Source organism: Heteronotia binoei, chromosome 2, assembly GCF_032191835.1.
Source record: "Heteronotia binoei isolate CCM8104 ecotype False Entrance Well chromosome 2, APGP_CSIRO_Hbin_v1, whole genome shotgun sequence".
Lineage (NCBI taxonomy): Eukaryota > Metazoa > Chordata > Lepidosauria > Squamata > Gekkonidae > Heteronotia > Heteronotia binoei.
In genome coordinates, this window is record NC_083224.1 from 94,014,141 (window position 1) to 95,122,795 (window position 1,108,655).

Consider the following 1,108,655-nt stretch of genomic DNA (forward strand, 5'->3'; position numbering starts at 1 on the left):
ATCTCTACCTGGGGTTTTATTGATTTTGGAGGCCTTAATGGCGTCAACGACTTCAAGAGAAGAAATCGGAGAATCTGTTCGTGGGAGAGTTGGGTAAGGATCTTCTGGTTTTGAAAAAAGTGGTCTATTAGGTGAGAAGGAGGATTGGACGAGGTATATAGCTGTTGGAAAAACTGATGGAAGGTGTCCAAGATTTTTTTGTTTGATGAGTGTATTTTGCCAGAGTTGTCTCTAAGACATTTAATCTGTCTCTCACCTACTTCTTTCCTGAGTTTCCATGAAAGTAGTTTCAACGAACGGGGGTGGTTATACCAGTATTTTTGTTTCACGAATAGTAGATTTTTTTTAATATTAGATGTTTCCAATAAGTCTAGTTTCTGTCTTTCGAGAACAAGTTTTTGGTAAACTTTATTAGAGCAGGTTTGCTTGTGTTTTTGTTCCAAGTGTTTAATATTGTCTAAAATGAGTTGTTTCAGTTCTAATTTTCTTTTTTTGTAGGCCGAATGCAGGGAGATACACTTGCCTCGCAGAACAGCTTTCATTGCGTCCCACACAATTTCTTTGGAAACCCCACAATCCAGATTGTTTTTGAAATAAAGATTGATCTCTTGCTCTAATTGTGTACAAAATTCTTGGTTCAGAAGGAGTGATTTATTTAATGTCCAATTAAATGAAGGCCTGTCCTGAGAACCAACATGCAGTGTGCACTCCAACCAAGCGTGGTCGGAAAGTGTTCTAAGGCCAATATTGGTGTGAGAAACTTGGTTCAATAAGGAGGGAGAAATAAGAAAATAATCAATCCTTGTAAAGGTATTGTGTAATGCCGAAAAGTAGGTGTAGTCCTTAACCCCCGGGTTATGCAATCTCCAAACGTCACATAGGTTAAAATTATGAAGGACAGATTGCATAGATGCTGGGGGAGAAGTCGGGGGAGAGTGTGGCTTAAATGATCTGTCCCACTTGGGGTCTATGATTTGGTTGAAGTCCCCCCCTATAATGACTGCCCCTTCTTGGAAAAGGGCAAGTTTAGAAAGCGTGTCTTTTATAAAGGTAATTTGTGAGGAATTGGGAGCATATAGAGAAACCAGAGTGAAAGGAGAGTCATTAAGTGTACCTTTTATAAAGATATAATGTCCTTGGGGATCGACTTCTTGAGCCGACAAAACAAACCGGGTATTTTTTGAAAGTAGGATGGCGACTCCGCGTGATTTAGAAGAACCAGGAGCTACATACTGTGTATGGAACCACTTAGATCAAAGTATGGTGGAGCTTGCCAACTTAATGTGGGTTTCTTGTAGGAAAAGAAGATCAGGTTGTAATTTGGTCAAAGCAGAAGAAAGCCGCTTGGCTTTAATAATGTTGTTAAGGCCTCTGCAGTTGAGAGAAATTAACTTTAAGTCAGACATAATTTAGATACATTAAAGTAGAAAAAAACATTGTTAAGATCCATATAACGCCTGTAGAACCCGGACTGGGGCTCTGTATAACAATGATGAGAAGAAGTAGAAGAAACAGGTAACAATAACCAGATTTCCCTTGTTCTCACAACACAGAATAAACAAAGAGAGAACATTGGGGTGGGAGTACCAGGATTGGTGACCTGACTGCAAAAGTCTAGGTTCACAACAACAACCATATTTGTCTGAACCAAATTGAACAAACACAAACCACTTTTCAGTATAAATGTAAAAATTTCCAAAAACCCAAACACCGCTAAAGGGATCCACTGAGTTCGAGGGTCATGGCCAGAGTATACCAGAACGTACCAGTGCTGGTCAAAAAGCACTGTCTGAAAAGGGCCATAAATAAACACCAGTAAAAGGTACCTTTTCCCCTTGAAAAAACAAATCAACAATATTAACAACATAAATCTTACTAAACTGTTCATTGTTTCCAACCAGGAAACAATGCAACTTTACTCAGTATATAAGAAATATACAATCTAATATGGAGGGAGCAAAAAGAAGGAACATCCCGGCTGTTCCCTTAACAATGTGACATAATAAGAGGAAAGAAAAACCCCTCTCCCTTAAACCAGAACAAGATGGCATGGGTAGTGCAAATACAACTGTTCAGTAGCAGGAGATGGAAGTAACAGGAGGTGAACTGAACGTCCATGAAGAAGTCAGCGTCGTCTTCTTGGCTTGAAAGAAAACGGTGGGTTGGTTGAACGAGATGAAGTAGCCCCACTTGAGTCAGGAGATGAAGGAGAGTCAATGTTTAGTTGTTTAAGAAGATCACAGCCGGAGGTGAAATCAGAAGCTGTTAGCCGAAGGCCCTGGTGAACAACCAGTATCTGGATAGGAGAAGCCCAGCGGAAGCGTATTTTGTGTTCAAATAGTGAATTTAGAATCGGCTTCATTTCTTTCCTATGCTGCAGGGTTTCTGATGAAAGATCAGCTAGAACCAGGATCTTTTTGCCCTTGTAGAGTAGACCCTCTTCAGATCGGGCTCTCTGTAAAATCAGGGTTCTGGTCCTGGAGTCTGGAACCGTGGCAAGTATGTCTCTTGAAAAGTCTTTTGACTTGGGCTCTAATGCCCCCAGACGGTAGGCAGAATCAATGAGAGGGGCGACTCCATCTTGGAGGTGGAGGGCTGAAGCAAGCCATGAGGCAATGAAGATTTTTACCTCCTGGTTCTCTTCCGCCTGTTCTGGCAGGCCTCTAAATTTCAGGTTAGCAGCCCTTAATCTGTTATCCAGGTAAAGCACCTTCTCATGGAGCCATAGGTCTGAGCTTTGCAGGGCTTGTACAGCCTCGTGGGCCACCGTAGCCATTTCCAGCGCTGAGTCTGCAGTTTGAGTGACTGCTGAAAGCGTTTCATTAATTTTTTTTAGTTCTAATTGCAAGGGGGTAATAGCTTTGCTGATCTTCTCCCCTATTGTGACCCCTATTGAGTCCTCCAAGCGTGAAATCGCCGCTTAAAATGTTTGGGTCGTTAATAAAGAGCCCTCTTCCTGAGCGGGGCCGGGGGAAGGGCTGGAGGCCATTTCAGAGAGAGGTAAGGGCCCGGGGCTCGTTGGAAGAAAGTTTAGTACCTGCTGCGTCGGTGCGGCTTTCGCGGGAGTTTTCTTGGCTGCCTTGGTGTTCCCTGCAGTTCGTTTGCCCATGCCAGGTGAAAGAAATGGTTGGGAACGGGAGCGGGAGAAGCGGGAAGGGACTGTGAGCCAGGAGCCGCCGCTTCAAGCGTCCGCCATCTTCCACGTCACCGCGCGCCCCCACACATGGAATTTTTAGGGATGTCAATAAATTGAATAAAATATTGTGATTGCCATTGGCTATGAACAAATAATATTCTTTCATTTTGGCATACCAGTCATCCATTTGATATAGCATACGGTACTTTGATTTCCAAAGAGCTTTTAAAAACAGCTGGTTCTTAAGTGACTTTACATAATAGCCAGTGTCCTAGGGGGAGGGAAGCCCGATCTCAGGTCTCAAAAGCTAAGCAGGGCCAATAATTGGAAAGGAGACCTCCAAGGAAGCCTCTGCAGAGGAAGGCAATGGCAAATCACCTCTGCTTCTCATATGAATGGGAAGTATACAATACTGTTTTGCTATTAATTACTCAGGAACATGTAAGGGAAGTACAACTGACCACACCTCTCTGGAAAGTCTCCTGTGTGTTTGTGGATACATATCTCTTGATACACCTCACCATTTGTTACAGAAGGAATGGGCCTTTCCTAGCTGGAAAACTCCCTTAGACCAAAGGTTCTCTGGAAAACTCCAGGTAATCAGCTGTAACCACTCAAAGACTTCCTAAGAGCATCTAGACTGACACACTGAGAAGGCATCCTTTCTAGCATGGTATTAGAACAAAATGAAATAACAGGTTGGAAACCCTGGAAAATACTTTGAAGCAAAGTAAGTACCACTTTTGTGATTCAGCACATAGGGAAGAGATTAAGAGATATATAGCGGAGAAACTGATTGTACTAAACAAAACCAAAACAATGCCACTATAAAAAGAAAGTTTATTATAGAGGGGGGAAAATATTAGGTTAAAAATGGGATAGGAAGGGACAAAACACAACACAAAGGAAGGAGACCATGCAATACCTCGACTTTCAGATAGAAACAATAAAGTTGATCTAACTGAGCCAAGTACATGTTGCCTAAGCTGTAATATGTCCTTAGAGCATATACAGAGTTCCTTACAGTATCAAGATGATGGAGGAGTCTTTAACCCCTACCCACCATTCTTGGGGTCACCGGATTTCATGTTGTTCCAAATGGAGACAAAGACAGGTCCAGAACTTCCAGATACTCTTGAACAATTTAATTTGATCCAAGCCACCACCCTCTATAAGATTAGTCAATCCAGTGTGGATGTCAGAAGGTGTTACCAATCAGAAAATTATTTAAATGATAGTTCTTCCCCCCAGGTCAATGATGGGAATCAAACAGTGGGTCTGATTCCAATCAGTTCTCTTATTGTCTAAAAAGAATGAAGTCTGACAGGATGATCTAACATGATGGAAATGAATGGGTTATTCTCAGGGGTCTTGAGCCCTAATAAGGTTTTAGAGTTTCTGTCGCTCCACTGAACCACTGGTAGAACATTATTTTAACCTGGAAGCTATGTGAAATTTAAAACACCTCAAATTTTAGTGAGGGTTGATAAGATTATGCTTTCAGCTGTCTTCCAGAAGAACTTTTGATAAGGCTTTTGATAAAGTTCCACATACTATCCTTGTTGACAAGTTGGTAAAATGTGGTTTGAATCCTGTTACCGTTAGGTGGATCTGTAACTGGGTGACAGATCGCACCCAAAGAGTGCTTGTGAATGCTTCCTCATCCTCTTGGAGAGGAGTGACAAGTAGAGTGCCTCAAGGATCTGTCCTGAGACCTGTTTTGTTCAACATCTTTATCAATGATTTAGATAAAGGAATAGAGGAAACGCTTATTAAATTTGCAGATGATTCTAAATGGGAGGGGTTGCAAACACAGAAGAAGACAGAAACAGGATATAGGATGACCTTGACAGGCTGGAAAACTGGGCTAAAATGAATAAAATGAATTTTAACGGGGATAAATGTAAAGTTCTGCATTTAGGTAGGAAAAATCCAATGCATGGTTATAGGTCAGGGGAGACTTGTCTTAGCAGTTGTATGAGCGAAAAGGATCTAGGGGTCTTAGTGGAAAATACGCTTAACATGAGTCAACAGTGTGATGCGGTGGCTACAAAGGCAAATGCAATTTTGGGCTGTATCAATAGAAGTATAGTGTCCAGATCACGTGATGTGATGGTATCGCTTTACTCTGCTCTGGTAAGACCTCACCTGGAGTACTGTGTTCAGTTTTGGGCACCACATTTTAAGAAGGATATAGACAAGCTGGAACGGATCCAGAGGAGGGCAACAAAGATGGTGAGGGGACTGGAGACCAAGTCCTATGAGGAAAGGTTGAAGGAGCTGGGGATGTTTAGCCTGGAGAGGAGGCGGCTGAGAGGTGATATGATCACCATCTTCAAGTACTTGAAGGGCTGTCATATAGAGGATGGTGTGGAATTGTTTTCTGTGGCCCCGGAAGGTAGGACCAGAATCGGTGAGTTGAAATTAAATCAAAAGAGTTTCCGGCTCAACATTAGGAAGAACTTCCTTACTGTTAGAGTGATTCCTCAGTGGAATAGGCTTCCTCAGGAGGTGGTGGGCTCTCCTTCCTTGGAGGTTTTTAAACAGAGGCTAGATGGCCATCTGACAGCAATGAAGGTCCTGTGAATTTAGGGGGAAGTGTTTGTGAGTTTCCTGCACTGAGCAGGGGTTTGGACTAGATGACCCTAGAGGTTCCTTCCAAGTCTATGATTCTATGATTCTAACTTTAAAGGCAGTAATGGCAAAACTCCAGATTTCTCAAAACTTCCAAAAGGTGGTATGGGCTGTGTGATTTACACTGCTTTCTGCTTTTTGGGTCATTGCACGGAGAAAACAACTGCATGGGTAGATATTCCAATGTTCTAGATTGCTATGTACCTATGGCTCCTCAGAATACCATGGAGAAGCGAGATTTAAGTTAACAGGCCTGAACTATATCACGTGCTGCTACTGGAACATAATAAAAAGCATCACTGTTGTAATCATCTCCTTGAGAGGCATTGTGTAGCTGGAGAAGTGAGGTACTACAATAGGTTGCCCCACCTCCATGTTAAATATCAAAGGTTGGGATTAGTATTAAAGTATTACTACCATAGCTAGATCTCAAACACAACATGGACACTTGGCAGATTCCTATTGCTTCACCATTTAGCCATTGTGTGGGGAGGTAATATTTTGTATTTATGACCATGTATATCTCTTATATTCAGTGGGTCAGCCTTTTTTCTCTGCTCCAACACACAACTCAGACTGTGTTTGAGTAATAGCAAGAGGGTAAGAATTTGCTTTTAAAAAATCCAGTCTTTTTATCAGATTTGTGGGTGAACAAAAATTGGAACACCCCCCCCCCCCAGTACCATGATGCCACTGATATTGGCAGAAGAGTTATTATAACTCCTTCTGTGTATATAGCATCGTAAAAGGCTACTGTCCAACCTAGTAGAATCTTTCTGCAGAGTATAAAAATCAATGGTTTACCCAAACCTTAAATACTCCATGCAGTTCAGTAGAACTAGAAAATACACATTACAAAGGCAATAAATGTTTCGGATATGGAACAAGTTCCATAGAAGTATCAAAACTCCAGCTTCTGAGAAAAGACAAAAGACCATGAGACTGAAAAGAAAAAGTAATCTATTGTTGTCCAAAATATTTGTTGTTGTTCAGTCGCACAGTCGAGTCCGACTCTTTGCGACCCCATGGACAAAGTCACACCAGGCCCTCCTGTCTTCCACCATAAGAACATAAGAGAAGCCATGTTAGATCAGGCCAATGGCCCATCCAGTCCAACACTCTGTGTCACACAGTGGCCAAATACACACACACACACACTGTGGCTAATAGCCACTGATGGACCTCTGCTCCATATTTTTATCTAAACCCCTCTTGAAGGTGGCTATGCTTGTGGCTGCCGCCACCTCCTGTGGCAGTGAATTCCACATGTTAATCACCTTTTGGGTGAAGAAGTACTTCCTTTTATCCGTTTTAACCTGTCTGCTCAGCAATTTCATCGAATGCCCACGAGTTCTTGTATTGTGAGAAAGGAAGAAAAGTACTTCTTTCTCTACTTTCTCCATCCCATCCATTATCTTGTAAACCTCTATCATGTCACCCCGCAGTTGACATTTCTCCAAGCTAAAGAGCCCCAAACGTTTCAACCTTTCTTCATAGGGAAAGTGTTCCAGCCCTTTAATCATTCTAGTTGCCCTTTTCTGGACTTTCTCCAATGCTATAATATCCTTTTTGAGGTGCAGCAACCAGAACTGCACACAGTACCCCAAATGAGACCGCACAATCGATTTATACAGGGGCATTATGATACTGGCTGATTTGTTTTCAATTCCCTTCCTAATAATTCCCAGTATGGCGTTGGCCTTTTTTATTGCAAACGCACACTGTCTTGACATTTTCAATGAGTTATCTACCACGACCCCAAGATCTCTCTCTTGGTCAGTCTCTACCAGTTCACACCCCATCAACTTGTATTTGTAGCTGGGATTCTTGGCCCCAATGTGCATTACTTTGCACTTGGCCACATTGAACCGCATCTGCCACGTTGATGCCCACTCACCCAGCCTCAACAGATCCCTTTGGAGTTCCTCACAATCCTCTCTGGTTCTCACCACCCTGAACATCCTCTGAAGTCTGCTCAAACTCGTGTTTGTTACATCAGTAACACTGTCCAGCCATCTCATTTTTTGCAGTCCCCTTCTTCTTTTGCCTTCTAGCATCAGGATCTTCTCCAGGGAGTGCTCCCTTCTCATTTGGTGGCCAAAATATCTGAGCTTCAGCTTCGGCATCTGACCTTCCAGGGAACAGTCTGGGTTGATTTCCCTTAGGACTGACTGATTTGATCTTCTTGCAGTCCAAGGGACTCTCAAGAGTCTTCTCCAGCACCAAAGCTCAAAAGCATCTATTCTTCTGTGCTCGGTCTTCCTTATGGTCCAGCTCTCACAGCCATACATTACTACTGAGAATACCATCGCTTTGATTATACGGACTTTTGTTGGCAGGGTGATCTCTCTACTTTTTATTATACTGCCCAGGTTCACCATAGCTGTCCTCCCAAGGAGCAAACGTCTTTTAATTTCATGGCTACAGTCACCATCTGCAATGATCTTGGATCCCAGAAATGTGAAGTCTGTCACTACTTCCATGTCTTCCCCTTCTATTTGCCAAGGTGTGATGGGGCCAGGTGACATGATCTTAGTTTTTCTGATGTTGAGTTTCTTTTTTTTTTAATAAATATTTTTATGTTTTATTGACTCTTGTACAATTGGCCATTACAGCATATGAATGTTGGAATTACAAATAACCCTCCCCCCCCCAACCCTCCCCATCTTCTCTTAGTCTTTTCCCCTCAGCCAAGGGCACAAAGTCCTGATCTTCCACTGAATGTCCTTCCTTGTTTCTCCTGAGATCCACTCTAAATAAGGGTTCCATCTGGTCTCGATTTCCTTGACTTTATCTTCCCACGTGGAATCCTTGTTGATTGTTGCCACGATGTCAGACTGTATGTAATCAAACAAATAGCTGTGCCAGATTTCTATTGACCATTTACTTTTATCTTTCCACCCCAAAGCGATAACCGCCTTCCCCGCTAGTATCATTGCCTTGACAAGGTTTTGAGTGGGTCTACTTAGTGCCAGACTTCCTATTGTGCTTAACAACATCATATTAAAGCCAATGGTTAATGGTACATTGCAGACTTTTCTAATAAATTGAATAATTTCCCCCCAAAAGGGTTTAACCTCTTCACACTCCCACCACATATGTGCAAACCAACCCTTAAATTGTTTGCAATGCCAGCACTTGGAACTCATTCCTGGGAATATATTGGCTATTTGTGCGGGAGTTTTGTACCATTTTGTGAAAAATTTATATTCCAGTTCTTTAAATTTGATTACTTTAATCCTTTCTAGACCTTCCAAGATTTTCCCAGCCAACCCCTCTGTTAACTGACCTTCATGACTCCAAATCTTTTGTAAATGTACTATTATTTTATCTTTATTTGAAATCATTTTCCTGTATAGTAACCCCACTAGACCCTTCCTTTGTTTGGCCATTACTTTATATATCTCTTCCATTAGAACATAAGAACATAAGAGAAGCCATGTTGGATCAGGCCAACGGCCCATCAAGTCCAACACTCTGTGTCACACAGTGGCAAAAAATGTTATATACACACATACACTGTGGCTAATAGCCACTGGTGGACCTGTGCTCCATACACTGTGGCTAATAGCCACTGATGGACCTGTGCTCCATATTTTTATCTAAACCCCTCTTGAAGGTGGCTATACTTGTGGCCGCCACCACCTCCTGTGGCAGTGAATTCCACATGTTAATCACCCTTTGGGTGAAGAAGTACTTCCTTTTATCCGTCTTAACCTGTCTGCTCAGCAATTTCATCGAATGCCCACGAGTTCTTGTATTGTGAGAAAGGGAGAAAAGTACTTCTTTCTCTACTTTCTCCATTCCATGCATTATCTTGTAAACCTCTATCATGTCACCCCGCAGTCGACGTTTCTCCAAGCTAAAGAGTCCCAAGCGTTTCAACCTTTCTTCATAGGGAAAGTGCTCCAGCCCTTTAATCATTCTAGTTGCCCTTCTCTGCACCTTCTCTAAAGCTATAATATCCTTTTTGAGGTGCGGCGACCAGAACTGCACACAGTACTCCAAATGAGACCGCACCATCGATTTATACAGGGGCATTATGATACTGGCTGATTTGTTTTCAATTCCCTTCCTAATAATTCCCAGCATGGCATTGGCCTTTTTTATTGCAAACGCACACTGTCTTGACACTTTCAGTGAGTTATCTATCATGACCCCAAGATCTCTCTCTTGATCAGTCTCTGCCAGTTCACACCCCATCAACTTGTATTTGTAGCTGGGATTCTTAGCCCCAATGTGCATTACTTTGCACTTGGCCACATTGAACCGCATCTGCCACGTTGACGCCCACTCACCCAGCCTCAACAGATCCCTTTGGAGTTCCTCACAATCCTCTCTGGTTCTCACCACCCTGAACAATTTAGTGTCATCCGCAAACTTGGCCACTTCACTGCTCACTCCGAACTCTAAATCATTTATGAACAAGTTAAAAAGCATGGGACCCAGTACCGAGCCCTGCGGCACCCCACTGCTTACCGTCCTCCACTGCGAAGACTGCCCATTTATACTCACTCTCTGCTTCCTATTACTCAGCCAGTTTTTGATCCACAAGAGGACCTGTCCTTTTACTCCATGATTCTCAAGCTTTCTAAGGAGCCTTTGATGAGGAACTTTATCAAAAGCTTTCTGGAAGTCAAGGTAAACAACATCTATCGGGTCTCCTTTGTCCACATGTTTGTTCACCCCCTCAAAGAAATGCAACAGGTTAGTGAGGCAAGATCTTCCCTTGCAGAACCCATGCTGAGTCTTCCTCAATAACCCGTGTTCATCAATGTGCCTACTCATTCTGTCCTTGATAATGGTTTCTACCAACTTTCCCGGTATTGAAGTCAGACTGACTGGCCTGTAGTGTCTAACATTGGAGTGTCTAACCAAAGCTCTCCCTTTTCACTGATCTTCTTAACTCTCTTATGCAAGCCTGCTATGTTTAACCAGTATTGATTACCTAAATCTTCTATAATTTCCTGTAAGGGTTTTAGTTTACCACCCCTAAACATATCGTCCACTCTAAAATAGCCTTTGTTTTTAAGCCTTTCCCACCATTTTATAGCATGCGCCTCCTTAACAATAGCTTCTAGGGGGCTCCACCTTGAAACCTTTCCTAGCCACTGTGGGTACCATTTCATCCAGGTTTCTAATGCTGCTCTTCTGGGCCCTATAGCTAATTTTAGATCTTTTGTCGACACTGTGGAAAAAATTCCATATCTTCCAGTACCACTGTTGACTGCATTCTCGAAATTAATCCACTTCTGTACCTTATCCTCACTCAAATCTAGTAACGCTCTTAGTTGGAAGGCCTCATAATATTTACTTAAATCTGGGATTCCCCAACCTAATTCTGATTTAAGGTTGTATAGAATTCACTTATCAAACCTACAGTTTTTATTATTAAAAATCCACATTTTGATTGCTTTATTCCATTGTTCAAATTGATTTTTCCTCAAACCTAAGGGCAACGTTTGGAATAAATACATTAACTTTGGTATCATGAACATTTTAAGAGATCTTATTCTAGATGATATTCCTAGTATTTTATGATTCCATTTATTCATATCTCTCTCTATTTTCTTCCATATTTTACCATAGTTCTCCTTTATCATTTTGTCCATATTTTTTTGCAGGACTATCCCTAGATATTTAAGTCTCTTGGCTCCCATTCCTATATTCGTAATCCTATTTATTTCCTGTTTTTCCTCTCTATTAACATTAAGGTATAGAATTTCTGATTTTGCCATATTCACTCCGAGCCCTGAACACTTTTCAAAATCATCTAAAATTATCTTAATCTCTTTAACTCCGTCTTTTGGGTTAGACATAATTACTATGATATCATCCGCAAATAAATTAATTTTCATTTCTTCATTACCTGACTTATACCCCTCTATTCTCCCCGCATTCCTAATTCGCTCTGCTAGTTGCTCTATAGCTATTATAAATATGAACAGGGATAGTGGACAGCCTTGTCTTACCCCCCCATGAATTGGGAACGCTTGTGAGTGGTCAGTGTTGACTCTCACTTTAGCCTTACCTCCGTTGTATATTTCCTGTATAGCGTGTAAGAACTGTTCCTCTAAACCTATCTTCTTTAATATTTGCCACAAGAATTCATGTTTTATGTGTTTTTATGTACTTTATATGTATTTTATATATTTTATTGTATAATTATAATTATTAATCTATCATGAATGTATTTAAATGGATTCTGTTGGTTTTTATGTTGTAAGCCGCCCTGAGCCCACCTCGGTGGGGTAGGGCGGGATATAAATCAAATAAAATAAAATAAATCGATAAAATAAATTCGATATAAATCGAATAAAATAAAATAAAATAAAAATAAATAAATGTGAGAGAATATCAAAGGCTTTATAAACATCCAACTTTAACAGAGCTATTTTTTTCTTTTGGCCACGGTGCAATACATTTAAGATATTTCTAATAGGATGGGCAATAGATCTACCCTTAATAAAACCGTATTGGTCCCTTTTTATGATTGACGGGATAACTCTCTTAAGCCTATTTGCTGAAACCTTAGCAAAAATCTTATAATCTTGATTTAGTAAACTAATGGGCCTATACGAACCTACTTCTTCCGGATCTTTCTGGGGCTTTAATATCAAAATTATTTCTGTTTCCTTCCATGAGTCCGGGGCTTTCTTTCCTTCCAAGACTTCGTTAAAAACTACCTGCAATTCAGGTGCTATAATTTCTACCATTTCTTTATAAAAGTCAGAAGTAAAGCCATCCAGCCCTGGTGATTTACCCTTTTTGAGCGCTTTTATTACTTCCTTTATCTCTTGGAGTGTAATCTCAGCACCCAGTGAAGCTTTTGCTTCCTCCTCTATGATTAGCTTAGGTGCATCCCACACCTCCGTTATATTCTTTTTCATATATAATTTTTTATAGAAGTCTTCAAATGCCTTAGTGATTTCCTTAGAGTTATGAGTTGTATTATTATTAATTTTAATAGTTCTAATTGATTGTTTTGCCTTTTTAGCTTTCAAATAATTAGCTAACCTTTTTGCTGTATTAATGCTATTCCTCTGGAAGTCGTTCCTAACCATTAATTCCTTTTTCCACATTGTTGCCATATCTAGGGCCTCCAACTGTTTTTGAATCTCTTTAATTCTAATCTGTAAACTAGGATTACACTTCCCATTATTTCTTTTTGTAACTCCTCCAATTCATTAAGTTTTGTTTGCCTTTTTTTATACCATTCACTTTTTATGTCTTTTTCCTTCCTAACCAAATGGCCCCTTATTACCGCTTTAGCAGTGTCCCATAATATATTAGTTGACACAGTTCCTCTATTTTCCTTAAAATATAATTTTAACTGTGTCATTAAGTATTCCCTATCCTCTTCTTTTGCCATTACCAGGTTGTTATACCTCCAAGGTCTATTTTTCGAGGGAAGATTTAATTCTAATTCAATACTTAGAGGGGCATGGTCAGAAATCAAAATTGGATGGGTCTTGATCTCTTTAACCACCATATTATTATTTTTTTCCAAAATTATATAATCTAAGCGGGATGCTGTTTTATGTCTACGAGAAATATGTGTCGGGCTGGGTCTCGTATTGATAAACTCATGAGCGTCCTTCAAGCCCCAATCTCTTAGCTTAATACTATTGTTCTTGGTTATGTCCGTATTTAAATCGCCCACTACAATTAGTTCACCCTCTGAAAACTGTTGTATCTTCTTAAAAACCAAGTTTAAGAATTTCCTTTGTCTTTTATTTGGTGCATAAACATTTACTATAGTGATTTTTATGGCTTCCAGCTTAAACTTAACTAAGAGGTATCTACCTTCCTTATCTACTAATTTTTCCATGTTTTCCACCTTAATATCCTTACGAATCAATGTAGCCACGCCTCTAGCTTTGGAAGACCCTCTTGCTTCTGCTAAAACCTGCCACCTCAGATCTTTTATCAATGGTTTTCTATCATTTATTTTTTTGTGAGTTTCCTGTAGGCACAACAGATCTATTCTTTGTTCTTTAGCCATTTTAATTACTCTGAATCTCTTAAGATTTGATGTTAGACCATTCGTATTCAGTGAAAGGACTCTTAAAGATCTATCCATTCTCTTTATATGTAACAAACTTGGGCCCTAATGGCTGAGGGTATTTTTCTATACTTCTTACTGAAAACCCCACCCCTATTCCCTTCCCCTGTGGCACAGACAACTTTCTGGATGAGACCATCATCCTGTCTTCCACCTTCCAGGGGGCACGCATTCCGCCCTCCCCTTCTAGCTTATAGCTAAATTTAGCTCAAAATATTTTATACTTCCCTTTAGTAGTCCGTTCTTGGCCTTTTCTCTTGTCTACTTGAGCTTCCTTCTCCCGGGTCCACACCGAGCTCCACTGTTTCTTCTTCTTCTTCTTCTTCCTCTCTCGGTCTCTCAGGTCGTCTGTGGCGATGCCCAGGCGAGTGAGGAGATCTCTTGCTTCCTTAGGGTTGCGGGCCACCAGCCTTTTTTGGTCTTTAAAAATAATTATTGAGGAGGGGTACCCCCAAGAAAATTTAATCTTATTGTCATATAATTTTTGCCCAAAGGGTCTCATTAGCCTTCGCTTTCTGATGGTTTCCTGGCAGAAGTCTTCTCTCACCCAAACTTTCCTTCCTCTAAAAGAAAGGTCTTTCCTTTTTTTCAAAGTCTTAAAAACTATCTGCTGAGTCTTTTCCCTTGAAAATTTAATTATGACTTCCCTTGGGGCACCCCCATCTTGTCTCCTTTGCAGTCTATGAGCTCTCTCAATATCCTGAGATTGCAGAGTAACTCCTTGCTCACCCATCCAGTCTATAAGAGTTCCTTCCAGGAGTTTATTATTTATTTTCTCTGAAATTCCACCCAGGATCAAATTCGCTCTTCTGTTACGATCAGAGAGCTCTGTAAGCTGCGAATTCAGCTGGAGTATTTTCTGTTTGTTAGATAAGGCAAGCTCATTAGCAGAAATTGCAATGTTCCGTGTGTCCTTGAGCTCTGCAGTCAACTCTGTAACAGCATCTCTGACTGATTTAATTTCAGATCTTATCTGGTCCTGGGACGACATTATTCGGGACATCAGATGAGGTGGTTTCCCCCCCAGAGGATTGTCAGGAACTGCCAGAGTGGCCTCCGGTTGAGCCTTCAGAAATAAAATCTTTAATTGGAGCCCTGAAGCCTAATAAAGCACCAGGACTTGACTTAATCCCGGCCGAATTAATTAAAGAAAATACTGACTGGTGGGCTCCAGTACTTGCCAAATTATTCACTGAAATAGACAGGACAGCGAGGGTACCTTCGGGCTGGGATACTGGAATTATTGTACCTATTCATAAGAAAGGAGACAGAAATGACCCAAATAACTATAGACCCATCAGTCTTTTAAGTATCCTAAGCAAGTTATACGCCAGCCATCTTAAAGAGAAACTGTGGGAGTGGATTGAGTGTAATAACATCCTGAGAGAAGAACAGGCTGGGTTTAGACCGGGTTGTTCCACTCTGGATCATTGTGTAGTATTGGACCATCTTATTTCCAAATATTCCTCTAACAGCACCTCTGCCCTATACGCTGCCTTTATAGACTTTAAATCTGCCTTTGATATGGTTCAGAGGGACATACTGTGGGAAAAACTGAGAGGGATGGGAATTGATCAGAGGCTACTGGCATTGATAAAAGCATTATATAGGAACACCAAGATCAGGACAAGGATAAATCCGAAGGGACATCTCACGAAAGCCATCAAAGTAGGGAAGGGAGTTAAGCAAGGTTGCATCTTGGCGCCACTTTTGTTCAACCTCTTTATAAACGATCTGGGGGAACATTTAAGTGGTCCAGAGGTGCATGCTCCAAAGATTGCAGATAGGCATATCCCGCTCCTGCTATATGCAGATGATGCAGTGCTGGTCTCTAGGACCCCAATTGGGCTAAAGAGAGCAATGAAAATTCTTGCGCTTTACTGCCAAGCTAATCAGGTTGAAATAAATTATTCAAAATCTAAAATTTTAGCCTTTGCAAATAGACCCAAGGTACATCATTGGAAGATAAACGATAGGGCTATTGAACAGACACGCTGCTTTAAGTACCTAGGGGTAGTCTTTCAGGCCTCAGGGGCCAGGAAGGCACATGTGGAATATGTTACAACAAATGCAGCAAAAAGTTCAGGAGCCATAGAGAAATTCTATTGGACCTCCGGGGGGCAGAATGTGGCGGCTGCAGTTAAGGTCTTTAAGGCCAAGGCCCTCGCTCAAATTCTATATGGGGCACCCTTGAGTATAACACCATATCAGCATCTCTGGTATTTAGCGGAGAAAGTGCAATCAAAGTTCCTTAGGCACATACTACAAGTCCCTCCATGTGCTCCCAACTCATTTATCAGAGTAGAAACAGGTATGGTCACTGTGAAAGCAAGACTGTGGATTGCTGCTATTCTTTACTGGTACAAACTAATGACTCAGCCCACCAGTTTGGCGGGGCTGATAGCAAGAGACTCGTTTGTGCCACCGTGGATTAGAGAAACGGAGTCCAAGTTGGGTTATTATGGACTATCTAAACAATATTTGCTCAACATGGAGTACAATCTGGTTAAACCTTTTCTTAAACAGAGAATCTTGGATGTCGAAAGACAGCATGATTTGAATCAGCTTAAAGGTTATTTACCAGGAATAGAGGAACTACATAAAATAACACTAATGCCATACTTGCTTAATCTTGACAAAGTTGAGTATAGGAGAGCATTTACCCTTCTCAGACTTGATATGTTACCGTCAGCCATTATGGAAGGCAGATACACAGGACAACCATATGAGGAGAGATTGTGTATTTGTGGGGACAAGAAACCGGAAGACAGGGAACATGTATTATTCCATTGTAAATTATATCAGTGTATTAGGGCCAACTATATACTCCCGATCTGTTCCAGTGTCCCTGGGAGAAATGTTAGACATCAGCTAGACAAATTATTGGCGGATAGGAATAAAAGAACCACTTTATGTGTGGCAAAATTTGCTTCGCGAGCTATGAGTCTCCGGAAGCAATTCCTAAGGGAAATATCCAACTGAATCCCTTGGCTATGGAACCTAACTACTGTTCTGGAGGGAAATTATATCATACTGTGTATGTTTTATTCTGATTATTGTTTTACCTGATTGTATTTTATTAAGTTATTTGTATCTAATTTGACTGGTCTATGACTGTTTTAAACTTGATTTGACTGTTAACCTTTCATCCAAATTTTAAATGCATTTTATGGATGTTTTTATCCGATTTCTTTGTAATAGTCATAGGCACCCAATTTTATGAATGCTACTGTTGGTTTTATTCCGTTTTTGATGCAAAAAGTTTTATGTGATTCGATTGTACAAGCTGGTCACTGACTGTAACAATAAACTTGACGACATTATTAAAGCCTGGAAAGCTGTAATCTGCTCAGATAACTCTTTAATTGTCTTAGCCATGATGTCTTAGCCATGATGATTTATTTCAGGAGTTACGCGCGACCACTGAGTAATTAACCTGGGCGTTGCCTCGTTAATTTGATAGTAAAAGTTGTTTTCTTACCCTCTGGGACCCCAGAAAGGAATTTATTTATTTTTATTTATTTATTTGGTGACTTCTATCCCGCCCTTCCCACAAGTGGCTCAGGGCGGCTTACAACAACAATAAAACAGTGAAATCAGAGCAAGTTATTACCTCTAAAATCAGACAATTAAAACCTAAAAACCTTAAAATTAAACATTAAACTATACAGTATAAACACAACAATCTGGTAGCTACATTATCTAATCAGGCATAGGCTAACCGGAAGAGGGTTGTCTTACAGGCCCTGCGGAACTGAGCAAGGTCCCGCAGGGCCCTCACCTCTTCCGGTAGCTGGTTCCACCACATAGGGGCCATTGTGGAAAAGGCCCTGTCTCTAGTTGCCTTGAGACGCACTTCCTTGGGCCCGGGGATGGTGAGCAGATTTTGAGTGCCAGACCTCAGTACTCTCTGGGGAACGTGTGGGGAGAGACGGTCCCTCAGGTAGGCAGGTCCCAGGCCATATAGGGCTTTAAAGGTAATGACCAGCACCTTGTACCGGACTCGCTATATTATTGGAAGCCAGTGCAGAGCCCGAAGGCCCGGCCGGATGTGTCCCCACCTTGGGAGGCCCAGTAACAGCCGGGCCGCGGCATTCTGCACTAGCTGCAATTTCCGGGTCCGGCACAGGGGCAGCCCCATGTAGAGGGCATTGCAGTAATCCAACCTCGAGGTGACCGTGGCATGGATCACTGTTGCTAGGTCGTTGGGGGCCAGGAAGGGGGCCAGCTGCCTTGCCCGTCTAAGATGAAAAAACGCGGACTTGGCAGTGGCCGCTATCTGAGCCTCCATCTTTAGGGACGGCTCCAATAGCACCCCCAGGCTCCTGACCCTGTCCGCTGGCCTCAGCGGTACACCGTCAAAAGCTGGCAGAGGGATTTCCCCTCCCGGTCCCTGACGGCCCAAACAAAGGACCTCTGTCTTCGCAGGATTCAGTGTCAGTCCACTCAGTCTGAGCCACTCAGCCACGGCCTGTAGTGCCCGATCCAGGTTTTCTGGGGCGCAGACCGGTCGGCCGTCCATAAGTAGATAGAGCTGGGTGTCATCAGCATACTGGTGACACCCCAGCCCATACCTTCGGGCAATCTGGGCAAGAGGTCGCATATAGATGTTAAACAACATCGGGGAGAGAACCGCTCCCTGGGGCACCCCACAGTTAAGTGAGCGCCTCTGGGACAGTTCCCCCCCAATCGCGACCCTTTGTCCCCGACCTTCAAGGAAGGAGGAAAGCCACTGTAAGGCCAACCCCTGAATCCCCGCGTCGGCAAGGCGGCAAGTCAGCAGCCGATGGTCAACCGTATCGAACGCCGCCGATAGGTCCAACAACATCAGTACTGCCGAGCCACCCCGATCCAGATGCCGTTGAAGGTCATCCACCAGGGCAACCAACACCGTCTCCGTCCCGTGACCTGGGCGGAAGCCGGACTGAAGTGGGTCGAGGATGGAAGCGTCCTCCAGGAAAGTCTGTAGCTGCCTCGCCACTGCCCTCTCAATAAGTTTGCCCAGAAAGGGCAGGTTTGAGACCGGCCTATAGTGTGCCAATTGGGCCGGTCTTATGTTCTTCAGACCTTCGTAAGTAAGCTCTTTCTTCAAATAATCTTGCCAAAGGGTTATTTACATTCTTTTGAGCTATTTAAAATTCCAATCCGAAGGGGAGGACGAGCAAACAGCCGGCTTGGTTAATGCATGCGTACAAAACCCCCTCTGATGTTGAGTTTCAAGCCTACTTTTGTGGTCTCCTCTCTCACCCTCAACAAGAGGTTCTTTAGGACCTCCTCACTTTCTGCCATTAGTGTCATCTGCATATCTGAGGTTGTTGATGTTTTTCTGGCAATCTTAATTCCGGCTTGTGCTTCATTCAGGCCAGCATTCCGCATGATGTACTCTGCATATAAATTAAATAAGCAGGATGATAATATACATCCTTGACAAACACTTTTTCCTATTCTAAACCAATCAGTTGTTCCATATCCCATTGTGACAGTTGCTTCTTGACTCTTATGCAGGTTTCTCAGGAGGCATGTGAGGTGGTCTGGTACTCCCATATCTTTAAGGACTTGCCACAGTTTGTTGTGATCCACACAATCAAAGGCTTAAGTGTAGTCAATGAAACAGAAATAGATGTTTTTCTGATACCCTCGTGCTTTTTCCATAATCCAGCGAATGTTGGCAATTTGATCTCTAGTTCCTCTACCTCTCTAAAACCCAGCTTGAACTTCTGGTAGTTCCTGATCTACATACTGCTGAAGCCTGGCTTGTAGGATCTTTAACATGACCTTGCTGGCATGTGAATTGAGTGTAATGGTGCGATAGTTTGGACATTCCTTGGCATTACCCTTCTTTGGGATTGGAATATAAACTGATCTTTTCCAATCCTATGGCCACTGTTGTGTCTTCCAAATTTGTTGTCATAATGTGTGCATCACTTTAACAGCGTCATCTTTTAGGACTTTGAAAAGCTCAACTGGGATACTATCATCTCCGCTCGCTTTGTTGTTAGTAATGCTTTCTAAAACCCATTTGACTTCACACTCCAGGATGTCTGGCTCGAGGTCATCGATTTCACTGTCATGGTTGTCCGGGACATTGAGATCCTTCTTGTATAATTCTTCTGTGTATTCTTGTCACCTCTTCCTGATCTCTTCTGCTTCTGTTAGATCCCTACCATTTCTGTCCTTTATCATGGCCATCTTTGTACGAAACGTTCCCTTGATTTCTCCAATTTTCTTGAATAGATCTCTTGTCCTTTCCATTCTATTATTTTCCTCTATTGCTTTGTATTGTTCCTTCAGGAAGGCCTCCTTATCTCTCCTTGCTGTTCTCTGGAAATCTGCATTCAGTTGGGTGAATCTTTCCTTTTCACCTTTTCCTTTCGCTTTCCTTTTTTCCTCAGCTATTTGTAAAGCCTCATCAGACAGCCACTTCGCTTTCTTGCATTTCTTTTTCTTTGGGATGGTGCTGATTGCTGCCTTCTGTACAATGTCACGAACCTCCGTCCATAGTTCTTCAGGCATTCTGTCTATCAACTCTAGTTCCTTAAACTTATTCTTCACCTCCACTGTATATTCATAAGAGATGTGATCAAGGTTAAACCTGAATGGCCTAATGGCTTCCCCAATTTTCTTCAGTTTAAGTCTGAATTGTGCTATAAGTAGCTCATGATCTGAGCCACAGTCAGCTCCAAGTCTTGTTTTTGCTGACTGTAAGGAGCTTCTCCATCTTTGACTGCAGAGTATATAATCAATCTGATTTCTGTGTTGCCCATCAGGTGATGTCCACGTGTAGAGTTGCCTTTTAGGTTGTTGGAAGAGGGTGTTCGCTATGACCAGCTTGTTCTCTTGACAAAACTATATTAGCCTTTGCTCGGCTTCATTTTGTTCTCCAAGGCCAAACTTGTCAGTTGTTCCGGTTACCTTTTGACTTCCTACTTTGGCATTCTAGTCCCTTTGATGAGGAAGACATCTTTTGTTGGTGTTAATTCTAGAAAGTGTTGTAGATCTTCATAGAACTGGTCCACTTCAGTCTCTTCTGCATCAGTGGTTGGGGCATAGACTTGGATTACTGTGATATTGAATGGTTTGCCTTGGATACGGACTGAGATCATTCTGTCATTTTTGAGATTGTATCCCATTACTGCCTTCCTCACTCTCTGGTTAACTGTAAAGGCCACACCATGTCTTCTACACCATGTCTTCTCTTGGCCACAATAATAGATGTAGTGATCTTCTAAGTTAAATTCACCCATTCCCGTCCATTTTAGTTCACTGATTCCCAATATGTCGATGTTCAGTCTTGCCATCTCTTGTTTGACCACATCTAGCTTACCTTAATGCATAGATCTTACATTCCACATTCTGATGCAGTATTGTTCTTTGCAGCATCGGACTGTTCTTTCACCATCAGACACATCCACAGCTGAGCGTCTTTTCGGCTTTGGCCCAGCCGCTTCACTCTTTCTGTGGTTACTTGAACGCTCTTCCCCAGTAGCATATTGGGCACCTTCTGACCTGAGGGGCTCAACTTCCAGCGCCATATCTTTTAGCCTTTTGTTTCTGTTCATGGGATTTTCTTGGCAAGGATACTGGAGCGGTTTGCCATTTCCTTCTCCAGTGGATCACATTTTGTCTGGGTTCTCAGCTGTGGCCTGTCCATCTTGGGTGGCCCTACATGGCATAGCCCACAGTCTCATTGAACCGTGCAAGCCCTCTCGCCACGACATGGCAGCAATCCATGATATGGGACCAAAATATAGCACCACACAAATGTCAGATGTATAATTTGCCCAATGTGATTTGTTAAAAATTAATAGCCATCAAATTCTACTGACATAAAATAAACCCCAACCCCCATTGCATAACATGCCAGATAAAGGAATTAATTGACTTTGTAATAGGACAGATACAATAAATAGGGGGGGCTTGGTTTAGAAAAAGGGAAATGGAAAATAGTTCCCAAATAAAATTCTGATGAATATTAGGCGATAAAACAACAGAGGGAGCTTAAACCGGGAACATGGACTAAAAATGGAAGAAACTGAATTCCAGGACTAAAAATTAGACAAAGTTAATGTCTTACTTAGTTTTTACCTTCTTCTTGTCTGTCTCCATCTGTCTGTTTCTTGTTGTCTTCAGCTCTTTCATTTCAGAAGCAGTTAAGATGTGGATCTCCATGTGTGTGCCTGCCAATATCTTTTGGCCCCAAGGCTAGGCATGCTGTAGCAAGCAGAGATGTATATAATACACTTAAGAAAAACTTGGAGTTTAAAGACATGGTTTAAAATGCGCAACAAAACAATTCTGATTTATCATAAATATTTTTATTTATATGCCTAGCACAAGAGGATGAAGGTGCACTCAGCAGCAAGCAAACACCATGTGATAACATTTTCCAGGGAACAACTCCTCCTCCCCAGGAATCTCAACAAAGAGAGTTGTTGTCTTACCTACTTTGTTACCTGTCTTTGTAGGCGGGCCATAGAGTTCAGGCAAGAACCACTGAGAAAGCAGCCCCACCTCCAGCCATTCTTGCGAAGGAGGAGTTGCTCAGGAGAAGGTGGTGCTGGGTGTGTCTCTGTCCTTGCTTTTACAGATTAGCTAACCTTTACCCCTGGGGCTTCAAAGCAGTTCACACCTATTTCTGACTAAAATTCCACAGCTAAGCAAGTGGGTGGGAGATTACAACTCACGAAGAAAAAAGGCTGCACGTTTCTGGTTATCGTTACCCGCTTCTATCAGTTCCTCTGGCAATTGTGTAAGATATATAGCTCCAGCGTGTAAATAATCCTTCCCCTCCTACTTTCTACCCCTGGAGCTGTCGGGGGAGAGGGAGACGGGGGTGGGGGGGGGGGTGGGGCTGTGATGTGCTAGAAGTAAAATAATAAAACTGCAAGGTTGAAATTTAGTGGGCGGGGGAGGGAAGAATTGCGTTAGAAGCGAGTGGGAGATACCGAGACTTAACTGAGACGGTATGGGGGGGGGGGGGCGGGGAGGACACTTCTGTGGGAGGCGATGGGAAAGGTTTCCGCGAAGGAACCCGAAGAAGGGGGGCGGGGAACGTGAAAGTGACTGTGCAAAGTGCATACTGAAGAGTGTGTGCCTTTCTACAATCCGAACATAGCAGCTCTTCCGTGATTTTAAAAAGGTTTACTCGGAAGTAAGTACCTTTCTTTTCAATGGACCTTGCTCTCAAGTAAAGCGTGCACAGCACTGCAGGCTAAGGTGGAAATTCTACGAGTACGCTCGTGCGATGCCAGTGTTGGGGGAGGGGAGAGCCACAAAACCGCGCCACAGCGTGGCCCAGAAGAGTACAGGAGGGCTCCTCAGCTCGGTAGTAGCCACCCAAGTCAAGGTCCAGTATGCGAGCGGCTGAATGGGGCAGGCTTATTGGGGTGCACGAGCCAGGCGGGGAGGGCGCGTGAAGGCAAAGCGGCACCGCAACCCAAACCTTTGAGACCAAGGATGAGGAGAGTGAAGGGGGGAGGGGGCAGCGGAGAGTGAATGGCGCGAGATAGTAGGAGGGGTTGATAGGCAGGCGGGCGGGCGCGAGGCACTCCTGGACTCTGCGGGCGGGTTGGTTGGCGCTGGGCACGCGCGGCGCGGCCCTGCTGAGGCGGCTTGGCTGCGCTGGCGGCTCTTCGAACGGGGGCGCGCTGATTGCGTGATCCCGCGCGCAGAGCGAGCAAAGGAAGGGAGCGGAGGGGATTGGGGTGCTGCCGGTGTGTGCGTGAGCGCGGAGAGACCGCGGCGGAGCCCGACGCCTGGTTGGCGGCTCGGAGGAAGGCAGCATGCGGGTGGCGGCGCCCCGGGCGCTTGTGGTGAGTACCTTCTTGGCGTTTGGGATCTCGCAGGTTCCCCGCCGCCTGTTGAGTGGGGTCGGAGGTGAAGAGAGAGGGGAGTTGCCTTCTCCCACGTAATAGAAAAATGCACCCCAAGTTCTAGACCAGGTTTCGGACTTCCTTCGGTGGGAGGTACTGTGAACGTGCCGCCGCTTTCCGCGGCACCAGCCCGTGTCTGTCTCCCGGGGCAGGAACGCCGCCTCTCCCCTTGTTCTCCTGGGAGCCTTTCTCTTTTCCAACAGCGGGAACTCGTCCTCCTCAGAGAGGGAACCGTTTGGGCCCGATTCAATCGTGCATGGAGGTTTAGGGCTGGTTCTTACCTGCGGCTGCAGCCGCCATCCTTTCTTGTTTTCTTTCTTTCTTTTCATTCCGGATTCCAAACGAGGGTCTTCCCCCTCCGGAAATTTATTGCTCGGGCACTTGAGATGTACCTGTTTCGAACTGTTGCATGGTAGGGCATGTATATTCTCCTCCTCCCACCCCCGGCGATTTCTACTCGTATTTATGACATACACTAAAGAAGTCTTATTTTTAAATCAGTTGGCTGCGTTGGTTGCAACCGCTCATTTTAAAAAAAATGCATGGACAGGTTATGGAAACCCCTTTTCCAGTTGTGGGATGAAGGTTTTAATTTTGTAAAAATTTAAAAGACGCTATCTGGTGACGAAGAGAATAAAAAGGAGAGGCATCAAGTATCCAAATATCGTTGTACCTTAAAAAGGCGAAATACATTTCCATATTAATGAAAGTTGCCCGGTGACCTTTCCCGCTGGAAGACGTAATGCGCCGGAGTAATTTGTATCGCCTGTAAGAAAATCACTCAGTGTATAACCCCCCCCCCCCCCAATGTTTTTAAAAGGTGAAGAATAGACATGATCCGTCTGCCTGACTTCACCTGCGGTGCCTACAACCCAAGACTTTCTCAGTAAGGAATGTTGCCTTGCCTGCTTCTCCACCCAGAGACAAATGTTTAGAAACAAAATCTTTGGATTTCTCCCAGGTCTACCGTACAATCTGGAAAAGAGAGTCAGTGATACCACTCCAGTAACAGTCCTGAAACCAGATGCTTTTAGAAATCCTGCTTTGCCTTTTTAAATGGGAACCAAGAGTGTTCGGCGTTTTTAATCTTTGCAGCTTTGTTCTTTTTAGCTGCGGATTGATGGAAAGAAATGAGAGAAACAATGAGTTTCCTGGCTTTGGTTAGACTGGTTTGTGGTTTTGCAGTCACAGACAGCTTTAGAAAGGTGCCTTCTTGCTTCAAAGTCTGTGCTTAATGCTGTAAGCTAAATGTGGGGTAATTAAAAAACTACCTGAAACACATTTTTGCTCTGACAGTTGGTTATTAGCATTTATAATTTTTTCTTCAAAGAAAGGAGGTGCATAAAAGCCATCTAATGCTTTGGGTATTTCTCATAATTTGCATATGTTGTTTCTGTGGCACAGGTTTCTGTCACTAGAACACCATTTCTGGACAACAATGAGGCAATGTGGTTTGTTTTTTTATTTAAATAAAATGTTAAACAGTAATTGATAGTGTCTGTTAAATACTGAAAAAAGTTCTGTTAAATGTCAGTGTGTTGTGTGTTGATGACAAATTAACTTGAGCATTTTCCAGCAAGCAGTGGAAGATTTCCCTGCCACTATAAATTTCCTTTTTATTTCCTTTTTGCCATTCATTCTTAGAGGTGCTCTAATATACTTGTGTGCAGGATTTAAACTTTTGCCCCCTGTTGGACTGGCAGGAGTACTTTAGATGAGAAGAAAAGGACCCTTTTAAAATGCAAATAGTGTAGGCACTTTGTCAGCCAGCTCCCACTCAACCTGTTGGTTTCTTTTCAGCTGAAGCAATGACTGGCAGATTGTATGAAATCCCAAGACTACTTCTGAATATCAGGAATGAGAGTAGCATTTTCAGTGTTGCATTTGCCAGTATTTTTAATCTTTTCATGCTGGTCTTACATTTCTGATCAAAAATCTAAACTATGGAGTCACAGTAAAGAGTTTTGAGTTCATTTTTGTGCAAGGCAATGTAGCTGGTAGAAATATTAATAGGATGGGGGAAAATGAGTGCATGCAAATGTTGGTTATTTTCTTTATATTTATTTCTGTAAATTACATTTTCATTTGAATGTAAACCCTCAGAGAATTTCTGTGCTAGGAAACATGCATTCATGTAAATGGATTGTGACCATTTCTTCCAACAGTGTTGAAGATTAATGCTAATTCTAGTGATCTTTGATGTAATCAGTTATAGTTACATTTGCTATTGGAATGGCTACTTGCCAAGTAGAGAGTTTAACTTTACAGAATGATTTGTAAAAGACATAGCTGTGTGACCAGGAAGAGAAATTAGCTGCCTTAATGTTGGTTGTGTTTGAAGTCTCTGAATCTAGTTAACACAAACCCATAATAATAATAATAAAAAGTTAAAGGAATGGTTGCTCACTCCATGGCCTACTCATCTGATCCCATGCTGTTTTTCCTACTCTTCCTCCACCCTTATCCTGCTCTGCTTTCTGAAGGCATCAAGAAGACCTGGGACTGGCAGCTGATTTTAGCTGTCTGTGTTTCCGAGGCATGCTTATACTGGCTGCTCTCTCAGTATAGAAGGATAGACACCTCCCCACTCCAGTATGCTGCCTTCATAACACAGTGCTGTATTAACCATGGCTGTATTATTATGGTTTTGCATTAGGGTGGTCTTCATTTCCTGTTTAAATTCTACATTTGTTTAGTTTCCTAGAGGCAATTTTTGCTTACTGTATAGGAAAATTCTAGCTGCAGTCTCAAGTAAATGGGGAATAAGCACATAGGGCATAAGGCCCCAGGAATATCTTGTGCTGAAGTCTAATCAGGAGTAAGAATGTATGAACTCAATTATGTCTGGAACTATAGTTAATTTCTGTGAGTCTTGGGGAGGAGTAGGGAGAGGTTGCTTCTGTAAATCTTCATATGTGCTCATCTTTTAAAGGGAAATGTATGTGACAGTTTTAGATTACCAAGATTGTAGGCAGTATCTTTTTGTCACTAGTGGTCCTGAAGTGACAGTGACTTAATTTTAAAAACTGTGTTTAAAAATCATGTACACATCACTCATTTTCTTGATGCTTGATTCACAGTGGCCAGATTTATGTTGCTTTTAATGTACTTTAATCTTTGGTTTATTACTTTGCTATTGTTTTATCTATGGTTGTGGGATATTATGTAGTTTTAGTAGTGTGTGGTCAGCAAACTCAGCTTTGTAAATAAGAAATGTAGTCTGTTACAACAGCAGCTACCCTTGTGATCTTAATAGATAGTGAAGCAGTCTCAAAATATTTGTTTCCAATGAAAGTCTGTTAACTTTCTAGCTTGGAGGTTGACATTTGGCAATGATCCCATTTCTTGGATAGGCAATCATCTCTCTCTCTTTCTCTCTCGGCTTGTTAAAACCGCTTTTGACCAATGAGTTAATGCATCCCTTTTGCTTAAAAAGGGTTTTTCTAATTCAGCTTCATTTACAAATATTGCCATTTGCCCTTCTTGCTTCATATATGCTGCCTTGCCTGCCTTTGACAGTGTTTTGGTTGTTGGCAGAAATAATAAAGGACGACAGTTTTCCTTCCTCAGTTCTTCTGCTGAAAAAGTCAAAATGTCTGCAAAACAAAACAAGGAATATTTGTGTATTGATACCTGCAGTTAACACTGGCTGGAAGAGTATTTGGGTTATTTGCCCCCTTGTTTGTGGTGATACTCATGAGAACATCTGACAAACATTTGTTTCTCTGCCATTGACAACTATCTGAACTTGTGTGGTCTGAGGAAGTAGATCTAAGCTTGCCTAAGAAAGAAAAACTTTATTCTTTGTGTCTTCATAATACTGGGCTGTGGGAAGAAATGTTTAAGGAAAGAAATGTTTAAGGAAATCTACTTGTAATAGTGGTTTATTCCGACATCCTTAGAAACTGCAAATTGCAAGGATGTTTGCTTATAGCTTACTGTCGAGGAAACACATATTCCTATTTCACTTATCCCTCTTTAAGTAGTATTTTTGACAGCAAATGTTTTAAAAGGGACTGAGCAACTTTTGAAAGGAGCAGAAAGTATTGGTGACTACATTTTATGGGGCTCTGGACTGTATATTTCCACTGAGGCTAACCTAGTCAGGTGTTGCTCCTGTAGAAATTGATACATGAGAAGCTACTAAAAGATATTCTACAGAGTTTAGTAAACTGTTTCAGCAAAGTGTGATTAACATGTTTGTAGCTGCATTGTCAATAATTGACACTTTCACCTACCTGGCTTGTGTGATTATGAAAAGGTTGAGATTTGTATTTTGTATGGTAATAGAATTGTAAACTTAAAAACTCACCAAGTATTTGTTGGATCAGCTAAATACTGCTAGGCAGCAGTTTTCTGGTCTTGTTAGTACATTATGAAGGCCAGACATTTTTGCATTCCAATTTTGTAATGGTTTCTTAAAGCGCTTTTCAGAGGAGGCTGAGAGTTAAAGCACTTAGTTCTCATTATGCAGATAAAAATAATAAAAAAGACCTATTCAAGGTGTCAGGCCAAAATGCGGATGTATAATTCTAAAGCTAATGTTAACTATCTCTTCTATAACTTAGGGTAAGAGAATGGCATTGTTTTAGATAAACTAGTTTGTCAGTTGTGTTTGAAATTGTATACCTCTAAAATTACAGTATATATGTTTGTGCAAAAATTTGCATGAGATAGGGATCAGCAGGACAGAGTCCCCGAAGTAATTTTGACAGCATGTAGATTTCTGCTGTAATCTTGAGATAATCAGTTTTCTTTTAAAAATACTTCTCTGCAGGGCTTTTTTTGAGCAGGAACGCAGGTCAGGATGGCTTGGTGTCAGGGGTATGTGGCCTAATATGCAAATGAGTTCCTGCTGGGCTTTCTCTACAAAAAGCCCTGCACGAAACAATGGTGACATCAGGGTATGTGGCCTAATATGCAAATAAGTTCCTGCTGGGCTTTTCTACAACCCCCCTGTGTCTCTGCATGTGGAACTATAGGCGTCATGAATGATATTTTAAGACTGTATCAGAAAAAATGAATAGAGACCCTGTATCTGTCTTAAAATAGCATGATATCTAAGCACAACGCAGGCTCAAGGGACTGAATTTTGATCATGTACCATTAGGTTTAGACTGGTTTGATGACTTGGGCTGAGAGAAATACTTATTTGTCATGTTTATATGTATCATGCAAAGTCCACTTTTGTGTTGATACAGTAGTATTCTGTGCACACCCTGTAGATCATAGGTTTCTTATGTGACAATCAGTGCTACTAGATTTAACAGGCTTGCTCTGGAGTGTAATTTCATGAACTTCAATCAACTATGCAAGTATTATTACTTACGGTTGTAATTCTCCACAAAATCAGATGTATTCATTCATATGTGCAGTTACAAATTCTGATACTGGTCTTAAGCCAATTCTGACATTTATTATTATTTAATAAAAAGATTTAACCACTTTTAACCTGCTTTTCTTTGCTCAGCGTGGACTCAGAGTGGCTCACAGTATTGTAAAAGAAAAATCAACAGAGAACCATCAACAACCATTAAAATCATCATGCATATAAAAGTTACTAAACAAAGTACCTACAGTCAACAAATTAACCGTTGATAGAAACAGGCAGGCATTTTAAATGTTATTTCTATGATCAAGCATGTATCTTACAAATGGGATGTTCTAAAATTTAGTTTGATCTTTCAGAATCCATGATGGTAAAATAGCTTTGTGTACATGGAACTTTTTCATAGAACTCTCACCCAGTTGGCTGTTAGCAAACAGAGAAAAATACGCAAGATAAATCTGGAACTCTGTGTAGTTATGTGTATTGGGCTCTGTTGAACCAGCACACACAGACACCGATGGGATACTGGTAGAGAGAGAACCTATGAATAAGAAGGAACAAGATATTACTTTGCAATGAAAACTTTGTTGATGTCTTTCAGTAGAATAGCTAATGCAGTTGAGTAGGATATAGAAAAAATGGTAGCCCATGATTGAACAGTGTCTGTCAGTAAGTACACTGTAAAATGGTGGCTAGGTACAGAACAATACGCTAGGCAAAGTGGAATGGATTTTTGATGTATGAGACAGAAAAGGAAAAACATCCACGGAATGGAATCCAGAAATAAAATTTCCATTCTGGTAGAAATGTTCCTATTTGAGAGGTTGTTCCTCATAATTTTTCTTTGTTCATTCTTTACCTCGAGGACGTTTTTACCCACGTTATTATCAATGGGACACAGAGATGCATTTCAATATATGCTTATTCTGACTCTTCTCCAAGGAATTCAGGTCTTTTAGATATATTTTTGCTTTGGCTGGGAATTGAACCCAAGCCTCTTGTGTGGCAAATATAATTTCTGTCATGGGTGTGGTAGACATGCCTGTAAAAATTGCATGTGCTGTTCTGGCAAAGTTTTCTTTTATGTTGTCATGCATTTTCTCATTGCTGATAAATCACTTCAGGGATTTTGAGAGCTACAGCTTGCCTCTGCTGTGAACATAGTAGGTGGCTTTAGGCATCACTGTATTATGACTTTCATGAGGGCTTCAAGGCTGTAAGAGGTTTGATGTGGGAGAAGGAACTAGTACAGAAAAATACTCTTGTAAGGTTATAATGGTTGTTAAAGAAAAATAGTATTCAGTGGATTCAGTGAAAGGTTGTAGGAGATTGTGGTGAATTTTTTTTCCAGTTACTAGTATGGCATGTCCTGTTAACTGATTTCTGAATGTTCTCCTTTAGTGTAGGCATTTTTAGGGTTCATATGTGTGATCAAATAACTCCTGTGGTGTTCAATTACCCAGATGTCATTTGGCAATAATTACAACTGAACAGCAGAAATTTGCTGTCCTAACATCAATGCAATTAAACCTTTCTTCCAGAGTTCACAAGTGACTTACTAGTCAGACATTATTTGAGGCTGCACCAGCCTCTTTCCTTAAAATTAAACAAGGTCCAGCCTCTCGTTCTGTGAAAGGTAACTTGTTTCATGTCATGTCAGGCTTCAGGGAGCACAGAAAAGATAAGATCCTATTTCTTCAAGACTGGAATTAATTATATTGCTCTTGAGTGGAGTGGCAATGGCCTCTGATCTTTCACTGGAAACAAATTGGTGGTGGTGTCTTGGAAAACCCCAAATGATACAACCTCAACCATGTATTACCTTTGTAATTTAGGACCAACCCAGTAACACATAGCTCTTCATCAGGCCAGATGTCCCAAGCAAGAGGGGAAAAACAGTTTTTAAGCAGATTTTTCAGGTCATAATGGTTATGGTGGACTTTCTGATGTGTACTGTCCTGTATAAGCAGCCAGTGGCTCATAAAAGTTCTTTCCATGGTTTTTTTTTTGTTTCATCCCAAATGTTGGACTCTTTTACCAATTTGTTCATTCTCTCAAAAAGGCCATTGGCTTTTGGGTGATATAAAGAACTTGTTTTGTATCTAATACAATTTGTGTGGAGGTACAGATTCATTTAGGCAAAGGTTAGTTGTATATCAAAAGATTCAAAGTCCAGGTTGCTGTGGCCAGAGACCATAAAGGCTATAGGTAATAAAACAAGCTCTATAGCAACAATCCCACCCCCAGATTCTGATTTCTCTTTTAACTAGTGAGTTTAGGATAGCCACTCAGCTAAAGCCCAGGTTCACAGTGTAGTAGCCATGTGCTGCTGCCCCATGGGGTTCACTTCTGCTCACCATGGCCTTTGCCTACTTCTACCCAAACAAGCCCCCCCTCAGTCTATCACTAGCTTTGTCAAACAATATAAGATATAATCCTTGATTGTACTTTGTAAAATGCTTGTGTGTGCGTAAGGCTGGAATTGGCAAATGCCTGTAAATGATAATATTCACTTGTTGCTGTGAATGGAGAGAGCAGGTGATAAACATAGGGAATATTTTGCTGTTGACAGCAAATCCAGACATGTAGTGTATTAAGATGTTCCATTTTCTTCCATATTTGAATATGGCAATTTCTCTCTCTTTCCCCCTCCCCACTTATTTGGTATAGCAGTTTCTCATGAGTTATCTCTCTAATTTAAAACCTGTGTAGTCTAGCTCCCTTTAAATGATCAACATATTGTTCATGTTTATCTTACTTACCTTTAACATGCTCATAAAGTGATATATCAGTTGATTTACAGGTAAAGCAGAGTTCTGTGCAGGTGGTTATTAAGGTCAACCCCGTGTCTTGTTAACAGTTCAATGGATGATACATGTCATAGAGTCTGGAGCTGTCCTGTATAAGTAGCCAGTGGCTCATAAAAGTTCTTTCCATGATTCTTCTTGTTTCGTCCCAAATTTTGGACTCTTTTACCAATTTGTTCATTCTCTCAAAAAAGCCATGGGCACTTGGGTGATATAAAGAACATGTTTTGTATCTAATACAATTTGTGTGGAGGTACAGATTAATTTAGGCAAAGGTTAGTTGTATACCATTTAATATCAAAAACTCTTTAGGGAATCCTTTCCTGGCAAAAATTGAATACATTAATTTTCATCACTGTGACTGTGGAAGCATTAGCAGCAAATATAACTTTAGGACATTAGTGTACTATTACTATGGCAAGACTTCTGTGTGATGGCTGATGTTCAAGTAGCTCCATAAAGTCAAGGGCTAACATCGCCCATATTTGGGAGGGTTAGTCAACTAGTGATACAGGGATACAAAAATTTCTAAGACTTTTATCTATTTGCAAAAGCTACGCTGTTCTTGATCCACTCCTCAGTTTGTTGACCATCAACTTATTTGCCACCAGAAGTCTTGTGGCAGTTGCTTTTTGTTAGCCAAGAGAGAGAAACAGTCTGGGCTCCTGGAAGAGACACTGCTTCAAAGTCAGCCCATAGATTTTGAAGACTTTTCTTCTCTCCCATAGCTAAAGCCTATCGTGCATGCTGTCTGTTTTAGCCACTATGAAAATGGTCTTTCTTAGAATTTGAAGTAAGCGGAGAACTGTCAATCATGCAGTTCTCTTGGTAGATAGACAGTGTGTGAACTGAACCTTAGTATTCCTCTTGAGTGAGAGCAGTGTACAAATATTTGGGTTCAGGGAAAGCTATTTTTCTTATGACAGCTGTGGGCTATCAGACTACTTTGCTGATGGCTTTAATCTTTTTGGACCAAATGGCCTGAGTCAGTAAGGAGGCTATCAAAATTTAATTGGAATAAAAACAAAAGTATCCCTCTTACCAGATAATTCCTCAGAATGCCTCTCTGTGTACTACTAAATAGTTCTGATAGCCCTAATGTAGTACTTGGATGATAAACTTAGTTGGGCACTCCTTATTTGCTGGTTTGGTCATGAATTCAGGTACTTCACACTTCTGGCTATTCTGCATTCACCTTGGTTATTTCATTGGCAAATAATCGATTGGATACCATTTAAAAGCTTGGTGCAGAGAAGCACAACTTCTCTACTTTCTCTCTCCTACTTCGCCTCCCCAAATCCTTTGAAATGCTGCTCCTGGGGACGATGAAGGACACTCCAGATGGAGGACTCTCCCCCCCCCCCCAGCATGAGGGGAGAGATCTCCTTCAAAAGTGTTGGAATTTGGCAAAAATCACCTCCACCCATTTGCTGATCTTTTCAACAGGATCTAACAGAGTCCACTTGCGGAGTGGGTGGCATGTATATCTAAAGTAAATAAATAACCAATTTAGTCTGTGATTCTGTGCACAATTATCCAGGAGTAAGCCCCACTGAATTCAGTAAACTCAGTGAGAGTTAAGAACATAAGAGAAGCTATGTTGGATCAGGCCAATGGCCCATCCAGTCCATCACTCTGTGTCACATAGTGGCCAAAAAACCCAAGTGCCATCAGGAGATCCACCAGTGGGGCTAGAAGCCCTGCCACTGTGCCCCCCCCCCCAAGCACCAAGAATACAGAGCATCACTGCCCCAGACAGAGTTCCACCAATACACCGTTTCTGAGAAAACATGCATAGAAAGCATTTTTCATGGTATGCAAACATACTAAAACAGAAGTAGCATTTTATCATCTTAAATAAAATATCTTTGGGATCTGTTTTGCTTTGCAAAATTGTATGGAACTGCAGGCAAAAAAAATTCTTGACCTTTTTATTACCAAACGGATTGAAATAGTAGTTAACTAACTACTACTAGTAGTTAGTAGTTAACTAAGTAGTATGATTAATGAAATGTTTGTAGAACTGAAAGCATGCATACCTACAAATATGCTCATGTGTGTACTCCTCAGGTGTAAAATCCTTTGTGCCTAAATATTTACAGTGATGTCATTTAAAGTATTGTGTTATTAGCATATGTTAACCACTTCCCTAAATTTGATCCAATAGAAAAAAATATTTTTGTTGATATCTGTTCTTGTTGAATAAATGTGCCACTCAGTTTTAATTTTATAGGCTTGTATATGGTTTTTCCCACTGTGGAAAAGTTCAGGCTTTTTTTGCTCTGATCTTGTTCCTTGGCAACTTTCAATTATTGTAGTGCTAGATAAAGAGGAGAATTAAACCCATGGAAACAAGCATTTTAACAGGTTGAAAGACTCAATTTAAGTTTACCATAGCTCTTGCCATTAAAATGAAAATTAGAAAGATTTGAAGCAAGTCTTAACTGCTTCTTGCAGGCCTATGAAACCAACAGTCTTGCTTAATATAGCCACTTTTCTTTCTGCTTTTACTAGTTTTCTATATTTCCTACTACTAGTTCTACAGAAAATAAATAGCTATATTTATGGCTTGATAGTCCCCCCCACCTCGAGATGTTATGAAATATGGCCAACTAACTTCACCTTAGTAAAGTTATAATGCTGTTTTCTTCTTTATGATACTTTGCATTTTCTACTTCTTCCATTTCTCTCCTTCCTTAAATGATTCAGTAATAAGATCAACAATTGATTTGTAAAGTGAAGGCTAACAGATATACCACAGTATTCTCTCCAACACCACATGAAGAGAGGGAGCCCAACACTTCAGTATAGTTTGCATTTTGCCCTTGTATTTGAGTCAGGCAGTATGCTTTTGAAGTGTATCTAGAGGAGTCCTCTGGAAGGCCTTAAAAGAAGTACGGTAAATGAGTGTAGTTAAAACACTATTACTCAAAACATTTTTAACTTGGGTCCTTTTCTAAGTGTATGTTACATTCTGAGTCCCTTAATTCACTGGCATCCATCTCTTTTGCAGATGAGCCGAAGTAATCCTTGCACAGAACTGTATGTATATAATTCACTGTGAAATGTGAAGGATCTGTGAATATTGGCATTATTAGAAGACAGTAACAGGACATCTCAGACTTGTTCCTAAAGCCAGCCACCCTAAGAATGAAGAATTGAGGGGAAAGAAGCTGCTGTAGTTTGGTGGCTGATACAGTGAACTTTTGCTGGAAGATAATGACCTGTCTGCTGCAGGACATTATCCTCCCTAGCATTGACAGCACCCTGAAGATCCTACCCTGTGAGTTAAATATGAGCAATACGACTGAGGTCAGCAAAAACACTGATGCTAGATTTACTGAAGGAATGCAGATACTTTTTTTAAACTATAAAGAGGGCTAGATGACCCAGTATTATTTAGAAGTGACTTGGGAGAATTAGTAGACAAGATGAACAAGAACCCCAAACTGTGCATCTAGTTCCAGGAGCTCAAGTGTGCTTTACACTTACTACCTCTTCCTCCAGTCGCCATGCCTGCTTTTGAAAATGAGAGGAGTTTCAAAAACAGTGTGGAATGGCATGAAGGCTAACTGGTTAAAGAAAAAGTAAAAATTCTGCTGGGCTAACACAAGCTCCTAGAGTGACCTGAGTAACTCTGGATTCCAGCCATGGTGTGAAGTGCCAAGGCAAATCTAGTTGCTTTGTGTGAACAGAGATTTGAAAGAGAGTCAAGCCCCGCCCCACCTCCAGCTACTGTGGATTGCATCATCTCTGTGTAATATGTTACATTTTACAAACTCAATGCCATGTTCTAGTTGCATTGAAACTGGTGGGGATTACAGTTGTTTCCAGAGGGAAGAGAATATAATTTTTTGAATGAACAATGCTAGTTAAGATAAATCATGGAAGCTTCCATTGTTAGAATGGAGACTAAAGCATCTGAATGTGTGTGAGAATTTTATGGTGCGTCCTTGGGAGATATTTTTGCTATGATCTTGTGTAAACACTAGGCAATTTCAGGGTAATTGTATCATGTGAGAAGTGACTAGGTAGGTAGGGTGATATTTCTTGCTGCACTAACAACATTTGACATTGTGGATCATATTGGCAGGTAACCATTTCCAAGCAGAATTAATTTTTTCCCTCTTGATGGTTTTCTTCAGATTAGCAGTACTGTAGGAAAAGAAGCTAACCAAAGAGGCAGCATATATTGAACTTTTACTGACTGCAGTAGACTGTTGAGCTTTGTGCTTACCTTGCCATAACATTGTGAGGAGTTATAGCTGTGCTGCTTCATCTTGAATGGCAGGATAATGTTTGGCCTCCCTAACTGCAGTATTCCATCTTCTATTGGGCCTACTGAGAATCAACAGTTCCAGCTTTGTTTGTATTATGATCCAATTAACTGTCTTCTGCCTGAAATGGAGTAATCTTAATTGTTGTTTTAATTGTTTAACTGTTTAAATTCATTGCTAGTTTTTAATTGTTCATTGTTACTTGTTTAAATTTGTTGTAATCTGCCCTGAGCCTGTCTTTGGGATAGGGCAGAACAGAAATTAACATAGATAGATAAATAAATAAATAGTACACAAGCCATCCCAAGCTCTGGCTCTCTTTCCAGTGTAAAAATTTAAACACAACTTTCCGAGGGTTGATCCTGGCTTGTGTGAAAACAGCAGCACTGGCTTTTCTTGTATGTTCTAGAGTTTTTTTCTGGTGGTATAAGAAGTAGTAGTGCTGTTGTGGCTTCTGTGTAAGAACCCCGTTTTGTTGACCTTGAAATGCATTGGAATTCCGTCTGCATTTACAGTAATTTCTCATTTAGAGACTTTTTAAAGCATTAGTTGGGGTTTTTTGTTTTGGTGTCTTGAAGCAGAATTTGAACTAGCCTCCGACAAGCCTTTTCTTTGTATTACTGTGTACCACCAAAAAACATGTGCTAGTGTTTTTTGCTGTTAGTTTAGTGTGCTAATTTATTTTTGCTAATGGTTTTAGTATGTGGTTGGCTGGTTGGCTCAAAGTTGCTGACATAGTCATGATTATAGTAAATGAAGGACAAGTTTTCTAAGTGAAACTCAATGTTTTGAAATTATTGGTTTTCTTAGTATCCTAAGTGATTTGACAGTCTGTTGGATTCTAATTGCACAGTGTAATTAAAATAAACACCATAATGCTAATCATTTATATATTTTTGCCTGTGGCTGAAGTTTTAAATTGGGAACTGTGATAGTTCAGTGAAAGTGTTTTTATTACTGTTACTATTCTGCATGTTTTTAGTCCAGTAATATTTTTGGAAGTGGATAAAATACTGCTGCACAGTGTCATTCTGGTTTTTCATTACTTAATTGTATATTCTAGTAATAATGTAATTATTGCTTTTAACAAAATCTGCCTGACTTGAGTGTTTAATTCTATCAGACTTGAGCAGTTGCTGATGAGGAGAATAAGCGACAGGTTATACATGATATGAATGCACAATTATTAGCTACTTTGGGGAAAATATGTTTTGTTGCTGTCCAATGACTAGTGTTGCAAATCAAAGCAATATACCAGATGTTTTGCTTAATGACTGGATTCAAGGTCTTTTTAGAAAGAAGAGATCTATAAGAAGACCTGAAAGGAAAGCATCTCCTGGTATTTTAAATTTTGTTGCTTGTTAGTGTGATAGTTATTTGGTTCTATTCCCCCACCCCACCTTTGGACCCAAATCATCTTTTTGAGAGACACCTTTGGGCTGTTTTTGAAAAAGCTTTAGCCCATGAACTGTTTGGAAGGACCTGATGGGCTACTGACAGTATGATCTAGTGTATGACAACCGCTTTTCAGTTGTTGAACAGTTTGGAGAGCCAGTTTGGTGTGGTGGTTAAGTGTACGGACTCTAATCTGGGAGAACTGTGTTTGGTTTCCCACTCCTCCACATGCGCCTGCTGAGTGACCTTGGGAACAGTTCTTGAAAGAGCTACTCTCTCAAGAGCAGTTTACTCTCAGTCCCACTTACCTCACAGGTTGTCTTTTGTGAGGAGAGGAAAGGAAAGGAGATTGTAAGCCACTCTGAGTGAAGGGCAAGGTATAAATCCAATCTCTCTTCTTCCTCTTTATGTAGTTTCTGAAGTGTTTACTACTGGGTTATATTTGTTTTATAACCAACGCTATTATAGTATATGGATTTTAACTGACAAAAGAGAATGGTGAGGTTGCTAAAGCTGATAACTATTCTTTTCAGTTTGTAATACTGTAGAGAAGTCCACTTTGTTACACTGGCTAGCCACTGAAATGTTGAATTTGGGAAATGTGGGAAATCAGTAATCAGCCTAATCCATCTGAGAACTCTTCAAAGCCAGCCCTACATGGAGTGGACTGCAACACTCCTAATACTGAAAATACCATGGCAAATATTACACAGTGGCTGGATCCTCCTACAGGAAATGGAATGACTGGCACAACTGGTATAGCTTGAGAAACACATCATGGACCACAGCGACCACCTGTTCATTAAATATTAAAGTTGGACCTGGACCACCTCCAAGTAGCAAAACTGTGACTTCAAGGTAACATGTTACTGTCTAAGACAGACTGTCCACCTACCCCAAGATCAAGCTGGCAGGCTAACATCTATTAAGTTACTTGGAATATTTACAGACCTCTTTTCTGTATAGATCAACTGTATATTACTTGGCTGGCTGTCTACACAATACACAGTTTTCTTTAGTGAGCAAGGCAGGCACCCAACTACAAAGCTTGCTGGGAAGCAGCTACATTCACCTCCTTCAGGTGCATGTGACATATTTCACCTCAGCATGTTAAAAGTGTGCATGTGAGTATAGTACGGTGGTTGTGGCAGAACACCTTGAAATATTCCTGGATTATGTATCTCTTTTTTAATCTTTTTGGTCTGGTTACAGGCTGAAGTTTAGAACCAGGGCAGTATTGGTTGCTCTGGTTGACCATCTATGTTTGCAGATGGTGAGGTCAAACACTTTTCATGTAGGTCCTGTTAAACTTGCCAGTGGCATTTGAGACTAATAATTCCATGTTGTGTCACTTGGATCATTAAGTAGCTATAAAAGGAGTACTAGCTCACTGGTTCCAGTCCTTTTTGTGTGATTGGATATAGAATAGTGATGGAACATGCTGAGTCATCAGCTTGGGAGTTGACATGATGGTGACCGAGGGTACTTTTTGTCTGATGTGCTGTTTAATATTTATGTGAGACTGCTTAGTGAAATTATTTCTGACTTTGGAGTTACATGTCATCAGTATGTTGGTGACACCCAGCTATATGTGTCTTTAATAAAGCCTCCCAAATCAGCGATATTGATTGTGGGCTTATGCTTGGATTGTAAAGTGCTTGGCAGTCACTTTGAACTGTATGGGAAAGACAACATATATATGCTTTTAAGACTGCTAAGGCGTTTGGGGACATTGCATTAGAGGACCATGTGGGCCCCAGGAAAAATACTGGTGGCTGCTGTGGCACCTGTGGGGAACAACATCGGAAAATGCCAGCATGCTGTATGAAACAATCACCAGTATTTTTGTTTGTTTGTTTTGGCATTCTTTGAGGGCTTTGACTGAGTGAGAATATAATAACTGTTTTTTTTACAAACTGAAATTCAAGTTGAAAATAAGCCCTCAAATGCCCATAATTTAAAATGTGCAGTGGAGGTTTTTTATTGCTAAACTCCTGACTTAGGTAGCTAGTGAGTCTCTTTGTAGAGTTAGCCCACCAATGAAATTCCTTAGAATTTTCTCCCCTAACCCAGTTGGCCAGAAGCCCTTGAGTTTGTTTGATGTGCAGAAAAGTTCTGAGCAATTAAAGCAATTACTTCCCTTTAACTATAATTTCTGGATGTAAACAGGACCTGTGAAAAGGGCAAGGACATATGGTTTCTGGGTGTGAGAAACATACAAGACTTAAATGTACCAGTAACTGTATACTCTGTAAAAAACATTGACTGAAAATTTTCAAGGTCTCTAAGAAATATAAAACACAAGTCCTGTTAGGAATCTATTAAAATATTACCTGGTTCACTGAACATTCTATGCAAGCTTGTTTTTGGAATCCATTACATTCCTTTTAGAAAGATGTTTTAAAAGCCTTAGCAACCTTTTCTGGACAGGTGAATATCAGGGGATTTTTGTAGCTTTATTTTTATAAAGAAATTGTGCAGAATTAATATTGACTTAATATAGCAGCTTGCCAGCACCACTGAATTGAAGGAAGGGTCAGTCTCCAGTTCTGCTGCCTTTCATGTGCCCCTTCCCCTGATGGCTTCTTCAGTTGAGGAGGCAAGGGTAAGGAATTAGGTATCTCCTTTGTTCTGCTTTGAAGAGCCCCGTGGAGCAGAGTGGTAAAGCTGCAGTACTGCAGTCAGAGCCCTCTGCTCACGACCTGAGTTTGATCCCAGCAGAAGCTGGTTCTGGTAGCTGGCTCAAGGTTGACTCAGCCTTCCATCCTTCCAAGGTTGGTAAAATGAGTACCCAGCTTGCTGGGGGAAAGTGTAGATGACTGGGGAAGGCAATGGCAAACCGCCATAAAAAATCTGCGGTAAAAACGTTGTGAAAGCAACGTCACCCCAGAGTCGAAAACGACTGGTGCTTGCACAGGGGACTACCTACCTTTTTTTGTTCTGCTTACAAATCCATTTTTGAAAGTTTTTCCCCCTTAAACTATTATGAGTCTGAAATTCAGTGCATAAATACTTAGAGACTAGAGTTGCATGCTATTGCAAATCAGCTGCTATGTGTTCATTGATTTGCTTACCTTTCTCTTTCAGATACATTTTATTCAGTTTGTGCTATATAATTGTGTGACTGTTTTCAGCCTCTTGTTTCAGTTCTGCTGTGAAAGGCTGCTACGAATAATGAAAACTTCTGTTACCATGCAGTACTGTGTGTTGTACAGACCTTGAAGAATCCTTTTTACATCTCTGGGAACCCGACTGGAATCAGTATACTGCTATTGTTCCACACCAAAGAATGAGAGAGATTTTAATATCAACAGTAATGAGGTTAATACTGAGCTCACATTTGCCTTAGGTGTTAAAAAATAGAGTTGGTCCAGTATCATTCAGGGGTGAAAACAGTCTTAATGAATGTGACACATTACTTAATCTATTAGGGTTAGATCAGATGCATTTCTTTAGCACAGGGATGCTTTCACTGCTGTAAGAGGCTGTGTTTGTAAGGGAGTCTGACCCTTGCATCAGAAGAAGAGTTTTTGAATTGGGGGAATGTATATATGAACATATGAAGCTGCCTTCTACTGAATCAGACCCTCGGTCCATCAAAGTCAGTATTGTCTACTCAGACTGGCAGCAGCTCTCCAGGGTCTCAAGCTGAGGTTTTTCATACCTATTTGCCTAGACCCTTTTTAGTTGGAGATGCCGGGGATTGAACCTGGGACCTTCTGCTTACCAAGCAGATGCTCTACCACTGAGCCACCGTCCCTCCCCTAATATGTTGATTGATAAAAATTGTAGGATGCAGCCCAGGATTTTTAGTTCTTAGGACAGGGTAAATGTGATAGTTTAAGATAATTGAAGTTATGTTGTATTTTGGCAAAACAGCTGAGTTCTGAACTTTTGCCAGCTTCTGTTCTTGTGAGGTCTTGTTATGAGAACACCCTGAAAAGTTGTATGTTATACTCTGCTTTATCTACTTGAACAAAAATAAAAACAGATGCAACATTAAGGGAAAAAAGTTTATGAATATAAGATGGAGTAGTAGACTGTGAACTGTTGCAAAGATCTTTATCTGTTAAAACAACCTTGTTAAATTTTATTCATGCTCTCAGCAGGGAGAGAAATTCTGCTAGCCTGTAAGAGGTCAAGCAAATGTAGGTTTATGTATCACAATGACTGTTGCAGAAATGGGGCAAGTTGCTTTTGTGCGAGATATTTGTTGAGAAATTTTGCTAGAGACTGCTTAAACATGTAGAAGGGTTCTGTATGAACTTGCTGCAAACCTGCTTGCTTAATATAGCTGCAGGCTCCAAAACAACTGTTGTGATGAATTAAACACAAGTGTCACATATTCACGTTCTCCAAAGTGAGAAATTATTCAAAGACTTCAATAGTCTGTATTGTGAAGATGCTTTTTCCTTGTTAATATAGATATTGTTATGGAGTAAAGAAAGAAGGAACATTGTAAAAAAATCTTTTCATACTTGCATCAAAACTTTTGGAATAATCAAAACTGCAAATGAAGTCATAATTGTCTTTTTCCTGCAAAAGGAGTCCGTAAGGGATTACCAATCTGTAGTAAACAAATTGTCTTTCCCCTAACTAACACAATAAGTCTGGCCATTGCTACAAGGTCCAGCATCTTCTCCAACCATTCTTCAAGGTCCAACATCTTCTCCAGCTGCATCCAAGGGCACTAAAAGAACTTGTGGATTTATTGAGCCTCTGGCCATTATTTTTGAGAATTCTTGGAGAACAGGAGAGGTGTCAGAAGTTTGGAGGTGGACAAATGTTGTCCCCATCTTCAAGAAGGGGAAAAAGGAGGATCTGGGTAACTGCAGACCTGTCAACTTGACGTCTATATTAGGGATGTGCATTCGGTTCGGCCGAACCGTATTTACAGCCGAATCACCACTGATTCAGCTGTATACGGAATAGGCTGAAGCCGATCCCCATAGGCGCCCATTGCACAGCAGCCGAATACGGCTCACCGTATGCTTCCGAATAGCTATTCGGAAGTATACGGCTGTCAATTCAAAAGGCGGGAAAGTAGCTTCTGCAGCCTCAAAGGAGCTGCTTGCCTACTTTACCGCCTTTAGTTGCCGTTTCCCGCCTCTCCCATAGCCTCCCTGGGATCAGGGGGGGGGAGGGGGAAGAGGAGCCCCAGCAGCCAATCCAAAGCATGCATTTGCAAAATGCATTGCAAATGCATGCTTTGCAGGGCTTTTTAAGGAGTCTTCCTGGCTGGACTCCTCCATTGCTGCTGTGTTGGTTGGTGTGAGAGATTGTGCTGCTGCTGGCTGGCCCTTGGCTTCAGCTGCTGCCTGCTGCTCTCTCACTCAGCCTTACCAGACTTCCCTGGACTAGAGAAGACAAGGTAAGACAGTCTTGGGGTTCTTGTTTTTATTTATTGTTGGTAAAAGGACTTTTTAAGACTCAGAGTCCCTTTACATATCCAGATTTGGGTGGTGGTGGTGGTGGGGTAGCTTATTTGGGGTTAGGGGGTTAGGGGTTTCTGCTTGGGGAGGGGGCCTGGAGAGGTTACCAATTTGCCCATATCTTAATTTAATGAGAGGACTTTTAAAAGTGCAGTGTCCTTTTACTTCTCCTGATTTGGGTGGCTTGGATTTCTTGGGGTTAGGGTGAAGGTTTTTTTTTGGGGGGGGGGTTTCCTGTATTGTTAAAAGTTGAGGGTTTTTTACTGTTTTAAAAGTATTCAGTGTTTGATTTGTTGCTGCTGTGTTGTGCTGCTGCTGTTACTTTTATCTTCAGGTTATTGGGGGGGGGGGTGCTGTTTGGCCTAATTTTCATTGTTTAAAAGGCCACTCTTGTCCCCCTTTTCCTGGTTCTGGTTTTAGGGGTGGGGGTGTTGTTGTTGACTGATTTGGCCTGAGCTTTCCTTGTTGGTGAAAAGGCCACTTTTTAACACTTGGCCTTTTGTGATTCTGCTGGTTTTGTTTTGGTTTTTTTAAATTACCTCTGGTTGGTGTGAGGGTTGGCGAGGGTGTGTGTGGGCTGTGTGGGCTGGGTCACTTTCTTGTTTTTATAGAGTAGATTGTGTGTTCTGTGGCAGGGAAGCTGGCACCTGGGTGAGAGACCCAGAGCCAGCAGGCTTGTTGTGGTTGGCCAGCTCTCCCCGTGTTGTTTGGGGCAGGGCTGGAGAGCTGGCATCTGTAGATTGTGTGTTCTGTGGCAGGGAAGCTGGCACCTGGGTGAGAGACCCAGAGCCAGCAGGTTTGTTGTGGTTGGCCAGCTCTCCCTGTGTTTGGGGCAGGGCTGGAGAGCTGGCATCTGGGTTTGCTGCAGCCAGGTCTGCCTCAAACCCCCTGCCCCCCCCCCAGTAGCCTCTAATTATGCCCTATGTTGCCATTGATGTCAATGGCCCATAGGGTATAATGATGGAATAGGGGCACCCTCTTTGGGTGCCCCTGGAATGGGATCCCCTGGCGCAATCTTTTTGGGACTTGGGGGGGTTGGAGGGGAGAGTCCCCTGCAGGTCCCCTGCAAATTTTGGGGCTCTCCCTCAAACCCCCTCCCCTCCAGGCATTTTCAAATATATCCTATTTGCCATTGATTTCAATGGCCCATAGGGTATAATAGGGCCGTATATTCGGAAATAGCCGCGCATCTACCGTATATGTGGCTATTCTGAATGCGGTATTCAGCAGTATACGGGGATTCCGAATTCCCCCCCCCCCCGTATACTTCCGAATCTGTGTAATGCCGAATTATTATTTTTTTGCACACCCGTAGTCTATATGTGGAAAAGTTTTAGAACAAATAATCAGTCAGTCAGTCCTGGAGCATTTAGAAAAGATGGCTGTGTTTACTTGGAGCCAGCATGGGTTTCTCAAAAACAAGTTATGTCAGTCTAACCTGATCTCTTTTTTTGAGAAAGTCACTACCTTGCTGGATCAGGGGATTGAACCATAGAATCATAGAGTAGGAAGGGACCTCCAGGGTCATCTAGTCCAACCCCCTGCACAATGCAGGAAACTCACAAACTCCCCTAAATTCACAGGAGCTTCATTGCTGTCAGATGGCCATCTAGCCTCTGTTTAAAAACCTCCAAGGAAGGAGAGCCCACCACCTCCTGAGGAAGCCTGTTCCACTGAGGAATTGCTCTAACGGTCAGGAAGTTCTCAACCAGTTCTCACCACTCACCCAGCCTCAACAGATCCCTGTGAGGCACTCCAAAGGGATCTGTTGAGGCTGGGTGAGTGAGCATCAACATGGCAGATGAGGTTCATTGTGGCCAAGTGCAAAGTAATGCACATTGGGGTCAAGAATCCCAGCTACAAATAAAAGTTGATGGGGTGGGAACTGGCAGAGACTGACCAAGCGAGAGAGATCTTGTGGTCGTGGTAGATAATTCACCTAAAATGTCAAGATAGTGTGCGATTGCAATAAAAAAGGCCAACGCCATGCTGGGAATTATTAGGAAGGGAATTGAAAACAAATCAGCCAGAATGATTAAAGGTTTGGAACACTTTCCCTATGAAGAAAGGTTAAAACACTTGGGACTCTTTAGCTTGGAGAAACGTCGACTGCGGGGTGCATTATAGAGGTTTACAAGATTATGTATGGGATGGAGAAGGTAGAGAAAGAAGTACTTTTCTCCCTTTCTCACAATACAAGAACTTGTGGGCATTCGATGAAATTGCTGAGCAGTCGGGTTAGAACGGATAAAAGGAGGTACCTCTTCACCCAAAGGGTGATTAATATGTGGAACTCACTGCCACAGGAGGTGGTAGCAGCTACAAGCATAGCAAGCTTCAAGAGGGGGTTAGATAAAAATATGGAGAAGAGGTCCATCAGTGGCTATTAGCCACAGTGTGTGTGTGTGTGTGTATGTGTATAATTTTTTTGGCCACTGTGTGACACAGAGTGTTGGACTGGATGGGCCATTGGTCTGATCCAACATGGCTTCTCTTATGGTCTTATCATAATGCCCCTGTATAAATCGATGGTGCAGTCTCATTTGGAATACTGTGTGCCATTCTGGTCACCGCACTAAAAAAAGGATATTATAGCATTGGATAAAGTCTAGAAAAGGGCAACTAGAATTATTAAAGGTTTGGAACACTTTGCCTATGAAGAAAGGTTAAAACGCTTGGGGCTCTTTAACTTGGAGAAAAGTCGACTGCGGGGTGACGTGATAGAGGTTTACAAGATGATGCATGGGATGGAGAAAGTAGAGAAAGAAGTACTTTTCTCCCTTTCTCTCAATACAAGAACTTGTGGGCATTCGATGAAATTGCTGAGCAGTCAGGTTAAAACGGATAAAAAGAAGTACTTCTTTACCCAAAGGGTGATTAACATGTGGAATTCACTGCCACAGGAGGTGGTGGCAGCTACAAGCATAGCCAGTTTCAAGAGGGGGTTAGATAAAAATATGGAGCAGAGGTCCATCAGTGGCTATTAGCTGCAGTGTATGAGTGTGTGTGTGTGTGTATATATATATATACACACACACACACACACACACATATATATAAATAAATAAATTTTTGGCCACTGTGTGACACAGAGTGTTGGACTGGATGGGCCATTGGCCTGATCCAACATGGCTTCTCTTATGTTCTTATGATGTTGAGCTGGAAACTCTTTTGATTTAAGTTCAACCCATTGGTTCTGGTCCTACCTTCTGGGGCCACAGAAAACAATTCTATACCATCTTATATATGACAGCCCTTCATATCACCACTCAGCCGCCTCCTCTCCAGGCTAAACATCCCCAGCTCCTTCAACCTTTCCTCATAGGACTTGGTCTCCAGACCCCTCACCATCTTCGTCGCCCTCCTCTGGACCCGTTCCAGCTTGTCTAAATCCTTCTTAAAATGTGGTGCCCCAAACTGAACACAATCCTCCAGGTGAGGTCTTACCAGAGCAGAGTAAAGCCATACCATCACATCATGTGATCTGGATACTATACTTCTGTTGAAACAGCCCAAAATTGCATTTGCCTTTTTAGCCACCGCATCACACTGTTGACTCATGTTCAGCATATGATCCACTAAGACCCCTAGTTCCTTTCCGCACATGCTACTGCTAAGACACGTCTCCCCCATCCTATAACCATGCATTGGATTTTTCCTACCTAAATGCAGAACTTTACGTTTATCCCTGTTAACATTCATTTTATTGATTTTAGCCCTGTTTTCCAGCCCGTCAGGGTCATCCTGTATCCTGTTTCTGTCTTCTTCTGTGTTTGCAACCCCTCCCAATTTCGTATCATCGGCAAATTTAATAAGCATTCCCTCTATTCCTTCATCTAAATCATTTATAAAGATGTTGAACAATACAGGTCCCAGGACAGATCCTTGAGGCACTCCACTTTTCACTCCTCTCCAAGAGGATGAGGAAGCATTCACAAGCACTCTTTGGGTGCGATCTGTCAACCAGTTACAGATCCACCTAACGGTAGCAGAATCCAAACCACATTTTACCAACTTGTCAACAAGGATAGTATGTGGAACCCTATCAAAAGCCTTACTGAAATCAAGATAAACAATGTCTAGAGCATTCCCCTGATCCAGCAAGGTAGTCACTTTCTCAAAAAATATCAGGTTAGTTTGACGTGTCTTGTTCTTAAGAAACCCATGCTGGCTCTTAGTAATCACATCCATTCTTTCTAAATGTTCCAGGACCGACTGTTTGATTTGTTCTAAAACTTCTCCAGGTATAGATGTCAAGGTGACAGGTCAGTAGTTACCCAGATCCTCTATTTTCCCCTTCTTGAAGATGGGGACAACATTTGCCCGCCTCCAATCTTCTGGCATTTCTCCTGTTCTCCAAGACTTTTCAAAAATAACAGCCAGAGGCGCAGAAATTATATCCGCAAGCTCTTTTAGAACCCTTGGATGCAATTCATCTGGCCCTGAGGACTTAATTTCATTTAAAGAAACTAGGTTTTATATACTACCCCTATGCTGATCCTAGGTTGGAACTTCATACCCTCCTTATATGTTCTGTTCTTGCCATGTTGAGCACCGTTTCCCTCAGAAGAGAAGACTGAGGAAAAGTAGGAATTGAGCAGTTCCTCCCTCTCTTCATTACCTGTTACAATTTCACTTTGCTGTCCTTGCAATGGGCCTACCATGTCCTTGCTCTTTTTCTTATTTTGAACATAAGAAAAGAACCCTTTTTTTGTTTTTAGTGTCTTTGGCCAGCCTGAGCTTTATACTGAGCTTTAGTTTTCCTAACTTTTTTCTCTACAAGCGCTGGTGATTTGTTTATATTCATCCTTGGTTATAAGACCCTCCTTCCAATTCCTAAAGGAATCTTTATTTCTCAAGTCTTTAGAGAGCTGTTTATGGAGCCACTTTGGCTTCTTTAGGCTTTTTCCATTTTTTATTCTTATAGGAATAGTCTGTGATTGCGCTTTCAGTATTTTGCTTTTAAGAAACTCCCACCCCTCCTGAACCCACTTCTTCCTAAGTATTTCTGACCATAGGATTTTACCCAGCATAGTTCTAAGTTTATCAAAGTTTGCCTATAAGTCTGACTACGTATAGCTTTCCCCTTCCCTAAGACTGTAAATTCCAAAATCACATGGTCACTGCTGCCCAGGGTGTCCACTGTTTCCACTTCAATCAATTCTTCCTTGTTAGTGAGAATCAAATCCAAGATAGCAGATCCCCTTGTTTCCTTCCTCACTTCCTGGAAAAGTAAGTTGTCAGCAAGACAAGTCAGGAATCTATTTGACTTTTAATTTTTAGCAGAGCTGGACTTCCAAAAGATGTCTGGGTAATTGAAATCTCCCATGATCACTGTGTCCCTTCTCTTGGAGAACTTTGCAATCTGTTGTAAGAGTATCTCATCCAAGTCCTCTGCCTGACTTGGTGTTCTATAGCAGACCCCCACCATAATATCACTGTTTTTTCTTACTCCTTTTATTTTTACCCAGAGACTCTCAACTGAGCTGCCATGTTCAGATTCACATATTTCCTCACAAGTATATACCTCCTTCACATATACTGCTATGCCTCCACCCTTTCTCATTTATCTGTCCCTTTTAAATAAGTTGTACCCCTGAATCCTAATATTCCAGTTGTGTCATCCCACCAAGTTTCAGTAAGGCCTATTATGTCATAGTTTTCTTCCCGTATTAGGACTTTCAATTCCTCCTGTTTGTTTCCCATACTCTGTGCATTAGTGTAGACATCGGAATCCATGTTTTATGCATCCCGAGGGTTTAGTTTCCGTACAAGCCTGCAAGTTAACATTATCTAGCGTATGCTGTATGCTCTTTACAAATCTTTAATGTTCTTATCCCCAGTTTCTGGCATCATACGAGGTTTTGAATTATCTCGCTCCCCCATGCAATTTAGTGTAAAGCCCTCTTTATTAGGTTAGCTAGGCTATTACCAAACACCCTTTTCCCTAACGCCGTAATGTGCAAACCATCTCCCGATAGAAGACCAGCATCTTGACAGTGAAAGCCATGGTCCAGAAATCCAAATCTTTCCTGATGACACCATCGAAGTAGCCAGTTATTTGTTTGAAGTATTCTTCTTTCTCATCCTAAGCCATGGCCTTCAACTGGAAGAACTGACGAGAACACAACCTGTGCGCCCAGCTTCTTCACTTTGTGATTTGGAAGAAGGAACAGAGGGAATGCTTATTAAATTTGCTGATGATACTAAATTGGGAGGTGTTGTAAATACAGTAGAAGATAGAGTCAGGATACAGGATGATCTTGATGGGATGGAAAACTGAGCTAAAACCAATAAAAAGAAATTTAACTGGAATAAATGTTAAGTTCTATATTTAGGTAGGGAAAAAGCAAATGCATCATTATAGGGTAGGAGAGACTTGCCTTGGCAGTAGTATGTGTGAAAAGGATCTGGTCTTAGTGGGTCGTACACCACTGAATATGAGTCAGCAGTGTGATGTGGTAGTTAAAAAGGCAAATGCAATCAATTTTGGACTGTATCAACAGAAGTATAGTGTCCATATCATCTGAAATTATATCACTTTACTCTTCTCCGGTTAGACCTCACCTATTGTGTTTAGTTTTGGGCACCAGACTTTAAAAAGAACAAAGACAAGCTGGAACATGTCCAGAGGAGGTCAGCAAAAATGGTGAGAGGTCTGGAGACCAAGTCCTATGAGGAAAGTTGAAGGAGCTGGGTATGTTTAGCCTGGAGAGGAGACTATTGAGAGGTGATATGATCACCATCTTCAAGTACTTGAAGGGTTGTCATATAGAGCAGGGGTGGGGAACCTTTTTTCTGCCAAGGGCCATGTGGATATTTATAAAATTATTTGCGGGCTATTAAAAATTATCAACTTAAAAAGCAGTGCTCCGCCTAGGGAGAATGATTCAGGCCAGCAAAATTAATGCAAATAATTGTTTTTCTTTTTGAAGTCATGTGGGGAGAGCCTAATCTGGCACACACACACGGCCTGCCACCCTAGGCAAATGCATAGGTCCAGGGCTTTTTTGTAGAAAAAGCCCAGCAGGAACTCAGTAGCATATCAGGCCATATCCCCTAATATTAGCATATTCGGTCACACACTCATTAGCATATTAGGCCACATCATCTGGGATAATCAGTTGCAAACTGAACTGTGACAGTAACTTTTTGAGGCCCTGCAGCAATTCTGGCCGGCCAGCCAGGCCCCAGGGAGGCTGCCGCACAGTACATCTGGGCCGTGTGATCCCTGCCTGGCCCTGGGGAGGCTGCTGCATAGCGTGACTGGGCCCCACGATCCTCGCTAGCCAGCCAGACCCCATGGAGGCTGCCACATGGCTCGGTTCGGTCCAGCAATCCCGAGGGCCACACCAAGTGACCTCGAGCGCCGTAGATGGCCCTCGGGATGGAGGTTCCCCACCCCTGATATAGAGGATGGTGCAGAATTGTTTTCTGTTGCCCCAGAATTGTTTTCTGTTGACCAGAACCAACCAGTTGAAATTAAATCAAAAGAGTTTCCAGCTCAACATTAGGAAGAATTTCCTGACAGAGTGGTTCCTCAGTGGAACAGGCTTCCTCGTTAGGTGGTGGGCTCTCCTTCCTTAGAGGTTTTAAAGCAGAGGCTAGATGACCAACTGACAGCAATGCTGATTCTGTGAATAAGGTAGATTATGAGGAAGAGGGCAGGAAGGGTTGTGTCAGTGTTTAGTTCTTGTGGCCCCTTCTTACACACCCGGGGAAATGCTGAGTGACTCTGTGTGGCAGGGTGGATTTGATTTAAATCACGACTTAAATCACTAGTCAGTAAGACTTGATTTAAATCATAGTTTTCTATAAAGACTCATCTTCGCTGGTATAACCTTAATATTCACAATTATATGAAGATTTCATTTTTAGAATAACAACTGTTCATATTAGTTTTACAGTTATATAAAAATATTTATTTTTAATACTATTAGAAACATTATAGATAGGTAATTATGAAATTATTGTGAGGTGAATTATCTCCAGTTTAATAGATTAATCATTCATATTTGGGCAACTTTTTTGTTGTACTTTATTGGAAGGAGAAAAATAATCATTACCTTAATAATTCAAATAGTTTTATTCAACTAAAACAATAACATTATAGCATATGTTTGCTTAAACATCCATGTTTGTTAGCTCTGAAGTTTATTAAAGTTGGCATTACAGATGGATGATTGTTGGATACCCATGTCATAGCTAACTCCTCTTCCTGAGCACTTAAGCACTTAAGTTTTGACCCTGGTATTGACAATACTTGCCAGAAAATGAGCTGGAGACAGTGCTTGTCCCATTCATTTTTGAATGCTTGTAATTTAATTCTCAGTGTGTAGTTCTGTTTTTAAGTACTTCAGTGGGGTAAAGTGAGCTTCCTCTATGGGCGTCCACGGCGGCGGGGGATGTTGGTACAATATTTTGGTCATCTGGGATAAAATAGTAGCTTTATAATACTTTGCAATGTCGGGAACTGCTAGGCCACCTTTTTGTCTTGATCGACATAAAGTTGAAACTTTGATTCTAGGCTTTTTATATTTCCAGATAAAGGAGGTCAGTATTTGTTGCCAGGATTTTAAAGTAGGCTGAGAGATCTCAATAGGAAGAGCCCGAAAAAGATATAAAAACTTGGGAAAAATAAAGGATTTAATTACATGGATTCTTTCCATCCAGGATAGTTGCAACTTATCCCATTGCTTGAGCGTGGTAGTAATCTCAGAAGCCGTGGCCGTGTAGTTAGTTTTTAATAGGCCAGCTATATTTAAGGGGATTTTCAGCCCCAAATAGGACCAGGAATCAGAGACCCAATGAAAGGGGTAGTTTGCAACGATGTCTTTTTTAGAAGTATAGGAAATTTTAATCGGGTAGAGAATTGATTTCGAGTGGTTAACTGAAAGACCTGAAAGTTTACTATAATCAGACAGGAGAGAGGAAACGGCTTTAATAGACTGTAGTGGATTTGTAATATATAAGACTATATCGTCGGCAAATAAACTTATTTTAAAAGTAGAATTTTGGACAGAGATACCAGAGATCTCTGAAGAAAGCCGTATCAAATTTGCAAAGGGCTCTATGACAGTAGCAAATAGCAGTGGTGATAGGGGGCACCCTTGACGAGTCCCTCTTTCTAGGATAAGTGAAGGGAACTGTTGACCATTGATTTGTATAAACGCAGATGGACAGGAATACAAAGAATCTATAACCGTTCTGAACCTAGGTCCGAAACCCATGTGATGTAAGACTTTTTTAAGGAAGAGAGGTTCTACACTATCGAAGGCCTTCTCTATATCTAAGGCAAGAATGCAGGCGTCGTATGGCTGAAAAGTGCAATATTGAATTAAGTTAATTGTTTGTCTAGTATTGTCCGTGATATCGCGATTCGGAATAAATCCTGATTGGTTGGTGTGAATATAGAGCCCTATGATTGTGTTCAATCTAGCAGTCAAAATGGAAGTAAATATTTTATAATCGTTATTTAGTAAAGAAATGGGGCGGTAAGATTTAACATTTAATGGGTCTTTGTCTTTTTTGGGAATCATAACTATTTTCGCCTGGGACCAGGAGGGAGGCATACAGCCGGAGTCCAGAACAAGATTGCAAACAGTGGTAAGGTGAGGTACCAGGGAAAGATTGAATTTTTTATAAAATTCTGAAGGTAGTCCATCTCTACCTGGGGTTTTATTGATTTTGGAGGCCTTAATGGCGTCAACGACTTCAAGGGAAGAAATCGGAGAATCTAAAAAGGCTTGGTGTTCATGGGAGAGTTGGGTAAGGATCTTCTGGTTTTGAAAAAAGTGGTCTATTAGGTGAGAAGGAGGATTGGACGAGGTATATAGCTGTTGGAAAAACTGATGGAAGGTGTCCAAGATTTGTTTATTTGATGAGTGTATTTTGCCAGAGTTGCCTCTAAGACATTTAATCTGTCTCTCACCTAGCTCTTTCCTGAGTTTCCACGAGAGTAGCTTCAACGAACGGGGGTGGTTATACCAGTATTTTTGTTTCAAGAATAGTAGATTTTTTCGAATATTAGATGTTTCCAATAAGTCTAGTTTCTGTCTTTCGAGAACAAGTTTTTGGTAAATTTTATTAGAGCAGGTTTGCTTGTGTTTTTGTTCCAAGTGTTTAATATTGTCTAAAATGAGTTGTTTCAGTTCTAATTTTCTTTTTTTGTAGGCCGAATGCAGGGAGATACACTTGCCTCGCAGAACAGCTTTCATTGCGTCCCACACAATTTCTTTGGAAACCCCACAATCCAAATTGTTTTTGAAATAAAGATTAATCTCTTGCTCTAATTGTGTACAAAATTCTTGGTTCAGAAGGAGTGATTTATTTAATGCCCAATTAAATGAAGGCCTGTCCTGAGAACCAACATGCAGTGTGCACTCCAACCAGGCGTGGTCGGAAAGTGTCCTGAGGCCAATATTGGTGTAAGAAACCTGGTTCAATAAGGAGGGAGAAATAAGAAAATAATCAATCCTTGTAAAGGTATTGTGTAATGCCGAGAAGTAGGTGTAGTCCTTAACCCCCGGGTTATGCAGTCTCCAAACGTCACATAGGTTAAAATTATGAAGGACAGATTGCATAGGTGCTGGGGAAGAAGTCGGGGGAGAGTGTGGCTTAAAGGATCTGTCCCACCTGGGGTCTATGATTTGGTTAAAGTCCCCCCCTATAATGACTGCCCCGTCTTGGAAAAGGGCAAGTTTAGAAAGCGTGTCTTTTATAAAGGTAATTTGTGAGGAGTTGGGAGCATATAGAGAAACCAGAGTGAAAGGAGAGTCATTAAGTGTACCTTTTATAAAGATATAACGTCCTTGGGGATCGACTTCTTGAGCCGACAAAACAAACCGGGTATTTTTTGAAAGTAGAATGGCGACTCCGCGTGATTTAGAAGAACCAGGAGCTAAGTACTGTGTATGGAACCATTTAGATCGAAGTATGGTGGAGCTTGCCGACTTAATGTGGGTTTCTTGTAGGAAAAGAAGATCAGGTTGTAATTTGGTCAAAGCGGAAGAAAGCCGCTTGGCTTTAATAATGTTGTTAAGGCCTCTGCAGTTGAGAGAAATTAACTTTAAGTCAGACATAATTTAGATACATTAAAGTAAAAAAAAAACATTGTTAAGATCCATATAACGCCTGTAGAACCCGGACTGGGGCTCTGTATAACAATGATGAGAAGAAGTAGAAAAAACAAGTAGCAATGACCAGATTTCCCTTGTTCTCACAACACAGAATAAACAAAGAGAGAACATTGGGGTGGGAGTACCAGGATTGGTGACCTGACTGCAAAAATCTAGGTTCCCAACGACAACCATATTTGTCCGAACCAAATTGAACAAACACAAACCACTTTTCAGTATAAATGTAAAAATTTCCAAAAACCCTAACACCACTAAAGGGATCCACTGAGTTCGTGGGTCATGGCCAGAGTATACCAGAACATACCAGTGCTGGTCAAAAAGCACCGTCTGAAAAGGGCCATAAATAAACACTAGTAAAAGGTACCTTTTCCCCTTAAAAAACAAATCAACAATATTAACAACATAAATCTTACTAAACTGTTCATTGTTTCCAACCAGGAAACAATGCAACTTTACTCAGTATATAAGAAATATACAATCTAATATGGAGGGAGCAAAAAGAAGGAACATCCCGGCTGTTCCCTTAACAATGTGACATAATAAGAGGAAAGAAAGACCCCGCTCCCTTAAACCAGAACAAGATGGCATGGGTAGTGCAAATACAACTGTTCAGAAGCAGGAGATGGAAGTAGCAGGAGGTGAACTGAACGTCCATGGAGAAGTCAGCGTCGTCGTCTTGGCTTGAAAGAAAACGTTGGGTTGGTTGAACGAGATGAAGTAGCCCTACTTGAGTCAGGAGATGAAGGAGAGTCAATGTTTAGTTGTTTAAGAAGATCACAGCCGGAGGTGAAATCAGAAGCTGTTAGCCGAAGGCCCTGGTGAACAACCAGTATCTGGATAGGAGAAGCCCAGCGGAAGCGTATTTTGTGTTCAAATAGTGAGTTTAGAATCGGCTTCATTTCTTTTCTATGCTGCAGGGTTTCCGGTGAAAGATCAGCTAGAACCAGGATCTTTTTTCCCTTGTAGAGTAGACCCTCTTCAGATCGGGCTCTCTGTGAAATCAGGGTTCTGGTCCTGGAGTCTGGAACCGTGGCGAGTATGTCTCTTGAAAAGTCTTTTGACTTGGGCTGTAATGCCCCCAGACGGTAGGCAGAATCAATAAGAGGGGCGACTCCATCTTGGAGGTGGAGGGCTGAAGCAAGCCATGAGGCAATGAAGATTTTTACCTCCTGGTTCTCTTCCGCCTGTTCTGGCAGGCCTCTAAATTTCAGGTTAGCAGCCCTTAATCTGTTATCCAGGTAAAGCACCTTCTCATGGAGCCATAGGTCTGAGCATTGCAGGGCTTGTACAGCCTCGTGGGCCACCGTAGCCATTTCCAGCGCTGAGTCTGCAGTTTGAGTGACTGCTGAAAGCGTTTCATTAATTTTTTTTAGTTCTAATTGTAAGGGGGTAATAGCTTTGCTGATCTTCTCCCCCATTGTGACCCCTATTGAGTCCTCCAAGCGTGAAATCGCCGCTTGAAATGTTTGAGTTGTTAATAAAGAGCCCTCTTCCTGAGCAGGGCCGGGGGAAGGGCTGGAGGCCATTTCAGAGAGAGGTAAGGGCCCGGGGCTCGTTGGAAGAAAGTTTAGTACCTGCTGCGTCGGTGTGGCTTTCGCAGGAGTTTTCTTGGCTGCCTTGGTGTTCCCTGCAGTTCGTTTGCCCATGCCAGGTGAAAGAAATAGTTGGGAACGGGAGCAGGAGAAGCGGGAAGGGACTGTGAGCCGGGAGCTGCCGCTTCAAGCGTCCGCCATCTTCCGCGTCGCCCTCTGCCCTCCCGTCGCCCTCTGCCCTCCTAGGTTTTCTTCTCCAGGGAAAGAATAATGTGATAAACCTCGAGTTATACACACAAAATATCCAAAGTCTTGTGGAGTATTCTGCTCAAAGTTTCACTTTATAACATTTTTGCTGTGTAGGAGAGGCATGTGATCTCTGCAGACACAAATTACAGTGTTGAGAACTGCAAAACCAAGCATCTGTGTGTTCTGTGATAATATTTTGTAGACAGAGGAACTGCTCAGTAATTTTACAGAAACCTCTGGAAGAGCGGACATTGTGAATGGATTAATAGAATTTATTACAAAAAATGTAAACGTTGTATGAATATGCAGTCTTATGCTTCAGAATTAAAAACTAATCCTTATTTCATGATGGAATAACCTTTGGATGATGATATATTTTCCTCAAAAAGCATTTTATTTTTAAAAATCCAATTTAAATTTAAAGAATCCGGTTTAAATTTTAAAAATCTGATTTTTAATTTTTTTTTTAAATCATTGATTTTTATCCACCCTGCTGTGGGGTCAGTCAGGAATTTTTATTCCAGACCAGATTGGCAAGGGATCCTGGAGATTTTTCCCATCTTCTTGGCATGGAGCAGGGGTCACTGGGGGAATGTGTGTGGGGGGGGCGGGGGGGGAGGTATTTGTGAAGTTCCTGCATTGTGCAAGGGGTTGAACTAGATGACCCTGGAGGTCCCTTCCAACTCTGTGATTCTATTGAAGGTATTGTTGAACACTTCCATTTTTGTGCATTTAATAGTCTTGTCGTCATCATATATATAGAAATAAAGTTTCATGGTTTCTGTCCAACTGATTATATCCTTAGATAAAGTACTCTGGTTTCAAGTGTATATTAGTCTTTAAAATCTTCTGTATTAATACTTGTATTTGTGTCCAGATTTTTTTGGTTTTCTTACAAGTCCACTGCTTGTGACAAAAAGTCCCTTCATGATAATTACATTTTCAACATAAACTAGAAGTACCTTTGTACATTTTAGACAATTTCTGTGAAGATATATACAATCAGTACATCATCTTATAAAAGTTCTTCAGATTAGAGCTTACAGTACATTTCAAACCCGTTGTCCACATACGTTCCCATTGTTCAATATGTATATCATATCCAAAGTTTTTAGCCCATTTTACCATACATTCTTTAAGTTGTTCTTCCTTAAGTTTCAAATTTCAATATAAGTTTATACATTTTAGCAATAACATAGTTATCATTTGTTCATTATTCTATTTCGAAATCAGACTTTGCTCACAGTTATACCTTTTACCAACTTTGAGCCTTTCCAAGATTTGTAGGTACGTAAAGCACTGGCAAATATGTCCTTCTCCAGTGGTCCCAGGAGTGGGCCAGTCCTCACCCTTGGGATCATAGCTCCTCCTCTTCGTTAGCAGGGCTTAACAAACTTGACCCGAAAGGGAGTTGCTTGGTCCTCGGAACTCAGTTTGTTTAGCCCTGCCATAGAAGCAGGACGTGCTGTTAGAGCCCTTTGAGGCTCTTGGCCTGAAAAAAAAAAAAAGATAAGCAGCAGTGCTTTATAGCCCAAGATGGCCGCCACCTCCAGATTTCCCAAGGGAGCAGTTATGGAGGAGGGCACCTGTGATCTGGATTTGGCTGACTCACCAGCACAGGAAGAAAGGGTTGAAGACCACCAGGCTGATATAGCTGCAGATGAAGCAAAGGCTAATCTCCTTTCCTGGATACAAAAGATAGTGAGGAGGTTCAGGCAGCTTCAGTGGTTGCCAACCCGGTCCCCACAGGCAAGAGAGTATCCAAGCTGCAACACACAGACGAATAGGGACGGGGAAAGTTTTTCTCCTAGACCTGCCAAACGTAGCAGGACAGATTTAAGTTCCTTTTCTTCAGATCAAGAGGAAGAGGCTTCTGATGTGTCGGATGCTTCCTCGTCACCAGATACTGGGGAGCTTTCAGAGGAGGAGGACGTCACCTCCACTCATTCCAAACTTTTTCCTGCAGACGTGTACTCACGCTTACTTCCAAAAATGATTTGTACACTGCAGATTCAATACACTCCCAAATCCAAGGATGAGGAGGATGCAGAATTTCCAATGGGAATGGAAGACATCATTCCAAAATCGGGGTCCAGACCTCTACAGGTTCCATTGCCTTCAGGTTTCTTCTCTATCATTAGGTCTGAGTGGGAACACCCGGCTAAACCAAAAACCGTTTCATCAAATTTTTCGAAGTTTTATTCATTTATTTCAGAGGCAGCCAAGCGGTTGAAGTTACTGGTGGTGGATGATAGTCTGGCCTCTAATTCCATTCTCCCGATGGATGCAGGGAGGATGCCAAGAGACCCCATGGATAAACGCATTGAACAAGCTTTACGTCGGGATTTTGAGGCCTCGGCCAATTCATTGAAAGTATCGGCCACAACAACCCTATTCTGCAGAGCCTCATATATGTGGCTATCTGAACTGGCAAAAAGGGATGACCTTCCTAAGGATGTTAAGGACTCCTTGAAGAAGATTACTCTAGCTAATGCATTTGCATCAGACTCCACTCTAGAGGCAGTTCAGCTATCTGCCAGGGCCATGGCTTCTAGCGTCACGGCCAGGAGAAACACCTGGTTACGAAACTGGGATGCGGACCCGTCGGTTAGGTCTAAGGTGGCAGCAGTTCCATTTAAAGGGTCTTCGCTTTTTGGTGAAGGTCTCGAGAGATACCTCATTGAAGATAGAAATAAGAAGAAAGTTTTACCATCTAAGACGGGATAACAGGACGAAACAGCGGTTTCAGTCCTTTCGAGGTGACCGAAGAGACTCCAAGCAACCCTCATTTAAGCCTTACAGAGCAAGATGGCAACCAAAGTCCAGGGATGGTAGAACCCCGTTCACAGGAAAACAGAATCAGTCAGTTAAAGGTTCTAAGAAGTCTGCCTCAGCATGACTGGGATGGGCCGCTGGACATGAGTCGGATAGGAGGAAGACTCCAGAGATTCTCTCATATATGGCATCAAACAATAACGGACAGATGGGTGCTGGACACATTAACCAATGGCTACTCTCTAGAATTTTATTCGCCTCCCCGTTATTGTTTTTTGGAAGTACAGAGGTCTCTCTCTCCCGAAAAACATCGAACCCTAATTTTGGCAATCAATCACCTAGTATCAATAGAAGTCATAGAACCGGTTCCCATGACAGAAATTTCAAGGTACATACTCGGTCTTCTTTGTGGTGCCCAAGAAGAACGGAGATGTCCGGGCGATTCTGGATCTCAAGTGGGTTATCACAAAGAAGTTCTGAATGGAGACATTGCGGTCAATCCTACTGTCCATTCAGAGGGAAGACTTCATGGCCTCCATAGATCTTTTGGAAGCCTACCTTCATGTTCCGATCGCCAGCGAATATCGCAAGTTTCTTCATTTTTGTTACGATGGGAGTCATTACCGGTACAGGGCCTTGCCCTTCGGTCTCAAGTCGTCCCTCAGAGTGTTTACGAAAGTTCTAGTCACTCTTGTAGTGGTTCTCAGGGTACAGGGGGTGTCTGTTTCCATACCTGGACGACAATCTGATCAAGGCCCCGTCGGCGGAACAGACGAAGAAGGACCTTGACATGAGAATTCTCAGCTCACATGGATTCGTAATAAACATACAGAAGAGTTGGTTGCAACCCTCTCAGTCCCTCATACGTCTAGGAGTTCAGATCGACTCCAGCAAGGACAAGGTTTTTCTGACCCAAGAAAGACGATCAAAGGTGTTACAGCTGATCTCAGAGGTCAAACAAGGAAGGCGAATCAAACTGATGATTCTGGCAAAATTGCTGGGGATGATGGTGTCATGTCAGGATGTGGTCCAGTGGGCTCGGTTCCACACAAGACCACTGCAAAAATTTCTTCGGCCATTCCAAAACCCAAAAAGTTCCAAGAGCCTGACGCTAGTAACAGTCCCGAACTATCTGATGATCGCCCTCGAATGGTGGCAGACTCCCAAATGTTTCTCCTTGGGGCAGGCGATGCGAGAACTCAAAAGAGTGGTTTTGACCACAGATGCCAGCCTTTTCGGTTGGGGAGCTCACATGTCAGGAGCGGTAGCGCAGGGACAGTGGAGTACTCAGGAAGCCAGGGAAAACAAACCTTTTGGAATTAAGGGCCATACAACTTGCCATGCTTCACATGGAGAAGCGCGTGAGCGGGGCTCACATTCTGATTCAGACAGACAACATGACAGCAAAGGCCTACGTAAATTGACAAGGCGGCACCAGGCACCGAAAATTGCAAAGAGAAGCGGAGACTCTGTTCAGCTGGGCGGAAGTTCACCTTCTGTCCCTCAAGGCCATTTGTGTAGCAGGAAAAGGCAACGTGGTGGCAGACTGGCTCAGCCGACAATCACTGAGCGGACTGGCTCAGCCGACAATCACTGAGCGGACTGGCTCAGCCGACAATCACTGAAGTTGGAATGGTCCCTACATCATGAGACGTTTCAAGAGATTTGTCAGAGATTCAGGACGCCAGGAGTGGATCTGTTCACGTTGGATGACAATCATTAGGTGCCACACTACTTTTCAAGGACGAGAAGCAGGGGAGCCATGGCTATCAATACCCTAAATTTGGACTGGCCGCGAACTCTATTGTATGCCTTTCCTCCTTGTCAGGTCCTCCAAAGGTTCCTGCAGAGAGTCCAGGAGCAGAAGGCGGAAGTGATTGTTGTGGCCCCCTTTTGGCCCCAGAGAGTTTGGTCCCAGGACCTTCAAAGACTGGCATTAGAGGTTCCATGGTGGATACCACTGAGATCAGATATGCTCTCTCAGGGCAGGTTGAGGCATCCGAGACCAGAAATGTTTCAGCTCACTGCTTGGAGGTTGAGCGGCAGCAATTGATTAACCTAGGTTATTTCATCCCTGTAGTTGACACTATGTTGTCTTCTAGGAAGACTTCCACCAATAGAACCTATAATGGCACCTGGCAAGTTTTTCATGCCTTGTGTATGGGAAAAAGGGAAGATCCTCTTACGGGCTGCAGTGTCAGTGATACTAGCTTTTCTACAGGAAGGGTTAGAGAAGGGTCTCAGTACTAGCACACTACGGAGACAAGTGGCAGCGAAAGCAGCAGTTAGAGGGTCCAAAAAGGACAATTCTTTGTCAACGCACCCGCATATCAGGCGCTTTCTGAAGGGGGTGGCTCTGATCAATCCACCGCAGGTGCATAGGTTCCCATGGAAGGTCCATTAACAACCTGGCTGCTGTGTTCTGCACCAGTTGAAGCTTCCGGGTGTCAAGCATGCGGGTTCAATGACGAGTCAAAGTTGATACAAAGAATTACGTTTATTGATAGACCGATACTTTGGTAACAGGTTCTTGAGAGTAATGCCAAATACACGTCGATACAGTACTTTTAAGGCCTACTTCAAAGGGATTCCAAGGGATGGGGTTGTGGGGTAGCATTCACACATAAACTATCATAAATGTCTACATTCTCATAGTGTTATCAGGACTGTGTCTTTGCTTTCTCCAGATGTCTCTCACTCCTTTACCGGAATGTATGGGAAGGTGCTGATTACTTGGTTTCAGTTCTCACTACTTCTAATTAATAGCCATAAAGCAAGACGGGGGGAGGGAAAGAATAACAAGCTAAGAAAGTTGGATCCTCCATGATGCTTCACAGACCAGGTTAGGCAGGACCCTTACGCAATCAATTATCAATGGAATTTCACCATGCTTGATACCGGGTTCAAGCCAAGGGCAGCCGCATGTAGAGGGCATTGCAGTAATCCAATCTTGAGGTGACTGTGGTGTGGATCACTGTCGCCAAGTTGCTGTGTTCGAAGTAGGGGACCAACTGTTTTTTCAGCCGTAGGTGATAGATGGCTGATCTGGCAGTTGCTGCTACCTGGGCCTCCATATTTAAAGAGGAATCCAGGAGCACCCCTAAGCTTTTGACCTTGGCCCCCGGTGTATGTGGTGCCCCGTCCAAGGTCGTTAGTATGACCTTGGGTCCCAGACCGCCTCTGTCTTCGTTGGATTCGGCTTCAGTCGACTCAGCCTGAGCCACCCTGCCACTGCTTGAAGTGAGAGATCTTCCATGGAGGAGTTGGACTGGCCACCCATCAGTAAATAAAGCTGGGTGTTATCCGCATATTGATGACATCCCAGCCCAAACCTCTGGGCGATCTGGACAAGAGGGTGCATGTAGATGTTGAGCAACATCGGGGATAGAACTGCCCCTTGTGGCACTCCACACACAAGTGGGTGCTGATGGAACAGTTCCTCCGCTATCGCCACCCTTTGTTCCCAACCCTGAAGGAAAGAGGAGAGCCACTGTAAGGCCATCCCCCATATCCCAGGGTCGGCAAGGCAGCAGGTCAGCAACCGATGATAGATCTAGAAGCATCAGTACTGCCGAGCCACCTCTATCCAGATGCCTCTGGAGGTCATCCATGAGAGCGACCAGAACCATCTCTGTTCCATGGCCCGGGCGGAACCCAGAATGGAAAGGGTTCAGTATGGAAGCGTCATTCAGAAAGCTCCGTAACTGCACTGCAACCGTTCTCTTGAAAATCTTGCCCCAAAAGGGAAGTTTGACACTGGCTGGTAATTTGCCAATACGGCCGGGTCCAGAGATGGTTTCTTTAAGAGGGGGTGGACGATTGCCTCTTTAAGAGGCTGAGGGAAGGTCCCTTCAGATAGGGACTGATTCACAATTTCCCTCAGGGGGACCCGAAGTTCATTCCGGCTAGCCTTTATAAGCCAGGACGGACATGGGTCCAGACTACAAGTAGTTGGGCGTACAGTAGAGAGCGTATGTTCGACTTCTTCCAGGCTGAGTGGAGTGACATAATCCAAAACCTGACTAGAAGACGTACACAGAGCCTCAAGTTCCTTTACTGTCTCAAGCGTGGCCGGGAGGTCACGGCAGAGTGACAAGACTGTATCTGCGAAGAAACTCGCAAAAGCCTCGCAGCCTATGTCCAATTCCCTAATATTTTCATTACCCTGTGGAAGGGTAGTTAGTGACCGAATTGTTCTAAACAATTGTGCTGGGCGTGACCGTAAGGTGGACTCTCTTAGCAGCCTTGACTGCCATCTCATAGGTTCTCATAAACGACCCATAGGATGTTCTTGTCACTTCTTCACGGGCATGCCGCCATTGCCTCTCTAGCCGTCTCAGCCCGTTTCATCAGCTGTAGCTCCGGGGTATACCATGGAGCCAGCTTTGAACGGGGGCAAAGAGGGCGCCTGGGAGCAATCTCATTGATGGCCGTGGAAAGCCGGTTTTGCCAGGTCTCCACCAGCTCATTGAGAGAATTGCCAGGGGGCCAAGAGTCTTGTAAAGCCATCTGAAGCCGCGTGGGGTCCATTTGGCTTCACGAGCAAGCTAAAATACGCTGGCCACCCAAACGGGGTTGGAGTGGAACATTCACACGGGCCTTCAGGGCATAGTGGTCTGACCATGGCCATATGGTCCACTGTCACTCCTGCCGTAAAGACCGAATCCAGCATGTGCCCAGCCTGGTGCATGGGAGTTGTTACATATTGAGAGAGTCCCAGTGCCACCATGGATGACACTAGGTCTGTCGCCTGAGTGGATTGTGCGTCATCGGCATGGACGTTGAAATCACCCAAGACCAACAGCCTTGGGTGTTCTAACGCCCAGCCTGCCACTGCCTCCACCTTCACCCTTACATGTGTGAAAAGCACCCAGTCCCACCACTTACAACTGCTGCTTCCTTGTGCTAGCTGCTTCCACTGCTTCCTCACACTTGCAGCTGCTGGAGGAGGGGGTGGGGGTGGAGATGCAGTGGCCTTCCCCATCTCCCTGCTTTAGGGCCACTTCCTTCCCGTCAGGGTGGGTGGGGTGGAGCATTCCTGTGCCTCGCTTGAAAGGGGCACTGGTTTGGAAGCTTGAAGGCCTGAAGGCTTGAAAGTGGTGTTGGTTTGTTTTCTCCTCTGGGAGAGGGTAGTTGGTTTCCCCCTGGCTTCCCCCAAATAAAATTTGTGTCTCTGTGCTCTACCAAATTTTAAATCCTACCTATGGCCCCATCTACGGCTCCGAATCGTGGGTTTTATACCATCATCACCTGCGACTCCTTGAGCGCTTTCATCAGCGCTGCCTTCGCACCATCCTCAACATCCACTGGAGTGACTTTGTGACCAACACTGAAGTCCTCAAGAGGGCGGAGGTTACAAGCATCGAAGCAGTGCTGTTGAAGACGCAGCTGCGCTGGGCAGGGCATATTTCTAGGATGGAAAACCACCGCCTTCCCAAGATTGCTCTGTATGGCGAACTTTCCACCGGCCATCGAAATAGAGGGGCACCGAAGAAGAGGTACAAGGACTCCTTGAAGAAATCCCTTGGCACCTGTCGCATCAACCATCACCAGTGGTCTGACCTAGCCTCAGATCGCAAAGCATGGAGGCACACCATCCACCAGGCTGTCTCTTCCTTTGAGAACGCACGCATAGCTGGTCTTGAGGACAAAAGGAGATTGAGGAAGAATCGCACTGCTACAGCACCAACCCCAAATCAGACTTTTCCCTGCAGCCACTGTGGCCGGATCTGCCTGTCCCGCATTGGTCTTGTCAGCCACCAGCGAGCCTGCAGCAGACGTGGACTACTGCACCCTTCTTAAATCTTCGTTCGCGAAGTCAAGCCGAGAGAGAGAGAGAGACCTATGGCCCTGAAGCCTAGTATGATATGAACATATGAAGCTGCCTTATACTGAATCAGACCCTTGGTCCATCAAAGTCAGTATTGTCTACTCAGACTGGCAGCGGCTCTCCAGGGTCTCAGGCTGAGGTTTTTCACACCTTTTTGCCTGGACCCTTTTTTGGAGATGCCAGGGATTGAACCTGGGACCTCCTGCTTATCAAGCAGATGCTCTACCACTGAGCCACCGTCCCTCCCCTGAAATGATGCTGAAAACTGGAGATAAGAACACTAAAGCTTTGTGGGTAGTGTCACATAGGCTAGGTAACATTAATGTGCATGTAAGTACAGAAGCAAAAACCTCAAGGAGCATTAAAAATGGATTCTGATTTCTCTACACTAATGCCCAGAGTATGGGAAACAAGCAGGGGGAACTGGAAGTCCTGATAGAGGGAGGGGATTATGACCTAATAGGCACTACTGAAACTTGGTGGGGTGACACTCGGAATATTAGGATTGAAGGATACAACTCCTTTAAAAGGGACAGACAAACAACAAAGGGCATTATATGTAAAAGAGGTATTTACTTGTGAGGAAATACGTGAATCTGAGTGTGGAAGTTCAGTTGACAGTCTCTGGGTAAAAATAAAAGGAGTAAGAAATAAGTGATATTATGGTGGGTGTCTGCTATAGACCACTAAGCCAGGCAGAGGACTTTGTTGAGATTCTCCTAGAACAGGTTATGAAGTTCTCAGAGAGACAGGACATGGTGGTCATGGGAGATTTCAATTACCCAGATATGTGTTGGAAGTCTAATTCTACTAAAAATGAAAGGTCAAATAAATTATTGATTTTCTGATCACATGGATAGCACACAGGGCTCTCTTTTTTTCTAGCAGGAGCTCATCTGCATATTAGGCCACGCCCGCTGATGTAGCCAATCCTCCAAGAGCTTAGAGGGCTCTTAGTACAGGGCCTACTGTAAGCTCTAGGAGGATTGACTACATCAGGGGGCATGGCCTAATATGCAGATGAGCTCCTGCTAGAAAAAGAGCCTTGATAGCACAAATAAATTCAACTAAATAGTGATATGAAGAACTATGGATGTGTTTCATGCATGTATTTCATGTTTAGTGCATTAGTGGTGTTGGAAGAAGGCTGGATTGGATATTGTGTCAGTTCATGAGCTGTGGTTCAGTCAGACATCTTGGACTAAGAATCAGGATTATCTCTGCATAATGTAAATAATATAGAATATATGTCCTAAGTTCTCTTTACACATGTTAAATATTTCTCTAAAGCTAACTAAGTATGGACTAAGGATTAGTGCTATTCTGAGTTTTAAGGGATAGTTATTAGATGATGATTCCACAGGAGTAGCTATACATCTGTCACAAGGAGAGCAAGCCTTGTGGCACCATCAAAATAGATTTATTATGGCATAACCTTTCATGGTCCAGACTCTAGGGTCTACTTTGTCAGATGCATGAAATTTTACCCTTTGTTGGCAGTGTGTAAATGTATTGCCTTGTATCAGTACACATTGGTGAAGTAAACAGTTGGGTGATCAGGCCATGAAAAGCAAGAGCTAGTGGGAGTCCTCTATCAGAACCTAAATATATTCATGATAAAAGCAATGGGTAATTCACAACAGCAGTCTCTAGTGATTGCTATTTTATTCTCAGTCAGCAGATATGTCCTTGCTTTATTTTAAAGCTCAGGTTTAGGGGTCCCCCGCCCTCTTGAGCTCACAGGCACCTTTGGAATTCTGATTCAGGGCAGCAGGGCTGTAGAACAGGGGTGTCAAATTTCAATCCCCCAGACCAAAACCATCCCACCCATAGCTTTAACCCAGCCTGTGGCTCTTTAATCCCCCACCTGTCCTAACCATTTGAAGCTGGAGACTGCTGAAGTTCCCAGCTCCCTCAGCCTTGTGTTTGAATCCTGCTTTGACAGGAAGTTCTTCTGGGCTTGCAAACTTGCAAGGAAAATGCAAAATGGATTTTCCATTAAGGTCTCTGTGCCCAGAGAGACTACTCTGGGACTGTTTCTAGAAATAGAAACAGTGCTCTGGGATTGGAATGACAGCTGCCAGAGTAGAATGATGGACCTTAGCAACAGAATCTGTGTTCTGGGACTGAAATGACCAAGAGCACAGTGGAATGACAGCTCCTGGGAGTAGCAGCTGAATTCTGGGAGTGGAATTCCACTTTGGGGGCCCTAGTGCCTATCCCAGAATGCTTCTGCTGCTCCCAGGGATGGTCATTTCACTCAAGGGGTGTCATCCTAGTCCCAGAGTAGTATATCTGAGTCCAGAGACCTTAATGGAAAATCTGTACCACATGTGTTTCCTTGCAACCTTGTATATGCTGCATTGTATTTCAATGGAGTGAAGCTCAAGTAGTTTCACTTCTCATTATTTGTATGCTTGCAGAAGTTGTCTCCTTGCATATAAAGGACTGATGTTTTCAGCCAGTTTATCTCTGCTGAAAGAACCTAAGAACAATATTCATCTAAAGCAGGTGCTTCTGACACCTCAGATACCAGATCAGCCCCTGAGCTTGGCCTCAAAGTCAGAATGGATGAGAGGGATTTTGTCAGCAAAGAACCTTACAAAAATATCACAGTTGGGGGGCAGATTTTCATTACCTGCAGGGTGGAACTTAAGTGTTACCAAGTCATGCACCACTTTGAACAATTGAGCTGGATGAAAGTCTGCTGACAAAATGGTGGTAGAGAAGAAAATCTTTGCTGCTGTCATTGCCACCTCATAGGCCTGTAAATGGGCTTGATGATGTGTTCTTTCTGATTCTTACTGAGTAATTAATTATCATATGACTGTGTGTGTAGTATAGACAGGAGATCCTAAGATTGTCTGCCAATTAGAAATTCTAGCTCTTTTAGCGTTATTCACCACAAGGTGGTAAGCTAGATTTGTTTTAAGACAAGAGATGTTTCAGAGGTGGTTTGCCATTACCTGCTTCTGCATCATGCCCCTGGTATTTCTTGGAGGCCGCCCATCCAAATACTAGCCAGGGCTGACACTGCTTAGGCTTCCAAAATCTGACGAGATCTGGCTAGTCTGGGCTATCCAGGTCAGGTCCATAGTGAGTCTTTCACCAATGTTGCTCTAGTTGTCTTCCAGTCTACTACATGTTGCCCAGCTCCCTGGTATACCAAGAAGCTGGGGACCTCACAGAGCATGGAAGAGGATGCCAAAGGGCACCTTTGTTTGTAACCCCACTCAGTCATTCCAGGCAGCTACAAGGGCATCCACAGAGTCCCTGGGTAGGCTCTCAACATTCTTCAGAGCCGGATGGATCTCCTACACCGCCTACATGGTTGGAGTCGAGATTGGTGTTAATTCCGAAACCTGGGAAAGATCAGACTCTAAGGGATTCATATAGGCCAATTTCTATCACCAATATGGATTATCGAATATTTGCCAAGGTTATGGCAATGAGACTTAAAAAATGTATAACACAATTGATTGGGAAAGATCAATTTGGGTTTATGCCTCAAAAGTATTTAGTAGAGGCAGTTAGGAAGGTGATGAGTATGGTTTATTTAGCTAAAAATCAGGATTTGCCGCTTACGCTTTTGGCGTTGGATATTTATAAGGCCTTTGATTCTGTGGATTGGACGTACATGAAGATTATATTTCAAAAGTATAGGTTTGGGGAGAAATTTCAAAATGTGATTGAGGCAATATATTCTAAATCCAAGGCGTTGATAGGAGTTGGTGGATCAGTAGAAGGATATGTTCAGGTAATGAGTGGTACGAAGCAGGGATGCCCTTTATCCCCTATGTTATTTATTTTAGCATTGGAACCGTTAGTGAATAAATTAAAAAAGGACAAAAGAATTATAGGCTTTGAAGTTCCAGGTAAAGGGAAAATAGATGGGAATCTCTTAACAATGTATGCAGATGACATGATGGTGACAATTAAGGATGTGGAGCCTGCAGTGGCACCCTTAAAAAAGATATTACAGGAATTTGAGGAAGTGTCAGGGTTAAAAGTGAATTTTTCAAAATCTTCGATGATGTGTGTTAATGTAAAACCAGGGTTACAATTAGCAGTTTCAAAAATCTTGGGTATTCCCATAGCAAATAAAATGGTGAAATATCTAGGGGTAAATATTCCTAGGAATATTAAAAAAAATATTTGAGTATAATTATAAAAGAATCTGGAGTGGAATTCAAGTTAAAATGAGAGACTGGAGGAAGAGGAAAGAATCAATTAGTACTAGGAATGCTATGGATAAAATGTTTCTAGTTCCCAGGTTGACTTATTTATTTTATGTATTGCCTTGGCATATACCAGAACATGTACTGAAGAGGTGGCAAGGAGATATAGATAGATTTGTTTTTGCTTCAAAGAAACCAAGGACAGCTAGTAGGTATAGATATTATGGTATTAAAGATGGGGGATGGGGGATTCCCAATATAATTTACTATTATGACGCATATCAATTAAGGCACTTAATGACTTGGTTGGAGGGAGAGTTAGGAGAAGAGCTGAATGGGATAGAAAAGGAAAATTTAGAGGTAGTAGGAGGAAAGGAAAGTTTATTTGATAGAACGAAAAGGAAGAAGAAGATAGGTGATAAATTATCAACCTTTATGGGGCCCAGTAGGGTATGGGAGAAGTGGAAAAAAGAACTTGCTCCGGAGATATCATCTATTACTAAAATGTGGTATTATGATAAATTTGCTCCATTAAGAGGATCGCTGTCAAAGGAAGTAGGAGATAAACTGAAGAGGATTACGATTCGAGAATTGAAAGAGGTTTGGGGTACTGATGGGGTGAAGAAAGAGGAGTATAATATTTTGAATAATATTAATTGGTTGTTAAAAAGTCAAATCTCCTCATTGTTGAAGGAGGAAGAAATTAAAAATATTGGTAAAAGAATTAATACTCCCTTTGAAAAATTGGTGAAAGAGTATGGAGAAGATAAATCAAAAATAGTTTCAAAATTGTATAAGATTTTATTAGGTACAGGGAAATCCCCGAGAGAATTTTTGAAGGAATATTGGGAAACAGATATTGAAGATAAAATTTTAGATGAAGATTGGGAGAGGATTTTTAGATTACCTCCCTTTGTTACAACATCTAGGTTAATGCAGGAGCAGGGATTGAAGATGATACAGAAATGGTATTATACACCCATTAAGATGTATTATATTTCTAAATCAGGGAGTAAAAATTGTTGGAGGAGATGTGGAGAAATTGGAACTTTCAGTCACATGTGGTGGGATTGTCCCTTAGTGAAAAAATTCTGGGCTCAGGTTGGCATAGAGATGACAAAGATTATGGGAAGGAAAATAAGTATATCTAAAGCAATGGCAATTATTAATTTGGATGGTGTGGGATTAGGATCAAAAGAGGATAGTAAATGGATTAATTTGATGTTAGTAGCAGCAAGACAAGTGATAGCAAGGAATTGGAAAGAAGCTGAGGAACTGACAATTAATCACTGGAGGGATAAAATGAATAATATAATAATATTGGAGTATTTAACGATGAAGATACGAAGAATGAATGGATTAAAGGTTAGGGAACAAGAGGAGGGCTGGTTTAGAAAGATGGTGAGGTATCTGGAAAAGTTTAAACAATTTAAGACGATTGGTTGGTTAATAAGGAAATGAATGGATAAGAAGTTTAAATAGAGGGAAGGAGTTGTATTTGGATGAAATGTTTATAATTATAAATATATGGAATATTATAATGTATCTATGGCCTGGGACTCTCACAGAGGTGTAGTGGTGTTGGAATATATAACAATAAAATTTTAAAAATTAAAAAAAAAATTCTTCAGAGCCATCTGGAAACCAGCAGAATCCATTAATCTCCGAGGGTGGACCATCTGAATTGGTCCACTGCCCCTGTAGGGTGGATGCAGCAAGGTCAGCCATACATTCAGAAGATTGTGATTGGACTATGACAAGAGCTGAACCTCACCTAAATAGATTAACAGCAAGCCACTTGGTGCAGAAAAGAAGGTCCAGGATATGTGTTGGACACATTACAATCTGAAACATACTCAAAAGATATTTTAAACAGTTCTTTAAAAGTTAGAAGCTGAATTTTGGTGTGACATTTCTTGAGATAATAAAGACTGAAACATCATAACGCTAATCAAGTACTTTGAATTAAGTCCAGAACTGACAGCTAATACAGATATTTAAAAAGTGGTGTAATAAGGATGTGTTACCTTAAAAGCTGTCAGCAGTTGGGCAATGACATTCTGCACTACTTGATGCTTCAGGGGAATCCCAGAGCAGAATTGTCTTGAGTAGGTAAGCCAGCCATTGAATATTCAGTTACCAGAGAAATCCTGATGAGAGTTGTAAAAAAGCCATTTGTTTAGTTCAGTTGTTGGAAGTGTTATTAGAAGAGCCAGGGTTGGATATAGCTTCCTACACTCAGGAGATTTGGAGGAAGGAGATGGAAGTTGTAACTGATCGTAGCTAGATGCATTAGTGTACTTTTTGTAACTTTTACCACCTTGAATTGTGTTAAGTAACTAAGTCCCTATTCCTTTGGGGATTTATGTACGTTAATTTGGCCTACCTACTAGTCTTCATCCTTGGAAAAATTCCTGCTTTCTTCCCCCTTATTTGTAAAAAGTAGTCTTAGAAGGTGGGACCCCCAGATGTGTGGGTTTGTCTCAACAATGAGCAAAATCTTCTATGTGGCAAAATCTAGAGAGAGAGCCTGAGACATTTGTGTGAAGGGAGAAAACCCAAAGTGTCCCCATCCTGTAAATTAAAGTCTTGGTGATAGCAGCTGTGATAATTATCCCTAGAGCTTAAAGGGGTGGCAAGAAGAGGGAAGGGGGGGGCGTCTGTGATTGCTCTTCCCCCTCACTTGTAGCAGCCTCTCCAAGAGGTGGTGATAGGCACCCAGCTTTGTCCTCAGAGTGGGTTGTTACAAGAATTTATTTCAGTTTTGTGCCTTGATGATCTCTAGATGATGAATTGCAAAAGCCAAGTTGTCATCTTACAGTATCTGATGTAACAGGTGTTATTAGCTGCAGCTTGCAGAAATTGCTTCATTTATTTATGTCCCACCTCTACTCCCCCCATGGGGATCAACAGCAGCTTACATAGAATGCTGAGGAACTTTTCCATTTCTCACTGGAAGGAACAGTCATTTCTATACACTGTCTGAAACCTACCTACCAGAAATTAGTGAAATACTAAATTTTGAGAGTTGGTCCAGAAGGGCTCAGTGATATCATTGGTTAATGTTGAGGTCTTGTATCATGGCATGACCAATTATGCTGTGCCCGTAAACCCAGCCAGAAACAAGATTAACTGATTTCCTTGGTAGGGAGCTGCACTTTCTCACAACCAGAATGGTTCCATAAGGCGACATATCATAGAGCAGTGGTTCCCAACCTTTTTGGCACCAAGAATCAGTTTCATGGAAGATGATTTTTTCACAGACCGGTTGGGGGGTGGTGCTGGGGTTTTGGCTGCCCCAGATTGCAGGGATTAACCCTGTCCCTGCCCTCCAGTGGAGGCTTTTAAATGAGAGGTAGGCAAACATCACTGCTGTGCTGTCCCTTCCACCCATCTGGGATCTGGGCAGATGAAAGAGGCAGCCTTAGAGCAAAGCTGTGCTGCCTCTTTTGTCCACCTGGGTCCCTGGCAGGTGAAAGGGGTGGTCCGGTTCCTCTGCCTCACTCTGCGGCCCAGTTGCTAACAGGCCATGGACCGGTACTGGTTTGCGGGCCGGGGGGTGGGGACCCCTGCTATGGAGCATTGGTGGAGAGATAGAATAGACCCCAAATGACCTCATGCTCTTTCTCTGTGGATTCCTTTGCCCTGTATTCAGTTAACTTTGTTTTAGTTGTCATTACAGTGACTTCATCTCCAACAGCTGCCATGAAAATTAGGAGGCAAGTATTCTCTCTGAAGGTGTCTAGAAACAATTGGATCACCTGAGTCAGTTCTATATTTCAAAAACTGGCTGTGGCATTGACAAAGCATTTTGCCAGCTCACCAGAGAAGTCCCTAAGGAAATCCATTGGATCAAGCTGCCTTCATGAGCCGATCATTTTAAGTGGTGCTTTCCCTGTGGAAGGTGAGTTCTGTGAATCTCACCTTGCTCATGACAAGGAAATTAGTGAAGGCTTCCTTGTCCAAGGTTTGCTTGTATAATCAGCTTCCTTGTCCAAGGTTTGTTTGGGTGTATAATCAGCTAAATGTTTTGGACTGGAAATGCATTGGAATAGTTGCATAACTGTTATAGTAGCCATGGATTCTGAACTGCGCCAGCAGCCTGATAAGGAAGAAAGATCACTTTCACCACTTTCAAGTATCCTTGATGAAAATCAAATAATTCTGTGACTAGACAAAGATACTTGTAGACTGAGCTTTCGTTTACATTGAAATTGTAATTATAGGGATGGGCAAGATTTTGCTCTCTTTACTAGAATTGAATGCTGGCTGGTTCTGCTCTGTTTGTTTGATTGCTTTGGTAGTTTTATTGTGTAATACTTTGTTTACTTTTCTGTGTATATTTAAAATTAGTGCTTGCCTTGGTTTTGCAAAGAGGGGTGAGGTATAAACTCTTTATCTTGTCAATAGATTAGATAATTATAGTCAGTGACACCTTATCTGTGGAACAGAGAATGGCATTGGCACTGTAAAAGGGCTATATTTTCCTGATGTCAAATGGAGGCTACAGCAGTCTTTCTTTTCTTTTCCTGTCACAAGTGAGAGTGGTAATGTGTAATGGCTGTTGAAGTTTATTTTAAATATCTATATCCTATCTTTCAATTAATTCATCTCTGAGATGTCTGACAATATATCAAAACAATATGGGGAACTTGGCTTCCAACAGAATTTGGCTCCTGGTGATTGAGTGGCTGAGAAAACTGAATGGGTGCCTGATGTTAAAGCTTCTCCCCAGCTCCTTGGTATCACTGTTGTCTTTTTAGGGTCTTCACTGAACCCAGCAGAAATAGCTGTCCCAAGGTAAGTGAGCAGCCAAGCAGCATTGGTGGTGCTTTTCTCCAGCATCTTATAGAATGTGGCTCTGACTTTTGCATTATTTTTTTAATGTTGCTGTGACAGACCCACATCATTCCCCAACTGCAAGGCAGATTTTCCCACCAAAAGTTCTGTTGCTTGCTGTGACTGAGCAGTCCCAAGCAGCGTGTTAATATTTGGAGTTTTGATAGTCTGTCCCACCCTGTCCCACAGAATATAATTTGGCTTTTAGCCCAGCCCAGGAACTTGATGGCAAAAATAGAAGCCCTCTTGTTTTGCTGTTTGAAGTGGCACTTGAGACAGTATAACATTCAAACAAAAATCTTAAGTTTATCTAGCAGGCTAGGGATGACTAGGTGTAGTCAGTGGTTGGGAAAGCTGAAGTAAACTTGTTGGTATTAAAAAGTACACTTATTTTAACAGGCAAAATAGTGATATTGAAGCTTGTTTGCATATATTCTAGGCTCTTAGGAGTGAGAGATGTTTTACTTAGTCTTTTAGTTACAGCAGCAATGTTTCTTCTATGGCAGTGCAGTTCACCTGGAGTGGGTTTCTTTCTTTGAGCACCGGATTTTCTCTTTTCTTTAAACTACAGTATATTTCTGTCTCCTGAATAGTCTAAAACTGTTTTCCCTTCACATCAGACCTGGGGTCCTTCTCAGGGCTAAACCCCCAGAGAAACTGGGTAGGAATTAAGCTTCTTCTCCACAGAAGATGTAACCCTGTTCCCTTGGGCTTAAGAGGAAGCTTCAGCACACTACCCAATCACTCTCCCCAAATCACCATCCCAGTGTAAAGTGTACTTCTGGTGTATGGAAAGTGTTTTGTAAAGCTTAGGCTGACACTTAGGCTCTGAATTCTGTCAGTGAATGCTTTCTCAGGATAGGAATATTACAATTAAGGCAAAGGAGTCTTTCCCTTTCACTATATGGTGAACTTGTTTGACTTTTCCTGTCAGACTCGCTGACTCCAAACTCTATCAGAAATTGCCTTCAAGAATGGTTCCTGCTGACAGAACCTCCAGAATGGAATGAACTGAACTGCCCTCTCTTCAGCACTTGGCAAATCATAGTTTTTCTCAGTTGGTGTTGGCCAGTTTTTCTCAGTTGGTGTTGAGATAAGGAGCAGCCACTCTCTTAGGCTCTCATTTCCAGTGGTTTACCCTTCCCCTCCCATATATCTGATTTTAAATGAAGTCTGTCACAGTTGCATGCAGCACAGCCCTGGCAGTATCACTAGAATTTAATTCTATGGACTTCATGGCTATCCAGCTGCAGAGAAGCAGCTGGTAGAATTGTGAGGGTGGTGTTTGGTCATGTGGTGGGATCTCTGAATCCTAACCAATTTTGAAATAAAGCAGTCTTAAATGCTCTATTGAGTTAGATGGGCTGTAAGTATGTTGAGGAAGGTGAGATGAAAACAGCTGTTACAGAGCAAAGATGTTCAAGGGCATATAACAGCATTTTAGAAGTATCAAAATTATATTTTCCCCTGGAAATTAATAGAACAAAGTACATGCATAATTACATGGTTAACTTGCAAGCTGTGAAAGAATGAAAACTTTTCTCTTCCTCCCCTCTCCAAGTAAAATGAACTTTAAATGATGAGAAACAGCTAGAGGCCAAATCCAGAGGTTTTAGTCAAACCTGATTTTGCAGCCCTTAGGCGCATGAGGGAATATTACCTTCATGTTCATTGTGACTACTCATCAACGTAAGAATTTCATCCAGACTGTTTGGCTACCACTGATTTTGAAAAGAGTTTTGAATAAAGCTTGCTTGTGATCCCCAAAGCACTCAGCCATCAGTAGTCCAATTGATATTAAAGCATTTGATTGAAGTATCATGTTTAAGGCAGATCAAGCAAGCGGTACATAGAGCATTACTGAGGTTTTTGTTAATGTTAGATTAAGATTTCACATAAAGCTGTAATACTTGAGTCTGTGGGTCCTTGTAATGTTTGTAGATGAGAACAACCTGAATGCTTTTCAGGGTGGTAAAGAATCTAGTAATCTCTGCCTTTATTCTGGGCACAGAAAAGAAGATGCACAATGAACATAAAAATGCATGCTTCATTCATGTAGGCACAGGGAACTGGCATGTAGCTGTTAGGTTCAAGGATGGATAGTTAAAAAACTCACAGCATGGAAGATATCAAGATTATGCTAGCAACAAAGTCAATAAAATCAGTAACTAAAAGTGATATTTTAAGAAATTAGATTGATTTAAGTTTTTAAAAATAAGTTTGAACTGTGTGTGTATGTATATGCATTATATAGAATGTATAAACACATATTAACCCAGTTTAAAATTAAATAAGTGTTTAATAGTAACATATCTTTTATCTAATTCCCATGGGTGGCCCCACTATGCATATCCAAAAAGAACTCTTCAAGAGATTGTTCAGATGGGGTTAAGGTGGAATTCTCTTGGTTTTTACCCCCCAACTAGTGTAAAAGTAAAGACAAGGTAGGAATTGTCCAGGCTGGGTGGGAGAAGGATATGAGTAATTCGAAGGGAGGGGGGAGGAAATTGGACAAATGGCAAAAGTGGGGAGTCCCCAGTTCCACAGTATTTATAAGCAAAGTAGTACCACAGATCCCAATATGAGTCATTGTGGACCTGACTGCTTGCTTACCTCCATAACAAGAATTCCCCACTTATCCCTGTCTTTTGCTTCCTGGAGAGCCAGTTTGGTGTAGTGGTTAAGTGTGCAGACTCTTATCTGGGAGAACCGGATTTGATTCCCCACTCCTCCACTTGCACCTGCCTTGGGTCAGCCATAGCTCTGGCAGAGGTTGTCCTTGAAAGGGCAGCTGCTGTGAGAGCCCTCTCCAGCCCCACCCACCTCACAGGGTGTCTGTTGTGGGGGAGGAAGGTAAAGGAGATTGTGAGCCGCTCTGAGACTCCTCAGAGTGGAGGGCGGGATATAAATCCAATATCTTCTTCTTCCTGTTGTTCTAACCAATTTAAATTACTTTTCTGAGGATTTTTGGGGATAAGGTGTATCTGTATGGCGACTACTGGGAATAGGATACAATCACAAGAGAATATTTCACATGATCCAGCTGAGCAGTTATGTTCTTTATTAATGGGCACTGTCCATTTACACATGCATTAAATTCCTGAACTACTTTTGTTTAGCCAAGGCAAAAGTTCACTTCTGATCTCAGGCTAATGAAAGTAGAAAAGCAGGTAAAAAACTGTGTCCTACGTTCTTTCTAACCAGACATCTGGAAACTGGATGTCCAGAGACTTGTCTCACAGGAAGGCCTGAGTTAAGAAAAGATATCATGATGCTACTGTATTTGCCTAATCTATCTGCTGCAGGATGCCTGATCTTCTTGGCCATGTCATGGATCTGGCCAGTCTCCTCTTTGTGATCATAGCTATAGACCTCCATATTTTAAAATTACCTGCAAGGGTATTATTTCATTCATGTGATAGAGATAATATTGCCTCTACACAAAGTCAAGTGGACCTTCTGAAAGCTGGGGACTTTGGTTAGCTCTGTTCCCATCCAGTCTTCCAGTAGTACCACAGTAAAGATGCTATTGGGCCTGTTTTAAGAACCTGTGGTGAAAGAGAGAAGTCCTGCTATCAGTGATTATTGATATTCATTGCTGAGGGTTACAGGGCAATCTGGGGTGGATGTGGACCACTGTAGGCTCTAAAAGACTAGAAATGTGAAAGCCTGGGAAACAAGAAACAAACACTGCGAAAAATGGAAACACTATAGAATTTTTTCCCAAGTGAATGCCATATAATCCCTGATAACTCTAGAAAATTCTTTTCTTCAGGTATACCCCACATGTGTCCCCAGTGGAGACCCATACTGGCTTACATTGTTCACATCTTCATTTTATCCTCACAACAAGCCTTTGAGATAGTTTCCTCTGAAATTATGACTGGCCCAACAGGCTTCTGTGGCAGAGTAGGTATCTGAATCTCTCAAATCCTAGTCTGACACTCCAACCACTGTACCACACTGACTCACAGTGAAATAGTGCCAGAAGGAATGGACTGCAGCTATTTGCTTTCGGGGTAGTTGTGCAGTGTTCCCAGTTGGAATGGGAGATTATGCCTGAAGTCCCCATGATTGATATAGGAGTCTGAGGTTGTTACCCATTCTCATCTGAGAGTACTGGAAATCTGATCTCAGAGATCTTGAGTTGTCTTAGCTGCTTCCAGCTTTTTAGCCCCCTAAGAACAATATAAAATAATAAAGACACATGATGCATATTAAAAACAAGATGTGGAATTAATCAGATGCAAAAAATCACAGGTATCTAATTCTGAGGAGCAGGTCAAATAGCCCTCTCATTCACTAGCATGAGAGAATTGCATTTCTGTCTGGCACACTTCTGATTGCATTGGGAAATGGGAAGTTGGCCCAGAGCCCCCTACATAATTTTCTGCAGAAAAAGCAGTTTTTCAAGTCCCTTTTGGAGGAAGTAGAGCAGGGGTGTCCAACCTTTTGGCTTCCCTGGGCCACATTGGAAGAAGAATTGTCTTGGGCCGCACGTAAAATACACAAACACTAACGATAGCTGATGATGAGCTTAAAAAGGTCCACGCATAATTTCCATGATATCCACCACCACATATAAGCAGAAGGGGGGGGGGGATCACTAAACCAGACTGCAACAAGCCCCACAGTGAAGAGATGGAGGGAAAATGCAACAGAATCCACCCGAGGCAGTGGAGCATCTCCATTTTGAGATGTCAGAGGTGGGGGCTAAAGCTTTTAACTTCCAAGGCTCCTTCTCACCAGAGCCATGAGTCTTTGGCAGGAGCTGAAGGTCAAGAGCTAAAGGGCTCTTTGCCTGAGGGTCTAGCCTGGGGGTCTTGTAGGAAGGTGTGTAGTTCCTCACAAGTAGTCTCAAGAGGCAGTTTGGTAGTGAAATTTACAGGGAAGTAAAGATAAAGAGAACACATTTTGAAATGGATTGCAGCAGCATGGCTGGTGAGAGAGCTGAGACAGTGATGTGTAAAGTGTGGGATATTTGTATTTCTACCTGAGGATAGTTGCAATTACACTTGCAGCAAGTGTAAGTTGGTAGCCCTGCTGGAGGAGAAGATACAGGGACTTGAGGTATGCTTGTCCATGCTACAGTGTATAAAGGAAAGTGAGGATTTTCTTGACAGAATCCATGAAGTGCTCTTGAAAAGACAACAGGAAGAAGAGGAAAAGGTATCTCAGCAAATGGAAGAGAACCCAACATAGGAGGAGGGTTTATGGGAAAATGTAACCTGCAGGAGCAGGAAAGTTAGGAGACATTTTAAGCCTGTGCTACTCAGCAATTGGTTCCAGGATCTCCCTGCAGCTACTGATTCTGAACCATTGAAACAAGGGCTGCTCCCCCAGCCTCCATGAAGCTTGAAGGAAGTTTCTCAGTACCCTGTGGATGAGAAACCTGGAGCTTCTGCTCCCCAATATAGGAAGAGGAGGGTGCTGAAAATTGGAGATTATTTGCTCGGAGGGATAGAGCCCATAGTGTGCCAACTGGACTTGTCATCTCAAAAGGTATGCTGTCTACTGGGTGCATACATCCAGGATGTGACAGAAAGGATAGGAAAAGTCATCTGCTCCATGGATTATTACCCTTTCTTGCTGATCCACGTGGGAACAACTGATACTGCTCTGAACATATTAAAAAAGACTCTGTGGCTCTGGGTCAGAAGGTGAAGTAGGTGGGAGCGTAGATTGTGTTTTTGTCATTTCTTCCTGTCAAAGGCCATGGCTTAGGATGAGAAAGAACAATAATCCAAATAAATGACTGGCTACATTGATGGTGTCATCAGGAAACGTTTGGATTTCTGGACCTTGGCGTATGCTTTCAAGATTGTGGTCTTCTATAAGGAGATGGTTTGCACCTTATGAAGGTAGGAAAAAGGGTGTTTGGTAAGAGCCTTGCTAACCTAATAAGGAGGGGTGATGGGTTCAGAGGAGGGCAACGAAGATGGTGAGGGGTCTGGAGACCAAGTCCTATGGAGAAAGGTTGAAGGAGCTGGGTAAGTTTAGTCTTTAGAGGAGATGGCTGGGAGGTGATATGATCATCATCTTTAAGTACTTGAAGGGCTGTCATATAGAGGATGGTGTGGAATTGTTTTCTGCTGCCCCAGAAGGTAGGACCAGAACCAATGGGTTGAAATTAAATCAAAAGAGTTTCTGGCTCAACATTAGGAAGAACTTCCTGACAGAGCAGTTCCGCATTGGGACAGGCTTCCTCAGTAGGTGGTGGGCTCTCCTTTCTTGGAGGTTTTTAACAGAGGCTAGATGGCCATCTGACAGCAATGCTGATTGTGAACTTAAGGGGAGTTATTTGTAAATTTCCTGCATTGTGCAGGGGGGTTGGACTAGATGACCCTGATGTCCCTTCCAGCTCCATGATTCTAAGAAATAATTACTGTGTCCAGAAACAACTTTGCTTGGAACTTTGGGAGCTGTAGTGTGAAAGTATATATCGTTAGACCCTAACCCGTCACATTATCAGACCTTGCCCCATGAATTGTAGTGTGAGGGGATGGGGATTTGGCAAAACTTAAGGTACAGACACATGCAACAGGCATCATGTATCTCATTCTGTCTGTAAAAATGCAAGCTACAAGTTTGTATGGCCTCAGTTTCCCTTGGGGTGGTGTCTGGAAGGGAACAATGAAATTTTTTAATCCTCTAATCTTCATTCTATTTTGTTGTTTTTAAAACTGGGTTCCCTGCTTTATTAGCCTTTTAAATGAAGAAAATGTATGATGTTAAAGAACAAGTCTCTTTATCTCAGTAATTCGCCTAAGTGTTGCCACCTGTTTGTTGTGGTATGGTTGCATTAATAACTCATTGCCCTAATGCTGCTGAGCTGTTACCTCTTTAGAAGAGCATGTAGTTGGGACTGCTGAGTCACTGAATTGATAATGGGGGCGGCAGACCATGCTGTTTTGTAGTATTGGTGAGCCAAATGCAGTGTCTAGGTCAGCCCCTGGCAGACTCGTAGCCAGGATTTTTCAAGTTGGGGGAAACTGGGGGGGCCTGACAATTTAACCCCCCCCCCCGCTCCTTCCCACCACCCCTTGGTTTCATTGCCCTTTCTCCCCCCTCCCCAAAGACTTTTTCTCCCCTCTTATCAATTGCTTGAGCTCTTATAGGACAGAGAACTCCTGCCACCTTCCTCTTCCATCTCCCTTCTTCAGAGCCATTGAGGGGGTCATTTTGTGGCAGGGAGGATTGCTGTGCTTTGTTTTCTCTTCTTGGGGGGATGCAGGAATGGGGCTAATGATGAAGGCAAATGAATGCGGAGCAGGGGAGAAGAACATCGGGAGTTTTTGCTTCCTCCTTGAAGAGGACTTGAGGGGGAGCTAAGAAAAAGACAGGAAGGAAGATTTCCAAGTTCTGCCAAGTTTTCTCATTCCCAATTTCTGGCAATCCTGTGTGCTGGAGTCCTCCTTTCTCCCTCTTGCAGCGAGAAGGGAGCTCAAGCCTCAGCAGCCTTTCTGATCATCTTGCAGCAGAACCCCCTGGCTCAATCCGCTGCTGGAATCAACCTCATTTTTCTATTGCACCCAGCTACAAAAGGAGCATCAAGTAAACTCTAAAGGGAGATTGCAAATGTCATAGGAGACTTGACACCAAACAAGAACATGACAGGGAAGCCTCTTAGCTGGGAAAGTGCTAAAAGAAGAAGAGACAGCCGAGGCAGGCAGGAGTGTGATGAGCCCACCCTCTCTCACGAAGCAGTGGCTTTTGCCAGGACTCCAGACCCCAAAGGGAGCAATCCTCTGCCAAGGGGATCTGCAGCCCATGGTGTCCTCTGCACCTCTTGGAAAGGCACCCTGGCTGGCAGAAAGGCATGGCATTTGAGCCAGCATCCTGGTGTAGCATTTGAGCTGGGGGTGTGTGTCACCTTATGGTTCCCTGATCCTGCTGGCTGCATGCCAGAAGCCAGCCTTGGATGCTTTGCTTATAGTCGCTGAGATAGAAGGTGAGCAGCAGTGTCCCCGGAAGGAGTTGAAGGAGGCCAATGCCCAGTGCTAGCAAGGCCAGTGGGGTTCAGGGAGGTAAGGCAGGCCACTGCAGAGGGCACCATTGCTGAACGGGCTGGGCTGGAAACTCTAAAGCCGACTGCGAGCAGGAGAGAAGAAGAGGTGGCCTCTACGGGATGGGTTTTCCTGCTGTTGCAGCTGGCTTTAAAGCAGGAAGACCCACTGCCTTTCACCCTCCCTTCCTGTTTGGCCAAATGGGAGGGGGGAGAGGGCCAGGCCCAGGTCTCCGTGGTTTTGCGGTTGGCTTTAAAACTGGCTGTGAGAAGGAGGAAGACACACATTGGCTATGTCTTGCCCTTCCATCCTGCTCAGACAGGTTGGGGGGCCCAAGTTGATGGGCCTTGGGTGGAAGTCAGAGGGCGGAGCCTCCAGAGCCCTCCAGAGCTACAGGCCTGGTCCTTGGACTATAACCTTTTCCTGTGATGCGTTAGCATCTTGCTGCAGGGAGGTTTCACATAGTGGAGTACTTAGAACTGGCATATTCTGCCAGTACTCCCACCATACTCAGAAGTGATACAGAGCAATCCACTACATTTGGAGTTTACTATCTCATTGTCTTTCACCAAGCCAGTGGGGCTGTGGCTCAGTACTAGGGCACCTGCTAGGCATACAGAAGGCCCTAGGTCCAGCTTCTCAAATTAAAAACATAATGTTAGTAGGTGACATGAAACCCTGTGAGACCCTGGAGAGCAGTATGAGTAGACAGTGCTGATCTTGATGGACCAGTGGTATGATTCAGTATGAGACAGCCTTGCCTAGGTTATGGTGTAGGCTCTGTTTGAAGGCATGTAATCTATAATTTGTTCTCTTTTACCACAGAGTTAAGCATACAGATCACCCAGCTGCAGATGTAGCTTCTCCCTCTGAGGCAGTCAGATTTTGCATCCTACTTGTAGGGAGGCAGGAACAAACTTTCAACTTCCTGTTCCTGCTGGGAGTCACCCATTTTTTTTCAGTTTGTTTCCTGCCTCAGTAGGGAGAGCACCTCAATAGGCTTTTTTTAGCCTCTTTCCTTTATTCTTACATCATCTTCATTCTTCTACTCTGACTTAAAAAAAAACAACAACCTCCTTGTCCTTTCCTATCCCCTCTACTCTATCTTGTCTGTCTTCCCCCTGTGCTCCTCAAACAAGCCCAACAAGCTCCCCCCGCCATTTTTTGGGCCCCTCCAAGAGACTTAGTTCCTGGAGCTGAGGCATCCAACTAGTTCAGGAATTTAATGCATGTGTAAATGGACAGTGCCCATTAATAAAGAACATAACTGCTCAGCTGGATCATGTGAAATATTCTCTTGTGATTGTATCCTATTCCCAGTAGTCGCCATACAGATACACCTTATCCCCCAAAATCCTCAGAAAAGTAATTTAAATTGGTTAGAACAACAGGAAGAAGAAGAAGATATTGGATTTATATCCCGCCCTCCACTCTGAGGAGTCTCAGAGCGGCTCACAATCTCCTTTACCTTCCTCCCCCACAACAGACACCCTGTGAGGTGGGTGGGGCTGGAGAGGGCTCTCACAGCAGCTGCCCTTTCAAGGACAACCTCTGCCAGAGCTATGGCTGACCCAAGGCCATGCTAGCAGGTGCAAGTGGAGGAGTGGGGAATCAAACCCGGTTCTCCCAGATAAGAGTCTGCACACTTAACCACTACACCAAACTGGCTCTCCCTACACCAAACTGGCTCATAAGCAGCCCTACTTATGCCCAGCTCAGAAGGGGACTTCTTGTCCGAGGGTGAGAAAGGGCTCCTGGGCAGCACAACCGACGCAGGGACCAGTAAGACCCACTCGCGGCTTGCCGAGGCCTCCCGATCACAGCAGGGACCAGCTAGCTGTGTCATCGCTAAAAAGTGTGCCAAAAACACGGCCGCTAAAAACAGAGTGAAAATTAGTGGCAGCGGGAAGAAGCAATGTCCAAACTCCAAGGCCTCTTCAGGAAGTGGTGAGGGTAGCGTTGTGGCAGGTCAGGGCTCACAGAAGGGGGCTGCTGGTGTGGATCCATTCCCAAAGGAGTTTAGTGTGCCATTTACACACAACTCATGAGTAGATGCAGGAGGGAACCAAACGGACTCAAATGAAGGGGAATTAATTCCTGTGCTTCTGCCACATAATTTCTTTGTTACTTTTAAAGAACAGTTAAAAGGGGAAATCTTGGAATTATGTAAGCCTAGGGGAAGAAAGTGTCACTGCTCTCCCCTTCTTCTTCCTCTACCTCTCCTTCAGCGTCACCACACAGAGGGCGAACTGGGCACTTGAAGCATACATGGCCCACCAAGGCAGCCCAAAAGCAAGGCAGTACTAATAGACCAAAATCCCCACTTAGAGGTGATGAATCTGATGACAGGAGAAGTGATAGGAAAGAAGGAGAGTTCTCTACAGATGAGGAGGAGGGAGACCAGACCTTGCCCACAGGTTTTTCAATGCAGATGATTTCCAATATCTACTATCTAAGACATTAGCAGCATTAGACCTAAAAGATGACCTAGATATGGCAGACAATGAGGAAGAAGCCACAAAAAATAAGCGTAAAGAGGTGGACAGCGAATTTCCCCCCAAATCTACATAATCAGAAAGGGCATTCCCATTCCCGGTGTACTTCGAGAGACAGATAAGGGCCGAATGGAAAAGGCCCTGTGCTAACAAACAATACCCAGGCTTCCTAAGGAAATCATACAGTCTTTACTCATTCACTAATGATTTTCTGCAGATCCCTCTGGTAGATGCCCCCATTATAGCCCTTCAGAGTGCTGGGTTGGTTTCAGAGGATGGGCAAGGCATGCTCAGACAATTTAGATAAAAAAATCTGAGTTTGCATTAAAAAGAGTTCACGAAGCATGCTCATTGTCCCTAAAAGCATCAGCAGTCAGCTCTGTGGTGGTTAGGGCATCTATAGTATGGATGTGAAAATTAATATCGAAAATTCCCAGGAAGACTCATGCACTCTGGACGAGGCACAAAGGGTTCTTGAAAGCAATATCATTTTTAACTGATTCTACCCTTGACTCAGTGGTCTTTGCTTCTAGGGCCATTGCATTATCTGCTGCAGCAAGGAGATCATTATGGCTAAGGGCATGGTCAGCAGACCACAGATCCAAGAATATAGTTATGGCCTATCCCTTCAAAGGTGGCCTATTATTTGGGGATGCCCTAGAGAAAATCTTAGTCAAGACAAAAGATAAGAAAACTGTCCCCAAGTTCATGCATCATGGGGACAGAAGGACATCTAATCCCTCTTCCTTTCGATCCCAGCACAGGCTAACACACTCTCGCCAAGATACAAGGAAGGGATCCTGGAATGCGTCCAACCAACGCTTCAGAAGACCTGGATTTAACAACCGATTCAACAAGTTGTCCAAGCAACAGGACAAACCCGACAGAGACTCTAAATCCAAAGCATGACTATCCAGAGATTCCCGTCGGAGCAAGACTTCTGCACTTTCAGCGTCATTGGCAAATGACGTCAGTGGACAACTGGTGCAAAGAAATAGCTTCAGACAAAATAGAATTCCAGTCATTCCCTCCTTACAGATTCATATGCTCACCGGACCAGAGGAATCCCGTCAAGAGGACAAGAACACTCCAGGCAATCCAACACCTGCTGTCTATCAGAGTAATAGAACACGTTCCATCAGAAGAGAAGACTGCTGGAGTGTACTTGATCTTCTTTACGGTTCCAAAAAAGTCAGGAGACTGGAGGTCGGTACTGAACCAAAAATACCTGAACAAATTTGTGCAGACAAAGCACTTCAGGATGGAAACGATGAAGACCATAGCGGAGTCCCTGCAACACCAGGAGCTGATGACATCAATCGACCTGTTGGAAGCATACCTTCATGTCCCAGTCTTCATGGGTCACAGAAAGTTTCTAAGAGTCTATTATGTGGACAAACATTACCAATTCAGAGCATTACCGCTCGGTCTGTTATCAGCACCCCGAGTGTTCACCAAGCTCCTAGCAAGCCCAGTCACATGCCTCAGGGAGAGAGGTATTCACATTCACCCATACCTCGACGACAACCTGATAAGGGCACCCAACACTGCAAGAGCACATCAGGACACGGCTACGACAATCAGATGCCTTCAGAACTTCGAGTTCATAGTGAACCGCCAAAAGAGCTCCCTTCAACCATCTCATCAAATGGAGCATCTGGGAGTGCTTATAGATACCAAGAAGAACAAACTATGTCTACCACGTCAGAAAGCTTCAAAGATACAGGAAACGGCCAAGTTGATAATAAAGGCCAGACAATTAGCTCTCATGTTGCTAGCAGCACTGCAAGGCATGATGGTAGCCGCCATGGACACAATGCAATGGGGAAGATTCCACATCAGACCTCTCCAGAGCAAAATTTTCAGAAAAATGAACATATCTCTGAAGCTGCCATTACAGGTAAAGATGAGTCTCCGTTGGTGGACAAGACCTCAAAACCTGACGCAAAAATTCTGGTTCAAGGAAACAATCCAACCGTTTATGGACACCAGCCTGATGGGATGGGGAGCAACACTTCAAGAAGCCCCAGTGCAGAGCCAATGGTCAAAGGAAGGGGAAACTTCCTATAAACGTACTGGAGCTAAGAGCGATCAGGCTAGCTCTTATACACTTTGCACCTTGACTTCACAAAGCCCATGTCCTTATTCGTATGGACAACATCTCAGCAAAGGCGTATGTAAACAAGCAAGGGGGGTTCGGGTCCAGGGCACTGCACAAGGAAGCATGCAAACTGTTTTTATGGGCCCAGGAACACCTATCATCTATCAAAGCGGAACACATCAAAGGGACAGCTAGCATACAAGCAGATTGGCTAAGCAGCCAGACAATCGATCAGGGAGAATGAGCACTCAGCTGGAAATCCTTCCGGGAGGTCCTAGCACACTTCAGGAAACCGACCATCAACCTGTTCACATCACCACTGAACAACAAGCTCAAACGCTTTTACTCCCATTATCACCAGCGAAGAGCAGATGCATTGACGACACAGTGGCCAGAGGAGCTACTATATGCATTTCCACCACCCCCACTGCTTCCCAGACTGATCAGAAGGATTCGGGAGCAGGAGGCAGACGTAATCCTGGTAGCACCATATTGGCCGAGGAGACTGTGGTTTGCAGATTTCCAGGAACTCTCCACCTCTCCTCCATTAACACTGACGGCCTGTTTGGACATGCTTCATCAAGGCCCCATCTTCCACCCACGACCAGAATGGTTCCATTTGACTGCGTGACAGTTGAAAAGGAAAAACTGTTCCACTCAGGCTATTCTGAACAGGTAGTCACTACCATGCTGGCTTCAAGGAAGGCCTCCACAGTTAGGATCTACAACACAACATGGAAGGCATTCGTTAGGTGGTGCCTCAGAAAACAATGAGACGCGCTGCATCCCAAAATCAAGGACATTTTATCCTTCTTACAAGATGGCTTATCCTCAGGATTAAAGCTGGTCACTCTACGTAGACAAGTGGAACATGGAAGGCGTTCGTTAGGTGGTGCCTCAGAAAACAATGAGACGCGCTGCATCCCAAAATCAAGGACATTTTATCCTTCTTACAAGATGGCTTATCCTCAGGATTAAAGGTGGCCACTCTACGCAGACAAGTGGCAGCACTATCTTCGGTCCTACCCAAGCGTCTGGGAGTTTCAATTGCACGGCATCACCACATCCAATGCTTCCTAAGAGGGGCAACCCTGTCCCAACCTCCACAGTCCCTTAGGTTTCCTACATGGAAGCTTAACACAGTCTTAGCTACATTGACCAAAGCCCCATTTGAGCCAATCAAAGACATTCCGTTGCCAGTACTCAGGATGAAAGCTCTATTCCTAACGGCGGTCACATAGGCCCATAGGGTATCGGAGCTTGGAGCGCTCTCAATTAAATCCAACCTTTGTATTTTCCATAAAGACAAGGTCGTCCTGTACACAGTTCCTACATTTCAACCAAAAATAGTATCCAAGTTTCATTCTTCACAGGAAATTTCCTCACCATTGTTCTGCCCCAACCCAAAACACCTGATGGAGAAAATGTGGCACAACCTGGACATTCGCAGAGCACTGAAGGGATACATTCTTAGGACTGAATCCATAAGGAAGATGGATGCCCTCTTCATAAATCTTTATCCCCCACACACAGGGAAAAGAATGTCCAGAGTGGCAATCAGTAAGGCGATCCGCCTATGCATAGCGGAAGTGTATAAGGTACAAAAATTGCCAGTTCCAGCAGGCATAACAGCACACTCTTTAAGGAGCGCAGCTACCAGTACAGCTGTAGCAAATAGAGCATCAGTCGAAGAAATCTGCAAGGCAGCAACATGGTCATCAGTATCTGCATTCATTAGACACTACAAAATTAATACATACGTGTCTGCAGAGGCGGCTTTTGGCCGCAAAGCACTGCAGAGCATTCTGGGGGTCACCGACTAGGTTACGCTCCCTGACTATGGGACACTTCTTCGGGATGTCCGACTGCCTCAGAGGTAGAACGACCATTGGATACTCACTGTGAAGGGTCCTTCTCCTCTGTGGACAGGAGGACATCTTGGCCCCACCCAAACTCAGGTCGGTGACCCAGGGATTCTCTGTAGTATGTATCAGTTTATATCAGTATACAGTATATCACAGAAGTGAGTACACCCCCTCACATTTTGTAAATATTTAAGTATATCTTTTCATGTGATAACACTGAAGAAATGACATTTGGCTACAATGTAAAGTAGTGAGTCTACAGCTTGTATAACAGTGCAAATGTGCTGTCTGCTCAAAATTACGCAATACACAGCCATTAATGTCTAAACTGCTGACAACAAAAGTGAGTACATCCCTAAGTGATAATGTCCAAATGGGGCCCAAAGTGTCAATATTTTGTGTGGCCACCATTATTTTCCAGCACTGCCTTAACCCTCTTGGGGCATAGAGTTCACCAGAGCTTCACAGGTTGCCACTGGAGTTCTCTTCCACTCCTTCGTGATGATGTCACATAGCTGGTGGATGTTAGAGACCTTGCACATCTCCACCTGCTATTTCAGGATGGCCCACAGATGCTCAATAGGGTTTAGATCTGGAGACATGCTTGGCCAGTCCATCACCTTTACCCTCAGCTTCTTTAGCAAGGCAGTGGTTGTTTTGGAGGTGTGTTTGGGGTTGTTATCATGTTGGAATACTGCTCTGTGCCCCAGTCTTCAAAGGGAGGGGATCATGCTCTGCTTCAGTATGTCACAGTACATGTTGGTATTCGTGGTTCCCTCAATGAACTGTAGCTCCCCAGTGCCGGCAGCACTCATGCAGCCCCAGACCATGACATTCCCACCACCATGCTTGACTGTAGGCAAGACACAGTTGTCTTTGTACTCCTCACCTGGTTGCCACCACACACGCTTGACACCATCTGAACCAAATTGGTCTGCAGGGCTGTCATTCCAGAAGGAAGCCTCTTCTAAAGATGATGCGCAAGAAAGCTCGCAAACGGTTTTCTGCAGACAGGCAGATTAAGGACATGGATTTCTGGAACCATGTCCTGTGGTGCGATGAGACCAAGATAAACTTATTTGGTTCAGATGGTTAATGGTAAGACTCCTTTTTGATTTCTGGGAGTGTGTCACTTTCTTAGTATGTTACTCGCCAGTTTGTTCTAATGTAGCTAATACTCCAGGGCTCCAGTGTGGTTTTTAGGATATTAGTGAACTCACTGAAGGAATATTATACAGCAAAGTGTCTTCATAAAAGTAAAGACAGGCAGCCAGCCCAGCTTGGTAGTGGCGGGTTCATGTTTCAAAGCAACTGCCATGACCTTGACTGTGCAGAGACAAGCTATGTGTGGTGCCAGTGAGTTGTATGGTCCTCTGGATGCTTTTCTGCCTTGCTGTGGTTAATAGAAGGTTTTATTATTGGTCTAACGGTTCCTAGCAGTCACATTCCCCCCCCCCCCATCTGTTTTAGAAAGTGTTTTAAGAGATATGAGAGACAGAGACACAAAGAAACCTTTTGAAGTTGAAAGTGGGTTTGCATGAAAATGAACTGCTCATCTGTGAAAGGAGTCAAGTGTGAAAGAATAGGATAGTTTCACTAAATGAATCTGATAGTCTGAATAAGCAAGGCAGAGACGAAAAATTTGTAAAGGTCAGATTTGATCACATGATCCGAAACAAGGCAGAGGAAAATACATGAAAGGAAGTGAGTGGAAATGCTCCAGTTTTTTTTTAGTCTATTTTGTCAAAAGGAACTCCAGAAAATAATAAAAGAAGCTAGAAATTTGATTCCTTTGGGATTTTGTTCCCTTTTCATTCAACTCTTCTCTAGTTTCAGACCTTTGGAGATCAAAGAGAGAGAGTTGTTCATTATGTGCAATATCTCCTTAGAAAGACAATTCTTATACTGCTTTGGCCAGAGCGACTGTGCACATTTTTCTCCAAATTATTGTTTTAAAAAATATTCTAAGTAGAGTTCTTGTTGGTGTATTTCTTTTTCTAACACTTTAGTGATCAACATAATTTGCTGATGCCTGTACTATAAGTCTGAATTCCTTAGAACGGTTGAGTTGTAAAGATCTTGTAATGAAAGTCAATGTCTAGGTTTGAAGTATTTGTATTATACTGCTCTGTCCCATTTTTTATTAGTCTGAGATATTGTCAATTAGGTTGCAGTTGGTGTTCTTCAGCATTAAAGCCTGTTCTGGTCATCATATTTTGTTACTTCAGCTAACTCAACTACTGGAGTAGATGAAAGGAGTTGATTTACAGGTACCAAATTTCAGTGTTTTGGGTAACATGCCTGTTGTTTAAGTACTCTATAAAGCAGGGGCAGGATGGTTTTCAGCTTTGCATGATCTATGTTGTCTCCGTGGTCCACCAAAATCGGTGTAATCATAAAGCAAGAATGCATACTCGGAATCCCAGCAAACAGTGAGTGCTTAGTGGTTCACTGTTAATTGGCCAAAGGATCACATCTTCTTCTCACAGCTAATGTAATGATTGAAGTGATTTCTCTTGCATGGTTTTCATGGCTATAATTATTTAGCCACCAACTGGACTTGCAGAAGCACTGTTCCTAAAGAGATCAATGGAGCATTTGAGCAATCCAGTAAGAACTGTATTCGTCTTCATGAAGTGATGCACAAATGGGAGCCTTAAGGTGGCTATTCCAGAAGCCTGTAGAAAGGAAGAGATTCTGCTTCTTATTGTAGTATTTGATGTCCTGCTTTTAAAAAAGTTACACAATTTTTGCAATACAGTTTTTGAATTACAAGTAAGAAGAAGAAGATGATGATATTGGATTTATATCCCGCCCTCCGCTCCGAAGAGTCTCAGAGCGGCTCACAATCTCCTTTACCTTCCTCCCCCACAACAGACACCCTGTGAGGTGGGTGGGGCTGGAGAGGGCTCTCACAGCAGCTGCCCTTTCAAGGACAACCTCTGCCAGAGCTATGGCTGACCCAAGGCCATTCCAGCAGGTGCAAGTGGAGGAGTGGGGAATCAGACCCGGTTCTCCCAGATAAGAGTCCGCACACTTAACCACTACACCAAACTGGCTCTCCAGGACATTATTTTTTGCTGTTGATATTGATTGTCAGGAGTTTTTAAGCAGCCTGGCTGCCAGACAGCGTGATAACCAGATACAAAAAACTTCAGAATCACAGCTAGCTCTGATCACTAACTCTCTCTGTTTCATGATCAGCTCAGCTCTGTGTGCCCAAACCCATGACACCTTTAGGTGGGAAAGAACAATGAGAACCAAATCATGAGGAATCAAGTCCCCTTCTAGCAGGAAAGCAATCAGTTCCAGTATTTGAAATGAGCACTGTTCAGCGTTGCTCAGTACTATTCACTGTTATTCATAAAAATGCTGGCTGCTGTACCACACAGCAACTTCAGAACTAATCAAGATCTGTTTCATTGCCCAGCTCTTCTTGCTCTCCCCTGGGAACTTTTTTTGCTTCATGTCCATAGGACCTTTTATTACTTTTCTGTGATCAGGAGTTCTAAGAAATGGCATGGACACTATTGTGAAATATTCTGTGCGGTTGCCATGCACAATCCACTTGCTTCTCTAGGTTTCATGTTCAAAAGAGCATGTTTCAAGCCCTCATAGTAAAGGAGGATCTGAAGTTACAATATGTTGCTGTGGGAAAAGAGTATTATATATATGTGTGTGTGTGTGTCTCTGTGGAATTTAATATATTTTCTTTTGTGTTTAAACAATTTTAGTAATAACATATGGTTACAATGTTTAATTATATCCTTACTATCTCTAACCCATATGATATTTTCAATCCCCCCTCCCTCTGTTACTAGACTCCCGCGAGGTTATATGCTTAAGTTCAATTATAAAGGTACCCTTAACCAATCAAAATTCAATGTCTTTATTCGCAAGATGGTATGCGACTCCCCATAGACTTTTTAAGGGCAAGGCAAAGGCTGATCCATTATGTTGGAAAGGTTGCGGTCAACTGGGTACATTCGTCCACTGTTGGTGGGAATGTCCGATGGTAAATAAATTCTGGAAATCTATCCTGGAAATAATATCGAAAATAATAGGGGTTAGTATTCCATTTACGCCCGCAGTGGTTCTATTAAATCTATGGCCTGACCAGGAGCTTTCTACCTTAAAGCAGGAACTAGTCGCATTACTTTTACTTGCTGGTAAGATAACTATAGCCACTTATTGGAAACAACCTAATTGCCCCCCACTCCAGAATTGGTGTAACAAGGTGTGGGATGTACTAATCCATGACAAGATGACAACAACTATAATATTGCTAGACAATGTAAGGGCGGGTGACTGGTTCTTACAAAAATGGTTTGACTTCCTTGAGTACATGAATAGTGCTGATACCATATTTGGGAAACTACTGGCTAAATATTTGAACTTTATGATTTATTAACCTTTGACTGTCTGTAACCCTCGGCCTAATGACTTACTGGCATTTATACAGCATTTGTTGTATTTGTATCCAAATGCTAACTAGAAATATCTGATGTGACGGTTCATACAAAGTTTTTGTTGTGATTCCCTATGATAGGGAATGTTATTTGTAAAAAATTCCTTTTTTCCCCAATAAAATTTAAATTATAAAAAAAAATTTCAGTGTCTTTCTTTTCTCACATTCATATTAAAAAATTGTCCAATATCTTTTTACGTTCCACTCTTGCTCTATATATCCTCTAAATTTCTTCCACTCCTTTTTAAACACGTCCAAGTCATAGTCTCTTAAAGTTCTTGTTAATTTGTCCATCTCGCTCCATGATAAGACTTTCACAATCCAGTCCCATTTCTCTGGTATTTTTTCTTGCTTCCACAACTGCGCATACAATGTCCTAGCAGCTCAGAGCAAATACCAAATTAAAGTCCTACCTTCTTTTGGAAATTTTTCCATTTGTAATCCCAGCAGAAAAGTCTCTGCAACTTTCTTAAAGTCGTATCCCAAAATTTTAGAAATTTCTTGTATCATCTGCCAAAACTTTTTCGCTCTTTCACAAGTCCACCACATATGAAAAAAAGAACCCTTGTGTTTTTTACATTTCCAACATCTATCCGACATCTTTTTACTCATCTTTGCCAGTTTTTTCGGAGTCATATACCACCTATACATCATCTTAAAACAGTTCTCTTTAATATTCTGGAATTTAATATATTTTCTTAAAGGTCTTGAGTTCTAATATGCTGATTGATTTGTCAAACTATGCTGCTGCAGGATATTTTATGAAACTGAATATTTTGGCCAAATATTTAGATATTCACTTGCACCTCATATCTCAGAGACCATATCTTTTTTTTCTAACTCTCAGTGGTAGCAGTGATTTTCCAGGCAGAAACATGTCAATTACTTTAATGAAATTTGTATGTAAGCTGATATTCTTTGGCCTAAATGTACAGCTGTGTTACTATGGAATATGACGGCATGAAGTCTTAGTACAAGTTTTAGCCTCTTATCTGCACTCAAATGCTTACTGTTCAGAGAAGGCAATGAGTGAACTGAACTATACTTGTTCTGTTTGAATGTGAGATTTCACTGATCTTTCAGCCTGTCCCTGGATAACTTTAATACTGATGGAAGCTTTCTGCCATATTAGGATAGACATATTGTTGGCCTGATTTGGTCTGGCTGTGGCAGAGATGGGAATGAATCACATTTTTTGTGACTTGGTTTGTGATTTGTGGCTGAACCATGAACTCAGCCATGAACCTACATGAACTGAGAGGTTGGCTCACAAACTGAAATGATTTGTATGGGTTTGTAACTCCTGTTGTCTGCTCCCCTTACACTTTTGGTGGGGAGCAGAAAGAAGGGGTCTAAATAACTCAGAGCAATTTAAACCACTGCAGTCTGCTCTCCATGGCTTTCCATAGGGAGTAGAAAGCAGTGGTTTAAATGGTTTGGAGCTGAATCCTTTGGAAGTGATCTTGGAACAGAGGGAGTTAGTGATCAGGGCTAGCTGCACATCCAAGTTTTTTACATATGGTTGTCCTGCTGTCTGGCAGCTTAAAAACACCTAACAATCAATATCAACAGGAAAAATAATTTTTTGTGACTGACTCAAGGTCACATTAGCAGGTGCATGTGTAGGAGTGGGGAATCAAACCCGGTTCTCTCAAATAAGAGTCTGCACACTTAAGTACTACACCAGAGTGGTCCCATGACCCATCTGTTTAAAGAGGCTTTCTTGGGCAGCCAGCCATTTGAACCAAACAATTGTTTTTTTGTGAAGAGCAGAACTCCTGCTTTCTGTTCTTCATGAACCATCCTGAAAGGCATCAAAATTTGTGAAAGTTTGTGGTAGATTATTTAATTTGTGAACATTGCTTCCTGAAACATGAAATGGCCAAAATTCATGGCAAACTTTAGTTTGTCAGCTGATTCATGCCCATCTCCAGTTGCTTTTAAGTTCACTAAGAAAAATTTATATAAATAGTATTACAGTGACAGTCTTGTGGGACCTTAAAGACTAAGAAGTTTTATTTTGGCACAAGCTTTCTTGAGTCAGAGCACACATTGTCATACAGCTGACAAAATGGGCTCTGGCTTGTGATGGCTTATAACAACATACATTTGTTAGCCTTTAAGGTACTACAAAACTGTTAGTTTGGTTGTAGCAGCTTAGTATGGCTACTGCTTTGCAATATTACAGTGTAACAGCAGACATTTAATTTGGTTTTATTATTTTTTTATTTCCCGTGTTGTGTAATTTGTTAGTGCAGTAATAGTGTGAATGGTTTGCAGAGTGGTTTAAATACATTTTTGTTAATCAGTCTTCTAATTGTCTGCAATGAAATCAAGTCTACAAGGAAGGACCTTTGTTAGGGAAAGTAGTTGAAGTTAGTGGATTAAAATTCGTAGTTTTTATAAATTATTGTTGGTGTTGCTCACTGCTATTGCTTATGAGGATGTCTGGTCTACAAGCAGTTATTGTTCAGTGTACGAAATTTTATAGTTAATTTCTGACAGTTGTGCAGGTTATCTGAAAGATATAGCTAAATTGGTGCACTTAACTTGTATGAAAATGGGTGCTTACACTTTTAAAGGTAATTTAACTGAAAGGTAGTGTTATAAAATATGTACAGGATGTGTGAGAAATGAATTCTGTTTCCAGTTGTCCAGACCTCTTGAATGGTTTTGTGTTTTTATCATTGACTTAAGGTATATGTTCATTATAGACACACCCATGTAACTACAGCATCCATTTAAAGTTAAAAGTACAGTCCAGATTACTTCTGCTTTCAGATATGCCTGGTTACAGCTCATAGTGATGATTAAAGCTGTTTTATAGTACGGAAGATGGGGAAAGAACAAGCTGGAAATGACTGCCCTCCTGGTGGTTATGTTAAAATCCCCTTTCAGTTATGAAATTTACTGGGTGATCTTAGGTGAGCCACTATCTCTGTCAAATCTACTCACAGGGTTGTTGTGAGCATACAATAGCAGGAATGGGACAGCAGCTATGAGGGGACACTGCCCTAAGCTGTAACAAAGTAAGACTATAAATGTAATAAAACAAAAGGCATAGTAAAGAAGCTAATAATATTTGTTTTTGCTGGAGTTCAGTTGTTTTTAGAAGCGTGTTTTATGGTTCTTTGTATTCAGCTATTGAAATCCATTTACTTCTTAAACTACAGGGTAGTTCAGTAGGTTCTTAGGAACAGTTTTCTACTCTCTCCTGCCTTCCTGCTCAGTTCTGTGCAAGCCTTAATTTTGATTGTTCACAGAAACTTAAGAAAAGGAATCCAATTCTTTATTGCTTCATTTACTTACAAAATGGTATTTTACCAAGCAGGCAGTCACAGCATGGTGCAAAGTGTGCATTGGTTCTTCAAATACCTGCAAACTGTATGCTGCAGCCAAGTGCATAAGCAGAATTTTTCTCTTCTATGATTATTCATTTAAGCTGTTCTGAGACTGTATTTATTTACACTTGGTATTTGAGCAGTGTTAGCATGCTGCTTATATAGGTGAATTGGCAAATAGCTATGTATTTGGTCCATAATTTATGGAAACAGGAAAAAAAAACCTTTTAAGTTAATTCTTACTATGATATTCTATTATTTTAATCTATTTTGTTTGCATATGCAAAGCTTTCATTTATCCATTTGTTAAACTAAGAGATGCTTCTCTAAAACTGCATTTATGTGTACAGTTGGAAAGATACCTTCACAAATATGAATATGGTCCTACTGCTTGAACAAAGTCTACATTCACAGACCCATGGAAACTATTGTCAAGAATCTCCTCTGCAGCTCCTTACTGTATTTTTAACTGTTGAACTGCTGTCTTGGATTTAACATTGACTGAAGAATGTTAGAATGGAGCAGTACTCTTACATGCTTTTTCAGATGCAGTAATCCATAAAACATCAATTTAAGGCAATTATTTACATGTCAGCAACAAGTATCATTTGACTGGAGGACACTATCACAAATGTGGAAGGAACTTACAGACAGCTCAGAGAAAATAAAAATTGGGATAACTTCTATTTAAAGGAAAGCAATCCAGGTATCGAAAAGTGGTGGTAAATAGGATGGTGGTAAACAAGAGAGTGATTCTAAGCATCAAGAATATGAACAAGAAGAGAAGAAGAGGAAGGAGTGTGTGTGAAAGAAGGTGTGTGTGTGTGAGAGAGAGAGCTATCAGGGCGGGGAGACTTAAGCAGGCCTGGGGAACTCATTGTAATGGTCCCTCTCAAATTGAGGGTGGGTGTGTATTGTCTCTTGTTGTACTGAGCAGGGACCCTCTTATCTGGGAAGTTGGGCTTTTGTCCAGTCAAAGCCTGTTGTAGCCTCTATCAGAGGCATAGGTCACGCAAACATGGTGTTTATTTCTGTGCACATTTGTGTACATGAATTTTCATTGTATGGGGGAAAATTAAGAACCTGCTGCATCTAGGGAGACAGCTGCCCATCATTTCTGTATTCAAGAATAAAAATTTGTATTTTATTTTATTAGATTTATATCCCACCCTCCCTGTAATGGGTTCAGGATGGCTAACCTTGTCCTGGAAATGGCTGCAGCCGGTTCACACCCAAGATGAATTAATCAGTCATTCACATATGTATGATCATGTAATGAAAATAGGTGTGAATCAGCCCCAAGGAGAAATTTTGTGTTCCCAAGTAGCATACAAAGGGTTCTATCTTCTTTTGTTTTACAAATAAACCTTGTTAAAGAAAAAGGTTAATTGACTTGTAAGGAAGAAATCTGTGTACTATTTAATCTTGAAGGAATTACCCAATTAACATGCTCCCCAAAGTCTGTCCTAATGTATTGCTCTGCTAGCAATATATTTAGCAAACTCGGTCTCTAAGGTATTGCATTCAAACCTTTCTTTTTAGTAATTTTTTTCAGTGAAACTTTTCAGTACAAGTAGGATCTGATGCTCAGCACCGTTATAGGCTCTTGGCAACAGGCTCCTGATTTACTCAGGAGGAATTAGCGTAGAGTTTGTATATATGTAGCACCGAGCACCATAGGTAGTGGGTCTCTAACACACCCATGTTAGATAGTGCTAGTAGTGAGAACTGTAGAAGAGGTATAAACCCCAGCCAGATACTCGTAATGCAGCCTTTGTCCCTTCTACCCATCCCAACTTGTAATTAAATTAACAGCAAATTGAATAAAATCAAATAAAAATAAACTTGTTTACAGTCCGTAAGTGAATGGTGTGTGCAGATCATGGAGTATAATTTCTGAGAGATGTTGAATACTGAACTTTTGAATTGTTTTCATTATTCTATAGTTTGTTTGTAGTGAGGAGTGATATCGTAGAACAGGGGTGGCCAGCGGTAGCTCTCCAGATGTTTTTTGCCTACAACTCCCATCAGCCGCAACCAGCATGGCCAACGGCTGGGGCTGATGGGAGTTGTAGACAAAAAACATCTGGAGAGCTACCGTTGGCCACCCATCTTAGTAGATTTCCTGTCTCTTAGTCTCTGCCCTTTATATTTGAAGTGGTTACGTTTTGTGTTTTAGTCAGCTCTGCAAACATAAAAAAATCTGCATGAAGAAGTAAAATGTTGTGAAACACAAATATTGTACATTTTTGCTTAATTGTGCGTGATTTATTCTGCTACTGCTAACTAAGGAGAAGGAGGAGATAATCAGGACACAGTCCTATCTTCTGACAACTGAGTTTCTACTTAGAATTGCCCACAAATTTAAAACATAGCACCATATTCATAATCACTAGAAATCTATTTTTTTAAAATATGAAATCTGAGTACCAACCCCCCCCCCCAACAACCCTGAATTCTTCAACCAGTACTAATTCTGTGCTTGCATGGTATTATGCGGAATATATCCAGTGCTGATAGGAATTGTGAGTTTTTTGTAAGAAAAAGAACATTATAAAAAATGTAGTTATGTTGTAAATTGGATGAAATACTTTCATATGGCCATAACCATGCTTATATAATGTGAGGCAGAATTGTTTATTTTTTTTAGTTCTAGAAACTAGTATTTAATTTGTATCATGGCATTAAAGTTTAGAAGAAACTGCTGTACCAGAACCTCAAATTAGTCAATCAAAACACAATCAGAGAAGTAGAAGTTATAACATAATGAGGAACAAGCCAAGGACGATAGCTGTGGATTAATCCCCTTCATTCTTCTGTGACTGTTTCTTACCATCCAGCTGCTGTTCTCAGCATGCTCGTTTGAGGAAGAAGAGACATGGCACCTTTGCTATCTATGTGTTTGTGCCAGGTCCTTCCAAAAAGCAAAAACAATGGCAGCTCAGGTTTAGGTCTCACTGCTCAGTAGGTGGGTCTTCATTAAGACCATTCATTTAGATGAGAGCCAGTTTGGTGTAGTGGTTAAATGTGCGGACTCTTATGTGGGAGAACTGGGTTTGATTCCCCACTCCTCCACTTGCAGCTGCCGGAGTGGCCTTGGGTCAGCCATAAACTCGTGCAAGAGTTGTCCTTGAAAGGGCAGCTTCTGTGAGAGCTCTCTCAGCCCCACCCACCTTACAGGGTGTCTGCTGTGGGGGAAGAAGATAAAGGAGATTGTGAGCCACTCTGAAACTCGGATTGGAGGGCGGGATATAAGTCCAAAATTAAAAAAAAAAAGATGGATGAAGCTTGGGACAAATGCATACGGCAGTAAATAAATACATCTACAATTATTCTTAGGGCTTTTTTTGGTAGCAGGAACTCCTTTGCATATTAGGCCACACACTCCTGATGTAGCCAATCCTCCAAGAGCTTACAGGGCTCTTAGTACAGGGCCTACAGTAAGCTCCAGGACGATTGTCTATATTGGGTGTTTGTGGCCTAATATGTAAAAGAGTTCCTGCTACAAAAAAAGCCCTTTTTTCTTTTAGTGGCAGGGTGGTGTGTGTGCGTGTGTTTGGTTTTCTATATAGTCAGACTTATTCATGGGTCTTGTATGTTTCTGAGCCTTCTGATTTCACCATTCAATAATATGTAGAAACTTCAGAACAAGTTTTAAATAAGAAGCTACAACATCTATTTAACTGTTTCTCCCTGGAAAAACTTGCAGCCATATTTATTTGTTTTGCACATGTATATAATTTTGCAAGCCCTTTGAACAGAATCATTGTTTTAAACCATATTGATTTTGGTATGTAAATCATACAGTGTGTAAATTATAGTGATTTGGAAGGTATTTAGGGATGGAGTTATAAGAATGGGCAGATATTTTAAGTGAGAGTGCATAGTGAATCTGGTCTGAATTTGGACACTCAAATACATGGAGTGTTCTATAAAATAAAATTTCGCTTATACATTTTTCCATGTTTAGGAAGGATGCACTGTTTATGTCTTACATGTATTACAGCAAATTCTGCTCTGAATATATTTATCCCCATAGGTTGTATCCTGATGCTGAGACTGGACAGATTGTGCCATCATTTTATACCACAGTAATGTGTGTAGAGTAGCAGGCCTATATTCACAGTTTACAATGTAACAGAAGGGGACACAATATAAGCTGTGAGGAAAGAGGTAGGAGTAACAAAGGAAGAATAAAGAATTTTTAGTTATTGCTTCCTCTGACAATAAGGAAGGAATGCTTAAATAAGCTGTTCCAGATTGCCTGAACAGTTTTAATCATTGTGCTGTAAGTAGCAACAAATTGTATCCACTGTCTTTTCCATTGTTGATGTGAGCTGTGTTTTAAAATACGTCCATCCATCTAGACTTTTAATAGCATAACATACACATTTAGACATATACGGAGTGGAAAAATAAGGTTTAATTGGTTGAAAAAAATGAGAATATATATATAAATTACGTATGCAATCATACATGGTCAGATTTAAATTTAAGAATATCCACCAAAAAGTTTGCTACAGCCTTAGTAATCTCCAATTTAGTATCATTCAATAAATGTTGACAGAGGGGCAGATTAGTCCAGTAATCAGGAGACAAAGAGAGCTTCCCAAATAATTCCTTACGGAAGTTGTTATACAAGTAGCAGTCAAAAAGGCAGTTGCAAATGACTGTAGAGCTGGGAACGTCTGTGTCTACAACCAGTTATAGTTTTAAAGGCAATAGGAGCTTTTGCACGGCAGGCTCCTTAAATGAAGTTAACTTAAGCCTCCCCACCCCTCCCGAGCCACATCTGATGGACTCTTCAGATGATCCTCTGTCTTCTCAACACCTGCTGACCAATCTAAATGATTTGATTTTTTTAAAAAAGTATGTATTTTGGGCACTTTCTTAATTGACTGCAATCCAAAGTGCTGTGGGTGGTGATCTTGCATATGCATGGAGATTTTCTCTCCCCAGAGGTCAGGAGCTCCCTGGGGATAAGGGGCTGTCTAGAGCCGGTATGCCATCAAGTGTGAGGAGTGGTATCACATACCTATTTTGTGAGTACCAAGGTACTTTATGCTCAGATCTCACCAAGCCTTTGCTGTTCTCCCTAAGAGGCGGAGGACATCTTGGGTGTTTCCCACCGTCCAATCAGGGAGGCAGGAATCTTAAAAAACTTCCCCTTCCTGTGGATGTGGGAACCACCCTCCTTCCAGTTTATTTCCTGCCTCGACAGGGAGTAGCAGCGTTTAGGCTAGGTTCCTACCCTTTCTCATTACTTGCCTATCTCTTAAAAAAAAAAAAAGATACTTTTTCTTTCCCCTCAGTTCCTACCTTGTTGTTCATCTCCTGATATTCTACCTCAGATCTTTTTTTCTGCCTTTCAATCCGTCCTTCAGTCCCTCTCAGCTTCTCTGCCTCCTTTCCCCCCCCCCCCCACTTTCTTCAGCGCTTTAGAAACGGCACGGCTGTTTAAACTCAAGCCGCGGCCGAGCGCACAGCATTCAAGCCGCAGAGGAGAGGGAAAATGACGCGTCGGTCAAGAGACGCGTTCATGGACGACGACCTGGTTCCTGACGCCTGCCGTGGAACCGAGAGGCCCGCCTCCGGAGCCGGCATGACTTCTAAGCTTGCCTCGGCTACCGGCAACGTGCCCTGTAGGGGCGAGAAACCCAAAGGCGAACGCAGGGGGCACTGGTCTTCCCCAGCTGCGGAGGAGGCTTCCTCGTCTGGGCTCTTCCCCACGGGCGGCGGCCATCTTGGGGAGCGCAAAAAGGCGCAAAACGGGGACAGACCTCAGCCATGCAGCTTCCAGACGCAGGAACGTCCCGATGCCAACCTCCTGGCGGGAGACTCAGTCGCAGATGTGATCCAACCTGCGCTGGAAGCCACGCAGACCTGCCAGCCCCAGTCGGGCTTGGGTAACATACCCTTTATGGGACCCTCCTTTTTTTTACTGAGTTTCTTGAATCAATAAAGCAGATGGTGGGGGCAGCAGTCAGGGCATCTGGCCATAGGAGACCCAGGTCCCCCAGGTCCAGTTCCTCCTCCAGATCACCTTCTCCAAAGAGGTCCAGAGGTAGCTCCAGCCACCATAGGGCTTCAAAGAAACCTCTGCTCTGTGACCAGATGGAGAGCGAAAGATCCATTTCTGAGACCCACTCTCATGATTCCTATGGGGGAGATCGGGAGGAGGGCGAATTCTTATCTGATGAGGAGATAGAGGATGTTGCAGTTCCGGAACCCTCATCACGGTTTTTCAAGGCAGAAGAGTTCCAACCTCTTTTAGCCAAGGTGACTTCTGCTCTAGACTTACAAACATCACTCGAGGAGCAGGAGTCTCCCCACCCACTAGCCAACCCCAAAAACAAACCCAAGGGAATACGGAGTTTTTCCCCAGATTCAGATCCTCTGAAAAGTTTTTTCCCTTCCCTGAGTTCTTTGAGCGTCAGTTGAAATCTGAGTGGGCCAAACCTAGTACCAACAGACAGGTACCCAATTCTATCAAGAAGCTCTATGAATTACCTGCCTTTGCTAACGATATGCTGCAAGTACCATTGGTGGATGCACCAATCGCAGCCTTACAGTCACACGGTCTGTTAGCTGAGGATGGCCATGGCTCGGTGCGAGACAACTGGGACAAAAAGATAGACTTGGCCTTGAAGAGGAGCCACGAAGCTATGGCTCTGGCCATCAAGGCAGCTGCGGCCACCTCTATAGTTTCCAGAGCAGCGATCGTCTGGATAAGACGGCTTACCCAGCTACTGCCAGACCTGGATAAACGGGTCCTGGAAGGTACCAGCAGATTCCTTAGGGCCTCCGAATTTCCAGCGGATGCTTCATTGGATGCCTTCACCTTCTCCGCTAGAGCAATGGCATCAAGCACCGTAGCAAGGCGGGGGTTATGGCTCCGGGCTTGGCCGGCAGACATGCACTCGAAGTCCATCGTGTCAGCATACCCATTCCAGGGAGAAAAGCTATTTGGAGACGCCCTGGATAAGATCCTGGTGGAAACACGGGATAAGAAAAAGGCCATGCCCAAGTATCTGCGCCGCTCCGATATGAGAAGCTTCGGGTCTGGTTCCTTTCGTGCCTCCTCCAGCTTCTCCAAACCAAAACAGGACTTCAGAAGAACAACCTGGGGACAGTCCAAACAGAGTTTCCGAAAGGGCTTCTCCAATTCCCGGTTCCAGAGGAATCAGCCCGATAGGTCCGACAAATTCGAGAAGGGCCCCAAGCCCAACAAAGCATGACTGGAATTCTATTCCAGTGGGGGGCCGTCTACTACACTTCCAGCAGGCGTGGGCGGCCTCGAGGGTCGATGCTTGGACGTTGGAAATCGTTACCCCATAGAATTCAAAAGGGCACCTTGGGATCATTACTTGGTGTCTCCTCTTCGCTGAAACCCAGAACGAAAAAGCATCACCCTCAAAACAATTCAACATTTGCTGGAAATTGCAGCGATAGAGCCTGTTCCTCCATTGCAGAGATGTCAAGGCGTCTATTCCGTCTTCTTCACGGTGCCCAAGAAAAACGGGGACTGGAGAGCGATTCTAGACCTGAAATTTTTAAACAGATATATCAACCTCCGTCACTTCAGGATGGAGTCCATCAAATCTATAACGGAGTCCCTGCACCATCAGGACTACATGTCTTCTCTGGACCTAACAGAGGCATATCTGCACATTCCAATCCTCCCAGTACATCACAAGTTTCTTCGTTTTTTGCGTAAATGGGACTCACTACCAATTCAGAGCCTTACCTTTCGGCCTGGCGACGGCACCGCGGGTGTTCACCAAGGTGTTGGTGAACCTGATAGCAATCCTCAGACAGAGAGGGTTGCATGTGCACCCTTACCTCGATGTCCTGCTGATAAGATCCTCGTCGAGGGAGAGTGCGGAGCAGGACGTTATACACACCATATCCTGTCTTCAACAACACGGGTTCATAATCAACATTCCCAAGAGTCATTTACAGCCGTCCCAGAGGCTACAACATCTGGGTATGGTCATCGACACAAGGACTCTGTTTTCCTCCCAGAAGAAAAGATACTGAGGACCAAGGCTTTGGTGCTCCAGATAGTGCGGGAACCATTGTCATCTCTCCAGACCCTGGCACGACTTATGGGTCTTCTAGTCTCAAATCTAGAGGCGCTTCAATGGGGCCGCTTTCACACCAGACAACTTCAGATGTTTTTTGCGCCCTTATCAGATCCAGATCATGGAGAAGCGCCCTATGTCGTTGACTGTTCCCAAGAAGGTCAAGGAGAGTCTCCTGTGGTGGACGAAGGACCACAACCTGCGTCAGGGGAGAAAGTTCCTCGTAGAGAAGGAAATACAGCTCTTTTCAGATGCCAGCCTTTCAGGTTGGGGGGCGATCCTCAATGAGATACCTACCCAGGGCCAGTGGACAACCGAGGAGGCGAGTCTTCCCATCAACCTTCTGGGACTCCGTGCCATTCGACTGGCTCTCCTGTACTTTCAGAACCAGGTGACCGGGAGGCATGTCCTGGTTCGAACGGACAATATCGCTGCCAAGGCTTATTTAAACAATCAAGGGGGGTCCAGGTCGACTTCCCTTCACAAGGAGGCCGTGAAACTGTTCGAATGGGCGGAGAGTCATCTAAAGTCCATAAGGGCGGAGCATATCAAGGGGACTTGCAATATCAAGGCGGACTGGCTCAGCCGGGAGAGCATTGAATCGGGAGAGTGGTCTCTCCACAAGAAGCTTTTCTTAACGATAGTGACACGCTTCGGCCCGCCGGTGTTGGACCTCTTTGCGTCTTCTCAGAACCACCAGCTTCCTCGATTCCACACGAGGTACTACCACTACCAAGTGGAGGCCACGGACGCATTAACTTCTCCCTGGCCGCAAGGCCTTCTTTACACCTTTCCCCCAATCCCGATCATTCCGAGGTTGCTCAGAAGGATCAGGCTGCTAAGGGCCGACGTCATTCTGGTTGCTCCCTGGTGGCCGCGACGTCACTGGTTCTCATCAATCCAACAGATGTCAGTAGCGGAACCGCTTCACTTACCAATCTGGCCAGACATGCTGTTACAGGGCCCGGTGTGGCATCCTCATCCAGACTGGCTGAGGTTGACCGCTTGGAGGTTGAACGGCGCTCTCTCCTAGATCTTGGTTATGCAAGTGACGTGACGAACACCATCCTAGCATCCAGAAAAAGCTCCACAACGCGGATCTACGACATGTCCTGGAAAACCTTCCACAGATGATGTCGGAGAAAAGCCGTGGACCCATTGCATCCTTCTGTCCCCAAGATCCTGCAGTTCCTTCAGGACGGTCTCCATTCTGGATTGAAGCCAGCTACCCTCAAACGTCAGGTGGCAGCCTTATCCTCAGTTCTCCAGCAGGTGGACGGCGTGAACCTCTCATCTCACCCCCATATTCGACGCTTCCTTAGAGGAGCCTCCATGAGTTCTCCACCACAAGTACATCGGTTTCCTACCTGGAGATTGAACCTGGTACTCTCGGCCCTAACAGGTCCTCCTTTCGAGCCCTTAAGTTCTGTATCCCTAAAGTTCAGGCGTATGAAGACCATCTTTCTGGTGGCAATAACATCGGCCAGAAGAGTCTCAGAGATCGGGGCCTTATCGGTTAAGAGGGAACTGTGTGTGTTCCACAAGGACAAAGTGATCCTCTATCCGGACCCTGCCTTCCAACAGAAGGTCTCTTCTAGATTCCATCAGAGTCAAGAGATCAACTTACCATCCTTCTGTCCGGATCCCAAGCATCCCAAGGAGCGCGCATGGCATACCTTAGACGTGCGAAGAGCAATTAAGGTCTATCTTACAAGAACTGAATCTATTCGAAAATCAGACTTCATGTTCATTAATATAGCGGCTCCTAGACTGGGACAGAAGATGTCCAAATCAGCAATTAGCTACGCCATCAAGCAGTGTATATTGGAGGCGTATAAGGCGTTAAACCTTCACGTACCACCAGGGATCACTGCACACTCAACCAGGAGTGCGGCCACCAATGCTGCCTTCAACAGGAATGCCTCCATAGAGGAGGTGTGCAAGGCAGCTATGTGGTCATCTATCTCCACTTTCATCCAACACTATAAGTTGAATGCATATGCGTCGGCGGACGCAGCCTTTGGCAGACGAATCCTGCAACACGTGCTGCCTGAGTAGGACGATCCCACCCTGTATGACATACTGCTATGGGAGCACCCAAGATGTCCTCCGCCTCTTAGGGAGAACGACCCTTGGCACTTACCGTGAGGGGTCCTTCTCCTAAGAGGACAGGAGGACATCTTGCCCTCCCCTTCTTCTATCGTCCTACCTCGGGCAGCATCTATCTTTTATGTGTCTGGATCTAACTTCTTCTCCTGTAGTCTCATCTACAGCTGTTGATTACTCTTTAACACAGGCTACCTGTAGTTTACCTGTTTTTTCTCAGTTTCTATATGAGTTTATTTCAGTCGGTTTGGGAGGCTCATGCCAAGTTTTTGTACCGACCACCAGTTAGCTCACCTTTTTTTTCCATAGCAGCGATGGTTGCAAGAGTTTTTTACTGCTTCTCGGAGTCACCCGAACTGGAAGGAGGGTGGTTCCCACATCCACAGGAAGGGGAAGTTTTTTAAGATTCCTGCCTCCCTGATTGGATGGTGGGAAACACCCAAGATGTCCTCCTGTCCTCTTAGGAGAAGGACCCCTCACGGTAAGTGCCAAGGGTCGTTCTCCAAAGTTCAGAAACATATTTTGTTTTTGCTTGGAGTGTGCATGGTGTCAAGCAACTGGGGTTTGATCCCAAACCCTTTGATTATTTATCAGTCTTCTTCATAACAAACAGTCTGTGTATGATAGTATAATGCATTTTATTTTAAAATGTACATGTACTTATGTTTGTATTCCATCCAGATTTAATTTTAAAGCAGTCTGTTTTTGAAGAGAACTTACCAGGCTTGGAATAACCAGTGCAGAGTAGGAGGGTTGGTCAAATTTGTTCTATATCTGCCATGATCAGGGCTGGCCCTAGACTATTTGTTGCCCTAGGTGAGGCTACTTTCTGCCTCCCCCCATACAGGTAACCAGTTTTCAAAAAAAGAGATTATCACCTTGACTTCCAGGTGTGCACACACAACACACCAAAAAATACCAAAGAAACCAACTTGAATTAGGTAAAAAAAATGAAATTCATTAATAGGGACAAGGAACATTTTATTTATATAAAACAAGTCTGACCTTTCCCATAGCTTTCCAGGCAGCTTACAAAAGAGATAAAAATAGTGTGTATTTAAAATCTATTTTAAAAGTCAGTGTTTGAACTGCATGACTTTGGACCAGAATCTGTCTGTCTGTCTGTCACTCTCTCTCTCTCACTCTCTCTCTCTCTCTCTCTGTCTCTGTCTCTCTCTCACACACCCCCATTCCACCCCACCAAATAAAGAGTTTGCAAGCCCACTCATTTGGGATCTCACTGGGGCAGTTTAGTCACAGGAACTGGTGAATGTAAGCATCTGCTGGATTTCCACCAACCTCTCCAGATTAACAGGAAAACAGAGAGCAGCCTAGGGGGTGGAGTTTTACTCCAAACAAATGCTTTTGTTCCTTTCTCACACATGCTTCACAGAGCAACATTGTTCTGCCTGCTTGCCTGGCCCATACAGCTCTAGTCAGTGAGATTTAAAGGCATACACATCCCTTCCAAAACAAGAAGTTTCAAGTGTCTTCTATGTGGAAAGGCACATGGTTGTTGTTGTGATGGAGCTTCTCCCTACCCCAAAGACAGAGATGAGCAGAGTCAAGGTGGAAGAGTTTTTTCAACCCCCGGGACTTTTGCAAGACATCACTGTCGAATCTCCTTGGGCTTTTTGCAAGGCAACAGACACCCCAATCTCCCTGGGCTTTTGCAAGGCAAGAGAGAGTCTTTTCTTCTGCTCATCTCAAAAACAGAGATGAGCAGAGTCAAGGTCCAAGTGAGTTTCTTTCAACCCCCTGGGCTTTTGCAAGGCAACATACTGTCTGATCTCCCTGGGTTTTCACAAAGCAACAGGCACTCGGGGCCAGGCTGGGTGGGCTCTGCTCAGCTGCTCTCCCTGCTTACCTTTGAGCTGCCGCAGCTCAACATGATGTCAGGAGTCTCAAGATGGCGTTGGGATTCCTCCGAGGTTGGAATCACAGTGCAGACACAGCCAGGCAGCCAACTAAGAGAGAAGCCCAAATCTGCGTCTGTGAGACAGTAAGTCATGTGTGGGGATGTGTGTCTGATTTGGTGCCCCCAAAGGCCCAGGCCCTAGGCAAATGCCTAATTTGCCTAATGGCAGGGCCGGCCCTAGCTATAATGTTACTTGGGGTGGCCCATTCACTAGGCAGATCACCTTGGATACCAGAGGTGGAGGCATGACTTGGCCCTGCTATCACACCACCTGCCAGTGATAGCTATCTTCTTCTTTCCCTCTTCCACATAGTAGAGGGCAAAAGATGACCAGCTCTCTCTTCCTACCTCTGCACAGTGTGCGGGCTGAGGGCAGATGCTGTCATCCCGATTCCCAGCAGGCCAGCAGGAGACGAGGAGGGCAGTTTTCCCACCTCCCTGGGGTGAGTTGGGGAAGAATGAGGAGGGTGGGATCTGTTGTTCAACCTCCTCTCAGTGAGGTGAGGGAGGAGTGTGGGTACTGGTCCTATGTGATGCCTCCAAATTAACTTTACATTGCAGTGTCTGTCTGGTAGATAGAAGGATCGCTCCTGAGAGTAAGGGATTAGAAGGGACAGGATAGGTTAAATGTTGGAAAAATAAAGAGCTGCCAATTTGTGGGCAATTCTTCCTTTGGACTCTTTAGTGTATTACCCAAAATTAATTGCCATTATTGTTAATAGGGACTAGCACATTTTTCTTTATGTTGACTCTCTGCCTTATGAGGAATATCCTTAAGGGAAATGCCTTGAAATGGCTGACATATGGAAGAGTGGAGGGCACCATCAGTTGGCATTTTTCATAATGAATGTTGGACTGTTTTACTTCTGAAAGACTTCTTGGGAGTCAAATGAAAGGTTGACTTTATTGACAGAGTGTAGATAACATTAGATAATGAAGTATTTTGTAATTATTGAATAATATGTTTTAATTTTTTTAATTGTAACCTGGTGTTCCTTTGTAAACTGTCTTAAATTCTTAGAGGTGCCACTGGACTCATAATTTGTTCGGTTGAATCCTTACAGGAAAGTGAAACACGAACCTTTTAATCTTCTAGTAATAAAACCCATGGCGTGGCAAATCCCAGCTCCCTCATTGGATGCGGCTAATGAACTTTTTGCTACCATCTCTGGCCTCCCATTGACTGACTCCCATTGACTGACTCCTACTGCAGGCCCAAGAATGTTGAACGAACCGCCAAAACAGTCTTATCTCAGAGAGAGACACATCTCTGATGCGTCTCTGTTTTCTCTGTCAGCCAACCTCAGAAAGGCTGCTCTACTGCGGCCTCACAAAAGGTATGATGGCTGCTGCTAGCAACAGACCTCTGCTGCTCCATCAATAGCCCACACAGACAGTCTCCCAGCACATGCAGCCTCTGAAGGCCACTGAAATAGCCAGGGAGACTGGCACCTGCTGGGAGCGTTTCCTCAGAGACCATGGCTGCCTCACCTTTACTGTTTTTCTTGACTCTTTCCTGTCACTCCCTCTCTCCCTCCTCCCCTCAGCTTCGCCCCAGGATGGTTGCCTGAGAAGGAGATAGGGAAGCCTCACAGGGTTGTTGTTCAGATCAAAGCGGGGGAGAGGAATGAGAATGATGTAAGCTGCTTTGGTCCCACCCCACCTCCCATTGTGAAGAAAGACTGTCCTTTTCCTAGAGATTTAAGAGGTGGGGCCTGGAGAGAGTGGGGTTTGAGGAGGGAAGGGACCTCAGACAGGTACAATGCCATTTCCTCCTGGGAACCATTCTTCCGGTGAGGGCTGGAGATCACTCAGAATTACAACTGCTGTCCAGATGGCAGAGATCAACTTCCCTTGAGGTGCGGGGCGGGGGGGGGCACTCACCCAGAGCCTCCTTCTAAAGCCTGTTGTATTTTTCTTCACAGCGGATCTTACTCTGGTAGTTAAATAAGCCTTGATTCTAGTGGCCCCTTTAAGACCGACCACCACACACATTCTAAGCAACCAACAAGAAAGTTTATACTCAGAATCAAATTTTGTTGGTCTTAAAGGTATGCCTGGGCTCAAACTTCATTGTGTTGCTTCATACCAACACTTCTGCCCACTTAAGTAAGCCTATTGGTTCTAATTAGTGCTGGAGTGAGATTTGAATTAGATACTCATTTTCTTGCTTCTCTGTTCTAGTAGCTTTTGGTACAATCTGTTTTGCAGTCTCCATTTTCTAATCTAATTAGTCTGTGACACTATCTGTTCTCTATTTTAGTCACTGCAGACTTCATCAGATTTTCCCACAATAACCTGAAACATTTTTGTCCCTCTCCCTTCCTCCTGAAGGTGTTTCATTGTTTGTATTGAACATCCAGCCTAATGAAGAATTCTGAGGAACTTGAAAGCTTAATTGCTGATGTTTTGCTTGCCAAAAGTCCTACACTGTTGCTTGTTTGGGGTTTTTTTTTAAATGGTTGAGAACAGCTGCTTGTAACAGCTTAGTTTAGCTAGTAACTCCTCACCTCTTTGAAAACAACTAGGGAGATAAATTGCAGGAATCTAGCTGGCACAACTGACATCTACAGCTCAGACAACTAGGGCAGTAGTCCCCAGCCTTTTTGATCCTGCAGGCACCTGTGAAGGAGTTAAGGAGAGGGTGGCATGTCTAACTTGGTTGCCAGAAGAGATAGAGCCAACCTCAGAATCTCAGGGCATGAGGTTATTTTATTTATTTATTTATTTATTACATTCAGTTTCTATCCCGGCCTCTCTGCAAGCGGACTCAGGGCGGCTAATACATAATTCTGATAGTAACTCTTCAACATTTCAGACAGAACCCTTGTTTAGCAGGATGCTTATCTTCAGCCATATAATGAAGATCCTTGTGGTGTGGTGGCAGCTGCTGCCAAAGCAACTTGTAAAAAATCTGCACAGCCAATCAGTTCTCCAGTGGCCAGTCAGAAGCTGTGCTGGGCAAAAGCCCCATCTGGCTCCATCTACTTTCTGGTACAATTGGCAGGCACCATGGCACCCACAGGCACCATGCTGCGGAACCCTGCACTAAAGTTTAAAATGCTGCTATTTCAGTCTGCAGTGGGGCATGAAGAACATTGTGGCTCTCCCAGGTGCCAGACCTAATTGCCACTGGCAAATAGGCTGCTATGACTGTGCACCTAGGAAGATACTGTGGGATAATGGAGAATTTGGGCAAATTATATTCTGTAAGAGTTGGAGACAAGGAGGGAGAACATCAAGGTTTACAAGTGCAGAGGCAACCAGATAACTATAAATCTCAGCCTTGAGTAGATGGCACTTCCAGTTTTTGAAGATCGCTGTGTCAGTCTGCAGTAGATTCAACTCCAGTTGCACCTTAGAGACAAACAAGATTTTAGGATATATGTTTTTTTGAAAGTCAAAGCTCCCTTTGTCAGATACCTGAAAAAGGTAGTTTTGATTCTTGAAGGCTTATACACTGAAAATCTTGTTGGTCTCTAAGGTGTTACTGGACTCGAATCTAGTTTTCAGTTTTTGAAATGTTTTTCTGCTACTGTGAATGTTTAGATTATTCACATTTGTAATGAAAGCTTGAGATTGTGAGAATTCCACAGAATGCTGCAAAATCTATACTTGAAGACACTTGAAATACTTTTTCAGCAAATCTTCTGTGCTTTATCCACTTCAATTTACAAGCTCAAAGCTTCAGTCTAATAGGAGCATCTCTTTCTCCTTTGACCTCTCTAATACAGCAATCTTACACACAAAGCAGGGACATTAGAAAACATTTTCCTAAAACAACATGTAGAAATAATAATAAATGTGCAGTTTGAGTGCTTAAAAATGTGGTACTCTCCTTTATTTTTGTTCATTGTCTTCTAGACAATATTCAGTTCATACCTGAGAGCTGTTAAATATTAATTAATTAATAAAAATGCTATCTGTGGTAGTGAAATCAGGTGCACTAGTTTTCTTCATACACTTTCTCCTATATTTGCAGGGGGTATGTGTGTGCGTATATATATATATATATATATATATATATATATATATATATATATATATATATATATATATATATATATATATATATATATATATATATATAATATGTGTGTGTGTGTGTGTGTGTGAAACCTTTTTGTTAGGAAAGTTCTAATAAAGGTCGAGCCTTTCTTATTACTTTGGGTGCCATTCAGTGGCACAGTGGACTAGCCATTGTTGAAATGTAGGACTTCGTAAAATTGGGAACCCTCTTTTTGCAGAAAAATCTTATTTGTTTTTTTAAAAAACTGGGGGAGTAACATCCCATCTGGTTAAAATGGTGAAACAGTTACTGAGATTTGGTGGCTGTCTGGAAACTAGCTGATGACCATCTGGAGCAGGTAAGGGGAAATTGGGGCTAGCCTGACTTGCCTCCTTTGCCCGTCTACGTCTTCTCCCTTTTTTGTCACTTCATTGGGAGTGGTGAGGTGAGAGAGTAGGCAGGAACTGAGGGGGAGGATGGTCTGAGGAGTGGAAAGCTGAGCCAGACAGCAGAGGGGAGGAAAAACTGAGTGTGTGGTGGTGGGGCAAGCAATATAGAGGAAGGGAAGGAAAATTGTGTGAGAGTGGGAATGTCTTCTCCTGAAGTCTTCTGGATCTCTCGTCAGTTTGTAAAGTATTTTTCTTTTGATGTTCTCCAGAGGTATAGATTGGTAACGATTGGATTGCAATTTTTTTGTCAGCCTTCATACATTTCCCCACACTATGCAGTGATAACTTTTTCAATTACCAAATTTCCTTGAGTATGAAGGGTTGTTTCTCCCTACCACTGCAGAATCTTAGCCAGCCCTTATGTATCTGGAGTGAGGAGAAGCATTTCTTTCTTTGCCTCCCCAGTCTCTCCTCTGCATGACATCAGCTTAGGTTAGAGCCTTAAGTTGCCAAGGCTTCTAGGGATGAGAAACCTAGTCATGGAGAAAGGGGAGTAAAACCAACACCACCCCACTGTGGTCACTTTGCTTTTTTTTCTGGGCAGCTATCATGGAGGAGGTAGTGGTAGTTGCGCTTCTCTGCTCTGTGGTCAGCTTGCTCTGCTTCTTACAGCTATCCGGGTGCTGGGATGAGAGTGCAGAGGCTGCAGCAAAGGGTAGAGGGTTGTTGCAGTGTGGAGGGGGAGGCTTCACTTCCATTCCTGGCATGAGGCCTGCAGCTCAGGGAATCTTGTGGCTTACCTGTCCTCTAATCCCTTTAATATTGTCTTAATTGAATCCTCGAGCACTGTGGTGCAGAGTGGTAAGCTGCAGTACTGCAGTCCAAGCTCTGCTCACAACGGAGTTTGATCCCAGCAGAAGCTGGGTTCAGGTAGGCTCAAGGTTGAGTTGACTCAGCCTTCCATCCTTCCGAGGTTGGTAAAACGAGTAACCAGCTTGCTGGGGGTAAAGTGTAGATGACTGGGGAAAGTAATGGCAAACCACCCTGTAAAAAGGCTCCCAAGAAAATGTCTCCCAAGACTGGGTGCTTACACAGGGGACTGACCAGCACAACCACATTTAACTTTAAAAGGGGTAAATTCTCTGAGATGAGGAGGCATGTGAAGAGGAAACTGAAAGGAAAGGTAAATACAGTCAGAACCCTTGGGGAAGCTTGGAAGCTATTTAAAACTACAATCCTAGAAGCTCAGATAAAATATATACTACAAGTTATGAAAGGTACAAACAGGTATAAGAAAAGGCCTGCATGGTTAACAAACAAAGTAATGGAAGCTGTAAAAGGTAAGAAGGACTCCTTTAAGCGGTGGAAAGCTAATCCAAGTGAGATTAATAAAAGGGAACACAGGCTGTGGCAAATCAAATGCAAGACTGTGATCAGGCAGGCAAAAAGGTGCTATGAGGAGCATATTGCAAAAAGCATAAAACCAATAATAAAAATTTCTTGAAATATATTAGAAGCAGGAAACCAGCCAGGGAGGCAGTGGGGCCCTTGGATGACCAAGGGGTAAAAGGATTACTGAAGGAAGATAGGGAAATGGCTGACAAGCTGAATGCATTTTTTTCCCTCCGTCTTCACTGTGGAAGATGAGAAGTGTTTGCCTGCTCCAGAACCACTAATTTTGAAGGGGTGTTTCCTTCCAATCTGAGTCAAATTGAGGTGACGAGAGGAGGTCCTACAACTGATTGACAGATTAAAAACTAATAAGTCACCAGGTCCGGATGGCATACATCCAAGAGTTCTGAAAGATCTAAGGTGAACCTGTGGATCTCCTGACAAAAATATGTAATCTCATTGAAATCTGCCATCGTTCCTGAGGTTTGAAAGGTAGCAAATGTCACCTCCATCTTTAAAAAGGGTTCCAGAGGAGATCCGGGAAACTACAGGCCAGTCAGTCTGACTTCAATGCCGAGAAAGTTGGTAGAAACCATTATCAAGGACAGAATAAGTAGGCACATTGATGAACACAAGTTATTGAGGAAGACTCAGCATGGGTTCTGTAAGGGAAAATCTTGCCTCACTAACCTATTACAGTTTTTTGAGGGGATGAACAAACATGTGAACAAAGGGGACTCAATAGATGTTGTTTACCTTAACTTCCAGAAAGCTTTTGATAAAGTTCCTCATCAAAGGCTCCTTAGTAAGCTCGAGAGTCATGGAGTAAAAGGACAGGTCCTCTTGTGGATCAAAAACTGGCTAATTAATAGGAAGTAGAGAGTGAGTATAAATGGGCAGTCTTCACAGTGGATGACGGTAAGCAGTGGGGTGCCACAGGGCTCAGTACTGGGTCCCATGCTCTTTAACTTGTTCATTAATAATTTGGAGTTGGGAGTAAGTAGTGAAGTGGCCAAGTTTGCAGATGACACTAAATTGTTCAGGGTGGTGAGAACCAGAGAGGATTGTGAGGCACTCCAAAGGGATCTGTTGAGGCTGGGTGAGTGGACGTCAACGTGGCAGATGAGGTTCAATGTGGCCAAGTGCAAAGTAATGCACATTGGGGCCAAAAATCCCAGCTACAAATACAAGTTGTTGGGTTGTGAACTGGCAAAGACTGACCAAAAGAGAGATCTTGAGGTCATGGTAGATAACTCACTGAAAATGTCAAGACAGTGTGCAATTGCAATAAAAAAATGCCAACGCCATGCTGGGAATTATTAGGAAGGGAATTGAAAACAAATCAGCCAGTATCATAATGCCCCTGTATAAATCTATGGTGCGGTCTCATTTGGAAGACTGTGTACAATTTTGATCACCACACCTCAAAAAGAATATTATAGCACTGGAAAAAGTCCAGAAAAGGGCAACTAGAATGATTAAGGTTTGGAACACTTTCCCTATGAAGAAAGGTTAAAACGCTTGGGGTTCTTTAGCTAGGAGAAACGTTGACTGCGGGGTGACATGATAGAAGTTTATAAGATTATGCATGGGATGGAGAAAGTAGAGAAAGAAGTCATTTTCTCTCTTTCTCACAATACAAGAACTCGTGGGCATTCAATGAAATTGCTGAGCAGTCGGGTTAGAATGGATAAAAGGAAGTACTTCTTAACCCAAAGGGTGATTAACATGTGGAATTCACTGCCACAGGAGGTGGCATAGACAGCTTCAAGAGGGGATTGGATAAAAATATGGAGCAGAGGTCCATCAGTGGCTATTAGCCACAGTATATTATTGGAACTGTCTGAGGCAGTGATGGTCTGTATTCTTGGTGCTTTGGGGGGGGGGCAAAGTGGAAGGGCTTGTAGACCCACTTGTGAACCTCCTGATGACACTTGGGTTTTGTTTTTTTTTGCCACTGTGTGACACACAGTGGTGGACTGGATGGGCCATTGGCCTGATCCAACATGGCTTCTCTTACGTTCTTATGTTCTTACCTTTTTTTACCTTTTTCATCCCATTGTTCAATCAATTCTTTTTTCCCCCTTGTTAGATGTTAAAAAGGTATCTTAGCTTGCTTATTTTTAATTGCTCTTTTCCCACCATTTTCAGGGATATACGTCTATTTTCTGCAGGCTGTAGTTGACTTGTCTCAACTTCTTATTCAGCTGTCTCTCACTCAGTGGAGATTGCCTATATTGGAGAGCACCACTGTCAAGTCGGCTGAATTCAATAACGAGTCTCTTGGTGAAACAGAGTAACAAGTTTATTGTAAACAGAACTAGAGACCATGGCAGAGATTGAAGGACTGAAATACATAGGCACTAAACCAGCATTTAAGGTATGGATCAAAGGAATTCCTACGGTGGGGGTAATCTATGCCACACATTTTCGCTCTAGGATGCTACTCCCTTCATTCCCAGGCTGAAGCCTTGACGCCCCATCCTCCCACAGAGAACAAGGCTGGGAAGGCGCCATTATCTTATTCACATGTTAGCATTTCAAAGCAGACTACACAACAAAGGCCTCTCTAGTGAGGGGGCAGGAAAGTGAGCTAGCAGCAATCGGTGTACACTGTAAAGTACCCAGACTCCTTCACTTCAGAACCAAACTTAATACAGGTATTGAGTAATTCATAGCAGACTTGACATACTGCCCCCCCTAGGCCCCCCACCTGCCGGGCGGGCTTGCAAGGAGGGCGATTCACATTTATGGCTCAGCAACTCGGGCCCCGAGAGGCTCCGGCACTCCCCCTTCGAGGGGAGGGTTGGTGAATCTTGTGAGTGCCACTTGGACGGCTCCGGAGATCGGCGCAGTAGGCTGCAATGAAAAACAGGGTGGACTTTACCAAGAGCAGGGGGGAGGTCTAGCTCTACTGTCACTGGGTTGATTACCCGCTTGATCTTAAATGGCCCTAGGAACTTAAAAGCCAACTTCCTAGACGGTTGTGCCAGAGGCAGGTTTTTTGTTGACAGAAATACAGAATCCCCCACCTTCAAGTCCCAGACTGGCACATGGCTTTTATCGTACTGTCTTTTATACGCCTCTTTGGCCAGCTTCAGGTTTTCTTGTATGGCTGGCCAACATTGGCTGGGACCTTGCCACCATTGCTCGAAACTTGAGCCCGTCAATCCCTCCCCCCCCTGGCAACATGGGGATCGGCTTCCCCTCATACCCAAACACTGTTGCAAAGGGAGATGCTTTGGTGGAACTGTGAGCGCTGTTGTTGTAAGCGTATTCTGCGAAGGGGAGGAGGTCCACCCAGTCTGATTGGCGTAGGCTTACAAAGCACCGTAGGTACTGCTCTAGCACCCCGTTCACTCTCTCCGTCTGTCCGTCCGTCTGGGGGTGATAGGCAGAGCTTAGCCCCTGTTCCATCCCTAATAATTTACAAAACTCCCGCCAGAAGGTGGCAACGAACTGAGGCCCCCTGTCACTTATGACCTTGTCAGGGATGGAGTGATGTTTGGCCACGTGGTCGAAAAATAAAGCTGCTAGTTTCTTGGCTGTGGGTAACTGGCTGCAGGGGATGAAGTGGGCTTGTTTTGAAAACGTGTCCACTACCACCAGTATGACTGTTTTCCCCCGGGAGGATGGCAGCTCGACTATGAAGTCCATGGACACTACGGCCCATGGCCGTTTCGCTGTTTCTAACGGCTGTAGGAGCCCCGGGGTTTCCCCCCCCTCTTTTTTGCCATCACACACACCGGGCAACCAGCCACAAAGTCCGACACATCCTTCTTTAGAGACGGCCACTAGAACTGCCGGTGCACTAAGTGCAAGGTTTTGACATAGCCGAAGTGCCCAGCTAGCTTGGAGCAGTGACACAGTTGGAGAATTTCTTTCCTTAAGGTTTCCGGGATGTACAGTTTCTCTCCCTTGTACCAAAGACCGTCTTTTCTTTTCTGCAACCCCTCTGGCCGCCCACCTCCCTCCCGTTCGGCCTCTAGGGCGATTCGTTCTTTGCTTAGCCCACTCAATTCCTTTTTTCTCTGCGAGCGGGTAGTGACCATAGCCGCCACTTGCGTGGGGGGGATCAGGGAGTCTACCACCTCCTCCCTCTGGCTCTCATGCTGTGGGAGCCTGGACAGGGCGTCCGCTAGAAAATTGCGGGTCCCTGGGATGTGCTTCAGGGTGAAGTCGTATTTGGAGAAGAAGCCCGCCCACCTGATTTGTTTTTCACTCAATTTTCTTTTCCCTGTTAGGGCCTCTAAATTTTTGTGGTCCGTCCATATCTCAAAGGGCACCCTGGCTCCCTCCAACCAGGACCTCCAAGTTTTCAGTGCAAACATGACAGCGAAAGCCTCTTTGTCCCACACCGACCAGTTCCTCTGCTCCTCCGAGAACTTTCGCGAAATGTAAGCGCAGGGTCTCAGCTTCCCCTCCTCATCCCTCTGCATGAGAATGGCTCCTACGGCGACATCGGAGGCGTCGCATTGTACCAGGAACCCCTTCCGCTCATCTGGGTGGCTTAAGACCGGCTCGCTTGTGAACAGTTGTTTAAGCCGGTCGAAAGCCGCCTGACAAGTCGGTGTCCAATTCAGCCTGGCCCCTGGTCGCTTTGCCTCTTCCCCCCTCCCCTTCGTCTTCAGGAGGTCTGTTAGGGGCAGAGCGATTTGGGCGAACCCCTCAATGAATCCCCTATAGAAATTGGAGAATCCGAGGAAACTTTGGAGCTGTCTACGTGTCCTCGGGGGGGCCCACTCTAAAACTGCCTGAACTTTGGCTGGATCCATGGCCAGCCCGTCCCCAGACACCCGGAAGCCCAAATAGTCTAGTTCCGTGCGGTGGAACTCACATTTGGACAACTTGGCGTAGAGCTGGTGCTTCAGCAGGGTGGCCAACACTTCCCTCACTAGTTTCACATGGGACTGTTCATCTTGAGAATAAATAATAATGTCATCAAGGTACACCACCACCCCCTTGTACAGAAATTTCCGCAATACATCATTTATGAAATTCATGAACACCCCATGTGCCCCTTGCAATCCAAACGGCATGACCAAGTATTCAAATTGTCCCATCGGTGTGTTGAACGCCGTCTTCCACTCATCCCCCTCTTTGATGCGCACTCGGAAGTACGCGTCCCGCAGGTCAAGCTTTGTGAAAATTTCCCCCCCCCGCCACCGTGCTTAGCAAGTCTTTGATGAGGGGGATGGGGTAGGCGTTTGACATGGAAATCGCGTTAATCCCACGAAAGTCAGTGCAAAGCCTAAGACTGTTGTCCTTTTTCTTTCTAAACAACACGGGGGCCGCGTGGGGGGCCGTCGCGGGTCTGATGAACCCCCTTTTCAAGTTCAAGTCTAGAAATTTACGCAACTCCTTCTTCTCAGCCCACCCCATTTGGTAGAGTTTGGCCCTGGGAAGGCTTTCCCCGGGGATCAGTTCTATCGCACAGTCTGTGCTCCTGTGGGGGGGTAGCTGGTTGGCCTCCCGCTCACTAAACACTTCCATTAGGTTGCGGTAGGCGTCCGGGACATGGTGCACCTCTTCCACCAGGATGCACGCCCTCTCCCGAGCGGCTGGCGCTCGTGGCCCCCATGCCGCTTGCCAAAGGTGCTGGCTGCAACTTGGGTCGGGAAATCTGATGGTCTGGGCTCTCCAGCGGATGAGGGGCTCGTGCTTCTCCAACCACCCCACTCCCAGGACCACGGGGTAGCCGCAGGCGGGCGCGATCACAAACGTCTCTGAGTCCCAGTGGTCCTCAATCCCCAGGGGGCACGGCTCAGTCTCTTGCGTGCAGGGTTCCCCCCCCATTACTGACTCATCCATCTGTTCAAAGTGCATGGGATAGGACAGTTGAAAGCGTTCCAACCCCAGAGCCTCCACCACCTTGGGGGAAATCAGCTCTCTATTACAGCCCGAGTCTATGAGGGCCCGGATCTGTAGGAACCTTTTTAGCTTTGGGTTCAACAATTTGACCACTATAAAGTACAACCTTCCCGTGGGTCTCACCGTTAGCGGTGCCTCCTCCCGGTCGACCTGCTGGTTGGCACCATTCAAAGCAGGTCGGCGTCGTTTCCCGCCGGCTCCTCTTCCCACGCCAGCTCGGCCAGCTCCTCGGACAGACGCACCTCCTCCTCTTGCAGGTCCTCTTGCACCAGGAGCGCGCTGCCCTTCACCGCATCCTTAGGGCGGCTGGTGGTCTTCTTGGGGCCGGGGGTGCCTGGGCGGGTGGCTCCCTGTGGTGGGGCAGCCCCGGTGGCTGGTTGGGGGCAGCCGGAGGCCAGATGGTTGGGGTCCCCACACCGGAAACAACGTCGGGGCCCCCCCGGAGCAGCCACCGCCGGCTTCTTGACTTTAGGTGGCTCAGCCTTCCCGGGGGCTGCTTTCGGCGTTCCCCTGCCGGCGGCTAGTGCTTGGCGCAGCATTGCCACTCGTTTCAGGTTGGTCTCCACCTCCCCCGCCAGCTGAACCCACCCCACCAGGGTATCGGGGCTGGCTTGCGTGAGCGCCCTATCCAGGATGCTCGGGTTCAGCCCATTGGTGAAGTGCTCGATCTTCATCACCTCGTTCCAATTCCGAGCCCGGGCAGCGTTGGCCTGGAAGTTGGCCGCGTACTCTCGGATGGATCGGGCCCCTTGCTTCATGTTCCGCAGCGCCGCCAGCGCTCGGGTTTCTTGCAGGGGGTCCTCGTACTGGGTCAGTAGAGCTTGCACAAAGGTGTTTACGAAGTGGAGGACCGGGCTGTTAGTTTCGCATAGGCTCACATACCACTTCTTTGCTGCGCCCCGCAGCTTCGACCCAAGGTAGTCCACGCGGCTCATCTCATCGAGGAATAGGTCCCCCCAGTAGTACATGTAGCTGTTCGCCTGGATCGCGAAGTAGTTCACTTCCTCCGGGTCTCCGTCAAACGTGGCGTCCAGCTCCCGGCCTCCCCCCAGGTCTCTTTGTCTGACCGGGGCAGGAGGGTGCGCCGCTGGGGCTTGCGGGGCCGCTCCGGGTGGAGGGGCGGCAGGACCCGGTTGAACCGGGGGTCCCCGCGGACCCGCCGGGGCTGGCTGCTGCTGGCGAGCCCCGGTCACCCCCAGCGCTCTGCCCAGCTGCGCGGTCAGGGTCTGCATCTGGTCCTTGAGGTCTCTCACCGCCCCGTCGATCTCCCTGCCGACCATCGCCCGAAACGTTTCGTAATCCTCATCGGCCTGGTCCTTGGGTCTCGCCCCTCCGTCATCCGCTCCGCACTCGGCCCCTTGGCCTCCACTCCCGGGGTCTTGAGTCCCCGCAGCTCCGGCGCCTTCGCTCGTCTCGCCCGGGTTGGCGGCGGCGGCCTCGGCCAGTTGGACCCGCTTGGTGTGGCGGGTCATGATCGCCTCCCGTCGGACCGGGGCTTGATCCATCAGCGTGGTGGAGGTCCTTGGCTGGTATTGCCGTGGGGTCACCACCAGCTGAAACTGGGGAGGGGAGGCCGCGGTCCTTCTGGCAGTATGGATGTGCCAGGGTGTCTCGGCCCCCTCCACTCTGGTTGGGAGTTCTCCGTTCTCCGGAGACTGTTCGGACATCGCCTTTTCAGTTGCCGGAAAGGTTGAACTCCAAGATAGGGGAGTCCTTCAAAATGTCAAGTCGGCTGAATTCAATAACGAGTCTCTTGGTGAAACAGAGTAACAAGGTTATTGTAAACAGAACTAGAGACCATGGCAGAGATTGAAGGACTGAAATACATAGGCACTAAACCAGCATTTAAGGTATGGATCAAAGGAATTCCTACGGTGGAGGTAATCTATGCCACACATTTTCGCACTAGGATGCTACTCCCTTCATTCCCAGGCCGAAGCCTTGACGCCCCATCCTCCCACAGAGAACAAGGCTGGGAAGGCGCCATTATCTTATTCACATGTTAGCATTTCAAAGCAGACTACACAACAAAGGCCTCTCTAGTGAGGGGGCAGGAAAGTGAGCTAGCAGCAATCGGTGTACACTGTAAAGTACCCAGACTCCTTCACTTCAGAACCAAACTTAATACAGGTATTGAGTAATTCATAGCAGACTTGACAACCACTATCTTTGATGTATGGTGGGCTTAACTGAGAGTTGTGGTTTAATTAGAAACTTGTCATGGTTGCTACAGGCTTTTAAAATATATGTAGATTTTTATAATTCCGTTAGATTCCTGAAAGAAATTTCATTTGAGTATTTGGATGTTGAGAAAGTACCAACATTTCTTTTCCCCTAGAGCAGGGGTGTCAAACATGCAGCCTGGGAGCCGAATCAGGCCCCTGGAGGGCTTCTATCAGGCCCTCAAGCAACTGGCTGTCACCTGCCTCCTTCTCCCTCTCTCTTGCCTCCTTCTGCATCACAGCTTGTTTTGCAAGGCTTGCTCAATCGCACAGGAACTATAGAGCAAAATTTCTATTTACTCCATTGGCTGAGGCTCCTCCCTTGGGGAGGAAAGGCGGGGAGGCAAAGCTTGCTCAATCGCACAGCAGAGCAACTGAGCCAAGCCCATGGGAGAAATACAAAGAAAGCACCTTTAAGACCAATGAGTGCTAATGTTTTAAACTTGTTTTATTTTTTAAACAAATCTCTAATTGTGTTTGTGTCCTTATTTGCTTTGGTCTTTCCTTTCCAATATATGTTGTATATTTCAGCTTTCTGTTATTACCCGTCTTTGCTGCTACTAGTTTATCTTAATACTTTCTCCCACAGACAGAAGTTGTGTACTACCTTCTATAAAGACCAGCTGAATTATTATAAAAACATGCTGCAAGCTTTAAAGTTTTCTAGAGCTTTTCATCAGGTTGGCTATTTAAATATATCAGTTTGTCTCCAATTTGCATTTCTTTTCTAGATTAAATCGCATCTTAATGCCTTGCTTCAGCAATCTCATCTTAAGTTTTAGGATATTTCTTTTCCCACCCTTCTTGTTGCATTTCTTAGTTTAGTGTCTGAATATTTAATTGAGGTGTTCATCCTTATGCTGTTAATGAAGTAAGTAAAGCTGAGTGGATTTCTGTGTCATCTTTATTGATGCATTCCACAGTGATAAATGTTATACTCAATTTTATCTATCAACTGCTCTTTTGTATAGCTTGACTGAAAGCCTAACGTATTTCAAATATATTTTTCAGATTTATTAAAGATATTCACATAAGGGTGCTCCTGTCTAGGACAAATTGAGCAATGTTTTTATAAGCAAACACACTTTTTCCTGGCTCTCTCATTCTCCTTTGCCCTTGGAATCATACTCCTGGGTATCAGTGGATCCTGGGGACAACGTGGGGAGCGAAATCGAGGTCTGCAGGAGGAATATCTCCCCCTCCTCCATCTTCTGCTGATAGAATCACTTTCTGCTAGTGAAAAACATAGTTATGATTGATCATGCTATTTTCCCCAATTTATATGCCATCTTCTTCCATATCAATGAAATTCGACCCTTCCCCATACTCTGCATGCACGAGAGCAAATAGCCTTGATTTTTGAGAGCTGCCTTGTGGACTAATAGTAGAAGCTGTGCTGGTGCAATAAGTATTAGTTTTGAAATGAGTGTTGCATTAGCACAATTTCCTCTTTATCTCAGGGGCAGGCTATAAAAATACCACTGCTCAGTCATTGGCTTGGTTTGAATCTAATGACAGGCTTTCCAGAAGCAGAAGGGTTTTTGCAGGGATTCCCCTCCTTCTGCAGATCTCCAACTCACCAGTGTGGTGAAGTTGAGACTGCAAACTGAAGAACTGGGTTTGATCCCCCACTCCTCCACATGAAGCCTGCTGTGTGACCTTGGGCGAGCCACAGTTCTTGCAGAACACTCTCTCAGCCCCACTTACCTCACAGGGTGTCTGTTGTGGGGATAGGAAGGGAATGTGATTGTAAGTCACTTCGAGACTCCTTAGGTTAGAGAAAGGTAGGGCACAAAAACCTACTCCTCTTCTTCTTTCATCCCATTCCTGGGGATCCTCTTCCCCAGGAGCAGTATATTGGGGGCATTTTGAGATGCACCTGGAAGGTGGGAGGCAAGGAAGTTGTGCTCTATGAATGGAAATATGTTTTGTTTGTGGAAATCTCCAGTGGATCTGAGCAATTATGTTTTGTTTGTTCTTGCTGCTTTTCATTTATCACAACAAAACATAGAAAGACAGTGGAGCAGTCTGTCTGTTTTAACTAGAATATTTAAATAGCTGTTTACTTACTGCCATTTAGATAAAGTGATGGGATGAAGTTTTTAGGATGAGTGCCATTGTGTTGAAATTTCTGGGGACTTAAAACTTTGCAGAGTTTTGTGTGTTCAGAAGTTTACAATAGAAATGCTGATGAAAGCATACCAGTAGTTTTGCATGGGCTATAATTGATGCATAAAACGATTAACACTTTGTTGAGTCTAAGTTTTTTTTGCTTAGTTTTTTTTAATACTATACTGAGCATGTACACTGTTTAGTCAGTGTACGCAGACTTTATACTTGGGTGAACTTTTACTCAGTTACATTTTCTCTTTGCAGATGAGAGCTATCTGTTCCTTTGAAGAAGAATTCTTGTCACTTCAAATTTGCTGCATTACCTTTATGGATTTGTCTGTGAAGGAAAATTAATGAAATAAACTATTGTCACAGCTGTTGTAGTATTTCACATGGTTGGGATCCAAAGCCCTTTTCTTACAGATAAAATCAAAATTTAACCCTCAGTACAGAAAGTAGTATGGAAGATAATAAAGTGCCCTGGAATGCTGCAACAGAAGAGCTGGAAATTAAAGCTGTGTAGTAGCATCTCTCTTAAGTAATTTGGGTTTGTACTATGAAGACATATATGTATTTGCATACCCTCATGCTATCTATATCATAAAATATTGATCAGTCTTATGCCATTTCTTTAAATATTTCTGTCGTGAATGCCCCTCCCTGCACGTCCCATCTCTTTGTTGATCTGCTTATCTGTTTCCGTTTGAATGAAAACAAAGAAAATCCTGAGTATCTGTTTAAGCAGCACACCATCATTCTCTTTATTCCCATTGTGTTGCCATAGCCACCCTTTCATTGAGCGTCAAAACCTTGATGCATTTTAAGTATAACTGCAGATAACAATATAGCAGCAAATCTGTGTCTTATTAGAAATCTCTCTCCTCTGCAGAACTCTGCTCCATATTTAATTTGTTCTTTGCAGAACAGCAAACAAACTTGCATTACTTTAATGTTTAAACAAATTATTGTAATACAGGAGCAAAAATGCATGATTAAAGCTAAAATGCAGTACTCTGTTGGTAATCATTTGCACTAAAGATTGTTTAGAGGTGACAATAGCAAGGTGTGTGCAGATTTAGTTATTGTTAATATACTAAATAAATACTTGTGATAATTCTGTTGACTAGAAAGAAGAGAATTGTTTTCTGTGAATTCATAACTTTTGCTAGAAAGCTGTATGTATCATCTGTGTTTAGAGAAAAGATATTAAATTTTATTTGTCCTAATTCTGAGACCCAGTTTGGTGTAGTGTCTAAGAGTGGCATGACTCTAATCTGGAGAACTGGGTTAGATTTCCCCACTCCTCCACATGAAGCCAGTTGGGTGACCAATGACCTTGAGGCCTTTGAGAGCTCTCTTGGCCCACCAAGTCTAAAGAGTTAGAACTTTAACTGCCGGACAGTTTGTGGATGTTCTAGCTATACAACATAGTAACCAGAAAAAAGTCCACAGGAAAAAATGTCACAGAAAAAAAATCTGTCATAAATGCTCACAGGAAAAAAGCCCACACAGAAAAAAGCCCACACAGGTAGGCAGTGGCCTGGGGCACTAATTCACGGAGTGCCACTAGGTTCCTCCCCCCTCCCCCTGCTGTTCTTGGCTGGATGGCACATTGGCAGGGCTCTCTTCTGAGCCTGGCTTCCCTTGCAAGAGAAGCTGGGCTTGGAGGAGAACACACCCTGCCCGGCTGCTCTCACCTTGAAAGTGAGAGCAGCCAAGCAGGGGCACATTCTTCTTCAAGCTCAACTTCCCTTGCAAGGGAAGGCAAGCTTGGAGAAGAAGAATGCACCAGACCCCGCCCTCTCTCACTTTCAAGGCAAGAGCAGCTGGGTGGGGCGTGTTCTCCTCCAATCCCAGCTTCCCTTGCAAGGGAAGCTGAGCTCGGAGGAGAATGCCTGCTAGTGTGCTCTTGGAGGCACTCCAAAACTGCCCTAAGAAGGGCAGTCTTGGATTGATTTCAAAAGCACAGGTAAGGCTCAGCTTCCTTCTTAGCATTCTGGACCTGTTTCAGGGCTTTGAGCCACCACAGACATGGGGATACACGCACACACACATGCGGGGGGGGGGGGGGCGGGAATGGAAAGCCATAGTCTCTTTCAGTTGCAGGGTGGATGGGATGACAGCAAGGGTGAGGATCAGTGTTCCCTCTAAGCTAAGTTAGCATGAGCTAGTTTACAGATTTTTAACCTCCAGCTCACACCTTTTTGTCTTAGCTCAGGAAAAATGACCCCAGAGCACAATAATTTATGCAGTAGTTCACAACTTTAATGCCAGTACCTCACAAAGTAGAATTTTTGCTCACAAGACTCTGCAGTTTAGAGGGAACATTGGTGAGGAGGTGAGTGAAAGCCAAAGTTTGGGGCAGGGGTGTTCAGAGTGGGGTCCGCCAGGCCCAGGTTTTTCCTGTGGAAGCTGATTGGGTGATTTTGGGCCAGTCACAGACTTTCAGCCTAACCTAACTTACAAAGTTGTGCAGATCAAAGTGGGAGAGAGGAGAGTGATGTAAGCTGCTTTGATCTCCCCCTCTCCACCAGTGTGAAGAAAGATTGTCCTTTTCCTATGTAGAAGCTGCAGGGAGGGGGAAGGCAATGGAAAGCTGAAAGAGGGACAGATAAAGAGAAGAAGATACGACTGTCAACTCCAAGTTAGGAAATTCCTTGGAATGGGGTGGGGTTTGAGGAGGGATGAGACCTTAGACAGATACAATCCCATTTCCTCCTAAGAAATCACTGTTGCCAATCTCCATAATTCAGAATTACAACTGCTCTCCAGATGACAGACATCAGCTCCCCTTCAGGTGTGTGTGTGTGTGTGGGAGAAATTGCATGCCTTCACTTGAGTGGATGGAAGACAGCAGGGCAGGGGCACTCACCCAGAGTCTCTTTCTAGAGCCTGTTGTATTTTCTTCACAACAATAATAAGCTTTTATTATATCTACGATTTGAACGCCCATTGTATAGTATTATTTACAAGAAGAGGTGAACTAATCATCCCTGGCTGAATTTATCTACCCTTTTCAAGCAAAATAAATATCTTTAGGATACTGTTTGTGATAAGGTCATCATTAAATAACATTTGAACTAGCCATGGTTATTCCAATAATCCATTATATTTTACAAGTCTTCTATTATACATTTTTAATTCAGGGTCTTGAAGCATCTTTGTGATTAGTTTCAGACTTTGTGGCTTGTGTTTTGACAATTTTGCATCAGAATTTTCAGAGAACAATTACGGAGTTCTGGCTTAAAAGGGCACATACCATACTACACACTTAAATTATTTTAATTATACCCTCTTCACTGGAAACTATATTACTTGTTCTTGGGAAGAATGATAGTTGAATGGAACTAGGAATCTCTAACAGAATTCTTGTCAGCTATACCATCATACAGTGACCATAATTTTTTGGGGGGAAAATGTGACACTTAAATTTGAATGGATGTATAGTTGTAGGAGAGATATTTAAGGTCCCCCTCCCTAGCTCAGGGACTCCAGGGGAAGCTTGTAGTATGGAACCTGTACTTCAGCACCCTCCTTGGGGTGCAATGGCATCTGCTTTAAAGAATGAATACCACAATGCTGGTTAGTTGTAAGACAGGACAATTTAATGAAGACTTTAGCTGAATAGAACTCCATTTCAGTTGCTGGTGCAAGTCACGTAAGCGCCAAGGATTTGACATCTAGATTTCTGTTGTGTAGTCTGTCAAGTGCACTTGTGGAGGAGAACACTGATGTAAACCACAGCTACACTTGATTATTCATCTTCAGGAGTACACCCCCATCTGACTTTTGGTACATTCTGCCTGGAAGACTGCACTGTGCCTGCACTCTGCTTGTGACCCAAGAGGAGATGAGTACCCACTCTGTGAAACAATTCAGTACTCTTGACCTGGATTAGTCAAAGACAGCTGCTCCCCAATGAACCCCTTAAATAAGGTCTAGCAAGTAGGGGGCCTTTGTTGTCTACTTTCAGTTATGAATCTTTGGATGCTTGGTCCATTTTACAGGGAAAGCGTGAAATATAGATGTAATCTTGTGGTACAAGTTTGTTTTTGGCTTTCTGTATTTCTTTCTTGGTATGTATCTAATCTGAATGTCAGTGAGAAAGATGAATTTATAGATTTAGGAAACAATAGTGAACACATGATGCTACTTTATACCAAGAGACCATTTATCTGTCAATATTAAAATGATCTACCTTCATTGGCAAGTATATGTCTTTAATGTCACTTACTACCTGATTTTTCTAAGTGGAGATGCAGGGAGCTGAACTTGGGACCTGCTTGCAAAGCAGATACTGTGCCACTAAGGCATGCCTTTATGGAGTTCATGATGATGGGTGCTGAAAACAAACTTTTTAAAATTGGACCTTAGCCTTGACAAACTACTTCTAGGCTAAAAGTGCCTCATAGTTTGCTGCTCAGCTCATGCCACTTAACGGAAGGGAAAGATAGAGGGGGAAGGGAGACATTTGCTTTTTGTAGACACACTTTGACCGCTGAGACTTAAGATGGTTCTGAAGCAGTGTGAACTGCTAAAGAGTCAGACTCCCAAACGCTGATTTTTCTTCCCAAGAGCAAGGAATCTGAAGAGGCTGACATTGTGCACGACCATGCAAATCTTATTAATCCCATGTGCCCCACTGCAGACCGATGCTCCTTTAATTCCCAAATGCATTTCCTGATCTCTGTTTGCTTCTTGAGTCTTAGGGGGAAATCCAAAAGGTCTTGAACAGAAAAAACAGAGCTTTGAATAGCTCCTTACAAGCTTATTGACTATAGCAAATTCCTGAGCTCACCGCAGGCAGGTGTGTTACAGCTGTGTGATCTGAACTTGGCTCTATAGCTGTGCAAAAGTCCAGTGACCGTTTCTTTATAATGGCTGTGTCTGAATGGCAATTATTTTGTGTTTGGCCATGCTTCCATAGCCAGCCATTTTGTGGTGGTGGCATCTATTACCTGTTCTCAATTCCAGGTGTTCCTGCAGGTTGAGGAAGATTGGGGCTCTGCTCTAGAGTTTATTGAAAGCTGCCGAAGCAGGGAGAAGCAATGTTTAATAGTCAGGGAACATCACAGGTAGAAGCAATGTTCAACAATCTCATGCCCCAGCAAGGTTGTGTCTTCAGAAGCTGCCTTCCCTGTTTTACTTAAAAATATTCTGGGATATATTAATGGTGAACTTAACCACCATTAGTTTCCTTCTTTGTTGTAAAACTGGAATGTTGAGTATTGAAACATCCTGTTTCTTGGTGTTATCCCTTGGTGCATGCATTCTGTAAGCAAATAGAACTGAAGGTTATAGAAGCAAAATGGAAGTTTTGAGGGAAACCTGAATAATTTTTTTCTAAATAATGAACTGGTAAATCCCTTAGCTTATGTTGCAAAATTAAATCAGGTGTAATGATGAGACTTCACTATGTTTGGTTTCTAATAACATCATTTCTGAACAGTGGGGATGATATGCTACTACTTTAATTACTTTTAAAATGCCGATTATAAGGTCTGTGTATTAATGATGATCTGCTGCTGTTGCAGGTCAGTAAATGCCCTGTTTCAATTTATTCTAAATTGATTCTTTACAGACTTCAGGAAAATTGTAATAAGGCCTCAGTCTACAATAATGATGTCCACCCCAGGGTGGTTCATATATAATTAACTATTGATAGTCACTTCAGTTAGAGCAGTGCTAAAGCTGTGTGAAGGCCATCTCTGCAAGCACTGTCATGCTGCTGGGGATGAGAATACCTTTATTAACCACCCTCTGGGTAATATAAGATTTAAAGATCATTGGAAATCCAGTAACATCTTCAAAAATTTCATTTCCTTAATTTACTTCTGCTAAGAAATCCGTGCAATGGTTACCTGTATTACCCTTTTAAGCTATTCTTAGAACTATGAGTTTTTAGTCAGCCCAGGTTTCTTATATAAAAATCAGGCTGAAAGTGCAAGCATTGCACATTTGTATTTATTTAGCTACTTTTGCGTATGAAAATGTTTATTGAAACCTCAGTTTTCGGCTGACAAAACTCTGTCATAGAAGTACTTATAGGTATTCTTTTGCATTTAATTATACAGCTAGATTGCCCTAGCAAATAGCTAGCAACATTTGCTATTGTTAGTACTTTGAAACTCTGAAAAATATAGCTAGTGTCACAGAAAAAATAGCAAAGGTGGTGTTCTTGGTGTTGGAGGACATTATAAAAGGATTAACCTAAATTAATATGTTATGTCCACAGGACCACAGTTCATGATGAATCTCTTAGTTTTCACAAAAGTAGCCATAAGAGGGCTACTAGTTTGATCAGAGAAGAGCAGAAAGAGTGGTTGCCCTTTCTTTCCAGGATTTTCTTGATCTAGGTTGCACCCCACTTTCAGCTGCTATTTGCTCTCTGAGAAAAATGAGGATGTTTTCCTTAGTAGGGTTCATAACAAACGAGGGTAGAGATTTAGATCCACAAACAAGGATGGGGAAAGAGGGTTAACCCTTCCTTCTTTCAACGCTGGTTCCTTGATATAATTAGCAGTTCTCCTGCAGCTGCTGCTAATTGAAAATGAAACATCAGGAGACCAGTTCATAGATCTACAGTGTTTTGTGTAGTTTGACCCTCATTTTCTTGAACTTAATTGATGCTTAGTGGCAGCTCACTTGAGCAGAAATAAGTAGAGAACTATAAAATAAAAAACAAGGCAGCTGATTGGATTTTTGAAGTGTGTTTTATCTCCTTGGTAGAAATTCAAATACGAAGGTTTAGCTGTTCTGGATAAAAGGCTTCAGAATCAATAGAGGGGAACTATAAACTGCAATATCTTTGGTCAAATGTTGGAAACCAGCTCATCACAATGGAGCATTGGATTGCTGTATGGCTTCTCTGTGGATACTTGCATATTGAACGTGTTGTGTGGTGGGATTTTTAATGGTTTTAGGGGCAGTTTTTTTCTGGAGCAGGGTGTATGGTGGATGCACTGTTTCAGGGCAGTTAGGAGCTGGTAGATGGGAGGTGGGATTTTTGAAAAGTAGGTTAATATCCAGCAAGGATTCTTGCTACATATCTAATCCCTGTTGCATTCAGAAAGTTGACAATGCAAGGGCCCCTGTTTCCCTTCACTCTTCTCTGATACTGTGCAATACCAGATCAGTGAAGCGTAAAACTGCATGCCTCTCCATGATATTAGGTATGAACTGAAAGAGAAACTTGACCTGGCTTACATAAGATTTGCGAGTTGGAGGTTGAGCTTGAACCATGGTCTGACCATTGTTTACTGAAGGTAATAAATACGGCACTGACACCTTGCAAAAGGTTCATGGGTCCTTCTGGATTCTGAAATGCTTTGAGAGATTGTTGGATTCCAAACTCATGCTTTCTTGAGACTGTGGTGGGAACTTGGAATGTTAAGTTCCTTGAAGCTATTGATAAAATTGCTCCTTGTCGATCTCTTCTACCATTGGTTTACTGTGGAACTGGATAACTGAAAGATGTCTAGAAAGATGCTGGCAGAAAACTCACACTGAATCCAACTGAGCATGCTGTGGAGCCCATTGGAAGCTATATGAAGTGATAGAATCAAAAAAGTGATTTCTCAGCAGCTATTCCATCAGCCAGTATGTGCCCATCTCAGATATTTAAGGTATCTCAACATCAGTTGACTCCTAAATCTGAACCCTTACTTTCTCAGGAACAGATCCAAGTGGGCAGCCGTATTGGTCTGAAGCAGTTGAACAAAGCAGGACCTCAACTCGCACCTTTAAGACCAAGTTTTATTTAAAACGTAAGCTTTCGTGTGCTCTCTAAGCTTACGTTCTGAATAAAACTTAATTGGTCTTAAAGGTGCAACTTGACTCCTGCTTTGTTTCTCAGGAACAGACACCTTCGCAAAGTTTTTGCAATAAAATAGCAGAAATACACTCTGATCTGGATGCTGGCTATGATATAGTCCAGGTGTCTAGTCTGCTTTAAATCCATTTTAACCCAGTTACAGTTATTGATACTGGCAGGACCCTGGGACCTGTGAAGGCTACCAGTTCACACTGAACCATCCTGGCTGCTATAATCATGTAAGAGCCACATTAATGAGCCCTTGATGTCTGCCATAAACCAGTCACTAACTTAGGGCACTTTTACTTGGCCAGTCAAAGAGATGATTATCCTTCTGCTACTTAAAATAAAATCCCTATGCAAAAATGATGTGGCCAATGATCACACAGACTCTAATCTGTTCTTTCTAATTGAGAGAGCAGAGCAGGAGTGGACTAACTCCAGACCTTTTTCAGTCTGGCTTCCGGCTAGGCTGTGGGATAGAGATGGCTTTGGCGACTTTAGATGTTGATCTCCATCTCAATGTAAGTGAAGGCCATGATTCTTTGTTGTCTACAGCCTACTGGTTCTGTCTACAGCCTTTGATGCAGTAGTTCAGGGGTGGCCAACAGTAGCTCTCCAGATGTTTTTTGCATACAATTCCCATCATCCCCAGCCATTGGCCATGCTGGCTGGGGCTGATGGGAGTTGTAGGCAAAAACATCTGGAGAGCTATCGTTGGCCACCCCTGCAGTAGTTCATGCCATCCTGTTGAGGCATTTGGAGACAGAAGTAGGTATTGGGATGTACCTTGGACTGCTTTAAATAGTTCCTCATGGATAGAATTTAAAGGGTTGCTGTGACCAGCTGTCTTCAGTGTGGTAGCTGTCATGTGGGATTCCTAATTTATTCAGCCTCTATTAAAAAACTTTTAAGATAAATCATTGGCCGCTTGTCAGTTACTGGACTCTATTTAAGGTAGTAACTGTCACAAAGCCCTTTATGGCCTTTGCTCCTCATATCTGCAGGACTGACTCCCCCTATGCACCACCCTGTCAGCTTTACTCATCGGAATAGGGCCATTAGCAGATGTCACTCAGCAAATGAACAAAATGAACAACGGCTTATACACCTGCATTCTTCGTTGTGGTCTCCACCCTGTAGGCTGGCCTATCTTGTGAGCTTAGAAGGCTCCCACTGCCCTGGCTTTCTGCAAACTATGCGTAACTGATTAAATTAAGGACTGCTTTTTTTTTTTACACAGAAGAATAGGGGTATACTGTAATGAAATGGTTGAGAAATATACTCAGGGACTATGTGCTAATACTGCTCTGTAGAGTATGTACTGTCTGTTGCTCTATGTTCCCTCGGTGTAATGTATGTATTGTTTAATATGTAATGTTTAAATGCATATACTTTGTTTCAGATCTGTTTCAGATTTTTGTTTGTTTACCGATTTCTGCAACCCACACCCTATTGCACTGTTTATTGGATGTGCCATCTTGTTGATCATTGATTTGCACTGTGTTATCCGTCTTGAGTCTGGGTGAGAAAGAAGTTTATAAATGATGCAAATAAAAAGCATCCTCAAGTTGTTTGAAATGCCTTAGAGCCTTTTAATGGAGGATGAAGCCTACTTCTGTTTTAAGTATTGTGCCCAGTTTCTTCTTCCACATTGGTTCTGCTGTGTGTCTTAATGATAGTTCCTGTGGTAAAATTAAACTCACGGGTGTCTATGAAGGAAAGTACAATTTTGCAAGGAGATTTTTCATTTGTATTAATGTTCCAGAGTTAGTCTAAAACTGTCTTTACAGCTAGGCAAAGATTGGATATATTTTTTTTTTCTATCTAGTGAGGCTGGGAGTATGCCAGTTCATAGCTAACTGATCAGCAGCCGGATTTGCCAATAATCAGTGAAGCGTCAGGAAACCTTTAGGGATTTTCATCGGGTAGGCTGGTTAAGGTTTAGTGGGGTTGGCTGTATAGGTTTCTTGGAGAGGAAGTAAGAGTAGAGAACTTGGAGCTGATACAGAAAGAAGAGTTAACTTTGTAATAGAAATTTTGGGGGGATATAAGAACCTTGAATATAAAATCTAGGAATGGCTGGGAAAGACAGAGACTTAAACATGGTCTGAAACAAATTTGGAAACTTTATTACATATGCCTTTTAATTTACCACCAAGGAGGGCTAACTTTGGGAGGAAGGATGGTTCATTGTTCTCTTTAATTTCCTTCTGCTCTGTGGCATTTAGAGAACTTTTGTTCAGCTATATGTCTTTACTGTTTATAATCAGAGACAACAAATGCAAGTTCCATAGAGACTTCTTTTTATGAGGTTGATATTAAGATTTGTTTGAGCCCACATAAAAGACTAATTTGACCCTCGTTTACAAAGAGAAGGTGGGGAAGATGCCTGCTTGGATCTGAATTACTCAACAATTGTTTCTTTTTAAAGACTTCCTCTGCATCCATGGTGATCAGGAGTAGGTGGGCAGTTCTTAATTTGAAGAACAGTTTTTTAAAATACAAAAGAAGAATGTCTAGGTCCAGAGACTAGACACACGCATCTCCATTTCATAGTCTGGTGGTGGTGTTAAAAATGTATCATATTTGTTTTGGTGAGATAGAGGAATAATAATAGAGATCTAAACTCATCATTAGACTCTAGAAGCTTGAGACCTAGGCCAACATTAAATTCCACATCCCCTGTGGTAGAATGGGATGCCCAGAGGGGGAGCTGTTTTACCGCACCTTCTTCATGAGGATTGGCTTTCTTTGAAGTGTTTGGGTCTTTCTAGCCACCAGATTTGCCAGTACCCATTAAATCTGTGCTGCACGTCTGCTTTTTGAGTGTCAGGGAAATGTGAAAGCCCAGTTGTAATGGCTTAGCATTTAATAACTGCTGGATCAGGAATGGGCAGCACTAAATTACATTCTAGGCATGGAATATAGGACTGTAGTCTCTATCAATAAATAGGAGAACATTTGACGAATTTATTTGTTTATTTAGTTTTTTAGCATGCCCTTCCTGTAGAACAGGCTCAGGGCGGGTTACATTATAAAAACAATCAACAGTAAAAAACAATAAAAGACCAATTTAAAATATATAAAATCTAAATCTTCAGTGACAATAGAGACTAAAATGGCAGGTTCTGCCTCACAGACATGGCCTATTGTCCAGGTTCAGTAGATCTTATATAGATCTCATATATGTGTGTGTGTTTAAAAAAGACATCTTCTGCTGCTATGTGTACATGTGCATATATGCCTTGTATGAGTAAGGAAAGTATTGATTAGTGCTGGTCAGGCCACAGCAGCTTCACTCTGCTGCTTACAGAGAATTTCACTCTACTGTGAAGGCCTGCACTGTGCTAATCCTCTGTACACTGTAGCACTTGTCACCTACCTGATAGGTGTTAAATACTGCATTCGGAAGGGATTATCACCAGCTCCTCTGCTTTGGCAATGAAAGAGAAAAGAGAAATGTACTCTTGCTGTTCTCTCAGGAAAGAGCAAGGGGGAATCCCAAAGGCATGATTGTAACATTTGTGTAACGCAGTTTGGGATCCTCGGGGATGAAATAAATTGCTATACAAACATGGGGATTAATAATGCATTTTTAAAACATGGCTTTTAGTTTAAAAGCTGTTACTGATGGTTTGAGGGTTATTTTTTAAAGCATCAGGTACATTATTGAAGATCCTCTCTGAAAGCTGTGTATTGATGTGTGCAAATTATACAATTTATGATTTGGTTGTTTGCTAAAACATTTGTTATATATGTATGGAATGTATCAGTGGCACAGCCAACATTCTGCTTTGAAGATACTTTGATTGTGTCAATATCAAGCTGCACAATAAACTGTTAGAACAACCTTACCATTTGCTGTATCTTCTGCTGTTTAAGTTTAATGATCACATATATTAGTATCTGCACTGTTACCTTAGTAGAGGATTAAGGTGGTTATGAGTGAAAAACAAGACTCTAGTTTGTAGATTTACACTAGTCTTATGTGGTTCAAAGGTAAGGAAAAACTGAGCAAGTAGCAGTCCTTATGTCTTATGATCTTGGCTTTAAAATATTTAATATTTCCATTTGAGAATACTCTCCAGTAAATTCTGCTTGCTTATAACCTATTAGCAAAGAGTACTACAAAGACTTAATTACATTTATAGTAGACATTAAATCTGTTGTTGCTGGGTAACCTGGGTTACTGCGCTGTTTGTCTGAATTGTTAACTCTCATGAAGAGGATATTTAGACATACCATAGTATCTTGTACCCAATATGTCCCATGTTTATCCCTGAGGGAGCAGTACTGACTTCTGAAATACTTTGTTAAACATGTGTTGCCTACTCAGTGATGAAGAAAACAAGGGTAATGTAGGCTGCAGGGTGTGTGTTATGCATCTGCCCAGTTTTATTTTTATGATGAATGTTTACACAAATGTGAACTCTTGGTTAATTGTGAGTTGTTCTGGGAGTACAAAACAAATAAAATGATACTAAGTAGAGAGCATTGTCATAAACTTGTCACATGTGCACATTCACAAACAAGAACCTTCAAACTCCTATTTTCAGTGAATGAATTAGTGCCCTCTGTTAAAATTGTTCCTTTCATATAAAGAATAATCTGTCTTGGAGGTGATAGCAAAATACAAGAAGATTTGAGCTAACTTGATTATAGGCTTTAATCGTTCTGAATGATTCATCCTGCTTTCTTGTTGTCTAAAACCAGTTGTTAAAAATTACCACATTATTTTGAGTAAATCAAAGGTTTGCCATGGAAGAATGACAATAAATGTGAGAAACAAAAGTTCAGAATGTTTTTATTCTTTTTCAAAAGACTTATTGGGATCAAGGAACAATTACTAGTGGCTTGCAGTATTGGCAAGGAGTTTTCATATTTTTTTCTTTGGAACTGACACTCGAGATAGCAGCTGTTTCAATAACAAGAGTGGTGTCTTATAAGTCATTTCTTAGAACTGGCAAAGTATAGCATGAAAAGGGATCCATTAGATGTGAAGTGAAACATGAAAGCTAACATAAATATATTGTTGGGATTTTTAGGATGCTAGTATTTTAGTACTATTTGCCCCCCTCCCCCACAGAAGGAAGAGACGGACACAAGGATTTGGGTAACTAAAGGGCCACTTTCTTTCTTTATTACATTAACACAAGGGCTATAACATAACAGGCAGCATGGCAGGGCCAGGGGATGAAATACCCCTCCCCTGCTGCATGATGGGCAAGCCACCCTGCCCCAGGTATCGCCAAAATACATGGCTCATACCTGGGCAGCCTAGCAGAGGGTATGCCCTGGAGTTCCAACCCCCAGCCGCACGGCTAACGGGCGAATCAATCCATGCAAACCCAAGGCAGTCCGCTTCATCACTCAACCGTCCTGCACAGTCCAGGAATGATTTAGCAAGACTCCGTGCCCCAAAACTGGGGTGCTACAGGTGCTCACTGAGCTGCATAACGAAAGCTTAGGCCAAAACCCAGCCAACCTAAAAGGTGATCGACCTATTTAACCAGCCACACCCCAGCCAATTCCACAATCCCTTCTACAAGCAGTGTGAGGTAGGCGAAAAGCACCACTTCCTACAGCCAAAACAGAAGTGGCGAAAAAATTCCTACCTGGTCCCCCAAAACAGAGAGCAACCAGCAGTCGCCCACACTGCATCAAGGGCGGGAGGGAGGACCGAGCACGAGGCGAGGAATGAGAGGAGGGAGTGGAGCCCATCTCTAGGGCGTGTCTGCTCCACCCCCACCTCTGATGATGCCCTGCCCGCTCCTCCTCCTTGTGAGGAAGCAAAACGGCCCCCAGATGCAAGGCTGTGCAGCCTGCCTCTAGATGGGAGCCGCATTGCCCCCCCCCCCCAGGCAGAAGGAAGAGACGGACACAGGGGTTTGGGTAATTAAAGGGCCACTTTCTTTATTTATTACATTAACACAAGGGCTATAACACAACAGGCAGCCCGGCAGGGCCAGGGGACTAGATACCTTTCCCCTGCCACATGACGGGCGAGCCACCCTGCCCCTAGGTATCGCCAAGATATATGGCTCGTACCTGGGCGACCTAGCAAAGGTAAGTTCCAACCCCAGCCGCATGGTTAACGGGTGACTCAATCCATGCAAACCCAAAGCAGTTCGCTTCATCACTCAACCATCTTGCACGGTCCAGGAATGATTTAGCGAGACCCCGTGCCCCAAAACTGGGGTACTACAAGTGCTCACCGAGCTGCATAATGAAAGTTTAGGTCAAAACCCAGCCACTGTGAGGCCAAGCCTCTGTTTAGGCAGCTGCGCCCACTAAACGCCCAACACTTCCTTAAGCCCAAGTTTCAAGTCCTCTAAAAAGGCGTCATTACCCTTGTCTGAAACATGTATGTTATCGCTCCTGTATAAATCTGTGCAATCAGCCCAGATCCCAGAGTGAGGAAGAAAGTGGGCCAAACCCCTTCGAGGACTCTTTTAAGTTCTAAATTGGCTTTGCGGCAAGCTTTCTCAATCACCTTGATGACTCTAAAGTCATCTTTGGCCTGCAACACAAGGGCTTTTCCCTTGAGCAGGCCTAAATCATTACCACCCAGATGTATCACCACAACATGTGGCGGCAACACGTGCACATCTTCGAACAAAAGGGGTAACAGGCCCGAGCAATGGAGACCCACCATCCACGCCATTCAGTGGTGGCCCACTTGCTGAGCCCCAGCTGTGACCCGGCCGAAGTCCTCCTGGCCTGATGGGCAGCCCAAAACACAAAGCTGTGTCTGCATATGAGGATGCGTCGTCTCTCTCCATGGACCACAGCACCTGAGAAAGAAGAAACGATGAATAGCCCCCTAATAATGTGATGCCAATTACTGCAGTGCAAGAGGGCGAACATAGCCCTTATAGGCTAAGGAACGCCACATGACGCCACATGAACGCCACCTACCAAGTTTCTGAATGGAAGGCAGGGAGTACCCCAGGGCAGCAGCCATAGATGCTGCTCCAATACGGAAGGAATGGGTACTGAACTTAACTCCCAACAGGCCCAGCATAGCAAGGGCCTTGCACGTCATTGTCCAAAACTGATGCTTCATCAGGACTGCAGTCCCGGTGATGGAACAACAGGCCGGCACCCAAACCACGAGCAACTATGTATCACGTTAAAGCTGCTACAAGACAGATCTCGACATCAGAACAGAAACCCAAACTAATAGTATCCCCCCGTTGCAGTTGATTGGACTTGGAACGACGAACTGTAACATATACAGATCCGCCAGCCAGACAAATGTCTTGGGCCATCAAGGCCCTCCCTGAAATGTTCCGTTTGGACTGAGCCACCAGCTCACTCACCCGGAGAGCCCCGAAGAATGCCATGCGAGGGGCGGCGTGAAAGAGCAGCGTTTCGTACTCTGACATACACACCTGGCCCTAGACCGATCGTAAACCCCTAAGAACTGCAGGGGAAATGGGTTGCCTAGGATCCCGCCTTGGCCCAACTTCTCTAGACCAATCTTCCAACATTATCTTAATGCGGAAGTCACCAGTATTCTCCTGGAAACCCAAAGCCTTACTAGCAAAGGCTAACGCAGATAGTCAGCCCCGAATAGATTAAACTGCTAACCCCCTGCATCTTAAAAATATACTATAGTGGAGTAATTGCTCCACCGAAAGGGGCCATCCCCTTTGGCAACCCACTTTGCTCCTAAAACTTTCGAACTGGCATTCTACCCTGTTGTACGATTTTCTGGTACTAGGAGCAGTGGCGAGACTTATTGCTCTGCTGGCCTCGACCCACCAATCATCCATATCCTGGGGGGCATCATTGTTGGAAGAAGATTTGCATCTGAGGCCAGCTGGCGAAACCTCTGCATCTGTTTGTGGGAGAGAGTGTCAGCCACCCCATTAGCCACCCCAGGCACATGCCTGGTGAAAAATAAAATATTAAGCCTCAGGCAATGGAGAGTGAAGGCCTGCACCAGCCTCATCACCCATGGGGATTTGGAAGTGAGGGAATTGATAACATGCACCACGGCTAAGTTGTCGCACCAAAAGTGGACTGTATGGTCTGCCAACTCATTCCCGCACAACCAAACGGCTACCAAGATCAGGAAGAACTCCAAGAAAGTCAAATCTCTGTTCCACCCCGCATCTACCCATTCCTGGGGCCATTCCTCTGCGCACCAGTATCTGTGAAAGTAGATGCCAAACCCAAGGGACCCCACTGCGTCTGATCTAATTTGCAGCTCAGCTTCCAGCTGTAACTCAGCCCTTCAAAAGGAGACACCATTAAAGGAGGTTAAAAACTCCTTTCATAGTAAAAGGTCCTCCCTCATGCGTGAAATCCTGATTCGGTGATGCTGCTGGCGTAATCCAGCCATTGCATCATACAGTCTCCTCAAAAAGGGGCGACCAGGAGCTACCACCTTACACGCAAAATTTAAGTGACCCACCAACTGCTGCAGCTCCCTCAAGGTCGCCTTTCGCCACAGCAAAAACTGAACAACCATTTCCTGCAGACCTAGAATTTTGTCCCTTGGGAGGCGTAAAGTTTGTTGAAATGAATCAAGTTCAACCCCCAGGAATGTCAATCACTGGGTAGGGCCCTCCATCTTCTCATGGGCTAGAGGAACGCTTACTGCTTCAAAGACCGCCAGCAACTTCAAAGACCCCCAGCAAATGGGTGCACTGGCTGGAGCCTAAGGGGCCTGCAAACAGAAAGTCATCCAGATAATGCACCACATTGCTCAAACGAGCCCGGCGGCTCACCGCCCATTCTAAAAAGGAGCTAAAGCACTCGAAGGCCGCACAAGAAACAGAGCACCTCATGGGCAGGGCCTTGTCCATATAAAATCGCCCTTCAAAATGAAAACCCAGCAATTAAAAATCCAAAGGGTGAACCGGTAGGAGGCGAAAGGCGGACTTTATGTTGTACTTTGCCAACTCAGCCCCTACCCCACAACGCCTTACCATCTGCACCGCTTGGTCAAAAGATGTGTACTGCACAGTACACAAATTTTCTGGTATAGCGTCATTCACTGATTCCCCATGGAGGTAAGATAAATGAACTCATCTGGGGCCTTTTTAGGCACCAGGCCCAACGGGGAGACCCTCAAGGTACTCACGGGGTGTGGAAAATGGGCCAATCACCCTACCCTCGGCTAATTCCTTCCCAATCTTCTGACGAACTATGTGCTCCATCCCTACAACGAACTTCAAATTATTGGCTGTAAACGGCTTTCTGGGGCCCTGAAAAGGAATTCTAAACCCAAACTTAAAACCATTTAACAAATAAAGCTGATTTTCATCCCTTGGATAATCACGGAGCCATGCTTCAAGCACTGTCACCCTTATTGGGCTGGGACCCTTTACCAAATGGCTTATCTGTGCTGCCTGGGCCCTGCTTGCGCTGTCCCCACCTGAATCTACCCCTGGAACAATTTGTGAAAGAATGAGATTCCCCGCAAAGAGGGCACTCATGTTTGTATGGTCAGTTCTTTTTACCACACACCCCCTGGAACCCAAACTCCCAACAAAGCAGGCGGGGTTGAACCACCTGCCCCGCACTGCTGCGGGTACCAGAAGCAGTGGCTGTGTGCTGAAAAACATGTCCACTGTCTGACCTATCACCCAGGTTAGGTCGTGCTGGAGACATAACCTGCAGCCACAGCTGTGGCTGAATCTGATCCCATTGAAGGGCAGGGTTCAAAGCTGCCCTCATTCTGAACTCCTTATCATATTGAAGCCAGGCCGGGTCGGTAAAGCTAGTATAGCTTTTGTAAATGATGTCGAAATACTGAAAAAGGGACATGGCCCTCCATGGCTGTGACCTGGCAATAATTCTGCTGTAATTAATGAACCCAGGCACCCAGTTCACTCATGTCCTGTCAACTTTCCGCTTCTTGATTTTCTCTTTTTCCCTATCATCCAAATCCTCTTTATCCTTTTTCTCCAGCTCCCTATAGAGCAGAGAGAATAGGGCCATGAATTCCCCTTTCAGTATCTTATCCTTGGTGGCTGGCAACAAGTGATCCCCAAGAGGTAAGGCCAGATCACCAAAAGGCAAAGCAGAGTATGATGGACCCCAAGGATAAGAAACACCTCACCCACCATAGGGTGCCCCGGACGCTCCCGGGAACTGGCTGGGCAGGCCTCCCCAAGGACCCCAAAGGTTAGCCAGATTAAAACCCCAAGCCCGAGGCTGGGAATTGTTAAAAGCTGCAGGCTGGCTATTGGCAACCGGCCTGAAGATGGCCGACTGCCCCCACAGCCCCCATGGCCAAGCTGTGGTAGTGTGTTGTGCAAACTCACTCCTACCCAACTGCAAATTCTGTGAAGCATCCGCATTGGGCACCTCCACTGGAAGAGGCGACACACCCTCTGTTTTGTCTGTAGAAGACCTGCTTTCAAGGGAAGACAAACGATTAAGGATTTCTTCCTGGAAGCGCTTCTTAGCAGCCCACTTGAGGCCCGTTACACCCAATACGACCGGCTGCCTACTACTCGACCCCTCCAAAGCAGGTATTCTGGCTAATACAGACTGCTCGAAAGTGCCATCCTCCTCATCATATGATGAAGGCAAAGGTGCTGACTGCTTAGGAACAGGCTGTTGTGGTCTCGGTGCAGGGCACTTGTCCTTGGATTTGTCCTGATAATGTGCCCAATAACAATAACAATGACAAGCCAGTCTACTGCCCTCACTGATGTGGCCCCCGCCCTCCTGGAGGCAGGTGATGAACGTTAAAGCTATCCTCAAAATGGCCTCCCCAAGCTATCCACAAAATGGCTGCTCTTTTCCCGGCAACAGGGAGGAAGAATCACAATAAAAAGGCTGTCCTCGAAATGGCCGCCCCAAACAGTCCCCAAAATGGCCGCTCTTCTCCCCAGCAAGAAGGAAGAAGAATAAAAAAGGCTGTCCTGAAATGGCCGCCCCAAGGTATCCACAAAATGGCCACTCTTCTGCCCAGCAACAGGGAGGAGGAATCGAACAGCTCCAATAAAATGGCTACCCAACTAAACCCATGATTCGCTAAGGCCTCCTTCCAAACTGCATTATCTGGAAGAACAGTCCCACACACTGTGAAGTAACCATGCAGTTCCCTAGAAGATTATATAAATGGGGGGGGGAGTTGGTTCCTCAGCCGCTTAACAGAGGGGAAAAAGGGGGGGGGCTGAATAGCACCCTCAAAAAGGGAGAGGCACCGCAAGATACTCTAAAACAAAAAGGGGAAGCACAAAAACGCCAGCTGCACGAAAATGCCACAGCCAGCGACAAACCGCCGCGTCAGAGACTCTCCCAAAGATGCTCCTGACAAGATGAGACGCCTCCTGAAGACCACCGCGGCTCGCTCCAAGCAGCCGCTGCAAAGTCTGACACGCCAACCACCGTGGCCCAAAAAGTCGTGGTGACTGGCAACAGTCCTCGTGCAGGGAAAGAGCATACAAGCTGTGCTCTGCCTTCCCCAAGCACAAGGCGAAGAATGAGAGGAGGGAGCGGAGCCCGCCTCTAGGGCGTGTGTGCTCCACCCCCATCTCTGATGATGCCCTGCCCACTCCTCCTCCTTGCGAGGAGGCAAAACGTCTCCCAGACGCAAGGCTGTGCAGCCTGCCTCTGGATGGGAGCCGCATTCTCTGTAGTTTTCTAAACAAGTCCAGGAGGCCAGTATTGGTTTTTCCCAGTCTGTAACAGAGGGTTTATAAAGATGACCTTGGGATAGGATTAATATGAAAAAATCATTAGACAGCTTGCACCGCCTCATAGTTTATGAATAGGTTAGGATGTTTAGGGGAAGCTCTATGCACTTTTCTTTGGTTTGGCTACAGTGTACAAATTGCTTCATGCTATATCTGTATTTAGGGTAATAACCTGTTCTTGAAGCTGGGGCAGTTAGTGTCCAATTCATTATGAATCTGCTTGCACCTACTATTGTCTGATTCAGGGGTGCATAAATCAAATATACATGGGCTATAATTGACTTTGGCTGGAACTAAGTGGGCCACAAAGCAGAAGTATTACATCTGGTCTTACCCCAGGTATTTGGGATTCTGGTCATTTGGCAACACTTAAGCATGATTGACCCAAAGAGCCACATTGATTTGTTGGAAATTCAGATAGATAGCCATGTTAGCATGCAGCAACAACACAAAATAAAAATTCAGTGGCACCTAACAGGCTAACAGGATTTATTTCAGCATAAGTTTTTTTGTGAGCAAAGCTCATTTCATCCAATGCTTGAAGAGAGCTCTGGCTTATGAAAGCATTTGATAGAATAAGTCTCAAAGGTGCCACTGGACTCTTGTTTTGTTTTATTGTTTCAGTGCATGACCATTTCTTTGAGTCCCAGACAACTCCTGGTGTTCATAGGTCTTCTCATTCAGCGTTGTAAAAAGCACCACCATAAATTTTATGCTCTATATTAGAATTATTCTTTTAAGAAATTGAAATCACAATTGCTGCTGATTCTTTACTTAGAATAAAAGCTTTCCTCAACCCTGTGGCTAGAGATAGTCAGTGATAATGAATTATCGTTTTATTTTTTTGTTTTTTAGGAGAGAAAGGAATTCTCCTACTTTGAAATACTATCATTTTCTTTCTGTAGAAACTTTAATTAATTAATTATTAGCTAGTCCTTCTTCCTGGGAACTCAGGGAAATATACATTATTCTCTTCTCCCCTGATTAAGCCTCTTGACAATCTGCCGAGAGTACCTCTAACTATATGTAATGATAAATCCAAAACTCTTACTGTTTACAAAAAGTGTAAAAAACATATTTTTATTATTTCTGTTAGTGTAATTTCTGGTTTGTCTAGGAATTCTGATTGCTACAGGCAATATTGTGGTAAGATTGGACATTCCAGTTGGGTTGTAGAAGATGTTTTGGCTTCCCAAACCCAGGTACAAATTGTGGACTCTCACTAAAATATGTACAAGATAAGAACAGTGGCAATTAATCACTGTAGTAATGAGGGTTAATAAAGGTATGATGATTGTTTTGCTAATTTAGTGCCTGTAATAGGAGAGAAATCCCTGATATTAACTCTTAATATGTAACTTTTTGTGTAGTTGTAGTAGGTTTGAGTGATATATTTACTGTTCATACAACCATTTTTATTAATCTATAATACTGATGCTTTGGATCAGCTTTCCTTTGACTCAGGTGGGTATGGCAAGGGATATCAGCTACTGTGCAGCAACCTATGAAAGACTACAATAAAAGACTAAATTTGAGTGGGTTATCAAGCTAATCCCACAATCAGTGGCCTCATTCTCTTTCCTCAACATTCTTGTTCACGTTTCTGTAGCTAAATATATTTATATCCAGGACTTCTCAGTTCACCCATACTTTAATCACATTGAAAACTCTTCTTTATATTTTCTTGTAACTTTATTAAAAGTGTTGTTGTGTATAAATAAATACAAAGGTAACCATTATTGTCATCACTACAACAGAAGCTACCTAACCCATTTTTGAAAAATACAGTTTAAAAAAAACCCCCAAACCCCAAAGTCCTATAAATATGCCGAAATAAACTGCTAGGATCTCAGTGAAGCCATTTTCAAAATATAGAAGAAGAGGGTATTGGATTTATACCCCACCCTTTGCAAGCTAAAGGAGTCTCAAAGTGGCTTACAAATCTCCTTTCCATTCCCCTCCCCACAGCAGACACCCTCTAAGGGTACATAGGGTTGAGAGAGCTCTTCCAGAACTGCTCTTGAGCACAACAGTCTTGAGAGGACTTGTTGCTGACCCTAGGCCACATCAGCAGTGTATGTGAAGGAGTGGGGAATTTAACTGGTTCTCCCAGATAAGAGTCCGCGTACTTAACCACTACACGAAAATGACTCTTTAGGGCTCTTGTTTCCTTTACCTAAGGTGCATTAATGCAGCATGAATGTTACATTATGCCTTTGGTGCCGTGAATATCCACCATGCCCCTAGCAGTGAGGTTGTGATGGAGCCAGTGGTGGACTGGGAGGAAAAAATGGCTGAGGAAAAGGGCCCTATCTGCCCCAAAGGAGGAAGGGAGAAAAACAGTCTGCCAGCCAGCTTCTCTGATTATAGCCATGGAAGAAGAAGAAAAGTTGGTTTTATACCCTGCCCTTCACTATGCGAAGGAGTCATGGTGCGACTTAAAACCACCTTCCCTTTCTCTCCCCACAAACAGACATCCTAGGTCGGTGCTGAGAGAGCTGTGACTGACCCAAGGTCATCCAGCTGGATTTATTTGGAGGAGTGGTGAATCAAATCCATTTCTCCAGATTAAAATTCACCACGCTTTAACCACTATAGCAGACTGGCTCTCAGAGGAAGAGGAAAGGGGAGTGCTGACAGCCTAGCTGAGAGATAACATTTAGTTTAAAAATTCTATGAAATTTCTAGGTGCCATGCTAACCTGGTACTCAAAATTTGTGGAGCCTTATACTGTAGTTGGGTGAAGGCAAAAAATGGACATAGTCTTCTTAAAGTACCTCTCTAGCCCTCACAAATAGCAATGCCCTTCCAAGGCCTGTTTTGCATTTTAAATTTTCTGGGTTTATCAGATAATAGTTGCAGCTGAAACTGTACTGTATGAATTCAACAAATGTGTTTCCCCAGGTATTCTCAGCAAAGTGCCACAATTGATTGTAACTCTCTATCAGGTACATGTACTCAGTGGCAAAACTGGGTTTGCTGTCATATAATGTGTGAATTGACCCTAAACATGGTAGAAGACAGAAAGGTAATGAGAACTGGAAACTCCGTTTTTCCATTTCAGTTACCAGTATTTCTGCCTCCTCAAAAGAAATAAGAGTATGGCTATCCATTTCTCTTTGTTATTTGGTGCAAAATGGCACTGTCTGTGTCTTGGAATCATAGAAGGAAATAACTTCAGTCTTGTTTCTTCCTCCACTTATGAGGGTGAATTGCCCAGCCATTTTCCATTCCATTTATTCTAAAGAGCATGTCAAATAGTCTCTTTGTCCAACTAGGGGATACAAAGGGCCTCTGTGATGAACATCAGCAATATGCATGCTATAAAGACCATTGAGTGACAGCTGATAGAACTCACTCACATTGGTGGACTGCTTCGAACTGTCAAAGGAGAGTGGCAGTTAAGCAGTTGAAAAAGTCAGTTATGGAGCTGATGAGAGTTGAAGACTGACTGGAGAAGAGAGCAGAGGTCTTTTGGAGATGCTCGCGAGAGTGTGACAAAAGTTACAAGTCAGAATCTAATGCAGAGCCCATGTAGTGGGGTTTTAAATCTTAAGAGACTCTGTTGAGAGACTGCTCTCAGAAGTGAAGACCAGTCTCTGTATTTGTCAGTCAAATAAGCACTTCTTGAAGGAGAAAACAGTCCGTTTATGAAACTCAGCATCTGGGGGAGGGGGCGGGCGGGAGACTGAAAGGCCAGCAGATCAGGCTTTAAAAACGGATTTTGAGGCGACAGTATAAGGTCCTCAAAAGGAGCCAAATGCCCAAGTTACTAGTCTTGATGGGGCAGATAGTAATTATTGAGCCACCAGAAGAAGGTCTAGTGCAGAGGCCTTGGTCTCATCCCCCTAGGGACAAAGCTTAGGGCACTCAAGTGTGTGTGAAACACTGAACTGAAAATGTGAACCAGAAATACTGTCCAGTGAAATGAAAACGTGAACCAGAAATAAAAAGTGCAAGCGCTAGTCATTTCTGACTCTGGGGTGACATCGCATCACAATGTTTTCATGGCAGACTTTTTTGTATGGGTGGTTTGCCATTGCCTTCCCCAGTCATCTAACACTTTATCCCCAGCAAGCTGGGTACTAATTTTACAGACCTCGGAAGGATGGAAGGCTGAGTCAACCTTGAGCCAGCTACCTAAACCCAGTTTCCTCTGGGATCGAACTCAGGTCATGAGCAGAGCTTGGACTTCAATACTGCAGTTAACTATTCCGTGCCATGGGGCATGTGGACCAGAAATACAGTCCAGTAAAAAAAAAAGTTTAACCAGAAAGATGCTTGAACCCTTTAGGGAAAATGAAGCAACTTCCACTGTATCGTGTATAGCTAATCACCTCAGAAGTGTTCCGTGTGCAGTTTTAAATTTCTGTTTTCATCTGTTAAAGCCCAAACACCTATGTGCATATTAATTCCTTTCTCTGCCAGTTTGTTTTAATAAAGCAACTTTTGTTTAATCCTTCCCTTTGCCTACTGTGCCATTTTTTGAGGGATAAATTTTAAAAACAGAAATAGTGAAAAGGTGATAATTTTTTTAATGGAATGTTGGTTAAATTGTTCATGTCCATCTCATAATTGGTGGCAGTGATTGGGATTCATAATCCCTCCTTGTCATAATTAGTGGCAGTGGTCGGGATTCAGAATCCCCCCTTGACAGTTTCACTCTCTGCATTGTATATTGCTGAGAACTGGTTACTGATTAGAATGTAACATTCAAGACTTCGCAGATACCTGTGGTGTCTAAACTCGTGTTTTCAATACAGTGGTCACATAGAGTGGACTAGAGACGTTTTTGTTTTTGAAGTAGGAAAGAAGAGCAAAGGTTGCATTATTTTATTCTTATGAGTATTTGTAAAGGAAAAAGCCTGACCTGGATGATCATTCCCCTGTCCTTTATTGTTTTGATATCTCTGGCAAGCATCCTCCTCTTCACCTCCTTCTGTAGGTTGAAGAGCCCTGATCTGTTAAATCTTTCCCCAAGTGTAAGCCTCTCCAGGATCCTAATCACTTTTGTCACCTGCCTCTGAACCCCATTCTATTTCTGCTCTGTCTTTTTTTTTAAGATAAGGAGAACTCGATGAAAATTTTAAAAATAGAGCCTTGCTATTTGTAAACAGTCTTGCTGTTCTTTATGCAGTATCCTGTATGAACAGACGTTTGGATTGCAATTCTGCCCTTGCTTCTGGGTGGGTCAACAGTAGGGAATAAAAAGAAATGATTTTTATTTCTGCAACTGACAAGTGCTAAAAAAAAATGTAATAGAAAAATGTGGCAGGCAGCTGGAAAATCCTACAAGGTGACAAGGATTATGATAAACATTCTAAAGTTTCTTAATATTTGATAAATTATGCACGTTTTGATGGTCTTTTTAATTGAAAAAAAAATGCTATTTTCATGTAGTGAACATTCTGTTGATTTGTCTTGAGACGAACACTTTGTTGTGGTGTTATGAGCCCACATGAGAATTACAATGTTGTCCTTTCCCTACAGTTGGCAGGTTTGGCAAATAAGTGATAACAATGTTTAGACTGTGGTTTGGAATTACAAGAATGAGCCCTGTCCTTATGCGTCCCTTTATCTCCCTTTGCTGAGGTTATATGTTTACTGATGAAACCTTGTAGCTTCTGCCAGGTGTCAACTACATTTCAGTATAAATTAAGAACCAAAGGAACAACCAAAGTAACCATATTATTTATTTATTTAGGAAGTACTTAGGCTTATATTCCGCCCTTTCCCATAACGGGCTCAGGCGGATCACAACATAAATTGGACAATTGTTGTTGTTGTTCAGTTGCACAGTCGAGTCTGACTCTTTGCGACCCCATGGACAAAGTCACACCAGGCCCTCCTGTCTTCCACCATCCTTCGAAGTCTGCTCAAATTCATGTTCGTCACATCAGTAATGCTGTCCAGCCATCTCATCTTTTGCCATCCCCTTCTTCTTTTGCCTTCTGTCTTTCCCAGCATCAGGATCATCTCCAGGGAGTGCTCCCTTCTCATTTGGTGGCCAAAGTATTTGAGCTTCAGCTTCAGCATCTGACCTTCCAGGGAACAGTCTGGGTTGATTTCCCTTAGGAATGACTGACCGGATCTTCTTGCAGTCCAAGGGACTCTCAAGAGTCTTCTCCAACACCATATCTCAAAAGCATCTATTCTTCTGCGCTCAGCCTTCCTTATGGTCCAGCTCTCACAGCCATACATTACTACTGGGAATACCATCGCTTTGACTATACGGACTTTTGTTGGCAGGGGGATGTCTCTACTTTTTATTATACTGCCCAGGTTCGCATTAGCTGTCCACCCAAGGAGCAAACGTCTTTTAATTTCATGGCTGCATTCACCATCTGCAGTGATCTTGGATCCCAGAAATGTGAAGTCTGTCACTGTTTCCATGTCTTCCCCTTCTATTTGCCATGGTGTGATGGGGCCAGATGCTATGATCTTAGTTTTTTAAATGTTGAGTTTCAAGCCTACTTTTGTGCTCTTCTCTTTCACCCTCAACAAGAGGTTCTTTAGGTCCTCTTCACTTTCTGCCGTTAGAGTGGTATCATCTGTATATCTGAGGTTGTTGATGTTTCCCCCGGCAATCTTAATTCTGGCTTCTGCTTCATCCAGGCCAGCATTCTGCATGATGTACTCTGCATATAAATTAAATAAGCAGGGTGACAATATACATCCTTGTTGAACTCCTTTTCCTATTCTAAACCAATCAGTTGTTCCATATCTTGTTCTGACCGTTGCTTCTTGACCCTTATACAGGTTTCTCAGGAGACATGTGAGGTGGTCTGGTACTTCCGTCTCTTTAAGGACTTGCCACAGTTGTTGTGATCCAAATAAAAGGCTTTAGCATAGTCAGTGAAACAGAAATAGACGTTTTTCTGATACTCCCGCGCTTTCTCCATAATCCATCGAATGATCTCTAGTTCCTCTACCTCTCCGAAACCCATCTTGAACTTCTGGTAGTTCCCGATCTACGTACTGCTGAAGCCTAGCTTGTAGGATCTTTAACATGACCTTGCTGGCATGTGAAATGAGTGCAATGGTGCGATACCCTTCTTTGGGATTGGGATATAAACTGACCTTTTCCAATCCTGTGGCCACTGTAGCATTTTCCAAATTTGTTGACATAATGTGTGTATCACTTTAACAGCATCATCTTTTAGGACTTTGAATAGCTCAACTGGGATACCGTCATCTCTGCTCGTTTTGTTGTTAGTAATGCTTTCTAAGGCCCATTTGACTTCACACTCCAAGATGTCTGGCTCGAGGTCAGCGATTTCAATGTCATGGTTGTCAAGGACATTGAGGTCCTTCGTGTACAATTCTTCTGTGTATTCGTGCCACCTCTTTCTGATCTCTTCTGCTTCTGTTAGGTCCCTACCATTTTTGTCCTTTATCGTGGTCATCTTTGCACGAAATGTTCCCTTGATTTCTCCAATTTTCTTGAAGAGATCTCTTGTCCTTCCCATTCTATTATTTTTCTCTATTGCTTTGCATTGTTCCTTCAGGAAGGCCTCCTTATCTCTCCTTGCAGTCCTCTGGAAATCTGCATTCTGTTGGGTGAATTTTTCCTTTTCACCTTTGCCTTCTGTTTACCTTCTTTCCTCAGCTATTTGTAAAGCCTTATCAGATAGCCACTTTGCATTCTTGCATTTCTTTTTCTTTGGGATAGTACTGATTGCTGCCTGCTATACAATGTCACGAACCTCCATCCATAGTTCTTCTGGCACTCTATCAACTCTAGTTCCTTAAACCTATTCTTCACCTCCACTGTATATTCATAAGAGATGTGATCAAGGTCAAACCTGAATGGCCTGATGGCTTCCCCGGTTTTCTTCAGTTTAAGCCTGAATTTTACAATGAGTAGCTCTTGATTTGAGCTCCAGGTCTTGTTTTTGATGACTGTAAGGAGCTTCTCCATCTTTGACTGCAGAGTATATAATCAATCTGATTTCTGTGTTGCCCATCAGGTGATGTCCACGTGTAGAGTCACCCTTTAGGTTGTTGGAAGAGGGTGTTCGCTATGACCAACTTGTTCTCCAAGGTTAAACTTGTCAGTTGTTCCGGTTACATTTTGACTTCCTACTTTGGCATTCCAGTCCCCTATGTTGAGGAGGACATCTTTTTTTGGTGTTAATTCTAGAAGGTGTTGTAGATCTTCATAGAACTGGTCCACTTCAGCCTCCTCTGCATCAGTGTTTGGAGTATAAACTTGGATTACTGTGATATTGAATGGTTTGCCTTGGATACGGACCGAAATCATTCTGTCATTTTTGAGATTATGTCCCATTACTACCTTCCTCACTCTCTTATTAACTATAAAGGCCACACCATTTCTTCTACGAGACTCCCACAATAATAGATGTAGTGATCCTCTAAGTTAAATTCACCCATTTCTGTCCATTTTAGTTCACTGATTCCCAAGACGTCAGTGTTCAGTCTTGCCATCTCTTGTTTGACTACATCCAGCTTTCCTTGATTCATAGTTCTTACATTCCACATTCCGATGCACTATTGTTCTTTGCAGCATCGGACTGTTTTTTCACCATCAGACACATCCACAGCTGAGCGTCCTTTCGGCTTTGGCCCAGCCGCTTCACTCTTTCTGTGGTTACTTGGACTTGCCCTCCGCTCTTCCCCAGTAGTATATTGGGCACCTTCTGACATGAGGGGCTCATCCTCCAGCGCCATATCTTTTAGGCTTTTGTTACTGTCAATGGGGTTTTCTTGGCAAGGATGGAGTGATTTGCCATTTCCTTCTCCAGTGGATCACATTTTGTCTGAGTTCTCAGCTGTGGCCTGTCCGTCTTGGGTGGCCCTGCGTAGCATAGCCCACAACCTCATTGAACTGCGCAAGCCCTCTCGCAACATCAAGGCAGTAATCCATGAAAGAGAAATTGGACAATAACAACCAACAATTCAAATTTAAAACAATACAATAAAACCTAAACAGTAGGTGCATGTTATGTGTCCATGTTATGTATTTTAGAAAATTAAAAAAAATAATTAATGCCTGGAAGTCATGGTGACCTCTGGTGAATGACCCCTACTTGGGGGCATGGGGGTTATTTAGAGAGCTGGCTAAATAAAGTCTGCCTCTGCCTTCAGGCTCTGATATTCCAAGGTGTCTCATCCAGGGCTTTTTTTACAGCAGGAACTCCTTTGCATATTAGGCCACACACCCTTGATGTAGCCAATCCTCCAGGCGCTTAGAGGGCTCTTAGTACAGGGCGTACTGTAAGCTCCAGGAGGATTGACTACATTGGGGTGGTGTGTGGCCTAATATGCAAAGTAAAGTTAGGAAAGGCACAAACAGGTATAAGAAAAGACCTGCATGGTTAACAAAGTAATGGAAGCTATAAACTTTAACAAAGTAAAGTAATGGAAGCTGTGAAAGGTAAGAAGGACTCCTTTAAGCGGTGGAAAGCTAGTCCGAGTGAGATTAATAAAAGGGAACACAGGCTGTGGCAAATCAAATGCAAGACTGTGTTCAGGCAGGCAAAAAGGGACTATGAAGAGCATATTGCAAAAAACATAAAGACCAACAATAAAAATGTCTTCAAATATATTAGAAGTAGGTAACCAGTCAGGGAGGCAGTGGGGCCCTTGGTTGACCAAGGGGTAAAAGGCTTACTGAAGGAGGATGGGGAATTGGCTGAGAAACTGAATGCATTTTTTCCTTCCATCTTCACTGTGGAAGACGAGAAGTGTTTGCCCTCTCCAGAACCACTAATTTTGGAAGGGGTGTTGAAAGACCTGAGTCAGATTGAGGTGACAAGAGAGGAGGTCTTACGACTGATAGATGAATTAAAAACTAATAAGTCACCAGGTCTGGATGGCATACATCCGAGAGTTCTGAAAGAACTCAAAGTTGAACTTGTGGATCTTCTGACAAAAATATGTAATCTTTCATTGAAATCTGCCTCCGTTCCTGAGGACTGGAAGGTAGCAAATGTCACCCCCATCTTTAAAAAGGGTTCCAGAGGAGATCCGGGGAATTACAGGCCAGTCAGTCTGACTTCAATACCGGGAAAGTTGGTAGAAAGCATTATCAAGGACAGAATGAGTAGGCACATTGATGAACATTGGTTATTGAGAAAGACTCAGCAGGGGTACTGTAAGGGAAGATCTTGCTTCACTAACCTGTTACATTTCTTTGAGGGGGTGAACAAACATGTGGACAAAGGAGACCCAATAGATATTGTTTACCTTGACTTCCAGCAAGCTTTTGATAAAGTTCCTCATCAAAAGCTCCTTAGAAAGCTCGAGAGTCATGGAGTAAAAGGACAGGTCCTCTTATGTATCAAAAACCGGCTAATTAGTAGGAAGCAGAAAGTGAGTATAAATGGGCAGTCTTTGCAGTGGAGGACAATAAGCAGTGGGGTGCCGCAGGGCTCAGTACTGGGTCCCATGCTCTTTAACGTGTTCATAAATGATTTGGAGTGAGCAGTGAAGTGGCCAAGTTTGCAGATGACACTAAATTGTTCAGGGTGGTGAGAACCAGAGAGGATTGTAAGGCACTCCAAAGGGATCTGTTGAGGCTGGGTGAGTGGGCGTCAACGTGGCAGATGAGGTTCAGTGTGGCCAAGTGCAAAGTAATGCATATTGGGGCCAAGAATCCCAGCTACAAATACAAGTTGATGGTGTGTGAACTGGCAGAGATTGACCAAGAGAGAGATCTTGGGGTCGTGGTAGATAACTTACTGAAAATGTCAAGACAGTGTGCGTTTGCAGTAAAAAATACCAACGCCATGCTGGGAATTATTAGGAAGGGAATTGAAAACAAATCAGCCAGTATCATAATGCCCCTGTATAAATTGATGGTGCGGTCTCATTTGGAATACTATGTGCAATTCTGGTCGCCGCACCTCAAAAAGGATATTATAGCATTGGAAAAAGTCCAGAAAAGGGCAACTAGAATGATTAAAGGAGAGCCAGTTTGGTGTAGTGGTTAAGTGAGCGGACTCTTATCTGGGAGGACTGGGTTTGATTCCCCACTCCTCCACTTGCACCTGCTAGCATGGCCTTGGGTCAGCCATTGCTCTGGCAGAGGTTGTCCTTGAAAGGGCAGCTGCTGTGAGAGCCCTCTCTAGCTTCACCCACCTCATAGGGTGTCTGTTGTGGGGGTGGAAGGTAAAGGAGATTGTGACCCGCTCTGAGGCTCTTCGGAGTGTAGAGCGGGATATAAATCCAATATCATCATCATCATCTTCTTAAAGGGTTGGAACACTTTCCCTATGAAGAAAGGTTAAAACGCGTGGGGCTCTTTAACTTGGAGAAACGTCGACTGCGGGGTGACATGATAGAGGTTTACAAGATGGAGAAAGTAGAGAAAGAAGTTCTGTTCTCCCTTTCTCACAGTACAGGAACTCGTGGGCATTCGATGAAATTGCTGAGCAGTCAGGTTAAAACGGATAAAAGGAAGTACTTCTTCACCCAAAGGGTGATTAACATGTGGAATTCACTGCCACAGGAGGTGGTGGCGGCTACAAGCATAAACAGCTTCAAGAGGGGGTTAGATAAAAATATGGAGCAGAGGTCCATCAGTGGCTATTAGCCACAGTGTGTATATGTGTGTGTGTGTGTGTATAATTTTTTTGGCCACTGTGTGACACAGAGTGTTGGACTGGATGGGCCATTGGCCTGACCCAACATGGCTTCTCTTATGTTCTTAAGGCGTTCCTGCTACAAAAAATGCCCTGCTCTCATCCAAGTACTTGTCAGAGTCAACTCTGCTTAGCTTCTGAGATATGATGAGCTTGGGCTTGCCTAGGCTATCCAGGTTAGGGCTGCCTTGATAGCATGTAATTGTGAGCACAATTAGCACCATAGATTCTGGCTGCCCTTTTTATATAGCACACCTCCAAAGTCATAGGTAACACAGATCCTAGATAGTACTTCACAAGACTTGCTTAGATGAATGTTGACAGCTATCAGAGTAACATTTGTAATGAAATGGAAGGCCAGAAGACTGTCTCACAATAGACATCTGGAAAGGAAAACTAGCTGAATATGAAACAATGTGAAAACTAATAATATAAATAGAAGTCCACTGAAAGAATTTCAGCAGAAATTGGGATAGTTAAATATCTTGATTGCTAAAATTTCTATATTATATCAGAGGCAATGAAGATATTGATTATAGTGTTTTTTTATTATTCATACACCAGCATTGAAATATTTTGTAAGAATAAGATTTAGAAATTGTTAAATGATTAATAGTCCTCCCAAGGAATTGGGGATATTTTTGACCCCAGAGTCATGGGGGGGAAATTGATTTACCCATTTAAAGCTTTCTACAGGCACCAAACTCCTGTTGAATTTTCTTCTCAATGAACTGCAGTGCACTGAAGTCCCTCTCTCCCCTCCCCACCGCTTTTGTTTTTTAATTTTGAGTTTCATCAAAAGGGGAAATGGGGTCAATCTGGCTTCAATAGACTTGCCTTGAAAATGAAAGCACTATGCATAATTGTAATTTAGGGTACTTATTGACACTGTTCCTGTGTTTAAATAGATGGGCCAACACCTGTTATATCCATTTTATAGAAAGGTGGAGCAAAAAGTGAAAATAAAGTAATTTCTCAAAATTTATGTCTATAAACTTTTTTTGGCTTTGAGGATTTAGAACACTTTTGGAATTGGGGGTTGCAGTGACCCCAAGGGAAAGCAGTCTTTGCAACCTGAATTGTTGATTATATAGTAGGAGGAGGTAAAAGCCCTGTGTTTGTCAAAGCTTCCCTCATGCCCACAGCCTCATGGAAAAGCTCAAATTGAACCACACAGCACTTTTGGAAATGGTGTCATTCCATACCCCACTGCAAGACAAGCCAGGACATGTTTGTTTTTTATTTAAAACAAATTTTATTAATACACAACATATTGTTACTATACTCTAAAATAAAAACAAAAACATTACGTTATGAAAACAATACATCGCACTTTTCACCCCTCCTCCTCTCCCCCCCTTTTCTTGACCCCTGCCAGTGTTACTTAAAATTATAAACAAAAAAATACAAGGGAATTTTATCAAATCAAGAATCTTCATTTAAAAGTTCTATAACTATAAGAAAAAATAAAAAAACAAAGAAATATTATTTAAAAAAAAGGATAAAGGTAAAGTCTATAAGTCCATCTTTACTTTTTCTCCTTACACCTTTAATTCTGGAAAGTTCTTCCTTTTTTTAATAAAAATTTTTAGTCCCTTATTCCATCAGCTATTATCAAAAATCACTATGTATCCCTTTACTTTCCAATGTTTTTCAACATATTTTTGAAATTTCTCTCATTCTTTTTTGAATTTCTACATATCATAGTATTTTAAAATTCTTGTAAGTTTATCCATTTCACTCCAAGAAATAGTTTTTAAAATCCAATCCCATTTTTCTGATATTTTATCTTGTTTCCATAACTGCGCATATAATGTCCTTGTTGCTGAAAGCAGATACCACACCAATGTTCTATCTTGTTTTGGAAAACTTTCCATTTGTAATCCCAACAAAAAAGAGTTTAGAGACCTCTTAATGTTATAGCCTAAAATTTTTGACATTTCTTTCTGGATCATTTGCCAAAATTGCTTTGCCTTTTCACAAGTCCACCACATATTGTAGAAAGATCCTTCATGTTTTTTACATTTCCAACACCTATCTGACACCTGATTGTTCATTTTTGCCAGTTTTTTAGGTGTCATATACCATTATATAGCATTTTGAAACAATTTTCTTTAATATTGTAACATGTCAATATTTTCATAGAGTTCTTCCACAAGTACTCCCAGGATTCCATTTGTATTTCTTTGTTAAAATTAATTGCCCATTTAATCATTTGAGATTTAACTACTTCATCTTCTGTAGACCACTTCAATAATAATTTATAAATTGAAATCCATTTTTCATTATCTCCCAACAGCATTTTTTCCAGTTCTGTTTGCTCTTGTCTAATACCTTCACTTTTAATGTCCTGTTCCACCAAACTCTTAATTTGTTGCAGTTGAAACCAATTATATTTATACTGTAATTCTTCAATTGATTTGAGTTCCACCTTTCTTCCCTGTGTCTTTAATAGTTGATTGTACATTAACCACATCCCTGCATCAGTTTCTGAAGATAATTTTATTACTTCCGTTGGCACAATCCATAACGGCTTTCTCTCATCACCATACTTTTTATATTTTACCCAAGTACTTAGCAAGTTTCTTCTTATATAATGATGCGAGAAAAGCCATCCATCTTGTTTTTCCCATAAAACATATATTCATGCCAACCAAAAATATTTCCATGACCTTCTAAAACCAGCAGTTTCTTATTTAATAACGTCATCCAATCTTTAATCCATACCAAACATACTGCATCATGATACAATTTTAAATCCCGCAATTGGAAACCTCCTCTTTCTTTTGCATCGGTTAAAATTTTCATTTTAATTCTTGGTTTCTTGCCCGCCCATACAAATTCTAAGATTTTTCTTTGCCATTTACTGAATTGTTTATTGTCCTTCACAATTGGAATTGTTTGAAATAGAAACATAATTCTTGGTAGAACATTCATTTTAATTGCAGCAATTCTGCCCAGCATAGATAAGTTCAATTTATTCCATTTTATCAAATCTTCATCAATTTTCTGCCAAAGCTTTTCATAATTATTTTTATACAAATCTATATTTTTCATAGTAATTTCCACACCTAAATATCTTACTTTTGAAGCAACTTCACACTCTGTTACCCTCTGCAATTCTTCCTGTTGACTGTCATATTTTACACAAAATGTTTGATTTTTCTTTATATAAAAGCCTGCCAATTCTCCATACCTTTGAATTTTACGAAGCAGCAATGGTGTCACAAATAAGGGATTTTCATTGATAAATATTACATCATCGGCAAACGCTCTGTATTTGTAAAAAAAAGCCTTTCAGTTTCAGCCCCTCTATTTCTTTATCTTCTTGTATTTGCATAAGCAAAATATCTAGTGTCATTATGAATATCAATGGAGATAAAGGGCAACCTTGCCTTGTACCTTTGCTGATTATCATTTTCTCCGTCAAATCTGCATTTATACAGAGTTTTGCTTGTTGCTCAGGACATGTTTGAAGGCATCCTCTGAACCTCACATTTTCTAGACTGGAAGGAGCAATGAAGCCTGGAACTGTAAATGACCCTTGGCCACCTGTTTTCCGAGCTAATTATTTCCCTTTTGTCCTTCAAATTTTGCAAACTTCAGAGTGATGTTTTCAACTTTAAATATCTTCGGTGGCGGGAGGGTAAGTACTATAGATGACCCCAGCCAACTTTCCACTGAGTTGCTTGGTTCCCTTTGTACTTCATATTTTTCAGGACACACAGGGGGAAAGTTAGTCTGGATGACCTATAGCTGCCTGTTCACTTAACTGTTTACCTTCAAATTTCCCAAACTCCTGAGTCACCTTCTGAACTTTACATATTTGGGGTGGAATTTTGCTTTTTTAAAAATAAACAGTTTATTTATAGATTCCCAATGGTGTCTTCTGCTTTAAAAATGGTGGGGGTCAATTTGACCCCATTTATAGTTTTTTTTGATGTTTTCAATGAGGTGTATTTTTGACCCTGATTCCAAATTTGTCTCTCCTTTGTCTTGCATTTCTGAAGAAAGTTATTCTTGAGGCCTGATTTTTTCTTGGTAGTTAATGCAGTAACTGAGACAGCTATCAGGTTTGCTTTTTGCTGTAATATGGGGTCCCTTGAACCCTATGCCAAAGTAGCATAGCTGGGTTTTTTTCCCCCTTGGAAGGGATATTTAGGTTTTTAGGATGGTTGAAACTTAGCATAAAAATGTGTCTAACTGTAAAAGATGTAATTATTAACAGTATATCGCAATTCAGGAAGTTCCTGTTTATTCTTCTAAGGAGAAAATTCACCTCCAACTGCTGTAATAATTTTACTATCTGCGTTCACATTTGAAATTATTAAATGATTAAAACATTATCTAGGGTTTTCAAGATGGTTCAAACTTAGTGCAGGAATGTGTTTCACTGTAAAAGATGTAATTTTTATTGTTAGTAGAATATCAAAACTAAGAAGGTTTGTGTTTTTTCTCTTAAACAGAGAATTCACCTCAAAATATTGTTGTAATGATGTTTTATTGTCTGGTTTCACATTTAATATATGTATTTTTACCAAAGTAGCTAATTTTACTTGTTGTATGTAACTAGTAGTAATATTTGCAAATTACTGATGAATATATATTTCTTCTTCCCCCTTTCGTACCCCACCTTTTCTTTTTTTCTTTTTTTTTAAAGTTTAATCACAGTATACATGATATTTTAAACAAATGATGTCATCAAGTAGTACAATTTGGTGCTCTCTATTAATGAGTTTTAGTTTAAAAGGCTTGAATCACACTTGTGAGAATATGCATATATAATATGCCCCACCATAGCTGCTTGGCACTGTGTGGGTTTGCTGTATGACAGGTTATGTCCTGTGCTGTTTGGTCTAACCCAGGAAGCATCTGATAACCTGCTTAGATTCACAGCCATAGTCTGTGTTATTACTGTGCCTCAATGACTGAACGTGTGCTCCCCTTTTCTGTTTGACTGCACTCTGCCATCTTTTGGGTTTCTTGGTATTTGGGTTTTTAAAGACTTAAGTAGATGGATAAAACTGCTAACAGCTAGTTAGTTGTTTATCTTCCTCAGATAAAACTTAAGAATCTGCAGGCAGTATTCAAAACAGGCCATATGTAGGGCTTCTAATAAACTGTGAAACAGCTCTGACAGTTACAATCTCTCATGTCTCTGGAATGCTTCTATACTACTTCCTTGATTGCTTCCATTTTGCAATCCCTGACTCACTCTGAATTCAGCAAAACACATATTTGGCTGTTCATACACAACGTAGATCAAACATTTTTTGTAGGTGAACATGTTTGGCATAATTCAGTACATATGGGTGGCTTTTGTGTCTAGAATTTAGGTCTTTTCCTAAATATGACATTCATAGTTTATCTTTTTCAAGAGTTCTGTCAGGTATCACAAAATCAAGTCTGTGTTCCACAAACCAGGATTGAAAACTAAAGCAGCATGCAGTAAAATGCGCAATCATTATCCTAAATGGTATAAACTGTATTTATACATACCTACCAATGAAAATGATAAGCTTATTTAAAAACTCAGTATATAAAATATGCTAAAATTATCAAAAATATTGTACTGGAAAAACTGTAATGCTCACATGAGTGCTCACACTGTAGTGCTCACATGGGAGGGGTTTCAAATACAGTAGAAGACAGAAACATGATACAGGATGATCCTGACAGGCTGGAAAACTGGGCTAAAACCAATAAAATGAATTGTGTGATGCGGTGGTTAAAAAGGCAAATGCAGTTTTGGATTGTATCAACAGAAGTATAGTTTCCAGATCACATGAAGTGGTGGTATCGCTTTCTTCTGCTCTGGTAAGACCTCACCTGGATTATTGTGTTCAGTTTTGAGCACCATATTTTAAGAAGGATATAGACAAGCTGGAATTTGTCTAGAGGAGGGCAATGAAGATGGTGAGGGTTCTGGAGACCAAGTCCTATGAAGAAAGGTTGAAGGAGCTGGGCATGTTTAGCCTGGAGAGGAGGTGGCTGAGAGGTGATATCACCATCTTCAAGTATTTGAAGGGTTGTCATATAGAGGATGGTGCAGAATCATTTTCTGTGGCCCCAGAAGGTAGGACAACAGGTTGAAATTAAATCAAATGAGTTTCTGGCTCAACATTAGGAAGAACTTCCTTGACTGTTAGAGCAGTTCATCAGTGGAACAGGCTTCCCCAGGAGTTGGTGGGCTCTCCTTTCTTGGAGGTTTTTAACAGAGGCTAGATGGCCATCTCACATCAATGAAGATCCTGTGAATTTAGGGGCAGGTGTTTGTGAATTTCCTGCATTGTGGAAGTCCCTTCCAACTCTGTGATTCTATCATACAAGCCCTTGAATCAAATAAAGTATTTGTTAACACTTCCCAAACCCTTCATAATAGGCAGGTCTGATTCAGATTTCCCTTACACCCTGGAAGACTCATCAGTAGGATTAATAAAATCCCATATAATCAATTTACAGTAAATAGAGGTGGACAGTGTCCTCAATATACAAGTCGCCTAAGAATTGTTGTACACACCATCAGTGCCAAAAGTTGAGTCCCCAGCCCAACTTAAGAGACTCAACAGCCAGAGATCCAAGTGAGTTGATCCAGAGATTCTTTCATTGCCACCAGTGACAGGAGGAAAAGCAACACACTCTCTCTGTACCAACATCCTTCCTGCAATTTTCCTCAGAGCCATTTTCACAAAGCCATAACATTTATACATTTCCGATAACAAAGCAAGTCTAGTTGATTAGTCACAAAGTTCTCGCTTCTGGCCCTTTCAGGTATCTGATGGTCAAATGAATCCTATCTCCCATTTTAGAAATGAAAGATGAAGTGATACCTCATGGGGTCTTTTTAATCAAGACCCCCCCAACCCTTTACTTCCTGGTATCTTGCATTTGTTGTTTTCTGGGAATGTGCGGATGGCCAAGGGGTGTTTGTTCATCTTTGTGTGGGCATTTGGCCTAATTCCAGAAAATGTGTAAGAGGCAAAACTTCTACCTCTGTGATATGTCTCCAGAAATAGGGAGAATACTATTTCTCTTAGAAGATGTTTACAGAATATGATAATAACATATTCTTGCTAGAGAAAAGGGCTTTTGTGATATGCAGTGTGCTTTCTTTCTTTGTTCTCAAAGACCACTATGGCCTGTGACATGTATATTAAGGCAGGTTCTGCAGATATAGTAGTTAAGGCAAGCTAGTGCAAATATGTTCTAGGATCAGAATTAGTGCAAATCTATCTGGCACACTCTGTGTGTTCTAGTGCAAATCTGAATCTACATTCTACAAATCAAATATAACAAATAATTTGTCAGTAAGTAGCAGGTACTGGCAAAATAACATTATGAACTGATCTATATTCACTGAAACAATCTATTTGAAATAAATGACATTTATTTTTGTAGCAGGGACTCCTTTGCATATTAGACCACACCCCCTGATGTATCCAAGTCTCCTGGAGCTTACTGACCCTGTACTCTCTGTAAACTCATGGAAGATTGGCTCCATCAGGGGTGTGTGGCCTAATATGCAAACAAGTTCCTTCTACAACAAAAGTTCTGAATGAAATACGCTTGCCACACTTTAAGGATAGAAGTTTATATTTGTACATCTGAATGAAGAGATTTTTTTTTGGGGGGGGGGGAACTTGATTTTCAGCACAAAAGGGAGAACTACTTCTACATGAACCTCTTATTTGTTGCTGTTTTGTGGTAGATATAATAGCAAAACTACTTTTGAAACATTATAGCAAGCTGAATATTTTGAAGCCTACTAGATGTTTTACATAAGTGTTGTTGTGTGTGACAAACTGGTTATTTCTGGATAGTTACTTCTCTCTCTGTGATTGATTATATGTGTTGGATTTCAGTTGTTGAGCTAGGTTTGCCCTGGACCTCATGTCATATTCATTTTCAGTTAGGTTATACTTTCTGTTCTATTTCTAATCCTTTTGTAGCCCTTTTGAATATACTGAAAGCTAGTGTGTTGATATGAGTAAAATGTTGGGACTAGGTACATCTACATTTAGAATATAAATGAAGCTCACCTTGTGAAACTGGAGTAATCACTTGCCTAATCTATTTATTTAAAATATTTATCCCACCTTTCTAAAGATATATTCAAGGGGACTAGCAATGGATTAGATAAAACAACTTAAATATGTCAGTAAGACAGTGAAAAAAGGCAGAATAAGAACATAGAAGTCTATAACAAGAAATGCAAAGGATACCAGTTGAAATGCAAGCATAAAAATGGCCAAAATAGCTAGCAGGCAACAAGAATGTCACACCAAAACCATCTTCATAATCAAGGACTACCGCTACAAATTAAAAGATAAATTCACCAGTATGGCAAAAAACAATTTACAATGACTTTCTCCAGGTCATAGAGTTCTAGAATTTAAAAGAGGCATTTGTACCCTCTTACTCAGTGCCAGGTTTAATGTAGACTGTTCAAAGCAAAAGTGTTACCAATTGATCCAGCCTCTGTTTGAAGGCCTCCATTGTAAGAGGCTGTCCCCCAGGTAATTGGTTCCAAAGTCAAACTGTTTTTCCTGTTAGGCACTTTCTCAGGATGCTCAGCCAAAAAATACCTTCCTGTAACATTATTAGATTTATTAGATCTACTTGTCCTTTGGAACAACTGAGAGCAAGTCTTTGCCCTTTTCGATGTAGTAGCCATTAAGGCAATTTGAAAGTAAGTCATGTCTCCCATTAGTTTTCTTTCAGGCAAACATATCCAGCTCTATCAGCCTTTTCTCATGGGATTTGTTCACTGGGCTTTGGATCATTTTCAGTATGTTCCAGTTTGTCTGCATTTTAAAGTGCAGCTCTGAAAACTGCACAGTAATCAAGCTTGAGGTCTGATTAGTGCAGAGTCAAGTATAACTGTTATTTTTTAATCATGTGGATACTAGGTTTCTGTTAATGCAGCCTAAAATTGTATTAGTCTTCTTCATATCCACATTGCACTGACAATAGTCAGTTTATATTCAGCTGCAATCCAAACATTCTTTTCATATGCACTACTGCCAAGCCAAGTAGATTCCCATGCTATACTAGTGCATTTAGTTCTTTCCCTCAAATGCTGAAATTTGTCTTATGCAGTTAATTTCATTTTTGGTTTTCAGCCCAAGTTTCAAGTCTGTCAAGGTCACGTTGAATTTATTTATGTTTTCTAAGGTTTTAGCTGTTTCTCACAGTTTTGTCTCATTCCAAATTTGATTCCCTTCACCCAAGGCATTAATAAAAATGTTGATGAATATTGGGCCTAGGACAGAGCACCTCATTCAAGAATTCCGTCCAGATGGTTGAAGTGCCATGATAGATCACTCTTTAAATATTGTTCTCCAACCAGCTGTGACTCCACCAACATGTAATGAGTTTGCTAAACAAAATATTATGGGAGACTTTGTCAGATGCCTTGTTGAAGTCAAGGTATAGTATGTCCACAGCATTCCCTTGATCCACTGTGCTTGATTTTTTTAAAAAAGCAATAAGATCATTAAATATCTCACAGAACATGATGTACTCCCATGTAATCCACTATATAGACAAGTTATATATTTTAAAATAATTTTTATTGAGATGTGATAACTTGTTATTTTCATTGTTTATTCTCTCTTTGTGTATATATTGACATTTATATGTCTTTACTAGTTAAATATATAATAGAACATTGTAATTTATTTAAAAATAAAAAAGGAATAAGGCAAGAGTTAACAAGTCCATGGTGGCCTTTATTAATCATTGCATTGTTTTCAAGAGGCTTACAATCTTATCAGTTTATACCCTGTTCTTGTTTCAGAATAAGATTGACTGATGTATAATTTCCTGCATTCTTTCCTCATTTTTTGAAGATTAGGACAACATTTGCCTGTTTTACCCTACTAGCACTTCATTGGTCCTCCAGGATTTCTCAGAGGCAATAGAGGTTCCTAGAGTATACTGGCATGTAGCTTTAGAAAAATAGGATGCAACCAAGGTTGCCACATTTCCCCTCGCCACTGGCAGGGATGGTGGGGTAGGGTTGCCTGATTCAGGTTGGGATGGAGCCTGGGGACAACAAGGATATCAGTGGGGTACAATGCCATAGATTCCACCCTCCAAAGCATCTATTTTCTCTAGGTCTGGAGATGAACTGTAATTTCAGGAGCAAAGAGCAAGCCATATTAGGACCTGAGCAATCCAACTTTCTTTTTGTCACCACTTAAGGAGTGAGCCTACTGTTTTTCTTCCTTCTGATATATCTGAAAGAGTCCCTTTTTGTTGTCTTCTTAGCATCTTTTGGCATCCTTTTGAAAATGAGTCCGAAAGCTGATGAATTTGGTGCCAGGTAAACCAAGCAAAGAAAAGGCTCCATGATCTTGCTGCAGCTGGTGAGAGGGGTCTTGAATGATGAGCTGACTCACATGGGATGAGATAGTCCTTAAGGTAGTCCTTGCACAAGGTTACATAGGGGTTTAAGGGGAATGACACCAGCACTTTGAAGTGTTCCTCAAAGCAAACTGGCAGTCAATGCAGATCTTCAAACTTAACATGAGCTCTACAACTTATCCTGGGAAGCAGTCTTGATGCCCACTATATACCAGTTGCAGCTTCTAAATGGTCTCCAGATGCAGCCTCATGTAGAGGCCACTGTAGTTGCTCAACCATAATGTATTCAAAGCTTAGATAACTGCCAAATCATGCATATCAAAGAAGGGCTGCTGATGAATGCGTGTTATGTGCAAATGTGGAAATCTGCACCTGGATCTAAAAGCTCTCCCAAAACTGTATATCTCTGTTATTACATTCAGAACAGGCAAGATTTTTCAGACTTTAATTGGCTTTATCATCAGTTAAGAGCACCACACTCACAAGTGGATTGAATTTCAGTTTATTGGCCCCTGCTCAAGCATTTTGCCCAAAAAAGGGATATTTGCTCACAGGCAAAATAAATAATAGTGTCTTAAGGAGGGTTCTCATCAGTGCCACTTTCAAGGCAGTTGTTGAAGTTATCCTCTTTGAGTCATTCACTACTCCCTGGATCCAGCCTACAATCTAGTTTGGCTAGACCCTAAAAGCTATAGTGGGCAAGTGAGATGGTAGGCTGCATTCCTCTGCTTCCTAACAGAAGATATGGTGATGGCCATAAAGCACATTGGTATTCTTCAAATTGTTTTCAGCTTATGGAGAGTGGATAGTGTAAAATACATGATGTTGAATTAAGCTTTACAAGAATTGGATGTTATAACTGTCAAGCCATGGACCAGCCATGGGAGATATCAAGGGGAGTGGCACCATAGTCAGGGTACATGCAGAGCAGAGTATTGACGTACTCTCTGATAGAAAAAATGAAATCTGGAGAAGTTGGTCAGTATGCAAGTTGCTGAACTGCTCAAAGAACCTGCTGTGACTTTGCATGTTGTATGCTGCACTTGTGTGAATTCTAGAACAGGAACATAATAGTTTGCCATTCATGGAAGTGTATGTGCACTCTTAGAATAGTTCTGAAATGTGAATATTAGAGGAACATAATTGATATTTAATTTTGATGTTTTGATTCCCTGATGATGCATGATTTTCACTTTCTTTTTCTGGGACCCATTACACGCATGTTCTTTCCTCTTCATTGCACAAGAGAACTGAATTTGTCATCTATTAAAATTTGCTATTATAAGAAAAATTGAAGACCACATTTGGTTTGCCGGTATTTTAATGTAAAGCATTCAGCATCTGTCAGCATAATATCCTGCCTTTATCACCTCATTGAATTTTCTAGAGGAATGCTGATAGTAATTTGCACAGCATCATTTAATCTCCTTTGTCAAATTATGAAGTTGTTATTGATTTCAGGCTGCTGGTTAACTTTACAGAGTTCTGTGCATCTTAATGCTTTTTTCCTATGGTTTTTCATGTTATGTTGCTAGTGCTGGAGTTTGTCAGTTAAGACTGTGTCTTCCTATTAGAGTTCAGAGTCTTCTCTGTATTTCAAACAGAAAGTTATTTAAGATAGAGTGTAATAATTGCTAAATAACTGGTAACATTGCAGAACAGTCTCAGATTGGTAGTCTTCAGTGAAAAAGGTGCTCATTTCAATAACAGAATGTTTGCAGAATTTGGGCTTGCAGTAACATCTAATTTATGATTGTATAGTGTTTCTTCATAATTTTAGACACAGTCATAATAATTTTACTCTATCTGTAGATGTAACAGAGTGAAAATATTGTCATGCCTAAGACAATCTCTGTATTTAGCTAAACTGTCTTTCTGGCTGACTGTTTTCTCTCCTGGAATTGTATCCTGAGAAGTTTGCCTTTACAGGCTTTATACCATTATGGTGTTGTTGTTCAGTCACATAGTCGAGTCTGACTCTTTGTGACCCCATGGACCAAGTCACACCAGGCCCTCCTGTCCTCCACCACCCTTTGAAGTCTGCTCAAATTCATGTTGGTTATATCAGTAATGCTGTCCAGCCATCACATCTTTTGCCATCCCCTTCTTAAGAACATAAGAGAAGCCATGTTGGATCAGCCCTTCTTTGATATGCATGATTTGGCAGTTATCTAAGCTTTGAATACATTATGGTTGAACAACTACAGTGGCCTCTACATGAGGCTGCTTCTGTTAGGTCCCTACTGTGTTTGTCCTTTATCGTGGCCATCTTTGCATGAAACGTTCCCTTACTTTCTCCAATTTTCTTGAAGAGATCTCTTGTCCTTCCCATTCTATTTTCCTCTATTGCTTTGCATTGTTCCTCCTCATCTCTCCTTGCTGGGAATCTGCATTCTCATCTTTCCTTGCTGGAAATCTGCATTCTCATCTCTCCTTGCTGGAAATCTGCATTCAGTTGGGTGACTCTTTTCCCTTTCACCTTTGCCTTTCGCTTTCCTTCTTTCCTCAGCTATTTGTAAAGCTTCATCGGACAGCCACTTTGCTTTCTTGCATTTCTTTTTTTTAGGAGGGGGATGGGGCTGATTGCTGCCTTCTGTACAATGTCATGAACCTCCATCCATAGTTCTTCAGGCACTCTATCAAGTCTAGTTCCTTAAACCTATTCTTCACCTCCACTGTATATTCATAAGGGCTGTGATCAAGGTCAAACCTGAAAGGCCTAATGGCTTCCCCAGTTTTCTTCAGGTTAAGCCTGAATTTTGCAATGAGTATCTCCTGATGTGAGGCACTGTCAGCTCTGGGTCTTGTTTTTGCTGACTGTAAGGAGCTTCTCCATCTTTGACTGTAGAGTATATAATCAATCTGATTTCTGTGTTGCCCATCAGGTGATGTCCATGTGTAGAGTCACCTTTTAGGTTGTTGGAAGAGGGTGTTGGCTATGACCAGCTTGTTCTCTTGACAAAACTCTTATTAGCCTTTGCCTGGCTTCATTTTGTTCTCAAAGGCCAAACTTGTCAGTTGTTCTGGTTACCTTTTGACTTCCTACTTTGGCATTCCAGTCCTCTATGATGAGGAGGACATCTTTTTTGTGTGTTAATTCTAGAAGGTGTTGTAGATCTTCATAGAACTGGTCCACTTCAGCCTCCTCTGCATCAGTAGTTGGGGCATAAACTTGGATAACTGTGATATTGAATGGTTTGCCTTGAATACGGACCAAAATCATTCTGTCATTTTTGAGATTGTATCCCATTACTACCTTCCTCACTCTCTTGTTAACTATAAAGGCCACACCATTCTTCTACGAGACTCTTTCCCACAATAATAGTTGTAGTGATCCTCTGAGTTAAATTCATCCATTCCTGTCCATTTTAGTTCATTGATTTCCAAGATGTCGATGTTAAATCTTACCATCTCTTGTTTGACTACATCCAGCTTACCTTGATTCATAGATCTTACATTCCATGTTCCAATGCAGTATTGTTCTTTGCAGCATTGAACTTTCCTTTCACCATCAGACACATCCACAGCTGAGTGTCCTTTCGGCTTTGGCCCAGCCGCTTCACTCTTTCTGTGGTTACTTGTACTTGCCCCCTGCTCTTCCTCAGTAGCATATTGGGCACCATCCGACCTGAGGAGCTCAACTTCCAGCGCCATATCTTTTAGCCGTTTGTTACTGTCCATGGGGTTTTCCTTCTCCAGTGGATCGCATTTTGTCTGGGTTCTCAGCTGCAGCATGTACATCTTGGTTGGCTCTGCATGGCATAGCCCTCAGCCTCACTGAACTGCAGAAGCCCTCTCGCCACATCAAGGCAGCAATCCATGAGAGAGACCCTTATGGTATATGTGACTTAATGTAAAAGTAAACCTGCATGCACTTTAACAGCTTCCAAGATGTACTGTGATGTACCCATTTGCAAAACTTTGAAAGGATTAAGGTTTGCCTTATAATTACACTCTTTTGCCTAAGGGGAACATTTCAAACAAACACACCAAGCCATAGTTGAACTATTTTTGCATGGTTTGGCATGATGTATAAATTTTCCTGTGTTAAAAACTCCCTGCAATATAGCATAAATGGATAAAGTTTCTGCCTAGCCCTTTTATGCTATTCTTCTACTTGTAGAATTTTTTTTAAATGTTGTAAGGGAGCACTAAAAATATGCTCCCCACATTTGTTCCCCAGTATTCTACCATCTAACCCCTACCTCGTTCTGTTAATTATTTTCATTATTATTTCTAATAATGAAATTGTGCTTTGTAAATTAAATTACCAACTTTTTAAAGACAAGGTGTGAAACATTTTTAAATGCTTTATAACTATGTGGTAAGTTTCTAGTTAATTTGACCATGATGGTATATGTGACTTAATGTAAAAGCAAACCTGTAGCTTCCAAGATGGTATTGTGATGTACCCATTTGCAAAACTTTGAAAGGATTAAGGTTTGCCTTATAATCACACTTTTTTGCCTAAGGGGAGCATTGCCCTCTGATAAATAACACTGTCTTCAGCTCATAAACCAGCATTTTACCATCAGGTAAATCTGAAATGTCAAGTAAAGGATGCATGAGTACTTAACAGATTTCTGTTGGAGGCTGTGCCCAGCATTGTGTGGGATTAGGCAAAAATTTGTAGGAAGAAAATGTTGACCTTTCTTAAATCTTTCCTCTGCACCATCAAAAATATGTCTTTTAATTAGCTGTCCCGGCAAGTAGAAGGCCTTTAGATTTACAGTGTGCAGCAGATACAAGTGAGAGCAAACGGGTGGGAAAAAAATTGGGAATTCTTGATGCTGATTCTGGCTTTGATCTTCTCAGATGATGATAAATATAAGGAATGATTTGAATCCCTGTGACATCCAAGACTGCCAATCTAGTTAATGATTTTTTTAATGGCACCAGTTATTAAATTATGAATTAAATGGTGGAAGGGCTTTTCAAGGAAGTTCTTTAGAAATTGAGACTATAAAGTTATAAATGAGCATTGGCAATAAATTTGGGGGACTACAGAACTAGTTCAGCTGTCATCTCTTTTACAAATCAGATGCATGTACTTAAACCTGAGGGTGTGTTTTCAGTGTTCTGCAAATTATGTCTAATTTGGATATACCTAGAAGACAGGGTATTACTAGTGAGGTGCAATATGAATAATCATGCTTCAGCCTGTCCTTTCAGGAGTAGTTTATCTGACCCTCTCATATGTAATTATGATTTTGTTGTGGGATTTCATGGAGAATTTTCAGTTGCCTCTCCATTCAGCTATTAGTATCACTGACGTATGTAATCTGCTGGATGGTGCATTTTGTTGTTTATGAATGGGGCGCTAACTAATTCTCCTCTAATTTAAATATAATTATATTAAACAGGTGAGTAGTATTGAAGCTGATAATGCTAAAAATATGTAATGAGGGGGAAATGTTTACACTCATTTACCAATTGAATTAAGTGTCAGCAATGTAAATAAGAGCACTGTTGAGATTTGTGTCAGTATTTCTTAAAAAGAGCAATGGGTAACTGTTAAACGCAAACTGAGAGTACAGTAAAGTATACCAGGGCAGGTAAGTAAGAGGTCGTCTTTATTGTAGAATATAAATTATCATTCATTAAGCTAGACAAAATTGTGGATCTCAGAAGTTTAAAAATTTCTTTCTTTCAAAAACCAACCCCTCTCCCCCGCAACAATAGCAGAAAAAAGAAGAGAAAAGTCTTTAAATCCAGATACTAAAAGTTTTAGAATAATTTTTTAAAACATAGAGATAAAAATATAGCAACAGTGATGGCAGATCTACATGTAGGTTTCTATACATGGTTTCCAGATATCTAAAACTTAGTTCATATGCAATTGTTGTCTATACGTTATACATCGAAATATTGATAGGGTTCTAAGATCCTCAAACTATGGATTTACTGCAGGTGGGCTTTTCTATTTCCAGTGTTGTAATCAGGGGTGTAGACCAGGAGCGTCAAAGTCATTTGTTATGAGGGCCGAATCTGAAATAAATGAAACCTTGTCAGGTTGGGCCATGTTGGACTGGGCCACGTGTGCACCTATTTAAGATTAGGAAGCAGAGATATAAACTTTATAAAGGACACAGACAAACACAATTAATTTTTTTTAATAAAACCCCCCAAAAGATACTTAAAACATTAGCACTTGTTGGTCTTAAAGGTGCTTTCTTTGTATTTCTCCCATGGGATCCAGGGAACTGGGCAAAGGAAGCTCTGGTTCTTTCCTTCCTTCCCAGGGGACCAGGAGGGGGAGGAGCCTCAGCCAAGAGAAGGAAGAGAGGCGTGGCTCAGTAGCTCTGCTGTGCAATTGAGAGAGCCTGGCAAAACAAGCTATTCCTCCTCCCTTCTTTCCCCAAGGGAGGAGCCTCAGCCAATATAAGGAATAATGGAGAGTGCCCAGGAGACATTTCCCTCCCCGCCCCCGTTTTCTGATGACCCTGAAGCGGGGTGGGGGGGTTCCAAATGTTGGCAATTTGTTGTCTAGTTCCTCTACCTCTCCAAAACCCAGCTTGTACTTCTGGTAGTTCCTGATCCACATACTGCTGAAGCCTAACTTGTAGGTTCTTTAACATGACATGACCTTGCTGGCGTGTGATAGTTTGAACATTCTTGGCATTACCGTTCTTTGGGATTGGAATATAAACTGACCTTTTCCAATCCTGTGGCCACTGTTGCATTTTCCAAATTATAATGTGTGCATCACTTTAACAGCATCGCCTTTTAGGACTTTGAAGCGCTCAACTGGGATAACTCATCTCTGCTCACTTTGTTGTTAGTGATGCTTTCTAAGGCCCATTTGATTTTTTTTTTTATCTATCTTGCTTTTATCAATTTATGGTTTTAATTTTACTTGTAAGTGTTTTAAATTGTAGTATTTGAATTATCATGTTGTAAGCCGCCCTGAGACACTTCGGTGCGAAGGGCGGGGTATAAATCCCAATATAAATAAATAAATAAAATAAATTGTACTTCAGGATGTCTGGCTCAAGGTCAGTGATTTCACCATTGTGGTTGTCAAGGACATTGAGATCCTTCTTGTATAATTCTTCTGTGTATTTGTGCCACCTCTTCCTAATATCTTCTGCTTCTGTTAGGTCCCTATTGTTTTTGTCCTTTATCATGGCCATCTTTGCACGTTCCCTTGATTTCTCCAATTTTCTTGAAGAAATCTCTTGTCCTTCCCACACAATTTTAAAGTAACAGCAAACTGAAGAGTATGACCATGTATAGAGTGTACATTCCTTGCCAGTGTTCTCCCTGGGCTGTATACAGGGCAAAAGAAAATTTTAAAAGGCCTTTGATTTTCAAGTCCCCCATCCCCTATCTCACTTTCCTCCCAAATGTAAATTGGAGCCAAGCAAGTATGTTTGGCTCAACAAAGGCCTCACAGTCTGACTGTTGATGTATTAAAAGTGGGTGGTGTAAACCAAGGTTAAGGATTATACTTTCTTTTCAAACAGGCACCAAACACATTTAAGGATTTTTTCCTTGATGGTTCATTTGGTTCATTTTTGTGGTTCGTTTTTCCAGAAAGCCTGGCACCAATTCCTAGACAATGCTGGGGGTGGACTTCTGGGAGCTGTAAAAAAACCCATAGCAGTTGTCCATAGCTTGATTGTGAGCTTCATGATTGGCTCCCAGAGCTGCCATTCTGCTTGATGGGAGCAGATACTTTTGCTCAGCTGCTTTCACTTTGCAGCACAAAGAGAGAAGAGTTAGTTGAAAACCTGAGCTTTCCTGTGGGGGGTGGGGAACTGGTTTGTGGGGCTATAACTTGGACATTCCAAATCCAATATTTGCCAAACTTGAAGGGCAGGTAGAGAAGAGCCTGCTGACGACTCCTGGTGAGTTTGGCATCTCTAACTCATGAAGGGGCTGTTCTACACCTTCCAAACCAAACAAACCACAAACTGATTTTGGAAATCTAATGAATCACAAACCAACATGAACCATTATTTTCCAGGTTCGTGCCTATCCCTAATACATAGTTTTCTTGCAGGATCTCTTAACAATTTACTGAAATTGGTCCTCTTTGTATTTCATAGGGTACCACCTGATGGGTCTTATCAGTGTGAGAAGGACCTACAGCTTCTGTTTGCAAAGGAGTTTCAAGAAGGTTTGCTGCTATCAGGTGGGTATATGGTGTGTGTGAAATGGCTACCACTATGGCTTTTTGTTAATTTAAAATTACCACTTGGTAATGAAACATTCTTAGCTGTTGTTTCAAAGATTGTAAAGGATGGGTTTGACAGTGTTTAAAAACATAAGAGGAAGCACTAATTGTTGCAGTAGGGTATCCTTTTTTGATAGCTTTGGAGCATAAGAAAAGGCTTGGAAGAGGAGCTTCTAGGCAATTTGTCTGTAGCTGAATTTCAGTGTTCCTGAATCTCTATTGTGATGAATACCTGTGTTTAAAATTCCCCTAGAAGCTGTAGTTGCTTCCTCTATCGAAATAATGCGTGTAAATTATGCACATTCACAGTTGAAGTGTCCAGGTTGTTCAGCAGTTAAACAGTTTACTACTTTAAAATGAAAGCCCCTAATAAAATCAACTCTATATTGCCTTCCCTCCAGTAATATATTATCATTACCATCATCATTATCTAGTGATAGCTTTTGTGCAAACGCTTGGTTTTAGTTGCTATGTTTTCCTGTACCTAAATTGTACATTGCGATTCCATAGAGAATCTCTGTGTTTATGGGTGTTTCCCATCTCTTTATGGGAGCCTCTCTGGCCTGCACAGAGCCACCAGTGGTGGAATTCCTGCTTCACTGCAATGTCCTTGTTCCTTTCTTCTAGAGTTCCATGGTGTAGTTGTCACCAGTGGGATACAAAGAAACCACTGAGTTAAACAGTTAACAAATTGACTTTGCTATTAATACAGTGTGTTAACAAAATGGTAAAACTTCTGCCTCCAAACACAGTGGTTTGGAGGAGGGGTTAAAAAATTATCTGCATCAGGAACTTTCCATGCTGTATCATGCTATAAGAGTACATTAGACTTATTTCCAAAATGTAAACTGTTACAGCAGGCCATGATTGGGAAGGCCATGATATGTTGAAGTAGCAGTACAGGAATACTGGCTTCAGTAATCTTCTTGTTATTGCATCACCAGTATGCCTTGTACTTCTAAGGTATAAGGAGACCAATTTCCTGTCTCGTCAAGCCAAAAAACTCTTTCCCCCAAACTATATTTTGGGTCACTTCAGAATGTGGCATCTTCTTTTCTTTTACATCTTTAAGAAAACATATAGCAGAAAATTAAATAACCGTTTAAAACTGATAATTCAGCAAATATGAGGAGGATTAACATCCCAGTAGTCTTAAATAGTGTTTTATATTTATGGTTTTTAAAAACTTGCAAAATGTGGATGTTTAATAACAGATTTAAACCATTGTATCTACCCTGAGCTGTTGGGATGGAACTGTATTGTGATTCATCCCCCAATCTCTTCCATTGTCCTTTGGCCTTGTTTAATGCTTGCTGTATGAATTATGTTGTGTCATCACCGTGGAAATTTATCTCTAGGCATGATTTCCTTAGGTAGCTTTTAATTTGCACAATAGTTAGGAAAAGTTATTCATTTTAATCTTGAATCCCTTTATATTTCTTTAGCTAACTTCTTTCCAATTTGTAATCCCTTCTCACCTTGAAGTTTGTAATTATGTCTGTGGATAACTTAAAAATGAAATTTTGACATAGTCTGTGTTTACAGTTATCACCACTGATTTAAACATAATTCTCAAGTTGCTTTCGCATTAATAATTTTTTTGCTTAACCAGTTAATCAAAAGCCATATATATGAAATATCGAAACTTCTTATTCCATGGATCTGACAATTAAAAGAGAATTAGTTACTGTGGATAGCTAAATTCTTATGTACTGTGTTGGGAAAGAAATGCATAAACCAGCAATTCAAGAAGAAGTTTCTGTTGTGTGTAGCCTGAACATTGATCACTTCTTTTCCCAATAATTAAAGGATCAAAAAGGTTGATGAAAAATTGGGAGGTGTAGTTGTTGTGCCCAGGCCTGCCCCCCCCGTCAGCCGTTGCCCCATCCCCAGCACCTGGCAGCTAGGCCGGGGTCTCAGAATTGGGCAGAAGACCAGGTTAACGTCACCCGGATGTCTCCTTGCCCTCTCTAGGACTGGCTCCCTCTCTCTTGGCTATCTAGTCACTCAGCACTTCTCCTCCCTGATCCCATCTGGCCTCCACTCTTTATATTTTTCCCCAGCCCTCCTCCTCCTCCCATGCCCCTGGGCCCACCCCTTTGTCAACTGAGACTCCCTTCTTTCCTTCCTTTCCTCTGTTTCCTCTTCATTTCTCTGTTGGGGCTGGCTCCCAGCCCAAGTGTGACCTCTGGCTGGCTTTCTCCTGCGGTGTGGCCCGGGTGGGCTTGCTTGGCGTTCAGTTGGCCTCGCCCCTTGCTTTAGATGTCCACCAGGAGTGGGGGCTGCTCCTCAGTCTGTAGGGATCCACTGCCATCCCCACTGCGCCTGGTACCCTCTGTGATGTCCAGTGCACCCAGGGTTAAATTGGCTGGGGCTTGAGCTGTGCGGTGGTTCTGGTGTGCAGGGGGGCCTGCAGGGGCTCCATGGTGAGGTGGCTATGGTGGGGGGGGCATTGGAGTCCCTGCTGGGTCCCGGGACAGTAGTAACTACAGAATTTACTACAGTGTTAGGCGATGGAATCTCAAGGCAGTATTCATTTGAAACAATGTAATACTTTATTGGAAACTCATAGCTGGATACAAAGATTGAGACTAATGCCTGGAATCAGGCGGTTACTACTCTTAAAGATTCTACATCAAAGATTTTCTAGACAAAGCTCTCATTCCCATAACATCAAGGGACTGAAGGTGCAAACTTTCACACAAGGGCTTCAGCTTATCTTGCCCTGAGAAGATGCCTTGCGGCTGTGTTATCTACCAACGGCTGCATTCTTTTGTTCTTTGGTAACATCAACAACGTTTACACATCACTCGTCGTCCCTTTTGATATGCACATTAACTACATCATAACAAAGAGCTTTGGGTTAGTATAAAGAGTCCATATTGTTAGTATTCTACATTTATTAGATATGAGAGTTACAGAGCCTGACATACAAGAACACTGATATGTATTGGAGAAGTTTAAGAGGACAAAGATTCTTAATTTCAGCAATCTGTACTAGTTTTCCTCCTCAGCCAAGGCCTATCCATAGTACTAGGCAAATTGATAGAGAACAGGGAGAACAGATTAAGATTGTGTTATGAGAATCAGTTATGAGAACAATCAGCAGTTTGTGTCAAGGGATGTCAAGGCTCACAAACATAATGGAAGCAAGTGAAGCAGAATTATTCATGTAGTTCACAGGACATGCTCTTTATTGGCTAGCAGTTTGGGGTTCTGTGACAGAATCAAGCAAAAAAAAAATGGAAATCCACAAAGAGCCACCAAGAGTTTTTACTCTATGTTTCAATGCAATGTGTTTGGAGAACAAGGGCCCTTCAGCAGAGGAATAAAGAAATGGCAAGTATAGACTTTTATTACCCTGGTTATGTTGGATCTAATCTTTAAGCTTCTGAGTATGTTTGGCATATTAACATTGATCTTTGACCCCTTTCACCTAAACACACCAAGTCTGCATCACCTATGACACATGTTTATGTTGTATGTTAAACTAAAGCACCTAATTCATTTTGTAGAGCATCTAAAATGCATTCCAGTATTCTGAGCTACCTGCATAATTCAAGCACAGTAATTTCACCCCAGTGAGGTCACAATAGTGTGAAACTTCAAATAATTTGGATGACTTCTGAATACATGTAGTTCATACTTTGCATAATGCTGAGTTTTCAGGTCACTTACTTTGTGACCCAGCATTCTCTTTCTCTGGCAAATTTGTAATGGTGGGTAATACAGACTTGCTATTCTGCACGTTATAATATGCTTCCAGCATTTCCATGCAAAAGATCTTGACTGCAGAACAACAGAGACAACAGGACAATTTCATTTACACTTGTATAGTTTGACAAATACCTTCTTGGTAAGAGTTTCTAAAATGTTTGAGAAGCCAACCTAAAATAACCCAAATGGAAAAGGTAACTTTTAACATTTTTCTTTAAAAATTTTCTGTTGATTTCCAACACTACTGTCTCTATAGAATGGCATAAAACATAGTAAAGCAGACAATTAAAATACCATATGGTTTCAAACGGATTTAACATTTTAGTTTAATGCAAACTGGCCAATGCTTCCATCAGATGCAAAAGCAGCCCCTCCCGCCAAATAAATCCAGCCTAAGTTAACCCAAAACATTGTTTAAAGCAGGGATCCCCAATCTTTTGGTACGCGGGGGACACGTTAGAGTGCCCAATGACTAAAGACACCACATTTTAATTAAAAATGCAACAAAATTATTAACCTACCTATTTACATCAGAAGTAAAAATTCAGAGCCCTGTGGCACAGAGTGATAAAGCTGCAGTATGGCAGTCCAAACTTGCTGCTCACGATCCCGGCAGAAGCTGGGTTCAGGTAGCTGGCTCAAAGTTGACTCAGCCTTCCATCCTTCTGAGGTCGGTAAAATGAGTACCCAGGGTGGAGGTGGGAATGGTAGATGTCTGGGGAAGGCAATGACAAACCACCCCATGAAAAGTCTGCAAAGAAAACGTTGTGATGCGATGTCACCCAGAGTCAGAAACGACTGGTGCTTGACAGTGTTTAAAAACATAAGAGGAAACATAAGACAGGGGGCTACCTTTGCCTTTAAACATTCAGAGGTATTTATTTATTTGATTTATATGAAGAAAGGTACATGAAGAAATGTTAAATTTAACACAATCCAGGGTTTTTTTTTAAAGCAGGAATTCAGAGGAACACAGTTCTGGCTGGTTTGGCATCAGGGGATGTGGCCTAATATGCAAATGAATTCCTGCTGGCCTTTTTCTACAAAAAAGCCCTGTGTGAAATGGTGGTGATATCAGGGGGTGTGGTCTAATATGCAAATGAGTCAGTGCTGGGCTTTTTCTACAAAAAAGCTCTGATGCAATCAATTTTGGAACAATATTTTACTGTGGAATCCTTTTATTTAGCTGCACATGCTTATCTAGTCTGTGTGGTTTTCTATGAAGTATTTTTAAAAAATGGATTATGAATATGACCTACCAGATGGCAGAGTTGCAATCCTCAGTACATTAAATACAATTATATTTATTTCTTAATATACTGCCTTGAGGTTTAAATCTACACATGCTAATACTTTAAAAATTGGGAGCCTTCCAAAAAAGGGCAGGTAGAGAGAGCAAATGAAAGAGCAGCCTCCTACCTGGAGCAGAGGATATGCTTCTTCCCACCCCCTGTCAGTGCAAGGTAGGGACCTGGCAGCCCTATGCAGGATGCACCTGCCAGCCAGGCCTCAATCATGCTTTTGCAAAAGCAGGTCAGACATCTCCTGTACCCATTCACACAGCAACTTTATCTTCCTTATACACACATATAGCCTTCAACATGTTAGTGCATGGAGAGGGAGAATGAAAAAGCTGAACGGTGCAGGTACCTGAGCTTTCCTGGTTAGCAAAGCACCCAAAATGGCCAAAATGTTAGTATGGAGGATAAGACTAAGAAAGGGCTGACAGAAGGAACCATGGAGTCCAGAAGAAAAAATGTTGTTATAGTATTTTTTGCAAAGAAGGGACAGGAAGAGATGGTGCCTCTTGAGAGCAGTGTGAGTCTGAGGGAAAAAACTTTGAAGAAGACTGCAGATTTATACCCCGCCCTTCTCTCTGAATCAGAGACTCAGAGCAGCTTACAATCTCCTACACCTTCTCCCCCCACAACAGACACCCTGTGAGGTGGGTGGGGCTGAGAGAGCTCTCACAGCAGCTGCCCTTTCAAGAACAAAGTCCTACGAGGGCTATGGCTGACCCAAGGCCATTCCAGCAGCTGCAAGTGGAGGAGTGGGGAATCAAACCTGTTCTCCCAGATAAGAGTCCGCACACTTAACCACTACACCAAACTGGCTCTTTGAGCATGATAGCAACAAACAAGCAGGTTGGAGGGCTGCACAGAAATACCTCAGAGGCTGCAGGCTGGGAGCCCTGATCTAAAAAGATGCTTGCACCATGAGGTAAGATGCTACCAGTGTTTCATGGAAGGTTGGCTGTCTAGAGTCTTGGCTATCCCAAAGTCTTCAACATATGGAAAGCTGCACACTGCCAAAAATTTGCACACCCCCCCTACTTTACCTGGCTGGGGGGAGCTCAGCAGGGACATGGATGTTCAGCTTTTGGAACCTGGCCAGATCAGCTACTAAGAGAGCTGACTAATTTAAGACACTAAATTAGGAGCAGCAAACACTATCATAATGTAGGCAGTGACAAGTCTTCCTTTGAAGCTAGGGTACACATAATAGATTTGTAAGTGACTACAAAATCTTGAAGTGTTTAGAAGGCAGAATAGAGCATAAGATAAGGGAATATTTGGGTAGTAGTATTTTGGCAGACTGCTCATAGAAGTCCAGAAAAGCTTTTAAATAAGTGATACCCAGGCAAAGTGATAGCTGGATCATTGCTTTGAAATCCACATTTTCTACGGCCATCTTGCTCTTATATCATTCAAGGATACAGACTGGATTTGTACAAAACATTTGTATCATGATGAATCAAGAAAAGACCATTCTATTACAATAGAGCCTTCCAATGTCCAGGGCATGTGTTTTCACTATACCATAGGAAGCATTGTTAATTACTCTGTAAAAAGCAGAAGCAAACCTTGGTAATCCAGACATTAATATAGTCGTCTTGTGGGATGGTGAGGTTAACTCCTGTTCTGAAAACACATGTGAAAAGTATAACAATAAGCATATTCCAGAATATCTGCATGAACTTATGCTTGCTTATATTTATATGAACACAGCTTTAGCTCATGAAGCTCCCATCAAATCTCCCAGTGTGCCATAAACCAGGAAATACTGTCTCTGCATTAGCAACTGTTTCAAAAGAAAACAATTTACAACTCAGGGTTCTTCCATTTTGGTATAATAATTTATGGAAACAGAGGTAGTGTGCATTGACTCAACAGGGAGGGAATTGTCCCTGAAACCTCTAGCAGTGAAATGTTTTAAGTGAGTGGCTTTGCATTATCAAAATCAATTTTCAGAATCGTTCTTAATTTTATTTCCAAAGTTAATAAAAGTTATTGTTACCAGTTATAATGGCAGGCTTGCTTTTCTGTAGCACATGTTAGCTACAATATTGATTTTGTCTTGAAAGTGTCCAAAAAGAAAATTTAGGGCAAATAAAACTGTGGTAAAGGTACATGTTTTGCTTGTATTCATACAGATGATACTTTAGGGATTTATGTGAAATAGAAAACTTTCTGCAGTTTGTATGATATGTAGTAATTTGTGCCTAAAAACATCCCCAGTTTGACTATAAAGGTCTTATTTCACTTCTGTAAAATATTATGTGTTATTGCATATTTTACACCTTGCCTTTTATAATCTTTGGGTTGCTTTATACATTTCCTAAATGGAAGTTGTGTTGCCTTTTGAAGACAAGAAAACGTGCATTGAATTTAGTGTTGTGTCTTTAACCACTCTCTTCGTTTATTTTGAGTACAAAGCAGAATTGGAAATGCTGAAAAGAACAGAGTATGGATATGATAAAAGCAAAAGTTGGGAGCAAGAATTATTCTTTAGTCCTTTAACTTGCAATTATCTTGAACATTTTACTATTCACACTGATTTCCAGTTTCTGAGTTTAATTTCACTGACAGCCTTGCTTTCTCTTTAAACAGTAATAATCCCTTGTTTAATGTTAAATATATGACAATAAATCTAACTGCCTGGTAACCTGCAGGGCCTATTGACATGAAGAAAGCAGGAGGTCTGTCTGTCATATTGCTGTATAGCCACCCCTGTAGAGGTATAAAATATGCATTAACACATAATATTTTACAGAAGTGAAATAAGACCATTTTTGTCCAGCTCTTCCCCCCATGTGCTCATGGCAGCATATTTGGCCATTTTCTTCTTTACTCTGACTTTTTTTATTATTGCAGGATCTTGATTTACTTTAATGTTCACTTTGACAGTAAGTTGCTGAAGTATTTACTTGACCTGGTTTAACATACAGAGGGGCAATTTGATCCCAAACTGGTAGCACTGGTATCCAAGTGTAATAAATATAAAGTGTGTTTGATTTTACATTGCAGGAGCCAGATCTAATTGCTAGAAAGAATCTGTGAATGAGGAAAGTTTCTATTATTTATGTTTCTGTGGTGCTTTAAAGTGTTCTGCGGGCTTCCTGCACACCTTTGCAGTGATCCTCACAACATCCCTAGTGAGGTCAATAGTTAGTTTAGTTCAGTTAGAATATTAAACTAGTGTCAGGGAAAAATCTCAAAACCCAGAACACCATCCGTAATAATGCCTTCTGTTAGGACCAATCAAACAACGCATAACAGTGTGCAAGCTTTCAAGTTTTTCATGATGGATGTTATTTAAAAACAACAACAACCAAACAAATGGAAACGAAAGTGCTTTAGGACATGATGTTAAGTCCTAGTTAGGTCAGCATTAGTTGCTAAATAAAAAGATGCCGTAATTGTTACTAAGAAATTGTTGAACCAGTATCAGGGCAACCCTATCTAGTCACAGAACTCATTGTCCTTGACCAACTGCACAATCTCAACCTACCTTACAGGGTTATTGTGAGGATAAAATAGAGGAGGAGGGAGAAATGAACACTGTTCAGAGCTCCATACAGGAAAGGTGGGATAAAGAAAGCTGAGATGAAGTTTCAGTTGGACTTTCTAGTTCAGTCACGATTCTGCAGTCATTCCATTTCTTGATGTCTTTATAGCAAGATGAATTGCATTTTTGATGGAATGAATAATCAGGGTTTGATACAGAACGTGTATGTAAAGCACTCTGAACACTTGAAATGCACTCTGTAGATGATGATTAGAAATTTTTGGATATTCCTGCTCTCCAGTATTGTGTTCGGGTAGATTACTGAAGTGCTTACTTTTATACTTCAAAATGTGTCAGCTTTTCCATCTGGAGTATGTAGTGCAGGATCTGGAAATAATGCCCTTCCTATAATTGTGGTGGCATAAACTACTTGTGCATAAACTACTTGCGCAAAACTGGAAACCAGTTTTGTAAATAACCGGAGGAAGTGAGTTCCATCAAGGAGCTTACCACTGTATTTATTAAGCGTTGATGAGGATCAGAAGTTTTATAGGCTAGCGCCTAGTTTTCGTTTCCACGAGGGGACAAGTCCCCATTTTATTTTCATGCATACAGTAGCATTTGCTGTGTCATAGGAGTATTCCCTGTGGCATCCTCTCATGCTCACCATTCCCTCTTTCAACTTCTAGAGTGCTTTTTGCCCACCTTTCAAAAATAACAATATATAGAATAGCAATGCTATAGTGGTATAGCTACTACAGATTTTTCTTTAAAAGCAGGCGAAAAAAACACACCCTGCCAGCAGTGAGCGGTAAATCCTTTGTGGGTAGACCTTTGTGGGGATACACGGCAAAAAATTGAAAGCAGTTAGTGTAGAATACAATGCTCTAGCCTAGGGGTGGCCAAACTGTGGCTTAGGAGACACATGTAGCTCTTTCACACATATTGTGTGGCTCTCGAAGTCCCCACCACCCCATTGGCTGGCTCGGAGAAGGCATTTGTCTCTTCAAATCCTTTATCCAAGCCAAGCCAACTGGTGGCTTGAAGAATGCATTTAAAGTTAAAGCTTTCTTCCACCTCCATCCCTCCCTCCCCTGAGCCATGGTGGAGTATCTGGCTCCCAGCCCTGGATCATGCGCCACTTGTGTCGGCTCACAAAGTGAAGAGCCTGGGAGTGATTTAGGATGCCTCACTCTGTAAGAAGGCCCAGGTCAATGCAATTGCCAGGTCTGCCTTTTACCATCTTCAACAGATCAGACAGCTAGCACCCTACCTCTCCCCTCAGGACTTAGCTAGAGTGACCCATGGTATAGTCATTTCCAGGTTGGATTACTGTAACTCGCTGTATGTGGACTTGCCTTTGGGGCTAGTCCAGAAACCCTAGCTGGTGTAAAATGCAGCAGTGGGCCTGCTAACTGCATTGCCTATATGGGGATGCATATGGCCAGTGCTTTGCCAATTGCACAGGTTACCTGTTGAGTACCAGATTTGCTTCAGGGTTCTAGTATTAAAGCCCTGTACAGCCTGGGACCGACATATCTGAGGGACTGCTTCTCCCCATGTTTGCCACAAAGGGCCTTATGCTTGGATAGTCAACATCTGTTGTATGTCCTCGGCCAGAGGGACATCCGCCTTGCCTCAGCTAGGGCCAGGGCTTTCTCTGCCCTGGCCCTGACCTGGTGGAACATGCTCCTGTTAGAGATCGGGACCCTGCCAGATTTATTACCTTTTTGTAGGGCCTATAAAATGGAGCTGTACCACCAGGCCTTTGAGTGAGGCAGCGGGTGTCCAAAGTAAATTGAATCTGGTCTCCCTTGCCGCCTTATTCCTCCTCAGTCGGGCCCACTGAAGCATAATTGATCTCAGCTTATAACTGTATGAAATTTGATTAATTTGTCTTCCACCTGAATTTTAATTTAATTTGTCCTCCGCTGGTTTTCTGATGTTACCATTTTTAATATCTTTGTATATATATTGTCCTGTTTGGCTTTTATAAATAGCAAAAATTGTTGGCAGGCACCAGAGCCATAGCCAGTGGGGAGGGGAGGGGTACATGGGCAGTGTCCCCTATAGCAGGGGTGGCCAATGGTAGTCTCCAGATGTTTTTTTGCCTACAACTCCCATCAGCCCCAGCCATTGGCCACGCTGGCTGGGGCTGATGGGAGTTGTAGGCAAAAAACATCTGGAGAGTTACCGTTGGCCACCCCTGCCCTTTAGAACCTGCAGCACCTCCATCCAGTCTTCCCTGATTTTCGCTTTCAGTGAAAGGGAAGACTTGCAAAGATTGTGTTGGGGTGCTGCAGATTTTATAGGGGCATCGCCCCTGTGCCCACCCCCCGCTGGCTCTGGCAGGCATTGGCATATGCTATGTTGGAGGAACTGCCATGTTGGAAGAACTGCTTTTGATAGCGTGGTAGTTGATAGTTTCATAATATAGTTAGGTACAGTTTTAAGTATATGGATAGTGAGCACTAGGGTTTGCTCATGGCTTGGCTCTGGGCTTCACATGAATCTTTAGCGGTCAGGAAGTAGCCATTTCAGGTTAAGATGTTATCTGTAAGCAGGTAAGGCCTACCATTTGATATCTGAATGGTTTTAGAAGGCAGCTGAGAGTAAAAATGATAGATCCAAGTGGGCAGCCATGCTGGTCTGAAGCAATAGAACAAAGCAGTAGATAAGTAGCACCTTTAAGGCCAACAAAGTTTTATTCAGAATGTAAGCTTTTGTATGCTCTAAGCAGACTTCATCAGACAAAACTGGAATGGCAAGCAGCAGTTCTTAATATAAGTGAGCAGTGAATTGGTATGTAGAATCATGGGAATGTTTTTAGCAGATAAAAAGAATCACAAATTGGAGTCTGTGTTTATTAGTTAATGTTGTTAACTGGGCTGAAAAAACATTGGAGGGTGATAAAAAGCAGATTGGTGTCATAGGTGTGAAGTGCCATAAATCTGGGTTACATTCTGGCTTTGTTAGTTTTGGATTTAAATAGAGGGCATAGTTACTCAAGAGGTTATAACATCATTCTAGTTTGCCAGTAGAAAAAAAAAGGAATACATTAAAATACAGTGGAGGATGGGTTAGTATATGTAATAAGATAACCAATATCCCTTATTTGAGTATGTCAGTATAAACCCAGTATTCTGATACACTGTTCTAAAAGAGAAATACATATTAGTTAGCCATTAGAAAAAACAGGGTACATTAAAATATAGTGGAAGGTGGGTTAGTATATGTAATGAGATAAACAGCCCATATCCCTTATTTGAGTATGTCAATACAAAAAAAATTATTCTGATACACTGTTCTAAAAGAGAAATACATTGAAATACTGGATGGTGGGTGTTCTGCCAGCAGTTGGGTTGTATACAATTTGCACTTGGTTTATTCAGATGAAGTGACACTGGGCAGTTTCCCCCACTTTCATTCTATATCAGTAACATCGGAATAATAGAGACACAGCTATTGGGAAGGTTACAACTAAAACTATTTTCATTTTTAGACAGATTCTTAGTAGGTTAAAAAGTCTGAAGTTATAATTGCCTTTTGGGATTAAGAATATGTACATATGAGACAGACTAGAAAGATATTAATCTTCAAAAACATGAGAAAATAATGAGAAGCTATAAATTGTTGAGCTGATAGGAATTTAATATATGAGTATCATCTTTTCACTAAATGATTCTTTCTTTAATAGTATACTCCCTTGTTGCAGTGAGAGTCCCTTTTCCTGTTGAATGAATTGCCTAGCTGTTGTGTTTTCTTGTGGCAACACCTTCTACTGGTTTTCCTTCTACCAGTCTTAATATTACTTGCAGCTGATGGCCAGAGCTATCTTTCCTATGAATCCTATTTGGGTGTTCTGCTGTTGCTAATGGTGTAGAGTTGAAGGATCCTGAGATAGTAGATAAATGTATGTGGAAGCAATTCCCAAACATGTGCCAGATGTACTAAACAGTTCTTAAGAAGAAAATGAATAAGCAGATGTTAATGAAACCTCATGTCACGGTGAATCAATATTTTTAAGAAAATTATCTTAGCATTCTGCTTTTATTATTTTTTATTATTGCATCACTGTTTCTCTGCCCGAAGCAGGACCGGATCTACATGTTTTTTAGGGGGGGGGGCAAAATTTAAAAAATGGTGCACCTTTATGGGCCCATTCTACCTTATGGGGCCATAGAATAGAATGGACTCCATACCCAATTTGGCGCCCCCCCTCTAGTGGCGCCTGGGACAAGCACCCCCCCTCTGCCCCCCCCCCAGATCTGGCCCTGGCCCAAAGCACCAGAATTTACATATAGAAAGAAATCACTGATATTAGTTCTGAACTTAAGAAAACACTCTCAGGGCTTTTTAAAAGAAAAAGCCAAGCAGGAGTTCATTTCCATATTAGGCCACACCACCCGACAGCACCATTGTTCCACACAGGGATTTTTTGGTAGAAAAAGCCCAGTAGGAACTCATTTGCATATTGGGCTGCATCCCCTGATGGAACTGTGTTCCTGCTCAAAAAAAGCCCTGCTTCCTCTGCTGTGAGAGAACATTTTTCTATACTTTAGGTTTCCTAAACAGTAAAAGCTTTTCACTATAAATTTATTTACTTAGGTTTCACAAAGACTCTTAGGAGATGGGTTCTAAGTAAAAAATATTGAATTTCTTCCTATTAGTGTTAGACTCTGAAAATAATATGTATAATGGCAAATTGGGTGAGGCAGTATATGCCATGAAAAATGTGGGTAGTAATGAGTAATTCCTATTTGGCTGAAATATACAAGTCAGTATTATAGGAAGCAAAATATCTGGTTATTGTAAACCTTAATTGAATTTCCAATCAATGGGAAAGTATAATTACTCATACTAAACTCTATATATTGGCATGCTGTGTTCTTAGTTCAGAAGTTTGACTGCGAAACAGTAAGAAAGATTTATCATTAACTTGCATTAGAATAACCACTAAAGCTTGGCAAAACCTTTTGCCTCTCTTTTCAGTGACAAAAAAATGCCTGTTTTCTTAAACAATAACATTGGATTGTAAACATTGAAAGTGAAAGGAAACTTGTCTTACTGTTTGAACAAGAATGTGACCTCTTGACATGTTTTGGTTTAATGAAATTAAGATAAGTATATATTTGTCTTTTAAGTGTCTTCCTGTGAGCATTTATCAAATCATCAGAATTATTCTGGAAGCTCAGAGTAAAATAAATGTAATTTAAGTTATATAACATTTTGGTGCTCCTGGTGCTTGTTTCAATGAAGCACTAAAACAGGAAAGTGATACATGAGAGTCAGGACTATTTGTGATACATACAGAAGTTCTTGGATATAGCTTTTCAACTGTTGCATCTCCTGTGGTGAAGCAGTATAATAACTGCTTAGATACTGCACATCTTTAAATCAATCTGTATCTAGAGTAGTTACTGGAAAAGATAAAAGCCTATTCAGATAGCTACAGCCACAGAGTTAATGCTAATGTTTTCACAGGGCACATAGAAGTCATTACATATATTTCATCAGAAGACATAAATCATTAGGGTTTGAGAGCACAGCAGGAGATGGATTGTCAGAAACTCCAATTAAATGTCTGCTCTGAAAGTGGCTAATGATGTAATGCATAACCCACAAGTATGAGAATATTTGTTGCCAAGAAGCAAGACATAGCTAATTTTCTGCAATTAGGAAATGACTTTCTGCTTAAGACCAAAATGCAGTGTCATAAATAACTGCAAGGGGTTTCTTCAGCTTTAGAGGATTAATTCTACACCGTGCAAAGTCGATTGCAAGTATTAGAGACAGGTTAATGAGAATGCTCTGGTGAAAATTCTCCTCTTGATCTGGGCATTAGGTTTAGAGGTTTTAATTAGTTCAGATTACAGTTTGATTTGCAAGCAGGTAAGAGATAATTTGTGGTGTTCTGGGGGTTTGAACAATATGCTGCTGTTTAATTTTTAAAAACTCTTTAGTAATATACAGCCCCCAACTGGTCTAAAAGGCAATGCGATGATGTCACCTGGAAGTGATGTCATCATGTTGCCGATGTCATGTAGGGACACTTTAGTTTTTGGGCAAAACTCTATGGTAAAATCAGCTACAAACCAGAGTTTCCCCCCAAAACTAGAGCATAATCCCTGACATTGGCAACATGATGACATTACTTCCAGTTGATGTCATGGTATCACTCAAAGCAGATGCAGTAGAACATCCTGGAGAGGACCAACGATCCTTTGCCGGCTGCCGGGTACGACTTGGCAACCCTAATTTTGGACCATACCCACTTTTGCTAGTTTGCAACTTAAAATTACGCCTGGTTTTATCCTTAGAGGGATAAAACTGTGTTTGGGCTGTATTACTTTGGGTGGGAAGATCATATGCTCAGTACAAAATGTTCCCTTCACATAGGTGACAAAAAGTTCTGTATAGGGAAAGCTAATGCGGCTGTTCAATATGGAAATCGTTTTGTATGGAAAGGTATCCAATCATATACCAGTAAAGGTGGGCATGAACTGCATTTTTGTGGTTTGGTTTGTGGTTTGTAGCTGGATCATGAATGTATATGAATTGGGAGGTTGGTTTGTGAACCAAAACAGTTTGTATGGGTTCATGACCCCTGATTTCTGCTGCTTTTTGCGGGAAGCAGAAAGCAGGGGTTTAAATAGTCCCAAGCCATTTAAACCACTGCTTTCTGGTCTCTGCAGAAAGATGCAGTGGTTTAAATGGTTTGGAGTAGAACCAAAGAAAGTCCCTTTAAACAGCTGAGGCACATGGAAAAATAAGAATAATATATTGGATTTATATCCCGCCCTATACTCAATCTCAAAGTCTCAGAGTGGTCACAATCTCCTTTACCTCCCCCCTCCCACAACAGACACTCTTATGAGGTAGTTGGGTTTGAGAGAGCTCTTACAGCAACTGCTCTTTCAAGGACAACTCCTACGTGAGCTATGGCTGACCCAAGGCCATTCCAGCAGCTGCAAGTGTAGGAGTGGGGAATCAAACCCGGTTCTGCCAGATAAGCATCCGCACACTTAACCACCACACCAAACTGGAGCAATCTCGTCTGCATGGCTCAGCTGTTTAAAGGGACTTTCTTAGTCAGCCAGTCCCTGGGGCTCTCTGCCCAAGAAAGCTCCTTTAAACAGCTGAGCACAGAGCAGGCTGAGCAGACTCAGCTGTGGAGGGAGGAGGAAGGGGAGAGGCAATGGGGCCTTTCATTAAAAAATGAAATAGTGGGGGAGGGGAAAATGAAATGCATTTGACAATTTGACATGGTCTCCACTTGTATGTATGTATGAGGGTTGTGGGAAAGTCATTATACCTAAATCTCAGACATAAGACATTCCACATTTAAAGTGCTGCAGAATAATAAAAGACATCCTATATATTAAAAAGCTGTTTCCTGTTGGCAAATCTGAGCTCCTTCATCGGTTGGGACTGGGTGGGACTGTGGTGCATCAACCTTTGGCCTGTCAAACCATCAATCAACTGCTCTTGCATTGTGTTGGCTGAATGCTCTCCTCCATCCACGGCTGGCCCCAGGACAGACAAGGATTGGCCCTCTGCAGAAACCGCTAGGCAATGGCTGTTGCTAGGCAGCTAACCTTTCTTCTCTCAGTAAAAAGCAACCAAGCTTGGTTCTCTCAGTAAAAGGCAGTGGGAGAGGCTCTTTCAAGTCCTGTTTTGGACTTTGAGAGGAAAACTCATTGGTTGTCTTTGCTGTTCTTTCCCGCCCGAGTGGCTGTTGCTAGCCAGCCAAGCTGCTTCTGTCAGTCAAAGATAACCAACCTTGGTTCTTGCAGTTTATGGCTATCCCTTTGGCTAAGCTGCCTGCTACTTTGCTTTGCAGAGGAGAGAAAGAAAGCCTTCCCTTGACTGGCTGAGGGACAGAGAAGGATGGAAACAGACATAGAGAAAGCCTTCTCACGATCGTCTGAGGGAGGGAGGAGGAGAGAAGGCTTCCTCTCAATTGGCTGAGGACTCCCTTGACTGGCTGAGGATTCCTCCCTATCCTCCTCTGGAAGGGAAACAGACAGATACAGGGCGGGTGGTGGTGGTGGGGAAATGGTGTCCTGTACCAGCAGGCCAGATATATAGAGAGAGATGGTGGGAGGAGATTGAAGTCCTGTGCTTAAGACCAACAACATTATCACGGAGAGAGAGAGAGAGAGAGAGAGAGAGAGAGTGTTCGTCTGAAAAGTATCAGTAAAGGCCTCTGAGGGAGAACTCATTAGGGCCAGTCCTAACTAGGGCTGCCAGTTCCAGTTTGGTGTGCAATTCCTGTGGTTGAGTTTGAGGAGGGCATAGAAATTAGGGCTTTAGAGCAGGGTCTTCAGACCCAAGTTCTTGCTGTGGAAGCTGACTAGGTGATTTAGGACCAGTCACAGACTTTCAGCCTAACCTACCTCACAGGGCTGTTGTTCAGATCAAAGGAGGGAGAGGAGAATGATGTAAACTGTTTTGGTTCCCTCCACTGTGGAGACAGACTGTCCATTTCCTAGGAGGAGGCTTCAGGGAGGGGGGAGACGATGGAAGACTGAAGTCAGAGGGGCAGATGAAGGTAGGTTGATGGTTGGCTAGGAAGGAGATAGGGTTGTTAAAACATAACAGGCCCTAGAATCTTTCAGCATGTCTTTGATTTGAAATCTACTGTCTTCATTCAGATGTTTTTTAGATAAGAAGCTTTCTTTGAAAATGTTCTGTTTTATATTCCATCTATAACTGTGATACTACTTTCAGAGAATAACTTTAACATTATTGATTTATATTAATATCAAAGAAATGTAAATCTAAATTTCAACAGGTAATTTGCCACAATAGGAACAGCTTTGAGAAATGTTGTTGAAAAACAATGTAAATAAAATAGTTCATGCAAGAAATAAAGTAAATGCTTGTGACTTTGGTTTATATCACTTGTTTGTATTAAGAATCAGTGGGAATTGCAACAAATCATTTTTTGTTAGAAATAAAGAATCTGGAAAGTAGATCTTCGTGGTCTCTGTGCTTCACACTCATGGGATAGAGTGCCTGCGCCGATCCCCGAATCGGTATCTAAAAAGCCCGGGATTTTTCCGCACTCGGCGCCAATGGGCATGTGCAGGCATCCCAGTACGCATGCTCACCAGCGCCAGCGTGGGGATCCCGCCAGTTTCTTTCTAACCGCTGCGTGGAGAGGATCTACCTTTCATGTTCCCGGTCTGTGAGATAGTTGGTTTTTTGCCTTTATCGTTGTATATAGCCCATTTGTTGTTTTCCTTAGTATAGATAGATAGTTATTAGATAGTTTAAAAAAATTTTTTGTGATTGTTGGGCTCGCCCTTCAGGGCCTTTCCTCCAGTTTGTTTCCCCCCTCAAATTTCTCCCCTCAGAGGACTCTGAGTGGGGTTTTTTGCAATTGGCGTCTATGGAAAGACGTTGGGGGTTTTTCAAACGCTGCTGCTCTTGTGGGAAGAAGATTGCCCCCCCATACGGCCATTCTCTGTGTCTTCTCTGCTTGGGTGAAGTGCACCGCGTGGAGTCCCACACCGTCTCCGCTTCTCCAAGCAAACGAGGAAGAACCGGGCAGCGCGGCTTTCGGCTGCTTTAACTGAGTCGGCACTCCACCCTCAGAAATCGGCATCGGGCCTCTCGGCATTGACCATGGCAGACACTCCGGCCTCGACGGTCACATCGGCCGATGTGGCACCGGTCTTGACCGAAATGCCGATTGAGCGAGGCCTTTCCACGAAACGATCCCATAAAGGATCAGTTGATATGCCCGCTAAGAAGCGTCGGGATGACTCGGGGACCCGAGCATCCATTCCAAAGAAGGCGAAGTCGAAAGAGAAGTGGAAGAGGTCCCGCACTCCATCGCCTACCTGCGACGTTTTGGCACCGATGACTTCTGCTCCGCCGAGGAAGATCCTGGCGTCCCCGTGCCGCAGCCCGTCGGCATCGAGAGGCAGTGTTCATCAATCTCGTCTCTCGATATCCGAACAGGAGATCGACCTAACTCAGCGATCCTCTTCTTCCAGATCGAGGCGTCGTAGTGGGAGTGGTTTGATCTCCAAAGTGGAGGCATCGGTGCCGATGGACTCATAGACCCCGATGGAACCTAGAGGCAGGCGAGAGCTGGAGCCTTCCATGGCACCACGCCGTTTCCCACTGCTACCACCGTGGGAGCAGCGACAGTGGCCGCCCACCTATCCGTACTCCTATCCACCATATCGGTGGTTTCCACCAAAGGAGTTTGCGGAGTGGGATCAGCATTCGGAGGCATCCTATATGTCTAGGCTTTCACACCACTCTAGAAGGCCTGCGGCATCGGCATCAATCCCTCCAGAGAGGCATACCGTGCTAGCAGCTGAGACTCATCGACATACATCGGCATCGACCCGTTCACCCATCCGGGAATCGACGCCGATCCTCTCCGAGCACTCCATCCAAAGGGAGTCTTCCTCCTCGTCAGACTCTGAGAGTGGTACCGACAACCAGGAAAGAGCCTTGGAGCCTTCGCCAGTGTCCCATACGGTCGAGGATCTTCCTATATCGCCTTCGGAAGATCTGAAGTCCTATGGCGAACTGGTGAAGAGGATGGCAACCTCCCTCTCCCTGCCTGTGACGCAACCACAACCTGTCGTGGATGATAATGTCTTCGACATTATGCAAAGGGACACATCCACAGCAATCACTTTGCCGGTCACCAAAGTGATTCTGCAGGCAGTCAAGCAGCCCTGGAAGAAACCATCTTTGATGCCGGTGTCATCCAGAAGGCTGGACCACATGTATAGGGTTCAGGAGGCGGGTGCCGAGTTGCTTTTCGCCCACCTGAAACCGAACTCAGTGGTCTTCTCTTCCTCCTCCAAGGCGCGTAAGGTCCACTCATCCCCACCTGACAAGGAAGGGAAGAAGCTGGACAATATGGGAAGAAAGGTCTACTCTGCAGGGGCCCTAGGGGTAAAGGTATCTAACTATGCTGCTTGCATGGCTAGATACCAATACTCTGTATGGGAACAACTCACCCCTCTCCTCTCTTCCCTGAGCGAAGACAAAAAGGCTGTTGCCAGGAAGCTGCAGAAAGAAGGCTTTGCTGTGGCCAAGCAACAATTGGTTGCAGCAAAGCACATGGTGGATGTGTCCGCAAAGATCATCACGTCTGCTGTGTGCATTCGCCGTCACTCATGGCTAAGGTCAACAGCCCTGCAGCAAGACATGAGGGCCTTTGTTGAGGACTTGCCCTTTGAAGGGGACAGCCTTTTCAGCACCACCACAGATAGTGCACTGCAGGAGATAGACAAGAGCCTGAAGACCTCCAGGAACTTGGGCGTGCAGGCAACTTCCAGAGCCCCCAAGGCAAAGCAGTGGCACAAACCCTGGTCCAAGAAGACATATCAAAAGTTCTCACCTGAACAACAATGGCGACCTCGTTCGACCCAGCCTGACAACCGACAATCATACTCAGGCAACAACAGGAGCCGTTATGGCTCCCAGACCTCTGGCAAGTCCAAGGGCACTCGCCCCCAGAAGCAGGGCCTTTGACTTTCTTGTGGCACGCATCATCGACCCCACTGATTCCGCATTTATCCGCCTCCGCCCTTTTTTACCTGCCTGGGAGTTGATCTCTACAGACAGGTGGGTGCTGTCCATCATAGAAGAGGGCTAAAAAATAGTGTTTAATCAGATTCCAAACCAATCCATGGTAATCACCACTCCCCCTTCCCCACCTCTGCTGGCAGAGGTGAACAACCTCCTACAGAAATAAGCCATAGAGAGAGTTCCACTGGAGGCCAGGACGGGGTGGTGGTGTTTACTCTTGTTACTTCCTGGTCCCCAAGCGGGACGGGGGGCTTAAGACCAATCATGGATTGTCAGAATCTGAACAAATTTATTCTGTACCAGAAGTTCAGAATGTCCACGCTGCAAACAATCCGGCCCCTCATCTGTCAAGGGGACTGGATGGCGACCCTGGGCCTCAAGGATGCCTACTTCCACGTCAGCATCCATCTGGCGTTCAGGCGTTTCCTTCGGTTTGCAGTGGGTTCCCAACACTTCCAGTTCAAAGCTCTTCTGTTTGGCCTGTCCACTGCACCTCAGGTGTTTACGAAGATGATGAGCGTTGTGGCTGCCCATCTCCGTCTCCAGGGAGTTATCGTCTTTCCATACATCGACGACTGGCTCCTTGTGGCGAAGTCGAGGGAAAGTTTGTCAACTCACATTGCCGTTACTCTACGTCTTCTCGACACCTTGGGGTTGCAAGTCAATTTGGAGAAATTTCACCTTACTCCGTCAAGGACAGTGCAGTTCATAGGAGCTTTGCTGGATACGAACCTGTATCGCGCATATCTGCCTCCGCAGAGAGCGAGGGACATTATCTGTCTGGTACAACTTCTACAGAGGCGAAAGTGGGGCACCGCACAGCAGCTGCAGCGGATGCTGGGGCTGATGGCGGCGACAACAAGCGTGCTACTTTTCACGAAATTGAGGATGAGAGGCCTACAGTTGTGGTTTCTGCGCCAGTTTCGTTCACTCAGAGACTCACCTCGAAAGAGGTTTGTCATCCCATCCGTGACTCTGCAGACGCTACAGTGGTGGGAGTCAGAGAACAACATCTGTCAGGGAGCTCCCTTTCATCTCCCGGCTCCCACTGTGACTATCACAACAGATGCTTCCTTGTGGGGTTGGGGGGCTCACATGGGAGGTCTGTGTGTGGCGGTCCCCGCCAGAACTGACCCAGTGCCACATAAATTACCTGGAACTGCTGGCGGTTCATTTTGCCCTATGCTCTTTCTGTCCCTTGGTGGCAGGGAAGATTGTAGCGTTACCCACGGACAATACCACTGCCCTGTGCTACATCAACAGGCAGGGAGGGACAGTTTCTTGCCGGATCTGTGCATTGGCGATGGATCTCTGGTTGGAGTGTCTACAATTCGACATCTTTGTGAAGGCTGCACATCTTCCAGGGGTCCTCAACATACAGGCAGACTCCCTTAACAGGGGTGGGACTTCCCCACATGAGTGGGAACTGCAGTGGCGTTTTCTGAAGCCTGTATTCTAGCTTTGGGGGTACCTGCAGCTGGATGTCTTTTCCACGGCCGAGAACAAGAAATGCCCCATGTTCTGTTCCAGAGGGGGAGCGGATCCAGCGTCACTGGGGAATGGTCTCCTGCTTCCTTGGGAGGGTCGATTCCTTTAAATGTTTCCGCCTCTGCCGTTGTTGACGAAGGTGGTCAACAAGATAGCAAGAGAGAGACCATGCTGCATCCTGATGACTTCCTGGTGGCCTCGCCAGAACTGGTTCTCGATCCTGCTCCAACTGTCAAGGGGGGTCTTCTACCAGTTTCCGGCAGAACCGGACCTTCTGTCAGCTCAGGGCGGCCACGTACTCCATCGCAATGTACCCCACCTGAAGCTGACAGCGTGGCTCATCGATCCTTGGGGTTCTCTGACAGGGTCCAGCAAGTCCTTATGAACTGTAGGAAACCTTCCACCCACGCTTCCTATGACAGGAAGTGGTGGAAATTTACCCAGTTGGTAGTTGACCCTTCAGTCTCACCTAGTAGGGTGGGGCGGTTGGTAATTTTTGATTTTTTGTTATCCTTAGTGGATGCTGGTCTTGTTTTTTCCTCCATTAAGGTGTATTTGGCAGCAATATCTGCTTTTCATGACCCAGTGGAGGGATATTCTGTTTTTGCTCACCCTCATTCCAAAAAGTTTTGGAGGGGTTTGTTTAGGCTGCATCCACCATCAAGATCACCCCTGCAGTTGTGGGACTTAACCTTAGCGCTGGACAAACTAACTTTCAGCCAATGGCCACGTGCTCTTTGCAGCTCCTGTCATGGAAAACTGCATTTTTAGTTGCTATCACATCAGCACGTCGTGTAGGGGAGCTCACAGCGATGTGTTGTGATTATCCCTACCTTGTGTTTCAGGAGGCTGGAGTTTCTTTAGCTCTGGACATTACTTTTTTTCCTAAGGTGGTCTCCCAGTTCCACCTCAACTTAGAGGTTTGGTTGCCCACTTTTTCCCCTACACCTTCCTCAGGTGAGGAACGTAGATTGCATGCTTTGGACGTAAAGCATGCTCTGCTGTTTTATTTGAACCGTTCAAAGATTTTTCGTAAAGACAAGCAGCTTTTTGTTTTGTATGCTGCTCCCAAGTTAGTTCCAGGATTTCGTCTCAGAATGGTTCACTGAGACTATTAAACTCTGTTATTTGTTGGCAAAGAAGCCATTACTTGGGCCTATTCGTGGACACTCCACAAGAGCGATGGCTACGTCAGTGGCGTTCCTGAAAGGCGTGTCCCTGACAGATGTCTGCAAGACTGCCACCTGGTCTTCTCCGCATGCCTTCATGAAGCACTACGCACGGGACGTGCATGCTCAGCAGAGGACTCGGTTGGGAACTGCGGTGCTGCAAGTTGTTTCTTCCGGTTGACCGTCTTTCCGCCTCCAGGTATGTCTTGCTTGCTAATCTCCCATGAGTGTGAAGCACAGAGACCACGAAGAAGATAGATAGGTTGCTTACCTGTAACTGTAGATCTTCGAGTGGTCATCTGTGCATTCACACTACCCGCCCTCCTTCCCTACTGCTGACGGTCTCCCTCCAGTAGGGGCTTCCAGCGGACAGGAAGGAACTGGCGGAATCCCCGCGCTGGCGCCGGTGAGCATGCATACTGGGATGCCTGCGCATGCCCATTGGCGCCGAGTGCGGAAAAATCCCGGGCTTTTCAGATACCGATTCGGGTATCGGTGCAGGCACTCTATCCCATGAGTGTGAATGCACAGATGACCACTCGAAGATCTACAGTTACAGGTAAGCAATCTGTCTTTTTGTTTGAGCTTAATTATAAGTGATTTATTGAACATGAATTTAAGGAGGGATATGGTGAGGCTAGCTTCTTGTTTGGGGTATAGAGTTAAAGGGATCAGGTAGCTCCTGGAAAGAGAAGTCATCTTCCCTCCTCCAAGGCCTTCCCTCCTCCAAGGAGTTATTCCAAATATGAGAGAAAATGCCTTGTTGACTGGCTCTCTGTGACCGTTAATATATTTGTCGCTCCCATTAAAAATCCAAACTAGATTTCTGTGTGGGATATCTCCCTAGAGAACAAAAGACGATGTACTTCAGAAGTGAAAAATGGCATGTAAACTAGGCATAGCTACTTTACATTAGCTAATGCAGGGGTCCCCAACCCCCAGACCGGGGACCGGTACTGGGCTGCAACCTGTTTTCAGTAGGCCGTGCAGCCTCGTTGCCCCCCCCTGTGACACCTCCCCCATTTCCTCTTCCCTCCTTCGCCCTGCTCAGCCTCCCCGCCTCTTCTCCCCTCCCACTGATCAGCTGATAGCCTGGGAAAACTGCTGCAGCAGCATCCAGCGACGCTGCCCTTGTCTCCTTCTCAAGTGGGAAGGAGGCAAGGGCAGTGTCGCTCAAGGCCGCTACTGCTGCCCGTCCTTCTTTTCCCTTCCTGCCCCTTCACCTCCCGCCCCCCTGCGCCTGGGCTCTGCAGCCACCTCCTCCTCCGTCACCTCCTTCAGTTCCCTTCCCGTTGTCTCCCCCCCCCCCCGGGTCCTGCTGGCCGTGTCATGTCTGCTTCCTCCTCCAAGCCCACCACCGCCACCTGCCCCCTCCTTCACTTCGCTTTCTGTCCTGTTGCCTCCCTCCCCTTGGCCCTGCCAGCAGCAGTGCGCTGTGATTGCGGGCGAGGGGAGAGGCAACAGAACAGGACAGAAAGGGAAGGGAAGGAGGGGGTGAGTACTGCGGGCCCGGGGAGGGGGTTTGAAGTGCTCCGGGGAGCGCCTGCCTGGGACACCACATGCCCTTGGCTGCTGCTGGCTGCGGCGGTTTCCCCCCCGCAGCTGTTTGGCAGAGGGCAGCCTGGGAGGACTTCACCACCCCTTCCCTTGCCATCCAGGTGTTCCATAGAAGCACAAGATCCAGGTCTGTGCTTCAGGGTAGTCAGTACACTGTATTCAATGTAGCAGTGCTGTAAATTGTGTTAAGTAAATGTTCATACTGCACATTTTCAGCAAAACTTTGTGTTTTACTTTATTCATTAAAAGAGGAAAATAGAAATCAGGTTTTTTCAATGTTCCCCCAAATTTCTCAATTTTTTCCATTGAAAAATTTAAGAAGTCCTTACGTTTTCTTGCTGTACATTTTGAGGGAGAAGAACCGTCCCTTAAGAAGTATTCTGCTCATTTTAAAAGAGAAAATACGTTGTAGGAGGAGTGTTTTTTTAAGTGATCTTCAAAATTTCCCAAGTTTTCCATCAGAAAAATGGGTGGGGAGGATTCTCAAAGGAAAAATGAGAAAAAAGAGATGTTTCCCCACAAAGTCTTCCATTTCCCCCCAGGCCCTCACATTTGTTTCTAAGTGTTAGGTAGTTGTTCTCTCAAGTTTTATTAAAACTGTTGGTTGCTACCTTCACGTCAAGTATAGAGCTTCCATGATGACCACTTATTGTGGGAATATCTTTGCAGTGCATTTCTTTGTTTCTTGTGGGAATTGCTTAGTAGTGCATTTCCTTGTTTTTTGGCATATAAACTAATGCTTCACTTTGCATTTAGAAGTTTTGCCTTTGAGCTCTATGCTTACATTTTTCCAGGAGGTGTATGCTATTAAATTGAAAACTCTTATCTTGTATTGGAAGATCATGTCATTTGGGGCATTCCTCTTCATTCTCTCCCACCAAAAATCTCTTTAGGATTATTCTTTATAGGGAGCTGTCCTCAGGGTGTTCTGTATTACTTGTGTTTATACATATCTAAAAGTAAGAGCACTTACAGCCTCTTTTATCATAAGTTGCTTGGTTGCTGCAGTGGTGCAGGGAAGGACTCTTGGCAATGATAGCAGCACAGAAAGAGTTTTCTTCAGACATTTTTTCTTTTAAAGCAAATATTAACTGAGAAGTTACTGAGAACTAAGGGAAGGAGTGTAATATAAAACAAATAAATAGGACAATTTCTTTGCACACTTCGTTATCTAAATAAATTATTTACTCAAGAAAGGTAACCATTTGACAAGAAGATGAGCAGGAAAATCTTGTTTCATTGGTGAAGTCTCTTTAGGCAGCATATACTATACGAAATCAAAATTTTGTATTCCAAGTATTATCATTCTCTGTTCAGAGTACAAGTTGATTTAAAATAATTAAAACACAGAAGTATGAGAAAGGTATACTCTCAACGTTTAGAAGATAGTTCCACTATCTCTGACCAGCTAACTTTAGGATTGTGTTCATGGTGCAGTGCTCACAGTCTGCTACTGTACTGGAGACTGCTTTGGCAATTTGGAAAAGTTTTTATTTCAGTTGGTGGCATGTTGGAGGAAGCCCCACCATCAAAAGTCCAATTGCATTTATACAAATCCTTGACTGCACCTGCTGTTGCTCTCTATAATGGTTCCACTAAATGATGTTCTAGGGGCAATAACTGATCTCACTTGTTAGTATATTGAAGAAGAGCCCTTAAGTATAATCTATTCAGTACCAAAGCTGGGTAGGTGGCTGTATTTTTAAAAACAGTTACCATTCTGTATGAAACTGCTCTCTGTGTGCATGATTCCCCAAACTTCTTGTTCGGTTTGCTGTGGCCCCACATGTAGTAATCTCTGGGATTTCGTTGGGTGTCTTGATCAACTGATACAAACCAGAGATAACTGATCAAGAGGTGGGGGTTTGTACACATGCGTTAACTAAGCCGGCTGTGTGCTCGTCCTCCCCTTCGAACCGGAATTTTAAATAGCTCAAAAGAATGTAAATAGCTCTTTGGCAAGTCTATTTGAAGAACGAGCTTACTTACGAAGGTCTGAAGATCGTAAGAATTCCTTTCTGGGGTCCCAGAGGGTAAGACAACAACTTTTACTATCAAATTAACGAGGCAACGCCCTGGTTAATTACTCAGCGGTCGCGGGTAACTCCGGAAAATAATCATCATGGCTAAGACAATTAAAGAATTATCTGAGCAGGTATCAGCTTTCCAGACTTTAATAATGTCGTCCCAGGACCAGATGAGATCTGAAATTAAATCACTGAGGGACGCTTTTACAGAGTTGAGTGCAGAGCTCAAGGACACACGGAACATTGCAATCTCTGCTAATGAGCTGGCCTTATCTAATAAACAAAAAATACTCCAGCTGAATTCGCAACTTACAGAGCTCTCTGATCGTAACAGAAGAGCGAATCTGATCCTGGGTGGAATTTCAGAGGAAATAAATAATAAGCTCCTGGAAGGAACCCTTATAGACTGGATGGGTGAGCAAGGAGTCACTCTGCAATCTCAGGATATTGAGAGAGCTCATAGACTGCAAAGGAGACAAGATGGGGGTGCCCCAAGGGAAGTCATAATTAAATTTTCAAGGGAAAAGACTCAGCAGACAGTTTTCCTTTGAAAAAAAGGAAAGACCTTTCTTTTAGAGGAAGGAAAGTTTGGGTGAGAGAAGACTTCTGCCAGGAAACCATCAGAAAGAGAAGGCTAATGAGACCCTTTGGGCAAAAATTATATGACAACAAGATTAAATTCTCTTGGGGGTACCCCTCCTCAATAATTATTTTTAAAGACGAAAAAAGGCTGGTGGCCCGCAACCCTAAAGATGCAAGAGATCTCCTCACTCGCCTGGGCATCGCCACAGACGACCTAAGAGACCCGAGAGAGGAAGAAGAAGAAGAAGAAGAAACAGTGGAGCTCGGTGTGGACCCGGGAGAAGGAAGCTCAAGTAGACAAGAGAAAAGGCCAAGAACGGACTACTAAAGGGAAGTATAAAATATTTTGAGCTAAATTTAGCTATAAGCTTGAAGGGGAGGGCGGGATGCGTGCCCCCTGGAAGGTGAAAGACAGGATGATGGTTTCATCCAGGAAGTTGTCTGTGCCACAGGGGAAGGGAATGGGGGGGGGGGGGTTCAGTAAGAAGTATAGAAAAATACCCTCAGCCATTAGGGCCCAAGTCTGTTACATATAAAGAGAATGGATAGATCTTTAAGAGTCCTTTCACTGAATGCGAATGGTCTATCATCAAATCTTAAGAGATTCAGAGTAATTAAAATGGCTAAAGAACAAAGAATAGATTTGTTGTGCCTACAGGAAACTCACAAAAAAATAAATGATAGAAAACCATTGATAAAAGATCTGAGGTGGCAGGTTTTAGCAGAAGCAAGAGGGTCTTCCAAAGCTAGAGGCGTGGCTACATTGATTCGTAAGGATATTAAGGTGGAGAACATGGAAAAATTAGTAGATAAGGAAGGTAGATACCTCCTAGTTAAGTTTAAGCTGGAAGCCATAAAAATCACTATAGTAAATGTTTATGCACCAAATAAAAGACAAAGGAAATTTTTAAACTTGGTTTTTAAGAAGATACAACAGTTTTCAGAGGGCGAACTAATTGTAGTGGGCGATCTAAATATGGACATAACTAAGAACAATAGTATTAACCTAAGAGATTGGGGCTTGAAGGACGCTCATGAGTTCACCAATACGAGACCCAGCCCGACACATATTTCTCGTAGACATAAAACAGCATCCCGCTTAGATTATATAATTTTGGGAAAAAATAATAATATGGTGGTTAAAGAGATCAAGACCCATCCAATTTTGATTTCTGACCATGCCCCTCTAAGTATTGAATTAGAATTAAATCTTCCCTCGAAAAATAGACCTTGGAGGTATAACAACTTGGTAATGACAAAAGAAGAGGATAGGGAATACTTAATGACACAGTTAAAATTATATTTTAAGGAAAATAGAGGAACTGTGTCAACTAATATATTGTGGGACGCTGCTAAAGCGGTAATAAGGGGCCTTTTGGTTAGGAAGGAAAAAGACATAAAAAGTGAATGGTATAAAAAAAGGCAAACAAAACTTAAGGAATTGGAGGAGTTACAAAAAGAAATAGTGGGAAAGTGTAATCCTAGTTTACAGATTAGAATTAAAGAGATTCAAAAACAGTTGGAGGCCCTAGATATGGCAACAATGTGGAAAAAGGAAATAATGGTTAAGAACGACTTCCAGAGGAATAGCATTAATACAGCAAAAAGATTAGCTAATTATTTGAAAGTTAAAAAGGCAAAACAATCAATTAGAACTATTAAAATTAATAATAGTACAACTCAAAACTCTAAGGAAATCACTAAGGCATTCGAAGACTTCTATAAAAATTTATATATGAAAAAGAATATAACGGAGGTGTGGGACGCACCTAAGCTAATTATAGAGGAGGAAGCAAAAGCCTCACTGGGTGCTGAGATTACACTCCAAGAGATAAAGGAAGTAATAAAAGCGCTCAAAAAGGGTAAATCACCAGGGCTGGATGGCTTTACTTCTGACTTTTATAAAGAAATGGTAGAAATTATAGCACCTGAATTGCAGGTAGTTTTTAACGAAGTCTTGGAAGGAAAGAAAGCCCCGGACTCATGGAAGGAAACAGAAATAATTTTGATATTAAAGCCCCAGAAAGATCCGGAAGAAGTAGGTTCATATAGGCCCATTAGTTTACTAAATCAAGATTATAAGATTTTTGCTAAGGTTTTAGCAAATAGACTTAAGAGAGTTATCCCGTCAATCATAAAAGGGGACCAATACGGTTTTATTGAGGGTAGATCTATTGCCCATCCTATTAGAAATATCTTAAATGTATTGCACCATGGCCAAAAGAAAAAAATAGCTCTGTTAAAGTTGGATGTTTATAAAGCCTTTGATACTCTCTCACATGAATTCTTGTGGCAAATATTAAAGAAGATAGGTTTAGAGGAACGGTTCTTACACGCTATACAGGAAATATACAATGGAGGTAAGGCCAAAGTTTTTTCTCAGCCGATCACCAAGGGGGTGGAGATTTGGCTATTCAAAGATGGCATTCTGGGGGAGGGGGAGACGCCCTACGACCTGTAGGTTAGATCCGTGCCCGTCTTGGCTTATAAAGGCTAGCCAAACATGGCTACATGAACCACTACAGGACATCATCAATAGGTCCCTGATTGAAGGGATCTTTCCCACACCTCTTAAAGAGGCAGTGGTCAGTCCCCTCTTAAAAAAACCATCAGCAGACCCGGCCACATTGGCGAACTATCGGCCGGTGTCAAACCTTCCCTTCCTGGGTAAGGTCATAGAGCGGGCGGTGGCGACTCAGCTGCAGGGATTCCTGTAGGACACTTCCGCACTGGATCCATTCCTGTCCGGCTTCCGGCCAGGTCACGGGGCGGAGACAGTTCTGGTCGCCCTCATGGATGATCTTATGCGACATCTGGATCAGGGCGGCTCTGCAGTGCTGCTGTTATTAGATCTGTCAGCCGCTTTTGACACGGTTGACAACCAGCTACTGACTGACCGCCTCACCGATGTGGGGATACAGGGATCTGCCTTGCAGTGGCTGACTTCCTTTCTCCAAGATCGGGGACAAAGGGTGGTGATAGGGGAGGAAGCATCCCAGAGGCACTCCCTTAGTTGCGGGGTGCCGCAGGGAGAGGTCCTATCCCCGATGCTATTTAATATCTATATGCGCCCCCTTGCCCAGATTGTCAGGAGGTATGGACTGGGTTGCCATCAATATGCGGATGACACCCAGCTCTACCTAATGATGGGTGGCCAGTCTAACTGTACCCTGGAAAACCTAGACCTGGCATTACAAGCCGTGGCCTCCTGGCTCAGACTGAGTCGGCTGAAATTGAATCCGACGAAGACGGAGGTTCTCTACCTGGGTCGGGGCGGTCCGGGGAGAGAGATCCAGCTGCCGGCCCTTGACGGGGTGCCACTGATACCGGTCCCCAAGGTCAAGAGCTTAGGCGTGCTCCTTGAGTCCTCCCTTACAATGGAGGCTCAGGTGGCAGCCACTGTTAGATCTGCCTTTTTCCATCTTCGGCAAGCACGGCAGCTGGCCCCTTACCTGGAGCGCAGCGACCTAGCGACGGTAATCCATGCTACGGTCACCTCAAGAATAGATCACTGTAATGCTCTCTACATGGGGCTACCCCTGACGCTAACCCAGAGACTACAACTAGTGCAGAACGCTGCGGCATGGCTGTTAATGGGGCTACCACGACGGGGGCACATTCAGCCAGTGCTGAGAGAGCTGCACTGGTTGCCTGTTGTGTTCCGAGTTCGCTTCAAGGTATTGGTACTAACCTTTAAAGCCCTTTATGGTCAGGGACCTGCCTATCTACGGGACCGCCTTTCCCCATATATCCCCCAGAGAGCACTGCGATCAGGGACAAAAAATCTGCTGTCTGCCCCTGGCCCAAAAGAAGCCAGGCTATGCGCAACAAGATCTAGGGCTTTTTCAGTGGCAGCACCAAAACTTTGGAACACCCTCTCAGAAGTTATAAGGGCCCTGTGAGATTTGTCGGCGTTCCGCAGGGCCTGTAAGACCGAACTGTTTAGACAGGCTTTTCTGGTTGATTGAAAATGGGCTGCCACCGGACATCCTACAGAAGCTGGCGATCATAGTCAGAACCCAATACCGCCAGACTGGATTGAGACAGCGCAAATAGTTTTAAACTGATAAGTGTATTATGGTTTTATATGTTTTATGGAATTGATTGTTTTTATGATATTGTAAGCCGCCCTGAGTCCGCTTGCGGAGAGGGCGGGATATAAATGTAAAGTAATAAATAAATAAATAAAACCCTAAAAAATATTCTAGATTTTTCAAGGCTGCTGGGCTCTTGGTCTATTTAAATGCCTTCAAAATGAACTCTCAGGCATTTCAATGGACTGCAGTCCCTTTAGTACTGTGGCTTGGAGAAGGCATATAGAGGGACTGCATTCCTTTAAATGCCTCCCCCCCTCCCATGGAAATAATGGAGCCAGGATATATTGGAGGTGGAGTCAGAAATAAGGGTGTGAAAAGCATAATTGAACTCCAAAGGGAATTCTGGCCATCGCATTTAACGGGACCACACACCTTTTAAATGCTTTTCCTCCGTTGGAAATAATGAGGGATAGGGGCATCTTCTTTTGGGGCTCATAGAATTGGATATCCTGGTCCAATCTTTTTGAAACTTGGAGGGTGTTTTGAGGAGAGTCATTGAATGCTATGCTGAAAACCTGGTCCCTCTACCTCAAACAACAAGAACCTCAATACCTGTGGATCAATTCTCCATTATACCCTATGGGAATCAGTCTCTATAAGGAGTAATGGAGTGCCAGCAGTCATTCCCCCCCCCCCCAACTTTCTGATGACCTTGAAGCAGGGGGAGGACCTCCAAACTGGAGGATCCCCTGCCGCCACCTAGGGATTGGAAACCCTATATAGGAGAAATATCTGTCAAATTACATTACTTAATGTTTTAATCTTTATTCTTTGATCCCATAATTAATCTCCTCTTGGGACTATTGGTTTTAGAGGTACCCAGGTAAATTGATGTTTATTTCCAGTGTTTTCAGGTAGAATTACTCTGATTTTAGAGTCCTTGAAGTTACTGAATATTGTTCTGTATTTGGAAACAATACGTGTTTGTGTGTGTTTATAAAATGACTGTTTTCCCATTTTTTTACCTAGGGTGACTATTTCAGAAATATTGGAGTGACAACTTTTTCATGGCAGGAAAACCAACCAACTGATCCAAAGTTTTTATTTAAGATTTTTAAAACCTGTTTTCATCCCCAATGGGGACCCAAGATAGTATATTGTTTACATTTCCTCCTCACATCAAGAATCCTATGAGGTACAATTAGATTAGAATCCAGTAGCATCTTAGAGGTCAACAAGTTTTTTGGGGTGCAAGTTTCAAGAGTGAAAGTTTCCTTGTACCTGACAGAAGTCCTACTGCTGACTCTTGAGTGCTTGAGCATGACTCTGAAGAGGCAGCATAGAAATATTCTAAATAAATAAATGGAAGGATAAGGGTCAGCTTGCCTCCATCTTGCCATCTTGCTCTCTTGTCTCTTCACCTGTGTCAGTGGCTTAGCTTTCCTCCCTCTCTGTTTTCTTCCATATCTGGACTCCTTTGACCTTAGCCATGCAACACAGTAACTCATTTTGTATGAGAGTCAATCATTACAATATTCATCAGGTTCTTCTACAATGCCATTTAATTAGATAACTATGCATACTACAGGTTAGATGTATAAATCAAACTGATTTTATTAAGCAGAACAGTATCAGTACCTTAGCAATAACAATCCAAGTAAAGAGGACAACTTGGTATGAGATACCATAATCTACTTTGTATGTTCTTCACTTGGTTATTTGCTTACACATGAGCTTAGATATACCAGCTGTCCCATTCACATAATTCATTTTTCTCACTGGAACAGTGGGAATTGACCCTGAGAAAGTGACCATTCAAGACTTACTCAGTATTTTCATGTGTCTTGCAGGGCCATCTTATGAGAGTACAAAAGTTTGTTCATATGATCCAGGAAAGTGGTTCCTAAAGTTGATTTAAAAGTATAGCTCTGAATTGTTATCATTCTTCTGTGTGAACGCAGGGTATCCCAGAGTTTTTAAAAATCCATTTTGCTTTCTACGCACAGCACTTTGTGTGTTGACTGAACAGGTGGAGAGGAAGAGTGGGCATGAACAAGCTAGCTCTGCCTCCATGGGATTGCCAGTTTATGAGCACAGAAACTATGCATGGAGGCAGTAGCCACACAAATGCTTCCTTCATGTGATCGGCGATTATACTTTCCAAACTTTGCCAATTGCAGGCAAGAGTTTGTGTGGACACTGCCTCCATATGTAGGTGCCCTGTGTGTGAGGTGGGGGAGGGGCAATACAGCTGTGCCCATTCTCCCTCTCTGTGTGTTCAGTCAATGTGTTAAGAACATTAGAGAAGCCATGTTGGATCAGGACAATAGCCCATCCAGTCCAACACTCTGTGTCACACAGTGGCCAGAAATCCAGGTGCTATCAGGAGGTCCACCAGTGGGGCCAGGACACTAGAAGCCCTCCCGCTTTTGCCCCCCCCCCCCCAGCACCAAGAATACAGAGCATCACTGCCCCAGACAGAGTTCCATCAATATGCTGTGGCTAATAGCTGCTGATGGACCTCTGCTCTATATGTCGATCTAATCTCCCCTTGAAGCTGTCTAAGTTTGTAGCTGCCACCACCTCCTGTGGTAGTGAATTCCATACGTTAATCACCCTTTGGGTGAAAAAGTACTTTCTTTTATCCGTTCTAACTCAACTGTTCAGCAATTTCATTTGAGTGTCCACGAGTTGTTGTATTGTGAGAAAGGGAGAAAAGTCCTTTCTCTACCTTCTCTATCCCATGCATAATCTTGTAAACCGCTATCTATCATGCCATTGTATGTTGTATCATGTTCTACCGTGTATTGCACGTATAGAGCTGTTATTTTATAATTATGGCGTCTCCTTGAATTTTGAACTCTAAATCAGCTCCCAGTGAATGAATGACCATGTTACAATGTACTTTTTAGGTTATAAGAGACAGCTGACTGCCTTCTTTCTGTCAGCACATGTAAAGGTAGTCCCCTGTGCAAGCAGAGTCATTACTGACCCATGGGGTGATGTCACATCACGACATTTTCTTGGCATACTTTTTGTTATAGGGAAGTTTGCTATTGCCTTCCTATTATCTAAACTTTACCCCCAGCAAGCTGGGTACTCATTTTACCAACCTTGGAAGGATGGAAGGCATGTGGAAATTGATTAATTATTGTACATATTATTAATGGGAGCAGATTAGGATTTTTAAGTATAGACTGTAAAATGCTAGCTAGTGCATTGAGTTTGTTGGAAGAGTGAGGAGGAGACTTTGACTGTCTGGGGTCAGTGGGGAGTGGGTATAGGAGGGAAGTGGGCCGAGATATAGAAGGTCCACATTTTGGTTCATCAGTAAATGCTAGCAGGGTCATTGCCTGGCCCAATAGCACTACGTTGGGGAGGCCATATTAGGGTTGCAGATATCGGTCATTGAAGGGCAAGGAAGGTATGGCGGTAGGTATAGAGTGCGAAGACAAGGAAAAGGCCAGAGATATGGAAATGCTAGGACACTTTCCCACCTATGTCCCATCCTGTGGCATGTTGGTTGTGGGGCTCGGAAGATCCCATCTCCAACACTGGTGTTGATTAATGCCAGGTCCATCAATAATAAGATTGTTACTCTGCCTTGAATCAGCTTACCCCACCCGGGTTCTTTGTCCTCCACCACTCTCAGACAAATGGACTGGGCGGGGGGGAGTTGCTGTGTTTGTCCGGGATTCTTTTTCTTTAAGGGTGCTTCCTGTCCCAAACATTGCCAGCATTGAGTGTGTCGGCCTGGTGTGGGAAGCTGAGGAGAGTTTGGCAATCTGCGTGGTGTACTGACCGCCTACTGCACCACGAGAAAGCCTGCCTGCCCTGCTGGATTCTGTGTCCACCTGGGCATTGGACTTCCCCAGGCTATTAGTTCTGGGGGATTTCAATGTCCATGTTGATGACTCAGCATCTCAGCAGGCACAAGACCTGGTGTCGTCCATGGAGACACTAGGACTCAGCCAATTTGTATTGGCTCCCACACATCAGGCCGGTCACACGCTGGACTTGATCTTTGGTGCAGGTATATTACCAGATCTGGTGACAGTGGAGCCAGTTCCATGTTCAAATCATTATGCCCTGAAAGCCTGGTTAGACCTGAAACTTCCCTCCTGTTTAGGCGGTGAGTGGATTTATGCTCGCCCGTGGAGCCAAATGGACCCCCAGAGTGGCTTCAGGAGGCTCTGCGGGATCCGATGCCCCCTAGCAGGTCATTGAATGAGTTAGTGGAGGACTGGTATTCCTGGTTCTCCACTGCCATCGATGACATCGCTCCCTGGCACCCTCCTCATTGTCATACCAAAGCAGCCCCTTGGTATACCGTGGGGCTGCTGAGGATGAAACGGCAACTTAAGACAGTTAGAGCGAGTGTGGCGACGTGCTCATGTCGAAGAGTCAAGAATCTCTTATAGATCATTTATGAAGGGGCTATGAAGTCCGCTAAGAAAGAGTTCTGTGTGGCCTCCATAGAGTCTGCGAAATCACGCCCAGCCCAACTATTTAGAGTAATTAGGTCATTAACAGTTTTGCCATCGGGTAGTCAAAATGGTAAGGAATTTGATATTGGCTCTGAGGCCTTTGCGACATATTTCGCAGAAAAAATCTTGACTCTCTGCCAGGACCTACCTGCCACGATTGATACAGTACACAAATTGGAAGCTCCTTGGCCATCTTCTGGTCCTATATTGGACTGCTTCAACAGGCTCTTGCCGGAGGATGTAGACAGAATCCTGGCTGCAGTGAAGCCTACCACATGCCCCCTGGATCGCTGTCCTTCCTGGTTGGTGAAAGCCAGCAGGGATGGTATCAGGGACTCCCTGGGTGATATTGTCAACTTGTCCCTTTCAGCAGGGACCTTCCCAGAGAAATTGATGAAGGCAGTGGTTTGTCCGCTTTTGAAAAAACAGTCATTAGTCATTGGCCAATTACCTCCCAGTTTTGAATTTACACAGAGTGTGACACAGAGTGTTGGACTGGATGGGCCATTGGCCTGATCTAACATGGCTTCTCTTATGTTATGCTCTTACAGTTTCTGGGTATGGTAGTTGAGAAAGTGGTGGCGGAGCAGTTACAGGTTTTCCTGGATGAGACATCTGCCTTGGACCCATTTCAATCTGGCTTTCGCCCGAGCCATAGAACAGAGACTGTCCTAGTTGCTCTCACAGATAACCTAAGATGGCACCTGGACCAAGGGGGGTCAACGCTACTGATACTTCTCGATCTGTCAGCAGCATTTGACACGGTCGATTACGATCTTAAGACCCACCGCCTCACCGGAGTTTGGGGGGTGGCCTTACAATGGTTTTCCCCGTTTCTCTGGCGACAAAGGGTGGTGCTTGGCGAGCACACTTCCTTGCGGCATCCACTTATATGTGGAGTGCCCCAGGGAGCCATTCTCTCTCCAATATTATTTAACATCTATATGCGCTCCCTTGCCCAGATTGCCTGAGGTTTTGGGCTGGGTTGCCACCAGTACGCTGATGACACCCAGCTCTATCTGTTGATGAGTGGCCAGCCAGTCATCGCCCCTGACCAGCTGTCCAAGGCATTGGGGGCTGTGGCTGGGTGGTTACAACAGAGCCGGCTGAAGCTGAATCCAGCTAAGACGGAGGTTCTGTACCTGATTCAGGGTGGGGTGGGTATGTGCATCCAGCTCTCAGCTTTGGATGGTGCCACATTGGTGCCAGTCCAACAGGTGAAGAGCTTGGGAGTGACCTTGGATGCCTCCTTTTCCATGGAGACCCAGATCACGATAGTTGCCAGGTCTGTCTTTTGTTATCTTCAGCAGATCAGGCAGCTAGTACCATATCTATCGCCTCAGGATCTGGTTACAGTGATCCATGTAACGGCCACTTCCAGGTTAGACTACTGTAACTTTACGCTGGCTTACCCTTGAGACTGATCTGGAAACTGCAGCGGGTGCAGAATGCAGTGGCTCGCCTACTGACTGCACCACCTTTATGGATGGGCATTTGGCTGGCGTTCCGTAGTCTGCACTGGCTGCCCATTGAGTACTGGATCTGCTTGAAGTTTTAGTTTTAATGTTTAAAGCCTTATGCTGCCTGGGACCAACATACCTGCGAGACCGTCTCCTCCCATATATGCCTGAGAGGTCGTTACGTTCAGCCTCCCATCATCTGTTGGCTGTCCCCGGCCCAAGAGACTCCCACCTTGCCTCAACTAGGGCCAGGGCTTATTCAGTCCTGGCCCCAACCAGGTGGAATCAGCTCCCTTCAGAGATCCGTGCCCTACCTGGCTTATTAGCCTTCTATAGGGCCTGTAAAACGGAGCTGTTCTGCCAGACTTTTAGTTGAGGCTGCGGGCGTCCTTTCTTGATCTAGTTGGCCTCCCCTGCCAACAGTGTCACCTGTGCTATAAAACGGAATAATATCTGCCATCTCTATGGAATATCATGATGTGAGGTGACCAGGCTGGGCAATATGTAATTATGATAAATTTTCTGAGTGCTGTTGACTTGTCTGTTTATAAAATGTTTTTATTGTATTTTATTGTTTTATCATATGTTGTACTCTGCCCTGAGCCCTACAGGGAATGTGTGGAGTAGAAATATACTAAAATAAAATAATAATAATAATAATGTACAGCTGTTGAGTAATCAAAAATTGTTACTGTATTTCAGATATATAATGAATTTACAATTTGGATTACTAATCATGCTTGTCATGCAAGTTGTTTTATTAAATTTGATTGCTCATTCTGCAAATTCTTTTACCACTTCCTGATGGCAAGTCCTTAAAGAGATCGGAGTACCAGCCCACCTCACATGTCTCCTGAGAAACCTATATAAGGGTCAAGAAGCAACTGTCAGAATGGGATATGGAGCAACTGATTGGTTTGGAATAGGAAAGGGTGTTCGACAAGGATGTATATTGTCACCCTGCTTATTTAATTTACATGCAGAGTACATCATGCAGAATGCTGGCCTGGATGAAGCAGAAGCCAGAATTAAGATCGCCAGAAAAAACATCAACAACCTCAGATGTGCAGATGACACCACGTTAATGGCAGAAAGCGAGGAGGACCTAAAGAACCTCTTGTTGAGAGTGAAAGAGGGGAGCACAAAAGTAGGTTTGAAACTCAATATCAAAAAAACTAAGATCACAGCATCTGGTCCCATCACACCTTGGCAAATAGAAGGGGAAGACATGAAAATAGTGACAGACTTCACATTCCTGGGATCCAAGATCACTGCAGATGGTGACTGTAGTCATGAAATTAAAAGATGTTTACTCCTTGGGAGGTCAACCTGGGCAGTATAATAAAAAATAGAGACATCACCCTGCCAACAAAAGTCCGTATGGTCAAAGTGATGGTATTCCCAGTAATAATGTATGGCTGTGAGAGTTGGACCATAAGGAAGGCAGAACGCAGAAGAATAGATGCTTTCGAGCTGTGGTGCTGGAGAAGACTCTTGAGTCCCTTGGACTGCAAGAAGATCAAATTAGTCAGTCCTAAGGGAAATCAACCCTGATTGTTCCCTGGAAGGTCAGATGCTGAAGCTCAAATACTTTGGCCACCAAGTGAGAAGGGAGCACTCCCTGGAGAAGATCCGGCTGCTGGGAAAGACAGAAGGCAAAAGAAGAAGGGGATGGCAAAAGATGAGATGACTGGACAGTGTTACTGATGTAACTAACATGAATTTGAGCAGACTTCAGAGGATGGTAGAAGACAGGAGAGCCTGGTGTGTACTTTGTCCATGGGGTTGCAAAGAGTCAAACTCGACTGTGCGACTGAACAACAACAACAAAAATGGCTAGAGTGGTTAGGTCCAAGTGGAGCATGGCAAATGGAACTTGTCAAGGGCCAAGAGCAGGAACATTATTAAAGATCTCTAATACAGCCCTGTCGTGGATATCTCAGGCTAGCCCAATCTTGCAAGCTAAGCAGGATCAGCGGTGGCTAGTATTTCGATGGGAGACTACCAAGGAATACCAAGGTTGCTAACTTACTACATAGAGGCAGGCAGTGGCAAACCACTTTTGAACATCTTTTGCCTTGAAAACCCCATGGCGTCGCCATAAGCAGCTGCAACTTGATGGCAAAAAACCAAAACTAATACAGGCTATGATTGGGTGATTGAAAATGACTATTCACTAAAGGCTTTAGTTTGTTCTGTTGATACTGCTGTGCCCTTTCATTGGTTTCCTGGAATTGTAGTTCATGTTCTTAAGATAAGATAAGATAAGTTTATTTTTATATCCCGCCCTCCCCCGCCGATGGCGGGCTCAGGGCGGCTCACAGACACGGAACAACGTGATATAAATAAAATACAATATAAAAAAAACAATTTTAAAATACAATTCAGTTACAATTCAGTTACATAGTTAATTAGATGGATAAAACGGTGCTATAAAGTGCTGTAGATCACAATCATGCACAAGATGGCTGGATGGCTACAAATCCGTTTAACCAGGTTCTGTCCCAAAGGCAAGCTGAAACAGAGAGGTTTTGCAAGCCCTGCGGAACTGGTTCAGGTCCCGCAGGGCTCGCACCATCTCTGGAAGTTGATTCCACCATCGAGGGGCCATTGCTGAAAAGGCTTGCTCCCTGGTTGTCTTCAGTCTAGCCTCTCTTGGCCCAGGGATTTTTAAGAGGTTTTGGGAGCTAGATCTCAGTGCTCTCTGGGGAACATATGGGGAGAGGCGGTCCCTAAGGTAGGCAGGTCCTCGGCCATATAGGGCTTTAAAGGTAATAACCAGCACCTTATAGCGAACACGGTACACAACCGGCAGCCAGTGCAGGTCCCGCAGCCCAGGCTGCACGTGTTCCCACCGAGGTAGTCCCAGCAGCAGCCTGGCCGCCGCGTTCTGCACTACCTGAAGTTTCCGTGTTCGGCATAAGGGCAGCCCCATGTAGAGGGCATTGCAGTAGTCTAGTCTCGAGGTGACCGTTGCGTGGATCACAGTTGCTAGGTCGCTGTGTTCCAAGAAGGGAGCCAACTGCCTCGCCCTCTTGAGGTGGAAGAAGGCGGATCTAGCCGTGGCAGCTATCTGGGCCTCCATTGATAAAGAGGATTCCAGTAGCACTCCCAGGCTCTTGACCCTGCGCACTGGTATCAGTGGCGCACCGTCAAAAGCCGGTAGGGTGATCTCCCCTCCTGGTCCGCCCCGGCCCACGCAAAGGACCTCAGTCTTCGCCGGATTCAACTTCAGCCCACTCAGCCTGAGCCAGTCAGCCACGTCTTGTAACGCCCGGTCCAGATTTATAGGGACATTGCCAGTCCGGCCGTCCATCAATAGATAGAGCTGGGTATCATCAGCGTACTGATGACAACCAAGCCCGTACCTCCGTGCAATGTGGGCAAGGGGGCGCATGTAGATGTTAAACAACATCGGGGAGAGAACTGCCCCCTGAGGCACCCCACAGTAAAGTGGGTGTCTCTGAGACAGCTCCCCCCCAATTGCCACCCTTTGTCCCCGACCTTCAAGGAAGGAGGAGAGCCACTGTAAGGCTAGCCCCCGAATTCCTGCGTCGACGAGGCGGCGGGTCAGCAGCCGATGATCGACCATATCGAACGCAGCCGACAGGTCTAGCAGCAGCAATACTGCCGAGCCGCCTCGGTCCAGTTGCCGCCGGAGGTCATCTTGTGTACCATTAGTATACATAATAATTTGTTCATGCTTTTATTTTTAAGATGGAAATACTGATGGCATATTTTGAAAGCAAAGTGTTGTGCCTAAATTTGCATTTGCTTTGCATGGTCTTCTTTGTCACTGGGTGTATTACTGTGCAATATGTACTAAATATTAAGGTAATGTAATTCAGGCAAGCAAAAAGAGTATTGTAGTCATACATCTGATGCCTTCATATATAAGAAGCATAATTAAATCCATCTTTCTGTTTAGTTGGTTTTCAGCTTTACATTTCATTCTATACTTTTGCCTTAGCTAATCTAATGAGTATGGCTTCACTGATGTGCTTCATTTCCTGGTCCCTTTGTTCATCCTTCTTTTGATAAATTGCCAGGATACCTTCTGCTGAAGATATGACACAAGCTGGAATAGCTAGTACAGGGCTCTTTTTTTGGTAGAAAAAGCCCAGCAGGAAGTCATTTGAATATTAGGCCACACCCCCAATGCCATGCCAGCCAGAACTGCATTCCTGCTTTAACCCCCTCCCCCCCCAATAAAATAAAATAAAACAAAGCCCTGAGCTAGTATATAGTTGTTGGTGTCTGTTCATCTGCTAGTTTTTGCAGATGAGAACCTTGTTTTGTGCTAAGAGTTTGGCTTACTAACAGACAATAAAAATTGCCAATGTAACTGGTAAATGTCATTGTCATAACAAACACCAGGGGTAAAATTCTAGCAGGAGCTTCTTTGCATATTAGGCCACATACCCCCGATGTAGCCAATCCTCCAAGAGCTTACAAAAAAATATAGCCTTGTAAGCTCTTGGAGGATTGGCTACATCAGGGGTGTGTGGCCTAATATGCAAAGGGGCTCCTGCTAGAATTTCACTCCTGACAAACACACACAACCTCCCAACACCCTTCAACTATTGTAATTATAGAATTTAATCATGGTATTAAAGTTAAGATGAAGTTTATAATATAGGATTTAATGAGAATAATAACTTAGGTTTACTATTCTTTGACCTTCAAAATTATGTTATTTTAAAAATGTCTTTGATTTGAAAGAATAATAACTGATACGCTGAATGTTAATGTCTGTTCCTACAGAAATACAATGGTATCTCTTTTGCTGAAAGTTGTGCCTCTTCTTGTCAGTTTTTTACATCCTCAAGCCAGTAATATGCTTGCACTTTCAGGAAACATATAACCATGCAAAAGTACTATTAGGTGCATGTGGGTAACTTCTAAAGCAATGCAAAATATTATATTTTCCAAGGGATTAACAAGGTTTACAGTCAGGGAATAAAAATGCTGAACCAATAAAAATTACATGCCCTTTTGAGGTTGCTTTGAAAAATATAAACAATGCCCTGGAGAAGCAGCTATTGTAGTACTAGGAAAGAAGAACTGACATGCTTATCAGTAAGCACAGAGCTGTTGCATACAATTTGGAGAACGGGGGAAATTAAATGCATTTAAGTTTTATTTGATCCTATGTGTTTTTTTCTAAGAAGCCCATGAATTTGTGTTAAATTTATCTTGGTTTATGAAAAGAGATGTAATGACTTCTGCTAACAAGATAAAGGAAAAGGCAGCACTTAATTTCCTAGGTGATACACAAAATAAAATGATTTGCATTCTTTCAAAAGCTTATGTGCAACCTTGTTAAATGTAGCACAATACAAATGAGTTATCCAGATAGGATGCATTTTTGTATCTCAGGGCCGCTATATGTAGAATTCTAATAGAGAGTGAATTGAGAGGCACTTGTTCTCTCCAGTGGCTCTCAAGTTTTTGATAATCATTGGCAAGAGGATGTATTTGCTTGCATTTGTAATCTCTCTCTCTCCCTCTCTGTTTTAAAGTAGTGATGCAGCAGTTTAAAGCTTCATGGTCAAATTAGTTGTCTCTTTGTGGATGCACTTTGTTTTCCTTTCTTTCATCCTTGCCTTAGAATATGTTATGTGTTCAAGTCAGTTTAAACCAAGAAGCTCCCAATTTTTGAAGAATTCCTACTTTTATAAGTGTCCTACATGCAAATAAACTGTAGTGGTTACAGAAGGTGATTTTGCAATTAGACTAATCTTGTAATGAATGATTAGGTGAATGACGGCAGGCTGCTTGCAAACAGTGTATATTGACTGGTGAAGCACAGTAATGAAGCGTGGAACGCTTCATGCCCAGTACTCTGTGGTAGAATTGTCAGTCACTGGCACATCATGACTGAAACAGTTTATTGAGTATGACTGCCAAATTTTACACAGGTGCCAGATTAATTTTGATGTATTGCACTTAGAGCAATAGCTTTGGACAGTTACTTTGCAGTGTGTTTGCTTGAAAGCCTTCAGAAGGGATTTTTAAATACTTGGACTAAAATAGCTATGTTACTGTAAATCTCCAGTAATGCTTTAAAATCAGTATAATGAGAAATTAATGCTTGTGAATTGTAACATATTCCTGATATAAAACAAATTCCCATTGCCTGCTTAGAAGATAATTTCTTAGGCATATATTATACAGGAGGCTACATTTTACTTTTCTTCCCTCACAACATCAGAGAGAGAACTTGGGTTACCCGTGTCATGAACAAGAACATTCAAGTGCAACATGCCAGACGCAAGACAGGCACAAACTAATCAATTTTCACACATGTGTCTCAGCTGTCCTTACTATGCCATAGTTCATAGAATCATAGAGTTGGAAGGGACCTCTAGGGTCATCTAGTCCAACCCCCCTGCACAGGAGACCAGTTGTTTTGTTAGGTGGAGACACCTGGTCAACATAAATAGGAGTAGAACTGACAAGATCTGTGTAACCATTATTTTACATTATTCAGTCTCTTTAGGGATGTGCAGATAGTAAAATAGCAAATGGTAGTTTTTCTAACTATTACAGCCTTAAGTAAAATAAGGACAAATTAAGGAACTATTTAAAACAAAAAGCAAGACATAAATACAAGCATGTAAGAAAATCAACACAAAGATAAAGATCTGCTTTGGCAACATCATACCTTTTATGGGAAAAGCAGGACTGTAAAATGAGAGATTGTAACATCATAGCCAATATGATTTTGAGCTACTTTGGGAACATTGTGGTACCAGAGTATATTTAACAAATGTCTTCGAGCTGAACCATTGTGCAAAGGATAACAGTTGGTTAGAGGCATTGATCATCATCATCTGACATCAGCAGGGGAAAATACAATGTAGTGTAAGTGTGCAGGAAACAAAAAAAAGCCACTTGGATATAGTTTGAGTTGCTTTACGATGACACTGATAAAAATTAACATACAGGATAATATGATACAAAAGTTACTTCCCTCTTAATGCTTGTGTGGCTGTAGAATTTATTTAGTATCATCAGTAGCTTAATGTTCACATGAACATGAGACAGGAGCAGGTAGTTTCTGGTTGTTGTTAATAATAGTAATTGTTAAAAATAACAGACCTGGCCAGCTGGCTTTCAGTATTAAAAAGTAAACCTAAAATTTAAGGAAGGGTAAAAGGAGAGATAGTGATTACACAGTGGAGAATTTTCAAGCATTGTTTGTTTATGCAGTTACAAGGACAGAGGTGCAAATGTGTGTGGATTTCTTATTCAACAAAACCACACACGTAAGAGGGATACATATATGAAATAGAATTTGTAACCTGAGGGGTGCATAAGAAGAGACAATCAGCACAGCAGAGATAAGAAGGAAGTGTACAGAAAGAGAACATAAGATTAAAGAGGCAACACATGCAGCTACTTAAATACAAAAAATAATAACTAAAACTGGTTCTGCTAAAGGGACCGGCCAGTGAGAAGAGTATAACAAAGGAGAAACATGGGCAACATGAGATACAGGGGGAAAAAAATAAAAGGACATCAAAATTCAAGATAAAAGAACAAAGCTAGGAGAGCCAAACTGGAAAGATTACGTGAAGCCATCTCCGAATAAGAAAATAAATGAGTGTCTTTACAACAGAATGGGGATGTACAACTCTAATTACACCGTTGGCCTCTTATTTTTATTACCTTGCTGGAAGGAATGAGTAGTCTCCTTCAGTGACATGCTTTTTGTTTAAAACATTTATAGATTGCATCTCCAGAGTCTGGCTCGAAGATATTAGCAAAATGAAAACAATTAATAAAACAATGCAAAACATAGATTCTAGCTATATTCAGCACTTAAGCTGCATACCTGTCTTTCAAAATGAAAGTATAAAAAGATCAAATAAAAGAAAAGCCTGAAATAAAGATAAATGTTTTGGCCTGGTGCCTGAATGACAATAACATAGGCGCCAAGTGAGATTCTAGTGGAAGGGCATTCCAAAGATGAGGTGCCCCCACCAAAGAATGACCTGTCTCTAGTTATCATCCACCCCATCTTTGTGGGTAAGGTTACAGAAAGCAAGGATTGTCATAGGGATCTTAATGGGTGGGCTAGACAGACAAAATCAGGTGCTGCTGAAGGATAGAAAGTTGAAAGTCTATCTGTTGGTAGCACCTGATTGACATCACCCAAGTGAGGGGAGAACCTTGGATTTCTTTGAAACATACAGCTGCAGAGGCCGCCACCTCTATCCAACAGCCTCAGTGGTCCAGGAAGCTATTTTGTGTTCCACAAGGCTGCTGATTTAATCCCTCTGGTCCTTGTTGCCATTTAGAAAAAAAAAGATTGCTTAGGAGGATAAGTCAAAATAAGAATGCATGTGCCCAAAAGCCATCATATAATTTAATCAAGAATAGAAATGATCTGTAGTATCAGAAGGTGAAGACAAGTCATGTAAGAGGAGACCAGAATATTGGACATGATTTAGTAACAGATCATAATTGAACAACAAAAATGAAAAAACATATTGATCTGCTTCCCAATACTAGGTAGCAATAATTTCTTTTGGTCCTCTCAAGTCTTTTGAGTGCACACTATTAAATAGATATATATATAATAGAACATACAGATATATGTTCTTGAACTTTCATGGTATTGCTGTAGAGGTAGCTGAACATTGTGTTGTTTCTCTCATGACTTTTAAACGTGCTTCAGGGGTTTCATGTAGCTATGCACTTATTCCATACCATTCCTTCCAGGATGTTAAAGCAAAGCAACTATCTAGAAGTTGAAGTCATTTGGGTTGCAGTAAGTGTTTTATCTGTTACAGCTCCAATAGGTGCCTGAAACAACCATACTCACTGCCATTGCAGAAGCTTTGGTAGTGCTGACTAGTAGTAAATTTGAGATATCAGTTGAAATGTTGCAATACTGATTTGCCCAAAGACCACGCCGGGGTAGGACAAAAAAAAAAGACAATAAATAAATAAAAAGAATGTGTATACAGTGGACAACAATGGCTTTCACAGTATCACCACAATGCCTTTGGAAAGCCTTTTCTGTATACAGTTATAGTGTCTGGGCAGGGAATATGAACTCCCATTCTGCTTTTGTTGCCACAACGTCCTTTTTTAGAGGGCTGGGGTAGCACATGGTGGGTGCTTCTGGGATCTCTTGCTTATTATTTCTAGGGGCATGAGTTTGCTTTTGTTACAATAGATAAACTCTAGAAAAGCAATAAAATGTTTACAAAATGAAAAGCTTTTATCCTGTAGCCTGCAGATCATAGAGGCTTTGGGGAAATGAATGCATGCAAGTATGAAGCAAGCTCACTGTGAACAGTCTGATTCAAGCTTTCTCATTCCCACTTCCTGCCTCCTGTCTGCTTTCTTGCTGTTCCGTGAAAATAGAGCAGTTCTATTTCCCAAATGACTGCTGGAATAAAAAAACCCCCCAAAGGCAGCAACACAACTGTTCTTCTTTTTTGAACAAACTGTATTGTCATATTTTTCTTCTTTTAATGGGTATCAGTAACACAAAAAGTGACACAGCTAATTAATGCAGGATATCTTTTCTGTGATGTATAATGTGCAGAGCTTTTCTATCTTGTATATTAGATGTATTTCACTTACAAGAATGGGATAATTAGAACATAAAATTTCTTTTTGTCCTGGACAGTGGTAGATCAAAAAGAATACTTTAATATTCATTACCTTCTATAACATAGAAATAAATGCCGAAATCTTAATTCAGGCTCCAAAGTGCCAGACTTCTTAGCCTGGGAGGAAAAAGAAAAGCTTAACCCCCCCCCCCAAAACCCCGCTGTATACATGTGCAGATATTGATTCTGTTCAATTTTATGCTAAAATGTCATCAATATGATTTGAAAGGACTGTGAATGTTATTGGGAGACAGTAAGGCTATGTTCGTTTTATGTACATGTAGTGCCCTCATTTAGCTTGCTTTGTCCAAGGCTGAAAAAACCCAAGGGAAAATGGTGCAACAGGAGTATAGCAACAAGTATGTGATCTCTGTTTTAGTGGGAAGAAAATGGGACACATTTATTATATATTTACATCTATTTAATATGGTAAAATTTAACATTTCCCATAGGGGAAGAAACAACCTCACTGCCTTACAACATTAGGTTAAACATTCCTATATAGTGGAGTCTTGAACTTGTGACTTGAGAGATATTAGATGGCAGGATGAACATTTTGAACTGGTCAAAGCAATCATGTGATAAAGTGTGATCCATGTAAAAGAATTCTGGTTAGGCTTACTTTCTGGTTTGGAGTGTATGAAATTTGTCCCTGCTGACTATGGAGACTGTCTTCACCTGATCCCCAACTGGAGCAAGATGCCTCTCAGTGCAGAGAAGAGATCTGAATTTGACACATCCCCCAGGATTGACAGTGCTCTCAAATGTGCTCGTCTGGCACCGTGGACCCTTAAAGGCACATTGGCCCAGCTGGCATAACAGCAAGGATTTCTTTGGAAGATGCATATGTAACAATTCGCAGATGTTACAGGTGCTCTTTTTGTCATAAAGAGTAACAGTAGCCATTACTGTAGTGGGACACAGAGACACTGTAATGGCAGAGGATATTTCTGGGCAACACATGGCACAAATACCAAGTTATTACTCCCTGTGCAGTTTAAGCTACATTTTGGGCATCACTTGAAAAAAATTGGCCTTTTAATGGTTGCACTAAAATCCTTTCAGGACCAATAAAATAGCTGTCTTAATTGTTGTAATTTGATGATAAGTTCACAACTCACACCAAAGTAGAAAGTAGTTAAATTGTTAGGCTTACCAACTCGAAAGTTGCATTGTCTCAGATGCCAAGATTAATTCCCTTCTGGTTTTTACGCAGTGAGAAAAATATTCAGCCGTGTCATTAATTAGGAATCATTAGCAATCAGAGCAAGCAGATGTGATTTTAGCTATTAGTTCTCAAATCACCTCCTTTTAATCAGCTTGAACACTGATGTTCAGGTTAGGCTAAGAGGTCTCTTATGCAGACCTCAAATTGTGTTATTGCCTAAAACATTAATGAAGTCTTGATGCAAAATCAGATGAGATCCTCCTGTCTGCATCAGCTTCAGTATTAGGAAATTCTTCATTGAAGTTCATCCAATGTAGAAACTTACCTCTTATAGCGATCTCCATGAATACTAGAGGGAATGTGGGAAAGGGCTCTAGTGCTTGGGACAGAAGTTCAGGTGAGGAAAGATATTCACTTGAATTGGGGATTTTGGATTTTTGTGTCAAACAGTTATAAAGGGCAAGGTTGGGGTAGTGGTTAAGTGTGTGGACTCTTACCTGGGAGAACCGAGTTTGATTCTCCACTTCTCCACTTGCAGCTGCTGGAATGGCCTTGGGTTAGCCATAGCCTCTTGCAAGAGCTGTCCTTGAAAGGGCAGCTTCTGTGAGAGCTCTCTCAGCCCCACCCACCTCACAGGGTGTCTTTTGTGGGGGAGTAAGATAAAGGAAATTGTGAGCCACTCCAAGACTGATATTTGGAGTGGAGGGCGGGGGAGGGATGGTGGCTCAGTGGTAGAGCATCTGCTTGGTAAGCAGAAGGTCCCAGGTTCAATCCCTGGCATCTCTAAAAAAGGTCCAGGCAAATAGGTGTGAAAAACCTCAGCTTGAGACCCTGGAGAGCCGCTGCCAGTCTGAGTAGACAATACTGACTTTGATGGACCAAGGGTCTGATTCAGTATAAGGCAGCTTCATATGTTCATATAAATCCAATATTTATTTAATATCTATTTAAATTACTGTGGGACATAAGCCCACATTTTTTGAGAGAGGCACATATTCATGTTTCAAATAAATAACTACATTAAACTGCATATATTTTGTACTAAGAATGCAGTAAAACTTTCAAAGCCCTTTATTTCTCATTGAACTAGCATATATTTGTATGGGGAAAAGGTACAAAATATCTGGTTGTCAGCGTTTTCAATAATTGGACAGTGATCTTACTCAAAGATCAGCATTATACTTACATGAAGTAAATCTAGAGATCTTCTTCGTGGTCTCTGTGCATCACACTGATGGGAGTAAGGCGCCTGCGCCGATCTCGATCGGTAAACTTAAAAGCTGCGGATTTCCGCGCCGACGTCCCAGTGCGCATGCCCAGGAACCCCCACCACGCATGCTCACTGAGACGGGCACGGACATCCCGCCAGTTCTCTTCTGACCGCCGCGCTGATCAGTCGATCTACTGCTTCGGTCGGTGAACTTTTCCCTTTTCTTTGGAATTAGCATAGTTAGCTGCAGTTAAGGTTTTCCTAGTTTTAATATAGTTGTTAGTTAGTGTTAGCTGCTGGTTTTGGGGGGCGTGCGGGTGGAACGCTTTATTTTGTTCCCTTCCCCCCCCTTCCCCGTCTTCCCGCCTTTCTGGCGCATGGAAAGGCGGTGGGGATTTTTTCGACGGTGCTCCAAGTGCGGGAGCAAGATAGCTCCACCTGACGGGCATTCTCTCTGCCTCCTGTGCCTTGGAGAACGGCATCGCCCCGACTCTTGCATACATTGTGCAAAATTCTCTAAACAGACCCGGAAGAACCGAGCAGCGAGACCTGCGGCCCTCATGGAACAAACTCTGTCTCCGGTTTGTTCATCGGCGGAGAAGGCAGACCAGCCTGTCGTTACCAACCCGCCATCGACATCGACGTCATCGGTGGTCGATGCCGAGCTCCCTCTTTCTGACGCCGAACAGCATGTAAAAAGCCTCTGAAAGAGGCTTTGGTCCGCCCTCTCCTGAAAAAAGTTACAGCAGACCCGGCTGAATTGGCGAATTACCGGCCGGTGTCCAATTTACCGTTTTTAGGTAAAATTATTGAGAGGGCCGTGGCGCAGCAGCTACAGGGGTTTCTGGATGACGCTTCTGTCCTAGACCCATGTCAGTCTGGTTTCCGGCCGGGCCATGGGACGGAGACGGTGCTGGTCGCCTTAGTGGATGACCTCCAACGGCAACTGGATCGGGGCGGCGTTGCGGTACTGATGTTGTTAGACCTGTCGGCTGCATTTGATACAGTCGACCATCGGTTACTGACGCGCCGCCTCGCCGACATTGGGGTTGAGGGGTCGGCCTTGCAATGGCTTTCCTCCTTTCTCCTAGGTCGGGGACAGAGGGTGGCTATCGGGAGCGAGCGGTCCCGGAGGCGCACACTGGATTGTGGGGTGCCTCAGGGAGCAGTTCTCTCCCCGATGTTGTTTAACATCTATATGCGCCCCCTTGCCCAGATTGCCCGGCGGTTTGGGCTGGGTTGCCATCAATATGCAGATGACACCCAGCTCTATCTACTAATGGATGGCTGGCCCGACTCCGCCCCAGGGAACCTCGACCGGGCATTACAGGCTGTTGCGACATGGCTCAGGCTGAGTGGGCTGAAGTTGAATCCAGCGAAGACAGAGGTCCTATGCGTGGGTCGCGGCGCTCTGGGAAGGGACATAGCTCTCCCGACCTTTGATGGTGCGCCATTGAAAGCAGCGCGCCAGGTAAAGAGTCTGGGTGTTTTACTGGAGCCTTCACTATCGATGGAGGCCCAGATAGCAGCCACTGCCAAGTCAGCATTCTTCCATCTGAAGCGGGCAAGGCAGCTGGCCCCTTTCCTTGAGCGCCGGGACCTCGCAACAGTGATCCACGCAACGGTCACCTCAAGACTAGACTACTGTAATGCCCTCTACTTGGGGCTACCTCTGTGCCGGACCCGGAGATTGCAGCTAGTGCAGAACGCGGCGGCCAGGCTGTTGTTGGGACTCCCAAAACGGGAACATATACAGCCGGGGCTACGTGAACTGCACTGGCTGCCGATTATATACCGGGTCCAGTACAAAGTGTTGGTCGTTACCTTTAAAGCCTTATATGGCCGAGGACCTGTCTACCTGAGGGACCGTCTTTCCCCATACGAACCCCAGAGAGCACTGAGGTCAACCGGGAAAAACCTAATGACTGCCCCTGGGCCGAAGGAAATTAAATATCAGAGCACCAGAGCACGGGCCTTTTCGATCGCGGCCCCTACCCTGTGGAACCGACTCCCAGAGGAGGTGCGGGCCCTGCGGAACCTTGAACAGTTCCGCAGGGCCTGCAAGACCACCCTTTTTAAATTAGCATACTCGGACTGCTAGGAAAAACGGTAACCAAGGGTCCGCCAATGCGGTCTAAAGATCTATACCGCATCACAACTGTATTACTGGATTGGTTTTAAGTTAATATTTTAATGTTTTATTGCTCTATATTGTAATTTTAAGGTTTTACTTGTTATTGTATGATTGTAGAATGTTGTTAGCCGCCCTGAGCCTGCCGTGGTGGGGGAGGGCGGGATATAAATGAAATAATTAAATAATTAAATGTAAAACGCACTGCCTCGGCCCCCTTGTCGGACTCCTCTATGCCAGCTAAGCGGTCTAAAGAGGATAAGGGCTTGGAGAGCGAGAAGAAGAAAAAGGCAAAAAGGCTGGATAAGCCGAAGCCGAAATCTTCGTCCTTCATCGCTCCCACCTCCCCGCAGGACCCGACGGCTCCGATCATACCGCCGCTGAAGCTGCTCGCCTCACCGATTCGACCAATCACCTCGATGTCGACGGAGCTCGTCATTTCCTCCGACTCCGACCAGGAGATCGAGCCCAGCCAGCGTCCCGACATCGAACCGCCGTTTCGGCCTCGTCTTCGAACCCCCCGCAGTCCACCCCTTCGGAACCGAGAGAGGGACCTTAAGGACCGATCGCCTAGGAGCTGCTCGCCTCGAAGCAGAGACCCTGCACAGGTTCCATGGGACCAGAGGCAGTGGCAATATTTGTATGGGGCCTACCCCATGCAGCTGTCTTTCCCATGGCTCTCTCCTCGTCAGCCAGATTGGGATCAATCTTCCGATGTCTCCTACCGGTCTCGGACGTCTTACCGTCCTCCACGTCGCCCACCCTCCGCATCGGTGTCGAAGGCTCCCGACATCGAGGACGCCAGACCATCGGTTCGGCATCGAGCCCCAGTAGAGAAGCCGAAACCAAAAACCCCGGTGTCGCCGCCCGACCCGCATCTTTCGGATCGTTCGGAGTCACCTGCGGGGTCGTCCAGGTCGCATGATTCGTCGGCCGACGAACAAGATACCTCCTCGCCTAGACAACCCTCCCCTTCACCGAAGACCTTCGAGGAGCAACCAATCTCCCCCTCGGAGGACTTAAAATCTTATGGGGACTTGGTGAAGCGCATGGCTCAGTCGCTGTCACTCACCACTGTGCAACCCGAGCCGATCATTACCGACACAGTATTCGACATCGTTCAAAGGGACCGCGGTGGCTTTGCCTTTGACCAGTGTAATGATGCATACTGCCAAGACCTCATGGGACAAACCCATGTCGACGCCTGTGTCGTCTAGACGCATGAATCATATGTACCGGATCCAGGAAGCTGGTGCGGAGTTCTTGCATAACCACCCCCGTCCGAACTCCATCGTTGTTTCCTCGTCCTCACGCGCCAAGAAGACGCATTGCACTCCTCCCGATAAAGAAGGGAAGAAATTGGATTCCATAGGCAGGAGGCTGTATTCTATGGGGTCGCTGGGCGTCAAAATCGCCAACTACGCGGCCTGTATGGGCCGTTACCAATATGGCCTCTGGGACCAGGTGTCTACGATTCTTCCCAGCCTTCCGGAGCAGACCAAGACCGCCCTCCGTAGACTGCAGAGAGAGGGTATGTTGCTAGCAAAGCAACAACTGAACTCTTCCAAACACTCGGGCGACACTTGCGCGAAAACATTGACAACTGCTATCGCCCTACGTCGCCACTCCTGGCTTAGATCCACGGCCCTCCAGCATGATACCCAGGCCTATATAGAGGACTTGCCGTTCGATGGCTCTGGTTTGTTTAGTGCAACCACCGACTCGGTGCTGCAAGAAATAGACAAAAGCATCAAAACATCGAGGAACCTGGGAGTCTCCGCTGCACGGCCTCAGTCCAAACGACAAGCACGAAAGCCTTGGAACAGAAAACCGTTCCCCAAGTCGCCGGACCAACCATGGCGCCCCAAGTCTGCCTCGCCGTACTCTAAGCAGCAATACACGCCCAAGCCAAAGTACTCTCCGCCAGCTGGACAGTCCTCTAGACAGAAGGGTTCCAAGCAACCCAAGCAGGGCCTTTGACTGCCTCCCGGCCCTCCTCCCTTCCCATTCCCCTTCCTCGTACCGTACCCGCCTCTTCCTATAATTGAAGGCCTGGGAGACCATTACAACCGACAAATGGGTCCTCGGCATCATTCGAAGAGGCTATGTTATAGAGTTTTGTCAACACCCTACCACACCTACGTTCGTTTCCACCAACCCCACGGACACGTTGAGAGAAGAGGTCGCATCCCTCCTCCAGAAGGATGCTATCGAGCGCGTGCCTTCAGACCAGAACAGCCTCGGCTTCTACTCCCGGTACTTTATAGTGCCCAAACGGGACGGTGGCCTGCGGCCCATCATGGACCTCCGGGCCTTAAATTTGTTCATAAGCTATCACAACTTCCGGATGACATCCTTGCCGAATATCCTTCCCCTCCTAAACCACGGGGATTGGATGGCCACGCTGGACCTGAAGGATGCCTATTTTCATGTGTCTATTCACCCCCTCCACCAGAAATTCCTTCGGTTTTCAATTGGCTCGGACCACTTCCAGTATCGGGCCCTCCCTTTTGGCCTCTCTACGGCCCCCAGGGTCTTTACAAAGACTATGGTCGTGATTGCAGCGTTCCTACGGCTTCAGGGTATCACCCTGTTTCCGTATATCGACGACTGGTTGCTAGTCGCGCCGTCTCGCGAGACTCTACTGTATCACATCACCGCTACCCTCATGTTGCTGCAGAGCCTGGGCCTGCTGGTGAACCACAAGAAATCCCGACTCCAACCCTCACAGAGGGTCCAGTTTATCGGTGCTGTCCTAGACTCCCGGCTCTGCAGGGCATTTCTGCCACCGGACCGGGCGGAGGACATTATTCGAGCGGTGAGGACTCTCCAGGAGTGCCCGGTCGCCACCGCTCGCCAGCTTCAGCAGCTACTAGGCCTGATGGCCGCTACCACAGCGGTGTTGGTCTTTGCGAGGCTTCGCATGAGGCCTCTTCAACTGTGGTTCCTGGCTCACTTCAAAACCGGGAGGGACTCGCCAGAGCGCCGCCTGACCCTCCCCCCAGAGATCCTGCATTCCCTCGACTGGTGGACGCGGAGGGCTCATCTACTAGAAGGGGCTCCCTTCCACAAGGACCCCCCTACCCTCACGATTACCACAGACGCCTCCCTGTGGGGCTGGGGGGCGCATATGAGAGGACTCTGTGTGGGGGACCGATGGCCCCTATCCCAGGCAAGCAACCACATCAACTTCCTGGAGCTGCTAGCGATCTTTCATGCGGTGAGATCCTTTCACAAGTTCCTGCGGAACAAAACGGTGGCAGTTCTGACGGACAATACGACGGCTATGGTGTATGTCAACCGACAGGGTGGCACGGTTTCCCGCCGACTCTGTGGCCTAGCCTTAGCTCTGTGGGACATGTGCATCGCCCTAGGGGCCTCACTGGTAGCCACTCACCTTCCCGGGAACTTGAACACCCAAGCGGACTTCCTCAGTCGGGGGGGCGCCGCCGGGCACGAGTGGGAGCTCAATTGGACCTTTCTGTGCCCTGTCTTCCTGGCGTGAAGGACCCCGGAGCTCGATGTGTTTGCCACAAGGGCGAACAGGAGGTGCCCTCTTTTCTGCTGCAGGGGCGGGGTGGACCTGCTGTCCCTCGGAGATGGACTCCTGGTGCCTTGGACAAGGCACAAGGTTTATCTCTTTCCTCCGCTTCCCTTGATCACCAGGGTGATCCAGAAAATCATCAGGGAACGGCCGAAGGGCATTCTTGTAACTCCCTGGTGGCCCAGACAGCATTGGTTCCCCCTGCTCCTTCGCCTGACCGGCGGGATGTATCACCACTTCCCGCAGGCCCCGGACTTGCTGCTACTGCACGGAGGGCAGGTGGTACAGCACGACATACCGCAACGGAAGTTGACGGCTTGGCGCCTCCAGTAAGGTCTTTGTCGGAAAGGGCCCAGTTTGCGATGCTGAATAGCAGGAAACCCTCCACTCGTAGAGCGTACTCTTATAAATGGGGGGTGTTCGTCCAGTTCTCCTCCTCCCGGACGGGTGACCCAATGACGGCAGGCCTGCCGATCATCTTTGATTTCCTATTATCCCTACTGGACAGGGGGCTCTCGGTCTCCTCCGTTCGCGTGTACCTTGCGGCCATTTCTGCTTACCATTCGCAAGTTGACGGGCGTACTGTATTTGCCCATCCGGACACTAAGCGCTTCCTTAGAGGGGCTATTAGGCTGTACCCGGCAGTGAAACAGTTGGCGCCAGCCGGGGACTTGACTCTGGTCCTACAAGCCCTCTCGGGGAGGCCTTTCGAGCCGATGGCTACGTGTTCCCTTCAGCTGCTAACTTGGAAAGCGGCATTTCTGGTAGCCATAACCTCGGCTCGGCGGGTAGGGGAGCTGGCGGCCTTGCGTTGCGATCCCCCCTACTTATGTTTCTCGGAGGAGGGAGTTCGTCTACGACCTGACATCACCTTCCTCCCAAAGGTAGTGTCGGCATTCCACCTGGACCTGGAGACGTGCCTTCCAGTCTTTTTTCCCAACCCGTCAAATGAGGACGAGCGTAGACTGCACGCCCTAGATGTAAAAAGGGCGTTAGCCTTCTACCTGCATCGAGTCAAGCCCTTTCGGAAAGACCCCAGGCTCTTCGTGTCCTACGTCCAGCCTTCCCTGGGGCATAAAATTTCGGCCCAGAGGTTGTCCAAATGGATAACGGAGACTATTAAGCTCTGTTATCTGTTGCACAAAAAGCCCTTGCCCGGGCCCATCAGGGCCCATTCCACCCGAGCGATGGCGACTTCGGCGGCCTTCATGAGAGGCGTCCCACTACAGGACATCTGTAGAGCTGCAACCTGGTCCTCTGGGCATACCTTCGTACGCCACTACGCGTTGGACCTACGAAGTCGTCGCGAAGCGGCACTGGGCCGAGCGGTGTTAGAGTCTGCTTCCTGTTGATGGACCGTGGCACCCGCCTCCAGGTATGGTTTTGGCTTGCTAGTCTCCCATCAGTGTGATGCACAGAGACCACGAAGAAGTTAAACAGGTTTCCTACCTGTAACTGATGATCTTCGAGTGGTCATCTGTGCAGTCACACTCCCCGCCCTCCTTCCCCGCTGCGACCGGTCCATCACTGGGCTGAGGTGGCGGTCAGAAGGAACTGGCGGGATGTCCGTGCCCGTCTCAGTGAGCATGCGTGGTGGAGGCTCCTGGGCATGCGCACTGGGACGTCGGCGCGGAAATCCGCAGCTTTTAAGTTTACCGATCGAGATCGGCGCAGGCGCCTTACTCCCATCAGTGTGACTGCACAGATGACCACTCGAAGATCATCAGTTACAGGTAGGAAACCTGTTTTTCTGAAGCTAAGTCTACTTACTTTTTTATTATTACAAAATATCAGAAATTAAAAGACATTTCCAATAGGAAACCATTCTTAATAATAATAATAAATTTTATTTATATCCCACCCTCCCCGCCTAGGCAGGCTCAGGGCGGCTAACAACATATTCAGATAAAAATATACATTAATTTTAAAACAACATTAAAAGTTATACAATAGTTTAAGATCGACAGTATCCTAAAAATCATTCCAATTTACATAATTTAACAGCAACAATGATGTTCCTGGCGCTATTCTGTCTATTGCATAATGGCAAGATCACTTCAAAGCAGAACTCAGCCATTTCACCACATTGTCAGATTACCCTTCAAGTATGCCTGAGGTCATATAATTTTGAGGTAGCCCCACCAGTTTAGGAATACCCTTACTTTGTATTTATTTTATTTTTATTTTATCAAATTTATATCCCACCCTCCCTCAACGGGCTCAGTTCTTCCACAAAATTCTTCCAAAAGGGAGTGAAGGCAGTTTTACAGGGGTTTGTGGCTCAGTGGGAGCAACTCTGTGATTCACTTTTTTTTTTTAATTCAACTTTTTAAAATTTCAACTCTGATTCACTTGAGGGCTGTAATCTATGAGTTGAATACACAGCTCTTTATAATCCTATATAATCTATATAATGCATATTCCTGCATTGTGCAGGGGGTTGGACTAGATGACTCTGGAGGTCCCTTCCAACTCTATGATTCTGTTATTCTAATCCAAGCAGTGGCTCCAGAATGTGAATATTTTGCTTTAAGATCTTGTGCAACCATACTTTTACAGGTAGGTCAAATGTATGTATTTGTAATCAATCGGGTACTTCAGCCCATCATAGTTTCTTGCCTCCACACTGTGTGAGATAATCTTGGTTCAAAGGCTGGCTGTCATCATTGGTCATTTTTTGTTTGTTGATGACCTTAAGTATGAAGTAAAGGTTTTAAATTCCCAAAAGGGAATGGAGCCTTGACCAGTCTTTCAGTGTGGATTGATGGGAAATTTTTTGCTATGAATTGTGGTAAATGTCATATTGAGCTTTTTAAGCAAAATCTTCTTCTGTGTAGGAAGAGTAGATCAGTTACAATAAAACAGCTTTCTAAGAAACATGGTTATAAAAAGTTGAATTTGAGTATTGTAAATTATTTTTGAACAGTCTGTATATCCTTTTTGGTACAAACAATACACAATTATGATTTTCCTAATTTAAATTATTTAGAGCTGAATAAGGCTGTTCTTTAGAAGTACTCGAAAGATGAACAGATAATACAAGAATCTATACAAAAATAACTTTTTAGAATCTTAATCTATGTATACAATTCATTGTTCAAAACGTCAACAAATCCAGTAGAGAACTGCTGAATGCTGTGTTTCAGCTTTTGCTTTGAATTACTTAAATTTATAAGGATGCATTGTTTTGTAGTGTGATACTTTTCTTTACTGAATTCTTTACTGAGTTCACACATCACATTGAACCATGGCTAAAGATCCTTAATTGCAACTTGGTGTGAGGGACAAAAAATCTGTTGTCCGCCCCTGGCCCAAGAGAAGCCAGGCTATGTGTAAGGAGATCCAGGGCTTTTTCGGTGGCAGCGCCAGAACTTTGGAACACCCTCCCAGAAGCTATAAGGGCCCTGCGGGATTTATCTGCGTTCCGCAGGGCCTGTAAGACCGAACTGTTTAAACAGGCTTTTGTGATCTAACTGAAAAAGGGCTGCCACCGGACACCGGTGGGTCTGATCATAGTTAAGAAGTCAATACCGCCTATACTGGATTGAAATAGCGCTATAGAATGGTTTTAAAGTTGATGTAAATTATGGTTTTATATGTTTTATTGGATTAATTGTTTTATAATGTTGTAAGCCGCCCTGAGTCCGCTTGTGGAGAGAGCGGGATATAAATGAAAAGTAATAAATAAATAAATAAATAAATTTCTCAGTTAAACTTTGTGTGTGGCAAACTGGAATGAAACAATATAGACCAGAGGTAGAAGAAAGCTGGGATTGGATTTTTCCTTTGAGAAAGAGATGCTGCTGGGTTTCAATTTCAAAGAAAGAGTTAGGGTGTTCATCTTTTGTTTTTTTTCTGCTGTCCCACATTGGGTCTGCACATGAGCATGCCTGTCTTGGAGTGGTAGTACAGTTTAAAAACCAAGGGGCACAGTGCAGTGGAGCTGATTTGAGAAGAAAAAGAAGATATTGGATTTGTATCCTGCCCTATACTCTGAATCTCAGAGTCTCAGAGCAGTCACAATCTCCTTTACCTCCCCCCGCCCACAACAGACACCCTGTGAGGTAGGTGGGACTGAGAGAGCTCTTACAGCTGCTGCCCTTTCAAGGACAACTTCTGTGAGAGCTAGGGCTGACCCAAGGCCATTCCAGCAGGTGCAAGTGGAGGAGTGGGGAATCAAACCTGGTTCTCCCAGATAAGAGTCCACACACTTAAGCACTACAGCAAAGTGGCTCTCCTACACCAAACTGTCTCTCTGTCCAAACAGTCACATGCTTCATCATGATTGTGCACTCTTCCCTCAGTCCTTTTTTCACTGCCAAAGGAGTTGGTCATTCCAGGAAGTTGTTGTTTTCCCAGTGATCTTCCCAGTGACTGAGGGGTAACATGATAGAAGTTTACAAAATCATTCATGGGATAGAGAAAGTAGAGAAAGGACTCTACTCCCAATACGAGAACTCGTGGACATTCAATGAAATTGCTGAGCAGTTGGGTTAGAATGGATAAAAGGAAGTACTTCTTCACCCAAAGGGTGATTAACACACGGAATTCACTGCCGCAGGAGGTGGCTCCTGCTGCAAGCATGGCCAGCTTCAAGAGGGGATTGGATAAGCATATTGAGCAGAGGTCCATTAGTGGCTATTAGCCACAGCCTATTGTTGAAACTCTTTGTCTGGGGCAGTGATTCTCTGCATTCTTGGTGCTTGGGGGGCACATTGGGAGGGCTTCTAGTGTTCTGGCCCCACTGATGGACCTCCTGATGGCATCTGGGTTTTTTTGGCCACTGTGTGACGCATAGTGTTGGACTGGATGGGCCATTGTCCTGATCTAACATGGATTCTCTTATGTTCTTATGTTCTTCTCTTGATTTTGTTCCTATGAATTCTCTGCCCTCCGGGTGGGTAGCAACATAATTGTCTGTTCCACCCCCTGCTTGTGTGGTAGTTGGTTGAACAGTTGTTCTCACCATGAATCAGGGTGCACTTTTAAAAAATGTACCCCTTGTTGTGCTTAAATGATGCACACAACTAGCATGAGCTTTGAGTACTTTGTCTGGGCAAGGGCCATGCCAATCTTACTGTAATTCTCCAGTTGACAAAGAGGGAAGGAAGCTGAATGCATTGGGCAGGAAGATTTATTCATCTGCATCTTTTAGGCCTCGGAATCTCCAACTATCAGGCTATACTGGCTGGATGCCAATTGTTTCTGTGGGAGAAGCTTTTGTCTTCTATTGAACAATCCCCAAGGGAGGACAAACATTCACTGCCCAAGGTCATCCAGACAGAAGCTGTTTGACTCTCAAAACAGCAGATTAACGCAGTCTGTTATGTGGCAGACTCAGCCGGCAATGGCTACATCTATAGTCATCAGATGTCATTAGCAGCTGCATTCCACCATTTGCCTATTGAGAACAGGCAGAAGGTAAAGGACTTGCCCTTTGAGGGCACTGCTTTAATTTTTGAGGAGAAATGGATGATACCCTTTCTCAGATCAAGAAAAATCACCAAATGGGCAAGTCCCTGGGCATTTCATCTACAGGCCCATTGCAGTTTAGGCAGTGGTCTCTTCCCAGGCATCAGTGGCAACCCTGTCAATGTGAACAGCATTATTCCAGCCCTGCTAGGCCTCAGTATCCTGCCACATAATCCTTCTGTATCCAGCCTTTCTATCCCCCAAAAAGGTGGTGTTCTAAACCCTGTTTATGAGGGACTCCTAGGAGCCCCAACAAATTAACCTTCTGACTAGATGTGTTTTCAGTGTCCATAGTTTCAAGTGACTAGTTGTCAGTGTTGAGCACAGAATGGGCCTCGATCACTTCTAATAGCCAAGTCCTCTTGATTGTTTAGTACAGGTATAAGCTATAATTCTTAACCACCCCACCATGCTGCCCTGCTTTAAGGATACGTACGATTGCATTGCCAGAGTTGCAGACCCAACTGCAGTCTCTCCCTATAGAAGGGCGTGGTAGAGAGTGTTTAGGAGCCAGACTCCCCATGCAGTTTCTCCACCCATTTCTTGGTCCCTAAGGAGGATGGTCAGAGCAGGCATATTGTTTTCTAAACAGTTACTTGCTTGTTTCTAAATTTCAAATGATTTCCTTGATCACAGCTCTGTAGTGATTTTTTTTAAATTTTCAAAAACTTTTTATTGAACTTAATAAAAGCATATATAAGGCAATCAGTAACTCTGTCTCCATTCATTCTTCATGAATAAGCAGAAACAATAAATGATAATATATACACAAAAACACACACACACAAAGGGGATAGCAAACCTTCCCCCCATATAAAATAAACTCATAGTTGGCAGCTGAATTAATGAATAAACTACTTCAACCACATCAAGATTACATTAGCTTGATAATATCGTAGTATCTACAAGGTATGTATGAACGCACATGATCCATATGACCAAAAGAAAATTCAAGAAATGGAAGCCTCCCAAATTTTTGCATACCAGACTTTTACCAAAGGAAGATTGGAGGATTTCCAAAATTGAGCCAACACCATTTTAGCAGCTGCAAGTAAGAAGGATATCAGGGATTTGCTGAGTGATGTGATAGGTATACCTTTCCAGCAGTTCAGCAATATGAGTTCTAATCTTAAGGGTAAACTATAGCCCGTGATATCCCATATCTGAAAAATAGCTTTAAGAAAAAAATTGGATGAGATATTTGGTGGTCTGTTCGTCGGAGATTCCCATAAGTGTAGAATAAAATGATTTGTTACCTAGATAAAAGTCTTCCAGAACCTTCCAATCTGGATTCAAGGCTGAAGCATAATATCTGATAAGCCCACCTAAAATAGCATCGTAAAATTTATGCAAGTTTGGGAGAGCCTGCCCACCTGAAGATTTAGAACGAATGAGGGTTGAATACCCTATTCTAGATAGTCCATTATTCCAAATATACCTTGAAAATGAGCGCCTCCATCCTATAAATAAATCCTCAAGGATAAGGATAGGAATAGCTCGAAATAAAAACAGAAATTTAGAAAAAATAAAAGTTTTAATAATCTGGATTTTTTCGTTCCAGGGAATGAAGGAAGAATTCTTATTCTTTTGCAAGTTGAGGATATTTTTATTCAAGAGATGGTGGTTAACCTTAAAAATATCTCCCAATTTTAAAGGAATACTGATCCCCAGATATGTCCGAAACCTAAAAATTTTTTTGAAGTGATACTTAGAATAGATGGAATCTTGAAGAGCATCTGAGATTGTGATGGGATAAAGAATAGTTTTAGACGGATTGGCTCGAAGGCCAGAAATAGAAAAAAATGTAGATAGTAAATCAAAGATTGCAGGTAGGGAGGAATTCGGTTTTGTAACAAAAAGCGTCAAGTCATCAGCAAACAAAGATAATTTAATGGATTGGTTTTTAATAGGGATGCCTGCAATAGTAGTAGTATTACGAATAGCATTTGCAAGAGGTTCAATTGCAATCGCGAAAAGCAGAGGAGACAAGGGGCAACCCTGCCTAGTCCCCCTGGAAAGATGGAATTCTTCAGAATCCAAATTATTAATATTTAGAATAGCAGAAGGCGAATCGTACAGAGCACGGATAATCTTAATAAAATTTGGGCCAAATTCCTTTTCTCCAATAAAGTAATAAGGTAAGGGACTTCAACTGAGTCAAAGGTTTTTTCAAAGTCTATGGATAAAATAAAAGAAGACTCAATATTAAATTTCCTGCAGTATTGAATGATATTAAGGACCATTTCTAGTAAGCTCACGATGCGGGATAAATCCCGATTGCTTGGGGTGAATATATTTCCCTATAAAAGTATTAAGCCTGGACACCAATGGTGCAGTGAAAATCTTGTAATCTCAATTAAGGAGCGATATTGGTCGATAAGAACTAGGTTCCAACAAGTCTTTACCTTTCTTTGGAAGGAGTATAATTTTTGCCTGTGACTAAGTGTCTGGAAAAGAACCAGACTGTACAAATTGATTACAGGAGTCGGCCAAGATGGGAGCTAGTAAAACATTAAAAAAATTATAAAATTCTGGAATAAAACCATCCCGGCCTGGGGACTTATTGGATTTCAAAGACTTAATATTCTCCTGCATTTCAAGTGCTGTAAATGGCTGGTCCAAAAAGGATTTAATCGTAGGGGAGATAAGTTTAAGATCTGAGTGGGAATCTAAGAAAGACGATATAAGGTCTGATGATGGATGCCGAGAAGTATAAAGAGTCGAATAGTACTTTTTAAAGACCCCTACTATATCCTTAGTTGAATATTTCAATGAACCAGATTTAGAACGAATAGAAGATAGAGCTATTGAGGATATTCTTTTTTTAACCTTCTACGAGAGGAGTTTAAGGGATTGAGGAGTTCAAAACAAGTACTTTTGCTTGACAAATGCCATTTGCTTTTGAATATTGGAGATTTCAATGGATTCTATTTTTTTCCTTTCTTTAAGGAGTTTTGAGTAGTCTTTTTTACCACTGGATTTCTTAAATTTTTCTTCCAACATAGTAATATTGGCAACCAGATCAGATCTAATTTGTTCCTTTTCAATAGTCAAAAATCTGCCATGAATGACAGCCTTAAAAGAGCCCCAAACTATGTGTTGAGGGACCCCACACTCTGAATTAAACTGAAAAAAATCTTTAATGTCTTTTTCAATAGAGAGCCACTCTGGTGTAGTGGTTAAGTGTGAAGACTCTTATCTGGGAGAACTGTGTTTGATTCCCCACTCCTCCATTTGCACCTACTGGAATGGCTTTGGGTCAGCCAAAGCTCTCATAGGAGTTGTCCTTGAAAGGGCAGCTTCTTTGAGAGCCCTCTCAGCCCCACCCACCTCACAGGGTGTCTGTTGTGGGGGGAGAAGATATAGGAGATTGTAAGCTGCTCTGAGACTCTGATTCAGAGAGAAGGGCGGGGTATAAATCTGCAATTCTTTCTTCTTCTTCTTCTTCTAGAGTCAGTAACTGACTTCATAGAAAGAAGTTTACTATCCAGTCTCCAATTGAAGGAAAATGCCCTATTAATATTCTCTGCCATGTCCATCCATGCATGATTGAACCAAATCAGTGGACCAATTTCTACTTTAGAAAAGAGATTAGAAATGGAATCCGAAACTAAAAGGAAATCAATTCTGGAATAGGTTTGAAGGCGAAAAGAGAACAAAGTGTAGTCCCTTTCAGTTGGATGCCTGATTCTCCAGATGTCAGACAAATTGAAAGAACGAAAAACTTGAGCTAAGTCCTTATGAAAATTCAAACCTTTTAGTTGAGAACCCTTTTTGGCAGAGAGAGGTAAAAGACTTGTTTGAGACCTGTCAAGAGAAGGATTGACAACATAATTAAGATCCCCTCCCAAAATAATGGGGCCTGTGTGAAAAGTTTGAAGTTTTGACAGCGTATCTTTGATGAATGCAATTTGCCCTTCATTTGGTGCATACACCGATGCCAGCATATAAGAACAGCTATTAAAGACCCCATTAATAAAAATATACCGACCATTAGGATCAATTGCAGAACTTTTTCAAAGTGAAGCATACTGATTTTCTTATCAAAATAGCCACTCCTCTTGCTTTGGAGGACCCATGAGCCTGAAATTGGTAAGCAGAGAATTTTGATTGGAAGACCTGAGGCTGATTACCCTTAAGGTGGGTTTCCTGCAGAAAAATTATATCTGGTTTCTGACGAAAAATAGCAGAGGCAACCCGTTTTTTCTTAATTAAATTATTTAGCCCATTGCAATTTAAAGATAAGAGTTTCAGATGATACTCTGCCATATTTGAAAGGGGAAAAAAACAAGATTCTCAGAATTCTTACATTCCATAGCATTTATACAAAGTGCCAAAGAGTTAGCTACAGACAAACCCTGTAGATCATACTTTGGAGTCATAAGGACAAGTTTCATTTCAAAGAGTTTAAATAACCCCCAACAAAAAGCAAAATAACATCGTACATTTGCGCTGCCCAAAACAAAACCAAAAACCAACCATAACCAGCTCCTGTGGTCTAGCATTTACACTCACTAGCCACTAGCATACCCACCAGCTCTGTTAACCCCAAACTGGGAAAACAACAAATACTTTTGTAAAAGTGTAAATTTAAAGCGGTAAGCCTCACAACTAGAGACACTGCTTAAATGACAGCAACTACCGAATGGAGCAATGTGTAAAACTGAAAAACTCCATTCCTCCCCACATCACCAAAAAGGATTATAATTAACAATATCAACCCAGCATTATTAAAACTTGCAAGCATAATAAAGCAGTGCTTAGCATATAGAACTTTTCACAGTAACTGGCTAACTAAACATGAATAATTCAAGGTTAAAATAACTAAAAAGCTACATACAATAAGATCTACTCCCCTTACCAGCAAAAAATGCAAATGTTTGGGATTATATATAGGCAGACAATTATAGTTTATGTAACTTTGTATAAACTCTCTCTCAGAATTATTATAAAACTTAATACACTATAATGTAAGTAGAATATATCATGAGTCATAATAAAATTTAACATAGGAATACCTTACCAACATCAGGTTTACTATAAGTCTGCCCTAAAGCAAAAAAAGAAAAGGAATACTATATCCCATCCTAAAACTAATTTAAAAAAACACACACAAAAAAACCAGGAGGGGAAAAAGAAAAAGGGAAAGCCAGTAGACAAAGCCCTATGACATTAACACAACAACATTCATTTACAGACCTACACAAACTCCACAAACAGACTTACATCCAAACAGTTATAGAAATAAGTAACTAAATATAATAATAAGGGAAACGACATTTCAAGCAATCACTGTAGAACAAGGCACAATCAGTCTCGCACATTCACTCCCTACCATCAATTAATAAAATATAGATTGAGGGTCTGAAAATTCATTGAAACACGATAATATTAAATATACTTACATACAGTCCAAGCCTCATCTTGCATTCCTCCCCCACTAATCCACATACAACCAAGCCACCCCAATCAAACTATTAATGCCACATACTAGTTAAACCACACATTCCTGATCCCGCCATCTTTCTAACCAAGCATACACATTCATCCAAGAAAATTTCATTTAGCTAATTAGATAAAACAAAGAAAAAAGAGAGTTCAAAATTAGTTTAAATTAACTTTCCCCCCTCACTCATAGCATAATGATCCAAAAAGATCGCATTCTCACATAAGCATGCTATACAACAAATGAGAGACAGCCAACAGCGAGTTAATAAGGCATAAAAGGATTAAACTTAGGCAAGTCTTGTATAACAGCAGCTCAGCCGTTGTCTGGGGGGAAAAAACAACGCAGTTTTCAGCATAGCAACAGTTCCAACTGCTTAACTTCTTTGGGATTCAGGCCAATCAGGACGGTTCATAGGCACATGGCGAAGTGAACTTGAGAGGCTGCTTCCAAAAGGCTATTGGGAATAGGAAGGTTCAAGTCTCATAACATGTGTATTCATGAGTCTAGATCCCCAGCAAAAAATGACTGGTCTTGCACTGTTAACTTGCAGCTTGTACAAATCAAACCATCAATACCTGATGTTTTCCTTGTTCAGAATTTCTATAATTGGTTTCAGAGTCTTCCGCCTTTGTATGGTTTCGGATGACAAATCTTGTAAAATTTGCACATTGTGGTCTCCCAGCATAAGTGGATTTACAGCCCGGACTTTCTGTAGAAGTTTAGCTTTAATAGAACCGGATGAAAAGCGAACTAGAATGTCCCTAGGCACTGACGATTTCTGTCTGCGCACCGGACCAATTCTGTATGCGGCCTCCAAAGCACAGAGTTCAGTTTCAGAAAAAACCATTACTTTTGATAGCCAGGAGGATATAAGAGTTTTTAAGTCAGTGGGAGAGGCGGAATTCTCAGGGAGACCACGAATTTTAATGTTCCCCATTTTCAGTTGGTTTTCAAGCTCAATAATTTTATCAGTAGCCCATTCATCTCGTTTATAAAAGTATTGTGCATCCTCCTGCGACACACTCGCCATATTAAAAGTGGAATCGACCATCTCAGCCACCTTCTCTAAAGATGTTTTAAGCTCCACAATTTGGGCAGATAAAGGCTGAATCACGGCAGAGATTTTGTCAGTCATGTTTTTTTCCAATTTTTGAAAAGCTTCCATTACCTCAGAACGAAATGAAGCTAGCTCATCCGCTGTAGTTTTCCTGCGACCCGCCGCCATCTTGCCTGCAGGGATATTTGACGCTGTCAAGGCCTTAGCCTTGGGCTTCTTTGGGAAATAGTCCTTAACGGAACCTTTTGGGTTTCTTTTCGATCTGGATTTTTGACCGTCTGCTGTTCCCATACTAATTTAAAAAAAGAAAAAAGCAAAGCTGGACGCTTTGATGAGTGGATTTAGCAGGGGTAAGCACGGAGCTTTTTTTTCAGGCGTCCATCTCCGTAACACGTGATGCCCCGCCCCCAGCTCTGCAGTTATTAAAAAAACAATCTATGGTTTGTAATACTCAATTGAAGGGCACTTATTTTCACATTTCTGTTTTGCCATTTGATCTGGCCTATCTTCATTTTCAGTGTTGCTATGTATTCCCCTCTTTAGACAGAACAGCTGCTTTTGCACCTGTCCCTTAACCCCTTGTGAGAACTTGGTTTAATTATTAATTGGGAAAAATCCAGGCTTACCTCTTCTCAGAATGTTCATTGGGGCTGTACTGGATTCTTTTTTTGCCAAGGGCTCTCTTCCTTCAGAAAGGAATGAAAGTATCAGGGCTTATGATGGTAAGGTAAGGTAAGGTAAAATTTTATTTGTATCCCGCCCTCCCCCGCCGAAGCAGGCTCAGGGCGGCTAACAACATTTAAAAGTGAACAATACAATAATAAGACATTAAAATCACATTAAAACCAATCAATAATTAATTAAAACATTTCTAAATCTAACACTATTAAGTCTGGCAGTAAACATCATTGTTTGACGCTATGTCTGTCAGATGGTGTAGTGGTGGTGGATCCCTAGACCAGACCATTTTGGCGTTTCCTTTGTTGTGCACCCATAATTCAGTCATTGATAAACGCCTGTTTAAAGAGGGTAGTCTTGCGGGCCCTGCGGAACTGGTCTAAGTTCCGCAGGGCCCGTACTTCCTCTGGGAGCTGATTCCAGAGGTGTGGGGCCGCGGCGGAAAAGGCCCGAGTGCGGGTGTTTTGAAGTTTAACTTCTTTTGGCCCAGGGATAGTCAGTCTGTTTTTTCCTACTGACCTCAGTGCTCTCTGGGGCTCATATGGGGAGAGACGGTCCCTCAGGTATGTCGGTCCTTGGCCATATAGGGCTTTAAAGGTAATGACCAGCACTTTGTACTGGATCCGGTATGCAATCGGCAGCCAGTGCAGTCCGCGCAGCCCCGGCCATATATGCTCCCATCTTGGGAGACCAAGTAGCAGCCTGGCCGCCGCATTCTGCACTAGCTGTAACTTCCGGGTCCGGCACAGAGGCAGCCCCATGTAGAGAGCGTTACAGTAGTCCAGTCTTGAGGTGACCGTCGCATGGATCATCATTGCTAGGTCCTGACGCTCTAGGAAAGGAGTCAACTGCCTCGCCCGCCTCAGATGGAAAAATACTGACTTGGCAGTGGCTGTTATCTGGGCCTCCATTGATAGTGAAGGCTCCAGTAAAACACCCAGGCTCTTTACCCGCTGCGCCGTCTTCAGTGGCGCACCGTCAAGGGCCGGAAGAGATGTTTCCTTCCCCAGAGTGCCACGACCCACAAAGAGAACCTCTGTCTTCGCTGGGTTCAACTTCAGCCCGCTCAGTCTAAGCCACGTTGCAACAGCCTGCAGAGCCCGGTCTAGGTTCTCCGGGGCGGAGGCGGGCTGGCCGTCCATTAGTAGATAAAGCTGGGTGTCATCTGCATATTGATGGCAACCCAGCCCAAATCTCCGGGCAATTTGGGCGAGGGGGCGCATATAGATGTTGAATAACATCGGGGAGAGAACTGCCCCCTGAGGCACCCCACAATCTAGTATGCGCCTCTGGGATCGCTCACCCCCAATCGCCACCCTCTGTCCCCGACCCATGAGGAAGGAGGAGAGCCATTAAGGCTTTTACCAGTAACTGCTGGGCTTTTACCAGTAACTGCTTTCAAAGTTGATGATGATATTGGATTTATATCCTTCCCTCCACTCCAAAGAGTCTCAGCGGCTCACAATCTCCTTTACCTTCCTCCCCCACAACAGACACCCTGTGAGGTGGGTAGGGCTGGAGAGGGCACTCACAGCAGCTGCCTTTTCAAGGACAACCTCTGCCAGAGCTATGGCTGACCCAAGGCCATGCTATCAGGTGCAAGTGGAGGAGTGGGGAATCAAACTCGGTTCTTCCAGATAAGAGTCCGCACACTTAATCACTACACCAAATAGGTGAATCCACAGGTTGTTGGGTCTCATGACAGCCACTAGAGTGGTTCTGCCATTAATGAGACTTCTCATGTTGTACCCCTTTCAATTGTGACTTTTGTCTCTCTTTAAACCAGAAGTCCATAAAAAATCAAAGTTTTCCATCTACAGACCAATTATAAAAGCCTTCGGTTGTGATAATCTACTGAGAAATTCTGTTAAGGGATTTCATTCAGGGTTCTGCAGCCTGATGTTACCCTTACCATCGGTGCTTTGCTTACGGGTTGGGGTATGCAGTGTAAGAGCATGTCAGCCTGGGGTTTATGGTCACTATAAGAGAGCTTTACATATTTTGCCAAGAAGCAACAGCCATATGATCATTGGCTACAGAACATTGCACTACGATACAGACTATCCATATTTCTGGGATTCAACCCCGAAGTGGATCTGCTCAGCAGGAATTTGTCCCCCAGTAATGAATGGTCATACGAGCCCCATGGCGCAGAGTGGTAAAGCTGCAGCACTGCAACCCAAGCTCTCTGCTCACAACCTAAGTTTGATCCTGGCAGAAGCTGGGTTCAGGTAGCCGGTTCAAGGTTGACTCAGCCTTCCAGCCTTCTGAGGTTGGTAAAATGAGTACCCAGCTTGCCGGGGGGAAAAGTGTAGATGATTGGGGAAGGCAATGGCAAACCACCTCGTAAAAAGTCTGCCGTGAAAACGTCGTGATGCAACGTCACCCCAGAGTCGGAAACGACTGGTGCTTACTAGAGATGTGAAGGTCCGGGAAAAAAATGGAAAAATTGGGGAGGGGGGAATTTCCCCCCCCCCCCGTTTTTTTCCTGAAGCCTTTGTTTTTTTCTGAAAAATGGGAAAAATTGAAAAGAAGAAAAGAAAAGAAATTGACTATTGAATGTTTTATTTTAACATGATGAATGTAATATTTTAAGATAAGGTGTTCAAATATTTTCCAAATCATTTCTAAAAAAAATATGTATGGAATCAGATTATTTTAATTTCTGTGCACTGAGGACAAGCAAGTCCTAACTCATGCCCATTCATTGAAACTTAGTCCTACACTCCCTTCTTATACACTCCATCCCTTCAATTCTTTTTATGAGAAAGAGTTTTTCATTTTTATTTTTATTTAATACTGTTGAGAGAAAATATGAATAATTGTTACTTCTGGATTTTTTTTTTTAAACTTTGAATTTTTATTAATTTTTTAACTATAACCAACAACTTAGATACACGCTTAATAACCAAATAGATACAATAATAAACATACATTATATTCATGTCTTAAATATCCTTCCAATTATTCAGAGCACCTCTACTTTTTATTATCATTACATTCGAATGCAAAAGTCTACTACACCACCAAGCAATATATAATCTATTCTTTAAAAATACTTTTCAATAGTATGAAAAATTAATAATTTTTTGGGGGATATACTTTTGAGGATCTTCTTCCGAATTTATATACTTAAAAAAAGAATACCATTTCTCAATAAAATTATTCTTTTTCTGCTGTATGTCCATGGCTCTTATTTGCATAGCTAATTTATCCAAGGCTGCCACCTCCCACACTTTTGTTAACCATTGTTGTACCTTGGGAGACACATCACGTTTCCAGTATTGTGCTACCAATAACTTTGCTGCCATCAATAACAGAGTTACTAATTCTCTCCTCGATTTAGAAAGTTTTAAGTTGGGCCAATAATTTAATAAGAAAGATTCTGGAGTGAAGGGGATATCATCGTCGGCAATGATATCTATTATATTTTTAATTTCTCTCCAAAATTTGTTAATTTCTGGACACAGCCACCAACAATGCAAGAATGACCCTTCCTGTTTACATTTCTTCCAACATTCGGGGGTAGGCTTTATATGGGCTAAAAATAGTTTTTTGGGTGTTAAATACCATCTTGAATAGAGTTTATAATTTTGGAGTTTCAAATTTAGTGAATATGTGGTGTATAGTGGAGATTCCCAAATGGTCTGCCATTGTTCCACAGTAAATGACATACCACAGTCTTTCTCCCAGGCCTTCTGTTGGTTTGTAATTTTGGACCAGTCTTTACTATTAAGTAAATTATAAATAATCGATGTCAATGTTCTAGTTTGTTTTAGATTCTTTTTTAATAGGTTCTCAAAAGTTGTCAACGGCCTGTCAATTACTTCTATAATTCTAGGATTATGTAGAATAAAATATATTTGTTGATACTGAAACCATGGGATTGATATTTTATATTGAGTTTCCAATTGTGCTCTAGAGAGCATTTGTTTATTCTTGATGATATTTTGAAATTGATAGATATCGGCCTCCCTCCAAACTCTAAAGTCTCCAGGTGCTCGGCCTGGTTTAAACCATGCTTGTCCCAAGAAGCTTGCCATCGGCGAGGTAGATGGTATTAACGTTTTTTTATGCTTATCCCAGAGTTTTAAAGTCAGGGATAGATAGGGATTATTATCAACACTAAAGTGCCTATCTTTCGGAGTGTTCCAGATGGCTTCCCATAAATGGTCTCCTACTAGATAAGATGCCTCAATTTTTACCCAAGGTTTGTCACAATCCTTCATTGCGTAGAACAATATATTTTTTAGATTTGCAGCTAAATAATACGCTTCTAAATTGGGTAAACTCAACCCCCCCTGTTTTGTTGGCCTCATCATTAGACTAAATTGAAATCTTGGTTTTTTGTTTGACCATAAAAATTTAGAGATGAACTTTTGTCTGCCTCTGAATTCTTTGGGTGAAATATCACAGGGTAGGTTATAAAATAAAAACAAATATTTAGGAAGAACAAAGGTCTTAATCATATCGATTTTTTCTAACAAGGTTAAATTTAGTTTGTTCCATTGCTCTAATCGTGTTTTGATCGTACTATCTGTTAGCTTATAATTGACCGCGTAAAGGTCCTGTAAGTTCAGTGGTATTTGAATACCCAAATGTCGAAACGATTTTTGGACCCACTTAAAAGGAAAGGCATTTATTAACTTAAGTTTGGAACTCTGGGACAAAACAATAGGGTATAGTTCAGATTTTGTATAGTTAATAATGAAGCCTGATACCGCACTAAATTTTTGAATATGAAATAGTAAGGAGGTAATAGATTGGAAAGGATTAGTGAAATAAAATACCGCATCATCAGCAAACAAACTTAATTTATGTTCCTCTTTCCCTACCAAAATACCAGTTATTGATGACTCATTACGTACAGCAAAGGCCAGTGGTTCTATAGACAGGGCAAATAGGATAGGAGACAGGGGGCACCCCTGTCTCGTACCCCTATGCAGATCGAAATCTTCTGATCTATAATTGTTCACATAAATTTGTGCTATTGGTTTGGCGTATAATGCTTCGATGGAGGTTAAAAATTTTTTACCAAACCCCATATACTGTAACAACGTAAGTAGATATGGGACCTCCACCCTATCGAAGGTCTTGTGGGAATAAATCCTGATTGGTCACTATGCACGTAGTTTGCAATAATTTTATTCATTCTGTTGGCCATTAAAGCAGAGAAGAGTTTAAAATCATTGTTTAACACAGAAATGGGTCTATAAGATGCCGGATTTTGTTTGTCCTTTCCAGGTTTGGGAATTACTGTGATTCTGGCTTCTGACCATGTAGCAGGCATAACTCCTCTGAGCATAACCGAATTACAAGTCTGCACCAAGGGGTCCAACAATACATGCTCAAATGTCTTATAAAACTCAATGGGAATACCATCCCTACTTGGGGCTTTATTATTTTTAATATGTTTTAAGGTATCAGATAGTTCAACTGGTGTTACATCTTGTTCTAAATAAGCTTCATGTTCAGGAGTTATTTTAATATTATAATTTATAGAGGTTAAATACTCTTTAATTTTGCCGGGCTCTGGGTTCTCTGATTTATATAGTTGCTGATAAAATTTATGAAATATTTGGGTTATTTCACTAGATTTAGTGACTAGAGATCCTTGATGATTCCGCATGTTATGAATAAGATGGGATACCTTTCTTTGTGTGGTCCTTTGTTTGAGTAATTTTATCGATTTTGGTGTTTTAGTAAAATATTTTTGGTTAAGTATCAGCAGGTTTTTTTGTATTTGAATGTTTCCAACAAATCTAACTTTTTACGTTCTTGTTCTAATGTCCTCAGCAGTTTTTTCCCACCCTTTTTAGCATATTGCAGTTCCAAATGCTTAATATTGGTTGTAATTTCTAGTATTAGTGATTGTCTTTCCTTTTTATAGTTGGATGCTATTGCAATCAGTTGCCCTCTTATAACTGCCTTGAAGGCGTCCCACAACGTTCCCTGTGAAACATCTTTAGTGGTATTGAATTTAAAGTACTCCTGTATTGCTGCTGTAATTTTTTTACAAATCGAATCATCTTGTAACAATAATTTATTTAATTTCCAATGGTAACCTTGTTTATCTCCATTTTGAGCGGAGAGTGTCCCCATAACCCAGGAGTGATCCGAAATTATCCGTGGGCCTATGTCTGCTTCTTGAATTTGATTAGCTATTTTTTTGCTTACTAAGAGATAGTCAATTCTTGTGTGAATTTGGTGTACAGTCGAATAATAAGTGTATTGTTTTACCCCGGGATTTAATGAGCGCCAGACATCCACCAAATTAAATGTATCTAATATATTCAATAAACCTGTTGATTTTATTGCTTTTTTCCCTGGTTTTTGTGTCCTGTCCAATTTGGGATCAATTATAAGATTTAAATCCGCACCAATTATGATTTCCCCTATTTGAAATTCTGATAATAATTGTAGAGTTGTCCTGAGAAAATCTTTCTGATTTACATTTGGGGCATATAAAGACGCTATTGTTAATGGCTGGCCGTCTAATTCTCCTCTAACAAAGATATAATGACCTCTAGGGTCAGCTTTTATTTTTTGGCAGTTAAAAGGTACTGATTTTGAAAGTAAAATTGCCACTCCTCTAGATTTTGATGTCCCCGCTGCCAAAAAACTTTGGTTAAACCAATTAGAGGATAATAGTTTTCCATTTATATTCTTTAGATGTGTCTCCTGTAGACATACAATATTTGCTCTATCTCTCTGCATAGCAGTAAGCAGCCTTTTACGTTTTACAATGTTGTTGAGGCCTCTGCAATTCCAACTGAGGAGCTTGTACGAGCGTGTCATCTTTCAAATAAAAAAATAATATAAGAAAAATTAAAACTGAGTGGTGCCACAACACTACACCACTTCTCAAACTTACAACCAAATTCAAAAACCTTAAACCTAATTTCCCTATTAGGGATGCTTTTCAGAAACTCTTCCCCTAAAGGATAACAACAAGAGCAAAGAAAGCTATTACAATGCTTTCTTTTCTGAAAAGACTAGATAGTCCCACTCCCACCACTCGGGGGCGTTGTTCATATATCACAACACTCTTATATATGTAACAATACAAAACAAAACCTTCCCTCCCTCCCTCTCTTAAGATTTTATGCAGACTAATTTATATTCGACATTCCGAGTTGGCATATCATAGGAGCATTCAGTACCTTACAAAAGATTACCATTGGTTTTATTTCCCACTATGAATTCTTACACATATATACAATTCTATATTATTATTCTTTCCCCCCTAAAACTACCATTAGCTACATGTATATCATCCATAAGAAAGTTATAGAAATTAGTAATTAGATATACTTTGCCTGCAAGACATACCAGTAACTGCCTTTACATGAACTCTAATCAGTCTATCTGGGCATCATTGCCCACTAGTGATTTTGTGCATCAAAATTTGAGGGAAAAAGACTTATTAACCATACCTGTAAGACATAAGATACACTCACAACCAATGGAAATCAGTATTAATAAACGTTTTAAACCACACTCCAAACAACGAACAAGAAAGACAACCCCCCCCCCTAAAAAACCCCTGGTGAACAATTAGTGTTCTATTTCTTTTCCTTATAAATTATTTTCTTTTCCTTAGCACTCTAGTACATCGTTCTTTCATCGTCAGTTCATGTGGCAACAGGGGTTTGTTCCTCTTCTTCTTCTTGTCCCGGGAAAAGGGCTTGTAACTCTTTCTCTTCCCTCTGAGATAATTTTATGTTCAAATTGTTTAAGAGCAGTTTTCCCGTTTCTAAATCCGACGCTTTAAGGAGGGCACCTCCTTTATAGACTATAATGTCAGAAATGGGGCTCCAACGAAATCGAATGTTTTCAGTGTAAAGTTTAGTTGCAAAGAACTTTAGATTTCTCCTCTTTTCCAAGGCTTCCGCTGGCAAATCCAGCAGCACCAACACTCTTTGCCCATCATGATTTAAAGCTCCTTTCTTTCTGGCTTCCTGAAGAATTCTGGCTCTAGTTGTGGGGTAAACGAACTGGACCAGTATATCCCTTGGCTTCCCTCTCCGCGCCGAAGCCAACGGTCCCAGACGCATGGCTTTTGTTATCACAGGAGCTGTGCCATGTTCTAGAGCCAATACCTCCGTCAGCCATTTAGTGATAAAGACTGCTGTGCCCAAATTATCTTCTGCCCCCTCCTTAATCCCTCTGAATTTCAAATGGAGGGCTCTCCAACGGTTCTCCAGAGCTATGATTCTGGTAGTAAGCAGTGCTTCTTTAGCTTTTATTTTCTTTATATCGGACTGCATCACCAGAGAGGCTTCTGCAGTGCGTTCGGCCATTTTGGCGGTTAATTCAAGTTCGTTCGCCATTTCCTCCACCTTTTTATTTACCGGGGCCAGCAAGCTTTCTACTGACTCCTTAAAGTAAGCATGAATGTCTTCTTTTAACTGCAGTATGTCTTTTTTAGTTAAGGGAGCCTCTTCGCTAATCAGCTGGTCGTTCCCGGGAGAATTTTGTCCTGGGGCCATAGTAGTTGTTATAGCTAGATGGTCTTCCCGCTCCGGAGAGGAGTTTGAGGAAAAAAAGTTCCTTACCGACGGAGAAGTCTCTGGAGCAGCCTTCACTCTTGACTTTGGTGTTTCATTAGCCTTCGGTTTTGATTTTAAAGATTTTCCCATTTGGGACTTAATTCCAGGTCTGCGACTTGGCAATAGGGCCGGGGTTTCGTTGGGAAGGGAGAGGAGCTGTTCTAAAACGCGTCCACCATTACTCAGCGACGCTCCGCCCCCCTTCTGGATTTTTAAAAAATGTTTTCTGGAGGATTTTTGTCTGTTCCACATAAACTAATAAATAGTTCAAGAGATTGTTGCTCCATTTATTACAACTACAAATATTTAAAATTAAATTCTGTTTGTAATAGTTGTTGATACACTATATTTTTAAGATGCTAGTTGTGATAATTTCATGCCAAGTAAAATTGTCCATAGTCATATTTTATGTTCCTGAAGTAACAGAATGACTTTCAATCTGGAAAAGAAAAAAGAAGTGCTAATGTAGCATTTTTTTCAATTTTTCCAAAAATGTCCATTTTTTTCCTGAAAACCCCCCAGAAAAAAACTGTTTTTTCCCCTGAGCTTCAAAATTTCTGGAAATTTTACATCTCTAGTGCTTACACAGGGGACTACCTTTACCTTTAATGAATGGTCTCCCCAATCATGAATGGACTGATACTTGACCCCCTGTATTTGTGCTGTGGAGTACATTGGAGGTGAACCTATTTGCTACACAGGACAACATGAAAGCCCCATGTTTTTGTTCACTGTCCAGGAATGACCCAGGTTCCCTTGGGAACGTGTTTCAGATTTTCTGGCATGATGTGGTGTTTTACACGTTCTTTTATGAGAGAGTTCAATTTCTGCCCAAGGTAGTTTGAGGTTCCACCTCTCCCAAGAGGTGGTCCGTCCAGTATTTTCCCCTCTCCCACTTTGCAGTGTGAAAGAAGACTACACACTTGATTTGAGGAGAGCTTTATTATTCTACTTCAGATGATCTCAGGAATTTAGGGGGGGGGCACCCCCGCCCTGTTTGTTTTTTATGCAGGTCCCCAAAAGGGCAAGACAGTATCATCCCACAACGTCACAATGGATCAGCTCAGAAGTCAGGATAAGATTTAATTTAATTTAAATTTTGGATTTATATCCTGCCCTATCCCGTAAGTGGTCTTAGGGCAGTTTACAGGGTGACCTATGTGCAGGCAGGACTCTCTTGCCTGCTGAGAATTCAAGCTTGTTTGATCAGGGCCAAATGCCACCTCTGCAGACTTCTTTGATGGAAGTACTCTGAGGGACATGCAGAGCAGTGATGTGGTCTTCAGCCGATACTTTCATTCATTACACTTTGGACCTAAAGGCCAGGAGAGAGGCACAGGTTGGCAAAGCAGTCTTTCATTCCCTCTTTGAATGAGTTTTCACTGAGAGCTTCACCCCAGTCTGATGAGTAGCTTGCTAGAATCTCAATGTGGGACTGCACAGAAAAACAAAAATGAAAACAGAGACATACTTACCTGTAACTGTTGCTCATCAAGCCTCTTCTGTGCAGGCACAGATTCCTTCTCTCCTGCCCCACTGTGAGCTCTCAAGCTTGTTTGTCTCTTCTAAACAGTGGTCGCTCAGGACAGGAAGAACTGATGGAAGGGGGCAAAATCCTTTTGGAGCACATGACTGTTTGGCCAGGAACAGTCTTAGTCTGCTCTATGTGCTGTGCCCCATGGTAGTTTTTAAGGTGTACTACAAATCCTAGGTAGCCCTGCTCATGTGTAGTCCCAATATGTGGCTGCACAGAAAAGGCTTCATGACCAACAGTTACAGGTAAATGGAACTCTGTTTTCCCTGCACAGCCACAGGGAGAGCTTTCTAAGACCATACATAAGAATATCTCTGTCTGTTGTGGAGCAGAGGGTGCAGAATTGTGATGTACTTATTTGGAATGAGTTCAGTGTTTTGCTAGCTAGTAAGCTGATAGGGCATGACCAGACGCTTCCTGGGTTTTTCTTCTGTTTCATTCAAGACCTTTGGATTTATTTCCAGTTACCAGAAGGCACCAGGAAACACATTGGAAAGCACCATGGTACCCCTGGGTGCTGCATTGGAGATTGCTTATAGAAGTCTGCCTGTTTGTTAGTTCAATTATTAAGATAAATCTAGAGCAGCTATTCTACTTTCGAAAATCATGTTGGAATAGCATGAACATTTAGATGGGGTTGTCTGTAAAGTTTTTTTTGGCTTATCAGAAATTAAAATGTTACTTCTGGAAGTTGGTTGATGGAGAGTAAATTGGGGGTCAGTGGGCTACAGCAAGTTAGGGGTAAGGCAGAAATTGACAACCTCTCTTCAAAAAAGAATGTCCTTAAGTCTTTAGAACTGTATTATGTATGCTGATGGTGGAATGCTCCTTAAGGCAGATAAGACATATTTGTTCTGTGGATGCTAGAATTTGGTTAAACTTGTTATACTAAACCTACTTAGGCAGTTTTATACATATCCATTTCCTCATTTAAATAAGGCTCTTGTGCACTACATGTGTACTCTTCTGTGCCAGTACATGTAAAAAGTACACACCTGGGTAGAGTGACTGGATTTAAACAAGATACTAGCTGGGAACACTGTTAAATAAGTTTCTTTTTGCCTGCCTAGCATTACATTTAAATTAGACCTTAGAATAGAAGAATAAGGTGACCAGTTTCTTAAATGAAAGTGACATTCTGGCTTTGGGAAACTAAATTTCCTGGTATTTGTTAAAATTAATTCAACCTTTTATTTATATAGATTGTGTAAAATGGATTCTGCTATATAATGGATACTGCTATATAAATGCAATTTGTTCCTGTAAAGTTGGTGTACCTTTACAGCAAATGTAATTGGTTTGAGATAAATTGCTGATTTTTAATTTTGCAGATAATGTGAAACTTGTTGTTAACATAAATAATTTTTTGAAGAGCAATACGTAACACTAATGACTAGGTGAACACTTGTTCTTTGGGTACTGACTAATTCCCCAAATTTTGTTTCCCTTGTGACATTAGGTTATGGTGTTTCACATTTTCCATATTTGCTTTCACTTGATACACAGTGGTCTTCAAAGCTGGCACTTTAGTCCTACAAAGACCTGAGCTTGCGATGGCTACTCTTAAATTGATCTAAAAATGGATCCAGACTAAATGTTTCCATGAGTGTTCCACCCGTGACAGTCTGAAATTTGGTTCTCAGGGTCCCCTCTCAGCTATGAACAGGATTTCAGGGGACATTTTGGGATGTCACAGGAGGAGGAAGGCAGGAAAGTCATGCTCTGCAGATGAAAGCCTTTGAAACTGCAGAATTGTTAGTCTGGATCCACCCCACTGAGTGTAACAGTTGATGAAACAGGCTTCTCCTTGCCCTGCCTTAGCTCCTGGCAGTGCAGCTGAAAACCAGCATAGGGTGGCTTAAAAACTATGTCAGCCATGGACTGTGGTACTTGTGTGAATGGAGCTTCAGACTGCAAGTAGCAGCTGGATGAAGAAGCTAGCACAGAGGTGTTGAACTTATTTGTTACTATGAGTAAGGCCAGTTGTGAAGAAAAATACAATGGGCTCTTGAAAGAGGTGCCCACCACCCTTACTGTCTTCCCACCCAAGTGGGCATTGACACCCCCCACCTCAAAGTGAGCTGATCTCTGCCATCTGGAGAGCAGTTGTAAATCTGAGTGATCTCCAGTGGTTCCCCAGGAGGAAATGGCATTGTACCTGTCTGAAGTCCCATCCCTCCTCAAATCCTACCCTCTCCAGGCCCCACTCCTTAAATCTTCAGGAATTTCCTAACTTGTAGTTGGCAACCCTATCTCCTTCCCTTCCTCTGTCTCTCTGACTTAAAGTTTTCATTGCCTTCCCCCTCCCTGCAGCCTCTACATAGGAAAATGATAGTCTTTCTTCGAAGTGGGGGTCAGGAACCAAAGCATACATCATTCTCCTCTCCCCCCATGTAATCTGAACAATGACCCTGTGAGACAGGTTATGCTGGCAGTGTGTGACTGGTTCAAAATCACCCAGTCAGCTTCCGCAGCAAGAACTTGAAAGCAGTTGTAATTCTGAGAGATCTCCAGCCTTCACCTGTCATTTTCTTATGTAGAGGCTGCAGGGAGGGGGAAGGCAATAGTGGTTCCTCAAGAGGAAACGTGTTGATACATTAGGAATTTCCCACCAATCTGGAAAGGTTCCACTAAAGGCCTTTGGTTGAGGAGCCCTCCCAGTCTTGCTATCTTCCCACCCACCCAAGTGAAGGCATTACACACCTCATGGGGAGCTGAGCTCTGCCATCTAGAATTTCCTAACCTGGAGTTGACAGCCCTGCAGCCTCTAAGGAAAAGGACAGTATTTCTTCACAGTGCGGGAGGTGGGGGGGACCAGAGCAGCTAACATCATTCTCCTCATTTGTCTCTTGCCTTTGATCTGAACAACAACCCTGTGAGGCTCTTTTATCTCTTTCTCAGGCAACCATCTTGGGGTGAGGTTGAGAGGGAGTGAAAGACAGTAAAGGTGGGACTGCCATGCCCTCTGAGTCAGTGCTAGGCTCCCTGGCTATTGCAGTGGCCTTCAGAGGCTGTGTGTGCTGGGAGACCGTCTGTGTGGGCTATTGATAGGGCCTTTCGTGAGGCCACAGGAGCTCTATAGCCCTTTCTGAGGCCAGTTGACAGAAACCAGCTAAGAGGTGTGTGTCTCTCTCTGATGTAAGATTACTTTTGGCAGTGTGTTCTGGGCTTGCAGGAGGCAGGGGCAAGGGAATCAACCAATGGGAGGCCTTTGGCACGTCAAACTATCAATCAAGAGTATATGCGGAAAGGATCTAGGGATCTTAGTGCATCATACGCTGAACATGAGTCAACAGCGTGATGCAGTGACTAAAAAGGCAAATGCAATTTTGGGCTGTATCAACAGAAGTATAGTTTTAAGATCACGTGAAGTGGTGGTATTGCTTCACTCTGCTCTGGTAAGACCTCACTTGGAGTATTATATTCAGTTTTGGGCACCACATTTTAAGAAGGATATGGACAAGGTGGAACAGGTCCAGAGGAGGGCGACGAAGATGGTGAGGTTTCTGGAGACCAAGTCCTATGAAAAAAGGTTGAAGGAGCTGGGCATGTTCAGCCTGGAAAGGAGGCAGCTGAGAGGTGATATGATTACCATCTTCAGGTATTTGAAGGGCTGTCATGTAGAGGATTGTGTGGAATTGTTTTCTGTGACACCAGAAGGTAGGACCAGAACCCCAATGGGTCGAAATTAAATCAGAAGAGTTTCTGGCTCAACATTAGGAAGAACTTCCTGACAAAGGAGTTCCAGTTTGATTTAGTGAGAGCCAGTTTGGTGTAGTGGTTAAGTGTGCGCAGGGCTTTCTTTTGAGCAGGAACGCAGTTCCCGCTGGCCTGGTGTCAGGAGGTGTGACCAGATATGCAAATGAGTCCCTGATGGGCTTTTTCCACAAGAAAGTCCTGTGCAAAACAATGGTGCTGTCAGGGGTGTGTGGCCTAATATGTAAATGAGTTCCTGCTGGGCTTTTTCTACAAAAAAAGCTCTGAGTGCGCGGATTCTTATTGGGAGAACCGAGTTTGATTTCCCACTCCTCCACTTGCAGCTGCTGGAATGACCTTGGGTCAGCCATAGCTATCGCAGGAATTGTCCTTGAAAGGGCAGCTGCTGTGAGAGCTCTCTCAGCCTCACCCACCTCACAGGGTGTTTGTTGTGAGGGCAGAAGATATAGGAGATTGAAAGCCGTTCTGAGTCTCTGATTCAGAGAGAAGGGTGAGGTATAAATCTGCAGTCTTCTTCTTCCTCAGTGAGGCAGGCTTACTTGAGAAGTGGTGGGCTCTCCTTCCTTGGAGGCTTTTAAATAGAGGCTAGATGGCCATTTGACAGCAATGCTGATCCTGTGAACTTAGGGGGAGGTGTTTGTGAAGTTCCTGCATTGTGCAGGGGGTTGGACTAGATTACTCTAGAGGTCCCAACTCTATGATCTTATTCAAATAGTTGTCCTCCAGCCTAAGGAACTTTCATTCAACTTATTTGGCGCTGAAAGAAGGCTTTGCTCAGTCAAATGGTAGTTTAGAGCTGGATCCACCCTATTAATTTACATTTCATTTGACTTGTAAATCAAATTAAAAGACAACTTGGAGAAATCTCTTTTACAACTGGCATCTTGATCTTCTTGTCTGGTATAAGTTTGTTGTTCAAGTAGTGACTTGTACTGTTGTAACAATGCTTTGGGGAAGGAGAGGATGGTTTGGGGAAGATTTGGTTTGAAAAATCGTTTTGTAGACAGGGTGTAGTTATAGCGTTAGTGGCTCATAGGAACAAACCTTAAAATATTGTTGCTATTCCTAACAAAACCTATCTCCTTTCTTTGTTGTTTCCTGAAAATATATTTGCAGTCAACCATATAACTCTATTTTGAGTTTATGGAAAGCGTCCTTAAATGATTGATACCTTTATAAAACATTTGAAATTAGGCTAGTTACACATGCTGTTCATTGCAAACTGAAAAGCTGTGGAGAAGCTGAAGTCTTCAGGGCATTGTGCATCCCACATTTGATGGGGTCCAACTGTCACTCCCTAACTCACATGCATTTTCTGTTGTTGCTCCCACCTTGTGAAACAGCCTGTCTGAGCAGGTCAAGAAGGCCCCTACACTTTTGCCATCTCACAGAATGTGCAAAACAAAAATGTTCAGAAGGTTCCTGAGGATCGGAAGGTAGCAAATGTCACCCCCATCTTTAAAAAGGGTTCCAGAGGAGATCCGGGAAATTACAGGCCAGTCAGTCTGACTTCAATACCGGGAAAGTTGGTAGAAAGCATTATCAAGGACAGAATGAGCAGGCACATTGATGAACACGGGTTATTGAGGAAGACTCAGCATGGGTTCTGTAAGGGAAGATCTTGCCTCACTAACCTGTTACATTTCTTTGAGGGTGTGAACAAACATGTGGACAAAGGAGACCCGATAGATGTTGTTTACCTTGACTTCCAGAAAGCTTTTGATAAAGTTCCTCATCAAAGGCTCCTTAGAAAGCTTGAGAGTCATGGAGTAAAAGGACAGGTCCTCTTGTGCATCAAAAACTGGCTGAGTAATAGGAAGCAGAGAGTGAGTATAAATGGGCAGCCTTCGCAGTGGAGGACGGTAAGCAGTGGGGTGCCGCAGGGCTCGGTACTGGGTTCCATGCTCTTTAACTTGTTCGTAAATGATTTAGAGTTGGGAGTGAGCAGTGAAGTGGCCAAGTTTGCAGATGACACTAAATTGTTCAGGGTGTGAGAACCAGAGAGGATTGTGAGGAACTCCAAAGGGATCTGTTGAGGCTGGGTGAGTGGGCGTCAACGTGGCAGATGCGGTTCAATGTGGCCAAGTGCAAAGTAATGCACATTGGGGCAAGAATCCCATCTACAAATACAAGTTGATGGGGTGTGAACTGGCAGAGACTGACCATGAGAGAGATCTTGGGGGCGTTTGCAATAAAAAAGGCCAACGTCATGCTGGGAATTATTAGGAAGGGAATTGAAAACAAATCAGCCAGTATCATAATGCCAGTATCATAATCGATACCAGCCAGTATCATAATGCCAGTATCATAATTGATGGTGCGGTCTCATTTGGAGTACTGTGTGCAGTTCTGGTCGCCGCACCTCAAAAAGGATATTATAGCATTGGAGAAAGTCCAGAAAAGGGCAACTAGAATGATTAAAGGGCTGGAACACTTTCCCTTTGAAGAAATGTTGAAACCCTTGGGACTCTTTAACTTGGAGAAACGTCGACTGCGGGGTGACATGATAGAGGTTTACAAGATAATGCATGGGATGGAGAAAGTAGAGAAAGAAGTACTCTTCTCCCTTTCTCACAATACAAGAACTTGTGGGCATTCGATGAAATTGCTGAGCAGACAGGTTAAAACGGATAAAAGGAAGTACTTCTTCACCCAAAGGGTGATTAACATGTGGAATTCACTGCCACAGGAGGCGGTGGCGGCCACAAACATAGCCACCTTCAAGAGGGGTTTAGATAAAAATATGGAGCAGAGGTCCATCAGTGGCTATTAGCCACAGTGTGTGTGTGTGTGTGTGTGTGTGTGTGTGTGTGTATATTTTTGCTACTGTGTGACACAGAGTGTTGGACTGGATGGGCCATTGGCCTGATCCAACATGGCTTCTCTTATGTTGTTATGTATAGTATAGTGGAACAGCTCAGGAGGGTGCTTTTTATTAGGAAATAGGATTGGTGTCTATTACAGTATCTATTGCTTTTATTGCATTAGTTTCTGCTTTTGTAATCTACTTTCTGCATTATAGTATGTCATGTCTTAGGGGGTTTTTTTCTTGCATTGCTATCTATTTCCACAATTCCGGTACTGTTGCATTTTTTATTGGATATCATATACTGTCTGAATTGTTTTCTGTATTTTATAATACAACTTGAATCTCAGTGACAAAGGAAACAAAGTAAATAAAAACAAACTGTTATATCTATATTGTAGGTTAATTTAATTTTATAACTGGTATTTAAAAGAACAAAGTCATGCGGTGTAATAAACGTAGGCTGCATAAGAGGCAGCAGCATTCAAACAAATGATGCTTATTTTGATTCATTTTTCTGTGAGAAGAGAGAAGCATCTCCTTCCTTCCAGCCTGGCTTGCCTTGGCTTTTTTTCCCTGTTGAAGTTGATCTCCTTGGTCAACACTTAAAACATACTAAGACATAGACTTTTGAAGAGCTGGTGGTTCAGTCAGATGTTAGTGTGAAGCAAAAACATTAATCTGTGGGGATTAATTTATCTGTCTGAATTTCTAATGTGTATATATTGTAAAATTTCAGGGGTGTCAAACTCATTTGTTATGAGGGCCAGATCTGACATAAATGAGACCTTGTCAGGGCGGGCCATGTGTGTCATAAAATGTAATGCCAGGTAGTGGAGACATAAGCTTTATGAAGGACACAGAGAAACTGAATTAAAGTAGTTTCTTGCTGTGAATTATTGCATCAAAATCTGGAGACAATGTCTGTGTTGGAGGAATTTTGAGTATGCTATTCAGGTGTGAGTGTGTAAGTTGCTACTCTTACACTTTTGATTTATTCATATTCATTACAGAAATCTCACGGTCAATGCTTTGAGCCTAAGACCCAGGGGGAAACTTAAATGACTGGGCATTGTGAACTTTTGTACATAAGTTGCTTCATGTACTGGTCAAGAACATATGAAGGCACCATGATACAGGCTAGGGGTTGTGTGTTTGTGTACAAAACTATAATCTTCCCCAGAGAAATAACTATAACTCGTATGATGAGGCAGTGCAAGAATAGAGACACAGCAATGTATAGTGGTCAGTTTCAGCCTACTTATATGGGAAACTTAGGTTAATATATCCAGTTACAAAGGAAATTTGCTGGATGAGGTGAACTTGGTCTGGTGAACTCTCAGCCTAATCCACTGCACTGGCTTGTTGGTATTCCTCATCTAAATAATTCGCATTGTTTTCCTACTGAGAAAGACTGGATCACGAAGGCATGAATACAGTGAAAAGGGGGAGGCAAACCCAGTTGCACCCAGGATAACTCTAACATAACGAACCAACAGTGTGCATATGCGTGCGCATTCTCTCTCTCTCTCTCTCTCTGTGTAGCAAGAAAAAAAGATCATATCTTGAATAAGACTTAGTTGACCTTAAAGGTGCTTTGTATCTCCCTTGTGATCAAGGGAACTGGGCAAAGGAAGCTCTGGCTCTTTCCCTTTCTCCCCAGGGGATGAGGCGAGAGATGAGAGATGAGCTCCAGCCAATAGGTTTGGCTCAGTAGCTCTGTTGTGCAGTTGAGATACCCTGACAAAGCACGTTCTCCCTCCCCCCTTCTTCCCCAAGGGCGGAGCTCAGCCAATGGAGAAAATAGAGGCTTTGCTCTGGAGCTCTTGTGCAGTTGAGCAAGCCTGGCAAAACAAGCTATGGCATAGAAGGAAGCAAGAGAGAGAGCGAAGGAAGCAGATTTGCTTGTGGGTCTGATAGAAGCCCTCGTGGGGGGGGGGGGGCTCATCCGGCCCCTGGGCCACACATTTGATACCCCTGGTTTATTCAGTTGTGAGCTCCTTTTTAACTTTGGCTGTTATTCATACAGAATGAAATTCTTTCCAAAAGGAACATTTTCCATAGAATTAAAGTTCTTTTTAAAAAGATATGTGAGGCATATGAATAACTTTGGTTGGAAAGATGACCTTCGAACATGAAACGACATTCTGAAGTTGCTGGAAGTTTGGGAAAGCATTCAATAGACATTTGATCCTGATAATTGCAACACTGTGTTGTGAAGAGTAGAGACGTAATTTTAGAGCTGTTAATTGCTGTTGTATTGGCATTCTTTTGTAAGTGGTCTTGTATTCTCTCACAATGGCTATAGCACTACAGAATAAAATTAGAGCCCAGTGGCACCTTTAAGACAGTTTTATTAAAGTTGTGAGCCTTCACACACTTAACACAAAAGCTCATACCTTGAATAAAACTTTGTTGGTCTTAAAGATGCCACTGGACTCTATTTTATTTCTTCAGACCAACACACCTGGATCTACAGTGCTACAGGTAATTTCATCATTGCAATTACATTTCAACAGTGTGTGAAAGAAAATACTGTAAGAAGTGGGAGCAGTTGGCTGAAACTCTTCCTCCCATGCTTGGGTATATTATTGAGTAGAGTTCAACATGTATCAAGTCCTGGATCCATGCTGTTTTAATATTTTATGGTTACACTGAACTAGAATTGTGTGCTAAGATTTAATTTAATTTTTCAGTTTATACCCTGCCCTGTACTGCAAGCAGGCTCATGGCAGCTTACAATATTAAAACAACATTAAAATAAATCAGTTCAAAAACATCATAACCACAGATATGTCAATCAGATATGTCAATCAGATGACAGGTTTTTCATCTTGTTCATTGAAAACTCAGGAGAGTAGATTTAGGTAAATTGTGAGTAATATTTCACTATAATGGTTGAGAAAATAAGGAGTTGTGGAACACTCACCTTGGAAACTCTTGAGAAACGTTCAGACAAAAGGTAAAGAATGATCGTGTCAAGTTGCTTTAGCACTCACATACTTTAGGAATACATAGTCTCCTTTTTCAGGGTAGAGTGTTGGGCCAGTGTGCCATGCCATCCTTTAAATCTGTTATTGTAGACAGATTTCAGTGTATTTGTGAAGTCTAAAATAAGTATGCATTGTAGAAACAACATATATAAAGAACAGGAACTCTGAACCTCTGGTGGATCCAGTTAGGAAACCCTAGTTCAGAGGAACATCAATCTTTTTGTGAGCCTTTGGGCACCTTGGTAATTCTGACATGGCATGGTGGCTAAAGCCACAAGATGGCTGTCACAAAATGGCTGCCACAGTAGGCAGAATCAGCCACAATCTGCTTGCCATAGCTTTACTTCAGTTGCACAGGAAAGATTCTTGTGTTACGGTGGTAGCTGCTGCCAAAGCAACATTTTAAAAAATATTCATGGCTAAATCTCCAGTAGCCATTCAAAACTTTTGCTGGACAAGGCATAACTGGGCCTACCCACTTCCTTAAAATACTAGGTGGGCACCAGATCTATATCTGTTTGTCTGTCTCAGAGATTTTTTTGTTAGGGATAAACTGTTATTTCGCTTTAACCAGGAATCACATATCTACTAAATGTTCTGTAGAGTATAAGGCTGAATAATCTGTATTTGGTGCATGGGTATGTAATGAGATCTTTTCCTGTGGACATCTAATGGCACTGCAGAAAGTATATTTATTTTCAGCTAAAACATTTCTTTCACAATGCAGAGAAAATGTTACTGATCAAACTCTGGACTATTTCATTAGGATATATAACACAAATACACTGAAAGACAAAGGTACTGCTTCCTAAAACATAATGCATTTCATCTTTATTGCAGGAAGTTAATGTACTCAGAAATAGGATATTATAGTGGAATTACAAGATAAGTCTGGATAGAAATAAAAAAAGAATTAAAATAATCTAATATTGACAAGACGACTGTTTGTGCCATGAACTTTCAGTTTTCATAAATATTCTGAGGGAAAGCAGATGACAATTATGTGCATTTCCATCCAGTTTTGTAATTTTTATTATTATTATTGTTATTATTATTGTTGTTGTTATTATTATTATTATTATTATTATTATTATTATTATTATTATTATTATTATTATTATTATTCCACCCATTCCCCATAGGGACTCAGAGCGGAGCACAACATGAATAATAAAATCACAATAAAATCAACATAACAATAAAACAGCATAACAAAAATCGATTACGATATTCAGTCCAACAGTTCAGCAGGACCAAGATGGTATAACAATACGATGCAGTCAAACAGCGCAGTAGGATAGTACAGTAGGGGGAGGCCAACCGATCTAGTGAATAGATGCCCGCCACCTCACCCCAAAATATTTTTAAGATAAATCTCCACTTTTGAAGCCTGTTGGAGCTACATATGCCTGTCTCAGTGAATCTTGCTTTACAGAGTTTGAGACCAGTGGCTCATTTAAGACCAACAAAGTTTTATTCATGTATAAGCTTTTGTGCTCATGCACACTTATTCAGCGAATCTAGATTCAGATAGGTAGCTGAATCTGCAGCAGTAGAACAAAGTTTGAGTCCACTGGCACTTTTAAGACTGCCAGAGTTGAATGCACACAAATGTTTATATCCAGAATAAAAGTTTGTTGGTCTTAAAGGTTTCAGAGAATCTAGTTAGGATGTGTGAAAATTTTAATACTTTAGTAGAACTCCATAGCAACTGTAAGGTTAGGGAGAAGAAGGTAGATGTTCATTATTAAATAATATATCTCAATGATGAAGTCATTTTTTCTTTTTAAGAAAAAAACATTTCAAGGGATTATGGTGGGTTGGGGGTAAACTTGGTCATGTAGAATGCTGGACTTCTGTAGTTGTATACTTAATTTGTGACTTCTGAAAGAATTTCTGAATCTCTGGGTACAGTCTAGTACAGTGGTTTCAAAACTGCAGTCTGCGAGACATATCTGGCCTGGGAGGAACTGACCATCTCCTGTGTCCTTCTCCCAGCCACTACTGCTGTTGTGGTGGAAAAGCCTCTTTGAGAGGGAAGGAAAAAGAGAATGCATGCACATGCACCAGAGAAAAGCTCCCCCCACTGACTTTGTGCTTCCTCCACTGGGGCTGCTTCTGCATTGCCAAACCTATCTTTTCTCATTTAGAGAGGGAGGGAAGAAAGTGGAAGGAAAGATGCAAGAAAAGGGAGTCCCATGGTACTCTCAAGACCAACAAACCTCGGGGTCAGGGGGAGGGAGAGATTCTTCTGTCAAGCCCTGCTGTTCTGTTTTCTTTGACTCCTGATCACACACACATTCCAAAAAAGGAAGTGGGACAGGAAAGAGATGCATCTAGGTGGATAAGGGGAATTAAAGGGAAATTATTTTGGCTTATTCTGAAAAGGTTTTTTTTTAAAAAAGATTAGATTTCTGTGTGTATCTGGGATTTTATTTTCTGTCAAAAAGATGTTAATCACAGTGCCTTGGATTGTATTTCATGGTTTAATGACTGGAAGTAAATGGGTAAATATTTGTTTCCATATATTCCAGTTCAAAATATGGTCTCCCTCTTTTCTCTCCCACTTCACTGGCTGCCTTTCTTCACATTAACACCCCCTCTTTAAAAATTTTTATTATCATCACTAGTAGTGAGTGTATTTTGTCCAGTCTGAAAGCAGCACATTAGTTCAATTGGAAAAAATCCCCCTTTCCAATTCTAACAGATAAAAATAATACCAAAAGAAACCTAACAGTACATCTTGTAATCTTTATTAGTGAAAGGGAGTAAGCATCCAGTAGCACCTCAATGACTAACAATATTTGTGGCAAGGCATGAACTTTCATGAGTCACTGCTCACTTCTTCAGATTCAGCTAGAATGTGAGCCCATCTGTCTTTATATCTTGGAGGGTGAAGTGATTTCAGATGCCAAGTAACAATAGCAGCCATTGGTAATGAGAGAAGAAACCTAGGTCTCAGTTCAGCCCAGGAGGATGCAGTGAGCTTCATTATCAGTTGTAATTCAGCAGTCTGTCTTCCTTATCTTCCTCTAAAATTCTGTTGTAAGAGAACAGCTACTCTTAGGTCAGCAACTGAGTGTCCTAAAAGGTTAAATCCCCCCCCCCCCAATTTTTGAATGTTGTGGTTTCTTATAGCTATAGAAAGATAAGAGTCCAGTAGCACCTTGAAGACGGAACAAAATTTAAAGCAGGGTATGAGCTTTCATGAGTCAATGCTAATTTCTTCAGACATTTCCATTTATTCTTAGTATTCTCCTGGACCAAACTGAGATCTAGGTTTCCTGTCTCATTTCCAATGATGGTATCTCCACGCAAGCTGGAGAAATGGGTTGTAAGAGGTAACTGGATCAGGCTTGTTCCAAGCTTCAATTATTTGAGAGTTTACTTCAGTCAAAGCTCCAGATGGGTTGTGCATAAAAAGGAAATGTGACTAAATCTGTTAATAGCAACACACTTGCAATTACCTGCTTTTACCATACTAAAGGTAATTAATATGTTCCTGCTGCCTTAGGGTCTTTAACCATAAGATCAGTGCCAAATTGTTGTATGGGATTCCAATTTGTATTATGGCCATCAAGAAGGATATAGAAAAGGTTTAGTTGAAATTCTTGCAAAAAGTACTAGGCCTTCCTCCTTTTGTGCCCTATGCGGCCATTTGTCTAGAGACTAATCAAAAACTCCTAGAGACAAAAGCTTGGATTATAACAATCACAAATTTTAGCTCAGATTACACTTCAGAATTAGCCTCAGTTCTCTTATTTCACAAATGCTTGCCAAGTCCCAGTTCTTTGCTTGATTCCTCTATATAGAGAGAAAGATCACTTGAATAGGGGTTAGTTTTGGGGAATTCCTCCTCTTGCGAGAAAGATCAACGGATTAAATAAAGACTGTTGGGATATTGAATGTCAAGAGCTGATTACCTGTGCCTTGGGCAAGATGTTCTCCCCTGGGGGTAGGGATTCTTCCCGAAGGATCTATAGCAGAATATTTCCTTTGTTTAACTGTTCTGCATTATTGAAGATCCTTTATGTTAGCTTGTTTTAATGTGTGTCATTGGGCTGTATTGTTTGGGAGGTTTCATTAAACCCCACACCCTAATATGTGCATGTGATGCCAATGAAATACAAAGCTTGGATCATATCCTCTTGCATTGTACTTATTACTGTGATATCTGAGCCTTATATCTGGAGCCTTTATTGAGAAACCTAGGAAATCAACCTGCTTTCTAATTGTTATGTAGTGACTATGGAAAGGGTGGCCAAATTTTTATATCTGGCCTCCAAGAGGAGAGATTGTATTTACAAGTGTTAATGATTACTGATATTTCCCTGCCTGTTTGTGATGCTGTGGTATGCTGTGACGGAACTGGCCCGATTCTGCCTTCAGACCCGGTCCCGTCAACTCCCTATTGAGTCACCAACTCCTGGAGGGAGCTATTTCTCCTCCGGCCACTTGGGCTCGCTGCCACCACCTGCTCAGTCTAGGGGTTCAGATTGAGAGGAACAGGACTCCCAATCCCCCTCTCCAGCTCTGAGGCCAGGCCTCAAGGTCCTCTGCCACCCTGTACTTGGGTATCACAGAGACCACAGCCCTTCTTCGGGGAACCCCTGGAGGATTGGCACCCTATCCAACTGCATGCCTTCCCCCTTCCCTGGGGCCCCCTTCATAAAGCAGCGTGGTCTAAGCGGTTGGGGATCTATGTGGTACAGAGTTTGACTGCCAGCATTCAAAACAGTAAAAATGTTTAATAAAAAGAGAAATAAAAATAAAAACAAAAACAGTTACATGTAAAAGTTTAGCACAGCACCTGAACAGCAACAAGCAGGATAAATAAAAGGTGGATTTAAACGCATCCTCTCGTCCCTGGTGTAAACTGGCCCTACCTTGTGAATGACTGCCTGGGGTCCCACAGACAGGAGCCCACAGGCTGGCAACCTCTCTCCCTGAGCGCCAGCTGAGAACTGCCCTTTCCCTGCCTAATTCAAATAAAAAACCCCCAAAGAACTTCCTGCCCCTCTAGGAGGCTTTTCCCCTAGAGTTGCTGGTTTAACTCCAGAAGGGAGGAGGGAATAGGGTGACCATAATGTCTGAAGGCCAGCCAGGGACACCTGGGGGGGGGAAGGTAGGGGTGTGCGTGCGCAAAGCGTGCACGCCGCCGGAAACAGGAAGTGACGTCACTTCCGGTGACGTCACTTCCGGTGATGTCATGCCACCGCCGGAAGCAGGAAGTGACACCACTTCCTGTGACATCATTTCCCCGCGTCACCTGCCAGAAACGGGAAGTGACATCACTTCCTCTGACATCACTTCCCCCAAATGACATCATTTCCCCCAAATGCCACTGCCGGAAACAGGAAGTGACTTCACAGCACTTCCTGTGACGTCCCCAAAAATCCCCCAAATATCACCGCCGGAAACAATTTTGTTCTCAAATCCTGTATATACTTCATCAGTATATGGGATAAGGCACTTTCTCAACTGTGCTGCATAATGCAGCCTATTTATTTTGTCCTGTTTGCTCTGTTGGCTCTATCTGCGCCACCTTCATCACTTTCGGGGTGTGGATCCCCCAGTGGGGTGGTCTCCCGACTCCCTCCGCCGGCTGTTTCTGATAGCCCTGCGCCCCCTCTTTCATTTGATATGTGTCCCGTGCGGGTGCCACCCTCCCGCCGGGAGATGCCGCAAAATGAGCCCCCTTGAGGCTTATGGCGGCAGGGCTCGGGGGAAGCGAGCTAGACTGCTGTTCTTTTGAGGGGTTATAGAGTGTTTCGAGCCCGTCCCTGTGGCATCGGTCTCATCGTTGTGGGACCCAGGGGGCCGGCGCAGCGGCCCGCCGAAGCAGCCTGTCACTAATAACACAGGTCGAGATGCAGGACAGGAACCCGGAAGTGACCGACAGGCTGCTTCAGCAGGCCGCTGCGCCGGCCCCCTGGGCCCTACAACGATGGGACCGATGCCACAGGGACGGGCTCGAAACACTCTATAACCCCTCAAAAGAACAGCAGTCTAGCTCGCTTCCCCCGAGCCCTGCTGCCATAAGCCTCAAGGGGGCTCATTTTGCTGCATCTCCCGGCGGGAGGGTGGCACCCGCACGGGACACATATCAAATGAAAGAGGGGCGCAGGGCGATCAGAAACAGCCGGCGGAGGGAGTCGGGAGACCACCCCACTGGGGGATCCGCACCCCGAAAGTGATGAAGGTGGCGCAGATAGAGCCAACAGAGCAAACAGGACAAAATAAATAGGCTGCATTATGCAGCACAGTTGAGAAAGTGCCTTATCCCATATACTGATTAAGTAAATACAGGATCTGAGAACAAAATTGCACCAGAAGACACAAACACAAAGCTCCCTTACACTGAATCAGTGCTTGGGTCCACCAAAGTCAGTATTGTCCACTCCAGTCACAAACACAAAGCTCCCTTACACTGAATCAGTGCTTGGGTCCACCAAAGTCAGTATTGTCACATAAGAACATAAGAGAAGCCATGTTGGATCAGGCCAATGGCCCATCCAGTCCAACACTCTGCGTCACATAAGAACAAAACAGAAGCCCTGTTGGATCAGGCCAGTGGCCCATCCAGTCCAACACTCTGCATCACATAAGAACATAAGAGAAGCCCTGTTGGATCAGGCCAGTGGCCCATCCAGTCCAACACTCTGCGTCACATAAGAACATAACAGAAGCCCTGTTGGATCAGGCCAGTGGCCCCTCCAGTCCAACACTCTGTGTCACATAAAAATATAAGAGAAGCCCTGTTGCATCAGGCCAGTGGCCCCTCCAGTCCAACACTCTGTGTCACATAAGAGCATAAGAGAAGCCCTGTTGGATCAGGCCAGTGGCCCCTCCAGTCCAACACTCTGTGTCACATAAGAACATAAGGAGGGAAGGGAAGGGAGGAAGGAAGGAAGGAAGGAAGGAAGGAAGGAAGGAAGGAAGGAAGGAAGGAAGGAAGGAAGGAAGGAAGGAAGGAAGGAAGGGGGAGGGAGGGAAGGAAGGAAGGAAGGGGGGAGGGAGGGAAGGAAGGAAGAAAGGAAGGAAGGAAGGGAGGAGGGAAGGAAGGAAGGGAAGGGAGTGAGGGAAGGAAGGGAGGGAAGGAAGAAAGGAAGGAAGGGAGGAGGGAGGGAAGGGAAGGAAGGGAGGGAGGGAGGGAGGAGGGAGGGAAGAAAGGAAGGCCGCCCCCCGCCCCCCCCGCGCTTTCGGCCCCCTTACCTGATTCCAGGGCGGCGGAGAGTCCGGCGGCGGCGGCGAGTCCTGCAGGCCTGCGGCGGCGGCCTCGCGGCGAGGGAGGGAGGGAGCTGCTGGCGCTGGCCTCTGGAGGCCTCCAAGGACCAGCGCCGGGTGCTCCGCGGCTTCCCCGCGGCCTCCGCTGGTCCCTGGAGGCCCTCCAGAGACTCTGGAGGGCCTCCAGGGACCAGCGGAGGCCACGGGGAAGCCTTCGCTGGCCGGCGCTGGTCCCGGAAGAGCCTCTGGAAGGCCTTCCGGGACCAGCGCCGGGTGCCCCGCGGCCTCCGCTGGTGCCTGGAGGCCCTCCAGAGACTCTGGAGGGCCTCCAGGGACCAGCGGAGGCCGCGGGGAAGCCTTCGCTGGCCGGCGCTGGTCCCGGAAGGCCTTCCAGAGGCTCTGGAAGGCCTTCCGGGACCAGCGCCGGGTGCCCCGCGGCCTCCCCGCGGCCTCCGCTGGTCCCTGGAGGCCCTCCAGAGACTCTGGAGGGCCTCCAGGGACCAGCGGAGGCCGCGGGGAGGCCTTCGCTGGCCGGCGCTGGTCCCGGAAGGCCTTCCAGAGCCTCTGGAAGGCCTTCCGGGACCAGCGCCGGGTGCCCCGCGGCCTCCCCGCGGCCTCCGCTGGTCCCTGGAGGCCCTCCAGAGACTCTGGAGGGCCTCCAGGGACCAGCGGAGGCCGCGGGGAAGCCTTCGCTGGCCGGCCCTGGTCTCGGAAGGCCTTCCAGAGGCTCTGGAAGGCCTTCCGGGACCAGCGCCGGGTGCCCCGCGGCCTCTCCACGGCCTCCGCTGGTCGCTGGAGGCCCTCCAGAGTCTCTGGAGGGCTTCCAGCGACCAGCGGAGGCCACGGAGAGGCCTCCACCACTGCCGCCGGGCCCCGCGCGCGGGCGGAGAAGGCGGCGAGTGAGGGAGGGAGCGTCCCTGTGCGTGCGCAGGGGCCCTGCGCAGGCGCAGGGACGATCCCTCCCTCACTCGCCGCCTTCCCCGCCGGCGCCCGCGGCCCACCGCCTCCGGGGCTGGCTAAACCGGGACCTTTAATGGTCCCGGTATAGGCAGCCCGGGAGCCGGGATTGGGTGGCCAGAACCGGGAATGTCCCGGGAGACCGGGACGGTCTGGCCACCCTAGGAGGGAATGAGGGGAAGGCTAAAGAATTTCCTGCCCCTCTAGGAGGCTTTCCCCCTAGAGTTGATGGTTTAACTCCGGAAGGGAGGGGGGAGTGAAGGGAAGACTAGGCCACACAGCCTGCCTAGTAGTTTCATGTTCCCCTCCAACCAAGCACCAACATTAACCAAGATGGCGTTTCGCCACATATGCCATTAAGGTTGTTGATATCTCCAAGTCTGTTACCATTTGGTATCTGAAATAATCTTTATAAAATTTATATATTCGGCACCTTGTGTTACACTTTATGACACACATGGTCCAGCTTGACAAAGTGACATTTATGTCAGTTCCATCCCTTGTAACAAATGAGTTTGACACCTCTGGTCTAATGTTCCAATGTAAATGTACAACTTTTTTTTTGTTGCTGCATTTTTATTGCATTGCCTTTCTCCTTTGAATTCAGATGTTTTTGACTACTTGAGATAATTGAAGCCACAGTGATGGGTAAAAGCCCAGAGGCAGAGCTTTTAACATGTGCTCTGTCCTCCACCCCAATTTGTCTGTGGATGTCAGGTACATTTGTTGTAGTGTATAGCTTGTTGTTAGTATTTTCTCATATTGTAAGCCCTTTTGAGTCCACACACTGGGAAAAAGTGGGTTACAAGTATCGAAATGAATAAATAAAACTGCTTTCAGATTGTGGTCAGACAACTAGTTTAACTTCAGTTTGTATGATGTCATTTGGCAGTCTCTCTCCCATAGACAAAGATGCATCTCAGCCCATCCTTGCTGCATATCTTAAGTAGGCAAAAATTCTTCCAGTTCCTTTAAGTGTAAAGGCACAATATCTTCATCAAGAAGATTTCTTGGCACCTGTGCTACCCTCATTTTGGACATCACAGGGCCCCTTGTGGTTTTGCACCTATCCTTTCTTCACAGATCATTATAGATAACTCCATCTATCACAAAGTAGGAGTCAAGTTGTACCTTTAAGACCAACAGTTTATTCAGAATATAAGCTTTTGTGTGCTCTAAGGTTACATTCTGAATAAAACTTTGTTGGTCTTAAAGGTACAACTTGACTCCTACTTTGTTCTACTGCTACAGACCAACATGGCTGCCCACCTGGATCTATCCATCTATCATAGGCATGTTCATTTGGTACTATCTCCAAATGCTAGATTTCTTTAATCTAAGCCAGATGACACATGACTACTAAGAATCTGTCACGGTGGATCTTCTTCGTGGTCTCTGTGCATCACACTGATGGGATTAAGGCGCCTGCGCCGATCACGATCGGTAACTTCAAAAGCTGCGGATTTCCGCGCCCCAGGCCCGGTGCGCATGCGCACAGCCCCCACTGCGCATGCTCACCACGCCCGGAGCGGACATCCCGCCAGTTCTCTTCTGACCGCCGCTCGGATCAGTCGATCTTTTCGCTACGGTCGGTATTTTTTCCTATCTATATTTAGATTGTGGATTTCCAGAGTTTCTTATTTTCTTTCTTATTTTAGTTTATTATTTTCGATACGAAGAAGGGAACAAAATTGGATTCTCCGTTCCAGTTCCCAATCTTTCCTCGCCCTCCCCCCCCCTCACCCCTTCCCGCCACGGATGGAAAGGCGCTGGGGATTTTTCCGGAGGTGCACGAGGTGTGGCAGCAAGATAGCCCCTCCAGACGGACACTCCCTCTGCCTACTTTGCCTTGGGGAGTCCCATATTCCTGACTCTTGCATACATTGCTCGAGATTTTCAAAGCAAACCAGGAAAAATCGCGCAGCCCGGCTGGCCGCCGCTTTAATGGAGAGGGCACTTTCGCCGAAGAAGATGTTGACCACTCCAAAACCGTCGACATCCGAGTCGGTCGGTACCGACAGGGCCCTTACCGACGCCGATCGCCCCAGCAAGAAAGCGGGCTCGGCACCTAAGTCGGACTCCTCTACGCCCACAAAACGGCCTAGAGAGGAGAAGGTCGCCCACACCGGAACAAAGAAGAAGAAGGCAGACAAACCCAAACCCAGTGGACACTCTGCCTCTTCTGCCCCGACATCGCCATCGGTACAGGCGACGGGGACGGTTCCACCACTCAGGCTATTCGCCTCGCCTAGCCGTCGCCACAGCTCACCGACACTCTCAGCCATGTCGACGCAGATAGCGATTTCATCGGACTCCGACATCGAACTCGCCCAACGCTCGGGAACGGAGCAGAGTCCTGCGGATGAGCACCGCCCTCGAACCCCATCCCCGCAACCTAAAGGAGATGACCGAGCTACTCCCCCTAGGGGTCGGTCGCGAAGCCCACGGAGACCTCTCACCCCCCGCCATCGCTCCCGTAGCAGACGTCGGGACCGATCACATAGCCGCTCCAGGAGCCCTAGACGTCGGCACCGATCGCGTGAGTCGACCAAGGCCAGATCACCGGTAGATCGCTCACCGAGATCGAAGCCCAGAGACAGTTCACCACTTCGGAAACCACCCCCCCCCCGATACCCTGGGACCAGAGACAATGGCAATACTTATACGGCTCTTACCAGATGCCCTCAGTTTTTCCCTGGATGCCCCCCAGACAATTGGACTGGGACCAGCAATCTGAGGCGTCAGTGAGATCCAGAACCTCTTATCATACACCGAGGCATACATCATCGGCGGCACTGGCGAAGCCCCCGAGCATCGAAAAGCCCCCAAAGCAAAGCTCTCCTCGACCTCGAGGACAGGAAAAGGTGACCCCGGAACCAATTAAGACCCCGGAACCTCATCCTAGGTCAGAGCACTCAGAATCGCCAGACGACTCGAAATCAGGGGAGGAGTCTGCTTCAGAAGAACAGGGCACCCCTTCCTCCCCGGAGGAACCTTCACCTTCGGAGAAAGTCGGGGAAGAACAACCGATATCGCCATCTGAAGATCTCAAGTCTTACGGAGATCTTATTAAACGCATGGCCCAGACACTGGCTCTGACTACAGTTCAGCCCAAACCGGTAGTAACGGACAATGTGTTCGATGTGGTGCAACTGGATACCTCCACAGCAGTAGCACTCCCTCTAACGTCGGTCATGCTACACACGGCCAAATCCGCATGGGACAAACCTGCGTCGACACCAATATCATCACGCAGGCTTGACCACATGTATAGAATTCAGGAATCGACCGCTGAATTTCTATTTAACCACCCTAAGCCGAACTCGGTGGTGGTCGCCTCCTCTTCCAAAGCTAGGAAGACCCATTCGACCCCCCCTGACAGGGAGGGAAAGAAGTTAGACAATCTGGGTAGGCGGTTTTATACGGCGGGTTCACTTGGCGTGAAAATGGCGAACTACACTGCATGCATGGGGCGATACCAATATGCGTTATGGGACCAGCTCTCCTCCATTTTACCTACTCTCCCAGAACAAGCAAAGACAGCAGTCAGGAAGTTGCAAAAGGAGGGAACCCTACTAGCGAAACAACAAATCAGTTCCGCAAAACACGTCGGCGATATAGGGGCTAAAACCATCTCCTCGGCTGTGACACTCAGGAGGCATTCGTGGCTAAGGTCAACGGCCCTCCAACCGGATACCCAGTCGTATATAGAAGATTTACCATTCGATGGCAGCGGGTTGTTCAGTGCAAACACCGACACCGCTTTACAAGAATTGGATAAAAGCATCAAAACATCAAGAAACCTAGGGGTATCCACTTCATCTAAAACACAGTCCAAACGACCTTGGTCAAAGACTTGGAACAAGAAACCGTTCTCAAAACAGCAAGGGGACCAGCAGTGGAGACCTAAAAGCTCGGGCTCTTTCTCCAAATCTCAGTATGGTACAAAGACGAAGTACTCACCGACTTCTACGCAGACCCCTCGCCAAAAGGGGAATCGGCAACCCAAACAGAGCCTTTGACTGCCTCCCCCTATGTTCTGCCCTATCCCCGTCCCCTGGGAACCAGACAAGACTCTACCCCTTCTTCCCAGCTTGGGCCAAAATTACTACAGACAAATGGGTCCTCTCTGTTATTCGGATAGGCTACCAAATAGAGTTTCAACAACACCCCACTGTCCCTACAGTCGTCCATACCACACACTCTCCAATACTAAAAGAGGAAGTACAAGCCCTTCTGCACAAGAATGCAATAGAGGCAGTCCCACAGTGTCAGGAAAAACAGGGATTCTACTCCCGATATTTTATAATCCCCAAGCGGGATGGTGGCCTCCGGCCTATCATGGACCTGAGAGCTCTCAACATTTTCATCACTCATCACAGATTCAGGATGACCTCTCTGCAAAACATTCTGCCTTTGCTCAACCAGGGAGACTGGATGGCCACATTAGACCTGCAGGACGCATACTTCCACATAAGTATCCACCCAGACCACCGGAAGTTCCTCAGGTTTACCATCGGGAAATCCCATTTCCAATACCGGGCATTGCCATTCGGACTTTCAACGGCCCCAAGGGTCTTTACGAAGACCATGGCAGTAGTGGCAGCACATCTGAGACTGCAAGGGATAGTGATATTTCCATATATAGACGATTGGCTCCTGGTGGCAAACTCCAAGGACCGTCTACTGCACCACATCCGGATAACCTTAGCCCTTCTACAGGAACTGGGTTTACAAGTCAACAACAAAAAATCACATCTCCAACCATGCCAGAGGACACAATTCATAGGAGCGATCCTAGATACAAGGAAATGCAAAGCATTTCTCCCACCAAGCAGAGCAAACGACATCATCTCGCTTGTGTCAGAATTTCTCCACAACCCAACGGTGAGAGCGAGACAGATACAGCGTCTTCTAGGACTGATGGCCGCAACCACTGCAGTCATCACGTTTGCCAGGTTCCACATGCGGATGCTCCAACTGTGGTTCATCAATGCATTCAACTGCCTGAGGGACCCCCCGTCACGCCGGATGCGCATTCCGGAACCAGTCCTACTCTCTCTAACGTGGTGGCACCAGAGACAACATCTAACGGAAGGTGCCCCATTTCACAGAAAGGCCCCTTCTCTGACGATAACCACAGATGCATCCCTGTGGGGCTGGGGAGCTCATCTGGACGGCATGTGCGTCGGGGACAGATGGCCTCCATGCCACCTACAATTTCACATAAACTTTCTGGAGTTGCTGGCAATCCATCACGCCATCATCTCATTCCGGAAACTACTCACCAACAGATCGGTGGCAATCCTTACAGACAACACGACGGCCCTAGCATACATAAACAGGCAGGGGGGCACAGTGTCCCGGAAGCTTTGCCTCTTAGCCTTACGCATTTGGGAGATATGCAGAGAGACGCGAACAACCCTAACTGCAGCACATCTCCCGGGGACTCTCAACTCTTGTGCGGACTCTCTAAGCAGAGGAGGTGCCATACTCCACGAATGGGAAATGAACTGGAAATTCCTTCAACCAGTCTTTCAGCAGTGGGGGACACCGGAAATAGACGTGTTTGCGACTCGCGAAAATTCAAAGTGCAGGAAGTTCTGCTGCAGGGGGGGAGCAGACCCGAGGTCGCTGGGAGACGGCCTGATATTTCCATGGAAGGGCCAGCACGTCTACCTGTTCCCTCCCATCCCGCTCATAACCAAGGTGGTCCACAAAGTTCACAAAGAAAGGCCACGAGGGATCCTAGTCACCCCGTGGTGGCCGAGACAACATTGGTTTGCCCCAATCCTAAGCATATCCGACGGGGTCTACCATCAGTTTCCGCCAGCCACAGACCTACTAGTATCGCATCAGGGGAAGGTGACTCATCACAATGTACCGCACCTAAAATTGACGGCGTGGCGGCTATAACTGCCCCGTTATCAGCCAGGGCACAAGAGGTTATTCTGAACTGTAGGAAGTTGTCCACTCGTAGGTCATATGACTACAAGTGGTCTAAGTTTGTGAACTTCGCTGCGTCGGAGGGAGCAGACCCCACCACAGCGGGCCTCTCCATGGTGTTGGACTTCATCCTCGCCCTAATCGACAAGGGACTAGCAGTATCATCAGCTAGAGTGTACTTGGCTGCCATATCAGCCAATCATGTAAACATTGAAGGCTACTCGGTGTTCTCACACCCGGACTCTAAGAAATTCCTTCGTGGCCTTGCCAGGCTGTACCCTGTGGTAAAGGTTCCAGCCCCTGCATGGGACCTCCCTGGAGTCCTACACGCCTTATCGGGGAAACCCTTTGAACCTATGGCGTCATGCCCCCTACAGTTGCTAACGTGGAAGACAGCCTTTCTCCTAGCCATTACATCAGCCAGAAGAGTGGGCGAGCTGGCCGCTCTCCGCTGTGACAACCCATACTTACGATTTAGTGCAGATGGTGTCTGGTTGAGACCAGATATCAGATTCCTCCCCAAAGTGGTATCCGCATTCCACTTAAATAAGGAAATATACCTGCCGGTGTATTTTCCGAACCCCATGACAGATGGGGAGCGCAGACTCCATGCACTAGACGTAAAAAGGGCATTATCCTTTTACCTACACAGAATGAGGCCCTTCCGTAGGGACTCAAGACTTTTTCTGTCCTATGCCCCGGCGTCCCAAGGGAGCAAGGTCTCAGCTCAGAGGATCTCAAAATGGATCTCAGAAACCATAAAACTGTGCTACTTAATAAATAAGAGACCTTTGCCTGGCCCCATTAAAGCGCACTCCACGAGGGCGATAGCCACGTCAGCAGCCTTCATGAAAGGGGTGCCCCTGAGTGACATTTGTGCAGCAGCCACGTGGTCCTCACCGCATACCTTCGTCAGACATTATGCGTTAGACCTGAGATGGCATCAAGGCACTTCGGTGGGCCAGGCGGTACTGCAGTCGCTGTCTTACTGATGAACCGGAGCACCCTCCTCCAGGTAGGACATTGGCTTGCTAGTCTCCCATCAGTGTGATGCACAGAGACCACGAAGAAGATAAACAGGTTGCTTACCTGTAACTTATGATCTTCGAGTGGTCATCTGTGCAGTCACACTACCCGCCCTCCTTCCCCTCTGCTGCCGGTCCATCAGTGGATTGTGCAGCGGTCAGAAGGAACTGGCGGGATGTCCGCTCCGGGCGTGGTGAGCATGCGCAGTGGGGGCTGTGCGCATGCGCACCGGGCCTGGGGCGCGGAAATCCGCAGCTTTTGAAGTTACCGATCGTGATCGGCGCAGGCGCCTTAATCCCATCAGTGTGACTGCACAGATGACCACTCGAAGATCATAAGTTACAGGTAAGCAACCTGTTTTTATCAGCACGTGTACTGACATGAAACCTGTAGTGATAGTGTCTGATTAAGAACTAGATGACCAATCTACATTATGCTACAGAATGCAGCCCACATCCTCTGCTGCTTTTCTACTTGTAATGATGAATTGCTTTTTACATTTTCTCTTGGCACATTAGACCTGAAGGCTCCTTGGCACAAAGTAGATTTATTTCACTACCTGGCAAAGGCAGAAACATTCCCAGAATCAACATTTGGAGAAGATTGCTGTCTGCGTGTTTTCTGTTATGGCTACCTGTGGCAATTTTCTGATCTAGATGGAAAAACCAGAGGGTTATTGAATGAAATGACTCATACCTAATGGGAATTAATTCTGGTATTCCCCTGGAAGGGTGCTCAGCCTCAAGAAGAGCAGTTCATAGCTTAATGCATGGACTGACTTCACTAGAAAGAGCTGTGTTGAATGAGAAATTTAGGTTTTATTTGTGGTGTTTAACCTACATGGCAGTATCAAGAGGTGACTTCATCACAGGTTAACCAGCTCACAGAGGATGGTTTTGACTTAATTTTAACTCCCCCCCCCCCCCAAGGGTAGACTGGCTTGAAGATTTGTATTTAGGTATTATATAGTTTGAAGTGTTGGTCCCCTGGTGATGGGGTGGATAATCATGATTCCCAAATGGGATGCATGCCATATTTTGCCCCGCCATAGTTATCAGTTTCACAAATTGTGAATTTACAAGTAGAATTCTGGACATTTGTTAGCTCCTGAGAGCAAACACCTTTACAGATGAGATCTCAAGATTTATTTTGGGTACAAGTGGACCTGTGTGCATATATTTATATGAAAAATTGGCTTCCATTTGAGATACAGATACTTTCTATGCTTAAACTAGTGTCTCACTAAAGGAACGCTTCATACTATCCTGGTTTTTACTGCTACTCTGCAGTGAGCTTTACTATTGTATACACAAGTGATCACATTTTGACAACATTATGTTTAGGTTCTGCAGAACCATAATCAGTTGTATGAATGCAAACTATTCAAGCTATATAATAATTTCCAAAGCCTGCCATCTCACACTTCATTATTGTGGAGAGAGGCAGGCAAATGATAAATTGCTTGGAAATCAGAAATTGTTCCTCTTCTGGAAAGGCTTAGTGGAAGGAGGGGAGGGGAGGGCAGAGGTTGAATATCCTTTTTAAAAAACATCTGTAGTCTGAGGCATGGTGAAAAACACATTCTGATAAATTGAACAGGGGGGAAAAACCTTGAAAATAATGAAAATTAGGATTCTCTTTGTTTTCAGTGTAGCAGTATTCTAAAATAATGGAAAATGAAACAAATTACCATGCTGTTGAATTTCAGCTATTGATATTTTTGAGAGAATAGAGTATTGTCTAATGTTTATGGCAGTGTTTTGTGGCTGTGTATTATTATGTTAGTATTTTCTGGGAAATACTTTTTGGTATTGTTGAAGCTTATCCATTAACAAGACAGATTGCAGTGACTTGTATATAGTCATAGTAAATTTCTCATCTCATTAATAAGGAAATGCAAAGATATTACCCAAAATTTCTGTCTAACATGCAGAAAATGCTAAACTTTTATCGCATTGCAACAAAAATAAACTCATTTACTGCTGTACAAAAATGATTATGCCCTGTTTGCCTGCTGTAAATTTGATTTATTCCTATAGTAATTACAGCAGTTGATTTGGGAAAGTTGAAAACATTTCTTTCCTCAAGCATAACAAGGCTTCTATGTTCCCTTTGCTGCTGCATTGCAACACTTTGAACTCGCTTAACAGACACAACAAAAAGGTTTAATTAAAATACTAGGAGGATGAAAAATACATTTGTCTGCATTAACTTTGTACATTTTCCATTCTTTAATTTTACTAATAAAGGAAAAATAGTACAAATGAGATGAAAGGTTATCCTTTCTTTTTCTCTGTGTCCTTTCCCCAGATGCTTGAATAACGGGTTGGACAGTTCTGCAGGATGGTTTAGAAATTCTGCTGCATACCCTGAAGTACAGTTTAATTATTAGCTGTTGGTGAATTAACAGGAAAGTAAATAAACAGAATTGCCAAGTCTAACTAAGAAAATATCTCGGGCTTTGAGGGTGTGGCTGGAAGACTTTCCCATTCCCTAATATAAAGAAATAAAAATACAGCAGCACAGTTCTCCTGAATGCAGTCATTTCCTCATTCCCCGGTAGCTGGCTGTGCTCTTTCTCTCTTTCTCTCTCACACACACTCACTCACCAGGGTTGCCGAGTCCCCTTACCTTTCCATTGGAGGCCTTTTTTGCGGGGGGGGGGGGGGGGAGATGTTCTGGGAGGTGGGTGGGGATGCAAATGGAATTTTGGACCACTTCTGGTAAAAGCAGAAGTAGCCCAAACAGGAAATGGCTGGCAGACACTTGAGTGGTATTTAGGGGCCAGTTTTGCTCCTCCTCCCCCCTTCTAATGGGGGCGGAGGAGCAAAAAATGATCCCTGAAAAAGGATAGCTGTTAGCCTAAACCGACTGCAAACCTGCTCAGTGATCAGAATCACTGAAGGTTTGCAGCCATTTGAGTGGTCCTTTTTGTTTTCCCAGGGGAAGCAAAAGGGACCACTCAAGTTACTAGCAGCCATTTGAGTGGTCTTTTGTGCTTCCCCACTCAAATGGCTGCTCTGGGGCAGCACTTCTGGTTTTACCGAAAATGGCCGAAAAAGGCATTTTGGGGTGGGATTTCCCTCCCTGGCCAGCTGGCTGGCATTGGGGGAGTCCTCCCTAAATCGGAGGATTCCCCCTGGGACCGGGGGTTTGGGATCCCTATTAGTTATATTTGCTTGGGATATCCCACTAGTTCTACAAGGCATTCATGGATATTTTTGGGTTTTGCTCTGTCTTCAGCTTTAACTTGATCTCTAATTGTAGGAAAACAACAGTAATTAGTTCTCAGCTGTTCGCTTGGGTTAAACAGTAAGATTAACTGCATTTTATCAACCTAAAGTACCGTGTGCCTCAGCCTGATATTTCTAAAACAAGTTGCAGTTTTAATAAGTGCTCGAAACTTCAATAGAGTTCTGGTTCCAAGTTGTAAAAAAGTTGCAAAAAAGGCCCTACTGTTGTGGATGGAGCCTAGTGTTCATTGAGATAATGGAGCTAGGGTTGCCAAGTCCAATTCAAGAAATATCTGGGGACTTTGGGGGTGGAGCCAGGAGACATTGGGGGCGGAGCCAGGAACAAGGGTGTGACAAGCATAATTGAACTCCAAGAGAGTTCTGGCCATCACATTTAAAGGGACAGCACACCTTTTTAAATGTCTTCCTTCCATAGGAAATAATGGATAGGGGCACCTTCTTTTGGGGCTCATAGAATTGGACCCCCTGGTCCAATTGTTTTGAAACTTGGGGAGAGGCACTAGATACTAAATTGAAAATTTGGTGCCTCTACCTCAAAAAACAGCTCCCCCAGAGCACCCAAAACCTCCAGATCAATTCCCCATTATACCCTATGAGAATCGATCTCCACATAGGGAATAATGAAGACATTTCCCTCTCCCCCCCCCCATTTCTGGCAAATTTGATGCAGGGGATTGGCCTCTCTACTCATGAGTTGCTGCCAGCTTCTTCACAGCAATACAGACACACCATCCCAAATTGAAGCCTTTCAATCAAGCCTCCGGAGGTGCAAAGGCACATCGTCCTTTGCGGGAGGGGTGGGGCTTCCCCCCCCCCCAGCCAGCTGACTGGGGGCGGGAAGCAGCCTGGGAAAACGGAAGAACGGCTGCTGCGATCGGGGCTGGGTGGGAAGGGAAGGGCAAGGAAAAGCTGCTGTGATCCGGGGTGGGAAGGGAAGGGGCGAGGAGAAGCTGCTGGGATCGGGGCTGGGTGGAAACGGCCGCCATTCCCCCTCCCCTTCCCCGCTTTCCGGATTTTTGGCGAGCAGGGGGAGGAGGCTCCAAATCGGGGGTCCCCTGCCCAGGCGGGGGATTTGGAAAGCCTAAATGGAGCTTACATGCCGTTGAAGGTGACTGATTGACTGAGATAATGGCACTGATTCAGCGGATGCTAGTTTGCAAGATTTGAAGTCTTCTTCCCTCCTAAGGGGCCTTTCTTCACATAAGTGGAGGGCTTGTTTAGGGCTGCATTTGATTAAAAAGAGTCCTAAACTGTGATTTTAAATTTTGGTATTATGTATTTTTATGTACTCTATTTTACTTATTTTATTTATATTCTAAGCTGTCTTAAACTCCATAAGGAATAGAGGCGGCTAATAAACATTTTAATTAGATAAATAAGTGATTATTCAACAGAAGGAATTAAAGGAGGAAACACTTAAGCTTGGAGAAAGGCTTCAGACTTTGCTGAGTAGGGTATCTGAATTCACTTCAGTACTATTTTTTTTTTCACTTGAAAATCCAGCGTTGGAGTGTCTCTTAGTGTACAGGAACAGAGGTAATCTAACCAGCACATTGGTCTTTGCTCAGGGTTGTTGCCACCAATGTGCCTCATTTCTAGGTAGAGAAAGTTAATAGGCAAACTTAGACATGAGCCTAGTGATGGTAATTTTCTTCTTTCTTAGGATAAGAAAGGAAAACCCTTATATTAGGATTTCCAGCTTTACCATCTCTTAATGAATATTACCCAAGAAAGTAATAGAACAAAGCAGGAGTCAAGTAGTACCTTTAAGACCAACAAAGTTTTATTCAGATTGCAAGCTTTCGTGTGCCCATCTGGATCTTATCTCCAAGAAAGTAATCTATAACCAAGTGCATTGAGGCCTTTATTTCTTTAGGCAAGAGATTCTCAGTCCCTAAAGGCAATACTTTTACTCTAAAGAAAGAATAATCAGGGAAAACAGGATTTACATTCAGAGACATATTGTTATATTTTCTGATTTACAAATATACTGATACAATTTTAGAGGTGCATGGCTTAGGGCTGATATGTGGAGTTGATTTTTACAATCACGTGCTTGAATCATACCTTTTCTTCTTCAGAGAAGTACAACTCTTAGGTACACTGTTTAAAATAGGATGCTTGCTATCATGAAGGACTTATTTGGACCCTATATTGCAATCCCTGGAGGGTAAATCTGATGAAGGTGAGTTTACTAGCCTCGAATAAGGCTGAAACCATTGGAGCAGTGGCTAACTTCCTTTACTGTGCTTACAGGAGAAGTCTGTTTAGAATGTTAAATTAACCAACTTTTTCCTTGCTTCCTTGATTTGCTACTGTTCTGTGGCTGTGACTTGCCATGTGAAAAGTGTTTTTGGCATTTATAGTCCCTCTGAACTGGAGAGCTTTTTGACACCATTGAGTTGTACCACATGTAAAGATTCAGTGAAAGCTGTCTTATGTCAATCTTTTAGAACCAGATAATTTTGTATGTGAAAGGTTTTTAGTAGTCACTGCTATATATTGCAAATTGTAGCCAGTTTATCTCCGGCATAACTAGTTGTCAGTAGTATTCTGATATAAGTCGGATGAAGTATACTTTCATAGACCTGTGAAATAATCCTTTGGGACTAGTGTCATAGGTTGATAATTATTCTCTGTGGTTGTGCCTGTACTAAAAGGATTAGTGTTCTCATTTTCCTGGGTGGTGTACATTCTTCCATGGGGAAGGGTAAAGTGCTTGTCTGCTGCTGCTACAAAAGAAAAGGAAATTAGTATATTTCAAACAAGCTATCAGTACTGATGTGATGTCAATTTTTGCTGATCACCTCTTGATGGGGTTAGAACTGGTATCAAAAAGGTGAGTTGTGATAGCTTTGATATCCAATCTTAGTTTCTGTTTACGGTGCAGTACATTAGTGGTTTCTTCACCTCTTTAGGACTTTCTGGTTCTTTGCTTCAGACCTGCATTTCATTGATACCAGATAGCCTTTTCTTTTGAGGATGGAACCAGTTGCCCTTTGGAGTGCATTAGTCCTGCAGCAGATGAATGACACAATTATTCTCTATCTCTCATGCTCTGAATTGTGGAAACTGTGTGTTTGGGCACATCATTAAATTTCTGAGCAAGCATGGTGGTTGTAAACCTCTGAAGGGAGAGATTCTTGTGGCATTTTAATTTGTTGGGGAGGGGAGTGCTCAGTAACAGGTGGTATTTAGAAACTAATTAATATTTGTGAATAACAATGTGCTACTACTGCTAAGAAAACAAATCAGTCTCCATCTGAATATTTATGATGCTGATTTTTCAGGGCTTCTGGAATTGCACAGTTTTTCTCCAGCTGCCATTGCATGTTCTCTTGTCGTAACATCCTGCATAAAGGTAAAGTTCCATTGACAGTGTGTAGCCAGGTTGCTGGGAGTGAGTCAACAGAACAGCAGTGTATTATTCTTTGAATTGTGTGTTCTTGATAGTTGGGTATTAATGGGCCACTGAGTCCTAGACATGTTAAATATTCTTTGCTGTAACAGTGAGCCATGCAATTTAGTCTGTGATTTCATCATATTAAGAGCCAGTCCATGCACACAGATGATGCTATGTCTGAAGTGAAAACAGGTGTTAAAGGTTGTTTGGTCTTACCATTTTGTAAGGAAGCATTTTACAGTAGATCAAACTTTCTTAATGTAATTATCATAATACGTTCATTTGAAATGCTCCCTGTGGCTTATGTTTGAGGGAACTCAAAGAGGAGAATCTACTTTATTTCTTAGTGGGATAGAGTTTTGTATTTTTTGCATGTTCACAATTGCCCTTTGAAAGGGATAATAGGTTTTTAACCTTAAAGAATCTTAGATATGTAGTCTTCATGTTTGTAGAACATTTGCTACAAGGTCCATTACATAGTTCAGGGGTATCAAACTTAAGGGCCACAACTGGCCTGCCCAGGCTTTAATCAGGCCTGCGGCTCTTTTGTCCCCCCACCCGTCTTCACTCTTTGAAGCTCCTGAAGTTCCCAGCTCCTTCTGCCTTGGCTCTGCCTGCTTCAGCAGAAAGCTCTTCTTGACTTGCAAAGCCGCAAAGAAAATGTGGAAAGATTTTTCTTTTTTAAACATATGTAACTTCTTTTATCTACCCCATATATTACTTTCTACCCACCCCTCCCCCCATTACTTGACCCCCCACTGGTGTTATTTACTTAAAATACTAATATTTAAAGGTACCCTTAACTATTAAAACAAAAACTTATATTCTTCTTTCTAAAACTTAATCATTATCAAAAATTGTCCAATGTCCTTTTATTTGTCACTCTTTTTTAACATATCTTCTAAACTTTTTCCACTCCGTCTTAAAAACTTCTAAATCATAGTCTCTTAATATTCTTGTTAATTTGTCCATTTCACTCCATGTCATAACTTTTATAATCCAATCCCATTTCTCTGGTATTTTTTTCTTGCTTCCACAACTGCGCATATAATGTCCTAGCAGCGGAAAGCAAGTACCAAATTACAGTTCTATCTTCTTTTGGAAATTTTTCCATTTGTAATCCCAACAGAAAAGTCTCTGCAACTTTCTTAAATTCATATCCCAAGATCTTAGAAATTTCTTGCTGAATCATCTGACAATACTTTTTTGCCCTTTCACAAGTCCACCACATATGGTAGAAAGAACCTTCGTGTTTTTTACATTTCCAACATCTACCATATAGATGGTACACGACATTTCCAACGTCGTATACCATCTATACATCATTTTGAAACAGTTAACCTTTAATACTATGACACGTCGAAAGCTTAATAGAATTCTTCCACAAGTGTTCCATCTGTATTTCTTTATTTACATTAATTGCCCATTTAATCATTTGAGATTTTACTACTTCATCTTCCATAGACCAGTTTAACAATAATTTATATATTTTTGAAATTAATTTTTCATTATCTCCAAGCAGAACTTTTTACATTTCTGTTTGTTCTTTTCTTATTCCTTCAGTTTTGATATCATTATCCACCAAATTAATTGCAGCTTCAATTTCTATTTTTTCAATTGGATCATTCAAAACTTTTTGCATATTTTCTGTTAAGGGTTCTATTTTTATCTTTTGTAGATATGCATCCATCTATTCTTTCTTTATTTTGACACCTTTAAACAACTTGGCATAATACTTTATAAATTCTCTTTTTATTCCCTCTTGGCTAACCACCTCTCTTCCATCTACCACAATTTTATTAATAATTTTATTTTCTCTCTTTTTCTTCAGTTGCCAAGCCAAATACTTTCCAGGTTTATTTGCTCCCTCAAAAGATTTCTGCTGCAGTCTTTTCAAATTCCATTCCAATTCTTTATTTAACAAATGTCTCATTTGCATTTGTAATATTGTAATTTCCCTTATAATTTTCTTTTTCCCTGGCCTTTTTCTCAACTCCCCTTCTTTTTTCTTTATTTCATTTTGAATGCCCAACAACTGTTTTTCTTTTGCTCTCTTATCTTTATTATTCAAGGTTATCAATATTCCTCTCATTACTGCTTTATAAGCATCCCAGACATCTGAAATTCTATGTCCTCTTTGTCATTCATTTGAAAGAAAGTTTTAGTTTCATTTTCTAGGTATGTCACTATTTCTTTATTCTGTAGTAAATCTTCATTCAATCTCCATCTTCTCAGATTCTTAGACAATTTTGTAATCCACATTATTGGGTTATGGTCAGCCCCAATTTTAGGTAAAATCTCTATTTTCCTTGTTATAAGACCTAAATCTTTAGTGCCTCACAACATGTCAATTCTAGAAAAAGTTTTATGTCTTGCTGAAAAAAAGGTATAGTCCCGCACTTCAGGGTTAAATTTCCTCCATAAGTCCTCCAATTTTTTTTTTACCAATTCACAAAAAGACTTTGGCAATTTTCCTTCTTTGTTATTATTTCCCCCCCCCCTCCGACCTATCCAGAGAGTTCTTAATTGTTCTATTAAAGTCTCCCATTATCAAAACTTGGTCATAAGTCAGTTCATCAATTGTTGTATAATGTCTTTTAAAAAAGCATCCTTTGCACCATTAGGTGCATAAGGTCCCAATAACAACGGGTTTTTTTTGCATTTAATATTATTTCTACTGCTACAAATCTTCAATCTTTTATCTTTAAACACTAATTTTGGCTCCAATTCTTGTTTAATATAAAAAATCACTCCCCTTTTCTTCTGTTCAGCCAATGAAAAAAATTCTAACCCAAATTGTTTATTCTATAAAAATTTGTAATCCTTTTGTTTAATATGCACTTCTTGTAAACAAACTATATTACAATTTTGCTTTTTAATCCGATGAAACGTTGCCCTTCTTTTTTTGTGGTGAATTTAGTCCATTTACATTCCAAGACAATAATTTGTAATCTATCATGGTGCAAATTCTTTATGTTCTTCATAAAATCTATGCAGTTTCTGTGCATTTGTAACTGTGATTCTTTTCCCTGAAGTTCCCTGAAGTTCAAAGCTCAAACCTTCAGGTATTATCCTAAACCTCATTTCATTGTCCCGTAATTTTTCTGTCAGTTTTTATTTGTTCTTCTATCGTTTATCACTTGCCTTGGCGACTCCTTCATAATTCTTACTCTGCTGCCTCCCATTATCAATGTCTTTTCAAAGTTTTTATTCATGATCTTTCCCACCATTTCTTTTTATTCATGATCTTTCCCACCATTTCTTTTGTCATGTATCTTATGACAACATCTCTTGGTAAATTATTTTTCTTGGCATAGAGTGAGTTCACTCTATACACTCTATACATATAGTCATACATATTTTTAGTCTCCTCAGGATCTTCCTCTAAAAATTCTGCAATTATTTTTATTATATATTTTTCAAGTCACCATCTTCCTTTTCAGGTACTCCTCTCAGACGTATCTGAGTCTCCATCAATTTGCAGTCATGGATTGTCACTTTTTCTTGCGTTTTCATGTACTTTCATTCTCCCTTCTACCTCCTGCACTTTCTTAGATGTTTCCTCTGTTTCCTTTCTGAGATCTTCCATATCTTTTTAAATCTCTTCAATAATTTCTTTTTTTGATGCAGTTATCATCTCTCTCATGCCTTTCATCATTCTGGCCTCCATTGCCTCTAATTGATCCTGCATTTTCTCCAATGAAGTAGCCCTTGACATTTAAAAACACCAAAAATTTTGATCTCACCAATTTCAAATTTACCTATCAGAGTCAAAAGATTAGAGTTTGCTTTTTTAACAAGCCTAATTTCACCGTCCTCAGAGCTTCCCAGGCTGAGATATTAATTTTAAATTTTTTAAACCCTTCAAAATGGTGGTCACGACTTTTTGCTTCTCTCTGCAACTTTTTTTCCTTTTTCTTTTAAAGCCTTCTAAAGTCCATTACAAATAATACGTCCAATAGTATTTATCTTCTTGTCATCATCTCAATTAATTCCAACAATTTTTAATGTCCCGAACACTTTAAAAACATTATTTTAATTTTGACCTCCTAACAATGGTCGCCGATGTTTCTCAACAGTATTATAGTCCTAGAGTAGGCTTTTCATCCACTACTTCCTGCTTTACTTGCCACCAAATCTTGTTTTCACTGGTAAAGAGATCTCACGATGCTTGACGTACTTCCTGTGTTGATTGTATATGCTGCAGGTCTGTCACGATGGTGCTCTTTTTTCAAAACCACAAATAGACCAAACAATAAATTCCTTTCCACTTTTTAGCACTGTCCTTTAAATTTACAAAGTCCAAATTTCACCTCTTCCTCCCTTCTTCTTCCAAGCTTTCTAGATTTCCATTTCCCACCTTCTGAATTTATTCTGTTTAACTGTAAATAGTCCCTGAATGAAAGATAGTAATCTGTACCTTTTCTGCCAATTATCCAGATCCACACCAGTCTTGTGTAGCTTTAGATGTTTAGCAAAGTCCAAGAAGGTTAGGATTCTGTTGAGCTTATCTCAAATAAATGACTCTGAGAACTTCTGCAGATGATGAAAATGCAACTCTTCTCCGGAGACCCCTCAAAGCCTGAAAGGAGCCCCCCCCCCCACGGGACTCCCTTTTAGCCAAGGTAAATCTCCTCAAAGTTTCCTGTGCATATCTTGGACTAATCTCTAACTGAGAAAAGCAGGCAGTAGGCATTAATTTGCCTGCCACTACCCTGAACAGAAGAAGAATGTATGCTTGGCAATCCACCAGTGAAAACCGCTTAAATCCTTTAATTATTTGATCTCTTCAGCACTCCAGATTTATTTCCTAGAAATTTTCTGTTCTTGGTTTGTGGACTAATTGCAAACCATGATTTACCAGTGTGGATATCACATCAAAACATGGTTAAGCTTTATAAACTATGAATTGTGGAGATGTCTGAACTGAAGACAATGCATAGTGCTCAATTTTAAAGGGTTCTTTAGAAAGCTGAAGAGGTAACATTTTCAGCTCTGAAGTTTGTTATATTCATGAACAGGAAGGTCAGCAAGGAAGGAAAATTAGAATTAAAACAAACACTTAAGCTGCATGTCTTGTAAAATTTTCAGTGTGGATATCCTAATTTAATTGCCTAAGCATCTTCATAATTTTAAAAATAAAGATAGGAATGTATCTTTGTATATAAGGTGTACTATCAAGTCACAATAGACTCATGGTGATTCTGTGAAGTTCCACCTCATGGGATTTTCATGGCAAGAGAGCAGAAGAGGTAGTTTGCCACTGCCTTCCTTTACATGACAACTCTAGTCTTGCTTGGTGGTTCCCATTCAAGTACTAACTATAGCAGGGGTGGCCAAACTTGCTTAATGTAAGAGCCACATAGAATAAATGTCAGATGCTTAAGAGCTGCAAGACATGAACAAATACTACACACACGTCTGTATTAAAACTCTTAATACTTTCTTTGCACAGAAAGATAAAATATATATGTATGCACCTTATAACACAACCGTACTAGGAGACTTTCTTTTTTAAAAAAAGCTGGAAATAACAGTCCCAATAAGACCATCATAGAGAAAGCTTAGAAAATTATTTTTTGACACCAGTGGGAGAAGGAAACATACATGTACCATATAAATCACTGACCACCATCTGCATCATTATGTATCTCTATTTGCCTTAACACCATGGTTAGTAAATACAGCTCCTACAAGAGCCATCACTCTTCGCCCAGTTCTGCCATTGTTGTTGCTTACCTAGCTAAGGACTACCACTGGTGCTCTCATGTTCCTCTCCTCAGTCATTGCTCTCATTCTCATTCCTCTTCTTGGTGGTGGCTGCATTCGTACTGCCCCTTCTGTCCAGCAGGAAGGGTGGGAATCCCCAGTGCATGCCAAGCTGGACTGGAGAGCTCAGCCAGTAGGTTCCCTCCCCTGTGTGCTCACTTTTCTCCCTCAGCTCTTGTGCTGTCTTTCCCCACTCTAGGTCTGCAGGTGACCTCTGTGATGGAGGAGCAGAGCTTACAAGCTTGCCTACTTTCCCCTTCTTCTTCACTTCACACACAGTAGAAATAGTTGCAGAAATAGTTGCCTACCTATGGGTCAGTGCTTAGAGGCTGACTGAGGTCTTGATACTATGCACGCTTACTTGAGAGTAAGCCTGCATGTGAAAGAGCCACATTCAGCTCCTGAGCCACAGTTTGGCCATCTGTGAACCTATAGCTCACCCTGCTTAGCTTCATTTTTTTCATATCCTTTTTCAAAAGGCATGCTTTGCTTGGAGTTGGGATTCAGTTTCAGTGTTGTCACCAATGAAGCTTGGAGTGAAAGGCCTAGCTAAAAAGAAAAATCGTTTGAATAAACACTTGCCTACTTCCTGAGTTATCATTAAGGACATTCCTATTTGCTGTACACTGTTCATTATTATGAATTTCATTAGTAATGATGTCAGCAATTTGAAGCTGCAGAAGACATTTTCATTGCTAAGTAAAATTTCTTTTTGGCAAGCTGCATTTCCCCCCTCCCCCCACCCCAAAAAATTCTGCAGCTGAGCAGAAGAGAGGTAGATGAAGCAAGAGCTTTACCATTGGCTTGGTTGTGCCACCTGTCACCTGGCTTCCTCTCTTACTGGATCACCAGCCAGTCATTCTGAGGCCCTTTCCATCAGCCTGCTGGGCCTGTTTAATACCAGTTAGACACTCTCGACAGCAGCAGAAAGAAGAGGGACAGTGTGGTCCTTTCCAAAGTCCTGCTTTCACCAACTTGTATTTAATAGTTGTTTATTAGTGGATTTGGTTTTTTCTTTTAAAAGTGAAAAGTGAAGATATAAATTTATAATAATCTCTTTGTTATAGTAACTCCCACCTTGGAAGTCTTTAGAAGCCATTGGAAAATTTAGTATGGATGATATCAGGTCAAGGGTCTGGGTTACAACCGTAAGTGTTGTCAGTGATCTGTGCTATGTGGTGTTAACTAGCTGAAGTTGTACTAGCTGCTGAACTGTGGCCTTTGGCTGTATTATTGTTGTAGTTATGACCCTCTATTTATGTATTATGTTTATGAGGTATTTTAAATTTGTTGTGTTCAATTGGATATGTTTTATTTATTGTTATTGCAATGTTTTAATGTTGTAAGCCGCCCTGAGCCCCCCTTGCAGGATAGTTTTAGAGACAGTGCAGGATAGTCTTAGGGAAGGGAAAAGCTATACATAGTCAGACTTATAGGTTGGACTTCGGAAAGACAAACTTCAATAAACTTAGAACTATGCCGGGTAAAATCCCATGATCAGAAATACTTAGGAAGAAGGGGATTCAAGAGGGGTGGGAGTTTCTTAAAAGCGAAATACTGAAAGCGTAATCACAGATGATTCCTATGAGAAGAAAAAATGAAAAAAAGACTAAAGAAGCCGATTGGCTCCATAAACAACTCTCTAAAGACTTGAGAAATAAAAAAGACTCCTTTAGGAATTGGAAGGAGGGCCTTATAACCAAGGATGAACATCACCAGTGCTTGTAGAGAAAAAGTTAGGAAAGCTAAAGCTCAGTATGAGCTTAGACTGGCCAAAGATGGTAAAAACAACAAAAAAAGGGCTATTTTCTTTTGTTCAGAGTAAGAAAAAGAGCAAGGACATGGTAGGCCCGTTGGGAGGGCAGGAAAGTGAAATTGTAACAGGTAATGAAGAGAGAGGAGAACTGCTCAATTCCTACTTTTCCTCAGTCTTCTTTTCTGAGGAAACAGTGCTCAACGCAGCAAAAACAGAACATATAAGGAGGGTATGAAGGTCCAACCTAGGATCAGCATAGGGCTAGTACATAAACACCTAATTTCTTTAAATGAAACTAAGTCCTCAGGGCCAGATGAACTGCACCCAAGGGTTTTTAAAAGAGCTTGCAGATGTAATTTCTGAGCCTCTGGCTATTATTTTTGAGAATTCTTGGAGAACAGGAGAGGTGTCGGAAGATTGGAGGCAGGCGAAAGTTGTCCCCATGTTCAAGAAAGGGGAAAAGGGGGATCCGGGTAACTACCGACCTGTCAGCTTGACATCTATTATCCCTGGAAAACTTTTAGAACAAATCATCAAACAGTCAGTCATGGAACATTTAGAAAGGATGGATGTGATTAGTAAGAGCCAGCATGGGATTCTCAAGAACAAGTCATGTCAGACTGAAGTGATCTCTTTTTTTGAGCAAATGACTACCTTGCTGGATTAGGGGAGTGCTGTATCTTGATTTCAGTAAGGCTTTTGATAAGGTTCCACATACTATCCTTGTTGACAAGTTGGTAAAATGTGGTTTGGATCCTGTTACCGTTAGATGGATCTGTAACTGGTTGACAGATCGCACCCAAAGAGTGCTTGTGAATGGTTCCTCATCCTCTTGGAGAGGAGTGACAAATGCTTCAAGGATCTGTCCTGGGACCTGTTTTGTTCAACATCTTTATCAGTGATCTGGATGAAGGAATAGAGGGAGTGCTTATTAAATTTGCAGATGATACTAAATTGGGAGGGGTTGCAAACACAGAAGAAGACAGAAACAGGATACAGGATGACCTTGACAGGCTGGAAAACTGGGCTAAAATCAATAAAATGAATTTTAACAGGGCTAAACGTAAAGTTCTGCATTTAGGTAGGAAAAATCCAATGCACGGTTATAGGATGGGAGAGACTTGTCTTAGCAGTAGTATGTGTGAAAAGGATCTAGGGGTCTTAGCGGATCATATGCTGAACATGAGTCAACAGTATGATGCGGTGGCTAAAAAGGCAAATGCAATTTTGGGTTGTATCAACAGAAGTATAGTGTCCAGATCGCGTGATGTGATGGTATGGCTTTACTCTGCTCTGGTAAGACCTCACCTGGAGTATTGTGTTTAGTTTTGGGCACCGCATTTTAAGATGGATATAGACAAGCTAGAACGGGTCCAAAGGAGGGCGACGAAGATGGTGAAGGGTCTGGAGACCAAGTTTTATGAGGAAAGGTTGAAGGAGCTGGGGATGTTTAGCCTGGAGCAGAGGCGGCTGAGAGATGATATGATCACCATCTTTAAGTACTTGAAGGGCTGTCATACAGAGGATGTGTGGAATTGTTTTCCATCGTCCCAGAAGCTAGGACCAGAACCAATGGGTTGAAATTAAATCAAACAAGTTTTCGGTTCAAAATTAGGAAGAACTTCCTGACCATTAGAGCGATTCCTCAGTGGAACAGGCTTTCTCGGGAGGTGGTGGGTTCTCCTTCCTTGGAGGTTTTTAAACAGAGACTAGATGGCCATCTGACAGCAATGAGGATCCTGTGAATTTAGGGGGGGGGGGTGTTTGTGAGTTTCCTGCATTGTGCAGGGGGTTGGACTAGATGACCCCCAGAGGTCCCTTCCAACTCTATGATTCTATGATTCTATATCCTGCATTTCCATGTGGCATAATTAAAACATTACGATTTAAACATTAAAACATTACTATTTAAAAACAAATAAAATGCAGCGCATCCTGGACAGCTCTAAAGATGGTGTTCCCCTCACCTGCACAAGAAGCCTGTTCCACAAAGCAGGAGCTACAACAGAAAAGGAAAAGGTTCTGGTTAGCTTCAGGTGTGAACACTCTAAGTGTGGGAACAGCCAATAGGTGGCAGCCTGAGGGAAATCTGCTGGGAGGCAAAGGGATGTGCCTGGAGTGCTTTTGGAGCAAAGCAAAGTGAGATTAACTGCTCTATTCTTCTATCATTTCTTTCCTCCTAACTGCCCCCCTCTGTTTAGACAGCAAACCAGTGGTGGTACAGTGATAACAAAATAGAAAAAACAACTGCACCTGAAAACAGAACTGTTAAAAAACATGATATTTCTATAAAATATACACCACAAATACAAAAATTGCAAAGCACAATTCAAACAAATACTTCCAAAGGTCCAGTGTCTCTTAAAGCAACAAGAAGTTCTTTCTGTATGACTCCTCAAAGTTTTCTTAAAAGTCCCAAAAGATCCAAAGTTCAATCCATAAAGAGTCAATATCCAGAGTTCGGCTAGTGTGTCACAGCTTGCTTTGCCAGGATTTCTCCAGCAGAGCAAAGCCTCTATTTCCCCCATTGGCTGAGGGTCCTCTCTTGAGGAGGAGTGGGGGGGGGAGGGGGAGCTTGCTTTGATACTGATCACAATATTAAAAAGATAAAGGTAGTCCCTGTGCAAGCATCAGTCGTTTCCGACTCTGGGGTGACATCACATCATGACGTTTTCACGGCAGACTTTTATATGGGGTGGTTTGCCATTGCCTTCCCCAGTCATCTACCTCAGAAGGATGGAAGGCTGAGTCAACCTCGAGCCGGCTGTCTGAACCCAGCGTCTGCCAGGATCGAACTCAGGTTGTGAGCAGAGCTTAGGACTGCAGTACTGCCGTTTTACCACTCTGTGCTATGGGGCTCTTAGATCACACTATTGCAAGAGTGCTAAGTTTTTACACAAGTTTTATTAAAAAGCAATCTTTAATTGCTTTTGTTTATGCCCTTTATATAAGAGCCCCATGGCACAGAGTGGTAAAGCTGCAGTACTGCAGTTGGAGCCCTCTGCTCACGACCTGAGTTCAATCCCAGAGGAAGCTGGTTCAGGTAGCCGGCTCCAGGTTGACTCAGCCTTCCATCCTTCCGAGGTCGGTAAAATAAGTCCCCAACTTGCTGGGGAGAAAGTGTAGATGACTGGGGAAGGATATGTAGTCCTCTGTTCTGGCTGAATGTCATCTGTTGCATTAGCTCCATTTTCAGAACAATTAGGTGTTCTTCACTGCAATGTTCACCAGAAGCTACTACCAGCTAAACTGTCCAGAATGAAATCAGAGACAAGTCAGCAGTCTTTGCAATGGAACAACCTTCCCAGGTGACATTGGACCTGTTGGAAATGACTCTGCTATCACTGCATAATCTGTCAATTCACTTTTATTCACTGCATACTACCTCAGTTCAATTCAGGCATGTAGAGTCTGTTGTATCAGGAGGTGAATTGGAAATGGAGGCCCCAGCAGCTATTCCAAAACCACCACCACTGACCTTATCGTTGATTGTTCCTGGGTTCTAAGGCATCAGTGTTCTTGACAACTAAACCTTCACCAGCTTATAGAATGTACAGTGCCTTCATATTGCTCTATACATAGAGCATCATCTACAGCCTCGTCCTACATCATATAGATTGATCTCCAGCATATGGATTTTCAAATTGAGTCTCTGATTCCGATGAAGTCTGCTGTACTAGATCCAAAGCTTGATCAGACTTCACATCTGATCCATTGCATGATACTGTTGGTCTCCCAGTGAGGACTGGAGACTGTATGCTGAACAGATGATCCACATAGCAAAGACATTAGAATTAGAAGATGTGGTATGTTTAGATCCATGGTGATTTCCCAGGGGCCTTCTAAGTCCTTCAGGTTTCTTGGGCATCTTCTAGGACCTTTGTGTTACCAGAATTGCTGGCATTTCCTCTTTTTATGGGAAAATTAGCAGAGATAGACCTACATAGAGCTATTTTGGAGCAGTCTCTCACCAAGTGTATATGACGGTCAGGTTTCTGAAAGAAGACTCCAGATTGAAACCATTTACTTAGAAAAATATATAGATAATACAATCACATTTTAAGCAATCAAAATACACAATCAAGAGACTAGAAAATAAGGAGTTAAGAATAAGATTTTGAGGGGTAGTTACAGAGGTGATATTATCTTTTCCAGATGTGCCGAAGCCCATGCAGAAGTTGATGAAGATAGATGGATCCATGTGGGCAGCTGTGTAAATAGGAGTCAGGTTACACCTTTAAGACCAACTTAGTATTATTCAGAACGTAAGCTTTTGTGTGCTCTAAGCACACTTCATCAGACAAGGAATCCGGTACAGTGAGCAGAGCCACATATAGCTGGTAGGCAGTGGCTCAGAATGCAAAATGGTACAAATTTAAGATCCAATGACAGAATAGTGAAATTATCTGGTAGGCAGTGGTTTAGAATGCAAAATGGTACAAATATGTGGCTTTGCTCACTGTACCGGATTCCTCGTCTGATGAAGCGTGCTTACAGCACACGAAAGCTTATGTTCTGAATAAAACTAAGTTAGTCTTAAAGGTGCAACTTGATGAAGATAGGTACATGCATGGCCAGCGTGTCACATCAAAGAGGTCCATCACTTAGAGTAACAGGGGTGCAACCTGCCTGGGTGCCCACAGATTGCACAATGGGGCAAAGTTTCCTCTCTTGTTTTATAGTATTTGGAGGGGTCATGCTCCCTCTTGGAATATGATTGAGTTAATGATCATTAACGGGCTTTTCTTGGGGGCCTTGAATATGTTCCCAGTTTGAAACAAAAGGTGGGAATGATTGGTCTTGATGGGTGTCGGGAAAGGCCATAATTATTTTGATAGCTGAGATCAGTTTTATCTTGGTACTCTGGAGAGGAGGCAGGAAGGGTTTCTGTGATAGGTTTGCACATTTGCATAAGGTGACACAAAAGGTGCTTGGGTAGGATATTTGGAGGCAGGATAGTATTAGACAGATGCTGCCAGCCAGCTTTCAAAATGTAGACACTATACCTGATAGAACTCATTATTATTGACATTCCATTGCAGGGTGGGGAGGAAGGAGACTGAAGTTAGCATTGAGGGTGCCAGTTTGCAACCTTAGACAGAAAAAGTGTTGCCAAGTCTACCTTGGCTACAGTGGGGGAGTCCTCTCTTACATGCAAAGCACGCCCGGTGTGATGTCATCACCAGGAAGTGCTCTAGGATTCAGTTTAAAAACTCTATATTACTATAGAGTTTTTAGCCCTAATGCTCTAGCATCTAGAACTTCCAGTGACGTCATCCTGCCAGACATGTTGCATGATGACTGAGCTCTTTGGGGCAGGATCCCCCCAGTGACCTGCTCCGTGCTGGTGGGTGGGGGGTCCCCAAGTCAGGGGATACCTTGCCCCCAGCAGTGGTTTGGCAGTCCTAGACAGAAACCATTTGAGAGAACTTTGGCTGGCTTTTGGCCCAAGCAGAGAGTGTTAGTCTGTTTTTTTAGGACCTCTGGTTCAGGTCAAAATATGGGAACCCGATTTCTTGTTGGGGCACTTCCATTAGTCAGGCAGTGCCTCTTGGCTACACTTGAAATAAAAATTAATACTTGATCTGAAAAATTAATATACAAAGTCCAACTGGAGCATTATGGTTTTCTGTTTACCCACCCCAAACTCTATCGTATTGGATGGTTTGCAATCTAAGTAGAGATTGGGCACACACTCTGCTCTATCTGATGTGGAAGTGCAAAGAGATGCAAGTTTACTCCTCCTTGGCTTCACCATATCTAATGTTCCTTTGGGGAAAAGGTTTCATACTATTGACCTCTTCCCTGAGGATAAGAAAGGCCTTGCTTTCCGGTTATAAGGTGTTGAACTCTCAGAACAAATAAGGCTAATACTGCAAAATCATTCAGGATCTAAGAATTATATGATAAATTTTGCCAGGAGCAGGTGCTGTTTCAGAAGATTTTAAAAAACCCTAAATCTGGGGAGAGCTCTGTGCAAAAGTGGTGTGATCAAGTGTGGTCAAAGGAGTGTTACCTGAAGAAGGCATGAATAAGAGAGCAGGTGTTCAAGACTTTATGTTTCACAGAAGCATTTGTACAGTGGGATTGGCAAAGAGGATTGGAATCCTCTTTAATAGCTAGATGAAGGCTTATTTCAACTAAATCCAGCTTTGTTTTGATTTGTTGCACTTGTGATGCCTCACACAGATTGATGAATAGCTATGTTTTAGCATGAAAATGCAGATGAAAATCTGTTTGAATGTAGCACCTTATTTCTGAGAAGTGCAATAAAATCTTGCGTTTATATAGTGGCTTCATATACAAGTTTAACTGGTTTTGGTTCCTGAGCATGCTAGCAATTTAATTTATGAAATTCTATATAAAAAGAGGATCCCTGCCAGTTTATTGTACTGTGTAGCCAAGGATGAAAGGGGGGGGGGGGGTAAATCAGAGAGATTGGAAGGTCCTGACATTTTTTGGGCAAGAGCAATAATTCGCTAACTCATTATCTGATAATAGTTAAATAACTGTAGTCATGAGCACTCTGCTGATGTCACACAGTGTTTCTTGGGGGCCCAAGCAATGCCCTTGAACAGGGAAGTGTTTAGCACGCATTTGGGAAATGGTCTGGAAGTTCAGTTAGCAGTGTGTCACTATTGTCTGACATGTTTTCTTTGGATCATGTGTATATTGTTTTTATGCTAGGGAAAGTATTATATGAATGTGTGAGCCACTCGTGGGAAGGGTGGGATATAAATCATGAATGAATGAATGAATGAATGAATGAATGAATGAATAAATAAATAAATAAATAAATTACTTTTCTGTGTGAGGCATAAAGAGCACAGAATCAGGTTTTTCTTGTTTCCAGATGGCTTTTGAAAAAGTCAGTGCTAAGAATGTGGACCAAGGAGAAGGGATGTTTTTGCAACTCTTTTTTTGTTTTGTTTTAAAAGAGCCTGAAGGAGATAGTCTATAGCCCATGCCTGTATAATATGTCTTGAGGGCGGGTTCTTGAGTGGCATGCAGCAGCATCTTTTAAAGTAATTCCTTTCCACTTTGATTAAAAAGGAGCTGTATGATCTGGGTCATAGTTTCTCTGCAGGGGTTTTTCCTTAAGATCATTTCTTCAATAAATCAATTTGATTTGAATAGAAAAAGCACTTTTATTATAAATAATTCCTTCTCTTGAAATGATGATGCAAGCAAGCAAAGGTGGGGCTCCTCTCAAAGTTGCTTTTCAGTCTTGTCAGGCTGGTTATGTCAGAGGGCCAGAGGGAAAGGGTTAGAAACCTGTCCCTGAAGATAAAGTGTAACCTAGATTATTCAATTCAGGCTCATTTTTTGTAATGTTTGGCATCTTTATAACTTTCTGAAGCAGTCTCCTGTTTTAAAATAAAGAAGTCAGTGCATTCCTGTCTTTAAGAGAGATTTAAAAGAATGTCCAGGAATACTGGCTTACAAAGCAAGGACCTGCAAGGGTTTGCTGGGGTGAGGAGAATCTCATTCTACCTCCCTCATTGTTTCCTCTTTCCTTTCCTCGTAAGCCCTCTGTATTTCTTTATTTACTCATTTAGGCTATATGCTGCCTCTTCACAGACCTGCTTAAGGCAACTTAAAAACCATAGCATTAAAACACAAGTAATTAAAAACTCAAGCCATAGCATCTTTCCTGTCCTCCTTCTCTTCTTCTCACCAATCAGTCAGTCTATCTTTATCCACCTCAGTATCTTCAGCTTTCCCTATTTCCTTCCCCCAGTAGACTCTATGTACAGTGGAGAATCCTCAAGGATTTGCAGAGTGCACCTTACTTTCCCTTATTTTTATCCTTCCATGCTCTTTCTTCTTTTCCTCCTCCTGGGAACCCCCATATCATCTCACCATTCCATGCATGTTTTTTTCTTTCCCACCCACCAACCTTTTACCTGCCCCTCCCCCATCTTCAGCTATATTTGTTATTTATTTACTTCATTTTTATGCAGCCTTTCTCTCCAGTGGGGGGCCCCAAAACAGCTTACATCATTCCCCTCTCTTCCATTGTATCATACTACAACCCTATGAGGTAGGTTAGGCAGAACATGCATGACTGGCCCAATGTCACTCAATAAGCTTCTATGGCAGAGGGGAGAGTTGAACCTGGATGTTGCAGATTCTAGTCTGAAATTCTAATTGCTGCAACACATTTGGCTTTTTGTTGGGTGGCTGTTATTGAACAGGAGCAAACAGCCAGGCCTGGATGAGTCATGGAAGTAGCTTGGTAGCAAGTTTCCTGGTAGTTTCAGCTTGACCTGGCCCCTCAAAAGCCATTGTTGCCTTTTTAAAGGCCCTGCATTTCCTCTGCCTTGAACTGAAAAGAATCAAGACTGGCAGTACTGTTATGGTTGCCTAGCAGCAGCCATTGAGGACATTGATTTCTTAAAACTTCAGGCACTGCTTCTATGGGGGGGGGGGGGGGTTTAACTCACCAATTTATTTTGTTTAAATATTTCAAAATTCTCTGCAAACCTGGAACATTTTTCAGTTTTGTTGAAAGATCTGTCTTGTCTGTCCATGGCTCCAGTTGATTGATTGATAGCTAGATAGCTAGATAGGTAGATAGATAGATAGATAGATAGATAGATAGATAGATAGATAGATAGATAGATAGATAGATAGATAGATAGATAGATAGATAGATAGATATGTAGTTGATGTTTGAATATGGTTGACTGCAAATGTCTGCCCTTTTGAACATATGAACATATGAAGCTGCCTTACACTGAATCAGACCCTTGGTCCATCAAAGTCAGTATTGTCTTCTCAGACTGGCAGTGGCTCTCCAGGGTCTCAAGCTGAGGTTTTTCACACCTATTTGCCTGGACCCTTTTTTTGAGATGCCAGGGATTGAACCTGGGACCTTCTGCTTACTAAGCAGATGCTCTACCACTGAGCCACAGTCCCTCCCCAGTTTTCTACTGTTTACCTTGTTTTACTTTACTGTGCATGTCTTTCAGATAAGAACCTTCCAGAAGGAGGAGTGGGGGAAAGGGAATTTAAAAATAAGTCAGTTCCATCAATCTTTCCTTGTCTGTCACAAAGACCAAACTACACATTGTAATAAATATTTTCACTCAGATGCTGTTTTCAAAGTTTACTATGGGAATGCATCTTTGAGGTACCCAGTGCCCAATTTGGATTTGGGCCATGGCATTTGAGCTGAGGGGCTTAAGCCTCTCCCCCACCCCCAGCCCCATTTTCCCAGTTTGAAACTGCCTTTGGAGCTGATATGTGTCTTGTCAGTGACTGCAAATGCACCAATGTGCGGCAGTGCAAATGCACCAGTGGGGCAAATAGTAACTCCCTGGGGTTGTTTCAGATCAAGAAAATGGCACAGGACTTAAGCCTCCTTTCTTCATATGTTATGATCTCAATCTGAATAATTGTATTGCCCCCCCAGTAGGAAGAACGAGACAAACACATGTATATGGGTGAAAACAGGGCAACTTTATTGAACGAACAAGGCATGGGGCAACCTAAACTGCCGGACAAGCCAAGGGAAACCCCTGACCCTTCCAAGTCCGGCGGCCGAGCCACCCAGCCCCCGGCAGTAGCCAATCAGAACAGCTAATGTCAGGCCGGCAAAGGCCAGGTATACCCTCGACCAGCCAGGCGCCGACTCCAGCTAACCTGCCAGAGGAGGGAACCCTATAGCTGGCATACCAGCAGAGAACCATACAGCCCTTCTGCCGTACCATCCCGCCACATTTCCTGAAACAGGGAATAAACCGAGGGTGCTCATCGGTTACCTAACTAGCCAACAAAAAACTTCAACCACCACAATGCCAAGCCTCTGCTTAGGCAATTGGGCCCACCGGTTGGCCTAAAGCCAACCACAGCCCCAGCCGTAGCTCATGCAAAAAAGCCCTGTTATCCTTCACGGACAGGTGGACGCTGTCCTGCTGATACAGGTCCGCCAGTTCAACTTTTATTGCAGGATGCGGCAAGTAAATACCCAGACCGCCAACAAGCGCTTTCTTGATTGCCCTGTTGGCCTTGCGCCTAGCTCTCTCAATCCCAACAGGATCCCAAGGTGCCCTCCAGACCCTGCGTGGCAAGATGGTGGACCACATTATCAGCACCTCGGGCCACCTGCTCCGTATCACACGCAGGTCCTCCACGGCCTGCAGTGAAAGGGCCTTTCCTTTCAAGAAACCAAGGTCATTGCCACCCAGGTGGATGACCAAAATGTGTGGCGGAGGACCCGTCCTCCCCTGAAACAAGAGGGGCAGGAGCCCGGCCCATCGTAGGCCCCGCCAGCCCTGCCACTCGACTACGGCCCACTTGCTGAGCCCCAATTGTGACCCAATTGGCGAGCGTCGAGCCTGGTGGGCCACCCAAAACACCATGCTGTGGCCAGCGATCAGAACCTTCCGCCTCTCACGCCGCAGCACAGCACCTGAGAATAGAAAAAAGACAACCAATTGAACTTTGTACAGAAAACAAATTCCCATGCGAGCCCAACTCACGCGTCCAATGGGCGAACATAACTCTTGTAAGCGGCTGACCGCCACCGGCCAACCCGCTGGATAACCAGCACTGGGTACCCCATGGCTGCAGCAGTAGAGGCTGCTCTGATGCGAAAGGAGTGGGTACCAAATTTGACCCCCCCCCCAACCCAAGTTTCTCCAGGGTCCTGGAAGTAACAGCCCAGAACTGAAACCTGGTCAACGGAGACCTATCCTCGTGACAAAAAAGGGGTCCACCCAAATCGCCCCAACTTGCCAAGTACCGCTTCAGAGCCCGAATAGGGCAAATGTCCCACTCCCGGCATGCTCCCAGTGTGATGAGGCTGCCCTTTTGCTTCTGATCGGTCTTAGACCTGCGCACCCGTATGGAAACTTGGTTGCCCATACGGGTGCGCATTTTTATGTCCCCAGCCTGAAGAGCCTGACCAGAAGAATCATGACGCAAGCCGACCACCAGCTGACTAACTCTGAGCGCCCCAAAGAAGGCAGTCAAGGCGGCAGCATGGAACAATAAAACCTCAAAGTTAGAGTTACAGACTGCCTTCCAAACCTTATAAAGGCCCCTTAAAACGGAAGGGGAAACAGGTTGCCTAGGATCAGGCCAAGGACCCTGCTCCCAGGCCCACCCTTCCATCATCTTGCGAAGCCGAAAATTGGCCGTGGTACTGGCAAAGACCTTTGACTTGCTGTCGAACGCCAACACGGCCAGCTTTGCCCGTATGGATTTAACCACAAGTCCCTTACCTCTTAAATGCACGCAGAACTGCATGAGCTGCGAAACAGGAATAGGCCATCTCGAACTCAGCCCTACCTGTTCCCTAAAAACTTGGAACTGCTTGATAGAGTGGCTATAGGCCTTTCTGGTGCTAGGCCTCAACTTGCCAAGCTGCCACATTTCTGGAGGCATCCTCACCGGCCGCATGTCGGCTTCCGGTGCCAGCTGTCTGAATTGCCCCATTTGTCGGCGAGACAGAGCGTCCGCAACTCCGTTGGACACACCAGGCACATGCTTAGCAAGAAACAGAATGTTCAAACGCAAACAACTAAGTGTAAAAGCCCTCACGAGGCCCATAACATGAACAGATTTAGAAGTCAAGTTGTTAATAATGTGGACGACTGCCATGCTGTCGCACCAGAAATGCACAACTTGATTGGCCAACTCCGGACCCCATAGCTGCACTGCAACAACTATTGGGAAAAAAAAACTCCACAAAGGGAAGATTACGGCAGAGTCCGCTATCCAGCCACTCGCTAGGCCAACTTTCCGCGCACCAATATCCGCGAAAATAAACCCTGAACCCGATGGAGCCAGCGGCATCAGACATAATCTGCAGCTCCGCCTCAATCCTCATATCCCCGCGCCAAAAAGAAACGCCGTTAAATGAGGATAGAAACTGGTCCCATACTTCCAAATCTTGGTGCATGCCTCTGTTAATCCTTATCTTGTGATGCGGTAGGCGCAACCCGACCATGGCATCACAAAGTCGCCGGAGAAAAGCTCTGCCAGGAGCCACAGCTTTGCATGCAAAGTTGAGGTGTCCAACAATCTGCTGGAGCTCAACCAAGGAGACCTTACAGTTGGCCCTCAGGGCAGCCAATTTAACCTGCAAGCTCTGCACCTTTTCTCACGGGAGCCGTGAAGCTTGCCTAACGGTGTCCAAGTCTATCCCCAAAAATGTCAACACCTGTGCAGGACCCTCTGTCTTCTCGTGTGCAAGAGGGACCCCAAGTTCCTCTGCCAACTGCAGAAAGGAATGGAGCATCCAGGTGCACTGACCAGACCCTCCGGGGCTTGTAACAAAAAATCATCCAAGTAATGAACTGAATTGGCGGACCCCGCCCGCCTACTCAGGACCCACTCCAAAAAGGAGCTAAAATGTTTGAAGGCGGAACAAGAGATAGAGCAACCCATGGGTAAAGCCGTATCCATATAATACTTGCCCTCGAACATGAACCCCAGGAGCTCGAAGTCATCGGGGTGTACCGGAAGATGAAAAGCCGACTTAATGTTGCATTTCGCCATCTCAGCACCAACACCACAGCTTCGGACCACTTTGACCGCCTGGTCAAAGTGTCAGAGTTAGGTTCTTTAAGGGAACAAAACTGCTGAGTAATGATTATGTCACTAAGCTATACAGGGGTGATGAATGTCACGAGAGTAACAGGTGCAGCTTGTTAGCAATCAGTGATGGGGATTGGATAGCTGCACTATAATAGTACAAGCCTTACTCTCAGCTAGTGTGGGGTGATGATAAGGAGGAAAAGGACGGTGCGTGAGAGAAGGAGAAACATCTTGGCTGTTATACTGTTATTCTGGAGGACTGGATAAGACTGGCTTATGTAATGTATGGACTGGATTCTTGACTTCTCTAACTGGAAACTGATTTGGTACTGTATCTTGGAAGGACTGCTTTATGTGTATGAACCATTGGACTGCCTGTGACTGCCTCTAACGTATTTACCCAAATATAACTGTTGACTGGCTGTTTGGAGTTTGTCTTTCTATCACAGCTTCTGGAGTTGCACTCTTCAGTTTACTCATATAGGTGAACTTCCCACGCACACACTGTCACAAAGGAAGTGTAGTGTACGGAGCATAGGTAGTCAGGAATGGCATCGTTCACAGACCCGCCTTTTGGAAAAGACAAATGGTGAATGAGCCGAAACTCACCCAGCGCCTTCTTCGGCACCACCCCCAATGGGGATACCCGTAAATTAGGTACGGGAGGGCTGTCGAAAGGGCCCAACACTCAGCCCTCGGCACATTCCTTACCTATCTTGTCCCGAACCCCGTGCTCCATTCCAACAACAACGTAAATTCCTAGCCATAAATGGAGCTCTGGGCCCTGAAATGGACTATGAAACCCACAATGAAAACCCTCCGCAAGGTACTTTTTGTCAGCTACCTTGGGATAATGAGCCAAAAGCTCGTTAAGTACAAGGGGTGGGTCCCCTTGTTAATCGGGTGGGTTCCACTGCCCCCCACCCCCCGCAGGCCGCTTACCCCCTGCCTTGGGCTTGGATTTATTGCAAGCCGACAGGGCATGGGACCCTCCGCACAGCAAGCACTTGGGCTTGTAATTGCACGTTTTTCTGTTGCAGACCCTCTGCGACGTATACTCCCAACACAGCAACCGGGGTTGAACCGGCTGTCCCGCCGCTGGGGGGGAACCACTCGCAGTTGCCTGTTTGCTCAACAGATGGCCACTGTCTGACCTGTCCCCATTGTTGGGCTTAGCTGAGGATATCAGCTGCAGCCAAAGCTGCTGGTTAATCTGGTCCCACAGCATTGCTGGATTTAGCACAGCTCTCATGCGGAATTCCTCATCATACTGCAACCGCACAGCACCAGAGAAATCCGTGTAGGCCTTGTATATGATATTGCAATATTGGAACAGCAGGGCGGCCCGTGAAGGCTGAGCCCGCGCTATAACACCTGCGTATATAAAAAAACCGGGCAACCAATTGGCCCAATTCCTGTCCACCTTCCTGCGCTTGAGTTTCTCCTTGTCCTTTTCATCCAACTCGTCCTTATCCTTCTTCTCCATCTCTCTATAAAGGCTAAAGACGTCTACATACTCACCCCGCAAATTTTTTTCACGGGTGGCGACCATCAGATGGTTGCCAAGTGGAATGGCAGTGTCCCCAAAAGGCCAGGAGTGAAACGGCAAAGAGCCATAAGGCGTCAAGGCCAGACCCCAACCACCCCATTGAGCAGCCGGCCAACCGACAGGCCAGGTGTTGCTGGCCCCACGGTAAAGATCCACCCATCGCCAGCTGCGCCGGGGGCCCCTGCGAAGTAGACGGCGTAGCAGCCAATGCAGCGCCGTGTGCAGAGGCCCACGGAAAAACCTGACCCTGGGAAGTATGAGCCCAAGCTCCCTGACAGCCTGGGAAACTGGGGGTACCGACCCCACCCCTTGGACCTACTTTAGCCGCGGAGCCAGAAGGACCCAGCATGCCCGGGTGAACCAAACCACCCCATGGCCATCCACTACTATTACCTTGGATGCCACGCTTACCTTCCGGGTCTTCCACATTGACCGCTAGCACCACTGGAGCTGGCACCCCACTTGGCACAGAAGGGCCAGCCCCATCGGTGGGAATACCCTCCCCTTCTGACTCAGAATCATTATCCTCAGGGGTCGGGTTGGCCATATCCTGCAAGGAAGAGAGACGAGCCAGAACTTCCTGTTCAAATGCCCTAGTCGAGGACCTAGCTGCCTTACGTCCCTTAGTTAAACCCGATGCAGCAGGGTGTAAACCATACTGTTTCTCCAACACCCCTAAATACTCTATTATGGCAAGCCTCGTGCATGCCTCGTCCTCCTCACCAGGTGTGGGCTTTTTAACCCCACCCTTTTTGAGAGGCTGCTTCCCCTTAGGGCTGCCCTTACCCTTTCTGGGTGCCATAATCCCTACCTGGACCAGTCCCAATAAATCACAGCACCCCTCTCCCAATAAATGGGGGGGGAGGAGGTGTGGGAAAAACCGTTAGGGGAGAGGATGAAGGCAAAAGGAAAATATGAAGTTGCCTTCTACTGAATCAGGCCAAAACAAACAAAGATATAATCAGAGGTGGGTGCCTTTGCCTGCCTCTGATGTTTTCCTGCCAGTCACCCAGCACAAACCATGGCTGCCCCCAGGTCCCCTGGGACAAACAACCCAAGCCTCTGCGGTCTAAAAGAGATGCGTCTCGCAGCCCTGCCCAGGCTACGCGGCAGGGTCTATTCACAGGCACAATCTGCTCCGACCTGGGCCGAAAGCAGCAGAGCCCTGGCTTCGCGCAGCCCAGCCGAGCAGGTGGTGGGGGGAGTTACACACTATCCCTTGTGGGCCCAGCCAACACCCCCGTTATCAAAACCGCGAAATAGAAGCCGGTAGCTCAGGGGCAACAACGGAGATCAGCCAAGGCCAGGCGCATTGACGCAGCAGCCGAAAGGAGCGACGCACAACGCTCTTGTTCTGACGAAAGCCTGGAAGATCTGTGCCACAGGAGGCGCGTCCGGGCTTAAAATCCCTAGACCACGCCCCCTGAGTTCCTTGGATGGGCTAGGGCCGTTTGCCTCAACTCCGTCCGGGGAGGCAAAGACGGCCCCCACCCTAATACCGATGTAATCAGCGCGGGCGGGAAGGGGCCGTATTCCCAAGGGGAACTTGCAAAACAGCATCTAAAAATCTTTGAGGCCACCCCAAAGATGTCTGGAATATGTAGTTCAATCCTAAACAGAGTTATGTGCCAGCAGGGTAGCCATGTTAGTCTGTTGCAGCAGTGGCAGACTTTATGGATCAGAATTTGTTGGTGAAAGCTTACGTGTGAATAGACCTAAGTTGCCACAAGATTTTGGTTTTGTGGCAGTGTGTGGTTGACTTTGGTTTTATGTAATGCCACCCCACTTCCATTACTGAAAAGATGTTTTAACTGTTGTCTCACTTTGCATCATAGTTACATAGTATGGAACTTTTCCTATATTTCTGCTTTACTATTGAAAGAAAACTTGAGGAACTCAAAATGTGTATATGCACTTATAAGTGATTCTTAAAAACATTCTGTCTCACATATATATATTTATGTAAAAATATTGCTACAACGAAAAAAGTTATTGTGAGAGGCATGCCATAAAAATGTTGTTAGGAAACATATTTAAAAATCATATTGATTTGCTTTTTACCCACCCACCAGATCAGGCTTCTGAACACAGCATTAGTGGCTCCCAGAATCTGGTCTGATTAGCTAGACATCTTATCATTGTATCCTTTGTAGTTCATACATAACTATACTAAAGTGAGGGTTAACCTTTTGAAGTAGCAATGTACAGATTGTTAATGATATGTATAAGATGATATGTCATTGGGTGATACTGCACAGCTTAGCTTCTATTGTCCTGGATGTGCTTTTGTAGCTGTTCTGCAGCACAAAATGGGTTTTAAAATCTACATATCTCATAAAACCAATATTAACAGGCACATTGAGATTGTGCAGATTTAACCTTATTTGCAGAATCAAATAGTAGCTGTAGCCCTCTGGTCCTTTTGATTTATTATTTTAATCAGTATATGCTTTGGCAGTTTTTGTTTATATGTAAACAAAAATTGATTTAGTACTTGACAATGACTAAAGGTGATTTTATAATAGTTATAATTGTCAATTTATCATTTATACCTCCTGCTGATTGCCAGCTAATATAAGCAGTGAGTTTAAATAGCTGTTCCATAGTATCGCTTTCTAAGACAGTTGAGAAATTCACTGAATACTCAAGAAAGATATATAAGGATTTTGCATTAAGGGATTGGGTACTGTGGTCTCCTCTGAGGAGATCCTCAATTGTAAATGACTTGCTTTTGTTTCGTTAACAGTGCCTACTAGGCTGACATTCTTTAGGATAAGTATTGTGTTCAGAATTGTACTGAACTGGAAATATATGAAAAGATGACAGTGGGGAAAGATGCACCTGTTGCACTTCTGGTTATATCCTGAAAACTTGGATTCTTTATGCAGAAAGTGGCAAACATTGTAATCACCTGTGAGTAAGTCCCAATGAATAGAACTGTCTGGGATTCTGAGTAGACTCGCTTAAGATGGCACTGTTAGTTCTAGAACCTCTAAGAACAAACTGCGAATTTTCAACATCTAAGTGAAAGTGAGCGTTTTGGCACTGTTGCAAAATAAAATGATTGTGTACAGCACACATGAGGTGACAACGCTGTTTGCTATTGACTGGGTTTCTGCTGTTACATTGCAAGCAGTATTCCCCCTAAGTTAATGTGAGCTAGCTCACAGATTTTTAGCCTCCCGCTCACACATTTTTGTCTTAGTTCAGGAGAAATGGCCACAGAGCACAATAATTTATGCAGTAGCTCACAACTTTAATGCCGGTAGCTCACAAAGTAGAATTTTTGCTCACGAGACTCTGCAGCTTAGAGGGAACATTGATTGCAAGCATGTATTTTACACGCACAAGTCCAATCCCTGGCATTTTGTTGCTCACTTGCACAGTAGAGTCCAACTCTTTACCACCCCATGGACCAAGTCACGCCGGGCCCCCTGTCTTCCACCATCCTCCAAAGTCCACTCAAATTCATGTTAGTTACATCAGCAATGCTGCCCAGCCATCTCATCTTTTGCCATTCCCTTCTTCTTTTGCCTTCTGTCTTTCCCAGTTTCAGCATCCCCTCTCGCCACGTCAAAGCAGCAATCCATGAGAGAGTGGTGTTTCCACTTAAGTGTTAGAGAATGATGTTTAGGATGAGAAGAGCTCAGCCAGTGACTGAAACAGTACAATTAAACCAGAGATCCTTCTGACATCTCTGCCTGCCTGTGACAAGTAGACATCTAGGCCAGTTACTGCCGTTAACTTTCTTCTTATAATATCCACAGGTACCTTACAATATAGGTAATTCTATCTCCTTGTGCCTTGTTTAAAATATTTTGTTTTGTATAGATAATAATAGATCTACATATGTGACATGTGCTTACACACTAGAATTTTCAATAGTTTTCATTCTTTGTTCATTCCTTAAAAATAACCCACAAAGAACAGTGAAATAAACAGGAGAACTTTGTATAAATGGAACTGCAAAAAGCTTTCAGTCCAATATATCAGTTGCAAGGGAAGTGTCTTACTGAGGGAATGGCTTGTGATGATTGCAGTGAAATATAATACATTGCGTGCAGTGGTTAAATATTAATATGCATAGGTAATGTTCAAAACTCAAGAATGAATCTTACTGAGAATGAGATTTCAAAGCACTTAGGCTTCATAATGAGGACCTTGGATGTAGTAGGCTCTGTCTTATCAAAGGCAGTCATTCTTTTGTGAACCATATCAACAATTAAAATGGAATGTTGTTTCTTGAAAAGGTTCCACTGACACAAAATGCTAGAGATTTTAGACTAAAGGTCCTATTTAATTACCTAAAAATGTAACTGTGATTCTTGACAGGGAACCAGGATTGGCTGCTATAAAAGAGCAATTGTGTGTCTCACACATCCATCTCTGCTTTTTAATCATACAGATGCCCTTTTTTCAACCAGTTCCATTAAACTAATGAGTGAACCTCAGTGAGAGGTGTGGCTAATTTAAGATGGCATTTCTTCATAGCCAGAACCATCTGCAGGAACCAGTTTCTAAAGCTGGTGATTAGGAATCTGACCCCGCCTGTCCACTGGAGCAACAGTGCTTTGTGGTCAGGAAATCCATACACCTAGAGTGGCTTATGGACTTAACATCATCTGTGTGGTCCGAGTTAATTGTAGCACCTGACATTCCCGTCCCTACATAATTCATGTAAAGCCTTAAAACTAGAAGTGTGATACCAATCTTTATTTTTCATAGGTAGTTCTGTTTTACTTTCTGTGTGGTGCAGGTAGGAACTGAACTTCCTTCTGTGTGGGAAAAATATTCTGCTTAAAGGGCCCCTATCAACTTCAGTTTTTGTAAATTATTCATTTTTCATAGTGCATATTATCCATTGACAAGGGTTTTTTTAATTGATAAAGTACAGCAGAAACTGAGCTTGATAACTTAATCTGTAGATGTTATGACAAGAATGTCATTATTTTTTGTTGGATAGTAAAGTGACTGATTGGGTGTAGATGTTCCTGACACTTTCTGTCAGAAGAGGTTATTTTATCTGAAACCCTAATATGGTTACAGATGAGAGCAGTCCTGAGAAACATCATTCACGTTTACTAGTAACATCCATCACTTGCTAATTATTTCAGTTCTCAAGTAAGAAACAGGTTCTTCTTACTGTCCCTTAAGGGACTTGATTGTCACAGATGTAGCCAGACTGTGCTAAAATGACATGGTAACCAATAGGATTAATTTATTAGATTTAGTAGGACACACCTATGCTTCAGGCTGAAGTACATTGCATTAACTTGGAGCTATATATTTTGAGTTTATGTACCAGGTGATTGTGCTGACACTAGTAAAGCTAAATTCAGCACAGTGACAGAATTAAGCTCACTCCAGTATTCATATCAAAAATTAGAGACAGTTTTCATTCACAGCTTAATGGAAACTTATTTCATAACAAAATATTGGCTCTAGCCAGTAAAGTACTTTATCTTGGTTAGAGCTATGAGAAATACAGAGTTCATATAACTTCATTCCTCATTATTGCCTGAGAATCTTAAACATATGACACCAAAATCCAAAAAAAGACAAACTTAAATTTATAACCCCCAAATTTCATTAATTCTAAAAACTTTATCAGAGGTCCTAGTCATCAGCTTCAGGGCCAGTTTTTATTAATAAGGTCTCTGGTTTCTTAAAAAAAATGTCTGGCAAGAAGGAACTTGTCCAATTCTGGCAATTTGTGAATTAGGTCAACAAACAAGCCAATTTAACTACTGCTATCAGAATTGTTAACTTTCCACTGTGACCTGTGGGGGAGCTAGTCAGTCATCCTGGCTGTGTTTTCTTGCATTTGAAGTACTTTGTAGATCAACTGGATAAAAGAACAAAGTTTTAAGAAATGTGCAAGGTAGGAAACAGACTGTCTTAAATTAATGTAGCGAGTGCCTCCCCCAGAAACCTTATCCTCTTGCTGCCTATGAATCTAAAAGTGTAGATGGACTTCATCTTGGATCAAATCTATGACTCATGATAGGAATCAAAGCTACTTCCATGCAGCAATGATTTTCTAGGCTTCCCAATCTCCCGTTCCCAGCGGGGGAACCCCTGGTTTTCCAGGCTGCACCCTGCCCACAGCCAGCTGGCTAACAGAAAGAAGTTCTGACCCCAAGCTACCTTGTGCCTTTTGATCTCCACAGGTTTAGAATTCTGCAAACACCTTATGTTTTAAAATGTGTGTGTGCACCGTTAAATTTGAGCAGGAAGTGAAAGCTGCATCGGAAGGGGCCAGCAGCAGAGCCAGGCATGTGAGAGAGAAGTCGTCTCCCTGCTTGCTTTTCTTTTCTTCAGACATCTTTGTATAGGAACCAGAGCCAGTAAGTGTGTGTGTGAGAGAGAGAAGAGGGCAAAAGAACACAGTCTCTGTGCTTATTTTGGATTCATTTCAGATGTCTTTGTATAGTAACCTGTTTATGGAACGGAGGAAAACTCCACCTCTCTCTCTTTTCATTTGTCTGTTAGTCTGGAGAAGTTGGTTGGAAATACAGCAGCTCCTGTATGTAAAGCCCTAGTGAGATTGCACAAGTGTGTTCTTGCAAACTCTATTTATTTTGCCTCCTTTGTTAGTGTGTGTTCACTTTCATTATTGTAGTTGCTGAGGGACCAGAAAATGAAAACTATTCAGGGTGATTGCACTGCTGTATTTTTATTTATTTTAGGGAATGGGAAAGTCTCCTGGCTCCACCCCTGAAGTCCCCAAGTATTCTCTGAGTTGGACTTGGCAACTCTATGATTTTCTCAGCTCCTTAACTTGCTTGCTGTGAATGTAGATGCAGAATGGAGAGGCATTCACAGCAGTAGTGTCCACACAGTAGCTTCCCCTTTGCCCAAGCTCCCCAGAGTTGCCATTTCCCCCTCCTAGCTCTACCAGACAAATTGGGGGGCCATTAAAAATATTGCTAATTTGACACAGCATTATATTGTGATATGCTACAGTGATAATGTTAGTTGCTGTTTTGTTTTGTTTTAGAGAAATTCTACACTAGTGCATGCATGGAGTGTAAATGGTGGCCACAGGGACTGAGGCAAGGAAAATGGTGCTGTTGTGGTGGAACACACAAAAATACAAACCTTCCCATCTACCCCTCATGCTTTCACAAAAAATCATATCAAACCAGGTATAGGAAAGATTGCAGCAAAGTGAGGGGGGGACACAGGAAGTGGATGATTAGGGAATGATGTTGTATGAATGCTCCAAAAGCAGCTACTTCAATTTAAACACAGAACTGGAACAAACTTCTATGTGAAAGCAGGTTTATAGCTATAAAATGCTATTTCATAATGAAATCTCCCCCCTCCCCACCCACAATCTAGGGCCTGTCTTACGACTCCATGAGATCTCCACATACCCAAACCAAACAGGTCATTAACAGAAAAGGTTGTGAATTTACTGGACTAAAGGACCCATTTTGGCCCACTATTTTAGATTCAGATTCACTCCACAATTCTTCACCACCACCGCCATGACTCATTTGTGCTTCAGGATCAGGCAATGTATGAACACCCCCCACTCCCATTTTAAGGTCTAACTAATTACTCTGATTCCAATTATATGCTTGTATATATTCAGACCTAGGATCCCAAGCCAAGGTGATAAGCTCTTGTGTCTGTGTGGACACTGTGTGTTCAGGATGATATCTGACATTCCACTAATTTTTTTCCAGGTCTGCTACTAGTGTACTTTTGTGCATATACTATACATACTCAGCTGAGGAAACATTGACAGTCTTTGATGAATGACAAGCTAAACTTTCCAACAGACATTTTGCATAGAAGGGTTAATATGATAATGTATATAGTTAGATCAACTGGATAAAAGAATAAAGATTTAGAAATGTGCAAGGTGGGGGACAGACTCTCTGAAATTAATGTAACCTGTGCCTTTCCCAGAAACCTTAGTGTAGTGGTTAAGAGTGCCAAACTCTAATCTGGAGAACTGAGTTTGATTCCCCACTCCTCCACGTAAAGCCAGCTGGGTGACCTTGGGTCAGTCTCAAGTTCTCTCAATACTCTCAGCCCCATCTACCTCACAGGGTGTCTGTTGTGGGGAGAGAAAGAGAAGGCAATTGTAAGCTCCACTAAAACATGTAATCAAGCCTGGGATATAAAACTAACTCCTGCTGCTACTCCTTGATGTGCAGTATATTTGGGCATTTTCTCACCCCTTCAGCAAGAGCCTACGTCCTGAAACATTCTATAGCAATACTGAAAATGCTTCAGGAAGATTTCTCCATCCAGAGGGAAGAATTGCAGATAAACATACAATCTTATGAAATAAATTGTTTGTTTTGAAATTTTATTTTATTTTTAAAAAACTTGGTAACACTTCATAGACATATATTACCAATATTAAAGCAGCCCCTTCAAAACCCACAAGTTGTGAGGCATTTGCTAATTATAAGAAACACATTTTGTCTTGAAGAAAATGTATACAGTTTACACATTTAATGTATTGTTTAAAGTGCTAGATTTTAGTGCACAATCTGGTAATAGCAGTAATTAAATAACCTGGTAATGGCAACAGCACTGGTTTCTGCCACGGATGGGTGATACAGACTTCCTAAAACAGAGAGCCCCATTACAATGACAATCAATGACACAATTTAAATTCAGGTTCAATGGGAAGCTCTACTATCCATAAATGATGCAGGATAGGGTTGCCAAGTCCAATTCAAGAAATATCTGGGGACTTTGGGGGTGGAGCCAGGAGACTTTGGGGGTGGAGCCAGGAGACATTAGGGGTGGAGCCAAGATCAAGGCTGTGACAAGCATAATTGAACTCCAAAGGGAGTTCTGGCCATCACATTTAAAGGGACGGCACACCTTTTCAATTCCTTCCTTCCATAGGAAATAATGAAGGATGGGGCACCTTCTTTTGGGGCTCATAGAATTGGACCCCCTGGTGCAATCTTTTTGAAACTTGGGGGGTATTTTGGGGAGAGGCACTAGATGAAAATTCGGTGTCTGTACCCCAAAAAACAACCCTCCCCCCAGAGCCCCAGATACCCGTGGATCAATTCTCCATGATTTTCTATGGGAATAAATCTCTATAGGGAATAATAGAGTTCCCAGCAGACATTTCCCTCCCCTCCCTCCGCTTTCTGATGACCCTGAAGTGGGGGGAGGGCCTCCAAACTGGGGGATCCTCTGCCCCTACCTGGGGATTGGCAACCCTAATGCAGGAGTGGGTGGCTCCTACTGTCTTGCTAAGTACATTGCTGCTCCCCCCACCTGCAGGTGTCAGTTGGTCAATTAATGTGATCTTCCTGGGCACAGGCATAGACATCTGTTATACCATCTACCAACCATGAGGCCCAAACACTTCCAGTACTCTTTTCTCAATTTCCTTTCAACAAAGTTTTGTGCAGAATAAGAATAGCAGTAGCTTCTTGCCATATGAGTAAAGGCAATGTTTGTGAACTGATGGAAGCAGGATGTGAATGTCAGCAAAAGGGGTCTTCTTAATTGTTTATATGCCTCTCTGAAGCAACCTGAGTTTTTGGTAAATACTTAGTTTATTATTCTGGCTTGGTCAAAGGTCTCTGTTGTTTAGCAACAAGAAAGAAGAGGCAGAGAGACTTTAGTTATAATCATCGGTAATATTTACTATTAAATACTGTAGTCCCAGCATTATTGTTAACCACTGGTTGGACTGGTTCAACTTATTGTTTTCTCTCACTTACAACATAGGAATAATAATGGAAGAATTAAAAATGCAAGAACTGCTCACAGAAAATTCATAGCAATTGTCCATCTCTCCCTGCCAGTCTTGGAACCCACTTAGTATTTGCATATGGAAGGCATCAGTCGCCATGTACTAACATTGTGACTTGATGGCTAGAAATATGTTCCCTTCCCCAGTATCTCCAAAGATGGTTGCAGGGATTTGGAATTGCACATGTATGTGTACAAATAAAAGCAGCAAGAGTTTGTTCTGTTAATCCATCTAGCCTGGTTGTGAAGTTGTAGAGAGAGGAACTGTGTTGGTATTTAGAAATACAAGTTGAAAACTTCCTTCTGTTGATTGTGTCTCTTCCCTTTACTCACTGTAGCACCGGTTTACTGAGGCAGTAATTGTCAATATATTTTGTAACTGACGTGAATGGGCACACAGTCGTGGAGATACCTACATGGCATGTAAAGCACAAAGAGAGAAGACTAAAGGGAAGCTGAACCAGGCAATTTGTAACATGATGTGGTAGCTGGACACTCTAATGCTGAGTTGAGGGTCAGGATACAAGAACTGGAATTTGGATGTACCACACCATCTCCTCTGCTCCAGACTTGGCCACAGCTTGTGACCCAAGCTATAACAAGCTTTCATTTAGAATTATTGGCATTCAGTAAGTGATAAGTGAATGATGAAATATAGATGAAGTTGTAAGCATTGAAACCTGTGGGGCTGGAAGCAATATCCTTCACTCCGTAATTGTTAATATGCATCAGTAGACAAACAATGCCTTCACATCTATACCCTCCTATGTGAGAGGCCTGATATATGACTATCCTGGCGGTGTTATCATGGAGCCTTATGCATATGCTTGGACTCAGGCTATGTTGCCAAGTGCCAATAGACAGAAGTCCATAAAAACTCTCCTGGAGATATTGAATATTATCATCTTGACAGATAAGCCCAGGGGCACACAACTCAAATCATCCTGAGGGCTGGTTTTATTATTATTTTTTACTGCTACACAAATCAAGGAAAAAACATTTTGTCAAAGATGTAATTTTGCCCTGTTCCCATTTCTCTGCTTTACTTCGTATGTTCTCTCTTTCTGCATCTTTATCTTACAGTTCTTCAGGTTTTTTCTTTGTGTGTCACAGCATTCACTCTTCTCTCTGCATACCCTGTCAGTCACCTTTTTCTGTCTCTTCTTCACAGCTTATGACTTTACTTTTACCTTCTATCACACAAGTTTGATCAGTTTGAACTTGCACTGAGATCTGTTGTTGGCTAAATAGTGTTTTGCTTTTTAGAACTGGCTGAATATGGTGATCATAAGTATGAATAGTGTAGTTACTGTATACAGTTCTTATCTAAAAGGCTTATACAGGCTGTTTTAGAAGCACAGTCGAACTGGAATAGGCTATTGGCATTGTGCATTGAACTATCTTTGACAATTTTTGGTATTGTGCATAGAACAATCTTTGGCAATTTTTCTGACTGCTGTCATGGTCAAAGTTATCAACTCAGACTTTCAGTGGGACCTCTAAAGATTTTTTAAAAAATCATTCTTGCCTGTTCTTTGTTCTTTATGTACCAACATTCTGGTCCATCTTCTGGAGATTCTCATGCACCTGACTGATGGTGTGCTTTCCTGGTCATTTGGCAGCTATAGATGCAACTCTTTCCTATGTGGCATTGGTGCCTTAGCTGCTGTTTTGCTAAGCCTGTGCAGTTAGCCTTTCTGTCCCAGACATAGTACCTAGCTGACAAGTGAGGGGGGTGGGAATATCATTGTGGTTTCAGACACAATTCTCTTGCTACTTATTAGGTGATGTTAGTAGTATGCATGGCATATGTGTTGAAAGTAGTAATTTTTAATTTTATTCTCTCCAGTTTAATATGAACTTTTTAATAATGTAGAACTTCAGAGACAGAGGCAATGTATTTGCATATGCCAGCTACGCACCATCAGATTTGTGTCTTTATCCAGGCTGTGTTTTAGTATCAAAGCCTGTTTTGTTGTTTTTTATTTAATAGCACCCAAAGGTGCACTAGGCACATCACAGAAGGCATAAAAAGACACAGTCCCTGCACTAAAAAGCTTGTAATCCAAATTTAGGATTGACGTAATGTGTATGGATGAGACAAATTGTGCGTTTGGAGAAAGGAGAGCCACAATTTTTATTTTATTTATTTTTAGGCGAGAACGAGTTGCTCACTTGGAAATTGCATATTGTATTTTTCAAAAATGAATTCAAAATCTGTTGCAATTTTGTTTTAACTTAAGACTAAAAATGTGCAAGAAAATTATATTTTTTAAACAATTGGGTATAGTGGACCCAAAAAATATGACGAGGCTTAACTAAGGTACTCATTCTGTCTACCTAGTACATTCTCAAGGACAAATCCACATCACTCAACCGTGGTTTGCCCTTTGTCTACCATATTTGTATGTTTACTCAGTGTGGAGAAGACAGCTAGGTGTTCATTGTCAATTCAGTTAGTAATGTGTTCAACAAGATCCAAGAAGTCATGTGCTTTTGGGAATATTGAATGCTGTAGCTGTTTCCTTCCTGACTTCAGGCTCTCCATACTGACTCATAATCTTGGGTCTTACTTTTTTCTAACTACTGTGAGTCTTTAGCCCTTCATTGTCTAAATCCTGATGCAGTGTAGTGTTCTTCCATACCCTGATGTCAGACTCCAGGATCCTGAAAGCATTTAGCATGTACACAGAAGGTTCTGCCTGACTAGGGTGACCATAATGTCTGAAGGCCAGCCAGGGACACATTGGGGGGGGGGAGGTAGGGGTGCGCGCGCGCGCCGCCGGAAACAGGAAATCCCCCAAATATCCCCCAAATATCACCGCCGGAAACAATTTTGTTCTGAAATCCTGTATATACTTCATCAGTATATGGGATAAGGCACTTTCTCAACTGTGCTGCATAATGCAGCCTATTTATTTTGTCCTGTTTGCTCTGTTGGCTCTATCTGCGCCACCTTCATCACTTTCGGGGTGTGGATCCCCCAGTGGGGTGCTCTCCCGACTCCCTCCGCCGGCTGTTTCTGATAGCCCTGCGCCCCCTCTTTCATTTGATATGTGTCCCGTGCGGGTGCCACCCTCCCGCCGGGAGATGCCGCAAAATGAGCCCCCTTGAGGCTTATGGCGGCAGGGCTCGGGGGAAGCGAGCTAGACTGCTGTTCTTTTGAGGGGTTATAGAGTGTTTCGAGCCCGTCCCTGTGGCATCGGTCCCATCGTTGTGGGGCCCAGGGGGCCGGCGCAGCGGCACGCCGAAGCAGCCTGTCACTAATAACACAGGTCGAGATGCAGGACAGGAAACCTCACTCGCCGCCTTCCCCGCCGGCGCCCGCGGCCCACCGGCTCCGGGGCTGCCTAAACCGGGACCTTTAATGGTCCCGGTATAGGCAGCCCGGGAGCCAGGATTGGGTGGCCAGAACCGGGAATGTCCCGGGAGACCGGGACGGTCTGGCCACCCTATGCCTGACTCTCCCTGCCCCCATCAAGTGACAGCTGGCTTATGGCAACCCCATAGGGTTTTTCTAGGCAAGAGACTTTGAGAGTGGGGCTGCCATTGCCTGCCTCCACATCTTGACCTGGTATTCCTTGGTGGTCTCTCATCCATATACCGTCCAGGGTCAGTCCTGCTTAGCTTCTGATATCCGAGGAGATTGCGTAGCCTAGGTTGTATGCAGGTCAGGGTGTCTGACTCTTTCTCTTTCACAGTTCAGTATTCAGTTTAATGGCAGGGTGAGGCCCTATCACTAATATTATGGCTGAATGTACAGCTTTATACTCAGGTTATGTGTGTATTGTGATTCAGCAGAACCACAGACTGGTATTGGGTGCACAATTCAGCTTCCTGGGAATTGCATCTTTCATTTCTAGTCCTTATGGTTCCAGCAAATTATTGCTGAAACTGAAGAATAGCTGATAAGTGGTGGTTGGGGCAGGATTTTGTGTAACTATTTATCTGTTTGCCATGGCCAGCTAAACTGCATAATACAGAATTTTGAAAAATCCAAAATAAATAATGCAGAATAATATATATGCAGAATGCAGCTCTTTTCGCTCTGTGTTTGGCCTTCTGGGTGCACAATTCTGATTTTATTTATTTATACAATTGCTATCTGCTGGCAATAGCTTTCCATGGCTTTACACACAGAGATCATTGCCGTGCCTGAGATTCTTTTTGACTGGGGCCACCTGCTTGCAAAGCATTTTTCTTCTATTATACCTTGGTCACTCCCTAAATCCTATTGCAAGGATCATCCTATGAAAGAGGAAATCAAGTAAGTACTGTAAGATAGTACTTCATCTAGACTTACCAGATCCTGTTCAGAAAAGTATACGTTGAAATCTCACAATTCAGCATGCTGGAAAAATTGCAACTTTTAAAAGGCAGGCTTTGGAACAGCACTGACATGGAAGTCATGAACTTCTGGACTGTTTTTTTTTTTTTTTTTGGTAATAAAATTTAAAAAAATCTTTTCTGTATTTGGAGATTGGGGAGGCTCAGAACCTTTTAAAAGCCTAAACTTATCCATATTAAAGTTCATTGGTATGCCAAGTATAGAGGAAAGGTCAGAAAGAGAATTATGGGCAGGAGCTTCCAGGCAAGCTTTTCTTCTCTTGGAAACATTTACCAGTGTGTTTCCCTCTGAAACACCAGATTTTAATCCCCCTCCCCCCTGATTTACACTGCAAAGCATCAATTCCATATAGACCAGTTTGTGACCAAGGTGGTGCCAGCATAAAGTGCTTTGCAGGGAGGATGGGAGAGGCCACCTGTCAGTGCTTTCCTTTCATAGCTTTCCTAATGAATTGGCAAGAGTCTGAACTTGTCTGTATTAGGTGGAACCTATCTTGGCCGTGATAGCTGGGTGAAGTGAAAGTTTTGGGGATGGTTGTGCTGTGTGACAGGCAGTGATTTAAATATTGTATTGGAAAATACAGGATAGATGTTAATTATAATCCTGGATGCATCTCCTTTTTTACTGTTGTGGGATTCTGCCTAATTCATAATACTCAAATACAAACGTAATCTCTTAGCATTGTTCTTAGATTTGTGACTATGCCAATGCATTATTTTAATACAGAGTAGAGTTTGAAGATTAGCAAACTGTTATCCTTTTAGGTTGAAGTTTGTCAGGCTGGAGTGCAATTCATTGTTTAGTTTGAAAAGGGAATTATAGGTTCATGCTTTGCTTTTCCGCTAGATAAGCAATTTGACTAAATAGCAGTTTTAATCAGGTTTAACATTTTCTCTGGGTATAAGTGTCCATAAGGTATTTAAGTCTAAAGGTCTGCTATAATCAGCTAGGTTGTTAGATTTGTTTACAGATCGTATGCTGTGGTATTCCTTTAATAATAGTGTGTGCTGACCTTTATTCCTAGTTTAAAGTTAATTAGAGAATTCATGTCTGTATGAGTTAACACATAATAAAGTTACTCCACGTTGTTGATTGGGATATGTTGCACCACACACAGTTTTGAAGGCACTGAGGTATTTTCCTGCCATTGATTTACAAAATTATTGTGTATATGTGTAGATAGGCCGGGGGGTGGGGAGGAAAACTTGAGGAGGAAAAGTATTTATTAGGACTTTTTTGAATTTGGAGGAGGCACAGTGTGATTGAATGGATTTTTTTTACATAGAACAATATGCAACATTGGAATATGATAATTTCCATGTATAGAACATATACAACATATTTTAAAGGGCGTGTTTATTTTAAATGGAAATAATTTTAGCAACTATTTAATCTGAACGTGTTGCTTAATACACTGTTAAAGAGTTTAGTGTCCTCAATGTTATAAAGTTTACCTTGATATCCAAATATGCTGGTAATTTTATTGTGACCATACAACAGTCTTTCTGTCTAAATGACATGCTTTGTTTTGTTACTATAAAAATTGTTTTCAAATTTCAGTGTTTGTTTTTCCCCTGTCTCTCAGATGGCTGTCATGGGCCAGGCCAGCCAAGCTAGAGAGATACTTCCAGGCTGCACCCCCCCCCCCCCAACCTAAACAGAGTCCACTCCAAGGGACTATCATCCAGAGATGTGTTACCAGAGTCATTCAGAAAGGATATAGTCAGGGAGTCATACAAAGTCCAAGATTGATATAGCCAAAGCCATAATCACAAGGCAAAGGCAAGGTCCAAAACCAGTCCAAGGTCACATAAGCAGTCAAGGTTCAGGAGCTGTAGTAACAGAGTCTACCAGGTTGACTTGTTACTTCCACATGGGACACCTCCCTTGACTACAGAACAAGCCTCCATTGCAGCCTGCTGCTTGAACCTAACCCTGCAGCTAATTACCTTCATCAAGCAGCTGGTGTCGAGCCAGAAGATGTGCACTCCACCTTCTCTCCTGGACTGTGCCCTAAATCTTTGCTTCCTGTGTTCCAAGGCTGGGGGTGAAGCTGGAGGTCTGAGCATATGAACCTCACTTATTAGAGCATTCTAATAAGCATTCTGACAACCCTGTTGCTTGCCAGAGTCAGCTGCCTGGGAGCTGACTTGCTGAAACTCTTCTCCTGAGGAGACCTCTTCTCCCAAGGAGGCTCTGCTGTTGTAGGGTTCTGGATGATCCATGACAGTGGCAAAAATTAGTGGTAAGGTAGTTCTCTCTCAGGTAGGGATGGCACAAGCTGAACTATGAAGCAAAGTTTGTCACAAATTTTGCCCTGTTTGTGGTTTGTGAATAGAAGTTTGTGATGGGTCCACTGTCAGGAATTTCCATGTGTTAGGAATAACTGGTATAGTTAATCCAGTATCTCTTCTCAACTTGGCAGAGTGCATTTACATTACATGTAACAGAAGCTCTTTGTACTCAGTGTGCTGACAGACTTATAAAGTTACACAGAGCCATTTGTCAGCTTTTATTTAGGAACTATCTGGAATACAGTTCCTAAATAAAAGCTGACAAATGGCTCTGTGTAACTTTATAAGTTTCATATAAGCATCCACCCATCCCACAGGAGATTCCTCCGGTTCGCCATCGGGACTATGCACTACCAGTACAGAGCCCTACCATTCGGCTTATCAACCGCCCCCAGGGTATTTACAAAGACGATGGTTGTGATGGCGGCTCATCTAAGGCTGCAGGGTATAGCAATATACCCGTACATCGACGACTGGCTACTGGTGGCCGAATCGAAGGACAAACTCCTACAGCACATCTCCACCACCCTGTCTCTATTGCAGAAGCTAGGGTTGAAGGTGAATACAAAGAAATCTTGCCTGCAGCCCTCTCAGAGGGTACAGTTTATCGGGGCGATTTTGGACACGCTGTCGTGCAAAGCGTTTCTGCCAGAGAAGAGGGCAGAGGACATCATAGACCTGATAAGGACTTTTCAGATCAACCGGTCAGTCACCGCTCTACAGATACAGCGGTTGCTAGGCTTGATGGCATCCACAACAGCAGTATTGGTCTTTGCCAGGTTCCACATGAGATGTCTCCAGTTGTGGTTCCTTAAACACTTCAGATGCGGCGAGGATTCTCCCCTGCGCAGATTCTCCGTCCTGGGGGAAGTCCTGAGGACACTAAGCTGGTGGCAGCACAAGCACAACCTGCTAGCGGGAGCTCTGTTCTACAGACCACGTCCGACAGGGACCTTAACCTCAGACGCGTCCCTATGGGGTTGGGGCGCACATGTAAATGGCCTATGTGTGGGCGACAGATGGCCCAAGGACCACCTGCAGTATCACATCAACTTCTTGGAGCTTCTGGCGATTCACCATGCTATACTTTCCTTCAGGCCGTTGCTGGCAAATCAGACAGTAGCGATTCTGACGGACAACACCACAGCGTTGGCCTATATAAACAGGCAGGGGGGCACGGTATCTCGGAAGCTATATATGTTGGCCTTACGCATCTGGGAAGTCTGCAGAGAAATGAACACGGACCTGATGGCGGCTCATCTCCCAGGCGAACAGAACGGGTGCGCGGACTTTCTCAGTCGGGAGGGGGGAGCCTCCCTACACGAATGGGAACTCAACTGGTCCCTCCTCCAACCTGTCTTTCAGAAGTGGGGGACACCGGAGGTAGACGTATTTGCTACCCGCAACAACAAGAAGTGCAGAAGGTTCTGTTGCCGAGGGGGAAGGGATCCACTGTCATTAGGAGACGGACTCCTGCTCAGATGAGACCATTACCACGTGTACCTGTTTCCCCCGATCCCGCTGATTACGCGGGTAGTACAAAAACTGTACAGAGAACACCCGAGAGGAATTCTAATCACACCATGGTGGCCCAGGCAACACTGGTTTGCCCCCATTTTCCGACTGTCGGAAGGAATCTTTCACCACTTTCCCGCGGTGCCAGACCTGTTGGTGTCCCAGCAGGGCCTTATAGTCCACCACGATGTTCCACACCTAAAACTGACGGCGTGGAGGCTCGGATGAATAAGCTATCGACAAGGGTGCAGCAGGTGCTACTTAACTGTAGAAAGGAGTCCACGAGGAAGTCGTACGCCTATAAGTGGACACAGTTCGTACAGTTTGCCTCTAGAACAGGGGGTGACCCAGCGAAGACAGGTCTTCCCTGCATCCTTGACTTTTTGCTTACCCTGTTGGACAAAGGGTTAGCAGTATCCTCTGTACGGGTGTATCTGACGGTCATCTCGGCCAATCATGCGCAGATCGAAGGCCGATCAGTGTTTGCGCACCCTACCACAAAGAACTTTTTGTGAGGGTTGACGCGTCTGTACCCCTCTGTCAGGACTCCAACTCCTTTGTGGGATTTGCCGGGGGTCCTGGAGGCTCTCATGGGGAAACCCTTCAAACCTATGGCCACGTGTTCATTGCAGTTGTTGTTTTGGAAGACAGCATTCCTGGTGGCCATCACCTCAGCACGAAGGGTCGGGGAACTGGCGGCACTAAGATGCGATGACTCATACCTCCAGTTCCGGCTGGAAGGGGTGTGGTTGCGTCCGGATGTGACTTTCTTACCTAAAGTGGTGTCCTCTTTCCACTTGAATAGGGACATTTGCCTGCCCGTCTATTTCCCAAACCCTTCCACAGATGCAGAAAGACGTTTCCATGCACTGGATGTGAAGCGGGCGCTAGCCTTTTACCTTCACGGAGTGAGGCCGTCACGTAAAGACCCGAGGCTTTTCGTCTCCTACGCCGCAGCCACATTGGGACAGAAGATCTCGTCACAAAGACTCTCAAAGTGGCTGACAGAGACAATCAGACTGTGCTACCTACTGCAGAAGCGGCCTCTCCCGGGGCCGATCAGAGCACACTCCACTAGGGCAATGGCAACCTCGGCGGCATTCATGAAGGGGGTGCCGTTGAGAGATATCTGCAAGGCGGCTACTTGGTCCTCCCCGCATACGTTTGTCAAGCATTATGCGCTGGACCTTCAGTGGAGGTGTAGTTCATCTGTGGGCCATGCAGTTCTGCAATTGGTGACCTTTTGATGGACCGTGCAACCCTCCTCCAGGTAGGCTGTTAGCTTGCTATTCTCCCATCAGTGTGATGCACAGAGACCACGAAGAAGATAAACAGGTTTCTTACCTGTAACTGATGATCTTCGAGTGGTCATCTGTGCAGTCACACTACCCGCCCACCTTCCCCACTGCTGCTGGTCCATCACAGGGGATCATGCAGCGGTCAGAAGGAACTGGCGGGATGTCCGCTCCTGCCCCGATGGGCATGCGCAGGGAAGGGGAGTGCCTGCGCATGCGCGCCGGGGCGGGGGTGCGGAAATCCGCAGCTTTGAAGTTACCGATCATCAGTTACAAGTAAGAAACCTGTTTTTTTCCTGTGTTATCAGTCTACATATCGAAAGAGGTAGTAAACAGGAAGGAAACCCACAGTCTGCCTGTCTATCTAGCTAACTCTCTGGTAAACCCCCTGGCCTCTGCAGTGTGGGGCTAAGAGACAGCATCAGATCTTCCTCTTCCAACACTAAGAACATTAAATCAGTTTGTGGTGGTTCATGGATGGAGCAGAAATTGCTTTCTCTTCCCTGGGAAAGCTGCAAAAACCACTGAGTGGTGAGGAGGTGCTTCCTGCCACTCAGCTGTTTTGGGCTGTCTTAAAGGGACTGCAGGAGACAGCCTGAAACAGCTGAACAGCAGGGGATAAGGCTGCTCCCCATCACTCAGGTTTTTTGTTTTGCTTTCTGCAAACCTTGTTTAGAGAGACTAGGATCCTTTTCAATGAGGTCTGTGGAGCTATGAAGTACGAACCAATTTGGTTCATGAACAAACCACCTGGTTTGGTTTGTGGTTCAGTTTTTGGTCCAGCTACAAGCCATGAACCAAACTGTATTTTCCTTGTTCATGCTCATCCCCTGCTTTCAAGCATTGGGTATATTTGCAGTTTTGCTTGTAGACGAGTAAGGCATTTATAGCTCTAAATTCAATAAGGATATTTTATTACAATTTAATATGTCAACTAATTTAAAACCCTAATATTTTAGGTGCAATAGGAAAGTAAGAATGGTGCAGTTTGATTTCTCCATTCATTTCTATCCCCCTCCCCAAAACGTTTCCCCATGGTTTCAAAATTTCCAGAAAATTTTCATTTTTATGTATGCTTTGGTTGATGGATTACAGCAGCTTGCACTGCAATCTTGTGCCAATTTCCTTAATATAAACCTACTGAAACCAGTAGGTTTAGACTGGAACTCATAGTAAGATCTTAGCGTTGGTATCCTGGGTGAAAGCTGAGGATGTAGTGTTGGGGAGATCACTGAATGTGAAATCACAGTACTTAAAATTGTACAGTGCTTTAGAATGCTCAAAGTATCTAACCTACATTATCTTATAGTAATTATTCAAAGATGGTAAGAATTATTATTCCTCCCCCCCCCCCCTTTAGGGGCTGATGGATTCCAACAATTAGTGATTTGACTAAGGACATCTAGAGAGTTTATATTAGAGTTGAGATTCAAACTGGAGACTTATTGATTTGTAGCTTGTCTCTCTTAGTTACTGTAATTTTGCTCTCAAGATCAAGAGAAGCTGGTTAGGTGTGGAATGCAATTCTGAACTTTAGCAGGTACAAATGTGGGAGTTAATCTAGCCCAGTTATCAATATAACATAATTGCCTCTTCTTCACAGGTGACTCTAAAGCAATATAGAAGAGCATGAAGCAAACCCTGTGGCAGCAGAAAGTTTTGGTATCTTCCATGCATCTCACATACCAGAGAGGAATACTTGTTTTAAGTGTTTCTTAGTATGCCTCACCCCAAACCCCAATATCTAAGCATACAGTCAGTATAAGGAAACAACTGTCCTGTTAACAGAGTCTGAAGTCATTTTGCAGAGTTCTGCTTTCAGTCACAGTTTCAGGCTTCCTTTCTAGGAATGCTGTCAGTTTAAGAAATTGAAAGTTGTTATTGTTCTGTGGAAAAAAACTGATTAGAGAAACAGTCCAACAGAACTAATTTGAGGTAGTAATAAGACTTAAACCTGGGATTGGCTACTAGAACATTTTGCCTGAGAAGCACAAAGATGTTTGAGCATGTGCTAAGTGTTTTCTCTTGCCTGACCATCAGTTCCCACACATTTAGGCTTAGGGCAAGGGGAAACTATATAATTTTGAGCTAGGGCATTTCTTGGTTTAGTGAAAAATTATACTATCCAGCATGGAAGACATTTTGAAACTTAGGGGGAAGACTGCCTGTACACTCTTGTGACAGTCCAGTGTTTGTGAAGGGGTTTTTAATGGACTTGATATTCACAGGACAGAAGTTACCTCTGCACATCATCTCCCTGTAGTGCTTTCAATTATAAATGGATCAGTGCCATGAATGAATGATCATTGCATGACAGAAAAATGTACCGGTCACTGTTGGGATCCAGCAGGACTTTTATAATTGATTTTACAAAGACATCACATGTTCTTGTGTTTAGTATTACAGTGTTTTGTAACAATCTTTCCTTTCCACTGCTGTTGTTCAGGAATGTCTGTCATCTATTTAATGTATAACCTTTTTTTGTTGCTATCTTAAGATTTTATTGACATGCAGTGGGGTTAAGTTCCATGTATCCACTAAATAATATATTCATTGGATGGCATTGAACAGCAGTTAATTCAACTGCATTCTCATCTTCAGTTATGCACCCTCTGTTCTTTTATATCTCCCACCCCAATATGTCCCACATAACTTGTTATTGCCCCAAAGCACCTTCAGAACAAAGTGGTGGTTTTGTTAAACAGAAGCACTATCAGATAAAGAATGTGTGGAACAATTTTTATAAAAACATCAAAACAGGTTAGGATTATTTTCATAATGGAAAGTTATGGACTAAAGTTTGAGTAGAAAGTTTTCAAAGTCTTTATTAGCATTAAGATGGTGAGCCCAATATTCATTCTACCTGGTGTGCCCAAAGGGAGGATTTAATTAGGGTTTAATAGCATAGTGTCCTAGGTGTGATTTGATGTAATGTGTTCTTTTTCTGCAGTGATTTGTCCTTAGTAATGATTAGCATTTGAATAACTAGATATTTCTACACTAAGATTTCATTCCTGAATCTGCATTTAAACTAGTAAATCCCTAGTGGTTTGAACATATCTACCCATTGTCATGTGTTGTATTCCATCCTAGGTTTATCTAATTGAGACTGCAGCCCTAAACACAATTATTTAGACACTAGAGATGAGTTCCAAAATTTAAATTCAGTAAGAAAGACCCACCAAAATAAATAAAGAGAAGAGATAAGACTGCCAATCCTAAACTTCTTATTGGCAACGTATAAACTTGGGAATATCCAAACCCTGCAACATGAACAAAGATCCTAATTACTTTGTTTATGGATGCCCTAACATGCTTACTCAAACAAAAATCAGCACATGGATTCAGTGGCATTATTTTTTCTAATAAAAAACAAACCATAATGTCTAAGAGTTTGGCAGCATTCATTGTGTAACTGGCTGGGTTTTTTACCTGCTTCTGTTAGCACAAGAAGAGATTTTGACCTGCTTTTCTGCACTTCACTAAGTGACACAAAGCTTTGAGAAAGGCCTGTTGTAGGTCTGGAGTTGTAAGCATATTGTTAATGCTCAGTAGAGAGTGACTATGAGGTGTACTCCTTGGGTTGTCCCTTGACACATGAAAAAAAATTCAAAGCACAAAAGCTGCTATAGAATGGATAGCTTCTCAGTATTGACAAAAGGACCTGGTGTTTAGCAGTATCTGTTCATAATCCCAGAGGGAACTGTCATGAGCGCTTCCTTGTATTTGGAGCTGTAGAGTGTACTTTCAATATCATTTTCTTCTATTGAGCTTCCTGTCCAACTGCCAGTGTTTATGACAATAATGGACATTCCAGCAGCTTGACTCAGACAGAACAGTTTGTATACACATATTCAGCATTTTATTTTATATCTGGCAGGAACTGATGTCAGAATATATTAATTATTTTAATTGTATCATTAGTTACAAAAGCACTGTTTGACACCATCATAAAATATTCCTCCATTACAGGTCGATTTTAATACTAAACTTGGATTGTGCTTTTAGCCATGTTTTGGTTTGTTGAATGGAAGCTATTTTTGTGAGCCAGATGGCATCTGCCGCTGAAATAATACTTTGACCAAAATTAACCTTTCAGTATGTGTGTTCTGGGCCTCAAATTTTTATTTAATTGATCTTTAGGCTTCTCAGATTTAATAAGTTCTGGAGCTGATCAAACATTATTGCCTTCTGCAGCCCACTTGCTTTTCCATGCATGCAAGAAGAACGTAGTCGAACCCTTTCTCTGTGGAAAGTACATGTGTAACATGCCCTTGTAGTATTCCTGTTAACAAAAATCCCTTCCTTGAGAGCATAGTATACGATTAAATATGGAAGTTCTTAAACAGTCATAAATTAACCTCCTCTCAGCAATATAAATATTTTAGAAGTCACATAATGCAGTCTCTATTTTTGTCTCTTGCTTCAGCTTTAATAGCTGATCTCAACTCTCACTAAGTTGTTGGGAGTTCCTCTCTGTTGCAAGGTCACTGAATCATTAACAAAGGTCTTCCTTGGGCTATTCTGAATTTGAGACAGAATATAAGTGCTCTGGGTGGTTTCATTAGTGAAAAGGCACTTTGCTTCAGCAGAACTGCTGGTATTGGTGATGCCTCAGCTACTTAACACCAATCCAGTTGTTTTTTTCTATCATGGCAAAAAAGGAAGTACTGAATACTAACATACATTTATTTCCTGTCAGCCTGCTTATCCAGGCTGACACATGATACTTATTAACAGCTATAAAAACTATTGCAGTAAGTGGGTTCTTGATCAAATCAAGCCTGAGTTCTTCCTAAAATTTAAAATGAGTACACTGACATTATCATACTTTGTCACATCATAAGAAGACAAAGATTTCTTGGAAAGGACAATAATAGTGGGAAAAGTTGAATGCAGTAGGAAAACAAGACCTAATATGAAATAGATTAACTCAGCCTTCAGTTTGCAAAACCTGAGCAAAGCTGTTAATGATAGGACATTTTGGAGGTCATTATTTTATAAGGTTGCTATAAGTGAGAAGTGATTTGACAGCAACATTATGCACAGAACTATTATGAGAGATTAGAGTTGTAAAATTAACAGAATGGTGAATTAAATTTTTCTTCCACCAAGAATGATTTCATAATAAGCAAGCTAAGGTGCTGTTGGTTGTACCACTGCATTTTATTTATATATTCTACTCAATTCCACCCAAATAGGATCCACAAGACAGTGAATATTTAAAAACACATTTGCACAATTAAAATAAATTTAAAATTATGAAATAATTCAATTAAAACACATAAACAATACAAGATGGAGGGCCAATAACTGTGATGGGGGGTTATAACAGACAAAAACTGATGAAAGTCACCAACTGAGGGAGACAGATGAATCTCCCTAGGGAGGAAATTCCACAGTAGTGCACAGCTGAGAAGAGGATTAGCACTAATTCATAAACCTGAACTTCTAACAGTAGAAGCATGAAGTAAAGAAAGAATAGCAACATGGAAGTAGGAAGGAAGAGAAGATAAAAGGGAGGGCCCAGAGGCAGGAACAGAACTGAGGGATGGGTATTCCAAAGGTACCAAAGGGAAGTGGAAAAAAGTGTTTCCTGCCTCCCAAAAGGAACAATGGGAATAGCCAAGCAGATGTCCTCCAACTCAGAGGGAGAACTGCCTTCAGACACTCGTTCACAGTTTCCTCATCCTCTGTGGGATCTGCTGGTGGTGTGAGAGAGAGTTGAGTGTCATCTACATATAGGTGGCAAATCAGCCCAAATCTCTAGATAATCTCTCCCAGTGGCTTTACATTGATATAGAAAAGCATGGAAAACAAGATGGAGCCTTGGCGAACCTTGTAGGCCAAAGGCCAAGGGGCAGAATAGCATTCCCCCAGGACCACACTCTGAAGCCTACCCTTGAGATAGGACTGGAACCTCTGCAAAACAATACCTCCTAGTCCCAATCCTGAAAGGCAATCCAGAAGGATAATATGATCGATAGTATCAAAAGCTATTGAGAAGTCTGAGAGAATTAACATGGTTGCACTTCGCTGGTGCATGTCATTTCATTCTCATAACCATTTCACTCTCATAACCAGGCCTGAAACCAGTTTGGAATGGATCTGAACAATTTGCTTCATTTAGGAATCTCTGATGTTGGCCAACTACCACTTGTTCAGAAATCTTGTACCCAAATGGCACATTTAAGATTTTATGGTAGTTATTTTCTTCTGGGTCCAGGCTCAGTTCCTTTAGAAGTGAATGTACCACTTCTTGCTTCAAGGCAGGAGTGACCACCTTCTCAGGGGAAGCATTTACTGCCTCTTGGACCCAGTCTGCCAGCGCCCCCCCCCCAGAAGATTTAAGCAGCTGGGGTGGGGGCAAAGGTCATGCAAGTGGGTGGTAGATCTCAAATTTCCAAGAAACCTGTCTATATTCTCAGATGACATAACTGAACCATCCAATCATGTTGCCTCTAATGTAGAGTCCAAGTCAAAAATGGATGTGAGATATTTTATCCACAAGTACTTAGTAAAATGAACACAATGTTCTGCAGAGCAGCCCACCTCCTCCGGTTGGTCAGAATCTAATACTATCCTGACCATGTGGAAGAATTCTGCAGGTCTACACAGTGTGGATGCAGTGCTGATAGAAAAAAAATATTAATTTGCTGTCATCACTTCCATGGAGTAGGCTTTCTAATGAGCTCTAGCCTGTGCCTTGTTGGATTTGGCTTTAGTCTTTCTCCACCAATGGCCTAGCCATCTCCCCTGTCTTTGTATCATCTATAGCCCTTAGTAAAACACAAAGGGCTGTTTGGACTTTTTAATCTGAGAGAGAGAGAGAGAGCACCTAGATGCAATTGGTGTCAGTTGCCTGGGCTATTTCTCCATTCCAGTGATCTACCAAGGCATTGCCAGGAAACCAGGGCATCAGCGGTAAAGTCTCCTAATATCTGAAATCCTGTCAGAACCACTAGGCTATGGAGGCAAATAATTTTAATTGATCCCTTCCCCCTGCACAGAGCCTTGGTACCCCTGTAAAATCTAAATTCAGAAAATAGTGATCTGTTCAGGACAAGGGGACTGTCTTCAGTCCCTGCACCTTCAGGTCACTTTCTTCCTGCTAAGAACAAAATACCAGCTCAACAGTGTAACCTGCAGAGTATGTGGCGTCTGTTAATGAGACAGGTGCTTGGATTACATGGAGGTCATGAAATACTGAGCCACTCCTGACAAGGTAGCCCCAGCAGCACAAGACAACCAGCCTAGGAGTCCTCGACTCAACATCTGTGATCACTTCCACAAGCTCAGGCAAGGAGACAGTTGAGTATAACAAGAGAATCCCAATCCTGTCTCATATTCCCACTATCCGATACACATAATCAAATGCAGCAGAGTCCTGGACAGGGCATCTAGCCAGAAGAATAGAATTCCAAGACTACAGCAACACCACCTCCCCACTCACCAGGCCTGTGTGGATGCATCAATGAGGACCCTGGAGAGCACAGATGATGGGAAAGGTTAACCCCCAAACCTCGAACAGGTCTCAGTGATAAATGCCAGTCCAACTCTCTCATCCAGAATTGTGGATGGCTGCCACTTTACCTGTAACTGAACTAGCATTTTAAAGCAAGATATTATAGCCTTTCAGGATGTTGATATGGTCACCAGTATTATTTATTATTTATTTTGTGATATTATAGTCTGTCCTTTCCCAAGATGGGCTCAGGGCGGATTACAACACAATAAAACAGTTAAAAATTAAACAATTAAAGCCATTAAATAGAACGAAATAAGGCGGTGGTGGTGGTATAAATATCATTCACAAATTGTGCACAAGAGGTGCACAGGAATCATAGGTGTCTTGAATGTCAATTATCAACAGTGTCGGCCTGGTTATCAGAATGATAGTCAATCCAGTCAGTGCAGGGAGACCAATTACCTAGCTGGAAGAGAAACCAGCGCTCAAATGTCTGTTGCTCCTTCCCCTTCCCTAACTGTTCTTCTCCCACCCCCATTTCTTCCACTATCCCATACATTATTTATTGTGGCATCATCCCCCTCCCCATTCTGTTCCCCCAGATATATCCCCGACAGCAGATGAGACAAAAACAGAAAAACAAATATAATAATAACAGTCCAAATATCAGCTCTTACCTGGATCTGGATAGGGCAAACAAGCTCAGAGACCAGCTCCTATCTGGTGCTGGACAAGACAAAAACATAAGAGACAACCAGCTCTCACTTACTATAAACAGGAAACAGAAAGGCATAACCCCATCCTCCTTCCTGTATGACAGTGGAGTCCTAGGCCCAGGTTCTGCCCATATGCAACAGGCAGGATTCTCCAGCCCACTGCAGCTCATCACACCCAGGGTTCGACTTTCATCCAGTCCCCAGGCTATGAGTCTGTATTACTCTATCATAGGTATCCTATTTGCCTATTTAGCTAATGTTGTGGAGTAGGTGGTATCTTTTTTTAAAAAAAAATCAGAGGGTACATTTCCTTTTCTAAGCAGAGCAGAGACAAAAAGCATAGTAGCATTCACCCTAATTCATAGTTTGTATTCCAGTAGATTAAAGGAAGAGAGCATGGACCCATGGCATTCTGTAGGATCCAGTGCTGTTCTGATGCTGTCTGCCCACAAAACAAAATCTGCGAATTAACTGGTGGCTTTGGAAGTGTCATGCTATCATCTACTTTGCTAAACCCATAATTCAAGCAAATGAAGGTTGGGGGATGGAAATTTCCTTTCGGTATAGGGGTGGAAGTCTGTATTCCCAAGACTGGTTCCCAGTCGCAAATCATGGTTAGCAGATAGATGATGTTGTGTAACTACTGTTGCTAGCTAGGAAAGTCATGTGGTGGTAGAAAGTGCCATTAAATCACAGCTGATTTATGGCAACCCTATCGGGTTTTCAAGAAAAGAGACATTCAGTGGTAGTTTACCATTGCTTGCCTCTGCATCACAACTGTCATATTCCTCCCATGCAAAAAATAGCCCAGGTCCACCCTGCTTAGCTTCCAAGATCTGGTGAATTGGGCTAGCTTGGGTTATCCAGCTCAGAAAAACTATACATGTTCAGAAAGCTCTTACCCAGTGGACTCCATTGATATAATTTGAAGCAGTGCACTTATTTTCTTGTATTATTATATAGACTGGAAAGGGTTTCATCATTGCCTATACTTTTAAGAAGCTTAGAAGTGCTGTACAAACAGCTGAAGAAGATGATGATATTGGATTTATACCCCGCCCTACAATCTGAATCTCAGAGTGGCTTACAGCAGGGGTGGCCAACGGTAGCTCTCCAGATGTTTTTTGCCTACAACTCCCATCAGCCCCAGCCATTGGCCATGCTGGCTGGGGCTGATGGGAGTTGTAGGCAAAAAACATCTGGAGAGCCACTGTTGGCCACCCCTGGCTTACAGTTTCCCTTCCCCTCCCACCACAACAGACACCCTGTGAGGTAGGTGGGGCTGAGAGAGCTTTCAAGGACAGCTCTGAGATAACTATGGCTGACCCAAGGCCATTCCACAGCTGCAAGTGGAGGAGTGGGGAATCAAACCCAGTTCTCACTTAACCAGTACACCAAACTGGCTCTCTGAAGGGTTAATTCTTCACAGAAACAGAGAGCTTTGAGTGACAGACTGCTGCAAGCAATCTGATTGGTTATTACCAGCTGAGCAGAGAAAGTATGGAGAGAGTGGAATGCTGAGAAGAGTCACATTTCTGCCTTGACTGAGTTGAGTCTGATTTCAGCTCTAGCTGAGGAGAGTTGAGTACTGACAGTTTTGGAATTCAGCCCTGACTGAGAGCAGTTTAACACAGGCAGGAGAACTGGGGGAAAGTTGGCAATGAAGTTTGAGAAGTAGACAATGACTCACATTCGAGCCAGAGAAAGGGGACATCTACTGAGAGGAGAATTTCCCTACCCACTCAAACAGGAATATAGCCCTTAAGAGTCAGTTAAAACTCAAAATGAGTGCTTAGTTTCAAGAGAAGGGGTTTGACTACTTGAAAGAGTGTACCAGCCTTCTGGAAACCAAAACAGTTGGAGAATACTCAAAGAAAGTGTACTGGAGTGATTGGGAAGACACTGGAACCTCTCAACATAAAGACTTTGAATAACTTAAGAAACTCTCATTAACCTGAAACACAAGAACTGAAGTCCATGCATGTACTTATTTTACCTCAGAGTTACCTATATTGAGTTAGAAATTTTACCCCTGATTTCACCTGACCTTTCCCTTCTACGAATAATAAAATATTCTGCTAATTTTGAATATAAAAACATTAAGTGATCCCAGTCCTTCTCTCAGGTTCCTTGGCTGAGCAAATTGCCAAAATTCTTCAGCAAAGAAGAAAACACATTACTATGGTGGCTCAGTCAGTAAAGGGAAAGAAAAACAGAGGGAATATCTTGGCTCTGAGGGAGGGAAATGGACAGGGCCATTGTACCTATCTGTTCTGATTAACTGGGAGTGAGGCAGTCAAACTATTTTCACCCCCATGGTCAATAGTTTGCTGCAACTCCTTTGAGGAACATTTTCTTACCTTGTTTTTGAATAGCCTCCTAGCTTGCAGAAAGATGTTCCTCTCCATAAAAGCAAATTAGTCATCTCAATGTTCAGTAAATTCTGGATTTGGTTTCTGTGTTGACTCTGTCTTCCTACACTTGTACATGTAGTCATGCAAATTTTGTAGAGGCTTAGTTAAACTTCTCTCATGCAAGTATTTTTTTTTAATCTAGAGCCCAGTCATACCACCAGAACCTGTTTTGCTCTCCCATGTCTTAAAATGTTCCATGTTTACAATTTTTTTTTGAAATGCCAATTTTTATAATAGAATTTTGGTATCAATGTTAGGGAGGAAGGCAGTGAAATATTGTTTGCAAAGGGCTAGCCATGCTAATCTGTCATAGCAAAAAGAAACAGAAGTCTAAAAAAATTAACGTTTATTTTGGGTGGATAGCTGTGTTGGTCTGAAGCAGCAGAACAAAGTTTTTGAGTCCAGTGGCATCTTTAAGACCAACAAAATTTTATTTAGGGTGTAAGCTTTTGTGTGTACACACACTTCTTCAGTACAGTGAAATGGAAATTACCAGTCCATACATATAGGTAGAGAGTAAGCGGTAAATTAGTATACAGCTCAATGAAGATGTTTAACAGATTCAGGAGCCAAACAGGAATAACAAGCTTAGTTTATATGGTTACCATTTGTTTGGATATAATTATTTTTTTTTTGGGGGGGGGGGAGGAAAGGAAAGGTCCCCTGTGCAAGCACCAATTGTTTCCAACTCTGGGGTGACGTTGCTTTCACAACGTTTTCATGGCAGACTTTTTACAGGGTGGTTTGCCATTGCCTTCCCCAGTCATCTACGCTCCCCCCCCCCAAGCTGGGTACTCATTTTACTGACCTCGGAAGGATGGTAGGCTGAGTCAACCTCGAGCCGGCTACCTGAACCAGCTTTCGCTGGGATCGAACTCAGGTCGTGAGCAGAGCTTAGGACTGCAGTACTGCAGCTTTAACACTCTGCACCACGGGGAACATAGTGAAGGAAGTAGTAAATATGTCAAAATTGGAGATTGATGGGCAGATGTATCATTAATTGTGGAATGCTGAGAGTAATTAATTGAGATTCTGCCATTTATGCTCCATCTGTCTCTTCTCAAGCCTGGAGGCAATCTTACAGCATCATCTTGATTGGAGGTTGGGGAGCCAGTTTGGTGTAGTGGTTAAGTGTGCGGACTCTTATCTGGGAGAACCGGATTTGATTCCCCACTCCTCCACTTGCACCTGCTAGCATGGCCTTGGGTCAGCCATAGCTCTGGCAGAGGTTGTCCTTGAAAAGGCAGCTGCTGTGAGAGCTCTCTCCAGCCCCACCCACCTCACAGGGTGTCTGTTGTGTAGGAGGAAGGTAAAGGAGATTATGAGCCGCTCTGAGACTCTTCAGAGCGGAGGGCGGGATATAAATCCAATATCATCATCTTCTTTTTTGAAGTGAGGCTGACTCTCAAGAAAAGCAGAGCATACTATATAAGAACATAATCAGACCGCATAAGTTAACCAGTAAACTATTTCAAAGGAGAACACTAATACTGGGTAGTAAATTATTTTTAATTAACTATGTGCTATTATTTGTTTAAAATCTAAAATTAACTAATTGAAACAGAGGCACCATAAATAGTCTTCATTTCTTCAACCTTGACCAATCCTTTTCTCTTATGAAAGACACTTGTACATGTAGTCATGCAAATTTTGTAGAGGCTTAGTTAAACTTGTAAAAGTTCCAGTAGGCACGTGTTGTTTAAGAGAATGTTTATACTGTCAGATTGTCATACTGGGAGTTGGAGGCTGAATGGAAAAGGAGGCTCTCATATAGTGCAGAGGTTGAATGCCAGAGCAGCATATGAACAATAAGCAAGCTGGGTTTGGTAGACCTTTGGCCATTTCTCTGTTGCTTCCTAGATACTGTCTGCTGTATCCATGCATCGTGACATCATCTATCTTGCAGAGAGTTGAGACTTCAGAATAAACAGCTGGCTAATTCCAGCAGTCTGGGATGGCTTTCTGCTGAGTGGGAGCAGAACAAAACCAGCTTTGTGATGGGTTGTTTTTATGTTTCCCCAAGGAGCTGCTGGAAGTCTAAATTATAGTATTTTGGATGGCTATTTGAGAAAGGGCAGTTAAAATAGAGTGGGTGTTGCTGGGAAAAGCAGTTGTCAGAGCTTGGATGTCTGCAATAGAGGTTTCCATTAGCAGATGAAACACTAGAGAGGAAGGTCTATGGAGTCTGATCGGCTCTGATATGGAAAAGGAGAGTGGCTGTCATGAATCAGCTTTCTGAATGTATATCAGGGAAAATATTTGTCCAAAAATAGCTATGGCCTGAAGAGATGGAACAGAACTGATTAGGCCTGGAGAATGGTCAGATACAGTAGGTAAGCTCCCAGCCATGGGATACTTTGCTGTTATGAATCTGGTCATTGTTGAAGTTGAAAGCTGAAATGGCCAGCAGCTCTAATCCAAATCCCGAATAAAAATTCATCAACACTAGATTCATACCTGATCATATAGATAATCAGGACCCAGTCCAGAAAATTGGAACTCATCATGATCCTTGGAGTACTCCCTTTAGCATCATTTAGATTGGTCTGCTTCAAATAAACAAGTAATGTGATCCCAATAATTGATTTTATTAGGTGTGGGTATGTTTGCTATAGTAATTTGTTTGAAGCATGTGATCTTTGAAAGAGAACGGTAATCTTGAAAATGAAATCCTTTCTGGACAGCAGTTCTGTGTATGATTTGTTTCCCCCCCTGGGTATCCTTGTTTCTGTTTAGCATTCTGTATGCCATATTGAGACCTGGGCCTTGTTTAATCATTTTGGTTCTGATTGCTTCCTTGTATCCATGGGTCACATCTTGCATTCAGTATTTTGCATTACAAATTTGTTCTCAGGAGATGGGCAGAATATATGGCTCCATCTGCCATGTCTCATTTTAGCTTTTTTCAATGTGTTCCCATTAACAGGTGAAATACTCAATCCACAGAGAATTTAGCTCATGCCTTGGTATACAGTTTAAGATGAATGCTGTCCAGGCAACTGTTCTCTAGCCTGGTGATGAGGTGGTTATAATAGAGAATATTCAAAAAGTATTAACTTGTTAATACTGCAGATCATATACTGCAGTTATATGATCAACTTCCTGCTTTAATCCCAAAATGTATTTTGTAGAATTTATTTTGGCCTGTGCTCCAAATTCGATATGTCTCAGATGATTCAAGGAAGGTAGATTATTTTTGTGCTGTGCTCTTCCAATCTTTAGGATTTAGAAATGCCTCAGAAATGCAGATTTCTTATTATTATCTTGGCAATTTAGAATTTTTTTAAAGGAACTATACTGAAGGTGCTAATGATTTTGATGACGGTATTAGGATTTATATAGATTATTATATTAAGATGCAATTTTGTAAGCCTCAACAGTTTTTAGGTAGATTTTTTTTAAAAAATGATTAAAATAATATTTTTTCTGTGTTACCTTTAATGTTCTGAAAAATCACTTGTTAGCATTCTTATTAAAGTATTTTGCTTCTGGCTGTGATACAGCTTGGAAATTTTTAGCCTTGAAGATGAACATTTCATGTGTTTGAAGACCTGAAAGCAGATTAGACAAAAAGGTGGAGAGTTTTTCCCCCCTATTAACTAAACCCGGTAACTCTTGCTTGTTGTGCAAGGCTGATCTTCTCACACTGGTTGGTAGACTTAGTGAAACAGTCTTGTGGCCCTAGCCAGTGAAAAGAGGCCAGGGTGTTCTTCTTCAGTTCCTACTATGGCTGATTTTATACTGGGCAAAAGATCTATTAATGCTGTGCTTTCAAAAGTATCATCTGCATTACAATGTGCCTTGACTTCTGTCTTGCTCCGGTGTTTTGACTGTCATTTACATTTAAATTCCTGAATTGGCTCTGACACCGTTTTCAGCATGGAGTTGCCCCTGACTTTCCAAGACTACTTTTGAATGAGGGTTTTCCAGGAAGCGCATTCCACAGGCCCATAAAGATGACATCTTTCCTGGGAAGCAGGGCAATAAAGTTGTTTCTCAAGAAAGAACAAAGGAACTCTTAAACCTGCCCCCCTCCAGTAAAGCAAGCAAGTGTGATGGAGAAGTCCAGGAGCAAAATTTTGAGTGTAGATGAAAAAATATACTCCGGATTTCTAGAAGGTGATTTCAGTGCTCAGAAAATCAGACCCAAACATGAATGTAGAATCAGCCTAAGTCTAGGAAAGAACAACATAATGTTTTTACTCAAGAGCTATGATTTCTGGGAGAATATGGGTGGAGGAGTGTGTTTAAGAATAGGTTGGTGATATGATAAAATAGAATACAGTGAAGTAATTTCGAGAATAAGTCTGGAACACCTTTCATGATTCCTCATTATTTCAGCTTTGGGATGTTTAGTATGAAATCTGACGAGCAGTTGTTCACTTGAAAGAAAACTAATGTTTGAAAAATCTTCCTCTGTGTGTGTGTAATGTATTTGTTTCAAACTATTCCGATTGTGAAAGACAGTAAACAATTTAATAAATGGCAAAGAAAGATGTCAGAATTTGTATGGGCTGGGAAAAAACGAAGGATTAAAATGAAATGCACAGCAGCCAAGAAGGTCTGAGCGCCTGCTCCGGCTGCAACGCCACTGAGGATGTTCTCCGCAGCTGAGAACGAAACGTCTGGGAGGAAAACTTTCTCCAGTAGAACATGGCTCTTGATCCCGAAAGATTCTACAAACCCTAATGATGTTACCAGCCATGAAAACCTGAAATCTTTGATTAAAATGAAAGTTTTAACAGATGCTAAAGAAAGAGGAGGATTTCAACTACCAGATTTAAGATTATATCATGAAGCAGTTTGTCTAGTGTGGATAAAACATTGGGTGATGCTGTTGAATAAAAAACTTTTAACGTTGGAAAGTCATGGAATTAAATTTGGCTGGCACGCTTATATGTACTATGGAAAGGAAAAGTTGAATGGGTTTTTTTCTCACCATTATATAAGAAATAATCTACTAAATATTTGGATGAAGTACAAGAAATATGGCGATGAGAGAAAACCACTATGGATAGTGCCAGCAGAAGTAATAAGAATAACAGCTGAGACAGGAGAGGAAAAAGGGATGTCATATAATCAATTACTAAAAATACGAAACGGTAAAATAGAATTGAAAACTGCTGAAGAGTTGAATAATAAATATGATTGGTTTCAAATGCAACAAATAAAAAGTTTGGTGGAAAGCGATGTTAAAACTGAAGGAATAAGACGAGAACATACAGAAATGGAAAAAGTTCTGCTTGGAGATAATGAAAAATTAATTTCGAAAATCTATGTTACTTTTAAAATTGTCTATGGAAGATGAAGTAGTGAAATCTCAAATGATTAAGTGGGCAATTAATGTAAATAAAGAAATACAGCTGGACACATGGGAATATTTGTGGAAGAACTCTATGAAACTTTCAACATGTCAGAGTAATACTCTGACATGTTTTAAGATGATGTACAGATGGTATATGACTCCTAAAAAGTTGACGAGGATGAATAATAAGATGCCAGATAGATGTTGGAAATGTAAAAAACATGAAGGTTCTTTCTACCATATGTGGTGGACTTGTGAAAGAGCGAAAAAGTATTGGCAGATGATTCAACAAGAGATTTCTAAGATCTTGGGAAATGAATTTAACAAAGTTGCAGAGACTTTTCTGTTGGGATTACAAATGGAAAAATTTCCAAAGGAAGATAGAACTTTAATCTGGTACTTGCTCTCAGCTGCTAAGACATTGTATGCGCAGTTGTGGAAGCAAGAAAAAATACCAGAGAAATGGGATTGGATTGTAGAAGTTATGACATGGAGTCAAATGGACAAGTTAACAAGAACCTTAAGAGACTATGATTTAGAAGTATTTAAGATGGAGTGGAAAAAGTTCAGAAGATACGTAGAAAAAGAGTGGAAAATAAAAGGACATTGGACAATTTTTGATAATGACTAAGTACAAGAGGGAGGAGGATATTAATTTTGGTTCTTACTAATTAAGGGTACCTTTAATATTAAGATTGTAAGTATATAACACTGGCGGGGGTCAAGTAACGGGGGGAGGGGTGGGTAGAATGTAATACATGGAATAGATAAAAGTAATTATTAATGATGTAAGAAATTGAAATTTATTACCATATGTTACTAATAAAATTGTTTAAAGTAAGAAAAAAAACCCTACAATTGGTCTTTGGCACAGAAAAATTTAGAACCTCTATGTAATGAATAAGATTACTGACAGTTTAAAATCTTTAACACATCCTACTCAAAATACAAACTTTGTAACTAAAAAAAGAAAAGAAAAGTAGCTCAAAGATCCAGTTAGTCCGTCCTTCCAAATCTCCTCCAGCTAAGATTTTGAATGTTATCATTTCAACTGCAGTCAGACGACAAAGATAGCTTTCTCTAGAATATATCTCGTTTTTGGTTAGACCATACTGCAGCCAAATAATAGCCTCTTTAACACATGTCCGATTATAATCCGGGTCGATTTGGGTATCTGTATTCCATCTAATTCAAAGTGTTGCCAATGCTTAAAGTTGCTCTTTAACTTTTCAATGCCTCATTCACTGGAGGAGTAGGGGTGTAATTGACCTCTTTCCCTTCCTTTGAGCTGACCCGCTTGTTATGTAAAATGACCCATTAGCCAGTGTTATTAAAAGCACACTTACTTGTCAAGTAGAATTGCCGTGCTTGGGGTAGAGAAGCGATACATCAGAAGCTTATTGAAAGGAATGAAAGCAAGCGTTCGGGGATTCACCTTTTTAGCTATCATGGCGGTGAAGCTTTGGGGCATGCAAGAAGGACAGGAACAGCCGCCGCTATGCCCTTTCCTGCAAAAGTTCCATGCCGAAAGGAAACCCCTCCAGGGACTTTTTATGGGGTACTGCGTCTGTGGCACCCTTTCAGCCGCCTGATTCAGCGGGGCCGCAGGAGGACGATCCGCAGACCCCCCTGAACTCAAGGCGTCATAACCCGGAAAAACCGTTTCACGAATTCTAATAGATGACTGTTATGATCATGTCTGGAGAAAAGTAAGGTATACAAGTATCATTTAGTAAATAGGGTGTTCTTGCTAGTGCAAGAGCACAATGCATCATCTTGAACTACGAAAGGATCCTGCTCTGGTGCTGCCAATGCATTGTTAGAAGTCATATTTGGTCAGAAGTTTGTAAATGACAATGTGATAGATATTAGTTGACCATCTAGTTCATTTTGGATGTGCTCTCAGGGTTACAGTGGAAGAGAGTATATTCCAACAGTGTGGAGATCAGTGTTTCTGTGTAGTATCAGATGATCCTGCTATCAGCAGTTGTTGCTTATATGTACAGTGTGCTAGAACAGGCCACAGGTGTTATATTGCCTGGTCCCCAAATTGTGTGTTAAGAAGTATTTGTGAATATATTACTTTCCTGCATCTGTTCCCTCCTCCACTCCCAGCCACTTGGTTGCACAGTAGTAATGCTTAATATTACAATTGATAATGGGTGCCCAAACAGAAATGTAAGGCAAGTATTCCTCAGCCTACTTTCCATCTTAGAGGGAAAGGATTCTCAGTCTAGGAGACTCATTTACTTGCTGAACATATAATTCTTTTTGGCCATTAGTTCACAAGAAGAAAACATCTGGGCACATGGTGGTTGGGGTGAATTCTCTTGTATTTCCCACCTCCCATACACAGACAATTTTGTATGCTTATATATTTGAAAGTGTTTTTATAAAGCTGTGCCTAAAAGTCACACTGAAATGTGTCTCAGCTTGGAATATCAGTTCTGCAGTATTTCTGTAGGACACATCTGGTGTTAGTAGAAGTGCTTCAGGAACTAGGATGCAGATTTTATATTGATGCCTGATAGTAGAATAGATTAAATGAATTCTCTTATTATTTGTATTTGTAAATATGCATTTCTACAATCTTAAAAAATTAGATTCAAACTGCAATAGTTTTATAGTATTACATGAAAGATGTGCTTGGTTTACAATTATTTTAAAGCCAAATGCTGAAAAACTGTAGTTGTTTTTGACTTACTGCTAAGACTGCTTTGCCCTCCTTGCTCCCAAGGGGAAGCATTCTATGTTCTTAATGTTTTTATTTTAAATCATAGCCACTTTATGTTTACGATCTTAAGTGACCATTCTGAATGAAGCAAATCTGTTCTGGTTACATCAACAGGCATTTAGCATTCACACAACTGAGAATCATCCTTCAATATATGCAATTAGAGTGAAGCTTAGGTCATATTTGGAAGGAAAATTATGACTCATTGATGTTGCTGTGCTATGGAATTATTGCTATATGTTCTTTCAGGGATAATATTTCTTTGAGAGATTACCACAGGTAGTCTAAACCTAAACTTTTTCAAAGCTGTTGGATTGGCAGGGTCCTTTCTGTTCTGATCTCTGAGAAATGTCTCCTAGTTATTGTTCCCCTTATGATATAGACTGCTATCACTCATTTAAAGGGAGGACAGTTTTGAAAGTAGCTTTATTGAATGCTGGATCTATCTATTTGATATCCACCATTCCTCCAAGGAGCGTAGAACAAGGAAGACAACCCTGAGTGTAAGGAAAGGAAAGGAAAGGAAAGATCCCCTGTGCAAGCACCAGTCATTTCTGACTCTGGGGTGGTTTGCCATTGCCTTCCCCAGTCATCTACGCTTTCCCTCCAGCAAACTGGATACTCATTTTACCGACCTCAGAAGGATGGAAGACTGAGTCAACCTCGAGCCGTCTACCTGAAAACCCAGCTTCCACTGGGGATCAAACTCAGGTCGTGAGCAGAGCCTAGGACTGCAGTACTGCAGCTTTAACACTCTGCGCCGCAGGGCTCTCTGAATGTAAGACGACCCCCTTAAAAATGTTACGCATGCAAAGTAACTGTTATTGGACATAACTGTAAATTGCATGTGAATGTAAGATGACTTCCACAATGGAGTATTTGGGGGGAGGGAATCTAGACTTGCGTTTGCTTAAATACTGTAGCTTTTATCGTCACCACCCTTTGAGGTAGATATAATTTGACAGAGTGATTGCTTCCTCAAAGGGCTGACTAGAGATTTATACCTAGGTATTCCCAGTCTCCCCAGACTAACAATGTCACCAGTGCAGTGGATCAATTTTTGGACTTCAGGGTCTTGATTTTTTTTTCCAAAAAAAATTCAAAATGTAAAGGAAATGTCTTTTGTAATTTTCATAAACTGAGTGTGATTTGGAGATCTGCTCTTAAACTGCTGTGCTTCCTTCGTCATGGGTGGACACCTGGAACAATCTGTTAATAGTGTGGGGGCTGGCTGCAATGCAGTAATGTGGTTGGGGGATTCAAAAGCAGTAATCTTTCTGTTGGTTTGGATTGATGAATAGGGGTGAGCTGTGCTGCATTAGCTGAATGAATGATATGTCATCCAACTTCTAACTTTGTAAATGATGGGTGAAAAGCTTTAGCTAATGCCTTTTTAAATAATTAATTGGTGTGTACTGGTACATCTTAAAACCATTTATGATACAGCTTTGATTAATTACTCTTTCTTACAAAGTTGTAATAGATTTGTCTGTGAAGAAACATTATACATTTATTTTGATTGACCAGCTAATAATAGATCAGTTTAGAAGTAGTTGGCTATAGTGGAGGTATATATATTGAACAGGGTAGTATGCACATTAATGCTGAAGTAAGAGATCTGCTGCCTCTTTTGATGGTTTGTTATTTAGTTACCTGTCCAGGAGCCTGGACAATTATTAATTCCATCAAGCCATTGATATAATCTTGCTTTAAGAAACCTGGACTACTGAAGACCTAATAATTGGTGGCTATCACTCGTTTAAATTAGAGGCCACTGATGGACTTGGCCCTGAAAGAAAGAAAAGAGGCCTGGACATTCTGCCTATTTATTTTATTGTCTATTTTATTATTTTTAATTATGTGTTACTTTTAATAACTTTAAAATTGAGTTTTGTGCAGTATTTTATCTGTGCTGGTCTTTGACTGTACAGTAAATTTGATTTTATGTTTGTTGTCTCCTGTTGATCCTATGTTATATTCTAGGAAATGTGGCATTGCAGTCATAACTCTACTGAGGGAGGGGGGCTTAAACATTACACAATGTTTAAGTTCATGCTGCCAATTAGTAGTGAAAAGTTTGTGTCAAGAAAGGTGAAAAACATTTCCTCTGAAGAGTTGGCCTGTGATGGATGCTGATTTGAGGCACGGCTAGATATGCAAAACATATACTTAATGAAAAGAAAGCTTTGTGAATGCAACATAAAATGGGACCAGAATCCAGACTCTATAAGGAGTTCCTGTCATTGGATGACTCCGTATTCAGAACTTGCCGATGATGAATAACACAGATGAGACCAGCCAACAAACTCTAATGACAAGAATTAGAACAACCTAAGATAACACAAGGACTGTTTATCAAAAGTTAGATTTATTCAGGTATGCAGAATATAAATTTGGGTATGAAAAGGGAAAATGGATTGCCATTTCAATGTACTCATATTTTAGCCATACACATAAATGCTTCCCTTATTAATGGAGGAAACTCTTTGAATGAAAGTGGTGACACAATCCCTTGTAGTCGCAGGATTGATCTCCAGAATCTTTTTGAAGTTTTTGATGCTAAAACAAAATCTTTAATGTGTGGATTAACCAGTGAGGGAATACAGTACTTGGAAATATGAAATGATCAATTAAGTGCAGTCTTGCAACCATTCGCTAATTTTGCCACAAATTAAGGTTTAAGTGAAGTTGGAAGACACAGAACTGAATATGATTTATTCCTTCCATGTTCAGGAATAAAGGAAAGTAGGCTCTTTTCGTCTCAGCTTTTAGTGCATGCCAGATTTACATTAAAAATAGGACATAACTAATGTAGAATTTCAACGTCCATGCCAATGACATGGACTCCTCAAGGGCAACGGATCTAGTGTCATCCATGGCGACACTTGGGCTCTCCCAATATGTAACAACCACTACCCACCAAGCTGGGCACATGTTGGATTTGATCTTTGCGGCGGGGGTTATGGTGGATTGGATTACTTCAGAGGCAGTGCCATGGTCGGACCACTATGCCCTGAAGGCCTGTATGGTTGTCTCACCTCAACCATCTTAGGCGGTGAGCATATTTTTGCTCGCCTGCGGAGCCAGATGGACCCTATGTGGTTTCAGATGGCACTGTGGGATCCTTGACCCCCTGGCAACTCATTAGATGACTTAGTGGAGTTGTGGCATCAACAACTCTCTGCTTCCATCGATGAGATCACTCCCTGGTGCTCTCTTCACCACCGCTCACAGTTTGCACCATGTTATATCCCGGAATTGCGGCTGATGAAACAGTGGCTTAGATGGCTAGAGAGGCATTGGTGGTGTACTCGTGATGAGTCAACAAGAACATATTATAGGCTGTTTATGAAGACCTATGAGATGGCAGTTAAGGCCGCTAAGAAGGCCACGGGATGGAGACAATACTAGTCGCTGTCATGGATGATCTCTTGAGACATCTGGATTGGGGCGGTTCGGCAGTGCTGCTGCTATTAGATCTGTTGGCTGCATTTGATATAGTTGACCATCATCTATTGTCTCGCCGCATCACTGACACGGGGATTCAGGGGTTTGCCTTCAATAGCTTACCTCTTTTCTCCAAGGCCGGGGACAAAGGTTGGCTATAGAAGAGTAGTCGTCCCGGAGGGGCGGTTCTCTCCCTGATGTTATTTAACGTCCATATGCACCCCCTTGCCCAGATTGTCCAGACATACAGGCTGTAGTGTCATCAATATGCAGATGATACCCAGTTCTGTCTATTGATGGGAGGCCAGTCTGACTGAGCCCTGGAAAATCTGGACCTGGCACTGCAAGCTGTGATGAAATGGCTCAAGCAGAGTTGACTGAAACTGACTCCATCGAAGACGGAGGTCCTGTGCCTAGGTTGCGCTGGTTTAGGAAGAGAGATCCCTTTGCCGACCTTTGATGGGGCCCCTTTAGCGCCATCTTCAAGGGTTAAGGGCTCAGGGGTGCTCCTGGAGCCTGAACTGACAATGGAGGCTGAAGTAGCAGCCACTGCCAAGTCTGCATTTTATCATCTTAGGTGGATAAGACAGTTGGTTCCATACTTGGAGCGCAGCGACCTGGCAACAGTGTTCCATGCGATGGTCACCTCAAGATTAGACTACTGTTATGCCCTCTGCATAGAGCTGCCCCTGACGCAAACCCAGAAGCTGCAACTGGTGCAAAATGCAGCAGCCAGGTTGTTGGAGCTACCTCTACAGGAGCATATTTAACTTGCTCTGGTTGCCTATAGTGTTTCGGGTTTGCTTCAATGTGCTGGTTATGACCTTTAAAGCCCTATATGGTCAGGGACCTGCTTACCTCCAGGACCAACTTTCCTCGTATGAGCCCCAGAGAGCACTAAGATCAAGTACTCAAAAATCTTCTTGCGATCCCCAAGCCAAAAGACACTCAGCTGGCTACCATCAGAACAAGATTTTTTTCAGAAACAGCCCCTGCCCTCTGGAATGCTTTCCCTGAAAATATCAGGGCCCTGCGGGATTTGCCACAATTCCTCATGGCCTGCAAAACAGAATTGTTTAAATTAACTTTTAGCAACTAACAGGGAATGCGACCACTATAACACAGCATTGAACAACACTACCGTATGCAGCATCAAATATGAATTAATAATACTGATGCCATCTTTGATTTTAGGTCTGAAACTGTTTTGTATTGTATGTATGTAATGAATTTTAATTATTTTATTGTAATTTATTTTAATAGTATGTATCTTAATCTGTTGTGAGCTGCCCTGAGCCTGAGAGGGGACGGCAGGATATAAGTATAATAAACAAACAAACTAACAAATAGAAAAGCATAAGAGCAGGGGTGTCGAACTCATTTGTCATGAGGGCTGGATCTGACATAAAAGAGACCTTGTTGGGCCGGGCCATGTCAGGCTGGGCCATGTGTGCACCTATTTAAGATTAAGTAGCAGAGATATAAATTTTATAAAGAACACAGACAAACACAAATATATTTTTTAAAAACTTAAAACATGCTTATAATGTTAGCACTCATTGGTCTTAAAGGTGCTTTCTTTTTATTGCTTCCATGGGATCCAAGGAACTGGGCAAAGGAAGCTCTGGCTCTTTCCTTCTTTCCCCAGGGACTGAGTGGGGGGGCGGAGCCTCAGTCAGTAGAAGGAAGAGAGACTTGGCTCAGTAGCTTTGCTGTGCAATTGAGAGAGCCTGTCAAAGCAAGCTATTCCTCTCTAAGGGAGAAGTATCAACCAACTGAGAAAATAGAGGCTTTGTTCTGTAACCCTTGTGCAATTGAGCAAGCCTTGCAAAGCAAGCCGTTATGAAGAAAGAAGCAAGCTATAGGGAGAAGTTAGCAGATGACAGCCAGTTACTCAGGGGCCTGATAGGAGCCCTCCGGGGGCCTGATTCGGCATAAGAGTTTAGTAGCACCTTAAAGACTAACAAAAAATTAGTGGTAGGGTATGAGTGTTTGTAAGTCATAGCTCATTTCTTCAGATACTTTAAACACTGAAAAAGAGAGCAGTGACTCATGAAAGCTTATACCTTACCACAAATTTTGTTAGTCTTTAAGATGGTACTGGACTTTTACAACTTTCTACTACTATGGATGAACTAACACATCTTGATCCAGCAATATTTATATTTGTCAAATCACGACAAGCCTCCATCAGTCTTAATCAACTAACAACAGGAGTTTTCCTTTGGGTAAAATATAGACATATATTTAGACAAATATAGACATATATAGACAAATATAGACATATATAGACAAATATAGACATAGCTGAATGAATTTTTGCCTCCGTCTTCACTGTGGAAGATGAGAACTTTTTGCCCGCCCCAGAACCACCAATTTTGGAAGGGGTGTTGAAAGACCTGAGTCAGATTGAGGTGACAAAAGAGGAGGTCCTACAACTGATAGACAAATTAAAAACTAATAAGTCACCGGATCTGGATGGCATACATCCGAGAGTTCTGAAAGAACTCCAAGTTGAACTTGTGGATCTTCTAACAAAAACCTGTAATCTTTCATTGAAATCTGCCTCCGTTCCTGAGGACTGGAAGGTAGCAAATACACCCCCATCTTTAAAAAGGGTTCCAGAGGAGATCCGGGAAATTATAGGCCAGTCAGTCTGACTTCAATATCGGGAAAGTTGGTAGAAAGCATTATCAAGGACAGAATGAGTAGGCACATTGATGAACACGGGTTATTGAGGAAGACTCAGCATGGGTTCTGTAAGGGAAGATCTTGCCTCACTAACCTGTTACATTTCTTTGAGGGGGTGAACAAACATGTGGACAAAGGAGACCCGATAGATGTTGTTTACCTTGACTTCCAGAAAGCTTTTGATAAAGTTCCTCATCAAAGGCTCCTTAGAAAGCTTGAGAGTCATGGAGTAAAAGGACAGGTCCTCTTGTGGATCAAAAACTGGCTGAGTAAGTGAGTATAAATGAGAGTGAGTATAAATGGGCAGTCTTCACAGTGGAGGACAGTAAGCAGTGGGATGCCGCAGGGCTCGGTACTGGGTCCCATGCTCTTTAACTTGTTCATAAATGATTTAGAGTTGGGAGTGAGCAGTGAAGTAGCCAAGTTTGCGGATGACACTAAATTGTTCAGGGTGGTGAGAACCAGAGAGGATTGTGAGGAACTCCAAAGGGATCTGTTGAGGCTGGGTGAGTGGGCGTCAACGTGGCAGATGCGGTTCAGTGTGGCCAAGTGCAAAGTAATGCACATTGGGGCCAAGAGTCCCAGCTACAAATACAAGTTGATGGGGTGTGAACTGGCAGAGACTGACCAAGAGAGAGATCTTGGGGTCGTGGTAGATAACTCACTGAAAATGTCAAGACAGTGTGCGTTTGCAATAAAAAAGGCCAATGCCATGCTGGGAATTATTAGGAAGGGAACTGAAAACAAATCAGCCGGTGTCATAATGCCCCTGTATAAATCGATGGTGCGGTCTCATTTGGAGTACTGTGTACAGTTCTGGTCGCTGCACCTCAAAAAGGATATTATAGTATTGGAGAAAGTCCAGAAAAGGGCAACTTGAATGATTAAAGGGCTGGAACACTTTCCCTATGAAGAAAGGTTCAAACGCTTGGGACTCTTTAGCTTGGAGAAACGTCGACTGCGGGGTGACATGATAGAGGTTTACACGATAATGCATGGGATGGAGAAAGTAGAGAAAGAAGTACTTTTCTCCGTTTCTCACAATACAAGAACTCATGGGCATTTTATGAAATTGCTGAGCAGACAGGTTAAAACGGATAAAAGGAAGTACTTCTTCACCCAAAGGGTGATTAACATGTGGAATTCACTGCCACAGGAGGTGGTGGCGGCCACAAGTATAGCCAGCTTCAAGAGGGGTTTAGATAAAAATATGGAGCACAGGTCCATCAGTGGCTATTAGCCACAGTGTGTGTGTATATATAACATTTTTTGCCACTGTGTGACACAGAGTGTTGGACTGGATGGGCCGTTGGCCTGATCCAACATGGCTTCTCTTATGTTCTCTTATGTTCTTATGACATAAACCATAATGAAATTAATTCTCTATGTTATTTCTTCATACTTTGTGGCTTGTTTCATTGGTGGGGACTGCATTCACAGCAGGTTTCAGAGGTTCACTTTTTGATAACAGCCAGCAGAAATGGGTACCTGCAGGGCAGAGACAAGGAGGAGATTTTCTTTTTATATCCTTTCTTTCCACAAATTCCTCTGTCAGGCAAGGAAAGCCTGGGGAGGTCTGAACAGTGTCAAAAGAACTCTAGAGGTATGGAATTAGGCTCACTCAGAATTCCCATGAAAGTAGCAGATGAGGAGTGTGCCTGTGAATTGTCTGAGATCTCCAAAGGTGTGATACTCCCCCTCACAAGCATACCAAATCCTCTTGTCCAGAGGCTCACTCTTTCTTAGCTAAGACAGGGCTAGTATTGGTATGCTCCCCTTTCCTGCTTTGGTTTCACAGGGTTGCAGTGTGCATATGAAATTTGGTAAAGAAAAGGGGTTTCACCATCTCCTCCATTTTCTGACTTTTCTGCCTTCTGAAGTTACATGTAGAATGGAACAAACATGTTAGGCAGATAAGTGCTCCTGAAAGGTTCTGAATTTTGGGGGTGAGGTGAGGGTAGAGCACTATCTGGTTTCCCCTAAATGCATCTCACCTCTCATAGGAATGTATCTGATGTTATTCGGGCTGATATGATCTTGAAATGCCTGAATTTTTAAACTCTATCCCCAAGGAGCTTAGTTATCTGCAGAATAGTCAACATACTTTTTAATTTCTGCCCTGCTCTGTATAATATGTAACATGCATAAAATGCATAAAATACATGCATTTCCCCCCAAATATATCATGGCAAACAGATGTGCCAGTGAATCTTAAATGAGCAACTTGTAAATTGAAAACCTGACTAATCCTGTAGGTCATGTAAGTAAGGATGGAGTGTATTTCATACATTAATGATTGCTACAGCTCATAATAGCATCAAATCTGTGTCCTGTGTCTGTCTACAGAGTCATTTGGATATTGAGAGCAGTAATTGTATGCATTACCTATTTCATCTATTAAGAGTTCGGAGGGTGGGGGCAAGCAATAAAGTAATGCAGTAAAAAATGTCCCAATTGTCCCTGCTATAAAATGCTGTTGGGCCTTCTGGCAAAATGTCGCAATGAATGGGGCTGCCCAGCTGTCAGCAGTCATTTAGCAATGAAATACCACAGATTCATTCAGTAATTCTCCTTCCTCAGTCCTCGGCTGCTTTACTCACTGAAGAGAAGATTCCGTGAAATCAATTGGCAGAGCTACCTGTTTCATGCTGGGTAGAATTAGTTGGAGGGAGAAATCACAGTTTCTGTGAGTGTTAGGTAAATTGTGAGACCAATTAGTTGCCTCAAAGTCCCCCAAAACCTTTTTTTTTTGTTTTTTGTTTTAAAAAAGCCTAGCTAATATGGCATGCAGACATCACTAGCTTCCTCAGTAAGTGTATTTGCTGTTTGAGTTAAAGTTGGCCACTCAAACTCTCATCTGGCCCAGCTTTCTGTGGGCTGCTATTTATAGCTATTTATAGTTTTGAAAAGACCTAATGTCTAATGGTGTTTAGCAGAAAGTGTACTTAATACTTACGTGTTAACTTTGTTTCCGTTGAAGATGGTCTGACAGTAATAACGGTGTTCAAGACTTAATTTGTCTCTGGTACATGCATATTCTCTACCAGTTTGGGTACAAATTAGTTGTGATGGTTGCTCTCAAGTGTCAAAGTTGTTTCTAGATTTAAGGCCAATAGTTTAACATAAAATGGTTTACTTTCTTTTTTCTTGCAGTTTGCAATTCAAAACTGCATGAATTAGTCCAGACCCCTAATAAACAGAAACCTAAACAGCTGGTTTGCTGCCCTTTTTGTAGCTGCCCAAAGTACATCTGTCCAGAAAAAAATGACAAACTGTATCAAATAAAAAGTTATTGATTGCTGATGGGGGTGGTGGTTGGTTAATGTTGCCTTAAAAAAAAGTTTACCACTTCTGATACACTGCTTTGGCACTTAAACTATGCTAAAAAGCACTTTATAAACCTATGATTCATGCCATAAATTTTCAGTGTCCCTAGAGGCAGGAATCTTGTTGCATTAGTGCATCTGTGGCGCAGAGTGGTAAAGTTGCAGTACTGCAGTCCTAAGCTCTGCTCATGACTTTAGTTCGATCCCGGCAGAAGCTGGGTTCAGGTAGCCGGCTGCAGGTTGACTCATCCTTCCGAGGTTGGTAAAATGAGTACCCAGCTTGTTGGGGGAAAAGTGTAGATGACTGGGGAAGGCAATAGCAAACCACCCCGTAAAAAAGTCTGCCGTGAAAACTTTGTGAAAGCAATCTCACCCCAGAGTCAGAAATGACTGGTGCTTGCACAGGGGACTACCTTTACCTTTGGGGAAGGCAATGGCAAACCACCCCGTAAAAAGTCTGCTGTGAAAACATGAAAGCAACGTCACCCCAGAGTCAAAAACAACTGGTGCTTGCACAGCGGACTACCTTTACTTTTTTTTTTTTTTTACTGTAGCTGAATTTTGACTTTTCCTGCCCTGAATTTTTCCTTTTCCCTAGACTGTTAACAGGGGAAACAGAAAATTACACAAATGAACTATTAGAAGTTTGTTAGACCCTTACTCATGGGACTTTTGAAGGTGGATCATTAATAATAATAATAATTTTTAATTTATATCCCGCCCTCCCTGCTGAAGCAGACTCAGGGCGGCTTACATAACATAAAATAGGCATTAAATAGTACAATAATAAAACATCCCAATTATATAACAGTTATTCCTCAATTAAATATACAATTACATTAAAACCATCAATTAAAACAACAATTTAAAACCACAAATTAATTTGGTGCTACGATCTTAATGTAACATAGCTTTGCATGACGATGGTACAATAATTCCACATTAAAAAGCCAGCTGGAAGAGGATGGTCTTGCAGGCCCAGCAGAACTGGTTAAGGTCTCGCAAGGCCCGTACCTCTTCTGGTAACTGGTTCCATCAGTGGGGAGCTGTAGCCGAGAAGGCCCTCTCCCTTGTCATTTTCAATTTGGCCTCCTTCGGCCCAGGGATTTTCAGCAGATTTTGCGAACTAGATCCCAGTACTCTCTGGGGAACATATGGGGAGAGACAGTTCCTAAGGTAGGCAGGTCCTTGGCCATATAGGGCTTTAAAGGTAATAACCAGCACCTTGTAACGAATCTGGTACACAATTGGCAGCCTGTTCAGTTCCCGCAGCCTAGGCTGTATGTGCTCCCACTTAGGGAGTCCCATTAGCAGTCTGGCTGCTGCGTTCTGCACTAGCTGCAGTTTCCAGGTTTGGCACAGGGGCAGCCCCATGTAGAGGGCATTACATTAGTCTAACCTTGAGGTGACCATTGCATGGACCACTGTTGCCAGGCCATCACGCTCCAGGAAGGGAGCCAACTGCCTCAGATGAAAAAAGGAGGATTTAGCAGTGGCTGCTATCTGGGCCTCCATTGACAAGGAAGGCTCCAGTAACACCCCCAGGCTCTTGACCCTGCGCACTGCTTTCAGTGGTGCACCATCAAAGACCGGTAGGGGAATGTCTCTTCCCAGGCCACCACGGCTCAGGCACAGGACCTCTGTCTTCGTTGGGTTCAACTTCAACCTACTCAGCCTGAGCCAGCCTGCCACGGGTTGCAGTGCCTGGTCCAGATTTTTTGGGACATCGCCAGGCCGGCCATCCATCAGTAGATAGAACTGGGTGTCATCAGTGTACTGGTGGCAGCCCAGCCCATTCCTCGGGGCAATCTGGGCAAGGGGGCGCATGTAGATGTTAAACAACGTTGAGGAGAGCACCGTCTCCTGAGGCACCCCACAATTAAGTGGGTATCTCTGGGACAGCTCTCCCCCAATCGCCATCCTTTGTCCCTGACCATCAAGGAAAGAGGAAAGCCATTGCAAGGCCAGCCCCTGAATCTCTGTGTCGGCGAGACGGCGGATCAGTAACCGGTGGTCGACTGTATCAAACATAGCCGATAGTTCTAACAACAACAGCACTGCTGAACCACCTCGATCCAGGATCGTTACTGCATATTAGCTGTTATGTGGATGTTTTTTGGCCTACTTCCTTGCAATTTGTTGTTCTGAGGGAATGGGAATGCAACCTACTTGCTCCATTTGCCAAACAGACCTGTTAAAACAGACCTATAGTAATCCAAAGCACAAAGGTGCTTTTTCAGAAAAGTGGTTTAAGACTAATTGCATATGAGGGTTATGATGAAATATTTGGGTTCTGAATGAGGAGTTCTTAATCCAGTAGTCACAATGCATGGCATTGTATTGTGCCATGGCTAAAGAATCCTTTTTAACTGCAGAAGTTACGAAAGCATTCATCTTTCTTCTCCATGACACTCCAGTTTTTGTCATCTTTATCTCATTTCCATTCTACCAGTTACATAGCATGGGAACTCAGTACATCCAATCATCTGCAGAAGTTTGCTAGAGTAGCTAGTAGCACAAAAATTCATTCCAAAGAAAGCAGAGCAAGCAGCGTTAGTCAGGCTAAAATATAATTTTTTTCAAGGGTTTTCTGAAAAAGATGGTATTTCTGTGCAACAAACATTGATGCACAAGGGCATTGACTATTCTGACTTTTGCAATTGCTTTCCAGTTGTCTAAATTTAGAATTCTGAGTATGAGAATATTTGTTAACATTGGGCCAAACAAATGGATTGCAGCTACCATTAAGATCTTAGAAGTGGCTAAAGAAGCTGGCTATAGAGGAACTGATCAGTTTAAACCAGGATTGCCATACAGTCCAGTTGGATAAATTTTCCTGAAATCTGGCCATATCAACTAGTCCCTGTTTGGGCCATAGCTGGCCCAGATTCCCTAGGAAGAAAATTTCTAGGCCTTCTGGATCCAAAGATAGAAAGCAGAATGTGCAGACAGTTTTCTGCAAAGGACAGAAGACTATTTTGCCTTCCCTAAGTCCTAGCTAATGAGGGAAATCACAGCTATGATGGACAGGTGCAGCAACCCAGGAGTTAGTTGTCAACAGGCCTGGAGAAAGATGACCTGACTCTTTAGCAGAGACTTAATGTGTGTCACGGCTGGGGCCGGGTCAGGCAAAGTCCAGAGGCAGTCCGAGGTCTGTAGCCAGTAAGCAGGAGGGTCCGAGGCGCCAAATCCGAATCACTGTAGAAGTATCGCAGGTCTGAGGTCCAGAAGCCGAGGTCAGGGAGTCCAGAAGTCCAAAGCCAAAGTCAGGGAGTCAGGAACCAAAGTCAAGCCGGAGTGGATGCTAGAATGTCAGGGAGATGACTAGTTGCTTCCACAAAGCTTCCTCCCAAAGCCCACAGCTATATAGCCCTCTGCTGGCTGTTGCCCGTTTGGGCTAATTGCTGGCTCAGGGAGGCAGCCAGGATCCTGTTACCACTCAAGCATCCTTGCTCTTAGAAGGGCCAGAATCCTCTCAGAACTCAGGGCTCAGGGAGCGTCTTGCTTGTGAGCGTGCCGCCCTCCTCCGATCCCTGAGGTCCTGCCGGAGGCGGTCACGCACACGAGCCACCCGAGAGGGCGAGGCAGGGGGGCTAGGATCTTCTCCAGCAGGAGGCAGGGGCACTGGTGCAGGTGGCAGGGGCACAGTTTCCTCATCAGACTCAACTTCCTCTGAAGGGTCCCCAGCACCCATGACACTATCCCCCCCCCCAGGGCCCCCCTCCGTCGAGGGACCTGGAAGGTCGGGGTGGTCGTTGTGGAACTGGTGCACCAAGTCCGGGGCATGAAGATTGTCCTCGGGCTCCCAAGACCGGTCTTCTGGGCCGTATCCCTCCCAGTCCACCAGGTACTGGAGGCCTCCACGATGGTACCGGGAGTCCAGGATCTGGCGCACCTCATATTCTTCCTCGTCATCCACCAACACTGGTGGTGGCGGCGGTGGGGAAGGAGTCCGAGCTGGGTCAGGGGGTGCAGCCGGAACTAGGAGGGAGCGATGAAACACGGGGTGAATGCGGAGGTGGGGTGGCAACTGGAGCCTGAAGGCGACGGGGTTTATTTGTTCAACGACGGGGTAGGGTCCAATGAACCGTGCATCCAGCTTGTGAGACCGACCAGGCCGGCGCAGGTAGCGAGTTGAGAGCCACACCTGATCCCCCGGCTGCACTGGAGGGCCTTCTTGCCTCTTTCGGTCCGCAGCCCGTTTATATGCCTCCTTGGCTTGCTGTAGCTGCTCTCGGAGCAAGTCTTGGCTGGCACGGAGTTCTTGCAGGTAGGCATCGACGGCGGGGACATTCGTGGGTGGTAGGATCGCTGGGAAGAACCGAGGGTGGTACCCGTAGGTTGCAGCAAACGGGGTCATTTGGGTGGATGAATGGACCGCGTTGTTGTATGCAAACTCCGCTAGGGGCAATAGAGTGGTCCAGTCATCCTGCTGGTAACAGGTGTAACAGCGGAGATATTGCTCTAGCGTGGCATTGGTGCGCTCTGTCTGGCCATCTGTCTGTGGGTGGTAGGCCGAGGACAGGTGCACTCGAGTACCCAGGCTGGAATGGAGGGCTTGCCAGAACCGAGAGGAGAACTGAGGGCCCCGATCGGAGATCAGATGGGCTGGGAGTCCATGCAGACGAAAGATGTGTTGCAGGTAAAGCTGGGCCGTCTCCTGAGCTGTGGGGAGTTTCGGGCACGGAACAAAGTGGGCCATCTTGGTAAATAGGTCGACGACCACCCAGATACAAGTCTGACCCTTGGAGCGTGGAAGTTCCGTGATGAAGTCCATCGAGATGGTATCCCAGGGTCCTGAAGATGTGGGCAAGGGCTGCAGCAACCCTGAGGGTTTGGCTGGGATGTCTTTGGCCCGTCGGCAGACGTCACAGGAGCTGACATAGCGGGCAACATCAGCGCGAACTCGTGGCCACCAGAATTCCCTTGTCAGCAAGTGGGTGGTCTTATGCTGTCCAAAGTGCCCGGCGGGTAACGAGTCGTGGGTCAGGCGTAGCACTTCTGCCCGCAAGGGCCCGGGCGGCACATAGAGGCGTTCGCGGTGTAGCAAGAGGCCGCCTCGAGTCGTGAACTCCCCTGTTGGGTCATCTTGGAGAGCCTGGAGGTGTTGCTGGACCCAGGGATCATTGGCCTGGCTAGCCCGAATGTCCTCCACGAGTGCTGGTGAAGTGGAGGTGGCTGCAAATACTGAGGGCGGCAGGATTGGAGCAGCGGGCGCGGTCTCAGTTGAGGCAGGGGCGTATTCCGGTTTCCGGGAGAGCGCGTCTGCTTTCCGGTTCTGGGTATGGGGGATGTAGGAGATCCGGAAGTCGAAGCGAGAGAAGAATAGGGACCACCGGATCTGGCGCTGGTTGAGACGGCGGGTGGTCTGGAGGTGTTCCAAGTTCCGGTGATCGGTGAGCACTTGAACAGGGTGGCGAGCCCCTTCGAGGTAATGTCGCCAAACCTCAAACGCCGCCTTGATCGCGAGCAACTCCCTCTCCCAGATGGTATAGTTCCTCTCTGCAGCAGTGAGCTGCCGCGAGTGATAGGCGCAGGGCTGCAGTGGCTGGGACGGCTCCTCGCGCTGGGACAGGACTGCTCCCAGGGCCACGTTGGAGGCATCAGCTTCCACCGTAAAGGGAAGCTGGGGGTCGGGGTATCTCAGGAGTGGCCCGGTGGCAAAGCGAGTCTTCAGGGTGGAGAAGGCGTTATCGGCCTCTGGGGACCAGTGGAAGGGTTCTTTGGGGCGGAGTAGTTGAGTCAGGGGTGTGGTCAGGGATGCGTAGGCCGGGATGAATTGCCGATAGTAGTTGGCAAAACCGAGGAACCGCTGCAGGTCTTTGCGATTCTGAGGAGCCTGCCAGGTCAGGACCGCTTCTACTTTTTTCGGGTCCATGAGGATCCCCTGCGGTGACACAATGTGCCCAAGGAACTCGACGGAGCGCAGGTCGAAGTCGCACTTCTCCAGCTTGGCGTAGAGACCATGGGCTCGTAGGCGCTGCAGGACCTGGCGGACGTGCTCGGCGTGCTGGGCAGGATTGCGGGAGTAAATTAGGATGTCATCCAGGTATATGATCGCGAAGCGGTCGAGCAGGTCCCGGAATATGTCATTCATGAACCTCTGGAAGACAGCGGGGGCATTGGTCAGTCCGAAGGGCATTACCAGGTGCTCGTACTGCCCGTATCGGGTCCCAAACGCGGTCTTCCATTCGTCTCCGGGCCGTATGCGCACCAAATTGTACGCTCCACGGAGGTCCAGCTTGGTGTAGATTTGGGCCCCCTTTAGGCGATCCAAGAGTTCAGGGATCAGTGGTAGAGGGTACCGGTCGCGGATGGTGATCTTGTTCAGGGCCCGGTAGTCATTGCACAGCCGGAGCTCCCCACTTTTCTTCTTCACGAAGAGCACTGGAGCAGATAGGGGAGAGGTTGAGGGTCGGATGAATCCGCGTTTCAGGTTCTTGTCCAGGAAGTCTCGCAGAGCTGCCAACTCCGGCTCCGACATTGGGTACAGACGCCCCACCGGGAGTGGTGCCCCAGGTACCAAATCAATGGCACAGTCGTAGGGCCGGTGAGGGGGAAGCTGATCAGCTCCTGTCTCTTCGAAGACATCAGCAAAGTCCACATACTTCTGAGGGAGCTGAGGACCACCACTCGGGATGCCAGCTGCTAGAGTGGTGGGAGGAGTCAGATGGGGGCATGGGTCTCGGAAGCGTAGTTCCTGCTGGGCCCAGTCCACGATGGGGTTGTGCAGCTTCAGCCAGGAAAGGCCTAGAATCAGCGGGAAGCGAGGCATGCGGGCGACATCAAACCGCAGCTGTTCTTGGTGCTGCTGGACGTGGAAGGTGATGGGACAGGTCTCCTGGGTGACGGGGCCAGAACGGAGGAGGCGCCCGTCAATAGCCTCCACCAGCGACGGAATCCCTTTTGTCTGCACAGGGATCTGGTGCTGCTTCACAAAGGCGGCATCTATAAAGCAGTGGGCCGCTCCCGAGTCCAGCATGGCATACACGAACAGCCAGCGTTCGTCAGGCAGATGGAGTTTGACTGGTAGCAGGAATGGCCCTGGGGTATCAGCCCGCTGTTCGGAGGACCCAGCTAGTCGCCCCAGGCTGGGGGGTCCACTTACGCCTGGGGCTGCCCTTTTGGCAGCGGTGGCAGCGAAGGTCCAGGTATCCGATGCTTAGCAGGGCAGCCAGAGGCATAGTGGCCTGCCGTGCCGCAGTAGAGGCACAGATTCTGCGTGCGGCGTCTGGTCTTTTCCTCTGGGGTCAGGCGGGGTCGAGCAGCTCCAAGCTGCATAGGCTCATCCTTGGTGCTGGTACTAGCTGGGGACGGGCGAGGAGCCAGGTAGCACGGCGCAGGGAGCTGGCGCCCTCTGGTCTTGGCTTGGCGGCGACTTTCCAGGCGGCCATCGATGCGGAGGCAGAGGGTGATAAGTTCTTGGAGCGTGGGTGGCTGCTCCACCCTGGCCAGTTCATCCAGGACCTCCTCTGCCAACCCCTCAGTAAACTGGTCCATCTGGGCAGCCTCATTCCACGCCAAGTCCTGGGTCAGGAGCTTGAATTCAGTGGCATATTGAGCCACCGAGGAGTTGCCTTGTTTCAGTGCCCTGATCTTCCGGTTGGCTGTGGCTGCTTGGACTGGGTTTGAGAAAGCAGCAGACAGGTGGGCCTCAAACCCCTGGTAATCAGTCAGTAGGGGAGAGGACGCGACCAGTAAGGGTGTGGCCCATTTGGCCGCCTGCCCCTTTAACAGACTGATGACGAAACACACCTTGGTTTTGTCATTGAGGAAGTCCCGTGCTCTCAGTTCAAAGTACAGCCGACACTGTGCTAGGAAGGCAGGAAATTCTTCCACGGCACCCCCAAATCTGTCAGGTGGGGGAACTGGGCACTTGGCTGGAGCACTGGCCGCAGGTTGTTGCTGCAAGTGCACTACTGCCTGTGTTAGCTGCTGTACCTGGGCTTGGAGCGCAGCCAGTAGTTCTGTGGTTTCACTTGCTTCAGCATCCATCCTGTGGAGTGGGTGTTTGTCGGTGGAAGCAATCTGTCACGGCTGGGGCCGGGTCAGGCAAAGTCCAGAGGCAGTCCGAGGTCTGTAGCCAGTAAGCAGGAGGGTCCGAGGCGCCAAATCCGAATCACTGTAGAAGTATCGCAGGTCTGAGGTCCAGAAGCCGAGGTCAGGGAGTCCAGAAGTCCAAAGCCAAAGTCAGGGAGTCAGGAACCAAAGTCAAGCCGGAGTGGATGCTAGAATGTCAGGGAGATGACTAGTTGCTTCCACAAAGCTTCCTCCCAAAGCCCACAGCTATATAGCCCTCTGCTGGCTGTTGCCCGTTTGGGCTAATTGCTGGCTCAGGGAGGCAGCCAGGATCCTGTTACCACTCAAGCATCCTTGCTCTTAGAAGGGCCAGAATCCTCTCAGAACTCAGGGCTCAGGGAGCGTCTTGCTTGTGAGCGTGCCGCCCTCCTCCGATCCCTGAGGTCCTGCCGGAGGCGGTCACGCACACGAGCCACCCGAGAGGGCGAGGCAGGGGGGCTAGGATCTTCTCCAGCAGGAGGCAGGGGCACTGGTGCAGGTGGCAGGGGCACAGTTTCCTCATCAGACTCAACTTCCTCTGAAGGGTCCCCAGCACCCATGACAATGTGTGGAAATGGGCAGTTAAAAGTTTTCATTGCACAGAAATAAATAATACCCCATTGTGCATTAAAGGGGATAGAGCATTTTTTTCCTTCTAGAACAGGGGTGGCCAACGGTAGCTCTCCAGATGTTTTTTGCTTTTAACTCCCATCAACCCCAGCCAGCATGGCCAATGGCTGGGGCTGATGGGAGTTGTAGGCAAAAAACATCTGGAGAGCTACCGTTGGCCACCCCTGTTCTAGGATGTTGTCAGCTCTAACAAGGAGTAATGCTTTGCTTTCCATATTGCAGCCAGATCTTCTGAACTTGCTTCAGTTGAAGATCTGCAGCTGTAAGAATAAATTAGGGTTAGAAGTTAACCCTAACAGTCTCTAACCTTCGTGCTCTATTGACAGTAAGTGTAATGTAAACTCATGAAACTCCGTTGAAATCAGTAGTTTGTGTGCACAGAATAGTAACCCAAATCTAACTCCAGATGGCTGAAGACATTTTGTATTAAGTTAAGAATGTGATATGGGTTTTTTTTGTGTTTGTGTGTTAGTATTTAATAGTTAAGAGTTCAAGACTTGGGAGAATATCAGACAAAACGGAGGACCTTGTAGTTTCATGTTAACTGAACAGATGCAGAACCATGTTCTACTATAGCAACAGAAGCAAAAACCACAGGGCACATGGCCTTGCTCTGTCTTTCTCTCTCCTTGGCAAGCTTTGATATCATCTCAAGAGTTTGAACAAATCCTGGCTTGAACATCTAAACATCTAGATGGTTTTCTTTTATTCTTCCCCAACTTATTTTTGTGTAGTTGATAAAAGGAAATATAAGGCAGCTGGTACATAACACAATAATTAATGTGCTTCAGTTTGTTTGGCATATTACCTGAATTCAAGGAACCTAACTTGCATAGTATGTAAATTAGGTTACCTGGACTTATGGGACTTGAATGTTGAATACCTGAATTCAAGCAACCTAAGTTGCATAGTATGTAAATTAGGTTACCTGGACTGGACATGTGGAATGTAAATATGGCTCAAAAATGATCATTTCCCCTACAGTTTGTTCCTTAGGCTTATGTTGCAGTCATCTTTGTGCAGGCTGACAAAACAGTTGAGTGGATCCTTCTGCAATTTCAAAGTGACTGTAAAGGTTCCTTTGCATAACATAACTCTGTCAAGTAACATGTTTCTGAAGTAAACATGAAATTACAAAAAAGAAGCAGTGTCTCAAAAGTTAACATTTGAGCAGCTTCATAGCATAAGTCTGTGTCATGCTTGTTTGAAATTACAACCTGTGAAGCAGCTCCTAACAGCTCTTGCAATCACTGCTGTTTACTTCTTTCCTTCATGCATGGAAGAATACATTATTGAACATAAGAAGGCAAAGAAGTCTTGAAAAAAGAGGCTTCTGGGATTTCAGCTGGAGTTTGATTTCTTTATCACAAACAATCAGTCTTTAAAATTTTAATTCTGAAAAATAATATACTGACAGAGTTTACCTTCCAAGGTGGGAAAACCCATGGTGCAAAGAAAACATGCGTCTGTTTTCAATAGCCTGTATTCTGTACACCTCTGAGCTTACTTGTTTGGAGAAGTATGTATAGTACTGTATATTTTCTTGTACGTTCTGGGTCATTAGATTATCACGTTGTCTGCATGTTCCTATCCCAGGTATGTATTACCATTACATTAGATATATTGATGTGTGTGTGTGGGGGGGGAACAGTGCTTGGGGGGCAACAGTGGGAGGGCTTCTAGTGTCCTGGACCCACTGATTGTCCTCCTGATGGCACCTGGTTTTTAGGCCACTGTGTGACATGGACTGGATGCACCATTGACCTGATCCAGCATGGCTTCTCTTAAGTTCTTATTGGCTAGTTAAAGATGGTTAGAATATGAGACAAAGCATGTGTGATCACCTCCCCAACTCACAGAAACAGGGAAGAGCCAAGGGGGGGCATCTGCTACTAACATTGTGGTGTTTCTTCACAGTGTAGCACTAGCAATAGTTGATCTTCTTCGTGCTTCACACTCATGGGATATAGCGCCTGCACCGATCCCCCGAATCGGTACCTAAAAAGCCCGGGATTTTTTGCGCTCGGCACCAGTGGGCATACGCATGCATCACAGTACGCATGCTCACCGGAACCAGTGCGAGGATCCCGCCAGTTCCTTTTTGACCGCCGCGTTGATAGGATCTGACCAGTTGGCACAAACGGTGAGGGGAGTCTTGGAGAAGGAGGATGCTTGCTCCAAAAGAAAACTAATTTTGGATAATCCCCATGGCTTGAACCCTTTGATCCCCTTCGATCATCTCCTCCAACTCATAAAACCATTATTGGTCCAAGATGCTTCTGTTCAACATCGTAGATTCAAAAACGTCTCCAAGCCGTGGTTCAATAAAGAATGCAAGCAAGCAAGAAGAGATCTAAAAATAGCGTATCATGCATATAAGAATTCCATGGGCCTTGATACTCTGTGTACACAACATCATCTCTCACGTTCGAAGAAGTTTTATAAAGAACTGATTGCCACAAAGAAGCGTGAGGCCATGAAAGTGCCGTGGAATAGCATTATACAGTCATCCAAGGAGAAGATCTCAACAGGGTTTTGGGAAATGATCTCGAGTCACTCCTACAAAGATATCTCCCCCATTGATTCTTTTACCCCCAAGAATTGGGAATCATTTTTTCAAGAGCTGTATTCTGATCCCCACCATTCTGCAGTTCCCCTGATTCATGAGGCCCCTTCAGACCTGCCACCTTGGCCTCTAGTGACGGTTGGAGAAGTCAGATCTCTGAGCAAACTCAAGAGAGGCAAAGCTCCAGGCCCGGATTTCATACCCCCAGATCTATTGAAAGATAATGTTCACTGGTGGGCCTCTCTCTTGGCCCCATTGTTCACATATATTGATTCAACAGGGGATATTCCTGAGGCCTGGAGAGAGGCTATCGTCATCCCTTTTTTCAAGTCTGGGCAGAAGGACGATCCAGCCAATTATAGGCCAATTAGCCTCCTGAGTATTTGGGGCAAATTATACGCTAGTCATCTCTTAGAGAAATTGCAGTGCTGGCGGATTCAGGAAATGTATTTGGTAGATGAGCAGGCTGGGTTTAGGGAAGGACAATACACGTTGGGACATATTTTGATTCTATCCCATTTGATTGACAAATATGCAACCAGTAGAACGGTCTCTCTTTATGCAGCCTTTATCGACCTAAAATCTGCTTTTGACTCCATTCCCAGAGGGAAATTATGGGAGAAGTTAAGTGCCACCTCAGTTGACAGGAGACTTTTATTTCTGATCCAGGAATTATATACCAACACGTCTATCAGGGTCAGATGTAATAAGCAAGGTCTCCTTACTGACCCTATCCCATCACAGAAAGGAGTCAGGCAAGGCTGCGTCCTGGCCCCTTCCCTTTTTGCCATCTTTATTAACGATATGATCAGCAACCTCCATCTAGTCAATACTCATCCCCCCTCCTTGGCCGATAGGAAAATGGTAGCCCTACTCTATGCAGATGATACAATCTTGTTGTCTAGAATTCCAGTAGGCCTTAGAAGGGCATTAGAACAATTTGGTCGTTATTGTGACCATAACCTTCTAGAGATTAATTATCAGAAAACAAATGTAATGGCTTTCGGTCCAAAACCCAGGCTAAGGAGATGGAGTATAAATGGCCATAGTTTACAACAGGTAGCAATTTACAAATATCTGGGGGTCATGATTTAGTCCTCAGGGTCAAAAAAGGCTCATCACGAATATGCTGCCAACTCTGGTCGTAAATCGACCCAGGTCATCATTAGGTTTTTCTTACTAAAGGGGGGTATTTTATACCTGTTGCATTAAAACTGTACTTGGCCAAAACAATACCTCAACTCACTTATGGAACCATGTCGGGTCCAACCTTATCAAGCTTCGACCCTCTTGAGAAAATTCAGTCCAGATTCTTGAGAGCCATTTTCCATTTTCCAACCTGTGTTTCCAATGCAGTACTACGCTTGGAAACCGGCTTGCTAAGGATAGAGGCTAGGGTGAGCCTACTTTCAATCACCACTTGGCTCAATCTCAGCCATTGCCCCACGAATATCACATCACTAATTTTAAAGGATAGATATTGTTCCTCTTGGGTTAGAGCCATTCTTCAGAAATTGTCTATGCTTGGCTTTTCACCTGAATCTCTCCAGATAATGGCCCTGGACCAAGGCAGGGACATAGTCAAACAGAGATTACAAGACATCGAGAGACAGAATGATATTGCCAAGGTCTCAGATTATTTAGCTCCCCTCCAAAGGAGATATGTGCTAGCTCCAGCCTCCTATCTCTCAACTCTAACAATATCATCCCTCAGAAGGGCCTTTTCCATGGCCCGTTGCAATATCTTTCCTTCAGCAGTCGTCGAGGGCCGCTTTAAAAAGGTGCCTATGGCTGAGCGGGTCTGCCCTTGTGGTGCAGATAAAGTGGAAACGATTGACCATGTGTTGCTTGGGTGTGGCCTTTACCTAGGCATACGCGACAGGTACACCTATTCTTTGTTTGAGGGATGCCTGGGGTTTTCTGATTATAAAATCAGAAATATGCTGTTATCAGATTCTAACCCCCAATTTACATCTATCGATGGGAGAAACTGTCACGAGCTGGGGCCAGGCCAGGCGAAGTCCAGGGGCAGTCCAAGGTCTGTAACCGGTGAGCAAGAGTGTCCAAGGTGCCGAAGCCAAATCGTCGTCCAGGTATCGTAGGTCAGAGGTTCAGAAGCCGTAGTCAGGGGGTCCAGAAGTCAAGCCAAGGTCAGGAGGTCCAAAGTCAAAAGCCGAAGTGGATGCTAGGACGTCAGGTAGTTGACTAGTTGCTTCCACAAAACCTCCTCCCAAAGCCCACAGCTATATAGCCCTCTGCTGGCTGTTGCCCATTTGGGCTAATTGCTGGCTCTGGGAGGCAGCCAGGATCCTGTTACAACTCAAGCATCCTTGCTCTTAGGAGGGCCAGAATCCTCTCAAAACTCAGGACTCAGGGAGCGTCTTGCTTGTGAGCGTGCTGCCCTCCTCCGATCCCTGAGGTCCTGACGGAGGCGGTCATGCACACGAGCCACCCGAGAGGGCGAGGCAGGGGGGCTGGGATCTTCTTCAGCAGGAGGCAGGGGTACTGGTGCAGGTGGCAGGGGTACAGTTTCCTCGGCAGACTCGTCTTCCTCTGCAGGGTCCCCAGCACCCATGACAGAAACTACCCAGGCCCCGACGGTTCCATCGGTCGATCCATCGTCGCCAGTGCAGACTGGCATGCAGATTGAGCGAGGCCATCCCAGAAAACGACCCTATGAAGGGTTAGTGGTGACGCCAGCCAAGAAACGTCAGGACAATTCAGGGACCCAATCGTCCCTCCCGAAGAAGTCTAAGTTGAAGGAGAAGCGGAAAAAGGACAGACTTTCCTGCACTCCTTCTCCTTCTTGGGATGCTTTGTTGGAGTCGATGTCGACTCAAGCTGCTCCACCCTGGAAGATCCTGGCGTCTCCACGTCCACAGAGTCCTTCGGTGTCGAGAAGCAGAGGCTCACAGCCGATCCATCTGTCGGGATCTGAGCAGGAGATAGACCTGACCCAGAGCACCCACTCGTCTAGATCAGAAGTTGCGTCGTCGGAGTGACAGTGGTTTGATATCGGACGTTGAGGCTTCAGCACTGAACAAACCCTTGGCACCACTTCAGCCGACTAGGGGACGGAGAGAGCTTGAGCCGACTGCTGTGGTTCGACGTTTCCCGCTACCTCCATTGTGGGATCAACGTCAGCGGCCTTGTTCCTATGGGTATTCGTACCCACCGCCATATCAGTGGTACCCTCCACGTGACTTTCCAGAATGGGATCAGCGGTCGGAAGCGAAACTTCTCGAGGGTTTCACATCACTACGCGCATCATGCATCGGCATCGGTGTTGACCCCTCCTGAGAGACGCAGAGAGCGGTCGGAGGAAGTGCAGGCTAGCCAGTTGGTATTGTTCTGGTCATCCGAATGTGCTTCGACCCCGATACTATCTGAGCACTCAATGAGAAGAGATTCTTCGTCATCGGACTCTGAGGACGGTACCGATGATCCGGACAGGGCAGCAGAACCTTCTCCAGTGTCGTATATTGCTGAGAATCTTCCCATATCTCCATCGGAAGATCTAAAGTCTTATGGGGACTTGGTGAAGCGGATGGCACACTCACTCTCCCTCACAGTGGTTCAACCACAGCCAGTCGTAGATGACACTGTCTTCGATATAATGCAGTGAGGCACATCGACGGCTGTGGCCCTTCCAGTGACCAAAGTTTTCTTGCAGGCGGTGAAGGAGCCCTGGGCAAAGCCGGCATCCACACCAATTTCTACACGAAGACTGGACCATATGTATTGTGTTCAGGAGGCTGGTGCTGAGTTTTTGTTCTCCCACCCCAAGCCCAACTCAGTGGTGATCTCCTTGTCCTCAAAGGCGCGCAAGACACATTCTTCTCCACCTGACAAGGAGGGCAAGAAAATAGACAATGCGGGCAGGTGGTTTTATTCAGCTGGAGCATTGGGAGTGAAGATCTCAAATTATGCCATGTGCATGGCTCGCTACCAATACTTCATCTGGGAGCAGCTCACACCACTAATGTCTTCCTTGAGTGAGGAAAGGCGATCTTCATTCAAGAAGCTGCAAAAAGAGGGCTTTGCTGTGGCCAAGCAACAACTGGCTGCAGCAAAGCACATGGTGGATGTATCTGCTAAGACCCTCACCTCCGCCGTCTACCTGCGTTGTAACTCTTGGCTACGATCTACAGCTCTTCAGCCTGACACCAGGGCCTACGTTGAAGACCTTCCTTTCGAGGGTGAAGGTCTTTTTAGTTTCACCACTGACAGTGTCCTCCAAGAGATGGATAAAAGCATAAAGACCTCAAGGAACCTTGGTGTCCCGGCGTCCTCTAGGGTGGGCAAGCCTAAGCAATGGCATAAATCTTGGCCCAAGAAGCCCTACCAGAAGTTCTCCCCTGACCAGCCCTGAAGACCTCGCTCTTTGCAGGCGGAGAGTAGGTCTCCCTATATGGGAAATAACAGAAACAGGTTTGCTTCAGCATCTACAACCACTGGCAAATCTAAGGGTGCTCGACCACAGAAGCAGGGCCTTTGACTTTTCTGTAGCACACATCGCCGCTCCTGCTTCGTCACGTACCCGCCTCCATCAGTATCTTCCAGCTTGGGAGTCCATCTCCACAGACAGGTGGGCTCTTTCCATCATAGCAGAAGGGTACATGATAGATTTTGTTCAGGTTCCGACTCAGTCAGTGGTGATCACCACACCTCCTTTGGTGTAGTGGTTAAGTGTGAGGACTCTTATCTGGGAGAACCGGGTTTGATTCCCCACTCCTCCACTTGCACCTGCTAGCATGGCCTTGGGTCAGCCATAGCTCTGGCAGAGGTTGTCCTTGAAAGGGCAGCGGCTGTGAGAGCCCTCTCCAGCCCCACCCACCTCACAGGGTGTCTGTTGTGGGGGGGGGGGAAGGTAAAGGAGTTTGTGAGCCGTTCTGAGACTCTTCAGAGTGGAGGGCGGGATATAAATCCAATATCTTCTTCTTCCTTCCCCCCCTCTGTTAGAGAAAGTACGCAACCTCTTGCAGAAACAAGCCATAGAACCGATTCTGGTAACAGCCAGAATGAGAGGGGGGGGGGGCGGTTTCTATTCTCGTTATTTCCTGGTTCCCAAGCGGGATGGGGGATTGAGACCAATTATGGACCTTCGGAATCTGGACAAGTTTATCATGTACCAGAAATTCAGGATGTCTGCATTGCAGACAATTCTTCCCCTCATCAACCAAGGGGACTGGATGGCAACCCTGTATTTGAAGGACGGCTACTTCCATGTCAGTATCCATCTGGCTTACAGGCGTTTCCTCAGATTTGCGGTAGGCTCCAACCATTTCCAGTTCAAAGCCCTTCCATTTGGCCTGTGTATTGCACCGCGGGGGTTTACCAAGATGATGAGTGTGGTAGCAGCACATCTTCGGCTGCAAGGCATAGTCGTTTTTCCGTATATAGACGACTCGCTCCTTGTGGTGGATTTGGAAGAGCGTTTGTCTGGTCACAATGCAGCCACCCTTCGTCGTCTTCACACCTTAGGTCTGCAGGTCAACATGAAGAAGTCCCATCTGATACCATCAAGGACTGTTTAGTTTATCGGAGCTTTGCTGGACACAACATTTCATTGTGCCTTTCTGTCTCAGCAAAGAGCATTGGACATAATCGCTCTCATCCATCTTCTGCAAAGTTGGAAATGGAGCACAGCGCAACAGCTGCAGCGGATGCTGGGGTTGATGGCGGCGACTACCAGTGTGCTTCTGTTCGCAAAACTATATATGAGAGGGCTTCAACTTTGGTTCCTCAGAAAGTTTCAGCCATTACAGGACTTGCCTCGAAAGAGGTTCATGCTTCATCATCAATCCTTCAAGCCCTGGATTGGTGGAAATGCAAAGACAACATCTGTCAGGGAGCTCCCTTCCATCTGCCTGTAACAACAGTCACAATCACCACAGATGCGTCTTTATGGGGCGGGGGTGCTCATATGGATGCTCTGTGTGTGGGGGGTCCGTGGCCTCCACAGCTGACTCGATGCCACATACATTATCTCGAACTGCTGGCAATTCACTTTGCTTTTCAGTCCTTCCGTCCCTTGGTGGCAGATAAGGCTGTGGCCCTGTTGACGGACAACACTACAGCTCTTTGCTATGTCAACAGGCAGGGAGAGACAGTTTTCCGATGTCTCTGTGCGTTAGCAATAGAACTGTGGCAGGAGTGTCTGGGGCATGGCATCTACGTGAAGGCTGCACATCTTCCAGGAGTACTCAATCTCCAGGCGGATTCATTGAGCAGAGGAGCAGCATCTCCACACGAGTGGGAGATGCAGTGGCGCTTCCTTCAACCTGTGTTCCAGCTTTGGGGGTACCCTCAGGTGGATGTCTTTGCCACAGCCCTGAATCGGAAGTGTCCTCTGTTCTGCACCAGGGGAGGATCGGATCCAGCGTCCTTGGGAGACGGTCTAATGTTCCCATGGAAGGATTGGTTTCTGTACCTATTTCCGCCTCTTCCATTGGTGACAAAAGTGGTCAACAAAATAGCGAGGGAGAAGCCGAGGTGCATATTAATCACGCCTAGTGGCCTCGGTAGAACTGGTTCCCGTTTTTGCTTCATCTAGCGAAGGGAGTTTTTTATCAGTTTCCGGCGGAGCCAGACCTTCTTTTGGCTCAGGAGGGGCAGGTGTTGCATCACAATGTACCTCATCTGAAGCTGACGGCGAGGCTCATCGACCCTGTGAATTCTGAAGCAGAGTCCAGCACGTCTTCCTAAATAGTAGAAAGTTATCTACCCATGTCTCCTATCTCAGAAAATGGAGAAAGTTTCTTCGGTTTTTGGCTGATCCTGCAGTCTCACCCCAGCGGGTGGGTCTACCGGTGATTTTTGACTTTCTGTTGTCCTTGGTGGATGCTGGACTTTCCTTTTCTTCTGTTAAAGTTTATTTATCAGCAGTATCATCATACCATGAGCCTGTTGAGGGGCATTTAGTTTTTGCTCACCCTCATTCAAAGCGTTTCCTGAAAGGATTGGTCAGATTTCATCCTCCATCTAGATCACCTCCACAGTTGTGGGATCTGCCGTTAGGGTTTGATAGGTTGACTCGATGTCCCTTTGAACCAATGGCAACCTGCTCCCTACAGCTTCTGTCCTGGAAGACTGCATTTTTGGTGGCAATCACGTCAGTACGCCGTTGGGGAGCTCATGGCTATGCGTTGTGACCACCCATATTTAATTTTTCATGAGTCTGGGGTATCATTGGCTCTTGATGTTTCGTTTCTCCCTAAGGTGGTTTCCCAGTTTCACCTTAAGTTGAATGTTTGGCTACCCATGTTTTATCCCATGCCTTCCTTGGACGAGGAACGTCGGTGGCACACTCTAGATGTTAAGCGTGCGTTGCTTTTTTACTTGAGTCATTTTAAGAGTTTTTATCAGGACCAGCATCTTTTTCTTTCTTATGCTGCTCCTAGATAGGGTTCAAAAATTTCATCTCAGCGGCTTTCGAAGTGGCTTACTGAGATGATTAAACTGTGCTACTTGCTGGCCAAGAAGCCGTTGCCTGGACCCATTCGTGGACACTCTACTAGAGCGATGTCGGTGGCGTTCCTGAAGGGTGTTTCTTGACGGATGTGTGCAGAGCCGCCACCTGGTCCTCTCCGCATGCTTTCATGAAGCACTACGCTTTGGACGTGCATGCTCAGCAGAGGACTCATCTGGGAGCTGTGGTGCTGCAAGCTGTCTCTTCTGGTTGACCGTCTTCCTGCCTCCAGGTATGTCTTTCTTGCTAATCCCCCATGAGTGTGAAGCACAGAGACCACGAAGAAGATAGACAGGTTGCTTACCGGTAAGTGTAGATCTTTGAGTGGTCATCTGTGCATTCCCACTACCCGCCCACCTTCCCCACTGCTGACGGTCTCCCTGTGTTAGGGGCTTCCAGCGGTCAAGAAGGAACTGGCGGGATCCTTGTGCTGGCTCCAGTGAGCATGCGTACTGGGACGCCTGCGCATGCCCACTGGTGCCAAGCGTGAAAAATCCCAGGCTTTTTAGGTACCGATTCGGGGGATCGGCACAGGCGCTATATCCCATGAGTGTGAATGTACAGATGACCACTCGAAGATCTACAGTTACAGGTAAGCAACTTGTCTTTCCCATTCTTAATTCCAATTTTGGAGTGAAGACTTCAAAAGTGCAATCCTGAGCAGAGTGACACCCTTCTAAGCCCATTGACTTGAACAGACTTAGAAGGGTGTAATTTTCCTTAGGGTGGTGAAAGGAGTTTAGCCTGCAGGCAGCCTCCTATGCATCATGAAAACTGAGAACATTCTGATTCTCTTTTTTCTTTACCAAGGAGGCCCAGGGAATAGTTGTTTATTTATTTATTACTTTCCATTTATATCCCGCCCTCTCCGCAAGCGGACTCAGGGCGGCTTACAACATCAGTTGTAGTGCTGGTTGAACTAGCCTCCTGTCTCCCTTTCCCTGACAGCAACTATTGGGATCTAGCTCTGTTGCATTCAAGCTGCTGAGTGAATATAGCAAATTAGATCCTTCGCTGCTTTTCCTTCTGTCTCTTTTTCTCTGCTAGAGAGAAACACAGAATGGATCAGTCTACACATACCTTTGCATATGTAGCTGTGTAGTACAAAGTGTTCAAGAAAACACAAGACAGATTGCTTGGCTTTCTTCCAGTTTGGTGTAGTGGTTAAGTGCTTAGACCCTTATCTGGGTTTGATTCCCCGTTCCTCCACTTGCAACTGCTAGAGTGACCTTGGGACAGTCATAACGTTCTCAGAACCGTTCTGCTTAGGAGCATTTTTGGAGAGCTCTCTTAGCCTCACCTACTTCACAGGGTGTCTGTTGTGGGGAGGGGGAGGGAAAGGAGCTTGTAAGACTGAGACTCCTTCAGGTAGTGAAGGGTGGTGTATAAATCCAATCTCTTCTCTTTTTATTCTTCAAAATGGAGGATCTTTGCTCTGGAAGCATATGTGTGCTTCCCTCCTTTCCAGTGAAGAAAGAGCAAAGGGATATGCTTCATCCAGACTTAAAGGGCAACTAAATGCACAGAAATATTTCTTGCTTGGAGGAAATTTTTAGTTGCCCCATATAACTGGTTATATTCAAGACTGGATTGTGGCACAGAAATCCTTACTGCTGAAAATGCCCCTTTATCTGTGATTGCTAAATGCTATAGTCTGCAAAGAAAGGAATGGATTATGCTGATGGGTTGTATTTAGAGGCATAATAATTTTATTGGTTGCAGTTAACAGAAGACAATTAAAAAGTAAGAAAATGTTTGTGGTTATAATATTTTCGTCTTTTAATTCTTCTGATCATAAAACATGTATCCTCCAGCTTTTGGTGAATGTGCATCATTAAAACCCACAAAGACTAAAATGAGAAAGAGCTCATCAGTAAGAGAAATTTTCCAATCATCATGCTCCTTCAGGCCATTCTGCTAGAAGTCATGTGAGCTAGCATAGTCTTTGCCTCTCATCCACATGGAAGGAGTAAGAATGAGTTTTGGTGCTGCATTCACTGTCATAGGTGTATGCTGATTTGTCTTCAGCTATGAAACATAAAATGTCCGAATTCTTCACTGCCTGTTCATATCAAGTCTGTTTCTTTCTTAGCCCCATATACCACTCCTGTTCTAAATGTTGTATTGCCCTGTTATAAATTATATCTTGTTCACCAAATTGGATTTGTCAGGTCTCTCATGTTCCTAGTCCCCAAAGTTGTGTTGCAGTCACCAGTTTCATTTACATAAACACTGAACTTGAAGCTAGTGTCCACTGGGAATAGCTCTGGGGGTAGAACTGCCTCTTACAGCTCATAGGCCGACAACAGATGACCAGCTCAGGGTGGCTTCAAGCTGCTCCGGAAAAGAGCCGGCTGGAAATAGAGTCCCCAGGAGCCTCCCAACGGCACTTGAAAGAGGGATGGGCTGCAGGGAGTGTCTGGAACACTCACGTGCCCTGTCCGCAGTTCCCCAGGTGCTTTCTGGACACTTCCAGATGGCTGGCAAGGTGCCTCAGAGGCACCCTGGTGAAAAGGCACCACTTTGAAAGTGGTGCTTTTTTGAGCCAGCTCCCGGCAAGCCAGGGCAACTCGGGGTTGGGACGGGGGTGGCAGGCGGATATGTGTGTGTGGATGCACTTTTTTGATCCGCCTGCCTCCCATCCCCAGGGCTGCTTAAAACACCCGTTATCACCCATATAGTGTTTGATGAAGCACAACTTTTGATCAAAAAGTTTAGGAGTCCTGTTAGGTCCTAGCCTTTGACTGAAGAGGAAGGTGGATATGATGGTTTAAAAAAATCAATTTTGTTAGTTGCACATGGCTTGGAAGTTTTTCCCCCCTGCAGGCATTGGTTTGGACCATGCTGATCCATGCTAGAGTAACCTTGAGACTTGATTATTGTAGAACACTCAGTGTGGTACTGCCCTTGAGGGCAACTTTGGAACTTTACCCAGTGAAAACAGGTGGCAGTTTGTTTATTTTTGGGAACTAGTGGGAATATATAACACCCCACAATGGCAGCCTATTTGTTTGCAGAGGCAATTAAAGGTACTAGTGCTTACTTTTGAAGCCCTTCTTGTTCCCAGACCCACATATTTCAAAGACTTTCTCTCCCTGCATGTGCAGTTCTGTTTCTCCCTACAGACTCTCTTTGTTGACCCCTCTCTTGACAAGGTTTGACCAGCTATTGCCAGGACCTTCTTGGTGGCTGCCCTGCTTCTCTCCCTACATATCTACATCTAGATCCAGATAGCATGGTATCCCATACCTATGAGGAAAATAAATGGCAAAAATATCAGCATGTTTGTCCATCTCAGAAGGTGGATATTCTGGGAACTGCAAAGCAACTTTGATAGACTTAGATATTACAAACTAGGTGCAACCTTAATGATCAGTTGTGGTGGTACAGTCTTCTTTTGATATTGTTGTTACCTTCTGCTGGAAGAGATGTGGTTGCAGTGTGCTGAGAGCTCTCTTAATTTTTGCTTTGCCTTTAAAAACAATTTTATACTGTAAGATTTGCTTCGTTCCATTCACACCATTAAATTTATTTTTTCTCTCTCTATAAAGCGTTTGCCTTCAGGAATGTAAGTTTTGGCAACTAACAGTATTAATATAGCTTTCCTTCTAAGTGCTGTAAAAATGTGTGCGTGCGTGTTGAATCAGATCATAATGACTCTGAGTGTACATTTCAGCACATTAATGCCTGAATGGATTGAAAAGTCAACTAGCAGTATCTTTATTTCTTCAGAAAATTCAGTAAAAATTTTACTGAAAGCCTTCCCAAGAGGCTGCACATTCTATATCCCCTTTAGGTATAACACAAGGTCACTTAAAGACTGTAGATTGGAAAGAGAGTGAGTAACTTCAATAGCTCAGCAATGACATTCCTGTAGATAGCAGATGGAAGACACCTTTTTTCAAAGGTCTTTTCCATTTACTGTCAGCAAAAATCTTCATTATAAAAGGCCACTTCCTTTTGTGAGGTATATATCTCATTGTGGTGAGTTATGTACCTCATACAATCCTGGTTTATCTTGAATCATTCTGTTGGCTAAGGATACAACCCTTAGTGAGGAAAATGTATAAAAATTGTGAGGCATAATTCAGATACAAGAAACACATGCTTGTAATTTGTGATAGTTGGAGTTTGAGTAGATTTTTTTAAAAGGTATGTTCCAGTCTTGCATTCTACATGCAGTTTCTCATCATCACCAAGAGTCAAACATAAAGGGGTGGTGGTGGAATTGGAAGAAAGTTAAGCATTAAAGGACAGTTCATTTTGATTACATGTACATGCATTGGTGTAAGAATCTTTTTTGCAGGGGGGGGGAAGGTATGCATTTTGTTATATCCTTGCTACAGTCCTGCTGCCAAACTGCTAGATGTATGGTTTTTGTGGTTGCCAGACTTGCATCATGCCACAGGTGAAACTTATGGTAGGTCTTATGGAGAGCTCAGCTTTTAACATGTATTTAAACCTCCAAAAAATAAGAAAATGTGGGAAGATGGGATGCTGTCTTTGTCATTTAAGAGCCACAGATGATCTTTCTAGAATTTTATCAGACTTCCAACTTGCTTGTCTCTAGGCCAAGGACCCCCAATGTGGTGCCTAAGTGTGCCAGGGTGCTCGCTCACCAAGTGTTTTCAGAAAGTATGTGGGGCCTCCTGCCAATCCTCCTGGGCTTCTGATTGCCCATTTGAGATCTGATTGGTTGTAAGGATTAAAATAACATTTCAGTGACAGCTGCCACTACAGAGTTATTTTCTCTCTTTGTCTGATACTCTGCTTTCCCAGTGTATTTTTAAAATTTACCCCTCTTATACTCTGCACTTGGACTTCTCAGGTGGCCATTTTGTGGTTGTGCACATCATGCTGTGTCGGAATTCAAAATGTGCCCACAGACTTGAAAAAGTTGGGGACTCCTGCTCTAGGTTATGAGGAATCTGAAGGAGTGATGTTCTTGAGTACAGTTTTGTTGTTGTTCCTCTTTCAATTTTCTAGCTTTATATTGAAGAAGCTGCAGTTTCTCAATGGTTTTCTGGCATTATGGAAAATAACTATGCAGCAGTATTGCCTTTGATCATGTATATAGTAAGCATTTACCATTCACAATGTGTATTCAGAGGAAACAGAGATAGGAAAAGATTGTAGGAACCACCAGAAGTCTATTTGATGAGGGAGACAACTTGCTTGCTTGACCTGTATGCTATTTATCATGATTTAGCTCCTCTCGTCTCCAAGGGGCTTCAGTCTAGACTTAAGGGAAAGTCATATCTGCTAACTCTGCTAGAGAAAGCAGGGAAAATCCCCAAAGGAATGAATGCTTCAGGAAATTGTCGGGGGGGGGGGGCGGACTGGGGAAAATGGCGATCCCTCCCCAAAAAAGCCTCAGACATACAGTGATGTCACACACAAAAAAAACACAAACCAAAACAAGATATAAAAAACTTCACATGCTTTTTTCTTTCTAAGGTCTATGGAGGCCTCCCAGCCCTCCATCTTTGTAGCCGTCTGCTGCCAGGAAAGGGGGCTAGAGGGAACGGCATGCTCAGGCATGTGTGACTCAAAGGGGGCCCCTGCAGCCCTTCTTCCTCTCTGTCCTGCTCGACCACAGCTGCTTGACTTACCCACTTTCCAGAACACTGAGAGGAGCCACCTCTGCCTGTCTCTGGATCCATCCCACCACCACCACAGAAGCCCGAGCAGGGCTGAGACAGAGCTGTTGTGTGGTGTCCCCACAAGAAAAGCTCACACAAGGACAGCCCAGCCAGCTGCTTACCAACATGCTTGAGCATGACTAGATGGCAGTGGCGGGGGGTGGTGAGCCATGGCTGGCAGGGCCTTTCCCCTCTCAGCCAGGCCTCCCTTTCTGCCTTCACCTCCTGCAGCATCCTGAGCCAGGTAGGGCTGCTGTGGCTGCTTCTGTAACACATTATGTGTTGCCAGCTGGCCCAGCCAGCCACAGCAACAGGATCTCAAGCTGACAACATCATTGTCAGAGCCTGCCCTCCCACCTGCCTGCCCTCCCACCTGCCTGCCCTGCAAACCACTTGGGGAAGGTTTGGGCACCTTTCAGAAGGGGTGGGGATGAAAGGTGTCTGAGCAGGGTGGGGTTGCAAAATAGAATAAAAATTGGAAGGAAGACTGGGGGGAGTCAGGGGCTTGGCAGGAAGTCGGGGGACAGGCCCTGAGAGCCCCCCCCACACTAGGTATGGGCCTTGAATGCTTGTATAGTTGTAAGAGTTAATGAGCAATTAATTTAGACTTTGGAAAAATTCCTTGTAAATGTGATTTGATTACATTATTTATTGTGTCCTATCATAAGGATGTATGTTAGGATATTTTTGGTCTAAATATGTATCACAATACCTTGTTGGTATTTTTCAGTTATATTTGTGTGTCTGGGTGGTATTGGGATTTTTTGGGAATAGTGGTAAATGGGTCCTTGAAAAATTACAGAAATATTCAGGAACATACAGGAGTATTTAGGGCCAGAATTTTATGGTTTTTTAATGGTTCTTCTTCAATTTTCCAGTGTCTGTGTCAGTTGTCATGTCTTAGTATTGGCTTGCCAGATTGGTTTGCTTGGATTCTCTAGTTTGACATTGATTCTGTTGATATTGTTAGTTCTATTTGTCTTGGGAGGCTTGTGGTCAGTGTTTGCATGGGCTTGTGCTTTTGGCTTCTCTCCCCCCCCCCCATGGAAACAAATAGGATGTTGGGGGCACCTTGTTCAGGAATTAGGTTTCCTGTAAATTTGGTGCCACTGGCTTGAAGAAATAGCCATTCCAGCCCCTTGGAAAGATTCCCCATAGAGAATAATGGGCTTGGGGGGGGGGATCAGAATTTGGGGGGGGGGGCAAGCAGATCTGAATGCTGAGTGGTATTTGGGTCCTTGAATAACCTGAAATACTGGTATTATATGGGCTAGAAAACTGAACAAGATCTTTTTGATTTGCTGAAGTTTGTACTTGGCTTTTCGGAGAGAAGATCCCTTTGGGCCTTAGCAGTAATTGCTGGTGATTGCTGTTGCTAGCTAACGGTTTTTATCTGCTAGTCTGATGTGTATAGGGAGCTATTGAGAGTGGGTGTGTAAAACTGAGAGCTTATTTCCTAAGTGGATTTACCAAAACTGTCAAAAGGGTTATTCTGCATATTTCCATGAATAGCCTTCTTCATCACTGGGAATGGGCATTGGTAGTAGCTGAGTACAAAAAAAGTCTAAATACATTTCAGTTATCACAGTTCTGTCATAATTATCTGTTGGTCATCTTTTCAGCATTTGCTGATAAAAATACATTCTTGGTAGGATGCTTATTGGTTAGAGTAGTTTTCTTATGATCCTATTGGCAAAGAGTGTAAATAACTGTGTTGGACTGCTGATAAATTCTGAAAACAGATGTTGTGGTTTACCTTTTATCAGGAACAGCCAGTGTGCAAGCTTTTGAGCGCTCCAGATCTCTTCTGCAGACAGGATATTCAATAACGTACACACACAAACACACCCACCCACACCCAGCTACCTAGACAGGACTTTAAGAATAAAGACCAGTTTAATAACAGTTTTAAACTATATGTTTATCACTTTCTTAAAACAGGTTGCAATGGATAATGTGTTAGGTTTATACATGGGAGAGTCCAGTTTCTGTTAATTGATGTAATTCCATGGATGATGTGGGGCAAATTACTCTTTTTGAGTCTGACTATTTTGCAGAATTATCTGCAGTATTTTCCTCATTGATATTTTTGTCCCCAGCTTTAGGAAACATTTGTTGAATAATCCACTTTGCAAGTTTATTTAAGTTTAAGTTTATTTCAATTTATATCCCCCCCTTCCCACCGAAGTGGCTCAGGGTGGCTCACAGCATATAAAATCTAACATAGAATTTTAAATTTAAAAAACATCAATTACAACAGTTAAAACAGTAAAATAATAAAACATTTAAACAGCGATCTATCAAAATACTACACTGAACCTTCTATAGAATTTCTAATGCCAGTTAATTATAGGCCAGCCGGAAGAGGACTGTCTTACAGGCCCTGCAGAACTGGCCAAGGTCCCGCAGGGCCCTCACCTCTTCCGGCAGCTGGTTCCACCAGCAAGGAGCCGTTACGGAAAAGGCCCTGTCCCTGGTGGATTTCAGACGGGCCTCCTTTGGCCCGGGGACAGTAAGCAGATTTTGAGAGCCCGATCTCAGTACTCTCTGGGGAACGTGTGGGGAGAGACGGTCCCTAAGGTAGGCAGGTCCTAGGCCATATTGTTATTGTTGAAAGATGGTATATAAATATTATAATATCTGCAGATGCCACATGCAAATTGGTAAAATCAGCTTCTACCTGTACATGTGCATTCTCTATTGTGACCCTCACCTTATTGAATAGTCTGTCTGATGAAGTCAGGAAGCATCCCAGTCGCCTGATGTTTCAGAAATTATACGGAACTGAATTATTCTGGAGGGCATTTTTACAAAAGTAATAGTGTGATGTTAGAATGATTCAGGAAGAATTTTTAATAAAGAGAAAGGGATTGTGGACTATTCTGTTGTGTGTATTACGTACTATCTTTTGTTGTATGTATTACTCTATGATTTAATGTCTGCATTGTTTAACAGTGTCAGTACTTTATGCTTTGTTTCAGGTTCCAGCTGAGTTTCAGACTTCTGCAATCTTAGTCTTATTACATTGCTTATTGGATGTCCTGTCCTGTTTATTGCATTCTTGTATTGTGTAACCCTCCTTGAGTCTCAGTGAGAAAGATGGATTATAAATAATGTAAATAAAAATAAATAAATGTCCAGATGATTTTTAATGTTCTGAATTTGTCAATACGAACTGATTTGTATGGTCTCTTGAAGTGTTTCTTTTCTTTGAATCGAATGCTTGAAACTACTTAGACTTTATATTAACTCAGTATAAACACGATATATAAGATGATGGTTTGAACTAACAATAGTTCAGAAGCCAAACCATGATTTGAGATTCTAAATTTATGTTTTCTTTCTGCCCAGCACTTTCATCCCTTTGTGCAGTGCTGGCATCTGGAACTTGACCAATGAACAAAATTATGAAATCTTAAAACAAATAAATGGTGAATCTTAAAGCAAAGGAACACATGCTCAAGGTGACTTACAATTAAAACCCACGACATTAAAATGCATGGACATGGTGGCTTCTTTCAGGGAAGAAAAAGAGGAAATAGTGGGGAAGGGGAAAATGAGATTTTCTCCCCTCTTCATAAGTCCTTGTAGGTCACCTGCTTTTGCTTTCTGATTCTGGTTTTCCATATGATTCCATATGTTAGCTGTCAACTTGACATCACACCAAACCATAGTTAATTATCTGATTTTGAATTGAGCCATAGAATTCATAACCTAAATACCCAGCTTTGTAGTGGTTAAGTGTGCAGACTCTTATCTAGGAGAATTGGGTTTGATGCCCCACTCCTCCACCTGCAGCTACTGGAATGGCCTTGGGTCAGCCATAGCTCTCACAGAGCTGTCCTTGAAAGGGCAGCTGCTGGGAGAGCTCTCTCAGTCCCACCCACCTCACAAGGGTGTCTGTTGTGGGGGAAGAAGATAAAGGAGATTGGAAGCCTCTCTGAGACTCTGATTCAGAGACAAGGGCAGGGTATAAGTCTGCAGTATTATTATTGTTGTTGTTATTATTATTAGCCATGAATGTTTCAGTTCTTTCACAAGATATGAAAGGTATTCCCCATATCAGACATATGGATAGACTAGCACAGAATTTGTCCTTTCACAGTCAGTTTCTGACTAAGAATACAAACAGTCCTTTCCCCCCACACCCTGCTTAGCAATATGCTACTGTTGTCCTCATCACTGCAATGTTTTGTGAGTGCATCCAAATCAGGAAGAAGAAAAGGTGTAGTGCTGAAACAGAAAAATAGGAATTTAATCCAATAAAGCAGTATTAAGAGAATTTAAAAAATTTAAAGAATTCTGAAGTGGATTTTGAATTAAAGAGAGTTCCTAGCTTCTTTTGGTATCCAGTGTTTAGTGCTGATGATGGGAGAGCTCAGGTACCCAAGGGATGTGTACTTTCTAACCCAGTAGAACTGTAGTTGCTTAACAAGACTTCACTACAAGCCTTGTGTCAGTAAAAAGTCTTGCCTGCTGGGCAATAACGCCTTTCGAAAGACAGTCTCTGCAAGAACAAATACAGTCTTTGAGGAAGACCTCACATCACAGGCACTTTTTCTTTCCCCCAATATATTCTCCAAATAGCCTCTAATGCATTTTGGTAATCTAAAAAAACACACACATAAACACCAGCAGTTGCAGCCTTTGTCCTAAGCTATCAAGCAGATAGTTGGGGAGTTTCTTAAGAAGAGTAGAAAGGTGTTTCTAAAGGTGTTACTGCCCAGCAGGCAGGCGTAATGTAGATATGTCTGCTAAGAATTGTAATATATTTACTATTCATTCCAGTGTTTCTGGTCTTCCATGAACATTGCATTGGGTCTTATTTTTTCCAAGACTATATTGTTCTTTTGCCAGTTTTTCCTTATCAGTTTTTCCAGTGTAGATAGCATTTTTTGAAGTGGAGAGACTAGCTGTCTCTGGACCAGAGAAAGCACCAGAGAATTACTTTCAGCATTCTACAGTTAAGGATATATCAATCTCTATTGTTGACATATTTATTTCCTTCACTGTTTTTGCCCCAGAATTGAACCCAAATAAATGGTTTCCATGTAAGCTATGCTTATGATTCTTGTTTGATTCTTTAATTTGTTAAATAGCTTCATTATTCTGTATCATAATTTACTTACCCTCTACCTATATGTATGGACAGGTAATTTCCAGTTCCCCAAGAAGGCCTTGCACTCCAGTGATCAACATTTGCTGGTGAGCCCTGGTCTCAGCCTGGTGGGACTCTTTGCCAGTTCCCATCCAGAACCTGCAGGAATTACTATGATTCCACAGGGCCTGCAAGGCAGAGACGTTCTGACAGGTATTTGATTTACATCTGGCACTCCCACTTTCACTCCCCCTGCTAGATAATGGCACCATTTAGACTAGATGCCATCTTGTTTTAAAGAGTTGTAAGGCTTTTATTATTGTTAATCTGGTTTTATTCTGTTTTGAAATGCAACTTGCGAACCACCATGAGCCCGACTATCTGGAAGGGTGGTCAAAAAATCAAATAAAGATTGTTTTTGTCTCTTTCTTGACTCTAACTTGCCCTTCCTGGCACCCCCCCCCCCATATGCATTGATTGAGGCAATTCCTTTTCATTGCTACTTCAGACCATCATGGCTACCCACCTGAATCTTCAAGGTAGATAACTTATTGAAAAAGTTGAGTCAGTGTGCAACTGCAATAAAAATGGCAAACTATGTTGGGGATTATTAGGAAGGGGATTGAAAACAGATCAGCCAATATCATAATGCCCCTTTATAAATTCATGTTGTGGCCTCATTTGGAATATTGCGTGCAGTTCTGGTCACTGTACAATGTAACATTGGAAAACATGCAGAAAAAGGCAGCTAAAATTATTAAGGAGATGGAACACCTTCCCTATGAAGAAAGGTTAAAGAGGTTAGGGCTTTTTTGCTTGGAGAAACTACATCTGAAGAGGGTGACATGATAGAGGTTTACAAAATTATGCATGGGATATAGAAGGTAGAGAAAGAAGTGCTGTATTTTTCGGACTATAAGACGCACTCCCCCCCCAAAAAAGTGGGGGGGAAAGTGTGTGCGTCTTATAGTCCGAAGGTACGTACCTTCGGGGGGGGCAATCTGCTGCCTCTTCCTCCGATCCGGCGCTTCCCCGCGCCTGCCTGCCTGGCTCTATCTTCTTCAGGCAAGCGCTGGGATCGCTCCACATGGCCCCAGCGCTTTGCAAGCGCCGGCTGCGGAGGGGGCAGCGTGCTTCCTACTTGCCTGTGTCCCTGCCTTCAGCTGTGATGTTTAAAGCAAGCGCTGGGATCACTCCCTCCCCCCTCCGATCCCAGCGCTTGCTTTAAACATCACAGCTGAAGGCAGGAACACAGGCAAGTAGGAAGCACCCGTGCGTCCTATCCTCCGCAGCGCTTTGCGAGCGCTGGTTGTGGCGAGGGCAGCATGCTTCCTACTTGCCTGTGTCCCTGCCTTCAGCTGTGATGTTTAAAGCAAGCGCTGGGATCGCTCCCTCCCCCCTCTGATCCCAGCGCTTGCTTTAAACATCACAGCTGAAGGCAGGCACACAGGGAAGTAGGAAGCACCCCCCCCTCCGCAAACGCAGCGCTTTGCAAGCGCCGGCTGTGGAGAGGGCAGCGTGCTTCCTACTTCCCTGTGTGCCTGCCTTCAGCTGTGATGTTTAAAGCAAGCGCTGGGATCGCTCCCTCCCCCCTCCGTTCCCAGCGCTTGCTTTAAACATCACAGCTGAAGGCAGGGACACAGGCAAGTAGGAAGCACGCTGCCCCCTCCGCAGCCGGCGCTTGCGAAGCGCTGGGGCCATGTGGAGCGATCCCAGTGCTTGCCTGAAGAAGATGGAGCCAGGCAGGCAGGCGCGGGGGAAGCACCAGATCGGAGGAAGAGGCAGCGGATCACCCCCCAGGAGGAAGGTGCGTCCTATCCTCCGAAGCGTCTTATGGTGCGAAAAATATGGTACTTTTCTCCCTTGTGGGAGAAATTAATGAGCAGTAGACTTAGAACAGATAAAAGGAAGTACTTTTTCACCCAAATAAGTAATTAACTCATGGAATTCACTGCTGCAGGAAGGAGTCTCAGTTAACTTCCCACAATTAGAAAGGATTATTTTACACATTTATTTCCCATTTTGACATATCTATTGCTTCAACTGTTGTTTCCCCTTAATTAAATCCATAGAGAGCTGTTGGCTCTTGTGATGAGCCAGTCAGGGTCAGCTTGGGAGAAGGGACCACTGTAAATTTTCCTGTCACCTTCACCCAATACCTCAGCACACACACTAAAATCCTGTCAGAAAATAAACCAGGCACCAGATGTTTTTTAAAATCAAACCAAAAGATATATTTATTGATTTACAAAGGCAAGGAAGGGAGCAAACTAATAGTTATTAGTTGGTATTAATTTAACAAATCAGTTGGCCGGCAGAAATTTAAGTAAACTCTCAACCCACTCAGCCTCACCCACCTCACAGAGTGTATATTGTGTGGGGAGAAGCCCTTCTGAGTCTCTGATTCAGGGAGAAGGGTGGGGTATAAATCCGCAATCCTTCTTCTTCTAAACAAGCAATCTCTAATCACCAGAGACATTGGCAGGCAGAATTAACATAAAACGTATTGGCAGGTTTAACATCTATTAAACATGTAAAGAGGCAGGCAGTAGATATCTAGAAACTAACAAGCAGGCTGTGCTTCCTTAGCACTAGAAAAACACTCTAAACAGAGATGGATTATAAAACCTATGCTCAGGGGTACTGGGTCATAAAATTTAAAAAAGGGTCACACACTCTTTGTCCTTTCACACTGAGGACTTCTGACTTGTGCCAGAAAATTCCCCACATAGACACTCTTTCACTAGCATTCAGGCACACCACTGACATTAGAGTGATACCACAGGACTCACACTTTTGAGTGCTATCTTCTAGCCCCTCAATCCTGTGTGTCTCAGTCCCACCCAGCAAGTTTCCCTGTCTGTATCCTGGGTTTTTTTCTCAGCTACAAGAATCTCGTCTCCCTCTCAGTGTGTGTTGGTGTTCTTAAATGACCCAGGAGTCTGCCCTGAAGTGCTGACAGATCTCCTCAGCAGAGCCTTCAGTTTTCCTCTGCTTCCCTCAGAGAGTTTCTTCTCTCAGAAAGAGCCTGGTTTTGCCCTTTCTTCCTAATAATTCTCTCTCAGATAGAACTCCAAAATCCAGTTCTGCCTCACAAGGAACTCAGCCCACAGGCTGTCTCAGCTCCTTCCCAGTTGGTTTGCCACAACTGATCTCCTTCAGTACCCATACTGAACTAACTCTGTGAGGCGTTTCCCGCCCCCCCCCCCCCCCGAAAGCTTTCTGGCAGTTGATACATTTCGTAACCATGGCTGTGACTCAGCCAATCAGAGTGAACTGTTCTCTGCTCACCAGGCTAACTGCCTTAGTCCATTACAGCCCTATACACTTAACTTTGTTATTCCTGTTTTGTCTCCTCATATCTTAAAATATCTTCATCATGTTATATGCTAATTTTCTGTTCAGCCTCTATCTATAAGTTTGAATGGTTTTCTTCCATTTGGTTATATGTGAAGAAGTGTGCTTGCACACAAAAGCTCATACCTTGAATAAAACTTTGTTGATTTTAAAGATCCCCTTGAGCTTTAACTTTATTCTAGATATTGTTTAAATTTTGGTTCTTCTTCTAGTTATGCTGCCTTGAATGTGCTGACCTCTTGCCCTGAAAGTTATGAAGTTAAGTTTTTTTTATTTCCCTCAAAGAGCAATATTTTTTTCTACATAAAGTGGCATTCTTATCTTTTGTGCCCCCTTAGACAAGAGTTGCTGTCTTTCAGAGTTCTTAAAACAGGTTTCCTAACTCAGTTCTCAGTGGAAAAGGGATGATTTCTGTCTCAGTTGGAAGCAGCCAGGTCCACCAGCAATCTAATTTTGTACTCATTTTTATTTTCAAATTGATACGTAATAAGTTTGTTTTCCCTTTGTGTAAATCCCTTGTCTCCCTCCTCCCTCCCAATTCTCTGCTCTTATTTCTCATTTAGCTTTTCTTTTTGCTGCTCAAAGATGGTGACCCACAGGGCCTTTTTTTTCCCTTCTGGAAAAAGAGGTGCCAGAACTCTCAAGAGAAAATTAAGGAGAAACACATGGTTGTCCCTTATTAACTTTTAAACTTTTTTTTTAAAGAATTTTTTTCCATTAAAAGGTTCTGGAGCTCTATCTCACCACATTCCCTCAGAAAAAAAATCCCTGATGACCCACTTCTTAGGCTCTTAAGTAGAGGTTTCAGTCTTCCTTTTGGAGATCCTGAACAGGGATAGCTGCTGTTCTGTGAAGGAGGCTTGTCCACCCACCACAGCATCCTTTATATTGTAACTTTCCAACTTTTCCTGCACATACCTTCCTTTACTTCCATTGTTAATTATTTGTTGTTGAGTTTGCAAAGCAGTTATTCAGTGTATATGTCTCTCTCTCTCTCTCCCTCATTTTAGACCCATTTTAGCAATGAAATATAAGAATTTCAAACAAAATTGTGTAAAAATTGTTTGCATCTTTTACATTGTGATTACAAGCTAACAAACAAGATCTAATCGAGAAGTGGATGCTGGACTCATTGGCTGGCTCATTTGAAGACATGGGCTAAGGAGTTACGAGCCAGAGGAACAAGAATCCCATTCACAAGGGCATGGGGTGTTTATAGGGTAACTGAAACAGCAAAAGGAAAATCCATTCTAGGAAAGATGTTAAAACACTGGCAAGATGTCCTCCTTCTCCTTTCTTCCCTGCTCATGAATGAGATATTGCCCAGAGAAGTGAGATTGGACACAGAGAATGAAACTGGAAGATATTTTGCAATATGGTGCAAAAAATACAGCTCATGTGACTAGCTGCTGTTTTTAGTTTTATTTTGATCTTGTTTTTTCATCTCAAGAGAAAATAGTTCAAACAATAAATAAGGGTTCCCTGTCCTTAATACAAACAAGATAACTAAGAAAACAAGCACATCCTCAAACATCTTTGTTACATAAGACTGAGAACCAGGATGGTGAGAAAGTAAAACTAAGATTGATGAAATGTGGGCTGAAAATCACCTCTCAACCATGAAACTTCCTGGGGAGACTTTAGGTCCATCCAGGGCTGTAGCCATGGGGCAACACCCCTCCCGATTCTCCAGTGTCCCCAATTAATCTTCCCTGTCAGTTGAATTTGTTGGGCTGATTAAGAGCAGAGACGGAGGCAGCCTGGGGTGACTGCACTTGCTTCCTCCTCCTTTAGCATACCATTTTTTCTGCTCCTGCTGCCTCATGGTTGGCCAGGAGGTGGAGGAAGCCTGGGGCACATGACACCAGCAACAAGCTCCTCCTCCACTGCCCACAACATAACAGGCTTGCTTTGCTGGGATTTTATTTGTCCCATTCCTCCTGGCAGGGATCATTTTGTAGAAAAATAGGTGGTGGAGCTCATCCAGGGATTGTTATGCAACTGCACATAGTATTCAATGGACAAGGAGGTGGAACTCTCAGAAGGAAGAGGTGGAATTCTCAGAAAGGTTCAGGAGCTGTGCTCCTGTGAGCTCCCACTGAATCTGAGGCTTGCCTCCTTGTCTTTTCCTCATCCCTCTCAAACCCACATGAATCTCTTTTTTGCAGCCCTTGTGGGGGGAGGAAGCAGAGGAAGGAGGGGGTGGAAGGCACAGGTGAGCCATTCTCTCCTGGCTGCAGCTCACTCTAAAATGAGCCTTCAGTGGAATGCACGAGGCGGGAAGCTCAGAGGAAGAGGGCAGCTAGTGAGCTTGGCTGGCCTTATCCACATGGCAAATGGCCCACCCCAGTGCCTCACTGTGCCTGTGCCAGCCCAGCCCCCTACAACTCACATGACCTTGTTGCTGGCATTATATGACCTGTCATATGACCTGTGGTGATGTAGGCATGTGACATGCCCCTCTGTGTCCTCTGAAATTTTCCTGTCTACGGGGTTGAGTCCATCACTGTCTCACAGCCTATCCTATGTCACAGGGTTGCTGTTAACATAAAGTGTAAGACAGGAGAACCATCCTGAGCTCCTTTCTAAGAAGGGTGAAATAAAAACATGATAGAGTAGAGAGATTGTTGAGGACATGCAAGAATTATGTTGCATTTCTCACTGGTCTCCTCTCTCTCTCGGCTTGGCTTTGCGAACGAAGATTTAAGAAGGGTGCAATAGTCCACGTTTGCTGCAGGCTCGCTGGTGGCTGACAAGACCAATGTGGGACAGGCAGGTCCGGCCACAGCGGCTGCAGGGAAAAGTCTGATTTAGGGTTGGTCCTGTAGCAGTGCGATTCTTCCTCAATCTCCTTTTGTCCTCAAGACCAGCTATGCGTGCGTTCTCAAAGGAAGAGACAGCCTGGTGGATGGTGTGCCTCCATACTTTGCGATCTGAGGCTAGGTCAGACCACTGGTGATGGTTGATGTGACAGGTGCTAAGGGATTTCTTCAAGGAGTCCTTGTACCTCTTCTTTGGTGCCCCTCTATTTCGATGGCCGGTGGAGAGTTCGCCATACAGGGCAATCTTGGGAAGGCGGTGGTTTTCCATCCTAGAAATATGCCCTGCCCAGCGCAGCTGCGTCTTCAACAGCAGTGCCTCGATGCTGGTAACCTCTGCCCGCTTGAGGACTTCAGTGTTGGTCACAAAGTCACTCCAGTGGATGTTGAGGATGGTGCGAAGGCAGCGCTGATGAAAGCGCTCAAGGAGTCGCAGGTGATGACGGTATAAAACCCACGATTCGGAGCCATAGATGAGGGTTGTCATCACAACCGGTTTGTAAACATTGATCTTTGTGCCTTTTTTCAGATGCTTGTTGCTCCACACTCTTTTGTGCAGTCGGCCAAATGCACGGTTTGCCTTTGCCAGCCTGTTGTCAATCTCCTTGTCGATCTTGGCATCTGAGGAGATGATGCACCCCAGGTAGCTGAACTGCTGGACTGTCTTCAGAACTGATTCACCCACAGTGATGCAGGGAGGGTGATAATCTTCCTGGGGTGCAGGCTGGTGGAGAACTTCTGTCTTCTTCAGACTAACTTCTAGGTCGAATAGCTTGGCAGCCTCTGCAAAGCAGGACGTCATATGCTGCAGAGCTGATACCGAGTGGGAGACGAGTGCAGCATCATCAGCAAACAGTAGCTCTCGGATGAGTTTTTCCATTGTCTTGGAGTGTGCCTTTAGTCGCCTCAAGTTGAACAGGCTGCCATCGGTGCGATAGCGGATGTAGACACCATCGTCCTCATCTAGATCTACTGCGGCTCTTTGAAGCATCATGCTAAAGAAGATCGTAAAGAGAGTTGGCGCGAGAACGCAGCCTTGCTTTACACCTGTGCCTATTGGGAAGGGCTCCGAGAGGTCGTTGCAGTGTCTGACTTGGCCTCGCTGGTCTTCGTGTAGCTGGATGATCATGCTGAGGAACCTTGGGGGACATCCTAAACGTTCCAAGATTTGCCACAGGCCTTTCCTGCTAACGGTATCGAAAGCTTTGGTAAGGTCGACAAAAGTCACATACAGAGCCTTGTTCTGTTCCCTGCATTTCTCTTGGAGCTGCCTGAGAACAAATACCATGTCGGTGGTGCTCCTGTTAGCTCTGAAGCCGCACTGGCTCTCTGGGAGGAGTTCTTCTGCAATGGTGGGCACCAGTCTGTTCAGGAGTATTCTGGCAAGGATTTTGCCTGCGATGGAGAGCAGGGTTATCCCCCGGTAGTTGGAGCAGTCTGACTTTTCCCCTTTGTTCTTGTATAGGGTGATGATGATTGCATCGCGAAAGTCCTGTGGTAATTTGCCTTGTTCCCAGCAGGTGACAAGTACTTTGTGAAGTGAGCTATGTAGTACTGTGCCCCCATGCTTCCAGATCTCTGGTGGAATTCCATCAACTCCTGCTGCCTTGCCACTTTTCAGTTGCTTGATGGCTTTAACAGTCTCTTCTAGGGTGGGGATCTCATCCAACTCTGTTTTCACCGGTTGAAGTGGGGTGAGGTGGATTGCTGAATCTTGAACTACGCGGTTGGCACTGAAGAGAACCTGAAAATACTCCGACCACCGGTTCAATATGGATGCCTTGTCTGTGAGGAGCACTTGGCCATCTGCACTATGCAAGGGACTCTGAGCCTGATATGATGGACCATATACTGCCTTCAGGGCTTCGTAGAACCCTCTTAAATCACCAGTGTCTGCACACAGCTGGGTTCTCTCTGCAAGCTTAGTCCACCACTCGTTCTGAATGTCTCGAAGCTTGCGCTGGAGGTTGCTACATGCAGCGCGAAAGGTTGCTTTTTTCCCAGGACAGGAGGGCTGAGCAAGATGTGCTTGGTAGGCAGATCTCTTTTTTGCCAGTAATTCTTGGATCTCCTGATTGTTCTCATCAAACCAGTCCTTGTTCTTCCTTGTGGAGAACCCGAGGACTTCTTCAGAGATCTGCAGGACGGTAGTTTTTAGGTGTTCCCAGAGTGCTTCTGGAGAAGGGTCTGTGGGGCAACTGAGGTCCTCAATTCTTGACTGGAGTTTTGCCTGGAAGGCAGCTTTAACTTCGGCTGACTGGAGGCTGCCAACCTGAAACTTCCTCCGAGGGATACCTCCTCTCCTGGGTGTGGGTTTAAAGTGAAGACGGAGATTGCAGCGTACAAGACGATGATCCGTATGACATTCTGCGCTGGGCATTACTCGGGTGTGTAAGACATCTCGAAGGTCTCTCTGGCGCACCAGAATGTAGTCGATAAGGTGCCAATGCTTGGACCGTGGGTGCATCCAGGTTGTCTTCAGACTGTTCTTCTGCTGGAAGATAGTGTTGGTGATGGTGAGCTGGTGCTCCATGCAGAATTCTAGCAGGAGGCGCCCATTGTCATTGCAGTTGCCAATGCCGTGTTTGCCAAGTACTCCTTTCCAGGCTTCCGAGTCTTTACCTACTCTGGCATTGAAGTCGCCAAGGATGATCACCTTGTCCTCTGTAGGGGTCTTCCGTACGAGGTTGCGTAGATCAGCATAGAACTTGTTCTTTTCTGCAGGATCTGCTTGAAGGGTTGGGGCATACACACTGAAGAGTGTTGCATGCTGCTTGTTTTGAAGTGGGAGGCGCATGGACATGATGCGATCTGAGTGACCTGTTGGAAGGTTTTCGAGTTTGGAGGCAATGGAGTTCCTGACCATGAAGCCAACGCCAGAAAGGCGGCTCTCAGCCTTTGACTTACCCGACCAGTAGAGGGTATAGCCAGCACCGTGTTCTTGAAGACTACCTTCCTCAGGGAAACGGACCTCACTGAGAGCTGCTATGTCGATATTCAACCTGAGAAGTTTGTGGGCAACTAGAGCAGAGCGTCGTTCAGGGCGACCACTGCCTACTGTGTCAAGCATGGTTCTGATGTTCCAACACGCAAGCTTTAGTCTTTGCACACTTTGTGAGGCAGGTGCATGCCTTTTCTTTGTTGTTATTTTTCGACCGCAAGTAAGGATGCCCGTTGACCGCGGCTAGCCAACTGGGGGGGTGGAGACGAGCTTTGTTTAGGCCACCTTTTCTAGGCCCCTCTCCATGTGGAGCAAGCAGTGCTGTCCCTAGATAAGGCTGCTTGGTCGTTCAGGGTGCTGCCGAAAGATGCTTTCGTCTCCGGGTTAGCATCAGGCGACCAATATCCTGAACCGCCTACATGCAGGATCGGGACTGCGGCTTCCAGTGGCACCTTCCACCTGCCGTTTCGCCCCTGCCTATCGCTGCAGGACTTGATGCGTTGTGGGTTGTGTGTGTGGATATGCCCTTCAGGCCTGCGCAGAGGAATTTTTTAGGTGAAGCGCAGTGTGCGCGGTACTGGCTCCACCCTTTCACCTGGGGGTCATCCTACATTGTTAATATATGGGATGAATGACATGTATTCCATGACTGTGTTGACTGTGATTTAGTGTAGAATGAGACAAGAGCTGTGCTGCAGTCAGTAATGGGCTAGATGATGGTGAACAAGCTGAAGCTTAATCCTGACAAGACAGAGGTGCTCTGGGTTAGTAGAAGGTGGACCAGGGATTTATGATCTCCCCTGTCTAGGGTGGGGTTACGGTCCTCTTGAAAAATTGGGTTCACACTTAGAGAGTGCTGCTCAACACAGTGGTCACCTTAGAACATCAGGTGGCCGCTCACAACAACAGGTTTGACTGTGTGTGACTGGCTCAAGGTCACCCAGCAAAATGTTCATAGCAGAGTGGAGAATTGAACCTGGGTATCCCAGATTCTTGTCTTGACATTCTAACCACTATATTGTGCAGGCTTAGCTACATATTCCCCCCCCCCTCTCTTATTTTCATTTTTTTTTAATTGATGGTTGCCTGGAGACTCTTAAGTTGGGTGGAAAGGTGTCACATAAATGTTTAAAATAGTAGTTGTGTAGTGGGGAAGTTTCTGGTGGGACCTTGTTGGATGCTGTCTTCAGTACTGTGTTGCATGTCTGACCTCAATTACAAGTATCCAGCATCAAAACAAAATGATAATTACTTAAATATATAAGTATTTAAAACTTGCATTTTAGAAGGATTTAAATATTGTCTGGGGACAGCCTTAGCTTATACAGATCAACAATAATTGAGAATCTTCCTTTTGACTCCTAGGCCTCTACTAATCGCTGAGATCAGGCAGGGTAAGAATATAATTTAAGGTACCAACTTCTCTTAACCAAGATGGGTGATTTATTAGGTTATTAGCACTGAAACATTTTAATTGATTCATAACACCTGGCTTTTAATTGATCTATTAAAATTAAATAAATTTGCAAATTAACAAAACTACTTTTGTAGAAATACTCTTTAAAGGATATTGAACCAGAGGGAGGAGGGGGAAGTGAACCCCATGTGAGATAGGAGCTGCTATGATGAAAGGAAGTGGGCAAGATTGAGCAGGAAAAACTGTTAGGATCCAGCCCAGGAGTTTCAACTAAGGACTGTTTGTTCCTGTTTCCTGTAGTTGACAGGCATGGCAACCAGAGGGAGACTGGGGGGACATGGAGGTGTGGCCATTGGTGATGATGTGGCATCAAATCTGGGAAAACTTAGAAGTGACATCACCCCCCTCCCCCTCTAGGAATTGCTGGAAACTCTGGTTTTGAAAACACACCAGCAGGAAAAGCAGCTTTATGTTTTAAAAAATCAATTCTAATACACGGAATGAGGAACCAGTTAGGCAATGTGCCATTTGATCTCAGTGTCACTAGTAAATTGGGGAAGATAACAAGTTTTAATTGCTGTTAAAGCTTTAGTTGATTGATCTACCAATTAAATTGATTAAAGATTAAACTCCTAGAGACTGACGGGAGGACAATAGATCATGGAAAAGCAGGACTATAAAATGTCATTTATGTAACTTGAAGTTTATAAGTTTGTTTTTGGTAGACTTCATAGCCATCTTGATCCAGAAAAAAAAGTTATAAGTCTGTGCAACCTGAAATCAGATTTGAAATATTTTCCAAATGATGGCTGCGTATATGAGGGAAGCTGAGTTCTTCCAATGAGGATTTTGTGTTTCATATATATTGCTTCATTTTACATACAAAGGCAAGCCATAGTTTGGCTGTTCATCCCCAAGATTTGTGTGTGCACTATTTCTTCCCCTTGTACTTCTATTCATTTTATAATTGTCAGTCATTTGCTGTTGTATACAAACATGGCAAATGATGGATGATTTGCATGGAAAGATCATAGTTTATCTGGAAACAATGTTTTGCACAAACCATAATTTGTCAAATTCACTTCAGATGTAGTGAAAGACTATGAGGTTGGAGCTTGGATCTTTTAAACCACAGGCAGAAGGCTTTTGCAGTTAACTGAAGGCTTTTGCTCGTTTACTCATTGACCAACAGATGATGATGAAGATGATGATATTGGATTTATATCCCGCCCTCCACTCCGAAGAGTCTCAGAGTGGCTCACAATCTCCTTTACCTTCCTCCCCCACAACAGACACCCTGTGAGGTGGGTGGGGCTGGAGAGGGCTCTCACAGCAGCTGCCCTTTCAAGGACAACCTCTGCCAGAGCTATGGCTGACCCAAGACCATTCCAGCAGCTGCAAGTGGAGGAGTGGGGAATCAAACCCGGTTCTCCCAGATTTGAGTCCGCACACTTAACCACTACACCAAACAGGTGCCTAAGATCCCTAGAAAGCCAGATGGAGGAAAGCCAGCACCCCATCCCTCCCATCCTCAGAAGGATGGAGGTTGGGGCAATTTTATTTGCTTCTTCATTGTTAAAAAGGTAAGGGTAGTCCCCTGTGCAAGCACCAGTTGTTTCTGACTCTGGGGTGACATTGCTTTCACAATGTTTTCACAGCAGACTTTTTACAGGGTGGTTTGCCATTGCCTTCTCCAGTCATCTACACTTTCCCCTCAGCAAACTGGGACCTCATTTTACCATCCTCAGAAGGTTGGAAGGCTGAGTCAACCTCGAGCCAACTACCTGAATACAGCTTCTGTCAGGATCGAACTTAGGTCATGAGCAGAGCTTAGGACTGTAGTACTGCAGCTTTACCACTCTGCACCACGGGGCTCTTAACTTCGTCCTTACGGCAAGGCATACCTGCCCCATGTCATTTTGTCCACAAATCTCCCCTGATCCTGATTAGTTACTGATTGGTTTTAATGTGATTTTCATGTTTTATTATTGTATTGTTCATTTTAAATGTTGTAAGCCGCCCTGAACCTGCTTCGGCGGGGGAGGGCGGGATATAAATAAAATTTTACATTACATTACATCCTCATCATTAGATTTTCAGGAGTATGCAGAAAAGAACCTATAGTGCAAACCTGCAGCATCTTCTCCCCACAGTCGTAGCATTAGGAATGTTATGTCCAAACTGGTCCAGTACCTCTGAACTGGGTGTTATTTGCAGATTAGATTGTATAGTATCTTGTTACTACTATTCTACTTGCCTTGAGATATCCATGGTAAAATACATGAAGACATTTGTCCCATGTTACAGTTGTCCTAAATGGAAATGTAGACAGAGCATTTTGTCTGATCAGGCCCATACTGTTGGCATTTTACAAGTAATTGCTTCACTTGATAGGTGTGTAGCAGAGCAGACACACATAGGCATATGGTTCCAGAGCATTTTTTAGTCCTGGAACAATGATGTCAGGAGCAAGAACTTCTGGCTGAGAGAGATGTGCTTAAAAGCAACCGTTATTCTCACTCTCTGAATAGTAACTCCATCCTGGGATTTACAAGGGTTGTGTTTTTAGGAGATGGTTATGTCACAGAATTTAAACACACACACAACCAGTCCTAACCTAGGCTCTGCCTCCTTTATGACACATACTTTACATAAAAAGTTAAAATTGACAGTATTTTCTGCCTTTAATAAAAAGATTCCTGAAAGAACCCTGAAAGTCTTTGTTGATCAACCCAAATTCAAATACCCTGTTTGTGTCATGGGTGCTGGGGACCCTGCAGAGGAAGTTGAGTCTGACGAGGAAACTGTGCCCATGCCACCTGCACCAGTGCCCCTGCCTCCTGCTGGAGAAGATCCCAGCCCCCCTGCCTCGCCCTCTCGGGTGGCTCGTGTGCGTGACCGCCTCCGGCAGGACCTCAGGGATCGGAGGAGGGCGGCACGCTCACAAGCAAGACGCTCCCTGAGCCCTGAGTTCTGAGAGGATTCTGGCCCTCCTAAGAGCAAGGATGCTTGAGTTATGACAGGATCCTGGCTGCCTCCCTGAGCCAGCAATTAGCCCAAACGGGCAACAGCCAGCAGAGGGCTATATAGCTGTGGGCTTTGGGAGGAGGCTTTGTGGAAGCAACTAGTCATCTCCCTGACATCCTAGCATCCACTCCGGCTTGACTTTGGTTCCTGACTCCCTGACTTTGGCTTTTGACTTCTGGACTCCCTGACCTCGGCTTCTGGACCTCGGACCTGCGATACTTGTACACTGATTTGGATTTGGCGCCTCAGACCCTCCTGCTTACTGGCTACAGACCTCGGACTGCCTCTGGGCTTTGCCTGACCCGGCCCCAGCCGTGACAGATTGCTTCCACCAGACAAACACCCACTCCACAGGATGGATGCTGAAGCAAGTGAAACCACAGAACTACTGGCTGCGCTCCAAGCCCAGGTACAGCAGCTAACACAGGCAGTAGTGCACTTGCAGCAACAACCTGCGGCCAGTGCTCCAGCCAAGTGCCCAGTTTCCCCACCTGACAGATTTGGGGGTGCCGTGGAAGAATTTCCTGCCTTCCTAGCACAGTGTCGGCTGTACTTTGAACTGAGAGCACGGGACTTCCTCAATGACAAGACAAAGGTGTGTTTCATCATCAGTCTGTTAAAGGGGCAGGCGGCCAAATGGGCCACACCCTTGCTGGTCGCATCCTCTCCCCTACTAACTAATTACCAAGGGTTTGAGGCCCACCTGTCTGCTGCTTTCTCTAGCCCAGTCCAAGCAGCCACAGCCAACCGGAAGATCAGGGCACTGAAACAAGGCAAATCCTCGGTGGCTCAGTATGCCACCGAATTCAAGCTCCTGGCCCAAGACTTGGCGTGGAATGAGGCTGCCCAGATGGACCAGTTTACCGAGGGGTTGGCAGAGGAGGTCCTGGATGAACTGGCCAGGGTGGAGCCACCACCCACGCTTCAACAACTTATCACCCTCTGCCTCCGCATCGATGGCCGCCTGGAAAGTCGCCGCCAAGCCAAGACCAGAGGGCGCCAGCTCCCTGCGCCGTGCCACTTGGCTCCTCGCCCATCCTCAGCTCGTACCAGCACCGAGGACGAGCCTATGCGGCTTGGAGCTGCTCGACCCTGCCTGACCCCAGAGGAAAAGGCCAGACGCCGCACACAGAATCTGTGCCTCTACTGCGGCACGGCAGGCCACTATACCTCTGGCTGCCCTGCTAAGCATCAGATACCCGGGCCTTCACCGCCACCGCCGCCAAAAGGGCAGCCCCAGGCGTAAGTGGACCCCCCAGCCTGGGGCGACTAGCTGGGTCCTCCGAACAGCGGGCTGATACCCCGGGCCCGTTCCTGCTACCAGTCAAACTCCGTCTGCCTGACGAACGCTGGCTGTTCGTGTATGCCATGCTGGACTCGGGAGCAGCCCACTGTTTTATAGATGCCGCCTTTGTAAAACAGCACCAGATCCCGGTGCAGACAAAAGAGACTCCATCGCTGGTGGAGGCTATTGACGGGCGCCTCCTCCGTTCTGGGCCTGTCACCCAGGAGACCTGTCCCATCACCTTCCACGTCCAGCAGCACCAAGAACAGCTGCAGTTTAATGTCGCCCGCATGCCTCGCTTCCCACTGATTCTGGGCCTTTCCTGGCTGAAGCTGCACAACCCCATCGTGGACTGGGCCCAGCAGGAACTACGTTTCCAAGACCCATGCCCCCATCTGACTCCTCCCACCACTCTGGCAGCTGGCATCCCGAGTGGTGGTCCTCAGCTCCCTCAGAAGTATGCGGATTTCGCCGATGTCTTCGAAGAGACGGGAGCGGATCAGCTTCCCCCTCACCGGCCCTATGACTGTGCCATTGACTTGGTACCTGGGGCACCACTCCCGGTGGGGCGTCTGTACCCAATGTCGGAGCCTGAGTTGGCCGCTCTGCGAGACTTCCTAGATAAGAACCTGAAACGCGGCTTCATCCGACCCTCAACCTCTCCCCTGTCTGCTCCAGTCCTCTTCGTGAAGAAGAAAAGTGGGGAGCTCCGGCTGTGCAATGATTACCGGGCCCTGAACAAGATCACCATCCGCGACCGGTACCCTCTACCACTGATCCCTGAACTCTTGGATCGCTTAAAGGGGGCCCAAATCTATACCAAGCTGGACCTCCGTGGAGCGTACAATTTGGTGCGCATACGACCTGGAGACGAATGGAAGACCGCATTTGGGACCCGGTACGGGCAGTACGAGCACCTGGTGATGCCCTTCGGATTGACCAACGCCCCCGCTGTCTTCCAGAGGTTCATGAACGACATATTCCGGGACCTGCTCGACCGCTTCGCAATCATATATCTAGATGACATCCTAATTTACTCCCGCAATCCTGCCCAGCACGCCGAGCACGTCCGCCAGGTCCTGCAGCGCCTACGAACCCATGGCCTCTACGCCAAGCTGGAGAAGTGCGACTTCGACCTGCGCTCTGTCGAGTTCCTCGGTCACATTGTGTCCCCGCAAGGGATCCTCATGGACCCGAAAAAAGTAGAAGCGGTCCTGACCTGGCAGGCTCCTCAGAATCGCAAAGACCTGCAGCGATTCCTCGGTTTTGCCAACTACTATCGGCAATTCATCCCGGCCTATGCCTCCCTGACAACACCCCTGACTCAACTACTCCGCCCCAAAGAACCCTTCTACTGGTCCCCAGAGGCCGATAACGCCTTCTCCACCCTGAAGACCCGTTTTGCCACCGGGCCACTCCTGAGATACCCTGACCCCCAGCTTCCCTTTACGGTGGAAGCTGATGCCTCCAACGTGGCCCTGGGAGCAGTGCTGTCCCAGCGCGAGGAGCCGTCTCAGCCACTCCAGCCCTGCGCCTATTACTCGCGCCAGCTCACGGCTGCGGAAAGGAACTATACCATCTGGGAGAGGGAGTTGCTCGCGATCAAGGCGGCTTTTGAGGTTTGGAGGCACTACCTCGAAGGGGCTCGCCACCCTGTTCAAGTGCTCACTGACCACCGGAACCTAGAGCACCTCCAGACCACCCGCCGTCTCAACCAGCGCCAGATCCGGTGGTCCCTATTCTTCTCTCGCTTTGACTTCCGGATCTCCTACATCCCCCATACCCAGAACCGGAAAGCAGACGCGCTGTCCCGGAAACCGGAATACGCCCCTGCTTCAACTGAGGCCGCGCCCGCTGCTCCCATCCTGCCGCCCTCAGTATTTGCAGCCACCTCCACTTCACCCACACTCGTGGAGGACATTCGTGCTAGCCAGGCCAACGATCCCTGGGTCCAGCAACACCTCCAGGCACTCCAAGACGACTCAGCAGGCGAGTTCACGACTCGAGGCGGTCTCTTGCTACACCGCGAACGCCTCTATGTGCCGCCCGGGCCCTTGCGGGCAGAAGTGCTACGCCTGACTCATGACTCGTTACCCGCCGGGCACTTTGGACAGCATAAGACCACCCACTTGCTGACGCGAGAATTCTGGTGGCCACGAGTGCGCTCCGATGTTGCCCGCTATGTCAGCTCCTGTGATGTCTGTCGGCGGGCCAAAGACGTCCCGGCCAAACCCTCGGGGTTGTTACAGCCCTTGCCCGCACCCTCAGGACCCTGGGACACCATCTCGATGGACTTCATTACAGAACTCCCACGATCCAAAGGTCAGACTTGCATCTTGGTGGTCGTCGACCTATTTACCAAGATGGCCCACTTCATTCCGTGTCCGAAACTTCCCACAGCTCAGGAGACAGCCCAGCTCTACCTGCAACACATCTTTCGTCTGCACGGACTCCCAGCCCACCTGATCTCAGACCGGGGCCCCCAGTTCTCCTCTCGGTTCTGGCAAGCCCTCCATTCCAGCCTGGGTACTCGAGTGCACCTGTCCTCAGCCTACCACCCACAGACTGATGGTCAGACAGAGCGCACCAATGCCACGCTAGAGCAATATCTCCGCTGTTACACCTGCTACCAGCAGGACGACTGGACCAGTCTGTTGCCTCTAGCGGAGTTTGCATACAACAACGCGGTCCACTCATCCACCCAAATGACCCCGTTTGCTGCAACCTACGGGTACCACCCTCGGTTCTTCCCGGCGATCCTGCCACCCACGAATGTCCCCGCCGTCGAGGCCTACCTGCAAGAACTCCGCGCCAGCCAAGACTTGCTCCGGGAGCAGCTACAGCGGGCCAAGGAAGCCTATAAACTGGCTGCGGACCGGAAGAGGCAGGAAGGCCCCCCAATCCAGCCAGGGGATCAGGTGTGGCTCTCAACTCGCTACCTGCGCCGGCCTGGTCGGTCTCACAAGCTGGATGCGCGGTTCATTGGACCCTACCCCGTCACGGACCAAATAAACCCCGTCGCCTTCAGGCTCCAGTTGCCACCCCACCTCCGCATTCACCCTGTGTTCCATCGCTCCCTCCTCGTTCCAGCTGCACCCCCTGACCCAGCTCGGCCTCCTTGCCCACCGCCGCCACCACCGGTGTTGGTGGATGACGAGGAAGAATATGAGGTGCGCCAGATCCTGGACTCCCGGTACCATCGTGGAGGCCTCCAATACCTGGTGGACTGGGAGGGATATGGCCCAGAAGACCGGTCTTGGGAGCCCGAGGACAATCTTCATGCCCCGGACTTGGTGCACCGGTTCCACAACGACCACCCCGACCTTCCAGGTCCCTCGACGGAGGGGGGCCCTGGGGAGGGGGATAGTGTCATGGGTGCTGGGGACCCTGCAGAGGAAGTTGAGTCTGACGAGGAAACTGTGCCCATGCCACCTGCACCAGTGCCCCTGCCTCCTGCTGGAGAAGATCCCAGCCCCCCTGCCTCGCCCTCTCGGGTGGCTCGTGTGCGTGACCGCCTCCGGCAGGACCTCAGGGATCGGAGGAGGGCGGCACGCTCACAAGCAAGACGCTCCCTGAGCCCTGAGTTCTGAGAGGATTCTGGCCCTCCTAAGAGCAAGGATGCTTGAGTTATGACAGGATCCTGGCTGCCTCCCTGAGCCAGCAATTAGCCCAAACGGGCAACAGCCAGCAGAGGGCTATATAGCTGTGGGCTTTGGGAGGAGGCTTTGTGGAAGCAACTAGTCATCTCCCTGACATCCTAGCATCCACTCCGGCTTGACTTTGGTTCCTGACTCCCTGACTTTGGCTTTTGACTTCTGGACTCCCTGACCTCGGCTTCTGGACCTCGGACCTGCGATACTTGTACACTGATTTGGATTTGGCGCCTCAGACCCTCCTGCTTACTGGCTACAGACCTCGGACTGCCTCTGGGCTTTGCCTGACCCGGCCCCAGCCGTGACAGTTTGTTTCTTTCCTGCTCCTTCTGTGTAGACCTCCCTCTCCTAAACCTATCTGTTTTGTTGCTATAAGGTAGGAAAAGTTGTATGTTTAAGATGTTGGAAGTTTTCCAGAAATACAAAGATAAAATACTACTTTTAAAATGTGTGGGCTTAGTGATGTTGGAAATTCAGGAGACATGTTTTTTGAGTGAAAACAGTGACTGAGATGTGAAATACTTTGAGCACTTTCAAAAGCACAGTATAGATACTTGTGTATTATTATTAATAATAACAATTGCTTTGATAGCTTTAAAATAAGATCAGTCAAATTTGTGGAAGGTAGATCTCTCGGGTACTAACCACCATGATAGCTCAGTAGAACATTTATGTTTAGGTGCAAGATACCCCTGGGGAAGAGTGGAACAAGAAAGCAGGGATTTGCATTAGTGTGCTGCTTGTGAGCTTCCTAGAGACATGTGTTTGAACACTGTGTGAAACAGAATGCTGGATTAGATAGACAATTACTCTGATCCAGCAGGGGTTCCACAAACAATATCTTGGTGAAGTCAACAGCTCTGTGAGGTAGGTCAATATCCATGAATGGTAAAAGTGGTTTGCCTTAGGTCATCTAGCAAGTGTATGGCTGATGCAAATTGATGAGCTTTCTGTTTAGCAATTGTGGTGAAGTAACACATAATCTGATTCTATTTACTGAACCAAACAAATCTGAATAGTATTTGGGCTTCATATTGGTACTTAACCTCTGAAGTGAGAGTTATTATCATTGGCGCTCCATCAGGGACGTTCCCTAATCTTGGGTTAATCACTCACTCTGAGGATTATCCTGTCTTTTTTGTTGTGCATGATGTATGTGGTTTTATATTGGAGTAGGGTTTTTTTTAAGTATGTTTGCTTGGGATCTGATGCATTTTACTTTTTTCCCTTTGGTTTGCAGGATTAAGTCTGTATCTGTGACTCTGGATGTATTGACTGCTTGCCTTGGAGTAAAGGTGACTTGCTGTTCTTTGGAATATGGTGCCTACTTTCAACATCCCAGTATTTGTTGTGTCAGCAGTGGTCCTCTGCTGTTTGATGTCACCAACGCAGGCAGATAGTAAGTAGAACTTGAATTGAATATTTTATGGCTAAGAAAATTTCAGCAGACATTCTCCATGAAATGTTAAATCTCACTGACCTTAAGTGTGTGGAGTTGAAACAGTGGGTGGGAAGCACTGTAAGTTGATTGGTATTTTTTGTCAGCTTGTTTGATGCTGGTAAGAAATCACAAAATCATGGGAGGATAGTGAATCCTTTCATTTGTTTCCTATTACTAGATTTCAGGTCTTCTTGAAAACCGTTGAGAAATGAAAGAATTCATTAATAACTTCTAAAAAAAAAGTAAAAGCAAAGACAAATCTTACCTTACAGTAATTATGTTTTGTTCGTATAATGTTTATTTTATGTATAATTTAAGTATATTTTATTATTTAAATCTGATTTTTTTATACTGCCAATTTCCTGTAAACAGGCCTTGGAGCAGTGTAGAACAATAAATAACACATATGTAGATTGACGTTTCCCATTTACCGGGTCCTGATCCAGTAGTGGGCCATGGATGGCTTTTTGCCAGGCCATGGATGCCTAGCGGAGACCATCAGGGCTGGCCCAGCAGTGCCGTCATTGGGTGCTGCTGAGCCCAGCCAGGGAGGCTGCACCAAGAGGACGTGTTGGGCGGGGCGGGACCGGCCTTGCTGCTGCTCCTTGCTGCTGCGTTTTAGTCCCACTGGGCTTGAGCGAGGGACGAGAATGGTGTGCACCACCCAATACGTCCTCCTGGTACAGCCTCCCTGGCTGGGCTCGGCAGCACCTGATGACGGCGCCGCCAGGAGAGCTGCAGCCGGCCCCAATGGTCTGTGCGATGGCGGGGGGGGAGAGGAGTGACACCCAGGCCTGAGCGGCTGAAGCAGCAGCCCTGACATCGCTAGCAGCCTGCGCCCGCTGGAGCAAAAGGATAGCAGGAGGAGGGCTGGCCCAGGAGTGGGGCAAAGGTCAAGGGGGGGAGGGATCAGCAATGGGAGGGCTGAGAGACAGGCAGAGGGGTGAATGGGGAAGGGAGAAGGGAGAAGGCAGGTGTGGGACAATAAAGGGGAAAAGACAGTGGCCAGAGGGAAGGTTTATTTCCCATTCCCCCTCCTATTTGTCAGTCAGTCCTTTCCCTCCCTCCCTTTCAGAGAGTCAGTTTGGTGTAGTGGTTACGTGTGCGGACTCTTATCTGGGAGAACCAGGTTTGATTCCCGACTCCTCCACTTGCACCTGCTGGCATGGCCTTGGGTCAGCCATAGCTCTGGCAGAGGTTGTCCTTGAAAGGGCAGCTGCTGTGAGAGTCCTCTCAGCCCCACCCACCTCACAGGGTGTCTGTTGTGGGGGAGGGAGATAAAGGAGATTGTGAGCCGCTCTGAGACTCAAGTGGAGGGCAGAATATAAATCCAATTTCTTCTTTCTTTCTTTCTTTCTTTCTTTCTTTCTTTCTTTCTTTCTTTCTTTCTTTCTTTCTTTCTTTCTTTCTTTCTTTCTTTCTTTCTTTCTTTCTTTCTCTTTCTTTCTTTCTCTTTCTTTCTTTCTCTTTCTTTCTTTCTTTCTTTCTTTCTCTCTCTCTTTCTTTCTTTTCTCTTTCTTTTCTCTTTCTTTTCTTTCTTCTCTCTTTCTCTCTCTCTTTCTGTCAGTCAGTCTTTTCCCATCTTCTCTCTCTCTGTCAGTCAGTCAGTCCCTCCCTCCCTCCCTCCCTCCCTCCCTCCCTCCCTTCCTTCCTTCCTTCCTTCCTTCCTTCCTTCCTTCCTTCCTTCCTTCCTTCCTTCCTTCCTTCCTTCCTTCCTTCCTTCCTTCCTTCCTTCCTTCCTTGCCATTGCTAATCTGAGTAGACCTGGGTGGGGGGGAAGAAAAGCTTCTTCCTGCCATTTCATGTTTTCCCAGGCTAAGAACATTACATATTTTTCGTTTTCTGCATGTGATCCTTGTGCTTTTTCTTGATATTTTATTTTTAAGATTGCATTGTAAAATCCCACTATTCTCCTACCTTTCCTAAACAAAATATTGCAAGAATTTTAAGCATGTTTGTACTTTCCCGGCTTCACCCCCAAAGTCTCCTGGCTCCACCCTCAAATTTTAGTGGACCACGAAGGAGAAGGGTAGAAATAACCGGGCCATTGGGGGGGCGGGGGGAGTTTGGGAAATCCTGATGTAATTTAAAACATTACAGTCACAATAAAATTTGTTGATCATTCAAAGTTGCTCAGATGGAATCCAAATTTCCAGTTATGCTACCAGATGAACACTGGCTGGGGACCACAGGCAAGTTCTTATAAGCAGAGTGTAATGCCCTTCGGGGGATATACCAGGAGAGATGGTCCCAAAGATACATGGGTCTCAGATCAATAAGGGCCTTGAAGGTAAGCACCAAAACTTTGAACCTGATCTGGTGCTCAACTGGTAATCAGTGCAGCTCAGACAACACAAACTGAATGTGTGCTGTTTGTGTGGTCTCTGAAAGGACCTGTGTTGCTGCATTCTGTACCAGCTGGACTTTCTGGATCAGGCCCACATAGAACAAGTTACAATAATCCAATCTTGAGATGACTGTTGCATGGATTACTGTGGCTAGGTCAGGGTGGGGACAGCTAGGGGGCCAGTTGCCCTGACCTGGCGTAGCTGGAAAAATGCCAGCCTGGCAACATTTGTAATCTGGGCTTCTGTTGATAAGGAGGCATCCAGAATCACACCCAAGCTTTTGACAGTTGGTGCTGGTGTTAAGGGCAGGCTGTCAAGAGCTCGGAGTTGGCACCCTAACCCTGAATCCTCTCTGCTCAGCCACAGAACCTCTATCTTAGTAGGCTCTAGTCTCAGCTGGTTCTGCTTTAACAATCCCACCAGGGCCCCCAACCCCTCAGCCAAAACTGATGGGGCAGTATCTGGCTGGCCAGCCACCCATCAATAAACATAACTGAGTGTCATCAGTGATGACACCCCACCCCTAAATTGTTTTGCTGTTTTATTATCTGCAGTATGCGATTATTGCTTAAAGGGAATTTTTTTACTATAAATTTTGTACAATAATGAAAACATTGTCCTATTTTCATAGATGACCGAGAGGTGATATGATAACCATCTTCAGCCACTTGAAGGGCTGTCATATAGAGGATGGTTGCTTCAGAATGTTGGATCAGAACCAGTGGGTATTCAGCTAAATATTAGGAAGAACTTCCTGACAGAGTGGTTCCTCAGTGGAACAGGCTTCCTCATGAGGTGGTGGGCTCTCCTTCTTTGGAGGGTTTTAAACAGAGGCTAGATGAGCATTTGACAACAATGCTGATTCTTTGAATTTAGGGAGATCACAAGAAGGTGGGCAGGGGGAGGTACTTGAGATTTTCATGCGTTGTGCAGGGGGCTGGACTAGATGACTTTGGAGGTCCCTTCCAACTCTAGAATTCTATTATAATTTTTTTTCAATAAAAAGATGTGCAAAGGTTGGCTATGGGGATGGTGGAGGCCTGATAATAATTTTTAATGAAGTCCCAGTTTTATTTTAATTTAACAATAGGAGATTCAATTCTTCAGTAATTTGTCAGTTTTTGTTAGTATTTTTTTCAGTTTTTGGCCAGTTTCTTTGGAATTTTGGTCAGTAAAATCAGTAATTTTGTCGCTTTGACTAATTTCCACCCCTGATTTCTACATATTATTTCTCTGTTAAAGAGACAGGACATTTTTTTCCACACCAGTTGGCAACCCTAAATCTAGCAGGTAAGGCCCTACTTAAGAGATAAGACCATCCATTAGTTGTGAAGAGCAGGGCCTTTACTGCAGTTGGTCAAAGGTTATGGAATGCCTTGCTGAATAGGGTGCAGAGTTGCTTCTTCCACATCTTTCAGATGAGTTGCAAAATGTTTTTGCGCATGTGAGGATGTTTTTCAAAAGAGACACAATCCAGGAAAAATGTATGAAAACTTTGTAATCAAACTGTGGACCTAAACTAATAGGATCCAGTGAGATAACTCTGTTAAGTTAGCATCAACAAAAGCAAGAACTCCCTGGCACCTGAAATATATAAATTGCAGCATAAAGTTTTGCATATTCAAGCCTCTTTTGTTCAGGCAAATGTTGTAAGGAAAGCCAACTGTTATCCCTTAACTGGTGTATAACTAGAACAGAATTAAAGGAAAAAAAACTATCCAAGAATTATCCTGTTTTTCAGCTCAAGCATGGAGTTCTTTTGGGGTTGTAGTAGACAGAATAGAAGCCCTCACTTCAGTTATTCACTAAATCTGGATCATAATCATGTATGTATAATTAGTACACCAAGCCAGAATATAAAACTGCTCACAGTATGCTCTATATAATCTGAATTATTCCAACATCACTGAAAATTGGTTTGAAAACAGTAAGACTTTTTTCCTTCTTCTTCAGACCAGATTTCTCTGTCTCTCTCCCCACCCTTCCCTGGGAGGGGAAAAGTCACCTACCTTTGCCCCCACCATATCTGAGTCTTTTGCCTGCCTTCAGCTGTCCTTGCTGCAAAAGAGAGTAGAAGCTGACCTTCTGCTATGTGGTGCATAGTTTGCTAAGCAAACTAGTGTCAAGCAAGCGGGTTCAATGACGAGTCGAAGTTGATACAAAGACTACGTTTATTGATAAACCGATACTTTCAGTGTAACAGATTCTTGAGAGTGATGCTGCCAATACATTGATACAATGCTTTTAAGGCTTACTTCAAAAGGATTCCAAAGGGTGGGGGAGCGGGGGAGCTCTCACACATAAACTATCATAAATGTCTACATTCTCATAGTGTTATCAGGACTCTGTCCTTGCTTTCCCCAGATGTGTCGCGCTCCCTACCAGGAATGTATGGGAAGGTGCTGATTACTTCTCAAGTTAGTTTCGTTTCTCACTACTTCTACTTTACAAGCAATAAAGCAAGAAGTGGGAGGGGAAAGAATAACAAAGCTAGCAAAGCTTGGTACTCCGTGATAATTCACAGACCAGTGTTATGAAGGACCCTATAACAATCAATTATCAATGGAATTTCACCATGCTTGGCAACTAGGTGTGCCAATAGAGATTGATCTCTGTTGCAGCAGATCTTCTATCCTAGCTACAAATTAGCTCTGTGCTAGAAGTTTCCATCTGCTGCCCTTTTATTTCTTTTAAACTCTTCATTAGAGTTTAGAGCAGGAGTGTCAAACATAAGGTGTGGGAAACAGAACCGACCCATCCTGGGCTCTCATGTGGCCTGCAAGCAACTGGTGCAAGGGAGGGAGTGCTGGGAGGAGTGGGCAGAGCCATTCCATTGTGACTTCAGCACAGTGGAACAACTTCATCTGCAGCAGCCAAGTGTTGTGAGAGCATCTGCCCAGCGCTGCACTGCTGTCTCTCCAGTCTGCCTATGTGGGTTTTCCTCTGCATTCCCCTTCCAGCCCATAGGGCCTTGCAGTGAGGATACACCAACTTTAAGCTTACCAGCTGCTGTCCTTTATATAGTTTCTATATCCAGTACCTGGCATTATGTGTTATGGCACACACAGCCTGGCTCAACAAAGTGACATTTATGCCAGATCTGACCTTCGTTACAAATGAGTTTGACATCTTGTTTAGAGAGTAGATCCACCAGAACTCCAACTTCAGATTACAATGTGACCTGATGTCTAGAATTGTCAAGGCTTTGTTTGTACATATACTGTACATGAGTAGACAAGGTATTTATCTACTCACATACATTAAAACCTGATCAGGTTTGATAGGAGAAGAAATGAACAGATGTCCTTTTGAAGCATGTAGTATGAGCATGTAGTATTCAAGATGTGGTGCTGTGATGATTTCAGTAGGACATTTTCCTGTTTTGTTTTATTTTCTACTGCTTTGCTACTTAATCCACATCTGTTTTTCCTTTGAATGATTGCTATATGTTTCACTAATGTGTTCAGAGAATTGGTTACAAGATAAAACCCAAAATTATATAAGTAAAACTGCACTGGTGGGTTAAATTTCTTGTTAAGGCAGCTCCTATTAATTAGGACTACCTCTGCCTGAACTGTAGTCTTTTCTTGCTGTGTTAGTATAAATAGGGCTGAGCTGAAATGACAGGATGGTATTTGTGAAAACTCATCCCATCCAACAAAGGTAAAGGCTGTGATCAGAGCAGCAGTGTTTGCCCAATCAGAGTGAGGCTAGCAAGCATTGTACTCATTCTGAACTGGCTTTTTGACATCACACAATGTAATCTGGCTATTCAACATTGAGCCCTAATTGGCTGGGATGTTTGGAATCAAATCATTTAGGGATTTAAAGGCCAACACCAGCATTCTGGATTGGGTCAGGAAACTAACAGGGAACTACTGATGTTGGTTTAATGCTGTCTGCACATGCCCTCTGGAATGGGTGGGTAACTATTGCTGCCATATTTTGTACTAACTGAATTTTCTAATCCAAGACAGTGTTCCAAGAATATTATTAGATATGAGCTTACTCGTATATTTATACCTCATTTTATCCTATGTTGAAAGCATGTTATATACATAATCATAGAAGAGTATTAAGTTAGAATCATAAAGAGAGCAGATAGTATACCATCAGATATCAAACACATATTGTAAGTTGTGCTCAAAATGGTTTAATGATACATGATATTGGATTCCTAGGCCTGATTGCTCGCAAAGTCTCTGTAGTTGGATAGGTGGCAAGTAGCTGAAGTAGCAGTGGATGGGAATGGCAAACATTACCTCTACAAATACAGAAAAGGCCTGTTCTTTGGTGCTTAGAGAAGAAGAAGAGTTCGTTTTTATACTCCACTTTTCTCTTCCCTAAGGAGTCTCATAGTGGCTTACAATCACCTTTCCTTTTTCTCCCTACAACAGGCAGCTTGTGAGGTTGGTAGGGCTGAGAGATTTCTGAACAAACCATGACTGGCCCAAGATCACACAGCAGGCTTCATGTGGAGGAGTGGGGAGTCAAACCCGCTTCTCCAGATTAGTGTCCACTGCTCTTAATCACTACATCATACGGGCTCAGCTGAGCTCACTTTTGATCCTCAGCTGTAAAGAGCTGCCACTGATCTTACTTCCCTATTTGAAGAGTTTTGGATTACAGTCTTTCCACCCATTTTTAAAGGTTATTGGGGGAAAGTACTATTAAGATAGTCATCTCAGGCCATGAAGGCCCCTTAGAATCAGAACAGGATGCAGAAACTTACTGGCAGTCACTGCACCCGCTGCACAATCCACTGAATACAGTCACAATTTTGTACCTGTTAGATGAGCTGTGGTGCTCTGCACTAGGTGCAGTTTTTGGATAAGGAAAGCAGCTCTTAGTATGCATAATATCTCATGTGGATTTGCTTGAACTTTGTACATATCCACCAGTTATTTCCAGTGTGTCACTTGCAAGTGCCATGGTCCCTGCCAGTGTATTTCCTGCTGCCTGTGCCCTCCTTCCCCAGAGTATCTCTCCTGGAGAGTAATCAGCCAATCCTCACTTTCCTCTGCCTCATTGAAGATGCTTCAGAATAGCTCAGGAGACAGCAGCTTTGTGTCTGTAGGGAGTATATACTCAGAAACAGCATCATAGGTGGATGCTTGGCTTGGAATCTCCCAGTATTTAGTGGTTGGTCCCTGTCCCTATGGCAGCCATATTGGGGTTAGCTGCATCAGTTTTATTCTTGTGCGCAGTTGTCAGATTATTGTTTCCTGATTGGTAGGGCAGGTTTTTGCAGAGTTGCAGACTGGGTGACCTTTCACTCCTCTGGACCCCACAGGTTAACTTAGAGATTCCTTGCATGTGATGGTTTGGCCTCTGAATTCCAGTTTTTCGCTTATCTCTCCTCAGTGGTGCTCTTGATAACAAGGTGATACTGTTCAGAGCAAATTGATCTGAATCACTGCAATAGAGGACAGAATGGAAGTGCATCAGCTGCAATTGGCAGCACTGCTAAATGTTGGCAATTTCATTTTTCTTTGCTATCTGTTTGACAGGTAGGAATCAGTGCAATCAAATGCCCAGTTAAGTGCTGATGCTACATGGCTGTGGAAATTGTGTGTTTTACAGAAAAGACAAATCCACAGAAATACAGTACAGTTGTAGCTGTCTGTTATTAGCAGAAGCATTGTGTTAGTGAATAACAATACAAAGCAGTTACACCAAAGGGGGAAATCTAGAGAGGAACTGAATGAGATCTTCTGTGTATTTTTTTTTAAATGGAGACAGGATTTGTATTGTTGATGAGAAAACATCATCTGTATAAACATAACCTTCACACTTACATGTACGCACACACACACACCCATTTGACAAAGAAACCCTCCCTCTGCTTCTCTGAAGTCACCAAAAAGTACTATTGAGGTGTCAAGCCCAATTAATATCTGCTAAGGGTTTCTCTGTTACAAAGTGATAGTGTGGAACAGAGCTATATTTGACCTTGGTCCCTGGGCTTGGTGGGAGAATTGTGTCTAGAAATGGAGCATAACTGATAATGCAGCCGGGTGGTTCACCTGTGCTGCATGTGTATCTGACAGCAGACTTCTGTGAAACTCAGAACCTCGTGGGTCTCCCATTCTCAAAATCTGTTTTGTTGCTGCAGCAGATTTTAGTGCTGCTGCTGCTCAAGCATCTTGATGATTAGGCAGCTGTGCACATAGTGAAACATCATAGGGTGAAATAAAACAGATTGTTGGAGTGTCATTTAGTGGTTCTGGCAGAGGGGATAAATTCTGTAGACTCTCCGAGGGCTAAAATCCTGACACAATTGGTAGTTGTGAAAGTTACCATGTGACTCTAATATTCCCGAATAGAGAAGTGTTTAGTGCAGAAAGCACTAGGCTAAGCTAAGCATATTTCTGTTTAGATAACATAAACATTCCTAGTGAAAACTGTGGATGAGGCCTGTGCTGGTATATGTCCAAATTTTAGTTGTAATTTGCTGATGCTAATTTGGCAGAATTCTTCTCAGTTTTCCTCTGCAGACTATAGTGGAAAAAATATTAAATTTCCTCTAAACTGTTCATTTCTGTCAAGGTGACCCTAATTCCATTACAGCATTTTGGAACCGATTCAGGAAGATTGTTCTACACTTTCTGCCTCAGCTTCTTCATGTTTGTCTTTTATGTGCCCTCTCTGCTTCCCCTTCTGTCAGCTCTCTTGACTATGCTGGAGAAAATGGCTTTGCAGATTTCATTTAATGTTCATTTCAATTGTCAAGGAAAAGATGCACTTTCAAGGCTTCTGGAATATATTGCTTACAAAAAAACAAAACACTGCAAATCTTTTTCTGGAAACCAGGAAATGAAAATCAGTTCTTTCAACAGAGGATATCAGAATTGTTGTCCATTTTTCTTTTTCTCCCTCTTACCTATCCTCACCCATTAGGCTTTGTATTTAATGTTTTGGCCCTGGCTTCCATTAGCAGGGGGCAGGTCTGGGTGACCCACAAGAGCTGCTTTTTTCTCATGCCCAGTGAATTTCATATTATCTCAAACAGACTTTCAAGTCTTTAAAGAAAAAAAGCCACATCATAAATGAACTTGCATAATAGAGGAACAAAAGAGGAGCTTATATAAATGAGGTGTGAACTAACAGAGGATGAGTTCAGTTACCTGCACTTGACTTCTTGGCATTTGGAAAGAACTAGGTTTCCTTGGAAGAAAGAATATGAGTGGGGCTTCAGTAGACAGAACAGTCCTGTCAAGCTATTTTTATCCCATCACCTGTTATTTACATAGATCTATATTGTACCTAGTTTTCTGTTGGTATAAAGCACAGTTTATAGCAAGCAATGTCTTGACCCTTTGGATTCAACAAATTGAAATCCAGGAAAATTCAAATACTTTGTGGTGTGGTTTGGAGGAACAGCATTGCTGACCATAGCCATTTTCAAGACCTAAATAGTGAAAGCATTGGATATAAATACTTTGCAATAAGTAATAAGTAATAAGTTGGCCCATATGTGTCCTGTTAGAGCTTCTGGATCTGGCACAGAATTTCCTTGGGTAGCAAAAAGGATCTGTTGGTGTTTGGCATCCATAAACCTGGCTTGAAACTTCAGGATGTCATGTCTGGACTGAACTTCAGTTTGGAGGTTTTGATTGGCTGATGGGTTAAAATGCATTCCCCTCCTTTAAGGCAAAGGGGCTGGAGTAGGAAGCATATAGGATCATTGCTGAGAAACCCTCCCCAGATGGCACTCGTTGCTACTGTTTCTTCAACATTCCTGTGTAATTTCTTCCCTCTGTTTTCCAGTCATCTGCCTGTCTGGCTTGGGTGTCTGGTAATGGCCACATGGAGTGCTGGACTCTCTCAGGACCCAGGATGTTTTTTTCTGACTGTTAGCTGGTAGTGAATTCGATGTTCTTAACTGTCAGAATGTCACTGACTTTAGTATTTTAACAATTCAACTAGAAAAGGTTTATTTTTTTAGTTCCTGGTTGACTAGTTCAGTCTTGTCTGGACTGAACTTCAATTTGGAGGTTTGTGCTAGATAGCCAAGTTGAAAATTTGGAGGGCACATCTTTATGTACAGCTCTGACCTTTTCCTGAAACCCATCAATTTTACATTTTTGTTTCTCCAGTTCTGTTGTGCTTTCCAATGTTCAGTTCATGAGGACACTGCACCCAATAACTCCCAGAAGTAATCAGTGCTGGGCAACTGTTTTAAGGTGGATCCCACTTAGCAGTGCTTCTGAATTGCAAGTAGTGAAGTGTGACTGTCAACGATAATGTGTTCCAGTATCTTAATCTTCTTCCATATAGTCTGAAGTAATCACAAGCAGCAAGTTGTAAAGAAACCTCAGTGCAAATGTAGAGGATGGATGGATTGGAGTCCTTGCAATCTGATTAGAGAAGCAGTCTTTGTGAGTAGGCTGCTTTAGCTGGTTCCATCCTTGATATTTCTATGTAATATTTATATATTATAGCTTTGCTGCTAAAAATAGTTTTTCTTCCAAACTTTTCTGAACTGTATCAGGTACACAGCCACTGTGGTGTAGAAACATTTTGACTGTGGGAACATCTGTATAGCAGCCTCCCACACTGTCAGCTCATTTTAAACCTGGCCGTGTAGGAAGTGGAATAAGCAAGCACATAGAAACAGCAGGCCTCTTTCACCCTATAACAAAAGGATATATCTTTCTTTTAGAATCACAGTTTGTTGAGAGATAGTAATTGCTCAAATATGTCTTGCCCACAAGGTTTGAGGAATCCTGTGTTGAAAGAGCTGCCATTTGTAGACTGCCAAGTAAGGCAGATGGGTATTTATTTCTATATTTATTTTATAGTACTCCTTTTTTTGCAGAGACTCAGGGTAGATTGCAACATGTAAAATTGATCAGTAGATTCAGGACAGATAAAACGAAATGCTTCTTTACTCAACAAGTGATTAAAAGGTGGACTTCAATGACAGATAATGTAGTGATGGCTGCATACTTTTTGGTGATAACATGCTGGTACATAGGAGGTATTTGTCTTCAGAATTAAGAGCAACTCAGATTTTATTTATTGGTACTGATTTCATTGGTAAGAAGAAGAGGAGGAGAAGATTGGATTTATATCCTGCCCTTCACTACCCAAAGGAGTCTCAGCGTGGCTTACAGTCTTCTTTCCTTTCCCCTCTCCACAACAGACACTCTATGAGGTAGGTGGGGCTGAGAGAACTGCTCTTGAGCAGTACAGATCTGAGAGAGTTATGATCCAAGGTCACTCCAGCAGTTGTATGTGGAGGAGTGGAGAATCAAACCCAGTTCTCCCAGGTGAAGAGTCCGCGTGCTTAGCCACTAAACCAGACTGGCTCTTGAACTGGTTATCAAACTGTGAGGTGCCCCCCAACACATACACAAATAAAATATTGCCAGTCAGTGGTAACCTAAAATCTTGAACTATTCCCCTTTTTTCTTTTTTCAAGGTGGGTATCCATTGACAGGGAGAATTCTTCAGGAATCACAGCTAGCAGCACTCTCCTATAAAAAAATTTAGCAGAATAGCCACCCAAATTCTCTGGCTAGCCATGGAATTTGTAGAGAGGTAAGGAACATACAGGAACTTCTGGCCACAGCAACTTCTCCTCTGTCCTGCCACCAGCAAGTTGACTTTGAGAGAAATTGAGATGCCATGTTCTATTTACCTTTTACTGCCAGTATTAGTTTGGTGTACCAGGCCACAAATCCTTACATTAAGCTACATTAAGCTACATACAAGTGACTGTGTATGAGGATTCTGCATTTTTGCCTGCTGAAGATAGAGGAAGCTTCGAAGCAGCCTGAGTTCAAACTGTTTGAAGAGAAGCTGCTTTAATAGCATGACACACAGATTTGTTAAGAGAAAACTTGGCCTCTCTGGGACAGATGTCAGAATATTAAAATCCCTTCATCTCAACAGCCTTACTGGGCAAGATTAATGGTTCATCTTAACTGGCTACCCTGTGCTCTTGCAGGAAAGCATACTAATGATGCTTCGAGTTTTGTTATATGTTTTTAGCTATTGAAGCTTTAATGAGAACCTGAACACGAAGAATCATGAAGCATGATTGTTGGCAGTTTACTCATTTCTTCTAATGTTACTTAGTATATGCAGCATTTTCAGTGTACATAGTGCTTCACAGAGTAACAGGCAAAATATGGGTCCAGTACAAACTAAATTCAGGCAACAGGGTGTGAAAGAGGAGAGTGAATCAAGCGCTAACAAAGGATGAAAGCAGCAAATGCAGTTACATTGTGTTTAATGATTTTAAAAACTGTTCTCTTGTATTACTGCTGTTATTTTGGGGATTGCAACATGGGTCATTGTAGTTACTGCTGTCTGTCTCTTTCCTCAGATTTTGTACAGCTTGTATTAACCAGGTCTTAATATGATGTGCCTGAAAATACTGATTTAAATTATCTTATAAAGAGATTACTGCAACAGAACAGTTAGTCCTATAAATCCTGTTATCTGGTGGCTTCATAAAATGGAGGAGGGGAAGGAAGTTCCTCCATTTCTGGGAGCACACAAAGTAATTTTTCCTGCACCCCCAAGGCTAAATTTCCCCCCTGTTCCTAAAACCTTACAAAACGTTTATCATCAGCTGATTTGTCTTAGGTGACCAGCACATTTTATTTGAGTGGTAATGATAAAAAGTAGAGACATCACCGTGTCAACAAAAGTCCGTATTGTCAAAGTGATGGTATTCCCAGTAATAATATATGGCTGGACCATAAGGAAGACTGAGCACAGAAGAATGGATGCTTTTGAGCTGTGGTGCTGGGGAAGAATCTTGAGAGTCCTTTGGACTGCAAGAAGATCAAATCAGTCAGTCCTAAGGGAAATTAACCCAGACTGTTCCCTGGAAGGTCACATGTTGAAGCTCAAACACTTTGACCACCAAATGAGATGGGAGTACTCACTGGAGAAGATCCTGATGCTGGGAAAGACAGTAGGCAAAAGAAGAAGGGGACGGCAAAAGATGAGATTGCTGGACAGTGTTACAGATGTAACAAACACGAATTTGAGCAGACTTCGGAGGATAATGGAAGACAGGAGGGCCTAGCGTGATTTTGTCATTGGGGTCACAAAGAGTTGGACTCGACTGTGCGACTGAACAACAACCAAAAAATCCATAGGCAAAGTTTTATTTTCAAAAACAAATTTAAAAATTAAAAAGAAAAGAAAACCAGAGATGTACATATCATTTTTTAAAAGGTCAGAAAGCAGAAAATTTACAAAAATAATAATAAAAAAGCATGTGGAACAGTTTAAGACTTTAGGTCACCACTGACTGACAATATTTTATTTATTTATTTATTTTATTATTATTTATTTAGAAATTTTATATTCTGTCTCCAGATAGTATAAATCCAGTCAAGGTTCAGAAATTTACTTGAGTAGCAGTATTAATTCCTTTTTTCTCAAGATGACTGTTAAGATCTTCCGGTCATGTTATCTCCTCAAAGCAAAGAAGAAGCAGGGCATGCTGACTGTGTTCACATTACAGTAGCACTTTCCAGTCCACTCTCCCCCTGTTTCTGATTAACTAGAGAGCCAAATTTATTTGGTGGATTGAAATCTTCGATTTTGAGTTGGCTGGTTAGACTGCATTGTCTTGCTAATAAGCTTAAGAATTAAGATAGCTAAACCCAAGTTGTAATGTACAGGAAAATAATGCTGACCCAAACATGTGATTTGCCAAGGACAGGAAGGAGAGACTTTACAACAATTCACAAACCAGTGAATCCTAGGAAGATCTCTAGATTTACATCTGACAGCATCAGATGTGTAAGGAAACTTCATATTTTCCCTATGTTATTTACATACTTCATGTATATTCCACCTTTTTCTCTAATGGGGACTCAAAGGATCTTAAATCATCCCAGTCTCCTCCACTTTATGCTCCTAGCAGCCCTATGAGGTAGGTTAGGCTGAGTGAGTGAGATTGGTCCAAGGTCATCTAGCAAACTTTTATGTCAGAGTGGAAATTCAACCCTGAATTTCTCAGGTCCTAGTCCCAGTACTCTAACCGCTATGCCACACTTGCTCCATATGAGTAAATAGGTTTTCTAAGGGGGGGGGGGGGGAGTTGCATCAGTTTGACCAACATAAGATGAAAGCTGATGCAGTCTATGAGTACTTGCACTCAGGTGATACTGAGTCCCGTGTATACAGCTTACATTTTTAGGGTTGCTTCCATGTGTTACTGAAAATGCTGGGGGTCTCCTCTTTTGATGGGGAAATTAGCAAGGAGACTTGTGTAGAGCCAATTAGAGCTGAGATCTTTTCCACCAATGATACAGAGGTCTGGTGTCAGAAAGAAGAACTCCAGAGTAAATATATTTTATGTTTACTAGAAAAATATGTTAAAAGATACAATCACACTTACAATCAATAAAATACACACAATCAAAGGTTAGGAAGAATAGAGATGATTGATAAGGATTTTTAGGGATTGTTGAAGAGGGTGATATTACTCGTTCCAGATGTGTAGACGTCTGTGTAGCAGGAAAAATGGAGAGAAGCGTATGCACGGCCATTGCGACACACCCAAAGACCCTTTTCTGGACTTTTTCCAATGCTATAATTACCTGTGGGTGCTCCCATATGAGGTAGGCAGAGCCTCCTGACCACATGAGGAAAGTTCTCAACTTTGTGTTCATAGATGCTGCAAATACAGAGGCATTCACATTGGTGATGGAGCTTCCACACATGAGTTTTCTGGTGTAATTTGATCCAGTTTGTACTTGGTGTGTTGGCTGGAATCTCAAGACATCTAGATTAATTTATTTGGCAATTGTGAGAAAGTAGTAATTTATTGTCTAGTTACTTATCACTTGCAGTTTATTGCTATCTTTCTGTCTTTCTATATGTGTTATCTCAGACATTTGTCTCGGACATTGTGTGTGTGTTAATTGCTGATGTGTCTGTGTATCACATTTTAGATACAAATGTGATCTTAATTTCCTGTTGGAAAATCTTGCTTTTTGCAGTTGATATAGAACATTCTTGTCCTATTCCCTCATGCATCTGCGTGTTATGCTGTTGAGCTGAACTACTCAGAGCTACGGTGGTATCTTTTGTAACCTTGGTATGCCAGGGTGAACTTTAATAACCTACGGTCCTGTTCTGACTGAAGGCGACTACCTTTTATCTCAATGCAGATTCCATATGAAGGTCTTTTTTCTATGGTCATCATTCTGTGATGATTGTTGATCAGTTTGCATTTGCAACAGAGATTCTACACAGCACAAGAGCTCCTCAGAGAGCACTGAGATCTAGTTCTCAAAATCTTTTAAAAATCCCTGGACCAAGGGAGACCAGATTGAAAACAACGAGGGAGCAAGACTTCTCAACAATGGCTCCCCAATGGTGGAATCAACTACCAGAGGAGGTGCGAGCCCTGCGAGATCTAAATCAGTTTCGCAGGGCTTGCAAAACCGTCCTCTTTCAACTTACTTTTAAGATGGAACCCGGGTAATGACATCTAGCCATCCTATACATATATTGAACTGTAGCACCTTAATTGATAATCTATAATGGTTTTAACTGTTTTATTTAACTTAATTTATGAATGTAATTTAACTATATTTTAACTGTCTTTTATAGTAATGATTGTATTTTATTGTAATCATGGTATATACCATGTCCTGTGAGCCGCCCTGAGCCTGCCTTGGCGGGGGAGGGCGGGATATAAAAATAAATTTATTATTATTATTATTATTAATCTGGGCATAATCAAGGAAAACCCAGTCTCCTAAAAATTCGGCATATTTGGCTATATGTATTGTGGGGAGGGATTCTATGAGAAGGACATATATTGTATTCTCAATGTTATCCATTCTGTCATGCTCTTTGGTTGGATTCCTAGTTATTTATTAATGTACTGTACTGTTTTAATCTGTTCTTTCAGACCAAAACCAAGTAAACAACCTTTTGAACCTTCAGAGTCAGTTTCTTCCACATAGTGTTACATGGATAAAAAGCTGTGCTTTCCATGCCTCTCTTTATCTTTCCAATCAAATGAATAATAATTTTGTTGTACAATTAATGGTTAGAACTCAGATGTTACCAGTTAGAATAATAGAATCATAGAGTTGAAAGGGGGCATATAGGCCAATCCCCTGCTCAATGCAGGATCAGCCTAGAGTACCCTGACAAGTGTTTGTCCAGCTGCTACTTAAAAACCGCCAGTGGGGGGGAGCGTACAGCTTCCCTCAGCAGTTGATTCCACTGTAGAAAAACTCTTACTGTAAAAAAGTTTTTCCTAATCCAGCCAATACCTTTCTGTCCTTAATTAAAACCCATTATTGTGAGTTTTCTCCTCTGCTGCCAACAGGAACAGCTCTGTGCCATTCTCTACGTGACAGCCGTTCAAATACTGAAAAAGAGCAATCATGTTCCCCCTCAACCTCCTCTTCTCTACACTGAACATTTCCAAGTCCCTCAGCCTTTCTTCATAGGGCTTGGTCTCCAGGCCACCGATTATCCTAGTTGCTCTCCTCAGCACCCTCTCCATTCTATCTACATTCTTCTTGAAGTGAGGCCTCCAGAACTGCACACAATACTTCAGGTGCAGCCTGACCCATGCAGTGTACAGCAGGACTATGACCTCTTGCAATTTGAATGTTACACCTCTGTTGCTACATCCCGTGATCACATTAGCCTTTTTTGTTGCTGCATCACACTGGCTGCTCATATTTAACTTATGCTCCACCCTTACCCCATGATCTTCTTCACAAACACTGCTGTCCGAAAGTGTATCCCTCATCCAGTATGCATGTTCCCAGTTTTGTTACCCAGATATAGAACTCAGCACTTATCTTTGTTAAATTACACCTTTTTCACTTTTCCAATGTGTTCAGATCTCGTTGAATACTATCTCTATCTTCTGGTGTGTTTGCTGCTCCTCCCAATTTGGTGTCGTCAGCAAATTTAATGGTTAGCCCCTCCACACCTCATTCAGATCATTTATAAAACTACTGAAAAGTACAGCGCTCAGAACTGAACCCCATGGCAGCCCACTGGACACCTCCCTCCATTCAGATGAAATGCCAGTTATTTCACACTTGGCTGACTCTAAGCCTTCTAGCACAGAACAGCCAGAAGCTCTCTGACAAAGAACAGAGGGAGCTAGCTTCAGGGGAGAAGGGAGGGAGCTGAAGACATAACTGTGAGCTGGAGGTGTGTAACTGACTCATACTTAATTAGATAGGTGCTTTAGCCACACCTCCAGGTGGGAGACACTGTAATAATTTGAGCAGCTTTTCAGAAAAATACTCCAGCAGATTTTAGTAGCAGCTAAGTCATATGTGATTATTTGCTTATGGTGGTTTGTTTCAGGATTTTGGTTCTCTTTTGAAAACATTTTCCCCCAGTTCTTTCGCTTCTATATTTGTGAATGGGACTTCAATCACTAAATGTGACATTATTTTAGCTAGAAGGAACCTAGTATGTCTGCATTTCTATAAAGTATTTGATGTGAAAGCACTCAATATAAGTGGTCGTAATACAATACAATCCAGGAAACTGCTATTTAAAATTAAAATTATGGGCATTAACACAGGGACTGCAAAAAGATATTCAGACATGCTAATCATGAAGCAAAAAACAATCTTGTGGCACCTGAAAAGAATTTTTTTTTTGTTACAGCATAAGTTTTCATGAGCTAGAACTCACTGTATCACATGCATGGAGTACTATATTCAGTTGGCATGTGTACAAAAAATTACAATACATGCACAAACAGGAGGAGTGGGGGAGGTGGTGTTTTGCAGAGTAAAACCAAGCATTGCAGGATGCAGAACCATTACAATGCAGAACACAGATGAAAACAAGGGCCAGTCAGTACTAAAGAATCAAAGTGTTTAGAAGGTTAGTATGTGGCACCTGTAATTGTGCGTAGAGGCAGTAGTTTTTAGAATTTGGTCGCATAGTGAGCCTATGATTACTGTGTTTTACACCTGCTCAAAATCAGAAGAAATAGGGAGTGGGACCCTATGTGGTTAATACTTATCTGAATCTAGTGTACAGTGATAAAGAAATCTGTTTTTAAAATCTACTGAAGAAAAAGGTTTTTTTTAAATTAAACTGGCAAGAGGTATATAGTGGATTCCTCAGAGTCACTCAGTCATAGCTGGACAGAGTCCAAAGAGCTCTGTTTGACGGTATACTTTGTATTTATTTATTATATGGCAGAATTACACACAAGTATATAATAATATAAAATATGCAACCAAGTTGGATATGCAGACCAATTAGGCAAGCCCCTAAATACTAATATTTACATTTTAAATCCACTCAGTCAAAGCTGGGCAGAGTCCAAAGAGCTGTGTCACATCTCCCTGGAAAGCATGATGCTCACATTCCTGTGACAGATGGAAAGTAATTTAGTGGGCTGCACCACAATTAAATTTGGGTCCTGCCATTTTGCCCCATTTAAACAACAGGTCTGCACAACTGCCGCAGGCTGTTTGTATTCTGTTAGCTGTCTACCATACTTTATGTAGCATATCCTTTGTTAAAAGATGTACCCATTATTGTTGCTTTCTTATTTCCTTTGACCAACTGGCTCTGTTTTATTGTAAGGGACTGATGCGTCTGCCTGGGGTAGAAACTGGCTGCATTATAAGCATGAATAAGAGTTAAATTAGTGGAACATTCATATTGTTCAAGCGAAGCTCAAGTTATGCCTTTTTGCTGATGGAAAAATAAATGTCTCCTATTGAACTTTCTTGGGAAAATTGAGTCCAAGGCTTTTCAGCAAATTTAGTATAAATGTGATCTGTAACAGAGCAAATATTGAGATTTTACATAAATAACTTTTCATGTCAGATAATAAAATTGTTTTTCATAGATTGAATTCTTCCTGCAAATGGGAAAAAGCAGGGAGCAAGTTAAACTTTACTAGTCATAAATAACAATAGGTTGAATCTGTACCCTTCTTTCCACTTGCACTCCTCTTCATTCATTGTTCAGGTGGTCCTACACTGTGGAACATGTTCCTTTTGTGGTAGGTGTGTCTCAGCTCCTTGAAAGGCATTGGTCTTAAATGGAAAATGGAAATGTCTAGCAGTTGAGGAACATGCAGTCCATAGTGGAGGACTGCATCCAGAATGGACAAAGAGAAGTGCAAGTGAAAAGATATAGGATTCAAACCAATAATAGTAGTACTAATCAGTTTATTGTTGAAAAATGAGGGGTTACTATTTGTGAGGTATATGTACATATTAAACATTGCTGACATGTTGACTGTGTAATGCAGGTGCTTCATACTCTCTCCCCCAATACTGCAATCTGCATATGAATCAGGATCCTTTTGCAAGGGAAGGAGACAAGGGCACAGTCACAAAACTTAAAATACCACCAAATCTAAATTCCACCAAGGGGGAAACTGACTATCAGGCAAACTGTTTGACAAGCAGCAAGATGAACCCATGTCTGACACACTGTGGAGCAGTCTTCTAACCTTTTAATGTTGAAACCTAGCTCTGGGTGAGAGTGGCCACAGTCAGAATCTGGGGTGGGGGAGGGGAGGGGATTTTGGAAACACCAATATTCACAACTTGGTGGATGAAGCAAGGCTGGAAGTTCTGTTCTGTTGTGGGACATAAGTCATGAGGAGGCAGATGTGGACAGGGGAGGCTGGAAGTGCTGATTCTTAGGGGGACAGTAATTGTGAAGAGATGGGTGTGGGGAAGGGGAGGAGACAGTGGTACTGGATCTTTACTCCCCAAGGTCCAGAGAAGAGTAACCCAGCAGGGGGAGACTGAAACTGATGAAGTCCAACTCATCCACCAGGGCTGGGTCCTGGCATGAGCAGTGGGGACTGAGGATGTCTCCAAGGTGGGAGAACACCTACTCATACTGGCCACTGATAGGGGGGGCAGGAGAGGAGACACATGGCCACGAAGGACAGATTGGGCCAGATGTCAGCCTTTATTCATCATCATCATCATCATCATTCATCATTTTATTTATATCCCGCCCTCCCCGCCGAAGCAGGCTCAGGGCGGCTAGCATGAACAGTACCCCAGGGGATTGGAGCTAGCCTTGCATGAACAGTACCCCAGGGGATTGGAGTCAGTGGGATCAGGGGACTCAGCAAGGTACCCCTTCACCATCACATCGTCTGAGTCCTCCACCAGGGCATACCTAGCCTCCCCAATGCCACCAACCTCCCATCTTACTACTGAGGACCAGTACTGAGAATCTTTTCTGGTTGGCTTCTTGGGGGTTGAGGTGCTGGGCTGCTGCTGCTTCGCCCCCCCCCCTCCACATCCTGTTCCTTCTGGTCACATCAGTTTGAATACCGCCTTCACACTTCTTTGCAGAGGTCTTACCTGTATTATAGGAGCTCCACATTACAGATAATAATGGAGATCAGAAATGTAGACCATTCTGTACTCCCTCTCTTCAAAGTGAGGATGCAACCAGGTGGCCACACCCACCTGCAACCTCTCTACCAAGGCCTGGCTCTCAAAAGCAGGGTGGAGGCCAGCACCCAGTCCATTCCTCCAATCAGGGAGATTGCTTGTCCCAGATTGGCTGTATGAGAGCAGGGGACATCAGTGGTGTCCTGGAATGGCTTCAGGACAAACACCATTTGGGAGAGGATCAGCCAGGTATTGGAGCTTATGCTGAGCTCCTGTCTCTTGTGCAGGATGGGTATGGAGGAGATGATGTACTGCACTGCACTCTTCTACTCCACCAGATGTGCAATCATTGCATGGTTGAAGTTCTAGCAGGTGGACATGTGTTGTATCAGATGGCATTCAGGCTCCCCCCTCCACCTGCCTCTTATGTAGCAGGTGGGTGGACTTGTTGGACAGACTCTAACAAGGAACATGTCTCTAGTGTGGCTGCATCCCAGGTGGGCTTAACACTGATCCCCAGCCCAAGAGCATCCCTCACCACTAGGTGTAGCATATATGCCAGGCAGACAATGCCCTTGAGGCATACAGCCTTCACTGATGCCAGCATACTGGTAGTTGCATTCATGACCATGTAGCCATGAAGAATGTTACCCACTCCCACCCCCCACTTCAGTGGCGATATTCCTTGCTGTGGAGGGTGGGAGTGGGTAACATTGTTCATGGAGCAAGAACCAGTCTATAGTCTGGCAGCAGGACTGCCCCCTTCTCCCAGGGCCTGGTCCTGCCCCTGAAGACTGGAGGTCCTCCAGTTGCCACCAGTGGGTGGTGAAGGAGAGGTGTGCTGCTGGCTACTCCAGAGGTCTGCCATGAAGTGCACGATCCACTCTTGCATTCTGGAGAGCTCGGCTGTAACCATTTCTACTGCAGAGCGGTGAATGGAGGTCAAGACTCGCTGGCTCAGTGGCCTCTGTGAGAGATGGAGCAATGTAGTGCAGCTGCTAGTGAAAGGCCACATCCTCCATGACGGGCAAAGGTTGGCCATCCATGGCAGCCATCTCACCAGTGAGGTGAGTGAGTGCCTCCTGGGTCTTTCCCACTAGCCCTTTTGCTTGGCAGCATCTCTGAGGGAATGATCTCCTGGCGTTTTTGCTGAGACAAAGGAAGCCTCTTCTTTCTCCTGCTGGGTGCCACTCTTTGCTCTGGAGGCAACAGATTTGGTTGTACCCTTTGCAGGTAGCTGCGGAGGGTGGAGGAGGATGATGAGTAGTGGGGGGTCTGAGGCCCTCCACTTCTGGATGTTGCACACCTGGCACTCTGCCATACGGGTCATTGGGGAGGGTTCGGAAATATTCCCAAACTGTAGACTGGAAACAGGGACCCAAAATTAGGGCAGGTGAAAGGCATAGCCACCATCGTCTGGTGTTGCACTTGGAGGACTGATGGATGGGTGGACTCGAGAGTTGTGATGTGGAGGGGCTGGATCTTTCCTCACCACCCCCTAATTCACCACTCTCCTCTTCTAGAGTTTTAGCAACTGGTTTTGGCTGTGCTAATAGCGCTTCTGTCTCCAAGTCCATCCCCATGGAGTTTGTTGCTAGTGCAATGACATGATCCGCAGCTTACAAACCACAAAACGAGCAATTTTAATGATGAACTTATGCTTGTGACATGGTTTGTGCCCATCCGTAGTCACAATACATCTTTGGCTTTGCATTTGGTTGTCATAGTAATGTCTTTGCTCTTTCTACAACTTTTAATTTTCAATCCTCATCTTCCTTTGGTGTGCAGCTGATAGTATCTGCTATTGCTGTTATTACACTGTCTTAGTGTGTCATCTTCACAAATTGTCTGATTCTTAATAATGTTTTCTTTAAACATTTCACACCTCTAGAGAATCTGAGTGCTTAGTTAAGTATATCTCCTTGTCAAGAAACAATAATCTTTTTTTTTAAATTTGATAGTTATTTTCCCTGACAATTGTGAGTTCATTTTTTTTGGGGGGGGGGGTTGCATTGGTAAGTATGTTCTGTCTACCATAATGTCAGTTCTAGCATTACTGTTAAAAGTGTAGAAGAGAATTGATGAGACTAGAATGTGCACCACTGGAGACCAGCTGGCATGTTTGGTTGCATTTGTTACTTTTGTGTTTCATTTAATCTGCTAATGTAGTGTATTAGCAGCTTCATACAACATTGAGTATTGATGGTCATGTTTTATGAAGCAGCAATAAAGTGCATATAGTTTGTTATGGCATTTCTGTCTCTCTAGCTTTAAAATGGGAAGGCTTGATAGACAGATGGATGCTCTTTCTGTATTCCTCATTTTTTCAGAGTAGGGTGCAAATTTCATTAAAGCACTCCTTTTGGAGTACAAGTGGATGGTGTATTAGTAATCTTGAGTTTAGATGGTATTTCTATCCTTTCCCAGCTCAGAATGTTCTGCATAAAGTTATGGGTTTGCTCTCAAATCCCCATGGATCTCCAAGTCTAAAGTACATCAGAATTGTCTGGGTTTTTTTTTTTTAAATATCAAGCAAACATTCAGCTCACTTGGCAGTATAAGTTAGTTCTCAAAACATGGCAATTGTTTCAGCTGTCAGGCAATATTTCAGATGTGCAGTTTAAATAACACTTTAAAGAAATAGAGTAAAAACACCTTCACAATTGTTACTTGGTCTATCAAAAAGGACTTGGACATCTTTTGCAGAAAATACAGTTCAGAAGAAAAAAGGCTCCATAATGCCAAAGCTAGAATATTGATTTTTACCTGAGGAAAATACAGATGGGAGAAGATAAAAAGCTCACCTGTTTGAGCCTGAGAATAATTTAGAATCTTCATTTTGGACAAAAAGTACCTTGTCTATTGATAACAAGTTGAGATAATTTACGTATGTGATAATTTACATATCATGTAGAAACCAAGTGACTGATCACGATTGCTGGGAAATGGGATGGATTTTGTCATCTGCACTAGGATGGATCATACATGGATCACATCTGGATCGAGGTGGCATGGCAGTACTGATGCTGTTAGACCTGTCGGCTGCGTTCGACACGGTCGATCATCGGTTACTGGCCCGCCGGCTCGCCAACACAGGGATTAGGGGGTCGGCCGTACAGTGGCTTTCCTCCTTCCTTGATGGACGGGGACAAAGGGTGGCAATTGAGGGAGAGCTGTCCCGGAGGCACCCACTAGTGTGTGGGGTGCCACAAGGTGCAGTCCTCTCTCCGATGTTATTTAACATCTACATGCGCCCCTTGCCCAGATTGCTCGGAGGTTTGGGCTTGGGTGCCACCAATATGCAGATGACACCCAGCTCTATCTACTAATGGACGGCCGACCTGACTGCGTCCCAGAAAACCTGGACTTAGCATTGCAGGCCGTGGCAGGTTGGCTCAGGCTAAGTGGGCTGAAGTTGAATCCAACGAAGACAGAGGTCCTTTGCTTGGGCCGCGGTGCCTCGGGAAGGGAAATCCCCCTTCCGGTTTTTGACGGTGTGCTGCTGAAAGTGGCCCACAGGGTCAAGCCTCTCCTGCCTTGGGGGTTCTTCTGGAGCCTTCATTATCAATGGAGGCACAGATAGCGGCCACTGCCAAGTCCGCGTTCTTTCACCTTCGACGGGTGAAGCAGTTGGCCCCCTTCCTGGAGCGCCGGGACCTAGCAACGGTGATCCATGCTACGGTCACCTCGAGACTGGACTACTGTAACGCCCTCTACATGGAGCTGCCCTTGTGCCGAACTCGGCGGTTGCAGCTGGTGCAGGCTGCTTTTGGGGCTCCCAAGATGGGAGCACATACAGCCGGGTCTACGCGGACTGCACTGGCTGCCAGTGGTGTACCGAGTCCGTTACAAAGTGCTGGTTATCATAGATTTCAGGTTTTCACTGCTGGTAACATCATTAGGGTTTGTAGAATCTTTCGGGATCAAGTGCCATGTTCTACTGGAGAAAGTTTTCCTTCCAGACGTTTCGTTCTCAGCTGCGGAGAACATCCTCAGTGGCGTTGCAGCCGGAGCAATCAGCACAGTCAACAACCATCTTCCTTATCTTCAAACCCCTTCCAACCCCCCCAGCAATTAACACGGAACAATGGTCACATTCAACAGCCAGTTTCCTTATCACTACCCTTCCAGGAAGCCCCACCAAACAATGGGCACATCCACAAACTAATTGCCCTTTCATCACACCTTTAAAGCCCTATATGGCTGAGGACCTGCCTACTTGAGGGACCGTCTCTCCCCATATGAACCCCAGAGAGCGCTGAGGTCAGCTGGAAAGAACCAGCTGAATATCCCTGGGCCAAGGGAGGCCAGATTGAAGACCACCCGGGATCGGGCCTTCTCCATTGCAGCCCCACTGCTGTGGAATCAACTCCCGGAGGAGGTACAGGCCCTGTGATGTTTAGACCAATTCCGCAGGGCCTGTAAGACCTACCTCTTCAAAATAGCCTTCACCTAATACCGAGTCAAGAAAGTCTCGCTGGACATGTTTTAGCCACTGAATTTTGTTAAAGACCTAAGTTATAGTACCACAATGTTAATTTTAATGTAAATTGTTAATGATTTAATGATGATTTTATAATTGTAACTGTAATTACTATGTATGGTTTTATTGTATTTTTATATTCGTATGCTGTGAGCCGCCCTGAGCCTGCCCTGGCGGGGAGGGCGGGATACAAATAAAAAGTATTATTATTATTATTATTATTATTATGTCTCCACAACAGAGATAAACATGCTGGGAGCTGATGTTGTTGGTCATTCATTTCCCACCCTTGAGGAACATAAGGTGATCTCTTAGCTACTTGGCCCTTTAGGCTGCTTAGGGCTTTTTTGAGACCAGAAAACAATAGAAAGTGTTTGCAGAGTCCCAAGCATTTTTGTAATTTGCTTTCATTAGCCTGGGCACTTGAGCTGCAAGTGGTATCAAAGTAATAATTTAAGCATTGGGGGGGGTTTTGCATGCTTTGAACCTTGTTGGTTTAGGTGTAAGGACAGTCATTTGCGACAATCAAAATACAATCTGCACTGACTGTAGTCATTTAACACCTACACACTATCCATTAGCTGTTGGCCTTCTCTACAATAGACACTGAGTTTTTGGCAAAAGCTCAGCAATCACCAGTGGCAGTGTTGGAGAAATTGCAAAAGGGATTAATGATTTATAGCTGCAGCTGCTGCCACATTCGTACTCTTTCATTAGTCAACTTAGAGTCTGTCTACCATCAAGCAGGTTTACACAGCTGTACCAGTTTTGTTCTGTGACCAAAGAGTGGACTTCTGTTGTTGACTCAAGATTACCATCTCCAGATCTGTTGGTCCAAGTGGGCTTGTGCTCCTTTGTTGTTCTGTCCCTTGCTGGGCCTCTTTTTATATAATATGCTGTAGGAAGCATTCTTCATTCTACAGGAAAATGTTATTTTAACCCATGCTTTGGAGGAGATGGATGGAACATTACAACCAACTCTAATTTATTATTCTTCACAATTAAGAGACCTAATGACATTGACATCAATCTCCAATTCTGACATTTACTGCTTTTGCTGTTTTTTTCTGCCCAGTCACCCCAAACTGATGATTATCAGACACCAATTTGTCATTGTTTTAATCTGCTAAAAACTAATTCACTGCCCACTCTCTACATACATAGGACTGCTAATTCCATCCCATATTATTGTCTGATGAAGTGTGCTTTTAGTACATGAAAGCTTACATTCTCAATAAAACTTTGTTGATCTTAAAGATGCTACTAGACTCCGACTTTGTTCTAGTGCTTTAGGAAGCAGTTTTGCTTGATGAAACCCAGTGACCCATTTTATTATAATAATAATAATAATAATAATAATAATAATAATAATAATAATAATAATAATAATAATAATAATAAATTAATTTATTTATATTCCGCCCTCCCCGCCACAGCAGGCTCAGGGCGGCTCACAAAATATAGCATAAATACAAGGTTACAGTACTAAAACATTATATCATACAATATACAATTCACAATATTTGCTATTACATTAAAAAGCATTATAATTAAAACCATCAATTAATTAAATTCTAACATTTTCAGGTACTATATTCTAGATGTTCTCCTCTTGTAATTTACAATGACTGTATATAATAGGCTAGGATCCACTTTAAGAGAAGGCCAGCTGAAAGAGAGTAGTGTTGCAGGCCCTACGGAATTGAACAAGACTCCGCAGGGCCGGCACCTCAACTGGTAGTTGGTTCCACCAGTGTGGAGCTGTGATCGAAAAGGCCCTTTCTCTCATAGTCTTCAATTTGGCCTCCTTCGGCCCTGGAATTGTCAAAAGATTTTGTGCACCTAATCTCAGTACTCTCTGGGGCACATATGGGAAGAGACGGTCCCTAAGGTAGGCAGGTCCTCAACCATATAGGGCTTTAAAGGTAATAACCAGCACTTTGTAATGAATCCGGTATACAGTTGGCAGCCAGTGCAGTTCACGCAGCCTCGACTGTATGTACTTCCAGTTCGGGAGCCCTAGTAACAGCCTGGCCATTGCATTCTGCACTAGTTCCAGTTTCCGGGTTCAGCATAAAAGCAGCCCCATGTAGAGGGCATTACAGTAATCCAATCTCGAGGTGTTCATTGCATGGATCACTGTTGCCAAGTCATCATGCTCTAGGAAGAGAGCCAGCAGCCTCTCCTGCCTAAGGTGAAAAAAGCGGATTTAGCAGTGGCTGCTCTCTGGGCCTCCATTAACAAGGAAGGCTCCAGTAGTACCCCCAAGCTCTTGACCTTGTGCGCCACTTTCAATGGCACACCGTCAAAAACTGGAAGGGGGATTTCCCTTCCCAGACTTCCACGACTCCGGCAAAGGACCTCTGTCTTCGTTGGATTCAACTTCAACCTACTCAGCCTGAGCCAACCTGCCATGGCTTGCTGCGCCAGGTCCAGTTTTTTGGGGGTGCAGTCAGGCTGGTTGTCCATTAGTAGATAGAGCTGGGTGTCATCAGCATATTGATGACATCCAAGCCCGTACCTCCGGGCAATCTGAGCAAGGGGGCTCATGTAGATGTTAAACAACATTGGAGAGAGCACTGCCCCCTGTGGCACCCCACAATCTAGCGAGTGCCTCTGGGACAGTTCTCCCCCAATCGCCACCCTTTGTCCCCGACCATCAAGGAAGGAGGAAAGCCATTGCAAGGCCAACCCCCGAACCCCTGCGTTGGCGAGGCGGCGGATCAGCAACTGATGGCCAACCATATCGAACGCAGACGACAGATCCAACAACATCAGTATTGCTACACCACCTCGATCCAGATGCCTCTCGAGGTCATCCACCAGGGCAACCAGGATCCGGGCGAAAGCCGGACTGGTGAGGATCTAAGACAGAAGCATCATCCAGAAAACTGCAGCTGTAGCGCTACTGCCCTCTCAATGATTTTACCCAAAAATGGTAAATTTGATAATGTGTCAATTCAGCCGGATCTGATGTTGCTTTTTTCAAGAGAGGGCGGACCACAGCCTCTTTAAGAGGTGTTGGAAAACGCCCCTCTGAGAGGGATCTATTTACGATGTCCCGTATAGGACATCTAAGTTCCATCTGGCAGGATTATCCAGGATTCTGTTTCTCACAGATAGATCCAAGTGGGCAGCTATGTTGGTCTGAAGCAATAGAACAAAGTTGGAGTCCAATAGCACTTTTAAGACAAACCCAAGTTTTATTCACAATGTAAGCTTTCACGATGTAACCTCTGTTTACCCTTTAAAATCCCCTTGATTTCAGTAGAACTATTCTCCATATAATTCTGTTTAGTGTCTCTAGATTGTTACTGTATCCTAGTATGGTCTCCCATAAGAAAGATGTAATTCAACTAAGATAACTCAAAGTTCTTCAAAACAACCTGTGGATTCACTTACTGTGCATACTTTTTATCAAGTACTTAATGAGTTCTTCTGTCAACATGTGGCAAACATCTATTCTGTGCCATGGAATGCTCTCTTAATGTTTCTGTGGCCACAGAAAAATGCTGATGGATGAAGATTTAATGACTGTTTTATAATTCATGTGCCAAGAAGACAGGAATTATTTTGATTTATAGCTGGTTCTCCACCAGAGATGCTTTGGACAGTAGATTTCATTGTTTTGTCTCTATTCTCAGTCTCAGAGTTCTTTAACTAAACAGAATGAGCACTGGTCTACATTTTTACTCATTTCAGATGCAAAAAGTTAGCACAGGTTTTATTGATGGTTTTAACCATAAGGAAACTGCTGGTATCACATTGGTTGTTTTAGTAATACTGTGAGCTTCTTTGTCATTTGAGTAATACTAAACTCATGAGTTTTGTCAAATAGGAACCCCAAATGATGCAATTGTTTCTTAGCCTGAATGACTTAATAGAAACCAAAAGACTACTTCCTGCAAACTGAATGTTGCAAGGATTGCACTTAGAGGCAAGTGAAAAATCTTTTTTTCTGAGGATTTAGGTGGAAAGATTTCACTGCTGTGGTCAGGATGGTCTCCTGTTGTCTTATGGATTTAAATCACCAATATATTTTATAGGAATAAGAATGAAGTGTAGCGGCCTGTTGTGAATAATAGAATATAGTAATATTACTGTTTCTCACAATGGCGCCATAGAATGAAAGCACAGCTGCTAAGTGAGTATTTTAAAATATGTACATACTTTTTTGGAGAGAATTAAGAACAGCAATGTTACATGGCTTATTTCTATATGAGGATATTTTGTTGCGAAATTTAATGACAAACTGTTCTGCATTTTTACCTTTTATAACTATTCTGAGCTTTTGCATCTTATAGTGAATTGGTGATATTCTCAAATTAAGACATGCAGAATCTTAATGACTACTCTGACATTTTGCTAGACCTGGCTGGCTGGGTACCTGAACTTGATTAGCTTTCTAATGTGCTTGCTCTGCCAAGCCTGAGACACCAGTGTTTGGGGTAGTTTAGTTTTCTGTAAAGTGATTGCACTGCAAACCTCTTTCCAATTAAAAGGTGATGCTGTTCGGGTAATGGAAAGTTGTTTTATTGTTGCTGTCCTGAAAGCAGAAAGGTTTTAGGAAAGTTATATAGCTAGTGTTTTTTTGCTCTTTATTTTCTGCAGAAGAAAATAATTTTCTACAAAAATATAGGAAATCTCTCATGAACCTTGCAGATGGTTCACAGAGCACTAATCAACAAGACAACTCCTGCATTAAAGAGAACAATGAGTGGAGGTAATTTCCTGTTCCCTAAAATGCCTAAAAATAAATGAATAAATAAAAAACCCAAAGATATCCAAGATGAATTGACCAGTGTCATGATAGCTAAGCAAGTATACAGATAAGTGTCTGATTTCAGGCTAAGGTGAACAGTAACTCTTGCTCAATGGCAAATGAATTATTTTATATTATTGCACCTCCTGATTAGGAAAACTTGATCCAAGTGTTAGCAAAGATAAACTGATAAACTGCAGAAGGTAACTTGGACACTAAAAAATTAAGAGGGTAGCTAGAAATACCAGAATTGGGACATGGTTTGCCAAGTGCTAATGATGTACACTAAGAAACAGCATGCTGATTCTTATTTTCATTCTGCAGTAAGAAACCTGAATAGAAGCAGTTCACTGACTGTGTCTCCATGTTTGGCAGTGGGTCCCAAATCTGATTTATAGCATTTATTCAGCTTTCAGCTAACAGTAAATGCATTGCTTAATTATTTATGGCAGATGTATTATTGCAGGAAATTAAGACATCAAGGAACAAGTAAAACTGTTACTGAAGAAAGCAATAAACAGAGCTAAAAGTAGAAGGAGCTGTAAGGTGATGCTCTTGAAACATCAGGGGCTGGCCCTCAATAACAGATGATTCACACCTTCTAAAAATAATTGGTTAAACTTCCCAAGTCCTTAAGCTTTTCACTCCTCACACATAATTAATAGTGTTATATTAGCTTGCAAGTTCGATATAATTTGTTTAATGTGTCACTTAAATTATCACATTTGCAAATGTGAGAACCCCCTTCCATTGTCACCTTCAGCAGAGAAAAATGCATAAACTCTCATTTCCTAGTTGTTAACATCCTTGATTCTCGTGAAAAATCACTTTGAGTGGCTTTGGGAGGCAACTATTGCCTGAAAAGCAGTATAAAAATGTAATAAATAAATATTAACTTACGAAGTATCAAGTCAAGTTTGTTTTAGTTTAACAGCCCATAGGCCATACACTATAAAACAAAATGTAAGAATTTAAAATTGCAGTAAAACAAAAGTTTGCCATGTCCACAATGTAGCTTTTGTAGAGGTTACTCAGAAGTAATTCTAATCTTGAAGTATCAGGAATGGCTGAGTACTTCAGTAGCCATGTTCTAAGAAATCTCTCTCTCTCTGGGTGTTGGATACTTTGGACTATAGAAAAAGTGGGGAAGTCTCCTGACCTTGATGTGCTCCCTGCTGAACTTCTGAAGATAGCTCCTGAATGGTGGGCTCAAGTGCTTGCACCTTTATTTATACTGGTAAATCAGGATGGAATTATGCCAGATACTTGGAAAACATCCTTGAATACACCTATGTATTAAAAAGGTGATAAAACCTACCCAAATAATTATTGCCCAGTCAATAATTGGCAAGCTGTACATATCTCTTTTGCAGAAAAAACTTCTGCACTGGATAGATAAAGAGGAGGTAATGGGCAATGAGCAAGCAGGTTTCAGAAAGGGTCATTTTTGCATGGGCCACTGCTTTATGCTGGCCTCACTGGTAAGTTTATGAAGTATCTCTTATGACAGAGTAAAAAGTGGGAGGTCGTTGTACTTACTTAGCACTTCTGTCCCCAAACAGATGTAGTGTAGAACATCTTAAACAGAGGAAGGAAGGAAGGAAGGAAGGAAGGAAGGAAGGAAGGAAGGAAGGAAGGAAGGAAGGAAGGAAGGAAGGAAGGAAGGAAGGAAGGAAGACCGGCTGTTCCTCTGCATCTCCATAACAGTGGAGCCTTTCTGGAATTCTCTAACTGGTTCATGTTGGAAACAAAGTGATAAATGAGATAGATCCTTAGTCAGATCTCGCAAGGTTCTTTTCATGCTAAGTTCTGACCCTTTGCAGCTTCACAGTTTCTCTCAACACCACTGCATAATAGTTGATGAAATGAAGATAATGTCAAATACCCTGGGGCAGGGAGATAACTTGCAATATTAGTCTTATCTGAGATGCTGTCAAGTTCTGTCAAAGGAATCAAAAGGAATGAAGTGGAAAGGATGCATATGTCTGAGCACAGTCCACTGCAGGAAAAGAAGTGTCTAAAAGGAGTTCAGGAACTCCTCTTCCTACCAGAAGCACCTAGAAAGAGGCTTTGTAAGGCCTTTCTCTTTAGACTGCCATGTGGCTGAAGAGTTTTAAGAATTTGAGAAGTGCAGAGTAAGACCAGTGATCCTCTAGTTTAGCAACTTGTTTCACACATCTCCTCCAATTCCAACCTGCTGCTCCTCCAATTCCAAATCATTTATGAACAAATTAAATAGCACAGGTATCAGTACTGATCCTGATGTGATTCTGCTGGTCACCTTTCTCAGTTGTTCCTGTGTTATTCCTGTGTTCTGCTTTAACCCTCCCCTCCCATGTCTGCAAATATTATTCAGGAGTCTTTGGTGAGGTACCTTGGCAGAAAGACTTTTTGGAAGTTCAAAAGTCCAATCTCATTTCTCATCACCACAACTTGACTCAGCTTTTCAGGAGACTGAAGTTGGTTCCTTATTCGCAGTTTCTTACTCATTCCTTATTCGTTACTTATTTGTGAATTCAACCAAAAACACTGAAGAGAGTTTGAAAGCTCTGAACCCCGAAGTAAGGTCTGGACCCTCATATATCATACACCCCCACATTCAGGGAACTCTGCCCTCCGAGAAGACATGTGCTGCTTCATGGTCCAATGAGTGGTTCTCATGCCAGCTGCTCCAGAGTAAGGTGCCCCCAGGACACTCAAAAGAGGCAGACGCTGGGGCCAGGCTGTACCCCAAAGAAATGTTTGGACCACCCTAAGTGACACATCCCCATGCTCGGGACACTGTCCCCTTCAAGAAGACATGCAGTGCTGCCCAGTCCAAACTCTGGTTTCGGTGCCACAAACTTCCAATTGGGGTGCCACCTAGAAGCCTGTATTTCAAAGGAGATTTGAATAAAGAACTATTTTGATTGCTTGCTGTTTGCACCCCAAAATACAGCATGGACCACCATATGCCATACACCCCCACGTTCAGGAAACTGCCCTTCAAGGGGACATGTGCTGCTTGGTTCAATGAGTGGTTCTTATGCCAGCTGCTCCAGAGCAAGGTGCCCCCAGGACACTCAAAGAGGCCGACACAGTGTTTGGACCACCCCAAGTGACACATCCCCACGCTTGGGACACTGTCCCCTTCAAGAAGACATGCAGTGCTGCCCGGTCCAAACTCTGGTTCCGGCGCCACAAGCTTCCAATTGGGGTGCCACCTAGAAGCCTGTATTTCAAAGGAGATTTGAATAAGGAACTATTTTGATTGCTTGCCCTCTGCACCCCAAAATAAAGCATGGACTACTACATGCCATACACCCTCACGTTCAGAGAACTCTGCCCTTCGAGAGGACATGTGCTGCCTCATGGTCCAATGAGCAGTTCTTGTGCCAGCTGTTGCAGAGCAAGGTGCCCCCAGGAAACTCAGGCAGACACTGGGGCCAGGCCATACCCCAAAACAATGTTTGGACCATCCCAAGTGACACATGCCCATGCTCGGGACACTGTCCCCTGCAAGAAGACATGCAGTGCTGCCCAGTCCAAACAGTGCTTCTGGCATCACAAGCTTCTATTTGGAGTGCTACCAAAGGCCTCTATTCCAAAGGAGGAGAGTTGAATAAGGAACTATTTTGATTGATTGCCCTCTACACCCCAAAAAGTAATATGAACCACCACATGCCATGCACCCCCGCCCACGTTCAGGAACCCTCTTTTCCCATGTCTGCAAAGCTTATTCAGGAGTCTTTGGTGAGGTGCCTTGGCAGAAAGCCTTTTTGGAAGTTCAAAAGTCCAATCTAATTTCTCATCACCACAACTTGACTCAGCTTTTCAGATATCCTTCCTGAGAGCAGCAGCTCCAGCATGGGCATGTTCACAACTTTTTCAACAGTGAAAATGAAAGCAAAGAATTCATTCAGATTCTCTGAAATCTCTCTGTCTTCCTTATGCAAGCCTTTCATTCCTTGGACATCCAAAGGCCAACCTCCTTCCAGGAAGCTTTAATTTTGTTTAGGGCTTTTGAACTGGGTTCGGGTTTGGGTTTTTTTAGGATGATTTGTAAACAGAACACAAGATAAAGCACCATAGATTATTTTAATAAACAGAAGAAGGGAGCAATTGATACCTTATATCAAAGGGGTAAGAAAATACAGTAAATGTAGGGATTAATGCCTGATTTGAAGAATAGTTGCTGTGAAGGCTGTGAACCAATTAATTATAGACTTTTTTTTTGGTCTTGTCTTTAGGTTCAAAAGCAAGTTCTTACTGATAGTTTTGTTATATGTGTCCAACAAACAAATTTCTTTCTGGTGTGTACCAGGCTTGTTTGTTACCTTGGTCATGTACGCCATCTATTCACCCCTCCCCCCCCCCCCAAACATGGAGTGGAGCTGAAGGATTTTTGGTTTCAGAAGCCTTCAGTCAACCTCCAGTTTTGATTTCATGATGTCCAGATACAGCTTTCTTTCTTTCTTTCTTTCTTTCTTTCTTTCTTTCTTTCTTTCTTTCTTTCTTTCTTTCTTTCTTTCTTTCTTTCTTTCTTTCTTTCTTTCTTTCTTTCTTTCTTTCTTTCTTTCTTTCTTTCTTTCTCAGCTGTCTCCCAAATTATTCGCTAAACCCAAGGTGGAATAATTCAGTCTTGCAAGCCCTGCTGAACTGTGAAAGGTCCTGCAGGGCTCTGATGTTATCCGGGAGTGCATTTCACCATGTAGGGTATGCCACAGAGAAGGCCCTGGCCCTGGAAGTAGTCAGCCGGCAGTACTCTCTGGGGTGCTTGTGGGGAAAGGCAGTCCCGAAGTAGATAGGTCCCAGGCCATATAGGGTTTTAAAGGTTAACACCAGCATCTTGAAATGAATCCGGACATATTATAGCTAGGTTCTTCTCCTGAAACTAGGGAAATCCAGCTCCAATTTGTTTAGGTCTTTACTAGTTTGAAGGTTTCCAAAAGATTTGGCCAGTTGAATGCTACCATCTGAAAAGATGCAGAACCATACACACAAACACAAAAAACGCTAATTTAAAATTGTGAACAATATCATGGCCTGTTGTCATCATTGCAATTAATACTAGAGAGAAAACAGCCAGTGTAAGTGAGCAAATTTTAATGTATTATTTGAGGAAATGGGATCATCACTAAATTGATCTGGGTGAAACAGGCTTTCTAAACCTTTCTATCAGGTATCCAGTATGTGGGGCAATTGCTTCAGGTATAAATTTACTGACAGATTTTTTTTGTCTTCTAGATGCACATAAGATGCTTGTCCACTTTAGCCTTATAACAGCATGGTGTAGTGCTATTGGGTGTTCACTTAGTCATAGCTATTGATTTTGTGATGCAGCCTCGTGTGGCTGCACCTATCTGTAGCAAATGCATGTAGATATGATAATAGGCTTTCAGAAGACTGGAGGCTGAGGCTGTATTGTTTGACCATAAACACTGCCAAAACATTTTGTGAAGCTCATTGCTTAGATAGCATCTGTGTATGATGTTTCAGAAAGATGTTAGAGTTTAGCTTTGATCCAGGTTGGCAGCCATGTTGGTCTGAAGCAGTAGAACAAAGATCAGCTTTGTAATAAAAAATGCCTTGCCTTTCTGAAAGTTGCCTTTGAATATTACAGAAAATGCTTGAGCATTTTTGTTCTAGGATTCATGTCAGAAAATAAGGATGTAAAATCCGTCTTCTAGATTTATAGAATACTTACAGGTACAACGTATGATCATGTGAAGAATTGTACTTGTAAAGCTCTGTTGAAAGGGCCACACAGTTTTGATCTGTTTCATATTTTTTCTCTGATAGTCAAAACTCAAATATAAATTAACAGTTTAGAGGGTTGAATAGGCAGCTCTTAATTTAAGAATACCTCGACCAAAAAGCTTGGGTTTTTTTTATATACTATGGCCTTGAGGAATTGTGAATCTGGTACCAGTAACTGGGAGCCTGAACAGGCCCATTTAATAGAGTTGCCAACTTGCCTTTACATCAACATTTAAATTGTGGGTGTGAAATTGCAGTTAAAATAAGAACAATAGCAATTTTAAGGAAAGGGCTTGCTTGAAATCTGTGCCATTAACATTTTAAAATAATGATATAGAGTTTTATGGTAGTAAAGAAGTAGGAGCAATAGGGCCAGGACAGGGCATGGTGTCATATTACAGTTGGTACTGTTTTCTTTTTCACTGTAAAAATATTTGAAGCATATCCTTCCTTACTCCCCCCCTCCCCCCCAAAAATAATCTTGTTTTCTTAAGAAGTTGAGAGTTTGTTCAAATAGGGGAAATTATGAGACTACAATCAGGATTGTCTAGGAGTGATATAAAATGGAAATGTTACCATTCAAGCTAGTAAAGGCAGAATTTGTTAGTTGTATGGATTTTGTTTGTTTTTCTGCTGCTGTTGCTTTGTTTTGGTTCTTATATTTTCCTAAATTTACACTTCAACTTTGCAATTAATGACATCAGATGTTGTGGGTAGGGGTATGCAAAACCCCCGGTATTATCCAGATTCAGGGATATTTGGGGGCAAGGTATTTGGTATAGCCGAATATCCCTAAATACCATATCTGGAAATAGCTGAATATACTGCAATAACAGTGGAAAAAGTGACTCTGGGGAGGAGAGGGTTTGAGGGAGAGCCCCCAAATTGATCAGGCTGCTGCAGAGGCCTCTCCCACACTGAACCCCCAAGTCCCAAAAAGATTTGAACAGAGGTTCCCATTCTAAGGGCATCCAAAAAGGCCCATTTCTCCCAATGGTGGGGAAAAAAGCAATCTTTCACTTTTCCCACTATAATAATAGTGGAAAAGTGACTCTGGAAAGCAGCGGGTTTGAAGGAGAGCCCCCAAACTTGCAGGGTAGCTTCAGGGGCCTCTCCGCCACAGGCAGTGCCATTTCCCCAAGCAGAACCAGTGCCACTGTGCTACTGCGCTACTGCCACTGGCACAAATAGTACCTCAGATCAAACTAGAGAATCTCTATGATTCAAAAATTGGGCTGGGGGCTCTCAGCAAGGACTGCTGCACAGGAGTAGTGCATTGAATGCACTACTGCCATGCCACAGAGATGGGGCATGGACTTCTCACATGCGAAGCAGCTCCCCACTGAACCACAGCCCCACAGAAGAAATACCTGTATGAAATCCCTCGGTACTCTAGTTGTTTGCCACTGAAAGAGGGGCACTTGAGTTTTAAAAGAAGCTGATGAAAAATCAAGGCTGTATCTTGGGAATTTGTCACCACACTGTACTTATCCTACAATTTGGCTCTGGCATGGCACATTCCCAAAGAGAGAAACATTCTTTTTCTATCACAACAAAGCCAAGAGACTAGCCATTGTGAAATGAGTCCACAGCCCCAGGACATAAAGTTGCTTGGCTCTCAATTTTTCACAGAAGTCAGAGTATGTTGGCCTTAAGGGTGCCACCACACTCAAACTTCTCAGGCATGTTATTAACCCTGACGACACCTGTTCTGAATCCATATTTGGAGCTTTTTTGGTCATGCTTACCCACTTCTAGTTACAGCTACCACTGTGTCACTTTGGCATCTGGACTCTAGTGGTCCTGGTAACTAATCACTCCACCCACATGTAATATGAGGGAACATCCTTTTCATTCAACCTCATGGAACTCTAGTGTCGCTTAAACCACCTAGCATTGACCCTTTGCTTGTCTTGAGGTGCCACTGGCATACTTTTAAATGTCATTGTCTCTCATCTAGGTGTTCATTTTGTGGTTGTACATGCTTCTGCATTTTTTCCCTTGCTCCTCTCAGCTATACTCAGTGCACACCCAAGTCTTATCATGCAACTTTACTATAACTGGTTCTACCTGACAGTTAACTAACCTCCAAACTGAACTCTCTGTGTAATGGTTGAATACTAAATAAAACTTTTTTTAAAACTTAAAGGTGGCAATGGACTCTGTGTTCTTATCTATGATGGAGGCCTAACTCTTTGCCGTTACTCAGGGTGCATCACAAGGAGGTGAGCTAGGGTTGCACCCCAACTGAAGATCTCAGGGAGGGCCTCAGAGAGTGAGAGGGAGGGGACTGATCCTCTTATCTCTGCAGCAACATATCAGCTGTCATTGTCCTGTAAGAGGAACCTTAGCTTAGGTGTGGCTGCCCATCATCTTTGTCCCACCCTCTCCCTTCTCCCACCCCTGCAAAAAACCCCACTACTCCCAGGACTCTTGTGGGTGCTGTTGGTGTCAGTTGGGGGTCCAACCATGCCCCTTTCATTATCTGTGCTTGGATGGGGATATCTTATGTTAACTTTTGAAATGAGCATTCAGTTTTGGTTTGGGAATGGGGCATCTTTCTGCCAATCATTTGAGTGGTTAATGGGCTGTAGCTCCATCTTTGGGCTCTAGGTTTTATTTTTGGGAGAACGTTTTCAGGCCAGCTTCCCAGCACAGACTAAGAGAGGTTGCAGGCACAAGTAGGTGCTCACTTCATTCACTCTCAAAGTTCATGTTTGGGGAGCTGAACAGAGACAAGTTGACTTTCAGGAAGACCTACTGCTCAGCTGTCCAGGAGCGCAGGTGAGAGTGATGTGAGCAGACAGTGTCGCCAGTATGCAAAAGGATGTGCTCACTGTGCATGGTCATCAGTGGGTATAAGAGGAACGCCTGGGCCATGGCAGAGAGGTTGGGTCAGACTGCCTCCTTTGCAACCCAGTAGCTCAAAGGTCACCTGTCCTGCAACTCGTAGGGCTCCAAAAGGTACTCCCTCACCATCGCAGCAGCTGTCTCTGCTCTCAGGAGCCCCACTGCTCCCAGAGGGGCCAATGAGCTGCCCGATGAGTGTCATCTCTGCACTCTTTGTGGCAGGAGCCTTGCAACAAATGCTGCCTAGTGGGGGGGGGTGTTGGAGATGAGCAGCAGCTGCAGCAGTGGCAGATGAGCTGCTTTCACCCCTCTCCTCCTCAGCTCCTAGCAACATGCCCCTCTTGGCCCTGCTGCACTTGACCTGTTTGGAGAGCTCCTCTCTCCAGTGATTGAACTCATTGGCCCACGCAGCAATCTTTCCCTTCATGCGTGGATCACACATCGTCACCAACATGTATGCCTTCTCCTGTGTGAGAGGCTGAAAGTGGGCCTTGAGCCCTTCCTGTCTAACAACCAGGGCACGTACCACTGGGCGCAAGTCTGCATGGCCTTAAGCTGGCACTAGAAATGAGGCCTGGTCCTCACGGGCCTGGTGGACCATGAGGATGACCAGTGCCACACTCACTATGTCAGATGAGAGCATATCTGTGTAGATCTTGAAGGGTCCAAGAACTTGCACAGTCTGAGAAATGGTTTGCCCACTCTCCCTAAGTGAGCCAGTTCTCTTCACAAATGACTCCAGTCTCAGAGACCAGGGCTTCCAGGGCTGCTCTCTGCTACAACAACAACAACAACAATTTTTATTTGTATCCCACCCTCCCCGCCGGAGCAGCTCAGGGCGGCTAACAACATTATTTCATACATTAATCATACAATCAATAAAACTACTACATTGACAGTTTAATTAAAGTTCTAATTAAAATTCTAAAATTAATAAAATATATACTGGTGCTATGATTACTTTTACATTTATGATGCCGAGTTCTTTAGCAGTTTCCCTCTTAATCGGTGAAGGCCAACCGGAAGAGGGTAGTCTTGCAGGCCCTGCGGAACTGTTCAAGGTCCCGCAGGGCCCGCATTTCCTCTGAAAGTTGGTTCCACAGGCGTGGAGCCATGGTAGAGAAAGCTCGGTTGCAGCTGCTTTGCAACTTCACCTCTTTCGGCCCGGGAATGTTCAGCAGGTTTTTCCCAGCTGACCTCAGTGCTCTCTGGGGTTCATACGGGGAGAGACGGTCCCTAAGGTAGGCAGGTCCTCGACCATATAGGGCTTTAAAGGTAATAACCAGCACTTTGTAACGAATCCGGTATACAGCTGGCAGCCAGTGCAGTTCACGCAGCCCAGGCTGTATGTGACCCCACATTGGGAGCCCCAACAGCAGTCTAGCCGCCGCGTTCTGCACTAGCTGCAGCTTCCGGATTCGGTACAGAGGCAGCCCCAAGTAGAGGGCATTACAGTAGTCTAGTCTCGAGGTGATTGTTGCATGAATCACCGTTGCCAGATCTTGACGCTCTAGGAAGGGAGCCAGCTGCTTTGCCCGCCTCAGGTGGAAAAAGGCTGACTTGGCAGTGGCTTCAATCTGGGCCTCCATTGATAGTGAAGGCTCCAGTAAAACTCCCAGGCTTCTGACCCGGCACGCCGCTTTCAGCGGCGCCCTGTCAAAGACCGGGAGAGGTATTTCTCTTCCCCGGGCGCCCTGATCTAGGCAAAGGACTTCTGTCTTCGCTGGATTCAATTTCAGCCCACTCTGCCTTAACCAAGTTGCCATAGCCTGCAGAGCCCGGTCTAAATTCTCTGGGACGCAGTCCATCCATTAGTAGATAGAGCTGGGTGTCATCCGCATATTGGTGGCACCCAAGCCCATATCTCCTGGCAATCTGGGCAAGGGGGCGCATATAGATATTAAATAACATCGGTGAGAGAACTGCTCCCTGAGGCACACCACAATCTAGTGTGCGTCTCTGGGACAGCTCGCCTCCGATTGCCACCGTTTGTCCCCGATCTTCAAGGAAGGAGGAGAGCCATGTAGGGCTGACCCCCTAACCCCCACATCGGTGAGGCGGGGGGTCAGTAGCCGATGGTCGACCGTATCAAATGCAGCCGACAGGTCTAACAACATCAGCACCGCCACACCACCTCGATCCAGATGCCGTTGGAGATCATCCACCAGGGCGACCAGTACTGTCTCCGTCCTGTGGCCCGGGCGAAAGCCAGACTGGCAAGGGTCTAGGATGGAAGCGTCATCTAGAAAGCCCTGTAGCTGCAACGCCACTGCCCTCTCTATAAGTTTACCTAAGAACGGTAAATTAGAGACCGGTCGGTAATTTGCCAATTTGGCCGGGTCTGCTGTACTTTTTTTTAGGAGGGGACGGACCAAGGCCTCTTTTAGAGGCGTTGGAAAATGCCCCTCCAAGAGGGATCTATTTATGATGTCCCGTAAAGGACATCTAAGCTCCCTCGGGCAAGATTTAATTAGCCAGGAGGGGCATGGGTCCAAATCACAAGTTGTAGGGTGTGCAGAAGAGAGGATTCCGTCAACTTCCTCCAGGCTGAGTGGGTCGAAATGATCCAGGATTAAACCGGAAGACAGGCACGGAGCCTCGAGTTCATGTACTGTATCCAACGTGATGGGCAGGTCCTGGCGGAGCGACGTGATTTTGTCTGCGAAAAATTTCGCAAAAGCCTCACAGCCTATTTCTAATTCTCTGACATTTGGTCTGCCCTGAGGCAGTGTGATTAGATGCCCAATTATTTTAAACAATTGTGCCGGGCGCGAATTTGCAGACGCAATCTTGGCCGCGAAGTAATTTTTCTTCGTGGCCTTGACTGCCATCTCATAAGACCTCATAAACGTTCTGTAGGATGTTCTCGTCGCTTCGTCACAAGTGCGCCACCACTGCCTCTCTAGTCGTCGGAGTCCTTGTTTCAGTTGGCGTAGCTCCAAGGTATACCAAGGAGCCAGCCTCGAACGAGGGCGCAGAGGACGTCGAGGTGCGATCTCGTTGATTACCCCGGATAGCCGATCTTGCCAGGCATCAACCAGGGTGTCAAGGGAATCGCCAGGGGGCCAAGGATCCCGAAGAGCCATTTGGAACCGTTCCGGGTCCATCAGGCTCCGCGGGCAAGCCAAAATAGGCTCTCCGCCCTTACAGGGTTGTGGTAGCGTCTCCATACGAGCCTTGAGGGCTAAGTGATCCGACCATGGTATCGCCTCGGTTGCAATTTCGTTCACTTGAATCCCGGTCGCAAAGATCAGATCTAATGTGTGTCCCGCCTGATGCGTGGGGGTCGTAACAAATTGAGAGAGTCCCAGTGTTGCCATGGAAGACACTAGGTCCATCGCCAGAGTGGAAGCCGCGTCATCGGCATGGACATTGAAGTCTCCCAGGACCACAAGTCCTGGGTACTCCAACGCCCAGCCCGACACCGCCTCCATCAGGGATGGTAAGGCGCTGGCCGGTGCGTTAGGCGGACGGTACACCAGCCAGATCGCCAACCTCTCTCCGACATCCCACGCAAGGCCGGCACACTCAATGCCATCGATCGTTGGGGCCGGGAGAGCCCGGAAGGAGTAACCCTCCCATATGAATAGCGCCACCCCTCCCCCCGCCCGCTAATCCACAATTGGTGAAAGACCGAGTAACCCGGGGGGGTCATCTGGGAGAGCGCCATCGTCTCCCCCTCTTGGACCCAGGTCTCGGTCACGCAAGCCAGGTCAGCGTCCTGCCAAAGCAGGAAGTCCCTGATGGTCTCGGTCTTATTATTTATCGACCTGGCATTGCATAACACCAATGTCGGATGCGGGCAACTTCTCTTGGTCCCACTACTTGTCACCGTTGGGATGGGAAGTAGACTGGAAGGGGGCCAAGCCCTGTTTTGTCTCGGCCTCCTTCCTTCGCATCTCCGTCTATTCCCACCGTCATACCACCAAGTGCTCCAGTATGACACAGGTGGAGTCACTTAAAGGACGATTGCTCTTGCTGCCCCTCCTCCCACTGCTGAGGCCAAGAAACATCAACTGGAGAAGGGACTGCCCAAGCAGCAGACCACCGCCCAGTGCCAGCACCTATGGGCACCTCTTCTGGGTCCGCCCCAGCAGCAGCTTTGATGAAGACCCCAAGGTGGGGCTTTGTGGGATGGGGTGGAGACCCCAAGGTGGGGCACAGAGGTCAGAGTGGTGAAAGATGGCTGTGGTCCTGTGCACAGGTGTGGCGCGGAAATGCAGTCTTTCCTCTCCCCTCAACCTCCTTAGTCTTCTTCCTCACCTTGCCCCCAGGGACCTTCTGCATCTACTTCCTCTCACTCATATCACCCTCTTGCCAAAATCTACCTTGTCTGAAGATTGGGCTTTTAATACACATAACTCACTACACTGAACCCTGAACCAAAGAGAGCCTGACTTTTTAGAAAACAAAACTCTCCCAACAAAAGTGTGGTGTTTATTCATCTCTAACATGTCCTTTTTTTTTTGGGGGGGGGGGGGTTGAGTGATTAAAGAAACTAAATTTTCCTGCCTCTTCCTGGCTATGGGTGTAAAAGGCTACCTTGAGATGAAGGCATACCTTTTTTGAAGCATTGGTGTGCTCTTTGTTAAACTTCTCCTTCTGGGACAATCCAGATTTCCTTGCAGAGTTAAAATCAGGTGTCCTCTGTGCCTAGAGATAAAAAGTGGTTCATCTTATGGAATGTAAAAGTGCACCGCCCTTAAGTGACTGAAGGCCAGATGCACAAACACCCTGATCTCTTTTAAATGGAACCTTTTCTGGCCTAGTTACACTGCTTTTTAGAGAAACCTGAACACTTTTGAAAGTGTCCCATATCTGGCCTAGTCAGTTGAGAAGAAACTGAAGCCCTAAACTGGATTACTTAGACTTGTTTAAAAGAAACAAACAAATCCTTTAAAAACCCTTATTCGTGTGGCAGCCTATTTACTGGCCCTGGTCAAACCCAAAACCACCTTCAGATGCTACAAAAGCCTTGTTATACACAGTTAAAAGCAAGCTAACGCATAGTCAGAAACTATTGACTTACACAACTCAGTCACACCACTGAACAACCCCACAGCACTGCCACAGTCCTCCTCCTCTCTTACCTCCAGCCAACAAGCCAATGGAAATTCAAAGGGGAAAAATTAACCTGAACCTGATCTAAAAGTGCAGCAAAGTCAACCAAAGGCAACCAAAGCTACAAGCCTCCCCACCAGGAAAGAAGAGCAAAACAAAAGTGTCTGAAGTCAGAAAGTTCAGAAGAACACCACAACTCATCTCACCCACCACCAGCTCCCTCCCAAGCAACCAAAAGGAAGAAGGGAACTTAAAAATACCAAACCATCAGGGTTGGCCCTAGGGCACATGGCGTCCCAGGCAGACGTCACCTGCTCCCCCCCTCCCACTGATCAGCTGATCAGCAGTAAAACACTGCTCCTGTGGTCTTGAGAAGTGTGGGCCGATTCTAACATAGGGCTGATTCTAGCTGCACTCAGTGGGGAGGGGCAGTGGAGCATGGTGTCACCGCAGAAGGGAAGGGAGGGGGGTGGCAGCAGCATTTTACTGCTGGGTGGCTTTAAAGTGGTGCTTCACTGCCCCTTCTCGGCTGCACAGAAGGGAAGTGGGGGAGGAAGGAGGAGGCGGCCGTGCGGTGAGGCAGCAGCAGTGGGGGTAAACTGGGCATTTGCCTTGGGTACGGGGAAAGCCCAATTTGGCACCCCTCCCTCCTGGTGCCTTAGGCAATTGCCTAGTTTGCCTAGTTGGCGAGCCAGCCCTGCAAACCTCATAACAACTCACACTGTGAAGAAAATAAATACAAAAAACCACTAGCGTCAAAGAGAAAACACAACAACACCGCAGTTGCCCCCCGCCAAAAAACTGTAGAGTCCTCAAAAATGTCCAGAAACCAGTAACAACTCTTTAATATGCAGCCACCAACAATCAAACAGGTAACAACAGTGAACAAGACACCCTGCCCCCCCGCCCAACAAAAAGTAGCAGCAAATCACACCAGAAAAAATAGGAATCACAGTATAATATCTCAAATGCAAAAACTATTAAGTGTAACTATTAACTTAAAAGACAAACTTTTGAAATTTTCACTAAATACTAACTTCTAGGCCAACCCCCCCACCCCACCCCAACAGAACCCTAGCTAATCCACCCCAAGAAGCCACCCACCCTAAACAGGAAAAGTAAAGAGACACTTTATTTAAAAAGTCCTTTTACTGGTCTAAATTCCTGGTTTTGTTTTTTAAATTAAAGTACCCCAAATCCTATCTGAAGATGTCTTCTCTAGACATCATCCTCAGTCCAATCTACCAGCAGACAGGCCAAGGCAACACAGAGAGCAGCAGCAGCTGAAGCCTAAGGCCAGTGCAGTCAGCCAGCAATGGAGTCCAGCCCAGGCAACAGGACTCCTTAAATCAGGGGTGTCGAACTCATTTGTTGTGAGGGCCAGATCTGATATAAATGAGACCTTGTTGGGCCGGGCCATGTCGGGTTGGGCTGGACTGGGCCATGTTTGTACCTATTTAAGATTAAGTAGCAGAGGTATAAATTTTATAAAGAACATAGAATATATAAAGAATATATATATTTTAAAAACTTAAAACATGCTTAAAACGTTAGCACTCATTGGTCTTAAAGGTGCTTTCTTTGTATTTCTCCTATGGGATCCAGGGAACTGGGCAAAGGAAGCTCTGGCTCTTTCCTTCCTTCCTTCCCGGGGGCCAGGAGGAGGAAGAGGAGCCTCAGTCAATAGAAGGAAGAGAGGCTTGGCTCAGTAGCTCTGCTGTGCGACTGAGAAAGCTTGGCAAAGCAAGCTATTCCTCCCCCCTTCCTCCCCAAGGGAGGAGCCTCAGCCAGTGGAGAAATAGAGGTTTTGCTCTGTAGCTCTGCTGTGCAATTGAGCAAGCCTTGCAAAGCAAGCTGTTATGCAGAAGGAAGCAAGAGAGAGGGAGAAGGAAGCAGATGATAGCCAGTTACTTGGGGGCCTGATAGGAGCCCTTCGGGGGCCTGATTCAGCCCCCGAACTGCACATTCGGCACCCCTGCCTTAAATGTTCTCTGGCCATGCATACAGCAGTTGAAAAAAAGAACACAGGACAGAGAATACTGCTTACTTGCAATTCTATTGGCAGATTGCAAGTAAACAATGTTGCTTCTTAGCTGGTCTGGTATAGCCCAGCCAGCAGCAACAACAGCCTTGCAAAGCTGCATGCTTTTGTATTTTGCAAATGCATGTCTTTGATTGGCTGCTGGGGACCCCTCTCCCTCTTTCCCCCTGATTCCAGGGAGGCATTGGGAAAGGTGGGAAAAGGCAGAAAGATGTGGGAAAGGAGGCCATTAGCTTTCCTTTAAGCTTTAAACTTCCTTCGCTGTTATGTGGAAGCCCCAAATGCCGAATACTGAGTCAGCGGTATTCGGGACAGCCATGTTCAGCTCCTGAATGCCACTAGAGAATCTGATTCAGCTGCATTCGGGGTTGAATACAGCCGAACCAGTGGCTATTGGGGGGGGGGCGCTATTCAGTTCAGTTTTGGGTTTCTCAGAGAATAATAATTTTTTTTAAATCCCCCCAAATTTATGTTTGGCTTTAAATAGAGATCCACTGGTTCTGGAATATTTTGAAATTTTTATCGTGCATATAATTAATTTGTCTCAGGTTATGAACAAAGCTAGGTGTAACTTATGCAGAACCACTTAAGAGCCATGGTTTTAGGGAAATAGTTACATACATACATAGCCTTTGGGATAGAATTCTTTTCTGAAACTAGCTTTATTCTGTGGAGTAGTAAGTAGATAAAGCTGATCATTGATTCTTTGTAAAAGGACACAAAAGTTAGTGCTTTTATAAAATACTGCTTTCAGTATTTCCTTGTACCATTCATGGCATGGGATTTTGAAAGCAAAAAAGCATTCCCTATTTAAAATTATGTGAGAAAAACAAACTTTGTAGAGTTGGCTCTTTGCTAAAACTCATGCTGTTCTGACGTTGTCCTGATGTTTTCTGTAAAAGCAGCTTCAGTGAGTAAAATCTTGACAGATGGCTTTAAAGGGAGCAATACTAACAAGGCTTCTTTTGCAAAACAAATGCTGCAGTTATGAGTTGAGGTTGAGATGATTAATAAAGTTTTTATAATGTGGGCAAAACTTGTTTTTCCAGTCAAATTAAATTCTCAGGAGGCACAGCAGTGACAGACTGTGTCTGGCACAAGTAGCTGATTTTCCTGAATGTTAGAAGAATATGTGACCAACAAATTATTCCAGCTCAGAGGAATGTTTGTACTGAGTTGCTTGCCACTGCTTACATCTGTGCAAGTTCAGAGTTCATCACCAGTCTAAGAGTGAAGACAGCAATCTGTTCATGCTGTTCATATATATTATTTGGTGGTGCAGCGAGACTTGGTTCTAGCTCAGGCAGCACACTTATTATGAGGGTTCCAAAACTGATGTGAAGACATAATATGTGTATGCCTCAACTAACAATGACTGAGGGTCTTTTTAGACTATTATAAGTATAATTAATTCCCTGTGTGGGCTCAGGCTTGAAGATGGTACAATTATATATTGAAGTAAAATTGTAATTCTTTTTGCAGCTAGTTGGTTAAACTACATATGCATCGCTGAGAATCATAGAGTTGGAAGGGTCCATACAGGCCATCTAATTCAGCCCCCTACTTAAGACAGGATCAGACTAAAAGTATCCCTGACAAGTGTTTTTCCAGTCACTGCTTGTAGACTGCCAGTGAGTGGGAGCTTACCACCTCTGTAGGCAGCTGATTCCACTGCTGAACTACCCTTATTGTAAAAAATTATTTTCCTAATATCCGGCCAGTATTTTTCTGCCCATAATTTAAACTATTATTGCAAGTCCTATCCTCTGCTGCTAACAGGAACAGCTCCCTGCCTTTCTAAGTGATAGCCTTTCAGATACTTAAAGAGAATAATCATGTACCCTGTCAGCCTCCTCTTCTTCAGACAGAACATTCCCAAACCCCTCAGCCTTTCCTTGTATGGCTTGATTTCTAGGTCCCAGTTAATCTTCATCACTCTGTTCTGCACCTGCTCCATTCTGTCCACATCCTTTTTGAAGTGAGGTCTCCAGAACTGCATGCAGTACTCCAAGTGCAGCCTGACCAAGGTGGTGTTCAATGGGGCTATACATCTTGCTGTTTGGATGTTACACTTCTGTTGATAAACCCCAATACTGCATTAGCCTTTTTGCCACTGCATTACACTGACTGTTCATATTTAGTTTACAGTCCACCTATATCCCAAGATCTTGTTTATACACATTGCATTCCAGAAGTTTATCCCCAGTCTAGTATATGCACTTCTCAGTTTTGTTACCTAGATGTAGAACTCTGTACTTACGCTTCTTGAATTGCATCTTATTCACATCTGCCCACTTTTCCAGTATGTTCAGATCTCATTGAATTCCAGGATTTTCACTACCCCTCCCAGTTTGGTGTTATCTACAGATTTAATGAGTAGTTCATCCACTCCCTTATCCAGATTATTTTAAAAATATTGAAAAGTACAAGACCCAGAACCGAGCCTTGTGCCACCTTGCTGGATACTTCCCTCCAATCAGATGAAATGCCACTGACAAACTACTCTTTGGGTGTGGTTCTCCAAACAATTCCCTATCCACCCAACCTATAGTCTAGTCATCAGTCTTCCAGTTTACTCATCAGAACATCATGAGAAAGTCTGTCTTGAGCTTTACTGAAATCCTCAACAGTGTTCTCATGATCCAGTAAGGTCATCACTTGATCAAAGAAGGAAATGTGGTTGGTCTGGCAGGACCTGTTGGTGACAGATCCATGCTGAGTTCCCCAAATCACCAAGTTGCCTTTCAGATGCTTTCAGATTGATGCCCTCCAGTATCTTCCCTGGGACAGAGGCCAGACTGTCTGGGCTTTAGTTTCTTGGGTCATCCTTCCTCTCGTTTTGGAAGACTGGGATAACATTTGCCCTCCTCCAGTTTTGTGACAGGTCTCCCATCCTCCAAGAGGTCTTGAAGGTAATGGACAAAGGCTCTGGAAGTTCTCTAGAAAGATCTTTGAGAACTTTTGGGGGTACTCCATCTGGCCTGGGGGAATTGTACTCAACCAATGTAGTCCATGTCAACCAGCAGCCCAGTTGTTGTACCTTGCCTACTACCATTTCTAGATAAGCCTGTTGGTTTCTTTAGGGAAAAAGCTGAGGCAAAATAGGCATTGAGCCTTTTTGCTTTCTCTCTGTCATCTGTCAGAATTTCTCCATTTTCACCCAACAGTGGGCCTGTCGCCTCTTGCTTTTGGTCCTTACATATCTAAATAACCTTTTCTCGTAGCAATCTTCCCTGGCCAGCTTCAGCTCATTCTGAGCTTTGGCCTCTCTGATGGCTGACCTATAATGCCTAGCAGATACTCTTCTTTAGAGGAATGTCCTTCTCTCAATTTCTTGAACATTTCCTTTTTCTTCCTTAGCTCATCATGGAGTTTTCTGTTCGTCCATATTGACTTCTTGGATCTCCTACACCATCTTTTGGAATAGTACTGACTTGTGGTTGCAAGAATTCTTGTTTTAGGAGAGCCCACCCTTCACTTTCTCCTTTACCTTCCACCATTCTTGCCCATGGAATGACTCTCATCATGCCTCTGGGTTCAGTAAAGTCTGGCCTATATAATCTAACTTTCACGTTTGGCTACGAACTGCCTTGGCCCCCCATAGCAAAAGGAATTCTAGGAGGACATGTCACTTCCCCCTAAGGTCTCCACCACCATAACTGCATCTACCAACTCCTGCCTATTTCACATATTTTGGTGATTGATTGCTGGCCACTGTATCACTCAGGAATAGGACTGCTTATATATCTTTCACAATAAAAGTGTAGTAGCGACATTGCAGGATGTGTTAGCAAAAAACAAACAAAAACTATTAGCATGTACAATCTGATACATAAAAATGCTGCTTTTTATGCTCTTCAGTTTGAATGGCAATTAAAAATCAACTGAACAATGTTCTAAATTTTTGCTGCACAGCAAAATTAACAATTTCAGAGAACAAGGAGGATTCTCATTTGGCTGCAGTGGTTTATTAAAGTATGGGCATTGGTAGTATTGAAAAGAATTATGGTAGTTTAGCAACAAGACCTCATTCATCTTATACGCAGGGGAAAAGCTATACAGCAAGAGCTATAAGATGCAGGACTTTCTTTTTTTTAGTAATGGTAATTTCAAGCACTATTTGCAACAAACACAAGTTTCCAACAAGTTTATGTCTGCAGTCAGTCTCATATTCTGACAAGTCAACCTGCATTGTTGTTCTTGTCTTTTAAAAGACACTAGACTTTAAAAATGCAGTCTTTGGGTTTTGCATGGAGTACTTTATTTTTGTCTGGTGTATGCTATTTTAGAGTGCTGACTTTGAGGGGAACTAATCTTTTTAAAAAGATTAGGACACTCAGAGTTTATGTAATGATTCATAATGAAGACACTTTCATTGGATTGCATTTTAGTGAAATCCTCTAAATATTTCTGTAAGCTGCCCTGCATCAAACTCTGTAATGAAGATTCTGCACATGTTAGTATGACCACATAGGACATAAGAATCCTCAGTATTTCACTTTGACTGGAGTTGCTCTGGCTAAACCTCACAAATGATCAAAGTACTTCCTTGGGAAAACTTCTGTTTAAATATATTGCTATTTTAAATCTAATGCCACAAATGTTTTCTCAGTCCCCAAAGAGTATCCTTGCAGAAATAAATCAACTTGGGTATGTGGACAATTGCAAAGGAAAATAAAAATAAAATCCATCCATCAGATGAGTTCTTGCCAAAGTATGATACTTCTTAGAAGTTCTGTTGAGGGTCTCTTATCTTTTTTCCATGTGAAGACATATTTGAGCAGTTAGATCTTTAGGCATCAGTTTGATTCATGGACTTCAGTTGACTGAATGCTACTTTATCCTGTTTCTTAAATTGGAGAAGACCATACAGTGGGAATATTGAGCCCTTTCAATGTTTCCACAGATCCAGACATTCACGGACTCAGAGATATTGGGGTAATGAAATTGTTGACTTTAATAGTGCATACAGAGTTTTTGAAAGTAATGCCATTTTTATAAGTGATAAAAACTGACACTGCAGGCTAAATGAGTACATGAGGAAGAGAATTTCCTGCTCTTAAATCATTTTAATTGTCATACTCCACCCCATCCCCCTTTTTCAGTTGTAGAAGCAGTGTAAAACAAACAGTTTGCTAGCTGGGATAAACCCTCTATAGCATGGGTAGGAAGCCTTTTTTCTTTCAAGGGCCATTTGGAAATTTATAACATCATTTGCAGGCCATACAAAATTATCAACTTAAAAAACAAGTGCTCCGCCAAGGGAGAACTATTCAGACTGGCAAAATTGATGCAAATAATTGTTTTTTCTATTTGAAGTCATGTGGGGGGAACTAATTTGGCACGCGCACACCTCTCCACACCGCTGCCCTAGGTCCAGGACAAATGCCTAGGTCCAGGGGGTTTTTTTGGTAGGAAAAGCCCAGCAGGAACTCATTAGCATATTAGACCATATCCCCTTATATAAGCATATTAGGTCACACATATTAGCATATTAGGCCACACCATCTGGGGTAATCAAATGCAAATTGAACTGGTGGTAGCTGGCTCCCACTCCTGCCACCCCTCCCTTTATACGAAAATTGTAGCTGCTCCTAGCACACCTTTAAAGGCACCCACATACCCCAGCAGAAGTCCTTCACAATGCCCACCACTCAGGCTCCACAGAGAGAACGAGAGAGAGAGAAAGGAAGGAAGGGAGAAAGGGGAGGGGAGAAAGAGAAATAAAGAAAAGGGGGAGAAAGGGAAATGAAATGGAGGGAAGAAAGGGTAATAAAGGAAAACAAAGAAATAGGGGGAAGAAAGGAAAATAAATGGAAATAAAGAAATGGGGGGAATAAAAGGAAATGAAATGAGAGGAAGAAAGGGAAATAAAGAAAGGGAAATGAAAGGGGGGAAGAAATGGAAAGAAAGGGAAATAAAGAAAGGGAGGAAGAAATTGAAAGAAAGGGTAATAAAGGTAGAAAGATGGGGGAAAGAAAGAATTAAGGGAAACAAAGAAATGGGAAGAAATAGAAAGAAAGGGAAATAAAGAAATGAGGGGGAAACTTATCTGAACTGTGACAGTGACTTTTTCAGGCCCTGCAGTGATCCTGGCTGGCCAGCCGGGCCCCAGGGAGGCCTCCATGTGGCTCGGCTCAGCCCAGCAATCCTTGCTGGCCAGCCGGGCCCCAGGGAGGTTGCCAGATGGCTTGACTCAGCCCAACAATCCCCGAGGGCCAGACCAAGTGATCCTGAGGGCCATAAACAGCCCTCAGGCCGGATGTTCCCCACCCCTGCTCTATAGAATCTCTATAACTATAAGTTCAAAGCTGATCTTAGTGCAAAGTAATTTCCAGTAATAGCCCAAATATTTCATTCTTTTATTGAATCAAAAGCAAAAGTTTAAGCATTGCTAAGACAATTCTGCATGGTCTAAAATCAAGAGCTAAAACATCCATATACAATTCTTGGACAAGAGATATCACAGGTGAGTAGTGAGTTGGACTATTAACTGATCACTATAAAGGATAATATATTTGTTGTATGGAGTGTCTGCTAGTGTGAAAATGAGTTCTTAGTTTTCTATTTTGGAACTAGGGTTGCCAGCCCCTAGGTGGGAGCAAGGGTTTCCCCAATTCTGAGGGCTGCCAGCCAGCTGGCGGCCGGGGGAAGCCCTGTTCCCAACTATAAGCCCATGAGGCTTCCCCTGATATGATGATATCATGTGCAACATCATCAGATTGTGGATGTTGTATGCAGTGATGTTGCCTCACCCTGCAGGCTCCCAGGGAGCTCCCTCCCACCTCCCACTGTCACCAGGTAAGGACTATCTGGAACACATATGCCTGTAGTTCCCAAAGGCTATAGTTAACAGCTGATTTATTCTAAATGGTTTTACTCAGAAGCATTCTTTGCTCTGAGCATGATCTCTCCTGGGTGGAAGCAACCAAAGCACTATTGGCTCTTGGAGCTAGGTTGACCACTTCCCTGAGCAACTTTCTCCATATTTCATCTTCTTTGTAATATCATTACTCCCTTGAACCAATCAGTACATGATGATCATGCTTCAGAGAGAGATGTGACTGTAAACCAAGCGTTGCGCATGCGGTTATAAACAAAGCATCTATTGTACAAAATTATATTTAAGTTTTGCTTCTTCTTTTTTTTGGGCTAGGAAAAGTTTTTTTCATGTTGCAAGTGCTGAGTACTCTCTTGCTTCTGTAGTTGAAACATATAGTGTTGTCTGGAGTAAGACGATAAACTGATACCTAGCTAGAGTTCAATAGCTACATTTGAAGGGAAGCAGAAGGAACATATTGCCACAATTTGTAATCCATGCCACTGTGGTATAGCGAATCTCACTCTAATTCAGTATTATTTCTGTAAACTGTATTTTGTAGGGAAAAAATTGTATTGAAAAGGAAGGTGTTTCTTTTTCAAAGTTAAGTGCTAATCCAAACTTTTTTTAATAGTCTGGATCGATGTAGACAATGCAGTTGTGTTTTTAAAATGAAATTACAAAATTATCTTAAGTGCAGTGGCTGCAGCAAAGGAATTGTTAATAATGTGAAAATTGCAAAATAAAGGTTTGTTAGATTTAGCATTTACTGGAAAAGGGTCAGTTTGAGAACTGCATTTTACTGTAGTAATGTGGCTCAGTTGTCAGGCAATAAAGTAGGTTCCAAGAAAAGTGTATGTCTATACTTCTGAATACTAAGAGTAGTTGATTTCCCAGGCACGTTTCATTGGTTTGCACATCATTAGGTGACAGCATTGGTGGGTAGAGAGAATTAGAAGAAAATTCTTTCTGTTTTAGTAATTTTTTAAAATGGACTTGTTTATTGATTCAACAATATAGTGTTTGTAAATATGTTTCATCTTTATGTATCTGTTGCAATTTGTCTATCTTACCACCACCCTATTCCTTAGCCTATTTTACACCCCCCCCCCCTCAAAGCAAACCCTATAAATGCATCTGCTGCAAAGCAAATAACTAGAAAAAAGCAGAGGAGGGGCAAAATCATACCTGAGTGAACATATTGGGGGGGGGGGGGGATCTGTTCTGTGTTTTAAAAGATAAAAACTGCTAAGATGCCTGTCACTTAGATTTATTGCCTTTAGTGAATTCAAACGAAACGTTGCAGCATCTTTTCTTCAGCACTGTAATTCTCTGCTCTCTTCTTTTGAAATAAAGATTGTAGAGTAGGTGCTTGGGCTTATAGTTGAAAAACAACAACTCTTTTATCAGGCTCAAAGTATGTGCTGCATGAAGAAGCATTCCCCCTCCCCAAAAAAGCAAAGATCAGCCTGAGTAGGCCGTAGATTGTGGGCGAATGAAGATGGTCTTCTTAGCCCTTTCTCCTCTTGTGATTTTCCAGCTTAAAAATTGTCCCTTCTTGGCTAATTTTTCATTTTAAAATTATTCTTTCTGGGCTGTTTTTTCAACCATGGAGGGGGATTCCCCCCACCAAATTATTAGAGAAGTTTTAACAGTCCCTCTCTGTCTGTTATTCCTTCTGCCCCAATTTGTAATCTACTCAGGATGATTTTTGCTTTAAAAGAAAAACATGGAACTTCATCTATGAATCTAAGAAACCTCCCAATATGGAGATTATTTTTCTTTTAATTGAAAATAAACGTTGCCCATCCTATCACTATACTATAAAAACTCTGTGATCACATTTGACCTGTGATTTGTGTCTAGCCTGAATCTAAAGCTACATGTTAGACTGGTGAAATGATCTACACATCTAAGGAAGGGGGGAAGGAAAAGGGGAGATTTTCAGAGAAGAGTAGGAGGAGAAATAGAGAGAGGGGTAGGTTGACATAGAAGGAGAAGTGGAGAAATAGAGACCAGTAGGTTGACAGAGAATGGGAGGTGGAGATTGATGGAGAAGGGGTGGGAGACAAAAGAGTTGAGGTGGTAAATTGACAGATAAGGGGAGGGGAGAAAGAGAGGAAGATAGCCAGAGAAGGGGGTAGGTTGACAGAGGAGAGGAGGGGGCGATGAACAGAAGAGGAGGGGGAGAAAGAGGTTAGTGGGAAAAGAGAGAGAAGGGAGAAATAGATAAGGAAGAAGACTGACAGAAAGGGTGAGGAAGAGAGATAGAGAGGATGGATAGAAAGGGAGGGGGTGAGAAAGAAGGGGAAGATTTTTAGAGAAGGAGAGGGACAGGAGTATGGGGGGGGGGAAGGATGTACCCTCCCTGCAAGTTTCTTGTGAGGTCACCACTTGTAAATTCTAACAGCAAAGTTGGCCAATTCTGAGGTTACTTAAATCCAGTGACTAGAGGCGTGAATGGAGAGGTTTACAGAAAAATTTGAAACCTTAAAAAAATGCATGGAGGGGGTAAAAAACCCAAAATGATTCTTAAAAACCCAAATGATAAAAGTAACTTTAAAAATTCAAAGCCTTCAGTAGGTAGTTGTTTGGCAAGCACAGCATTCTAGGCTTGATGTCTGTCAGTAAAAGGCAAGGGGAGGGTCAGGGCCCTTTCCAGCCCTGTTTTGGCCTTTGAGAAAAGACTTATCAGGTCCATGCCTGGCAGCAGCCACCTGACAAATTGATACCAAGTATAGCATCCCATTGCTGGGCCATACTTTTCCTAAGTGAAGGCTGCTGGAAGGGAGAGGGAGAGAGGGAAAGCTGAAGACAGAATGGCAGATAAAGTTAAGTTGGCTGTTGGGTGGAAAGAAGAGAAGTAAGCTGGAAAAGGGGTGGAGGCTTCAGGAAAGGGAAAGAGGAATTAGTAGGGGAGGGGGAAAATGAGATTTCTCTTGCAGATTCTTTCAAGGCTTCCACTTGTCATAGTATAATTGGAATGGATATCGTCTCCATAGAAGCAGGAATAATGTCAGTAATGCTTGATGGGAGCATGAGAAACTACCAGCTACTTGGACAGGCATAGATGTATATACAGCAGGGGTGGCCAACGGTAGCTCTCCAGATGTTTTTTGCTTACAACTCCCATCAGCCCCAGGCAGCATGGTCAATGGCTGGGGCTGATGGGAGTTGTAAGCAAAAAACATCTGGAGAGCTACCGTTGGCCATCCTTGATATACAGGGACCAGACTAGGATTGTCAGGTCCAATTCAGAAAATACCTGGGGACTTTGGGGGGTGGAGCCAGGAGACTTTCCTATTCCCTAAAATAAATAAATGTACAGCAGTACCATTCCCCTGAATACAGCCTTCATTTCCTGGACCCCCAGCAGCTGGCTTCTAGTGTGCTGGCCTTTCTGGTGGACCTCTTGATGGCACCTGGTTTTTTGTCCACTGTGTGACAGTGTTGGATTGGACTGGATAGGCCATTGGCCTGATCCAACATGGCTTCTCTTATTTTTTGGCTGCACTTCCACTAAATGAAAGTGAGCACACACACACACTCACAAAGCAGCCGAAATAAATGCAGTTTGCAAGCACACACTTTTGTGATCTCACCAGGGTAGTTCTCTTTACTATGCAAATGACTTCTGAAAGGACTGTGCTGGCTTCTCTTCCTTACTCACAGACTTACCAGGAACAGCCATGTGGCTCTGCTGGCTCACCCCACCCCCATTTGTCCTTGTTCTTACTAAGATTCAAAGGCACACACGCCTTCCAAGTTTCCAAGCTTCTTCTAAGCTTCCAAACTTCTTTTAAGCCTTCAGACGAGGAAAGACACAGTGTGCCTGTTAGGGCAGGGGTTCTGCCCACTAGCTAGGTGGCTGATGGCAAGGAGGAGCCTGTAAAACCAAGGGATGGTTGGCTTCTGTGACAGTAATGAACGGGTTAACAAGAAAACTAAGGATGCATAGAGCCTGCGTCAGGTGACCTTAGGGTGGGGGCCAGAGTGCTCGGAACTCTCAGAGGTGATTGACAGCTAACGGCTGAGGGCAGTTAGTGTCTGACGGAGTCTGAGGGAGAGTGCTGAAGAGAGCAGGTGGTCTGAGAAGGAGCTGAGACAGGAGCTGAGGAGAGTCTTCAAGAGAAGCAAAGCTCACTGATCACTCTATAAAGACAGCCAAGGGGCTGTGTGTGACTAGAGAGAGTCACAGTAAAAGACCTGAGAGGTCACAGACACAGATACACGTCTCTTAAGAGCTAAAGAGGTGGTTGAGGGAAAGATGTGGGTCTAGAAGTCTGAAGGGCTGGGAGAAGAGACACCAGTCGACTTAAGAGACTTGGCACATTATACCCAAGAGGCCAACCCAGAATAGTGTTGGAGAGTGAAAGCTGTATGATCTGTGAAACCTGAAAGACCTAAGTGAACTTGATGTTATAAAGCCTGAACTACGAAGAAACTGTTAACTGCTTGAGATACAATATAGCCCATGTATATAATTCCCATTCCCCAGTTGAAGACGGTGTGTATGTTAATAATTTTCTGTGGTTTACTTTAAAGTTCTCTGGTGCCAGTATATTGGGAAAACTATCAAAGCTGCTGTGGTCCCCTACCTACAAACTGAGGTTATATCCATCTGAAAGCAAAACAAACCCCCCGAAGAGACAAGTATTGAGAAATCCATATTACACCCACCCCTTGCGTTTCATAGTCGTGAGGTAAAATTCAAAAGGAAGAACTGAGGCTGAGGAGGGGCTGGGGTAGCCATAAGCCGCATATAGAAGCGATCCAGTGAGACCACGAGGTGCGCTGTTATAGCTTCACTGTTAAATTAAGTTGTGCTAGGCAGAGTTTGTTTCCTTTTTGACCTGTTCTATGGTTTTTTCGGCACAGATCCTCTGTCCTTAGGCACGTAGCACTTCTGTCTGCTCAGTCACACTGCCTTGGCAGTGCTTTCTAACATCAATCCCTTCTAACTCAGACTGAGGTAAATCCATTTAAGGTAAACAGATTAACACATTTTCCCATATCTAACTTGAGAACTGAGAGTCTGTCATTTCCCTAAAAGCATTGCATGTGACAGGTCCCAGATGCTGAGCTTCTCAGGGCAGCTGCCGGATTTACTTGACTGGATTGGGTTTACAGCTGGTGTCCGGCTGTTCTTTGTTATGTTTATCTGCAGTCTCTGGGGCTAATCTGATTAGCTGATAGTGTTATCTTGCTAAAGATCCAATTTCCCCTGAGCCCAGGGGGTGTGGTCTTTACAGGGCTTATCATTGCTAAAGTGGGCCTCTGCTTTGGGATATTAGTGAGATCAGCACAGAATGGCAGCTGTGTCCCAGCATCAGTCCAATTCTTGTGTAGGCACAAAAATGAAGATTAACCATCACCTGAGGGTTTTGTTTTTTGTAAATTATTTGGTGTCTGTACATTTGCAAGGATGTTAATGTAAGGCCACACAGCATCTATTAATATGAATAAAATTAAAATAGGTGGATTAATCTTGCCTGTTCTTCAAAATGGTCAAGATTTTTAAAAATCATTCTATTAATTTAATCACATATTCACTGTTGAAAACTGAAACAGTTTAATGAAATATCTGGAATCTACATGGGCCAAAATAGAAGAGTCTTCTGACACCTTGAATAAAAACAACAATATTGTGCGAGTTTAAAGACTAACTAATTCCTTTTCATGGTGTTTATTTAAAATATTTCTCATCCTCCCTATTTACCCAGTTAGTGAGTAGCAAGGAACAAATCAAAAGAGTCCTCACCTGCTGATAGAAGCCAATGATAGGTGTTAAGTTTTCATGGACTGGAACCTACTTCAGATGCAATTATATAGTGGTAGTGGCCACTGCTCCCCAGAAACTTATGTAATGGTAAATCAAACTTGAGCAAGAATCCTTGTTTTCATTTTGCTTCTGTTGCTGTTGAATTGAATCTATATCATGTCCACTAGTCTGTTTCAACAGAATTTACCTCTCTTCCATGGAGGTCACTGGGGACCTATGTTTCACTATCATGAACCTGCAGTATCACATCACATGCATTACTTGTTAGTTCCATAACTGATTGGCAATTACACTCTCTTCCACCACAAGTGATCAAGGTGGAAAATGCTTTATTTTTCTATGGAATTTTTTCCCTATTTTTGAGGATTAATAGTTTCTAAAAATGAGTAACACTGAATGGATGCCTTTGCCAATGCAATAGCAGTTTCAAAGTTGTGATTAATGTTTTTCAGGTGGCTATTCCTAAGAATAGTGTGAGAATGCATGTGGGTTCTACTGACTTATACATGTTTTGGGGAAAATAGCACCACATATCCATATTATGTTTTCTCTCATGTGGTGGAAGAGAGTGTAATTGCCAATCGGTTACGGAACTAACAAGTAATGCATGTGATGTGATTCTGCAGGTTCATGATAGTGAAACATAGGTCCCCAGTGACCTCCATGGAAGGAGGCCAAAATAGAAGAGTCTGTTGAAATAGACTAGTGGACATGATATAGAGTTCTGGATAAATAAATAAATTTGAGATGCCAGTACAGTCCTCTTCATTTTGTAAAGAAGGGTAGATTATTGGGAGAAAGGGAACATCTCCTCTCTTGTCACCTCAATCTGACTCAGGTCTTTCAACACCCCTCCCGAATTCAGCAGTTCTGGAGTGGGCAAAAAATGCATTCAGCTTCTCAGCTATTCCCCTATCCTCTTTCTGTGATCCTTTTACCCCTTGGTCATCCAAGGGCCCCACTGTCTCCCTGGCTGGTTTCCTGCTTCAAGCATGTTCAAGCGTGGACATGTTGCCAGGGCTGGTTTGTATCCCAGCATGACTTCATTTGGACTGAATATTGCTGTTATATTTAGAAACCAGCATTTAAGGGAGGAGTTCTTCAGCAAGTTCCTGTTCTGCCTTAGGAGTCCTAGAATGTGGTGGTAGAAATACATAGTGAGCCATAGCACATATGTAGTAGAGTAGAGATGTATAGTAGAGTGTGGTTGTAGAGATGCATAGCAGACCATAGGATGTTACATGCTGCATCTAGGCTGGCTAAAGAATCATAGAGTATGACGAGATCTCCAGGGCCATCAAGCCCAACCCTCTAGAAGCCCAGTAAATCGTATGGTTGATAATCTTTTCAAGTTTTTGGAATAATTTTTTAGTATACTTCTATTTAGTTTGTTTTGTTTGTAGTCTTATGTTGGATAGCCATTCCAAGAATTTGGTGCAGGTTAGTGGTTTAAAAATAAAACAGTATATTTAAAAGCAAATAACCCATTAAATCAAATGTACCAAATTTCTGGTTAATATTGGCTGTTGATTGGCAGCCTGAACAGGAAGGTTTTGTAGTTGTTTGTCCCCATCCTTTTTGAGTCTGTGGGCACCTTTGGAATTCTGACAGTGTGGTGGGTGCTGCCACAAAATGCTGCAGGAGGCAGAGGCAGCTGCAAAATGGTGAGGTGACCATATGAAGATCCAGGAAAGGTTTTGGTGGGCATCATGGTGTCCATGGGCACTACACTGGAAACCTCTGATTTAGACAGTCTTCGGACTTGAACTTTGACAAAAGACTTCTTTAGCAGCAGAGTCACAAACATGTTGGATAGACACTTTGAATGTTGCTCTGTGTGCACTTGCTGTTTGAACTTGGCAAATGGATAATTTCAGTTGATTTCAGTTCAGTGGATGGTTTCTGTGTGCAGTGCCCAAGCAGTTAGGGACCTTATTGAACTGATTACCACAGAGCCTAGCCTTTAGATTCGAATTACATCTGGAGATCATCTGAAGAGGACTATTACACTGCTGTCACGAATGTAGTCTGAATATAGCACCTGATTTTATTGTATTGGTTGTTTTAAATAGTTTTAATACTCTAATTGTAATTGTGATTTTAACTGGATCTTTGTGGTCTCTGTGCTTCACACTGATAGGATACAGTGTGCCTGCGCCAATCCTGATTGGTACTTAAAAGCTTAAAAGGAAGGATTTTGTGCCACTCCCAGTTGCCATTCGCAGGGACTCCACCACACATGCCCATTGGGACAGGTACAAGGATCCCACCAGTTCCTTTCTGATTGCTGTAGAGATCAGTTCTTCTGTCTTCTCCTCATTGGTACTTATCTTCTCCTCACCTTTTCTTCAAACAAATTTTGTCCCTTTGAGCCTTTCCCCCCTTTTCTGTGGAGAAAAGAACAATGTTGTTGTTAATGGTGGGCGAGTCCTTCCACCCCGCTGTCCTCCCCTTGGGGAAGAACCCCTGCCTCAACTCGACTCCCTATCCTCTGCATGGAAAAACCTTGGGGGTTCTTCAAGCGCTGTAAGCAGTGTGGCAGCAAACTTCCCCCTCCATATGGCCACGACCTCTGTCTTCTGAGCCTTAGGGAATCCTACTACCCAGAGACCTGCCCTCATTGCACCAAGTTCTCCAAGTAGACATGAAAAAACAGGGCTGCCAGACTACATGCAGCCCTTCTAGAGACTGCACTTGCTGCTCCCAGCATGGCGCATCACAGTCTGACTGGGGACAGGCCTCTATGTTGACCCCTTCAATGTTGACTCCCATGCAATCAACTACTGCTTGGTCCGATGCTGACTGACTGGTGCTGAAACACCTGGCCCCAGCATCTGATTTGGACACCTTCACTCCTGCCAAACTACTCAGGGAGGGTAAAGAGCACAAGAAAGATTTTAAAAAGCAGTATAAGAAGGATCCCAAGAAAAACCCTCGCTGTGGTCTTGACAACCAGCCATGTCACATTGGATTCCAAAACTGGGTGTCATCCCACCCATTCATCTCCTCGATTTACCAGTTAGCCAGCTTTCAAATCAAAGCTCGAAGGGCCTACCCTTTCGAATTCAGAAATCAACCTAACACAGCAGATTCCTTCATCGGGCACGGAGAGTAGTCCTCTGGATCAAACCCTGTGGCACAAGAAGCCCACAGAATCTTTGGGCCCGTCCATCCCGCAGCCAGATCGATTGACACCAAAACCATCTGAGCATCAGAGACCTCCGCTGCCCCCACAATGGGAGCAACCGCATTGGCCTTACATGTATGGACCAAAATTTACAAACACTGTTAGTTGTAATAGCACATAAGAAGGATGTAAATAAAGAACAATTTTTATTAATGTCTGTAATGTCTGAATCTTAATATATTTGTACACAATATTATTGTCACTTAACAAGGAGCATTAAAGCAACAGAGTACATGAAAGTCCAATGGAAAAAGAAATTAATTCACAAAGTCCATTATAAGTTCACACTCATCAGTTCTCAAATGGAATCCATCAAGTCCATAAGAAGTCCTGTATGAAGTCCTTGTCCACATGAGGATTCTAGATAATCCCTCATTCCGATGACTTCTTCCTCAGTGAATTATACAAGTAATAAACAATGTTTTACTCTATGCATTATGTAAAGCCACAAGGAATTTGACAAAACCCAAATATAATGCATCTTACCCCCAGATAATGATAGCATGTGCCAAACTATGCCATCACATGCGTTTTTTACGTCCACCCTGTGTGTTTTTTGTAGGTCCAATTAATTAGTTGTATAATTAAGTCTGTAAAACACAAAGCAATTATTCTGGATTTTTTTTTTTTAGTATTTTCTTTAAAAGGATGGAAAACATCCAGCAATATTTTGTTACTTCCATCAACCCCATATTATTTAAGCTAAAATAAAACTTACTCAAGTTTTCAAGTAATTATTTTAGACAAGGCACTCAAGCCACTTAAGGCAAATGTCTTCTATGACAAAGTAGCCTTGCAAAGAACATCCTGACCATACATTACATGTGTGGAGCCTACCCTGTGCCTTCTTCCCCACCATGGATGCCTTATCATTCCCCGGACTGGGATAACTGCTCCATGGTATTCTGCCATTCTTGCCACTGGGATCCTGACTTGGCACCAGAACCACTGGTGCTGAAGGCCCGACAGAAGGATTGGTCCCATGCTCACTCAGCTCTGAAGAAACCTCAGCCCAAGCCTTAAACTCCACCCGAACCACCACCAGATCTCTCCAAAGGAGAGACACCATCATCACAGTTGGACTCGAAGTCAGACACTGCACACTCAGAGAGACCCAGCATCAAGGTTGAACCCTCTCCCCTACAGCAACTGACCAAAGACGTTCCCATATTGCCTTCAGAGGGCCTTTGGGCATATGGGGACTTCATTAAATGAATGGTGAATGCCTTATTTATCTCGGTTACTCAATCACCACTGACGATAACCAATACTGTGTTTGACATTGTACAATGGGATGCTTCTACTCCAGTGGCCGTCCCGATGATGTCTGTCCTTCTCCAGGCAGCCAAAACCACCTGGCCCAAACTGGCATCGACTCCAGTGTCATCGCGCTGAATTGACCACATGTATAAAATCCAAGAGGTGGATGCCGGGTTCCTCTTCAATCACCTGAAGCCCAATTTGGTGGCGGTCACCTCATCCTCCAGAAGAAAAGCGACACATTCCGCCCCATCAGACAACAAAGGGAGGAAACAAAGACTATCAGATGTGCTATCATCACTTCCTGAGGACAAATGGCAAAAAATCAAACGGATCCAAAAGGAAGGAATGTTGGCATCCGAACACCAAGTGAACACAGCAAAACATTCCCTGGATATGGCTTTCACCCTCTGCCACCACTCATGGCTCTGCACCACAGCCTTACTGCCAGACACAAGATCTTGGGTAGAAGGCCTCCCTTTTGAGGGTGATGGCTAGGGTGGCCAGATCGTCCCGGTCACCCGGGAAAGTCCCGATTCTGGCCCCCAATTCCCGCCTCCCGGGCTGGCTATACCGGGACCATTAGAGATCCTGGTTTAGCCAGTGGGGAGCCGGCGGGCTGCGCGCGCGGTCGGGGAAGGCGGCGAGTGAGGGACCGAGCATCCCTGCGCGTGCGCACGGCGGTGTGGCGGGCTCTGCGCATGCGCGGGGCCAGGAGAGTGGGCGGCGTAGGGCCGGCCACACCGCCTTGCGCACGCGCAGGGACACTCGTCCCTCACTCGCCGCCTTCCCCGACCGCGCGCGCGGCCCGCCGGCTCCTCTCACTGGCGTAGGGCCCCGGCGGCGGCAGAGGGGGATGCGGCGGAGGCGGTGGAGGCCGTGGCCGGAGCGGGAGGCGGGCCAGCGGCGCCTGCGGCAGCGTGGCAGGAGGCCCCGGGTCGGTGGGCTCGGCCGCCTCCTCCTCAGCCGCCGCCAGCCCGCCAGCAGCACCAGCCGCCGCTGCGCCTCCTGGCCAGCCCGCCCACTCGCCTGGAGGGGAGGCCGCGCCCTGGGAGAAGGTAAGCCGGCAGGCAGGGAGGGAGGGGGGGCGGCTGGCGGGAGGGGGGGCCGGCCTTCCTTCCTTCCCTCCCTCCTTCCTCCCTCCCTCTTTCCTCCTTCCTTCCTTTCTTCCTTCCTTCCTCCCTCCTTCCCTCCTTCCTTCCTTCCTTCCCTCCCTCCCTCCTTCCTTCCTTTCTTCCTTCCTCCCTCCTTCCCTCCCTCCCTCCTTCTTCCCTCCCTCCCTCCTTCCTTCCTTCCTCCTTCCTTCCTTCCTTCCTCCCTCCCTCCGTCCCTCCCTCCCTCCTCCCTTCCTTCTCTCCCTCCTCCCTCCCTCCCTTCCTTCCTTCCCTCCTTCCTTCTTTCCCTCCTTCCCTCCTTCCTTCCTTCCTTCCTTCCTTCCTTCCTTCCCTCCCTCCCCTCCTTCCTTCCCTCCCTCCCTCCCTCCCCTCCTTTTTTCCCTTCCTTCCTTCCTTCCCTCCCTCCCCCTTCCTTCCCTCCTTCCTTCCCTCCCTCCTTCCTTCCTTCCTTCCCTCCCTCCCCCCTTCCTTCCTTCCCTCCCTCCTTCCTTCCTTCCTTCCTTCCTTCCTTCCTTCCTTCCTTCCTTCCTTCGACATTGTATGCGCAGTTATGGAAGCAAGAAAAAATACCAGAAAAATGGGATTGGATTGTAAAAGTTATTAAATGGTGTGAGATGGACAAACTGACAAGAATCTTAAGAGACTATGATTTGGAAGTGTATGAAAAGGAGTGGAAAAAGTTTAGATGTTATGTATTTATTTATTTATTTATTACTTTGCATTTATATCCCGCCCTCTCCGCAAGCGGACTCAGGGCCACAGCATGTAGAAGAAGAATGGAATATAAATGGAATATAAAAGGATATTGGACAATTTTTTAATAATGATCAAGTACTAGAAAAAAAGTAGAATATGAATATAGATTCTTATGGTTTAAGGGTACCTTTAAATGTTAGTATTTTAAGTATATAACTTCGGTGGGAGTCAAGTAACGGGGAGGGGGGACTAGAAAATAGCATATGGGATTAGGGTTGCCAAGTCCAATTCAAGAAAGACTTTGGGGGTGGAGCCAGGAACAAGGGTGTGCCAAGCATAATTGAACTCCAAGGGAGTTCTGGCCATCACATTTAAAGGGACTGCACACCTTTTTAAATGTCTTCCTTCCATAGGAAATAATGAAGGATAGGGGCACCTTCTTTTGGGGCTCATAGAATTGGACCCCATAGTCCAATCGTTTTGAAACTTGGGGGATACTTTGGGGAGAGTCACTAGATACTATACTGAAAATTTGGTGCTTCTACCTCAAAAAACAGCGCCCCCAGAGCCCCCGAAACCTTCACATCAATTCCCCATTATACCCTATGAGAATCGATCTCCACATAGAGAATAATGAAGTGCTCAGCAGACTCCCCCCCCCCCATTTCTGGCAACACTGAAGGGGGATTGGCCTCTCTACTCATGAGTTGCTGCCAACTTCTTCAAAGTAACACAGACACACCATCCCAAGAGGAAGCCTTTCAACCAGCGACTGAAGCCTCCGGAGGTAGAAACACACATGGTCCTCTGGGGGCGGAGCTCCCCCCCCCTCCGCCGGCCAGACTCCCCGAGGAGATGCCACCGGCAGCCAGAGAGGACGCAAGGACTACGAGTCCCCGCATGCACCTCGCGAAGGGAGTCTGGACTGGAGCAAATAGCAGGCTGGCTGTGGGCGGGTCTTTGTGACCCGGAGAAAGGGAGAAGCCTGAAGCCTGCTAGGGAGGCAGGCAGCGAAAGAGACACGGTGCCATTTCCCCCCGCCCCCCCTGCTTCCAGATTTTTGGAGAGCGGGGGAGGAGGCTGCTAATTCGGGGGTCCCCAGGCAGGGCGGGGGGTTTGGGAAGCCTATATGGGATAGATAAAAAGATGGTATTAATGGATATGGTTACCATATGTTATCAATAAAATTGTGTTTACAGTATAATTTCCCCACCTCATACACATACACATTTCAATCTTTTTTTAACTTTTGGAACAGAAAGCTGCAAATGTGGACAAAGACAGCAACAATTAAAAATAGGTTTACAAAGTATATCTATAAAACAATTAAATTCCGTGGTTCTCATTTTAATATTGTAAAAAGCAGAAACATACATTTATCAGATTTGCTTTTCTTTAAACAAAAATTCAAGAGAAAATTGTGTTCTGAAATGACCTTTTCTTAATTTTCAGGTTCAAAAACTCCTCTTTCTATACATTTTTTTAAAAACCCTGTTAATATGTAGAAAGGTGAAAAGTCAAGAATAATAGAGAGTTGCTCCTTCATTTTTCTCTGCTGAGTGACATAGCTTCTTTCTGAGAAAGGAAGCTGGTACCACATTTCAACATAGGCTGAAATGCTCCCTAGCATTTTGATTCTACATGGTTCCTATACAATAATGGCACTTGAAAGAAAATGTTTTCTGGTTCTGTTCACTAGGTAGGAGTGGTGTCAGGAATCTCAATTCTCCCACAGCAGCTTGGAAACCTTATTTTCACAGAGAAATAGTCAATGTCAGTAGCATTTCTTTTGGTGGTTCTGTTGTAGTGATTCAATGCTTAGGAAAAAAGTCAGATTAAAGAATACCACTTCCTGTGGTAGTAGCATAGGTAAGAGGGGGGAAAGTCAGTGGTGCTAGAATCTATACTATATTTTTCATGGTATAATGAAAATATAGGAAATGATTTAAAGAAGACAAGGCAAGAAACAAAAATCATCTGATTTAGATTGGCAAGATATCTTTCAGTATTCTAGGTGTTTCATAGGGTAATTGGGGTGATTTCTGCAGAGGTTCACTGCCATTTCTCAGAAAATATTGTTTTGGTACAAGGCTCATACGGGTGGGGGGGGGGAATCAGCCTGCAGCTTTTGTAAGGTTTCTTCTGTGATTACTAAAGGCATGTCTCATTATATGGCATGCTTGCTGTTTGCTATAAATTTAACTGTACTTCTGTTTGGCTATGCCCATAGTTCTTACCTTTCTTTCTACTTCCAGAGGAACCTTACTAGCCTCTACTTTTGCTTCTGACAATTTGGCACATGTACATTTTAGCATTGTGGAGTCCATCTGAGATTCTGAATACTGTACTCTTGACTTTACAGATTTTCTGGCATTTGCAATCTATTTTGTTTTCTAGTTATATTCTCTTGTGTTTTGTACATGTGCAGCAACTGTTACTTGACAAGACTGCCTCATAAACTTGTGAAGGTAATGGGGAATGTTTTGAGTAGGTAAACAAAAAAGAAGATTGTAAGAGAAGAGTCTTACATTTCCCCTTCATAGAAGTCCTTGAGTAATATTACATAATAGATGCCAGGACAAAACAGTTCATCTTCTGTAGCTCAAATGGGGAATCTACCTTTACCTGCATTTATTTTCTTGTTGAATTTTATCCCTTCTTATTCATTTTTTTGTCTGTGATGCTTGCATGGAAGAAATACTAACTGAGCTCCATGTATGTAGCAGGCCCTCTGTTTCTTCCTTGCTCTTAGAAGCAGCCTTTTGCACCTGGGAAAAAATGTCAGTGTCATCTCTGATCTTCCAGGAAAAGCTTCTGTGGAGGTGGTTGGGGGGTGGGAGAAGAAACAGTCATGCACAGAAGCTTTTGCAAATGCCTAAAGGTGTTCTTTGGATGATATGTAGCCTTTGTCTAATGTTGGTGCAGTTTTACTTAAACTGATCCTTAGGAGTAAAAAAGAGAAAGCCCAGTAGCATCTGAAAAACTGATGAAATTTGTGGTGTGATATGCTTTCATGAATCACTGATCATTTCTTCAGACCTACATAACAAAGCAGATGCTTTTCCACTGAGCCACAGACTTTCCCCAATCATTTAGGTGAAGCATTTCACTGGCCCCCAGTTTGCTTTCAAGCTCAGTTCATGAAGCTGGTTTTAACCTTTAAAAACTTATATGGTTGGGATCCAAGATATCTCCACCCATATGTTCCTGCTTGATGGGATCTGAGATTAATCAACAGCATCCAGATATTTGTTCCCAGAGATTTCATCCAAATAATTTGATCCCTATTTAGAATCCTGGTGAAAGCTCCTGGATTCAGTGTCACTGCAGATCTCAGTTTAATGAAGACTTTATGGTTTGCAATTGCAGCATAGTATGAAAAGAGAGGAGGGAAATGAGCAGAGAAGGACAAGTTGTTTGTTCTCGTCACTAATGATTTGAGATTTGTCACTGCATCTGAATATAGCTACTGTGTTTTGATAAAGTGGCACTGTGGTACATATCCAGTATATACCATAGTAGCAAAAGAACTGATATTGAACAAAAGTTCAGTGGTACCTTTAATACCAATAAGGACAAAAGTTTATACCCAGAATTAAACCTTGTTGGTTTTAAAGGTACCTCTGGACTCAGCTTTGTTTTAACATGGCAACCCATCTGAAACAATTCATATTACAAGTGTTTCGTATGCTGAATATATAGTCATAATTTGAAGAACAAGAACCATAATATTAGAGTATGTCTGTACTCCAGATTATAAATGGGTTAAATTAATTCTGTTTTGAAGTGGATGGTAAATGCTTTAAAAGTTAGAATCTGGGTAAAGTATTAAATTAGCTCCTTTTGTTTGACACCTTATTATAACTATCAGGTTGAAAACGTGGCTTTCTGTAAAGATTAATTTTGCTCTCTTCTTGTGCAGTAGCTTCTCTTAGAATTTTAAAAATCCTGCATAGTTTACAGATTTACAAAGTCTACCTCTCTGTAATATAACTATAAATCTGAACTTCTTAAGAGCACTGACTAATATGTATGGTGCTTTCAGTTGAGATAATTTGGTTTTTTACTGCTGTTCCTTTGCTTATTTAGTTTAAAATGTGTACACTGCCTCATCGACAATGTTTTGGGTGGCTTTTTCCCTAAGAAGCATATACTATAAAATCTCAGCTTCCAAAGGTACATTAAATCAAATTCGTCATCAAAACTAAAAGCTGGTAAAGCAGCCGTGAAAATAAAACAACCCAGTTAGCTGTTCTCAAAAGCCTAATGACACAGAAAAAACTTTCAATTTCTTACAGATGTTTAGTAGCAAGGCGCATTGCTGAGTATCTGCTGGTAATCAATTTGGAACACTTTGGCCTCACATTCTTAAAGTCCTTGTATATCCCAAAACCCTTGTGTATTCCACCTGTACTATTTTTAAAGCTCTTATAAACCGTACCTGTAATTTATATCAGAAAATTCTGGAACTGGGGGTGAGCAATGTTGATATGGCCCAATGGTCAAAGTGATGGTGTTCCCAGTAGTAATGTATGGCTGTGGGAGCTGGACCATAAGGAAAGCTGAGCACAGAAGAATAGATGCTTTTGAGCTGTGATGCTGGAGAAGACTCTTGAAAGTCCCTTGGACTGCAAGAAGATCAAATCAGTCAGTCCTAAGGGAAATCAACCCAGACTGTTCCCTGGAAGGTCAGATGCTGAAGCTGAAGCTCAAATACTTTGACCACCAAATGAGAAGGGAGCACTCACTGGAGAAGATCCTGATGCTGGGAAAGACAGAAGGCAAAAGAAGAAGGGGACAGCAAAAGATGAGATGGCTGGACGGCGTTACTGATGTAAGAAACATGAATTTGAGCAGACTTTGGAGGATGGTGGAAGACAGGAGGGCCTGGCGTGACTTTGTCCATGGGGTCACAAAGAGTTGGATTTGACTGTGCGACTGAACAACTGAACAAAATTAAGCAGGAGCTTTCATGGACCTCCCCATTTACTGAACTGGTTCGTTTTGTAAAGTTTGTGATGTGGAATCATGGCCCCTCTGCAGGCTAGAGATTGCTGTGGGAGATGAACTGCATGCAAATCCTGGGGTCAGCTTCTCCTGTGGCATGCTTTAGGAGAAGAAGCCATCATAGCCAGAATCTACCTAAAGCCGGGAGAGCCCTCGCCATCACATACACATCCTGGGATCATCTTTCTCCTGGCCATGGTGATCTCTTGGAAAGGATCTCCCTCTCTTCTGACCATGGCAAGCTGCAGCCAGGAGAACATGGGCAAAAGTTCTCTTAGGAAGGGTCTCCTCTTCCCCTAACTGCAGGAAACTATGGCCGGGAAAAAGGGGGGGATCTTTTTGGAGGGGATATCCTTCCTCCTGGCCATGGCAAGCTTTGGCCAGGAGAAAATGGGGAGGGGAATCTCCCAGGAAGCCACAGCCAGGAGAAAGTGGGGGGGGGGATGTCCTGAAAAGTGGCTTAAACCCAGAGGGTTTAAATGGCTCTACTGTGGCAGCCAGGATCTGCCTGTGACTGGGAGAACCCTTCCTGCTGCACACAGAACCTCAGGTCAGCTTCTCCTTCTGCCTGTGGCTGGAAGAGCCCTTCCCACCACATGTAGATTAATTTCAGCCTAACAGCAGGGCTAGTGCGCCTGTTGGCTGTTCGGTTATATGGCTGCCAGCCATTAAACCCCACCCTGGGAGCGGTGAGGGGGGGGGAGTGAAAGGGATTACTGAATTGGCTTGCATCTATTTCAGCCTAACAGCTGACGGGTGCCCCAGCCCTGTTGTTAGGCTGAAGTGGATGCAAGCCATTTCAGTGATCCCTCTTGCTCCCTCCCTCCCCGCCAGTTACCACCATGAGCTGCACAAACCTCCTTTTAAAAGTTGAGGGTCATTGATAGAGATGGGCAGAAACCTCGGTTTATGAACCACAACCCGGCAGATTTCATGAGGAATTTAGGTTTGTGACTAAGTTTGTACCCATCTCTAATAGTAATTGTAGCTTGGATTCTCATAATGTGGTTAGTGTGATTCTGAAGGAGAAGTGAACATTTTGGTTCCTCCTCTCCCTTATAATGGAATATTTTTTCTTTCTAAATGTACAGGTTCTGAAGGCACTTACCTGTGATTTATTAGCTGGAGATGAAATGATGCTTATTTTTCTCTTGGTCTTATGAGTTGCTGTTAAGTTTGCAGCCAACTAAGAGGCTGTAACTGCATGGCAGGTTGCTCAATATGCCATGTCGGAGAACTGACACTTAACATTTGCTTTTTGCTGTTTTCATTGCTTGACTGTGCCTGCCTTTAAAACATTCGGTGACTCTCTCAGGTCAAAGCTATTTCTTCTTGAGAGAACAGGGCATAACTATTGAGCAGCTAGAGCAGGCAAAATCCTTTTGTATGTAGCTCTGCAGCATTCAGTTTCTTTGTTTCCACACAAACTGTGGTTGGCATACCTACTGAGTGCAGACATTTGCACAATGCTGACTTGGGAAGTGCCTTAGCCTTGTTGACCTGTAACTTAAAAATACTTCTGTAGTGAAGTGAGTATGACCAGTAGAAGTCTTCCTAATGAAGATTCTTAACTGTATACAATCCTTCAGAATGTAGTTAGGATCCAGCCATATTGAGATTATCTGGGCCAGCCCTGGCGGGGGGGAGGGATACTGATTTGGGCCCTCCCCCCTTGCCTCCTCAGCAAGGGAAATAGGTGAGTGTGGCAGGGCAGCATGGCTCTTGCACCTCAGAGCGTGTGCACCACCTGGCCACCATCAGCTAATACAGGGTGAGCTGCATAAATATTGGGTACTCCCATTACGAGTGTTGAGCACATCATGAGCAGAGCTGTATAATGAGGTTGATTTGTAATGTGTGGTCAAATGTTACCTGGTTTCACAATTGCTTAGGTGATTGCAAAGAGGAACTGAAAAAAATTCACTTTTCATGAATATTAGTCAGAGAGCATTTGGCTGTAAAAACATGTTGCAGTGCTTCCTATAAAACTTCTGTCATTCTTAAGTTCCATTCTTTTCCGTGTTGGTTGTTACTTTTCTCCTGCTCTGAAGGGCAGAGACAGCAAAGTTTACAAAGTATTCAGGAAGAGTGGGGAATTAAGTTATTTCCCTGTTCCTTCTAATCCCACTGAATTTCCCCCCATTGCTTTTATTACTCCTGTGCCCAGAATCTTACTTAGCAGATGTGAGCCCATTTGCTCCTGTTACTTGACATGAAGCCATTCTTCCCAGCCCTAGCATGGAAGTTGCAACTAGAATATCTTTGGGATAAGTTTGGGGCAATGGTATTGTCAGGGCTGTACTAGAAGTTTAGGGGACTCAAATGCAAGCTGTTGGGTCTGAATGTCTACCTATTTGCATATATGCTTCCATTTGAAGCATTTCCATCTGCCCCATGGCACAAAGTGGTAAACTGCAGTACTGCAATCCAAGCTCTGCTCATGACCTGAGTTTGATTCCGATGGAAGCTGGATTCAGGTAGCTGGCTCAAGGTTGACTCAGCTTTCCATCCTTCTGAGGTTAGTAAAATGAGTACCCAACTTGCTGGGGGTAAAGTGTAAATGATTGTGGAAGGCAATGGCAAACCACCCCATAAAAAGTCTGCCATGAATACGTCATGAAAGCAATGTCACCCCAGAGTTGGAAATGACTGATGCTTGCACAGGGGACTACCTTTACCTTCTAACCTTCCATTTGAAACAGGATGCAAGCTTGTTTTTTGAATAGGGAAAAATAGTGGGGACCTCATAGGCTTTGCTCTCATTGTCTTGTGTAGTTTGACCCTCATCTCCAGCTGCAGTGAAAGACATGTAAGGAGACGTTGGCAGACAGCTGGTGAGAAGGTTCAGACAGAAGCTCACCTGCAGCCAGATCCAGCCCCACTCTTGCTTTGCCGCTTCATTACAGTGTCACCATTGGTGTTGACTGTTGATGATTTCAGGTGGGCATGAGTTCAGTTTGCCTTTTCTAAAGAGAGCAAAAAAAAAAAAAAAGCACAAGGTGCCTGGCCAAAGCTGAGTGTATTAGTTTCCTGGAAGGCTGCTGGTTACAGAAGGGAATTGGTTTTTTGGCATATTCACCATATGGCTCAAGTTGAATCTGAATCATGCTATATGATAAGGAGGCATTCAGCTTCTTGCAGGAAAAATAAATAGCAAAACCCCCCTCTTTACATGGAACTGAAGTGGGAAAAGGGCACAGCTTACCTCTGTAACGTCCTGTTCTTAAGTACTCTTTTAAAAAAACTGGGTACTCAAATTCTGCTATGTAGCAAGCTCCCCTTTCAGTGATTTTTACTATTTGTTTAATGCTTCTGAGCAGGGGTCGTTTTGTAGGAAAATAGGTGGTGGAGCTCATCCAGGAATTGCTATGCAGCTGCACCTACTATTCAATAGACAAGGTGGGAAGGAACTCTCAGAAAGGTTCAGGAGCTGCGCTCCTGTGAGCGCCCGCTGAATCCGAGGCCTGCTTCTGAGTGTTCAGTAGTCCTTCTGGTAAATGTATTTGAAAGATAGAGAAAAGAGAGACTGGGTGTGAGAGACTTATCTAAAGCCATTTATAGCCTGATATTACGTATATTTTAATAGGATTTACTCCCATTTAAATCTTAAGAGAAAGTTCCATTATATCCAGTTTGACTTCCTAGTAGAGCTGCATAGTTCTGGGCCATTCTGTGGCCAGATATGAACCAGGTACTTCCTGCTTCACAATTTAGACTCTTAGTCATTGTGTCATAAGTAGGGACAGGCACAGATTGGAAAAATGAAGGACTGTGGAGGTTCGTGAATTTCCATGGACTTTCCCTGTTTATGAACCAATTTGTGAGGTCTGCGGGGACCCTCAAGTTTCAAGACCCTCAAGCCCAGTTCCAGCAGCAGCGCAACTCCAATGGGCTCAGGAATGCCTCCTGAGGTGACTCACACAGACAGGTCCAAATGGATGAAATTGACTCCCCCCCCCCTCCTCAAAAAAACCATGGTCCATGGGCAATCCTTCAAGACCTCAAATGTATGAACCAGAAAAATGGACCACAAACCAACCCCCAATATGTGACAAAATTTGGTCCATGGACCAATCCGTGCCCATCCCATATAATAGCTCTATAATCTAATTGCCCCATTGTTGTTTTCCCAGTTCCAAAATTCCATAAACATCCTATATTCATGTAATCTAGGGTATGACAGGTTTGGTTTGAGAACACACTGAGGCTAGGTTGCCTGCTATTTGTTGAGATTAACTGGTAAAACGCCTGTCTAGCATAAACAGTGAGTGGATTCAGCTGATCCATTCCTAATTTGTGTTTATTATACATTTATTAAATGCAGGCTTTCGTCCCATAGATTGGCAATGTTTCTCCTTGTTTTTACAAATCTGTCTTTGCTACAGTCAGTTTTGAATTGACCAGGTTCTTGTGTGACTATTGCTACAATGATATCAAAAATGATATTTGCCTCTGAATCTGTACTTGTTCATTGCCATCTTGGCAAATAGGTATATGTTTTTTATCAGTTCTAGGAAAAAAGCACAAAGGAAAAAACCCACAGACATAAATGCTCACAGGATAAAAGCCCACATGGAAATAAACTCACATGGAAAGAAGCCCACATGGGAAAAAGCCCATGCTGAAAGAAGCCCACAAGGAATAGGGTTGCCAGTTCAAGAAATATCTGAAAACTTTGGGTGTGGAGCCAGGAGACTTTTGGGGTGGAGCCAGGAGCAAGGTTCTGACAAGCGCAATTGAACTTCAAAGTGAGTTCTGGCTATCACATCTAAAGGGACCACACTCCTTTTAAATGCCTTCCCTCTATAGGAAATAATGAAGGATAGGGGCACCTTCTTTTGGGGCTCATAGAACTGGACCCCCTGTCTAATCCTTTTGAAACTTGGAGGGTATTTTGGGGAGAGGCACTGGATGCTATGCTGCAAATTTGGTGCATCTACCTAAATAACCAGCCCCCCCCAAGCCCAAGATACCCCCATTATACCATTTTTTTTATTAATTCCAACTATGTTTATTGATTTCTTCCTTCCAGAGACTTGCCAGAGTCAGTCTTGCTTAGCTTCTTAGATCTGTGAGGTCTTAACAGCTTCTGCTATTTAAGAAGGAGACGCTATCACAGAGCTGGCAGTAATTTGCCTAACCCAAAAACCATACGTTTTGACATTCCTGAAAAGTATAGGCAACCGATACTTCATGATTTCCAGTGTGGAAAAATCCAGGCAGAATTCTGGTTTTAGGTGATAGAGATCTTATGCTTGAATTAAACAAAGATACCATCTATGGAGATGGCACCTCTGATAAAGTGCCAAATATGTTTTACCAACTGTACACATGGCATGCCAAGATGGGTAATTCATATTCACCATGTATTTACATTTTACTTCAAAAAAAGAACATGGGGGTGCGGTCAGACGTTACACTAAAAGCGGATGCATCACGCTCCAATTTGAACCGCCCAATTTTGTATCGGCACATTTCTGATCAGACAACCACTCCCAAAAGAGAGCAGTCCCACACTGGTCCCGTATTTGAATGATCAGACATCGCAGACCTGTATCGCTTCTTCCTTGTGCTTGAAATAGCAAGTTCCAGCAAAACTGGAGTGGAGAGAGAAGCAAACACACGCACACACTTGGGGGGGGGGGATGAAGAGTTCCTGATTGCCTCTTTCCCTAGGAATCATTAGTTGGATTGCATGTTGCACCCTCAGCTAAAAGCAGCATCCCTGGATTCCCTTTTTCTCCCCCCCCCCAACATGTGCACACACATACACACACCTCCCGAGGGGGAGGTTTGCAATCTCTTTGTCAATATGGTTGCTCTAGAACTCAAAACATTTGTAGATGAATGGTGAGGGGAAAGGACTTGGGTTCAGACCCCAGACAGTGGGGAGGGCTTTCTTGCTTTCCACGCCTCTTGCAACCCTTCCCCCCCTCCCGTAATTAGTGTTATTATTGATGACAGATCACTTTTCTGAGCTGAAGGATGCAGTTAAACATTTGGAAGAGATTGTGTGGGGAAGCCAGAACGTTTCCTGGAGAATGACAATTTTAATGTATGTGTTTGGAAAAAAAAAAGCCTAAGGTAGTTGCAATCCATTTTGTGCAGTTGAAAAACAGCTGTTGTGAAAAGGGATCCTTACAAGGGGAGGGGGAGAGAAGCCTAGCTAGACGCATTCAAACTGCCGATCAGTACTTTCAGGGAGAAGTGAAACTTGATGTTGACACATGGAGATCCCACATACTGGGGATATTATATTCCAGTTCCTCTAAAAAAAGAAAGATTCTGCTCCTGTGTAGCCTGTATTGACAGGGAAAATGCAAAACTCTGCTAAACGGTTATGTGGTCATGCGCATGCATGAATTCATCTGTTAATAATGGCGCCAGAAATGGTCACAGTTTGAGGGAAGTGCAAACCAGCTGCATCGCAGATGAGCCGTTCAGACAGAAGTAAACCGATTGTATGCCGCACCAAGCAGGAAGGACTGGACTTTCTCTGGGGTCAAATTGCAGTGAGATCAATCCGGGGCAGGTCGGAATGACTACGAGTTGCTACCAAGTAACAGATGTGGAAGTCTGAACGTGCTCAGGAAATCCAAATGGGAAACGTGCCTATGTTGGAACTAAAGGAGTGTCTGAATGCACCCATGGACACCTTTAATAGAATGTTTGAAATAATGAAGCTATTGATTCCAGATCTGCCACCTCAAAAGTTTTAGTGGATTTTGAGAAGGCTTGTATGAATGTAGTGAGGATTGCCTTTCCACATGCTGACGTCAAAGGGTGTTATTTTCACCTTTGTTATAGTCTCATTAGGAAAATCAACAGTGTTGTTGGCTTGAAGACTGAATATGAAACTAATATGAACATAAACATTACACTGAAATCTCTCACTGCATTAGCCTTTGTCCCAATCCATGATATGAGAACTGTTTTTGATGAGCTTGTTGCCACATTTCTAGATGAAGACAGCTACAATGCAATGCTCATGTATTTCTTTTCAACATATATTGAACGTGCAGCAGGTAGAGATCCTCAGTTTCCTATAAGAATATGGAATCATCATGATGCAACCTTGGAACGGCTACCAAAGACTATAAACTGTTGTGAGGGATTTCACAATGTTCTTAATTCTTTGTTCCATTTCAGTCATCCCAGTGTGTGGTCTCTATTCGATGGACCGCAGAGGGGCCTGACTTGTCACAAGCTAACGTTGGCTAATGCACTGGAAGATCACCTAGAGGTGAAAAAGAGGAAATATGAGGCACTACAAAGCGTGGTGGAAGATAATCTTAGTTGCTTAAAGAGATTGACTAATTTGCAATGAAGTTATATGAGTTATTATTGCTGTTGTTAAATAATTGTTGCTTTTACGATTAGGGTTAGATAGTCTTTTGTTGTGGTTACTGGGTGTACCACAATGTATTAACATTAAAAAGTCTGACAAATTGTAAATTAGGAAAGTATTTAATTTTATTTAAATATATTTCTATGTAGAGTTTAATTTCTGTTATTATTGTTTTTCCTGCTTAATAAAGTTAATTGATAATATAATGGTCACTTTTTGTTGCATGTGAATATGACTTATTTTAATCCTAAAATAACAACAAAATATTATTAATGGTTATCCACAATTATAAACATCTGTGGTGCTTTACCTATTTTTCCATGGGGGCTTTTTTCTATGTGAGCTTCTTTCCGTATGGACTTTTTTATGTGGGCTTCTTTCCATGTGGGTTTATTTCTATGTGGGCATTTTTCCATGGGGGCTTTTTTGTTGTGAGCATTTATGTCCATGGATTTTTTTTTCTTTGGGCTTTTTTCCTTTGTACTTTTTTCCAGTTACCGTTTTTATCCAGTATAAGAGCTGTCCATAACAATCTATATTCTTTGATTACAACTGTAGTAGTATAATTATACAAAAAAGTATAACATCACTTATCTGAGCCTGCTTCAGCAGGGAGGGTGGGATATAAATAAAATAAACCATAACTATCTGAAGACTGGGGTTTCTTGGAGAAGAGGATGATGCTGGTGCTGGAACGCCTGCCCTCTCCTCATTGAGGTCTAAAAGGACTCTAACGGCAGGAGCAGGAGCAGTTGCGACAGAGGGACAAGTGATGGACCTGGGGTCAGGAGGAGGCTCATAGAGGAGGGTTTACTGAGAGAAGCTGTAGATTTTGCAGTTCCCAATGGAAGGATTTTTTTGAGTAAGTACTATTAGGACAGCTTATTTTTGGTAGGTGACAGTGTGCAATGCAAAGCAATTCAGCAGTTTGTGGTGGAAGCAGTTATGTTTTCTAAGTGTGACCAGCTAGGGCTGCTACGTATGGAAGCCAACCATGAATATGTAGGCCAGGAGCCCCCAGTGTGCACCCATGGTTGCCATGGTGCCTGCCAGCACATTTCCTGGTGCCTGCCAAGCTTTTTTTTAAAAGTGGGCATGACCAATGGGACTTTTTGAGTTTTTGATGTTTATGGTCTAATGTTGAAAGTGGCTTTATGTTAAGTACTTAGCCTATGTAAATAGCAAAATGGTGTTCTAGAAGCACAGTGATACTTGATTCTGATTAAATGTAGTTGGGCTTCACTGCTAAAATGTGTAAGGCATCTAACTGGAATTTCTGTTGAAGTCATCAGATGATCCTCTCTTCTGCAGCACAAAATGTGAAAGTCCCTGGGTGGCATCCTTGGCACTAGCCTCAGGTTTCTTTCGCCTTTACTATCCACTCAAGTCACACAGTTGAAAACTGCCATCTCCCACCTGTTTCTTTGGGGCATAATCAAGTGACAGACCCCCTTCCCCCCGAGGGTAAATTCTCCAGCAGGGAGCAAAATCCCATACTGGCCATTTGCTGAGGAAAAAGAAATGGAGTTGCGGGGTTGGGTATGGAAATCCATCAAACAATACAATTCAGGAGTGGGTGGGCGGGCGGGCATGCACAGCCAATGTTACAGATGTGATTAAGTGAATCACTAAATGACTAATTGCTAAAATGAGAGACATCAGCCTTGAAGTGATGCATTTTATAGCAGGAAATCTTATCATAGTCTCAATTGGTGTGTGGTTTCTCAGGAAGAAAAGGCACTTTGTGCATCACATATTTAGATGTAATGCTGTTCTTTATTGTGAAGTCACCTTATATCAGACCATTTGCATCACTATGTCCAGCAGAGATCCTTTGCAGTTTTGTTGCTTGAGGTTCTTTTAAGATGCCTTGGTTTATTAATTTAATTTCTTTGTTTATCACTATCCTTCCTCCCCAGTGAGGACCCAAAGTGGCTTACATTGTTATCCTCTCTTCCATTTTATGTGCTCCTCTCTTCCATTTTATCCTCACAACTATGTGATGTAGGTTTGCCTGAGAATGTGCGACCAGCCCAAGATCACCCAATAAGCTTTCATAGCAGAGTGTGGATTCAACCCTGGATCTTCCAGATCCTTGGCTGAGACTCTGCTATATGAACTGGAAAAAGTTCTTGTTCCTGATGTCCAGAAAGTAGAGATTACTGCTCCATTTTCCTGGTTAAAGATATAATGTTAGTTTCTATGCATATATTCTATGCATAGCAACAGACTGAGCAAGGGATACAAAATAAAGATGAAGACATACTATTCCCTGTCCCTCAAGCCTGTATTTGCCCTAGCTGGCGTTATTCTAAGGCAGGCTTTGTCAGTTTGGAAGTTATTGTTGTTCAGTTGCACAGTCGAGTCCAACTCTTTGTGACCCCATGGACAAAGTCACGCCAGGCCCTCCTGTCTTCCACCATCTCTGAAGTCTGCTCAAATTCATGTTGGTTATATCAGTAATGCTGTCCAGCGATCTCATCTTTTGCCGTCCCCTTCTTTTTTTTGCCTTCTGTCTTTCCCAGCATCAGGATCTTCTCCAGTGAATGCTCCCTTCTCATTTGGTGGCCAGAGTGTTTGAGCTTCAGCTTCAGCATCTGACCTTCCAGGGAACAGTCAGGGTTGATTTCCCCTAGGACTGGCTGATTTGATCTTCCTTCAGTCCAAGGGAACCTCAAGATTCTTCTCCAGCACCACAGCTCAAAAACATCTATTCTTCTGCGCTCGGCCTTCGTTATGGTCCAGCTCTCACAGCCATACATTACTACTGGGAATACCATCGCTTTGACTATACGGACTTTTGTTGGCAGGGTGATGTCTCTGCTTTTTATTATACTGCCCAGGTTCGCCATAGCTGTCCTGCCAAGGAGCAAATGTCTTTTAATTTCATGGCTAAAGTCACCATCTGCAGTGATCTTGGATCCTAGGAATTTGAAGTCTGTCGCTACTTCCATGTATTCCTCTTCTATTTGCCAAGGAGCAATGGGGCCAGATGCCATGATTTTTGTTTTTTGATGTTGAGTTTCAAGCCTACTTTTGTGCTCTCCTCTTTCATCCTCAACAAAAGGCTCTTTAGGCCCTCTTCACTTTCTGCCATTAAAGTGGTATGGTCTGCATATCTGAGGTTGTTGATGTTTTTCCCGGCAATCTTAATTCCGGTTTCTGCTTCATCCAGGCCAGCATTCTGTATAATGTACTCTGTTCTCAGGAGACATGTGAGATGGTCTGGTACTCCCATCTCTTTAAGAATTTGCCACAGTTTGTTGTGATCCACATAATCAAATGCTTTAGCATAGTCAATGAAGCAGAAATAGACATTTTTCTGGTAGTCCTGTGCTTTCTCCATAATCCAGCAAATGTTGGCAATTTGATCTCTAGTTCCTCTACCTTGCACTTTATTACTTCGCACTTTATCACTTCGCTACTCTGTAAACAGCAGCACTTTACCCTCTGATTTATCTGTTTTAACTACTAATTTGTACGACCAGATAATTAATTTTATTGGTTATTTAATTAGTTTCATTATTAGCTAAGTGGATATTAAATTGATGGCAAATTAATTAGTGATAAGTAGTAGTTGGGAAGATTTAATTTAAGGAGCCAAAGGATGTATTAATTGGTTAGTGTTAGCTAAGGAGTTAGAGGGGGTGGGTGAAGGATTTAAGTTAAATAACCTGTGGGTACTGGTTGTGGCATCGTACTAGTTGGAAAAAGAAAGTATAGAGGGCATAGATAATTGTCATCATCAGTTGACGAACTGGTGTCCACCATCAGAAGATGATTGGTCTGGGGATTCCAGTACTCCTGGGGAGGGGAAGGTATGACGGTGGGAACAGGCAGACTTATAAGCGAAGGAGGCCAAGATATGATAGTGCTCGACCACCTTCCAGCCTGCGTCCCATCCCGACAGTGACAGGTAGTGGGACCAGGCGAATTTACTCGCCTCCGACACTGGTGTTATGTAATGCCAGGTCCATTAACAATAAGACCGCTGTCCTTCGGGAATTCCTGCTGGAGTAGGATGTGGACCTGGCATGCGTGACCGAGACCTGGGTGCGAGATGGAGAGACCATGGCTCTCTCGCAGATGACCCCCCCAGAATACTCGGTCTTTCACCAGTCTCGGACTAGCGGGCGGGGGGGGGAGGAGTGGCACTATTCATACGAGAGGCTTACTCCTTTAGGGTTCTCCCGGCCCCGGAGATCCCGGGCATTGAATGTGCTGGCCTGATGTGGGATGTTGGGGAGGGGTTGACGATCTGGCTGGTGTATCTACCGCCTAACGCACCGGCCGGCGCCTTACCATCCCTGGTGGAGGCCGCGGCGGGCTGGGCGTTGGAGTGCCCAAGGCTATTGGTCTTGGGTGATTTCAGTGTTCACGCCGACGACGCGGCCTCCAGTCAGGCGATGGATCTAGTATCATCCATGGCAACACTAGGACTCTCCCAGGTTGTTACAACGCCCACTCATCAGGTGGGACACATGTTAGACCTGGTCTTCACGGCGGGAGTATCAGTGAACGATATTGCAATGGAAGCAGCGCCATGGTCGGATCACTTTGCCCTCAAGGCTCGTATGGATGTGTCACCCCAAACCTGTTTAGGCGGAGAGCATATTTTAGCTCGCCCGCGGAGCTTGATGGACCCGGAACGGTTCCTAACAGCCCTGCGGGATAACTGGCCCACTGGCGATTCCCTGGATGATCTGGTAGAGTCCTGGAACGATAGGCTCTCCAGAGCCATCGAGGTGATCGCACCTAGGTGCCCTCTGCGCCCCCACCTGAAGCCGTCGCCCTGGTTTAACCAGGAGCTGCGGCAATTAAAGCGGGGATTCAGACGACTGGAGAGGCAATGGCGGTGTACTCGAGACGAAGTGACCCGAATATCTTATAGAGAGAGTTTGAAGGCCTATGAGATGGCAATCAAATCTGCAAAGAAAGCATACTTTACGGCCAAGATTGCGTCTGCAACTTCGCGCCTGGCACAATTGTTCGATATAATTCGAGGACTTACAACGCTGCCACAAGGCAGACCAAATTCTTTTGAATTGGAAATAGGCTGTGAGGCTTTTGCGAAATTTTTTGCGGATAAGATCGCATCACTCCGCCTCGACCTCCCTGCCAGTTTTGAGACAGTTAGCGAAACCGAGGCCCCGAGCCTGTCTTCAGATTACATTCTGGATGGTTTTAGCCCCCTCAGCCTGGAGGAAGTTGACAGGATTCTCTTATCTGCTTGCCCAACAACTTGTAAATTGGACCCATGCCCCTCCTGGCTTATTAAATCTTGCCAGAGGGATCTCAGATATCCTGTACGGGATATCATAAATAGATCCCTGATGGAAGGGCATTTTCCAATGTCGCTTAAAGAGGCAGTGGTCCGCCCCCTCCTTAAAAAAACATCTTTAGACCTGGCCCAATTGGCACACTATCGGTCGGTTTCAAATTTGCCCTTTTGGGGCAAACCTATTGAGAGGGCAGTGGCGATGCAGTTACAGACCTTCCTGGAGGACGCTTCCATCCTTGACCCACTTCAGTCCGGCTTTCGCCCAGGCCATGGGATGGAGACGTTGTTGGTTGCCCTGGTAGATGACCTTCAACGGCATCTGGATCGAGGTGGCTCGGCAGTGCTGATGTTGTTGGACCTATCGGCTGCATTCGATACGGTCGACCATCGGTTACTGACTTGCTGCCTTGCCAACGCCGGGATTCAGGGGTTGGCCTTACAGTGGCTTTCCTCTTTCCTTGAAGGTCGGGGACAAAGGGTCGCGATTGGGGGGGAGCTATCCCGGAGGCGCACACTCGACTGCGGTGTGCCCCAAGGGGCGGTTCTCTCCCCGATGCTATTCAACATCTATATGCGATCCCTTGCCCAGATTGCCCGAAGGTATGGGCTGGGGTGTCACCAGTATGCTGATGACACCCAGCTCTATCTGCTTATGGACAGCCAACCGGTCTGCGCCCCGGAAAATCTGGATCGGGCACTACAGGCCGTGGCTGAGTGGCTCAGACTGAGTGGACTGAGGCTAAATCCTGCGAAGACAGAGGTCCTTTGCTTGGGTCGTCGGGGACTGGGGGGGGAAATCTCCTTGCCAGTTTTTGACGGTGCGCCGCTGATGGCAGCGGACAGGGTCAAGAGCCTGGGGGTACTACTGGAGCCTTCTTTAAAGATGGAGGCTCAGATAGCAGCCACTGCTAAGTCCGCGTTTTTTCATCGTAGGCGGGCAAGGCAGTTGGCTCCCTTCCTGGATTGTGACGACCTAGCAACAGTGATCCATGCTTCGGTCACCTCGAGGTTGGACTACTGCAATGCCCTCTACATGGGGCTGCCCCTATGCCGAACTTGGAAATTGCAGCTGGTGCAGAATGCTGCGGCCCGGCTGTTATTGGGCCTCCCAAGATGGGGGCACATTTGGCTGGGTCTTCAGGCTCTGCACTGGCTTCCAATAATATACTGAGTTCGGTACAAGGTGCTGGTTATCACCTTTAAAGCCCTCTATGGCCTGGGACCTGCCTACCTGAAGGACCGTCTCTCCCCACATGTTCCCCAGAGAGTACTGAGATCGGGAACCCAAAATCTTCTCGCCATCCCTGGGCCAAAAGAAGCCCGCCTTAAATCTACTAGGGACAGGGCCTTCTCTGTTATGGCCCCTACATGGTGGAATCAGCTGCCGGAGGAGGTGAAGGCCCTGTGGGACCTTATTCAGTTCCGCAGGGCCTGTAAGACAACCCTCTTCCGGCTAGCTTACACCTAACTGATATGGGAAACTAATGTAGCTTTACCAGATTCTTGTTATACACACTGTTATAAGGTTTGATGTTTTTAAAGTTTTAAATGTTTTGAATGTTTTAACTTCCTATATATTTAAATTCTAATTTAATTTTATGTCTTATTATTTGTTGTGAGCCGCCCTGAGCCACCTTTGTGGGAAGGGCAGGATATAAATCATAAATAAATAAAAAAATAATAAATACCTCTCCGAAACCCAGTTTGTACTTCCACTTTGCCCCCCACCCCCAAGCACCAAGAATACAGATCATCACTGCCCCATACAGAGAGTTCCAACAATATGCTGTAGCTAACAGTCACTGATGGACCTCTGCTCCATATTTTTATCCAATCGCCCCCTTGAAGCTGGGTATGCTTGTAGCTGCCACCACCTTCTGTGGCAGTGAATTCCACATGTTAATCACCCTTTAGGTGAAGAAGTACTTCCTTTTATCCGTTCTAACCCAACTGCTCAGCAATTTCATTGAATGCCCACGAGTTCTTGTATTGTGAGAAAGGGAGAAAAGTACTTCTTTCTCTACTTTCTCCATCCCATGCATAATCTTGTAAACCTCTATCATGTCACCCCGTGGTCAATGTTTCTCCAAGCTAAAGAGCCCCAAGCATTTTAACCTTTCTTCATAGGGAAAGTGTTCTAGTCCTTTAATCATTCCAGTTGCCCTTTTCTGGACTTTTCCCAATGCTATAATATCCTTTTTGAAGTGCGGTGACCAGAATTGTACATGGTATTCCAAATGAGGCCACACCATCGATTTATACAGGGGCATTATGATACTGGGATTTGTTTTCAATTCCCTTCCTAATAATTCCCAGCATGGCATTGGTCTTTTTTATTGCAATCACACACTGTCTTGACATTTTCAGTGAGTTATCTACTACGACCCCAAGATCTCTCTTGGTCAGTGTCTGCCAGTTCACACCCCATCAACTTGTATTTGTAGCTGGGAATCTAAAAGTTTCCTGTTACCTTGGAGCCTTTGTCTGTACAGCAAGTCCTTTGTTGGGTCCATGTGGCCATGGTGGCCATGGAGCCCAGATGTGAGAGTTTCTTCCACCAAATGGAATCAGCCAAAATGGACCCATGATGCCAAACGCTTTTATTTCTTATTTATTTATCCATTGTTTCTGTGAGTCATTGCTTCTCTTCTTCTCCTTCCCAGGAAGAAATGCCATTACTCATTTGGCACCACAAAGTCTTTGTCTCCCTCTAAGGAGTCACATTCTTGCCAAGTTGTGAAATGGGCATTTGATTGTTCTTTGCTGGCTAGAAGTATTTGCAAAACCAAGCCATAACTACTGGATGCTTGGAGAGCCATCCTGAGAGACTTGAGATCAATCAACTTATCTCAATCAAGCTGAGATCAATCAACTTATATCCTCTTTTCTGTCATGGTGCTAACAGAGAATTCTAAAATGAATATTCGCACTTTGTAGTCCCAATATGGAACAAATTTCTCTCCTCAGATATTCTAGCAGATTGTGGACAGGCTCATGATAGAGGAGGGTATGCAAGAAAGGAATGTATTTTCTTTTCTAGCTACAGATATCTCAGACTTTACAGATATCTGAGAGTTCAAATTATTTCAGTTACTGTTTCACTAGCTTTGGGTGCTCATGTATCTCAGAATGGTGAAAAAATTTAGATTTATGTATGAGTGCTAGCTAGCACAGTCACACAATCCTGACTGAAGTCTCTTATGATTTTTATAAACTTGTAATTCTTTGTAACTTAGATACTGATCCCAGGTTAACTTTAAACTTTTGTAAGATGGTATGCTATTGGAGGAAATCTACAGAGGGAGACTATTGGGGAGACTTTCTAAGGGTTGAGAGGGGCCTCAGGTACTAGGATAGGATTAAAAGAAATCAATGTATAGCTGATTAAAATCTATAATCAAGACAATAAAGTGCTTCAAAAGCAGACCACAAACAGGTTGCTCTTGTTCTCTCCCCAGGAAAAGTGGAAGAGGAGGTTTCTCAGTTCAGACAGATGGCTTACTATATGGGGGGGGGGGGGAATCAAGCCATGCCTCTGTAGATGGGGAGCCAGTGTGATGTAGTAGTTAAGAGTATTAGACTTTGAAGACCTGGATTCAACTCCCAACTCAGCCATTAAGGTTACTGGGATTACCTTAGGCTAATCATGCACTCAGTGTTGGTCTGGGAGGCAAAACTGCCCTGGAAAGGGCCCCTCCTACGAAGTCTTCCTGATAAAGGGAGGCCCAGCCATATGAGTCATCACATGGTACCCAGCTGAGCCACAGCATAATTGCTGGGCTGGCTGTATATGCAGGTGAGTCTGTTACTTTTGCCTGTATAAGTTGTGTGGTGGACTCAATCAGGCAGTTGGTTGGGCCTATGAAGGGGAAGGGCTCAGGAGAGACATAATGGTTATCCACCCCTGTACATGTTTTCAGCCTAACATATCTCACAGGGGTGGGAAGGCTATAATGGTGGAAAGATGAACCATATATACTACTCCAAGTTCTATAGAACAAGGGTGATATAAAAACATGATAAATATAAATGCACAACAGTTGAGTTAACTACTATAGATATCTTGTAGACATTGTGCATATACCTTAGCATGCCTCTCACCTATGCCCCACTTCTTTTTTCACAGTGTTTTCCAACTCCTGCTTCTATCAGCACTGGTATTATCCAAAACATAATAAAAAGCAGGGAACTGGTCACTTTTTTTGTCCAATAACAAAAGTTCCTCAGGGAAACTTTAAGCAACCCAAGCAGATGTATCACTTCTCTTCTGATGCATAGGTTGCTTAATTTCTGTGAACCCTTAGGTATGTCAAGCTCTTAGGGAGCTGATATTTTGCATAAGGATCTCAGCCATTAATATTGGTCTTTGATACCCAAAGGAGATTGTGAGTTGATAACAAATCAATTTCCTTTTTATTTCCTCAAGGAGATTCTAAGGGTTAAAGACTATTTAAAGCTAATTCACCAGGTACTTTATTACTTCACTGCCAGAAAAGTGGACAATGTCTTTACTTGGAGTAATGCTAGCTGAGAAGTTAAATGACACTATGCCTTCAGACTTGTATTTAAGGTTAATCAGATGAGGGAGGAAGTAGATTCTGGAAAGAAAATGTGGCTATTACTATTTGCTGCAGCTTCCTGGAGATAATAACCCTTTTTAGAGGCCTGATGCTCCCCCTGACTTTTGTTTTATCTTCGGACTTGTTCTCTTGACCTCAGACCATGCAGTCTTGCATCAGGGGGTGGGAGCAAGGCTGCAGATTCTCTCGGGTGCTGTCTTTTTAAATTTTGTCCATGGGATTGTGAGGCTGGGTTTTTAACAGACTGCTAGGTAAATCCAATTACCAAGCAAACAAACATAATACACCCATGGCTAGTTTCACAACAACTTCTGGAGCAGAATGTATGCAGGCTGACAAAATGAAAATACTGTCATCCCCCATTCTTAAGAATTAAGATTTCCCTGCCAGAATAGAGCTCACTGATACTTTACTTGCAGTCAGAAAAGTATATTTCTCAGTCTTTGCTGTTTGTTTGTTTTGGATTCCTGTGGATTGATTTAAGTCTGTATGATTTAAGTCATTATTTCAATTTCCAGGAAACAAGGAGAAACATTTTGTCTCATTTAAATTAATGTTTTTCTTGAATAAGCATGCATACTAAATGACTGCTATAACCAGGGCTTTTTTTTTTTTTTTTTGAGCAGCAACGCACAGGAACGCAGTTCCGGCTGGCTTGGTGTCAGGGGGTGTGGTCTAATATTCAGATGAGTTTGTGCAGAGCGTTTCCTACAAAAAAAAGCCTTGTATGAAGCGATGGTGATGTCAGGGTGTGTGGTGTAATATGCAAATGAGTTCCTGCTGGGCTTTTTCTACAAAAATAGCCCTGGCTATAACAAAACATGCTGGTTTGCATTAACTAGAGCAGTAACACAATTTAGAAAGATAACTCAAACCATGTAGTCAATGCAATCCACATAAACTGCAGAATTGTCTCTGTTTGGAGATAAGAGGCAGACTTTTGTCTTTCTCTGTTTATGTACAAGGAGACAAAGTACAATCATTTACTAAAGCTTTAGTTTCCAGTCCTATGTGTAGTTTTTAAGAATTCAGCTATATTTGACAAAGTCGTGCTTACCTTCAAATAACACGTGCAGAATTGAGTGTCTGGGAACTTCTATAAAATTGTTGCTTGGCAAGATAGGTTTTCCCCTACTAGATGGAAATTTTATTTCCATGGTTAGTGAAGTTGTAAGTATTCAAAATTTGTTAAATAAACTTTTGCAGGACTCAAGTAAGGTATAATGTAGGGATACAAGATCATCCATGGAGTGTCATAGATGAGCCAGATGATAATTCCTAGATTTTAGCATCTGTGATGCATCTACTGGTTTTGCTAAGGATATATCCCCATTACTTATAAGCATGTGTTGCTTTATTTGGCAATTAAGAGTTGCTACATATTTACTTTTGCTTTTGTCCAATCTATCTTGGTAAATTCAATTCACCTGACTCCTCAAAGGAGTCTGTTAAGTGTGCTTGGTTGACTGCCAACCCATCATTGCCTAATGGAGTTAAGTGCAATGTGGATATACTCAGAAACCACACTGGATGAATTACATACATAGGTGCCTGTTAATATAATAAGAACAGCACTTATATTGTGTATGTAATTTACTCCATGAAGTTCGCTTATTCGCAGGTGAAGCACCAAATTAGCAAAACAAAAGTGGCTGGTAATGTTGTTAATAATGATTGCAGGAGTCTGCAGGATAAATCTAGGCTTTGCCTGATGTGATGCTATTGAATTCAGAATGTATTGGATTGGGGCTGCTTACACAGTGAGAATTTTAGTGTCTCCTGAAAGTGATTCTGGGCTATTGTGTGCAAATACAAATAGCTTTTAAAACCCTATAACTTTAGAAAGGCTGTGTGTTTATAGAAAAGAACAGGCTAGGACTTTGTTTACTGATGTCTGGAAGTGGGATGATCTCCAAATCAAATAAACAGCCCAGCAACAACAAAACCATGCAGAACTTGGAAGTGGTGTTGGATTAATGTTGGCATCCTTTCTCATAACCTCCAAGACATGGACTTTGTCTTCCATATCAGCCATAAATACTGTGAGAATGCTCAGCTGATAAAGTTCTGAGGTAAATCAAGGTCTAGAAACAAGAATGATTCAGTGGGCAAATGTTGGAACATCACAAATCACTTCGGGGACCATCACTTTTACTTGTATGTAATAGAAGTCAAGGAGGCAGCTCTTTGGCTAGTAGTGAAATTTGTTTTCACAGTTTCAACTTTAACTTCGTGTTTTTCTTCCAGTTGCTTAAAGACAAAGAAAAACATATGCTATGGCCAGCTGAATTGCTTGCTAGTCTATTAACAGTATATCCTTCTAACAGGATGACAAAATGTATTTCTGCTTTGAGACCTTTCTGAGATAAATAAACAAACACTGTGGTCACAGGGCAAATGAAGATAGTATAGATGGGTGCCATTGGTGTATTACAGCTGTGTATATCAGGTCCCTACCACTTTTCAGAAGCCACATAGAATTTCCAGTTCTGACAGTACTGACAGCTTACACCAGAGTTTATAACTGATAACCCAGCCACTTACTACTTCCAGTTTCAGAAGCATGTGTTCTTTTTCTGCCCCAAGAATTTAGAGCAAATTCAACCGCATAGCTTCTAAGTACTGTGCAGACCTTTGGTGGTGTGGCAGGTAGAAATTTAAAGAATGTGTAAGGATAGAATCTTGGGCAATGTAATTATAAGTGTTTCAAACAATATATACCATTTGTTAAGAAAACAACAATGAAGGCACAGGGAAGAAATGCAAACTAGCTAAATTAAATTTTGCCCTAGCATTGATGCTTGTTAAAGATACAAATAGGGCTTCCAATCCTCAGTTGTGGACAGGGGATCCCATGTTTTGAAGGCCTTCCCCCTGCTTCAGGGTTATTAGAAAGCCTAGATGGCATACATCCATGAGTTCTGAAATAGCTCAAATGTGTCCATGAGTTCTGAAAGAACTCAAATGTGAATTTGTGGATTTCCTGACAAAATATGTAATCTTTTATTAAAATCTGCCTCCATTCTTGAGAACTGGAAGATAGCTACTCTCACTCCCATCTTTAAAAAGGGTTCCAGAGGAGAACCGGGAAATTACAGGCCAATCAGTCTGATGTAAATACTGGGTAAGTTGGTGGAAACCGTTATTAAAGATTAACAAAACTATTGAAGAAGACTCATTCTGGGTTCTGTAAGGGAAGATCTTATCTAACTAATCTGTTAGAGTTCTTTGAGGGGGTGAACAAACATGTGGACAAAGGGGACCCAATAGGTGTTGTTTATCTTGACTTCCAGAAAGCTTTTGATAAAGTTCCTCATCAAAGGCTTCTTAGTAAGCTCGAGAGTCATGGAGCAAAAGGACATGGTCCTCTTGTGGATCAAAAACTGGCTAATTAATAGGAAGCAGAGAGTGAGTATAAATGGGCAGTCTTCGCAGTGGAGGACAGTAAGCAGTGGAGTTCCACAGGGCTCGGTACTGGGTTGATTCTCCACTGGAAACTCTGATTAACCCAAGTCAGAATTTAGAAACTTTGGAGGCAAAAGGAATAATGTATGTCTCTCTGTGTGCTGTTGTATTATGACATATTTATGTTTTAAGGACAATGTTGAGAAATATGTTAAGGACAAACCAGAATATCTTGAATCACTAAGAAGTTTATTTGATTAAGAAGGTTAGGAGGCAGCTTCTTCAGGGTAATCTAATAATACGTAGAGATGAGCCCTAGTTTTCCAAGGTTCTGAAAACTCACTGAAAAAGAGAGTGTGCTGGAAAAGTACAGATTGGAAATCTCAGTGCATATATGTTTAAAACAATAAAAGTAATTAGCTTCTCAATAGCTTTAACAAAGGGATGTGATTAAAATCCAGATTGTGGGGCTTTCTAAAAGAGATCCTGCTAATTAAATTGCAAAGGTGCTGCAGGAATTGGGGATACTTTACGTGACCCATATTAAATTGAAAGTCAGAACACAAAGAATGACTAAAAAATGTGTAAATGTTAAAGACCGAGGAAAGGGTTGGTGTTTTGTGAATCCACAAGCATAAAATTATCTTCTTTCTTCCACTGTTCTCTTTGAAATCTTGATAGGAATTATTATACTGGAAGCATAGCTGAAAATCTTATTGCTGGGCAAATTTGAGACATGAGTGGATTAATTTATTTTATGGGTATTAGAGATTTTTTGTAAGTTGCTTGCCGGGTACTAAAATTTCGTATCTTGGTAACCTGTAAATATTACTGTGTTTGTCTGCTGATGCTTTATTCTGAACTCTTTACATGTGAAAGTAGTTTATACAGATAAGCAAAATTAGCTTGTGTAATGGGAATGCCAGTGGGCTCTCATTATCATTAGTTAGGATTCTCTCTTCACTTAGTAGATGAAACCAAGATCCAGTTCACAGAACACAATACACTACCATTGAAATGAAATGCATGCTCACCTACATTTGTAGTATCCAGGATGACTGTTTGTTATTTTACAGGGATGTCGAACTCATTTGTTATGAGGGTCAGAGCTGACATAAATGGAACTTTGGTGGGCCATGTGTTATATAAGGTTGCCAACTCCAGGTTGGGAAATTCCTGGAGATTTTGGAGGTAAACCTGGGAAGGGTGTATTTTGAGGAGAGAACTCAGCAGAGTATATTGCCATAGGGTCCATCCTTCAAATCATCCATTTTCTCCAGGGAAACTAAACTCTGCTCCCCCTCCTCATGTCTACTCAGAGTAGCACTGGCTCTCCAGGGTCTCAGGTTGGAGTCTTTCTCATTATAAGCCACAGCTTTTTATTGGAGGTGCCAGGGGTAGAACCTGTGACTCTCTGCATACCAAGCACTGAAAAGTGGGTTGCCAACAGCCTCTGACAGTAAAGCCGCCTGTTTCCGAATGAATCTTTGTCAAAGAGACATTTCCCACTCGTCACAACATCACGAAACACTTCATGTAGCATTAGCCCTGGAGAAAGTTTTCTAAGAAGTTTCAAAGTGATGAAGCCTTGAATTTGACAATATTTATAATAATAATAATAATAAATTTTATTTGTATCCCGCCCTCCCCGCCTAGGCAGCTCAGGGCGGCTAACAACATTTCATACATTTACATAGATGGGTAAAACTTTAAATTTAACAATTAAAAATTAAACATATAGAAACCAGTCAATAGAATTAAAATACATAATTTAAGTTAAGTTAAATGTATCTGGCAGCAATAAAAATATTCTGGCGCTGGTTCTGCCAGTTTAAATATTTCCATAATAATATTATAGATGGCGGTTCCTTTATTCCTAGCAACTCAGCAGTCGATATCAATGTAAGCTTGTCTGAAAAGGACGGTCTTGCAGGCCCTGCGGAACTGGTCAAGGTTTCTCAGGGCCCGCACTTCCTCCGGAAGGTGGTTCCACAGTGCAGGGGTCGCAGCTGAAAAGGCCCGTGCTCTGGTGTTTTGGAGCTTGACCTCTCTCGGCCTGGGAGTGGTCATTTTATTTTTTCCCATTGACCTCAGTGCCCTCTGGGGTTCATATGGGGAGAGACAGTCCCTTAGGTAGGCTGGTCCTCGGCCATATAGGGCTTTAAAGGTAACGACCAACACTTTGTACTGGACTCGGTAGATAATTGACAGCCAGTGCAGTCCGCACAGCCCCGGTCGTATGTGCTCCTGTTTCGAGAGCCCCAATAGTAGCCTGGCCGACGCGTTCTGCACCAGCTGCAGCTTCCGGGTCCGGCACAGAGGTAGCCCCAAGTAGAGGGCATTACAGTAGTCCAATCTTGAGGTGACCGTTGCATGGATCACTGTTGCGAAGTCGCGACGCTCCAGGAAGGGGGCCAACTGCTTTGCCCGCTTCAGGTGGAAGAATGCTGACTTGGCAGTGGCTGCTATCTGGGCCTCCATTGATAATGAAGGCTCCAGTAAAACACCCAAGCTCTTTACCTGGCGCGCTGATTTCAATGGTGCGCCTTCAAAGGTTGGGAGAGCTATTTTCCCTCCTAGGGCGCCGCGACCCACACAAAGGACCTCTGTCTTCGCTGGGTTCAGCTTCAGCCCACTCAGTCTGAGCCACGTCGCTACAGCCTGCAAGGCCCAATCTAGGTTCCCCGGGGTGGAGCCGGGCTGGCCGTCCATTAGTAGATAGAGCTGGGTGTCATCTGCATATTGATGGCAACCCAGCCCAAACCTCCGGACAATCTGGGCAAGGGGGTGCATATAAATGTTAAACAGCATTGGGGAGAGAACTGCTCCCTGAGGCACTCCACAATCAAGTGTGTGCCTCTGGGATCGCTCACCCCCAATAGCCACCCTTTGTCCCCGACCGGAGAGGAAGGAGGAAAGCCATTGCAAGGCCAACCCCCCAACCCCTATCTCGGCGAGGCGGCGCTTTAGCAACTGATGGTCTAGTAGCATCAGTACCGTGGCGCCGCCCTGATCCAGTTGCCTCTGAAGGTCATCCACCAAGGCGACCAGCACCGTCTCCGTCCCATGGCCCGGCCGGAAACCAGACTGGCACGGGTCAAGAACGGAAGCGTCATCTAGGAACCTCTGTAGCTGCAGCGCCACTGCCCTCTCAATGATTTTACCTAAAAATGGTAAATTAGACACCGGACGGAAAAAGAAAGAAACATCTACAAAAATTGGAACTGAATGCACATGGAATATTCCTGGCACTGGCACCTTAATTTACCTGCGGACGCGTCTGAATGGTTCATAAGCGTATGAAGTCAGTATCTGACACAATGAATGGGAAATAATTTTAAAAGGAAGACTTAATTTTCCGCACATTGGATTTTGAAATTTCTAATGTTTTTCACCTTGCTAAGTGACATATAGTTTGTGAAAAGTGTTCTTGATTAATTAATATTGATAAATTCATCTTTAATATTGTTTATTAATTTTCCATGGCTTTTGTGTGTTATATAAATAAATCTTTCTCCGTCTCAATAGAGGAAATGATTGCAAAAACATCACCATTCATGGAACTTGGGTGGCAGCCTCTTTCTTCCTCTCAGCAGAGGAAGTGATTGCAAAAACATCACCATTCACCAGCAGCCCGAGCCCAGAAATGCAAAGTTAGCCCTGACGTGCTCCTCCCATCAATAATAATAATTAAAAATCTCAGCCTCTTTCCACGTTCAGAGGCAACTAGAAAAAGTGGCTGAATTCCAAAACTGATCCTCCTTTTCCCAGCTGCAAAGAGATCTGTTTTGGAATTAGAAGCAGGTCAAATGTATGCTCCAATCCTCTTTCTCCAAAGTGAGCAGCTCCATCGCAGAGGCTTCCCCAGGCATCCAGTCACTCATCCTTCCATGCAAGCTGACTGGGCAGAAGGAATCACCTCTTCTGGTCATTTTGAAGTGCCCTGGTTTGTAAATTCAAGCTGCTAGTCCCACAACCTTCCACTACCAGAGAATTCCAAGAGCAGGCAGCTGGCAGCTTCTTTTTAAAGAATGCAAGAAGGCCTTGGGCCCCTTCCCCCATTTGGGGTGCCCCACAACTCCTCCCCAGACTCAACCTAGCCTTGCCTAAGGCAGTCCCTTCTGCAACCCAAGCCAGGAAGCTCCCAGGAACACTAAGGACTCCTCACCTTTTTAGGCGCTCCTCTCTTGCTCCCCCCCCCTTTTCCACCTGTGCAGGCTGGAGACTGGCTTCTTCTGACCACACCCCCATTCCCCATTCTGTTTGCCTACCTCCGTCCCTGGAGTGAATTGCTTCAAGAGGTAGGAGGTGGCAGGTGGAGCTGTGAGTCATAGACCAGGGTCCGCAAGACAGCGTGGCATCAGGGGGTGTGGCCTAATATACAAATGAGTTCAAGCTAGGCTTTTTCTACAAAAAAAAAGTCCTGCTAAGAAGTATCTCAGTGAGAATGTTTACAGTGGAGGTTGCTAAGTTTGGGAGGCTAAGTAAAAGTGTACCCTGTATTTATCTGTAAAAGAAGTCTGAGCCTAATTTAAATTCGTAAAATGGATAACATTCAATTGGCAAGGCATTTGAACTTATTGCATCAAGGCCAGATGCTTCCAAAAAGGGATTAAAACATTTTAATCCTTTTGTGCAAAATAATATTTTATTTATTTATTTATTTTATGGTGTTGAATGTGGCAAGCATGCCGACAAAATTAATTTTTAGGTTTCTTTTTTTTAAAGCAAGGACATTAATCTCTGGCACTTTTCAGGCAGGAGGAAATGAGTTGTGTGTCTTTACACACACACACACACACATATCCATACATACATATATACACACACACACACATATATATATGCTTGTAGCCGCCACCATCTCCTGTGGCAGTGAATTCCACATGTTAATCACCCTTTGGGTGAAGAAGTACTTCCTTTAATCCGTTTTAACCTGATTGCTCAGCAATTTCATTGAATGCCCACGAATTCTCGTATTGTGAGAAAGGGAGAAAAGTACTTCTTTCTCTACCTTCTCCATCCCATGCATAATCTTGTAAACCTCTATCATGTCACCCCATGGTCAACGTTTCTCCAAGCTAAAGAGCCCCAAGCGTTTTAACCTTTCTTCACAGGGAAAGTGTTCCAAACCTTTAATCATTCTATTGTGACCAAACTTTTATTTTGCAATATATTGAAGTACATTCAACTATTCATATTCAAATATACTTCTCCAATACATTACGTATTTCCTCCCCCCCCCCCCACTCTTATTCATGACCTCCGCCGGTACTTAAAACAGATTAAAAGCATATTAGAGGTAAATTCACACTTATAGAATCTTGATGAAGAAATAAGAAAGAAGAAAGAAATATATATATACATATATATATATATATATATATATATATATATATATATATATATATATATATATATATATATATATATATATATATATATATATATATATATATATATATATATATATATATATGTCATTCACTAACCTTTTCACTAATAATCACTTAGCACTTATTAAACACATCGCACATAATTATTAATTCAATTCCAGGGCTTCCTCTATCTTAGTCTTATCTTAACTCTCATATATATATATTTACTAAGTAGCTATGTTCTACTAATACTTTTATCACAATAGCACAGTACCTCTTTATCCTTAAAAGTTCGCTTAATGTTGTCATGCACTACTAAATATCTTTTCGCCATTATAAAATTTTTACACAAAGAGTTATCTTTCCCTAACCTTTTCTCTATAATTCCCTTAGTGCTTATTAAACACAAAACCCAAAGTTATACAACCAACTCCGGAATTCCAACTGTCTTGATTTTATCTTAACTCATATATACATAATTACCATGTAGCTATATTCTATTAATTCAATAATCACAATTCTTCTTTATCATTTAAAGTTCAGTTAATGTTATCATAAACCACTAAGTGGCTCTTCACCCTCCATTGTATTTCCACGTAACTTTGGAATTTACTCCAATCTTCTTTAAACTTCTCCAAATTGTTGTCTTTTAAGATTCTAGTAAGTTTGTCCATTTCACTCCAGTTAAGAACCTTTAAGACCCAGTCCCATTTTTCAGGTATTCTGTCTTGCTTCCACATTTGCGCATACAATGTTCTCGCAGCTGAAAGCAAATACCACAACAATGTTCTGTCTTGCTTCGGAAAGCTTTCCATTTGTAATCCCACCAGAAAGACATCTGGTGCTCTCTTAATATTATAACCCAAGATTTTCGAGATCTCCTGTTGAATCATTGACCAAAATTGTTTTGCCTTTTCACAAGTCCACCACATGTGGTAAAAAGAACCTTCATGTTTTTTACATTTCCAACACCTATCTGAGGCTTGATTATTCATTTTTGTTAACTTTTTAGGTGTCATGTACCATCTGTACAGCATTTTGAAACAGTTCTCTTTAATGTTATAACACGTTGATATTTTCATTGAATTCTTCCATAGGTGTTCCCACGTCTCCATTTGTATTTCTTTATTAAAATTAATCGCCCATTTAATCATTTGAGGCTTCACCACCTCTTCTTCTGTAGACCATTTCAATAGCAGTTTGTACATCCTTGAAATCAATTTTTCATTCTCGCCCAGCAGCATTTTCTCCATTTCTGTTTTCTCTCGTCTTATACCTGTAGTTTTAATGTCTTTCTCTATTAAGCTTTTAATCTGTAACAGCTGAAACCAATCAAATTTGTCCTGCAATTCTTCAACCGATTTCATTTCAACTTTGCCCCCCTTGAACTTTAGCAGTTGTTCATATGATGCCCATTTCCCTTCCTTTACACTTTGCGGCATACTTATTACTTCAGTTGGCACAATCCAAAGTGGTTTCCTCTCATCTCCATATTTACTATATTTTTCCCAAGTATTCAGCAAACTCCTCCTTATATAGTGATGCGAAAAAAAACCATCCATCTTCTCTTTCCCGTAGTACATATACGCATGCCAACCAAATACATTTCCATGTCCTTCTAGCGCCAATAATTTTTTGTTGATCAAAGTCATCCATTCCTTAATCCACACCAAACAGACTGCATCATGGTATAGCATTAAGTCAGGTAGTTGGAAGCCGCCTCTTTCTTTCGCATCTGTTAAGATTTTCATTTTAATTCTTGGTTTCTTGCCCGCCCAAATAAACTCTGAAATTTTTCTTTGCCACAGATTAAATTGTTTCTTATTTTTCACTATTGGGATAGTTTGAAATAAAAACATCATCCTTGGTAGAACATTCATTTTAATTGCAGATATCCTCCCCAGCATGGATATGTTTAGTTTATTCCATTTTAACATATCACCTTCTATTTTATGCCAGAGCTTTTCATAATTGTTCTTATATAAGTCAATGTTTTTCATCGTCATCTCCACACCTAAATATTTTATTTTGGAGGCAACTTCACATCCAGTAGCATTTTGTAATTCTTTCTGTTTGTTTAGTGTCAGATTCTTAGTAAGGATTTTCGATTTTTCTTTGTTGATATAAAAGCCAGCTAGCTCACCATATTCTTTAATTTTTTTTAACAACAAAGGCATCACTTGTACTGGGTTCTCATTGACGAACATCACATCGTCTGCAAAGGCTCTGTATTTATAGGAAAAACCTTTCAACTTCAAACCCTCTATTTCACTATCTTCATCAATTTGAGTCAACAAGACCTCTAGGGTCATTATAAACAGCAATGGAGATAGAGGGCAACCTTGTCTAGTGCCTTTGCTAATCTTCAGTTGTTCAGTTAAGTCGGCATTCACACAAAGTTTTGCCTGTTGTTCTGCATATATTGCTTTGATCATCCTTATAAAATCATCTCCTAGATTCATTTTCTCCATAACTGCAAACATAAAGTCCCAATTAAGATTGTCAAAAGCTTTTTCCGCATCCGCAAAGAATAAGGCCACCTCCTTTTCTGGGTGTTTTTCATAAAATTCAACAATGTCTATTACATTTCTGATGTTGTCCCTTATTTGCCTCCTGGGGAGAAAACCTGCTTGTTCTTCCTGAATAGAAATGTTTAAATGCTGCTTGAGTCTTTCCGCTAAAATTCTAGCAAATATTTTGTAGTCATTATTCAGTAGTGAAATCGGTCTATAATTTTTAACATTTGTGGAGTCTCTTTCTTCTTTCGGTATTAATGAAATAACCGCTTCTTTCCAAGAATCTGGTACCTTCCCATCATCTCTAATACAATTCATCAACTTTTGCATTTTGGGTACTAGTACATCCGCCAAGACTTTGTAAAATGTTGCTGAGAAGCCGTCTGGACCTGGAGCCTTGCCTAATTTCATTGAACCAATCGCTGCTTCAATTTCAACCTTCTCAATTGGCTTGTTCAATATTTTTTCGATATTATCATTCAAGGGCTTTACTTTTACTCTTTTCAGATAGGCATCAATTTTTTCTTTTTTTATCTGTTGACCTTTATATAATTTGGCATAAAATTTGAAAAACTCCCTTTTAATTCCAGCTTGATCTACAATTTCTTTCCCTTCCACGCAAATTTTATTCACAAACTTTTTCTCCCTTTTTTTCTTAAGTTGCCAAGCCAGATATTTCCCTGGTTTATTAGCACCTTCAAACGATTTTTGCTGCGACCTTTTTAACATCCATTCGACCTCCTTGTTCAATAAATGTTTCAGCTGATTCTGCAAAATTGTGATTTCTCGCATTATTTTCTTTTTCCCCGGTCGTTTTTTTAGATCTTTTTCTTTTTTGCTTATTTCTGCTTGTAAATCTTTCAGTTGCTTTTCTTTAGCTCTTTTGTCTTTGTTGTTCAGTGTGATTAGTAATCCTCTCATCACTGCTTTATACGCATCCCAAACGGTCTGTGTTCTAACCTCTTGGTCTTCATTTGCTTGGAAGAAATCTTTAGTTTCTTTTTCCAGAGACTTCACTACTTCCACTTTATGCAACAAATCCTCATTTATTCTCCATCTTCTGCTCTTTCTCGTAACCTTCGCTGACCACATTAATGGATTGTGGTCTGCACCTATTTTCGGAAGAATTTCCATCTTATTTGTAATAAGTCCCAGGTCCTTCGTGGACCATAACATATCAATTCTTGAGAAGGAGTTATGCCTTGCTGAAAAAAAGGTATAGTCACATACATTAGGATTAAACTTTCTCCAAATGTCTTCCAGACTTTCTTGCTCTATTAAGTCAAAGAAGGAGTTTGGTAGCTTCCCATCTTTCTTCTTTTTGTTTCCAGATCTATCCAGAGAGTTGTTAATGGTTCCATTGAAATCTCCCATTAACATAATCTGTTCATGAGCCACTTGGTTAAGTTGTTGCAAAATGTCTTTAAAAAAAACATCCTTCGCCCCGTTAGGGGCGTATAAACCCAACAACAATGTTTTTTTTCCATTTATCAACACCTCCACTGCAATGTATCTGCCATCATTGGCTTTAAAGACCAGTTTGGGTTCTAGTTCTTTTTTAATGTAAAAAACCACTCCCCTTTTTTTCTCTTTAGCTAATGAAACAAATTGTTCTCCCAAAGCCTTATTCCATAAAAATTTATAATCCAATTGTTTAATATGCACTTCTTGTAGACAAATTATATTACATTTCTGCTTGTTAATCCAATGAAAAATTGCCCTTCTTTTTTGTGGTGAATTAAGTCCATTTACGTTCCAAGAAATTAATTTGTAATCCATAGTGTTTTCTCAGTTATTCTGTACCCTCAAATTCTTTATTGTCCACCAAAAATTCATTCATGCCTTGGGTGTCAACTATTGTTTTTCGCAGTCTTTTGTATTCAAAGCTAAGACCTTCTGGTAGTATCCATCTGTACCTTATGTTCTTCTCCCTTAGCTTGTCCGTCAATTTCTTAAATTGTTTTCTGTCACTTATAACCTTTCTTGGCAGCTCCTTCATTATTCGTATTCTGCTTTCCTCCCTCACCATTGGGGTTTCAAATTGCTTGCTTAAGATCCTTCCCACCACGTCTCTCCTAGTAAACTTCACTACTACATCCCTGGGTAGTTTACGCTTCCTGGCAAATTCAGAATTAACTCTATATGCATAGTCACATAGACGCTCCATCTCCTCTACATCTTCTTCCAAAAATTCAGCCATAATTGTGACAATATTAGTCTTTACATCCTCCCGTTCATTCTCAGACACTCCCCTTAGCCGAATCATGTTCTCCATCAACTTACAGTCTTGTAGTATTGCTTTGTCTTGCATTTTCTTAATAGTGGCATCTTGGTCTTTAATTTTCACTTCTATCTCATCAGTCTTTTTAGCTGTTGCTTGGGACTCTTTCCTTAAGTCCTCAATTTCCTTCTTAAATTCTTTCTTTATCTCTTCAGCACTGGAATTTATTTCCATAGTTAGTTTTTTCTCACTTCCAGTTATTAAATCTCTCATTACTTTCAAAATTCTTGCTTCCATAGCTTCCAGTTGTTCATGAACTTGTTTAGACATTTTACCTTCTCCCAGTGAGGCAGCTCTTAACCTTGTAACTCTTGGTTCCAACTTCTTTTCAGACATTACTGACTGCCCATTGCAAGTAGTGGATTTTTAATTGGTATCTTCAATCTCCAATCTGTTATTTGCATTTAATAGAACAGAGCATGCCCTTTTCAACAAGCCTAAGAATGCCGTCCTCAGAGCTTCCTAGCATAAGATATTGATTTTTAAAGTTCCAAGCCTCCCTTTTAAAAAAGTTTTCCTTTTGCCCTCTAGGGCTTATTTTCCCTTTTCAAGCACATAGTCCAAATTATTTAGCCCTTAGGGGATTGTTTATATATGTTTTAAATCCTTTTATAGTCCACTTTCAGGTTATTTAATAAAAGTCTTTTGGCCTTTCTGTAATTAGCCTCCAATGTTTCTCTATGATTACTGACTCTTGCAAATGTCCGGATGCTTGGATGCTTGGATGCTCCTATTCATTCCACCCTTACTTCCTTACTCTCTGGGATTAAAGAGACTCAATGGTTACAGAAAACGTCACTTCCTGCTTTAAGGAGAGAGTCAGCAGCTTGTTATGGCTGGAGGTTGTCTTTTAAAGCCACAGGAATCAATAACAAAAGGTATTTTTCTGCATATTTCTGCTTTCTTTTAAGTCCAAAAAAACAACTTCTACCCCCTTCCACTTCTCCTTGATTTTCCACTTTGAAAAATAGTTCTGGGTCCCAGATCTTCCCTTTTAACAAGCTTGAATTACTCCCGGAATAAAAGATAGAGATCTGTACCTCGTTACGATGTCTAATTTCCGAATACCGTCCTCTTTATCTCAGATGTTGTTGTAGTCTATAGGAAGTTGAAGCTTTAGTGAGTTTATGTCAATTTAATGACTCCAAGAATCCTTTGCAGGCGGTGGAATACAATTCTTCATCGGGGAGTCTTCAAAGCCGAAAAAAAACCTCTTCTGAGGTCGTTCGTCGGCCAAAGTGAACTCCTCTCTAAATAAACATGCATGCCATAGACAAATTCCTTTACTGGAAAAAGTAGACAGTAGGCTTTATAGAACCTTTTCTGTCCAAAAACAAAGAACCTGGTCTGTCCCACACAGGGAAACAGGACAGCTCACTAAGCTCCAACTCCGGAAGTCCAAACCTTTAATCATTCTAGTTGTCCTTTTCTGCACTTTTTCCAATGCTATAATATCCTTTTTGAGGTGCGGTGACCAGAATTGTACACAATATTTCAAATGAGACCGCACCATCGATTTATACAAGGGCATTATGATACTGGCTGATTTGTTTTCAGTTCCCTTCCTAATAATTCCCAGCATGGCGTTGGCCTTTTTTATTGCAACCACACACTGTCTTGACATTTTCAGTGAGTTATCTACCACGACCCCAAGATCTTTCTCTTGGTCAGTCTCTGCCAGTTCACAACCCATCAGCTTGTATTTGTAGCTAGGATTCTTGGCCCCAATGTGCATTACTTTGCACTTGGCCGCATTGAACCTCATCTGCCACGTTGACGCCCACTCACCCAGCCTCAACATATCCCTTTGGAGTGCCTCACAATCCTCTCTGGTTCTCACCACCCTGAACAATTTAGTGTCATCTGCAAACTTGGCCACTTCACTGCTCACTCCCAACTCCAAATCATTTATGAACAAGTTAAAGAGCATGGGACCCAGTACTGAGCCCTGCGGCACCCCACTGCTTACCATCCTCCACTGTGAAGACTGCTCACTCTCTGCTTCCTATTAATTAGCCAGTTTTTGATCCACAAGAGGACCATGTCCTTTTACTCCATGACTCTCGAGCTTTCTAAGGAGCCTTTGATGAGGAACTTTATCTAAAGCTTTCTGGAAGTCAAGGTAAACAACATCCATTGGGTCCCCTTTGTCCACATGGTTGTTCACCCCCTCAAAGAATTGTAACAGGTTAGTGAGGCAAGATCTTCCCTTACAGAACCCATACCGAGTCTGAAGTGCATGTTGAAACCCTGCTACAACATTGAAACCCGGGTTAGATATTTTTAGGAAGGCTACTTCAGCAGTTCCATAATAAACTTGCATATAAATGTATAAAAATTGCTAGCCTACCAAAATTGTAGAGGATTGCCTACTGATATAGTATATTAATTTAAACTTTTTCCTGCTAATTTCAGGCATTGGCAAATTCAAATTTCCCCCTTTAATCCCTATACAATACAAAAACAGAAGAAGAAAAACAAACAGAAAGCAATATTGGAGGCTTCAATTTTGGTCGTGCTGTGGATGCAGGCAATGGCAAACCACTTATGAACATCTCTTGGCTTGAAAACCCTATGGAGATGCAATAAACTGGCTATGCCTAGACGGAATTTTCCATCATCAATTTTAAAGGACCATAAAAGAGCATATAGAAAAACTGGCAGTAATTGAACAGGAGCTTTTTGTTGCTTATTCTCCTACAGGGATTATAATTGAGCAAGGACAAAACATCTTTTTTTGCCCATGCTGTCACCTATATAACAGAACGCTGTAGGTTATTTGAATGTGAACATTCCAGATCTTCTCTCTCATTTCTTCTACCCTTCCCATCCTTTAATTTGAACCAGAAATTACCAGAACCCTGGGCTCAACTCATGTATATGTAAAGTCATAAATTGCTTTGGAGCATCAGTAAAGTGCCTTTTGCTGTAAATGTAACCCCCAGTCTCTATACAGAAGATTATAATGCTCTTTCATTTAAAACAGCTGTACATTTCTGCAGCAAAAATAAACAATTAATTAGATTTCACTTCAGCTCTTTCCATATAAAGGAGCCTCAGGAGAAAGAAAAGATATACAGAAGTAGATAAAGGTTCCTTCTAAGATTATATCTACAAGACAGTTCACTGATTATGAGTTGTCATTCTACTTTATGGACTTTTGATTGGTGAAAAAGGGAAGAAACAAAACAAAGCAAGAGGCTTTGCATGTGAAATGCTGGCTCAGTCACTGACAAAAATTTAATCAGTATTAAACAAATTATGGCCTGCAGATTAAAACAAAAAACAAAAACCCTTGAATCAAACTGATGCTGGGCAATATATTGCAGCTGAGGAGCTCTTCATTCACCAATTAGACAACTTATAAATGATAACTTATTTTCAACCTGTATCTGTAGCTTTTGATACAGTAGATCAGCGGTGTCAAATTCATTTGTTATGAGGGCTGGATCTGACATAAATGAGACCTTGTCGGGCCAGGCCATGTGTATCATAAAATGTAATGCCAGGTAGCAGAGATAGAAACTTTATAAAGGATACAGACAAACATGAAGATTTTTTAAAAGGTTAAAATAAAACATGCTTAAAACATTAGCACTCAGTGGTCTTAAAGGTGATTCCTTTTTTTATCTCTCTGTGAGATCTAGGGAACTGGGCAAAGGAAGCTCTGTCTTTTTCCTTCCTTCCCCAGCGAACCAGGTTGGGTACGAGCCTCAGGCAATAGAAGAAGGAGAGGCTTGGCTCAGTAACTCTGCTGTGTGATTGAGAGAGCCTGGCAAAGCAAGTTATTCCTCCCCCCTTCCTCCCCAAGGGAGGAGCCTCAGCCAATGGAGAAAGTAAAGGCTTTCCTCTGTAGCTCTTATGTGATTGAGTAAGGCTGGAAAAGCAAGCCGTGATGCAGAAGGAAGCAAGAGAGAGGGAGAAGGAAGCAGATGACAACCAGCTACTTGGGGGCCCTCTGGGGGCTTGATTCAGCACCTGGGCCACATGTTTGACACCCTTACAAGTAGATCATACCATCCTGTTGAGGCACTTGGAGGTGAAAGCAGATATTAGGGGATGCATGATGACTTGGTATAAATCTTTCTCAATGAAAAGATTCAAAGGGTTGTTATCAGAAACAAGTTACCATCAGTGTGGAACTTAACCTGTAGAGATCCAAAGGGCTCAGCTGTATCCCCAATGCTTTTCAACCTCCTTAGGACATATAATTTGTTACTTGGGGGCTGCATTGTCATCAATATGTGGATGATATCCTGCTCTGTATATCTTATCCAAATAACCTGGTAATACTGTAGAGGTCCTAAATCGCTACCTGTCTGTTGTGGTAGTTTGGCTAAGAGTGAACAAATTGAAACTAAAATCTGAAAAGACAGAGGTAATGCTAGTTGGGAAAGTAGAGAATGTTGTTAGGGTCTTTATGCTCCTCACTTTTGGTGGAGTTCAGCTGACCCTTGCTGACTTAGTTGAGAACCTTGGGGTTATTCTGAAACCAATGCTGTTGGCAGGAGAATCAAGTTAATGCAGCTTTCTCTCAACTCAGACTAGCCTGTAACATGATCCATTACCTTGATATGGCTGATCTGGCCACCTGGATTCATGCTATGGTGACATCTATATGACTACCATAATGCAAAATCACTTTGGAAACTCCAGTTGACACAGAACACTGTAGCTCATCCATTATTGAATGCTGAATGGAGCATGCATATTATTCCCATTTTGCAGTGACTCCAGTGATTGCCCAGCAGTTACCAAGCCCAATTTAATATAGTGGTTACCACATACAAAGCCTTTCATGGCCTTGTACCTCATATCTGTGAGACCATTTTTCCTGTTATGCATCACTGTGACAGCTTTGCTCATCTTAGCAAGGTCTTCTGTAGGTGCCAATCTGCAAATTGGCAAATTAATAGCTGTCTATACTTCTGCCTTCTATGTTGTGGCCCCCACCTATCTAAGGAGGTTAGGAAGGCTCCCACTCTCCTGGCTTTCTGCCAACCATTCAAAACTGAATTATTCAAGAGGGCTTTTGTATGTATGCAGTAGAGTAAATGCTTCACAAAGTTACTTAGATAAATTACTAAGGAGTGTGGCCTATACTACTGTGTTTAGCTTGCTGAAACTAGGGCCCTATTTTGTAATTTTTGCATCATTTAATGTATCATGTTAAGATCTATGCTTTGCTTCAGTTCTGTTTTTAGATTTCTGATTGGTTCTACAACACTAATCCTGTTGCATTGGAACAAATTTTGAGTCCAGTGGCACCTTTAAGACCAACAAAAGTTTATTCAAGGTATGTGCTTTACATGAACTTTCATGTACAGACAAAAGCTCATACCTTGGTATCTGATGAAATGTGCTTGTGCACACAGAGCAACATGGCTGTCCACCTGGAATTGTTGATTAAATATCTCATCCTGTCAAGTGTATCTACTCATTCTGTGTAATCTGCCTTAAGTTCAAGTGAGAAAGGCAGACTATAGATGTGTAAATAAATAAAATAAAAATTCCTATTCCTAATGTACATGAGCCTAAAAGAAGAAAAGTCTGAACACAGAATTATCTTGAAAGCATATGATAGAAAATGTAAGTGGTTATCATAATTAGATACCTGTGGAATGAAGAAGGTGAAAGTCCAAGTGTACATTTGCAGTGCCCTCTTATTTAGAATTCTTCTGGCCTAAACCCATCAATGACTTTGGTGTTACTTTACATAGGATTGCACTGCCAACACCGGCATCTAGATCCCTAGACTAGTGCGTAGAACCTTTCCACTATTATCCTTCATTATATGCAAAAGGGGAAGGATTTCTCCACCATTCACTTTACTATTGACGGACTGTGGTGCAAGAATAGTGTCCTTCAGTTAGTCATTTCACTTTTATGTAATTCTACTTTGCACATACACACATTCTCCCTTAGACTCTTTTCCTGGTATAGTATCCTTATCTAATTGTGAAATTGTAATTCCCATGTATAAGCTAAATATAAATGAAATATCCTTACAGTTGCCACAAGATGATATCCCTTGTCTTAAGATTGGTAAATTAGGTATTCTCGGCCCAGTAATGCTTCCTGGAGTTAAGAGATTGGATTCAGGTTGTGTAATTGCATACTCTTTCCTTTTCTAAGCAAAGTGCCTGAGCAAATTCTGTATACTAACCTGAAGATGCTCTTAAACTCCCTTTAAACATGATTCAGATGAAGAGTTCAGTAGCATTCCTGATTTCAGGATCAACAATCAAAGGGGAAAGGGAGCAATTTGTCTACAAAGGGAAATTCTATGAGGAAGAAGAACAATAATCTCATGGATCGATCCTGAACTTTTTAGCAATGAGTAGTGTTATGCATTAAGATTATGAATTAAGATTGCAGGGGAAAACATCAACAACCTCAGATATGCAGATGACACCACTTTAATGGCAGAAAGTGAGGAGGACCTAAAGCATCTCTTGATGAGGGTGAAAGAGGAGAGCACCAAAAGTAGGCTTGAAACTCAACATAAAAAACCTAAAATCATGGCATCTGGTCCCATCACTCCTTGGCAAATAAAAGGAGAATACATGGAAGTAGTGACAGACTTCACATTCCTGGGATCCAAGATCACTGCAGATGATGACTGTAGCCATGAAATTAAAAGACATTTGCTCCTTGGGAGGACAGCTGTGGCAAACCTAGGCATTATAGTAAAAAGCAGATACATCATCCTGCCAACAAAAATCTGTATAGTCAAATCAATGGTATTCCCAGTAGTAATGTATGGCTGTGAGAGCTGGACCATAAGGAAGGCTGAGCGCAGAAGAATAGATGCTTTTGAGCTGTAGTGCTGGAAAAGACTCTTGAGAGTCTCTTGGACTGCAAGAAGATCAAATCAGTCAGTCCTAAGGGAAATCAACCCAGACTGTTCCCTGGAAGGTCAGATGCTGAAGCTGAAGCTCAAATACTTTGGCCACCAAATGAGAAGGGAGCACTTTTTGGAGAAGATCCTGATGCTGGGAAAGACAGAAGGCAAAAGAAGAAGGGGACAGCAAAAGATGGGATGGCTGGATGGCGTTACTGATGTAACAAACACGAATTTGAGCAGACTTCAGAGATGGTGGAAGACAGGAGGGCCTGGCGTGACTTTGTCCACGGGGTCGCAAAGAGTCAGACTCGACTGTGCGACTGAACAACAACAACAACAAAGTGTTATGCACCTACTGTGTCTGACTGACATAATTCAACTTTGATTGGTTTAATACCAATTCTGTGAGCAATTTGATTTCTTTACCTTAGAGAATTAATCAGAAAGCCTCTCTTGTCAGGAGCTATGATTATGAGGCAGGTGGAGCTGTTTTATGTATTGTATCATTGATCTAGAAGGGGTTTTCTTGAGTGATAGCAATTTGTATTTACTGCTAATAATATACAATGTAGCACACATTATCAGTTAACTATATATTTTTTCCAACAAAAAATCCCCATGAGGTTGTATATTTATCATAAAAGTATGAATTGTTTTAAAAGGTGAAATTGAAATATTTGAAATGTAGACTAACTTTCTTAGGTGGTTCTTGGATAAAAGTGCACTTTTAAAACTTGCATTCAGCTCTGTAATGTTTCTGTCAAAAGGAAAAGTTCTTTTTTCTTCTCAGAGTCTCTCTCTCTCTGGTTAGCTTTCTCCCCTTGCATTATTCTAGCTTATTCTTGTATTCTATCATACTCAAAAGATTCCTCTGTGCTTTCCCATATAATCAGTTGGTCAAATTGTAAACAAAGGCATAAATTAATTAATTCTGGCAGTAATCTTGGTGACTTTAACCAAAGAAACCCAAGGGTATATTATTCAGCCATCCAGAAATTCTTGTTATATTTAATAGTTACAGTACATACATAATTAAGAATCAAATCTTCATTTCAAAATAATGCCTGGGGAGGTTTCAGTATTGTAGAAAGCCTAGCACTTGTGACCATGGCCTTCTGGTGCAGTCAATTAGCTGTATTGGCAGAACTGCTGTAGAGAAAGAAAGGGCAGGATTTAGCAAGAGCATCATTTTGGATGAGTCAGATTGCAGAAAGTTGTTGGCCTTAGGCATTAACCGTACCCTGTAACATTGTATATTCTGTGTAATCAGCATTATTCCACCCGCCATGACAAAGTAGAACCTCTGCCTGTTGTACTACCTTAGTTTAGTATTTTGCCTACTCCAGCACCATCTATTGTGAAAAGGTAAACGTCACTAGATTCGCTGTTTATTTAGTGTCAAATGTTTATTTAAGCATGAACAGAACAAGTTTAAAGTTATAAAATAATAAAGATTTGCCTGAATATGGTTAAAGATTTTGTGCATAAAGAATTCATAAGTTCACTAAATTCCAGCTGCATTGCCTATAAGCTTATAGAAATGTCTGCTCAGAGAACTGAAGGAAACTATACAGGATGAAAGGCGGGGGGAGCTTTTTTTTGGCCAACAGTTGAACATAGATTTAATTACTATAGATGAATGTGCCTTATTCTGAAATACAATGACATTCATATTGGATTGCAGTATCTGAATAGCTTGTACTAGTTGCTGGGTGTGTAGACTTTAAGAGCTTTAAAGGGCAACATCACTATAATTGTAGTGGTATAATAAGATGGTTCAGTGTTGTACATATGCTAAATTTACAAACATAGCAAACTGTACAACATCTGGGAAACATGTGTTCAAGTTACAATAGTAGTGATAAATCTCCAGCCAGGAAAAAAATGTTTTAGATAACGCAATTTTTATAGGAATTCCTTTCTCAGTGCTTAAAAGGGTCTGATTCAAATTTCAGTTCAAATGCTGTTCACTGAAGTGAAGTCTGTTGTGGGTGACTCATCCTCTGGTTGGCTGTCTGATCCTTACTCCCGCCAGAGCCAAACCTTTTTTAAAAGCTATATAACATACAGTTTACTTTTCTTGCAAATTTAACTTATGTGAAACATTGAATACTTTGAGTTATATCAAAACTTTCTGATGATGGAGGAAGTTAACAGATGCAGTTTTTAGCAGCTTCTTCCTAGTAGGTTCCTTCCCCCCCCCTACCCAAATACCCCACAGTTGAGGGCCAGGGGATCCTTCAGAACAATGGGTTGGATCTAGCAATCTGTCATCAGGAGGCACTGATGGTAATTAATGTTTCTTTGGTTCACCTCTTCTATCCTTCTGACCCTAGAAAGGTTGATTCCCAGGTACATAGGACCCATATAAATGAATAGCCATGCGAGTTGGAGGGGCTGCATTTGGAAAAGGGAGGACATGAAATAGCTCTTCTGTTAACAGGACTATAGAATGTAGAAAGGTGAGTCTGACCCCTCCCTCCCTCCAAAACTGCTTAACTGTTAGAGTCCGTAAGTCCAACAATGCTGGAATCAGATTTCCTGGTATCTGAAAGCACTAAAGGGGGAAGAGGAACAAGGGAAATTTAGGCCTATGAATCACTGGATCTGACAAAATATGTTAGTACTGTGGGAGAGGAAAGGAGGGAAGAAGGAACATAAGATCAGCAGTGCTGAAGTAGACCATTTAATCTAGGAGAGCCAGCTTGGTGTAGTGGTTAAGTGTGTGGACTCTTATCTGGGAGAACCGGGTTTGATTCCCCACTCCTCCACTTGCACCTGCTGGAATGGCCTTGGGTTAGCCATAGCCCTGGCAGAGGTTGTCCTTGAAAGGGCAGTTGCTGTAAGAGCTCTCTTAGCCCCACCCACCTCACAGGGTGTCTGTTGTGGGGGAGGAAGGTAAAGGAGATTGTGAGCCGCTCTTAGACTCTTCGGAGTGGAGGGCGGGATATAAATCCAATATCTTCTTCTTCTTCTTCATGCAGTGGCCAACCTGATGCTCCTGGCAGGCCTCTGAGTGGGACCTTCTTTTGATGAGCTCTCCATCACTGGGGTTCAGAGGGATCCTGTCTTTGACAGTTCTGTTTATGACCTAATATCATTGGTGCACCTTTCCCCTATGAATCTGTCTAATTGCATTTTAAAATGAGTTGCATCTTGTGGCAGAATATTTGATGAACTGATTACTTTTTGAGCAAAGTACTTCCTTTTAGGGGTGTGCAATTTTTTTTTCAGAAATTTTTTTGGTTCAGGTCTATCAGAACCAAAAAAATTGGGGAGTCTAAAAAAAACCCAACTCAGATCCCAACACCAGTAAAGTATTAGGATCTGTGATTTTTCAGAAATCCCAAAGGTTTTGGGGTCCAGTACACCCAAGAAGGGAAAAAAATGAGGGGGAAAGACTGGCAAAGCTGCAAAAAAAATTAAAAATTAATAATAAGAATAAGAATCCCAAACCCAAAAAAATAGCTGGGGCTCTCTTGGACAATCTGGTTTAAAGGGACTACCCAAGAGAGTCTACAAAGCAGCTGAGCCCACGGGGAGTTTTTGTTTTCCATTAGGCTGACTGGCCTGTAATTGTCTGGTTCCCATCTGGATCCCTTTTTAAAAACCAATGTAACATTTCCTGTTCTCCAGTCTTCTGGTACAGCAACTGAATTTAGCAATAGGTTGTATATACGTGTTAGCAGATGAAATGTGGAATTCACTGCCACAGGAAGTGGTGGCGGCTACAAGAAGGGAATGGATAAGCATATGGAGCAGAGATCCATCAGTGGCTATTAGCCACGGCTTATCATTGGAACTCTCTGTCTGGGGCAGTGATGCTCTGTATTCTGGTGCTTGGGAGGAGCATAGTGGAAGGGCTTCTAGCCCCACTGGTGAACCTCTAGATGACACTTGGTCTTTTTTTGGCCACTATGTGACACAGAGTGTTGGATGGGCTTACCAATCCCCAGGTCCCAGCGGGGGTTCTTCCGCTTTCCCAGGCTCCTTTCCGCCCCCAGTCAGCTGGGCGGCGGGGGAAGCCCCGCCCTCAAAGCCACCATGTGACTTTCTCCCTCCGGAGGTTCGAGTCTCCGATAGGAAAGGCTTCCTCTTGGGATGGGGTGTCTGTGTTACTTTGGAAAAGTTGGCAGCAACTCGTGAGTAGAGAGGCCAATCCCTTGCTTCAGAGTCACCAGAAAGGGGGTGGGGGAGGAGAACGTCTGCTGAGCACTTCTTTATTCCCTATGTGGAGATCGATTCTCATAGGGTATAATGGGGAATTGATCTGGAGGTTTCGGGGGCTCTGGGGAGCTGTTTTTTGAGGTAGAGGCACCAAATTTTCCATATAGTATCTAGTGCTTCTCCCCAATGTACCCCCCAAGTTTTGAAACGATTGGACCAGGGGGTCCAATTCAATGCACCCCAAAAGAAGGTGCCCCTATCCTCTTATTATTTCCTATGGAAGGAAGACATTTAAAAAGGTGTGCTGTCCCTTTAATGTGATGGCCAGAACTCCCCTGGAGTTCAGTTATGCTTGTCACACCCTTGTTCCTGGCTCCGCCCCAATGTCTCCTGGCTCCACCCCCAAAGTCTCCTGGCTCCACCTTCAAAATCCCCAGATATTTCTTGAATTGGACTTGGCAACCCTAGTGTTGGACTGGATGGTCCATTGACCTGATCCAACATGGCTTCTCTTATGTTCTTATGTTCTTAATGATCTCACATCTGAGTTCCCTAATAACTCTTGGGTTTATGCCATCATCAGCACCAGAGACTTTTCAGTTTATAATTTCCCCAGTAGGTCTAAAAATTTATCTCAATTTGGTCACCTCAATTTGATTGAGTTCTTCAGACTCCCTTTATGAAAATACAGCCTCGTTACTGGGGGTTCTGCCAAAGGTAGGATTGGGTGGCAAGGAGAAGGATATTAGGTTGTTGTGCTGTTGTATGGTTCTGGAATTTAACTTCAAAAAAATTAATGGCTTGAATGAACCTTTATAGTGACCAGTGAAGCTGATATGAGCTAAAATAGTTTCTGTTGATGTTTTCCTTAATATGGTCTTTGTTCAGCCAGAAAGCCAAGTTTAAAAACATAATTATCCTTTGTAAATCTGATTAAGCTTTATAAATCTTGTTACTTTGCTTTATAAGCAAGGATCATTAGTTTTAAAGGGCAAATAAAAGTTTTAGATATTAGTTATGCATGTCATATAGCATTTGCTTTAATACTTGGGGCTTCTGGATTAGTGCTGATGTGGGAATTGGTGTTTTACCACCATCTCTCAAATTTGATCTAGGTTTCTGTTAGGGTTGCCAGACCCTCCCCACCCCACCCCGGTGCAGACAGAGGTCTCCTGATTTTGGGTGCTCCCCCCATCACCCTTTCTTACTGGCAGGAGCCCAGAAATCATCACAACGTGCTTACAAAAACTGGAAGTGATGTAAGCACATTGAGGGTAATGCTCTGGTTTTGGGGTAAAACTCTGATTTGAAGCAAAATCTGCCATTGAGTTTTGTCTCAAGCCAGAGCTCCTGAAGTCCCTGATATGCCTACGTAACTTCCGGTTTATGTAGGCATGCCACGATGCTCCTCCCCATTCCTTGAATGTCCCTCCCTTTCCCCTGCTGGCACGATGATCAGATCTGGCAACCTTAGCTTCTGTGGATAAATCGTACAGTTCACTCCACCCGTTAGCCATGCATTATGCTTTATATTGAGTTGCAGTTGTCTGTTTAGCTTCATATCTGATACTTTTCTCTTTTCTCACTACTCCTTGCCACCTTGACATATTATTTGTGGCTAATCTGGTAGAAGCAAAATGTTTCTCCCACCTGATTTTCTCTGATTTCCTTTGATTTTCTTGTATGTTCCCTAGTGGAGAGACTGCAATTGAACATTGGGAATCATACTAAGCCAAATCTGTTTACCTACTACTAGGAATGCCAAGCTTCATTGGTGCCAGACTTCTTCCTTTTGTCCTGGCATTTTAACTGGTTACAGAATTGAGTTTTAATTTTAGGTGACATAATTTATAGAAGAAAGGAAAAAAGAAAATCATTTTTATTGCTTCCACCTCTCAGCTCATTTTTACATTCCCCCCCCCCCCCCAATAATGTGTTCCTGGCATTTGATACTTTCAAGTACAAGTATCTCCAGACCACAGTGAGCTAAAATGAATTTGCCTCTGTGAATTTTGGTGTTGAAATTCTTTCTTTATGAATATTCACATATTTATTAAATAGTCCTTAATCATTTATTGTTCATTTGACACCTGATAGTGATGATTTCAATATTTAACAGTCCTTTATAATTAATCTGAACAGGTATTTAACATGATTTGTCACTGTGGCTTTTGAACAGCCTATGATCGTCTTGCTAAATCCTTTATTTCACTTGCTGAACTAACTAGCAGCATATATCACGTTAAAACAGCATTGAAAATACTGAGCTTCTGAAAATACTCAGCATTGAAAATACTGAGCAATAATATACCGAGTCCGGTACAAGGTGCTGGTTATTACCTTTAAAGCCCTATATGGTCTAGGACCTGCCTACCTTAGGGACTGTCTCTTCCCATATGTTCCCCAGAGAGTACTGCGATCTGGCTCCCAAAATCTGCTCGTGATCCCCGGGCCAAAGGAGGCCCGGTTGAAGTCAACCAGGGACAGGGCCTTCTCAATAACAGCCCCTTGCTGGTGGAACCAGTTACCGGAAGAGGTCAGGGCCCTGCGGGATATTGGACAATTCCGCAGGGCCTGTAAGATAGTCCTCTTCCGGTTGGCCTATAACTGACCGGCACCAAAACTACCAAAATACTGAAGGAAGTTTATAGATAGCACATTGTTGGATTGATGTACTGATTTTTTAAATGTTTTTTTAAATGTTTTAACCTCTTAATTATGTAAATTGTTATTGTATTTAAAATTTGAATTTTATTTTTAGAATCTCTGTGTTGTGAGCCGCCCTGAGCCCGCTTCGGTGGGGTAGGGCAGGATATAAATCAAATCAAATAAATAAATAAAAATTCTTAATACTTTATTATCATGATACATATGCATTTAAAAAAAAGGGAGTCCCCTGTGGAAGCACCAGTCGTTTCCGACTCTGGGGTACTGTCACATCATGACATTTTCACAGCAGACTTTTTACCAGGGTGGTTTGCCATTGCCTTCCCCAGTCATCTGCACTCCCCCACCCCAGCAAAGTGGGCACTCATTTTACCGACCTCAGAAGGTTGAGTCAACCTTGGGCCAGCTACCTGAACCCAGCTTCCGCTGAGATTGAACTCAGGTCGTGAGCAGTACTGCAGCTTTACCACTCTGCACCATGGGGCTCTTTTTACATATGCATTATAGCGTATTAATTGTGATCAAAATTAGCTGTTATTTAAGCAATAAATGGTTGCTTGTAAACATGTTGTATATGTTTCCAGTATACTCAGAAATGAAATTTTCTAATGTCTTGCATTTTAAAAAAATGTTTATACAATGCATACTGAATGACTAAAATGTTTTTAAAAGCATTTCACCCACTCAAAAAAGAAAAAACCCCTGCTTTGTTAGAAATTCTGATGTGGTGCAAAAAGTAGTTTTTTTCTGTTAGAAAAACTGAAAATAAGTTTTCACAGCATGTGTTTTCCAAATGTTACTGTTCCCCCCCCCCGCCCCCGTGCCTTAGTATTTCTAGCTTTACTGTCTTCCATTGTGAACAGTGTGCATTAGAACATACACTGCATTTCTCTGTGGGTGCTCATATTTGGAATTGCTTGAGTCTATGTACTTTTGTTAAGGGCTCTACTTTGGTGTGAGCTGAAATAAAATTCATAAGTGCTGCATATACATGGGCAGGAAAAGGTATGTAGGATGATGTATAATTACATTGTGTTCTTAGTGGATAAGAGTTTTGGACATTGCTCTGTGTCACTTAATAAATTTAGACTTGTTTACTGGCATCACAATATAAATATCATAAAATAAAAAGAATAAATCAAATTAAATGCAACACAAATCAACTGAACAAGCTGCATTGCAAAATGATTGATTAGAGTACAATTACCATAGTTGTTTCTGAATCTTAAATCAACATTTTTCTGAAGAAGATGGCAGTTAAAGAAATACAGGTATATGTATCTGTAACTAAGAAGACAATGTGAATCTAGATAAGTAGGGCTTTTTGGTAGAAAAAGCCCAGCAAGAACTTATTTGCATAGTAGGTCATACCCTATGATGTCACCATTGTTTCACACAGCATTTTTTGTATAAGAAGCGCAGCAGGAACTCATTTGCATATTAGGCTACACTCCCTAACATCAAGACATCCAGAACTGTGTTCCTGATCAAAAAAAGCCCTGTAGATAAGTAAATACATGAAATCAGTGTTAGCTCATCAGACATGATAGTTGATTGACTTTAATATCACACTACAATCTGTAATGCTATGTGGATGTCCATATTGAGTGGTCATCTTCCTCCATCTCAAAAATATATTCTCTGAACTTACCCTGTTGTTATCACATTTAGGGTTTTTTTTTTTCATTCAGAAGATATTTAAGGCTTTAAGCATTTTCAGTAAACTAAACATGCCAAACTGGGCATAGAATAGAATGGTCTCTTATTTGAATTAATTAATTGTGCTTGTTTGGCAAGTTATCCTGTTTGCTCCAAGACACTTTGGTGAGCAGAATGATATAAAAAGAGTTGATCTTTTTTTCTCCTTTGGATTATCCCCCCCCCCCCCCCCCAATAAAGGCACTGTCAAAGAATTAGCAATCTGAAGGTCTTAGCTCCTCTGATTGCCCAATGTCCTCAACTCTAATTGGATTTCTAACAAGCTGAGGAGTTGTAAGAGGCAACTATCTGGAGTACTGCTATTCCTCCTTTTCAAGTGATTTTTCAGCTTTTTCCCCTTTATTTTGGGATACCATAAAACTAAAAAACAATTCCAGTTTATTACTAAATATAGTGATAGTTTCCTAGCACATAGTGCAGCCAAGATTTGTCTGTACCATTCCATGGGAATGTGATCACTAAACCCTTGTGGCTTTGCTTTAGTTTGACCAAAACCTAAAAATTGGTTCTGTTCAGATGTCATGAACATGACAAACCTAATTACTAATTACATAACAAACCTAATTAATTTTCATGCTTCTTGGCTCCATCTCTCTTAGTCTACCACAGCCAAGGTAAAAGACAGACGTCTTTAACTCCAGTATGTTGTGGTATCCAAATGCAGGCACAATAACAAATTGGTTTATTTTACCAGTATCCAGGACTCTTATACATGTGACTAGAATGTATGTTTCTGGAAGAGAAAGTATCACTAGTTATTGTGGCAACTGTGTGTAGATGTTACGAAGTACTAAAGCTAGTTTTAGACTTCCATCTTTAATCATAGGTCATATATGATGGAGGCAGGGAGGGAAACAGCAAATATGCAAGCCCAACATTTAACCATGTTCAGTGAATGAAATATGAATGAAAGCTGGGTTGTTCATAATTTTGAATTAAGGCTATAATAGTACTATAACACTGATGCTTTAGTCTGGGATGAATTTAATATCCATTAACTTTACTTAGATCTCCTATACCAGGGGTGTCAAACATATGGCCCGTGGACCTGATTCGTTCCCCCAGAGGGCTCCAATCAGGCCCGCCAGCAACTAGCCATCATCTGCTTTCTTCTCCCATGCCTGCTTTCTTCAGTTGAAATTTGTGTTTCTCCTCTGGTCTAAGCCAGCCAGCAAAGCAGCCTCTCGCTCTTTCCCTCTTCCCTCTCCCTTTTTCCAAAGGGAGGAGGAGCTTCAACTAGTGAAGGAGCTGCTAAGTGATTAGGTTTGCCAAGCTCAATCAATCACACTGCAGAGCTACTGAGCCAAGCCTCTCTTCCTTCTAGTCTGCTGCATGAAGGGCACTTGGTGTAATTAGTAGACTGATCAAAGCCACCAAGTAATACACCGTCTTTCAGTTTGCAAAAATATATTACAAGGATTGTGTACAACAAATAATAAACAATACAATAATGATAAAGGCTGACAGTGCTAGGGCCTTTTAAAGTAACAGAAACCCCAAGGAGACTAATGCTATGCTATGTACATCGGGAAAGAGCCTGAGTTCACACTGAAATGAACTTAATGCTGTAATTAGAGAATGTAGAACGGGCTTCCTAAATAATTGAGCCGTTAAACTGAAGAAGGAATTGAAACGTCATCAAAATCTAAAGAGACGTCTTTTTAAGAAAGCAGCTGCATTGAAGCTATGTTCCTCAGGAGCACCCACCTTGTGAATTTCAGTTGGACTATTTCCAGGTTTGGACTTATATCTATTCATTTGGGGGCGGTGTTTTTTGGCCCCTTGGGGTTTCTGTTACTTTAAAAGGCCCTAGCACAGCCAACCTTTATCATTATTGTATTATTTATTATGTGCTGTACACAATCCTTAGAATATATTTTTGCAAACTAAAAGATGGTGTATTACTTGGTCTTTTCTGTCTTGTGGCTAAGGCTCTTCCCTCTCCTTGTCCCCTGGGAAAGAAAGGAAAGAGCCAGAGCTTCCTTTGCCCAGTCCCCACCATCAGGAGAAACAAAGATTAGCAACATTTTATTAAAGGTATGAGCTTTCTGTAGGGCTGCCAAGCCCCCAGTCTGGGTGGGGGTTCCTCCACCCAGGAAGTTCCCAACCTGCCAGCCCAATGGGAACCTCCCTCTGCATTGTTGGCGCAATGATGTCACCTGGAAGTGATGTCATTGCACTGATGTGCAGTGGCCGCTCTAGGTGTTTCTGGGAAAACTATGGCTTTCCTGAACGCTCCAGCCATTTGGGAGGGAAAACTCTATGGTACAATAGGTACCATAGAGTTTTTCCCCTCCCAAATGGCTAGAGCGTCTGGGAAAACCATAGAGTTTTCCCAGAAACACCTAGAGCAGCTGCGCATGGTGTTGCAGGTGCAATGGCGTCACTTCCAGGCGATGTCATTGCATTGCGCGTGCACAAAATCCACCGCTCCAGGACAAAGAGGACTTGGCAAGCCTAGCTTTTTGCCTTGCTACAGAGAGAGAGAGTTTTGTTGGGCTGGTTATGGTCACAACTGGGTTTCCCTCCTCTTTTTCACTGTATTCATGCTCTTCAGTTTTTCTCAATAGGAAAGCATGTGAACTCTCTCTCTGCTTGACTTCGCGAACGAAGATTTAAGAAGGGTGCAGTAGTCCACGTCTGCTGCAGGCTCGCTGGTGGCTGACAAGACCAATGCGGGACAGGCAGGTCCGGCCACAGTGGCTGCAGGGAAAAGTCTGATTTGGGGTTGGTGCTGTAGCAGTGCAATCCTTCCTCAGTCTCCTTTTGTCCTCAAGACCAGCTATGCGTGCGTTCTCAAAGGAAGAGACAGCCTGGTGGATGGTGTGCCTCCATGCTTTGCGATCTGAAGCTAGGTCAGACCACTGGTGATGGTTGATGCGACAGGTGCCAAGGGATTTCTTCAAGGAGTCCTTGTACCTCTTCTTTGGTGCCCCTCTATTTCGATGGCCGGTGGAAAGTTCGCCATACAGAGCAATCTTGGGAAGGCGGTGGTTTTCCATCCTAGAAATATGCCCTGCAGCGCAGCTGCGTCTTCAACAGCAGTGCCTCGATGCTTGTAACCTCCGCTCTCTTGAGGACTTCAGTGTTGGTCACAAAGTCACTCCAGTGGATGTTGAGGATGGTGCGAAGGCAGCGCTGATGAAAGCGCTCAAGGAGTCGCAGGTGATGACGGTATAAAACGCACGATTCATAGCCGTAGATGAGGGTTGTCATCACAACTGCTTTGTAAACATTGATCTTTGTGCCTTTTTTCAGATGCTTGTTGCTCCACACTCTTTTGTGCAGTCAGCCAAATGCACGGTTTGCCTTTGCCAGCCTGTTGTCAATCTCCTTGTCGATCTTGACATCTGAGGAGATGATGCACCCCAGGTAGCTGAACTGCTGGACTGCCTTCAGAACTGATTCACCCACAGTGATGCAGGGAGAGTGATAATCTTCCTGGGGTGCAGGCTGGTGGAGAACTTCTGTCTTCTTCGGACTAACTTCTAGGCCGAATAGCTTGGCAGCCTCTGCAAAGCAGGACGTCATATGCTGCAGAGCTGATACCGAGTGGGAGATGAGTGCAGCATCATCAGCAAACAGTAGCTCTCGGATAAGTTTTTCCATTGTCTTGGAGTGAGCCTTTAGTCGCCTCAGGTTGAACAGGCTGCCATCGGTGCGATAGCGGACGTAGACACCATCGTCATCATCTAGATCTACTGCGGCTCTTTGAAGCATCATGCTAAAGAAGATCGTAAAGAGAGTTGGCGCGAGAACGCAGCCTTGCTTTACACCTGTGCCTATTGGGAAGGGCTCCGAGAGGTCGTTGCAGTGTCTGACTTGGCCTCGCTGGTCTTCATGTAGCTGGATGATCATGCTGAGGAACCTTGGGGGACATCCTAAACGTTCCAAGATTTGCCTTTCCTGCTAACGGTATTGAAAGCTTTGGTAAGGTCGACAAAAGTCACATATAGACCCTTGTTCTGTTCCCTGCATTTCTCTTGGAGCTGCCTGAGAACAAATACCATGTCGGTGGTGCTCCTGTTAGCTCTGAAGCCGCACTGGCTCTCTGGGAGGAGTTCTTCTGCAATGGTGGGCACCAGTCTGTTCAGGAGTATTCTGGCAAGGATTTTGCCTGCGATGGAGAGCAGGGTTATCCCCCGATAGTTGAAGCAGTCTGACTTTTCCCCTTTGTTCTTGTGTAGAGTGATGATGATTGCATCGCGAAAGTCCTGTGGTAGTTTGCCTTGTTCCCAGCAGGTGACAAGTACTTTGTGAAGTGCGCTATGTAGTATTGTGCCCCCATGCTTCCAGATCTCTGGTGGGATTCCATCAACTCCCGCTGCCTTGCCACTTTTCAGTTGCTTGATGGCTTTAACAGTCTCTTCTAGGGTGGGGATCTCATCCAACTCTGTTTTCACTGGTTGAAGTGGGGTGAGGTGGATTGCTGAATCTTGAACTACGCGGTTGGCACTGAAGAGAACCTGAAAATACTCCGACCACCAGTTCAGTATGGATGCCTTGTCTGTGAGGAGCACTTGGCCGTCTGCGCTACGCAAGGGACTCTGAGCCTGATATGATGGGCCATATACTGCCTTCAGGGCTTCGTAGAACCCTCTTAAATCACCAGTGTCTGCACACAGCTGGGTTCTCTCTGCAAGCTTGGTCCACCACTCGTTCTGAATGTCTCGAAGCTTGCGCTGGAGGTTGCTACATGCAGCGCGAAAGATTGCTTTTTTCCCGGGACAGGAGGGCTGAGCAAGATGTGCTTGGTAGGCAGATCTCTTTTTCGCTAGTAATTCTTGGATCTCTTGATTGTTCTCGTCAAACCAGTCCTTGTTCTTCCTTGTGGAGAACCCGAGGACTTCTTCAGAGGTCAACAGGATGGTAGTTTTTAGGTGTTCCCAGAGTGCTTCTGGAGAAGGGTCTGTGGGGCAACTGGGGTCCTCAATTCTTGACTGGAGTTTTGCCTGGAAGGCAGCTTTAACTTCGGCTGACTGAAGGCTGCCAACCTGAAGCTTCCTCCAAGGGATACCTCCTCTCCTGGGTGTGGGTTTAAAGTGAAGACGGAGATTGCAGTGTACAAGACGATGATCCGTATGACATTCTACACTGGGCATTACTCGAGTATGTAAGACATCTCAAAGGTCTCTCTGGCACACCAGAATGTAGTCGATAAGGTGCCAGTGCCTGGATCGTGGGTGCATCCAGGTTGTCTTCAGGCTGTTCTTCTGCTGAAAGATAGTGTTGGTGATGGTGAGCTGGTGCTCCGTGCAGAATTCTAGCAGGAGGTGCCCGTTATCATTGCAGTTGCCAATGCCGTGTTTGCCAAGTACTCCTTTCCAGGCTTCCGAGTCTTTACCTATTCTGGCATTGAAGTCGCCAAGGATGACCACCTTGTCCTCTGTAGGGGTCTTCCGTACGAGGTTGCGTAGATCAGCATAGAACTTGTTCTTTTCTGCAGAATCTGCTTGAAGGGTTGGGGCATACACACTGAAGAGTGTTGCATGCTGCTTGTTTTAAGTGGGAGGCGCATGGACATGATGTGATCTGAGTGACCTGTTGGCAGGTTTTCGAGTTTGGAGGCAATGGTGTTCCTGACCATGAAGCCAACGCCGGAAAGGCGGCTCTCAGCCTTTGACTTACCCGACCAGTAGAGAGTATAGCCAGTACCATGTTCTTGAAGACTACCTTCTTCAGGGAAACGGACCTCACTGAGAGCTGCTATGTCAATATTCAACCTGAGAAGTTCGTGGGCAACTAGAGCAGAGCGTCATTCAGGGCGACCACTGTCTACTCTGTCAAGCATGGTTCTGATGTTCCAACATGCAAGCTTTAGTCTTTGCACACTTTGTGAGGCAGGTGCATGCCTGTTCTTTATTGTTATTTTTTGACAGCAAGTAAAGATGCCCGTTGACCGCGGCTAACCAACTGGGGTGGGGGAGACGAGCTTTGTTTAGGCCACCTTTTCTAGGCCCCTCTCCATGTGGAGCAAGCAGTGCCATCCCTAGATAAGGCTGCTTGGTCGTTCAGGGTGCTGCTGAAAAATACTTTCGTCTCCGGGTCAGCATCAGGCGACCAATACCCTGAACCGCCTGCATGCAGGATCGGAAGTGCGGCTTCCAGTGGCCCCTTGCCCATCGCTGCAGGACTTGGTGTGTTGTAGATGTGGATATGCCCTTCAGCCATCGCAGAGGAATTTTTAGGTGAAGCACAGTGTGCGCGGTACTGGCTCCACCCTTTCACCTTGGGGTCATCTGCCATGGCCCAGTAAGCCGGGACGCCGGCAGTGAGTCCTCCAGGTGGTAGGTGTTACATTAACTCTATCTGTCCGGGTTTGATGTTAGAGTTTTCCTTCTCTTGGCTGGCGAGGTTGGTGAGCCCAGCCTGCCCATCTGGTTATACCGCTGGACATTCGGTCGCACCATGACGTGGCAAACTTTGTGAGAAACGGGGGGGACCAGCGGGAAGGTGTTGCCACGGATGCAGTAATGCAGGAGAGGCCATTGCAGTGACCATCTGCCAGGCATAGCCGGACAGTGACCACGCGGTGTGCCTGTGAACTATTTAGAAGAGAAATAACAAGTCAGGATTAGATCGAGAGTGCATGTCCAGCCCAGGTATACCCAGCAAATTTCCCTTGATTTTTCTTTCACATTTTCCTTTGATTGGAAATTTGGGCCCTGTGGGATCTGCTCCAATTCCGCAGGGCCTGTAAAACAGAGTTCTTTTGTCATGCTTTCAGCTGGGGCAGTGAACATCACTTGTTACCGGCCTAAGGTGGCCTCCTCCCTTCATTCCATTCCTGTGCTATAAGCTTTGCTGGTCCTGGACAATAGGCCATGTCTGTGAGGCAGAACCTGCCATTTTAGTCTCTATTATCATTGTAATTTTAGATTTTATATATTTTAAATTGGTCTTTTATTGCTTTTCACTGTTGCTTTTATGATGTAACCCACCGTGAGCCTGTCCTACGGGAAGTGCAGGCTAAAAATGGAATAAAATAAATAAATAACAATGTTGAACTTAGACGTCCCAGAGAGTAGGCTGATACTGACCACTGTACATGGCTGTCTCTCTGTTCTTGCAGTGCCACATAGGAGTTGTAGTTATTTTTCTGGGGAAGACTGTAGTTTTGTGGACAAGCACATAGCCCTCAGTCTGTGCCATGGTGCCTCACATGTTCTTGACCAGCACATGAAGCAACTTATATACAAAATCTCACAATGCCCAGCTGCTTCATGTTTTTCTGTGGGTCTTAGGTCAAGGCATTGACCATGAGATCTCTGTAATGAATGTCAATAAATCAAAAGTAGGTTTGCAACTTACAGATGTGCACTCCTGAACAACAGCTGAACAGCATATTCAAGATTGATACAGCATAGACATTGTCTGCAGTTTTTGATGCAATAATTCATAGCAAGAGATGGCATTTATCAGAGACTGTAAAACAAAATATTGCATGCATGTTAATGTTTTAAGCATGTTGTATGTCTGCTGCCTGTACATCTTTACTTATGACACACATGGCCTGGCCCAACCAGGTCTCATTTATGTCAAACCTCACCCTCATAACAAAGGAGTTCAACACCCCTGTCCTATACCTTCTGCATTTTACTAACCACTTTATTTGTTCTTTCCTTTTTTGTACTTTATAGGCAAGCCAAGTTTCATGAAGGCTCCTGAGGATCAGATTGGAATTTCTGGAGGTGTTGCCTCCTTTGTATGTCAAGCAACAGGAGAGCCAAGGCCACGCATCACATGGATGAAGAAAGGGAAAAAAGTTAGTTCCCAGCGATTTGAGGCAAGTACCTAGTTAATGGTACTTTACAAACCTTGTGCCTAGTGGCACTCTAATTTTTTTTTTTATTCTAGCCTAAGCTTCTGTGGACTAAAGTTCACTTTGATAAATGCATATAGTGAGTCCTCACTAGGTAGATTTAGATAACAACATTCACCCCAGCTCATGGACAGTGACTCATCCACAGGATTTGCATCACATGTTTTTGGGAGCACAAACCCCATCCAATGGTGAAGAAATAACGCAACAAAAGCACACGTACTCAAGAATACTCCAGTATGAATCATGTCCCAAAGAGTTGATAGCAGAGTGTTGTCACCTGCAGTTCCCAGCTCAAACCAATCTAATGTATCATCAATGACTCTTAGTCCATTGTGGATAATGCTTTTCCATTACAAACATTGGGTGGCAGGGCTTTCCTTCCTTACAGATACCCCCCTAACCTAAAACAGCTTCTTATCAAAAACAGTGGGCTACCTAACAAGCCTAGGGACCAAGTGCTCAACAACCTGATGTACTAACTTTGTCTCCAATACCTAATAGCATCAGCTATACCATTTTGGGTTTATTCACTTGCTCATTTTCCAGCATAATGTATGTTATTAAGTGTTGTCAATGTCCTTCTGCCCTCTGCATAGAATAAACAGGTCAGTCCCTACATGTAAGAATATATGGACCCAAATCTGAAATTAAAAGTGGCAATATTTAGAAACCAATGGGAGGTCACTGAGGGCACACTATTGCTGTCACAATTCTCCAGCTAATAAGATCTTCAAACGCAGATTGCAGCATGAAATTGCTGAATTAGAATTCATCAAGATGGTTGATTTGAGATTTCTCAGGTGTTACAAGTGTTAACCAGCTTAACAAACTATAATCAATTACCAGTGCTCTGACTGGCATCTGAACTTTTTGTGCTTACATTTGAATTTTGTATAAATGTGTTTCACCCTGCACTTCCTACATTTCATGGCTCTTTTATCCTTCTGTTCACAACTTTGATTCTTCAGAACCTTAATTGGATCTTTGCCCATATTGATTGTTAAAATCGTACCAGGAGGCAGGAAAACTCCTTGGAGAAATTAATGCAAGGGGTGTTTCCTTTTCAACTGAAATAAATCAACTTTGGTTAAGAAGGATATGGGAATTTATTTATTTATTATATTTATATCCCGCCCTCCCCTATTGGGCTCAGGGCAGCTAACAACAGTTAAAATACATAATGTTAACATAGAATACAAAAAAATAATTAAAAATCATTTCAAACACAAAAAATTACATTTGCAGTTGCAATGTGAAGGGTACAATCTTTCTTTTTGGGCAAGGTGACTGAGAAGGTTGTTAGAGCAGGTATATACATTTCTGGATGACACCTCTGCCCTTGACCCATTTCGATCTGGCTTCAGGCCGGAATTCAGGGGTGAAAAAACATTATTGGCCTTAGTTGATGACCTCAGACTTCAGTTGAATTATGACAGTCTATTGCTGGTGATACTGCGGGACCTCAACCAGTTCTGCAGGGCCTGCAAAACTGCCCTCTTCCAAGAAGCCTTTAAGACGTAATCAGAATGAATATTACGCTGCCTGGATAAATAGAGACTGTAGCACCACTGTATTGTTTTTAGCTTTTTAAAATTAATTTATATTTGTATTTATATTGCTGATTGATTTTACCTGTTATTGTTATATCATGATACCATATCATGTTCTGTAAGCCGCCCTGAGCGTGCCTTGGCGGGGAGGGTGGGGTATAAATAAAAACTTATTATTATTATTATTATTATTATTATTATTATTATTATTATTATTATTATTATTATTATTATTAATAATAATAATATACTGTTAAGCATTCAGCAGCATTTGATATGCTAAGCTACAATATTTTGTTATTTGGGTTTTTGGTATGAATGTGACAGCCCTCTGTTGGCTTCATTCGTTCTGTTTTGGCTGGCAACAGTCTATTGAAGAAAGAGAATAATCTGGTTGGGTCTTGGTGTGTGGGTTGCTTCAAGGGTTCATTTCCTCCCCCATGCTCCTTTAACCTTTAGCTTTGACCAAGATCAGAAGCTTCAGAGAGTTGTCACCAATAGACAGCTTTGTATTTCAGTATCTAAACTTCCAAAAGTGGCTGTAAAAGTTCTGGGCCAGTTTCTTGAAGATGAGGTTGAACAGCTGAGTGTGAAAAAGCTTAATCCAGACCAAGACAGAGGTGATGGTTGGGAATGCAGATTGTTTGGCTGGTATTGATCTACCAGCCTTAAGTAAGGTTAAGCTTTCTTTACTATATCAGATTGAGAGTTTGTGGCTTCTCTTGGCCTTGGCCTTGTAGATGATTAAACAGGTTGGGACCGTTGTTAGAAACACCTTATTTCAATTACATAAACTGGCCTTTTAATTTGACTCTACAGACGTAGCCATGCTTTAAACTCTGGAGTGGACTGCTGTAATGGGCTTTTCATGGGCATCTTAGAAGCTTCATTTGGCATAAAATGTGGCAGTGAGATTACTGCCTGGGGTCAGTAGCACTGAAAATATAACTTCCACACAGTTTCACCACATGAGGGCTGCACATAAAACAGCCCTGCCAACTGAAAACCTCCAGGGGAGATTGCATACTGGAGCCAGAAGCTTGTTCTTGCCCAGAGACATGTCCCCATATAGCAGTGCCCTCACCCTCGGTTCCTCTTTCACCAGTGAAAGAGAATAATGTTTTTTGGAGTCTCCAGTTTTTCATGGTGGTGAGGAATTACTACCCCAGTTTGCTGGGTTTGTTCCAGCCTCTGAGTTCATACTATGAAACAGAAGGCCCTTAAAAAAATGCATCCACTGTGGGGCAAAGATGACCCAAATTCCTGTTTTGTTTGGGTGAAGGGCACAATGTCCCCATATGTAAGGCTTGCCAACATTTCACCCCCAGAGCTCAAGGGGTGTAAGGCATCAAAACTTAAAGTAACATTATGGGAGAAAAGCCCTCAAAACCTTGGAGCCTTTGCCCAAAGGCCCAGAAAAATTTCCAACTCCATGTCCTTGGAGTTGACGCATATATCCCCATATATCCCCCAGAGAGCACTGCGATCAGGGACAAAAAATCTGCTGTCTGCCCCTGGCCCAAAAGAAGCCAGGCTATGCGCAACAAGATCTAGGGCCTTCTCGGTGGCAGCACCAGAACTCTGGAACACCCTCCCAGAAGCTATAAGGGCCCTGCGGGATCTGTCGGCGTTCCGCAGGGCCTGTAAGACCGAACTGTTTAGACAGGCTTTTCTGGTTGACTGAAAATGGGCTGCCACCGGACATCCTACAGAAGCTGGTGGTCATAGTCAGAACCCAATACCGCCAGACTGGATTGAGATAGCGTAATAGTTTTAAACTGATAAATGTATTATGGTTTTATATGTTTTTATGGAATTGATTGTTTTTATGATACTGTAAGCCGCCCTGAGTCCACTTGCGGAGAGGGCGGGATATAAATGCAAAGTAATAAATAAATAAATAAATAAATAAATAAATAAATAAATATGCGTCCTCCTCCCAGATCCATGTTGCAATGGGATTGATCCCCTCCAGTCTTGATCTTGGATGCAAGTTCGGTGCATGAGAGTAGGCAAAGTAGGCAATTGCTTAGGGCGCCAGCTCCCAGCAGGGGGGGGGGGGTGAGTGCCCCCTCCCTGCTTGTGCCTTCCCTGAGCCTCCGCTGCTCTTTTGACTCTGGGGGATCTGACTTTACACTTCAAACTTTACACTTCTGTATTTCATCAATTAAATAAGAACGGAAAACAAATCCTGAATAGTCTCTGTTCTGGCTGTTAAAACCCTGAGATCATCTCAGATTGTTCTTCACCAAATGTTTGTGTTAGTGATTTTTTGGGGGCTATAATATTTAATACAATGTTTTCACTGAAACAAATTGAATTATTAAGACAAGCTGATGTGTTTTCTTGCTCTGAAGCCAATTAAATGAGAATTCTATCCCTAACAATGGGCACTCCATGCTCATGCAAATGTTAAAAGGTTAAAATAGTTGTTTCATGTGGATTTGAATGCACATTTCAGGAATTTGCTTTGGGCAAGTGCAGATACTATGCTGCCATTCACCTAATCAATGTTTCTGGGATCATGCAGTCCCTGTTTCCAGTCTCTGCTCCAGTGAGAATGATTTAACTTTGGTTAAAACTTTACATCAACAACCACTTCTTTAACCATGGTTAATGCTAATTAATTGATTGTAAACTAGAATTTGTGCTTTACAAACCAGATTAGCAGTGATCTCTCTTTGTTTGCAGCAACCCATAATTCTGGTGGAGAGGGACTGGATGAGAGAGCATTCAAGCTCATGTCCCTGCCCTACTAATTAAGAAAGTGGGAATATTATATGAGCTACATAACAAAACTTCTTTTCTCTTTGGAAAAGGTGATTGAATTTGATGATGGGTCTGGATCTGTTCTGCGTATTCAGCCACTGCGCATCAATCGGGATGAAGCAATCTATGAGTGTACAGCTACCAACAGTGTCGGGGAGATAAACACCAGTGCCAAACTGACAGTGTTAGAAGGTAGGTGGTTGGCTGTTTAACTGCTACATTTAAAAGTTAATACTTTGACCATTGTGGTTTTCCCCCCACAACAGATTTGATATAATAATTGTAATTATTATGAGTTTGAATTTAGGTACCTGGAAAGGTGAAGCACAGTATTCCTGTGGACCATATTCTCTACATGGATCAGCAGCTGCAGATAAAACGTGTGTTTGGAGGGCATGTTTACAGCAAGAGCTGGAATGTGGCATGTGTTATAGCCAGTCTGGTGTAGTGGTTAGAGTGTCTGACTAGGATCTGGGAAACTCAGGTTTGAATCCCTATTCTACCATGGAGGCTTGTTGGGTGACCTTGGGCAAGTCACACTCATGAAGTGCATAAGTAAAGAAAAACATAACATTTTTAAAATCCCACCTTTCTTTCAAGGAACTTCTCTCTTCCTTCCAGTATCATTTAATCCTCAAAACAGACCTGTGTAGTAGGTTATACTGAGGGAATTGATTGTCCAAAGATCACCCAGGGAGTCTCATAGTTCTGTAGGATTTGAATCTGACCCTCCCCAGTCTGAGACCACCACTCTCATTTCAATAACACATTGGCTTATATGTCAAATGGAAAATATTGCCTAAATGTGTGTGGTATGAAGCAGTCTAAAATGTATGCTTGAAAAGTAGTCAGGCCACCTGTGGGTGCCAGAATGAGGGAAGGACAGAGTAGAGTGTAGTAGAATAGGGGCTTATAGATAAGATATGACAGAAGAACCAGCTTTTTATTTTTGAAGTGCCATTCAGCCCATCCCCATATCTGTTGGAGTCCAAGAAAAGCGCATGCATGCTGCTCTCATGCTGCAAACAAACACTCCCTCCAGCATAAGTCAGCCATCCCTCTTCCCCGTGAATTGAAAGTTAGCTGAAGGAGAAACAGGAAGTTTTCCTGCAAACTAAAGATTTATGGAAATTTGTTGCTGTTCTCCAAATGCCACCCAAGGGGATCCTTTAAACTGCAAATCAGAATGCCCACACAAAGTTCAAACAACTGTGAGATGGATCAAATGTACACCAAACTGTGGACACTGCATACTTTTTGTGCAATGCAGATTCTGATGCATGTCCCTGTCTACCACCTTCCATTGAAAAAAATGTGGTGTTGATAGACAACAGGCACATTGAGATGGGTCTTTGGTTTATTATTCAGCAATGAGGCATGTTCAAAAGGCAGCTCCCATGTGAGATTCACCTCAGCTGGCACTAGGGAGTAAGCATGGGAGATTGAGGATAAAAGGAAGGGGGGGAATTCTCTCTATACCTTTCCCCTCTTCTCCCTCTTCTGACATCTTTTTTGAAGGTTTCATCTCATCCATTGGTTTGATACTACTTGTCTAGTTGCTTTATGTGTGTTCTAGAGATACAAAGATATGCAGCCTTCTCTGTATGCAATCTCTTTTCACACCAATAATCTAAATGGAAATTCTGTTTTCGAGTAAAGATTTAAGTAGATTTCTTGGTTTATATAAATTATCTGCTAGTGGGATATTCCATTAATTCAGTTAAGTGAAACATTTTTTTCTTCTTTCCAAATCATTCTACAGCTGGAACATATATACCAGGTGTCAAACTATGGCCCAAGGTGTCAAACCTATGGCCCAAGGGCTGGAACTGGCTTGTCTAGGAATTTAATTTATCTCACGGCTCTTTTCTCCCCTTCCTCCCCCTTCCTTGCCTGTTCTCACCCTTTGAAGCTAGATGCTGCTGAAGTTCTCAGCTCCCTCTGCCTCGACTACTCTTGGACTGTTTCTAGCAATAGAAACAGCGCTCTGGGACTGGAATGACAGTCCCCAGAGTGGAATGATGGTCCTTCGCAATAGAATCTGTGTTCTGGAACTGAAATGTCAGGGTGCAGAGTGGAATGACAGCCCCTGGGAGTAGCTGCAGCATTCTAGAAATAGAATTCCATTCTGGGGGCCCTCATTCCATTCCCAGAACACTTCTGCTACTCACAGGGACCATCATTCTACTCTGGGGGCTGTCATTCCATCAGAGACCTTAAGGGAAAATCCATTTTGCATTTTTCCTGCAATTTTGTGTTACAGTGTATTTCAGTTTAGTGGAGCTCAAGTAGTTTCAGTTTCCAGTTTTGTATGCTGCTTGAAGCTGTTGCTTGTTGGCAGGGCTTTTTTAAAATCAGGAATGCAGTTCTGGCGGGCTTGGCATCAGGAGGTGTGGCCTAGTATGCAAATGAGTTTCTGCTGGGTTTTTCCCCAGAAATAGTGATGTTGGGTGTAGCCTTATATGCAAATGAGTTCCTGCTGGACTTTTTCATTAAAATGGCCCTGCTTGTTGGAGTTGTCTCCTTGTAAATAAATGGTTGATATTTCAAGCCAGCTTGTCTCTGCTGAATGGACCTGAGAACAGGTGTCTGAGTGAGTATTATAACCTGGAAAGCCACAGCCAGAGGGGGACATTACACTGGAGAGCCACTGCCGCTCTCAGCAGACCTGGGGTGGGTGCAGAAGTTTGCTATGCTCAAGTCATTTTAATGCTTTCCTAGGCTCAGAATGTATTTTTTAGTTTCTGCTGTGATCCTTGTGCTTTTTCTTGATGTTTTATTTTTAAAATTACATTGTCAAAATCCGCTATCAAGGACTGTTAAATAAACAAAAAATTACAAGGGTTTTAAGCATGTTTGTATTTTAAGTTTTAAAAATATCTTTAATTGTGTTTATATCCTTTATAAAGTTTATATCTCTGCTACCTGGAATTACATTTTACAGCATGCGTGGCTCAGTCCAACTAAGTCCCATTTATGTCAAATCTGGCCCTTGTAACAAATAAGTTCAACATCCCTGTTATATACTGAAGATTGGGAAGGAAAAATGAATGTGTTCCTATTCATTTACAGCAGTTTTAATACACGCCTCTCTGTAGCTGAACTCTAATGTAGATGATTCAAAATAATTTGCAATCTCTTCTAAAGTAGATTGGAAGACTTGCTTGTATCCTAAAGGGTTTCTGCTTTAGAACAGGGAGTGTTTATACATGTACATTAAAGAACTGCTGGAAAGTTTCATAGCTAAAGTTTCATTTCTATGCACAACTTTGCAGTTCTTCACCACTTTATACTTCACCAACTTACATAAGCATGGTAGAATGTTATGTGTGCTTTCACTTACATAAGCATGGTAGAATGTTATGTGTGTTTCTTCACAGAAGTGGTTGCCAGGTTTTATAGACATATTAGAGCAAAACTTTAGGTTCTTTAAGACATATTAGAGCAAAACATTTTGTTGAGCTGTTCTGTTAAGGTTGGACTTGGAATATTCCATATTATTTCTTCCCAGACAAGCCTGTCTGGGAGTGCTGCAAGCTTTGAAATGTGAAACAGTTTGGTCTGCAGTATACTCCTAGAGTTTGCTTCATCTTGCAAGTTAAGCATTTTAACAAAGCAGGGTAAAGTTTAAGAAACTGAATGGTCAAGCCATTTTACCAGCTGTGGAGTTAGTTGTAGAAGGTTAGTAAGAGAAAACTAGCCATCCCATAGGTGCAATGTCCTGTCTCTCATTTACACTATCAATTTTATGCCAATAAAGGCTTGCTGTTTGCTGTTTTGCACTATCAAAGATTGAAACTGTAAAAGAATTATGGATTTTTAATTTCATACATTTTTATCATGTCCTTCCTGATGACTCCATGTCAGGGCAACATTAATCTGTCTTACCTCTTCCATTTTATCCTCCCAACCTGTGAGGTAGGCTGAGGGAAAGCCAGCTCCAGTGCATTACAACCTTTAAAGCCTGCCCCCGACAACTGGGTCAGGCCATGCCTCTCTAGTCTTCCCAGCTGTTCTGGCTTAACCCTAAAGGGATGCCTTAGCTACTCAAGGCAGCTGACACAGCCAGCCTTATCCAGTGTTCTAGGCATCTGGCCAGACTTGGCCTAAGGGCTGACCCCCACCAGCCCACGTTCTACCAGCCCCCTCTCTCCTGGTTACCATCTTCAGGGTGGAATCCATGCCTCTTGGGTGGGGCTGCATCACAATCACCCAGAAATTTTGGCATAGTATGGATTTGAACCTGGTTCTCCCAGATCCTAGTCCAGCATAGTCCACTTGCAGAGTGGGTGGCATATAAATCTAAAGTAAATAAATAATTAAAAATAAACACTTTAATGACTACACCAAGTTGGCAACTCTCCACACAACTCAATTTAGAGATTCACAACTAACCAATTTCTGTTTAGTTGGCTTATGACATGCTGTCAGCAGGCTAATCGGAGGGGGGGGGGGTGTTGTTTAGATTTCTGCTATGCACTGTGTTGTCTTTTCTGTTTGCTGACATATTCCGTTTGGGACATCATTAAGAGGCAAGCTGGAGCCAAGAATCCAGGCACCAGCAAATGTTCTATAGCAGTTGCTTCCCTGCACTGTCCTTCATTATTTGCTTCCGTTTCTCTTGCTCCACATCCTGTTGGTGAACAGAGCTTCATATTCTTAGTGTAATTGAAAATTATTTCCTTTGTTGATGGTGGAGAGATAGACATGCAAACACCTTTCCTTCTCTTTTTCTCTTGGGCAGCTGATAAGCTAAATAATATATGAGTCATATTGAGCATTTCTGTCTTTTTCAATTATGACCTGCAGCAGCATAAAAATACTCTTGCATGCCTAGCAGAAGAAGGATTTGAGCAGAATGAGCAGGAAGGGACCAGAATCAATAAACTGACACATGGTTCACTAGAAAATTTTCAGGGACGGTTAGTGGGCATTCTGTGTCACAAATTAATAAATATGTTAATTGTAAAACTGAGGAATACAGCTTGCATGACTGATGCTTTTAAATAGAAAGATTATATGGAACATAAAGTAGGCAGTTGCAGCATTTCTTGCACTGCACCAAATGTTGTGATTCACTATGTCCTCCTTTTTAGCAAAACACAGCAGTTCTGTTGGACATGACAGAGGCCAGATTGGTGCCCACTGATGTTGTCTCTGTCCCCTCCTAGGATAAGGTCCAGTAGCAACCCTGGAAAAAAAAAAAGGTGTAAGGAGCTAGCTGCTTTGTGCCAATGTGTTATATCTGTCTGCTCTCCAGGGTTTTGGAATTATGCATTCACTGTATGCTCTTGATTTCTAGTAAATGTGTTAGCAATGATGGACAAAGGTTTTAGTTCTGGGAATTTTAATCTGTCATGAACAGCGATGCATAACCAGTATAAACTTGTTTTCAGACATCTTACTGTTAGTTAAATATTAATGCTTTTTAAAAATCTGTTAACATTTTTACATAGCCGCCTTGAGCCTGGGGCTGCATTGTTCTGTATCAGTGGAGGACTGGCTCCTTCAGCATTTTGCTAGAATGTGTTTGTGAATGCTGTATCCCCTTTCGTTGATATGTGAAGCAACATGGCCTTGGAGCTGGTCTTGAAGCAGCTTGGATTTCTAATTTGCTGTGCCTAGCTGATTTTGGCAGAGTACTGCAGATAGGGACAATGTTTGGCCTTGGAATACAGCAAGAGTACCAGTTAGGGTTGCCAACCTCTAGGTGGCAGTTGGGGATCTCTTGCTATTACAGCTGATCTCCAGGCAACAAAGATCAGTTCACCTGGAGCAATTGGCCGCTTTGGAAGGTGGACTCTATGGCAGAGGTGTCAAACTCATTTGTTACAAGAGCCGGATCTGACATAAATGTCACTCTGTTGGGCCGGGTCATGTGTACCATAAAATGCAACACCAGGTACTGGAGAGATAAACTTGATAAAGGTGATTTCAGATGCTGAATGGCAATAGCAAGTGAATGACAATAGCAGCTTGATTAGATTAGGTGTCATATGTGGAGAGTAGTAGGCACGAAGATACCAGCATTGGTAATGAGATAGGAGGAAGCAGCAACCCCCTGCACAATACAGGAAATTCACAAATGCCTCCCCCCCATCCCCAATGACCCCTGCTCCATGCTTAGAAGATAGCAATACCCCCTCCCCCCAAACAACACCCAAACCCTGCGGAATCCCTGGCCAAACTGGCCCGGAGAAAAACTGCTTCTTGACCCCATAGTGGCAATCAGCATTTCTCTGGGTATGTAAGAAGGGACCACAAGAACTAAGTATTGATACAGAGAAGGAAACAGGAAAGAATTTCATCTCCCTGCACTCAGCCAAATGCATATCTACCTGATTTCCTTTTATAGAAGCCTAGCACAAGCATGTTTAAAACAGCCTTTCTTGACTGTCACTCATTCAAAACTTAATACATGTCCATTTAAGAACTAATTATTAAATTATTGTTTTAATGTTTATATTGTTAAATTTGAAGGCTTTTATCTACTATTGTATGTTTTTATAAAATGTTGTTAGCCGCCCTGAGCCTGCCGAGGTGGGGAGGGTGGGATATAAATAAAAATTATTATTATTATTATTATTATTATATTAATTTTCAAATTTTCAAATATGAGCATCAGCTGTGGGAGAACAACAGTTTTTCTGATCTAAAGAATAGAAAGAAATTACTCTTTTTGAGAAATGCAGCATTTATTTCCAATTTAAAACAACCCATGATGCTCATTTACAGGCTGTTGCTTACAGAAACTATTCAAATATATAACCTCTCTTCCCTTAATTACCCTGATTTTATAACCAAGACTCCTTTCCTGGCAACAACATATAAAAGAGAATGAGTCAAGCATCATCCATACTGCCTTGGTTTTTGATGATTCTTTTATAACTAACTAAGCATAAATAAGGATTAAGTTCAGCTAACTTTTATTTACTATTGAAATGGTGAAACTGGTGTTAGATGAACGTTTACAAGGCCATATTGTCTCAGGCCTTGGGAGATCCAGCTCTCTGCAGAACTCATTTGTAACTGTCAAATGTTTATCATTTACTGTGTTTCAAACTGGGTAACTCCAGGAAGTGGGATGAAGGCAGCAGATGGTGACAGAAATTAAACTCATGATATGGTTCAGTAATCACTGAGCCATAGAAGGACAGAGGTACTTTCCTTTTTCCCGTCCATAACTGGTACTAGGGTTGCCAGCTCCAGGTCGGCAAATACCTGGAGATTTTGGTGGAGCCTAAGGAGGGTGGGATTTGAGAGGGGTGATACGTCAGTGGGGTATTGTAGCAGAGGAATAAGCGAGGCGCACACTTACTTGATTGAAAACGAGGTATTTTACTATTTGGCACCAATAGCAAGGTTCATTTGAGCATCAGGGCTCCCAAAAATAATGAACTCCGGACACTTCTTAAACCATCAGCTTTAAGCAAAAGTGAACCTTCAGCCTGGCCCCTTTACACGTTATCTGATTCACTTCCCCCCTCCCCTTTTCTCCCTGCTTATTCCAGTATGTCTGCTTATCTTATTCAAATTTACTCTTCATGCATTCCTTCCAGTAACTTCTAGCATTTTCCTCTGCCCTTGCCTTACCAACTTTCGGCAAGGAGCTTCCTTCTAGGAGTGTCTGTCACCAATACACATCTGTGACTCACACCCCCTGAAGGCCTGGCTGGGTTCTTATCACATTGCAACTTCTTCAATAATACATCAGACCCCCTTTTTGCTTTTTAAACACAAGAGTATATTTTCATTTATTATTTTATAGAGTTATTCATTAATTATTCAGGGGTCTCTCCTTCAGTATAATGCCACAGAACAGGGGTTTCAAAGATGTGGCCTGTGGGTCACATCTGGCCCGCCAAGCAACTTAATTCTTCTGCTTCCTTTCCAGGGCTGCTACTGGAGCCGTAACCATAGCTGGCTTTCCCCCAGATCCTATAGTGGCTCCTTCTTGCCTGACGGCTTGCCTCCCTCCCTCCACCCCTCTCTCGCTCTCTCTCTCACACACACACACACACACAGGAACACAGAGAGCTCTGTGGCTGCTTCCTGTTTAGTGTGGGAGAGAAACAAAGACAAGCCCCCCCCCCCATCTCTCACACACAGAGCTTCTGTTTCCTCCTCAGGGGTTGCTCCTGTTTTTTGGCGGGGGGGAGGGGGGAGGGAAGAAAGAGAGAAAACAGCTTCTAGACCAGCAACAATTTAGTCCAAGTATAAATTTTTGTGTGCAAGCACACTCCTTTCTCCTTTCCCTTCTAGGGTCGCCAAGTCCAATTAAAGAAAAATCTGGGGACTTTGGGGGCGGAGCCAGAAGACTTTGGGGGTGGGGCCAGGAGACATTGGGGGTGGAGCCAGGAACAAGGATGTGACAAGCATAATTGAACTCCAAAGGAGTTCTGGCCATCACATTTAAAGGGACGGCACACCTTTTCAATGCTTTCCTTCCATAGGAAATAATGAAGGATAGGGGCACCATCTTTTGGGGCTCATAGAATTGGACCCCCTGGTCCAATCTTCTTGAAACTTGGGGGGTATTTTGGGGAGAGGCACTAGATGTTATACTAAAAATTTGGTGCCTCTACCTCAAAAAATAGCCCCCCCCCGAGCCCCCAATACCCACGGATCAATTCCCTATTATTCCCTATGGGAATCGTTCTCCATAGGGAATAATAGAGTGCCCAGTAGACATTTCCTTCCCCCCCACACGTTTTCTAAAGGGGGGGGCTCCAAACCAGGGAATCCCCTACCCCCTCCCTCTCTCACACACAAATACTTACCAGATTGGAGAACTCTACTTGCTGTGAAAACGAAAGAAAAAAGGGAGGGGCTGTTCTCCGAAGCTCTTCCTGCTTCTTGCCCAGCCTTAAAGGGGCCACACATTTTACAAACGGCTCAGGATCTCAACAATATGAAGCCTGCAGGTATGTTCTCCCCCCCCCACCGCCCCACCCCCGCTTCCCGATTTCTGGGGGGCGGGAGATTAGGCTGCGAACCCAGAAGTCCCCCGCCAGAGCGGGGGGGTTGGGAAGCCTATTCCCTTCTCTCCTCCTGAAGGCTGGGTTTCTTTTTTGAAAAGGGGGGTGGTTGCTAAAGTGATCAAGTTTGATCCTGCTTTTTGAAGGAAGGTTCCATTTTAAACCAAAAAACCTTCCTGATGCATTTTGCAAGAAAAGGGGAAAGAGAGAGCTCCAATCCAATGGCTTTTAGAAGGCTTTCAATGTCTTGGATTGAGGCAAAAAAAGGACAGGTGGAAGTGGAGAGATAGAGTCCTCCATTTCTTGCTCTTTGGCCATGCAATGGCCCTCTTCACTTTGCGCCACTGAATTCTGTGCAACTGGAATAATATTTTGGAGAGGTCATGGTTTTGGAGAGGTTTGGGGGTATGTGGTTTGATTGTGTAGGGGGATAGGAAGCTTTTACCCCTGGTGATTGCATTGTGTACAGCCAGAAAATGCTGATTCTCCCTGCAAAAGTCAAACCTTTGCTGGTGAAGTTGCAAATAGTATATTAAATAGTCTTTAGGTGTGCTGTGTTCTGGCTGTCCAGTTACTCTAGTACACATACTCCCAGAAAGTGACTAAGTTTTGTGTTCCAGGCATTTGATCTTAAGATTTGATAGAACACTTGTGATATTCAGGTTCATGGCCTTGAATTTCTGTATTTTTTTAATGATGAAGTAGTGTAGCATTATTTTGCTGTATTGCTTTATTTAATTACTAGGAATAAGGCTGTTGTGAAAGAAAATACAACAGGCTCTTGAAAGAGGCTCCAGGTGAGTGACCCCACCCTTGCTGTCTTCCCACCCATCCAAACGAAGGCATTCACCTACCCGCATTCCCAGGGGAGCTGATCTCTGCCATCTGTAGAGTAGTTTAATTCTGAGTGATCTCCAGCCATCACCTGGAGATTGGCAACAATGGTTCCCCAGGGGGAAATGGCTGATTTGAAGGATGGAGTCTATGGCATTGTACCTGTCTGAGGTATCATCCTTCCTCAAAACCACCCTTTCCAGGCTCTACTTCTCAAATCTACAGGAATTGGCAACTGCTAAGTCACACTGGCTGTCATGGGGGGGGGGGCTGCTGCTGAACAGGAGCAAGCAGCCAGACCTAGTAAAGTCAGGTCAGTCAGGTGGCATCAAGTCACCCAAAGGGTGCTGCCAGGCCTAGGGAAGCCAACCTCCAGGTGGAGTCTAAAGATCTCCTGGTATCACAACTAAACTTCAGACAACAGATCTTTCTACCCCTGGAGAAAATTATAGTTTTGGAGGGTGGACTCTATGGCATAATATTCAGCTGAGGCCTCTCCATTTAGCAACAGAAGCAACCTTGGTTTGCATCAAAGTGAAAGAGAGCAAGTGTATATATTGCCTGAATATGAAGTGTTTTGGAATGTAATTGTATGAAGCTGGTCAAAGCCTACATGAAACGAGGATATAGGTACAGCCTCATCTCTGGATGTTTCCTCCCAACCCTCTTGGCTGAAGAAATTGCTTTAATAGCATCATGAAGAGACTTTGGGAACCAGGGGGTACAGATGGTCTTGTTTGTATGCAATAATAATGATGTGTCTTGGTTAAAGAAATTTGTGACTGTTTCATAAAAAAATATTTCTGCTATTTTGTTTTTGAGGCTGGTTGACATGGAGGCTTTTTGCTTTTTCCCCCCCTCTTCCCATTTTCCATGTTTCTCTTTTGGCCTACACAACCTCCAGGTGGAGTCTCAAGATCTCCTGGTATCACAACTGAACTTCAGACAACAGATTTCTCTCCCCCCTGGAGAAAATAATGGCTTTGGAGGGTGAACTCTATGGCATAATATTCAGCTGAGGCCTCTCCATTTACCAACAGAAGCAACTTTGGTTGCCTAGCAACAGCATCTGGCTAGCAGCTTCCCCAGTGGCCCAATCCTCATCTGACCTGGGGCTACGCTGAGGGGAGGAGGGAGTGATGGGAAAGAGACAGCTGCCATGACCCCTGAGGAAATCCTTTGTGAAGCTGCAGTAGAGTGGCAGCCCTTTCTGAGACCAGTTAATGGAGGGAACACAGAGAAGCATTGGAGTTGTGTCTGCCTCTGAAGTTTGTTCAGCATTCCCAGGTCTGCAGTAGGCAAGGGACAGGGGAGTCAGCCAGTGGAAACCCAAAGGTGGTAACTTATTTTATTTTATTTTATTTATATCCCGCCCTCCCTGCTGAAGCAGGCTCAGGGTGGCTCACAGTATAAAACCACAACAGACAATTAAAATCTATACATATTATAAAATTACACATTCCATAGTTAAAACAGAGTAGTTTGGTGCTAATCTCTTTGATATTATATCATTTCAGTGGCGACTGTATTTCTTCAATTTCCCTACAATCCTGGCTCGGCATCAGTTGAAAGCCAGCCAGAAGAGAGCAGTCTTACAGGCCTTGCGGAACTGGACAAGGTTCTGCAAGGCCCTCGCTTCCTCTGGTAGTTGATTCCACCAGTAGGGGGCTGCAATCGAGAAGGCGCTCTCTCTCTCTCTCTCTCTCTCTCTCTCTCTCTCTCTCTCTCTCTCTCTCTCTCTCTATATATATATATATATATATATATATATATACACACACACATACATGCACACACAGAAACACACGCACATATATTGGCCACTGTGTGACACAGAGTGTTGGACTGGATGGGCCATTGGCCTGATCCAACATGGCTTCTCTTATGTTCTTATGTTCTTACTGGCCTTTAGTTTGGCCTTCTTTGGCCCAGGGATTACTAATAGATGGGCCAGTGGTTTTTGGAGTGCACACCACACCCAATGGGAGAGCTCCGTTTAGCCAATACCCCAATGCTTTTATAATAGAAAGGATAATAAAGGTGTCTTTAGGTTCACATTAGACACTGTTCTCAGGTAAAGAAAGTTTATGGTTGTCTGTCTCTTGTCCTAAAGGAAGAGTCAGTAAATCTGTAGAAGTTATCAACTCTAAATGCCATCATTTTTATGTCTTATCTCTGTTTAATGTTTGATTAATGGTACATGACCATATAACGTATCCACAATGACCAGTTTCTTCAATAGGACTATCATGCCACTGATGTTGTTAGGTAGGTTCATTCCACAAGCTTTATGAGGCAGGAAATACTACCTTTGAAAAGTTTTAAATTACATCTTAAAAAAATTAATAATTAGTGAAGCCCCTGTTGCAAAAATCTTGAATCAGAAAAAAATTGGCCCCTAAGTCATGACATATTTTTTTCTGTAAGAGCATTTCTTTCTATTATATCAGTTCTTCTAAATTTACAGAAACTTTTAAGCCTGAAATTTATCACATTTGGCTTGACTTCGGGATGGGCTCAGAATTAAAACAATTTATGTTACGGTGTTTTAGATAATGCCTGTTTTAGCTGAGTTCATTTTGAATCAAAATGAAGGAAAGGGTCTGCTCATAATTGCACAGAGTTCAGACTGCTATTGACTGTTCCAGTGTAGTGGTAATTGACTATATATCTAATCTTCCTCCATCACTGTGCATCTTCTCCCCAAGCCCCATTCAGGAAACTCTTGTGGGCTGACAAAGGTAAAGAGAATCTAGCAGAGGGCTCAGACAGAACAGAGATGATCCCTGAGGCATATAGTAGGCTTGGCTGGGCTGGACCAGGTAGATTTTGGCAGCCATCATCAGTTCAAGATCTGATAGCTGGATCTGGGAAGCCTGAAGATGATCATCACCATTATCCTAACCACAGCAGATTGTGTATCAAGGCTTCCTTGACACACAGAGCCCTTACTTATTACACCATCCCAGCTCACTGTTCCCTGGTACTGTGCCTCTACTTATCCCATCTCGAACATGGCTCATCTGGAGGGATATGTGAGCCAGAAGATGGCAGGTCCCGATGAATTTTATACCATATGAATCTCTACAATAGTTGGGGCCACAATACTTTATTTGCACATTACTGCAGTGTGAATGTGTACAATAAAAATAACATTAACTTCAAACTATAAATTTGCTGTTGCTAGAAACTACCATCGGAAGAATCCTAGATTTACAATAGGGGGCTTACTATACTGCCAAGTGAAGTTGGGAAATACCAGTAAAGGACCAGAAAGAATTCCAAGCATATCCAAGGCCAGGTATGTTTCATATTGAGATTGTGAATCAGCTGTACAAATAGTTTGTTTAGGAATATGAATTTCTTACATAGCAGAGGGGGGGTTTGTTTGGTTTTTGTATTCCAAAAGAGTCCAGCTAGCTACTGCTCACACTGATCTCTCTCCAAACCAATAAAAATTATGTTAACTTTGAATGAAACTGATACTAGAGAACTAATGTCAGAATCAACACTGATTCCACATCTTCCCTATGAGGGCTGCAGAATTAATGTGCTTTGGCAGGGTTCATGGACAGCTGTGTCACTGAAAGTTGGTAGCAAAAATATAAATTAACATGTTAACTACAGGGGATTCTTTCTAAATGGCTGTGTATGTGCAGGACAGGTTTTTTTCTAACACCTGCTTCTTTAAACCTATGTACTATGATATTGCTACACAAGATTGGTGATAAGTGGGGTTCTCTTTCCTTTCTAACCTCAAAGTACCACCGGCTCACTTAGAAACAGAAGGCACAACAAAGGAACCACACAGCCCACATAATGCAACATTCTGTAGATAAGTTAGGTTGTCAAAAGGGGCTTGTGGAACTATGCAAAGGAGAAAATACTTTGAGTTCCTTGATGGAAGAAAGAAGGGATGTAATGAGAAAATTGAAATTAGGGACACACTTTCAAATATATTTAGAGCTAACTTTGGTGTTCTGGAATGTTCTGAAGTGCATATTTCTTGCTGTTTAGAAATGGGGGCAACAAAAGTAGTATGGAGCTTAACAGTGAACCAAGAGAGCAGTTGCTTCCCCTACCATTCAAAAGGCAGGCTGGAATCAAAGAAGGGCCCCCTCATTCATAAAGGTCATTTCTGACTCTGGGGTGACATAGCATCACTACGTTTTTACAGCAAACTTTTTATGCGGTGGTTTGCCATTGCCTTCCCCAGTCAACTACACTATTGAGTACTCATTTTACCAACCTCGGAAGGATGGAAGGCTGAGTTAACCTTGAGCTGGCTACCTGAACCCAGCTTCCACCGGGATCAAACTCATGTCATGAGCAGAGAGTTTGGGCTGCAGTACTGCAGCTTTACCACTCTGCACCATTGGGCTCCTGTTCTCTCATTCATTTACATTACATACTAATAGATTAAGGAATTTCATTCAGGTGTTTTCTTTCTTTGCTCCTTCCAGCCAAAATAAAATCACACCACTGTTATTGATTGGTTGCTAGATTCCAGCCTGCAGCACAGGCTGTACAAAACACAATAGGATTGTTACAGAGGTTTGCCCCAAGTAATTACAGTACCCTTCTAGCTGTTGGTTTCAATACAGTGAACTCCACTGCATGACCCTCTTGCTAGTGTTCTGGTTTTTGATAAAAATACAACATTTTGGGGAGATATGATTGTACAGTTGTAGCACAGAACTAGTAGCAATTTGTGAAAAGTCTCTTTCTATCCCCCTACTTGTCAATACTTTGCTGAGAAGAAAATGCCAAGTGATGCTATACAACAGGGGTGGCCAGCGGTAGCTTTCCAGATGTTTTTTTGCCTACAACTCCTATCAGCCCCAGCCATTGGCCATGCTGGCTGGGGCTGATGGGAGTTGTAGGCAAAAAAAAACATCTGGAGAGCTACTGTTGGCCACCCCTGCTATACAAATTCATGCTGTTAAAGAGAGGGGATTTTAAATTTTTATAACTTCCATTTACCAATTCTTTTTTCTGAGGTGAATAAAGCAACAACAACAACAATTTTTATTTATATCCTGCCCTCCCCGCCAGAGCAGGCTCAGGGCGGCCAACAACATGATTCATACATTGGTTATACAAAATTTAATAAAACTACATTAACAGTTTAATTAAAATTCTGATTACATTTATAAAATTAATAAAATATACTAGTGCTATGTTTACTTTTATGATGGCGGGTTTCTTGACAATTTCCTTCTTCGTCAGTGAAGGCCAATCGGAAGAGGATGGTCTTGCAGGCCCTGCGGAACTGTTCACGGTCCCACAGGGCCTGCATTTCCTCTGGAAGTTGGTTCCATAGGCTTGGAGCCATAGAAGAGAAAGCCCGGTTATGGGTGCTTTGCGGCTTCACCTCTTTCAGTCCGGGAATGATCAACAGGTTTTTCCCGGCTGACCTCAGTGCTCTCTGGGGTTCATACGGGGAGAGACGGTCCCTAAGGTAGGCAGGTCCTCGACCATATAGGGCTTTAAAGGTAATAACCAGCACTTTGTAACGAACTCGGAATACAAATGGCAGCCAGTGCAGTTCGCGTAGCCCAGGCTGTATGTGCTCCCACTTAAGGAGCCCCAACAGCAGTCTAGCCGCCGCGTTCTGCACCAGCTGCAGCTTCTGGGTTCGGTACAGAGGCAGCCCCATGTAGAGGGCATTACAGTAATCCAGTCTCGAGGTAACCGTTGCATGAATCACCATTGCCAGATCTTGACGCTCTAAAAAGGAAGCCAGCTGCTTTGCCCGCCTTAGATGGAAGAAGGCTGACTTGGCAGTGGCTGCGATCTGGGCCTCCATTGATAGTGAAGGCTCCAGTAAAACTCCCAGGCTCCTGACCCGGCACGCCGCTTTCAGCGGCGCCCCGTCGAAGACCGGGAGAGGTATTTCCCCTCCCCGAGCGCCCCAACCTAGGCAAAGGACTTCTGTCTTCGCTGGATTCAGTTTCAGCCCACTCCGCCTCAACCAGGTTGCCATATCCTGCAAAGCCCGGTCTAAGTTTTCTGGGACGCAGTCAGGCCGGCTGTCCATTAGCAGGTAGAGCTGGGTGTCATCTACATATTGGTTGCACCCAAGCTCATGTCTCCTAGCAATCTGGGCAAGGGGGCGCATGTAGATATTAAATAACATTGGTGAGAGAACTGCTCCCTGAGGCACTCCACAATCCAGTGTGCGCCTCTGGGACAGCTCGCCCCCGATTGCCACCCCCTTACTGAGTTAATACCAGTTTCGAAATTTACTGCTAGAATAACTTTAGCAGCTAAATGGATTGACCATACCCCCACCTACTATACACCAATGGCACGATAAAATTTAGGAACACTTTATTATGTATAAATTGTCATAGAATTGCAAATTCACCAGCTGATCAATATGAAAATAAAGTTATAGCAATATGGTATCCACTTTTGAAATATATGGCTGAACATGACATTGTTCCGAAGAATCCATATTATAATAGCTTGATCTATTTCTACATATAAGATTGTGGTCAAAATTGTTATGTAAAAGTACCAGAATTCTTTTTCTTTTCTTCTTATGCCTATCATTTATAATTTTATGTTTTTAACATTCTTATTGTATTATTTTGTTGTCTTAATAAAATAATAATCTTAAAATTGGCACTTTGAAGGTTATGTCAAGGCAATGTAAATCAGCATAGTAGGAGTCTGATATTGGCAATACTTCCAAAACTTAGTGAGAGAAGTTCTTGGGCGGTTTTTGTTTAAATAAGATAGGGATCTTGCAGTACCCCCCATCTTGAATATCTTTCTAGCATTCAATGCAAAAGACTGAAAACCTTGGAAATTGAGATACTAACAATTCTGCACAAATTGCTTATTAATGATCTGAGATGAAGATGCAAAGAATAACAGCATAGTCTCATTTACTTGATTATATGATTGCATCTTCAATGGGATAATCAGAAAACCATGTTAATAGAGATAGTATTTATATGAATTGGCATTGAGGGGGCACTAATTTTGTTACCTAGGATTTTGTATAATCAAAGATAAAATAAGAGGGTTCAACTTAACTTGCATTTCTAAGATTGTACACATGCCTCTCTGCAAAGAGCTTTAAAACTAAGAATTTTGCTTTTTGCATTTATTACCTGTAACAACAATAAATAGGAATCTTGTGGTGCCTTAAAGTCTAACAACATTTTATTCAAGCATAAGCTTTCATGGCTGTGGCCAACTTGTGTGGAACATCATTACACTTCATTTATGTAGGATATGCTGACAGATGTATAATTCAAATCTAATTTTAAAAATATAGAGATCATCCACTAGTTATACTTAAGCTACCTGAAACTAGTGGTGATCCCTGGTTTTGCTAGGATAGTTAACACTTAACATGAGATAAAAATATCAAGCCTGTGTTGAACCAAAGGAGGAAGGTAGTGTGAAAACTTTTAATGACTCCCAGTTCATTTCCAGAGTGATTGCAAATTACTGATAGTTCCCTGCTGAAACTCGGAGTCTTATGATATATTTGGGTGAGTGACTGCTTCATGGCTCTTACAGAAGCTTTTTGCCAGCTCAGTTTCTTTTTTTGTGTTGGAGCTCAGAGTAGGTATTTAATCCTCCTTTGTCCCAGGGAATAAGATTTCTGTGTCAAGGAAAACAGCTAGCATGTGACAGTTTATGATCTCCCCCACCACTACCTTGCAACCTTCCAGTTCCTTGATGAGCTGGGTTAGTTATGCCATAGAAAAACTGCACTGTATTCTTCCAACATGCTAATCCTTCCCTCTGCAGCTTCAATCCCTTTATCACATTGGCCCAGCTGGACTGAAATCTCTCCAAGTTCTTGCTTACCAAGCTCAGTGGAGAAGCCCTAGTTTTGATATCAAGTGGTAACCTTGTTCATGCTTACTAGTAGCTGATTTTTGGCTGTGTTGCTTCTCTGTGTATCAGCATATCAGTACAGTTAGCAGTTCAGCACAGCTACGTACAGACTCTGTAAGTACACAATACCACTTAATAAATGGCAGAATGGCTGACATACATGTCAGCTTCCATCCTAGGAACCTGTAGTGATAGAGTTTCCTTATGTTTTGTTTTAAAAGGCTAAAATATCTGTGCAGGCTATACAACCCTCATCTGGTTAAGTCAACTAACCACCCAGAATAAAGACTGCTCAAACCTAGATACTATGAGGTCAGAGCACTGATATAAATTCTCACCATGGTCTGTGATAAGCTGAATGGAAGCTAGTAGTATAGCATTTGCTTCCATACAGCCTGCAATTCAGCAAAGCCATGGAAAGCCCTCAACATTAGGACAGTGGCACTATAGGGCTAGACTGGAGTACAGGAGTATGTGAGCAGGAAGCTTCCATGTGCTCACAGAGCTCTGCAGTCTCAGGACTGTTGGGGAAGGGTTTTCTAGTTGTTTGCCCTCCCGCATTATTCCTTGTGGGATGCCAACTTGTAACTTTTTTTTAAGATAGAGAATGGAGACAGGGTGTGGGTGTGTCAAACTAAATTATGCTAGGGCCTCCTGACATTTGCCTTCCAAATTGCACTACTCTTGTGCCTTTCACCCTCCCCCCCCCCAAAAAAAAGAATATTGGACATATATACTATAAAATTAAAGACAGGAAACATGGACAAGGTTCTGTGCCTTCAGTTGTTTAGATACATTAGCTAATGAAAACCACTTAGGCACTATCTGCCCAAACAGCCAATGTGGTAAAATGGTTTTTGGACTGTACCACTTCTTACTGCAGGTAAGGGATTGCATATTTAAATGCCATCCCCTACATCTCTACACAAGTAGGGTTAGCATGTGAAGATGAGGGTTTTTCTCCCTGACATCTTGTTCTTAGTGTGCGTGAAATTATTCTATATGGAGGGAAAGCTTTCAGCCTAAAGTAATGCAATCCAGGAACCATGGTCTGCTATTTTGGCACTGTTAGCCTCAAAGAACTACTAAAAGCACCCAGAACAATAATGATGCATATAAAGTAAATTGAATTACTAGACAAAACTTTGAGTGGTAACTAAGTTGTACAGTTAGCAGTTGAAGATTCAGTGCCTTGACCAAAGTGGAATGAAAGGAGATATGCTGTGTTAATCAATATTGGAGACTTTGAGTGAAAGGTTCTGAACTGGGGATTCCAGCTTCCTTTAAACTGGACATGCAAACACAGTGCAATTTGTACAAACTGCCTCAAACAGTACAATGCTTCCAGATGGTGCTCCATGCTTTCCAAGCAATGCAGTGAGTCCCTATCTTGCCATGTCAATATTATAGAGTGGTGAGGAAAGACCTTTTAAAAAGTCTCATGCTTAATTATTGGTCTCAAGAATAAAATCCACCAGTTCTCCTTAATGCCTAAAAAGCAAGCTTTAGGTCAAAGACTTTTAGAGCAAGACTTCACTTTCAAAATGTGTTTTTATATCTTCCCCTTCCTGAGGATGTATTTTTATTTACATGGCCAAGTGGGCTGCGTCAGTATTCATGCATTCTTGCCTGCTGAAGATAATATGTCATCTGAAAATAGTAAAAGCACTATTGTTAATGTACAGATAGCGATAATCAGAGGCACTGAACAAAAAGAGGTTATTTGTATCAAGGGCAATATGAGTGTCTGGCCTTTCCATGTACTGATAAGGAATCTTAAATCTTATAGGAATGTAACTGGGGTGATATTTAGGGGTGATAATAAATTGGAATCTGCAAGGACTTCAGGAGGCATCTCATTTCACTCTCATTCACTATTTACTCCTTCTAAGGTTCCCCGCCTCCAGATAGTGCCTGGTGATTCCTTGGAATCACAACGAATCTCCCAATTATAGAGATAATTTCCCCCTTGGTTTTCCCAGCTCCAGGTTGGGAAATTCCTGGAGATTTGGGGGGGGGGGGGGGCTCAGGAGGGCAAGATTTGGGGAAGAAAGCAATGTCAGCAGGGTGAAACCTGGAAATCTCTCAGAATTACAATTAATAAAGATTGGGGGAGGGGGTTAAAAGCCTATGTATGGAAACATGCACGCTTTGAATTTTGCAATGGACAAGGGCAGAATTTTGCAATGGACAAGGGTTGTATATAAATATCCTCTTTGATAGGTGTGTGCTCCTCTATTTGTGTAGGCCTGAATGACATCAATACTTAATTATTTGGAGCTTCACTATTTAGTTGATTCACACAAAACTTGCCTGATCTAAAACAACTATTTTATACTTACATAGTGATGAGATCTTGTCTCACTAACCTGTTAGAGTTCTTTGAGAGGATGAACAAACATGTGGACAAAGAGGACCCATTAGATTTTGTTTACCTTGATTTCCAGAAAGCTTTTGATAAAGTTCCTCATCAAAGGCTCCTGAGTAAGCTCGAGAGTCATGAGGTAAAAGGACAAGTCCTCTTATGGATCAAAAACTGGCTAATTAATAGAAAACAGAGAGTATAAAGAGGCAATTTTCTCAGTGGAGGGTGGTAAGCAGTGGGGTACCGCAGGGCGCAGTACTGGGTCGTTTTTAACTTTTTCATTAATGATTTGGAGTTGGGAGTAAGCAGTGAAGTGGCTAAGTTTTAGGATGACACTAAATTGTACAGGGTGGTGAGAACCAGAGAGGATTGTGAGGCACTCCAAAGGGATCTGTCGAGCCTGGGCAAGTGGGCGTCAATGTGGCAAATGAGGTTCAATGTGACCAAGTGCAAAGTAATGCATATTGGGGCCAAAAATCCTAGCTATAAATACAAGTCGATGGGGATGTGAACTGGCAGAGACTAACCAAGAGAGATATGAACGTATGAACATATGAAGCTGCCTTATACTGAATCAGACCCTCGGTCCATCAAAGTCAGTATTGTCTTCTCAGACTGGCAGCGGCTCTCCAGGGTCTCAAGCTGAGGTTTTTCACACCTATTTGCCTGGACCCTTTTTTGGAGATGCCAGGGATTGAACCTGGGACCTTCTGCTTCCCAAGCAGATGCTCTACCACTGAGCCACCGTCCCTCCCCGTATCTTGGGGTCGTTGTAGATAACTCACTGAAAATGTTGAGACAGTGTGTGGCTGCAATAAAAAAGGCCAACACCATGCTGGAAATTATTAGGAAGGGAATTGAAAACAAATCATTCAGTATCATAATGCCCCTGTATAAATCAACTGTGTGGCCTCATTTGGAATACTGTGTACAATTCTAGTCACTGCACCTCAGAAAAGATATTATAACAATAGAAAAAGTGCAGAAAAGGGCAACTAGAATGGTTAAAGGATTGGAACACTTTCCCTATGAAGACAGGTTTCTTTCTATGGGTTTCTTTCTATGGCTGGCAATATGTTGTAGTCAAGAGTTACAAATGGGATCAACATACATGTGGCAAATATCTCCATGTAGTGTGCACTGAAGCTCTTAATCATGTGAAGTGGCATCATCATATGTTTTATATCTGTTGGTGCCTCCATGTATGGACCAAAAAAATTCTCAAGGGGGGAGCACCCTGGGCAAGGGTGCATCTTTCCGCAAACCCATGGTAATCTCCAAATCTGCAGAAAAATTTAAAAATTGGGGGGGAAATGAAATTTGTAAAATTTCCTCAAAGTAATTAAAGATAGTTTTCCCCAAAAGTAGTTAACATTTGTACAGACATTGCCCCCCAAACCCCTCACTACCACTGTGGGCAACATCATGGTTTGCCTGGCAACCAATGCTCCCTATAAGCTGTGCAGTCTTGTGAGCAAAATTTCTATTTTTTGAGCTACTGCATAAATTAGTTTGCTCTGGGGCAATTTTTCCTGAGCTAAGACAAAAATGTGTGAGCTGGAGGCTAGCTCATGCACAGTGCAGGAATTTCACAAATACCTCCCCCTCCCACACACGCATATACCCAGTGACCCTCGCTTCATGCCCAGAAGATGGCAAAAACCTTCAGGAACCTTGGCCTGGAGAAAAATTGCTGACTGACCTCAGTGTGGCAATCAGCATTCCCCTGGATGTGTAAGAAAGGGTCGCAAGAATTAAGCATTGATGCAGTCCTTCTCACCCTCCTTCTCATGATCTGCCTAATTCACAGAATCAGCATTGCTGTCAGATGGATATCTAGCCTCTGATTAAAAACCTCCAAGGAAGGAAAGTGACTCAGCTGGGTTCCTTCTCCAAGGATTAATTGATTGATTGTAGCAGGGGAGAGGAAAATTGATGAATACAGACTATTGAGCAAGGGAACAGAAGTGACAGAAGTGGAGATACAGTGGGATGTGAACTTTTGGTGACAGAAGTGGGGATATAATGGGATGTGCACCTTTCAACTGGAGTTTCTGAAACCACATAATCTTTACTGTATTAAATATGACACTGAATTGGCTCTGAGCAGCTGTGCTTATAGTGAGAGAGCAGGTAATTTGCCTGAATGGTCTTTAAAGATGTTTAAAGGCATTTTGAAAGGCTCTGCATTGTATTTTTCCCATTAAGACCTTGGGGACTGCCCCCACCATCCCTGAGTTGTCAAATGCCAGTGAATGCCCTTAGAGTGGTGGGGTGAAGATTCCTTTAATATTCTAAGGATTTTGCTATCTGAAATATTTTATTATTCAGCTGTTCTTTGACCTATTCCTTCTGTATTGGGGAGTGCTATTCCAACTATATCTGAAGGTAAAGAATTTTCTCGTAAGATTTGCTGAGCCTTTACTGTGTGCGCTGGATGAGAGGAATGCTTCTGGTTAGCACAGAATCAGCTTCCCATAATGCAGCTTGTATCCATCCTGTGCTTGTCATGCTGCTGCAGACATTGTCACTGATCAAAGGACCTGGTGTCAAGATTCGAATGCAGTAAAACTGAACCCCACCCCCCACCACCCTTTTACCTTCATTCTGTGCCTCTCAGGAGGAAGCAAGAGAAGAAGGCAGCAGGAGGAATTGTGTCTTTGCTAATTAGACGCTAAAAGTGATGGAAGCTTTTTTAAAGCAGCACTCTGGCCCCAGGCATGAATTTACTAACTTTAGTTTGTTGTTAGGTTTGGTTCATTGATCTTGTCACAATTGATGATTCATTAAGTTGTGACTTGTATTAAAATTACAATGTGCAGATGAATCAGAAGGACACATCTGAGCACTCTCAAAGTGTTAATTATTTAGGAAGGGCTCTTGGTAGCAGGCGTGTGCTGCACTCTAAGCTCCAGTTGCCATTTTAGATTCTCAGCTCACGAGCTGTGGGTGGCAAACACACAGCCATTTTAATTCCTGTTGCTCTGACTGGTGAGAGTTCATTTTTTGACAAAAAAACCCTTGTTAATTCATATGGCACAGGGTGTTGTTGTTCTAATGACTTCTGTCCCTGTAGTCTTTTGCCCAAACCCTGAAGAAGTCAAGTATCACTTAAGCAGTACTAATACCTTACTATTCCCCTAGATAAAATAAGGCTTTCCTTTAATTATTTCATTTGTTCATTGAGATTCTGTACTAGTTATCATTCCAGTGCTTAGTGCAAGGAGTTGTAGCGGAAGTATATTGCGAATAATCAGGAAAATTGGTGTTTGCATGAGCTTGTGCTGTTAGAAGATGCACTTGCTACATTCAAAGAGTTTTACCTCAATTTATTTAAGAGGCAAAACATTTCTTCTGTTGTTTCTCTACTCTAGTATTTTTCATACTTGGTAGACCACATTGGAATGCCCAAGGATCCTACTTTGACTATTGCACCACAAGGGCCTTTCTCTTACTCTTTTCTCCCCATCTTTTCCTACCTTCCTTCCTGCCACCTACACATTCATCACCCCCCTCCCAAATATTTTTTTTCTAGGGCCCGTTGTATTTCTTCCTACAACAAGCTATACTGCTAGTCAAAATATAAAATGATTATATACATTTCAAAAGCAAAAGCATAAATAACTGAAAATAATTTGATAAACCTCAGCCAAAATTTAGATTTTTAATATTTAGATTTTTAAATAACAGTCAGTAAACCCAGATATATAAAATAATTTCAGTATAAGAGATGGTAATAAAGCATAGCAATTTAAAACAGGGAAAGGTCAATTTATTTATTTTAGTATATTTCTATTCCCCCCATTTCCCTTAGGGCTCAGGGTGGAGTACAACATATGATAAAACAATAAAATACAATAAAAGCATTTTTTTTTAAAAAAAACCAGACAGCTTAACAGCACTCAGAGAAGTTTACCGTATCACATATTGCCCAGCCTGGCTGTCTCACATCATCATATCTCATAGAGATGGCAGATGATAATCCATTTTGTAACACAGGTGACAGTGCCGATAGGGAAGGCCAACCAGATCAAGAATAGATGCCCACAGCCTCAACTAAAAGCCTGGTAGGGCCCGGATCTCTGTAGGGAGCTGATTCCACCAGGTTGGGACCAGGATTGAAAAAGCCCTGGCTCTAGTTGAGGCAAGGCGGGCGTCTCTTGGGCCGGGGATGGCCAACTGATGTTGGGAGGCTGAACGTAATGACCTCCTGGGCATATATGGAAGGAGATGGATAGAACAACAGATGGGATAAAACTTTGTTAGAAGTATGGGTTAATGTGGACTTCCGGAGTTGGAACATGGCGAGTTGAGACTCTTCTCACAAAGCGGAGCGGACCGGAGCCTCTGTTCTGGGTAGAGAAGGCAACCTCAGCGCCTGCTACCTACTTTTCTCAGTGAGGGAAAAGACCAAGACATGCTCAGGAAAATTTTGAGGGGTTTTACTTTGGCTTATGAGGAGTCCCAGTGGGGTTCCTTATGGGTTTTGAAGGGTCCCTGGCGAAGAATTGCATTCCAGCGTCTACAGAGGACATCCGTGGTCATTAATTTGACTTAAATTCATCATGTTTCAAGCTTTCTTTGGACTATTCTAACATCTAAACATCTATCACTGATAAGATAACAAGGATATATTGGGCTGCAAGGTAAGAAGATCTTTATCTATCATTCCAGGACTAAAATTAATTTTATCTGAGATAAAGATTAAGATTTGGACTTAACTACATTACTTTAAAGTTGTAAAGAAGCGAAGGGGGTAATTTCAGGACTATTGGCATTTAAGAAGCAAAGTTAAAAGTCAAAAAACAACTATTGTTTGGAATAATTGCGGTTTCTGCAAAAAAAAAAACCCATCGTCACTGAGTTGCTGAACTGGAAGACGTTACAAGAAGTGGCGTCATACAAGTATTGCAAGATCTCTCAAACATCGAAACGTGACTTCATGGCAAGAAAAGCAGGAAGGAGCCATTAGAAGAAGTGAACTTTTAAACCTCATGGCCTTCACTAGGAGTTGAAAACCAAAGAGAAATTGCAACAGCCATTAAAGGAAGGTCAAAAATTTAAATATTGACGAAAAGAGAATAAGACTTTGAAAATTAGTGGAGCCGGCAGATAAAAAGATTACAAAGTGAAACATATTGGATTATAATATTGGAACTGATTTGGGTGGCTTTTTGGTGAAAAAGGGAAAAAAAACTTCCAAAAGGACTTCAAAAATCACGGACACCATTTTTTGTATTTTTAAAAATTAAAAAAAATATATCTTTAGTTAGGAAGCCCTGAGAACGGCAATTTTGGGCTTATTGAAAAGGGCATCTCCTAATCTATAAGATCCTATGGTTTAATTTGATTTTGGTGAGATCAATTTAAGAGCCTATTTTGGTAGTGGAGAAATAGTAATGTCTGATCACAAGGCGGCACAAAAACAGACACGCGCAAGGACTGGTTCACTTGAGGAAGGTATAATGCTTAAAATACAAGATCAATTGGATGCTATGGAGGCAAGATTGGTCGAAGTGATGAAAGATCTAATAATGGACAATAAGAAGCAATTAATTAAAGAACTAAAAAAATATATTGAAACAAATGCAGAGGTGGTGAAGACAGAAATTTAAAAAGAAATTGAGGATCTCAGAAAGGATTCACAAGCAACATTAAATAAAGTACATGTGGTTGAAAATAAGGTGAAGGATCAGGATTCCATGATTAATAAATTGCAGTTGAAAGTAGTTCTGCAAGACTATAAGTTAATGGAAAACCAGATACGTCTGAGAGGAGTACCTGAGAATGAAGGAGATGACTTAGACATATATAATAAGTACTATTGCTTAGTTTTTGGAAATAGAACCTGATGAATCTAGTTATCTTTATGATTACATATACAGGGTCAATTCATTGTTTGCCAAAAAAAACAAACTACCAAGAGATGCGGCAGTAAAATTTATTTCAAGAGACATGGTGGGAAAGATTTTAAGAAAACAATTTGAAAAAAACATTGGAAGAATCATGAAAGAGCTGCCAAGAAAGGTTATAAATGACAGAAGACTGTACAAAATATTAACTGACAAGCTGCGGGAGAATGAAGTGCGATACAGATGGATACTGCCTGAAGGTCTAAGTTTTGAATATGGAGGAAAGAGGATTACAATTACAAATGTACAGGAAATGAGGAGATTTTTTGAAGAAAATGAGGGATTTGGGGATACAGAATAAACGAAGAATCGTTATGGATTACAAATTATTATCTTGGAACGTAAATGGACTAAATTCACCGCAAAAAAGAAAGGCTACTTTTCATTGGATCAAGAAACAAAAATGTAATATAATTTGCTTACAAGAAGTACATATTAATTGGATTACAAATTTTTATGGAATAAACAATTGGGTAAGAAATTTTTTTCCTTGGCTACGGAGAAAAAAAGGGGAGTGATTTTTTATGTTAAACAGGAATTGGATCCAAAATTGATGTTTAAGGACAATGAAGGAAGAAATTTATCTGTGGAAGTGACAATGAATGATAAATTGACATTGTTGTTGGGATTATATGCCCCAAATGGGGTGAAAGACTCCTTCTTTAAAGATACTGTGCAACAATTAGACCAAGTGACTTATGAACAAATAATGGTAATGGAAGATTTCAGTGGAACAATCATTAATGATCTGGACAGATCAGGAAAAATAATGAGGGGAAGTTACCAAAGTCATTTTTTGATTTAGTGAAACAAGAAAGTTTGGAAGATATATGGAGGAAATTTAATCCTAAAGTGCGTGATTATACCTTCTTTTCAGCTAGGCATAACTCTTTCTCAAGAATCAATACGTTATGGTTGTCAAAAGATCTTGGACTTATGACGAAAAAATAGAGATTCTTACTAAAGTTGGGACTGATCACAATCCATTGATGTGGTTGGCAAAGTGTGTGAAAAAGATTAGGAGATGGAGAATAAATGAAGATTTGCTACAGAAAACCGAGACAGTGGTGTCTCTAGAAAAAGAAACTGAAGCCTTCTTACAAATAAATGAAAAGGAGAACATTCAATTTCAAACTGTGTGGGACGCGTACAAAACAGTAATGAGAGGTATTTTAATTACAATGAATAATAAAGATAAAAGGGCCAAAGAGAAACAAATGTTGGACATTCAAAAAGAGATTGGGAAAAAAGAAAAGGAACTTTAAAAAAAGACAGGAAAAAGAAAATAATAAGGGAAATTACAATATTGCAGAATCAATTGAGGCATCTGTTAAATAAAGAGGTCGAATGGAACCTTAAGAGACTTCAACAGAAATCTTTTGAAGGAGCAAATAAGCCTGGAAAATACCTGGCTTGGCAAACGGAAAAAAAAGGGAAAATAAATTTGTGAACAAAATTGTATCGGGAGGTAAAGAAATTGTTGATCAAGCAGGAAATAAAAGGGAATTTTATAAATATTATGCTAAGTTATTTCAAGCTCAAAAGGTGGAGAAAAGAAAAATAGATGCATATTTACAGAAAATTCAAGTAAATCCCTTAACAGAAAATATGGAAAAGGTACTAAATGAACCAATTGAAAAAACTGAAGTTGAAGCAGCTATAAATTCAATGAAAATGGGAAAGGCACTGAGTCCAGATGGTTTTACAGCAAAATTTTATAAAGTCCTCGCAGAGATATTAGTACCAAAACTTCAGAAGTTGATGAATATTATAAGGATTGATGGGATAATACCAAATACATGGAAGGAAGCTACAATTTCATTGATACCAAAAGAAGACAGAGATACAACAAATGTAAAAAATTATAGACCAATTACATTACTTAACAATGACTACAAAATATATGCTAAGATACTAGCAGAACGATTCAAACAGCATTTGAATAATTTTATCAAAGAAGAACAAGCAGGATTTCTTCCCAGGAGACAAATTAGAGACAATATCAGAACTGTTATAGATATTGTTGAATCTTATGAGAAGCATCCTGAAAAAGAAGTGGCATTATTTTTTGCAGATGCACAGAAGGCCTTTGACAATCTCAATTGTGATTTTGTGTTTGCAGTGATGGAGAAATTGGGATTAGAAGAAGATTTTATAAGAATGCTTAAGGTGATATATACTGAACAACAAGCAAGACTCTGTATAAATGCAGAGCTGACGGAGAAAATGATTGTTGGTAAAGGAACAAGGCGAGGTTGCCCTCTATCTCCATTGATATTTATAATGACATTAGAGATTTTGCTTAGGCAAATACAAGATGACAAAGAGATAGAGGAGTTGAAACTGAAAGGTTTTTCTTATAAATACAGAGCATTTGCTAATGTAATGTTTATCAATGAAAATCCCTTATCTGTGACACAATTGCTGCTTCGTAAAATACAGGAGTATGGAGAATTGGCAGGCTTTTATATAAATAAAGAAAAATCAAAAATTTTGTGCAAAAATATGACTAAGAGTCAACAGGAGGAACTGCTAAGTGCAACAGAGTGTGAGGTCACTTCAAAAGTAAAATATTTAGGTGTGGAAGTTACCATGAAAAATATAGATTTGTATAAAAATAATTATGAAAAGCTTTGGCGGAAAATTGATGAACAAATTGAACTTGTCTATGCTGGGCAGAATCTCTGCAATTAAAATGAATGTTCTACCAAGAATTATGTTTTTATTTCAAACAATTCAAATTGTGAAGGACAGTAAACAATTTACCAAATGGCAAAAGAAAAGTTTCAGAATTTGTATGGGCTGGAAGAAAACCAAGGATCAAAATGAAAATTTTAACCAACGCAAAAGAAAGGGGAGGTTTTCGGTTAGCGAATCTAAAATTGTATCGTGATGCAGTGTGTGTGGTATGGATTAAAGAGTGGATGACATTATTAAATAAGAAACTGTTGGTTTTAGAAGGCCATGGAAATATTTTTGGTTGGCATGCTTATACGTTGTATGGGAAAAATAAGATGGATGGTTTTTTCTCACACCATTATATAAGAAGAAATTTGCTAAGTACTTGGTCAAAATATAAAAATTATGGTGATGAGAGAAAGCCGCTATGGATTGTGCCAACTGAAGTAATAAAATTATCCTCAGAAACAAGTGAAGGGATGTGGTTAACGTATAATCAGCTATTAAATACACATGGAGGAAAGGTGGAACTAAAATCAGCTGAAGAATTACAATATAAATATAATTGATTTCAACTACAACAAATTAAGAGCGTGGTGGAGCAGGACATTAAAAATGAAGGTATAAGACCGGAGCAAACAGAATTAGAAAAAATGCTGTTGGGCAATAATGAAAAGTTGATTTCAAGGATTTATAAACTACTATTGAAGTGGTCTACAGAAGATGAAGTAGTTAAATTTCAAATGATAAAATGGGCAATCAATTTCAACAAAGAAATACAAATGGAATCTTGGGAGTATTTATGGAAGAACTCTATGAAGATATCAACATGTTATAACATTAAAGAAAACTGTTTTAAAATGCTGTATAGATGGTACATGACACCTAAGAAACTGGCAAAAATGAATAATCAGGTGTCAGACAGATATTAGAAATGTAAAAAACATGAAGGATCTTTCTACCATATGTGGTGGACTTGTGAAAAAGCAAAACAATTCTGGCAAATGATTCAAAAAGAAATGTCAAAAATTTTAAGTTATGACATCAAGAGGTCTCCAGACACTTTTTTGTTGGGATTACAAATGGAAATTTTTCTGAAACAAGATAGAACGATTGTGTGGTATCTGCTTTCAGCTGCAAGGACGTTGTATGCGCAGTTATGGAAGCAAGATAAAATACCAAAAAAATTGGATTGAATTTTAAAAGTAATGTCTCGGAGTGAAATGGACAAATTTACAAGAATCCCAAGAGACTATGATTTGGAGAAATTCAGGAAGGAATGGGAGAAATTTCAAAATTACATTGAAAAACAATGGAAAGTAAGGGGACATTTAGTGATTTTTGATAAAAGCTGAATGGGGTGGAATAATGGACTAAAGTTTATAAAGGGAAATTTTTTCTTTTGAAAAATGAAGATGAACTTATAGAGTTAACTTTTCTTATTTTTTTGTTTTTATTTCTTTCGTATTGGTATAAGGTTCTAAAATGGAGATTCTTGATTTGTTAAGTTACCTTGTTTCTTTTAATTTTAAGTAAACACCTGTGGGGGTCAAGAAAAGGGGAGGTGAAGAGAAGGGGGAAAAGCGATGTATTGGTTTTTTTCTGTATTATTTTTAATTTTTCTTAAAGATTACTATAACAATATATTGCAAATTAATAAAATTGTTTTAAATCAGAAGCATGGGTTAATGTCTATCACCCAAAGGCTGATAATATAGGCACCACCAGACAAGCTTCCAAAGAAAGGATATTATACAGGTGTATAATGCTACTGAGAAGGCCTAATGGCTGGTTGCCATCTTTCTCACCTTAACTGGAAGAAGAGAGTCCTTCATTTACCATGGTACCAAACCATTTAGGGTCTTAAAGGTATCTAGTGAATAGCATGGGGAACAAGATCAAATCTACTTGAACCCCAAAAGCAGTAAGAGCCACAGAGCCAAGCAGGAATCCCCCAATATCTGCAAACAGGCAGCAGGGTGACACTAGAAACACTAGGGACAGTGCCCTGCAACTCAGCCAGCCTCACTAGAAGCTATCAAATGAACGATGTTATCAAAATCTTCCAAGAGAACGAGAACAGGCAGTGATGCTCTCCATCCATCATTTTCCCAGTAAAGATGAAGAAGAGTAGGTTTTTATACCTCACTTTTTTCTGCCCAAAGGAGTCTCGAAGCAGTTTACACTCACATTCCCTTACTCTCCCTACAGCAGGCATCTTGTGGGGTGGGTAGGGCTGAGAGAGTTCTGAGAGAACTGTGACGGATCCAAGATCACCCAGCAGCCTTCATGTGGTGGAGTGAAGAATCAAATCCAGTTCTCCAGATTAGAGTCCACCACTCTTAACCACTGTAGCATGCTGGTGATCAGTCAAGGTTACTGAGGCTGCTACTGTCCCAGACCAAGGCCTCAGTATAAATTGGAATTGGTCTGGATAATCCATCTTCTCCAGATTGTGTAGGCTTTTGGGTTCATGAGTGCTATGACTTACAAAGCAGGCAGTCGTTTAAGGAAAAATGCATCTAAGGTTCCAACTTTCATCATATCTTTAGGGTTTGTAGAATCTTTCGGGATCAAGTGCCGTGTTCTACTGGAGAAAGTTTTCCTTCCAGACGTTTCGTTCTCTACAGACTATAAATTGCAGAAAGTCTCAGAACAACCATTAAATTCCACAGAACAATCAGCACAGTCAACAACCATCTTCCTTATCTTCAAACCCGTTCCAACCCTCCCAGCAATTAACACGGAACAATGGTCACATTCAACAGCCAGTTTCCTTATCACTACCCTTCCAGGAAGCCCCACCAAACAATGGGCACATCCACAGACCAATTGCCCTTTCATCACACACCCTCCAGCCTAGAAATAGCAGCTCTCCAGCAGCCCTGGCCCCACTCAATGCACAGCAGCCAAGAAGGTCTGAGCGCCTGCTCTGGCTGCAACGCCACTGAGGATGTTCTCCACAGCTGAGAACGAAACGTCTGGAAGGAAAACTTTCTCCAGTAGAACATGGCACTTGATCCCGAAAGATTCTACAAACCCTAATGATGTTACCAGCCGTGAAAACCTGAAATCTTTGATTTCATCATATCTGTTTGCCTTGAATTTCTGTTATAATGGTCAATCAAAATGTAGTTCTTTATAGTTGTTTAAAGGTCATTATTGATTTAAATAGACTGGCCCATGATAATATAGCTTTATGTCAAATTCTGATATCTATGAGAGTCACCAAATAATTGTTCTGTCTCATAATACTGAGAACTCACCAGTTTCTAGAGTCCTGAAGTTGATGAGAGAAGGGGTTTTTTAATTATTATTTTTAAAAGAGAAGGTAATCTTAATAACATAGGAGATAGTTTGAATAATAGCTGGAGTTAAGCTTTAATTTCTTTTGCCCATCTCTAATTAACACTCTTTCATTTGTCCATCTTGTTTACACAGTGCAATCAATTTGGCTATTTTACAAAGAGGAAGAAGTACCAGAAACAAGGATAGGAATTAAAATGAGACATGCAGAGTTTAACAGATTTGTCTGGAGTATAAGTTCAGTCACAATACTTGACAGCTCATCTTCTCCATCTTCCTATCGTCTGTGTCACTGATGTTCACTGGAGCATAGAACTGAAATATATCTCTTAACCTTTTATTTTATGGCATATGTTGAAAACAAAACACTTGGAATGAACAGCTTACATAAGGTCTGAAGTGCTATTTTACATCTAGGTCTAGCCAGTTTTAGTTTGTCTGAGCTAAACAATAGTTTTGAATATCTGAATGTCTTCAGTTTGTACATTTTTCAGCAGTTTGTTGTGAAATTTATTCAGATCTGGAATGTCATATTGTAAGCAAATTGGGTTCTACTGGCGAGTGGGTGAAACATAGACCTGTTTAAATACAGAGATAAACATTGTTAGAAAGGAAGTAGTTATCTTTTACAGCTAAGTGTGTGATCAGTCCGCTAAAATTCTACAAACTGGTTTTGACAAAGGGAGCATTGACTCTTGGAAGTTTATAGCCTAAAAAAATTGTTGTTCTTTGAGGTGTTTCTTCTAGAAACATTATCTATTTACTAAAAACAGAAGATCTTCAGAACTGGTGAGAATTGTTATAATTCATTTTGGCAATAGTGTTAAGTCCAGATCGTATGGGATTCTTCTGGTTTGGTTCATCAGTCTGGGTGGTTCCTTTTATTCAGGTTATTCAGAGGGTACACTGCAAATGTGCCACTCCTAGTCTGTGTGCAGTAACTTGTCCTATCTTGGGGGGCGGGGCAGAGAAATTTGCTAGTGCAGGATTATTCATTTAGTTGCACTATATGTATAGCGCTCCTTAGTTCAAGAACTCAAAAATGTTTCACAAGATAAAATAATTCTGTACAATAAAATTCAACTGATATTTAGGAATCAGATATTGGGACATGGTGGTTCTTACGAGTGGGACAGTCCCTCACTGATGGGATTAGGCTCCTCCTCCTACACAGGGTCGGTTTTCCAATCGATCTGGGGTGGGGGAGTGGCCTATCCCTGGACACTTCCCAGTCCCACCAGCTCTGTGATCCAAGCAGGACGTGCATTTTCATTGCAGCAATCTGAAAGTATTTTCAGTTGCCTTTTTTTGGCCACAGAGAGAGGCAGATGGTTACTTTTACTGAACCAATGGTGTCAGGCTTGGTCCTGACAAGGTCTTACAGCTCCTTAGTAAGAAGCTGTAAGAGGCATCGGTGGCTCGCGGGAAGGGAGTAGGGGACAGGCTTCTCCCCTGTCCCCCCCTCCCAATGATAGTTTGGGCAGCTAGGGCTGGAGTAAAATGCAGCTGGGAGGAAAGAGGCTGTGGTGGAGTAGAGGAGCCTCTGCTTGGAATGCAGATGGCCCCAGGTTCAAAACTGTATAGTGAATGCAGGGGAAGGCAAGGGATTAAGGAAGAAATAAATCTGGGGCAGCCTTTTTCTGGCTTAGTCTCACTAATACCAGCATTGCTGCTTTTGCACTAGTTTTTGCAGCCTCCCTCTGTCAAGATGGCTGAAGCGCTAGAACATTCATACAATGACCCAGGCATGCCTAGACTATTGGGGGGCTACTCCAGGACAGAAAGCCAGTGAATCTGAGCCAGACCTGACTGGGGAAGATGCCAAAGCAAATCTCTTGCAGTGGCTAAAAGGAGAACTTATCTGGCCTTATCTGGCCCCTGCCTGGTGGAATGAGCTCTTCCTGGAGATACAAGCCCTATGGAATCTGCTTCAATTCTGCAGAGCCTGTGAAAAAGAGCTCTTTCACCAGGCTTTTAGTTGAGGCAGTGGATGTTACTGGCCTCCCCCCTTCATTCCATCCAAGTGCTATAAGACCTGCTGGACCTGGACAATAGGCCATGTCTGTTAGGCAGAATTTGCCATTTTAGTACCTATTCCTTATACCTATTAGTACCTATTGTTCTCCGTAATTTTAGATTTTGTATATTTTAAATTGTTTTTTTACTGTTGATTGTTTTTATGATGTAAGCCCCCGTGAGCCTGTTCTATGGGGAAGGGCCAGCTAAAAACCAAGTAAATAAATAATCAAGGAATTTAGTTCTTCCAAAGCTTCAGCCTCCCCCCTCCTTCCCCAGCCTAGAAAGAGAATTAAGGCAGATTCAGCTGCAGTGGAACCTAAGAGGAGCAAGCTTGCCTTAGCCATTGAGTTTCCCATAGAAAGTTCCCGAGACAAGGATGATTCCTGTGACTCTAGCCAGTTCTCAGAGAGGGAGGAAGGGGAACTATCAGAGGAGGAGGAGGTGACCACAGTAGTGCAGTCTAGGCCGTTTTTGGCAGAGGTTTATTCTAAGCTCCTGCCCAAGGTGCTCTGGGAGCTGGACTTTGCAATCACGCCCATTGTCGGAGCTTCAGGAAGCAAACACTGAAAAACTGAGCAGCTCAGCTTCGAAGCCACCTCCGTGAGGTCTCCCTCATGCAGCACTCCGAATCGACCAGACAGTCGCCACTTCCCCCCCACAAAGAGGGGGGAGATACGGCAACAGAACAGGTCGCCCATAAAAAGAAGCCCAAAACTGAGAAGAAGGAAAAAATTTCTCTCCCAGACTTCTACCGCCATTGGCAAAACCACGGGCCTGCTTCCGCCAGCCCAACAGCCGACCACGAAACCAACAGCGCCATTGATGGTGACCACATTGAGCATAACCTCGATAGCGATGCTGACTACAACCTCAACATTGATGTCAACCACCACTTTGACATCGATGTTGACCTCCATGATGCTTAGGGCACAACTCTTGACATCAGCAGCACCAACCTCAAGAGCACTGCAATCAGCATACCCATTGATGGCAACAACGCAACCCCTGACGTCGACCCTGACCGACTTTACCACAGATCCAGACACGACAGCAGTTATTGTCATCCCAGACGCAGACCCCTTCGATACCGAAGTGATTGCTACAGCCACAGCCACTCTAGAAAGGGCCCTCGGCTCCCACCAGCACGACTAAGCCAACTGGTTTTGGGACGTGCAGAGCCAATGACATCTGCTCTCTCTCAGGCAGCCACCCTACCACTCCAAGAACAGGCCATAACCACATCACCGAACCGCCGGTTCCCAGCCAATATCCACCTGCCTCTCCCAGACACAACCTGTTGCAACTCCCACCACAAGAACAACTGGCGGGAACCTCACCTCGACATCGAACCCCTCGACCTCAAGACAGTCGCTCAGGATGCAGAAGCAGATCACAATCTAGGTATACACACTCAACAGCTCGAAGCAGATCGCACTTACAACACTGACATGACCTGTCTTGCAGCTGATCACACTCCTGTACATACAGGAGCAGATCACAGTCTCAGGCTAAAAGATGCTGCCGCCATGCTCACCAGTCCAGATTGCCCAATCCCCAATCTTTGTCCTCTGAATACGCACCAGTCTGCCTTGCCACACCAGGGAGCACGTTACACCTTCTCCAGGCCAGACTCCAGGCACTCAGAGCCACTGTCACCCCCCAAGGTTCACCACAGTGAATCCTCCTTCCATGCCAACAGCCATCATCTGCCGCACTGAGAGCACCACTGGTACCCCAGGAGGTTCCCAAGGATGACCCCCCACTTTATATGCCAGACAATCTACTCCCTGGCCAGGCAGAAAAGTCACCTGAAGTGTGGGACAAGCCGGCCTCAACTCTGTCTGTAGGCCCTGTACAAAATCCAAACTGCAGACGCGAAATTCCTCACCACCCACCCGGCACCTAACTCGGTCATAGTCCAAGCTGCCTCAAAGACCAAGACTGCACGACAGCCAGCACCACCTGACAGTGAGGGTAGAAAGTTAGACTCCCTAGGTCGCAAACTATACACTACCATATCCACGTTATTGTATATTCATAACTATCTGGCCCGCATCACTGCTTATACCTTCACCCTAGGAGCAAAATTTGCACCTTTGCTCTCCCAGCTTCCAGAGCAGATGCAACCCCAAGCCGTCAACATAGTAAACGAGATCTCCAGACTATCGAAACAGCAAATCAGTTCCCTGAGGCATGCTGTCTCCTGCTCCTCTAGAGCAATGGAAACCTCCGTTGCCCCACGACGTCATACTTGGCTCCGAGCCATAACGCTCCAACCAGACAGGAAGCAAAAAGTCGAAGACCTACCCTTTGATGGAGAGGGCCTTTTCCACTCCACTACCGATCAGGTACTCTCCTCTGTAGACAATGGCAGAAAGAAGGCCAGACGCCTGGGCATGAATGCCCTCAGACTGGCAAAGCAATACAAACCATGGCAATGGACACCGACACACCGCTCCGAACCATACCCTGCATGCCCCACGGACACATGGAAGCAGAGGCCATCCACCAGCACAAGATCCTCCTTCTCCACCAAGACTAAGCAGCAGCCTGCCAAATGTTCCCCCCAAAACACAATCCCTTTGATCCAATTGTCCACCCAGAACTTCTGTACCCAACTTCAAACCCAAGACCTACACCAACCAACCAGACTCTTGAACTCCCTACCCCAGTGGTAGTCCATAACATCAGACATCTGGGTCCTCAAAGCGAGATGGGGGAAAGCGCCCAATCATGGACCTGCGGGGACTGAACCGTTATATAAAACGCAGGAAGTTCCAGATGGTTACACTCCAGACAATCATGCAACTACTACCCCAAGAATCCCTGAACCTACAGGACGCCTACTTCCACATCTTCATCAGATTACACCACAGAAAATTCCTTCAATTCACAGTTGGGAACAATCATTTTCAACACTGCATCCTACCATTCAGCCTATCAACAGAACCACAAGTTTTCACAAAATGGATGGCAGTAGTGGCAGCTGCACTACACCAACAGTCCATCCAAATATTCCCGTACATAGACGACTGGTTCCTAGTTGCCTCAGTGCCCTCGCAACTGACCAAGACTACACGAGAACTCCTTTTCAGACTGGGCCCATAAGTGAAATTAGAGAAATCTCACCTGCAGCCGACACAGAACCTACGTTTCATTGGAGCAGACCTAGATACGATGAACTATTGCACATACCTCCCATGGGACCGCGCGCACACGCTAAAAACACTAATCCAGTCATTCCTGGAATCACCAGACCAGTCAGCCTACACAATACAGTGCCTACTGGGACGTATGGTGGCCATGACCTTATACCCTATACACGCCTCCAAATGAGATCCCTGCAACTATGGTTCATCCACAGTTTCCAGCCACACAGAAACATCAAGCCACGTGGTTGCAAATCCCAACCACAATAATCTCCTCACTCCACTGGTGGACCAACCTGAACTCAGGTTGGTCCACCAGTGAACTTCCAGCAGGCACCCCCGTCAGCCACCATAACTACTGACTCATCCCTTCGGGGATGGGGAGCACACTATGAAAACCTGAAAGCCCAAGGCATGTGGTCACCTGCCGCAGGCACCTTACATATCAATTGCCTAGAAATGCTAGCAGTTCACCGCACCCTCAAATCCTTCTGACTCCATCTCCCAATGCCATCTACCTCTCAGCAGTACATGTCCGAGGTTCACAGAATGCCTACATGGATGCCCTCAGCAGAATCACACTGAACAACCACAAATGGGAGCTCAACGACTCCTACATACAACCCATCTTCTCACAGTGGGGTCTACCTTTGTGGACACCTTTGCGAGCCCACAGAATACAAAATGCCCCCTCTTTTTCAGTCGGGGAGCCCGGACAAATGATCGCTTGCTCAGGAGAAGGTACCAGAAAGAAAGAAAAACCATGGTCTCTTAGAGAGTTTAGTAGAGTTTAGCTTTCATTAAAGAGAGGAAAGGTCCTCATAACTGAAATAAGATTTAGGTTGCTATACTGTGCACTACATACATTCTTGGGAGTACTTCATTGATTACAGTGGGATTTCTTTTGCTCCTATTTGACTGGCTTTCAAGTATGGATAAGAATGCAGACTAATCTTCACTTAAAAGAGGAACTGGAAAATTTGGGTTTGGAGGTCAGGATCATAGAGGGAGATGATGGGGGATGTAGCATTAGAAGGGAAGTGGATTGTGTATAATTGAGTATCATTGGGTATCAATGGCAAGCAGGGACATAAATTATGAAGTGGCAGAAGGGCTTAAGCCTCCCCCAGTATTTCCCATAGTGGGCAATGCCCCCACAGGCTTCCAGGTGTAGCATCATGAAGTTTGTTAGGCTTAAATTGTGCAGTCTCAACCTCTCCACTTGTAAAGAGACTGCCAACTTTTCTTTCTTTCTCTGGAACATTTATTTGTCACACAGGAGCACCCGTCCACTGCTTTACCTTATTTTTTCTTCAGGGTCTTTGGCAGTTCTGGCTAAACCCCCTACTTTTAACCCGTGGATCATCAAAACAGTGTACTAGAAGTGTAGGTAATTTTTGGTATCCTGGGAGCTGCAGCTTTATAGAAAAAGACATGATGGGAATAGGAGTATTTCTGTCTTTAACTATGTGTGGTGTTTTTGGGGGAGTGGGGTTGGGGAGACAGAGACCTGTGGCTCAAATCTGGAAATTAAGCTTTTGGTATCCTGGGACTTACAGCTTTAGAGAAGAAAAGGAGGAGATGAGAATATTTCTGTCTTTAGCCATCTTTGTTTGGGGTCAGGGGGAGAAGAAGTCTGTGGTTTAAATGCTAGAAGTTATAGTGATTTTGGTATGCTGAGACTTGCGGCTTTAAAGAAAAAGAAATGGAAGATATGATAGCCATTTTTTGTCTATATATGTATGTGGGTGGACATAAACCTGGTTCATCAAATCTAGAAATCCTGCTATTCTGAACCCTATTTTAACCAAACAAATACTTCCATAATTTCAAATCAGGATATCTGAGAATCCAGGATTTGCTGTGGACTTACTGTGGATTGTAAGATGTGTTTGGAGATTCACATTGAATATCCAGTATGTGAGTGGTATAGTTATTAGAACATTGGTCTAAGATAGGGGATACCAGAACTCAAATCTCCATTTAGCCACAAAGCACACTGTGGGACCTTGGGTCAGTCACACACTCATTCTAAATTATGAGAAAAGGGTGGGGGAAGTAATTTCTTTCATACATTAATGAAATACTTACTCAGATTGTCTCAGGGAAGAAGTTCATGACATCTTTCACAGAGTTCTCTTTCTTTGACTGAGATTCAGACTATTACTTGTGTGTGTGTGTGTGTGTGTGTGTGTACATACACACCACATGATTAATTGTTGATGGCTTTTGGAAATATAAATAATTTCATATTTAAATAATTTAATATAGATTATTAGCAGGGGGCCTGGAATAGGTTCAGCCCGATCCCCTGAAACTGAGAAGCTGGTGTCCCTGATAGCAGCAGGGTTGCCAGCCCTGGGTCCATGTGGCGGTTTCTTTTTTGGGGGGGGCTTTGATTCACAGCTGACTGGTGGGGAGAACCCCACGTCCAAATAGGGACATCACTGTGTAATGTCCCCAACCTGGAAGCGATGTCATTGTGCCAGGAACACCGCATGGCATCACTCAGGTTTTTGGGAAAACTATGATTTTGGAGGCAGAAAACCCATAGAGATTTGCCCAAAACCAGAGCATCATGTGTGACATCGCCAGCACTATAATGTCACTTCCAGGTGATGTCATTGCATTGGGGATGTTGTGCACAATGTCCACATACGTAAGAGAAGCCATGTTGGATCAGGTCTATGGCCCATCCAGTCCAACACTCTGTGTCACACAGTGGCAAAAAAAAAAAAAAAAAACCAGGCAAGGGGACCTGGCAACCCTAGATAGCAGGGGAATTGAAATGTGGTTTAAGAGTGATGGGGAAAGTATAAATTGGTATTCTGGTACCAAGCCAGGGCTTTTTTTGTAGCAGGAACTCTTTTCCATATTAGGCCACACACCACTGATGTAACCAATCCTCCTGGAGCTTACAGGACTCTTAGTACGGGGCCTACTGTAAGCTCCAGGAGGATTGGCTACATCAGGGGTGTGTGGCCTAATATGGAAAGGAATTCCTGCTACAAAAAAAAGCCCTGTATAAAGCTATAAAGACTAGAGTAATGTGGAAGCATACAATAGGGCGTTAGACTCTTTTCCTTTAAATTACTTGCTTTTAGAAATCAGTTCAAGTCAAAAGGCAGGAAATTTAAACATTGCTAGTTGTGCCCAACTTGCCTCCCAAAGCATTTGGTCTCTGATTGGTAAGGAGGTGGGTTCAGAGATTGTACCGGATATCACTGATTACCTTGCCTATCAGCCACAGCCTTGTTTTTGTCTTATTGGCTGGAACATTGAAAGGTTTTCGATAAGTAACATAGACAGATAGCGCCTATACATTTTACTTCTTATCTCTAGATCTATAAGAGGTACAAACTTTAAATGAAAACTGGGAATCTGGGCCAGCAAATGAGCCAAATAGGCATGCCTAAAATCCTGATGACACTTGGCCAAACAGGCCACATGGTCACTATAACTGAGTAAATGCCTGATAAATTTTCTTTGAAATGTCTCTGAAGTGTTTGAAACTAAGTAACTTTGTGGTTACTGTGGTCTAAATTAAATATTTAGAAACTCTAATTAACTGTATAACATAAACAGTTTAACAATAATTTTTGCTCCGTTGTAGTTGTACTGTATTTTATTTTGTGGTTTTATGCTTGCGGATTAGAATCATGTTTTATGAAGGACCACACAAAGTTGACTTTGTAATCCTTACTCTGTTGCCTGTATTTTCTCAAAATTTTCTGCCCATAGTTAGGATTCAAAATAAAAGGTTTGATGAAATCCTTGTTCAGAAGTTGAAAGGAGGATTATATTGAATGTATTTCTAATGCTAAAAAACAGGTACCTGCATCACAGGGATCCTCAAAACAGTCTCAGGATCACCTGAAGAACAAATGCAAATACATTTTTCTGATCCTTAGGTTAATCCTGCCAAAAAAAAAAAATATCCCAAGCATAATAATAGTACAGAGAGGAGCACCAGATACCTCTGTTATCGTATTTGCAACTCGTCAGCTTTCAACATTTTAAGTGCTGTTTGAACATTTATACACCTTTTTATCTGAGAGACATGGATGACAGATGGGTATGAAAGGGACAGCTCTCCAGAGAGATGCTGTATAGTGAATTGTGCGCTTCATCTGTGCTTTGGCTAAGCTGAAGACAACAAAGTCAGGGGGCTTGGACCTCTGGGCTTGAGTTTAACCTGCAATACAAAGTGCATCAAGATAGGTGTAGAAATCACTGATCCCAGTCAGCACCTGTTGCCATTACATTTCTGTTAAGCAACTGTACAGATAATTTTGCATTTACTTAAAATCAAGCAAAATGCCCTGCCCCCCAGCTGTTAGGTCTCCTGGTGATAATCTCCTCTCCTCTAGGAGTATAAGTCAAGCATAGACCTCTCATTGCTGGTTGATAAGAGACATGATTTATTCCACCCTTCATGATTTTATGCCATGGTTTGAATGGTCAAAACGACAATTTTGTTACAGTTTCTTAAAAGGGGGTGGTATTTGCTGGCAGTAATGCAGTATACAGAGTTCATTGTTCTCTAGTCAAACTATTTATGCAAAATGATTTTTCTAGGAGCAGCTTCCTGAGTGTCATATTTTTTGCATTAAGAATGGACTGAGTAATTGTCCCTGCAGTCTATTCCAAGGAAGATGATTCTGTCTTACACTGTGTATCCTGACTGTGGGAAATGTTTTGTGTTTTTCTGTAAAGGCAATACAGTGTTCTTTGATAACCATTAGGGTATGTGTGAGTGGCAGCAGGAAACATCCTGAATGTGGTGGTTTCTAACCTTTGGCAATCAGGTTGTCTGCATATTGTTGTGTACTTTCATTGTGTGTTGAGGAGTGCTATTTTTCTAGTCCTTTTCAACACATTGAAAGCCAAATCCTTCATTCAGTGATAAGTGTTATGGGCCAAGGCTACACACATTTTTAAAATACTTCTCCAATGGTCATATTAATAGACCTTCAACATTCTTGTGAAAATTAAGCACTCACATATCATGCAGAGTACAATATCTTCACAAAACTATAACAGTGTTCTAAAGTTTCATCCATTCTGATGGCAGTTTAAAAATGTTTCTAATACTTCATGTCAGTCAGTATTTGAAACACTTCCTTGGAGCTTGTATGTCAATGCTTGCATCCCAGGGCTTTCAAACAGGGCTTCTAATAGAGGAGTTGAGCTAAGGAAGTTCAGCAAGGGAGTTCTGGGAAACAGAAAAGAGCCCCTGAAGTCTGAGTTTCCTTAAAAAGGACATACAAGTGCCATCTCAGCAAGGCACTTGTATGCACAGGTAAGCACCCTATTCAACCCAAAATACCTTCAGGCAACCAAACCAGTTATAATGGTAGACTCTGTTCAGCTTCAAAAAATCTGTCAAAAGCTTTCTGGAAGTCAAGGTAAACAACATCTTTGATGGGGTGAACAAACATGTGGACAAAGGGGACCCAATAGATGTTGTTTACCTTGACTTCCAGAAAGCTTTTGACAAAGTTGCTCATCAAAGGCTCCTTGGTCAGCAAGAAAGTCATGGGTTAAAAGGACAAGTCTTCTTATGGATCAAAACAGGCTAATTAATAGGAAACAGAGAGTGAGTATAATTGGGCAATTTTCTCAGTGGAGGATGGTAAGCAGTGGGGTGCCACAGGGCTCAGTACTGGGTCCGATGCTTTTTAACTTTTTCATTAATGATTTGGAGTTGGGAGTAAGCAGTGAAATGACTAATTTTGAGGATGACACTAAATTGTTCAGGGTGGTGAGAACTAGAGAGGATTGTGAGGCACTCCAAAGGGATCTGTCGAGGCTGGGCAAGTGGGCGTCAATGTGGCAAATGAGGTTCAACGTGACCAAGTGCAAAGTAATGCACATTGGGGGAGTGTGAACTGGCAGAGACTGACCAAGAGAGATATCTTGGGGTCATGGTAGATAACTCACTGAAAATGTTGAGACAGTGTGTGACTGCAATAAAAAAAGGCCAACACCATGCTGGGAATTATTAGGAAGGGAAGTGAAAACAAATCATCCAGTATCATAATGCCCCTGTATAAATCAATGGTGTGGCCTCATTTGGAATACTGTGTACAATTCTGGTCACCGTACCTCAAAAGGGATATTATAGCACTGGGAAAAGTGCAGAAAAGGGCAACCAGAATGGTTAAAGGATTGGAACACTTTCCCTATGAAGACAGGTTGGAACACTTGGGGCTTTTTAGTGTGGAGAAACATTGACTGAGGGGTGACATGATAGAGGTTTACAAGATTATGCATGGGATGGAGAAAGTAGAGAAATAAGTACTTTTCTTCCTTTCTCACAATACAAGAACTCGTGGACATTCAATGAAATAGCTGAGCAGTCGGGTTAGAATGGATAAAAGGAAGTACTTCTTCACCCAAAGGGCGATTAACACTTGGAATTCACTGTCACAGAAGGTGGTGGGGGCTGCAAGCATAGACAACTTCAAGAGGGGATTGGATAAACATGGAGCAGAGGTCCATCAGTGGCTATTAACCACAGCGTATTGTTGGAACCCTCTGTCTGGGGCAGTGATGCTCTGTATTCTTAGTGTGTGGGGGGGCACAATGGGAGGACTTCCAGTGTCCTGGCCCCACTGGTGGACCTCCTGATGGCACTTGGTTTTTTTGGCCACTGTGTGACACAGAGTGTTGGACTGGATGGCCATTGGCTTGATCCAACATGGCTTCACTTATGTTCTTAAGGAAGCAAGAGAGAAGAAGGAAGCAGATGACAGCCAGTTGTTCAGGGACCTGATAGGAGCCCTCCACGGACCTGATTCAACCCCTGGACTGCGTGTTTAACACCCATGATCTAGGCAGGCAACTCACAAATACCTCCCCCCTAAGTTGATTTGTTGTTGTTCAGTCACCCAGTCGAGTCCGACTCTTTGTGACCCCATGGACCAAGTCACATTGTTCACATAACAACCTACCAACTCACCATATTTAATTTTTTGAAGCAGCAACAGTGTAACTTGAGTCGGGTTTTCGTTTATAAACATTACATCATCTGCAAACACTCTGTATTTGTAAGAAAAACCTTTCAATTTCAGACCTCAATCTCCTTATCTTCTTGGATTTGCATAAGCAATATCTCTAAAGTCTATCAATGAGGATAGAGGGCACCCCTTTCTTGTTCCTTTACTAATTACCATTTTCTCTGTCAAATCTGTGTTAATACAAAGTCTTGCTTGTTGGTCAGTAAATATCGCTTTTACCATTCTCTCAAAGTCTTCACCCAATCTCAATTTTCTCCAATTTTTCCATGATGACCATTCTGTCATTTTTGAGATTGCATCCCATTACTGCCTTCCTCCCTCTCTTTTTAACTATAAAGGCCACACCATTTCTTCTACGAGACTCTTGCCCACAATAATAGATGTAGTGATTCTCTTGAGTTAAATTCACCCATTCCCATCCATTTTAGTTCGCTGATTCCCAAGATGTCGATGTTCAGTCTTGCCATCTCTTGTTTGAATACATCCAGTTTACCTTGATTCATAGATTTTATGTCCCACGTTCCAATGCAGTATTGTTCTTTGCAGCATCGGACTTGCCTTTCACCATCAGACACATCCACTGCTAAGCGTCCTTTCGGCTTTGGCCCAGCTGCTTCACTCTTTCTGTGGTTACTTGGACTTGCCCTCCGCTCTTCCCCAGTAGCTTATTGGGCACCTTCTAACCTGAGGGGCTCATTTTCCAGCACCATATCTTTTAGCCTTTTGTTACTGTCCATTGGGTTTTCTTGGCAAGGGTACTGAAGTGATTTGCCATTTCCTTCTCCAGTGGATTGCCTTTTGTCTGGGTTTTCAGCTGTGGCCTGTCCATCTTGGGTGGTTGTGTATGGCATAGTCCACAGTCTTACTGAACCGCGCAAGCCCTCTCGCCACATCAAGGCAGCAATCCATGAGAGGGATTTGATACCTTCCCTTAAGTTCTGCCTAAGTACACAGAATCAGCATTACTGTCAGATGGCCATAAATCAGCTGCAACTTTATGGCACTTTCCTCCACCACCATAAGGGATTCACAAGTTATTCTGCAACTGCTGTACCTCATGAACTATCTGTTGGAAACCACTAGTGTAAAACATTCACCTTTACCATTTTGTACATAGAGTTGTAAGGTGTTCCCCTGTGTTCCATATTGCTGCCTTTCTCTGTGTTAGTTAATGGCAAACACAGGCCAGCTTTTGAAATCTGGATCAATTTGCAATTGCATTCTCACACTGATTTATAGGAAATGAAGGGTTTGGAGTGTTTTTACAGTGCTTCCCCCAATGTGTCTACCAAATTCTTGTTGCTAAAACTTCTATTTTTTTTTTAAACTTGGTCTTTGTGGATGTTTTACTCAGTCCTTTCCTGTTGCCTAAGTATATCATGCCCACATAACTCAGTGTAACCCAGGAGGGGCAGGCAAACTGTTCAGAATGGGAATAATTTGTCTATGTGCAGTCTCACACTGCCTCAGAGAAAGTATATTATTTTACAGAGGAAGACCTATTATTCCCTTGGCAGTTATGTGTCTCATCGTGGGATGTGACAAAGAGCTGCTTTGATTCGCTGCCTCTTAATACACTCATGGTCCTAAGACATATGAAGTTATACTTCAAGCACTGAAGTGATCCAGTGAGGAGCATGACTTGTGTAAATGAACTGTTTGATCAAAGTAAGTTCAGGCTCAAAATATCTGATTCTTTGTAGATGATGAAAAAACAAAAACTTAACTTGTATAGAGCAGGATCATTATGCTATCATATCTGGAAGAAGAAGAACTGGGTTTTATACTTCACTTTCTATACCTTAAAGGAGTCTCAAAGTGGCTTAAAATCCCCTTCCTCTCCCCACAACAGTCACCTTGTTGTTAGGGTAGGTGGGGCTGAGAGAGCTCTGCAAGAGCCGTGACTGGAACAAGGTCACCCAGCAGCCTTCAAGTGGAGAAGTGAGGGATTAAACCTTGTTCTCCAGATTAGAGTCCACTGCTTTTAACCAGTGTACCGTGCTGGCTCTGAAAAGGATTCAGACTCTTTGTCAGAAAAAGCATATTGGATACTTCTCCAAAATCCAATTGTGGATTGCACTTTTAAACATCCACACCCCAATATAAACTCGCTGAATCCAGAAATGTAGTCCTCCCAAGGGGAAGACTAGAAGCTTTTTAATGTGTATATTAACTTTCCATTGGTAGTGAGTTTTGTTCTAGTAGAGTAGTCAGATATGTAATTTCCCCCTCTAGCAGTAAAAGCCCACAGCGTGACCGAGACCTGGGTTCGCGATGGAGAGACCGTAGCTCTCTCCCAGATGGCGCCCCCAGGATACTCGGTCTTTCACCAGTCGCGGACTAGCGGGCGGGGGGGAGGGGTGGCCCTGTTCATTCGAGAGGCTTACTCCTTCCGGGCCCTCCCGGCTCCGGAGATCAAGGGCATTGAGTGTGCCGGCCTGGCGTGGGATGTTGGGGAGGGGTTGGCGATCTGGCTGGTGTACCGACCGCCTAACGCACCGGCCAGCGCCTTACTATCACTGATGGAGGCCGCAGCAGGATGGGCATTGGAGCACCCGAGGCTTCTGATCCTGGGTGACTTCAATGTTCATGCCGATGACGTGACCTCCAATCAGGCGATGGACCTAGTGTCTTCCATGGCGACACTAGGACTCTCCCAAATAGTTACGACACCCACTCACCAGGCCGGTCACATGTTAGACTTGATCTTCGCGTCAGGAGTTTTAGTGAACGATCTTGCTTCTATAGCAGTGCCATGGTCGGATCACTATGCCCTCAAGGCTCGTGTGGACGTCCCACCCCAACCCCGTTTGGGCGGCGAGCTTATTTTAGCTCGCCCGCGGAGCCTGATGGACCCGGAACGGTTCCTGACGGCCCTGCGGGATCCCTGGCCCCCTGGCGATTCCCTCGATGACCTGGTGGAGTCTTGGAATAATAGGCTCACCGGGGCCATCGATGAGATCGCGCCTAGGCGTCCTCTGCGCCCTCGTTCAAGGCCGACACCCTGGTATAACCAGGGGTTGCGGCAGTTGAAACGAGGACTCAGACGACTAGAGAGGCAATGGCGGCGTACCCGAGATGAAGCGACTCGAACATCTTATAGAGAGGTTATGAAGTCCTATGAGGTGGCAGTCAAGGCCGCAAAGAAAACTTACTTTGCGGCAGAGATTGCGTCCGCAATTTCGCGCCCGGCACAACTGTTCAATACAATTCGGACTCTTACAACGCTGCCACAGGGCAGACCAAATTTTAATGAATTGGAAATTGGCTGTGAGGCTTTTGCGAATTTTTTTTGCGGATAAAATCGCATCGCTCCGTTCCGACTTCCCTGCCACATTAGATACAGTTAGCGAACCTGAGGCTCCGTGCCTGTCTTCGGAGTGTGTCCTGGACGGTTTCGGCGCGCTCAGCCTGGAAGAAGTTGACAGGATCCTCCTATCTGCACGCCCAACAACTTGTAAATTGGACCCATGCCCCTCCTGGCTTATTAAGACCTGCCAGAGGGAGCTAAGATATCCTATACGGGATATCATAAATAGATCCCTATTGGAGGGACATTTTCCATCGGCGCTCAAAGAGGCGGTGGTCCGTCCCCTCCTGAAGAAAACAACGTTAGATCCGACCGAATTGGCACACTACCGGCCGGTATCGAATTTGCCCTTTTTGGGCAAACTTATAGAGAGGGCAGCGGCGTTGCAGCTACAGAGCTTCCTGGATGATGCTTCTGTCCTCGACCCCTACCAGTCTGGTTTTCGCCCGGGCCACGGGACGGAGGCGGTGCTGGTCGCCCTGGTGGATGACCTTCGGCGACATCTGGATCAAGGCGGCTCGGCGGTGCTGATGTTGTTGGACCTATCGGCAGCGTTCGATATGGTCGACCATCGGCTCCTGGCGTGCCGCCTTGCCGACGCAGGGATTCAGGGGTTGGCCTTGCAGTGGCTTTCCTCTTTCCTTGACGGTCGGGGACAAAGGGTGGCGATTGGGGAGGAACTGTCCCGGAGACACACGCTTGAGTGCGGGGTGCCTCAAGGGGCGGTGCTTTCCCCGATGTTATTTAACATCTATATGCGCCCCCTTGCCCAGATGGCCCGAGGGTATGGGCTGGGTTGCCATCAGTATGCTGATGACACCCAGCTCTATCTGCTTATGGACGGCCGGCCCGCCTGCGCCCCAGAAAATCTGGACCGGGCGTTACAGGCAGTGGCTAGGTGGCTTAGGCTGAGTGGGCTGAAACTGAACCCGGCGAAGACAGAGGTCCTTTGCTTAGGTCGCTGCGGCCCGGGAAGGGAACTCCCCCTGCCAGTTTTTGACGGCGCTCCATTAACAGCGTCGGGCAGGGTTAAGAGCCTGGGGGTGCTGTTGGAGCCTTCATTGACGATGGAGGCTCAGATAGCAGCCACTGCCAAGTCCGCTTTTTTTCATCTTAGGCGGGCGAGGCAGTTGGCCCCCTTCCTGGAACGTGACGACCTGGCAACAGTGATTCATGCTACGGTCACCTCGAGGCTGGACTACTGTAATGCCCTCTACATGGGGCTACCCCTGTGCCGAACCCGGAAACTGCAGTTGGTGCAGAACGCTGCTGCCCGGCTGTTATTAGGGCTCCCAAGATGGGAGCACATTCGACCGGGGCTCCAGGGTCTGCACTGGCTGCCAGTAATATTCCGAGTCCGGTACAAGGTGTTGGTTATGACCTTTAAAGCCCTATATGGCCTAGGACCTGCCTACCTTAGGGACCGTCTCCTCCCACACGTTCCCCAGAGAGTACTACGTTCAGGTTCACAAAACCTGTTGGTAGTCCCCGGGCCAAAGGAGGCCCGCCTAAAATCCACCAGGGATCGGGCCTACTCAATAACGGCACCTTATTGGTGGAACCAACTGCCGGAAGAGGTGCGGGCCCTGCGGGATCTAGGGCAATTCCGCAGGGCCTGTAAGACAGTCCTCTTCCGGCAGGCCTATGATATTAACTGACAATGCAAAATATCCTGGATGAAAAAATGTATCTATAGGCCGCCGGTTTTTACTCTATCTTGTTTTTACTAAATTATGGTTTAATGGTATTTTAATTGTTTAAACTGAAATTGTTTTAATCATTGTGTTGTAAGCCGCCCTGAGACACCTAGGTGAGAAGGGCGGGGTATAAATCTTAATATAAATAAATAAATAAATAAATAAATAAAAATAAATCTATCCTGTATGATGTTTCTGACAGTGTAGATCTGTCCTTAGATGGCTGCCAGGTGAAGTGGGAATCTTGTGGTAGTTCTGAATTCCTTTCTTCTGCGGTAACTGAAGCTATTAGCTGAGGTGCTTTCACTAGTTAGCTGTAGCAAAACATACAAAATGTGGAATGAATCACTTATGACTGACTTTACAGTTAGTGCTATGTGACATTTTATTTGCAGTTGTAAATACAGAAAACGGTAGTGAAATGTGAAAAATGTGATGTGTCATAAACGTTACAGCCTCCTCATTAAATTTAGTTCATATTTCTGGAACCCCAGCAAATGGAATTAAACTGGAACTCTGTTGCCTCAAAGCCATAGTTAAGATATTTTCTCAAAGCTTTGCAAATAAGAGGTTGAAATGTAAACCACTTTTTTCTTTTCTGTAGATATGTGGTGGTCAGACATCAGCATAATTATAAAGAACACCAGTTTTGCTTGAGTGCCCATTGCCTGCAATTGACTGTGCATCTGTTAGCTGTGAGCTGTTGGTTACCACGGAAACTGCATGTACTGCTACCTGTGAATAATTGAGAATGACAGCTGTAATGAGGGAATTTGGGGCAAATTGTGTAAATATTCGTAACCAGATTACCCTGATAAAATATTTTCACAGCAGATAAAGACATAACTTCCAGGCTTAAGGAGATCAAACTGGAGAGGAGCAGGAGAGGGTCCATCAATGTGAAATCTGGGAAACGAGTGCTTTAAAACCTGTAACAAATTCCCTATATTTGAGAGTAGTGTTTGTGAAACTCTGATTCCATGCACCGCCATCTCAAGGGCTGAAATCCTTTGTAGTTTCATCTGTTCATTATATTCAGGGCGCACACAACAGTGGGGAAGGGGTTATACCAAATAAAGACCCCAAAATAAACCAGCATTCCATGTCATTTATATATTTCACCTTTTAAAAATAAAGTTGCTTGTGCAGCAATTTAACATTCCATGCACTCCAGTACTCTGCAGTACAATTTGCATAAGGCCAGGCAGCAAACTAACTAGCATTCAGAGAGGGAGAATGGGTTGGTAGGCAGGCATCTGATTTAACAGGGTTTAGTATGGTTGCTGCTTAGCTTTTGTTGGCTCCTGTTTGTGTATGGTTGAAATGACCTCAAGAATTTTCATTGCCTGTCTCTTGAGTGCATTGTATTTGTTCTGTGCATATAGACAGAACAGGTGTAGTCATGTCGTCTGGAGAGAGTTTAGTTTTGAATTAACACAAAAAGACCTGTTTGTGTCTAAAGGTTCTGTTGTGGTCTGCAGCTAATGAAGCAGTTTGTCTTTGGATAATATAACTTACACTGTCCAAAATTAACTTTTCATCTTTTCATCTTCTCAGCAGCTACAGTTCTTTAGCAATCTAAAGTCACTGTGCATGCCTGCCTGTAGATTTTGTCTTGACAGAGCACAGCTGCAAGGGGATGAGGCAGCTTCATACTGTGCGGCTGCCTTCATTGATTGTGCCCAAGTATTTCACTATTCTCTGAACCAGGTGAATGGTCTGAGAGAAGCTCCAAATGACAGCTTGTGTTTTTCACTCTTACAGTGAATTAATTGCAGAAATTCCACAACACTTAAGGCCCTATATGGCCAAGGACCGACCTACCTGAGGGACCGTCTCTCCCCATATGAGCCCCAGAGAGCACTGAGGTCAGTAGGCAAAAATAAACTGAATATCCCTGGGCCGAAAGAAGTAAAACTGCAAAGCACCCGCACTCGGGCCTTTTCCGCCGCAGCCCCACAACTCTGGAACCAGCTCCCAGAGGAGGTGCGGGCCCTGCGGAACTTAGATCAGTTCCGCAGGGCCTGCAAGACCGCCCTCTTCAAACAGGCGTTCATTAATGATGGTACCAATGTTTACTGCTAAATTAATAATGCTTACCGCCACTGTTAGTCTAGGAATGTTTTAATCACTGATTGGTTTTAATGTGTTCTTAATGTTTTATTATTGTATTGTTCATTTTAAATGTTGTAAGCCGCCCTGAGCCTGCTCTGGCGGGGGAGGGCGGGGTATAAATAAAATTTTACATTACATTACATTACATTAATTGAATGGCTACATTTAGGAGTGTCTTATCTCTTCTGTCTCTGTTGTTTAAAGTTCTGTTTTGGCACAAAATGAGAACTTGGGAGGACGGTGACTTTGCAAACCATTCTGATTGAGTTGGAACAGGGTAGAAGCAATATATGCATGGAAGCAGTTGATTTTGGGGGGGGAAGGGGGAGTTTGAAAACCTGTTTAAAAACAAATACACCTGTAATGCCCCCTAGTGAGTGAAAATATGTCTATTTGGGTGAAGGAAGAAGAGTGGTACTCTTAAGTATTCAGAAGCTTTAATTCTTAAGAGGAAAGCATCTCTGATTATTTCTGTTCTGAAACTTAATGGAAGATTCCGTTAAGCTTTGTAGAAGGTTGTGTGTGTGTGTAAAACAAATCGTTCTTTATTGCTGACTGACTGCATGTTGTCAAATCTGATAGTACAGGGGGTTTAACTAGAAATAAATTTGTCTGTTCTAGTTCCAGTCTATTCTGGGTGCCAGAGCCTTGTCAGAATGAAATATTGAATTGAGCCAGAATGGCTGAGTGACTTCCATCTGTTTCAGAATCTCTCTGAGATAATCAAGAATGATAAAAATTATTACTTTGTTTTTGACCTCCAACCCTGGTGCCTATAAAGCAATGAAAGTTTCCTGACCAAACATAATTTCTAATGCCTCTGTGAATCTTACCTCCTCTGTCACTATTTCTCATATGAAGAAATGGTATTCTTTTGTCATAATGAGAAGAAGAAAATATTGGATTTATATCCTGCCCTCCACTCCGAAGAGTCTCAGAGCGGCTCACAATCTCCTTTACCTTCCTCCCCCACAACAGACACCCTGTGAGGTGGGTGGGGCTGGAGAGGGCTCCCACAGCAGCTGCCCTTTCAAGGACAACCTCTGCCAGAGCTCTGGCTGACCCAAGGCCATGCTAGCAGGTGCAAGTGGAGGAGTGGAGAATCAAACCCGGTTCTCCCAGATAAGAGTCCGCACACTTAACCACTACACCAAACTGGCTCACAGGCGTAAGATGCATACTGTAGATTTTCTGTACACCCTTTTACTAAAGATTCTTTGCAGATCTGATTCCTGTTGTAGTGAATGAGGATAACAGCAGGCACAGTGTAGAATCATTAGTTCTTGCTTTTAGTTATTTTTTTTGTAGGACAGAAGAACTTAGGCTCTACCTTGTCACAGGACAAAAGCCCTGTGGTGCAGAGTGGTAAGCTGCAGTACTGCAGTCCAAGCTCTGCTCACGACCTGAGTTCAATCCCAGCAGAAGCTGGGTTCAGGTAGCTGGCTCAAGGTTGACTCAGCCTCCCATCCTTCTGAGGTTGGTAAAATGAGTACCCAGCTTGCTGGGGGTAAAGTGTAGATGACTGGGGAAGGCAATGGCAAACCACCCCGTAAAAAGTCTGCTGTGAAAATGTCATGATGCAGTGTCACCCCCAGAGCCGGAAATGACTGGTGCTTACACAGGGGACCACCTTTACCTTTTTTTTGTCAGCTAGTATAAGAGCTAGTGGATTGGATAGTACTGTGTAGGAGATAGAGCCATGAACCTGGAATCTCTAGCTGAAGTCTCACCTCTGTTATGAACTCACCGACGGAATATTTTCTTTTAAAATTTTGACAGAGGGTATGTGAAAAGCCCGTAGAAATGATTGAGGGGGGGTGGTGGTTATTATGTGAACTGTTTTCAGACACCCTTTATTTCCATGGCTCATTTTTGGTATTCCCAGAATTATTTTTTTACAAATTAACATTCCCAGAATTATTTTACAGTTTAAAGGATTTTACAGTTTTAATGTCAAAGTTATTATTTTATAACCAGTTCTGTAACCTGCCCTGAGCCCATTTGTGGAAAGGGCATGATAGAAATTGAACCAAATGAATAAATTTTAGCTATGTTTTTAACTGTTGTAATAAGGTGGTTGCAGTACAAGGCTTATATTTTTGAAAAGAAAGTTTTGAACTGAGGGCTTTTGTGTTGTAACTCACCCTGAGCCTGCCTCAGCAGGATAGGCAGGATAGAAATCCCAATAATAAATTAAACTGACCCAGCGATTGTGGAGGGGGGGCTTGAGTGGAGGACCTGCAGGAGGCATACTGGCACCAGTCTATGGGGCAGGTTGGCAACCATGGCTCGCACAGCAGCAGCAGATCCCATCCCCATCCCCATGCCCAATAGGAGCCAATATGACACCCAGTACCTTCATAGACTCACAATTCCAGGCAGGGCCAGCCTGGCTGTGGCCCATGCTGGGAGGCCCATGGGCTATTCTGTCATTGTGGGTGCTTGTTTTTGGACACGAAGGCAGGAAGCAGGAGTCATGTTCCAGTAGACCCTCTGGAAAAGCCTGACAGAGGGGTAAATCAGCTTCCTGGATGCCATGAGGCCACAGGAGCAACCCCTCCTTCCACTCCACTGATCCTTTGGTTCTAGATCTCCCCTGCCCCCGGAAGAGACCTGATCAGACAGGAGCACTGGAGGCCTTGGGAGGATGAAGCTGACTTCGAAGGACACGCTTCCAGAAGCAGCAGACAGACGGGAGGCCAGTGGATTTCAGGGACAGCAGACCCCTCCCCTCTGCTTCATCTGGCTCAGAACTGGGAGAGACAGCATCTATCCACTTGCAGCTGCTGGAATGGCCTTGGGTCAGCCATAGCTCTGGCAGAGGTTGTCCTTGAAAGGGCAGCTGCTGTGAGAGCCCTCTCAGCCCCACCCACCTCACAGGGTGTCTGTTGTGGGGGAGGGAGATAAAGAAGATTGTGAGCTGCTCTGAGATTCGGAGTGGAGGGTGGGATATAAATCCAATTTATTATTATTATTATTATTACTACTACTACATCGTTGGGGAGACTTCTAAGAAGGAACATGGTGAATGGTCATGGTGAGGAAACAGAGGTGCAAACTGCTTCATCCAGATTGTTTTAAATAGAACACTTCCAAAGACTACTTAACAAGGTGACAACCATGCTGGATTACCAGGTGGCAGTAACAGAGAAGCCAAGATCCTCAGTCTCAGCTCAGTTGGACACCAGAGGCTTTAAAAAGCCAGTTAACATGCAGATTTTATCACCCTTCCCTGATTTCGTTTTGACATTATGAAGACAGAATGGGCTGTTCCTGGAAGTGGGAACTCCTTGTTGCCAATAAACTTTATGCACTGCCAGAGGAGACCACGGAGGACCTGAAGGTACCCCATGATGGCGCTGCTTGCAGGAGCAGTTCTACCAAAGGACAGAGAGAACACCTTGAAGGATGCCATGGACAGGAAGAATGAGGCAGCACTGAAGAAAGTGAGGTGATGTCACTAGCGCTGTGGTCATCAGCAGTGCTCTCCAATTTTATGAGCCATCACGATCTTGGTGGAAAACCTTCTGCAAAATCCGAATGTCTCCCCACTGGAACTGAAGAGATCCCTCCTGCAAATGAAGAGGGCAGCTGAGTTTGCATCAGATGTATCTCAGGGCACAGGCAGCAAACATCATAATACGATCCAACATTTGGCTCAAGTGTTGGAAGGTGGACACCCTATCCAAGAGTAATCTATGTATGGAAAAGTTCTTGGGCAGACTCTTCTTTGGTGACTCAAACCTAGACAAGGTGGAGACGAAGAAAAAGAAGGTAATGCAGTCATCCTCATATCACAAAGAGAGAGATTCCAAAAGCAGGTCTACACGCCCTTTTCGTAGCTTCAGGGCAACTGAACAGAGATGAGTCAGAAAGGACTGCAAAGGTTGCAGATCCTTATACAACTCACCTCTAGAGCACCTCACAACCTCACACCTCCCCAGTTCCAAAGCCAAAAAGCAGACTACTCCAGCTACAATGCATAATTTTGCACCTATGGGAGATAGGTGCGATAAAAGAGGTTCCTTTTTTCAAGAAAGTTCAGTCCTGTTGATGGTCCCAAAAAAAATCTGGGGACTGGAGAGCAGTGTTGAACCTGAGGTTTCAACAGATGGGTAAGACAGAGGAAATTCCCAGTGGAGTTCCTGCAACATGTCTTGCAGGCGTTGCAGCAGGGGGATTTCCTGAGATCCATGGGTTTGAGGGAGACTTATTTGCCCATCCTGGTACACCCAGATTCCAGACAATTCCTACATTTTTTTCTTCCAGGGATGGCATTTCTGGTACAGGGTGTTACGCTTTGGCATTTTATCAGCCCCCAGAGTCTTCACCAGTGTTCCCTCTAAGCTGAGTTAGTGAGCTATCTCACAGTTTTTTAGCCTCCAGCTACTACATTTTTGTTTTAGCTCAGAAAGTATAGATGCTTTTGAGCTGTGGTGCTGGAGAAGAATCTTGAGAGTCCCTTGAACTGCAGGAAGATCAAATCAAATCGCAAAGTGGAATTTTTGCTCACAAGACTCTGCAGCTTAGAGAGAGCATTGGTCTTCACCAAGGTTGTGGTGGCACTAGTGGTGTCTCTTCACCTATAGGGTATACATATGTATCATTTTTGGACAACATCCTAAGTCAGGCAAAGGACCATGAGATGGCCACATGCCACACTTGGAGGATGGCAGCCTTCCTGTGGGTGCACAGATTCTTCATCAAGAAGAGCCATACGGACCGTACAAGGGACCTTGTACATCTGGGAGCCAAGCTGTGCATTTCCTAGGACACTGTTTTCCTGCCAGAGGAAAAACGGCTAAAAAGACAAGACCTCGTGGCTGGCATCAGGGTCCAAACAAAATCATTTCTGATGCACCTGGCAGCAATACAGAGTCTGATTATTTTGTTTGCAGACATGGTACCATGGGCACAGTTCAACATCAGGGCTCTACAGTGGGCACTTTACTTTTCCAGAAGGACATCTCCCGGCAAAAACACAGGCTGGTCAAAATCATGAATGATCTCAGGAAGGAATTCTTCCTGCAGAACTCTGATGAACCTGAGCAAAGTTTTCTTCAACTACAGCAGATGGTTGTCACAACAGACGAAAGCAAGAGAGGATGGGGAGCTTATTGAGAACATCTGGTGGCACAAGGAAAATAATAATAATAATAATATTTTATTTATATCCAGCCCTCCCTGCTGTAGCAGGCTCAGAAAATGGTCCATGGTGGAGGCGACCCACATCATCAGCTGACTGGAACTGCCAACAGTCAAGCTGGCACTAGCAGCATTCAGCCAGCTGTTAGAAAATTGCCATGTTCTTGTGCACACCGACAATATGACAATGAAGGTGCACATAAATGGAGGAGAGGTCTTTAGCCCAGTGCACTCAAGTGAAAGGTGGTAGCCCTACAAGTATACCTGGGGCAGGGAAGTCTCAGGGGCCTTTCCACAAACCAAACACATGAAGAAATTCATCCTGGGAGCAAGGCAGATTACTCCACCAGTCCAGCCCAGATTCCCCTAATGGAGTCTTCCCAAGGTGTTACACATGCTGACTGAATAACCAGTCAAATCCCTAAAGACAACAGATCTTCAGTGCAGTATTTGTTGTGGAAGGTAGCTTTCGTTGTGGCTGTGACTCAGAGAGTCAGGCTCAGAGAGTCTCCAAATTGGTAGCCACTAAGAAAGAGCTGTGCATATTCCTAAAAGACTCCATGACCCTGAGCCTAGATTTTTTTTTATCTTTTTTTTTTTAAACTTAAGAATGCTTTATTGAGTTAAGAAGTGCGATACAGATATAACAAACGAAAACCATGAGTATGCATCAAATATCAAAACATGACACCATGAAACATTACAGAGTGCAGTTACGAAAGTAATTGACAGGACATCAATATAGTGTGGTATGAGGCATTGGGGATTCTATTATCAGCATAAACTTTATCAATGAAAGGTCGCCATTTTTCTATAAAATTTGTGGAAGCAATTTGTTGGGAACGATGAGGGCCTAAGTCATAAGTGAGCTTATCCAGTGCAAAATAATCCCACAATTTTAACCACCAAGTTTGTCGTGAGGGGGGAGAGTGTTGTTTCCAAACTAGAGCTATTGCAAATTTATTTATTTTTTTAAAATTTTAAAGTTTATTAAAGAAATCAAACAAACCAACAAACACTAAGAAACAAACAAACACCCCATCCACCGTGCCCACCCACCACCCATCACCCCATACAAAAGGAGCCTTAAGAGTATATAACATAGTATAAAAGTACTAATATCTCATCTCGAATCCCAAGCTTTTTGCCCATACATATACAGGTTCCCAAGTTTTAATACATTCTTGCCAGTTCCCGTCTCTCAATCTTATTGTCAAAATATCCATTTCTGCAGATTCTAATAATTTAAACAAAAATTCTTGCTTATTCGGGATCTGGGGGGATTTCCAGTATTTCGCATAGAGAATTCTAGCAGTTGTAATCATATATATCAACAATTTTTTTTCCTTTCGCCCTAGGTTTTCTCTACATACACTTAGTAAATACAGTTCAGGTAAATGTCTAATCGTTATCTTCAAAATCTTTTGGATCCATATATTTATCTGTGCCCAAATTTTTTTGGCAAATTCACATTTCCACCAAATATGGTAAAATGACCCTTCGACTTTCTTACACTTCCAACACTTGTTATTATAAGTTGGGTTCATTTTAGCCGGCCTTGCAGGGGTAAGGTGCCATCTATACATCATTTTGTACAAGTTTTCTTTGAACGCTGTCGATTTAGTCATTTTAATATTATACTTCCAATTTTTTTCCCATTTTTCCAAGTCTATTGCATAGCCAAAGTCCTGTAACCACCTTACCCAACTTTCTTTAACCGTTTCCGTTTGCATCTCATATCTTAGTAGCCAGTTATAGATTTTTGAAATTAGTTTTGGGGGCTCATATATTATAGTATCCAATTCATTTGCATCCGCCTCTCTAGAGAAACCCAGAGCTTTATCAGATTGATACATTGATTTAACCTGGCATCTAACCCACCAGTCCGGGGTTATGTCCGTTTCCAAACTTAAATTGTTATCTGTATCCAGTAGTACAGCGTAATTTCGGGGGGTTTTCCACTCATACAAATTTGGGTGAGTAGCTGCCTCAACCGGTGATACCCATAAAGGAGTATATTTATAAGTTTTTCTTTTAATATCCACCCAAATCTTATAAAGTGCCTTACGAATTTCATGTCGTTGAAAATCATTATTTTTTTGAGAGGTTTGATACCAAATATTTGCATGCCAGCCTTTAGTCAAACCTACCCCCTCTAATATTAGTAATCTTTTATTTTCCAGTAACAGCCAATCTCTAATCCAGGCTAGACACGACGCCTTATAATATAAGTACCAATTCGGTAGAGCCATACCCCCTCTTAGTTTGTTCTCTTGAAGAACTTTTAATTTAATTCTAGGCTTTTTATTTTGCCAGATGAATATCGTGATCATTTTGTTAAGTTTTTGAAAGAAAGATTTGGGTATTTCAACTGGAACCATCTGGAATAAGAATAGAATTCTAGGGAGAACATTCATCTTGACTGTAGCTATCCTCCCTAAAAGGGAGATTTGCAAGTCTCTCCATTTCTCCAAATCTGCTTCAATCTCTTTACAAATCTTTTGATAATTATCTTGGAAGAGAGATCTTACATCGTTCGTTATCTGAACTCCTAGATATCTAATTCTCTTTTCATGTTTAAATCCAGATTTATCTTCCAGCTGTTTAATTTGATCTTTATTCATATTTTTAGTTAAAAATTTAGTTTTTTGTATATTAACTTTAAATCCAGAAGCTTCTCCAAATTGTTGCAGTCTTGTTTTTAATTTATCAATTGATGAAATAGGATCGTCCAGAAAAAACAGAAGATCGTCCGCAAATGCCTGGATTTTGAATTCTTCGTTCTTTATCTTCAAGCCTCTAATTTCAGAATCGTCCCTTACTTTTTGAATCAAAAATTCTATTACTATTACAAAAAGAAGGGGGGACAAGGGACAACCTTGCCTAGTCCCCTGCTCTATTTCCACAAATTCCGAATTCTTTCCATTTATGTTAATTCTCGCTCTTTGTTTGGTATATATGGCTTCTATAAGTTTTCTAAAGTTCTTGCCACAGCCAACAGCTTCCAATGCTTTAATCATAAATTTCCAATTCACCTTATCAAACGCTTTTTCCGCATCTAATGAAATACCTGCAAATTGTTTGCCGGGGTATTCTTTATAATATTCCAATACATTCAGAAAATATCTTAAATTTTGCCGCATCATTCTTCCCGGTATAAATCCCGTTTGATCTTCTTGTATAACGTTTGTAATAACTTTCTTAAGTTTGTTACTCAATATCGTTGTAAAGATTTTATAATCTGCGTTCAACAGAGAAATTGGTCTGTAGTTTTTAATTTCTACCGGGTCCGTTCCTTCTTTATGTATTAATGATATTAATGCTTCTCTCCATGATGTTGGGAGTAGGGCCATTTTCTGGATTCTTTCTAATAACTTCTTATAAGGAAGCAAGAGGAGATCTTCAAAGGATTTATATACTTCCGCTGGTATACCATCTAATCCAGGCACTTTGTTAGATTTCTGTTGTTTAATTGCCTCGGTTACTTCATGGATTGTGATGGAGCCCTCTAGTAAATCCTGCTGTTCCTTCGTTAATTGTTTCATATTGACATTTTTTATGTATTCTTCTTGTCTTTGTTCTGTAATTTCCTGTCTTTTATAGAGTTTCCCATAAAATTTTTTACTAATTTGCTCCATTTGGTCTTCTTGAGTGATCTCTTCCTCTTCTTGATTTTTGAGTACTTTTATGATTTTTTTCTCTTTCTCTTTTTTAAGTTTATACGCTAACCACCTACTTGTTTTGTTTGCATTTTCAAAGTAATTTTGTTTGGTCCATTTCAGTTTTCTTTCTAGTTCTTCTGTTAACCACAAATTGATACTATGTTGCGTTGCTTGAATTTTAAGTTTTATATCTTCAGTGCTTTTAATCTTTTGCTGTTTCTCATTTTCCTTTAATTCTTTCACCAAATCATTGTATCGTTTCATACGTTCTCTATTTCTCTTCGCTGTGTAGCTGATAGCCAAACCTCTAAAAAAGGCTTTAAAGGTGTCCCAAATATTCTGAAAACTTGTGTCTTCTTCTGTGTTTCGTTGGAAAAATTCCTTTATTTCTTTTTTAGTTGTTTCCAAAAATGCTGTTTCTTTCAAAATTTGAAGATTCAGAGTCCATCGATTATTCTTTGGCGGGTGTTTTAGAGTCATCTGCACTGGATTATGGTCCGCAAACGTCTTTGGTAAAATGTTCACTTGATTGATTTGCGGAATTAAGCCTACTGACACCCAACACATGTCAATCCTAGACCAACACTTGTGGACTTGAGAGTAATAAGTAAAATCTTCCGCTTTTAAATTTTTAGCTCTCCATATATCGACTAGGTTGAATTCTTCCACCATTCTATCGAAAGTCTTGGGGAGGACCCCACGTGATGGGTTCTTCTTTGGCTTTTCAGATTTTCTGTCTTTCTTAACATCAAACACTGCGTTATAGTCTCCTATAATACAACAGTACTCTGCTCGCAATTCCGTTAATTTCTCGTGCAAATTTCTATAAAAATTTTCTTGTTTGTCGTTTGGGGCATATATATTTACCACCAAAATCTTCTTTTTATTAACTGTAGCTTCTACTATTAAGATTCTTCCCAGTTCATCTTTAAAAATTAGTTTGGAGTCTATAGATGGGTTGACATATGTAGCTACTCCCCTTCTCTTCCCTTCATCACAGGAATAATATAGCTGTCCCAATTTTTTGTTTTGCAAAAATTTGATATCCTTTTCCTTTATATGCGTTTCCTGGAGACAAGTTATTTGCGCTCTAACTTTTTGGAGTTGTAAAAATGTCTTCCTTTGTCATGGGTGCTGGGGACCCTGCAGAAGAAACCGAGCCTGCAGAGCCTGCAGAAGGACTGTGCCCCTGCCACCTGCACCAGTGCCCCTGCCTCCTGCTGAAGAAGATCCAAGCCCCCCTGCCTCGCCCTCTCGGGTGGCTCGTGTGCGTGACCGCCTTCGTCAGGACCTCAGGGATCGGAGGAGGGTGGCACGCTCACAAGCAAGACGCTCCCTGAGCCCTGAGTGGTGAAAGGATTCTGGCCCTTCTAAGTGTGAGGATGCTTAAGTTTCGGCAGGATCCTGGCTGCTGCTCTGAGACAGCAATTAGCCCAAATGAGCAACAGGCAGCAGAGGGCTATATAGCTGTGGGCTTTGGGAGGAGGCTTTGTGGAAGCAACTAGTCACATACCTGACATCCTAGCATCCACTCCGGCTCTTGACTTTGGCTTTTGGATTCCTGACTTTGGCTTGGACCTCTGGACCCCCTGACTTCGGCTTCTGAACCTCTGACCTGTGATACCTGGATCACGATTCTGTTTTGGCGCCTTGGACCCTCCTTGCTCACGAGTTGCCGACCTTGGACTGCCCCTGGACTTTGCCTGACTCAGCCCCAGCTCGTGACAGATTGCTTCCACCCACAACCAACACCCATTCCACAGGATGGATGCTGAAGCAAGTGGAACCACAGGACTACTGGCTGCGCTCCAAGCCCAGGTACAGCAGCTGACACAGGCAGTAGTACACTTGCAGCAACAACCTGTGGCCAGTGCTCCAGCCAAGTGCCCAGTTCCCCCACCTGACAGATTTGGGGGTGCCGTGGAAGAATTTCCTGCTTTCCTAGCGCAGTGCCGGCTGTACTTCGAACTAAGAGCTCGGGACTTCCCCAACGACAAAACAAAGGTGTGTTTCATCATCAGCCTGTTAAAGGGGCAGGCGGCCAAATGGGCCACACCCTTGCTGGTTGCGTCCTCTCCCCTGCTGACTGATTACCAGGGGTTTGAGGCCCACCTGTCTGCTGCCTTCTCAAACCCAGTCCAAGCAGCCACAGCCAACCGGAAGATCAGGGCGCTGAAACAAGGCAAATCCTCAGTGGCTCAGTATGCCACCGAATTCAAGCTCCTGGCCCAAGACTTGGCGTGGAATGAGGCTGCCCAGATGGACCAGTTTACCGAGGGGCTGGCAGAGGAAGTCCTGGATGAACTGGCCAGGGTGGAGTCGCCACCCACGCTCCAAGGACTTATCACCCTCTGCCTCCGCATTGATGGCCGCCTGGAAAGTCGCCGCCAAGCCAAGACCAGAGGGCGCCAGCTCCCTGCACCGTGCCACTGGGCTCCTCGCCCATCCCCAGTTAGTACCAGAGCCGAGGAGGAGCCTATGCAGCTTGGAGCTGCTCGACCCCGCCTGACTCCAGAAGAAAAGGCCAGACGCCGCACGCAGAATCTGTGCCTTTACTGCGGTACGGCAGGCCACTATGCCTCTGGCTGCCCTGCTAAGCGTCGGATACCCGGACCCTCGTTGCCACCGCCGCCAAAAGAGCAGCCCCAGGCGTAAGTGGGCCCTCCAGCCTGGGGCGACTAGCTGGGTCCTCCGAACAGCAGACTGATACCCCGGGCCCATTCCTGCTACCAGTCAAACTCCGTCTGCCTGATGAACGCTGGCTGTTTGTATATGCCATGCTGGACTCGGGAGCGGCCCACTGTTTTGTAGATGCTGCCTTTGTAAAGCAGCACCAGATACCAGTGCAGACAAAAGAGACTCCAACGCTGGTGCAGGCTATCGACGGGCGCCTCCTCCGTTCTGGCCCCGTCACCCAGGAGACCTGCCCCATCACCTTCCACGTCCAGCAGCACCAAGAACAGCTGCAGTTTAATGTCGCCCGCATGCCTCGCTTCCCGCTGATTCTGGGCCTTTCCTGGCTGAAGCTGCACAACCCCATCGTGGACTGGGCCCAGCAGGAACTACGTTTCCGAGACCCATGCCCCCATCTGACTCCTCCCACCACTCTAGCAGCCGGCATCCCGAGTGGTGGTCCTCAGCTCCCTCAGAAGTATGCGGACTTCGCCGATGTCTTCGAAGAGACAGGAGCGGATCAGCTTCCCCCTCACCGGCCCTATGACTGTGCCATCGACCTAGTACCTGGGGCACCACTCTCGGTGGGGCGTCTGTACCCGATGTCGGAGCCTGAGTTGGCAGCTCTGCGAGACTACCTGGACAAGAACCTGAAACGCGGATTCATCCGACCCTCAACCTCTCCCGTCTGCTCCAGTCCTCTTCGTGAAGAAGAAAAGTGGGGAGCTGCGGCTGTGCAATGACTACCGGGCCCTGAACAAGATCACCATCCGCGACCGGTACCCTCTACCACTGATCCCTGAACTCTTGGATCGCTTAAAGGGGGCCCAGATTTACACCAAGCTGGACCTCCGTGGAGCGTACAATTTGGTGGGCATACGGCCCGGAGACGAGTGGAAGACCGCGTTTGGGACCCGATACGGGCAGTACGAGCACCTGGTGATGCCCTTCGGATTGACCAATGCCCCCGCTGTCTTCCAGAGGTTCATGAACGACATATTCCGGGACCTGCTCGACCGCTTCGCGATCATATACCTGGATGACATCCTAATTTACTCTCGCAATCCTGCCCAGCACGCCGAGCACGTCCGCCAGGTCCTGCAGCGCCTATGAGCCCATGGCCTCTACGCCAAGCTGGAGAAGTGTGACTTCGACCTGCGCTCTGTCGAGTTCCTTGGGCACATTGTGTCACCGCAGGGGATCCTCATGGACCTGAAAAAAGTAGAAGCGGTCCTGACCTGGCAGGCTCCTCAGAATCGCAAAGACCTGCAGCGGTTCCTTGGTTTTGCCAACTACTATCGGCAATTCATCCCGGCCTACGCATCCCTGACCACACCCCTGACTCAACTACTCCGCCCCAAAGAACCCTTCCGCTGGTCCCCAGAGGCCGATAACGCCTTCTCCACCCTGAAGACTCGCTTTGCCACCGGGCCACTCCTGAGATACCCTGACTCCCAGCTTCCCTTTACGGTGGAAGCTGATGCCTCCAACGTGGCCCTGGGAGCAGTGCTGTCCCAGCGCAAGGAGCCGTCTCAGCCACTCCAGCCCTGCGCCTATTACTCGCGCCAGCTCACTGCTGCAGAGAGGAACTATACCATCTGGGAGAGGGAGTTGCTCGCGATCAAGGCGGCATTTGAGGTTTGGCGACATTACCTCGAAGGGGCTCGCCACCCTGTTCAAGTGCTCACCGATCACCGGAACTTGGAACACCTCCAGACCACCCGCCGTCTCAACCAGCGCCAGATCCGGTGGTCCCTATTCTTCTCTCGCTTCGACTTCCGGATCTCCTACATCCCCCATACCCAGAACCGGAAAGCAGACGCGCTCTCCCGGAAACCGGAATACGCCCCTGCCTCAACTGAGACCGTGCCCGCTGCTCCAATCCTGCCGCCCTCAGTATTTGCAGCCACCTCCACTTCACCAGCACTCGTGGAGGACATTCGGGCTAGCCAGGCCAATGATCCCTGGGTCCAGCAACACCTCCAGGCTCTCCAAGATGACCCAACAGGCGAGTTCACAACTCGAGGCGGCCTCTTGCTACACCGCGAACGCCTCTATGTGCCGCCCGGGCCCTTGCGAGCAGAAGTGCTACGCCTGACCCACGACTCGTTACCCGCCGGGCACTTTGGACAGCATAAGACCACCCACTTGCTGACAAGGGAATTCTGGTGGCCACGAGTTCGCGCTGATGTTGCCCGTTATGTCAGCTCCTGTGACGTCTGCCGACGGGCCAAAGACATCCCAGCCAAACCCTCAGGGTTGCTACAGCCCTTGCCCACATCTTCAGGACCCTGGGAGACCATCTCGATGGACTTCATCACGGAACTTCCGCGCTCCAAGGGTCAGACTTGTATCTGGGTGGTCGTCGACCTATTTACCAAGATGGCCCACTTTGTTCCGTGCCCGAAACTTCCCACAGTTCAGGAGACGGCCCAGCTTTACCTGCAACACATCTTTCGTCTGCACGGACTCCCAGCCCATCTGATCTCCGATCGGGGCCCTCAGTTCTCCTCTCGGTTCTGGCAAGCCCTCCATTCCAGCCTGGGTACTCGAGTGCACCTGTCCTCAGCCTACCACCCACAGACAGATGGCCAGACAGAGCGCACCAATGCCACGCTAGAGCAATACCTCCGCTGTTACACCTGTTACCAGCAGGATGACTGGACCACTCTATTGCCCCTAGCGGAGTTTGCATACAACAACGCGGTCCATTCATCCACCCAAATGACCCCGTTTGCTGCAACCTACGGGTACCACCCTCGGTTCTTCCCGGCAATCCTACCACCCACGAATGTCCCCGCCGTCGATGCCTACCTGCAAGAACTCCGCGCCAGCCAAGACTTGCTCCGAGAGCAGCTACAGCAGGCCAAGGAGGCATATAAACGGGCTGCGGACCGAAAGAGGCAAGAAGGCCCTCCAGTGCAGCCGGGGGATCAGGTGTGGCTCTCAACTCGCTACCTGCGCCGGCCTGGTCGGTCTCACAAGCTGGATGCACGGTTCATTGGACCCTACCCCGTCGTAGAACAAATAAACCCCGTCGCCTTCAGGCTCCAGTTGCCACCCCACCTCCGCATTCACCCTGTGTTCCATCGCTCCCTCCTTGTTCCAGCTGCACCCCCTGACCCAGCTCGTCCTCCTTCCCCACCGCCGCCACCACCGGTGTTGGTGGATGATGAGGAAGAATATGAGGTGCGCCAGATTCTGGACTCCCGGTACCATCGTGAAGGCCTCCAGTACCTTGTGGACTGGGAGGGATACGGCCCAGAAGACCGGTCCTAAGAACCTGTGGACAATCTTCATGCCCCGGACTTGGTGCAACGATTCCACAGCGATTAACCCGAACTCCCAGGCCCCTCGACGGAGGGGGGCCCTGGGGGGGGGGGATAGTGTCATGGGTGCTGGGGACCCTGCAGAAGAAACCGAGCCTGCAGAGCCTGCAGAAGGAACTGTGCCCCTGCCACCTGCACCAGTGCCCCTGCCTCCTGCTGAAGAAGATCCAAGCCCCCCTGCCTCGCCCTCTCGGGTGGCTTGTGTGCGTGACCACCTTCGTCAGGACCTCAGGGATCGGAGGAGGGCGGCACGCTCACAAGCAAGACGCTCCCTGAGCCCTGAGTGGTGAAAGGATTCTGGCCCTTCTAAGTGTGAGGATGCTTAAGTTTCGGCAGGATCCTGGCTGCTGCTCTGAGACAGCAATTAGCCCAAATGAGCAACAGGCAGCAGAGGGCTATATAGCTGTGGGCTTTGGGAGGAGACTTTGTGGAAGCAACTAGTCACATACCTGACATCCTAGCATCCACTCCGGCTCTTGACTTTGGCTTTTGGATTCCTGACTTTGGCTTGGACCTCTGGACCCCCTGACTTCGGCTTCTGAACCTCTGACCTGTGATACCTGGATCACGATTCTGTTTTGGCGCCTTGGACCCTCCTTGCTCACGAGTTGCCGACCTTGGACTGCCCCTGGACTTTGCCTGACTCAGCCCCAGCTCGTGACATCCTTCTCTTCTTAGGCTCATTTAGTCCGTTCACATTGACTGAGATAATCTGCAATCCTGTTTTGCTATTCATTCTATTAGCGTTCTATTATCTTCTACGAGTCTTTGATCCCTTTTAACGTGTTGTCTTGTTCTAACTCCTTCTCTTTTAAGTTTTTGGGAAGGTTCTTCGTCTTTTCCAGACCGGTCTGCTTCCTCCTCTCGATCCTCTCCTGTGTCTGAACCCTGACTACTTGGTGCTACAAAGTTATCCCAGAACTCCTCCAATTTTTCTAGCGTTGTAATATTGTATCTTTTAGCCTGGTAGATGAAAAAAATTCCCTCTGGGACCAACCATTTGAATTGTACTGAGTGCCTTAGTAGCCAATTGGTCAATCTCTTATATCCTAGCCGCCTTTGTCGAATTGTCCATGGCACATCTTTCAGGACTTTAAGAGCTTTACCTTCCCAAATCAGACCTTCCTCTCTTGCTTTTTTCTGGACCCTCTCACAAATCGCAACTCTTGCAAATTTTACTAAAATTTCTCTCGGAAGATTATGTTTTCTGGCATAGGAGGAAGATACTCTTTTGACCCAATCAATCTCACTCTTTCCTCCTTCCAATAATTTCTCTCCTTCTATATGTAGTATTTCTAAAACTTTATCCTCTAAAATTTCTCCCCTTGCTTCCGGAACATTTTGAAACCGTAACACATATGCCGCTTTCTCCATCTCCAGCCTTGCTACTTTATCTTCCAAATCCGCCAGACCAGTTCTATTTTCTCGTGTCGTCATCATAGTAATTTTATTCTGGTCTTCCAATCTTTCAACTTTTGCTACTAGACCATGTACTTGCTGCGTGTTTGCTAAGAGTTGCTTTTGGAAATCTGTCATTTTATCATTGGTTTTTTTGATCTCTCCCATTAATTCCAATTTCATCTCTGCCAAGGCTTCCTGATTTTGTTTAAATCCTGTCACCATTATCGCCTGCAATTTCTCTAAAGCATCTTGGTGTTCAGTTGGTGGCATGGGTTTTGGGCCTCCTGGTGAAGTGCCCTGGCCTAATTTTTTAATTTTAGTCTCAGTCTGTCTCTCTTTTTTCTCTTTATCTCCCATACTTTACTATCTCTTATTACCACTTCAATATAAATTAGATCTTCAAAATTCTTCTATTGCTTCTATTTATATCACTGGCCACAATCTGGTCCCTTTAGATCACCATATCAATTCTATTTCGAAATTTGATAACCCCCACTGATATCAGTATCTATACATATATTCTCTGGGATCCTTAAAGTATCAATCAAGCAACCAACCCAGAAAAAGTCACTAAAACAGCAAGCAATCAACCAGCTGCACTTTAGCTTAGCAACATTAATTCAGTAATAATCAATAATCAATACTATTATATCACATTAATAGTTCATCATCTCATCAGTTCAATAATTCATTTAACCTCATCAAACAAATCCTAAATTCATTGCATTTAAGTAATACCATGTATCAATTTTGAGTTCCAAGTCGGTTAAATCAGTTAATTTAAACTTTCCTTTCCTTCCTTCTTCTATTTTCTGTTCCTCTGTTCTTCTGCTTTCTTTCTTCTTCCTTCTTTTTCTACTTCCTTTCTTCTTGCTTCTTCTTCCTCCTCTTTCCCTTTTGGACAACGATTTAAAGTTCTTTTCGATGAGGGCTCTAAGTAAAAGCTCTGTCTCTTATGTCTTTTAAATTCCCCTTTCTTCAAGAGAGAGCCAGCCGCAGAGTCCGCTGCTAAGAACCGTCTCTCTCTCTCTTTCTCTTCAATTAGTTTTACTTAGTTTTACTTTTCACGTCTCAAGTCTCAAAATTTGTAATCCAAAGAAAAAGAAGTAGAGCTTAGTTTAGCTTATCAATCCTACTTACTCACTCTTCCAGTCTTTGCCAGCACCGCCCGTCCGTTCCCTTCACCTCTTCACTTCCGCATTCCAACTTTAACCCCTCTTTTCTCCGTTTTCTCTCTTCTCTTTCCTTCTTCTCTCTCTTTTTCTCACTACTTTCTTTTTCCTTCCACTCCTCCTCTCTTATCTTCAAACCATCAATTCTATTCAGCAATCCTTCAACCACTTCCAACCAGCATTCTTATCTTAAGTCTTTTTTATTCATAGCGCTCACTCACCGCCATTTTTGCCGTTCCTCTCCCCTCTCCGCCGGACGTCAGCCAGGTTTACCCCAGCCACTCTCCGCAAACCGACCACCGTCTCTCTTGCTATCGTCTCTCCGTCTCCGCCACCACCGCCTACACGCCTACGCGGTCCTCTCGGATCGTCTTACCGCTTCTTCACAGCCGTCCCCGCCACTCCTCAGGGCCTCCAACGCCCGGAACTTGATTTTCTTCCACACCGCCACCCCGGGGCCGCACAGCCGCGGCCGCAGCCAATCGACCCCGCTCAGCCATCCGGGCACCACCACGCCGCCGCTGTTTCACGCGCCTTCTCCCACCTATTTTTCACGGTTCTCCATCCTAGACGGGAGCTTCGGTATGTCTGGTCTTTCCTTGCTTTTGCAGTTATTTTCGCTTAAACTTCAGTTTGGGCAAAATTCCTAGAGTTTCTGTTGCCCCGCCAGCTCCTGCTCCGGAGGCCTGGTTAAAGTGCCGAAGCATAAGAGAGCTCCAGGCGAGGGAAAGGTAGAGGTAGAAGGGTCACCTTCGCTTCCCCCCTAAAGCCTCAACCAGCTCCCCCAAGCTTCGTAACGCCTATGTCGGCGTTTCTTAAGAGGTCTCTGCAGGCAGGGACCTCTCTGGAGTTCTCAAATTCACAGTGCGTGCCGGAGCTCGGCAATGCGCTGTGTATCACCACGCCATATTTCCGGAAGTCCGAGCTATTGCAAATTTAGCAGCCACAAACATGAGTGAGATCAATTCCTCTGCAGATTCGGGGATATTTGAGTTATCTAGAAGATTTAAAAGGGCAAATTCGGGCGTAAATGGAGGAGAGTATGATGTGAGTTCTTGTACTTCTTGATAGATTTGTCTCCAAAAGCTATTTATGATTGGGCAGTGCCACCAGGAGTGGAGAAAAGTGCCCCTCTGTCCACAGTTCTTGAAACAGAGGGGTGAGATGGAAGACGAGTGCGCTAGCTGCACTGGGGTATGGTACCATCGTGTGAGGACTTTAAGGGCTTGAAGTTGGACATTCATTGCTTTCGTTTTATATATGGAAGAACCCCAGATGGCTCGCCATTGTTCCTCAGTTAGTTCTATCTGCAAATCTCGAGCCCAGGCACCTTGATAGGAGTGCGGCTTTGCATTAAGGGGGCTGAGTAGCAATTGATATATTTTTGATATCAGTCCTTTGATTGGGATTGAATCACCAAATAGGATCTTTTCAAAGCCAGCAAGGTGGACGCGCAGAGGGGGACTGAAGGAATGTGTATCTAATAAATGTTTAAGTTGAAGGTATTCGAACCAGGGTAGTCGAAGGTCAGAGTCAGCCTCCAGAGTCACTTTATCTTTCAGTACCCCCTTAAGAAGAACATCAGCAAATCGGGTCAGTCCTAGATGTTTCCATTGCATAAACGAGTCTTTACTCAGCGCCGGAGCGAACCAGGGCTGTCTAACAAAAGTGGTTAAGGAGGAGGTTGGGGGAGCTAACTTATTATGGTGTTTACGCCAAACCTGCAGCATGGAGGCCAAAAAAGGGTTCGGAGAAGAAGAAGTTTTGACGCGCTTAGACACACACCAGAGTTTCTCCTGGAAAGAGGGGGCCCTGAGATAAAAATCCTCGATCGACTTCCAGTCCGCCACGTAGGAGGACCTATAATATTTCACCAAATTAGTGAGGATAATAGCATCATGGTAGTTTGAAATATCTGGGACAGCTAATCCACCAAGCGAAATAGGCCGTCTACTTGAGGCAAAGTTGAGCCTTGGCTTCCGATGCTGCCACACAAATTCATTTATTTGGGATTGCCATTTATGCAGCAGAGAGGCTGGAACACACAGAGGGACCGCCCGTAAATAGAACACAATCTTAGGTAGAATTAATGATTTAATTAGATAGATACGCTCCAAAAGGGTGAAAATTTTTTTCCCCGAGTGGGATAGGAGAGAATTGATAGATTTGGAAATTTCTGTCTGGTTAACGGTTGGGAGAGTAGTGAAGTCTAACGGGATGTGAACACCAAGGTGTTTCCAAGATTTTCTAACCCATTTGTATCGGTAGTGCTTGCTGATAAAAGAAATAGAGGTAGAAGATAGGGTAATGGGGTGCAAGAGAGATTTATCAAAGTTTATGGTGAGGCCTGAGACGATAGCGAAGTCTGAAAGATGAGAGTGAGTTGCTGGAAGTGACGAGGAAGGGTTGGTAAGATACAAGGTTATATCATCTGCGAAGAGACTAACTTTAAAAGCTTCGGTCCCCACGAGAATAACATGGATGCGAGCATCGTTCCTGATTTTGATGGCCAACGGCTCAATTGCAAGAGCGAATAGTAGGGGCGAGAGAGGGCAGCCTTGCCGTGTGCCTCTAGACAGACTGAAAATAGCTGAGTTTAAATTGTTAATCCGAAGTAGTGCTGAAGGAGAGAGATAGAGGGAGTCAATAAGATTACGAAATTTGGGACCAAAATTCATTCTTTCTAGTAAGGAGTGCAGGTAGAGAGGTTCAACCGAGTCAAAGGCCTTCTCTATGTCTATAGATAGGATGCAGGCATCCTGAACAGCTTTGGTTTTGCAATGATGAATCAAATTCAGTGTTTTTTGGGTGACATCAGTTAAGTCACGACCAGGGATGAAACCCGACTGATCAGAGGCAATATAATTTGCCATAAAACTATTCAGTCGCCTTGTTAAGATGCTAGTAAAAAGTTTGTAGTCGGTGTTTAAAAGCAATATCGGTCGGTAAGACTTGGGGTCTAATTCATCTCTCTCTTTTTTGTGTAAAACAATAATTTTGGCAAGACTCCAAGACTGAGGGACTGAGCCAGAATCGAGAATATAGTTAAAAAGAGATAGTAAGTAGGAAGATAATGTAGAACTATAAGCTTTATAAAATTCAGAAGTGAAGCCATCCAGACCCGGCGATTTGTTTGTGCGCAATGATTTGATGGCTTCAGCAAGTTCCAGCTCATCAATGGGGCGGTCAAGACACTTTCTGTGGGCTTCTAGCAAAGTGGGGAGTGTAGTAACGGATTGAAAAAACTCAGAGATTGCTTCAGGTGGTGGGTTCTTGGATTGGTATAGAGAAGAGTAGAATTGACTAAAAATATCTAAAATAGACTTTGAAGAAGTGCATACAACGCCTTCGCGATTTCTGAGACCCTTCACATTCAGGTTGGTGGCTTGCTGTTTGGCTTTCCACGCTAGAAGCCTATGAAATTTTGGGCCCCGATAACAAAAGGCTTGTTTGGTAAATAGCAGATTACGTTTGATTTTTTCAGTATCCAGGGCCTCTAACCTTTTCCTTTCCTCTTGCAAGTGCTGAAATGTTTTTTTGCAGCAAGTGCGTTTATGTTGGAGTTCAAGATCTTTGATTTTCTCAGTCAAGAGGTTAATAAGATGTTGTTTTTTTCTTTTTTTGGGTGGCAGCCAATGCAATAATTTTGCCTCTTAGGAAGGCTTTGCACGCATCCCAGACCGTTTGGGAAGGGATGTCATCAGAAAGATTGTGGCTAAAAAATTCCTTAATTTCCTGTTCGATTAGGTTGAAAAGTTCTTTATCTAATAATAAATAATTGTCAAGTCTCCAGGAAAAGCTACGGTCATATTGTACAGTTTTCTTAATAGAGCAGATAACTGGCGCGTGATCAGACCAGAGTTTTGGTTCAATTGAGGCATCTACAAGAGCATTACAAAGAGAATCAGAAATAAAGATATAATCAATGCGCGTGTGAGTTTGATGCTGCGAAGAGAAGTAGGTAAAGTCCCGCTCATTTTGATAGAGAAACCTCCAGGAGTCTGTAAGCCCCATTTCTGACATTATTTTATTCAAGCCTGAGGGGGAAAAGCCTCGTCTGGGGGGGGGGGGAGTGGAGAGGTGAATGTTCCGATTTTCTGTCTAGCTGAGTGTCCATAAGGAAATTAAAGTCAGCTCCGATAATTAAAGGGCCTTCCTGAAAAGCTTTTAATTTGTTCATAATCTCCCGGATAAATTCTAGTTGTCCCGAATTAGGCGCATAAATGGCAGCTAGGGTTGTGATTTCGTCATTGAGTCTACCCTTAACAAAAAGAAATCTACCACGTTCATCTATCTCAGAGGCCAAGCAAGAAAACTGAACTGAACGTGAGAGTAAAATGGCAACCCCCCTGGCATGAGAGGAACCAGAGGCTGTGAAAGACACAGGAAAATGGGCAGAGCGAAATAGGGGATTAATGTCATTTCGTAAGTGTGTCTCTTGTAGAAAAATAATGTCTAGAGCACGTTTCTTCAACCCTGAGAGGATGTGTCTAGATTTGATTTTGCTATTAAGCCCTCGACAGTTCAGTGAAAAGATTTTTAGGTCCAGGGCCATTTAGGTCAAAATATATGGATTATAAATTAGGTCTCCCGTCAGGGACAAAGGACGGAGACGATAGACAATTACAATGTAAGATCCATAGCAGGGAAATGCAGTATGAGACCTCATGACTATGAAAAAGGATGGTTTGTATGTGAGTGAATGTAGGACAGGGTCCCAATCTATGATTACTGCGGGAATATAATGGGATATTGGAAAGGTACTAATTGCTATAACAGGGCTAAATAGAAATAGTAGTTTAAGCCAACTTGGTGGGCCTTTGAGAAAGAAAAATGACGAGCACAGGAGAAAAAGGGCCACTGATCCAAAAAGCAAGCCCATAAAACATGAAAGCATATACATTTTGTTCCTAGGACAAATGAACTGCATCAGTGTCAAGTCAAACAAACAAGAACTAGAAAAAAGGCAAAGAAACCTATACAGAACTAATAGACAATCATGTGATATCCCTAGTTGAACAGCAGATGGCGTACTAGAGTAGCAGCATAAGTGGTAACCAGCATATCTAACACTATAATACAAGTAACAGCAATAAGTGTACCTCATCCCCACCCCCCTCCCCCCTCCCCCTTTCTCTGTCCCCTCTGTATATAAATGATGGTCAAAGATAGATTGGAAAGATGTCTGCAGGGGGACAGAACTCCCATCGGATACATTAAATAACAGAACCAGTAACCAGCACATGGGGAAAACCCGTGGGTCCCAGGAAACCACCCAAGACCGGGGTCCTTGTACCCTTCCACTACACATTCCCCTCATTCTTGAGAGCTGGAGAGCCAAGCCCCACTCTACCCTCACCCCCCCCACCCTCCCTCAGATGTTAATTATCATATAAGACAAAGCTTTAAAGTAAGATAACATAAGATAACAACGCAGGTTTATGATGAGTTTACTGATTGCAGTGACTGTATAGAGTCCGGAGCCTGGGCTGGTTCATGCGAACGGGCTGAGATTTTACGATCCTTAGGCGATGACACGAAGGTCCATTTTCGCTTTTGTGACTTACGATCCAGCTCCATCGGAACATCTATATTGAGTGACTGAAGTAGATACAAACCAGCTTCAGGGTCTTCAATAGTCCAGCTTTTCCCTTGGCGATGTATGACAAGTCTGCCTGAGGGCAACCATCTATAGCGGATGCTTGCTGCGGCCAGCTTTTGAGCAATAGGTTTGAGGAAATGCCTATTCTGCAGGGTTTCTGCTGATAGATCTGGGAAAGCAAGTATTTTCTTATCCTTATAGGGAAGACCATTAAGGTTTCTGGCAGTGTCTAAGATCTTTTTCTTAACTCGTATGTCAGCCAGTTCGATGATGACATCTCGGGAGCTGTGGGAGCTGGAGGAGAAGGTTGAACCCAGTCGATAAGCACGAACAATGTATGGAGCGATGCCATCCTCCAGCTGAAGGGCTGTAGAAAACCACGATGCTAGGAAGCTGGCCAGGTCTGAGGTTCCTTCCTCGTGTTCTTCAAAGCCTCGCAGCTTAACATGTCGTTCCCGCGCTTTGTTATCTAGTGCCAGAATTTTGTCTGTGGCCCAGCGTTCTTGCCTCTGAAGATGTCGGATTTCCTCTTGATTAGTAAGGCCTGTTTCTAACACTGAGTTAGCTGTGGCTGTGGCTTCTTGTAAAGTGATTTGTAAGGAGCTGATCTGATCTGTAATTGGCTTGAGTATAGCCGCCATGTTGTCTAGCATTTCTGACTGAAATGAGCTCAGGGTATTATGGAATTCTTTCGCTGTGAGGAGATCTGGTGAGGGAAGCAGACTAGCAGCGCCATCTGCCATATTTGACGTTTTGTGCGGCCTTGACAGGGAGCGATCAGATTGTGAGCTGGAGTCCAGAAAGGATTTAAGCCGAGCGCTAGCTAAAAATGAGTTATTCTTTTTATGGGACGATTTTCCCATAGTCTGATAAGAAATACGATATAAAAACCTGCGTCGATGAGGGAGGGTGAGGAGATCGGGTCAGGAGCTAAAGCCTCACACGTCTGTCGCCATTCGCGCCAACGCCACGCCCCCCACCCTGAGCCTAGATGAGATGGCCTCATTCAGGAAAGTGGACTCGGTGTCTATCTCCCATTGTATGCAGAATCAGGGGAATACAGAACCTTAATGAGGCACTACATAATAGATCAATTAACTTCTGCTGAGGCAGCTTTTGGCTGAAGAGTGCTATAGCAAGTGTTGGAACTGTAATAGATTAGAAAAAGATCCCATGCTGATGAAGCCCCTTGGGTACAGCTAACCACTTCCTGGATAACTCCCCCCCCCCCCACTGAAGGAGAACAAAACATTGGACCTTACCTGAAGGTTCATTCTCTTCAGTGGCGGTGAAGTTATCTACATCCCTTTCATTTTTTGGAAAAAAGGGAGGACCAAGGTCCAAAGAAAGGGACATAGAGTAGTTTCACCACAACAAGCCACTGGTGGCACACACAAAAAAAGAGTACAGAATATTCAGGGCAGAGCTTGGTCATGACTGAGAGGTCAATCTGGGCTTCTCCAATAGGAGCCACGCCGTTAATGAATTTGCATAGCCCTGTCTCAGCTAGCAAGTCCCATGGCTCAGAGTGGTGAAGCTACAGTACTGCAGTCCAAACTCTCTGTTCATGACTTGAGTTCTATCCCAGCGGAAGCTGGGTTCAGGTAGCCGACTCAAGGTTGATTCAGCCTCCATCCTTCCGAGGTTGATAAAATGAGTACCCAGCTTGCTGGGGGAAAAGTGTAGATGACTGGGGAAGGCAATGGCAAACCACCTCGTAAAAAGTCTGCTGTGAAAACATCATGATGCAACATCACCCCAGAGTCGGAAATGACTGGTGCTTGTTACCTTAGCTTACCTTAGCTAACAGAGGCATGACCTGACCACCTCTTGGATTACTTCACTCTCACTGAAGTGAAAGAACCTTCAGGTAAATTCCTCCCTCCCTCCCTCCCTCTCTCTCGTTTTCCTTTTTCTCTAGCTTCCACCTTGTTCAGGCCTGTTTTTCTCCTTCAGAGACACCACCACATCACCACCAAGTGGCTGGCCAGAACAACTGTTCATTATAATACTTAGCCCTGCCCTTATTTGCTTCTTCTTTCTGTGCTCACTGCACTAGGACTGCAGGCTCTGTGAAAAAGGGATATGTCATTTTTAATCTCTGTGAAGGGCTATGCAAGGTTAAAGTGCTGTGTTGTTTATAAAGGTATACAGTGTAATCTTTCTCCACCTAGAAATATGGACCTTCAATTTAGTAGTTCTCTGCAAAAGCAAGCTATTAAATGGTAAACGACCTCATGGATTTGTAGCAAGGAGAAACAGGATTAAGATTGTAAAGTATATTCAAAATGATCTAGAAGAGACTAGTGTAATTTTGTTTTCATCCATTTATGTACTCCCAGAAGATGGATGTACCTGTTATTTATGCTGTTCACTGATTTTTCTCTGTTCGGGATCACAAAATATACTCTGTTTGGGGTCACAGAATATTTCCACATTTAGTTGCTTGAGGCTTCCCATTCTTATTTTCAGTCATTACTTTCAAAGATTAGGCTTTAGAATCTAATATATAAAGGTAAGAATGATAACAAATACTTTAACTTTTGCCAGAGGTTTGGATGGGGGTGGCAGTGGTGGCCTAGATACATTTCAGTTAGTGCTGAATCACGTGTGGGAGTTGTGTCTTTTTCCTGAACAAAATACTTGTCAGCTGAGTGGATAAGATTTTCTTTCCCTGTCAGAGAGCCTCTCTGCTCTGTTGTTTGATACCTTTTGAATCTGGATGAAGGGGAGAGACCCTTCTTCACCATAGAATAATATATAATGAGTTAGCAAAAACCCTTTATACGCTAGTGGATACCATTGTTTATAATTTATAATTTATTGTTTATAATTTGTTGTTTATTGTTACTAATTTTATTTAGAAAGTGTTGGCAGCTCATAAAATAAAAAAAGAAACCTCTGTGTGTGTGTGTCCATATATAAAGTCCCAGATTCAGGCTCTGGCATCTGTAGGTAAAAGGACCAGATAATAGATTATATGAAAGATCATGGAGAACTTCTGTTAGATGGAGTACACAACACTGTCCTTGACAAATCAATTGTCTGACTCAGTATAAGGCAACTTCATGTTAAAATTTTTGACTGAACAACAACAAAGCAGTGGCTCAATGTTGGTGCTTCTGGTTTGCATGCAGAACTTCCCGGCTTCAGTCCCTGCCATCTCTAGTTTAAAAAGATCAAGTAGTGGGTGATATGAAAGGTGTTAGATCCAAGTAGGCAGCCGTGTTGGTCTGAAGTAGTAGAACAAAATAGGAGTCAAGTGGCACCTTTAAGACCAACCTAGTTTTATTCAGAACGTAAGCTTTCATGTGCTCTCTAAGCACACTTCATCAGACGAGGAATCCGGTACAGTGAGCAAAGCCACACGTAGCTGGTAGTCAGTAGCTCAGGATGCAAACTGGTACAAATTTAAGAACCAATGACAGTATAGTAAAATTATCTGGTAGGGAGTGGTTTAGAATGCAAAATGGTAAAAAAAAAAAAATTAAGATTCAGTGACAGAATAGCAAACCTTTGATCTGAGTAGCATGAGCATGCAAAAGCAATTAAACAGTAATATGTCAAAATGTGAGAGTGTCTGTTAATGACTATATTGTATTAAGCCTGGGTCAAAAGTCAGAGTAGATAATATAGACCTTGGTAACTAATGGTCTGGCTCAGTATGTATTCAATGAATCATAAAACAAGGCCAGTACTAAAACCAGGCATAAAACAATACCAGAGTCAGCAGGGATATAAAAACAGCATAGAACAATGTTCAGCAGTCTGAAGTGGTGTCTATAAAACAGTTCTTGGGGTTAGAATCAAGGCATAAAAACAAGTGCTAAAAATATTGGAGTCTTTTATTTAAAAGCTTGGTTGAAGAGAAACACTTTGACCTGGTACCTAAAATACAGTAAAGTTAGTGCTACATGAGCCAGGGAGAGAGCATTCCAAAGCCAAGGTGGAACCAATGAAAATACCCTGCCTTTGCTTGCTACCTGCCTCACCTCTGTGCAGAGAACAGTGGTGGAAATTATAGCATTCCCACCATTGTTCTGTTTGTTCATTTTTAATTGTGTCCAGAAATAACTGAAGTTCCTACATTGTTTTCAAAGGCAGCTCCCCATAAAGTGTGTTATAGTAGTCTAACCTAGAGCATGGATTACTGGGGCCATATTATGTTTTCTGAAGAATGGCTGTAGCTGATGTAAAAAATGATATGTGAAAATCAGGCACGTCTCTACTTTGCAAAGTGTATGCTTTTTGTAAACTTACAACCAAGTGTCAGCAATGCCTTTCTACTTTCTGCAAATGAAAGAATAAATGACTGTGTTTGTCATTAAAAAAATCACAATACTAAAAAACCAGTGGGAGACCATGTTTATCATGTAGGGCATTCTATTTCTGACCTAGAAGTGGCAGTCCTCAGAGAAGCTTCAAGGGAAGAGATTACAAGGTAAGATTGAGGAACGTGAGTTCATTCACAAATTCAGAACAATGGAATTCCCCCCCTCCCAAACTGAATAGGGACATAGTGTTCTTCTTTCACTGTGGATGCTAATTTTCTACTCCTAAGCATTCTCCCCTGTTCTAATCAAGGTGATTATATTCTTCATTGTATCTTTGCATCCTGACTCCCTTCTTTGGAATACCCCTCCTACCTTCTGACTGGAATATAAAAGCACAAGTATCTCCATTCCTGTTTGTACCTGATAAAAGGAGTTTTGACTGTTGAACTTGAAAGCTTGTACTCTGAAAATTTTGATGGTCTTTAAGGTTCTACTGTACTCGAAGCTAGCTCTTCTGTTGCAGATCAACATGGCTACCTTCTGAAACTTTCTACCAATTTCAGCTACTCAGTTTGTGTATATATGGGAAGATAGGTCCTTGCATGATCTTCCCATATGATCTTTTCATATATAAGGAAAACAATGTGTGAAATGGACTACATATTTTTTATATCTGTCTTGGCTGGTACAACTATCCTGCCTTTTAATAAGTTTACTCAGGCCTCAGATTCAGTGGGAGCTCACAGAAGCGCAGCTCCTGAACCTTTCTGAGAGTTCCACCTCCTTGTCCATTGAATAGTATTGTAGCTGCATAACAATCCCTGGATGAGAGCTCCACCGCTTATTTTTCTACAAAACAACCCCTGAGTTTACTATTTGTAAACATTGCTTGCTTGCTTGACAAATGTAGAAATGTAGTCAAGTAAGCAATGATTACCAGTGTCTCTTCCAAAAAACATGGCATTGTATATGGGGTTATCTTGTTTTATCTTTGCAACAGTGCTGTATGTAAGTTAGGCTGAAAGTGTGTCTAGTCCAAAGTCATGCAATGAGCTTCATGGTTGAGAGGGGCTATCTTCGTGATACAAACTCTCATAACTTGCTACATCTAAATAAAGCATAAGTGTTCACATGAGTTACTCCATAACCTTCCCCCAGATTGAGTTGTAAAGGCAAGATGCAGGTAATATGTTTATCTTTCTCTGACATTCCAAGGAGTTCAGCATCTCTCAAAGTGCAGCTTTTCTATAGGGCAATAAAAAGGGTCACTGAAATTTGAACTTATCTCTCTGCTGGGTAAAAGTTAAATATTTAGGTACCTGCTGGGAACAGGCAATAACTTAGAACATATATAGGAGTCCTTAATAACAAGAAAACCACAGAATATACCTGGCCAGTTAGAGCAAAGCCCTGAACTCTTAATGCATTTACTATAAATAATAACACTTTAAATGAGGCGTCATTGGGGTTTATAATTTCTTTTTAATTTAACTGGTTTTCATTAAGTTAAATAAATAATAAAGAGTCACAACTAGTTCCCCTTCCCCTATCTAGGGAATCATATATTGGAATCATAACCTTCTGCTTCAAATGGTCTATATAAATAAATTCTGTGCTCTGTAATCAGAATACTCACCTAACCTTTCCAAACATCCTTGTATTGAAATTAGAAGACTGGCATGAAATTCTGAATTTCAGCCAGTGTCCACATCAGTTGTGCCCAACAAAGAATCTGATAAAAACTAATACTTACCAGTCTCCTCAGTATAATTCAGTAACACCCAGACCCCAGCAGGGAAACAGGAGTTTGCAATTAGGAGGAGTTCCCTGCCTCTCTGCATAACTGAAAACAGTTGACAACCAAAAGAGTGTGGAGCTGAGCATATATATAGCTTTCTGATCCCATAGAGTAGAATGGGAACGCTGTTATTGCCAACCAGCAATGCTTTCTAAGCTTTGGAGGGCTCCTATTGGTGTTTCCAGTACTGGAGAATTGTGCTCCCTGTTTCGTTGGAGTGTTATAAGCAGTTTAATTGAGTAGAGACAGTCTGTCTGTAAATGTATCTATTTACGAACCACCACGAATAGCACCAAAGTTCATGAAATGTTTGTGCCAGGCACCCTTCCATGAACATCACTTTGTAAACCATGAACTGGTCAAAATTTGTGATGAACTTCAGTTCGTGAGCCAATTTATGCCCATCCCTACTTATAAATAGCCAAGACTGCAGAGCATTTCCCTGCCAAGCACTGTCACAGCTGGTATACTCAGCTTCAGCCCATGAGCTCCTAGGCTTTGATCTACTGCATCACATCTGCTTTAAAGGATTAGCTGAAAACTCCCACCTCAGCAGCTTATGGCTGTCATCTACTGACACCTGTACTTTGGCAGTTGCAAACTAAGCTCTTACACTTAAATAGATAAGTGAGCCATGTTCTACATGGATAAATTGTAGGATGCACCCTATTTTAATTAGAGCTGGTGAAGCTTCTTCATGCTCCTTCTGTTTGGTATCATAAACACATTGCATATGTGTGTAACACAGTGAGAAACCACAGAGGAGCAGGTGCTGCCTTTAAAGTAACAAATCACCCTCAAGATAATTGAAAAAAAAACCCCATAGTTATTTCCAAAACAGCTGGCTAATACAGAAGGGTTGGAAAGGAGCAATGCTGCCAGATTTTTTGGAAAATCCAAAAGAAAAGTGATGTTGATTGTTGAGGATATTTGCAGTCTCTTTGCCCCGTCTGAAGTTCATCACATTCCTGAGAAAACAGCAGACGTCTTTTTTGGGTCAGACTATTGTTTTAACCTGACCTGGATAGCCTAGTCTCTAAGTAGGATTGTTCTTGGGTTTTGGATGGTAGACCAGCAAGGAAGTTCAAGGATACTATGCAGAGGCAGGCAATGGTAAACTACCTCTGATTGTCTCTTAAAAATCCTAGGGGGCTGCCATAATTTGGCTGCAATTTGATGACAAAAAATATTTTATCTGTTTATTTTGTGGAATATGACTTGCATTAGCATTTTCAGATTGTCTGTACTGAAGGGTGTCATGGCAAATGAACTAAGATAACAAGAACCTGTGTACCGAGGGTCAAGGGAATAGAGCTCCACCTCTCTGGACCTATACTTGGCTGTTCAATAAAGCCTTTGTTAAGAGCATAACTGTTTGTTGAGGCCCTCTTATTATCATTACAAGGTGGCAGCAGGAGAACACTAATTGCTACAAAACACAGCCATGGAAGTTAGCATGAAACCCAGGCTAGGGATGCCAGCCTCCAGGTGTGACCTGGGGATCCCCCAGAATTACAGCTTATCTCCAGACTGCAGAGATGAGGTCCCCTGGAGAAAATGGATACTTTGGAGGGTGGACTTTATGGCATTGTACCCTCTTAAGAGTCTTGTACTCCCCAGGCTCCACCCTGGAAATTCCCCAACCTAGAGATGGCAATCCTACCCCCCACCCCCTGTCACTGGCCAGGGAGGACCTGGCAACCCTAGAAAACCCCTGTACCTCTGAATTTCACTGACAGCGATCAAGTGCACAGTTGAGTCACTGGACTTTCAGCTGTATATAGACCTGACTATAAAAGCAAAGGATGATGTCAGGAAAGTAAAGCTTTTATTTTACCTGGTGGGGGAGTAAGCCAGAGAAGTGTGCAGCAGTCTCAGTGTGAGCAAAGATTCTAGCTTCTCAGCAGTGCTAACAGCCATAGATACTAACTGCTCACCTAAGAGAAATGAAACTATCAAGAGGTATAGATTTTTCACCAGAGTGCAAGCTGAAAGGGACTCTTACATTACTGCCTGAACTGCCTGAAGAACACAAGCAGCAACATGTAACTTCGAAGATCTAACTGATTCTTTTATTAGGGATATAATAGACTGTGGAATCTGGGATCATTCCCTACAAGAGACACTATTCAGGAAACTAGAACGATGTATTGATATGGGATTGGGAGGAGAGACCTCTCAAGAATGAGATTGCAATCAACATTGATGCTACAATGCTATGATGTACAAATATTAGTCAGGTCAACAAATGCTACTAGTTGACACCCATATATGCCTAATAGCGGTGAGGTCTGAAGAGAGTGCCCATGACTTCATATCCAACAATATGCTACACTGTCTTCCCATTTCAGCAAAGAAACTCCAAGAAATTCAAGAGGCTACAAAAATTCAAGACATAGTAGGGTTCTAAAAGGATAGTACAGTAGAATACTAAAAGGATGGCCTCAGTGCAAACATCAGGTGCTAGTAGGAGCAGAGCCATACTTTCAACTCAAAGGTGACCTGAGTGTACAGGACATAATCGTTTTTTGAGGGCAGAGAGCAGCTGTACCAGCTTCCTTGCATAAGGAAGGCATGCACAAAATCTGTGCTTCTCGTCAGGGCACAAAAGGTTGCCTTAGAAGGGTAAGGGACTGTGTGTTTTTGTCCAAGCATGAATTCATGGCTACAATCCTTGATAACAGGATATAACACTTGTTGATTTTGTGCCAATCAATTTATTTATTTTATTTATTTGTAATTTATATCCCGCCCTTCCCACCAGGTGGTTCAGGGCGGCTTACAACATATAAAAACTAACATAGAATATAAAATTAAGCATAAAAGGTTAACATTTCATAATTTACATAGTTAAAATCTAGACATTTGTCATGGTTATATACGTAAACATTAAAACCATACAGCGATCTTACAGCTACACTCAGTTCAAGTTCAGTGCCGGTTAGTTGTGGGCCAGCCGGAAGAGGACTGTCTTACAGGCCCTGCAGAATTGAGCAAGGTCCCGCAGGGCCCTTACCTCTTCCGGCAGCTGGTTCCACCAGGAAGGGGCCATTACGGAGAAGGCCCTGTCCCTTGTAGTTTTCAAACGGGCTTCCTTTGGCCCGGGGACAACAAGGAGATTTTGAGTTCCCGATCTCAGTACTCTCTGGGGAACGTGTGGGAAGAGACGGTCCCTCGGGTAGGCAGGTCCTAGGCCATATAGGGCTTTAAAGGTAATGACCAGCACCTTGTACCGAACTCGGTAGAGTATTGGCAGCCAGTGCAGAGCCCGGAGTCCCGGCTGGATGTGCTCCCATCTTGGGAGCCCCAATAACAACCGGGCGGCGGCACCAGCTGCAATTTCCGGGTTCGGCACAGGGGCAGCCCCATGTAGAGGGCATTGCAGTAGTCCAACCTTGAGGTGACTGTTGCATGGATCACCATTGCTAGATTGTCGCGCTCCAGGAAGGGAGCCAGCTGCCTTGCCCGCCTAAGATGGAAAAATGCGGACTTGGCAGTGGCTGCTATCTGGGCCTCCATTGTTAAGGAAGGCTCCAGTAGTACCCCCAGGCTCTTGACCCTATGCATCGCAATCAGCGGCGCACTGTCAAAAACTGGAAGGGGGATTTCCCTTCCCGGACCCCGACGGCCCAAGCAAAGGACCTCTGTCTTTGCCGGATTTAGCCTCAGCCCGCTCAGCCTGAGCCACCCAGCCACAGCCTGTTACGCCCGGTCCAGATTTTGTGGGGCGCAGACCGGCTGGTCGTCTATTAGCAGATAGAGCTGGGTGTCATCAGCATACTGGTGACAACCCAGCCCGTACCTTCGGGCAATCTGGGTGAGGGGACGCATATAGATGTTAAATAACATCGGAGAGAGAACCGCACCCTGCGGCACCCCGCAATCAAGTGTGCCTCCGGGACAGCTCATCCTCAATAGCGACCCTCTGTCCCCGACCTTCAAGGAAAGAGGAAAGCCATTGCAAGGCCAACCCCTGAATCCGAGGCGGCGGGCCAGTAGCCGATGGTCGACCGTATCGAACGCTGCTGATAGGTCCAACAACATCAGCACCGCCGAGCCGCCCCGATCCAGATGCCGTTGCAGGTCATCTACTAGGGCGACCAGCACTGTCTCCGTCCCATGACCCGGGCAAAAGCCAGACTGAAGGGGATCAAGGACGGAAGCATCATCCAGGAAGGTCTGTAGCTGCATCGCCACTGCCCTCTCGATAAGTTTGCCCAAAAAGGGCAAATTTGAGACCGGCCGATAATGTGCCAATTGAGCTGGGTCTAATGATGTTTTTTTTAAGAGGGGACGGACCACCGCCTCTTTAAGCGGTGTTGGAAATTGCCCTTCTGTCAGGGATCTATTTATGATATCCCATACAGGATATCTAAGCTCCCTCTGGCAGGATTTAATAAGCCAGGAGGGACACGGGTCCAATTTACAGGTTGTTGGGCGTGCAGATAAGAGAACCCTGTCAACTTCCTCCAGGCTGAGAGGGCTGAAACCATCCAGAACACAATCCGAAGACAGGCACGGAGCCTCGGTTTCGCTAACTGCCTCCAATGTGGCAGGGAGGTCGAGGCGGAGCGACGCGATCTTGTCCGCAAAGAAATTCGCAAAAGCCTCACAGCCAATCTCCAATTCTTTAAAATTTGGTATGCCCTGAGGCAGCGTTGTTAAACTCCGAATTATATTAAATAGTTGTGCCGGGCGCGATGTTACGGACGCAATCTCAGCCGCAAAGTATGTTCTCTTTGCGGTTTTGATTGCCACCTCATAGGACTTCATAATCTCTCTATAAGATGTTTGAGTCGCTTCTTCTCGAGTACGCCGCCATTGCCTCTCTAGTTGTCTGAGTTCCCGTTTTAGTTGTCGCAGCCCCTGGTTATACCAGGGTGTCGACTTCAAACGGGGGCGCAGAAGACGCCTAGGTGCGATTTCTTCGATGGCTCTGGAGAGTCTATCATTCCAGGACTCCACCAGATCATCCAAGGAATCGCCAGGGGGCCCGGGATCCCGCAGAGCCGTCAGGAACCGTTCCGGGTCCATCAAGCTCCGCGGGCGAGCTAAAATACGCTCTCCGCCTAAACAGGTTTGGGGTGGCACATCCACCCGAGCCTTAAGGGCATAGTGATCCCACCATGGCCCTGCTCTAGCAGTAATATTGTTCACTAAAACTCCCGCCGCGAAGACCAGGTCTAACATGTGCCCCGCCTGATGAGTGGGCATTGTAACAACTTGGGAGAGTCCCAGTGTCGCTATGGATGACACCAGGTCCATCGCCTGACTGGATAACGGAAGAGACTGCCCACCAGGCCATAGGAAAAGGTTGGAATTGATTTATTTACTATCATGGAGCAGCAGTACTTAGCCATTGTAGATTATTATTTCAACTTTTGAGAATGTGATGCCTTGTCAGGCACTAAGAGTAAAACTTATTGCTAAACTGAAGACACATTTTGCAAGGCATGGCATTGTAGATATAGTGTTTTTGAATGATGGACATCAGTTCTCCTCAGAAGACTAAACTATTTGCAACAAAGTAGGAGTTTGGTGACCACACTTCATCTCCAGCTTAGCCACAAAATAATGGTAGGGTGGAATAGGTAGTGAAAACTGCCAAAAAATTGCTATTGAAATAAGTTATTGCATATATGGATCCCTGGCTAGCATTCTTGGCACACAAAAATACTCCCTTAGAGGGTTGATTGACCATTCCAGCACATCCACTAATGAGCCAGAGAACCAAAACTTTGCTGCCTAAGAGCAGAGACCTTCTTCAGCCACCAGGTGGAAAGCATTGTGGGAGTTTCTTAAAAGCGAAATACTGAAAGTGCAATTACAGACGATTCCTATGAGAAGAAAAAATGGAAAAAGCCTAAAGAAGCCAAGTTGGCTCCATAAACAGCTCTCTAAAGACTTGAGAAATAAAAAAGACTTCTTTAGGAATTGGAAGGAGGGCCTTATAACCAAGGATGACTATAAACAAGTTACCCGTGCTTGTAGAGAAAAAGTTAGCAAAGCTAAAGCTCAGTATGAGCTTAGACTGGCCAAAGATGCTAAAAAGAACAAAAAAGGGTTCTTTTCTTATGTTTAGAGTAAGAAAAAGAGCAAAGACATGGTAGGCCCATTGCGAGGGCAGGAAAGTGAAATTGTAATAGATAATGAAGAGATGGCAGGACTGCTCAATTCCTACTTTTCCTCACTCTTCTCTTCTGAGGGAAATGGTGCTCAACATGGCGAAAACAGAACATATAAGGAGGGTATGAAGTTCCAACCTAGGATCGGATGGGGGTAGTACATAAACATCTAGTTTCTTTAAATGAAACTAAGTCCTCAGGGCCAGATGAATTGCATCCAGGGGTTCTAAAAGAGCTTGTGGATGTAATTTCTGAGCCTCTGGCTATTGTTTTGAGAATTCTTGGAGAACAGGAGAGGTTCTGGAAGATTGGAGGCGGGCGAATGTTGTCCCAAAGATTGCTTGTGAATGGTTCCTCACCTTCTTGGAGAGGAGTGACAAGTGGAGTGCCTCAAGGATCTGTCCTGGGACCTGTTTTGTTCAACATCTTTATCAATGATTTGGATGAAGGAATAGAGGGAATACTTATTAAATTTGCCGATGATACTAAATTGGGAGGGGTTGCAAATACAGTAGAAGACAGAAACAGGATACAGGATGACCTTGACAGGCTGGAAAACTGGGGCTAACACCAATAAAATGAATTTTAACAGGGATAAATGTAAAGTTCTGCAATTCGGTAGGAAAAATCCCATGCATAGTTATAGCATGGGAGAGATTTGTCTTAGCAGTAGTATGTGCGAAAAGGATCTAGGGGTCTTAGTGGATCATATGCTGAACATGAGTCAACAGTGTGATGCAGTGGCTAAAAAGGCAAATACAATTTTGGGCTGTATCAACACAAATATAGTGTCCAGATCACGTGATGTGATGGTATCGCTTTACTCTGCTCTCATAAGACCTCACCTGGAGTATTGTGTTTAGTTTTGGGCACCACATTTTAAGAAGGATATAGACAAGCTGAAACAGGTCCAGAGGAGGGTGACGAAGATGGTGAGGGGTCTGGAGACCAAGTCCTATGAGGAAAGGTTGAAGGAGCTAGGGATGTTTAGCCTGAAGAGGAGGCGGCTGGGAGGTGATATGATCACCATCTTCAAGTACTTGAAGGGCTGTCATATAGAGGATGATGTGGAATTGTTTTCTGTGGCCCCGGAAGGTAGGACCAGAATCAATGGGTTGATATTGAATCAAAAGAGTTTCCGGCTAAACATTAGGAAGAACTTCCTTACCCTTAGTGTGATTTCTCAGTGGCACAGGCTTCTTCGGGAGGTGGTGGACTCTCCTTCCTTGGAGGTTTTTAAACAGAGGCTAGATGGCCATCTGACAACGATGAAGATCCTGTGAATTTGGGGTAGGTATTTGTGGGTTTCCTGCATTGTGCAGGGGCTTGGACTAGATGACCCTGGAGGTCCCTTCCAACTCTGTGATTCTGTGATTGCATAGAAGAAATTATCCACAATCAAAGACAATAAGGATTTTTAAAATAGCAGAAAGCAGTTTTATCGTAACAGACACAGTATGCCTGAACAAGTCAGGGAAGTGCTAATTGAAGAAGAGAATCAAGACACTAAAGCTGCTGGAAGAGAAGATCAGGCTTATTGTGGGTCTCATGGTATAGTCACACACAGAGAAGACTTGCATAGTTTAAGGGTTATTGTAACAGAATAACAGCATAAGAGACCCTGCTTTAGTATCAGTTTTCTGAATTCAATTCTGGAGTTAAACAAAATTGACAGTTCATTTGGCATAGTTATTGATTGTTGTTCTGTTAAAAAAATACAGTATTTGTAAAATAGGATATATCATGAACAATGGAACTGTGTTAAGAGGAACTGTGTTCCTAACTGGTGGAACTCTCAGCCAGATCTGTTACTGGAGAGCCAGTTTGGTGTAGTGGTGAAGTGTGCGGACTCTTATCTGGGAGAACCGGGTTTGATTCCCCACTCCTCCGTTTGCACCTGCTGAAATGGCCTTGGGTCAGCCATAGCTCTGGCAGAGGTTGTCCTTGGAAGGGCAGCTGCTGGGAGAGCCCTCTCCAGCCCCACCCACCTCACAGGGTGTCTGTTGTGGGGGAGGAAGGTAAAGGAGATTGTTAGCCGCTCTGAGACTCTTCGGAGTGGAGGGCGGGATATAAATCCAATATCATCTTCTTCTTCTTCTTCTTTCCATAGGGCTTGCAAGGCAGATATTTTTTGCCAGGCATTTGATATGACACTACCTCCCCCTTTTTCCATCATATCCCCTCCACCAGCGGGTTGGTGGACACTGAAATTCTTTTACCATCTTAGATGTAGCATTGTTTTAATAATTTTTAAAGTATTTTAATTTTGTTTTATTATGTATGGTATCTGCCCTTGATTTAAGCTGCCCTGAGCCCTGCTTGCAAGGAAGATCAGCTTTGCAAATTGAAGGGAAAAATAAAATGAATAAAGGTTCTAAGGGAACAGAACTCTAGCTTTTGGGGCTTATAGTTGGCAGTTCAGTAAAGCCTTTATTAAGAGCAAAACCATTTGTTGAGGCCCTCTTGGTATCATAACCATGTGGACCAATTATAAGAAAAGTATTTTTAGAGAAGCAAGGCCTGTAGTTAAAAGTAGTTAAGAACCAGCACTGGGGTCTCTAGTACCCCAGGCAAGGGGGCAGGGCATGTGCCCCCCTTTCCACCCAGCCCTCCGACCTGGAGGGGGCTGAGCAGGGACCATGGCATGTTCATTCGCATCAGAGGCATTCAAAAATGCTGGGCTGGGTGCGGGCAGCGCATGATGTGTTTGCTCACTTTGGAGGTGCTCAGAGCTGTTCCAAGTGCCTCTGATGTGAGTGAATGCATTGCACACCACCCCTCACCCCTGCTAAGCCCCTTCAGAATCTGTGCTGAAGTACAGGTTCAGAAGGGACTGAGCAGGGACAGCAGTGCATTTGCTGGCCTGGGAGGCACGAACGGGGAGGGGCTGCCCACTCCCTGCCTCTGCAGCCAGGTGGCACCCTAAGTGGCTGCCTACCTGGCCTACTCACATGCACTGGCCTGTTCAGAACTGCAGTGGCGTACTTCCTCTCTCTGGCTTGCAAGCTCATGTTGAATAACCCCAGTCATTTGCCTTATTCAGTGTTACTGCTTTGTGTTCACCTTTTCCACGAAGTTGTAAGGCTCAGTTTTTGACCTTGATATGTATTAGCTTAATTGGTCTCTTCTGCATTTCCTTAGTTCTCTAATTATAATTCTTCAAAGGAAACAATGGTCAATTTTGATTTGGTATATTCTTTTGAATCCCCATATTTTTGTTAGAAATTTCCCCTCTTAATAGTGATACAATGATAAGGGCATGAAAGGTCAGAGACAGAAGATGAGAGCTGCTAAACTGTGTTCTCTTCTGTCCCCTTAAGGGCCGGTGCAACCCACTGTATTGTTTCCTCTTCCACTTCCTAATTTCCCTCTGACAATTCATTGCTACTGCAGTTGCGTTCATTGTGGCATTACAAAGCAGAGATATTATGCACATTAATACTTTCCTTATTCATTTATACATTCTTCTTGCTTCTGTATTAATCAACATTTCTGTTCTTCTCAAAAGCTATTTTTAAAGGAAAGACACCCTTACAATCTTACATTTTCAAGTCGTTATTAATTTAATTCTCTCTCTCATTTGTTAACCAGCATATTTTATCCCTTGTTACACTTTCCCTTGACACACATTCCCCTGAACAAAAAAAGTTCATTAACTTACATTTGAGATAATTCAAACATACTTTTAAAAAATGGAATACCTGAACCAATGAGGATTATATATTTAAGCAAAACACTCATAAAACAAATGTATGCCATTCCCATTCTTTACCCCAGTTACTTCCTTTGTTAGTAAAAAGGAGTGTCTTGTCCATGAACATGCATATTTCAAAAAGAGCCAGGGAGAAGACTGTGATGGTGGATACTTGTAGCTGCTGAAGGGGATCCATGCAGGAAAATTTTACTCTTTATTTATTATTCAATTTGATTTTTATATCTCCCATTCCCTGTAAACATTAACATCACAATCAAATTTAAATAAGAAGGTCTAGATTTCTAATTATGCTGCCGCCGTTGTAGGGGTGATGGTGGTAGGAGTGCTAGTCAGTTGAATGCCATCACAGTCCTCAACTGAAAGCCTGGTGCAACATCTCTGTCTTGCATGCCCTGAGGATCTGCATCAAGTCCCGCATGGCAAGGATGTTACTTGACAGAGAGTTCCATCAGGTTAGGGCCAGGGCACTAAAAGCCCTGACTCTGGTCAAGAACAGCTAGATAACTCTGAGGCTGGGGGACCACAAGCAACTTCTTATCGGCAGAGCATAATGCCCTTTGGGGGTATATCAGGAAAGGCGATCCTGAATATACATGGGTCCCAGACCATTAAGGGCCTTAAAGTTAAGCACCAAAACCTTGAACCTGATACCAGTGCTCAGCTGGTAATCAGTGCAGTTCACATAGAACAAATCAAATGTATGCCGTTTGTGGGGTCCCCATAAGGGTGGTGCTGCATTCTGGACCAACTGGAGTTTCAGAGTCATTCTCAAGGGTAGGCCCACATAGAGTTAGTTACAGTACTCCAGTCTGGAGGTAACCATTGCATGGATTACTGTGGCTAGGTCAGAGCAGGACAAGTAGGGGACCAGTTGCACCTGGCATAGCTGGAGGAACGCCAGTCTGGCAACATTTGTGATCTGGGCTTCTGTTGATAAGGAGGCATCCAGAATCATACCCAAGCTCTTGACAGTTGGTGCCAGTGTTAAGGGTATGTCGTCAAGGGCTGGGAGTCAGCACCCTGAATCCTTCCTTCCCAGCCACAGAACCTCCATCTTAATAGAATTCAGTCTCAGACATCTCTGTTTTAATCATCCCACCATGGCCTCCAACCTCTCAGCCAAAATTGATGAGGCAGTGTTTGGCCGGCTGCCCATCAACAGATATAGCTGAGTGTCATCAGCATACTGATGATACCCCAGCCCTAAACTCTGCCCTAGTTGGACAAGATGGTGCATATAGATGTTAAACAACATTGGGGAGAGGATTGCCCCCTGAGGAACCCCACATACTAAGTGCATACCTCTGTCCCTGACCTTGGAGAAATAAAGTAAGCTGCTTCAAGACTACCTCATGGACTCCTGCATTGTAAGGTGCTATAAGGTCAATCTGTCAGGGCAACCAGTGCTGTGTCCATCCCATGACCAGGGCAGAAGTCCCCCACATCTCCCCCACAAACCCCTATGTTAAACTCCAGGGCCTGAGGCCTGTGTGCACACAGAACTGTCTTCATTGTGTCATAAAACCTGACAGCAGATAATAGTGTGCAGATGAGTCCCCAGATACCTGTGGGTGGTAGGCAGAAAGGGAAGCAACTGGTCTGTTCTGTTCTTTGCTTTCCTTCAGTTTTGTGATTAAACTGTGTAGAACAGGCAAACCAAAGAAAGTTACACAGCCTGAGGCATGCATATGCAAAGCCAGTTCCCTTTCTTTTTCTCTATATTGCTCTTATGTCTGCATACCACTCCTCCCTGTGGTCCCATGAAGATGACTCTTCCCTTACAATTTAAGGTATGGTAGGGGTGAGGAAAAGAGGTATCAGGAGATGCATATTGTATAGCATGCATCTCTTGTGCCATATGTGTTACCCAAATAGTCAGTCTCCTAATTAGTTGGGACAATTAGCTTTAAGGAGACAGAGTGAGAGGGGTTAACTGGAATTCTCCATCTATGTATACCAGGATTTTTCCCTTAAGAGAACTCTCAAAACAGGCAGATGTTCAACAGGAAAGGCTTTTTAATAAAAGGAAAGAATAAAGCAAAAATTCACATAATAAACACACACACACACACAAGACCTAACTGAGAACAGCAGGACAGAAGTGGGGAAGCTTTTTAGGGAAGGGTAAGATTTACCAGTCTTGAAGAGGCCCATTGAAACAGCAAGTTGAAGTGCAAAATGGCCAGTTTTTTGTTCTGTGCAGGAGAGAAAAAGCAACTCACAAAGTGGGGGGTATATGGTCATATAACGTGCAAACGCTGCTTGGAAGGCAGGTTGACGTATTTGCTATAAAACAATACTTGATGGGATTTTCTGAGGTGGACAATGGTGTTGGGGAGGCGTGATGACTCTGCAAGTACTGGACAGGAAGGCTAATGGTATAGGTAAGTAGAATTAAGCATTGATTAACCCTCACCCAATCAGGGTAAAAAGTCTGCCATGAAAACGTCATGATGCGACATCACCTCGGAGTCGGAAGTGACTGGTGCTTGCATAGGGGACTACCTTTACCTTATAATCAGGGTAAGGGAAAATGGATATAGGTGTTGGATAGGATCAGGGTGGTTCACTGGTGCTGTTGCTATTAGATCTGTCAGCCGCATTTGATACAGTTGACCACCAGCTACTGTCTAGCCACCTTGCTGATGTGGGGGTCCAGGGGTCTGCCTTGCAATGGCTGGCCTCTTTTCTCAAAGGTCAGGGACAAAGGGTGGTGATAGGGAAAGAATTGTCCCAGAGGCACCCACTTGTATGTGGAGTGACACAAGGGGCTGTTCTGTCCCTGATGTTATTTAACATCTACATGTGCCCCCTTGCTATACCCAGGAGGTATGGGTAGGGATTCCATCACTATTCAGATGACACCCAGCTCTATCTGTTGATGAGTGGTCTATCCAACTGTGTCCCGGACAGCCTGGATTTGTGCAACAAGCTGTGGCATCTTGACTCAGGCTGAGTCGACTGAAGTTGAATCCAACGACAACAGAAGTTCTCTATGTCACGGTGGTCTGGAAAGGGAGATCCCTTTGCTGGCTTTTGATAGGGTGCCATTGATACCAGCTTCGAAGGTCAAGAGCTTGGGAGTGCTCCTGGAGCCCTCTCTGACTATGGAGGCCCAGGTGGCAGCCACTACCAAATCAGCCTTTTTCAATCTGCAGCCCCTTTTTTGGAGCATGGCGACTTTGCAATGATGATCCATGCAACGGTAACCTCGAGAATAGACTACTGTAATGTCTTCGACATGGGGCTGCCCTTGACTCTGATTTGGAAATGACAACTAGTACAAAATGCTGCAGCACAGTTGTTAATGGGGCTCCCTCGGTGGGAGCACATTCAACTGATACTGAAAGAGCTGCACTGGCTGCCTATTGCGTTCCAAATCCATTTCATGGTGCTGGTACTGACCTTTAAAGCCCTATATGGTTGAGGTCCTGTCTATCTGCGGGACCACCTTTCTCCATATGTCCCCCAGAGAGCACTGTATTTGGGAGCTCAAAATCTGCTCTCTATCCCTGGACCGAGGGAGGCCAGACTGAGTTCTACCAGGGCCAGGGCCTTCTTGGTGGCAGTGCTAATGATGTGGAACGCCCTCCCAGAGGCCATAAGGGCCCTGCAGAATCTTTCCCAATTCCGCAGGGCCTGCAAAACAGAACTATTTTGACTGGCCTATAATACCTAAATGGGAGAAGACTGCCACTTTAATATAGGCTGAGAAACATCAATTACGAGGAACTGGAGATCATCCTAAGGACCACTGTTAGGGGGGGAAAAGAGAAAAAGGAAAAAAAGAAACTACATAAATGCTAATTACAGTATTTTTTGCACCATAAGACTCACTTTCCCCCCCCCAAAAAAAGTGGAGGGAAAAGTGTGTGCGTCTTAAGGAGCAAATACTGCAAAAAAATCACACAAATGCCTCTAAATTCACACAAACGGCTCTAAAAACTAGGTGCGTCTTATGGAGCGAAAAATACGGTAGATTGCCTGCTGAAGAAAGTTGTGATCCCACCTATTTAATTCTTTCTGAGTAGCACCATAATGTAGTTTAATTGATTTTAATTGTTTAAGTTTTATTGTTTTTAATACTACAATTCAATATTGTTATTTCTAAATTATTGTTAGCCGCCCTGAGTCCACTGTGGAGAGGGTGGGATATAAATCCAAAATAAACGTTAAAAAATAAAAATAGTCCTGGGTGAATCAGTTGGTTTTGGGAGACCTATTATGCATCTATTTAGGGTAAGGAGAGGGATGTAGCCAGCCAGCCACTCTGATTCATGTTTTGAAAACTATTTTCCTGAGCTACTGCCTGACTGGCATTAATTTTTGGTCTGGATAGTATACTGTATATACAATATTGGGGTGTTATTAAAAGAGGTGTTTCTGACTCTCTAAACTGTAAAGTGCCCCCTTTGCAGGAGGAGGGGTTTTACCGCTAACAGTTTTATCCTCTTTGTTGTTCAGTCGCACAGTCAAGTTCGACTCTTTGCAACCCCATGGACAAAGTCATGCCATACCCTCCTGTCTTCCACCATCCTCCAAAATCTGCTCAAATTTGTGTTAGTTACATCAGTAATGCTGTCCAGCCATCTCATCTTTTGCTGTCCCCTTCTTCTTTTGCCTACTATCTTTCCCAGCATCAGGATCTTCTCCAGTGAGTGCTCCCTTCTCATTTGGTGGCCAAAGTATTTTGGAACAGTCTGGGTTGATTTCCCTTAGGACTGACTGATTTGATCTTCTTGCAGTCCAAGGGACTCTCAAGATTCTTCTCCAGCACCACAGCTCAAAAGCATCTATTCTTCTGCGCTCAGCTTTCGTTATGGTCCAGCTCTCACAGCCATACATTACTACTGGGAATACCATCGCTTTGACTATGCGGACTTTTGTTGGTAGGGTGATGTCTCTACTTTTTATTATACTGCCCAGGTTTGCCATAGCTGTCCTCCCAAGGAGCAAACATCTTTTAATTTCATGGCCACAGTCACCATCTGCAGTGATCTTGGATCCCAGAAATGTGAAGTCTGTCACTACTTCCATGTCTTCCCCTTCTATTTGCCAAGGTGTGATGGGGCTGGATGCCATGATATTAGTTTTTTTGATGTTGAGTTTCAAGCCTACTTTTGTGCTCTGCTATTTCACCCTCAACAAGAGGTTCTTTACGTCCTCTACACTTTCTGCCATTAGAGTGGTATCATCTGCATATCTGAGGTTGTTGATGATTTTTCTGGCAATCTTAATTCCGGCTTGATATTCATCCAGGCCAGCATTCCGCATGATGTACTCTGCATATAAATGAAATAAGCAGGGTGACAATATACATCCTTGTCAAACTCCTTTTCCTATTCTTAACTAATCAGTTGTTCCATATCCATTCTGACTGTTGCTTCTTGACCCTTATACAGATTTCTCAGGAGACATGTGAGGTAGTCTGGTACTCCCATCTCTTTAGGGACTTGCCAGTTTGTTGTGATCCACACAATCAAAGGCTTTAGCATAGTCAATGAAACAGAAATAGATGTTTTTCTGATACTCCCGTGCTTTCTCCATAATCCATCAAATATTAGCAATTTGATCTCTACTTTCTCTACCTCTCCGAAACCCATCTTGAACTTCTGGTAGTTCCCAATCTACATACTGCTGAAGCCTAGCTTGTAGGATCTTTAACATGACCTTGCTGGCATGTGAAATGAGTGCAATTGTGCGATAGTTTGAACATTCCTTGGCATTAGCCTTCTTTGGGATTGGAATATAAACTTGACCTTTTCCAGTCCTGTGGCCACTGTACCATTTTCCAAATTAGTTGACATTATGTGTGCATCACTTTAACAGCATCATCTTTTAGGACTTTGAATAGGTCAGCTGGGATACCTTCATCTCTGCTTGCTTTGTTGGTGGTAATGCTTTCTAAGGCCCATTTGACTTCACTCTCCAGAATGTCTGGCTTGAGGTCAGCGATTTCACTGTCATGGTTGTCAAGAACTTGGAGATCCTTCTTGTATAATTCTTCTGTGTATTCTTGCCACCACTTCCTGATCTCTTCTGCTTCGGTTAGGTCCCTACCATTATCATGGCCATCTTTGCACAAAATGTTCCCTTGAGTTCTCCAATTTTCTTGAAGAGATCTCTTGTCCTTCCCATTCTGTTATTTTCCTCTATTGCTTTGCATTGTTCCTTCAGGAAGGCCTCCTTATCTCTCCTTGCTGTTCTCTGGAAATCTGCATTCAATTGGGTGAATTTTTCCTTTTCACCTTTGCCTTTGGCTTTCCTTCTTTCCTCAGCTATTTGTAAGGCATCATCAGAAAGCCACTTTGCTTTCTTGCATTTCTTTTTCTTTGGGATGGTGCTAACTGCTGCCTTCTGTACAGTGTCATGAACCTCCATCCATAGTTCTTCAGGCACTCTGTCTATCAACTCTAGTTCCTTAAACCTATTCTTCACCTCCACTGTATATTCATAAGGGATGTGATCAAGTCAAACCTGAATGGCCTAATGGCTTCCCCAGTTTTCTTCAGTTTAAGCCTGAATTTTGCAATTAGTAGCTCATGATCTGAGCCGCAGTCAGCTCCAGGTCTTTGCTGACTTGTAAGGAGCTTTTCCATCTTTGGCTTCAGAGTATGTAATCAATCTGATTTCTGTGTTGCCCATCAGGTGATGTCCATGTGTATAGTTGCCTTTTAGGTTGTTGGAAGAGGGTGTTCGCTATGACCAGTTTGTTCTCCTGAGAAAACTCTATTAGCCTTTGCCTGGCTTCATTTTGTTCTCCAAGGCCAAACTTGTCAGTTGTTCCGGTTACCTTTTGACTTCATACTTTGGCATTCCAGTCCCCTATAATAAGGAGGACATATTTTTGGTGTTAATTCTAGAAGGTGTTGTAGATCTTCATAGAACTGGTCCTATGAACCACTTCAGCCTCTTTTGCATCAGTGTTTGGGGCATAGACTTGGATTACTGGGATATTGAATGGTTTGCCTTGGATACGGACCAAGATCATTCTGTCATTTTTGAGATTGCATCCCATTACTGCCTTCCTCACTCTCTTGTTAACTATAAAGGCCACACCATTTCTTCTATGAGACTCTTGCCCACAATAATAGATGTAATAATCCTCTTGAGTTAAATTCACCCATTCCTGTCCATTTTAGTTCACTGATTCCCAAGATGTCGATGTTCAGTCTTGCCATCTCTTGTTTGAATACATCCAGCTTACCATGATTCATAGATCTTACGTTCCATGTTCCAATGCAGTATTGTTCTTTGCAGCATCGGACTTTCCTTTCACAATCAGACACATCCACAGCTGAGCGTCCTTTCGGCTTTGGCCCAGTCGCTTCACTCTTTCTGTGGTTACTTGGACTTGCCCTCCGCTCTTCCCCAGTAACATATTGGGCACCTTCTGACCTGAGGGGCTTATCTTCCAGTGCCATATCTTTTAGCCTTTTGTTGCTGTCCATTGGGTTTTCCTGGCAAGGATACTGGAGTGGTTTGCCATTTCCTTCTCCAGTGTATCACTTTTTGTCTGGGTTCTCAGCTGTGGCCTGTCCATCTTGGGTGGTCCTGTATGGCATAGCCCACAGCTTCAATGAACCGCGCAAGCCCTCTCGCCACATCAAGGCAGCTATCCGTGAGAGTTCTCTTAAAATTAGAGGGGAATTGTTTGCAACCACCCACTCAGGCAAGTAAGTGCTAGTGGCTTAGTAAGAGGCAGCTGTAATCTCTTACTCCCTTATACTTTTCTGCTCAGGATAGTGATCAGATTGGGCCTGTTAGCTCTGATTTCCATTAGTACCCAGAGTGAGAGAAGGGCAAAGAGCAGTAACTCAGGGATAAAGGTGCCATCAGTAGGTTGGGGCCACATCTGGGCATCCTGCCAAGCCCCCTCTTCAAAAAGACAACAGCTAAACATAGATCTGCTGGCGCTATTTCATCAAGATGTGTGTTCCAGGACACAAGGCACCTGAGATCCATTGCATTATCTACAAAGACACTGCTAGGTCTTAAAGCAGTGAATATAGCACAAACTAACTTCATATTAATTTACATTATTAACTTTATGCCTTTGAAGTGGTACCTTGTTTTACTACAAATGGTGATGTACAGTCTCCAATAGTCTCTCACCCCAAAGGAATTATGCCTGCTATTGTGCCATTAGAACTTCTTGAAGAAATGGAGGTGTGGTGGAAAGTGCTGTCAAGTCGCAACTTACTTATGGCGACCACATTGGGTTTTCAAGGCAAGAGACTAACAGAGGTGGTTTGACATTGCCTGCATCTGCATAGTGACCCTGGACTTCCTTGGTGGTCTCCCATGTAGATACTGACCAGGGCTGATAGTGCTTAGCTTCTGAGATCTAGCAAGGTCTAGGGGCTATCCAGGTCTGAGCATCTCTTAACTAGATAGTTTGGCATTCAAATGGGTATGATGTCACTAAATTGAAACAATTGGACTTAATTATGATAGGTTAATCTGGTATTCTGAAAGAAATTTTTGGAAGGGTTTTGTGGGTATATTATCATTTTGTAGGCATGTAGTCATTCTGTAGGCATGATTTGTAATTTTAAAAATTTATTGTAATACTTTTATTTTGCATTAAGTGCTATGTAATTAATAATAGATTATGAAATGATTATGTATCTAATGGCCAAGAGCCATAGGTAGTTTCAGATTTTACCTTTCATACACATCTTCAAATAAAATACTGAACTATGCAGCCTCAATGGTCAGCATTTCAGTTCTTTCCTGCAATGACCCCTTTGTTTGTGAGAATGGGAATAAGTACTTCACATTTACAATGTTACCGGAATTGGCTTTGTCACTGGTAAGCACTGTATTTTGAAGTGAAAGCATCCATTCTGTAATGGAGGTATGCAGTTCAGATGGAATATTAGTACTGGAAGCCAGGGTAGGTTTTTATTTGTTGTGTGGTGTTTGGGGGGGGGGTTGTGGTGTTGCAAGTTCCTGCTTCACTTTCCTTGTGGCAAAAATGTTTGTTTGCAATAATTTTGATCTTTCAAGTCTTCATGTTTAAAAAACACACCATATATTTTATCCTCACTCTGATGGTGGCTACTTCAGATGACCATTTCTGATTTTTGTCTTACATTTACCTTGTTGTTACCTTAGCAACTAAAGAGATAAGAAGCTTAGCATCTTCACTGCGCATTGAGGTTACATGGAGGATAAAAGTACCATTTTTAATTTTTTTTATTCTCCTTTTTTGTATTTTGGTGTTTTTTATATTTTAAGTCATTTGAATTCACGTAATACTAAAAAGCACTGATGCTCTTAAATATTCTGAGCCAGTTTCAGGAAAGTGAATATCATATCCATATATATATATATTAGCTATCATTACCTTACATTTGTACTTGCAAAGTAGAGCACATCCCAGGGTTTTGCAAATCACTGCTGAAATGATTTCTGTTAGAAAGGCATGCTTTTAAAGGCCTCTGAATCCTCCCCCCCCCCCCCAACTCCCTCCCCAGCATTTGTGATGTGTCCATCTACATCCAGGCACAGGCCTCTGGAGAATGAGCCAGCTGCTCATGGACCAACCTCATAGAGAGGCTGGTAAACTTCTTAAAATAGAATTTCCTGAAATGGTGGCATTTGGTATACAGCTTTATTCTTTTGTCTCATTTATAGAGCTGAAAATGCCCATGCAAGATATTCAAGCTTTTGAAGATTCAGTTCATATATAACATTCACAATCCTCCACAATTGATTGGAGGATCAGGAACATAGTGAACTTGTCCCTGCCCCTTGTAGCCTAAGATTCCTCCCTTCCCATTTCTGACCCAGTCTTCTTTTACATGTAAGCCAGGCAAATTGGAGTTTGTGCAAAGCATACATTGCCAGGAAATAGGATGGGAAAACATGATGGAATCATGGTTGGCATTTCTGATTTCCTGGCAAACGATGATTTGCCTGGTTCATGTGTAATGGTCAAGAAAGAGATAGTAAAGGAGAAAGGAGGCAAAGTGTGCATGTGTAAGGCTCATACATGAACAGCTGAACTATGGTTCGACTCTGTCTAAGTGTACGACTTCATAGAGTTAGCAAGCTAGATACACAACTGTCTCTAACATCATCTTTTGGTCTAATAGTAAATTGACCCTGTGCAGGTGATGAAAGCTATGAGATCAGGCCACTTACAGACAATATAATGGAGCATGCATGCTGAGGGGTTCTTCGGGTATGCAGAAAAATGTGACTTTATAAATTAATGAAAAGGGGAGAAAGGCAGGATGAGGACTGAAAAGGCACCAGAAGGGATGTGATCTTGGGAGCAGCTGAGTGTCAGCTAAGGGGCGTGTGTGTGTGTGTGTGTGTGTGTGTGTGTGTGTGTGTGGAAACTGATGGGGAAAATCAGCATTCTTCAGCCCTTGGCCTTTATAGAATCCCAGAAGGGAGGTGGGGAAGATTTGAAAAATTTCCCTTCTTGGCTGCATGCTGATCGGCAACTTGTTGTCCTGTAATAAACATACCAGGGTAACTTTTTTGCCCTTTCCATTAGTAAGAATCATACATTGTAACTGTGGAATGCTGTTAAGAATGGTGATTCTTGGAGGCTGGCAATATGCTGTTGGTGTAGTAAAAAATTCTGCTCTTTCCAAAAGCTGCTTGAAAGTTTACAGTGGATTGATGGTTCAGTAGATGGAATTTACCAACAAGAATGTCAGCTGTATCTGGAAAACTGGACTTTGACTGGATTCTGTTGACATGGTCAGAGTAATAGCTGAACTGGATTCTTGGCTTTTTAAAAAGTCTCTAGCCAATATAATTGCCACAAAAATGTACAGGCTAGTCTGTCCAATTGTTGTGTAAGAAGCAGCCCTGACCCTGCTTTGTGTTATTTGTTTATCTAAAAGATGAACTATTTTCCAACAACTTTCCAAGACATCTACAATATAAAATAATTAAAAATCTAACAACAATTAAGAATTTGATAAAATTAATAATAGTCCACAATAAACAAAGATCACAGCAACGGAACTACTAAGACAACTGCCAGACTGTCAAAATCTCGAAGCTTCAATCCTCAGAAGCCTGGCAGAACCAAAAGGAGACAAGAGACAAAAGCTAAATTAAAATCTGGAAGTATTCCTGTAACATTTCTGCTGACACTGAAAAGATATGGCTCCTTGTGGATACCTAATTAGTAGCCACAAAAGGTGATGTTACCAGTGTCACATTGGTTGATCTTGAAATTCATGGAGGATGATACAGGAGAAAATGCAGATGGTGCTTGACCATTAGGGCCTTACAAGTCCAAAACCAGCTTCTGTGGTATCTGGAAATAGTGTCTTGAAATGGAGAGTTAACCAATCATTATATGGACCACTGTCAGTAGAAAAAGAAACTATGACATCATTATTAATTGGACTGCCAATTGAAGAAAGCCAGAATTCCTCCTATATTAAAACTCTAAAGTAACACCAAAAATGGAATTTTAATTGCTAAATTTTATTGTTTTAATTCTGTAACTTAAAAGTGTTGTTTTAATAATTGTTAGCTGCCCTGAGCCTGCTTGCAGAGAGGGCAGGATAGAAATTTGAAATAAATAAATAAATATTGTTTCAAAGTAAGAGTAATATGATCTAACAGACTTGCCATGCTTGTCAAGAGCTGGGCAGCTACATTCTGGACAAGTTCCACTTTCCAAAGTAGACCCACATACAGTGCATTACAGTAGTTTAATCTGGAAGACACCAAAGGCACATATGACAGTGGCCAAGGTTCTGTGTTACAACTGTGGGTATAGCTGATGGACCAGCTCATGGTGGAAAAGGAGTTCTGATCCACAGACACTCTCTGAGAAATGTGATCCTTAGCCCAAGAATACCCCCAATCTATGAACCTGTTCCTTCAAGGAGAACATTACCACATCCAAAGTAGGCATATTCCCAGTCAACCAGTCTGCTGAGTTGCTTTCATATTCATCAGCTCTGTCTCATTTGGGTTGATCTTAAATTATTTGTGATCATCCAGTCCTTTAGAGAGCCAGTTTGGTGTAGTGGTTAAGTGTAGTGGTCTCTTATCTGGGAGAACCGAGTTTGATTTCCCACTCCTCTACTTGCACCTGCTTGGAATAGCCTTGGGTCAGCCATAGCTCTGGCAGAGGTTTCCTTGAAGGGGCAGCTGCTGTGAGAGTCCTCTCAGCCCCGCTCACCTCACAGGGTGTCTGTTATGGGGGAGGGAGATAAAGGAAATTGTGAGCTGCTCTGAGACTCTGAGATTCGGAGTGAAGGGCGGGATATAAATCCAATATCATCTTCTTCTTAGTGATCTCAGATAGATATTCAGAGCTGTCACTACCTCACCTGGTTTGATGAGAGAGAGAAATCAGAATGGCATATTATCAGAATACTTACACATATCACAGTCAGTTCCTCTGGAAACTTTACTGAACAGTTTCAAATAAATGTTTAAAAAAGAGATAGAGAGACATAATTGAATGCTAAGGTAGATGTCACTGTGGTGGTAGATGATATATATATAAGGAAAGCAGGGATGCCTTGTCCCATATTTCCCTCGATTACGCATCCTGTTCATTGAAGAAGGCACAAGTAAAAATGGTATTGGTCTCCTTGTCAAGTGTAGCAAAAATTTTGCTCTTGTAATATTGAATTGGCCACGATTTTAGTTGAATTCAACACAGAGCAGCATGGGGTATTAACAACTTTTCAAAATGTAAAATTTTCAAAAGTGTTGTTAACATGTTTGGTGATGAAAATGCATTAAACATGTACTCAGAGGATTCATTTCCTTTATTGTTACTTCACATTTTCTAGGTCTGAGACTCATTTTTAGAAGGAATGGGGAGTAGGAGTTTCACTCATTTAAAAATGTATATGGAAATTATTGGTTTATAATTCTTTTCATTTTACACAGCCCAGTCTCAAACATGTATTTTGCCATCATTTCAAAACATATGCTGTATGCTGACAAACATATTAAAGCTTTAGATAAACTCAAATTTCTCAAATGAAAATATTAGACACTACTAGGGCATAGTCACAAATACAGTGGGCCACAACAGCAAGGGCAGAGTAGAACATACCCCATATTGGTATCAGTTCAGTTCAGTTTCGTATCATTACAGTCATTGACCAGAACATTTTTGTCATTTACAACAACCTTAATAGTACCTTATAAAAAGTCCCACAAATAATCTGCATGTTAAGATCTGAAAACTTAAGGGTTATGGCAGTAAAAAAGAATTTAAAAGACTGATTTAATCCTAGGAGAGCCAGTTTGGTGTAGTGGTTAAGTGTGCAGACTCTTATCTGGGAGAACCGGGTTTGATTCCCCACTCCTCCACCTGCACCTGCTAGCATGGCCTTGGGTCAGCCATAGCTCTGGCAGAGGTTGTCCTTGAAAGGGCAGCTGCTGTGAGAGTCCTCTCAGCCCCACCCACCTCACAGAGTGTCTGTTGTGGGGGAGGAAGGTAAAGGAGATTGTGAGCCACTCTGAGACTCTTCGGAGTGGAGGGCAGGATATAAATCCAATATCTTCTTCTTCTAAACCATTTTAAAAGTCACTTTAAAATTTGTTTAAAAAATTACAGTTTGGCCTATTTGTCTCGCTTTTTGCATATTGGTATCAAATATTTCTATTTACCTGGCTGTTACCCAGAAAGCTAAGGGGATAGGAGTGTATGTTGTTTTCACGTGCTAACTAATTTCATGTGCCTAACCAAGTGGTAGAGGGGACAGGTGAAGTGATCCTTAAAAGCCAGTTATTTTATATGCAGAATGTACATGCTTTTTGGCCAGTTGCAGTGGTAATGTTTTGTTGCTGCTTAAGGAAGATGCCAATGGGACAGGGAATGAAGTTACCTTGCTGACTGGGGGCTTGATTAGGGGGTTTGAGATGTTCTTTTAATCACAAATCAGGTAAACGTTTTCCACAAGCAGATTTTAGTCAGTTTGGTGTGAGTTAATCCCATGAAGTCATAAGTCAAGTTCATGATGAAGCATGTCACAGTTTCTGATGTGGCCCAGTTTTTTCTCATCAAAAATCTCCCTATGCCTCTATGGCTGCATAGGCTCAGTGAGTGCTGGGGGGATAACATAGATCTCACTCCCTTCAGCAGGACTTTTTTACTTTTTTTATGAATAAACAATTTTATTAGTAACATATGGTAGTAGAACTATAACTACAACTTATAAAAAGCTTAATATATATTAAGAAAAAGACCATCATTCTACCCCACATCTTACTTTCTCCCACCCCTCCCCCAATTACTTGACCCCCGCCAGTGTTATTTTCTTTAAAAAAACAGATATTAAAGGTACCCTTAACTATCAAGAAAAAAAACGAAACAAAAAAGAAACATAGGGAAGAAGAACCCCCTTCAAGAGTTATATTGTTATCTTAAAAATCTTAATCCTCAAAAATTGTCCAATGTCCTTTTATTTTCCACTCTTTCTCTACATATCTTCTGAATTTCTTCCACTCTTGGTTAAAAAGTTCTAAATCACAGTCTCTTAATTTTCTTGTTAATTTGTCCATTTCACTCCATGACATAACTTTCATAATCCAGTCCCATTTTTCTGGTATTTTTTCTTGCTTCCACAACTGCGCATACAATGTCCTAGCAGCTGAGAGCAAGTACCATATTAATGTTCTATCTTCTTTTGGAAATTTTTCCATTTGTAATCCCAGCAGAAAAGTCTCTGCCTCTTTATTGAATTCATATCCCAGGATCTTAGATATCTCTTGTTGAATCATTTGCCAAAACATTTTAGCTCTTTCACAAGTCCACCACATATGGTAGAAAGAACCTTCATGCTTTTTACATTTCCAGCACCTATCTGGCATCTTATTGTTCATCTTTGCTAATTTTTTTGGAGTCATATACCATCTATACATCATCTTAAAACAACAACTACTGGATATTCAAAATGAAATAAAGAAAAAAGAAAGAGAGCTGAGGAAAAGACCAGGGAAAAAGAAAATTCTAAGGGAAATTTCAATATTGCAAACTCAACTCCTCCGGCGGGGAGGGCGGGATATAAATAAAATTATCTAATCTAATCTAATTATCTAATTTATTAAACAAAGAAGTAGAATGGAATTTGAAAAGGCTCCAGCAAAAATCGTTTGAAGGAGCAAATAAGACGGGGAAATACTTGGCGTGGCAGCTGAAAAAAAAGAGGGAAAATAAAATAATTAATAGAATTGTGATAGATGAAAGAGACGTAGTTACTCAAGAGGGAATAAAAAGAGAATTTTTTAAGTATTATGCCAAGCTGTTTAAAGGTGCTGAAGTAAAGAGAAAAAAGATAGATGAATATCTACAGAAAATAAAAATTGAGCCATTAACTGAGAATATGAGAAAAATTTTGAATGACCCAATTGAAAAAATAGAAATTGAGGCAGCAATCAACGTGATGAAAAATGATAAAGCTCCCGGGCCAGACAGTTATACAGCCAAGTATTTTAAAATGTTTAAAGATGAATTAATACCAAAATTACAGAAGCTGATGAATGCAATAAGAGTCAAAGGGAAGGTACCAAATAAATGGAAAGAAGCTGTTATTTCTTTGATACCTAAAGAAGAAAGAGATGTTACAAATGTGAAAAATTACAGACCAATTTCACTTTTGAACAATGATTATAAAATATTTACAAGAATTCTGGCAGAACGTCTTAAGCAATATTTGATAAATTTTATAAAAGAGGACCAAGCCGGTTTTCTTCCCAAAAGACAAATAAGAGACAATATTAGAACTGTTGTAAATATTGTAGAATATTATGAAAGACATCCAGAAAAGGAAGTAGCGCTATTCTTTGCGGATGCAGAAAAAGCATTTGACAATTTAAATTGGGACTTTATGTTTGCAGTGATGGAAAAAATGGAGCTTGGAGAAAGTTTTATAAGAATGATAAAGGCAATATATTCTGAACAAAGTGCAAGGCTGTGCATCAACGCAGATCTTACAGATGAAATGAAAATTAGTAAAGGTACCAGACAAGGCTGCCCGCTTTCGCCATTGCTGTTTATAATGACTCTTGAAATTTTACTAATGCAGATTCAAGAAGAAAAAGATTTAGAAGGACTACAAATAAAAGGATTTACCTATAAATACAGAGCATTTGCAGATGATATAATGTTTATAAATGAAAATCCTTTACAAGTTACACCTTTGTTGTTAATGAGAATACAAGAGTTTGGGGAGTTGGCGGGACTTTATATAAACAAAGAAAAATCAAAAATCTTATGTAAGAATATGCAGAAAAATAGACAACAAGAACTACAAAGACTAACGGGTTGTGAAGTTACCTCTAAGGTAAAATACCTAGGGGTAGAGATAACAATGAAAAATATTGATTTGTTTAAGAACAATTATGAAAAGCTATGGCGTAAAATAGAAGAAGATATGCTAAAGTGGAACAAGCTCAATTTGTCACTGTTGGGTAGAATAGCTGCAGTAAAAATGAATATTTTACCAAGGATTATGTATCTGTTTCAAACCATCCCCATTGTGAAAGATGCTAAGCAATTTGATAAATGGCGAAGAAAAATTTCGGAATTCGTGTGGGCCGGGAGGAAACCTAGAATTAAAATGAAAGTCCTGATAGATGCGAAAGAGAGAGGTGGATTCCAATTACCAGATTTGAAACTGTATCATGAAGCAATTTGTTTAGTATGGTTAAAAGAATGGATAACGTTATTAAATAAAAAACTTCTAATGTTAGAAGGCCATGGAAAAAAATTCGGCTGGCATGCATATTTGTACTATGAAAAAAAGAAGATGGACGGTCTTTTCTCTCACCATTATATAAGGAGTAGCTTATTAAATGTGTGGATAAAGTACAAGAAATATGGTGATGAGAGGAGACCTTTATGGATAGTGCCGGCTGAAGTGATAAAGTTAACGGCCAAAACAGTCAAGGAAAAACAACTATCATACAACCAGTTACTAAAAATACAAAGCGGGAAAATAGAATTGAAAACTGCAGAAGAACTAAACTATAAATATGATTGGTTTCAAATGCAACAAATAAAAAGTTTGATGGAGAATGATATCAAAGCTGAAGGAATAAGGAAAGAACAAACAGAAATGGAAAGAGTTCTGCTTGGAGATAATGAGAAATTAATTTCAAAAGTGTACAAATTACTTTTACAATGGGCTACAGAAGATGAAGTAGTGAAATCTCAAATGATAAAATGGGCAATTAATGTAAATAAAGAAATAAAGATGGAATCTTGGGAATATCTGTGGAAAAATTCCATGAAACCTTCAGCAGGACTTTTTTGTAGCAAGAAGTCCTTCACATATTAGGCTACCCCTCCCCCCCCCCCGATGTAGCCAATCCTCCCAAGAGCTTACAGGGCTCTTCTTACAGAGCCTACTGTAAGGTCTTGGAGGATTGGCTACATCAGGGGGGTATAGCCTAATATGCAAAGGAGTTCCTGCTACAAAAAAAAGCCCTGCCCTTCAGTATCTTTGCCCTGGTTTTTTTATCATTTGAGTCTCCTTCTTGTCCTCTTTTTCCTGCTAGTTTGTGTCAGTTCTCTCCTTGTAATTTTGCCAGCTTCTGCAAAATTTTTGTTTATTATGAATATTTATATCCTGTCACTTTTTGCCCCCAAAAATGTTAAACAAACTTAATAAAACATACAGAAATATGTTACACACACTGTTGTTGTTCCAAGGCAATTGGATTGGGCACAGTGCATGTTTAAAACGAGAAGCTGTGGGACTCAAGACTCTCTAGAGCAGGGGTCCTCAGCCGGGCCACCAAGCCTTACCACCGCCACTCCGTGGCACCACGCAGCCTCATACCCCCATGGCGCCTCCTCCTCCTCCCTCCGTTTTCACAGTGTTAAGGGGGAAGGGGCCATGAAGCGCCTTCCGGGCTCTGTAAAGGCTGACAACCCCTCTGCCGCCAATCAGCTGATCGGCAGGGAAATCACGGTGAAACTGCAGCAGCCCCCTGAAAAAGCTGTGCTACTCTTGCCTCCTTCCCACTTCCTTCCCCAGGCCAGGAAGGAAGTGGGAAGGAGGCAAGGGCAGCACGGCTTTTTCTACAGGCCGCTGCTGCTGTGGTTTCACTGCGGTGATTGGCGGTGGGGGGGGGGTCAGCCTTTACAGAGCCCGGAAGGCGCTTCACAGCCCTTGTTCACCCTTAACATTGTAAAAACAGAGGGAGGAGGGGAAGGTGCCATGGGGGGGGGGAGGCGCAGGGTGGCAAGGCCAAATTCAGTGCCCTCACCCTGTTGGCCCTGAGGCCACGGTGGGCGGGTTGGCCTTAGGGCTAGTCCCTGGTGCCAAAAAGGTTGGGGACCACTGCTCTAGAGATCCCATGATCTCAAAAAGCCCTTCCATTTGGATGATGGCTAGAAAAGATTACTCATTGGTGAATGGAAGCATTCTACCCTTACTAAACAAGACTATCTGAGAACCAGGTTCTTTCAACAAGTTTGAAGCACTTGCTTTTTGTTGGGAAAGAACTGTGTTCGAATTAGTGTTTCCAAATATAGAAAATTGTTTGTTGTGAAAACAGCCTCTGAAGAAACTAAAGTGAAACACCTAGAATATCCAGGATCAGCGTTAGACAGTTTTCATTGTTAGCCATTGAGACCTTCTGTTGTTTATGGACCTATGCAGTGTCCTGTTGGAGACAAGGTACCCACTTCACTGATTTCTGTATCAGTTCAGGATAGATAGATAGATAGATAGATAGATAGATAGATAGATAGATAGATAGATAGATAGATAGATAGATAGATAGATAGATAGATAGATAGATAGATAGATATACTGTGAAGATTCTCCATGGACTTTGTTTGGAACTGCTTTGTATATCTGCAGGCAGATGTTCAACAGGTGTATCATTTTGTATTTTGTGATATATGGTTGAATTTGTATAAACACAAAGTAAATGTACTTTGTTGAATGACTACTTTTGCACATTTTTATTTATGGTTTTGATTCTTTAAACTTAGGCACATAATGAGGAGGGCGGGAAGGGCTGCCTCAGTGCTTATACTCATGGCCCCTTCTTACAAATCTGGGGAAATGCTGTTTGCCACTTCGGGGTCAGAGAGCAATTTTTCTGTGCCAGTTTTGCCAGTGATCCTGGAGAGGTTTTTCTCCTTTTTTGGCCATCTTCTGGGTTTGGAGCAGAGGCCACTTGGGGTGTGTGGTGGGGAGGTACTTGTGAATTTCCTGCAATGTGCAGGTGGTTAGACTAGATGACCCTGGAGGTCCCTTCCAAATCTATGATTCTCTAGGTTGATCTGCTCTGTGTTTTCTGACCATATTTTGATTCATCTGAAAGTCTAAGAAACATCTCCACATGGTTAGGTTGGTTAGATTTGCTTGTTGTACCAACCAGAACTTGATTTGTTTGGAGTGATTAGCTTTTACACATTTTGCTGTTTTCTGCTTGCAGTATGCAATGGTATGGGTTGTAGAGATAGATCTGGTGCTTGTGTGAGTATAAGTGCACAGGTGTGGGGGGTAAGTATAGGTGGCTAGATGGTCCTGCCTTTGGGGGGAAGGTCAGAATGGATTGACTTGTGGTTCCTTTGAACTCTGGCTCTCAATTTCTGTCACATAAAATGTATTTGAATGGGAAAAACAAAACATTTTGTCTCAGAGTTTCAATCTGTATTAGTACTTCTTGATTTCTGTTAAGGATACTTGTTACTCTTTCTTACTTTTATTTTAATTTTAGTTGCACATTGGATGCAGTTTGCCTTGATTCTGAGGATTAAATTTTTACGGAATATTTTAAAATAAACCATCATTCACTCCAGTAATGGAAATGCTACTTTGCCTATAAAGTAATCTTAATCTCTTGCGTTTTTACTAGGTATTATGGTTACTGTATGCAGCTAGTGCCAGTGCATATTGGCTAATGGAAGAGTGATTTTTTTTTTTTATTTCTGTGCTGTGGCTCTACAGATTTTGAAAGAATGCACCATTCCATAGCTTCACGATGGGTTGTGGGTTTTTTTGCATCTTTCGCATATGTATATATGGTTACAAGAATGTGTGGTTGAATAGTTGTGAGAAATACATACTTTCTATGTGCATGGTTTTCACCTAGATTTATAACATAGGCTTAACTATTTTGTTTTTAAAGGCAAAATCTGACAGTTTGTGGAAAGTAGAGGAAAAGGCAGTGAGCTAGCATGATAAAAAGAACTGAAAGTTTCCCCTGTTGTAGAGACAAATTGTTGTTGAGTTGTCTGTTTATAAAATGTTTTTATTGTATTTTATTGTTTTATCATATGTTGTACTCCGCCCTAAGCCCTACGGGGAATGGGCAGAATAGAAATATACTAAAATAAATAAATATTGGTTGAAACTCTGTTTTTAAATGCTGTTAAACTTTATATTGCAAAACCAACAGTTATACAGAAAATGGAGAAGAGAATGAGGCTTTTACTTTTGTTAGCAGTCCTTTTAAGGGTAAGCAGTCCTTTTCTTTTGTGTCACAAGTACCCAAAACCCCTTGCTGTGAGGTGGCTGTCTGTGTGGCAGAAAATAGAAGTTCAGGGGATATTAAGAGATGTAAGTAAGAAGCTTGGCTTATATTTATCAAGAGGAAATTATCTGAATTATTTAAAAAGTATGGAGAGGACTCCAGCTTTTTCACTGAAATTGTTTTTGGTAAAAGCTTACAGCAGTGTATGTTGAGAAATCTCTTCTTAAGAAGAAGCAATATTAATTCCTAGTAAGGTACAGTGAGCAGCTGATGAAAGAGAATGCAACTGTGCCTAAATACGCACACAGGCATTTTGAAGGTTTTTCGAGGGGAGGGCTTTTTATTGGGTCCCATGGACTTGGAGTCCTGCATATCAGGTTTGGTATGAAAGTTTCCAGCCTTTTGCTGGCTTGTATATCTGTGAAAGAAGTTAAGATGAAGTTTACCTCCTAAATCTCTATGAGAAAAGTGGACAGTTTGCCTAACAAAATGTGAAACTTTAAATTCAATTCATCTGTCCCACATGAAATAAATCTCTGATGAAAGTCCTTTACAGTGTCCAGATGCCAGGAACATGGTTGATTGCCTATGTGGCCTTTTGCCAACTAGTGTCTGTCAACATCTACAAATTCACAAGGGGAAAGTTTCTCTAAAACCAGCTTTCTTTCAGGATAATGCAGACTCAGTGAGTAGAGCACATCGGCTTCATGCATTCCTGTTTGAGACTCATTTAGACGGGAAAGTTTCTCTAAAACCAGCTTTCTTTCAGGATGATGCAGACTCAGTGAGTAGAGCACATTGGTTTCATGCATTCCTGTTTGAGACTCATTTACATGGGAAAGTTTCTCTAAAACCAGCTTTCTTTCAGGATGATGACAATTCAGTGAGTAGAGCACATTGGCTCCATGCATTCCTGTTTGCATTTCTTTCTGTATGATAACACAGAAGCCCATTTGCAGCTTCACTTAGTAAGTTCATTAGGCTGATGGATATTTGGCAGAGATGCCTAATTTCTTGATGTCATGTTTTTTCTCACTGCTCATTATGCTTTTTAGAGGGACATTGTAACAGAACCATTATGCCCACTTGATACTGTTCCCCCGGCCTCCCATACATTATGGCCAACCTAAACTCTAATCTGTATTCAAATGCAAAGTTATTCCCAGTCCATCCAGCATGATCCAAGGTAACATGTTATTTTCTCTTACTGCTTTCTCTTACATTGAATCTAGGAGCATTCAAAACAAGCCTTGCACAAATTATTCTTACACAGCAAATTGAAGATACAAAATGTCCAAAGACAGACATAAAGTTTCCTGAGAGTATCTTCCAAAGCTTGAGCAAAATCTAGAGATTCTGCTGCAGCCTTCCTTTTGGGAGTATGGTACATATTTATTTATTTATTTGATTTTTTGCCTGCCCTTCCCTGCACAGCAGGCTGAGGGTGGATTATAGCATGGTTGAAACATATGTTATAATTGAAATATAATGGAACCTTAAAATCTTCAAAATTAATCTGTTACAAAGCTTCTGTTCTGTTTGTGGGTAGCCATAGATGGAGTGGTACAAAGCAAATGAGTGGGTGAGAAGATCAGCCATGATGGAATATAGCAGAGGAGAGCGGGGGAGGCCAATATAAATGAATTGCAGCCACTGGAACCATAGACCTGATAGAACATTTTCTGTTGGTATAGCCTTAATATTTGTGTCTTGACTACTACATGATGAAGTTTATTTATTTATTTATTATTTATAAATTAAATTTATGAATTGCCCAGTCCCTGAGTTTACAGTGCTCTGGGTAATGTACAACAGTAAATAAAATACAATATAAACATCATTGTCACAATAATAAATAATTCAGTACAATCTTAAAAACAGTTCCCAGATGGCATTCATAAATCAAATTTTAAGCCAGTTCTGGACTGGGTTGCCACTTCGCAGGCAGGATAGGGAGGAGGCCAAGAGAAAGGAAAAGATGTAAGAAAGGAGAGGGATGCCCATCGCTGACCTCAACCAAAAATCTGGTGGAACATCTCTGCCTTGCAGGCCCTGTGGAATTGCATTAAATCCCACATGGCCCAGGTGTTCTTTGGCAGAGGGTTCCACCAGGTTGGAGCCAGGACCAAAAAAGCCCTGGCTCTGGTCAAGGACAGCCAGATGTCTTTGAGGCTAGGCATCACCAGTAGACTGTTCTCAGCAGAGCATAATGCTCTTCAGGGGACATATCAGTCCCAAAGATATGTGGGTCCTGACCACTCATGACCTTAAAGGTCAGTACCAAACCTTGAACTTGACTCAGTACTTACTGGAAGACAGCGTAGCTGGGGCATCACAGGTTGTGTGTGTGCTGTCCATGACTCTCATCAGGACCTGTGCTGCCACATCCCAGCAGGCTCACGCCACCACATTCTGAATCAGTTGGAGTTTCTGGGTCAGTCTCAAAGCAGGCCAGTGTAGATCAATCTATAGTAGTTTAGACTGGATGTAACCATTGCATGGATTACTAGGTCAGAGCATGACAGGAAAGGGGCTAGTTGCTGCACAGGTGGAAGAATGCCAGCTTGGCAGCATTTGTAACCTGGGCCTCCAAGATAAAGAGGCATCCAGGATCACACCATAACTCCTGATGGAGTTGTCTTCTAATCAAGATAATTCATTTCACAACTTTTGCATCTGGGAAGCTGTACATTTCAGCTCTTTGTCACACTGAAACTACGGTATGTTAACCTATAAGAGCAGTTTGCCTGAACAGAATTAGCAAGCAAACCAGATTGTATTGTATTTCTCTCAGCAGTTCAAGATGTTTACCACAATTGGGTCCAGCGCTATGCCTGGTGAGTGGACAGAAGCCTGCAGGCACCCTACAGAAAACTAAGACAAACTGTTCCTGTCAACTGGGCTTGATTTGTGAATAGATGATTCCAGTGACACTCTGTTGTATGCATGTGAATACTTCACCTGTATGTACATTTGGAAATACTATTTGTGGGTGTTAAGATACTTTTGTTTACTTCAAACAGAATTCTGTTTGCATTTTAACAGTGGCATTCCGAAACAATCTCAGTCAATTGAGGAGCTTCCAGCTTAGAAAACCATCCTCCATTCTATGCAGCTCTGAATATTTTTGCCCTGCTGTGAAGACAAATTGTTTTATTTATTTATTAATTTTATTTATTATTTAATTTGTCAAAGTCACTAAAATTTCTCTTGGGAGCAGAGCTGGTAGCTAGTGACCACCTAGCCATCAAAATCCTGGTGTCTCTGGTTTTAACTTGACTTAAAACAAAGAAGTAACAAAAACAGGCAAGATTTTTGAGATAGGAAAGAGATGGCAATGTCAAATGACTAAAGATACAAGTACCAGAATATGGATGAACGTGGGAAAGCAGAATATTGTGGTCTCTAGTAGGAAGTCTATAGCTCTCTTGGGAGAAGTCTATGGATGATAATAAATAAAGAGGAACATGACTTCTGGCTGTTCCTGAGGATTATTTTGCTCAGACATTAAGAAAGGAAAGTTAAAACATGCAGAGAGGCAGACTGGCTGTTTTCATTTTGTGTTTTTTACATCCAGGAAAATGCTGACATGATTACTAACTATGTAGGAAGGAGGTGGCTATGAGAAACTTTACAACCTGACACCATAGGTTAGGTAGAATGCATGAAAATGGGATAAGGGAGCAGAGCTCATTCCTGATGGATGTTATTTTGAAACTTAGTATTTAATTCCTCCTGTTTGGCTGCACAAGTAGTGCCTCAACATCTTTTAGCTCTGGCAAATAAATGAGCATATCCCTGATTTGTTAGCTATATAAACGATGTACATAGTTAACTGTGCATTATTACAAAATTTCTGCACTTTAATAGTTATGAAACATGTATTTTGGTGTGTGTATATGGTAACATTGCCAGATCCAGGTTGAGTAACTCCTGTAGATTTGGGGGTTGAGCCTAGGGAAGACAGGGATCTCAGTGAAGCACAAAGTCATAAAATCCACTGTCAAAAGCATCCATTTTCTCCATGAGAACTGATTGTGGTAGTCTGGAGATGAGCTGTAATTCTGGGGAATCCTCAGGTTCCACCTGGAGGTTGGCATCCTGTGTGTGTGTGTTGGCCTGGTCTCAGTTAATGTGTGTGTCTATGTGTAAAACATATGCTTACAACTTCCAGTGTCTCTGAAGGTGTTCAATGGGCTTTCTTGTCTCTGCGTGTGTAAAAGAAAGAGCTAATACTTTCAGAATCACTGTGCTGAAGAGATAAATGGAATTGCCAGAGGGTTACTAATATTCTTTTAAAAGAGAAATATTCGCTCTTCCTAAAGGAGATGGGAAAAAATTACAGTAATTACATATGTATTGTGAACTTCTATACCAAAGAGAGCAAAGAAGGAACAGGACGGAAGGCTTTTTCATTCAGTGTTCTAACTGTATAATTGGTCATAAAATGCTTGGAGGGAGTGGGCGGTGAGGGGTGACAGTGCTTGTCCTCAGGAGTTTCTTATCAAAGGATAATTTCTTTGTGTCTGAGTGTCAGTGGGCAGAGGCTGGTACCCAGAACAGGCTTTGTGGCCTTTACCACAGGTGAGAGCCTAATGCGTCTACAAAGCTGTGTCCTAGTTGCGTATGTCTTTTGTGAATGGGGAGAGTTTGATCTTTTAATAGAACAGGCTGCTGATTTGTGTCTAGTGAATGAGGCTCTTTACCTTGAGCTCATCTACTTTCCATCTGTAAGCAAGGCCTATAGTGCTTAATTCAGTTTGTTTCTGCTTCAATTGCAGAATAAGTCACTGGAAATGAAATAAATATTTGCAGATGTTGCTGAACTGAGCAAAGGACTGGAAGAAATAAGTGTATTTTTTAAATAAACTCATACAACAAGTTCTACTAGGTCAAAGACTGAGCTACATATAATATTAAAAGCTTACCAGCGCTTGTCAGATGACCTTCCAGTAATCGTGAGAAGTATTGATAGTGTGCATAAATATTCTTGAAATAGAATATCCTCTCTGGATTCCCACTTCTGGGCCCTGGACCCTCCCTTAGCAGCCTCAGAAAATAATAGGCTTATCTAGTAATATGTTAGAACCAGCTCAGATAAGCATTTGCCTGAGGGCCTCACGCGCCATTCTCAGATATTTCTCTGCTTCCCATGCCCCTGGTTGTTAGCAAATTTTGCTTTTCTCATTTTGCACCTTTCATCCAGCTTATCTTGGGCTTCTGTTTTTCTGTTCATTACATGTATGTTTGGCTTCATCTAGCCAACAGCTTCTTGCATTATTGATTGTACTGATCAGTACTAAGTGGATGTGCAGGAAACAACACCAGAAAGAATAAAATAGGCATAAAGTTGCTCAGGACTTCAAATGAACCTTGTTTGTATTGTACCAACAGTGTTGGTCTCAACAGTCTAGTGTTTTCATTAACAAGAATTAAAATGGGCATTCTGAATCAACTTGCCTGCTACCTAGAATATCTATACTTTCATTCAAACTATATTTTTGAAATCGCTATCACCATGGCTTCCATTTTGGCAAAGCAAATCAGGGCAATGAACTCAGGGGAGCAGCCTTGAGAACACAGATCCATCTGCCCCCTTTACTTCTTCCACTCCTTCACAAGTACGTGGGTAGTCATATGGACGAAGGTTTAGTGCAGTGCCTTCAGAGTTTCATTGTTATATGAATACTTAAAGGTGAATAGGCTGGCCAGAGAACTACATTTCCCAGGGTTCCTCATGAGAGGGACTTAGTGAATATATGTCAGTGGGAATTCAAACTTTATTCAGGCTGTTGCTTTACTTACTAACCTTCTGCATATATAAATGAAAGATTTCAGTCATGAGGCAAACTGAACCAACAAGGATGATACTGTGCTGTAGAGCAGTGTTTCCCATTTGCAGGGTCGTGACCTGGTACTGGGCCACGGAAGCCTCACTACCGGGTCACAAGAAAAGCCAAAGCTAGCCCCAGCCCCAGCAAAGCTAGCCCCACCGCGTCTCTGTGTTGTGCAGAGAGGAGCTGGGCTGCCTCTCCTTTCTTCTCCCCCGCTCCCAGTGTTTAAGAGAAAAGCTGGCATCCATTGGCATTTTAGACCCATGAAGTGTTCTTCAAGGTATGAGCTTTCATGTGCCTTGCAGTATGTTCTTTTGGGGAGATTTCCCCAGGAGGCCTGGGCGGCAAAGAAGGGTGTGTGTGTGTTTTTCAGCCGGGAGGGGCGGAGAGTGGGCATTCCAGTAGCTGGGTTTTTTACCAAATGACCCCTGGGCAAAATTTTTGCTGGCTGGGGTCATCTGATGGTGAGGAAGGCTTTTTTTTCCTTTGCCCCCCCCCTTTCTTTCTTTCTTTCCCTGCAAGTGATGCTCTGTCTGTATTCTTGGTGCTGGGAGGTGAAGCAACAGTGGGAGGGCTTCTAGTGCCCTGGCCCCACTGGTGGACATTCTGGTGCTTTTTGGGCATTGTATGAGGGAATTTTGGACTGGATAGTCCACTGGCCTGATCCAACATGGCTCCTCTTATTTTATGTTCTTTCTTTCCATTTCTTTCTTTTCCTTTCCTTCCTTTTCATTCTTTCCCTTTCTCTTTCTTTCCTTCCATTTTTGCTGGATGAAACTTTTCTGTTCATCATACTGTTGTTGCAGACATAGGAGCTCTGCCAATGAAAAGTTGGAACCCCCAGATGTAGCCAAGTGGCCTTCTATGAAATTTCTGTGTGAGTGAGTGAGAGTAAGAGGTGTGGGGCAGAAAGAAATTATTGGAGATTACTGCAGAATATCTCAACAGCACTGGAAGAGATGGTACTATAAACTTGGCACCATTTTACTGGTCCTGCTTTTAACAGCTATCTGACACCAAAATTAAACTCCTCCAGTAGATATTAAAAAGGATGAAAGTAGTTCACTGGCTAAGCATCTGCACAACAGGTTGCTTTTAAAGGCATGGGAAACAGCCAGTAAAAAGCTGCAAGCCCCTCATAAATATCCTTTTTGGAATAACTGCAGAAAAGCTTGTATGAACATATAACTTGAAATTAATTCATTAATTGCAATACAATTCTCTGCTACCTTTCACAGCAATTTCCCAGTGTTTCAACCAAAGAAAAGTATGAAAAATAGCTGTCAAAAGATTTTCTTGAAACCAAGCCAGCTTGGTTGTAGCTTGAAGCAGGGTTCCAGTAGTAGCAGCTGAAGGAAGGGCCTACTAAATGTGTCAGCATATATTAAGGTAGAGCAACTTCCAGGGCCCAATGTGAGTGGTACACAGTGCTGGCATTCCTGATGGCAATGGCAACAGCACTCCCAACTGCATACACTGGCCAGTGCTGTTGAGGAAGGGATGTGTAGGTGGTGCAGGCAATTGAACATGGGCATTAGGAGTGCTTGCAAGCTGGAGAAGAATACACAGATAGGTGCATGCAGGTGTGAGGGTGGAAAGAGAGGACTGCCCACTTTCCACCCCCATTTTGGCTCAACATGAGTTTCAGAGAGATTTTTCTGAAAATGAATTTACTTCCGAAGAAAAGGCAGGTTTGGGGGAGTGCCGTGGAAGTGACATCACAGGAAAAGGTGGAGTTTTGGTTCAGTGTGCCCCAGAAGTGACATCACTTGGTCCTTGACACCACAGGAAATGACATAATTCCTGTCTCCCGACTGCACCCCCAAAGTCTCCTGGCTCCACCCCCAAATTTTAGTGGAGCATGAAGGAGAAGTGTAAAAATAACCGGGCCACGGGATAGAAAAGTTTGGGAAACCCTGTTGTAGAGGACCAGAAATGGCAGATGGCAAGTTCATTAAGATATCATTGAAGTGCGTGGGTGACCTCAGCCAGGGGATTTGGAGCCATCCGAAGCTGGCCATGAGGAGTGAGGCTCACAGTGCCATGACATGCTTCATCGTTATCTGGCTCTCTTGGTTGGTACAAGCTTAAGATGGCCTTTTGTGCAGGCTGGGACTGTATGTTTGATTGGCCAAGGTACTGAGCAACTATTTATCCTCCTCCTATCCAAGTATGCTGCCATAGTTGCCACTGAATACACCTATGAACCCAACCTCATCAAGCCAAAAAAATAAATATTACAAGTAGGACTATAGCACAAATGGTAATAAGGCTTTCAGGTAGACCTGTCTTATTACTGCACTACTGAAGGGGGAGAGTAAGAAGACAGTGACTTGTTATATGTAATAGTGATGAATTGTTAAGTTTGAACACAGGTTTGCTCCTATTACATGTAAGGCATGGTCAGTTCAGAAAACTGGTATTCTACATCCCAGTCTTTTGGATGTAAAAATTAGTATACCCAGTAAAGAAGCCTTTAGTGGATTTACTTGGGAGAAGGATAATCAGGAGGCCCATATAGGCTGATCTATATGGGATTTTGTACCATCCTAAGAATGCCTTTGTATGTTCTATTCTTTATATGCCCTAAATAGCCTGCCAGAGTACTTCTGCATAGTGGCACAAACATCATGTTTCTCGCTCAGAGGGAAGCTCAAAAGAGAGGAGCTTTGGTAGTAACAATAATCTGGAAAAACAACAAGGTCCTTCCCCTTTTGTTCAACCAAGTGTTTTAGTCTGTTCTGAGCAACGAGGAATGAACAGTTTACTTTTTAGATTGACACAAACTCTTTATGATCAGAAATAAATGGGCTGTTCTCAGTCTCTTGGACTGGCATCAGTGAAATGACTCATTTTGTGACAACCGAATGAATCATTAATTCCTTCACAGATCTCTGGTATAGTGTGCTCATTAGACAAAAATTAAGAAAGTTAATTAAGTTTTAGTGGCCAAATCCTGGATTCCTCATCACATGCTCGCTTTTCAGCGCAGGGACGACCTTCCTGGGAGGAGGAGGAGTTAGGAACATGGATAATTTTTAAAACTCTCACGCAGAAAGCAATTCCTCATTGTTTAAACAAGCATTGTGTGATTATTGCATCCTCATTGTACAAACCCAGGAATTATTACAATTATTATGGAGGTTATTATTGTTTCTCCATTGTCTCTCATGTTGTACAAAGTACATTAATAAGCAAAGGAGACAGTTTTCTACTTCAGATAACAAACATTTTATGCAGGTACCACAATACTCTTAGCTGGAGCTATGGTTGCACAGTTCCATTGTGGACAAAGTTCCAGTGCCTCTTAAGTTACATAGAAGGGAGAATTTCAGCAGAGTATGTAGAAAGGAGAGTTTAGGATAGATCTACTGCAGAGGTAAGAGAAATTCTGTTACAATGTACTATTAAATGCAGATATAAACAACTCCTCATTCTGTGTCAGAATAAGACACTGCTGACCAGAATAGAGTACAGGGTACAGCTGCAAAGCATCTGTTAATTTATTCATACAGGATATGGAGTCAAGGTCAAGCAGAGAAATGACCCATTTTGCAAGACACCAAATTATTCAGGATGGGGAAAGCCAAAGCAGGACATGAAAAAGCACCAGAGAGATCTCTCCAAAGGGGGTTAATACGGAGCAAAATTAAGTTGTAAATAAGGAAGTATAAAAAGTGATGACCATTGGGAAAAAATATACACTGGCAGGCCTCAGATTCAGTGGGAGCTCACAGGAGCACAGCTCCTGAATCTTTCTGAGAGTTCCACCTCCTCTTTCTGAGAGTTCCACCTCCATGTCCATTGAATAGTATGTGCAGCTGCATAACAATCCCTGGATAAACTCCACCACTTCTTTTTCTATAAAATGACCACTGTACACTGGAATCTAACCTGACAACAAGTAACCAGGAAATACATGCTGAATAACTTAATTAAATTCTTAGCTCAGTATGCAACAGTAGTGAAAAGGACAAATTCTATGTTTGGGGTTATTAGGAATTGAAAGTATAGTGCTCTTATGTTAATATAAATAAATCAATGCCTCTGCAGAATTTTCAATACTTATTTATTACATTTTATCCTGTCTTTCCAGGATTCATGGGGCAACATACATTGTTCCCTCCTCCACCTTATGCACACATCAACTCTGAGGGAGTTTAGAATGATTGCTTCAAGTTCTCCCAATAAGTTTCATGGCAATCAAAGTTTTGAATACAGCTGTCCCTGGTCTTTGTCTAATATTCTAACTCCTACACTGTACTAGCTACTGTTGTGACATTCAAAGTGACATGGCTGATGCTCCCATTCATACCCTGGTTGATTTATGGATTATGGAGAGGACCCAGGCAGCTGACTCTCTTGCTCCTAAAAGCCCTCTGCCATCTTGTTAAACCAATGTTGCACCCTAGTTAATGTCGAGTGAGGAAAAATGTAGTACTTTGGAAGACAGTGACTATGACTAAACAATAGTCTAAAGCACATATCCATGCTTATTCTGTGGTGAAGATAGAGTGAATGGAAGGAAGAACAGGGTGTGGCAAAAGTAGTGCCAGTTAATAATTATTATGCATGGACACAGGCTGGAAAAGTCCAGTTTGGTTCAGGTCTCATGAACTGGGCAGCCTCAAGTAAAAAAGCCACCTGAACCAGTTCAGGTTACCCAGCATCATCTGGAAGTGATGCAAGCATTCATGTCACTTCCAGGTGGCACTGGGAGCAGTGCTCAACACCATCAGGAAGTGACGTGCATGGGGGGGGGGGCAGAAATTCAGTGAGTGTTCAGGGAAGGTGCCTTCCTTGGTTTGGGGTTTGCAAACGGAGCAAAGTCTGACCCAGGCTTTGGCTCAGGTTTGGATCTGTGTCCATTCTTAATAATTGCATAAGCAAAAAGATAATTTGAGGAGCATGCTGAATAAAGGTGAGATGGCAGAGAAACTAAATAAATTATTTGCATCAGTTGGTTACTGTGGAAAGTGTGGGCCTTGTATCCAGGTCAAAGCAACTATTTTCAGTAAGGGAGGCTGGAAAATTTGAGTCAGACTGAGATGATGAGAGATGAAGTTCTAGAACTGTTGGGGATATTAAAAACAAAAAGTGCCTAGGTCGTGTTGAATTAAACTAGGTGGAAAGGGGGTTCTTCTCTGCTCTAGCAAGTTGCAAAGCAAGGAGACATCTCCTGATGTCTTTCTCTCCTCGCCTCTGTCAAAGACCAAGCAAACTTTCCTGGTTTGCTGCTGTTGCCACCTCTGTTCCTCTTGCAAATTCTGCACAAGCAGTAATTGATGACACTTGGGCACGTAACTGCTTATGTGTAGATTGCTAACTTGTACCAAAAAAAAAAAAGTGGCAAAACTGAAAGTTTGCGTTGAGAGCTTATAGGGCGCTTAGTACATGGCCTACTATAAGCTCCAGGAAGATTGGCTATATCAGAGGTGTGTGGCCTAATATGCAAAGGAGTTCCTGCTACAAAAAAAAGCCCTGGCAATTTCCCAAATGGCTTGACTGCACAGGAGAGTGTTCAGACATCCAAGTATATGTGGTAAGCCAGTGTCAGGAAAGTCAGGGGTGAGCACAGGGGGCTGACAACAGGATACAGATGTTGCTGTCTGATTGAGCAATTCAAATTTATCAGGGAGAAGCAATGACAGAGGTCAAACAGCTTGTCTGACTGGACCCAGAGAAACAAAGCCTACTAAGGGAAATCCCCATGGCTTCTGCATAGAGAAGTCTTGCTGATCAGCCTTTTGGAGGTCTTTGAGAAAGTGAACAGATAGTAACCCAATAGACATTATATACCTGGATTTTCAGACAAGGTACCTCACTAAGAACTCCTGAGAAGCTTAGCAGGCATGGGATAAGAGGGCAGGTTCTCCTATTGGAGATAAGAGGGCAGCCCCCTGTGCTCACCCCTGACTTTCCTGACACTGGCTTACCACATATACTTGGATGTCTGAACATATTGGATAAAAGTGGAGAGGAAAGAGGAGAAATAAATTGACAATTTCCACAATTGAGGGAAGTAAGTAGTAAGGTCCCACAAGGATTGTTATTTGGGCTGATATTATTTAATTATTTAATTTGTTCAAAAATGATCCCGCCCCAGAACCACTAATTTTGGAAGGGGTGTTGAAAGACCTGAGTCAGATTGAGGTGACAAATGAGGAGGTCCTACAACTGATAGACAAATTAAAAACTAATAAGTCACCGGGTCCGGATGGCATACATCCGAGAGTTCTGAAGGAACTCAAAGTTGAACTTGTGGATCTTCTAACAAAAATCTGTAATCTTTCATTGAAATCTGCCTCCATTCCTGAGGACTGGAAGGTAGCAAATGTCACCCCCATCTTTAAAAAAGGTTCCAGAGGAGATCCAGGAAACTACAGGCCAGTCAGTCTGACTTCAATACCGGGAAAGTTGGTAGAAACCATTATCAAGGACAGAATGAGTAGGCACATTGATGAACACGGGTTATTGAGGAAGACTCAGCATGGGTTCTGCAAGGGAAGATCTTGCCTCACTAACCTGTTGCATTTCTTTGAGGGGGTGAACAAACATGTGGACAAAGGAGACCCGATAGATGTTGTTTACCTTGACTTCCAGAAAGCTTTTGATAAAGTTCCTCATCAAAGGCTCCTTAGAAAGCTTGAGAATCATGGAGTAAAAGGACAGGTCCTCTTGTGGATCAAAAACTGGCTGAGTAATAGGAAGCAGAGAGTGAGTATAAATGGGCAGTCTTCGCAGTGGAGGACGGTAAGCAGTGGGGTGCCGCAGGGCTCGGTACTGGGTCCCATGCTTTTTAACTTGTTCATAAATGATTTAGAGTTCGGAGTGAGCAGTGAAGTGGCCAAGTTTGCGGATGACACTAAATTGTTCAGGGTGGTGAGAACCAGAGAGGATTGTGAGGAACTCCAAAGGGATCTGTTGAGGCTGGGTGAGTGGGCGTCAACGTGGCAGATGCGGTTCAATGTGGCCAAGTGCAAAGTAATGCACATTGGGGCTAAGAATCCCAGCTACAAATACAAGTTGATGGGGTGTGAACTGGCAGAGACTGATCAAGAGAGAGATCTTGGGGTCATGATAGATAACTCACTGAAAGTGTCAAGACAGTGTGCGTTTGCAATAAAAAAGGCCAATGCCATGCTGGGAATTATTAGGAAGGGAATTGAAAACAAATCAGCCAGTATCATAATGCCCCTGTATAAATCGATGGTGCGGTCTCATTTGGAGTACTGTGTGCAGTTCTGGTCGCCGCACCTCAAAAAGGATATTATAGCTTTAGAGAAGGTGCAGAGAAGGGCAACTAGAATGATTAAAGGGCTGGAGCACTTTCCCTATGAAGAAAGGTTGAAACGCTTGGGACTCTTTAGCTTGGAGAAACGTCGACTGCGGGGTGACATGATAGAGGTTTACAAGATAATGCATGGAATGGAGAAAGTAGAGAAAGAAGTACTTTTCTCCCTTTCTCACAATACAAGAACTCGTGGGCATTCGATGAAATTGCTGAGCAGACAGGTTAAGACGGATAAAAGGAAGTACTTCTTCACCCAAAGGGTGATTAACATGTGGAATTCACTGCCACAGGAGGTGGTGGCGGCCACAAGTATAGCCACCTTCAAGAGGGGTTTAGATAAAAATATGGAGCACAGGTCCATCAGTGGCTATTAGCCACAGTGTATGGAGCACAGGTCCATCAGTGGCTATTAGCCACAGTGTATGTGTGTATATAACATTTTTTGCCACTGTGTGACACAGAGTGTTGGACTTGATGGGCCGTTGGCCTGATCCAACATGGCTTCTCTTATGTTCTTATGTTCTTAACTGGGGGTGAGCAGAGTTGTAGCCAAATTTGCAGATGACACAAAATTATGCAGGATGGTAAAAACCAACACTAACTGTGAAGAGCTCCAGGAGGATCTCGAGGAACAAATGGGCAACAATGTGGCAAATGAAGTTCGGTGTTGGTGATGGACAGCCAGTTTGATATAGTGGTTAAGTGTGCAGACTCTTATCTGGGAGAACCGGGTTTGATTCCCCACTCCTCCACATGCAGCTGCTGGAATGGCCTTGGGTCAGCCACAGCTCTCATAGGAGTTGTCTCAAGGACAGCTTCTGTGAGAGCTCTCGCAGCCCCACCCACCTGACAGGGTGTCTGTTGTGGGGGAAGAAGATAAAGGAGATTGTAAGCCGCTCTGAGACTGTTGATTCAGAGAGAAGGGCAGGGTATAAATCTTCAGTCTTCTTCATATTGGAACAAAAAATCCCTACTTCAAGTATAGGCTAATGCTGAGATTAAGAGAGAAAGAGACTTGCGTTGAACCATTTAAGATCTAAATAACCATCAACTTTTACAAATATCCTTTCTTGGACAAGGTGGTAAAGCAAATAGTGTTAGTACCACTCCATGCTTCCTTGGATGAAACAGACTAGGTGGATCCATTCCAGTCGAATTTCAGACATGGTTTTGTACCAAGACTGTTTTGGTCACCTTGATGGGTTACCTAGAAAGGCCATCAACCATAGTATTTGCACTTGGTAAAAAAACCCCAAACCCCATGGTATTCATTTGCACCATCTAGCTGTAGTGAGTATCCAGGGCATTTTACCCTGTGGTTTGTTCTCATCTGGTTGACTTACTCCAAAACATGGTGCTGAATTATAATTGTTTGGACCAATGGCATTTAAAATACAGGTTCCAGTCACAATTAAAGACCTACATGACCTTACAGCAGGCTACCTGAAGGATTGTGTCCTGCCAGTCATATATTGGCTGCCATTTTAGTTCCAGTACAGTAACCGTGCTGTGAGTGCATCCCCAAAAAAGAGCAAGAAACGTGTGCACCAGAGCAAAAGGCCTTTTCTGTTGTGATGTATCCATCTTCTCATGCCAAACTGTAACTTGCTATAGTATTGTTTTATTCTCTAGAATCTAGATCCTTTTGTTACTGTCATAGCATTTTAGTGAGGTTTTCTTAAGCACTTGTGCTTATTTATAACTGACTGCTGATGGTTTTACTGGTCTTCTACTGATCTTTTTTGATGGTTTGGCTTTGTGAGTTTTATCTTCAGGGTTCATGGGCATTTTGCAACTGAATAGTAGGTATTTGGGAAGCAACAATAGGGAGAAGGCTCTTGCTTTCCTGCCCTACTTATTAGCTTCCAGGATATGACTGACAGGATGGTGAATCACTGGTCTGTTTCAAAAAGGCTCTTGGATCTCATGAGATAAGCTGTATGAACCTCTCTTGACCATACACACACTGTATTTCTTTTTTCTAAGTGAAAGGCAGGGGAGTTCCTCATTACAAATCAGCTGTATACACCCATAGGCAGGGCTGATGATGAGTGCCAGGTGATGATACCTGAAATTTATTTATTTATTTATCTATTTATTTCAATTTCTATCCCGCCCTTCTCACCAAAGCAGACTCATATTCAAGCATTAACTAAGTAAATGTTTTTTTCTCTACTGCACTACAGCCAGCAGGAGTAGGGAAGAGTCTATTTCAGTGTGGTTAAGATATAATTGATGTAATATGAGTGAATTTATATGAGCTTGGCTATTTGGGGCCCTCTGGGCATAGCACCCATGCTTATAACTTTTGCCATTGAATTATATCTGTGTTGGCAGTATCATTTCTCATTTTGCTGTCATCACCTGAGTGGCTCCCACAAAACCTCTGAAATTCACACTGCTTTGCTCAGCTCTGCATTTATCTTCAGACTGCCAATTTCAATCAATTACATCTTTAAAAGGCAGATCATAGCAGCACCTCCTTGTACATAACATGTGGAGAGGGCCTGTATTTATTACATATTTAACAGAGCTGGCTGAACAAAAATATCATCACTGTTAAATACACTTTTTACACTCTTTCTCACTATTTATTCTCTGCATCTTCTGGCTTTATGATAGGCTACGCCTTATGTGTTCCAGTGCTTGAGTAGTTGTTTTCTTCTCAGAATACAGCTTATAGCTATGATTAGGTTAAGGAAAGGAAGTGCAGGGAAGTACTTAAGGTATCTTTGGGTTTTGTTGTATTCTTTTATGTTTAGAAATAAAAACCTCATGGGTTTTTTTCTTTGAAGTTGAAAATTATATTTTTAATATATTATGACAACAGAGAAGCTGGCACTAGTTTCCTGACTGAGGAAGGTAAGTGGTTAGGTAAGAAGACTTTTCAGAATCTGGAGGATAATGCTTTGCAGGGCTTTTTTTTGTAGCAGGAACTCCTTTGCATATTAGGCCACACACCTCTGATGTAGTCAGTCCTCCTGGAGCTTACAGTAGTCCCTGTACTAAGAACCCTGTAAGCTCTTGGAGGATTGGCTACATCAGGGGTGTGTGGCTTAATATGCAAAGGAGTTCCTGCTAAAAAAAACAAAGTCCTGCATACTAGTGCTGAACATTTGAGGTTTTTCCCAGTGCTTGGGGGAAAGGGACATTTCAGCCTTAAGTGCAAAATATAGGATATGGGTCATAGGTTGACTGTTCAGAGCAGGAAAACTATTTGCAAGTTTAATATCTTTTTCTGTACCTGAAACAGTCAAAAGCTTGTTTCATGGAAGGAAATACTGCGTTAAAGACCAGGGCAACACACCCATATCCTTACAGGACCCTTCTCAATATTTTCTTAAAGTCTTTATATAGTTCCTTCAAATTCTTCTTGCTGCAGCTTCCAAGTGTTTTGGAGGAGGAGCATTTGTATGAAATCTGTTTATAATGAGGCACATTTCTTTAACTCCTGCTAGAAAACTTGGCACCCACATATAGACTTTTTGTAAGTAGCTAAGGAAAGCAATGTTTCCTGTAGTCTGCATTTGGTCTGTATGCTCCTTAGGACAGGGGCCTGTCTTTTCTCTTTTCTGTTAAGTGCCATGTATATAGTGATGGTACACAAACAATAATAAATACTTTCAGCTAAGTTGAATAAAATATTGCAGTTTTTCCTGGGCAGTCCCACAATTTGAAATCTGCTTTAAGAAATCATCGTGGTAATCAGAGTGGCCCTATTGCTTTTTCAGATTGTGTGAACTGCATGTAGGATATTGAACTCAGACCCCAACCCCTGTAAATAGAAACCAAGTAGTCTTGGGGTTACCACCAGTCTTCTGTTTCAGATTCTCAGATAGCAAGCCTTCCTGATACTCTTGGAATCTGTTGGAAGACTTTAGGATCCACAAACTCAATGAGGGCTAGACTCTTAGAAAGAGCTAGTTCAGTATTTCTTAAACCACACAGCATTTGAAGCCTAGCTCATGGCAAAATGCATCTGAAGTTTACACTTTGTTCTTTAGTGACAGGAAGGTAGAAGGAGCTATACACCTGTAGGTATTTCTGTCCCTAAGCATGTTGCTACCTTACCATCAACCATAATCTTCTAGAAGTTTCAAAGCGCAGTCTTTCTGGCTGTTATTAGTTAATTAACACCAAATGCTTCTAATATACTATATCACCTAATAAAACACACCACTGATTAAACCACAAAGACCCATTTACTGCAGACAAAAAAATCTGCCAGGATCACTATGATAAGCACAAATGTGATCTTTGTGCTGAGATTTTTGTTGTGTTTAACAGGAATTCTTCCTTGAAACCTTGCTTGAGGTAAATAGATGGAAACCATGGGGCGGGGGGGGGGGGGCGGGGAGGCAAGTAGAAGATTATAGCAGAGTGTGCCTAATGCATTTCTGATTTACATATTAAAGAAGTGGTACATTTCTGTTTTTAGGGGTTATTCCAGATTATTATAGTTCATAAGAAGAAGACTAGCTCATGGCATTGCGTTGTAACTTGACATTCAAGTGGTTCTGGGACTGGTCATAAAACACTGCAAGAGATGCAGTGCTTTCTTATTTGGAATGTGCAGTATAATGTGGGAAGAACACCAAGCAAGCATGCAAAAATGCAGAGGATACTGTAAGCCCATAGTGCCATGCAGTAGTTCTGTCTAGGCCCTGCTTATCATTCTTACCAGTAGGTGGCAATAGTTCCAGTGGACAACTTGGGTTGGTAGTATCCCTTTCCTCGGAGGAGGTAGCAAACTTAGTTCTTGGTTATTTGCTCCCCAAAGACGGAATAAAGAGTCAGACACCGAGTATTGATATAAAATCGGGCCACTTTATTCAATATTCTAATAAACAGCAAGCTGAGCCTCCCGGACAGTCTGCATTCTCCAAACCCGGGTCTTCAAAACCGAAGGCTGATCATGCCAGACCCCAAATTCTCCAAAAGGGGGATGCTTCACAGTCTTCCCCTAGCCGCACAGTGCCCTAAACCCTAAAAACCTGCCACTACTAAGGCCAAGTCTCTACTTAGGGTTTAGCGCCTACCGGGAGGCCCAAAGCCACCCGCAACCCTTGCTGCAAATCTCTCAGGAAAAGCATATTACCCTTTTCCGAGAGATGGACCCCATCCCCTCTGTAGAGGTCAAGAAATTTCAACAAAATGTCCAGATGGGGCAAATAGTGGCCCAACCCCTTTTCCAGCACCTTCCTGATCTCCTTATTAGCCTTATACCGGGCCCTTTCTATAGCTGCAGGGTCCCAAGCGCAGTGCCACACCAGGCGGAGCAGCATGGCTGACCAAATTATGGTGGTCCCAGGCCATCATTCCCAAATGTGCTGGAAATCATCCCGGGCCTGCCAAACTAAGGCCTTGCCCTTTAAGAGTCCCAGATCATTACCTCCCAGGTGAACAATTAAACCTGAGGAGGAGGACCCACACAATCTTTAAACAACAAAGGCAGCAGGCCCGGCCACTGAAGACCCCAGCGCCCCCGCCATTTGATACACACATGCTGGCTGAGTCCCAACTGAGAGCCAACTGCAGCACTCCGAGCCTGATGAGCGGCCCAAAACACGTTGCTATAGCCGCATACGAGTACTCGGTTCCTCTGGCCAGGAGCAACAGCATCTAAAGAGAAAAAACAGTTAAACAAGAACAGAACCAACAATAAACAGACACCAAGTCACTCATGGCCTAATAAAAAGTCGCATGTAAGCCTTATAGGCCGAGGAACGCCACCTGCCCAATCTCTGAATGGAAGTGGAAGGATACCTCATGACAGCCACTGTTGAGGCTGCCCCAATTCTAAAGGAGTGGGTCCCAAACCGCACCCTGGACAACCCCAACTCACCCAGAGCTCATGACGTTACTGCCCAAAACTGATTCTTCGTCAACGGGCTACCATTCGAATGTATAAACAAAAACCCCTCCATGGGCCCCCTAACTGCCAAATAAGCAGCCAACGCAGTAACTGGACACAGCTCAAGCTCTGAACAACTACCCAACTCGAGCACTGTACCCTTCTGCAACTGATCCGTCTTAGAGCGATGGACAGTGATGACTGCCTTACCCACAAATAGCTGCAGATCCCTTAACAACAGAGCCTTACCAGAAACATCGTTTCTAGACTGTGCCACCAGCTCACTTACTCTAAGAGCCCCCCCCAAAAGCTAACAAAGACGCAGCGTGAAACAAACATGCTTCAAATGATGAAGTACACACCATGTCCCAAACCCTCTTCAAACCCTGCAGAATCAAAGGAGACACAGGATTCCGCGTATCAACCCTAGGACCGGCCTTTCTGGCCCACCCCTCCAGCATCTTTCAAATACAAAAGCCAGCTGTTTCTTCCCTATAACCCAGCACCTTACTGACAAAAGCCAATGCAGACAGGTGCCCCCTAATGGATCGCATGGCCAACCCGTTACCTCGCAGCGAAACACAGTAATGGAGCAAATGCTCCACCGGGAGGGGCCAAACCCTGCAATACCCTACCTCAGCCCTAAAGTCTTCAAACTGCCACACAGTCCGTTCGTAAGACTTCCTGGTGCTGGGCGCAATGGCTAGACCTATCGCTCTGCAGGCTTCGGCTCTCCAATCAGCCATAGCTCCTGGGGCATTGACACCGGCTCTCTGTCGGCATCTGGGGCCAGCTGACGAAACCTCTCCATCTGTTTATGAGATAGAGTGTCAGCCACCCCGTTACTCACCCCAGGAACATGCTTGGCTAAAAACAAAATGTTAAGCTGCAAACAGCGCAGAGTGAAGGCCCTCACCAATCTCATAACCCGGCCAGATTTGGATGAAAGGGAATTAATTATGTGGACCACCGCCATATTATCACACCAAATATGGACAGTGTGATTGGCCATATCCTTCCCCCACAGCCAAACCGCGACTAAAATAGGAAAGAACTCGAGAAACGTAAGATCCCGGTTCACACCAACCTTTACCCAGGAGTCAGGCCAACTATCTGCACACAAATGTCCCCAGAAATAGACTCCAAAAACCAAGGAACCAGAAGCATCAGACATGACCTGAAGCTCAGCTTCGAGCCTCATGTCATCCCTCCAAAAAGAGACTCCATAAAAGGACTCCAAAAATTCCTGCCAAACCCTCAAATCATCCCTCATGCTGCAGGTTACCCTAGTTCTATGCTAAGGCAAGTGTAACCCTGCCATAGCATCGCACAGCTTTCTAAGAAAAGCCTTCCCAGGAGCAACCACTTTGCAAGTAAAGTTGAGGTGCCCAACTAGCTGCTTCAACTCCAACAAAGTAACCTTCCTTTTAAGAAGAAAGGTAGAAATCCTAGCCCTCAGCTCCACTATTTTCTGAAGAGGCACCCTAGACAACTGCGCAATAGTGTCAATCTCAAGCCCCAAAAAGGTCAACCTCTGGGTCAGACCTTCAGTTTTCTCAGGCGATAAAGGAACCCCAAGCTCTGCCACCAGCTCAACAAAGCCAGACAGCAACTGCCCACAATGCCCAGTCCCCTCAGGACCCACAAAAAGGTAGTCATCCAAATAATGAACGACATCCTGCAAACCCACTTTCTCCCGCACAGCCCATTCCAAAAATGTGCTGAAACGCTCGAAAGCCGAACATGACACAGAGCAGCCCATTGGCAATGCTCTATCCATGTAAAATTGACCCTCAAAAGAAAACCCTAGAAGTTCAAAATCATCAGGATGGACAGGTAAAAGGCGAAACGCAGACTTAATGTCGCATTTTGCCAATTCTGCCCCCACCCCGCAACGCCTCACCACGGCAATAGCCTGGTCAAAGCTGGTGTACCTAACAGAGCATAAGTGCTCCGGGATCCCATCATTTACGGACTTTCCCTTAGGAAAAGACAAATGGTGAATCAAACAAAATTCACCAGGCCCCTTTTTAGGCACCACACCCAAAGGTGAGACTCTAAGAGTACTCACTGGAGTATGTGAAAAAGGACCCAGTATCCTTCCCTCAGCCAGCTCTTTTGCAATCTTGTCCCTAACGACCTGCTCCAAGCCCTGAACTGACTTAAGGTTTCCTGACATAAACGGAACTCGAGGACCCTGAAAAGGGATCCTAAACCCAACTTTCAAACCTTCTAACAAATACAAACTATCAACCCTTCGAGGGTACCTCGACAGCCACTGCTCAAGAGGTCCCACCCTTATCGGGCTGGGCCCCTTTCTTAGCTGGAAAGGCACCTCCGCTCCCGCCAGGCTTCTTTGTATTTTTACGCCCACGGGCTCTAGGGCAGTTGTCAAATGAGTGGGAACCACCACACATGGGGCACTCGTGCTTGAACTGGCAAGCCTTCCTATTACATACCCTAAGGGATCCAAATTCCCAGCAGAGCATGCAGGGTTGAACCGCCTGCCCCGCTGCACCGCAGGGAGAGTCTGATGAACCAGCAGTGGATGTGGATGACCTACTAACCAAGTGACCACTATGAGAGCGATCACCCAGATTAGGCCTAGCCGGGGACATAACTTGCAGCCAAAGCTGCTGATGGATCCGATCCCACTGAAGGGACAGATACAGGGCAGCCCTCATCCTAAATTCCTGGTCATATTGTAACCAGGCTGGTCCACTAAAGGCTGTATAGCCTTTATAAGTTATGTCCAAAAACTGGAACAGGGGTGCTGCCCGCCACAACTGCGCCCTCACAATCACCCCGGCATAAATACAGAACCCAGGAAGCCAATTAGTCCAGGTCCTGTCCACCTTCCATTTTTTTAATTTTTCCTTCTCTTTCTCATCCAATTCTTCCTTGTCTTTTTTCTCAACCTCCTGAAAGAGAAGAGAAAAAAATATCCACATACTCCCCTTTTAATATTTTTTTCCCTAGTAGCGGGAAGCAAGTGGTCCCCCACCAGCAAGGCAACCTCCCCAAATGGCAAAGCAGCAAAAGGCACCATCCCATACGTTGAGGGTGCCCCCATAAAGGAACCAGCCATGCCAGGATGCCCTGCGCCCGGGTACACACTAGGAACGCCTTGCCCACATAGCCAAGCCCAATTCTGAAACGCGCCCAAGGCAGAGGAGGCAGGCGCCCCACGCTTGACATGGAAGCGCCCTGCCCGGCCGCCAAAGCAGGCCCCCATGCTCCCCATGGCCAAAACTGCCCAGGCCCCGCCTGTAAATTATCACCTGACCTACCTCCAAATCCAGCAGGAACCAATGGCAAACCGACCCCCGATGCTCCAGCCGCCATCAAACCCACATCCGGACCGCAAAGGCCAGCATCCCTGCCAGGCACAACTCCACCAGACCTGCCCTCAAGAATAGACAGCCTGGTGAGAATACTCACCTGCTTACCTTTCTTAGATTGCCTCACACCATCCTCCCCACCTGGAGAAAGGATGCCTGCTGCCTGTTCCAATGCTCTTAATCTACAAGCAATATTGGAATTAGCCACCATATCACCCTCCTCATCAGAAGAGGATAATGGCGGTGGTGGCCTTTTCGCAGGAGCCTTGGGCGCCTTAGGCACTGGCTTTTTTCCTTTGGGCTTGCCCGACCCTTTTCCACCAGCCATCTAAATAGCAAGCACAAGACCACAAAATGGCCTCCTGCAGCTCCACTCTAAAATGGCTTCCCCCTGGAAGAAGAAAGGGAACTCAAAATGGCCACAAAAGCCTCTGCTGCACACCAATGTCTCCAGTAGGAGAAAAATGGGGGGGAGGCTCTCCAAAATGGTCACCTGACAATCTCAAGGGCTATAATAAAAAATCCAGGTTGCCCCACAGGCCCACACCCTCAAAACATTAAAAGGGGAAAGACCAACCCCTGGACTCCACAACCCCTGCCCCAACAGACCCCAAACCCTAGGCAGACTCAGCCAACAAGAAGGACAATGCCACGTCCGCCGCCGCCAACCCGCAGCACTGCAGCCGACGCTCCAGCCGACACCGACGCTCCAGCCAGTGCTTCACCCGCCGCTGCCCAATCGACTGCCCCAACAAACCCCGATGTCCAACCAAAAAGAAAAGAAAAGCCTCAGCCTCAGCCAATCGTCTGCCAAGACAAAGGAGCTGACGAGGAGCGCCTTTTTCTCTCCGCGCCGAAACAGGCACCCCCTGACTCTTCCCATCCAGGGAAGCAAACTCTGCTCATGCAGCCTAGAAGCTACGCTGCAGTCTGCAAGCATAAGATTCCCTGAAGTAACTTTGGTTGTTTTATTTCATAATAGAGAGCAGCACAGCTGTGATCAGTCTCAGTTAAATTATTAATATATTTCCAAAGGTCTAACAATTATTAAGTAAGACTTAGTGTGCAATACTAAGCAGAGTTACACCTTTCTGAGTTTGCTGAAGTCAGTGGGTTTAAGACTGCACTGTCAAAAACCCACTGACACAAGAATTATTAGCTAAATGCTTGCGATGTCCCTATTAAGAGGAACATAACCTTAGCTTAGCTGCTCAGTTCAAGATTTTGTTTACATATTTTCTAAGGCATCTATTTCTGTTCATGTGAAGAATCTGATGAAGATTTGCATATTTTCATCAAATGAAATGTTTGGAGATACCTTTCATTAGTTCTTAATAAGGAAAGAGCAACAAAAAAAGTAATTCTTTATAATTACCATTCTCTGTGGCCTACTAAGAGTCTTCTGTTTTCTCTCTTGGATAAGGTAGCTAATGTCAACTTTCTGTTGTCACACCATGTTCTGTAATAATGGAGCAGTGACACAGTGAGCTCTTTGTTTGGGAACTTATTAATCTGTGGAGAGGAAACACTCAATAAGAAGAAAGAGATGGGAGGGAGCAGCAACTTAAATGCAGCCATTAAACCATATTATGGAGACCCTGGGTTTGTTCTTAATAGAGTAAAATTAGCAATGCAAATATTTCTACTCACCAATTATCCTAGATATAAATAGAAGGTCGGAGATCTGCACAGTTAATACCAGTCATGTTGAAAACCTTTTCTCAGCAGTTCACCAGCAAAGTGGCTTTGTGTTTTCAATTCTGTATTCATGGAGTTCAAAAAACGTGATGAGGGGGATGGAAAGGTAGAAACAGGTGTATGGCCTGTGAGAAGTATTTTTTCTTGTTATAAACAGAACAATCCAAAGATGCTTAGTTTTTCAAAAGATAAATATCCATTACATTTCTAGCCCATCAGCTCCTCCCTCAGCTCTATTAATGTAGAATTAGCCATTATAAGGTTCTTTATGTGTTATTTTTGAACAGAGGTCTAATTGTGAAAAAATTTTCATACACTATTAATAATCTCCTAGGAAACACCAATGGGAAAGGTTAAAGCTTAGTGCATGAAGTCCTGAACAGTCAAGAAGCTTCTTCATTTATGCCTTCACATCTGATTCTAATCCTCAGTTTTCTTTCCTTTGGGATAATAAGTGACTGCAGTTTTTCATGACAACTTCAGATGTTCTGATAAAATTTAGCAGCTTTTCTTACTGAAAACTTTCTGATCCCCACTGTGGGGTTTTGAAAAATGAAGTTTGGGGTTTAAATCATGCCCAGATAACTCTGATTTCAGAGTCTGGATGCATTATTTTATTCTAATCCCTGTACTTGTATACATACATGAGGCTGCTTTATACCAACTCAAAGCATTGGTCCATCTACCTCAGCATTGCCTACTCTGAGTAATAGATAGGGGATCCCCCAGTTTGGAGTTCCTCCTCCCCCTTACTTCAGGGTTATCAGAAAGCGGGGGGGGGGGGGGGGATGTCAGTTGGGCACTCCATTATTCCCTATTAAGACCAGTCTCCATAGGGTATAAGGGAAATTGATCTGTGGGTATCTGGGGCTCAGGGGGAGGGGGCTGAGTTTTTTAGATAGAGGCACAAAATTTTCAGCGTAGTATTTGGTGCCTCTCCTTAACCCTCCCCCCCCCCCAAGTTTCAAAAAGATTGGACCAGGAGGTACAATTCAATGAGCCCTAAAATAAGGTGCCCTTATCCTCCATTATTTCAATGCAATGAAGGAATTTAAAAAGAACATGGTTTTTTAAAATGTGATGGCCAGAACTCTCTTTGGAGTTCAATTATGCTCGTCACCCCCAAAGTCCTCAGATATTTCCTGAGCTAGACCTAGCAACCCTAATTAAACCCCTTCCTTAAGTGCAGGGTATGGAAATAGATGCTGACACTGTTATCATCCTTGATTAATGTTCTAAACAACAGTTGCTTGAAAATCGAGGGATAAATATAACAATAAATAAAAATTAGATACCTTGGGAATCATGTATTGCTGGTTTCTGTCACAGCAAAACAATAACTCAAATTTTGGTTTGCCTTGACAAAGCAGGCTCATTGCCTTCTCTCTGAAAGCTGGAAAGGTGTTGCTGGGAACAAGCCAGGATTAAACAAGGCATTTGTGTGTCATATAAAATGTAGTTAAGACTATTACTAAATCAACTTCAGATTTTGGATTCATGAACCCTAGCTAAGCTAAGTATAGTTAGTATAGTGGCCTGCATTCAGTTACACTTACCATCAGTAGTTTAGTTTTGTGTCATGTCTAAAGTAAGCCAGAGATGCTTTATTCTAGGCAGTATGTATCAGCATTAATATAAACCACTTGTGCACTCCCTTTATGCTATGTAAAGTCATACTTTCGTGCATCCTACACATTACACTGTTAATGTCAAGCAAATAATATTAGGCATATATCTTCCAAAAGTTCCTTGTAATCTAATATATTGTTTCCCCAAACCTGTTATGTTTTCTCAGCAGCACAGCCCAGACCCCCAGACAGTGCATTTGCAAAATACAGAATGTTTGCAAGTTCTAAAGCAGGAGGGTCAAACATGCAGGTTGCATCCAGCTCACACAGGGCTCAAATCCACCCCCTGAGCAACTTCCTTCTCCTGTTTCCTTTTGTTGCACACACCATCAGTGCCAAAAGTTGAGTCCCCAGTCCAGTTTAAGAGACTCAACAGCCAGAGGCCCAAGTTAGTTGATTCAGAGATTCTTTATTGCCACCAGTGACAGGAGTAAAAGCAACTTTCTCTCGCTCTCTCAACATCCTCCATTTTTCCTCAGACCCATTTTCACAAAGCCATAACATTTATACATTTCTGATAACAAAGCGGGTCTAGTTGATTGGTCACAAAGTTCTTGCTTCTGGCCCTTTGTGGTATCTCATTGGTCAAATAAATCCCATCTCCCATTTATTTATTTACATTAAATTTCTATCCTGCCCTCTCCACAAGCAGACTCAGGACGACTAACAGTCAATTCAGATATCTACATTTACAGTTTAAAAACCAATAAAATACCATTACAATTAAAACATTCTAAAAACATTCTATGGTGCTATCTTCAGTAGAGGCAGATTCTTTCCTGACGGTGATGGTGATCATACAGTAATCATAGAGATGTGGGGTGGCAGTCTCCCGGGTCAGATGTTAAATGCCTGTCAGAACAGTTCTGTCTTGCAGGCCCTGCGGAAGGTAGAAAGATCCCGCAGGGCCCTTATATCTTCTGGGAGGGCATTCCACATTCCTGGTGCTGCCACCAAGAAGGCCCTAGCCCTTGTGGAGCATAACCTGGCCTCCTTTGGTCCAGGGATGGACAGTAGATTTTTTATCTTCATCGTGGTCTCTGTGCAGTTCCACAATTGGGTTTTCCACCTGAAACAAACCCGACCTCAGAGAATTTAAAGCTAGCCTAGGCGTTTATTTTGGCGCGCATTCCCTCTCGTCCTGGGGAGCAGGCATCCACTGTGCATGCCTGGAGCGAGGGGGAGGCGCTCCACCCACCCAGTTTCTTTCTAACTGCCACTCGGAATAGTCTCTCCTCATTGTGTCTCCTCAACTTCATCTAGCCTTGCTACCTTCTCACCAAATAACTGCTTCTTCGACATCTTCTTCTTCAGCTTCTACTGGTATCGTAAAAAAAAAAAAAAAGAACTTTATCTTCTTCGACTATCGCTCTGTCTCCTTCCCCCCCCCCTCCCCGGGGATATGGAATGGAAGGATCCTAAAACGACTTTCAAAAAGTGTACTTGGTGTGGGACCAAAATCCCCTCAACAGACGGACACACTCTGTGCTTATTTTGTTTGGGGGAGGCCCACAGGACTGACACTTGTACCCATTGTAACCAATTCGGGAAGCAGGCCAGAAAAAATCACGTTGCTAGACTGAAGAGCTATCTCTTAGAGTCTTCATCGCGGCCTGTGATGTCCTATGCTTCTGGGTCCCAAAATTCACTACCTTCCCTGAATCTACAAAGGGATGTGGTCAAACCGGCAGCTTCCGTGGCATCGCCTCCCAGTAAACCTAAGTCCGGGAAACACACTAAGAAGTCGGACGACTCCAAGAAAAAACACCGCTTGGAATCTTTGTCGAAACGACACTTGGAGTCGAAATCTACATCCAAGACAGCTTCGAAGAGTCACTCAGACCTGAGACCATTGGATACCATGACCTCGCATCCGACGACCTCCACTTCAGTATCGATATCCATGGCACCGACTGTTCCATCCGAACTCTCGATCCCTACAGATGTTATTACTGATGAAGTCATCCGCATCCGATCCCAGTCACCGTCTATTCATGAGTCTTTGCCTGAAGACATCATGGCCACGGAGTCTCTGGAACGTCACCTCAACTCCGAGTTCAACGAGCCAAACTACTTGGGATGCATTCATTCCGTGAGGTATCGGCACTGCGTACATTCAAAGATCCTGCTGTCACCCCAATCCATCGGGAGTCCCCAGCTCGTTGGTAACTTGAACGGTCTCCAAGTCAGCATAGGGATCTCTACTACTATTATAGCCCATCCAGATCCAGATCTCCGTCTCCATATCGATGCCATTGATATTACAGACCCTCTAGATCACCATCTGTGGAACATCGACCTCGGTACTGTGAGGAATTCCACCAACCTCAGTACCATGAGGAAACTCATCAATATAGGCACATGGAACCTCAGTACCATGAAGATGCACACCGTCATCGGTACCATGAAGAATCTGACTATCGACCCTGACATTTCAGCCAGGAACCAAAGCAAATATCGCCGCCTCCTTCAACATCTGCTCCATCAAAGCAGCAAACACTACAACCTGACCAACCTACGCTCACAAGTAAGACCTTACCATTGTCTACGCCTACACAGGACCGAGCTACGACACCCATGGATGCTCCAGAGGATTCCGAAGCCGAGCACTCGGAGTCTTCACAATCGATCTCATCACCAACATCACCTACGTCGGACATTACAAAGCCAGCTGACCTCTCTCCATCTGAGGAATCCAAAGCATACCTGGGCCTGCTTACAAATATGGCAAATGCTCTCAATATAAAACTTACCACAGATTTACCGAGAGTATCAGATGTGGTCCATGACCTGGTCCATGCAGACCTACCTGCAGGATCCTTTTTACCTATGCTACCCATTCACCTGGAAGGACTAAAAGAGGCTTGGGACAAGCCTGCATCGGTACCACCTACGTCTAAAAGAATTGAATCCTTATATAAAATACATGCACCAGATTCAAAATTTTTATTTAATCACCCTGATGATTGTCCATTCCTCCTCAAAGTCAAAACAAACACGTTATCCTGTCCCACCTGAGAAAGAGAGAAAGAAGTTGGACACCTTGGGAAGAAAACTTTACTCCCTCTCGACTGCCACTTCCAAGATCCATAATTATTTGGCTTACTTTTCGGCATATACCTTTAATTTAACATCTCAACTCAATACACTGGTTCCATCTTTACCTGACCCTGCACAGAAGCAAGCATCACAGATATTGCAAGAGCTCTCCCGAGTAAGCAAACAACAGATTAACTCGGTCCGCCACGCTGTTGCTTGTTCTTCTAGAACCATGGCCACCTCCATCGCCTTACTTCGGCACGCCTGGCTCTGCTCTTCGTCACTACAGCCTGACATTAAATTCAGAATTGAAGACCTTCCTTTTGACGGTCAAGGTCTTTTCAATGCGACTATGGACGACATTCTAACTACAGTGGACGACAGCAGGAAGAGAGCCAAGAGATTAGGGGTCAGTCAGCAACAGCCTCAAGCCAACAGACAAAGAGGCTGGAAACCATCCTTCTACAAACGTCCCCATTCACCCAAACAGGTCAACTACTGGAAATGCAAAGCTCCACCAGCTAAGCAACCATTCCATCAGCGATCTCGACCACAGCCTACTAAGAAGACGACTCCTGCTCCAAAACAGTCTATTTGACTTTCTGGTACCACCTCCATCTTTACCACGCCATACAACAAGACTGCTTCCTTTTTACCCCATGTGGGAATCCATAACATCGGATTCATGGGTCCTGGCGATCATCCACAGGGGTTACACCATAGAGTTCGATTTGCCCCCAAGGCATCATTGCTTTATACATACCCCTCCTTCTCTACCTTTCCAGGAAGGGATCGCTGCCTTGCTGGCCAAGGCAGCCACAGAACCAGTCCCACCACAATTCTATTGCACAGGGTTCTATTCTCAATACTTCCTGGTTCCAATGAAAGATGGAGGACAACGTCCAATAATGGGCCTCCGCAAACTCAACTGCCATATCCGGTACAAAAAATTCCGCATGATCACCCTGCAGTCTGTTCTCCCATTAATCCCCAAAGATGCTTGGATGGCACTCATAGACCTTCAAGATGCCTATTTCCACCTTACCATCAACCATTGTCACAGAAGATTCCTGAGATTCGCTGTCAGGAACCAACATTATCAGTTCCGCACCCTCCCCTTCGGCTTATCAACAGCACCAAGAGTCTTCACAAAGTGCATGGCGGTGGTGGTGGTGTCGCTTTGCCAACAAAAAATCTCCATATATCCCTACATAGATGACTGGCTCATTGTGGCTCAGTCCCAAGAGCAACTTCAACAGGACATTTCCACTACTCTAGCACTTCTATCCTCACTGGGCCTTCAAGTCAACCTTCAAAAGTCCAACCTTGTCCCAACACAAGACATCCAATTCATAGGCGCACGCCTATCAACGGTATCCCACAAGGCCTACCTTCCTGCAGACAGGGTTCACAATATTCAGTCTCTGGCCACTTCCATCATATCTCATCCTACCCAGACAGCTCTCATCTTTCAGCGCATGCTGGGTCTTATGTTGGCCACGACTTCTTTCCTCTGCCATGCAAGACTCTGCATGAGACGTCTGCAATTATGGTTCATACGGATGTTCCATCCGCATCGTCAATGCCAACAAACTTTATTAACCGTTCCACATCACATCCTTCCAGCACTGCAATGGTGGACAATAGGATATCACCTTCTGGCAGGGATGCCATTCATAAGATCACCTCCATCAGCCATTGTCATGACAGATGCCTCGAGGTGGGGTTGGGGAGCCCAATTCAGGACACTAATGGTACAAGAGCAGTGGACAGCCTACGAAAAATCCCTCCATATCAATTGCCTGGAGCTGTTGGCGGTCCAAAGAGCACTCAAGAAATTCCTACCATCTCTTCACGGTCTACACATCCAGTTCACTTCAGACAACGTAGCAACCGTGTTTTATATCAACCGGCAGGGGGGCACTGCATCTGTCCATCTATGCAAACAAGCTTTAGCTATCTGGCATTGGAGCATTGCTCACAACATATATCTAACAGCTGTTCATTTGCCAGGAATCCAAAATACCCAGGCAGATATGCTAAGTCGCCACGAACGGACTCTCAAATGATGCTACCTCCAACCAGTTTTCAAAATGTTTGGAATTCCAGTCATAGATGTGTTTGCCTCCCTGGGCAATACCCAATGCCCACACTTCTATACCCGGGGCCCTCCATCAACTCAGTCCACGGGAGATTCCTTCCTCCATCAGTGGGAGGGACCGCTACACTTATCTCTTTCCACCCATTCCACTGATAATGAGAACACTTCAGAAAATCAGATCAGATCGGACCAATTGCATCCTAGTCACACCCTGGTGGCCCTGCCAACCATGGTTCACCACACTCCTCCTTCTCTCCAGTGTATTTCATCACGATCCGGGACTTCTGTGACTGACTGCCTGGAGAATCAGTTTCTAGAATTTCCTGCAAAAGTCCGACATGTTCTATTAAATGCCAGAAAACCATCCACTAGAAAGTCTTACTCTCAAAAGTGGAAGCGGTTTGCAGAGTATGCTGCTCAACACAATTTCCTGCCTACATCGTTCTCTATAGCTCAGATCCTGTCATACACCCTGGCCCTCTCTAACTCAGGCCTGGCTTATTCCTTCTTAAAGGTTTACCTGGCCGCTATTTCAACCCTTCACCCGCATATTGGAGGATTCACTGTCTTTTCTCATCCTGCTGCAAAAGCTTTCCTAAAGGGCATTCTGCATCTATAACCACCAGTTCATCAACTACAACCTACGTGGAGTTTATCTCTTGTTCTGAGCCAATTAATGAAACCTCCCTTTGAACCAATGGCATCCATTCCACTGCACCTCTTATCATGGAAGACAGCACTACTAGTAGCACTTACATCTGGCAGAAGAGTTAGCGATGTTTGTGCTTTTCGGACAGGCCCACCTTACACTGTCTTCCACCATGACAGCGTGGTTCTATGTCCTGACCCTACCTTCCTGCCGAAGGTCATTTCACCTTACCATCTGGGAAAGTCGACCACTCTACCCTCCTTTTTTCAGAAACCTAGTGACGCCGGCCAACAAACTTTACACAATTTTTTCGTACATCGGGCCCTCGCTTAGTATATTGAGAGGACATGCCCTTTCCGTAAGGATTCTAGACTTTTTGTAGCCTATGGAACCCTAAACAAGGACACAAAATCTCTACCCAGAGACTCTTGAAGTGGGTTGTGGCTGCTATTGCTTTATGCTACCAACTAGCTAAATAGCCTGTACCTGAACATTTGCGAGCTCACTCCACTTGAGCTCTTTCCACGTCCTCGGCCTTCTGTAAGGGCGTACCAATGGAAGACATCTGTGCCGCTGCGGTCTGGTCTTCTACATCGACATTCGCCACGCACTACGGCTTAGACGTTTGTGCCCGGCGAGACGTGTCCTTCAGACAAGCTGTACTTCGTTCTATCTTTGATTGAAGCCTACAGTCTCTTCTCCTGTAAGTACAATACCTTTGTACCTATATGCATGCTTAACTCATGTCGTTCCTTTTCAGAACTAGCACCCACCTCCATGCACTTCAGCTTACCAGTCACCTATGTGTGGGACTGCACAGACACCATGATGAAGATAAACAGGTTGCTTACCTGTAACTGATGATCTTCGAGTGGTCATCTGTGCAGTCACACACGCCCACCCAGCCTTCCCCGCTGCTGGTTTATACCTACTTTTTTGATAACTTTCTCTATACAGCGGCTAGAAGAAACTGGGTGCGTAAAGCGCCTCCCCAGGACGAGAGGAAATGCACCCCCAAATAAATGCCTAGGCTAGCTTTAAATTCTTCAAGGTTGGGTTCGTTCTAGGCTGAAAACTCATGTGTGTGACTGCACAGGTGACCACTCGAAGATCATCAGTTACAGATAAGCAACCTGTTTTGTCCCTGAACACAGTGCTCGCTGGGGAACATGTGGAGAAAAGCGGTCCCATAGATAGGCAGGCTCCCGACCATATAGGACTTTAAAGGTCAATACCAACACCTTAAAACGGACTCGGAACACCATAGGTAGCCAGTGCAGCTCTTTCAGCACTGGCTGAATGTGCTCCCAACAAGGGAGCCCCATTAACAGCCATGCCGCAGCGTTCTGCACTAGCTGTAGTTTTCGAGTCAGGGGTAGCCCCATGTCGAGAGCAATACAGTGATCTATTATCGAGGTGACCGTAGAAACATTTTAGAAACAAAGATGAAGTGATACATCATAAGGTCTTTTAATCAGGACCCCCCAATCCTTTGCTTCCTGGTATGTTGCATTTGTGGTTTTCTGGGAATGTGCAGATGGCCAAGGGGTGTTTGTTCAGGTCCTTTGTCTTCTTTGTGTGGACATTTGGCCTAATTCTAATGTGTAAGAGGCAACATGTCTGCCTTTGTAGGGCAATATGACCTTTGGAGGGTGATATGTTTCCAGAGGTAAGGAGATTGTTTACTTTTTCTAAAAAGATGCTTTCAGAACATACTCTGATAAAATATTCTTGCTAGAGAAAAAGGTTTTCTTCTGATAGCTAATGTGCTTAGCAAAGATTCTAATATAGGCTTCCCAATCCCCAGGTCCCAGCAGGGGACCCCCCAGTTTTACAGGCTTCCCCCCGCCCCTAGCCAGATGGCCAGTAGGGGAAGCCCCGCCCACAGAGCCACCAGTACCTCTAGATCTCCTGCAGGTTAAGAAACCTGCAAACAGGTCCCATTTTAAAATGCCTCTTTGTGTGTATGTGCCCCTTTAAAGTTGAGCAGGAAGTACTTCATGGGAAAGGGTCAGAAGCAGAACCTCCATTTGTTTTGCTTTTGTTTCACAGCGAGAGAGAGAGCAGCGTAGCCCCTGTAATTGTCAGATGTCGTTGTGGAGGAATCAGACCCAGTGAGAGAGAGAGAGAGAGAGAGAAAGTGTACTTATCAGAAGTCTTTGTAGGGGAGGCAGTAATAGTGTATGCGTGTCTCTGTGCTTGTTTTGCATTGTTTTCAGAGTCTTTGTATAGGAGCCTGTTTATGGGATAGAGGAAAACTCCACCTCTCTCTCTTTTGTTTGCTGTGTTAGGCTGAAGAACAGCAGCTCCTGTGAGTAAAGCCCCAGTGAGATCACAAAAATGTGAGCTTGCAAACTCTGTGCATTTTGACTGCTTTTTGTGTGTTTACACTTTTATTTACTAGAATTGCAGCTATTGGGGGATGAGGAAATAATGACTATTTAGGTGAACTGCACTACTGTATTTTTATGCATTTATTTTGGAAATGGGAAAGTCTCGCTCCACCCCAAAGTCTCCTGGCTCCACCCCCAAGGTCCCCAGATATTTTCTGAATTAGACTTGGCAACCCTATTCTAATAAGAAACTATGTTTTTCTTTGTTCCCCAAATCACTATGTCTATAGCCCATAGAAAAGTGCTATTTTGTGTATTTTAAGGCAGGTTTTGCGATCAGAGTTAGTGCAAATATGTTCCATGATTAGAGTTAATGCAAATCTATGTGGCACTCTGTGCATGTTCTAGTGCAAATCTGAATCTACATTCTACACTTTCCATGGGTGCTGCTGTTGCTGCACAGTAGGTTGCTTTTTCCCCAGCTCCCTCAGTGGCTCTCTGTTTCCTGTTTCTGCCTCTTGCCACTCCCCCCCAGAGCTCCATGGCTGCTTCCTGCTTTGTGCGGGAGAGATACAAAGACAAGTCTCTCTGTCTCTCTCCCTCCCTCTCTTTCACACATACACAGAGCTTCCTGCTTTCAGGCTGCTGCTCCTCTTTTGGGGAGGGAGGGAGGGGGAGGAAAGAGAGAGAGAAAAACAACATTGGAGTCCCAGCTTTAAAACCAACAACATTTTATTCCAGGTATAAGCTTTTGTGTGTAAGCACACATCATCTTCAGAGGATGGATGGATGGATGGATGGATGGATGGATGGATGGATGGATGGATGGATGGATGGATGATGGATGGATTCTTCTGACAAGCACAATGTCACTGAGAAAATTATTTTAACTTATTTTGATTTTTTTTTAAATTGATTTCTCTGTTCCTATTTTGATTCATTTTCTTTCAAAAAGACCCTATTAGGAATCAGAACACTTGGACTGGTCCTTATATCTTGGAGAGTGAAGTGATTTCAGATGCCAAATGATAATTGCACACATTGGTAATGAGACAGGAAAACTAGCTGTCAGTTCAGTCCAGGAGGATGCATTGTCCTGAGGTTCATTATCAATTGCAATTCAGCAGTTTCTTTCTAATCTCCTTCTGAAATTCATATGTAAGAACATTGCTACTCTTAGGTCAGCAACTGAATGTTGTGATTTCTAATGTCAGACTTATGTCCATTTATTCTTTGCATCCTCTTGGACAGAATTGTCCTGGATGGAAATGAGACCTAGGTTTCCTGTCTCATTACCAATACTGGAATCTCCACAACTACTACTACTCTGCATATCACATCTGTTACTGTTAGGTGGACCTGTAACTGGTTGACAGATCGCACCCGAAGAGTGCTTGTGAATGGTTCCTCATCCTCTTGGAGAGGAGTGACAAGTGGAGTGTTTCAAGGATCTGTCCTGGGACCTGTTTTGTTCAACATCTTTATAAACGATTTGGATGGAATAGAGAGAATGCTTATTAAATTTGCAGATGATACTAAATTGGGAGGGGTTGCAAATGCAGTAGAAGACAGAAACAGGATACAGGATGACCTTAACAGTCTGGAAAACTGGGCTAAAACCAATAAAATGAATTTTAACATGGATAAGTGTAAAGTTCTGCGTTTAGGTAGGAAAAATCCAATGCATGGTTATAGGATGGGGGAGACTTGTCTTATCAGTAGTATGTGCAAAAAGGATCTAGGGGGTCTTAGTGGATCATACGCTGAACATGAGTCAACAGTGTGATGCGGTGGCTAAAAAGGCAAATGCAGTTTTGGGCTGTATCAACAGAAGTGTAGTGTCCAGATCACATGATGTGATGGTATCGCTTTACTCTGCTCTGATAAGACCTCACCTGGAGTATTGTGTTCAGTTTTGGGCACCACATTTTAAGAAGGATATACACAAGCTGGAATGGGTCCAGAAGAGGGCGACGAAGATGGTGAGGGTTCTGGAGACCAAGTCCTATGAAGAAAGGTTGAAGGAGCTGGGGATGTTTAGCCCGGGGAGGAGGCAGCTGAGAGGTGATATGATCACCAAGTACTTGAAGGGCTGTCATATAGAGGATGGTGCAGAATCATTTTCTGTGGCCGCAGAAGGTAGGACTAGCACCAACGGGTTAAAATTAAATCAAATGAATTTCCGGCTCAACATTAGGAAGAACTTCCTGACCGTTAGAGCGGAACAGGCTTCCTCGGGAGGTGGTGGGCTCTCCTTCCTTGGTGGTTTTTAAACAGAGGCTAGATGGCCATCTGACAGCAATGAAGATCCTGTGAATTTAGGGAGAGGTATTTGTGAGTTTCCTGCATTGTGCAGGGCGTTGGACTAGATGACCCTGGAGGTACCTTCCAACTCTGTGATTCTAAATCAAGCCTGCTATTGTCATTCACCTGCTATTGCCATTGGACATATGAGATGACCTTTATAAAGTTTATATCTCCGGTACCTTGTGTTACATTTTATGACATGCCTGGTCCAGCCCATCGAAGTGACACATCAGATCCAGCCCTCATAACAAATGAGTTCAACACCTTTGCTCTAAGGGAACCTCAACCAAAGAACAGCATCATATGTGAAATGATGAGCCAATATAGTGTACTGGTTAGAATGCCAGAATAGGATCTTTGAGACCCAGGTTCAAATCTCTACTCTGTCATGGAAGCTTGCTGGGTAACATTGGGCTAGTCACACTCTTAGCATAATCTACCTCACAGGATAAAATGGTGGAGAGAATAATGGTGTAAGCCTCTTTGTATGTCCACTTGGGAGAAAGGCAGGAGATAAATGAAGTATATAAACATTAGGGAATACCTTGATACCATTTGAGCTATGTTTTTGTTTGGGTTCTGCATGTGAAAACTCTGGCTTGATGTCTAGGGATACCTGAACTCCTGCATATTTGAACTGCTTCAATAATGATCAGTTGCAAATATGCCTCCCCCTTGCAACTAGTTAGCAGCATCATTCTTCTCATACACCCTGCATAAATTCCTCTGGCAGAGCCTTGACAATAATTTATTGTGTATGTACAGGACTTCATGTCTGGGATACATTTCCCTCCTCCCTTTTAGGTACAGCACCTCTCCCTCCAGTACTACTGTAGTACGTTCCCTGGTTTCAAAAATTATTCATGCTGATTTTATACCAACATGGCAGGAGAACATGGTGCAGGGTTTACTACTTTTTGTCTGGCACCCCAAGGCTTGCATACACAGCTGGAAAAATGCTGTGCTAAGTCAGAAATGCCACCAGGTTGGATAGGAGTTCATCATGGTACTCAAGCAAAATGGAATAAGGGTGGTAACTTATGAATCACAAGTGGTCTGCATTTTGAATTGTAACTTCAGGGTGACCATGACACTTTCATCACTTTGAGCAATGACTGGGAGGAAGTAGCACACAAATAGCTGCCTTGCTGTAGCACTGGATAGAGATGAAAACTTTACTTGCTTCTGGCTCAATGTGCTCTCTGATTTGCATTCCCAAGGTGCTCCAGGGCTCTACTCCATATACTCTCCCTTTCTAATTCAGAATGACTTGGTTCAAGAGGACACTGGGTCCATCTGTTAATAAGAATCAGAGATCAGCCAGCTACTATAGCTAATAGCAAAAGAGCTACTGTAGAATTCACAATCATTTGTAAGGAGTTTTGAGACTTCTGCTAAACTAATGAAATAATCCTGAGATTGGCTTACCAGAATCACTGCCATAGAATGCAGTAGGTTTGTCCAGTGAACTCATTTGCAGCAAAGATCACAAAATCCTTTCTGATATAGCCTTCCAACTAAAAAGGGTTGCTGAATAAAGGCACTTTACAAGCCAAGAAATTAGAAAAGAAGAAAAAAAGGAGAACATTTTTTTTGGGGGGGAGGCCTCTCTGTGAAGCAGTGATTTCTTTACCCTTTCTCCTATGTTCCTTGGGTTTAACCAGCATCTTCAGATTCTCTAGGGTGCATTACTGCCTGGCCTCAAGGAGAACAGATTTATCACTGTTACTTCCTTACCTGAAATGTCTCTGGTTTGGGATGACTTTAGTTGTTACTTTTCTACCAGACAGTGGATTAGAGTTGTCCACTGAGATGGTGACAAACAGTATGGACTGCCTGGCAAAGTCTTGAGGCAGCAGAAAAAAGGTTGCAGGCCTAATTTGCCTGGGAAATTATAGATGTTTATATACAAATGCTAGAAGTGTCCGAGGTAAAATTGGGGAGTTGGAATGCTTAGTGTTGGGGAGAAATATAATCATTGTCAGTATTTCAGAAACTTGGTGAAATGAGGAAAATCAGTGGGACACGGTGATTCTTGGATATAAATTATATCAGAAGGATAGAGAGGGAAGAGTTGGAGGTGGGGTGGCTCTGTATGTCAGAGAGGGTATACAATCCAGTAAGATTGAGAAGGTCAGAAAATTAGATTCGCTTCTAGAAATGCTTTGGGTCGAAATGCTTTGGGCCTAAAAGGAAGCTTAACTTTGGGAGTTTGTTATTGACCACCGGATCAAAAGATAGAGGATGATTATAAAATGATGAAATAATTAAAGATAGCGGCTAGATGTAAAAACTGTGTCATAATAGGTGATTTTAACTATCTGCACATTGATTGGGTCAATATGTGTTCAGATCAGGAGAAAGAGATTCAGTTTCTAGACACTCTCAATGACTGTGCTATGGAGCAGATGGTCACGGAACCTACCAAGGGAGAAGCAATTCTGGACTTGGTCCTAAGTAATGTCCAAGACCTGGTGAGAGATGTAAAAGTGATTGCACTGCTTGGAAGCAGTTCACCATTTGTATAACTAGAGAGTTGCCCAAAAAGACCAACACAGCCACTTTTAACTTTAAAAGGAGTAACTTCTCTGAGATGAGGAGGCATGTGAGGAGGAAACTGAAAAGAAAGGTAAATAGAGTCAAAACCCTTGGGGAAACTTGGAGGCTGTTTAAAACTAGAATCCCAGAAGGTCGGTTAAAATATATACTGCAAATCAGGAAAGACACTAATAGGCATAGAAAAAGACCTGCATGGTTAACAAACAAAGTAATGGAAGCTGTAAAAGGTAAGAAGGATTCCTTTAAGCAGTGGAAAGCTAGTCCAAGTGAGGTTAATAAAAGGGAACACAGGTTGTGGCAAATAAAATGCAAGTCTGTGATTAAGCAGGCAAAACTGGACTATGAGGAGTATATTGCAAAAAAAGACCAACAATAAAAATTTCTTCAAATACATTAGAAGCAGGAAACCAGCCAGAGAGGCTGTGAGGCCCTTGGGTGACCAAGGGGTAAAAGGACTACTGAAGGATGATAGGGAAATGACTGAGAAGCTGAATGCATTTTTTGCCTTCGTCTTCACTGTGGAAGATGAGAAGGGTTTGCTCACTCCAGAGCTGCTGATTTTGAGAGGGGTGTTGAAAGACCTGATTCAGATTGAGGTGACAAGAGAGCAGGTCCTATAACTGATAGACAATTTAAAAACTGATAAGTCACCAGGCCCAGATGGCATATATCCAAGAGTTCTGAAAGAATTAAAAGATGAAATTATGGACCTCCTGAAAAAATATGTAATCTTTCATTAAAATCTGCCTTCATTTCTGAGGACTGGAAGCTAGCTAATGTCACCCCCATCTTTAAAAAGGATTCCAGAGGAGATCCGGGAAATTTCAGGCCAGTCATTCTGACTTCAATACCAGGAAAGTTAGTGGAGACAGTTATTAAAGAGAGAATTAACAGGCACATCAATGGACAAAAATTATTGAGGAAGACTCAGCATGGGTTCTGTAAAGGAAGATCTTGTCTCACTAACCTGTTAGAGTTCTTTGAGGGGGTGAACAAACATGTGGACAAAGAGGACCCAATAGATGTTGTCTACCTTGACTTCCAGAAAGCTTTTGACAAAGTTCCTCATCAAAGGCTCCTAAGTAAGCTCAAGAGTCATAGGTTAAAAGGACGTCCTCTTGTGGATCAAAAACTGGCTAATTAATAGGAAACAGAGAGTGAGTATAAATGGGCAATTTTTTGCAGTGGAGGGTGGTAAGCAGTGGGGTAGCGCAGGACTCAGTACTAGGTCCTATGCTTTTTAACTTGTTCATTAATGATTTGGAGTTGGGAGTAAACAGTGAAGTGGCTAAGTTTGCGGATGACACTAAATTGTTTAGGGTGGTGAGAACCAGAGAGGATTGTGAGGTACTCCAAAGGGATCTGTTGAGGTTGGGTGAGTGGGCATCAACATGGCAAATGAGGTTCAACGTGGCCAAGTGCAAGGTAATGCACATTGGGGCCAAAAATCCTAACTACATAGTTGATGGGGTGTGAACTGGCAGAGACTGACCAAGAGAGAGATCTTGGGGTCATGGTAGATAACTCACTGAAAATGTCGAGGCAGTGTGCAACTGCAATAAAAAAAGGCCAATGCTATGTTGGAAATTATTAGGAAGGGAATTTAAAACAAATCAGCCAGTATCATAATGCCCTGTATAAATTGATGGTGCAGCCACATTTGGTGTACTGTGTACAATTCTGGTCATCACACTTCAAAAAAGATGTTATAACATTGGAAAAAGTGCAGAAAAGGGCAACTAGAATGAGTAAAGGATTGGAACATTTTCCCTATGATGAAAGGTTAAAACGCTTGGGGCTCATTAGCTTGGAGAAACATTGACTGAGGGGTGACATGATAGAGGTTTACAAGATTGTGCCCAGGATAGAGAAGTTAAGGAAAGAAGTACTTTTCTCCCTTTCTCACAATACAAGAACTCGTGGACATTCAATGAAATTGCTAAGCAGTCAGGTTAGAATGGATAAAAGGAAGTACTTCTTTACCCAAAGAGTGATTAACACATGGAATTCACTGCCGCAGGCGGCTACAGGCATGGCCAGCCTCAAGAGGGGATTGGATAAATTTATGGAGTAGAGGTCCATCAGTGGCTATTAGCCACACTGTATTGTTGGAATTCTCTGTCTGGGCAAGTGATGCTCTATATTCTTAGTGCTTGAGAGGGGCAACCGTGGGAGGACTTCTGGTGTCCTGGCCCCAGTGATTGACCTCCTGATGGCACCTGGTTTTTTTGGCCACTGTGTGACAGAGCGTTGGACTGGATGGGCCATTAGCCTGATCCAGCATGGCTTCTCTAATGTTCTTACCTTACCTGCATGGTAGGTTGGGTCCTGGAGGCTTTCTGATCACACTTGATGACGACTTGGAGCTCTTGGAGTTGGATAGAGTGCCTTACTTGCAGAAATGGCCCTAGCAACTCCATTTGAACAGGGCCTCATCAAATTGGAAGATAGAATGGGCTGGGACTACTTTGAAACAAGATCTATTTGGGTATTGCCTATTAGAAGCAAGTGCCCTGACTTGGATAGCCCAAGCTAGCCCAATCTCATCAGATCTCAGAAGATAAGCAAGGTCAGCTCTGGCTGGTATTTGGATGGGAGACCTCCAAGGAATACTAGGTCATGATGCAGAGCCAGGCAGTGACAAATACTCTGAATATCTCTTGCCTTGAAACCCTATGGGGCCACCATAAGTCAGATGTAACTTGGCAGCACTTTCCACCACCAACTGAAGCAAAGTATCCCTTTTCTAATCTTCTTCTAGCTTACTATCAGGGATAAAGACCTCATAGTCTTATGATACAGAAATCCCAGATTGTCCCACAGCATGTTATGAAATGATGCTCCAAAAAGCCCTTCACATAAAATATATTTGCCTCTCACTGTGACTGCTTGCAGGAACCAGTCTTTGGCAACAGATTTCTTTCTTATGTTTTACCTATGCAAAAAGTTTCCTCTGCCTCTAATCTGGTCTGTAACAAACCCAGCCTGAAATGCAGAGAACAGTTCCTGGAAATAGATAGATATAAAATATAAAGATAGTGAACAGGTGCTTTGTATTCTTAATCCTAAACACCTGAGCTGCAGAATAATCCAAAGTACTCCTCCTTTGACAGCTTTTTAATAAATTGTGCAAAATGAGATCGTAGATTTTTTGTACTGTAACAGTTCAGTCTGCAAAGTCCTCTATCAAGTGTCCCCATTTTTGCCTTTTTTCTAAGCTAAACAGCCCTAAGCATGTTCTAGCCCCTTAATCTATAGATTGTTCTAGCCCCTTAATCATTTTGGTTACTCTTTTCTGCACCTTCTCAAGCTCTACATTATCCTTTTCCATGTGCAGTGACCAGAAATGTACACAATATTCCAAGTGTGGTCTCTCCATAGATTTGTATAAGGACAATACGATAGTAGCAGTTTTATTCTCTATTTCTGTTGTACTTATGACCAGTGTGGAATTTGCCTTTTTTGCAGCAGCCACATACTGGGTTGAGATTTTAATTGAACTATCCACTACCACCCCAAGATCCCATTCTTGATCTTTCATTGCCAGCTCAGATCCCATCAATGTGTATGTGAAACCATATGCATCACTTTATGCTTGCTGACATTAAAACTCATTTGCTATTTTAATGCCCACTCCCCCAATGTAGAGCTCTTCACTATCCATTTTTGTTGTAACCACCCTAAATTTTGTGTCATCTGCAAACCTGACCACCTCTCAACTCACACCTGATTTCATTCCATGTCAATAGTTACAACTGAAACGAAGTCCTCGGGGCCAGATGAGCTGCACTCAAGGGTACTAAAAGAACTTGCAGCCATAATTAGTGAGCCTCTGTCCATTATTTTTGAGAATTCTTGGAGAACAGATGAGGTGCTGGATGATTGGAAGAGGACAAATGTTGTCCCCATCTTCAAGAAGGGAAAAAAGGAGGATCCAAGTAATTACTGACCCGTCAGCTTGATGTCTATTCCTGGAAAAATTTTAGAACAAATCAACAGTCACTCCTTGAACATTTAGAAAAGATGGCTGTATTACTAGCAGCCCGCATGCGTTTCTCAAGAACAAGTCATGTCAGACTAACATTATCTCCTTTTTTTTGAAAGGACAAGTCCCAAGCAGCTGTGAAACCAACCATATGCCCCTTTGACCCTTCCCATAGTGGCTGGTTAAAATCAGGAGCAACGAGGTCAGGAATCCCCTTGCAGGAGACTATCAACTCATTCCTATTATTAGGGACCTTCCCGGGGGCTTTGAAAGAGGCAGTGGATTGTCCTCTCCTAAAGAAACCATCTTTGGACCCTACGGTCCTTACAAACTATCACCCAGTGTCAAACTTACTGTTCCTGGCCAAGGTAGTGGAGAGGATGGTGCCGATGCAGCTCCAGGTTTTCTTGGAGGAAACGGACATCCTACACCCCTTCCAGTCTGACTTCCATCCTGCCCATGGGACGGAGACAGTGCTGGCCACCTTAGTGGATGACCTCCAGAGGCATATTGATGGAGGTGGTTTGGTGCTGCTGATACTTTTGGATCTGTTGGCAGTGTTTTTTTTTTCTTTTTAACATTTAAACATTTTATTGAGGCATAAAAGTAGCTTACAATCCATAACGCAAGAAGTTTACCGTGAAGATTAACAGAGATAACATCGTAAGCTTAATAGACAGAATACAGAGCAAAAACAACATTTAAAAACAAAATAGACAAAATACAAACTGAAGGTAATAATAATTATAGTTATTATAACACAGTATTTAAAAATAAAATAAGATCAAGGAAAGGAAAAAGGAAGATATAATACACTTTAAATAACTTGAAATTAACTTGTTAAAAAAATTTTATAGCAAAAGGAAATCCTTATACATTTTATTTTTAGAATAAGAGTTAGCATAAAATGGATCGGTGTCAAGCTTTTCTAGAATGGGAAGCCAAGTTGCCAGATATTTAGCGTAGGCTTGGTATGGGTCTTTGTGGTCTATGGCTGCCTGAATTTTATCCATTACAATGTGTTCCCAGACTTTAAGTAGCCAGTTGTCAAGTGTCAAAGTCAATGAGTTTTTCCAGGACCGCGCGATCGTGGTTTTAGCAGCTGTCAGGAGTTTAACTATCAAGGATTTTTTTGAAGATGAGAGACGGGTATCAGACCAATGATTGAGAAGTATCCTTGTTGGGTCATCTGGGATCAAGACCCCAGTTAGGGAGGAGAGATGGGCACAAATTGAGGTCCAGAATGGTCTGATTTTGGGGCAGTCCCACCAGCAGTGAAAATAAGAGGCTTTGAGCCCACAGTTTCTCCAGCAGTCTGAAGAGCCTAACTGGGTCATATGGAAGAACTGGTTAGGAGTAAGGTACCAACGTGCAATCAATTTAAAGTTTTGTTGAGATATATTTATAATAGTAGATTGTAGGGCATCACTAGCCCATATAGAGTCCCATTGGTCGGGGGAAAGGATGATGCCACAGTCTTTATGCCATTGAGTGGTGTAAGAGGGTAAGGTTGCTTCGAGTTTAGACAATAGGATTCGATACAGCCGTGAAATGAGACTTTTAGGCGTTCTCTCTTCGTGAAAATGAAGAACCAGATGTTCGTAGTCAGATGAAGGGCGAGAAAATGAAGAGATCACTTTAGGGTCCTGAAGAAAGTGCCTGATTTGAAAGTATTCAAACCAAGGTGCTGGCTTAGTCAAAACTTGGTCTAGGTCATTTTTAGGTAGAAGTTGTTTAGAAGATGAAAGAAGATTAAAGAAAAAAACTTTTGAGGAGTCTCTCCAGACCTTGAAAGAAAAGGGTAGTTGGGCAGGGAGGAAATATTTTTGTCCTATAAAAGATGAGATAGTAGAGAGTCCTGGAGCCAGAAAATGACGCTCCGAATCCCATACTGACAAGAGCGCCCTGAGGAATGGGTTCATGAATTGCCACGGTGGGCGTTCATTTTTCTTGAGCCATAGTAGTTCGTAGTATTTCAGTGGGGTAAAGTGAGCTTCCTCTATGGGCGTCCACGGCGGCGGGGGATGTTGGTACAGTATTTTGGTCATCTGGGATAAAATAGTAGCTTTATAATACTTTGCAATGTCGGGAACTGCTAGGCCACCTTTTTGTCTTGATCAACATAAAGTTGAAACTTTGATTCTAGGCAGTGTTCGGTACAGTTGACCATGATGTGTTGGCCTACTGCCTTGCTGACATGGGGATTCAGGGTCGGGGACAGAGGGTGCCTCTCGGCGGGGGGAGGGGGGGGTCCCAGCAGCACCCACTAGAATATGGAGTGCTGCAAGGGGTGATCTTTTCTTCAGTGCTATTTAACATCTATATGCACCCCCTTGCCCAGATGGTCCAGAGGTATGGGTTGGGTTGTCACCGATATGCTGATGACATCCAGCTCTATCTGCTTATGGGCAGCTGCCAGGGCTCTGCTCCTGAAAAACTGGGTGAGGCATTGCAGGCCGTGGCTGATTGGCTGCGTCAGAGTTGGCTGAAGTTGAATCCATCAAAGATGGAAGTCCTGGGCCTGGGTTGTGGGGGAGTGGGAGCTAGGATCAGGCTCCCACTCTTTAATGGTACCCAACTGGTGCTGTTGACAGAGGCGAAGAGTTTGGGGGTATTCCTGGATGCCTCTCTATCTCTGGAGGCCCAGGTTGCCACCACTGCAAAGACTGCCTTTTTCCATCTGAGGCGGGCTCGGCAGTTGGTCCCTTATCTTGCCGTCCATGATCTAGCCACAGTGATTCATACAATAGACACTTCCAGATTAGACTATTGGGCACCAGAATTTAAGAAGGATATAGCCAAGCTGGAATATGTCCAGATGGGGGCAACGAAGATGGTGAGTGATCTGGAGATCGTCCTATGAGGAAAGACTGAAGGAGCTGGGGATGTTTAGCCTGGAGAGGAGGCAGCTGAGAGGTGATATGATCACCATCTTCAAGTACTTGAAGGGCTGTCAGAGGATGGTGCAGAATTGTTTTCTCTTGCTCCAAAATGTTGAACCAGAACCAATGGGCTGAAATTAAATCAGAAGAGTTTCTGGTTCAACATTAGGAAGAACTTCCTGACAGAGCGGTTCCTCAGTGGAACAGGCTTCCTCAGGAGGTGGTGGGCTCTCCTTCCTTGGAGGTTTTTAAGCAGAGGCTAGATGGCCATCTGACAGCAATGCTGATTGTGTATATTAAACAGATCATGAAGAGAAGGGTGGGAAGGGTTGCATCAGTGCTTAGTTCCTGTGGCCCTTCCTTACATGCCCAGGGAAATGCTGATTGCCATGTTGGAGTCAGTCAGCAATTTTTCTCTAGGCCAGTTTGGCAAGGGCTCCTGGAGGTTTTTGCCATCTTCTGGGCATGAAGCAGGGGTCACTGGGGAAGTATGTGTGTGGGGGAAGTATTCTGAAATCCATGCATTGTGCAGGGGGTTGGACTAGATGATCCTGGAGGTCCCTTTCAGCTCTATGATTCTAATAGGTTGATTAATGGAAAATATTGCTTGTCTGAATGGTAGCAATGGGTTTGGGATAAAGGAAAAACTGGGCAGTAAAACCTTGCTGAGTACATGGTCACTAAGGATTAGGATTAGTGGAGGGAAAAAATCTTATGTTTTAAAAGTTTCATTGCATTAATTATTTTGAAGAATATTTGAGTTTTTATAAATTTGCATCTTAGTGTTGGTCCCTCTTATGGTTACCAGGCATGGCTTTAGAATATATTTCTGTTCCTCGCTGAATTCCATGTATTCTGTAATCTGATGTTCTGTACTGCTTCCAGAGTTTGAGAGATGTGCTTATTCCCTTGTAACTGACTGTGCCTATCTTTTTAATTGTATTAATTTCCTTTGTATTATGCTTTTCCTTGGAGAGATTTTTTGTTGTCCTTGTGCATCTTGCACTCTGCTAGGGAGGCATATAGCACCTAGACTTAATCTGAATGTTTTATTACACTACAGAGGCACCATCTGGATCTTGATGATTAAAACAACCCTTCAGAGCTGCATGGAGCTTTCAAATTGCGTCATCAGAAACGCAGAACAAAATAATCCACACATGTATAAAAACAAGGATGGCCAGACCAAAGACAAGGTGATTCGGAATCCTAGGGCAAACTGAGTTCCAAAAGGATTTCTCATTCAAGCCACAGATAATTCAGACATTGCTTGTGTATAGTTAATTGGCTTGTCAGCATCACAGCCTCTAAGGAAAGCAGAAATAAACGAAGGGGAGCGTAAGCCAGCTCTTAACAGGAAGGAGTATAAAAGAAATAGACTGAGGAAGAATGCTTGTAAAATCATGCAATGGTGGGTGGGGGGGAGCGATTCTCTCCCTGCCACCAGCATATACTTCTGCAAGATTAAGATTTTGCCCATTGAGCAATAATGTCTACTAATTGTATCCTCAGGGACTTACATAAAAAGAGGCATCTACAAAAAAAAATCTGCAACCAAGTAAACTGTATGAAACAGGATATACTTTTTATAGCACTCTTTTTTACAATCCATACCTTGCGTTGTTTGTTGCTGAAGCTTGAACTGAGGTCTAATTCTAGCTTGGAAGTCTTCTGCTTTGTAGGTCCAACAAGATATTTTGATTTGTAGGCCCATATCAAGTTGTACAGAGCCTATAAGTTCTCCTGTGAGATCTCTTTCAGATTTCTTTCAGCACTTGTCTAGTCTTTCCTCAGAAGCTGGAATCTTAGGAGCATGTAGGGTTGCCAGGTCTTACCTGGCTACTGGCGGGGAGTCCAGTCCCCTTCCCTTTTCTTCACATGCGTGTAGCACACATTGAGCAATGACATCACCCAGAAGTGATGTCATTGTGCCAGGCATGTCACATAGGGGATACTCTAGCATTTCTGGGAAAACCCTATGGTCACCATAGAGTTTCCCTCTGAATACTAGATTGTCCCCTGTGCAACGTGCCTGGTGTGATGATGTCATCTCCAGATGATGCCATTGCACTGAGCATGTCAGGCAAGCCGAAGTTCTTCAGGGACAGGGCTCCCCTCCAGCCAACTCCATGGTGGCAGGTTGGAGGCCACAGAGTGTTGACTGCAGTGTGGAATACAGGAACCATATCACTCCAGTCTTGTTCCATCTACACTGGCTTCCCATTTACTTCTGGACTTAATTCAAGGTGCAGGTATTGACCTTCAAAGCCCATTGTGACCTATGACAAACATAACCTTAAAGACCGCCTTCTCTCATATGAACCTACCTGTTTGCTACAGTCATCTACTGAAGACCTGCTTTAGTTTCCCCTGCCATCTGAGGCTAGATAGATGGCAACCAGAGAGGCCTTTCTTGGTCGTGGCAGCAAAAGTTTGGAACTGGGAGTTTCCTACCCTTTTGGTGCCATGACCAAGAAAGGCCTCTCTGGTTGCCACCTACCTAGCCTCAGATGGCAGGGAAAACTAAAGCAGGTCTTCAGTAGATGACTACAGTAAACATGTAGGTTCCTCTGTCTCCCTCTTTCAGATGAAGACTCTTTTTGTTTCATTTTATGTACCTCCAGTAACAGTTATTGTTACTTGAGTTCATTTATTGTAATTAGCCATTGGCTGTTACAAATCTACAAAAATCTCAAGAAAAAGGAAAGTAAACTAGAAGTTAAAACATACAAAGTATTGTGTATAAAACACACATACAACAAACACCAGAACCAACCAAGAGGTCCAGTAGCAGTTATTGGACCTCCTGGTTGGTTTTGGTGTTGGTTGTATGTGTGTTTTTATTGAGTTATTTTAAATGTTTGGTGTTTTAGTGTTTCTATTTTTGCCACCTTGGGGACCCTGATCAGGTGGAAAGGAGGCATCAAAATGTTTTGCGTAATTAAACAAATGCTACCACCTACTTGATGTACAGCTACTTATATTTTCTCCTATTCCATTGCTTCTTCTTTGATGCTTCTGTAATACTGCCACCAGAACTGGTTTCCCTATTCCTACACATTCAGTTTTGTTTCTACTATGACCTCGTGACCAAGGTTCACGCCTTATAATCAAGTGCTGCTCCAGATTGCAATACTGACAATCCAACACAGTGATTCCCAAGAGAGTCAGCATGGTGTAATTTGGGAAAGGGCAAAATATAATTTGGGAAAGGGCGGAATATAAATCCACAGAAATAACTAAATAAAAATAGTGGTTAAGAGCAGCGGACTCTGATCTGGAGAACCAGCTTGAATTCTGCACTCCTCCACATGAAGTCAGCTGTGTGACCCTGAGTCAGTTATAGCTCTCAGAACTCTCTCAGCCCCCCCAAATAAATAAGTCTAGCTATCCAGAAAGAGTTAGAACTTACGACTGCCAGACAGTCTTTGGCTCTCCTGGCTATACCTCACACAATGCCGTGCAATAATGAATTAATGCTTATGTATTGAGATTTTATGAGGTTTCTAAGGAAGTGAATAGTCGATCATACCAACTGCATATGTCCAAAAGCTGGTAAAAGCCCACTGGCTCAACTTCCCATCACCATTCAATACAGTTGAGTCCCTCAGTGGATGTTTGTATGTCAGGATCCTGCACACAATGCATTTGCCACCACTGAAAAGAGCTATATGTGTTCTGTTCACTAGTTGATATAACTGCATGCAGATTGAACCACAGTTTGGTTATCCTCTAGTTCATCCTGATCATTGACCTGAATTACATGTGGTAACCTATTGCCCCATTTGTAAAATCGACAAATATTCCTTTTAGAAGAATCTATCCCATTCTTTCTCAACAGCCTGAAATTTCAATTCAGGCTGATGCACTATGAACTTATATGTTCCTGCTATCCAAGGAGCCCATCTGGACCTTTTAAGATGTTAGCGCCACTGTTCTGTAGCACAGCTCTGCCTTTGATCAGAAACTGGTAGGTCTATTCATTACACCCTGTATAATGCAATTGACTGCAGGCTCTTAAAGTGGGTGACAGTGTTATAAATCAACAAAAGCTGATCAGAATTGAGGCTGAAATAGTACCGTAAATATGGGCTATGTAATCCATTATCGGAAATAGTTTTAACAGCCATCTTTAGCCACTTTCCTCTAAAACAAGGCACATAATAATCTGTTGATAATAATGATAAGCAGCCCCAGGGATAATATGGATCAAACCTGGCAATAGCTTTCAGAAAGTATTTATAACAGGGCTTTATAGTCTGTGCCACATCCCTTGTGCACTATTATCTTGGAGTGCTGCTTTATATCAGAGTTATGCTTTGGAGTTTTCTAGGGAGTAGCCTTGTACACATTTTCAATCACAGTATTTGAGAAAAAGTATAAGCCTTGAGAACTCCATGCAAGTCTGGGCTAGCACCTGAAAACCCTTCAAATCATGATAATTTGAAATTGTTTATTGTAAACATATACCCAACAAATCATTTAAAATGGGCTTAGTAAATATAAGGGGGGCATCTCATTTATGTGCCAGAAATCAATCAGTACCACGTTACACATCCAGGTCAGGGCAACTCCACCCTCTCTAGATCAAAATCTTCAACTCCCTGTTGAAGCAACCATCTGTTGGACCATTGTCTGCAGTCTTTCCTGATGTTAGAAATGCACTGCAAAGATATGTTGACTGTTGCCAACAGAAGATTTTCTAGTGGTGATCGATTCCAAAGTCTTTGCAACAGTGCTCTGTTGTGGCCTCTATTAAAATTGGAGGAGCAGATGACTGTTGACTTGTCTGCAAGCATGGAGATTCCCTACATAAGCACTTCAATTCCAGTTAACTTTGAAACTAAGCACTGCTTAAATATAGGCAGTGACAACTGGGACAGCCAGAAGGAAACTTGTTGAGAATGCTGGATTTTGAGGGCATTTGATTCCATAGATTGTGATTTAGGTGTCAGTTCACACATTACCACTTGATGGAAGAGGTTAATGCTTCCCATGACAAATATTGGCCTCTGTAAGAATGGGGCAGCCCCCCTTCTTCCTAATGGCTAATCCAGATGTCATGTTTGTAGAGTTATTTTGGCTGACCCCACACATTTGAGCCAGAGAAAACGGCATTCCAGTGTCACCTGCCATGTACAAGTCCAGTCCAACCTGTCCTATTTGGGAAATAGTTTCTAAGAGCTGCTACTCACTTTTGAGATTGGCAGCTAAGTTGCAGGTGCGTGTGCAATGGACTGTGGTAGCAGCAGAACCACCTGGGTCATGAAGAACTGAAGGGCTTTAATAGTTACCCTCATGGAGACAGTAATGTGTAAAGTAACTGAAATACTGTTTTGACATTGGTGGGATATTTATTAGATGCTAATTTGATTGCTTTGTTAAGTGGACTGGGCTCAGAAAATGAAATAGGGGAAAATTTCTGAACCTAGCAGTGGTATAATACAAAAAAGCTATCTTGAATTGTGCTGAATATTTACACACACAATATTTACACACACAACCCTAATTTTTCATTAATTATGGAACCAACCACTTCCAAATTATCACCTGAAATGTGCTAACTGAAGTATGCTTCATTGTCCAGAAACTTGTAGGAGATGGACAGTTGAGCTGTACTGTAGTTAGGTTAGGTGGAGTAGTGGTAGATGTAGCTGAGAGCTCAGCTACATGTTCCTCTCCCCTCATCCTTCGCAGTTATTTTATTTTGAAAGCAGCCTTGATGATTGTTTGATCAAGGAGGAAAATTAGATGGGGAGAATGAAGGAAACGAAGTCTTCCCTCTCCTCCTTATACTGATACTCATTAATTCCCCCCCACCCCGCAGTAGACAGACAGCAATATTTATTTATATTTATTTATTTATACATACATACATACATACTTTTGATTTCTATCTGGCCTTTTCCTGCACAGCAGGGCTCCAGGAAGGTTACATCATAATAAATAGTTAAAATGTAACTTTACAATATTAAAATAGTTAATCAATATGGGCACACAATAAAACCAATAGATCTGAAGATGTAGCCACTGTTATGAGGGTGGTTGCAGGACATGGAAGTAACTTTGAGATAGAATGCCAAGGATAGCGGGTCAGGTGCTGGAGCTGGTCCTAGTTGGTATTTCAAAGTGTTTGGTATGTCACCAGTACATCACCAACAGTAGGTGATGTGTTCTTGTAATCAGGTTACTGCTTTAGATTACAGAATTCATAATTTTTACTTATCATTTGTCTTGAGATCACTTCTCCAATAATAAGATCAGTGATCACTTTCTTTGCTTGACCTTGCTATAGACACGTATCTCCATGACCAATTGCAAGCTTAAACTTTGTGTTGGTATTTCTAATAACTGCTGAAACAAAAAAATGCTACATCATTAATCACAGTCACTTGCATTTATATATAACATTTTAAATTATACCCTATACATGTGAAAATCTTTCCATTGAATCCATTGGACCTTACTAGGTCCTGTTCACACATGTATTGATCTAGAAGATAAGTGTAGAAGTACAAATAGTAACATAAAGTAATCCTTAAGGTTCAATGAAAAACAAGATCACTGTTTTTTTCAGTGTTACTTTACATCACAATGAATGAGTTGTGGCTTTATGCGAGTGATTCACTCTGGAATGGCTGTCCTCGTTTTGCTCTTAAAAGCTGTAAGCAAATTAAATTAAGAACATGAAAAGCTATCTTTCCTATCTATCCTTTATCAGGGGTGTTAAATCCGCGGTCCGAGGGCCAGATCAGGCCCCCTAACCCTTATCAGGCCTGTGAGCAATTCACTGTCATCTGCTTCCTTCTTTCTTTCTCTTGCTTCCTTCTGTATCACAGCTTGCTTTGCCAAGCTTGCTCAATCGCACAGGAGCTACAAAGCAAAACATCTGTTTTCTCCATTCCCTGACCAGCACATGAAGCAACTTATGTACAAATGCTCACAATGCTCAGCCATTTTATGTTTTCCCCTGTGTCTTAGGCTCAAAGCATTGACCATGAGATTTCTGTAATGAATGTCAGTAAATCAAAAGTAGGTTTGCAACTTACAGATACACACCTGAACAGCATACTCAAGATTGTTACAGCACAGACATTGTCTCCAGCTTTTGATGCAATAATTCAGAGCAAGAAGTGTCAGTTATCAGAAACAGTTAAATAAACAAAATATTGCAACAGTGCTAATGTTTTACGCATATTTTATTTTAAGGTTTTTTTAAAAAAAATCTTTAATTGTGTTTGAGTCCTTCATAAAGTTTACATCTCTGTTACCTGGCATTACATTTTATGACCCACATGGCTTGGCCCGACAAGGTCTCTTTTATGTCTGATCTGGATGCTTCAGGTTTTTGTTGTTAAGATTTAACATTTGCTGAAAAGGACAGGGTTAGAAAGTGTGCGTTTTACTGGGGGGGGAGTTTTTAGAGTGCTCAAAGAAAGCAAGGAATGGGTATTCCAGCAATGCTACTTGTACACAGCCAGAGCTCAAAAACAATATTAATTTTTAGAATAAATTTATGCCATGGCCTGTGGAATTCCTGCCCACATAATAGTCTGGTTTCTGTAAATAAAATATTTTGACACAGCTGTGAGATGAATTGCTGAAAGCTGTCTGCTTTTGTGTGTAGGCTGTGTAATTATTATCCATCTTAAATGCAATTACATGATCCACTGTAATGTGGAAATTAAGCAATGAAAATCAGAAAGTAGGAAATGTAAATATTTGAAACAGGCCTTTATGGTCAGTGGCTCCAGTTCTATAATGAGTATATTTATCATATAGCCTACTAGCAGATCTCCTGAATTAGCTGGGTAGCTGAGGGCATGCATCCAAGGTTTAGTTTTTAGCTAGATTTAGAAAGCAGCCCTAAGCAGGTCTATTCAGAATCCTACTCAGGTCTATTTAGTGAGGCTTACTCCCAGAGAGTAGTGTTCTTAGAACTGCACTAAGTCACCATGGCAGTGGGCCTTTGTAGAACCTCCGGGCTACATCCTGGGCTCCCTTTCTGTCACCTCAAGACACAAATTGACCAGAAGTTCATTCCAGATCTCTGATAAATTTGCCTTTCATGTATTGTATTTACTTCTATTCTGGTTGGACAGAGAGTAAAATCATTGTTCTCCAGACTGGGAAGGTTTGACAGCAGCATTTTCAAAAGCATGTAACTAAGTAGTAAAAAAGAGACTGTATGGCTAACATCAGCTTGGGTAGAGGGCTTTATGAATTTTGCAGATAAAATTAAATATGTTTACGGCCAGTCACCCATGGCTTGATTACTCATATCAAAAAATGAGGAATTGTCAGAATTTCTCTATGCTCTAACCAAGACGAATGTGTGTTAAGGAATCAGGAGGACAGACAACAGAAAATCATAAAGCAAAGCAACATCCATACTAGTTAAACATTGACTAGGCTATAGAAGGTAGAATTCAGGAGCAGGTAGAAAAAAACATTATCAGGTTCTGGGGGTCTCACATTCATTACTCTCCATACAACAAAGTCACCTTTCTTCACTTCAGGATGATGTAATGCACAAAGACCTAAAATATGGTTGTAGTATCCAGAAGACCAGCTATATGTAATTTGCATACACCCACTATGGTAAGCCATTTTAGGATCTTTAATTCATATTTTTAAAAATATATTAAAGTGCTTTGCAGAAAAGCAAAATATGAATATTAAAATATTTGAGCATCAAATTTATTAAATTGAAGAAACTCCTGATATTACTGGTACAAACTGAAGTCTAATTTATAATGCATAGGGTATTAAAAGAAGACCATGGTGATAAATGAAGGAACTGCACATTTTTCTTCTGTATCTTATATGTTAAGGATTAATTACTACTGGTTAAGTTTAGATGAGATAGCTAGAACATAAACAAGGACAAACAGTTACCTGTATGAACTGAACTTGACATATTTACCCTGCTAGTAGCAAACATATTTAACCTGCTAGTAACTAGGATTGCCAGGTCTGTGTTGGAAAGTACTTGGGGACTTCGGGGGTAGAGCGGGGAGAGGGTGGGATTTGGGGAAGGGAAGGGCCTCAGCATAGTACAATGTCATAGAGACCACCCTTTAAAGCAGTCATTTCTCCAGGGGAGCTGATCTCTGCCAACTGGAGATAGGTTGTAAAAGCAGGAGATCTCCAGGTCCCACCTGGAGGCTGTGCAAACCAAGAGGGATGAACACAGTGAGGTTAGGAACCATAGAGAACCATGTTTTACTAAAGAATAAATTAGTTATGTGAAGTTGTTTCTGAACAATGTAGAACCGCTAATGCCCTTTGGAGAAACTGACTAACTGCATTTATACTTCTGTGAGCAGTGGTTCCAGATAATATGAAGTGAATGATCAGATGAAGGCTGACAACGAAAAACAGCTTTGTAAACCTAGGGAACGTGTTATCAGCTGCTTGTATAAAGACATTGCCTTAATTTTCTGCAAAGTAACCTTGACCACGTTGGCAACATCATTACTGATTTGGAGAGGCTTTTTCGCATCTATCAGGACTTTGCACCTTTTGGAGTCTTCGTTCTGAGTGGACTCTTTCATTAAATTGTAAATTGGCAATTGCCTTTATGTAAATATATATTGTAAACTGCAAGAATGTTTGTTGTACATTATAAACTATGTAGTGCTAAGCACTGAAGATAATGAGACATCCTGCATTTATTGCATCTAGTTTTCAGAAGTATATTCTGCAAAGGGTTTCAGCATTGTTCAGAAACAACTTCACATAACTAATTTATTCTTTAGTAGAACACGGTTCTCTCCTGTCCCACCTGGAGGCTGGCAACCCTAATATACTTTTAAAAAGTATATAGAGCCATTAGTCACTTTTTCATAATACCAGAACATGACTATATCCTTAAACTGAAGTTACAAGTGAGGACTAGAAACTAAATTTATATTTTGTTTTGCTGTGCAGCTTTGTTCCATTTATCCATGTATTGTATCCAACTGTTCCTCCCTGTTTTTAATAACCCACTACTTCGATTTACGTAAAATATTATGTAGTGGTGTAGTTTTTGTGGTAGGGGAGTGCTGCAGTTAATTGGTAGCTTTGTGGTACTTTATGTATGGAGGCAGCTATCCCCCACCCCCTGATTTCATCTTGTGCACCTCAAGGGGCTTTGCATTTGTTTTCATTTGCACTGATTTGAAAACATAGCAGCTAGCTTGCACTCTAGCAGACCTACCATGGTGAAGCTTGGGAACATGGAATTTTGGATGGAAATCGAGATTTTATCCTGTTGGTAAACATTCAGCTGCACATATAGGCAGGCATGCAAAGCAAGAGGAAAGCCACTACTCCTGCCAATATAGACTGATATAAATAGAGTCATAACTACTAGGCAGGGCTGGCTCAACCACTACGGGGCGCCAAACTCAGCCTCCCTCCCATCTCGCCCCCTAGACAAATACCTATTTGCCTCCCCAGCCTCCTCCTCCCTCCCTTCCTCTGAATTTTAATGTTGGGAACCAGTGCAAAAGCACAGCACCACGTTCCCGGGGCTCTTGAAAGGCCTCCCCTCTGGCAATCAGCTGATCGGTGGGTAAAACCATGCAGGGGACTGGCGGCTCCTATGCAGCCCTGCTGGCCGCTCACGATCAGCTCGAGGGCAGTAGCAGCAAGAAGACCAAGCGGGCGAGCTTGTCCTTCCCGCTGCTACTGTCCCTGCACTGATCATGAGCGGCCGGCAAGGGCTGCATAGGAGCTGCCAGCCCCCTGCATGGTTATACCCGGCAATCAGCTGATCGCTGGGGGGGAGGCCTTTTGAGAGCCCCAGGAACATGGCGCTTTACTGCCAGTTCCCAGCATTAAAATCCAGAGGGAGGGAGGAGGATGCAGTGCTGAGGAGGGGGATGGCAGATGCAGCGGGATGCCATAGGGGGCACCGCAGGGGGGCAGCAAGGCTGCCTGGGGTGCTATGCGCCATAGAGCTGGCCCTGCTTCTAAGTCACAAACCTGCACTTGCTGCTGCTGTCAACTGGCTACAGAAGTTACCATTTGCAGAGTAGCCTTTGCTTTTGGCTCTTTTAGAAAAGCTGCTTAAGATGGGTCAGAGATTCAGGGCTTTTTAAAAACATTAGAGCTGATTGTTAAAGCCCTCAGTGAGTTTTGTACTTCTGTGGCAGCTTTGCTGTTAGGTGCTGTGATTTATTCTTTTGCTTTTTTTCCTCAGTTGCATAGCAGGATAGAGAATAAATTACCGGAGGTTTCACCCTTCTGGTGAAGCCATATTCCTTTGCTCAGGAAAAAGAATAATCAGCTTGCAACTTTACCAGCCCATCATGCACCTGTTTTACTATGAACTAAAGGGAAATGCTGTGAGAATTCAAAAATGCAAAATGTTTTGTGCTTCAGGGAGGTAGCATTGGAACAAGTGATGGCAGAAAGAAAAAGAAATTATAGCATTTTAAGTGAAAAGGTCTCCAAAGATCAGAATTCCTAGAGTTAAAAGGCTTCTATGAAGAGTTTTGAGAATGAAACCAAACCATAACTGCTTTTCTAGGAGATGTACATGCCAAGTAGAGGTTAATATCACGGAGAACAAGTCAATTAAACTATGGGAGAATCTACATGAATCCTAGTGGTGCTTCATCAGCTCAGCAGAATTTCTTTCCTTTTTCTCCCTTCAAGCCAGTCCCACATCAGTCAGTCCTGTTAATAAAAAAAAGTTTTTTGGTGCTTAGTGCATAGTGAAAAAATGATTGTGTGCTGAACTACACATTATTTGGGGGGATCTGTGATTCAACCTCTTGATGTGGAATGCAGCCTTTAAAAGAAACCACAGGAGACCTTCATATGGATCAGGACTGAGAGTGAAAGACTGATAGAAATGCAAACAACTTTACTGTGTACAAAATAAAAAAAAATAAAAAATGTAAACAACTTACACTGGACAGCTGAGAACTAATCCCCTAAGTAACCACCCACAAATGCACACACACAGCTCAAAAAAGAGGGCACACATATAAAAGGTAGGAAGGAGGAAATAATGGAGGTTTAGGGAAGGAGCATAAGACCTGAAATCCTGGGCTTGAGGTCTGGAGAGGTCCAGGGGCAGACACAGCAGAGGTCCAAGGAGCAGAGCGAGGAGCCTACTATGCACGGACAAAAAGCCTGCAAAGTACAACAGGGGTTCTCAGCAGGAAACCAGAGTTCTGACCTTCAGAGATCTGGACCAGGGATATGAGTAACCATTTGCTATGGCATGGGGTCTTTCTTTTATGGAAAGAAGATCCACAGTGTAGGTGGAATTTGGGCCATCCTGGCTTTGGATTGGGCCAAGATACAAATTTGAAGCTCACTAGCTGATTTAACATTAACTGCTGTCAGATTTTGAGCAGGCTATTGTTATCCAAATCTGCATGGGCACAAAGAGCCTGGGTGAGACAATATGATCATGATATTTTAATTATGTTATAGTGGGCCAGATCTGCATCGACACATTGGGTGAGTCAAGATTGTTTCTGGAATAGGATGGAGCATAAATGAATTACTTGAGTGTCTTTCTTGGTTGAGTAACTGGGTGTTGGTTAATATAATAGCAACTTCCTTGGGCTGGGCATACCTCTGTAGTATGCCAGGATATTTCATTGCTGTACATTGCCTAAAGCAGGGATGTTCAAACATGAGGAGCAGATTTGGTCCCCACAGGGCTCCGATCTGGCTCTTGAGCAACTGGCTGTCATCTGCTTCCTTCTTCCTCTTTCTTGCTTCCTTCTGTGTCACAGTGTGCTTTGTCAGGCTCTCTGAATTGCACAGGAGCTATGGAGCAAAGCCTCTCTTCCCTCTATTGATTGAGGCTTCTCCCTTGGGGAGAAAGAGAGGGGGAGTGAAGGAAAGAGTGAGAGATTGCTTTGTCAAGCCTCTCTGCCCTCCATTGGCTGAAGCTCCTCCTTCTCCCCTAAGGAGGAAGAGGGGAGAGGGAAAGAGCGAGAGCTTACTTTGCTCAGTTCACTCAATTGCATGGAAAAGATACAAAGCACCTTTAAGACCAGCAAAGGTATGAGCTTTTTGCCTTGCTATACAGATAATGTGTGTGTTTTGTTGGGCTCCTTAAGTCAGGGCTCTCCTGGGTGCAACTGGGTTCCCCTCCTCTTTTTCACTGAATTCATGTCCTCATGACCTAGCCTTTCTCAGTAGGAAAGAAATGTGAACTATTTAGATGAGGAATAACAACAAGCCAGTGAGGTGGATTAGGTTGAGAGTGTGTGTCCAGACCAAGTTCACCCAGCATGTTACCTTTGCAGACTGAGGATTTTGAATTTAGACTTCCCAGATTGTAGACTGATACTGCCCACTATACATTGTTGTCTCTCTATTCTTGCACTGCCTCATAGGAGTTGTAGTTATGTGTGTTGAGAAATCTTCAGGAAAACAGCTTGTAATAATAAGAGTTGTTGCAAATGACATAAAATGAGCAACTGCCCAATAGGGAGAAATATTTAATTGAGGTTAGATTTGTAGATGAAACCAAATAGCTAACTTCGGGGGGGGGGGGGATAAAAAAAATTAACCAAATGAAGAATCTGGCAGGAATGGTCCAGGAAGCCTTTTGCTATACATTCGTAAATAATTTCTACCCCACATTTTCCAAATGTTTGCAATTTTATTTGCGATGATACTGCTTAAGGCACCCTCTGAATTTTACTGCATGCCATGTTATTAGCCTATGACTGCACTATTACAGTACTGTTCATTGCATTTCAGTATGGAATATTTCAGAAACCCTCTGTGTAAGCTTTAGATGATAAGCATGCTTCGTAATGTCACTTTGTCATTCTAGTATAGCTTATTGATTAAGGTGGAGAGAACGACCCATGTGCAGAGTGACTGCCAGAGCCCATTCAGTTAGAAGCTCTGCCTAGTGACAGTGTCAGACGCCTTGGAGTATGCTCAGGACTGTATTTAGCCAGAGGGTAGCCAAGACTGAGAGTCAGTTTGGTGAAGTTGGAGCATCAGACTACAACTGTGGGAACTCTGGTTCAAGTTCTTATTATCAAGCCTTGAATATTTCTGGGTGGCCTTGGGCCAACCAATACCCTCTTAGCTTCACTTCCCTTGCATGGTTTTTGTAAGCCTAAACCAGGGGAGAAGTGATCTATATATGCCACACTAAGCTCCTTGGAGGAAAAAGTGGACAAAAATGTGATTGATGGCATTTTCAGTAAGTTTGAAAATTCACAGTCTTTTCCTGATTTCTGCAAGATGAAATCCTATTGTGATGTAATTTTTTTTATTATTTTGCTTGTGCTCTGTTGTATTTTCTTTCTCCCCTAATTTACACTGTGCATCTGTTCAAAATCTCATTCTCCCTTTTTTGTGTTGTCACTCAGCCCTCTTGATGGCTATACATAAAGCCTCAGATGGGGTTTAACAAAAATATTTATGAATCTCTGATAAAAGAATGTCAAGGTATACCTATAACTTGCAGTTACAACAGCTGGCTGTTGGCATTGTATGACCCTGATGAATCTTTATCCTGGTCCTCCCTGTGTTGCTGCCACCAGGCTCAAATTACTCTCATTTCTGAAAAACATCACTGCTGAAATCAATACAACATGAATAAATATCTCAAATTATTAGAGCACTATTTTCCCCTTTCCAGTAACAGTGCTGAAAAGAATTGATTGAGTTTTTGAGGTGCATTTTAAACAGCCATTTTTCAGGTAGTTCATATTATTTCCTTGTGACCTCCTGTTTCTCATACAGAAACTGAATACCCACTTATGATGAACAAATAAAAATGACAATATTGAGTTCTGTTTGTGGTGGTTCATAATGTAAGCCCTGACATATTAGCAATTATTTTTGTATATATTAACAGTAATAACCATACCAGGAATTAAGTGTAGCAATAATGCACCACTTGGATAGTTAACTCCATTTCTATGCATGTCCTTCCCTTTGCTGAAGACAACACAGAACTGAAGACAGTGGCATTTTTGCTGCCTTCATCAGTACAATAGTACATCCTCCCCATGTCTACAATATACTTAAGAGATTAGATGTAGGTATTGCACTGGAGCTTCGCAGCCAGTCAGTAAGAGGATAAAAGAGAATTTGAAATAGGATTTCCCCATAAACAGATTTTCATGCTTTTTATGTTATGTGAAAACATCAGTAAACTGAACAAGTTGATAGAAGGAACATCATAGATTGGATTCTGCATGCTGTGGGCACAAGGATCCCAAGTTCTTCCTTGCCCTACTCCAGGAGCCCTTTCTAACTCCAGAAAAGTTTATTTGGGGGGGGGGGGGGGGGTAGAGGGATTATTGCTAACAGCCATGTGAGTCAGGCTGCTGCAGTATGGAAGGGCAAAGTTGCTCTTTTCTTTCCCCTTCATGAGCAGAGCTCCACTCATACAAGAGGCAAAAAGAACAGGATCCAAGCCCAAATCTGTGCCTGATCACCCTGTCTTCCCAATGTTCTAGATAATCATATAGTATATGCATGTCCAAATATCAGTAACCATATAGGCAATAAAGTGATATTCCATGAGTGTTGTTTGTGTATGAGTGTTAAACATGGCGAGATCATTAGCATGGATCATAAAGAAGTGCAATTGAGTCTGTAGGAGATAATTTCATAGTGGTTGCTCAGAAGCTGTACGTGCATCTTTCAATTTTCACTGGGTAGTCAAAGAGTAAAACTGCAAGATTTGCAGTCACTTTTTTCTGTGTTTTACTTTCCTCATGTTGCATCTACCACCTGCTTTGAGCTGTGATGTTGCATTGCAGTTAGAATCTCTTGATGGGTCAGTGCCTCTGTCTAATTCTGCTATGGGTAATATGTGTAATTCTGTGTGCTCATTTTGTTTTTGCCAGAATTATTAGTTCTGGATCTTGGGTAACCATTGTTCAAAGCAGAAAATGAGAGCTTCCACTCACTTTTCTGAAAAGCTAATGACACACGATTACTTGGGTGCCCATGATTCTCTAGCCTGAGTTATTTGTCAGACAGTATGACCTGGAATACATCAGGGGATAGACTGGCCTCCTGTTTCTTTGTGCTGTCTGCAGAAAGATAATCCATTTGCTGCCTCAGTGCCATTTTCAACTAACTCTTTGATTTGGTTGCTGATTATGGTCAGATTACTTGAAAAATGTTCTGGAATTTGTTGAAATGAGATTCTAGCACAAGTAATAGGTTACCTGTGATTTTCTTTGGTATTTGTGACCCCCATCTCAGAGTGAACTGATTGGGTACTCCCTTTTCTCATTTTGTGGCTTTGGTTCTTTCTGCTGTCCCAGCTTCCATTACCTTTGGAAACCATCATTAGTGGGAAGGCTAACCAATTGATCAGGGTCAGTCCATGATCAGCAGATAGATATAGTGATTTTAAAGGGGAAGGAGAGACCTGCCTGAGCACTGGGTTCTAGGAGAAAGTATGTTTAGTGAACTGTGCTCTTATGGTTGATCAGACGATGTCTCCTGGTTATTTGAGTGAGAATGAAAAATATATAATTTTCAGTGCCAATGGCTGCTCCTTGCTGTTTTTGGACATAAGGATGTGGGGAGAATAAAAGGGTCTACAATTAATTGTGATGCAAAGATTTAGTGCACAATTTGTGTATTCTGTATCATTTCTCGTATCATCTTTAATAAGTGGCTTGAGGTTTATTGTGGATAGAATTGAGAAATGCAGGCCATTATATTATGCCTCAGATGTCAAATACTCATTTGTTTGCTTTTTGATTGGTAACTGTTTGTCATAGACTAATTACAAGCATCTTGACTCTTTTGCTGGAAATTTCTGTCTTGTTTAAACAAGAGCCTTGGATAACAGAGGTATGAAAGGAGGTGGGGAAATTGCAATGAATTATTTGCATCCATCTTTCCTTCAGAAGGTATTGGAGAGATACCCAGGCCTGAACTAATTTTTTTAATATTTGAAAATATCTGAAGAATTACTTTAGAGAGAGGATTCTAGGGGTAATGTTTTAGGGTTAACTGACAAGTTAAAAATCACCATATCTGCATGGCATATACTCAGGTGTTTGTAACAGGTTCAAATATGAAATTACAGATCTTCTGACAAAAAATACAACTTGTCATAAAAGTAGAACTTCTTACTAAAACATTTAAAGGTAGCCAACCTAATGCCAATTTTAACATTTTTGTAAGGTGGAACACAAATTACAAAGTCATTACCTGCCATCTGTTCTGAGTGAATTGGTGGAAATGCTATTGAAGGTTTCTCCTTCTGAGGAGAGGGGAGGACATCTTGCATGGGTGATTCCCACCATTCATTCAAGGAGGCAGGGACCAATTTTTTTCTTCCTCTTCCTGTGATGTGGGAGTCACCCACTCTTCAGTTTCATTCCTGCCTTGACAGGGAGTGCAGCTCTAGAGCAGTCTGAACACCTTATATGTTGCTTTGTGTCTCCTTCATTCTGTTCCTAACCTTTTCCCTATCTTTTTGTGTTTCCCTTTATCTTTTTTACCCTACTCCTAACTTAACACTGCTGATTTTCCCTACACTTCTTTTACTGTTGTCCATGTCTCTTCCCCCCTCTTCTTGGCAGGAAAGAGCTTTTTGGCACAGCAGCCATTTTAACTCAGCCAGCCTCACATGTAGCCTGTCCCTTCCATCATGGCTCAGGGGATGCAGCCTGACAACTTCCTATCAGATAAAGAGAACAAGCAGACAATTGCAGTGGATGCTGCAGAGAAGGTGGCTAGTGGAGCCAGCATGCTCAAAACCTAGGCTTGCTCAGCCCTCCCCAATGACATTGCCCCAACAGCAGAGGGAAAATGCTTGAAGAAATGTTGCTTATCCCAATCATCCACAGATAGAGACCCAGCATTGGTAAAGACCCCTGCCTCCACCAATCAAGCAGAGGGCAAAAGGGTGTATCTTCTGGACACCCAGTGAGTTTCTCAACTCAAATGAGCCTGTTGATGCCACCTCACCCTCCCTCCTGATGATGAATGGTCTCCCTAGTCTTCCACACAGCTGCCTTCAGATCATCACAGTGGTAAAGTATCTGGAAGTAGGACCCTGTCTCTCCCTACTGGGTATATGGAGGCATTAAAACAAACCGTGTGGGTGGTCACAAGGGAGGAGATCACCAACTTATGCAGTTCTGAACAGATGCATTCTGAATCCTCTTCCCCCCTCCCTCTCCCAAATGTCCCCAGTGGCTGACCAAAGCAGCACAGAAGGCTCCCTATAATACTAGAAGAGATAGAGACAGACACTGCGGGGGCAATTAACCATCAGACAGTGGTGGGGAAGGGAGAAAGAGAGGGGAAGGGGAATTTTTGTCTGATGTGGAGGTAGAGGAAATCAATATTCCAGAGCTGTCCAAAAGATTCTTCAAAATAGATGACTATCAGTTCCTGCTAGCCTGTCTGCATTAGACTTAAAGGAGGCCCCAGCTGATGACAAGCCTGATATTTCTGGCCAGGTTGTTCAAAGGAGACCCAAGGGAAATGAGGAATTTTCCACTAGTACCTCTGAAAAGATTTTCCCTTTCCCCAAATACTTTGAAAAATAACTCAAAGTGGAATGGGGCAAACCAGCAGCCAATAAGAAGTTTCCACATTTTGTTTAAAAGCTATACCTTGCCTATCTATGCCACTGAGGAGTTGCATGTTCCCCTAGTGGACGGTCTTGTAACAGAGCTACAATTGTTTGGACAACTGTCTGTGGGCTGCCAAGGACCTATCTGAGACTCGCTGGATAAGGAGGCAGATACAGCCCTCAGGAAGGCTCACGAGGTCACGGCGATGGCAATTCATGCAATGCCTACTGCCTCCATTGTTTCTAGACCTGCAATTTGTATGAGCTGGAAAGATTGTTCAGCTAATCCCAGAGAACAACCAGGCTGCTTAAGGCAAATGCCATCACAGCAGATGCCACCTTAGGCCTCCACCGTTTGGTGAGCCACTCATCTTCTCTTCCAGGTACATGGCATCCAACTCTTGCCAGGAGATTACTATGGCTGTAAGCATGGCAAGCTGACACATTCAAAATCTACTGTGGTGGCCTGTCCCTTATAATGGGATTGACTTTGGGGTGAGTCGCTAGACAAAATCTTAGTAGAGTCTAAAGACAAAAAGAAGGCTATGCCCAAGATTCTGCAACTGTCTCAAAAGGAGGTCCTTCAGCCACCAACCATTTTGATCATAACACTTGCTGCACAGGTTCCGAAAAGGAATCCAAGAAAACAAGTTGGAGCTCCACAAGACAGACAGACAGACATTTATTTATTTATTTATTTATTTAAAGGAATCCAAGAAAACAAGTTGGAGCTCCACAAGACAGACATTTATTTATTTATTTATTTATTTATTTATTTATTTATTTATTTATTTATTTATTTATTTATTTATTTATTTATTATTTGTATCCCACCCTTCCCACAAGTGGCTCAGGGCGGCTCCCAACAATTAGTCAAACAAAAAGTTAAACAAGTATTTGAATATATAAACAATATATTCATAGAAGTTCCTTCTGAAACCATTACAGTCAACAGCCCAACAGCCGCTCCAACCTACCAGAGCAGGAAAACAAGCCCAAAGCATGACTATGTTTCATTTCGGGAGGGAGGGCGGATCTAGTTCATTTGCGACACAAGTGGATCTCTTCTCAAGCAGAAGCCTGGACTCCATAGTGTCCAAGGGCTATGCTACTGAATTCCTCAGGCCCCCACCAGAGATATTTTTAAATGTATTTTTGCATTTATATGTGCATGTGTGTGTGTATGTGTGAGGGTGTGTGTACAAGTACCTGGAAATCATGGTGACCTCTGGTGACTGACCCCTACTGGGGGCCTGGAGGGTATTCAGGGAGGTAGCTGAATAAAGTCTGCTCCCAATTCCTGGTATTCCAAGGAGGTCCCCCATCCAAGTATTTGCCAGAGTTGACCCTGCTTAGCTTTTGAGATCTGATGAGATCAGGCTTGCCTGGGCTATCCAGTTCAGGACCACCAGAGAGATTTCTTTAAAAAACAAAACAAAACACAGTTTTATTAATTTGCAATATATTGTTATAGAAATCTATAAGAAATTTTAAAAATAATACAAAATAAAAACAATACATTGCTTTTTCCCCCTTCTCCTCCCTCCCTTTTTCTTGAATAACGAAGTTCATCTTCATTATTCAAAGGAAAAATTTTCCCTTTGTAAACTTTAGTCCATTGTTCCACTCAATTCATCTATTATCAAAAATAACTAAATGTCCCTTTACTTTCCATTGTTTTTCAACATATTTTTGAAATTTCTCCCATTCCTTCCTAAACTTCTCCAAATCAGTCTTTTAAGATTCTTGTAAGTTTGTCCATTTCTCTCCATGACATAACTTTAAAATCCAGTCCCATTTTTCTGGTATTTTATCTTGCTTCCATAGCTGCGCATATAATGTCCTTACAGCTGAAAGCAGATACCACACCATTGTTCTATCTTGTTTTGGAAAATTTTCCATTTGGAATCCCAACGAAAAAGAGTCTAGAGACCGCTTGATGTCATAACCTAAAATTTTTGACATTTCGTTCTGAATCATTTGCCAAAATTGTTTTGCTTTTTCACAAGTCCACCACATATAGTAGAAAGATCCTACATGTTTTTTACATTTCCAACATCTGTCTGACACCTGATTATTCATTTTTGCCAGTTTCTTAGGTGTCATGTACCATCTATACAGCATTTTAAAAGTTTTCTTTAATGTTATAACATGTCGATATCTTCATAGAGTTCTTCATAAATATTCCCAAGATTCCACTTGTATTTCTTTGTTAAAATTAATTGCCCATTTTATCATTTGAGATTTAACTACTTCATCTTCTGTTGACCACTTCAATAGTAATTTATAAATCCTTGAAATCAACTTTTCATTATCACCCAACAGCATTTTTTCCAATTCTGTTTGCTCCTGTCTTATACCTTCATTTTTAATGTCCTGTTCCACCAAGCTCTTAATTTGTTGTAGTTGAAACCAATTATATTTATATTGTAACTCTTCAGCTGATTTTAGTTCCACCTTTCCTCCATGTGTTTTTAATAGTTGATTGTATGTTAACCACATCCCTGCATCAGTTTCTGAAGATAATTTTAATACTTCCATTGGCACAATCCATAGCAGCTTTCTCTCATCACCATATTTTTTTATATTTTACCCAAGTACTTAGCAAGTTTCTTCTTATATAATGATGCGAGAAAAAGCCATCCATCTTATTTTTCCCATAAAACAAATATGCATGCCAGCCAAAAATATTTCCATGACCTTCTAACGCCAGCAGCTTCTTATTTAGTAACGTCATCCATTCTTTAATCCATACCAAACATACTACATCATGATACAATTTTAAATCCGGTGGTTGGAAACCTCCTCTTTCTTTTGCATCAGTTAAAATTTTCATTTTAATTCTTGGTTTCTTGCCCGCCCATACAAATTCTGAGACTTTTCGTTGCCATTTACTAAATAGTTTATTGTCCATCACAATTGGAATTGTTTGAAATAAAAACATAATTCTTGGTAGAACATTCATTTTGATTGCAGCAATTCTGCCCAGCATAGACAAGTTCAGTTTATTCCATTTTATCAAATCTTCGTCAATTTTCCGCCAGTGTTTCATAATTATTTTTATACAAATCTACATTTTTCATAGTAATTTCCACTCCTAAATATCTTACTTTTGAGGCAACTTCACACTCTGTTACTCTTTGCAGTTCTTCCTGTTGACTCTTTGTCAAATTTTTACACAAAATTTTCGATTTTTCTTTGTTTATATAGAAGCCTGCCAATTCTCCATAGTCTTGAATTTTATGAAGCAGCAATGGTGTCACAGATAGGGGATTTTCATTAATAAACATTACATCATCAGCAAACGCTCTGTATTTATAAGAAAAACCCTTCAGTTTAATAATAATAATAATAATAATAAATTTTTATTTATACCCCGCCCTCCCCGCCTAGGCAGGCTCAGGGCGGCTTAGAGGACATGGCATAAGCCATGTTATAACATAAAAACAGGAAAATATAGTTAAATACAATTCACAATTAAACATTAAATAATCTAAAAACAGTCTAAAACAGTATAATTTAGTGGTGCTACTATCTCAATTGTGCTAAAGATGGCATGATGTTTATGCCAGGTTCCATCTTAGAAGGCTAGTTGTAAGAGGGCGGTTTTGCACGCCCTATGGAATTGATTAAAATCCCGTAAGGCCCGCACCTCTTCCAGCAGCTGGTTCCACCATTACGGTGCCTTTATAGAGAAGGCTTGTTCTCTAGTAGTTTTTAATTTGGCCTCCTTTGGCCCAGGTACTTCCAGAAGATTTTGTGAACTAGATCGTAGTGCTCTCTGGGGAACATATGGAGAGAGGCGGTCCCTAAGGTAGGCAGGTCCTTGGCCATACAGGGCTTTAAAGGTAATAACCAGCACCTTGTAACGAACTCGGTATACAATTGGCAGCCAGTGCAGTTCCCGCAGCCTAGGCCGCACATGTTCCTACCGAGGTAGGCCCATTAACAGTCTGGCCGCTGCATTCTGCACTAGCTGCAGTTTCCGAGTTCGGCACAGGGGCAGCCCCATGTAGCGGGCATTACAGTAGTCTAACCTCGAGGTGACTGTTGCATGGATCACTGTTGTCAGGTCACCGCGTTCCAGGAAGGGAGCCAGCTGCCTCGCCCGCCTAAGATGAAAAAAGGCAGATTTGGCAGTGGCTGCTATCTGGGCCTCCATCATCAAGGAAGACTCCAGTAGCACTCCCAAGCTCCTGACCCTGTGCACTGGTACCAGTGGCACACCGTCAAAAGCTGGAAGGGAGATCCCTCCCTCCGGGCCGCTGCAACCTAGGCAAAGGACCTCTGTCTTCACTGGATTCAATTTCAGCCCACTCGACTTAATCCAATCTGCAACAGGTTGCAACGCCTGGTCCAAATTTGCAGGGACATCGCCAGTTCAGCTGCCCATCAATAGATAGAGCTGGGTGTCATCCACAGACTGGTGACAACCCAGCCCACATCTCCGGGCAATCTGGGCAAGGGGGCGCATGTAGATGTTAAATAACATCGGGGAGAGAACTGCCCCCTGAGGCACCCCACAATTAAGTAGGTATCTCCGGGACAGCTCTCCCCCAATCGCCACCCTTTGTCCCTGACCCTCAAGGAAAGAGGATAGCCACTGCAAGGCTAACCCCTGAATCCCTGTGTCGGCGAGGCGGCGGGTCAGCAGCCGATGATCAACCATATCGAACGCAGCCGATAGGTCTAACAACAGCAATACTGCCACACTGCCTCGATCCAGATGTCGCCGGAGATCATCCATGAGGGCGACCAACACTGTCTCTGTCCCATGGCCCGGGCGAAAGCCGGACTGGAGTGGATCTAAGGTAGAAGCATCATCCAGAAAACTCTGTAGCTGCAACGCCACAGCCCTCTCTATAACTTTGTCCAAAAAGGGCAAGTTTGAGACCGGCCGGTAATGAGCCAATTCAGCTGGGTCTGATGTAGCCTTTTTCAGGAGGGGGCAGACCACTGCCTCTTTCAGAGGGGTTGGAAAAAGACCCTCCGAAAGAGATCTATTTATGATGTCCCATATAGGACATCTCAGCTCCACCTGGCAAGCTTTAATTAGCCAGGAGGGGCATGGGTCCAGATCACAAGTTGTTGGGCGTGCAGTAGAGTGAATTCTGTCAACTTCCTCTAGGCCGAGCGGGTCGAAACGATCCAGGATCAAACCAGAAGACAGGCACAGAGCCTCGAGTTCACATACTGTATCCAATATGGCAGGGCAGTCACAGCGGAGCGACTGGACTTTGTCTGCAAAAAAATTTCGCAAAAGCCTCACAGCCTATTTCTAATTCCTTAACATTTGGTTTGCCTTGTGGCAATGTAGTGAGATTCCGAATTGTCCTAAACAATTGTGCCGGGCGCGAATTTGCAGACGCAATCTTAGCCACGAATTTGCAGACGCAATCTTAGCCACATTTTCTTTGTAGCCTTGACTGCCATTTCATAGGACCTCATAAACTCCCTATAAGATGCTCTAGTCACTTCGTCACGAGTACGCCGCCATTGCCTCTCTAGCCATCTGAGACCATGTTTCAGCTGGCGTGAATCCGGGGTATACCACGGCGCCAGCCTAATCCAAGGTCACAGAGGGCGTCAAGGTGCGATCTCATCAATGGCCCTGGAGAGCCGGCTATGCCAGGTCTCAACCAGGTCGTCGAGAGAATCGCCAGAGGGCCAGGGATCCTGCAGAGCCATTTGGAACCATTCCGGATCCATCTGGCTCCGCGGGTGAGCCATAATACGCTCATCGCCTAGACAGGTTTGGCGTGGAGCGTCCACATGAGCCCTGAGGGCGAGGTGGCCCAACCATGGCACCCCTTCCGTGATTATATCATCCACCGTAACCCCTCTATTCCTTTATCTTCTTGTATTTGCATAAGCAATATTTCTAGCGTCATTATAAATATCAATGGAGATAGAGGGCAACCTTGCCTTGTACCTTTACTGATTATCATTTTCTCTGTCAAATCTGCATTTATACAGAGTCTTGTTGCTCAGTATATATCGCCTTAACCATTCTTATAAAAGCTTCTCCAATTCCTAATTTCTCCATCATTGCAAACATAAAATCCCAATTCACATTGTCAAAGGCCTTCTCTGCATCTGCAAAGAATAATGCTGCCACTTCTTTTTCAGGATGCTTCTCATAATATTCAACAACGTCTATAACAGTTCTGATGTTATCTCTAATTTGTCTCCTGGGGAGAAATCCTGCTTGTTCCTCTTTAACAAAATTGTTCAAATGCTGTTTGAGTCGTTCTGCTAGTATCCTAGCATATATTTTGTAATCGTTGTTAAGTAATGAAATTGGTCTATAGTTTTTTACATTTGTGGTGTCTCTATCTTCTTTTGGTATCAACGAAATTATTGCTTCCTTCCATGTATTTGGTATTTTCCCATCAATCCTTATACTATTCATCAATTTTTGAAGTTTTGGTACTAAGACTTCTGCGAGGACTTTATACAATTTTGCTGTAAAACCATCTGGACCTGGTGCCTTTCCCAATTTAATCAAATTTATTGCTGCTTCAACTTCAGTTTTTTCAATTGGTTCATTTAAGACCTTTTCCATATTTTCTGTTAAGGGGCTTACTTGAATTTTCTATAAATATGCATCTATTTTATTTTTATCCACCTTTTGACCTTGAAATAACTTAGCATAGTATTTAAAAAATTCTCTTTTAATTCATGCTTGGTCAACTATTTCTTTACCTTCCAATACAATTTTGGTAACAAATTTACTTTCCCTTTTTTGTTTTCATTTGCCAAGCCAGGTATTTTCTAGGTTTATTTGCTCCTTCAAAGGATTTCTCTTGTAACTTCTTAAGGTTCCATTCTGCCTCTTTGTTTAACAAATGTCTCAGTTGATTCTGCAATATTGTAATTTATTATTTTCTTTTTTCCCTGACTTTTTGTTAGTTCCTTTTCTTTTTCTCCAATCTCTTTTTGAATATCCAACAATTACTTCTCTTAATCTCTTTTATCTTTATTATTCATTGTAATTAAAAACCCCTCTAATTACAGCTTTATACACATCCCACACAGTTTGGAAATGAATGTCCTCATTTTCATTTATTTGAAAGAAAGCTTTAGTTTCTTTTTCTAGAGACACCACTGTCTCTGTTTTATGTAGCAAATCTTCATTTATTCTCCATCTCCTAGTCTTTTTCACATTTTTTGCCAACCACATCAGTGGGTTGTGATCAGCCCCAATTTTAGGAAGAATATCTATATTTTTTGTCATAAGTCCAAAATCTTTTGTAGTCCATAACATATCAATTCTTGAGAAAGAGTTATGCCTTGCTGAAAAAAAAGTATAGTCACACACCTTGGAATTCAATTTCCTCCATGTATCTTCTAGATTTTCTTGCTTCACTAAATCAAAAAATGACTTTGGTAATTTCCCCTCCTTACTTTTTTTTCCTGATCTGTCCAAGTCATTTATAATTGGTCCATTGAAGTCTCCCATTATCATTATTTCTTCATAGATCACTTGGTTTAATTTTTGAGTGATATCTTTAAAAAAAGAATCTTCTGCCCCATTTGGGGCATACAATCCTAACAACAACGTCTTTTTATCATTCATCGTCACTTCCACAGCCAGATATCTGCCATCACTGTCCTTAAAAATCAATTTTGGTTATAATTCTTGTTTAACATAAAAAATCACACTCCTTTTTTTTCTCCATAGCCAAGGAAAAAATTCTTTTCCCAATTGTTTATTCTATAAAAATTTGTAATCCAATTGTTTAATATGTACTTTTTGTAGACAAATTATATTACATTTTTTTTGATCCATTGAAACGTAGCCCTTCTTTTTTGCGGTGAATTTAGTCCATTTATGTTCCCAGATATTAATTTGTAATCCATAGTGATTCTTCTTTTTATTCTGTATCCCTAAATCCCCTATTTTCTTAAAAAAAAACTTCTGCAGTTCCAGTACGTTTGTAATTGTATTCCTTTTTCCTCCATGTTCAAAACTTAGACCTTCTGGCAGTATCCATCTGTATCTCACGTCCATATCCCGCAACTTATCTGTTAACTTTTTGTATAATCTTCTGTTATTTATAACTTTTCTTGGCAACTCTTTCATGATTCTTACTCTGCTTCCCTCAATTTCCAGTGTTTTTTCAAATTGCTTTTTTAAGATCTTTCCCCCCTATCTCTCTTGTAATGAATTTGACTACCATATCTCTTGGTAATTTATTTTTCTTGGCATACAGGGAATTAACCCTATATATATAGTCATAGAAACAACTGGATTCATCAGAGTCTATTTCTAGAAACTCAGCAATGATTCTTATTATATATGTCCTTAAATCAGATCCTTCCTCTTCATGCACGCCTCTCAAACGAATCTGGTTTTCCATTAACTTGCAATCTTGTAGTGCTGCTTTCTGCTGCAATTTATTAATCATGGAATCGTGATCTTTCATCTTATTTTCAACCACATGTACTTTGTTTAACGTTGTTTGTGAGTCCTTTCTAAGATTTTCAATTTCTTTCTTTACTTCTGACTTCACCACCTCTAGTTCTTTGACTACTTGCTTTTTATTTTCTGTTATTATCTCCGTCTTCACTTTAATCAATCTTGCCTCCATGGCATCTAGTTGTTCTTGTATTTTTGGCATTTTTCCCTCCTCAAGTGAAGCAGTCCTTGCGCATGTCTGTTTTGGCAGCCTCTGCTCCGACATTCCACTCCCCTCACTGCCAAAATAAACTTTCAGGTTGGTCTCTCCAAATTAAAAATAAACCACTGGATCTTAAAGATTGGGAGATGCCCTTTTTCAATGCACCAAAATCACCATTCTCAGGGCTTCCTAGCCCAAGATATTAATTTTTAAAGTTTTTAAAATAGACAAAATGGCGCCCGCGATTTTTCTAGCCCTTTAAAAATTTTCTTTTTCTCCAAAAGGCCACCAAAATTAATACTTCTCATATATTCCAATATGTTTCACTCTGTAGTGATGAAATCTGCTGGCTCCAATAAAGTCCCATTTTTTTTCTTTAAAATTTTAAATTATTTTGACCTTCTTTTAATGGCCGTCGCAATTTTTCTATGATCTTCAAGTCCTAGAGAAGGCCAGGAGGTCTTTAAATTCCCTTCTTTCAATGGCCTCTTCCTGCTTTTCTTGCCACGAAGTCCCATTCTCAATGGTTGAAAGATCTCGCGATACAATTTATGCGTCACCTCCTGTGCAGTCTTCCAGCTCAGCAATTCAGTGACGATGGGGTTTTTTGCAGAAACCGCAAGTATCCCAAACATAAGGGTTTTTTTTGCCTTTAACTTTGATTTTAAGTCTCCAAAAAGACTCAAAATTGCCCACTTCTCTTGTTTATAACTTTAGAATATTGTAGCTAAACCCAAATTTCAATCTTTATCTCAAATAAAGTTGATTTTAGTCCCGGAATGAAAGATAAAGATCTCCTTACCTTACAACCAAATTTAATCTTCTTAACACCGTCCTCTTCAAAGATTAATATTTAGAAATTTAGATAGTCCACAGAAAGCTTGAATCTTGATGAATTTAAGTCAATTTAATGACCACAGAGACCCTCTGTAGACGCTGGAATGCAATTCCTCGATGGGGACTCTTCAAAGCCTAAAAGGAACTCCGCCGGGACTCCTCGTCAGCCAAAGTAAATCCTCCAGAATATTCCATGCATGTCTTGGCCTTTTCCCTCACTGAGAAAAGTAGGCAGCAGGCATTGGATTCGCCTTCTCTGCCCAGACCAAAGGCTCCGGTCCGCTCTCCTTTTGAGAAGTGGCTCGATTCTCCATGATCCAACCCCGGAAGTCCAGGACCACCAGAGAGATTTCTGACACTCTTGACAGAGACTTATTTACATACCCCAATTCTTCCAGCACACAGACGTTTTCTTCATTTTTTCTTAGGATACTTCCAGTAGAACACCCTCCCCCTTGGCTTGTCCATGGCCCGAGGGTACTTTCCAAGATATTGGTAAATCCAGTTTCCCTTCTATACAGAAAGGAAATACATGCCATCCATATCTCAATGGATCTGCTGATCAGATCAGAATCCAAACTCAAGGCCAACCAGGATACAGCAACTTATATCAAGTGTCTACAAGAGCATGGGTTTGAAATTGTCATACAGAAAAACTCGCAGGTACCAGCTTGCCAGTTAGAACACCTGGGATTCATGATCAACATCAAATCCAATTCCCTGTACCTCACACAGGACAAAACAGAAAAAAATCAGAGAACTGGCAAAAACAATAATCCTCAGCAGCTCCTCCTCCCTGATGAACCTGACCAGATTAATGGGGCTACTCATATCCAGTACTGATATGGTCCAGTGGGACCATTTGCATTCCACGGCATTATAGTCACTGCTCAAACCCTTCCAGTTTCAAATAATACACAAACAAGACCTATCTCTAAGGGTCCTGCCAGCCATGAAGACCAGTCCTAGAATGGTGGACCAAGATATCCAATCTTCTACACGGCAGATGATACTACATCATAGAGACAAAGCAGCTTTTCTGAGATGTCAGGACGACTTTAAAAACATGTTATGATAAAATAAATTCTCAAAAACACAACAGTAGCCTTTCCCCTACTGGGTGCTTTCCATCACCAGGCTTGCCAGTTCTCAGATAAAAATTGCCAGCTCTTAGAAGTGGTGGTGGAGAATCCTGAATAATGTTAATTAATATATGCTTATTCATTCAAATGTGTGAATGTTTCTAAAGTTTCTCATGGCCTAACATTGAAGTTCAACAAAAATACAATCCTTGATCTGACAATCAACATAAAAGTACAAAAGATCAGAAAGGAGGTAAAAACCATCTCTGTAACCCCAGTCATTGTAAGAAATGGTAGTCTTTCTACTCCGCTCAAAGATGAGATATTGGTAGGATGACATCAGCTACTGGTCTAGCTCTCTTTCTCTGTGTAGGACTTAAATATGTGCAAAACTTTCCCTTTGAGGAGCTCATGCAGTCTGAAACCAGCAGTCTTCTTCACTTTCCTTAATAACTGACCTTCTGTTCCCTAATAGAGCTGTAGAATCTCTCCTCTAGTCTTGCTTGGCAGTGTTAATTCAACTTTGCTTTGTACCTACCTTTATCTCTTCCCTGCAGCTGTGTCATTCTTTCAGTTCTCTTTATGCATTTTGCCTTCTCCATTTCCAGGCCAGCTATTTTTGTTCTTCCCTCAGCATCTTAAAGAGCTAGTCTGGCATGTCCCTGTGTGCTGTGCTGCTGCTTTGGAGCACAGTAGGCTTATTGTACCTTCACCCTGACCACTAAGAGATGTGCACAATGTAGTTACTGCACAACTAATCTTGCCAGCAATCCTGTCTCTCCCAGGTCCCTAGAATAAGTCTCTTCAACTGGATTCCTAAGTAATTTATTCCAGCATAGAGTGACATATTTGTTCCTGGTAAGATATTTTACAAGCATGCTATTTCGAATATTTCAACATATGTTCAAATTGCAAACTAATCTGTATTTGGAAGTGTTGACTATTTTTAGGCGCTCGGATCACAGATGGGTTGTAATAAGAGTATATCAGTAGCAGTTTATAAAATCTGAATTTGCATTTGTATCTGCCATGTAGTAAATGAAAGAATTACCTGATGGGCAGTAGATTCAGGAGGGGAAAAAGGAAATACTGCTTTAAACACTGAGTTATTAAAATGTGGAATTTGCTTCCCAAAGATGTGATGATGGCCACAAGGATAAACGGCTTCAAAAAGGTATTAAGACTGATTTGTGGAGGCTAGGTCTGTCGGTGGCTACTAGCCATGATGACTAAAGGAAACTTCCATGTTATAAGGCATTAAACCTCTGAATCCCAGTGACAAGAGTCAACATCAGAGTCTTGGCCTCTGTGACCTGTTGTTTGACCTCCAAAGGAACTAGTTGGCCTCTATGTAAGACAGGATGCTGGACTAGATGAAATACTGGCCTGATCCAGCAGAGCTGTTCATATATACCTTGCAGTGGAAACTGTGTGTTAGACATGACTGACTGTGTGGACATCTTTTATCAAACTGTCTTGAACTCTGCTGTGTTCAATAGAAAATTGCATCACCCACGGACCTCCCCCATTCCACACAATTGTTTTTATTGTGATCTCAACCTTACATAGAATAGATCCTGTAAATGTGTATGCTGATCTATACACTACAAGCTGCATTCTGTTGTTAAAAGGAAACCATGTTTTCTGTTTAAAAATAAAATTTCCACCTTTCCCTTCAAGTGCTGAATATGTGTGAGAACAAGTCTTGTAGAGAGTGAAAAGACTTTGCTGTCAGCAGAGGCAACTATGGGAAGAAATTAGTTTTTTCTGTTCATTATAGCTAGGGATGAAGGGGTTCTCCCCTCCTCCTTGCCACGCACAGCAGTGGCAGTTCTGTTCTCAAATTAAAGGAAGATAAGTGGTAATAAAACAAGGAGGATTCAGAAAGGGATTGAGCCAGCCTCTGACAGGCATCAGGTGAGGATTAGTGCTGGAATCTGCACAATAATATGACCCTCTCTAATTTCTCTTTTCTGCACGGTAATGCCAGTGGCATTTGCTCTTTTATTTAGGCATCATAATGGGTAATAATAGATCGCTTTTAAAATCATTTCCCCTCATCATTCCACATTACAGCAGCAAATACAGGCTTCGAAGGGCCTTTTTATGTGCTTCCATTTCTTGTTCAATGACACTAATGTAATGGGGTCCTCTTCACACAGTACTGTTGAAGTAGCCTAGAGAATATTGGAGTCTGAAGTAAATTCAGAAATAATTTGTAAAAATCTTTCAGCATATTTCTTCAGAAATCTAAACAAGCATTTGGGCTGTTCTTAAGGCAACATCAAAGGGTGCTGGGCACATGTACCTCATTCCTCTTCTGATTCCAGAAAGTCAGCCAGGATAGCCAGGGTTTTTTTTGGGGGGGGGGGCACTGGAGGGGCACTACTTTAATTAAACTTAAATTAAATTATTAAATTATCAGAAGCAGGCAGGACAGAATCTCTTGGCCTGCAGAATCTTCTGCCACAGCTCTTTGCAACTATTGAAGGACACTGAGATGCATGATTACACAGTTCCTGCCATGCTCCAAAATGAATGGGAGAGAAGGGTCTACTCACGAGCAAGAAAAGCTGGGAATCTGGAGAAGCGGTACTTGGAAGCACTTCAATAAGAGAAAGAGCTTCCTCCTCCCTCAAGTGAGGAATGAGCAGCTCATTGTGGCTACTGGTTACAGGACAGTTTCTTCAGAATTAAGGAGCTTGCTCTGGCAAGGCTGTGCAACTACAGGCTAGTCCAAAAGGAAGGAAGCAGTCAACCAAGTTAGTTGGTCATGCACACTTTGGACTGGCGCAGCAATGGTGTAGCACAGCTGAAAATATAGTGAGAAAATTAAGCAACTCAAAAATTTAAAGGGGGAGATTGGGGTAGGGGTGCCTCAGAATTGACAGAGAGTGCTGCCCCATATGCCCCACTGCTAGCTATGGCCCTGCAGATCAGTCTGTTACTGCAAAAAGATACCATATTGTCTTTAAAAAACTTAGCTCAGTTGTGACTGTGGCATAAGCTTGCATAGACAATTTTTAAAAAAAAACAAAATGAAGCATGGATTTAATAGACAACCATCTTCATCAGATATTGTGATTATGAAAACTTAATAATTTTTAGGGTGACACAAAATCCAACCACCACCCCCAACAATCTCATCTGGGCATTCTGAAAAACAAAAGTTTGCAATAGAATTAGCTATTGGGGTGAAGTTGATGTAACTAATGCCAGACTATTGAGATTTGAATCAAGGCATGAACACTTGACAATAGGAACAAAAGAAGCTCTGTTACCACGTTAACAGTAGTTATCAAAAATGCTTCCCAACAGTGGTGTGTGAAGCGGCAGAGCAGCTGCCAGAAGCTAGGTGGAGTGCTAGCGACATTCTGATCTGTGCAATTAGGAATTTAAAAAGCAGCTCTCTAAAATGCAGAACTATAAAAATGCAGTCACTTTGCTCAAATCATTTTATAATGGCCTAATAAGTGCTGTATGTAGTGAAAATGCAGCAACAGCACCAGAATGCAGGCTTCGAAATCCTTGATGGGAGTAAAAGAAGCATTCATCTTAAAACAAATTCAAAACAGCGCTGAGATTAAAAAACAAAACAAGCTTTTAAAATGCCAAGTTTGATGTAGCCTAGGTAGAAAATAAGTGGTGGTGTTTTTCAGCTGAAAAAAATAAAGGATAATAGCTCCATTGTAAAAATAACCTTCTATCTCTCTCATATCCAGAAATGCATGTTGGAAGTGTTCAGTAATAATACCCTTTCTTGGTTCAAGTGCTTTCTCCTACTTTCCTTAAATTAATTAAGAAAACCCTCCAATAAAATGAATCTTCATATTTGACCTGGGTGAAAAGTTAGCATCTGTTTAAAGTATATTAAGCTGTAATTCTGACCTTCGGTGGTTTCCCTCAAGTTATTGTATCACTTAATGGAAATTGGCTGTAACATACAGCAGAAACAGTAGCATCTTGGTCAAAGACATCTTCAGCCTTTCAAAAATAAAACCCCCACAAAGTAAAAAGAGACACCTGGACCTTCTAGACCAAGGGTGTCAAACATGCCACCTGGGGGGCTGAATCAGGCCCCCAGAAGACTCCTATCAGGCCCCCAAGTGACTGACTGTCATCCGCTTCCTGTTCCCTCTCGCTTGCTTCCTTCTGCATAACAGCTTGCTTTGCAAGGCTTGTACAATCACACAGGAGCTACAGAGCAAAACCTCTGTTTTCTCCATGGGCTGAGGCTCCTCCCTTGGGAAAGAAGGGGGGTGAGAGCTTGCTTTGCCAGGCTCTCTCAATCGCAGAGCTTCTGAGCCAAGCCTCTCTTTCTTCTATTGGCTGAGGCTCTTCCCCATCTTGGCTCCCCAGAGAAGGGAGGAAAGGGCCAGAGCTTCCTTTGCCCAGTTCTCTGGATCCCATGGGAGAGAGACAAAGAAAGCACCTTTAAGACCAATGAGTGCTAATGTTTTAAGCATGTTTTTTTTTAAAAAAAAAATCTTTAATTGTCTTTGTCTGTTTATCACATTTATATCTCTGCTACCTAATCTTCAATAGGTACACACAACGCCCGGCCCAACATGGCCTGGCCTGACAAGGTCTCATTTATATCAGATCCGGCCCTCGTAACAAAATGAGTTCAGCATCCCTGTTCTAGACATTCTGGGCAGTTTCTCTGCATAGATTTGAGGTAAAGCTTGTACAAGCTGAATAATCCTTCCTATTTCTTACCTGGAAATGTGGGATTTAAGCCTATTTCAACATTGGGTGCAAGTATCTGACTTTGTTGGGAAATAAAGGAGTGACAAACAGAGGACTTGAACTTCAGGGAATTGATCATAATGTGTAAAATGTCAAATTATAAATCATCCAGCACTGAAAAGAAGATCCAGAACTACATACATCATCAAGCAATTCAAGTAGGAGAGTTAAATGGACTAGGAAAATGGGCAAATTTTGAAATATAATTTGTCATTAGTTTTGCCCTGTTCATGGTTTGTGAACCAAAGTTCATGACAAGTCTACAATCATGAACTTCTATGAACTTTTAAAGCAGTTCATGGCAGTTTGTGGATAGAGCAGAAAGCAGGGGCTTAAAGGGATAAAAACAGCTGACTGGCAAGGAGCAGCCTGCTCCCAACCACTCAGCTGTTTCAGGCTGTCTTGTTGCGTAATCTTTTTAAAGTCTGAAGCCTGAAACAGCTGACCAGTGGGGAAGTGTCTTCCCACTGATCAGCTGTTTTTCAGGCATTTTGCAAACCTCATTTAAAAGGACTCTGGCCCCTTTCAACAAGATTTGTGAGGCCACAAACCATTTTAGTTTGTGGTTTGGTTCATGGTTCAACCATGAACCAACATAAACTTCATTTTTCCAGTTTCCACAGGGCAGACATACCAGCCATTTTGGATGGCCCTTCAGAAGCTGGTAATTGCATGAGCATGAGAGAATATTTTGGTCTACTAGGACATTGCTGGTGGCGGTCTGAAAGTTCCAACAAGATATTTCTGTGTGAAACTGCTGAATCAGTATTTCCCTGAAATGTTGACACTATCTCATTAGGCCTCAGTAAACATAACAGATTCCTGTGATACTATGGGTGTTAAATTGGCTTTGTGTGTCTAGAAATATTTCATTATGCTGTTATGAATGGGCTGTTTTTTATAAAACTGAGCAGCACTCACAGACCAGGCTCTTGCATTTCATAACCTTTAACCCCTCTAGCCAATGCATAGTGGAACCTACTTCAGGAAAGCTTGTCTTTAAGATTCTAGTAAGTATTTTTCCCCCAAGAGAGCAAACTCTTAAAGAGCATTCAGTTTCAGGTACCGTTAGCTTTGTTTGAACATTCCCTCATCAAACACTAAAACAGAAAGATCTAGTTGGAATAGCCTCAAATTGCTATTTCTGCCAGTCTTGAGTTGTTGATGCACTATAGGCTACACAGAGGAATGAAGTTGCACTAAATAAATCAAAACCATCTGTGAAAAATATATTTACAAAATGTGATTCATACAAGAAAAAAAGTGCTATTCAGCAACTCATCATTTTACATACTGCATGTGTATATTTATGCATATATATATATATATATCAGTCCAAATCATAAATAAATCCAAGACATGAATCCAAAAAGAGCTCCAATGGACAGCTAGCAGTGTAAAGCCCGTTTCAGACCACCAGGTCCTTCCTCCAGGGAGCATCTTGCAGAACTTGTGGTATATGTGTAGAGAATTTTACAATGTTCAGATCTTTCACAAATTTATGCACAAAATTGGAACGTTGCTGCCTCTGTCTGGTCAGCAAGTTAGGAATGCAATTTAACTTGCTGACCAGATGGAGGCAGTTTATAGGCTTAATTGAAAATTTTACAGTGTGTTCAGCTAGACTCGACCAAGTCAGACCAGAGAAGCTCTCCTATAGGCATGGGCATGAACCAAACAACAAATCACGATTTGTGTACAAATTGGCTTATTTGTGGTTCAGTCCAAACTGATTCAGAACGTGTTGCTTTATCTGGTTCATTTTTCCCAACAGCTTAGTGCTGATTCAATCAGTTCATAGGCAATGCTGGGGGTGGGCTTTTGGGAGCCCTAGAAATACCCATAGCAGTTGTCCATAGCTTCATTGGCAGCTCTGGGAGCCAATCATGGAGTTTGTAGTCTGCAGCATGAAGGGAAAATATTTAGTTGTGAAACCTTTCTTTGGGGTTCCTGCTTTGAGGGGCTATACTTCAGTCATTCCAAATCTAATCATCTCCAAATTTTGAAGGCAGGTGGAGGAGAACTGCTGATAAAGACTCCTGGTGAGTTTTACTCCAAACAAACCCTGAACCCTGAACTGGATCAGAAATCCAATGAATCATGAAATGAAATGAACTACTATTTTTCCCAGTTCATGCCCATTCTATTCCCATCCTTTAATGTAGTATGTATTCTGCAGGGCTAAAGTGAGAGAAGATGTGAGCTGTAATTGTTTTAATAGTGCATAGAGGTGGCTGAACGCACACAGGGAATAGAGCTGGTGAATAAAAATATACAGTTTTTATGTAGTCGCTCTTCGTTCCTTCCCTGCTCTTTAAAAAAGACAAAGGATTATTTATAGATCACTGAGAAATGTTAAATGAGTTCATTGAATATTCTGTTAATATGCAGAAATGTGAAAACAAAGGATGCCACTGTAAGGGTTCTATTGTATCTTCCTTTTCTCATCAGAGAATCAAAGATAAATAACACACTTGAAAGACTGCTTGCAGGTTTGGATAAGAAGAGAACTGAGCTCTTGTTCAGTGGGGAGCAAAGACAGCTTAATGGAGACAGGAGAACAGTCTGTTCATACGGAAAGGGACATGGATCAACTATTCTCTTGAGGCAGTGAAGACAAAAGCAGCAGGATTGGCTAGAATGGCAACTGAGTAAAAGCCAGTTTAAAAATAAAACTAAGAAATCTTTTGTATACACGATGGGTTGGGGGACATCAGCAAAAGAGGAAGAGATTGTGGGATAGAGATGAGGATGCTGATCATCCCAGCAAGAATGCCAATCACCACAGCAAGAGCAAGGAAAATCTGCAATAGAGCAAGTCGTTCTAGCAATGCTGCCTCATCTCCACCAGAGCAAGTTCTGAGAGGAGCCATTCCTTGGAAATCAAGCCTTCTCAATAGCCCCAAAATTTTCACAGTTTTAGTGTCTGGGATTTATTGCAGAATCCTTCTCATTCTTGACACACAAATCTGAATTTATTTTCTTCCTGATCAACCTTAAAAGTGTGCAATCATGCAAAATGTAGTCTTTGACAGCACAATTTTAATTCTTGCCAGCCATTCGACAGGCATTCCATACAGCAGGAACAGAGTGCAGGTTCCCACTGTCTCCTTTGTTTAATAGATTCATTGCTATCACCGTTCCATTAATTGCCTCATTTCTAAACACTGTATTAAAATGTTATCGGGTTCTTCTTGGCTGATTTTCACTCTTACCACAATAGGATGGGTGGGCTTGAAGTTATATCATCCAGTCACATATACATTCTCTGAGCTTTGCAGTCTATTTTGGGGCCCTAATACTAAAGCATTCCACATTTAATGCATTCTGTGTAACAATGCAGTAGTATATGCAGGTTTCTTTTATCTCTTCATTCATTTATATCCGACCTTTTCCAACATTCTGGACAGCCAACACTGTATGAATTTTAAATATAGTTGATGTCAGTTGTATGACAGCTGTTTAGAAAGTATGAGAAACTATATATACAGAAATTCATACCATCACCATTCAGGCCTGGGAAGATGATAAAATTACCCACAGAAAACATGAGGTGAGTGAATATGTGTTACCAAGTTGCAAATGCAAAACTATACAAGTCTGCAAAGTTAGCGTTTGGATTTGGCATACTTGCTTGAAATACAGCTAGCAGTTCCTTTATTGGCCTCATTGTGCACATTTTAAATTTAATATTCAGTGTCATTTTTATTAATAAGCATTTGTGAAATTGTGTTTCGTCCTGATTGCCCTCAAAGTGGAGAAACAGGCCATTTTCACAAGTGATACTTTTAAAAAACTATTCCTGTTTTGGACATTCAAATGTATATTCAGTTTTAAAATGGCTTGTTTGTTGCTTGTTAATATTTACAGTTAACTCATTCTGAATGAAAAGTCACTTGTATAACAATACCCTTAAACTATAATTTGTTCAACCTTGCTGAAACAGACCAAAGACCCCCCCTTGTCCAACTTATTGTTAACATTAACAGTCACCCAGTTCCCGGACTTCTGGTATGCAGTGGTATAATGCTTCTGAAGGTTCTATATCATTATCATAATATGACTAAGATACCTGCAAGAAGTTTAGAATTGTGAAAGTGGTTAGTCACTCATTTCAGAAATATATGTTTGTTCCATCTGACATGAGGAAAGTGTGATATTTTCCCCCAAGAAAGATAATAATGAACAAAAATTTCTAAGAGACTGAGGCATTCTGCTGACTGCTGTAAAGACTCCCATGCTAGGCAGGAAATGGGATAGGATTGCAATAGCTCATTAGAGCAAAACAAATTGATTAACTATTCTGTTTTAAGAGTATATGTTTAAAGCCCCAATGTGCTGATAACACTGCTGATAGCTGTTTTCAATAAATATTCTCTGTGTTCGAAGAAAAATGATCTCAGAGGTTTGTCTGTTCAGCTGTGTAGAATTTTTTCTCTAAAAACAAAATTCTGCTAGTAGTGATTCAAGCACTGCTGGTAATTGTAATTAAATTATTCTCCAGTGTTTAGAAGTACTGGTCGAAGAGTTTAACCATAAACATTGTCTAAAAGTTGTTAAACTGAGAAGTAGCACTGAGAAGTGCAGGTTCTGAAGACTGGGTGTTCTTGGTTGTTTGGCTTTGTTGATCCTAGAAGATAGCTAAAGGTGAAGTATACAATGCTTTGGCAGGTGGTCCTTGTTTCCATAAGTCATCTTTGAAATATGTTTATTGTCAGTATTTAAAAGGACTTAATTAGAAGTTCAAATATATTAAGGTGCCCGACTAATAAAGGGCCTGATATGCAATGCAGTAGCACACTGGTGACATTGTGCCATCCCCACTGCTAATGACCAAAATATTAAAAAGACTTATTGAAGTTCAGTCATCAGTCAAGGTAAATAGATTCTTGTGGCAACGAATGTAAATGTGCTTCTTTGATGTGGTGTGAATATTAACTACCCCAGCCTGCCTCTTTGTACTTGTATCTACCATTATCAATATATGAACAGCTGGTCTAAGATGGGGGGTGGGGAGAGGGGTGATAATTAACATTTCATTTCCTAATTGCTGGATAGAGCTATCATGACAATCCTGATTACTGAATTAGTCTTCTAATTGCACCTTCTTTTTCTTTTCAAGTTGCAGCCCAAAGTGGTAGTTCTTGCACATTCATGCAGTCAGAAAGGAAAATTAAGTAATAGATGTTATTATAGGGCATATTGTTCTGCAGATGTAAACTGGTTTAACTGTCAGGACTTCTGCTCAAGCACCCTTAGAGGCTCAATCTCCGCACACAAATGCAGTTCTCATGATACCTTAAGGGAAACTGTGACAGTTAAGGTGGCAGCTTAAATAGTGGAGCTTAAATAAAAGCAGCTTAAATAGTGGAGTGAACAATCTAATAAAGAATGGCTGTGTTGTTGAATACTGGGTTTTTTAAGTAACTGGTTAAATAAATGTGCATATTATCAAAGCCCTGGTGTAGGTTTCTTCCAGAAATACTGAACAAACCATAACAGAACAGAAGTCTAAGAAACAATGGCATGAAACATGTTGTTGAAAGGCCATGCCTATTATTTCTTTTTTGTTTCCTATTATTACAGTATCAGAACCAAGATAACTGTAAAAATAAAAAAGTGTCCTTAATTTGAATCCCAATTAAATTACAGGGCTTTTTCAGTAGTATATCATGTTTCTCAATAGTATATAATGTTTTTTTAACCCAGAAAATGCCCTTCCTCTTGAGGCTCACCTGCTGTCTATGTTACTTTCCTTAGGCACCAAGCAAAAATGTTTTCATTTAGCCAGGCTTTTAATTTAAGGCATTGGGCTTTTTTACATCACTTTATTGTCTGTTTTTAGTCTTCTTTGTACCATTTAACCAATGTCTAAGACCTATTTTAGGCTGTTCTGTTATTTTGTGCTCTGGCTGTGTTGTTGAATACTGGGTTTTAATAACATTTATGACTTTAATATTTTTATTATCTTTCACTTTGTGAGCCACCGTGGGCTTTCAGCAGTTAAAACTGGCACCAAATGATCAACTAAGATTTTAAACATCTATACAGTGATTAAAATCAGGAGTTCTATTAAATGTGCAGTGTGATTTTACTTATTTAATGGGGGGAGGGAAACTTGCACTTTTTTCTCAGGAGTAAGAGGAAAAGATTGACCAGTAGGGTTGCCAATCTCCAGTTGGGAGCAGGGGATCCCCTGGTTTGGAGGTCTCCCCCCATTTCAGGGTTATCTGAAAGTGGAAGGGGGGGAATATCCACTGGGCAGTCTATTATATCCTATGGAATCCAGTTCCCATAGGGTATAATGGAGAATCAATCCATGGGTATCTGGGGTTCAGGGGGGGCTGTTTTTTTGAGGTCCGGTTCTATGATCCCCAAAGGAAGATGCTCCCATCCTCCATTATTTCCAATGGAGGGAAGGCATTTGAAAGGAATGTGGTCCCTTTAGATGTGATGGTCAGAACTCCCTTCAGAGTTTAATTGTGCTTGTCTCAACCTTTCTCCTGGCTCCACTCCCAGATATTTCCTGAGTCAGATCTGGCAACCCTAATGGCCAGCAATGTTGGTTCCAAGTATTACTGATCCAAATTCTCTGTAAGCTTATATGTTGCTTAGAGAGTCATGCTCATTATAAAGCACTAGCTTGTGTGGCTTTTGGGGCTTAATCCCTCCAAGCAGGGGTTTCTCTTAAATTGTATAATAGGTTGAATACTTGTGCTGGTTTATCTATGAATACATAAAGTATGCATGCTGTGGCCCTCTTTTCAACACAGTGTGGACTTGTTAAATGTGACTTCTCTGAGCAGCACACAGCTGCAGTAAGAAGGTGAATATTAGGAACAAGCTGTGGCTGAATCCCAGCTTCACTGAAGTCAGCAGCATAATTGCCTTGAACTTTAATTGCCTTGAACCTTAGAGTAGCTGGAGTCTCTCTTACACCACCCAACATATAGGCCCCAACTTTTGATATTGTAGTTCTTCTTGCTAGTAGGGCTTTTCTTGAACAGGAATGCACAGGAATGTAGTTCCAGCTGGCTTGGCACCAGGAGGTGTGGCCTAATATGCAAAGGAATTCCTGCTGGGCTTTTTCTACAAAAAAAAGCCCTGCTTGCTAGCATACAGTAGTAAGAACAAGAACCTGTTGGACACATCATCCTTCATTGTGCTGCTTCATCAGCGTTATCAGTGGTTTGCTCCAGTACTTTACTGTACTAAAGTAGATTCTGTGTGAGGAGTCTTGAAACATCCTCTGGATGCATTGTTAAGTGAGGCTGATCACATTGCAGGGGTAACACTGTGACATACTATAGTGCCCTATGCAGGGTTAATGCAAAGATGAGCATATTTCCATGAAATATTAAATAATCAGAGCGGCAATTTGGTGACTTGAATGAGTAATGTGTATGTTTTTATACCATATATTGGTCACATGCTTCCCTCCCCAATATTATGTTTGCATTGCATCTGACATTGAAAACATCTTAATTCATATGTTGAAAATCCTGCTATAGATTAAACTCAGATTTGTACTATATAATTTTCTATGTGAGTGCATAGAAACCATTTAGAAAATACCGAATACTAGTGGGGAATTTCTATAGATGTAATCATGATCCTGCCTCCTGGACTCCTATGATGTGTAACTGTTCAGTTATCTCACATTTCTGGGCGGAGTGCAAGCCATGATCAGCATTTCTAGAAATTAGTCTGGGGTTCTTTGATTTTGATGTAATTATCAGCCATGTGGGAAATAGCTCTAGGTTATCAGAAATGTGGAATTCCTGACGTTAAAGTTGGGGGTCAATTTGTATTGACCCTATGAGTTCAAATGGAGGACAAGGCTCACCAGGTAACTTATAGTGGATACAGCCAATTCGGAGGTACAGTTTAAAAGCATATATTGAGGTCAAGCATACCCTAGCTAGGCTTTGCTGCTGACCTACTCATATTCTCTTTTTAAACATCACAGGATTAGCTGGTCACTATCAGGATCCCCCCCCCCCCTTTGATTGGCTAGATGGAGAGTCTTTTTTACCTGCTTTATGTGATGTCTTGGCAAAGGTTGAGGTAGTTTCGGTCTTTGACTGTTCAGGCCATAACTTGTATGACAGACAGGATAGTTCTGCTTCTTCCTAAGAGCAACAAGTGAGAGCTGAGCTGACAGAATGTTGGTGAGGGGGACAATTGAAAACAGCCATTAATTGAGTTGGAGGTGAGTCTGGCTAAATGAAGCTGTGGGAGAAAGGTGGTTTAAAGCTGACTGGGAAAGATCAATTTGTAACAAAGAAACCCAAATACTTGAATAGGGGACAAGTTCAACTGAAAAGAAACTTTGTAACTTCTTCTTGATAAAGTTATGTTTGAAGCCATAAAAATATCTCCTTGTTTGTTTAATCCAGTGGGGCTGGATATTTAATGGGCTCAGGAAAAAAAACACACGCACAAGCTAAGATCTTGACCGTTATAGATAGATTGATAAATATATAGTTGTAGCTATCAATAAGTAGTGGCAGTGTGTAAGTGAACAGTCAGAACTCCACTAGCTCTGTGCAACATCTGACTGAGGGGTGATTATTAAAGGGGACTTGGCTACCCAGTTCAGTGATGTCTCTGTGAGTAAGAGAGAGGACCTGGTATATGAAATGGTCATGACTTTCTTTGTATTTTAAAAGACGCTGTGGTGAGCTGTGATGACTGCTTGACCTACCTGTAGCCCTGAATCTGTGTGCCAAAGGTGTGGAGAGTGGCCCTGACCTGGATAGCCCAGGCAAGCCTGATCTTGTCAGATCTCAGAAGCCAAGCAGGGTTGACTGTGATTAGTACTTGATTGGGAGACTTCCTTGAAATACCCAGTTGGGAGGACAAGCAGGGTTCTAGTCAGCCACCTCTTTGAATATTCTCCAAGCCCCTAGTAGGGGTCAGTCACCAGAAGTCAACATGACTTCCAGAAGAAGAGATTAGATTTATGCCCCACCCTTCATTCAGAGTCTCAGAGCTCAGAGTCCAATCTCCTTTCCCTTCCTCTCCTCACAACAGACACCCTGTGAGATAGGTGGGGCTGAGAGAGCAAACAGAAACTGCTCTTCAGAGAACAGCCCTGACAGAGTTATAACTGACTCAAGGTCATACCAGCAGTTGCATGTGGAGGAGTGGAGAATCAAATCCAGGTCTCCCCGATTAAAGAGTTCACACTTAACCACTACACCAAACTGGCATTCCAGGTGCAGACACACAAATATACAAAAAAAGTGTGGAGAGTGGTAGGGACTCTGTGTGAGTGAAAAAGATCACCACACTAGCTTGGAAGAGAGAGAAAGGATTGTCTCAATATGTAGGGGTGATCAGCAAAGCACTCTAAGACATCAAGAGTGATGGCTGTGTGTCCAGAAAAGCAATTAACTGGCTGTTTGACAGGGTGTCATTGGGAAAGAGCACCCTTGGTGCTGGGCAACATCTTTCTGAACCTGGCAGTGGCTGTGCAATGCATCAGGAGAAGGATGGGTGCCTCTCAGATTATAAATGAGGCCAGACACTAGCCAAGTGTGGAGTCAGGGTGGATCAGCCCAATGAAGGTAACCATGGTTAGGCCCACCCAATAAAGTGTGTTAGAATATTTAACAACACAGTATATATCATTTGCCTTCATTTGAGACATGCCAGGGGCAAAACATATGCACTACATGAGTTGGAGATAGATAGAAAGAACTTTTCAAGTTATTTCAGGCCTCTAATTCCTTCCCCTCCCCCATTTCTATATCTTTGTTTTGCTTAAAACACATATTTTAAAACAGGACTTTTAGTATGAGAGACTTTCTTTGCCATTCAGTTGATGCTACGGAGTGGGGGGTGTCTTAGAATTATAGAGCTGGAAGGGACCTCCAGGATCATCTAGTCCAACTCCCTGCACAATGCAGGAAATTCACAAATGCCATCCCCTAAATTCATAAGATCAGCATTGCTGTCAGATGGCCATCTAGCCTTTGTTTAAAAATCTCCAAGGAAGGAGAGCCCACCACCTCCCGAGGAACCATTCTGTCAGGAAGTTCTTCCTAATGTTGAGCCAGATTTAATTTCAACCCATTGGTTCTGGTCCTACCTTCCGGGGCAACAGAAAACAATTCTGCACCTTCCTATATGACAATCCTTCAAGTACTTGAAGATGGTGATCATAACATCTCTCAACTTGGAGCTGGCAACTCTACCCATCCCCCACCAGTGGTCAAGGGGACCTAGCAACCCTATATCGGGACCACATGTTTGGAGACATCTTAAAAATCAGAAATTACCAGCTGGCTTTGGTCTCCTGGCTCCTGCTGTGTACAGCTGACTAATGCTATTGCTACTTTTAAAAAGGGCTTCACTCTTGCTGCCCCCATCTGATATCTATGCACTGTAAAGTTTGTGTTTACCCATCCCTTCCAGCAGCTGTCAGCAATGTAAAACAGAATTAGGAAATCTCACTATGTAATGGTCTGAATTAATGTGATGAGGTCTGTTGTGTGTTGGCTGAAGGGTGTGTGTGTGTGTGAAATTCCACATGAAGATGAGGAGCCCTGTGGTGACTCCAGCTTGTAGCTCAGCTCTGTTGCAGACTTTATGTTCTTTCCTTCAGTCTACACATCACATTTTTTCTTGACTTTGCCCCGCCTCTGATTTGTAGCTTTGCTTATTGGGAGTTGGCCTTACCAGTCCCTCCCTGTTGCTGTCATTCTCTTTATTTTCTGGCATGCAGCTCTATCCCAGATCCCCAGACATGCGGCTGCTCTTTGCACAAAACTCCCTTTATGAGGCCCACAAGTGTGTCAATAAAAGCCAAGCTAAGTTAGCAGCATCCTCTTGGGCTCCCAGAGCATTGTGTTGCCTGCCTGTTTAATTGGTAAGCTGCTAAGAGCTGGGCCTTCTCTTTTATTTGTGCTGTGTATGGCAATGTGAACAGTTTCAGCATTTAATAATCTCACTCTCTTTGGAGACTACAAGCAGTTTCTAATCCTATCGAATGGTCTGAGTGGAGAGAGGCTTTCAATAGCAAATACAGTGTTTTGCATGAAGCTCTCCCTATGCAACAGAAACTACTGTACTACATCTCTCTGCTCACTCCTTCTGGCAATGCAAACAGGCTGGCTCCTGGCTCAAAACCACAGCTTGTGTGTTTTATCCTCTCCTGAGGTGACCTTTGGAGAAGTATACCTCTCTTCTCAGGGTTCCACTCAAGATTCTGGTCTTGTGTGCTTCCTTCTTTCTAAACAGCATTACTGTACATGGATGCAAGCCAACTGCTCTCTCCTAAATCCCTCTGATCTGTGCCCCAGGAGCAGCTCTGCCTACATGTGGGAGCTGTAGAGATCTAATGGCCGCTAATGATAACTGCCAATTGCCTCTTACACTGCCTGTACAAATGTCACATTAGGCTTTAATAATGAAAAGGGAGAACAAATCATTCTCTGCCTGAAGAGGTAAGAGCTAGAGCTGGGGATTCTTTGGGTAGTGACTGCTTTCTCTTTTTCAGATACAGAACTTGTGCTGATAAGCATGGTGATAGTAAAGAATATTTAATAGAAACTGTCTCGATCACTATTTGCTTTAAAAGAAAAAATGCTTAAAAGGAGCTGTCACATTCAAGTATTGTGTGTCATTGTGTGTCATTAAGTTAGTTTAAGCTAACTGCAAAAGGTGCATGACAAAGAAAGTAATGATGAGTGTGGTGAGCCCGATATCACCATGTAAGGACAGATTTACACAAGAAAGCATGGGGCTCCTCACTTCAGAGGTTCTTGAGCTAGAGTACAAGAACAACAAAGAGTGTTGTCACCTTACCGCATTCCTGCCATTCTCAGGCTGTGGTGATATCAGCAGTGTGTTTGAAGCTGAAAATGTGAGCAGGTGAATATGTGTTTTCTTAAATCAGAAGCATACTGCAGGGAAAATTGGGAGAGGGGCAGGGCAGTCAAGCTCAGGAAGGCAATTTAGGTTAAAGCTTGTTACATTTGTATTTTTTCAGTTCCCATCAATAACCCTCCAAAGGGTTATGGCTCTAGTGTATGACCATACATGAACAACAATATCTGCGTCAATTGACAGCCTTCTGCAACATCATGTTGCCAAAACTGGAACATTTTTAAGGTAGTCAGAAATTGGCAGGGCAGATAACAGAAGTGACTGGTAGGTTTCACCTGCTCACAGAAAGTGTTGTCACTTTTTCTATAGTTGTCAAATGGAGAAGAAAATATAGTACCAAACTGCCAATGCATCTGGCACAAACTAAAGGTAAGCATCTGTCCTCAAAAACTGTCTGGCTAAAGCTTAGCCAAGAACAAACTTCAAAGAAGAGCTGACAGGTAGCAGATGGTGTGAATAAGCCTGTAACTTAGTTACATTTGGTGTCACTGTCAGTCAAATCCTTGTAGTTCAGAGCTGTATCCTTAAATGTGGGGTGCTGGTTGAGTGCTGTATTCCACATAATATTTTTTTTATGTCTATAATCACATCCTGTGGTGTTGGTGCAGCTGCCTCACCAAAGCTCAGCATTCAGTAAAAGATTGAGTAAAGTAAGGTACCCCTGGGGGTAAATGCAAAACTGATCTTAGACTGATTCATCTTATCTAAAATTATTTCTCTGTCCTCATCATGTATTCATAAGCTACTCAGTCCACTCAGGAGAAGCACATTTGAAAAACGCAGAGCAGCTGTCCATTACAAGCTGTCTATAGATTGTATTCTTTCCCATCCTTCATGTTTTGCGTCATCGCTCAGAAGCATCAGACCTTCTTTAAATGTATTTATATTTGTAAATATTTTAGGAAAGAATAAGGGAGCTTTTTATTTGTGCATACACTTCAGACAAATCTGTTCATACAAATTATTATATGTTAAATATCACCAAGTCCATAGATAAGTGAAGTTGACAGCTGTGGAGTGTGAATGCCTTGCAATGGGAGATGGCATCAATAGATAAGAAGGAGCACCAGGAGTAGCTTTGTTGGCAAATCTGTGATCTGTTCCATTTTAGATGCTTTGCTTGGCAGAAACTCTTTTTTATTACTTTTATCTGCAGAGCTGAATAGGTTGTATGGACTTTCTGGACTTGGCAATTCTTTGTGTTCCTGCAGCAAGTTCTCAAGAGTTCTAGCATAGGTAGAGAGCTTTTGTAGCAGGGGCATAGCCAGGATTTTAAAAGCCAGGGGGCTTTTTTTTAAGTCGAGGGGTACCCTTTCCCATCCACTATGGGGCTTTATGCTTCTCAGAAGCTTTCTGGGGTAGGGGCAAAAGCTCTGAAAGTGGCCAAGTCTAGGCAGCCACCCCTAAAACATTGAAGTCAAGAATGGACTGCCCCTTGCATGCAAGCGGGGGGGGGGCGGTCCTTCCACCTTCCTCTCCCCCGCCCTGGCACTTTGCAGCCAGCAGCTCCATCTGTCGCCCCTCCCTGGTCCATTCCATCTGACTTCCTCTGCCTCCCATTCCTCCACCTGTTGCTTTTGCTGCTGCAGTATGCTGTGCCATGCTCAGCTCTCCCAGTTCCAGCTGCCACTGATGATGCTTCACTGGCTCAGCCATGGCAAAAAAAGGAGGGGGGGAACAGGCTGTGCCTTGGAGGGCCAGCCTGGAAGTCGGGGGCAGTGCCCTCATATGCCCTCCAGTGGCTAGGGGCCTGTTTTGAGGCCTCCAAAGCATTCTAGATATGGGATTTGGTATGTGCAAGTGTTCTGGAAGAGGTGCATTTGTTCTATGCACTTCTGAGAGCAGTCTTTCCAAAGACTGAAGTAGAATGGTTTGGAACAATCCAAACTTCTCCCAAACAGCATCAGACTAGCAAGCAACCTAATTTTTTTTTTCTCCTTGAGTATTTTGGTCATTCCTGCTCTTTACTTTTCCACCAGAATGTAGCTTGACTCGTTAAACCATTAATGCAGTTATAATCATGGTTTCTCACTGCAGATGTATAAGAACATTTATCTTCTTTTGTTGCCTTTTTCATTTCTAGAAGCGGCAATAAACATTTTCTCTCACAGGATCATTACATAAGTATTTGTATTAAAGTTTATGGCCTCTTGACAATTAAGACTGTCAAATACTTTATTTTATATAAATATATGTATAAGAAATTAAATATGCACTAGCAGGAAATCAGTCTTTCAGATTAGAAAAGATTTATTATTCAAAGAGCTAGCAGTCCCTTCTTTTTGATGTTCAGAGCATAACGCTGCATAGAATTGCCACAATGCAGTGTAATGTGTACAATGGAGCAACTGTTAACAATGGCTTTTTAAAGACCCTTCTGATGATTACCAAGCAAATTGTGCACTAGCTAGCAAGAGAAGTGCCTCAACAGTGCAATAAATGGAACTGTAAAGCCTTAAGATTATGGTTTCATATAAAGAGACATGGTATGCCTTCCTCTTCATTATGCATTTTCCCCCTCCTGTGTGCATCTTTCTTGCTGGGTTTTAGGTACAGAAAAGATGGGCAATTATGCTAGCAGAAATCATTGCTTGCAATCAGACGTCATTCCAAAGAAGCAAAGTCTACATAATTAAATGAAAGAGCAAAATACTTAGAGTTTTCTGTAGTGAATGTCCAGGATTCAAAGCATATTTTAGAATGACTTTCTTTGGAACATTCACAGCAAAGCTTCTATCATGCTGGGCTGTCAGTTCTCTTCTCTTCCTCCTTTTCACTAGACTCCAGTTTACACATCTGGCTATATAACTCTGTGAGCTTGTGTTACAAACAGCAAATGCCACCTTGAACTAGTGCCTGAAGGTAGTTTAGAGATAGATTTGCGAAGGGGGGGGGGGGGATGAACCAATCCCAACAAGACATAGATGCTACTAGTGAGCGGAAGAACTAATCCAGGAATTGAGGTCTCTCCTGTTCTGGATGAGTTGTATTCCTCCTAAAGGAGCAGGTTCATAGCTTGATGTTGTTGCTGGACCTAGGCTTCCTGTTAGATAATCAGGTAACAGTGGTATCCACTATCCAATAAATTAGCTGCAGCCCTTTTGGGGTGAAAAAGATCTTGCCACTGTGCAGAACTCTGCCTAAAAGTCTGTACTGTATATCATACTTTGACAGGCTGAAGATGTCAGCTGTTCTCTAGGCCCCCTCGCCAGAAATTTCTGCATTGCCTCTTAGAGATTTGTGGTAGAAATGTTTCCAAGAGTTTGTGGGGCAACAATGAGGGGGTTTCTGAAGTTCTAGCCTTACTGGTGAACCTCCCCTGGATTTTGGCCACTATGTGACACAGTATTGGATTGGATGGGCCATTGGTCTGATCCAACATGGCTTCTCTTACACTCTGATGGCTAGAATGCCATCGTACAGGCACCTCACTATCTCCCATCCTTATGGAAGGGGCAGTGCAGCATGGCTCTGCTGGACTAAATGTGGCCATGAGCTGTATGTTGTCCACCCATGCCCTTAGCTGAATAACAGAACTGGTGCAGCTGTGACTATATCTACAAGCCTGGCATCATTTCTCATGAAATAAGATCTGTGATCATTCAGTACTAAGTATGCTTTCATTTGGAAAAAAACAACAACGGGGAAACAGGGAACCACTGGTGGTCACATGTAGCTCACAACTCAAGCCAGTCCAACATATTATTAACAACCTATGCTGAATAGTGGCATTTCCCTCACACAGGCACTGGGGGGGCAACCTAAAACAACTTCTTTCCCACAATGATAACTACTTAACAATAACATGGACTCTGGTACCAAGGCCTGAAGCAAATCAAGATGCCAACTTTGCTGTCATATAGATCCTTACAACAAAACGTACAGAAAATTTGGTGTTAGATTCACAAGACAAAACAACACTAAATGAAAAGACCAACAAGTAAAATTAATTATATGTAATTGATTCCCCACTCTTCTACATACACTGGCTGATGTGACCCTGAGTCAGTCACAAGTTCTTGCAGAGCTATTCCTCTCAAGAGCAGTTTCTGTTAAAGCTCTCTCAGCTCCACCTTCCTTACAGGAGGGTGTCTGTTGTGGGGAGGGGAAGGGAAAGGAGATTGTAAAATGCTCTGCTATTCAGAATGAGGGACGGGTATAAATCCAGTGTCGTCGTCTTCTAAATATCATATCTCATGCTGTGATGTATATAAATCTTTAAAATTTATTCCGAACATTCATAACTGTCTATTTCCAAGACATAACATCGAAATGGAAACTTTTCACAGAATTAACAAGGCATAATATGATTATTCTCAATATTAAAGGGGTATGCTATAAGGAAAATATGGCAGCACTAAAGAATCACGTGCTACAATCAAAGCAATCTCAATGAATCTTTAAGAGGACTAAACCTCAATAATCATGCTGAAGACTGATATGTCCATGTTCAGGCAAACAGAATAACATAGTGATGTTTCCAAATTCCAACCGTTTCAAAACATGGAGCAGAGACCAACAGAACAGATGCTTCTAGGAAATGTAGCAAGGAACATTAAGCTTCCAAATTACAAATGCTGCTTCCAAAAAACAGAGCACAAAACAGCAGAATAAATGCTTCCAAGAAGCGGAGCAAGGAGCAACAGGACATGCCCTTCCGGAATTGCAGGTGTTTTCATGTAGACGTTTTCAACTTGCTTCCATTTACAAGTTAACTCTCAGGAATTCTTAGTCAGAACCCAATAGAAACAAATATAAATTCAACCATGCAGATCCAGCCTGCACACTAAACACACCAAACAATCCATTGTATGCCGCTAGGCTCTATGTTACAACTGCATTTCCTACAGAAATTTTCACCTGAGGAATCTACAACAAACCTTTTTGGAACTAAAGTATTCACCTGATGAAGTCAGGAAGCAGATTAACAAATCCAGAACAGTACCCAGACAAAACCTGTTACAAGACAGGCCCCAAAAAGACAATAATAGAACACCGCTAGTGGTTACATACAACTCTCAAAACAATTCAACACAATATCAATGACTTACAACCTCTAATAGACAATGGCAGCTCTCTTTCACAAGTACTGGGGGGCAAACCTTTTTCTGCACACAGACAACCCCCTAATCTCAAACAACTGCTCACCCACAATAATGCAACAACTATTTTGAACACAGCCACTGGTATCAGAGCTTGCAATAAACCCAAATGCCAACTTTGCTTCTACATACACCCAGACAACACAATCACTGGACTTGACAACATCAACTACAACATCTTAGACTCATTCACTTGCTCATATTCTAACACTGTATATTCCATTAAGTGCCAACAATGCCCTTTGGTTCTCTACATAGAACAAACAGGTCAAATCCTACCCCAAAGGATAAATGGACATAAATCTCACATCAGGAATCATAAAACTGAGAAACCTGTAGGAGAACACTTCAGCCTTCCAGAACATTCAATGGGTAGCCTCAAAGTAGCTGTTTTATTGCAAAGGAACTTTAAGAACAGAATGGACGGGGAAATTGCTAAATTACAAATTATTACAACACTTGGAACAAACATCTCTCCAGGACTCAACAGGGATATTGGGGTTTTTTATCTCATTAAATGTGCTAAATTCATTCAGTCCTTACACCTGTATTCTCAGCAAGAAGGGCTACACATTCTCTTTATTTTAGCACATTTCTTATTTGAAATAGTAGAATAGTGATTGTAATGTAATGCAGTTAATCAAAATGGAATATTAGAATTCATTCCTCTGGTCTGGTAATAGAGGAGACATAACACAGCATAACAAATCACCCCATCTCAGGGGAAAAGATACCATCACTTACCTCCACACTTGAGAGAAGATGGATGGAGCATGATGGATGGAGTGTGACATCAGGGTCAGATGATTACTCTTTACACTCCATAATTAACACATCTGATACATTTATTTGCCTGTTTCTCCTGGAATTGAATCTAAACAATGATAACCGTATAAACTTAGCTTGTTATTCTTGTTTGCATTGTTAAAATATTTTATTATATTGTATGTTTGCATACCAATTTGCTATTCAACCTCTGCTTTATATATATGAACTGGTAAGTCTCATTCCATTCTGCCTGATGAAGTGTGCATGCACATAAAAGCTCATGCCCTGAATAAAACTTTGTTGATCTTTAAGATGCCACTGGACTTTAACTTTTATATGAAGGGAATTGGGGAAGAGAACTTAAACAGTTGAGCTGTAAATGACTGGCTACAGCTCCTTCATTGTTGGGTGTTAGTTATTCAACAAAAATAATTAACCATTTAATGGGCATATAATAATTGTTTCCAGATGTCCGTTGCCCATTATTTTTGACCTCTCTAATGTTTCTGTTCCTTCCATTTTGTTTAGATTCAAGTTTGCTTACTTAGCAGTTTATGATTTTTAATTATTATTATTATTATTATTAAGGAGTAGGAGTATTTAGGATCTTTTAAAAACAAGAGAAAGAGCCAAAACATGAAGATTGATTTATCTGGAAAGTGTTGCACTTGAAACTAATTTTAAACAAGTTTGTAAACTACTTCTTATGTGTGATACTTAAGTCTTAAATTTGCTTTAATGGTTAGGCTCATGCAAGCTCAGTGAAGGGTGCAGCCAAGTTTGAATCAGATGTTCACTTGGCATTGAATGCCTAAAGCAGAGAGGAAGCAGTGTGAATTCTCTCTAACAAAATTGTTTGTCTTCAGGCTGCTTAGAGATGCAACTCCTACAATAGAGGGAGGAAATACTTTCTACAACTAGTAGCATTCCTTGTAGAATTGCCTAAAATACATTGCTGTACTATTTTCCGGTTAATTATTCAAGCCACATTCTGTTCCAGCACCCACTGGTATAGCTAGGGCACCAGAGCAATTTTGTCCACATTCCTCTATACTTTTTTTTTTTTAATTCAATATTCTGTCGAGTTTTGCCTTCCTTTCGCTGTTACACTTGAAGCGCCAACAATCATTTTTCTATTATTGTGGCATCCTGTTCCTGCCTGTAACACAAACTCTCTAATACTGATTTATAACCTTCTTTATTTCATGTGGTCTGGGAAGGTTGCATCAGTTTTATCAGGAAAGGTGCCTTCCTCAGAGAGTTCCCCAAATAAGTAGTTAAACTTTGGGAACACAGAAGGGCAAAAATATGAGAATTTTGATTCTCCTTATTTATAAAACAGTTGGTTCATAAAATGGTTGCTGGCAAAACATTGCTAGGAGACTAACAGCACAATCCAGAGCGGGGTGGCAGAAAGTCTTTTGGGAGCAGATGAGCTGCTACGTGGGCGCAGGAAGGGTTTGCACCGACGTATGACTGGCGCAGCCACAGTGGAGGGGCGTTACATGGGCAGGGGGGCGCCTGAGGGCAGTGGTGCCTGAGGGCTGTGCCCGAGCATGGGCAGGTGGAGCGCGGCGTTCAGGCGGAGGAGGGGGTGGAGTTGGGGGCGCGACCAGGCTTAGGCAGCTTCCTGAGCAGTTTGACCCATGACACGCCCCCCCCCCCCCCCCCGAGAGGCGCAATGTTACGCTGGCAAAAATAGCAGCATGTTCCATAGGCACTCATTGAAACCAAAAACAAAGATCGCCTCCGCCGCTGCGGAAACTCGCAAACCCCTTAGGGAGTGGCGTGATTGCCTCTCTAATCCCCTTGTGCCTCGGGCTGACAAGCCCCCTCCCCAGCACGCAATTGCGGTCTCCTCCCTCCTAGAAATACTTCCGCTCTGGCCTCGCACAACTCAGTTGTTAGGGAGAGGACCACGTGGTGGGAAGTTCTGCCAGTGAACTCCCGGCCATACAGACTTACAGTGAGGGACAGGTAGGCACATTGGTGATGGGTTTTGCACTGCGTGGTTGCTTTGACAGTATCTTTGACTTGCGAGGGGGAGAGAGAGGTCTCTCCACTGGGGCTAATTGCTCTTGTTTCCAGATCTCCACATGTTCCGGGCTCCCAGAGGCTCTGCATGCAAGGACTGTCTCCCATGGCTGGATAAGTTCCACTGCCCAGCCTCCCCTCTCTCTCGACCACTTGGTGTGCGAGCGTCTCTGGCACTTGAACCAGACAGTGGGCTCTGGCAGGGGGCATTTGCTGACCCCGGTCCCCTGTGCTGCTGCCTGCTCCCCTCCCTTGGTCTGCCCTCTGCCACATTCCCAACCTCTGGCAGGGCACGGTGTGTGTGTGTGTGTAGCAGCTGTCCTGTTGCGGGGAGGTGGGTCAGAGACTGTCCCTTTAAGAGAGCGCCCGGCTGAAACGCAGCCTGCTCTTCCAGCTGCCGCCCCTGCCGGTGCTCTTGATCTCTATCTCTGTTTTGCGGGTGGGACTCCAACGGAGAGGCTTCCACGTGTATTGCTCCACCGCCTCCCCACTCCCTCAGCTGTTTCTGCCCACCGCTCTGGATGGAGCCCCGGCCCATGGCGAGACTGCCCAGCGTGTGCCAGGGAGAATGTTGCACTCTGTTCCGGAAGAATAAAGTCTGAGCTGTGCCCTCTGTTGTCTCTCCTGCTTGACATTTGCTGCACATTCCCTGGGCAACCCCCCCCCCCCTTGTTAGTGGCCTCTCCGAGGGAATGCCTGGGAGGGTGGGCAGACTTGGGGGTTTTGGGGGGGGGAATGGTCTATGAGCCATCACGCGGGGGGACAGGGGAGGGGAGTGCCACCCCTCAGCCTGCCCGGGTTGACAGCCTACACAACTCCACAGGGCTGTTGTGCACAGGGCACTAAGGGGGGGCTGATGAAGTGGACACAAAGTTCTGCAGCTGATGCACTCGCACTCTGAGTTCTGCAGCCTCTGGGGGAGGAGTTCTGTGCACATGGCAGGGGGCGTCAAGGCAACACAGCGGGTCTGTGGATGGGGGGGTGTCTGCTGCTGGGCTGCTCACTCCCAGACACACATTCCAGCCGCTGTCTATGACAGCGAACTCCTGTACTTGGTACTTCCTGCTTGTCTGCCCGCCATTGGCAGAGTCATTGACAGCGGGAGGGTGTGAGGGGATTGACAGCTTCTCCATGGTCCCATGCGGGCCTGTCTCGCCCCCACCCCCGCCTCGCCACCAAGCTTTTAGTGCGCGCATACCAGCCTCACTCCTATTCCCTCCCTGTGTTGGTGGAACGTCTCTCCTTTGCCTTTGATGGTCTGCCCATTTTTGGCACTGTTTGGGGGCGGGTTGGGAATGGCTATCAGTCTCTCTGGGGCCGCCTTTCCCCATCCCTGACTGTCATGAGCCGCAGCACAGGCACCAGGGCTGGCCAATGGGGGGGGGGCTGGCCCTCCCCTCCGGCTGCCTCCACCTCCCTTGTGTGCCTACACCAGTGGCATTGCCATGGCAACCATCTCCCTCACGGCAAGCTACACCTCTCCCCTCTCCATGCTCCAGTGTGCTGAAGTCCTCAGGATGTCTATTAGTGCCGTTGCAGCTACGCCACGGCCGGCTGCCACTTATGTCTGGATTGGGCTGTAATTTTGCTTTCGTTTGTTTCATCCTTAACTTAACATCACATCGATGCATCTTTAGCATTGGAGATGACTTGGGGGTTTTTCAGAGGGACTGCTGAAATACAACCCTATTATAAAAAACAAAGTAGATAGAATAGGATGTGTGTGAGAGAGACAGAGAACGAATGCATACTTACACTAGTCTAAAAGTTGTTGCTCCTTTACATGTTTAGGCACTGCTAGGAATGGGATGGGATTCCATTCATGTTTTATTCACAGACAAGTGGGGAAAGTGTTGTTGAATTATGCATGATGTTGGGCAACAAGAGAGACTGCTCTTTCCCAAGCTGATGGTGGCCCAAATTTCAGCATTATTAGCCTGTATTGGGTTTTCTGGGGCAATGGCAGAGCTGGATTTATGCACAAGTTTAAGCAAACTACAGTTTAGAGCCTCAGATTATGAGGGACCACTAAAAAAAAAAAGCACTATCAATAACTAAATTGCCATTTGCTAATGCCCTGGGGCCTTTTAAACTTGACATGGTTTAGGGCCTCGGAAAGTCTTAATTCAGCCCTGAGCAACAGAATGAGTGTGAGTACAAATTTTCACAGTACTTGAAGGGCTGTGTTCAGAGAACTTTCAACTTGTCTTTTCTTTTGCTTCAATATCACCCAGTAATTATTCTGGATGGAATTAATGAACTTTTGTGTTGGTTGCTCTGTTCCCATGCTTTGTGCTGAATGGCTATTCCAAATGGCTAACAGTGAGCAAAGACAATAAAGCACACAAAACTTAATATTTCAGGACTGCCTTTTAATGCTAGTTGCCTGTAGGTGCCCAAAACTGCTGCTTATTCTTCTCACAGTAGCTAATAAATGCATATGCACCTTGAGTTACATGCATGATGAATAGTTCGATGCATCTTTATCATTGGAGATGACTTGGGGTTTGTTCAGAGGGACTGCTGAAATACAACCCTATTATAAAAAACAAAGTAGATAGAATAGGATGTGTGTGAGAGAGACAGAGAACGAATGCATGCATATATGGTTTAGCCCTCCAAAGGCTAGCTCCTATTCACTTGATCCATTGGAAGAGCTGGCAAGGGTGAATTTTTCTTACAGCTACCTCCCTTTCCCTCTTTGTGTTATGAGTTGTGCTTTGCTGACTTTCACCGCTTCATAGCAGGAAAGGTCAGGAACCTCATAAACAAGGTGAGGAAAGAGCTGGGGGAATGCAGAGCAGCAGTCCGGGCCACTGATTCTTTCTGACATTAGAGCACTAATGAATGTTCTGTCATGGTCCCGTGAATATTTCAGGAAACATTCTCCTCCCATCTTCACTGGGCCTCCTGGTTGCCAAGGTTACCTGACATGACTTTTCTGAGAGAAAGAGGTAGCTCCTTGTGAGTGATTTGCCTGGGTGAACAGCTCAGGAAAAGGTTTCACCTGCATTTCTTCTCAGCCAAGGTGATGCCTTTGCACTCTTCCTCCCCACAGTGTGTGTGCATATGTTTAAATTATTCTTTGTTGTACTACTGGAGTAAGGATCATATTAATTTTGTTTTGCTTGCATAACCCGGACTGTTATCGTGTGACTAATTACTCACACATTTTCCTTCAGACAGCAAATGGGAAAGATAAAACTGCAGAAGGTTTATGTGATTTTTTTGCTTATCAAATTACAGTAATTATTTGACAAATGGTTTAAAATTGTAAGGAGTAATGAATTTAATTATTAGCTTGCAGCAAAGCCTATTGTTGCACAGGGATGACAAACAGGCTCCTCATAAACTGACAGCAGGCACGTAACATAGCAAGATGAGGAGGCCATGGTAATGCTCTACACAAACAGAAAAAGAGGGGAGGGTATATTTTACAAGACTATTTGATGGGCATTCTCACAGGTCAGGTTGTTCTGTATTCTTGTATGAAACACCACAAGGACAGTACTGGAGACTTAGCTTTCCCTGTATATTCATTTTGCATACATATGGGTGTAAAAATAACATACATCCATCTCTGGGGGAAGAACTCATCTCCCATCAACCCCCACTTAAAACTGAGGAAAGGAATTTATGTCAGAATAACACACTGCCATGACATATCAGAGAACTATTTGCACTCATAAAGCATCACCAGCTTGCCAAGGTTTTTCTGCCATGCTAAGTTTTTATGCTGTGGGATCAGTAGGCATGATTTAAGATCATATGCTGTTAGACCATTAGTCTTACATAGACCTTTACTGCCTAATCTGACTGGTAACAGTCTCCAGACATGTGGAAAGCATACTGGCAATCTTTTGTATATTCCATGAGGTTAGGTGGACAGAATATAGCCTTTTTATTCCCTCCATTGCCTGTGTCTTTGCATTCTTACAGACTCTCTTCTTCCCCAAATACCACTGTCACCCCAGCAGGGTTTCCCATTCTTCCTGGTTTCTTCAAAACCCTTTAAAAGAATAGCACTATAAATATGAACTGCAAAACTGTAAACGTGAAAATTGATTATTTTTTGTAATCAGTTTGGTGTAGTGGTTAAGTGTGTGGACACTTATCTGGGAGAACCGGGTTTGAACATATGAACATATGAAGCTGCCTTATACTGAATCAGACCTTTGGTCCATCAAAGTCAGTATTGTCTTCTCAGACTGGCAGCAGCTCTCCAGGGTCTCAAGCTAAGGTTTTTCACACCTATTTGCCTGGACCCTTTTTTGGAGATGCCAGGGATTGAACCTGGGACCTTCTGCTTCCCAAGCCGATGCTCTACCACTGAGCCACCGTCCCTTTCCTAAATTTGATTCCCCACTCTTCCACTTGCACCTGCTAGCATGGCCTTGGGTCAGCCATAGCTCTGGCAGAGGTTGTCCTTGAAAGGGCAGCTGCTGTGAGAGCCCTCTCCAGCGCCACCCACCTCACAGGGTGTCTGTTGTGGGGGAGGAAGGCAAAGGAGATTGTGAGCCTCTCTGAGACTCTTCGGAGTGGAGGGTGGGATATAAATCCAATATCTTCTTCATCTTCTTCTTTTATTTCCCCACCCTGCCTCTAACTTGATTGCAGTTAAAGCACCCCATTCAAAGGGCAAACACAATGGCCATGTTCAGCACCTATAGATGAAGGAGGTCTGCATTTGGATGCTATGGGGAGAGAAGTGCACTCTTCATCAGTGTGCTGTCTGCTTGTTACTAAAAGTGAGGGGATTATCACCTCTTTTAGATAATTTTATCACAGAACAAAAAAGAGGATTGCTTCAGTGTTCCAGGCTAGAGCTTTTTACATAATCAAGCAATAAGTTCACACATCCAGGCTTGTGAAGATTGTAATTCCAAGGCCATGATTCCATTGTCATTCAATGGCATGATTGGTTACAGTCTGCTGGTCTGACTATGAAAGCTGAAATTCAGGACCTTCGTTTTAACTGGCATGGCCTGTTCAGCTGTTAGAAAGACAACAACACTGAAGGTCTCCCCCCCCCCAAAAAAACCCAAACAAACTTAATTTTACTCCTAGATCTAGGGCTTTAGTGACAATTTCCAACCATCCACAGAAACAAAAACAGTGGTATAAATCAAGGCCAATCAGATACCACAAAAATTGAGCAGAAACAATATAAAAATGAATTAAACAAAATAATTTATTATATCTAAAACTGCAGATCAGGGCCACACTGTAAATAGATAGTTCTACAAACTTGGGGACATCTCCTCTCCCTCACAGGTTTGCAGAAAAATCTAAAAATGTTAAAAATTAAATCTGCATACACACACATGCACACAGCAGTAAGGATGCCACAATTAATCTCTGGCTATGGACCATGCTGGACTTGATTGCCCTTGAAACCCCCCCCCCCCACCCCACCTGAAGTACTGCCACAAAAGTAGCAAATGTGAGCCTAGTTGCCTGCAACAGTTATGTGGCAGAAAGCCAGGGTGGTGTGGTGGTTAGAGTGTCAGACTAGGATTTGGGAGATCCAGGTTCAAATCCTCACTCTGCCATGGAAGCTCGCTTGATAACCCTGGACCAATCACATGCTCTCCGCCTAACTTACATCAAAGGGTTGTTGTGAGGAAAGAACAGTGGAGAGGAGAATGATGTAAGTTGTTTTGGGTCCCCATTAGGGAGAAAGGTGGGATATAAATAAAGTGAAGTAAATAAAATAAATCCTGTAGTATACAAAATAATCTTTAACGGTATGCACCCAGAGCAGGAATAAAACCTGGAAATCAATTGAAAAGGTCAGAGGGAAGATTTTGCTTGTGCTGGGGCACACTTTGTCCTACATCCCACTGTCCTTTAGACTTGTAATTTACTTTCTGCCACAGACTTATTGCAGCCAGGCTCACACTACCTCTGCAGCAAGACTTCCCAGAGGGTGGGGGGTAGAACTGCTGTAGTCAGCACACAGCAGGCAGGGGAGCAAGAGAGAAAGAATAAAGAATGATGGCAGGTGGATGGAGAAAGAGACAAAGTATGTCTGAGAGACTGTGACAATAGGAATTGGGGAGAAAAAGAATGCTAAAGAGAGAATCAGTGGCAGCAGTTGAGGAAAGAGTGAGAAGAAGAGAAATAAATAAGAGAAATCAGCCACCCCATCTACCTTGTGGGACAGACATATGATTTCATGTAATTTAACTATTTTATATAGGCATTTTATTAACATGTAGTTATTATGGTGATTTTATGTATATTATATGTTGTATGCTACCCAGAGTCCTGCTTTCAGGAAGTGGAATGGGGTAGAAATAAAAAAATTAAATAAATATTGACAGGTCTTGGGAGGGAGAAAGAGAGAGATGAAGAATTAGGTGAAAGGAGAACAAAAGAGAGAGGGAATGTGATAAGAAGAAATTGAGAGGGGGTGGTGGGGGAGAGGGAGAAAGCAAAAGTGGTGAACGGAATTGCTGCTTCTGCAATTCCTTGCAGGTCCCCATCAATGCTCCCTCTAAGCTGCAGAGTTTTGTGAGCAAAAATTCTGCTTTGTGAGCTACTGACATTCAAGTTGTGAGCTGGTGACATTCAAGTTGTGAGCTACTGCATAAATTATTGTGCTCTGGGACCATTTTTCCTCAGCTAAGACAAAAATGTGTAAGCTGGAGGCTAAAAATCTGTGAGCTAGCTCACACTAACTCAGCTTAGAGGGAACACTGGTCCCCACTTGTTCTTTTTAAAACAGACTCATGGGGATCTGGTCTCTTTGCCCGTTCCAAAGTCATGCATTAACCAATAAATCACAAGGCTGTACTGAGATTGCTACTCTCTTCAATGCCTAGTCTTTATACGTTACAGCAATCTGATGGAAGTCAGAAGCTTATGTATTCCAGGTGTCAGGTCACAAGCTTGTTTATTCTAGGTGTCAAATGAAAACCTTGTAACTCAGCCAAAGATCACTTATGTTTTATCTTTTAAGGATTTTATTTAAAATCAATGTAATTATTTTTGAAATGAGAAAATATGAAAGGATCACAGTGATCCTACAAATATACTTGCATATGTAAATGAAATCAGAAATATACATATTTCATCCCTTATCCTATCTAGTCTAAGATTAAAAAATAAAATTAGATAGTCTCAAGCAACTCACATCTGAGAGATTCAGTAGTGTTTTGGCTGTTACTGTTATATAGGTCCAGTTACATGAAACTGACATGACCATACCTAAGTCTTCCAATTTGTCACTTCTGATGGTCTGAGGTGAGTGCTGCTCTGAGCTTAGAAAATATTCTCCATAGAAAGATACATATAAAAATTATCAACTATTAGATCAATTTATTCAGACAGTTCTCTGGGCATCTATTCAAAGTTATTTCTTCCCCAATGTAGACTCGCTGTCTCAGGATGGAGGAACCATTCTTCATCCTATTGTTCATACACTTCACGTGAAAGCATGGTACATCCAACCACAATCATTACCACCCCCCATTTTCAACACATCTTATAGAGTACCAGAAGAATCTCTACAAGATGCTCCTGTGACACAAAATGGCACTGTTTCACCATTTTTGCCACTTTCAGGAACTGGGATTCTTTAAAGCACCTAGTTGTATGTATCATGGACTATCTTCAGCATTTCTGTTCACAGTATTCAGTGTTCTTTTTTCCTGAATTTACTTGTTTGCACTTACAAATAGGTCAGCTTGCTATCCTGCCATGGGTGTGATGCACAGAGACCACAATAAAGAACAGGTTCTTATTTGTAAAGTCACAGATCCCACCTTCCTTCCCTACAAATAAGTGCCTTTTTCTCTTGTTCATTCTGTTTTGGGGGAGAACTGATGAGGAAAGATTGTCTCCAGCTGTTTCAGCTGTTTCTACCTCTGGCTTCAGGGTGGATGGAGTCAAAGCCAGAAAAAGCATTTAGACTTCACTCTAGAAGTTTCCAGTCAGGCCCAAGTATTCTAGCATGTGTGTGATTGTACAGAAGACCACTCAAAGAATACCAGTTACCAGCTACGTCAATAGGTGCCAAGGGTTTGAGAAAAGTTAAGAGCCCAACAAAGTTTTATTCATGGTGTGAGCTTTCATGTGCAAAACACACTTCATCACACATTGGAATGGAATGAAATTAACAGTCCTAATATGAGAACAAGATAGATGCAATGGATGTTGCAGGGCTAATACAGACCAGGCCCCAGTCCTCTTCAATTATATTGACCAAACTTCTAAGATCCCGAGTAACTGGGGCATGACAGTTGTTATTTCAGTATATAAAAGGGGGTAAGATCTGACCCTTCAAATTATTGTCTGATGTGTCTGTTAAGTGTGGTAAGTTATACGCCAGACATTTATACTGGAAGCTATGGGACTGGATTGACAGGGAGTTCTGGTGGATGAGTGTATGGTCCTAGAGAGCCCTACTCCTGCTCCCAGATGCTGAAACCACAGCCACCTGGGCCAACCAGGAGCCTCAAGGGATCCACACTGTTTACCACTTCTGTTCCCAGGCACTGAAACAACAGCCAGCCAGGAGCCTCAAGGGTTCTAAATCTATTATCAGAGGCTTTTCAGCTTCCCAGCTTCTCCTCTGGAGCTATCTGCAAGTTCTCAGTAAGTAACTCTGGACACTAGAAGATAGGAAATGTCCCAAATTTAGTAAACTGCTCAAGTTATAAAGAGCGTATGCTGGACTGGAAGCATTCTTAAAGCATACACAATGGCAATTATAAAAGAAAGAGTCTCGCTCATCAAATGCAGGTCCACTGTATGGTTCTTACACACAGACTTGCAGAAGAAAGTCTATCCTGTACCAGGCAGTTCACATTGTGGGAGGATCAACAACATAGCTCCTTCTCAGCTGTTGATGGAACAGTCAACCTCCCACTCCCTGAGTGAGGCATGTTTTCAGACATCCTTGCCTCAGCCTATGAACCCATTAGCCAATCAGGACATGCTTAGCTAATTGGCACCAGTAAGTTGAAACAGGGGGGGAGGGGGGTGGGCTCCCTCTTGGGTATCCTGCCCCCCCCAGGGAAAGTGTATGCGCAATACATAGCCTCTCCTTTCCCGGTGTAGTGAACGCCGCGTGGTCACTGTCCGGTTATGCCTGGCAGATGGTCACTGCAATGGCCTCTCCTGCATTACTGCATCCGTGGCAACACCTTCCCGCTGGTCCCCTCCCGTTTCTCACAGAGTTTGCCATGTCATGGTGCGACCGAATGTCCAGCGGTATAACTGGATGGGCAGGCTGGGCTCACCAACCTCGCCAGCCAAGGGAAGGAAAACTCTAACATCAAACCCGGGCAGATAGAGCTCGTTAATGTAACACCTACCACCTGGAGGATTCTCTGCTGGCGTCCCGGCTTACTGGGCCATGGCAGATGACCCCAAGGTGAAAGGGTGGAGCCAGTACCGCGCACACTGTGCTTCACCTAAAAATTCCTCTGCGCAGGCCTGAAGGGCATATCCGCATCCACAACACATCAAGTCCTGCAGCGATGGGCAAGGGGCGAAACGGCAGGTGGAAGATGCCACTGGAAGCCGCAGTTCCGATCCTGCATGTAGGCGGTTCAGGGTATTGGTCGCCTGATGCTGACCCGGAGACTAAAGCATTTTTCGGCAGCACCCTGAACGACCAAGCAACCTTATCTAGGGACAGCACTGCTTGCTCCGCATGGAGAGGGGCCTAGAAAAGGTGGCCTAAACAAAGCTCGTCTCCCCCCCCCCCCAGTTGGCTAGCCGCGGTCAACGGGCATCCTTACTTGCGGTCAAAAAATAACAACAAAGAAAAGGCATGCACCTGCCTCACAAAGTGTGCAAAGACTAAAGCTTGCGTGTTGGAACATTAGAACCATGCTTGACACAGTAGACAGTGGTCGCTTTGAATGACGCTCTGCTCTAGTTGCCCACGAACTTCTCAGGTTGAATATTGACATAGCAGCTCTTAGTGAGGTCCGTTTCCCTGAGGAAGGTAGTCTTCAAGAACACGGTGCTGGCTATACCCTCTACTGGTCGCGTAAGTCAAAGACTGAGGGCCGCCTTTCTGGCGTTGGCTTCATGGTCAGGAACTCCATTGCCTCCAAACTCGAAAACCTGCCAACAGGTCACTCAGATCGCATCATGTCCATGCGCCTCCCACTTAAAACAAGCAGCATGCAACACTCTTCAGTGTGTATGCCCCAACCCTTCAAGCAGATCCTGCAGAAAAGAACAAGTTCTATGCTGATCTACGCAACCTCGTATGGAAGACCCCTACAGAGGACAAGGTGATCATCCTTGGCGACTTCAATGCCAGAGTAGGTAAAGACTCGGAAGCCTGGAAAGGAGTACTTGGAAAACACGGCATTGGCAACTGCAATGATAACGGGCACCTCCTGCTAGAATTCTGCACGGAGTACCAGCTCACCATCACCAACACTATTTTTCAGCAGAAGAACAGCCTGAAGACAACCTGGATGCACCCACAGTCCAAGCACTGGCACCTTATCGACTACATTCTGGTGCGCCAGAGAGACCTTCGAGATGTCTTACACACTCGAATAATGCCCAGTGCGGAATGTCATACGGATCATCGTCTTGTACGCTGCAATCTCCGTCTTCACTTTAAACCCACACCCAGGAGAGGAGGTATCCCTCGGAGGAAGCTTCAGGTTGGCAGCCTTCAGTCAGCCGAAGTTAAAGCTGCCTTCCAGGCAAAACTCCAGACAAGAATTGAGGACCCCAGTTGCCCCACAGACCCTTCTCCAGAAGCACTCTGGGAACATCTAAAAACTACCATCCTGTTGACCTCTGAAGAAGTCCTCGGGTTCTCCACAAGGAAGAACAAGGACTGGTTTGACGAGAACAATCAAGAGATCCAAGAATTACTAGCGAAAAAGAGATCTGCCTACCAAGCACATCTTGCTCAGCCCTCCTGTCCTGGTAAAAAAGCAATCTTTCGCGCTGCATGTAGCAACCTCCAGCGCAAGCTTCGAGACATTCAGAATGAGTGGTGGACCAAGCTTGCAGAGAGAACCCAGCTGTGTGCAGACACTGGTGATTTAAGAGGGTTCTACGAAGCCCTGAAGGCAGTATATGGCCCATCATATCAGGCTCAGAGTCCCTTGCGTAGTGCAGACAGCCAAGTGCTCCTCACAGACAAGGTATCCATACTGAACCGGTGGTTGGAGTATTTTCAGGTTCTCTTCAGTGCCAACCGCGTAGTTCAAGATTCAGCAATCCACCTCACCCCACTTCAACCAGTGAAAACAGAGTTGGATGAGATCCTCACCCTAGAAGAGACTGTTAAAGCCATCAAGCAACTGAAAAGTGGCAAGGCAGTGGGAGTTGATGGAATCCCACCAGAGATCTGGAAGCATGGGGGCACAGTACTACATAGCACACTTCACAAAGTACTTGTCACCTGCTGGGAACAAGGCAAACTACCACAGGACTTTCGCGATGCAATCATCATCACTCTACACAAGAACAAAGGGGAAAAGTCAGACTGCTCCAACTACTGGGGGATAACCCTGCTCTCCATCGCAGGCAAAATCCTTGCCAGAATACTCCTGAACAGACTGGTGCCCACCATTGCAGAAGAACTCCTCCCAGAGAGCCAGTGCGGCTTCAGAGCTAACAGGAGCACCACCGACATGGTATTTGTTCTCAGGCAGCTCCAAGAGAAATGCAGGGAACAGAACAAGGGTCTATATGTGACTTTTGTCGACCTTACCAAAGCTTTCGATACCGTTAGCAGGAAAGGCCTGTGGCAAATTTTGGAACGTTTAGGATGTCCCCCAAGGTTCCTCAGCATGATCATCCAGCTACATGAAGACCAGCGAGGCCAAGTCAGACACTGCAACAACCTCTCGGAGCCCTTCCCAATAGGCACAGGTGTAAAGCAAGGCTGCGTTCTCGCGCCAACTCTCTTTACGATCTTCTTTAGCATGATGCTTCAAAGAGCCACAGTAGATCTAGATGATGACGATGGTGTCTACATCCACTATCGCACCGATGGCAGCCTGTTCAACCTGAGGCGACTAAAGGCTCACTCCAAGACAATGGAAAAACTTATCCGAGAGCTACTATTTGCTGATGATGCTGCCCTCGTCTCCCACTCAGTATCAGCTCTGCAGCATATGACGTCCTGCTTTGCAGAGGCTGCCAAGCTATTCGGCCTAGAAGTTAGTCTGAAGAAGACAGAAGTTCTCCACCAGCCTGCACCCCAGGAAGATTATCACCCTCCCTGCATCACTGTGGGTGAATCAGTTCTGAAGACAGTCCAGCAGTTCAGCTACCTGGGGTGCATCATCTCCTCAGATGCCAAAATCGACAAGGAGATTGACAACAGGCTGGCAAAGGCAAACCGTGCATTTGGCCGACTGCAAAAAAGAGTGTGGAGCAACAAGCATCTGAAAAAAGGCACAAAGATCAATGTTTACAAAGTGGTTGTGATGACAACCCTCATCTACGGCTCCAAATCGTGGGTTTTATACTGTCATCACCTGCGACTCCTTGAGCGCTTTCATCAGCGCTGCCTTCGCACCATCCTCAACATCCACTGGAGTGACTTTGTGACCAACACTGAAGTCCTCAAGAGGGCGGAGGTTACAAGCATCGAGGCACTGCTGTTGAAGACGCAGCTGCGCTGGGCAGGGCATATTTCTAGGATGGAAAACCACCGCCTTCCCAAGATTGCTCTGTATGGCGAACTTTCCACCGGCCATCGAAATAGAGGGGCACCAAAGAAGAGGTACAAGGACTCCTTGAAGAAATCCCTTGACACCTGTCGCATCAACCATCACCAGTGGTCTGACCTAGCTTCAGATCGCAAAGCATGGAGGCACACCATCCACCAGGCTGTCTCTTCCTTTGAGAACGCACGCATAGCTGGTCTTGAGGACAAAAGGAGATTGAGGAAGAATCGCACTGCTACAGCACCAACCCCAAATCAGACTTTTCCCTGCAGCCACTGTGGCCGGATCTGCCTGTCCCGCATTGGTCTTGTCAGCCACCAGCGAGCCTGCAGCAGACGTGGACTACTGCACCCTTCTTAAATCTTCGTTCGCGAAGTCAAGCCGAGAGAGAGAGGTTGAAACAAATTAGAGAAACTCCCGAGGATAGTACTCTTAACAGTCAAAAGGCACAAGTGAATGTAGTTAAAAGAAACACATTGCTTTTAGCAGGCCAGGCCAGGGGCCCAAAAAAAACTTACAGGCTATGGAAACTGATAAACCCAAACAACATATAAAGGCTTAATGACAGCTGTTCCTTACAATGAGCAAGCAAAGATTCAGAAGTTTTGGACCAATTGGTCCACATTGGACCAATGCTTGATTCTATGTCAGCTAATGGGAAAATACACTGCTAGACCACAAGGGCTGTATATGTAGCCTTTGTGGACCAGGCCTCTTATAACAGATGCTGCATGGCTTAACTATATGTTAAATGAAGATGCATGTAACTGAATTCTAATAGTCTTTCTTCCTTCCAAGAAAGTAATTTTCCTTCCCCAATCACTGCCTCCCAAAGTTGAGTTTTTATGTAACATGTAGTTGAGCCCTGAGGATTCTCATTTCCTTTCTAAACACATCGTTTTCCAGTCTTCAGCCTCAGGATTAGTTTACTGCCATGGCTTCCCTCTGCTCTTCTCTTGTAGAATCCTAATGTGTGAAATTATAACCATGGGTCATTTGCCACCAAGCTCCAGGGAGCTGTCCGCATCTAGGCTATTCAGCATTTTAAAATGATGGCTGTCATAAAAGTTTATTGGGCAGCCAGCTTCTGGAAGCTGTAGTCCTCTCGCCTTTGGACCTGAAAATAGCAGGATTACATTGGGAGAGACAGTGGGCAGTGGGAAGTCCTTATGTGTTATGTGAGGGGCCAGATTGCTTAAAAAGAGTTACACACAGTGCAAGTTCTGTTTGAATGAGAGCCTGGAGAAGATTATAACGTAAACTGGAGTCCAGCATGGACCTTCTGGTATTATAGTTGACACAGAGTTGAAGACAGCTTGAAGCTTTGTGGATAAGCAAAGGAGTCATTAGACATGGAAACTGTAATATGGCTATAGGACAGAAAGAAGAAATACCTTAAGCCCTTTGGTTGCAGTGTAAGAGGAGGTGCCTGAGAAATGTGAGAATTTTCTTTACATGAGAGAAAAGGAGTACTACGTGCAATTAGCCTAGCACCCCCTCCCCCCCCTTTTTTTGCCTATTAGGAATAAACTCCCCTCTCCTTAGCTGTCATTGGCTAACCACATTTTTCTGTGTGTGGTATGGGAATAGGAGACTTGCTTATGCCCTGCAGCATATGATTTCATTACCCTTATTGTTCTTAGCTTTATAGCTACAAATGTTATTAAATGTCATAAAATTGTCCAGTTCTTTTAAGTCTAGCCTCAGTATTTGTCTCAATTTGCCATTGCATAAACAGGGAAGCAAAGTCTGTCTCAGAAAAAAAATAAGACAATAACAATCGACCTAAATTTTCAAACTCAACCTGAAAATAGTGAATAAATACACTATATATTTTGAATGTATAGGAGGCTTTAATAGAGAACAATACTGGCCAAGCCTTTCCCTATGTAGACACTGCAAAATCATCTTATTCAGAATTTGCTTATTTATTTTATTTTTAATATTGTGTTGTCTGTTTGATAAATAGCCTTTTGTATTCTTTTCCTCTTGAGATGGGGTTTTGTTCAGTTTGTTAGGAAGCATTTTCCCCTTGCATCTCCCAGAAAAAAAAAAACCATTCCCCATGTCTTTTTCCTCTCATAATTGCATGTTAGGCTGATTGTAGAAGTGTAGCAGTAGAGAGGAGAGTCCATGCTTCTGTGCTGCCCTATAGACAAGAGCATGGCTGATATTGAAGGCATGCCTAAAGATGTTTAGGCAGCGAGCATATTTTTGCTTGCCCACGGAGCTAAATGGATGCTGAATGGCTTCAGGATGCTCTGTGGAATCTGATGCCTCCTGGTGGCTCACTAGATGAGCTAGTGGAGGACTGGTATTCCTGGTTCTCTGAAGCCATCAACAAGTTTGCCCCCTGGCACCCTCTCCAACCTCCTGCCAAAGCAGCCTCATGGTATACTTTAGAGTTCCTTGGATGAAACCAGTGCTGAGATGGCTAGAGTGAATGTGGCAATGTATTCATAACAGAGTATGAAGAACATCTTATAGAATGTTTATGAAGGTCTATGAGATGGCTGTGAAAGCCACCAAGAGACAATTATATGCGGCCTCCAGTGCATCTGCAAAGTCACACCCGGCCCAATTGTTTAGAATCATTTGATTGCTTATTTCACTGCCATAAGGCAATCAGAATGGTAGGGAATTGGATATTGGCTGAGAGGCATTTGCGACTTATTTTCTGAATAAAATCTTATAATTCTGCCAGAATATGGTTGATACAGTAAGGGAACTGGAAGCCCCTTGTCCACCTTCAGGTCCAACCTTGGACCATTTTCAGCTGACTCTCTCAGGAGGATATCTACAACTGTGAAGCCAACCACTTGCCTTCTTGACCCATACCCTTCCTGGCTGATTAAAGCCTGCAAGGAAGTCATTCAGGAAATTATCTTGTCCTTTTCTCCTGGGATCTTCCTAGCGGGGCTGAAGGAGGCAGAGTTCATCCACTCTTGAAGAAACTAGCATTGGACCTACGGTCCTGGCCAACTACCACCCAGTTTCAAATTTACAGTTTCTGGATAAGGTAGTTGAGAGAGCAGTGGCTGAACAGCTCCAGGCTTTCCTGGAGGACAAATCCATCTTTGATCCATTGATCTCAATATAAGAGGCTCATTATACAGTTTCTGCCTGGGCCACAGGCCAGAGACGGTGCTCGTCATCCAAACAGATGACCTCCAGAGACACCTGGATCAGGATGGGTCAGCACTGCTGTTAGTTCTAGATTCTACAACAGCATTCAACATGGTCAGTCATCTTCTGGCCCACTGCCTCACTGAGATAGGAGTTTGGGGATCTGCCTTGCAGTGGTTTTCCTCCTTTTTCCATAATCAGGGACAGAGGGTGGTGCTTGGTGAGGGAGTATCCCTGCATTATCCACATGAATGTGGAGTGCTTCAGGGGGCAATTCTCTCACCAATGTTATTTTATATGTGTATGAGCCCCCTTGCCCAGCTGGTCCAGGGGTTTGGGCTGGGTTGTCACCAGTATGCGAATGACACCCAGCTCTATCTGTTGATGGACAACTGCCTGGACTCTGCCTCAGAAAATCTGACCAGGGCATTGGGGGCCATGGCTAGATGGCTACAGCAGAGCCAGTTAAAACTTAACCCACTGAAGATGGAGGTTGGGGAGGGGAGAGTTTAGTTGGGAATCAGGCTGTCCACCTTGGATGGTGCATTGCTTGTGCCAATCCAGCAAGTGAGAAGTCTGGGAGTGCTCCTGAATGCCTCATTTTCCATGGAGGCTCAGGTCACCAGAGTTGCCATATCTGCCTTTTATCGTCCCCAGCAGTTTAGTTAACTGGCCCTATACATCTCCTCGCAGGACTTGGCTACAGTGACCCATGCAATGGTCACTTCCGGGCTTGATTACTGTAACTCACTCTTAATGGGTTTTCCTTGTGGTTCATGCAGAAACTCCAGCTGGTGCAAAATGCAGCGGCACAGCTGCTGACTGCGCTGCCTGTGTGGGCGCACAATCAGCTAGTGCTACGTGTTCCACTGGCTACTGATTGAGTACCAGATCCTCTTTGAGGTACTGGTATTGATCTTCAGAGCCTTGCACAACCTGGGACCAATGTACCTGAGGGACTGCCTCTCTCTCTCTATGTCCCCCATAGAGCCTTGCACTCTGCCAAGTGAGATCTGCTGGCTATCCCTCGCCTGGGGACATCCACTTAACCTTGGCCAGGACCAGGGCTTTTCTGTTCTGCTAGGTCTTCGGCTGATATGGCAAGCGTCCAATAAAAAAGTCTGCCTCCCCTGCTGAAGACACTACTTCTATACAGCCCAGATTAAACAAACATCAGAATCTAGCAGCACCAGTTTCTGAGACTGTACCTGCAACAAATGGTACATTTTTAATTTTTTATGTAATGTATTTTAATTATTAATTGCTTATGTTCACCAAATGACCTAATTACTGTCTGTGATCTATGTTCCCTCTAAGCTGTGGAGTCTTGTGAGCAAAAATTCCACTTTGTGAGTTATTGGCATTAAAGCCATAAGCTATTGCATAAATTAGTTTGCTCTGGGGTCAGTTTTCCTGAGCTAAGACAAAAAATGTGTGAGCTGGAGGCTAAAAAACTGTGAGCTAGCTCACACTAACTCAGCTTAGAGGGAACATTGTCTATGATCCACCCTGAGCCCGCTCACGGAGACGGCAGAATATAAATCTGTAAAAAAAACATACAGGTTATTATGGAGGAGGACAAGGGCAATGGGCAAATTTTCTAGCTCTCATGTTAGTGTTTTTCTGGTGCCAATAGTAACTTTTTTTATCAGTGAGATAACAAAATGTTTTACTTTTTTTTTCATTTATCCTTGGAATTTTTTTACAGTAGTTTGGTGAGTGTCCTGTGGTAACCCAGTGAGCTTTGGTGTAGTGGTTAAGCATGTGGACTCTTATCTGGGAGAGCCGAGTTTGATTCCCCACTCCTCCACTTTCACCTGCTGGAATGGCCTTGGGTTAGCCATAGCTATCACGGGGGTTGTCCTTGAAAGGGCAGCTGTTGTGAGAGCCCTTTCAGCCCCACCCACCTCAAATGGTGTCTGTTGTGGGGGGAGAAGATAAAGGAGATTGTAAGCCGCTCTGAGTCTCTGATTTAGAGAGAAGGGCGAGGTGCAAATCTGCAATTCTTCTCTTCTTCTTCTTTATTGTAGTATCCTTCACCCTAAGTTTCAGACAATGCCCATCCCTTCAGAGATGCTCAGCAAGCCTGCTTGTGGGGTGAAGTTGACAGATTGTTCATCACAAACTTTTCAGTTGATCACTGAGCCATGTGCTGCACTTGAGCTGTTGGACTGCGCCTCCATTTTCTGGGTGGACACCTTTCTAATGAACATCTCATGCTTTTCTCCTGTACTTCTGTGTAAGGCAACTGTGGTCAGTCTCAAAGTATAAGAAGCTCATTATTCAAACTCATTCTCTCTGGCATCTATCTCAATCAGGATTGCTTCAATAAGTTAAAAGGTAAGAATTTCAAAGCCAGATCGGAGATATAGTTATCCAGAGATTCCAGTTAGGGCCAAGTCATTACCAGTGAACTAGTATGGGACTGCCTTGAACTATGCAATTATCAGGCAATGTGAATCCTGTGGATTCACTAAGCCCAGTATAAATACTGGAAGTTTGACTTTCTACCATAATCTGGTTAATACAGCAATATCAGAAAATTACATGTTTTTATGGTCCACGTTTCTCAGGCTGTCAGCCACTCTTCCTCATGATAAATGTTATGAGCTTTTGAACCAGTTTGGTTCAGAGATCATAAGTAAGGCAACATGGTACATTACGTACATAACATTGCAAGAAACTATACACTCTGACTGATTTTTGACTAACCAAATTGAGCAAAAAATGTATGCATCCTATGTCAACCACAACATTTATAAATTAAAACACAATTCAAAAGTTGAGAATCATCTTTCCTAACAGTCCTGACTCTTAAGAACGTAAGAGAAGCCATGTTGGATCAGGCCAATGGCCATCCAGCCCAACACTCTATGTCACACAGTGGCCAAAGAAAAAGCATTCTGGTGCCATCAAGCAGTCCATCAGTGGGGCCAAGATGCTAGAAGCCCTCCCACTGTTGCCCCCCCAGGCACCAAGACTACAGAGCATTACTTCCCCACACAGAGAGTTCTATCAACACCCTGTGGCTAATAGCCACTGATAGACCTCTGATCCATATGTTTATCCAATCCCCTCTTGAAGTTGTCTGTGCTTGTAGCTGCCACCGCCTCCTGTGGCACTGAATTCCATGTGTTAATCAGCCTTTGGGTGAAGAAGTACTTCCTTTTATCCATTCTAACCCGACTGCTCAGCAATTTCATTGAGTGTCCATTCGTTCTTGTATTGTGAGAAAGGGAGAAAAGTACTTCTTTTTCTACCTTCTCTATCCCATGTATAATCTTGTAAACCTCTATCATGTCACCCCTCAGTCGACGTTTCTGCAAGCTAAAAAGCCCCAAGAGGTTTAACATTTCTTCATTGGGAAAGTTTTGCAACCCTTTAATCATTCTAGTTGCCCTTTTCTGCACTTTTTCCAATGCTATAATATCTTTTTTGAGGTTCAGTGTCCAGAACTGCACACAGTACTCCAAATGAGGCCACACCATCAATTTATAAAGGGACTTAATATATAACTAGGAATTTCTATAGTTGGTGTTTTCCCAAGAAATATTCTGCTTTTTTAAACAGTAGTTTTATCATCACTAGATAATGTGATAGCTTTTGCAAAAATAATTTCCCTTCAGCACATAGTAAGTTCTTGTCTACTTTATACAGCCTCTATCCTAAATATGGTAGATACAGCTTACATTTCAGCAAACAAAGTTAAAAACTTATGGCTTTCAGTGATACCCCAGGGACAGACAATCTCAGCATCCATGCCAAATGGTTGCATGCCAGACTATTTTGCTCAGCACACTACTCTGGGTTCTTCAAGCCCTCACAGTGAGACTTGGTGAGCCTATGACCTAGCAGGACTGGGCTATCAGGAAGGAGGATGAATGAAGAAGTGCTAATGGTACCCTTCTAAGCCCTGAGTGCCCTTCTAAGATTTCCTGCCCCATGGAAGGGAAATCAAAAGGCATTTAAATGCCCTCTGAGCTGTCTCATGGGAGATTCATGGGTGGATTATGTTTCCCCAAGGCTGGATTGTGTTCGAACCAGGGTTCATACTCATCCCTAGACATCACCACAAGGCCCCCCCCCCAAAGATCCACAGCACCCCAAAGCCACATTTTCTGGCTATGGGAGTGCCCAAATGTATGAGGGAGCATCATTAATTCATAATTCACAGCCAGTGATGTTTTGTGGTGGATGGCCCTAACTAGAGATGGTGGTGCAGGTCACAAGTATGATTTTCACAGTGATTTAACTGAGACTCCTTGCTTCTGGAAATGGCTGTGTCTATTTTCACAAAAGTCTCCTTCAGATGAGACCACAGTCTAGCCTATGCTGGCTCTGGCAAAACAAGACTAGCATTGTGCATTTCAGATTCTACATTCTGACCTTAGCAGAGAAGAAATAATTTGTTGGTTTCAGAGGGCAAACAACCCAGCCATCTTAAGGAGGAAAAGAAAGTGTGTTGTTTTACAACAGTCATTTATCAGCTCTCATTTGTAGGTAAATGATAACGGGTAGTAGTTTATGGGTTTATGCAGCCCCGTGGCACAGAGTGGTAAAGCTGCAGTATGGCAGTCTGACTCTCTGCTTACGACCTGAGTTCGATCCCGATGGAAGCTGGGTTCAGGTAGCCGGCTCAAGGTTGACTCAGCCTTTCATCTTTCTGAGGTCGGTAAAATGAGTACCCAGCTTGCTGGGGGGGAAGTGTAGATGACTGGGGAAGGCAATGGCAAACCGCCCTGTAAAAAGTCTGCTGTGAAAACATCATGACGTAACATCACCCCAGAGTCAGAAACAACTGGTGCTTGCACAGGGGACTATCTTTTATCTTTTTAGTTTATGGATAGTGTACTGTTGGTTAGTTAGCAAGCAGTCAGATATGAATAAGAGAGGCAGGAGAAATGTGATCCTTTATTGGAAGCCAGCAACATAATCTCAAGCAATAATGTACTGCGAAGAAGAGGAGCTTTGGAGTTCCCCCAGTGTTGTTTGAAATCCCCCAGATTTCTAGATTTGCTTTCTCTATAAGTTCAGCAGCTATTGTTGTTGGAGGAGAAAAGCCCTAAGACTAAACTTATATCACTACTATATTAACATGATGTGCTCTCTTCAGGTTCCAACCACTGCCCATTTAGAACAGCTACTAGTCCCGGGCAGATGACTGCTTTGACTGTAGTACTTCAGGCTTTTATGGAATGGTTTTGTTTCATCAAAAAGTTGTGACAGAAAAGTTAGCATGTCATATGAGGCAAGGTTGCCCTCTATCTTCATTGATATTTATAATGACATTAGAAATTTTGCTTAGACAAATACAAGATGATAAAGAGATAGAGGGGCTAAAATTGGGAGGGTTTTCCTATAAATATAGAGCGTTTGCCGATGATGTAATGTTTATTAATGAAAATCCGCTAACTGTGACACCATTGCTGCTTCGTAAAATACAGGAGTATGGAGAATTGGCTGGCTTTTATATAAATAAAGAAAAATCGAAAATTTTGTGCAAAAATATGTTAAAGAGTCGACAGGAGGAACTGCAAAGTGTAACAGAGTGTGAGGTCACTTCAAAAGTAAAATATCTAGGCGTGGAAGTTACCATGAAAAATTCAGATTTGTATAAAAATAATTATGAAAAGCTTTGGCGAAAAATTGAAGAAGATTTGACTAAATGGAATAAACTGAATTTGTCTTTGCTGGGCAAAATCGCTGCAATTAAAATGAATGTTCTACCAAGAATTATGTTTTTATTTCAAACAATTCCAGAAGTGAAGGACAACAAACAATTTACCAAATGGCAAAGAAAAGTTTCAGAATTTGTAGGGGCGGGAAGAAAACCAAGGATTAAAATGAAAATTCTAACCGATGCTAAAGAAAGGGGAGGTTTTCAACTACCGGATCTAAAATTGTACCATGATACAGTGAGTTTGGTTTGGTTTAAAGAGTGGATGACACTATTAAATAAGAAACTGTTGGGTTTAGAAGGTCATGGTAATATCTTTGGTTGGCATGCATATATGTTGTATGGGAAAAATAAGGTGGATGTTTTTTTCTCACACCATTATATAAGAAGAAACTTGCTAAGTACTTGGTTAAAATATAAAAAATATGGTGATGAGAGAAAGCCATTATGGACTATACCAACAGAAGTAATTAAATTATCCTCAGAGACAAGTGAAGGGATGTGGTTAACATATAATCAACTATTAAAAATACATGTCGGAAAGGTGGAACTAAAATCAGCCAAAGAATTACAATATAAATATAATTGGTTTCAATTGCAACAAATTAAGAGTTTGGTGGAACAGGACATTAAAATGAAGGTATAAGACAGGAACAAACAACAACAACAACAAAATTTTATTTATATCCTGCCCTCCCCACCGAAACAGGCTCAGGAGGCCGCTAACAGCATCAAATACAGTAAATTATACAATAAATATTTAAAAACAGTAATTAATTTAAACATTTTAATTTAAAATTTCTAAAATTAACATTCTGGTGCTATTTCAGCATGATGGTGAAAGTCATTTAGGCGAGTCCCTCTGTCATTTTAATCAGTGAAGACCATCCCAAAAAGGATGGTCTTGCAGGCCCTGCGAAACTGTTCAAAGTCCCTCAGGGCCCACACTTCTTCCGGGAGCTGGTTCCATAGGTGTGGGGCTACAATAGAGAAGGCCCGCATGCGAGTGCTCTGCAGTTTTGCCTCCTTCGGCCCGGGGATGGTCAGTTGGTTCTTCCCTGCTGACCTCAGTGCTCTCTGGGGTTCATATGGGGAAAGACGGTCCCTCAGGTAGGCAGGTCCTCGGCCATATAGAATTAGAAAAAATGCTGTTGGGAGAGAATGAAAAATTGATCTCAAGGACTTATAAATTATTATTGAAGTGGTCTACAGAAGATGAAGTAGTTAAATCTCAAATGATAAAATGGGCAATTAATTTTAATAAAGAAATACAAATGGAATCTTGGGAGTATCTATGGAAGAACTCTATGAAGATATCGACATGTTACAACATTAAAGAAAACATTTAAAATGCTGTATAGATGGTACATGACACCTAAGAAATTGGCAAAAATGAACAATCAGATGTCAGATAGATGTTGGAAATGTAAAAAACATGAAGGATCTTTCTACCATATATGGTGGACCTGTGAAAAAGCAAAACAATTTTGGCAAATGATTCAGAAAGAAATGTCAGAAATTTTGGGCTATGATATTAAGAGGTCTACAGACTCTTTTTTGTTGGGATTACAAATGGAAAGTTTTCCGAAACAAGATAGAACAATGGTGTGGTACCTGCTTTCAGCTGCAAGAACATTGTATGCGCAGTCATGGAAGCAAGCTAAAATACCAGAACAATGGGACTGGATCGTAAAAGTTTTGTCATGGAGTGAAATGGACAAACTTGCAAGAATCTTAAAAGACTATGATCTGGAGAAGTTTAGAAAGGAATGGGAGAAATTTCAAAACTATGTTGAAAAACAATGGAAAGTAAGGGGACATTTAGTGATTTTTGGAGAAAAGTTGAACGGAATAATGGACTATAGTATAAAAAGTCTATAAAAGGAAATTTTTTGGAAAAATGAAGATGAATTCATAAAGTGAATGTTTTTTATTTTTTGCTTTAATCTCTTCTGTTTTGTTAATAAGGTTTTAATATGGAGATTCTTGATTTATTAAGTTACCTTGCTTTCTTTTTCTCTTAATTTTTAGTAGACACCAGCGGGGGTCAAAAAAGGGGGGGGAGGAGTGGAGAGGGGAAAAGTGATTTATTATTTATATTTGGTATTTTTGTTAATTTTTTTTAAAGATTATTATAACAATATATTGCAATTAATAAATTGTTTAAAACCCAGAAAAGTTAGCATGTCAGAAAGTGCATGTAAATTAAGAAATAATACCTATGCTTGTCTGCCTGAGAAATCGTTGGATAACATATATAATCTCTTGTACAGTAGAGTTTTATTTCTGTGCCCTCCAAATACATAGTACCAGTTCATTCACGAATAAACTCTCATCTAGTGAGACTGCAAATAGTCAACAGGAGATGGAAACTTTGATATACGCAGTAGTCCTGAGAAGCTGTGTTGATAATGGGTCAAGATCAAGTTCTAGTCTGTTTCCTTTGATGTTGCATGTTGCATTCTTGGGTTGTGGGAAATACTTGCTTGCCCATATTGCTTATCTTTTGGTGTATTTTACCACAGGATAGAATACAAAGCAGACATACAATCTCTAGAACTTAAATTTGTTCTGGGATTTCTCTTTTCTTTACAGGCACAGATTGTCTTTAGAATCTGGAAATGAAGCAATTCTGTTCTCTAAGAAAAATGAATCCCCTTAAATACTTGGTTTAGCAGAAAGCTGCACATGAATGTCTCTGAGACCTTTTCAGTGTGTTGGGATATATACAGAATAAATTTGGGGGCCATTTTATAATTGAACAGTAACATTAAAGCCACAATGTCAAAACAGCAGATGTGACTTAAGAAGAACAATGCTTTACCTGTGCCCTAAAATGAGAAATGCCTTTCTGTCAGAGGAGTTGAAGCTTCACTGGAATTGGTATCCTTCCTATGAAATTTGAGGGGAACCAGTTTTCCCTTCATTTCTCTAAAGACCATGACCACACAGCATCAGCAAAAATGTAAGATACACCATTTCTGTAGTGACATGTAGGAATTTCAGTTGATCTACTGTATTAGGTTTGTATTAATGCAGCAAGTAAGGTGGGGGAAATGCCCTGATCCCAAGGCCTTAGTGTGATTCTCCTGTCACCGGCTGTTTGTCTGCAGTGCTCTCTTTAATTCCCAGGAGATTTGTTTTAAAGCCCTAGCTGGAATTACCAACCACAGTTTTTACAGTATGTACTACTGAAAAGGTGGGTGGTGTTTCACTGCAGTGACCAGAGGACTGAGCTCCTGTAGCACTTGCTGTGTCTAAAAAAAATTTATGTCTTCCCATAAAACTCTGATCAATTACATCAACCCAACATTATAAAACATTACTTGTCAAGACTCTTATTTTATTTATACTTGTATCCAGATCATTGGCTTTCCATTGTCTTCCCTGTGTCTGGACTGGAGGGGCTTTGTGAGGAGATTAATGTATCCAAGTTCCTGGGCCTAAATTTCATGAGTTGCAAGATTTTAAGGTTTTAAGCTGCATTGTTTTTATGAATTGAAATGTATTGGTTTTAATGTTTAAATGTCAAGTATTTAATTGTTTTATACTTAAATTGTTAAATTGTTAATTGTTGGAAGCCGCCCTGAGCCACTTGTGGGAAGGGCGGGATACAAATCCCGAATAAATAAATAAATAAATAAATAAATAAATAAATAAATAAATAAATAAATAAATAAATACTAATGATGGTTGTCCCTCTTACATTATAGCAGTTGAGGAAGCAAGCTTATTTATATCCTTATTTTAAAGGAGTTCATTTCACAGCGGTTTTTTTCAGCCAGTAGAATAATGATATTCTCTGGCTCATGCCATAATAAAATCATTGAAATTTGTTGCAGAACCAATTTAATAAACTTATTTCTGCCTAGTAAATTTGCTGTGGTGTGGCCACTTCTATTATTTCCTTACCCTGTGATGCAATAGGCGAAGCATATAAGGCTAGCCAATGACTTCATGACTGAGTTGAAATTCGAACCAGAGACTTCAAATTTATAGCTTTTGTCTTAGCTGCACTTATGCCATATTGGACTGCATTAAAGAGCAGAGGGACACTGTTGCCTGCACCTTCTCTAAAATAGTTGAGGTGGCATAACAGATGTCATTGCATGCTGTGCACACTTATCACACTGCAGTCTTCATTCATTGGTCTTGCAGGCTTTGCTACACATTCTATTAATTATGGTGCTGTTAAAATAACATGTATGTTACAGATATAAGAAACGGTTGTTCTCTTACAAATGTTACTATGAATGGATATGTCACAAAATATTAGCATTCTAAGGGTGAACACTATCATTTCCTACAACCTAAATACCATTTCAAGAATTATTATCTCCATAGATTTATTATATAATCTGTCTTGTATACATAATTCTGCATTTATCATTAACTGACAATTAATGTCTGAAAATAAACCAGCACTGAGAATGTCCCAACCCTTTAAGAGGCAGCAGGTGACCTAATTTCCTCCCCTTCCTCCTTGTAGCACAAAGTAGGAATAGTTAGCTCTGAAATCCATTGACTGACAGCAGGAATGCACACAATTAATATGGGCAAAACACTTGGAAATCTAGATGATTATCAGATTAAAATATTTTCTATGCAATTTTTCATGCAATGTGTTAGGCATAAATAGATCAAAATCAATGCTCCATCAGTTTCAACAGCAGGTTACATTTAATTATATATCAAAAATACCTTATTTATTATTTTTGTATCAGTATTGCATCATTGTAGGTAGAAAAATCTGGATATTCATCATGAGTTGCTAAAAGGCTATAGAATTTAGATTTAGTCAGAATAATTATTTTCTCCCAAAATATGGCCTATTTTATTTACATAGGTGTATTTTTAATGTTGCCATCCTAAGCAGAGCTACTCACTTCTCTGGCTGTTGAAATCAATGTGCTTGGAAGGTTGTAGCTCTGCTTAGGATGGCAATGCCAGTATTTCAAATACACAAGTAACGCTGAAATACATAGAAAAGAAAAAAATTTCACCAAGTAGAGTGGGATGCATCACCATATGCTGGTAAAACAGTTATAAGGCAACAATTAGTGCCTTCAACACCTACAAGCCATATTGAACATGAAATTTGAAATTCTACCCCAGGGGTGTCGAACTCATTTGTTATGAAGGTTGGATCTGACATAAATGAGACCTTATTGGGCCGGGTCATGTCGGGCCAGGCCAAGCCACTTATATAAGATTAGACAGCAGAGATATAAATTTTAAAAAGAATATAGACAAACACAAATCTATTTTTTCAAAAACTTAAAACATGCTTAAAATGTTAACACTCATTGGTCTTAAAGATGCTTTCTTTGTATTTCTTCCATGGGATTCAGGGGACTTGGCAAAGGAAACTCTAGCTCTTTCCTTCCTTTCCCAGGAGACTGGGAGGGGGAGGAGCATCAGCCAATAGAAGGAAAAGAGGCTTGACTCAGTAGCTCTGTTCTGCAATTGAGAGAGACTGGCAAAGCAAGCTCTTCCTCCCCAAGGGAGGAGCCTCAGCCAATGGAGAAAATAGAGGTTTTGCTCGGTAGATCCTGTGGAATCAAGCAAGCCTGGCAAAGCAAACTGTCATGCATAAGGAAGCAAGATATAAGGTGAAGGAATCAGATGACAGTCAGTTGCTCAGGGGCCTGATAGGAGCCCTCCAGGGACCTGATTCAGCCCCCGAACTGCATGTTTTACATCCCTGTTCTATCCTTTGAAAGAAGGGGCAGATGAGTCCATTTCCTTCCCCTGCAGTGGGAAGTCCTTGCTGGCATTGCTAGAGGTCTCTGTTTTCATGTTACCCAGAAGGGCTGTCCCTTTGTACTCACAAAGTACTTACAGATCTCAAGATACTCCCAGGCTGCAGTTTGAGAAACATTGTTACAAATTGTGCCACTAGAGAGGCAATAGTTGCATTTGAGAAATGTGACTGAAAGTACAAAATACTTATCGATGTTCACAATGTTTACAAGACATCCTCAGTGTTCACAAGACTTTCTCAACAACCATGAGATTTTTTTTGGGGGGGGGGGAGTTTTAAGTGACAACTTCTGTTTTGCTGTCTGTGAGTACAGATATCTAGTTTTTGAGAAAACCTGAATAAAAGAGATATCCAAGAAAATGGTTGAACCATTTGGAGAATAAAATAGAAGCACTGGAGGGAGCTATTGAAAAATGGCAGTAGAGTTTCAGCTCAGAAGTGATGGGGAAATGGAATTCAGAAGTGGGGGGGGGGGGACAGAGGCAGATTAAGCAGACCTTTAATTGAATGAAAAGGTAAAATTGGTGGAACTAGAGAGGCAGTGGCTCATTTCTGGAGTTGTGAGGAATTACCATGTTTACACTAGTTCTTAATATGTTTCCTCAGAGTTTCTCTCTTTCATTTAAGAATATTATGACTTCCATTGTTGGTCAACTAGTGCTCCATCTTTCCGCATATATTCTTGTCCACAACAGAGCCAGAACTTAAGGCTGCAAAGGAAGCACAAGGTTGCTGTGGCGTGAGAGATCAGCTATCATTCATTCATTTCTAGCATTCAACAGATGATTGCAGGAATTCCCAAAGACTAGGGGTGCATTTCTGATTTCACGGGCCATTCCTTCATGGATTTATAAACTAGTTCTTGGGTGTTTAAAATGCAAGTTGTCTTCAGAAGTTTAGGTTGACTCGGATGCTTTTTTTTCACAAACACTTTTGCTTGAGGTATTTTAAAAGTTCCAAATATTTGTTTATGTTCTGCTCTTGCCTGTTATTTCATGTGGTTAAATTCCCTAGAGAACATCCTCTTAAAAGCTTCTTATTTTAGTTGGAATAGAGCATTTTAAAAATGCGCCTTCAAGTCACATCCCTTTGGAGTGCCGTATCAGAGGCTGTTGGCAGAGCTGTCACTAGAAGCTGTTACATATTTGTGTTCCTGTTGCTATGAGTAACCCAAATTATTCGCCTTGCTCTTGATTAATGCCAAGTTGCTTTTGAAGGCCTTGTTTTATGAACTTGTCCTTTGATGGCTGGTTGCTGTTGGGTTGTACTTGTGTTTGGTAGGAACAACCCCTCACTTGTTCCACACAAGGCAGTGCACGAAAATAGTTCTTTGCTTTATCACAATTCCCAGGCAATGTCCATGAGTGGGGGGAAGTTCTTCAGGGTTATGGGCATTTCTGAACAATGCTGCCTCTCTTCCCACATAAACTGCAGTCATTCCTCTGACCCTAGAATTGCTCTGTGCTCTCAATTGTCTGGCCTTAATTGAGCAACAGTACCATGTCATCTGTGCCAAAGCCACAAAAGCTATTTATTGAACAAGCAATAGAGCATTCTATGTACTAGAGTTTTAGAAGCTTATGGCTCCCATTAGTAAATGTTTCTTCTCAAGAGTTTATAAATTATCTCATTTATTCAAAGGAATTAATAATCACTACTTCTATTAAAATACTGTAATTGGAGCACAAATTGTAAAAAAAAGAAAATACAAAAACTAGCCACAAGCATAACAATTAAAATAGCAAAAAGTACCAACAGGATCATGTGTTCCTATTAAATTTAAATGCTTCATAACAAAATCTTTAAAAGCTTGTGAGAGAACAAGACAGTTTTGGTCTCTAATCAAAAAGCTTACATCCTTAACAGAGTCTACATTAGGGAGAAAGTATTCGTTAAACTATGCTAGGACCTATAGTTTGGACTGAAGTCAGAGCTTAAATGGCAGTCAATACAACTGAGAGAAAATAGAGTGAATATACTCCTTTCGTTCTGCTCTCAGCAAAACTTAAGACACCACAACTTTGTTTTGGTTGCTGCCAGACACTTCCAAAAAGTCTTCAAGGAGAATTCTTCGTGAAGCATGTTAAAGCAAACCAACTTTCTGTAGTTGCCACTTTAAATAGGAACAGAAATAATGTAGCATGGCATCCCCAGTTCAACCCCTCCAAATGTCTGATGACTGGCCACTGTGTTAAATGCTACTGAGATGTCCAGAATGCCCAGTAATATCAGCCCGCTTTCTCCTTCACACCCAGATGCTGCTTTCAACCAGGGCAACAACAGCAATTTCTGTTCTGAACTCAGACCTAAACCTGGACTTCCAGTGTAGCCCTAAGCAGTTACACCCTTCTAAGTCCATTGACATCAGTGGTCTCAGAAGGGTGTATCTCTAATTAGACAGCACTGTATATATGGGCCTGGAAAATCGGCATGCTGAAAAAATGTCTGGAACTGAGCAGCCAGCACTTGCTTAACTAACTTGTCCAGAAAAGACAGATTTAGAGATCACTTCAGTGATATTTTTTAAAAAGCAGTGGCTGAATCACAGCTTCCATCAATACTGGAGAGGCAGCTTTCTCAAGGGGGATATTGATGCAGCTGTCACTAGCAGCACTAATAACTCCCAGCTTGTGTTAGACAGGTAAGGCAGAGGGATAGCACACAGCTGGTCAGCTGTACTTCTCCAGATTTCTAGTCCATATCTTCATGCACTACAAGCTCAAGCTGAACTTATTAACATTGTTCTGGAACTAATTCTCTAATTTCTTGGTGGAGGAGGTTAAAGTTTGTTAAGTAACCTTCTCTGATTGTTAATCTGGAATCATTTGAAATGCCAACAGACTGTGTAAAGCAACCTTATGCTTCTCTTTGTCCCTGACTTAGAGAAATCAGTTTAATAAGTAGACTCTTGACATACTCCCAGGCAGGACTCTTTTTTGTAGAAAAAGCCCAGCAGGAACTCATTTGCATGCGAGGCCACACCACTATTGGCATACTAGCCACACATAAGAACATAAGAGAAGCCATGTTGGATCAGGCCAACGGCCTATCCAGTCCAACACTCTGTGTCACACAGTGGCAAAAAAAATTATGTATACACACACACTGTGGCTAATAGCCACTGATGGACCTGTGCTCCATATTTTTTATCTAAACCCCTCTTGAAGGTGGCTATACTTGTGGCTGCCACCACCTCCTGTGGCAGTGAATTCCACATGTTAATCACCCTTTGGGTGAAGAAGTACTTCCTTTTATCCGTTTTAACCTGTCTGCTCAGCAATTTCATTGAATGCCCACAAGTTCTTGTATTGTGAGAAAGGGAGAAAAGTATACTTCTTTCTCTACTTTCTCCATCCCATGCATTATCTTGTAAACCTCTATCATGTCACCCCGCAATCGACGTTTCTCCAAGCTAAAGAGTCCCAAGCATTTCAACCTTTCTTCATAGGGAATGTGCTCCAGCCCTTTAATCATTCTAGTTGCCCTTTTCTGGACTTTCTCCAATGCTATAATATCCTTTTTGAGGTGCGGCGACCAGAACTGCACACAGTACTCCAAATGAGACCGCACCATCGATTTATACAGGGGCATTATGATACTGGCTGATTTGTTTTCAATTCCCTTCCTAATAATTCCCAGCATGGTGTTGGCCTTTTTTATTGCAAATGCACACTGTCTTGACATTTTCAGTGAGTTATCTACCACGACCCCAAGATCTCTCTCTTGGTCAGTCTCTGCCAGTTCACACCCCATCAACTTGTATTTGTAGCTGGGATTCTTGGCCCCAATGTGCATTACTTTGCACTTGGCCACATTGAACCGCATCTGCCATGTTGACGCCCACTCACCCAGCCTCAACAAATCCCTTTGGAGTTCCTCACAATCCTCTTTGGTTCTCACCACCCTGAACAATTTAGTGTCATCCGCAAACTTGGCCACTTCACTGCTCACTTCCAACTCTAAATCATTTATGAACAAGTTAAAGAGCATGGGACCCAGTACCGAGCCCTGCGGCACCCCACTGCTTACCGTCCTCCACTGCGAAGACTGCCCATTTATATTCACTCTCTGCTTCCTATTACTCAGCCAGTTTTTGATCCACAAGAGGACCTGTCCTTTTACTCCATGACTCTCAAGCTTTCTAAGGAGCCTTTGATGAGGAACTTTATCAAAAGCTTTCTGGAAGTCAAGGTAAACAACATCTATCGGGTCTCCTTTGTCCACATGTTTGTTCACCCCCTCAAAGAAATGTAACAGGTTAGTGAGGCAAGATCTTCCCTTGCAGAACCCATGCTGAGTCTTCCTCAATAACCCATGTTCATCAATGTGCCTACTCATTCTGTCCTTGATAATGAGTTCACACCTCTAACATCACCATCATTTGCATACTAGGCCACACTTCTGACATCACCAAAAGTGCTATATCTTTTTTGAGGTGTGGTCACCACACCTCAAAAAAGATATTCTAGCACTGGAAAAAGTCCAGAAATATAAAGCCATAAATATGTAGCCATTCCCCCCCCCAAAAAAAATCAAATTCCAACACACTACTTGATCACAAGAGCCAGCATGGTGTAGTGCTTAAAGAAAGAAAGAGAAATAAAGCAAATAGACAGGGGCAAAAACTGACTGACAGAGAGAGGGGGGGAGTGGGAAATAAGGCAAACAGGGAAAAAAGAAATATGGACAGAAAGACTGACAGAAAGAAAGAACGAGTGGGGGAGTGGAAAAATAGACAGGGAAAAAGAAAGACTGAAAGAAATAATGAATGGGAAGGAGGGAGGAGGTGGAGAGAGTTAGGAAGAAAGGAGGGGGGGAGGATGGGAGTGAGCAAGGGGCTTCAAGAAACTTACCTAAACTGCAATGTTGACTCAGGGAACCCCAGACAGCAACAATCCCGCCACCACAACACGACCCATAAACCCCCTCAGCCAGCCAGGCCCCAGGAAGCCACGGCACAGCACAGCTTTGCCCTGTAAGTCCAGGCATCCAGCCCAGTCCTGGGAGGCTGCCACACAGTGTGGCTCCATCCCCGGCCGGCCGGCTGGTGGGAAGCGCCCTGGAAGCATAACAATTAAAATAGTAAAAAGTACCAACTGGATCATGTTTCTATTAAATTTAAATGCTTCTTAACAAAATCTTTAAAAGCTTGTGAGAGAACAGGACAGTATTGGTCTCTAATCCTTAACAGAGTCTACATTGGGGAGAATGTATTCCTTAAGATATGCTAGGACCTATAGTTTGGACTGAAGCCAGAGCTTAAATGGCAGCCAATACAATTGAGAGAAAATAGAGTGAATATACTCCTTTCGTTCTGCTCTCAGCAAAAGATAAGACACCACAACTTTGTTTTGGTTGCTGCCAGACACTTCCAAAAAGGAGAATTCTTTGTGAAGCATGTTAAAGCAAACCAGCTTTCTGTAGCTGCCACTTTAAATAGGAACAGAAATAATGTAGAATGGCATCCATAGTTCAATGCCACCACCTCCTGTGGCAGTGAATTCTGTGTGTTAATCACCCTTTGGGTGAAGAAGTACTTCCTTTTATCCATTCTAACCTGACTGCTCAGCAATTTCATTGAGTGTCCACAAGTTCTTGTATTGTGAGAAAGGGAGAAAAGTACTTCTTCTCTATCCCAGGCATAATCTTGTAAACCTCTATCATTTCACCCCTCAGTCAACGTTTCTCCAAGCTAAAGAGCCCCAAACATTTTAACCTTTCTTCATTGGGAAAGTGTTACAATCCTTTAATCATTCTAATTGCCCTTTTCTACACTTTTTCCAATGCTATAATATCTTTTTTGAGGTGCATGAACGAAATTGTACACAGTACTCCAAATGAGGCTGCACCATCGATTTATACAGTGTATTTTGATACTGGCTGACTTGTTTTCAATTCCCTTCCTAATTATTCCCAGCATGGCATTGGCCTTTTTTATTGCAGTTGCACACCATCTCGACATTTTCAGTGAGTTATCTACCACGACCCCAATATTTCTCTCTTGGTCAGTCTCCGCCAGTTCACACCCATCAGCTTGTATTTATAGCTAGGATTTTTGGCCCCAATGTACATTACTTTGCACTTGGTCACGTTGAACCTCATTTGCCACATTGATGCCCACTTGCCCAGCCTCAACAGATCCCTTTGGAGTGCCTCACAATGCTCTCTGGTTCTCACCACCCTAAACAATTTAATGTCATCTGCAAACTTAGCCACTTCACTGCTTACTCCCAGCTCCAAATCATTAATGAACAAGTTAAAAAGCATCGGACCTAATACTGAGTCCTGCGCTACCCCACTGCTTACCACCCCCCACTGCAAAAATTGCCCATTTATACTCACCTTCTGTTTCCTATTAATTAGCCAGTTTTTGATCCACAAGAAGACTTGTCCTTTTACCCCATGAGCTTACTTAAGAGCCTTTGATGAGGAACTTTGTCAAAAGCTTTCTGGGAGTCAAGGTAGACAACATCAATTGGGTCCTCTTTGTCCACATGTTTGTTCACCCCCTCAAAGAACTCTAACAGGTTAGTGAGACAAAATCTTCCCTTACAGAACTCATGCTGAGTCTTCCTCAGTAATTTTTGTCCATTGATGTGCCTACTAATTCTCTCTTTAATAACAGTCTCCACTAACTTTCCCGGTATTAAAGTCAAACTGACTGGCCTGAAATTTCCCGGATTTCCTCTGGAATCCTTTTTAAAGATGGGGGTGACATTAGCTACCTTCCAGTCCTCAGGATTGGAGGCAGATTTTAATGAAAGATTACATATTTTTTCAGGAGATCCATAATTTCACCTTTGAGTTCTTTCAGAACTCTTGGATGTATGCCATCTGGGCCTGGTGACTTATCAGTTTTTAAATTGTCTATCAGTAATAGGAGCTCCTCTCTTGTCACCTCAATCTGACTCAGGTCTTTCAACACTCCTCTTGAAATCAGCAGTTCTGGAGTGAGCAAACACTTCTCATCTTCCACAGTGAAGACGAAGGCAAAAAATGCATTCAGCTTCTCAATCATTTCCCTATCATCCTTCAGTAGTCCTTTTACCCCTTGGTTCTCCAAGGGCCCCACTGCCTCCCTGGCTGGTTTCCTGCTTCTAATATATTTGAAGAAATTTTTATTGTTGGTCTTTATGTTTTTTCCAATATGCTCCTCATAGTTCCTTTTTGCCTGCCTGATCACAGTCTTGCATTTTATTTGCCACAGCCTGTGTTCCCTTTTATTGACCTCACTTGGACTAGCTTTTCACCACTTAAAGGAATCCTTCTTACCTTTTACAGCTTCCATTACTTTGTTTGTTAACCATGCAGGTCTTTTTCTATACCTATTTGTGCCTTTCCTGACTTGCAGTATATATTTTATCTGACCTTCTAGGATCGTAGTTTCAAATAGCCTCCAAGCTTCCCCAAAGGTTTTTGACCCTATTTACCTTTCCTTTCAGTTTCCTCCTCTCATGCCTCCTCATCTCAGAGAAGTTACCCCTTTTAAAGTTAAAAGTGGTTGTGCTGGTTTTTTGGGACAACTCTCTATTCATACAAATGTTGAACTCAATAACATTATGGTCACTGCTCCCAAGTGGTACAATCACTTTTACATCTCTCACCAGATCTTGGGCATTACTTAGGACCAAGTCGTGAATCGCCTTTCGCCTGGTAGGTTCTGTGACCATCTGCTCCATAGCACTGTCACTGAAAGTGTCTAGAAAGTCAGTCTCTTTCTCCTGACCTGAACACATATTGACCCAATCAATGTGCGATCAATCACCTATTATGACATAGTTTTTGCATCTAGCCGCTATCTTTAATTCTTTCATCATTTTATCCTCTATCTTTTGATCCAGTGGGCGATAACGAATTCCCAAAGTTAAGCTTCCTTTTGGGCCCACTATTTCCAACCAAAGCATTTCTAGAAGTGAATCTAATTCTCTGGCCTTCTGAGTCTTACTGGACTGTATACCCTCTCTGACATACAGAGCCACCCTGCCTCCAACTCTTTCCTCACTATCCTGCCAATATAATTTATATCTAGGAATCACCATGTCCCACTGATTTTCTTCATTCCACCAACTTTCTGAAATACCCACAATGTCTATTTCCCCCCAACACTAAGCATTGCAACTCCCTGATTTTACCTCTGACACTTCTAGCATTTGTATATAAACATCTTTAATTTTCAAGCAAATTAAGCCTGCAGCCTTCTTTCTGCTGCCTCAAGACTTTGCCAGGCAGTCCATACTGTTTGTCACCATCTCAGTGGACAACTCTAATCCATTGCCCAGTAGAAAAGTAACAGCTAACCCTTCAACTCTTTGAGGTGAGACATCCCAAACCAGAGACATTTCATCTCCTGTCAGCTTTCCCCCAAGATTCAGTTTAAAAACTGCTCTGCCACCTTTTTGATTTTATGCACCAGCAGCTGGTTCCCTCTTGGAACAAGTAAAGCGTCTCCTTTGTAAAGCTCCCACTTGTTCCAAAAAGCATCTCAGTGCCTAACAAACTTGAATCCTTCCTTCGTACACTATCATCTCATCCACTCATTGAGTCTCCTTATTTGTGCCTGTCTCTCCTGCCCTGCGTGTGGAACACGTAGTACTTCTGAGAAGGCAACCTTGGAGGTCCTGGCCTTGAATCTCCTGTCTAGTAGCCTAAATTTTTCCTTCAGGACCTCATGACTGTATTTCCCAAAATTGTTGGTGCCGACATGTACCACAACCTCCCCAGCGCCGTCCATCAGCCTATCTACAACATGCGTAATGTCCGCTACCTTTACACCAGGCAGGCAAGTCACTATACGGTCAGTACACGGTTTTGCCACCCATCTGTCTCCTTGCCTAAAGATCGAATCACCACGGAGCTGACAGCAGGGGAGGCCAGAGAAGGAGATTAACACAACCATTGCCTCAGCTGAAAGCCCCCACCCCCTATCCAGTTTATTGCACTGAGTGTCATACATGTATGACTAACTGCCCACTGGACAGAAGTCTTGGCTGTGTCCTCGATGCGAGGAGCTCCGGGTCCTCAGGGAACGAATTTGTACCCTTGAGGCCGAGGTGGCTGACCTGGAGAAGCAGAGACAGTCAGATAGGGTCTCAGAGAAGACTCTCGGGGACATGTTAGATGTGTCCCACTCTAAAAATGGTAGCTCCACTGCTGCCAGGGAGTATGAGGGTCTAGAGAGAACAGGGCACCATGCTGAAGATAAAGGGAATGTGCCCTCAGAAGGGACCTCTTCTTCAGTAGGTGAACAGGTATCCTTTTGCGCCAAGGAACCATCCCTGGGCAGGGAGGGAGGGGGGCTCTTGGTGGTTGGTGATTCGATCCTTAGGCAAATAGACTGCTGGGTGGCAAAACCTCATACTGACCGTGTGGTGACTTGCTTGCCTGGTGCAAAGGTAGCAGACATTGCACATATTGTAGCTAGGTCAAAACAGTTTGACACTTGTCTTCTACTATGAATAGGCTTACATCCTACTGATATCTATCAAAATGGAGAAATATGCATCCAACCAATCACTGAAATCATATTACCAGGTTATTGTAATTCCAAATAGCTGCATCTTGCATTATATGTTATAATAATCTTTCATTGTTTCAAAGGCAACCAAACCTTATTAGGGTGATAATGTTTTTCACTTGTCACTGTAAAATTTCAATGTTTCCCCATCCCTTTCCTTATTTCCCTGTTCACAACTAAAGTATATTTGTAACAGCAAATAAATTTGAAGCAAAGGTATTTACATACCTTTGTAAGGTTGTTGGGAGCCTATGCCCAGTCCACACTTGACCCCACCCAGGCTACCAGAGCTGAGAACTCCCCGGGGCCTGACTTACCCATGGGAGGAAGGTCAGGAGAAGATGCTGGCTGAAATCCAGATAGCAGTAGGGAAGGGAATGGTCAGAAGGCAAAGCCAAGCCTGACTTGGGGAAGGCCGGGGTGCAAGAGGCTAAAAGGCAGCCCTGAGCAGCAAGGGGAAGGAGCAAGGAAGGTTTCCCTTTCCTTTTATAGCCTCTCAGGTGGAAGGGACTTTGATTCTGGCCAGGGAGGAAGTGACAGACTGAGCTTAGATGACAGTCAGAAAGAGCATGTCAGTCTGGGGACTTGGGTGCCAGACCCCCCCCCCCCCTTTTGAGAATGGTGGGCTAGATGCGCTCTTTAGTTGTGGGATGGCTGAAGGTCAGGAACCCAACTTGGAGCTAAGAAAGCTTCGCTGGTATTTCCGATCTCTTGATTTCTGCTGTTTTATGTTTAGTATCGCATTGTAACATTTTGATGTAGCAATCAGGCTTTGCACTTCTCTTGTAGAAGTTGTGGTAATGGCTCCCTATTTGCTAACTAAAGTCATGTTTTGAAGGTTTTGCAAAAAGTGGCCCAAGAAATGTCAGTGTTCATAGGGACAGTAACAGTACCAAAGTAGTCAATGAGTATGTCCTTTTTTAAGTTTTTCTTAAATCAACCCTTATCTGTATTCTAGGCAGATCATGAGGTTTGTGCATTTGACAGGCTAATTTTATACCATTTCCCCTCCTCCCCATGTATCTATCCATCCATTTTTAACCTACCCTTCCTCCAGCAAGCTCTGTGCAGTGTACATGGTTCTCCCTTTCTCTGTTTTATCTTTGCGGCAACCTCATAAGGCAAGTTATACTAAGCTTCTGAATTTGTCCAAGTTGCCTATGGTCAAGAATTAATTTGAACCTTGGTCTCCCCACGCTTAGTGTACCAGGACTGATTCTTTATTTGGCATATTCCTGCACATACTGGTGGGGGCATATTCCTGCACATACTAGGAAAGATTGCAGATAGTTTAAGGATTAAATTTGATCATTTTGGAGGGTTTGGCCTTTTTGCTTAAACAATTTTATTGATAACGTATGGTAATAATTTCCATTAATAACTTCTTTTCATCTATCCCATATGCTTCTTTCTAATCACCCTTCCCCCCGTTACTTGACCCCCACCAGTGTTATTTACTCAAAATACTAACATTAAAAGGTACCCTTAATTCCTAAGAACTAAAATTAATATTCTTCTTTCTTCTAAAGTTTAATCATTATCAAAAATTGTCCAATGTCCTTTTACTTTCCACTCATCTTCTACATAACTTCTAATTTTTTTCCACTCCCTTTTAAAATCTTCTAAATCATAGTCTCTTAAAGTTCTTGTTAATTTGTCCATCTCACTCCATGTCATAACTTTTACAATCCAATTCCATTTTTCTGGTATTTTTTCTTGCTTCCATAACTGTGCATATAGTGTCCTAGCAGCTGAAAGGAAGTACCAAATTATAGTTCTATCTTCTTTTGGAAATATTTCAATTTGTAATCCCAACAGAAAAGTCCCTGCAGCTTTCTTGAATTCATATTCCATGATCCTAGAAATTTCTTGTTGGATCATCTGCCAATATTTTTTCGCTCTTTAACAAGTCCACCACATATGGCTTTTTACATTTCCAACATCTGTCTGGCATCTTGTTATTCATCTTTGCCAATTTTTTAGGAGTCATATACCATCTATACATCATTTTAAAACAGTTCTCTTTAATACTCTGACATGTTGAAAGTTTCATAGAGTTCTTCCATAAATATTCCCATGTATCCATCTGTATTTCTTTATTTACATTTATTGCCCATTTAATCATTTGAGATTTCACTACTTCATCTTCTGTAGACCATTTTAAAAGTAACTTATAAGTTTTTGAAATTAATTCTTCATTATCTCCAAGCAGAACTTTTTCCATTTCTGTTTGCTCTCGTCCTATTGCTTCAATTTTAATATTGTTTTCCACCAAACTCTTTATTTGTTGCATTGTATTTGTTATTCAACTCCACAGCAGTTTTCAATTCTATTTTGCCACTTTGTATGTATGTTTCCTCACCTGTCTCAGCTGTTATTTTTATCACTTCTGCTGGCACTATCCATAATGGTTTTCTTTCATCACCATATTTCTTATACTTCATCCAGGTATTCAACAAACTATTTCTTATATAATGGTGAGAGAAAAAACTATCCATCTTTTTCTTCCCATAATACATATAAGCGTGCCAGCCGAATTTATTTCCATGACCTTCCAGCGCTAAAAGTTTTTTATTCAACAGCGTCACCCAATCTTTTATCCACACTAAACAAGCTGCTTCATGATATAATCTTAAATCTGGTAAATGGAATCCTCCTCTTTCTTTAGCATCTATTAAAATTTTCATTTTAATCCTTAGTTTCTTCCCAGCCCATACAAATTCTGAAATCTTCCTTTGCCATTTGTTAAATTGTTTGCTGTCTTTCACAATCGGAATAGTTTGAAACAAATACATTATTCTCGGCAAAATATTCCTCTTAATTGCAGCTATTCTTCCAAGCAATGACAAGTTAAGCTTATTCCATTTTATCATATCTTCATCCATTTTACGCCATAGCTTTTCATAGTTATTTTTGAACAGGTCAATATTCTTCATTGTTATTTCCACACCCAAATATTTTACTTTAGAGGTAACTTCACATCCTGTTAAACTCTGCAACTCCTTTTGTTTATTTACTTGCATATTTTTACATAAAATTTTTGATTTTTCTTTATTAACATCAAATCCCGCCAGTTCTCCATATTCTTGTATTTTAGCTAACAACAAAGGTGTTACTTGTGTAGGATTTTCATTTATAAAGAGGATAGAATTGTAATTTGGTACTTGCTTTCAGCAGCTGGGACACTATATGTGCAGTTGTGGAAGCAAGAAAAAATACCAGAGAAATGGGATTGGATTATAAAAGTTATGTCTTAGAGTGAAATGGATAAATTAACAAAAACATTAAGAGACTATAATTTAGAAGTTTTTAAGATGGAATGGAAAAAGTTTAGAAGATATGTAGAAAAAGAGTGGAAAGTAAAAGGACATTGGACAATTTTTGATAATGATTAAGTTTTAGAAGAAGAATATAAGTTTTTGTTATAATAGTTAAGAGTACCTTTAAATATTAGCATAAGTAAATAATACTGGCGGGGGTCAAGTAATGGGGGGAGGGGTGGGTAAAAAGTAATATATGGGGTAGATAAAAGAAGTTATTAAGATTTAAGAAATAATTATGTTACCAATAAATTGTTTTAACCAATTTTTTTTTTCATATATTCAGTTAAGGGTGCTATTTTAATCTTTTGCAAATACGCTTGCATCCTTTCCTTCTTTACTTTAACACCTTAAAATAATTTAGCATAGTACTTGAAAAATTCTCTCTTTATTCCTTCTTGATCTACCATCTCTCTTCCATCAACCACAATTTTATTAATAATTTTACTTCCTTTCTTTTTCTTCAGTTGCCAGGCCAAATACTTTCCAGGTTTATTCGCTCCCTCAAAGGACTTCTGTTGTAATTTTTTCAAATTCCATTCCAATTCCTTATTTAACAAATGTCTCATTTGTGCTTGTAGTATTGTAATCACCCTTATGAGGGTTTGGCCTTTTTGGATTAGCTGCTTATTTTCATATTGTAGGCAGCAAGGAGCAGCTGTAATTCAGGCGCACTTGGCTAGTTCAAAGAGAGTGTTTTTGTTTGGTGTTTTTGTCTCTGCTGCTGCAAGCTAAGCTATGTCTTGTGATGTTCTTATATATCCATGCTTTTGTTTAATTTTGAACTGTAATGGAGTGTGTGTTGCAGTTGTGTCAGTGCTGCTGTTGCTTGTTATTGAATGCTAGCTCTGGTGTCTCTCCAGTTAAGCTCTGTGTACCCTTTGTCTTTGAAAATCAATAGAGAGCAAATAAAAAAAGAACTAGTTTTCAGAAGGACCTTTTGCACAAAAAGCCTTTTTATGTTTGCTGGGGAAGAGGCTTCTAGGGAGGCCAGAATGGGAGGCACAGAATGGCTTGAGCTCTTACTAAGCTTCAGTTGCCTTCTTGTCTCTTTAGAATACTGTAGATCCCCACCATTGCCCCTCACCCCCTCAACACAGGAGCTGGGTTCCAGCTCATTGTGTTGGCTCATGCTGCAGAATTGTAAAATGAAAAAGAAACTGCCATTGGGGGTTCTTGCCAGATAAGGAGAGGTATAGTAGTATCAGTGTCCAAATAGTTTAGCTTTGTCCTGTAAATATGTTGATCATTCAAAGATATGCAAATAGAGGACATGTCCAATAGCAGAATGGTAGTACTGAAAAGGTTATATACAACGTATGAATTTGTTAACTGTTAAAGTAACATGAATCATGCATGCTATGTGGAACATTATCTTTATCTCTGTAATTTGACCTTGTGTGTATAAACAGTTTGCTAACACCCTAGTTCTAATTATTTAGAAAAAGGGATATAAAAGAAAATGTGGGTTGAAAATTAAGTGAGGAAAAGATATTTAGATGGTGAATTAAGATATAGTGTTGATATGAGTCCAAGATATCTGAGGCCTTCCTCTGGGGTCTGGTATGGCTTACTGTCCCAGATCCCCACTGCACTAGTTTTCTTTATATGTTTCTAAGTTCCAGGATCTGGACTTTTCTGGAGGCCCTATATTCTGATCTGGAAGCACACCCCCGAGTCCTAGATGTTAGGGGGGAAACTGAGGCTACACAATAACAGAGCCAAGGAATTCTTCATATGTTTAGAGGCACTGTTATTTCTTTAGAGTGTTAACTGACCTCTTGGATCTGGTTCTCAGTCCATTTTTTAGCAAATAGACATGCTGTTTCTATGAATAATCTTGCTTTCTCCTTGTGTCTCTTAAGATCTGATCTACATGTTACTTGTATTATGTGGAGGAAACTGACAATGGCTTTCCAAATTTCTACTATAAAGCATAGCACTAGTAATTGTGGTTCTTCTGCCAGGCACGAAGAAGCTTCATTATCACGTGGAAGGATTACATGATGACTAGCACTTCACACTGCATTGGCTCTGTTGGAAGACTTCCAAAGGTCCCCTTCTATTTATGTTAAAATGATAAACACAACATGTAGTTGGCCTAAGATGCTGACTAATGATAGCAAAAACAGTGTTCCAATTTGACAAACAAGGGGAAGCAGTGAAGTACATGGGTTGTAAGGGCTCCTCTCTTTCTCCTGCTTGTGAGTCAGACCAGAGGCAGAATTTACTGACTTTAGGAGATCAAGGGTGCATGAGAAGACAGGACTACTTTGTACTGGGATATAAAACACGATTTGTGGGTATCCAATAAAATTATAAGGAATGGAAATTTTTAAATTTTAAGTATAGAATCTGAATACTGAAAATTTCAGTAGAACACCTTAATCTGCATGATATGAGCAGTCTCCTCATCTTTGGACCCTGTATGGTGCCTGTTTTTTCTTGGGCAGTGGTTCCTTTTCCTCAGGCCCATTGAGTTGCAAACATGACTTCCTGTTGAGTTATGTGGCAGGAATAATGGGACACAATTATGACCTCACCTGTGTGAAATCCAGGACCAAGGACAACAGACATAAAGAGCCTGGGATAGGTGACTTAAAGCAAGCACCAAGAGGAACAAGTCAAAGGTTAGAGATCTGGAGGAATCCTTTCCTCCCCTAGTGACCTCACCTCAGTGTCCTGCGGATCCTCTCAGTATGTGTGCAAAAACAAGCAGGAGAGATGATGCCCTTGCTGTCCATTTGCACACTAGCAGCAGGTCCTTCCAAAAGTCAGCAAAAATGGCAGTTGTTCGAGACTAGCAACCTAGCAGGTGGGGCTCTGCAATTTACCTGAGGGTCCCAACCCATGGGCTGAAGATCACTGCTCTAGAGTAGGAGTCCCCAGTGTTTTTGACCTTGCAGGCACCTTTGCAGTTCTGATGCAGGGTAGTGGGTGCAAATACAAAATGACTGCTTCAGGAGGCAGAGCTGACTACAAAATGGCTGTTGCAGGAGGCAGAGCCAAATACAAAATGCCAGGGAGTGAGGATATGAATAACTTTTAATAGCAACTCTTCAATATTTCAGGCAGCAGCTCTGTTTAACAGGTTTTGTCATGTATTGAGATTCAATGTCTGGTGGGAAGCTTTCATGCATCCAGCAACAGTGGGGCGCTAGAGACTCTTTGCTACGTTAGAGACCTGGACTCTTAACAGGACCAATGAGCAGATTTGGCACAAAGCTTAACTGTCATGACTTGGTATGGGGATCCAGGGGGGCGGGAGGGCTTTTTGTGCATCCTTTCAAAATAAACATTCAATACATACAAAATGCACTGAAGATCTTTGTGCTCTAATGGCAACTGTTGTGAAGCAACTCTTTAAAAATCTGCACATCCAATCAGGTCTCCAGTGGCCAACCAATCCTGGAAGACAAAACCTCCACCTGGCCTCACCTGCTTTCCACAAACACTGGGTGAGCACCAGGAAAAGTGTCTATGGGCATCACATTGGGGACCCTGCTCTGGAGGATGCTGAACACAAAGAATGAAAAAGACCATCCCCTATAGAGCACCAGATCCAGTTCAAGGTTCTGGTGTTAACTTTTAAAGCCCTAGGTGACCAGGGACCTGCATATCTCAGGAACCCTCTCTTCTTATATGTGCCCCACAGAGCCTTGCAATCAAGCAACCAACACCTGGTTATCCCTGGCCTGAAGGACATCCAACTGGCCTCAACTTGGGCTTGTTCAACCCCAGCCCCAACCTAGTGGAACAAGCTCCCATTTTTGCTCAGGGCCCTACAGAATCTACTGCAATTCCACATGGCCTGCTAAACAGAGCTGTTCCACCAGGCTTTCAACTTAGGCAATGGATGTGCTAATCTCCTTCTCTGGCCTCCCCTGCTGTCAGCTCAGCCTAGTGCTCAGCAGCTCAATATCCCACAATACTGCCCAGAGGGCTTCTACTGGTGCGTTACTATAATAGTAACTTCCATTCTGTTTTCTGTCTGAGCCTGATTTTAAATTATATAAATTTTAAACCTTACCCATTACTTGTTCTCATCACAATACTACATAATCTGTAAACTGCCCTGAACCCGCCCCATGGGGAGGGTGGGATATAAATAAAAGAAAATAAATAAATAAAAATGGTTGATGGTAGATAGCAGCCATACCTGTGAACACCCAATTTTTAAAAAAGGAAAGTACCATCTTCAGTTCTAGGTTGTGTTCTCCATCACATACAGTAGAATGTAATATCTAGTTGCAGTTTCTGAAAGCAGAGAAGAATGCTTTCTGTGGTCAACATATCCAGAATGGAATGTTCGCTGAAGTTGGATTGGCTGGTAACAAAAGATCCAACAGTCTTAGGATGTGGTGAGAGTAACTGAGGTTATAATGTTTTAAGAAACTTTTATATGGTGTTCTGGCCACACCTTTGCCAGCTGATTGCTCTTGTCTCAGATACAGGAAATGAATTCATCTTGGCTGTTATTTTGGACACAGATCTCATAATGGACTCAACCACACTTACCTACATGTGCTGTAGCTATTGCAGACAGGATTACCTCTTCCTGTGTCTACTGTAGAATATATTTAAACTGTTCATCATAGTGATACTTTCATCTTACAATAGAGCAGTAAGCCACAGCAGGGAGTGCACTGCTCAGTTTCTGCATGCCTCGGGTATCTTCAGCTGCTGGGGAGAGTTGCTGGTTTCCTAATGTGCACTCTGGCATGGATTGGTACAATTACTTTGGCTTGTTAATTTTATATTCATTTGTTCCTCATAGTCTTTTAATAATCATATCTGCTGCTGGAAGAGCAAAACAACATGGGAAAATTTGCAGTGTATCCCTCCACTGTGAAAAATAATTGCCAAAAATTTGAACTGCCTTTTAACTGCATTCATTGCAAAACAACGTAGACAGAAATATAGTATTTGCATAGCTGAGCCTCTTTGCAAGAGCTTTTATTGCATTCTGTATAGGAGTATATTCCTCATCCAAGACTGAGATCAGGCTAAACTGGTTCTATGTGTTAACCATAAGAGTAAGTTGTGCTTACTGCTGCATACCACTGCACTCTCTCACAGAGAGAGAGAAAGAAAATTCACAGAGCATTTTTGGATTTTTCTTTTTAATAAATAGTGGCAAATGTTTAAAGAAAATAATATTTCTATTGCACTTTTGAAAGCCTGCTTGCCTGCAGTTTAGAGATGGAGCATGACAGATAGCTAACATGGCTTATGTATGAATATTTGTTGAATGTATCATGGAGGTTAGCAAACCCAAACTTACTCTGTAGAAGAAAAATTCACAACAATCCTATATAAAGATGCATGTGTGCACACCTTAATTAAGCACTACATAGCCATTGAGGCTTGACTGTAAATCTGCCTTATCAGTCCCACTGTATGATGGTGTAGGGTGAGCCTCTATGGCAGTAAAAAGCATGGACATTCCTCAATTGTGCTGAAATGGAGTTAAATTTAACAGCTATTTCTACTTGCATACCAAGTAATAGCTCCGAAGATCTATAAAGAGTAGAAATTCCCCCAGACTCTGTAAAGTATGTGATTTGAGGCAGCACATAGGTTTTCCAGAGGCCAGTGCAGATGCACACATGAAGCTTCTTCTGGCTCTGATAAAAACTTCACCAGTCTTATCATTCTGGAAGCACATATGCTATAGATATTTAAGGAAGATTTTGCTGTTATGTTCCTTATTCTGCATGTGAAGAAATTGTCTCATTAATTGCTAACATTATTTTTGTATTTTCTCTTGCAGAGAACCAGCTCCCATCTGGCTTTCCAACCATAGATATGGGCCCACAGCTCAAGGTAGTAGAGAAGGCGCGCACAGCCACAATGCTCTGTGCTGCTAGTGGCAACCCTGATCCTGAAATCTCCTGGTTCAAAGACTTCCTTCCTGTGGACACAGCCACTAGCAACGGAAGAATCAAACAGCTTCGTTCAGGTAAAACAGCAAATATTTCTCATTTTCTCCTAATCTTTCTGTACAGAAATCAACTCTGATGTTTTGTACTAGATTATGGGCTCAGTTTTCTCTCCCCAACTCCACTTCATTAAGACATTCTCCCTGATATGAAGATTAACTAGGACTGAGGATGGAAGAGCAGGTTTCAGGTGACAGGACATCTCTTCTGCTTAATAAGAGAAGCAGTCTCAAGGGCATGCTTTTCCTTGCCCCATCAGCAGGGGCAGTGTTTCTCTGTATTTCAGTCACATACCAGGTCAGAGTTACTCCACCTCTGCTAAGGAGCTCCAAACAGAGTTCTGCTTTCAGGGTAAAGAAGCAGAGGTTCTAGCTGTACCACTTGTAACAAGAGGTTGAAGAGAATAAAGGTTTGCTTCATGAATAAATCACTGCACTGATATCACTGCACTGATATAGTTAATACAACTTCACAGTGACCTTTACCTTAGTCTCAAGATATTTGTGCTGAAAGAACATGTCACTCTTATGATTTTATTGTGGAAGATACTGTGCATGCAGGACTACACAAGTGCATCCATAGATATATCCTTACTAAATCAGCATCTGCATTTTGGAGCGCAGATGAGCATGGCAGACTTTAGGCTTGTGCCGGCATCTGAGCAGTATTCCTGTCATGTGCACTTGTCTGCTGCTGAGCAAGCTTGGAGGGGGGAGTGCCTGAATTAAAAAACACAACATGTTCAGCACTGCTATCACATCCAAAGTTTGTTTTGCTTCTTTCCTCTGCTCGAGTGATGTCTCAAATGAATTTCACTTGGGATTCAAAACTCTGTCATAGAGCTCCCTGGTTGTAGAAGACACTTGGCTTTCCAAGGAGCTGGTTAGAAATCAATGGATAGCACATCTGTAGGCCTGAGAGAAAATTGATCATGGCATATGCTGGTAAATGAGGTTTGCAGGCTCCCCAAAAGCATGCTCGGAAGAAAGGTTACTAGATCTTTACTTGGAGAGATGGGAAAGAAATCACAAACTGTAGTTAATGTGTACCCCAACGATAACTACTCATTAGTAAGCCTCATTAATTTCAGTGAAGCTTATTTCAAAACAGATGTGGTTAGTACAGTTTATATTTACCTTCATAACTGAAAGAAGTGGACTCTGAGTCCAAATCTGACTGCACAGAACAAGCTCTGTTATTACCAGGGCTTTTTTTGTAGCAGGAGCTTCTTTGCATATTAGGCTACACCCCCCCCCCGATGTAGCCAATCCTGCAAGAGCTTACAGTAGGCCCTGTACGAAGAGCCCAGAAAGCTCTTGGAGGAGTGGCTATATTGGGAGGGGTGCAGCCTAATATGCAAAGGAGCTCCTGCTACAAAAAAACCCCTGGGTATTACTAATCAGCTGCTGCACACATGTGCCTTTCCAGACAATGGTTTTGTGGTTTGTTTATTTTTATATATTTGATTTTTCAAAGTAATGATTTAATCATGCAATAAAAATGCAGACATTTCTCGCTTGTTGCACTGGATCCAGATGTCTTCCTTCAAGAAAAAAAATTCTTTCCAGGATATACTGTTCTTTCGGTACTCAGATTGGAAAGAGAGAGAATGGTAAATTCCTTCTATCCCTAGACACCAGTCTGAATCATGGCCCTGTGTGACTATTTCCTTTTGAACAACACTTGAAAGACCTGATCACAGATTTCCCAGGTTCTCAGGACCTCATCTGGCTTGGTCCAGAGAGTTATATGAAGAACACAGTTGTGTAAGTGTTGTAATCAGCTGAATATAATCCATGGTACTGCTGATTAATGGTATAGCTGTCTGGAGAGCCAGTTTGGTGTAGTGGTTAAGTGTGCGGACTCTTATCTGGGAGAACTGGGTTTGATTCCTGACTCCTCCACTTGCACCTGCTAGCATGGCCTTGGGTCAGCCATAGCTCTGGCAGAGGTTGTCCTTGAAAGGGCAGCTGCTGTGAGAGCCCTCTCCAGCCCCACCCATTTCACAGGGTGTCTGTTGTGGGGGAGGAAAGTAAAGGAGATTGTGAGCCGCTCTGAGACTCTTCGGAGTGGAGGGCGGGATATAAATCCAATATCTTCAATATCTTCTTCCTTTCCCACCCAACAGGGCCTTTTTCTGAATGTTCTAAGCTTTCTTTTAAAACATCTTTAGAGGGTAAACACTCTTACCCTGAACTGCTCAGTTATGTGGGGAAAGGGGGATCTATGTCAACATCAGCAAAACTGTCCCCTCATCTATAGCAATGCCCAGCCATTTTGCAAATGTTCTTCATTGCTGTGAAACATTATGTCCTCTGTTTCTCTGCAACTACACTACATTTATACTGTGGAATCTTTGGGTTGTGAAAAAAGAAGGGGGACTGGAGAGCAATAGTTTATTTCTGAATAACAAGACTGCCCCTCCTATAACAAAACTATCAGTTTATATCTGCCCAACCACTATACCATATGTGGTGTGAATATTGTACTAATACCACTGAACTGGGACTAGCAGAGATGCTGTGCTTAGGGAGAAGTCCAAATTTTAAATATCTGAATAAGCTGTTAGTCACCTTCTCTAAATTTGCTTTTGATGAAAGCTAAAGGCAGATCTGAATTGTGACTCCTGAATTCTCTCATGACATCCTGAATGATATTTTATACACAGCTAGATAGATAATTTCTGAACACTTTCTTCAGCTGTGAATAAAATTTACTTCCCAGAATAAAATAAATAGTAACACATGATTGATCATAAAATTCTTGTAGACAAGACAGTCTAATAGAAGCAGGTTGCCTTATCTGTATTATATTCTGCTCATGCATGTTAAATTTAGTGGACGAAGAATAAAACCATGGAAGAGGGGATTGTGTTAAATAGTTGGAACCTAAAAAGCTAATGTGTATGGCAAAAAAGACTTCAAAAAGTCACACATCTGTGTATTATGTTAGGTTCATGGTTTGAAGGGCTGTCATATAGAGGATTATGTAGAGCTGTTTTCTGCTGCCATTGAAGGCTGGACTAGAACCAAAGGGTTGAAATTAGATCAGGAGTGTTTTCAGCTAAGCATTGGTAAGAACTTCCTGACAGAACTGTTCCATAGTGGAACAGGCTTCCTTGGGAGATGGTGGGCTCTCCTTCTTTGGAAATTTTCAAACAGAGGCTAGATGGCTATCTGACAGCAATGCTTATAGATCCAAGCGAGCAGCCGTGTTGGTCTGAAGCAATAGAACAAAGTAATAGACAAGTGCACCTTTAAGACCAACTAAGGGTGCGGTCAGACGTCCAAAAAACCCCGCTACGGGCATGAGTTGAGCCCGCAAGCATGTCGGATTTTACCCTGACGTTCACACATCCACATCTGTGAAGCGTGCTTAGCCCGTGCCCGTTCCACGCTGATGCGCCTTGCTCGCAGATTAATTTGCTACTGCATTTAATCCGGAACAAGACGCTTCCTGAGCGCTCTGGAGCATCTGAACGGGCAATCGTTGCTGAGTCGCAGCAGCGCTTCCCGCTTCCAGCTTCCCACCACAAACAAAATGCATATCACTGCGCCATCGAGGGAAGGAACTCGAAAAAATTGCTTATTAGCGGCTGTATTCCTAAACTTAATAAGGGGGGGGGCCTTCCGAAACGTGCGTGCCCTGCCCTTTTTTTTTTAATATTTTAGTTTATTGCGTAATAGCGATATATCGAAATCTCGATATGTGAGCATCGAGATTTCCAGTATGTGAGGCGATCTTTTCTGAAAAGTAGTGCAAACGGAGAAACACATCTCTAGTCTCCGCTGCTGCATTTGTAAGGCGACAGAATTGGGCTTTAAGGAGCTCGGATGGGAAGGAGAGGAACGGATCCATCGCAGCAGCGCAGCAGCTAACAGCAGCTAACCCCCCCCCCCCGCCGCCACGAGAAAGGACGGGGCGCATGCAGAACTCTCTCCCTCCCCGCTTTCTTGAGGATTCGCCATCTCCAATGCGCCACCTAAAAAAAACCCCCAGACAAGCGGAATCCCCGACGGCAAAAAAACCCCTCAAGTTGACATCCTATGGACCGGATCGGGATGGAGCGGGGGGGGGGGTAAAGACAAACAAAGCCTCTTCTCTCCCCCCCCCCTCAAATCACACACACAAACACCTCAAGCACCAAATCGAAACCACGCTAATGTGACAAGGCTATCAGATTCCATTTCGACACAACGATATATCGATATATCGATAGAGCAGCGGGGGAAACAAAAAAAAAAAGGTTTAAATAGCCGGAAACCCCTCTACTGCAAACGCGCATGCGCTCAGCAGAAACACACCCTCTGCAGCACGCAAACCCTCCTGTTAGCACCCAGCACTGCGCCTGCGCTAATGCAGATTGCCGCCATCTGAAAGAAGTTCCAGCAGGCACTGTGTGATCGAGCAGGGGACGGGATCAACACGGCATGCCATAGGAACAGCATCTGTCTGATCGGGAAACAGGATGCGGCGGATTATCTGACATACGAAATAACGGCGCTTTAAAGATGGGTTGCTGATGGATTTAATGTAAGTGTGACCGCACCCTAAGATTTATTCAGAATGTAAGTTTTCGCATGCTCTAAGCAGACTTCATCAGACAAAAATGGAATGGCAAGCAGCAGTTCTTAATATAAGTGAGCAGTGGGTTGGTATGTAGACACAGACCCCAATTTGTGATCCATTCCCATGATTCTACATACCAACCCACTGCCCACTTATATTAAGAACTGCTGCTTGCCATTCCAGTTTTGTCTGATGAAGTCTGCTTAGAGCATACAAAAGTTTACAATCTGAATAAAACTTAGTTGGTCTTAAAGGTGACACTTGTCTACTACTTGGTTCGACAGCAATGCTAATTCTGTGAACTTAGGCAGATCACGAGAAGGAAGGGTTGTATCAGTGCATAGTTCTCATGGCCCACTGTTACATGCCCAGGAAAATGCTGATTGACACTTTGGGGTCAGTCAGCAATTTTCTCCAGGCCAGTTTTGCAAGGGATCCTGGAGCATTTCTTTGGTTGTTGTTGTTTTTTTTTTTTTTGTCATCTTCTGGGTATGGAGCAGGAGTTACTGGTGGTGGAGGGGGAAGTACCCTACCCTACCCTGGATGGTGCTCCCCTTGTGCCAGCTCAGAAAGTGAGGAGCCTCGGAGTGATATTGAATACCTCCCTTTCTATGGAGGCCCAGGTCACAGCTGTTGCATGATCTGCCTTTTAGTATCTTCGGCAGGTCAGACAGCTAGTGCCCTATCTGATCCCCCAGGACTTAGCTATAGTGATCCATGCAATAGTTACTTCCAGATTGGATTACTGTAACTCGCTCTACACAGGCTTGCCCTTGGGGTTGATCTGGAAACTCCAGCTGGTGCAAAATGCGGTAGCACGACTGTTAACAGAATTGCCTCTACGGGCAAGCATTCAGCCAATATTGTGCAAATTGCACTGGCTACCAGGAGTACTGCATCCACTTAAAAGGTTTTGGTACTGACATTTAAAGCCTCACATGGCCTAAGACTGACATACCTGTGGGACCAGCTCTCCCCATATGAGCCCCAGAGATCATTGTGATCAGCTAACCAACATCTTTTTACCATTCCTGACCCAAAGGATGTCCTGTTTGCTTCAACCAGGGCCAGGGCTTTCTCACATATATATATATATATATATATATATATATATATATAGGCCTGAGATATATGTTTTAATCTGTAACGTGTATATGTTATATATATGCTTTAATCTGTAACGTGTCCTCACCGCCTATGTTATAATATATTTTATTCCATTGCTTCTGTTTTTGATACTGTTTTATTATTATTTTATTGTTGGGTTTTAATTGTTACTTATTAGGCCTGTAATCCGCCCTGAGCCCACCTTTGGGAAAAGGCAGAATATAAATCTACTAAAATAAATACATAAATAATACTTGTGAGCTTCCTGCATTGTGCAGAGGGTTGGACTAGATGACCCTGGAGGTCCCTTCAACTGATTCTGTGCTTCCTAAGCCAGGGGCAAGCAGCTAGGAGACGAGAGCTGTAGCGAAGAAGTTTGGCCATATTATCCTTTGGATGCTCATAACTAATTAGCTTTGCAAATTTTGGTGTTACTGACTGTATATATTTATATAGCACCCCTCGCTGTGGTGCTGTAGGGTCAGGTTTGAATTTCAGGGATCATAAAATAATGCTGAAAAATAAAATAAAAGTATACTACTTTTTAACTGATAAGACTAGAGAAGAAGAAGACATGGCAGTGTCTGTGATAGGCAGGGTAAAAGTATGGGGTTAAGGGATGGAGGAGGTAGTTGCCTTATGCTAGAAGTCAAAATAAGCACAGGTGCCAAAGCTGAAAGAAGCAATGTGAAACAATTCAGGAGCTCAAGATTATGTTCTTGGCTACATTTTTATTTTACAGTACCAGAAACAGAAGGAGATTAGCAAGGTATTGCTGTTGCTGCTTGGAAAAGCATGAGTAGAAAATATAATGCAGGAAAATTTACTAGGAATTAGTGGTAAACAGTAACTAATCAGTTGCTACATAGACTGCATAGTGGCTAAAGGCTGACTTTTCCAGGGGAATCAGATGCTACTTCCCAGGAATTATATTCTGTTCACAGGTGATTTTTACAGGTAAGGCAACTGTCCAGATATCAGCAAAATTTAGATGCTGAAGGAGATAGATGCTACAACAAATCTCAGAAAAGGCAAGACCCAGTGGGCAGTTATCTGAGAGCAGCAACATAAAAGCCCTTTGAGAAAGGCTGATTACAATGCTGATAGTCTTTATAATAATAATTCCTCTATGATGATGGCCCAATGGAGCTCTCCCATTGGCTCTCCCATTGGCTTACGGGTGTGTTCCATGTACTTGACAAATAATTGGCCCATCATAGCTCATTCAGCATCTCTGCCCCCCCATTGGCTGACTCATCTCCCCCCCCCCCCACAATGCAGACCAGGAATGTTGAACAAACCACCAAAACAGTTTGCCTCAGAGACAGACACATCTCCAACTCTTCTCTGTGTCCTCTCTTAACTGACCTCACAAAAAGCGTCACTAGCAACAGACCTCTGCTGCCTCATAAGCGGCCCAAACAGATGACCTCCCAGCACATGCAGCTTCCAAAGGCCGCACAAACAGCCAGGGAGCCACTGCCACCACAACATGACTAGGCAGCAAGGCCTGGTGTCACGACTCAGGGGGGTCTTACCAATTGCTGCAACCACTCTGAGTTAAGGGTCTCCCTTGAGAAGGCCCAGAGTACCAGGCATCCCTTAGCTTAGGCCAAGTAATAGGCATGGGGACCAGGCAGAGTGAACAACAACAACAAAAAAGTTTATTTAAAAGGTCAGTGCAATACAACAAACAAGGTGCATAAAACGGAAAAGAGGTGAAGGGAAAAATAAACAAATGCCCTAATGCATCTTCCCAGTACTCCCCATGGCTCTTCCCAGTACTCCTAAGCAGACTTCCCTGGGGCCTGTAGGCCTCACTAGGCCCAGGATCATGACACCTGGCCCTGCTGGGAATGTTTCTTCAGAAGTCACGGCTCTTTCCTGTCTCCCGCTTCCCCTCAGCCTCACCCCTAGCCAGAGGCTGTTGCTAGGCAACCAACTTCTGTCAGTAAAGGGAGAGGCCTCAGGTAAATAGAATGGCATACAGTCAACCCTCCAAAGTAGTTATTTTCTCCAGGATGGGGAGAGAGATCTGTTGTCTGGAGTTCAGTTGTGATCCCAGGCAATCTTCAGGCTCCACCTGGAAGTTGGCTACCCTGGGGCTAGCAGCACCCTCTGGGTAACTTGATGCCACAAGGCTGGCATGACTTAACTAGACCTGGCTGCTTGCTCCTGTTCAGCAGCAGCCCCCCTATGACAGCCAGTGTGACTTAGCAGTTGCCAACTCCAGGTTTGGGAATTCCTAGAGATTTGAGGGGTGGAACCTGGAGAGGGTGGGCTTGAGGAGGGGTGACACCTCAAACAGATACAGTGCCATAGACTCCACCCTCCAAACCAGCCATTTCCTTCTCAGGAACCACTGTTGCAAATCTCCAGGTGAGGGCTGGCAATCACTCAGAATTACAACTGCTCTCCAGATGGCAGAGATCAGCTCCCCTGGAGGTGGTAGGGGAGTGAATGTTTTCATTTGGGTGAGTGGGAGTGGTGGGGGAGTGAATGTCTTCATTTGGGTGAGTGGGAAGATAGCAAGGGTGGGGGGGCACTCGGCCAGAGCCCATTGTGTTTTCCTTCACAACGGGCCTTATTCCTAGTGTATTAATATTTTAGCCTTTGAGAACATTGAATGTACTGACAAGAAGTTGATTCAAGTCTCCTGGTCAATAGACAGCCAGTTGTTCACTGTGTAGACCACCGTATATATTTAATTATAAACATGGAGCAAAACAAACACATCTGTTAGGATACACTGGCAACTTCTGAACTCTATTCCATGCTGAAATTGTATTCCATTGAGTTTGTGACCTGGAAAGCTTGCCTAACCTTTTCTTTTATGGTATATTCTCACATGTTCAACAAGCAAACATGCTGAACAAACAACACTGGGGGCAGGGAGTGATCCTGGCCACATTCTGGGGAGTTCTATAAGAGCTCCTTCTGGTTTTCTTCAGCAGTCTGTAGAGACCAATCTTCCAAATAGAGTGATGCCTCATTGCACTCAGATATACTATTTAGCTCTAGGAAGAGTTGTCTTGTTCACAGAGACTTGAAGCCTGGGCTTTAATGCAAAAGAAAGATAATTGCACTAAAGTTAGGGAACTCATTTTGAATGTGTGCTAGATTCTTTAGGTTTGCATAGACAATTTCATACAGAGTTTTCAATGACTAGGGTGAGTATATTTAAAGATTAGTTTGAAATCTGCTTGGCAGCATCTAGAAACAGGTGCTGTTTCAGCCAGCCAAGAAACCAGCAGGGATTCCTGGTCTTTTTGAGGTATTTGATGTCTGTTAACTGCATGGGTGGAGGTGGGAATGTCAGTTGGGACTGAGAATCTTTAGCAGTACATGCCTTTGCACTCCACTCTACTCCAATATAAGCCCTGGAATCAATGCATTTAGGAGTATATTAGGAGTATATCTGCATAGGACTAAAATGCAAGTATTGCAGTAATTGGAGGACTAGGAGAAAAAGTGAGTGGTCAGCACATTTTCTTAGTAAGCATAAAGCAATAGTACATCTTGTGAATCATGCATCACTCCAATATAAGCCCTGGAATAAATGCATTTAGGAGTATATCAGGAGTATATCTGCATAGGACTAAAATGCAAGTGTTGCAGTAATTGGAGGACTAGGAGAAAAAGTGAGTGGTCAGCACATTTTCTTAGTAAGCATAAAGCAATAGTACATCTTGTGAATCATGCATGTCTCTATGATAAAAACAGTTCTATCAAAAAGGATGGAATAGTAGCTAGGAAAACAGATAAATAGTAGTAGATTTATTATGGCAGAGATTACCCTGAACTTCAGCAATGTTGAGAGCCTTCCTGATGCTTCACTCATCTGTGCAACAGAAAATATAAGCCAGCCATAAAGTGAAAATGAAGTAATGTCATCTCAGCTGTGGAGAACGTTAAACGAAGCAGTTGAAATGGCTTCGTCTGATTAAAAGCTAGGGCTACTGCCTGAAGGAACAAGCTCTAGGAGAGAATGAGGAAAAGAGATAATAAGTGTAAATATTTTAATTACTCTTCAAAAGGCAAGTTAAACATGCTTAAAATCTGCCTTCTTTGTATTTACAGAAACTCTTTGAGTGTCTTTCTTTGTTTCCCATTGGGTGATCAGTGCTGTGGATAATGGAATGTGGGGAGCAGTTAATCTCAGATACACAGCACTCGTATGCTTACTGGTATTTATTGATCAATACACCGAACATGATTTGACGCTCTGTGTCCTGTTTAACCCTCTCTTTCTGTCTGTTTAAACTCCCCAGTTAACGTTGGTAAGTGCTTGGTGCTCAGATGTGCAAAATCTCGCATCAAACCAACACATACCATGAACTGCCTACAAATTAGATCTGCATGTATTTCCCTCCCCTTACTAACAGCCTTCATTTGCACAAAATGAGACCAAGGGGACAAAACTGGGGATCAGAGGGTTTTTATGTTGATTTACATACACAGGTCTCTCTGCACATCTGGACCTTGCTAATAATAAGGCCCATGATTGAGCAAATCCTTGTATGTAGCTGTGCTTCTGCTTGCTTCTTTGGAGCATCTTAGCTTCATTATTAAGCCCTCCTTATAAGATGCATTCATAGCATGTAGAATTAATTTCAGCTCCCTTATAAAGAGGGTAGGAATTATCTACTACACAAATTACGCAGAGCGTGCCTGTTACTCCATTGGTCTAAATGAAAGCTAGAAACAAGTTTCTTTATATTTTTATTTGCAAATTCAGAAGGCTGTGACAGCAGTTTCTCACCAGGGGAAATCTAGTGTTACCCCTGAATTAATTACTCCACTTTTAACTTTCAGTTATGAAATCAGCAGATTTTGTCCCCAACGGTCTATATAATCTTAAACCAGGAATGTATCTCACACCAACCGCCACATGCTTAACTTTTCTCCCTATACACACTCACACTCCATTCACTCTGGTACACCAACAGTCCCATCTTCTGGCAGAATGAAAGGGCACGGCACCCCAGTGGCTCCTCCATTTCAGCTGTGGCAGTGAATGCTAGTGGTTTTGCCTAGTAGCCAACACTCTTCTCTGTGCAGAGCAGCAAGACCATAATTGGAAAAAATGGGGCTAGACTCTGTGTTCTTGGTAGCAGAGAGCTTTACTAACCTGAGGGCATCACTCTGACTTGTTACTGCACATCTTTTTGTTGTTGTTTACTCCTATTATTCTAATAACAATTTCTAGCTTTGAAAAACTTTTTAGTTATAATTTTCTTCCTTTCCACTTTGTACTAACGCTTCTCTCTAATCTTATTTGCATTCAAATTACCTCACCAGGTGGTACACCAATCAGAGGTAAGAATGCTGAACTATGCCTCCAGTTGTCATGTCACTTCATTTCCTTTCTGCCCTGCCACTTCTCCAGCAGTACCTCATCTCCAGCTGTCTTTTCACTCCAGACTCTGTTAGCACACTTGCTCATTCACAGTTCCCTCACTTGTTTGCTTGTTTTTGTTTATTTTTAATGTGGCCGCCTTGTAGAATCATCCATCACAGGTATGCACAGGTCAAAGGGGGTTATTCAACGGGAGGTTTTCAGAGTAGAAAATGCTGTTCTCCCCTCACCCCACCCCTTGTGCCACAAAGGGCTATGAAGTCTTGCATCTTTCAAATTTGGTATCCCTCTGGGACTCTTGAGTCCAGGCAGGTTAGAACTAGCCACTATGGTGCTTTTTGAAAGCTGTAAACATTTTCACGAGAGATCAGTGAAGCCCTTTCTTCTGTGCCATTGCTGACAGGGGCAACACTAATTAAAAGGAAATAAATTCTTGAAATGTCAGGCAAATCTGGTGGGGAGACAAGTAGACTCTTTCTTTGAGACCTGTGGATGCCCCTTTCCAGTATGTTCACCCATCTAATATGAAGATAGAGGGAGGAGTTGTAAAAATCCAGGTCTGCCTCTTCTGAAACCTGACAAGAACCTATGGCACTGGAGTACTGAATATTTGCTGTGGATTAATTAATCAGACCATTAGCTGCCTGCCTGAAGTTTTCAGTTGTTCAATCTATCTCCACTTGGACAGCTCTGCATTCCTCAGCCCTGCTTGTTTCACAACCTGTATGTGCTAGAATTAGTACTTTCTTTGAAAGAGGGCTGTTTCCTAGCCTGAACACTCAAAATGGTCCCCGAAATTTAATTTTAAAATTTTAATCAGTGCTATGTAGTGCAATATTCTGAGTTTTCTTGATTTCTGCTATGGCTGTTGACTGACCCCTGAATTTCCTGATAAACTTATTACCTTCACTAAATTACTCTCACTCATTTGTCCAATACTTCCCTCCTTCCCTTCCTTCTCCACTGAATCACTGCTGGAAGATAATAACCAAATTCTTTTGGAACTGGTTCTGTTGCTGGGGGTTGATGTTTTCCAGTTCTAGTCAAGCAATTTTAGAGCAAATATGAGTTGCTATTTCACAAACACTTGCAACTACTTATCTCCATGGAAAATCTAGGTCAGCAAAATAAATCCTACAAACCTCCTTTTGATATTATTCTGTTTCTTTAAATGTCATCCTCTTTTTAGAATGATCCAAGATTGGCAGCTGTGATGTTACAAGTTCATTAAACTATTTTCCCATTTTTATCACAAATCTTTTTTTAAATGACAGACAGAATGCTAAGTAGTCAAGCAGGACATCTTCCCAGCTCAATCTGTGCCCACAGTAACTGGGTCTTTCTGTGCATATAACTGCATTAAATTCTCCTCATCAACCAGTTGAGGACATTAATGACTCAGCAGCAGAACCGCCTAGATGTTCTGTATATCCTGCTTGGGGAAATGGGCATATCTTTATAATGAGAATCATCCATCTCATAAAACATAAACTTCCCCATCTGACTTTTAATGAGATATTTTAAGAATGTGCCTGACATAATTTGAAAAGTTTGTCCCCTGTTTGAATGTCAAAGGCAACATTTCTGTAAGTGCCAACAACCAGCATCCTGGCATCTCATACAGGATTTCCAACAGACTGGTATATTTTGTTAAGCAACACACAGGTTATTAAGTCTCTCAAGATACTAATGGGGTAGGTGAAGGCAATTCTGTGAAAGGCAGTTATGTTCATGTAATGATCTTTACTGTGGTCTCCACCAAGGTAAGTTTGTTGAATGTCTGGAATTTAAACCAGAAATGCATCAAAACTAATGCCCTTGTTTGAACAATAAATTGGATGTTTGTTTTTAACAGTTCCTGTTGATAGGTATGTTCTGTGTGACAGGCCATGAAGCCCAAGCACAATCCCTATGTATCGATTGAATGTGTTGTAGTGAGAAGTTAAGCCAAGCAACTACAGGACAAGTTTTGTTTCTGAGACTAACCTTTCTTTTGGGCCTTGAAGCTGTAAGCCCTGTTCTGGCTGTCCAGAGGTGCTGTCATTTTTCTAACTGAGAGCTCTATGTTCGTGAGACATGTTGTCACTTTTAACATTCCCCCTTTGCCTTTCAGGTGAGACCCAGGCTGAAAGGTCAGGGTGAGTTTTGATAGACTGTTCAGAGATGCATGGGTCCAGCTGGTGACTGGCAGGTTAGACAAGAAGAAAATGGATGAATGGATGTATGTTTTGAAGGATGGCCCATAGGCAGCAACAAAAGCTTCTGTGAAGGAAATGACACATATTCTTTTTATAAAAGTTCAATTCAGTTTTTCTGTGTTGTCATAGAATGGAATTAAGTACATGTAATGGGAAATGCCCCAAGCTGCTGCTTTTGTAGAAGCAGAAAATGTTGGAATGTCATGGAAATTCTGACACTTCTGAGATGCCATTCTGGGTGCATGAGCAGTGGTGGAACATTGAAATGACATTTTAGCCTCTTCTTGGAAATGAGCTTCTCTATGCTTAAGAAATTTATAAGAAAACAGTAAAAACATAGATACAGATTGGCTAGATTTCCCTCTAGTGTGTGTTTCATACCTTCAAAGCAGAAAGGAAGGGAAAAATGTCAAAGGTCTCAGAAAGGCTGAAGAGATCTTTTATCATGTACCTTTAATAAATTTCCAGATTTTTTTTCTTAGTGTCCTTCTAAAAGATTTGTACACTTTGGCAGCCTTGATGTACTACTTATTTTTAGATTTACAGCTTTGTTTATTGTTATTGTTGTTGTTGTTGTTTCTATCTATAATGAGAGGATAGAGTAGATGAAGACTAGACGCATGATAGAGCAAATGAAGCCAAATCTCAAGTTGAATAGTATCCTTGCATTTGCCCTTGTGTGTTGTTCATTTTCACAGGCTTGACAGTGACTGCCTCTCTTGTAAATATCACAGCAGCTCAGCATTCTTTTCAGGTCCCAGTTATGCCAATCATCAGGCTCAGAGAAGAGATGAACATAATGAGCATGAATAGAAAAACTGCTGTGGTGGTTTCCTTTTTTGCATATTTGGCAGTAAAGCTGGTTAAAATGGGCTTAGGGGTATTTGGCTGCCATTCTGCCTAGGACCTGAGAATCTTTGAAAGCTTCACTGAAAAGATATAGCAGAGGATTTGACCAGAAATAAAAGGCAACGGTATGCTTGTACAGTGACAAGTACAGTTTAGGCAATGAAAAATGCAGACTTGCACCTCTCTGTGTAATAACTGCAGTTAAATGTACACAGATTATCTAGATTACAGATCCTGCACTTTTGCTGTTTTGCTGCTCAGCCTCAAACTACATGTTATGGTTTCTCCCATGATAATTATTTTTAAAACTTTTCCTGTTTCCAAATGCAGCCACCTGGGCTGAGAGAGAACAGTTCAGAGGTGAGGAATTTCCTACCTCTTTTCTCATGTTCTGACTGAGTTTTCCTACTTGGGAAAATTTACAAGAACACTGTTATCTCCAGGAGGGTTAGAAACAAACCTTGGGGTCCCATTTTTCATTGAGAGAAAAGCAGGGGAGGGAAGAGCCTTCTCCCCGGCTCCTGTCTTGTCAAAAAAAGAAGTTCCAGTAGCTGCATTTAGAAAGAGGGAGGAGTCTTTTAAAGTGATGGAAAGTGCCATGGAGTCTGAACCTCAAATTGGTCAATTTTCAATAACTTTCCTGACATGGCAGGTATTAAAACAACCTAGATGCTATGTTGTACTTTCCTGTAGAAGTTCAGCATGGTAGCATCTGCAGAACCTTCCAGCCATCTGTTTCAGCCTACCTACTCCAATGTGTTCTTAATTAAAATCCATATCCAAAATGTCTGTGCACAGAAAGGGAAGTTCCCGTCCTGTACAGCCCATAAAGCCCCCAGAAATCTTGCTCCTGGGCATGGTGGATCACATCCACCAGCCCTGGGCACAGAGACCCCTCACTGCATCTTTACCAGGGTCTTTATTAAATTGTTCTCCAAAAAAAGCCAAGCCTTGTTTGAGAAAAATATCAAATGGACATGGGGACAAGAAGAATAGAATACTTCTACTGCCTTAAAACAGAGCATATTACATGCACCAGCTTTGGCACATTTTGCTATGACTTTGCCCTTTTACATGCAGCTTGTTGACTTGCATTATAGCAGTACTCTAGTTACCATGCTCACTGAAAGTAGAAATCATTCAAGTAAACTTAGAATCCCACCTTTTACAACTATCTGTGAAATTAGTATACTGTCCCATCCAGGAACAGGAATCAAGGTATTGTGGAGGTGAAAAGTGACAGATTCTATGTGGGAGAAGTAAAATTCTGCTAGAATGACATGTCTTTATGGTGTATCTCCATGGGCTGGGAAAATGGGATTCCAAGAGTATCCAGGATATTTGCATTCCTCCTGCTAAGTAATGCTCCACCATGGCTTCAAAAAGGTACTACTCTGGTTAGTCCATCCGTTAACGTGGGCTTAACTTCAGAAATTGATGTGAAGGGCAAACATGCACAAGACAGCTATAAATGGATGATAGATAGAGAACCAGACCTGACAACATCGTCACTTACAACCCAGAAGACATTGCCACCCCTATGATTTTTTTCCCATCCTCCTTCCTTCACAGTATAAGCAATGTTACTTAAAGAAATCCAGTTACAGTATTATCAGTTCATTTTATTTTGTTTACACTCTTTCCGACAAGTTTTTCTTTTAGAGCAATACTTCCACTGAACACTGATATTGGGTCTCTCCCCCCTCTCCACAGGATTTATTTTTTAAAATACCTCTGTTACCTTTTTATTCCTTCCATGGTTAACAGATGTGAATAGGTAACTTATCAGTATTAACTTCATTCATAAAATTGTTAGTTATTTTAATGCTATAACAGTTAACACCATTACAAATATGAATAAATATATCCTGAAGAGTTAGCCAACTTCAAAGGCACTGACAACAGTACAACCACAACACCCTTTTTGTTAGCAACTGCTTACTAATTAAGCATACTTATAAAATCCCATTCCCCAGTCAATATTATTATAATAAGATAATCCCATTCAGTTTATAATTGAGCAACAGGCCAGTGGCCCTACTTGAAGATGGAAGGCTACTCAGATCTACCTCTTAATGTTGTCTGGGGTCCAAGAAAACTGAGGTGAAACAACATAACTGAACAGACTCCAGCATGACACACCAAAAAAACTTTGTATTAAAAGTTTAGTATAAGTAAGGGAGTTTAGCAATATATACAGAAAAAAGAGTTGTAATACTCTCTGCCAGAAGCCTTGTCATGGCTCATTGACAGCACACCAAAAGAAACAGCTGGGATGACAGTCGACCATCAAAAACCATTCTCAAATGTTCAAGAAACTTCCAGAATCATGGGCTAGAGCAATCAAACCACCTTCTGCAATGGAAGAACAAAAGTTCTGTCATCAATAAGCTCTGCCCCAGAGTTAACTTCAGTATTGCAATCCCTATGTCTCCTCCTCAAAGCACCTGATCAAAGAATCTCACAAAAAGTTGAACAAATGAGAAATGTCCAACCCCCTCCATTAGATCAGTCTCCCCAAACTGCCATTTCCCACCTGCTGAAGCTGAGCTACAAGATGTTTGTGCTCCAAGCACAAGTGTGACACTTTTAAAAATCTTCCCATTTTTCCTTCCTTCTGCTTTCTACCAATGTTCTGCTATCCCCAAAACATTGCTCACTAGGGTTGCCAATCCCCAGGTGGGGGCAGGGGATCCCCCGGTTTGGAGACCATCCCACCGCTTCAGGGTCGTCAGAAAGCGGGGGGAGGGGAGGGAAATGTCTGCTGGGAACTCTATTATTCCCTATGGAGATTTATTCCCATAGAAAATCATGGAGAATTGATCCGCGGGTATCTGGGGCTCTGGGGGTGCAGTTTTTTGGGGTAGAGACACCAAATTTTCAGTATAGCATCTAGTGCCTCTCCCCAAAATACCCCCCAAGTTTCAAAAAGATTGGACCAGGGGGTCCAATTATATGAGCCCCAAAAGAAGGTGCCCCTATCCTTTATTATTTCCTATGGAAGGAAGGAATTGAAAAGGTCCCTTTAAATGTGATGGCCAGAACTCCCTTTGGAGTTCAATTATGCTTGTCACAGCCTTGGTCTTGGCTCCACCCCCAAAGTCTCCTGGCTCCACCCCCCAAAGTCCCCAGATATTTCTTGAATTGGACTTGGGAACCCTATTGCTCACTAAAGGTCACAGTTTTAGTAGGCTCCTTCCTAGTCATTCCTCCATTTTTTACCAACTCATTCTGCCTTTCCCTGAGCTTTTTGCACTAACAGCACCAGCTCTTGCTGTCTTTCTTCTATCATGCCCTCCATCTTTTTTCTGAACTGCACCTCAGTTCTCTCCCTCAACCAACTTGCCCTTTCCCTCTCCCACTCCTTAGAGCTCTGGGGGGTTTTTTATCTCTCATCCAATCTGTTCCTCTGACTTCCTCCATCAGCACTCACTCCCCCATTTCTTCTCAAATAAGCATAGCTGGAGATTCCAGATATCTAAAGCCAAAGATGGCTGCTCTGGGTCTATTCCTCCCTCCCTCCAGCTATCCCCACGCTTCTCCACCCACAGGTTTAGCACTGGCAGTTTTTTTTTCGCCCACCATTATTATACCCCTTCCACTGGGTATGCTTCCGATACAACCACACACAGAGAGCGCATTTGCAAAAACCCTTCTCTGCACTGCAAGCATCTGTAAGTCTGGTTCCAGCTGGGTCCGTTCCTGCTTAGGCAGTGAACTGTTTTATTGTGTGAATTGCTAGTAAAATTGCCTATTTCTGACATTTTATATATCCCTTACAGCCAATAAAATTGAATTTTTGAATCAGGACCATGCTTCTTCTTTTCCAAAGTATTTTTTCCAAATATGCTTGTGTATTAGGGTTCCCAAATCCCCCGCCTGGGCGGGGGACCCCCGATTTGGAGCCTCCTCTCCCCGCTCGCCAAAAATCTGGAAAGCGGGGGGGAAATGGCGGCCCTTCCCACCTGCCCGAGACAAGACAAGCCGAGCACGAGCAGGCCTCTGGCTGGGTTCTGGCTGCCGACCGAGGTCTCGCGCCGCACCGGCGGGGTGGGCTGGAGCTGAGTACTCCTTCTCGGAGCCCTTTTCTCTCGGGTGGCGGCCACACAGCTTCCCTTCCCACCTCAGTCCGGCTGGCTGGGGGCTCTTCCACACCCTGGTGGTGGAGCGCCGGCTGTCCCCGGAGGGAGGGAAGCTGGAGCGACTGCAGTGGCGTCTTGCTCGCGAGGAGGGCGATGGGGCGCGGGCAGCGGCCGCCTCGCTTGCAGCCTTCCTTGCTCCGAAGGAGCCCCGATGCCAGGCGAGGAGCTGCGGGCGCCGCCATGGCCGAGATCAGCATCGACCAGTCCAAGCTGCTCGGCGTCAAGGAGGGTAAGGCGGCGGGGCTCCCACCAGGCGGGCCCTGCACTGCTGCCCTTGCCCCGCGGCCCTCTCCGCCCTGCCCTGCCTGCGCATGGCCCCGAGGAGAAGGAGGTGGGCAGCCCCAGCGCCACCGACCGCAGCCCGGCCAGCCCTCCAGCAAGCGCCTGCCTTTCCGGGGATCCCGCAGGCAAAGCGCCCCAGCCTCCCTCCTTTCCTCCCGGGCCTGGGAGACACCCTCCCCGCAGCCAGGGGCCCGCTCGGGAGGGCTACCTTTCTCCAAGTGGGGCCTGGAGAGCTCCCGGAATGGCCACGGAGCTCCTGGCTGTAGGGAGCCCCACCCCCACCGGTCAAAGACGGCAGCTTTGGAGGAGGGTGGGCGCCCTCGAGGACATGGCTTGCATCCCCCCCGAGGTTCGTGTCCTTAACAGGCTCCGCCTCCAAAGCTTCAGGGGTTTCCCGACCTGGAGCTGGCAACCCAGCGCCTCCCCAATACAGGTTGGAGATTCTCTGTTTTGGCATTGGGAAGCGGCTTGAGCCAGCTGGCATGCTGTCACACCGAGGGGGCTCTTTTGTCAAAACCTGCCATGTGCCCCGTTCACACAAGAGACCTGTGGAGTGCCCAAGGCCCAAGTAGGACTCCCAGCTGCTGGTCTGGTCTATATGGAGGGTGGGCCTTGCTGTCTTTCGCTCTCGAATGATTGCCAACGCCTGGGAAGGGGCACACTGAGGGCAGTTAAATGTGTGATAAAAGGAAGTCCTTCTTCACCCAGAGGGTGAGTAACAGGAGGTGGTGACAGCTGCAGGCATGGCCAGCTTCGGGGGGTGGGGTTGGATAGGCGTGTGGAGCCGGGGTCCATCGGTGGCTATTAGCCACAGCATATTTGTCTGAGGCAGTGATGCTCTGTATTCTTGGTGCTTTGGGAGGGCAGAGTGGGAGGGCTTCTGGTATCCTGGCCCCGCTGGTGGACCTAGGGTTGCCAATCCCCAGGGTCGTCAGAAAGTGGCGGGGAGGGGAGGGAAATGTCTGCTGGGAACTCTATTGTTCCCTAGGGAGAATTGATCGGCGGGTATCTGGGACTCTGGGGGGGGGGCGTTTTTTCAGGTAGAGGCACCAAATTTTCAGTGCAGCATCTAGTGCCTCTCCCCAAAATACCCCCCAAGTTTCAAAACGATTGGACCAGGGGGTTGAATTCTGTGAGCCCCAAAAGAAGGTGCACCTATCCTTCATTATTTCCTGTTGAAGGAAGGCATTGAAAAGGTATGCTGTCCCTCTAAATGTGATGGCCAGAACTCTCTTTGGAGTTCAATTATGCTTGTCACAGCCTTGATCCTGGCTCCACCCCTAATGTCTCCTGGCTCCACCCCCCAAAGTCCCCAGATATTTCTTAAATTGGACTTGGCAACCCTATTGTGTGTATATAGCCTGATCATTTAAAGTGTTAATTCTTACATGTAAGGTGTAGGTGCAGGTATTTAAACATGGTATTCTATAATATCCAGCCCTCCAGTTGAGGCCCTCTTCGTAAGGTGCCTGCAGGTGTAAGGTAGACTGTGATCAAAGACAGAGTTTTTTCAGTGGTGGCACCTCATCTTTTTAATGCCCTGTTCTTGAGGCTCAGCTGGCAGCTATTGTATTCTCCTTTAGATGTCAGACCAGAATGTTTCTCTTTACCCTGGCTTTTAACTAAAGGGTCCTGTCTTTTTAAAAAAATGTATGGTGTCGCACTGATGACTGTTTTATCACTATCATTTTAGACAGCTCTATTTTATGTTCTGTTATGCCCTGGACTGTTTCTGTTGGCTATTTATATTAGCATGGATTTCATTGACTTTGTTTTATTTATGTTTTATTGGAACAACTAGTTTTGTTGTTTATACTGTTTGGCTTTGTCTTATTTTGTGAGCTGCAAGCAAGTCTGAAGAGGCAACATATACATTTTCTAAATAAATAGTCTCAAATATCCCATACCTGAGTTAGATGTGTATTTGTACACATATGTCCTTTCCTTATTTCATTGTAACAGTGCATTTTGGAAATATAATGGATCAAGGTACAGAAGGGCAAAAGTTTGCATCCTTTTCAGTCACAGCTCAGGTGACCATCACTTCCTCTTATTACTTATAATATTTTACAAATCACATTGAGGATTGCCTTATCTGGATCATAAAAATCTCAAAACAGGCTAGTGGTGGTGCTCTTATAACGACCAAGCAGCTTAGTAACAAGATACAAAAGTGTACGGTGCTTGCCAATATAGCATGTGAAAGTAGCATTCCAGGAGGTTGCAAGAAGCAGGGGTTTGTGGCTGACCTCCCACTCTCAGCCCTAATGCAACAACAAGGAAGACTCTCGGCATAATTTTTATTGCAGGGCAGAACTCAATGAAGTTCATTTTTTCACTCTGACGTATAGACTTCGGTTACAGTCTCAATTTATCCTTCTAAATAATGTAGGTGGCAGCAGTTGATTCACATTAGTTTTCCTTCTGTTCCGATGATATGAAAACTGAATTTGACCTCCATGCCTTGAAGTGGGAAGAGCGGAGACAGCAATTTCTGCTTCTGTTCACAGTGCTGTTTTTTTCTGTCAAATGGAAATGAGTTCAGACTCTGACAAGCAGATAGGTTAATGCTTTCTTTCTTGGTTCAGGTGTGCCTGTGTGTGGGTTGTGTGCAGTTGTGGCCCTTTTCTGTCACCTCTGGAATCTCAGCTTCTGGAAGCACCAGGAAATAGTTTCTTAGCTGCTTTTACTCTTAGTCATATTAATTTTCTGTCTTCATCATTGTCATGCGTTCTTTCTGTGCAGCTGGTTGCAGCCCACATGAAGGGAATTCAGTTGAAAATGCTTAGGTCTCATTGAGGTTGGTCAGGATAATGAATAAAAATCTAGTAAATGCTATTCTAGCCATAGTCATTTTTAATGTTGTCAGAATTGGGTTCAGGCCAAAATATAGTTGCTTGGATAGATTTAAATTCAGTTTTTACTATATTGGTGTGCAGCTACCTTTTTATGTATATGGAAATAGTTTCACTAGCATGAGTAAGACAACCACTCTTCAGGGGTAGGGAAGCAAAGGAACCTCTCAGGATGCAATTTCATGGTCCTTTTTGGTTTCTGGTTATTCATACTTTTGTCTGGGACTGGGAAAGGTATAATTTTTAGAATAGAATTTAATAGTAAAAGGACAGTGATAATAGTGTACAGAAGTGAGAGTTGTCTGAGTGCTATCTTCGTTTCTTTAAAAGACATATGGTAGAAATAGATTTAAGTTTTTTCTCTGCTATTTCAACCAGAGAACTCCAAATACATTTGAAAGTTACTTTGCTTGGTAGGAATTCTTTCCAAAAGCATAGATGTTTACATAAAAAATAAAACAGAATGGTGTCAGTAACCTTTTGTGTATGCAACAGTAGAGACTGGACTCAAGAGATGCCTTTTCACACATGCATGGATGCCTTGCTGCTGTTGTAAGTGGTTCCAGGAGAAATGTCATGCCATGTGCTTACTAGAGACACCCCCTCCCCCATCCTTGTGGCCCTGTTGGAATAAGGGGACATAGCCCAGTTGTATGTATTTGTAAGGATTTTGCTATAAGCCATGTTGTCTGTGTCTTGTTTACATATAGGGGCCCTGCAGATTGAGAATAGTGAGGAGTCGGACCAAGGCAAATACGAATGTGTTGCCACAAACAGTGCGGGAACCCGTTATTCTGCTCCAGCCAACCTTTATGTGAGAGGTAAGGCAAGCTTCTTTTTCTTTTCTTTATTTAATGAGCATTCCCAGTCACATGATCATGGGATAGCATAGGTAGAGGGTACCTCGATGATGCTTATGAGTGGTGTGACTTAAATGCCCACTTAATCTGTATATACAAATGAGCGAGCTTTGGAAATGCATCCTTGCCCCTCTCGCCAGTGCTTCTTTGATAAAACAGAAGTAATCAGTCCCAGAATCTGTCATGGGAGGGTATGGTGAATGGGGCGAAGTCATTACTGTTTGTTTGGTAGTTTAATTTATCTGTTAGCAGAGCTTTGTGGGGGGCTGTAGGAATTTAGTGGAGCTCTTATCCTAGATGTCACCTGTTCTTTTTGCAGGTGAGCAGATATATCAAGGTTGTTTTTGGAATAGCATGCTAGTTCTCTCAAGTCGTCTTGGTCAGCTTCTCCTTAGCAACAGGGATAATTACTGCAGCTATTACAATCACTTCCATTCCTGCTGAGACTCAGCTGCAGTTTGTTGCACAAAGCCACTTTGCCAGCCTGTTTTCTTATCTGTTATTCCCAGGGCTCAAAATAGGAGGGGCCTTTTTTCTTACATTAAATCTGATATTGAATTTTGTGTTTGAAGGGTGGAGAGTCATGTTACTACATAAAGAAATGATGAAATTTACTCTTTAGTATGTCAAGGAAATGATGTGTGTTCCCCTTTGTAAGTAAGCCAAGACAGTAGTGATAGACAGCACTAGGAGGCAGCTTGGGACTTGTATAAGAATAGGGAGAAGAACAAGAGTGAAATGGCTCATTGACAGTTTAAACTCATTTTTTTTTAATTTTAGCATAGGGCCTGGATCCTACTAACTGATGGTTTGAAAATAACATTTTCATCTGCATTGCTTTCTCTTTCTCTCCTTTCTTCTTCCCCTCACCCCCTTCCTAGTACACGCGTACATGCACATACCATTTCTGAAAAAGAGCAGTCTTAACCAAGCTGAGGAGCAATTATTCTCTGGAGAGGCCAAGATGACCTGCTGTCTGATTGCTTCTAGGTGTCTCCGTTGTTCTCATTGTGTTCAGTGCTCTTTTTCTGCAGGTGCTTTTTCATTTTGCAGAATAATTTCAACACACCAATCTTTCAACAGCTGAAGTTATGAAAGGAAGATCACTCTTTATCTGTGCAACAGAATCACCCATTCCTCACTCCTAATGTGATTAGAATTGACCTTACGCTCTCTGAATTCTTGTAAGCCATTCTTCAAGCCATTGCTAGTGAAACTAGTGCTTAGGTTGTCCCTTTGCACCCAGGAATAGAGGCAGGATGTTTATTTGCATTTATGACATGCTTACATTGTTGTGTAAATTATTATATATTCTTGACCATGGTTGCATGCAATAGTAATATCTAGCCTTTGCAAACAGGATTGGGAAGGGTAATGTTTCACCTGAATGCACAGCTTGCCAAGGCGAAGAAACCTCACCTTTAAAACTGCCTGATTGCTGAATCTTTCTTTATTTAGCAAGAGACTCCCCTTGGAGTCTAAGGAGAGCAATAAACTGTGACCTCAGGCTTGATGAGAAGAGCAGGTTGTTCAGGTAGCTGGCTGGTTGGCTGGCTTTTGAGATAAGGTGACATGAGCCAGGCTTCTGGTAGAGAGATGTTTCTAGCTTCATGTGTATGGTTCATTTTCTATTAACCATCGTATTTCTCAGGCATAAATTTTGGAACAAGCCTCCTTTTTATTGCACATAATCTTTACAAGGTTGGACTCCAAGCTGCAGGATTGAGATAAAGTCCACAGTATATAAAAGGCAGGTTACTACATAAATTGTTCCCTGTGGAGGTTTGCCATATGTACTGTTTCCCAGACAATATTTATGCAGGTGGCTTTGTTTTACAAAACAAAATAGGTAGCATAACCAGCACAGGGAAAGACTTTTCACAATTCATCTGGCCCTAAAACCATCATTTATGCTGTTGTCAATTGAATGAGGCTAGTTTCTTTGCCTCTCAGATCCGAGAAAGCAAAATAATGCATGTGAATGATTATTTGCTCTTGAGTTAAATTTGTGTGGCCATGTAAGCTACATAACTGAATAGCACTTAATTGTTGATTATTTTATTTATATGATTCATATCCTGCCTTTCTACTTAACAAGCAGACACAGTAACTTACAAAACAGAAGGTAAAACTGCAATGTAAAATAAATATTTGACACTGTTGAGTAATGTCGGGTCCATTAATAATAAGACTTTAACACCGCAAGATTATCTTGTAGAGCATGATATAGATCCAGCATGTGTGACCCAAGACCTGGATTCGGGAGGGCGAGTTGATCACCTTGAAAGAGCTGACCCTACCAGGCTTCTCAGTCCTCCATCAGTCTCAAACTGAAGGTGGGGAGGTGGCCATACTCATTCGAGAGGGTTTCTCCTTCAGGGCACTCCCTGCCTCAAAGATCACCAGTATTGATTGTGTTGGCCTGGTGTGGGATGCTGAAGAGAGTTTAGCTGTCTTTCTAGTATATCAACTGCCTAGTGCCCCAGAGTATAGCCTACTGGGCCTGCTGGAGGTGGTAGAAAGCTGCTCTTTGGAATTCACAAGACTAATAGTACTGGGGGATTTCAACATCCATGCTGATGCTGCCATCTTTTGATAAAGTTCCATGTACTATCCTTGTTGACAAGTTGGTAAAATGTGGTTTGGATCCTGTTACCATTAGGTGGATCTATAACTGGTTGACAGATCGCACCCAACGAGTACTTGTGAATGGTTCCTCATCCTCTTGGAGAAGAGTGACAAGCAGAGTGCCTCAAGGATCTGTCCTGGGACCTGTTTTGTTCAACATCTTTATCAATGATTTGGATGAAGGTATAGAGGGAATGCTTATTAAAGTTGCAGATGATACTAAATTGGGAGGGGTTGCAAACATAGAAGAAGACAGAAACAGGATACAGGATGACCTTGACAGGCTGGAAAACTGGACTAAAATCAATAAAATGAATTTTAACAGGAATAAATGAAAATTTCTGCATTTAGGTAGGAAAAATCCAATGCATAGTTATAGGATGGGGGAGACTTGTCTGAGCAGTAGTATGTGCAAAAAGGATCTAGGGGTCTTAGTGATCATACGCTGAACATGAGTCAACAGTGTGATGTGGTGGCTAAAAAGGCAAATGCAATTTTGGACTGTATCAACAGAAGTGTAATGTCCAGATCACGTGATGTGATGGTATGGCTTTACTCTGCTCTGGTAAGACCTCACCTGGAGTATCGTGTTCAGTTTGGGGCACATTTTAAGAAGGATATAGACAAGCTGGAATGGGTCCAGAGGAGGGCGACAAAGATGGTAAGGGGTCTGGAGACCAAGTCCTATGAGGAAAGGTTGAAGGAGCTAGGGATGTTTAGCCTGGAGAGGAGGCGGCTGAGAGGTGATATAATCACTAAGTACTTGAAGGGCTGTCATATAGAGGATGGTGTGGAATTGTTTTCTGTGGCCCCAGAAGGTAGGACCAGAACCAGTGGGTTGAAATTAAATCAAAAGAGTTTCCAGCTCAACATTAGGAAGAACTTCCTGACAGAGCGATTCCTCAGTGGAACAGGCTTTCTCGGGAGGTAGTGGGTTCTCCTTCCTTGGAGGTTTTTAAACAGAGGCTAGATAGCCATCTGACAGCAATGAAGATCCTGTGAATTTAGGGGGAAGTGTTTGTGAGTTTCCTGCATTATGCAGGGGGTTGGACTAGAGGACTCTAAAGATCCCTTCCAACTCTATGATTCTATGATTTCCTCACAGGCTTTGGACCTAGTGTCCTCTATGGCAGCAGTAGAATTCTCCCAGATTGTTTCAGGTCCCACACATCAGGCTGGCCACATTGGATCTGATGTTTGGCGTTGGGATAGGTATTAATCTGATAGGGAAGGGAGAAGTGCCATGGTCAAATCATTTTGCTCTGAAGGTTTGGCTGAGTGTCCCAGTCCCCCATTTCAGCAGTGAGTGGATTTATGCTCACCTGCAGAGACTAATGGACCCAGTTGGTTTCAGAATGTTCTGCAGGATCTGATTCCCCCCTCCCCCAAAGTAATTGTTTAGATTAGCTGATAGAATACTGGAACTCCTGTCTCTCTGAAGCCATCGAAATTGCCCCCCAATATCCTCTATGCGCCCGGCCTAGATTGTCCCCCTGGTATACTCCAGAACTCAGGGGGATAAAATGGGAGCTTAGATGACTAGCCCAAGTTAGTGGCAGCAAGCTCACAGTGAAACTACAAGAGCATCTTATAGGATATTTATTAAATCCTATGAGGTGATGGTGAAGGCTGTTAAGAAGGCATTCTGTATAGCCTCCATCACATTAGCTAGCTCTCACCCAGCACAATTATTTATGGTAATTAGGTCCTTGGCATCTCTCACTGAGAGATCCCAAAATACTAGGAATTTGGCCATCAGCTGTGAGGCTTCTGTGAGCTTTTTTGCAGAGAAAATCTTGTTGCTCCACCATGATCTCCCTGCTGATATTAATACAGTAAATGAATTGGAAGTGGCCATCTTTGGGTTCAGTCTAACAGCTTTATTTGACTCTCCTGGACCAATGCAGACAGGATCCTGGGTGCTGTTAGGCTGACCACGTGCCTCTTGGACTCATGTCTCTCCTAGCTGGTGAAAGCAGTGAGAGGATATAAGGTCCCCTGGTGGACATTATCAATCTGTCCCTAGATTTAGGGGTCTACCTGGAGGGTTTGAAAGAGGCTGTTCCACTCTTTGAAAAGCCAATTTTGGATTCCTTGGATCCTGCCGATTACCACCCAGTCTCGAATCTCCCATATCTGGGCAAGGTGATTGAGAGAGTAGTTGCAGAGCAACTCTAGAGCTTCCTGGATGACACATTGTTCCTGGATCCATTCCAATCCGGCTTCCACAGATGAGCTCCACAGTCAGCTGGATGGAGGCAGGTCAGTGCTGGTGATGTTGTTAGATCTCACTGCAGTGTTTGACACAGTCAACTATGATCTTCAGACCCACTGCCTCGCCAACATAGTCTGTGGGGTAGTCTTGAAACAACTTACCTCATTTCTCCAAGGTTGGGGACACACAGTGGCACTGGGAGAGCGGATATTGCCCAGGGACCCCTTACTATTTGAGGTCCCTCAAGGGGCAATCCTATTCCCCAATGTTATTTAACATTTGTATGTTACCCAGCTGGTGCAGAAGTATGGGCTGGGTGTCACCAAGTACACTAATGACACCCAGCTTTAGCAGTTGATGGGCAGCCGACCCAGCAGCTCCCCAGAAATCTGGCAGAGGAGTTGTAGGCTGTGGTGGATTGGTTAAAGAAGAGTCAGCTGAGACTGAATTATTCTAAGAATTATTCTATGGCTGGGCCAGGGAGACTCTGATGCAGGGCATCAGCTCCTCTCTTGATAGTGTGCCCCTACCATTAAGAGCCTGGGTGTGATCCTGGGTGCCACTCTGACAAAGAAGGCCCAGGTCACAAATGTTGTCAGTCTGGCATTTTTTTTAATTGTGCCGTCCTGACCTAGCCACTCTAATCTATGCAATGGTCACCTCTAGTATGGATTACTATAACTCACTCTACATAGGCCTACCCTTGAGCTAAACCGTAAACTCCAACTGGTACAGAACACAGCGGTGCAGGTCCTTACATGGCTACTGCACACAGCACATATTCATCCTGTGCTGTGTAAGCTACGCTGGCTTCTGGTGGAGTACTGGATCAGGTTCAAGATCCTGGTATTGACCTTTAAGGCCCTAAACAGTCAGGGACCTACATACCTTCACAACCCCCTCTTCTGGTATATCCCCAAAAGATTGTTGCACTCTGCAAATCAAATCTACTGGTGGTCCCCAGCCTGAGTGACATCCAACTGTCCTTGACCAAAGCCAGGGCCCTCCCTGTTCTGGCTCCAACCTGGTGGAGTTCTTTGCCTTATAACATCCATGCCCTTTGGGACTTGCTACAATTCCACAGGGCCTGCAAGGCAGAGATGTTCTGCCAGACCTTCGGTTGAGGACAGCAACAGTTCCATCCTGTTGCTTCTAATTCTGTTCAGAGGTTTCTAAAGGCTTAGACCTCTTCCTGCACACACCCTTTCCTGTAAGACAGTAGTGCTACTAGTTTTTGTGCCATCTTCTGCTATACTTGTTTGCTATTGGTTTTTAATCTGTTTTTAAATGATGTTTTATGCCTGTGTGGTACAGAACTCTGAGCCTGGCTTGCCAGGGGAAGGTGGTTGAAAAATCTAATTAAATAAATAAATAAAAATACCAAATTAAACTACAAAATCAACAAATTAATAACAACACAAGCCAGTTAGACAGCAGCAGTTAAACTATATCCAGATTTAAATAAAAAACTTTAAAGTAGCCATAAAATGGACAGCACCAATAACCTGAAAACCAAAAAATCTTAGAAACATTATTTGGCAGAAAAGCAATCAGGTTGGGGAAGATGATTTATTTAGTCTACCTCAGTGGCTCTTTAGTAGCCTGAATAGCACAGAGTAGCGTGAGCTTGTCAAACCTTACTGTTTTACACAGAGAGTGATTAAAATGTGGGAAATGCTACCAGAGGATATAGTGATGACCGTGGGAATAAACAGCTTTAAATGAAGATTAAATAGATTCATGGTGAATAAGTCTATCAATGGCTACTAGCCATGGTTCAGGGTGGTGAGAACCAGAGAGGATTGTGAGGAACTCCAAAGGGATCTGTTGAGGCTGGGTGAGTGGGCGTCAACGTGGCAGATGCGGTTCAGTGTGGCCAAGTGCAAAGTAATGCACATTGGGGCCAAGAATCCCAGCTACAAATACAAGTTGATGGGGTGTGAACTGGCAGAGACTGACCAAGAGAGAGATCTTGGGGTCGTGGTAGATAACTCACTGAAAATGTCAAGACAGTGTGCGTTTGCAATAAAAAAGGCCAACGCCATGCTGGGAATTATTAGGAAGGGAATTGAAAACAAATCAGCCAGTATCATAATGCCTCTGTATAAATCGATGGTGCGGTCTCATTTGGAGTACTGTGTGCAGTTCTGGTCGCCGCACCTCAAAAAGGATATTATAGCATTGGAGAAAGTCCAGAGAAGGGCAACTAGAATGATTAAAGGGCTGGAGCACTTTCCCTATGAAGAAAGGTTGAAACGCTTGGGACTCTTTAGCTTGGAGAAACGTCGACTGCAGGGTGACATGATAGAGGTTTACAAGATAATGCATGGGATGGAGAAAGTAGAGAAAGAAGTACTTTTCTCCCTTTCTCACAATACAAGAACTCATGGGCATTCGATGAAATTGCTGAGCAGACAGGTTAAAACGGATAAAAGGAAGTACTTCTTCACCCAAAGGGTGATTAACATGTGGAATTCACTGCCACAGGAGGTGGTGGCGGCCACAAGTATAGCCACCTTCAAGAAGGGTTTAGATAAAAATATGGAGCACAGGTCCATCAGTGGCTATTAGCCACAGTGTATGTGTGTATATAAAATTTTTTGCCACTGTGTGACACAGAGTGTTGGACTTGATGGGCCGTTGGCCTGATCCAACATGGCTTCTCTTATGTTCTTATGGTAAAATCAGAGGATCTTTCACACTTAGAGGAACTAAATAGCTGAATTCCAGAGCCAGGAGACAACATCAGGGGAAGGCCTCAGCCTCTATGTCCTGTTTTTGGCCATCCAGAGGAACTGGTTGGCCACTTTGTGAGATACAATGCTGGACTAGGTGGACCATCGGTCTGATTCAGCAGAACTCTTCTTATGTTCTTATGACCTCAGAAGCTAAACAGGGTTGGCCAAGGTTAGTGCCAGGATGGGAGACCACCAAGGAAGGCTCAGGTTGCTATGCAGAGAAAGGCAATGTCAAACCAACCCTGCTCATCTCTTGCATTGCAAATTCCATGAGGGGTTACCATGAGCATATTGTTACTTGATAACTCTTAATTAATAATTAATGGCCCTTTAGAAGAGGTCCAAACAGACACACAAAGTTGAAGAAATGTGTAAGAAAGCTCTAAGACAAGAAGCCACATGTGGCTCTTTCACACATATTGTGTGGCTCTTGAAGCCCCCACCACCCCATTGTCTGGGTTGGAGAAGGCATTTGTCTTTTTAAATCACTGGCAGCTTGGAGAATGCATTTAAAGTTAAACCTCTCCCTCCCCCCATCTGGTTCCCTTTTTTCCTCCCTCCCTCCCATCTTGCAGCTCTCAAACATCTGACGTTGATGTCTTACAGCTCTCAAACATCTGACATTTATTCTATGTGGCTCTTACATTAAGCAAGTTTGGCCACCCCTGCTCTAAAAGCTTCTTCTCATTTGTACAGCTTTGCATGGGAGCGGGGTGAAATATTTTAAGAATGCTTAATCCTTCTCCTGACAACTGCTTACTACCTGAAACTCTGCCCTGTGACAGCTACGCATATCAGTGTTCTGGCCCAGTGTTTGCCTAGTAAATGCAAGTCAGGAATTCCAATTTCAGAGTGAAAACTGAATCGCAGAAAAGTTAAACCCTCCCTTCGCTTCTCTGGTTGAAAGAGCTTCCTCTTGAGAGGTTGCTTTCTACAGAAGGGATCTTCAATGGTTTGGTACAGCTGCAGTGTTAAATGTTGTTTGCCCCTTAATCTTATTTTATTTATTTACTAGGCAATTTATATTTTTCTCCTCAATAAAGGTCCAAAGCAGCTTACAAAAACATCTAAATATAATTTAAATAAACAGCAGTTTAAATATACAATTTAAAGAAAGAGAAAAAGAAAACACCATCACAGAGCTACTTTCTGAGCAATGAATCCCATGGAATGCAGTGGTCATAGACTTTGAGCCTCAGCCCAGGAGTCCTTTGGCTCACACCTCTGACTATAAGTACTTGCAGACAGGAAGAAGATAGACGTTCCACTAGCAGGCCAGATGTTCTGAAAAACTCCCTCTCTTGGCTCAAAGAGACTCTGGCTACACTCAGGAATTAGGTATCTGTGATCCCTTTCCAGGGCTTTTTTTTGTAACAGGAACGCCTTTGCATATTAGGCCACACACCCCTGATGTAGCCAATCCTCCTGGAAGTTACAGAAGGCCCTGCACTAAGAGCTCTGTGAGCTCTTGGTGGATTGGCTACATCAGGGGTGTGTGGCCTGATATGCAAAGGAGTTCCTGCTATAAAAAATTATGTTGGATACTATTTTGTTAATTCTATAATTTTACAGATTTTGTAATTGTCTAGTCTGGATGTGGTTTGTTTAATGTTTCTGTAAGGTTTTTAATGTTGTAAGCCACCAGAGCCCACTTGCAGAATAGAGTAGGGTAGAAATTATTCTTTAAAAAAAAAAAAGTCCTGCCCCTTCCTAAATACATTTATTGAAAGTACAGTTCACTGGAGACAGGAAGAACAGGGGAAAGCACAGCCTAGATGGTACTGGGGTGTTTCTTTCACTCTGCATTCTATTGCAGAAGCAGCTGTAATTTAATGATTTCTCCCTCCTCACACAAAACTGATGCCTCCTGGGACCATAGAAATCAGTTCCTGCTTTAGTAAGGTAGAAGAGAGCCTGGGCTGGTCACTTGCTTGTGAATACAGATGCTTTTGGGAAGAAGCATGTAAATAGCTACAGTTTTGATTATACTACTCTTTTTACCCCAAAAGGAAGATAACCCTGAGTCTGCCACTCTTCACCACTGGCTCAATAATCAGCAAACCCAGGAAAATTGTGTATAACTTATCTCTGAAATCAGATTACCAGATTATTTTGGTGGTGGAAGGTGCTGTCAAATTGCAGTTGATTTATGGCAATCCCATAGGGTTTTTTCAAGGCAAGAGACTAGCAGAGGTGGTTTGACATTACCTGCCTGTGTAGCAGCCCTGGACTTTCTTGGTGGTCTCCCATCTAACTAATATCCAGGGCTAGGGTTGCCAAGACCAATTCAAGAAATATCTGGGGACTTTGTGGGTGGAGCCAGGAGACTTTGGGGGTGGAGCCAGGAGACGTTGGGGCAGAGCCAGGAACAAGGGTGTGACAAGCATAATTGAACTCCAAGGGAGTTCTGGTAATCACATTTAAAAGGGACAGCACACCTTTTTAAATGTCTTTCTTCCATAGGAAATAATGAAGGATAGGGGCACCTTCTTTTGGGGCTCATAGAACTGGACCCCCTGGTCCAATCGTTTTGAAACTTGGAGGGTATTTTGGGGAGAGGCACTAGATAGTATACTGAAAATTTGGTGCCTCTACCTCAAAGAATAGCTCTCCCAGAGCCCCCAAAACCTCCAGATCAATTCCCCATTATACCCTATGAGAAATATTCCACATAGGGAATGCTGAAGACGTTTCCCTCTCCTCCACACACACACCCCTTCTTGCAAATCTGATGTAGGGGATTGGCCTCTCTACTCACCAGCCAGCTTCTTCACAGCAACAAAGACACAGACACAGAAAGTTGAAGCCTTTCACCACCTCTGGAGGTGCAAAGGCACATGGCCCTTTGGGGCGGGGCAGGAAGCAGCCTGGGAAAGCTCCGGCTGCTGCGATAGAGCTGGGTGGGAAGGGGAGGGGCAAGGAGAAGCTGCTGCGATCCGAGGTAAGAAGGGAAGGGAAGGGAGGAGGAGAAGCATCAGGGATCGGTAGGAAGGGGAGAGGAGAAGCTGCTGGGATCTAGGCTGCGTGGGAAGGGCCGCCATTCCCCCCGCTTTCTGGATTTTTGACGAGTGGGGGGAGGAGGCTCCAAATTGGGGGTCCCCCGCCCAGGCGGGGGATTTGGGAAGCCTATTCAGGGCTGACCCTGCTAAACTTCCAAGATCTGATGAGATTGGGCTATTCAGGTGTCATGATCCTGGGCCTAGCGAGGCCTGCAAGCCCCAGGGAAGTCTGCTTAGGAGCTACTGGGAAGAGAATATAAAGGCCCAGTCCAGGAAGTGGCCATTCTTTCCTTGGAAAGCTGAGCTGGAGGTAGGCTGTGCCTGAAGAGCTTGAGCAGGGGAAAGCTCCCTCACCTAAAGAAAGGAGTGAGTGCTGGTTAGTAGTTTTGGGACTATAAGTTCAGACGTGTTAGGACTTTTGTTTATTTCCCTTCACCCTTTTACTGTTTCATGCACCTTGTTAATTTATATTGCATTAAAATAAACCGTTTTTGTTGTTGTTCATTCTGCCTGGTCCTCACGCCCATTATTTGGCCTAGCTAAGGGAGACCTGAAGGGCTTGGGAGGGTACTCTGGGGAACTCTAACCCAGAGTGGTGGCAGCAATTTGATAAGACCCCCCTGAGTCGTGACACCAGGGCAGGGCTCAGGTGATTCTACAGGTAGGTAGTAACAGTTAATATAGTATTTTTCCTTAGTATTTTTAATATTTCACACGCCTTACATATGTGATCCTTACACTTTCTAAAACAGACAAGTGGTGCTACAGATGAAGATCTCAAACTGAGAGATAATAGTTTGCTGATTACCATATAATGTGTTCATGGCTGAGCTATGTGAACTGAAGACTTCCCCACTCACTGCCCAAACATTTACACTACAATAGCTCTCACAACAGCCTTGCATGTTCCTGGTTCATATTTCAGCGCACAAGGTAAAAAACAGTTGCAGGGAAAAGAAAGTAATGGAGTGGAAGTGTTCCTCATACCAGCATCACTTCTTCCCATGAGTATACTGTAGCAGACATATACAGCTTACAACTCCTTGTGCATTCTCTGGAGGCTGCAAAGGGAATCTTGGTATGTTGAGTCTGCATCATTTATAACTCTCAGATGGCCTGAACAAACATATGCAGTATCCTGCCAAAAAGCTTTTGTGCCCCCAAAGCCTTACAATTCAGTGGGTTATCAATTGATATGTTTTGTGACTTCAGTCAGCTTGCCTCCAACGCAGTCTGATCTTTGGTGATCTGCAGCCCACTGTATAATAGCATGGTTCAGTTGTATTTCTCTAGTGCCTTGAATATATTGCTAGCTGAACCACACAGCCTGTACTGCTGCATAGCAAGAAGAAATCAAATGCTGGTCAGGAGTCAGCCATTGCTACCCTGATGGGTCAGCCCTGGTAGCAGTGCTGTTTCAGCAGAATTGCTCATTACCAGTGTTTAACCATTAAAGTTGCTGGCAAAGAGCAAATCTTTTAAAAATACAGTGCCATATCCTTCAGTATGGGGGAGGTGGCTGTGTTTGGCTGGTGGCTTTGGCATCATAGTAAGGCTTCCTAAAAGACCTTTCTTCCCCTTCCTTCAGTCATTTAAAATAACCTTTTTGATAGTTTGATCTTTTTAAATGAATGTGTCAGCCTCTTTGGATACTGGATATTGTAGAAGAATGAATGATAAACATTTAATTTGATTCCAGAGGAAAGTCCATGCTGGAAGTGAGTGATCCATGTTTGGATCTCTTAAGTCATCTTTATTGGTAAATAGCAGCTGGAACATCATTCAGTCAGCGGACAGATTAGCCTCTCCCCAGAGCTGATGTTTGCCCTGCTGGGGGAGAAATGCAGCAATTTACAGGCAGCCATGGCAACCATGCATGTTTTCCTTCAACAAGGAAAATAACTGATTGAGGGAACCATCTGAAGAAAACTGTGTGAGTAGAGGCCTGAAACTCACCATGCCTCCCCCCACTCCTAACAGTTGTTATTTATCACTAATAAATGCTTCCAAGATCTAATCATGGATCTTCCTGTCTCATGTAGTTTGGCCCTAACTCTGTCCTCAGGCTAGTGCCTTTTCGCTTCCATTGTGTAAGGATCAAGCAGCTGCAGTAAAGCACTAGAAAAAAGCTGTACTGCCATAATGTCAAAGCACCCATTTTCTCACAGTGTAAAAGACTCCCTAGGTAAAAACATTAGTGCAAACTACGCATTTGATGACTAACAACCTAAATAGCCTGTGCTGAGTGGAGTCAGTGTGAGGTTAATGCTTCTTGTAAGGGTTATACACACAAGAAAAGATCCTGTGGCTGCCACCCCAGAATTATGTATATTTGAAGTGGTTCTAAAACTAACACAGATAGCAGTGTTAAAAATGCATTTTGTCCAGTTAAAAGTTCCTCTGGGCAGAAATTTTACAAAGCAGACTTACCCCAGAGAATCTAATGCAAACAGTGGACTGAGAGTTGTTTTGGTCTGCACCAGTAGTGAAAGCTGCATTTGAGAAAGAGGGTTTTCAGCAGAATTTTTTTGTACTGCCCCAGAAGGCTGGTCCAGAACCAACGGGTTGAAATTACATCAAAAGACTTTCTAGCTAAACATTAGGAAGAACTTCCTCAGTGGAACAGTCTTTCTCAGGAAATGGTGGGCTCTCCTTTCTTGGAGGTTTTTAAACAGGCTATTTGGCCATATGACAGCAATGCTGATTCTGTGAAGTTAGGCAGATCATGAGAAGGAGGGGAGGAAGGGTTGTATCAGTGCTTAGCTCTTGTGACCCTTTCTTACATGCCCAGGAAAATTCTGATTGCCACTTTGGAGTCAGTCAGCAATTTTTCTCCAGGCCAGCTAGCCATGAATCCTGGAGGTTTTTGTCATCTTCTGGGCATGGAGCATGGGTCACTGGGAATATATGTGTGGGGGGGAAGTATTTATGAAGTTTCTGCATTGTGCAGGGGGTTGGACTAGATGATCCTGGAGGTCCCTTCCAATTCTATGATTCTGTACCCAAAGTGGACAGATGGGTAGTGAGACCGTATCCACAATTAATTGGTATGAGAAATGCTTCTTTTCATATCAGAAGAACAATTCATGCCTACAGCCATGAGAATCCCAGCCACCTAAAAGATTGCCTATGTAAAGATTTTTAAGATAGCATAATTAGTAAGAACTTGAGGGTGATCCACCAGAGGTTATAGTTGAAACTGCTTAGAAAGTGACAGCTCAAAGGTAAATCATTTCTGTGGAAACATGGAGCGTGTGCAGGAACAGGTCCCTCTTCTGAGATAACTGATCTCCAGAAGCAGCACTGAACATATTTCAGCATCCATCAGAACTTTCCTAATTATTATGTTATTAAAGTTATGCCTAATGAGCTAAGAAAGGAACATTTAGTAATACCACAAGCACAGGACTGGATCATAGATCAGTCTCAGTCAGTACCAGACTTCTGTCCAACAGCACCTCTGCAGGAAATAGCAGGTGATACCTCTGGTTTCTTTTTATCTTCTCTGTAAAATCTCTGTACAGTAGGAAATCATATAGTTTATTTTGCAGGCCCTTGCACAATAACTATATTTGTACTCCTGTTCTTGACACACAGTAAGAGCCTCTCTGTCTTACTTTATAATTGTTGAACTGCATTGTTACGATAGATTCAGGTGGGTAGCTGGATTGGTCTAAAGCAGCAGAACAAAGTTTAAGTCTGGTGGCTCAAACTTTTCATTGTTATGAGTACATAAACCTGAATTGATGGTCTCTGTAACATTTCTGTCCTTGTTCATTTTATATTGGTTATTGTTTTGTTATATTTTATCTGCTATTGTTACCTTCACTTTCTGCTTACACAATTTGTAAAATTGCTAATCAAGCTCACGTTTAAAATCATATAATGTGTGATCTATTACTGCATAAAGCTGCTTATGTTGAGGGCATGTGTCAGTCCTTTCCATGACTGTCCTTAATTGTTGCTGTAGTAGTTTGGGCTTGTCTTTTTCTACACATTTATCAGCCACCTTTTCTTGGTATCAGGCAGCAAAGTGATTAAATAACAATTTCACCTCATTTTCATTACATGTTGTTGAATATCCCTAGAAACAGTATAACTAGGGGTTCTGTTTTTCCTTCACTGTACAATTGATTCTTGTAATTTTTAGTGAACAAAAAATGGGAAATGTACTAGAGGAGAACAAAAGAAAATGTCAAGGACATGAAATGTTGTTAAGAAAAAGCCAAAACGTTGTGGTACTTAAGCTTAGAAATTAGAATGCTGAAGGGATTTGCATGACTGTGGAAAATAATATAAAATTTTAGTTTGTATTATGCTAATTTAACATAGAGATTTACCGGAAACAAAGAAGGGTGTCTACAAAGAGCATATATAAGATCTCTGAAATTTACCAATGTAGGATATGTGTGATTTAGAGTTGCCAACTTCCAACTGGTAGCTGGATATCTTCCAGAATTACAGATGATCTCCAGGCTGCAGAGATCAATTTCCCTGGAGCAAATGGCTGCTTTGGAAGGTACACTCAGTGGCATCAAACCCCACAGCAGTCCCTCCCCTTCACAAACCCCAGTAACCCCAAGGTCTGCTCTCAAAATCTCAAGGAATTTTCCAACCCGGAGCTGGCAACTCTAGCTGTGATTGCATGTTTTAAAAATGAGATTTAAATAGGGTATCATTGCAGGATCAGTACTGTATGTCTTAGAAAAACTAGTAAGATTGTATTCTGACCCCTGCCTTGGGTTGACACTGGTTTATGGCCCACATTTGTATTTGCACCTATCCAAGCATTAAAAGGTAAAGGTAGTCCCCTGTGCAAGCACCAGTCGTTTCCGACTCTGGGGTGACGTTGCTTTCACAACATTTTCATGGTAAACTTTTTACAGGGTGGTTTGTCATTGCCTTTCCCAGTCATCTACACTTCCCCCCAGCAAGTTGGGTACTCATTTTACTGACCTTGGAAGGATGGAAGGCTGAATCGACCTGAGCCAGCTACCTGAAACCAGCTTCCGCCGAGATCGAACTCAGGTTGTGAGCAGAGTTCAGACTGCAGTACTGCAGCTTTACCACTCTGCGCCACGGGGCCAATTATCCAAAGATTATATTAGTTTATATATGATGATAACTGTTGATTATGTATTTGCTATAATACTTCATGTTATTTACAGTAAAGTCATCACTTGGAGTGCACATGAAAAAGGGGGTCTCATTTAATACATTTCAGATGAGGTCACAAAGAATGCCACCATGTAAATCTCCTGTTAAGATTAACTACTGTGGAAGAGCCCTGCATTTTAGCCATTTCTCTAATGTTCATTAGAAAACTGCCTTTGTTGTGGCATAAGTCTATCCTTTGGAATGAAGCCAGATTCATAGGGCTGGAAGAGGGTATATTCAGTGCAACAGAGAGCTGATTTTTGCCATGTGTCCCTCCCTTAAGATTTGGAGAGAAGCCAAAATATTGTGCTCTGTACTTAGATGATGTACACATTAAGATCAGTGAAGGCTCTGGATGAGGCTATTATGTCATGGTGCCACAATTTTGGAGCCCCTTCATGAAAGTAGGCTCCAGATACCTTGGAAGAACATATGGACATATGAAGCTGCCTTATACTGAATCAGACCCTTGGGCCGAGGTCAGACGCACATAAACTGACGAGATGGGCATGGATGAAAGCCAGATGCATGTCGGATTTTATGCGGTTGTCCAAACATCATCATCTGGCAATGGTCATTGGCTCGTTCGTGTTCCAAACTGCCATGACTGAGACGCAGACTTTTTTGATAGTACATTAAATCCGGAATAAGAATGCTTCCGACGACTCCCGCGCGTACTCTCTATGTTTGAACGCTCCATTGTAGCTGACTTGTCGCAAGCGCACATCCGCTTCCCTGCGAGAGCCCACTCCAAATGATATCATTGTGCCAGCAATCGTTGACTCAGCCTTCCAACCTTCTGAGGTCGGTAAAATATGCCATGAAAACTTTGTGAAAGCAGCGTCACCCCAGAGTCGAAAAAGACTGGTGCTTGCACAGGGGACCTTTCCTAAATAGGGGGGGGGGGGAGGCAGATCGCCCACCTTTGCTGTCTCCCTGCCAGGGGAGGAAGATGACCCACCTTTGCCATCTCCCCGCCAGGTGGAGAGAGAGCAAAGACAGTTGCTGTGCTTCCCCCCCCCCCCCATTTAAACACCACGTTGGGGTGTTTAAATGGAGGGGGGAGGAAGATCACCCACCTTTGCTGTCTCCCCGCCAGGCGGAGAGACAGCAAGAGTTGCCGTGTCCCCCCCCCCATTTAAACACCACGTCAGGGTGTTTAAATGGGGGGGAGGAAGATCCCACCTTTGCTGTCTCCCCACTAGGCGGAGAGACAGCAAAGAGAGTTGCCGTGCTCCCCCCCATTTAAACACCACGTTGGGGTGTTTAAATTGGGGGGGGGAGGAAGATCACCCACCTTTGCTGTCTCCCCGCCAGGCAGAGAGACAGCAAAGAGAGTTGTCGTGCTCCCCCCCCCCATTTAAACACCACGTCGGGGTGTTTAAATGGGGGGAAGGAAGATCACCCACCTTTGCTGTCTCCCCGCCAGGTGGAGAGACAGCAAAGAGAACTCCTGGGCTTCCTCTTCCTTTCTGGGTGTTTAAATGGGGGGGGGGGGCAGATCGCCCACCTTTTCTGGCACCTTTTTTTTAAAAAAAAAAAGACAAGCACAATATCCCACGTACTGCGCTTGCGTGAATGTGGAATGCCATCTCAAAAAATGAGGTCCGGTTGAGACCTCTGATCAACCAGTGATGGGACCAACACTGCTTAGAACTGAAGGATGGAGGGATGTCTGATCAAGAAATTCATTGTAAAAAAGCTGCGGTGTATAATAGCGACGGGTTAGGGATGGATTTAATGGTGAGTGTGACCGCGGCCTTGGTCCATCAAAGTCAGTATTGTCTACTCAGACTGGCAGTGGCTCTCCAGGGTCTCAGGCTGAGGTTTTTCACACCTATTTGCCTGGACCCTTTTTTGGAGATGCCAGGGATTGAACCTGGGACCTTCTGCTTACCAAGCAGATGCTCTACCACTGAGCCACTGTCCCTCCCCTAAGAAGGTTAAGGCACTGAAATTTGACAAGTTTTCAAAGCTTAATTGTATCATGGATGGCTCTCATTATTGAATTAATATGATTTTTGTTCTGTTCTTAGGGCCAGCCTCACCATTAGACAAAGTGATATAGTTGCCTTGATCACCAGATGTAGGACAGTGTTAAAATGGCAGCAATTTTTTGGTTGGTCGTTTTTAGTCTTGCAAAGAGGGGTTACCATTTGAATTATCTTCAAGAGCCAGTTCTATCTAGTCTTTATCTTTTATTGTTTTATGTATTTCCTGTTAGCTGCTTTTGCTGTACTGTAGAGGGCAGGTATCATGGAATAAGATGCTGAGAACAGTTATGCCTTGTGATTGCTTCTTTAGAGTCATCTTTGCCCCTATGAATCTTTTAACCATACTCAGGAGAGGTAGACCTAACAGTTGCGGCAGAGTCCATAAAACATGATACACCCAATGCCTGACCTTGCTACACAGACTATAGTAGGACTTTGAGATGTGAGGTCTGGATATTGTTTGCAATTTTTAATTATGCTTCCCATGACATACATACGTTAGTGTTGTTCTTATTTTCATGCTTAAAGTCCTAGTTTTCTGAAAACAGAAAGGCTTGCTTCCTGCAGTGCCAGAGATAAAGAGAAGGGCTCGGGGGGGGGGGGGGAGGAATTGAGCTTTCCAATTCAGTAGATGTCGGCATATTTTCCAGTAAAGTAGGAACAATTTCAACACTAGATGAAAGGAGGCACAGCTACTCCCATTTGGGGTCTCCTGTTTCCTGTGCAGCATCAGCTACAAATGTTTATTTCTTATAAACCATTAGTGTAAAAAGAGATTAAGAGATAATCCAACAATTAGCTGCAAATTACAGGCTCCAATCTCATCATTGACTGACAGGCAAGAAAGTGATCTGTTTGTATTAGTGTGAGTTTTATAACTGCACCTTGTTTCCTGTAATCTAAAGTACAAACGCACATGGACAAACCATTATAGTTTGCCTGATCTGTGGCCTGAACCAGCTGCTGCTCTGCCAGTGTACCACATGTTAGGAGAGGAAGCAGTGGCCAGGCTTTACAGAATAGGTATTGTTGTTCTGTTCTATCAGCTGCTAACCCTCTTAGACCCACCTCATATATTACTCGCCAGTTCTATCCATGCCATCAGAACCCCTCATCATGGGGTGGCTTCCCTGATGTCATCAAAATCAGCCCATGCCATGTAGGTTGCTACAATGCCAACTATAAAAGTGCCTGAGTAGTAACAATCATAACAGTCAAATTACAAATAAAGTGGGTTTGGATAGAATGTCATATTGTGTCCTACAAAGTTTGGTAAAATACCTTTTTGGCCAGGATCTGGAATGTATTTGAGACATTACTGCAGTAGTTAATATATTTCCTAAGGTCCATCCAGATCTACTGTAACCTCAAGGCTAGACTACTGTAAATTAGTCTATATGGGGCTGCCAAAAAGTACAAATGATTTAAAAAAACACACACAGGTCAAGTATTGTCTAGAACTAGCTTCCTCATGTAGCATCCTCTTGTCTTGAAATTGTTACACTGGTGGCCTATTTGTTTTCAGGTTCAGTTCAAGATGCTAGCTCTTGTCTTTAAAACCTTTCATGACCTGAGGTCCACATACTAAAAGGATTATTTCAATTTATATAGATACATGCAATCTTCCCATCAGTTCCTTCTCTCTGTCTCCTGCCACAGACATATGAAAATTGCCACAGCCCAGTCTTGGGCTTTTGCAGCGGTGGCACCCATGCCATGGAATGGTCTCTTTGAGAATAGAAGGAAAGCATCTACTGAGGGACTGTATGCAATAAAAATACAAGAGTGATGGCTACAGAGACAGTGGAGGAAGACTTAAGACACATCTGATAAAACATGGGCAAAAGCTCATTTTAGAGTATGACCGTTTTCGCACACAGCTCACCTCGCAGTCACATCCTGTTCCCTCCGCAGCGTCTGGTCGGATTTCCCACCATCTGCGCCGAAGTTACAGGAAGTGCCGCAGCTTTTGTGTAGCAAACATAAACCGCTAAAACCCAGTTTACGTTTGCTACGCAAAAGCTGCAGCACTTCCTGTAACTCCAGCGCAGATGGTAGGAAATCCAACAGACGCTGCGGAGGGAACAGGATTGTGACTGCGAGGTAAGCTGTGTGCAAAAAAGGTTTATACCTCATAGCAGCGATGGTAGCAAAGAAACAGCACTTTCCCACAACCATTGTGTATGCACAGTGTGAGCCAGTGGAGTTTTTCCAGATAAGTGGAGACAGGCCTCAGATTCAGTGGGAGCTCATAGGAGCACAGCTCCTGAACCTTTCTGAGAGTTCCACCTCCTTCTGAGAGTTCCACCTCCTTGTCCATTGAATAGTGTTGCAGCTGCATAACAATCCCTGGATGAGCTCCACCACCTATTTTTCTACAAAATGACCACTGAGTGGAGACCTGCTGGGATCTGGCCTGCAGGAGCAGGTGGACTGCTTGGTGGCCCACTGTGACTGTTTTGCTCAACATTTTGCAGATAAAATCCCTCATGTGTTCCAACTAGAACTTAGCATTAACAATGATAGGGGTCAGATGGTGTCAAGATGCCAACTTGTCCAGCTGTTTTGGATGCCAACTTGTCCAGCTTTTCAGTTTATTCAGTCTGCGGATGTGGACAGGATCCTTGGAAGCCTGAGGCCTACCTTCTGCTTATATGACCCTTGCTCTTCCTGGTGGCTTAAATCTGCAGGGGTCAGGGGGGCTGGCTTACTGTGTCCAAGAGGTAGTTAATACCTCTTTCAGAAAGAAGGTGGTTGTCCCAGCCATGAAACAGGCTATCCATTTCTAAAGACATCTTCCCTTGACCCAGAAGATCTCAATAACTATTGGCAAGTTCCAGATGGATACATGCTAATAACATGAAGCTTGAATGTGACAAGATGGAAGTGCTATGGGTGAGCATAAGGTCTGACCCACAATTTGAGGTGTCACACATTCTGGATGGGGTTGTGTTCCACTTTAAAGAACAGATTCATAGGTTGGTGTGCTGGGGGCCCAGGCCTGTTGCTGAATAAGCAGGTGGCAGCTGTGGCCAGGAGTACCTTTTACCAGCTTCAGCTGGTTAGCCAACTGTGGTATTTCCTGAGCAGAAAAGTTCTGGCCACTGTGGTGCATGCCCTACCTTAAATTACTGCGATGCCCTCAAAAAGTGTTCAAAAACTTCAGTTGGTGCGGAATGCTGTAGCCAGGATGTTGGCTGGAATGGGTCATAGGGACCATATCACTACAGAAACGGCCCATCTACACAAGTTGCAGATCTGTTTCCCAGCACAATTCAAGGAACTGGTGTTTATATTTAAAACTCTTTAGGGTTTGGAACCAATATACCTGAAAGGACCAACTTGCCTGCTCCTTTATTTACCTACCCAACCACTGCCAGCCACTTCAGAGGCCCTGCTTTGGGTACCTTTGCCTTTTGGGATTAGCTGCATGTCAAACTAGGGGTGAGCCTTCTCAGTTGCAACACCAAAACTCTGGAACTCTCTCTCCAGGAAGACTTGCCTGCCCCCTTCTGTTGCCATTTTACATTAGTGGCTGAAGACTTCTTTGTCTCATTTGGTGTTCCCTCAGTGATCCCTCCTTTCTGACCAATGTTTTAATTATTGTTCATATGTTTTTTTTATATGTGTATTTTAGCTCTGGTTTAATTGTTTTAATGATGTGTTTTTATTGGTTTTAATGGTTCTCAAAATGCAATTTTATTATCTATATTTTTAATTTGTTGTCTTCGTGGTCCTTATGAGGGCCAAAAGACAGGATATGAATTTTGTAAAATAAAAATAAATAAATCATATCTTTCAGGATATGCAACACCAAATTATTTAGAAGGGCATATGACAGTGGTTTATTAATACTAGAAACAGTTGCTTTTCTTGTTTTTCTTGTCTGGATTAATTGCTTTTTATGAATGTTGTGTTTAAATGTTGCTGTGAGTCTCTTTGGGAGAGAAGCAGGCTATAAATCTTTTAAAATAAATAATGGACTCTTACTCTCATTCCTTTGGTTACATATTCAGAGGTTGAATTTGTAGCTCCCACCCTGGGCCATACAGGAAAATAAGTAAAGAACTGCACAAGAGGTACTGTCCTCCTGTAAAAATATAAAACTCCCTTATCCACTTCCAAGTTGAAATAAAGAGCCAGTGCAACCAAAACCATATTCCCATTGTCTTTAAGGGCTGCTGTAATGGTATTGATTGAAAAAGTGAGCACAGCCCTTCCCACCCTGGTTACTTGCAATTAGAACACTGAAAAGCTGCCCTGTACAGTGTGCCTACTCTGAGAGCAAATACTGTGGATTATTGTTTAGATTCCATGGTGCCTCTTGGTGCAGTCTGTTTAAGGAGCAAGTTTGTGAATGAACATCAGCAAAACTAGTTGAAATCCCATATTCTGTCATCCTTACAAATGAGTTACTGACAGTGCAGTCCACAATAAATTGTCCCATTGAGACTTTTTAACTCATGGTGTGTTCTGCTGATAGGCAACTTTTTCTCCTCTTTCTCTCCACCCTTTAAATCTGACTCATAAGCAGTTCCTAAACCACCAGAACAGCCTCCAGTTTCTCTTACCAAGGGTTCAGTTTCAGATGATGTGCCACAGATATCTAGCTGCAGTGAGGTCAGCCTTGGCAAGGAAACAAGATCTTCCATGCCCCTCAGGGAAACACAGCACAACTAACCTACTACTATCTCTCCTGCAGGAACAAAAAGGGGGCATGTTCCAGATTATCCTGCTCCTTTGGGGTGTCTGTTGCTTTGACATCTTGCCCACTTCCTTCCCAGTTCAATGCATCAAGGGGCCTGGTGCAGCAATCAATTCATACTTTAATAATGTTTCTCCGCTGGCTTTAGGTCTGTGTGGAAAGAGGGAACAAGAGGCTCTTCGTGCTAGACAAATTTCCATTGTTCACCAGGACTGCTTTCTCTATGCAGAAGTGATGGGGGAGGGGTGTGCATGTTGACTTGTATGTGTGAAAGGTGGGGCTGAGGTTGTCACCTTTAGAGTCAGAATGAAACTTGGCACTTGAATTGAAGGCCTGTGATGTCAGAGATGTGGTGGGTAAATGTGTTGAGTGTGCACACATTGTCTTTTGTCTATGATTGGCCAAGAGTGAGGCTGCCTACAAAAACTTCTTCAGCCCTTGGTATACCTGCTTTTGTGTTTTAGAGCTGGGGTTACGTGCATCTGGATAAGGAAGAGAAGCTGGACCCACTGCTCTGTGGCAGGAGCGGCACGTTTGTGTATGTGCCGTGTGTGTGTGTGTGTGTACACACATGTATGCTTGCACAGTTGGATAGTTCTGGCCAGTCTCAGCCATCTTGTCTTGTTGTTTCAGTGCTGTGCAGACACATGGCCTGTTTTTACTCTCTGTGTTTTTCCTTGTCTTTTTTTATTCCCTTCTCATCTTCATCGCACTCTGTCATCAAACAAAACAAACTTTCATCTCTCAGCTCAGCGAGAAGGTTGGTCGTTTTCACTTCTTATCCATCTACAGTATGCCACCTCCAATGGGACTTTTCCAGTAAGGGATGGAGAGCCAGCCCTGCAAGGGGAGGGTCTGATGGCCCCTTGCTCCCTGCCAGGCACTGCCACAGCAGGCCTGATGGAATCTGCTTCCTATTTGCTATGACCTTGCTGACAGCATTGATCACATTGCTTGCATGCCTTTGTCGTTTGGTGTTTCAAATGCACAGACTCTTACCTGCATGCAGCCCACCCCACAGGTTTCCTTGTTTGAGGCAGGAATGAATGCATGTGCCTAAAGAGTAGACAACAGGGAAGGGGTTCTGCCTTAATATGTTAATTTCTGTTAGATTCTTCTGTGGTTCTGTTTCTGTCCAGAGATCCATACTGCTAATGTGATGCTTAGATCAAGACGATCCCTTCTCTCACACAGTGTGAGCTGCTTGTAGTAGAGTAGGGAAGTGTAGGAGAAACTGATGCAGACAGCACAGCTGCTTTTAGAACTCTTGTTCTTTTCTCAGGGAAACAAGTGGGCTTGCACTTGTACATCTTGCATTGTGATGCAGGGCTTATCTTACACACAAAACATCATTGGAATAACTGAAGGAGTTCTTGCTGGCCCATTTTCTTTGCAAGAGTATAATTTGCAGTCCTGAAAGCTGATAATGTCTTCTCCAAGTAATGGCTCAGCAGCAGCATCAACCATACAACAGGAAAGAAGGTGTGGCACAGATTATTCTGTGTTGTACTGAGGCACTAGGTAAAAGTTGTTCTCTGAACATCAGAATCAGTAGAGGGCATGAAAAATTGGTAGAAGGCAAGTAAAACCTGTAACTTGATATGTCTTCAAAGAGGTAAATTACCCAAAGGCCATTACCATTGTATTAAAATGTATCCATAAAGCAGTTTTGAAGGGGGACTAATGTACATCCAGTCCCTGTGGTTCACACTCTATAATTTCATCCCGTATCAGCCTCCCATCTGTATGAATTGGAAGTTGAAGCCCACAAAGGGAGCTGATGCAGAGTACCAGCACTTTTCCTTTTTTTCACTGTTTTGGTTTAGTGCAACAACACTGAACTACACAAGCAGAGAAAACCACTGTTTTGGGCATGCCATTAAATTGAGACACCCCCCTCCCCTCAAGCCCCTAAAAACCATATGAAGAAAATTTCATTATGATTGTAATTAGAGCATGTATAATGAGATACTTCTGCAGTTGTCCCAGAGCAGTAGTTTTTGTTCTGATTATCCTTCTCTGAATATGCTCCCTTTAGACAAAAATAGGGTGAGAGAGTTTCTTATTATCAAACTAGAGCTTGTTGAGGACATCATGCCCTGACATCCTGACAGAGATGAAAGCTGAGAAATAGTGAAAAGGTCTCAAAACTGCATGATTTTCCTTTATTGGAGAGCATTGCTGTGCAAGGTCAGACAACATAGTGAAATTAAACACTTTCCCCAGTGAAGCATTAAAGAATGTATCGCCAGCAACCTAGAACTGCTTCCAATTTTATTTATCGTTACTTACATTAGTGTTCTACCTTTGTTCCATCACTGAATTAAAGGAGAGGTTGATAGGAAAACTCAGACCTGCTCAGCCTCAGCATAGTTTCTGTGCAGTCATACTTTCTAGTCATGCCCTGAAAATATGACACAGTATTTTCATGTGAAAAATTCCTGGATCTATACTTCTGTGTCTTCATGGTGTCTTTGCAATCCCACATATGGGAACTCTGATTAGTTCTAGAGTGCTAGCCAAAGAATTGGCATTCAGATCACTTGTCAAGGAATAGTTCTGCTCCTGTGCCTGCCTCAAGAGTAGAAGTGAGTGCCTTCTACCAGTTTAAAAAGTGCCAGAGCTGTCAAGGAAAGATACCAGTGTACAACAATGTGTTCAAGAGAAAGCCATAAGATTTCCTGATTTTTTTTCAAGGAATAGTTCTTCTCCTGTGCCTGCCTCAGGAGTAGAAGTGAGTGCCTTCTGGCTTGGTTTTCTTTAGACTGGTGTATAGTAAGTAGCTCTACAACAATTGTCCTAAGAAATTTTCTTCTATCTTTTGTCTCTGCTTTGACCTGTAGAAAAGTTTCCTTCTTTCTTATCTCTACTATTGTCTGTTCTCTTTCTTCTTCCACCAGATTCTTAGAGTTAGTTGATTCCCCCTAGCTATGTTGAGGTTAGGTAGCTCCAGTTTAAAAAGTGTCAGAGCTGTCAAGAAAAGATACAGCAATGTATTCAAGAGAAAGCCATACTGTTTCCTGATATTTTTGTGCTAATTCACACACAGTCTTTGAGAAATTGTGTTTCCAAATTTAGGATCCTGTAATCCTTGCTGCCCATAAAAATGTCTCAACCTTCCCTGTGCTGATTGATCCTCTGCCTGCTGCTGGGACTTGACAAGTGGGTTCCATACTTCCAATCCAGACTGCAACAGTCATGACCACATGACACTTGACTGAAAGGAGCAAGCTCCACAGGGATTCAAGTGAATTCACTGCTAGTGGACAAGAAAAATAGGACAACAAAGATTATTTAATTGGAAGCATCACCTGGCTTTGTGGAATTAGTTTCTATCTGTTATTCTAACTCTAATTGTACCAACCATCACGGTGGTGCATTGTCCATGTCAGTAGCCACATTGAATTGGCAGTGCCTGTACATTCCATGAGGCTTTCCCAAGAATCCTCTGTCAAGGGAGTGGTGTATCTTGTGTGGAGAGAATGGGAGACAGAGAACACCACTCCAGTCTCCCACCCATCACGGCAGTCCACAGAGAAATGTATCAAATCACCATGAAGAAGAGGAGGAGATTGGATTTATACCCTGCCCTTCACTTAACCTGAAGGAGCCTCAGCGGCTTACAATCTCCTTTCCCTTCCCCTCCCCACAACAGACACCCTGCCCTGTGAAGTAGGTGGAGCTGAGAGAGCTCTAACAGAAACTGCTCTTAAGGGGAATAGCTCTGCAAGAACTTGTGACTGACTCAAGGTCACATCAGCAGCTGCATGTGAAAGAGTGGGGAATCAAACCTGGTTCTCCCAGATTAAGAGTCTGCTCGCTTAACCAGTACAACAAACTGGCTCTCCTTATCCTCACACAAAGTAGTTAGTCCACATACTGCTAAAAAGACCAGCTCCCATGTATCAACCAAATAACTTTAGAAAATCTTTCCACAGTTAAGATGAGAGGGAACACTACAAATCCTTTGACTCTAACAAATGCCATCCATTTAGATGCTATGATGCATCTTTTTATTCATGTCACAATGGTGACAATGCAGGCTTGATGATTGGAAGCTCTGTCTTGATGCCTCAGTCTGAAGTCTAGATCCATTTGTCACCGATACTATCATGCAAAGCCATTTAGTACCTCCTCTTCACACATTCATATTACAGCCATCAACACCTTCTTCAGCCTACATAATCTTAGAACTGACACAGCTTTATCCAGCCACTGCCTCTAGTGGTCCTTTCCCCTTTGTGAACCTCAACTACTAACAATGGCATCTGTGTTGCTGTCTCCTTGCTTTGCTGTACTCTACCCCTTGTGACCTTAGATCCCAGTGTAAAGTTTCTTCTCTGTAACCTCCCCCTGCAACTCCCTCAGAGAGGTTTGATCTCAATTTACACGAGGTACTGCACAGTTACAAACTTTTCACAGTATTTACTACATTGTCCTGAAAAAAAGATGGGAGTATCTGACCAATTGAGGATCCTAGAAAACTGAATAGATAAAATATATGCAGAAAAATTCAGAATCATCATACTATGTGGCATCCTGCTCAGCAAAAGAGTGTCGTTGCAGGGATGCCTACTTCCACATTATAATCACTCTTCAGTTCAGAAAATGTCTTCATTTTGCTGTAGGAAACCTCCATTACCAATACTTCCCCAGCTTTTGAACAAGCCACGGCTATGTTGGTATTCACTAAATGCTTGGCGGCAGTTAGTAGCATTTCTGAGATAACAAAAATACCTCTTTATTTCTCTACATAGACAGCTGCTTCCAGTTGCCAATTCACAACAAACTCCACCATGATATACGTATGATCCTGCACTTGCTTTCTTTATATTTGTGCCAAACTAGAAAAGTAGTTCTTGACACCACTGCCAGATAAACCTTTCTTTTCAGAATGAGACTTCCATCATTATTATTCTAATTAAAATTTTCATCAGCCAATCACATCAGACAGCACTCAGCTTTCAACATCTCCACAGCCTTACAGCAGTTACCACCTTGGTCATTATATTTGCTGTCCTTCAAAAACACCCTCTTTAGCTATGCTTCTTATATCGCTCCCATGTGGGGCCATTGACATGCCCTTTTTCTGTTACTGGCCATCTACTGTCTCTTCATTGGTGGACAGACTCAGTCTGCGAGGAAAGTACCCATGTCATTCTCTGGTTCTGAAGATTACATTTATAACTGACGGTATGCAACCTCTGGAGCCTGAGAGGGGTCAGTATGTAGAACTGCACAGAGATCATGAAGAAGAAAAAGAGTTGGCCCATAATTAGTGTTCTTCAAGTTGCCATTTGTACAGTCATACAACTCATCATCTTCCCCCACTGCTGCTATCTCTTATTCTTTCTCTCTGATGAGAGCTTTTAGTGGTGGCATGAAGGAACTGAGCAGTGAGATGCTTATCCCTTCTTTTGGGATATGTGCTGAAAGGTAGACCCCCTCTCTCAGGTGGGGGATTTGAGCACTAATTATTTAGCTTAAGTCCTATTAAGTTTCCAGAGTTGCCTCTTATGCCAGTGCAGAACCCATATGTGTGACTGCATAGGTGACCATGCAAAGAACACCAGCTACAGGTAACCAACCTATTTTTTCAAGCCCACCCACCACCACCTCCTTGTATGAAAAATGATGTATGTGAATCAGACTGACCAGCCCACAATGGGTCTGTCAAATTTTGCTTCACTATAAATGACCCAGACCACAAGTGTTTAATGGAAAGATACTAGCTATTAAACATTCTGGGGGATTTTAAGGTTTATAATTTATTTAGCATCGATAATTATATTTTAGGAATTTTTTTCAGCTTTATTTACAACTAAGCACTGTTCACCCATGCATTTAATTACTGTTCTGCAATTGCTACCAGGTTATTTATTAAAGAGTTATTTTATCTTGATACAGCAGCTCCCCCCCATGTTATGCTATTTTCAGAAGCGAATGAATGCAAATTTCAGAGCAGCATATTCTGCCTCTCCCTTGCTTTGCTATTAGCATGTCACCAGGCCGAACCATGATATGTCTTTGGCATTGCACTGCTGTAATGATAGATCTTCTTTTATATGGGGTTGTCAGCTCAAATAATTAGCCCTAAAAGTTATAGCTGAAATGTAATCCAAAAATGGCAAGGCCCTGTTTTGGAAATTGTCTATAAAATGTCAGCACTCAGAGAAGCATTGGGAACATAAATACTGCAGCATTGTTTGAGTGAAAGATTAGACTCTAAATGCATTTTCCCTTCTTCCAATTTTTTTCCCTCCTGCTGGTGATTCTGTCAATAGATTGTGAGGCCCCAGGAGCCACCTCTTCATCAGGATATTTTATTTAAAAAGATTGTAACAAAGAGGGGAGGGAGCTGGTCAGATCTGGCTGATAATGTTTTTTTGTCTCTGCCTTCTCTACCTTCCAGAAGAAGCAAGTGAGATGATCAGAAGAAGCTAGAGTAGGGGACATTAGAGTATATAAGGCAAAAGAAGCAATTGATTTCACAGCACAGTGCTTTAGCCCATCCTCCTTGAAAACCAGTACTAAAATGCTGAAGCTGACTGAGGTAGCCAAGTTATACAGGTGATAGGAAGGTGGTACAGCCACGTTCATTCATTTTGGGGGAAAATTGATGCAGGATGTATGTAGTTACCACTATCATGGGAAGACTCGATAAGCCAAAGTGGGGGGAGAATTAATTTTGGTCTCTTGCCTCTCAGTGGCAATGTAATGCAGTCATAACTCAGTAATTTTTTTATGAAAATCAAGATTTGTGTAAAATACATGACATTTCCAATTTGATACCATTACCTTGCCTTTTATTTGAGCAGTTGTGGGAAATCGTGAGGGTTTTTACAGCAGCGAAGAATGCTGCAAACTAAGTAAAGTCTTATATCTTTCAGCTCTGATCACTTGAATCTGGAAATGATTTATGACAAAGCTTGGGAGCTCTAAGCATAAGGCAGGGAGAGAATACCTTTAGGAGAAGAATACCTGTAGGAAGTGAGGCAAAGTGACTTTGTGAGAACTGAAGGCATGAAGAGAGCAGGATCTCCGAAACCAGTTGTGTAGCCAAGATGTGTAGTGGTAATTGTGCAAATTACTGCTATCCTTTTAAATAACACAACATAGATCCTGCAGTGGAGTGACTGACAAAAGAAATGATGAAGCAGTTGGGAAACTAGTCCTAATGCATCCCTTCCTTTGGATGAACGGTGACTGGCAAGGGGCCTTCACTTTTTGTTTGGATCTGTCACTTGCACTACTCCATCTTTTCTAGTGGCTTATCTTCTCTTAGCTTTGCTGCAGACATTTGTAATCATGTTTTTTTATAACTACCCAGCTCTGAGCAATTGTCTAGTGCCTGGAGTTTCCCAGGCTGGAAGCAGAAAAGTAGAGGGGATGGCTGTGATAATTTACCTCATTGTTTGATGAAACCTGAGAAGCAGCTGCTCCAGTATGAGAGAAGCAGGGTGATTGATCCATGTTCATTTGCTGTGGATGCAGGAAAGGTGCACCCTAATGCATGCTAAATTATTAACACCTCCCTACCTCCCTCCTGTATCTCCTCTTCCCATCTCCAAGAATGTAGAGCTGGTTTCTGCTGGTGAGTTCTTTCCACCTCCTCTTCTGTTCGAAGGCTTAGGACGTGCTGTGTCACTTACTTTTCAAGTGCCAACTTGTTGAGCAGCCTGCATGTTGAGTTCAGTGGAGAACTTGTTGGATTGTTCATCTTTTGCAAGCCCAGCCCTGGGATGAATGACAGTGAATCTGCTGGATGAAATAAACATTGTTACTCATTGCCGTGTACAATAGCTTTCTTCATGTATTGCTTGCACAATCTCCAAATTGCTCACTTCTGTTCTATCCAAAAGAATGTATTAAAAAAACCCCAAATCTGGCAAAGTCTGTTTGGGAAAAAGAAGTGTTGTGAAAGAAAAGCCTTATTAATGTGAATAATATTGAGAATGTTTAGGAAGCATCTGGGCCAACTCGACCTCTGCAATTTGTTTTGAAAATTGAAAGAGGTTTTTCTGTAAATTTTCTACAGTTGGTGAGAGTAGAGCTGCCTTAAATTATTAATGGACACTTATGGCAGGGAGAAGAGTGAGACCAGAGCCTGGTGGAAGCATGCGTGGATGGTGTGTAAGCAACTCTCACCATCTCTGCCGGAGCATTCTAAAACTGATTGACAGCCTTGCTCTACATCCCACTGGACTCAACAAACAAAAAAGCTGCCAATTATCCTAGAATGATACACTGATTTTGGGGTGGAATCTGCCTCATTTATAACCTTTCCAGGCATCTTTACTAGATTATAATCCAGGCTGGATTGACAGCAGCATCTCTGAGCCCATCCTTTCTTCTGTTATTGACATTTTAAAACCTAGATGTCTGGTTTAATGGCAGAGGAAAGAAAGGAAAGAAGACTGCCCCCACCCTCAGTGAGGTGCACATTTGAGCCTCCATCGATTGCCCTGCCCCTATTCCTCCCTTTTACGTAATGAGAACTACAGTTTGATTTTCAGCAGTTCCTTGGCATATTTGCAACCAGACAAGCAGTCTGTCAGAAATAAACCACCTTGAGAGAATCCAGGGAGAGGAGGCAAAGCCTGGGGTCAACACTATTGAATCTTGCAGCTACTAATTTCTGCTCTACCACCTTTTATGGGGGAAATCCTTATTTCTCCCTCTAGCCAACATATTATCTGTGCAAGCAGAATTGCACTGTATCTCTCCTCCCCACCTGAGGGAATGAAAGAGCTGGTGGTCTCTGCTGACCTGTTGTTTGTGCTTTTCTGCTGCTGCATGATGAGTTAGGAAATGTTGTTCCACTTCTCTCTGTCCAATCATGCACCCTTAATTCAGGAAGCTCTTATTATTTCCACTTGTGGTTAATTTACAGTCTATGGGTGGAATCCCGTGGATTTCTATGGACAGAACAGATTGCAATTTTTCCCTCTCCTTCTCCCTCAGCAGCTCAAAAGGTTCCCCCAAAATATGGCCCTAGGGAGATGCCCCTCTAAACTCTATGAGGGGGGAGTCAGAGGTCTGCCACTGGAAGGGAAAAATGGATGAAAAGCACAGACATTCTATGCACAGAAGTTCTCTACTGGATCTAAACTTATTTATGCAAGAACTGCTACCAGGTTTGGAGGTGCATGACCTCCCTGTGACGCATCCCCTCATAAGACAATACAATAAGTCTGTGTTTTATATGCAATGCAATTTTTGGCCTACTTAGAGTGTCTGGAGAGCAATCAGTTGGGTCGAAGCCTAGGGTATAAGAAAGGCAACCACATGGCAGGAAGAAGGCTGCCGTGCCAAGTATTAATTGAAATTGAAAAGCTGAACAAAATGGCAGCTAAAAGAAGAATTGAAGCAAGTTCATTTCTCCACTCTTATGCCCTGCTGCTTCATGATCCAGGTGCCATGAGAGAAGAAAAGGGTTTGCCAGATCAGTACCTATGCTGGCTTTAAAGAGATGAATATATGGCATTTGGCTAAGTCTTCTTGTAGAATCAGTAGTGCTCCTTTGGTGCCCCTGGGTCCTATCTTTGTAAAACTGCCCTTTGGCAAAGGGACTTGCCTGAAGCCTGCCTTGTTACTGTGCAGAATTGGAGGGGGAGGAGAGATTTTCATTACCATTCATCCTGTGACTGGGGTAGAAAAGACCCATCACAGATACATCGTCAAGTAACCTTTTCTTTTCCCCGCCACCAGAATAGTAAACAGCAGCTTTCAAAAAGGGCAAGAGGTTTTCTCGATAGCACTTTGCTGAATGAACTAAACCGCTTATCGGCAGATACACAAGCTGTGTTCTTTCTTCCCAAGCATGGTCCTGACAGGTTCTTTTATGGCCACAATGGAGACAGCTGGGGGCTGATGTCTGAAGGACGTGTCAGGGAATGCAGTTCTGGTAGAGACTTGCTCTAACTCTGACCATTATTTAGGCATGCATTTGGGGAGGGGGGGGGGGGACTTAAGTAAACCAGGGGTTGCTGTAAGAACTATCTTGCCTGTTTTCATTGGGGTGGGTAGCAAGAGTGATTTTTGCATGCTAATGGCTTCTCTAAGCCCTTCTGCATGAATGTCTCTCACTCCTGTGTCCAGTGCTGCATTTCTGCACATCCCCCCACTTTCTACCCTGTTTTGGTTTTGTTATTTTTAGTCTGGATTGCATAGCAGCTTCTTTCCCATGCTTGACCTCCTGCCTGCCTGGCGCATGTCAAGTCAGTGAACAATTGCCATGCACGGGCCTGTAGCAATACTCCTCAAGCTTGCTTTTCTTTTATACTAGTTTGGTTGGTGAGTGGGTGGGAAGTTGCTTAGTCCCTGGATTAAGATTCATCATATGAACAACCTCTTCTTGTACTGGCTCAATACCATGTTCATTGCAGGGATTGGGGTGGGGGAGAAGTCCTGCTTCTTGCCGACCAGAGCCAGGCTGTGTTGGACAACCACCCATCATGTTGACCCATTGCCATATCCATTAAGTACCTGGGTATCCTCATGACTGTGTAGAGCACTGGTTTGCTTTAATTTCTGTCTTGTTTGGGGAGTGTTCCGCTGTCAGTCAGGTAACAAACCTCTTGCTGGCAATCATGCATGTAGCTATTGATTTGAGGTTAAATAATTGATTAAAGAAACCGCCCGCAAGACTATAGATTTAGACATTTGAAAATATGCACATTATCGTTCCCCCCACTCAACCCCCCAGCTGGCAAGAGCTAATGAGCTCTGTTTTGTCACTGAGCTGGTGTGTAGTATGCACACACTGTTGGCAGTATTGTCTAATTTATCCCCAAACCCTCACTTGGTTGTACATGATCTTGTGGGGGCTTCTGTGTTCAGTCTATTTCTGTGAGTCTGCTGGTTTGGGAATGAATCATCAAAGGGAGCTCAAGCAAAATTTGATTAGGGGAAGTGTCAGCCTGTCAGGCAGAGCTGAGTCTCATCAGCCTGTCTGTCAGCAGCTGCCCCCCTTTTAACGAGATCTTGTAGAGCTGGAGATGGCACAGGAGGAAAACACAGCACGAGGCGCTCCCAGTAGGCTCCAGCCCGGAGCTAGTCTCTCCCATCTTGCTCACAAAGATTCTGCCTTGCTGCTCCAAGTCAGACTCTTTGCGCTGAAGCTCTTCACTACTCTGCCGGCCTTGATGTCATGAACTGGAGATGCTAAGGAGCAGAGGGCTCCCTGCAAGCAAATCATCTCTGCACACACGTGTACAAACACATCACAAATGTGCACTGACATCTCCATTCCAGAGAAGCAGGCTTTCCTGAAGAGGAGAGACATTGCAGCTTTTCCCTCTTTTTAAATACAAGCTGAAATGAGGTTGCCTAGAGGAGACAAAGATTTACTGTGCTCAGTTGTGTTTCTCTATTCCTACTTAAATTGGCCCATAACAATGTCCTTACAGAAGGGGCCTCATTTCTCAGTGTCATTTTCCTGACTGAAGTGTGTGCAACCAACAGCCAGGGAGCTGCAGTGAATCTGAGGGACTGACTACAAATAAGCCCAGCAAGGATATGATATGAAGATATGTAGCACAGTGAAATAAGGAGTGATCTGTCTCCTAGAGCACATTCCCAGAGGCGAGGAGGATCTCATCACCCAAGCCCTGTGCTGTCAACTTGGATTGGATCTCCTGTCCATTCGAGGTGAACTCTTTTCTCCCTAGCAAATGGATCTTATTGAGCTCCGAGGTCACCCAGGCTCAGTAATCTATCTTCCAGAAGGATGCTGTTTTACCTATCAGTATTGCTCCCCTGCAAGGTAGGGTTTGCCGTAAAACCGGACAGTTGAACAGGTCATTTAATCTTGTACAGGCCCAGTTAACCCCATGAATGTATCTGAACATATTTTCCAATTAGCGGGATGCAGATGAAACAGGCATACATTTAATGGCATTAATGTGGTTTAAGTATTTATATTTGAGACAAGAATAATGGTGCAAAGAGGCCAGTGGCTAAAAAGAGGAGAGTCACAGGCAAGCAGTTTGGCAGAGCAGTGAACAGCTCTTGCACAGAATTCTCTTTTTCTGAATTGATGTGTTATCTCTCATGGCAAATTTTGATCCTCCCCCCCACCCCATCCAGGAGAGTACCAATGTCCTAGGCTGTGACTCTACTAGCTCTCTGTTCCTTGTTTCAGTGCGGCGAGTGTCTCCTCGATTTTCAATCCCTCCAAGCAACCATGAGGTGATGCCTGGAGGTAGTGTGAACCTCACATGTGTAGCAGTGGGGTCCCCAATGCCCTATGTGAAGTGGATAGTTGGAACACAGGAACTAACGAAAGAAGATGATATGCCAATGGGCAGGAATGTTCTGGAGTTGGTCAATATTACTCAGTCAGCCAACTACACCTGTGAAGCCATGTCCTCACTGGGCATAATCCAAGCAACAGCACAAATTACTGTCAAAGGTAAGAAACTCTCAATGGTTCCTTGAGCCCTCTTACAGTGCCAGGTAGCAGTATGGAGCATAACTGATTAGCATGGTGGTAAAGAACAGATTTTTATTAGGGAGCCTTCTTGTCTTTGAAATTATGCATGAATGAAGTAAGGATTTGGGGGATCATTTGCTGTTTGGCTCTCTGCCTGGTTTGGCCAGAAATATTCAGGTGGAGAGAAATGAACATATAAAGCTGCTTCAAACCAAGTCAGACCATCCAGGTCTTAGATGTGTACTCTGACTGGCATTGGTTCCCTAGTTTCTCTTTAGCCCCTGCTACTTTAAATCATTTACATTAAGATGTTAGGAATAGAAACTTTTGTAAGCAAAGCATGTTCTGTACCACTGAACCTTGGTCCTTCCCTGTGGATGCTGACAGAAACTCACCTTTATGATTCAGAAATCTCACTACATTAGTGGACTTGTGTAGGATGTATAAAGTCCCAACTGAAATGGGAGCAAACTCAATGCCATATCTTGACAGGGGATTGGTGACCTTTGGAAATTTTGAAGGAAATATGTAAGGACCTCTAACCATCCCTTATTACCCAGTGTCAAATTTATCACTCCTGGGAAAGGTGATTGAGACAGTGGTCACTGAACAGCTTCAAGTCTTTTTGGTGAGACTTCCACACTCAATTCATTCCAACCCAACTTTAGACCTATGGCTGCATTTGGATCAAGGCCTGATCTTATTGGATCCTGATCTTATTGGTCCTGATCTTATTGGATCTTTCGGCAGCATTTGATATGGTGGACCACTCAAATCTGGTTCCCCTTGGGATTTGTGGCACTGTCTTATCTTGGTTTGGGAGCATAGGGTCTTCCGTACAGTCCTTGGTCTGTGAGGTACCTGAGATTGGTCCCATCCCCAGTGTTTAACATCTAAATCAAGGGTCCCCAACCTCTGGTACCAGTCCATGGCCTATTAACAACTGGTCCGTGAGGCAAAGGTGTCACACAACCCCTTTTGCCCACCCGAGACCCAGTGGCAAGGCTGCCCTGCCACCCGGGACCTGGGCAGATGAAAGACACAAGCCTTGCTCCAAGCAAAACAGAGCAACCCTGCTGCCCCTTCCACTCACCCAGGACTCAGGTGGACAAAAGAGGCAGCGCAGCCTCTCTCTGAAGCTGCCTCCCCTTGCAGAGGAGGCAGCCTTGGGGCAAGGCCATGCCACTCTTCTGTCCGCCCAGAAGGGCCCTGTGTGACCTCCCTAGGTTCTGCAAGTCCAGTAAGGCTGCGCTTTTCCACCAGGCCTTTCCCAGTTGAGCTTATTTTTGGGCCTTAATGTTGGATCCACCATTATCAGTTGTGTGAGTTATTTCCTTTATAGTTTTCATATTTTTATACTATTCTAATTATATTTGTTGATTGTTTTATATTGTTGTGAACTACTCCAAGCCCCACTATGTGGGAGAGGGGCAGTATATGCATTGAAATAATAAATAAATAACCCTTAATCCTCCTAATGGTTGCAGATATGGATTGCAGTTGCTAAGGGTGGCTATGAAAAGCTTAGGCTTTTTCCTTCACACTTCAGAATGCTTATAAGTGCTTTGTACAATGAATGTGGCAGATAGGAAACAAAGGAAGAGCACTATTGCTAATATTCCTAAGTATAGCATTCTTTATCTGAGTATAGAATTCAGATCTCTCTTCCTTCTCAGTGGGGAAGGGCTGCAACGCGGTAGCAGAGCATCTGCTTGCCCAGCAAAAAGTCCCAGGTTTAGTCCCCAGCATCTCCAGTGAAAGTGTTCATTCTGTAGGGATGCAGAAGACTTCTGTCTGAGAGTATGTAAAAATCATTGCCAGTCTCAGTAGACAGTACTGACCATGGAAGACCAGTAGTCTGATTCAGTCTAAGGCAGCTTCATGCATCCCATAGGCATGGCCATGAAAGTTTTTCTCAGTGCTGTCATGGCCCTGTTAACGTAGGCTATGTCCATGTTGAGGGGACTTCTGATTCCCCCCCTTCAGATTGGCTTTCTACAGTTGATTAGGCCTTACTTCAGCATTTCTTTCTGTGCATTCAAGGTATTCTTTAACAATGCCATCTCTAGGCTTGTCTGTCCTCCTCAAGGCACAGTCCTTACTGGAAGAGTACCCTGCAGTGTCCCAGTATGCAACCAGTCCTTTGCATGCTGGAGTTTTCTGTCTGCCAGCTCTCACAAGGTGATTTCTAGGCACCATTCATATCTTTGGTCAGAGGGGATGGTCAAATAATACTGTTGGACTGATAAGCATTTTCCTGACCCCTAGAAATCAAAAGCAAATTATGCCCCAAAATTCAACATAGACTCACTCTATGAAGTTTTCTTTTTCTGGATGTTACTCAGCAGTAATCTCCTGGAGAGTCTTATTAAATATTATTATGTGAATAAGCAGAATGACCAAAAAAACCCCAGACTTTTAGTACAAATCACAAGGAGAAAAGCTGGGGAGGATTTTCTATTTTAACATTACTACTGTAATTTCTCACTTGTGTTTTGTGAATGTCCCTTTTTCTGGATGGTCTAAAATGGTACTGTGGACAATACATCTGTGTCTGTCTAGTCCAGTTGAAAAAGGACCTGCCTTTGTGTTTTGCTGCTTTGCTGAGCATTGTCAGACCTAGTATGTTTCAATTATCTAGCCCCAGAGGGTGATCAGTAAGGAGGTAAAAGAGTCTTGATACAGAGAAAATAATTTGCTTCATAGTTTGCTTTTGGGTAATTTGGCACACCCCAGCTAAACAGTTATAGATGAAAATCCCAGTATACTAAAATGCAGTACTGGCCACAGTGGATGCATATGTGAGCAGTTGTGCTGAGGTACTTAAGCATTCTAAATGATTTTTTTTCATTAATATAGTAGGAGTGTCATCTGAGTCACCCAAAGCAATAGTGACTATCCTGATGATACCCCTAGGCTACACAATGGGTGTTTTCGCACTCACGTTTTATTGGCGCCACGACCCTCCTGACGCCGGCGAATCTGCATGGATTTCGCAACAGAAGCGCCGGCGCTCCCAGAAGCGCCGGCGCTTTCCGTCGCTAAGCCAGCGCAAACGTTTTCCTGCATCTTTGCGATTTCCGTTTGCGCTGGCTTAGCGACGGAAGTAGCCGGCGCTTCTGGGAGCGCCGGAGCTTCTGGTGCGAAAGCCATGCAGATTCGCCGGCGTCAGGATGGTCGTGGCGCCAGTAAAACGTGAGTGCGAAAACGGCCAATGTCTCCATATGCTGGCAAGATCCAGCACCTAAATGTGCTTGCCATAAATATTGCAGTTTACAGTCTTCATGTTCCTAGAGTTACAGTGTCACTGGAGCTACTTTTAACCTTTAGTATTCCTTTTGAATTGGCCCTGATCCAGGCTTTTAAGAGCATACCCCAGTTTAAGAACTCCTTTCTCCCTTGGAAAATGTGCCTTGAATCTTGTTTAAATTACCTTTATTTAGCTTGCTGCCAGCAAGTGCTTTGAGCACATCTAATAACATGATTGCTGTGTTTACCCTTCCATTAAGAAGCACTTCAAGCAATATATGATAATATGTAGTATAAAAACGTACACTCTAAGTACGAAATGATTTCTGCCTTTAAAGGAGAATGCTAGCAAGAGTCTGAACCTTTTCTGTATCTCTGCACACTGCAGTACTTGCACTAATCACATTATTGACAACATGTTTTTTGCTTTCAGCTCTGCCAAAACCACCAGCAACTCTAGTAGTGACTGAGACAACAGCCACAAGTGTGACTCTCACCTGGGACTCGGGGAATGCTGACCCTATCTCCTACTATGTCATCCAATATAAGCCTAAGACTTGGGAAGGCACTTTCCAGGAAGTGGATGGCGTGGCAACCACCCGCTACAGTATTGGTGGCCTGAGCCCTTTCTCAGAATATGAGTTCCGTGTTATTGCTGTCAACAACATTGGCAGGGGTCCCCCTAGTGAGCTGGTTGAGGCCCGGACAGGAGAGCAAGCCCCATCAAGTCCACCCCTCAAAGTGCAGGCACGGATGCTGAGTGCTAGTACTATGCTGGTACAATGGGAACAACCTGAAGAGCCCAATGGGCAGATCCGGGGCTACCGGGTATATTTTACCACCAATCCCCACTTACCACTCAACATGTGGCAGAAACACAACACTGATGACAGTCATCTCACCACTGTGGGAAGCTTGATAACTGGGACAACCTATAGTATCCGCGTCTTGGCTTTTACTTCAGTAGGAGATGGCCCCCCTTCTGATGTTATCCAGCTCAAAACCCAACAGGGTGGTACGTATGATAGGTCGGGGTTGAGTACTGTCTGTTACTTGTTTTGCAAAGAGCTGATATTTGTGGAGAGCTGATAATCAAAGCCCAAGGCCATGTTTGAGGGCTGATCTTTTTATTACAGAATGGGAAAAATTTAGACCTTGTGCTTTTGAGTAGGATTGGCAAGCAATTTGCCATTCCCCTATACTGAAGGCAGCATTGCATCAATACTGTAAGTTAATGTGAGTGGGCGAGGGATGCCTGCATAGTTAACAGTAGCTTAGATAGGGATAATTAAGTTAATCACCACCATGTGAAAGAGCATAACTTCTTTTGCTTGAGCAAAAGAGTCAGGCTAATGACTCTTGTTTTATTGGCCCTCAGTTCCAGCCCAGCCAGTGGACTTTCAGGCTGAAGCAGAGTCTGACACACGGATTATGCTGACATGGCTTCCCGCCTCCCAGGAACGCATCACTAAGTATGAGCTGGTGTACTGGGAAGGGGATGACAAGATTCAGGTGAGGAGCACCATGGCACACTGCTACTAAATACTTGTACCAAGGCCACCAATAGTTCTAGGAACAATCTTTTGATGCTACCTGGCTATTAGGCCAAGTTAAAATGTTCATGATAATCACTTCTGTCTGACCAACTGTGGGAACATTAGAATCCACATCCCATGTGCATCCATTGACTTGTTTAACAGTACCAAAGCAGCATCTCCCTAGGGGCCAGAAACAAGATTCCGAAGGCCTAAGTCAGCCCTAGGGCCCCTGAAGCCAGCACCATGCAGTAGTCAGAATATGTCTCAATCTTTTTTTCCTTCAGAAGCAGTTCTGCTCTGCAACTGCTTGAGATGCAGTGAAGACAGAGCTTTCTGCTCCCAGTGCTTTTCTGTGAAGTTTACTAGGAGGCCCCTCAGATCTTTTTAAAGCCATCAACCAAGCCAGCATTCAAGAAAGGCAAAACCAACCAGCACAGCTCATGGCTGCTACACAGCTCATGGCTCCCCTTCTTCATTTTGCACTCTTCCTTTCATTATATGCCTTCATTTCTCTTTCCCCATTTATCATCCTTGTTGGCAGCTTAGAACATATTTAACAGTAGTATAGCGGCAAACCCTTATTAATGTTATGAACAGAAGCAGGGGGGGGGAGTTAATATTTCCTCATGATCTATAACCTAATAAAAGGATGCTCTCCCCCTCCCTTCACCTTTACATGCATGGTAATGGAATCTTAATCCATTTTAGCAGTTAGACATGTGGAACAAAAGTTAGAACTCCTGTCCCACCTTTAATTAGATGTATTTACACTTTAAACACGGTTCAGACAGTGGGGTTTTGTTGTTGTTTTGTCAATGAGGTATCTAATATTCCTTTGTAAATGCTGTTTTGCTACTTGTAGATATTAAACTTCATGTTATATGACAAATGACATAATCTTTTTTAGAAAATATGTCAGCAAAATCAATCCTTATGATTCCAGTACTTTTCATCCAGCACCACCATGTAAACATTTTGCCCATGCTTTTGTACTAGGTAAAGATGCAAGAGTAAACTTTAAAAGATTTCTTACTGATTTACTTGCTAAATATTTATTGCAATACAGAGTTTTAGTGAACTGCAGCCCACTTCATCAGATGTGTGCCCTATATTGGTACACATCAGAATGTGTGTGCAAATGTGTGAGAGCCAGTTTGGTGTAGTGGTTAAGAGTGTGGGCTCTATCTGGGAGAACAAGGTTTGATTCCCTACTCCTCCACTTGCACCTGCTGGAATGGCCTTGGGTCAGCCATAGCACTTGCAAGAGTTGTCCTTGAAAGGGCACCTTCTGTGAAAGCTCTCTCAGCCCCACCCACCTCACAGGGTGTCTGTTGTGGGGGAGGAAGATAAAGTAGATTGTGAGCCACTCTGAGACTCTGAGATTCAGAGTGGAGGGAGGGATATAAATCCAGTTTCATCGTCTTCTTCAAATATGAAATTACAGGGTTAGACATATTATTTAGATCAGGGTCATACAGAAAGGGGAGGAGGATCTTTATCCAGGGGCCCATGGTGACACAGCAGTCCTGACTGGAACTATGTTTTTTCTGTGTTCAACAAAATAATCAAAATTTTACATAAAGGTGACCCAGATTTTGTGCCAAGACACTGTGAGCCCCATGACAAGTATGATTTATACAAATAAAACAAATAAGTGTATGCATGTGTGTGTGTGATAGTTTGCAAAAAGTATTCTGATTTTCATGGTACTGAAGACCCACCCTCCTAATAACTGAAAATCCCACTCTCTCTGGCTTTAGAGATTCCATTGGGCATTTTATTCTTGGAGAAGAATGTTGCCAAGATGTAAGGGTGGTTGGACTGGACTCTTGAATTAAAGAATACTGGACTGGACTGAATCTCAACGGACTGTACAGCCTTCCAAGGCTTGTAAAGGAAAATCTTCAGTTAGAAATGCAGTTCTAACACCTAGGAGCTTGGTGGCTACTAGGTGGCTGGTGCTAGTACTGTCATATGAGCAGTATGTTAAAATCTATAGTCAGGAACCATGGATTCTTGTAGGAGTGGGATGATTTAGTGCCAAAGCCATATCTGTCCTCAGTTTTCATTCAGGTTTAAAAAACAACAACTCATCTTTTACCTTTTCCAGCATAAGAAGACATTTGACCCAGCTTCTTCATATGCAGTTGAAGGACTCAAACCAGACACAGTCTACAAGTTCCAGCTGGGAGCCCGTTCTGAGCTGGGGCTGGGGGTGTACACCCCAGTTTTGGAAGCCCGGACAGCACAGTCTAGTAAGTCTCTCTGCTTGGCTGCAAGAATGTGAGCGAGATGCAAAGGGGCACATATAGGCATTTTCATGAGAGGTAATAGGGATGATGAAATTTATGCCTGGAGTGCAGGCGAACTGTAACTCTGAAGCTTTTGGGGCACGGTAAGTCTTGTGCCTTCTGTCCGTCAGACCATGTTTTCCCCCCATTTCAGTAGGTGGACTCACAGATATGCTTGGGGAAGGGAATAGGTGGGAGAAGCTGGCCGGCATTTAGTCCATGTGTCTCTGTGAGTTTACTAGTACATTTTCTCCCCACTCCCCTTGCCACTGCCATCCATTTGTAAGCAGGTTTAGACGGAGTGCCTGATTTCTGCCTCTGCTGCATGCACCTCCCTGCTCTGCATGTGCTCATATCCCAACCAGAGATGCCATTGCTCTTTTCCCACGCTCTCAAGGCATATACAGCCATCTCTGTATAATATGTATGCAACACACATTGTATTGCTCCTACAATGCAAACATTTGTAAGGGAGCAAGTTTTAACACTGGGTGGGGACCCTGATCTTTGCAAATAGATGGGATAGGTAATAGCCTCTTCAGGGAAGGTATGCTGAGTGAGATGTTGTGTAGTGTATGGGGATGCTTGACTTGGAGTTCAAAGAGGGAGAAGACTGCTCCCATAAGAAGGCTCAAGTCAAGGCTATGGTGGGATTTAGCAAGAGGGCCAGATAAAGAGGTGACCCAAGCTGGATTGCTTTTGTTCTCTTCTCAGTCCATGCACTGATGGAGTAGGAGTGTGAGCAAACTTACTATGCTCCAGTCACTAAAGTAGGAGACCAGTGCCCCTTATTGGCAGCTCAAAATTTTGCACGTATGTATGTTAAAGCTATCAAAATAAGCTAGGCTTGTTTTCACCAACTATTTTTGGGCCTGCTTTTATGCAGAGAACTTTAAAGGGAGAGGAGAGACATTTTTGTTTTTACCATCTGTCAAGGATTTTAGTGACTGTGTGGGGCAAGAGTGGAAGAGGCAACAGCAGTTCTCTCTGCATGGAGCAGAGGGTGCCTGGAATGAATGAAGATGGGGAAGAACTGCTCGTCTCATGACTGGAACGACCTTTCTTCCTTTCATTAGCATATCATTCACAAGGATATGAACAGCCTCGTTCAACCTGCACTTCAGCTAATGGGATCTTAGTGCCAGGACGATGGATTGGACAGAATATAGGAAATGATATTCAAATGGAAGCATTATAAATATTTGACATTGGGGGACACACTCTGAATGCGAAAGCCGGTTGTTGTTCCGTTAGCAACTATTGACAAAACATGTGTATTGAAAACACATGTTTTCCCACTGGGCACTTTCCCAGCCATGATACTAATAAAACAAAGTTGATAAATCTCTGCTAAAGCAAAGTGCAGTGCAGAGATCTCCAAATGGTGGTTCATGTCAGAGTAGAGCCATGTTAAGAGCCTGTGCAAAGGGTCCAGCAGCTATAGATGAAGTTTAATCTGATTTTATGTAGTTTTAAGTATTCCAGTCCACAAATAAGGATGGATGCATTCCTCTGAGGACTGGAAAGGGAGAGGGTTGTATGGCATTAATAATTTGTTTTCCCTTGGTTTCAAGACCATTCTAATACACGAAGTATTTGGAACACAAATGCTGCTGAATTAGCCATAGTCATTAGGATGACCTCTTAATAGAGTCTGTTGGCATGAGCTGAGTACTCAGGTTTGCCATTTTGACCCTCAGAATTATTCAAGTCTACTTCTTAGCAAGAAACCTGAGAGCTCAAGAAATCCCAGTCTGTGAAAGGTAGATAGTGTGAATGTTTGTCCTGTTCAGATGGGAGAAGGGAGAGGGGATTTACCCCTTCAGCCCTCACTTGATTTCACTAATAAAAACTGAGCTTCCTGAACTTTTATTAGCATTTTAAAAGGGAAAAGACAGGATCTTCTTTGTGGTCTCTGTGCTTCACTCTCATGGGATATAGCGCCTGCTCCAATCCCCCATGAATGTGAATGCACAGATGACCACTTGAAGATCTACAGTTACAGGTAAGCAACCTGTCTATCTTCTTCGTGGTCTCTGTGCTTCACACTAATGGGGGATCAGCGCAGGTGCTATATCCCATGAGTGTGAATGCACAGATGACCACTCGAAGATCTACAGTTACAGGTAAGCAACCTGTCTTTTCCTTTAAAATGGTTGAATCAATGAAACCAGGCAGAGATTGAAGAGTTAAATCACATTTCTCATGCTTAACCTGAATGTGGACCGCTCATGTAAACAATCTAGCCGAGAACTCCATAATTTTGGTTTTGTCCCTGAGCAACTCAGATTTCTGCTAGTAAACTGCAAAGCGAATGTCCAGTCACTAGAGCATGGATTTGAGCTCTTTGCAAATTTAGGGAGAGAATACTTTGAGCATAGTGAGTCATATTGCCTCTGAGAATGTGTGTGTATTGTGCTGCACATCTTTCCAAATGTATATTTAAAGTGTATGCGCACTTGCATGTTTGTGTGCCATGAAGAACATTCCTGTATCTTGTAGTTTTTCTGTTGATTGTAATTGTATTGTTGAGTTTTATTTTGACCTCTTCTGATGTTAAACTGCTGTTTGTGTATTGGCACTTTACAGGGGTGACTCCTACCCAGCCATCAGCAGGCAGGCAAAATGCCACACTCTTCTTTTTTGTTCCAATTGTTATGTTTGCCAAAGCTGCTTCTCTTCCCAATTACCAGGAGCTTTGGCAAACAGGGGCAAAATGACATCTACTGTTCAAAATTTCTGATTATTTGGGGAAGGAATTGCTTGCAGTTGAGCCCTCATCTAGCAAAGTCATCATCTGTTTCTGCCATCCCTTCAAGTTTAGCCTCTACTCACTTTGCTTGACTTTTTCCTTTCTCCTTTATGTCTGGCCCATTTCAGCTGTGTTTCTTGCAAGTTATGTTCTGTAGAAACTTGATACATGGCCAAGAGCCAGTTTGGTGCAGTGGTTAAGTGCGCAGACTCTTACCTGGGAGAACCGGGTTTGATTCCCCGCACCTCCACTTGCAGCTGCTGGAATGGCCTTGGGTCAGCCATAGCTCTTGCAGAGCTGTCCTTGAAAGGGCAACAGCTGTGAGAGCTCTCTCAGCCCCACCCACCTCACAGGGTGTCTGTTGTGGGGGGAGAAGATATAGGAGATTGTAAGCTGCTCTGAGTTTCTGATTCAGAGAGAAGGGTGGAATATAAATCTGTAGTCTTCTTCTATTCTGTATCTCACCATGGAGCTTTGTATCATGTGCAATAGTCATTTTTCATTGTAGACTACTGCCCATATTGTGCACTACTACCTTCCTCACAAAATGTGTCCCAACAGTCTTTTTCACATAGGGCATAACCAAGAAACAAATGGACATGCAACATAGTTCTTGCTCTCGTCTTGCTTTTTGTCTTTTCTGAATTTATTCATCTCCTCTTTCCCATTCTGCTTATCCTATTGATACTTGATCTCTCTTTTGTGTTGTCTCATACCTTTCTAGCACTTTCCAATAACATGAATAGTGCCACTGTTTTAAACCTCATGATGACACAACCTAGTCCTGTGGATCAAACTGCTCTTCATGTGTTTCCCTCTCCCCACCAAAAATGAGGATTTTGCTTTCTTCTAGGAAAGGCTGAATTGGCTGGGTAAGACCTCCCTGTAGACTTAGTTTTGTTTGTTGTCCAACCATTTCCCCTCATCTCCCCGCTTCATTTATTTATCCCTAGCCCCTTCTGCCCCACCCCAAGAGGTTGAGTGTGTAAGCACCAGCTCCACAACCATCCGGGTAAGTTGGGTGCCACCACCGGCTCAGAGCCGCAATGGAGTCATCACTCAGTATTCCATTGCATACCAGGCGATGGAAGGAGAGGACAGCACCAAGCATGTGGTTGAGGGCATCGGACATGAGCGCTCCAGCTGGGATATCAGCAACCTGGAGAAATGGACAGAATACAAAGTGTGGGTAAGGGCTCACACAGACGTGGGTCCTGGGCCAGAGAGCAACCCTGTTTTGGTTCGCACTGATGAAGACGGTAGGTTCATGACCTATGATTTGGTTCTCGTAGTGAAGTAGTGCTTGCAGTGATGTTGGGAAAACTTCTTTTCTGCTCTTGGAACAGTTCACGTTTTACCTCCTTTTGAGAGCCACACACAGCTTAAAATTAACCAGGGCCACCAGCTTTTTTAGGCATTTTAGAAAGTGGGGCTTACGTGCAGTCAATAAGAAAGACTTTCCTTTGTGAAGGATTCATATGTACAAAATTATAATTCCCACCTCCTAGCAGGTATAATACATACATTATCTGTTCCCTCTCTATGGAACCTGGTGATCACATGGGCTGAGCAGCTCTCTGTCAGGGACACTCTCAGCAAAAACTGTGTTGCATAAACCAGTCTGTCAGTTATGTCATGGCAACTTAAACTTCTCTCTTCGAATGTGCCAGTGCTCATAGCGACAGGAGGAACTTCCCAGGCTGCCCTCAGAGGCCAGAGAGGGCACAGGCAGATAAATGGGGAAAGGGAAGCCACTCAGCAAACTGAGAGCAGGCATTCTTTATGTTTTTCTTTATTTTTTTTTTCTGATCATGCTATATTGCCCCTTGCACTGCCACAGTGCTGGGAAGTGATGCATGGGAATGTTCATTGACTACTTCCAAAGGTCGCTAGTGCATCTGTGTGTCCTGCTGCTTGAATTGTTTGCTTCAGTTCTCATTTAGCAAAGCCCTTGCCGGGGGGAAATATATACCCTAGAAATGTCGCAGTAAGCTCTCTGCGTTAGTTTGAGGGCTGCACAGTTGGCCTACCCAGCTAAGTTCTCTGTCAGGAATGGTTTGGGAGCTTTCTGGTGTACTGATTTTTTCATAGGTAGAAACACAAGAAGGGGGTGAAAAGCCCTTTTGCATCTTGAAATATTATCTTTAACAAGTACCTATAATTGGAGTGATCTCCACTGACCTAACAGCACCCCGCCCCAAGACAACTGCTGTTATCGTAAGGCTTTCCTTTTGAATATGATGTTCATAGCCATGTCTGTCCAAAAGTAAAAGCCAAGAACACAGTTCATGTGATACCTTTTACAGGGAACAGCCTCATGACACATAACTATGCACAGTGGTAAACTGTGTCCTAGTGAACCTAAAAGCTTGCACACTGTTATGTGTCATTGAGTTTGCCCTAATAAGAGGTATTTATTATATGGACTCTGTTCTTGGCTTTCTGGATTTCCCATTTTAATGCTAGTTAGAAGTAAACCTCATGTTAGCTGTACCTTGATAGAACTCTTGCCAATGCAATCCCAGCCACATCTAGCTCTAGTGATATTTGATATTAACTAAGCATCCTGCTGTTGTCAGATTTGCTTTCCATTCACTTTCTGGAAAAGTACACAGCAAATTGTGTTAAGGTCCCTTTGTGATCCCCATCTCTCATCCTCTGCTGTGGTATCTTTTTTATTGCTGGGCTCCTCTTCACGTAATTATCTGCAATTAAAGAGTGAGATCTGTAGAAAATAACCAGTTACTTCAGGCTAAAGATCCTCCTTCCTGCTTGCAATGTATTGTGTAAAACAGCTCCCACAACATCCATACACCTCTTTATCTCCAATTAACCTCTTGCTGCCCTAGCAACCAGGGCAGTGCACTTTTTGTCCTGCAGTAGTAGAACAGCGTTCTGTGTTTTCAAGGTAATGCTGAGTAGGGTCATGGTGAGTGTACTCTTCAAAGGGAGCACATTGCTCTGCCCTTCACATGTACAAGCAAAAGGTACTTCTGGAGAACCTAATTTTTTTCAGAGAAGGGGGTTGTCACACAGTGCAAAAACCTCTCCCCTGGAGTACTAAGTATGCAGAGTACTAAGTATGCAATTTTTCCAAATTGTAAATATGGTGTATATTGACTTATAAACATGTTTCCTCTTGCAAGGAAATTAAAAGTTTTCAAGTCAGTGTTATTTTTCATTTTATTACCTAAAAGCACTATATAAACTGAATGCACAGCCAAATATTTCAGTCTCCAGAGTTGCCTTTCTCATATGTTGCCTTCTACAGAAGTGGAGCAACTGCTCTTAAAGCAGTCATGTTATAAATGCTTGTTCCCTCATGAGCAGTCTCTTTCTTTCATCCCCACCCCCATTTCCTTATAGATATGCACTGTAGGGGAAGGAATATAATTATCAAGGCATTTCTACTCATGTTACTATTCAACTAACAAGACAAGCTAAATCAGCAATGCAGTCAAAATTATGTGCCATTTACTCCCTTGCTAATGTGGGGGATTTGTGTTTAGTATACATAGATGATGTTTATAGCAAAATGTGGTGGGGTCCTCTTGTATAGAAAGGGACAATATCTTTTCTGAGCAAAGGGATTTGAGGGTAAGCTTGGGAGAATAATCACCTGGAGGCAGAAGATGTTGCTGTTTGACTACATAATGGTGGTTTCTGACTTAGTTACCCCATGTAAATTCCAGTGCCCAGTGCTCCACCAAGGAAAGTAGAGGTGGAGCCAGTGAACTCAACGGCCATTCGTGTCTCCTGGAAATCACCTCTTTCCAACAAGCAGCATGGCCAAATCCGGGGCTACCAAGTCACTTATGTGAAGCTGGAGAACAATGACTCGCGTGGACAGCCTGTCATCAAAGATGTCATGTTTGCAGAGTCTCAGGTATAGTATTGGTGGATATATGTATGCAGAAGAACCTATATTAACTTTGTTAGGTCTTGAATCTGTAAGCTGGAAATTATTTTACATTTGTTTAAAATATTGTTTTTAATATTGTTATTGGATTGAGACATTCAAATTCTAAAGAAGCAGTAAAAGAGTTGGTGAACAAGTACTCAGCTTTGGATGTACCCCCATAACCCATACCATACCATACCAAACCTTTAATGGCATAATAGATTCAGATAAAAATACACAGAATATAAAAATTTAAACATTGGAGATAAAATCAAAATGAAACCGAGCTTACAGATGCATTCAAACATGGTCAGAATTAAATTTAAGAATGTCAGCCAGAAATTTTGCCACAGCCTCACTAACCACCCCCTCAGTATCACTCAATAAATAATAACAGGGTGGTAGAATAGACAAATCTGGGGGAAAAGAAAGCTTGCCAAATAAATCTTTGCGGAGGTTATGGTAAAAAGAACAATCAAGCAATATATGCTGGATTGAGTCAGGAGTATTCGCTCCAGAGGAGCAAAGTCTGTCAGCTAAAGGGACTCGCTGATATCTCCCTTGTAAAACTTTGGAGGGAAATGCATTTAGTCTAGCCAACATAAATGCCCTGCAATGACTTGGAGTGGTTAAGTCTGATAGATAATTGGGCATTTTGCCACAAAAAGCATAGAGACCTAAGGAAGCTGGAGAGCAAGTATAAGGGTCAGTTGACCCCCAAAATCAGAGGCGGACCAAGAGACACTCAAAGAACAAGTAATGAATAAGAAAATGATTGAGGAGTTAATTGAGTAAATAATTTGAAAAATACAGCTAATTGGACCTTGTATGAAATATAGTATCACCAGAGACCGATTCTTTGCAACAGATGTTTTTAGGAAGGATTGTTGCGATTTATATGTTGTTGTTCCTGATTTAAAAAACAGAGCAGGAATAGCAAAATGAGTTTTTTGGATTCTGATTTTTTTTAGGACTATTTTGGAAACTAACAAAGACCTTTTTTTGTGTGTTCCCTTTCCCAATATTGACTTTTTGCCATACATGATTGGGATGTTGTACCAAACCTAAAGGCTTGTGAAGTGTCTCCTTCAATGGGAAATGAGCAGGGTGGAAAAAGAATGGAATAAGTTGGAACTTGTGTGGCCTGGTCCCTCCCTAGCGTTATCCAACAAATTCAGGGAACAGAATTGGGCAGGCACACCACAACATCCATCTGGAGCCAAGTAATACTCCTGGCTTCTCCAAATTTGTGGAATGCCAGGTTATACCTACAGGAGTACTCCTGCAACCCTCACTTAAGTGTAGATCAAAAAAAGGGCAGGAGTTGCTTTTCAGGTATACACTAAAATTTGAATATTGCATATGATGGAATACTGGATGGTAGGAGAGGTAGTTTCTTGCTTAAAAGTTATCCTTGGTTCCTGAGTGTCTACAACTATAAGTGTATGAGTGATATTGTGAGCTAGACTGCTTGAATAGCATCCAGTAAGATTAGTGCAGCAACTAATTGATCTGTCTCTGTCCTGAATGCAGCACTTGAATCATTTATATCATTATCAGTAGGAAGCAAAATACAGCCAAAAAAAAAATCCCCTTTCAAACTGTGAAAGATGAAAGCCCAGCCCCAAGGAGCAAGGGAAAGCACTAAAGCGAGAGATGGGCTACATTGTGAGCATACAGAATTTTCTTCATTACAGGCAACTTGGATTGCTACCATGCTTGTGCACTTTCTCCCGCCTTCTCTTTCATGGGAAAGCATTTCAATCAAGCTTTCAATATATTGTGATGCCCAAATGTGAGACACCTAGACAAACTGGAGTTTGTTTCTTCCCATCAAGCCAGGAGATATGGGTTGAGTGAATTTTTGATGATCCTCAGTAATTGTGGCTTACCTTGTATCAGTTCTCCTCATCTGTTCTTCATAGTGGCCACATGTTCTAACTGTCTGGGTCCATACCTTAAAGACATCCTACTTCACAGAGGGTAATGCTGCTGGTAGTTTTACAGTAATAGGCTCTATACAGATGCTTCCCAAAGCTTTTCCAGACTTTTGGAGCATTCATATACGTTTAGTGAATTCTATACAAAGTTTGATGCTTCCCATTGTCTTTTGCAGAAATATTTCAAGATTAAACTGGGAAAGCATTGAAGTAGAGCCATGTTCCTAGTAGAAGAACAAGTCTGCTTAATTTTAGTGGCATAATTCTCACTCTTGGCCAGAGAATCAGTTGGAATGGACATATGAGTCCTTGGAGGTATCTCAGAACATCTTCATAGAATCATAAATTTGGAAGGGAACTCCAGGATCATCTAGTCCAATCCCCTGCACAATGCAGGATTCACAAATATCTCCCCCACATACATACATCCCCTGTGACCCTTGCTCCATGCCCAGAAGATAGCAAAAACCTCCAGGATCCCTGGCCAAACTGTCCTGGAGAAAAATTGGTGCGTGACCCCAAAATGGCAATCAGCATTTCCCTGGGCATGTAAGAAAGGGCCACAAGAACTAAGCACTGGTGCAAACCTTTTTGCCCTCCTTCTCATGATCTTCCTAATTCACAGAATCAGCATTGCTGTCAGATGGCCAGCCTTTTTTAAAAACCTCCAAGGAAGGAGAGCCCACTACCTTCTGAGGAAGCCTGTTCCACTGAGGAACCACTCTGTCCTTCCTAATGTTTAGCCAGAAACTCTTTTGATGTAATTTCAACCTGTTGGTTCTGGTCTGACCTTCTAGGGCAACAGAAAACAACTCCACACTGTCCTCTATATGACAGTCCTTCAAGTACTTGAAGATGGTGATCAGATCACCTCTCAGTTGTCTCCTCTCCAGGCTAAACATACCAGCTCATTCAGTCTTTCCTCATAGGACGATCTCCAGATTCCTCGCCGTCTTTGTTGCCATCATCTGGACATATTCCAGCTTGTCTATATCCTTCTTAAATTGTGGTATCCAAAATTGAACACGATATTCTAGGTGAGGTCTTCCCAGAGCACAGTAAGATACGAATAGAAGTTCTTGGCTATTAACTGGAGTTACAGGAGAGCTGCAGTGTCTCTTGTTCTGAAAGCCAAGGTGCAAAAACACATAATAAATTTAAGCATATACCAACAGCACATTTATCTGGAAGTGTATGGAACCAGAATAGGATTCTGCTAGTGCTCTCTTCCTTCTGGGAGGCTGGGCAGACTGAGAAAACTTTATCTCTGCAGATAGATAGGAATTAAATGTCCAGATTAAAAACCATTCTGATACTTCACTGTCTGATGGTGACCATGTAGTGGTTGAATTGTGTGTGCCAAGAGAATGGAATTACTTCACATACTCAGACATTGCACAGTTAGCCAAGTCTGTCTTATTGAAACTGGAAACCTGATGCTTTAATGGGAGGAATCATTCCTTTGTTTCATTTAAACCTCCTCTGTTCTCTTTCTATAGCTTTACAGCTAAGTGTTTTTAATGTGCAGGCTTGGTTAAGTCAGAAATTCCTTATTTTATGGATGGGAGAGGTGGCCTGTAACTTGCAGGCACCCGGTGAAGTTGATCGACAATAGATTCAGGATTACAAAATTTATTTATTTATATTTCAATTTATATCCCGCCCTTCCCACCGAAGCGGCTCAGGGCAGCTTACAACATATAAAATCGAACATAGGTTTAGCTTTAAAACATCAATTTTCAACAATTTAAAACAGTAAGATAATAAAACATATAGAACAGCGGTCTGTCGGAATGTTACTCTACAGCCTTCCAAAGTTTCCAGTGTCAGTTAGTTAAAAGCCAGCCAGAAGAGGACTGTCTTGCAGGACCTGCGGAACTGCCCAAGGTCCTGCAGGGCCCTCACCTCTTCCGGCAGCTGGTTCCACCAGCAAGGCGCCGTTACCGAGAAGGCCCGGTCCCTGGTAGATTTCAGACGGGCCTCCTTTGGCCCGGGGATTACAAGCAGGTTTTGAGAACCCGATCTCAATACTCTCTGGGGAACATGTGGGGAGAGACGGTCCCTAGGCCATATAGGGCTTTAAAGGTAATAACCAGCACCTTGTACCGGACTCGGTATATTATTGGCAGCCAGTGCAGATCTCGAAGCCCTGGCCGAATGTACTCCCATCTTAGGAGCCCTAATAACAGCCGGGCAGCGGCATTCTGCACTAACTGCAACTTCCGGGTTCGGCACATGGACTCTGGCATTATACTGATTGAAGCCCCTCTCATCCCCATGTAGAGGGCATTACAGTAGTCCAAAAGGAAGAACTTCTTCATGGAACAAGTGGTGGAAATTATGGAATTGACTGCTAGTGAATGTAGAGATGATCACTAGTGCAGATGGCTTTAAAAAGGGAGTAGGCAGATTTATGTAGGATAAGTTTATCAGTACTAGCCACGATGACTAAAGGTAGTCTCCATACCAAAAGCAGTAAATCTTTAAATACCAGTGCTAGAAGGCAACATGAGGAGAGGGCCTTGGCCTCTACGTGGCATATTGATGCCAACCTCCAGGTGATGGCTTGAGATCGCCTGCTCTTACAACTGATCACCAGGTGACAAAGATCAGTTCACCTAGAGAAAATGGCCACTTTGAGAAATGGACTCTGGCATTATACTGATTGAAGCCCCTCTCATCCCCAAACCCTGTCCTTTTCAGGGTCCGCCACCAAAATCTCCAGGTATTTCCCAACCTGGAGCTGGCAACCTTATCTTTTGGTGGCCCTCCAGGGCAGATGGTTGACCACAGTATGAAACAGGATGCTAGGATAGATGGACTATTGGCTTGATCCAGCAGTGTAACTCTGATATTTCTTATCTAGCTGGGTGGGCTGCCATCTTTAGAAGAAGGCTTCTGACTGTGCTAATCATCACTCCATAATTTCCATTCTAGTGTGCCTTGTTAGACCAGTATTGAAGGGTAGAGCCCTCTTGAAACCATCTCATGGCACCTTTATCCACTTATTTGATTCTGGTTTTCTTGTCAACAACTCTGAAACCTACGTTCATTCATTTGAGATAGAATAGAATCATAGAGTTGGAAGGTACCTCCAGGGTCATCTAGTCCAACCCCCTACACAATGCAGGAAACTCACAAACACCTCCCCCTAAATTCACAGGATCTTCATTGCTGTCAGATGGCCATCTAGCCTCTGTTTAAAAACCTCCAAGGAAGGAGAGCCCACCACTTCCCGAGGAAGCCTGTTCCACTGAGGAATCGCTCTGTCAGGAAGTTCTTCCTAATGTTGAGCTGGAAATTCTTTTGATTTAATTTCAACCCACTGGTTCTGGTTCTACCTTCCAGGGCCACAGAAAACAATTCCACACCATCCTCTATATGACAGCCCTTCAAGTACTTAAAGATAGTGATCATATCACCTCTCAGCTGCCTCCTCTCCAGGCTAAACATCCCCAGCTCCTTCAACCTTTCCTTATAGGACTTGGTCTTTAGACCCCTCACCATCTTTGTCACCCCATTCCAGCTTGTCTATATCCTTCTTAAAATGTGGTGCCCAAAACTGAACACAGTACTCCAGATGAGATCTTACCAGAGCAGAGTAAAGCGATACCATCACATCATGTGATCTGGACACTACACTTCTGTTGATACAGCCCAAAATTGCATTTGCCTTTTTAGCCACCGCATCACACTGTTGACTTATGTTCAGCGTATGATCCACTAAGACCTCTAGATCCTTTTTGCACATACTACTGCTAAGACAAGTCTCCCCCATTCTATAACCATGCCTTGGATTTTTCCTACCTCAATGCAGAACTTTACATTTATCCCTGTTAAAATTAATTTTATTCGTTTTAGCCCAGTTTTCCAGCCTGTCAGGGTCATCCTGTATCCTGTTTCTGTCTTCTTCTGTGTTTGCAACCCCTCCCAATTTATTATCATCTGCAAATTTAATAAGCATTCCCTCTATTCCAAATCATTGATAAAGATGTTGAACACTACAGGTCCCAGGATAAATCCCTGAGGCACTCCACTTGTCACTACTCTCCAAAAGGATGTGGAAGGACTCTTTGGGTGTGATCTGTCAACCAGTTACTGATCCACCTAATGGTAACAGTATCCAAACCAAATTTTACCAACTTGTCAACAAGGATAGTATGTGGAACCTTATCAAAATCCTTACTGAAATCAAGATAAACGATGTCTATAGCATTCCCCCAATCCAGCAAGGTAGTCACTTTCTCAAAAAAAGAGATCAGGTTAGTCTGACATGACTTGTTCTTGAGAAAACCATGCTGGATCTTAGTAATCACATCCATTCTTTCTAAATTTTCTAGGACTGACTGTTTGATGATTTGTTCTAAAACTTTTCCAGGTATAGACGTCAAGCTGACAGGTCGGTAGTTATCCGGATCCTCTTTTTTCTCCTTCTTGAAGACAGGGACAACATTCGCCCACCTCCAATCTTCCAGCACCTCTCCTGTTCTCCAAGAATTCTCAAAAATAATAGCCAGAGGCTCAGAAATTACATCCACAAGCTCATTTAGAACCCTTGGATGCAATTCATCTGACCCTGAGGACTTAGTTTCATTTAAAGAAACTAGGTGTTTATGTACTACCCCTACGCTGATCCTAAGTTGGAACTTCATACCCTCTTTATATGTTCTGTTTTTGCCATGTTGAGCACCGTTCCCCTCAGAAGAGAAGACTGAGGAAAAGTAGGAATTGAGCAGTTCTGTCCTCTCTTCATTACCTGTTACAATTTCACTTCCTTGCCCTCGCAATGGGCCTACCATGTCCTTGCTCTTTTTCTTACTCTGAACATAAGAAAAGAACCCTTTGTTTGTTGTTTTTAGCATCTTTGGCCAACCTAAGCTCATACTGAGCTTTAGCTTTCCTAACTCTTTCTCTACAAGCACTGGTGATTTGTTTATATTCATCCTTAGTTATAAGGCCCTCCTTCCATTTCTTAAAGGAGTCTTTTTTATTTCTCAAGTCTTCAGAGAGCAGTTTATGGAGCCACTTCGGTTTCTTTAGACTTTTTCCATTTTTTCTTCTCATAGGAATCGTCTGTGATTGCGCTTTCAGTATTTCACTTTTAAGAAACTTCCACCCCTCCTGAACCCCCTTCCTCCTAAGTATTTCTGACTATGGGATTTTACCCAGCATAGTTAGAACATAAGAACATAAGAGAAGCCATGTTAGATCAGGCCAATGGCCCATCCAGTCCAACATTCTGTGTCACACAGCGGCCAAATATATATATATATATACACACACACACACACACACACACACTGTGGCTAATAGCCACTGATGGACCTCTGCTCCATATTTTTATCTAACCCCCTCTTGAAGGTGGCCATGCTTGTGGCCGCCACCACCTCCTGTGGCAGTGAATTCCACATGTTAATCACCCTTTGGGTGAAGAAGTACTTCCTTTTATCCGTTTTAACCTGTCTGCTCAGCAATTTCATCGAATGCCCACGAGTTCTCATATTGTGAGAAAGGGAGAAAAGTACTTCTTTCTCTACTTTCTCCATCCCATGCATTATCTTGTAAACCTCTATCATGTCACCCCTCAGTCGACGTTTCTCCAAGCTAAAGAGTTCTAAGCTTATTGAAGTTTGCCTTTCTGATGTCCAATCTATGTCTGACTACATATAGCTTTTCCCTTCCCTAAGACTGTAAATTCCAAAATCACATGGTCACTACTGCCCAGGGTGCCCACTATTTCCACTTCTTCAATCAATTCTTCCTTGTTGGTGAGAATCAAATCCAAGATAGCAGATTCCCTTGTTTCCTTTTTCACTTTCTGGGAAAGGAAGTTGTCAGCAAAACAAGTAAGGAATCTCTTTGACTTTTCATTTTTAGCAGAGTTAGACTTTCAACAGATGTCTGGGTAATTGAAATCTCCAATGGAGAGCTTTGCATTCTGCTGTAGAAGTATCTCATCCAAGTCCTCTGCCTGACCTGGTGGTCTATAGCAGACCCCCAAAATAATATCACTGTCGTTTCTTACTCCTTTTATTTTTACCCAGAGACTCTCAACTGAGCTGCCATGCTTCAATTCACATATTTCCTCACAAGTATATACCTCCTTCACATATACTGCTATGCCTGCACCCTTTGTCATTTGCCTGTCCCTTTTAAATAAGTTGTACCCCTGAATCCTAATATTCCAGTTGTGAGTGTCATCCCACCACGTTTCAGTAAGGCCTATTATGTCATAGTCTCCTTCCTTTATTAGGACTTCCAGTTCCTTCTGTTTGTTTCCCATACTCTGTACATTAGTGTAGAGATATTCTCAGTTTTGCTGAATTGAATTGTATTGTATTTGTGCACATTGCAGCAGCATCTCTTTCCATCCCTCCACCCCAGTTTAGTTGCACTATACACACCTTCCTGTCTCCTTATGCCTAAATGAGTGCAAGGAATACTTAATAACAGTTCCTCTCGGTCTCTCACTGTGTGTACCTGACTGATATTCCTACCAGAGCACTTCAGACTTCACTAAGTTTCTGCCTGTGTTGTTGCCTGACATATGAACAGCAAACCAATATACTCCAATGTGCACATCTTTCTCTCAGGACTTGTATGAGCCAGAACCAAGCACTAGAACCTCGTGCTGGTAAGATTCTCTCTTCTGTCTGTGAACATCTTATCTTTGCTGCTTCTTTTTAAAAAATGTTTACTGAGAGTGGGTATGGATTGGAGCAGCAAATGGATTCCCTCTGTTTTTCGAACACTCTGTGATCTGGGCAGTGATTTTAGGATTCCATGATGCTAGGGAAATCAAGTGCCTTGTTTATAAGTGGAGCACAGCTACCACTGGTATGAAGTTCATATTAATTAAATTGCAGGCCCTTCCTCATGTTACTGACTTCCTTCCTCACCCCAGCATATACCACTAGCAATATCCCAGGTAGACAGTTTATCTTGAGCTACCACAGATACTGTGAGCTGGACCATTGCAGCCAAGATTATCAAAGCAGGGAGGGAAAGGGATATACTTCACTGGGACCTACTGTAGTCCTGCTACAATGATATAGTCTGTTTATGACATTTTAGAAATAAAAATTTCTTTCTTTATTCTGGGGCTCCTATGAAAGGGATAGTCATATGTGTACATATTGAAAGGTTATACTGGGCGACAAATAAATTATGTTTGCAGCTGATTTGTGATTTCAAAGGAGAACCATTGTAAAGGGGATAGTCTTTGTAATGAAAATAATAATTTCCATTGCTGAATGACCTTGCCGTGCCATCCCACTGGCTCTCTCAGAGTATGTGCAAGTGGAGGCAGGAACCATGGCACACTTGCTTCTCTACACATGCCTAGTGGGGAGGGAACAGTAACTCCTTGGGAGGTTAAGACCCAGCAGGCGCAGTTCCATGATCCACCTAAGGGCTCTAACCCATGAGGAGAAGACCACTTGACATACAAGGTAAAATATCAAGGTAGAGATGGTCCAGCTAATGCATATTGCTGCACTCTCATCTGGACCATGGGCCTGGTCAGAGAAACTGCGACTATGGAAAGTCACAGTGAAACCTAAAATGAAGTGTCATAAACACACTGCAGCCAACATAAATACCAGCTGCCAGCCTTAGCTCTGCCTGCATTATCTTATTGCTCCCAAGCAGTGACAGCCTCTGAATCTTTTTTAGAAAGGCCATTGGCTTCCTTAGATCCATTTGTCTTACCCAGCAACACTAAATGCATAAGAAGCAATTGGGCTGGTTTAACAAGCAAATGTGCAGGTGACTGTTTCATAAATGCAGACATTTCGCTGGGGCAGATTTCAAAGTGATGTGCCTACAGCAGAGGTTCCTCTGATCAGAGAAAAGATTAAGATATACTGAAGATGCCTGTATAAAAATTATAAACATTTTAAAGACAGGATGTATGCCTCTACATTGCTTGTCACTATCATGTATTGTCACTATCATGTATTTCTGCTCTGATCCTTCAGAAATCATTATATTGTTGCTGAGATTTCTTGCAAGTTTTAAACAATTTGCTTATTTGAATAGTGGTCTTATTTGCATAGTTTTCTTATTTATACTTATTTGTTTTTGATATTTATATACATATTGAATACAGATCAACATTTATTTTACTTCATCTATCAAGGTTATTTGGGGAAAAACACCCCTCCTTTTTGTGTCTGCTCTTTTAGACTGCTATTTGCTGCTGTTATACTTGGCCCTGATTGGCACAGCATAAGTCAGCAGTTGGGATTTCTGGGAGGTGTGGGACACTATGGGTGACCATTAAGGAAGTCCAGGGGCACTATGCAGAGACAACAATAATAAATTACTCCTGTTCATCTCTCTCCTTGAAAAGCCAATAAGATCACCATAAGTCAGATGTGACTTGAAGGCACTTCACCACCCTCCCCCCAAAGTGTGGCTAAAGAATGCAGAAGACTGAACCTTTTTTTTGTTTGTTTTAAAGAACAAGATTCTCCTTCCTAGCTAGGATTCCATATAGAGTCTTTGGTCATCTGGGGACAAACAGAGTCCATAGTATAATATATGTTTCTCCCACACCTCCCTTCTGATGGATTCATTAAATACTTCCAATGATAAAATAAAAAGTAATGGGGAGAGGGGACAGCCTTGCCTAGTTCCTTTACTGACTTTAACTTCTTCAGTTGTTTCGCCATTAATAATTATTTTAATTTTTTGTTCATAGTAAATTGCCTGTACGTTTCTGATAAAATCGTCACCAAACCCCATAATCTTAAGCTGTTGCAACATAAAATTCCAGTCTAAATTATCAAAAGCCTTTTCCGCGTCAAGCAACAATAATGCTAATTGCTTGTCTCTATTTAACTCGTAGTACTCCAAGGTATCCAAAATAATTCTAATATTAGTACTTAAGTGCCTTTTTGGCAAGAAACCTGTTTGATCCGGATGTATTCATATATTTAAGACTTTTTTCATTCTATTTGCAAGTATCAGTGCGTAGATTTTATAGAAGAAGACTGCAGATTTATACCCCGCCCTTCTCTCTGAATCAGAGACTCAGAGCGGCTTACAATCTCCTATATCTTCTCCCCCCACAACAGACACCCTGTGAGGTGGGTGGAGCTAAGAGGGCTCTCACAGCAGCTGCCCTTTCAAGGACAACCTCTGCCAGAGCTATGGCTAACTCAAGGCCATTCCAGCAGGTGCAGGTGGAGGAGTGGGGAATCAAACCCGGTTCTCCCAGATAAGAGTCCACGTACTTAACCACTACACCAAACTGGCTCTCTTATAGTCCACGTTGAGTAATGCTATTGGCCTAAAGTCCCTGATTTCTTCACATTCACAGTCCATTTTCGGTATAAGAGTTATGTTCGCGTATCTCCACGTATTTGGCACTTCTGCGGTTGCCCATACTTCCTCTATAATTTTTTTAAACTGATAAATTAAACTCTCCTTAAACACAATATAATACTCGGCGGGGAGGCCATCCGGACCCGCCGCTTTATTTCTCTTTTGTTTGCCCCAAGCTTCTTCAATCTCAAACATTGTAATTGGGCTATTCATTATCCTCTTCTGTTCTTCTGTTAACCTAGGTAGAGGTCTACCCAAAAGATAATTTTCCTGCTTCTTCTCATCAATTTCTACTGAATCATATAATTGTGTATAAAACTCCATGACTATCTTTTTCAGATCCTCCAAGAGATGCTTATGATTCCCTTCTTTATCCTTCAATGTCTTGATTGTTCTTTTCTCCCGTTCCTTCTTGATTTTATACACCAACCATCTCCCTGATTTGTTAGCGTTCTCAAAAAACTGCTGTCTTGCGAAGAGAACTTGCCTTTCCATTTTCTCTAAAAACATTACATGGATCTTGTGTTGTAACAATTTTATCCTATCCTTAACCTCCTGAATATTTGGTGTCTTTTTAAGCTGCTCTTCTTGTTGTTTTAGATGTTCGGTTATTTCTTCTAGTTTCTTATTTTCTTCTCATCTCTTATGTACAATATAATTCTTAATTAACCCTCTGACATAAGCTTTACTCGTTTCCCACACAATTTTGGATGAAATCTCCTTCTGATCATTTAGCTTAAAAAACCATCCCATCTCTTCTTTTATGTATTCAATAAATTTCTTATCTTTCACTAAACCTGGATTCATCCTCCATCCTCCTGTTCTTCTTCCACTTTCCAAAGACAGTAAAATTGGGTTATGATCTGCCATAGTATTTGGGAGGATTTCAATATCTCTCACAAACTTCATTAAACTTACTGAAAGCCAGCACATGTCTATACGGGACCACGAACTGTATCTATGAGAAAAAAAAGTAAAATCCTTCCTGCCTGGATTCAAAGAGCGCCATAAATCAATCATTACAAATTCCTCAGCCATTTAAAAAAAAACATCCGGTAAAACGTTACTCTTACATTTTTTCCGTTTATCAGTATTTTTCCCCAGTTTCTTATCTACTTCTGGACAGTTAACTGCGTTAAAGTCACCAATTAGACATATGTTTTCATAGTCATATTCAGCAACAATCAAGTAAATATTTTTATAAAAGGCGCCCAATTTCTCATTTGGTGCATAGATATTAACTAACAGAAATTTCTGTTGGTCCCTGATTATCTCAGTTCCTTGAAATCTTGCATCATGTGATGAAAAAATCAATTTGGCTTGTATATCACCCTTAATGTAAGTAACCAATCCTCTCTTCTTCTTCTCTTTTTCTGATGTTATTATCGCTTTACCCAATCTCTTCAATTTCATCTTTTTGTTTCATGTGTGTCTCCTGAATACATATGATGTCTACATTAAGTTTCTTAAGTTGCATTAATACCCTTCTTCGTTTATTAGGCGAATTTAAACCATTGACATTTACAGATAATATCTTCAATTGCTTTGCCATAATTAATTTAATAGTCCTCTATATTCTGGTTGTATGTTTTTCTTTTTTTTCTGGAGTCTTGTTTCTATTTGGATTGAATCCTCACTATGAGTAACCTCACCCTCCTCTTGTTCGTTTGTCTGCGGGGGATCTACCTGCTTTCGTATCTCATCCAAGTCCTTCCAACTTTCAAATTCTTTTGAATGACCCTTACTTGGATTTTTTGACCAATTCTTTGCCTGGTTATTTAAAAACTCTTCCAATTTAGGCCTGGAATCAATTTTATATCTCGTGTTCAGAAAAGTAAACAATAGCCCCTCTGGCACAAGCCACTTATACATTATCCCGTTATCCTGTAACATGATCGCCAATTTCATATATTCTTTTCTTTTCTGCCTAATTGACCATGGGATTTCTATCATTATTTTAATCCTTTTCCCTTTAACTACTATTGGTTGTTCTCTTACTAATCTCCACACTTTTTCCTTTATCTCCTTTCTGACTAATTTAAGATGTATCTCTCTAGGTAGTTCATGTTTTTTTACATATAAAGAATTAACTCTATACACATAATCAAATTCCTTTTCTATCTCAGATTTCTCCATTTCCAAAATTGGTGTCAGCGCAGTCCCTAGTAAGCTTATCAGATCTTCATTCTTTTCCTCCGGGACGTTCAGAAATCTTAAAACATATTCTGCACTCCCCATTTCTATCTTAGTCACCTTTTCAGTTAGTTCTGATTGCTTAAGTTCTATTGTGCTGACCTGCTGTTCCGTTATCATTAACTTATCCTCTATAGATTTAGTTATTTTAACTAACTCTGTTATCTCTTTTTTCGTATCTTTTGAACAACACTCTAAGCTCTCTAATTTATCAGCCAATCCTTTCATCTGTCCACTTAGTTGACCCTGCATTTGATTTAGAGCATCCAAAAACGTATTTTGTAATTCTTTATACGTCTCCTGAGTTATTACAGTTCCAACCGATTTAGGTTGCCCCGGGGAGAATTTTGTTTTGGGCTGTTGAGACATCTTCCGTTCGGTGGGGTTACAAAAGTTAAATTTGGTTAAAATATTAACCTTCAAATAATTTAAGTATGTTTTAAGTTGTACCCCCCTATTGGTTTATTCTCTATATTCGGTTTCTATTTTTATAAAATCGCTTTCTGTTACAGGGCAGACCTTCTGTTAGGGACTTCTGTCACTATCTATCACTTTCCTGTCACCACTTCTCCAACTTTTACTACTCCACTAATCCAATATCCAGAGACTACCCTCCAATAATGTCTTCTCACATAATACAGCGTCCTCCAGAAAAAAGAAAAAAAAAAAAAACAGAAACAACAAAGGAAAAAGAGTTCTTATTTTAGTGTCTCTTAAGTCTTTCAATAGTTCAGTCTTTACGTCTTCTCTCTTCCTTCAAGCCGTCTTCTTCCGTTTACTCCCACACTTAAATAATAATCACCTTCTCTTTCTCCTCTCACAACTTTTGTCTTCGTCTCCAGTGCTGTTGTCAGTTATCAATTTACAGTCTCAAAACTAATCCGCCAAACACCGTCACCTCCGTGCCTTCTTTTTTCACTTCCGCCTGCAGCTGAGTTGAGTCCAAAGTTAATTTGCTCCACTCTCAGAAAGCATTCAAATCTCTGAAGCTTAAAGGGACGGCAACTCCAAAATAAACAGTAGCAGTAGACAATGGAAAGGAAAAAAAAAAGGAAACGCTCCCTTCAAATTCAAATTAGCTCAGTCTGTCTCATTAAGCGTCAAAGAGGGGAGCGGTTCCAGAGTAGCCGAAAGAAGAGCACAAAAACAGAAAAAAAAACCTTAAAGAGCCTTGAAAGGGAGAGTGGGGGAAGGGTGTATCCGTGCTGAAGCTGTTGCCGCCTCCGCTGCATTTTCCCAGCTTCACGCACTCGTCCTCCTCACACAGTCCAGCCGTCCCCCGGCACAGAAACAAAAGAAAGAAAATCGAATAGCCCAACAGGGCAAAATAGAAGAAAAAAGGACCAAGAGAGGGGTCCTAATGGACTTCTCCTGCAGCGCCTGCCGTCTTCCACCTCTGTACTCCGGAGGCGGGGCTGCTTCGTCCAAAGACGCCGAAGGGCTCGGGACAAGGTAAGAGGTGAGAACCAGGCATTTAAAAAGTAAACCCCGGCTACTTCTCACCTGGCTCCTTCAGTGCACTTGCTCCCCGACTGTAGTCTCGTGCGGACCCTAGGGCCTCCCGAAATCCTTCGGTCGGTTCGCCTCAGGAGAGAGCTCTCTGAGATGCGACCGCCCTGCTCCACCACAAACCGGAAGCTCCCCAGTATGTAATCTTAAATTACACCTATTCTTCCCTGCCCTTGGGCTTCCTGTGTGTGTACATGTATTTGACTCCACCTCCTACAGCAGCCATTTTATGGGCTGTGCCTACCACCATTTGTCAGAGTTCCAAGATTTGGGACCTCCAATTTAGGAGAAAGGATACTATCAGCAATGCCCTGCCAACCAAAATTATCCCTTTTCATTAGGAAGTTTCTGACTAGTTGTCACAGGGCACAGTTTTGGCCTCTGTGCCCACTGAGCCATGACCAAGGAGAAGAGCAGTAAGTGCTTGGTATTCCTGAGAGACTAAAATGATCAGATGATCAATAAGACTGTGTAAGCTGGGGGGATATCCAGACCTTGTGTAAAAGAGCACATTTAATTGCTATTATATGTCAGACCATTGGTTTTATGGGGTGTTTGTGCTGCTGTCCTATCCTGTGTCTTGAAATAGATTTTGAACATGGTTTATAAGCACAATTCCAGCTGCAATCTATTCAGTTTGGCTGGTGAAATATAATCGAATTGCAGAAATATAGTTTAGTCAGTATCTGCTTTCAGAGACTAGACCAATAAAAGTGCTTCAGATGCTCAGCAGAAGTCAGTGCTTGGTAGAGTGTGTGAGTACCCCACAGAATATGACAATAGCAGAGACCTTGTACCACATTCATAGAGTACATCTTAGGACCCTAATGGGTATCTGTCTTCAGCTCTGTATCATAGATACAACAGATTAGGGAGTGAGGCACAGGAAGAGTGTGCATAAACTCTGTTCGATCTGAGAGGCATATCATGGGATCTGGTAGCATGGTGGAATGTTTGGGGAAAGTAAATGACTACTTTGGATTAAACTGTGTGGTCAAAAGTACTGTAACAAAGTTTTATTTTCTAAATTTCCTCCTTGGCCCAGGACACTTATGTAACTGTATCTAACATTTGACCTCATTGAATCACATCAGCAGCAATTGTTTCCTGATGAAATTCAATATAGACCTGATTAAAAAATAGCAGCCAACAATCCTGAGCTGTCAGAAAGGAAGATGTCCTTGTGGGGAGCATAGGGAGCATGCTCCCACCTTGTGCATTTGGACTCCCAGATACTCAGAACCCCTCTGCAAGCGTTGGGGGACAATTAGGATGGTCTGCCTCTGATGGCTGATGGATCCAGAGGGGTTCCTTTATGTCTCTAGAGGATTTTCTGGTCAGCAAGGATGGTGTTCCTGTTGCAGCCCTGGTTGACCTATGTACCACAAAAATGATCCAGGCTTTGATTGCCCCAGAGCTCACTTGCTCTTCCCATGGAGTCCAGAATGCCATTTGGGTTACTGAGGAGTTTTAAGTGGAGAGAAACTTGAAGCAAATGCAACCAAACAGATGAGAGTGATTTTTGTGCAGTGATTGCAACAAAGCAAGCTCACTTTCTTCCATGATTGCATCTGCACAGTGCCATCCAGCAGAGGTTTTCATCTCAAGACCCAGAGGATGTTGACCCAGAAAACATACCAGCTTGCTGTGATTCCTTTGAAATGCATTTTACAGATAAAATTACTTGCATCTGCCACAACTTAGAACTGGTTCAGTCTCAAGATGTTATTGGAGTGCAGTCCAGTTTTAGGTGTATGGATGACTTTCAGTTGGTGAGGCCTGTTTAAGTGGACAGAGTGCTTTGAAGTGTACCATCTATTACATCCAATCTTGACCTTTGCTCTGACTGGTTCACCAGCTACAGTCCTTCCTCAAAAAGTTTGATCCCAGCATGTTGCAGTGATTAAGAGTGGAGAACAAGATTTGATTCCCCACTCCTCCACATGAAGGCTACTGAGTGATCTTGGGCCAGTCACAAGTTCTCTCAGAATTCTCGGATTCTCAAATTTTTATTAATTTTCAAGAAAAGGGAAAAGGGGAAGTGGACATAGAAAAGCAATAATACATCTATCAGTAAAAATAAGATAAATTCTGCATGTCATTATATCATTAAAGTAAAAAAAAATTAATATATAACACATTTAACTTGTCGCCACAGTAGGTCATGTAAAAAAATTGTATATGTTGTAAGATCCCACCTAAACTATCAGCTTAGCTTGTATTCAAACATCTATACTGAAAAATAATAATAGAGGTTCACACCAGAGCATTTAAGTATCTAACCATACATATAACTTCTCCCAATATTTTCTTGCTTCTTCCTTGAATTTTCCAGCAAGCAATGAAGATAAGTAGTCCATCTCTGCTGCTTCCAATATTTTCCCAATCAGTTCTTGTCTCGTAGGAAGTTCTTGAAGCGTCCATTTCTGAGCAAACAAAATCCTAGCTGCTGTATTGATATGCGCCATTAGATGTCTTGTCTCTTTTGCATAGTCACTGGAATACATGTTCAGCAAAAATAGTTCTGGTTTAAATTGAATCTCCACTTTCAGTATGTTTTGTAATAGTTCATGCACCATCTTCCAATAGTCTTTCGCCACCTCACAAGTCCACAACATTTGATAAAATGACCCAACCTTTTTGTACATTTCCAACATTTGTTCGACATATTACCATACATTTTAAAAAGTTTTGGGGGAGTTACATACCATCTATAAAACATTTTATACAGATTTTCCTTGAAAGATACTGATTTAGTTAATTTAATGTTGGATTTCCATAAAGTCTCCCTTTCGTCCAGCATAATACTATGACCTATATTCTTCTGTTTAAAACAATTTATTATAATGTAATATATTGTAATTTTCATATAATCATTGGTTATTAAAGATTAATACACATACATTACATTTTCTCCACCCCTCCCCCCTTTTCGTGACCCCCCAGCAGTGCAACTTTTACCCCATTTACAAACCGTTCCCTATTGCTATTTTATTTAATTTGTTAGAAGGTAATAAACTCTATCTATTGAAGAATCTTTCTTTATAAAGAAAAAACATTAAAAAGAAAAAAAAGCATATTTGTAATCCAACTTGATAGTAGTCCTTTTTAGTCCTTCACAAAGAAACAAAAAAGATATAATCCAATAATCTAATTTTTTAAAAAACTGTAATCTATATAAAATTGTTTTTAGAGATTAACCATTGTCAAAAATCACCAAATGTCCTTTAACATTCTATTGTTTTTCAATGTACTTTTGAAATTTTCCCCACTCATTTTTAAACTTCTCTAGATCTTGTTCTTTTAAGATTCTTGTAAGCTTGTCCATTTCACTCCAGTGCATAACTTTCAAAGTCCACTCCCAGCTAAATTCGTCATTTTCTCGTCCAGAGATAATTTCGAATATTTGATCCTTCATCTGCAAGATAGGGAGATGACAAAAGGTCTCATTTCACGGATATATCGCATTCTTCTATCTAAATTGGAATCCTCTTTACCTTCTTACACGACTATGTGGCATAGGGACTGTAATATTACACTTTCTCCAGAACAATGGGACTCTATTTGGGCCAGTGAGATCTTGCATTCCAATATAATAAATATATCACAACAGAACTTTAAATTAATAGCTCTTTGGTACCTTACACCTACTCAGCTTTCGCATACAATCATCTCGAGCTCCCCTGATTGCTGGAGAAACTATGGTCTTAGAGCCTCTTATATTCACTGTTGGTGGGATTGCCCCAAAGTAAGACCCTTCTGGACTTCAATTTGTACTCACCTTTCATCCTTAATGCGTATTATAATTCCTAACGACCCTACTGTGGTACTTCTTAACCATTGGTCCGGTGTAAAACTGTCACCCTCGAAAAGATCTCTAATTGTCAAACATTTAACAGCTGCAAAAACAACGGTAGCTTAGTCCTAGAAGAATCCTAATAAATTGTCACTCAACACCTGGCTCCTAAAAATCTGGGAGCATATAGCAGTGGACAAAATCCAGGCATAAATTTTAGTTTGTGTCCATCCATAGTGAAAACATTTCTGCCATTTACTTTAGAGCAGGGGTGTCAAACGCATTTTTTATGCAGGTCGTATCCTAACATAAATGAGACCTTATCGGGCCAGGCCATGCACGTCATGAAATGTAATGTAATGTAATATCAAGTAGCAGAAATATAAACTTGATAAAGGACACAGGTGGACACCAGGATTTTTTTTAAAAAAAAATGATTAAAACATTAGCATTCATTGTTCTTAAAGGTGCTTTCTTTGTATCTCTCCCATGGGATCCAGGGAAGTGGGCAAAGGAAGCTCTGGCTCTTTTCTTCCTTTCCCTGGGGACCAGGAGGGGAAGGAGCTTCATCCAATAGAAGGAAGAGAGGCTTGGCTCTGTAGCTCTGATGTGCAATTGAGAGAGAGCCCAGCAAAGAAAGCTGTCCCTCCCCCTCCATGGGAGGAGCCTCAGCCAATGGAGAAAATAGAGGCTTTGCTCTGTAGCTCCTGTATGATTGAGCAAGTCTGGCAAAGCAAGCTGTGATGCAGAAGGAAGCAAGAGAGAGGGAGAAGAAAGCAGATGACAACAGGGGCCTGATTTGGCCCCTGAGCTGCATATTTGACACCCCTGCTTTAGAGCAAGTTGCAGTAAATGACTGTAGGACCAGTTAATTCAGGAGCCTATTAGCTTGCCATGAGACAAGTGGCTGTGAATCCTCATGAGCCTTGCTTCAAAACATGAGCAGGTGTCTTTGGAAAGTGAAGAGATGAGTAAACATGGTGTACTTGTATGTAGAACCTGGAAATCTGTTTGCTTTTTAACATGCATTGTAGGTAAATGTATTTTTGCAGGAATTTCAGTTACTGGTAATGTAACAGATGCAGAAAATACTGTGGTGATGAGCCACCTTCTTCTCTAGCTGATTCCTAAAGAATCTTCTTTTTATATACCTTCCTCTGTTGTTTGTTTTGACTATAGTTTGTTTTAATAGCTCAAGTGGTAGGGGGGCTGCTCTTGTACTAGAATTGCCAATCCCCAGGTGGGGCAGGGGATCCCCCGGTTTGAAGGTCCTTCCCCTGCTTCAGGGTCATCAGAAAGGGGGGGAGGGAAATGTCTGCTGGACACTCCATTATTCCCCATAGAGACCAATTTCTATAGGGTATAATGGAGAATTGATTTGTGGGTTTCTGGGGCTCTGGGGGGACTTTTTTTTTTAGGTAGAGGCGCCAAATTTGCAGCATAGCATCCGATGCCTCTCTTAAAAATACTTTACAAGCTTCAAAAAGATCGGGCCAGGGGGACAAATTCCCTGAGCCCCAAAAGAAAGTGCCCCTATCTTTCATTATTTCCAGTGGAGGGAAGGCATTTAAAAGTTGTGTGGTCCCTTTAAATGTGATGACCAGAACTCCCTTTGCAGTTCAATTATGCTTGTCACACCCTTGCTCCTGGCTCCACCCCCAATTTCTCCTGGCTCCATCCTAAAGTCTCCTGGATCCACCTCCAAAGTCCCCAGATATTTCTTGAATTGGACTTGGCAACCCTATCTTGTACTATGGATTTCTGCTTCAGTTTTTCAGTCTCAGCCTATCATGTTGGCATTTCTGGACTCTCTTGCAACTTGAATTGTATTGGTCTTCTGACAGGGAGTCTGAATGTTACATTCAGATGGGGTTTGCACTGTATGTAGATCACTCGTATATAGCTAATTGTGCCAAGATACCCTTTGTGAAGCTAGTGTCCAAAGCAACTTGATAAGTCTAACCAATGTTTTGAGCAACCTGGTTCATGTGAAGCCCAGTCTTATTCATATTCTTTTGGAGAGGAATGTTTTCTCTCTGGTGGGGGGAAGAGGGTAGAGGGAAAAAGAGTATGCCAGGATTCAATTTTTTGTGTGAGTTTTCTGTCTGAGATATGCATTTGGAAGAAAAATGTGCTGAGACCTGCTTATGCCTAGGACTGTGCATGCTTTACAGTATGTGGACTGCACATAGCCTGGAAAGCCATGTTTTGCAGCCCATTGAGGCTGGAGGGTGGGGAAGGATTGTGACATCCTTTCTCACAAAAACATTCTTGCCATATCCCAAGTGGGGATGAATTCAGAAGTTTCTGGGGGTTGGGAGAACACTGATATGAAAGCCAGTGTTCTGCCCTCATGTGTGTCTTAATGAAGCCTGCTGATGTCAGGGGTGATCCTTTGTTCCAGTCAGTATCCATAATGGTTTGAGTCATGTATCCCTGATTTATAGCCTTGTCATTGTCAGTTCCTTACTGTAAGCTATCTCAAAATTGTGTTTCTCCATTTTCTTTCCTCCTCCCTGCCCCCCCATCAGTGGAGGTTTAAGGACTCTATTGACCACGTAAGTACCATTTGTGAGTGTGTTCGCTTGGATCACAAGGGTCTGAGAATCATCTTGTGAAATCCATATGCATAGTGCTGTCAAAACATCCCTGTCAGTCCTCAAACGGTTCTGGGAAGTTGCTCTGCAGAGCTTCCACCAGCAGCAAATCCTTAGCAAATTGGCATTTAGATTGCTGCTAAATGCAGAAAAGCAATTGACATTTTCCATAATCTGTATTTCCAGCTTGTTGCAATGCAATTTCAGGCAGATGCAAGGTGGGGGGAGAGCAGCCCACTCTCTGCAGTCCTTGGCCCAGCTTGTTACATGGCAGAGTCAGATCTATAATCTTTAAACCTCATTGATCCCAGTCATGAAAAATACCCTGCTCTCTCAGCTGTGACCTTTGGTTGAAACAGAAACTGTAATAAGAAAACAGTCACATTCAAACAGTTAAATTCAATTTTTTCCAAGTAATTTCTAAATATAAATTTGAAGGAACAAGCTTGAAAATTACCCTGGGGGGGGGGGGGAGAGTGATTCAATTACATGCCCTGCTGTGACTTCCCTTCTCTTCCAGGCAGAAGGATTTGCTGCGGGGAGGGGGGTGGGGCGCGTAATGACAGCCCTATGACTATTTGGTATGGTATCACTCCAATTCCCAAATCCATCTTCTCTTTTTCTTCCCTTTGTGTTCTCACTGCCTACCTTGCTTTCTCTCAGTGGCATGCTCTTCCCCTCTATGAGAATTTCTTGGTTGTGTGGGCTGTGGTGATAAGTGCATCTTTGGGGGATGTTCATAGCCTGTTGTTTTGTGTGTTTAAGTATCTCCTTCCATATCATTTCACCATTGATAGATTTTGCTCATTCACACAAATTCTAGGGAATCTAACTCTCTGATTTTGGTGTTGTTTTGATGGGTGTTTATTAATCTGACTGGTTAATTTGGGTGTGCAAATGAAAACATAATTTGGATTATGGGGAATGAGGTCCATGTTTTACCAAGGTTACTAAATTCACAGTTTAATTTTACTGAAATAATTGAGAGCATTATAATGATTCCAGGGCATCATAAGAGAGTGTCCCATGCTGTGAAAAAATCCAGGTCTTGAAGAAATCCTGCTCTGTCCTTCACTGTATAGATTTTGTTTCAACTTTGCTTTATATTGCATTTTGCTTTCCTCATAGTAATCGTAATTCCTGCCACGATTTTCTTAGTGCACATATTTAATGGTTGGAATTGTGGTAGAAACTGCCTCCGAACCATACTGGCTGCTCCAAATCTTGTATGAGAATGCAATTTTGCCAGTAAAATGGAGAAAGCATAAGTTTTAGGGGATGTGCCTCTATTAGCCTTCTGAAGACCAAGTCCATTTCACTAAATGATCATAAGACTCAAAGACTTTATTTTGCTATTACTTGTCCTTGCTGTCATGGTCTGAGTTTCATGCTATGGACTTTGAAATGAGACAGGACAAGTGTTGCCTGTCATGGTCTTTGCCTTTGATAAGGAACACCCGCCTATTCATTGAACTTTGTTTTCTGTAGAGATACATGCCTGCCCTCTGCCATTCCTAGGGTGTGTTCTTGATTGTCTTGGATATGATGTTGTTTTAACAAGCCATGCACTCTTAAGTAGCTTGGCTTACATGTGCTTCACACTGGCAGATTTTCCCGCTGTGTTGCTGCTTGTCCCAGTGTCTTATGTTGGCAAGGTTATACTTAGTTGGTGGTATCTGTTCCATTCCAATTTAGTTAGTCTGTCTTGTTAACCCTTCCAAGGGAAAAAACCCAAATACAGTACTTTGGCATAGGGGTCAAGGTGATCTCACATTACAGCAAAAAGCAACGGAAACCTGATAGCTCTCAGTCACGGCATTAGCTACTAAGAAAAAAAAAATCAGGACTCAAGAATAACTTCCTTCAGAAATGCAGGACCAAAGGAGAGTAACATTTGGAATTGGGCCAAAAATACCTCTCATTGAAAATGTCGAAACTCCACAAAAACATAAATGGGATCAAATTGACCCTGCCATTTTTAAAGCAAAAGACATATCTGGGAATCTATAAAACTGTTTATTTTAAGAAAACAATCATTTTTAACTATTACAACATTAAAACTTAACCTGAGAATAGTGGAAAAACAAATAAGGGCAAAGGGAAGCAATTAGAAATAGGTGGCCAGGGATCACAGGTGAATAGTTCAGTACACAAGTAGCTATGGGTCATCTAGAGTAACTTCCCTCTGTAAAGCTGAGATGGTCTAATCAGAGGTTTGGAAAATTTGAAAGTGAACAGTTCAGTGCAATTGTCAACTCAGTGGACAGGTGGCTGGGGTCATCTGAGTCGAGAAGATCACTCTGAGGCTTACAAAATTTGAAGGACAAGGGGAAGCAATTAACTCAGGAAACAGGTGGCCAGGGTCATCTAGAGTTCCAGGCTTCATGGCTCCTTCAAGTTTGAAAAATGTGAGGTTCAGAGGATGCCTTCACACATGCCCAGGCTTATCCTGCTGTGGATAGAATGACCCCGTTTCCAAAATTGCATTACAGTTCAATTTGAGCTTTTCCATTTGGCTACAAGCAGGAGGAAAGCTTTGACAGAGCATAAACACAGGACTTTTACCTGCTTACCGCATATGTTCCCCAGAGAGCACTGAGATCTAGCTCTCAAAATCTTTTAATAATCCCTGGGCCAAGAGAGGCTAGATTGAAGACAACCATGGAGCAAGCCTTTTCAGCAATGGCCCCTCGATGGTGGAATCAACTTCCAGAGATGGTGTGAGCCCTGCGGGACCTGAACCAATTCCGCAGGGCTTGCAAAACATTTCTTTTTCAGCTTGCTTTTAAGACAGAACCTGGCTAAACTGACCTGTAGCCATCTAGCCATCTTATGTATGATTGTGACTTATAGCATCTTATAGCACCTGTTTTATCTATTTTATCTATTTAATTAATTTATGTAACTGAATTGTATTTAAAATTGTTGTTTACATTTATTCAAATCATGGTATTCCATGTCTGTGGGCCGCCCTGAGCCCGCCTTTGGCGGGGGAGGGCGGGATACAAAAATAAATTTATTATTATTATTATTATTATTATTATTATTATTATTATTATTATTATTATTATTATTATTATTATTATTATTATTATTATTATTATTATTATTATTATTCTATAATTCAGGTTGCAAAGACTAGTTTCCGTGAGAGTCATTGCAACCCCCAATTCCATAAGTGATATAAAACCTCAAAGCCAAAAAATGCCTATAGATATAACTTATGAGGGGGGAGGGATGTTTTCACTGCTTGCTCCACCTTTCAGTAAAATGGAGATAATAGGTGTTGGTCCATCTATTTAAACATAGGAACATTTTTTCTGTATTTGTTGGGGAAAATAAAAACCCCAGTAACAATCATGGATAATATTTTCATTTTCAAGCCAACTCTATTGGGGTCCAGATGGACCCCATTCACTATTTTGATGAAACTAGAAATTAAAAAAAAGAAAGGCAGTAGGGAGGGGAGAGAGGGACTTCAGGGCAGGGCAGTTCATTGAGGAGAAGGCTCACCAGGAGTTCGGTGCCTGTAGAAAGCTTTAAATCATGACTTCCTGGGTCAAAAAAAACCCAGATTGCTTGGAAGGGTTAATTTTAGAAGTGCTAATACTGCTTTGTTACTTGGGAAATTCTAGATTCATGAGCAACTTTTTCTCTTTCCCCTACGTAGTCATGAGATATGTGGCAGCACAGTGGGCTGAGCCAAGTAGACTGTTTGCTTCATGATCTGATGTTGCAAATATATGCTTTAAGGCAGTTTATTTTTTATCCCAGCTTTCAAACAAAACTTGTTCTCAGGCATCTTACAGCAATTTAACTTCTATATGTAATGCTGCTGGCAGGCGCAATACGTAAAGGAAAATAAGATCCATAACAGAAAGACACACAAGGGATGGGACATGGAGGAGAAAGATCAAGGAGGAAGATTGGTTTGACAATGTCAGATCAAAGAGCCATTTATATCCAGTTGGGACTAGGCTAATCATCACTTCATGTAGTTCTTGCTGGGATAAAGGTGGTGCAATTACCCAGCAATGCTTGGTCTTGCCACCAGTGACAAGTTCATTTTGTGGTAGAGTTGTTCTTCCCCTCCTCCTCTGACTTGCTGTATTTGTTGGGAGCAGGTTTCTAAATTTCTTGATTGTACGCTGGACAGCCTGTCTGGAATTCAGAACAGAAGAAGCTTTTCACACTTACCATTCTAAACCATAAGGCAATCGTTATTGTGTCATCAGGGAGTAATCCATTACAGAGATGGGAGTTTCACACAGTGCTTTCCCTTTCGTGCCCTTTTTCACCAACCAGTTTGCAATTTCTCTTCTTTTTTTTTATTGTCCATTTAAGGATGATATGACACTGTATCACATCAGGGTCCATGCATCCCAATCATGGTGTTGCTGCACTGGTTTGTTTCAATGTCATAGCACTCTTAAACAGCCATTCAAAAAAAAGAAAAAGAAAAAAGGAGAGCTCGCGTGCCAGCTGGTAAAAAAAGTGCAAAAACTGCCGGTGCTCCCCGAAGCGCTATGGGGTATTTCTCATAGCCTGCAGTAGTGATTCAGATTTGGGAGGAGGCATTGGAAACTATATGGGAGGAGTCCAATAATGATGCCTCAGGCATGCCTCACTACTGGGACAGCTCCGGGACTGTCAGAAAAGGTATTCTGTAGGTATTCTGTATTCTGCATACCTGAAAAGGTATTCTGTAATCCTGTAGCAGCCAGTTACTAAAATAGGTCTGTCTGAAATGCCAGGAAAAAAAATTACTGGACAGTAACTGGCCAGTTGCTGTACTGGAATACTTAGGCTGCGTGAAAAACCTCGAAGTCTCAATTGCTTTTGGCACTTTGCAGTAACCTTTGAAATTGTGGAGTTGCATAGGGATCATTCCAGAAATGTGACTATACAGTTTTTCAGTTTCTATATGCAATACAAGAAGAAAGTCATGCCTTCATTTGCGTTATCTAATGAGAGAGCTCAATGGCTGGTATATTCTGGCAAAACACTGGAGAAAGTAGCCTATATAGTTAAAAGCACCTTGGCCTACTTGTCTGATGCCAGAAAGCCTTGTTTTTTTCAAAATATGACACCAACTGGACTGCCTCATATGAGCTGTTGTGCTTTAAAACTCAGTTTTGCTTGGAGATGGTCACACTGAGAGATGGAAGAGTTGAATTCAAAGTAATCTCTGAAAAAGAGAACAACTTCAGAACCAATATTTTGTCCATGTATATTTTGAAATGAAATGGATTAAGCAAAGATGTTGTAGAGTCTGAAACACTTCCGTACCCACCTCATCTTGATATACAGCTAAAAGTTATTATTTCTCACAGGAAACAATCATAGGAGGTCTTTTACCTGAAACCTCCTACTCTGTCACCATCGCAGCTTATACCACTAAAGGAGATGGGGCCCGCAGCAAGTCCAAACTGGTTACTACAACTGGAGCAGGTAAGCCATGTGTACAATGGCTGCATTTGTTGATGCAGTAGAGGGCTTGTGAGCTGGCAGAGATTTTAACTAGTGGAATCAAAGATCTCTTTCTTTGACCTCATTCTTTATCATGCAAATCATGATAAAGCAGGTGGGATACACTACATAGGGCAAAACCCTGAGAATCAGTATGGTTACACTGGTTTGAGTGTCAGACTAGAACCTAGATGATTCAGATTCAAATCCCTATTGAGCTATGAATCTCAGTGTATGACTCTAAAGAAGAAGACTGAGGAAATTACCTCTTTCTAAAGATTATTTCACAGTCTGGTTTTTGGGATGGAGAAAATTCCATGTAATCCCATACTCTGTTTCTAACAGCCAGCCAGTTATGCTTGGACCCTCACAAGGAGAGCAGAAAAACAAAGGTCACTCCCAGTGGTTTATCCCAAGCACCTAGTAGGGTTTTGGGGTTTTTTTGTTGTTGTTTTGCCTATTCTTCCAGAAGTCAGGCAATAGCAAACTCTGGCATGCCTGAAGCACAACCTGGTTTCATTCTTGTTCCTCAGCAAATTCTTGGTGCTTCAGATGCCCATTTGGTTAGTGTTAAAAGTAATAAGTGGCATGTATGGAGCCAATGTAGAGTAGTGGATAGGGAGGGTGTGAGACAAGGATCTCAGAGACTAAGGGTCAAATCTCTACTCTGCCATGGAAACTTGCTGGGTGACCTTGGGCCAGTCACACACCCACCCTGCCTAACCTACTATAGCATGGGTTGTTATGAAGATAAAATGAAGGAGGAGAATAATGTAAGATGTTTTGGGTATACTTTGAGAAAGGTGAGTTATAAATGAAGTAAATATTATTGAATAGCAGAGTGTTTTAATTCATCTGTAGAAGTATAAAGAGCAGGAAAATGTATGTGGAAAACACTCCTTCCTCTGACGATTTACCAAAACAAGAGGCAGCAAGCAGATATGGAAAGGACCCCCAAAGACACATTGATCATTTTAAAAAGCAGAGGGATTCACCTAAGGCTACCCATCTTGTTTGGGATTTGGAGCTGCAATCTTCTCTTAACACAGCTTGCCAAAGAGGACAATAACCACCCTCCTGTAGGGCTCTCTCATGTTCTTTTGAAAGCTCTGTGGATTTTCAAAGTGTGTTAATGAAGCTCTTGCATCTGGCTGGCTCTATATAGTATATAGGTTTGGATTTTGCTTACTTGCATATAAACACTGGAGCTGCAAACATGTTGGATCAAATTATGGCTCACCTTACCTTGGTGTTTGCCAAATTCCAGCAGGACTGGTTCTCAGAGTTGCCTCTCCTGGCAGATAAAGTAGCCAAGATTGCCCCAGGAAAATCAGTATCGTGCTAGAGACTTGGAACAGGTATTTGGGGAACATGGGTACTGCTTCTTCCCAAATTGACTCAGTATAATCCCAGTCTTGCATGTACTGATTGGGTCACTTTGCCAGCAATCTTAAACTTCAGATTAATTGGAGGGTCATACAATTTTCCCATAGAAACCTGTTTCTTGGGCTTACCTTCCTGTCTTACCTGTTGCTGCTGCCATTGGAGTTAACCATGTGAGCTCCTTCTCTTTTTGTCATCTCACTTTCATCTTTCTTGCAATGACGTATTCTCTGTTTGCTGTTCCTCTGCAACTTCCTGGTAAATAGGTAAAACATGTTAGGACCTTCCTATCTCCATGACACTCACAAAATAGCTTTACCACCAAATGTATTCAGCTCACACCCACAGTGCCAGTTTGCTACTGTGAATTGGCACTGAGTGCTATGATCCTTAGCCATTATCTTGGTGCTTTCTGAATGATGACACCATTGATAGATTTACATGTCAGCCTCACTTGCTTTGGGGCAAGGCTGTGTCTTCGTTATGGGTGGAACTGAGGTATGAAACCATCCATTTTGTGCAGCAGGTGTTAAGCTTTGAAGGGAGCAGTCCTTAATTTGTGCTACACACATAAGATTTGGAATCCTGTTGCTGCTTAGCCATCGCATCAACATTCTTAGCAGGAAACAGTTCATCAGCTCAAACGCAGCACATTTTGATTGCAAACAGCATGGCACGCTCTCTCAACAGCTTGCACAGGTGGTGAAATTATAAAGATTGCTACAGAAATTGCCTGCATCAAACTAACTGAGACTCCAGATCTGAGCCTGAGCATCTCTGCAGCACCTTATGATCGGGAGCAAATTTCTCTGTGGCCTATCACCTTCATCACTGGCCAGTGGTTAAAGCTAGTTTTGTCTGCAGCCCTTTCAGCAAAAGCCAGGGTTTAAGGAGTGGATAGGGAGAGGCAGCTAGAAGGAAGTTTTGAAGACAGTTAGCAACAGGGTGTTGGTTTTCATTGTATTGGTGGGGAAAAAGATTCAGAGCTGCTAACAGCTATTTGCTTATTTAATTCACTCTCGAGTTTGGTTCCTTCTCAACCTCTGTATATCTCCTATAGATGTGCAGCATCTAGTGGGTCTATAAATTCTGTAGTTCTGCTCCCCTGAATATCTGCTGAATCTTGTCACCAGACATGAACTGTCAATCACCACTACCTGAAAATTTATCTTCCATCTTTTGTTGCTCTCAGTCTTACAAACCTAATGCTTCCACCATAGGGCTTTCAGCAAAAGTGTCCAGATGCCATAAGATATAGCAGGTTAATTAAGCCATGAAAATATTGTCTTTTCCCCTGTGGAATTTAGAATCTTTATGCTGGATTTTCATTGTTTATATATAAGGAGCTAGAAAAGAAAAGGGCCAAATATAACAATAATAATAATAATAATTCCCAGACCAAAAAAAATCATGCTGCAGATGGCAGGTTGTGGTGTTGGATTCTGCCCATGTAAAAGCAACCTCCTTTCCTGTAAAAAATTAGCATGTCAGAGAGAAGGAGTCTAGTCAGCATTCTCTTTTGTATGCTACTTTTGTGAATGTTAACTGTGGGGGACCATTCAAACCAAGGCTCTTCCATCTGCAGTGTGAAGCAGTACAGAGCAGGATGAGTAGTATCACCTGAGTTCTACCACCTGATATTTCCCAGTATGTTCAGTTCTCATGCTGCCTGGGTCAGTGACTCCCATAGCCAAAAAGCCAGGACTTGCTTTCTCTCCAATCTACATCATATCACCCTGTTTCTGTCCCAAAGTCCCAGGCAAGCCTACCATGATGATCAGCACCACATCCATGAATACAGCTCTGATCAATTGGCATCCCCCCAAAGAGATGGTCGGAGAGCTCCTAGGCTATGTGCTGCGATACAAACGTGCTGATGAGGAGGAGATGAAAGTCATTGCCTTTGAGAAGAGTGACGATCATTACACCGTGACCAACCTTTACAAGGGTGCCACCTACATCTTCAAGTTGGCTGCCAAGAATAGAGCTGGTGCTGGGGAAGAGTTTGAAAGGGAAATCACCACCCCAGAGGAGGTTCCAAGTGGATTTCCCCAGAACTTGCATGTGGTGGGACTGACCACCACTACAACTAAAGTGACTTGGAACCCTCCACTTGTGGCTGAGAGAAATGGAAAAATTACGAACTATACTGTTGTGTACAGGGACATTAACAGTCAGCAGAATTTGACCAATTTTACTAAGGAGATGAGCATCACTCTGACCAACCTCAAACCTGACACAACTTATGACATCAAAGTTAGAGCCCACACTAGCAAAGGACCTGGGCCCCTCAGCCCCAGCATTCAGTCTAGGACAATGCCTGTGGAACAAGGTAAGTTCCTCTAGCTGTGATTAGATACTTGACTCCCTAGTCTGGAAAGTGGGCCAGAAGTGGCCCAGTGAGTCTTCTCACTGGGTGTATAATGCTGTGGGAAGGTTGCATAGTTTGTTTCCCTCTCCCTGCACATGAGATGCCTGGCACATTAACTTTGATATGAATTTTGCTCCTTTGAAAAAACCAGTGCCTGGTGTTTGCTACTTTTTGCTCATGATGAAGAGCCAAAGGGGAAAATGAAAAGTGATAGTTTGGTCGTAATCTCCCTTCTGTGTAACCAAAGTAAGCATTGCAGCTGAGAGAATGGTTGAAAAGCTAAGTGCTCCTCATATGAAAGGGCTTATTGTATATAACTTAAATTATCAACCTCTGCTGCTACCAAGAAGGGTGGAATGTCAGGGGTTGCACCAATCCATGTTTTTCCTCATAGAGGCCACTCAAAAGGACTGTTTCTAATTGCAGTGTTTGCAAAGAACTTCCGCGTCAGTGCTGTGATGAAAACATCAGTGCTACTTAGCTGGGAAGTACCAGACTCTTACAAATCTGCAGTTCCTTTCCAGGTAAGGGGGTGTTGTTGTCATGTTTAGAGAAGTACATTAATTGCACTTAATCAACATTGACATATACCAGGAAAAGAACCCATCTCAAGGGGCCCTCAAACAAAGGGGTGTTTCTGTCACCAGTCCACTTTTTGTTTAAAGAATCCCCTAGTTAGGTGAGCAACCCTGGAAATCTCCTAGTGGTTTGAGGTCAGAATCTGAAAAACCTAGACATCTCCTTGAAGCCTTTGCAGTACAGTACTTTGCCTTTTTCCCTGTATTTTAGGTCACCATAGTAGGGATGTGCATGAACCACATTTTTGAGGTTAAGTTTGTGACTTGAACCACAAACCCATACAAACCAGAAAGGTGGTTCATGAACTGATGTAGTCCATATTGGTTCATTAGCCATTTAAAATTTAAACCCCTGTTTTCTGCTCCTGGTGGTTTTTTGCAGGGAGCAAAAAGCAGGGGTTTAAATGGATCCCAGCCATTCATGAACGGCCATAAACTGCACCAAAATTAATGGAAGTTTGTGGCAGTTTTTCGGTTCATGGACATCACTTTTTGAACTATGTACTGGCAAAGATTTGTGATGAATTCTAGTTCATCAGCCAGTTCATGCCCATCCTTACACCGTGGTATGATAAATCAGCATTTCGTCAGTCTTCTAAGAATGGTCCCAAACCCATTAATTCCCAAACATTTGGTCCTCTTGCTGATTACAAAAATATCTCAAAGTTCCTTTACACTTTACCACATGGAATCTGCTTTTCTGTTAACATCTTCCCTATGGCAGCATGCTGACTCTGTTAGTGGGACAGGCACAGTAGCTTCTGTCCATATCGTTAGTTCATTTAAACATTATCCTAGATGCATTTATTTATCTATTTTTATTCATTTATTTACCATAAATTTCTATCCTGCCCTCTCTGCAAGCGGACTCAGGGCAGCTAACAATCAATTTAAATATTTACATTTACAATTTAAAAACCAATAAAATACAATTACAATTAAAACATTCTAAAAAACATTCTATGGTGCTGTCTTTAATATAGGCAGATTCTTTTCCTGATGGTGATCAGATCGTAATCATAGCTCTTTAGAGATGTGGGGTGGCAGTCTTCTCCCAGGTCAGATGTTAAATGTCTATCGGAACAGTTCTGTCTTGCAGGCCCTGCGGAAGGTAGAAAGATCCCACAGGGCCCTTATAGCCTCCGGGAGGCCATTCCACATTCCTGGTTCTGCCACCGAGAAGACGCTAGCCCTTGTGCATGGGGAAGGCTTACAAAAAAGGGGACTTCCAAGATTTAGATCAGGCTACAAGTTGCCAGGAAACTCTCTTAAGCCTTCGTGCTGACCATGAAATAATTCAATCTTCGACCAGGTTACCGTTAGGGTAAAGGAAAGAGGCTTTTATGACACAATAGGTCACTGTAGTATACAATGTGCTTGCTGTTCCTTGCTTCACAGTAATGTAGACACAGGTAAGGACTCTTGACAGTAACAGAATTGTATGATGGGGAATTTGATGGTAATTATTTCGTTGGCTCTTTCCTAGTGCTATATAGTAAAATATCAAATGAATTATCAAGACTGGCCCATGGCTTCAGCAGCACTAGGTCTGATATGGTTGCCACATTGGAGGTTGCTGACATTAGCAGAGAGTTGACATCAGTTACTACTGGGGGCTGGCCAGGATTAGGCACAGGAGCAGATGGCGTGAGTGACTTGCTAGCCCAGGAGCAGCCGTGCAAAGGGGTGTAAATGAGCTTTCTTCTTTCTGTTGACAATCTAGAGGTCCAAGCCACTCACAAACAGCAACAGAGTGAGTAGCGAGCTGTGATCTTCAGAAACAGGAACTTTACAAACAGGGTCCTTCCCCTCCAGCCCCTGCAACTTCACCCCATCTCCCCAGTAGCTTAATTCAAGCATGCAAAATGCCAGGCCAAGCCTAATACTCTAACAAGCACTACTGATAAATCTCCATGGGAACAATTAGCATTATCTACACTTGATAAACAGTCTCGCACTAAATCTACATCCCAAAGGGTGTCATCTTTCTCTTTAGCAGATTTAATTAAAGCAGATATTGTTCTGATTTGTGAATATGGAGGCGCAGGCTAAATCTCATGGTATTTATACTGGGGTTGAACTGAGACCTCTGAAAATTCCTTGCTAAAAATCAATAATGAGGCTTTCAGTTCTCCTCAGGGAGCAGTCATTGCTTCATCTGGTCCAGGAGATAAATTCATTGCAAAGAGATGGCTGGTCTGTGCAGTGAGTGAGAGGTGATGTTATGGTGAGATTTCTGTCACAGTCACAACCTGACATTGTCTCCTGATCATAAAAGGCTGATTTCTTGTCTGTATGTGATGCTTTGAGCATACCTTTGCTCAGGGGTCGTTTTGTAGAAAAAATAGGTAGTGGAGCTCATCCAGGATTATTATGCAGCTGCACCTACTATTCAGTGGACAAGGTGGGAAGGAGAAAGTGGAATTCTCAGAAAGGTTCAGGAGCTGTGCTCCTGTGAGCTCCCACTAAATCCGATACCTGCCTTTGCTGGTGTTGGGGAGCAGGATTGGAGGTGATCTTTAGAAATTTTTGCAAGTGAATATTCTTGGATTGGTAGCCTTGATCTCAATCCCCATGGTCCTAAACCTTGCTTGGTTTCCACTTAACAGATTGATCTGCTGGATTGCTTTTGGCTGCTACACATTAGCTATAGCTAAAGCCAGATCCTAGCAAGTGAGGCAAAACCAGCCTACTCTCCCCTAGGCAAATCTCCCCCCCCCCCCCCACATACTTCTAGACAGGCAGCATGAGGCCACACCAGCCAAGTGAAGAAGGGGACTCCTACTCTTTCCCTATGTTTGCAGAATGAGTTGCCTTTGACCAGGAGAGCTATGAAGCAACAAGGGGCAGACTGAACCAATTATTGCTTCTGAATTATGGCTGGTGTTTACCATTGATATTAAGAACTTAGGACCAAAGTAAATGTTATGTTTTGTGACAGGTCGGTTCAGCAGATGCAACTCACTGCAGCCACACAGTAGTTACAGGGAATGGCATTTTGAAGGTCCACCGGGGCCCAACTCTGCTTGAAAGTGGTAGGGAACCCAGATCTGACTCACTAGAAAATACGTGTAATTTGGCCCTGGGAGGGAAGGCAGCATGGTATAGCCCTACCTTGTCAGATCTCGGAAGCTAAGCAGGGTCGGTACTTGAGAGAGAGACCTCCAAGGAAAACTCTGGAGAGGAAGGCAATGCAAACCACCTCTGCTTCTGACTTGCCTTGAAAGCCCCTTGCTGGGGTTGCCATAAGTCAGCTGCAACTTGACAGCACTTTACACACACACATAGTTTGACCCCCAGCTGTGTCTTCCCAGAAGCACTGAAAACTTGCCATTTGAACCAGCCATAAATTGGATGCAATGAGAATGATATATCATTTAAAACTTACAATTATTAAATGCAGTTACAAAGATAGAGATTTCATTATTATTCAGGGAAGACGTAGCGTAGATGCTTCCTAACAATTAAACATAGAGTAAAGTAATCACAATTTTTAAAACAACCATAAATTTTAAAGTCAAATTTAATTCTTCAAACCCAACAGCAAATCCCCATGTTAGGGATTCTCATGTGGAAGTGAAGCTCTGCCTCACTAGGTATATACTTCATGGGCTTGGTAATAACCATGAGAACATCAGTTTGTCAGCCAGCTTTCTTCCTGGAAAGCTGAGGGTTCTAAAAGCTGAGCAGGAGAGTATCAAAGGCCCAGTCTGTTGTCCCTAAAAACAAGTGTAATGGCACAGCAGCAAAGTCTGATTCTGTTGCTACCCTGAAAATTGGGAAATCCAATGTGAATTCTTTTTCCTTCCTTGAGGACTTCCATATTTCATAAATAAACAGCCTGATCTGAGAGAAACATGTATGGTAAATTAGAGGGAGGAGAGCAGAGACTGCAGATATAAATCTACATCTGGTAGCTAGCACAGATTTCGGCTTTGCAGTTGTGCAAGCAAGAGTTGGGGGCAATGCACAATCATGATGAAAGAGGAAGCTTAGAGTCTAACGAGATGTAATAGAAGGCTGGGGTTGCACCACACTCCACATAGTCTAAAACAGGCCAGTACTCTCCTCTTAGTTTTCCTAGCAAGGGAAATAGTGGTTCCTTGGGGACATTTTACAGAGACAGCATTCTGGAAATTGCTGTAAACAGAAATGCATTCCTCTGCCTGGCTCTTCCATTATCCTCCAGGGAATGCCAAGGGCCAGCACATGCCTCGTTGCCTGCCTAAGATCGTGCCAGCATCTCTCAGGTTCTACTTCGAGAGTTAGATCTGAAGGTTAGAACAGTTGAATATCTTAATAGTAGTCTATTTTGGCTTGGACATTGCATCAAACTCTTATGCTCACACTTACGAACAGATCAGCTTCTTTGGTGCCTCTTGCAGTGAGCAGACTTGAAAAAAGGACTCTCAAGTTCAGAGGAGAAGCTTTGGAGTGAGACAATTTATCCCTTTCTGTGAGGAAGTCTACTACTTTGGCCTGCGGTAATATATTTCCTCTGTTTTCAGATTCTGTACAATGGCCAGACTGTAGAAGTGGATGGCCTCTCCATGAAGAAGCTGATTAATGACCTGCAGGCAGACACAAATTACTCTTTTGTGCTCACAAACCGTGGAAGTAGCGCAGGAGGGCTGCAGCACCGGGTCTTCATCCGGACAGCACCTGATGTCCTGCAGAGCAAGCCCATTGCTACACACAAATACATCAATAATGGGCAGTTCACACTCACACTTCCCAAAATACAGACTTCTGTGCCTGTCAGGTACGTTCTCCCCACTTCTGTGATTCTCCTGACATACCCAAAGTAACTGGCCTTTATTGTGTTCTGCCAAGGGAGACCAGCCAGATGAGCTACTAGGGTCTCTTATGCTTTTCTGTTGGGTGGGAGGGGGTGTGATCTTCTTCCTTCTTGCATATAATGAAAACTGTGTCAGATTGCTCAGAACTCTGATAGATGGGAACTCACATTCAAAGTGAGGTAAATACATCTCAGTAAAGGGTTTTTGAAAACAGGAAAGGAAACCTCTTGCTGAGACTATTAAGAGAGTTCTTCCTTTGTCTGTTACTGGTCTCACTTCTTCTCCCCTTTTGCTTCCCAGGTGGTACTACATTGTGGTTGTGCCAATAGACCATTCAAGCAGTATCCTTGCCTCAAAGTGGAGGAACCCAGATGGAATGGAACTGGACCAGGTAGGAGGAAGAAGAAACCTACTAATGTCAACACATTCTTCCCCCTGTTTTGAGGAGAACAGGCATTCAAGAAACTGGCCCCCACACATGAATTTATGAAGACTATAGAAGGCAATGTTAGGCAATCCCCTGCCTGCATTGAACTGCTGTGTGTGGTGGTGCCATCGCCAGTCCTCCTGGAAGCTCCATGGTCCTCAAAGATCTGTGATCTCCCTGCTTTTCTCCAGCCAGACTCTAAAAGCTGTTTGTAATCTTTCCACCTTATTTAACCCTGGGGGGAGGTGTTATTAGAGTATGACTTAGAGAAATGTTGATTCTGTAGATCATGCTCCCAATACCTTTTGCCTGTACAGTCTGTACAGAGCCAGTTGGTATAGTGGTTAAGTGTGCAGACTCTTATTTGGGAGAACTGGGTTTGATTCCCCACTCCTCCACTTGCAGTTGCTGGAATGGCCTTGGGTCAGCCATTGCTCTCACAGAGCTGTCCTTGAAAAGGCAGCCCCACCTTCCTCTCAGCCCTACCTACCTCACAGGGTGTCTGTTGTGAGGGAGGAAGGTAAAAGAGATTGTAAGCCACTTTGAGACTCTGAGGTTCATAGTGAAGGGCAGGATATAAATCCAATATCATTTTCTTGTTGTACAACATTCCTGCAAAGCAAGTTGTAGAAAGTGGTTTCTTGGAAGCTTAAACACAGCACTGTATGTGTTTCCTCTGAATAGTGAGGGTTAGCGAACTGGTCAAAGGAGAAGCAGACAGGAACCCCAATCTAACAGAGGTCACAAGCCAGCAGTCTCCCTACCTGGAACAAATATGTGGTTTTGTGCAGCCTCCATCTTCTGATAGACCATGTCTGTCATTCTACATTTTTGTATGAAATGCATTTCATGCCTCCTGCTTCATTTTAAATTACAATTTCTGTTCAGAATCTAGCATTCATTTTTATTCATTAGAAAAATACCTTTAAACATCTGAGAGCCTTTCTGAGAAGTATAATTAAATTTTCGTGTGTTTATATCCATTTTCTCGACTTTATGGATCATTATGAAATTTGACATTTTTTCTCTGAATGTCCTGTGAAATATCTTATCACTCTTTGTGATTTACACAAGTCAACTGTAGAATAATGAGGTCAGGGGGAAGTTCCTGACAGTGCCCAGTCTCAAGCTATTTTTTGTATTAGTGCAGACTGCAACATGGGGGTGGGGGAGAAATCAAAGCCTGCTGCACCCTTACATGTCTCTGACTATTCAAATTCCTGTATATCCCAAGGTACATAAATTGATTGCCTGGCCAGGACTTCCATTGTGTTCTTAGCGCTGGCTTGGAGAGCTACGTGGCTGTCCCTTATCCATTCTCCAATAGCCAGTAAACTTCTTAACATTTTTGTGGCAATGCTGAAGGCTAAAGCCTTTATATATAATGGCTTGTATTCTACAAGGTCTGCAAGTAGAGCAGAAGCCATGAAGTGGGACTGTCCTGCTTCCTCTGCCCACCAAGCTCCTGAAATTTTGTTTCTGGGGGTTTGGAGAAGAGCAAAGGAGGCAATACATGGATCTTCAGTGGGAGAGCAAAATTAGCAGAAATCACCTCCTCCCTGCAACAATGAATGTGCTCTTCCATTGTTGGAAACAAATGGTAGAATGATGGCCAATATTTGCTACCAATTATAAAACATGTTTATAATTTTAAAAATGTTTTAAGACACCAGTTCTGTTCACCCTTTCCTTTCTAAGCAGCACTAATCCAAAGTATTTTCTTCTTACTGACCTAGTACCCATGCTAATGTAAGAGGAATTTGAGGCTGTGCGGTGCTGGAGACATTCTTGGGGTGTTGATTAGATCTAGGCTTTCCTGAGCTTTTTTACCTGGTTACAGTCTTTACTGATGAAAATGTACTGTCAACTAGCCTCCTTCGTGTGTGCCACAGCTGTTTCTCACATTTCCTTTCTGTCACCACCAGTTACTTGAGGCCCTAAACCAAGGAGTTCCAGACAAGCGCCGGCGTCGGCAGGCAGAACGCCTCAAGCCCTATATTGCTGCCCAGGTGGATTCTCTACCTGAGACTTTCGTCTTGGGGGATGAGAAGATCTATAAAGGCTTCTACAATAAGCCACTTTCAGAAGACCTGAGCTACCGATGTTTTGTGCTAGCTTCACTGGAGGATGGAGATACCGTAAGGACTATCGATGGGGAGAAGGTTATTTGTTGCCTGCAAGGGCTATTTCAGAGAAGACCTTCATACTATAGAGGCTGTAGAAATCTGATTTGCAAAGCCAAGCCAACAAAGTGCATTTCATATCAAAACTAGGAGACTCCTTCCTTCCTTCCTTCCTTCCTTCCTTCCTTCCTTCCTTCCTTCCTTCCTTCCTTCCTTCCTTCCTTCCTTCCTTCCTTCCTTCCTTCCTTCCTTCCTTCCTTCCTTCCTTCCTTCCTTCCTTCCTTCCTTCCTTCCTTCCTTCCGTCTTTTTACCTTTTTCTCCCTATATTTCCTTTGCTAGGGTTTGTAGACATATAGGCATCTTGCAAGCAAAGGAAGAAAGAAGACTGTTTTTCAGTCTTTTCCCTTCTAACCTTTTAGTTTGCTCACTGGTGTAAGCCACCACAAACAAGAGAGCAGAAAGAGAGTGTATCACAGCTATTACAAATGTGTAAGTAATGTCCAGCCATGATAAAGATACTCTGGCCCTTCCACTCTGTCCCATACTGTGGCTCCTGCTTTCAGCCTCATTTACTTGTAATGGCTCATTAGAGCTGGTCAAATGCTTCATTACTCATCCAGTCCAAGCCCTTGTGTGGCAGACACAGCAGACGTGCAGCCAGGGTACAGGAAACCTCAGATAGACCGGCATGTGAGTCTGCCCTTATGCAATGCGATTGGGTATTACATATACAAGAGAATGAATGGTTGTAAGAATACCATGCACCTGGTAAAAGTGGTGTCAGTTTATATTGCTCTCTTGGGAGGGCAACACGTGGCCCCCCACAAACATCAGGAACATATCCTTGCCTCATGTGTGGCCCTCCACCACCATCTTCCACCACCATCTACAAGATGCAGCTGAAAATAGGAATAGCAGAAATAGTTTTCCCTTGACATAGCATACCTGGAGACTGAAACAGTTAATTTTGCATTCAAAGTGCCAGACTCAGCTGTTCCTGCTCTTCCAGTTGCTGGTCCTTTGCTTGAAACGAAAGCCTCTGTATATGAGGAACTCCATGTTAAAGCCTGTTGTTTTCTGGACTCAGACAGTCACCCCAGGGGGCAACCCTGAGTTGGTCTGCTGTTTAATGTGCAACATTTTGCCCAGCAGGTGTTCCCTGACATATCACACTCTGGGGCAGTGTGTTTATATCAGCATAATAGGTATTATAAACCCCTCAGTCAATGCTTTCCAGTCCTGACACTCAATTGGCTGCAGCTCCAAAACCTGTAATTTGGCTCTTCGGGCTTCTGAAACTGTCAGCTGGTACTCAACTGGACCATACCATTCTGCCACTCAGGGGGAGACCACTTCCTGGCTGCTGTGGTCCATTGTTTCACTACCAAGGGAAGGAGGTTGCTTTTTCTTGCTTCTGTTTCCTTATTACAAACTACAGACAAGCACATGTGGACTGATGGGTAGTGGACAGGTGGGGGGAAATGATGCAGAGGACCTGATGAATGATCTTGGTGTTAAAATGTATCCACTCTTCTCTCCTGCTCTCTAGAAGAAGTATGCAGCCAGCCCATTTTCAGATGAGATTGTGATGGAGGTGTCAGCAAAACAGCAGGATGAGCCAGAGATGCTGTGGGTGATGGGGCCTGTCCTGGCAGTCATCTTAATCATCATCATTGTCATTGCTATCCTGCTCTTCAAAAGGTGAGTGGCAGTCTAAGAGCACACAGTGTGATCCATGGTATAGTTCTGTACCAGGTTCAAGAGTATGGTCTGCAATACAGTGAATACACTGATCATGTCTGACCTGGGGGCATCTTTCACTATACAAGATACAATAAATGGTCCATCCAAGGGCACAATCCCATGGATTGTGCCCTGTTCTCCTTATGGTGCAAAAGCAGTGTTCAGAAGGGGAGAAGCCTGTTCAAGTAGAGCTGGGTTGGGGGTATGAGATAACCTTCACTAGGCTCTGAATTCCTCTTTGTATTGGGACAGCATATCCTGGGAGTGAACTGAAGCTGTCACCAGCAGCAGGAAGCACAGCTTTTTGTTGTGGTACCTCTAAAGATGGAAGAGGGCTTGTTTAACAATACTAGTTTGGTTATATCAGTTCTTATGTCTTAGATTATGTCTGAGGCTTTGACCTGGCAACCCCTACCCCGTCTAAGTTTGTTCCAAGGGGCAACATCCCAATTTGGTGCTTTCTCCAGGAGGCTAGATTATTAGTGCCATGAATGGGCTTTCCATGTGATAGCAGGTACCCTTTGCTCCAGAGGTTTGGCCCCAACATTGTCATACATCCTCTGAAACTTGTTCTGTATGGATGTCCGATGTGAACTGCCAGGGGTGTTTGAACAAACAGGAGCTGCTCATTAGGTTACAAAGAGTGCTTACTCTATTCCAGCTCTGCTCTGGGCTGACTGCCATTATTTTTTCTGGTTAATATGCATGGCACCAGGAGGGGAGGTGACTTTGGGCTTTTGCATGCACAATTAGTACTTTTATGTAACATTGATCTCCTCTTTTCTTCTGTTTCTGGTGTCCCTGGATCTAGCAAACAAGAAAGGTAGAAATCCTCTTTCTCTCTTCATTTTGTCTCTTTCAAATCCATTGTTTTACTGTGTTGGGAGTAGTAAACATGAGCCTTGCTACCCAGCCCAATTTGTTCCTGGGTTCAGTCATGCTTGCCTAGCCATTGTGTTATCTGTATCTAGTCTTTCAAATAGATTTATATAGAGAATGTCGGAATTAAAGTGTGGCCAGATTTCTTTGAATTCTAGTCCTTTTAGGATCTATACATCTCCTGGAGCAAGTGAGGGTGTTTATTTTAGATCATGAGGTGATATTGCCATAAACTATCTCAAATCATTTTTTTAATCAACTTAATTCCTAAGCTATTTTAGTTTGGCTGTGCTTTTCAGTGTTGTAGGCTTTACTTGTGCTCTGTAAATTTCTCTCACTAGTTGTTTGCTTTGGTGTCAAGCAGATTGTTGATAAATAGGGAAAATAGTGTTATTTCTCAGAGTGTCATTGACCTCCAGCAGGAGATAAAGGGCAAAATAGAAAGCTCTGGTATCTTTTTCTCCTGTGCTGCCTGTTTGTATCCTGGTTGCTTCAGAAAATGACTTCAACCTTATATAGGATTCATAATTTATATACTAGGCAGCCTAGGTAAATGAGATTTCATATACATGTGGATACAGCTGAACTGATGTATAGAATAGGCCTTATCCTTTCACAGTACACTTAGGCACCGAAGTTTCACTGCCTATATGACATCTGCCTAGAATACTGGTAACTGCTAGCAGCGCCAAATTGATGTTAGTTTCCCTGGTCTTGCAACTTTTTGATAGGAGGAAACCTGTCTATAAGCAGGTGTATGCGTCTGGCAAATGATTATATTTTGAGGGTGCTGTCAAAAGTGCCTTCATGTTACTCACTGTCTCTGTTTTGTTTATTTTATCTACTAAATTTGTATCCCACCTTTGTTATCCTTACAAGGTGGCTAACTATTTAAAGTCTACATTATAAAACTAATTTTAAAACCATTAAAATCAATCCCCCCAAACACACATCATTAAAACAATTAAAAACAGAGTTTAAATGTGTACAAAACAAGAACATTGGTTAGGAAGGAGATTTTTGACAAAGGAGTTTCAGAGTGACTTCAGTGCTACATAAGAGATTTAAACTCCCCCAGCCCTGTTGAATTGCCTGCAGAACAGCGCACCTGGTACCATACTGAGGCTTTGCAGTTTCCTTCAGCAATCAAAAACATCCCCACCCATACTTGCCTAGTCACTCTACTCTGCACATTTGCAGCTCAGCACTATGATGAGCACTAAGCAGCGCCACCATGTGGGGATATTTAATTTCCTACAACAAGTAAGCATCACCAATAACTCTTCTTGCCATTCCAAAATTTCCTGTAAAGGTCTCCAATTTAATTACAGGACAGGTTCATCTCTGCTTAGCTAGTGAAATCTACCAGGATATGAGCCTGGGGTGGCACAGCTGAAGGCATAAATATAGCATGAAGAGACAACAGTGTATTTTATTGTTCCATTAACTCACGCCTGGGGGGCCTTCAGCCATTCAAGACAAGTATTAATGGACCAATAAAACTCACCCTGAAGAGCCTTTACCCTATTATATTACAACTTTTCACATTTTAAATAATTTTAGATACTTGGCAAAAATCTAAATATATTCTTCTACCACAGGTACAATAAATTATCTTGTGCAGAGAAATTGGAGGGGGGGTGGTATTTTGGCAACTGGGTAGAGGTTATGAGTTCTCCATGCTGCTAGGTGTACCTGGTTATTGAGTCTCTGCCATTTGGGTCATGTCTAGATTCATCTTGTAAGCTGTGCTTTCTCTTCCTGAAGGAAAAGGGCCAATTCCCCTTCTGCCAAGGATGAACATTGCATCGGCCTTAAGGACTCCTTGCTGGCCCATTCATCTGACCCTGTTGAAATGAGACGGCTTAATTACCAAACACCAGGTAGGAGTTAACTGATCTGTCTTTCATCCCTGCTGAGCTCTGTGCCTTTCTTGCTGACAGATGTATATGACTAGGAAATTCTCAGTCCACCTTCCCTCTTGGAATGTGCACACTCCATCCAGTCAGACTACACTGCCGTTATGCAAAACCGATGATAACCACAAACAGCATTGGGATGCAGGGCTTGGCACTTGCTGCAAGGCTTGACCATGTGTGAGGCCTTAAGAGAGGGGCATATGAGGGACTATCTTTAATAAGCCTGGGCACAATTTATATTTTATTGGAAGTTGACATCTGGTTTTGACCCAGGTTCTGCTCTAGATTTCAACCAAATTAGCCAGCAAGAGGCAAGACATACTCTGTTAAATAGCAGTCTGGGTAGATGCTATCCCAATAAATTGGCATGTTGCTCAGTGTTTCTTAGCTCCTGCAGTGCAGCTTTTATGACTCATTACAGTTACAGTGGATGCTACTGCCTGTGTCAGCAGAATAATGTCTCTTTAACAGGGAATGTTTCATGGATTGGCTTCTCTCTAGAAGTGCCATAACATCCCCATTTCAAACCAGATTGGGATTACATTGTCAATTGGTGGACCAGGATTGAGAGTGCTGCATTCTTTCTTGTTAGTGCAAAAGCACTAACAAGATTCTTGTTAGTGCAAAAGCACTTCTGATAATCCCTTTAGGCAAGTATGGCTTTCAGATGTGGCCTGCACTCTTTTTCCTTCCTGTTTGTTTGCTCTGCTAGCAATAGACTTTGAAAAAAGCACCTCTTTGTACATCATGATGAGAACAATCTGTAGCTGCATATCTCCTTTCTTTCAAATCAAGGCTTGACACTCCCATCCCACTATTACCCTGCAAGTAGGGCAGTGAACAGGACTAGTAGGGCAGTGAAGAGGACTATGTAAATGGCTTAGAGAGTTGTGGGATGGGACCATTGCCTACTTTGTAAGGGCAAGGTCACATAAAGGCCTTGGTGGTAGAATCTACAGGTGTTCATGCGATCTCTCATGAAGAGAAGCACAGCTGGGACCCTCTGTGGGTGCAAGGCGTGTTACTCAAAGGAATCTTGACAAAGCTTGAGGCAGAGAACTAGTTTCAAGGCCCCTACATGACCCGTATTCTGAATCTGATACGTGTCCAGAGGCAGGTAGATTGCTTAGCTGCTACTTGTGGCCTTTAGTAGCTCTTGTCTTTTCATGTGGCCATTAGGAGTGTCAGTGTGCAAAAGAAAGCTCTGGTTCTGTTTTTGTAGCTTAAGATACCAGGCTGCTTCCACTGAGCCTCACCTCCATGCTGAGATGGATGGATGCCTTCTGTAGTCCAGACAGCAGCAACTGAAGCCTGAGCAATCTAGTAGTTGATATCCCCACAGGCAAATGTAGAGGCGGGAAGGGCCTTGCTCAGTACATAATTAATCAGGCTGCTGCTATTAAATATTAAGGTTATCACTTTAATAGTTGCTACTTCAGACACAGGTTCTTGCATGAATTGTCAGCTCCTTTGTACTCATGTACTATTTTGCAAAGTTGTGGCAGGTCAGGCAGGGTGATGTCGCTGCTAAGTGATTGGGTGAATTATGACTAGACTTTGGTTCAAGGCTCTGCTGCTGGCTGGTGCAGCACGGGAAGCTGGATCTTGAGACAGGAGACACTGCCACAAATAGGAACTATGTTTTTAGAACCACAGACAAAACTGTGTACCTGCTCATGCCCATTGTGGGGGAAGCTAGTGGTTGTAAAATTTCCTGTGAAATTACCTTGGTTATAGCTAATGCCTGTGTTATTATCCACCATACTGCATAATCTGTAGCAAATGCAATTCCTTCCCCCAGCTCAGGGTTTGTAAAAATGCAGGGAGCACTTATGCTCTGCCTTTTGACTATCCTCCATATCTCCCTTGACTCTGCCCTCAGTAACTGCTAATGGGATTTCTGTTCTTGCAGGTGCCAGTGGCCCCAGTTGCCCGAATATCTCAAGTTAGTTGTCTCTTCTCTTCCTTTTGCTTCTTCTCTCTCTTATTTTCCCTCTTCTCATCCTTTTTATTTTTTGTTCAGTGTCATGGGATCAATTTCACTCACCACAGCCTTAATGATAGCACATGTGAGTGGGCTAAGCTGTCCCCATGTGGTCAGTTTCTGGTGGGCTTGCAAGTGGGAGTTAGGGTTAAGTCTTCACAACAGGGCAACCAAGCTCTTTGTTTGACAAATTTTCAGGAAAGCTTTAACTTGAAAGGAGACATGTCCAGGCTGCAGCTGCAACGGGCACAATGGAAACATATGGAGGCAGCATAGTATTTCCTCCCCAAATGAATTATGTGAGCTGTCCCCTCCTCCCACATCCACCCTAGTCCAGTAAGCTAAAACTTGCTCATCCCTTAAGCGTGATTGTTAACCACAGTGTAGCTGTTTTATTGGCACTACCTTTTTGGAGTTCCTTGACATGTTTTGTAGTTTCTCTTACTTACTTTCCCTCACCCCTTTAATGAGCTTCAAATGAGGTGTGTCTCCTGCAAATATTGCTTTAATTCTCTGCTCTTGTGGTGCTGGATGGGTAAAGGAGAGAGCTGGGAATTCCTGGTGCCCCTTAAACCTATAGGCTTTACTTTAGCTATGGCTTCCTATGAAAGGGGTCTATTGCCTATTTCATTTTCTGTTGCTTGCTTTGAGTACTATAGGGCAATAAAGAGAGAGGTCACCTTACCAGTCTGTTGATATTCTTGGGCTGAGCCTGCTTTGTGTGATCATGAACTCGGTGTACAGATTTCTTTAATATCCTGATACTGCAAAAATCTTACTGGCCAGACCTTCTGTGCCCCATTCACTAGCCAAAACATTTTTTGTAACCAATTTCAGCTAGTATGAGATGGGAATTCTTGGTTCTCCTACAGTGGAACTGTGTTTAGTTCAAGATTTGTCTGCTGCCTCAGGCACAGAAGGTATGAAAGACATCAGTTAAGGTTATGGTCCCTAGCAAGCAAAGGAGGCATCTGTTCAGGCTTTCTATTTCTACACTGTAGTTCACAGTTCTATAGGACACCTCTTTCTGCAAGAGTTTTGTGCTGAGTTACTGGGCCCTTACTAACCTCTCTCAGTGTGCAGGAGCGTATCCCAAGCCCTCTTACGCTTTCCAGCTTAGATGTGGAAGCCACCTGGTTGGTTGCTGCCCTGTCTGAGCATGCAGGTGTATATTGTGCCATCACATGAGCACTGCATTCCTTGTGATTTCACTCATGCTCCATCCATCTCACCAGCATTACGCATTTGTCATCTGAGCCACTGTGCACATGTGGAACAATAACTTCCTCTTTAACAGAGCAGTAATTTTTCCCTCTCACTCCCCCCCTCTGTTTGGTCTGGCAGGTATGCGTGACCACCCTCCCATTCCAGTGACAGACCTCGCTGACAACATCGACCGCCTGAAGGCCAATGATGGGCTGAAGTTCTCCCAGGAATATGAGGTTAGCCATCTTATTAACTTGTTCTTTGGGATCCATATGCTGCTAGACCCTACTTTTTCCTGCAATTCCTCAGTGCAACTTTATTGAACTAAGGAAATAATTCCTACCTTGCTTCTATCCATGAATTTCTAGTACCAGGAGGCTCCCCCTCTCCCATATCTGCCAGGACAATTTAATTCTGACCCTCAATCCGCGCTGCTATCCCTGTTTCTCCCAGTTCTTTCATTGCCTCAAATTTCAATCACTTCACAATTACCATTTACAATAGTGGTATTAATGCTCATGCTGTGCAAAGCTAGTAAAAGGAATGGTGGAAATAGCAATTTGACTGCTTGTTTTGCTGCCAGTGCACACATCTGGATAGCCAGTATATGTATTGGTCACCGAATGTGTGTATTGACAGCAATACAAAATTTTATGTAACCATTCTCACATTACATTTTACACCCTGAAATGTAACATGCAGTAGCCATTGGAGTGCTGTTTATAGTCTGATGGAGGCGGAAATAGTGGTATCGTGAGTCCAAGGATTTCTATGGCTCTTGCTGCCAAGCTCCTTCTCTCCATGCTGAACCATTCACCAGGCAGATGATTAATTTGAAAAATTGCTACATTGGAAGAAGTTCCCTTGCAGCTATTAGAGTCGCAGTAACAGGATAAATGTTTTCCTGTGCTTGCAGCTAGCCCTGCAGAGCCCACTTCAGCTGTAAGGGGCCTTACACATAAATAAAACTCTCTCATATTGGGGGGGGGGGGGATAAATTGAGGAAGAGTTGCTTGCATGCATTAGTAGTCCTGCCTGAATTGTTATCTGACTTTGCCCCTGATCTCCCCTCGCTGCACTATATCTCCCTTGATTCAGGAGAGGTGATATCAGTCTTATCCACAGTACAAGATTATAAGTGCTTGAGAGACCAGGAGGAAACAGTGACTAACTAGAGGGGGAAAGGGCTAAAGTAAACTGCTGATCCACAGGATATATCAAGGAGAAGAATATTGTTTCCAAGCTGGGCTCATTATCAGATGAGTGTATAAAATAAACTGGCATGACTTTCCCAATATGCCTGGTTTCCTGTACACCCTTCTGCATTACATCATACATGCAAGCTGATTAGTATTTGGGTCTCTGGGTGCACAGATCTGACAGGATCCATCCAGAGCTGGATCTTGGGACAGTCAAACCTTAGAGGGAGAACAGGGAGACCTGGAAACCAACACCTGCTGTGATAAGGACCTTGAGGTCTCAGGAGATCCTTAGCATTACTAGTGACCCCAGAATCTGAGCATTTAAATCAAGAAGCCTCATCAGAGGAATCTATCTCAAGAGGAACTCCAACAAAGGGCTGATCCCAGAATCAGTTCTCTCTTGAGCACATAAGAACAAACATTAAGCTGGCTCCTTCCTGGGCTCCTCTCCTACCCAACACTATCATCTGAGAAAACAGGTCCATGAGGAAGTAGCCCTGCATAGAAGTGTCCATTAGTCAAGAGTGCTATTTCTGCTGCATTTATAATTCCTTGCAGGATTAGGGCAGTTTCCCAGAACCATAGCAGGTCACTTTGGTTCCATAAATTGTGGAAGGTTTGTCCTGTGGCAAAAGTTACATTTTTGTAACTGATTAATGAGCTCATTTTTTCCCCAATTAAGAAGTTTTATGCCTTGACACTGGTTGTTATGCTACCATGGGTTGTTTCACTTGTCATCATTAATATCAGAGTTGGCTATGGTAGATCATCTGCTTGGCATGCAGAAGGCCCCAGGTTCAGTCTCTGGCCTCTCCAGGTAAAAGATTCAGATAGTAAGTAATGTGAAAGACCTCTGCTTAAGATCCTGGAGAGCTGTTGCCAGCCACAATGGACAATACAGTCTGATAATATATAAACACTGGGCTGGGTATGATAAGCCTGTAGTGCTTGTTTCACAACACTGCCTAGGAAGGATGACTTTTTGTTGGCATTCCAGGAATTCGTGAGCTGAACCCTGTGGCTAGTAAGTTTTCCCTTATTCCAGCCTGCCCACCCCCCAAAGAAAACTTGTATTGTGTTGAGAGTACTGCCAACTTGCTTCTGGGAAGGGTTCTTGAATAGCAGAAAGAAAACGAGCTGCCCAGTCACTGGACCTGCATGCCGGTTTCTGCTCAGGACATGGGGGCCAGGACTTAAGGTTAACACACAGGCACATCTCCTCCCCTCTATATACACATTGCTGGCTTAGGTTTGATATACTGTAGGATTCTGGATTTGTTTCCAGTGTGGAGGTGATGCATACTGTGTTCAGGTTTTACCCGCTGGACAGGGGGGAAGGGGGCTGGCATGAGCCTTTAGTTGAAGTAGAAGAACTGTGCATAATAGGTTTCAGCTGTACTCTGGGTGCCCCTCCTTCCCTGCCTTATTTATTCATTTGCTCGCTATTAAGGGTGAGACAGGTGCACATTAATTCATCACCGGGGCTTAAATTAAATCATTTCACTTCTAAATGAGTCACTCATTTGTGGGCATATTTAATTAGCACCTCTTCACAACCAGGTGGATTCCTCCTGCTGCCTTTCTCACCTGGTTGCCCTCTTATAGGGTTGTTAGTGATAGAACATGATTTTTGCACCTCTTTACAGCAAAGCAAGACAATCTTCTTAATGGCAGTGTTGATGCTACACCAGGGAGGTATAGGGGCATCTCTTCCAAGAAATTGCAGCTGCCATGGTAGGATCCTGATAGAGATGTGCTTGCTCTTCTGGCATTAACAGTTTTCCTTAGAACAAGAAGTCTGGGAGAGCTCTAATGTCGCTTTCCACTTCTGCATAGTTGTAAGTGACATCAGCCCAGCCGCAACTACATGTTCAGCATTCTACTGAAGCAAGAGTTCGTACATCTTCTCAGTTGTTTGCAAAAGCAGGGTTCCACCCCCACCCCATCCAGAACTTAGAGTACAGCTTGACATCTGGTTACTGTGTTTTATTAGCCTTTCATCCACAGAGAGGGTCAAAGTTCTGCTCTGGGGATTTAATCAAATGCATTGTAATGTAGCGAGGGAAGGTAGCATGGTATAACCCAATCTTGTCAGATCTCAGATGCTAAACAGGGTCAGAACTTAGAAAGGAGACTACCAAGGAAGACTCTGCAAAGGAAGGTATTGGCAAACCACCAGTGCCTTTTTATTTGCTTTGAAAGCTTCTTGATGAGATCGCTATAACTTGATTTGTTCTCTGTGGATCCCAGGCAGTGGGTAGCGGGAGACACAGAAGTGGGGCCTCAGGTTGAGAAGAGGAGTCAGGTGTCTGTCCCTCCTGGCAGGAAGACCCCTAAAGGACAGTGACGGAAGCGACTGAAAGGAAGAGGAGTAGCTCCCTCCAGGAGATGGCAGCACCAAGGAGGGAATGGGCAGAGCAGGGTCTGCAAGTGAAGCAGGCCTGTTCCATCACATTTGGCACTTGATGGTACTTCATACCATCCCGCCTTTGGCGGGGGAGGGCGGGATATAAGAATAAATTTATTATTATTATTATTATTATTATTATTATTATACACATTGTGATGTGGTCAGAATATAATGCTAGGCCTGGGATGGGTTCCAGTTGCTTTGCCTGCTTTATCTTTGAGCTCCCTGCCCAGGAGCAAATGCTTCCTATCACAGCAAAAAGATGATGTGCTGTACAAAAAATCTGGACTGAAAGCTGAAGGAATAAGATGAATTCCTCTGGCCAGGTGTGGACCAGATACCTGGAATCAGAATTTTTCTAGCATGTAGGACATGTGTTTAATGTGACTAGAGCTCCAGCTATGAGCTACAGAGAGCTGGGCTGCATCTGCTCCTGCCACTTCGTACTGCACTGCCTGCTTATTACTCTGATAATAGAAGATTACAGGGTTCTTGTTGGAAACATCTATTTACATCCTGCATTTCCCAAACCACCTATTAGCAGTGCTGTGATGTCATATCCTCCCTGCTGAGACTGAAAATCCTCTTTCCGTGCTGCATGCTCTAGCTTGAAGTAGAAAGCCAATACTGTTGAACTTAGCATGAGGACTTTGCATGTTGAACTTTGCTTCCACAGCCAGTGGAACTCAGCCCTCTCAAAGTCCCAGCCAGTAAACAGAGCTTGTTGTTGGCAGCCTCAGCCCATTGCCCCTAGAAGAACAGTTGAAAGAAGAAGGCTAGAATAGCCAGCACTGATTCATAGCTTGAGCAGTGGAGCTTCCCGGGAGCATACAAGAGAGGGCAGAATTGAAGTGACAAGATCGGGCAAAATGCCAGCACACTACGCTTTTTTAGCATTGTTGAACTTGCATGCCATTCTGTCTCCTTGCTCTGAGTCTTCTCTGCCATGCTAGTTAACCTCCCACCGCTTTTCCTGTAGGTCAGTGGAAAAGGCAGGCCTCTGCCCATTACAATTTCCAATTATCAAAGATTAGCTTGTTTTCCAATTGCCATGTTAAGTTTGGGACTTACCATATAGAATTAGCTGGATATGGCGGTTAGGTAAATAACAAACATTTTACAAAGGACAGGCAATACATCCTGCTGGTTGCACAGAAAACAAATGAATGTTTTGGATATTTGCAGGTGGGTGGGCAGACATGCCATGACCCCTGGGTTCTCACTCTGATCCTAAGTTGAAGAAGTGGGTTCACTGTGTTTTCACCATACCCCAAAGGAAAGAACTATTATGTAGAACAGGAGTCCCTGACCCCCGGGCCATGAACCGGTACCAGTCAGTGACCTGTTAGCAACTAGGCCGTTGTATAATTATTTCATTATATATTACAATGTAGTAATAATAATAAGACGACATTGGATTTATATCCTGACTTCCACTCCGAAGTTCAGAGTCTCAGAGTGCCTCACAATCTCCTTTACCTTCCTCCCCCACAACAGACATTCTGTGAGGTGGGTGGGGCTGAGAAAGATCTCACAGAAGCTGCCCTTTCAAGGACAGCTCTGCCAGAGCTATGGCTGACCCAAGGACATTCCAGCAGGTGCAAGTGGAGGAGTGGGAAATCAAACCCAGTTCTCCCAGATAAGAGTGCACACACTTAACCACCACACCAAACTAATATAAATTGCACAGTTGTATCATCCCAAAACCATTGCTGCCCTCCCCCCCAGTCCCTGGAAAAATTGTCTTCCACAAAACCGGTCCCTGGTGCCAAAAGGGTTGGGGATCACTGATGTAGAGCTATCGCGTATAACTCAACTATGAAAGATATCTTTGGCCGGGGATGAGGTGGAGGACCAGGCTGTGAAAAAAAAATACACTCAGAAATGTCATTTCCATTGTATATAAGCCAGTTCCGAGGGGACTAAACATACTTAGCCCACATCCAACTTGAGTGCCATACACTAACCTAATCACCCAGAAATTGAAAAGCACTTATGTTACTATTCTTCTGAATATTTTGAGAAGGAAAAGTTATTTATTTATTACTGTCTAGATCCCTTGTTGCTGTGCATTTGTTTTAAAGGAAATGTGACTGACATTCCTCTTTTCTTGTAGCTGTAGTAGCCATGGCAAGCAGAAAGGCCTTTGGAAAGGCACAGGAATATGATGGACGAGGGCTGATTTAAGGACCAAATTAAGTATTCAGAGTATTCAGCACCAAAAAGAAGACCTGGGATCCAACTTATTATTTCTCTGCTGTGAGGTGGCTAGGGAGGGAGGATGGATTTGCAGAGAGTCAACAGCTGGGAGGGTTTTAGCCCCTCCCACACATTTAAGAAACTTTGTTTTCAGCTAAACATTTAAACACTGCAAAAAAATATAAATTTCAGCACTACATGTACTGCAAGAACCAGTTCCTAAGATCACTTTAGGGATACAGTATGTTACAGAAGTGAGTACACCCCCTCACATTTTGTAAATATTTAAGTATATATTTTCATGTGACAACCCTGAAGAAATGACACTTGGCTACAATGTAAAGTAGTGAGTCTACAGCTTGTGTAACAGTGTAAATGTGCTGTCCTCTCAAAATTATGCAACACACAGCCATTAATGTCTAAACTGCTGGCAACAAAAGTGAATACACCCCTAAGTGATAATGTCCAAATGGGGCCCAAAGTGTCAATATTTTGTGTGGCCACCATTATTTTCCAACACTGCCTTAACCCTCTTGGGCATAGAGTTCACCAGAGCTTGACATGTCGCAACATGTCATAGTATTAAAGAGAACTGTTTTAAGATGATGTATAGATGGTATATGACTCCAAAAAAATTAGCAAAGATGAACAATAAGATGCCAGATAGGTGCTGGAAATGTAAAAAGCATGAAGGTTCTTTCTACCATATGTGGTGGACTTGTGAAAGAGCTAAAATGTTTTGGCAAATGATTCAACAAGAGATATCTAAGATCCTGGGATATGAATTCAATAAAGAGGCAGAGACTTTTCTGCTGGGATTACAAATGGAAAAATTTCCAAAAGAAGATAGAACATTAATATGGTACTTGCTCTCAGCTGCTAGGACATTGTATGCGCAGTTGTGGAAGCAAGAAAAAATACCAGAAAAATGGGACTGGATTATGAAAGTTATGTCATGGAGTGAAATGGACAAATTAACAAGAAAATTAAGAGACTGTGATTTAGAACTTTTTAACCAAGAGTGGAAGAAATTCAGAAGATATGTAGAGAAAGAGTGGAAAATAAAAGGACATTGGACAATTTTTGAGGATTAAGATTTTTAAGATAACAATATAACTCTTGAAGGGGGTTCTTCTTCCCTATGTTTCTTTTTTGTTTCGTTTTTTTTTCTTGATAGCTAAGGGTACCTTTAATATCTGTTTTTTTTAAAGAAAATAACACTGGCGGGGGTCAAGTAATTGGGGGAGGGGTGGGAGAAAGTAAGATGTGGGGTAGAATGATGGTCTTTTTCTTAATATATATTAAGCTTTTTATAAGTTGTAGTTATAGTTCTACTACCATATGTTACTAATAAAATTGTTTATTCACAGAGTTCACCAGAGCTTCACAGGTTGCCACTGGAGTCCTCTTCCACTCCTCCATGACGACGTCATGTAGCTGGTGGATGTTAGAGACCTTGCGCACCTCCCCCTTCCATTTCAGAATGCCCCACAGATGCTCAATAGGGTTTAGTTCTGGAAACAAGCTTGGCCACTCCATCACCTTTACCCTCAACTTCTTTAGCAAGGCAGTGGTCGTTTTGGAGATGTGTTTGGGGTCGTTATCATGTTGGAATACTGCCCTGCGGCCCAGTCTCCAAAGGGAGGGGATCATGCTCTGCTTCAGTATGTCACAGTACGTGTTGGAATTCATGGTTCCCTCAATGAACTGTAGCTCCCCAGTGCCGGCAGCATTCATTCATGCAGCCCCAGACCATGACATTGCTACAGAGGTTGAAGGGGTGGGGGGTCAGCCTGTCAGTGCTCAGACCATATGCCACACGCTGCATCAAATTGGTCTGCAGGGCTGTCGTTCCAGAAGGAAGCCTCTTCTAAAGATGATGCACAAGAAAGCCCGCAAATGGTTTGCTGCAGACAAGCAGACTAAGGACATGGATTTCTGAAACCATGTCCTGTGGTCCGATGAGACCAAGATAAACGTATTTGGTTCAGATGGTGTCAAGCATGTGTGGCAGCAACCAGGTGAGGAGTACAAAGACAACTGTGTCTTGCCTGCGGTCAAGCATGGTGGTGGGAATGTCATGGTCTGGGGCTGCATGAGTGCTGCCAGCACTGGGGAGCTACAGTTCATTGAGGGAACCATGAATGACAATGTGTACTGTGACATACTGAAGCAGAGCATGATCCCCTCCCTTCGGAGACTGGGCTGCAGGGCAGTATTCCAATATGATAATGACCCCAAACACACTTTGGGCCCCATTTGGAAATTATCACTTAGGGGGTGTACTCACTTTTGTTGCTGGCAGTTTAGACATTAATGGCTGTGTGTTGCGTAATTTTGAGGGGATGGCACATTTACATTGTTATACAAGCTGTAGACTCACAACTTTACATTGTAGCCAAGTGTCATTTCTTCAGTGTTGTCACATGAAAAGATATACTTAAATATTTACAAAATGTGAGGGGGTGTACTCACTTTTGTGACATACTGTATATCTCCACCAGTGATTTTTTTCATCTGCCCAAAATGATGGAGGCCAAGCCAGACAGATCTTGTGAATCAGCCTTCAGTTCCCCAATGTGACACTTCAGAATTTGTTCTTCCACACCACTTCACATTCTGAAAGTGGCTACTGGTTGTTTCAGAACTGCAAACTGTGGGTGGTAGCTTGAAAGTTTCTAAACCTGACACAAGCTGAGAGACTGCACTGCATCTTTGCACCCTAGCAACTATGTGATCTTCATTTCCTCTCTTTTTCTCAACAGTCCATTGATCCAGGGCAGCAGTTCACCTGGGAGAACTCCAACCTCGAAGTGAACAAACCAAAGAACCGCTATGCAAATGTGATCGCCTATGACCACTCTCGTGTTATCCTGACTTCCATTGATGGTAAGTTTATGGTGCTAACATTTCCTATATCAGTCCCATACCATATCTTATTCCAGCTCTGGCAAACAGCCTATGATGGCATGTAACCATGTAAACTATGTCAGTCAGTTGGAAGGGTGGGATTCTGGGTCTCAGTAATCCTTAGCTGCCTTATTAGCCTAGTTAGAAAAGCTTGCAGTCAGCTTTTAAGCACTCTAAGGTTCAAGGAACTGACAAGGCACCATAGATCAGGCAGCCCCTACTTCAGCAGTTCTATCTAAAATCCCTTCTTGGTTCTTTTGCAAAGCAGGTCCTTGCTGCTTCCTGTCCAATTCTGTTGATCTAAAAAAGTCTAGAAACAGACCATCAGTTTTTCAGAGATCTGAAATAATCTGGAAGCAGTGTTCCCTCTAAGCTGAGTTAAGCATGACATAGCTCACAGTTTTTTTAGCCTCCAGCTCACACATTTTTGTCTTAGCTCAAAAAGGGATGGCTCCAGAGCAAACTAATTTTGCAGTAGCCAAATTGCTCACTCACAACTTTAATGCCACTAGCTCACGATGTAAAATTTTTGCTCACAAGACTCCAGCTTGAAGGAGGGAATACCGTTTGGAAATACACATAACTGTTTTTTGGATGCTTTTGCTTGTGGTAAACACATGCTGTGGGGTTTTGTATTTTTAAGTCTGACAAAGTATGACAGTGAACCAAAAAACAAGATGGGAAACTGCGTACCTCTCAGACTAACTATGACTTTCTTAAAAGCCGTGGCTTTTATCTATGATCCATAAGTTAATGAGTGCTTGCATGTGTGGGTCAGGTGGTTAGGCACACAGTACATACTATCCTGCTTAACAGAGAGTTCCATCTATGCAAGAATAGGAATGTGCACTATCTCTTGTAGCCATGGCTGTTAGACAACAGGGAGTACATAACCTCTTCTGTGATCATAAGTACAGCTTTTTGCCTTCCCTAATCTTTACCAGTATTTCAGCCACAATATTGATTCCTTTCTTGAGCACCATGACTGAGCAAACAGGCCCAAATCCCTTATTTGCCTGCCAGGAAATGCAGGTTGTTTGTGATGTGCACTTAGGCACCAAATGACCATTGGTCTGAGGGTACATTATTAATGTACTCAAAATATTCAAAAACCTGCTCCCTCCATACAAAATGCACAAGGCAGTTTACAACAGAATTAAAAAAACTTATACCAATAAAATATCAATGTTAAATATACTATATCCATTATAAAAACAAAACAGCAACATATAATGAAACATTTTCATGTTACTAAAAACTGGACAAAAATGTAGGACAAGACATTTGCTTTTACACTAACAAAGAACTAGCACTTTGCCTAACCATGCCATAGTTGGAGCAAAATAGTTTTTTTTGGGGGGGGGGAGGTGTCACTCATTTTGGGTGGGGCAGTAAGTACCAAGCCTCGCACTTGTGCATCCTGCCTTGTGATCAGCAGCCTCATCTGTACCAATTCTGTATGTTTGAACTCCAGAATACATTTCCAGTGGCAGCATTGGGCCTGGCAAGTTCCTCAGCTGCCATCTCCTTGTCACTTGTGCCCTATAGATATTCCAAGTCCTGGAAAGACAGGGAGGCCAGTTGCATCAGAAAAAAATTACCACTTTCTCTCTTGTGCAGTGGTTCTGCCTTTGCTAGGTAGTGATCAGTTTCCACGTTGTCCAGTTGGGATGATTGCACCAGATGGGACAGTACCAGTTCTTCATCATGTCCTTCTTAAAGTACTCCCTTAAAATGCCCTGCCATAGGTTAGTGAGGCAACTGATTATCTGGACTGGGTTTCCCTTCTTTCCCTTCCCAGGTTGGTTCAGGATTTTGGGTAACTCTTTGCTTTGTCAACCCTTGAGGATTCATGTTCTTTCACTGTCCTTCAGGAGTCCCTGGAAGTGACTACATCAATGCCAATTACATAGATGGTTACCGCAAGCAGAATGCCTATATTGCTACACAGGGGCCTCTACCAGAGACGCTCAGTGACTTCTGGAGGATGGTATGGGAACAGCGCACAGCAACTATTGTCATGATGACTCGGTTGGAGGAGAAGTCTCGGGTATGAACAAGTTCTCTGTTGCTAATTTGAGAGTTGCAGTCCATGTTGAAAATGGGCATCAACAGTTCTCTGGCCTGCAGTGCTGCAGAGCTGACTAGTTAATTGGTGTGTTACTGGAACATGATGAAATCCTAAGAAAAGGCTCCAGGGAAATTAGAGCAGCCAAACCTTCCTCACAAATGAAGACAGGTATGTCCTCCTCTTACCCATCCCCATTGCACATGCTGGCCTGGTCCTCATGCAGACACACCACTATTTCTCTCCTTTGTTGACTGAACACCACCTTGGGCATCATTGTCTCCATAGTGCCTATGTACCAACCAAGGGATCTGTGCACTGGAAGAATGAGGGGGAAGGTACTATGTATAGGCAACATGTATAGGCAACATCCTCCAACATGTGAAGGTGAGGTGCACAAAGGGACAGAATATGCTGCTACTGTCACAAGGAGTAACTTATATCATTTACACTTTGAATGTCTTCACAGGGTTGGGGGGGGGGGGCAATATATAACTTTTCATGTAGCCACACCCTGCCTGCTTGTCAAGGATTAAGATACCGGAGTTCAAAAAAACCTTCAGATGTGGTTTTCAGTTGAGAATCTTGCAAGAATGGTTCTCTGTGAAGTAACATCACTGTATTGAATAGTTGTGCTCACAGAATATTTTATGTTTCCATGCCAACCACAGGGCAGGGAGATGTGCATTTGGACTGTGGTTCACTTGTATCTTTATTCAAGAGACTGGGAGACTGGAAATGGGGAATTTGCAGGGAGTGTGGAGTAGATGAATGAAGTGGAGGAGGATGTATGTAGAGGGGGAACAGACCAAATCAGGTGCATTGCCTTTTCTGATAAGTGAGTTGCAAACAGTATGATAGGGACCAGCCTCTTTTGTTTTCTGTAGGTAGGAAAAAAAATCACACAGACGCAATGAAACAGCTTTTCCATATCCACTATCCATGGATGGCAAAAATGTTTGAGAAATGTGCTTTCCCATACCACTTCATGCAATTAAGTAGCTGCGCAGAAAAAGCCAAATTAACCCCAAGCTGTATCAAACCAGGATTGTCATGCAGCTGCATCAGACTAGCACAAGCCAGGCAGTGAAAGCCTTGTTGCCCCTGAAAATGCTGAGCTGCAGCTGTCATAGCTACTAGTCATTGATTGGCTTTATCATCTGATCTGTTTTTAAAACTGCATATGCCAGGGACTATCATATCATGCTGCACTCTTTGGAGGCTTCCAAGGAAGCCTCTGAAGAGTGTAGGGGAGTAAGGGGGTGCCTAGTGGTGCCCCCAGGCAGGGTAGCACCCTAGGCAGCCGCCTACCTTGCCTACTCTGACTATCCTTTTTTGAGATGGTACAACGATATCATTTTAAGAATACTGGACATGAATCAGAGAAGTCTGGGTTCAACTGCTTGTGAGGCCATGAAACAAAAAAATTGAGGGAAGGGACTATGGCTCATTGGCAGAACATGTGATTTGCATGCAAAAAATCCCAGGTCCGATTTTTGACATTGTGACAAAACTGGCCCAATTTGATTTATAGACCCAGTTCTCTGAACCCCTCCTGGGTTTGTGCCTCTTCTTGGAGGGTGCTGTTCCACTTCCTGCCACTAGGGTGCACTGCCACCACCCTGCTCAGTTTAGGGGTCCTGACTGAGAGGAACAGAACCACGGGGCAGAGATTTACTGGCAGCATTCAAAATATTAAAATGTTCAGGGCTTTTTTTGTAGAAGAAGCCCAGCAGGGACTTATTTGCATATTAGGCCACAGCCCCGATGCCAAGCCAGCCGGAATTGTGTTCCTGTGCATTCCTGCTCAAAAAAACCTCTGAAAACGTTTATTAAAAAGAGAAAAAGGTTACAAGCATGTTTTTTGTACAGAAACCAGGAGGATAAAGAAAAGTTGGTCATAATCATGTCCTCTGCCCCAGCTCTAAAACATGCTCTTGTTGAAGTACAGCAGGTGATTCTAAGTTTAGTACATTACAAAATGTTCTAAGGATACCTCATTACTTCAGGCTTCCTGCCTCCAGCCAGATAGCCAGGCCCAACTGCATGTTCAAGATGGCCACTGCCTGCTGACCAGAGCTCAGCAGTCTGTCCTCTTCCAAAGCCCAGCATCAAGAGACCTCCTCTCATCGGAGCAAGCGCTTTTATTAATCCTCTGACTCTACCCAGTTTAGAGCACTCTCCACCCCTTTTGACCTGGTCTGCCCAGGTGCAGGCTTCTTTTCCTGTTGTCTCCAGGAAGCCTGCTTTTGGGGAGGCATCCTGGGAAACCTCAATGCCTCCTGGGAAATCTCCAGCTCATTCCTGGAGATAGTCCCTGGGGGCTGGTCTAGCCCAATGCCCTCCACACTCCTGGCTGGAGGAGGGGGATGAACTGGCTCATCCTATTGTCTGTTCAGCCAGCATCACTTAAGAGATAGCCCAGGGGCTTCTGGAATGCCTTGGGCTAATTTCCCCCCCTTCCTTATCACTGAGCTCAGAGACAGAAACTTTTAAAGCCTGCTTGCCACCTCTCCAAAAGGCAAGGCATTTCTCCACAGGCATATCTCATTAAATGATTTTAAAGAGACCAATGGCTCTATATAAGTCAATTTCTAGTTGACTATGGATTTAAACTTTAACACCCATTTTACTTGTGCAAGTAAAATACAGCTGCTTCAGACACCAAAGTGGCAGCTTTGCATGGCAAGCAGCTTTTGTGACATGATTCCCCCCCATGTCTCAAATAGTTTTCAGAACACCAATACACTGTTTTGTAGTCTGTGTTGCTAAAATTGCTAGGAGAATGCTCCTTAGCACAAACCTTTATCCAACTAGAATGGTGTCCAGTTGGTTGCATAACTACAGTGTTTGCACATACCAGCTGAGTCTAAGAACTCCAGAATAAGCCTTTCCATTTTAGAGCAGTGTTTGTATTTGAAGTAGGAAAAAAGAAATGACCCCTTTTAGTGTCAGAATAAATGAATATCCAGAGTCCACTTTGCTTTGCTTTGGGGCTGTCCAGCTATCAGAAGACTCTCCACAGAATGTGTTTCTTTAAGATAACATGTTCTGTAAGGCCCTTTGGGCACTTGTCTCTGCCTCCTGTTTTGCTACTGTTGAGATGCGCATTATCTCCTGTTAACACACCTCCCCTCCTTCCCTATCCTAGTTACCTCCTGGGAGACGGAGGATGCATAACCACCTTGAGGTGACATACTTCAGCCAGCTAACCTCTGTCCAGCTAAATGTGGTGTGTGGGGGAAAAATACATTTGCCTACTTGTTCCTTTGCATTGAGCAGAATTCATACTTCTGCTTTCTGAAGTCCTGCCAGCTCTTGCTGTCAAATAGTTCGAATACACTTCCTGGAGAAGCTGGTATGCACACCAAGTGCATCTTGTCAACTCAGGAATCTTAATTGTTTCAGAGTGGCATCAGTCAAAGAGGCGCTTTAGAGGTGGGAGTACAAAGCCTGATCCAGAAGCAGATTTCCAAGTGACGGGGTGTTCTCTCAGCCTCTCTGCATTTTGCTCACTGCTTCTTGAATTTGCCTTTTCCCAACTCAGGAACTGAGTCCCAGCCCAGGAGCATTAAGAGCCTCAAATGCTAGACTCAAAGGAATGCTAGCAAGTGGCAGCTACTTTCTCAGCCCTTAACAGTGATGTTTTGTATAAGTGTGGTTGCCTTGGACTTTGACAACTGGGATTTTGGAGAGTTCACTGCTTTCCAACTCCGATGAAGAGGGATCATGATTTTTGCAGGAAAAATCCACAAGAACTGAGGGTTTTATGACTTGCACTTCTTGCCAGCTTGATGGCATACATCATCTTCACCTTTCATGTTTGCACACTACATAAAAGCTGCAAATAGCAGATCCGTTGACTGTCTTCAAAGTATTTATAATTGGCAGCAGAATCAGCAATATGTGCAATCTGTCTCCTTCTCCTTAGCCTCCAGAGCTCTGTGTAAGCCAGGAAACTAGTCCAGACTGCCTGAATTCCATCTTTTTCCACAGGCAGATTCCCTTGCATTCTCCCAGCTTGTGAGTCAACAGAAAGTGTGATCAGTCCCAGGTATACAAGAGACGTCTCATCCCTGGTTTTGCAGGGATTACATATTAGGACAGCTGCTTCTAAGAGGTCTGGTATAGATATATTCTAAACTAGTCCTGCTCCCTTTGTAGCACCCATGTGAAGGGAGAGCGCTACTGGGCACTGCCAACAGTAAATGAATTTCCAGGTTGTAAGCGTGTTCCTGACATTAATGAGAAACGAGTGATGCCAGAAGAAAGACTCTCTTATCTGGTTTAGTGCCATCATGCATCAGCTTCAGCATAAAATTTACAGAGCTTGAAAATGGGGCATAAACATTATGGGTAAATTTGGCAGAAAATGTGAGTGACTCTTATCTGGTCATGAATAAATAATTTTCAATTACCAGCCAAGGCTCTGCTATTAAACCCTAGGATAGATTACTTCAAAGTTTGTTTTGTTATTTGTGCATATACACAGCAACATAATTTCATCAAGAGTTGGGCAGAGGAAAAAAGGCTGCCGGACCCAAGCAGGCTGCAACATGCCTTTGACTGCCACATTGATGTTTGCTCATAGACTGGCCAGGCAACAGGCCTCCTTTGTAGAGAACACACCGTGTGGCTTCAGGGAACCCAGGTCTCAGCTAGTCACATAATTCCCCAGCAGACTCTTTGTTTGCACAATCATGTTGTATCCATGTACAGGAGAAGAACTAGCCTTGGTATAAACTACTGTCATGAAATAAAGGAAGTTACACACCGCTGGGTGACCCAGGAATGATTACAAAGCCCACCCAGTAAAAACATCTTCAATTAAAAGGCATAACGCCATTGATTTCTAATTAGATGGTTGTTCTGTATTCTTCTCATTCCCTGTAAACACACACAGCTAATAATTACATTTACTATTTCTTGACAGGCCCAGATGATCCTCATTCATTCTTCCTCGCAGAGGGGCAGGGATGAAGCTGTTCTGTTGTAGGCAGGCAGCTGCAGGCTTAGCTGGGCAGGAGAGACAGGTGCAGATAGAATAGGAAATGAAAGCATGGTTCAGAGGAAAGGCTGGCACACATTCAGAGGTGGGGCAAGGAGAGAGGGTCACAGCAGACACAGATGGGTTTTTGTCATGAAAACACAGAGAAATGCACACAAAGGAAGAGCTGAAAGACAAAGGGACCGTAAGCAGGGCACGTTGTCTACTTACTTCCCCTGTCTTGTGAGGAAAGAGCATGGAGAAAAGAACAGACCCCAAGGGGGAGGGACTTTCACTGAGCAAAATACTTAAGTGCCTCTTCTTGGTGGAAAGTGGGCTTTTAGTTCCAGGGGGGTAAATAGCCCCTACTGGAGTTAGGGACAGGAAGCATGGTACAGATCCAGAGTTTTTGGCATTGTTTCTATTATTTGGTGATAGAGAATGGGGAGGAAAATGGACATCACAGTCCAGTACATCCTCTGATTACTTGTCAACTTCCCAGCAAAGCAGTTCATTCTTGGTTTAGCAGAGAGCATCATTCTCCGCCACCCTTTTAAAAGTACTCCTTCCAGAATGAGAGCTCAAGCAGAAGGGAACAAGGTTAGATCTGCATTTTTTCAGGGCCTGATATGCCAAGCCACCCATTGAGGTGCTCATTATAAATCCTCCATTTGTTTCTTTAGGAGCTTTCTGAATGTCTGAAGGAGATTGGTGGGCTTGCTGCTGCGGCTGAGCCTGGGTCTCCTCTTCCTGTGCTTCTCTTGGTTTACACTTGGTGCTTCCATGCTGCTGCCCCTCTAGGAATATCCCACTTCCTCTCATCTGCCCCCTCACAACAGTCTCCTATGGAGGGCAATACTGATCACCCTCCTCCCACCAACAGGAACCCTAGCAGAGGATTATATACGGTGGCCAGGCTTCCCACACATAGCACTGCGGGGGAGGAAAGGTGAAAATGCTTGCCTACAAACACCGATCTTTTCCAAAGAGCAGAAGGAGGACAGGAAATTACAGGAGAAGACATTGCTTTTGAATTGACTATTTTTCTCAATTTCTCTCTCTTGTTCCCATTAACATCCTCACTCTTTATTCTTGCATCTCAGCACCAAGCATCCTGGTTCTTTTTGTTCTTTGCCTGGCCATCCAGTATTACTGGCCTTTTGTAGAACAAGGTGTAGGGCAGGACAAGGCCAAAGGCAATGTGAGCATTTTACATTCCTAGGCTCATGAATTCTCAACTGTTGTTAGCTCCTAGTATTTGTATGTGTTAGCAGAGAACTGAAGAAAATCTGCCTCTGTACTTCAAGCATATGCAGAACATATACGAAGCTCAATTAAAGTCAGTGTTTTCATTTTCTTTGTGGCCCACCACAGGTGAAGTGTGACCAGTACTGGCCAGGCCGTGGTACAGAGACCTATGGATTGATCCAAGTGACATTGCTGGACACAGTTGAACTCGCAACATACACAGTCCGTACATTTGCCCTATACAAGGTAAAGGAGGAAGGGGGAACATGTGAGCATCTATGCTTCTGAAAAGAACAACCCCACCCTCTGAAGTTTGCCAGCCCAATGAGATGCATTATTTGGGACCTGGCTAGTCAAGGTGGAGTTGCCTTCAGTTCTTTTCAGAGTGGAGTTCAGGGAGGTATACTGATCTTTTGTGATGCTGGTGCAAGGAAACCCATCATTGAAAACATACTGTGGATGATTAAAGCAGAAGCTCCACCTGCCGTGCCAGTCTCCCTCTCTACTCATGGTTACACATTCAGTTTCTTGATCTCTGTCACAATTTGGGCATAATAACCAATCCAGCTTTGAGAAATTATGATAATTGGATGGACAGTGCCCTATGTGAGGCTGTTCTATGTTCCTCATGTACAGATGGCTCAGAAGCATCTCCACTCTTCAGTGGGGACGAGGTGTATTTCACTGACATCTGCATGTCTGAATGGTCTGAGAAATGTGTGCATGTTGTGAGAGGGCATACAGTGATCTGGTGCTGTTGCATCTGCATTAAATGGCCTCTGTTAATCTATGTCACTGAACTGTTAACTTCACCATCACTATCTGGCATCTTTTGGCTTTTCTCATAGAATGGGTCTAGTGAAAAGCGGGAGTTGAGGCAGTTCCAGTTTATGGCTTGGCCTGACCATGGGGTGCCAGAATATCCCACACCTATTTTAGCCTTCCTTCGGCGAGTGAAAGCCTGCAATCCCCCTGATGCTGGGCCAGTGGTTGTCCACTGCAGGTAAGGCTGATGCCTCCCCATGGAGGACAGATATGTTTCTGGTCTAGTTTCTGTGGGAAGCAGAGCTGAAAAGGATCCTCCAGTCTCTCTGTGGTTGCTCTGGTGCACTTGTTGGGATTTAAAGCCACCTTGTTGCTGTAGAAACAAGAAACCAGGATTATAGTTCCTCAGTTAGCATAAGGAGCACTTTGCAGTCAGTGCTCAACAGAGCAATTTTTAATTCATTGTTTTCCCTGAGAAGCAACAACAGTATTATAAACATTAAACATGTGTTGAAATTTCAGCAGGGATTCCAAGAATATTGATCACTCAGATGGACAGTCCAACACATACAAATCACAGGTGCACTTTGGAATCCATGAAACAGGCAGTTATTCTTCTTTTATTAACTTCTCGATCTCTCACCTATTTCCAGAAAGCTTAATATAGTTACTCTAGTATTTGCATGAAGCATAAAAATAAATTCAAAATGTATGTTTTCTAGATAGTGAAATATTAAATATTTTGAGCCAAACCTTCATAGTTTGGCATGCTGGAATGTACAGATAAGCATACATGACCTAATAGTGCTCATTTTCAGTGTCTACACTAGGTTCTGGGAGAACCTGGTTCCAATCCTTCACTGTGTCATGGAAGTTCATGGCTGACATTGCACCTGTTGCACTCTTTCAAACTACCTTCCACAATGGGTTGTTGTTAGAGCCAGTTTGGTGTAGTACATCATATTCCTCCTATCACGTTTAATGTTTAAAATATTGTTGCTTATCTGGGAGAACTGTTTTGACTCCCCTGTCCTCCTCATGCACCTGCTGATGTGACCCTGAGTCAGTCACAAGTTCTCACAGAGCTATTCCTCTCAAGAGCAGTTTCTGTCAGAGCTCTCTCAGCTCCACCTACCTCACAGGGTGTCTCTTCTGGGGAGGGGAGGGGAAGGGAAAGGAGATTGTAAGCTTCTCTGAGACTCCTTCTGGTAGTGAAGGCTGGGGTATAAATCCAATCTCCTCCTCCTCTTCTTCTTCAAAATCATAGAGTTGGAAGAGACCTCTAGTCCAACCCCCTGCACAATGCAGGAAACTCACAAGTGCCTGCTCCTGAGTTCACATTGCTGTCAGATGTCCATTTTGACTGATTCCACATTAGCCTTTGTCCCAGTCTAATTCTTGGCTCTCAAGTTTGTGCGGGGCAGGGAGCAAGGAGGGAACACACAGCCCCACCCTGGAGATTCCAATGCAGAATCCATGAAAAAGAGCCACCATGAGGAGCCCTGCCCAGAAGAGAGGCAACTGCAAGTGTGGAATTGGTTTAAAAACCTCCAGAGGAGGGGAGCCCACCACCAGCAACCCTGTTCCACTGAGGAACCACTCTGTCAGGAAGTTCTTCCTAATGTTTAGTTGAAAATTCTTCTGATTTAATTTCAATCCACTGGTTCTGGTCCGACCTCCTGGGGCCACACCATCCTCTATATGATGGCCTTTTGAGTATTCAGAGATGGTACTCAATGTTGTGAAAATCAATGTCCTGGCCACCAGACAGAAGGCAAGTCTCATTAACCACAGCAGCGGAGGTTCTCAGGTCACAGTACAGAGTCCAACAACACAATCAAAGACAAAGTCTAAAGGCTGTCGAAGGTCAGGTAATCTATTCCAAAGGAAGTCCAAAGGATAGGTAACAAGAACAACTACAAAATAGGTCCAGCAACTGGTGGGGGGTAGTCAGCAAGACTGGAGACAAGTTGATTCCATACTAGCTGAAGGAGTTTCCGTCCAGGTGCAGCTGGTTCCCACATTTATGCTCTTCTCTACAAGCTGAGTAAGCTCCTCTACTCATGAGGAGTAGTGGGCCTAGATCCTGTGGTGACTTATCAGTCTCTTCTGTTGCTTCCTTGACTGATGGGAGTCTGTGTCCATGCCTCAGACTTAGCCCTTCATCTCCACTGCTCCTTAGAGTCCTGTCTGGGTTGCAGACAGATCCGTGCTTGAGCCTCCAGGGCTGAAGGCCCTCTTGTCTCAGGGTTCCTTTGGGGAGGCCCTGAGACCCCAGTCTCACAGGAAGGGTCTGCCAAGGCAGGGCTTGGGAATGAGTTGTCCTCCTCTTCCTCTGATGAGGACTCGTCCTCCCATAGTACACAGGACGATCCATGAAGGGGAGGGACGATCCATAAAGGAGGGGAGAATAATATAAAAACTGCTTTGGGTCCCCATGGGGGAGAAAAGTGGGGTATAAATTTTAAAAAATATGATGATAAGCTATGTGCATGTTGAAACGAATGAGCAACATGCCTCATCTGTACAAATCACAAATAGGCATTGGATCCAGATTGTCTGCCTTCACTCTCATAGGCTCATCTTGCTGCATTTTGGGATGGAAAGAAGCAACTGCTTCAGCCACAAACATCAGTTCAGTAGGAATCAGCATCTTATCTAGCCAGTAATTTATCTCTCGCAGCTGAGTGGGAACTATTACTGAACAAACCACTTCATCACTGCAGCTTCCACAAACTCCTTAGAAACGGTATTTAATGCTCTCCCTTCATGCTCTGGTTCAGATGGGAGTGGTGTATAATTAACACACGCTCTCTCTGCCTATTAAAACCTTGTTAAGAATTTGATGTGAGCAGCAGCAAGGAGATGCCCTGCTGCAGCTATCGGATATCACATCTGTTGCTGTTTCATTGTACACTGGGAGCACTGCAGAATTGTTTGTTCTAAGGAACATGTCCCTATCCACTGAACAAGGCTGGGGTTTGCTGGCTTTGGAAGATGTCTAGCACCCTAATTTCATGTGGTGCTACTCATGAGATCCAACCTGCCTCCTTTAAGGCCTGCTAAACACATTTGAGGTAGAATGTAAGACCCTGTGGGTCTCTCTTCCTGCACCTCGAGGGGAAGGGCAGAGTGTGAGTCTGGAAGGACACCATTTCATGCTGTGTGCCTTGATTTCACAGTGCCGGTGTAGGCAGGACAGGCTGCTTCATTGTGATTGATGCCATGCTGGAGAGAATGAAGCATGAGAAGACTGTTGACATCTATGGGCATGTGACATGCATGCGCTCACAGAGAAACTATATGGTGCAGACTGAGGACCAGTATATCTTCATCCATGAGGCCTTGCTTGAGGCAGCCACCTGTGGAAACACCGAGGTACCTGCACGCAACCTCTTTGCTCACATCCAGAAGCTGGGCCAGGTACCTCCAGGGGAGAGTGTCACAGCAATGGAACTGGAGTTTAAGGTGAGCAGAAGAGCATTCTCGGCATTTTTCATGTATATAGGGAGATAGTAACCATGGAGCTGCATGGATGGAACTGGCAGTCTTCTGTCATCCCCCATACATATTTGACCTGCTGTGAGGAATCAGCTCTTGGGTTAAAGGGAGATGCAGATTTTCTAGGGATAATGATTCTTTTGTGAATTTCTAAACCAGGTAGGAAGTGATTAGAATAAATTTGAATTGCAAAGTGAGTGTCATCGACATTTTCCTCCCAGATTGGCAGCTTCTGGGAAGGATACAAAAAAGGTAAATTGATGTGAAGTTCTCAGCAGTGTTGCTTTGCAGAGCAGCAGGAGTTGCATCCAAAATCAGATGCAGATGGGGCATTAGTGATAATTGATGTCACTATGAACAATTTGTGAAGAAACTCTTCTAATTTCCAATACCTGAAATGTCAGTAGCTCCAGTGCTCCCTCCCTTGCTCAGCTCTGACATCTCCCTAGTTTGGGGGAGGAAAGAGGTAGGGTCAGTGTGTCAGGTTTGGCTGTCATGCTGCCAAAGGCAGGGGGTTTTTTAAAGGAAAGTCCCCAGTTGTCATGAGTGTCTGTGCTTGTCAGCAACACCACCCACTTCCATAGCAGCCTCACACCAGTAATTTCCACAGCCCTAACGCTGGTTGTGTCTTTGCTAGTGCCCACACACTCCACTGATGTACATTTGTGCAACAGAGGCATTGTGGGGAAGACAGTTTTCATAGGAAGACAGCAAAGCACAGAGACTAAAACACTGCAGAAGCCCTGCTCTACCCTAAGAATAGCAGCTTGCAAAACTCAGCCAATGAATCAAGTGTAGTGACTTCCTGTGAAAACTGCAGAGAAAGCAATACTGCCTCTAAACAATGCTGAATCCATGTTTGTTTTTCCTGGGGAGGAGGGCTTGGTTGGATAGGACTGCCTTGATGGGTTGTTGCTGCCTCCTTTCCAGCATTAACACCTACCCTCTTGCTTCCTCTCTCCAACCTCAATCTCCACTGTCCCCCTCTTCCTTGAGGGGACAGGGCAGGCTGCTTCTTACCATTGCTAATACTCAGAGGTGAGGCAAGCCAGGCTGGCAGCAACGAAGAGAAACAGGAGCAGCTGCCGCCACCACTTTCTAGGTCTCTTGGGCTGACCCAGAGCAAGACAGCCAGTGCCTGAGGGAGGTTGTGATGGCTGCTCTTTCTCCTCACTTGCCACTACTTGCTCATTCACTTTTTCTCTTTTCACAGGTGAAATAGGCAAATAATGATGACAAGAAAAGGAAGGAACTGCCACCTGTTTGCTTGCTTGCCCATCACTTCTCTTCCTCTTGAAGTAGCTGGCAAGCAAGTGAGCAAACAGATGGCAGCAGCTCCTGGTGAATGAGCAGTGCTGAGAGAGAGGGCAAGAGGTGATCTTAATGACACACAAGACGGAGAAGCCGCCACCAATTGCCCTCCCTCTCTCCCTCTGGGTGGAAGCAGGGAAGGGGTCCAAGCCCAGTCCCCAATACTTCCTAGAGAGAAAAGGAATGGAAGCAAGTGGATGGAGGCTGAAAGAGGAATAACCTGGCCACGGGGTTCCTGCTGGAGACACAGGCAAATGCCAGATGATGCCAGCCCCAGCTCTGGCAGGGACTTGGCCTTGGGCTCACATTGGAGCCGCAGAGCAAGATTGGTGAGTCCCTGCACCAAGGCTGCGGAGGAAAGAGAAAGGGTAGAGAGTGAATTAAGTGGAGCAGGATGGCTACATATCAACAGGCAGTACTCGTACAATTTGGAAGTTGTTCCCTATTTATGCTACATGAGGGTTTCCTTTTTCGTAATTAGGATACACCACGCAGTCTTTAAGCCCAGGGCATTTCAGCCATGGCTTGAGGGGGGACACCTGGATGGGGCAGGAGACAGTAGGGCCTTAGAGAACCAATGTGGGTGTGTTTTGGCTCAAGACTGGTGCTAGAATGAGAGAGTTAGTGGTGTGCTCCCACTGAAGGACAAATTCAAGAGACAAGGGCAACCACATTATGGAATGATGCTGTGCCCTTGCTCTGAGCTAAGTCTGTTCCTCACATTGCATTTTAAAGTTTACAATGAAGATGCTTTTATTAAAGTGAACATATAAAAATGTAAAGGGAATGAGACAAATGTCTGTATGCAAGCATGCATCTTGTGGATGTGCTCATCAGAGAGCTATGCTTGGCTGCAGCTCCCTGTTAAGTGTACATTCGTCAGTAAATCTGTGCCTCTGATCTGTTGCCTCTCCTCCCCTAACAGCTCCTTGCCAATTCTAAAGCACATACCTCAAGATTCATCAGTGCCAACCTCCCATGCAACAAATTCAAAAATCGCCTGGTAAACATTATGCCCTATGAGTTGACACGGGTTTGCCTGCAACCAATCCGAGGTGTTGAAGGCTCAGACTACATCAATGCCAGCTTCGTAGATGGCTACAGGTAAAACCCTCATTCCACTCTTTCATGATCCTTCCCCCCTCCCCCCCACCCCATTGCTGCATTCCCTCCTTTCTAAGCTGGGTAGTCCTACTAAGAAACATCCAGGCAACAAAAGCAGTGAGTTATCTTTCATTTGGGGCCATGGACTTTTTGTCAAGGTGCCTGCTTTCTAATGCTTGACATCTCATCATAGGCCTTTGCGCTTTCTTGCATCTGCAGTACCACAAGCTTTAAGCTGATAGTGGAGGTACTGTTTTGGGAGCTTTGCCTGACCAGCATTGATGAGCCACTGACTTTTTTGCCTCCCAAACTCTTGCTTCTCCCATGTTTTGTTGGACCAAAGCAGTATCCGGCAGGTCTAAGGGACTGATGTTTATTGAGAAATGGGAGGTGTTTTTATTTAATGTGCTGGATCTTGAGCATGGTTATAGTCACCTCAGGCCCTCCACTGAAAGGCTCAACTTGAAGAAGAGCTGTCAAGTAAAACTATTCCCAGCGCTGGCAGACAAGTTTCATCACATTTCAAGAAAGAGAAGCTATGAGTCACCTTGCAAAGAGAGCAATCCACCTGTCCCCAGAGTTGACTCTGCTTACTGAAGTGTATCCTCTGCATGGGGAGAACCATTGCCTCTCCATTTTACCCCCTCCCTGGACACCTCATGGAGCTGCAAAGCAGCACTGAATTGGCAGTTGCTGAGGATGTCTTGAGAGAGGCAAGTAATGCCACATGGGAAAACTTTCTAGCACACATCAGGAAAAAAAACTGATGGCAGGCCTCTAGGCTGTTGTGCTGGGGAGAGAGGAGTGAATGCACTTCTGTCCACTTTTCTGCTTCAAATCTCAAGTATCCAGGCAATTTGGGGAGTTACCACCTCCATGTGCCTGGTGCTGCAGCAGAGAGACTGCTATTGAAAGAGAGACATGCTGTTGGAAATGCCTGCCAAGCAGCAGGTGGTAGCATTTCATGTCGTTCCTAAACCGTCCCTGCAGGCCCTGTTTATCTCTTCCCATCCTTCCCTTTGAAGTGAGCAATCTTTCTCCACTTTATCTAAAGAGATCAATTGGCCCAAGGTACAACAGACAGCTCTGAAGCTGCATCTTTATTAGCACCTTTGTTTCTCCCAACTTGCTCCTCCTCCACTTCCCCCCTTTTATGATGTCTTATAAATCCACCTTGGAGCAGCTTCCATCTCTGTCCCACACATTACAGCTGTCCTACAACAGATTCATTAATTTTTAGCACCAGTGGAGAGATTAAGTGAGAGTGGATAAGGCTAAGAGCCTCAGACTACATTGAAGAGCCTGTAGTGCCCCACAGTGGTGACATAGAAATATCACAGTTCATTTTCAATTATATTGATTTTATACTCTGCCTTAAACTTACTTTGGAAACTGGATATCCACCTCTTACATCTTCAGGATTCTAGAGTCCCTCTGTGTGTATTTGTTCTCTGTGTCTTCTTGTGTCTGTGGTATCAGCAGTGCCACTAGATTTCATAATAGCAGAAATTCCAGTATTTTCAGTGTTCTTCAACAGCATCCCTATGTCATTGTGGACTTCCTGCAAAGAAACTTTGTTATACATCTGAAAGCCATCCAGCAGCTTGAAAAGTTAGGCTGGAACAGCTATAATACCAACAAGGCATGATGAGTTAGCCCAGCTGTGCATTTAAGAAGATCTAACAAGCATCTCTTATAGCGTTAGATACTCCAGTTTATTAGACATGTCTCTTCTCAGGTTAAGCAGCCTGGCTAATTTCTTTCGTTCTGGATTAGGCAAGTGGGTCAAGTGGAAAGTGCTGGAGAAATAAGGGTCCGACTGTGGAAAGTGCAGCAGAAATAAGGGTCCGACTGTGTCATCATGGACAAATACCTAGATGTGTGACGCGCTTTCATTATCCCCATGCACACAACCCTTTGATTTAGCTCCCTAGATCTAACTGCTGATCACCATCTTCATCTCCCAGCCATACTAAAGTCAGCCCATCACTCTGAATTGTTTGGTATATTCCAGGCAGCAAAAGGCCTACATTGCCACACAAGGGCCCCTGGCGGAGACCACAGAGGATTTCTGGCGAATGCTGTGGGAGCACAACTCCACCATTGTAGTAATGTTGACCAAGTTGCGAGAGATGGGAAGGGTAAGCAGCATCCTGTTCTTTTTGGGATGATTGGTACTAAGTGAAAGCTGTTTTGTGGGATGGTTCCTGTATATGGCCCACTATTTGGGGCAACAAATTCAAGGCATCTGACTTTGCTTTTCTTCTCATACTCCCTGCCAAGAGTGAAATACATTGCATCAAGCTTGCAGCTGCATGGCTCCACTGAGACCTGGCTGGTGAGCTGCAACCATAGCCCTTGGTGTCTACCCCCTAGCAACACTTAAGCTCAAATCACAGCCTCTTTGGATTTCCCTAGAGCCACCAGGAATAGACCATTTGGTCTAAATTCTGGACCATGTTTCTCAGTGGCTTGGTATGGGAAAGAAGACTGATTGGTCATCAGAAAGTTATAGGAAATGGAAGTGGGTGCAAGGATTAGTTTCCCTAAATCAGTTCCCATCATGCTAACAGCGAGGAAAGAAATCAGCAGACCAGCAAGTTGATGTTAACTACAGTGAGTGCTGTACCACTTCACCCTGGGTCTCCAGCATGCCTTTGCTTCAGTCACTTCATACCCTTGAAGGCAGTGAGAACAACATCCTGTTTTGACTGATGCTAACTCTTCCTTTCCCATTCAGGAGAAATGCCATCAGTATTGGCCAGCAGAGCGCTCTGCTCGATATCAGTACTTTGTGGTGGATCCCATGGCGGAATACAACATGCCCCAGTATATCCTGCGTGAGTTCAAGGTCACTGATGCCAGAGTGAGTATCATTCAGTTGCTATCTTGGCATAAGCAGTGTTCATTTTCACCACTGCCCAAGTGCAGATATACAGAAGGGCATTCTACCTCATCTGGCATCTAATCCCCCATTGCCAGGGGAACAGGTGTCAAGCAGTAGCAACGCTTTTCATGTGCGCTCACCTGTGCCTCCTGGAGGGATGAAACAAAAACAGACAGCAGCAAAAGGAATCTACCTGGGTCTTGTCCTCCCGTTCTCAGAGCTTCCTGGTACTAGTTTGCAGAGCACAGTTGTGAAATGAGTTGATCCCTCTTTTTTTCTATCCAGGATGGGCAGTCAAGAACCATCCGGCAGTTCCAGTTCACAGACTGGCCTGAGCAGGGAGTACCAAAAACAGGCGAGGGCTTCATTGACTTCATTGGGCAGGTCCATAAAACCAAGGAGCAGTTTGGCCAGGATGGGCCCATCACTGTGCACTGCAGGTGAGTGCTTGGTGTCCACAGAGGTTGGTTTGGTGCTGTATGCCCATGGTGAGGAGCTAGGTGCTGCTAAGGAGAGCCCAAGGGTTACTTCATAGAATAGTTTAGTTGCCTGGAAATGTGAGGCCATCTCCTGGGGGCGGGGGGGGGGTAGGTGAATGAGACTCTTTGTCTTCTATGTTGAGAGGAGGACAGTTCTGTATCTCATGAAGCTAAGCATGTGAGAGGATGATAGCTCGTACTGAGAGGTGTCAGCATATGGAAGCACTTCATGTCTATGATCTCTTGGACCATCTGCTCTTTGTGGGTGAACCTTTACCTTCCTTTCTTCCTTGTGTGCAGTGCGGGGGTCGGCCGCACTGGAGTGTTCATCACATTAAGCATTGTACTGGAGCGCATGCGCTATGAGGGCGTGGTTGACATGTTCCAGACTGTGAAGACCTTGAGGACACAGCGACCAGCCATGGTGCAGACAGAGGTACATCCATCTTCTAAACGGTTTGCTGCATCACTCTTCCCATGGTGCTTGGCTAGGGTTTTGCACTTGAGCACCAGCTAGGCATGACTGAACCAAAGCCCCAGCTTCCACTTGCTTTCACATTAGTGAAGGAGAAGAGCTGTAATTAGGCTATATTTCATATAACATATACTATGCAGACACCAGTTTGCCACACTGTCTTCCCAGACATAAATTTGGCAGTCAACTACAGTTGCAGCAAGCATCTGTCACACAAGATACCAATGGCACTTTCTATAGCATGTAAGAGACTTTAATAGAGGAAAACATTTGATTTGGTCAAGAGCTGTTCTAGTGGAACTTTACAGCTTCTTTGCTGTCAGTATCCTCTCTTTGATTTATGCCCCACTGTGGGACAAAATGATAGTCCCAAATAGTTGTCAGTGGAAATGTGGAAAATATTGTATTAACATCAGCTGTTATCTGAAGTATGTTCACATGTTCTGCAGTAGGCTGCTTCTCGGAGCATTTTACTACTGCAAGAATTTCTGTAACTAGTTTAAAGCACTGCAGGGAGTCTCATATTCTTCCTAGAGAAAATACTGCTGGAAAAGCAACTTTAGCAGTAGGGAATGTGAGACGTGAGCTTCAAACCATCCCACCATCTGTGCTAACAACCAGGAGGGGACAGACAGGGGGATATAATTGTACTGTGCAAGGAACAGCACCAGCACACATTTGTACAAGTTATCATCTGGAACCTTGATGCTGTCTTAGTTCAGCATGAAGGCAGCCTGAATACCACTTCACTTTGATGATATAAAGTGCCAAATGGAAAGGCCAGGTCAGGACCTGACCCGCAGTTTAACCACAATGGAGGGCAACCAGGTGGATTCTGCACCATATGGGGAAGCAAAGTACTGAACATTTTGATGATATCAAAGTTGCTTTCCAACCAACTGTAGCCCCTATTACAAATGGTCTGCCACTGCAGAAGATGAGTAGGAAGGAGGAGTTGTCTTGTTTGCTGAAGACAACAGGCTGCTTCTTACTTAGAACTGAATACAGAATCTGATCCTGTTATTTGCTTATCCTATAGCCTGGACAATCTGGTATCCTATAGGTCTCTTTGCACAGTACAAGAGTATCAGAGATCTCTTTCCCAGTAGCTGAAAGTAGATTGAAGGGAATGAGGGGAAAGTGGGAAGATCTCTTGTTTTGTCTTCTGTCCTGCAAATACTCCACCTCCATGCTGTAGCCAGGGTCTCAGGAAACTAGAGCCAGTTTGGTGTAGTGGTTAAGAGTGGTGGACTCTAATCTGGAGAACCAGGTTTGATTCCCCACTCCTTCACATGTAGCCAGCTGGGTGACCTTGGGTCAGTCACAGTTCTCTCAAAGCTGTTCTCTCAAGAGCAGTTCTCTCTGAGTTCTCTCATCCCCACCTATTTCATATGGATCTGTCTGTTGTGGGGAGAGGAAGGGAAGGAGGCTGTAAGCTGCTCTGAGATTACAAGTGAAGGGCAGGGTATAAATCCGACTCTACTTCTATAAGACTACTGCCAGACTACTGTTGATAGTAAGCTTGAAGAGATCCAAAATGTTCAGTACTTGGCTTCCTCATATGGTGAAGTATCCACCTGGTTGCCATTCATTGTGGCTCAGCTGGAGATCAGGCCCCAACCTGGCCTTTTTGTTTGGCACTGAGACAGTGAACCAAAGGCACCCCTGTCTAAGGCCTGGCCTGTTATTGTCTAGTCATGCCCTTTTACAGTAATGGCTTTCTTGCAGTAGTTTGGGGAGGGGTGAGGTACAGAATATAGTCTGCATGCTTACCTTTTAATTCCCTGCAGCAGGATGGAAGTAGTGAGCTGCTGAGGCTCCTTTAGAGGCTTCCTGCTAATCCTTTCTTCTTCTCCAGGACCAGTACCAGCTGTGCTACCGGGCTGCACTGGAGTACCTTGGCAGCTTTGATCACTATGCAACGTAACTGGCACTTTTGGCCAGTTGCAGCAGGAATGTCCAAGAGCAGAGACGGGTTCTTCCCAGCCAGCCGCCCATTCGTTAGTCCTTCTGTGCAGATAATGCTGCTGCCGCCACAACAGCCTCCCCACAACATACCAATTCTGACCACAGTATTTAAGAAGGTTGCCACAGCGCCAAAGGTGGGACCAGCTTCTAGAGTGTTTCAGATCATCAGATGACTATCTCTTAATGCCCCCACTCCTCCTCCTCTTCCTCCTTCTGATAACATTTCATTGTGAGGGTCACTGGGTGGATGGAATGGGATCTTTTATATATGTAAAATAGTTAACTAGTCTTTTTATATCTTTTCTTTTTTTAATTCCTTTGCAAGTCTTAAAAGTTTTGCTCAGGCAAAACAGGAGAAAGGAGGTGATGGGGTTTTAATTTCCTTTTGCTCCCCTCCCCCCCATACTTCCTTTGGCTTCATCATGTTGGCACTGCCCATTTTCGGGCAGCCCCAGTTTAATGTTAATGGCTGACTGACAGCTCTGGGACCTCTTTGATCTTCATCGTGGTCTCTGTGCAGTCCCACGCATGGGTTTTCTGCCTGAAAACTAACCCGACCTCGGAGAATTCAAAGCTAACCTAGGCGCTTATTTTGGCACACATTCCCTCTCGGTCTGGGGAGGAGGCATCCACTGCGCATGCCTGGAGCGAGGGGAAGGCGCTCCACCCACCCAGTTTCTTCTTAACCGCTGTTTGGATTAGACCTACCTCGTTGCGTCTCCTCAACCTCCTTGCATTTTTCTTCAATTCTTCTCCAATGACCTCTTCTTCTTCATCATCTTCGACTGGTATCGTTATAAAAAAAAATACTATCTTCTTTACTTTTGCCCCTTCCCTCCCCCAGGCGTATGGAAGGGAAGGACCCCAAAACAACTTTTAAAAAGTGCGTCCGGTGTTTGGACCAAAATTCCCTCAACCAATGGACACTCTTTGAGCTTATTTTGTTTGGGGGAGGCCCACAGGATCGACACCTGTGCTCATTGTAGCCAGTTTGGAAAACAGGCCAAAAAGCATTGTGCTGCTCGACTCAAAAGCCATCTTCTGGAATCTTCGCTGTGGCCTGTAATGCCCCATGATTCTGGGTCTCATACTTCGCCACCTTCCCTCACTCCACAAAGGGACGTGGTTCGATCGGCAGCTTCCATGGCATCGGCTCCCAGTAAGCATAAGTCTGGAAAACATACCAAGAAATTTGACGACTCCAAGAAAAAACACCGATTGGAACGGTGTTTCTAAACGTCTTCCAAACGTCACTCAAATTTGACTCCGAAATCCACAACAAAGACTGACCGTAAGTCCTCGGATTTGAGACCCTCCGACCATACCATGGCATCGACCTCGCACTCGCCGGCTACATTTGCCTCGGCTACGGTATCGACAGCACCAACTGTTCCAGTGGAACTCTCAACTTCCACTGATGTCATAACCGACAAGGTCATCCATATCCAATCCCAGTCTCCATCTGTCCACGAATCCCTACCAGAAGACATTCTTGCTACTGAATCCTTGGAAGCATTGCCTCGACTTCGAGGTCAACGAGCTAACCTCCTTGGTGTTCACTCATTCTGGGAAGTGTCGGTGCCTTGCACCTTCAAGGATTCAGCTTTCTCTCCGCTATATCGAGAGTCCAACTCAAGCCCATGATAGTCGTCTTTCTAGATCCTCACTACATGGCCCACCAACACACAAAGATCTGTCCACACAAATCTATACTGACCCACGGTCTCCAAGCCGACGCAGGGATTGTTATTATTACTACAGTCCATCACGGTCCAGATCACCTCTGTTCCCACGTTGGTACCAGCACTATAGGTTTTCTAGATCACCATCCCATGACCTCCATTGACCTCAGTACCGTGAGGAACCCCACCAGCCTCGGTACAGTGAGGAAGTCTACCAACCTAGGTACCGTGAACCTCGGTACCATGAGGAAATTTACCACCCTCGATACCATGAAGGTTCATCTCCTCATCGACCCCGACATTACAGTCAGGATTCAAAACCACTATCACCGGCACCTTCAATGTCTGCTCTCTCAGTTCCATTGAAACAGCAGATGGACCAACCTGACCAACCTACCCTTCCGGGTAAGGCTATATAGCTGCCGACCAAGCCCTTACACGACCGCTCTATGACTCCCATGAATGTTCCTGAGGATTCTGAAGCAGAACACTCCGATTCATCTCAATCTGCAGCATCCACAACAGCATCACCTGTTTCCAATATTACGAAACCGGCCAATCTCTCACCATCCGAAGGATCCAAGGCCTACTTAGACCTGCTTACCAATACGGCAAATACTCTCAATATAAAACTCACTACTGATTTACCGAGAGTATCAGATGTGGTCCATGATCTAGTCCATTCGGACTTACCTGCAGGCTCCTTCCTCCCAGTGCTCCCTGTTCACCTGGAAGGCCTAAAAGAGGCTTGGGATAAGCCCACGTCAGTTCCACTTACATCTAAAAGGATCAAATCCTTATATAAAATTCATGCACTGGATTCTAAATTCTTATTTAATCATCCTGCTCCCAACTCCATGATTGTGTACTCCTCATCAGAGTCCAAACAAACACGTCATCCAGTCCCACCTGAGAAGGAGGGAAAGAAACTTGACACCTTAGGAAGAAAAATTTACTCCCTCTCTACTGCCACCTCTAAAATACATAATTATTTGGCATATTTTTCGGCCTACATCTTTAATTTGACATCCCAACTTACTACACTAGTTCCGTCTTTGCCTGACTCTGCACAGAAACAAGCATCACAACTCCTGCAAGAGCTTTCCAGAGTTAGCAAACAACAGATTAACTCAGTTCATCATGCTGTGGCTTGCTCATCCAGAACCATGACCACATCCATCATCTTGCGCCGCCATGCCTAGCTTCGATCCTCCTCACTGCAGCCAGACATCAAATTTAAAATTGAAGACCTACCCTTTGATGGTCAGGGCCTTTTTAATGCTACAACTGATGACCACCCGCTATGACAATAGAAAAAGAGCTAGGAGATTGGGAGTCAGTCAACAACAGAGTCTGGAATAACAACAACCTAATCGGCAGAGAGTCTGGAAACCATCCTATTATAAACGTCCCCACTCACCAAAACAGGCTGACTATTGGAAGCGCAAAGCTCCACCCACTAAGCAACCCTTCCATCAACGGCCTCGTACACAGACCACAAAGAAGGCGACTCCCACTTCAAAACAGTCTCTTTGACTTCCTCATACCATCTCCTCTTCAACCACAACATCTATCCAGCATCACAAGACTGCTTCCTTTTTACCCCATGTGGGAATCCGTAACATCAGATTCCTGGGTCCTGGCGATAATCCACAGGGGCTACACCATAGAGTTCGATTCACCCCTGAGGCTCCATCGATTCATACGTACTCCTCCATCCCTCCCACTTCAAAAAGAGATCTCCACCTTGCTGGACAAAGCAGCCATAGAACCAGTTCCTCCACAGTTCCATCACACAGGGTTCTATTCCCGTTATTTCCTAGTTCCAAAGATAGATGGAGGACAACGTCCAATCCTTGACCTTTGCAAGCTCAATCGCCATGTACAGTACAAAAAATTCCGCATGATTACCCTGCAGTCTGTTCTCCCGTTGATCCCAAAAGATGCTTGGATGGCGTTGATAGACCTTCAAGACTCCTACTTCCACCTTACCATCAACCATCACCACAGAAGATTCTTGAGGTTTGCCATCGGGGACCAACACTACCAATTCCGCTCCCTTCCCTTCAGTCTATCAACCACACCAAGAGTCTTCACAAAGTGTATGGCGATGGTGGGGGTGACGCTTTGCCTACAAAAAAAAAAACCTCCATATATCCTTACATCATTTAGCCGACAGACTTTGCTCCTGTGGAGCAAATACCCCTGACTCAATCCAGCATATATTGCTTGATTGTTCTTTATACCATAACCTCCGTAAAGATTTATTTGGCAAGCTTTCTTTTTCTCCAGATTTGTCTATACTGCCACCCTGTTATTATTTATTGAGTGATACTGAGGGGGTGGTTAGTGAGGCTGTGGCAAAATTTCTGGCTGACATCCTTAAATTTAATTCTGACCATGTTTGAATGCATCTGTAAGCTCGGTTTTATCTTGATTTTATCTCCAATGTTTAAATTTTTATATTCTGTGTATTTTTATCTGATTCTATTATGCCATTAAAGGTTTGGTATGGTATGGTCCTTACATAGACGACTGGCTCATTGTGGCCCAATCCAAAGAGCAACTTCAGAAAGACATCTCAACCACTCTGTCTCTCCTGTCTTCATTGGGTCTTCAGGTCAACTTGACAAAGTCCAACCTGATCCCAACACAGGACATTCAATTCATAGGTGCATGCCTATCCACGGTATCCCACAAGGGCTACCTCCCTGCAGACAGGGCCCACTGCATTCAGTCTCTGGCCGTTACCATCATATCACATCCTACCCAAACAGCCTTCATTTTTCAGCACACGCTGGGACTTATGGCTGCCACAACCTCTGTCCTGTGCTTTGCGAGACTCCACATAAAACCTCTACAATTATGGTTTGTACGGACGTTCCGCCTGCACCAACACCACCAAATGACTTTACTCACCGTTCCACACCACATTCTTTCATCTCTCAAATGGTGTAAAATGAAACATCTTCTGGTGGGAATGCCATTCCTAAGATCACCCCCGTCGGCCATTGTCATGACTGATGCCTCGAGGTGGGGTTGGGGAGCCCACTTCGGAACCCTAACGGTACAAGGGCAGTGGACAGACTACGAGAAATCTCTACATATCAACTGCCTAGAACTCTTGGCGGTCCACAGAGCAGTCAAGTCATTTCTACCGTCCCTTCACGGTCTGCACATCCAGGTCACCTCAGACAACATGGCAACCATGTTTTATATCAATCGTCAGGGAGGCACTGCCTCTGTCCAACTTTGCAGATAGTCCTTATCCTTCTGGCATTGGAGCATTGCTCACAACATATTCCTCACAGCTGTACACCTGCTGGGAATCCAGATTGTTCAAGCGGATGCACTAAGTCGTCACCTTGTGAATAACCACGAATGGACCCTCAACCGCAATTATCTTCTGACAGTCTTCAGGACATTCAGGGTTCCAACCATAGATGTCTTTGCCTCTCCTGACAACGTTCAATGCCCACGTTTTTACACTCGGGGCCCTCCATCCACACAATCTGCGGAAGATGACTTCCTCCACTCGTGGTCAGGATCACTCCACTACCTATTCCCTCCGATCCCACTGATAACGAGAACTCTTCAGAAAATCAAACTGGATCGAACCAACTGCATCCTCATCACTCCCTGGTGGCCCCGCCAACCATGGTTCACCACCTTTCTTCTTCTGTCAAACAATGTGTTTCATTGCTTTCCCCAAGTTTGGGATTTAATCTCTCAACAGGACAGCAAAGTCCTGCACCACGACCCAGGACTTCTATGATTGACTGCCTGGAAAATCAGTTTTTAGACTTCTCACCAGAAGTCCGATGTGTCCTCCTCAATGCCAGAAAGCCCTCTACTAGAAAATCCTATTCACAAAAGTGGAAGCACTTTTCGTCATAAGCTGCTTAACACAACTTTCTTCCTGAATCGTCCTCTATGGCCCAAATTCTGTCATACACCTTGTCTCTATCCAACTCCGGGCTGGCCTACTCTTCTCTAAAGGTCCACTTGGCCGCTATTTCAGCCATTCATCCACACGTTGAAGGACACACTGTCTTCTCTCACTCCACTACAAAAGCCTTCCTAAAGGGCATTCTGCATCTTCACCCTACCATTCACCAACTGCAACCCACATGGAGTTTATCTCTTGTCCTAAGCCAGTTGATGAAACCCCCATTTGAGCCGATGGCATCCATTCCACTGCATCTATTGTCTTGGAAGACGGCGTTGCTGGTGGCACTCACATCTGGCAGGAGAGCCAGTGACATTTGTGCTTTTCGGACGGACCCCCCATACACTATCTTCCACCATGACAGAGTGATGCTACGCCCTGACCCTACTTTCCTGCCAAAAGCAGTTTCACCTTAACACCTGAGGAAGTCGACCACACTGCCTTCCTTTTTTCAAAAACCCAGTGATGTCGGACAATGGACCCTACATAACCTTGATGTACGTAGGGCCCTTACGTTCTACATTGACAGGACTCGTCCCTTCCGCAAGGACTGTAGACTTTTTGTAGCCTATGGAACACATAAACAGGGCTACAAAATCTCAACCCAGAGATTTTCAAAGTGGGTTGTGGCTGCAATTGTTTTATGTTACCAACGGGCTAAACAACCCGTACCTGAACACTGGTGAGCTCATTCCACCTGAGCCGTATCCACATCATCAGCCTTCTGTAAAGGTGTACCGATGGAGGACATCTGTGCCGCTGCGGTCTGGTCTTCTCCATCCACGTTTGCCACGCACTACGCCCTAGACGTTCGTGCATGGCATGACGTATCCTTTGGGCAGGCTGTGCTTCACTCCATTTTTGACTGATGCCTCCAGCTCCATGCCCTGTAAGTACAATATTTCATATCATTGTATGCATTCTTAACATGTGTTCTTTTATTACAGAACCTGCACCCACCTACCATGCACTCCAGCTTACCAGTCACCCATGTGTGGGACTGCACAGAGACCACGATGAAGATAAACAGGTTGCTTACCTGTAACTGATGATCTTCGAGTGGTCATCTGTGCAGTCACACACGCCCGCCCAGCCTTCCCCGCTACTCATTTATTCTTCTTTCTACCTAAATTTTTTCTCTATACAGTGGTTAGAAGAAACTGGGTGGGTGGAGTGCCTTCCCCTCACTCCAGGCATGTGCAGTGGATGCCTGCTCCCCAGATCAAGAGGGAATGCGTGCCAAAATAAACGCCTAAGTTAGCTTTGAATTCTCCGAGGTCGGTTTCGTTTCCAGGCGGAAAACTCATGTGTGTGACTGCACAGATGACCACTCGAAGATCATCAGTTGCAGGTAAGCAACCTGTTTTTCCCTTTTCAGTCTCTGTAGAGCATTCATTTGCACAGAGCTGTAGCCAACCTAATGATTATTCCTAAAGCCTTCTTTTCTATAGGTCTGTCTATTCAGTGGGACTCTAGCAAGTAGCAGATGCTTGGTCCTATTGACATGTGTCCAGTGACCTTATATTTGTCAGCAGATCCTATGTAAACTTTCCATATTGAGGAGAGACCCGCTGCCCTGGGAGGCTCTCTTATTAAGATGGGGAATATTTTGTGACAGCATTGTCATTCCCCAGCTTCCCAAGAGGGACCTGACCACAGACATACATTTATTTAATCCTTTCCATGTCAATAGCATCCTGAGGCATGGTTGCCTAGGCAACTGTGGCCAGCCAAGTACGTCAGAGCATCTTACAAAGTGAAAGAGCACAACTATGGGAAGTCCAGCTTTCCTGCACAAAACCCCCGGAATGGGGATGCCTTGGTTATTGGGGAGGGGAGGGGAAATGGGGTTTTTCAGGTAAGGGAATCTATTCTCAGAGGCTGGATGTAGCTATAATTTCTGCTATCCTGTAAACATTTTAAAATCATTAGAATACTGTATTTTCCACTATGACAGGATGGTCTAATAAACCAATGTGGCAAGACTACTGGACTTAATTTAATGGTACTATATATTAATGCTCCTTTTTATTTCGCACTAAAGGCAGGGAGATTACAGCCTTCTCCCAGGTGCATAGTTCTATAAAGGTGGTGGAAAGGTTTCTAACTGTATTATCCAATGTATCCAAACTGCATTGAAATCAACAATCCCAGGTTGGTGAGGATGGAGAGAACATTCATTTTTACCTTGTGGAAGCATAGTGCTGTAGGGGTCACTGTTGTATACAGTCTGTTTTCTATTTGTTAATAAAAATCTACAGCATCATTGCATAATTCTTGATGTTAATAAATTTGAATAATCGGGTTTCCTACATTTTGGTTTGGCTGTCTTGTTTATTGTGCAGTTAGCAGATAAAACTGTAATCCCCACTGAAAGAAGTCTAAAGAGCCAGAGTTTTGTGGAAGTGATCTCTACCTGTCTTTGCAGCAAAGAGCAGAATGAGAATAAGAAATAAGGTTCTTTGAAAGAGACAGTCTCTTGTTGTAGCTACTCACAAAGAGAAGAAGTGGTTAGGGCTGGTCATCCTGTAATAGACAAGACAGTCCTTGAATCATACCAGCAATGGTCATTCAGCTATTAAGACAGCTTTCCTACATTGATACTAGAACAAAGTTTGAGTCCTGTGGCACCTTTGAGTTTAATTCTGAGAAGCTTTTATGTGCATGCACACTTCATCAGCTATAAAGACACTCTGCTTCTGCTAGGACAGCAAGGAAACACAACTATATCAACATGTCTCATATGGACAGGTAGGTTGGCTGGCTTCTCATCATGAAACACCACTTCCTCAATGAAGGAAATTTATTACTTTCCTTGAGAGATCTCCCACACTCTGTTAGTGTGCTAAAGTATGTGAAGTGGATATGTGCTCAAATAACATAGAACTACTTAAGGGACTCGAAGATCACCACATGCAGGCTCTTTTGCAGGGTCTTCCATATACGGAGTATCACAAATCAGTCTGTGTTACACATGGACTTTATTATATCAAAAGCAGAACAAAGAAGCCAACAAGACATGATATAAGATACAGGGAATGGTTTTGTATAAGAGAGATTTCACTGAGGCTGGGGATTAAAAATAAAACTTCTTTCACATGTTTAGTCAAGGCATTGTTTAGGAACAAATTGATTCTTTGTACTTGCAATTGTTGTTCAGATGCTAATGCAGGATTTTGAAACAGATAATCCATAGAAACGTTCTCCTCAACTAAATTTACTGATGAACAATTTATTGCTATAGTTCTTGGACCTATCAAACGAAAGAGGGATCACAGTATAATAACCAACATTATTAGTGGAGAGGCTATACCAAAGCTTAATGTTTTGACTTGAGTTCCTGTTTACCTCCTGGATTGGTGCCTCATTTAGAAAGTATTTTGGAATTCCATAAAGGTTTGGTTTGCATATTATGGAGATTTGTGCTTGAAGAAGATTTGGAACACCAGCTGTTCAAAGATCCAGATGCTACGTCCCACAAGAATTGATTTAGCATGAATCTTCTGGGACAGAGAATTTATGAAGAGGAGTACCCTGTGGGAACCCTCATCAATTTATTTCTCTTTATAGAGATTTTTTGAGAGACTGCTCCATACTTTGAAAGAAGTTAAAAGACTGCAGCACATGCTGATAGATTTTGCTTGTATTTTTGAACTTCTGCTGAGTTTGTAAATTGTCTGAGAGCTAATTTACCATATATTATTTAAATAACAATAGATATATAATGTAGTTATAGTTCTTGGACCAACAGATGCACTAACCTTAGATTATTTCTCCTCTTCTGTTAGCCCCTCATCCATTTAATACGTTATTGTCAACTACCAATTTCAGCTGACTCTCTGCAATTTTTTTTCACCTCTGGAACATGAAATGCACATACAGAAGAATGCTCTGGAGAACCCAGAAGTGTGTTTTCCTCACTCCTGAGTAACAGCTATTAGCCTGCCCACCCCCACCCCCGTGTCAGGAATAACAAAGAACAGAGAACATGATAGAAAGGACATCCCATCCTCCCCCTACAGGCCCTCTTTTTCATTCTGTTTCAACTCCCCCCCCCCCCTGCTTCCTATTTATCCACACCTTTTCCTGTTGCCTGTCTATTTTTTCCTTCTCCTATTCCCCCACCCCCACTGTCCACTCTGCCTTTAGTTTTGCTTCCTTCACTCCCCCCACAGTTGTCCCTGTCCTCTCCTGGCTCTTCCCTTCCCCAAAGCCCCTCTCTTCTCCAGTCCCTGAGTCCAGGTTCTAGCTCCCTTTACATCCAAATGGGATTAAATAAACACAAAATCATTTTGGAAATTCTGAGCTCTCTCAAGACTATCTTGTGAGATTTTGGCTGCCATACTGGATCTCCCATTTGAATTCCATTTTCAGTAGTTTGCATAAAAGGAACAACCAAGCAGTGCAAAAGCGCCCCTCTGTGGAGGGAATCATGGATGGCTGACAGTTTCAATCTTACTGGGCTAATATTAGCAATTAAGTGCTGGTACTCCACCTTCTCAGTCAGCTAAACAGGACCAACTCTCCTGGCTTCTCCTACAGTACCAATAGATATTATGCTTGATCTTTGGATTTTGTTCTGCTATCCCAGCAGTTAGACACTGTCTCAAATGAGACTTCACTAAAGTCCTGTCCTGACTAGAAATACCCCCATTCAGTTAGCTGTGGATTATCATTTTCTTTCTTGGCAAATCAGTGGTTGGAATTGATTGATCTAATTGTTGAAATGTTTATCATAAATTATGAAATGCCATTTTGTTACTGTGCTTCGGCTAATGCAATCAAAAGTGGCAGCTTCCTTCAAAAGCAGGATCATATTGCTGATGTGTTCAATGCAAACACTAAAAAACTGATATAAAGGAAAAAATGAACTGCAAATCTATTTACCTTCTTATTAAAGAAGGACATGGAAATGGATTTATTTATTTTATTTATCAGATTTATATCCCGCCCTCCCCCGACAGGCTCAGGGCAGCTAACAACAGTTTAAAAACATTAGCAGTTTACAAACATATTAAAATTAGATCTATAACAACATTTCCATATATATTAAAAATCCGAGATGGCAAGCTTCTGTTTCCCATTATATTAATTCAGTGAGATTGTCGATGCTGAAGGTAATAGCCACTTCCCTCTAACCATTAAAGGCGAGTTTGAAAAGTTCAGTCTTACAGGCCCTGTGGAACTGTGGCAGGTCCCACAGGGCCCTGATATTTTCAGGGAGGGCATTCCACAACGTGGGGGCTGTTACCAAGAACACTCTGGCTCTAATTCTGGTCAATTGAGCTTTTCTCGGTCCAGGGATCTTGAGGAGATTTTGAGACCCTGAACGTAATGATCTCTGGGGTACGTATGGGGAAAGGCAGTCCCGAAGGTAGACAGGTCCCAGGCCATATAGAGCTTTAAAGGTTATAACCAGCACCTTGAAGCGAATCCGGAACGCCACAGGCAACCAATGTAACGCTTTCAGCACAGGTTGAATGTGCTCCTGTACAGGTAGCCCCATTAACGACCTGGCTGCTGCGTTTTGCACCAGTTGCAGCCTCCAAAGTTGAGTCAAGGACAGGCCCATGTAGAGGGCGTTACAGTAGTCTATTCTTGAGGTGATCGTTGCATGGATCACTGTTGCCAAGTCGTTGCGCTCCAGGTATGAAACCAACTGCCTTATCCGCCTAAGATGGTACAATGCGGATTTGGCAGTGGCTGCTACCTGGGCCTCCATTGTCAGCGAAGGCTCCAGCAGCACCCCCAAGCTCTTGACCTTCGATGCTGGCGCTAATAGCATCCCATCAAAGGCCGGCAAGTGGATTTCCCTACCCAGGCCACTGCAACTCAGGCACAGGACCTCTGTCTTTGCTGGGTTCAATTTCTGTCGACTCTGCCTGAGCCATTTTACTACAGCTTGCAATGCCAGGTCCAGATCTTCCAGGGCACAGCTGGACTGGCCCCCCCAAAATAGATAGAGCTGGGTGTCATCCGCATACTGGTGACAACCCAGCCCATATCTCCGGACAATCTGGACAAGGGGGCACATGTAGATGTTAAACAACATCGGGGAGAGGACTGCCCCCTGAGGAACCCCACATACAAGAGGATGCCTCTGGGACAACAGCTCTCCAATAGCCACCCTTTGTCCCCGACCTTGGAGAAAGGAGGTAAGCCATTGAAGGGCAGACCCCTGAATCCCTAAGTCAGCAAGGCAGCAGGACAGAAGCTGGTGGTTGACTGTCAAACGCAGCCGACAGATCTAACAACAGCATTGCCAAGCCGCCCCAACCCAGATGTCTCGAGATCATCCATGAGGGCGACCAGTACCGACTCCGTCCCATGGCCTGGCCAGAAGCTGGACTGAGATGGGTCTAAGCTGGAAGTGTCATCCAAGAATCCCTGTAACTGTACTGCCACTGCCCTCTCAATGACTTTACCCAGAAAGGGCAAGTTTGACACCGGCTGGTAGTTTGCCAATATGGCTGGGTCCGAAGATGGTTTTTTGAGGAGTGGGTGTACCACTGCCTCCTTAAGGGGCCTGGGAAAGGTTCCTTCAGTCAGGGACCTGTTGATAATCATCTGTAAAGGGGCTCACAATTCTATCTGGCAAGCACGTATCAACCAGGATGGACATGGGTCCAGGTCGCAGGTAGTGGGACGTACAGTACAAAGGACCTTGCCAACTTCCTCCAAGCTGAGTGGAGTGAAATGGTCCAGGATCAAATCAGAAGACACACTTGGGGCCTCAAGTTCACTCACTGTGTCAAGATTGGTGGGGAGATCATGGCGGAGCAGCAGGGCCTTATCTGCGAAAAATTCTGCAAAAGCCTCACAGCCAATTTTCTAAATAATTGGGCCGGGCGATAATTCGCAGATGCAATCTAGGTTGCAAAGTAAGCCCTCTTTGCAGCCTTAACTGCCATTTCATAGGACTTCATAAACAGCCTATGAGATGTTCTTGTTGCTTCGTTGCGGGTGCGCCACCATCACCTCTCTAGCCGTCTTAGCTGTCATTTCATCAGCTGCAACTCCGGGGTGAACCATGGTGCAAGCCATGAATGGTAATGAAGAGGGCGCCGGGGAGCGATCTTGTCAATGGCTGCGGGGAGTTGTTGATGCCGCATCTCTGCTAATTCATCCAGTGAGTCGCCAGGGGTCCAAGGATCCCACAGAGCCATTTGAAGCTGCTTAGGGTCCATCTGGCTTCACAGGCAAGCCAAAATATGCTCTCTGCCTAAACAGGGTTGTGGCAGCACAGCCATACGGGCCTTCAGAGCATAGTGGTCCGACTATGGCACTGCCTCGACAGTAATCTGGTCCACCGTAACTCCCGCCGCAAAGATCAAATCCAGTGTGTGCCCAGCCTGATGGGTGGTAATTGTTACATATTGGGAGAGTCCCAGTGTCGCCATGGATGACAACAGAGCCGTTACCTGTAAGGAGTTCGTGTCATTGGCATGGACATTGAAGTCACCCAGGACTAAAAGCAATGGATACTCCAATGCCCAGCCTGCTACAGCCTCCATCAGGGATGGTAAGGCACTGGCTGGTGCAGTAGGCGGATGGTACACTAGCCAGATAGCCAGCCTCTCCCCCACATCCCATACCAAGCCAGCACACTCTATGCCAGTAATCATTGGGGACGGGAGCGCCCGGAAGGAGTAAGTCTCCCGTATAAGTAGTGCCACCCCTCCCCCACACCCACTAGTCCGTGACTGGTTTAGGACTGAGTACCCAGGTGGAGCCATTTGAGAGAGAGCTACCATCTCTCCATTTCACACCCAGAGTCACGCAAGCCAGGTCCATTGCCTGCTCCTGCAGGAAGTCTCATAGGACTGCAGTTTTATTATTAATGGACCTGGCATTGCCCAACACCAGGGACAGAGGTGAATAATTTCTCTTTGCCCTACTACTTGCTTCCATCAGGATGGGACATAGACTGGAAGGAGAGCGAGCATTCCCATATCTCAGTCTACTTCCCTTTAGTTTTTGCCTATTCCCACCGCTATACTTTCCCCACCCCAGGAGCACTGGGATCCCCTGACCGGACATCAGCATTAGGTGGTCTTTGCCTCAGCCACAGACCAATCACACTGTGATAATGCCCGCTTACACCTATCATGTGCTTCCTAATCTTATATTTATACCTTATATCTACTCCTAACCTATCTAGCCTAATTTAATAAAAAGCAACCTGATTTGGTCCCTACCACTAATTAATTAAACTAATCTCAATTTGGATAATCACAATCTCCCTAAATTATACCAAGATCGTAGCACCAAATTAATATGTGGTTTAAATTGTTAATTTTAACTGTCAGTTTTAAATGTAATAGTATATTTAATTAAGAAATATAATTATGATGTAATTGGGGTATTTTATTATTATATCATTGTAATATTTGTGTTTTATGCTATGTAAGCTGCCCTGAGCCTGCTTCGGCGGGGAGGGCGGGATATAAATTAAAAATCATTATTATTATTAATTACTTGTCAATTAGCAGCTATTACAAGGTACCAACTACACTTATAGTCAAGTTTATTGTTACAGTCAGTGACCAGCTTGTACAATCGAATCACATAAAACTTTTTGCATCAAAAACAGAATAAAACCAACAGTAGCATTCATAAAATTGGGTGCCTATGACTATTACAAAGAAATCGGATAAAAACATCCATAAAATTCATTTAAAATTTGGATGAAAGGTTAACAGTCAAATCAAGTTTAAAACAGTCATAGACCAGTCAAATTAGATACAAATAACTTAATAAAATACAATCAGGTAAAACAATAATCAGAATAAAACATACACAGTATGATATAATTTCCCTCCAGAACAGTAGTTAGGTTCCATAGCCAAGGCATTCAGTTGGATATTTCCCTTAGGAATTGCTTCCGGAGACTCATAGCTCGCGAAGCAAATTTTGCCACACATAAAGTGGTTCTTTTATTCCTATCCGCCAATAATTTGTCTAGCTGATGTCTAACATTTCTCCCAGGGACACTGGAACAGATCGGGAGTATATAGTCGGCCCTAATACACTGATATAATTTACATTGGAATAATACATGTTCCCTGTCTTCCGGTTTCTTGTCCCCACAAATACACAATCTCTCCTCATATGGTTGTCCTGTGTATCTGCCTTCCATAATGGCTGACGGTAACATATCAAGTCTGAGAAGGGTAAATGCTCTCCTATACTCAACTTTGTCAAGATTAAGCAGGTATGGCATTAGTGTTATTTTATGTAGTTCCTCTATTCCTGGTAAATAACCTTTAAACTGATTCAAATCATGCTGTCTTTCGACATCCAAGATTCTCTGTTTAAGAAAAGGTTTAACCAGATTGTACTCCATGTTGAGCAAATATTGTTTAGATAGTCCATAATAACCCAACTTGGACTCCGTTTCTCTAATCCACGGTGGCACAAACGAGTCTCTTGCTATCAGCCTCGCCAAACTGGTGGGCTGAAACTACACTTATAAGAAGTTAGATTCTCCTAAATCGACATTAATCTAACTAATAATTAGATAACAATCCAATTACTTAAAACAATTTCCAATAATTAATTTTGCAGAAGAATTAATAAAAGTTGATTAGCAGCAGTAAATTTAAAAGAATAGAGAGAAGGTGCTGGGCAATGCAGTATTGAGAATTCAGTGCAAAAATTGCAACAGCAGCTGTTAATGCAATGTAAAGTGCAAGATGTAAATTGCAAAGTGAAAAAGTGCATGTGCAGTCTCAGCTGGGAAGGATTAGTTGTCCCAGTTATCATTTGTAACTTCAGGCTCCGATGTTTGTCCAGTTTAGACTTATAGTAGAGCTCAGTCCAGTTCTTATGTACACAGCATAATGCTAGTTTGTTCGCCAATGGTTTTGTTCTTTCCTGGCTTCTCAGTTGTAGCAGTGGGAGCTATAGAGAGGCAGGCAAGGAGCGGAGGTAAACAAAAGCCAGCATCTTCAATATCAGGATGTCAGTATTCAAGTCCTTGATCTGATTACTTTAATAGATCATAATCAGAAATGACAAATGATGCAAAAGGTGAGACTCAAGTTCATCATGGAGAGGTACTAACACTGTTGATTCACTAACACAGTAGATTCTGCAATCACACTTCCTCAGCCTAGAGCAGACTTCTGTAAACATATTTAATATCTTACAAAAGTGTACCTTTTTTTCAATGGAAGTGCTTCATGCTGAATATTTGCTTTGCCTTAACCCTTTTCATTGGCCAGCCATTTTCTGCAAGCATAAAGAATAATGGTTTCATGTGAACATTCTGGTTGTTAGAAGATCTTTGGCAAGCCAGTTGAACTCCTTTATGAGGCTTCCCCAAAAATTACCACCATAAATTGGAGATACGGGGGAGGGGGAGCTGACGTATAGGACCCTTTTCAAAGTATTTTTTTCCCATCTTTTACTATTATTCATGCTGAAAAGTTTGTTCTTCATGCAACCAAGAATATTTGTCCTAGGAGCTTGAAATTTGGCACAAAGAATCTACTATGGTAGGTAGTACAATAATGCCAACCTAGCAAAATCTGCGGAGAGTGGCTGAGTTGTAAGAGTTTGAAATTTTTGCTTCAGTATTTCCATGTTTATAGTGGATTTTTTTGTCCACACAAACCACAATTTCTCCTTTCTGTTTTAGATTTAATTTTTTAAAATCAAGCATACAGCTCTAAATCATGTGCCTGGTGGAAATGCCAGGTTTATGCCTATTTTAATCAGTGAGAACTAAGGGGGCCTATAGATTTCTAACAGCAGACTGTATGAGCAGTACTGGGTTGGTAGAGAGCTAGACATGTGTAATAAACTCTTCCTCTGTTAATGTGGAACCCTTTGCTAGGAAAGAGTAAAGGGAAATTATGCAAATCTTATCTTAGCTCAGGGGTGGCCAAACTTGCTTAACATAAGAACCATATAGAATAAATCTTAGATGTTTGAGAGCAGCAAAACCTGAATGCCAGATGTTGGAGAGCTGCAAGACAGAAAGGAAGGCAGGCAGGCAGGCAAATAGATGGGGGAGGAAGAGAGAAGTGAAAAGCAACTTTAACTTAAATGCATTCTTCAAGCTGGCAGCTGGATTCACTTGGAGAAGTGATTTAAAGAAACAAATGCCATCTCCAAGCCAGTGGACAGGACAGTGGGGGCTTCAAGAGCCACACAATATGTGTGAAACAGCCACATGTGGCTCCTGAGCCGCAGTTTGGCCACCCCTGTCTTAGCTGCTCAGAGTCCATTTCTGTTAATATGTGGGGATGTTTTTGCTTATGGTGAACTCACTCTCTTCCCTTCCTCATACATAGGATTTTCCCTCTGTTTTTTCTTTCTTCCTTTCTGGCTGAGTGGCCTCTTTTATCTATTTTCTTCTTATTTGTTTATGGCTGTCCCACCCTGTCATATTATTATATTTTAATGCTGGCTCAGCCCAGGGACTTGAGGAAAGAGAGAGACCACCTTGTTAACGTATACTTCTGAAAATGGCACACAAGAGGCTTTTAAAAGTTCAAAAATAAAGTATTCAAAGTAGAGGGAAAGGTCAGGTGAAATCAGGGGTCAAATATCTGACAGTGGATCAATAATAATTCTTTAGTAACTTAGTAATTTCATAAACTCCAGTTAATATGTTTCCAGCAAGTAAGAGTTTTAAGCTTTTCACAAAGTCTTAGTACCTTTGAGATGAGAGGCTTGTCAGTGGTTCATGTGCAGAGTGCAAAACAGAGAACTGCCACAAGGTAGACGCTAGGAAGAAAACTGAGCCTCACACCAGCACCTAGTATAAAAGTAATGTATTTACAACTATATACAAAACAACTTGGTGCGGTGAATAACATACAATAAACTGAGTGACAAAGTGCTACGCCTGGAACCTACTCTCAACAGAGAGAAATACTGTCTGGCACTGTAGTCCATATATACACAGCTTAGCCAATCACGGCAGTCCACACAATTGCTGACTTCAGCAGGTGCTTTCCCCTGGATACAGTCCAGCCTGAACCGGCTCACTCCCAAGGTTGATCTGACCTGACCTGTCAGATGCTGTCATTGTAGATCCACCTGCTGCTCCATGCTGCAATCATGCTATGGACGGAGGACTCTCACACTGACAAGGCTTTGGTTTCAGTGTCTACAAGACACTCCAGTATGTTCTTGAGTTTAACTGACTCTTCAGGTTTCAGAAGGCTGGGATAAACTACCAAGTACCCGCATTCTTTCTCTAAACAAACCAGGGATCACTCCAGTCTTTAGAGTTATCTCTCTTTTCAACTGGGCAGGGAATTACTCCTCTAACCTAGAAGCTCTGGCCCAAAGGGGGCCTAAAGTGATCCTCCACTCCTTGCCAACCTTCCCAACCTTTAATCAGTGCTAACTGAATTCTCTTCAGCAGTCAGTTGCCGAGTTTTTCTTCTCAACTAACTCTAACCAATGAAATCTGTTTGAGCAGCCTGTCACTCAAAGACAGACTGGTTCTGTTAATCCTTCACAGTCTATCACATGTTCATACAGCACTTATGAGCTTTTAAAGCACAGTCTATCACAACAGTTGAGGGGGAGTATTTTTTTAATGAGTAAGTTTCAAGGAAAGTGACAAGAGGAAAATAGCAGTTTCCTCATGAAATTTTGCTTTGTGAGTCGACAAGCAGAACTTAAATATATTGGTTTTTTCCCTTCTTTTGTGTGTTATATGTATAAATCCCTCCCCCATTTTTCTCTCATGTATATTGTTGAAAGTTAATAGTTGATTGTGTAACTTTTTTTAAAAAAAAAGGAAATAAATTTAAAATAACTGTAGTTGTAAAGGGGAAAATGTGAATTTGTCTAAAGTTGAATAAGTAGGGATTTTTGTTGATTTTAAATTAGGTTTAAGTTGTTCCTTCGTTGCTGTTCTGTGATGATTTTGTAGAAACTTTGACCAATTTTGCACTAAGCTTGTTCCAGGTAGAGAGCCCTTTTGCTCCTGAGGCTTCTCTCCATTTTCGCACAAGTTGCCCCGGAGCTGTGAGTTGGCCCACCACTTTTCCGCAGTAAGCAAGATCCTCTGACAAGTGGTTTCTAATTGCTGCGGAAAAGCAGTGAACCAACTTGCAGCTCTGGGGCAAGTTGTGTGAAAACGGAGAGAAGCCGTGGGAACAAAAGGGCTCTCCACCCGGAAGAAGCCCTAGTGCAAAATCGGTCCCTGATCTTTTATTTGATACAGTCAGAACACAGAATTGTCCAAGCTGGATCAGATAAAGGACCATCTAGTCCAGCATCCTGTTTCCCACAGTGACCACCCAGAGGTCACTGGGAAGCCCACAAGAAAGGCAAAGATGAACATCTTCCCACACTGTTAACTCCACCCACAACAACTGTTATTAGGGGTTAAATTGCCTTTAAACATGAGGGTTTAATTTGACCATCATTGCCAAGAGATATTGATGGCCTTATCCATTATCAGGTCCTTCTTAAAACTCATCTGTGCTAACAGCCATCAGTACACATTGGGGCAATCAATAACATAAATTAGTGTGTGCTGGGTAAAGAATTACATCCTATTGTCTGTCACAAATCTTTTCCCCAGCAACTTCACCAGGTGATCCCAAGTGATGTAGTATTATGGCAGGGGGGACTAGTTAATACCATAAATTTTATAAACCATAATTTTTAATAAACAAAAAACATCCAAAACTTTTTTGTATTGCCTTCTAACAAAAGTTTTTATTTCTTGATAGTTTTGTTACCCATTTCTGTTCTACTGAACTGATGAGAACAAAAAAATTAAAAGATGCATATTGCAAGTCTCACTTGATCATCTATCTGAATTCCTGAGCAGACAAAATCCCAGATTTTTGTCACTATTCGTGATAATCACAATCAAAATATTCTGAAAATATTTATGTTCATGTTTAGAAAAAAGCAAAAGCAAGGAGAGCTGCTAATAATTGTTATTTCATAGCAGTCAATGTAGTATAGCCAGGAGATCCAAAGACTGTCTGGCAGCCTGAAACTCTAGCTCTTTTTGTGGCAAGCTAGGTTTGGGTTTTTTAGGGCCAAGAGAACTGTGACTGACTCAAGGCCAGCCAGCTAGCTTCATTTGGAGGAGTGGGGAATCGAACCCAGATTTCCAGATTATGGTCCACTGCTCTTAACCAATACTCTCAACAGAGCTACTATTCAGGACTTAATGAAGAAAAAGAAGAGCAGAGGCTGGATGGCTACCTGTTGTGTACTCCTGTACTGAGCTATATTCTCATATATATGACTGTATTTATAGCAAACACACCTGTTGGTCCCACGTTGCATGAGAAGATCTCAGAACCTTTTCTGCCACTGGTGTTTTTCTCAAGGAAAACCCATTTTCAAGGAGCTCATGGTTGCTCAGAACACAGTTTGAAAACCAGTGTTCTGTTTCTAACGAACTAACTACTGAAGAGGCATGCCTCAGTGGTAAAACGTTTGTTTTGCACACAGATAGTCCCAGTTTCAATCCCCAGCATCTTCAGATAAAGCGATTAGGTAGCGGGTGATGTGAAAGACCTCTGCAAGAAGAGGAAGAGATTGGATTTATACCCTGCCCTTCACTCAGAGTGCCTTACAATCTCCTTCCCTTCTTCTCCCCACATTGGGCATCCTGTGAGGTAGATAGGGCTGAGAGAGCTCAGAGATAACTGCTCTTGAGAGAATAGCTCTGAGGAAATTGTGACTGACCCAAGGTTACCCAGCAGCTGTATGTGGAAGAGTAGAGAATCAAACTTGGTTCTCCAGATTACAGTCCACCACTCTTAACTATTACACCAACCTGACTGTGCAGAATCAGACTAGTGGTCCATCTAGTACAGCATCCTGCTTCATGTAGGAGAGCCTCCTAGCACTGATGCCTCCTAGCACTGCTATTCAGAGGTCTGAATGTGTCGATTCCCTTTAGTAACAATACCTAGTAGCAGCTATAGACCTCGCTTTCATTAATCTGCCAAATCTTTTGAAGTCTTTTGGGGTTATCACTACATCCTCTGGGAGTGAATTCCATGATTTAATTCTTCATTGACAGTAATAGCACTTCCTTTCCCCTGTCCTAAATCTAGTGCTCATTGACTTCATTGGGTATCTCCAAGTTATAATATTATGAAAGAAGCTGAAAACATTCTCTCCACTTTCTCCAATTTATGCATAATTTTATAAACCTCTATCATGTCTTCCTTTAGACTTGGTCTAATCTAGTTTGAAGATTGCCATAGCATGGATTAGCTATTGGCAGAAACAGAAGCATCTTCCAAATTGAATAGAGCTGGGGGAAAGCATTTTAGCTACTTATTTACTTGTTTTTCTAACAGGGTTCCTGGATCTAAACAGGATCCACGAGCTTTTAACCAGTTTCTTCAATTAAAGTTGCACCCCATTAGTGGTAGGAAGAACTTCCCCATCCAGTATAGACACATTACCACCCAAAAATCTTACAAAGATCATCTGCTGGTGCTGCTAAAGTTGTCTCTGTCCCAAAGCTTGATTGATTAGGGCCATGGGCAGGTGTGTCATCCAAGTAAACAGATTTGTTCTGCCAGTATCTGCTCAGTTCCCCCACAAATACACACACACACAAAGGAAGGATCTAACACAGGTCTATAGCTGACTAAATGGCTGCTTATCTGCAGGTTTCTTTAATAAAGGTCTGATAATGCCTCTTTCTTGGCCCTCAGAAGGAAAACCTTCTGGTAAAGAAGTATTCACAATTTTTGGCATCAGAGGTCTCATTGCTTCACTACAAAGTGTTATATGCCACAAGGGCCATTAAGCTATACTACAGGTGATAGCTTTTTCACTCCCCAGGATCTTATCAACACCACACTGGGAAATTAAATGAAATTGATCCAAGCAATTGTGATTAGATATTGGTAGATGCCTGGCTGCTGATTAAATTAGTGTTTAATTTGGAGCAGATCTGAGATTTTTGTCAGAAAAGAATCCTGCAAAAATATCACCGATAAATGCCAATTCATTAACATTTGCAGAGTCACTCCAAGGGGTAATCAGTTGCTGAATTAATCTAAATATTTGTGCTGGATTCAATTCACCTGACACAATGGTAACAAAGAAGTAAAATTCCTGTGCCGTAAACCCCCAGATACACCCCATAGGCTTTGCAATGGGCTCAAAATAATATTTGTCAGATTCAGCCAGACTTTGCCACCACCATCAGTCTAAATGTCTGCCAGCCCTTTAAAATCACTCAGTGCTAAAGTGAAGTTAGGGGTCTATCCAAGGATGATAGAGGACATTCTACAAAAAATATACCTGTGCCTAGTTCCCCATGCAGTTCTCTGCTTCATAGTTGTTCCTAGCTTGCAGGCAAATATTACATACTCATTGGTTTCCAAGGATTAGAATCCAAAACTGGCACACTCCCAATTGCACTAGCAGTGCCAGCTTGGTGAAGGAGATATGTGCATGTGTGGTAGAACTTGTGCAATTAATTGTCTGGCTCCCTTATCCAGCAAATGTGATTTGCAGTGTGCCTGTCCTTTTCCTGCTTGTTCTCTTCCTCCCAGCCTACTGCTCTGTTCATCTTGAGTCCTTTCTCCTCCTTTGCTCGACCCCACTTCCCTCCTCTCTTTCCTCTATATCCATATGCAGTCAGGACAGGGTACAAGCCCTGACTTCTGAGCCTCTCATGGGCTTTGGGACAACACTGAGGAAGAGGAGGGCAGCATGGAAGCGCTAGGCACTAGCCATCTGCATTCCTTGTATGCTGTCATAGGATTGCCACAAGTTAGGATTACCAACAGTTTAGGTCAGGGGTGTTGAACTCTGGCATAAATGGAACTTTATTGGGCTGGCCCATGTGTGTCATAAAATGTAATGCCTGGTGGAGTTTTTTTTTACAGGGTAATTTGAGATGCGAGAGGCTTGAAGGCCCTTTGGAAATAATAGGAGCCAAGACTTGCATGGGCTCCATTGAAATGCATTGCAAAAAAAAAAAGTTGCAAAATAATGTAGAATAGATTTTCCATTAAGTGTTTCTAGGGCCAGATAAACTAGTCTGGGAATGGAAAATCCATTCTACATTTTCTTTACAACTTTTTTTTGTTGAAATGTATTTCAAAGGAACCCAGAGGAGCTCCTGCCATCAAGGAGCCGGGAAGTTTGGCAATCCCACCCTCTGCTTCCTGTGCTCAGTGGCAGCTCCAGCTTGAGCTTCAAAAGATAAGGGGGGGGGGAGAGCCATGGGATGGATTAAACCCTTGGGTGGGCTGTTTCAGGCATGCGAGCTGTAGGTTTGACACCCATGGCTTAGATGATTTTTAAATAAAAGAACTGATAAAATAATAGATAGGTCCCATCAGTGACTCTTAGCCAAGTGGAGTTTCGGTGTTATGAGTGACTGCCATTACAGCAGTAAGTGGGTCACTGAGAAGACGGTAGTCCAGGGGCAATATGGGCTTCACAGTGGCCCTGAGGGTGACACACAGCACCAGCAGAGCCCTGGAGAGCCAGCACAGTGGCAAGGTGTCACTGGAACAAAGCTTGGCTAAAGTTGGGCAGTTGAAACATATCACTAGAAAGGGCACTGCCTTTGGTTTTGAGTAGGGACAGTGGCACAGCTTGGGATGCTGTTATGTCACCCAGCCACATCTCTAGGGTTGCCAGGTCTGTGTTGGAAAATAACTGGAGGTTATTTTGGGCGTGATTTGAAGAGGGAGGACTATTTTTGTATGGATGTATTCTGCAAGTATTGTGAGTCATTTTAAGCATGTATTTTTATACTAGGCATTGTAAACAATTTTGATAATGATTTTGCAATACATGATATGTGATGCAGATGTTATATAATATGAAAGTATGAATGTGATAAAGAGTTTATATGAAATAGATATGGTAGGTGTTGAGGTTCATTAGTAATTGATGTTTGTGACAGCTGGAGGCTTTTTTCCCATATTCAACCCACCTGGAAGCTGGCAACCCTACACATCTCCTCTCCTTGCACTTGTGCTGGAAGGAGGATGACGACCCAGGGAGGGACACCAGGCAACCCAGAAGGGGACAGGAGGCAGAAGAAAAAGTAGTAGATGGAACAAAGACAGCCCCACAGAAGGTAAAGGCAAAGAAGCACTAGATGTTAGTATCTCCCCCCTCTCGGGCTCAGTGCCAGAAGTCCCCTGGAGCTGGTAGTTGATCCAGAAGAGTATCAGTACTAGTCAGGAATAGGAAGAGGTAATAGGAACGGTGTTAGGGTCAATGCAGATGACCCTGAGCACCCAGTAAGAGAAACAGTTAACTGACTCTTGGGTAGCTCTGTTATCTGAAGCAGCAGAGCAAAGTCTGAGTCCAGTGGCACCTTTAAGACCAACAAAGTTTTATTCAAGGTATTAGATTTTGTGTGTATGCACACTTCTTCAAATTTAAATCTAAAGAAGTATATGTGAACATAAAAGCTAATATCTTAAATAAAACCACTGAACTTAAAGGTGCCACTGAACTCAAACTTTGTTCTGGCTTTTGATAGTTTGTTATCCAATGGAGAGAGACGAATTCAAGATGCCTTTCTCATCAACACAGTTATATATATTTTTAGAAAAATCCCAGCTGCAAAACATCCATCACCACATATGTGCATGTTCACACACCCACAAAAAATCTATCATCATTTGGTGGCTGACTGGCTGGTTGAGCTTCCTAACTACTACTTTCCTTCCTGCAATATTTATGCTGTGTTCATCATTTATGCTACAACATAATCAATGTGATTGCTAAATGGAGGCTTTAACTGTAGCTAATGGGGTTGTTCTATTTGTGGTGCATGTTGTTATTTCTCAATTGATCCTCAGATGAATGGGGGTTTCAGCACAGGGGTCATGGCATGCCTTCTGTTTTGTGTGCTGGAGGGTTCTTTGCAGAACATCTGGCAATTGTGTACAGATGGGTGCTGATTCTGATTCCTACTGGTAAGCCTGAATCCTCAATTTGGTAGAAATCAGAAAAAGGAGTTTCTACCAGCCTCCTCTACCAGACTTTAATTTAGAATCTTACAGTGGTCAAAGAACCAGGGCATATTAAACTTTCCTGGCAAGGAAATCTAGATAAGCAAGTACTTATTTGCTTTTTGGAACTGTTCTTTCTGGGCTATGGGTTTTTTTCCCCTTAAGTTGAATACTACTTTGGAAGATATAAGGGGTACCTTATACCCCTTTTAAAGTACCTAGAGCTCTGTTAACTTCCTGGCTACCAGCCCTTTCCTATACAGGTAAGAATATGTGATTATTTTGTAGAAGTATATTTATCTGTGTTTGTTATAACTGCAACAAATACTCTTAAAATGCCCTGTTACAATATAATGTTAAATATATCTTTGAGCTTTGCAATGAATTTTGCCTGTCATTCCCACCTAACTGAAACCTGAAATAGAGCCACTGGTTGGCAGATCACCCTCTCCCTCCTCAACAGCAAGCCCTGGCCCTGCTGATCCCTTTGCCTTTCTAAGCCCTTCCCATGTCTCCCATTCCTAAGTCTTCTGGATAATTAAGTTTTTAGCCAGGTCTTCCTGTCCCACTGTCAGTTCTTCTAAAATTTGGCCATACACTTGGTGTTCCAGCTCAGTTTCCCTCGTGCTTGTAAACTAGCTTTCTAGGTGTTAATTGAGCTTTGTATATCTGGAATAATTATGGAATTATAAAACTGGGAGGAATCAAAAGGCCATTTATTCAACACTCTTTCCCCAGCACGACCCATGTGAAAAACTCTCAAACAGCAAACTATGCAAGTCAGGAAAAGAAGGTGCCATAGAAGATCCCTGTAAAGCCAACAGCTGTGAAGCAGCAGCCATGGCCATGGCTTGTGCAAAAAATCCGGTAACCTGTAGTGGTGTTCTTTGGGAAGTCGCTCTCACTGTCATAAACTTGTAACAGAAGAAAATTTAAAACAACTTGCAACTACAGTGGATATCTGCTGTTCTGTTAGGCTGCCACTCAGAAAGATAGCAGATGCCAGGGCAAAGTTGAACAAACATATCATTTGAAAGTTTGAAACAAACTAATAAGTTCTAGATTTTGAGAAAAGAGAGGTGCCAGTAGGTGAGGGTTCAGCAACTGGCTGCTGAGTAAAGGGACCCCTGTTGTTGGGATGTTCTTGGAAGGTGTCCTGTCTTAAATATCCAAGTCTTAGCAAGGTGAACTTAGTTCAAGCAATATCCCCAATAATGAAAACAGCAGTGCCCCTCATTAGCACTGAGACATGAACTATGCTGCCTTTAGTTTCCAGAGCAACCAAAAGGAACAGAAACAGAAGTCAAACTGTTCCAATTAAAGGAAATTAATGCCCCTACTCACTAAGTCCTTGTGTAGAAATCTGCATAGTCAAGGCACTTCCTCAGCAAAGAACAGAAACCACAGACAAAGCTCCAAGCAGACCAGCAGACTGAGTGAACTTAGGCTCAGGTTCTCAGAGGCCAGTTTCCTGCAAAAGTTAATGTGCCTTTTCTGCATCATGACCAGTACATGCATCATCTCCTTTATCTATATATGTGCAAGATGTAAGGGATGTTTATTGCGTCATTCCATAAGAACATACAGAAGTCCATCTAGTCCAGCACACTCTTTCCAATAATATGTCAAGTATTTCTCGCAAGCCCCTACTCCACCCATTTTTTTCTTGAAACATCCCAAACATTCTAGCCTTGCCTTGATTGTTTTGATAAATTCAGGAGAGGTAACTGTTAGTTTTGTAAAGTCAAAATAACAAATAATCTCTTTAAAGACTAACAAATGTCCTGTAACATAAACTTTCCCCACTTCATATTTCTCAGGGAAAAGAAGAATTCCTTCCATGAGCTGGTTCTGCCATTTGTCTGATTGTCTTCACCAATGGGCAACCAGGGCATCTGCCTCAGGCCCCACACAGCCATGCTCCTCCCAATGGACAAGAAAAAGATGAACAAGAATCCCCCTGTTTCCACTGCCCACCCATTCAGAGTTTGGGCCACCTGCACATAACAATAGCCACTTGAACCTCCCCCATCTGCCTCCCAAGTGGGCAACAACCACTTGTGCCTGCCTCCTCCAGGCTCAGGGCAGAGGCTCCCAGTTGCCTCACACAGGGTGAGGGCTGATCCTTGCTTGGGGGTGGGGGGTGGGGAAATGGCTGCAGTGATTCTGTGGCTCCACCTTGTCCTTTGGCCCAGGTCCACAGAATCACAAAGGCCAACCCTGATTTGAGGCCAACTTTCTGAATAGTCACCTGAAAATTGCAGTGACTTCCCTCTTAAGACTAGTTGCTAAATACAAGATAACGATAGTCGTCTTCCTCCACTATGGCCTGACCCCACCCCACCCCCAACCACTTAGGAAGTCTTTGACCTCTTCTACCACCTGTTTTTGCTTCATGCATTGATTTTTAAGGCCTCTGTGCAAGGATTGCTCCAAATCTATGTACTGTACAGTACAGTAAGTAGCTATGACAGTCGAAATGCTGCTGCCAAGCAGAGAACCAGTACAGAGAACTCAAATCATGTAGCAAAAGGCAGCTCAAGCTGGTTTAAGACATTTGTAAGTGCTGTAAATTGCCAATGCAGCCTCTGAGAGATAAGCAGAATATATTTTTCTGTGTCAGGTATGAGGGAAAAGATGTATTCAGATTTTAAGAATCTAAAGGGGCACCAGAAAATTACAGGCCAGTCAGCCTAACCTGTATTCCAGGCAAATTAATAGAAACTGTAATCAAAGATAGAATTGTTAGGCACATAGAGGGACAAAGCAGTAAACTTAGCAGCCATAGGATAAGAGGACAGGTTTTCTTATGGATCAAAAATTGGTTAAATGACAGGAAGCAAAGAGCAGGAATCAATGGACAGTTCTCCCAATGGAGGGAAGTAAGCAGTCAGGTCGCACAAGGATCAGTATTGGAGCCAGTACTATTTAATTTATTCATCAGTTATCTGGAACTAGAGGTGAGTAGTGTAGTAGCCAAGTTTGCAGATGACACAAAATTGTTCAGGATGGTGAAAAACAAGGCTGACTGTGAAGCACTCCAAGAGAACCTCCACAAACAGAGTAAGCGGATGACAATGTGGAAAACAAAGTTCAATGTTGGTAAGTATAAGGGGATGCATATTGGGACCAAAAAAAAATCCATCTTCAAGTATAGTCTAATGGGGTTGAAGCTTGCTGAGACTGAGAGGGCAAAAGATATTGGGGTTATAGTGTACCGCAGCAGTGAAAAACACAAACACTATATTAGGGAATATTAAGAATGGAATTAAGAATAAAACAGCCAATATTATAGAGATCTACGGTGCGGCCTCATTTGGAATACTGTGTATGGCTCCAGTCACTATATCTCAAAAAGAACATTAAAGACGGGAAAAGTACAGAGGAGGGCAACTAAGATTATTAGGAAGTTGGAGCACCTTCCCTATGAGGAAAGAGTCTGGGACGTTTCAATTTAGAAAATAGATTACTAAAATAAAGGCATGAGGAACCGGTCAGGGTCAGCTTGGGAGAGTGACTACTATAATTTTTCCCCAGTCACCTTCCCTCAGTCCCTCAGGCACACATACAGAAATCCTGTCAGAACTAAAGTAAATGAGGCACCAGACAGTTTTAAAAATCACAAAAAATATTTATTGGTTCACAAAAGTCAAGAGAGAGGGATAAAATAATATATATTAGACTAATTAAAAAGGCAAATCAGTTGGCAGGCAGAAATTCAAAATAATCTCTAAACTCCAGAGATTTGTCAGGCTGAAGTAGTTCAAAATACAAAATATAAACAGGCAGGTTTAATAACTATGAACTGGCCAGCAGTGCCTACTTGGCACTAGGAACACTAGTCAGAGATGGAATAGCCCTAAACTCAGGCTTCTTTAAATCATACAAATCATAAATATCATATACTCTTTGCCATACACACTGAGGACTCCTGACTTGTGCTAGATAACTTTTCTCTCACAGACATACACACTAGCTCATCAAACTCACTCCCTTTTGAGTGCTCTAACCAGCCCCTCAACTCCTGGTGTGTCTCAGTCCCAGCTAGATTCCTAGTCTGACTCTTGGAATCCCTTTCTAGCCACAAGAATCCAGTCCTCCCTTCAAAGTGGTTGAGTGTTCTCAGTTTAACTAGGAGTCTGCCTTTTGCTGACAGAACTCCTCACAGAGAGTTTTGCCTCACAGAAGGTGCCTGGTTTTTACCCCCTTCTGACTAAAAACTCTCTCACAGACAGAAGCTTAGCTCAGTTCTCTCCACTCAAGGAAGTCAGCCCCACTGGCTGTTCTCAGCTCCTTCCAGTTGCTTCACAACAACAACTGATTAGCTTCAGTACCCTGTCTTCACTCCACTTTTCAGTACTCAAACTGCAATGCCAGACTGAACTCTGAGGTGTTTTTTCCTTCTGCCAGTCCCTGCAATTCACTACATTCTTGTTTCCATAGCTGCAGCACAGCCAATCATTGCAAGGCTGTTCCCAGCTTCCAGGCTAACTTGCCTGAGTCCCTCACAAGAGGTTTATAAAATTATGCATGGGTTGAAGAGAGCTGACAAAAAACCCTTTTCTGTCTGTCCTAAAATACTGGAACTCACGGGCACCCAATGAAACTGATGGACAGTAGGTTCAGGATGAATATAAGGAAATACTACTTTACACAAAGAGTGATTAAAATATAGAATTTGCTGTCAGAGGATGTAATGAAGGTTACAGGAATAAACAGCTTTAAAAGGGGATTCGATAAACTAATGGAAGATAGCTCTATCAGTGGCTATTAACCATGGTGACTGAAGGGAACCTCCACATTCAGTAGCACTAAATCTCTGAATCCAAGAGCCAGGAGGCAACAACAGGGGAAGACCTCAGCAGTTATGCCCTGTTGCTGGCCCACCAGAGTAACTGATTGACCACTGTGTGAGACAAGATGCTTGGCTAGATGGACCAATAGCGCTCTTCTTATGTTCATTTTTGCATCCTGTTTGGCCAGGTAGTGAAGCACAAACAAATACAACACAATACAGGCAATGCTCTAAATAATCTGATGTTCTAAATAGCTGGATATTCACACCTACCCACAAAGTCAGATGATTTCAGCATGGCCTGGCGGTATACTCTAACTCCTCCCTCTCCCCAGCATGCTAACTCCTGGCTATTAGGATAATTTTTCCTAGTTTCCTGAAAGTGATGAGTAACAGGGTGGGGGAGCATTGATCATGCCAACCTGAGCTTCATAGAATCATAGAGTTGGAAGGGATCTAGTCCAACCCCCTGCACAATGCAGGAGCTTCACAAATACCTCCCCTACACACATCCCCAGTGACCCTTGCTCCATGCCCAGAAGACGGCAAAAACCTCCAGGGTCCCTGGCCACACTGGCCTGGATAAAAATTGCTGCCAACCCGAAGTGTCAATTAGCATTTCCCTGAGCATGTAAGAAAGGGCTATGAGAACTAAGCACTGATGCAACCCTTCCTGCCCCCCTTCCCATGATCTGCCTATGTTCACAGAATCAGCATTATTGTCAGAAGGCCATCTACCTCTGCTTAAAAACATAGAATCATAGAGTTGGAAGGGACCTCCAGAGTCATCTAGTCCAACAACCTGCACAATGCAGGAATCTCACAAATACTTCCCCCTACATTCACAGGATCCTCATTGCTGTCAGATGGCCATCTAGCTTCTGTTTAAAAACCTCCAAAGAAGAAGAGCTCACCACTTCCCGAGGAAGCCTGTTCCACTGAGGAATTACTCTATAAGGAAGTTCTTCCTAATGTTTAGCCGGAAACTCTTGATTTAATTTCAACCCATTGGTTCTGCTCCGACCTTCTGAAACAACAGAAAACAACTCTGCACCATCCTTTATATGACATCTAGTACTTGAAAATTGTGATCATATGTATCACCTCTCAATAGTCTCCTCTTCAGGCTAAAGATACCCAGCTACTTCAACCTTTCCTCCAGACCCATCATCATTTTCATTGCCGTTCTCTGGACATGTTCCAGCTTGTCTATATCCTACTTAAACTGTGGTGCCCAAAACTGAACACAGTACTCTTAGATGAGGTCTAACCAGAGCAGAGTAAAGCAATACCATCACTTCATATGATCTAGACACTATACATCCATTGATATAAACCAAAATCACATTTGCCTTTTTAGCCACTGCATCACACTGCTGACTCATGTTCAGTGTAACATCCACTAAGAAGACCCCTAGATCCTTTTCACACATACTACTGCCAAGGAAAGTCTCCCCCATCCTATAATGATGCATTTGTTTTTTCTTGTCTAAATGCAGAACTTTACATTTATTCCTGTTAAAATTCATTTTATTGGGTTTAGCCCAGTTTTCCAGCCTGTCAAGATCATCCTGGATCCTGTCTCTGTCTTCTACTGTATTTGCAACCCCTCCCAATTTAGTATCATCAGCAAATTTAATAAGCATTCCCTCTATTCCTTCATCCAAATCATTGATAAAGATGTTGAACAAAACAGGTCTCAGGACAGATCCTTGAGGTACTCCACTTGTCACTCCTCTCCAAGAGGATGAGGACCATTCACAAGCACTCTCTGGGTGTGACCTGTCAACCAGTTAAAGAAGGTCTGCTATATTTAATAAGGGCTGCATAATGCTACAACCAATTTACACCAATTTGATGTACCTACTGGTGCTATTGGTGGAACAAAAACAATTGTTAGTGCCAGGGCTTTTTGTTACCTGAATTGCCCTAAAATTAGGTTTGGGGAATTGAGGGTGGGCAATTAGGCTTTAGCAAGATCAGATTCTATGAATACAGAAGTTTTCTCCTTTGGAAGTCACTCAATAATGAGGAGATATTGTCTAATAATCAAGGGGTTTTATTATGAAATAAAGGCAAACATACAAGGGTACAAAATCATACAGCATACATACAGGCCTAAGAAAACAGCATGAAAATGCACAGGGGTAAACACAGGGATGGACAAACGGTGATAATTACCTATCGTAGTCTTCGAGGAAGGCTCCAATGGCAACGAAAAAGGGAGATGGGTGAAAGACCCTCAACTGATCAAGTATCGGGGGCGTATCTAAACAGCAGGATAGGGGTACTGTCAGATGCACACTTGTGAGGTGTTGGGTCAGAGGTTATAAGCTCTACCTTGAGCCCTTAGTCCAGAGGATTATGACACGTGGTCAGATGGGACATGATGCTGCATCACATGGTGCATTACCTCAGAAAAGGGGAGGCTCCAAAGTGACAGTTTGGCAAGGCATGGGTGAGTCATGAGTGGAGGAGATTAAAAACAAGCTATACAAACTTATCTAAAAGTGATAATAGAGAGCCGAATTGATATCTAAGGTGACACGCGATTTACACATAGCTCTGGCTCTGGATTAAGACTGGTCTTCCTCTTCTCACTCCTCTGACTGGCACCCTCCTTTGTTTAGAGTTCCGTTTGACAAATGCTTGGGCAGTCTGGCAGGATACACGCCTAAGATAAGCATGATTGCCTTATGCAGATGTTTGAAGCAGCTGTTGGATACATGAGCCTCTCGTTTTTCTGTCATGGAGTCTGGCTGTACAGGAAAATGGTCGCTGGTGATGTTAGCCTTGGAACATGGCTTTTATGGAAAAGGCTGGAAACCGCTTGACTGGACAACTCATGACGGTGTGACTTCTTCCACTGCAGTGGCCAAGATTGTGCATGCATGGAGCGGCTGGAAGCCCATTCAGAGATAAAGAGTGCTGCTGTATGGCTAAGGCTGTTAGTATCCACATAAGTCTCTTAGAAAATGGTGGGTAAAATCCCCGTCTTAAAGCAGATGTATGTGAGTTGAAACTCCAGGCACCCTGGCAACCAAACTGGTGATCACAATTTCCGTATATGAGTGAAAATAGGGGTCTCGCGCTCACATTTTTTGGTAGAAAAAGCCCAGCAAGAACTCATTTGCATATTAGGCCACACACCCTGATGTCACCATTGTTTCACATAGGGTTTTTAAAAAGAAAAGGCCCAGCAGGAACTCATTTGCATATTAGGCCACACACCCTGGGCGTTTTCGCACTGACCTTCAAGTGGCGCGACCACCCTCTTCACACCGGAGGATCTGCGCGGATTTCGCACAAGAAGCGCCGGAGCACCCAAAAGAGCCGGCGACTTCTGTCGCAAAAGCCGCTCAAACGTTTTCCTGCTTCTTGGCGGTTTCCGTTTGAGCGGGTTTCGCGACGGAAGTCGCCGGCTCTTTTGGGTGCTCCGGCACTTCTTGTGCGAAATCCGCGCAGATCCTCCGGTGTGAAGAGGGTGGTCGCGCCACTTGAAGGTCAGTGCGAAAACTCCCCCTGACACCAAGCCAGCCGAAACTGTGTTCCTGCGCATGCCTGCTCAAAAAAAAAAAAGAGCCCTGGTTAGTGCAGGCTGAGGAGCAAGCTGCCTCAACAGGAACCTAGAAGACAGAGGTTCAATGACTGGCTGAGATGTCAAGAGTCACCACCAAATCCTCAGATTTGTGCATGTAAGGATGAGACTTTAGTCAGGGAGATTTATATGCAAAACAGCTCTACACTGAAGCTTTCTTAAGCCACCTCACAGCAAAGCAACAGTCAGCAGTAGATCCTACACTTGTGGAAAATCTGGATGGTGCCCTTGTTTGGCTTGTCATATATAGCAGTTGAGCATTGTTTCAATGTTGGTCCCAACAGCAAAACTCAGGAACTGTGTAACCTTGTTTGTAGAGTGCATAGTTTGCCAATGGTGGGTTAAAAGCACCAACTCAAAAAGGCTCTTTGCAGAGCAGCTTGGTTGTTGGGTCTGTTTTGGTGTGGTTCCAAGAAAAAGGAATTTCTCATGGCAAGATTCCTGCATCTGGTTCTGGTTTCTGCTAGCATCAGAAAAACTAGACAGAACCATCTGTTGTATTACAGGCATCTGCACGTGACCAGCACAAAATTTTCTCAAAATAATAGCAATGAGTTGTAATGGAAAGGAATATGAGGTCAACTCACAATATTCCAAAGGACTTCTAAAGCCATAAATGTTAGGTTGAAAATCTGGGGTTAGATATTCCCATTTTAAAAGAACACACATTTTACTCTCACTGCCTCCAATAGAATAGTGGCTTTGCTCTTACTTTGCAAATTGATGTTGGGGCATTCCTGCTCAGTCCCATAATAGTTTAAAACTTCATATTTAAAATAATATAAAATTCAATTAAACTCTACATAGCCCCTTTCCCCACCTTTAAAAAAATGCCTGCAGCCTATGCTCCAATAAATGTCCTCAACAAACAACTTACACTGAAAAACAGACCATCAATACAATTAATATCTTAAACTGCCAATAAATAGTGCATAAATATTATTATTTCTCAGTCTGTGGTCAAAGACCAATTATGGAATCTCTATGAAGATTCCACAATTATATTAGCACTAAGCAACAAATAAAGTACAGTGTACATAAAGTTTTCTTTTTCTCTTTAAATGCAATGAAGTTCATGAAAAGTTCCTAGATGCATATATGCTCACTTGCACACACACTGTGGCAGCATTTCTTGGAGTCAGTAGCACAGAAGCAACATAAATCGTCTTTGACATAAACCAATTGCCAGTTGCACAAGAGTAGTAACTATTATCCTATTCTTAACATCAAACAGTTGTACAGAAGCAGATGCAAAAGCAGGGCACGCCTCCTAGTTATATGGCTGTTTCATGTAGTACTCTATCAATTCACTTTTATCTCCTTCTGCTTGATCTTTAGTCAGAACCCAATGAGAATAATGACTTCCTCTGTGGACTCAGCCTGCAAGGTCTCTATGGTCGTTTTCGCACTTAGCGTTTGCTCCCCTTATTCCGCGGCGCAATTATGTCCGGATCATTTTCCTCGTTTTCGCACATTGCCTCTTTAGTGGAGTCGCTTTCCATGAAGCCCTGGCTCAAATCATTTTCGCACTAGCATCGACTTGAGTTCGATGCCCTGTCAATCATTTTTTTTTTAAGCGCAAGTCTGGTTGCGTAACTACGTAACAACGTAACAACGAGCAGTCACAGCTGTTCTTTCCCCTTCTTTTCATGGACAAACCGCATCACGTGTGCCGCTTCTGCTTATGGATTGGCTGCAGCTGTAGCATCCTCCACAGCCCTTTATGTATTAACAGAAGCATTCACAGTGCAGAATCTGGATAACTGATTAATGCATATGCAAGGAGTCTCACTTCCATGAGAAGCCTCCGAGCACTAGATTCCCCCCCCCAACACAAATTCCGGAGTTGCGAAATATCGCAATAACGAAGAGAGAGAAATCGAGGGGTTTGTGTGTGTGTGTGTGTGTGTGCCAGCTTCTTCCCTTCCCAGCCTCGCTCCCTCCCAGGTGGCGAAGCTGGAATTTCCTCCGCGCTCTTCCCCCTCCCCGGCTGGCGCTTGCAGCTGCAACGGGGACCTGACTGACTCCTGCTGCCAGAGCTCCCCCCCCCCGCCCCATTCTCTCCTTCCCCTTCTGTGGCGCGTGTGAAGAGCGAGTTCGCGTCTATTTTCTAACCGAGTGGAATGTAGCCAGGGAGGAGAATGCAGGACTCCAACTTCCCATTTTATACATGGCGATTTTGTGCAGGTCCAGAAATGCTGGTGGCACAGCTGAGGGAGGCATTGCCTTTTTAAAACACACACACACGAGAGAGCAGGAGGTTCCGATTGTATCTCTCGGGCCGGGAAGAAAATGCAAGTCTGCACTAAAAAGCACAAGCCCAATCAGGCAAGTCCCTCCGGCCCAAGGTGCAGATTTGGAGTGGGGGCGGGGAAGGGGGGGAGAACCCCCCTGGCTCCCCTAACACATGCCTCAATTGTGAAGGGATCGCGAGAGGGGAATGAATAAATGGGTCGGATAACGCAATAATCGAGAGAGAGAGAGAGTGTGTGTGTTTGTGTGTGTGTGTGTGTGTGTGGCAGCTTCTTCCCTTCCCAGCCTCGCTCCCTCCCGGCCTTTCCACAAGATGAACATGAACGCTTTGGCCCGCGCCGGCACTAGATTTCCCCCCCCCCGCAACAATGTATAATGTATAATGCAATTCCGTAGTTGCGAAATAACGCAACAGCGGAAAACCAACCTCACATAGAAAATAGGAAAAGTGCCCCTCACATAGAAAATAAATTGACCCGCCGCTTCAGCGAAATAACGCAACTAAAGTCAATAATAAAAAAAAATTCTAACGAAACCAATTTAAAAATGGTTTTGGTTTACTCAGCGTAACACTACAGGAACAGCGTAAAACTACAAGAACAGTGAAGTGGCAATTGAGGCTATTCCAGGAGGGTTTTTTTCCCCCTATTATTTGTTTATTTCGAAATATCGCTATTACGCAAGAAATATGAAGGTTTTTTTAAAAAAAATGGCCGTGCGGGCACTTTTGGGAAGCGCCGCGAACGGCTGATGATTGGCCAAGGGGGTGGATGGGGTGGGAGGACGGAAAGGCAGAGGGTGCCGCCCACAAAGCAGTCGATGCGGGGTGGATCCGCAGGTGGATGGATTTCCCACAGGAAACTCCGCGGAGTGGATCCGGTGTGGATCCGCAGGTTTTCAAAAACTCTGGAAGCATGTGGATCAAGATACTCCGGCGTGAAACCCCTGAAGCCCCGGAGCAAACCGCAGCGCCGGAGCAACAAGTGCGAAATCCAGGAAAAGATCCGGAGGTAAATGGAATGCCACGCCGGAGAAAACGCTAGTGCGAAAACGGCCTATATTTTCCCATCTTAGAGGCAGTGTTTAATCATCAGAGCCTTGGGGAATCCATTTCGTTGGGTAGGAACTATGATGAAACAGGCTTGGGCTCTAGTTGATGCCAGGCAGGGTGCCTAAGCAGGGGGACAAATAGGTGGCAAGGGTGCACATTTATGGAAGATGCCCAGCTCTGTTTATGCCTTTCAGGTGGAACAGATGCCTGGAGAAGGTAATGGGACAGATGAGGACCCGTAAATTGAAGCTGAGGCAAGGCACAGGTGCCGTTGTTCTCTGACAAAGCCACTCAAGGTTTGTTCCAGATGGGGCTGTACTCCTCCTGGAGGAGCTCGTTTGTAGCTTGGTTTGCTGTTGGATCCTGGACTACAGTTGGAAGCTCAGGTCTCCTCCATTGCATGTAATGGTTTTTATTAGTTTTAGTTGATATGCCAGTGTGATGGATTACGCAAGGAAAGCAAGCTTTTGAAATACTGCTTGTCTCAGAGATTCAGGGAGTTTAGGAGTTAATCTTCCCTAGAGTGAAGACCAAATGTGATTGGTTGCTCTACACACTCTCTAAGCCAGTTTGGTGTAGTGGTTAAGTGTACAGACTCTTATCTGGGAGAACCAGGTTTGATTCCCCACTCCTTCACTTGCAGCTGCTGGAATGGCCTTGGGTTAGCCATAGCACTCGCAGGAGTTGTCCTTGAAAGGGCAGCTGCTGTAAGAACTCTCTCAGTCCCACCTACCTCACAGGGTGTCTGTTGTGGGGGGGGAGGTAAAGGAGATTTTGACCACTCTGAGATTCAGAGTATAGGGTGGGATATAAATCCAATATCTTCTGATTGGCCAGCATCAGTTACTAGGGAAATAAAAACATTTGTTCTGGAGGGGAAAGGATATTTTGCATTTGGTTTTTTGTCTGGCTCAGTAGCCAAATAGTTGGTTTATGAGGGAGGAGACATTTGGAGTCAGTGTGTTCTGACAGGAGATAGCCATAAAAGTCCTTCCGAAGAGAGGAGAGACTCCTTTGTCGTTATTTTAACTCCTCTGAGGGAAAATTCAAATTCTCTGTCAAGAAAGCTACAAAACTGTTTTACTCAGACAATATTACTGGAAACAGATTTGGCAAGAGTTGACTGGGCAGTTAGATGGAAGCTCCCTATCAAGCCAAATAGGAAGGGTTGTTATTGTTTCTTAGGGAAAAGAAGAAGAATTCCTGCCTGAGAATAGGGGTTGCTCTGAGGAGAACCTGGATCTGAAGTTGGACTGGAATAAAGAGAAATTAAACTTTGCAGAACCTTGGGAGTTACTAGGAAGCTGTAACATCTAAAGGAAGAAACCAGATTTATGAGGGGAGAAATCTAGAAACAAAAAGCAAACATTGTTCTCCAGAAGAAACATTATTAAAGAACTGTGTTGGAGCTGAACTATACTAAGCAAAGTACCTCTCTAAGAAAATAACTTTATTTATTTATTTATTTTATATTTGAACTTATATTTGAACTTAAAAAAAAAAAACTTAAAACAACTACAAATACACTCTCTTGAATGCACTAAGAATTCAAATCTGTTTATATTAGGAAGTTTTTAACCTCAGCAATATCTAAACCAGTGGTGGCCAAATTTGCTTAACATAAGAGCCACAGAATAAATGCCAGATGTTTGAGAGCCGCAAGACATGAACATCAGATGTTTGAGAGCTCCATGATAGGAAGGCAGGCAGGAGGGCAAGCAAATAAATGCAAGAGGGAGAGGTGGAAAGAAATCAACTTTAACTTTAAATGAGTTTTCCAAGCCGCTAGCTGGCTTGGGTTGGAGAAGTGATTTAAAGAGACAAATGTCTTCTCCTAGTTGGTCAATGGGACGATGGGGGCTTTGAGAGCCACGCAATATGTCTGAAAGAGCCACAGTTTGGCCACCCCTGATCTAAACCTTGCCCCCCCCCCTGACCAACGCCAGTGACATGGTGGTACACTGGATGGCGCATCTGCTGCCACAAGCCCTGGCATCTGGGGGGGGCTGGAGCACTTTCCACTGGTGGACATGAAACCAGCATGCCAGGAAGTTTGGTGCATCAGGCCATCAGGAGGAGGGGGCCAGGTGGAGTGTGTGCAACAGCCAGCATGCCCTGCCCTTTGTCCGGGCTTTACATGGTCAAATAATGGTAGTGGGTTGTCATCCCCGCCTCCCCAGCTCAGTGAAGAATGCCTCTGCCTACTGCCAGCACCCTTCCCTTTCAGGAGCAGGAAGGCCTGTTGTGCCTGACAGGGTGCATCCAGACACACAGAGCTGATGACAGGATGTGGGAGCAGGTGTAGATTAGATCCCGCCTTCCCTAGGCATCCCCCAGAATGCCAGTCAGAATACTCACAATAACAAGACATGCCAGAAGCTGTCCTTGAGGAGCATCAGGGACTGCTCAATTGAGTGCTGTCCCCACCTGCTGTTGCAGATCCTGTACCAACAGCTGTCTCCCCAACCCATCAACCCATTACCATGCCATATGCCCTAGCAACACCAGAAGGAGTGTCCAAGACCACACACAGACATCAGCCCTCCCTTGCCCTCTTTCCCAACCCCAGTCTGGCAAGTGCCGCTAGCACAGGAACTGAGTAAGCACAGCTGCCAGACACCTAGAAGGGCTTCTTGCCATCATGAGGGATGCAGGGGAGGGGCAAGTCTGAATCAAGAGACTCCTGGGGAACCACTTGGTGTCTCTCCAAGGCAGTGGTCCCCAATCTTTTTGGCCCCAGGGACTGGCCCCAGGGCCAGCCCGCCAACCGCAGCCCCAGAGCCGGCAGGGTGGGGGGGCCAATTCGGCCTGCCTCCACGTGGCACCTCCCTCCCCATTTTCCTCCCCCATTTTTCTCCTCTCTCCTTCACCCCCCACACAGCCTCGCTGCCTCCCCCCCCCCATTTTCCTCCTCCCTCCTTCGCCCCTGTGCAGCCTCACCACCTCTTAAAGGTGCAACTTGAGTCTTACTTTGTTCTACTGCTTCAGACCAACATGGCTGCCCACCTGGATCTATCCTCCTCCCCCCCCTCATTTTCATCCTTCACCCCCCCCCCCCCCGTGCAGCCTCGCTGCCTCCTCCCCCCGTTTTCACCAGCCTCACCGACTCCTCCCAGGTCACCCCCCACCAAACAGCCATGGGGAAAAACTGCCACAGCCAGCGGCATCCAAGGGCACATGGAGCCCCAGGCAGGTGCTCCCCACCACCCCCACAGGGCTTCAACCCCTCCAGGCCATGGTGCTCAGCCCCTCCTTCCCTTTTTGTCCCATTCCGTTGCCTCTTCCCCCTCATGCACTGTGGCCAGCAGGGCACATGGGGGGAGGCGATGGGACAGAAAGGGAAGGGAAGGAGGGTGCAGGTGGCGGCGGTGGGCGTGGAGGAGGAGGCAGACACGCCATGGCCAACAGGGCCCGGGGAGAGAAGATGGGAAGGGAAGAGAAGCAGGTGATGGAGGAGGAGGCAGGCACGCCACGGCCAGCAGAGCCCAGGTGTAGGGGGGCAGGAGGTGAAGGGACGGGGAGGGAAAGGAAGGGCGGCCGGCAGCAGCAGCAAGCGAGGCAAGGGCAGTCTCGCTCTCCTCTGCTGTAGCAGTTTTCCTGGCTGATCAGGTGATTGGTGGGAGGGGGAGGAGGTGGGGAGGCTGCATGGGGAGCAAAGGAGGGAGGAGGAAACGGGGAGGAGGAGGCACCACAGGGGGGCCGGCAAGGCTACACGGCCCATTGCAAACAGGCTGCAGTCCAGTACCGGTCCCTGGCTCGAGGGTTGGGGACCCCTGCTCCAAGGCACCCCACCGCTCATTGCCCCTCCTCCAGTGCCTCAAGTGGAGGGGGAATGTTAGGGTGCCCTTGGTGGTGTGGATGGGGGTCTGGGTGCTGGACACTGTGGACAACAGTGAGCGGCGGCAGTTAGGCATACAAGCTCATGTCTGTTGTGGGTCTCTGGTGCCCTCAGCACCCTGTCAGTTGAGCACCAGCTTCAGGTGCCAGCAGGGCTCATGGCTGTCAGCCTCAGGGTTGCCAGGTCTCCCTTGGCCACCAGCGGGGGATGAGGAGATAGGGTTGCCAGACCAAGGTTGAGAGGCTCCTGGAGATTTGAGGATGATGCCTGAGTGGGATAGAGAACTCTGTGGGGTGTGAGGCCATATAGTCCAGCCTCCAAATCACCCTTTCTCCCCAGGGACAGTGATCTCCTGACTCTGGGGATGAGCTGTAATTCCGAGTGAACCCCAGGATTCACCTGGAGGATGGCAAACAGAGTTGTCCCTCCTGACTATAACAGGAACAGGTCTCTTTAAGGGGAGTGGGACACTCCTGGACCATCCCTCTCCACCCGATGGTGGTGGTGTGGCCCTTGCTCCACCTCCTCAGCTCCCATTGGCCTGCCCTGCCCTGCCTGTCATGCCTGCCTTGCCTCACAACTAGGTCAGAAAGGCACACCAAGGTGGAATCACCATGGATGCCACTGCGGCGACAGCCTGCAGCACTGTTGGGGCACCTTTTCTTCCTTTCGGCCATCACATAACTACCCTTTAGGGAGCTGACTGGTTGCGTTAGTCACTACACCATGCTAGTACAGCAGATCTTCCGACAGGCTATCAAATATTAAAACATTACAGTGATTGCTGCGGTTTATCACCTTGCAAATTCTCCTTAATCACAAACTGATGAGTCTGAAAGCACTAGTTGATTAATGTTTTAAATCAATTAATTTTATCTTTACAATATGGATTATTATAGGAGTTGTCCTGCCACAGTTGCTCCTGTACAAAAAAATTAGACTAATAACTTGGTTAATTAATAAATTAACCACGTTACACACCATCTCAAATAAAAGCCTCTTTAAAAGGATAGTTTTGCAAGCTCTCTTAAATACAGGGAGTGGGGTTGCACTTTGAACTTCATCTGGTGCACTGTCCAAGGGGGAAAAACCCCAACCGTCTACAGTGCATCCACAAGGGGACAGACCATTTCATGAGAGGGCATGGTGAGAAGGTAGACATAAGAGTTTATAACAGAGGTGGCCAAACTGTGGCTCAGGAGCCACATGTGGCTCTTTCGCACATATTGTGTGGCTCTTGAAGCCCCCACTGCCCCATTGGCCAACTTGGAGAAGGCAATTCTCTGTTTAAATCACTTTGCCAAGCCAAGTCAGCCAGTGGTTTGGAGAATGCATTTAAAGTTTGCTTTCTTTCCACCTGTTTCTCACCCCCCATCTATTTGCTTTCCTTCCTTCCTTCCTTCCTTCCTTCCTTCCTTCCTTCCTTCCTTCCTTCCTTCCTTCCTTCCTTCCTTCCTTCCTTCCTTCCTTCCTTCCCTCCTTCCTTCCCTCCTTCCGTCCGTCTTGTGGTTCTCAAGCATCTGATAGTCATGTGTTGTGGCTCTCAAACATCTGACATTTAATTCTATGTGGCTCTTGTTAAGCAAGTTTGGCCGCTCCTGGTTTATAAAGTATAGGCTGGGATGTGTAGTTCCTCAGATATGAGAATACCAGGTCATGAAGGGATTTAAAGGTAAGAAGCAGCACCTTTATAATGAATCTACAAGCAAATGGGGAGCCAAAGAAGATGTTTCCAAGTAGATGATGTTCATTCATTCACTCATTCATTCACATTTTATTTATATCCCGCCCTCCCCGCCGAAGCAGGCTCAGGGCGGCTAACAACAGAAATTCAATACATACATTGAATTATAACTAACAATATAAACCTACAGATAATTAAAACTATTAAAATTCTAAAAACAATAAAATTAATATTAATATGTTAATATGTTGGTGCTATTCAGATGGTGAATTTACTTAGCAGTTTAATCAGTGAAGGCCATTCGAAAGAGGCCATTCGAATATTATCCATTCAAAGCAACTAATCCCAGACATGACAAGCTGCTTCATTTTCTACTTCTTGAAGGTTCCAAGTCATTTTAAGGATAGCCAATATAGAATGTTACACTAGTTCTGCCTAGAGGTTACAGTAGCATGGATCAGTGTAACTAGGACAGATGAATCCAAGAAGGGAGACTGCTTAGGTGCAGGGACAATTCAAGATATTCTTTTCCTTCAAATAGCTTTTGCCTGTTCCCACAATACTGAGCTGAGCCCCAGGATCAGCACCATGAAGACTTGGCTGAGATTCTGCCCACAGTGGTACAGGACCATGAGAACACTGATGGGCACAGGCTGTATTTGCCACCACCTCTTGCATCACTGTCAGCTAGAGTTCACAACTCTAGGATGGGAAATTCCTGAAGATTTGGGGGTGGAGCCTTAGGAGGGCAGGGTTTGGGGAAGAGAAGACCTCAGCATGGTATAATGTCATAAAGTCCATCCTCTAAAGCCACCATTTTATCCAGAGGAACTGATGTCTGCAGTCTGGACAGACCCTTAACAGCTGCTTACTTGAAAAAAGACATTGGGTTGGTCTTTTCTCTATCACATCACCATACTCCACAAAATGAACTTCTGCCTGTCATGCAGCTCTTAAATTTACAGACCATCTGTCAGGAAAAATCTCCTTACACCCACATCTTCTACATCCTTAGAAGATTCCAGGTTTCCTGTTTAGATAACACCTCTCAGACTCAGGGCCACCAGCTACTGATCTAGCTGCTTCTCTTTAACCGTTCCAAAGCCATGAAAGAAATTTCACAGTGCAATCCTAAACAGAGTTACATTCTTCTAAGCCCACTGATTTCAGTGGATTTAAAGGGTCAAACTAGAGGGATGCTCTTGGACTGGGGAGACCTTGTCTTAGCTATATAATCATTGGATGGTCTCTGCCACTGCAGCTCTGACTTAGGAATTAACAAGGAAAATATGAAACTGGGAAAGGTGAGGTTTGGCAACAAAATAAATGTATGGCTCTCAGCTCTTGATAGCTGAGTTTAACTTCCTTGTGTCAGAGTTATACTTCATTTCCTGGAAGTTCAGCGCTTCCTTTAATTTACTTATATGGAAATCACACCCCGTACTTGGTGTGTGCTCAAGTGAAGCATAGTGGTTGCGAGAAGAGTAATTTTTCCTCACCTGCAAATTGGTCCCAGTGGGGCTCTGTAGGCACTGGACTTTGTTCTGCCCACATGCAGGGAAAGGTATTAGAAAAAAGCTCATTAGTCTAGAACTGAACCAACTGCCTTTCATTTTCATATTCAGCATATACCTACAAGGTAGATGAATAAATGACCTGACTGATGTACAAGAAATGGCAGGCCAATAGCCTTAGAGAGTCTCTGCACAATGTATACATATATTGGTCTTGAAAGCACTGTAGTTCTTCAGATGTAATGTACAGGGCAGTTCATTAGCACTTTCCAAAATGGACAGCCTATCATAATATTTCTTCCTACTACTTTTTATGACTGTCTTAGCATAGCATCAGAATGCAAAACAAACTACCTATTCTTGGCAGGTACATAAATGTTTGGGGCTAGGGAAAAACCATTACTCAGTGAAGGGCGGGGACCCAACCCAAAGCTTTAACTAGGCTGATCTATGGGAAAGGAAGACAGCTATTTAGCGAGGTCATAGAGCAGCCCAATATGAGGGAGAGTGGCTGGGCCCAGGAATTTTTGTGTACATCTCAGGTCAGGATAGTGGAGATCCTCTGTTATTAAGCACAGCCTGTTAGGAAGATGCACACCAGAGAGGTTTCTTTCAAATCTCTCTTTCCTGTGAATGCTGTCACCTGGCTTACAGTGACAGCACTCACAGCCTTCTCTAAAGAGAATGCCGGAAAAAAGTAGCAGGGGTAATAAATGGTTTCAGCTTTAAATTGATACTCTGCACTATAAAAAGATCTGTCTAGTTTGCAGTTCTCTGCCCAGATTTAGGATGTGGGGTGATCTAAAAGAGTTAGGAACATTTTTTTCTTTCAGAATTCAACAGAACCATTCTGGCTTGGTCTAAATATTTAGCAGGTACCAGGGCTTTCTTTGAGCAGGAACACACAGGCATGCAGTTCCAGCTGGCTTGGCACCAGGGAGTGTGGCCTAATATGCAAATGAGCTCCTCTTGGGCTTTTTCTACAAAAAAAGCCCTTTGTGAAACAATGGTGATTTCAGAGGGTGTGGCCTAATATGCAAATGAGTTCCTGCTGGGCTTTTTTCTACCAAAAAAGCCCTGGCAGGTATCATTGCTATGGAAGAATATTTCACTTACAAGCATGCTCCCCCCACCTGTCTGCAGTTCTACCCTGACAAGCAAGGAATGAACCTCAGAACACTAAATGATAAAGTACTGCACATTCCTCCTCATATGTACTGTCTCTGTATTGTCTAGTGAGGCCCTGCCTAGAGCGCATGCAAAGAAAGTCAGTTCCATGAACTCAGGCTTTTGCAAACAGCACAAGAGGAGCAAGTATTTGTTTTTGCTACAAGGATGGGAGGAAGATGTTCTCCCTGAATCATATGAGAAAAAATCATGCCAGTGTCAGAGGGTAGCGGGAGGTATGCTAGTAGGGTTGCCAGCCTCAAGGTGGGGCCTGGAGATCACCTGCTTTTACAACTGATCTCCAGCTGGCAGAGATCAGCTCCCCTAGAGAAAATGCCTGCTTTGAAGGGTGCACTCTACAGCATGTACCATTCTGAGGCCCCTCCCTTCCTCAAACCCCACCCTCTCCTGGATCCACCCCCAAAGTCTCCAGGTATTTTTCAACACAGACCTGGCAACCCTGTATGCCGGCATTTTTGTTCAAGCCCCTCCCAAATAATTCCTCCATTGGAGGTAGAAAATGCTGTCAAGTTGCAAATGACTTATGGAGATTCCGTAGGACAAGGGTGTTGGACTCATTTGTTATGAGGGCCAGATCTGACATAAATGACTTTGTTAGGGCAGGTCATATGTGTCATAAAATGCAATGCTAAGTAGCAGAGATGTAAACTTTATAAAGGGCACAGACAAACAAAGATTTTTTAAAAACTTAAAATAAAATATGCTTAAAACATAAGCACTCTTGCAATATTTTGTTTAACAGTCTCTGAAAATGGACATCTCTTGCTCTGGATAATTGCATCAAAATCTGAAGACAATGTACTGTAGCAATCTTGAGTATGCTGTTCAGGTGTGTATCTGAAAGCTGCAAACCTACTTCTGATTTATTGCCATTCATTACAGAAATCTCATGGTCAATGCCCTGTGCCCTGAGACCCAGGGGAAAACATGAAATGGCTGGGCATTGTGAGCTTTTGTACATAAGTTGCTTCATGTGCTGGTCAAAAACATGTGAAGGCACCATGATACAGACTGAAGGCTATGTATTTATCTACAAAGCTATAGTCCTCCCCAGAAAAATAACTGCAACTCCTATGAGGCAGTGTAAGAACAAAGAGACAGCAATGTATAATGGTCAGTGTCAGCTTACTGTCTGGGAAGCTTAAGTTCAAAATCCCCAGTCTCCACCTCAGTGGCTTCTTGTTTTTCCAAACCTAAACAGTTCACATTGCTTTCCTGGCAAAACTAGGATGGCACTGGAACACATTGTCCTGGCAAAACCAACTTAACAACACACACACATACAGAGAGAGAGAGAGAGAAAGAGACAGGCAAGGCAAAAAGCTCTTACTGACTTTTAATAAAACTATGTTGGTCTTAAAGGTGCTTTTTGTATTCTCCTGTAGGTTTCAGGCAGCTGAGCAAAGCAGAGTCTGTTCCCCGAAGGGGGAGGAGCCTCAGCCAATTAAAGAGTTTGGCTCTGTTGCTCTGCTGTGCAATTGAGAGAGCCTGGCACAGCTCTCTCAATCAAAGCTAGATCTAGGGTGGCCATAATTTCTGCAGGCCAGCCAGAGACACCTTGAGGGGGGAAGGAATGTGTGTGCGCGCATGCAGAGCGCATGTGCCGCTGGAAACAGGAAGTGTCGTCACTTCCAGCGATGTCATGCCACCGCCGGAAGCAGGAAGTGACATCACTTCCTGTGACATCATTTTTCCCCGCACCACCTGCCGGAAGCAGGAAGTGACATCACTTCCTGTGACATCATTTCCCCCGCGCCACCTGCCGGAAGCAGGAAGTGACATCACTTCCTGTGACATCATTTCCCCCAAATGCCACTGCCGGAAACAAGAAGTGACTTCACAGCACTTCCTGTGACGTCCCCAAAAATCCCCCAAATATCACCGCCGGAAACACCAAGATTATTTATAGAGAGGGAAAGGGGGAAATAAAGTTAAATAAAACTCTTTTTTTACTTTTTTCAAAGTGAGAAGACTAGAGAGAACGGGTTCCACGCTGAGAAGCCAGTCAGATTCCAGTGAGATTCCAGTGAGACTGTGCTGCATAATGCAGCCTATTTATTTTGTCCTGTTTGCTCTGTTGGTTCTATCTGCGCCACCTTCATCACTTTCGGGGTGTGGATCCCCCAGTGGGGTGGTCTCCCGACTCCCTCCGCCGGCTGTTTCTGATAGCCCTGCACCCCCTCTTTCATTTGATATGTGTCCCGTGCGGGTGCCACCCTCCCGCCGGGAGATGCCGCAAAATGAGCCCCCTTGAGGCTTATGGCGGCAGGGCTCGGGGGAAGCGAGCTAGACTGCTGTTCTTTTGAGGGGTTATAGAGTGTTTCGAGCCCGTCCCTGTGGCATCGGTCCCATCGTTGTGGGACCCCGGGGGCCGGCGCAGCGGCCTGCCGAAGCAGCCTGTCACTAATAACACAGGTCGAGATGCAGGACAGGAACCCGGAAGTGACTGTGTTTTACTCAGCAAATAACAAACACAGAAGAAACAAGATTGCTCTAATAGTGAGGTGTGATGTAGCACAGGCAGTTGGGGCTATAACTCAAAGTCTAACTGAATCATGGAATAACCATCATTCAAGTTTATGCTCCAACTACAGATGCTGAAGAGGAACAAATTAAAAGCTTTTCTGGAAGTGTCCAGGAAGAAATCGATCACACACCTAAACAAGATGTGCCGATAATCATAGATGACACTGGAACACAAAAGTAGGAAGCAACGCAGAATCAAACACTGTTGGAAGATTTGGGCTAGGAAGCAGGAGAGCAACTCATAATTCTGCAAAGACACCAATTTGCAAACACGTGTTTCAGGCAACCAGATGACTGCATACATAGACATCACCAGACAGCCAATATAGAAATCAAATAGATTACATAATCAGAAGCAGAAGATGGAGCAGCTCGCTTGTCTCTGCTGAAACAAGACCAGGAACCAATTGTGATACAGACCATGAATTGTTAATATAAAAAATTAGAATACAGCTGACAAAAAGTACCAAAACATTCATAGTGCCAAAATACAATCAGCAACATTCCTGAAGAGTTTAAAGACCTTGCAAAGAACAGATTTGCATTACTTAAGTTGAAGTGAACATGAGCCAAAAGAACTATAGTTTGAAACCAGAGATATTATAAAGGAAGAATGTGCAAAGACTATTCCTGTGTAGCCAAAAGAAAAGTCTAACTCAATGACTGATTAAACTCTTAAAATTGCTAAAGATAGATGAGAAGCAAAAGTAAAAGGTGATCAAAACAATCAAAAGTCTAAATGCAGTGTTCCAGAGACTTACACACAGAGACAAAGAGAACTATTATAATAACCACTGTAGAGAAATAGAAGAGAACAATAAAAAAAGAAAGAACAAGAGATCTGTTCCACAAGATCCAAGAAATCAAAGGTAAATTTAAGGCACAGTTAAGCATGTTGAAAGATCAATGTGGAAATATAGTAACAAGGCAAAATAAAGAAAAGATGGGAACAATACACCACATAATTATACAAAAGAAACAAAAGGATAGAGTCCTTCCAAGAATAATCTTTTGAAGAAGAACCTACAGTTTTAGAAAGTGAACTGAAGCTACACTGAGAGCAATTGTGAGAAACAAATCAACAGGAGTAGATGGAATATCAATAGAAATATTCCAAGCTACAAAAACAGAGTCCATCAAAGTCTTAACAAAATTGTGCCAACAAATACAGAAAACAAAACAATGGCCTGGAAAAGCTCAATTTATATTCGCTCAGACACAGACTGGAAACACTCAATTTACATTCCAATTCTGAAAAAGGAGATGTTGAAGACAAGCAACTATTGGACCATCACATTAATTTCTTGCAAGAATAAAGTGATGCTCAATATCTTATAACAAAGAATGTTACCATATATGCAAAGAGAAATGCCAAATGTTCAAACTGGATTCAGAAAATGAAGAGACACTAAATATCATATTGCAAATTAAGGCTGGTTATTAAGAGCATACCAGGAGCACCGTGGCACAGAGTGGTAAGCTGCAGTATTAATAATAATAATAATTTTTTTTTATTTGCAGTCCAAGCTCTGCTCACGACCTGAGTTCGATCCCAATGGAAGCTGGGTTCAAGTAACTGGCTCAAGGTTCACTCAGCCTTCAATCCTTCTGAGGTTGGTAAAATGAGTACCCAGCTTGCTGGGGGGAAAGTGTAGATAACTGGGGAAGGCAACTGCAAGCTATCTCATAAAAAGTCTGCCAAGAAAATGTCCTGATGTGACATCACCCCATGGGTCAGTAACAACCCAGTGCTTGCACAGGAGACTATCTTTACCTTTATTATAGCATACAAGAGAATTTCAGAAAAAAATATGCTTGTGTCTCATTACAGCAAAGCCACATAGAATCAACATTGGGTGTTTGAGAGTCACAAGACAGGAAGAAAGGAAGCAAGGAAGGAGGGAGGGAGGAAAATAGATGGGAAGGGAAGAGGGAGGGAGAGATGGAAAGAAAGCAACTTTAATTTAAGATGCATTCTCCAAGCTGCCAGCTGGCTTGGCATGGAGAAGTGATCAAAGGGAGAAATGCCTTCTCCAAGCCGGCTAATGGGGTTGCAGGGGCTTCAAAAGCCACACAGCATGTATGAAAGAGCCACATGTGGCTCCTGAACTGCAGTTTGGCCACCCCTCGATTAGATTTAGAGGAAGGTGGAGTGAAAATTGGTGGAAACAACATTAGCAATTTGAGATATGCAGATGACATCGTATTACTGGTAGAAAATAGCAAAGACTTGAAACAACTACTGAAGAAGGTAAAGCAGAAAGTGCCAAAGCAAGATTACAGATGCATATCAAGAAGACAAAAATAATGACTACTAGGAAATTACACAACTTTAAGGCTGATTATTAAGAAATTGAAATTGTTCAAGATTTTCTGTTCCCTGGGTCTATCATCAACTAAAAAAGAGACTGCATCAAAGAAATCAGAAGGAGACTGAGACTGGGAAGGGCAGTCATGAGGAAGCTTTAAAAGATTCTTGAGTGTAAAGATGTGCCACTTGGCAACCAAAACATGTCATAGTATTACTATGAATGGATGTGAAAGTTGGACACTGAAGAAAGCTGACAGGAAAAAAGTTGATTCATTTGAAATGTGGTGTTGGAGGAAAGTTTTATAGATGCCGGGGACTGCCAAAAAGACAAATTGGTGGGTTCTAGATCAAATCAAGTCTGAACTTTCCCTAGAAGCTAAAATGACTAAACTGAGGCTGTCATATTTTGGTTACATTATGAGCAGACATGAGTCACTGGAAAAGGCAATAATGCTAAGAAAAGTTGAAGGTAGAAAGAAAAGTAATATGTGATGGGTTGATTCAATATAGGTAGCCACAGCCATTAGTTTGCAAGAGCTAAGCAAGGCTATTAATGACAACAATATTTTGGTGGACATTAATTCATAGGGCCACCATAAGTAAGAAGCAACTTGACATCACTTAACACACCTTCCTTTGCTTATCTTCTGAGATCTGATGAGATCAGGCTATCCTGCGGCATTCCACCATTCCAGGAGCAGAATGGGAAGCAAGAACTAGACCCAAGCAAGCTGCAGTCCTGAATTTGATAATGGGCTCTCTAGGTCATGCCCAAGACAGTGTTGCCAAGTCAGATCCTGGAGACCCTTCCTCTCTTGGTCCTATCAGTTTCATTGTCTTCATTCCTCCTACCTCCAGTAGAGAAGAAGGAGGGGGAAAGGGAAGAAGGAAAAATACCATGGGAAGAACTACAACTGCATTCTCTTTTGTGACTACAGGGCTCAAGAACCACAAGAACTTCTTATAGGAAGTTTATGAAAGCCTGTGAGGGGGCAATAAAGGCCACAGAGAAAGATTTCTGTATGACCTCTATGGCATCTGCAAGATCTTGCCTGGCGCAGTTGTTCAGAACTATTCAGTCTTTAACCACACTGCTGCAAGGCAAACAAACTAGTTAGGAGCTGGCTATTGGCTTTGAGGCATTTGCAAGCTAATAAAGTTATGACCACAATTGAGAAGTAAAGGAACTGGAAGCCCCTTGCCTGTCTACAGGTCAATTTTTGGACTATAGTCAACTCTCTCAGGAGGATGTTGACAGGATCCCAGCATCTGTGAGGCCTACTACTTGCCAGAGCCAGTTTGATGTAGTGATTAAGTGTGCGGAGTCTATCTGGGAGAACCAGGTTTGATTCCCCACTCCTTCACATGCACCTGCTGATGTGACCCTGGGTCAATCACAAGTTCTCTCAAAACTATTCCACTCAAGAGCAGTTATGGGAGAGCTCTCTCAGCCCCACCTACCTCACAGGCTGTATGTTTTTGGGAGGGGAAGGGAAAGGAGATTGTAAGCTGTTCTGATACTCCTTTGGGTAGTGAAGAGTGGGGTATAAATCCAATCTCAATTTTTGGGTCATGAGACCATTGAGCTCTGACGCGTCAATAAAAGTCTGTTTTAAGCTTAACCTGCGTGGTTTCCTGCCTGGCAGTTTTTCCTGGAATTCCTGCTATATTTTTGGTGCATTGACTGGGAAAAAGGGCAAATCCCAAGGGAAAATCCTTAGGGAAAAATCCCAAGCAGGAGGGTACTTGGGACCCCTTGGCCCTTGGGTCTGCCAGCCTCGTACCGAGGGGTTCTTGGATCTCGACTGGCGCCACAGTTGCTTTGGACCAAGTCTTGTTCCTTGAGTTCCCCGTGACACGTGCCGCTGCCCCGATCGCCCAAAAACCCTGGCAGGAAGCTGAACCAGACTTCTGGGAAAAATCTTCTGGAGGTAAGTATCTGGGTTTCTGGCCACTCCCGTTTGTAGTGAAGAGGGGCCTGATTATCCCCTATATCCCGACCTTTCAGAAGGATCCTGCTCGACCGTTGGTGATAAGGTCTGGATTTGGGAACTGTTGACTGTGTGAGCAGATCAAAGGGATCCTGCTTGACTGGCGGTGATAAGGACTGGGTTTGGAAACAGTGCACTCGTGTGTGTGTGTGTGTGTGTGTGAATGAGAGACAATCCGATTGCCAAACAAGTGTGGACTCCTGAGTCAGGAGACTGTATTGGGTCAGGAAAAGGTGGAAGCGTTTGGAAAAGGGTACCATTTTTTGTGTCCTGAGGCATTAGATTCTTTACTGGTATCTCACCACCCTTTACCCTCTGTGTTCAGTTGTGTTGTCTGTCTGGTACCATGGGAAGGAGTCAGTTAGGACTCATGACTCTATTGGAGTAAAATGTTTATTTTAAGGAAATTTTTGGAGAAAATTATGTTTTAAGATCAACCTTTAAAAGATTCAGAGCACTGTGCTAAAGAAGTATTCAGTAAAGTTAGCCCCCCTGAGGGATTGTAGTAATAATAATAATAGTAATAATTATAAGTCAGAGAAAGAAACTGGATGTATTACATCATTAATAATAAAAAATATTATTATTATCAGGGTAAAAGCTGACTATAAATTACCAGTGGGCCAGTCATTAACATCTGTCCATGTTTAAAAGTTTTAATTTTTAGACAGCCTGGTAACAATTTATGAATGACTTTTGTAAACACGATTGGGGACACTGGATACAGAAAGAGAGATTCGAGGCAGTGATCTGTCCTTGAATAGAAACAGAAGAAAAATTATCTCTTTGCTGGGAGGAAACTCTAATCCAGGGATTGCATCCTTGGGAATTAGGAGACATAAAGGTAGTGCAAGAGGCCTCTTTGTTTACAGAGGATGAACTGGCAATAATTGAAGAGGCCTCAGGAGATAACGAAAACAGGGAAATAGAAGTGGAAGATTAAGTCACATGTTTGCTTTTATCCCCCAAGATTTTGGGCAAGAGGATAATCCAGGGTGGTCTCCAACCTGGTGTTGGGCTACGTTTGGTAGTCAATTTGAAGACCCCCTCCAACATACTTATGGTCCAATAATTACTGAATCAGGAAATCTCTGCCCTTGGTTTAAATATAGAATTTGGTGTTGTGACGGGGGACTTGCAGGAGGCTAGGGCAGGATAAGATACAAAACCCGACTCTATTTCCCCACATGTATGTGGAAACTTCATTTTTATTTCCAACACAGACCGGGAAAGCCTGAAAGGTTCTGGGTGTTCAGGCAGATATCAGATTTTCACCCACCAGAATAGTTTTTGGCTCAGGAAACATCCAGCCCAGTAATCTCTCCCGAAGGAAAATTAATAGATAAGGCAGGATTACATTCCCTAAATTGCCCCAGGTGCATGCCTCCACTCACACAGCCCCTATCCTCACAGGGAACCCCTGACTGCACCCCTTCTGACGGAAAGAGTGATATGAAATGATTCCAGAGGGGAAAATAACTGGAGAACCAGAGCAGCAGGAGGCATGTATATACATACTGGTTCCTCTTCTAATTATTTTTGCCATATTTGTTTGGATATGGGATACCTATTGGCCATAGAAATGAATCCCCCACCCGCACCCCTCATACTGTGGCACAGGAAATGCTATAGCATGATATCTTCCTGCACAGTGAAGGTAATTTGAAAATCCCAAGGCACATGGAAGGAGCCCGTCTTATAGTTATTTGCTAAACCCAGGCCTCGGATTTAGTGGGAGCTCACAGGAGCACAGCTCCTGAACCTTTCTGAGAGTTCTACCTCCTCCTTCTGAGAGTTCCACCTCCTTGTCCATTGAATAGTATTGCAGCTGCATAACAATCCCTGGATGAGCTCCACCACCTATTTTTCTACAAAACATCTCCTACCTAAACCTGTCACTATTTCTGGAATAAGGTGAGCAGCTGTAGCATGGGTTGGGGTGATGACAGTATCTTCAGAGGTAAGGAAAAACTGCATTGCAGGAAGAAGCTCACTTACAATGGGCAAAGGACCTGTAAATATACTGCTGTGAGATCATTTCCAGCAGTGTGAAAATAAAGCATGTATCTTAGTGTTGCCTTTATGGAGAAATGACAGGAGCAGGTTCAGGAGCATACAGACCAGATCCTATGCAAGCTAAAAACATCAAAGTTGCTGGGAATGTCTCCTGGATGCTCCTGGAGAGCCAGTTTGGTGTAGTGGTTAAGTGCGCGGACTCTTATCTGGGAGAACTGGGTTTGATTCCCCACTCCTCCACTTGCACCTGCTAGCATGGCCTTGGGTCAGCCATAGCTCTGGCAGAGGTTGTCCTTGAAAGGGCAGCTGCTGTGAGAGCCCTCTCCAGCCCCACCCACCTCACAGGGTGTCTGTTGTGGGGGAGGAAGGTAAAGGAGATTGTGAGCCGCTCTGAGACTCTTCGGAGTGGGGGGCGGGATATAAATCCAATATCATCATCTTCCTCTACATGTTGTCCAAGCCCTCCCCCCTTCCTCCCCAACTTAGAACAGTTAAAAGAAAATAATGTGTGTGTCATGGGTGCTGGGGACCCTGCAGAAGAAGCTGAGCCTGCAGAAGAAACTGTGCCCCTGCCACCTGCACCAGTGCCCCTGCCTCCTGCTGGGGAAGACCCAAGCCCCCCTGCCTCGCCCTCTTGGGTGGCTCGTGTGCGTGACCGCCTTCGTCAGGACCTCAGGGATCGGAGGAGGGCAGCACGCTCACGAGCAAGACGCTCCCTGAGCCCTGAGTTTTGAAAGGATTCTGGCCCTTCTGGAGTAAGGATGCTTGCGTCTCAGCCTCTCTGAGCCAGCAATTAGCCCAAATGGGCAACAGCCAGCAGAGGGCTATATAGCTGTGGGCTTTGGGAGGAGGCTTTGTGGAAGCAACTAGTCACTTACCTGACGTTCTAGCTGACGTTCTACTTCGGCTTTTGACTTTGGCTTCTGGACTCCCTGACTTTGACTTCTGGACCCCCTGACTTTGGCTTCTGAACCTCTGACCTGCGATACCTGGACTGTGATTTGGTTTTGGCGCCTTGGACCCTCTTCGCTCACCAGCTACAGACCTTGGACTGCCCCTGGACTTTGCCTGACCTGGCCTCAGCCCGTGACAGTGTGTTGAAGAGAAGCCGAGTATCCGGTTAAATCATGAATCTTATATATATATGAAGCTTCCACTGAACGTCTTCCTTCTGTTCCTCTTTTATCCAGCTCAGGTGAAGCGATCACTTTTCCTTCATCCTCGATGTTCTATCTTCCCATTGTAGATCCTGGTTTGTTATATCCATTATGTCTGACTGAACAAATTCAAACAAATAATTATGCCAGGTTCTTTCTGTCCATTTATTTTTATCTTTCCACCCTACTGCTATTACTGCTTTACCAGCTAGTATCACCGCTTTTAATAGATCTTGGTTCTTTTTCCCTATTATCTCATACCTAGAATGCTCATTGACATCAATTCAAAATCTATGTTCAGCTTTACTCGAAAGAGCTTGTTTATTATTCTTGCTATATTTTCCCATACTATTTTAACCTCATGACATTCCTACCACATGTGAGTATACCATCCTTTCATTTTTTTTACAGTGCCAACAGCTTGGGCTTAATCCTAAAAACATGTTGGCTAAGGTGGCTGGGGTTCTGTACCGTTTGGTATAGAATTTTAGCTCCATTTCGCTAAACTTATGTATTTTTATTCTCTTAATTCCTGCCATTAATTGTTTTGCTTTTTGTTCTGTTATTTGAGTTTCTGTACTCCATTTTCTTTGGAGATGGGCAATTATTCCTTCTTCATCTGAGGTCATTTTCTTGTAGATTACACCTACCAATCCTCTTTTGTTTTTTTCCATTAATTTATAAATCTCTTCTATCGGTTCTTCTATATTTATGTCACTATTTTCAATTATCTTTTTAATTTTTGTGTATAAGCCTGCAGCTTTTAACCACTATTTTGCACCTACCGCCTGCTATAAAGCTTGAAATGGTTTTAAGATATTTGTAGATGACAAATCCTGTACTCTACCGTATCCTTTTTGTTTAAGAAGTTCCCCCCATCTATAGTCTATGCTTTCCTCTTCCAAAGTTTCCAAAGGCGACCATCTAGATATTCGTTTTAACCATTTTTGCTGCCACTTTCTCCAGACCATTAATGTACTTTTCCTTGATCCTGTATCCAATTTAAGATCTTTAGTCCATTTATTTGTAAAAATACCAAATTTCCCTACCACTTCGTTAGCTTCATTTTCAAACCTAACCCATTTCTGATTCCCTTCTCTTTCTATTTCTAGCAATGCTTTAGGTTGAAAAGCTTCGTAATAGTTTATTATGTCCAGTACTCCCCGTCCTAGTTCAGAATTATGATTATATACTAACTTTTTTGCAATTCTAAATTTCTTAGTACCAAAAATCCATTCTTGTATTTTTGTATTCCAATTACTCATTTTTTGTTTATCCATTTCTAATGGTATTGTTTGGAATAAATATAATAATTTTGGTATCCAAAGCATTGTAACACTTTTTACTTTAGGAGTTATACTTATGGTTTTCCTCCTCCATCCCTTCATATCTCTTGCTATCTTTTCCCATACCTTTTAATAGTTTTTTTTCCACTATCTTATTAATATTTTTATAAATTTCTATTCCCAAATATTTAAATTTCTTGACACCCATTCCTATTTTAGTTAACCTATTAATTTCCTTCCTTCCCTTCAGATTCACATTAAAATACATTATTTCTGATTTCCCCATATTAATTCTTAATCCTGATATCGCTTCAAAGTCGTCTAATATGATTTTCCTTTCCTTAATACCCTCTTTGGGATTTGATATAATCATAATTATATCATCTGCAAATAAGTTAATTTTCATTTCCTCCTTGCCCATCCTGCATCCTTCTATTCTGCCTGAATTCCTAATTCTTTCTGCTCATTGTTCCATTGCCATTATAAATATGGCTGGTGAAAGTAGACAACCTTGCCTTGCTCCCCTTAAAATTGAAAATTGTCCCATATGTTCATTATTCACTCTTACAACTGCTGTACCTTCTCTGTAAATTTCCTGAATTGTATTTATAAATGGCTGGCCTATTCCATATTTCAACATTATGGACCACAAAAATTCATTAGACAGTGTGTCAGATGCTTTATATACATCTAATTTAAGTAATCCTAGTTTCTTGGCCTGACTATGACATATTACATTTAATATATTTCTTATAGGGTGTGCTATACTTCTACCTTTCACAAACCCATACTGATCTTCTTTTATTATATAAGATATTACATTTTGCAGTATATTTGCCATTATTTTGGCAAAAATTAGTAAAAACCTTGAATCAACCCCACAAAGATGACAGAGGCCCAAACTGTACAATTTGATGCTTTGTTAATATTGAAATAAGGAAACTTAATAGAACAAAGGAAATTAAGTAGTAGTGATAAAAATTTATGCCCTGAAAGTCAGAGGGGGATGTAAATGCCTGGGTGAAATGGATCAAATACATTGCAACAAGCCTGAACAAGAGCAACTGTTATGCTTATATATCAGGCATACCAGTAGCACAAGTGGTTCCCTTCCCATTGGAACGAAATAAAGACCTCAACACAATGTGATGTATGTTACCCTCACATCAGCAGAAGGTGGCCTGGAGCAATGAGTCATACAGCTCTCTCTCTCTCATTGCTTTCCTCACCTCTTAAGGATAGGGACCTAAGGGTATCCCCTGCATTCTTGGAGGTCACGAAAACCACTCAGTCTGTGTAAAGAGGCAAGACATCAAGGTTGTAGGCACTCCAAAGTGCACAAAAATCCTTAATCTCATAGGAGTGAGAACAGAGGAAAGCATCTACTCATGGATGAGAGTCCCTCAGGCTAACCTATGGCAATATTGTAAAGGAAAAATGTTGAGGCATACTATTCTGTCTAATTGGTCTGGAACCTGTGCAACAATGGAATTAGTTATACCTTTCACTCTGGCATTTAAAACAAGGGCTTACATCTAAATAAAGTAAAAGGGATGTATTAGGTATATCAGTTGATGAATTATATTACTCATTAAATGGTGGATATACATTTATAAAAAAACAGTACTAGAGACAAAAGCCATATGAAATGCTTATAATTAAGAATAGTAAAAACAGGTTGCTGTTACAGATTTGCTGGCTTGCTGCCTGCTCCACATGAAAGTAAGTTTGTGGTTAAAAATTAAAACATTAGCTGAGCAACAACAGGAAACTGCTTCTGAAACTGAACGGTGAGGTTATATAAATTTAGTTAAAACCCAGAATTGTGGTTCTGAAAATGGGAAAAAAGGAGCATCCTGTTACAACTGTGCTGAAATTGATGGGTCAAGGAATATAAAAAATCCAGTAAGTGAGAGTCAGGAGTCATATAAAGTAAGTAATGGGAAATAGTACACAGAGATAGGACACTCTGGCCGTTTTCGCACTAGCGTTTGCTCCAGCGTAGCGCCCCATTTACCTCCGGATCTTCTCTTGGATTTCGCACATGTTGCTCCGGCGCTGCGGTTTGCTCTGGCGCTTCAGGGATTTTACGCCGGAGTATGTTTTTCAGCATTCTGCCGGAGTTTCCGAAAACCTCCGGATCCACTCCGGATCCATTCAGCGGAGTTTGCTGTGCGAAATCCATCCACGCCGGATCGACTGCTTTGTGGGCGTCACCCTCTCCCTTTCCGTCCTCCCACCCCATCCACCCGCTTGGCCAATCATCAGCCTTTCGCGGCGCTTCTCCAAAGTGCCGGCACGGCCATTTTTTTTTTAAAAACTTCAGAGTTTTGCGTAATAGCGAACTTTCGAAATTAACAAATACAAATTAACACCCTCCTGGAATAGCCTCAAGTGACATTTCACTGTTCTTGCAGTCTCATGCCTTTTCTGTTTACGTAGTGTTACGTTGACTAAACCCATTTCGAAATGTGTTTCGGTGGAATTTTTTTTTATTACTGATTGTTGTTGCGTAATTTCGCTGTCGCGATGGTTCAATACAACTGTATCTGCGGCGCATTTTCACGGCTAGCTTTCCCCCTGCCCACTGCTGCGTTATTACGCTACTTCGTGATTGCATAATCCAGAATACATTATACATTATTGTTGATACATTATGGTTGATAGGGTGTTTGGTCTCGCGAGAAATTCATGGGTGTTGTGGCGATGGTCTCGCGAGAATTGCGACTGCTGAATGAGGATCAGGGAATCTCCCACATCACTGTTAATTAGCCAATGCTTGGTGGCTGCAAATGCTAGTGGCCAATCGTGAGGCGAGTAGCGGCTATCGTCACAACTTGCATGAGCCGAACTGGACACTGGGAGGAAGAAGGGACAGATTTGGCTGGCCGGCATTGATCAGCTTACTGCCTCCACCGCACAGCAGCTACGTGCAATGGCATCCAGCGGCAAGACAATGGGGGCTCGTGGAGTTTCGTGGCGGGAGGCCGAAACAGAAGCCTTGTTGTCCATTTGGGTTGAGGATAAGATCCAGAATGCGCTGGCCTCTAACCGCAAAAACAGCTATGTCTACAAGGCTATATCTAAGGCCATGCATGACATGGGACACAAGAGGTCGGCGCTTGAGTGCCGAACAAAGACCAAGGGCTTGCGTGCGGACTACCGAAGATGCGTTAGCCACAATGCAAAGACTGGAGTATCCCCATTTTACTGCGCTCACTTTGATGTGCTGCACCGCATCCTTAAGGACGATAAGTCCGCGCGTCCCCCCGACATGAGGAGAAGCTGGACGGCGAAGTATTACAAGGCAAACAAGGAAAACCTGCCGATTCAAGGATCAGAAAACATCTTTTCCGCTGACCTCCAAACAATCAACGCCGCTGATCTCCGGACGCACGCCAATGTGTCACCTCCAGGTGAGTATCCAGGCTATGCAGTGCCCCTGAGCCCTGTACTTTTATTTGTATGGGGTTCCTTCTCGCCCATAATGAAACCCACGCGAAGGCTTCCTCAGCATATATGTTTTTTTAAACTTTATTTCCCTGCGTAATATCGATACTTTGAACTAACGAAATTATCAAACATGCGTGGGTCGCTGCGGGTTCGCCGGTGATTGGGAGCCATGGGGAAAAGCTTAATGAGACCGCCCCTCGATGAAGGGAGACGTGGATGCTTGCCTCGCTGTACTGCGCACTTATTAGACTCGCAAAACTTCTCTGCCTTCTGCCTTAACACTGTTGATTTTCCCGCATTCCTATAGGCTCAAGCATCGTGACCCCAAGCGACGCGTCACAGGAGCAGGAACAGAGCCAGGAATTTACTGCTGAACATCCAGCAGAGGAGTCCTTGAGGGGGGGTAAGTGCCTCTGATGAGTCTTATGTTGAATGTGAAAGCTTTCAGTGGAACTTAGATGTATTGCCCAGCTTACAATTGCTGACACTGATGCTGCTCCTGAGCACATGTTATAGTGAAGGACTTTAAGGTAGGCATGGGCTTTTCAGCACTTTGCATGTTAAGGAATGAGTGTTGTATCAATTTCAGATTGCTTTGAGGAGGAAGAAGGGTGCAGTATCCAAAATGGAGGATCTGGAGATGCTGTCCTCTCGGAACAGGAAGCAGAGGAAGGAGGTATGCTCCAGGGATTTCAGCGTAAACTGCAGCAGCGGTGCCAATGCCTGCAGTAGAGTAGTGCATGTCACTAATGGCAGCTGGTACCATAGCTAAAACAATGGGTGCATTGCCAGAGTTCTCCAGGTAATGTACTCTTTCCATCCTTCTTCTTTCAGATGCTTCAGGAGATCATCTGCCGGTGTCATCAGCACAGCAAAGAAAGGAAGAGAGTGTGCAGAACGAAGCTCAACGTCAGCGAAGGGTTGCCCTGCTGAATAATGTGGCTGAGAAGATGATGAATCAAAGCCGTCTGGATCATGAAGACACAATGGAGCGGTTTGACCGTATGCTTGAATCTGAGGAACGCAGGTTCGCAGTGCAGGGGGAGCGTGAGACAAATAACAGGGAGGCTTTGGTAAGGGCTTTTCAGCAGGCAACAAGGGAGACTGTGGATGTTATGAGGGCAGCTGTTGATATGCTAGGCAGCATTGCCCAAATTTTTAGGGAAGGTCGGGCACAGGGAAGGGTGGGCGAGATACAAGCCACTGCAACATCCCCACCATATCCAGCATCTACACCATCCGTCACACGTAGGCAGGTGCACCTCGATTGTGACTGCAGCTATAATCGGGGCACTCTGCCTTCAGATATAGAGTACCCAGTTTTGGCAGAGGACTCTATCCCTGAGAGCCAGCCCCTCCTGTCTGTGCCTGAGAGTCATAGCCCCCCGTCTGTGTCTGAGAGTCAAAGCATCCTGCCTCCTGCACCCTGCTCAAGTGGCAGTGTGGCGGCCTCACGTAGGGGCAAGAAAAGATCCTGCACAGGGAAGCAGAGGGTGTATTTTGAGCCCTAAAACCACTCACTTTGGAAGATCTGATGATGACTCCATTGGATTATTGTTAGGCTGCCTCTAACGTGCACTGCTGTCTATGACAGATGCTTCTTATTTTGCTGCGTTTTCCAGCAATGTCCCCTTCATGGGTACCAGAACCAATGCCCATCAAGGGAAGGTGTGAGTAGCAGGCATTGTTTACATGTTGTGCATGTTGTTATTTATGATGTTATTTCATTGTTTATACCTGCACGGGCAGTGTGCTCCTAGCTATTGTTTTGTTCTTCTGATGTTTACGCACTTTTATTAAAGCTATGTTTGCACTTTTCCCTGTTCAGTGTCTAGGTAAAGGAAAACGATACCTTAAGGTTTCAACAATAACAATAATTTATTTGAACTAATAACACATTAACAAGAATAAAACTTTATTCCCCAACACCCCCACCCCTCCCAACACCCCCACCCCTCCCAATGGCCCATTCAAGTTGCTCGAATCGCCGCTCGAATCGTCGCTCCATAGCATCCATCCTGCGAGTGAAGGCTCTGACTGCAATTTAGAAAATATTCAAGTAAGTGCAACGTCCTCCTTAATGTGTGCACATCTCTCAATCATTCCGTCACTCACAAGAACTATCCATCATGCAAAATACTGAGCACTCACATGTTGAGCGGCATAGGGCCTCTATCCGCGCTATGGCTTCCAGCTGGGGCTCCAGTGCTGGGCCCACACGCTCGACAGCCGCTGCCCCTCCAGGCGGCCCTGAAATGCAAGCACACAATGCATATAACAAAAATTTAGGCATGGCTGCATTGTGTAGCAACATTACTGAACACTGGCCCGAGAGGACCATTAGCATTGCAGAAGGCACTGCACTCCTGTAATCATCTTACAGGGCGGTTGAAAAGGTTGCAGTGTGCTGAGCATCATATTGAATGAAACTTTGCACGCCATGCCTACTGATTTCTATATGCAGCTCAGCGAACCCACCTGCTTCTTCTGCGGCCTCTTGTTCTCCTGTAGGCTCAGCTACTGCCGGCACAGCTCCTGCAGGCTCTGCAATTGCAGGGGCAGGCTCACCGCCACCTAAGATTTGTGGAAATAATCATTACGTGCTGGAGAAAGATCAACACACATCTGCATGACGCTATATGCATTCCAGCTTTGCGTCCTCTCGTGCTAAATTCCCGCCTCCATATGCAAGCTCCGTGGCTGCCACCCTTCTGACACTCCCTCCCTCCCTCATGCATTACTTAATCCCTTCCTCACCCCCTCACCTACCCTGATGAGCATGATAAGCAGCATTTGCAGCAATTCTGCACCGGCTTGCTAAGACACATATTATTATGTTCTCGAACCCCCTGCGCACATGGCTTCTTAGTGCCTTTAATGTGCAGTAACCCACAAGTGGCTGCTTTGTCAGGCAATGTACCTTCTTGCTCCTCGGCAACAAGCTGAGGACCCTCATCCTCCTCTTCCACCAGGGGTGGGCCTGGCTGCTCCACCGCGCCTCTTGGACGGTTGTCGACTGCGGTTGGATATAGAAAAGAAAAAAGGAATTAAACTCATGTGAATGAAAGCACACAGCAGATGTGAAAAATGCACTGGAATCTGCAGTGCCACTTATTGGACCAGTAAGGCTTATCAGAGCAGGGGAGGGTGGGTTGCTGTTGGAGTCTGTGCACATACATGGTGCCTCCCCCTGGCACACATTCCACCAGTAAGGCTTATCAGAGCAGGGGAGGGTGGGTTGCTGTTGGAGTCTGTGCACATACATGGTGCCTCCCCCTGGCACACATTCCACCAGTAAGGCTAATCAGAGCAGGGGAGGGTGGGTTGCTGTTGGAGTCTGTGCACATACATGGTGCCTCCCCCTGGCACACATTCCACCAGTAAGGCTTATCAGAGCAGGGGAGGGTGGGTTGCTGTTGGAGTCTGTGCACATACATGGTGCCTCCCCCTGGCACACATTCCACCAGTAAGGCTTATCAGAGCAGGGGAGGGTGGGTTGCTGTTGGAGTCTGTGCACATACATGGTGCCTCCCCCTGGCACACATTCCACCAGTAAGGCTTATCAGAGCAGGGGAGGGTGGGTTGCTGTTGGAGTCTGTGCACATACATGGTGCCTCCCCCTGGCACACATTCCACCAGTAAGGCTTATCAGAGCAGGGGAGGGTGGGTTGCTGTTGGAGTCTGTGCACATACATGGTGCCTCCCCCTGGCACACATTAGAAGGGGGAGGGGGGGATTTTACTGTACTGCCATCAAGCAGTAATAAAGAAGGAAGGGGTCGTTTGTGTGCTGTGTCTTGTGTGTGCGGCGTTACTCACAATCATGATGGCGGTCCTCCCAACGGGGCCTCCCCGCCAACTCCCACAAGCGGACCATGGCCTCGTGGTAGGGCGTCCGGCCTGACGCCCTGGGGATACCGCCCCATGCCTGAAGGCTAGCCATGAAGCTGCAGCGGAGGCGTTTTATTTTGGACCGGCACTGCGCCGCAGTCCGTTCAAACCCCCTCCGCTGCAGCCTCCTGGCTATCGCCTCATAGACGTGGGTGGTGCAGAGGTGGGTGCTGGACATTACTTCAGGAGCGTGGCCGCCCCTTTCAGCAATGTCCAGCATTGCCAGCACCTCATCTCGCTGCCAGAAGGTGCCTCTTCTCCCTCTGGCCGCCATTTCGAAATAACGCTCCTTCGATGTAGCGAAATAGCAACTTCCCCATTCTGATTTGATTTATCCAATCATGGGGAAGGCATTTCATGATCGACAAGGCAGAAACAGAGCCAGCCCAGAAGCACGTGTAGGACCACTGGTGCACCGAAATATCGCTCCCCCCCCCAACCTTAACCCAAGTAAATGAAAACAATGCAGTTTATAATGCCCAAAGCTTTATTCGCTGAAACCGGAAGCAGTCTAAACAAACGCAGGCATTATGTTAAGGCGGTTATACAGAGAACGGTTGAAACAGCGTAACTTCGCAGCGCCGAAAAGCACTCTTTCATTCAAGGGCGGCGGCAGCGAGAGGCATGGGGGACAGAAAGTCAAAGAATCATCTCCTTTGATAAATATATTCTGCGACAGCATCCCGCACAATCCTCCCCCTCTCTAACTGCCTCCTGTTAATAACCCTAAAGTCCGGCTCTTCTGGGTCTGGGAGGAGTGTTATCTCCTTATCTGGAATGTCCAGCGTGACCGCATGTCCCTTTCCCTCGCAAATATTGTGCAGAGTCACAGATGCAGTCACGATGGAGAAAACACTCCGGTACTGTGCGTTCATTCGCGTTAGGAGGACACGCCAGCGAGCCTTAAGCCTCCCGAAAGCACGCTCCACCACGTTCCTGGCCCTGGCGTGCTTCTTGTTAAAGTGCTTCTGCACGGGCCCGATGGGTGTCCTGTACGGGGAAAGCAGCCACGGCCTAAGGGGGTACGCCCCGTCGCCCAACACAAGCGCAGGTATGGTTACATTTCCCAAAGTCACCCTGGGGTTCCCTGGAACCCAGAGCCCTGCATCATTGCCAGAGCAGAGAAGGCTGTTCGCGAAAACGAAGGCATCGTTGGTCTTTCCGCTGTGGCCAAACTCTGCATCCACGAAGCGTCCTGTGTGATCAACCGTGCCTTGGAGGATCACGGAGCAGAACATCTTCCGGTTGCAGAACTCCTCCGTTTTGCCCCCAGGCGCCCGTATCGGGATATGCGATCCATCAACAGCAGCCACCGTATGCGGCATACCGAGTTTACCGAAACCATCCATAATCTGTAGAGAAATGGAGTACAATGGGTCAGGGTTAATTCAACTTCCACTGTGTTAGCAATAGAGAATCACATCATGTTCCGATATATCGATGTAACGTTATAACGCAAAACTAGGGGAAAAGAAAAAAAAATGTACACACCGTTCCGATGTCGTCACCGAGGCACACGACCTTTGAAAACAAACGTTTCTCGATGGCTTCGCAGACCTCCATCACAATCCCATGGACGGTGGAAACGCCGATCCCGAACTGCGTACCGACTTCCCGATAGGCGCTTCCGGTAGCGAGGTACCATAGTGCTACCGCGAGCCGCTTCTCAGGGTGGACCGGAGACCTCATCCGTGTGGTTTGCCTTTCCAGCTTGTCCTTCAAAGCGGCATAAATCTCCATAAAGGTCCCTCTGGTCATCCGGAAGTTATCCAGCCATTGCTCGTCGCCCCAGTACACAAGCACAAAGTTCTCCCACCAGCCGAGTTCACGGGGGAACAGCCAATACCTGGGCGAGAACCGGATACCGGCTAGATAGTGCCATCTACGTTCCTGCCGGCGACTGCCACCTCTAATCAGCCGAAGCCGGGCGTCAGACTTCCTAGAGGCGACCAGAGGATTCGGTGATGTAAGTCCATGAGTGAGGAGTTTTTCTCCGGTGTGGAGGACTTGGCGCCCGGCGTAGAGACACAAAATCAGAAGCTCCACTGCTGAATAAAGCAGCGCCATAGTCTCGTCATCAGGATTCTCCATTGTGAACGCTTCTGACGATACAAGGCAGTGTGGAGGACGCCGCTGCTGCGGCCAGTATTAAAACAGAACCGTCACGTGATGGTTTGCCCGCGAAAAAGGGGATTCTCTATTTCGTTGTCGCGCTGTTACGTTGTTACGTAATTACGCAACTAGAATGTCGTTTAAAAAAAAATTGATTGACAGGGCATCGAACTCAAGCCGATGCCAGTGCGAAAACGATTTGAGCTGGGGCTTCAGGGGGGGGCGACTCCGCAAAGAGTCACTAGTGGGAAAACGAGAAAAATGATCCAGAGATAATTGCGCCGCGGAAAAAGGGGAGCAAACGCTAAGTGCGAAAACGGCCTCTGTGTTGTGCTTAGGCCTTTTGAATAAGCCTGTAAACTTCAAAGTAGCCAGCCATTGGCATATATATATAATTTCTATAGTATTATATCACTTACTGATTATTTTAAAAAGCCTGAGATGCCACAATTAGAAAAACAGTGGCTGATAAAAGGAAGTGTCTGTTGCAAATATGAATTACCCTGAATTTACAATGCTGATGAGTGTAACATAGGAGATTCTTCCCACATGAAAGCTGCTACAGATTTTTAAAGTGTAAAGCTTTTGTAGGCTAAAACTCTCTTCATGCGTTCAAAAATGTGTTCTAGCTTGTGAATAATATATTGTCTTACATATGAACAAAGGGGGAGTTGCTCCTCAAGAAACATAATTTTGATCTGAGAATGTTTTATTTTAAAACCTATCAGTTGGCAAAAATTTTGTATCTTGATGTTTTACTCAATCACCCTTGCACTAAACAGATTTTCTGGCATGGGGAAATTTGTTCAACTATATTTTTGGCATGTAATATATTTTAATCTGCAAGGTGTGAGTTCATAAGTAAAAAAATGAATGTATATACATTCAACATGCATGTATTATTAAAAATAAACCCTAAAACCCACTCCCCAGGTTTGCAAAAACTCCATCAAACCCCCAAGAGGTTTTTCCCTTGTGAATGGTTTGATTCATATAGCAGGGTTACCCATGGAAATAAGATATATAATAAAATAAGTTTCTCCAAAAGATAGTGTAATAGCAAACTGCTAAAGTTGTAACCCAGTTTAAGAATCTTGGTTAATAGGTATTCAAATTTGGTATTATTTTGCAGGCTTAATCACTGCCCATCAGCCATATATAACTTTGTTCACTGTACCCTATTTTATTGTCTGATGAAGTGTGCGTGCACACAGAAGTTTATATTCTGGGTGAAGCTTTGTTGGTCTTAAAAAAGACGAAAAAAAACGTACAGGATGTGTGCAAAGTTTTAAAAAGTATTTAAAAATTGCATGTTATAAAAATAATAAACCCAGAATCCTGGTGAAGTCAAGTAAGCCAACAGATCATTAAAACTGACTATGTCTAAAATCTGTCAGAAAACAAGGCTGCCTTGAGTTAGAATCTTGCCAATTGCCTTAATCAGATTGTAGTGTCTGCCTAGTAAAAGGTCTCAATAAATTACAGGCACTAGAAAAGCTGTAAATAAAATGTCAAAGTATATTTAAAAAAAACCACAAAAAACAAAAACAAAACTCAAACCTTGCAGCCTAAATAGTTAGGCAAATGATCCATCTTTAAGAAACATCTTCAACTCCGGATCCAGAAGACGACCCTTGATTCTTGGGCTGGGCTGCCACTGGAAATGGTAAGAACCATGGGCAATGGCTGCAAATTTCTCTTGCTCTTGCTACCCTGGAAGCTAGCAAGTCAACGCACAGACGAAGATTTGGTAAAATCTACTAATTTTATTCACTGTGGTTTTGTAATTTCCTGTCAGTTACTGAATGCTAGGTTTGTACAAAGTTTAACCTCTGATTATTTGTTTCCCCTCAGGGACTATGCTAATAAATTTAGGCTCAATTATGTATATGTGCCCCTTAAGACTGAATGGTCAGACCCTTCCCCCTTATTAAGGCGGGGTCAGAGTCTGTAAGGGGGGGAGATGCGGCAGGTGGAAAATATTATGCAATCAATAGGTCAAATGATATGCCATTGAAGGGTCAGTGTTGTAGAAGTTAGCCCCCGCAGAAGCTAAAAGTAGATAGAGAGCAAGAAAAGTCCCATGATGTGAGAAACATCCTTAGTTCACAGAACTAACCACCTTTATAGGAAATATCGGTGATGGAAGAATATGCTATGCTTGTGGTCAGAAAAGTACCTAGTTAACGAGAATGCTACCACCTATGCAGGAAGTACTGTTATGCCAATAAGCTAACAAGCTGTTTTATGTAATCTGCTTTGAGGGTATATATGCTTGCCTGAAAAGAATACGGGCAGTTTAATTTTTGGGTCATGAGACCATTGAGCTCTGACGCGTCAATAAAAGTCTGTTTTAAGCTTAACCTGCGTGGTTTCCTGCCTGGCAGTTTTTCCTGGAATTCCTGCTACACTACCATCCAGTTTCACACTTGCCATTACTGGGTAAGGTAGTTGAGACGGCAGTGGCTGAGCAGCTTCAAGTTTTCTTGGATGATGCATCCATCCTGAACCCATCACAGTCCAGTTTCGGTCCTGGCCATGGGACAGAGATGGCATTGGTCACCCTCACATATGATCTCAGGAGACACCTGGATCAGACCAGGTCATTGCTGTTGTTGCTCTTTGACTTAATGGAAGTGTTCACCATGGTCAATTATGATCTATTAACCCACTGCCTCACCAGCGTAGGAATACAGTGAACTGCCCAACAATGTTTTTCCTCATTTCTCCATCATGGGGACAGAGGGTGGTACTTGGTGAGATAGTCTCCCTGCAGTACCCACTAAAATGTAGTGTGTCACCAGAGTCCATTCTCTTGCCAATGCTGTTCAACATCTATGTATACCCCCTCACCCAGCTGGTTTGGAGGTTTGGGCTGGGCTGCCACCAGTTTGCTGATGACACCAGCTCTCTCTGTTGTTGGATGGCTGCTCAGACTCCGCCCCAGAAAATTTGAACAGGGTTGTGGAGGCTGTGATTTGGTGGTTACAGCAGGGTTGGAAGAAAACTAATCCATTGAAGACAGAGTTTCTATACCTGAGTTGGAGGGGGGAGGGAGTAGTTCAGGAATCAGGCTTCCAGCCCTGGTTGGTGAGGAGCTTAGGGGTGATTCTGGATACCTCACTCACTATGGAGACCCACATTACCACTGAAGTCAGGTCTGCCTTTTATCATCTAGAGCAGATCAGGCAATTGGCTCCTTCTCTCTCTTCCTGGGGCTTGGCTACAGTGACCCATGCAATTGTCACTTCCAGTTTAGATTACTGTCACTCATTTTACGCTGGCTTACCCTTGAATCTGATCTGGAAACTCCAGTTAGTGCAAAATTTGTTGGCACACCTACAGATTGCAACGTCTGTGCAGGCATGCATTCAGCTGGTGTTATGCCAATTGCATGGGCTACCAACTGAGTACTGGATCCACTTAAAGGTGTTGGTATTAACCTTTAAAGCCTTGTGTGGCCTGAGACCAACATATCTAAGGGACCATCTCTCCCCATATGCCCCTCAGAGAGCCTTGCGTTTGACTGACCAGCATTCCCAAAGGATGTCTGCTTAGCCTCAACCAGGGCCAGGGCTTTTTCTGCCCTGGCCCCTGCCTGGTGGAACATGCTCATGTTTCAGATCAGGGCCCTGCAGGACTTATTACAGTTTTGCGGGTCCTGTAAAATGAAGCTGTTCTGCTAGGCTTTTGGTTGAAGCAGTAGATGCCCAAACCATCTGGCCTCCCTTGCTAAAACCTGCCCTACTATTATCTGTTCATATAATCTTTGTTCTGTCAACCGGTTGGTATTGCTGGAATTGTATGAATGATGTCCCTTTGAATGTTTTAAATAATTTGTTGTACTGTTAAAATTGTTTTAAATAGTTTGTAACTTCTTTGTTGTTAGCCCCCCTGAGCCTGCTTGCGGGGAGGGGGGATATAAATTGAACAAATAAAAATAAATAAAGAGGCAGAAGAGTTCCCATATTTTGACCTATACCTAAGCACCAGAATTATTTTCAGAAACTGGTGTCTTAGAACTGAATGGCCTTTACAGGGCCTTTTATTTTCCTGAAAGTACTTAACATGGCTTTATTTGTAGCAGGAGCTCCTTTGCATATTAGGCCATACACCCCTGATGTAGCCAATCCTCCAAGAGCTTACAGGGATCTTAGTACAGGGCCTACTGTAAGCTCCAAGAGGATTGACTACATTGGTGTGTGTGGCCTAATATGCAAATGAGTTCCTGCTACAAAAAAAGCCCTGCTTAAACATACTGAGTACCAGAACCATTGGGTGCGGGGGTGGGGGGGGGCTCCCCCAAGTCCTGAGAGAGGAATTGATGGAAATCAGTGCAGCCTTATATATGTGCACCTTTTTAAATACAAAACAACAACACTGTGTAGTGATGCTGTGAATGTTGAAACTGTTTAATGCTGACTGGAGTGGAGACAGCCTTTAGCTGTTGAAGAGCCCTTTCCCTTCGCTGCTGACTTTTCCCAACAAGGACTGGTGTTTCCAACCATGCCTAAGCTGGGGCACTTTTCTTCCAATGAATTGTGTATGCAGAAGATACTAAATGGTTTACAATAGTATCTGAGATTTCTTGTATTCCATGCAATAGAGTTGCCTGAGTCTTAGTGGAAAAATGATGCAACTCAGTTCATTTGAAATCTGTGCATGCTTAAGCCACAGTCTTTCTATTCAGTCATTTTAACAATCTTGCTCTGAATTAGAGACAAGAAAGAATGCCATCAAATAACCCATTCCACTAATTTAGCATATTTTTGAACAAATTACTCACTTCAGTTGTGTGTTTCTCATTATTCACAACCCCATGAAATGTCGCCATTTCTCTCTCTTTCAGTGTATCAATGTGCTTTCATTGAGCTTATTCCTCTTCCTCTTCAGTCCCTCATTTAGTCGGTGTTTTCCTCAGACATTTATTATCTATAACGTTTTTAGGCGTTACTCCTTTGATATTTTTGAGATTAATTCGCTTAAAGTTGTCTGCATTTTATCTGTACCTTGTCTTATGCATTCATATCTAACACAATTCTTAAAATTTTCTCTGGCAGTCATTTCTTAAGACACTTTGAAGGTAAATTACATCTATAAAGCAAGGTCCCAAAGGACTTTAAAAGCTACTTCTCTTCCATTAGCCTGAGCAGAAATACTCATGAGCAGGTAGAAGCAGCATCTTTCTAATGTGGGGGGATGGGAAGAGAGAAGCAGCAACAGATGTTGACAAAAATTTAAATTGCCTCAATCACATCAGAAGAATAGTAACAAAACCTTGGAAGATGGCTGTTAGTGAAAGTTCATTGTGCTTTGTGTCTGGCACAAATATCCCATGTGCCCACATGCAATCACATGACATGTAGCAAAAAAGCTCCATCCATAACCCTGAGAAATCTAGTCCTAATTTTTTTTTTTTGGGGGGGGGGTGTATTCTAGCCCCCATTACTGCAAAGAGATATGAAAATATGATGGACATTAATGCTAAAGGATAAGAAATATTTTTAAAAGCTCAAATTAATTTGCTCTTTGATGCTAAAGATCTTTAAATTCCTGTGTCAATTATACTCAAAGCTGAGATACAGGCTTCTCAGCTAAGCTTTTCTTTCCAATTAGACTTGTTCCCATGTGCCAAATTATCCATTGCAGCTACTATATAAACCATTCAGCATCCCTGCACTGTAGCCTGTTGTCGTTGAATAGGGAGGACTCATCAGTTTCATATGTGCTAGTAGATGTGCCTTTCTTGAGCAAAAACACTACTGCTACAATAGAAAAAGTGAAACCAGTGCTTGTAATGCCACCCACTGTCCCACTTACACTTTATACATACGCAGGGCCTCTCCTGCAGCAACCCAGCACCCAGTGTTTACCTGTGCTGCTGTTGGTTAGATTAGCCCAGTTTGCGAAATTCAGTCACTGGCCCTTAAAATTTCTGTGTCCAGATCTTGAAAGAGTTCCTGTTCCTCTAACAGGAACACAGAAGAGAAAATTTCACTAGATGTTGATTTTCCCATCATAATTCTGCAAGGCTTTAGATACAGCAAACTTAAGATACCTTGGCTGGTCCCTTCCTTAACCCACAGTATAGCAGCTCAGGAGCAGCTGACAACTTTCTGAGCTGGTGGGGCTGTAATTAAAAAAAAAACCCTTCCCTCACATTAGGAGTTGCATCCAGGCTAATTTTTCCACTGGGGGTGATAGAGATTTCCTGCCTCTTCCTTCCCAATGCAGTCCAGTGATCTCCATGAATGCTGCTGCTGGGAGAGGGGGGGCCCTGAGGAATAGCCCAGGGGGTCTGCAGCTACAAGGCGGTATCAGTGGAAATCACCAGTGTAGTGTTGATCCAACCCAGGATTTATGTAGCACTTCGATGCAAAAGAGTGTCTTGAAACACAAACTTCCAAAAGGAAAAACGTCTGTTGTACTCTGCACACTCAGAAATAGAGGGGCTGGCATGAGTATGATCTCAAGGCACAAAAATGTTTATCTTTTCTTGAAATTAATTCATGCCACATGGCATAAATTACGGAATGCATGCAATTTCTTTGGAGACACATATATACCCATTGCACAAAATAGGGAAGTGCAAGAAAAATATTTTTTTACCAGATTCAGATATATTGGACCCAAATAATATTGGTACTTCCTGATATTCCCGAATCCCAATACTAATATTGTATTTTGATTTAGTAATATTTGGAAATTTTGGGGTTGTCCATTATATACTACATGAACCATTAAAGTCAATGGCAAATGGAAGACAGAAGACTGTCCCACAATAGAAAAGAAAAACTAGCTGAATATGCAATAATGGCAAAACTAATTATATAAACAGAAGACCACTGAAAGAATTTCAGCAGAAATGGCAAGCCTGGGAATAGTTAAGAATCTTGATTTCTGAAATTATTTGTATATTATATCAGAGATGATGAAGATCTTGATTACAGTTATAACTCTTTTTTATTATTCAGTATCCTACCAGTATTTAAATATTCTGCAAGAATAAGACATAGAAATTGTTAAATGTTTAAGATAACACCTAAGCTCTTAGCATGGGATCAACTTAGCATTAAAATCTTTCTAACTGTAAAAGATGCAATCTTTTTTTTGTTAATAGGATATTGCAACTAAGAAAGTTCTTATTTTTTTAAAGAGAGAATTCACCTCAAATACTGTAGCAATGATGTTTTACTATCTGCTCTTACATTTGAAATTATGAAATGATTAAGACAGTATCTAGGTTTTCAGGATGATTTAAATTTAGTACAGGAATTTGTCTAACTGTAAAAGATGTAACCTTTTATTGTTAATAGACTATTGTAACCAAGAAAATTATTGTCCATTCTTTTAAAGAGAGAATTCACCTCAAAATACTGTAATAATTATGTTTTATTATCTGCTCTCATATGTGAATTATGTATTTTACTAAAACAGTTGACGTGATTTTATTTGTTGTATGCAACTATTCATAAAATTTGAAAATTATTGATGAATTTATACTTCCTCTTTCCCCCCTTTTTTTAAATAAATATTTTTATGTTTTATTGATTCTTGTACAATTGACCATTACAACATATGAATGTTGGAATTACAAATAGCCCTTACCCCCCCTCCCAACCCTCCCCATCTTCTCTTAGTCTTTCCCCCTCAGCCAAGGGCACAAAGTCTTGATCTTCCACTGAATGTCCTTCCTTGTTTCTCCTGAGATCCATTCTAAATAAGGGTTCCATCTGGTCTCGATTTCCTTGACTTTATCTTTCCACGTGGAATCCTTGATGATTGTTGCCACGATGTCAGACTGTATGTAATCAAACAAATAGTTGTGCCAGATTTCTATTGACCATTTACTTTTATCTTTCCACCCCAAAGCGATGACCGCCTTCCCCGCTAGTATCATTGCCTTGACAAGGTTTTGAGTGGGTCTACTTAGTGCCGGACTTCCTGTTGTGCTTAACAACATCATATTAAAGCCAATGGTTAATGGTACATTGCAGACTTTTCTAATAAATTGAATAATTTCCCCCCAGAAGGGTTTAACCTCTTCACACTCCCACCACATATGTGCAAACCAACCCTTAAATTGTTTGCAATGCCAGCACTTGGAACTCATTCCTGGGAATATATTCGCTATTTGTGCAGGTGTTTTGTACCATTTTGTGAAAAATTTAAATTCCAGTTCTTTAAATTTCATTACTTTAATCCCTTCTAGTGCTTCCAAGATTTTCCCAGCCAACCTCTCTGTTAACTGACCTTCATGACTCCAAATCTTTTGTAGATGTACTATTATTTTATCTTTATTTGAAATCATTTTTCTGTATAGTAACCCCACTAGACCCTTCCTTTGTTTGGCCATTACTTTATATATCTCTTCCATTGGAGCGTCTAACCAAAGCTCTCCCTTTTCACTGATCTTCTTAACTATCTTATGTAAGCCTGCTATGTTTAACCAGTATTGATTACCTAAATCTTCTGTAATTTCCTGTAAAGGTTTTAGTTTACCACCCCTAAACATATCGCCCACTCTATAATAGCCTTTGTTTTTAAGCCTTCCCCACCATTTTATAGCATGCGCCTCCTTAACAATAGCTTCTAGGGGGCTCCACCTTGAAACCTTTCCTAGCCACTGTGGGTACCATTTCATCCAGGTTTCTAATGATGCTCTTCTGGGCCCTATGTCTAATTTTAGATCTTTTGTCGACACTGTGGAAAAAATACCAAATCTTCCAATACCACTGTTAACTGCATTCTTGAAATTAATCCACTTCTGTACCTTATCCTCACTCAGATCTAGTAACGCTCTTAGTTGGAAGGCCTCATAATATTTACTTAAATCTGGGATTCCCCAACCTAATTCTGATTTAAGGTTGTATAGAATTCTCTTATGAAACCTACAGTTTTTATTATTAAAAATCCACACTTTAATTGCTTTATTCCATTGTTCAATTTGATTTTTCCTCAAACCTAAGGGCAACGTTTGGAATAAATACATTAACTTTGGTATCAAGAACATTTTAAGGGATCTTATTCTAGTTGATATCCCTAGTATTTTATGATTCCATTTATTCATATCTCTCTCTATTTTCTTCCATATTTTACCATAGTTCTCATTTATCATTTTGTCCATATTTTTTGCAGGACTATCCCTAGGTATTTAAGTCTCTTGGCCCCCATTCCTATATTCGTAATCCTATTTATTTCCTGTTTTTCCTCTTTATTAACATTAAGGTATAAAATTTCTGATTTTGCCATATTCACCCCTAGCCCTGAACACTTTTCAAAATCATCTAAAATTATCTTAATCTCTTTAACTCCGTCTTTGGGGTTAGACATAATTACAATGATATCATCCGCAAATAAATTAATTTTCATTTCTTCATTACCTGACTTATACCCCTCTATTCTGCCCGCATTCCTAATTCGCTCTGCTAATTGTTCTATAGCTATTATAAATATGAACGGGCATAGTGGACAGTTTTATCTTACCCCCCCTTGAATTGGAAACGCTTGTGAGTGGTCAGTGTTGACTCTAACTTTTGCCTTACCACCGTTGTATATTTTCTGTATGGCGTGTAAGAACCGTTCCTCTAAACCTTTATTCTTTAATATTTGCCACAAGAATTCATGTGAGAGAGTATCAAAGGCTTTGTAAACATCCAACTTTAACAGAGCTATTTTTTTCTTTTGGCCATGGTGCAGTACATTTAAGATATTTCTAATGGGATGAGCAATAGATCTACCCTCAATGAAACCGTATTGGTCCCCTTTTATAATTGACGGGATAACTCTCGTAAGTCTATTTGCTAAAACCTTAGCAAAGATCTTATAATCTTGATTTAGTAAACTAATGGGCCTATACGAACCTACTTCTTCCGGGTCTTTCTGGGGCTTTAATATCAAAATTATTTCTGTTTCCTTCCATGAGTCCGGGGCTTTCTTTCCTTCCAAGACTTCGTTAAAAACTACCTGCAATTCTGGTGCTATAATTTCTACCATTTCTTTATAAAAGTCAGAAGTAAAGCCATCCAGCCCTGGTGATATACCTTTTTTGAGCGCTTTTATTACTTCCTTTATCTCTTGGAGTGTAATCTCAGCTCCCAGTGAGGCTTTCGCTTCCTCCTCTATGATTCGCTTAGGTGCGTCCCACACCTCCGTTATATTCTTTTTCATATATAACTTTTTATAGAAGTCCTCAAATGCCTTAGTGATTTCCTTAGAGTTTTGAGTTGTACTATTATTAATTTTTATACTTCTAATTGATTGTTTTGCCTTTTTAACTTTCAAATAATTAGCTAACCTTTTTGCTGTATTAATACTATTCCTCTGGAAGTCGTTCCTAACCATTATTTTCTTTTTCCACATTGTTGCCATATCTAGGGCCTCCAACTGTTTTTGAATCTCTTTAATTCTAATCTGTAAACTAGGATTACACTTTCCCATTATTTCTTTTTGTAACTCCTCCAATTAATTAAGTTTTGTTTGCCTTTTTTTATGCCATTCTCTTTTTATGTCTTTTTCTTTCCTAACCAAATGGCCTCTTATTACCGCTTTAGCAGCGTCCCATAATATATTAGTTGACACAGTGCCTCTATTTTCCTTAAAATATAATTTTAACTGTGTCATTAAGTATTCCCTATCCTCTTCTTTTGCCATTACCAGGTTGTTATACCTCCAAGGTCTGTTTGTCGAGGGAAGATTTAGTTCTAATTCTATACTTAAAGGGGCATGGTCAGAAATCAAAATTGGATGGGTCTTGATCTCTTTAACCGCCATATTATTATTTTTTTCCAAAATTATATAATCTAAGCGGGATGCTGTTTTATGTCTACTAGAAATGTGTGTCAGGCTGGGTCTCGTGTCGGTAAACTCATGAGCATCCTTCAAGGCCCAATCTCTTAGCTTAATACTATTGTTCTTGGTTATGTCTGTATTTAAATCACCCACTACAATTAGTTCGCCCTCTGAAAACTGTTGTATCTTCTTAAAAACCAAGTTTAAGAATTTCCTTTGTCTTTTATTTGGTGCATAAACATTTACTATAGTGATTTTTATGGCTTCCAGCTTAAACTTAACTAACAGGTATCTAACTTCCTTATCTACTAATTTTTCAATGTCCTCCACCTTAGTATCCTTATGAATCAATGCAGCTACCCCTCTGGCTTTGGAAGACCCCCTTGCTTCTGCTAAAACCTGCCACCTCAAATCTTTTATCAATGGTTTTCTATCATTTTTTTTGTGAGTTTCCTGTAGGCACAACAGATCAATTCTTTGTTCTTTAGCCATTTTAATTACTCTGAATCTCTTAAGATTTGCTGTTAGGCTATTCACATTCAGTGAAAGCACTCTTAAAGATCTATCCATTCTCTTTATTTGTAACAAACTTGGGCCCTACTGGCTGAGGGTATTTTACTTTAATTCTTACTAAAAACCCACCCCCCATTCCCTTCCCCTGTGGCATAGACAACTTTCTGGATGAGGCAATCATCCTGTCTTCCACCTTCCAGGGAGTACGCACCCTGACCCTCCCCTTCTAGCTTCTACCTAAAGTTAGCTCAAATTGTTTTATACTTCCCTTTAGTAGTCCGTTCTTGGCCTTTTCTCTTGTCTACTTGAGCTTCCTTCTCCCGGGTCCACTTCGAGATCCACTGTTTCTTCTTCTTCTTCCTCTCTTGGGTCTCTCAGGTCGTCTGTGGCGATGCCCAGGTGAGTAAGGAGATCTCTTGCTTCCTTAGGGTTGCGGGCAACCAACCTTTTTTTGTCTTTAAAAATAATTATTGAGGAAGGGTATCCCCAAGAGAATTTAATCTTATTGTCATATAATTTTTGCCCAAAGGGTCTCATTAGCCTTCTCTTTCTGATGGTTTCCTGGCAGAAGTCTTCCCTCACCCAAACTTTCCTTCCTCTAAAAGAAAGGTCTTTCTTTTTTTTCAAAGTCTTGAAAGCTGTCTGCTGAGTCTTTTCCCTTGAAAATTTAATTATGACTTCCCTTGGGGCACCACCATCTTGTCTCCTTTGAAGTCTATGAGCCCTCTCAATGTCCTGAGATTGCAGAGTAACTCCTTGCTCACCCATCCAGTCTATAAGAGTTCCTTCCAGCAGTTTATTATTTATTTCCTCTGAAATTCCACCCAGAATCAAATTCGCTCTTCTATTACGGTCAGAAAGTTCTGTAAGCTGCGTATTCAGCTGGACTATTTTCTGTTTGTTAGATAAGGCAAGTTCGTTAGCCGAAACAGCAATGCTCCATGTGTCTTTGAGTTTGGCTGCCAATTCTGAAACTGCCTCTCTCACTGACTTAATTTCAGATCTTATCTGGTCCTGGGACGACATTATTAAAGCCTGGAAAGCAGACATTTGTTCTGATAACTCTTTAATTGATTTAGCCATAATTTCTTATTTATTCTTCTGGAGCTACATGCAACACGCTGAGTAATTAACCTGGGCGTTGCCTCCTTAATTTGATAGTAACAGTTGTTATCTTACCCTCTGGGACCCCAGAAAGGAATTCTTACGTTCTTCAGACCTTCGTAAGTAAGCTCCTTCTTCAACTAGTCTTGCCAAAAGGCTATTTACATTCTTTTGAGCTATTTAAAATTCCAATACGAAGGGGAGGACGAGCAAACAGCCGGCTTCCTCAGCACATGCGTACCATCCCCCCTCATTCCCCTTTTATAACCCTCTTTTATGGGGAAAAAAAATCATGAAAGTCAATGGCAATCCTGCAGTATATTCAGTGGTCTGGGAGGGGTTTGAGGTAGAGGCACCAAATTTGCAGTACAGCTGCTAGAGCCTCTCATCAAAAGAACCCCCAAGTATCAAAAAGAGTGGACCAGGGGATCCAATTCTATCAGCACCCAAAGAAGGTTCCCCCATCCTCCATTGTTTCCAATGGAGGAAGATAGCAAGGCAATACAAACCCAGCAGAATGTCTCAGAGAATCTTTGCAAAAGAAGGCGAAGTGGGAGGAGATTTTTGCAAGGCCAGCAGCAGAACCACTGCAATGTGCCCAGCAGGACCAGTGCCACTGTGTCAAATCTGAGAATCTCTGAAGTAGAAATTGAGAGGGGGGCATTTCTGAAAAAACAGCAGAACTAGTGCAATGTACTAGTGCCTAGCTGCAGATCCCAGTGCCGTTGTGACAAATGCCAGCTCAACAGGGCTGATGTAAAGCACAGAAGCACAATCCAAGTGAGGAGGAGATGACAGCAGAACCAGTGCAATAGTGCCCAGCAGCACAACTCAGGGCCAATGTGGCAGCAGTGCAAACCCAATAGAACTAACCAGTATCACACCAGAGAATCCCAGCTGGATTTTTTTTTAAAATTTGGGCTGCCACCCCCCCCCTTCGCCACGGCTGCCCTCCTTCCATTCGCAGTGCTGATCCTTACCCGTTCGTGGCGCTGATCCTTACCCCCTCCACCCCCGGCCTCCTCTCCTTTGCGGCGCTGCAAGTCAGCGCTGCAGTCTGTCCCCCCCCCCCCATCGGAGTTGAGCTGAGCTAAGGCTGCTCCTTATCAGCTTAAACGCGGCTTTTAATGCTTTGAAGGGCCTGCGGGAGGAGAATTCACTCCCCCTCCTTCCCAGAAGTGAGGGGGAGCAAAGTCTCTTCTCGCGGGCCCTTCAAAGCATTAAAAGCCGCACCAGCCGCGTTGAAGCTGGTAAGGAGCAGGCTCAGCATGGCTGGGTGGGGACGGGGCGACAGAGATGGAGCGTGGTGCTGGCTCGCAGCACTGTGGAGGGAGGAAAGCGTTTGCTAAGGGCACCGGGAGAGCCCAATTCAGCACTCCCATCTCCCGGCGTCCTAGGCAACCACCTAGTTTGCCTAGTGGGTGAGCCGGCCCTGACCGTATGCAGCATTTTCCCAGGGAGGGCCTCAGAAATTGAGAGGGAGGGGGTTGTGTCTACTCTGATCCTCCTCTCTCGGCAATAGCAGGATACACCAACCATCACTGCCTCAGTGGAGGAGCCTTAGCCTAGGCCCTGCAGATACCCTTTATCACAGGCTCTCCCTTTTCCACCTTCGACTCCTGCAAAGACAAATGTTTCACAGCAAATTAGCTTAATTATTTATGGCACTCCAATGGGTTCTGCTGGTTTCTGTTTCACACACAGTTCTCACTATCTTACTCTACCCCTTTTACCTCCATCAAGATGAAGAACAGTTTTTATGCTGCTGTTTAAATTTCAGCATGCAATTTTGCTTTGGGTTAGGGTTAGGGTGGCTGGTGACTTGATGAGTGAACTTGTGAGCACACCACCATCAACTTCACTCTGTGCTGCACTCCTTCCAGGGTTCTGTTGAGGTATTTTGGTGCAGGTAGATTCAGAATGGCAGTGGGAAGATTGGTGGGGCATTTCTGTGCCATTCCACCTGGTTAATGGACATGGGACTTCTTTCTAGTATCATTTTAATTTTGGGAAGAGTGTTTTGTCCCAGCTTCCCAGCACAGACTGAGAGAAGATCCTGTGAATTTAAAAAGGTAAAGGTAGTCCCCTGTGCAAGCACCAGTCGTATTCGACTCTGGGGTGACGTTGCTTTCACAACGTTTTCATGGCAGACTTTTTACAGGGTGGTTTGCGATTGCCTTCCCCAGTCACCTGTGAATTTAGGGGGAGGTATTTGTGAATTTCCTGCATTGTGCAGGGGGTTGGACTAGATGACCCTGGAGGTCCCTTCCAACTCTATGATTCTAAGATTCAAGCACAAGTATGTGTTCACTTCAGTCACCCTCAAACTCCAGGACCAGGTAGCTGAACAGTGGCAAGTTGACCTTCAGTAAGACCAACTGGTCAACTGTTCATGGGAGCATGTGTAAGCGATATGAGCTGACAATGTTGCCTGCATGGGTGGTGGGGGAACCTTCTCACTGTGCATACTATTCAAAGGGCATGAGAGGAGCCTCTGGGCCATGGCAGAGAGGTCTGGCCAGACTGCTTGCTTCATGGCCCAGTAGCTCAGCTGACTGGTGGCCTGTGATTGTAGGGCTCTGCAAGGCACTCCCTCACCACTGCAGCTACTATGTCCTCCTGCCTCATGTGCCCGCCACTCCCAGAGGGGCTGAGTATCTGCCCGATGATTCCTATCTCACAGGTCACCATGGTGGTGGTGGTGGAGTGCTGCCTAGTGGGGGAAGTGGGGATGAACTGCAGCAGAGGTGCTTTCACCCCCCTCTTCATCAGCTCACGCCAACGTGCCCCTCTTGGCCTGCATGTGTTCAGCTCACTGGGAGAGCTTGTCTCTCCAGTGAATGAGCTCATTGGCCCATTCAGTGATCTTGCCCTTGATGCATAGATCACACGTGGGCCCCAACATGTAGTACTTCTACTATGTGAGAGGCTGAAGGCAGGCCTTGAGTCCGTCTTGCAGACGTTTCACCAGCACACACACTGCTGGAACCACAGTTTCATAACCCGCAGCTGGCTCCAGAATGGAGACCAAGTCCTCTTAAGCCATATGAATCCAGGGGGATGACCAGAATCAGACTTGCTGTGTCAGATGAGAGCATCTCTGTGTAGCTCTTTAAGGGCTTATGAACTTCCACAGTCTAAGAGAGATGGTCAAACACTCTTCCTGGGTAAACTGGCTCTCTATGGGTGTTTTTAAACTGGCAGTTTGCAACTCTCTATCTCCACACTGTAAACTCACCTTTTACTTTACATAACGTTCTCATAACTGTTTCCCATCGTTGCTTCCTGAAGAATTTACATTTGTTTCAGTGAGATGGGTTTTGATGCCACCGCAAAAGCGTTTTTCTCGAGACTAGTTTTGGTCTGGTCTTTTCTCTACAGGTGTTTCAAACTTTTATTGTAAAAGTTTTCCTGCATTTTAAAAGACTCCTCCAAAAGCCACCACAAGGTGCAGTAATTTGCATGAGAACTGACAGCACTTGAAATTTTTACATATCATTGCTTGCCTCATCTAGTGATTTAAATTTGTATTGTTTTCACAGTGTTGACATGATTTCCAAGCAATCGTATACATTTAACTAAGCACTGGTATCAGAGACACAAATTGAAACGCTTAAATGCAAAGGAAAATAATTAAAGCGGAACAGTGGCAGGTGATTTGAAGACTCTAAAACTCTGGATCAAACTGAATGTAAAAACACCCTTTGTGAATGACCCTGGTCTCAGAGATCAGGGCAGTCAGGGCCAGTGTTCCTTCTAAGCTGAGTTAGTGTAAGCTAGCTCAGTTTTTTAGCCTCCAGCTCATACATTTTTGTCTTAGCTCAGGAAAAATGGCCCCAGAGCAAGCTAATTTATGCAGTAGCTCACAACTTTAATGTCAATAGCTCACAAAGTAGAATTTTTGGTCACAAGATTCCATAGCTTAGAAGGAACAGTGGTCAGAGCTCTCTTCTGCTCCACCAAGCACTCAAGCATGACACAGGTGGAGTTCCAGAGAGTGCTCACATCACTGATCAGGCAGTGTGCTGGAATACCTGACACAGTGTCTGCTTTTCGCACAGCAGATGTGTGTCCTTCTCGCTGCAAGACAAGTGACCTGTGATATGCCAGCATTTCTGGAGAAGATGCTTGAACTCACAGGCCTCAATGTCCAAACCAGCCTCAAGGCATCTTTAAGGACCAGGTGGAGAAAGTGGGCCATTAAGTAAACACACTTGAGGCCCAATGCCTGTGCCGCTGCCCTCATGTTTGTGCCACCATTGGTCATCATGAAGCCCATGGAGAGGTCCCTGCCTATCCATGCTGCTGTTTTTCAATGATGGCTGATATGTCATCTGCGTGTGCATGGAGAACAGCCTGGCAATAGCCAGTCAGGTGGTCCTCACCTTGCCTAACACTACTTTCCCCACCCCCATGCACATCGCTGGGTGCCACAAGCCCATAGTCAGTGACAGATATGTGTTGTGCTCCTGGCGAGAGATCCAGATATTGGACATGAAGTGCCCAGTTCTCCCATGAACACGGGACATCTGTGCCTTCAAGTGGTTTCTGGCAGTCTTATACAATAAGGGCAACATAGCCCTGCCCACAGGCCTGTAGCCAGAAAATTCTGGTTGGGGGGCCCATGGAAAAAAAATTTGGATGGAGCCCCCCCCTCTAGCGGCCCCCACTCTCTCTGCTGCCACTTTTCTCCCTGCAGCTCTGGCGACCCTGCCCCCTCCACATGGCACCTCACCCTCCCTCCCACCCAGCTATCCTCTCACCCACTGGGCAAAACTGTAAAGAGAGGGCTCCTGGGGCTCTTGCAAGGCGCCCCCCTGCCAATCACGTGATCGGCTGGAAAAGCTGCTCCAAAGTCGGCGGTATCTACACCGGCTTTCCAGCGTGATAAGCAAGTTCAGCACTGGAGCAGCTATTACAGAACTTGCTGATCATGCTGGAAAGTCAACGTAGGAACCGCCAGCTTCGGAGTGGCTTTTCCAGCTGATCACGTGATTGGCAGGGGTGGGGGGCGCCTTGCAAGAGCCCCAGGAGCCCACTCTTTACAGTTTCGCCCAGTGGGTGAGTGGGTGGCTGGGTGAGAGGGAGGAGAAGGTGCCATGTGGAGGGGGGCCGCCAGAGCTGTGGGGAGAAAAGTGGCGGTGGAGAGAGCAGGTGCCGGGGAAAGGAGGGACCATAAAGGTCTGAAGGGGGGTTAAGTGGAGGGGCCCCCCAGACCCGCCCATGGCTACGGGCCTGCCTGCTCAGCATGGTGTGAGCTGGGGGTGTGTAACAGGGATAGGCATCCTGGACCAGCCTGCAGAAAGCAGCATCTTCAACCACAGAGAAGGAGCGGCCATCTATAGCAACTATTTCAGCAATGAGGCAAGTGACCCTCTTACTTGTTTGCTGTTTCCCCACCCCAAGCACCCTAGTGCCAACCTCTCCAAGTATCTCTATCAGAAATGTTTGGCGTCCCTTCACTAGTGTGAAATGTTCAGGGACAGCACTGGAGAAAGTCCCAGGATGTCTCACCTCCTGGCTGGCTGGTGTTTATTCCAAGAGGAGAACAGGTTGAGGAATTTTCTTTTTTTATAATTCATATAAATTATATAATTTTTATATAATTCTTTAAACCTCTCCACCAGCAGCTATTTGGTATAGCTAAATACACCTGAAAAAAAGCTTGGGAGCCACATATGGCTCTCTCACACCTATACATAGAATCATAGAGTTGGAAGGGACCTCCAGGGTCAACTCCCTGCACAATGCAGGAAACTCACAAATACCTCCCCCTAAATTCACAGGATCTTCATTGCTGTCAGATGGCCATCTAGCCTTTGTGTGGTTCTCAAAGCCCCTACCTCCACATCGACTGACTTGGAAAAGGCATTTGTCTCTATAAATCACTTCTGCAAACCAAGCCAGCTGGCGGCTTGGAGAATGCTTTTGAAGTTAAAGTTGCTTTCTTTCCATTTCTCCCTCCCCATCTATTTCCTTCCTTCCTTCCTGTCTTACGGCTCTCAAACATTTGATGTTTATTCTATGTGGCTCTTATGTTAAGCAACTTTGGCCACTTCAAGAAGACACATAGTGGTGCCCAGTCCAAACACTGGTTCTGGTGCCACAAGCTTCTATTTGGAGCACCACCAAGAGGCCTGTATTCCAAAGGAGATTTGAATAAGGAATTGGTTTGACTGCTTGTCCTCTACACCCCCTAAAAAGGTTTGGACCACTATACACCCCAACATTCTGCAAACTCCCCCCTTCAAAAGGATATATGCCATTTCCTGGTCTAAAGTGCAGTTCTTGTGCTAGCTGCCCCTTCCCTTCACTCCCACCCCCTGCATGTTCACAGCCCGCTGCACCTGGGCTCTGCCAGGCACAACACAGCGTGAATCTTATCTTTAGAATGACTTGGCTGAAGTGAAGCTTGGCTCCCCCTCCCTTCCGGTTCCGGAAAGGAGTGGGGAAGAAGCCTTCACTTCAGCCCCGTCGTTCTAAAGATAAGATTCACGCTGCGTCGGGCCTGGCAGAGTCCAGGTGTGGCAGGCTGTGAACGGGGGGGGGGGGCGACGGGAAGGGGGTGCCGTCGGCCTTGCTGCATGGCGTGCTGTGATTGCAGCGGTGGGGTGGTGAAGGGAAAGGAGGGGTGGGTGGCAGAGGGGAGGGAAAGGGAAGGGAAAGGAGGGGCGGGCAGCGGTGGTGGCAGACAGTGGAAGCAGCTGGTGGGTGGAGGAGGCAGGAAAATTAGGCGTTTGCCTGGGGCACCGGGAGGGGGGGAGCCCAATTTGGTGCCCCCACCCTCCCGGTGCCCTAGGTAACTGCCTAGTTTGCCTAGTGGGCGAGCCGGCCCTGTTTGGGGGCTGTCCTGTGGCCCTTTCTTACAAACCCAGGGAAATGCTGATTGACACTTTGGAGTCAGTCAGCAATTTTTCTTCAGGCCAGTTTGGCAAGGAATCCTGGAGGTTTTTGCTATCTTCTGGGCATGGAGCAAGGGTCACTGGAGATGTATGTGTGTGTGTGTGTGGTGGGGGAGGTATTTGTGAAGTTCCTGATTTGTGCAAGGGTTGGACTAGATGAACCTAGTGGTCTCTTCCAATTCTTTGATTCTATGATGCAGTCAAACCAGCTCCTTATTCAAATCTCCTTTGCAATACAGGCCTCTTAGTGGTACTCCAAATGGAAGTGTGTGGCACCAGAACCAGTGTGTGGACCAGGCTCCACTGTATATCTTCTTGCAGGGGACAATCCAGACAATAGCTGGAACAAGTTTGAATAATCTGGTCAAACTCAAGTGTGTGTAGTGGGGGTTGGGGGAAGGTTAATTTTAGTAAGCCATGTGAAGATTCAGGTTGCCATTTTGAACTGCAGTCAGGCAACATCTCTCTCTTAGCCACAAGGCTGAAGTTAGTTTCCAATTCTTTATTAGCATCTCCTAGTTCCTTATTTGTAAATCCAATCACACATACTGAGGGTAATTTAAAAGGTTTAAACTCCAAAATAAGGTTTGGACCATCACAAATAATCACAAAATAATACATTTCCACATTCAGGAGACTCTGTCCTCCAAAGTGGCATATACTGTTTCTTGGTCCAAAGCCCAGTTCTTATGCCAAGTGCTCTAAAATGGGGTGCCCCTAGGCAAATGCACATGCAGATACTGGGGCCAAGCTGCCCTAACCCTAAAACAGACTTTGGATTGCCCCAAATCGCACATTCCCACAAGCCTGAAAGAATATCCTGCAAGGAGATACACAGTGGTGCCTGGTCCAAACACTGGTTCTGGCACAACAAGCTTCTATTTGGGTTGACACCCAGAAGTTTGTATTATGAAGAAGATCTGAATAAGGAACTGGAACAGCTGCATGCCCTCTCCACTCCAAAATAATGTCCAGACCACCACACGTCATGCACCCCCACATTCAAGGGACTCTGCTCTCCAAGGGACGTATGCTGTTACCTGCTCCAAAGTTCAGTTCTTCTGCCAGTTGCTCAAAAAGGGGAGTCAGAAGAGTAAGAAGATGACTGAGAGGTGATATTACCACCATCTTCAAGTACTTGAAGAGCTGTCATATAGAGGAGGGTACAGTGTTTATTTTTTTATTTATCAGATTTATCAGTGTTGTTTTCTGTTGTCCCAAAAGGTCAGACCAGAACCAATGGGTTGAAATTAAATCAAAAGAATTTTCAGCTAAACATTAGGAAGAACTTCCTGACAAGAGAGGTTCCTCAGTGGAACAGGCTTCCTCAGGAGGTGGCGGGCTCTCCTCTTTTGGAGGTTTTTAAAGAGAGGCAAGATGGCCATCTGACTGCAATGCTGATTCTGTGAATTAGGCAGCTTGTAAGAAGGAAGGCAGGAAGAGTTGCATCAGCACTTAGTTCTCATGGCCCTTTCTTACACGCCCAGGGAAATGCTGATTGCCACTTTGGGGTCAATCAGCGATTTTTTCCCAGGCCAGTTTTGTCAGGGATCCTGGATGTTTTTTGCCATCTTCTGGGAGTGGAGCAGGGGTCACTGGGGGTGGGGGAGGTATTTGTGAATTCCCTACATTGTGCAGGGGGTTGGACTAGATGATCCTAGAGGTCCCTTCCAATTCTATGATTCTATGAGACAGGAAACCTAGCTCTCAATTCAATCCAGGTGGAGCTTCATTATCAGTTGCAATTCAGCAGTCTCTCTTGCAATTGATCACTGTGAAGAGACACTAAATTCTTCAGGGTTGGATCCAACCAAGCTGCACTATATAGGTCACGGGTGGCAAAACTTGCTTAACATGCAAGCCACGTAGAATGCATATCAGAAGAAGACCGTAGATTTATACCCCGCCCTTCTCTCTGAATAAGAGTCTCAGAGCAGCTTACAATCTCCTTTATCTTTTTTTTTAATAAATATTTTTATGTTTTATTGACTCTTGTAAAATTGACCATTACAACGCATGAATGTTGGAATTACAAATAACCCTTCCCCCACCCCCCAACCCTCCCCATCTTCTCTTAGTCTTTCCCCCTCAGCCAAGGGCACAAAGTCTTGATCTTCCACTGAATGTCCTTCCTTGTTTCTCCTGAGATCCATTCTAAATAAGGGTTCCATCTGGTCTCGATTTCCTTGGCTTTATCTTCCCACGTGGAATCCTTGTTGATTGTTGCCACGATGTCAGACTGTATGTAATCAAACAAATAGTTGTGCCAGATTTCTATTGACCATTTACTTTTATCTTTCCACCCCAAAGCGATGACCGCCTTCCCCGCTAGTATCATTGCCTTGACAAGGTTTTGAGTGGGTCTACTTAGTGCCGGACTTCCTGTTGTGCCTAACAACATCATATTAAAGCCAATGGTTAATGGTACATTGCAGACTTTTCTAATAAATTCAATAATTTCCCCCCAGAAGGGTTTAACCTCTTCACACTCCCACCACATATTTGCAAACCAACCCTTAAATTGTTTGCAATGCCAGCACTTGGAACTCATTCCTGGGAATATATTGGCTATTTGTGCGGGTGTTTTGTACCATTTTGTGAAAAATTTATATTCCAGTTCTTTAAATTTGATTACTTTAACCCCTTCTAGTCCTTCCAAGATTTTCCCAGCCAACCTCTCTGTTAACTGACCTTCATGACTCCAAATCTTTTGTAAATGTAGTATTATTTTATCTTTATTTGAAATCATTTTTCTGTATAGTAACCCCACTAGACCCTTCCTTTGTTTGGCCATTACTTTATATATCTCTTCCATTGGAGCGTCTAACCAAAGCTCTCCCTTTTCACTGATCTTCTTAACTATCTTATGTAAGCCTGCTATGTTTAACCAGTATTGATTACCTAAATCTTCTGTAATTTCCTGTAAAGGTTTTAGTTTACCACCCCTAAACATATCGCCCACTCTATAATAGCCTTTGTTTTTAAGCCTTCCCCACCATTTTATAGCATGCGCCTCCTTAACAATAGCTTCTAGGGGGGTCCATCTTGAAACCTTTCCTAGCCACTGTGGGTACCATTTCATCCAGGTTTCTAATGATGCTCTTCTGGGCCCTATGGCTAATTTTAGATCTTTTGTCGACACTGTGGAAAAAATACCAAATCTTCCAATACCACTGTTAACTGCATTCTTGAAATTAATCCACTTCTGTACCTTATCCTCACTCAGATCTAGTAACGCTCTTAGTTGGAAGGCCTCATAATATTTACTTAAATCTGGGATTCCCCAACCTAATTCTGATTTATGGTTGTATAGAATTCTCTTATGAAACCTACAGTTTTTATTATTAAAAATCCACACTTTAATTGCTTTATTCCATTGTTCAATTTGATTTTTCCTCAAACCTAAGGGCAACGTTTGGAATAAATACATTAACTTTGGTATCAAGAACATTTTAAGGGATCTTATTCTAGTTGATATCCCTAGTATTTTATGATTCCATTTATTCATATCTCTCTCTATTTTCTTCCATATTTTACCATAGTTCTCATTTATCATTTTGTCCATATTTTTTTGCAGGACTATCCCTAGGTATTTATCTCCTTTATCTTCTTTCCCCACAACAGACACCCTGTGAGGTGGATGGGGCTGAGAGAGCTCTCTCACAAAGCTGCCCTTTCAAGGAAAACTCTTGTGAGAGCTAAGGCTGACCCAAAGCCATTCCAGCAGTTGCAAGTTGTTCTCCCAGATAAGAGTCCATGCACTTAACCACTACACCAAACTGGCTCTCTTGTTTGAATGCTGCAAGGCATGAATGTCAGATGTTGGAGAGAGGGAGGGGGGAAGGAAGATGGATGGTGGAGGGAGAGGTGGAAAGAAAGCAACTTTAACTTCAAATGCATTCTCCAAAGTGCCACCTTGCTTGCCTTGGAGAGACTTTAAATGCCTTCTTCAAGCTGGCCAAAGGAGTGGGGTGGGGGCTTTGAGAGTCACACAATATATGTGAAAGAGCCACATGTGGCTCCTGGGCCATAGTTTGGCCTCCCCTTATAGAGGCCATACTGTGGGCAATACAAAATCATATTATCCAGTGTTTCAAGCTCTCTCCATCCCCATCTACATCTGTCCTGGAACATGATTTTCATGTAGCAGGCCCTTAGAACTGCTGATGGGAGTGCATTCATCCTGGCAAGAAAAAGGCTCAACTATAGGAGGGAACTGTTAGAAATTTCAAATAGGTTGGCAGGACAGATGGAGGTCAGAGACAAAATGAAAATAATGAACAAACCCTGTATGGTCTAGAAGATGTACTTATCCTGTCTTAAGAAATGAGCAGTGACTCACAAAAGATCATACTCTACCACAAATTTTGTTAGTCTTTAAGGTGCTACTGGGCTCTTTAAAAAAAAAAAAAGTGGGAGAACATTTTAATCTTCCTGGTCATTCTATTGCTGATCCTAAAGTGGCAATGCTCAAAAGGAGAAGCTTCAAGGGGAGATTACAATTGGAATTTAAATTGCTGGACTTAAATTTATTAACACGTTCAAAACAATGGAAACCACCCCACCAAGGTGTATAGGCACACAGGATTCTTATTTCACGTCAGAAGCTAATTTTCTGCCACTGAGCATTTCCCTTGTACTCTTATCAAGCTGATTAGAATAAGCACTGTACCCACAAATCTTAAATTCCTTCTTTGAAGGAATTCCCACCTTCTGACTGGGATATTATGATTCAGAGATTTCCATTCCAACTTCCATTCATCCATCTGATGAAGGTAGTTTGGCTATCACAAGCCCATATCCCAAAAAAGCTTTTTGGTTATAGACTCGAATCTAGTAATTCTGTTACTAATGGGTGACAGCCAGTGCTGTGCAATACAGCCTCTGTGTGTACATAGATCCAGAGGAGTTAGCTGTGTTAGTCTGTTGCTGCAAAATAGTCTGACGAAGAGAGCTGTGTTTCTTGAAAGTTTATGCTACAATGAAATTCATAAGTCTTAAAGGTGCTACTAGACTCTGTACTATTGAATGAGTACAATGAGCAATGCTTGGAGAGTTATCCCAGTGTTCAAGTGTCCATGGGAGGAAGAAGAAGAAGAAGAAGAAGAAGAAGAAGAAGAAGAAGAAGAAGAAGAAGAAGAAGAAGAAGAAGAAGAAGAAGAAGAAGAAGAAGAAGATGATGATGATGATGATGATGATGATGATGATATTGGATTTATATCCTGCCCTCCACTCCGAAGAGTCTCAGAGCGGCTCACAATCTCCTTTACCTTCCTCCCCCACAACAGACACCCTGGGAGGTGGGTGGGGCTGGAGAGGGCTCTCACAGCAGCTGCTCTTTTAAGGACAACTTCTGCCAGGGCTATGGCTGACCCAAGGCCATTCCAGCAGGTGCAAGTGGAGGAGTGGGGAATCAAACTCGGTTCTCCCAGATAAGAGTCCGCACACTTAACCACTACACCAAACAGATGCTTTGAGCCTCAAACAACTTAATTAACTTGACCCAAAGTGGCTGTTTTCAAAGTTTTATCACCAGCTTAGTAAATGTGCATCTTCAGTTAGCTCTTCACATCATGGTCATTTTTTCCAGTGCCTTGGAAAACCAGACACAATGATCTTGCCTTTGGAATCAAAATCATAAGTACATTCTTAGAACAGTATCCTTTGTTACAGAAAGAAGGGATTGGTGAGTCAACATAGGAAATTGTAAATAAAAAAAATAAGTTTGCAAGTAGAGGGTTTTGCATAAAACAATAAATAAGTTTCATATAATTATGATTGAGAGATTGTATCTAGAATATCTAGAGGAAGGGAAGTATGGATCTGGGTGATTATAATAGTGGCTTTTGGTATCAGAAGCTGTATTTAGTCCAGGCACATTTCATACATGTTGGCAGTGGGGGCACTAAACTTTGAATCAGTTGGCACAAGAACTGGATTTTGGACAAGGAAACAGAATATGTTCCCTTGGAAGGCAGCATCCCCTGAATGTGGGAGTATAAGATATTTGAGGTTCCAAACCTTATCTTGGAGTGCAGAGGGCATGTAGCCATTCCAGTTCCTTATTCAAAACATCTTTATAATACTTGCTTCTTGGTGGCTGCTCAAAGAGAATCTCATGGTGCCCAAACCAGTGTTTGAACTGGGCACCACTGTATGTCTTCTTGCAGAGAACACTCTCCAGAGTGTAGGGATGTGTGATTCAGGGTAAAATTTGTCACAAACTTTAGTTTGTGAGCCAGTTCATGCCCATCCCTAAGCATAAGTCCACTTGAAGGGCAGAGCCCCATGAATGTGGCAGTGTATGATATGTGGTGTTCCAGACTTAATTTTGGGGTGCAGAGGGCATGCAGCCATTCAAATTCCTTATTCAAATCTTCTTCATAATATAAGCATCTTGGTGGCAACCCATATAGAAGCTCATGGTGCCAGAACCAGTGTTTGGACCTGGCAGTGCTATATGTCTTCTTGCAGGATACACTCTTTGAAGTATGGGGATGTGTGATTTGGGATGGCCCAAAGATTGTTTTGGGATGCAGCTTGGCCCATCTGTCTGCATGTGCATTTGTCCTGGTGGCATCCTACTTTGGAGCAGCTGGCACAGGTACTGAATGTTGGACCAGGAAACAGTATACCTTCCCTTGGAAGGCAGAGTCCCTTGAATGTGAGGGTATATGATTTGTGTTGGGCCAAGCCTTATCTTGGGATTCAGAGTTTAAAATTTTCCCTCAATATTTGTCATTGAATTTGCAAATAAAGAACGAGGAAATTCAAATAAGTACATGAGAACCAGCTCACAGCTCACTGTGGGCTGTTTTCTCTGTGAGGAAGCCAGTATGTTTGTCTTTGCAGGTCTGGAATAGAAGGACCAAGAGGGAAGGAGCTAAAATATTGTATTGTATACCTATGTATGTTGTTAGCCGCCCTGAGCCTGCTTCGGCTGGGAGGGCGGGATATAAATAAAATTTTATTATTACTATTATTATAAAAGGCAGCCAATAGATAACTAGGATTCCATTTGTAAAGTGTGTGCTCAAAGTAAATAGACCCACACTATGAGAGGAATTTATTTGGCTACAGTCATGAGACAAACCAAAACCATTGTGTGCCTTCCATTCTGCTGTACATTCGTTTGAATTCAAACTGAAAATTAATAATAGTTTGTATAGTACTTTTTGTTCAAAGCCTTAATAAATAAAATAATGTTATTACTTTTAAATTGGATCTTGCTCTATCTGTACACAAGGAGATCCTCGGATCTCTGACCTGTCTCCTAATCCACTCTGTAACAACCACGTTAGGTTACCATATTTTGAAAAGCAAAAAAGATGCCTGTGTAAAAGAACTTTTAATTTATCTGACAAAGCTAGAGTGATGTGGCTGACAAGTTCTTTCAGCAGATGGTTTTGACAGATGTTTTAAAACATGACATCAGCTCAACAGAAACTGGAGGCTCATTGCCATCACAGTTACTATTATTATGAAGTTCCTTGGTATATTGCAATATAGATTGTTCATAATCAAAACAGAGATCCAGAAAAGGTGACCAACAACAAACCTAGTTTAGCCTATAGTAAAAATATACACTCTAGCAGTTTCCATAGAGGAAAAAATAGATACAACTCACCTCTGAGATACAAACATCCCCCAAACATCAACACCTTAAATAATTTGATTTAAAATATATACTGCACAAATTTGAGTGTTATTTTAAGCAAAAAGTGATTGGCAAATTTGAGTGTTATTTTAAGCAAAAAGTGATTTAATTTTGCAATCTACTCAAGAGTTCATAAAGGATTTATCTCTCAGGGGGTCTCATGCACTTTGCCACTTAGAATAATGTTTTCATTTATGAAGTTCCCTAAAAGGAAAGAGTCCCTTTCACTCATTTTGGCCATGCTGGCTTCTGAGGGTAGGAATAATTCTGGACCCTTCAAACAGCTGTCTACTGCTGCCCTCTTGCTGGTTTTTAATAAGTAATCTCCAGCCAGGAGCAGCCATGGCAGCAATAAACGTGTCACTAGTTTTCCATGCTTCCTTTGGTGGTGATTCTAGACCATTTATCATAATAAAAAATGGCTCATGTCATCCTGAATTATATTAAAAGTTGCTCCAGGACTTTTGTAATGAAACAGTGTGCCTGCACACAACTATGGTGAAGCTAAGCACATACAACATTTCCCTTACAGCTAGTCATCAGTCATCTGTTCCCTCTCTCTCAACATAACCCTAGTTTGTCAGACCATGTCTCTGGAAATCCTTGCAGACCAGCCTTTTTTTTTTATGCCTTGTCTTTATTCTTTCTGTGTCAGATATTTGCAAGTTGCATTTTTGATAAAGAGCTTAGAGATTTTCCTGAAATAGTTCTTCCTAGGGCCATATTTGAAAGATTCAATAGGACTATACTATACTAACCATGTGATAAGAAAAAAACCCCAATTGATTTACATGGTTATTGAGCTCTGACCTGGACTTAGTGGTTGCCAACAGGCATGAAGAAAAATGTCCACACAGGCTTAATGTGTGGAAATGGGCAGCTGAAGCTTATCATGGCATAAAGGTAAATGACATCAAGTATAGAATACCCTATTAAGCCTCTATGAAAAAACAAGATTTTTTTCCCTCGAGGAAGCTGGCAATCCTACCTGGAGCTCTCAATGCAGACACCTAGCCAGGGCTCTTTTTTTTGTAGCATAAGCCCCCGGACATTGTTTTGCATAGGGATTTTATGTAGAGAAAGCCCAGCAGGAACTCACTTGTATATTAGGCCACACACCTCTGACACCAAGCCAGCGGGAACTGTGTTCCTGTGCATTCCTGCTAAAAAATAAGCCCTGCACCTAGCACACCAGGATATTTACAACGCAGTGCTATGCACAGCAGGGGTTTCAATGGGTTCAGAGTGCTGTAACTGCATAAGATTGAACTATTGTTTATAAGTATATTTTTGATTAAAATTCCAAACTAATTCAATGACTTGGAGAAGACAATAATTTTAAATAAGTGCATGGATGATTGCCTTTCAAGGGCTTGCAGCTTAACTTAGTACATGTCGGTGGGCTTATGGTTGCCAACTGCTTGGAGAGAAAAAAAAAGTCCTGTCCCTTTAACAGAGGCTGCCTGGTAGTATTGCCAACCTTGGGCTGGGGGGGAAGATTCCTGGATATTTGGGACTAGAGCATGGGGAGGGGGATTTGGGGAAGAGAAGGACCTCAGTGGAGTATAATGCTATAAAGCCCATCCTGCAGGGGAAATGATATCCATTGTTCTAGGAGATCTCCAGGTCCCAACCCTACTGACTGGGATGTTATTTGCCTCCATGATATGAAAAGTGTCAAACTGCCCATTTCCACATATTAATCCTCTATTAATTAGACATGACATTTTTCCCAGGTCTATTGGCAGCTCTAGAACAGCCATTCATGATCTTAAAGGGCAAGATATTCCCTAGAAGAGCTGAACTGATAAAACAAAAACATCTTTAATTAAACCTGTACAACCTTTATGCACTATTGTCATTAGGTATTCCTTAGTACACCTCTCAGAACACTGGGATTCCCTTTATATTTACTGATTTCATTTATAGTTCTCCTTTCTCAATGGGACTCAAGGAGAATTATGCCATCAGAACAATGTAACAAGAAAAATATAATACACAGAACCAATTGTGAATAAAAGTGGATTACAATATCAGAGAACGATACAGTAAAAACTTGATGAAGGCAGCTGCTTCCCTGTATATACAAAAGTGATGCTACCTGAGCTTTTCTCAAATGCTTCCTGGTTCAATGAGATGAAGCCTTTTTGCTGTAGGGAAGATGAAGCAGACACCAGAAAAACACGCTGGTATTCAGGCCCTGCACAGAACACTTTTAAGAATTATGTAGAAGGAATATAACAATTAGTTTTCTGGTCACTGCAACTCCTGCAGGAGAGATCCCTTTAGACCGATTAATCTATCAAGGCTACTGCGAAGCCCCCAGCTTCTTAGCCTGCTGTTTTAAATTGGTTTTTGTTTTTGCATTTTAAACAAACACTTCTCACTGTGATTTTTTATTGTCAGATCTTCATATAAACTGGCTGCCTGAGAGACTGTAAAATAGCAATTTCTACAATCAAAGAGTAAATAGGTAAAATAAAACCCTTCAGACTTTGCTCTGAGCTTTGACCTCAGTAATAACAAATGACAATTTTAATGCGCATTAATACTCTTCAAATGCATATTATGTATTGAGAATAAATGGGCAAAACTTATTTTCTTTCTGGCAGAGTGGACATGCATAACATTTTTTTTATTTTATGTTCAGTGCTGACGCAAATTAAAACGAGATGCAAAAATATTAGGAAAATCCCTATACAGTTGCTCACTACCCCGCAAAGACCGCCCCTTCTTCCTATTAGCATTAAGAGTTCGCAGCTCCACAATTTTCTAGCTCGCCGTACAAAATCTGCTTAGTGACAAAACTCCTTCCTCAGTGATTGGTTATCTTTGATTAGTCGGCTTCATATGCTTCTTCCTACTGGCTGTGACCTAAGCTACACTATCATTACATGAAATTCATAGGCGTAACAAAGGTGGGGAAGAGAAAGCGGAACAACACTGGAGTACAATATTCAGAGAGAGTCATTATCGAGTCCAGCGGAGAAATCTACATAGCACTGTTCAAACAAAAGTATCTATACGTAGTCGCACACAGTCGTAAATGGTGCCGGAACTACTTTCTCGGCGGGGTGCATTAATTCGATCAGCCGTCGCAGCTGCTACGACGCTAATGAAATCACGGATACGTTAGTGATTGGCAGCGACTTGTAGCCTATGAGAAGTCACAACTGATGCAGGAACGTGTGCGGGTTGGTTCGCAGCACGCTGGTCACGTGCGTGAGGGGCGGGACGTAGCGCGGTGTTGATCTCAGAGTAGTCGCTGGTGTTGGGCCCTCACATAGGCGGCGGCTATACGGCGAAGGTGAGTTGAGAAGGGTTTGGTTATGGAGGGTAGCGAGAATGGAGAGGGGGAATCAGAAGGACCGGTCTCGCGTGGAGCCCCCCGGGCGATTGAGGGCTGAAGCGGCGTGTCAGTCTGGGATACCAGAGTGTTTCCAGAGCTTCTCTTGGAAGGAGGGCTGTGCGGAGATCGAGCTTGGGACCGGTACTGGTTTTCTTCCGCGCCCCGAGCGTGCTTGATCTTCCGTTCAGTAGACTAAATCAGGGGTGGCCAACGGTAGCTCTCCAGATGTTTTTTGCCTACAACTCTCATCAGCTATGCTGGCTGGGGCTGATGGGAGTTGTAGGGAAAAAACGTCTGGAGAGCTTCCGTTGGACTAAATGGTTTCACGGCCGCACCAAAGCAAATGAATGGTTTTGCATAACAAGAGGAGCTGGCCTGTCGCTTTCCTCCCATACAGTGTGAGGGAGAATACTGACCCCCCCCCCCCCGACACACATACGCTTTCCGAACAGGGGCAGTGATGGCGGTCCTGAAATGTAGGTACAGCCTGAGACATAACTAGGATCGCCTAGTTAGGGAACAAAACTGTAAAGTAAAAAACAAAGCCCTTATCTCTTCCCCCCACCCCGACAGAGATAGACCTTTACAGTATGCCCAGCCCCTGAGGTATTCATTTGTCTCCCCTCCCCCATAACTGGTGTCATGCTAGGAAGGATAGGTGCCCCACCTGAGGGCAAAGCAGCTCTGTGGTAGGAAATGTAAGTCAGATTCCAGTTCAGGTATTCTGTAACTGACGAACAACAAAAACTCTGTTTTTCAAAGTGCATTTCTGTATGTTGAATAGATTCCATTTTTCAGTATTTGCCATACGGTGAAAATAATGCTATGCTGCATCTAGTATTTAAGCTTTTGTTAGGGAAGGGAACCCAATGATATTATTTCTGTTCTGTAAATCCAAGGCTGTGATTCGTGTTTTAGGAGCAGAAAGGTGCTGAATGAGAGTTTCGGGAGGGTTAGGTGGGTCTCCAGTCTTTTTTCATTTGTAAGGTACTTGGTCCTTTGTTTCAGCAAATCCTTGCTTAGTGTTTATTAATCTTAATTTATGATATTTTAATTATATTCAGTTTATGTGTTATAATGGTGTTTTGTCTGTCTGTTAGTGTACTGTTTCCTCTGATTCCCATGTAATACAGAAGACTGTGAGCAAGAACCATGGCTTCTGAGTTAGAGAATCTAAATCCAAGTGCCCGAATAATGACATTCCATCCAACTACAGAAGAGTTCAAGAACTTCAGTCGTTACATTGCATACATAGAATCCCAAGGAGCCCACAGAGCTGGACTGGCAAAGGTAAAAACTACAGAGTTTGGTTTGACTGGAATAGAGATTTCACAAAGAATTACTCTGAATTGTAGCACTGCAGTATACTTTGGTGAGAATCAGCACAAACTGCTAATGAACATTAGTTTTTGTCATGAAACATACATATAGGTACGTATAATCAATAATAAAGTAACAGTGTTTGTTTCTAAGCAAGTTTCCATGGTTTAATGGCCATCACTGGTTATAGTCTCAGAAGTCAAGATTTACACTGTTGAAACTCAGAAAATCTGCAGCATTTATTTATTTATTTATTTATTTATTTATTTTTATTTGGGATTTATATCCCGCCCTTCCCACGGATGGCTCAGGGCGGCTTCCAACAATTAGAATAATATTTGCTGGTAGTGTTTGGAGTGAAGCCTAGAAAATATTTTCTTGAAATTAGATATGAGAGGGACATTGAACATGTTTACCACACAGTTGTGTGTAAAATACAGCATGGGGTATGTTTACTTGGCATTGTGAACAAATTTTGATTCTGCAGTGTGTGTGTGTGTGGGCAGGGATCCTCTGCCTGTCTCTCTATCATATCAGAGTTAATTTTGACACATTCCAGAGCAATTTAACATACATCTCAGCATTAAGTAGTAACTTTTTTATGCTGTAAACCTCTACAGCAGGTCTGCAGGCAAAAACTTTATCCCAATGAAACCAAGCTGGTACTGATGTAGGGAAGGTCTGATCCAGGAAATGGGTTATTTCCTGTTCTGGATGAAGTTGCACTCTCCCTAAAGGAGCAGGTTCATAGCTTGGAGTTGTTCCCAGACTTGGGCCTCCTGTTGGATAGCAGATTTCCTATTTTCAACTTGTATTTTTTTCTATCTTTTGATAGCAAAAAGTAAGTGGTAAAGTAGCAAAGAGTGCAGCAGTTTACAGCTTTCTTTCTTTGGGATAATTTGTAGTTTATCTTGTGGAAAACTGTGATGTATTTTATGCTAAGGCTTGATAAGTAAGTGTTGCTTGTATTTACTTATTCCCCTACTTTTACTTGGGGAGGGTGGTCTATATTTTCAAAATTCTTAGAATGTTACCTTTCTAAATTACCTTTCTAAATGTTACCTTTCTAAATTGTTGGAATTCTGTGTCTGGGGCAGTGATGCTCTGTATTCTTGTGCTTGTGGGGAAGGGCTTCTAGCCCCACTGGTGGACCTCTTGATGGCACTTGGGGTTTTTTGGCCTCTGTGTGACACAGAGTGTTGGACTGGATGGGCCATTGGCCTGATCCAACATGGCTTCTCTTATGTTCTTAAACTGAAGATATGGGATAACTCCCAGAACATGAAACTTAGTGATACTGATTATTCTTGTCTTAAACATAAATCATGGGAATGTTAACTTGTAGTCAGAAATGTTACGTTGCATGTAAACAGATTGATCATGGTACTTAGGAATACCCTTTTACTTTATGTGTGTGCTTACTTTTTATTATTTAAAAAAGGTATACCCAGTTTTTCTAACATTTTAGTTTTAAAATCTAACTATCAGAGGTCCTGTGTACCATAACTTGAAATTGATAAGAATATTAGTTACTTGGAATACTGTCTTGTTCTGTAACATTGCCAATACTTATTGGTGTGATGTATTGTCATGAGTATTTTGTGATTTGGTATTGACATGATAGTGCCTCTAAAGAAGTAGCTCCTGCACTAACTGTTGCAGTTAAAATGCAATTTTAATGTGTATAGTTCTTATAAGATAATTTCATAGATGGTTTCTGATGATGTATTAGTCCTAGGTGAACTTCTTTTTTGTTTCATTTTCTTGTCAGATTTTCTGAACCTTTATCTTTGCATGTTCTGATTCTTTCAGGTCGTTCCTCCAAAGGAATGGAAACCACGTGCTTGCTATGATGATATTGATGAGCTAATCATCCCTGCTCCCATTCAGCAAGTGGTTACTGGCCAGTCAGGACTTTTCACACAATATAACATCCAGAAGAAAGCTATGAATGTTCGCGAGTTCAGAAGGATAGCAAATAGTGATAAGTAAGACAGAATTTTATACTGTAACTCTGTGGAATGAATATTTTTACATAGCATATCTTTATTTACCTTTGGTCTACTTAAATCAACAAGGTAGTGTTGCTGTGGCCATATGCTTTATACAGTGAAGTTTAAAGGTTACATTGAAGTCTACAAGCCCATTTGTGCATGGTGACTGATAGGAGTAATCCGTAAGCCTGATATTTTTAATTATGAAGGGAATGCTAGCTGAGCATGGCCTGATTTAAGGTTAGCTCAAGTTAATGGCCTAAGATTTAGAAATGCCTATCTAAAGTTATATAAGGGTTTAGAAAGTATTTGGTTTTATAAAACTATATATAGATTTGCTATGCCTTGTTTTATTTCTTTACTTAAAGTAGTGGACTATGAAATAGTAACTTTTCTAGATTTAAAGTAATTAAACTATTATTTTTAGGACTTTAGGCAAAGTAGTTTGGGATATTTGTCCTGCAGTGTAAAATCTGAATTCCTATTTGCATCTTAGTCTTCAGTTTCCTGCTGCTCATAACTTCAGAGAAGCTCCTTTGGGCATGGACTGTCCATTTGTTTCAACAGGAAGAACAGATCCCTGTGCATGAAAATAATGGTCTTGGGGAGCACTGGGTGTGCACTGGAAACTGCAGCTGTAGAAATTGGGGAGTAATCTCTATGGCTGACTCCGGAAAATACACTTCTACTTTTTCTGTCAGATAATTGAATAGCTACAACAAAGACATACATTTTTTTTTCTGGACTGGATGCAAATTTTGGTGATAGAATTTGAGAAAACAAGAATTGCGCAGTGTACAGCTATGTTTACCAAAAGAAATCACTGGTTCCTTAATTGTGCAAGTTTTGTGCTTATTCAACTTGTCTAGTAACTGCTCAGTTGTTTGGGTCTTTTCTTATTTCTCTCTCTCAAATATATTTCTGTTCTAGTTTGCTGAAATTGCCCATAGAATGGCTGATTAATAAAAACCTGTTAGTCTTTAATGTACTATAAATCTGTGTTTATACATAAAATTAAGAAAAGTTCATGCAAAGTTACTATAATTGTTTTTTTAAATGGTCTATTCTAGGTTCTGCACACCTCGTTATACTGAATTTGAAGACCTTGAACGCAAGTACTGGAAGAATCTCACATTTAATCCCCCGATCTATGGTGCTGATGTTAATGGCACACTCTATGACAAGGTAAAACTAACTGTTGTTAATCCTCTCTGCGTGGTTTTCTGCATATTTATGTTTTTTTCTGTGTTTATTTTAATGTAATAGTTTCAAATGTTTGCCAACTTGGGGATCTTGAATTTGGTGAGCAGGTGACATGGAAATGTTTTAAATAGAAAAGAGTATAAACCAATAATATATTTCCTTACTGGTGTGGGGTAAAACTTATTCTCATCAGTTACTGCCACTGTTCTCCCTTGATAATAAACTCAAGTAAGCATCAGAGGGTATTAATGGAGTTCATAGCTTATTGATTGTTCCCTGGGACATGTTTTCTGGGAACTGTCCTGAGCTTATCTAACACTCATAATTTAGAACCAATACAGTTTGCTATATATACTTTGCTAGGAGTTTTCCCTACCATATATATTCATGAAACAGTTTGCAGGCTTTCATAGAAAATTATTCATAATACTGACAAAATGGCTGAGTAGACTTCAGCTGTGATATTGATTTCTTTGGCTGTGTTAGAAAATGCAAAATAAGTGTGATCTGATTTTGTTTTTTTAACTCTAGTGAGATGGGAGATCATATTTGTGTTGTATGGCAAAGATTGTAATAAAGTAGCACAAATGAGTATAACAAATCGATACGAACATAATATGGCAATGAGTGCTGCTCTCTTCTGCTTTGTAGCATCTAGTAGAATGTTTCAGTCCAGTCTTTTCAATTCAGATCGAAGTATAGAGGCATTTCTCTCTACTACTAAGATTGCAAGCAGAATAGAAGGCAGCAGTAATAGAGCACAAATAAAATGGAGACATGCTTTGTTTTAAAAGGCATAGAAAAATATTATTTCCAGCCTTGCTGTAGTGTAGTGTGGGGAAAGGATGAGTGATTGCACTTGTTGTTTGGTTTCTAGTATTGTTGACTGGCCTTTCCCAATTCCTTTAGCATGTAGATGAGTGGAATATTGGGCATCTGAATACAATACTGGATATAGTAGAGAATGAGAGTGGCATTACCATTGAGGGAGTGAATACTCCTTATCTCTATTTTGGGATGTGGAAAACTTCCTTTGCTTGGCACACTGAGGATATGGATCTCTACAGCATCAACTATCTGCATTTTGGAGAACCTAAATCATGGTAAGATGGATTTATTTCATACATGTCTGTGCTGTTTCCTGCTTGAGGTGGCTTAGAGCCAGAGCATAAAAACAGCATAAAATATTGAAATAAACTCTGCAATCTTCAGGCTATTGTAATTACCCTGCAAAACATTCTTCAGGCTATTGTAGTTGTTCAGAAGCAGACTATAAAAACTGTTAAAAGACCCCTTAATTAAAAGCCTGGGCAAAAAGAAATGTGTTGGTCTGATGTCTTAAAAAAGAGTAGAGTATACATCAGGCAAGCCTAAAGGAAGGGCATTCTACAGGCTGGTTGTCATGGCTGATAAAACTCTGTCTCTGATCAGTACCTGCATTGTCTTGGAAGACAGTGCACTGCACTGAAAATGGAAGGTCTTAGCTAGAAGGTTTCTCAGTATGACAGGAGGTGGTCCTTAAGTACCTTGGCTCCCAAGTCATTTAGGGCCTCAAGGGTAAGATCAGCTCTTTGCAATGTGTCATGGTGTATCTAGAAACCGATTATTTTTAAGGTAACATAATACCAGCAAATTGCTTTACGTGAGTTTTACTGTTTCTTCTGAGTGAGTTCATTATTGTCTTGTGGGTAAGTAAACTTTTTAAAATTTCCTTAATAGGATAATTCATTCATTAAGGGGAAAAAGGGAAGACTGCTGGCCTAAAAATTCTTACTTGGCAGTTTAATGTGTTTGCCTGTTGAACTTTCTCACTGTATAAATTCTGAAGTTTTTGAAAGGCCTAAATACCCTTGTTACTTTATCTGAACTTGTTTGTCTCTGGCTGCAGGTATTCCATTCCTCCAGAACACGGGAAGCGGCTAGAACGCCTTGCTAAAGGTAACCATTTGTTTTTGTTTCAGTTCATATGTACTTCTGAAGAACTGTATTCCTTATAACACTTGTATGAAGGTAGCTGTAATCCAGGGTTGCAAATCTAATGGGAGAGGGATGGAAGCTCGTTGCAGATGGGAGAAATCATGTTAATTCTTTTCCTAATTATAGCAGTTTGCCATGGTCGTGTTCAGTTCAATGGATTGTATAATGAAGTAGTGAAACAAGCTAGAAAGAATCCCAAGAAGTAACAGCAGAAGTATTTTTAAGATGTTGGGACATTGCAGAGAGGCTGATAGTCTTGTACTGCCATCCCTTTTGTTTAAGGGTTATATGGGCAAATATATCCTTTCCGGTGTTTTAAAATACAAATCAGCATTTAAAACCAGTCACTAAACTAGTCTATGATGTGGGGGTTAGTATCCAGTTAGTGCTGCAGTAATCACAAATATTGTTGTCTGATTTTACAGTGGTTGTCACACTGTCGGGAGCTTGTTTGGCTTCTCCAGATGTTGCTCAGAGTGTTACAGAAATGGAAAACTAATTTAACTGGCAATTGTTGCTGGATTTTTTAAAAAAGTATTTCCTAGGCAATAGCTGCTCTTTAGTATCACATTGAGGTACTATCCAGTTTTGCAGAGCCGTTAGACTATATATATGCTGCATTTTCAAGCAGTGTATCAGGCTCCTTGTAGCACAGCATAATCTTTGTTGGAATCTCAAAATGAGGTGTTTGGGAGGGTGGAGCATGTGCATTAACAGGGGATCACACTTTGATAACAGGATAGATTGGTTGTATTGATCATCCATGCTATCAAAACGTATTTTTCTTTGAATCAGGAAAATGTCTCTAGTACACAGGCAAGATACTAATGTTCTTAGGCTTCTATAAGCAGAAACTCCTTGGAAATGCCAGTTTGCCTTCCAGAAGGCAATGTTGTTTGCTTCTGTTTTTCCTCACACATTCATTTCTTACTTGTTTAGTCAGTCTGAACGTCACTAGGATGATTACTTGTATTAGTTCTAGAAGTGCCTAAAATCTGTTCTGGGCCTAGTTAGAATTTGTCTCTATACCATTTTGTAGAAGTATTGGTTAACATTTTTCCAATTAATATTTACATACATTTGAGATAGCTCATATGGTATCAAGGCAACGGAGAGAAAGGTTTCTACCTCTCTCTACCTTGATGGTAACAGTAGATGCAGCCAGGTCTCTTTATTGTCTCAGGAGCTGTTATATGTGGAAGTGTAATCACAGGGCTGCCAAAAAATAAAGTTTTCTGCTTCAGTAAGTTCTAAGATCCACCTTTTTTCCAGCTAGGTGGTATATCAAGACTGAGACAAATACATTTAACATTTCTGTCCTTTTCATAAAACAGGGTTCTTTCCTGGAAGTGCCCAGAGTTGCGAAGCTTTCCTGCGTCATAAGATGACTCTGATCTCTCCATCGATACTGAAGAAATATGGCATTCCATTTGATAAAGTGAGTTAAGGAGTGTTGGCATTAGTTTTATTACTTTAGAGCAAATGTAGGAAGCTCCTGAAATCCCTGCAAGATGGCAAGAGTAGAATTGATGCTGAAGGACAGAGAGTATATCTCACGTGGTACCTACCAGAGGAATTTATTTTTAATACACCTCTGGTTACTTATTTCAGATTCTAGGAAGCTACAAGGGAATTAAGAGATACATACCTGAGTATCCAGGTGGGATTGAGAGTGGACACATACAAATCTGTTGCTTTGCACCTACTTAATCTAATCATTTTTGCTATTTATGCAGTTTCTAGTTGAAACTGAAAAGGCAGTTCTATAACATTGAAAAATAATTATCATTTTGTTCATCAACTTAAATATTTGTTTAAACATCTGGACTGTCAAATAATAATTAATTGAAATGTATTGTGTGTGATTTTTTTTTCCTGGCCAGATGGAAAGAAGCCAAATAAAGCTCTTATCACAGAAGTTTTCAGTCTGCTAGAAACTTAGTATTGCAGGTGATCAGTTTAGGGAAACAAGTCAAATGTAGGCATTAAGCTGAAATTGAACCTCCAATCCCAGTTTTGCCTGCATTAGTTGGTTGTTTGTTAGCTTGATGGTTTATACAAAACTTCTTGGGATACCATTTTTGATGTCTTGAAATATGTGGTGTGCCATCTTGCTATTTTTACTTCTTGGATATTGGTAATTATAAAAAGTTTGAATGTGTCAGTCTGCTTTTATTTATTTTATTTTTTGGACTTGGGCTTTGTCTATTTCAGGTGACCCAAGAGGCAGGTGAATTCATGATAACGTTTCCTTATGGATATCATGCTGGCTTCAATCATGGATTCAACTGTGCTGAATCTACTAACTTTGCCACTCTTCGGTGGATTGAGTATGGAAAACAGTCTATTCTGGTAGGTTCAATTGCTTATTTCTTACAAACATCTGAGAAGAAAATGTTTGTCTTAGTTCCGTGTTGAGTAGCTTGATGTTACAAGGTGAATAGAGATCTGGAAAGCATTGTAATTTTTTTATAAGAAGTTTTTTCCTTGATATATGGAGAATGTAAAGTTGAAATGGCCAGCTATCTTGTGTAAGATTAAGGCATGCTAAAAAAAAATGTGCAGTGAGGTTCGTGGGAGGAAAAGACATCTTCATTAGAGAGTTCTAGTTCCTTGTAAGCTGGACTCCAGGGCAGTTACTTGTTGAGTTAACTTGAATTGTTGGTATAGAAAATGCAGGCCAAAGGAACTCATTAATCAATACTTGGAATTTAGTTTTACAGCATCGTCCTCCAGGTAGACAAAACTCTTCTTTCGACTTATGTGTAAATGACTAGGAGTTGAAGCTAGATGTTTTCTGGAAGTTGTAGGAACTGAGTGGGATTTTTGTTTCCCCTCATGCTGCAGTCACTTCACATACATGGACTGTTCTGAGTACCCCCTGCCCTCAGAAGTGTGGCGGGGGTGGGGGGGTAAGTAAGCTGAGGGTGTCTACTTGCAGAAATACTTTCTATCCATGGAAAACTATTTTTGTATTTAAGCCAATATTTGTAAAATGATAATATGGTGATGAGTGGGTTGGACTTTTTTCAACACTGTCCTCCCCAAAATTTATATTTCATATGTAGAGTGTTTCAGCTTTGTTACTCTCCCCTCCTTTTCACTAAAGATCACTTTATCATTGTATGAACTCAGATCTCTGTACCTCACATTTAGTTCTTCTGATTGAGGATATGTTTCCTCTTAAGCTGTGGAGTCTTATGAGCAAAAATTCTACTTTGTGAGCTACTAGCATTAAAGTCGTGAGCTACTGCATGAATTAGTTTGCTCTGGGACCATTTTTCCTGAGCTGAGACAAAAATGTGTGAGCTAGAGGCTAAAAAACTGAGCTAGCTCACACCAACTCATCTTAGAAGGAACCTTTGGTAGGCACCTAAATAGAGTAACCTTGGGCATATATAAAGCTGTAATTGGCCCCAATTTTTTTGTTCCATGCAGTGTTCATGCCGAAAAGACATGGTCAAAATTTCCATGGATGTTTTTGTGAGAAAATATCAGCCAGATCGCTACAAGCTGTGGAAGGCAGGGAAAGATGTGACCATCATTGATCACACTCTTCCAACACCAGAGGCAGCGGAGTTTTTCAAAGAAGACCTCCTCCAGAAAGTTGGGAAGCAACATCATGAGGAAACTGAACCAGAAGAAGAATGCAAATCAGATACAGACACAGATGAGAACAGGAAGTATGTCTGAATGGCTTTTATTCACGGGAACCGATTGAGAAACTGGATGCTAACATGTTAATAAAGATCCTTTTTTAAACATACAATAGTCTCTGACATTACCAAATCAATGATAGTTGAAGACTTGGGACATAGATATTAATCTGAAGTTTCCATCTTGCAATAGGTGGATCAGTTTGTTGATGAAATCAGGAAATGATAGCAGGAGAGGAGAGGATCAGTTAATGCAACTTAGCTGGTCTGCTGTCCTTGAATATTCAGTTTCAAAGCAAATTTTAAATGACTTTCATTAATAATCTCTGATTAGCTTGGTCTTTTGATCCATTATAAGTTTGCATCCATCTTGAACACTTTGCATTCAGGATGTTATACTGTAGTTATATGTTTTTTTAAATTAGTAATACTTTCATTTGGGAGCTTAGGAATGCTACAAAACCTTCAGGCAGTAGTGTCAATGAAAACCCAGTGGTTTATCCTGTGGTAAATGGAGTTAAATGTCAGCTCTTTCTTCAGGAATGCTCTTTGTTTCCATGGCAGTCTTGCTTTGGATTCTGGATAATACAGGAAGGTCATAACCTAACTAATTTTTATAGATAACCATCTGCACTGCTGGCTTTTTGTTTGTGTTTTTCTTTTATTTATAATTTTTTTCTTCCAGCTTGCCCAAGCACCGCATTGGAACCAAGCGTCACCGTGTCTGCTTGGAAGTGCCCCAAGAGGTGAGCCAAAGTGAGGCCTTCCCCAAGGAAGAGCTGGTTCCAGTACAGTTTGAGATGGAAGTGGCAGAGCCTCCTGTTGGACCTGCTAGAGAGCCAGTGCAGCAAGGTGACCAAGGACTGGCACCTTCAGGTAAGTCTTCATTTCTTCAGGGTCCTACTCCATCACATCTTTATCTGTAGGCTTTGTCACTAGAACTTGATTCATACTATTGTTCAGGTGCCTTATTCCAGTAGCAACCTAATTGGATTTAAAAGTAGTAAGATTATTTTTAGCATTAAAAGGAGAAACAAACTGGTAAATTAATATAATAATTAAATTGGAGTGTGAAAGTATGTTCAAGAAAACTTCAGAAGAAGCTAGATGGATTCTTTGAAGTGATTATATCATATTTTGTTCTTTTTCTAAGCTGAAAATATTGCATTCTTGTTTAGCTTTCTGGGAAGAAGACCTATGTCAAAATAGCCCCCTAAGTGGCCATCTGATGTTTTGAATGCCTGGAAAAATTAGGGTTTCAGAAAACATTTTGTAACCCATATTAAAGAAATGTAATAGAATTGTGTGTTTTGTCCATTTTATCAGTTGGATTTTAATAGTGTCAATAGAATGTAGTGTTTCTCTCTCTCTCTCTACATGTTTGCCTATATCCTATTATAGAAAGTTAGTGAGCAGAGGATGTCTAATTTCCCAGTCAACTGGACAGTTCTAGCAAGTAGTCTTGACTCTGTTCTGTTGCTTTGCTGGTAGTCTTCAATTGGGTTTTGCTTTTTCTGTTGTTTATATTCTTTGGATAATAGCTGTTCCTAACATATGCTTTAAACATTGTGTTTGATGCAGAATATGCAGATTTCTCAGAAGTAAAGTTTGAAGAACTAAAAACTGTGAAATTAGATGAAGAGGAAGAAGAGCCTGAAGCAGCTGTTTTGGATCTTTCAGTTTCTCACTCAATGACTTCCACTTTGGCCCAGTCAACTCTGAAACAGAGTCCTGTCTCCAGCCTTCATTCTGGCTCTCCATTTTGTTCCGGTTCTTCGGATTGTGAACCCACTGACCTTCCCAGGCAGGCTTTTGAGCAAGCTGAGGTGCTGACTGTACATAGCTATGCTAAAGAAGAAGCAAATGGCATGGACAATGGGCAAACCTCTGGGAAGAAAGCCAGTGCTACAGCAAGCGTGAATGAACAGGAACTTGCAAAGGTGTGTGCGAAGGAGCAGGGCTTAGGGGAGAGTGTGCATGCAAATGTTATTATGTTACAGTACATGACCAAGCTGAAGTGGGCAGACCTTTAACTATCAGGGGCATCAAAATGGGATAAATTGTGGGATAGACAATTGTTTTAAGACAGGTCTCATTTAACACATACTGCTAGCTTGATCACTGGAGTACTTTGTTAGTACATGCACAAACTAAGCCTTAAATTGCTGTGTATTTTATAGAGGAACATGGTTTTTGGCCTTTGGGTACCAAGTTGTTGATAGTCTGTGTATTTGCACCTCTGCTTTCTAAGTATTATAGAACATTTTTGCATGCCATGTCAGAACCACTTAGCTGTTTCAGGCTCTGGGCTGTATGTTTTGAAGGGCAGAGTCAAATCAGATAAAACTGTGCCTGTTCTATAATGTGATTGTTTTATTTGTCTAGATGGCAAAGGAGTACATAAGGTCAGTGAAAGATCGCAAGAAGTCAAAAGGGCGTCGCCAGCCTTTGAGCAAACTCCCACGTCATCACCCACTATTGATGAAAGATGGCTTCAGTGATGATGGCAAGTTCTATGCTTCTTCGTACCTTACTAAATGGTCTGTTGTGCTTGGCAGCTTTATGAATTATGTGCAATAATTAAAATGTACTCTGTTGTCCTTCGGTGCAGCCCTTTCAGATTTTTTCCCCCCACCTTGAGCTGCAGCACAAAAAGCCACCCATATCAGTAGCCTCTGAAAGAAAATATATTGCTTCTGGAATATTCTGACTTTTAACTCTTGGAAATATGCAACTGTCACTTTGAAGTTGAATTTTCAGGCCCTGGCCAGGAGTTTCATATAGGACTTTGGTTCTCAAAGGCAAAAGAAAACCTTTTGGTAACTATTTAATATTATCGAAATCCACAACATGGGCAAAACTCATGTTTGTAAACCCTGGTGAAACAAAACTCCCGGCTGGTAAGTGTGAGTCAAAGAGTCTTTGGACAGATGTGGTGCTTGTGAAACTAAGGCCCTTAGTTTGCTCTCCTTCACTGTGAGGTGAATTTTATCAGTGTTTTGTAATGATGGTGGGTTTTTTAATGCAGAGATGTCAGAGCAACTGGCACCAGAAGAAGAAATTGAGGAAACGGAACCATGGGCAAAGCCTCTCAGTCAGTTATGGCAAAATCGCCCTCCAAACTTTGAGGCAGAAAAGGAGTATAATGCAGCTATGGCTCAGCAGGCTCCCTACTGTGCAGTCTGCATGCTCTTCCAGACCTACCAGGTGAGCAGGTTAAATCCTCCTTATAGGCTTGTGCAGTGCACCAAGGAAATATAGCCAGTGCATTTCCAAGGAGTGCAGCTGCTGGTAGTGCTGGGTTTTTAATAGTTGGGTTTTAAAAAATCCTTCCTTGTAAGAGTCACCCTTGTCCTAGGCTCTGACGTAATGTAATGGAGCTTGTAAACATTTAACATCTTAATCCTAAAAGTCTATGTGTGTGTATTCAGCTGCTTTCTCACAAGGTATGTGTATAGTTTGTACAAAACCAAACATGCTTACACATACCTACTCTGTCTCATGCACACCTGTATTCTGTCCTCACTATGAATCTTCCCACAGGTAAAATAATATCCACATGGTATGTGGTAGATATTTATCTCCGCTGGCTAATATGAAATGGTTAAAGGATTCTGTTCTAGACTACATGTGCCTAACATAATGAAGTTCATTTTTGATACAGTTTTAACGTATTAACACTTGTAAAGCCGCCCTTAAAAAACTGTAATTGTCTTGAGATGTGTCTGATACTAAATTTGTGTGTATTTTCAAAATCTGGACTAATTTTTCTTTATATTATATTTAGATCAACTTAAGCCCAGTTGCTTTTATATATAATATTGCATTGATTCTATGACTTATTTGCCCCTTTATTGTTGAGCAAGGAGAAGCGTGATTATTGCTCCTATCTCACTATCTTGTAGAGAAACTTGGGTTCAAATGCCTCCTTACCATGAAAAAGTCTCTGGTTAACCTGCCTCACAGGATTGTTACAATGGTAAAATGGTGGAAGGGAGAACCATACACACTGCCCTAAACTCTCTGGAGGAATGGTAGATTAAAATGCACATGATACACAGATTGCTTATAATGGCACTTTTTAGTTCAGAGCTCTACCCAGCAGGCCTCTTGCACCACCATGCTTAGCTGAAGTTTTTGAGCTGCCTTCTGCTTCCATCCAACCACCAGGCAAATGCAATCCATGATGCAATGTGTGTAGGGCAAACTGTAAATGGTCAAGAGAATCAAGGGAGCTGCAAAGTGATGGATGAAAGTAGGGCCTGATCTAGCCTGTTCTTTCTTGACACTTGGCAACTTGTTTAAAATAACACACTAGAATTTTCTACCTTGGCCAGAGAACAGATTGGCTTATCTCTTAAACCTTAATTTTTTGACAATAATTTCCAGTATCACTTTCTTCATTGGAGACAGAATTCTGTGTAGGCTGATTTTGCTTTGTCAATTATCTTGTTGTTAAGTATCTTCCTTCTATTGTGCCGTCTGTGCACTTGTGTCAGGACCAAGAGTATGCCATGTTGCTGGGCAAGCACTTAATTGTCTGTAACAGCCATATTCTAATTATAGGTGCTCCGCTGTTCCGTAAAATGCACCTTTTCTCTCTGGCAGGCAGATTGTGGAAGCCAGAGCTCTCAAGCAGCTCCAAATGCTGCTGATGGAAAGATGAGAACAAAACCTCTGATTCCTGAGATGTGCTTTACTACCACTGGCTGCAGCACGGATGTCAGTCTTTCCACACCTTACTTGGAGGAAGATGGAACCAGCCTTTTGATCACTTGCAAGTGTTGTCGGGTCTGCGTGCATGCCAGTGAGTGCGGCATGATCCAGTATTGCCTCATAGCCTCTCTGTTAGCCCATATTAAACGGGGAAGGTGGAGGCATTGCAGCTCTCATAGCTGCTTGTCCTGTAAGTAGGGGCAAAACACAAAGGAAAGAGTAGAGCGTTGCATTCTTGGAACTACAGTGCCGTCTGTAGTCAAAACTATCAACAAACAAGTCCAGTTGTACAATTGGAAGCTAACTAGAAAATTAATAGAACACTTTCATCAGCTTACACAGAACTAGAGCATACTGAAGCTGCCTTATATTGAATCAGACCATTGGTTCATCAAGGTCAGTATTGTCTATTCAGATTGCCAGCAGCTCTCCAGGGGCTCAGGGAAAGATCTTTCACATCACCTATTGCCTGGTCTTTTTTAGCTGAAGATGGTGAGACTGGACTTGGGATGTTGTGCATGCCAAGCAGAATCTCTTCCACTTAGCTACAGCTTTTCCTCAATTAAGGTGCTCCAGATTCAGAGCGATAGTAACAACATATCTTTTAATAAATGAACAGTAAAATTCAGTCACTGGAAAATTTAATGTCTAGCAATGTGTGTTTAGAAAAAAGCAAAATAGTTGGTGAATAATAGGAATATCAATAGCTCTTAGGATGGCCATAGTTGAGTTTCCTATCCAATATATAGGAATCTATGCTGACACTTTGAACAACTGGAGATGTCACGTGAGAGTTTTGAACAGGATACTGTAGAAGCTACTTGTGCTGTTAATGTTCTGGATTATTTAAATAGATTACAAAATTAGCAGCACAAATTCTCTCTTAAAATTTAATTTTATTCTGTTCAGTAATTTACTCTCCATTTAATCTGTTAATGATCAGATAATGTTTTTATGAACTTGCATTTCATTTTGAAAGGTAGAGGGAAGACTGCATTGGTGCTGAAGTGGCACATGGCAAATAACAATACGATATGATTGGGGGGATGGAGTGGAAAGTGTTACACTGTCTGAAAGTGTTACATTGTCTGTTTTGGTTCTATCTTTGGTCTAAATAACAGGCTGTTGAGGGAAGGGGAGTTTTAAATACCTGCTTAGTTTGCTGAAATTCTGTTCATTTTTAGGTTGTTATGGCGTAGCACCTGAGAAGGCATCTGAGGACTGGAAGTGTTCCCGATGCAAAGCTAATGCTTTAGAGGAGGTAAGAATGCCTTGCATACCATAACATTTGCTGAAACTCTCTTGTGCAGTTGCATGGCCCATGTTGGGGTGCTTTTAGTCCGGTTCAGGCAGGCATTCTCCTGCCACTGGGCCCTTGTGCCTGCCCTTGCTTTCTGGCTAGTGGAAGAAACAGTGGAGGTGGACATGACATGACAAGATGCATTGATGTTACATCTGGGTGAGAACCTTGCCCTCCCCACAAAGTTCCTGTAACTACTGCCTGGCACCCCTATCACCTGTACAGCTAGAGCCTGCTTGGTTGTATTGTTCACATCCATGAGATGATTTCTGGAAAGTTAACTGGGGATGTGTGGGCTTGGTGAAGTGCTTTGTGTGTAGTTCTTCTTCAGGCAGCAGTGGGCAGCACCACAAAATGGTTGCCAAGTGGTACCTTAACCCTCCCCATGAATAAATAAAAATTCAGTTAAATGAAACATGGAGAGGGGTGGCAGGCTTCAGTTTTTCTGAAAGGGGCAAGAAACATTTTAAGGTAACAGTGCAGTTGATAAAACTTACTAATAACTATCTGATAAATTGGGGTGGGTGGCCTTTGTTGTTAGCACATTTTTCTCAGGGTCATGGATTTTGATGGAGGAATCCAGATGAGTGTGAACAGGGCAGAGGAGGATAAAGAAAAGAATTGAGTCATGAAAAAAGATAAGGGAAAAGGTCACCAAGTGGGCTACTGGGAAGCACATTGGTGTGTACTGAGTTGGGGGTGGCTGTTCCATGTTTCCTTGTTCAAATGGTGTGTATGGCTCTCATTCAGTACCAGTGTCTGTCCTGCAGTCTTAAGGTTTGTGTCTGCTGATTTAGAGAGTAATGTTTTACTTAGTGTTCTGTTAAGGAGGCCTTGGCTTGTTTGCTGGCTTGTATCAAGTTTATATAAGAAATTGATCTATAGGAAGCACTCTTTTATGGTTTTGCTGATCTAGTAACTTATTGAATAGGATGCTGTACATACTTATACAACAGAGCATCACCTCCATTTCCAGTTTATCATAGGGGGAGAATTCTTTACCTTTTCCTTAATTAGGGCTCTTTTAAATATATTCTCAGCATGCTAATCATTAGGTCCCCTATCCCTGCAGGTTGCCTAGAAGAGTGGCTTGACTTCTCTTCTGTAGTATGCTAAGTTGGAACTCTGTCTTTTTTCCACACATGCAAAAGCAGCTTAACACACTAGGAGGTGATTAGCTTTAACACTCTGCAGCATAGAACGCTTGTCTGTTCAGGGAACAGAGGAAGACTGTCACAAATCTTGCAATGCTTGCTAAGTGTGCTAAATGTGACTCTGTGTGCTAAATGTGACTCTGATAACGGGGCTTTTCTTTCTTTGGCAGGATTGCTGTCTGTGCTCACTTCGAGGAGGTGCACTTCAAAAAGCCAATGATAACAAGTGAGTCTCCAGGGGTAGCCAAATGTAGATTCCCCCACCCCCAACGTGTCACACTGAACAAGAGTCAGCAGTGGGATGTGGTGGCTAAAAAGGCAAATGTGATTTTGGGCTGTATAAAGAAGTATAGTGCCCAGATCACATAAAAAATAATGGTATCGCTTTACTCTGCTGTGGTTAGACCTCACATAGATCTAGCGAGAAGTTTGTCCTTACCTTCAGCAGGGTTAGAAGGAAAGTATAAAGCAGCTCCTTATTCTAGGAGACTTTGTTCATGTCTATTACAAGCAATTGACACATTAGAAGATATCTTTTTAAAAATTGTCCATATTATAGGCGACTAAGAGTGGAAATAATTAACCTGCTGATAGAAAGATTCCCAGGTAGATCAAACAAAACTATGTTGCAATACTTGCTCTTAGATAACAACCATGAGACCACAAATCAGGTTGTGAGATACTGTGCACATGTTTACAAACATTGAAAACTACAGATGATGGTTTGAGCAAGGTCTGATTTTTATGTAGACAATTTAGGATTTTGAATTTTATATTTTATTATACTACTGTACATAATTTGTTTAGATTTTAATATTGATACTAAAAAGTTAAATTTTAATGGATTTCCTAATATGACTTGATTGTTCAGACTGTGCTGGTCATTGACTGCAATAATAAAGATTGATTATTGATTGATTAACCTCACCTAAAGTATTGTGTTCAGCTTCCTCAAAAGGTGGTGGGGTCTCCTTTGGAGGTTTTTAAACAGAGGCTCGATGGTCATCTGACAGCAGTCTGATTCTGTAGATCATGAGGAGGGCAGGAAGGGTTGCATCAGTGCTTAGTTCTTGTGGCCCTTTCTTACATACCCTGGAAAATGCAGTTCATCACTTTGGTGTCAGACAGCAATTTTTCCCCCAGCCAGTTTGGCCAAGGATTCTGGAGGATTTTTTCCCCATTTTCTGGGCATGGAGCAGGGGTCACTGGGTGTGTGGCCGATATTTGTGCAGGAGGGCTCGACTAGATGGCCCTTGGGGTCCCTTCCAATTCTGTGATTTAAATTAGCATTTTTGTGATGAGATGTAGGCTTTATATATCAAGTCCAGCAAGTTCATTTTGAATGCAAGCATTGCAGTATAGCAGAGGTAAACCTTAGAGCGTATCCAGAAGCTAAAGTCACAATAGCTGCTAACTGCTTGGAGTCAGATCTTACTGATGCAATGGCTTCTTTATCTGTGCACTCCTTTTCCTGAGCCCCATGGTTCTTTGTGTTTCAAGCTGGCAATGTCTACTAGCTCAGATGATTCAGCAGGACCAGATGTGCTTTATTACTCTGCAGTCCTTCATAAGTGCATGTTGACATCTAGTCTTCTAATTTTTATCAGGTGGGTCCATGTTATGTGTGCGGTGGCAGTTCTGGAGGCCAAGTTTGTGAACATTGCAGATCGTAGCCCAGTAGATGTCAGCAAGATACCTCTGCAGCGCTTTCGACTGGTAAGAAAGCAACTGTTTCTGGTTGTCTGACTTTGAGAAATGGCTGCAACATCTGCTTTTATTAAATTCTTTCATCTGTTACGCTGCCAAAGCAATTGGAGCAAAGTTGAACAGATCAGATGGCTTTCTCGTGCAAAAAAATAAATAAAAAAGCTCAAACAAGACCTGCGTTTGATATACCTCAGTATGTCCTTTCTAGTTGGAAGGCACTGGTGTAGCCTCTTACCCAAACTCTCTGGCATATATTGATCAGAAACTGTCTTGAAAGACTGCGGTGTTGAATTTGTCTGTTTGCAGAAATGTGTCTTCTGCAAAAAACGGCGGAAGAGAATTGCTGGCTGCTGTGTGCAGTGCTCTCATGGCCGATGCCCTACATCCTTCCACGTTAGCTGTGCTCAAGCAGCTGGAGTCATGATGCAGCCAGATGACTGGCCTTTTGTGGTCTTCATTACATGTTTCAGGCATAAGATCCCATCCCAAGCTGAGGTGAGTATAATTGAGAACTGTAGATTTAGTATACGCTCAGGGTTTTGTGTGTGTCATGCAGGCCTCATAACACCTTAATGAGCTCAGTTGAGTCCTAGGCAGTGATGAAAGAAGGCAGAATTTGAAAGACATTTTATGGATATATGCAAAACATTATGGGATGTTGGAAATGCATTGCTGAGTTCTAGAGGAAAGATTATGATAGTATTTCACCTTGGTAATTGGCTCTAAGGAGGAAATAAATGCTGCTTTAGTCAGGTCTTTCAGGCATCCATAAAATGCATGCAAGTACTTGGCTTGCCAGCAGCCTTCCACAAGCTCAGGGTCATTCTGGAAATCTAAATTCTCTAGGTTGATTGTAATGTAGGTCTCAGCTTCCCCACCCCCCCTGTCTCCCCAGCGAGCCAAGGCTGCTCTGCAGGATCTGACTGTGGGGCAGGCAGTGATCAGCAAGCACAAGAATGGGCGTTTCTACCAATGTGAGGTGGTCAATCTGACCAAGGAAACCTTTTATGAGGTCAACTTTGATGATGGATCCTTCAGCGATAACCTGTATCCAGAAGACATTGTGGTATGTAGTAAAAAAATCTGCTCTACTAAGAGGATGTACAATTCAAAGGAACACTTTCCTACATGCTTTTGTTAAATGTCACTGAAATGGGGCAAATCTAAAGCTGAGTCGGCAAGGAAGTCTCCCCACCATCCAGTTTTGGGCTCTCTTTTGTTGCAGGTGGGAGCCCAATACAGCTGAGCCCACAAGGAGAAGTTTCACTGCTGGCTCAGCTTCATGCTGTCCTGTGCAGTCCTGTTTAAAGGGGTTATACGAGAGAGCCCAAAGCTGGGTCAACTGTATTGGGCCTCTTTGTGCAGCCTCTAATTTAGAGACTGCACAAGAGGTTCCAAAGCTGGGCTGGTGGGGAGACTGCTCCCCTCTGGCTCAGCTGTTTTCCAGCTGTCTTCTGCAGTCCCTACAAGCAGCCCAAACCAGTTGAGTGGCAGGGAGTAAGCTGCTCCTCCTAGCTAAACTTTTTTTTGGGTTTTGTTCAAACCACATTGAAAGGGATTGGTTTGTGGTTTGCTGCAGCCACAAAGCGAACATCCCTAGTACAGACTGTGAGCACCTTTCTTCTGAGGCAGCCAAATAACACCTGTTTGAAAGGGCTGTGGTGGGAGCACAGTTATTATTGGGAGTGCAGGGTTATTTTGCATTTACTGCATGATGTTCGCTTGTAAAGTTAAAGATTCTGGGTATCTGCTGTGGTGAACTGGCCAGAATTGGCTCTGTTCCTAAGAGAAGTCATTGGTTTCAAGCCTTTTAAGGCTTGCAGATAACTCAAAGCAGGATCCTTCTGTTTGTGGTGTGAATTTAGATTAACCACTACTGCTTCCTTAGGGAAGAGAGGATGGCTGGAAATTGTTTCTTGTGCTCATGTGTGGATAGATAATGCTTAGCTTACTTGTTTCTGTGTGGATAGAGTCAAGATTGTCTCCAGCTGGGTCCCCCATCCGAAGGAGATGTTGTTCAAGTGAGATGGACAGATGGTCAGGTTTATGGGGCCACATTTGTGGCCTCACATGTCATCCAGATGTACCAGGTAAGGGAAATGGAATGGAATTCTATCTCCTTTCTGTCTTTTTGCAGCTTATTTATAACTCTGTAATTTGGGGGCTTCCACCTTTCTCAGTTTGGAAAACAACATAAACTTTGTACAATTGCTAAATGAAGTATTTGCTGTGGTCTGACAATAGCTGATTAAACATCTGAAGTTAATTCTTGTACAAATGTATGCTTCTGAGGCTTACAGAGTGTGATCAGCTAATCAGTGATTCTGATCACCTCCATAAATACTTTATTTGGCTTATGGCAGCTGGAGGAAGTCCCTACCACCACCCTAATTGTTACAGAGTGTTTGAAAAGTCCATGCTTGGGTAATAGTCAAATTAGAGGAAAGTACCCATGAAGAGATTTGTGGGGTGGAAGAGACAAAACATTTTTTGATCTCTGGGAAGCATGGGGCATGTGACTGCTGGCTGCGCTTACTTGAATGCTGCCCTGACTTCTCTGGATCTAGGTGGAGTTTGAAGATGGATCCCAGTTGATGGCAAAGAGGGATGATGTGTACACACTTGATGAAGAGCTTCCCAAGAGGGTCAAATCAAGGCTGGTAAGTCAGAGCAAGGGAAGCTGGAAAGATGTAAAACTGGGGACTTTAAAATATCTTTAAACTTCTCTTGCAGAATATTTCACCTGTAGTCCATATAACCCATAGGAGACTTTTAAAAGCATTATGTTTGGCTTATATAATATGTTGGTCATGCAAGAGCTGTTTCATGTACTTAGTGCTAAAAGAAATCAAAACACTGCAAGGGAACCTATTTTATTAAACAAATTTGTTTGCTTTTTTCTTTATTTACCATGCTTCTGCAACCATGAGGAAGTGCACAGAGCTCTGCTGGGCACTGACAGTGCCCACATGAAGTCCTTCATTACTGTTTGACATTTTGCCAGCTATGACTAAATGTGGGCAGAAGTCCTACAAACGTTACTTAGAAAGGAAAGCTGAGATATCAGTTTACACAAAAAACTATCAAATACACACTGCCCACATTTAGTCATAGCTGGCAAAATGTCAAACAGTAATGAAGGACTTCATGTGGGCACTGTCAGTGCCCAGCAGAGCTCTGTGCACTTCCTCATGGTTGCAGAAGGAAAGCTGAGATATCAGTTTACACAAAAAACTATCAAATACACACAGACCTCAGATAATTTGAGAACACGAGATACCCATGTCCGTGGGCCTAGAAAGTTGCTGACCAGATTGGATTAACAGTCTGTCAACATCAGTTCTGTAGTTCAGAAATCTATGCAGAAGGGGAGATCAGGGTTTTTTTTATTGAATGCATTGTGACCAATCTCTCTTAAAAACTAAAGGACCTTAATATTTTTTCTTTATGCGGGATAGTTGCTTCCATACCCACTATATGGCAATATTTATATGTCTGGTTTTTTAAAGATGAAAGGCCAATACCATGCAGAGTCTTGATGGAGATGTGTACCATGAAAGGAACGTTAGTGTTTTTCATAACAAGCTCTGATATGAATGACTAGGCAAATCAAGTTGATTTCAGAAGTTCTCTTTATAAACACTGTGTGTTTATAACTACCTCAGAGCCTAGTCTGTCATTCTGTTTGCCTTTCTGAAGGAATTATTGGATCATCTCTGAATCAGATGTGTAGATGCTGCTCCCTGTATAACTGTCATCTCAATCTTTGTTTCAGTCTGTTGCCTCTGACATGCGTTTCACAGAGATCTTCACAGAGAAGGAGGTCAAACAAGAGAGAAAAAGACAGAGGGTGATCAACTCACGCTACCGTGAGGATTACATTGAGCCTGCACTGTACCGGGCCATTATGGAGTAACAGCTGGCAACAGGGTTGGTTGTGCCCACTTCCTAGGTGGATCCTAGCACTCCAGGACAGCAGAGGCCAAACAGACTGTCTTCACATCCAGTTTTTTTTAATGAAACAAATTTATTCTGCAGCAGCTGGAAGATGGTTGTTGAATCATGAAGCACTCTGCTTTGCTGCCCTAAATGTGGCAGCTAACAAGCCTGGAATTGGGGAGCACATCTCTTACTTTCTGAACCAGCTGGCCTATATCAGCCTGAAGGATCTACCTTTGACAGCAAGTTTCTTCATGTAGTGCCAGAGGCAAATCTTCTCCATGCCATCCCAAGAAGTAACCCAGGCAGCTGCAATGCTTTGAATGAACTCCCACTTCTCTCCTGGATAAAATGTCTGGTCTGGGAGCATTTCCCAGCTCACCATGCCTGCACAAAGCTGGCAATGTTACTGGTGCTTGACAGTGAATTCCCTTTTTATATTTATAACCCCGTTTTTGTCATGAGTGGCTTCAGATACGTGTTTTTTCAGCACCTCTCTGAGGCAGAACCAAGTGGGCTGAAGAAGGGAGAATGAAACTGAGTCCCCTTTAGTCCCAACTTCTTGAACTTTTGATTAAGTTTTTGTCCCTATTTTGTACTCAGAGACTTATTTACTCATGCGTTTAATTGTAATAGTAATGTGCCTATGTAATAGGAAACTATTTGGAGCCATTTAGCACCATGCATTCCTCAGGCAAGAAAATCCTGGGACATACCCTCATTAAGGCAATAAGGACTGCAAGGATTCCAGGCCTCTTTTCTGCCTGGGTGGTAAAGAAGACAGACCCAAAAGTATAGCAAGAATGCTTTGGAAAATGGTCACAGTTTTATATCACTGAAAGTGGCTCTGGCTTTTGCAGTGTCTTGAGTACAACTAGAGTATTCATAAAATCACTTGTTAATGGTCAATGTTACTGGTATTTCCATTGTGAGTCTTGTGCTGCCTTTTTACCACAACATGTGCAGGTTCAAGTAGCATCAGACCATTTGCATATTTAGTCCTGAGCTTTGGGAGGAAATGTGAAAGATTAAGAACATGATTTTGATGGGACAACCTTCCTACTGTAATCCATGGAGGCAACTTCCATTCAGATGTATTTTTTTTTAAAAGAGTGTAGCTTTGTAGACTACAGCCATATCACCCTGGATGTGCCCATTGCATTTTATCTTGGAAGAAAATGTACCCTTGTTATCACTGGTTACTCTAGCAAAGAGTGTCATGCGCTTGCCCTCTCTCCAGCTTTTTCTGTTGCTGCACAAATATGCTGCATAGCAGACTTTTTGTCTCACAGTAGACCAAACTTTGTATAAAAGAAGTTTACTGTTTCTAGATCTGCCATACAGCATACATTGCAAATCTTTTATAGTAATTAGATTACGCAAATTATAGTAATTAATTGATCCAAATTTTGACCAGATAGTTCTTTAGTCAAGAGGCATGCAAAGTATTAAGGCTTTTTCTTGCCTCTCCTGTTTTTTGCTATTAGCTGGAATCCCAAGACAACCCAGAACAGGAGGAGAGATGCAGACCTTGATAATCAGTGTTAAACTGTTCTGCCTGTCAATGTAGAGTTAAAACTGAACAACATCCCTAGGTGTGAGTTGGTGTCTTCTGCAAACAGTGTATTTAAGAACACAGTGTATTTAAGAACTCTCTCATAATAGGGTTTGTAAACATACCTGAACATCACAATAGCAGTTGCAGACGTGGCTGGGAGAGTTTCACTTTTTTGTCTTTCCTTCTAAAGGCTGTACCCCTCCCTAAATGTGAATCTGCGTCTGGAGGGACACTTTAGAATTCCTTGGACATCCACATACCCCATTTTCTTCTCTTTCCTTGTCAAGTAGCTAGTGCCATGTGACAAGGAAGGTGTAATGTTTATAAAATACAAAAACAAATTGGAGCTTTGGTGTTAGGCAAAACCACCTGTGGGTGAACTATTATTTTGTCTGTCAGTATTCCTTGATTCCCTCAGGTATGATTTCCCCCACCCTCCCCTGTAGCTATCACAGGTAGTATTTCCTGCATCCTGTGTCAGGAAGGATTCTTTGCTTGGACTCCTTACTGGGCAGTATTCCTCTGTGTAACATAATGTGTATTTGAGCCCTTATGGTGGTTTGATTTGCATATAGCTTGCTAACATATACTCTTCAGCATCAGGTATCGATCTTGAGACCATGAAAACCAAATCAAACACGGAAGACTCCCCCCACCTCATGTTTTTATTCTGAAATGTCTTCTAATTTAAAATTAAATCTAGAAAGTATATTTCACAAGATAAAAATGTTCTTAAACTGTAAATGGGAATTCAGAGTCTTTCTGGAGTTTTTTGTATGAATCATGGTGGGCTGAGTATATCAGTGTTTCTCTGAAAATGGCTCTTCTCATTCCAGACTGTGGGGAAAGGTGGTATTATAATAACAAGATCAATTTAAACCTAAATACTTAATGTATTAACAATATGCAATGGCTTATACGTAGTGTCTAAATTGGCACATCTTATGAAGATTTGCATTTATTCTGAACAGTGTCCAGAATTTATCCAAAGCATTCTTTCCTCCGTTGTACCTTTTTTTTTCTCAGTTGTATACATATGGCTTTAGTTAGCATCAGTGAACTGCATTTTATCTTGATTTATGCTGGGAAATAAGTCAAATTGGCAAAGCAAGTGTTTTGCCCCTTGGACTGATGACTTCATTATTTTGTATCTGTTGATGCAATAATTGGGGAAAACCCCATCCACCCTATTGATATTTTAATAGGCTTCTGAGGAGTTAAACTCCACTTCTCCCCAACTTCAAATACAGATCTCTGTATTAGCAGCAGACTGGACTATACAATATGGACACAATCTGCTAATTGCTCCAGAATCTGACCTGTCTGCAGTTGTACTGATTTTTGGAATCCCAATGTGGGATGGATACAAATAGGCAGCTTTATGTATTGTTTTCAACCTGATCTAGTAATATAATTTTGAACTAGACTCAACTGATTAAATCTGAAGCGCTTTAACTTTTAAAGTCTTGTGTTTTCAGTTATAATGCTTACTTGCCCTGAGTTCTTCCACTTACGTCAGTTTACTTGTTTTGTGGGGTCTTGGTCCCCAGTTGCTGTAGTAAGGGCTGTGTGTTGTAGTCTTTCCCCAGCCAGGGAACCATATGATGTTGTCTTGCAAAATAAATGCACAACAGTTGTACAAAATCCATCTTTCATATCTAAAAAAAGGTAGTTCTTAGTTGCAGGAGCAGGCTTACTTTCCCACCCAAAAACGTACGTGTTCTTATAGCTTCCTCTTCCCTGCAACTCTCTGAAATAACAGACTGCAGATGGGTTCTGCTTACATGACCCAATACAAAAGAATGTAGCAGACAGCAGTGTGCATGAGCCTTTTCCCAGCAGAATTGAAAGCTAAATTGAAGGGAAGTAATAGGCTTTCCTAAAAAGGAGGTAATTCTGTTCAGAAAATTTGTCCCCTCAAGACCAATTTCTCCTGCTCCCAAGGATTTCTTTATTTTAAAATATTTATAGCTTGCATACCATGGTGGCTAATAGCAACAAAAATCAGATAGCCACACTGTGTGTGTTATGGGCAATCAGGTTACTTCCAACTAATGGTGACCCCGTATGCATTAATGACCTCCAAAATGTCTGTTCATTGGTCAGGTCTTGCAAACTGAGGACCCTGGCTTCCTTGATTGCATCAATCCATCTCATGCTGGGTCTTCCTCTTTTCCTGCTACCTTAAACTTATCTTAGCATTATTCCTTTTTTCAGTGACTCTTGACTTCTCATCATGTGGCCAAAGTCAGATAGACTCAGTTTGGTCATTTTAGCTTCTAGGGGGAGTTCAGGCTTGACTTGGTCTAGAAACCTTCACAATTGAACTCGTACATAGTAATAGGGGGATAGGAATTATCTTGATCTTGGCCACCAGTGACACCTACCCTTCCTATTCCTGATCTGATTCTGATTTCTGGGTTGAAGTTCCACATTTGGTTCATAAATGAACCAAGGAACAGAAGATGTTTTGCAATTTTATTTTCTTCATCATCAACCTTTAAAGTTATATAATTCCTCAGTAAATACTTTTTTCTTCTTGATGTTCACCTGTAATCCTGCTGTAACACTTTCTGCTTTAACTTCCATCAGTAGTAATTTCAAGTTTTCCCTATTTTTCTTCCAATAATGTGTCATCTGCATTTCTCAAATTGTTATTGCTCCTTCCACCCTATCTATGGTAACAGCCTTAGTAAGATTTTCAGCATCACTTTACTTGTGTGAGAAATTAATGCAGTGGTTTGATAGTTGCTGCAGTCTTTGACATCTTTTTTAAAAATTGGAATGTAGAAAAAGAGTTTCTAGTCTGTGGGCCATTGTTTAGTTTTCCATATTTGTTGGCATTCTTAAGAGTTGATGGACTCCATTTCTGTGGTGTAGAATAGCTAGCTCTCTTGATATCCCATCTACTCCTGTTGGTTTGTTCTTTTAGTTGCTCTCAGTGCGGCTTTCCCTTCATTCTATAAAATTTCAGGTTCTTCAAAAGATTCTTCTTGGAATCTGTCATCCTTTCATTTCTTCTGTATAGTTCTTTAGTGTACTGTGCCTTTTTCTAAAAAACAAAATTTGCCCTGTTCAGTTAATGTATTTTCGTTGTGATCTTTCAACATGCCTAACCATGCTTTAAATTTTCCCTTGATTTTTTGTCATTCTCTTTCTGTATACCAGTTGTTATAATGGTTATCTTGGTCTCTGTGTTGCCAGTCTCCGGAATACGACAGCTATACTTCTGATTCTATTTCTGTCACCTTATACTTCTCATCTGTCTGTAGCAATGTTAATAATTTCATGAGTTATCCATCAACATTTTTCATTTCTTTTGACTACAGGAATAGTGTCTGTGCATTCTTCCTTGATAGTATCTCTGATTTCAACCCATAGTTCTCCATCTTCTGCTTCTGATTACATATTCTATTTGATGTCTGCTTGGCTCATTCAGTCATCTGTTCAGTTGCCTAAAATGTGTTCACAATGAACAAGTTGTCTTCACATAATTCTGTGAGTTGCTCTTTTGCTTCATTTATGGTCCTATCTCAAATTTTCCAACAGTATTCTGTTTTTCCCTCCACACTTTTGCATTTCAATCACCTGTGGTTATCAGTACATCTTGCTTAAATATGTGATCAGTTTTTTCCTGGGCACTTGCATAAAAGCTTTTAATTTCTTCAACATCTGAATAATGGTTATGTTGATAGGCTTTCCATGAACTCTGATTGACATTATTCACACTATATAGCCCCTGATTGCTTGTGCTACATCTCATGTCAGCCTTACTTATTAGAGCAGCACTATTTCTTCAAAGCTTTTCATTTCTAGAGTAAAACACTTTGTAATTTGACTAAAAATTTCATAATCCAGTCCACTTTAGCAGTAGAAAAGAGAGTCCAGTAGCCCTTAAAGACTAACAAAATCTTTGGTACAGTATGAGCTTTTGTGAGTCACTACTCATTTCCTCAGATAACCCATCTTGATCTATCCTTGTCCACTTTAGTTCACCTACTCCCAGGACTGCAATATTTCAATGTTTTGTTTTCTGTTTTATAATGTTGAGCTTAGCTTGATTCATACTTCTCACATTCCTTATTATTATATGTGTCAAACAGCTTTGGACTTCAGCATCCATTCACATCAACAACTGAATGCTTTAGGCTTGTTGCATCACTAAGAACAGAACTTACTCATATTTGTCTTCTGCTCTCCCCTAGTAGATGACTGAGTGCTATCTGGCCTAGGGGTCTTGTCTTCCAGCACTATATCTTTTTCTTTTTGGATTGTCTCATCATAGGGTTTTCAAGGTAAGAGATTATTAGAAGTAGTTTATCATTGCCTCCTTCTGCACAGTACTAACCAGGGTTAGCTGAAGTGGCACTGCTGTTGCCTGTGATAAATCCTCCATCGCTGTCAGCTTCCACTAGTGCTGGTACCCAGTATTTGCCCTTCAAGGATTCTTCCACCCCCATCACTATTGTAACAACATTCTTTTCTACTGATGTGACCATTAATTCCTGAAGGGGGTAGATGCATCTTAGTCTGGTGTCTGAACTGTGACCATTCCACCTTGAGTGACTTACACACCCAGGGAAATGCTGTTTGCCATTTTGGGGTCAGGCAGCAATTTTTCTCCAGGCCAGTTTTGCCAGGAAGGTGGTTTTTTGCCATCTTCTGGGCATTGAGCAGGTGTTACTGGGGGTGTATGAGAGGAGGTATTTATGAATTTCCAGCATTGTGCAGGGTTTTTGGACTAGATGACCCTGGAGGTCCCTTCCAACTCTATGATTTTATGACTCTGCTACCTATTTAGCCTCTTGACAGTTCTAAACTTACAGTATTGCTCTCAGCTTTGCTGACACACACAAACCTGTGCGTCCAAGAGGGGGTAGCTACATTTTAAAAAACACCCTACTTGTTCAGATTTTTTAGAAAGGACCACAGATCACTCCAAAACTATATATCAGCAAATCAATGTACTTAAGCAGCAGCACTAACACCAGTTGTCCTTAAATGTTAACCAAAAGCCTGTTGAAAGAGAAATAACAAAAATGGAACTGTTCATGCAGCACTGGACAAGCTATTCCAGAGGGTTGATCCTGCTCAAGAAAAGTTTTAGACTTCTTGTGGAAAAAATAAGGGAATGGAACTTACAGTACACCAGGCAAATTTAAGGTGGCACACAGCTTCTCATACCTTAGGTTTTGAAGGGCTTTAAAGTAACAACCAGCACTTTGAAATGAACCCAGAAGCAATTAGTGTCATTGAGCACAAGAGTTAATGAGCTCAAGGTGGTTAAAGCTAGTCAACTGAGCAGCTGTGTTTTGTACCAACTGAAGAGTTATATTAACAAGTGGCTGATTCTCGTTGCTCTCAAATATTAAGAGCCCCATTCTAATGGTTGTGAGCCCTTTATGACTAATTCTTGAGTATTTGGCATATACTTGTGATAAGAGTCAGTGATCAGTATATGCTGTGGCAAGAATGGTGAAGGCCATCCTAATAATATGTAAGTTACTTGCATCTCAAGGCCTTAGTTTTGTTTGATAGTAGGTATCCATTATAATTACCTAATAGGCAGGCTTATATATTTTATATTTGCATGTGTATCTGTAGTTCTACTGAAAGTGGTAGTAGGAAGGAAAGTAAGAGGATGAATAAAGAGAATGAGGTTGATAACCTGATCTGTAGGTTATTGTGCACTATCCCTAGGGCTGGTTCTGGCTTTTAGCTTCAGGTACACTTATGCTGAGATGGAACTTGAGCAGCTGGTGCACCACCAGCTGTTGCAATGCTCCTTGTACTGCCCCACTAAAATTAGATTCCTATGGCAATATGTGAGAGAGTTGATAGCCCAAGAATTTTTCTATATCTGGTTATGGCTGCTATACTAGTGTTTTTTTCTCAAATTGGGGAATAGATACTTTTTCATAAAGTAAAACTTAGTTCAGAAAATCCAACCTCTCCTTATGTTTTCTTTGTAGTAGGCAGTGCTTTTTTTTGAGCAGGAATGCACAAGAATGCTGTTCTGGCTGTCTTGGCATCAGGGTGTGGCCTAATGTGCAAATGAGTTTCTGCTGGGCTTTTTCTACCAAAAAAAGCCCTTGTAGTAGGCAAAGTGGAGGATATAGGTATGACTGCAAGTTGATCTCCCCTGAAGTCACTTATTATTGAATCTCTAGATCAGGGGTAGCCAAACATGCTTAACGGAAGAGCCACATAGAATAAACATCAGATGTTTGAGAGCTGCAAAACAACAAATATTATACACACATCTTTATTAAAACTCTTAATACTTTATTTGCGCAAAAAGATGAAATACATATGTATACACTTTACAATACGACCATGCTAGAAGGAGATTTTTTTTTAAAAAAAAACTGGGAATAACAGTCCCCATAAAACCAGCACAGGGAAAGGTAGGGAATTATTTTTTTGCAACAGCAGAAGGAAATGCACACATACCATATAAATCACTGGCCATCATTTACATCATTGTGAATCTCTTTGCTTCAACACCAAGGTTAGTAAATACAGCTCCTACAAAAGCTATGAAACTAAGGGGGAACCCTGTGCAGCCCTCTTTAATTCTGTCCGTCCTTCCAGTGGCTCCCTTGACTCTTGTGCTCTTTCCCTGCTGTGGTCTCTGGGCGACCTCTGTGATGAATCAGAGCTTGAAAACCTGCCTATTTCCCCCTCCTTCACACACAGCAGATAGAGTTGCCTACCTATGGGGCAGCACTCACAGGCAGACTGAGGTCCCAATGCTAAGCATGCCTACTTGAGAGTAAGCCTGAATTAAGTTCCTCCTTGATCTCTGGGAGCTGCCCAATATGTATGAAAGCCACATGTGGCTCCTGAGCCAGTTTGGCTACCCCTGCTCTAGATGGTTCCTCTATCTATACATTCACTTGTAAACTATCATGAGTTTGAAAATCACAAATTTTCACATCCAACTTCTTTCTCTGCAGCAGTATCTGTACTTATCTGTGCTCCTAGAGTATATGCCCAAGTAGATGTTTTTGAGTCAGAATACAGGGTGTTCCCCCGCCCCCCGCCCTGCTAGCCAAGAACTATGATGGCTGGGTATGAATATCTGCACATTCTGATTTGTAAATCTCTTATGCTTGTGCTCAAATGCCTTTGGTTTAATGCTCTCTGCCCAGGTTTAAGGCAGGCTAAATCTATACAGAATGCACTCTGTGGCAGTGACTATAAATTAATAGAAGGCTGTAGCAATGGATGTTTATGTTTTGGAGCTGCAGGCAAACTGGCAGGAGGTCTAGAAACCATCTCTACATAAAGAGCATCAGCCAGCTATTTGCCCATAGTGTAAGGTCAGACTTGTCATCTTTGCTTCTGTGAGAGATCTAGGCAGGGCTGGAGTGGACCAAAATCAGCCCTCCCCCAAGATTTGAGAGGACTCTGTATACAGAATTCTGGATATACAACAAATGCTGACTGTTGTAATTCAGTGTGTAATTTAGAAACAATATTCCTTTAACTCCTTGTACTGTATCTGTAACTTGATGCTAGGAGTCCACTTTTCCCCTCCCCACTCTCAGAGATTCTTGAGTTCTCTAGGAGAAAAGTGGGGAATCACAAAGTACTGTAGGGCTGAATTTTTGTAGAATAAACCTGTATTGATATACTGTATCTGGTGGGAACATGAATCACAGTTCTTATTCAGTTAACTGAAATTGAAATACAGCACGGTGTAAGCAGCTGAAATGATTTATTGGCACCTTTGGAGGAGATGGCACAGAATCTCCTACCATGCTTAGAACCTAAATTTCCATATGGTGGTTTTCCCAAAGCTCAGTTCCATCCCCCCAGAGCATCTTATGCTGATTCTCAGCATGACATTTCCTTTTTCAAAAATTAGGCTTTGGAACTGATTGGGTGGGGGATATTGCATCACATTAGCCCCCACTATTGAATGCTGATAACTGTGCTTCTACCATCCAACTTCAATTTTGCATTTTTTTAAAGTAGGTCTTTTTTATACTTGTTCTTATATTTGAATGGCAGTTACTTAACTCCCCCACCTTTTTTCTGACTAATTAGACTTTTAACATTGTTGCGATAACATTTTATCTGTTCCTTCTCTTTTGTAGGTAGTAAAGCTAGCTATAACAGTGAAACATTAATATTACATAAATAATACATTAATGTTTGCAAACCCATAATTCTGTATAGTTTATCTATGCGGCAGGCTGACAGTCTGAATCTACTTTTATAAATTTAAAGGAAGGGAAAAACTTACCTTGGTAAATCAGTTGTAAGCCAATTTTGCAACAGTGGTTTTCTCAATAAATGTACAGTATTTGGCTGCTGTTTGTGAATCTACTGCAACAGGTGTTCACTAGAACATCCCTAAATGCTTCTAAGGAGGATAATGTCTCAGATTGCCCAGAAGAGAGTTATTATTGAGGAGCAGTAAGTTGCATCCTCTTCCTCAATTATCCCTCTTCCCATGGCCTGCCTTGACTTAGCTTGACAGTAGAAAAAAGTGATTGTGCGCAATTTAGAGCTGAATTGTTCCTCTCGCCTATTTCTGTCACGACCATATGAAGCTGCCTGTAATGATTTTGGGATCCCCCTAAATCCTTAGCCTAAGTCTGGGCCTCTGAAGGCCTAAAGTTCAGGTTAAAAGGCTTGTTGTTCTAAGCTATACATCGGGTCTCTGGCCTGGCTCAAAAGTTCAGGTCAAGAGGCCTATCACTCTAAGTTGTAACTCAAGTCTCTGGCCTGGAGACTCAGTGTTTGTGTAAGTAGAGCTAAGGACTGATACGTGACTTTGGGCTGAAGGGTCCAGCTGAAGCTGGTAGGAGGAGGTGCCTCCCTAATTAAGAAAAGAACATTCCACACAGCTGGAGGAGTGAGAATCAGGACAATTCTAGATCGCCCCTTGATTAGTAATTAATGGAGAGTAACTTCATCACTTTTGATTGGGATTGGCTGCTAGGGCCCAGTAGCTAATTGGAATTGGCCATAAAAGATGGCTGTTTGAAGCTGTTCTTTGAGTTTGACTTCCTTCACGTACTTGCGTGTTGTTATGCGGTTGGGCTGAACCACTCAGAACTATGGCAGAATCTTCTCTGTAACCATGCTGTGCCTGGCTGAACGCTAAAGAACCTGCTGTCCTGACCTGACTGAAGCTGACTGTGTTTGGGATAACTATGCCAAATATTAGCTAGGCTGGTGAAGCATAGGTCTGTTATTTTTACTGCTTCCTATAACCTTAATTTTATTTTCTTATTGCACACAATAAAAATATTTCTTATCAGTTAAATGGTGTGGAGTCTGTTGCTATCAAGTCTCAAAGCCTAAATCTAGTGTCTGAGACTACCTACTTAATACTAATCCTTGCTTGTCCTGTGAGCCTACCTCGCAGGGTGACTGTTATTCTCTTGGTAAGGGCTGGAGACTTCCCCAGTCTCCTGCTTAAGGGACCAGTGGGGTGGTGGTAGAGATACTGACCCAGACTGGACTGTGGCTTGCAAGGGGCTCGGAAGCACAGGAGCTGAGCCTAGCCTAGCTGGGATGCCCTGCCAGCCAGTGGTTGGAGCCAGCTGCTGTCTGGTGGTAGGGTTCCATGACACTGCCTTATACTGTGAAGAAACGACCCCTCTTTTCCTATATTATAGTCACAAGCACGGTTGCCAGGGCACCTGGAGAAGTGAGCTTGCACCCGTCTGGCCAGAGAGTGCGAGTAAAGCCATCCAGGAACTAAATAAGACTCATGTGTACAAGCAGCATTATTGTGCTGGCATTCTAAACAGGCACGAAGTGCTTGCCAACATATACGAACGTTTCCCCCGTCACTGAGTGGGCCCGCCATGGTGAGGAAGAAGCTGCGCCGCCACGGAGCTGTCCAGGCGACCGGTGTTGAAGCGCTAAGCATGGAAACCACTGTGTTTCGCTAACACCACATGTAGCCATCTTCCTGCCAGGCTAGACTTCATTCCTTCTTAGTAGGAGTCTCACGTACGCACCCTGAGTCATTCCTAGCCCGCAAGCAACCTATCCGTTTTATGAATAGATTAACAGTTCAACTGTTGATCCTAATTGCTTAGCAATATCCTGAACAATAACTCTTGCCCAGGAGATGACGAGAAAAGAGGAAGGATCTCTCCTGTCACATCCAAGCCTTTTGTCTACACCGGGGATACCTAGGTCAATATTTGATTCTCTATTGTCACCTTCCCAGATAATCCCATCTCATCCCAAGCACCCAGCCATTTCCATACTGATACCACCGGAGCCGCCTCAGGCCCTGTCGCAACCTGGAAGTTTCCAGGATGCCCAGGACGAAGGTGATGTCCATTGGTCAAAGCAAACACCCAATCAGGTGTCACCAAAGACTCACCATTGGTTCAGCCGATGTCCAGCCTTCGTGGTCATCAGCAGAACCTCCCATCTCCCCTCCCAGTCACCTCCCATCCCCTCGGGACTTAGGTGACTCTTTATAACCTGTGGACTAGCTACCCACAGGTGTGCTTCTATTCAGCAACCCAGTTACCGCTGTGTAGATACATCCCCGATTCCTGATCAGTTTCGGGCCCTTCCCCCATTCCCTCAACTGTCGCCTTCGAAGTCTTCCTTGGAGTCTGCGAGAGGTAATATCGCCCTGTATGTCTACCCTTATATGTACCCCTATCAATCTATCTGTTTTTCTTAGACCTGTGTGAATGTGTGACTGTTTTGTATTTTTACCTTGTATGAAAGAACTATTATTCTAAATAAATTACAATTGGTTTTTATTAAATTAGAGTCCATCTTATTGAGCATTCACTCTCTGGATGACTGAGCCTGGTATACATTTGGTAAAAAGATTCCTATTAAGCCAGGTGTCCACCTAACTAATTCCCCAACCTCGTTTTGAGGGCATTTGGCTTAACAATACTGAATCAGACCATTGGTCCATCAAAGTCAATATTGTCTGTTCAGACTGGCAACAGTTCTCCAAGGGCTCAGGCAGAAGTCTTTCACCTCATCTACTGCCAGATCTTTTAACTGGAGATGCTGGGAAATTAACCTTGCACCTTCTGCATACCATACAAATCCTTTACCATTGAGCCACAGCCCCTCCATAACAATTCCATTTCTACCACACAAGTTTAGAGTTGACATATAATGAATTTTATATACTATTCTCTTCATGCTTCCTGGAGTTGTGTCCTTGCAAATAAAGGGTTGATGCTTTGAGCCAGCTTGTCTCTGCTGAATGGACCTGACATAGCAAGTAGAAGAAGAAGAAGAATTGCAAATTTATACCCTGCGCTTCCCCCTGAATCAGCAACTCAGAGTGGCTTACAATCGCCTATGTCTTCTCCCCCCACAACAGACACCCTGTGAGGTGGGTGGGGCTGAGAGGGCCCTCAAGCAGCTGCCCTTTCAAGGACAACCTCTGCCAGAGCTATGGCTAACCCAAGACCATTCCAGCAGGTGCATGTGGAGGAGTGGGGAATCAAACCCGGTTCTCCCAGATAAGAGTCCGCGCACTTAATCACTACACCAAACTGGCTCTCTAAGTACTGTAATTTGGGAACCCACAGCCATAAGGGAATATTACACTGCAGAGCCATCGCTAATCTGAGTAGATTGGGGGTGCGAAGAGAAGCTTGCAATGCCATTTCATTGTTTTCCCAGGCTCAAAGCATTCTATTTTTTTTAGTTTCTTGCTGTGATCCTTGTGATTTTTCTTAATTTTTTATTTTAAAAATTGCTTTGCCAAATCCCACTGTTCTTCCATCTTTCCATTTTAAACAGAGTATTGCAAAAGTTTTAAGCATGTTTATATTTTCAGTTAAAACAATATCTTTAATTGTGTTTGTGTCATTTATAAAATTTATATCTCCACTACCTCACATTACTGTTTATGACACACATGGCCCGGCCTCACAAAGTCCCATTTGTGTCAGATCTAGCCCTCCTAACAACTGAGTTTGATACCTCTGTTATTAAAAAATGTTGGCCCATCAGTGAGCTTTAGTACAGTCTGGTACTGTGTTATTTGGATATATTACCGGTATCCACACACATCTCTTATCTTTTTCTCATTTTAGTGTTGCATTACTCAGCATCGCTATTTGTCTGAATGTGACCAAGGTAGAATACTGTCAGATGCCCTGGGTTAAGCACGAATATAAAGTTTAATTAGCTTCTTCTCTCAACTACTCAGTTGGCAGAAGTGGTTGGGTTTGAGAAACACAAAAAGCTAAAAGCACACATAGATGCCTGTTCAAATGGTGCTGCCGAGTGCAAGTCCCTTGACCAAGCGGACTCCAAAGCATCTTGCAGTTTAAATCTATTAGTTTTAATTTGCTTTCTAATCTATGCTATGCGTGCTTTGCTCTTTAAAGACACTCCTGGGTTACCTATACTGGGAACTGGAAGGTAACCAGATGGTAGGATTACCTGCAAAGAGTTCCCTGTGGATTGTGGAAATCTTTATTCCCATCTCAGGGGAGCCTGTTGGCAATTAGTATTGCAAATTATTGTCCCAGAGTGGCTTTGCTTTGCTAAAGTTCTTGAGGTGGGGATAGAGAGAAGCTCACTCAAGCAACAGGTAGTAAAAAGCAGGTTTAATTAGCTTAGATGCTGCTTGGATGTCTCTTGGAAGGAAAGTGCCTGGCAGGTTGAACACTCACTCCTGCTCTGTTGAGGGCCTTTCAACTACAATAGCTCTCAGGAGCCTTATGGTGGAAACTGTAGGACTTCAGAGTAGGAAGAAATGTCACCAGCTTTTTTGTCTACCTTTGTAATGATCTAAATATCCTTAATAGGGTGCTTCTCTTTTCAGGCATAGTATTTACTGGTGGCGGCCAAACTGGCATGGGAGCCACATGTGGCTCTTTCACACATAGTATGGCTCTTGAAGCCCCCATTGCCCTGTCAGCCAGCTTAGAAAGGCATTTCTCTCTCTTAAAAAATCCAAGCTGCTTCCTTTCCCCTCCCTCCCTCTCTATTTTCTTTCCTTCCTTCCTTGCCAGTTTGGTGTAGCTTCAAATGGTTACATGTGTGGACTCTTATCTGGGAGAACCAGGTTTGATTCCCCACTCCTCTACTTGCAGCTGTTGGAATGGCCTTGGGTCAGCCATAGCTCTCATAGGAGTTGTCCTTGAAAGCACAGCTGCTGTAAGAGCTCTCTCAGCCCCACCTATTTCACAGGGTGTCTGTTGGGGGGTGGGGAAGGTAAGAGGAGATTGTGACTGCTCGGAGACTGAGATTCAGAGTATAGGGCGGGATATAAATCCAATCTCTTCTCCTCCTCCCTTCCTCCCAGCTTTCAAACATCTGATGTTTATGTCTTGCAGCTCTCAGACATCTGACATTTATTCTATGTGGTTCTTACATTAAGCAAGTTTGGCCACTATAATCAAGTGTGTGCACTTTTACAATAAAGTCTGCATCACAGTAATTCAAAGTCTGTAAATGAAAGGGTTGTTACACAAATTAATGTAAAAAAAATGACAACTTCTCCAGCTTCTATACTAGGAGGTGTGGTGGAACACTTTTCCTAGTCAAGCTGCTTAGGGACCACAGCTGCTTCTTGGCCATCATGATATCAATCATCTTTGCATCTCATCTTTCATTTCTAGGAAAGGTGGTTGAGCAGTGGTTTTGGACCACTGTGTGACACAGATTGTTGGACTGGATGGGCCATTGGCCGGATCCAACATGGTCTGGATCCACCTGGGTCTTGTTTGCAGTGCTGCAGGGAGACGCGAGAGCCAGGGTGGAAAGGGCAATCCCATGCTGGGCGAGCAGGGCAGGCCGTGAGGATTTCTGGGAACTTGGGAACATTCAATAATGCAAGGAGTATTAACCTTGCAATTCAATAATGCAAGGAGTATTAACCTCTTGCTCCATCAACCTCCTCCTGTGCAGCAGCTGCCTCCACCTTCTCTGTGGTCATTGGGGGTCTGGATGCCTTGCCTGCTTAATGGAATTTGGTTATTCACTACGTTGCCCACCTGCATGGGCAAGACCTTGCCCCCAGGACTATCCAAGAGCACATGGCTGCCATTTCATTTTTTAACAAAGTTAACAGTTTCTCTGACCCATTTGACTCATTCACGGCCCACAAGGCAGTTGAGGGTTGGCAGAGGCTCTATCCAAGGGCACCTAACCCCCACAGGCCCTTGACATTCAAGGTCCTGTCCAAACTAGTTGCAAAGCTGCTGAACATTTGCCCGTCATTTTATGAGGCTGTTCTCTTTGAAGCAGCCTTTTGCTAGCCCTTTTGGGGGCTCTACAGATGGGGGAGCCAGCTCTAGAAAAGACACCAGTTCCCTACCCTTTGGGGGTTGGTGACCTGTCACTTTGCAGGAAGGCTCCTTGACCATCAGATGATCAAAGGCTGGTCAGCAGGCTCAGGGGGCTCATTTAAGCTTGGCCAGACTCACTGGGGGTGGCTCATGCCCAGTTCAAGCTGCTCGGGCCTTCTTGGCAATACACCTGTGCAAGCCAGACCCCCTGTTCATCCATAGGGACAGCTCATTTATTATGAGATATCAGTTTGCTGTAGTTTTGCAAGCTAGTGTGGCCACCTTGGGACTTCCCCAGGGGACTTTGGGCTAGGGTTGCAAGGCTGGTGTTGGAAAATACCTAGAGACTTTGGGAGTGGATCTGGGAGACAGTGGGTTTTGCGGAGGGGAGTCCACCCTTCAAAGCAAACAGTTTCTCCAGGGGAGCTGGCTGGAGCCAGCTGGAGATCAGTTGTAAAAGTGGGAGATCTCCAGGCCCCACCTGGAGGCTGGAATCCTAGAGAAAACCATGCAATAAAAATTATTTTTACTCTTATAACTGCTCAAAACGCTGTTATTTCATATAGCAACACATTTAACTGTTTGTAATTCATTCAACAGCTTATAGGCAATCATGACATAAGTTGGTTACAGGTATGATAACATACATATACAAAAGCAAGACTGAGTACAAGAGTCCACAAAATGAATGAAATAATTTTCTTCAGTACATAGGGTGGCCATAATGTCTGAAGGCCAGCCAGGGACACCTTTTTTTGGGGGGGGGAAGGTAGGGGTGTGCGCGCGCCGCTGGAAACAGGAAGTGACGTCACTTCCGGTAACGGCACCTCCGGTGATGTCGTGCCACCGCCGGAAACAGGAAGTGACATCACTTCCTGTGACATCATTTTCCCCCGCGCCACCTGCCGGAAACAGGAAGTGACATCACTTCCTGTGACATCATTCCCCCGCGCCACCTGCTGGAAGTAGGAAGTGACATCACTTCCTGTGACATCATTTCCCCCAAATGCCACTGCCAGAAACAGGAAGTGACTTCACAGCACTTCCTGTGACGTCCCCAAAAATCCCCCAAATATCACCGCCGGAAACACCAAGATTATTTATAGAGAGGGAAAGGGGGAAATAAAGTTAAATAAAACTCTTTTTTTACTTTTTTCAAAGTGAGAAGACTAGAGAGAACGGGTTCCACGCTGAGAAGCCAGTCAGATTCCAGTGAGATTCCAGTGAGACTGTGCTGCATAATGCAGCCTATTTATTTTGTCCTGTTTGCTCTGTTGGTTCTATCTGCGCCACCTTCATCACTTTCGGGGTGTGGATCCCCCAGTGGGGTGGTCTCCCGACTCCCTCCGCCGGCTGTTTCTGATAGCCCTGCACCCCCTCTTTCATTTGATATGTGTCCCGTGCGGGTGCCACCCTCCCGCCGGGAGATGCCGCAAAATGAGCCCCCTTGAGGCTTATGGCGGCAGGGCTCGGGGGAAGCGAGCTAGACTGCTGTTCTTTTGAGGGGTTATAGAGTGTTTCGAGCCCGTCCCTGTGGCATCGGTCCCATCGTTGTGGGGCCCAGGGGGCTGGCGCAGCGGCACGCCGAAGCAGCCTGTCACTAATAACACAGGTCGAGATGCAGGACAGGAACCCAGAAGTGACCGACAGGCTGCTTCAGCGTGCCGCTGCGCCGGCCCCCTGGGCCCCACAATGATGGGACTGATGCCACAGGGACGGGCTCGAAACACTCTATAGCCCCTCAAAAGAACAGCAGTCTAGCTCGCTTCCCCCGAGCCCTGCCGCCATAAGCCTCAAGGGGGCTCATTTTGCGGCATCTCCCGGCGGGAGGGTGGCACCCACACGGGACACATATCAAATGAAAGAGGGGGCGCAGGGCTATCAGAAACAGCCAGCAGGGGGAGTCGGGAGACCACCCCACTGGGGGATCCACACCCCGAAAGTGATGAAGGTGGCGCAGATAGAGCCAACAGAGCAAACAGGACAAAATAAATAGGCTACATTATGCAGCACAGTTGAGAAAGTGCCTTATCCCATATACTGATGAAGTAAAGACAGGATCTGAGAACAAAATTGCACCAGAAGACACAAACACAAAGCTCCCTTACACTGAATCAGTGCTTGGGTCCACCAAAGTCAGTATTGTCTACTCCAGTCACAAGAGCAACACAGAATAAAGGTCAGATGTTTGAGATCCGCAAGACATGAACATCGGATATTTGAGAGCCACGGAAGGAAGGAAGGAAGGAAGGAAGGAAGGAAGGAAGGAAGGAAGGAAGGAAGGAAGGAAGGAAGGAGGGAGGGAGGGAGGGAGGGAGGGAGGGAGAGAAGGAAGGGGAGAGGGAGGGAGGGAAGGAAGGAAGGAAGGAAGAAGGAAGGAAGGAAGGAGGGAGGGAGGAAGGAGGGAAGGAAGGAAGAAAGGAAGGAAGGAGGGAGGAAGGAGGGAGGGAAGGAAGGGAGGAGGGAGGGAGGGAGGAAGGAGGGAAGGAAGGGGAGGAAGGAAGGTGGGAGGGAAGGAAGGAGGGAGGGAGGGAGGAAGGAAGGAAGGAGGGAGGGAGGAAGGAAGGAGGGAGAGAAGGAAGGAGGGAGGGAGGGAGGAGGGAGGGAAGGAGGGAGGGAAGGAAGGAGGGAAGGAGGAAGGAAGAAAGAAAGGAAGGAGGGAGGAAGGAGGGAGGAAGGAAGGAGGGAGGGAAGGAAGGAGGGAGGGAGGGAAGGGAGGAAGGAGGGAAGGAGGGAAGGAAGGAAGGAAGGAAGGAAGGAAGGAAGGCCGCCCCCTCCCGCCAGCTGCTTCCCCCCCGCTTTCGGCCCCCTCCCTCCCTGCTTACCTTCTTCCAGGGCGGGTGGCGGCCTCTCCTCCGGGCGGCTGGTGCTGCTGGCGGGGCTGGCGGCGGTCGGGGAGGCGGCGGAGAGGCCGGCGCTGATCGCTGGAGGGCCTCCAGGGACCAGCGCCGGCCTCTCCGCGGCCTCCCCGGCCTCCGCCACCGCCGCCGGGCCCCGCGCGCGGGCGGGGAAGGCGGCAAGTGAGGGAGCCAGCGTCCCTGCGCGTGCGCACACCGCCGTGCACACGCGCAGGGACGCTGGCTCCCTCACTCGCCGCCTTCCCCGCCCGCGCGCCCGGCCCGCCGGCTCCCCGCTGGCTATACCGGGACTTCTAATGGTCCCGGTATAGCCAGCCCGGGAGCCGGGAATTGGGGGCCAGAACCGGGACTTTCCCGGGAGACCGGGACGGTCTGGCCACCCTATAGGTCCTCAGCAGAACCACAATTGCATTGTAAGAAACTGACCACTGACTACTGTGTATTTTATTAAGCATTGGCTCCAGATATTGAGTGAATAACTGAGTCAGATGAAGGACGTGACTGAAACACGCTAAGATTTTCCTAGTTAGTGTGTCACTTTATCACTTTATTCATACATTGTGAAATAATTATCAGCACTGTTTTGAGGACCTACGGACTGAAGAAAATTATTTAATTCATCTTGTGAACTCTTTAATTCATCTTGTGAACTCAGTCTTGCTTTCGTATATGTATGTTATCATACCTGTAACCAACTTATGTCATGATTGCCTATAAGCTGTTGAAGGAATTACAAACAATTGAATGTATTGCTATATGAAATAACAGTGTTTTGAGCAGTTATCAGAGTAAAAATAATTTTTATTGCCTGGTTTTCTCTAGGATTCCAACCCCACCGTGTTTTTCTCTTGTTTGCCCCACCTGGAGGCTGGCAACCCAACTTTGGGACCCACTCTTTCCAGATTGGGGTGACAACAACAACCTCCAGTTGGGCATGAGGCCTGTGAACATCCGGGTGGGTGAGAGATGGCACTCAGAGGCCTACAGGACTTGTGTCTGGCTGCATCTGGTTCCTGCCATTTAACTTTGACTCTTTACCATTGACTCCATCAGTTTCAGGGGAATGATACCAATTGGCCTGGGTTTGTGGACATAGCATTGTGCATTGGGCAAACATTTACCTTACCACATCTGTTTGGGGAAGGGACCTTGGCCTGCAAGAAAAGGTGGGAGTCACTTGGTTGGGTCAGCAAGGGATGAAATGGGATGCCTTCCTCCCTAGGGTACAATTTGGTAAACCACAGGCCTCCTGATGTGCTGGTGATACAACTTGGTGAGAATGAATTGGAAGCCTGCTCGGACATTAATTTGGTGCACTAGACTGTGGAAGACCTATGTACACTGAGGGATGAACTCCTGGCTGTGACTTTCTTCTGGTCTGCAACACTGCAGCTGGCAAAGGGCATGCTCACCAGACAAGGTTGACTTGGTAAGGCATAAAGTGACCAGATTGGCTGCAACACTGCAGCTGGCAAAGGGCATGCTCACCAGACAAGGTTGACTTGGTAAGGCATAAAGTGACCAGATTGGCTGCAACACTGCAGCTGGCAAAGGGCATGCTCACCAGACAAGGTTGACTTGGTAAGGCATAAAGTGACCAAATGTCTGCATAGAATCATGAAAGCTATTGGAGAGGGGGGCACTGGATTAATCATCTGGACATCTCAATATGTTTGGAGGCCCTGACAGGGCTCATTTATCTGACTTGGGCATAGATATCTGGCTTAATAGTGTTAGGGATGCTCTATGCACTTGGCTACAGCTGTAGCAGCTTTGGCAGGAGCCAGTATTCAGAGGCATTGGTCTGACCCAATATGATTCTCTTATGTTCTTAAGCAGTGTCTGAACAGCTCCAGGAATTTCTAGATGAGACATCTGCCCTAGATCCATTCCAACCTGGCTTCCAGCAGGGGTTTGGGACTGAGACAACTCTAGTCTCACTGGTTGGTGATCTCCAGTTACACCTGGATGCAAGCAGAATGGCACTACTGATCCTGTTGGATTAGTCAGCTACCATTGACACAGTAGATCATTGGGTCCTGGTCAACCACCTAGCCCTCCAGGATGTGAGGGGTATGGCTTTGAGCTGGTTCTCCTAATTCCTCTAGGGTTGGTCTCAAAGGATAATTGTGGGTGGAGAGAGGTTGTCACCACAGGTCCTAACCTGTGGAGTTCTGCAGGGGCTGATTCTCTCCCCAATGTTATTTAACATCTATATGCACCCTCTGGCAGAGATTGTCAGGAGGTCTGGAGAAGGGTGCTATCAATAAGAAGATGATACCCAGTTCTGTCTCTTAAGGGGTGATTAGTATCTGGAATTCCGGTCTTATTCACCTGCATGGATGCAGTGGTGGAATGGCCAGGTGACAGCTGACTTACCTTTAAAGTTCCAAATGGCTGGACCCTCATACCTTCAGGACTGCCTCTCCCAATATGATCCTCCTCATCTTCTCCAATCTTCATCTTGGCATTTACTGAAAGTCCCTGGTCCAGGCAAGAGGCCAAGACCGGAACTTCCTAGGTCCTGCAGGTAGGGTGACCATAATGTCTGAAGGCCAGCCAGGGACACTGGGGGGTGGGTGGGTGGGTAGGGGTGCGCGCGAAGTGCGTGCGCCGCCGGAAACAGGAAGTGACGTCACTTCCTGTGACATCATTTCCCCCCGCGTCACCTGCCGGAAACGGGAAGTGACATCACTTCCTGTGACATCATTTCCCCCAAATGCCACTGCCGGAAACAGGAAGTAAAATGAGTACCCAGCTTGCTGGGGGGAAAGTGTAGATGACCGGGGAAGGCAATGACAAACCACCACCTAAAAAGGTCTGCCGTGAAAACGTGAAAGCAGCGTCACCCCAGGGTCAAAAACGACTGGTGCTTGCACAGGGGACCTTTCCTTTCCATTGGTAATAACGGCTAGGAGCACCTTCATTGGAGGCTCATAGAATAAGACCCCCTGGTCCAATCTTTTTGAAACTTGAAGGGTGTTTTGAGGAGAGACACCAGATGGTATGCTGAAAATGTGGTGCCTCTATCTCAAAAAACAGCCCCCCAGAGCCCCAGACACCCGACAATTCTCCATTATACCCTATATCAATTCTCCATTACACCCTATGGGAATCAGTCTCCATAGGAAATCATGGAGAGCCCAGCAGACATTTCCCTCTTCCCCTCTGCTTTCTGATGACCCTGAAGTGGGGAGAGGGCCTCCAAACTGGGGGATCCCTTGCCCCCAACCTGGGGATTGGCAACCCTATCCCCTCAGGCTGCTTTCACGGCCAGCGGCTGGCCAATCTCGACTCTTGTCCGGCTTTCCTCCCTGCCGCGCTCCCCCCACAGGCGCTCCTCCGATCCTGAGGAAAGAGCAAAAGCAGCCCTCCCTCCCAGCAGAGAGACATGCTTTGCAATCCATTAAGAGAATACTGGCACATTCAGAGTTTCTGTAGTAATTCATTCTGCCCGCATTCTATTACATCCTATGAATGCAACAACTCCTAGTCATTGATCCCAGTACTAATATTATTGGTCATTTCAGGAACGTTATTTGTGGGCAGTGTAAAACTTTTACTCACTTTATCTTCCACCCTCAAATAACTATTACAAAAACAACCTAGATTCTCCTTTCCTAAAACTAACAAGTATTTCCTGATGCCACCCTGCCACCCCAGATCTGAGGACTCTCACATGCCTCTATTAAAAGATGCTCAGAAGTACTTTCCACAACTTCCAATGGCAAACAGAAAAGGATTTCACACACACACACACACACACACACAAAAAGATTGCCTTTAAAACACTATAACTCTTTTTTGGGTTTTGCTGTAAGTTCTATGGAACTAGACCCTCTTTTTTGTAAGCTCTTGGAGGATTGGCTACATCAGGGGGTGAGGCCTAATATGCAAAGGAGCTCCGACTAGAATTCCACCTCTGAATAATACCCATCTTGATAGACCAAAGGTCAGTATAAGACAGCTAGAAAGCAGTATAAGCAGCTAGAAAGCGGCTTTGGCTTGGCATGCAGGTCCCAGGTTCAACCCTGGCATCTCTAGTTAAAAGGATCATGTCATGTGAAGACCTCCACTTGAAACCCTGGAGAGCCAATGCTAGCTTGAGCAGACAATACCCATCTCGCTAGACAAAAGGTCAGTCTACAGCAGACTGGAAGGGTCTGTGGCTCAGTGGCAGAGCACCTGCTTAGCATCAAAGAATCACAGAGTTGGAAGGGACCTCCAGGGATCCCTACAAAAGAAAGAAAGAGAGAAAGAAGAGAGAGAAGGAGGGGGGAAAAAGACAACAGGGGGTTGGTCTTTTCCACAACAAGCCTCTTGTCGGAGACAGATATTATTTCTCTTTAAAAAAAAAATACACCACCACAACAACATCCAGAGAGCAAACAAGCAATCTTTACACCAAGCAGCCTAAGCACCCTGTGATAGACAATTTTACACGGCAAAGTGGGAGAGGAAACCCCAATTTTAAAAAGCAAGCTGGCCTAAGGATAGGGTTGCCAAGTCCAATTCAAGAAATATCTGGGGACTTTGGGGGTGGAGCCAGGAGACTTTGGGGGTGAAGTCAGGAGACATTGGGGCGGAGCCAGGAACAAGGGTGTGACAAGCATAATTGAACTCCAAGAGAGTTCTGGCCATCACATTTAAAGGGACAGCACAGCTTTTTAAAATGTCTTCCTTTCATAGGAAATGAAGATGTTTCCCTCCCTCCGCCCCCACCCTTTCTGGCTAGTCGGCTCTGAAGAGGGGATTGGCCTCCCTACTCACGAGTTGCTGCTACAGGAGGTGCAAAAGCACATGGTCCTGGGGCTTCCCTCCTCTCCGTTCCTGGCTAGTTGCCTCTGAAGGGGGGATTAGCCTCTCTACTCACGAGTTGCTGCTACAGGAGGTGCAAAAGCACATGGTCCTGGGGCTTCCCTCCTCTCAGTTCCTGGCTAGTTGCCTCTGAAGGGGGGATTGGCCTGTCTACTCACGAGTTGCTGCTACAGGAGGTGCAAAAGCACATGGTCCTGGAGCTTCCCTCCTCTCCGTTCCTGGCTAGTTGCCTCTGAAGGGGGGATTAGCCTCTCTACTCACGAGTTGCTGCTACAGGAGGTGCAAAAGCACATGGTCCTGGAGCTTCCCTCCTCTCCGTTCCTGGCTAGTTGCCTCTGAAGGGGGGATTAGCCTCTCTACTCACGAGTTGCTGCTACAGGAGGTGCAAAAGCACATGGTCCTGGGGCTTCCCTCCTCTCAGTTCCTGGCTAGTTGCCTCTGAAGGGGGGATTAGCCTCTCTACTCACGAGTTGCTGCTACAGGAGGTGCAAAAGCACATGGTCCTGGAGCTTCCCTCCTCTCCGTTCCTGGCTAGTTGCCTCTGAAGGGGGGATTAGCCTCTCTACTCACGAGTTGCTGCTACAGGAGGTGCAAAAGCACATGGTCCTGGAGCTTCCCTCCTCTCCGTTCCTGGCTAGTTGCCTCTGAAGGGGGGATTGGCCTGTCTACTCACGAGTTGCTGCTACAGGAGGTGCAAAAGCACATGGTCCTGGGGCTTCTCTCCTCCCCCAAACACCCCAGTTTTCCCTCCCCTCCCCATCGTACCTTCTTCTCTCTCCGCTCTTCCTTCTCTGGTTAACTGCAGTCGGGCGGGAAGCCTGGAGGCGGAGCCTCCAGGGCAGGCAGCAGGGCCCAATCTGGTGAGAGCCCTGGTGCCTGGCATGCCCCCCTCGCCTTTCAGGTGCCCCTGTGATTGGCTGGGGGAGGCAGGCTGCCTTGTAATTGGCTTCATCATTAAAAAAATAATGGAGAAAAAATGACGGACAGGGGCACTGGCCAATCCGGGACTCTGAATGGTCCCGAGCTTGGCCAATCGGGACGCGGGATTCAGGAGGTGTAGGCGGGACTTTCCCGGGAGGGCGGGACGTTCTGGCCACCCTACCTGCAGGGCATGCAAAACTGCTTTTTTTCAGGTGGCCTTTGGGTGATTGTGACCCACCAGGCAGCTGGTATGCTTCAGCTGTGTTTTCACCATCCATGCATTGTACCCTGTTTGGTAGAGGATAGATATTTTAATGAGGGTAGATTGTTTTATATTTTAAACTTTATTTATTGCATCTTTTCTACTGTTTTTATTGGGTATATTGTATATCTTGTTAGCCGCCCTGAGACTTGTTCAGGAAAGAGCAGGATATAAATTTGATAATAAAAATAATAAGTGTGTGCCTTTAATGGGGCACCCTGTCACCTTTGACACATTATAACAGTTCTATTGGTGCAGTCTACTTTATAGCCAGCATGCTGGACAACTGACCAGTTAAATATTGACAATTGGCTATTGACCATAGTCAAATACTGTCAAATGTTAATTGAAGCAGAGAATGCTACTGCATAGGTGACAATTTTGGTTCATTATGCTTCCATTTTTTTGCAGAAACAAGAGGGAGGGCTGCTTGCTCACTGGCCTCACAGTAGTTAAGAGAAGACCTAGCACTGTAGGAGAAAGGTGGGCTTGTTGTTCTTGACAAGAGGCATACCTAACAGCCCTGCCCTGGATAGTCCAGGCAAGCCGGATCTCATCAGATACTGGAAGCTAAGTAGGGTCAACTCTGGCAAGTACTTGCATAGGAGACCTTGAAATAACAGAAGTGGGAGGCAGGAGCAAGATTTATTCAGTCACCTCTCTGAATATCTCCAGGCTCACAGTAGGGGTCAGTCACCAGACTTCCAGGTGCACTAGAGTTGCCAGGTCTGTATTGGAAAATACCTGGAGACTATTTATTTATTACTTTAGTTTTCTATCCTGCCCCCTCTGCAAGCAGACTTAGGGCAGCTAACAGTCATTAAAACACAATTTAAAGTTACAATTTAAAAACAATAAAATTTAACAAAATATTTTACATTCATGGTGCTACTCAGAAATTTTTGGTCTAGATGGGATCACAACTTGCTTCAATCAGCAGTTCTTGTTCAGACAATGATCTTATAGCAGTCATCAGAACTCATTTGCATATTAGGCCATACTCCCGGATATCATCATGGTTTCACACAGGCTTTTTTGGTAGAAAAAAAACCCAACAGGAACTCATTTGCATATTAGGCCACACACCCTGACACCAAGCCAGCTGGAACTGCGTTCCTGTGCATTCTTGCTATAAAAAAAAAAAAGCCCTGGAAGTCACTACTATTGTGGGGGTGGATCTGGAAGAAGACAAGGTTTGAGGAGGGGAGGGGCCTCAGAATGGCACAATGCCATAGAGCCACCCTTCAAAGCAGCCATTTTTCTCTAGGGGAGCTGATCTCTGCCAGCTGGAGATCCCTTATAAAAGTGGGAGATCTCAGGCCCCACCTGGAAGCTGGCAAACCTAATAGTGCACACATGCACGCACACACACACAAATACAAAAAATGCCTCTCAGAAGAGGTGTTCTTAAGTTCTTCTTATGATCTTGAAGCAGATGTGCCTGTTGAAAACATATAGCAAATTACAGAGTCATTTAACATATAGCAAATTAATTTAACACAAATAGACTAAAAAACTAATTCAGGCTGTCAGATCTCACATCACTGCCATAAAAAGTACTCAAGTATAATGGCTCTGATTTTTTTGATTATTTGTTTGACTATTTATCAACCCATTTGGGGCTGCTAAGCAGGTTGCTTCACTGTATTCTTTTCTAGCCATGTAGTAGCTAGCCATTTGGCTTTTCATGCATGCAAGTTCTCATACAACCTGATTGAGTTATACTACCTCTCCTCATTCTTGCTATTTAACTGCTCCATTCAGCAGGCAATTTGTTAAAATTGGCAGTTAAATCAGTCATAAATAAACGCTATATTGCAATAAGATCTTATCCTTTGGTTTGTCTGCGCTATCCATAATGCTACTAATGGCTGCTCATTGGTTTAAATTAGTCATGTCTTTACACATATGAGTTTTGCAAAAACAAGTACAAACCTGTTTGACTGGCATTCACAGCTGAACAAGCTGGGTGACTGGCTTATTGATACCTTCAAATATGATAAATTTGATAATCTAGCATGTTTGTGGTGAAATTTGCAATATCCCTGTTTATATCTCATGCAGGAAGGCCATTCTGTAATCCAGAAGCCACTGCAGAAAATGGGGTGGATGATGACCATATCTGGTTATACACTGGCAACCTTTCTGAGCCTCAAGCCGGTGGAACAGAGCTGTTATACCACAGTATAATGGGAGAGATGGTCTTGCAGTTATGGGGCTTTATAGGTGGTAACCACTGGGCCCAGAAACAAATAAGCACTTGGTGCTATGCTTTTAGCACTGCACATTCCAACCAGCCCCCAATAAACAAGCTGTAAAATTCTGTACCAGGTGAAGCTTTTGGGTTATCTTTAAAGGCAGCCCCAGGTAAAGCATGTTACAATAGTCAATGGCCAGGTTCTGTGACCTGCAAAGATTCCTTGGTTGTTGGCTGTGAACAGGGACCACCTGCAATATACCCAGCATAGACTCTATCATTGCCATCTTCATGTTCCTCCTTGTGTCACTCCATAAGGTTGGTATTTCTCTACCTCATTAGTGGGTTACAGGGCAGGAGCTGGGTGGTACACCGCTGTGTTAAATGTCTCCTGTGGCAATAATGCCAGCAAACAATGTCACAAAGCTGGCAGTAGTCAGGGTTATGTAAGGTACCATAATGGAAAGAGCACTCTGTTTTTGGTGCTTAAACAATTTTCTTGATAACATATGGTAACAATTTCCATTAATAACTTCTTTTCATCTATCCCATATGCTTCTTTCTAATCACCCCTCCCCCGGTTATTTGACCCCCGCCAGTGTTATTTACTCAAAATGCTAACATTAAAAGGTACCCTTAATTCCTAAGAACTAAAATTAATATTCTTCTTTCTTCTAAAGTTTAATCATTATCAAAAATTGTCCAAAGTCCTTTTACTTTCCACTCGTCTTCTACATAACTTCTAAATTTTTTCCACTCCCTTTTACAATCTTCTAAATCATAGTCTCTTAAAGTTCTTGTTAGTTTGTCCATCTCACTCCATGTCATAACTTTTACAATCCAATCCCATTTTTCTGGTATTTTTTCTTGCTTCCATAACTGCGCATATAGTGTCCTAGCAGCTGAAAGCAAGTACCAAATTATAGTTCTATCTTCTTTTGGAAATTTTTCCATTTGTAATCCCAACAGAAAAGTCTCTGCAGCTTTCTTGAATTCATATCCCAAGATCCTAGAAATTTCTTGTTGGATCATCTGCCAATACTTTTTCGCTCTTTCACAAGGCCACCACATACAGTAGAAAGAACCTTCATGTTTTTTACATTTCCAACATCTGTCTGGCATCTTGTTATTCATCTTTGCCAATGTTTATAAATGAAAATCCTACACAAGTAACACCTTTGTTGTTAGCTAAAATACAAGAATATGGAGAACTGGCGGGATTTTATGTTAATAAAGAAAAATCAAAATTTCTATGTAAAAATATGCAAGTAAACAAAAGGAGTTGCAGAGACTAACAGGATGTGAAGTTACCTCTAAAGTAAAATATTTGGGAGTGGAAATAACAATGAAGAATATTGACCTGTTCAAAAATAACTATGAAAAGCTATGGCGTAAAATGGATGAAGATATGATAAAATGGAATAAGCTTAACTTGTCATTGCTTGGAAGAATAGCTGCAATTAAGAGGAATATTTTGCCGAGAATAATGTATAAGTTTTAATAGATGCTAAAGAAAGAGGAGGATTCCAGTTACCAGATTTAAGATTATATCATGAAGCAGTTTGTTTAGTGTGGATAAAAGATTGGGTGACGCTGTTGAATAAAAAACTTTTAGCGTTGGAAGATCATGGAAATAAATTTGGCTGGCACGCTTATATGTATTATGGGAAGAAAAAGATGGATAGCTTTTTCTCTCACCATTATATAAGAAATAATTTGTTGAATACCTGGCTGAAGTATAAGAAATATGGTGATGAAAGAAAACCATTATGGATAGTGCCAGCAGAAGTGATAAAAATAACAGCTGAGACAGGTGAGGAAAAATGGCTGTCATACAATCAACTATTAAAAATACAAAGTGGCAAAATAGAATTGAAAACTGCTGTGGAGTTGAATAACAAATACGATTGGTTTCAAATACAATAAATAAAGAGTTTGGTGGAAAGCGATATTAAAACTGAAGGAATAAGATAAGAGCAAAGAGAAATAGAAAAAGTTCTGCTTGGAGATAATGAAAAATTAATTTCAAAAATTTATAAGTTACTTTTAAAATGGTCTACAGAAGATGAAGTAGTGAAATCTCAAATGATTAAATGGGCAATAAATATAAATAAAGAAATAAAGATGGATACATGGGAATATTTATGGAAGAACTCTATGAAACTTTCAACATGTCAGAGTATTAAAGAGAACTATTTTAAAAAGATGTATAGATGGTATATGACTCCTAAAAAGAGCACTCTGTTTTTGTTTGAGACTGTCAGCGCTTAGTTGAGATGTGAGGCTGTGATGTCATCATCAGTAAGAACTCTTGCTATTATTCAACTTGCTCTCCAATATTATTCTTTCATGCAACTCTTGGGCTCAATGTGCTGCTATTTTGGTGTCCAAGACAATGTCCACTGCTATTTTAACATCAATGTGGTCTATTTAAGTGCCATCTGAAATTGTTTTGCATTATTTATTGTAACTGTTTTTCACTTGGTTTGTCAATGTGCCTGTTGGAATTGTTGCTCACTGCCCTGAGACCTCTGCACAGGGCTGGGAAGTCTACAAGTTGAATTTATAAATACATATAAATAAATAAAATTCTTGTTAGTTCTGATCAAATAGGTCTGTCACAAAGCTATCATGCACATCTGGTTTAAGGCATCTCCAGGCTGCAGAACTTTGCCAAATGATGCAGTTCTGCTAAAAATGCAGAAATTCTTTTATCACCAGGGTGCTGCCAACAACAACTACAATTCCACATCTGCAGGCTTGGGATTTGAATATTGATGTACTAAATCACATTTCCCCCAAACTTTTCTCCCATGGATTTTGAGGTGCTACAACTTCCATAACTGGACATTAGTATTTTTCTGATGAACAGTTTTTAAAAAAATCTCTGGAAGAGGAGGCAACAGGTGTCAATTGGTAAGCTAGCACCCATCACTGGAGCTGCTTGCCAGGTGAATGGTCCTACAGATCAAGCTTGTAGTGCAGCAGGGGCGCCTCAGCTCAGAAAGCTCTTAGATAACTCTAACTTCAGAGTCTGCACTGAGTCCTTGCTTCCAATACTCTTAAGACTCCCCAGATGCTCACCTTTAAATATTGCTCAGCAATATGCACCTGATAGCCTCTTATTACATTTGTTTAACTATAGCATAATATAAAACATTATAATATGTTCTTAAATTGATTGACAAGATAATCTTCATTTAAAAATGGCCTCCCACTTTTGCTGTATCATAAACATAATTCATAGCATAAATGTAATGCTCTCTCCATAAATACAATTCAGTTTTAACATCTGAATTATAGCACTGTTTGCAAGATGTTCTTGCATTAATAAACCATACAGTTTTGATGGTCCAGGAGGCCTTTAATGGATTTTGTAATTTAACTTAAAGCTAGTAAAATGCTATCGACTTTCTATTCACTAGGTAAACTGTCAGACCTCAAATCTATAAAATTAACAAATGAAACGTACAACATAAAATGGCATATTATCAACTAAAATGGTTCTATGAAAGACTGGCAACCTAAATTTTGTGTACTACATGATGTGATAAATTGTAGCAGGGGAAGTACCAGGAAGCTCCTTGTGTAACGATGGACTTAACAGGGAAGTTTAGGGGGTGGCACAAGGAGTAAAGCAAGGTTGAGGAGACGTATATAGGCATAGGGTTGACAAGTCAGACTCAAGAAATATCTGGGGACTTTGGGTATGGAGCTGGGAGCAAGTGTGTGACAAGCACGACTGAACTCCGATGGGAGTTCTGGGCATCGCATTTAAAGGGACCACATTCCTTTTCAATGCCCTCCTTCCAATGGAAATAATGGAGGATGGGGGCATCCCCAGTCCAATCTTTTTGAAACTTGGGGGGCAGGTGTTTTGAGAAGAGGCACCAGATGCTATGCTAAAAATATGGTGCCTCCACCTCAAAAAACAGCCCTCCCTGAGCCCCAGATACCAACAAATCAATTCTCCATTATACCCTATGGAAAGCAGTCTTTATAAGGTATAATGGAGTGCCCAGCAGACATTTCCCTCCCTCCCCCCTGCTTTCTGATGATTCTGAAGCAGGGGGAGGGCCTCCAATCCAGGGGATCCCCTGTCCCCAACTGGGGATTGGCAACCCAATTGGGAGTTATATAGGTGAGAGTGTAGGGCAGGGCAGAGATATGTGGAATGCATTAATTTTGATAGATCTTTAAACCTTTATAGTATTTAGAATAATATTAGAATATAGGACTAAATTTATTCTTACTATTTATCTTTAATTTAGCTTTTGTTTCTAAGTGGCGTGACTTGGCTGCAAAAGTGAAAGTAACTCTGGCCAGAGCAGCCTGGCATTCCTATCTAGTAAATTGCCACTAATAACTCTACTAAAGTGTTAATATTAGGCCTCAAGGTCTGTGGGTTGCAGTGTGATTTAATTCAGTCCCAAATGGACTTGCAGCAGGCTGAGAGAACAGAATATCCTTTTGAAAAACCAATTCTGATACAATTCCAAAGACAGATTTAGAATAGTGTTTGGAATTCTGGGATATTTTGATGGCATATATAGCAGGCCTGGAAAAGGCACCAAGTGGCCTTGAGATGAGTGCATCTCTGGTGAATAAGTGTTTTATTGTTGTTAGAAGCGCCTAACGAGAAGAATGTGTTCTTTCTTAATAGAAATAATTGCTAATTTTATGAGGACCATCCCCAAATTGGGATTGTCCAATAGAACTCTGCCAGGTCAAATTAGGGTTGCCAAGTCTAATTTAGCAAATATCTGAAGACTTCGTGAGTGGAGCCAGGAGTCTTTGGGGTTGCAGCCAAGAGACATTCCCATTCTGATTTGCTGGTAGATTGTTTTAACTTGTACTGTTTAATGGTTTTATTGATTTTATGACTGCAATCATAGTTTACTATAATTTGATGTAAGCCGCCCTGAGACTGCCTCAGCAGGGAGGGCAGGATATAAATTGAATTAAACATAAACAAACATAAACATTCCCAAAAATAAATAAATAAATTGCAGCAGTGCAGTTCTTCTGAATACAGTCTTCAGGTCCTCATTCCCCAGCAGCTTCACGATCACTAAATGAAAGTGAACACACACCCACGCACACTCACAAAGCAGCCCAAATAAATAGTTTGCTAGCTCACACTTTTGTGGTCTCACTGGGGCAATTTATTCATGTTGTTGAATGTAACCATCTGCTGTATAGTCAACCAAGTTCTTCAGACTAACACAGGGAAACCAAAGGTTCTAGTTTACCCTTTATTATGCAAATGACTTCTGAAAGGATTGTAAAACACAGAGGATCTGGGCTGCTTCACTTCCTTTCTTACAGCTTCACAGCTCACTGGAAGCAGCATAAGTTGTTCTGCTGGCTCACCCTGCCCCCATTCAGCCTGGCACCTACAGATTTAAAGGCACACACACCTTCTAAAAAGCAAGCTTCTTCTAGCCTTCCAAAATGGAAAGGAATATGGTGGCTTTTTGGGTGGTGCTTCCCCCTGATGGCCAGCTGACGGGATGGGAAGGGGTCTGCAAATCCAGGGGATCCCCCGCTGAGACCTGGGGACTGGCAGGCCCAGGTCAAATGATCTTGTTACCTGTTTATCCAATAATGTATTTTTTGTATAATTTGCTTATGTCACAATGAGCATAAGACCCCAGCCAAAGTTATTCTTTGGATAACTCCTGGGTTTTCTGAGGCCTTTTGTTCCTTGGAGCCAGTTTCTCCCAGTTTATTAATAAACCTTTTAGTTTGCTTTTCTTCCTCACAGGACTTCTCGTGTGTTTCTTATTGGGTTCAGGGGACACACTAGTCTACGGGTTGTATTGCACAGATAGGAAAAGGGAATGTAAGAAGCAAGAGCATAGAAGAAAGCGATTAGGGTTGCCAGCTTTGAAACTAGTCCCTATAGCTGTCATTTTAATATCAGTTTCATCTGCAGCAATTATCAGGTGCTACTGCTTAGCTCCCTGCCATGAAAGGCTTCAGCTGCCCATTAGGAGTGTGCAAAAAAAAAAAAAAATCAGAATTAATCGGATTCGGAAATATATGGGGCCAAAATATTCAGAATACCGTATATTTCTAAATACTGGTATTCGGAATAGCTGTATATACTGGAGATATACGGCCCCATTATACCCTATGGGCCATTGAAATCAATGGCAAAATAGGGTATATTGGAACCCGCCTGAAGGGGAGGGGGTTTGAGGGAGAGTCCCAAATTTGCAGGGGACCTGCAGGGGACTGTCGCCTACGAACCCCCCCCCCAAGTTCCAAAAAGATTGGGCTAGGGGTTCCCATTCCAGGGGTTCCACCCAAAGAGGGTGCCCCTATCCCACCATTATACCCTATGGGTCATTGAAATCAATGGCAACATAGGGCATAATCAGAGGCTGCTAGGAGGCAGGGGGTTTGAGGGAGAGCCCCCCAAACTGCATGGAACCCACAGGGGACTCTCCCCTACAAAACCCCCAAGTCCCAAAAAGATTGGGCCAGGGGGTCCCTGGCTTTGGGCTCCCCAAAAGGCCCATTGCCAGGAATGCTGGGGAAAGCCCAATTAGCCACTTCCTCCACTATAATTGCTGTGGGAAAAGTGGCTCTGGCCAGAGGGGCATTTGAGGGAGAGGTCCCAAAACTGCAGGGCAGCTTCAGGGGAATTTCCCACATGCAACCCCCTGGCCCCAAAAGACTACACCCATCTGTGGGCACCCCAAAAGGAACACTGTTCCCAAAGGTGAGAACAAAACAATTAGAGCCACTTCCCCCACTGTAATTATTGTGGGAAAGGTGGTTCTGGGGAGCAGGGGTTTTTGAGGAGAGCCCCCCAAACTGCTGTGCAGCTTCAGGGCACTCTCCCACACAAAACCCACAAGGCCAAAAAAAAAATTGGACCAGGGGGTCCAGTTCCTGGGGCACTCAAAGTCAAACCTAACTTCACATCAGAAAACCTCTATAGGACCCAAATGCACTACATCCGTCTATCTACTCTATGAACCTTGCTGGCCTGGAACCAATATAAACCCAGTTGCCAACATCACTGCCACAAAAAACACAATCTGCTGAAGGTCTGCTCTGCAGACCTGGCAGCAGCAAACCCATATGCCTTCTCTCCAGCCCTGCCCCAAACAATGTGGGGAGAGCTGGCCAAGCACAACAGGCATGCTGGTTCTGGGTCTCTCACCCAGGTGCCAGCTTCCCTGCCACAAAATGCACAATCTACAGATGCCAGCTCTCCAGCCCTGCCCCAAACAACGTGGGGAGAGCTGGCCAAGCACAACAAGCATGCTTGTTCTGGGTCTCTCACCCAGATGCCAGCTTCCCTGCCACAGAACACGCAATCTACAGATGCCAGCTCTCCAGCCCTGCCCCAAACAACACAACTCTCAAACAAGAGAAGCGGTGGACCACACTTAGCTCCACATCATTCTGTATCTGACACAAAGCAAGAAGCACTTAGACTTACCTTGAGTGATGGATGGTTGGCTGTTCCACGCTCTTTTGCGTTACCCAGGGTGCACCATGAGGAGGCGAGCCAGAGTTGCACCCCAAATGAGGAAGATCACTTGGAGGGCCTCAGATTGTGAGAGGAAGGGAGCCACTTCTTTTCTCTCAGCTCAGCAGCAACTCAGCATCTATCACTGCCCCATTAGAGGGACCTCAGCATTGGTATGGCTGCTGGCTGCATGTCATCATCACTGGCACCTTCCTCTTTTTTCCTCCTGCCCCTGAAAAAAAAACCTGGGCCTGTGGGTTCAGATCTGGTCGCCCTGAAAACAGATGGTACAATGGTCCTGCTAATGGTGGTTCTAGCAGGAACTTTGTACCAGGGCGCCAGGTACTCAAGCAACCCTAGCACCCCAGGATTCTTGACCACTGAAAATAGAAGCCCATGGACGATTGACCTGGCAAGGTTCCAGGCAATTACCCTCCGGCCGTACCTGATTCCCCCTCTTGGGACACAGGTGCCACCCCCACCAAACATCTCAGGCAGAGATGGCTGGGGTCCCTGCCCTGTCACGGAACTCTCCTGGAGAGCTCTGGAGGTAATCACGATGGGACGGACCTTCTGGCTGGGTGGTATTGGCCACTGGGGCACCCCAGCACCAGCCTGCTTCTCCCCCTTAAGAAGCACCGCCTGGTGGTGCTTCTGCAGGTGGTTCCGCATCCCCCCCCGGAGTCAGGTAGGTAGGGTCCCGCCCACGACTGATCTGGGACTGATCTGAGCTGGCACTGTGCATAGCGTGGATCCTCTGTAAGTCGGAAATGCTTCCAGACTTTGGAGGTGACCAGCAGCTTGAGTGTCCAGAGCCACCTCCTGTGAGGTGCTCGGGGCAGACACATCATGTCTCGGGGTGGCAGGAGGGGCTGGCCGCCGGGAGGAAGTGGGCAGAGATGGAGGCACCTCATGTGTCTCCATTTCTTCCCTCTCCACCCCATGCGGCCTCCCCTCCTGGCCATCCCCTGAGGACTGCTGGTGCCCGAAGGAACCGAAGAAGGGGGCTGGTCCTCCTCAACCAGCTTCTCCTCCAGCTCCTGCACGACACTCTGCACCCTCCTTGGGGTGATCGTTTTGGACAGAAAACTGTCCCCAAAGCTCATCTCCAAGGAGGGCTGCTCTTGCTGCCCCTCCTCTGGCTGCTGAGGCCGAGTGACATCAGCTGGAGGAGAGACTGCCTGAGCAGCAGACCCCTGCTCAGTGCCAGCACCTAATGGCACCTCTGCTGGGGGCGCCCCAGCAGCAGCCTCAATGAAATGCCCAAGGCGGGACTTCATCACACTCTAGCCAAAGGTCGGAGTGCTGGAAGGCAGCTGTGGAGTGGCCCTACGCACAGGTGGGGGGGGAAACTGGGTCCTTCCCCTCCCCTCCACCCCTCTAATCTTCTCCTTGGCCTTGCCCCTAGGGCCCCTCTTCTGCTGCCTGTCACTCATGTCACCCTTGGCCAGTCTCACACAATCTGAACCGAGAGTGAGTTTTTTTACAAACCTAATTCATTACCCTGTACCCTGAACCAACAGGTGTCCTTCTCTCGGCTTGACTTCGCGAACGAAGATTTAAGAAGGGTGCAGTAGTCCACGTCTGCTGCAGGCTTGCTGGTGGCTGACAAGACCAATGCGGGACAGGCAGATCCGGCCACAGTGGCTGCAGGGAAAAGTCTGATTCGGGGTTGGTGCTGTAGCAGTGCGATTCTTCCTCAATCTCCTTTTGTCCTCAAGACCAGCTATGCGTGCGTTCTCAAAGGAAGAGACAGCCTGGTGGATGGTGTGCCTCCATGCTTTGCGATCTGAGGCTAGGTCAGACCACTGGTGATGGTTGATGCGACAGGTGCCAAGGGATTTCTTCAAGGAGTCCTTGTACCTCTTCTTTGGTGCCCCTCTATTTCGATGGCCGGTGGAAAGTTCGCCATACAGAGCAATCTTGGGAAGGCAGTGGTTTTCCATCCTAGAAATATGCCCTGCCCAGCGCAGCTGCGTCTTCAACAGCAGTGCCTCGATGCTTGTAACCTCCGCCCTCTTGAGGACTTCAGTGTTGGTCACAAAGTCACTCCAGTGGATGTTGAGGATGGTGCAAAGGCAGCGCTGATGAAAGCGCTCAAGGAGTCGCAGGTAATGACGGTATAAAACCCACGATTCGGAGCCGTAGATGAGGGTTGTCATCACAATCGCTTTGTAAACATTGATCTTTGTGCCTTTTTTCAGATGCTTGTTGCTCCACACTCTTTTGTGCAGCTGGCCAAATGCACGATTTGCCTTTGCCAGCCTGTTCTCAATCTCCTTGTCGATCTTGGCATCTGAGGAGATGTCCTTACTTCTTTTTAAAAGAAGGTGTCCTTACTTCTTTTTAAAAACCCTCCCACCAAAACTTGTTTGCTTGTTTTTTTGGTCCCTAACCTGTCCTCCTTTGGTTTGGGGTAGTAGTCTGGTAAAGTTTAGGAGACTAGGTGATCCTGCCTCTACCTGGCTACAGTTTTTAAAAGGTTACCTTGAGATGAAGGCAATCCTTGTTATATCCTCCTAGTTAAACTTCTCCTAACTAGATCCCGGGACAAACCGGATTTCCTTGCAAACTAGAAATCAGGTGTCCCCTATAACTAGAGAGAAGCTGTGGTTTACCCTATGGAAATCTAAGGATGCACCGGCTTTCAGTGGCTGAAATCAAGATGCACTGCAACCCTAGTCTCTTTAAAAGGGAGCCTGCTGTGGCCTAGTAGTCACGCTGCCTTTTATGAGAAACCTAACATCTTTTTAAATCGCCCCTATCTGGCCTAGTTGAATTTTGAAAAAAGATAAAACCCTAAACTGGATTAATTTTTTTTTAATTTCAAAAAACACAATCCCTAAAAACACCCTTATTAGTGGGGCAGCCAATTTAATGGCCCTAGCCAAACCAAAAGCAGCTTCAGATTCCAAAAATAGCTCTATAAAAACATGAAAGTGACCCACCCCCCACACCAACCAGAGGTAATTAAAAAAAACCCAAAACGTGACAAAGAAACTTCTTTTAACCCCCCCCCCCCAAAAAAAACACCTGGAACCGGAAAAAAGGAAAAATTGGCAATTCCCCCACCCCAGGCCCCCACCCCCAGTTGAACCCCCTAACCCCAAATAAGCTACCCACCCACCCAAATCTGGATAAGTAAAGGGACTCTGAGTCTTAAAAAGTCCTTTTACTTTTATCTAACTAAAATAAAAACAAGAACCCCAAGACTATCTTACCTTAGATGTCTTCTCCAGGTGGGTCAGGCAAGGTTGAGAGAGAGCAGCAGCAGCTGAGGACAAGGGCCTCTCTCTCACTCCAACACAGCAGCAATGGAATGGAGTCCAGCCAGGCAGACTCCTTAAAAAGGTTCTCTGGCCCTACACAGAGCAGTTTCAAAAAATATCACTGCTCTGTGATTGGCCAGAGAACAGTGTTTACTTGGATACCAAAGTAAACAAAAGAACAACAATGTTGCTGAGGGCTGGGGGATTAGCCCAGCCATCAGCTACACAACAGCCCTGCAAAGCATGCATTTGCAATGCATTTTGCAAATGCATGCTTTGGATTGGCTGCTGGGGCTCCTCTCCCCCTCTCCCTCCCTCGCTGATCCCAGGGAGGCTATGGGAGAGGTGAGAAAAGGCTTCCAAAGGCGGAAAAGGAGGCAAGCAGCTTCCCTGAGGCTGCAGAAGCTCCTTTCCTGCCTTTTACATTGAGTTCCATATATTTCCGAATATTGATTTGGAAGTATATGGGGAGCTGTATACGACTCCCGTATAATGCCTTCTAATTGGATTTGGAAGTATACGGCGCTGTAAACTTTCGAATCAGGGGGTATTCAGCGGTCTATTTGGTTTGGCTGAACCGAATACACACCCCTGCTGCCCATTTCTGTACATTAAACCTCTGTTAAAGAAACACTTTCCCCTCTGGTCAGCAAATATTGTTTGGAGACTAATAATTTAAAGACTGAAAACATAAACTTTTGATTGGCTATTTGTCATAGAGATCCATCTTTTAGTTTTGCTTCTTTAGTATGGATAAACCCGTGTATGAATAAATGGGGACAAGTTATAATAAAAATTTTTTTCCTTTCCTGATCATCTATATTAGAATCTTTATTTACATTAAATTTCTATTCCGCCCTCTCCGCAAGTGGGCTCAGGGTGGCTAACAGTCAAAGAAAGTCCAGGTATTAGTCAAGCAGTAGTTTTGTGCTACAATACAGATTACAAAAACAAGCACGGTATATGTGTTACCAGCCTTCCCATTTTCATCTGTGTACCCATCTCTCTGTCTGAATGTGCACTGCATGTGTAACACTGTGAGCAAGTTCTAGCCCCTGTGTGACAAGCACAAAGATTAAGGAGCAATAGCCATGTTTCAAGATAGATCATGCTTCAAAACCAACTTTTGAAGAAGCCTTTCAGCGGGAGAAACCATGGAAGGTGAATTGTGGAAACAGGGCTAATGCAATTGAGCCACACAGGGCTAGAAGATAAAGACGCTGTTCCCTGTATTGGCCTGTATATATGGTAATTCTGTCACTGACCATTAATGTCATTTGTACTATTAGTGAGTGCTTTATGACAACTAGGGAACTCCAATTCAAACCTTCCCACTGGCCCCAAACTCCCACCACAGTTCTGTTTTTGTACTGATCCCCAATACGTTAATCAAGATCTACTGTTCTCTCCCTAGTACGGTAATTCAATCTACTGTTCTCTCCCAGTAATTCTATCAGCCCCCATGATATTCCTTTCTATCCTCAGTTGCAATCTCTTGTTTTCTGAAAAAGATCCAAAGTTATGCAGTACCCCCCCACCACCAATACTGGTTCTAAACAGACTTTAGAACCAGTAATTTGAGCCTGAGCCTGACTACACCTCACGCTACTTGAATTGCAACTCGGGTTCCCAATGCACCAAATCCCTCCTTTCTCACTTGGATTTCTATGTAGAAGGGTATGTCCTTGCTGCCCACCTTGATCTATCGCCTTCCTCCTCATTTCAAACCCACACTGCACCATATACCAATGGGCATTTTGCTCCTCTCTGCTAATTAGAGCCTCACACCTTGCAGACTGGACACCTCTGCCCCAATGGACTCCACTTCTCTGTCCTATTCCCATTTCCCCATATTTAAAAGTTACTCTTGCTCCAAAGCGCTGGTTGATTTCTGGTTGTCAGTGCTATTTGGTTGTGATGTTGGTTAGGATAGGAAGGTGTTACTATCTATGGCAGAGGTGTCAAACTCATTTGTTATGAGGGCCGAATCTGTCATAAATGAGACCTTGTTGGGCCGAGCCATGCTGGGTTGGGCTGGGCCATGTGTGTACCTATTTATGACTAAGTAGCAGAGATACAAACTTTACTAAGGATATAGAAAGACACAATTTTTTAAAAACTGCCTTAAAACATCTTTAAAACATTAGCACTCGGTCTTAACGGTGCTTTCTTTGTATCTCTCTCATGGGATCCAGGGAACTGGGCAAAGGAAGCCCTGGCTCTTTTCTTCCTTACCCAGGGGACCAGGAAGGGGAGGAGATTCAGCCAATAGAAGGAAGAGAGGCTTGGCTCAATAGCTCTCTAGTGTGATTGAAAGCCTGCCCTTCTTTCCCAAGGGAGGAGCCTCAGCCAATTGAGAAAGCAGAGGTTTGCTCTGTAGCTCCTGTGTGATTGAGCAAGCCTGGCAAAACAAGCTGTTATGCAGAAGGAAGCAAGAGAGATGGAGAAGGAAGTGGATGACAGTCAGTTGCTAGAGGGCCTGATTCGGCCCCTGGGCCACATGTTTGACACCCCTGATCTATGGTCTGATTTAGTATTACTAGTATTTGCTTAGGATAAGTCCTCCCCCTCCCTAATATTGTACCATATCCCTCAATAAACTCTATATGTGTTTCTGAATCTCTAAATTTGGTCTTTGTCAACCTTTCCCCTACTGAACATGCTAGTTACAGCCACCTCTTTGGGTAAATGATCTCTGTTTTCTGTTTCCTGTATACATGCAAACTAATTCCCATGTTAGTCTGAACATTACAGTGTTGCTGTAACATGTCAGCATTGTTCGCCTTTATACTTGGACCTAAATTTCTCATCACTTAAGACTTGTGCAAATTATTTAACAACTCTGAGTATCCCAAAACATAGGAGAACTTTTACTTTAGCACATTGCAATATTTTGTCATCTGAAATAGTCAATATAATCACATCCCATTAAATGACCTATTACATCCTTGTTGGGGACTCTATGCCATGTGTTGTTGTCCAGTTGTTGTTATAAAAGAGTTAGGGATGATGCAATTGCTCTGCTTCTTACTAGGTATCAGGTCATTCAGCAGAACAGCTAGTCACTCTTCTTGCTTGAGAGAATGCATGCACCACAGGAAAAGTGACAAGTAGAAGGGACTTCCAGGGTCATGTAGTCCAACTCCCTGCACAGTGCAGGAACTCCACAAATACCTCTCCTCCACACACATTTTGTGACCTCTGCTCCATGCCCAAAAGATGGCAAAAACCTCCAGGATTCCCTTGCCAAAGTGGCCTGGAGAAAAGTTGCTGACCGACTCAACCAATGGGTTGAATTAAATCAAAAGAGTTTCCGGCTCAACATTAGGAAGAACTTCCTATCTGTTAGAGTGGTTCCTCAGTGGAACAGGCTTCCTCAGGAGGTGGTGGGCTCTCCTTTCTTGGAGATTTTTAAACAGAGGCTAGATGGCCATCTGACAGCAGTGAAGATCCTGTGAATTTAGTGGGAGGTATCTGTGAGTTTCCTGCATTGCACGGGGGTGGACTAGATGACCCTGGATGTCCCTTCCAACTCTATGATTCTATGATCCCAAAGCAGCAATCAGCATTACCCTGGGTGTGTATGAAGCCATTGAGATAGTTCAGTTTTATTATGGTCCATTACCAGCTCCAACTGGCATCCACTGAGGTAATGGTTCCTGATGGTTAAACAAGTTTATCAAAATTATAATAATTGGCATTGCTATGTATTGTTTTAATGTTTGCATTTGAAAGGTCTGTTGACTGTGCAAGACATCATTGCTGTTGTTGAATGTTATAATTACTGAATGTGAATTGGATTATTTATTTTTGCAATGTCTTATTTAGATCATAATTTTAAATTCTCTGATGGTAATAGTGTTGAATGTTTTCATCCATCTGGAATTTTTAGTAAGGAAAAGAGCACAATCTAAATACCTTTCTGTTTACAGGTGGGTTCCTACCAGCTTTTCTGCTGGTCCAATAGTAATTGGAAAGCATATGTGACGGACTCAGGAACTTAGCCTGAGTAGCTGAGGAACAGGCTTGCAGCAATTGGCTGGAACGTTGCCCGAGCAACAAAAAAGTATCCTTTTGAGGTTTGCTCAGCAGTGGAACACCTCAGGATTTTTTAGTTGGAGCCAGGGAGTCTTCGAGAGAAGTCTTCAGAGAACCAGTCTGAAGCGAAGACAGTGGGTTTAGGCCGGTCAGTTGTAAAAACAACTGGATGAGGGGCTAAGAGCAGCCAGTGAGGCAGGGCTCCTTGTGGGAGACAGAGCTGTGTAGTCTCTGATTGGAGGAGAGTTTTAAGGCAGTTTGAAACTCTCTGAGGGAGATTTTGCCAGCACATCAGGCAATCTCCGTGTACGAACTAGATCACACAAATACACACTGAGGAGAGAATTGGATTCTGCTGGTCAGCAGGGTTACCCAAGACTCAGACCAGAGAACTAGCTGTTGGGCTGAGATGCATCGGTATTGAGGGGTGCGAGTCCTGGAAGATAGCTAGTGTGAGAGGGTCTGTGAGGGAGAATATACTGACACTAGTGAGGAGTTCTTTATGTGTGTGTGGAAAGAATTATTGTGGTTTGTTATTTTTATGATGTAGCACTGCCGAAGCTAGGGCTAAACCAACTGAAGTAACAGCATTCTGAGTGACCAGAAGGCACAGCCTGCCTGAAGAAGAATTCAGTAGAATTCTGAAGCCTGCTTGTTTATTGTTTATTTTAAAGATCGTCTGCCAAAGTAGTATTATATTTTACCTCAGCCTGAAAAATCTCTACTCTCTGTAATTGATTTATTCTGCCAACCATCTGCTAACTGATTTGCCTTTTGAAATATTGATCAGTTATAATCAATATTATTTCACCCCCTCCCTTGTCTTTTGTTACCTAATAAATATTTTGTGGTTTTTGACTTAAACCGAATGGTGCCATTTTTTTGTGAGTTTTGACAGGATTTCTGTTGAGTGACTGAGGGAAGGTGGCCGGGGAAAAATTTAAAGTGGTCGCCCTCTCAAGTAAGCCTCTGACTGGCTCCCTCACAGCATAAAGGAAAAAGTGAGAACTATTAATGCTGCAGTAAGGGAATATGAATTGGATGCTATTTTTTTATAATGTTAGAATTCATTTAGGGTTGCCAGCCTCCAGGTGGGGCCTGGAGATCTCCCGTTTTTACAACTGATCTCCAGATGGCAGAGATCAGCTTTCCTGGAGAAAATGGCTGCTTTGAGGGGTGGACTCTATGGCATTGTACTATGCTGACGCCCCTCCCCTCCACAAACCCTGCCTTCTCCCAGATCCACCACCAAAGCCTCCAGGCATTTTCCAACAAAGACTTGGCAACCCTAAATTTAAAAGAAAATGATTTGGGATACAGTAACATTAGGACAAGTAACATCCTTTAAAATAACTTTGTTTAAATTGCAAAATATTTTATAATTCCATTTAATCTATCTGCAGGTTTTACTAATATTGGAGTATACTAATTGGATTATAAATTTTACAGTGCTCATTTATTGAAAGTTTTCTCAGTATCTTAACAGGAATTGCTACTGGAATCTACTGGCTCCTTTGGAATGATGATAGGAATGAATAGAAATAGGCTGCTAAATTTCTGCAGTGTTCTTGTTTATTGTAACTTTTCTCAGGCTTTCTTTCTAAAAAGGAATGGGTTGGGATATTAAAAATTGTAATTCTAAGAATCTGAATCTTGTTTAGAGACAAATAAGAAAACATTAATACACATTTGCCATCTTAATGTTCAAATATATCACAGTGGTCCTGGACTCTATTAATGTGGGGCATTGTGGTGTGTCAAAGCATTTTAGTCTGCCATTTGGAAACAAGTCTCTAAAAATAAGCAACCAGTCACCCTAGCTCTAATGCTTCCCAGTGGCCATTTGGAAACACTCAGTGAGTTCCTACAGTACTCCAGAGAGAGCTAATGGATTCCAGCAGCCATTCTCTGTCATTCATTTTAATATACCCCCAATAACACTAAACAGTCCAGCACTCTGCAAAGAGCAGTGCAGATTGTATATCTTTTTCCTATTACTAAACCAAGCATTGATCTGTACATCACATCTTTGTTAAGTAAGCAGTCCAGAGATATGCCTATCCTTCTCAACTTGGCTGCATGACTTGTGTACCATGCCAACCAGGAGGATCGAATCGCTCTGCAGAGGTACCTGCTGGAAGTGGAGAGGATCCCTGATTATAGCCTCATCTGGGTTATTCTCTTGCCTGGGGGGAATACCTTTGAGGGGTGCAATTACTTTGCAATGGATTAACAGCTTAGTTTTCACATCCTAAAGAGCTGCCAGGGAAAAGGATGCAGCTGCATGAATTTAGTCATTCTGCTTTCTGGGATATTTTAAGTCAGCCTTTGCTAATGAACAAGCAAGCAATGGAATGAGAATCTGAGCCATCCAAACTGCCTTTCCTAGTCATCAATTTGGGATGGCAAAGCAACTTTTCCAGTCTATTGTTAAGAAAGATACCTTGGAACCCACAAATACAACAACCAAGGTAGGAGATTCATGGTGGGTGTGGGGGAGGGGTTAATTCGAAAAGCAATACTCCTGGTCTATAAAGGGATATTGTATTACAGAGATCAAGAGAGTGTAGAACTCCTGTTGTTCTTTGTCTGATAATGTTTTTAAAGAATTCAAAGTAAGAAAATCTCACAGTGGTCTGGGAAGTGAATGCAAAACAAAAAGATCCAAATGTGTTAAAGAAATGTGCAGATATTCAAATAGATGCATGAGGAAACCTTGCTGCTACTGTTTATCAGCATAGGAGTATGCACTTGGAGCTTTTCTTTTGTGATATCTAGTTTATCTGTAAATGTTTCAAAATCCTGAAAACGTCACAGATTCTATCTCAAAGCATAATGTGTGAACTTCTCAGCCCTAGAAAGCATTGGCACTCTTAAAAGGTGAGAATACTTTTTCAGGAAAAGTGATATAAAGTAGAGAAAAAACAACATAGCTTAATCTGGCCAATTATATACTGAAAGTAGTGAGAAAATAGCACCAGTCAGGTTCCTACTTTAATCTTACTGCTATGGTCTCAGATAATCTCTGAAAAAAACATGGGCATAATCTAGCCAAAGGTGAACACCAAATGATTTCAATCAAATAATTACATGCTGTTATTTCTCCTATACTGAAATAGAGAGATCTTAAAAGCACTTCATTTTATGTGCATTGTGCCTGGAATAAATAAAAGTTGTTTCCCATTTTTCAAGGAGATTAGATTTGCCATTTGCACACTATAGTTTGCGGCAGTAAATATAAAATTTGAAGCAGATATGTGTATGAACATGGCATGGGCTTTTATTTGGGTTATCCAAGTGGCCTTTTCTATTAGTTCTTGAAATGTGTATTAAATACATCTCAGCATTGAAAATGGTGGCAATTTGATTCAGTGAAGAAACCAGCAAGATTAAAGAGCTTCAAAGAAAATTACTTAAACCAGTTAATATTTTGGAATAACATATTTGTTATAATATTGTAGTGTTCTGGCTTGGATGTGCCACACCATTTCCATGTGCCAAAGGACTTTCTTGCCCCCTCCCCTTACTGCAGCACCAAACACTCCCATTTGGGGCTGCAAAAGGAAGAGGAGGTGATAAATTCATAGTCTGCAGGCAGAAATTCTTCCATCCATTAAAATGCTCCTGTGGATCCACCCTTCACACTAAGATAATTCTGAACAATTGGAACATAACAACATAAGAGAAACCATGCTGGATCAGGCCAATGGCCCATTCAGTCCAACACTCTGTGTCACATAGTGGCAAAAAAACAACAACCCAAGTGCCATCAAGAGGTCCACCAGTGGGGCCAGAAGCCGCCCCCCCAAGTTCAAGAATACAGAGCATCACTGCCCCAGACAGAGAGTTCCAACAATAAACTGTGACTAATAGCCACTGATGGACCTCTGCTCCATATGCTTATCCATTCCCCTCTTGAAGCTGTCTATGCTTGTAGCCACCACCGCCTCCTGTGGCAGTGTTAATCACCCTTTGGGTGAAGAAGTACTTCCTTTTATCAGTTCTAACCTGACTGTTTGGCAATTTCATTGAATGCCCACGAGTTCTTGTATTGTGAGAAAGGGAGACAAATACTTCTTTCTTTACCTTCTCTATCCCATGCATAATCTTGTAAACCTCTATTATGTCACCCCGCAGTCGACGTTTCTCCAAGCTAAAGAGCCCCAAGCGTTTTAACCTTTCTTCATAGGGAAAGTGTTCCAAACCTTTAATTCTAGTTGCCCTTTTCTGCACTTTTTCCAATGCTATATCTTTTTTGACATGTGGTGACTAAAATTGTACGCAGTACTCCAAATGAGGTCGCACCATCGATTTATACAGGGGCATTATGATACTGGCTGATTTTTTTCAGTTCCCTTTCTAATAATTCCCAGCATGCCGTTGGCCTTTTTTATTGCAATCGTACACTGTCTTGACATTTTCAGTGAGTTATCTACCACGACCCCAAGATCTCTTGGTTAGTCACTGCCAGTTCACACCCCACACAACTTGTGTTCATAGCTAGGATTTTTGGCCCCAATGTGCATTACTTTGCACTTGGCCACACTGGACCTCATATGCCACACTGACACCCACTCACCCTCGACAGATCCCTTTGGAGTGCCTCACAATCCTCTCTGGTTTTCACCACCCTGAAAAATTTAGTGGAATCTGCAAACTTAACCACTTCACTGCTTACTTCCAACTCCAAATCATTAATGAACAAGTTAAAGAGCAGGGACCCATTACTGAGCCCCTAGGCACGCCACTGCTTACCATCTTCCACTGCGAAAATTGCCCATTAATACTTACTCTCTGCTTCCTATTAATTACGTATCTAGTTTTTGATCCACAAGAAGACTTGTCCTTTTACTCCATGACTCTCGAGCTTACTAAGGAGCCTTTGATGAAGAACTTTATCAAAAGCTTTCTGGAACTCAAGAGTCTTCCTCAATAACTTGTGTTCATCAATGTGCCTACTTATTCTCTTTTTGATAATGGTTTTTACCAACTTTCCCAATATTGAAGTCAGACTGACTGGCCTGTAATTTCCCAGATCTCCTCTAGAACCCTTTTAAAAGATGTGGGTGACATTTGCTACCTTCCAGTCATCAGGAACAGAGGCAGATTTCAATGAAAGATTACATATTTTTGTCAGGAGATTCACAAGTTCACCTTTGAGTTCTTTTAGAACTTTTGGATGTATGCCATCTGGGCCTGGTGACTTATTAGTTTTTAATTTGTCCATCAGTTGTAGGACCTCCTCTCTCATCACCTCAATCTGACTCAGGTCCTTCAACACCCCTTCCAAAATTAATGGTTCTGGAGTGGGCAAACACTTCTCATCTTCCACAGTGAAGATAGAGGCAAAAAAATGCACTCAGCTTATTTCCCTATCCTCCTTCAGTAATCCTTTTACCCCTTGGTCCTCCAAGGGTCCCACTGCCTCCCTGGCTGGTTTCCTGCTTCTAATATATTTGAAGAAATTTTTATTGTTGGTCTTTGTTTTTTGCAATATGCTCCTCATAGTCTCTTTTTGCCTGTCTGATCACAGTCTTGCATTTGATTTGCCACAGCCTGTGTTCCCTTTTATTAACCTCACTTGGACTAGCTTTCCATCGCTTAAAGGAATCCTTCTTACCTTTCACAGCTTCCAATGCTATAATTCTATGATCATACAGGTTAAGAGTGGGTGTGGTCTATCAGATCATGGAAGCATTTCTGAATCTACTGACTCTATTTACTTATGCCCTTTTTTAAACCGCTGGTTCAGTTACATGGTGTTCTTCAGATAAGTTAATTATAAGTTAAATTTCCCCCAACTCCATAGTAAATATTTCTGCAAACAATCCAAATAGGTTTGTTCCTGCTGGAGATATTCTGTCCCCTTATTTTACAAGATTCTGTCCAACCTCTTAGTAAGGAGTCCCATATTATTTTGGTTTTGATCCTTGGCAATCCTTTTATGTGAAGACATACAGGACATTAATTTTAGATCCTGGAGATTGTAATGATTTAATGGACACTGGGTACCTTGACAGAGGTTCTGTAACTGAACAGAAATGAGGTCCCCAGTCTCTGGCCTTTGATGCTTGGTCTGATCTTTAACTGGAACTGACCACTTTTTACTTGTTACTGACTACATTGTAGCAATTCAGTCTCTGGAATTGTTGGAGAGCAAGTTGTATCTACTAAGACATGTTTAGTCCCACCGGAAGTGACCGTGACAACTGTGCCTTGGTGTAAACAAAAAGCTATAAATTCTGAACATTTAATTTTGCAAACTTGAAGCCCCTCTCCTTTATATGTTCATTCTATGTAATTTTAACACCAGGAATAGACTGGGAAATTAAAACTGTCCTGGAGCAAGTCAAGCTGAGCACTCCATGCTGTGCTACAAGGCAGCATCGCAGGGCTATTCATCTCAGTGGGTCTGGCACTGGCCATTAGCTCACCCACTGGATCATTCCCCAAACCAGAAACAGTGTAGGAGATAGTTGGTAAGTGACACAAACTGCCATGGCTGACTTGGGGTCTGGACCAAGTAGCCTCTGAGGCTGGGATAGAGTGCTGAGGCTTGACTCTGCTTGCTCCTGGAGGCCCCCTGGAAAATTTCCATGTTAAGTTAAACAGCCAGTCCACTCTTGCTTAACACTTTGCCTGTGAGATCCATCTGTTCCCTGCACCTTCTAAAATACTGCTTGCCTCTAATTGATGAAGCTAAAGAATGATATAAGTGGTGTATGAGTTTTGGACTCAAGGTGTAAAAGTAAGAAAGACTCTTATCAGTCAAAATAAATTACCTGCTTCAACTTGTGTATTCCTTGCTATTTAGGAGAGAGCTTGTCCCCATTAACCTGGAATTAATGATTAAGTTATTCTCAATTCCCTACTTAGGTCCTTCATATACAACAAAGCCTACATCTGAAAAGACAGAACTTTCTTAAGATCAGCTCTGGTCTTGTCACCCCAATGTTAAGCTTCATTCCACATTGTAGCTGCCTCCACTTCCCTCTCAGACCCAGTTATGCCATGCAAGGTTCATGGAATTATTTTGGAGAGGAATGGGAAGGAGTCAGAAGTTTGCTCCTGCCCTCTTGGATGGCATCCTATGGGCCAAGCCCCTAACAGTCACAGAGAGTGTGGCACAGCAGTGCCAGCTGATGCAAGCTGAATTAAAAAGTCAGTGACTTTTTGGCAGATTATTACCCAATTCTCAGGCACCAAACTGCGCATCACCCAGCAGCTGCATGTATTGCTGTAGTATAAACTGATCCATGGAACTGAATTGACTTTTCCACTGCTGTCACCCACACCATATAAGCAGCTTGGAAAAAGGTGTAGCAAAAGCACTTCACTTATAAAATCAAGAGGATCTGAAGCTCAACAGTCTGGGACCCTCATACCTATAGGACCACCTCTCCTGTTACAACCCCCTACGCTCCCATTGGTTATCCTCTAGGAGCCTCTTGCAGGTGTCTGGCAACAGGATGGCTCAGTTAGCTGCCACCAGGGGGAGGGCCTTCTCAGTTGTGGTCCCTGGTGGACTTGTTTGGTTTCACAACACATGCAAAACTGAATTATTTAGGTTGGTATTTGGAGGGTAATCACATGTTTGGGCTGTCTTAATAGTGGTATGGTGATAGCAATGTATTTTAATAGTTTATATTTTTATTTGTTTTTGTATGTTTTTACCTTATTGGTTTTAATGTTTTAAGTCACCACAACACCCTTTGGAAGAGTGGTGACCAAAAAAAATCTAATAAATACATTTCTGTAAGCATATTCTTAAAGCCTCTAATTCCTGATATGTGGCGGTTGGCTGTAGCCACCTACCATTGATGTATGTGGGTATCTGGTGAGGGGAGCTTTGACTTTTAAAGTTTACATTCTGACAATCTTCTCGATCTCTAAGGTGCCTCTGAACTTGAACCTAGGTGTTCAACTGCAGAGCAACATTTATTTATTTATCAGATTGATATCCTGCCCTCCCCCGACAGGCTCAGGGTGGCTAACAACAGTTTAAAAACATTAGCAATTTACAAACATATTAAAATTAAATATATAAAAACATTTCCATACGTATTAAAAATCCGAGATGGCAAGCTTCTGATTTCCATTATATTAGTTCAGTGAGATTGTCGATGCTGAAGGTAATAGCCACCTCCCCCTAACCATTAAAGGCGAGTTTGAATAGTTCGATCTTACAGGCCCTGTGGAACTGTGGCAGGTCCCACAGGCCCTGATGTTTTAGGGGAGGGCATTCCACAAAGTGGGGGCTATTACTGGGAATAATTTGGCTCTAGTGCTGGTCAATCGAGCTTCTTTCTGTCCAGGGATCTTGAGGAGATTTTGAGACCCAGAACGTAGTGCTCTCTGGGGTACGTATGGGGAAAGGCGGTCCCGAAGGTAGACAGGTCCCAGGCCATATAGGGTTTTAAAGGTTATAACCAGCACCTTGAAGCAAATCTGGAGTGCCACAGACAACCAGTGTAATGCTTTCAGCACAGGTTGAATGTGCTCCCGTACAGGTAGCTCCATTAACGACCTGGCTGCTGCGTTTTGCACCAGTTGCAGCCTCCAAAGTTGAGTCAAGGACAGGCCCATGTAGAGGGTGTTACAGTAGTCTATTCTCGAGGTGACCGTTGCATGGATCACTGTTGCCAAGTCGTCATGCTCCAGGTATGGAACCAACTGCCTTATCCGCCTAAGATGGTACAATGCGGATTTGGCAGTGGCTGCTACCTGGGCCTCCATTGTCAGCGAAGGCTCCAGCAGCACCCCCAAGCTCTTAACCCTCGATGCTGGCTCTAATAGCGTCCTATCAAAGGCTGACAAGGGGATTTCCCTACCCAGGCCACTGTGACTCAGGCACCGGACCTCCATCTTTGCTGGGTTCAATTTCAATTGACTCTGCCTGAGCCATTTCACTATGGCTTGCAATGCCAGGTCCAGATCTTCCAGGGCGCAGCTGGACTGGCCTCCCAACAATAGATAGAGCTGGGTGTCATCCGCATACTGGTGACAACCCAGCCCGTATCTCCGGACAATCTGGGCAAGGGGGCACATGTAGATGTTAAACAACATCGGGGTGAGGACTGCCCCCTGAGGGACCCCACATACAAGAGGATGCCTCTGGGACAACTGTTCCCCTATAGCCACCCTTTGTCCTCAGCCTTGGAGAAAAGAGGTAAACCATTGAAGGGCAGACCCCTGAATCCCCACGTCAGCAAGGCGGTGGGACAGAAGCTGATGATCAACTGTGTCAAATGCAGCCGAAAGGTCTAGCAACAACAGCACTGTCGAGCCCCCCCGATCCAGATGTCTCCAGGTGGCTACCCTGCCAAAAGTATCACAGTCGGAAACTTCATACCCCAATTTTAATTTGGAACTAGATGTTAAGGGTTGTTATTTTGATCAGTGTTTTATACTTTTGTTCTTTTTAAGTATTTAAGGTAGTTCAAAATTAACAACACCATCATCATCTTTCATTCTTAGCATGGTCAAATTTGTAGATACTTAATTTCAGAGAATGAAACCATGAACAGATAGGACAAATCTTTCCACAAACCTGAAAAATGACACAGGATTGCAAAAAAGTCTGAAATCTTAAAAAACTGCACAGGGGGGAGGTTTAAAATGCCCCAAAATAATAAATCAGCACCTGTACCTTTAATAAATACTTTCAGTGGCTACTATTAGGCAACCACAACAGTATTATCAGTCTCCAAGTCTTGGTTTCCGTCAGTAAAAGTGGGGGGAAGGGCAAGTCCCTTTCCAGGGCTATTTTGGCCTTTGAGAGAGCCCTCATGAGTAGCAACCACTAGATATCTTACTGGCACATGACTTATATGACTTACTCAAGCCTGGTTGTTTGCTACTGTTCAATAGCAGCCATCCCACAAAAGACAGTGTGTTGTAGTGGTTAGAGTTTCATACTAAGATCTGGGAGACCCATGTTCAAATCCCCACTCTACTATGTAGGTTTACTGGATTACCTTAGGCCAGCTACGGAATGTACTGCTATAAGATACGATGATCATCTGTAGTTCAATTATATGTTAACCAGTCAGATGGCCATTCATTAAATTTAGTATTTATAAGACTGTACATTCTAAGCCAATCAGAAAAGACAAATGATAATCAAGAGCAATTCAGTTGAACTGATGAAGGCAAGAAAATGAATCAGTGTGCAGATGGGTCTCATCAATTTTCTCATAATGTCTTCTTGTACCTTGATCTATTCCAGGTGCATTTCTAAGAAAAGAATCTCAGCAGGGCCCTTTTAACTCAAGGAAAGTAAGTACAGGCTGCTCTGCTGGTGATAAGCTGAGCCCAGCAGTTGGAACTGCAACTAAAATATCAGAGAGGTCAGATGGTATTCCTAAAGAAACACTCCAAAGTTCACAGATAGGAAAAAAAGGAAGGTCTGGTGATCATATCTTTGTCTGACTCAGACCCTGAACAAAAAGGCCAAGAACTATTGGAGCATACAGAGAAACAGCCACTTTTGAGCTTCTCTTGGCACCATATGGATCTTACTCTTGGGTTTCAGCACAGATGACTAATCAGCCTCCCTGCTCAGGAGTCTATTGTGTTACTAAATGAGAGACTGTAGCCTAGCTCTACTCTGCTCCAGTCATCCTTTGAGCAACTCCAGATCCAAATTTTGTGCTCAGTTGGCACAAAGTTTTCTAATTATTTTTGAAAGTTTGGCTGTTTTACATTTTAATCCACTGTTGCCAGTATAATCTAAATTTCTGAGCTCCCTTCAGTTCTTTGGAGCTTCTTACAACTGATACTATCATGTTAACTCTGACAGAACCAAATCTCTCTATAGTTAGTAAAATGAGTAGCTCTAGCATGAACAAAAATTCTGGAAAAAAGCAGCTCTGTTATTTAGTGCAGAGTACAAAAGATCAAAGGGTAGATAAGAGAGAACACAAGCAAAACCAACAGGATGCTGACAGGAAATTACATAACATCAGAAGCATGCATTCAATTTTGAACCTGGTAAAGAATCAGGATCACAGGCAGAAGCAGAGCAAGAAGTTACAGTTAGTGCAGGGGCTGGAGGCTAGAGGTTTCCACAAGAGGAAGCAAGGACCCAGAAAGATGGACTCTAGCAGAAGGGAGCTGTCCAGGCTGAAGCACACGCTGGATTTGTAGGACATGGTGAACCAGTAGAGGTTAAAGCACAACTAAATAATTGTATAGTGAACTAATAACCTAACCCTTTCCTGTAACCAGAGTTGGATCCCACATGAAGCTAGAGGGTTGTGCTTTTCTTCTGAATGAGACCGGAGTGCAAGATGCTTCACCTCAGTCAACTACCCTTTGAAATTATACCATATGGCAGGGGTGGCCAATGATAGCTCTCCAGATGAGCTCTAAAGGGCAACCTCCCTAGGTCATTCTCTTTTTGTTAAACATGTTCCTAACCTTCCTGGTCACTGTTGTTCAGGATTAGGTGCTTGCCAACTAGGGCCAAGAAGTATTTTCCCACTTTGACCAGAACTGGCTATGGGAATATGTTCTTCCATCCTACTATGCTGCAGTGTTAAAGGAAGGATCTTGTTAGGTTTCATTGTCTTATAGCTTGGTTAAAACAAAGTAGGAGTCAAGTGGCACTGCCCACTTGGATTTATTAGCTTGGTTAAGAGTTCCTTCAATGGGTCATGTTGGTACGGACCATACAGGTTGCAGTAGAATTAAATAAATATTAAATAAATAAAATACACTGATGAGCTTCCTGAGGTATTGTCTGAAAACTAACTAGACTCACTGATGCCTTTTTTCCTGACCTGCCTTTACCCAAGAAATATTCATGTTAAGGATAGGTTCACCTAGATATGGGACTGAACTGTGATGCTTTTGAATCGAGAGTGTCCTTTATTTGGGTTTCTTCAACTGGGAGATGGATTAGGATATCTAATTAGTAAGGAGAGGTCTCATAAATCCTTTATTAATAAGAGTGTGAGCCAAACCAAATGTAATCAGGACCATGTTAAAATATCATCAGTAACTGGGACACTAATATTTAGATGGCCACATAGCTGCCCCATGCAGTCAGGGATCTTCATCTCAAGATTAATTCTGGCACAAAATCTGATTTTGTGTTGAAGTTGTTCCTGCATGTGGACACCTGAGACTATGGAGTACTGTTTCCAGAGGCACAAACCACAGGCTGAATAAAAAATGAGAACCCTGTCGCTGTCTGTCTTAAATATCTGTTTCTCTTACCCTTTGTTAAAATCAGGTCATTGCCTGTATCAGAGGCCCCGTGGTTTATAACCTCCCAGAGATAACAGAGCTAGTTAGAACAGCTGTGAGCAGTGAAGTCCTCCAATATTTAGTTACCTCTTGTATGGTTTAGCAAAGGGAGAAAGTAAAGCAATCTTGTGAGATATGGTTACCCAGGGGGAGACTGAAAAATTTAACCCTGAAAACTCCAGTAAGTGAAAAAAAATACAGAGCTAGATGAAATTGCACTTAACAGCTAATGGCATTATAGATCCAGACAGGAAGCATCCTGTTAGTCTAGGTCAGAGGCGCTGAACTCATTTGTTAGGAAGGCTGGATCTGATAGAAATGGGACTTTGTGGGGCTGGGCCATCTGGGTCATAAAATGTAATGTGAGGTAGCAGAGATAGAAACTTTATAAATGACACAGACAAACACAAAGATTTTTTTAAAACCTAAAATACAAACAAGCTTAAAATTCTTGCAATATTTTGTTTAAAATAGAAAGGGGAAATAGTGAGATATAGCAATGCAATTTTAAAATAAAACATCAAGTAAAAGCACAAGGATCACAGCAGAAATGAAAAATATAAAATACTCTGAGCCTGGGAAAACATGAAAGGTGGTGGAATAGTGGGGTTTGGCAATGCAATTTTTAAAATATTTACTGTATATATACTGTATAAATATTCTATTTATATTCCATTTCCCTTCCTCTTGTGTATGTAAGTATGCTTGGCTCCACCTTGGCATCCATTTTGTAGTGGTACCTACCAGTATTTCCTCTAAGCTGAGCTAGCTCACAGTTTTTTAGCCTCCACTCACACATCTTTGTCCTAGCTCAGGAAAAATGGCCCCAGAGCAAACTAATTTATGCAGTAGCTCACAACTTTAATTAGTCAGTAGCTCACAAAGTAGAATTTTTGCTCACAAGACTCCAGCTCCTACCACCCTTCCTCAAAATTCCAAAGGTGCTTCAGCCTTAAACAGTTTGGGGAACCCTTGCCTTCAGCATAAGTCAGGAATGGGAATAGCCTTGAGTCACCTTCCAATTAGGTAATTTCATCCCTTCCTCTGAAAGTGTTGTTACTGTTACCTGAACTATCCTTTCATTTGTCTGATATTGCTATGTCACCTAAAGACCCTATTCTTCTTAACTAGGAGTAGCAGAAATGGCTGCTAGGGAAGCCTCAGGAAAGATTCAGACTACTTATAGTAAAACAATATTTACTATTAGGGCTACATCTTTTAGTCAGCACAGTCATTATATTAATAGACTTGGTTCATCACATATTGGAGGTTTTCAGGGCTTTTTTGTAGAAAAAGCCCAGCAGGAACTCATTTGCATATTAAGCCACACCCCGTGATGCCAAGCCAGCTGGAACTGCATTCCTGCAGATAAAAGCACTTGTTTGCAGCTACATGTGGTGGCCCAAGATGGACAGTGATGTTGAAGAGTGTAACAACCCCCTTTCTTTTCTGCATTATATCTAGTATCAGCTCAGCACCTTTCCATGGACTGTTGCCTATTCAATGTGTTTTTAGGAGTTGCATGGATCTTAGCATAGGGGTGAAGTTGGTCCAGATGAATCACTGAACTGAATTCTCTGTTGGGAAACCACAAGGATTTATCACGATCATTGTGTTCCCAAAATTAGGGATTTTTAAAATGATGAAATTTTACAAATCATTGCAAGAGTCATGATTAAATTATAGATAGAATCATCATCATATGATTCAACTACAAATATTATAAAAGTCATGATTAAATTATAGAAAGGACATTGTAGTTATGAAAATCAAAATTATACCTTTATAAAAAAACAATAAAAAATAATCAGTGTTTTAAAAAGTCTTTGTGCTTCTTCCATCTCTTACAGTACAATTGTATGCACGGTTTCTCTAGTCCAAGCTCACTGCATAAAAATGCCCTGTTATTGGAACATGCTGTTTTCCAAGGTACTTTTTCAAGCCATTTAGTAACCATAAATATTTCAGCAGACTTGCACTGCTATCCTATTATGCATACCCAGAAGTAAATCCCACTAAATGCAATGGGATTTACTTCCTAGTAAATGTGCTTAAGTTCCAAAACAGTTCAAGATGATCTTTATGAACACAACTTCAGAGATATCCAAGAAGAACTATTAGCAGTTCATGAGCAATGGTATTCTCAATCATTAAGGTGACTACATATAACATTTTTCTCAAAATTGAATACTTTTAGGATAATGCCACCATGTCTGCATAGAGTCTGCCAAAGGTCTGAAGAGATAGGCATTTTGTGTTATCATCCATTGTTGTGAATGGCCACTGTGGTTATCTTATACTTTTTCTAGAAATATCACAAACAGTACCTCTTGCAGTTCATGACCTAAAGTCACTCTTCATTATCTTCCTCTTTGGCATCCACATATATCTGTAGTTATATCTGTTGATTGGTGATTCACTTTCTGCATCTGATAAAATATGCTCTGGGCATAAAAGCTTATGCTATAATAAATTTATTCGTCTTTAAGGTGGCACAAGACAGAAGAGCAGTGGCGAGTCAGACCACTAATTGCAAGCCTTTGCATAGATTAGGAGCCATCACCATAAAAGACTTAGCCTACACAAAAGACTGCTGAACTTGGTGGCATAAAGGACAAAAGCATATTTGTTGACCTAAGGCAGTAGCGGACATGCATAGGAAGAGATGGTGTCGCAAGTATATAAGCCTCAGATTGTGATGGCCTTTAAAAATAAGAACCAGCACCTTAAAATGAGCTTGGAAAAATACAGGTAACCAGTTGTTTTAATTTTACACTTGTAGCAGGAAGCTTTCATCAATAGACAAGCAGCTGTCCTTTGCACCAACTGCAGCAGAGACTTTCAAGGACAACTTTATACAGAAAGTGCTGAAGTAAACTGAACAAGAGGTTACAGATGTGTGGGTCAGCAGAGTCTAGGAAGGGAAGAAGTTTATGAACCATGTCAAGATGATTAAAGGCAGATCTTGCTACTAGATCTACTTATTCTTCCAATAAGCAATGCTGGGTCAAGGAGCATCTCCAAGTGCCTTAGAATGACTGATTAAATGCAGGTAAATTTAGACCTGTTGACTTCACCTCTCCAACCAACATCATCTCCGTTTTGTATGGATTCACTTTCAGCACATTCATTCTCATTTATTTGGTCACAGCATCCAGACTCTAGCTTAGGACAGAGACTGAAGCATCTGGAGATCTTGTTAAAGACAAATGTCATCAGCAAATTACAAATGCTCTTGTTAAGGGACATCATATACTTTTTAAATAATGCAGGAGACATGACAGAGTTCTGAGGAACACCACAGTCCAATTTCTAAGACTGAAACCAGCACAAAACGACCAGTTCTGTTTCAGTCAGTGCTATGAATTATGCAAATAAAGAAAAGAGTGAGAAAATAATCTGCTAATAATCTATGTTGCATAGGTTTCTTGACAATAATAAAATTTATAAAAACAAGAGCTATGATTAGCTGAGCTAAAAACAGCTAATAACTAACAAAATTGGCAACAAGGCATTCTTTATTCTAAAGATTCAGATAATAGAACAGAACTACAAACATGACTCAAAACCAGTCTATAATCTAGACTAAAAAGGGTCAAGGGAGGGTTTATATAATTCACTAAACATCATTATGTGATCAACAATTAAGCTATTTTGTCATCATAGGCTTGGATCCTAATTTGCCATTCTGTCAGCATAACAACAGTTTTGCAGATGCAACAGCATTTCTCTTTGCAGGGGAGAAGGTGATTTTCACCAATTCTCTCCCACCACCATCTGTCTTACCATTTCCCTCAAACTGTTCCTGGGTTTCACTGACCTGCAGGAACACAACTGCAGGGACATAAAGGCTATAGTAGGAAGGAGGAGTGGGGAAGCTTTCTCTAGTACAGTTCCCCTCTATTTCACAGAGACAATGATGGTGGGCAAGTGAGTTTGGTTCACTACCTTCACTGTCAGAGACGAGGTATGATTCTACACTTTCACACATTAGATTCCAGTTTTCTTTTCCTTTTGCTCCCGCCATCTGCCTAACCATTCCCTTGTCTCACTGTTAGAAGCATTTTGGGCTCCATGAGAAGAGCCATCATTTCCACCAGCCAAGTCATCTCCAGATTCCATAGGTTGATCAGGGTTTAGATAAGAACACCAGCCTTACTTACTGGAAAATCCCTAACAAGGTGAAAAAGAGCAATTTTAATTGAAACAGAGAGAAGTAGGAAAGTAGATCAAACTCTAGACAAAATTGGAACAGTACTAAAAACCATAGTTATTACCAAGCACTGAAAAATCTGGGAATGACAGAAAAATAAATAGAGTCAATAAAAACATGATAAAATTAATATTCTTAAGGTAAACCAAATGAAGTGAATGTTTTTGAGGAGATTATTTCAACAGCCCTGTGTCACTTGTGGATTTGAATAGAAGGTGTGAGTTGAAAGAATATGACATTAATGTTGGCCTGGTAACATCAAAGGCAATACAGGCTACTTAGCAGTAAAGAAAGTAATGAGGAACTGTTCCATCATAGCCCTTAACTTCAAAGGAAATAAACCTGCACACAATAACGTCATTCCTTTTGGTCAAATGGAAGTAAGAGACCAGTTGTGACATGGCATCTGGATAAGAGATACATAGATCTGTCTGGCTATAGTACCTTCAGAACTAAGCACCACCAGAGAAAAGACTTCAGCAGAAATCATGATACCATATAGGTTGTAAAGAGATATACAGGTTTCACCTACATCTACGGTAAGATGTGTTTCTCAAGGTTTACTTGAGAAAAATGGTCTGCACTTACTATTGCTGATCTGTTGTTTCATTTTCCCGTCTCTTCTTTCAAACCTCTTTCTTCCATAGAATTCTTCAGGTTGCTTAAATTATTCCACCCTGTATTATAATTCTGCTCCTCTTTTCTTCTCTGCATTAACTCCCTCAATCTTCTTATATTCTGTTCACACTCTGTAAACCTCCAAACATCTTAATTTCTCTTGTTCATTCAACTCTCTCTTTGCTCATTTTAAAACTTGTCTTGTCCTTCAAAATCCCCAAACTGCATCCTCTATTCTCCAGTTGTGTCCTTTCTACTGTACAGCTCCCTAACACTGGCAGGGGCTGTACCTTCTAATATATATGTGTGTGTGTGTTCAGGAAATAATTGCTCACACCAAAATGGTATGAGACATTTTCCTTGAACATGGAATATTATGCAAAACAGACAAGTTGTTGCTGGTATTGTCTTGCAGTAAGGAATAGGGTTCCAATCCCTACTTTGCTATGAATTCATTGGGTTGTCTTGGACTACTCATTGTCTTCCAACCTACTTCACAGGGCTATTGTAAGGAAAAATAAGATGCCCATGTGCATTGCAGTGAGCTCCTTAACAGAATGGTGGGACAAAACTGCAACAAATTAATAAAAAGGACTAAATAGATAGAAAGCAAGTAAAACTGAGGAATGGCAAACTGGACTAGGAAAGAAACACTGACTGAATGGATGGGGGGCAATAAAAATTCCTGTTTTGAGCATTCCTCTCTTCCTTTACACTCATCTGTTTTCCCTAATGACATATACT

The 1,108,655-nt window shown here is 43.2% G+C and overlaps 2 protein-coding genes and 2 non-coding genes across 17 annotated transcripts; 2 read left to right on the forward strand and 2 right to left on the reverse strand.

Moving 5' to 3' along the window:
- The first annotated feature begins 23,034 nt into the window (after nt 1-23,034).
- Nucleotides 23,035-938,576, forward strand: PTPRF (protein tyrosine phosphatase receptor type F). 14 transcript variants are annotated; one of them, XM_060231649.1, is made up of 37 exons: nt 23,035-23,051; nt 173,372-173,457; nt 400,260-400,418; nt 523,800-523,945; nt 528,354-528,495; nt 783,878-784,066; nt 795,024-795,041; nt 806,118-806,228; nt 840,849-841,118; nt 844,822-845,403; nt 845,767-845,900; nt 848,037-848,181; nt 851,923-852,228; nt 854,662-854,855; nt 876,170-876,196; nt 881,569-881,686; nt 884,841-885,419; nt 885,885-885,982; nt 890,545-890,798; nt 891,136-891,226; nt 893,188-893,400; nt 894,936-895,087; nt 897,776-897,891; nt 899,840-899,872; nt 901,256-901,353; nt 909,694-909,817; nt 911,713-911,888; nt 918,268-918,387; nt 918,990-919,144; nt 922,089-922,374; nt 924,644-924,822; nt 926,837-926,963; nt 927,563-927,688; nt 927,995-928,149; nt 928,489-928,624; nt 930,522-931,139; nt 937,641-938,576. In XM_060231649.1, exons 3-36 carry the CDS (start codon nt 400,337-400,339, stop codon nt 930,588-930,590), a joined length of 5,751 nt encoding a protein of 1,916 aa, XP_060087632.1. In that variant the 5' UTR covers nt 23,035-23,051; nt 173,372-173,457; nt 400,260-400,336; the 3' UTR covers nt 930,591-931,139; nt 937,641-938,576. The 14 variants fall into 14 exon arrangements, with proteins under 14 accessions (XP_060087632.1, XP_060087631.1, XP_060087636.1 ...); XM_060231648.1 differs by lacking the exon at nt 23,035-23,051 and adding an exon at nt 23,479-23,647; XM_060231653.1 differs by lacking the exons at nt 23,035-23,051; nt 899,840-899,872 and adding an exon at nt 23,479-23,647.
- TRNAI-GAU (transfer RNA isoleucine (anticodon GAU)) lies at nt 64,643-64,709 on the reverse strand. The gene has a single exon. It is a non-coding gene; the product is annotated as a tRNA-Ile (tRNA).
- TRNAT-AGU (transfer RNA threonine (anticodon AGU)) lies at nt 298,511-298,583 on the reverse strand. The gene has a single exon. It is a non-coding gene; the product is annotated as a tRNA-Thr (tRNA).
- An 88,710-nt stretch (nt 938,577-1,027,286) lies between the features above and the next one.
- Nucleotides 1,027,287-1,052,175, forward strand: KDM4A (lysine demethylase 4A). The gene is made up of 21 exons (XM_060231663.1): nt 1,027,287-1,027,478; nt 1,029,321-1,029,496; nt 1,030,573-1,030,687; nt 1,031,615-1,031,808; nt 1,032,594-1,032,643; nt 1,034,017-1,034,120; nt 1,034,897-1,035,034; nt 1,036,121-1,036,365; nt 1,037,024-1,037,214; nt 1,037,920-1,038,278; nt 1,038,724-1,038,844; nt 1,039,367-1,039,545; nt 1,040,947-1,041,145; nt 1,042,239-1,042,315; nt 1,043,679-1,043,734; nt 1,045,116-1,045,224; nt 1,045,522-1,045,710; nt 1,046,111-1,046,281; nt 1,047,186-1,047,305; nt 1,047,783-1,047,875; nt 1,048,991-1,052,175. The coding sequence occupies exons 1-21, from the start codon at nt 1,027,341-1,027,343 to the stop codon at nt 1,049,129-1,049,131; spliced, it is 3,165 nt and encodes a 1,054-aa protein (XP_060087646.1). The 5' UTR covers nt 1,027,287-1,027,340; the 3' UTR covers nt 1,049,132-1,052,175.
- Nucleotides 1,052,176-1,108,655: the final 56,480 nt, after the last annotated feature.

What these genes read in the sequence shown, in the direction of transcription:
- PTPRF (XM_060231649.1), top strand. Translation starts at nt 400,337, where the DNA reads ATGGTGCCTACTTTCAACATCCCAGTATTTGTTGTGTCAGCAGTGGTC. An exon ending in GCTATCCTGCTCTTCAAAAG is followed by an intron (nt 895,088 to 897,775) that starts GTGAGTGGCAGT and finishes CTCTTCCTGAAG; the next exon opens with GAAAAGGGCCAATTCCCCTT. An exon ending in CAGCCATGGTGCAGACAGAG is followed by an intron (nt 928,625 to 930,521) that starts GTACATCCATCT and finishes CTTCTTCTCCAG; the next exon opens with GACCAGTACCAGCTGTGCTA.
- KDM4A (XM_060231663.1), top strand. Translation starts at nt 1,027,341, where the DNA reads ATGGCTTCTGAGTTAGAGAATCTAAATCCAAGTGCCCGAATAATGACA. An exon ending in ATGGAAAACAGTCTATTCTG is followed by an intron (nt 1,035,035 to 1,036,120) that starts GTAGGTTCAATT and finishes TGTTCCATGCAG; the next exon opens with TGTTCATGCCGAAAAGACAT. An exon ending in ATGTCATCCAGATGTACCAG is followed by an intron (nt 1,047,306 to 1,047,782) that starts GTAAGGGAAATG and finishes CTCTGGATCTAG; the next exon opens with GTGGAGTTTGAAGATGGATC.